This window comes from Typopeltis vanoorti, chromosome 20 (genome assembly GCF_054136105.1).
Source record: "Typopeltis vanoorti isolate ZY-2024b chromosome 20, IOZ_Tvanoo_1.0, whole genome shotgun sequence".
NCBI lineage: Eukaryota > Metazoa > Arthropoda > Arachnida > Uropygi > Thelyphonidae > Typopeltis > Typopeltis vanoorti.
In genome coordinates, this window is record NC_143568.1 from 69,715,328 (window position 1) to 70,643,831 (window position 928,504).

A 928,504-nucleotide genomic window follows, 5' to 3' on the forward strand; every position below is an offset into this window, starting at 1 on the left:
CTTTGGAAGAGCTGCAGATTGTAGTTTTTCGTGAATATTTAATGAAGAAGGGTGTTTCAGAGGACAGAGATGGACTGAATAAAAGAGGAAGAGAAGAAGTAGGTTCGGTGTACTTGTCGGCCTGGTTGGTCTAGTGGTTAGCGTACCCGCTCTCCAACCAATTGGTCGCAGGTTCGAATCCGCCGTAACCATGGATGTTTGTGATTGTCTTTAGGTGGAAGATGAATTTCATCGCTCGGTGTGAAACCACCTACCCGATTATTGGAGGCCTCAAGTGGCTGAAAAAGTTCCATGTTTGGTCGGGTTTCTGAACTATGCAAAAATAAATAAATAATTACAAAAATATACATAATAGATAAAAATGGGGAAAAATCCTTAGCCCACCAATGGTACAAATGTATTTTAGGTTTAGGTTAAATAATAGCTTTTCATGGGTGGCAACCACATGAAAGGCTTTACTTAATCTTCCCTATCCTGCACCAGACTCTCATAAATCCACCTAGTCTTCGCCTAAAATCTAGAAAGCCTTTCTAGTCCATGGACGAACTCTCTTCAGCTGCCCTGCCATCAACACCTGACTGGCAGAGGCATAGCTAGAGGAGGGTGGAGGGGACAGTCTGTCCCCAGCGGCACTTTGAACATTTTTGAACTTTTGCAGTTAATTCTAAAATACAGTCTCGAGAACTCAGCTCCAACTATTGTAATACTACGTCGAATTTTCCTCACAATTGTTGTAAGTGTTGCTAGTTGTGAGAGGAGTTTTTCTAAATCAAATTGATTAAGAATTACGTACATTACTATGAAATAGACTTCGACAATGTCATCGACGATTAAAGTTTTACTTCAAAAATAAACATAGTTTTTAATTTATTTCCCTATACGTCGTTTTGGCTTTCTGTAGTATTTTTGGTGTTTACTGAGAGGGGCTGCAGGAACCTCCCCCGGGGGAAAAAAAAGCTCTAGCTACACCACTGCTGACTGGTCCAACAATTTCCTAACAAACAGCTTCCTGGTAGAAGATCCATGTGCTCTGCAACCTGGTTTTGCTCTTCCTAGAAATATTTGGTCATCAATCAACAGGATCAGAACTAACCATGGCAGATGTTGCTACCCATGCAGTACAGCTGTTAGACCACCCTTATTGTGATGGTTCGCCCGTGGCTCAGACGATTACTAATATTATGAACAACTCCCCAAGGCGCCAATTTCATGGTAGTGGACTACAGGACATCCTCAAGGTGATGGATGAGGCCTTGGATTAGCTTTCCAGACTGGACATTGACCTGTAACTGTTCTGTATTCCTTTTGCCATAAGAATAAATATATAAATAAATGCCATGTGTAGGATGCAGTAGAGGACTGAAACAGAAGTTTATTGTTTTTTTTTTCCTTTTGAAGAGCTGCAGGTTGTAGTTGTCCAGAGGACAGAGATGGACCAAATAAAAGAGTAAGAGCAGAAGTAGATTCGGTGTATTTGCAGTTGAACAGTAAAGAGCTATTGGGAGGCTGCTGTTCTTGTATGTATGATGATTGCTAATTCACTGGATCAGTGATCATGGAAGTATTATAGAACAGACACTGTGCTGAAACACTGCATCTGTGAGATAGCGGTTGAAGTGAATCTGTAAGCGAGGGATCTTCTATGAGCTAATTTCTCATCTCTGTACACAGATGAGCTAATTTCTCATCTTTGTACAGCATCGAGGATTTTAAGGGAAGTTTTACGGACATCATCCGAAACATGGTAATGTTTTAAGCATGAGAGTATTGAGTTATCGAAGATTTTAATGGAATTATTATTATTATATTCAATTAACAAAGCTCAAAGTCAAAGAGCAACAAGAATCATGAAACGGAATGATGAAATCTGTCATTGACTGAGGACCAATTCTAGTCTTATCCAAAGGCCTAGGAATCGATAGATATCGTCGTAAAATGTGAATGTCCCCATCTTTTGAAGTTGAGATGGTGTTATATCTGGGAGGGACAATTTTCCAGATCTTTCATAAATGTTCTTAATATTACTCCTAGCCCTTCTACTAATTAGAAATTTGCTTTCTTGCTTCGAATCGTTATATTTCAATCTTCAGATCCCTATACTAACTGTAAATTGTGTGTGTTCTTTCAAGACTGATTTGTCTGTATGCAGAATGAATAACCAAGTTTCCGGGAGAAAAATAAAACCTGTTACATCAGTATGAGATCAGCTAACTCACCTTCAATTGAAAGAACAAAAAAAAGAAAAAAAAACATAAAGATTTCTCTCCTCAAGACGACAATCAAACTTACCCTTTTTTCAATCGAAGGGCGCAACGTACCGTTGTTCTTCCAATTGCGCTGCAGAGAAGCAAGATGGCTATCTGTCTGAATTTTAAAGTCCCAAAATATCTTGCATTATTTTCATTTTCAATAACTTTTTCAACTATATGTTCCAAGAGATTTTGAAAGTTGGGAAACCATATTTCCTTCAAAAGCTTCTGTGTCTTTTGCTACCCGATCATACCTTTGTAGTCTGCATGGACAATCTTGCTGCAAGAACTAATTAGATGGTCTGCTGTCTCTTCTTTATCTCTGGACAGTCGGCATTTGTTATTGATACAGATCTTTTCAATCTTTGCCTTTATTGCATTCATTTCTGATGCTTGTTCTTGAGCAGCAAGTATCAGCACTTCTGTCTCTTTTTTTTTTTGATGCTGCGATACTAAAGTTATTGCCATGTTAAGCGATTGCCAACGTGACCATATTTCATTATAAGTAAGATGAGAAGCCAAACGGCTATTTTTTCTGGCGAGGTTGATAAGTAAAGGGGATAACCGAAACTAAGATCGAAAACTACGATCTAAACGTTCAATGCCTACGAACTGTCGGCGGATCCAAGCGTAAGTGACCACTTGGTAGTGCCACACCAAGGCAACTCGATGCAAAGGTGGAGCAAGCTCCCTCACTATCCTTCATATTTTCTCATAATGTAAAAACACACAGCTCCTAGGAGTTGTAGAACTGCTTTACATTATGAGGAGAGGTCACTACCCAGACCGGTTTCAAACTTTTTTGAGGTTTCATCAGTGAGTAGCTAGACCTAGAATATCATGGTTTAAGTGAAAAGAACTTACATACCTTCGCTATACGAATGCCAGAAAGGTGTGCCATATTATATTATAACATATTATATTATAAGTAAGATGAAAAGCCAAACGGCTATTTTTTCTGGCGAGGTTGATAAGTAAAGGGGATAAAAATCTTATAAAAATCTGAAAGACCGAAAATTTCAAGTGAAACTCCGTGGGCTCAGATCCACTGCAAGAAGTATCACAGCAGGTGTCCCACAAGGCTCCCTATTATCGTTACTACTCTTCAACATTTTTATCTCAGACGTCCCAAGCACAGCATCAACCACCATGGCTTTCTATGCAGATGACATGGCGATACTGACCAGATCGCTCAGACCATACCTAGCCACACAACGACTACAAAACGCAGCAACGAATCTTGAAAAATTCTTTCGGAAATGGAGAATTGATGTCAATGCAGACAAAAGCACGGCCATACTATTTACAAGGAAGAAAGCAGACCATCATGGAGGAGTCATGATGTTCAATACTGATATCCCATGGCAAAAAGAAGTAAAATACCTGGGAATCAAACTAGATAACCATCTCAGCTTCAACTCCGACATCTCTCATGCCTGCAACAAAGCAAACTCAGCAATAGCTCAACTCTACCCTCTACTCAACTGTAGAAGCAAAGTCAGTCCAGAAAACAAATTAAGAATATACAAAGCTATCATCAGACCCATACTAACTTATGGTTCACCAGCGTGGAGCCACACCTCCCCTAGCAACATCAAAAGATTACAAATAATCCAAACCAAATGCCTCCGAATGATCTTCGATGCACCGTGGTTTGTAAGGAACACTATCCTTCACCAAGACGGAAACCTGCCTGAGATACCTACGTTTCTCCTCCAGATAGCAACCAAGTACTTTGCTCAGGCATCACTTCATCCCAACCTACTCATTCGTGAGTCATCAGATTATGATGAAAAAGATAGATGGAAACATAAACGCCCAAAGGCGGCCCTGATCACAGATTGAAATATTTCTACACAGCCCAAATTAGGGCAAGCCAAGTGCTCAAAACTTTCTTTCTTTAAACAATTAAAAAAACCGATTACAGGATAAAAATCCAAGTGGTTGATGTCCATCCAGCCATAGAAGTTAGAAGAAGTGATTCTCTGCAGTCAGGCAGAGAAGTTACATGCTCATACTTTTGTTGAGGTATGTTACATCGAAATATCAGTTATGTTACATCCTGAATGAAGAACTTTTAAAAGGAAAGAATTCATTCAGGATTTAACAAGTCAGAAAAATCAGCTGAGAGAAAAAACTTGTACTCTAGCAGAAGAAATAAAGTACTAACTGTAAATAGAAATAGATTTACCTCCTTTTAGTAGAATTGTAATACCATGTAAAGAACTTTGTGTATAAATTAGTATTATATAAATGCATCATGTATACAATGAATGGGTAAATTAGATGTAAACAATAGTCCAAAGGTCACGTGTGGACTTGAGGCATTGGCAATCTCGGAAAGCGACGCACATAATTCCCGGAAGACGCTGCTAGAGATCTCGCGATGTGCCGAAATCTCCGTGGACGAAGAAAGTAGCGGGCGGGAAAAGATTGCAGAAAGTAAGAGGCGCTATCGCAGCTAGTAACAGGGTGCTAAAAAGGGGAAAGTGAAGGGAGAATAAAAAGGGTTTGCACCCCTTTCTCAAGGCTTTTTTCGCCTATTTTGTTGGATGATGAGTCGACTTTTCTCGTGGACGAAGTTGTTCCTAATGGTGTTTCTTGGCGATAGTACGATATCGGACGGTGCGCCTTTCCCTTCGATGTCTGAATTTCTGCCGGTACTAAAGCGTGAGATGTCGGTATATGCTGTCTTCACTCCTTAGCTGAAAGTTCCGACGGAATAATATCGCGGACGTATCCTGTAGAAACCACATGGCCCGAAACAGATCGAGAACAGACGAGGAAAAAAAAACGCCAGGTGTAGAGCATAGCTTAATCTGATGACCATAGTGACCCACCACGTGGACGCAGGCTTATGGAAGTGTCGAGAGGTAATCCAAACAAAGAAGGAAAGTTCAGACGGACCTGGAGATCCTACCCCAAGAAATGGTAAAGTACAGATTTTGTTGTATAATTACCCAGTCGGTAAAAGGGAAAGATCATTGTAGTGTATTAATCGAGTATGGACAGTATTTAAGAACTTTAAGTGATTACTTAGCAGTGGCTAATGTCCATAAGACAACTTGTCTGGAATGATCATAGACGATTGTGACTAGCTTAATGTGCAAGTCTAACAAAGTAGGTAGAAAATTGATTAGAAGTGTATAATGTGTAAATTATGCGTGTTTAATCTCTAACTTAAAAGAACGATTTATTGTTCATGCATTAGAGTATTAATCAGTTTGATACAGTTTGATTTAGCATGTCATTGAACTAATTGAAAGTGAGATTGGTCTAAGTGTATGTCTTTAGATTCCAATAGATATGTTTTTTCTTCTATACCTGAGTTTTGCCTGTGATATGAATCAAAACTACCACTCATTAATCTGAACCATAGCGCGGGGGGGGGGAAATTGAAATAAAGGTATAACATGTTGTTATAGAGGTTACGACTGCAAAACAGAATTTACTTAGCCACAGAAAAGCGTTTAAATTATGAGTTTAAGCACTAAATTTATTCACCATATGTGCACCAAGAGTCTGGAAAAGTCTCCCTGAATAAGAGTCCCCTCTAGTCTAAGATATTGGCTAGGGCAGCTTTAAAAAAACAAATTTGTCAATATCTGAAGAGGAGACGACCCCAGAAAGAAATTAGAGGATTCGTTTCTTTTAGCAAGGAATAACCTTTAACAGTCAGGGTAAGCACGTGAGTAAAATTAGGAATCGGCCAGAGATATAGAATTTGCTTTTCTTATAGAATGAACACGTAAGAAGTGATACAGTCAGGGAAATTTTGTAAGTCTTGTAGTTATTGTAGAGAGGTAAATTCATAAAGGAAGTAAATTAATTTAGGAAAAGTAATAACTACATAACAGTGGTGCAAACGACAATATTTAACAGTTATAAGGTGTATTGCATTTTTTTTTTAATTACAGCCATTGACAGTTATTTTGACATGATACTGTATGAGAACATAAAATCTGACATGTATGTGTAAGAACACAGCAGTTACTATAGGACAATATCATCTATTTACATGAGGTTGACAGCTGATTAATATTCGCACTGTTAAGCACAAAAAAAGCTTTCTTCCCCCTTTCCTTGGGGGGGGGATGTCACTTCTATGCTGGAAAGTGGACTATACTATGATGCAGTCGCCCTGCTCAGCCAGGAGTTGATTCCGTGGATTCCAGTCTTGATTGAAAAGATCTAAGGTGTTGTTTTGCCTATGGTGGTGATGCTCGTGTAGGATCCGACTTCTCACCTTTTATTTGAAGGCTGCAAGTTGGTCAGCTGCCTCTCTCTCTCTGTGAAGTTGCTGTACTGTCTGGTCTTGTATGTCTGAGGTAGAAGCTGTATATTACTGCTTTCGCAGTGATGAAGGGGTAATTGCAGAATGAATGATTATTTGACTCTGCATAGAGAGAGAGAGAGAGAGAAATAGGCAATCTGATGGCTTGAGCTCACTGATAGTGAGCTCAAGCGATTGATGAACTAAGGCTTTCAGGAAAAATAGGGAGCGTAATGTGATGCCTACTGTCATTTCGAAGTCAAAAACTATTACAGTGTACGATCTTTTTTTTTTTTGTTATCTAAGGGATTATAAATCTTGGTTTTCTGGACAAAAATCCTTGATCCTTGCCAAAGATCGACTAGCTTGAGAACCCGCTGAAGAGAGAATTGGAAAAGTTTCCTCTAGTCCGCGACTCCAATCGATTCTAAAACTGCCCTTTTTCAGGAAGCCTAATGCTTTGGAAACACAGGCCATTTTGGCGGGGGAACATCGGTTAATTTATCCATTTAATTTTATATTTAAAACTGTTTTGAAAATTATAATAACGATGTATTGTAATCACAATAATAATGTATTGTGAAAATAAGCAATACATTATTATTGTGTATTTTCACGAATAAAAGTTGCAATTATAACAGGTTAGTATTATTCTATGTAATCTGCATAACTGGTTTATATTACAAGATTAATAGTCCAGTACAAATTGCTAATATATAAATTATACTTTTTAAACAAATTAAACTGAATGAAGTGACATAAAGAAGGTGGGAAACAACATAATTTTGTATGGCGAGTTATAACATTTCACCCTCATACCAAATATTCGGATGCCTGTTCATCAATTCTTTATTTATCTTTAAGTCGCGATTTCAGACGCTGCTCTCTCCTAAGTGAACCTTTCACTAAATATTAGTAAATGGACAAATGTATTTTGGTCTCTCCCACTACCCAGATTGTAGTTAATGATTGTAAAACTCGATTTTTTTTTGGTTACGCGAACAAGCCAAACTGATGTGCTGACTTATCTCCAAGATGCCGGAGAACTTTTATTTCTTCAAATCATATAACTCCAATATTTGCAACATGATATGATGCTTATGTTTCCTTAGAACTGCCACAGCATGTGTAGGAATTGTCCAGAGTATCAATATAACTGATATTCTAAACTTTTACAGACCTGATAAGTTATTGTTCTAACTGTTCAGTAATGTTAATTTTCGCAGTAAGATAGAAGTGTAGTTCAAAACCAAATTTCTATTTTAAGTAAAATGGATTAGAATATAGTTTTGTTTTTAACTACTTGTAAAGTAGTTAAAAACAAAGTAGTGGTAGAAAGATTAAGGGTAAAAAAAAATATAAGAGGATTATTTTGAAGAAATATAGACTAAGTGAGTGGGGTATATGCGATAATTGTAACATGAAGGTAGTATAGAATATATGAAGCAGAATTGAAAGTATGCTGAGGAGGTATGAATATTAAACACTTGCAAACGATACAGAGTAATCGAATAATTTAAAGCAACTGTAATGGGGAGAAGATAGGTAAGGCAAGTCGGGTGTAGGATTGGTGAACAACGATCCATTCAAATGTAACTGCTAATGTGAAGAAGGAAAAATTTTAGTTGGTGAACACCTGATAACCCTCCGTAGCTCAGTGACTATAGACGAAGTCCTTTGGTCGGAAAGACCTGGATTCGATTCCCGTCAGTGACGTGAAGAACCTTTATCTAGTCTCTTTCGACTAAAGGTGAGTTAGCCGGTCTCATAGGAGAACAGGCAAACTGGCCAATAGAACACACGCAATTTACAGACAATAATATTTGGTGGCGTAGGGATAACCTCCTTATCCTCGTATTACGGTTAGGAAATCCAAGGATACTTGGAAGGTTGTGGGCGCTTAAGTGCCTGTTAGAAGTCACAGATGACGTTGATGATGATGAAGCCCTGATATTGAAGAAGACAAGGGAGGGAAAAAGTCTGAGCCTGAAAGAAAAATTCTGCGAATATTTTCAACTTAATAAGTAGTTGAATTTTGAAGGACAAAACAGAAGTGAAACACGGCAGTTAAAAGCGATCGTCTTTGTAATAATGCGAATTTGAGCATTAGTAATAGCATATGACAGATATCAGTGCGGAGAACCATTACAATTTATGGAGAGTCCATGATACAAAGAATCGGAAATATATTGAGAAGAATCGATCATAAGAGAGTTACTCTAGAATCTTTGCTTGTTTGACGAATGTCATTAATAAAGAAAAATTAAAGAAATTGTGGCGTATTTGTATTAGTTGGAACAAATGGCTAAAATTAGCTGATTTATTGTTATTATTATTATTATTATTATTTATTTATTTATTTATTTATTTACAAATAATTTCAGATTATTTAAGAAATTGGAGGTAAAATTTTCCGGAACTCGTTTTGACTGCACAAGAAAGAGTTAATGACGCCCTTTTACCTAGATTCCACAATGAAGAATGTATGGTCAGTACAATGACATCAAATTGGTTATTAAGTGGATTGTGTATCAAACAGGATCCAATGTAAAGGATTGTTTTATTAGTTATATAAGTTTATTGTATAAAGAAGGCATACGACTGAAGGTTGATTCCACTAAGCTTGGTAATGTGTAACTACTGTGACGTACTTAAAAAACTGAAGGAGAAATTACAAAAGCTCTCTAAGATGTAATGAAGGAACAGCAAGAAAACTGTCACTAAAATATGATTTGAAGGATTTCGCATTTCTTTACACTAACGCACTGTCTTTTTTTTTTTTTTTTTTTAGTTGAATCCCACTCAGGAAAGTGTCAACGTACGGTATTTTATTTTATTTTTTATTTTTTTGTAATTTTTTTATATGTTTTTAGCTAGGCCGAAAACCCTGCTCTACAGAACATGGAACTATTCAATCCACTTGAGACCTCCAACAAGTGGAGCGGGTGTATCACACTGGGCAATAAAATTCATCTACCACCTAAAGACAATCACAATCACCATACTCACGCTTGATTCTAGCCCACAGCGTGTTGGTTGGAGAGCGGATACGATAACCACTCGTCCAACCAGTCTGGAAAATAAATTACTGTGGTTATTATTATTATTATTATTATTATTATTATTATTATTATTATTACGTGACATCTCCAAGGAATCCAAAAAGACTCACCGAAGGAGGGTACCTACTTTACAACTCTCCGTCTCCACCTAGAAACTAAGGATAACAAAAGTTGCTGAGAGAGAGAGAGAGAGATTATTTACCCATACCAAAGCTCACCAGCTGCGTACTATCCGATCACGACTAGATCTGTACCATACAGAATTCTGTAGGTAATATTCTGGCACAAATTTTTAAAGATTTGGCCATCTTCAACTTTGTGAGATTGTGAGAATCCATTGATGTACAACAGAAGCCACAACCACTTGATCTCTCTTTCTTTCTATCTGTCTCTATCCATCATACCTATTCGAGTGTTCTAAATTTATTTTCACTATCGTTTCATTCGTTGACGCTGCTTTAATTATACTACAGTAGCATGTATTAGGTGGCAACCAATACGGCCGGCCTAGAATTACGATTACAAAAAAAACCGCATTCTGGCTTTTATATTTTGCTACATATTCTGTCATATCTAGCAGCATAATAACATATTTTCAATTAAATATCTGCAACTGTTAATTAGCGGTTTTATTGAACATGCAGAAGCAGAAAATGGTGTCCTTAATGATTACACTGGCCAACAACAACAAAAAAATTTTCTGCTGATTATGATCTGACACTTGTTCTTTACTAATTTGGGTGCGCTGATTTCAAATATCAAACCAATTTTTCTCTATCACGTCAGGTTTTCCCTCTATGGCATTTTCTTCTTGCTAATTTGTAAGTTTTTGATAGTTTTAAGGAGGTAGTACTATTTAGAGGATCAAAAAAATCGACTTTTTAATATTATTTTCTGAAAGTATGTACTTTTAAAAATCTGTTCCTAACTTTTTATCAAGAAATTCGAAAAATTCCCGAAGATATAGCCTATTATTCAAAGCGGTGCGCAGATCAGAATCGGAGCGCTCACCGCTCTCGATAATAATATTAAAATATCGATTTTTTTATCCTCTAAATAGTATTTCCTCCTTAAAACTATCAAAAACTTACAAATTATCAAAAAGAAAATGCCATAGAGGAAAAACCTGACGTGATAGAGAAAAATGGGTTTGATATTTGAAATCAGCGCACCCAAATTAGTAAAAAAACAAGTGTCAGATCATAATCAGCAAAAATTGTGTTGGCCAGTGTTATTCATGATGGATTGATCACGGGAAGCATCAGTATTGGAATACTCATCGACACTCGAACAAAGAAATTAAAATTTCTGTTAGAATAACGCCGGTCTCGGCCGAGTGTTTAGCGTAGCCGCTCTCCAGCCAAGAAGTTGCGGTTCGAATCCCACCATTGGCATAGATGTTTGTGAGGGCAACTGCGACTCCAGCACTTTTTCTAGAGGAACACTTCACTCCCAAAACCTGATGAGTACGAGATTGACCATACGGCGTCACATGTGAATAACTAGCATTAGAATAACACTCAGTCATTTAACGTACTCTTCTGTTCCTATCTAACCCCTTGTTATGCATTTTCAGAATCTTAAGAAGAAAAGGCATTTTAGTACCGACTATGCATAATTTTTCTAGTCTGTTTTTTCCCAGCTAGTTGCGAAATTAGTAGATCTTTCACAAATACAAGTAGAGCAGAGTATCTCCCCTCTCCAGTGTTAAAAATACGAGTACATTGGACAGACAATTGCTATTCCCTCAGTGATAACGTTTTCTTAGTGATACATTTCACAGATCTTGGTAGCTAAAGTAAAAATTACATGAACGATGACGACTAAAGGCAGAGACCAACTGCTTGTTGAATTCCAAAAGTTATAACTAAGTCATTTGAAAATGCCTTAGCCGGTCTCATATGGATGTGAGAGATCTTTTGAGTCCGGAAAATTGGGTTTTCATCCTGCTAGAAGAGCAAACGCAATTAACACTCTGACCTCAGAGCCTTAGATACTTTGGCTGTAATTCCAAAACACAACTGTTCAAAGACTTCAGTTTAATTTCTTTGGATAATAAATGATGATGATGATAATTACAACTCACGGTGCTTAAAGGTCTTTAAGGCTCAATACCTGTCCTGCTGTAACCAGAGTAGTGCTAGTTTCATTCCTAAATATATAATTGTGTGTGTAAATTGCATGTATTCTCTTGGCTGTTTGGGGGGTTGAAAAACTCGAGTCTCGGGAAGGTAAAAACCTGACACATCCGTATGAGACTGGCTAACTCGTTGAAAAGTCCTAATAAAAGTTCTTCGCGACTTAGACGAGATTCGAACTCAGGTTCGAATCTCGTCTAAGTCGCGAACCAAAGGCTTTCGTTTCGTTGAAACTGACTGAGAATCTTAATAAATTATGTTAGAGTGTTTATTTATTTATATAGTTACAGCATTAAGACGCAAACTTGTTCTACATTTAAAGAAAACACTAGAATTTTGATTATTGCGTAACCATACTGAGCAAAACTTATCTCGAATATCAGAACTAGTTCTAGTTATTTTCGTCATTAAGGAAAAAAAAAAAAAATCTTTTGCGTATAAGTAGTTGAAAACCATGCTATGGGAATCACTTAACCATGCCCATAAAAGATCTGCCTCGGTTACTACTAATATATATAATATGTGAAAAAGAGTCTAGCGTTTAGAGTAATCTAAGCAAAACTGAAGCTTTTAAAGAGACATGTTCCATGCATGCTTGCATGCATTTATCGAAGATTAGTAAAAAATACATAACGTAATTCACTGAAATGCATTGCTTAGAATATAAAACTATATTTTACACTCTACTAAATACCTGCAAAATAATAGAAATATTAAGTTATAACTAAATTTAAGAACAAGAAATACGAATGAACAGCAATTATCCAGAGATTTCTCCTTCTACCTTCTTTGTTGTACCAGCTGATAGCTTTTGAAAACATCTGAGCACTGGACAGTTGAAAACCAGTGAATGGAAACTAGTTTCGCTGAAGGCCATTATGACAGTCGCAATTACGTCACTACTTAACAACAGACTAATAGCATAAATTTCCTTTATTGTAAATCATTTCTTTTCTTAGGTCAAAAATTGCAGAACACCTGGAATTCCAAGCGAAATGGTTCTTACTATAGTCAACTGTCAAAATTGTGTCCACTTAGCATTATTCAGAGTAGCATAATTGAAAGAATTTAAGGAAAGAGGGAAGCAAAATATAAACCGCAAGCATACAGTGCCGGCCCTAGGAATTTTGTCGCCCCATGCAATAGCATATTTTGTCTCTCCTTCCCCCTTAAAAAAACAAAAAAAAATGAAATATTAAAAGCAATGATGATAAGCTAGGCTTCAGCATGTCTGATCATAAATTCTAAATAGTAGCATTAGCTAATGAAAATTCATTAAGTTAATGTAAAATGATCATAAACTATATTTTATACAGAAAGAGAGACAATTAACATTTTAACTGTGGAATTTTGTTCTGAAAATGTGCATCTCCATGGGTAATCAAAATCAATCGAAGACGAGTATACTCGTCAAACGCAGAGTAAATGCACCTGCTGTAAATTTTAATTAAATTATACAAAGTACAGTATTATTAAAAGTTTTTATTAAAAGTTTGGAGCAATAAAATTAATAATTTTATTGCTCCAAAATTCATTAATATCACAAACACTATCAACACAACCTAAAAAATCTTGTTTTTATAATGTATTACTATTAACTTACATGTTAGCAGTGCTTTTTTTCTGGCTGCACTCAACGGTACGCAGTACCACCACCTTTTTTCTTTTATGGGCAAGTTTTTAAAAATTTGCGATTTATTGACAGCAAAATGTATTATAAATATTCCGGTAGATGGTACTGTGTTCGCGAATTGAATTTTCAGTTTTGATTACTCATAAGTTGGTAGTACCACCCGTGAAGTTTTAAGTAGGAATGTTGCCTATACAAAATAATTAAAAAAAAATATTTTTTTTTTTCTAATCAGTTACCAATTTATTGATAAATAAATCTACAGATTTATTTATTAATAAATTGGTTACTAATTAGGGAAAAAAATTCTTTTTTTTAAATTTTGTATAGGCAGCACCCCCACTTAAAACTTTACGGGCCGCCACTGGTTGGTACCCTGCTTTCCTGTTTCATAAGTTGGTACGCAACTGGAAACAGGAAGTTGTGTTCACTTCCGATTGCTTCCAATATCAGTTTATCAGTTATATATTCACTCTGCAACAGGCAGGTGTTCACGTGAGTTTGGAATTAATCTAAGTTAAATCAGTGCAATCATTGTTCAGAATGAGTAAAATAAGTAGTTACTTTATGCCAATGAGTAAAAAAATGAAGGCTGAAGAAGCAGAAATTGTTGAATCTACTTGTGATCCTGCAAAACAGAAAACTAGCACCGAAAATACACTTGGTGAAGAGGATCACGAAACCTAGACCGAAGACTCACGTGGTCAAAAGGATGCAAATTCTGATAATGATTGGCCCGAATGTTGGACACTTTTGCAGAAAAATGACTTCTGCGAGAGAAACGAGTGGCTGTATGTTAAGAATAAAATGTTGGGCTGTAAAGTGTGTCGTGATGTCGGAAGTCTTGCCGTTGATAAACACATGGGAACGAAAATTTCAGTGGAATGGGCAAATGGTAAAATCAGTCATTTTGGAGAATCTCGCAAACAACAGTTAATGTCATTAAGAAAAAAGATTTACGATCATAAGGAGAGTGCAGCGCACAAAGCGTGCCAAAAAATAAAATCTGAAGCAAAAAACGAAACATTAGAGAACGTTTTCTTAAATACTTTGTCTCATAATAAAGACGTAACAGGAAACGTGTTGTCCGCGCGGTTAGCCTAGTGGCTGTGCGCTTTGCAACCATTTGACTGGGGAAGGACTGTCCCAGGTTCGACTGCCGTCGACGACGTGAGGAATTCGAGGATCTTTCTCAGCCATAGCCAAGTCAGCCGGTCTTGGGCAAGGGTAGTAGTTTTTCCCGCCAGTTTATCTGGCGTTTTTCATCCCGCAAGCAGGCAAACCTGTCCCGTGAACACACACGGATCTACAGCCATAAATACCTAACCCCCCATGAGGGGTCTCAACTCACCCCAATAGGGACGCGGGAGAAAAAGGGAAGAAACTCCATACGAATAAATAAATAAAAGGAAAAGTGTTTCGAACCGCTTACACAGTTGCGAGGAGAAATCAATCATTTAACAACTTTGAAGACGAAATAAATTTACAGAAACTTAACGGTCTAGACATGGGATATATTCTTCATTCTGCAAATGCTTGCATTAACATTGTGAGCCACATCGCAAATGAAATGAGAAAACATTAATAGACAATATTGTGAACTCCAAGAACAAAATATCGTTACTTATTGATGAATCGACAACTGTGAGTAACACAATAACATTGATTGTTTTATTGTTGTTCGTGTAATTCTTCCTGAACTTTTGGCTCCTGTGAGTCGTTTCCTAGATTTAATCGAATTATCAGATGTAACTACTAGAGGAATTCTAAACTCTTTAATAAGTTATCTTGAGTGTTTAGGATTATCTGAAGATTACTTAAAGGAGTATTTATTGTTTGTAACCTGTGATGGTGCAGCCGTGTTGTTTTGTTTGCGTAACGGTGTAAGAAGGCTAATGCAAGAGAAGTTTCTCAGTGTTATTTTCTGGCTTTATGCTAGTCATTGCCTTGAATTGTCTGTTAGTGACACAGTGAATAATGTGACAGAAGTGAATCGCTTTAAGAGTTTCATGGACAAACTTTATGTGACTTATCATATCATGCTTCACCTAAGAATTCTAGGGAACTACAGGAATGTTCAGCGAGTCTAGAACTTCAACCTCTTAAAATTGGCAGAATTTTAAGCACTCGCTGGGTTGATCTAGCTTTCGCACTGTTTCTGCAGTGTGGCAAGACTTTGAAGCCCTCGTCCATCACTTTCTGGAGGCAAAAGAAGACAGCAAAAGAAGCAAACCAGATCGCTTTCTTTGTGATGTTTAAGAAAAATAACGTCATGCGAGTTTGTTCTTGATTTGGGCCTTGCTGACCATACGTACCGTTTTGAACGGGATAGTACCGTTTTTTCATATTTCCCGGCAGTCCCGTCGTTTTAATAAAAAATGTCAATTTTGTCCCATTTTTCATAAAACCTATAAATATACTTTAATATAGGTCGATCATAAATTATTATTCATAACCTATAATCGTATATCAATATCACAGATACCAGTAATTTGTATAACCATGGAGTCGCATTGTTCGATACTAAATATCAATATCTGCAGTGATTTATTCAGAGAAAATAATAAATACTTTTTGGCAACACTTGCTTCTCAGACTCGGCGTCTGTTCTGTTGTAGCGTTATTTTTGTTTTGCCTGTATGCTAACCGGTGGCTTTGTTATTCAATGCAGGTGGTTTAAATTTTATAATTTTTAAAGTTTTAAGTTTTATTTTTTAAAGCTTTAAGTCTATTCTTGCAATGTCAAAGAGGCGAAACTGTAGTTTTAAAGACGATCCCAAGAAAGAATTCAAATTTATTAAACTGGACAGCTGTGTAGTGATGGAACAAAAGTGGTATGCTAAGATTGTAATGTCCATTTTCCCGTTGCTCATGGAGGTAGAAGCGACATCTACATAGCCAGAAACATAAGGATGCTGAAAAGACTCTGGGTTTAGTTAATAACATTAGCTTGTTAATGCTGAGACGTCATGGTGATAGTGAAAGTGATAAAATTGCAGCAAGTGTAGCTCTTGTTGTTTATCATACAACGGGTCAGTTCAACCCTAGCATTTTTCATGAAAATGACTGCTTGTCGACATTGATCAATAAAAGTTATGAACCAAAATTTTCTTCACCACGTACCAAATCAGAAACAATAATTATCCAACGTTTTATCACCAGAATATTGCATAACCCCCGTCCCGTTTTTGCCATCCCAATGTCCCGTTTTTGTCTTTGTCTCAAGGAAATATGGTCAGCCCAGCCTTATGTATGATGTTCTCCAAGAATTTAGTTCACTGGAAGAAAAAATTGAAAATCCTGGAAAGTACTACAGTATTTCTCTTCAAAGTCAGAAGATTGTGAAGTTCAAAGGGACTGAGCTCCACAAAAATGAAAGACATAGTCCTGCAAAAAGTTCATCTGCTTTCTATAAAAGTCTGAAAGAAGCTGTTGGAAAGCGTCTGCTTGAAGGAGATGATGCTGATTTGCCTGAATGTGCTAAGATTTTAGATTCCGAGTATTGCTGACATTTGGTGAAGCTGAAATTAAAAGGTTAGAAACGCAAATTTCGCTTAAATGAAAGAGAAGCAATTCGTAGTTTCCGTGAATATCTTCAAGAAAATATAGTCCCGGATATACTACTTCCTCTAAAGCAAACTTTGGGCACAATTGCAATATCTTCAGTGAAAAGGGGTTTCTCTTAGATGAATGTTATAGTTACTTCATCTAAGTCATCTCTGCTTGTACAGACAACTTCTGCACTGATGTTCATCAGGATAGTAGAACCTCCTCTCACTCAGTTCAACCCTAGCAAATATATGGACTCATGGCTGCTCCGATGTCGACATTCTGCAGATGATACCAAAAGCAAGAAGCGATCTAGAGACGATGAGTGTGTATCGGAGGATATGTTAAAAGTGTGTAAGTTGCTGTAATAACATCTTCATGGTGAGTATCGGCACACATTTTTTTTCCAGAAAAGAAGCACTGCATGTAAGTAATGCTCATCAGGTCATGTAGAATGAAGAACTGGTAAATCACGAACACATAACTATGGTAAATATAATTTTTTTAGATTTTAGAAAACGTGTCATATATTAACATAAGTTCATTTATATTTTCACTGTTAAAATGTAAACCTACTCTTTAAAAAGAAACTTTTCTTGCTTTCATATTTGCAAAATCACAAATAAGGCCAATGTAATCTAATTTCTATAATCTAAGTGTAGACTAAGGAAATTCCTCATTGGTTAAATGAGATTACCCTCAGGTCAACTCACGGCCAACAACGGAATCTGAAATAAATGCAAGAAAGAAGGTGTCTGATATTAACACTTTATTTTTATTAGTGTGGAGTTCCCCTCGTTCCTCGACCCCCCCCCCCCCCTGGTTGAGACGGCTCAACCAGGACTGGTTGAGCCGTCCTAATGAGGAGATTAAGTACTATATCCTATGACTGTAGTGTGTTCACGGGGCCGATTTGCCTGCTTTTGGGATGAAAACTACCAGATAAACTGTGGGAAAAACCCTGCCGTCCACACCCAAGACCGGCTAACTTGGCTATGGCTGAGAAAGATCCTTAAGCTTCTCACGTCGTCGACGGGAATCGAACCGAGGACACTCCTTCCCCAGACATATGGCTGCGAAGCGCATAGCCACTAAGCTAACCATGCAGACAATATTAATACTGACAGTGCGGTACCACGCAACCAGCCAGGTCGTATATATACGTCCACATTACCATGGATGCGAAGTGCATATTAAAATTGTAATACCATTGATATTACATTGAAATTTATGATCGTTACGTAGCTTTTCATATTTTCATATTCGTAAAATCACAAATAAGATTTTTAAAAATATATATATATATATCACAATTATTATTATTATTATTTCGGGCAACTCCAGGAGTCCTTAGACTCATCGAGGGAGGCCCTAAACATCATGTCCACACAACTATGCGATTACATTCTCACAGTATCTATCATACCTTGTCTTTAACTCGTTCACCGTCATAGCACCCACAACAGACTCTGGCAGCTTATTCCACTCATTTACCACTCTAAAAGTAAAGAACCCAGCTCTAACACCCCTGCTAACCACACTCTTGCCCAGCTTCCATAGGTGGCCCCTAGTTCTCCCACCACCTGTCCTGATCTCAAAAATATCCTCTGAATTAATCCTATAGAATCCCTTTAGCAATTTGAATGTCTCAATCATATCTCCCCTCCTCCGCCTATCAACTAGTTTCTGCAACCCACAAATCTTCAACCTGTTCTCATATGGTTCATTCCATAGACCTGTTATCATCTTAGTCACTCGCCTCTGGATCCTCTCCACTTCCTCCCACCAAGAAGGAACCGAGGTGACCAAATCTGGGCACAGTAGTCAAGATGAGGTCTTATCAAGGCTCAGTACAGAGGTACAATAACTTGCTTGTCTCTGCTCGTCACGGTATTTTTCAACAACCAAGTGAGTTGATGAGCTGATTTAGCTACTTTTGCAGTGTGCCCCCTAAACTTCATCTCCCTATCCACCAACACTCCCAAGTCCCTGGCCTCATCAATCTCTTGGAGTACAGTTCCACCAATGTGGTATACTGCTGCTAATCTTTTCACCCCAAAATGCATAACCTTACATTTTGTCACATTAAATTGACATCCATTCTCCTTAGATAGACATCCAATCTATCTAAGTCATCCTGCAAGACTTTGACATCTTCTGCATTCACTATTGCCCTACCCAACTTTGCATCATCAGCGAACAAATGAATTGTTCCACTTAGATCCTTCCTTATATCGTTAATGAACAGATTAAACAGCAGTGGTCCAAGAACAGAACCCTGCGTTATTATATTATATTATATTAATATAATAAGGTGTGTTGGATTGCATCTTTGTCAACAACATACCATGCATTCCACCAGACAGTCATTTAACTGGCTCAGATTTCACAGAAGAGGACTATGCTCTGGGATCTGTTTTCTAACATGTTCTATACATTCTCGATGGGGATCAGATTCGGAGTTTGTGGTGGCCAGGAAAGATGGTGAAAGACGGGAAGTCGCTTTCATGCTCGCTGAACTACTGCTGAGTACAGAGTACAAACGCTTTGCATACAGTGAATTGTCAGACTACAGTGTCCAATTTCGGCATTCCTGACACCACTATAGATGAACTTTCCAGTCCATGCAACAACTTCCACCTACTGGATGAAGTGTTAACATTGCAGGACGGACTTGATCAGCAACAATGTTCACAAATTCCTTGAACAACACCTGACTTGCCAGCAATATCAGGAGACTCGTTCTGTACCAACAGAAAATTCCCCACACCATGACACCACCAGAACCTTGAGTTGTGTTTACAAGGCAAGCTGGGTTCATTGCCTCATGAGTTTCACAACAAACTCTCTGTGTATGTGAGTCTTCTGGCTACTAATTTTTTTTCCAGTGTCCAGTTTCGGTATTCCTGGCACCACTGTAGATGAACTTTCCACTTCACAGAAATCAGCAGTTTCCATAAAGGCATATGATATGCTTCAATTCCCCCCACATGGTTTGGTGAGATATGGGTCAGGAACTGACTTCATTAAATACTTTGTTCAATTGCTACACACAGGAAGTTCTGTTTATCCATACAAGCTTTCTCAAAAGATGGTGATCTTGTTCCTGACAGACTGTCTTAGGACCATAGTTCCACCTCTTAGACAAACAATGTGGATTATTTTTCCACTGATTAAACACCAGGATATCTCACCTTCTGAGAAACCAGTCAGCCCTGCTGTTTTCAAAATCCTGTCTCCAGTCAGATGACACCCACAATAAGCCCTTTATCGAATTCCGAAAGATACTTTCTTTTTCTCATTGTGTTCAACACTATTGATGATTACTAATCAGAAGCATTATTAAAGTTGCATAGAATGCACAGTGACACGCGACCAAGTATTTCCAATATATGCTGTAAGTGATGTTTACGTACATCTGCATAAAGGTTTCTAATTCAGGGTTGAGTATATATAGCACCAGCCAGAAATGAACATGTGTTAGCTAATTCCGAATATCTCTAGAGCTTTTAGTATCGAAAAGATTATTTGGCAAAATAATTAGACGAAATTGTGCAAATATAAATGATTAATTTTATGAAGGTGTGCACTGCCATAATGAGGGCATGGCGAAAAAGGTGCCTGCCATGAGTGTAACTAGGTTTGGAGCACGAAACATAAAAAATGTAAAAAATAAAAATAAATATAAAAGTCCACTATTTTATATTGTATTTTTAAATTTCAGCAATACACCGCTTTAGACACACAAATTCTGCAACACACTGCAACTGATTTTGATGGGGTTAATAGCAAGTATTTAACATATTGCATTTAGTAAAATTTAACTTGTAACATTTAAATTTTTCAAAATTTTTGTCATTTTTGGGTTGGGGAGTGCAAGTTAGACATTTGCATTGGGTTGGGGGAGGCGCAAGTTAGACACTTGCTACAGGTGCTTCGTACCCTTGTTACTGTACTGCAAATGTGTCAATGGAGCAGAGGCAATTCAGTAACTAATGTAAAGGGCCCGAGGTGGGAGTTAAGGTAGATTAACTATAATCTCTTAAAATATGAAAAAATCTCAATGAGAATACAACACCATTAGGATATTGTTGATATCCTAATGTTGATATCCCATTGATGATGTCAAACGTTTTTAAGCGTTTTACATCATCATTTTAAAAGTTTTTACATCATCAGTGTCCTCTCCAGAAAACTGAGGGAAAATCTGTTGGCGGTTTATTGTTCTGAAAAATTCTGCATCATTTAAGTCAGAACTTGATGGGAGAGATATACTTGCACTCTAGCTTACAACGAGATATAAAATTAATTTCTCAAATTTCTACTATCTTCAATAAATTCCTGATTGCCTGATACGAACCCAAGACCAACTTACTGTGATTGATCAATTAAACTTAATTTACTAGACGTAGTCACATCCTGTCGGCTGCGCCATTGTTATGTCATTGCTTTTTTCTATATACAGGTAACCCTCATATAATGCAGTACTTATACAATGTGCTTTTGCTATAATGTGGTCTACAAACTGTAGCAACCCTTGTTCAACACGGTATTTATACAACACAGTTTCGATATAACGCGGTCTACAAATTGCACTAATCCTTTATCTTTTCATATATTTTTCACCTCGTGACTTATTTTATCTTCATGAAATTTTTGTCTGCCCATATCGCGCATGTAGTTATAAGTAGCGAAGTTTAGGGGAAATACACTTTAGTACGCATGTACATCAATTGTTTACCATGTAAAGTGTTAAATTTTGTTGAAAGTTGTCTTCGTTTTCTGCCAGGAAATCGCATTAAAAATCATAAGTGTGTTCATCTCAAGCTGAGCACTTTATTTCCTGGTGAGAGTTACAATATGTAATGCTTTTTTTTATGTAAAAAAATTATTTCTATAGTAATGACCACTTAGAGAGCTTTTGCAATGTGGTGGAAAACGAAATTAGTGAATTAATTGATAAGGAAATTAATTTAAATTAGGAGGAACTCGTACAATTAATAGATGACATTGAACTAAATGGCAGGGAAAGTTCTGTCAAAGATTCTGATTGTGATGAATCTGTTAAAAAATTTAGTTTAAAGAAATTAGCAGAAGGATTGGACTTGGAAAAAAAGTTAGGAAGCTATTTCGCGGATAATGATCCCTCAACGAGGGCTCCGGAAAATTCACGAGACAATTGGATATTTGTTTAGCTCCATGTTGAAAACGCACCATGTTTCGTAAGAAACGTGCAACTCCATCAGGACATAGGTGTCCCCTATTTTTTTTTTGGGGGGGGGGAGAAAATTTGAGCTGAGCAGAAGAAAGCAATTTTTCATCGGTGAATAGTCTGTTTTTTCCCGATTTTCTACGTTTTTGACTGCTAAATTGTTTCTTTGAATACGAGTGTACTTCAGTGGTTGTTTTTTGGAAGTTAGTTGCTGTCGCAATATAATATATTTTGATTACTGTCAGAATCGAATGCATAACGGTGGAAGACAAAACGAAGCTAAGTTTTCATTCATTACTGTATTTAGTTATATTTCATTTTATTTAGTTTACTTAAAGGTTTTGTTTTGCTTGTAATTGTTTGTACTTTTTTTTTCTTATTTATTTAATGGAATTTATTAATTGAATAATTAACAATTGCGGCTACTCGGCAGCAAGAAATGATGTCGGATTCAGCAGCAGTCGCAAGTGACGTATATCGCCAAGTCCTCCGCCATTTAAGAACTCTATATTATAAGCAATATCATAAGGGACTTTGTGGCATGCAGTACTTGCATCATGTATGCATCTCGGGAATTCGATATGTGGCTTGTGAAAGAGAGCGGAGAGCATATGTGCGCAAAATGCAGGCAGTGGGAGGAAATAAGTGCATTTGAAATATCAGTATCCGACCTTGTTGCTCCAGGAACGGGGGAATGAATGTAGGAAGACAAGTAGTGTGATAGGAGAGAATGAAAAAATATATATATGAATGAGAAAATAATAGTTGATAGTGTGGAAGGCGTGAGTGACTGTGAAAGTTTAGGAGATGGTTTTGTTTGGAAGAGTGAATTTAGATTAAGAGTGACTGACCTGCAGAGGGACATAGATGAGTTGAAAGAGGAGGTGGAATGTCTTGTGAATGAGAGCAGAAGTATGAAAGATAAGATTAGGAGAATGGAAGAGATAAATGCAAGCCGAATCAGAGTAGGGAAGAGAGAGAATTTTGGGACCGTTAGAAGAGGAGAGAAAGGAAACAACAGAAGAGAGGGAATGAGTGAGAGGTATGGGGATGCCAGCAGATGAGACAATGGAAACAGTAGGAGAAATGGAATGAGAGAGAGATATGGAAGTGCTAGAAGAGGAGAGAATGGAAACAGTAGGAGAGATGGGATGAGAGAGAGGTATGGGAATACTAGAAGACGAGAGGATGGAAACAGTAGGAGAGACGGAATGAGAGAGGGATACAGAAGTGCTAGAAGCAGAGAAAATGGAAACAGTTGGAGAGAGGGAATGAGAGAGATGTATGGAAGTGCTAGAAGAGGAGAGAATGGAAACAGTAGGAGAGAGAGAGAGAGAGAGAGAGAAATATGGGAATGCTAGAAGAGAGAACAGCAGTAGAGGAGAGGGAATGAGAGAGAGACCTATGGGAATGAAAGAAGAGGAGAGAATGGAAACAGTAGGAGAGAGGGATTGGTAAGAGGTATAATGTATGGCGACTCAATGATTCGTGGTGTTCAAGATAGGATGCGTGAGGAGTGTTTGCCAGGAGGAACAATAAAAAGGGTGGCTATGGCAATTAAGAAAGGTGAAATGGTGGATGAGATGATTGTTTCTATACCCAGCATTATTCCTTCTAGACTCCATTGGAAGTGGAGTCTAGAAGGAATAATGCTGGGTATAGAAACAATGGCATTTATATGCTTTATACTAATGCCAGGAGTATCCAGAATAAGGGAGAGGAATTGGTGGCACAGATAGCATCAGCCTGGCCAAAAGTTATTGGAATCAACTGAGACGTGGTTGACAGAAGAGAATATAATAACAGAAATAGAAATCGCTGGGTACAGCATTTTTCGACAGGATAGGAGGGGAAAGCGTGGTGGCGGGGTACTGCTTATGATAAGTGATGACTGTCCTCTAAGAGTGGAGGCTTTCGAAGGCAGTGAGACAAATGATTTTGAGAGCATATGGTGTGAGGTAGAGGTAGGAAAGACAGGACATTTAGTGGGGTGTTGCTACAGACTCAGGAGCACGGAGGATGGTGACCAGGAGATGTTAAGACAACTAAGTTTGGCAAGTGCAAGAAGAATGATTGTTATGGGAGATTTTAACTACAGTAGCATAAATTGGAGAGAGGAAGATGCATATAGCAATAAGGGAATGGAATTTCTAGAATTCTTGAGGGACAAATGTCTTAGGCAACATGTAACAGAAAGAACAAGAGGTTCAAGAGTTTTGGATTTGGTTATAGCATTAGAAGAGTTGATAATAACTGAGATGACATCTCTCCCACCAGTTGGAGAGAGTGACCATATGGTTTTGACTTGGAAAATGAATAGACATGCAGACGGGAACTTATGTGGAATTATAAAGCAGGTGATTATAATAGTCTTAGATGTCAACTTCGGAAAGTTTCATGGAGGGAGGAATTTGAAGGCCAGGATATCATTAGTGCGTGGGAAATTGTGAAAGAATATTTGTTAGCAGCAATGGTAAGTTGTATACCACGAGTCAAGAAGAGAATACAATTTGGAGCAAAGTGGATGACAAACAATATTAAACAGGAATTCCATGCGAAAAAGAGGCTATGGAAGAGATATAAGGAGACAGGTGAAGAGAAGATGCATGAGGAATATAAGACACAGGCTAGGAGAGTGACTAGGCTGGTAAGGAAAGCGAAACTGGAATATGAAAGGAGATTGGCACTAAGAGCCAAAGAAAATCCTAGGGAATTTTTTAGCTATGTGGCCAGTAGGAGGAGAAATGACTGTGGAAGAATAATATTGTAGGATAAAAATGGGAATAGAGTGACCAATGCAGAGGACATAGTGGAATTGTTCAATGAACACTTTATTGGAGTATTTCATCCTAGAGGAGTCAGTTTTAATGCTAGAGGGATAGGGCTGGTTTGAGGTTTAGATGTACAGGAGGAGAGTGTGTTTCAGATACTGAGTACTCTGGATGTCAGTGAAGATGTGGGACTGGATGGTATTTCACCATGAGTTTTGAGAGAATGTGCTAGGGAACAGACATTGCCTTTAACTTGGCTTTTCAATGAAAGTCTGGCTTCAGGAAAGGTGCCCAGAATAGAAGGAAGGTAAGATAGTGCCATTGCATAAGGGTGGTAACAGACTGGAAGTGTCTAATTATAGGCCAGTCTGTGTGTCATCAGTAGTTGTTAAGATCTTGGAGAAAGTAGTCAGTGACCATATACAGCATTGGGCAGATGAGGGTAATCTTATCTGTGAGAGTCAACATGGATTTGTGAAAGGGTGCTCTTGTTTTAGCAATATGCTAGCCTTTTATGATAAAGTTACAAGAGCATTAGATGAGGGAAAGGCATATACTGCCATTTTCTTAGACTTAGCAAAGGCATTTGACAGGGTGCCACATGATAAGCTGATATTTAAGTTGCAGCACATGGGTCTGGATGGCAGAATTGGTTGACTGGATTCAGGATTTGCTGTCCAACAGGTATCAGAGAGTTGGGTATGGTAGAGCAGTTTCAAGGAAGCAGAGGGTTACATCAGTACTAGGACCTATATTGTTTAACCTTCATATCAATGACATTGCTAGTGGACTGCAAGGGGATATTCAGTTGATTGCGGATGATGCGAAGCTGGGAAGGATTATTAGTAATAGTGCAGATGTGGTAGCCCTGCAAGAGGATTTGAATAAGCTGGATAGATGGGGAAATGAATGGGGATGAGGTTTAATGCAGCAAAATGTAAGGTCTTGAGGTTTGGGAAACATCGATGGGATGCTACATTCTCTATGGGAAGAGTTATACTAGAGGAAGTAGGGGAGACAAGAGATCTGGGGTTGACGATTGATAGAAACTTGAAATTTAGGGGACATATTGCAAAGGCGGTGAAGGTAACACAGAGGATTGCTGCAATTATGAGAAGAACACTGACCTGTAGAGATAAAAGGGTTATCATTCCGTTGTATAAATCTCTGATCAGACCACACTTAGACTAGTGGTCTCAGATTTGGTCCCCAGGATTTGAAGGGGATAAATTAACTGCGGAAAGGATGCAAAGACGGATGACAAAGATGGTTTCAGGACTGTACAAGCATAGTTATGAGGATCGGCTGAGGGAATGCAGACTGCAGAGTTTGGTGGATAGAAGAAGGAGAGGTGATATGATTGAGACTTTTAAACTGTTGGGAGGTGGTTACAGGGTTGACACTGGGGAGTTGTTTCGCTTGGTTGAACAACGGGAAGGAGTGATTACAAGGGGCCATCCCTGGAAGTTACGAAAGGAAACTGTGAGCAAGAGGGTGAGGAGTGATTTCTTTGCGTGGAGGGTGGTTGAACCATGGAATGCATTGCCTGATGGAGTGGTGAGAGCGAGAACAGTCAATGAGTTTAAGGAGTGGTATGATAGACTTTGTGTTTCTTAAGGGGGACTTCCCCTCGATGAATCTTGACAGACTTTATGTTCTTAGGAAGGACCTCCCACGTAGAGTCTTTTGACTCCATGGAGGCCTGAATAATAATAATAATAATAATAATAATATTATGACCTTAATAAAAAATTGCAGCATAGTGGTAAACAAGGTCTTATTACTGACTTCTTGATAACTAAACCAGCCGAAGTATGCAATGAGAATTATACAAATGATGTCCCAGAGATTTCAAATGATGATGACTTCCGGCCACTCGTAAATAAAGAACATATACAAAATGTTCGTTTTGAAGACAGTGATGATGATTAAAATATGTGCAATGAAGTTTAAGTACAATTTGTAATTTTATAAGTTTATACTATATATTTGTTTCATAGTTTCTATGTTTTCTTAATTTACATGAATTACAAGAATTAAATAAAAATATATTTTTGTTGGGTATGTCATTGTTGTTTATATAATTAAAAAAAAAAACGATTTTGGAACCTAACCCTACTTTTCTATGTAATCTGAGTCTCGCATAATGAGATTTATATAACGCGGAATTTCTGTAGAACCTAACATCCGTGTTATACGAAGGTTACCTGTATTTTAGTTGTTACCCCTTTTATAAAATTTTCCTTCAATAAGACTTAGCCTCTCCAAATTTCAACAAACTTTTACTCTCAACTCACTCCTTGTGCACTCACTCTCATGGGGAAAGCTAATCTGTGTCACAGGTCGATTTCTAAAACTTTGTCACATTTTATTTTAAATACTAAAGGTTATTCCTTAATTAAGAAGGAATCCTTTGAAATTTCTATCTGGGGCAGTCTCCCTTTCAGATATTGACAAATCTATTTTTCAAAGCTGCGCCAGCCAGTAACCTAGGATAGAAGGGAACTCTTATTCAGAGAAACCTTCCCAGAACTTTATGCTCATACTCATTAAACAAACACTCAACTATGGCTATATAAAACTCACCTTGCAGTCGTGACCAATATTCTAACACGATATACTTTCTATTCCCTCACACTTAGGTTCGAGTTTATGAGTGGTAGTTTGATTTCATATTCAGGCAAAGCTCAGGTATAAGAAACAAAACATGTTTAATGGGACATTAAAACATTTAGAAATATAAATTATCACACACTCATTAACTCATTATCATACTAAATCAAACTAAGAGAAACAAGTAAACCCTAGGGCATATAAGTAATAACATTTTCCCTTAAGTTAAACAAAATTATACATAATATAAATACTATGAACTTCTAATCAATTCTGTCTACAATTTAGTCTCACACATTAAAATTTGTCACATTCATCTATAAATGATTCCAGACAAGTTGTCTAATGGAAACCTGCCAATATAAAATTAAAATGATCACTTAAAGCTCTCTATTAATCCGTCCACATTAGACCAATACATAACAATTTTCCTTCTTCGAACATAATTGGGAAGTAGATAACAAAGTTCTGTACTTTACCATTTCTTGGCCGGAATACCTGGTCCATTAGATCCGTTCATCTTTGTTAAACTTGGTTCGGTACTTCCATCAGATCATGTCCATGTGGAGGGTCACGGTAGTCATCTGATTAGACTTTACTCTGCACCCGACATCGTGTCTCCGTCTATCTGGATCTGTTGCCGATCATTCTCGTCTGTTCTGCTGGTTGCAAGGAAACGCTCCGCTGCTTCCTTCCGATGGGACACTTAGCGAAAGCTCGAAACTGTAGATGCCGACATCTCACATTTGGCACCGTTTGGAATCTATCAAGCATCCAAAAGAAAGGGCTCTCCGTCCAACATCATCGTACCACCTTGAATCGATCAGGAACAAGCAGGTTCAAAGGAGACAAGAGAAAAAAGCCCCGAGAAATGGCGCAAATCCCCTTTTATTCTCTCTTCCTTGAGCCCTCTTTTCTGCTGTCTTTTTTCCCACGGCACTTATCCTCAGTGCCCCTTGGCTGATCCGTTATGCTCCTTCGAGCGCTCTTTTCCAGGAAAACGAGCTAGTGTTGCCTTCTGCATAAGCCCTTGCTTCAAGCCTTACGCAGGACAGCTCTCATACGACCTTTAGACTATTGTTTAAACCTTACTTAGTCATTCACTGCATACAGAATGCTCTAATATAACTATATTTAACACACAATTCCTCTACATGAATTTTGGATAGACAACATTGAATCCTATAAATTTACATAAAGAGGTACATTTATTCTTACATACAGTAAATAATTTCCTTATCTTCTGCTGGAGTACAAGTTTCTCTTTCAGCTGTTATATTAAACTTGTTAAATCCTGAATGAATAGTTTCTTTATAAAAGTTCTTCATTCAGGATCTAACAATAGACAAAATACCACAGAATTTCCAATGGATGCTAAAAACTACATTAACTGGGAGCATGGAAGTTACAACGAGGCTCTCTTTAGGTGGCTTTGATACGTCCATATGTGAATTACAGTACTCAGATCTGGTTCTCTGTTTAATTCAGAGAGGAGTGACTAATAGTAGTTAAGGTTAAGGAATGTTTTGAACAGGGCAGGATGAAAGTTTGAGGGTCACAAAAACTTGTTGATAGGAAAAAAATGGGATACAATAGAAATGCATAAGTTGCTTAAATGGTTCTATTATAAAATAGACACAGGAAAAATATTTCGATACAGAACACGGAAAGAAAGAACAAATTACCCCATGGTGGTTGAGCAAAAGTGTAGTCAGTACGGATGCAAGGCGCATTTTATTTTGCGTGGAGAGTAACACGTGAATGGATTGCCATAGATGGTATAAGTGGAATGTGATTGAAAGAGAGCAATGTTTGGTTTGTTTTGAATTATGATCAAAGTAAATAAAACTTTGAGGCCAGTTTATTGTCTGTTGAACTGTGTGTGTTCCATCCAGTTTCCAAGAGAAAAACTGTACCATCTCAATATGAGATCAACTAATTTACTTTCAGTTGAAAAGTTCTTATTAAGGAGTTTCCATAGCTCAGTCGGTACTGATGATGCCCATTGAATGGAGAAATCTTGGTTTGATTCTCGTCAGGGTCGCAAACACCTTTGATACAGGTTTCTGCATGTTGTAAGTGAGTTAATTACTCATACAGATGTACAGGGTTTTCCTTCCCAGCAAGTTGTTTTTAAATCTAAAATAAATAAATAACAATAAATAAATAAAACAGCAAGTGGCCAGATGAACACACATACTTTACAAACTTAATGCTCTAGCTCAATAACTTTAGTTACTTATGCTGTAATTCCAAAACAAGTAAGCAGTCATTATAAAAATTCTTGCACACCTTTCCAACCAACCTTTCGAACTAAACAGTATAGAACCTAGAATGTTCCATAACTTCAAAAAAACACAGGTGTCCGGGCAATTATTGGTATAGTGTAGTTTTTAGTAGTTAAGTGGTCATTTTCATTGGTTTATCATTAGATATTTCATTGCATTACATCATCTATCATTCCCACGGGTTTCTGTATAATGTAATAGTTGCTGCTATCGTGTCAGAACTTTATATGCTATAAATAGACAGCAAGAACTAGTGTTCATATTTTCGTACTGAGATCACTATGGATAGTTATGAGTTAACACTTCACAGAAAAAGTGTGAGTCAACCTTTGAACAGAGAAAGCTATTCTTTCCTTGAACATCTAAAAGGATGTCCTGTAGTCAATTTTCCATGGTATGGCTACTGGCAAAAATGAAGGAAACTGGATCTGCTTAAAGGAAAAAAAGAGGGACAGGAAGAAAGATGCTACCTACGCTATGACCAGATCGAGATTTAAAACCCTCCTGCCTTAAAAATCGGCGTGCATCGTCCTGAGAACTAAAAAGGGAATGGAAAAGAGCGAGAGTTGTGGCAGCTCTGTAATAACTGTCAGAAGGTAGTCTCACTTGACAGGGATTGATAGCCAGGCACCCTAAAAATAAGTCCTTGTTAACCAAAAAAGAAAAAAAAAAGAACGGTTAAATGGAAGAGGATGACATCCTGACAGGAATAGAGATGGAAGGGTATGATGTGTTTCGTGAGGATAGAAGAGGTAAAAAGGGAGGGGGAGGGCTATTGATGATAGAGAAAGAGTTATGTCCATACAAAGTAGAGATGCAAGATGGAAATAGTGCCAGTGGCTTTGAGGCAGTTTGGTGTGAGATAGAGGTGAATGGAATCAAACACTTGGTGGGATGTTTTTATAGACCAGGTAATATGGATGGTGGTGATAGTGAAATGTTCAAATTAGCCAAGCAAATAAGAAAAGGGTGATCATTATGAGTGATTTTAAGTATGGCAATATAGGCTGGAATGATGAGATAGCAACTGGAAGTAAAGAAAATCAGTTTCTTGAGTTTTTGAAGGATAACTACCTCAGACAGTATGTAACAGAGGGCACACGAGGATTAAGGGTCTTGGATTTGGTCATCTCATCAGAGGATGTAATTATAAATGAGGTGCCAAATCATCCACCAATTGGTGAGAGTGACCATGAGGTGATTACCTGGGTGGTTGCCAGCAGTGTGAGGACTGCTGTGAGAAAAGGCTATATGTGGGACTACAAGGGGGGTGATTATGAGGAGCTCAGGAGACAGCTTGTGGGTGTAGTGTGGAATGAGGAGTTAGCTGGAAAACAGATCAATGCAGCTTGGGGGATTTTCAAAAACTATCTAGTAGATGTAATGTCTAAATGTATTCCAAGGATGAGAAGGTTAAATAAGGTAGGAGTGAGATGGATGAATAAAGAGATTAAGCATGCGATATAGAGAAAAAGGGCATTGTGGAGGCAGCATAAGAGAAGTGGAAATAACCAATTCCATGAGGTCTACAAAGACCAGGCAAGGAGATTGACTTGGTTGGTGAGAGTAGCTAAAGAGAGGTATGAACAGCAGTTAGCTAATGAAGCCAAAAAGAATCCTAGGGAGTTCTTTCGATATGTAGCCAGCAAAAGAAAGAATGATTATGGAAGGATGACATTGATTGGAGAAAATGGTATAAAGACAGCTGTTTCAGAATGTGTGGTGGAGATACTTAATGAGCAGTTCATAAAGATCTTTCAATCTTGTGAATGTGACTTCATGGAGAGATTGAGAGCAGTTGATGATGGGGAGGAGAGGCTGACTGTAAATGAGCAACAGGTGTTTGGGGAGTTGAGTAAACTAGATGTAAATAAGGCTGCAGGACCTGATAATATATCACTGCATATTCTGAAGGAATGTGCTAGGGAGTTGACACCTGCCTTGACATATTTTTTTAATACGAGTCTTGCACTTGGTCAAGTTCCTAAGGAGTGGAAGGAGGGCAAGATTGTGCCACTTCATAAAGGAGGTGATCGAACTCAAGCATCAAACTATAGGCCTAACTTGTTGGAGAAGCTTGTGAGAACTAGGATCCAGAGTTGGGTTGACAACAGTGGTATTATCTTTGATGGACAGCATGGATTTGCTAAAGGGAGGTCATGTTTTAGTAATCTACTTACTTATTACAATAAAGTGACTGCTTCCTTGGACAGAGGGGAAGGATACACAGTAATATACTTAGATTTCGCAAAGGCTTTTGATAGAGTATCTCATGATAAGTTGACAGTCAAACTAGAGCAGATGGGGTTGGATATTAGATTAGTGCATTGGATTGGAGACTGGCTATCTGATAAGTATCAGCAAGTTGTGTATGAGGAGTGCAATATCCAGGAAAAGAAAAGTCACTAGTGAAGTGCCTCAGGGGTCTGTTTTAGGGCCATTACTGTTTAACTTGTATATTAATGATATTGGCGAAGATTTGGATGAAGATATTCAGTTGTTTGCAGATGATGCAAAGTTGGGACAAACCATAAAGAGTAGTGAAGATGTTGTGGCCTTGCAAGAAGACTTGAATAAATTGAGTGATTGGGCAAGGAAATGGGGATGTGAGTTCAATGTTGCAAAATTTAAGGTTTTAAAATTTGGAAAACAAAGATGGGATGCAGAATTCATGCTTGGTGAGAATATATTGTTGGAGGTAGAGGAAATAAAAGTCTGGGGGTGTTAGTGGATAAGGATTTAAAATTTAGGGGACACATTGCCAAAATTGTGAAGACAACACAAAGGCTTCTGGAAATGATGCAGAGGACACTGACGTGTAGAAGTAGGGAGATTCTTGTTCCGTTGTACAAAGCTTTGATTAGGCTACACATGGACTATTATGCCCAGATTTGGTCACCCGGTTTTCAGAAGGATGAAGAGATGTTGGAAAGGGTCCAAAGGCGACTGACTAAGGTAGTTTCGGACCTCTGGAATGTCGAGTATGAGGAAAGATTGAGAAGATGTGATTTGCAGAGTCTGGTGGAAAGGAGGAAGAGGGGAGATATGATAGAGGCCTATAAGTTGGTAAGGGGTTGTTATAGGATCAATGTTGGAGAGGTTTTACAGAGAATAGTGGGAGATCAGGGGAGAACCAGAGGCCATCCCACTACTGACAGATATTTTCTCCCTCGATGAGTCTAAGGACTCCCCAGAGTTACCCATAATAATAGTAATAGTAATAATTTCTTGAAACTGTATAAAGAGGGTGTGAGTAGGGGAGTGAGAGGCAGGTTTTTTCATGCAGAGTTGTGAATGATTGGAATGCCTTGCCTGAGAGTGTGATGTCTGCAAGGAGTTTGAGTGTGTTTAAGACATGTTATGATGAGATGTGTCTGTGATAAAAGGACCTCCCAGATGAGTCTTTGACTCCATGAGGTCTTGGGGTAATAATAATAATAAGAAGAAGAAATTGGTGCAAAGAGATCATGCCAAATGGATCGCTGATTAGTGGAAAAGAGTTTTTTTTTTTTCCCTTCTTCTTCTTTTTCTTTTTCTGACAAGAAAAAAGTTAATCCTGTATGGCACAAACAGCAGACAGATACTTCAAAGATGATCAGGAGAAAAATTCAACTCTGGCTATATAGTATCACGTTCTTAGCCAGCCAGAAGTGATCTGGGGATGCATGTCATATCATGGTGTTGATCATTTGCATTTCACAAAAGGTTCAGTTAATACACAATGTACCGGAATTGCTGCCTACTATCAGAGACCACTTTACTGTAATGACGAACTGCATCTTTCAGGATGACTCTGCCTCTTGTCATAGGGGAAAAAAATAAATAAATAAAATAAAATTAAGTAATGCTATTGCAACTCTGAAATGTAGCATATGAATTGAGTTTAGTACTTTAAAAAAAGTTTTAATTTTTGTTGCAGGTTAATAAGTGGATCAATGAATGCTCAATTTAGTGATTACTTTGGCCAGGAAACAACCCAGGTTTGAACCCCATTGAGGATTTGTGGTACCAAATGTAGACTGAAATACTCAAGAAAAAGGCGAAAATACTTCGGGTGCTCTAAGAAGCTATTATAAGGATATAGAACCATGACTAGAGAGTTTCATCCATTAGGAAATTGATTTTGTCAAAATCCACCAACACCAAGCTGTAATAAAGGGAAGAGGAGGACCCAGGAAGTACTAAACAGCAAAAAGTGAATTTTTAGCTTTGAAAGTTAATGAAACTGTGTAGGTGAACTAAATTTTGACAGCATATTTGTTTTCCAGTGAAAATATTACTGTCCTCCATTTTTAAATATTTGCAAATTTGTCAAGTTTGTCGTCATTTTCTAATTATGTCACATATTGTACTAAAAAGAGCCGAATTTATTTTAAAAAAAGTTATATTACTTTCTGGTAACATTGATTGGAGGGACGAGAGGACACGTGATGAAGGAAATGGATTTTATTCAATTATTAAGGGATAACTATCTGAGACAGCATGTAATTGAAAATACCAGGGGTGTAAGAGTGCTTGAGCTGGTAATAGGATCTGAGAATTTGACTGTAATGAATATGATCATGTTGCCACCTATTGGTGAGAGTGATCATAAGGTCTTGACCTGGGAGGAGGCTAGAGGTGTGGAATTTTCGATTAAGACAGGCTATATGTGGAATTACCATGCAGGGAAGTATGACAAGCTTAGGAGATTGCTTGGTTCGGTGCCATGGCATGTACAACTGCAAGGGCTGGATGTCGATAGAGCATGGGAAGTGGTCAAGGAGCATTTACAGGAGGTTATGGCTGATTGTATACCTAGGGTCCAAATAGTAAAACAAGTAGGGGTTAAATGGATGAATAACACCATTAAGCTGAAGCTGCAAAAAAAGAAACTGTGGAGGGAATTTAAAGAAAGAGGTGACCTGCAGGCACACGAATGGTATAAAGTGTAGGCCAGAAGAGTAACGAGTGTGGTAAAAAAAAGCAAAAGCAGATTATGAAAGGAAACTAGCTATGCAAGCTAATGAGAATCCCAAACAGTTCTTTCAATATGCTGCAAGCAAGAAAAAACTGTACACGGCAAAATGATTTTAAGGAATGATGTTGGTAAGGAGGTCCTGAATCAGTCAATATAGTGGAGTTGCTGAGCGAGCACTTTGCAAAAGTATATCATCCAGGGGTGGTGACATTCAAAAAATGAAGGAACTATTAGTTTATATGGGAATTGTGATGAATGAAGTGGAGGTGAATGGTCTATTACAGAACCTTAATGTGAATACATCTGTGGGATTGGATGGTATACTGGCATGGGTCTTGCGTGAAACGGCTAAAGAATTATCAGTGCCCTTGACCATGTTGTTTAATCTGAGTCTCAGGTCAGGTTTAGTCCCGAAGGTTTGGAAAGAGGGGAAAATAGTTCCACTGCATAAAGGAGGTTCCAAGACTACTGTTGTAAATTACCGACCGATCAGCATATCAGGAGTCATCGTCAAGGTCTTGGAGAAAGTAGTCAAGGGAAAAATACAGGAATGGATTGATGAAAATGAGATACTGTATGTGGCACAGCATGGCTTTGTGAAGGGTAGATCATGCCTCAGTAACTTGCTCAAGTTTTATAACAAGGTGACAACTGAACTGGATAAGGGTAATGGTTTTACAGTGATACTGCTGGACCTGGCAAAGCCGTTTGACAGGATACCACATGGAATTCTAATCCATGAACTACAAATATGGGAATGAATATAGGGTTGGTGAGATAGATAGGTGGGTGGTTGATGGAGAGATATCAAAGAGTAGTTTATTCAGGAGTAGAGTCCAAAAGACGGCCTGTGACTAGTGGTGTGCCACAGGGTTCTGTTCTTGGACCACTGCTGTTTAATTTGTTCATTAACGATATAGGGAAGGATCTAAGAGGAACAGTTCATTTGTTCACTGATGATGCAAAGTTGGGTAGGGTGATAGTGAATGCAGAACACGTCAAAATCTTGCAGGACGACTTGGATAGATTAGAGTTCTGGGCTAAGGAGAATGGATGTCAATTTAATGTGACAAAATGTAAGGTTATGCATTATGGGGTGAAAAGATTAGCAGCAGTATACCACATTGGTGGAACTGTACTCCAGGAGATTGATGAGGCCAGGGACCTTGACGAGCAGAGAAAAGCAAGATATTGTACCTCTGTACCGAGCCTTGATGAGACCTCATCTCGACTACTGTGCCCAGATTTGGTCACCTAGGTTCCTTCTTGATGGGGAGGAGGTGGAGAGGATCCAGAGGCGAGTGACTAAGATGATAGCAGGTCTATGGAATGAACCATATGAGAACAGATTGAAGATTTGTGGGTTGCAGAAATTAGTGGATAGGCAGAAAAGGGGAGATATGATTGAGACATTCCAATTGCTAAAGGGTTTCCATAGGATTAATTCAGAGGATATTTTTGCGATCAGGACTGGTGGTGGGAGAACTAGGGGACACCTATGGAAGCTGGGCAAGAGGGTGGTTAGCAAGGGTGTTAGAGCTGGGTTCTTTACTTTTAGAGTGGCAAATGAGTAGAATAAGCTGCCGGAGTCTGTTGTGGGTGCTATGACGGTGAGTGAGTTCAAGGCAAGGTATGATAGATACTGTGAGAATGTCGTATAGTTATGTGGACATGATGTTTAGGACCTCCCTTGATGAGTCTAAGGACTCCCTGGAGTTACTCGTAATAATAATAATAATAATAATAATAATATATATATATATATATATATCTCCTTCTTCTTCTTCCTTTCCTTCTCTTTTACCTTGCAGTGTAGTGTCGAGGATTTTCTATTCATTTAACCGCATCCATATCATGCGGATAAGGTGGTTAGCTATATGCCTCCCAGTGTATCCTATGTCTGTAAATGCATGTGTTTACAGGCTAGTTTGTCCATTCTGAGGGACGAAAAACCTGAGTTTTCCAGGTGAAAAAATCCCCTACCTCCGCATGATACTGGTTAACTCACCTATATATATGTAAATGTATTATGTATGTACATAATAATAAATTTAGTTTAATCCTTTATCCAAGTGTGAGCAAACAAAGTTTGTGCCTGAAAGTATCTTCAGGACTGGGGTCAGGTAGTACAACACCGGGCAACTCGTAGCAAAGGTGGACTAAGCTAACATCACTCCTATCTCGGTATCTCCCATAATATCCCCCATAATGCAAAACACATCTCCTTGCAGATATGTATAATGTTATGCATTAAGGGAAGGGCCACTGCCCAGACTAGTTTCGACGTTTATTGAGGTCTCTTCAGTGGGAGCCAGGCCCAGACGTGGAGATACCAGGCAGAAGCAATAGCGAGGTCATCTTTACCTATTGGAGTTGGCAAAAGGTGTGCCACCTTTTTATTAAATTACTCTGGATTTAGAGAAAGATGTTGAAAGTTTATTTTTCACTTGGTTAGACTATAATAAATTTATTTTAATCCTTTATCCAAGTGTGAGCAAACAAAGTTTGCACCTGTAAGTATCTTCAGGACATGTATAATGCATTTTCTGATGTATGATGTATGTACATAATAATAAATTTAGTTTAATCCTTTATCCAAGTCGAAACTAGTCTGGGTAGTGGCCCTTCCCTTAATGCATAACATTATACATATCCGCAAGGAGATGTGTTTTGCATTATGGGAGATACTGAGATAGGAGTGATATTAGCTTGGTCCACCTTTGCTACGAGTTGCCCGATGTTGTACTACCTGACTCCAGTCCTGAAGATACTTTCAGGCACAAATTTTGTTTGCTCACACTTGGATAAAGGATTAAACTAAATTTATTATAGTCTAACCAAGTGAAAAATAAACTTTCAAGATGTATGTACAAGTAGCCTAATTGTGAAGATACTTCAACTACAAATCTTTCTTTGCTCATTCCTGTAAACAGATTAAAACAATATAATTTACAAAGTATGTTTAAAATTACAAGTGCCATGGAGATCAGTTATTAGAGACAGAGTATAGATCAGCTGTTTACCAAATTCAAAAAGTTAGCAATGGAAAAAGTTCCAGCAATTTACTCTGGGGAATAAAAGGTATTACATCATACAGGATTATTATGAAATGATATTATTTCATGTATTGCTTCTACTGCTTTTGTATTATATATAATGCATATTTATAAAAAAAAAAGTATTTTTTTTTTTTGGCTTAACATTTTTACTCTTGGGATCAAACAAATTTAGAAGATGGTAATCCTAGATCCAGCATGCTTTTTTTTTTTCATTTCTTAAAGAACTAACAATTCTCATTTTAATTCCGCGAAAAACGATTTTCCATGAACCTTCAATGAGTTGTTTTCCACTTGTTAATTCATATTCTCTTTTTATATATGTTTTTAATTTAACAGATATTTAGAGTTCATTTTACATTAAACTTTTCACCATATCACTAATATGACCTACGTAAAATATAATGGACATCTCTCATGTCTATTGTATTTTGAGCAAAATATAGTAGACATGAGTATCTGGAAACAAAAGTAATGTTTCGAGGAATTTTCTTCATCACCAACTTCGCAATTTCTAAACCTGTTCCAGATTCACTCTGTCTTCATTTTGGATTACTTATATTGTCTCTTCAACTAAAGGAACATACTTCACAAGAAGAAAAAAAAATAGCAATAAACTGCTCTGTATTTTTCTTCACTTTTTTTTTTTTGTAACTTTCTGCTATGTATTATTTTTCTAGCTCAGAGCAGCCTATGTATTAGCTCAATGGAAGTGGTGTTTCTACTCCTCAGCACTAAACTGCCTGAAGAAAGAGTGTCACCAATTCAATTCTAGTCACCAACTAGAGGTGACCAATTTGACCAGGAACTTTTCTAAGCCTATTTTTGACCAGTTCCCAAGTTAGTCAATGCCTGGCAGGATTTCATCCCGTAAACTCAAGAAAATCAACCATAGAACACAGACACTATTTCAGACATCAAAAATATTGTGTTAGGATAAGGGACCACAAGGTGGTCCTTTATGAAGTGGTACAATCTTGCCTTCCTTCCACTCCTTTGGAACTTGATCCAATATAAGACTCTCAAGGCAGATGTCAATCTCTGGCACATTCCTTCAAAATACATGGTGATATATATATCATGTCCCACTCAGTGGCGTATTTAGGAATTTCCTGTCCCTAGGGCCAGCAGAAAGTGCTTCCCCCCCCCATATTTAATGAACATGCTGATTTACATGCATAACCTGCCGGCAAAGGTTGGTCGATTGGTAGAGCCTCTGCTACTAATGGCTCAGTTAAGTAAGTTTGAGCGCGGTTAGTAGTTGGAAGGGGGCCAATCGTTCGATGCTGTCGGCACACTCTCCCTCGATGAGTCTTTGGACTCCCTGGAGGTGTCAAAATAATAATAATAATAATAATAATAATAATAATAACCTATTTATATTGTAAATATAAACATGACCTCTCCTGTTGCTTCTTCCTTGGTATCACCACTTCTGGGTCTGCCTCCCACTGACAAGATCTCAATAAAGGTCAAAACCAGTATGGGCAGTGGCCCTTACCTTAATGCATAGCATTATACATGTCTGCAAGGAGATGTGCTTTGCATTATGGGAGATACCAAGACAAGGAGTGATGAGAGCTTGGTCCACCTTTGCTCCGAGTTGCCTAAGTGTTATATCACCTTACCTCAGTCCTGAAGATATTTTCAGGTGCAAACTTTGTTTGCATATACACTTGGATAAGGGATTAAACTAAATTTCTTATAGTCTAACCAAGTGCAAAATAAACTTCCTCCATGATGTCACATTCATAAAGATGAACGACCTTTATGAACTGCTCTTAACTATCTGAACTATATCCTCTGCAGCAGTTGTCCTTATATTATTTTCTCCAATCAATGCCATCCTACCATAATCATTCTAATTTTTGCTAGCTACATATTGAAAGAACTTCCTAGTATTTTTTGGACTTCATTAGCTAGCTTCTGCTCATACTGAACTTTGGCTAGCCTTACCAACTAAGTCATCCTCCTTGCCTGTTCTTTATATTCTTCATGGAACTGATTACTTCCACTATTCTTATGTTGCCTCCATAATGCCTTTTCATATCTGTATTGCATGCTTAATCTCTTCATTCATCATTTCACACCTACCTTATTTAACCTTCTGACTTTTGGAATACATTTAGACATTGTTTCTACTAGGTAGTTCTTGATTATTACCCAAGCAGCATTTATCTTCTTTCCACCCGTCTCCTAATTCCATGATTCAGCTGCAAGTTGTCTCCTGGGTTTCTTATAATCACCAGCCTTGTAATTCCACATATATCCTTCGCTCACTTCCCTCACAGAAGTTTTCACATGGTTAGCAACCACCCAGATTATCACTTCATGGTCATTCTCTCCAACTGCATGGATTTTTGACACCTCATTTATAATAATAACTTCTGAAAAGATGATCAAATCCAAGACCCTCAATCCTTGTGTGCCCTCTGTTACATACTGCCTGAAGTAGTTGCTCCTCAAAAACTCAATAAACATTTTCTTTACCTCTAGATGCTATCTTGTCATCCCAATCTATATTGCGATAATTAGTCACCCCTAATGATCACCTTTTTCCCATTTGATTGGCTAATTTGCTTATACATTTTCTCCACATTACCAAGTCTACAGCAACATCTAACAAAATATTTCATTCTATTCGTCTCTGTCTCACTACTGCTTCAAAACGATTACCACTATTTTCCCCCATAACTCTTTTTCTATTATTCTCGTGGAAAGGCTTAGACGTTGGTTATATATTCTTACTAAATAACTTAAGGAAATTACAACGTACAATAGAATATACATTAAAATAAATTTTAATACACTTCCAATATTTCGGCAACATCACGTTGCCATTATCACAGGAACTTAAAAACAAGACACGTGCACTTGTGTGCACGTGTCTTGTTTTCACCAATACAGTCAATCTGGTCTTGCAGACCATGCTCTGGATACGCCATAGAATACGGTGGAAGAAAGCCTCAATAATACACATAATACACCGTAGGAAATTCAAATACAAAATGCTATTCATGGAATCATCCTCAGCCCTAAGAAACAATCCAAACCTCAACAAATTTGGTTGCATGAGACTGCCCCAAAATTGGGAAACCTACATCAGAAGACCTGCGGCCCAATCGGCCAAGAATACCAACATTGCCCACTAGGGGGGGGGGCATCAGGACTTTTTGGAGAAAGAATAGCTTCCTGCTTCCTTCCTCATTTACTGTTTGTTGTGCTTGCATGCACGTGTCTTGTTTTTTTTAAGTTCCTGTGATAATGGCAACGTGACGTTGCCGAAATATTGGAAGTGTATTAAAATTTATTTTAATGTATATTCTATTGTATGTTGTAATTTCCTTAAGCTATTTAGTAAGAATCTTTTTCTATAATCAAGCACTTACCTCCCTTTATACCCTTTATATCTTAATGAAATACATGATACCTCTCCTCTCTATTCCTGTCAATGTGTCATCCTCATCCAACTATCTCACTCATTCTAACAATTTTTGGGTGAGCAAACTCAATGAATGCAACCATTTCATTTCCCTTATTTCTGATACAAACATAATAGCTCATTACTGGATCTATAACAAGTTTCACTGATACCACTTATTAGATGTGACTTCTCTATAGTTTGCTCAAGTAATTTCTTTTTCTTCACCTGAAACTTCTTCAAATCCAACTGTTTTCCCTACATCCTAGGTCATCATTTTCCCCTTTTCGTCTACACGTGCATTCACACCCTCTTGGAGTATCAATGTTTCTCACACTGTTCCCCTGTCCACCCTGATTCTCTCCATTTCCTTGTTTGTCTTGCACACTTGTTCTCTCCTTCTCTACACTCATGCAAACTACTTCTTCATTCAAAAGCACTACTTCAATCTCTCCTTCCAAACTCTCCCACTCTTTCACACAACTTCTTACTTGCTAAGATTCATTCTCTGCACTCATTGCTCTCCCTTCCAGCAGTAATATCTCTAAATGACACATTAAAACCATTCAAATGCAGCCCATCACACTTATACAATTCAATTCCGGATGAGCCCAAGGCGTAATTTTTTGGGAGGAAATAAATGCAGCAGATATCTCAACAACTGACCTTGTTGCTCCAGGAACGGGAAATGAATACAGGAAGACAAGTAATGTGATATGAGAGAATGAAAAAAAAAAAGTGAATGAGAAAATAATAGTTGATAGTGTAGAAGGCGTGAGTGACTGTGAAAGTTTAGATGGTTTTTTTTGGAGAGTGAATTTCGATTTGCAGTGACTGACTGCAGAGGGAGATAGAGGAGCTGAAAGAGGAGGTGGGATGTCTTGAGAAAAGTATGATCTCATCTTTCATACTTATCATACTTCTCCCAAGACATCCCACCTCCTCTTTCAGCTCCTCTATCTCCCTCTGCAGGTCAGTCACTGCAAATCAAAATTCACTCTCCAAAAAAAAAACATCTAAACTTTCATAGTCATTCACGTCTTCTACACTATCAACTATTGAAGAATGGAAGAGATAAATGCAAGGCAAATCGGAGTAGGGGGGGAGAGAGAGAGAGAGAGAGAGAGTTTTGGGAATAATAGGAGAGGAGAGAAATTTGTGAATGATAAAAGAGGAGAGAATGGAATTGGATATGGAAATGGAAATGGAGAGAATGGAAACAGGAGAGAGAGGTATGGAAATGCTAGAAGAGGAGAGAATGGAAACAGTAGGAGAGACAGAAGGGGAGAGAGGTATGGGAATGCTAGAAGAGGAAAGAATAGAAACAGTAGGAGAGATGGAATGAGAGAGAGGCAGGGGAGTGCTAGAGGAGGAGAGAATGTAAGAATATGCAAGAGACCACTTACATTTGAATAAGGAAGGACGTAGGCATCTGGAGAGATTGCTGTTCTGAAAAAGTCAGTGTGTCCCAGGGAGGATGGTAGCAGGGGTGGCCTCTTGTGGTCTAGAGGGAATAATGCTAAGCATAGAAACAATGGCATTTACATGCTATATACTAATGCCAGGAGTATCCAGAATAAGGGAGAGGAATTGGTGGCACTGATAGCATCAGCCTGGCCAAAATTTATTGGGATCACTGAGACGTGGTTGACAGAAGAGGATATAATAACAGGAATAGAAGTCGCTGGGTACAGTATTTTTTGGCAGGATAGGAAGGGAAAGCGTGGTGGTGGAATACTGCTTATGATAAGTGACGACCTCTAAGAGTGGAGACTTTGGAAGGCAGTGACACTAATGATTTTGAAAGCATATGGTGTGAGGTAGAGGTGGGCAACACAGGATATTTAGTGGGGTGTTGCTACAGATCCACGAGTACAGAGGTTGGGGACCAGGAAATAGTTAGACAGTTGAGTTTGGCAAGTGCAAGAAGAATGATTGTTATGGGAGATTTTAACTACAGTAGTATAAACTGGGGAGAGGAAGATGCATGTAGCTATAAGGGAATGGAATTTCTAGAATTCTTGAGGGACAAATGTCTTAGGCAACATGTAATGGAGGGAACAAGAGGTTCAAGAATTTTGGATTTGGTTATAGCATCAGAAGAGTTGATAATAACTAAAATGACATCTCTCCCACGGGTTGGAGAGAGTGACCATATGGTTTTGACTTGGAAAATGAATAGACAGGCAGGAGTATCAAAGAGATGGGAACATATGTGGAATTATAATGTACGTGATTATAATAGTCTAAGAGGTCAACTTGGGGAAGTTTCATGGAGGGAGGAATTGGAAGGCCAGGATATCATTCGTGCGTGGGAAATTATGAAAGAATATTTGTTAGCAACAATGGTAAGTTGTATACCACGAGTGAACAAGAGGACACAATTTGGAGCAAAGTGGATGACAAACAATATTAAACAGGAATTGTATGCGAAAAAGAGGCTGTGGAAGAGATATAAGGAGACTGGTGAAGAGAAGATGCATGAAGAGTATAAGACACAGGCCAGAAGAGAGACTAGTATGGTGAGGAAGACGAAACTGGAATATGAGAGTAGATTAGCCCTAAGATCCAAAGAAAATCCTAGGGAATTTTTTAGATATGTCACCAGTAGCAGGAGAAATGACTGTGGAAGAATGATATTGTGGGATAAAAATGGGAATAGAGTGACTGATGCAGCAGACATAATAAAATTGTTCAATTGTACACTTTATTGGAGTATTTCATCCTGGAGGAGTCAGTTTTAATTCTGGAGGGATAGGCAGGTTCAAGGTTTAGAGGTACAGGAGGAGACTGTGTTTCAAATACTGAGTACTCTGGATGTCAGTAAAGCTGTGGGACTGGATGGTATTTCACAACGAGTTTTGAGAGAATGAGCTAGGGAACTGAGAGTGCCTTTGACCTGGCTTTTCAATGAAAGTCTGGCTGCAGGAAAGGCACCCATGGAATGGAAGGAAGGTAAGATAGTGCCATTGCATAAGGGCAGTAGCAGACTGGAAGTGTCTAATTATAGACCAGTTTGTGTGTCATCAGTAGTTAGTAAGATCTTTGAGAAAGTAGTGAAGGCCCATATTGAGCATTGGGCAGATGAGGGTAATGTTATCTGTGAGAGTCAACATGGATTTGTGAAGGGTCGCTCTTGTTTTAGCAATATGCTAGCCTTTTATGATAAAGTTACAAGAGCATTAGATGAGGGAAAGGCATATACTGCCATTTTCTTAGAGTTAGTGAAGGCATTTGACAGGGTGCCACATGATAAGCTGATATTTAAGTTGCAGCACATGGGTCTGGATGGCAGATTGGTCAACTGGATTCAGGATTGGCTGTCCAACAGGTATCAGAAAGTTGGATATGGTGGGGCAGTTTCAAGGAAGCAGAGGATTACAAGTGGGGTCCCACAGGGCTCAGTACTGGGACCTATATTGTTTAATCTTTATATCAATGACATTGTCAGTGGATTTCAAGGGGATATTCAGTTGTTTGCAGATGATGCGAAGCTGGGAAGGATTATTAGTAATAGTGCAGATGCAACAGCTCTGCAAGAGGATTTGAATAAGCTAGATAGATGGGGAAATGAATGGGGGGGGTGCAGTTTAATGCAGCAAAATGTAAGGTTTTGAGGTTTGGGAAACATCGATAGGACACTGCATAATCTATGGAGGAGTTATACTGGAGGAAGTAGGGGAGACAAGAGATCTGGGGTTGATGATTGATAGAAACCTGAAATTTAGGGGACATATTGCAAAGGTGGTGAAGGAAACACAGAGGATTGCTGCAATTATGAGAAGGACACTGACCTGTAGTGATAAAAGATTTATCATTCCGTTGTATAAATCTCTGATCAGACCACACTTAGACTATTGGTCTCAGATTTGGTCCCCAGGATTTGAAGGGGATAAATTAACTGCGGAAAGGATGCAAAGACGGATGACAAAGATGGTTTCAGGACTGTACAAGCATAGTTATGAGGATCAGCTGAGGGAATGCAGACTGCAGAGTTTGGTGGATAGAAGAAGGAGAGGTGATATGATTGAGACTTTTAAACTGTTGAGAGGTGGCTACAGGGTTGACACTTTGGAGTTCTTTCGCTTGGTTGAACAGCGGGAAGGAGTGATGACAAGAGGCTATCCCTGGAAGTTACGAAAGGAAACTGTGAGCAAGAGGGTGAGGAGTGATTTCTTTGCGTGGAGGGTGGTTGAACCATGGAATGCATTGCCTGATGGAGTGGTGAGAGCAAGAACGGTCAATGAGTTCAAAGAGTGGCATGATAGACTTTGTTTTTCTTCACATATTATCAAACTGCACTCCTTTCTCTTCACATATATCTGCTAACATATCTTTCATAATTCTTGATCTCTGCCTCATCTCATCACTGTCTACTTTTCTTATCACACTATTATCTTTGATCCTTCTCAACAACCTCCTGATATCCAATCTTAAATTCTTCTCATTCCCAGTCAAGTCATTTGTTCCTACTACCACTACCAACTCATTTGTCACTTACTCTTCATAACCAATCACTCTTCATTTTGTTTCTTCACTCTTCCATATATATCAACAGTTCTCTTCATTTAACTCTGCTTCTGCCTCATCTTGGCCAACTCAGCTTTTCAAATTTTTTTTATTGTTATCTAAGTGTTATTTATGCACTAAATGTTATTTACTGGTTTTGAGACAGTATGGTGCAATGTGCATAATGAGATATTTAGGTGGATGTTGCTATCGACTTTGAAATACTGAGAATAGTGACAAGGAAATGTACTGGAAAATTAGTGTAGCGAATAAGAAAAGAGTGTTTATTATGGGTAATTTTAATTATGGTATTATAGACTGGAATGAAGAGATCACATCTGGGAGCAAAGAAAATGAATATTCGAGATTTTGTGAGATATGTAATGGTGGGCAGTAGAGGACTGAGAGTCTTGGATTTCATGATCTCATCCAAGGATGTTATTATAAATGTAAAAAATAAGGTAAAAAATCATAAAAATTAAATACATTTATAATTATTTTTTTAAATGTAAAAAATAAGCAAAAAATCATAAAAATTAAATACATTTAAAAATGTAAAAAAAAAAAAATCTTAGTCTGCCCAAAGCACTCCTATCCTACACTCATTCATTTGGTGAAAGGACTATGAGATGATCATCTGGGTGGTGATCAGCCAAATCAGGACCTCTGTGAGTAAAACATGTGTTGAGCTACAAGGTCAATGATTATGAAGAGCTCAGGAAACAGCTTGGAAGTACAGCATGGGATGAGGTGGAATGGAGATTAATTCTGCTTGGGCACCAATCGAGAACTATTTAACAGCAACAACATCGGAATTTACTTCCAAATGTTAGGCGATTAAATAAGGTGTAAAATAGATGAATGAAGAGATTAAACATACAATCTGGAAGAAGAAAACATGATGGAGGTAGTGTGAGATGAGTTGTAATAATCAGTTGCATGAAGTTTACAAAGAGCAGACTAGGAAAGTGGCTCGCTCAAGAACAGCAGAAGTGCAGTATGAGTAGAAATTAATCCATCAGGCCAAGAAAAATTCCAGAAAGTTCTTTGATTAGTGTCTAGTAGAAAAAAAATTATTATGGGAGAATGATATTAGTTGGTGAAAGTGGTAGAATGGTTACTGTAGATGTAGTTGAAATACACTCATGAACTAAAACATTATGACTACCTACCTAGGTCTCCTCTGGCTGAGATAACTGCATGCACATTAGCATTGACTCCACTAGATGATGGAAGGGGTCCTGAGGTATATGGACTCTAGATAGAGAGAGAGAGAGAGAGAATAACATTCCACAGGTCAGTGCATAAGCAAGCAAGGAAAATGTAGACTGGCAGATGCTGCATTTCACATGATCCTACAAATGTTTGATGGACTTCAAATTTATGATAATATCACCTAAGAAATTTAGGTGTGAAGAAAAACGGGTGCAGTTTCTAAATGTATGGAGAATCAGGCATGCAGGGAACCACATAGCTAACTATGTAGTCTGGTTGGCCAGAAACAGGCTGGGTAGTCATAATATTTTGCTCATGAGTGTATTTAATGAGCAGTTTAACAAGATATTTGTTTCATCCTCCTAAGTATAGATATTAGAGGAGGAGAGAGAGAAAGGAACCTGATGATATGTTTCTTGAACAGCTTAAGGTTGTAGTCCTTAGGGAAAACTGTATGGGGAAGATGGTTTCAGAGCACAGAAGTAGACAGCATGGAAAAGGAAGACAAGAAGTTGGCTTAGTATGGACAATGAAGGAATGCTGATCTTAAATACATGAGCAACTGCTCATGTATTTAAGAGTTTAAGGGAAAATGAAGGAATGTTTTTTTTCAGCCAGCTCGGAAAAACAGTACCCATGAAAATACCTGTAGCAGAGGCACAGAGCAGAAACAGTATGGTTATGAAATAGTGGCTGAAGAAAAGGGTCACAATTTAACCAAATTGCCCTCTTCTCGATATCATCAAGCATTTCTGAGAAGCTATTAGTGCACCACTACATATGTGGGAACAAGAATATTCCAATTTACAGTATTAGTAGATGGACAGGTGAGACAACATTTTGAATGGAAAAGGACGCTTTTTTTTTTTTTTTTTGATGCAGAAGAGACCAATGCACTTATGCTAGGAGTTGCTGGAGGTATAAATTAATCCAAGAGGAGATATCTGATCGTTTGTATATCTAGGTATTATTAGAATTAAAGGGAAATTAAAAATGATCACTCTTGTGTGAAATAAGGAAAGATTTTTTTTAGTGGTATTGTTTTGTTGTCCCCACTGAAATATAGCAAAGCGATCAACTTTTAGGTCGCTGATTATAGATATAACAACTTGAGATATGTGGGCATTGCAAGGTTTTTATCAAGTGAAAAGGATGAATGGAGAATATTGTCATCTCATTAGCAACACTTTGGATAATATGTGATCATAGTGACAGAATTTCATAAGTGACATTCTATCACTAACCTCAAATCTTATCTCAGGGCTCTGTCCTTTAACCCAGAGGATAAAGCCCTCTGGGTATTACAGCAATGGTGAGAAATCTGAATATAGGAAGCCATCCACCATGGAATGAATATCAAGTAAATTTGAAGTTAAGAGGGTAGACTTAATGACATATCACTGAACATTCTAAGGGAATGTTCCAGAGCAAGCATGTCAAACTCAAAGGCTAACACAGGCCAAATAAACGAGGTTTAAGTTTATGTGGCTGCAAAAAACAAAAATTTCAATTTTCATAAAAATGCAGGTTTATTTTGAAAAGTACAGTATAAAAAAAGAACAAGAACAACGATAAAACTAATGTTTTCTCCCTGATACTTGGCATCTCTTCTCAGTTACTATCTTTCCTACTTCGGGGGAAATCTTGTTTGCAGTGATTACTTTCAAAACTGAAAAAGGAAATGCATGCAACACGGCTATATGTAGTAATCACTTTCATTGGCAAACATCTGGCTGGGCTGCAAAAATATTTGTCACGGGCCACATGCGGCCTGCGGGCCATGCGTTTGACACCCATGTTCTAGAGAGTTAACAGCAACAGCCTTGATGTACTTTTTTAACAGTCCCAGAGAAGTCGAGAGAGAGAGAGAGAGAAATTTTCCCACCCCACGAAATAGGCCAGCCCATGTTGTTTTGGAGTTGGTTAAGGTGTTTGAAAGGTAGGTAATAAGGGAGTAGGCTTCAGAATTGGATTGATAAGTGCATTATTCTTTGTAATGTCAGCATGGATTTATTAAAGGGAGACCATGTTTTAGCAATCTATTTATCTATTACAACAAAGTGACAGATAATTTGACAATGGAAATGCATATGTAGTGATATATTTAAAGTTTACAAAGGCCTTTGGGAGATTATCACATGACAAGCTGGTAATTAAATTGGAAGGGATGGGATTAGATGAATATATTAGAGCTAAATAGGAAACTGGCTATCTTAATACCCCCCCCCCATCCCACCCATGCATAATAGGTATCTACAAATTGTGTATAACAGAGCATGTCCTAGAAGAAGAAAGTCACTAGTGATGTGTCCCAGGGCACATCTGTTTGAGACAACTCTGTTAAACTTCGATGTTAATAACACTGGGAGAGAAGGCCCATATTGAGCATAGGGCAGATGAGGGTAATGTTATCTGTGACAGTCAACATGGATTTGAGAGGGGGCGCTCTTGTTTTAGCAAAATGCTAGTCTTTTATGATAAAGTTACAAAGCATTAGATAAGGGAAAGGCATATACTGCCGTTTTCTTAGACTTAGCGAAGGCATTTGACAGGTTGCTACATGATAAGCTGATATTTAAGTTGCAACACGTGGGCATGGATGTCAGATTTTTCAACTAGATTCAGGATTGGCTTTCTGATAGGTATCAGAGAGTTGTGTATGGTGGGGCAGTTCAAGGAAGCAGAGGATTACAAGTGGGGTCCCACAGGGCTCAGTACTGGGACCTATATTGTTTAACCTTTATATCAATGACATTGTCAGTGAATTGCAAGGGGATATTCAGTTGTTTGCAGATGATGTGAAGAAGGGAGGGATTATTAGTAATAATGCAGATGTGGCAGCCCTGCAAGAGGATTTGAATAAGCTAGATAGATGGGGAAATGAATGGGGGGGGGTGCAGTTTAATGCAGCAAAATGTAAGGTTTTGAGGTTTGGGAAACATCAATGGGAACACTGCATACTCTATGGGAGGAGTTATACTGGAGGAAGTAGGGGAGACAAGAGATCTGGGGTTGATGATTGATAGAAACCTGAAATTTAGGGGACATATTGCAAAGGTGGTGAAGGTAACACAGAGGATTATAGCAATAATGAGAAGGACGCTGACCTGCAGAGATAAAACAGTTATCGTTCCATTGTATAAGACCCTGATCAGACCATACTTGGACTGTTGTTCTCAGATTTGGTCCCCAGGATTTGAAGGGGATAAATTAACTGTGGAAAGGGTACAAAGGCGGATAACAGGTGGTTTCAGGACTGCACAATGATAGTTATGAGGATCAGCTGAGGGAATGTGGACTGCATATTTTCTTGGATAGAAGGACAGGTGATATGATTGAGACTTTTAAACTGTTGACAGGTGGTCACAAGGTTGACACTGGGGTGTTCTTTCGCTTGGTTGAACAGCAGGAATGAGTGATGACAAGAGGCCATCCCTGGAAGTTACAAAAGGAAACTTTTTGCAAGAAGGTGAGAAGTGGTTTCTTTGCATGGAGGGTGGTTGAACCATGGAATGCCTTGCCTGATGGAGTGGTGAGAACGAGAATGGTCAATGAGTTTAAGGAGGGGTATGATTGACTTTGTGTTCTTAGGGGAGACTTCCCCTTGATGAGTCTTGATAGACTTTGTGTGTCTTAGGAAGGACCTCCCACGATGAGTCTTTTGACTCCATGGTGGCCTGAATAATAATAATAATATTCTTTCCACATCAGCTTCTTCTTGTGGATCTCTTGCTTAATAAGGCTGCACATTCATTTCACTCCCAACCTATTTATTCTTTGAACACTAGGGATACATTCAGATACCGCCTCATTCAAGCACTTTTTCAAAGATTCCCATGCATTGCTGACATTTTTTCCATTCAGTAACTGATACCATGGGATCAAAGATAGTATTCTTCTAAGTTAATCATACTTTCCAGCTTTGTAATTCAGCATGTAGCCTGATTTAATTGTATTCTTCAATCTACTTCACAAAAAAGAACAGCATGATCAGTGTCACCAGGTGGTAAAATAGCTATACTGTTGACAGAGATCCCATCTGATGTTATGAGCAAATCTAACACTCTTTGACCTCGAGTTCCTTCTTTCCCATGCTGCTTGAGAAAGTTATCTCGCAACAATTCAATAAATTCCTGTTCTTTCTGATCATGAGATTTCTCTTCTACCCAATCAATGTTTGGAAAATTAATGATCATTCACTTGGTACCCCATAAGGCTAAAATGGCAATGCATTTCTTTATCTCCTATAACTGAGCTGCCAGGTCTGTAGCAACACCCCACCATATATTTCATTCTGTTAACCTCCACTTCACACCAAAAAGACTCAAACTCATTGCTACCTGGGACATTGTTACCATCATTGTTTTTTTGTATTTCTACTCTAACTGGACTTTAGTCATCTGATATCATCAGTAGCACTCCTCCTCCTCTCCTATCTCTTCTGTCATTCCTAAAAATAATATATCCATTACACTCGATCCCACTTACCATATCTGATTCTGATAGCCAGGTTTCACCAATGCCGACAATCTTAGGCTACATCGTATTTAATAAATTATTATTATTATTATTATTCAGGCCTCCATGGAGTCAAAAGACTCATCATGGGAGGTCCTTTCTAAGAAACACAAGTCTATCAAGACTCATCGAGGAAGGTCCCTCCTAGGAAACACAAAGTCTATCATACCACTCCTTAAATGCATTGACTGTTCTCGCTCTCACCACTCCATCACGGATTGCATTCCATGATTCAACCCCCTGCAACAAACTCAACTCCTTTGTCTCTAACGCTCCTGGCATTTGTGTATAGACATAACAAATTATGACCTAGCCTATTCTTATAATTAGATATGCAATGTATTTGGTCTTGTTCTAGAATTTTCTCTTTTCCCTCTCCAAACATACTTAAAAGGTCCGAACCCAAAGCATATTTTTCCACTCTTTTGCCACATACATAACCATGTTCAAAGGCATTTATATCTTTATCACATTTGTATACATATTTGTATTCATCATCATCATTACAAACTATGGGCTCACTGCCCGTTGGTGTTCGATGCCTCCTTCACTATTTTCTTCCACCTTTCTTTGTCCAGTGCACAGTGTTGCAGTTTCTGTACACCCATTTCACACCAGTCCTTTATGTCATCTATCTATTCTCTGTATGGTCTACTTCTTCTGTTTACACCATCCATAATACCAAATATAAATGTCTTTATCTATATTTAGTATAGACATAACAAATTATGACCTAGCCTATTCTTATAATTAGATATGCAATGTATTTGGTCTTGTTCTAGAATTTTCTCTTTTCCCTCTCCAAACATACTTAAAAGGTCCGAACCCAAAGCATATTTTTCCACTCCTTTGCCACATACATAACCATGTTCAAAGGCATTTATATCTTTATCACATTTGTATACATATTTGTATTCATCATCATCATTACAAACTATGGGCACACTGCCCGTTGGTGTTCGATGCCTCCTTCACTATTTTCTTCCACCTTTCTTTGTCCAGTGCACAGTGTTGCAGTTTCTGTACACCCATTTCACACCAGTCCTTTATGTCATCTATCTATTCTCTGTATGGTCTACTTCTTCTGTTTACACCATCCATAATACCAAATATAAATGTCTTTATCTATATTTGGTATTATGGATGGTGTAAACAGAAGAGGTAGACCATACAGAGAATAGATAGATGACATAAAGGACTGGTGCCAAATACTTGCAGCTTCCATTTTATAATCTTCTGCATTAGATTCTCTATTGGTTGTATCTTCCAATAGAGCTCTTCATTTGTGATTTTCTGTTCTTAGAATCTTCCTTTAACAAGTTCTTTTAAAATTCTTTTTCTTGATTCCTTATTTATTACTCATGTTTCAGATCCATACAGTACACCACTAAAGATACATGTTTCTAGCACTCTTAGTTCTGTTTGCAGGCTTATCACTTTACTTTTCAAGATGTTATCCATGGCCTTCAGATTTGTTCTTCCCTTTGCAATCCTGATCTTTATTTCTTTTTTACAGTCCAAATCATACGTCATTTTACCTCCCAAATATGTGAATTGTTCTACATTCTCTATATCAATTCCATCTACTTGTATCTTTTGTTTCATGTTCTTCTTACCGAATACCGTTGTCATCATTTTTTTTTCCAAGTTCATAAAAAGTCCAAATCTCTTCCCATCCTCATTTAACAGCTTCAGTGTTTTTTGTAGTTCTCCTTTGTCTTCTTCAATAATAACAATGTCATCTGTAAATCACAGATTGTTAATTCTCATTCTGTGTACAGATATTCTTTTGCACCTTCCTTCAGTTTGTCCATTGCTCTTTCTAAATGTGCGATGAAAATGCTTGGTGATATTGAGTCCCCCCTGTCTAGTGCCTCTGCTTGTTCTAGAATATTTCCCCAAATCATCACCTATTCTAACTGCTGCAACTGTTCCGATAAATATCTTTCAATATAGCTATTAGTTTTTTTTTTATCAATTCCATAGGATTCTAGAACTGCTAATATCACTTTCTGGTCAATACTGTCAAATGCTTTCTGAAAATCAACAAAGCAAGTATATATGTTTTTGTTTTTTTCTCCTAGCTTTCTCTGCTATTAACTGCATTGTCAAAATCTGTTGAATTGTAGTTCTATCCTTCCTAAATCCTGCTTGCTCGTCTGCAAGGTATGCTTCCAATTGTGTTCTCAGTCTTTCTGTCAAAATCATCATCATCATCACTTTACCAAGGTGACTTGTCAAGGCAATTGTTCTATATGTTCAGGCTTGGCATTCCATTTCTCCCACACTCATCACAACATTGAATGAGATAAGATCTCCATGCCATATTTTTATAAAATATATATAAAAGAAGACTACAAAAAAAAGTAATAATATATTAATGAAATAAAGAGCCAAAAGGCTTCAAGTAAGAATATATTCCTGTAACAAGATGCATTATTTCCGTCTTGAGGAATGTCATAACAAACATATTAACAAACATAGGAAATATGAGATCTGGGGGTGATAGTAGATAAGGATCTAAAATTTAGGGGACACATCGCCAAAATTGTGAAGACAACACAAAGACTCCTGGAAATGATGTGGAGGACACTGATGTGTAGAAGTAGGGAGATTCTTGTTCCATTCTATACGGCTTTGATTAGGCCACACATTGACTATTGTACCCAGATTTGGTCACCGGGTTTTCAGAAGGATGAAGAGATGTTGGAAAGGGACCAAAGGCAACTGACCTCTGGAATGTTGAGTATGAGGAAAGATTGAGAAGATGTAATTTGCAGAGTCTGGTGGAGAGAAGGAAGAGGGGAGATATGATAGAGACCTACAAGTTGGTAAGGGGTTGTTATAAGATCAATGGTGGAGAAGTTCTACAGAGAATAGCGGGAGATCAGGGGAGAACCAGAGGTCATCCCTGGAAACTGTATAAAGAGGGTGTGAGTAGGGGAGTGAGAGGCAGGTTTTTTTCATGCAGAGTTGAATGATTGGAATGCCTTGCCTGAGAGTGTGGTGTCTACAAGGAGTTTGAGTGTGTTTAAGACACGGTATGATGAGATGTGTGTGATAAAAGGACCTCCCAGATGAGACCTTGACTCCATGAGGTCTTGGGAAATAATAATATTAATAATAATACACATCACCCATCTCTGGAGACAAAAAAAAAGAAGAAAAGTTAGAAAAAAATTAGAAAAAGCCAAAAAAATTTAAAATACTAAACTTCTCTATGATGTGAATGTCATCCTCTCCCTTCGATGTGATGCCATTGGCCACGCACAATCTGAACACCTATATGTGAAGGCCCTGTTCAAAACACTCATTGAAGGATGCTATACATTTACACTATATTATTCACCTTATACAAAACATCACTGTAGATGTTGGAGATAAAAAAAAAGTTTTCTCTGCTAACTGTGTGTATTCTCTGTCTGTTCTGCTTGTTTTCTTGAATGAGAAAAACAGTTTCTGCATAGAAAATTCTACCATCTTATGAGACTGGCTAACTCACCTTCATATAAAATCAATATAAAGATTCCTTGTGTCATGATGAGAATTGAATATGTATTATATTTAATATAATTACATGTTTTATATTATTAAGAGAGACCTCCAGGGAGTCAGGAAATCATCAAGGGAAGCCATATAGTACACACACCATATGCCATACTTGAATTCTTTCACACTGCTTGTACACACAACATCTGTAATCCATTCCAATGATGCAAAATCTAGATCTCACAACCTTCTTGGTGGCATTCATTCTCAGCTTCCAAAGATGACCTCTCATCCTTTCCCCATCCTCCATAAAATGAAAAATTCCATCTACTGAAATCCTGCAATTGTGTTTCAATCATATCACACCTCTTTCTCTTGTTTATAGTGTCTACTGCCTACAAATTCTCAGTCCTCTTAATAATCTGTATTCTGCGATCCTGAGATCATTTTTAACACGCTCCTTTGCACTCTCCATTGTATGAGAATCACAATGGAAATCAGGAGACCAGACCTGCACACAATAATCCAAGTCAGGTCTTATCCAAGGCCTTGTAAAGAGGCAAAATGACATCCTTATCTTTACATGTCAAAGTTCGTTTCAGCATTCTAATTATCAAAGACTACAAACACTACTCTGAGTAGTGTTTGTAGTCTTTGCTATATTGCCCTAGAACTTCAACTTCATGTTTACTAAAACTCCACGATCTCTAGTTTGATCAGTGTCATCTAACATAATCCCACAAATATAATATAATATGACACTAAATATCTAATCTGACTGAAATGCATGACTTTATATTTACTAACATTGAACTGACAGCCATTTTCGAATACCCACAATTCTAACCTATTCAAATCATTCTGTGAGTACACTATATCAGCTGCATTCCTGAACACCATACCTATCTTTGTATCATCAGCAAATAGCAGTATTATTACTATTATTATTATTCAGGCCTCCATGGAGTCAAAAGACACATCGTGGGAGGTCTTTCCTAAGAAACACGAAGTCTATCAAGACTCATCGAGGGGAGGTCCCCCCCCCCCCGAGAAACACAAAGTCTATCATACCACTCCTTAAACTCATTGACTGTTCTCGCTCTCACCACTCCATCAGGCAATGCATTCCATGGTTCAACCACCCTCCATGCAAAGAAACCACTCTGCAACCCCTTGGTCACAGTTTCCTTTTGTAACTTCCAGGGATGGCCTCTTGTCATCACTCCTTCCCGCTGTTCCACCAAGCAAAAGAACTCCCCAGTGCAACCCTGTAACCACCTCTCAACAGTTTAAAAGCCTCAATCATATCACCTCTCCTTCTTCTATCCACCAAACTCTGCAGTCCACATTCCCTCAGCCGATCCTCATAACTATCATTGTACAGTCCTGAAACCATCTTTGTTATCCACCTTTGTACCCTTCCCACAGTTAATTTATCCCCTTCAAATCTTGGGGACCAAATCTGAGAACAACATTCCAAGTGTGGTCTGATCAGGGTCTTACACAACGGAATGATAACTGTTTTATCTCTGCAGATCAGCGATCTTCTCATTATTGCAGCAATCCTCTGTGTTACCTTCACCACCTATATGTTATCTTCACCACCTTCACCAGCTGTATGTTGAAATCCTTCCCGATGTCAATGTACAGATTGATATAGTGGCACACCCAGGGAGGAGCCCCCCCCCCCCCCAAAAAAAAAGGAAAAAAAAGAAAATGGAAAAAACACTAGAAAATTTTTCAAAACTCTTTTCCTAATAAAAATTCATTTTATTATTATTATTATTATTATTATTATTCCTGATACCTCCAAGGAGTCTGAAGACTCATCGTGGAAGGACACCTACAACTGTCTCAACCACTACACCGAGCCTCTACTACGAATCATCTCCATCAACGCCATCTACCGCCCACCTCCACCACAACTAGTATTTTTTGTATGTAAATTGCGTGTGTTCTTATGGGACGATTTGTCTGTATGCGGGATGAAAAACCCGAGTTTCCGGGAGAAAAAACTCTGCTACCTCCATATGAGATTGGCTAATTCACCTTCGATTGAAATCGTCCAGATAAAGATTCCTCCCATTGCGATGAGAATCAAACTTAGGCCTATTAAAATCGAAAGGCGCGATGTACTGTCATTCTTCCAATTGCGCTACGGAATTGTTTTTGGGAATCACGGCCACTGTGAACGCAAGGCAAATGAAGTAATGCTCAGTTGGACCGAGCGCTACTTCATTTGTCCGAGCTAGACCAGAGGAGATCATGGGTATCATGTATTGGCAATCATTGCAGATGCTCAGTCATAGGTCATATGCAATGCTTAGTGTGTATTTTCAAAGCATCTACTCAACTCCCCCCCCCCCCCCCCCCCCAAGATTAAATAATGAGTGCACCACTGGATTGATATACCTTGATGATGTTATTTAAAATGTTACTTTATTTTAAATGTCACCACTTAAATCTTGCAGACTCATATCCCCCATGTACCAGTTTTTGATATCTGTCAGTCAGCCATCCTCTTGTCCATGATAATATTTTATAATCCAATCCCTTAAGCTCTAATTTATACAACAGTCTTCCATGCTGTATTCTGTCAAAAGCCTGAGCAAAATCCAAAAGTATCATGGTGTGTCCATTCCTCTTGTCTACCTCAATAGTAACATTATACAATACAATGTGAGCAAGTTGCTAAAACATGACCTTCCCTTAGTAAACCCATGCTGTTCATTGCAAAGTAGCAATTCTCTGCCAACCCATTTCTGAATGTGAACCCTAACTAACATTTCCAATATTTTTCCCACCACCACTCCTAATATACTGGGTCGATAGTTGGATACATTCTTTCTAATTGTGTGGAATCTTCCTGTTTTGAGACTCAAATTATATTCACTGGGCAGGGGAATAGGCAGCTCAGCAGAGCACCCGTTTAGCATCTGTGCTGATATCCAATCAGTTCCTATTGCAGAATTCTTATTCAGTTTGTGCAACAGATCTAGTACTTGCTCCTCATCCACATAAGTTTCCTCCATACAATGAATAGATAGCGGTGAGTTCAATGTTGCAAATACCAGGTTGATAGCTTTTAGCAAAAATGGCTACTCGTTAGTTGAATAATAGCTTAAGTTACCTGCATATCATCTACATTGAGTAGAGTTATTCTTTCAAATTCATTCTTTATTTTACTTGCAGCATAACGATAGAATTCGAAATAAAGGTCAAAACTAGTCTGGGTAGTGGCCAATCCCTTAATGCATAAGTGTATACATATCCACAAGGAGATGTGTTTTGCATTATGGGAGATACTGGGATAGGAGTGTTGGTAGCTTGCTCCACCTTTGCTATGAGTTGCCTGGTGTTGTACTACTTACCCAGGTAAGATAGTACAACACTATATTCAGTCCTGAAGATATTTTCAGGCACAAACTTTGTTTGCTCTCACTGGGATAAAGGATTAAACTAAATTTATTATTAATGATAGAATTCGTTGGGATTTAGCTTGCAGAGCCAGTTCCTTTTCATATTCAGCTTAGCATACAACAGATGTGACTCTTTTAGCCTGCTGCTTATAATTTTCATAACAGACATCATCCTTTAGCTTGCTGTATTCCTTCAGCAACATCCTTTTCTCTTGCTTGATAAGATTACACATCCTTTTTTATTCTTTGAACTCTAGGACACCTTCTGATATTGCTTGTTTGTGTATATATACATATACACACACATATATATACATATATACACACGTGTGTAATCCTGAGCTTCTACTCGGTTGTTATGGTAGTTAAAAATAGATATTTAATGACTTTAAACTGAGATAAAATATTAAGTTTTAATGACAACAATACAACTAGTTTCAGCCCCTTTTACAGTCTTCATCAGGTATCCACTAAAGGTAGAACACAATAATAAACATTGAAGTTACAAAAAACTGAGAATTACAGGCAAAAATGCAATACATAATTCACATAAAAAACATTGTATTTTTCAAGTTGTTCTATCCAACGCGCCATTGTCTGTTGCGTGCGTCTTGTAAGTTCTCAAGAACGCCACTATTGAACAACTGCAGTATGGCTATTCAGGGATGTTGTAACTTAAATTGCTGTTCAAATTTTCAGGATTAAGGAGGATTTCCCTGGATTCCACAATTTTCCTTTCAAACTCATCACTACAGCGAAAAATGTTTTCGGATTTATCCCAGCAAACTGAGTGACTTTGTAGATCATCATGAGGATTGTTTGAGAAAAGAACATGACTGGATAGTGCCGATGCATGTGATCTTTTATAGGAAAGTTTCTCTTATGTTCTTCTATACGTAGGTCAACAGATTTGTTAGTCTGTCCAAAATAAGGAATATTACAATCGCACCATAATACGCCTGAATATTTTAGGTTGTGATGAATAGGCTTCGGATGGCTTATAAGACAACGGCTTTTAGATAGTGTGGTGAAAGACGTCCGGATGTATTTTTTAAGGACTTTAGCCAATTCATTGGAGACTGAACTAATGTATGGGATGGAGATGCCACTTTTAATTTTTTTTTTGTTTATTTATTTTTGGAGCTCATCTGGTTCATTTAAAAGAGAGTGTGATCTGTGTCCTAAGGTAGAGATAGTTCCCAGCTTTTGTGGTGGAAAGTGATGAGATTGACAGTGCAGATATCTATTAGCATGAGTGGGTTTTCTGTCTATAGAGATTTTAAATCTATCAGAGCATCGCGTAAGAATTACATCCAGGAATGGAAAGCAGTTATTTCGTTCTAGTTCGGCAGTGAATTTTATATTAGAATGCTGGTTGTTAAGATGATGAAGAAAATCCATGAGAGATGGGTGCCCATGACTCCATATAATGAAAATGTCATCAACATAACATCTCCAAAGTTTCGGCTTAAGTGAGAAGGACAATATGGCTTTCGTTTCAAAATTTTCAAGGAAAATGCCAGAAATGGGGATAAAGGGTTGCCCATTGCTAGGCCTCGGTTCTGTTTGTAAATGGATTCCCTATATCTGAAGTAGTCAGATTGAATACAATGCTTTAATAAAGCAGATTTTTTTTTTGACAATTTGTTCTTTAGTAATGTTAATACCTCCTCAGTAAATAATGAAATAATGTCGAAACTTGCTATGATATCATTTTCGCTAATGGAAATATTTTTGATAAGATAAACAAAATCTGTGGTGTTTTTGATGAAGATTTATTGGAGAAACACTTGAGGTATTCTGCAAGATGTTTAGAAAGCTTATAAGTAGGACCATCAATACCTTCCACAATTGGGCAAAGAGGGCTGTTTTCCCTGTGGATCTTCAGAACTCCGTAAATGAGTTGTATAAGATAGTGTAGAGAACGTAAAGAAAGGCGAATATTGTGAGGAAGTTCATAGTCTTTAAGAGATTGTTTGTGTGGTTTTGTAGTTCTCTTGTTGGATCATCCTGAAGAAGGATTTTATTGTGGTAATCTTCAGAGTTGAGGATGACTGTGGCATTGCCTTTATCTGCTGGTAAAATAATGATGTTTTTCTTCTTTTTTAAGATTCTTTAAATCTTTCTGCAAGTGAAAAATTATCTGTTGGAGGTTTTGCATTATTTATAATGAAGATGGATTCAATACGAAGAAGTTTTGCCAAATGATTAGGAATAAGTGAACTGGCTTTTTCTATTTTGGTAAATAGAGATTCTTTTGGAATAAACTTTGGTGAGGGAATGAAATCCAGACCTTTGCTTAGAATATCTTTTTCTGCAACTGTTAAAACATGTGATGAGTTGTTTAATACACCCTCTTATACCATGCATTTATGGAGTTCCGAAGATCCACAAGGAAAACACCCCTCTTCGCCCAATTGTGGAAGGTATTGATGGTCCTACTTATAAGCTTTCTAAACATCTTGCAGAATACCTCAAGTGTTTCTCCAATAAATCTTCATTGTTCATCAAAAACACCACAGATTTCGTTTCTCTTATCAAAAATATTTCCATCAGCGAAAATGATATCATAGCAAGTTTTGACATTATTTCATTATTTACTAACATCCCTACTGAGGAGGTATTAACATTACTAAAAAACAAATTGTTAAAAGAAATATCTGCTTTATTAAATTTATGCATTGTATTCAATCTGGCTACTTCAGATATAGGGAATCCATTTACAAACAGAACCAAGGCCTAGCAATGGGCAACCCTTTATCCCCGGTTCTAGCAAACATTTTCCTTGAAGATTTTGAAACGAAAGCCATATCGTCCTTCTCACTTAAGCCGAAACTTTGGAGACGTTATGTTGACGACATTTTCATTATATGGATTTCCTTCATCATCTTAACAACCAGCATTCTAATATAAAATTCACTGCCGAACTAGAACGAAATAACCGCCTTCCGTTCTTGGATGTAATTCTTACACAATGCTCTGATAGATTTAAAATCTCTATATACAGAAAACCCACTCATGCTAATAGATATCTGCACTGTCAATCTCATCACTTTCCACCACAAAAGCTGGGAACTATCTCTACCTTCGGACACAGATCATGCTCTCTTTTAAATGAACCAGATGAGCTCCAAAAAGAAATTAATCACCTTTCTCTGATCTTTAACCAAAATGGATATTCTGAAAAAACGATTAAGAAATTTCTTCTGGATCCTCCTAGGCAGTGTACTACGGAAACTACTAATTTTAAAGGTAGCATCTCCATTCCATACATTAGTACAGTCTCCAATGAATTGGCTAAAGTCCTTAAAAAATACACCATCAGGAGTTTTCACTACACAAACTAAAATCAGTTCTCTTATAAGCCTATTCATCACAACCTAAAATATCGAGGTGTATACAAATTATGGTGCGATTGTAATAGTCCTTTCTTTGGACAGACTAACAAATCTATTGAACTACGTATAGAAGAACACAACAGAAACATCTCCTATAAAAGATCACATGCATCGGCACTATCCAGTAATGTTATTTTCTCAACCAATCCTCATGATGATCTACAAAGTCACTCAGTTTGCTGAGATAAATCCGAAAACATTTTTCGCTGCAGTAATGAGTTTGATAGGAAAATCGTGGAATCCAGAGAAATCCTCCTTAATCCTGAACATTTGAACAGCAATTTGAGTTATAACATCCCTGATAGCCATACTGCAGTTGTTCAATAGTGGTGCTCACGAGAACCTGCAAGCACGCATACAACAAACAATAGCATGTTAAACAGAACGACTTGAAATATACAACGTTTTTGTGTCAATTATGTATTGCATATTTTGCCTGTAATTCTCAGTTTTTTGTAACTTCAATTTTTTATTACTGTGCTCTACCTTTAGTGGATATCCGAAGAAGGCTGTAAAAGGCTGAAACTAGTTGTATCATTCTCATTAAAACTTAATATTTTATCTCGGTTTAAAGTCATTAAATATCTATTTTTGAAAAAAAAAAAAAAAAAAAAAAAAATATATATATATATATTTTTATAACATATATATATATATATATATATATATATATATATATATATATATATATATATATATATGTATATATTATATATATATATATATATATATGTATATATATATATATATATGTATATATATATATATATATGTATATATATATATATGTATATATATATATATATATATATATATATTATGTGTGTGTGTGTGTGTGTGTGTGTGTGTGTGTGTGTGTGTGTGTGTTATTTTTATTTATTTTTTGAAAGATCAGATGGTAGATGTTTTTAGGAAATAATTATGCAGGTACTGAAGCAAGGCATATTCAGCAATATTTATGAGACATGGAAATCAACTCCACAGGTTCCTAAATGTTCCTAATTAGGTGTAATTCATAGTTTACTTGTAAAGGAAGATGTGCACACAAAATATTATTCAGGCCTTGAAAACAAATATCCAAAGGAAGAGAATTTGGGTTGGATTGTTTGGAATTAATATTTGAAACTTTTGTAATTTTATTTTTTCTCTGCCATTGAGCCTGTTTTTGTAAGGAAAATCCTTCCACATTTCTGTGTGGGACTAGCTACTTCACTTTCGGCTGAAAAGAACTTCGTCGTGTCCTAGATTAAATTTGAATCCGGGTTTCTAAATGAATTGCAAATTAATAAAAATAGACCAAAAAATATTTGGCTCACCTAAGGTACTAATTTACTATATATGTTTACGAATCTACTGTGGATAGAAGTTACAAAAAAATAAAAAATAATAAAAATAAAACATGATGCAAGAATCTAGCCAAGAAACAATGGCTAACCCCTGTTACTTGTCATATTCGTTGAGTCATCTGATAGGGCAGCCAACTCTTATTCTTATACTCTACCGTATGTATTATTTGCATCTTCTGAGGAAGAAGTAAATTTTTTCTTTGTCTGGAAGTCCTCATTTTCAATGCCGTCTAGGACGCAAATACCTATCAATTTCTCGAGTATAGGGGGTTAGTAAGTCTCCCACAAGAATAGCAGGATTTTTACTCCAGAAGATTTGTTTTTTTTAATCTGCAAACTCACAAGCCAGAAGAACAAGAAATTAACAAACGTAATAGGCTATTAATGGCTTGCAAAAACTTAAGCCAATGTGAGCGGGTTAGTAGTTGGAAGGGATTCAATCATTCGATGCTGTTGGCACACTCTTCCTCGATGAGTCTTTGGACTCCCTGGAGGTATCACATAATAATAATAATAATAATAATATATTGATTCCATGGCCTTACTTGCTTCTGCAAGCAGAGGCGTAGCCGGAGGGGGGAAGCACTTTGAACTTTTGCAGTTAATTCTAAAATTCAGTCTCAAGAACTCATTACCAAATATTGTAATACTACTACCAATTTTCCTCACAGTTGCTGTAAGTTTTGCTAGTTGTGAGAGGAGTTTTTCTAAATAAAACTGATTAAGGATTACCTATATTAATATGAAATAGAATTCGATAATGTCATCGACGATTTTCCTAACAGAAAAGCATGAAAAATTACATTTTAGAATGTTGAAATTAAAGTTTTACTTCAAAAATAAATATAGTGTTTTAAATTATTTCCATATACGTCGTTTTGACTTTTTTTAGTATTTTTGGTGTATATTGAGAGGAGCGGCAAACTCGGGGATCGCTCCTGGCGGCAAAAGTTCTAGCTACACCACTGTCTGCAAGAGATTTCAACTAAACTGAAAATCTGTAAAATGTGTATATTCTTTGGGTCAGTTTACATGTTATGCTAATTAAGAAGAAATTTTTTTGCTTCCGTCAAATCTGATAAGTTTTATAAATATCCCTTATAAATATCCTTTCCCTCACTGATGGATTCGAATCCGGTGCTTTCCATATAAAAGGCAATCGTTGCGAAGGTCCTTTAGACTGAGCTACAGAGGCTCACGATTTTTTTCGACTGTGTGAGACAACAATCCTGAGTACTGAAGGCCTGAAAATTGGCTTGCAAATTTTCGATGTTTGGTGTGTAGAGCAAGTTTTCAGATTATGTAATCTTTAGCGCACACAGATGCTACGGTGCTACAGATTAAGGGGTGTTATTATATCATGTAAAACTGCAAGGGCTGAATGTTGATAGGGCATGGGAAGTGGTCAAGGAGAATTTGCAGGAGGTTATGGCTGACTGTATACCTAGAGTCCGAATAGTAAATCAAGTAGGGGTCAAATGGATGAATAACACCATTAAACTTGAGTTGCAAAAAAAGAAACAAGTGTGGAAGGAATTTAAGGAGAAAGGTGACCTGCAGGCACATGAAGGGTGTTAAGCGCAGGCCAGAAGGGTAACGAGTGTGATAAGTAAAGCAAAAGCGGATTATGAAAGGAAAGGAGCTATGCAAGCTAAAGAGAATCCCAAACAGTTCTTTAAATATGCTGCAAGCAAAAAAAAAAAAAAAAACTGTACACGATGAATGATTTTAAGGAATGCCGATGGTAAGGAGGTCACTGAATCAATCGATATAGCGAATTACTGAGTGAGCACTTTGCAAGAGTATATCATCCAGATGGTGACATTGAAAGAATGAAGGAACCATTAGTTTATATGGGAATTGTGATAAATGCACTGGAGGGGAATAGTCTATTACAGAACCTTAATGTGAATACATCTGTGGTATTGGATGGTATACTGGCATGGGCCTTACTGAAGTGGCTAAAGAATTATTAGTGCACTTGACCATGTTGTTTAATCTGAATCTCGGGTCAGGTTTAGTCCCGAAGGTGTAGAAAGAGGAGAAAATAGTTCCACTGTATAAAGGAGGATCCAAGACTACTGTTGCAAATTACCGACCGATCAGCATATCAGGAGTCGTTGTCAAGGTCTTGGAGAAAGTAGTCAAGGGAAAAATACAGGAATGGATTGATGAAAATGAGATACTGTATGGGGTAACAGCATGGATTTGTGAAGGGAAGATCATGCCTCAGTAACTTGCTCAGGTTTTATAACACAGTGATGGCTGAACTGTATAAGGGTAATTGTTGACAGTGATACTGCTGGACCTGGCTAAGGCCCTTGACAGGATACCACATGGAAGTCTAATCCGTAAACTGCAATATATGGGAATGGATGTAGGGTTGGTGGGATGGATAGGAGAGTTGTTGATAGAGAGATACCAGAGAGTAGTTTACTCAGAAGTAGAGTCCAAAAGATGGCCTGCGACTAGTGGTGTGCCACAGAGTTCTGTTATTGGACCACTGCTGTTTAATTTGTTCATTAACGATATAAGGAAGGATCTGAGAGGAAGGGTTCCTTTGTTTGCAGATGATGCTAAGTTGGGTAGGGCAATAGTGAATGCCCATGATGTCAAAATTTTGCAGGATGATTTGGATAGATTGGAGTTCTGGGCTAAGGAGAATGGATGTCAATTTAATGTCGCAAAATGTAAGTTTATGCATTTTGGAGTGAAACGATTAGCAGCAGTATATCACATTGGTGGATCTGTACTCCAGGATATTGATGAGACCCGGGTCTTGGGAGTGTTAGTGGATAGGGAATTGAAGTTTAGGGGAACATTGCAAAAGTGGCTAAATCAGCTCATCAAATCACTTGGATGCTGAAGAATACTTTGACGAGCAGAGATAAGCAAGTTATTGTTCTTCTGTATCGAGCCTTGATAAGACCTCATCTTGATTACTGTGCCAAGATCTGGTCACCTAGTCTTCTTCTTGATGGGGAGGAGGTTGAGAGGATCCAGAGGCGAGTGACCAAGATGATAGCAGATCTATGGAATGAACCTTGTGAAAACAGGTTGAAGATTTGTTGGTCGCAGAAATTGGTTGATAGGCGAAAAAGGGAGATATGATTGAGACATTCAAATTGCTGAAGGGTTTCTATAGGATTAATTCAGAGGATATTTTTGAGAACAGAACTGGTTGTGGGAGGACTAGGGGACATCCATGGAAGCTGGGCAAGAGTGTGGTTAGTAAGGGTTTGAGCTGGGTTTTTTACTTTTAGAGTGGTGAATGAGTGGAGTGGAATAAGCTGCCTGAGTCTGATGTGGGTACTATGACAGTGAATGAGTTCAATGCGAAGTATGATAGATACTGTGTGAATGTCGAATACTTGTGATGGGCATGATGTTTAGGGCCTCCCTGGATGAGTCTAAGGACTCCTTGGAGTCGCTCGTAATAATAATAATAATAATAATAATAATAATAATAATAATATTTAATGCTTCTTATTCTGATAATTTTGAAATATAATAATTAATTGTAATTAAGAACTATACGAAAACAGCTCAGTCAAAAGAAAATAATATGATTACATAATATATGAAAACAGCTCAGTCAAAAGGAAATAATATGATTACATAATATACGAAAACAGCTCAGTCAAAAGGAAATAATATGATTACATAATATACGAAAACAGCTGAGTCAAAAAGGAAATAATGAAATAATATGCTTACATAATATTCTATTCTGCTAGCAATAACTGAGGCGGCTGTAATTCCAATTAAATGAAAAATCTGCGATTTGTTTGCTGTGGTTATTTTTGCGTGTTCTGAGGAATGAAAAGTCCAGTTTACAAAAAATACAATCTTCCATTCCAGTGTGAGACTTGATAAGTCATATTTAACTGAACAGTCCTTTTAAAATTCTCCCGTAAATGACGAATTCGAACCTAGCTCTTTCCAACTGAAGGTCAATGTCCGATCGTCATTTATTAGTGAGGTTCAGGATTTCGTCTCCTAATGTGCGAGAATATGATTCTCTTTATAGGAAGTCTGAAATAGCTTGAAAAATTTTCCTATTTGGTGCATAGAGTAGTATTTCGGATCATCTATCCTTCAGCCTTTCATGGGTGGGATTTATCCACAAAAAAGTTATGTTATTCATCGCATCTTAATTTTCATATTTTGCATTACTTCAGTATCATAATTAAGAACTGTACGAAAAGTACTGTCAATAACAAGAGGCGTTTTAATAAGCAAGAAGTAAGTTACTATCGTTTCCATATTCTTAGTAATTTTAACTGGAATAATTATTGCTTTTCCCTCCCTCCAGTATTACTTGTGGAGTTTTTCAAAATGTAAACATTGAAGAGAATGTTTCATTGAAGAGAATGTTTGTTAAAGAAAAACAGGAGAAAGAGGGGTGATATGATTGAGACTTATAAACTTCTGAAAGGGTCATACAGGATTTCAATTGATGGAATTTTTCAGTTTATGGAGGGTGGAGAAAGGACAAGAGGGCAGTATGTATGTGGCCTCCATCAATCAGTTCCTGACTCTGGAGGTCTCTTAATAATAATAATATAAAACAACTGAAATGTATTAATTAATGTTCACAAAAGTATTTGTGAAAATTAATAGTCCTAATTATTTTCCTTGTCAGACAAGATCTTCAGCTGAAGGTGAGTTAACTGATATCATGGGGGGGGGGGGGGAGGAACTAAGTTTTTTTTATCCCACTCGTGTTTTTCATTCTGCATATATGCAAATCAGTCATAGTACACGTGATTTACAGATAGAAAATGCTATCTGTAATTGTTGATGGATTGTGGCAGTGTGTACGAATTGACATTGTGTGTAGATGGAGGTTTGAGTGGAGTAGAGTTGACTGCTTTCCCATGATGAGTTTGATACTCGTTAGAGATATCACATAATAATAATAATAATAAATCCAGGTGATGCTTTTAAAATTTATGAACCTCCAAGCATGAGAAAAGGAAATTAGATTGAGAACTAGATTTTTTTCTGTAAGTCAGTATTAAAAGTACACTTCCATTTTTGTCTATTCATTTTAAAGCACTCTGTAATAATATGATGTATTAACTTATTAAAGTTTAAAAAGAGTATTCGAAGAAAAGAAAAAAAAAATCCAGAAAACTATCAGTGTTTGTCTGTCATCAATAATATATTGCCAGTGATAATATATAGTGATCTTGCATTCCAGGTTCCAGTTCTCAGTATTTCCTCTTAGTTTCACTGTCATTATTCCATTTCTGGTCAGTTCTGATACAGCCATCCAATCTTGAAAAATTGGATGGCTGTATTAGAAAACTTCTGTTTCTTTGAGCACTTGAGTTTAACATTCTTTAGCAAGCTGCCAACTTAACCAGACAACACCTCCTGTGTTGGCCGGGTACATTGATGTAGACTTGATACCTAGGGGGGCCATTCTGGAAATATGCATTTCCAGTATGCTTTGCCTACATCACCCGTTCACCTCCACACCACGATGAGGTACAGGTAGGATTAGTGGAGGACCCGCCCACTCCTGGGTTTAGTTCCTTCTCCCATGTACTACTCCTTGATCTCTCCGTCAGCTACCCTCTTATCCAAATCACCAGCATCATATCAGTCCCTTATTTGGTTTAATTTATAGTGGTACAAAGGATAATATGTGAAAGCTGTCATTCATCTGCTGTCACACCGAATGCAGAGTTTCAGGCTTCGACTGGAACACAAGTCTGCACAAAAACATTTAGAACCGAGGCTCACAACATCAGTTTCCATGATAGGACCACAACATGCAAGTCCTATGTTACTTGAAATAACATGCCGCATCATCTTTAGTGATGTAAAGAGCATGTACAGTGCGATGTGGAAGATGGGAAAGCTGTGTTATGGAGTTAAGAATCACACTACACCTCTTACCAAGCAGATGCTTGGTGAAAGTCTTACTAGAGTGCATAACCCTAAATATAAAATTCAAAGTAGCAGTGTGATGATATGATCCTGTTTTTCCTGGTTTGGCCTTTGGCCTCTTGTTTGTGGTGCCACAAACATTGAACCCCAAGAGGTGTCTGAACATTCTGAACAATGCAATGCTTTCTACTCTGTGGCATTGGATTTCTCCAGAACTGAAATTTTTCTTTCATTTCTTATGCACTCTGTCATAAGGCTGCTGCAACTGTGTGGTTTGTAGACATGAGCATCACTACAAAATAAGACATAATACAATTAAAATAACTTTTTATCTTTTATTAGATATGGCTCTGATCTCAACCCTATTGAACATCTGTGGAATGAACTGGAGCATCAGGTGAGGTCAAAGAACATCTGCTCTACAACAGTCCAGGACCTTATTACATGTCTACAGGAAGAATGGTCCAAAATTCCCATTGATCGCTATCGTACGCTTCTGAAAAGTATGCCTTGTAGGATTGCTGCAGTCATTATAGTGAAAGGAAGTCCTACATCTTATTAAGATGGACACGTGGCTGTTTGTTCCTCACACTATGGTGTCTGTTGACTTCTTTCCAAACAGTGTACTTACTTATTACTTGCCTTTGCATCATCAGCAAACAAATGAATATTTCCCTTCAAATCATTATCATTATTATTATGAGCTACTCCAAAGAGTCCTTGGACTCATTCAAGAGGCCGTAAACATCGTGGCAAGAACTGTCCAACATTTGTGCAGTATTTCTGCCGTGAGAATGGATGTTTGTGATTGTCTGTGAAAATACTAGTGGTGGTAACAGCCAGTAGATGTCATTGATGCAGATGATAGTTTAAGTTCGCTGTAGTTGGTGGATTGAGTTGTGGAGTGGGTGCCCTCCTTCGAGTCTTTGGAGGTGTCACGTAATAATAATAATCTATCACACTTTGCTTTGAACTCATTCACAGTCATGGCACCCACAAGAGACACTGGCAACCTATTCCACTCATTCACTACTCTCCAAACAAAAAACCTAGTTCTAACACCTTTGCTAACTACACTCTTACTCAGTTTCCATGGATGGGCCCTAGTTCTCCCATCTGTCCTGAAAAATTCCTCTGAATTAATCTTGTAAAAACCTCCTCAGTAATTTGTATGTCTCAATCATATCCCCCTTTTCTGCCTATCAATCAGTTTCTCTAACCCAAAATCTTCAACACCTGTTCTCGTAAGGTTCATTTCATAGACCTGTTACCATCTTGGTCACTCACCTCTGGATCCTTTCCACCTCATCGCCAGGAAACCCTGGCACCTACAACTGTGTGCAGTAGTCAAGGTGGGGTCTTATCAAGGCTCGATAAAAAGAAACAATAACCTGCTTGTCTCAGCTCGTCAAAGTATTCTTGTAGCCAAGTAATCTGATGAGCTGCTTTTGCTATGTTCCCCTAAACTTTAACTCCCTATCTACTAATACTCTCAAGTCTCAAGCTTCATCAATTTCCTGGAGTACGGTTCTCCCACCAAGTTCATTTCCTATATCATTAGTATGCCATTTAAATTTGCTAGTCTTGTTGGCTCAGAGAGTAGAATATTTGCTTGCTAGCCAACAGGTTAGCAAGCAAATATTCTACAGGTTCAAATCTCGCTGTAAGCATATATGGTTTATAAATATCTTTAAGTGTAAATTGAATTTCATCACTTTTAGACCAAGTCCTTGCGATTAGCCTAGTGGCTATGCGCTTTGCAACCATATGCTTGGGAAAGGACTGTCCTGGGTTCAATTCCCGTTGCTGACATGAAGAGCTTAAGGATCTTTCTCAGAAAGAGCCAAGTTAGCTGGTCTTAGGTGTGGACAACAGGGTTTTTCTCCCCAGTTTACCTGGGGTTTTTCCTCCAGCAAGCAGGCAAACCGGCCCCATGAACACACATGGATTACAATCATGAGTACTGCCCTTAGGGGATGCAGCAGAGGAGTGACGAACCAACTGCATTAATTCATTGTAAAGTCCCCTCATTACAGGGAGACTCAACTCATCCTAGGATGGATGAGAAGATAGGATAGTATGAGACCACTTACTGGAGAAATGAAGTAGTTTGCAAAAGTTTGGTCTCTAGAGCAGTGTTTTAGGATTATATGAAAAAATAAAAAATATTAAATTGAATAAAAAAACCCCTTTTAACTTACCAATGGTACTAATACACTATAGGTGCATTAGTACCATTAAAACCTTTTGTCAGTTGGAGTGACTCAAGTATACAGAATCCGAAGGCATGACCTTCTCTTAACAAGGCTATACGTCCCATAAATCATCATATTCTTATCTATCCATTCCTGAATTTTCCCTTTGACTATTTTTTCCAGTATCTCATCACTATAAAGATACTGATTTGTACCTCTAGAGCCTTCTTTAAGCACTAGACTATTTTTTTCCTCCATCCACTTCCTTCAGACTTTTCCAAAGCTGAGACATAAATTAAATAGCTTAATCACAGACACTGCCAGTTATTTTACACAGTCTTGTAATACACAGGTTGATATTCCATCTAACTTCATGGACGTGTTTGTATTAAAATTCTGTAGTATTCAAGTGCCTCCAATTAATCTACTTTTATCCTGTATCACTTCATGTCATATTTAGTACTGCAGTATCTATATCTAGAGGAAATACCTTTAAAAAGTGATTGCTAAGTAACTCTACAATTTTATCTGCTTCTGTCACTTTCTCTCATCAGCTTTCACGAAAGTTATCCCTATGTAATTATTCGTCTTTTTACTTGCTCCATAGCAAAAGACATCTCTGGAATTTCCTATGGCCTTGGTTATTTTCCTCTCAAAATCTGATTTTGTCTTCCTTAATGTATTGGTCACCTTTCTTGTCTTGAATTTGCACTGCTTGTTGATCATCTCTGAACCCTCTCCAACATCACATCATCCTTTTAAAATCCAGGTGACCAAATCTGTGAACAGTAATCGATATGCAACCTGATCAAAGCCTTGTACAGTGGAATCAAAACATCACTTCTACACATCAGTGTTCTCCGCATCATTCCCATAATCTGCTGTGTTGTCCTCACAATTTTAGCTAAATATCCATGAAAGTCTCCCCCAGATCTCTAAAACATCTGCACCAATCCTATACCCTGCATGCCATCTTTGCCTCCCAAATTTTAAAACCGTACACTTTGCTACATTAAACTGATATCTCCACAAACTCACCCATTCAGACAATCCATTTAGATCATCTTGAAAAGCTAACAACTGTATGACACCGCTTAAATCCTTTCCAGTGTCATTTACATGAAATTAAACAATGGTTCCAAAACAGACCTCTGTGGCATGTGATATCCCAGAAGAGGAAAGTCACTAGTGACTTTCCTCTTCTGGGATATCACATGCCATACACAACCTGCTGATAATATCTATCAGACAGCCAACCTCCAATTCAGTGCACTAATCTACTATTCCACCTCATCTGTTCCAGTTTAACTACTAGTTTGTCATGTGGCAATCTATCGAAAGCCTTTTCAAAATCTAAATATGCCACTGTATATGTATCCCCCCCTCCCTTGTCCAATGTATTCGTCATCTTGTTATAATAAGTAAGCAGATTGCTAAAACACAATCTTCCTTTAGGAAACCAATGCTGTCCATTAAAAAGAATTCTATTGCTATCCACCCAGTTCTGAATTCTTGTCCTCATTAGCTTCTCCACCTCCTTGACCACAATCACAGACAAGCAGATTGGCCTATAATTCGAAACCTTAGTCTTATCATCTCCTTTATGAAGTGGGACAATTTTGCCATCATTTCATTCCTTTGGGACCTGTGCTAATCTAGGCCTCGTGTTAAAAATGTACATTAAAGCTGTTGTTAACTCCCTTGAGCATTCTCTCAACACATGCATGGTGATATACCATGAAGTCCCATGGCCTTGACATCAAGTTGACTCAATTCCTCATATACCTTCTTCTCACTCACCATCAGTGGTTCCTCTCCCATTTCCACTGCTCTCAAGTTTTGCATTATGTTACAATCACAAGGATGGGATACTTTAATGAACTGCTCATTTAACACCTCTACTATATCCTCCTCTGTGTTTATCATTCTCCCATTATCACTAACCAACATCATTCTTCCTTCTAATGACCATATATCGAAAAATCTCCTTAGAATTTCTTTTAGTGTCATTTGCTAACTGCTGCTCATACTGCACTTTTGCTACCCTTGCTGAGTCACCTTCCTTGTCTGCTCTCTGTATTCCTCATGTAACTGATTATTTCCACTCAATCTTGCACCTCCTCCACAATGCCTTCTTCTTCCAGACTGCATGCTTCACATCTTCAGTCATTCATTTTACACTTACCTTATTTAATCTCCTGACCTTTGGAACACATTCAGTCATTGCCTCTGCCAGATACATCTTCTTGAATCGAAACCAAGCAGCACTGATTCCCTTCCCATCCAGTTTCTCATTTAACGATATTGTTGCAAGCTGCATCCCAAGTGTGTCGTAATCACTTGCCTTATAGTTCCATATATAACCCTTTCTCACAAAAGTCCCAATATGGCTAGCCACCACCCAAATGATCACTTCATACTAACTTTCACCAAATGGAAGAAAATATCACACTTTATTTACAACAATATCTTTGGATGAGATAATCAAATCCAAGACCCTCGATCCACATGTGGCCTCTGTTACATACTGCTTATGGTAGTTATCCCTTGAAAACTCAAGAAATTCATTCTCTTTAGTTTCTGACACTGTCTCTATATTACCTTAATTGAAACCACCCATAATGATCAACCCTTTCTTATTAGCCAGACCAATTTGTCTAAGCGCCTCCGTAGTGCAATTGGAAGAACGACAGTACATTGCGCCCTTCAATTGGACTAGGCCTTTGATTCTCGTCGCGATGAGAAGAATCTTTATGTGGGCTTTTTCATTCGAAGGTGAGTTAGCCGATCTCATATAGAGGCAGCAGGGTTTTTTCTCCTGGAAACTTGGGTTTTTCATCCCGCATACAGACAAATCGGCCCTTTAGAACACACGCAATTTACAGACAAAAAAATACTAGTTGTGGTGGAGATGGCGTTGATGGAGATGATTGGTAGTAGAGGTTCGGTGTAGTACTAGGTTGAGACAATTGTGTAATAGTAGGTGTCCTCCCACAATGAGTCTTCGGACTCCTTGGAGGTGTCACGTATAATAATAATAATAACATTTTCTTCTCACTGCTATCTACATTACCAAGTCTATAGCCACACACTACTAAACATTTTATCCTGTCCATCTCCACTTCATGCCATACTGCATCAAAAGTACTGTCAGTATTTGTTCTTGCATCTCCACCCTAGATGGGCACAATTCCTCTGCCATCATCAATAACACTCCTCCTCACTTTTTTTCTTGTCTCTTTACAAAAGACTGTACCCTCTACAACTTTTTTTTTTTTTGGCTCCTGGTTAATGATGCTAGTCCTCCATCTAACTACACTCTGATTGGTCTTGATCCTAAATATACATCCATCTTGATCCTGAATATATATCCATATATTCAGGATGAAGGTCGTGTGTGCGTGTGTGTGTGTGTGTTTGACACAGTTTGATATACAGTATGTACAGTTGGAGACTCTTTCTTTCAAATGCACTTTGACCGTTTCCCATGAACTGCTAGCACTGCAGATCTTTTGCTGTGGTACTACTTCAAGCTTGTCATAATCATCTACCCTGCAGTTCCAAATATATACCCCTTATTAAGTGAAATTTCCACAATTGATAGTCTCTAAGCCAAGATTACATGCTCATTCACATTGTGGCTATCTTGGTTATTGATAAATTCTCTGATTCTGTTGCCAACTCAAGTCCTTTCTGTCACATAATATAATAAATTTAGTTTAATCCTTTATCCAAGTGTAGGCAAACAAAGTTTGCACCTGAAAATATCTTCAGGACTGAATCAAGGTGGTACATTCGTTGGCAACTCATAGCAAAGGTAGACTAAGCTCTCATCACTCCTTGTCTTAGTATCTCCCATATGGGAGATACTGAGAGGTTGCTAAAGGGTGCATATCTCCCATAATGCAAAGCACATCTTCTTGTGGACATGTCTAATGCTATGCATTAAGGGAAGGGCCACTACCCAGATCGGTTTCAACCTTTATTAAGGTCTCGTCAGTGGGAGGCAGATCCAGAAGTGGTGATACTAAGGCAGAAGCAACGGAGAGGTCATATTTACCTATACGAGTTACCAAAGGGTGTACCACCTTATTATTAAATTACTTTGGATTTAGCAAAAGATGTTGGAAGTTTATTTTGCACTTGGTTAGACTATAATATAATAAATTTAGTTTAATCCTTTATCCAAGTGTAGGCAAACAAAGTTTGCACCTGAAAATATCTTCAGGACTGAGGCAAGGTGGTACATCCGTTGGCAACTCGTAGCAAAGGTGGACTAAGCTCTCATATGACCTCTCCATTGCTTCTTCTGCCTTAGTATCACCATTTCTGGGTCTGCCTCCCACTGACGAGACCTCAATAAAGGTCGAAACCAGTCTGGGTAGTGGCCCTTCCCTTAATGCATGGCGTTATACATGTCTGCAAAGAGATATGTGCTTTGCATTATGGGAGATATGGAAGATACTAAGACGAGGGGTGATGAGAGCTTAGTCCACCTTTACTACGAGTTGCCAACGGATGTACCACCTTGCCTCAGTCCTGAAGATATTTTCAAGCGCAAACTTTGTTTGTGCCTGAAAATATCTTCAGGACTGAGGCAAGGATTAAACACTTGGATAAAGGATTAAACTAAATTTATTATATTATAGTCTAACCAAGTGCAAAATAAACTTCCAACTCCTTTCTGTCACATTTTATCGTAGTAGGTGTATAAATTCCATATCCTTCTGACAATGTGATTTTTTCTCCTTGCAACCTTTGGTCATATCATATATTTAAGTCCCCTCATAATAATTACTTGGCTTGCACTCATTTGTGCTGATCTGTCAATATATGTTTTTCACAACTGGCAATATATATTTTGTTCTGTTGGCCTCTATCTCACACAAGATAGCCTCAAATGACTTGATAAGACTTGTATGTCTCTGCTTTTGACTACCTTCTATTCTTTTTCAGAATAGTAGGTAGCCTTCAATTCTTCAGATGCTATCATCAGCAGCATCTCTTCCTCCCATTCTGTTTTCTCTGTTCTCTCTGAAAATTCTATACTTTCACATTTTATCCCTATCACTACATTATTTTCTATTGCATTGGTTGGTAATGACCATCATCAGAAATAAAAACTCCTTTTTATTTCTGCTGCTTCTGGCATTGGTATAAGTAAAATGCAATATCTCTTATAACTGCAGTTGTGACTAGTATCTGTACAATATCAGAATTCTAATTTCATTATGCTCTTTCAGCAACTGACTGTTGTTGCTCTTAATTGTGTATAATTACACATCAGATATGTTTACGGTATTTTATACCCATGTCAGTTTTTTCTTTTCTTTTTTTTTTTTTTTTTAAATGGTTGTAATGCCCTCTAAACTTCAGTTCTCTATCCACAAGCATCCTCAAATCCCAGTCTCATTAATTTCCTGTAGTTTAGTTGCATCAGTATAGAACACAGCTTGTCATTTCTTCATTCCAAAGACCTTACTTGGCTAAGTTCTTCATTGACTCTTCAGCTTTGCATTATCAGCCAACATTGTTTGCTGATTGAGAAAAAGGCAAAGTACTGAGTTCTGCTGTGCACCACTAGTACAGCTTCATATCCATTTGCTCCAGTTTATGTAACAGAGTTTCATGTGGAATCCTGTCAAATCCTGTGCAAAGTTCAGCAGTATCACTGATTAGCATTTCCTTTATACAACTCATTTGTCACTTTATTATAAAAAAATAAGCAGATTACCCTCTTTCCACACCCTAGACACTTTCCCAATACTGAGGCTTAAATTAAATAGCTTGATCAGAGGAAATGTCAGTTTCTTTGCACGTTCTCTTAATAGAGGTTGATATATGTGTCAAGTAAGCCATTTTTTAATGTGACACCTACCTGCAAAAGGTTGTTAACCTATAGGACATCAGCACCATGGGTAGGATAAGGATTTTTTTTTCTATTTATATTAATTGTATACTTAATCTAGAACCTCTACTCTAGAGACCAAGCATGGAAGACCAAGCATTTATCAAGCCACTTGAGGCTTCCAGTATACAGGACAGTGGTCTCACCCTGAGCAATGAACTTCAATCTCTTTTTTTTTTTTTTTTTTTTATATCACTCCTACACGAGAGTCCACAAAGCCTATAGCACGTAAATGCCATTTGTGGGCTAAAGACGATCATAAACATATATGCTCACAGCAGAATTTAAACCATATCATTTGGTTGGAGGACAGATACACTAACCACTTTCCCAACTAGTCAACAACCAGGTATTTAATTAAGGTTTTGAATGCTGTAAACATCTCTAGTTGGTTCATCTACATCTATTCTCACATAAGTCGATTTCACATGGATGGTATACTCTAGCAAAATGATCACTCAGTAATCAATTATTTCATTTGCTTCTGTTATCTCCCTACCATCAGCACTTGTTAAATCAACTATCCATAGTCATTCTTCCTTTTACTGACCACTAGCAAAAGAACTCTTTTGAATTTTCTGTGATCTCATCAGGATCTTTCTCTCATAATTAGTTTTGGCCATAATTGCCATACAGGTCACCCTTCTTGCCTGTACCTTGTACTGCTTATGTGCTTGATGATCACCTTTTTCTTTATATTGTCTCTCCATCATTTTCTTTTTCTGCAACTCCTGCTTAATGATGCCACTCATCCATCTAACTCTTATCTTGACTTATCCTACTGACTCTTTGTATACAGTCTGATACTGCTCTCTTCAAATACCCCTTGACCATCTCCTGTGCACTACTAACATCTTTCCCCTACAAATTCATGGTACTGCTCTAGACTGACTCCACAATTTGGAGTCAATCTAGTCTGCACCTCTTCTTAACAGAAAATAATGCGTGTCTGGCAATCATCCAGTTCAAGATCATATGATTGCTTTCCCCAAATGCTGTCAATATGGCCAGATTAGTTGATGCCAAGTTCTATGAAACTTTACCAGATCCACACTCTCAAACCTCTTGTTTCCTCCATTACATTGTTTCAGGTAATTATATCCTACCAGCAGCTGTGTAAATTCCGCTTCCTTCCCTACCTGTGCCCATCCCTCCTTCCAATCTGTGTTCCCATAGTTGAAGTTCCTTATAATAATAATTATTTGTACTGCACTCATTGTGATAATTTGTCCATGCATGCCATCCACATCTTCCCTTGTATTCCCTGGTCCATAGCAGTAACCAGACTCAAATGAACTGCACTTTGCATCCATATTCTCTTGATCTAATCTCTTTTGGGCTTCAGTTCTTCTGCTGTGATTAACATAACTGTCCTCCTATTCTGTTCCCTCTGTCCTCTCTGAAAATACTATGCTGCTTGCATTCCATCCCATGACCATATCATCCTTTGTTAACCAGGTCTGACTAATGTCTGTAACCATCAGTAAAGTTGAACTAACCAATGCTAAAAACTCCTTTCCATTATTCTGAATACTTCTGGCATTAATATCCATAAACTGCAATAAGTTATTGCAGTTATCCCACTAAAGTTAAGAACCTGGTGAACTACATTCAGCAACATGTGATCACTCACCTCTAGGATGCCTCTATCTGCACTCACTTGTATCCCTCCCAAAATACCACTTTCCCTGACTCTGCACCTCTAAACTCTCACTGAACAATACTTTTTCAAGACACCAAACTCAAAATTCATTTAAACGCAAGTCATCCATCTTATATATGATGATGGCTTATCATACCATAGCAGTCAACTCAACTGTTTTTACTTTCTCACTCTTCTTATTTGCTTCTACAAGCAAGTCTTTCACATCTTCTTGCATACCATAGTTGTCACCTGCTAAATAATGGCCACCAGCCAAAGTAATCATCAGTTTCACTTTCTCTTTCCACACCCTTAATCTTGGCCCCAGAGAAAAATAATTTCATCATATTCTTCTAAAGTACTCTCTTATATTGGAATAACCATATAAAACTTGATCATTATCCATCCTCTTTTACTCTTTCATACTCTGCTTTCTCTTCCCTCACACCTTCCCTTTTTTCACTACTCTTCCATGCCACCTGTCAGGCATTTCTCCAACTGGTCCATCTCATGTTTTGTTCTCTGAAGGACTCCATGTGAGCTCACATTCTCTCTCTCTCTCTCTACCATCTGGTAATTCTTTTCATTTTCCACTTTTTCATTCTTGCTATCTCTAGTACCATGTGCTTTTGACGCTTTACTTGCAATAATAACAACTTTGTTGACATTTATATTTGCGTGTTCTCATCCTTCATCATTCAACTCTCTGCTCTCATTCTTCTTACTCTCTCACACTTTGGCTCCTGCTCTCAATCCACTTTTGACACATACAAGCATTCTAATTCAGGAAAGGAAAGGGCCAAATATCAGATCCTTTGATTCTGGCCGATCATCGAGAAGTACATAGAGCACAGACTTCCTTTGGCAATGTACTTCATATACTACTCGAAAGCTTTTGATTGTATTCATCATACAAAATTGTGGGAGTAATGAAAGAAATGTGCTTTTCGTCCGCACATTATCAAGTATCTTGCGGTATATCATAGATACTTACCCATACATGGTACTAATATACTATAAGCTAACTGACCTATCCTTGTGTATGGGCTCAACATAAAAAAAAATAATAATAGATAAAAAATGTCAGCAAAAAAAAAAAATACTACTTTCCTACTATACAGATCCCACATAGCATATATACTATGTCAGCAAAACATAAATAAATAAAATAAATCCTACTTCTTTGATTTATGGATCCCACATAGTATATATATATATATGCTATGTGGACTTCAGCAAAGAAAACAAAAAAACTACTCCTCTACTATATAGATCCCACATAGCATATATGCTATGTCAGCAAAAAAAAAAAAAAATACAATAAAAAATTTATTATTATTATTCAGGCCTCTATGGAGTCAAAAGACTCGTCGTGGGAAGTCCTTCCTAAGAAACATAAAGTCTATCAAGACTCATTGAGGGGAAGTCCCCGCCTAAGAAACACAAAATCTATCATACCACTCCTTAAACTCATTGACCATTCTCGCTCTCACCACTCCATCAGGCAATGCACTCCATGGTTCAACCACCCTCCATGCAAAGAAACCACTCCTCACCCTCTTGCAAAAAGTTTCCTTTTGTAACTTCCAGCAGGGATGGCCTCTTGTCATCACTCCTTCCCGCTGTTCAACCAAGCGAAAGAACTCCCCAGTGCAACCCTGTAACCACCTCTCAACAGTTTAAAAGTCTCAATCATATCACCTCTCCTTCTTCTATCCACCAAACTCTGCAGTCCACATTCCCTCAGCCGATCCTCATAACTATCATTGTACAGTCCTGAAACCATCTTTGTTATCCACCTTTGTACCCTTTCCACAGTTAATTTATCCCCTTCAAATCCTGGGGACCAAATCTGAGAACAATAGTGAAAGTGTGGTCTGATCAGGGTCTTATACAACGGAATGATAACTGTTTTATCTCTGCAGGTCAGCGTCCTTCTCATTATCTGCAATCCTCTGTATTACCTTCACCACCTTTGCAATATGTCACCTAAATTTCAGGTTTCTATAAATCATCAACCTCAGATCTCTTGTCTCCCCTACTTCCTCCAGTATAACTCCTCCCATAGAGTATGCAACATCCCATCGATGTTTCCCAAACCTCAAGACCTTACATTTTGCGGCATTAAACCACACCCCCATTCATTTCCCCATCTATCTAGCTTATTCAAATCCTCTTGCAGGGCTGCCGCATCTGCATTATTACTAATAATCCTTCCCAGCTTCGCATCATCCGCAAACAACTGAATATCCCCTTGCAATCCACTGACAATGTCATTGATATAAAGGTTAAACAATATAGGTCCGAGCACTGAGCCCTGTGGGACCCCACTTGTAACCCTCTGCTTCCTTGAAACTGCCCCACCATACACAGCTCTCTGATACCTATCGGACAGCCAATCCTCAATCCAGTTGACAAATCTGACATCCATGCCCATGTGCTGTAACTTAAATATCAGCTTATCATGTGGCAACCTGTCAAATGCCTTTGCTAAGTCTAAGAAAATGGTAGTATATGCCTTTCCATCATCTAATGCTCTTGTAACTTTATCATAAAATGCTAGCATATTGCTAAAACAAGAGTGCCCCCTTCACAAATCCATGTTGACTCTCACAGATAACATTACCCTCATCTGCCCAATGCTGTATATGGTCACTCACTACTTTCTCCAAGATCTTAACAACTACTGATGACACACAGACTGGCCTATAATTAGACACTTCCAGTCTGTTACCACCCTTATGCAATGGCACTATCTTACCTTCCTTCTATTCTGGGCCTTTCCTGCAGCCAGACTTTCATTGAAAATCCAGGTTAAAGGCACTGTCAGTTCCTAGCACATTCTCTCAAAACTCGTGGTGAAATACTATCCAGTCCCACAGCTTTACCGACATCCAGAGTACTCGGTATTTGAAACACACTCTCCTCCTGTACCTCTAAACCTCGAACTTGCCCAGTCCCCCTAGCATTAAAACTGACTCCTGCAGGATGAAATACTCCAATAAAGTGTACATTGAACAATTTTATTATGTCCGCTGCATCAGTCACTCTATTCCCATTTTTATCCCACAATATCATTCTTCCATAGTCATTTTTCCTCCTACTGGCCACATATTTAAAAAATTCCCTAGGATTTTCTTTGGATCTTAGGGCTAATCTCCTCTCATATTCCAGTGTCATCTTCCTTACCATACTAGTCACTCTTTTGGCCTTCGTCTTATACTCTTCACGCATCTTCTCTTCACCTGTCTCCTTATATCTCTTCCATAGCCTCTTTTTCACATGCAATTCATGTTTAATATTGTTTGTCATCCACTTTACTCTAAATTGTGTCCTCTTGTTCACTCGTGGTATACAACTTACCTTTGCTGCTAAGAAATATTCTTTCATAATTTCCCATGCACTAATGATATCCCGGCCTTCTAATTCCTCCCCCCATAAACCTTTCTGAAGTTGACGTCTTAGACTATTATAATTACCTGCCTTCCACATCTCTGCTTTATAGATCCCACACAGCATATGCCAGGGATGGCCAGAGTTTTTGCAGCAAGAGCCATAGTTACCTACCAGAAATTGTTAACAGCCACAAATTTACTTTTTGGAACATTTTTAAGGGCAACATCAAAAGCTTCCTTAATATCAACGCCACGAGTACTATCTTTTAATGCTGTTAAATCTAATAATTTTTCTCGTGTCACTCGATCCTCAAGAACGAAATGAATATAAATTGTTAATTGTGTGTTGATCTGTAATGTCAGTTGATTCTTTTGTATCTTTTAATGTATCTTTTTAAATTTTCTGACAAGGTAATATAAATATAACTACATTGCCGAACAGCAATGTAGTTAATTGAAAAATTAAATTAAAAACAATAGAAATTTAAGAAAAATGATAACTATTTTTTATTTGTTAGTTGAGCCACAATAAAACTTATGAAAAGCCACATGCATCTCACGAGCTGCAGTTTGTCCCCCGTGGGCATATGCTATGTCAGCAAAAAAAAAAAAAAAATCCTACTTCTGCACAGTCTGTAGCATATAGATCCCACATAGCATACCACTATGTCTGCAAATAATCATGCTATCTTCTATCTATGATAGAATTATCATAGATAGAAGATAGCATGTCAATCAATATACAGTCACCTTATTTTCTTTTTTTTTTTTTTTTTTTTTTCCATAGGTAGGTAGGAAATTCTTTTACACATTTGGAAAGATAAATCTCACTGGAGATATTACTCAGAAGTCATGTCATGATTTTAGTTTTTATGCAGAGAACTACTTTAAAACCATATTTTCACAATACTCTGGCAAATTTATTATTCTCTGAGTTGAGTAGAATATTATACTTGACAAGAAATTATATACCATAAAGTCTCAATGAGCTGATATCATTGGTAAATCAGCTAACTGGTCAGATAATTGAGTATACATTTAAATGAAGGTGTAGTCAAATAGTATTGTACTAAAAGTTAGATGAGAGGTTAAGCCATTCAAGAATTGGCTAACTAAGGATTTAATGAAGATTGAATAATTGAGAGATTGCTGTAATTCATTATAATCATAATTCAGCTTTGTAATATTGGATTCTGTTTTAACTATTATAGTTCTGCTATTTTGATATATATAGCTACTGTCTTATAGTTTGATTTTTATGATGTAGTATTTGTTTTCATTCTAAAAATATTTAATCTGTAAATGTTCATGTTTTATTCCATTCATTTTTAGTTTATGGTAGTCTATAATAAGAAGATTAAAAAAGCTTTAATTTAGCGCCATTATCCTCCTTTACTTATATATTCCTCATGCTTACTTGCTGGTGTGTTTCATGATAATAATATTATTATTATTATTACTCCAAGACCTCATTGAGTCAAAGACTCATCTGGGAGGTCCTTTTAACACACACACATCTCATCATACCATGTCTTAAACACACTCAAACACCTTGCAGACACCACACTCTAAGGCAAGGCATTCCAATCATTCACAACTTTGCACGAAAAAAAACTGCCTCTCACTCCCCTACTCACACCCTCTTTATACAGTTTCCAGGGATGACCTCTGGTTCTCCCCTGATCTCCCACTATTCTCTGTAGAACTTCTCCACCATTGATCTTATAACAACCCCTTACCAACTTGTAGGTCTCTTTCATATCTCCCGTCTTCCTCCTCTCCACCAGACTGTGCAAATTACATCTTCTCAATCTTTCCCATGCTCAACATTCCAGAGGTCAGAAACTACCTGAGTCAGTCACCTTTGGACCCTTTCCAACATCTCTTCATCCTTCTGAAAGCTCGGTGACCAAATCTGGGCACAATAGTCCATGTGTGGCCTAATCAAAGCCTTATACAACGGAACAAGAATCTCCCTACTTCTACACATCAGTGTCCTCCGCATCATTCCCAAAAGCCTTTATGTTGTCTTCACAATTTTGGCGATGTGTCCCCTAAATTTTAGATCCTTATCCACTATCACCCCCTGATCTCTTATTTCCTCTACCTCCAACAATATATTCTCACAAAGCATAAAATCTGCATCCCATTTTTGTTTTCCAAATTTTAAACCTTACATTTTGCAATTTCTGTGCCCAATCACTCAATTTATTCAAGTCTTCTTGCAAGGCCACAACATCTTCACTACTCTTTATGGTTTGTCCCAACTTTGCATCATCTGCAAACAACTGAATATCTCCATCCAAATCTTCGCCAATATCATTGATATACAAGTTAAACAGTAATGGCCCTAAAACAGACCCCTGAGGCACTTCACTAGTGACTTTTCTTTTCTTGGATATCGCACCCTCATACATAACTTGTTGATACCTATCAGATAGCCAGTCTCCAATCCAATGCACTAATCTAATATCCAACATGGGGTACTCTATCAAAAGCCTTTGCGAAATCCAAGTATATTACTGTATATCCTTCTCCTCTGTCCAAGGAAGCAGTCGCTTTATTGTAATAATTAAGTAGATTACTAAAACATGACCTCCCTTTAGCAAATCCATGCTGTCCATCAAAGATTATACCACTATTGTCAACCCAACTCTGGATCCTAGCTCTCTCAAGCTTCTCCAACAACTTAACCACAACACCTCACACACAGATAGGCGTATAGTTTGATGCTTGAGTTTGATCACCTCCTTTATGAAGTGTCACAATCTTATATGGATGAAAACAGAAATATAATTTTTTTTTGCCTATAATATATAATCCATAGAAAATCCTCAATCCATAGAAAACTTGCTACATCTATCCATTCATTTTTGTTGATGTTGTTCTTTTTTTGACCCAGCAAAATTTGGCCAGTTTGTTTTTGCTCAGGTGACTTAAAGCAACCACTAGGTCATTTGCTTTCTTTTGAGGCTGCATTTGATGCAGTGTAGTACATAATCAGATCCTTATTTCTATTAGGATGTTTCATGTGGTAAAATGTTGGCTGTTATAATTAATGATGCAAGATTGGCTCATTTTAAAATTAAATATTAAAACTAATAAAACAAATGCACCCACTGTAATGAATAAAAAACAGGGTTGTGTATTAGACAAATGATATTTTAGTTTTATATTATGTCTTAAGAATTATATCTTTAAACTTTATTAATAAATCTGACAAAAGATATTCTAAAGTGAAATGTAATTTTGTATAATTTAGAATTTCTCATGTATAGTAGAGCGTTTTTGACTGTTTCATTTGAACTGGTGTAAAATTAGGTTTTTCTTTGGTTTGCAAGGCAGTAAACAACTTTTTTAACTAAAGAAAGTTTAGTAATAAAATATGGGTTCTCGAAAGATCAGTTTCATAAAATGAAACAGATATGAAAGTCTCAGTTCTTTTATAAGCAGTATGATAGTATCTTTTAAAGAAAATTGAAAACTAAAATTATAGATATAGTCCTGTTGTGTCAGCAGGCAAAGCAGTAACTACTATACTGTAACTGTGTGGACAGGTGAAGTTATAAAGGTATAAATGATTCACATGTGATCTGAATGCAAATGAACAGTGCCTACATCTTTCCATATCTAGGATAGGTGATCATTGCCTTGTGAAACGCTACTAACCAGAACAAACTTCTTCAAGGATTACAATTTCAAATAAAGGGAGATAAAAGTGGACTGTAAAACTATCATCTCATTACCAAACTTAGTTCTCTCTAAAAATAATGGAGAAAATCATCAATAGTCAATTTTTCACAACCTGGAAGGCCAAAAAAAACCTTACCTTGTATCCAAATAGTGGTGTAATCTTCTGGTCCTTAGCTGAGGCTGCTGATTATAACTTTGGTTCTGTCATGTTTTGGCATCTCTCAAACATCCTAGTAATGCTGTTGCTATGATGTATAAGGTCAAAGCTGACCTCTTGATATCACACGTTTCTTCTAGTGCTTGTAATGTCAACAAAAATCCCATCTTAAGTCCAAAAACAATATACTCCATAATATCATTGATTTTTCTTCAGAGAGAGATCAGAAGAATCTTAATTCTATCTTGAACATATCATGTGCCTGTGTTGCATCTATATATTCTCTTCCATTTTGTATCTTCCTTCCATCTCAGGCCTAGTTGACTTAGTGGTTAGCATATATGCTCTCCAGCCAAAGGGCTGCAGGTTTAAATCCCGCCATGGGCACGAATGTTTGTGATTGTCTGTGGAAATACTAGAGGTGGTGGTGGGCTGTAGATGGCATTGGTGTGGTTGCAGTTAGTTATAGTTGGTGGAATGAGTGGTGGAGATGGAGAGTTGTAGAGTAGATATCTTCCCTCGATGAGTTTTTGGACTCCCTGGAGGTATCACGTAATAATAATAATAACAACAATAAAGTATAGTTGGCCAACTACAGTACAGTGGTTTAATGGTCATCCCTTAATTACATGGAAACCCACAAATTAATGAATAGCTATCAATATCAATTTCTACTACTCTTGGAAAGAACTTGAATACATGAACCACTTTTGGACATTTCAAGGAAAAGTTTGGAGAAACACTAGCAGTACCACTGTTTCCAAAACAGATCATCAAGATAGGCGTTTCAGCCAACTCCCGGTCTTTTTTTCTACTCCTTGGTAATTGGGAGGCTGTTTTCTTTTCTGACTGCTCACTACATGTCATAATGAAAGAATTCTTTTCTTCAGATTTCCCACATAAATTCATTTCCTAAATTACACAGAGCTCAAAAGATCAAAATTCAGAATCTTTTATCTTTTAACAGCAAGGAAATCTGCATTAAATGTAGATATAAGGAATTTAGTCTCTCAATCAAAAATATTGATTATGGTAGTCAATCCAGAAATATACTTATATTTCTATATACTAATGCCAGAAGTATCAGGAACAAGAGGGAGGAGTTTTTGCCATTGGTTACTGCACCCTTGCCAAAAGTTATAGGCATTAGTGAGACTTGGCTAACACAGATAATGATGTAGTTACAGGGATTGAATGTGAAGGGTATAGTATTTTCAGGGAAGATAGGATGGGGGAGGAGGAGTACTGCTGATGATCGTAGATAAATTGCAACCAAAAAGAATAGGAGCAGGAGGGTGGCTGTTCATTTGAAGCAATCTGGCGTGAGATTAAGACCAGTAAGACAAAATATACAGTTGGTTGTTGCTATAGGCCAGGGAGTTCCACAAATGATCTTGAAGATATGCATCGCCAAATTAGTACAATGAGTACAGGTCAAGTGATTATTATGGGGGACTTCAACTTTGGAGATATAGGCTGGAAGAGATCAATGCAGAAAGGAAATAGAATTTATACACCTGCTGAGAGATCAGTACTTAAGACAGCATGTGATGGAGGGGACTAGGGGTAGGAGAGTAAGTATTGGACCTGGTCATAGGATCAGAAGAGCTATCCATAACCAAGGTGACAACATCGTCTCCAGTTGGTGAAAGTGACCATGCGATTTGACTTGGGAAATTGTAAAACATTAGGAATGTTCTATCAAGAAGGGATATTTGGGGAACTACAAGGCAGTGATTATGCCATGCTTAGGAAGAAGCTTAAATCTGTACCATGGCATAAAACACTGCAGGATAAGGATGTTAGTAGTGCATGGGATATAGTTAAGGGTTATCTAGAGGAAGCAGCATTAAATTGAATACCTAGGGTAAGGAGAGTTAATCAGGTAGGAATTAGATCGATGAGTAATATCATTAAGCATGAGTTGCAGAAGAAAAAAATGCTGTGGAGGGTATATAAAGAGAAAGATGACCAGCAAACTCATGAACAGTACAAAGTTCATGTAGAAAGGTAATCATCATATCAAGGAAAGCAAAAGCAGATTATGAGAATAATTTAGCTGAGCAGACCAAAGGAAATCCCAAAAAGTTATTTCGTTTCATTATGCAGTGGCAGCTGGTGAAATTTTAAGTGGGGATGCTGCCTATACAAAATAAAAATTAATAAAAATATTTTTTTCCTAATCAGTAACCAATTTATTAATAAATAAATCTACAGATTTATTAATAAATTGGTTAGTAATTAGGAAAAAAAATTATTATTTTTTAAAATTTTTTATAGGCAGCACCCCCACTTAAAATTTCACTGGCTGCCACTGTCGTTATGTGATAAGTAAGAGGAAGTATGACTATGGAAGATTAATCTTAATGAGTGATCATGGTCACGAGGAGACAGAAGCAGATAAAATAGTTGAGTTACTGAGTTACCACTTTGCAAGCATATATCTTCCTAGTGAGGTTACTGCTTTAACCTATGTGACAGACACTAAATTGAGAACAGAGGTGGATGAATTGGAGGTTCTTAGGATATTGCAGAATCTCGAAGTAAATATAGCTGTGGGATTAGATGGGATATCAGCCAGGATTTTGTGAGAATATATAAGGGAACTGGCGATGCCTTTGACCAGGCTGTTTAATTTAAGTCTCAGCTCTGGTAGAGTTCCAGGGAAGTGGAAAGAGGGCAAAATAATTTCTTTGTATAAGGGAGGTTTTAAGACTACAGTAGCAAATTATAGACCAATCAGTATCTCAGGCATGGTGATAAAAGTACTAGAAAAATTGGTAAAAAATAGAATTCAAGCATGGGTGAATAAAAATATGATACTGTATAAAAATATGATACATGGCTTTGTGAAGGGTTGGTCATGCCCTATTAATTTACTAACTTTTTATAATAGAATAACAACTGAGTTGGATAAATGAAATGGCTACACGATGAATTTGCTGGATTTTGCAAAGGCATTTGACAGAATACCACATGGAACTCCGTTACACGAATTAGAACAAATGGGGATGGATATGACACTGGTTAAGTGGATAAGAGGGTGGCTGCTGAACAGATATCAATAAGTGGTGTATGGAAGAGTAGAATCAAGGCAAAAACAGGTGACTAGTTGTGTGCCACAAGGTTCATTGCTGGGACCTTTGCTGTTTAATTTGTACATGAATGACATAAGGAATAACTTGAAAGGAAATATTCAGTTGTTTGCTGATGATGCAAAATTAGGTAGAGTAATAGTTAATCAAGGTGATGTGAAGAGCTTGCAGGACAATTTAAATAGGTTGTCAGTTTAATGTCGAGAAATGTAAATTTATGCATCTTGGAATAAACAGATTACAAGCCATTCATCACATTCATGGCACTGTACTCCAAGAAATAGATGAAACTAGAGATTTATGGGTGATGGTAGACAGAGAGTTAGAGAACATATTGCTAAGGTAGCCCATAAGATTACTTGGCTAGTTAAGAACACATTATCAAGTAGAGATAAGCAAGTTGTAATTCTTCTTTATAAGGCTTTGATACACCCACATCTAGATTACTGTGCTCAAGTCTGGTCCCCCTGGGTTTCTTGGGGATGAAGAAGCAGTGGAGAATATTCAGAGGTGAGTGACCAAGATGGTGAGTGGCCTGTGGAAAGTTCTCTATGAGGATAGATGATTGAAGGTGTGTGGATTGAAGAAGTTAGTTGATAGGAGAAAAGAGGAGATATGATTGAAACATTTAAGTTGCTTAAAGGATTTTATAGGATAGATGCAAGGGAAATGTTTCAGTACTAGGCTAGAGGGACCAAAACAAGGGGTCATCCCTGGAAGTTGAATAAAGGTGTGGTCAATAGAGGTGTGAGGACTAGATTTTTTGTTTGGAGAGTGGTGAATGAGTGGAATGAGTTGCCACAGTCAGTTGTGAGTGCTTTGTCTGTTAATAGATTCAAGGAGAGGTGTGATAGATTGGGTCTCCCATGATGAGTCTTTGGACTCCATGGAGGTGCCCATATAATAATAATAACAATAATATCCCTGACATCTCCAGCTGGAAAAAGAAAGTTAACTTGTTTCATTACAAAAATCCCATCTTTATCTTTGGCGATATTAATATTTTCAGATGGGCTAACTTTTACATCTAGTCTTTCCTGACTACAGATATGTTATGTTTATAGTTTCCTTAGTCACCAAATCTTGTTATTGTTTCCATTCTTAAGTACTACCATATTTATTCCAAATAACTGTGCGTATTGTACAAATATTCCATCTCACTTATTTTAGAACAATGTTCTCATATTTTGGTAGGAGAACCATTTCTTCTTAAATATCCTTGATATAATCCAGAGTTGGGTATTTGGCTAATAAAGAGTCACATTTTACTCACACCAATTCACTCTGGTCATGCCTTGTCTGTTTCAGACTTATCACCGTTTGTAGATACACTTGTTTGTATCTGAATAGGCACTGTTCACTTAACTGGTATCCATAATCCCTATTCTTTATTCCAATTTTATGAAAATACAATAGGCTGCTGGCAATCATCATTATATAACTTTTGACTCTCCAGTTAAAAGACTCGAATCCCACCATGGGCATGGATGTTTGTGAAAGTACTAGTGGTGGTAGTCAGCGGTAGATGGCATTGGTGTTAGATGATGAAGCTTGGTGGAGTAGTGAGACGAAGAGTTGTAGATTAGATGCCCTCCCTCGATGAGTCTTTGGACTCCCTGGATGTGTGATGTAATAATAATGATAATAACTCAACTTCAAATCCACTTTTCGCTAATACCCCATATTGCAATGTTTTGCATTATGATGATCTGCTGGGATGATGCTTTTCAATTATGACCAAGCCCATTTATATGATGCTACATTCACTCATACAACACTTTTAGCAACATGACACTCCTGTGAATCAACCAATGTGCAGTTTCATGAACTATTTGTTTGCAATGTCATTGCTTGATACATCTCTTTGGTGTTTGCTGTTTTGTTGTGAATTATAAATGTTTATAATTATTCTTTTTATTTTATTGTTGTTAATAATGGCATATAAAATTCAAAGTAAGGGTGCTGTTGCTTCCAGTGAAAAGATGCATAAACCTGTTACTTCTTACTTTACATAGTAAGATTAAAATGATTAAGTTTAGTGACAATGGTGTATTGAACATTTAGATAGGTAGCAGGCTAAACTTACGTTGCGCTACTGTTGTTAGTTATTTAAAAAAAATATAAAGTTCTTATTATTACTAGTTAATACTATAGTTATCCATAAATATGACAATTTTAGTGATGAAATGGAAGAACTTTTAGTGGTGTAGATTGATGACCAAACTGGTTAGCATGTTCCCTCAATCTTGACTTGAGAGAACATGCTAACCAGTTTGTAATAACTTTTTTTTGTTTGCAAAAATTATTCTAATTATTTTGTTTACGTATCTGAAGTAAATGAATGTATCATTTTTATCATTTATGCATATATATATATATATATGACTACTTAAAATCTTTATTAAACCATTACATGCATCTAAAGTGGTAGTGGAGAGGTGGGCGGTCGAAGGCAGTGATTCACTATACAGTGAAATTCACTATATGACAGTGGTCTGGAACCTAACGTGTCTTATGACTGGGATGCACCTGGCACTAGCTTCTCATCATCATCATCCATCTACCTCCATTTTTTTGGAACAGATTCCTCTTACAGTTTTTTTTTTTTTTTTTTTTTTTTGTAAAGGGCTATAACTCCACAAATAACTTCCAAAAAAAAAAAAAGAAGAAGACCTATCTCGGACCAATATATCACACTGATTGCACTGTAGATTTTCTAACATCTAATGTAGGATCAGCGTAAAGAATTTCCTTCTGTATTCATTTCATTTTCATCCTGGCAGTTATCTTTATTAAATGTTATATCAAACTTGTTAATGGGTAATAATTTTTCTTACTGCTTTATTAACTTAATGGCCAGGCCATCAGTCACATTTTTATTTACTGTTGGAATTTCTTTTCTTCTCATATTACTGGTCTGAATGTTTTGAAGAAAGAATTAAGATACACTATCTATCAATAATTCTTTGGACATCCCTGTCATTTGAAGTTATGAAACATTTCAGGTTTGTTAATAACATAAAAACTGGTGTAAAGATAGTAGGAAGCAGTATTTCAATTAAATACAGGTGGTATGGCAACACAACGTGAACTCAGTGACTTTGAGAGAAGTGTCATCGTGGGCTGTTACATTGGTGCCATGTCGATATGTGCCATGGCTGCGGAACTGGAGCATCCAAAATCAACAGTTGGTGATGTGATCAACAAATGGAAATTTTCTGGCATCACTAGTACAAAACACCCAGGGCAGAAGCCAAAAATGACAGACAGTGACAGGAGGGTGTTAAAACAGTTGGCATGCAAAAACTGGCTACAATCAGTACAGACCATTCGCAGTGAATTCTACAGTGTAGTAACACCATGGTGAGCACTAATACTGTACAAAAAGAACTCCATTTATTGAGTTTCCATGGAAGAGCAGTGGCACACAAACTGTACATCACAATAACAGACAAGTTGACTCATCTGGCCTGGTGCAATGAACGTGGGAACTGGAAATTGACCAGTGGAAAACGGTGCTCTGGAATAATGAATCACAGTTCACCTGTTTCCAGTCTGATGGCATGGTGTGGAGGGAGCCTGGTGAACGCTTGTTACCACAGCGTGTTGTACCCACAATAAAATTTAGTGGTGGAGGAATGATGGTGTGGGATGCATTCAGCTGGTTTTGGACTGGGTCCATTGGTCATTGTCCATGGTTCCACGAATTCAGCTCAGTACCTTGATATTCTAGATAATCAGGTGCTGCCTACACTGTGGAGTTTTAATGAATGGACCTGTATTACTACCAAGATGACAGTGTCCAATGCCACAAAGCTGTAGCTGTTATGGAATGGTATGAAGAGATGGGTGTTAAATGACTGCCCTGGCCTATGCAAAATCCTGACCCGAACCCCATCAACCACCTGTGAGACAAATTGGAGCACTGATTGAAGTCCAGCACAGCACGTCCTCAATCTATCACCGAACTCAGTGTTTCATTGATGGAAGAATGGAGACAAATTCCACCTGATGTCTGCTGCACATTATTGGAAAGTTAATTATATAAATGAAGGAATATAAAGTCCAGATTTAAATCATCTGAAGTTCATAATGCAAACTCTATGCTGAACTGATTTATTCTGAAGAATGGATGTAATAATGACATCATTGACATGTCAAATTAGAAATAAGATATTAATCCAGCAGCTACATTAAAATCTAGTAGCAAGGCTTATACGTTGGCCATAAATAACTGGTAATTAGTTTATGGAATTAACAACGCATATAAAGTATATTAATTAAAGGTAACTTTAATGAATAACTTCTATATTTCGGCAACGTCACGTTGCCATCTTCAGGAATATAAAGATATGGCATGTGCACGCAGGCACAAACAAAAGCAAATGAGGAAGAAAGCAAGAAACTAATATTGTTCCTAAAGTCCTAATGGTGCCCTCTGGTGGGCTAATTTGGTTGTCTTGGCAGTTGGGCTGAAGTTCTCATAATGTAATTCTCCCAAATTTGGGATAGTTTCATACACCCAAATTTGTTGAGGTTAGGAACGTTTTTTAGAGCTGCTGATGATTCCTTGAATAATCTTTTGTATTTAAACTTGCTGCAGTGTATTATTTTTGTTTTCTTCCAACGAATTCTATGGTGGGTATCTAAGGCATGGTCTGCCAGCCCAGAGCGGCTGTACTGGTGAAACCGAATGTAGTCTTTGTGTTCTGAAATCCTGATATTTGTTGTTCTGCCTGTTTGGCCGAAGTAGGACAATTTGCAGCTGCAAGGGACCTGGTATACACCAGGTAGGTCTAGGGGAAGTGGTTGGTCTTTGGTAGAGCGGATAAGGGATGCCAACTTTTTATATGGTCTGTAACAAGAAGTAAGGTCATATTTTTTGAGGATATTGGTTATTTTCTCAGAGGTGCCCTGGATGTAGGGGATGGTGATAGATTTGGTGTAATCTTTATTGGTACACAATAAATAATGGAAAAAAACTAACGTAGAAAGATTATTTATTAGAATAATTTTCGCCTGTGTGTTACACGCGAAAATTATACTAATAAATAATCTTTTATTATTTATCATCCTCAACAATTTCTTAGCCAATGGCTATAACCTCAAAAAAATCCCAAAAATACTAAAACCAGTAAACCACAACCCCTCCACAATAAAGATTACGTCTTAAAAGAGGTAAACCGTGAGTAGACATATCGGTACACAATAAATAACAGAAAAAACTCACGTAGAAAGATTATTTATTAGTATAATTTTCGCCTTTTATTAGTTATATTTATTAGTATAATCTTCGGTACATTAAGCTCAAAATTAAACACTAACTGACAATTCCAAAAAGCGCCACCTAAGTAGCTGGTGTAAGATAACTAAAAAGGTCAATAACTTTCCTAAAAAAAAAAAAAATATTAATACAATAAAAAGTTAGGAAAGATTAGCTGATTTGTAAAGTACTATCTCCCAAAGGGGATAGACATAAGCCATCGGATCTGTTTAAGGTAGGAGAATGAAGTAGAGTTTCACGTTTCTTTATAAAGGCATTCCATGAGAAACTGACTTTTGTGAAGAACTCTAGTCTTTCTCCACTGAACTCTGTGTCTAGTGAAGATGGCATGTTCAGAAAGTTCAGACTTTTCAGATTTAAAGTATTCAGTATAAGATTGGTGTTCTTCTAGCCGAATAGAGGCAGATCTTCCCGTTTGTCCGAAATAAGATAATCCACAAGAGCACAGAATCTGGTAAACACCTGGATGATTAAGAAGTGGAAGCTTGTCCTTAGGAGAAGTGAGAAAGGTGGAGATTTTTCTAAACGGTCGAAAGGCAACAAAAATATTCAGTGGTTTTAAAACTTTTGCTATACGTTCACTGATGCCTTGTACATAAGGGATAGTAATGTGCGTTATTTCCTCTGTGTTTGAAGAGGAAGACATATTAAAACTACTCAAAGTTCTTTTAATGAAACAATTCTTATAACCATTAGAGAGAAAGGAAGAAGTTATGTATTGTAGTTCTTTCTGTAAAAGATCGTCCGTAGAACAAATGGAGTGGGCCCAAAGTGATTCAAGATAGGAAGGAATATGAGAGAAAAATGTCTCTTTTACTTCGCGACTATTCAACTTATAGGCCTCTTACATCGGATCCTACCCGGAGTCAATTGAAGAGACTTAATTCTCTTATAGATAATGTATCTACATGGAATGAAGATCAAAAGAAAAAACTTAAAACCTTCTTCGGTCGTCCACCTAGATTGTATGGTCTTCCGAAAGTTCATAAACCAGGCATTCCGTTGAGACCAGTCGTAGATTGTATAGGTTGCCCCACTTACAAAATCTCAAAATTTTTATCAAATTTACTCTCCTCTTCCACTAGAAGAACTGATACTTATATAAAAAATACTTTGGATTTCAAAAATAAAATTTCAGATCTTCATTTGGACATTTCTGATATCATGATCAGTTTAGATGTTGTTTCTTTATTTACAAATGTGCCTCTTTCAGAAAGTATTGAATTACTACAACAGGAATTTCCTTCGGACATTGTAAACGTATTTGATTTTGTAATAAATTCTGGTTATTTTTCCTTTAAAAATAAGTTGTATCAACAAATTGAAGGAACAGCAATGGGTAATCCTCTTTCTCCTGCTATCTCCAATTTCTTTATGGAACATTTTGAACAACGTATCTTTGACAATATTTCTCCCAGACCTATGCATTGGTTCAGATATGTCGATGACATTTTTGCTGTATGGAATGGCTCTTCTGATGAACTTCAACAATTTCTCACTAAGTTAAACGCATTTCATCCTAGGATCAAGTTTACCCTAGAAGTAGAATCAAATAAGCAGTTAGCCTTTTTAGATCTTCTAATTCTTCGCCAACCAGATGGTAACCTACATTTCTCAGTTTATAGAAAGAAGACTCATACAGGCCATTATATCCATGCGGAATCTCATCACCATCCCAGTCAAAACGCAGGAATTATTAAAACACTATTTCATTGGGCCCACTCTTTTTGTTCTACGGACGATCTTTTACAGAAAGAACTACAATACATAACTTCTTCCTTTCTATCTAATGATTATAAGAATTGCTTCATTAAAAGAACTTTGAGTAGTTTTAATATGTCTTCCTCTTCAAACACAGAGGAAATAACGTGCATTACTATCCCTTATGTACAAGGCATCAGCGAACATATAGCAAAAGTTTTAAAACCACTGAATATTTTTGTTGCCTTTCAACCGTTTAGAAAAATCCCCACCTTTCTCACTTCTCCTAAGGACAAGCTTCCACTTCTTAATCATCCAGGTGTCTACCAGATTCCGTGCTCTTGTGGATTATCTTATTTTAGACAAACGGGAAGATCTGCCTCTATTCGGCTAGAAGAACACGAATCTTATATTGAATACTTTAACCTGAAAAGTCTGGACTTTCTGAACATGCCATCTTCACTAGACACAGAGTTCATTGGAGAAAGACTAGAGTTCTTCACAAAAGTCAGTTTCTCATGGAACGCCTTTATAAAGAAACATGTGAAACTCTACTTCATTCTCCTACCTTAAACAGATCCGACGACTTACGTCTATTCCCTTTATGGGAGATAGTACTTTACAAATCAGCTAATCTTTCTTAACTTTTTATTGTATTAATTTTTTTTTTTTTTTTTTAGGAAAGTTATTGACCTTTTTAGTTATCGTACACCAGCTACTTAGGTGGCGCTTTTTGGAATTGTCAGTTAGTGTTTAATTTTAAGCTTAATGTACTGAAGATGCCTGTGACACACACACACGCGAAAATTATACTAATAAATAATCTTTCTACGTGAGTTTTTTCCGTTATTTATTGTGTACCGATATGTCTACTCACGGTTTACCTCTTTTAAAACGTAATCTTTATTGTGGAGGGTGGGGGGGGGTTGTGGTTTACTGGTTTTAGTATTTTTGGGATTTTTTGGGGGTTATAGCCATTGGCTAAGAAAGTGTTGAGGATGTGGTTTAGTTCAGTAGTTAGGGCCTTGTCATCCGAGCAGATTAATTTTGCCCTGAAATAGTGTTTTTATAACCCCATATTGTTGTGTGTGGGGGGGGGGAATTGCTGGTGAATGTATCTGCCAGTATGGGTGGGTTTTCTGTAAACAGAGAAAACCAAAGATCCATCAAGCTGGCAAGTGATTAAAGTGTCTAGGAAGGGGAGGGTGTTGTTTTCCTCTTTTTCTAAGGTGAACACTGGACTCTGGGGTGTTGGTTGTTTAAGTGTGTTAGGAAGGAGTGGAGGGTGTCTGAGCCATGTGGCCAAATAGCGAATACATCATCCACGTAATGAAGCCAAATAGTGGGTTTTTGTGGGGCGGAGTTTAAGGCTTTCTCTTCAAAGGTCTCCATAAAGAAATTGGCCAAGGGTGGGGAAAGTGGTGAACCCATGGCTGTCCCCTCTATCTGTTTGTAGAACTTTCCTTGCCAAACAAAATAGCCTGAGTTCATTGTGAACTGAAATAGGGCTGAGATATCGGGAAGAAAAAACTTGGCTTGGATGAGCTCTAGGGTTTCTTTGAGTGGGACATTAGTGAAGAGGGAGGAGACGTCAAAACTGACCATTATGTCGGTGTGTTGGAGCGAGAGGTTTTCTACACTGGCTTTAAAGTGGGCTGAGTTTTTTTATGTGTGATGGTGTGTTGCCAGTATAGTGTGTGAGCGTTTTGGCTAAATGTTTGGCTAATTTATATGCGGGAGAATCAATGCCATCCACTATAGGACGTAATGGCACATTTTGTTTATGTATTTTTGGGAGTCCATATAATCAGGGGGGGGGGTCTAGAGTTATAAGGTTTTAGTTTGTTAGTGACTTCCACAGGCCAAGAAGTGACTTTCTTAAGCAGTCTGTGGAGAGTTCTAATCTGAGAGCTGGTAGGATTATATTCAATAGGGAGGTAAGTAGTAAGGTCTAGTACTAAAGCATTAAGCTTACCTTTGTAGTCCTTTTGATTGAGCACCACAGTGGCATTTCCCTTATCCGCTTTGGTGATTACTATTTTTTTGTTATTCTTCATTTCTTGTAGGGCTACATATTTGTCTTTGGATAAGTTGGTTTTTGGAGGTTTGGCTTTAGTGAGAACACCGACTACATCCAGTCTGACGTTGTTGGCGATATGGTTAGGAAGGTTGCAAATTCCACGTTCTATTTGGATCATGATTTCCTCAGCAGGTATTCTTTTAGGAGCTAGGGTGAAATTGTGACCACGTGCAAGTGCGGTGAGTGCTTCAGGCTTTAAAACTACCTATGAGAGGTTGACTACAGTGTTGAGTGGTGGCTGTAGTAAGGAAGTAGAATTCTTTATAATGTTTTCGTATTTTTTCAGTTGCCGACTTCGTATTTTTTTTTTTCGAATTCTTTTCTTGCCGATGCACACGAGACGTCATAAAGTATCATCCAAAGATCATGGCTGAGTGTATTTGAAAGCTCTTCCTCTAGTGCCCGTAAGGTTTTGTTTTCGTCGGTAAGGAGAACACGCGTCGCGGTAATTTGCTCTCTTAACAGGGTGAAGCTAGTGCGATTATAAATGCGCAGAACTTTCTGTGAAGTAAAACGGTGCTTCAATTTAACAATTAGGGATTACCCTGTTATCCTGGCAGCATTTTAGGATGAAAGCGTGATTTAGCATGAAACTACCCCAAATTTGGGAGACTTACATTATGAGAACTTGAGGGGGGGGGGGTTGTGGTTTACTGGTTTTAGTATTTTTTGGATTTTTTTGGGGTTATGGCCATTGGCTAAGAAAGTGTTGAGGATGAGGTTTAGTTCAGTAGTTAGGGCCTTGTCACCTGAGCAGATTAATTTTGCCCTGTTATATAGTGTTTTTATAACCCCATATTGTTGTGGGGGGAAGTATTGCTGGTGAATGTATCTGCCAGTATGGGTGGGTTTTCTGTAAACAGAGAAAACCAAAGATCCATCAAGCTGGCGAGTGATTAAAGTGCCTAGGAAGGGGAGGGTGTTGTTTTCCTCTTTTTCTAAGGTGAACTGGACTCTGCCCAACTGCCAAGACAACCAAATTAGCCCACCAGAGGGCACCATTAGGACTTTAGGAACAATATTAGTTTCTTGCTTTCTTTCTTCCTCATTTGCTTTTGTTAGTGCCTACGTGCACATACCATATCTTTATGTTCCTGAAGATGGCAACGTGACGTTGCCGAAATATAGAAGTTATTAATTAAAGTTACCTTTAATTAATATACTTTATATGCGTTGTTAATTCCGTAAACTAATTACCAGTTACATTAAAATCTGTTGGGTTAATGTATCATGGTTCATAAATCTTAATAATTGGCCTTTGAAGCAGCATACTGTGGATTAATAAATTAGACTATGTGGTTTACTTTTACTTACTTCGACTATATGGAAAGGAAAGATCTTGAATGGAATGTTAGTAGAACTGCATTAAAAGAAAAGAGTGCAGATTGTGAACGTGTGGGATGATGTATAAGAGCAATGGACTCCATTTGAATGGTTTTGGAGAGTCATTTGGGAAGATTGATGCTGGAGGTAAATGTAATGAGTGATGCAAACAAGATATCAGTGGAAGTTAAAGATAATGTAAATGAGCAGGAGAATGGACTGGGTGAGACTGATGTGGTTGTGAATGAAGAAGAGAATGTTACAACAGGAAAGCAAGTTGGACAGGGAAACGGGATGGGACAGGGAGACACAGTGTAATGAGAGTGGATTCTGAAATTTATAATGAATGCACATATGAGGATGGTCAGTGTAGGAATGGAATGACTAGGAATACATGGGGGATTGATCTGGGAGGCTACGTAAGAGAAAAGATGAGCAGACAGGAGCAGGTAAGAAGATGTCACAGAGAGGGGATAGCATGAGTAGAACTGGCTATAAACCAAGAAATGAATTTTTATGTGTGTTCATGAATGTCAGAAATATGGGAGATGTTAAAGGGCTATGGGACGTGATAATATATCACCACATATTCTGAAGGAATGTGCCAGGGAGTTGACATCTGCCGTGACATATTTTTTTAATATGTCACGGCAGATGTCATATTAAAATTGACCCTCACTGGGTCAAATTCCTAAGGAGGGCAAGATTGTGTCACTTCGTGTGGCATGTGATAAAATTTAGGCATCAAATTATAGGCTTACTGTATGTCAGGTGTTGTGGTTAAGTAGTTGGTGAAGCTTGTGAGAACTATGATCCAGAATTGGGTTGACAACAATGGTATTATCTTTGATGAACAGCAGGAATTTGCTAAAGGCTAAAGGGAGGTCATGTTTTAGTAATCTACTTACTTATTACAATAAGGTGACGGCTTCCTTGGACAGAGGAGAGGGATACACAGTGATATCCTTAAGATTTCGCAAAGGATTTTGATAAATTACCACGTGATAAGTTGATAGTCAAACTAGAGCCGATGGGGTTGGATATTAGATTAGTGCATTGGATCAGAGACTAGCTCTCTGATAGGTATCAGCAAGTTTTGTATGGTGGAGCAGTATCCCAGAAAAGGAAAGTCACTAGTGGTACTCCTAAGGAGTCTCTTTTTGGCCATTACTGTTTAACTAGCAATATCCCAGGAAAAAAAAGTCACTAGTGGTGTACCTCAGGGGGGTCTGTTTTAGGGCCATTACTGTTTGACTTGTATGTTACTGATATTGGCAAAGATTTGGATAGAGATATTCAGTTGTTTGTAAATGATGCAAAGTTGTGATGAACTATGAAGTGTAGAGAAGATGTTGTGGCCTTACAAGAAGATTTGAATAAATTGAGTGATTGGGAATGCGACTTCAATGTTGCAAAATGTAAAGTTTTAAAATTTGGGAAACAAAGATGAGATATAAAATTTATGCTTGGTGGGGATATATTGTTGGAGTTAGAAGAAATAAGAGATCTTGGGGTGATAGTGGATAAGGATTTGAATTTAGGTGACACATTGGCAAAATTGTGAAGACAAACACAAAGATTTCTGGGAATGATGCAGAGGTCACTGACTTGTAGAAGTAGGGAGATTCTTGTTCCATTGTATAAGGCTTTGATTAGGACTTATATGGGTATGGTAGTCCACACATGTACTACTGTGCCCAGATTTGGTCACCTGGTTTTCAAAAGGACGAAGAGACATTGGAAAGGGTCCAGAGGTGACCGACTAAGGTAATTTCTGACCTCTCGAAGAATGTTGAATATCAGGAAAGATTGAGAACATCAATTTACAGAGTCTAGTGGATAGGAGGAAGAGGGGAGATATGATAGAGACCTACAATTTAGTAAGAGATTGTTACAGGATCAACAGTGGGAGATCAGCAGAGAACCAGAGGTTATCCCTGGAACCTGTATAAAGAGGGTGTGAGCTGGGAAGTGAGAAGCAGGTTTTTGCATGCAGAGTTGTGAATGATTGAAATGCCTTGCCTGAGAGTGTGTGGTGTCTTCAGAGAATTTGAGGGTGTTTAAGGTGCAGTACGATAAGCTGTGTGTATGATAAAAGGACCTCCTAGATGAGACTTTGACTCCATGGGGTCTTGGGGTAATAATAATAATTGAATGAGATGAATGGTGGGGTGTTGCTATAGGCCAGGGAATATAAAAGTTGGAGACAAAGAAATGTATAGAGAACTTAGCTTAGTGAGCAAGCAAAGGCTGATCATTATGGGTGATTTCAACTATGGAAATATTGATTGGAATGAAGAGATAGCATCAGGGAATAAGGAGAATGAATTTCTTGAGTTCTTAAGGGACAACAGTCTTAGGCAGTACGTAATGGAGGGTACACTAGGCATAAGAGTCTTACTGGTTATATCATCAGAGGATGTGATTGTGAATGGAGTGTCTAATCTTCCTCTGGTTGGAGAGAGTGACCATAAAGTGATCACATGGGTCAGACAGTCACATGAGAACCTTCTGTAAAGAAGCGATACGTGTGTGGAGCTGTAAGGCTTTTGATTATGGAAATCTTAGGAGACAACTGGGAGCTATAGCATCGAAAGAGGAGTTGTATGGGAAAGATATAGATGCTTGCTGCACATTGATCAAAAGCAATTTAACACCAGCAATGTCTGAGTGTATTCCATGGGTGAAAATCTAAACAAGGTAAAATGAATGAAGAGATGAAGCATGAAATATGGAAGAAGAATGAAAGCACTGTAGAGGCAACACAAGATTAATGTTGGTAATGGTCAGTTGCGTGAGGAGTATGAAGAGGCTATGAAGATAACTCATTTGGTAAGGTATGGGCATAAAAATGTAGTGTGAGAAGAAATTAGCTAATCAAGATAAGAAAAATCCTAGTGAGTTCTTTCAATATATGGCAAGTAGAAGGAAACGACTGTGAGATGATTATGCTAGTTGATGACACTGGCAGATTGGTAACCAGTATGGGGGATATAGTTTAATTATTCAATGATCAGTATCAGTGTATTTCATTCTCATGAAGGCAACATTGGGAGAAGCTGCAGTGTAGAATGTATGGCAGAGGGCTGGTAGTTATGAGCAGGAAGTATATGAGGAATTAAGTAAACTTGATGTTAATAAGGCAGTAGGATTTAACAGTATATTGTAATATATCTTTTTAACTGTTTAACATGAGTCTTGCAACAGGATCCTCACAGGGTGAGTCCTAGATGATTGGAAGGTGGGAGAAAATATTCCCCTTCATAAAAGTTGGGAGGTGGTTAAGACAAAGTCTACAGATTATAGACCGATATGTGTGTCTCAGGTTGTTGTTTTGTTAAGGTAATTTGAGAAGTTGGCGATGTCTAGGATCAGAAGTGGATTGATAATAACAGTATTCTTTATAATGGTCAGCATGGGTTTCTTAGGGGTAGGTCATATCAAAGGCTTTTGATAGACTGACACATGGCAAGCTGATAGCTAAATGAAACAGATGGGATTTGATAACTTATTGGTAAGTTGGATAGCTGATTGGCTGTCAGATAGGTATCAGCAGGTTGTATACGGAGAAGTGGTATCCCAAAAGAGGAAGGTTACTAGTGGAGTGCCACACAGATCAGTTTTGGGACTGTTATTTTTTAATTTGTACATTAATAACATTGGAATTAGCTTTTTTGGAGATGTGCAGCTGTTTGCCGATGATGCAAAGTAGCTAAGGGCTACTGAGAAGTAGAGCAGGCCTTGCAGAAGGATCTGAATAGACTGTGTGTGTGAGAGGACAAATGATTGGAGCTATCAGTTGCAAATGCTGCAAAGTGCAAAGTCTTGAAATTTGGTAGGCAAGGTTGGGATGCAGTTTATACAATTAATGGAGAAATTTTGAAGGAAGTGGAGATGTGGGAGTAATCATGGACAGAGACTGAAATTTAGGGGTCACGTTGCTAAAATTGTAAGAACATCCCAATGGATTATGGCAATAATGAGGAGGATATTGACATTAGAGGCAAAGAGGTTACAGTTCCCCTGTATAGTTTTGATCAGACTACATATGGACTTTATGCATAGATTTGGTCACCTGGTTTTTGGCAGGTGGATGATGAGATATTGTAGAGGATCCAGAGAAGGCTTACTTAGTATCAAGCTTATGGATGTCAGATACAAGGAGAGATTGAGGGAATGCAACTTACAGAGCCTTGTGAATAGAAGAAGAAGAAGAGGGGATGTGATTGAGACATATACGAGGGTGGTCTGAAACGTTCTCGGCCTCGACCATAGATGGCAACACTATTGGCAAGTTTTTTTTTTCTAAGTTGGTACATCTGTCATAAGCATCTATGTGAAATTGCAAGTCATTCCATCAAGTAGTTTTTTTATACAGCTGTCGGAAGCCAAAGTGTTGTCTGTATCCTTTGAAATGGATAAAATTGAGTATCATGCAGTTATAAAATTCTTTGTAAAAGAAACGTTAACACCAAAAGAAATTCATTCGAAGTTCACAAAAGTTTATGGGTACTCTTCTCCTTTATTTTCGACAATTAAGAAATGGGCTACCAAGTTTAAACCTGGGCATACCAGCCTTGAAGATGATCCATGTGAAGGACATCCAAAAAGTGTAACAACACCAGAAATCATTGATCAAGTGCACGATATGGTATTGGATGACTGGCAAGTCAAAGTGCATGAAATTGCTGAGACTGTAGGCATTTCAAAAGAACATGTAGTATATATTTTGCATGAAGAATTGCAAATGAAAAAGCTTTGTGCAAGCTGGTGCTGGGATTGCTCACTGCAGATCAAAAATACACTGCGTGAAAATCTCTGAACAGTGCTTGGAGCATTTTAACAAAAATAAAAACTTATTTTATGCATCGATTTATTATGGAAGAGACTTGGATTCACCATAACACACCAGAATCCAAACAGCAATCAAAACAGTGGACAGAATCCAGTTGTTCAGTGCCAAAGAAGAAAGAGTTGGTTCCATCAGCAGTAAAGGTCATGGCATCAATGTTTTGGGATGCTAAAGACATTTTGTTTATTAATTATCCTGAAAAGGGTAAAACAATAACTGGGGAATATTATTCTGATCTTTTATCCAGACTAGACAAAAAAATTTGTGAGAAAAGACCTGGTTTGCAGAAGAAAAAAAATCTTTCATCAGGACAATGCACCTGCCCACAAAATACTTTTTTTGGCAATGGTAAAAGTAAGGGATTTGCACTATGAATTGTTGGAACATCCACTCTATTCCTCAGATTTGGCTCCCTCTAACGTCCGTCTCTTCCCAAAATTAAAACTCTTCCTCGCTTTTTTTTTTTTTTTTTTTTTTTTAAATCAAGAGGTGATTGCAGCTGTAGAGGGTATTTTGCAGATCTTACTGAGAACCACTACATTGACAGGATAATGGCACTGGAGCATCGCTGGAATAAATGTATTAGTCTTAAGGGAGATTATGTTGAAAAATAAAAATAATTTTGAAATCATAAATTCGTTTTTTCATTGTTAGGCTGAGAACCTTTCAGACCATCCTCATAAGATGGTGAGAAGTTGTTACCAGATTAATATGGATAAGATATATCATAGAGTAGAGGGAGGGAAGATCAGAACTAGTGACCATCCATTTAAACTGCATAAAGAGGGTGTGAGAAGCAAGATCTTTTCACGTAGAGTGATTGGTGAATGAAATGCATTGTCTCACTCCAAGCGTGGAATGAGGAAACTGTGAATGGGTTCAAGACAGGGCTCGGAGTGGGACTTTCATTAAAAATAAATAAATCATGTCATGCCTTTTATTCCCAAAGGAATAGGTAGCACTCTTATCTCTAACAGAATATGGGAAGATTATTAGCCACTTAACTAACTTTTGGAAGGTTATTCTTGACCCCCAGGCATCACTGATAGCTGATCCCAAAATAGTTGGTGATTGTAAGGGACATAAAGAAGAGAGTAGGCAGACAGCTCTAAATCCTAACAGGTATATATTATTGTGTGACATGGTGTGAATGCTATGGGCCATTTCTGAGTTTATTATCATTATTATTGCATGACACTTCCAAGGAGTCCAGAGACTTATCACTGGAGGGTACTCTATTCTCCTCCCCTACACTCATCTCACTCTCTCCCTGTTACTTAATTCTCCAACCATAGTTGTACAACAACACTACCATCAACTTACAATGCCATCTGCTGCCCACTACCACCTACAATAGTATTTTTTTTTGTCTATAAATTGTATGTTCTCATGGCTGATTTGTCTGTATCTAGGAATGTCAGTTAAAAATCCTAGTTAATTAGAACTCTAGTTATAGGGTTAACAACCTGAGTTTCCAGAAGAAAACCTCTACTCGTTTGGCAAAGATTGACTAACTTGGGAAGATTTAAAAAAAGGGCTGAAAAAGTTCCTCTAGTTAACAACTAGAACTGAACCTTCAACAGTCTTTTTTTATTGTTTTTTGTGGTCTAATGCTGTTGCCATTTCTGCAAGGCTACTTAATTTATTTACATTTATGTAAATATAAATATCATGACATTACAATGGGCCATTTACTGTTCCATATAAGTATTAAAAAGTTTTGATTTTCCATGTACTTATATTAGTCAAAATTTTTCAGATGACACAATAGTAATTAGTCAAAATGTTTCCGATGACACAATAGTAATATTATCAAAATGATCACAAGATGATGATGAAGTGAGACCTAAAATGATTTTAAATAAATATTTTTATTAATAAATATTTAAACAAATATATGCATGCATACATACATCTTCAAGGCCCACCTTTCCTAATCGGGTTGTGGAGGCAACAGCTGCAAGAGGAACTTCCAATGGTCACGATCCTCTGCCACCAAGCTCAGGTGTTCTGGTGGGATTCCCAAACGTGTCCACCCAAGGTTTTAGATATAATCTATCCAGCGAGTCCTTGGCCTTTCACGTGGCCTCCCACCCTCTGGCTTGGCAAAGAGGGCCTGCTGGGGGAGCCTTTCTTGTGGCATTCTGACCAGGTGCCTGTACCAACGTAACTGTGATCTCTCAACATGGAGAAGCAATGGTTGAGTATTGAGGGTTTCCCGAATTGCAGAGCTTCTGACTCTGTCAAGTCTTGTCAGCTCCGCAACCCCTCGAAGGAACCTAAATTTCAGCCGCTTGGATTCGTGTCTGCATTCTTTCAGTCATTACCCAACTCTCATGACCATAGGTGAGGATGGGGACATAAACTTATTGAAGACAGCCAGCTTTGCCTTCTGGCTTAACTCCTGCTAAGCCAGAACTACCGAATACTACCGAACAGCCAAGCTCCCGCAATATTGAGCTTGCTAAGCCAATTCGAGTATCTAGCTCTACGTCCCATTTTCCATCATTCGTGAATATGGACCCAAGGTATTTAAACTTCTCCATCTGCCTCATTGGGACTCTACTTACATGTAGAGTGCACTGGGATGGTTGTCTTGAGACCACAAATGTTTCAGTTTTGGCCACACTGATCTTCATTCCGGCATCTGCACAAACAGCTACAAACCTATCCAGGGTCTGCTGGAGGTCATCTGTGGAAGAGCTAAGCAGAACTAGGTCATCTGCAAAAAGCAGACACCCAATGCTACATCTTCCAATTCTGACACACTCACTGCCTCGGCTGTGCCTATCAATCCAGTCCATAAATATTATGAAAAGAAGGGGTGACAGAACACACCTTTGGCGGAGGCCAGCGGAGACTGTGAAAGGTTCAGACTTTGTGCTGTTTACCCTGACATAAAACTCTGGGCATTCATACAGGAACTTGATGGCAGCTAATAATTGGCCATCCACTCCATACTCCTGTACTACTTGCCAAAGCTTATCCCGAGGAACCCGGTCATATGCCTTCTCCAAGTCCACAAAATGTGTAGACATTCTTGGCATATTCCCAAGATTTCTCAAAGAATTGCCTTAGAGTGAAGATTTGGTCAGTTGTGCTTCTACCAGGACAAAAGCCACATTGTTCCACATTTAAATAAATATAATTTAAATAATTTTTTTATAAATAAATAAGTAGAACTTTGAGTGTGACACAAAGTATACATGCATAAATTGATATACACAGTATTACCAGAATTGTAATGATTTTTTAAGAATTCTGTTAGTTACTTTTTAGAGTAAAAAAAAAAAAAAAAGACAACTTATGGCAATTTATTTGACATTTAAACAGTGTTTTGTCCTAATGCCTTTATTTTGCTAAGCGAAGTATCGTAGATATTAAGTTAAAAATATTCCATACATCATAATTAATAGAATTTATAATAATAATAATAATTATTATTATTATTCAGGACTCCATTGAGTTACAAGACTCATTGTGGAAGGCCCATCTTAGACAACACAGAGTCTATCATACCACTCCTTGAACACTCATTTAACCTTCATGCCATCACCACCCTATCAGGCAATGCATTCCATTGGGCAACCATGCAAAGAAACCTCACCCTCTTGCTCACAACTTCCTTTCACAACTTCTAGGAATGGCTCCATGTCCTTGTTAAATTTAGTTTCAATTTCATCAATTTTGGGTTTTGCTAAATACATAAATATTTCACCATATATTTTGTTTCTTACTTTCAATCATAATTTTTAATTCTTCTTTCTCATTAATTATAAAATTTATTTTTCTTTACTTTAATGTGCTGTTAGATGCCTTGAAAATTTTCTTTTTCCATACCCCAAAACTTCTCTGGATTTCTGCATCACATGAATTGATGAAACTAAAAACAATCTATAGGTTGGCATGGATGAAAAAAAGTTGTGATTCAATGTCTCATTATAGTATACAATGTGAAGATTTCAGAGAAACTGTAATTTCCTGTTTGTATGCATGTCATATATACCCACGGTGGTCTGAGGCTCGCGAGCCGCATGTGGCTCTTCTTAAGTTTTATTGCAGCTCAAATAACAAATAAAAAATATTTATAATTTTTCTTAATTTTCTATTGTTTTTAATTTAATTTTTCAATTAACTACATTGCTGTTCGGCAATGTAGTTATATTTATATTACCTTGTCAGAAAATTTAAAAAGATACGTTAAAAGATACAAACGAATCAACTACATTACAGACCAACCACAATTACCAATTTTTATTCATTTTGTTCTTGAGTGAAGTGAGAAGAATTATTAAATTTAACAGCATTAAAAGATAGTACTCGTGGCATTGATATTAAGGAAGCTTTTGATGTTGCCCTTAAAAATGTTCCAAAAAGTAAATTTGTGGCTGTTAACAATTTCTGGTAGGTAACTATGGCTCTTGCTGCAAAAACTCTGGCCATCCCTGGTATATACCACTGATCCAATCCAGGCCAATTACACTGCGGGTGTACTTCAACTCTTAAGTAAAGCAAAGAAAAGCCAGGCACTTGGCCAATTCTGCATCTAATATATAGCAAATGTACACATCTGTTACACATTTTTATAATACCACGTGTAAGAAGCAGAATACGACAATTGTTTGTATTTACACTGACATTTTCAGCATTGAACTTATTTCCTCTCTATGCTTATATAACATACAGAAAATTATACATCTATTCTTATATCTTAGACAGTGTTTGCAATAAGAATATTCTGTGTAATTTTATTTTATTTACTTCTGTACAGGTACATATCACAACAACAAGTATTACTGTACTCATGTGTGCAAACGTTAGATTGACTATGTATAAGTTTTAAGAAAATTAATGACAGTTCATTTTTTTTTTTTTTTCAGATATAAAGGTTGAAGATGTCAGAATAACACATTAGGCAAATGTTTTTACAAATAAAAACAGGAAATGAGTTCCAGACTTAGAGGTATGTTTTGGGGAAAATCTGGAGAGAAGGGCAGAACTAATAATAATAATGTCATACACCCTAAACATGGACTAGTTAAGAGGGGAAAAGCATGAGGGGAAAAAATGACAAATAAAAAGTCTTTTTGATTATATTATTGTTTTTACTATTTTTTAGCAGAATAAAAAGGAGTCAGTTTTAATGCTAGAGGGATTGGGCAAGTTCGAGATTTAGAGGTACAGGAGGAGAGTGTGTTTCAAATACTGAGTATTCTGAATGTCAGTAAAACAATGAAACTGGATGGTATTATTATTATTCAGGCCTCCATGGGGTCAAAAGACTCATCATGGGAGGTCCCTCCTAAGAAACACAAAGTCTATTATACCACTCCTTACACTCATTGACCGTTCTCACTCTCACCACTCCTGATGGAGTGGTGAGAGTGAGAACGGTCAATGAGTTTTTCATTTGCCCATCTATCTAGCTTATTCAAATCCTCTTGCAGGGCTACCACATCTGCACTATTACTAATAATCCTTCCCAGCTTCGCATCATCTGCAAACAACTGAATATCCCCTTGCAGTCCACTGGCAATGTCATTGATATAAAGGTTAAACAATATAGGTCCTAGTACTGAGCCCTGTGGGACCCCACGAAACTGCTACACCATACACCATGATTATTATTTCACCACGAGTTTTGAGAGAATGTGCTAGGGAACTGACAGTGCCTTTGACCTGGCTTTTCAATGAAAGTCTGGCTGCGGAAAAGGTGCCCATGGAATGGAAGGAAGGAAGGTAAGATAGTGCAATTGCATAAGGGCGGAAGCAGACTGGAAGTGTCTAATTATAGGCCAGTTTGTGTGTCATCAGTAGTTAGTAAGCTCTTGGAGAAAGTAATGAATGACCGTATACAGCATTGGGCAGAAGAGGGTAATGTTATCTGTGAGAGTCAACATGGATTTGTGAAGGGGCACTCTTGTTTTAGCAATATGCTAGTCTTTTATGATAAAGTTACAATAGCATTAGATGAGGGAAATGCATATACTGCCATTTTCTTAGACTTAGCGAAGACATTTGACAGAGTCCCACATGATAAGCTGATATTTAAGTTGCAGCACATGGGTCTAGATGTCAGATTGGCCAACTGGATTCAGGATTGGTTGTTTGACAGGTATCAAGGAGTTGTGTATGGTGGGGCAGTTTCAAGGAAGCAGAGGATTACAAGTGGGGTCTCACAGGGCTCAGTACTGGAACCTATATTGTTTAACCTTTATATCAATGATATTGTCAGTGGATTGCAAGAGGATATTCAGTTGTTTGCAGATGATGCGAAGCTGGGAAGGATTATTAGTAATAGTGCAGATGCGGCAGCCCTGCAAGAGGATTTGAATTAGCTAGATAGATGGGCAAATGAACGGGGATGCAGTTTAATGCAGCAAAATGTAAGGTCTTGAGGTTTGGAAAACATCGATGGGACACTGCATACTCTATGGGAGGAGTTATACTGGAGGAAGTAAGGGAGACAAGAGATCTGGGGTTGATGATTGATAGAAACCTGAAATTTAGGGGACATATTGCAAAGGTGGTGAAGGTAACACAGAGGATTGCTGCAATAATGAGAAGGATGCTGACCTGCAGAGATAAAACAGTTATCATTCCGTTGTATAAGACCCTGATCAGACCACACTTGGACTATTGTTCTCAGATTTGGTCCCCAAGATTTAAAGGGGATAAATTAACTGTGGAAAGGGTACAAAGGCAGATAACAAAGTTGGTTTCAAGACTGTACTATGATAGTTATGAGGATCAGCTGAGGGAATGTGGACTGCAGAGTTTGGCGGATAGAAGAAGGAGAGGTGATATGATTGAGACTTTCAAACTGTTGAGAGGTGGTTACAGGGTTGACACTTTGGAGTTCTTTCGCTTGGTTGAATGGAATGAATGATGACAAGAGGCTATCCCTGGAAGTTACGAAAGGAAACTGTGAGCAAGAGAAAGAGGAGTGGTTTCTTTGCATGGAGGGTGACTGAACCATGGAATGCATTGCCTGATGGAGTGGTGAGAGCAAGAACAGTCAATGAGTTTAAGGAGTGGTATGATAGACTTTGTGTTTCTTATGGGAGACCTCCCACAATGAGTCTTTTGACTCCATGGAGACCTGAATAATAATAATAATAATAATAAAAAGGTATATCTCACTGAAAAAAAAAATTTTTTTAAAATAATCAAACTGTCAGATGTCAATGTCAACTGAAGACTTTAATATATAAATATATTATTCAGAAAAATATGGAAGAATTTTTAAACAAGAACCATTCATTAGAGACAAAATAGTAAAAATTCAAGAAAACACCGAGAACCATAACCAGGAGGCATATAGTCATGAACAGAAAGTTCTTGGCAAGTAAATTAATATGTGACCTAAGAGAATATAGGAAAAAAAAAATCATCATCACTGGCCTTTTCTACTTTTTTAGAAAACTAAAAAGTAGAAAACGTTTTAGTTTTCTCTTTGGAAATCTGACCAGTATCTGTTTAGTACACTTAAATATAAAGAGCCAATAGGCTTCATTTCGGCAATATAAACATTATTTAAATTAAGGGGATATTAAATCCCATATTGTTTTAAAACCGAATAAGAAACTCAAAGATTGGAATCAGAGAGTTTCATGCCGAATATAGTAAACTATAAAAGTATCGGCGATTACTAGCGTGAGCTAATGCAAGTAGTCCTAGTACGTAGTACAATCTCGGGCAACTTGCAAGTTGCCCGAGATTGTACTGATCAAGGCCTCTTGTGTCATGCTATCATGACTACCATAATAATAATAATAATTATTATTATTATACAGGCATTTCCACGGAGTCTGAAGACTCCTTGTGGGAGACTCAATCTATCATAACTCTCCTTGAACCCATTAATAGACACACCTTTATTCAACTTCGAGGGATGACCCCTTGTTCTAGTCCCTCTAGCCAAGTGCTGAACATTCCCCTGCATCAATCCTATAAAAACCCTTTAAGCAACTTAAATGTTTCTATCATATCCCCTCTTTTTTTTTTCCTATCAACCAACTTCTTCAATCCACACATCCTCAATCTATCCTCATAGGAAACATTCCACAGGCCACTTATCATCTTGGTCACTCACCTCTTAATACTCTCCACTGCTTCCTCATTCTCATGAAACCGAGGACTTGAACACAGTAATCCAAATGTGGACATATCAAAACCATATAAAGAGGAATAACAACTTTCTTTTCTGTACACGTTAATGTGTTCTTCAATAGCCAAGCAATCTTATGGGCTATCTTAGCAATATGCCCTCACAACTTTAACTCTCTGTCTACCATCACACTTAAAAATCCAGCTTCATTTGTTTATTTTATTACAGTGCCATTAATGTGATACACAGCTGGTAATCTGTTTATCCCAAAATGCATAACTTTACATTTCTTCATTAAATTGATACTCATTATCTTTTGCCCATACTGGCAGCCTATTTATAACCTCCTGTAAGCTCTCTCCACATTCCTTTGATTAACTATTACTCTATCTAATTTCGCATCATCAGCAAACAACTGAATATTTCCTTTCAGGTTATTTCCTTTGCAAAATCATCATTTAGCCCAAAAGTTAGTAAATTACTAAGGCATGACCGACCCTTCACAAAGCCATGTTGACCCTCATACTCTATCATATTGTTATCTACCCATTCTTGAATTCTCTTTTTACCAATTTTTCTAGTACTTTTATCACCACATCTGAGATACTGATTGGTCTATAATTTGCTACTGCAGTCTTAGAACCTCACTTATGCAAGGGAATTATTTTGCCCTCTTTTCACTCCCCTGGAACTCTACCAGAGCTGAGACTTAAATTCAAGAACCTAGTCAGAGGCATTCTAAGTTCCCTTATACATTCCTGCAAAATCCCAGCTGATATTTCATCTAATCCACAGCTGTATTTACATTCAGATTCGTCAATATCCTAAGAACCTCTAATTCATCCACCTCTGTTGCCACATCAGTATCTGTCACATATATTAAAGCAGTGACCTCACTAGGATGATATACCCTTGCAAAGTGGTCACTCAGTAACTCAACTATTTTATCTGCTTCTGTTTCCACATGACCATCATAATCTGTCATGATAGCTTCACAATTTTAGCATGGTTCCTAAATTTCAGGTCCTTGTCCAGTATCACCCTCAGACCTTTCTAGGGATTTGGGGATGATAGTCTTCACTCCATCTCCTTGAAGATATCCCACCAATTACACATTGTGCATCTCATCCTTCCAATTTTTAAACTTTAAAACTTTGTAACACTGAACTGGCTGGTGCTTCATTCACTTGTTCATTCATGTCCTTCTGTATGACCACTGTTCTGCTTCTAGTTATCCCATAATTTTGTGTCATCAGCAGACGACAGTTGCATATCTCCATTTTAACCTCTTCCTAAATAGCAGTAGCTAATTACAGATGGATTAGTATCTCTGGAGCAGCAGTTAAAGTATTAGAAAATGTGGTTAAAGGCAGAATTCAGGAATGGGTAGAGAGGAATATCATATTCTATGGTGGGTAGCACAACAAAATAGGTTGTGCCTTTGTAACTTACTCACGTTTTATAATAGAGTGACAGTTGAGTTGATTACGTGAAATAACCACACAGTGATTCTGCTGGACACTGCAAAGGTATTTGACAGAATTCTGCATAAAATATTATTGCATAAGCCCAGAGCAAATGGGAATAGATATGTAGTTGGTAGCTGGCAGATATACACCAGACAGTAGGATATAGTGGAGTAGAATCTAGGAGAATGAGGCAGATCAGCAAAGTCTCCCAGAGCTCTGTGCTAGGGCTATTGCTGTTTATTTTGTATACTAATGCTATCAGGAATGAATTCAGAGTTTGCTGATGATGCAAAACTGAGGAGGATAACAGTTAAAAAAAGGTGATGTGGAGAACCTGCAAGATGATTTAAATAAATTGGTAGTTTGGGCAAAGGATATTGATTATCAGTTTCATTTTTGAAAGTGTCATTTTGGAATGAAAATTATGTATTTTGGGATGAAAATATTATATCTTGTGTATTACATTCATTCACAGTATAGGACTTCAGAAAATTGATGAGACTACGGATTTGGGTGATGATGGTGGACAGGGAATTAAATCTTAGAGGACGTATTTTAAACGTGGGCAAAATAACTCAAAGGATTACTTGGATTTTGAAGAAAACGTTGATAAATAGAGATAGTGAGATTAGTTATACCTCTTTATAAGGCTATGATATGGCAGCTCTTTGATTACTGTGCACAAATTTGGTCACCTTGGTTTCTTGAGCTGAAGAGATATCAGAGAGGATCCAGAGACAAGTGACCCATATGGTAACCAGTCTCTGGAGCTCTCCCTATGAGTTTGGATTGAATGTATACGAGTTGCAGGGTGGGTTAACAAACAGAAATTATAGGACATGACAGACTCTTATAAGATTAATATAAAAGAAATTTTTCAATACATCATGAGTGGAATCACTCCTAGAAATTTTCTAAGAGTGGTTCAGTATGTGTATGCAGATTAAATTTTTTTACTTGGAGAGTGATGAATGACTGAAATGGATTATCAGAGATAGTTATTTAAGAAGAGATATTGTAGATATTCTATGAATAACTGTCACTGTGGGTTTCCTGTGATGAGTCTTCTGACACCATGGAGGTGTCCATGTTATAATAATAGCAGTGATCCCCATCCCCTCAAAAAAATACTCCTGTGGCACACTACTAGTGACTTTCCTCTTATAGGATACTGCTCCACATGCAACCTGCTGATACTGACAGCAAATCTCTTATCCAACTTACTAATCTATTATTTAACATAATCTATTCAGTTTAATTACCAAGTTGTTATGTAGGAATCTATCAAGCATACTGTATATGCATTTGCTGCATATATATATATATCTACTATATTATGCATCTCCCTTGTTCAGCACATTTGTAACTTATTATGTAAGTAGATTATTAAAGTATGACATCCTTTAAACAAACCCATGCTAGCCATCATATAGAATGTATTAGCCCATTTCTGGCTCCCCACCATCATCTTATCCACAGCTCCAGACAGACAGACAGACAGACAGACACACACACACACACACACACACACACACACACACACACACACACACACACACACACACACACACACACACACACACACACACACACATACTGACCTATAATTTAAAGCCTCAGGCTAAATATCCTCTTTGTGATGTAGTACATCAAGTTTATTTAATTCTTCCCTCCTTCTTATACACTATCAGTCATTCTTCTGTCATTCCCTTCATACTCCAGCACTACGTGATGTCACATTTAAAGGATCGCATATTTTAATCACTTATTCATTAAATAATTCAACTGCATTCTCTGTAGCAGTTGGCATTCTATTGCTTTCATCATCTAATATCATCCTCCCATAATCATGCTTTATTATGTTGGTCATCTCTGGAATTTTAATGTTTCTTGGCATGATAGTCCAATTGCTGTTCAGACTGCATTTTGGCTATTCTGACCAACAAAATTAACTTTATAGCATGCTCTATAGTCTTGTATAGCTGATTATAATGCCTATTAAGGCATTATTGATGCCTTATAATACCTTGATTCTGGAAAATTCCAGAATGCATGAATCTCTCCATCATTTTATCTTATTTAACCTGGATAATCATAAACATCCATGCCCACAGCGGGATTCGAACACGCCGTGGGTATGGATGTTTGTGATTGTCTGTGAAAGTACTAGTGGTGGTAGTCGGCGGTAGATGGCATTGGTGTTAGATGATGAAGGTTGGTGGAGTAGTGAGACAAAGAGTTGTAGAGTAGATGCCTCCCTTGATGAGCCTTTGAACTCCCTGGAGGTGTGATATTATAATAATAATAATAACCTCCTGACATTTGAAATAATATATTCAGACATTGCTGCTGTTTAATTAGTTATTGACCAATATGACCATTGATCTGCTTTCCAGCAGTGTGCAGCATTTGATCTTCTTTCTGTCTCATGCCTCATTCCATGCTATTAACTTCAAACTCTCTCTCTTTTGAGATTTTCATTAGCACCAGCCTTATAATTCTATGCATAAATTTTTCACAGAAGTCCTCATATGACATCTACTTAGATGATCACCTCATGGCCATGCTTGCAAACTTGAGGAAGATTTGACACCCCATTGAAAATCACATCCTCTGATGATATCAACAGATCTAAGGCTCTCGATCTTGTATGCCCACTGTTATATACAGCCTAGTGTATTTGTCTTTCAGAAATATAAGAAATTGATTTTCCTTAAATATCTCATCCATGTTACCTACATCATACTGATTTGAAACCACTGTCACTATTTCCTCCATATGCATCTCCCATATTGTGAAGGAATAATTCCTCTGCTGTGATCAACAGCAGTGTCCTCCCCGTCTATGCTCATGAAAAACATCACACCTTTACATCTCTCTTCCTACAAGAATATCATCCTCATCCAAGCAATGTGACAGTTTCATCTGCCTTATTTGAATTAGGAATTCATTTCTGAATTTCTGGATTCAAACACAGTAATTCATTTCTGGACCCATCTCTCACTTATGATTTCTTCCCATCTTCCCTTGCTCTCTCTCTCTCTCCTCCCCCTTCTTTATCATCACCTATCGCAAGGGTTCCCAAACTTTCTTAGTGCATGGCACCCTTAGTATTCAGTAATTTTTAGCATGCTCTATAGTAAGTAGTTATAGTAAATTTTTAGCATGTAAAAAATTACTCAATAGTAATTTTTATAGTAATATAGTAATTTTTATAGTAATTATTTATAGTAATTTCTATAGTAATTTTTTAGCATGCTCTACATGTAAATAGACTATTAAAGTATGACGGTGCCACCAGACCAAATGAAAAAGTCCAAACCACTTAATAATTATTTGTGTTCAAAACACATATTAACCATTTTTAAAAATAATACACATAAATTTAGTTCACTGTGGCACCCTGGGGTGCTGCAACACACAGTTTGGAATCCACTAATCTATCCTCTATTTTCCACAAGCAAAACTCACATACTGACCACCCTCATACTCACATTCCTTACTGATTCTTGCATTCGCTCTCCTTGTGGCATGTTTTCCTGCACATCCTGAATCTCCTGGTTGGAAGAATGTTTTTCAGCTTTTAGTCTCTTCAATAGTTATTGATCTTTGCATTTCTTTCTCTCCAACCAAATCATTTGTTCCTACAATTATCACTGACTCTCTTACTCATTTACTCCTCATATCCATGTCAATCATATTTAATGACAGTCTCCATATACAGTGCTATTCTTCAGTCATTTTACCTTTCTTCTACTTGTCTTTCATTTGATTCTTTCAAAACATTCCATTCATATCTACCTATTTTCTAATTTCATTCTGCATATGCCATGTCATTTCTTATCTTTATCAACTGAATTTTCAAATCTTGTAGTCCTTTCACTTCACTCCGTACATACTTCTCTTGTTCACTCTTCTACCTGTTCTGTTCACATTCTTGTGCTCCTCACTGCCTTCTACTTTTCATCTACTATCATTCACTCTTTACCTGTTCTCCTTAAATGAATCATCACAGTCCACCAAAATATCACATTTCCTGCAAACCCACACCCTCTTAATTGATTGCTCATCCTCTTCACATGCACATTTCCCCAAACATACATATTGCACTCATAACAGTGTGCTGTATTTGAAAAATCTAAACTGTTCACAACATTTGATTTATGAGCCATCCCACACACATGTGACTTTGCTGTCATCTCCATTTTGTCTGTGATCACTGTAAAATACAAAAATTCACAGAACATGGCCAACAATTGATGAAGCTTAAGTGAACACTAAGCAGTGAATTATAACTATTACAAAAATTAAATTCCACTGAAGATTACCATCTCTGACAATTAGTCCACAGATGTCCAAATAAATACATAAATAAAAAGTCAATAGATTCCTCTTGTTCCCAATCTTCATTCAATTCAAAATGAAATAATAATGTGATGATAACCAATTTTTTAATTAAAATATTCTCCCTAAACATGATTTCTATTTTATGTTATTATAAGTGCTATATTCTGTGGTTTATCTTTGCTCCTCTCTCTCTTTCTCAATTTCATTAATCTCTCTTCCACAAATATAATAATAAATTTCATGATTATTTGACTATATATGTGTATATACCTTTGTCTTCCAAAATTTTAAGGTATACTATACTCAGAATAATATAGGTTAACAGAATAACACAAGTTCTTGCATGAAGACAGTTCTGGCAAGAACTGTTCCTGGTTATAACCCCATTAATGACAGGATACTTTGTATTAGACTTAAGGCTTTCCTGCCAATGTGTCAATCATGATAGTTTATGCACCCCCCCCCCCACATGGATAGGCCTGATGAAGAGAGTGAGGAATCTATGAAAACGTACAGACTGTTTTGAACTCTTTACCAAGGAGCAACGTACTTTACATCTTTAATTCAAAAGTGGGAAAGAGTATAAGAGTTAGGCCTGAGTGTGGTATGTTTGGGCTAGGTGAACATAACACCCATGATGAAAGACTGTTGAAATTTGCCCATGCTAATTTCATGGGCAAATGAAATGAGATTATATAGTTTCTGAATACTCCAGAAACACCCATGACTGATCTATACTTGAATATCAAATGTTGATAGGTCAAGGCACCAGATTGATTACATTCTGGCTCTCCAGTGGTGGAAGATAAGCATCTCTGATGTGTATACTCATCCTGGAGCAGCCTATGATACAGACCAGCTAGTAAAAGCCAAAGTGACTCCAGAAACTTCCCCAAGTCAGGCACATTCCACTAGACTAGGTGTTAGACTAATTCCTAGTGGATTCACAGAAGAAACATTAAATTTTTTGGATGATGTTTTGGAAAATAGTGAGGAGAACCCACCAGAAATGCTTTGGAAAGGAGTCAAGGTGACAACACACACCTCAATAATACAGGATACAGCCAAGAAGTATCTTGATCCAATAAGAAGACCAAGAGACCCATGGATATCAAATTCAACATGGAAACTAATCAAAAGAAGGCAGTTGGAAAAGTAAAGAAACACAGGGACTGAAGAATATAAGAGATTACATAGAGAAGTCAGAAGAGCCATCAAACAGAATAAGGAAAAGTTTTATATTAATAAATGTAAAGAGATAGATTCAGATGAGGAGGCACAATTATAAAAGGATGTTTCATTTAGTTTGTGACCAAAAGCACAAATTGATGTCATCAAAGACAGAAATGGAGCACTACTTACAGAAGAATTGGAAATCAAAAACAGATGGAAAGAATACTGTAAGGAACTATACAACAGAGTGGATAAAGAAAATTTGGAGGAGCCCTCTCATTAGGAAAATTTTGCTTTGGAACCTCCTCCACTTAGGCATGAAGTTGAAAGAGCAGTTAAGCAGCTTAACAGCAATAAGGCCTCAGGTCCTAGTAGAGTTAATTAAGGCCACAAAAGGGATGGAGGGATAAGAGTGTTTCATAAATTGATTACAAGGATATGTGAGACAGGATCATGGCCTAGAGACTGGAAGAAGTCAGTTTTCATGCCACTACATAAGTAGGAAGATATGAAGGATTGCAAGAACTATAGAACTATTAGTTTATTATCTCATGCAAGCAAGATTTTATTGAAGATCATTCTAAATAGGATTGAGGCCAAAGTTGAGGCAGAGATGCCCGAGGAATAAGCAGGTTTTAGGCAAGGTAAGGGTTCCAGAGATCAGATCCTTTGCCATAGACAGATCCTAGAAAAATATAAAGAGTTTAAACTCCCTATAGTAATGTGTTTCTTTGACTACTCTAAAGCTTTTGACTGTGTTCAGCACGTGAAACTGTGAGAAGTAATGAAAACACTGGGTTTTCCTCAACACACAATCAGGTTAATAGCCATGGTAAGCTTCTTGCTTCCTGCAAGAAGCCATGGTAAGAACAGGTGTTGGATTAGCTGATTAGCTTCATGGTGGAAAGGGAATTAGGCAAGGATGTTTACTTTCTCCTCACTTATTTAATATCTATGCTGAGGACATCATGCGTGAAGCATTGGATCAGCTCAAGACAGGAATTAGGATAGGTGGTGGATTCATCAATAATCTGAGGTATGCTGATGATACCATACTCCTATGTAATGACGAGGAAGAACTAGGACAAATTCTCGACAAAGTTAACAAAATCAGGAATGACAGAGGACTTCAGCTCAATCCTAGCAAGACAAGATTATGGTTCTCAAAACAAATACAGATAGGGAAGTTTCTGGGAAACAAGTGTACCTTAATGGAGAAAGAATTGAGAAAGTCAGTGAGTTCAAGTGTCTGGAATCCATTATTAATGTGAACGATTGATGTTCAGAAGACATCAGAAGAAGATTAGGAATGGCTAAAACAACAGTCAGAGACTTGTCTAAAATCTGGAAGGATGGATCTATCTCCACTGGAACAAAGTTGAGGATTTTGGATGTTGTTGTTGTTTTTCAAATGATATGGATGTGAGACTTTGAACCTAAAGTATTCAGATAAGAAAAGGATGGCTGTTGAGGATCATATACTGAATGGCATACAAATGAATGGGCATTAGAAAAGATCACTTGAACTTTAAGGCTCCTTAAGGATATTGATATAAGAAAGTTCAAATACTAAATTCTTTGGACACATTGAAAGGATAGAAGGAGGACTTCTCAGAACAGTAATAGAAGGTAAAGTTTCTGGAAAAAAGAGGAAGAGGTAGACCATCAATGAGATGGATAGATGGATGGGGTGTGTGTGTGTGTGGAGTGATTGATCTTCAGAGAATTGAAGCCTCCAGAATTGAGGACTGGTGCAGCACATCACTGAGCATTGGAGTGACCATACAGCACCTGTGAATGTCCAATGAACAGATGATGAATAACATAGCATGAGAGTATTTCATTATGCATATTACTAATCAGTTAGTATATACTGTAGAGCTAATACAGACAGCAAAGTTCTTGAATTAAACTTTACTGTCTGCATGCATATAGGAGGATAGAAGAAAAAAGTAGTCATAGCATTACATAAACCACCATTGCCAGAAATTTTAATCTGTGAATAGGATGGGGTAATAGCACTAATCTGACTTGCATCTGTCATATTCCTGAGTTAGTAGCATTGAACTGAAGGAACAGCTTGAATGACTATTTCAGTGGTCTTAAAAAAAGTGCACACAAACTATTAGAACTAAAGAATATGATGCTTTCTTAAACCAGAATGCGATTTTAAACTAACAAGAAGTTGCAGCACTAATGAGTATCCATCTCTGTGACTGAAAATTCTTTCACATGAACAAACAAAATAGCATACGAATGTGATGTTAGTCTTTCTTATGAATTTATTTTTAAACGTATTTTTTATATATTCGTTTGCATCTTCTGATGGATGCAAATGGCTGAGTTTAAATATGAACTTTACATTCTACATTTAACATCATGAAGTAGACCCTAGCACAAAACATTTCATTTTAGGCTTTCTAGAGGGAAGGTTATAGTCAGATGTGTTATGAGATAGCAGCAAAAAAAAAAAAAATTTTTTTTGAAGAAGAGGGGGAAGGAGTGGTTTCTTTGCATGGAGGGTGATTGAACCATGGAGTGCATTGCCTAATAAAGTGGTGAGAGAATGAATGGTGAATGAGTTCAAGGAATGGTAGTATAGACTTTTCATTTTCTAAGGTGGGCCTCCCACAATGAGTCTTGTGACTCCATGAAGATGGAGGACCTGAATAATAATAATATACTTTGAATATATATATATATGTATGTATATATGTATTCACAGTCAAAGTTTTATGTATTTTAATGCGTCTCACCATAAAATTTAAATCTCACGTTCATCATCATCATCTATGTATCATATATGTAAAGTCATAATTATAATGAAGAAAATTCCATATCTTTATATCATGCCTCTTTTCTCCATTTCATGAATTCTCCTCCAATGTATCAGCTTCTCCAATCTTTCTTGAGAGGAAAGGCTGTATAATAAAATAAGAATAATAAATATAAATAAAAATAATGAAGAACTGATATGACAACAAATGATAAACATCTAGCTAAATCTTAATGTCAATTAGGGCACAAATTCAAGAACAGAAAAGCATTTCAAAATAAGAAGTATATTTATAATAGTAATTCTTTATCTCCATTATCAGACTTTTTAGACTTCTTATTTTGCATTTCATACTCAAAGAGTAAACAAGAATTGTATGTTATTATGCATTCGCAAGTTAAGTCATTAGGTATAAATGCAAAACAAAAAAAAAGTTTATTATTATTATGTTATATTCATAAAGTTTACATTTCACTTTAGACGGACTTATGCTTATGGACAGGTTGATATATAGTACTCCCTGAGGGACCACAACTTTGTGAAATAATGAGTGGTCTTGTTTTATTTAGTACTGGACTTGCTTTCCATATGATGGGATATTTGAGTTGGATAAGAAAATAGCTACATTCTGGATTTTGCAGCATATAGTGCCCTCCTACAATGAGTCCACAATCAGTAGCCATTTAGGCTACAAGTTGGAGATATAATAATAATAATGAACTTTCCAAAGATATCTCATTCGATACCACATTGAAGTAAATGAGAATGAATATAAAGCTGGTTACATGGATAAGAGGATGGCAGATAAATAATCATTGTAGAACAGCAGGGTCTTGTACAATGAAGGTAACCACTTGCTACAGAACTCTCCCTGCTTGGACCACTACTGTGTAATTTGCATGTTAGTGATATAAGAATTTCACAGGGAATATTCATTGTGCTGATGAGTTAATGACACTAATGTAGAGATCCAGTGGGAGGGTTTGAATAGTCTGATATTGTGAGCAGAGATCATGCAAAAAAGATCATCGAACTGTGCCTTAAACCTGTTCACAGTTTCTTCACTCACCACACTTTCGGGCAATGCATTCCACTCACCAATCACTCTCCATGCAAAGAACCTTCTTCTCATTCCCCTGCTCACACCCTCCTTATACAGCTTATAGGGATAGCCTCTTGTTCTATACTTGTCTCCCTCAACTCTATTTAAAATCTCTTCAAAATTAATGTGGTAACAACTCCTCTCCTTCTATTTACAAGAGCTCTGCAACTTGCACTCCCTCAATCTCTCCATGTATCTGGCATTCTGTAGACCTGATACTGATCTTCTCTAGACTTCTAGATCTTCTCTGCAGTACACCCTCATCCCCTTGAAAAAAAACCAGCAACCAAATCTATGTTAATCCATATGTTGTGTGATCAAAGCATTATACAAAGGAACTATAACTTCTTTCTTTCTGCATGTCAATGTCCTCCTCATTATTGCTATGTTGTGATGTTCTTACAATTTTAGAAATCTGTTAACCATTACTTCCAGATCTCTCATCTGGTAGTAATGGTAGACACCTCCTTCAAATTTTCCCCATTAATTGTATACTCTGCATCAGTGGCGGCTCGTGAAGCTTTAAGTGAGTGTGCTGCCTATACAAAATAATTTAAAAAATTTCTTTTTTTCCTAATTAGTAACCAATTTATTAATAAATAAATCTGCAGATTCATTTATTAATAAATTGGTTCCTAACTAGGAAAAAAATAATTTTTTTTAATTATTTTGTATAGGCAGCACCCCCACTTAAAGCTTCATGGGCTGCCACTGCTCTGCATCCCAACTTTGTCTACAGAAATTTCAAGAACTTGTACTTTGCAATACTAAACTGCTAGCTCCACTCACTTGCCTACTCACATAGTCTATTGAGATCCTCCTACAAGGCTGCAACATCAGCTCTACTTGTCACAGTTCTTTCCAAAACTTTGCATCATCGGCAAACAGCTGCACATCTTCAGTTAAGCCAGTCGCTCATGTGTGTTCTTTTGTACAATAATGGATCCCTCTGGTATAAATGTAGCCTTAAGCATATCCCTTTAGCACTTCAATATTGACTTCACTCTTTTGGGATACCACTCCTCCATACACAACCTGCTAATACCTGTCTGACAGCCAATCAGCTATCTAACTCACTAGTCTGTTATCTAATCCGATCTATTTCAGTTTAGCTACCTGCTTGTCATGTGGCAGTCTATCAAAGGCCTTTGAAAAATTCAAGAGTACCACTACTTATGCAACTCCCTTATCCAGTGAATTTGTCATCTTGTTGTAATATGTAAGCAGATTGCTAAAGCATGATTTCCCCCTAACAAATCCATGATGACCATCATAAAGAATATTGCTGTTAGCATTCTATTTCTTAATCCTAGTCCTCACTAGGATTAAGAAATGGAATGCTAACACCTTAATAGCGATTCCAGACATACAAATTGACATATAATTTATAGCCTCAGTCTTATTTCCCCCCACATTTGGAAAGCGGTATTTTTTTAACAAATCTTAACAAGTCCTTGCTGACTAACATTAATATTTCCCTAATCTACCCAGTTTTTCCAAAATCTTACCAACCATAGAAGAAATACAAACTGGTCAGTTGATACCTCATTTTACCTATCACCTTATGCAATGGCACTTTCTTAACCGCCTTCTGCTCTTCAGGAACTCTCCCCATTAATAGAAAGACTTTCAATAATTTCATCTCTAGGATGTATTCCAAATGCTTATTATTTGGAACACATCTTCACTTTTGATCCTTCACTCCTCCTTATCCTTCTAGGAACAAAGAGCCTGCTTTACCAAGATGCAACACCCTAATACGATTAAGGTGTTGCATCCTGGTAATCTGGTCAGTAGTGATCTTCATCTTTTGGGATACCACTCCTCCATACACAACCTACTAATACCTATCTGACAGCCAATCACCTTAAACAGCTCGACTCTTTAAGGTGATCATTAAAGAGCTCAACTATGTCATCTGCTGTGGTTACCAACTGTGGTTACCAACATATAATTCCAACTACCATTTCCATCCAGCAAGTAATCAGTCCACAGTCATTTTTCCTACTAATGGCCAAATAGCAAAGAATTCACTCCTTGAGATTTTCTTCAGATTGCAATGCTAATCTCCGTTTGTATTCTAATTTTCCCCTCCTTACTATACCATCACCCTCCTAGCCAGAGACTCATATTCCATGTTCAACTGTTCACAACCTCTCTGTTTATGTGCCTTCCTCTTTTTCATCTGTAATTCCTATTTGATTTCCAAAGTCATCCGTTTTACTCCAATTTTTATCTTCTTCACTTGAGGTGTATATCTGCCATTGCTATTGTAATTTCCTGCCTCTATTGTAAGTCTATTGTAGCTTCCTGCCTTATAATTTCCTGTAAACTCCTTCTGCATGCTTGTTCATTCTGCAAATTAGGACTACATGGTCACTCTCCATCCAGGAAAAAGTATGGCAACTCAGTTACAATCAGATCCTCTAATGCAGTAACCAAATTCAGAACTCATGATCCTCACATTCCCTCCACTATGCTGCCTGAGACACTTGTACCTCAAGAAGTCCAAAATTTCATTTTCATTATTACTGTGTGCTGCCCAGTTTATATGACCATTATGGTAGGATAAGTCTCTCATATGTGTATGTGTAAAAAGAAAAAATGCTACTTATTTTAAACACACTAAGAAAAAGAGGATCAGAATAACAGATAGTATGTTTTGTCCTAAAAAATCAAGTTGGACATATCCCAAATTATGTTTTGTACAATGTATATATGTGACTGAGAATATCAAAACTTCTGTAATAATGAATTAGAAGATTGTGTTTGCATTATTTGTGACAATGCATCATATAATTCCTCTTTCTCTGATTCAAAAATAGAATAACAGACTGTATAATGAACCCTCCACAATATTTTTGAACATTCCAGCCATCCAGAAAATATGCTTCTTGTTCAAGATGCAATATTAGTGCAGAGAGCTTCCAAGGAAACTCATTGCATTGGCTATTGTCTGGAGATGAGAATATCATATATTGCAGAGGACTATTCTACAAACAAAAGTACCCAAAAAAGTCTGAAACATATATATTACAGCACTGTCTTATTGTCAGCAATACAAAAAACAAGATTATAGTAAAAGTGACATTTCATAAATCTGAGGATATACATGTTCCTGGCTCAGTTATAAAGTTTAGGCAAACTCGGCTCCCATTAAATGGTAAAAATCATCTAGCACCTGACACTTTTCAAAACTTTTGCAAATAATGAGATTTGAATTTGCTGTAGCATGTATCTGAAACCTGCATTTGATGGAGGGGAACTGGGATTTGCGAGTGCTGAATCTAGTATTGGGTGTGTGTGTGTTGCCTAGGTGTGATAATGTCGAGCTGAGCAGAAGAGTGGTGATATTGAATGGCATAATAGCGAGAATGTGTCAGAAGAGAGGATTCGAATATGTGGATGCTTCGAGTGCTTTTGAGAGCAAAGAGGAATTGTATGCGAGAGACTGCCTGCATTTGAATGAGGAAGGACGTATGCATCTGGAGAGATTGCTGTTCTGATTGAGTCACTGTGTCCCAGTGTGGATAGCAGGGGTGGCCTCTTGTGGAATATGAGAAAAGATTGGCCCTTAGATCCAAGAAAATCCTAGGGAATTTTTTAGCTATGTGGCCAGTAGTAGGAGAAATGACTGTGGAAGAATGACATTGTGAGATAAAAATGGGAATAGAGTGACTGATGCAGAGGACATAGTGGAATTGTTCAATGAACACTTTATTGGAGTATTTCATCCTGGAGGAGTAAATTTGAATACTAGAGGGATAGAGCAGGTTCGAGGTTTAGAGGTGCAGGAGGAGAGTGTGTTCCACACACTGAGTACTCTGGATGTTAGTAAATCTGTGGGACTGGATAGTATTTCACCACGAGTTTTGAGAGAATGTGCTAAGGAACTGACAGAGCCCATGACCTGGCTTTTCAATGAAAGTCCTAGACTTAGCAAAGGCATTTGACAGGGTGCCACATGATTAGCTGATATTCAAGTTGCAGCACATGGGTCTGGATGTCAGATTGGTCAACTGGATTCAGGATTGGCTGTCCGATAGGTATCAGAGAGTTGCGTATGGTGGAGCAATATCAAAGAGGCAGAAGGTTACAAGTGGGGTTCCACAGGGCTCAGTACTGGGACCTATATTGTTTAACCATTATATCAATGACATTGTCTGTGGATTGCAAGCGGATATTCGGTTGTTTGCAGATGATGCGAAGCTGGGAAGGATTATTAGTAATAGTGCAGATGCGGCAGCCCTGCAAGAGGATTTGAATTAGCTAGATAGATGGGCAAATGAACGGGGATGCAGTTTAATGCAGCAAAATGTAAGGTCTTGAGGTTTGGGAAATATCGATGGGACACTGCATACTCTATGGGAGGAGTTATATTGGAGGAAGTAAGGGAGACAAGAGATCTGGGGTTGATGATTGATAGAAACCTGAAATTTAGGGGACATATTGCAAAGGTGGTGAAGGTAACACAGAGGATTGCTGCAATAATTAGAAGGACATTGACCTGCAGAGATAAAATGGTTATCATTCCATTGTATAAGCCTCTGATCAGACCACACTTAGACTATTGTTCTCAGATCTGGTCCCCAGGATTTGAAGGGGATAAATTAACTGTGGAAAGGGTACAAAGGCAGATAACAAAGATGGTGTCAGGATTGTACGATGTTAGATATGAGGAATGGCTGAGGGAGTGTGGACTGCAGAGTTTGGTGGATGGAAGGAGGGGTGATATGATTGAGACTTTTAAACTGTTGAGAAGTGGTTACAGGGTTGACACTGGGGAGTTCTTTCGCTTGGTTGAACAGTGGGAAGGAGTCATGACAAGGGGCCATCCCTGGAAGTTACGAAAGGAAACTGTGAGAAAGAGGGTGAGGAATGGTTTCTTTGCATGGAGGGTGGTTGAACCACGGAATGCATTGCCTGATGGAGTGGTGAGAGCAAGAATGGTCAATGCATTTAAGGAGTGGTTATGATAGACTTTGTGTTTCTTAGAAAGGACCTCCCATGATGAGTCTTTTGACTCCATGGAGGCCTGAATAATAATAATAATATTATTATTATTATTAAACAAGACCTCATGGAGTCAAAGACTCATCTAGGAGGTCCTTTTATCTCACACACATCTCATCATACCGTGTCTGAAACACATTCAAACTCCTTGCAGACACCACACTCTCAGGCAAGGCATTCCAATCATTCAACTCTGCACGAAAAAAATCTGCCTCTCACTCCCCTACTCACATCCTCTTTATACAGTTTCCAGGGATGACCTCTGGTTCTCCCCTGATCTCCCACTATTCTCTGTAGAATTTCTCCACCATTGAGCCTATAACAACCCCTTACCAACTTGTAGGTCTCTATCGTATCTCCCCTCTTCCTTCTCTCCACTAGCCTCTGTAAATTACATCTTTTCAATCTTTCCTCATACTTGACATTACAGAGGTCAGAAACTACCTTAGTCAGTCGCCTTTGGACTCTTTCCAACATCTCTTCATCCTTCTGAAAACCAGGTGACCAAATCTGGGCACAATAGTCCATGTGTGGCCTAATCAAAGCCTTATACAATGGAACAAGAATCTCCCTACTTCTACACGTCAGTGTCCTCCGCATCATTCCCAGAAGTCTTTGTGTTGTCTTCACAATTTTGGCAATGTGTCCCCTAAATTTTAGATCCTTATCCACTATCACCCCCAGATCTCTTATTTCCTCTACTTCCAACAATATATTCTCACCAAGCATAAATTCTGCATCCCATCTTTGTTTTCCAAATTTTAAAACCTTACATTTTGCAACATTGAACTCACATCCCCATTTGCTTGCCCAATCACTCAATTTATTCAAGTCTTCTTGCAAGGCCACAACATCTTCACTACTCTTTATGGTTCGTCCCAACTTTGCGTCATCTGCAAACAACTTAATATCTCCATCCAAATCTTCGCCAATATCATTAATATACAAGTTAAATAGCAATGGCCCTAAAACAGACCCCTGAGGCACTCCACTAGTGACTTTCCTTTTCCTGGATATTGCACCCCCGAGATAGCCAGTCTCCAATCCAATGCACTAATCTAATATCCAACCCCATCTGCTCTAGTTTGACTGTCAACTTATCATGAGGTACTCTATCAAAAGCCTTTGCAAAATCCAAGTATATTACTGTGTATCCTTCTCCTCTGTCCAAGGAAGCAGTCACTTTATTGTAATAAGTAAGTAGATTACTAAAACATGACTTCCCTTTAGCAAATCCATGCTGTCCATCAAAGATTATACCATTGTTGTCAACCCAACTCTGGATCCTAGTTCTCACAAGCTTCTTCAACAACTTAACCACAATACCTGACACACAGATAGGTGTATAGTTTGATGCTTGAGTTCGATCACCTCCTTTATGAAGTGGCACAATCTTGCCCTCCTTCCACTCTTTAGGGACTTGACCAAGTGCAAGACTCGTATTAAAAAAATATGTCAAGGCAGGTGTCAACTCTCTGGCACATTCCTTCAGAATATGCGGTGATATATTATCAAGTCCCACAGCCTTATTTACATCTAGTTTACTCAACTCCCCAAACACCTCTTGCTCACTTACAGTCAGTCTCTCCTCCCCATCATCAACTGCCCTTAATCTCTCCATGAAGTCACATTCACAAGATTGAAAGATCTTTATGAACTGCTCATTAAGTATCTCCAGCACACATTCTGCAACAGCTGTCTTTATACCATTTTCTCCAATCAATGTCATCCTTCCATAATCATTCTTTCTTTTGCTGGCTACATATCGAAAGAACTTCCTAGGATTCTTTTTGGCTTCATTAGCTAACTGCTGTTCATACCTCTCTTTAGCTACTCTCACCAACCAAGTCACCCTCCTTGCCTGGTCTTTGTAGACCTCATGGAATTGGTTATTTCCACTTCTCTTATGATGTCTCCATAATACACTTTTTCTCTGTATCACATGCTTAATCTCTTTATTCACCCATTTCATACCTACCTTATTTAACCTTCTCACCCTTGGAATACATTTAGACATTACATCTACTAGATAGTTTTTGAAAATCCCCCAAGCTGCATTGATCTCTTTTCCAGCTAACTCCTCATTCCATGCTACACCTGCAAGCTGTCTCCTGAGCTCTTCATAATCACCCCCTTGTAGTTCCACGTATACCCTTTTTTCACAGGGGTCCTTGCACTGCTGGCAACCACCCAGGTAATCACCTCATGGTCACTTTCACCAACTGGTGGATGATTTGACACCTATCATCAGATGTATCATAACCATGTATATAGCAGAGTAGCTTTATGAGAATAATAGCTACTCTGCCTCCTATCGGGAAAAGTGACTGTGCAGTGTTCTGGGAGGTTGCTAAACATGCATGCAGAATTCTTATTAAAGAAAGGGTTTATGTGGAATTAGACAAAGCCAGCAATTATGAGAGGACAATCAGGAAATAGTGGAGAGGGTCTCTAGACACGTGCCCAAGCTGATAACAGGTATATGGAATGTTTCCTACGAGGAAAGATTGTAAGATCTGTGGATTGAAGTTTAGTTGATAAACCGAAAAGAGGGAAAATGACAAGTTATTAAGCAGAAGATTGTTCTACTCATGAAGAAATGATAATGTCCACAGAGAAGGAGTTGGCTTGCTAGTAAAAAATATCCTTATAAAATCCATCACAGCCATTGAGCCACATGGATCAAGAATGATCTCAATTAGAATGAAAGCTAAGGAAGAGGGGATATACATAAAAATAATCCAGATCTATGCACCAGACCATTCACATGATGATGAAGAAATAGATGTCTTCTATCACAAAATACAAGATCTCATAAATAAAACTAATAAAAAAGATATCTTAATAGTCATGGGAGATTTCAACTCCAAAATAGGGAAATACTGACCAAAATAGATGAAATAGATGAGAGAAATAAGAGAGGAGAAAAATTACTTGAATTCTATAAACAAAATAATCTATTTTTTTCCAACACCCAATTCTACCACAGGCCTTCCCATAAATATACTTGGACATCACCAGATGGAGTCACCAAAAATCGTATCGACTACATTTTAATAAGAAATAAATGGAAATCATTTATTTCTTATTAAATTCAGAATGTCAAGCCCTAAAAAAACCTGATTTTGAAAAAACTCTGACCATGATAACTTCTCATCAATGATTAAATTAAAATTCAAAAATAGCATTCCAAATAGCAACTCTAACCTAATAGACATATGCAAAATAAATGAAGAACATATAAATAAATTATATGAGAATACCACAAAGCAGAACTGCAAAACATACCCTTTGCTAACTTAGAAACTGCATAGAACCAAGGAAGAACAATAGTCAAAACATAGCTATCAAGATTCTAGGCATAGCCATCAAACTAAATAACAATTGGATCACCACTGAAATCTTAAAACTCCTAGAAGAAAAAAGAGAGTCTAAAAACACTTAAATCAGAATACTTTTGAAGAAAGCAGACAATACCATAAAAGGCTAAAAAAATAAAATTAATAGAATTTGCAAAGTGGCAAAGGAATCATGATTAGAAGAAAAAGTAAAACAATGTGAGGAAGCAAATAAAAAGCATGACACTAAAACTGTTTACAAAATAATAAAAGATCTGACCAAAGAATATAACATCACCTTAAAAATGAAAGATTCTAATAATATAGAAAACACCACAATTCAAGATATACAAAAAATATGGAAAGAATACTACGAAACACTACTCCAAAGAAACTAACCACGGGATTCATCAAAAAGCGAAGAAAAAGAAAGAGCACCTGCTATCCTAAAAGATGAGCTACTTAAAGCAATAAACAAAATGAAAACATCCAAAACTCCTGGAATTGACCAAATTCCTATTGAACTCTGGAAACACGAAATCCTGGGAACCACAAAATATTTATTGAAACTTTTTAACAAAATTTTATTCTCAGTAGAAATACCTAAGGATTGGAAAACTGGGATCATAATACCATCCATAAAAAAGGTGACAAACAAAAATGTGAAAACTATCTCCCTGTCACCCTTTTAAATCATAGCTACAAGTTATTCATTCAAATTATACAAAACCACATGCATAAATTAATGGAAGAAATTGTCAAGGAGGAAAAATCTGGTTTCAGACCCACAAGATCTACAGTTGATCAAATCTTCACACTTAATACCATAACAGAAATGTGCTGGGAACACAGTCTACCACTGTACTGCAGCTTCATTGACTTTAATGGTTCCATAGACAGAGACAAACTGATTAACATCCTAAACTCTAAATTGATAGACTTGAAATTGTTGACTTTCATTTCAAACTTTTAGAAAGACACAAAAGACTCGTCAAATTTAATAATATAAAAACAGAAGAATTTAAGATAAAAAAGGAGTCATGCAGGACTGCCCATACCGCACTTATTCAACATATACCTAGGAGAAATATGCAAAGAAATCTCCAATGAACCAGGGATAAATATAAATGGTAGAAACATCAACCACATCAAATACACAGAGGATATAGTAATCCTGGCAGTATCCAAGCTACGATTATTAAAAAACAGTCCATCTTTTAAATGAAGCATGTAAAAACTTTGGAATGAGGATCAACAGCAGTAAGACCAAAATAATGAAAATAGGAAGAGAAGCTGAAAACATCTCAATAACCCTGGAGAACCAAACAATAGAACAAGTGAAATCCTTTGTCTACTTAGGAAGCACCATTACACACAATTTAGATAGCACTGAAACAGTAAAACACAGAATTAACAATGGATGGTCGAACATGAATAAACTAAAAAATATGGAACAATAACAAACTCTTGAAACATCTTAAAATCAAGCCATTCAAAGCCATAATCATCCCTACAGCAACATATGGAAGTGAGTGAGTCATGGTGACTCACTAAGAAGGAACTACTCAAAATAAGTGCATTCAAAGGGAAGTGCCTAAGAAAAATAAACAAAACACACTGAACTGAACATAAAACCCCAGAACAAGTAAAGCAGGATCTCAACTACCAGGACAATCTCACAGACATTATTCTTCAGTAACCACTCCCTTGGTTTGGCCATGTCCAGAGAATGCCTCCTCACAGACTTCCAAACATCGTGATGATTTATCGTGGTAATAATAATAATATTATTATTATTATTATTATTATTATTACTGCTCTAGTTCATTGAGTGATTAGCCTACACTCTCCAAACAGGCCAGCAGTGGTACTTAAATTTTTGTATAAAACATCAAGACGGAAGATAGCACTTTCATCCTGATGTCTGTCCTTCATTCCTCTGTGTTTCCCCGCCTGTAAGATGAAATTATAAGCATTAACTATAATAAATAATTTTAATGTTCAGAATAAATCTAATTACAAGCCATTTCCCATAAATCAAATCCACATTTTTCATGAATACATGCAAATTATTAATATTTATTTCAAAATAATAAATTCTTCACTCAGCACAGTCTCTGATCAGATTGTCTGCCTTTCTATAAATATCTTTATTTCATAGGATAACCTCACTTACATAAAAGACTAATTACACATACCTGTATTCCCTTACAGTAACAGTATCACTAAATGTGACTCGTTTTGTGGTGAGGTAGTTGAAGACTTCCAGACATGACATCAATATCATGGTGGTGCCACCCATAATTTCATCCTGAAGAGTGAAGTGCGATGGTGTTGGGAATGCTGCTTCCACTGCACTACGGAGATAGCTCTTCCATCCTGATGTCTGTCCGTCACTCCTCTGTGCTTCCCTACCTATAAGATAAAATTATTCTTTAGAGCGCATTTTAATGAGTAACTTTACAGCTTCTATCAATATCTTAGTTTCGTTGACAGGAAGCAGTAGCGGATCAAATGAGCTGAGAAAAATTTTAAAGATGATTGACTACTGTATTCCCTTAATAACATAAAAGTAGTTTGAATCATTTTGGCCATTGTTTGAATATATTAGCAGCATAATTTAAAATGTAATAGGATGAGTCCCCTTTGGGATAAGACAGTGCCACTGTTTAAGAATGGTGGTGGTAGTAGAATGGAAGTATTTAATTATAGAGAAGTTTGTGTTTCATCTGTATTTGCTATAATGCACATATACAGAAATGGGTAGTGAGGGTAACATTATTTATGAAGTCAAATAATAACATAGCATGACTGACATGAGAGAAAGAAATATTTTGTAATTTTATATTATAGCATGAAGTCATAATAATAGCAAGACTGATTGATGAGAGAAAGAAATATGCTGTAATTTTTCTGGGTTTTTCAAACATTTTAAGGAGCACCACATGACAAGTTGATATTTAAGTAGAAACATATTGTTTGGTTTTAGATGTCAATGTAGTAGATTGGCTAGAAATTAGCTATATGATAGATATAAGAATATTGGAGGAGGTATGGGTGGCAGTTTCAGAGAAAGGTTACAGGTGGGATTAAGCAGGACTCTAGAATCATTACTATTCAATCTTTATATGCAGCCTCCTATCTGTAGATCTGAGGCTGCATGCTATGTGTATTGCAGGTAATGGAGGAGGCAAAAGAGCCTGGGGTTATGAATAGAAAAAAAATTGAAGTTCATGGGAAATATTGTGAAGGTGGTGAAGCTATCAGTATTGCAGCAATCCCTCAGGATTGCTGCAATACTAAAAAAGGATGTTAATGATCATAACCACAAAGAGGACATAGTTTTGGAGAAAGGAATAAGGAAGGTCATAGAAGGTGGAATTTGCAGAAAGTTCAGACTTTGCTGTGGTGAACATCCTATTTAAGAAGAAGGACCACCTGATAATGTATGAAAGTGGCAAAAATAAGACTCAGATAGACTGTATTCTCACAAAGGGAATAAAGAGAAATAGGTTAAAAAAATTGCAAAACAATCCCATATGAACACATAACAGCACAACATAAAGTTGTAGTATGCAATATAATAGTGCCGGTATTGAAAAAGCAAACAACAAACGAAACAGAAAACAGGCTGAAGTTCTGAAAGCTTATTTAAAAAAATAAGAGTGAATTCAAAGAAAGGGAAAAGAGAGAGTAGCATCTCAAGGAAATGACAATGTAGAAAACACTTGGAATCAAATGAAGAACATCTTGGGTAAAGCTGCGGAGGAAATGTGTGGAAGAATGAGAGGATTCAGACCTAAGAATGATTGAGAAACTTGGTGGTGGTGGTGGTGGAATGAAGAAGTCCAAGAAGCAATTAAAAAAAAAAAAAAAAGGAAGCATTCAGGACTTGGAGACAAATAAGAAACAACAAAACCTGGAAGAAATATAAAGCAGAGAGAAGGAAAGCAAAAGTAGAGGTGAGGATAGCAAAACAGAAAAAATGGTAGAAAATATATGCAGAGATAGAAAAGGAAAATGGAGAGAAAGCAATATATAGAATAGCAAAGCAGAAAAGAAATGTCACAAAGGATTTTGAAAAAAACACCATAATAAAAGATAGAAATGGAGTCATATTAGTAGATGAAAAGAAGGTGAAGGACAGATGGAAGGAATATTTTGCAGAGTTGTTAAACATAGTAAATGAGAGGAAGATGCTAGAAGAGCAGGAAAGCATACAGGGGTCAGAGATGCTAGTTACAAAAAAAGAGGTAATTGAAGCAATAAGAAAAATTAAAAACAACAACACACCAGGACCATCAGAAGTAGTAATAGAAATTATAAAAGCAGTAGGAAAAGAAGGAGTAGACTGGACCTAGGAACTATTCAATAAAGTGTGGAGAGAAGAAAAGATACCATAGGACTGGAAACGCAGCTTTGTAGTATCTATTTACAAACAAGAAGGGGACATACTAGAATGTGGAAACTACAGACGAATAAAGCTTACATAACACCTACTAAAGACTGAAATAATACTTTATAAGAGCTTGAGAAAAAATAGTGGATATTAACCAGATACAATGTGATTTCATGAAAGGAGTAGCAGATGCAATCTATATGATGAAACAACTACAAGAAAAGTATTGCAAGAAAAACAAAAGGTTTATCCATATATTTGTAGACCTAGAAAAGGCGTATGATAAAATACCAAGGGACCTAATCTACTGGACCATCAGAAGGAAGGGTGTAACAGAAAAATTAGTAAGGATTATAAAAGCAATATATGAAAAACCAAGACTTCATTTAAAAATGAGCATTGGAACAACAGAATTTTTCAGCATCAAAGTGGGCTTACATCAAGGGTCAGCACTGAGCCCATTTCTATTTGTGATTATTTTAAATGCATTCAGTGAAGGAGTAGCCAAAAATACACCATGGAATATATTATTTACAGATGACTTGGCTATCACAGGTGAAGCTGTCAAAGAAGTCCACAGGAGTTTTATAGAGTGGCAAAATACCTTGGAAGATGTGGGTCTAAAGATAAATACTAGGAAAACTGAAGTAATGGTTAGTGAGAGGGAAGGACACGAAGAAATTAGTATAGAGGATAGAGAGGTGAGTATCTTGAAAGAAGTTGACCATTTTAGGTACCTGGGATCTACCATATAGAGAGAAGGCATGTGTAACTTAGAGAAAGAATCAAGGCAGGTTAAATCAATTGGAAGGAGATGTCAGGAATAATATGTGACAAAAATGTACTGAAGAAAGTAAAAACAAATATATATAAATCAGCCATTAGACTGACCTTGTTGTGCAGAGCAGAAACATGAGCAACAAAGAGATTTCAGAAGGAACAATACCATCGACAGGGTGTAGCATAGCGGCAGCCTGCCTCACGGCGCCGCTTAATAAGGGCGCTCGTTCAGCCATATTGCAGTAGGCACCATATTACGGCAACAAGATATTTTACATCTGATATAGATGCAATAGATTTATTTGAAGAATTAAACATTCTCTCAAAAATAATACAAGGGAAAAGTGGTCCTCACCAAATTTTGTCATTCACACAAATGCACATATATATAATATTATATATATATATATATATATATAACCAAAATCTTGTAGAAATTTATCCCAATGTAACCACCACCTAACGATATTGTTAGCAATTCCTGTTAGCATAGCAAGTGCAGAAAGAAATTTTTCCAACCTGAAATTGATTAAAAATTATTTGCCAACAGCAATGACCCAAAAAAGATTGGTTGGTCTAGCAACTATATTGATAGAGGCAGTACATAGCTTATAATTTAAATTTAGAAGAGCTTAAAAATAGTTTTATTGTGCGATATCCCTTAGAGCAAACATTTAATTAATATTATTATATAATTCTTTTGCATTAATGTTTCTCTTGTAATAAAAACAAAATAGCAATTGGAGATTTTCTTATATTTTTGTCTTATAATCCATGAGGGGCAATATTTAATTGTTTGCATCAGGATGATCTAATCTGGCGACGGGCCTGGAGATGAGGATGCTAAGATAGATAAATGGAACATCGAGGAAGGAACACAGTAGGAATGAAGATATAAGGAGGGAGATGGGGGGAAGAAAAATTTATGACAAAGTGAGAGAAAGCAGATTGAGGTGGGCCAGCCATAGATGGAGAAGACTGGTAGACCACCCAGTACAAAGATTTATAATGATGAAATTGAAGGATAAGAGAAGAAAAGGAAGGCCAAGGAAAAGATGGTGGGAAAACATCAAAAGGGATATGGAAGAAGTTGGAGTGGAAAGGAGAGATGTCCAAGATAGAAATAAATGGAAGAAAATTGTCCAAGTGGCAGACCCCAGGATTGTCTGGAACTAAAATGCCAAAAAGAAGAAGAAAGGCACAAAGAGGATGATGGTCCCATTCTATAAGATCGTGATCAGATCTACTCACCAGAATGTGAAAAGAAGATGAAGAAATCTTAGAGAAGGTACCAAGGTGAATAAAAAATGATATCAAGAAAGACTGTGGAACTTGGGTAATAAGGACAGACTGCGAACATGTAATTTGCAGTTTGGTGAAAAGAAAAGATAGGATATGATTGAGATATTTAAACTGTTGTGAGGTATTTTTTGGACTCAGCAGGAAGATTTTTCATATGGTAAGTATAAGAGGCTATCTCTAGAAATTGCAAAAGAGAGACAGCAAGAAGCAGCATGGAATTCCTTTATCTGAGAGAGTGATTGAGAGTGCAGACAGTAAGTAAATGAGTTTAATGTAATGTGACAGACTGTGACTTTGTGACTGTCCAAGGCTAAGTCTAACTTCATGGAGGTCCTGAATAATAATAATATGCTATGACAAAAGAATTCCCATGGAAATATTTGCAATGTTACTGTTACCAAAAAAAAATTCTGATAATTTAACATGATTAGTTCACATAAGTATGTGAACTAATCATGTGAGCAGAGATCATATATATATAACATAATTATATATAACATAAGAGAAGTTAATAGATGTGGAAATTAATAGATGTGTTCAAATTAGCCTGATCTCATGTTCACATGTTATTCTTAAATTATTATCTTTTTAAATATATTACTCATTTAAGCTTAGAAATTTTTATTTCAAACTGAAATTTTATAATTATATTTAAAATTTGTAAATTAAATTTAAAAATTGTAAAAAATGAAATAGGTCCTACTTGAACTTTCTTTCAGTTATTGGTGGTCTCTTTTTAAGACCTTGAAACGTTGTTGAGCCATACCATAACTTCAGAGACCACATCCTCTTCTATGCACTGCGATTTATTTCAAAAAACAGTACATTGATGGCTGTCATTAGACTCTATCCAGAATCCTTATTTCAAATTATATATCTTACCAGCTCTTACTAAGGATGACAAAGAAAATCATGTTATCATACAGAAAAATCTTTTAATTAAATTACCCTAGGAATGTTTACATAATCCTATTGTGAAATACAGTATGCTGAACATGTACACAAAAGCACATACTCGTATCACATACTTGTAACTGTGTGTATGCATTAAATTATTATTACATGACAACTCCAAAGATTCATCACAGGACACTCCACCACATCTACACTACCTAAACTTCCATCCACAAACATTGCCATTAATTACATATAACCATCTACTGTCACTAATGATATTTTTTTGTCTGTAAGTTATCTAGAGCTAAATTTGCCTGTATGTGGGATAAAAAAAATGGCAGTTTTGAGGAGAAAAATGCCCTGCTACTTCCATGTGTGATCTGCTAACTCCACATCAATTGAAAAAGCCCTTAATTGATAAAGAATCAAACTTAAGTATTTTCCGTAATAAATTTAGTTTAATCCTTTATCCAATCCAAGTGTGAGCAAACAAAGTTTTTGCCTAAAAATATCTTCAGGACTGAGGAAAGGTAGTGCAACACCAGGCAACTTGGAGCAAAGCTATTATCACTCCTATCTCAGTATCTCCCATAATGCAAATAACGCAAAACACATCTCCTTGCAGATATGTATAATGTTATGCAGTAAGGGAAGGGCCACTACCCAGACCTGTTTCGACCTTTATTGAGGTCTTGTCTGTGGGAGCAAGACCCAGAGGTGGAGATACCAAGGCAGAAGCAATGGAGAAGTCATCTTTACCTATGGGAGTTGCCAAAAGGTGTGCCATCTTATTATTAAATTACTCAGGATTTAGGGAAAGATGTTGAAAGTTTATTTTGCACTTGGTTAGACTATAATAAATTTAGTTTAATCCTTTATCCAAGTGTGAGCAAACAAAGTTCCCACTGATGAGACCTCAATAAAAGTCAAAACCGGTCTGGGTAGTGGCCCTTCCCTTAATGCATAACATTATACATATCTGCAAGGAGATGTGTTTTGCATTATGGGAGATACTGAGATAGGAGTGATGATAGCTTGGTCCACCTTTGCTCCGAGTTGCCTGGTGTTGCACTACCTTTCCTCAGTCCTGAAGATATTTTCAGGCGCAAACTTTGTTTAAGTCTTTTCCAGTTAAAGGGTGCATTGTCTCACCATTGTTCCCGTTGTATTACCAGAAGCACATATGAGTTTATGGTATAATAAATAAATAAAGAAAAGAAGTGTATAATAAAGAGATGATCCATTGAATAATTCTATAGGAAAGTACTCTCAGATCAAAAATTGGTTACAAAGGAAGTACCGGGATGGCATCAACGGATTGTCAAGTATTTCAGGTCATTTGAATTGCGAGATTGAGAATATTGTAAATACGATGAAGAAATGAACCCAAAACTTCTCATATTTTGAAAAGAAACAGACTTATTTGTAAAATTAAAGGAAATATATATATATATATTTTTTTTTTTTTTTTTTTTTTTTTTTTCCTTTATGGCATTTGTATAGTCTATAATATATTTAACATTGATCCAAATTTGCTTGATGAAAAAAATAATAATAAATAAATAAATAATAACCTGCATTATCATCTATTGGTTACGTTTCAAACTATTGTAATTGACATAAATAACTTCATTTAAGGAGGCCTCTCTCCAACTAACACGCTGTCAAAACTACATATTCATTTTTGATATTTTTAAAATGATCCAAGTAGTATTTTATGTCAAAGAATTACTTAACTAGTTATGGCATTGCCTATTATTTTTGTGTGGAAGAATACTAAATATGCATCCCTGCAAGTGAGCAGTCAAAGAGAACAATCTAACATATGTACTTTGCCTTGGGAAGATCTTGGTTTGAATTCTGTCCTAAACAAGAGGCAATAGGATTTGCTACCCACAAAGTCAGTTTATTTTCTGCAAAATATTGGGTTAGATGGTTTTTCACCTGGAAACTCAAGTTAATCATCCCTTAGAACAGGCAAATCATCCCCATGAACACACACCGCTCTACAGTCATAACCAGTGGCGGCTCGTGTGTGCAACATTACACTGCAAGTACAGTGTATATGTGTTTGGATAAAATATCAAAATTATGGTAGAAATTAAACATGAAAAAATATTATTTATTATCGATAAAATTATACAGTTTGGTTTAATTCGGAATTATTTAAAAATAAAATCCATTCCTTTAATTGTAATTAAAGGAATGGATTTACAATTTTTGGACATTACAATTAAATCCTTTAATTGTAATGTCCAAATATTTAAAGAGACACAGTAAACATGATAAGAACACTCTACTACTGGTGCAAACTGCATATACTGTAAACAACAGTGGAACTGCTCGACGGACAGTGCCGCATTATGCTAATAGCTTGCATCTCACTACGACATGCATATGCTTGTGCACATAGCAATATGACACTGTGGTAGACACAGTGCTGCTAGCACCCGCCAATGGATTTTTATTATTTTTTATACAAAATGAGAGAATTGTATAGGATTGTTGATGAGAAAATTAAATATTACAAGCAAATATAAATAAATTAATAAATATATTTATATATCGAGAAAAATTTGGGGTGCGGCAGTTCCGCAGTGCCTATGCAAGAACCTCCCCTGGTCATAACTACTTAACCCCCCCCATGAGGGGACTCATCCCATCCTGAGGGACAGAGGAGAAAAGGGGAGCACTCCATATGAATATATATATATATATTATTTTTTTTCTTTTTCCAACAGTGAACTGGTTAGTTTTCTTAGTTTGGGAAACATCCCAAATTACAAGTGCCGTAGATTGTAATCGCCAATTATCTGCAGTCTTAGAAATTCACTGGTTGTGAATCACATCAGTTGTAGTTGGTGGTTATCTTTTTATTTATTTATTTATTTATTTTAATATTTTTTAATTGCTTGCGTTACTCGGTTTACTGCAGGTTGAAAAACCTGAGTTTCTGGAAGGAAAAATCCATCTCCTAATGAGTCCGGTCTCACCTTCATATGAAAGTAAAAGGAAAAGAAAAAATGACCTTATAATTACTGTTTACAGTTATTTAAACATCAGAGCAGTGGCGGCCGGTGAAAATTTTAAGTGTGGGTGCTGCATGTGCAAAAAAAAAAAAAAAAAAAAAAAAATGCTAATCAGTAACGAATTTGTTAATAAATAAATATACATATTAAAAATATTTTATCCTCACCATGAACAAACACCAATAATAAAAGTTTCGTATCAATAGCAATGACAAGCGCAAACGAATATCGGCGTTAGATCGCAGTGCATTTGTTTTGTGTAACGATAATTGAAAAAATATAATTCTTTTCATATTTTCAACAGTGACGCTCGTCATAATTCAGCCTTGTATCTATAATAAATAAATAATTATATGTTATTTTAACGAAATAAAATAAGATTTACAAAAAATAGTTCACCACGCACATGCACCAATAAACGTTTCATATCTCACAGAAAAAACGTGCGTAAGGATACTAAAAATACAATGCCGTTTGGACAGTGTCTGAATGATGTAACGTGCAATGACAAAATCAAACTAAGGCTCTTAGCGCAAACGAATATCGGCGTTAGATCGCAGCGCATCTGTTTCGTAATCTAAAGCGTTAATCGAACAATTTCAATTAACTATTCAATCAATGTCAAAACATAAGCTGTAACCTTTAACATGTTGTATTGCATTTATATAATGTTGTAAGCATTGTTATTATTTATTATTTATAAACACAAACAAAATTTACATTTTTCATTTTTTTCCTTGGGGGTGCTGCAGTGCTTGTGTACGGGCCGCCACTGCATCACCGTTTAAAAAGAAGTAAAGTAGAAAGATTTTGGGGTATGGAGTCGATCATGCCATCAAAATGTCATCATGCATGAATCCATGGAGGTACTGTACTATTATTAATAATAATCCCTTTAAGCAGAAAAACGTGTTTCATTTATAGATGAAGATTCTTCTTAAATAAAATTTAATTTTACTTATAGCATTCAACCATATACCTCATATTCAACCATAATTATCCTTACACAGGATAGGTATGAACTTTTAATCTGCATATGATAGCTTTAAATTATCTAAATATAAAATTTATAAATTAACTTACCATAACGTCCAGATTTTTGCAACATGATGAATCAGTCTTATAATTGGATCAGTCTAATATAAATAGGTTCAGTAAATAATAATAGCTTTTAAAATATCACTTTGCAGATTGCTTTATATAAACGCTTTTGTAGCACAATTAGAAAGTAAGTAAATATGAAATTGGAACATAACAGATATTTCAATATCATAAATGACGTAACAATGCCGATAATGGATTGTTAGTAAAACAGCAACGATTACTTTTTTTCTAGTAATGAACATCAAATTGTAATTTGGGGTTCATTATATGGTGCGTATTGTTATGAAAGGGCCCTATTTATCACACTGCCATCCTACAAGGCATTTGTGAAATGAGCGTTAAATTATCCTTTTCAATATAATGGATAAGTTATAATAAATAAATAAAATGAATAATCATGGCTTCTCAAACTCTTATTTGCATTCGCGCCCAATTTTGAAATTTTAGCTTCTCGTTCGAAATTGCTTTTTACTGACATATGAGAAACCGTTATTTGGCATTCTATACCTATTTAGCACTCTGTTAACGTTTTATTTTGAATTTTGTTCGGATATGGTTATCGTTAACCAGATGTACACGCAAAGATGATTTTGTTTAAATTTTGTCATGCATCATTACTTTATTCAGCAGGATAAAGTTGTAGCAGAGTGATAGGCAACCGATTTTTTAAGTGAAGAGCCATTTTTCATATAGTTAAAGAGAGAACAGGGAGGGAAAGATCCGGAGAGCCGCGCCTTAGCTCAAGCTAGGAGGAGGGGTGGATTTTTAAGAAATGGAATAAAGTGGGAAGGTGTTTTACATATAATCACATATACTTCACACACATAAGTAATAATGTATAAGGCAGAACACCGGAATAATAATTAAAAATTAACAATACGACGTTTCATCTTAATTACATAGGATTTTTTCAAGTCAAGTCTACTAGTCAAGTAAACATACACTTGACTAGTAGACAAACAGTAACAACTAAAATGAACAACCACTATGTAGCTATAGAAGAGACTGGTGTTTTTTTTAAATACCTCTAATTGTGCGTGTTTACGTATTTTCGTGCACGTGTTTGGCTAATCATGGCTATGATGTATTCAGACAAGTTGATACGTGGGTTTATATTTAGATGTTTAGGATCAAATGCCATTTCCAAGTATTCCCAAAATTTTCTCTCGGTTATGTCATAGCAACGGTGTAATAGTTCCAATTTATCCCATAACACTTGATGTCTCATTGTACGACAACTGATAGAGAACATGTGATGACAAAGAGGCTTCACTCATACAGTATTCAATACCGTGTCCATAATAAGATAAGCGGCAGTCACACAATAGCCTATAAACACCCAGATATTTAAGTAGGCTATGTCGAGGTTTTGTGGATCGAAGTAGTGATCTCATCTTGATGAAGGGAATAAATACTACTTTGATTTTATATTCTTTAAGTATTTTTGCTAGTTTTATAGAAATAAAGCTAAATATGGAAGCGTAATGAAACCTCTGTTTCCTCTTCATGAGAAACATATCTAATCTCGTGTCGGTTAAGTAGTCCGGAGAAAATGTGGTTATTATAACCGCTTTGAAGGAGTGTTTTTTAAACGTTGAAGTTTTTTAGCTAATTCATCCTTGTCAATAATGTTTCATAATACGATATTAACATCATTATAAACCTAAATACAATTTTTAGGTTTATAATGATGTTAAAGAGACATGTGTACACTTTCGAAATATGGAGAATTTTCCCGATTCCTTAGTAGAAGATCCAGAAATGGGAGTGAACCTTTAGATTTTAATTCATAGGTGAATTTTATGTTATGGTGTTGACGAAAATCAGAAGTGGATACAGTCCGTGGTTCCTTTTCAATGTTCCTTTTCCATAATTTTGATTTATGATGGTATTCTTCTAGGTTCTTTTTTTTTTTTTTTTTCAAATGTTTCCATATAAAAATTTGCTAAAACCAACGAAAGAGGACTGCTCGTGGCTAGACCAGAGTTCTGCTTGTATATTGTGTTTTTTATATTTGAAATGCAAGGGTGACAGATGCAGAAGAGGTTGTTTTCAATTAGTGTCTATTTTGCTAAAGGCTATCAACCTGGTGTGTGTAACATTGTGCTCATTGCTACCTCTTCACCGAATGAAGGAACTCAGGTGTATGGAGAGGAGGTATTAGAGCTCTTGCACAAGAACTCTAATATATAAGAACTCAGCAATAGGGACGAATGGGATGTTAAAAGAGGGTTCAGCTGAACTGCATATACACCGTGATACTTTTGGATTTTTCTTCTTACGTGATTGGAATGGATTGCCATTGGATGTTGTGTGTGCAAGCAGTGTGAATGAATTCAGGAACAAGTATAACGTCTACTGTGGGTGTGGAGTCTGTGGCCTCCTTCGATGAGTTCCTGACTCCCTGGAAGTCTCTCTTAATAATAATAATATCCAGATGAGATGCTATGTTTAAGGAGTGCCATAACTTTCTGTGAGAATTTATCTTGTTGCAGTACAAGTACGTGTGTTCTCTTCAGCTGTCCCACAGTACTTCGGCAATGAGACATCAAGTATTATGGGATATATCTGTATTATTACACCGTTGCGATTATATAAACGAGAGAAAAATATGGGAATCCTTGGAAATGGCATTAGATCCTAAACATAAACCCGAGTATCAACTTGTCTGAATATATCATAGCCATGATTAGCCAAACGCGTGCACACGAATGCGTAAAAAGCATGCACAATGTGCTGAACAGAGCAACGCACAGTTCGAAATATTTAAAAAAAATTCGATCTCTTCTATAGCTACATAGTGGTTGTCACTTTCCATTAGTCTTTACTGTTTGTCGACTAGTTGGCATGTTTACATCTGAGGAATTCTTGTAGATAAAACTTTTATAGGACTCTAGGACTGACTTCAGTTGTTGTCATCAGCCGTATTTATTTAGTGTTAGGGCCTGAGTGCACATATCATTATTTTTATCTTCCCTGAAGATGGTAATGTAACATTACCGAAATATAGGAAGTATTAATTAAAGTTTTTTAATTAATATAAGTTTTTTTAATTAATATTATAGTATATGTTGTCTTTCCCTAAAAATCTGACAGTTAAATCCTTTGTAATTATTAGGAAACGTGGTGTCGTTAATATATATGTTACGGTTAAAGTGATAAATCCTATAATTATTAATAATAATCGGTTATTATTAATAATTACCGGTTAAAGTGAATAATTAGAATTAATCACTTTAACCGGTTAAAGTGAATATTCCTAGAGGAGTCTGGTAAATGTAATAAAAATATGTTTATAGGTTTTGTATATAGGTTTTCATTCTCAATAGATATTATAACAGGTTAGGTTAGGTTAGTTTATAATGAAAAAAGTAAGGAAAGTACTTTTTTTGCATTCAATGAAATCAGAAATCATTATAAACTAATCTAACCTAACCTAACCTTTATTGGTTGGAAATAATTATAACCTAACCTTTATTGGTTAGATTAGTTTAGTTTATAATGAAAAAAGTAAGGAAAGCACTTCTTTTGCACTCAATGAAATCAGAAATCATTATAAACTAATCTGGATGTCGCATGTCGAACCAGAGTGTAGTCGTAGTTTGTCGTGGGCAGATTAATGGGGATGAAAGATAAACGTTGTGTCGACCGAGCTCAATGATTGCGGGCAGATAAATGGGGATAACAAATAACAGTTGTTGTGGGCAGATGAATGGGTATAATAGATAAATCAGAGAGGAACTGATCAGTGTTTTTCTCCATTGATGGGGAAAGAGGTACAACAACGACGTTTATCTATAATCCCCATTCATCTGCCCACAACAAATTTTATTTGTTATCTCCATTTATCTGCCAGCAATCATTAAGCTCGGCCCACAACAAACTACGACTACACTCTTGTTCGACATGCGACATCCAGGTTACGTTACGTTAGTTTATAATAATTTCTGATTTCATTGAGTGCAAAAGAAGTACTTTCCTTACTTTTTTTATTATAAACTAACCTAACCAGTAGATGTTAGGTTAGTTTATAATGATTTCCAACCGATAAAAGTTAGGTTAGTTTATCAGGATTTCTGATTTCGTTGAGTGCAAAAGAAGTACTTTCCCTACTTTTTTTCATTATAAACTAACCTAACCTAACCTAAGTTGATATAATTTCTATTGAGAATGAAAACCTATATATAAAACCTATAAACATGTTTTTATTACATTTACCAGACTCCTCAGGAATTATTCACTTTAACCAGTTAAAGTGATTATTTATCGTAAATTATTCACTTTAGCCGGTAATTATTAATAATTGGATTTATCACTTTAACCGTAACACACACACACACACGTGTGTGTGTGTTACGGTTAAAAGAGAGAAAATATTATTTATTAATATTTTATGTTACGGTTAAAAGAGAGAAAATATTATTTATTAATAATGCAAAAATGTAGCAAACATTGAATTAGGTACGAATTAATGTGACGTTTGCTGCTGGACTTTTTGAGAGAGTCTCTCAGCATTGTGAGTAAGTAGTACCGTCGACAGGATGTAGCATAGAGGGCAGCCTGCCTCACGGCTGCTTAATAAGGGCACTCGTTCAGCCATATTGTGGTACAAGCCGTCGCTAACAATTCCTGTTAGCGTAGCAAGTGCGGAAAGAAGTTTTTCCAGGCTTATATTGATTGAAAATTATTTACGAACAGCAATGATCCAAGAAAGATTGGTTGGTCTAGCAACTATATCGATAGAGGCGGACATAGCTTATAATTTAATTTAGAAGAGCTTATAAACAGTTTTAATGTGCGATATCCCCGTAGAGAAAATATTTAATTAATATTATTATGTAATCGTTTTGCATTAATGTTTCTTTTGTAATAAAAACAAAATAGCAATTGGAGATTTTCTTATATATTTGACTTATAATCCATCAGGGGCGATATTTAATTGTTTGCCTCAGGCCGCGATCTAATCTGGCGATGGCCTGTGAATAACCCATAATTTTCATCTTTAAACATGCTGAGAAACGTGCATTGTTCAGAGACGGTTTCTTAATTTATTTTTAATATAGTTAATTTTGAAAATGCTCGCAGAAATACGTCGAACCTCAAAAAACGCAACTATTTTCAAATTTATATACGTGTCCGGTAAGCTATTCCACGCATCGAACACAATTTGATCGCGCTGATACAATCCAAATGGATATTATTTTGTTCATGTTAATTGATTTATACTCGCTACCATCGCAACGATTAACCTTCGAGACCTTGCAGTGCTTGTGTCTGCTTGCGCTGCACGGGCAAACGATTTACACCTCAAATACACTTCGTATTTGAGGCATGTTCTTGTCGTATGAGAGCCGCATGCGGCTCTCGAACCACATGTTGCCAAACCCTGTTATAGCGTAAAGCAAACCATGAGGGGGGGGGGAACTAATTTTTCTTACAGATGCCAACTGAAACGGAACTCTCACATCAACATGAAAAACTGATATATGCATTATAAATAATTTTTTTATTATTATTTTATTTGCGTTTGGTATGTTCGCGACATATTGAGTATATTCATAACTCCACCCATGAAAGTTTGTAAATCCTATATTAGTGCTTTGGATGAGTGAGCGAGGAGTTTTCCCTGTTTTTATTAATTTTGTATATTTTTGTACTTTTTATTGATTTTTATATAATCCTGAAACCCTGCTCTACCAAACATTTTGCTATTTCAAACCACTTCGGACCTCCAATAAACTGAGGTGGACTCACCCTTCTCCCACCTAAAACAATCACAAGCATCCATGCCCAATGTGGAATTGGAATCCACAGGAAGCCAGTTGGAGTATCAGATCGCTAACCACTCATTACCAACCAGGCCCACCATTTAGATATATATTTGATTGTATATCGAAATCTGATACTGTTAAACAGTATATCTAATATATACTGATAAACAGTGTATTTAATACTGTTTACCCTAAGAAGCTATTAATAGAATGTTAAAGTGCCCAGCATGTGTTACAACACACTTATTTTTGTTGTTTCAGTAATTTATTTCACGATGTACACTGCCAAACTAGTCAAGCTAACTCAGAAAAACAGCTTAGTTATTTAATTATTATTTTCATCTTCCTAGAGTTCCATGACTCATTGAAGGCCACTCAACGTTGCTCCACACCAACCTTACTTGCAAATATATTTTTCTGTTAAATGTGTGCAGGGGCACGCCAAGGGTATTTGTCGCCTGGGTGCAAACTTTTATCGGTCTACCCTAATACTGCATTGTATAATCCAAATTAGATATTAGGTACATAAAATGCCACGTATCAATGTTGTCGCTCAGGTGCGTTGCACCCCTTGCACCCTCGGGTTGGCGCGGCTCTGAATGTGTGTTATTCGATCGGTTCGGTTTGCCTATTAAGAGACTCCTGTCAGTTTTAAAAACATCTGCCACTTATAAATAAAAGCTAACTCTGGTGGAAATGGAGCAGCTCCGGTATAACTAATTTCCCAAAAACTAAGAAGTTAATTATTGATCTACAAATTAACTTATTTAATCCATTAGTCTTTTGGGAGAGATACGAGGGGGGGGGGGGAAACTGAAAAGTTCTGATAAACACCTAGAACAAAAATTATATTCACAACTGATATAACCACAGGAAAGAACATACGAGGATATAAGAACATAAGTTACCTTCATAACTCTGCTACTAGTATGTTTTTTCTTGTGGTTATATCAGTTGCTGAATATAATTTTTGTTCTACGTGTATCAGAACTTTTCAGTTCCCCCCCCCCCCTCGTAGTTACACTGAGGTCCATTTTCACTAGACTTGGCTAGCTTTTGTTCTATAGATTAACATCAATTCTAGGAGCTTCATAACACTTAGTTTCCGAAATCCCAATGAACGTCTTATAATTTTTTAAAGTCATGTCCTGCATACAGAAAAAAAAAAAGCTTACATTTATTAAATGAATAAACCTCAATCAGTAAACACTTTATATTTGATAACATACTTAATTTTAAACTTCCATTTTGAAACAATTTTTAAAAATTAATAAAATCGCCAATTCAGTATTTTTGTTACACATTATATAAGAATAATAATATGAATTGCATGCATGGATTTAAAAGGTGCGTCCTAAGTAAAAGCCGATAACGAGGTTTATCTATCTCATTTCTAAACATGAGTTATATTTTAAAGTAGACGTTCCGATATTCTTAAGAGTTTAATGCTTATATACTTGCAAACGTTTCCACGCACAATTTGATTTTAATATTTTTGAATCTTGATGTTATAATAATACATTTAGTTTAATCCTTTATCCAAGTGTGAGCAAACAAAGTTTGCACCTGAAAATATCTTCAGGACTGAATATGGTGTTGTACTACCTTACTGGGGTAAGGTAGTACAACACCGGGAAACTCGTAGCAAATGTGGACCAAGCTAACTACACTCCTATCCCAGTATCTCCCATAATGCAAAACACATCTCCTTGCGGATATATAATGCTATGCATTAAGGGATTGGCCTCTACCCAAATTTGAAGTTATAATGTTTTCTCACAGCTGTTCATTTTTCAACTTATTAACTCGTGAAACCTTCGTTTATGATTCTCTCGAAAGTTATTTCTCATTTTCTTTAAAGTTTTTCATTCAGTTTTTATCTTTATCGTAATATGTGATTACTATTTTATACAGGATGCGATCTTCAACTGAAGGTGAGTTAGCCCATCTCATACGGTGGCAGCAAGAGTGTTTTTAGTCCGGAAACTCGGGTTTTTCATCCCGCATACAGACAAATCGCTCATTGGTCCTCCAGTTTGGGGATTTTGAGTAAGGCTGGTTACCTTACTAAGTAAAAAATTTCTACAGCTCAGATCCTTGAACTGGAAAATTCATCGGCCGAAACAACGGAAAACGACCAAGCAAGGATAAAGGTAACCGATTAGGAATCTCGAGCATTTTAAAAGTAGCCACGTGGAATGTATACGAAGCATAACCACAAAGGAATTAGTAAAAGAACTAAAAATATTAATATAGCCGTGATAACAGAAACAAAAAAAGAAATAAAAGCGAACAAAAGATATAGATGGTCTTACTATGCCTTACAGTGGAGTGGACCAACATATTAGAGCTTCTAGTGGTGTGTCCATTTTAATCGATAATAAATGGAAAAATATAATACGAAAGTGCAATTTTGTAAATGATCGAATTAAAACAGTTAAATTAGAAACAATAGAAGCTACTTAACTATCAGGAGTATATGCCCCTGAAGGAGGATTCTGAATAATTTTATGAATTTTAATAGTAGGAGATCTTAGTGCTAGAGTTGGAAATAATCCAATCCCAAATGTCTAAGGAAAATATGAAGAAATTTGCATGAATAACAATGGTCAAGAACTATTAGCTTCTGTACTTTCAATAATTTTAAAATGACCAATACTTTTTTTTTTCAAAAAAAGAATATAAATTGATATACTTGGAATGGCAGAGGAACAAGATCTATAATTGATTATATCATTACTAATCAGAAACTAGTTCCATGCATGAAAGATGTACATGTTTACAGAGGAAGTGAAATTTTTCACATCATTATTTAGTAGTCTCTAAAATAGGAATATTAGCAAAATAGAGAAAGGAAATAAATAAATAATAATAAAAAAGAAGTAGAACAAGTATGCAAAGCATATTTATTACAAGAAGAAAGCATTAGAATGTTATTTCAATCACGATTAAAAATTACCTAAAAGAAGCCCAAATCAGTGAAGATATAGAAGAAGAATGAAAAACTTTAATAAAGATAATCCATAAAGCAGCTTCTGAAGTACTTGGAAAGAAAAACTTTTTTTTTTCTTTTTAATAAAATATTAAAAAGAAAAACATTAAAAATCTGGAACACAGGTGTAAAAAATGCAATAAAAGAAAAAGAAATGACATACAAATCACTTCTTCAAAAACATACAAAGGAAACAAGAAATATGGCTAAAACATAGTACAGAAAGTTCACCAAGATTCTTGGGACAGGTTTATTAATAAAATAGAAGACATACATGGAATACAAGACAGAGCTAACAAAATATTAAGGAAATTAAACGAAGAAAAAGATACAGCACAAATCAACATAAAAGAGAAACAATGGATAGAACATTATAATACTTTATGGTATGACCCAGATTTAATAACAGAAAATAATAATGAAGAAATCAGTAATTGATATAGAACCAATCAAATTGGAAGAACTGAAAGAAACAATAAAGGTATCAAAAAATAGAAAACCAAACGGATTAAATACAAAGCTTTGGAAATATGGTGGGGAATATTTACATCACAGATTCTTAAAATTAATAAATAACTGTTGGAGGAAATGTGAGGTTCCATTAAACTGATTAAAATCTAAGGTTATATCTATATTTAAGAAAGGAGACAGAGCTTATTAAATACATGTTACCAAATTTATGGTAAAACCTTGAATAAAAGACTTGGAAATATTGCAAACAATCTACTCTCAGGAGAACGAAATGGTTTCAGACATGGAAGATCACGTATAGATAATATTTATCTGTTGAAACAAATTATTGAAAAAAGACGAGAATTTAATTTAGAGACTCATATGGCCTTTAGCTTTAACAGAGGAAAACTATGGAATATAATGAAAAACTAAGGATATCCGTTACAATTTGTACAACTATACAAAGTCTATATAAAGATGCAAAAATACAGTTACAGTTAGGTAATAAATTAACAGAAGAGATTGAAATTAATCACAGTGTCAGACAGGGATGTAGCTTATCTCCAACACTATTCAATATATATAGAGATATTGATCAGAATATTAAGATATAGAAAACAACAATAAAATAAGATATCCAGTTAACCAGAAGAACTGTTATCAATACTATGCTGTATGCAGATGATCAGATTATATTAAGAGACAATGAAAATGACCTTCAAAAATAATTTTATGAATTAAACAAGTAAACCAGTGATACAATTTAAAAATTTCACAAAAGAAAACAAAAGTCATGGCATTTAAAGGTCGAGATCATGTTAGATCAAAAATAGTTATAGAAAATAAAATCATAGAACAGATGACACAGTTTAACTATTTAGGTTGCATAAGAACATATCCAAAAGATAAAGATGTAGATGAAAAAGTAAAGAAATTTCAGAATATCTGAGGAACAATTAAAAGGATACTGAATAATAATAATAATATAAAAAAAAGACTAGAAACTCAACTAAAATTTTACAAAGTAATGGCCACTCCCACTCTATTATATGGTTCGGAAATATTATTATTATTATTATTATCATTATTATTATTATTATAAAAACCTCCATGGAGTCAAAGACTCATCGTGGGAGGTTATATGGGCTGTTAAAAAAAGATGAAAGCAAAATACAAGCTGCAGAGATGAGATTTTTTAAGAACAATTAAAAGATGCACAAAATTGGACCACATAAGAAATGAAGACCTCAGAAAACAACTAGATATTTATGGCGTAAATTAAAATATCGAGGAATATAGAGAGAAATGGAAAGAATATCTATTTACTGTAGGGAAAGATATCGGCTTCCAAAAGAGGTGGATAAATATCGACCAAAGGGAAAGAGAGGAAGGCCAGCGAAGCCGAAACAGACAAATGCCTAATTCTTGAAGAGAAGATTTTTTTTTCTTATATCTTGTTTTATTATATCATGTCTTGAACTGCTTTGTAGACTATCTCTAAATCCTTTTTTTACTAAAAAAAGGATTTGGAGTCTTAGTTTCGTCTAAAACGTCAAATAAAGCCTTATAACACCAGCATTGATACCATCACCGAAAACTAGGATTCTTAATGATCCTGAAGCCACACTTTTTTTTTTGGGGGGGGGGGTATTTTAACCTAATTGTGAGCTTGATCATGCAGTATTACCCCTTCTCACCATCAGGGAATAAGCTTTTTATCTCTTGCTATTGTTCTTCAGTAATAACCGTTGTCGGATTCTATTTACTGTCATTCACCGCTTTGCTAGGAAATCCCTTATTTTCTCGATTGTGTTTTTGTTCTATAGGATTTTTTCCCTCTTTCCATTTGAGTTAAATCGTAATAAATAATTTCCTGCTGCTGTTGAAATTTGCTATAAATATAAATTATTAGTGCCTCCATCGATGCTTTATGTATTCTGTTTAAATACATAAATTCTTCGAACTCTTTTTCCACTCACTAAACAGGTCATGCAGTTGAAGAAAAACACTCAATAATTCTCTGTTTACTGTACTCAGGTGACTGTTATAAATGATCTCTTAAAAGTTATTTCTCCTTGAGTGGCAGAGGCCAAAAGGAATGTGTAATTCGGGTTACAACCTCTTGAAAAGCTGTTGATGCATCTCCTCCCCCGCAACTGTGTCCAGCAATGCAAAATACTCCCTATAATATACTACCCACCCTTAGAACGGACCAGAATAGCAAAAGGAGAGCTTCGGAAGAAAACTGCTATCGGTTGACGACGGTGAATGGTGTAACGGCTGATGATAAAGTTGGCCATCTGCGTAAGAAACGACTGAAGAGTGCCTTTCATTGGTTTACTGCAAAAAGCAAGAGATAACATATCTTATAGAGAAAAGGATAGTTTCAGACTTAAAAAGCATCCTGATTATATGGGTAGATGAGTTCGAATTGTATTACGCACTGCGGCAGTATTTCCTGTTGGTCCATTTAGAATACTTTTTCTAGGAGGATATACAATAAACAAAAATGGTTGTAGACAAAGAATTTCAGAGTTTACTCATCAATTATTTTATTCTTATTGTACTTCTTGGAATTTTGTGGATATTATACGTTGGGGTAAGTTCTGTGCATTTTTAAAATAATTTTATATATGTCAAGTGGAATTAATTAATCGAATTATTATTTTTTTCATCAGCCCTTCTTTTCCAATTTAAACCACCTACATAAATCATTGTGCATTATTTTTTCATGTTTTTCGTATCGCTTTCCGTTTCATTATGAAAAATGCATTATTTTATTCCGATTAAATTACTTCAAGTTGACTTGGCAGCATACTTAGACGGACAAATGTACAGTAATTTCTTTCGAGATGCAAGAAATCACAAATTTATCTGTGCAGTATGAATGTAAAATGTTTCTCATGGGGATTGTTGGAATTATGCTGAAGCAATTAAGATTATGGGGAAAGTATGTTAATTGTGTACGCGGCCGATTTGTCGATTTTGCAGAATAAAATACACAACTTTCATGACCCCAATATGAAACCAGCTAACTCCACTTTAGTTGAAAAGTCCTCATAAATATTCTCAGCTTTCTATACACGATTCGAACTTCGAGTCCTCAAACCAAAGGGTACTACAATTCTCTCGACTGGGCCCATTTTTTCCCCTGTGGAAAAAAAAATTCTTTTCATTTCGTTGCGACTACTTTATTTACTTTAGTCATTTTGATTTTTAAGATATATTATTATGATTATGATGATGATGATAATGGTGATGTAGGCATCTCCAGGGAGTCAGGGCCGTATAAGGAGAGATATGATAGGTAACGAGATACCTATGATATCTCTCCTTAAAAGCATTTACCGACGACTCACTTCCAATGTCCGTTAGTAGCTTGTTCCATTGTGACCACACACCACATAAAGAACATGGACCTGACATTCTTCCTGACAAGATCCTTACCTTCCAGGAATAGCTCCGAGTTTTCCCCCCATCTGCCATGAGCTGAAAAAAAAGTTTCCATCTAACTTACTAGTATGTTTCTATCATATCTCCTCTTCCTCTTCTCCTTCTATCTCTCAAACCTTGGAGACAAAAACCCTCCAGTCTGTCTTCCTGCAAAGTCCAACAAGTCAAAGATAATTTTATGTCCTCGTTATTTTAATGACAGAAAGTCAAAGCCTCTTTTTTTTTTCTTGTGAGGAACTCGTCTCATAATTGAGTTGTAGTTCAATTTTCATGGCTGGAAGGAGAGATAAATAAAGTACAATTTCAAAATGAATTACAGTTTCACACATAAGTGAAATTAAAATAAATAAAAAAGCTAAAACTTAAAATTAAAAATCTAAAAGAAATAAAATCGACATTCTGAAATAAAAGTACTCCAGACATATTCATCGTTTTTATGAAGGTGCCACCACTTTATTGAATTCTTCGAATAACGTAAATTTGTTACAGACATCCATAATAGTTCTCTCTCCGCTCTCCAACCAACGGGATGTGGGTTGCAATCTCACCTTGGGCATGGATGTTTTTAAAAGCCTACTCTAGACGAGGAAAAAAAAAACGTGTCTGAAAACAGTGTTTTGTGAGCTCATTCTAATTTTAAATGCGATTCAGAATTCACACTTACTCAAAATGATGTTCTGCGATATATTTTCATATTTATTGCTTTTCATTTTATTTTTTATTATTGGTTTATAAAGAATTCTTCAGTGAACTTACTCTGTGTTCTCTTCCAGTTTTAAACAACTGAGAGTTCGATGTTTATCCTAGTAGATGAGTATTTTTCAACAACGTTTTGATGATCTTCAAAAGGTATGATTATCAAAATATGGTTAACAATTATTCAAACTGTTTGAAAATGTTACAAGTGTATTAATATCCTTTCTGCATCTGTATGTATATGCATTTTTCGCATCTATTTTAAGACAGTGTAAAAATTCTGAATTAAGAACTTGTTACAGAAAGGAAGTTAATTTGTTTCTTTACAGGTGGCTCTAAGAAAGTCAAGTAGTATTTGAGAGTAACAGCTATAGCATCCCAAAACTTGTAATTTGATATTTTATCAAAAAAAAAAAAGAAAAAAAAAACAGCTAACGCCTTTTATTCCCTTATAGGGAGTAAGCGAAGCTTTTAAACTCAGTCACCAAAAGCTAGATAGCTTTGGAGACTGAGTGGGCAGTTCAATTTCCACCAGTAGCCAATCAGAGATGTTTAGCCCATCACTATCACTAATTATAGGTGGCAACGGATGAAGAGACGGCCAAACAAGTGCGGCCATTTGGTATTTTAAAATATCTTTATTTTTATTTATTAAAGCATTTATTTTGTCGTTGCCACTATTCACTGAAATAAGGTATTTTCTTAGTACAAGTAAAAAATATTGCACCATGCGTTCAACTAAGAACATGATAAAGCAAACAGCCAGTTACAATAATATCAATTTACACTTGAGAACATCACAATAATTATAATAAAAAATGCTAAGATTTTACTAGGAATTTAAAATTTCAGTAGCATTTTACATAATTGACTTTTATCCAAGAAGGATAAAAAAAAAAAAAATCCGTATTTCTTAACAAAAGAAAGCATTTGCGTAATATATCGAAGATGAAACAGATGTTAGGTTACTGTTTCTGAAAATGACAGTTTTATTGATAGAATGCAAACTTCAGTAGCTGAACAGACTTTGTATTGCACTACTTAAAAGGTCCTTTTTCTTTCTTTCTTTCTTTTTTTTTTTTTTTTTTACAATGGAGGACCGCACGGTGTTCATCTTTCATTAGCATTTTTTCAAGCTTTAAAAAGGCTTATTCAGTTCCAATATATAACTTTGTCCGTTCAAATGCCAGCTACCTTTCTTTGTATTGCTCCCAATAGTTCTTGCTTCAACTGGCTTTTGAAGCGTTAACCGCCGGAACGTTTCAAGTCGACATTATTTGTTAAAATATTATATTTTTAAATTAAATTGTTTTTAAAGCATTTCCGAAGAATTTAACTTTGAAGTTTTTCTCAAAACAAAATTGCACTGATGATGTCTTTATTATTATTATTATTATGATTATATGAGATTTAAATTTTAAAAAAATTCCTGTGCGGACGGTTAGTTGACACCACTGTAGATGGTGCACAACGTTTCCTGCAGGGCTTAAGTAGAGTAGAATTGCTCAACTATCGGTTTATTTTTAAGTTGGGCATTGAGATACTGAGGTTGCAAAGAGGATCCTAGCTCAGTTGGTAACGATGATGCCCTTTGGTTGGCGAAGTCTGCTTAAAGATTATTGGTATCATTGAAATATGGTTGATAGAAGATGACATCCTGACAGGAAAAGAAGTGGAAGGATACTATACCACATTTAGAGAAGATATAAGAGCTTCTGCAGGTGAGGTGGCCGATCTCGTACCAATCAGCTGGTTTTTCATCCTGCAAGACCTAAACTGCTTAGATAACACACACATGTGGTAGAAATGATCGATTGGTTAAATTTTTATCACATATTTAATTACGTTTTTATGAAGTCAAGTTACGTGGTCGTAATACGCCATTAAGTTTGACACGTTAAGGGCAGAAAGATGAAGATAAAGTATGATTATGCCAAGTATAACAGTTTGCGAACTGCACACTGTTATGCTTGACAGTATGCGATATAACAGTGTGCAGTTCGCATACTTCTTAATACTTATTGCTCCTTCATACTTAAAACTTCTTAATACTTCATTAATCATTCTTTTTTGTCGTGTAGTAATACTGTAGTGCAATCGCTGCAGTTCAAAAGCTTCGGTCGTTTTCCACCAGCAATGATATAACAGCTTTCCTCTTGTGAGTGGATGTATTTTGATGAAATGTAGCAGTTGACTTTTTATTAAAATTTGGTTTCATTTTCGTATTAAAAGTTGTCAACGATGAAGCTTGACAACGTTTCAGAACTGAAATGACTTATACATGAATGAACTTTCCTGTCTTTTGGTTGGGCGAATAGTTATTGTACTATCTCCAACCACCTGGCAGTGGATTCGAATCTCACTGTGGGCTGCAGTGTTTTGTGAATGTCTTTAACCACTAGATAAATTTCATTGCTTGGTGTTAGACCCACGCTGCTTATTGGAGTTCTGAATATTTGCAATAAGCAATAAATAGGACGATTGAGGGTGATTGCGCTTTTAGGGCATGACATCCGTGAATTGTCTCTCAACTATATTTTTCTTCAAAGCTCGTCTTGCGGTTATAGTGGTAGCACGATATAAACGTGGGGGGTACCATGAGAGCAAGAGAAATTAGGAACAAGTTCTAGTATTGGTTAGATTTGTTGCAGCTGGAAGAATGAGAAGCCAGTATATTTTGTATGCTTCCTGGAGGGGAAACCTAACTTATTCTCAAATGAAAAGCACTCGTGCTGGCTTAATCTCGTTCGAATCCCGGCATGGACATTTGTAAAAGTCTTCCCCGGACGAGCTTGTGTGGTTCCTTAAATTTATAAGGCTTGTCTTAAAAAGAAATATAGGTATTATTTCTGGAAAAATTCCAATGTTACTCCTCTTAAAAAAACTATTATTTATACTTAAATAAAAGGGCCAATAGGCTTCACTTCGGCGATGTAACATTATTTAAATTAAGGGAATATTAAATCCCATATTATTTCAAAGCCGAATAAGAAACTGAAAGATCGGAATCAAAGAGTTTCATGTCGAATATAGTAAACTATAAAAGTTTCGGCGGATTGTAGCGTAAGCTAAAGCACGTAGTTCAACACTAGGGCAACTCGTTGCAAAGGTGGATAAAGTTCTGATCATTATTCTTAGTATTACCCATAATGTAAAATTGTGTATGATGTTATACATTATGGTATATTTTATACATTATAATGTTATACATTGCCCTAGTGTTGAACTACGTGCTTTAGCTTACGCTACAATCCGCCGAAACTTTATAGTTTACTATATTCGGCATGAAACTCTGATTCCGATCTTTGAGTTTCTTTTTCGGCTTTGAAACAATGTGGGATTTAATATTCCCTTAATTTAAAAAATATTATTTATAGGCTATTTTAGCCTGTTTCCGTTTAGGAGTGTCCCCTTATTTAAAATACATTGGCTTTTTACTCAAGAATTTTTTAGACCCTTATAAGTGTATTTTTGAAGTAAATATATGCAGACTAATAGAGGAACAAATTTTGCACATACCTTGTTTGGATGTCTTCGTTCTCCATACTTCTGCTGTTAGGCCGATAAAGGGTAGGAAACGTGGGGGGGTTGTTTGAGGCAAGGTGGGAAGATTAAATTAGAAACCTCGGGTTTTTTAAAAAATAATATATATATATATTATTATTATATTTAAGGGCTATTATTATTATTATATTTAAGGGCTATTATTATTATTATATTTAAGGGCTATTATTATTATTATATTTAAGGGCTATTATTATATTTAAGGAAGGAATTTCCCATAAATTCCTTCCTTTGGGAAAAGGAAGGAATTTATGGGAAACAGGCCGGGGGAGGAGCGTTAACGGGGTGCGAGCCGTTTCAATTGTGTATCGTCATCGGAACATTTCGGGAAAAGTCGTAACATAGAAAAAGAAAGATTTATAGGTCGTGGATATTATGGATATTTCACGAATAGCTTTAGGTGATCTATAATTTTCATTGTCCAGAGTATACCATCACCTTGTTTAGCAAAGGCTTCAGGTAGCATTCAGTAGTACCATTTTTGATTACTAGAGCAAAATTTTCTGATTTATCTGATATTTATTTACACCCCCCCCGTCCAAAAATATACATTTATATATTCGTAACTGAAAAATTATTGATTTTAGAAGCTAGAAGTGTTTTTAAAATTTTTTAAGAATATTATAATAATATTATCTGCGTGCGTGTGTGTGTGTGTGTGTGTGTTATTTATTTATGTATTTTCGTATCAAAGTGGCTAGTTTGCCATAAATTAGATCATTTCTAATACAAAATAGTTAATAATGACAATACATTTATGTATTCCTAAATAAACATTTTTGAATAAGAATGTCTTTTATTTTACAGTAATTAAAAGCAGAGCCATTGCAGCACGCCTTAACGCAGTTTTACCGTTTTCTCATCACCATTTGACGTTTATTACGTTATTCTAAGATTCTTTGTAAATTTCTGTCCAATTCAGGTCGGTGTACTATTTCTTTCTTTTCTCCCCCCCCCCCTTCTCTCTCTTTCTAAGTATTGTCTACGGTATTGGAATCGTTTGTTAGAAAACATTTTTAGAAAGGGACAGTATGGAGATTAAGAGGAGTCTGTGGGGGTGTTCCGAAAGGAATACACAAAATTGTTGCAACCGTTCCAAACACTTTTTTTTTTTTTTTTTTGCTTCCGACATCTGCTTTCAAGATGTTTTTTTTTTTCTTTTTTTCCCCTCCTTAAAGCGTACTTTTTAGAGCAGCAAAGCATCCAGTACAACATACTGTACATCACTGATATAAAACAAAATCATTATTATAAAACAATGATTTTGAAGCGTGTTAATTTATATTTAATTATTTATTTACGCATATCACTTAAAAATTTCTCGATACTTATAAATTAATACTATAAGAAAGTTATTTTTTATAAGAAAGTTTATTTATGAAGATGTTCTTATAAAGAATTTTTTTAATTGAATTTATGCCTATATTATGCCTATAAAGGAAAACATGCAAAACATTCTTGAACTTAAAAATCAATGTTTTTTAATTGATAAAGTACAAAATCTATAACTAAATATATAAGCATAAAAGTATAAAGTATAGAATTTGACATTTAGTATTGGGCTGAAATATCGTCTTCTTCACTCGATTTATTTCTTTCTCGATTTCAAGGGCGAATTCTCCATGCTTGCTACGCAAGCTCATTAATTGTGAAAGAAGTAATATTTATTTGTTAATAAATGCATGCATTTATAAGCATTCCATTTAGGCTTGAGCTTTGCGTTGTGTATCGAAAGCCGGTGCTTCCTCGTCTAGTCAAAGCTACTTTGGCTTGCTCGGTTGTTGGAGCTTCCAAGTTCTCGCTGCAGCACTGATTTCATGCGCGTGCATAGCTATTTCCGCTCCCTTCACGTCGTCTTAAACACAAGGCCATACGCTGTCAAAGTAGCTCTAGCCAGTGAGCTTCAGCCAGCCTTTACAAGTGTGCGTATTGCTTGGGAGAATTAAGTTACAACCAACTTTTTATGACGATGTTATTGACCAGTTCATAAAGAAGAACCGTAGGGTAGAATTTGTATTCAAGTAGCTAAATTGAAAAAGATAGATTATCATTTGTAACATAAATGTTGTATTTGTATGATTAAATGTACATAAATTTCTAAATATATAGTTTTAAATGGTCAGTAATTCATTATTCCGCTAAGCAGACTTCAGTCACACCTCTCACTCCCTGAATGATAACAAGAGCAAGCGTGAATTTCAAGCACAGCATTTGCCCCTGCTCGATTTATTTTTTCACTTCTAAAGAACATAATTTTATTATGAGCCCCGGTATGTTTTGTATATCTGTTTTTTCTGATCACACTTATAATGTCCCTTCCTCCCGATTAAAAGTGTGCCTACATATTTGTGGCATATAATGGATTTTAACGTAAAACGTTTGGAAGCGGCATACCACTCAATTGCAGTGGCTCGTTTATTACTTTCTTGAGACTCTTAGGCAGACTGAGAAACGTAGTATTATGCTCATCTGTCGTTGTCAAATAAACGAAAATCATCCAATGAAAATTTAGAAAGCATTGACACATTATTATGGAGGGCAAACAGTAAATTTCAAAACACAAGAATCCTGCACTGTATATTATTCTGATATGGTTTTTTTATACCTTCAAGTCTTTAGTCAGTAAGATTAAGGACTACTTTAGATATCGGAGACTTGAATCACGTGAGTACAATGGCTTTGTGTGATATTATGGCTAGCTACGGCCTACTGATGTGTCAGTCATTTTTCTTTCAATAAGAAAAACCTGTTTATTGCACCAAATGCTCAGGAGACATTCAGCTTTCAGTCAGATAGCCAAGAATCGGACACGGAATTACAATATTTCAAAATAGAAAAGCAAGATAGCAAAATTAGAGAGAACGAAGGAAGGAAATTCCAGTTTTAAAAATGTTTTTAATGGCGGGCAGTTTGTCCTCCAATAAGAAAAGCAGCGTATTGCACCAAACTATCTTTCATAATACAAATATAAATCCATTACCAGCAAATATTAAAATTTCAATAAGCCAAACAAATATAGTAAAACAGTATTTAAAATAAGTGTTTTAGAGTAAACATACTATGCATGTATCTGTATATATAAAACAAATGCAATTAAATACAAATATATTCACAGCATATAACTATGAATATGGAGAACTTAAGGCCGTTAATATGCCGTGTCAATGACCTCTTCATTCCTGACAGGAAGTGGCACCCTCGCATCCAAGAGAAACGCACAGAATACCCAGGAATCTGACACCCGCACCAAAGGTGTGCGGAGAATAGTAAAGACATCACGGCTGTCCGATGTGGGAATAGAAAGGAAGAATAGGAAATTCCGAGTCTAGGGCGTGTTAGTCGTGGGATACTCTGTCAAATAGATTGGTTTCTACTGAAGGGCAGTTACATCGAAGCCAAACAACTATGGCGATCAAATTACACGAGATATCGTGACTTGTCCTTAGAATATTGGAAGTCCGTGATATAGGGTGATGAGGCACGAATCTTTTCTGATCCATTTGGGCGAGCGATGTCCGAATGCATCGTCCCACCTGTTGTTCTCTTGTGGCAGAAGCGTAATAGTCTGTAGTTGTTTCTCCTGGTATGAACTCTGACCTTGGATTGTAGTGACCAGAATGATGAACACTGAAAAATGTGCAACGATTGATAATCAAATGCAACGCTTTCTGCCTTGTTATTTTACGTGCCAGACCCAACTATTTCAACTTCATTTTGTATCATTTCATACTATTTCGACATGGTTACAGGAAAATGATATCTAACAACTTGAATTGGCTGTCACGTACAGAGACACAAATTTTTCCACAGATATCGACCCAACAAAACAGCAACAAAGAATGTATGATAACTCATTGCATAAAAAATGTTGATGTATCTAATTATCGATCTATAGTATCTTCGGAGAGGTGATAAAATTATTGGAAAACTTGTTGAGAGCTCTCATACAGAAATGTATTGACAGAGAATCGATACTTTGCAATGAACACCACTATGGATGTACTCTGGGTGAGTCATGTTTGAGTAACTTGTTCACATTTTATAATGATGTTACGGTCGAGTTAGACGAGGGGAAAAGATATATACTGATGCTTTTTGGCCTTTGATAAGGCTTTTGATAGGAAAACTGTTGCATAAGTTGGAGGATGTGGATGATTACAAACCGTTAGCGTGGACAAGAGAATAGCTAACTGAATCGTAAAGCGGTGTATTGGGGACTAATATGAAGCTGCAAGATTCACGATCAGTCCTTGGTACATTGTTACCCTTTCTTTAGATTAATGCCAATGAAAAGGATTTGACAGAAGACATACAAATATTTGCTAAGATAGGCGACTGACATGCAGTACTTACAGAATGATTTGAACAAGGTAGAATTAAGGGTTTAAAAAATAGCCGTTAGTTCACTGTTAGTAAATGTAAAGTTATGCATTTTGGTATAACGAGATATTCATGGGATGTTATATTGGCGGATTATGCTAAAAGAAACTGATTGAGCTAGTGATATTGATGTTTTAGTAGATAGGAAATTGAAGTCCGAGAATCATATAACAGAAATTGCAAATACAACTGGGAAGATAATAGCAATGCCGAAACGAACTGATTTGTGAGGATAAGAAAGTCATTTTGCTTCTTCATAAAGCATTGGTACTACCTCACCTGGACTACTGTGCACAGATCTGGTTTACGGGAGAATTCAGTTACAGTGGTTAAGAGTGAAACGACTGTGTTAAAAATGATATCGCGATTGGAGATTATAGATTCTGCAATCACGATCGAAGCGTGACTGTTATGATTTACCTTTAAGGTGAGTACAAGTAATGTGGATCAAAAGGTACGACAACTAGTTCCCTTTAGGCTTCCTTTCACTTGATTCCCTTGATGTCTCTAATGAGAATAAAATAATAATAATATCAAATGCTGCTCCATCAGGTTATCGATTTTTTTTTAGGAGGCGCCTTCCCACGAGGAGAAGAAAATAAAAAGAAAAAAAAAACGAGAATTCGCAGTAAATCCCTGTCACCCACTTATGAGACTAAGCACTAACTTCTCTCTGAGAACTAAAGCTCCTTGATATCATTGCAGAACAAAAGTGACAAGCCCGCATTGAAAAGTACGCTGCAGCTACCATTGCTATCTCCTGGGTACCTCGATTGCCATGAGGACTTTTCTAGACCTGACCTGATAATCCAGACAAAAATTATTCAATGATTTCGGAATTACTTGGTGGGCGAGTGGCTAGCGTTTCTGTTTTGCAACTTGTTGTTATTATTGTTGGGAATTACTGCCGGTTTGCCTGTTTTGGGGGAAGAAAAACAATTCTGGGAAGAGAATTCTTCTATTTTCATATGAGACCATTAACTCACCTTCAGTTGAAAAGCTTTTATTTCTTCTCATTCCTGAGGGGATTGGAATCCAGGTCTTCCAAAGGTTAATGTCGATGTTGACTGAGCTAAAGTTCTGACGGCGGCATGGAATTTCATCTAGTACGAAACTATCCTTACTAATTTGATGCTCGAAGACGCTTGGAAAAGTATCATGTTTCTAATGCTGCGTTTGAATTAATCTAACGTTTGGCCTATCCTTTGCTATGTGCAATGAGCTTCCGGCCTTCCATGATTGGAATTACTATTAAGAAAAGAAGAAACTACGATGGATCTTATCTCTCTGTTAGGTTTATATTAGAGTTCATGTGAAATTTCATGAAAGTAAAATTCTCGAATAGCAATTAAAATAAAAAAAAGTAAAAGTAATGAAATAATAATAATAATACGAATACCGCGGTGACTCCCACATGTAATGTCTACGCGATTTCTGAAACACGGTGTTGAACTATCATGTGTTGGTGATAGTTCAACACCGTGCATAGATCTCGAAGGGGGAAATGTTCTAACTAAACGACCGAGGCAGTTAGCTAATTGTACGAGTATTTATCGACTAATGAATTATTGAGTATCCGTATCCTTCTACATAAGCCGTTATTACAGCCTATTGAATTTATTAACAGGCAGCAAACAGTAATATGGACTGGGATGAACGTACCGTGAAACTGAATCTACCTATAAGCTATTTATTTGTATAAAAAGACAAATCGAGCACATAAATATCGATCTGTTTCACAATATTTTAATATTACCTTTGAAAACACGACTGCATTTGGTGTATCAATCGATATTTATACAAATGTATGAAACGTAAGCTGTTACCTCGATATATACAAATTTGACGAAACGTGAACGAAATGAAATTTGCGCAGCTTATTCTTCATTAACCGTTTTTATCGTCTTTTTTGTTTAATTGAGATACTCGTATCTGGAAAATAGTGTGTGAAGGAAATATTCTCAACGCTGCGTAAACTTGATTAAGTATAATGAAACGCTAGTACAATAAAAATATATTAATACCCTTTTTACTAGGGTACTAGCTAAAGTCTCCAAGTTTGGTTTCGACAAAGCTTTTCAATTGAAGGTAAATTAACTGGCCTCACACAGAGATGGAGGAGTTTTTTGCTCTCAGACACTCGGGTTTTTTATCCCGCAAACTGGCCAGAAGAGTACACAAAAATATATATTTATGAATAAACTAACAACCTTACTCGAAATTATGGTTACTAAATATTATTAGATGTCATTAATATTTAATAATAGGTTTTTTTCAGGTTTTTCAAATAGGGAAAAAATTGCTTATCTAAATGAAAATAAAGCAATTCAATGGCGTTGGTATTAATTTTTTTACCCATGAAGGCAGAAACATAATCCGTTTCCTTTTAAAAATCATTTTTAATTAACTTGTTGCCTTCTTTAATTTGAATAATGCCTCTCTTGCCTAGACGTTGTGCTCGACAAGTGAGACATTTTTTTTAAAATCAAAAATCATTTAATTAAAAAAAAAGGTTCCAAGTCACTGTTTTATTTTTTAACTGTTTTCCAGCTGAAGTTGATGATGGCTTTGCATCATCATGAGTCCATTTAAAGAATTTCTATAAACAGCTGATTCTTAGAGCTCATCATGCTCTCTTTGTGTGACTTTTCATGCTCATTTAAATCTCTTTGACATTTTTCATTAATAATAAAGATGTTAATTAGCAAAATTTATTAAATTTTATGTGAAGGAACTTGGCCTCTGAAGAATAAGAGGCCAAAATTGCTACAATAAATGTTTATCATTATTATTTAATCTAAAAGGCCACTTCTGTTTATGGTTACTCTGCCACAAAAATCTCACCCACATCTTCGAATTTCCCTCTCCTGCACATCAACATTACAAAAATTAAATTCTCATCTGTTCGATGTTTAAAATTTGCTGATAATTTTACTTGCATTTTTGTCATTTTGATAATTGGGTATAATAATACTCACCCTGCCATATTTCGAAATTAAACTAAAGTCTTTTAATGATTTCTCGGGATATTTAAAAAAAAGCTGCTCTGTTTCTAACCTGAATTCCCAGTCAGTCACATTATCCTGAACTCCCTTCCCTTAAGAGTGTTACATCTTGATTTCTTACTGTGAAGAGGCAGGAAAATAATTTCATCTAAGAATTATCAGAATATCATTTGCCAACCTGTAAATTCGTTTTAAAATGTCTTTGCTAATTGAAACCATTTAGAATTTCTCGAGACCATTTCGTCCTTCAAGAATCTATTTCTACACCATCAGTTTCTCAGCTGGGCATATCTAAATAAAGAAACGATCAAAGCATAGCTAACATATGGCAAACTGAACTTGACTACTTTGCTAAATCCTTTCATTCATTTCAAGGAAGCTGTCTCCTTCGATTATTATTTGTTTCGGGCAGTAGGATGTCGTTAAAACTTTCGCGTATTCCTCTAGCCGATGTCAAAGTGCCAAGAAAACTACCACCCATGTGGTGCTTTTCTTGGCACGTTGCTATTGGATGGCACAAAGCAAGTAAGAGAGGGAAAAGGTGAAGTACACATCGTATGTACCTCACCTTTTTATCACATATAGTTTGTGAAAGGGGAAAGTTTATCCAGAAAAAAGCTTTCTCCTAGGATGGCAAATTGTTTCCTTGGTAATGAAATCTACTTCTTAAAAAAATACATAGAAATTAACAATTTGATCCTAGTTAGATCATCTTTGATTATTATAACTTGACTTTCCTTAAAATGGAAATAAGTTAATGTAAATGAGTATGCGTTTAATGCATTATTAAAAAAGTAGTACCTGTTACTTTTTTGTTTTCATTTTCTTTTTGCGATTTAAGTAAAGATTGACTATATATTAATAGCAGATATTAATTACATATTTTCTTTGAATATTTAAGATTATTTTCGCTGAACATTATGAAAGCTTCAGCAGAACGGTTATGATTTTTATTCAATCCAGTTGGCAGCCATATTATATTGATGTGATATAGTCTCAGCTGTCTTCGCAATATTCTGAACATTCGGAAATGTTGAAACAAAATTTGCTTTCTAATAATTATTTTGAACAACCCGTTTTTCCGTAGCAATTAAGAAAAGTGGTCAATAGTAGACCAGCCACCAGTGACCACATCAAGATCAAGATAAGATAATGAATCGTGACGTAATTGGTTGCTCATTTGATGACGTCATGAGTTTGTGATGTTTAGAGTTTCCCTGGGGGCATATGTGTCAGTGACGTCAGTTCTTGTGTTTTGGTTCGCGTATAGAATTATGGGTGAAGGTAGATATAAGGATTCGTGTTGTGATTGGTGGGACACTTCTGACCAGATCAAGATAAGATAAGGAATCGTGTCGTGGGTGTGTGTGTTGTTTTCAGGTGTAGATAAGTGATATTGTTGCCAGTAAGTGATGTAATTTGTTAGCTGTAAATAACTGACGTTATTGTTTTGAATGGAAAACGGATATATATTAGTGGATAAGCATTCGTGGCGTGATTGGTGAGACACTATGAACCATATAGGGGTAGGGTACAAGGGGAAGGAACATCAGTGTACTGGATGTGTGTTGTGATGAGTTGTAGATAAGTAAATGTTTGCATATGGCATTATGGGTGATGGATAGTGATAAGTTAAATTTTGGAATGTTTGGAATTTTGCTGGGGCGCCCCCTTCTGTCAGGGACATCACATGGTGTGTTGGGTTCGCATAATGAATTGTGGGTGATATTTACAGATAAGGAATCGTGGCGTTATGTGTTTGGAAATTTCTGGGGAACATATGTCTCTCTGTAATATCACATGGTGTTTTGGTTAGCCAGAACATTTATTTGTTTTGCCAGCACAACAAATAAATAGTTATATCTTATTATTTCAAATGAATATTAGCTCTGTAATATATACTTTGTTAATTTCTATGTTTCCTTTTCTTTGACTGTAATATTATTAACAAATTGTATTTACTGAATCTAACATACAGAAATTAAATAAAGTGAAAAAGACAGTATTTTTTACTCATTCTTCTGATTTAACATTTGCGCTGATGTTCATAGCGCATGATTTGCCACTGGTGCTTATGTGTAATTCATGTGTTTTTTCTACAAGGGACATTTAAAAACAGGTTGAACTATAGTTTATACATAGTTCAACTATGTAAACTCATTTCCATTTGTCCCAATTGACTGTTGTCCTCTCAGCCCGACATTTATTTCACAGTATGGATATTTATATATATTTTTTAACACAATTATTATATTAGATATTCTTTCCAATACAAATAAATAATTATTTATTCTTATTTCAAATGAAAATTAGCTCAGAAAGAAAGAAAGAAAGTAATAGAAAAAATTGTAAAGAAAAAAAAAGTTTACCCTCAAATAAATATTTATGATCACAGCAAAGAAGAAATTCATCAGCTTTTGCAAAGTTGAAATTCATGCACATATTGTTTTCATCATTTAGTATCATTGAAATGAAGAATGGGTCTGGCTATTAAGTACGTTAATGTTTTTTGATTTTTCTCTTCGAATGGCGAGTACAGGGTGTTCGGGATAAATTTGACAGTTTCGTAAGGAAAAAGAAAATCTTCTTTGTATCTATTAAATTTAATGAATTGACAAAAAAACATTACAGGCAGAGTTAATTACAATACTATCAACAAGATTTACTCAAAATAACCACCATTAGCATCGATCACAGCTTCAATTCTGCTTCGGAACCTCGAACAAGCTGATGCTACAGTCTCCCTGGGAAGGGCTGCAAAAACTGTTTTAATTTTATCCATTAACTGGGCTTTTGTATTACTGGAAGTGCGATTGGTGTCTTTTTCAACTGCGCCCCATACAAAATAATCCATGGGGTTAAGGTCTGGGGAGTTTGGAGGCCAAACATTTGGACTGGTGAAGTCGTAGAAATTTTCAGACAACCATTTTTGACTTTTCCCAGAGGTGTGGCAAGGGGCCGAATCCTGCTGCCATACATACGGCCTACCATTGGCTACCCTTGTTATCCAGGGCTTGACTACAGTTAGCAACTCCACGAACAAAGCCCGAATTCCAATGCCAGGGTTCTTCAACACCTGTTCCTGCAGATTTGCGAGGAATTCTGCTGTACGAACGCAATCAGATCGTCTGCTAGGGATCTTTCTTCTTGCTACATCCTCGTAGTCACCATTGCAAGTCTCTAGTTCATGCCTGATTGTTTTTACTGTATTCAGGGAGCATTGGGCAGCAGTCGTAATATCCTTATTTTGATGGCGGGCACGAATCATCATGATACAAGTTATTCTCTTCCATGATTCAGGTGGGTTCCAGCTATCCATCCTTTCTGACATCTTGTATATGAATGAAGAAGGGTCCAAACTTTTAAATGAAGAGAAGTGTGTGTTAATACATGTAACTTACGGAAAAATATAATTAATTATAAATATGTCAAATTTATCCCGAACACCCTGTATTTTTTGATATATGCATGTTGATTTACTTGTTATCTGCATGCTACAATACCATTTTATTTTATTTTATTTTATTTTTTGTCACTTTTCAGGTGAAATATTCTCCACTAAAATTCTGCCTAGTAATTTAATACCCATTTCCTTTTGCTTCCAAGAGTTGACACAGTTTCACTGAGTGGATTTTCAAAAAAAAAAAAAGTCTGGTTAGTTTGTGGCATGAAATTTCACAAGGGAAAAAATATTACGGTCTTACTTAAATTTGTAGAACACATCAACGACACCCAATTTGTTCATTTAAATTTACACATTTTATTTGAATGAAATATTATTTATAAATTGTATTTACTGAATCTAACATACAGAAAATAAATAAAGTGAAAAATACAATCTATTTTTTTGTTCCTTAATCTTTTTATTGTTAAATTTGCACTGTTGTTCAAAGGTTCTTCCCATGCTTTTGGAATTGCCACCATGTGGTTTTTGACAATGTGACTCTCATCTGAAAGTTAATTTTCATTTGGTGATCATTGGGTATTTATTACTGTAGTAAAATTAAGGAGTTAGTCGATCTCTGGCACGGGCTAGCAGGTTTTTTTTTCCGGGAAACTGGTTATTAGTCCTGTAAACTCAAGAAATTCGGTCATCGAACCCACACTATTTTCAGACATTAAAAATATTGTGTTAGGGTTAGGATTAGGCACCATGAGTCGGCGGCACTTGTTAGCCGCCTTCTTCACTGCATACCGATTAATTAGTGATAACCTTGAGCTAGCTATCTCTGATTCACTACCAGTGGAGATTGCACTGCCCACTCAGTCTCCAAAAGTTAGATAGGGCTAAACGGCCTCGCCTACTCCCTATATACGGAAACAAAAAGGTGTTAGCTGATTTTTTTATAGTAAAATTAAGGGTTGCATATTTATTTTTTTGAAACAAATGCATATATTTCTGAGCATTATTAAAATCACATAATCTTTCGTTATGTTTCCAAAAGCATTTAAAAGTACACGTTATGTTTTCATGTTTTGGGCATCCAATTTCATTTAAATCTAAGAACAAGCCTCCTATTAAACGCGTTAATGTTTTTGATTTTTCTCTTCCTTTGGCGAGTAATATTTGATATTTGCATGTTGATTCTATCGTCCAATTTCTTAGTTTGTCAGTGAACCAATTTCCCACTTCAGCTGATGGTTATATTTTATTGACCAAGAATTCTGTTTTTTAACTCTTTCAGGTAATTCTTTCCAACTACAAAGTGATTTTGTTAATGCATATCTTACAATAATTTCATCAGAAATACAAATTTCTTTAGGAAATAAATTTGAAGTCTTATCCAAAAGAAATTGACAAGCAATTATTCCAATGATAACTGAAAATTCGTATTTTTCACCCACCGTCGATTTTTCATATTCGTTTTCCTTCATTCTTCTTCTTCTTGGATTACTTCATATGGCACCACAAATAAATAGTTATTTATTATTATTATTATTATTTCACTGATTATTAGCTCTGATCTTATATTTTATTTTAACTTTCTGTTACAAATTCTAAACAATTAGAACTTTTCACAAAGAAACTTTCAAAGAATTTTATGGCTCACCTATTATTCTTACATTACCAAACACAAATCAGCAGCTGCAGTGGATGAACGATTACCTTAAGTCCAAAGCCACTCGACTCTATGGGTTTTTTATAGTACTGTTTACCCTTACTATGCCCTATCCTGACCGTTCCTTGAAAAATGAACATTTTGCACAGATGACTCGACAACATGCTTTCGCATGCTGGTGGATATACTGTTGGTTTGTTTTTGTTACTTTGTGTGGGGAAAGGTAAAATTTGTATATCTGCTATCTGGAGAGTACAAACATTTTTTCTATACCAAACTTTAAGAGTTTAAGTCACATTTTTGGGTTAATTATTGTTGAAAGGCTTATACACTGGTTAAACATGATAACTAATAATTAAGGAAACGACATTGTACACTAGAAATATAAATTAAAACAACATTAATAAATACTTTCCAATATTTTGGCAACGTCACGTTGCCATCTTCTTGGGAACTTAAAATAAAGAACAGGTGCACACAAATACTACATAACAGCAAATGAGAAATGAAGCGAGGAAGCTACCATTTTAGTAAAGTCCTGATGGTGCCCCCTGGTGGGCTATATTGGTAGTTATTGGCCTTTGGGCTGAAGTTCTTCTGATATATGTTTCCCAAATTTGGGGTAGGCTTATGCACCCAAATTTGTTGAGGTTTGGCATGTTATTAAGGGCTGAGACTGATTCCACGAATAGTCTTTCATACTGGAACTTGCTGCGGTGTATTACTGTGGCTTTCCTCCACCTTATTCTGTGGTGGGTATCCAGAGCATGGTCTGCAAACCCATAGTGGCTGTGCTGGTGAACTTGGATGTAGTTGTTGTGTTCTGATATTTGCTGTTTGGCCAAAGTAGGACAATTTACAGCTGCAAGGGACCTGGTATACACCAGGTAGGTCTAGGGGAAGTGGTTGGTCTTTAGTGGAGTGGATAAGGGATGCCAATTTTCTATATGGTCTGTAACAGGCGGTTAAATCATGTTTTTTTAGGATTTTGTTGATTTTTTTCGAGGTGCCTCGGATGTAGGGGATGCTGATGGATTTAGAGTAATATTTTTTGGGAAGGGGAGGAGGTGGGTTGTGGATAACTGGTTTAAGTATTTTTTGGGAGGTAGCCATTGGCTGAGAAAGTGTTAAGGATGTGATTTAGTTTAGTGGTTAGGGCTTGATCCTTTGAATAGAAAAGTTTTGCCCTGTTGTATAGTGTCTTAATAACTCCATATTGTTGAGAGGGGGGGGGTTGTTGGTGAATGTATCTGCCTGTATGGGTGGGTTTTCTATAAACTGAGAAAGCCAAGGTTCCATCAGGTTGGTGGGTGACTAGTGTGTCTAGGAAGGGGAGGCTATTGTTTTTCTCTTTTTCCAGGGTGAACTTGATTCTAGGGTGTTGGTTGTTTGATCCAGATTGAATGCAGGATTCGCCACCTTCCAAACCACATCGCCAACGATATTAGATTGGATGTAGCTTGTGTTCTCACAAAAGCAAAACCACCAAAAACCAACATATCCATTAGTGAATACAAGTCACTACAAGAATTGAAGAAAAACAAAGAAATAGTTATCACCAAAGCGGATGAGGGGAATGCCAGTGTGGTACTTAATCATAATGACTACACAGGTTAGCTTAAGGCTTTACTATTAGATCGAGCTACTTACCTCCCCATTGAATACAATCCCACCAACTCACAAATTAGAAAACTCCATAGGCTCCTTAAGAAGGTTACTTCTTGGCCTGTGGAGATTACTAACAGACTAAAACCATATAACTCTAGACCCCCCCGCATATATGGGCTCCCAAAAATACACAAAGAAAATGTGCCATTACATCCCATAGTGGATGGCATTGATTCCCCCACTTACAAACTAGCTAAGTATTTAGCCAAAGCACTCTCACACTATACTGGCAATACACCATCACACAAAAAACTCAGCCCACTTCAAAGCCAGTATAGAAAATCTTACACTCCAACATAATGACATAATGGTCAGTTTTGACATCTCCTCCTTATTCACAAATGTCCCCCCCAAAGAAACCTTAGAGCTAATCCAAGCTAAATTTCCTCCCGATATCTCAGCCCTATTTCAGTTCATAATGAACTCGGGCTATTTCGTTTGGCAGGAAAAATTCTACAAACAGATACAGGGGACAGCCATGAGTTCACCACTTTCCCCATCCTTGGCCAACTTCTTTATGGAGACTTTTGAAGAGAAAGCCTTAAACTCAGCCCCACAAAAATCTACCATATGGCTTCATTATGTTGATGATGTATTCGCTATTTGGCCACATGGCCTGGATACACTCCTCTCCTTAACACACTTAAACAACCAACACTCTAGAATCAAGTTCACCCTGGGAAAAGAGAAAAACAATAGCCTCCACTTCCTAGACACACTAGTCACCCACCAACCTGATGGAACCTTGGTTTTCTCAGTTTATAGAAAACCCACCCATACAGGCAGATACATTCACCAACAACCCCCCCCCCCAAAAAAAAAAAACAATATGGAGTTATTAAGACACTATACAACAGGGCAAACTTTATCTGTTCAAATGATCAAGCCCTAACCACTGAACTAAATCACATCCTTAACACTTTCTCAGCCAATGGCTACCCCCCCCCAAAAAAAATCCAAAAAATACTTAAACCAGTTATCCACAACCCAACTCCACAAAAAATATTACTCTAAATCCATCACCATCCCCTACATCCGAGGCACCTTGGAAAAAATCAATAAAATCCTAAAAAAAATGACTTAACCGCCTGTTACAGACCATATAGTAAATTGGCATCCCTTATCCGCTCCACTAAAGACCAACCACTTCCCCTAGACCTACCTGGTGTATACCAGGTCCATTGGAGTTGTAAATTGTTCTACTTTGGCCAAAAAGGCAGGAGAGCAAATATCAGAATCTCAGAACACAAGGACTACATCCTATTTCACCAGTACTGTCACTCTGGGCTTGCAGACCATGCTCTGGATACTCGCCACAGAATAAGGTGGAAGAAAGCCACAGTAATACACTGCAGCAAGTTCAAATATGAAAGACTATTCATGGAATCAGCCTCAGCCCTTAGGAACATGCCAAACCTCAACAAATTTGGGTGCATAAGACTATCCCAAATTTGGGAAACATATATCAGATGAACTACAGCCCAAAGTCCAATAACTACCAATATAGCCCACCAGGGGGAACCATTAGGACTTTAGGAAAATGGTAGCTTCCTCGCTTCGTTTCTCATTTGCTGTTATGTAGTACTTGCGTGCACCTATTCTTTATTTTAAGTTCCCAAGAAGATGGCAACATGAAGTTGCCGAAATATCGGAAAGCATTTATTAAAGTTTTAATTTATATTTCTAGTGTACGCTGTCAATTCCTTAATTATTAGTTATCATGGGTTAATTATCTGCTGTCTCTCTGTAAATGAACCAAATTCTAACATTTCGGATTTTCGATTATGTGAATGAATTGTTTTCAGATAACTCAAACAATGTCAATAGGTAGCATTAGATAATTTCTAAAATAATCAATTGCATGGATATCACTTTTCAACTTTTTTCTCGTTCCTGGCATTAATTTCACAGTAGTGATTTTTTTTAAATAATTAAACAGAATTGCATTAAGGTATAAAGTTGTGGATTTGAAATATCAATTTCTAATCAGAATAACTGAGTAAAAAGTTCACTGTGGAAAAACACAATGACAAAAGCACACATCTTTGTTCATTTAAGTTTACAAATGCATATTTTATTTTGCTGAAATTATTCACTGAAAAAAATTCGAAATGTAATTACCTAAAAATATTTCACAATATTTAGTTTACACTCTTAACATTTTCCAAAGATTTCAATGAATAAAATTTTTGTTACTCACTGTTTCTTGGTTACATTACATCAAAATAGCTGGTCATGCAAAAGAGTTTTTAAAATCAGATACCATGGCAAGCACAGCTCCATACATTTGATATTGTGTCAGTCTGGAAATGACACCATGCCTCCCTAAACATTCTGTGTATTCTTTTGTCACCAAATATGCACAAACAGCTTCCGTAAAATTTTCGTAAATATCCCAAAATAAAGAATCTTTATCAAATTGCATAAAATCTTGAAAGTCTAATTTTACCATTGATAAATTTAAATGATTAGCGATAATTTTCTCCATGATACGAATAGCTGGTAATTCAGTTTCCAAAAATAGTAAATGATTACCAATGTCATACATTTTTGGTGAAAATCTCACAGCTTCTTCACTTTACTTCCATCAGCTCCTGTATCATCAAGTATTAGTACCCCATCTTTGCATCTCAGAATATAACACTCACCTAGGTCCATTTCATAATCAACTCTTCTTTGCAAGTAGCCAAGGATATCAGACCACTTCCTGCTTAACTTTTTCCAAGTGGTCCTAGATAAATACATCCAGGAGGAAATACATTTCAAGACAAAAAAAGGCGTCTTTTTTTGACAATGTAAAATTTTTTGTTTGGTAATGTAAAAATAATAGGTGAGCCACAAAATTCTTTGAAAGTTTCTTTGTGAAAAGTTCTAATTGTTTAGAATTTGTAACAGAAAGTTAAAATAAAATATAAGATCAGAGCTAATAATCGGTGAAATAATAATAATAATATTTAACTATTTATTTGTGGTGCCATATGAAGTAATCTAAGAAGAAGAAGAAGAATGAAGGAAAACGAATATGAAAAATCGACGGTGGGTGAAAAATACGAATTTTCAGTTATCATTGGAATAATTGATTGTCAATTTCTTTTGAATGAGACTTCAAATTTATTTCCTAAAGAAATTTGTATTTCTGATGGAATTATTGTAAGATATGCATTGACCAAATCACCTTGTAGTTGGAAAGAATTACCTGAAAGAGTTAAAAATCAGAATTCTTGGTTAATAAAATATAACCATCAGCTGAAGTGCGAAATTGGTTCGCTATCTCTGGACAAACTAAAAAATTGGATGATAGAATCAACATGCAAATATCAAATATTACTCACCAAAGGAAGAGAAAAATCAAAAACATTAATGCGTTTAATAGGGAGGCCTGTTCTTGATTTAAATGAAATTGGATGCATAAAACGTGAAAACATAATGTGTACTTTTAAATGCTTTTGGAAACATAATGAAAGATTATGTGATTTTAATAATGCTCAGAAATATGTGTATTGGTTTCAAAAAAATAAATATGCATCCCTTAATTTTACTACAGTAATAAATACCCAATGATCACCAAATGAAAATTAACTTTCAGATGAGAGTCATATTGTCAAAAACCACATGATGGCATTTCCACAAGCATGGAAGAACCTTTGAACAACAGTGCAAATTTAACAATAAGAAGATTAAGGAACAAAAAAATAGATTGTAGTTTTCACTTTATTTATTTTCTGTATGTTAGATTCAGTAAATACAATTTGTAAATAATATTTCATTCAAATAAAATGTGTAAATTTAAATGAACAAATTGGGTGTCATTGGTGTGTTCTACAAATTTAAGTAAGACCATTAAATTCTTTTTTTCCCTTGTGAAATTTCATGCCACAAACTAACCAGAGACTTTTTTTTTTGAAAATCCACTCAGTGAAACTGTGTCAACTCTTGGAAGCAAAAGGAAATGGATATTAAATTACTAGGCAGAATTTTAGTGGAGAATATTTCACCTGAAAAGTGACAAAAAATAAAATAAAATAAAATAAAATGGTATTGTAGCATGCAGATAACAAGTGAATCAACATGCATATATCAAAAAATACTCGACATTCGAAGAGAAAAATCAAAAAACATTAACGTACTTAATAGCCAGACCCGTTCTTCATTTCAATGATACCAAATGATGAAAACAATATGCAAAAGCTGATGAATTTCTTCTTTGCCGTGATCATAAATATTTATTTGAGGGTAAACATTTTTTTTCTTTATTTCTTTCTGAGCTAATTTTCATTTGAAGTAAGAATAAATAATTATTTATTTGTATTGGAAAGAATATCTAATATATTAATTGTGTTAAAAAAAAAAATATATATATATAAATCCCTACTGTGCAATAAATGTCGGGCTGAGAGGACAACAGTCAATTGGGACTAACGGAAATGACTTTTACAGAGTTGAACTTTGTGAAAACCATAGTTCAACTTGTTTTGAAATGTCACATGGAGAAAAAACACATGAATTACACGTAAGCACCAGTGGCAAATCATACACTATGAGCATCAGCGCAAATGTTAAATCAGAAGAATGAAGAAAAAAATGTTGTCTTTTTCACTTTATTTAATTTCTGTAAGTTAGATTCAGTAAATTCAATTTGTTAATAATATTAGCCAAATAAAAGGTAACATAGAAATTAACAAAGTATATATTACAGAGCTAATATTCATTTGAAATAATAAGAAATAACTATTTATTTCTTTGTGCTGGCAAAAGAAGTTTCTAAACGAAAACGCTGAGGAGAGTTTAAAACCTTGTTTGTCTCATATCCGTTACTTAAAATTACTAATGCTAAAGAAAAAAATAAATTCCAGTTACAGAAAGAGGTTATGAGCACAAGGAGTCGAAGGTAAATTTCATAGTCATATTGGTTTAAAAAAATAAATGTAAGCATTAATTTACTACAGCAATAATTTCCCACGGGAACCAAGAGTTCCAACCTAAACACACGATTCTCACCTACGTACAACAATTTGGTGACCGGATAAGAGAGATATTTTTAAGATAAGACTTAATGAGAAATCTACAGTGTTGGAAAATAAATTCACATACATTTTCTTTATTTATTCATTTTGCTCAGTTATTCTGTTAGAATATGTAGTTAAACTGAATTTTAAAAGTAAAATAGAGAAAAAAAACAATCAATTAAAAAAAAAATCAATTCACTTGTCAGAATTCCATACGCTAACAGCATTTGGAATTCAAAACCGGAAATAACACCTACCCTAAACCAAACGGTACATAGGCTTTCCACCAAGCTTGGGAAAACATAGCATGAGCAACTGTGTGAAAGAATTAATACAGAGAACCAATCGGATAGTAATCTAAATTAAGTAGTCAACTAGCTTTTCTGGTTATTTACAGAAATATCTTTAAACTCCTATGTTTTGTGTGTTTTTGTGCTGTGAATATATGTTACCCCAGTAACCTATAATGAAAAAGTCAACTGCATTTTCAGACTTGTGTTTGTGTTCCGTGCTGTGAATATATGTTAAAAGTCAACAATTTGGAATATTCAGAAAACCTAGATATTACCAAGATGTTACCATTCTGGAAAGAAATGTAAGTTGTTTTTTAACTTAAACATAACCATTGATAATTGTAATTTCAATAATCACTGCTCGTATGTTTTGGTAAGTGTAATTCTAATACTCAATAGTTTTTTTCATAAGAATAATCATAGGGTACATGTTAGAGTATCAACATGGATACATTAGCGAATTTTCATGTCTAATGTGTGTGTGTGTGTGTGTGTGTGTGTGTGTGTGTGTGTGTGTGTGTGTGTGTGTGTGTGTGTGTGTGTGTGTGTGTGAGGGACACCAGCATATAATTAAATTATTCAGAAAAGCCTAATCACTGCCGTCATCATGACTCTACTCGAAGAATTCCCACCCTTTAATAGGAAAGCAATACCTCAAAATGTATTGGAAAATTAGTACAGCCATCTATAGACAATCCAAGACAAAACATGATGGATGTGTGTCACCCTGGGAAAATTCCGAGATATCTTATCTCAAAAACATCGCCCACAATTCCGTAGGCAAACCCAAACACCATGTGCTATCACAGAGAGACATACGTTCCCCAGAAATTTCCAAACACATAACGCCACGATTCCTTATCTGTAATCACCCATAATTCAATACGCAAACCCAACACACCACGTGATGTCCCTGACAGAAGGGGGGCCCCAGCGAAATTCCAAACATTACAAAATTTATCTTATCACTATCCATCACCCATAATGCCATACGCAAACCATTTACTTATCTACAACTCATCACAACACACATCCAGGACAATCACGTCGCTTCCTCTTTCACCCTACCCCTATTTGGTTCACCAATCACGACACAGATGCTTATCCACTAATATATATCCGTTTTCCATTCAAAACAACAAAGTCACTTATTTACAGCTAACAAGTTACGTCACTTACTTGCAACAACATCACTTATCTACATCTGAAAACAACACACACCCACGACACAATTCCTTATCTTATCTTGATCTTGATCTGGTCAGAAGTGTCCCACCAATCACAACACGAATCCTTATCTCTACCATCACCCATAATTCCATACACGAACCAAAACACAAAAACTGACGTCACTGACACATATGTCCCAGGGAAATTCCAAACATCACAAACTCATGACGTCACACACAAAGACGTAAGCAAATGAATAACCAATCACGTCACGATTCCTTATCTTATCTTGATCTGGTCACTAGTGGCTGGTCTACTACTCTGGTCAGTTGAAGGCTCCTCATCATGATTCTCATTTTGCATACAGAGGTTAGATTCAAGTCTGTTCACAGATTCAGAAATGCTAAATTATTTCACTGGCATTTCTCCAAAGGACGTTGATTTTCATTCTTTTGAATGGTTTCCACATCATCAACTAGCACTAAGTTATCATTAACTGCCAAATTAATCAATTGGTATTATCATTCTTGGGTACATTACTCACCTCCTGATATGTGCAATGGAATAGCTTGGAGAAACCTGTCCTGATGCATTCAACATTTCCAAGGCATTTCATAGGATTTGGCATTGAAGACTCCTTAGCAAATTGCCATTTTGTTATTTGCTTTCCTCCCTTCGTAATTGAATTGCCAGTTTTCTCTCGATCGCTCACTACATGGATTATTTTTAATGATGAAAATCCGCTATTTTTTAAAGGAGACAAGAACAGTCATGTTATTAGTTTCGTATATCATAAATTAAATTATTTTTGTTATAAACTTTATCCTTTTTCTTTTTCAACAATACCCGTCGGTTAGAAAAACTTAGGTTATTCCCGTCTAGTATGCGAAATATATAATGGACGGAGAGTGCTCTCCCTTCATATTTTTCGACTAATGTAGGTGTTCCTAAGGGCGCGGTTACCCACCCTCTTCTGTTTATACATAAACGACCTTCTCTCGCTGGCTTAAAACTTATCTAGTTTTGCTGATGATAACATTCCACTCATATTACTAATACGATAAACCATCAGTGCTCAAATGTAACAGCTCGGTGTTCAAGATCATCCATAATAAGCCCTAAACACTCATCTCCTTAATAATCCTTCACTGGATTGCTTTTTCACCTTCACTGCTTTCAGAACATGCTTTGCCTTTTACTCGCTAAAAAGACCTTTCTTTTTCTATTATCTTCGATGCTCTACTTAACAAATCAAGACTAATATCTCTTTTTCGGACTGACTAATTCGTAGTCTTTCCTGGCACAAACACGTCACTTCTATGGCATCACTGGCTTTCAAAAAGCTTGGCATCTTTTTTCGTTCGAGAAAAGGGTGCCAAGTTTTTCATCTCTCCCAGTATTTACTTTGTGCAAATCCCAAACTGCCCAAACTTGGAATAGGCTCTCACATGGAAAGTGCACTTGAAGTCTCTCTAAAAATTCTTGATATTATTCAGAAATAGGGCAGTTCGGCTGATTGACGAACCCTCTCTCTCTCACACACACCACTATATTCGCCTCTGTTCTGTGGAACAGCCTTCCCCTTGAAGTATCCCCAAAGAAATACAATTTCCCTCTCTAAAAATAATATCAACAGAACACTTTGCTGTTGACCCTGTCCACACATTGCATTTATTTGCTGTAGGTCTTGTGGAAATAATTAAAAAAACAAAAAAACGAGTGATTATATGTCGTATTGCGGTTGACGTAGAACTTAAAAATATAGAACAAACAAAAAAAATCCTATACCAGTGGTATCGTTAATAATTTGAACACGTTTATTTTTAATGATGAAAATCCGCTATTTTTTAAAGGAGACAAGAACAGTCATGTTATTAGTTTCGTATATCATAAATTAAATTATTTTTGTTATAAACTTTATCCTTTTTCTTGTTCAACAACACCCGCCGGTTAGAAAGACCTAGGTTCGATTACCGTCTAGTATGCGAAAACCTTCAAGGCCTTTCAAGTGAAAATAAGTTAGCCGGTCTCATACGGACGCAGGAAAAGTTTTCCTTCCCGGAATTGGGATTTTTCATCCTGCAGAACGGAAAAAACAGATAGCATTAACTTCCTTATCAGGGCATTAATTTGGCAAGTTACTCGACGGTGACAGGCCACTGATTCTAATACGCAAGAGAAATGAGGGTGGGGGTGGGGGGAGTATGTGAAGAAAGAGGCATAGCTATAAGGTAGCGAAAATTGTTCATTCTGTAATTAAAAGATTTTGTCAGAAATTTCTACCATATTCAACGAAGTAAAGTTTACCTGACGAAAAAAAAACAGATAACTCTGCATTGACACCAGCTGAGAGACTCGATTTAAAAGGCCTAAAAATGTTCGTTTGCTTCCTTGACAGGATTCGATTCCATAAATCTCTAACGTTTACATCTTTTACTGACGTTTCTCTCAGGTGAACTCGAAGATTTTGATGTCATTGTCGTTTACTACAAGGGGGGGGGGGGGAGTTGTCAGTCAGCCGAACTGCCCTATTTCTGAATAACATCAAGAATTTTTAGAAAGATTTCAAGTGCACTTTCCATGTGACAGCAAAAAAAAAAAAAAAAAAGACAGTGTATGAATCAACTGTCCTTGGGCAAAACTCCGTAAACGACAATGACATCAAAATGATGATTCAAAATCTTCAAGTTCACCTGAGGGAAACGTTAGTAAAGGGTGTTTTAATTTTCTTTTGGCGTAGTATACTTGTTTAAAAAAAATTAAAATCTTTCTACTATAAATAAAAAGGTACCAATTCATTATTTTTTATTTCCTAACAAATCAAAATTTCAAAAAAAATAAAAAATAAAAAGATAACTGTACACAAAAAAAAGTAATTTAGTTAAATGATTAGATAATTATCTGTTAATAGATATCACTTTCGTGAGAAAAATAATCGAATTGTGGGATCTTATAAACAACTGGTGAATATCTTTCATTGTTTAAAGCTTTACCTTATCTTATCTTAGGAAGATCGTCCATTTACTGACTTACTCTTTCTTCATGTGTTGATAGCCTCTTGTCACCTTCTTTAACAATAGAAGTCCCAAACATGCGGATACTTCAAAGAATGGAAACATCATTCACCTCGAAGATGTCTGCAAAGGATGACAGATGGCAAGTTCCCAACAAGAAAGACAAACCCTGGCGCCGAGTGGCAAAAAACAGAACAGTTGAAAAAAAAAAAATCAACGCTTTTTTAATTGGCTAGGAAACTGATATTTATACATTTCCATTAATAAGTGCAACACGTTCTACGAGTGGATATGCTAATTACACTCGTGCTTTGTGATAGAGGTTCTCATTGGCTGAGAATAAAAGCCGGTCGTATTCTGCGAAGAATATACAAAAGAAGTAAAAAGTGTTCTGTTGCATTATCGTTCATAAGTCACTGACGAGGTAAAGAGCGTTTTCTCGGAGCTATTAAAACATTTAAAAGTTGCAAAGATGGTTGTTGTTGATAGGGAAGCCCAGAGCTTAGTAATGAATTATGTTGTCCTCATCATCCTTCTCTTGATTCTCTGGATCTTATATTTAGGGGTAAGATATTGTTTTACGCTTAATAGTTGGTCAAAAATCGCTGTTTCGTGTCGTGGTTCTTGATTGATTAATTATAATAACTATGATATTTATTATAATTATTATATTATAATAATTATAATTGCTTTTTTGCTCGTGCTAAAATGTAAATCAAATGTTTTTGCATTATCTTTAGTATCTCATATTTTCAAACGGTATTGATTGTGTTACGATAATCCAACTACCTCCTCTTTTCGCAATAGGACTTTTCTCTTCTGTTCCCCATGAACTAAACCTTTCTTTGACAAGACGCACTTGGCGCGAAACAGCTGTGCTGTCTAGAAGTTGCTGAGTCCCTATTTCAGTCAATTTAATTTTGGAAACTGAAATTCGAATACTTTCAGAACATACCAACCAACTGCGATGATGGTGTGTCGTTGGAAAGTGTATAATCATTTGAAATTTTAAAATACTTCGGGAAACGTTTATTTCGTCGGTGTTTATAACCTCAAATTGCCGTTTCAGATGGTGGTGTTCTAGTTAAAAAAAAAAAAAAAACGTAAATTATGCCAACTGATTTTATATGCATATAGAAAACAGTAAAAGAATTTAAAGGATTCTGTCCAGTGTGTATGCTTAGATTACTGAGCAAGGATTTTCTTCTTTATATATATATATATTACATATAACTTGATTTTTCCGTCCAACACTAGAAAAAGATTTTTTATCCACTTATAAAAAATGTGACTATAATAATAATTGCTGTATACTACATTTGTTCTCTAAATGGAGAATGATGTGCTTTTGTCAGTCTGTTATCTCTTTAAATTTTTTGATACGTAATCCTTTGCCACTTTCCTCCCTTTTGGTTTGTTATATTTATTTAATTTTACAGATGACTAATACATAAAACAATAATCTGTAGTTTAATCTCCAAAATGTTATCTTCAAAATGGAAATCTACATTCTTTGTTGACTTACGCCGGAAGCCCAAGATATGCCGTAACTTCTGAATTAAAGAAGAGATGCTGTGTCCACATCAGCGCACACATTTTCAGAATATACGATTCACTGTTGCTGTACCTCCATGAAGTTCACGAATTGAGTACAGTAGATCTGAACTGATCTTGCTGAAGTTTTGAAATTCCATGGGTGAAAGCGCGAAGCATTTCAGACCAAACCCGGGATCGCTTCGAATAATACTTGGAGTTTTTATGTAATCGCAATTTATTGTCGACGCAACTGTAAAGTTTTTGTCAGCTAAGTACGTCGAACCAAAATGAAATAGCATCCACAGAATAAATTCACACAAATTAAGCCAATGAGCTAAGATAGAAGCAGGTACAACGATATCTGTGTTTCAACAACTTCACTTGAAGTTTGCAGAATCTTATAAGTTCATGGAGGCATATATTGCTCTTTCAACAAACTCCAGGATGTTTGTTGAAAGGATTGTGGTCCTTGGGCGAGTAACTGATTTCGTAACGTCATAATAGGTTTGTAGGCCACTCTAATGTCATGAGATTTTCAGAATAAAAGGGATGGAAACCGAGGCTCTGTAATGAATGTCATGGATCTGTTGTGGAGAGGGATTAGAGAATAGTATTCTTTGTGCCATTGCTGATTGTATACGCTGAAAAGAGATCGCCCTATTTTCAGCGTATGTACAATACCTAAAATAAATAATTTTTGTGAAATATGGTGCAACGAGGAGAAATAAGTAAATAAATAAAATAAAAATCAATATAATTCACATCATTTTCTCTTATTCTTCATAGGTAACCGGGATGGCTTTTTCTTATTATTATTCTTTTTTGTTTCTTCTTCGTGCATTTTTAAAAATCTCTCTCTCTCTCTCTTTTCTTTCGTATCTATAAGCTACTTTCAACAGCTTATATTTCTCTTATAGAGATATAGCTGAAAATTTGACTCAGCAGTGGATTGATTGACTTGCACGTGTAATATATAAAAATATTATTTTAAATAGTAATATAGGCTGAGTAACCGACCATAGAGTGGTAGTACATAATTAATGATGCAAAGCCCGACATTGTGACCATCATTAGGGATAGAGGAGGAAATTAACACTTACTGTCAATGCTATATACAAATAATATGAAGGGGGAAAAATGAAGAAACAAAAATTGCGTATACCACATTCGCAGTAAACTGTTACTGAGAATGTGGTATAAAAACGCAATATAAATGGGTTATTTGCGATTTATAACTGTGAAAAATTCAAAAGTAGAAACAAAAAAAATAATAATATTGAAATTGGGAACTGGAAGGGGAAGGATTTCTCCGAAGTTTTGAGATTTACTAAAATTTGATTATTCCGTATATATTTGTCACTAATTTTTATGATGAACGTCTCAAGCACTACCTCGATAAAAGTTGCACTGTTCTTAGTAACGATCTAGGCATCGTGTGTTCAGTAATAAGATCATATATTTTCAGTCATCCCCAGTCATGTTTCATGATTAGATTCCAGACCAGCGTCTTATAGCGAATCACTGCTTTTTTTTTATACCACTTGTAGATGTATGTAATGGTTTAATAATGTTTTTAAGCAGTCACACGTGTGCGTAAATGATGTAAAAAAGCATTTTACTCCAGAGTTACGCACAAGAAAATTTTAGACTAATTTTTGCAAAAAAAGTTATTCTGAATATCTTGGCTTAAGGGAACAGTCTACACCATTAAAAGTTTTTCCATTTCTGCAATAAGATTGCCACGTTTATGGGTAGATGTAGTATAACTAATTGTGGACTTTTCGCTTTATCTTTGTTTTTAATAACAATAATGCGAGGAAAGTTTGGCCAAAGGCGTATCTCAGTGTTCGATACACCATCGTCACTAAATTTAATTATTTTAAACCTTGGTATCTAATGTAATATGTTTATGCGTCTTTTTCTTTTCGGTGGAAGCAACAGAACCCTTACTCTGAATTTTATTTTCTTCAATTTTAATTTATAATTATAATTTACATGCAGAATAAATGGGCACATATATATATATATATATATATATTTTTTAATTTTTTTTTTTTCAGAATTCATTTTTACTTGGTTGGAATATTATGAAAAAGCTTTAATGACTGATACCGAGAGAAAAAAAGATACTACTAGTTTACATCTTCAGGTATCACAATCAAAGAAATATATAAAGAATTACAGAGACTTAAAATTGTAATAACAGAACAAGTACAAAAAAGACAGTAGCGAGCTTGAGATCCAAACAAACGTGTACTACGTACACCCGCTGTCGCGAGTGCGCCAATACTGAACAGAGGCAACGTGTGTGTCAGAGAGATTGAAACTTAGGCTGTTATTGATATGAGAAGAATCTAGAGAAATTTCTCTAGATTTGACAATCTTTCTCTCGAGTTCATCATAGCACACATGGATGCTAGAAGTTTGAGTCCAGTTCACAATGGGTTGGCGGCCTTCGTCTGAGTTAACTGAAAAGAGAATGTGGCTAGAGAGAGCGCTGGCTCTAGTCCTGTTATAGGAGATATCTCTACGGTGTTCTTCCAAACGTAGAAGGATGGATTTAGCAGTCTGGCCATAGTATGACTTTCCACAATCACATAAAATCTTGTACACTCCTGGAAACTGAGTTGGAAGATGTTTCTCTTTAGATTTACTAAGTATTGAACGAAGTTTTGGGAGTGTAGTGAAGCAAGTTCTGAAGTTAAACTTCTTGAGAATTTTTGCCAGTTTTGGTGAAAGAGAGCTGATGTAAGGCAAAGAGATGAAGGCTCTGGGGGAAGAGGGATCTTCAGAAGTAGTTGGGTGACTGGGGGAAAGAAATTTGTTAATTTTCTTAGGAGAGAAACCATTATTAATAGAAGTTTTTTTAAGAAAAAGGAGTTCATTTTCAATTTCTGTTTCTCTGTAAGTAATGATTTGGCTCGGTGAGCTAAGCTTGTGATGGAAGTGATGGGAGGAAGCATGAAGGTATCTATCAGTATGAGTAGACTTTCTAAAAATTGAGATTTTAATACTCTCACTACATCTGGTAAGTTTCAGGTCTGAAAAGAGTGTCAACAACCTCAATTTATTTTTAGACCACCTAAACAAATGTCATGAAAAAATCTCTTTTACCTTCGAACTGGAATCCGATGACTGCCTCCCCTTTTCAAATCTGAAACTTACCAGATGTGCTGAGAGTATTAAAATCTCAATTTTTAGAAAGCCTACTTATGTGATTGTGGAAAGCCATACTATGGCCAGACTGCTACATCCATCCTTCTACGTTTGGAAGAACACCGTAGAGATATCTCCTATAACAGGACTAGAGCCAGCGCTCTCTCTAGCCACATTCTCTTTTCAGTTAACTCAGACGAAGGCCGCCAACCCATTGTGAACTGGACTCAAACTTCTAACATCCATGTGTGCTATGATGAACTCGAGAGAAAGATTGTCGAATCTAGAGAAATTTCTCTAGATTCTTCTCATATCAACAGCCTAAGTTTCAATCTCTCTGACGCACACGTTGCCTCTGTTCAGTATTGGCGCACTCGCGACAGCGCGTAGTATATGTTTGTTTGGATCTCAAGCTCGCTTTTTGTTTTCAAACACGCTACTGTCTTTTTTGTACTTGTTCTGTTATTACAATTTTAAGTCTCTGTAATTCTTTATATATTTCTTTGATTGTGATACCTGAAGATGTTGATCTATTCAACGAAACTAGTAAACTAGTAGTATCTTTTCAAATATACCATGTCATCTTTTTTTCTCTCGGTATCAGTCATTAAAGCTTTTTCATATACTGTATATATATATATATTTTTTTTTTCAAAAATAGATTTAATGACTTAAAATCCGAGATTACTTATAAAGATTTAATAAGAATAATACAACTAGTTTCGGCTTATAATAGCCCTTCATCAGGTATTCTTAAAGGAAGAGAATAGTAATAAACATTGAAGTATCTAAAAACTTGAAAATACAGGTAAAAATCGCCACACATAATTGATACATAAAAACGTTGTATTTTTTCAAGTTGTTCTAACAGGCGTGCCATTGTTTATTGCAAGTGTGCGTGCTGACTCACGTGAACGCCAATATTGAATAACTTCAGCATGGCTATCTGGGATGTTATAACTCAAATTGTTGTTTAAGTGGACAGGATTCAGAAGGATTTCCCTTGATTCTATAATTTTTCTCTCAAACTCATCATCAGAGCGAAAAATATTTTCTGATCTATCCCAGCAAACGGAGTGGCTTTGTTGATCTTCATTAGGATTATTTGAAAAAAGAACATGACTGGATAACGCAGTTGCATGTGATCTTTTGTAAGAGATGTCTCTTTTATGCTCTTCTATATGTTGCTCAACAGATTTGTTAGTTTGTCCAAAATAAGGGATATTGCAATCGCACCATAATTTATATACACCTGGATATTTTAGGTTGTGATGAGGAGGCTTTGGATGGCTGATTAGAGAACGGATTTTAGGAAGGGTGGTGAAGAACGTCTTGATATTATATTTTTTAAGGACTTTTGCTAATTTGTTAGAGACTGTGCTAATGTATGGGATGGAGATGCTGCCTTTAAAATTAATAGTTTCTGTGGTGCACTGTCTAGGAGGATCCAGAAGAAATTTCTTAATCGTTTTTTCAGAGTAACCATTTTGTTTAAAGATAAGAGTGAGTTGATTTATTTCTTTTTGTAGTTCATCTTGTTCATTCAAGAGAGAGCGTGCGCTGTGTCCTAAGGTAGATATAGTTCCAAGTTTTTGTGGTGGAAAATGATGAGAAAGATTATGCAGATATCTATTGGTATGAGTAGGTTTTCTGTATATAGAGATTTTAAAAATAACTATTTTTGAAAATGTATCACAACAACCGAGTTGAAGTATATAATCACATATATATATGTGTGTGTGATCCGTAGCTCAGTCGTATAGACCCCTTTGGTCGGAAAGACCTCGATTTCATTCCTGTCAGTGACGCGAGGAACGTTTATCTGGTCTCTTTCGATGGAAGGTGAGTCAGCCGGTCTCATACGGTGGTAGGTTTTTTTTTTTTTTTTTTTTCAACCAGAAATAGGGGGTTTTCGTCTCCCAGAACAGGCAAACCGGCCCCGTGAACACATACACACACACACCGGTGCAGTCATAAATACTTATGGCAAGAAAGGCAACGGGAAACCACCTTGCGTCATATCTCCCTAGCAATTAGTTGCAACCATCTCAAAGAGAGAAAGCCACAGGATTAGGATATAATTACTTGGGGAAGCGGGGAAGAAAATTATAGCATTAGAATCTGAATTTTGCTTTCATTTAGCTGAATAAAACTTTTCATTACAGAGATTATGGGTACTAATATTTGATACTAGTTAAAACGTTTTGATAAACGTTTCCTTGTTTTTCATCCTACGAATATGGTTAATTCATCTAAAAGTCTTTTTTTTTTTTTTTTTTTTTTCAAAGTGAATTTTATCTATGAAACGTTGCACACCCACAGTACCATGGATGAGCCAAGGATTAGATAATCCTGAAATTCAGCTCTAGAGATTAAACAGTATGAGATATTTCAGGCCCTCCAGTAAGCATGGTGATGCTGTCATACTGGGCGATGAAATTCTTCTACCTGGCAAAGGCATTCACAAACATCCTTTCCCACAACGGAATTCTCACCAATTTGCACTTGGAATTATTAAATGACGTTATCGTTTCGCAAATATTAAATAATATTCTTAATAACTGAACTTTTGAGAGACCGTTTAATTGCCAGCCTGGTTGACCGAGTGAATAACCTCTCCGCTCTCCAACCAACGGGATGTGGGTTGGAATGCCACCTTGAGCATGGATGTTTGTAAAAGCCTGCTCTAAACGATCTCTTTCAGTTTATGGAAGAAAAAAAAAATAAACGTGTCTGAAAACAGTGTTTTGAGAGCTCATTCTAATTTTAAATGCGATTCAGAATTCACACTTACTCAAAATGATGTTCTGCAATATATTTTCATATTTATTGCTTTTCATTTTATTTTTTATTATTGGTTTATAAAGAATTCTTCAGTGAACTTACTTTGTGTTCTCTTCCAGTTTTAAAGAACTGAGAGTTCGATGTTTATCCTAGTAGATGAGTATTTTTCAACAACGTTTTGATGATCTTCAAAAGGTATGATTATCAAAATATGGTTAACAATTATTCAAACTGTTTGAAAATGTTACAAGTGTATTAATATCCTTTCTGCATCTGTATGTATATGCATTTTTCCCATCTATATTTAAGAACAGTGTAAAAATTCTGAATTAAGAACTTGTTACGGAAAGGAAGCTCATTTGTTTCTTTACAGGAGGCTCTACGAAAGTCAAGTAATATTCGAGAGTAAAAGCTATGGCATCCCAAAACTTGCAATTTAATATTTTATCAAAAAAAAAAAAAAACAGCTAACGCCTTTTATTTCCTTATAGGGAGTAGGCGAAGCTTTTTTTTTTAACCCTATCTAGCTTTTGGAGACTGAGTGGGCAGTTCAATTTCCACCAGTAGCCAATCAGAGATGTCTAGCCCATCACTATCACTAATTATAGGTGGCAACGGATGAAGAGACGGTCAAACAAGTGCGGCCATTTGGTATTTTAAAATATCTTTATTTTTATTTATTAAAGTATTTATTTTGTCGGTACCACTATTCACTGAAATAAGGTATTTTCCTAGTACAAGTAAAAAATATTGCACCATGCGTTCAACTAAGAACATGATAAAGCAAACAGCCAGTTACAATAATATCAATTTACACTTGAGAACATCACAGTAATTATAATAAAAAATGCTAAGATTTTACTAGGAATTTAAAATTTCAGTAGCATTTTACATAATTGACTTTTATCCAAGAAGGATAAAAAAAAAAAAAATCCGTATTTCTTAACAAAAGAAAGCATTTGGCGTAATATATCGAAGATGAAACAGATGTTAAGTTACTGTTTCTGAAAATGACAGTTTTATTGATAGAATGCAAACTTCAGTAGCTGAACAGACTTTGTATTGCACTACTTAAAAGGTCCTTTTTCTTTCTTTTTTTTTTTTTTTTACAATGGAGGACCGCACGGTGTTCATCTTTCATTAGCATATTTTCAAGCTTTAAAAAGGCATATTCAGTTCCAATATATAACTTTGTCCGTTCAAATGCCAGCTACGTTTCTTTGTATTGCTCTTAATAGTTCATGCTTCAACTGGCTTTTGAAGCGTTAACCGCCGGAACGTTTCGATTCGACATTATTTGTTAAAATATTATATTTTTAAATTAAATTGTTTTTAAAGCATTTCCGAAGAATTTAACTTTGAAGTTTTTCTCAAAACAAAATTGCACTGACGATGTCTTTATTATTATTATATGAGATTTAAATTTTTAAAAAATTCCTGTGCGGACGGTTAGTTGACACCACTGTAGATGGTGCACAACGTTTCCTGCAGGGCTTAAGTAGAGTAGAATTGCTCAACTATCGGTTTATTTTTAAGTTGGGCATTGAGATACTGAGGTTGCAAAGAGGATCCTAGCTCAGTTGGTAACGATGATGCCCTTTGGTTGGCGAAGTCTGCTTAAAGATTATTGGTATCATTGAAATATGGTTGATAGAAGATGACATCCTAACAGGAAAAGATAATATACCGCATTTAGAGAAGATATAAGAGCTTCTGCAGGTGAGGTGGCCGATCTCGTACCGATCAGCTGGTTTTTCATCCTGCAAACCCGATAACACACACATGTGGAAGAATATGCTGATCGATTGATTAAATTTTTATCACATATTTAATTACGTTTTTATGAAGTCAAGTTACGTGGTCGTAATACGCCATTACGTTTGACACGTTAAGGGCAGAAAGATGAAAATAAAGTATGATTATGCCAAGTATAACAGTGTGCGAACTGCACACTGTTATGCTTGACAGTGTGCGCAGTTCGCACACTTCTTAATACTTAAAATTTCTTAATATTTCATTAATCATTTTTTGTGTTGTTTAGTAGTGGTGCAATTGCTGCAGTTCAAAAGCTTCGGTCGTTTCATCCACCAGCAATGATATAACAGCTTTCCTCTTGTGAGTGGATACATTTTGATGAAATGTAGCATTTGACTTTTTATTAAAATTTGGTTTCATTTTAGTACTAAAAGTTGTCAACGATGAAGCTTGACAACTCCTGTCTTCCGGTTGGCCGAATAGTTATTGTACCATCTCCAACCACCTGGCAGTGGATTCGAATTTCACTGTGGGCTGTAGCGTTTTGTGAATGTCTTTAACCAGTAGATAAATTTCATTGCTTGGTGTTAGACCCACGCTGCTTATTGGAATTCTGAATATTTGCAATAAGCTATAAATAGGATGGTTGAGGGAGGTTGCGCTTGTAGGGCAGACATCCGTGAATTGTCTCTCAACTATATTTTCCTTCTAAGCTTGTTCTTGCGGTTATAGTGGTAGCACTAAAACCTTAATGATGCAGACATAAACGTACGCGTGTGTGTGTGTGTGTGTGGAGCAAGAGAAATTAGAAACAAGCGCTAGGCACTGTATTGGTTGGATTTGCAGCTGGAAGAATGTGAAATCAGTATATTTTGTATGCTTCCTGGAGGGGGGAACCTAACTTATTCTCAAATGAAAAGCACTCGTGCTGGCTTAATCTCTGTTCGAATCCCGGCATGGATATTTGTGAGTCTTCTCCGGACGAGCTCGTGTGGTTCCTTGAATTTATGAGGCTTGTCTTAAAAAAGAAAAAGAAAGATTTATAGGGCATGAATATTATGGATATTTCACGAATAGCTTTAGGTGATCTATAATTTTCATTGTCCACAGTACACCATCACCTTGTTTAGCAAAGGGCTTCAGATAGCATTCAGTAGTACCATTTTTGATTACTAGAGCAAAATTTTCTGATTTATCTGATATTTATTTACACCTCCCCGCCCAAAAATATATATTTATATATTCATAAACGAAAAATTATTGATTTTAAAAGCTAGAAGTGTTTTTAAAATTTTTTAAGAATATTATAATACTCTTAATAACTTTTTTAAGAATATTATAATAATATTATGTGAGTGTGTGTATACGTGTGTGTATTATTTATTTATTTATTTTCGTGTCAAAGTGGCTAGTTTGGCATAAATTAGATCATTTCTAATACAAAATAGTTAATGACAATACATTTATGTATTCCTAAATAAACATTTTTGAATAAGAATGTCAAATTACGTTCTTATTCAGGTAATTTCTAAATAAGAATGTCTTTTATTTTATAGTAATTAAAAACAGGGACATTACAGCACGCCTTAACGCAGTTTTACCGTTTTCTCATCACCATTTGACGTTTATTACGTCATTCTAAGATTCTTTGTAAATTTCTGTCCAATTCAGGTCAGTGTACTATTTCTTTCTTTTCTCCCCCCCCCCCCTCTCTCTCTCTAGGTATTGCCTATGGCAATGGAATCGTTTGCTAGAAAACATTTTTAGAAAGGGACAGTATGGAGATTAAAAGGAGTCTGTGGGGGTGTTCGAAAAGGAATACACAAAATAGTTGCAACCATTCCAAACACTATTTTTTGGCTGTCAACATCTACTTTCAAGATGTTTTTTCTTTTTTTTCCTCCTTAAAGCGTACTTTTTAGTGCAGCAAAGCATCCAGTACAACATGCTGTACATCACTTTATAAAACAAAATTACTATTATAAAACGATGATTTTGAAGCGCGTTAATTTATATTTAATTATTTATTTACGCATATCACTTGAAAAATTTCTCGGTACTTGTAAATTAATCCTATAAGAAAGTTTATTTATTTATTTATAAAAACAGATGTTCTTATAAAGAATTTTTTAATGAATTTATGCCTATAAAGGAAAACATGCAAAAAACTCTTGGACTTAAAAATTAATATTTTTAATTGATAAATTATAAAATATATAACTAAATGTATAAGCCTAAAACTAAAAAGTATTGAATTTGACATCCAGTATTGGGTTGAAATATCATCTTGTTCACTCGATTTATTAATTTTTTTTTTCACTTCTAAAGAACTTAATTTTATTAAGAGCCCCTGAATGTTTTGGATATCTGTTTTCCCTTGTCATACTTATAATGTCCCTTCCTCCCGGTTGAAAGTTAAATGTGTGTGTGCGTGCGTGTGCCTACATATTTGTGTCATAAATTGGATTTTAACGTAAAACGTTTGGATGCGGCATACCACTCAATTGCAGTGGCTCGCTTATTACTTTCTTGAGACTCTTAGGCAGACTGAGAAACGTAGCATTATGCCCACATCTGTCGTTGTCAAATAAACGAAAATCAGCCAATGAAAATTTAGAAAGCATTGACAAATTATTATGGAGGGCAAACAGTAAATTACAAAACACAAGAATCCTGCACTGTATTTTATTCTGATATGGTTTTTTTATACCTTCAAGTCTTTAGTCAGTAAGATTCAGGACTACTTTAGATATCGGAGACTTGAATCACGTGAGTACAATGGCTTTGTATGATATTATGGCTAGCTACGGCCTACTGATGTGTCAGTCATTTTTCTTTCAATAAGAAAAACCTGTTTATTGCACCAAATGCTCAGGAGACATTCAGATAGTCAAGAATCGGACACGGAATTACAGTATTTCGAAATAGAAAAGCAAGCCAGCAGAATTAGAGAGAACGAAGGAAGGAAATTCCAGTTTTAAAAATGTTTTTGAAGGCGGGCAGTTTTGTCCTCCAATAAGAAAGGCAGCGTATTGCACCAAACTATCTTTCATAATACAAATATAAATCCATTACCAGCAAATATTAAAATTTCAATAAGCCAAACAAATATAGTAAAACAGTATTTAAAATAAGTGCCGTTTTAGAGTAAACATACTTCTATGTATGTATCTGTATATATAAAACAAATACATTGGTTAAGTATGGTATATAACTATGAATATGACCATAGAGAACTTAAGTCAGTTAATATGCCGTGTCAATGACCTCTTCATTCCTGACATGTTAGCAAATGTGAGGGTGCCACTTCACCCAAGACAAACGCACAGAATAGCCAGGAATCTGACACCCCACCAAAGGTGATGGGGATAATAGTACAGACATCACGGCTGCCCAATGTGGGAATAGAAAGGAAGAACTGGAAGTTCCAAGTCTAGGGTGTATTAGTCGTGGGATACTATATCAAATAACTATACAATCTTGGTTTCTACTGAAGGGCAGTTACATAGAAGCCAAACAACTATGGCGATCGGATTACACGAGATATCGCGACTTGTCCGTAGAATATTGGAAGTCCGTGATATAGGGTGATGAGGCACGAATCTTTTCTGATCCATTTGGGCGAGCGATGTCCGAATGCATCTTCCCACCTGTTGTTCTCTTGTGGCAGAAGATTATTGTATCTATTATCAATCTATAATATCTTTAGAGTGGTAGTAAAGTTATTGGAAAAGTCATGAGAGCTCGGATACAGAAATGGGTTGACACAGAATCGATACTTTGCCTGTGTGAGTCATATTTGAGTAACTTGTTCGCATTTTATAATGATGTTACGATCGAGTTAGACGAGAGGAAAAGATATACAATGATGCTTTTTGGCCTTTGATAAGGCTTTTGATAGGAAAGCTGTTGCATAAGTTGGAGGATATGGATGATTACAAGCCTAGCTAACTGAAATGTATCGTAAAGCGGTGTATTGGGGAGGGATATGAGGCTGCAAGATTCATGATCAGTCCTTGGTGCCCTTTCTTTAGATTAATGCCAATGAAAAGGATTTAACAAAAGACATAAGGATATTTGATAAAATAGGCGACTGTCATGCCAAAATGATTTGAACAAGCTGGAATTAAGGGTTTCAAAAATGACCGTTAGTTCAATGTTAGTAAATGTAAAGTTATGCATTTTGGTATAACGAGATATTCATGGGAGGTTATAATCGCGGATTATGCTAAAAGAAACTGATTGAGCTAGGGATCTCGATGTTTTAGTAGATAGGAAATTGAAGTTCAAGGATCATATAATAGAAATTGCAAATACAACTGGGAAGATAATAGCAATGCCGAAACGAACTGATTTGTGAGGATAAGAAAGTCATTTTGCTTCTTCATAAAGCATTGGTACTACCTCACCTGAACTACTGTGCACAGATCTGGTCTCCTGGTTAACGGGAGAATTCAGATACAGTGGTAAGAGTGAAACGACTGTGTTAAAAATGATATCGCGATTGCAGATTATAGATTCTGCAATCACGATCGAAGCGTGACTGTTATGATTTACCTTTGAGGTGAATCATAACAGTTTGAGGTGAATTCACTTGATTCCCTTGAGGTCTCTAATAAGAATAAAATAATAATAATATCAAATGCTGCTCCATCAGATTATCGAATTATTTTTTTTAGAAGGCGCCTTCCCACGAGGAGAAGAAAATAAAAAGAAAAGAAAAAAAAACAAGAATTCGTAGTAAATCCCTGTCACCTGCTCATGAGACTAAGCGCTAACTTCTCTCTGAAAACTAAAGCTCCTTGATATCATTGCTCAGGATTAGTAACAAGCCCGCATTGAAAAGTACGCTGCATCTACCATTGCTATCTCCTGGGTACCTCGATTGCCAAGAGGACTTTTCTAGATCTGACCCGATAATCCAGACAAAAATTATTCAATGATTTCGGAATTACTTGGTGGCCGAGTGGCTAGCGTTTCCGTTTTGCGACTTAACAGGCCTGAGCTCTCTACGTTTGTTGTTATTATTGTTGGGAATTACTGCCGGTTTGCCTGTTTTGCGGAAGAAAAACAATTCTGGGAAGAGAACTCTTCGATTTTCATATGAGACCATTAACTCACCTTCAGTTGAAAAGCTCTTATTTCTTCTCATTCCTGAGGGGATTCGAATCCAGGTCTTCCAAACGTTAACGTCGATGTTGACTGAGCTAAAGTTCTGACGGCGTCATGGATTTCCATCTAGTACGAAACTATCTTTACTTATTTGATGCTCGAAGACGCTTGGAAAAGTATCATGTTTCTAATGCTGCGTTTGAATTAATCTAATGTTTGGCTTATCCATTGCGATGTGCAATGAGCTTCCAGCCTTCCATGATTGGAATTACTATTAAGAAAAGAAGAAGCTACGATGGATCTTATCTCTCTGTTAGGTTTATATTAGAGTTCATGTGAAATTTCATTAAAGTGAAATTCTCGAATTAAAATAAAAAAAACAAAAGTAATGAAATGATAATAATAATAATAATAATAATAATACGAACACGGCCGGAAACTCCCTCATGTAATGTCATCGCGATTTCTGAAACACGATGTTGAACTGTCATGTTGGGGATAGTTCAACACCGTGCATACATCTCGAAGGGGGAAATGTTCTAAACGACCGAGGCAGTTAGATAATTGTACTAGTATTTATCGACTAATGGATTATTGAGTATCCGTGTCCTTCTACATAAGTCGTTATTACAGCCCATTGAATATATTAACAGCAAACAGTAATATGGACTGGGATGAACGTACCGTGAAACTGAAGCTACCTATAAGCTGTTTATTTATATAAAAAGACAAATCGAGCACATAGATATCGATCTGTTTCATAATATTACTAATATTATGAAACATTTAATATTACCTTTGAAAACACGACTGCATTTGGTGTATCAATCGATATTTATACAAATGTATGAAACGTAAGCTGTTACCTCGATATATACAAATTGACGAAACGTGAACGAAATTAAATTTGCGCAGCTTATTCTTCATTAACCGTTTTTATAGTCTTTTTTGTTTAATTGAGATAGTCGTATCTGGAAAATAGTGTGGGAAGGAAATATTCTCCATGCTGCGTAAACTTGATTAAGTATAATGAAACGCTAGTACAATAAAAATATATTAATACACTATTTTCTAGGGAACTAGCTGAAGTCTCTAAGTTTGGTTTCGACAAAGCTTTTCAGTTGAAGGTAAATTAACTGGTCTCACACAGAGGTGGAGGGGTTTTTTATTCGGCAAAACTGGCCAGAAGAGTACACAGAAATATATATTTATGAATAAACTAACAACCTTACTCGAAATTATAGTTACTAAATATTATTAGATATTAATATTTAATAATAGTTTTTTTTTTCAGGTTTTTCAAATAGGAAAAAAATTGCTTATCTAAATGAAAATAAAGCAATTCAATGGCGTTAGTATTACGGCTTTTAGCCCATAAAGGCAGAAACATAATTCGTTGCCTTTTTAAAATCATTTTTAATTAACTTGTTGCCTTCTTTATTTGAATAATGTCTCGCTTTCCTAAACAGTGCTCGACAAGTGAGACTTTTTTTGCTTTAAATCAAAAATCATTTAAATAAAAAAGAGCCAAGTCACTGTATTATTTTTTAACTGTTTCCCAGCTGAAGCTTTGGCATTTTTCATTAATAATAAAGATGTTAATAACAAAAGTCATTAAATTTTATGTGAAGGAACTTGGTTATTAAGAATAAGAGTCAAAATTGCTAAAGTAAATATTTATTATTATTATTATTATTTAATCTGAAAGGCCACTTCTGTTTATTGTTACTCTGCCACAAAATCTCATCCACATCTTCGAATTTCCCTCTCCTCCACATCAACATTACAAAAGTTAAGTTCTCATCTGTTCGATGGTTGGGCCTTTAAAATTTGCTGATAATTTTACTTGTATTTTTGTCATTTTGATAATTGCGTATAATAATACTCACCCTGCCATATTTTGGAATTAAGGTAAACTAAATTCTTTTAATGATTTCTCGGGATATTTAAAAAGCTGCTCTGTTTCTAATCTGAATTCCCAGTCAGTCACATTATTCTGAACTCCCTTCCCTTAAGAGTGTTACATCTTGATTTCTTACTGTGAAGAGGCAGGAAAATAATTTCATCTAAGAATTATCAGAATATCATTTGCCAACCTGTAAATTCGTTTTAAAATGTCTTTGCTAATTGAAACCATTTAGAATTTCTCGAGACCATTTCGTCCTTCAAGAATCTATTTCTACACCATCAGTTTCTCAGCTAGGCATATCTAAATAAAGAAACGATCAAAGCATAGCTAACATATGGCAAACTGAACTTGACTACTTTGCTAAATCCTTTCATTCATTTCAAGGAAGTTGTCTCCTTCGATTATTATTTGTTTCGGGCAGTAGGATGTCGTTGTTAAAACTTTCGCGTATTCCTCTAGCCGATGTAAAAGTGCCAAGAAAACTACCACCCATGTGGTGCTTTTCTTGGCACGTTGCTATTGGATGGCACAAAGCAAGTAAGAGAGGGAAAAGGTGAAGCACACATCGTAATGTACCTCACCTTTTTATCACGTATAGTTTGTGGAAGGGGAAAGTTTATCTAGAAAAAAAAGCTTCTTCCTAGGATGGCAAATTGTTTCCTCGGTAATGAAATCTACTTCCTTAAAAAACATAAGAAATTAACAATTTGATCCGAGTTAGATCATCTTTAATTATTATAACTTGACTTTCCTTAAAATGAAAATAAGTTCATCTAAATTAGTACCCATGTGTTTTCAAAAAAAAAATTGTAGCTGTTACTTTTTTGTTTTCATTTTCTGTTTGCGATTTAAGTAAAGATTGACCATATAAAGATATTAATTACATATTTTCTTTGAAGATTTAAGATTATTTGATTATTTTCGCTGATCATTATAAAAGCTTCAGTAGAACAGTTATGATTTTTATCCAGAAAAACGAATAAAGTGGCCTGAAACTTTTAAGAATTACCGTAAGTGGTCAGCTGAAGGATCCTCGTCATGATTATTGCTCATTTTGTGTAAAAAGGGTGGATTCAAGTCTGTGTTCACAGATTCAGAAATGCCAAATTATTTAATTGGCATTTCTCCAAACGGACGTTGATTTCCATTCATTTTGAATGGTTCCAGATCATCAACTAGCACTAAGTTATCATTAACTGCTAAACTAATCAATTGGTATTATCATCCTCGCGTACATTACTCACCTCCTGATATGTGCAATGCAATAGCTTGGAGAAACCTGTCCTGATGCATTCAACATTTCCAAGGCATTTCATAGGATTTAGCATTGAAAACTTCTTAGCAAATTGCCATTTTATTATCTGCCTTCCTCCCTTTGTAATTGAATTGCCAGTTTTCTCTCGATCGCTCACTGTGTATAATGGATGGAGAGTGTTCTCGCTTCATATTTTTCGACTAATGTAGGTGTTCCTAAGGGCGCGGTTACCTACCCTCTTCTGTTTATACATAAACGACCTTCTCTCGCTGGCTTAAAACTTATCTAGTTTTGCTGATGATAACATCCCACTCATATTACTAATACGATAAACCATCAGTGCTCAAATGTAACAGCTCAGTGTCCAAGATCATCCATAATAAGCCCTAAACACTCATCTCCGTAATAATCCTTCACTGGATTGCTTTTTCACCTTCACTGCTTTCAAAACATACTTTGTCTTTTACTCGCTAAAAAGACCTTTCTTTTTCCATTATATAATGCTCTACTTAACAAATCAAGACTAATATCTCTTTTTCGGACTGACTAATTCGTAGTCTTTCCTGGCACAAACACGTCACTTCTATGGCATCACTGGCTTTCAAAACGCTTGGCATCTTTTTTCGTTCGAGAAAAGGGTGCCAAGTTTTTCATCTCTCCCAGTATTTACTTTGTGCAAATCACCAACTGCCCAAACTTGGAATATTGCACTCACATGGAAAGTGCACTTGAAGTCTCTCTAAAAATTCTCGATATTATTCAGAAATAGGGAAGTTCGGCTGATTGACGAACCCCCCCCCCCTCTCTCTCTCTCTAATTATCTTCGCCTCTGTTCTGTGGAACAGCCTTCCACTTGAATTATTCCCAAACAAATACAATTTCCCTCTCTAAAAGTAATATCAACAGAACACTTTGCTGTTGACACTTTGCTTGTGCCCTCTTATGTGTGGGAATGATTAAAAAAAACAAAAAAAAAAAACGAGTGATTATATGTCGTAGTGCGGTTGACATAGAACTTAAAAATACTAGAACAAACAAACAAAAAAAAATCCTATGCCAGTGGTATCATTAATAATTTGAACACGTTTATTTTTACTAATGAAAATCTGCTATTTTTTAAAGGAGACCAGAACTGTCATGTTATTAGTTTCGTATATCATAAATTAAATTATTTTTGTTGTAAACTTTATCCTTTTTCTTGTTCAACAACACCCGTCGGTTAGAAAGACCTAGGTTCGATTCCCGTCTAGTATGCGAAAACCTTCAAGGCCTTTCAAGTGAAAATAAGTTAGCCGGTCTCATACGGAGGCAGGAAAGGTTTTCCTTCCCGGAATTGGGATTTTTCATCCTGCAGAACAGACAAACAGATAGCATTAACTTCCTTTTATTAGGGCATTAATTAGGCAAGTTATTCGACCGTGACAGGCGCACTGAGTCTAATGCGCAAGAGAATGGGGGGGGGGGGGGAAAGAATAGCAGAACTATAAGGTAGCGAAATTGTTCATACTGTAATTAAAAGGATTTCCGCAGAAATTTCTATCATATTCAACGAAATAAAGTTTTCCTGACAACAAAAAAAAAAAAAAAAAGATAACTCTGCATTGACACCAGCTGAAAGACTCGATTTAAAAGGTCTAACAATGTTCGTTTGCTTCCTTGACAGAATTCGATTCCATCAATTACTAACGCTTACATCCTTTACTGACTTTTCTCTCAAGTGAACTTGAAGATTTCAGATAATCATTTTGATGTCATTGTCGAATACGGAGTTCAGCAAAAAAAAAAAAGAAGACAGTGTACGAATCAACTGTCCTTGGGCAAAACTCCATAAACGACAATGACATCAAAGTGATGATTCAAAATCTTCAAGTTCACCTGAGGGAAACGTCATTAAAGGATGATTTAATTTTCTTTTGGCGTAGTATACTTTTTTAAAAAAAATTAAAATCTTTCTACTGTAAATAAAAAAGGTACCAATTCATCATTTTTTATTTCCTAACAAATCAAAATTTCGAAAGAAAAAAAGATAACTGTACACAAAAAAGTAATTTAGTTAAATGATTAGATAATTATCTGTTAATCGATATCACTTTCATGAGAAAAATAATCGAATTGTGGGATCTTATAAACAACTGGTGAATATCTTTCATTGTTTAAGCTTTACCTTATCTTAGGAAGATCGTCAATTTACAATTTACTGACTTACTCTTTCTTCACGTGTTGATAGCCTCTTGTCACCTTCTTTAACAATAGAAGTCCCAAACATGCGGATACTTCAAAGAATGGAAACATCATTCACCTCGAAGATGTCTGCAAAGGATGACAGATGGCAAGTTCCCAACAAGAAAGACAAACCCGGGCGCCGAGTGGCAAAAAACAGAACAGTTGAAAAAAAAAAAATCAACGCTTTTTTAATTGGCTAGGAAACTGATATTTATACATTTCCATTAATAAGTGCAAGACGTTCTAAGAGTGGATATGCTAATTACACTCGTGCTTTGTGATGGAGGTTCTCATTGGCTGAGAATAAAAGCCTGTCGTATTCTGTGAAGAATATACAAAAGAAGTAGAAAGTGTTCTGTTGCATTATCGTTCATAAGTCACTGACGAGGTACAAAGCGTTTTCTCGGAGCTATTAAAACATTTAAAAGTTGCAAAGATGGTTGTTGTTGATAGGGAAGCCCAGAGCTTAGTAATGAATTATGTTGTCCTCATCATCCTTCTCTTGATTCTCTGGATCTTATATTTAGGGGTAAGATATTGTTTTACGCTTAATAGTTGGTCAAAAATCCCCGTTTCGTTTCGTGTTCTTGATTGATTAATTATAATAACTATGATATTTATTATAATTATTATATTATAATAATTATAATTGCTTGTTTGCTCGTGCTAAAATGTAAATCAAATGTTTTTGCATTATCCTTAGTAACTCATATTTTCAAACGGTATTGATTGTGTTACGATAATCCAACTACCTCCTCTTTTCGCAATAGGGCTTTTCTCTTCTGTTCCCCATGAACTAAACCTTTCTTTGACAAGACGCGCTTGCTACGAAACAGCTGTGCTGTCTAGAAGTTGCTGAGTCCCTATTTCGGTCAATTTAATTTTGGAAACTGAAATTCGAATACTTTCAGAACATACCAACCAACTGCGATGATGGTGTGTCGTTGGAAAATGTATACTAATTTGGAATTTCAAAAGACTTCGGGAAATGTTTATTTCGTCGGTGTTTATAACCTTAAATTACCATTTCAGATGGTGGTGATCTAGTTTACAAAAAAATAAAATAAATAAATAAATTATGCTAACTGGTTTTATATGCATATAGAAAACAATGAACGAATTTAAAGGATTCTGTCCAGTTTGTATGCTTAGATAACTGAGCAAGGATTTTCTTCTTTATATATATATATATATATATATATATATATATATTCATGCTGGATTTAAAACTGTCTGCTATAAAACCCAAATAGCATTATTTTAAATAAAATTAGATATAATAGCATTATATTATATATTCCTTTTAGAAAAGAATTTAGCATTAAATTCTTTTCTAAAAGGAATATATATATATATAACTTGATATTTTCCGTCTAACATTAGAAAAAGGTATTTTATCCACTTATAAAAAATTTGACTATAATAATAATAACTGCTGTATGCTACATTTATTCTCTAAATGGAGAATGATGTGCTTTTGTCAGTCTGTTATCTCTTTAAATTTTTCGATACGTAATCCTTTGCCACTTTCCTCCCTTTTGGTTTGTTATATTTATTTAATTTTATAGATGACTAATACATAAAACAATAATCGGTAGTTTAATCTCCGAAATGTTATCTTCAAAATGGAAATCCACATTCTTTGTTGACGTACTCCGGAAACCCAAGATATGCCGTAACTTCTGAATTAAAGAAGAGATGCTGTGTCCACTGTAAATTATTAGATCAGCGCACAAATTTCCAGAATATACTCTTCGCTGTTGCTGTACCTCCATGAAGTTCACGAATTGAGTACAGTAGATCTGAACTGATCTTGCTGAAGTTTTGAAATTCCATGGGTGAAAGCGCGAAGCATTTCAGACCAAACCCAGGATTGCTTCGAATAATACTTGGAGTTTTTATGTAATCGCAATTTATTGTCGACACAACTGTAAAGTTTTTGTCAGCTAAGTACGTCGAACCAAAATGAAATAGCATCCACAGAATAAATTCACACAAATTAAGCCAATGAGCTCAGATAGAAGTCTGATATCTGTGTTTCAACAACTTCACTTGAAGTTTTCAGAATCTTATACTTTCATGAAGGCATATATTGTTCTTTAAAATTATAACATTATTATCATTATTTTTAAACTTATGTTTGTTTATTGTTGTTGTTTTTTTTCGTATACTACACTTATTTATTTAATGCTGATATTTTTGATAATGCTGATATAATGATATAAATAAAATTTTATATTTTTATATATCATTTCTTCAAAATATTTTAAAATATCTAAAAGAGGGGTGTTATTTTAGAAAATCATAAGGAGAAATTGACGAAGGTAAGATCACTAGGCCAGATATTGATCATATTATCAAACGTATTTGAAAATAAGACAGATTCGTTGGTCTTGGTAACTGAGGTCACCACATTGCCATCGAATGGCTATAAGGTTAGAAACGCTCACTGTGAATGACTGTTAAAGTCACTTGAAGTTTTTTATAGTATACATTTTTTATCTTTAAATGTGAAATTACTGTCTTGTTTGTATACAATACGTAAAGTGGAGATATAAAAGAATCGCTTTAAGAAACATGTAAAATGTGTTTCCTAACACATTTTAAGAATTCATTTGGCTACCTCATGAAACATGTCTGATACGCACTGTCATAAATTTATGTGAATCCCAACCCTGAATGACTACAGACCTCTAGCACATAAGTAGTTGTGTAAGCTATGTAGTTATGGGTGGACAAGGGTTGACTAATCCCTTATTACAAGCTTGAAATAACCCAGACACAGAACTTTTTCATGCCTCTTTTCGCAAACATTCATGTCACAGTGAAATTCGTATCCACAGTTGAGTTGGATAGATTGACAGCCAACTAGGCTGGCAATCTGCAGTTGTGGTTAAGGTATTAAAGTGATTGGTTAGGACTAGAATATAGGATTAGATTAGTCACCGGAATCTGACAGTCTGCATGGGTTTGTAAAGGGATGGTCTTGCTTTAGCAATCTACTTGCATTTTAGGAAAAGTGATGAATATGCTGGTCGTATAACGTGATGTGTTTAGATTTTGAGAAGGCATTTGATAGAAATCATGGCAAGAATATACAGTTGGTGCAGATGGTTTACAGATTAGTGAAATGAATTGGAGATTGGTGGTCTGAATACCATCAAGTTGTGTATTGGGAGGGAGAAATCAAGCAACTACCCGGAGAAAGCACAAAATTAATGGCCTACCAGACGGCTCTTTTTTTTTTTTTTTTCACTACTGTTCAATTTATTTATTAATACAGTATTTCATATGGGCTGATATGGATAGTCACAAGTTGTTAAATAGCTTTTTAAACATTTAAATTTACTTTCAGTTTGGACAGATAAGTCGGGTTACTGATTTAATATTGATATTAAACTCGAGTTTAGCGCTCTGAAGGGAGAGAAATCAATGCTATGTACCAGTGACTCACATAATGAGTTACTGACCATTAATCAGACTATTGCAAACAAATTTGGTCGGCTGTTCGCAGTGGGATGAGGAAATCGAAGATGTCCAGAGAGTATTGTGCTTTTGTAAGTTACTGAAATTTAATAATTTCAATAATTAAATCTTAAAGTTGACAAAACTGGTGGCATGAAACGTTTGTTTGAGATTGACAGCAACTCCTTGAAACCTACTGTGGAGGTCATTATACAAAAGTCTTAAAAGAGAGAAATGGTGATTATCATTGTGTGCAGGAGAGAGGAGTTTGCAGATGCAAAATACAAAAGTTACACAGATAAGCGCTGCTAAAAACCTAACGCTTCCACTCATTAAGCCCACAAGAATTCTGATCATAAACTCACTCAGAGCTGATTCTTTAAGACTGTTATTTCCCAACTTTCTCTAAAATTTGAAAAGAAGAAAAGGAAACACATTCTCTTCAGAAAAACAAATTCTTCATTTCTAAAAATTGAATTTATAAAAAAAATATTATAAAACTAATTTCAACACAACGATTCAGAAAATATTCTTGGCTTTCTGTTATAAGTATGAATGAGCTAGAAATGCTGCTCGAGTCAAACAGAGTTATGTTACTTTATTATAATAATAAATGTAGTATATGTTTTCTTGATTAATATATTTTATAGTATCTGTTCATAGTCATAATGCCTTTTCGATAATTTTTTATGAATATTTTCATCGAGGTTCCACGAAAAAAAGGAATATTTTTATGTAGGGTTCCGTAGTTACAAAAATGTTTAACAAACACTGGCAGATATACGCAGTTTGGAAACTACCATTTTAGGAGAATGAAAGCATTCTATGTGAAGCCATACTATTCTCTTCTTCTTCTTCAGCTTGTCCCACTTAAGTAGGGTTGCTGTTTTTAGTGAGTCTCCTCCACATCCTCCTGTCTTGGGCTGTAACCACATCCAGGTTCTTCATCCTCAGGTCCTCCTCAACCAGCTCCCTCCATCCCTTCTTTGGCTGCCCGCGCTTCCTCCTCCCCTGCACATCCATCTGCATGACCTTTCTTCCCATATCTTCGTCCTCCCTCCTCATCACATGACCAAACCATCTCAACCTTGCCTCCTGTATCCTCGCTCCTAAGTTCGTAACTTTCACCATTCCCCTTGCATAGTCATTTCTCAGACGATCTTTTCTGGTCACACCACACATCCACCTAAAGCATTTTCATCTCCGCTACTTCCATCCTGCTGATGTTATTTTTCCTCAGGGCCACAGATTTCATAGCATATGTCATAGCTAGTCTCACTACTGCCCTGTAGATTTTACCTTTTAGATTGATCGGGCAGCCTCTTATCACATAGCACTCCATCCATCTCTCTCTCCAGTTCCTCCATCCAGCTTATATCCTGCATCCCACTTCCTTCTCAGCCTCTCCATCCTCTTTCACTGTTGAACGTAAGTATCTAAAGTCCCTAACCTTCCTGCTGGCATTTCCTTCCATCTCCAGATCTGTCTCCTGGCTGCCATCCACTTTGCAACACATGTACTCTGTCTTTCTTCTGCTCAGTCTCATACCCCTCTCTTTCAGTACTTTCCTCCATCTTTCCAGTTGAGCTGCACTTCTTCTCTTGATTCTGCACACAGCACGATGTCATCCTCATGCAACATTTGTCCAAGGCGCTCTCACCTCCTCCGTCACCATTTCCATCACAATATTAAACAGGAATGGACTTAATGCTGACCTTTGATGCAAACCAACTGTCACTTGAAAACTTTCTGTCTCTCCCAGACAGGTCCGAACTTTTGTCTTCACATTTCTCTACATCTCATGCACCAACCTGACATACAAGCATTTCTCCGGTACCTTCTTCTCTCTCAGACACCTCCAGACTTCTTACCATGGCACTCTATCGTCCGCTTTCTACAAATCAATAAACACCAGATGTAGCTCCCGTTGTTTCTCTCGAAACTTTTCCATCATCTGCCGTAACCCAAAGATAGCATCTGTCGTCGGTCGACCAAGCATGAAGTGAAACCATGCTATTGTTAATAGAAATTCACTATTATTAATCCTGCAATTAAATTACTAATTTGGTCCTTAACAATATAAGATTGCGCCACTGCACTAGAAACTTTTCAAACTACATCAAAAGGTCTGGTTAAAAGGTACTGTAATGAGACCAGATTAATGAATGTGATGTATTGTGTTTAATATTCTGCATGCAAGACATGTGCACAACTTTTCACTCAGAGATCAGTTTTTTTTCTTTTTTATGTGGCTCTCGCGAAAGGTTGCAAACCTATAGTAATTTAGTACCGTGGGTGGGATAAGGCTTTTTATTTTATTTCTTTTTTTAAATAATTCGGAAAATTCGACTCTAAAGACCAAAAGTGGAGGTTTTTTTTTTTTTTTTTTTTTCCAAGCCTACCATTAGAGTGGCGGTAGTCTAACACAGGGTGATGAAAATTCACCTCTCACTTAAAGATATTCCCAAATATCCATTTCTACAGGATTCGAACCGTCCGCCTTTTTTTTTTTGGGGGGGGGGGGGCAGGAACGCTAGCTAACCACTCTGCCAACCAGGCTTGTAAATCTGTCGGTTAATTGTCAATCATAAGTGATACGAATTCAAAGAATAATAAAAACAATTAATTATAAACAAATAACACTTTGTTCATCATATGATTAAAATTTTCTGAAATGCTTATTAATAATTAATAAAACGGACTTATTTCGTTTATCACAAATCGGTGATTTTTGGATTGGTTGGAAATTTCTCAACAAGTAACACAAATTTAATTACAAGTTATGCAAGGGACCTGTAGTTAGGAAAATTTCTTTAAAAAAATAATAAAAATTTTAAGAACTTTTATTTTTTTTTTTCACTTTATATCTCAGTTTTCGATAAAATGAAGTTAAAAGAATAAATTCAGACAATTAATGCCAGACAGACCATTTTTCTGTAATCAATTTCGAAAACTTGGATTTCTTAGCGCAAATGTTGACAACACTAGTTTTATCATCTTGATGAAATAAATGCATATTTTATATAATACAGTAATACAGTACGAGAGTTCGAAAAAAGTGGCGGTAACAAGGCTATTTTGTTTGTTTCATTTTCACCTTAAGGTCACATTTTTTCAAATGATTATTGTCAACTAGATGGATAACCTTACCACACAGGGAAAGCCAGCAAAATTATATTTCTTTCTGAAAAGCAATGTCTGCGGTGCTTAAGGTGCCTGTGTTTGCCAAAAGCACTTGCCGAGATCCTTTCATTTTTGTGAAAAGATCAAAATCACAAGGATTGATGGCGGAAATTGTAAAGAGAGAGAGAGAGAGAGGATTATTGCTTTCCTCTTCTCTTGGTTCAAAGTTCGGATTGTTTGGAATTATGATCGAAGCAACTAAGAATGAGATTAATGTATTATGTGTGCTAATTATTCAATGTTCTGCCGATTTACCTGTTCCATTATATTCCATGAATGAAAAACCAATTTCCGCAGCGAAAACCCTTTCCTCTATATGAGACCGGCTAACTCCCATTCTATTGAAAAACTTGTCAAGGTTCTTCGCATCTTAGATTGGATTCAAAGTTGATTCTCTGGTTCAGAAAGCCAAGACCACTCTGCTGCATAGTTTTGTGTAGTGTCATAAACATGTTGTTCACCAGGCTTCGCATGCGCATATTTAGTAAGCCTCCGTATCTCAGTTAGTCTTGATGATACCGTTGGTTAGAAAAAGCTGCGTTCGAGGGCTGTTCATCTAAAGGTGAGTTAGCCGGTCTCCTGGGGTGATGGTATGGTTTTTCTCCCGGAAACTAGGGGTTTTCGTTTTACAAAATAGGCAAACCAGCCAGAAGAGAACACTCAATATACAGACACGGGAATAAGAAAGGATTAATCATCTTATTCCATCGGATTTGGTTTCAAAAGCCTGCATGGTATATTGTGGGTCTAAGTATAAGGGTAAAACAGGAAAAGTAATCAGCACTATCTCCCCTCCCCCCAAAGAAGCGATGATCCAGTTTTATGATTGTTTCGAGAAAGAAGTACTTGCTAAACTGCTTAAAAATTAAATAGAAAATAATGAAAATTTAATATGCACAAAGCCATTAAGCATTGTCATCGCATTTCTTTCCAGATTTAATATTATAGCTTAGAGTCCATTTATTTGTGTATGGTCTGCTAGATAATGTGGAAACCCTGCTAGAGACCAAACATCCTTCCCGATTTACGCGTATACCTATACTTCACCGCGCAGATGTTCGAAACCATATTTTGAAGGAATAGATTGGTTCCTTAATCTTTATTTCCAAAGTGTCCTATGTCTGTATATATCGCGTGTGTTTTTCCGGCCCGTTTGCCTCTTTTGAGGGATGAAAAACCCGAGTTTTCGGGAGAGAAAAAAACCCTCCGCCTTCGTATGAGACCGACTAACTTATTTGATTGACAGCGCCTAATAAACGGGGAAAGCCAGTTCCTCTTGTCACAGACAGGATTCGAACCCGGGTCTTTCCAACCAAAGTGTTCATCTATACTAACTGAGCTATGGAGGCTCAGAGACAAACATGGTACTCTTTAATCCCCACTTTTACATCGTTTCAACAAACGGGATCTAAAAAACCAATTTATATTTTTAACAATCATATTCCTTAAAAACATATCTTCTATTGTTGGAGAACACAGTAACTAACCCCCCCCCCCAAGTGGTTTATTTATTTCGTATGATGATACAACTGCCATGAGCTCCTTTTACGGGAAGGTATGGCACCATCTCAATCTCCCCTTATTTATATTCGGACTCGGGACCTGCATAGCTGACGAATCAGACCTGTGGCTGGAGGGACCATCTTAAATTTCCTGACTGTAATCGTATGGGTCAGTTTGCCTGCTCTGGGGAAAAACCCGAGTTTCCGGGTGAAAAAAAAAACCATACCTCCGTATGAGACCGATTAACTCGCCTTTCGTCGAAAGACCAGACAAAGGTTCCTCTCATCACGGACTGGAATCGAACCCGGGTCTTTCCAACAAAAGGGCTTCGTATATATATATATATATATATATATATATCGACTGAGCTATGTAGGCTCTCCCCTTAGGGTAAATGACTATTATCGCCAAGTGAAGCATTACCGCCTTGCTTGTTGAAGATCTGAAAAGGCTGTGCGATGTTTGGTCTCTGATCTGAGCAGGATCTTTGGACGTTGTCTCCCCTTTCGTTTCACATACACATTTCAAGGCATCCAAATACACCTCTAGATATCCAGAAATTTCTATGTTTGAGGAAGTAGTTGAAAAACAATTCCAAAGGCTTCCGCTAAATAATACAATGGACAGAATATGATGGTAACATATTAGGAGACTTCCTTGACAGCTAGCGAATAATCCTGCTGCCACTTACTCTGTTTTCTGCAGATCAGGGAGAAAAAATCTGTCACTTAAAACAACAAAAACTCATTCAAAAAAAAAAGTACTTCGCCAATATAATGTAATACTTAAACAGAAAGAATGCGAACAGAAACTACATCTCTTATTTATCACAGAACCTGAAGATGCGTTCTTGCCCCGCAAAAATGTGTGTGTGTGTGTGTGTTTGTTTCAAAATACGACCCCAACATCAACTATCTGAACTACAGTTATGATGGAAGAACTGTCCAAACCCCTTATGACGGAAGAAATCGTCTATTTAGATGATTTTTTTTTCTATTACCAGGAGAAGATTGTGCATTCGTCTGATATGGCATCATATCCCAGAGAGTACCAAATCCTGAATCATCTGTTTCATTCATGTACTGTCTTTAGCATTATGCAAATTCTGATAGTCATTCCGACTTTCAATATTTATCTTTGAAGCTTGATTTTCTGCAGTCCGAATACCTAAAAATCACTTCCTACTACACTAAAAAAAATTCACTGCATGCTTAATGGCTTGCCATCAACCCATCTCAAAAAAAAAATGAAGAGAAAATTCGGTCATAGCCATCCAAGTATCGTTCCACTATATTTCTTTCGTGTGCAGTGATAGTCATCAACAAACAACTTCATTTCTGTCCGATGGGCCACGAATAAAATAGTGACTGCTGCTATGGATGTCGCCAGTCTCGCGCTCCACGGTCGATCTACTAGCCACATTAACCATCTTTGGACACTAGTTATGGAAAAGTTTGGAGAAAGTGGGATGCGCACTATCTCTCTCTCTCTTTCTCTCGACATTTCTAGGTCATTTGATTGGTTCACGCATAGAATGCTTCTCGTAATACAGGAAAACCTCGCTTAACGCGAATTCGATATGAGCGATAATCAGTTAACGCGATTAAATGAAATGATACTATTTCCCTTTAAGCGAATGATTAATCAGCTAACGCGATTTTTTTACATTACGCGAAATTTTTTGCGTAATGTAAAAAATTTCGCCAATCTGCAGCGAGCGGAAAAGCTGTAAGTCATTTAGAGACATGAAAGTGGCGCTAGTAATACAATGATTATGCGAGACCTGGGATACAGCGAGTTTGGACTATATTAAATAAGAGCAAAGAATACAAAGAACAAGGAAAAGTTGCTACTGCTTCTATAAGCATGCAGATAACTCAAAATAGAAGCCATTTAATGATCGAAATGAAGCTTCTTCTATCACTCTGAATTGAGGATTATAACCAAAAAAGAATACTTCTTAATACAGGGAATATTCAGGCAAAAGCTTTCAATACTTTTACATCATTGAAAGAAACCAAATTTCAAGAGGTATGTGAAAGCTTTACTGCGAGTTTAGGATGGTTTGACCGTTTTAAAAATCGAACTGGACTGCATAACGTAAGAATAACTGGGAAATCTGCTAGTGCTGATAAAGATTCTACGGCCAAGTTTCCTGAAGAATTGCAAAGAATAATTCAGGAGGGTGATTATGATGATCGTCAAATATTCAGCGTAGACGAAATTGGTCTTTTGGAAGCGTATGCCAACAAAAACTTTCCTAGCTAAAAATGAAGCATCTCAAGCAGGATACAAAACATCTAAAGATCATCTTACGCTTTTATTAGAAGGCAATGCAGAAGGCGATTTTAAACTCAAACCAAGAACTTGGATTTAATGAACAGGATAATGAAGATGTGAGAAACTTACTCGATTCCCATTCAGAACAGTTAAGCGAGAATGATCTCCTTCATCTAGATTCTAGAAGAATACCTTGCATATGAAGAAGGAAAAAAAATACTTGAGCTGAGGGGAGGCTCGTGCATAGGCACTGCGGAACTGCAGCATCCCCAATTTTTCTCTATGCATAAATATATTTATTAATTTATTTATATTTGCTTGTAATGTTTAATTTTATCATCAACAATCCTATGCAATCCTCTTATTTTGTATAAAAAATAATAATAATCCATCTTGTAGCACTCAGGTGGGCGAAGGACGCTAGCAGCACTGTGTTTACCAGGGTGTCATATTGCTACGCGCGCAAGCATATGCACGTCATAGTGAGATGCCAGCTATTAGCGTAATGCGGTACTGTTCGTCGCGCAGTTCCACTGTTGTTTATAAGCAGTTTGCGCCAGTAGTAGAGTGTTCGTAGTGATTATCGCGTTTACTCCGTCTCTTTAAATATTTAGACATTACAGTTAGTTATAGTTTTTATTTTAGAACGTTATTGGGGTTATGATAATGGATTTTATTTTTAAGCAATTTTGAATTATACCAAACTGTATAATTTTATTGATAATAAACAATATTTATTCATTACAAAGATAATAAGCCGAAAGGATTATTATCCAAGTGATCATTTACACTTGGTTCCGCCGATAGTTTTTTCGGCATTGAAACTCTATGGATGTCGATGGATTTCGACCCGAGTTTCGTACCCGGCTATAAAATAAAACGGGATTTACCATCTCCCGCTCAATCAATATTTATTCATGTTTAATTTTTACCATAATTTTGATATTTTATCCAAACACGTATACACTGTACTTACAGTGTGTATGTATATTTCGAAAGTTGCAGCACTCCCACGATTTCAAGCCACGAGCCGCCACTGCTTGAGCTAGTTTTCAATTACATTGAGTATACTAAGGAAATATGATGACCCTGATATGGCACGAAACTTAGAAGTCCGCCGAAATGTTGATAAAGCGATCGCCAGCTATCGCCAATTGCATGACAAGATGAAAAAGTCGAGCCCGATTCAAACATCTTTACTTAATTTTTTTTGTAAAAAAGTAGTTCAATCAAATGTTTAGGCATTAAATAAAATTGTAAGCAATTGATTTTTATTAACTTTGATGTTATCCTCTAATATAGCTTATACTGCAAGTTTTTTTCCAAATTTACACTAACTGATGGATGAATTATAATTATTCCTATTGTTTATTTTATTTGCTTAGCACGCATTAATTGGATTAATTAATCGCGTTAAGCGAGGTCTTCCTGTACCATCGTATGATCTGCCTTTTTCCTCTTTGAAAATTTCTCAATTTTCTCACTATGTATGCTGATTAGCAGACCTTCTTTCGCCAGCTTTCTCTACTAACGGCAGAGTATCCTACAGCTCCGTTGTCACCTACACTCTTCCTCCTGTACATAAATTAGCTCCTAAAGCATATCCATAATTATAGTGATGATAACAGTCCGACGAATTATGCAAAATCCTACTCGTCATGCTAAAAAAAAAAAAAAAAAAAAAAAAAAAAAAAAAAAAAAAAAATTGCTCAAGATACTCACCCTTTATTTTATGAATGGTATGTCCCAATAAGTCAATAAGAGTTCCCCAAAAATTATCAATATTACTATATCCTGGTTGGAGAAGTTAATTTTTTTATTAATATATGAATTATCGCAATATGGGATTTCTAGAATTATTTTTAAAGTAATACAATTCAACTTACCTTAAACATTTTATTTATAAACCTCTTTTAAAAGTAACACTTCCTGAACTCACTGTTTTATTCTAACGGTAGATGTATAGTACAGCAGCTCGTTGATCAAATTTCTACCACAGGTAATTGATGGAAGTCCGTCAGTCTGGCCAGTACTTGGACAATCCGTAGTGTAAATACTTTTTGCTTAAAAATATGTCTTTATTTGTACAAGTATCCTCCATATGTATGCTGTGAGCGTGTGACGGGTGGGAGATAGGTGGAGCCCTCGCTTCTTGTGAACAGATAACTTGCAGCGCATCAGAACAAAGAACAGTGTGGATGCTTAACAATAAACACGTTTATATTTGTCATAATGAAATAGTAGCTTAACATTCACAGAATAGTAAGGAAAATTCCTAAAAACGTGGCTCTAATGCCAAAATTTCAGTTTCTGTACTAAACTGAGCCGGCTCAGTTTAGTATAGTATTTTTGCCACCACGTGCAAAATTTTATCCCCCCCCCCTTGTTGACTTTTGTATTTTTTACTTAAAAATTAAAAAAAAATAATTTTAATAAAATAACTTTCCTACTAATGCAATAATTTTTATTGTAATATAATCACACAAAATTACAATATTGAAGATTTCATTTTTGTTCGTGTGTGTGTCAATGGAATGCCGCTCTTGTAAAAGTATCGTCCTGAGCAGTGGCGGCTCGTGGCTTGAAATCGTGGGGGTGCTGCAACTTTCGAAATATACATACACACTAAGTACAGTGTATACGTGTTTGGATAAAATATCAAAATAATGGTAAAAATTTAAAAAAAAATTAAACATGAAAAATATTGTTTATTATTGATAAAATTATACAGTTTGGTATAATTCAAAATTACTTAAAAATAAAATCCATTCCTTTAATTGTAACTAAAAGAATGGATTTATAATTTTTGGACATTATAATTAAATCCTTTAATTGTAATGTGAGAGAGAGTTCCTTGGAGAATGCAGGCTATAACACCACCACCAATATTAATAATAATAATTATTATTATATATCTGTAGTTCTCTCTCTCTCTCTTGATGTTTTCTTTGACCCAATTTCCACTTTTCCTCAACTCCAAAGAAATTCTGCTGACACATGGCAAAAATCCTAATTTATCTGATATTATTTCTGGCACTCGTCGATGACAGATAACCTCCCCCATAACACACGGTTTAAACTTGACAGCCCTTCTGGTCATGTCTTGAAGGAAAAAGTTTGCTTCTATTTTTACAGACCGAGATCGACATTTTGCAACGTTTCTTGCTAATCGCAGATACCGACGACCGGATATTATGTTTACGGCCACATTTTGTAAACCCCATTCTGATTGGCTGATATGTAAAAGACTTTTTTTTTTTCTGAGGTGTTGGGTGTGAAGTACAGTGAATAGAAGTTATTGAGATTTCTGTCTGTGAGAAGTTTGGGAAAGTGTCTTGTACGGAAATACTAGAAATTAAGAGATTTCGGCTCATTGTTCAGGATGTTTGGAGATAGAGAAACTCAAAGCCTAATAATGAACTACTTCGTCCTAATCATCTTGTTATTAATTCTCTGGATCATGTATTTAGGGGTAAGGTATTTTCTTCAATCTCATTTATTCCCACCTTTGATTATGGATACAGTTTTCGTATATAATGAAAACCGAAAGTTTTTTTTTTTGTCGATTTTTTTTAAAATTTACTATGTGACTACTGTTCAGCATGACAGACAGCTGTCACTTACTTCATGTAAATCCGATACTTTTTTCTTTTTGTAATTTTCTTCCCATCTCAGAAGATAGATGCGTATCTTGAACGTGATGCTTCTTGGCTCGAGAAGTGAAGAAAGTAATAGAATAAAAACAGCTATTTCTAGTATCTAAATGACTCACACCTAACAACATGACATTGAGGAGTAGCACTTGAGTTCTTCTATTTTCTCCATTCCAAGTATTCGAGATGATTATGTTTGAATTATGTTAATTTCTTTCAGAATGTGTATGCATGCGACTTGGACATTTTAAAGTAATCCGGGATACGAAAACTAGTACAACCTATCATATATATCCATAATGCCATAGTATACAGGGATGGAAGGCTATGAGAAATGCGACAGGAGGATTTTCAGAGAAAGGAAATTCGTAACATTGGTTTATGCAAGATTCAAAAAACGGGGGAGGATGTACTCACAACGTTGCTTTGTATATAAAACCATTTTCATTAGCGAAATAATGCTTAAATTTTTTGATAACTCGTCTTTTGAGCTTATACATGGACACGTATGATTTGAGTCAAGAACCACGAGATAATTGCAAGAACACTTCATCTCGCTGATAAAGTTGTAGCTTATCACTCATTTGTAATAAACAACTGTTTATGATCAAAATACTTTTATAGAAATCCCCTTCTGCATTAGATATGCTTATGATTATTGCATTATTGAGATCTATTAAATGAATTGGTAAACTAATAAATTGTTTACAGCAAGCTCATTGAACGAGAACTACTTTATTGCTCTCTCAATGAATAATATCTATGTGCTCCCCCCTCCCCCCTTAGGTGTTAGTAAAGCTTTCGTTCGGTGTGAATATTTTCGTAATTCGGCATTTCTAGGGTACCTATGCAGCTTCTTGATAACGTCCATGACAATAAGCAGAAGAAAGATCTTTTTAGATTTGATTGCAGTCGCTAATTAGACGAACCATTTCTCTGCCTTGTTTCAGCCGATTTTCGAGTAAGTTGATATTTGACACATTTAAACAGGCTTTTTTTTTTTTTTTACTTTGAAATTTGGGTTGTCGACCCAACATCTCAAAAATGTCCACCACATAACACGTTATTTCTACCAGGTGATGATACTGCTTAAAGTTAAGAACACGAGATGAGTGCTGAAGTTGTCTGCCGTCAATAATAACACTTTGGTGACTTCAGTCTTTCGATCATACGAAGGGTGGAGCCCAGCTATTCCATCCTCTTTTCTGTACCGTAGGTGGTAAATTTTTTTCTATTATATATATATATATATATATATATATATATATATATATATTTTTTTTTTTTTAATTTTTTTTTTAATTTCACACAGTCCTGAAGCCCTGCTGTAGAGACCAAACGTGGAACTTTTTCAAGCCACTAATAAGCCTGACGGTGATCTCACACTAGGCAATGAGATCCATCTCCCACCTGAAGACAATCTCAAACATCCATGCCTATGGTGAGATTAGAATCTGTCGCCTGGTTGAAAGCAGGTACATTAACTACTCGGCCGACCATGTCGGCAATATAAGAACGCCACTCTGACTAGGTGGATTGATATGCAATTTGGTATTTGAGATCTTTACTAAAATTTTTCGAGTCATCTCATTCCACTAAGAATGGTACGATTTTAGTTTAAATTGTACCATTCGTATTAGAAAAATTAGGCAATGTTTTTACATGGTTACAAATACGATAAAATTTGGTTATTGTTATGTATTCTGTCTAACTAAGTGTTCTCTGACCAGTTTGGAGTTGAAAACCCCAAGATGTAAACCCTTTCCTCTCGTGGAGACTGAATAACCATATTTGAGTTGATTTTAAATGTTAGTCTCGTACTGCGATGGCAGTCGACCTCTGATCTTTCCAATTATAAAAGGCATCATCGCTACCAACTGCGCCAACGCGACGCAGTAAAAATTGGTATATTAACATCTGCCATATTTGGTCTTCATAACCATTTTGAATGGCAAAGCTACTCGAAATGATGCAAATCCAATAATGAATTACGTTGCCGCACAAGAATGCAGCAATTTCTGTGCTAGTTTATTTAATAATTATTATTATTTGCATATTAAATATGCATATTCAACATGTAAATAGCAAGTTTTGAAGACTATTTCTCGCTTATTACACCTTGTTTACTAACGAATTAATGGAAAACACTGCCTGCCTTGCATAATGCCAGTATTTGATAAACTATTCTAACAACTTAAATTTAAAAAGTCATTATATTTACTTCCATATGGCGTAAATAATAAAATGCTGTATTTTTTCGCCTTGTCTACTCTAACTCTTCCACACTTTAATCCCTTCACTGTGTTCCCGACCCCCCCCCCCCTTCTGATGTGCCTAATGAGCGCAATGTCGAACGTACCAATATTTAGCAGAAATTGTCAATATTGTAACCGTTCGTTATGCTCTAGTATGGTATCATAGCGATTGAATACTGTAGCTATGCGCTGTGGTTGTAGTTGGTATTATCGTGACACACTTCTAATCCGCATGGTGATTAGTAATATTTGCTTTAACTTGTGTAACACGTGAAGCTTGCCATTCATTCAATTCTCGCCCATCCTAGACGGATTAAGTCCCTTGATTAGCGGTTTTAGGCAGTTTAATGCAGCCGAGTTACCATTCCTTTAAGATATGTGTGTGTGTGTTCGTTCAAGGGGTAGATTGCGGGATGAAAAACCCGAGTTTCCTGTTGCTTCCGTATGAGGCTGGCTAACTCATTTTTTTTTTTTTTAAATAAGATGATCATATAAGTCCAAGACTGTAAGTCGTCGCTTTAGTACGTGAACGATATATTCAAGAAAGTGTCAATGAGAATCGTTAAAATTGGAGTTTCGATTTATACATGCATTTAATAATGGCAAGACTGTAGCAATATAATGTACCGTGTGTATTTAACTTCAATATCAGTGGTGGAAGAACTTTAATATTACATCACTTTCTGGTACAGAATCATAAGAATGCATTGGTTGCTAAATTTCAGATAGAAGGTATTGCGAACTGTTAGAAACTTGAGCATTCAAAAGCAGAACATGATTTCAGCCCTTTGTGAAGGTACTTACGCCTGCCCATACCATTCCGGTATGGATTGATATGGGCAGGCATTTTTTTCCAGTATGGATTGGATGGATTACGACAGGTGCAGAAGAAATTTGCGTTTAAAATATTCCAGTGCAAGAAATGTGATAATTTACCATTACTTTTTTTTTTTCTTAATCCTTGGTCCATTGAAGAACTGAAAAATTATCTCAAATCTGTTGACTTCGTTATTTCGGTGTCTTGCAATGGTTGTAATAATAAATATGAACATGCAAAGCGATTACCTGTTGTTGTATGCTATTTTCGGAGATACAACTTGGAAACTCCAATAAATAACAAGCTCCTTACTTTTGTTGAAATGCAGGAGAGACGGTCCAAATACCATCTGCTTTAATAATATCTGCACAAATCACGAAATCAATTGCTAGTTATGAGTTACATACAAAGGTAGCCGGACTTTCGAAAGATAACACCAGTGCAAACTTTGGAGGTTTGCATCGAAGAGAGTAGAGAAATTATGATTACCACAATAACGTCTCAAATAAATAGAAACCTAATTGGTCTTGGTTGCAAGGTACACATTTTGCATAACTGTGCTGAGGAGACTTTTGATTTCACGCTTACAGATATCGAAGTAATTATTACAAAAATATTGGAATATTATATACAGACGGTTTCGTGTGAAATGCTTTAAAGATTTTTATGATTTCATTAGAAAAGAGTATAAAGAGCTAATGTAAGTTGTCATTGCTATCGATTCCATTTGAAAGGATACCTAGAGTTTATTCGCGCAAAAGCTTTGCTTTTCCACGAAAACATTAAGAAGCTTAATGGGGTTGATACACCATCTGATCAAAAATATCCCGACACCCCTTCGTAGTAGTAGTGGATATGGTTATATATCCACTACTACTACTAATTACAAGCATGGTTCATACAAGTATAACAGAAAACACACAGTCTTTCAGTCTTCACAGACAAACATCAGCAGTAAAATATCCCTTACTGAAGAGTTCAGTAATTTTCGATGTGGTACTATTATATGACGCCTTTGTAACAACTCGGTTCAGGAATTTCTGCCCTGTTGCAGCTGACATGATAAAATATAATTGATGTTATTGTGTGTATGGTTATGGATATGGTTATATATCCACTACTACTACTAATTACAAGCATGGTTCATACAAGTATAACAGAAAACACACAGTCTTTCAGTCTTCACAGACAAACATCAGCAGTAAAATATCCCTTACTGAAGAGTTCAGTAATTTTCGATGTGGTACTATTATATGACGCCTTTGTAACAACTCGGTTCAGGAATTTCTGCCCTGTTGCAGCTGACATGATAAAATATAATTGATGTTATTGTGAAGTGGAGACACCTAGGAGCAACAACAGCACAATTATGACCTGGTAGGCCACATAAAATCACAGGATGCCAAAGAGCATATGTGATTCGGCCATTCGAATGAATGACACGAAACACATTGATTATTCTAAGTTAAAACACTAGTTACCGAGTTCCAAAATGCCTCTGCAAGCAAAGATAGCCCCACAACTGTTCGTCGATCTGAAGAATAGCCGCGCGCCAAACACAATCCTAATATAAGTGAGAGCAACGCCAAGCGTCAGATGCGGTGTAAAACTCGCCGCCATTGAACTCTGGAGGAATGGAAATACATTCTCGGGAGTGATCAATCATGCTTCATCTAGTAGTTCGACGAACGAGTCCGAGTTTGGCAGATGCCAAAAGTACGTTACCAGTCTGAATATGCTGTGCCTAACTGTGAAGGTGAAGCATCATAGTCTGGGGCTGTTTTTTATGGTTCGGGCTGAACCTCTTCTCCCTATTTCCAGTGACGAAGAATCTGAACGCCATTCTAGAGGATTCTGTGCCTACAATTTTATGGCAACAGTTCAGTGAAGTCCTTTCCACCGTAGCAATATACCAAACTCTAGTGAAAAGCCTTCCGAGAAAACCGAAGGCTGTTAGAGCAGCAAAGAGTGGACCAACTCCATATTAATGCCTTTCATGTTAGAATGAGGATGAGCAGTCGCCCGGATATTTATGATCAGATAGTGTAAGTGCTCAACAGAATCTGCATTAGTCGTATAAGTTCTGTCATATCTAGAAACACGACGCGATGAAAATTTTATCCTACATATAGTGAAGAAACTCTTAACAGGTTCAGTGAATGATGTCGAAATGACCATGAAATCTTATTTAAAAACATCAAGAGAATTTTATATGATACAGCCTTATCTATTTGAAGGCTTGGGATTAAAACAATTAACACCAATCCGATTTCTCCTGCTTCCTTCTTAAATCGGAGGAGAGAAAAAATTTGATAAAGTGATTTGTGATCACGGGTGTCAAGTTCTAAATATCAGTTTCAATGAGTTTTTGATGAGTTTTACTTATTTAATTATATATCTCTCGCTCAGTTAAAATGGTGTGAAATGTTCTTCATTTGAGAAAAAAAAAAAGTGTTGCATGCTAACATGAAGAAGGTCTTATAATGCACTGATTTGGTAATAATGTATTTGTTGAAAGAATATTCTCTCATCCTTTCTTTTATGCTTATTCGGTGATCGGAATACATTTTGGAAAATTATGGAGACAACTACCGTGTTTGAGTAAAACTTTAGTTTTAATATAAACCAAAATATTCTCTCATATCAATCATATTTGGGCCAAAGAGAAATTTCACCTAAAGGTGGAAGCATAACGAGCCAGTATAGAAGTTAAAACAAAAATATTTGCTTATCATTTGAAGCATTCAGTGAGAAAATAGCCTCACATCCTGGTATATTGAACAATTACATTCTTCAGGAAAACATTCCTCTTCCTGTTAATTAACGCACCTAGTTTATATGCATACAAATCCGTCTAATGTATATGTATACATAAAATGTTTGTTTAAAAAAAAATCATTTAAAAATGATATCCCCCATCTAAATCGCCAAGAAAAATTGGTCACTTTAGTAAAGGATGACAAAACACTCAAATATGTGCATATATATTTCAAGGTCGTAAGTAAAATTGGCGTATTCTCTTGTCTTTTACCCTTCGCACTTTAACATTCAGAATGCGTAAAAATAGGAATGATCACCATGAAAGGAGACTTCTCAATACTAGTGTCACCTTTCAGGATTATAAAAAATCAAGAGCGCGACTCGTGCCAATTTTTGTTTCTGACTTTTGCTGCAATTTCGCAATTAGTAAATTCCTACAATCCTTTAACAAGAGTTGGTAATACCAGCATGAAATAAAAATAAGAAAGGTGCTTCAAGTGCATTAATTTGGAGACAATTATTAAATACCATTCGACCACATAAGGACTGAAAAATGTTTATGAAGCATTCATACATTTTAGAATCATATTATGTTCATTAACTGAATAACTCTTTCTTCATTCCTGCCTTGGAAATTTTGTATTTTCCCCTCTTTCTAAACTAAACTAAATCTGGCCTCAAAGGACTGGTGCTGCCACATGTACTGAGAGCAAGGTCATGTTTATCCTTCAAGTCAACAATTTGACTGGTCTACACAAACAGCCTATTTTAGTCCTATCCTGCATTCCGAAACAGATTTAATGAATGAAGTGTCGCATTTAAAACAAGTTGGTCTATTATTACACAGTACACATGTAGTTTGTTGTGTTTGGGTTTATTTATGTGGAAGGTTTTTTTTTTTCCTCCACTTGGCTTTGTCTTCGCAACTACCTAAGAACAAAGCGGAACGTGTTCTTCATTAGGTGTGTCTTAATAACAGTGGCAACTACTTGGCAAAGACTATGTACTACATTTGAAATAATCTTGCCATTGATATTAAGAAGTGCTGTAATCAGAGCCTTTCAGTTGAAGGTGAGTTGGCCGGTCTAGGCGGAATGTTTTTTTTTTTTTCCCTCCTGGAAACTCGTATTTTTATCCTGCAAACCGGTCAGTAAAACACACATCCTCATTTACACACAAAAATATGTATTTAAATATAACACTAACGACCACCTTTTCCAATGATTTTAACATATGTATTGTGAAAAGGCGCTTTATTTATTTTTATTCGGGAGCCAAAGAAAGAAATGTTTAACTTTGTGATAGTTTCACTATATTGATGTTCGCTAAATGACTCAAAATTTATCGAATAACTAGCTGTTTGATACATGCTAAAGCAATGCAAGATTCTAGCTCACAAGTTATAAAAGTAGAGGTTAAAAATATTATACGAGTATTCTACTTTAATAACTTGACAATGCCGAACCTGAAGTTTTTACTCGTCTTTTGTCAACTATCCCTCTGATAAGTTTTGTTGCACAGCGAAAACAAATTAAAAAGTAATTTCAATGAGGAAATGAACGGGTCAACTGTTTTTTCCCCCACAAAAGGATCTGTTCACCTTACCTGTATTGAATTATGTTTTGAAGTTTCCAGTGACGAAAACCATCTTCAGTATAAGATCATTTTCAGAGCAGAATATATTTGATCGATGAGCTAGAAACACAAGATCCTATTACCTAATAACTGGTTTCAATTTTGCAGCTGTTTAAAGAATCTTGGGAGGTTTTCCTACATTATCCAAACGTAAACAAAAGTTATTCGGAGTCCATCTCAATGCTATTAACGTATAAGTACTATGGGTGAACTAATGGTTAGATAATCAGAAATACTGCTCTACAGATCAAATATGAAACTTCTTCAGGCTACTTCACGCCGACATATAAGGCAGAGTGATGGTCCCACATCGGGAGATGAAATGCGTCTTCCACCTAAAGACATTTACAGCGTTGTCTGTGTCCGTAGTGAGTACTCTATCTACTCAGCCAACGAGAGTGGCATGTCTTTGCGTACATAACTTGTATAGGGAGAGGTAGGTATCTCTTTGTAACGCATTTTCTGCTGTGCTGAACTAAAATAATGAAAATGGCAGGAAATTTCGCTTACTATTCATGCATCCAAAAGTATATTAAGGTAATTACAACAAAAAAGATTCTACTAAGAAAAATATCTTGCCGATTACATGATATTAAGACGTAATATGCAAAAAAAAAAAAAAAAAAAAAAAAAAGCTAAATAAACAAGTTACGTTACCAAATGTAAAAAAAAAAAAAATAGTTTTTATTTATTTATTATTTAACGACGGGGTTCTATAAGAACTACAAGTTAGGTTTCCAGTGTTATTCCAATATTTCAGTGTTATTATTTCTTTAACGGAATGTACTAATCAACTTATTTTAGAGTACCTTATTAATCTGGCTTCTACTCTCGTACTTTAGTAGGCACATGAAATAAATAAACGAACTCTTGAATTTAATTGTTGCTTTAGTCCTTTGCAATCAGCAGCAACAGAAGCTCTTTTTCTAAATTTAATTCTAAGAGTAAAACTCCCGTCCTTCCTATGCTTCCAATATGCCAGCAACTATACGAGCGGAAAAACCAACTTAAGGCTAACCGGCCAGTAACTGAAAGTATAGTGTTAGTGTATTATCTAATGCTAAATACACACGCTGCATGTATTAACCAATACTGTCCCAGCATTGAGCTAATACTGCAGCATGGTATTTTATTTATTTATTTTTATCTTTTCGTTTAATTTTAATACTAAAATGATTCGATTTTAAACCAAAATTGAGATGGCGTGACAGATTTCTTTTTTATCCTAATTACCAAATTTCATTAAAATCCAGTATGAAAACTGTGATTTTCATGAAGGATAGATAAATGACTAATCCTGCTTGAAATTCTCATGGCGATATACCAGTGTTCTCATCGTCTACGCGAAGCGTATGTAAGCGATGAGAACACTGATATTCTCCAAGGCCACAACCATCAGATCGTGCAAAACTTTGGGGTGATAAGAATAAGTTATAACTTCAAGGGAAAGAAGAGACATAATCTATTTTTGCACTCCTCTAGCGTTTTCTATGTATAACAAACAAAGCAATATTTTCACAACAGATCGGGTTGTCGGCCTAGGAGTCCTCCAGCTAACCTTGCTGGCACGATTTCACTTGGCAGGTGATTCTTTACCAACCCACAAAATCTTCTTTGCGTTAACTTGCGCAGACGTCTCAAACCACGCTCTCTAACTTCTTTTTTTTTTTTTTTTTTTCTATACAGCCGCCAAAAGATCCTAAGATAAAGACTTGCTACCTTATTACTAAGAATTAACATCTGGTTTCAAATGATGATTATAAATCACAGTCCCAAACTACACCGAAATGTATCTGCATGGTTTGGGACTGCAACATTTTTGACCAGATAAGTCCTTTAGTTAATAAGCAAAAGAAAAGAAGTTTGGTTTAAGAAGATAAACGCAAGATTTTGTAAATCACTGGGTTCTACTATTATCTCAAGAGAATCAGTTGGATCACTAGCACCCAAAGGCACCATGTACCACTCATATAGTGAATATACTATCTCCACGAAAATGTATTTTGAATCATTTCAACGAAATCAGTTCATCCATTTTCGAGTTACTTCACACGAACGGACGGCTAGAAAGACAGGTATGGGATGCTAATACTGTAGATGTTGTCTACAATACTGCAGACAGTATTGTAGGAATCCATCTACAATACTATAGATGTTGTAGTTAGATTCCTATAGCGATGCCTTCAGTAGTCTATCTGCTTTGTTAATGCTTGCCGATCCCAGGTTATTATTTATACATTCACGGGAGACACTGTGCTATATGTTCATAGGTGAATCTGCTACATTTAAAAAAAAAAAATGTTTTTATTTCTTCCCTTTCTTCTTACTTGGGTGCGGGTAGTGGTCTTGCCAACATACTCTGCACACTGTAATTATTCAGTGAACCAACGCCTCCTCCATTCATAACAGTATAGGAGTTAAGCGGTTTCCACAGGCAGGTCGCCAGACAGTATAGTACAGTTTGGAATTCTCCAGAAGCGTTAACATCAGGTTCGGTTCGGTTGGTAACGCTTCGGGAGACTTCGCAATCAGCTGACGAATTATCCTACTGTTTAGTCTGTCAGGTTGTGCAGGAGGGAGTCGGAATGTAGCAGTTGACATGGGTACTGTCGAAGCTGTGTTTGCAATGGAGTCAGAGCATTGCCTGTGTGAGAATCACGTTCACATTTCTGCTCTTACAGCATGTCCTTACTATTTTCCAAATATTCCATCACCATGAAAGACAGCATAAAAAGTTATAGTATCGCTGCGGTTATAAAATTCTCCCACAAAAACCAAAAAAAAAAAAAATCAAAAATCAAAAAATCTCAAAAATTTCAAAAAAAAAAGTAAAAATATAAAACGTATAAAACGAGACATGCACCATCTACCGACGTCCAAATCCGATCTGTTATTTTACTGAACCTCAATTGGCATCCTTGACGCTACACGTCACCTAAACTTTCCACGTGATAGATGTCTTCCGTAAGAGCGGAATGTGCGCTTTTGTGAGGTTTGATACCCCATGCCAAAGGTTATGAGATCCTGGAATCTCCTTTTATGGCGCAAGATTTCCTTTCCTTATTTTGTTGCCTCCATTTGTGGCCTATTCCATTCTCTTAATTTGATAAGTGACTATTTTGATTATTTTTTTAAGTTGATCACATACAGTCTAATCACTCAAACAGTGAGATAATCTTCCCGCGAGATTCAACATCCATAATTCAAACTAGCTTCCCTTCTCTAATTTTACCGACTAACTGGAAGAGAAGTGGAATTGTTAACCGTCAGTAATGACCTAATACAGTGCTGTTCAACATAGGAACTGGGTAAATAAATAATTTACTGATTAAATTAATTATTTACAAACCGACGTTTCGCTAGCTCAAGTTAGCATTATCAGAGGCACTTGAACTATACACATTCATTGAAGACACGAAACAAATGACCTGGATAACAAGGACAGTCACGTGCATGAAGGCCGACAGTACTGCTCTTTGCGGTGATTCCTGTTATTAATGCCGAGATAGGGCCGAGTGCAAGAATCTATGCAAGATCGTACTATCAGTTCTGTTACAGTTACTCGGGTTCTGTAGAACTTGTGCTACTTCCAGGTACAGTCTCTCCAATTTAAACTAGCATTTGTGAAGTATCCTGCCTTTCTTCCATCTAATGAAGTAGTCTTTCTCGAAGGCATTGTTGTGATAGTCCAATTTTTGGTCCTTTCCGGATGTAATCTGTTCTTTTTTTTTTTTCCTGGCCAACGTAGTTCTTCCTATTTATCCGAAATACTGAGTTCCACACTGGCAAGGAATGCTGTAGACACCTGGAAAGAAGAGAGGGGTCCTGGCGATCCATGATTTACCTCAGGAAGGTAGATACTTTGTTTAGAAATTTGTACACTTCTGATTCTATATTGTTTCAGGAAGGAGTCCATTTTTATTTGGGGGGGGGGACTTTGTTGTTAAGGGATTTGGCGAATTTTTTATTATTATTGTTGTTGCTATGATGTGATGTGAGTAGAGGCTGTTGTTCCAGGTGCAGTGCTGGTTCTGAGGACTATGCCCTGGAGGTTAAAGTTTTGAAAATTCGTTGTTCCTGGGCTGGATGGTGATATGAAGTAGTATGTGTGTGTGGGGGGGGGGGGGGGCGTATGGTAAACTGAACTTGCTTCTGTGTGTGTGCGTGCGGTAAATTGAACACATGAGGGAACCATCTGCTTACCTTGCTAAAGTATCCAAGAGATAGCAACGGCCCACGGCCGGCTGAAGGTTTTGCGGAGCCTCGGGAAAAATTTATTAGTGGAGTCCCAAAATATTTGTAAAAAACAATTTTTTTTTATGGAAAAATCATATAATTTTATGGAATGGAATGGCTTGCCAGAGTCTGTTGTGGGTGCCATGACTGTGAATGAGTTAAAAGCAAAGTATGATAGATGCTATTATAAAATTTTCTTAGAAATTTGATAGTGCGGGGCCTCGGTATGAGGCCCGAAAACGACGTCTGAGTCGGCCGTGCTAAAGCCTCTTCTTTTCTTTTTTTCCCTTCCATAGTGAAACTAATTCGAGAAAGATATTGTTGAGGAAATATAACAAAGTTAGAGAGAGCCTGTGGAACCTACGGCCAAATAGCAAATACATCGCGTGTATACCTCACCCATACTTTGGGCTTGATGAGGAGGGAGAGAATTAAATGCCAAAGATTGAAATAATGCTATGTATAAGTTAGCGATGGGGGAGGGGTGAAACTCTGCGCAGAAAAACAAAAGCAAATACATTTATCACACTAAATATTTGAAATTATATAAATTACAAGCATGCGTTGTCTCATTCCGGAGATACATCAAACTAATAATTTTCCAGCAGATCTTACTTCGAAACGTGATAGAACAATTGATGATTCATCATTAATACTTTTATTTACGTTGTAAATTACTCGTTGATTAAGAAATAAGATCATACGAAATGGCTTATATTTTTATCTCTCAATTTTATTTATATTTATATACCCGATCAACTTAACTGCTAAAAGGCATTCATTTATTAACTTAGATAAACTATCTTTTATGGTATAACTGGAAAGGTGATCCACGATCATCAGTACGGCGCATCCCATACGATTCTGCTCGCGAGCCCACTTGTGTTTTCATTATTATTACTGTATTATTATTACGGGCTACTCCATGGAGTCCTTAGACTTATCCAGGGAGGCCCTAAATATGGCAAGCACTGGCCAACATTTGCACAGTATCTATCATACTTTGATTTTAACTCCTTCACAGTCATGGCACCCACAACAGACTTTGGCAAGCCATTCCACTGATTTATCACTCTCCGAGCAAAAAATCTAGCTCAAACACTCTTGCTAAACTACAGTCTGTTGCTAGTTCCACGATGGCCCTAGTTCTCCCACCACTAGACCTGTTCTGAAAAATTTTCTTTGTATTAATCTTGTAAAAACTCTTCAGTAATTTGTATGTCTTATTCATATCCCTTTTCCGCCTGGCAACCAGTTTCTATAATCCACAAATCTTCAACCTGTTCTCGTAATGTTCATTCCATAGACTGCTACCTCTTGGTCACTCGTGTCTGGTTCTTCTCAATCTCTTCCTCATCACTAAGAAACCCAGGTGGCCAGATTTGCGCGCATTAGTCAAGATGCGGTAAAGAAGGATCGATATAGAAGAAGAATAACCTGCTCGTCAAAATATTCTTCAGTAACCAAGTAATCCGATGAGCTGCTTTAGCCACTTTTGCTATGTGCCCTATATAAGTCCCTGTCCACCAACACTTCCATATCCCTGGTTTCATCAATTTCCTGGAGTACAGTTCCATCCGCGTGGTATACCGCTAGTAATCTTTTCACCCCAAAATGCATAACCTTACACTTTGCCACATTAAACTGACATCCATTCTCCTTTGCCTAGACCAGTGATGGCGAACCTATGACACGCGTATCAGCACTGACACACTTGAGGGTTTCAGGTGACACACCTTGGACGTTGAAAGATGTTAGTATTCTGATGAAAAAATGCAATAATCGTGTAAGATCGCTCTCAGTTAAGGCGAAGGTAGGTTTCGGTTCATTGAAAGAATTATATTTTATAGTTAGCCTATTTCTATTTTATTTTGTAGTTAGCCTATTTCTATTTTATTTTGTTGTTAGCCTATTTCTATTTTATTTTGTTGTTAGCCTATTTCTATTTTATTTTGTAGTTAACTTATTTCTATTTTATTTTGTAGTTAACTTATTTCTATTTTATTTTGTAACTAGCCTATAAACAACGAGCGTTGTAAGTTTATGTTTTCTTTCTTATTCATTATAATTTCTGCATAGTCATATGATATTATAAAAACTTATAGAAATTATTATCAATATTATACGATACAAACTTATAAATACGTGCTTTATATATTATAAACTTAAATTAATTTTTCATTTTACTTCTGTGTGAAATTCGTTCATGCATCATTCCAAGTCCTCGACTGCGTAATACAAGTTCTAAACATATTTAAAACCACTTTAACAGGAAATATAATTCGCAGCATTAAATACTGAATTTATCTGAGTAAATAATGAAAACATTTTTATAGTTACAATAAATTCAGTAAATTTTGTTAAATAATGCAAATAGTAACAACTTACGATGACGTCGCAACAAAACCTACTAAATAGCTGCTATTTAGAAGCATGACAGAGAGTAAAACATAACAAGGTTGTTATGAACGTACCGGTAATAAATCTGGCAACCCTGCTGAAAGAAGTAGTGGTAGTCTTGCTTGATATGCCACTTAATTAATTTGAGTTGCTGGTGTATAATTCATTTGTAATTGTTAGTTCTTATTAATTATTACTTCTATATATATAATTGTGCTCTTTTTTAATTTGTGAACCCTTTTACAAATGCAGCTAGCACTAATAAAACCTAAAATTATCACAGAAAGGAAGTGCAAGAAATTTCCAAGATGCCTGGACTGAGCAATATGGTGTTATTGATAGAGGCGATAAAGTTCTCTGTAAATTGTGTGGTGAGCTATCTGTGAGTAGAACTTGGAATGTAAGAAGACATTTTGAAACTAAGCACAAATGGCTCCTAGAAAAAACTTTTGAAGAACGCAAAGAAGACATATCGCAACATCTAAAACTGGCAGAATCACAAAATCAGGGACTTTAATTAAATTTGTTTCAGAACCTTCAAATTTAGTAGCCACAAGTTACAGTATTTCACATACTATTGTTGAACATGGGAAACCACTTAGTGATGGTGATTATATTGAAGAAGCTTTGGTAAAGTATGCACCATTTTTATTTGAGGACTTTCATAATAAGGAAGCTATTGTAAAGCGCATGAAAGCGTTACCATTAAGTAGGAATACTATTAAAGACAGAGTTATATCAATGAATGCTAGTATAGAAAATCAAATACAACAAGACTTGAACTCATGCCATTGTTTTTCCATTTGTCTCGACGAAACTACAGATATTACGTCATCAGCTCGATTGGCTATTATTGCAAGGTATAGGAGAGAAAGACTACTATTTGGGTTTTTTTTTTTGGTCAAATATATTTATTTTAAACTAAGTTATACCAACTAGTTTCGCCAACTGTGGCTGTTGGCTTCATCAGGGTTAGAATTATATAAATCCACAGTTGGCTAAACTAGTTTTTAAAATAAATATATTTAATCAAAAAAAAAACCCAAATAGTAGTCATTGTCTCCTATAGTTCTCGTGGTCAAAAATAACCATTTTATTATTGCAAGGTATGCTCACGGTGATTCTATGCACGAGGTATTGATAAAGTACCTCAAAACGCGACAGGTAAAGACATATGCGACTGTGTTGTTAAAGTGTTCCTTGAGAAACAGATAGATTTATCGAAAATATTTTCGATTACAACTGATGGCGTGCCTAATATGGTTGGCCTAATGTCGGTTTTATCAAACAATTTACAGAATATGTTGGTCATCCCCTGATGTATAATACAATGTTTCCATTGTATTATACATCAGGAGACACTGTGTGCGAAATCAGGCTTAAAGGATTTGGATGATGTGATGAGAATTGTGTTGCTGCCAGGGCTTTAAACAAACGAGAATTTAATTCACTTTTAAGCAAAGTTGAATCAGTGTACAATGGTATATTAATGTACAATAATATTCGATGGTTGAGTCGTGGCCAAGTACTTAAAAGGTTTGTTGAATGTTTAAATGAAATTAAATTATATTTAAATGCGAAGGGCATGGAGCACGATTCTGCTTGACTCAGTAAGCTGATGTTTTTCACAGATTTTTCATTGCACCTGAATGAACTTAATATACAATTGCAAGGTTTCGGAAAATCTGTCGATGTTATGTTTGGCACACGATCAAGAATGCTGTATTACTTTGTGTTGTGGCACAATCTGCCTGCTTGGATTTGCATTTTTGTCTACGAAATCGCTATTCACGTCTTCGCATTTCAGAGCCTACATTTCCTCGGAAACGCAGTGCACGAAATAATCACCACTCGAGTCGCATGTTCTCAAAATATTTCAACGTGATTTAGAAAGTAACAATTTTAAGTATTTCCCAAGAGTGAAAATTTGTTTGAACGAAACCAGCCCCAATAATCGTGAACAACATATCAACCAATCTATCGCAGTTCTAAAGTCAGTAACTGAGCAGTTTTCTTCTAGATACGAGCAATTTGGAATGTTGGAACAAACAATCCAATTCATAAAGCATCCTGATGAAACAGAATTCATGGATCTTAAATTAGATGGCTTTGAGTGGTTGGATTTAAAAGATCTAGAAATGCAACTAGCCGACTTCCAGTGTAATCTTATATGGAAAAGAAAGTTTATTGCTCTTAGAAATGAATTAGAAGAACTTGAGTGGGAACGTCTGCATGATACCGCGTGTAAAAATTCAGACTGTGAAATTCTAAGCGTGTGGAATAGCCTTCCCGAAAACTTTCATTCTCTTAAAATCTTTGCTAAAGCTCTTTTAACAATTTTCTCTTCTGCATACTCTTGTGAAACTCTATTTTCTGCCTTAAATAATATCAAATCGAAAGGGAGAAATAGGTTGAGCAATGATTTGAGCGCTGCCTGTGTAGCATTAAAATGTACACACTATAGCCCTTCTATAAAGCAACTTTCTACCAGTGCTCAGCAACAGAAATGTCATTAAATGTAATGTAAGTTTGTAATTTCACTTTATTAAATTAATTGTATAATATGAATTCATAGATTTTATATCAATGTCCTATTAAATAAATAGCCTAATATGATATGTATAAGTCACCATCTATGTAGTTAAATTTATAATGCAAGTGGCACATCAACAACGTCAATATTAAAAAAAAAAAAATGTTTGACACACCTGGGTAAAAAGGTTCGCCATCACTGGCCTAGACTATCTAGATCATCCTGCAAAATTTTATCATCTGTATTAACTATTGCTTTACCCAATTTTGCATCGGCCAACAACTGAACAATTTCCTCTCAGATTCTTTCCCATATCAGTAATGTAAAAATTAAACAATAGTGGTCCAAGAACAAAACCCTGTGGCACGCCACTAGTCACAGGCCTTCTTTGGGTCTCTACTCCCGAGTAAACTACTCTCTGATATCTCTCTCAACCAACCCTATATCCATTCCCATGTGCTGCAGTTAATTTTGATAGGATACCGCATTGATTAAATTCAATGCGGTATCCTATCAAAGGTTTTTCAAAGTCCGGAAGTATCACTGTAAACATTTTTTCATTACCTGTATCCAACTAAGCTGTCACTGTATTACAGAACGTGAGCAAGTTACTGAAGCACACGACCTACATTTCACAAAACCGTATACCCCCTCCTCCTCTCCCTCAATACGGTATCCCATTTCCGTCTATCGATTCCTTTATTTTGTTCTTGACCAACTTCTCCCAGTAATTTGATAACAACTCATATATGCTGATCGGTCGGTAATTTGCTACCTCAGTCTTGGAGCCTCCTTTATGCAATGGAACTATTGTATTGTGTGTGTTACGTACACATATTTACCTGTATTTTTAAAATATTGTTATATCCAGTAGTATGCTGAAACCGACCCGCATAAGCCGATTGTTAATTTTTTGCGAGCCAGTTATTAAACCGACAGTGGCATTTGGTTGATACGCTTGCATAGGGTGACACGGAAAATCCAGCCGGGGAGTGCGCTTCTTTCGGCAACCTTTGTGCTTCCCTTCCCTACGAAGCAGCCCATATAGAGATTATCTCCGCTAGCAGTTTTAAAGGAATATTATTTTTCAATAAACATCTCTTTAATTTTGCATGGGTCGCTTCTTCTTAAGGTAATAACATTCCCATGCTCGACGTCTGTCAAAAGATTTCGCGTTTTGAGAATTGTCGTGGAGGAGCATTCAAAATGCTTCAACGATATTAGTTAAGGGGTTTGTTGGAAGCAAAATAAACAAAAAAAACCTTTTAACCCTGATCGCAATGTCTGGCAGTCCTTTGTTTATTATATGTTATTATTTACTATTTCCGATTGTGATGAACCATTTTTATAATAAAAATTATTTTTATTAAATTTATATTAATTAGTGTGGCGAAGTGTATTTCTAAATAATCCGGTTGGTAATACTCCTTAGTCCAGAGACCGTTTAAATTTTCCACGTCAGGTGATTCGAACCTACATAGAAAACTAGACTAATCGTAAAACATTCAATATTTAATCGATCTGTTATACCGAGGCTTCGGCCTTTTCTCACACGGAAGACTTCGATGCCTTCTCTACCCTTTTTTGAACCACATTCCCGTACTCAAAACACAAGTGCAATGCTAAATAACTTTTATCACGCGGTGTGACACCGCCACCTTGCAGATCGAGGGCCTGAAGTAGGCTTACTCTGATTCTCAGACTAATTTGACTTTTCACTCATCCACGGTAATGTGTCGTGGGTTCCCAACCTTTATGGGCCGTTAAAAAAAGCGAGAAAGAGAGCACAAACTCCTCCCCGCCTTAGAAAGGCATAGCAAGCAATCCTGGCACCCAGCGCGAACTCGAAAAATAGTTTCCCCCGGGCTGTTATGCCAAAATTATCACACTGATAATATGAAGATGCCTGCTTGTCTTTAACATGTTCTTTATTCGGCGTGCAGGGAGTTTCCATCCCCTGGTTTTTTTTTTTTTTTTTTTTTTCTCCTCTCGCTACAGCATCACTTAGTTTCCTGAGGAAATCAAGAATACAGTGCAAATTCCTCGATTAAAAATTAAATCAGCAATATTGTGATTGCAGCGTAAATGCTACCCTCCTTCATTCTCGTTCAGTATAAATGGCATAAAATAATGCACCTTACTTTTGTGCGAAACAAAGATAAAATTATTTGTTTCAGGAAGAAACTTCTGCTCGGTACATTTTCTTTTACAGCATTGAAGCAAACGTAAAGAAATATAAGAAATATAAATTACCCGAAACATCAGGTTTCAAAGTTAAATTAAGAAACGAGAAAACGAATGTGTGTCAGCATGTCCCTGTTTTTTGAAATGTGATCACTTCTAGATTTAACATCGTATTTCAGGAGGGAAAGATTTAAACTAAAAATAAAAAAAAAATAAGCATCTATATATATCAAGTTAAGCTTTATGCTATAATAATCAACATGGGGGGGGGGGGAGAGAGAACGAAAATGGCTTAAACTTTAAAACATTAAGAAATATCGATTGGCTTGGATGCATTCGCTGTTGTGAACATACATTACTGCAGAAGTGCTGAAATTATCCTGGAAACACTCAGCAACAACTCTCGTAAATGATGTCATACTTCCACTACTTTCTCTAGTGGAGGTCTGACGTTTGCTTAACGGGACGCGAAGGACATTTTAGCTAAGCGTGAAAGTAGGATCAAATAACGTAAGTTCAAAATTCCAGTTCCCCAAACAGGGAATTTAAAAACTAGTCTTTCGTTTTCATTTCACTACTATACCCAGAAAATTACATAAAAAAATAAGCAAATCAAATAAACAGAATAATATAGGTAAAACAAAAATCAGTAAATTGGGGTTTCCCCTTTTTTTTAACCACATTTCTTAGGGAAGTTTGGACGAAACTTAAATATTGAATCCAGAGAGGACTGGACAAAAACAATATCAGCCGATTATCTGCTAAGTTGGTAGACCAACGAAAAATTTCCATTTGGCAAATACAGTGTAAAATGCGGTGATAGCTAAATACTGGACTACTAGAAATATTTCTGATGCATTGTTTGTGTGTGTGCGCGCGCTCCTCCGAATGAGGCATTATCCATGTCCACCATATTTTATAATAGTAGAAACTATGCACGTTTTATAAGTGTCACTACTGTCACAATAGCGGTAAAAAGTACCCCATAGATACACGTTTTTTTTTTATATTTATATATAGAATACAGTATGAAATGTAGCATATACCTAATGAAATCTTACAAATCTCATGATCAATGAAGTGTGCATCAGAGATATAGCGCAGATGGTTTGTGCAGAACATGCAATGATTACTAGTTATTTATTATTTTTATTTAAATCCTTTAAAAAATCTGAGTTCTGGGTGTTAAAAAAACTCGTACCTTTTAACCAGTAGGGTTTAAAAATCCGTATCCTGCAATTCAGAAATATTGATCTTAAAACCTATTCGATTTTAAAATAAACTAGTTAGGCACGAGATGGCGGCACTTCGTCCAAGTGCGTCAGCAAGAATTTGCAGTAATTTTCCGGCAATGACAAAAATTGCTGATGCTAGCAGTTTCATGAATATTGCGCTGCACTGGAAATTAGTGTGTGACGCAGGACTATCGTAATCCACTAACCAGCCAAGGCAATGCCTAGGAGCGGCAAAAAAAACCGCATAATTGTATGTCCACGATAAAAATTTTTTGTTTTAAATTTTACTTTTTTGAATTTAGGGACTGCAAAATAGTGTTTACTTAGGGTATATGCTGCCCCTAGGGGAAGCATATACCTTAACAACATAACTGTTAATTTTAAGGAAAGAGCAACGTATATTATTATATTAACTAAATAACTTTAATTAATACTTCCAATATTTCGGTAATGTTACATCACCATCGTCAGGGAACATAAAAATTAATGAAATGTGCACGCAGGCACTAACACTGAGCAGAAATGGCTGAAGAAAACAACTGAAGTCAGTCCTAGAGTCCTAAAGGGTGCCACCTAGTGGGCCAGATTGGGTATTAATCTTGGCTGTTTGGGCTGATGTTCTAAGAATGCAAGCCTCCCATATTTGGAGTAGTCTCATGCATCCAAATTTATTGAGGTTTGGGAAGATTTTTAAGGCTGAGACTGATTCTAAGAATAATCTCTCATATTTAAACTTGCTGCGGTGTAGTAAGGAAGCTTTCTTCCAATGTATTTTATGGCTGGTGTCCAAGGCATGGTCAGCAAATCCTGAGTGGCTATAACGGTGGAAACGGATATAATTCTTATGTTCAGGTATCCTGATATTAGCAGTCCTGCCTGTTTGGCCATAGTAAGACAGTTTACAACTACAAGGGACCTGGTAAACTCCAGGTAGGTCTAGAGCAGTGATGGCGAACCTATGACACGCGTGTCAGCACGGACGCACTTGAGGGTTTCAGGTGACACGCCTTGGATGTTGAAAAATATTGGTATTCTGATGAAAAAAACTGCGATGAATCGTGTAAGATCGCTCTCAGTTAAGGCGAAGGTAGGTTTGTTCGTTGAAAGAACTTTCTACCAGTAGTCAGCACTAGAAAAGTTATTAAATGTAATGTAAGTTTGTAATTTCAGTTTATTAAATTAATTGTAATAATATGAATTCATAAATTTTATATCAGTGTCCTATTAAATAAATAGCCTAATATGATATGTATAAGTCACCATCTATGATTATGTAGTTACATTATAATGCATGTATGCAAGTGGCACATCAACAACGTCAATATTAAAAAAAAAAAGAAAAAAAGTTTGACACACTTGGGTAAAAAGGTTCGCCATCACTGGTCTAGAGGAAGTGGCTGGCTCTTGGGAGAGCGGATAAGAGATGCCAATTTTTGATACGGTTTGTAACAAGTTGTCAAGTTATATATATTTTTTGAGATTTTTGTTAACTTTTCAGAAGTACCACGAATATAAGGAATAGTGACAGATTTAGACTAGTTCCTTGTTGTGGAGGGGGGGGGGTTAACTGGTTTTAATATTTTTTTGGATTTTATGGGGTTGTATCCATTGGCTACAAATGTGTTAAGAATATGAATAAGTTCAGTAGTAAGGGCAGTTATCTGTTATTTGAACTGATTGATTTTGCCGTGTTATATAGGGTTTTTATAATCCCATATTGTTGGGATGGGGGATGGTGTGAACGCTGGTGAATGTATCTACCTGTATGTGTAGGTTTTCTGTTAACTGAGAAAGCCAGGGATCCATTAGGCTGGTGTGTAATCAGAGTATCTAGGAAAGGGAGATTTTTATTGTTTTCTTTTTCTAAGGTAAATTGGATCCTGTGGTGTTGGTTGTTTAGGTGTGAAAGGAAGTTTTCGAGTGTGTCTAGGCCATGCGGCCAAATAGCGAACACATCATCTACATAGCGTAGCCAAGCAGCAGGTTTAAGTGGGGCCGAGTTTAAGGCTTTTTCTTCGAAGGTCTCCATAAAGAAGTTGGCCAGAGGTGGGGAGAGTGGAAAACCCATGGCAGTCCCCTCTATTTGTTTGTAGAATTTTCCTTCCCAAACGAAATAGCCTGAGTTCATGGTGAACTGAAATTGGGCTGAGATATCGGGAGGAAATTTGCCTTGGATGAGGTCCAAAGTATCTTTCAGTGGAACGTTGGTGAATAAGGAGAAGACATCGAAATTGACCATTATGTCAGTGTGTTGGAGTGAGAGGTTTTCTATACTGGCTTTAAAGTGGGCTGAATTTTTAATGTGTGAAGGTGTGTTGACAATATATTGTGTGAGCACTTTGGCTAAATGTTTGGCTAGTTTGTATGTGGGCTACCCTAACAACAGTTTTGGTGTGGTGGTTGTAGTACTTTTAGGAAGGATAGTCAGAATTAAAGGAATGATGCTCACTGACGGATTTAGGAGCCATCAACTAAGATGGTCGCCTGAGTCGTCGAATCCTAACTTTGCAAACCTGGCAGCTTTTGGACTGAGGTTGGAACATTTTAATTTTAAATCGATAACATTGTACTGACAACGGCGGGCATAAGAGAAACTACACTGGCGTGAAGCAATGATGGTGTGTGTGTGTGTGGGGGGGGGGGGGTCAGTAGTTTTAACACTTTCATTGCCAAGCTGAAAATTGGAATTTCGTGTGGTGGCCAAATCTTTATTTTTTTATTTAGTTAGCGACGTCAACGCGATAACGCGTGATTGGCAATGAACGTGTTAAAGAAGCCCGAAATGGCCTAAATTAGTAAAAAGTGTTCCGAGTCTGAGCATAGTTCTGAGTACTTGTGACTGAGAGAGAATAATGCACGACCAGAAGTCGTGCATTATTCTCTCTTCCCTCCCCTCCCCAACCTAAAGGCTAATTGTATATTTTTCCAAAATCCAAATACCAAACCGAGATGCAGCTGGAGGATCAGATTCGGTCCATGCAGATCTCTATCGTGTCACGCATATAATACTTTCACTTTGGCAGTACGGAAGTAAATTAAATTTGGTATTTAAAATCTCTCTTAAAATTTGTCGCGTTGTCTTAGTTTTGATTTAAATCAAAACTAAGACAACGTAAGACAACTTTTACCAGTAACTAAGATGTTAGTGGTAAAATAGTAGCAACACGAACAACTGAAAAATTAACATATCAAATGCCCACAGTGCATATGCTATAAATGGTTCGGGTTCATTTGGTGTGTATGAGCGACATTATCACACCAACATTATTTAAATTGGGAAACAAACTATGCTTTTATATTTTGTTTCCCAATTTATATTCCCATGTTATCTTTTATATTTGAAACTTTTATATTCCCATGTTATCTTGGTTTAGAATTCACGAAGCCAGTGAATTTTGTATGTAAAATTATTAACATTAATATTTAACGAAATGAATACTGAAAGTTGCCATATTTGGTGGTGGTCAAGTTCTGGAACATGTTCAGCCTATTATCGGGTAAACAATTCTGGTTATCGATGCTTGGCAACGTCCAAGTTGCTATAATTTGTCAGCAACAGGATTCGTTTTCTGCTTCATGTAAACTATCAGAGAATTCCATTCGGTTTATCCCCTCCGTCTGTTAAAAGCTAGCGTTACGTTTGGGCCGCCTGCTTCTTTAGATATTTCTCTGTCCTTTCTTTGTTATGTGTTCTGCTGACGAAAGCGGTTAAAGTAGATTTACAGGCATGTACATTAAGACCTTGAATTTCTAGGATTATCTCATTATGTACATACGGCGCACTGTATCACACTTGTGTTACATTTCCTTTTTTCGCGAGTTTTGGAGCAATGCCAAAACCTAATGCCTATCATGCAGTTTTCGTCTGCTTTCTCTTTCCAAATACTAAGTCATCTGTCATCACAGCGTATGGAAAATTTGTAGTAAAAAAAATCTGTTACGGATCGTGGTGATACGTAACGTCCTTCCTTAAAAAGACTTGCCTGGGTCATGTAACTTTAAATAGGAAATTTTTGTACTCATTTGTTCTAAGGAATAGGTTCTATCAATATTTGTTTTGTTTGTCTTTAAGTGTCGTGTTTGCATTAATCAGCATTCATAAAATATAGTTCATAGACCGATCCAGCGTTCATGTTTAGCGAGGGAGAACAATCAGTTTTTATACTTGGGAAAAGGAAGAATATCTGTTTCAAAAAAAAAAAAAAAACACGAAGAGTTACAAATAATATTATTTCAATGAACTTACTGTTTCTGGGCCTGTCAAAATTTAAAACATTACGGACACTTAATAATATTAATATTTCATTCAGGTCGTATTAAATCGCCGCAGAATTAAAATTAGGCACAAATTGTAGTCACCTTGTAGCCAGTTGTCAATCATATATATATATATATATATATATATACAGGGGTTCCCACTCACAAGAAAAACGCTGAAAGTATTTATTATTCATTGTTTTCAGCAGATTTTGCTAAATTAGTTAACTCTTCAGAAATAGTAAAATCTGTAGATGATGAATGTTTTTTTTTTTTTTTTTGTCAAAAGGAGTATACTCATCAAGGGAGTTTGTAGTTGATTTCTCATTTTATTCTTATTTATTTTCACTGCTGAAAATATTCTTTCAGTTGCTGGTCATGAATGAGGGAGGCACAGTACAGCTTTAACTAATGTTGTTAAATTAGGAAATATTTGTTCTCCTACAGCATTTTTCATTTTAAAAACTTTATTCCAAAAAACCATGAATTCTTGACTTTCAATGATTTTTGGAAGGATGTATTGAACTTGAATTTCAATGCTTTACAGTCTTCAATACTTGCCATTCTCTATCAAGCCCTTCATAATGCCCCTAGATATACATTTTCTACGAGTAAAAAATGACCATTGTCGGCTGTATTTATCTTTTCAATGGGGTCCAAATTACGCTGTGCATCAATAAAAGGTGGTTACTCATTTTCAAATATTTAATTCCACTTGTTTTCATTGTTGTAATAATCATATAACGCGCGAGAAGGCGAAGAATATATTTTCATTGGCTAATGCCAGTCGGATTGCGTGAGTATGGGATAGGGGAGGGGAAGCTTAGTGAACAGTTAGGGGGGGGGGGAAGAGAAATCTCGTCTTTTGTCACTGAATATGACATATGGGGAGGTGGAAGAAGAGAAAAATATTAAACTCATATGTCTAACTCTCATGTTGTTATTTTAATTATTATTATTATTCGGAAGGAAGAAAGTACTAGATCTGTTGGTGAAAGTAAACACTTAAAATTTATAAAAAAAAAAAAAGTACAAGATCTAGTACGAAAGTACTAGTGGTCAACTACTCGTATATTATTATTCACCGTCTACAAAGCACGCCGTCTATCGTCCGCTAATAGTATTATATAGCATTTAGTTATTTATTTGTTTGTAATAATGGTTAGAAGATAGGGAATACTAATTATCCCTTTCTGGTCAGCCTTTGGAAATGTTTCTGCTCATAACAATCTAAGGAAGTAAGGGTGCGATACATTGTGTGTTCACTGGCAAGTGTGCAAGTTTTTTTGCAAGACTAAATTCCGGAAATCTTCTGGAGGAAAACCAGAAGATTTCCATCTTCTGGTTTTCCATCACCGTATGAAACACGCCAGGTCCAGTGGATTGACACTGAACTTTCGGTAGTTGTTCACGGCGGCCTTCATGGCAATTAAGGTGATCATTTATTGTAATTCCTTACAAATCGTGTCCTACACGGAATGCGAACCCAGATTTTTCCAAGTGCCGTGTTGCTTGCTCTCGCGACTGCACGCTTTAAAATTCGTAACACGTTGTTTATCAAGTGTTTCTTTTTTATTAATTTTATTATAAAAAACGTCACTCTCATAACTTTTTCGGTGTTAGAAACATACGCAAGATTTTTATTTTCTAATTAGCACGATGTAATTATATGCCAGATCACTGTTATTAGTATTTTAATTCTCCATTTACATGCTAACGCATGTAAAATGCCATGTCCACAAGGATTTTGTCTTGTTTTTCATGTTTTTCTCGCATTTGCATAATTTCGTCACCATAGCTGTCCACTATTTTTAATAACTTTTACTCACACATATAGTGAGAAAAACTGACACAATTGTAGTAGGAGTTACGAATATCCGAAGGACCAGTTTTAGATGCATGTTCTACTGGTACTAAAAATTCCAATCCCAAAGACGTTGATGCTCCACTATACATTAGGATTTTGTGCTTTGCCTTCTAACACAGTGGGTGAGGTGTCCGATAAAATGCCCCCATCCGCTATAGTTTGGGGCATGGTTGGTAAAGGAAATGGCAATAGTCCTGCACACCGATCCGTTAAGATATCTTGCAATTTCAGAGACATCTATCGGCATCACTTTGAATCTGTTTAGTTTTTGCAGAGCTTGAGGTCACTATCTGCTGCCTTCATTTTTAGTTTCTGTTAGTCTATCTCATGCAGTTTGGAATAATGGAAGGAAGAATATATTATGTTGTTTAGCAGGTTTGTTTTGCAGAGATAAAATCGGGAATTTCCGAGGGGGGGGGGGTTAGTGAGGAAACCTCGTTCTGCGCATAGCAAAACTCACTTCAGTTGAAAAGCACTTATCAAGTTACGTCCTTTACTCATCTTTCCAGGCAAAGAAGCAAATGTGTCATCGTTTACGTGACTGCAATATGGAGACACCAAGTGATGAGGAATAGTATTATTTTCCTCCAGAAAACTCCGCGAAGCAGTCAAACCAATTTGAGAATGACGCATTTTACAGACAACAAATACAATCGCTTTATAAGGCCATGACTACTTAGGCATGATCTAAACCTTTGGTGGTTGTTTAGATTAATATTATAAAAATTATATTTTCATAATCTGATGCATTAGACAAATTTTTATAGTCCACTATGCATAAATATAACTGCATGCAAACAATAAGGGATACAGGGTATTTGCCTACTTACGTCCACATCGCATTCTTGGAAAGAAGTCAAAAGCTGAAATGTGTATTAAGTGAAATGTTCACAGGCGCGATGTTTTCAATTATGGTTGTGTTATTAACTAAGGCAAGAAAATATATGATAAGTATTACATTTTACTGAATATTATGCTTAAATAACATATAGTTATTGCATCTGAAAAAAATGCCACCGAAAAATATCATCTCAAGTACCAAAACTTAAATCGATTTATTTGCTTTAGAAGTGCATATTATTCGCAGGAGAACGAACTTAAATCTTCAAAAATTTAAGCAGTTATTTATCACCGTTTGGATGGTAAAAAATACATCTTGTTTACTAGAAAGGCCGTGGGTTCGAGGCCCACATGAGGCGTAGAAAAAAAAAAAAAAAACTTTCTGAATAAGCTCGTACAGCTTCTTTAGTTTGCAAAGAAATCACGTATATATAAATGTCGTTGCGATGACGTGTTTTTTTTTCTGTTTTTTTTTTTTTTTAAATTCTCACTAACATGATTTTTTTTTTTTTTTAAGCTAGCCGTAAATCTTCTGTAGGGTGCTAATACTTGTAAAGGAGGTTATAACTCTTTCCCCAGGAAATGCTTTGCTAGAAGTAGTAGGCGGTACACGAGGGGCATAGTGCTTCAAAACTTTCTAAATTTGTAGCACCAGAAGGCGCCAGGAATGCATCAGAAAATGAGGTGACTTGACACACGTGGAGTACACACATCAGCTCCATTTTCTCTGATAAACAGGCCGCAGATGCCATAGCAGTTATTTTTAGGAGTTCCTCGGACTTGCGTAATATTATCATGATTATTCGGCTAGTAACATGAAAACTAAACTAAAATAAATAATAAAAATAATACACAGACGAAGCGATATGAATAAAATAAAATCTTCTGTTATTGGGATTTTTACATATTGGTCATACGCTTTGTGTACAAGATTATTTGTTACAATAATTGTAACCAAATGCTTTAATTATTAAAGTATGCTGAAAATGAATCAAATTAATTACGTCAGCTGTTGCTGCTTCTTCCAATAACACAAGCAGGGCCGACCTTCTCTATAAAGGGCCCTAAAATATTTTTCAAAGATAAAAATTAAAGGATTCGAAATAAACGTACTGTAAAACCTCTTACCTGCAAATGATTTTAGCACAGGAAAACAAAAAAAACACATTCAAAATATAACAGGTTAGCATAACGTTTACTGAACACAAAAAAGTATTAAATAATTAAAATAAATAAATATTTAACACAAACAAATAACTTGGCTCACCAACTAGCGCACAAAAACTATTTGCAATTACTTTATTGTTTAAAGTAATAAAAAAAATGAATTTAAGCACATAAAAAAATAAATAGGTTTACTATTTTACCTAGTTTTACTAACACGTATATTGCTTAGTATGTATTTATTTAAATATGCGATTTTTTTTTTTTTTTTTTTTTTTTTTTTTTTTTTTTTTTTTTTTTTGCTATGTCATTAATCATTTCCGAAAAATTACAATTTTTGGCAATTTCCTTTTCGATGCTTAATATAGCAAGTGCATTTAAGCGTTCTTCGCACATGCTTGACCGAAGATAATTCTTTATCAATTTTAATTTGCTAAAAGAACGCTCTGCACTTGCTATAGTAACTGGTAACGTAAAGAAAATTTTCTATACAGTTAGCACATTTGGAAATAGTTCATTATAACTATTATTTAATATATATTACAATATGTCTTGCGCGTTATTTACATATTTTTGGTCCAAGATCAATTCTCGTAACAAATCAATTTCCTGGATTAAGTCTCATTTACATCTTTACTATAATATTTTACAAAATCCCTTGAGCGGTTTTCTAGTTCATTTTTTTCTAATGTTTTTATATCAGTGATTAATTTAAAATAAGAAATAACATTGGGTATATTTTTAAATCTCTCATCTATTTGTACAATAACAGTATCAATCACAACGTTGAGTGACATCTAAATTCCTCTACCAGGTTTAGTAAAACTTCATCTTCTGCTAGTTCGGAAAATAATCTTTTTCTTTTTCGAATTCTTTTTTCAGGGAAGTCTTCGGAAATATTCAAGTTTCGTGCTATCATTTTTGCGTCGTCTAAAAATGTGTTAAATTTTAATCTTAAATTTTGAATTTCATTTTGAATTTTTTTTTTTTTTTGACAATATTGTAAACCACACCGATAAGCTTAAAATAAATGGCATTTCTTGTAATGAATCTAGTAGACTTTTAGCTTCGGATACTGCTGTGTTATCGTTAACTGCACCAATAAATTCTAAGGCATTATAAGTTTGTTCAAACTGTGTATACACTGTTTTGACTGCGTCTATTTTGGCTTCCCATCGAGTATCACATAATGGTAATATTTAATATTTAAATGCTTTTGTATAATTTTCCACCTTTTTGTACATGTAGAAAATACGCAGTATAAACGTTGCAATATTCCGAAAATTTTTTTACAATATATACTACTGGAAGCAGCATCACAAATTATCAAATTAAATGAATGTGATAAGCAAGGTACATAAATTGCATGAGGGTTTAAACTAATTATTCTAGATTGTACGTCTTTATATGTTCCTTCATATTGCTACCGTTATCGTATGCTTGCCCTCTACAATTCATAATATCTAAATCAAGCTCATCTGTTCTTTTTAAAAGCGAATTCGCTAGTCCTTCACCAGTCACATCAGTTACTTCAATAAATCCTATAAATGGCTCATTTGTAATTAATTTTTTGTCTACGAAATTTACATATCTAATAATTATTGAAATTTGTTCCTTGTGAGGAATATCATGAGTACAATCCATTTGGATACTGTAATATATGGCTGCTTTTATATCGTCTTTAATTTTATTAAGGACTTCATTACCTAATGCAGCAATAATTTCCTCTTGAAATCTATGCGCCAAATGATGCACAATTCTTTTTTTCGTATTTTTAATTCTGTTTACACGATCCATTAGCACAGGATCATATTTACTTAATAATTCTATTAAACTTAAAAAAATTCCATTATTCGGCGTTCCTATTGTTTCATGGGATCCTCGAAATGACAGATTATTACTTGCTAAAAATAGAATTACATCTACAATTCTTTGGAATAGTAATTTTAGACGTTCTGTTTCTTTATTTATATTAATTTGATTTGTTCTGTCAACAGTCGAACATAAATTAAGTCTTTTTAATAATTCTTGCCAAGCAATAAAAGAATTAAAGTGACCAACAGAAAGCTCATGATCTTGAATTACAGATGACAGTTTTCTCCATTTATTAAAACCATATACTGGGTGATTCAGAACTCTTGGGCCAAACTTTAAGTGGTGATAGAACACACCTAAGCAATTCGCCTTGATGATGATGTTGTTTAGGTCCGGTTTTAACACAAAATAATCTAAATTTATTAGTTATAATATTTGGCAACAAACCTGGATCATTTATATTCACTTGATCACCATCGTTATTATTGTTTTCATCGTTATTTGCTGTATCCAAAACGTATGTATAATCAGACACGTCTTTTTCGACGAATCCCACAGTTTCTACATTTTCGTTGAAAACTCGTGTAGCTTGTTTGGAGTTTTCTTCTTCAGTTGAAGTTTGAATCGAAACTGCTGAAGGCGTAGCAATTTCGTTGTCCGATTTATTTTGTAGCCATGAAAACAAATCTACTTGTGACTTTTTGTTTTTCTTCTTTTTTCTTTTCTGCTGATTTCCTTTTTTGACACCCAGAGGGATACTTCCTTGGCATGGACATTATGGGGTAGGCTTTGCCTGTCGAATAAGTAAATAATATTAAATATTTTTATCCCATGAATTAACAAAAAGTTAAATATGTACATACTTTTTACAATATTACAAAATTTTAGAAACACTCAAGGAATGTGTTTATTTTTTTCGTTTGTTTACTTCAGTACATCAGTTTCACCCTTATCTATCACTATTAACTAAGTTGAAATTAACGTAGTTGAGATCTAATCACGTGCAGACAACACTTCATAATCCTGAATATTGATAATACATTTCACATAGCTTTAAAAATAACTTGCTGTATTTATGGAATATAACTGGTCCTCGCGTATAACTCGCACCCCTGATTTTACTCTGCGAAAAAAAAAAGAAATTGAAAAGTTTCTATTATACAGAGCAACAATAAAAATCAACAGAAAGTGTTAAAATTCGTAAACGTGTTAAAGCTAGGAAATATATAGTGAATATTGTTATGGCACTTTAAGATATTGAATTTGGTTGAAGAGAATTAGCATTTCAATTCAAAAATTGTCTGCTGACTTTTATCTTTGACTCGCGCGATCTTTTGTTAATACCGCACTAATCATATGCACATATCTTTACTGGCCTAGTACCATGGCTGTCTGTTCATTAGTCATTCGTGAAGGATTGTTCATTAAGTATCTCAAGTCTTGTAAATTACTACTCATTTTTGCTTGAAATAATGGGAAAGCAGATGGTGCTAATAATAATCGTATGATGATACACGGCATGAGTCCCCTTTACGGGGAGGTACGGCACCATCTCAGTCCCCCCAAATTTTATCCGGGCTCCGGAACCGGCATAGCTGACGAATCAGACCTGTGGCTGGGCCAGTATTCCTGACTGTAATCCGTGTGTGTTCACTGGACCGGTTTGCCCCTGCTTGCGGGATGAAAAACACCAGATAAACTGGTGGAAAAAACTCTGCCGTCCACGCCCAAGACTGGCTAACTTGGCTATGGCTGAGGAATATCCTTACGCTCCTCGCGTCGTCGACGGGAATCGAACCTAGGACACTCCTTCCCCAGGCATATGGTTGCGAAGCGCACAGCTACTAGGCTAACCGCGCGGACAGCAGATTTTTTGGGTAGGATGCACACAAGGAAACTGCTCTCTAGGCAGGAAATAGCAATTGCAATATTTGCGGGGATTTTACGAAAAAAATTGAAAACTTTAGTTTCCGAAAATCAATGTAAAGGAAATTTGCTTTTATATCTAATAAGTTAAACATATTAATTGACAATAAATACTTCCAATCCATATTTTAATGACTTACGATTTAATAAATTCCAAATACAAATACACTTTAGAAAACGGATACGTTCTTTACAAAACATGAAAAGATATATAATCAAAGGCATCCAAATGATGGTAAAGGAGTCACGCCACGGCGTGACTTTACCATCATTTGGATGCCTGGCGAATAATGCAACAACTGAACTGGACAAAACTTGTACATCAGCATATCGCGGAGATATATCGATGGCTTGGAAATAGGATGTTTGTTTCTAATTTTCTTATTACTTATTATTATGAAACAGTTGGTAGAGTTTAATTAATTATTGCATTTTTATTTGGTATAGCTGTACTTAATAAAATTGTATTATATTAAGTTAAAATATGTGTCAGTGAAGATGTTTGAAATGTATTTTTTTATTTAATTATTTTTTAAGATGAGCCCTGGATCACGTGCCGGAAAAATGTCATTGGCGTGCCACGTTTGGCAGGCATGTTAAGGGTTGTCCACCCCTGCTCTAGACTAACCATATACAGTGCCGGATTTACGTATAAGCTAAAAAAGCTACAGCTTAGAGCCTCAAATAAAAAAAAAACAAAAACACCAGCTGATGTAATTTAAAACAGTAGGGGACCATATATAAAGAATATAATAAATATTTTTTCAACGGTTTCGATAACGAGCCAAATGATATAAATGTGTAACAGATTAGAAAAAAAAAATAATGATGAATCAGGCATTTTAGGGTAAAAACGAAATCATGTTTGTTAATTTTTATACACTGCATAAACGCATCAAAAGGGTTAAGCAAAAATCCTAATATAATAGAGAAGCACAGAGATAAGCAAAATTAGAAGAAAAAAAAAATTAAAAAAAAAAAAATACGTTTCCGCAAATGTATACTGACTATGCCCACTCGGTCCGGGTGCATTGCACCCACTGCACCTCCGAGATGGCTGGCCCTGAACACAAGCCTATCGTAGAATTCTTATACGGCAGCTTTTTTATTAGTTTCGCATGTTAATCAACTGCCAAAGATTTTTTTTTCCTAGCTCACCAAGTTACAAGAACCACGTGACCTCACTGGTAGTACTATCATGAAAATTTTATTCTTCGTGATGACTGAGATCAAAATTTTAGCTTGTATTACTCCGTCCATGTTTCTGCACCTGGGAAAATAGGAGTAGACTAAGTTCGGACAACGTACGAAGTGAACTGAAGGCGGTTTATATACGTATAGATACAAAACAAAGCTCTTTTCAAAGTTTGCATACCTGCAATTTAACTTCATTCAATTTCCAATGAATTTAACTTCATTCGTATTTCGTGTTGGTCAATTGTTTTCTTTTAAAAATGTCCACAAGACTAAAAAATTAATACTAGTAGCGCTTTTACATTGGGATCGCTTATATTAAAAAAAACTTCATTTTTGGATTCGACTCTATCAGTAATGGCCCGCAGGGAATCGACAAAGTTTGCAGTTCCACAAAATGATTAATAGTAATGTGGTTTTTATTATTATTTTTTTAAATAAAAATATTCTTTGTCCAGTCTATAACTACTCGACACGGCCGAGTGGATTTGTCGAACCTTACTAGTAACGCACCCAGGGGCCTGGACCCCCCCCCCCCAAAAAAAAAAAAAAAATTAAAAAAAACACTAAAAAAGTTTAAAAAATCTTTTCCTAATTAATCCCGGAGCTGTGAACACAAGGCGAACATAGTAGTGCTCGGGCTGACCGAGCGCTACTTCGTTTGCCCGCGCTGGCCAGAGGTGTCATGTATTAGCGATCGCTGCAGATGCTTAGTCATAGGTCATATGCAATAGGTAGTGTGTATTCTCAAATCGTCTACTCAACTCGCCCCCCCCCTCCGAAGATTAAATCCTGTGTGCGCCACTGAACCTTACTAATGGGCAATATATTCTTCATGTAGACCACTCGTAAAAATAAGTTAGCCAACAGAACTGTACTGCCATACGAAAATGACTACACCTCATTTTTTAATTTATTTTTTAACTAGGAATCTATATAAAATCTTTAGGAATAGTGAGGAACTTAAATTTTTAATATAAGTTTAATTTTTTTTTAAATTTTTTATTTTATAGATGTAAAAAACAAACAAAAAAAACGAAGAGATACAAATGGTATGTATGAGCTTTTGCATTTCATTTTAATCAGAGTATTATTTAAAAAAAATATTGCAAATCAGTTTTGTATTTTGTATTTATATTACTATGAATTAATTCAGAGTTGGGCAGAGTGAAGGAATTAATAATCGTATGATGAAATTACAATGAAAATAGGCAGAAACATTTTCATTGTTTCTGCCTATTTTCATTGTCTTTTTAATGTTGACCTTCATACCATATCTATTACAACAGTTATTCAATTTAGTCAAGGAATCTTGCAGCAGATTTATTTAGAAGTATAACATTGTCCACATAAAGCAAAGAGCAGACATTAACATCTCCAATTCTGATATTATGTTTAATACCACTTTCCTTCATAATGTGATCCATATAGATAATGAATAACAGAGGGGATAATGTACATCCTTGTCTCATACCAGATTTAACATTAAACCATCTTCCTGTACTTCCTTCAATTCTAACTGCTGACTTACAACTCAAATAAAGACTAAGTATTGCTTGATATAATGCCCCATTGACACCATATAACTGTAGCATATTGAATAGCTTCTCTCTTGGCACCTTATCATATGCCTTTTCCAAATCGACAAACCTTAAATACAGATCTTTGTTATATTCCATTGCTTTCTCAACTATTTGTCGTAAAGTGAAGATATGATCCTGACAGCCTCTATTTGGCCTGAATCCAGCTTGTTCTTCACCAAGCTTTTCTTCCACAATTCTTCTCAACCGTTTCTCAAGTATACTTGCATAGATCTTGCCAGGAACACTCAGTAGGGAAATACCTCTGTAATTCTCACATTCAGTTTTATTTCCCTTTTTATATATGGGTACTATGAGAGCTCTAGTCCAATAATCTGGAATTCGTCCCTCTGTCCAGGCTTTCTGAACTATGCAGTGCAGCCACTGTAAGACTTTTATACCACCATACTTCAGCATTTCTGGTCGAATATCATCTACTCCTGCTGCCTTTCCACATTTCAAGCCTTTGATGGCTTTTTCTACTTCAAGTATGGATATGTATTCCTGACTGCATGCCTGGTCAGTGTTTTTTACCACTGTGCTGTCATCACTGCTTGTTTCATTTAGCAGTTTTTCAAAGTAATTACTCCATACCTCAAGGATGTCTTTTTCTCCCGTTTTCATGTCACCTTTATCATCTCTAACTCCTTTTACAGCACTCTTTCCTCCATTGCTAAGCTTCTTCAACAACCTCCAGAATATTTTGCCACCTTCTTGATATTTATTTTCTATATTCTTGCCAAAGTCCTCCCATGACTTTTGTTTAGCCAGTTTTACACACTGTTTAGCTTTCTTACATTTGTCTCTGTATTCTCTGAGCACAAGCTGACTTATTGCCAGTAACTTTTTAGTCTTCAGTTTACATCTGAGAGCTGCTCAACTTTTATTCGCTTTAAAACTTTCTTACATGTTATTCTTTTCAATATGAAATTCAATTTTATCCTGCTCAAGACTAAATAGTGATCACTTCCAATTTCAAATCCTCTGTACACTCTGGTATCCTGCACCAGGGAGAAAACATCACTATCAACAATAACATAGTCAATGAGACTTTTCTTATTCCTAGCCTCTTCTCTCCATGTGAATTTGTGCACATTTTTATGTTGGAACATGGTGTTAGTAATAACCAGCCCATGTTCTGAGCAGAAATCCAACAGATATTTGCCATTATTATTAGCTTTGCTCTTTTCTCCAAATTTTCCCAAAATATTTTTGTATGTCTCACAATCATTTCCTACTCTACTATTTAGATCCCCAACAAGGACCAACTTTTCCTTTTTCATTGTGTCAGTTGCTTTTTCTAAAGCGTCAAAAAATTCCTCCACTTCTACCTTAGTAGAACCTTCTGTGGGACCATAGGCACAAATAAGTCTCATTGTCCAGTTCCCCATTCTCATATTTGCCCACATTACTCTACTTGAGACTGACTGCCATTCAAGAAGATTAGCCTCGTATTTTGTGTTGAACACTATGGCTACTCCTTCTTTTCCTTGTCTGAATATAACATTTTGTATTTATTGCTCAGAAAGATCTCACCAGTTTTTGTCTTTTTTTGTTTCAGTCACCCCTATTATGTTGATGTGGTACTTATCCAATTCCTCAGCTAGCTCCATTTCCTTGCCATTCAGGCTTGTTATGTTGATAGTACCGATCTTTAACTCTGGTGATGTTGAGTTGGGGTGTGCTTTCAGGTTTGTTCCAGTAGCTGACTTTTCGCTGTTCACCCTGGTTCCCTGGCGAAAACAACGGGGGCCTTGTTTAACCGGGCGACGCCCCAGCCAGCATGAAATTTTGTCATGTTGTACCATCATTTTGTATATTGGTTCAAGCCAATAAGAATACAATTTGGTCGGCTAAATCCCAAATTTGTTCAGTATCCAGGTAGATACCCAACAGGGTCCATAACGAGAAGGTGAGGATTGGACATTATTTCAGAAGCACTGGTTGGTTCTCTGCATTCCTTTAAAGGCTATGTGGAGGTCTCCTCTCAGTTATACAGCTTTGACCTTTAAGCCACTTTAGGTCCCCACTGGACATATCCAACTCAAATTCATCTCTAACCTAAAGACAATCACAAACATCCATGCCAATGGGGGAATGCGTCATGTCCATCGATGGAGATGAAGTGAATTTTTCCAAGAGTTTTTTGTTTGATTTTTGTGGACTACACGAAGAATATTTCTCCTGATTGCACTGCAATTTTTTTTTTACAAATCTCATTTTTCTGGTTGTATAATTTTCTTAACACCAAATGTTCTCATTAAGTTCTGGTGACTGCATTTATGTACCAAATCTTGCCTACTTTCTTTAGTGATGCACCAACTTTCTAAACAATGACCTGATATGGGTTTCTAGTGGTATGCTAATTTATATTGGTGAAAGAGTGATATTAGCAGTGGCTATAATTAGTATTTCTGGCTTTTGTATTTTATCCTATATTTTTAACCTTCTTCTACGCATTATTCCCGCTTCCTATGCAGGGTCCGCGTGTTACATAGATGCGACTTCTTGTTAGTACTACTCCCAACCGACCCGTCACCTGGTCTGCCGCTGGGATATATATTTTTTTGACTGTAGAGGTGTATGTTCACGGGGCCGGTTTGCCTGCTTGCGGGATGAAAAACGCCAGATAAACTGGCAGAAAAAACCCTACTGACCGCGCCCAAGACCGGCTAACTTGGCTATGCCTGAAGAAGATCCTCAAATTCCTCACGTCTACAACGGGAATCGAACCTGGGACACTCCTTCCCCAGGCATATGGTTGCGATTTTCCTATATATTTAATTATATATAAGTTTTGAAGCAATAACCTCACTGTTTCATGGTAAATAGAAATGCCATTGAAGTGCTGCTTGTTTGGATATTCTAATTAACATATTAAAAGTCCTAAAGAATTTGAGTTGAGCTCCTGCTTGAAAAATTAAAAACAATTTTCATAAATAACTCACATGCAAGTTCTCTTACAGTAAAAAAAAAAAAATCATTACTAAATGGAAAGCACTCAGAATTCTGTAAGCTATAACCTTCCCTATAGGAGTGATGACTTCAGAGATTTTCTCTGAAGATTTCTCTACATTATAGTTTTACAGCTATTTTCTGAGTTAGTCAATCTTTGATGCATGGATGGAGGTTTTTCTCCTCTCAGAAATTTGGATTTTTAACAATGCATCTCCAAAAAATCAGCCACAGAACTCATTCATACAGAAATGTATGAGTGTTAGGATTTAGAATCATGAGATGGCAATTTTCTGCTGCAACCTTTCTTCTAAAATTATCTATAGCCACAGGCTCAGCTTTCAGTGATGGCTAATGGAGACTGCTCCATTAGCCATCACTGAACCATTAGAAGACAAATGCGAGTACACAAATGCTAATTAAGAGTTCCGAACATTGACTTTCATATAATGCACTGCAGAAATTCACTTTATCTTGGTGTTTGAGAGGTAAGGACTGATTGCCTGTTGATTTCCAAAGACTACTGCCAACTCCCTTTGGGGAGTAAAATGCTGTTACAGGATTTATTATCATGAAGATACTACACTAATATTGAAACATAACTTATAGAAGTATTGTGATTCACTGTCAAATTTAAAGATTTAAAACATATAACTGGCTTTTTATTAAACTACACAATACTTTATTAGCTAGGCTTTAGAAATTGTTTTCTGCTGTATTCACATTCAAGATCTTTTGTTGGATTTGGAACTCAATCACCATTGCCAGGTGAAGATAGCTGTCAACCAACTCTGGAAAGTTAGGACTAAAGTGTTCCATCTAATTGCTCTGGAGAATAAAAGGTGTTTGGGAACGTATTTGCTTATATAAATCATGTTTCAGTGTTAGTTTTCATAGTTGGAAATATTAAATAACCTTCTAATTAATGAAAAGCACTCATACACTGCTACAACAGCCTTCAGTCTTCTAAGAAAATTTTCCACTAGATTTTGGTATGTTGCTGTGGTAATTTTCTTTGAGGAGAGCATTAGCGAGGTCAGGCAATTCAGCTTGGCTTGCAGTCAGCATTTCATTTCATCCTACAGGTGTTTGATGGAGGAAGGGGAGGGGTAGATTAGGGTTTCTTCTGTGTAGGCCAGTCAAGTTCTTCAATACCCATCTCATCGAACCATTCCTGCACAGATCTTACTTTGTGAATGGGGCATTGTTGTGTTGATACAGGACCGAATTGCTGCCATACAAGCACAGAATACAATTCCCCATCACTAGAATTGGGGGGCAGGAGCAGTCTGAACTATAAAAAACATCTCCAGGTCATGATGCCTCCTCCACCAAACTTTACAATAAGAATAACACATTTGGACAGGTAGTTTTCTCCTGATCTGCCAAACTCACTCAACTGTCAGACTGTGAGGCATAATTCATCAGTCCAGAGAACATGTTGCTACTTCTCCAGAGCCCAAGGGCAGGAGCTTTACAATACTCCACCCAATACAGAAGCATTTCAGAATTAATTAGCAAACATTTAGGCATTTCCACCTCACAATAACATCACTTAGTTGATCATCATCATCATGCATATCAAGGATTTAGGCCTAGCATGGCCTGTTCCACCTTATAAGTCATCATTTAAGAGGACGTCCTGGTTTTTTTATGTTTATATTTTTTAATTTTTTCTATTACTGGTTCTTGGTTTAATTCTTTCATAATTTCTTCGTTTCTTTTGTGATCAAATAGGGTATACTTGCAGTTTTTCTCATAAACTTCATTTCTGCTGTTATTAATCTTTGTTTGTCTTTTTGTTTTATTGTCCAGATTTCGCTTCCATACATTAAGACTGGTAGGGCTAATGTATTGTATACTTTTAGTCTGGTTACTTACAGTTGATCAAGGCAGAAATTTCCCAAACTTGGTTCTTGCCGAAGTGGCATCTTTTAGTAGTGCTACGTTGAGTCGCTGAGCTATTTAGTATGGTCCATTTCACTGTTAATATTTGTCTATGAAGATTGCAAGACGATGTTTTCTTTTATACCTATATGAGCATAATTGTGATGGCTTCTATGAAAGTGTCCAGATATTTTTGATTAGACAGCAGTCTATGAGGCTAATATTAGATTAGTTAAATGCATGTTCTTTACCTAGTTTGTCTGTTTTGCAGGATAAAAAACTGTTTCCAGGACTATATGAGAGACAACATTCTTAACCCTGATTAGTATTTATTTGTATATACCTATGTGTTAGGGTCAATTTCACAAGTTGTGGGATTAATAAACTCAGTTTCATCTGGTTGGGGGGAGAAGAGTTATCTATTTGGTGACAAACATGGTATGGGGGGGGGTATACCAAATACTGTTCTTGTAGAGCAATAAGTCTGCAAAATGTTTTTATGAAATACTGCTTCGTTTAATCATTATACTCCAATGCACTTAAAAACACCTAATAATGATTGATGTAATGTGTACTTAAGTAACATTTGAATTTTTGTTCTATATATTTCTCACATGAACTTTAAAAAAAAAAAATGCAGTGTACAAATCTTCCATACACCCTAAGTATAGCCGATTTGCATTTGTATGTGAATTTACAAATGCTGTAGTTTTAAATTTATATATTCAATTGCATTTTTTAACATTACTATTTACATTAGGAAATGGATGATCTTGGGGGGTGGGTCTTGACAGCTACTGCATATTCTAAAGCCAGTTTTCAGGATGAAAAATCTTGCTATCTTTAACTCATTTTAGTTAAAAAGTTATAAAAGTTCTTTATAACCTAGTTGACAATGAAATCCACATCTTTCCCATCAAATGGCAAATGTGGTGTCCTTTCAATTACCAGGCTTGGTTGGCAGAGGAGATGGCATACACACTACAACACAGTTTGTGAGTTCAAACCATTGTGGGGGAGAAAGCCTCATATTTTATTTTTATTTAAAGTAGCTTGTACTTCTTCACTTTTATCATTGGCAACAAAAATTTCATTATTCTGCTATAGTGATTAGTTGCCCTTCTGGCATTGTCAATGCTACAGCATCAACTTATAACAAACTCCTCAACTTCTCCAAGACCACTTGTTTCTTCAAATTCTCAGGCTCTCAAATGCAGTTGAAAAATAGATGACACGGAGAACTTCAAATGCATTTAACAACCCATATTACAATTCAAGTAAATTCAATGTTTAGTGAAGATGGCAAATGAAATATTGAAATGAATAACAGAATATGCAATGCTGATGTGGTGAGGAACCAGTTGAATAAATTTATACAGAATAAGAGAAATTAGCCAAAACACTAAACCCATACACAGGATGGTGTTCAAACCAGTTTTAACTTCTTATTAAAAATGAAAATATTAGGAAGGAACTTGACATTGTTATCATTCAAGAATGCGTGAGTAGCATTAATCTCAGGTAGTGTGGTCACTTAAACAGAATGGGAGAGGAAAGGTTAGCAAAAGAAGTGTTTTTTGTTAGGATGGCAAGAAAAAGACCAGCAGAAGACCAAGATCTATATAGATTGATGCAGCAAGAAGTGCAGAAGCCAGAAATATAAGATCTGATAATACTGGAGTGGTGATAATTAATATACTAATTCAGAGAAATATTCTTGATGAGAGATTAATAATAATGTACACTAATCTTGCAGATGACAAACCACATGAATAATTACAAAATACCAATTAAAAAACAGCTAAATCTCTTTTTACATGGCTTTTTTAACACTGTATATTTTGATTTAACACAGTTCAAATGCTGTTTATTTTTAAAATTTCTATTTGAATTCAGTTCTGTTAAAAAGGTTATTTCCGTTATAATTATCATTTCCTAGGGGACCGCCCAAAATTCAAAATTTGAATTTTGGGGACCCCCCCACCTTCAATGTTTTAAATATCAGAAATTACTCTATGCTACAGAATGTAGACAATTGTGGCTACAACAAAAAAATCAATTTTTGTAATTAAGATTCTCTGAAGTTGGTTCCTGGAAGCAGAAGGGTGCTATGCTGATTCCTCAAAGTTAAGTTGGTTTTGTTATGGGAGGTCGCCTATATAAAGCTGCTTGGAAGGAGTTAAGCCTGTTTGCTAAACAATCATTTCTTGTTTAGAATTCGAAACACGTCTTATGTACTATTCATGAAAGTTTTGTATGCATAATATCAAATTAGTAAAATTAATTATTCTCTGATATTTTTGTTACATTCCCCATTAATCATGATGTCAAATAATTCAATTAGACAGAAGAAAAGAAAAGCTATTTCTTTAGAAACTAAGATCCAAATTTTAGATCGTTTAGCAGCTGGAGAAGGTTCATTATCCTCAGGGAAATATTTTGGATTGAACAAAGCTACTGTGAGAATGATTAAGAAAAATGAAGAGGCCATTAGAAAATCTGTTCTTTATGGAACAAATTTAGGTGCCAACTTGTTATCGTAAACGAAAGACATTATAAAAGTGAAGATGGAAAAGGCCCTAGTAATGTGGATAGAAGATTGCTCACAAATATACCTTCAGCCGGAAAAGTCATCATCAAGCAGAAAGCATTACGGTTGTACAGATTCAGAAAAAGGAGCTGACAACATCAAAACAATTGTGATTTTTCTGCAAGCATAGGTTGGCTTACAAAATTTCTCAAAAGATATGTGCTTCATAATGTAAAAATAAAAGGAGAAGCTGCACCTGAAGATGAGCCGGCAGTGAATTTCTTTCAAAACTGTCCAAAATTATTGAAAATGGTGGCTACACATTCCTCATCAAGTTTGGAATGTAGATGAGACCACCCTTTTTTGGGAAAAAATGCCAAGTAGAACTTATCTAGCAAAATTACAAAAAAGTGTTGGTGGCTTTAAAGCAGCTACAGATCATGTGACTATTATTTTGCAGCAGTGCTTCAGGAGATTGTATGTTAATAACATACATTGTATGTATGTTATTAATTGATCCCTAAGATTGCGGGCAATGAAAGGTGTGGATTTTAACACATTACCAGTGTCCTGGAAGACAAACGAAAAAGGTTGGGTTACAAAAGAAATTTTTAATTAATGGTTCCATCAATGTTTTGTTGTAGAAATTAAATAGCATTTGTTGGAAAAAATCTGGACTTTATAGAGTTGTATCGATTATAGACAATGCACCTGACCATCCTGTTTTAGAACACCCAAATGTGGAATTTTGTTTTCTTCCACCTAATAACAACATCCTTAATACAACCACTAGACCAGGGTGTGATCGCAACCTTCAAAACTTACTACATAAGAAGAACATTCTAATACATTTTGGATAAACTAGATAAGGATAATTTACTGACAGTTATTAATGCGTGGAAGAAATTTTCTATTTTGGATTGCATCAAACTTGCTAAGTTGGGTTATCAGAATTGAAACTATCAACTTTAAATGCATGCTGGAAAGTTACTTGACCAGAATGTGTGAAAAAAAAAAGAAAAGAAAAATCCTGTACCTTTTGCATACAATTGAATATCCCAATATCATCAGATTAGCACATGCAGTTGGCGGAGAAAGATTTGATGATTTTTCGTCTTCAAATATTGAAGACTTGATGGTTGACAAGATTGTTAGTGATGACGAAATAATAGAAGCTGTCCTTGAGAATCTCGATGAAAAAGAAAATGCAGGATTAATTAAAGGGCTTCAAATGGCTAGTAAATTGCAAAGTAATTTTCTTCATGATCCAAATACGAACAGTTTAAACGTGAACTGAAGTCATGTATGGTGCAATATAAAGAATTATACAAAGATCTAGTCAAAACTGGATCTCAACAATTAATTACAGAGTTCATGGTAAAAAAAATCAACCTTCAGAATTATTGAAAATTACGTTTCGCCGTTGCAGTATAAACAAGATGGCCAAAGTGTTTCAAGTGATGGAAGTAATTTAATTCCAGTCTCACACAAAATAATGTGGCTACTGTCAGAAAGTGACAGCAAATAAAATTTAACTAATAACATATGTATTTGGTATGTTATTAGTTAAACATACCAAATGTGTGCAGGTGTATTTGGACCTTTTCAAATTTATTTTTATTAGCGACACACTATTTTCTTTAAGAAAGATACATATGTATATACTTTAAATAAGTATTTAAAATAAAAAATATTCCATTAAAATTAAATAGTTTTATTCAATGATTTTCATGTTTTGTTTGAAAATAACTTATTGTTCGTATCAGGTTTTCACATCTGGAACCATTCTTCTATTTTTTCATATGCACTGTAGTCTTTTCTACACAGTTTTCATTTACACGTTTTTTTTTTTCTGGAACCAATCTACCATGTAAATGGAGAATTGGGTGTATACTGAACAGTTACAACAGCTGAAACTAATAAAAAATAAAAAAATAATAAAAAAAAAAAATCAGCTAACGCATTTTATTCCCTCATAGGGAGTAGGCGAGGCCTTTATACCCTACCTAGCTTTTGGAGACTGAGTGGGCAGTTCAATCTCCATCGGTAGCCAATCAGAGATAGCTGGCCCATGTCTATCACTAATTAAAGCAGCCACCGATGAAGAGGCTGGTAAACAAGTGCTGCCATCTCTTGGTACCTAACCCTAACAAGATATCTTACTGTCTAAAATAATGTGGGTACTATGGTCGATTATCTTGAGTTTCCGGAAGGAAAAACCCGCTTGCCCGTTCCAGAGATCGATTAATTCGGGAACCAGTCAAAGAAAGGCTTAGAAAAGGTTCCTCCAGTTGGCGACTAGACTTGAACTTAAGTCTAACTTTGAGCGACCAAGTGCCACTTCCACTGAGCTACACCCTCCGCTGAAACTAATAATGTCATTAGCTATCTACAGACAGTATTGTAGTTTCAACCATTGCTGTGCTTGCATACATGTATTAAACAATGATTGTCTCTACAGGCATATGAAAAGGCTTGCAGCAAATATCTAATCAAGCAATACGAAAAATAACTCTTTTGGTGTTATTTATTTTAGTTGTTTAAAAGATTAACTTCTATTACAGAACCATTAATGTAAGTTTTTTTTTAATTATATGTTTCAATGGGTTTTTTTCCCTCTTTTTACAGCACCACTTTTAGGAGGACATCATGGTCAAGAGCATGTATACAGTGGGCTCTGTACATGAATACCAATACTCATGTACATGAGTGTTTGAACATCATGTACACAAAATACAACCAATATTATCCTTAAATGTTGAAAAAAAAAGTTGTTTCCCATTATGTTACCTGCAATTCTCCTGTAGAATGTATATATAGATTATAAACTGTATATATATGGATTTTCAGTAATTATTCAGATTTTAAGATGAATCTTCAACTCAGAATGTCCATAACCTAAACTCTTACACCCTTTATTTTCTTTTCAGATTAATTTCTGTGTAGTCATTTTGAGATTCTGTATCTGTAAAGATACTTTTAATTTTATATATTTATATTTAGTTTTTAAAGAATTCATAAGGCATTTTTAAAATATAGAGATTCAAATGATTTTACTTATTTTTTTTAAACACCAAGACTAAATTTTTATAAGATGTTACAGCCAGAATTCTCAAATCTGTATGCAAAAAATGTTGCCTATTTGGCAAAATTTGCGCATGTCATGATCCCATATTACATAATATAATTAAAAAAATCTGCAAGCATGTTAATTTTTTTAAATTTAAATGTATAACTTGATTTTTGTTTTGATTTAAATGTACATCATCATGTAGTCTACATTGATTAATATTGTATATGTATTTAGGAGTTGTATTAATACAAATTACAACTAATGACTATCAAAATACTTGAAATTCTGAACTCAACATGTGTATATTGTAATTAGAATCATCACTTCACTTTCACTTTTGTATTTCAAATCAAAAAATAATTTTGAATTTTTGGCAGTAATTAATAAAAATATTACTTTTAATGTTGTTGAAATTATTAAAGTATACATCACTCTACACAATCCTATTCACTGTTTAGAAAAATTTTATATGATATTTTTTTACTGTGCGCATAATAAAGTTCATATAATACTTTGTGGGAAGGTCACTGAAAGTTATCTGGGTGCAACAGTTATCTGGAAATTAACTGAGAATTGCTATGGGAATGAAGATAGCGACTCAGTAGGCTAACAAACTTCTACTTTAGGAAGATAAGTATTACAGAATTGAAAGTGACAAATTGGGAGTAGATAATTCTAGTGATAAAAAACAGCTGCCTTTTGATGAATGAATCAGATGAAGAGTATTCTAACAAGTAGGATTCCTACTTGTTTGAATCCTCTTCCTCTGATCCTCCTTGCTATTTGATTGTATATTAGATCAGTGTTTCTCAACCACCAGGCCACGAGAAAGTCTCCTGGAATTTATCATTTTAGTTTTCTAAGCATTTTTCATGAATAAATATTATTCTCCTCAGAATAAATATTCTGAGGAGAATAATATTCATGAATGTGTTGAAAAGCTCAAACCCAGAACACCAGTAACCTAAATAACATTTGTGTAACAAATGTTAGTGACCAAGTCACGTATTTTTAAACATGGAAGTATTCATGAATTATCAACAATTTTTACACATCTAAATCTCTCAACATTTGGGAAAGGGAATGCCGCTGTTTATGACCGGTCATAAAAATTGCCTGCAAGCCGATCTGTTCTCAAAATTGAATGAAATAACATTTGTGTTATGTCAGTGACCAATCAGCAAGGAAGTATAAAGACAATTTTTCCACTGAAATTGAAGATCAAGGTAGTTTGTATTTGGTTCTCAAATCTAGTAATACTGAACACTGTTTCTTCACAAGTTCATATTACAGTGTGTAAGTGCTTGTTTCGAAACCAGAGTGCTGTGATTTTTTAAAAGTAATAAGCCTACAGATTTAAATTTTAATATGAATAAGAGATAAAGGACTTTGTTTAATTTTGGTCTTAAGAAACCTTGTATTGAAGGTGTTTGTGATGCAACAAATAGTGATTCATCCACCTCAAGCCTACAGGGGTGATCTCCAGGATGTACAAGAGGGGGAAACTACCAGCACACAGGAGAAAAAAAGTCTGCATTCACATGTAAGTACTTATAATAATATCATAAATTTTTGATGATCAGAATGGGATATGTCAGTGAAAATTGACATTAGCACAAATTAATTTAATGATGTTGGCCTGAGGAAACTACAATGTGCTACACGATGTCATTAGTCCAGTAATTGATAATTAATTTAAATGTAATTTATATTTGTCAACATGCTACACCATATACATAAGTATACTAATACTCTTTATGATTATGGCATAATTAATTATTAATACTTATGTTAGTTTAATGTATGAACTTTAAAAAAAATTGGAAAGGTTTTTACGAGTAAATTTGTTGGGACCAGGCCCTCGGTCTTATAAAAAAAAAAGAATTTACTGGGTCATGGTCTCACAAAAGCTGAGAATCACTGCATTAGATGGTTTCTGTATTATAATCATCATCATCACGAACCATGGGCTCACTGCCCGTTGATGTCCGATGCCTGCTTCACTATCTTCTTCCACCTTTCTTTGTCCAGTCCACAGTGTCGCAGTTTTTGTACACCCATTCCACACCAGTCTTTTATATCGTGTATCCATTCTCTGTATAGTCTACTTCTGTTTAAACCATCCAAAATACCAAACATAAATGTCTTTATCTTCTGGTCCTCACTCATTCTACAGATGTGCCCAAATAATTGCAGCTTCCGTTTTATAAGCTAATGTCACTTTCTGGTCAATACTGTCAAATGTTTTCTGAAAATCAACAAAGCAAGTATATATGTTTTTGTTTTTTCTCCTAGCTTTCTCTGCTATTAACCTCATTGTCAAAATCTGTTGAATTGTAGTCCTATCCTTTCTAAATCCTGCTTGCTCATCTGCAAGGTATGCTTCCAATTGTGTTCTCAATATGATCATCACCACTTTACCAAGGTGACTTATCAAGGCAATTGTTCTATAATTTTTACATTCTAGCTTATTTCCTTTCTTGTATAATGTTACTAATATTGATTTCACCCACTCCTCTGGTATTTTCCCTTCTTTCCATACTATATTACATAGTTGGTGCATTTCTGTAACCATACTTTCACCACCATATTTAATCATTTCTCCAGTAATGTTATCGTTACCAAGAATCGTGTTTTAGCCGTCCTATTGCTTTTTCTACCTCTCCTCTTAAAATGTCCATATCATGCTCATTACCTGGTGGTGATATCTGCTTCAATTCTTCAGTCAGTTTCCCAACGCTATCTGAATCTAGTTTTTCTTCATATAATTCACTGCAGTATCTTGTCCACTGCTGTACAATTTTTTCTTTATTCATCAATACTTTGCCTTTTTCATCTTTAATTGTGGTCTGTTTTGGTTGCCACTTTCTATTAATGGTTCTGATCATTTTGTATACCTCCCTTGTTTTATGCTCTCCATAGTACTGTTCTATATTGTTGCACTGGGCTTCTAACCATTTCATCTTATCCATTATGACTGCTTTTTTCATCTCATTATACTTTCTTCTATATTGCTCTTCTATTTGTTCTGATGTATCCCTTCTTATCTTCAGCATTCTTTTCTCCTGTACTAACTTCAGTGTTTCTTGTGTAATTCATTTCTTCTTGATCTTCTCTTCTGCTGGTACTGTTTCTTCAACTGCATCTTCTATCACCTTCATTACTCTTTTCACTCTTTAAATTCGAGTTTTTTTCTTTCTCCACAAGTTTCTCTTCTAACAGTGTTCTGTACCTTCTTCCTATTTCTGCTTCACTTATTCATGCTGTATCTCTTCTATCCTGATGTTGGGGTTTATATTTCTTTTTTAATTTCAACTTGATGTTTGCAATCACTAAACTATGGTACGAGTCTGTATTATAATGCTGACATTTAAAGCTATAGCAATTCTGTGTTAAGACTGATCAAGAATGTTATGTACGAAGGCTGTCCAATAAGTTATAAGACTATATTTATACAGAAAACAGATTACCTTTAATCGTCATCATTTACATGGTCTTTTTCGAAGTAACTACCATGAGACGCGATGCATTTGTCCCAACGTTGCGTCCACTTCTTAAACACATGTGAAAGTCCACTTTTTGAGAGTTCTTTCAAAACCGCCTCCGCAGCTTTTACACGTGCTTTGCTGCTTTCGAAATAGCGGCCTCTTAGTGGTTTCTTAAGCTGAGGAAACAGCCAGAAATCGCACGGTGCAAGATCAGGACTGTATGGAGGGTGTGGTAGGATATCTATGTTGTTCTTCTGCAAAACGTCCACTACACAACCAGCAATATGTGGCCTTGCATTTTCGTGGTGCAATAAGAAGCCATTCTTCAGCAATGGATGCTTCCTTTTGACATGCTGTACCATTGTCCGTAAAACATCCGCATAGTATGAGCCGTTTACGGTATTCCCAGGATCTACAGCATGTTGGTAGACAATGACTTCATAGTCAAAAAACATTATGGTCATAACTTTAACAGCCGATTTTACAGTTTTTGCTTTCTTGGTGGTAGGCAAAGATGGATGCTTCCATTCACTGCTTTGTTGTTTCATTGTAGGGTCATAGTGATACAACCAAGCTTCATCTGCTGTAATGATGCGTTTTAAGAAGTTGTCGCCTTCTTGTTCCAGTCTTTCTTTTCATTCTGTGCACACATCCACTCGATGCTGCCTTTTCCCCGGTGTCAAGAGTTTGGGAATCCATCGGGCGCAAACACGTTTCAGTCCCAAATGTTCAGCCATGATTGAGTGAACACTTCCCACAGAAATATTCAGAACAACATGCAGCTGGCGTCTGCGATCCTCCTTGATGATAATCGCTGCTGTGTTGATCACTGTCTCTGTGATGGACGTTGAAGGTCTTCCCTCACGTTCAAGATCTTCCACATTTTGCCTTCCTTCCTTAAAAGTTTTATGCCAGCGAAAAACACTTGCCCTCGACATTGCTTCATCATGGAAAGCTTCGCATATTATGTTAAAAGTGTCCGATGCCGATTTTTGCAAACGCGCACAAAATTTAATCGCATAACACTGTTCCAAGGACGCTTCCATTTCAACAATTGGTCGTGGCTCATAGGCGCGCTGAAACAAGCTTGCGTTTAGTCACGTGACACTGGCACATCAGCGCGTATATGCCATCTATCAACCTCTTTTGTTAATACAGACAGCGACATTTCTTTATTCCACAGAAATTAATATTGTGATGAGTGGTTTCGCGACAGTAAAATTAGTCTTATTACTTATTGAACAGCCCTCGTATATTAGATTGTGGGAATGTAACTATGTTACTTGGGGCTGTGATCTAAATAATTGTTTAATGGAAGCAATTCTAAATTAGCAAAGTTGATAGATTTAGTGGAGATAGATGATTTAAAACTAAGATTATTTTAAAGAACTAAAGTAGAATTTTTAGTATAGTGCTTCAGTTTAACATTAAATAATCCACAGTAAGATGGCAGCTCTTAGTGGATTCTCAGTGGACTATGTGCATGACTATTGGCTTTGACAACTAATGGAATCAGTTTCTCAGTATTCAGAAATGGCCTGGCAGCAAAGATATCATAAATATTGGCAGATCCATTGAGTTCAAGTAAAGTCATAAAATCCATAACATTTTAAAAATAAAATTAAGGAAAATTTAATGACAAATATGACAGTGCAGAGTTCAGATAAACCAAGAGCTATTATGTTCTCACTTGCTAATGAATGAAGCTTGAAAAATGAATATTTATGGTGTAACATGGATGTTCCTCTACTGAAGTGCATAATGGTAATTACACGCTTTGGTAGAACATCCATGACAGGGCACAGAGAAAGGAGAGATATTGCTTATTAGGTATGATTAAGACCACAAGATTATTCAAGACAGTCTGGTACAGCTCATAACAGTTGCAAAAAATCATTCAAGCCAGTCCAAATATGATTTAAAAGGATAAAATTTCAACAACTTGAAGAATTTTTTGTTATAGCTGGAGGATAGTTAATTAAAATGTTATGTTATTTTGATAATCTATAACACTGTTGAATGTGCTGATATTTTTTTGTGTTTGCAATATAAATATATGTTTAACAGCTATAATTAGCCCAGTAGGGTTATTAACGGGAAAGACATATGGATAACTGGACAACAAAATGCAGTTCAGAACAGAACACAGATTTGTGATTTTCATCTTTCTTTTTCTTCATTTGTAATCTTCTACCCACATAGATGGCAGACCTCTTGTATACATTAATATTGTGGGGAAGGCTAAGATAAAATAATCTCTAATGCAACCAATTGCTTCTCTCAACCAAGCCCATCCCACTTTCCCAACAAAGTGATCTATTTCTACAAACAGAACTGTGGCACATCGAGTAAGTACTGCCAGCTAATAAGCATATCTTTCATAGGTGGAAGAAATGGTAAATGACTTTCATCATGCAGTGAAACAGCACCACCTTATTTTTGAAAACCTGAAGTGGCCGGGCGTGCTGGTTTAGAATAATAGATCATTCCCTTGGAATTTTTTGAAATTTTTATGAGAAGCAATTCCTTATCTTGGCAATACTGCAAAACCCAAAAGACTTGGCATTCTTCAGTACTTTTTTTGAAATAATGGACTTTGAAACTACTCTTTAGGTGTTGACTGGCTGTAGAATCCAATGGCTTCCCCCTCCTTCCACTTATGCAATGTAGGTCACTCTTCACAAGCATAATGAACCACTAACTAGCTAAGGAGCTAGTAAGTCATCCATTTGATGATACAGCAACAAAGCAGTAGCCATACACAAACAAGATACTGGATATTCTCCTTGAATGGAAACAAATTCATTAGTCTTGCACTTCTGCAATCCATTCCTCTGCTATTTATGTAAGTTTCTGACACCACCAACCAGGAGAGACGGTATTAAAACTTAAGTGTTTTTCTGATCTGCAGTGACACTGCAGATCAGAAAAACAACTCCAACAAAAAATCATAAACACCAAAAGTACAATTAAAATCACACACACACACAAAGGGCTTTTTGTGTGTTGATTTAGTCTTGTGACCTTTTGCAATAAATATAATGGTTCCAAATGAGACATCTCTACTTCTTCTTCTTATAAAGCTCACTGGAGTAAGGACTATCATCATCCTACTCCACTCAAAACGCAAACCATTCCTCAAGCCTTTGTTCAACTTTTTTTCAGATGAAAGTTGTTTGTGGACTCAAGCATTTCTTTTCAAGTTTGGAGAAACAGTGCACTGTATCTAACAAAAATCAAAACATAATTCACAAATTACTAGACACCGACTGCAATCCTAGCTTTCCTGGTAAGCTAAGCTAAATAGATAGTCTCTCTGTTCTACTATAGGTAGGTTTAAATTCCACTGCAACATGGACACTTGCACTTCAGCTAACAGATGATTTTCATATCCTGATGTGGAACTATCACCTTTAGGTGGCTTTAAACATGATTTTTAAGAACAGTCTCTAAGGAGTTCCCAGATTACCTGATCCCTAAGGTATTCACACATACTATAGTTAATTTTTTTTTTTTTTTTTTTTTGTCCTTTCTTGCTTTTTGACTGTACATATAAAAACCACATAGCAAAAATCAGAAATGACAAAAAATAAAGAATTTTGGGATAGAAAATAATCAGTAAAGATTAAAAAAATACACAAAATTTCAAAATTTCAAAAAACTGCTAAATGAAACAAGCAGTGATGACAGCACAGTGATAAAAAACACTGACCAGGTATGCAGTCAGGAATACATATCCATACTTGAAGTAGAAAAAGCCATCAAAGGCTTGAAATGTGGAAAGGCAGCAGGAGTAGATGATATTCGACCAGAAATGTTGAAGTATGGTGGTATAAGAGTCTTACAGTGGCTGCACTGCATAGTTCAGAAAGCCTGGACAGAGGGACGAATTCCCGATGATTGGAGTAGAGCTCTCATAGTACCCATATATAAAAAGGGAAATAAAACTGAATGTGAGAATTACAGAGGTATTTCCCTACTGAGTGTTCCTGGCAAGATCTATGCAAGTATACTTGAGAAACGGTTGAGAAGAATTGTGGAAGAAAAGCTTGGTGAAGAACAAGCTGGATTCAGGCCAAATAGAGGCTGTCAGGATCAGATCTTCACTTTACGACAAATAGTCGAGAAAGCATGGGAATATAACAAAGATCTGTATTTAAGTTTTGTCGATTTGGAAAAGGCATATGACAAGGTGCCAAGAGAGAAGCTATTCAATACACTGCAGTTATATGGTGTCAATGGGGCATTATATCAAGCAATACTTAGTCTTTATTTGAGTTGCGAGTCAGCAGTTAGAATTGAAGGAAGTACAGGAAGATGGTTTAATGTTAAATCTGGTGTGAGACAAGGATGTACATTATCCCCTCTGTTATTCATTATCTATATGGATCACATTATGAAGGAATGTGGTATTAAACCTGATATCAAAATTGGAGATGTTAATGTCAGCTCTTTGCTTTATGCGGATGATGTTATACTTCTAAATAAATCCGCTACAAGTCTGCAAGATTCTCTGACTAAATTGAATAGCTGTTGTAATAGATATGGTATGAAGGTCAGCAATAAAAAGACAAAGACAATGAAAATAGGCAGAATCATTGAAAATGTCAACTGTGTTGTGAATGGAGAACTTGTGGAACAAGTAAAACATTTCAGCTACTTAGGCACAATTTTTACTGAAGATGGTAAACTAAATATAGAAATAGACAACAGAATCAGCAAAGCTGGTATGGTGGGAAGTCAATTGAATAAATTCATATGGAATAAGAAAGAAATTAGTCGGAACACTAAATTAGCTGTATACAAGACTGTATTCAAACCAATTTTAACTTATGGATCTGAGAGCTGGGTCAGAAGTAAAACACTTGACCAAAGACTAGAGACCGCAGATATGAGAGTCCTGAGAAAGATTAGAGGCGTGAACAGATGGCATCAATGGCAATATCATATTAAAAATGAGGATATTAGGAAAGAACTTGACATTGTCAGCATCCAGGAATGCGTTAGCAGAGCTAATCTCAGATGGTATGGTCACTTAAATAGAATGTGAGAGGAAAGATTAGCAAAACAAGTGTTCTCTGCCAGGTTGGCAGGAAAACGACCCAGAGGAAGACCAAGATATAGGTGGATTGATACGGTACAAAGTGCCTTAGACGATAGAAATATAAGATCTGATAATGTTGGAGTCTTGACAAGTAACAGACTGATTTGGAGGAAAATTGTAGATAGGAAGTTAGTAATGATGTAATTTTTTCATGTAGTACTGTCATATCCTGTACACCCCTTGAGGGTACATGGCAGGAATTTGATGATGATGATGATGATGACAAAATTTCAATTACATAAATATGATTTCCCTATGTAATGTTAATTCTAAGAATTCACACAATGAAATGCTTACAAAATTCATTATGTTTTTGAGATAAATATTTTATTTTACAACAGAACTATATAAAATATTTACAAAAATAAAAAATCATAAGAAGAAACGGCGCCGGCTAGTTTCCATTTCATGACGCTGTAAAAAAAAAAAAAAAGGAATAAAAATAATAATTTCACTAAATGTAATTTTAATGCTTCATTTGCTCACCACAAGCAGTAATACCACATATACTCTAAATATTAAGAGGCAAAGCATGAATTTCACAAAAAATTTTACCTAAATTATTTTACAATGGATAAATACCTGATAATTATTTATTTATTTGATATCATTCTAGGAAAATTCCAAATAACTTTCATGTCCACTGCAGTTTTATCTGGATAATCAATACTGATTCACCAATTATCCATGATTATTGTTGATGCAGCATTTCATGCACCATTCAACTATCCAAGTGGAATGATGAATGGAAAATGAAACAATCTCAAAATGAAAAGTGAGCACCTATTAACACATAAAGTAGCAATGGAAAGAAGTGGCATTAGCATAGGATCTTCAAATTCACATAAATGGTATTACAGAGACAAAGAAAACTAAAGCATCTGATATCCTTTTAAATGATAAGACAATTTATTCAGGCAAACCAATATCTAAGAAAAGAAAGAACAGCTAGAGCCATAAATTTCTTTATATGAGACAGTTTTGAAGAGTGATGTAGCAAATCTACATATCCATGAAAAATTAGACAAGTGACACTTGTGCATGTAGCAATTCAAAAATTATATTATCAGATTTCTTTTCTCTTAACTCCTGCCCACATACAACTTACCAGTGAGACAACCTCTTGTGTATTGGGGTGATATATTAAAAAAATTGACAGTACCAGAAATATAGAAAGAGTAATTACCTGAGTTATTAAATAGGATATATATATATATATATAATAAAGAGAAATGTGAATTACTAGTTTTTGTAATTCTTATGAACACATTTTAAAAAAAAAACAAATGAGGAAAAGAACACAGTTACTAATAACAGTAGGTCTGCAGTGCAGTTTATACAGTAATTATACAGAATATTATTTATATTATACAGAATAGTAATTATAAATTAATCAGAATATACAGTAATTATTATTATTATTAATACTGCATTTCAATATACTCTATCTACCAATAATTGTCTGGACAATTTAGCAATTCACAATTGAAAACAGCAGGTGAATTGTAATATTTAGTATGTCCACCTTTGGTTTTGATCACCTCCTGCACCCTTTGAGGGAGGCTTTCCACCATCTGCAGCACACATCAGGTGGAATTTGTCTCCATTCACCCATCAAAGAAGCGCTGAGTTCATTGACAAATCAAGAAAGTGCTGCTCTGGACCTCAATCACCGCTCCAATTCGTCCCACAGGTGTTCGGTGCAATTGTGGTCAGGACTATGCACAGGCCAGGGCAGTCGCTTAACACTCATCTCTTCATACCATTCCATAACAGCTACAGCTTTGTGACATGGGGCATTGTCATCTTGATAGTAATATGGGTCTGTTCCATAAAAACTCCACAGTGTAGGCAGCACCTGATTATCCAGAATATCAAGGTACTGAGCTGCCTTCATGGAACCACAGACGACGACTAGTGGTCCCACTCCAAAGCAGCTGAATGCACCCCACACCATTACTCCTCCACCACCAAACTGTACTGTGGGTACAACACACTGTGGTAACAAGCATTCACCAGGCTGCCTCTACATGTACGCCCTGCCATCGGACTGGAAACAGGTGAACTTTGATTCATTGCTCCAGAGCACCGTTTTCTACTGTCAACTGTCCAGTTCACATGCTCTTTGCATCAGGCCAGATGAGCTGCCTTGTTCGTTGTTGCAATGTTCAGCTTGTGTGCCACTGCTCTTCCATGAAACCCAGTACATGGAGTTCTTTTTGTACAGTATTAGTGCTTACCATGGTGTTACTGGCATTCTGGAATTCACCACGGATGGTCTGTGCCAATTGTAACTGGGTTTTATGTGCCATTCGTTTTAACACCTCCTGCCCCTGTCAGTCATTTTTGGCAGCTGCCCTGGGTGTTTTCCTGAACTAGTGATGCCAGAACATCTCCATTTGTTGATCACATCACCAACTGTTGATTTTGAATGTTTCAGTTGAGCGGCCATGGCACATATGGACATGCCACCACTCTCAAAGCCATGGAGTTCACGTCATGTTGCCATACACTGCTATGATGAAATACTGCTTCCTACTATCTGTATACACTGGTTTTCATGTTATTAACAAACCTGGAACATTCCATAACTTCAAATAACAGGGGTGTCTGGAGATTTATTGGTAGATAGTATGTACAAATTCGTGTGAAAAATGAGAGAGAGAAAACAAGAAATAAGCAATGATTATACTTAATGTTATTGACTGCCCTATTGGCAATATTGATATTTTCAAAGTGTTGCTGTTTTGGAATTACAGACAAAGCAACTAAGGCTGTGAGACTAGTGTATTATGTTTGTCAATTGTATGTCTTCAGTTAGCTTGTTTTGCAGGATAAAAAACTCCAGTTTCCAAGAGGAAAACTCTGCTATCTCTGAATGAAACGAGCTAAATCACTTTCAGTTGAAACACCCTCCTTTAAAGAAGCTCTTTCTATTCCAGACAGGATTAAAACCCAGGTCTTTTCAACCAAAGGACATCATCAATTCTGAATGATCTATGGCTCAGACAAGGAATCACACAATATAAAAAGTGACAGATTCAGGCAAGAAATTATGGTCAAGATTTTACTAAAATAAAGAGCCAATATTTTTACATTTTTTAAAATTTTAAATTTCTACATTCAGCTTTGAAATAATGCTGGATTTAATATCCACTTGATTTATATAATTATGTATCGCCAAACGGAAGCCTTTTGGCTCTTTATTTTAGTAAATACTTAACACATTGACCAATAGTTCACTTACAAAAAAATAAACCTCTCCGACACTTAAAGTTCCTTAGTACCGAACGAGAGTTTTTGCTCTCTTAAGGTTTCTGCCTGGTCTCTGAGGAGACTCAACCAGTTCGAAACAGCTGTCAGGCCAGTGAAACCTTATCAAAAGGAACCAATAAAAGGCGAATATATGGACACTTGGGCAAGCACTCATGTCTTCTATATGGTCCGCACTAGTGCAACTTGTGAATGCCAGCAAGTGTATTCCCGCAAGCTCTCTGGTCAACTTTTTTTTTTTTTTTTTTTTTTTTTTTTACGAAACTTTCATAGTTTCTACATTCGACTTTGAAATAATGTTGGATTTAACATCCACTTCATTTATATAATTATGGTCGAGTTATCAGCAAAAAAAGGAAGAACTCCCTGGTAGAGACAAAAGTAGTTACAGAAACATCCACACAAAAATTCCTCAACATCATCAATTTCCTGATATGCAACCTCAACAAATGTTCGGGCTACTATGACAGCACTACATGGTTAATCACATTTACGTTATTACTAATCTTCTAGCGACCATTTTCCTCTAAATTATTTTATTATTTGTCAGTACTCCAATACCATTGTATCTTCTTTTAAGGTACTTTTGACAGAATCAATCCACCTAGACCCCAGTCTTCCTCTGGATGTTTTTCCTGTCATCAAACATCTGTTTTGCTAATGTGACCATAGCACCTTAAGAATGTGTGAGCAGAGCTCACGCATTCTTAAATGCAAACCATGTCAAATTCCTTTCTAATATTGTCATTTTTAATATGATTCTGCCACTGATGTCATTTGTTCACTCCTCTAATTTTTCTCAGAACCTTCATATCTGTGGTATCTAGCCTTTGATCAAATGCTTTATGTCAAACCCCAACTCTCAGATCCCTAAAAACTAGTTTGGACACTGTCTTGTACACTGCAGTTTGGTGTTTTGGCTAATTTCTCTCTTATTACATATAAATTTATTCAGCTGGCTACCCACCATACCAGCATTGCTTATTCTGTTGTCCAGATTTACCCTGCCATTGTCACTAAAAACTGCCTAAATAGCCAAAACATTTTATTTGTTCTATAGGATATCCATTCTGAATGCAGTTGAAGTTTTCTATGCTCATGCCTATTTTCATAGTTTTGGTCTTTTTATTGTCAATTTTCATGCCAAATTTGTTACAGCTATTATTCAAATTTAGTTAGAGAATCCTACAGACCTGTGCCAGATGCATTAAAAGTACATCATGTACATAAAGCAAAGAGCTAAGTTTGATATCTCCAATTCTAATATCAGGTCTAATGTCACTTTCTTTCATAATGTGATCCATATAGATGATGAACAAGAGTGGAGAAAATATGCATCTTTGTCTTACACCTGATTTTACATCAAACCATCCTTCCTGTATTTCCTTCAATTCTAACTGTGACTTCAACTTAAATATAGACTATGTGTTGCTCTGTATAATTGCTCTGTTACATTTACCCTATATGACTGTAGTGTTTCGAAAATCTTTTCTCTGGGAATCTTGTCATATGCCTTTTCCAGATCTACAAAACTTATATGCAGATCCTTGTCATATTCTCATGATTTTCAACTATTTGTTGTAAAATGAAAATCTGATCTTGACAACCTCTATTTGTCCTAAACCCAGCTTGTTCTACAAGTTTCTCTTTCACAAGTTTTCCCAGTCTCCTTTTCAAATATGCTTGAATCAATTTTACATGTTCTCTGTAAATTACACGTTCAATGTAAATTACAGAGAAATCTGTAAATCTCACATTCAGCTTTATTCCCTTTTCTTATAGATGGGAACTATGAGCTCTACTCCAATCTTCTGGAATAATAAATAAAGAAAAAGAAACAGGAAACTATTTTTTGCAATTAGAAATTTATATTCCCACATTTTTGGAATATACATGCACACAGGTACTAATAAGTAAAGAAAGTAAGCAAGTGCTGAAGTCCTAAAATGAACTTAACTAGTGGGCTTGATTAGACACTCTTGGTCATTGGACTATGGTCCAAGGATGAGCATTTTCCAGATGTGAGGTAGCCTCATGCATCCAAATTACAGAGGTTACGATAGCTTTTCAAGGAAGAGTTGTTCATACTTGTATTTGCTTCTGCAAAGTAAGTTGATCATTTTCTAACAAATTTTGTGACAGGTATCAACAAGTATGGTCTACAAATTTCAAGTAGCCATAACAAGAGCACTGAAAGTAATTTGTGCTCAGAGATTCTGATATGGACTGCCCTACTTGTCTGGACATATGACAGATTAGAGTTGCAGAGTACATGGTAAACACCATGCAAATCTATGGATTGTAGCTGTTCTTTATGAAAGCAGATAAGGAATGGCAATTTTTTTGTGTGGTCTGAAGGTAATCACAAGACTATTTTGACAGGATTTTTTCCAACTCTGCTGAACTATTATGGATTGTGGGATAGCGATGAATTTAGTGTAATAAACATATGGGAAGTAGATGATACCAGTACTTTTTGATCCAGTCTGGGGTTGAAGCCATGCCATTCTCTAAGAAGGTACAGTCTAAGTTCAATAGAGAAGGCATTATCATCAAAGCAAATTAACCAGTTTTTATAATGCTGCACTGTTGGGAGATGTGATGTAAACTGTGGATGTATCTACGAATGGGTGAGTCAAGGATCAATCAAGTGATCTAAGGATGGACAGATGCTCCCTTCCACTGAGGTGAGCCAGATCCTTGGGTGCTGGTTTTTGAAGTGGTCAAATGGAGAAACATACTGTCCATCTAGCCAAATAACAGGTTTACATGTGGGCAGAAGTTTAGAGCTTTCTCCATAAAAAGAGTCAGCTTGGGGAACCAATGGCTGTATCCTCTATTTATAGTAAAAAACAAAACAGCCCAAGATTATGGTTAACTGAAATAGTAGGATGAAGTTCAGCTTGTAGATTAAGTCAAAGGTATTTTAAAGTGGAAAATGAAATGTTGGTGAACAAAGAATTTCAATATGAAATATCAAAATTGACCATTACATCAGTACTGAGGAGGGTGAGGTTTTCTATGCTAGATTTAATGCAATGCAGACAGAGTACTTTATGTGTGAAGGAGAGTTGCTAGTATTCTATCACTTTAGCTATGTTTTTAATAATTTGTAGATAAGTAATTAAGTCCATCCACAACTACGTGCAAATGATGTGTGGGTTTTGGGTAACCCAAATGTGATGGGGGGGGGGGACCTCTATAGCTCAGCACTTTCCAACCAAAGGATTGGAAAGCTGTGGGAAGCATTTGGAAAGACCCGGGTTTGAATCTCATCTAGGATGCAATGAACAATCATCAGGGCTTTTCAACAGGGCTAACTACCTTTCCCAGAATTATGGTTACAAATCTAGTGATACTTGGAAGGTCATGGGTGCCTGTTAGAACCACTGATGGTGATATGGGGTGGGGGGGGCTGTAATTATATAGTTTTAATTTACATATGACTTCTACAAGCAGGAGTGAGATTTTTTAGACTTTTTTCCCCTTTTAATCTGAAATTCACCCATAAAAGGTTATAAACTTTTCGTATGTCAGTCCACAGGCATACTAAATGCTAGATAATCTAGGAGCTTTGTTCTAGAAACTAGACATTGGTTAGTCTCAACACCAGGCAAATTATATATCGTCTACCACTTAAAGACTTTCAGAAAAATTTATACTACCATGAGATTTAAACCCAGAATTTACTCATTGGAGAACAGGCACACTATCCACTTAGTTTTAGAAGACTGAAATGTAAGATCTGACAATATTGGGGTGCTGAGAGATAATAGATTAATTTGGAGGAAAATTGTCAATAAAAACTTAGTAATGATGAAATTTTCAACAGTAATACTGAAAACTGTTTTTGAAAGGCACTTCTAGGTATGTGGTTTTATGCTGGTTTCATTCCATGTGCTTGTTTCAAGCACATGGAATGAAAAAGATTTAATCCTCAGATTCTCTAAGTACAAAATTGTGGTTTTCATAGATTCAGTCTGAATATTCTTTGATCAGATAAGACTGGTATAATAAAACATTTTAAATAAAAAAAAGAAAAAAAAGTTTCTTCTTACCTTAATTACCCATTCATATTCTCCATATTTTGAATCAAATGTGCCTTTTTGTAGTGATCTCAGTTTCAAAGTAAACCTTGGTCCAATCTCTTGCAAAGCAACTTTTTTCTCATCTTTAAATTCATACCTAGAGAGAAAGTTTTAAATATTCAATCCTTTTCCCTTATTAACTATTATAGATGAACCTTCATCTTTGATCAAACAGATATATAATTATTTTAGTGAAACCTACTGTTCAATCACAGGAGTTATTCTTCTATAGAGATACTTTTAAAAGCATTGGGGGGGTTAGAGGGGGGCAAGTTACAATAATGCTGACATTATGGCACTTGACACTCCAAATCAGCTTTTTAATTAATAGCATCACTTAATTTCTATAACATTAACTATAAAAAATGACAAAATTAACAAAGTTAAAAAAAAATTAACACAAGAGTATAAAATTAAAATCCTTGAAGTTTTTCTTTTAAGAAAACTACATATCTTATTCAGAATTCTACAGAAACCTTTAAATGTAAAATTATGAAACAAATAAAAGGATCAACAGATATTTCATTTTAAGTTACTTATGTGTAACAATATTTTTTCAAACTATGGTCAATTGTTACTATAACAAAATGGTAGGGAACAAAGGTATAGTTTGCAATATTGGAAGGGTTTACTAGACAATATCCTTTAGGCCAGCTCTGATATTAGACACCATTATCAAGAATTTCTTGTCCCTTGTTATGGTGAGTCAAGCGACTATAGTGTGTTTGCTATAGTAAGAGATGATACCATAATGGAAATTAGAAGAGGTATTCAATTTACAAATTACAACCCACCTGTGATGACGAAAAAATATGTAGTCACGTTGATTATGAAGGGTAACTACTCGGCGACCATGAAACTGAGGATCATAATGGAAAAGTGAAGCTACCATACGAGCTACTGAATGACCCAGACGGGTGTTGAAATTATTTAAGATTACTTCTGGTCGATGTCCACTCCATGATGCATGATGCTATGTACATAAAAAAGAAAAGAAAATAGTTTTAGTAAGGTATCATGAGTTCTTAAATAAAAATTTGTTTTTGGAATAAAGTAAAGAGTAATGCCTTACATAGAAAGTACACAGGTTTTTTTATGTGGATGCAGAAGCTATGGTGTTGAGATGTGTTTGTGTCAGAAAGGTTGGAAGTGCAGGTCAGTCCAAGAAGAGAAATCTGATTATGTTTTGATATCTGAGTTTTATTAAATATTTTTCAATACCAAGTTAAAGCTATTTGGTTTTTTTCTCCCTCCAATAACTATAATTCACATACCAATTAAGAGTTCAGTCATGAAAAATATACAACTTTCAAACAAGAGATACACTTTTATAGAGTTTTGTCTGATATCTAATGAAAACTAAAATTAAAAACTGATGCCAGGCAAGTGATATTTTAATTAAAAGCATTAATGAAATGAGAATATATGATCTCCTAGGCAGACTCTGAGTCTTAAATAATGTAATATCACAGCAGCTCATGCTGAAGGTTGCAAGCTCTAGAGCACTTTCAAAATTTTAAACTTTCAAATGTAACTGGATGGCTATTTTGCATTAAAAAATAATGGAATTTAATTATCCTTTCTTGTAATCATCATCAATGCCAGTTGAAGTATTTTAGGCTTTTTTCATTAATAATTAGAGTGAGAAGATATATCTTTCATTGTCAATAACAGCCATTTATACAACTCGAATAATATTAATCTTGCATTTCTGATTAACAGTTTCAATACACACTCAAATGCAATAACAGCCCTCATCTATAAACAATTGTTTCTTGATTATATTCTAGTCAATGGGCCTGTACAAACTTCTTGCTTAGAACTTTTTTTTTTATAAAACTCTCATGTGCAAAGGACTGAGAAACTCAATTTTTTTTTATTAAAAACAGTAATAACTGAACAAATGTATTTCAAACTGTGATACATATATATCACACAATATAAATACATTCATTTAATTTTCTACCTCTTCACTGCCACTAAATACTCAGCAAGAACATTTTCTGTTGCAGAGAATCTTCACCATTTAAACTTTCTTCTGCAGCATGTACTGTAGATTTTATGTATGATCTTTAAAAATTCAGTAATATGCATTTGTTTGCTTTTGCATGATAGATATTTCTTAACCATTTTAAGTGATTATAAATTTTTAGTGCCTTTTGTTTAATTACACTGCATTCTAATAGGATCCATTTTTTTTTTTTTTTACTGTTATTGTCAATAAAAATACTGAGTGTTTTTTCCATTTTCTCAATTATTGGCATTCTGATGAGCAGCCATGCTTATGAAAATGAAGGTCATGCAGCAACAGCAGTTATAATTTCTGTTCAATTGCTTTATGGTCCAGATTGTTGCTTCATTTAAATTTAAACTTTTTAGTTCTTAAGAAGAGAGTTAGTAATAAATACAAGTAATACATACAATTATAAATGACCAAATAAAAATAACCTTATAAAAACCTTAAAAGTCACAAACTGCATACTTTGAAGTCATAATTTTAATGGTCTCAAACAGGGCTGTCGCCAGATTAGATCGTGCCCTGAGGCAAACAATTAAAATCTCCCCTGATGGATTATAAGACAAAAACATAAGATTTCCAATTGCTATTTTGTTTTTATTCCAAGAGAAACATTAATGCAAAAAGATTACATAATAATATTAATTAAATGTTTGCTCTATGGGGATATTGCACAATAAAACTGTTTATAAGCTCTTCTAAATTTAAATTATAAGCTATGTCCACCTCTATCGATATAGTTGCTAGACCAACCAATCTTTCTTGGGTCATTGCTGTTTGCAAATAATTTTTAATCAGTTTAAGCTGGAAAAACTTCTTTCCGCACTTGCTAAACTAATAGGAATTGTTAACAATATCCTTAGGGCGGTAGTTACGTTCGGATAAATTTCTACAAGATTTCCAATTGCTATTTTGTTTTTATTCCAAGAGAAACATTAATGCAAAAAGATTACATAATAATATTAATTAAATGTTTTGGTTATATATATATTTATGGTAAAATTTGGTGAGGACGACTTTTCTCTTGTATTATTTTTGAGTGAATTTTTAATTCTTCCAATAAATCTATTGCATCTACATCAGATTTTGTAAAATACTTTGTTGCCCTAATACGGCACCTACCACAATATGGCTGAACGAGTGCCCTTATTAAGCCACGAGGCAGGCTGCCTCTATGCTACATCCTGTTGACAGTACTGGTCTCAAATAAGCACAAATTCAGCAGCACAGAACCTAACACAGGGATTACCCTTTTTATCTTTTTGGCATAATAGCAGGATTTTCCTTGCACAAAATCTAATTTGTGCCATACAAAATATGTCATTCAACTAACATCTTCATTCTATACCTGGATATCTCTCCTCTATAATTCTGAGTTCTCTCAGTGAGTTGAGCTGCAGAATCAAATACATACAAATACTATTGAAAATATAAAAAAAGTGAGAGTATGAATACAAGAACATCAAACCTTGCAGACAGAATGAAAAATGCTGAAGAAAACAATTGACTAATTCCGTCAGAAAATCACGCAGCAAAGTTCTTGGCAAGTGTATAAAAATATGAACCTCAAGGTGGACTCAAAAAACTTAATAGGCAGTCCTGGAAAAGAAGTAGAAAAAAGCATATTGAAAATTTCTAGAAAGTCAATACCAGATGCTATGAAAGAATATATCAAAAAAGAAGTTAGACTATAAGCAAAAGTAACCAAACAAAAGCCATGAGCAGATTTGAGTAAGAACACAGAAGATAAATATCAATAAAGTGGCAAAACGTTCTGGAGGCTGTTAAAAAAATCTTAGAAATAGAGGAAAGAGTATGATGAAAGGAATTAGATATGAAAAAAGGCAACAAAAACAGAGGATAAAAACAATCTGGATATCCAGAAAAATTGTGAGAGAGACTATTAACTGAAAAAGTGACAGAATAGTGGCAGAAAATATTCATGAGGAACAGAGTTGGGAGTACTTAATACCTGAGATAGAGAAAATCATCAAAAACCTAAAATGTGGAAAGGCAAACTGGAGCAGATGATGATGCTAAATCAGAAATGCTCAAGTACAAAGAAAGAAGTTTTTAAAGTGACTACACTGCATAATTCAGAAGGTCTAGTCAGAAGTTGAATCCAGATGATTGGAATACAGCTCTTGTAGTACCCATAAATAAAAAGAGAATGTGCAACTTAAAAAGTTATTCAAACCCTACACATGTATATGGTGTTAATGGAACAACATACACAGCAATATACAGTCTATACCTAAGTTATCATTTGGCAGTTAGAACAGAAGGAGGTATAGGAAGATCTCTTGGTGTAAAATAAAATTTAAAAGACAAGGGTACATATTATAACCACTGTTGCTTGTCACTTACAGAGATCACATTATTAAGGAAAATGCCAATAATGATATCAAAATGGGATATGTTAAATCTCATATCTATGCAGATGTTATACTCCTAAATAAATTCAGTAGAAGTCTTCAGGATTCCTTTACTAAAGTGAATCATTGACAAATTTGACATGAAAATCTGCAGTGAAGAGACAAAAGTTATGAAAATAGGCAGAGACGTGGAAAATAATAACTGCATCCTGAATGGAGAACCAACAGAACAAGTAAAATATTTCAGCTATTTAGGGACATTTCATTTTCAGCTATTTAGGCACAATTCTTTGTGAAGATGGAAAATTAAATATGAAAACAGAGAACAGAATAAGCAAAGTTGATATACTTGGAAGTCAAATGAATAAATTTGTATGGAAAAAAATCAGTCAAAAACACTAACTGTGTGTGTACAAGACTGTTCAAACCAATTTTAAGTTATGAATTTGAGAGCTAGGTCAGTTGATCAGAGGATAAAGACCACAGATGTGACATCAAACTCTATTCAGTTTTGGCAGATAATAGTACTCTCCACTCATACAACAAACCTTGATGTTTGAGCGCACTACATCACTGTCTCCAGTAAGTATTCTATACATTGATCACCACACCATCCTGCAATAGGGCAATAACAATCAAGTCACCTTCAATGCTTCCAAAACACGGTTTTGTCTTTTTTCTTGCAACAGAAGACCTTAGTTCCTCTCCTACAAGGATGCTCAACTTAATAGTCAAGATCAGATCTCTCTTTTTGGACCAACTATTACTCCCAAGCCTTTCCTGGAATAATCATATCACTTCTATAGCATAATCAGCTTCCAGACAACTTGGTCATCTTTCACTTAAGACATTACTTGTTATCTATTGGTTACTTGCTCTGTATGGATCCCAAATACACTTAACCTTGAAATAATGCTCTCAAATTTGGGATGTGTGTACCTAAAACTCCCTAAACATTCTTGACTTCTTTCTCTCTTAGAGACTCTTCAGCTAGTGTCTCACAGATGTCTCTTCTACAGATATGTCTATGGGTGTTGTTCAACAGAACTAACTCCTCATTCCTGTTAAATCTATAGCAAAAGTTGTCCAGGATCTTTTAATAGTTGAACTACTGACTCATTGAACCAGGTACTCCCAGTTTATCCTAGTTCTGTGGAACAGCTTCTCCATGAAGTACTCCCCCCCCCCCCCCAAGACTACCAGCTCTGGCTCTTTAAGAATATTATCTAATTACTTTTCTCCTGACCCCATCTCACACATAGCATTTATTTGCTATGGGCCTTACAGTCTCTGTGTGGGGAGTGATATTTAGGAAAAAAAGAGAGCGAGAGCTGAGAAAAATTAACAGTTGTTAACAGACAGCATCAACAATCGAATTAAAATGAAGCTATTAGGAAGGAACCTGACACTTAGCATTCAGGAATGCATGGGCAGAGCTAATGTATGGCTTAGACTGGAAGAAAAGATCAACAAAACAGGTATTAGATCAAAATGTAAGATCTGAAAATACCAATCCTGACAAATAAGAGACTAATTTGTGGGTAAGCCATCAAAAAGAAATTAGAAATGTAAAATCACTTAGTACTATTGTAGTATCTGAACATACCTTGAGAGTAAATATATATAAAATGTTTTGCAGCAAGCATATTCCATGTTCATCTGCAATATATACTTCATATTTGTCAAAATAGAACAAAGAATAAAAGTGGAAGATTTTACAAATTTCTTGCAGATGAACAAGCAATAATGATTAAGATAAAAATAAAATAAAAATACAGGAAATTATTACTTTTATATCTTTGCAGAACTTTACATTGCTCAGCCTAAAGTATGCTGTTGGACCATCAGGTAAGTGTATTAATAATAGTGCATGTATCTGCATTAAGGAAATTAGTAACTTTAATTTCTTGTAAAAAAATATATTACATAAAATCTTATAATAGTGATTTATATATTTACACTGATATACTCTCACACATTTTTTATGCAAATCTCACCTATAAAAGGTTATAAAAGGAGTATACAAGGGTGGTCTAAAGGTTTAATCCAGTTTCTCTATATTCTAGAGGCTAAGTATACTTTTTTTTTCAAGTCACTTAAGGCATGAAATGGTAGTATTTTTTGTATGCCAGTCTGATTGACATCTCTGATTTCCAACCAACAGGCTGGGTTTACCACTTTAGAATGGCTGTTTGTGAAAATCATTTGTATATCTAAAGATTTTCACAACCATTAATTCCAAAGTAGTATTCAAACCCAAACCATGTTGATTGGAAGGTAGAGATACTACTCATCCCACAGGGATGGTATATAATAATTGATCTATATTTCAGTCACCGCTATAGCACTTAAATTCTTCACACTGAAATAAATATTAACAAAGTTAATATTTATTTCAGTGTGAGGAAGCAAAGGTATATAACATTAACATGAATACAAACAGAATCATCAAGAGCAAGATGCCCTCATTCTTGTACATTGAACCATTCTTAACAAAGTAACTAACCATATGGTATATGGATCGTAATATATTATTGGCTTCCAAAATGGCTTTTAGCTTTATGTCCAATCTTACAATAATTTCCAGTACCTATTCTTTTATTCTTCTAGTAAAGAATATTAACCCTAACCTGTCACAATCATTCATTAATCATCTAATGAAGAAACAACCGAGTTCAATTATTTTGGTATTTTTGTCATTATGCCTTCTTCAAGGAACAAGTTGTAGGCTGGTATAATACTTCAAAGCCTATTAAAAAACTGCTAGCAAATCTATACCCCCCCCCCCAGAATCTCATTATCAATCCACTCCCTGCAAAATGTGAACTGTTTTGTCAAATACTTGATGGTAAACAAAATACATTCAACTCACTACAGCAAATTTACTCACTATAACAAACTATTGAAAAGTCCTGACTGCAGCAACAGACAATATTCTAAAGGCACTTCACCATAGCAAACTACCCATTATAATAAACACTTGTGGTCCCTCCAAGTCTGCCATAGTAAGAGTTAACCGTTTTCCAACTCATGGGATGCTTTAAATATGAGCAAGTTGCTAAAACATGACCTTCCCTTAGTAAATCCATGCTGCTCATTGCAAAGTAGAGATTCTCTGTCAACCCATTTCTGAATGCAAGTACTAACCAAACAGGAAAAGAGGGGTGATATCTAGATTTATCTCAGAAAGTGGTGCATGATCAGAATGGATTGCCATTGGATGTTGCGTGTGCAAATAGTGTGAACGAATTCAAGAACATGTATGATAGCTGGTGCATGTAGTATGTGACCTCCCTCAATGAGTCCCCGACTCCCTGGAGGTCTCTCTCAATAACAATAATTCTAAGTCAACCTCCTCTTAGTGGAGAAAGATAAATTTGAAGTCATAAGACCTATAGCACATCAGTGCTGTGTGTGTGTGTGTGTGTGTGTAGGTATGGTTATTTAACTCTGAGTTAAACATCCATACCAACACACAGCACTAATTATATTTAAGCAGTAAGTTAAACCTGGTTTGAACACTGTCATGCATGCTGCAAGCTTGTGGTTTTGGCTAATTCTATCATACCACATATAATTCATTTGTTTGGCTCCACACTGCACCACACTCCTTATCCCATTATTGATTTCCATACTTAATTTACTATCTAAAAATGGTACCTAAACAGTCAAAATTCAATACTTATTTAACAGAGAACCAATGGCTGCAGTTAATGTTTTCCATCCCTGCCTAGTTTCATAATTTTCATAAAAATGTTATAACAGTTATTCAATTTAGTTAAAAGATCCAAGACTTATAGCAAATTATTTACAAGTATATCATCATATGTATAAAGAACTAAATTCAGTATCTTCAATTTTGAGATTTCTGCTTTCTTCAAAACGTAATCCATATAACTAACAATGGTGATGATGTGCAAACCCTGGTTTAAACCCAATTTTATATCAAAATGTACATTCTTTCTATGCAGTCTTCAGTTCTAACTTTGAATTATTCTGTACAATGTACATTTATACTGCAAACACAGTAACATTTCGAACAGCTTTTTTCTTGGCACTTTAAATACAGATCCTTGTTATACACCCTCTGTCCAAAAAGAAACCGAACTTTTCGAAAATAGAAACTAGTGGTGCCACCTGTCGTATCATTTTGTTGTCGAAAGTGGCAACCTTCATTAGTGTTGTGTCAACTGTTTATGACATTTGTTTCATTAGAAGCTGAGTTATAGTGCCAAGAGTGACAGTGTGTTTTGACAAATGTCAGAAAATGAGTCAAACAGAGAGCTGCGATTGACTTTTGTGTTAAACTTGGTAAAAGTTTTACCAAAACGCATCAAATGTTTCAAAAAGCATACGGTGATGAATGCTTATCCCGTACTCAAGTTTACGAGTGGTTTAAGCGATTTCAAAGTGGTCGTGAGATGCTTGAGGACAACTAAAAGCCGGGGCATCCAAAAACTGGTATGAGCGAAGCTAACATCCAAAAAGTGCGTGATTTCATCAAAGAAAACCCGAAATCATCCATGAGATTGATTGAAGATGAATTGGGGATTCCAAAATCAACTGTGCACAACATTTTGACCGAGAGTTTGGGTCCTCATAAACTGAATCCACGATTTGTTCCTCACAAGTTGATCAACGACCAAAAATGTACCGAATTGAACACTGCAAGGACTCATTAAAACTGCTTGTAAGGACTCAAACTTCCTTGAAACGATTGTTATTGGTGATGAAACTGTATGAGTACAAGCCCAAAACAAAGCACCAGAGTGCTGAGTGGAGACCACCAGAAGAGGGGCATCCGAAAAAAGTCACTTGGGGAAGTCAAAAGTAAAGATAATGCTGATTTGTTTCTACGATTCCAAGGGCATTATCCACAAAGAATTTGTTCTGCCTGGCCAAACAGTCAATGGTGAGTTTTATCTCGAAGTTTTGAAGCAATTGATAGCGAGAATTCATCATGTATGACATGAATATCGTGATGCAGGCAGCTGGTCACTTTTGCATGATAATGCACCATCTCATTGTTCGAACATTGTGAGACAGTTTTTGAGCAAAAACCAAGTTTGCATGTTGGATCACTCACCGTATTCACCTGATTTAGCACCTTGTGACTTCTTTCTCTTTCCCAGACTTCATTTGCAGATGAAAGGAAAGCGATATGACACCACTGAAAACGTTCAAGTGGCAGTAACCACAATCCTCAACAGTATCCCAAAAACCGATATAAAAAACTCATTTAACGAATTAATTGACCGTGCCAAACGCTGTATTGAAGCTGAGGGAGAGTATATTGATTTAAATAAATGATTTCAATAATTATAATTGGCCTGTGTTTTATTTTCTATCAAAATTTCGGTTTCTTTTTGGACAGAGGGTGTGTTCCCATAATTTTTCAACTATTTGTTTTAAAGCAAAAATGTAACACCTTCTATTTGGTATGAACCATTTTCTTCCCTGAGTTTCTTTTAACAATATTTCATAGCTTCTTTCCAGGTATGCTTAGATAATATTTACTGGGACTTGAGGAAATTGCTTTAGAATTCTCATGTTCACTCTCATGTTTCTTTTATATAGATGTGTACAAGGAGAGCTCTACTCCATAATTTGGAATCAAAAGGTCTTTCTTCCAAATTATGCAGTGTAATTACTGTAAGATTTTTACACCACATATAATTCATTTCGAGTCAAATAGTTTCCACTTCAGCTGCATTTTCACACATAAAATTTCTATAGCTTTTATTCTACTTCTTCTGCAGCTTCTCCCACTTAAGTGGGGTCGCTATTGATAATGAGTCTCCTCCACACCTTCCTGTCTTGTGCTGTCACCACATCCAAGTTCTTCATCCTCAAGTCCTCTTCTACCAGCTCCCTCCATCTCTTCTTTGGTCGCCCACGCTTCTGCCTTCCTTGCAGATCCATCTGCATGACCCTTCTTCCCACATATTCGTCCTCCTCCTCATCACATGACCAAACCATCTCAACCTTGCCTCCTGTATTTTCGCTCCTAAGTTCGTAACTTTCACTGTTCCCCTGACATAATCATTTCTCAGACGATCCTTTCTGGTCACACCGCACATCCACCTAAGCATTCTCATCTCTGCTAATTCCATCCGGCTGATGTTATTTTTCCTCAGGGCCACAGTTTCTATAGCATATGTCATAGCTGGCCTCACCACTGTCCTATAGATTTTGCCTTTCAGATTGCTCGGCACCCTCTTATCGCATAACACTCCAGCCATCTCCCTCCAGTTCCTCCAACCCGCTTGTATCCCGCATCCCACTTCCTTCTCAGCTCCTCCATCTTCTTCCACTGTTGAACTTAAGTATCTAAAGTCTCTCACCTTGATGATGACATTTCCTTCCAGCTCCAGATCTGTCTCCTGTCTACCGCCCGCTGTGCAATACATATACTCTGTCTTACTTCTGCTCAGTCTCATACCTCTCTCTTCTAGTACTTTTCTCCATCTTTCCAGTTTAGTTCCCGCTTCTTCTTTTGAATCTGCACACAGCAAGATGTCATCCGCATACAACATTGTCCAAGGCGCATCTTCTCTCACCTCCTCTGTTACCACCTCCATCACAATATTAAACAGAAATGGACTTAATGCTGACCCTTGATACAAGCCAACTGTTACTTGAAAACTTTCTGTCTGTCTCAGACTGGTCCGAACACTTGTCTTCACATTTCTGTACATCTCCCGCACCAACCTGACATATTTCTCCGGAACCTTCTTCTCCCTCAGACACCTCCAGTCTTCTTGCCTTGGCACTCTATCGTATGCTTTCTCCAGATCAATATATGCCAGATGTAGCTCCCTTTGTTTCTCTCGATACTTTTCCATCATCTGCCATAACCCAAAGATAGCATCTGTTGTTGATCTACCAGGCATGAAGCCAAATTGTTCCTTTGCAATCTCCACCTCCTTCCTCAATCTACCATCAAGTACCCTTTCTAGGATTTTCATTGTGTGGGACATCAACTTTATTCCTCTGTAATTTTTACAGTCTTGTGCATCCCCTTTACCCTTGTAGATGGGGACAAGAGTACTCTCCCTCCATTCCTCGGGTATATTTTCCTGTTGGCAAACTTTCACGAACAGGTCCCACTGCAGGTCAATTCCCTCTTTCCCCAGTGCCTCCACTGGAATTCTGTCAGGGCCCACTGATTTTCCATTCCTCATCCTCTTCATGGCCTCCGTCACCTCCACTCTACTGATGTTCTGCACCATCCCCTCAGAAGGCTGCCCATCTTCTCTGTGAGTCCTTGCATTTTCCTCATTCAAAAGTCCCTCAAAGTATATTTTCCATCTGTTTCTTATGCCCACATCCCTCCATAATACTCTTCCTTCAGCGTCTTTGATCTGCCTCACATATAAGATGTCCTTTGCTACTTTATTTCTACATTTTGCTAGTTGATAAATTTTTCTCTGTCCTTCCTTCATTTCTAATTGATCATACAGATCTTGATATGCCATGGCCTTCGCCTGTGCCACAAATCTCTTGGCTTCTTGCTTTCTCTCTCTGTCCTCTTCCACTCTTGACTCATCCCACTTCTGCTTTGCCTTCCTCTTAGCTGTCACTGCCACTTGTGCATTATTATTCCACCACCAACCCTCCCTCTGCTCTCTAATCTTTCCAGATGTCTCACCAAGCACTTCGATTGCAGAGCTCAGGATTACTTTTGAATTATGTTTCCACCAATCTTGTACACTTTCCAGTCCATCCGAAATCCTCTCTCCCTCTCCCTAAAACGATTCCTCGCACTCCTCTTTTAAGCAAAACCACTTAATTTTCTTCATCCCATGGCATCCAGAGGTTCTTATCTTCAATCTTATTTTAAAGTCTGCACACAGCAGTCGGTGTTGCTGTGCTACTTAATCTGTTGGAATTACTTTACAATTTGCCACAACCTTAAGATGTTTTCTTCTGGTCAAAATGTAGTCAATTTGTGAACTGTTGTTACCACTCCTAAATGTTATCAAATGTTCTTGCCTCTTGTAGAAAAATGAGTTCACAATTGCCAGATCAAACACTACTGCAAAGTCCACAACCCTCTCTCCTTCCTGGTTCATCATTCCCACTCTGTAGCCACCATGCACCCTTTCACAGTCTCTATTGTCTCCCTATGTGTCTGTTCAAGTCTCCTCCGATAATCACCATCTCATTTTCTTCCAGTTCCCTCATTTCTTCATCTAACACATTCCAGAACTCATCTTTCTCTTCTGCTGTACAACCAACTTGTGGGGCATATACACATAATATGACCACCCGCTCTTCTCCAAGACCCAATTTCATTCACATGATCCTGTCGTTCCTTCTACCCACTTCCAGTACTTCGCCCTTCATTCTACCACACACCACAATTCCTACACCATTTCTTCCCTCGTTATTCGCTCCACAGTAGAACAATTTATATCTATCTCCCAGTTCCTTTGCCTTTCCCCGCTTCCACCTTGTCTCCTGCACACATAAAATGTCCAACTTCCTCTTCCTCATCATGTCTGCCACCTCTCTTCCCCTTCCAGTCATGCCTCCAACATTCAGTGTTCCCACTCGCAACATCCTCTCTACCTGCTGGGCTCACATCTTTAACCGAACCCGCCCTTGATGCGGTAGCCCTCGTCCACTTCTTGCAGCTGTAGGGTGATGTGGCTGCGTGTCGCTTAAGGGGTACGCCCTAGCCCTTATATCATTTTCTCTTTGATTCATATCACAGTTTGAGCTGGCATTGAAGTTTTATGACCGGATGCCCTTCCTGACATCAACCCTCGCCATTTATCCGGGCTTGGGACCGGCACCTATTGAGGCTAGCTTGCCTCCTTCGGTGGCTGCATAAGACGAAATGACTTAGCAAGATAGGTAAGACTCACCCCTAGCCCTCAAATATTCTAATAGCATCAGGGAGAAGGAGCAAGGAGAGAAGAAAGAAGCAAAGAAAGAAGAGGAGGGACCAGTCTACAGAATAATATAACAGATGTATATTACATGAAGTAAGGCATGGTCCAGCATCTGGTACCTCAGGTTTGCATGCCCGCACTCACTAAAGTGAGCCCTTGAGGCAATATAGCTTTTATTCTACTCCAATACAGAAATGCACTTATGACTGAATCCCTCCCAAATAATTTCTGCCACTGTTCTGTTCCTCCAACTAACTACTTCACATTTGAATCCCACTGTGAATATGGATATCAGTGAATGACTTTAGGTAACAGATGGATTTCAATGCCCAGTGTGGGAGCAACCACATCCTGCTAATTGGAAGGCTGAAGAAGTTCCATGTTTAGTTTCTGGATTGTCTAGCAGTTAACCCACCCACCACAATAGTAATATAAATGTGCTATAGGTTTAAACTATTCAAGGAGGTATTCACATAAAAAACGGTCACTTAATAAACATCTATGGAATAAAAGTTAAATTAACTACCAAACTAGAAGTATACAAGAATTCAAACTACTTTTAATATCTATACCTGAGAGTTTAATTAAAAACAGAAAACAGAACAAAGAATGAAAATGACAACTATATCAACAATTTTCATTCTAATTGCATGATTTTTTTTTTAATTATAATTCCACAATATATTAGCATGTTATAATGGGTTGGGCTAAGGATTACACAATTCAAAAACTCAACTCTAGATGCCAAACATGCACTTTTCAAGCCACTTCATCTTTTTAAAGTAAGTCAAGTATAGTCTACTATATAAAGACTCAAAATATCCATGCAATATAAAGTGAAATTGCCATTCAGTTTGCTACAGAGAAAGATAAGATATAAATAGACTGTACAGATTTAGGCATCTAGAAGAAAACTAGTAATAAATACTAAACTGTATTGAATTATCACAACATTCATACATCCCTGAAAAAAACATAATACAATAAGCAGAAAATGAATAATGAAAATCCCCAAAATCAGATTAAAAAAATTAACCAAAAAAGCAAGGGAAAAAAAAAAAGGATATTTGGATGTCGCCTATTTTCATTTATGATAATGGTATCTGTAAAATTTCTAGCAGCAGCTTGTTTCACCATTTTTTTGATGCTTGACCTGTGCCTAAAAAAAAATTCTGCATTTGGAATTGTTTGCTTCAGTTCTCGGCAAAATTTAATTGTTCTCTGGAAGAAAAAAATAAGGAAAGAAAAGCAAATTAATAACCTTTTTAATAAAAACTAAAAAAATTAAAACAAACTACAAAAAAGATACATCATAAACTCAAAAGTATTTTTTTGACGCAATAGGACAAAAAAAGTTCATTCAAAATATCAATAACAGTAAGATTATCTTTTATTAATGACTGATATCCATTCCCATGTTTTACCACAAACAAGATGGGGATAGCACAACAGAATATCTGACTATCCAACTCTCAGTTACTCAGCATTCCAGCTTATGTGATATGTCTCCACAATGCAGCCTATTATAAGCAATTCTTGTCTTAACTATTTACAGTGTTGAGATATGTGCACATTTGAGCTCCTGCCACTGTTTCTTTCTGTCTCAGTCCATCATTGCCACAGATGAAATCTGTTCATCTGTCTGTGCTAGTAAATCACACAAACTGTGATTGTGATTTTTTTCAATTTAAAAAAAAAAAAAAAAAAAAAAACTAAGTAAAAAGAGAAACAAAAAAAAAAGGAAGCCCATGCAAAGGAATGGCATCTGAATTTGTCATAGAGTTACAGTGATGAATGGAAGGGAAAAAGAAATGAGTTAGAAGCAAGTTTTTAATAAACACTAGAAAAAACTATAAAGAAATGTGAATACAAAAAGAAGTTTTGTTCCTAGGGTTCATACACAAAGAGATGAAGGCATGCTAAATCAGCAAGAGTAAGCTTTCATTTTTCAATGAACAAAGGGTAGATTGCTTGAATGCTGAAAAAAGTTTCATTTTTTTGGGGGTGGGGGGAATTACTGGAAAGTTCTAAGGAATTTCTTGAATTTGAAACAAAATAAATTTGATCACCATCTTGAAAATGAATGTGTATGAGCGGAGCAAATATGTACCTGAACTGGATTAAACTACAAGATGCTGCCTACAAAAAAAACTCTAGCTCTTCCCATGCTGAAACTTCAGCCCCTGGGTATAAATAAAGTAAAGAAAGAGTAATTATTCTCACTTATAGTAATGCTACTGGTAACCACAAACTACAGATCATATTTACCAGAAAGTTGAAAAATTAAGGGATTTTAAAAACCTAGTTCCTACTGCACTTCTGATCTCTTATAAGAACCAGAAGAATGCATACATGAATTCATCTAGATTTGTTCCTAAGATGGTTTTTCAATGAATTTGTTCCTTCAGTAAAAAAGCTTTTGAAATTGCTAGTCTACCAGGGAAAACAATCATTCTCATTGATAATGAGCCATCTCATCCTGATCAGGAAAAACTGAAAAGTGATGACATTAGGGCAATTTTTCCTCCTGATGTCACCTCAAATATTTGGTTAGCCAATGGAGCAATGTGTGCATGAAGCATTAAAGAAAAATATAAGTTATTAACTATGCTTATTATTGTGATGGACAATGCACTGAATATGCTAAAGAAAGTGAAACAAAGATGCTTACCAGATCACACAAATCATGGAATGAGACTAAACCCCAAACCTTGACAGATCATTAAGAGTTACTTTCTGAAGATGAAAATAAACAAGAACGGACTTAGAAATATGATGATAGTCTTCTAGTTTTGTTACAAGAAATTCCAGACTATGAGAGAGCAAATGATGACATACAGAAATGGAGGGATGGAAAGCGACAAGCAACAAGAACTGACTGACAATGACATAACTGCTATAGTGCATGGGATCAGAATGAAAATGACAATATAACTGCAATGGGACTACAAAAAAAAAACAGAGAAAATTAGTCAGAGTGAAATGGTCAAGGTAGCACTGCCTGATATAGAACAATAAGAGGAAACAACTGCTGTGGGCATAATGTTATTGAGATGCTAACATGACCCCTGCAAAAAAAGAAAGAAAACATAACTGTTTTCTTTCTTTAAATAATGCTATTATAACCCTAAAATGTACCATACAAATTGAGTTTAGTACTTAAAAAAGCTTTAATTTTTGTTGCAGATTAATAAGTGGCTCAATGAAACAGCCCAAATCTCAACTCCACTGAGAATTTGTGGTACAAATGAAGACTGAAATTCAATAAGTAGAAAACACTTTGGGAGCTTCAAGAAGCCATTATAAGGGTATGAAATCATGAATTGACAGTTGCATCCATCAGAAATTGATTTTATAAGACTATTACACTTTTTTTTATCTAATCTTTGTCAAGTAGCTTTATTTTATCCTCCTACATGTTTCGCCAATCTTTTTCTATTGGCATCCTCAGGGAATACAAACTAGTAAGCTAAAATGAAGGTTACAGACTAGGTTATAACTGATGGTTCTAATTCATACAAAAAATTGGTATTGTGCGTGACAATGTGCTTGTCTCGTTAACGTGATTTATTCTTTATGGCTCATGATGTAATTGTTATGAAAGTTCATTTCTTTGATGTTTAATGATCTGATAAAAGTTTTCCAAATTTCTGGTAAAATTAGACCTTGATTCTTGTTTAGGTTTTCAGTTTTCAGTTCGGAAATTTTTAAGATCACCGAAAGATCCTCACCCATTCTACAAGTACTCTGGAGTATATAATATACCTTGCTCATGTGGTATTAGTTACGTAGGTCAGACCTCTAGAAGCTTTGAAACGAGAAAGAAAGAACACATAGGATATGTCAGAAATAACAGACAAGACATTTCAGGCCTTTCAGGCCACTTTGCCTCTACTAACCATCACATTGGGTGGGATAAGAGCCTTATGCCATACATAGAAGATAACTACCATTCAAGAACCTTTAAAGAAGCAGCTACAGTCGCCCGTAAAACTGAAAACCTAAACAAGAATCAAGGTCTAATTTTACCAGAAATTTGGAAAACTTTTATCAGATCATTAAACATCAAAGAAATGAACTTTCATAACAATTATGTCATGAGCCATAACGAATAAATCACGTTAACGAGACACGCACATTGTGACGCACAATACCAATTTTTTGTATGAATTAGAACCATCAGTTATAACCTGGTCTGTAACCTTCATTTTAGCTTACTAGTTTGTATTCCCTGAGGATGCCAATAGAAAAAGATTGGCGAAACATGTAGGAGGATAAAATAAAGCTACTTGACAAAGATTAGATAAAAGAAGTGTAATAGTCTTATGAATAATTGTCAAGAAAAAATTCAACAGAAATTGATTTTGTCAATGCCCCACAAATGTCAAGCTGTAATAAAGGCAAGAGGAAGACCCATGAAGTACTAAACAGCAAAAATGAATTTTTGGTTTTCCATGTTAGTAAAACTGTGTAGTCGAACTAAATATTGATATTGGTATTTGTTTTTCCAGTGAAAATATTACTGTCCATTCGATTTTGAAATATTTGCCAATTTGTCAAGTAGTTTGTTGTCATTTCCTAATTATGTCATATCTTGTACCAAAAAGGCCCAAATATTAATCAAAAATAAAAATGTTATATTACCTTCATTATTTGTGACAATTATTATGTTATTGTCCCTTTTCAAATAGGCATTCAAATTAAATTACGAAAAAAAAAAAAAACATGGTTACAATAGGTGATGCAGTTTCTATGAACATGAGTGTATTATTCAATTTTTTCAAAGCATTTGCATCTATCAACCTTTGTGTTACAAAAATTGACAGACAAAAGTTCTGTTGATGAAAGATCCACATTCTGTATCAACATTGAACTTCCAAGTATGTAAAATTCTTAACTTCAACTGCATGTTGGTCAATTTTAATTTTTTTTCCCCTCGTCATTTGTTGTTCAATTTAAGAACGTTTGTTTTATTCAAGCTTATCTTAAGCTCAACTTTTTCCACTGTTTTATACAATGCTTCAGATTTAGTTTCCATAGCAGTGTGTTTCAATATCAAAACCATGTCATCTTCTGCAAACCTAAAACTATATGAACAGTGAGAGGAGGTGCTTAAGGGTCAAAGCTGTATAACTGAGAGGAGACCTCCACATAGCCTTTAAAGGAATGCGGAGAACCGACCAGGGCTTCTGACCTAATGTCCAATCCTCACCTTCTCGTGGTGCACCCTGTTGGGTATCTACTTTGTTACTGAACGAACGAGGATGGGCTGGCAATTTGGGATTTAGCCGACCAAATTGTATTCTTATTGGTTAAACCAAAATAAAAAATGATGGTACAACATGACAAAATTTCATGCAGGCTGGGGCGTCGCCCGGTTAAACAAGGCCCCCGTTGTTTTTGCCAGGGAACCAGGGCGAACAGCGAAAAGTCAGCTACTGGAACAAATCTGAAAACAAACCCCAACTCAACATCACCAGAGTTAAAGATCGGTACTATCAACGTAAGAAGCCTGAATGGCAAAGAAATGGAGCTAGCTGAGGAATTAGATAAGTACCAGATCGACATAATAGGGGTGACTGAAACAAAAAAGACCAAAACTGGTGAGATCTTTCTGAGCAATAAATACAAAATGTTATATTCAGGCAATGACAATCAAGGAAAAGAAGGAGTAGCCATAGTATTCAACACAAAATACGAGGCTAATCTTCTTGAATGGCAGTCAGTCTCAAGTAGAGTAATGTGGGCAAATATGAGAATGGGGAACTGGACAATGACACTTATTTGTGCCTATGGTCCCACAGAAGGTTCTACTAAGGTAGAAGTGGAGGAATTTTTTGAGGCTTTAGAAAAAGCAACTGACACAATGAAAAAGGAAAAGTTGGTCCTTGTTGGGGATCTAAATAGCAGAGTAGGAAATGATTGTGAGACATACAAAAATATTTTGGGAAAATTTGGAGAAAAGAGCAAAGCTAATAATAATGGCAAATATCTGTTGGATTTCTGCTCAGGACATGGACTGGTTATTACTAACACCATGTTCCAACATAAAAATGTGCACAAATTCACATGGAGGGAAGAGGCTAGGAATAAGAAAAGTCTCATTGACTATGTTATTGTTGATAGTGATGTTTTCTCCCTGGTGCAGGACACCAGAGTGTACAGAGGATTTGACATTGGAAGTGATCACTATTTAGTCTTGAGCAGGATAAAATTGAATTTCATACTGAAAAGAATAACATGTAAGAAAGTTTTAAAGTGAATAAAAGTTGAGCAGCTCTCAGATGTGAACTGTAGACTAAAATACAGAAATATTATTGAAAAGAAAATGAAAGAGTTTGAGAACAGGAATCAAACCTTGGAGATTCAGTGGCAAACTCTGAAGGAAACATTGATTGATTCTTCCAGAGAGGCATGTGGTGAGGTTGTGTGCAAGGATAAAAAAATCAGAACTCCCTGGTGGACACAGGAAGTTAAAGAGGCAGTGAAGGAAAAGAAGAAAGCATATCAAAAGTTCCTGGCAAATAAGTCAGCTTTTACTCTTACAAATACAGAGACAAATGTAAGAAAGCTAAACAGTGTGTAAAACTAGCTAAACAAAAGTCATGGGAGGACTTTGGCAAGAATATAGAAAATAAATATCAAGAAGGTGGCAAAATATTCTGGAGGTTGTTGAAGAAGCTTAGGAATGGAGGAAAGAGTGCTGTAAAAGGAACTAGAGATGATAAAGGTGAAATGAAAACAGGAGAAAAAGATATCCTTGAAGTATGGAGTAATTACTTTGAAAAACTGCTAAATGAAACAAGCAGTGATGACAGCACAGTGATAAAAAACACTGACCAGGCATGCAGTCAGGAATACATATCCATACTTGAAGTAGAAAAAGCCATCAAAGGCTTGAAATGTGGAAAGGCAGCAGGAGTAGATGATATTCGACCAGAAATGCTGAAGTATGGTGGTATAAGAGTCTTACAGTGGCTGCACTGCATAGTTCAGAAAGCCTGGACAGAGGGACGAATTCCCGATGATTGGAGTAGAGCTCTCATAGTACCCATATATAAAAAGGGAAATAAAACTGAATGTGAGAATTACAGAGGTATTTCCCTACTGAGTGTTCCTGGCAAGATCTATGCAAGTATACTTGAGAAACGGTTGAGAAGAATTGTGCAAGAAAAGCTTGGTGAAGAACAAGCTGGATTCAGGCCAAATAGAGGCTGTCAGGATCAGATCTTCACTTTACGGCAAATAGTCGAGAAAGCATGGGAATATAACAAAGATCTGTATTTAAGTTTTGTCGATTTGGAAAAGGCATATGACAAGGTGCCAAGAGAGAAGCTTTTCAATACACTGCAGTTATATGGTGTCAATGGGGCATTATATCAAGCAATACTTAGTCTTTATTTGAGTTGTGAGTCAGCAGTTAGAATTGAAGGAAGTACAGGCAGATGGTTTAATGTTAAATCTGGTGTGAGACAAGGATGTACATTATCCCCTCTGTTATTCATTATCTATATGGATCACATTATGAAGGAATGTGGTATCCTGATATCAAAATTGGAGATGTTAATGTCAGCTCTTTGCTTTATGCAGATGATGTTATACTTCTAAATAAATCCGCTACAAGTCTGCAAGATTCTCTGACTAAATTGAATAGCTGTTGTAATAGATATGGTATGAAGGTCAGCAATAAAAAGACAAAGACAATGAAAATAGGCAGAATCATTGAAAATGTCAACTGTGTTGTGAATGGAGAACCTGTGGAACGAGTAAAACATTTCAGCTACTTAGGCACAATTTTTACTGAAGATGGTAAACTAAATATAGAAATAGACAACAGAATCAGCAAAGCTGGTATGGCGGGAAGTCAATTGAATAAATTCATATGGAATAAGAAAGAAATCAGTCGGAACACTAAATTAGCTGTATACAAGACAGTGTTCAAACCAATTTTAACTTATGGATCTGAGAGCTGGGTCAGAAGTAAAACACTTGACCAAAGACTAGAGACCGCAGATATGAGAGTCCTCAGAAAGATTAGAGGCGTGAACAGATGGCATCAATGGCAATATCATATTAAAAATGAGGATATTAGGAAAGAACTTGACATTGTCAGCATCCAGGAATGCGTTAGCAGAGCTAATCTCAGATGGTATGGTCACTTAAATAGAATGGGAGAGGAAAGGTTAGCAAAACAAGTGTTCTCTGCCAGGTTGGCAGGAAAACGACCCAGAGGAAGACCAAGATATAGGTGGATTGATACGGTACAAAGTGCCTTAGACGATAGAAATATAAGATCTGATAATGTTGGAGTTTTGACAAGTAACAGACTGACTTGGAGGAAAATTGTAGATAGGAAGTTAGTAATGATGTAATTTTTCATGTAGTACTGTCATATCCTGTACACCCCTTGAGGGTACATGGCAGGAATTTGATGATGATGATGATGATGACTATTCATATCAAAAGAAATAAAGCTAGAGCTGTTTTTGGCATATGTTTAAAAACACAATTTTGTTTGCCTAATTTTCTCATTAAAAAAGATCAATTATAGCAAAAGAAAGAGAAATAAAATTATTATAATTTAAAATATTTTTTGCAGTAAACTGAACTATTAACAGGAATGAAAACAATCTTGTGTACTGACATCAGTAAACTTGTATGGTTGTTAACAATTACTGTTAAATAACCAGTATACTAAAAAAAAGTTTGTTCAACTAGTTTCTCACGTACTTTGAGTATGCGAGAAATTAAAAGGTGTTGATACAAGAACTATTAAACATAACAGCAGGCTTAAAACTTCCATCTAAAAATATATAATAAAATGCAATGTTAAAAAGCAATAATAAACATATCATCTATATCATGTGCATACTTTGCTGTTAATTTGGAATGTGCATCATAACCTCACTATGTAATTAACACTCACACTGGGCTATGTCTTGTGTCAAGTTAGCAAGACACGTCATGGCACGAGCAAGTTAAAATGTTTTATGAAGGAGGGACATAACAAGTTGAGGAAGAGAGCTCTACTTTTGTAGCAGCAAGCTAGACACCAAATCATTCCAGCAGGTTTATCCCTGCTGAATAAACCTGCTGCGGATGTAGGGCTATTAATGGGCTGATGATGTACAATACATAACCTCCCAATCGAGTCGACCTAACATTCCCATGGTATGGTCTGTTTCCATAAATATAAGTCTGGCAAGGCAAGTATATATATGCCTGCTTTATAAATATATCTTAAATATTTGGAGGAAATGCTAACTAGATCTCCGGATAACAGACTTTCATCACCTGGTGAAACACTGCCCTGCTTATTTGAAGCATGAAATCACTACTATCATGCTTCATCTCCAGTTTCTACCCTTGATGGACATGTCTAACACACTGTTATTAATAAATTAGGGAGCCAGTACCGCCTTCATTTGAGGGAACAGCAGTATAGTGATTTTATCAGGCTGAATCTGATGGTAATGCATAATAAGGCTTTCTGATTAGCTGCTAATAATCTGTGCTGTTTACCCTTCCATGTTATGTCTGAAAGGACTCCAAATATAACAATGTGCAAGGGACACTGCTACACTTGAACTGGAGTCACTGTGAGAGTGATATGCACAAGTACCTCATCTCTGCTGCATGGCCCTATTCTGAAATTCTACACTACCTCAACCATAAAATATAACCAAACAAATACTTGTGTTACTGAGGATAGATATGTGCCTTCCATAAAAAAAATGAGAAAAATGTGCTTTTGTCAAATCAGGAATTCTTTACAAAAAGTTATCAAACCTTGAATCCCTACTTCATGATCTGCTCTGAATCAAGATCTCACTTCATAGCTTTCATCTGCAGCATTTGCTATTCTAATTCAGACAACCATGCTACCTTCTTTAACTAGCTTTCTCTAAATTTTAAGCCTAATTACACAAATAGTGAGATTAGCTAACTAGGAGAATTTAACATTCCTAACAGAAACTGGCCCCCCTTTCCTAACTTCACAGATCAAGCTGGAAAGGAAGCTGAATAGAACTTCTGTCCTTCCTTCCTTGCTATCAGGCATGATCAAATATAATTGTTAATCTACCAACCTGCATATTAGATAATCTTCATCATTCTTCAAACACTCTGGACCTTTTCTTAACTTGCTCTCCCTCCAAATACACTATAAATGTTTTTGCTCTTTTTGGCAACTCCAACCTTATCCGTATCTCAATTTCAACAGATTGTTCTCCTCCCAGCTAGTCTCATATCCCATGGCACTACAACTGTGCCAAGTGGGATGACTTTGGGATTTTTATGCCTCTTTTTTATGGATAAATTACTGTTTCTGCTCTTCTGATCCAAATATATAAAATAATCTTGACTGGAATGAGGGACTTTATTTCCCCATCCCAGTGCAAACCCTCAAACCTGTATCCAAGCCCTGGTTCTTTAAGAAACAGTGCCATTACAGTCCAAGATAAAAATACAGCATATATTTAGGTAGTGATAAATATTTAAGCACATGCTGTCATATCTCAATAATATATTAGTTAACAATTTTCACTCTCTCTTGCTTCTTCCAACAATCCTCTCTCTTACTACATTTGTCACTACTTAAGAAGCAAGAGAGGGTGAAAATTGTTAACTAATATATTACTCAGATATGACAGCACTAAGTTAAGAAGGAGGGGTATGACAGCAAATGATTCAATGTAGAAGAAATGGAGGAGAGTTTTTGGATGTGTGGAGTGAGTTTGATGGTAGAAAAGATTAAATGGACTGAGACCTAATTCAGTCAGGGAAATTAGATCATCATCATGGGAGGAATGATAAGAGAGAGAGAGAGAGAAAAATGTACACTTTGTATTTAGACTATTTGAGTGTGTCTGTAGATGAAAAAGAGAAAACTGCTCAACCAGAGTGTAGATATAAGTATATTAAAAAAGCCAGGAAGTAACTTATTATTGCTATTAATGAAACCTGGCTCTCAGACTTAGACATTTTATCTGAAATTGAAAAAGGATACAGTATTTTTAGGAAGAAGAGAAGAGATAGAAGGGGAGGAGTGGGAGAGGTTACTACTAATGATATCAGATCAGATAATTGGTGTCCAGTTAGGGATGAAATGCATGAAAGAAATAATAATAATAACGTCACATGTAGCAGTGAGTTTGAGGACATCTGGTGTGTTGAGGCTAACAGGATGAAATATACGATTGGGTAGAAGAGAGATCGTATGATAAGAATGAAGGAGAATTTATCGAGCTGTTGAGAGACAGCTTTTTCAAGCAGCATGTGAAAGATAAAATTCGAGATCAAAGAGCATGAGGTCTGATCATAGTGCCAAAAGGGGTCTTAATTAAGAATGCGACTGTTTTGCCACCAGTTAATGACAGTAATCATGCCATACTGACCTGGAAGTAGCTAAGTATATGGATGTCTCACTTAGAACAGGCAATGGAAAGATCTTCGGTTCAAATCCAACCCAAAGTAGTCATGTTGAGCTCTCTGGATGGTAAGATCTTCGGTTCAAATCCGACCCAGGACATGAAGAAGTTTTATGATATTTTCGGACAGTTAGCCAGTCTTATATGGTGGTAGAAAGGGGTTCCTTTCCTTTGGTCCTAGAAAATTTGATTTTTTTTTTACCAGACAGGCACAGCAGAACATGCAGTTAGAATTAACTATGCTATACATTAATGAGGTTCACATAAATCCAAATTTCTTGGCAACAGGTCAATGAGCCAAAGACATCAAGGAGAAGATGAAGGTTATATTTTTGACCATCAGAAAAAAACTGTCCTGAAAAACATTAACCAAAGTACAGTGCACATACTCTCTTTTAAATAAGTTCATTTCATGGATGCAATTTTAGGCTCTTTATATATTTTTCAGTGGTGTGCCAATATCATATCATATGCCGCTTTTTAGGTATAAGTACAAAATTTACCATTACTGCCCTATGGCAGCAGCTATTCTAATTTGTGCATTGTCTTAAATTATGAGGATTTCCCAGACCAGCTGCAATCTCATTACATACTCTGAGTTATCTGGATAGCAGAAGTCATTTTTATATATTAAAAAAAAATAATCTATAGCACAGTGAAAATTATATCTGTTAATGGATTAGCTCAGTATATCCTCAGGGCTTGAACTTCCTGCTAATGAAACCTCGATATACGAGGTGCTACCCAAATGTTTGGATAGTTTGGCTATAAAAAAAATTACTTAGCCTAACTTCTAGTTTCCTTCAAAGTAGTCATGTTGAGCACATATTCAAAATCCCAACAGTTTTTCCATGATTCCATGCATTTCTGGAAGTCCTCAAGTGTAACTATGTTGGCATGCCTTGTGATTCAGACTGGATCTCCTCAATTGTGTCAAAATAACCCTTTCATCTTCAGGAACAAAAAAGTCATAGGGAGCAAGGTCAGGTGAATATGTCAGATGGGAAATGTTGAACAATGAGTAATGTGCGGACAGGTGCATTGTCATGGGGGAGAACCCAGTCGTTGTTCTGCTTGTCTGGACATTTGAATTGAATGCTCTTCATTAGCCACTTCAAAACTTCACACTAAAACTTGTCAATGACAGTTAAATTGGAGAGAGAGGGAGGGATTCATAATGAACAATGACTTAGATGTAAAAAAAAAAAAAAAAAAAAAAAAAATCGAAGCACACAACAATGCACTGAACAGTCCTGTATGACAGTCGTACAATCTGCAAGGAGAGCCTTGTAAAATTCTAAGATTTTTTTGGTGTTATGTTTGTCAATGGTCATTCAGAATGCAGCAGATGTTCATTCATCCTTGATGCATTTGCATCTCAGTTTTGTTTGCCTCAGCATTATTACCAAATGCTTCCTTAAGCATTCAGGGAAGGGGGGGGGGATTCAATAGCAGTTTTTTTTTTTTAAGTTGAAGCAAACACTGATGCAGATTCTTTGCTCCTTAAATTCTGCCATTTCAGTTGGAGAAGAAAATCATCAAACCACTAAAAACATGACGTTACAGAAATGCACGTAACCCAAGAACGCAGCCTCTCAGTTTGCCAGCTGTTGGCATACTGATTCATAAATGGTACTGTTCATGCCTTAGAGCAGCAGAAGGCTGTACCACAACCAGTTCATTCACACTAATCCAATTCCTAGAACTTTTGGATAGCACCTCATAAAGGCTAAAACTCATTCAAAAATGACTCTTACTATAATATCAAACAGAAACTTCTCAAGAAGCATATTTTTATGAAGCAAATTGTGGCAAGGTCACTGTCTCCTATGTCCTGAAGATATCACATTCATGAATGTTTGTTAGCTTACACAGATGAAATATGGATGTAAACACAAATATATCTTCCTTCTGAGTAAAATACACTATTTAACACAGTGAAAAAACTAGCTACATCTTTTATTTTAGTAGTTCTTAAGTGTGCAAAACGATGCTTTAATACTATTTTGCTAGTATGCTTGAAAATAATTATCTTCATCTAGTATCAATGTATTTACTTGCTGTAATACTATCAGACCAAAAAAAAATAAATAAATAAAAATCAAGAAATAAATACAGAATGAGCATTCAGATAAATAAACCATAGCTTTCCAACATTCCAGAAACTTAACAGGAAATTTTACTATCGTATAGAACATACTTACCGAATGTGGATTGTCACTAGTGGTAATCAATATTTTAGGAACAGTTTCCCTGTTGAAATATGATGCCATCTCATCTGTCAATTCATCAAACTGAACCTAAAGTTTATATATATATATAAATTAGGTGACTATTTTACATGTACTCCACAAGAGAAATTATATGTACATACTCTTGTAAACTTTCCTGGCTAAATATCTCAGAAACAGAGACTACATGATATCTTACCATGTATAATATGATGTTCATTACCACAGTTAGGTTATATAATATTCTATTATAATTTAATTTTTATTTGACGTCGACTGTGCCATTTTCCATTCTACGTCTATCACGCCTTTGTTATTCTTTACATGTGCACCTTAGGCCTAACTTACATCTTCTACTTTACTCATTCATAACGATAATCTGCTACAGACCTCTTTATTAATCACTAATAATCGTTTTATGTTCCCACTGCTAGTGAATAACCTTTGTTATAAGTTTATCCACGATAAACAGGTTACCAAACTCACGCTATGAAATTAGAAAAATTTATTTGTTTATCGACTGTGCCACTCTAATTTGTAAATATAGCTTGAGAAATAAAGTATGGAACACAGGCAAGATCTAATTTAACTTACACAATCTTTTATAGCTAGTCGTGGCGATTTTTAATCAAAAAAGCTCGCAGGTTCGCTAATTTTTTTGAGACAGTGCATTGGCAATAGATCAGTCAAGATAGTTACACAAGCAAAACATTTTATTTTGATCCTAGTATGAAACTACAAATCACAATGTAAGAAAGAGAAAATCCCCTTCTCAATATTGTTAACTCATCTAAATTTAACATACAGTTATTCCTTATGTTCTAACTTAGCTAATCATCATTCATTCTCTATACAAAACTCAGATTCATTTCCCTTCATTTACATAACTGGTTACTTAATTATTGTACGCCCACACTTTGTAGAGCCGACCTTGGCAATGTGCCAAGAATAGTCAATTCATGCTGAAGGAGGGAAAGAAATAAAGGATGTAAGAATTGGTCACCAACACACAAAATCACGTGCTTTATACATACATTTTCCAACTGTCGGACAAGCAAAATAGTTACCACTTTAAGAACAAGAATTTTCATAAAAGAAAAGCTAATTTTTCAACATAATAATAAACAATCATCCCACGAAACACATTGATTACCCTATTATCGGAATGGATTCTCCTTCTTTTGACATGCACAAAAGTATCGAAGGGTCTTGCATCTGTGGGAAAAATACTTGTTTATTATTATTATTTGACACCTTCAGGGAGTCCAAGGACTCATCAAGAGAGGGTACTTGCTCTACAACTCTGTCTCCACCAACTCAATCCACCAACTGACCGCAACTACACCAATGCCATCTACCACCACCACCACCACTGGTATTTCTACAATCACAAACATCCATGCCCACGGCGAGATTCGAACCCACTATTTTGCTTGTATATCCTTGGAGAGCGGATAAGCTAACCACTCGGCGAGCCAGGCTAGCAACTCTGTACACTAGAGTGTACAGAGGATTTGAAATTGGAAGTGATCACCATTTAGTCTTGAGCAGAATATATTGAATTTGATATTGAAAAGAAGAGCATGTAAGAAAGTTTTAAAGTGAATAAAAGTTGTAGAGCAGCTCTCAGATGTGAACTGCAGACTTAAATTCACAAACATTATTCAAGGAAAAGATAAAAGCATATTGAAAGTTCCTGGTGAATAAGTCAGCTTGTGCTCTTAGAGAATACAGAGACAAATGTAAGAAAACTAAACAAATGTCACAGAAAGATGTTGGTAAGAACATAGAAAATAACAAGAAGGCGGCAAGATATTCAGGAGGTTGTTGAAAAAGCTCAGAAATGGAGAAAAGAGTGCTGTAAAAAGAATTAGAGATGATAAAGGTGACATGAAAACTGGAGAAAAAGATATCCTTGATGTATGAAGTAATCATTTTGAAAAATTGCTAAACAAAACAATCAGTGACAGCACAGTGGTAAAAAACACTAACTAGGCATGCAATCAGGAATACATATCCATACTTGAAGCAGAAAAAGCCATCGAAAGACTGAAATGTGGAAAGGCAGCAGGAGTAGATGATATTTAACCAGAAATGCTAAGTGGCTGCACTGTATAGTTCAGAAGTCTCGAACTATACAGTGCAGTATAGTACAGTACAGAGGGACAAATTCCAGATGATTGGAGTAGAGCTCTCATAGTACCCATAAACAAAAGGGAAATAAAAGTGACTGTGAGAATTACAGAGGTACAGAAGTGCTTATGCCAACAGATGCAAGACCCTTTGACACTTCGGTGCATGTAAGAAGAAGGAGAATCCATTCCGATAATAGGGTAATCAATCCATCTTGTGGGATGAGTTTGTTTATTATTACATGTCAGAAAATTAACTTTTCTTTTATGAACATTGTAGTTTTTAAAGTGGTAGCTTTTTTGCCTGTATAACAGTTGGAAAAGTTAACATATAAAGCATGTGATTTTGTGTGATCCAGTTCTATGAACTGTGGGCGTACAATATTTCCCTGCCGAGTGTTCCTGGTAAGATTTATGCAAGCATACTTCAGAAATGGTTGTGAAGGATTATGGAAGGCAAGCTGGATTCAGGCCAAATACAGGCTGTCAGGATCAGATTTTCACTTTATGACAAAGAGTTGAGAAATCATGGGAATATAAATCTGTATTTAAGTTTTGTAGATCTGGAAAATGCATATGACAAGGTGCTAAAAGAAAAGCTATTAAAAACACTACTATAGTTGTATGATGTAAAAGGGGGCATTATATCAAGCAATACTTAGTCTTTATTTGAGTTGTAAGTCAGCAGTTAGAATTGAAGGAAGTGCAGGAAAATCTGGTGTAAGACAAGGATGTATATTATCCCCTCTGTTATTCATTATCTATATGGATCACATTATGAAGGAAAGTAGTATTAAATCTAATATTAAAATGGAAGAGCTGAGATTAACATTAGAAACATTAATCTCAGCTCTTTACTTTATGCAGATGATGTTATACTTCTAAATAAATCCAGTACAAGTCAGCAAGATTCTCTGACTAAATTGATTAACTGTTGTAATAGATATGGTATGAAGGTCAGCAATAACAAGACATAGACAATGAAAATAGACAGAAGCATTGAAAATATCAACTGCATTGTCAATGGAGAACCTACAGAACAAGTAAAACATTTCAGCTACTTAGGCACGATTTTTAGTGTGAAGATGATAAAATGCCCGTGTGTGAGGATGATAAAAGGGGCATTATATCATTGCTTGATATAATGCCCCTTTTACACCATACAGATTATTCAGTGCCTTAAAGTGGCTTACATTCATCCATCATCATCATCATCAAATTCCTGCCATGTACCCTCAAGGGGTGTACAGGATATGACAGTACTACATGAAAAATTACATCATTACTAACTTCCTATCTACAATTTTCCTCCAAATCAGTCTGTTACTTGTCAAAACTCCAACATTATCAGATCTTATATTTCTATCGTCTAAGGCACTTTGTACCGTATCAATCCACCTATATCTTGGTCTTCCTCTGGGTCGTTTTCCTGCCAACCTGGCAGAGAACACTTGTTTTGCTAATCTTTCCTCTCCCATTCTATTTAAGTGACCATACCATCTGAGATTAGCTCTGCTAACGCATTCCTGGATGCTGACAATGTCAAGTTCTTTCCTAATATCCTCATTTTTAATATGATATTGCCATTGATGCCATCTGTTCACGCCTCTAATCTTTCTCAGGACTCTCATATCTGCGGTCTCTAGTCTTTGGTCAAGTGTTTTACTTCTGACCCAGCTCTCAGATCCATAAGTTAAAATTGGTTTGAACACTGTCTTGTATACAGCTAATTTAGTGTTCCGACTAATTTCTTTCTTATTCCATATGAATTTATTCAATTGACTTCCCACCATACCAGCTTTGCTGATTCTGTTGTCTATTTCTATATTTAGTTTACCATCTTCAGTAAAAATTGTGCCTAAGTAGCTGAAATGTTTTACTTGTTCCATAGGTTCTCCATTCACAACAACAGTTGACATTTTCAATGATTCTGCCTATTTTCATTGTCTTTGTCTTTTTATTGCTGACCTTCATACCATATCTATTACAACAGCTATTCAATTTAGTCAGAGAATCTTGCAGACTTGTAGCGGATTTATTTAGAAGTATAACATCATCTGCATAAAGCAAAGAGCTGACATTAACATCTCCAATTTTGATATCAGGTTTAATACCACATTCCTTCATAATGTGATCCATATAGATAATGAATAACAGAGGGGATAATGTACATCCTTGTCTCACACCAGATTTAACATTAAACCATCTTCCTGTACTTCCTTCAATTCTAACTGCTGACTCACAACTCAAATAAAGACTAAGTATTGTTTGATATAATGCCCCATTGACACCATATAACTGCAGCGTATTGAATAGCTTCTCTCTTGGCACCTTGTCATATGCCTTTTCCAAATCGACAAAACTTAAATACAGATCTTTGTTATATTCCCATGCTTTCTCGACTATTTGCCGTAAAGTGAAGATCTGATCCTGACAGCCTCTATTTGGCCTGAATCCAGCTTGTTCTTCACCAAGCTTTTCTTGCACAATTCTTCTCAACCGTTTCTCAAGTATTCTTGCATAGATCTTGCCAGGAACACTCAGTAGGGAAATACCTCTGTAATTCTCACATGCAGTTTTATTTCCCTTTTTATATATGGGTACTATGAGAGCTCTACTCCAATCATCGGGAATTCGTCCCTCTGTCCCGGCTTTCTGAACTATGCAGTGCAGCCACTGTAAGACTCTTATACCACCATACTTCAGCATTTCTGGTCGAATATCATCTACTCCTGCTGCCTTTCCACATTTCAAGCCTCTGATGGCTTTTTCTACTTCAAGTATGGATATGTATTCCTGACTGCATGCCTGGTCAGTGTTTTTTATCACTGTGCTGTCATCACTGCTTGTTTCATTTAGCAGTTTTTCAAAGTAATTACTCCATACTTCAAGGATATCTTTTTCTCCTGTTTTCATTTCACCTTTATCATCTCTAATTCCTTTTACAGCACTCTTTCCTCCATTCCTAAGCTTCTTCAACAACCTCCAGAATATTTTGCCACCTTCTTGATATTTATTTTCTATATTCTTGCCAAAGTCCTCCCATGACTTTTGTTTAGCTAGTTTTACACACTGTTTAGCTTTCTTATATTTGTCTCTGTATTCTGTAAGAGTAAAAGCTGACTTATTTGCCAGGAACTTTTGATATGCTTTCTTCTTTTCCTTCACTGCCTCTTTAACTTCCTGTGTCCACCAGGGAGTTCTGATTTTTTTATCCTTGCACACAACCTCACCACATGCCTCTCTGGCAGAATCAATCAATGTTTCCTTCAGAGTTTGCCACTGAATCTCCAAGGTTTGATTCCTGTTCTCAAACTCTTTCATTTTCTTTTCAATAATATTTCTGTATTTTAGTCTACAGTTCACATCTGAGAGCTGCTCAACTTTTATTCGCTTTAAAACTTTCTTACATGTTATTCTTTTCAATATGAAATTCAATTTTATCCTGCTCAAGACTAAATAGTGATCACTTCCAATTTCAAATCCTCTGTACACTCTGGTGTCCTGCACCAGGGAGAAAACATCACTATCAACAATAACATAGTCAATGAGACTTTTCTTATTCCTAGCCTCCTCTCTCCATGTGAATTTGTGCACATTTTTATGTTGGAACATGGTGTTAGTAATAACCAGTCCATGTCCTGAGCAGAAATCCAACAGATATTTGCCATTATTATTAGCTTTGCTCTTTTCTCCAAATTTTCCCAAAATATTTTTGTATGTCTCACAATTATTTCCTACTCTGCTATTTAGATCCCCAACAAGGACCAACTTTTCCTTTTTCATTGTGTCAGTTGCTTTTTCTAAAGCCTCAAAAAATTCCTCCACTTCTACCTTAGTAGAACCTTCTGTGGGACCATAGGCACAAATAAGTGTCATTGTCCAGTTCCCCATTCTCATATTTGCCCACATTACTCTACTTGAGACTGACTGCCATTCAAGAAGATTAGCCTCGTATTTTGTGTTGAATACTATGGCTACTCCTTCTTTTCCTTGATTGTCATTGCCTGAATATAACATTTTGTATTTATTGCTCAGAAAGATCTCACCAGTTTTGGTCTTTTTTGTTTCAGTCACCCCTATTATGTCGATCTGGTACTTATCTAATTCCTCAGCTAGCTCCATTTCTTTGCCATTCAGGCTTCTTACATTGATAGTACTGATCTTTAACTCTGGTGATGTTGAGTTGGGGTTTGTTTTCAGATTTGTTCCAGTAGCTGACTTTTCGCTGTTCGCCCTGGTTCCCTGGCGAAAACAACGGGGGCCTTGTTTAACCGGGCGACGCCCCAGCCGGCATGAAATTTTGTCACGTTGTACCATCATTTTTTATTTTGGTTTAACCAATAAGAATACAATTTGGTCGGCTAAATCCCAAATTGCCAGCCCATCCTCGTTCGTTCAGTATCAAAGTAGATACCCAACAGGGTGCACCACGAGAAGGTGAGGATTGGACATTAGGTCAGAAGCCCTGGTCGGTTCTCCGCATTCCTTTAAAGGCTATGTGGAGGTCTCCTCTCAGTTATACAGCTTTGACCCTTATTAGATCCTGAAACGTTAATGGCTGACTTCGAGAAAGCAACTATCAATGCTTTTTCTAACATATTTACATCAACAACTATAACAGGTTGTTTATGTCATATGGCACAAAATTTTTATCGCAAAATTGTTGCCGTTGGTTTGAAGTTATGATATCAAACATGCTGAATTCAACCCGAATATTAAATGCTTCACAGCATTAGCATTTCTTCCAATTAGTGATGTTACTAATGGATTTGTTTAATTGACAATCCACAGCAAAAAGTTAATTATTTATGCAGCATCTCTTTTAATTTGCACAATTTTTAAATGATTTCATTATGTTATGTATCACTGACATTCACCTTAATAAAGATTTGCCTTTTTAATGATTTTATAATACCCTTTATCATCCATTGTTATTTACAAAAATTAATGCAAAATGTCTTACGGTGTAAATGTTTATGGCGAATTTTCCTAGAACTGTTCAAATATGGAAGCATAAAAATTTTATAGTGGATACACAGCTTGATTCAGAATGATTTAATGCAAGCATACCAGAAAAGAGACTAAGAAAAACTGCCAAAGAGAAACTTAAGGATGAACAAGCTGGGTTCAGGTTAAATAAGAGTTGGTAAGATCAAATTTTTACTTTAAGACAAATAGTAAGAAACCATGGGAATATAACACAGTTCAGTGTTAAGTTTATTTCTGTTTTTTTTTTTTTTTGGGGGGGGGGAGGGGGTAGAAAAAATGTTCAAACACTGCAATTATATAGTGGACATTATACAAAACTATACCTACACTTCAGTTGTAACTCAGCAATCAGAATAGTCAGATGGTTTGATCTAAAATCAGATGTATGTGAAGGGCAGTTATTAACTGTACTATTATCATCCAATAGAAGTCCATGACTTATGGTAAGGAGCCAGTCAAATTAATATGGAATAAGAGAAAACTTAGTGAAAACTCAGTATACAAGATGGTATTCAAAGCTATTCTTTGATGTATTTGAGAATTGGGGTTAGAAATCAAATAGTTATTCAAGACCAGAGCCCATAGAACATGCAAAGAGAGTTAATCTACAGTATGACCACTAACCAGAAATATAGATGGAAGGCAAGTTAGCAAACTAAGTTTGATGATAGGAAAGAGATCGGAGGAAGACTAACATTTAGGTCAACTGGCACATTAGTAGTGCCCTAAAGGAATGAAATATAAGATCTGACAATCTTGGAGACCTTACAAATAACAGATTAATTTTGAAAGAAAGTGATTTTTAGTGGAACCTGTGGCATTTTAAATTAAATAATAAAGAAATACATAAAAACCACAGTGATATCTTTAATTAGTAAAAGGACAGGTATTTCGTACTAAAATTAATAATACATCTTCAGTGTCTGTTACAGTAATAGGAATGGAATACAAGCAAAACGTTCGGTGGATCACCTATTAAAATACAATTGTTGCCGTGTGCTAGGAAATAATAGAAAATTATAAATTAATCTATTAAGATAAATGGTATTTTACATAAGATAAAAGTCTCCCAGATCTTTGAGAGGTGGTTTGATGGTCATTCCAGGAATCTCAGAACCTATAGATAGAATTCTGAAAAAGTATCATTTGATTCCAACATATATTCCTATCAGCAAAATTTCTTCTTTATTACTTTCTACAAAGGATAAACTGTCTTCTCTATCTTTGGCTGGCGTTTACCAAATACCTTGCGAATGCGATGTCTCTTATTTTGGACAAACTGGCCGTTCTTTGAAAAAAAGAATAAAAGAACATCAATATTATATTGAATATAACAAACCTCTGAAGTCTGGTCTGGCGCAGCACAGTATTGACTCTGTTCTCCTCCGTAGATGCAGATTCAAATATGAATGCTTAATTAAAGAAAGTTGTGAAACTATCTTACACCGACTGAATTTAAATAGAAATGACTGCCTTTCTCTCTCAAAGATCTGGGAGACTTTTATCTTATGTAAAAAATCATTTACATTAATAGATTAATTTGTTATTTTCTATTATTTCTTAGCACGCGTCAACAATTGTATTTTAATAGGTGATCCACTGAGCGTTTTGCTTGTATTCCATTCCTATTACTGTGACAGACACTGAAGATGTACTATTAATTTTAGTATGAAATATCTGTCCTTTTTACTAATTAAAGATATCACTGCGGTTTTTACGTGTTTCTTTATTATTTAATTTGAAACTGTTAATAAGAAGCCAACACAACTTTAAATTAACTATGTAGTGGAATCATAGTGTCCTGTACATTCCTAGATGATAATTATACATCAGGATATTGAATACATGTATATCATATCAATTATTGTGTGTGTGCATCCACATGCATGCACACATTTTAAATTAATAATTCTTTGCTTTTGGAATTTTACATTTGCACTTCAGGTAGTGCAGTGTAGTATAAGTAATATTTTTAAAGAATCTTCCTCTCACTATAATGAATAGGGGAAAAAGTGAGAAAAGAAGTCAGGTCTCTCATCTACTTGCTGCAAAAGCACCAGTGCCCTAATGACATCACTAAAAATGCAAGATAGTAAACAGATGGGGACCATATATTGCATTTCAATAGTGACTGTACATATTTTTAGTAATATAAATATGAAAATCAACTTCTTGAAAGGAAGAAAGGGTCAAGAACAAAGTAAAGAAATTGTGCAAATCATTAGAAAGGTTACAGAAAATAAACTCATTCTTGCTGGAGATCTGAACTGCAGAGTAAGAAATACATCTTATACTTACAGAAATAATTTAAAAAAACTTACACAGTGATTTAACAGCAAAGATAGAAGTCAGTGAGTTAGATTTCTTCCCTAGATAGAATTCAGAATAAAGATAGGAATAAATTCCACATGGAGAAAACATAAATATCATCATCTTCCTTATACCCTCTTTTACCTTGCGGTGTCGAGGGTCCATTGATCATTGGACCTTACTCTGTTTACAGGATAAGGTGGTCAGCCTTATGCCCCGGTGTATCCTATGGCCTGTAGTGTTGAGTTCTCAAGGCCAGTTTGCCTGCTTTGTGGGATGAAAAACCCCAGAATAAACTGGGGAAAAAACCCTGCTGTCCATGCCCAAGACTGGCTAACTTGGTTATGGCTGAGGAAGATCCTTCAGCTCCTCACGTCACCGACGGGAATCGAACCTAGGACACTCCTTCCCCAGGCATATGGTTGCGAAGCGCATAGCCACTAGGCTAACCGTGCGGACCACGAAAACATAAATAACAAGAGAAAAATCTTATTGATTACAAATATCTGCAAAATAATTTGAAAAAGACATTAATTCTACTTCAGCATTTAAAACACATAAGTGATTCTTACATATTTTAAATGCTGAATTCAGAATGCAAGAATCATATCTCAGATATTAAACAATTCATGCTGGAACCACATATTGTACATGTTAAACACCAGTGCTATCAACATCTATGCAACTGCTGACATGTCTAAATGAATCATGTCATTAAATACAATGACCAGATAAATATGTTCCATTCCATTGCTATTTATTAAGCCACATACACATATATAGACAATGTTTATTTTTGGTTATTTATTTTTTTGCAATCCCAGATGATTTGTGGTTACAGATTAAAGGCTCATATGTAATTCACTCCATCCTATAGTAATTTATTATACCATGTACATCCAAAAATACTCTCAATTACTGGGTATTATTTTTCTATATTATTATTACTGACACCTCCGTAATAGTCCAAGGACTCATCGAGGGAGGGCACCTATACTCTAAAACTCTGTCGATATTGAATCTCTATTTTTATAAAAAAATCATTAATGTGCAAATGCTCATCTCTAAATAAGAATCATGTCGAAAGTGAAATATCTTTATATGCAAACTTTTGTTTACTTATGCTTAGAAGGATGAAAACAAAAGTAATTTCTTTTCAAGTATAGCTTACTTCCCAGGGGAGGGGGGGGGGAGGTTAACATTACTTATTCTCATCAATTCCTCATAGGGCCTTGATCATTGTTCTCCACTGAACTCTGTTCATTGTTTCTTTCTTGATCTAATTCCAAGACTTTCCCAGCTGTATCATCTCTGCTTCAATTTCTCTCCTCCAGGGGAACATTACAGTTATCTCTTATTCAGCATATTGTAAAACACTGGTGACAGACCATTTTGCTAAAACTTATATTTAAAAAAAAAAAAAAAAAAAAACTTCTCCCATGAAGATTACTCTCAATATTTTTAAGAGCCTAGTTCTCACTTGATGAGACTTCACCACAATACATGACAATTATATGCCTGAGAAAGAGTATGCTGTGCGCATTATGGTAGAATACCCACCTGCTACACAGGCAGTCCAGGTTCAATTCCAAGCCAATGCAATTTTTAATAAGCTCCTTGGTAGCATAATCAGAAGAAATAGTAGATTGTGTCCTTTGACTGCAACAAGCCTAGGTTCAATTTTTGTTGCGATGACAGTAATCTTTAAATGGGATATTTTTCAACTGTAGGTGAATTAACAATCTCAGAGAGGTAGCAAGATTATTTCTTCTGGAAACTTGGGTTTTTCATCCCGAATACAAACAAATTAGTCACGAGAACACACAATTTAAAAAAAAAAAAAAAAAAAAAACCTAATGGTGTTCTGTGTAGCTGATGGATTAAGTGATGGAGACAGTTGTAGAGTAGAGTTCCTTCCCTTGATGAGTCTTTGGACTCCTTGAAAGTGTCACATAATAATCTACTGCATTTATTTCCTTACTCAACAGAATGAAGCAAAATAACATTTCACAAAAATTAGCAAAATTTTTATTAGGTAGAAAATGAAAATTCATATCACTCAAATTAAATATCATTATAAAATATCTGACTACATACCTCTTCATCTTCTGGATCTACCATAGTTTCATCTGGTTCTCTTGTATTTTCCAATGTTTTAGGAACTGGTTTTGGTGGAGCCTAAGGAAAGTTAAAATAAGTTTCTATTATTGTAATTTCCTCTTTCCACCAACAGATATTAATCCATGTATGGGGGGGGGAGACATGGGTATGAACCTACAAATTAGCTGATTTCCACCACATAGAAACAGACATATAAAAATATTTTGGGAAAATTTGGAGAAAAGAGCAAAGCTAATAATAATGGCAAATATCTGTTGGATTTCTGCTCAGGACATGGACTTGTTATTACTAACACCATGTTGCAACATAAAAATGTGCACAAATTCACATGGAGAGAAGAGGCTAGGAATAAGAAAAGTCTCATTGACTATGTTATTGTTGATAGTGATGTTTTCTCCCTGGTGCAGGACACCAGAGTGTACAGAGAATTGGAAATTGGAAGCGATCACTATTTAGTCTTGAGCAGGATAAAATTGAATTTCATATTGAAAAGAATAACATGTAAGAAAGTTTTAAAGCGAATAAAAGTTGAGCAGCTCTCAGATGTGAACTGTAGACTAAAATACAGAAAGATTATTGAAAAGAAAATGAAAGAGTTTGAGAACAGGAATCAAACCTTGGAGATTCAGTGGCAAACTCTGAAGAAAACATTGATTGATTCTGCCAGAGAGGCATGTGGTGAGGTTGTGTGCAAGGATAAAAAAAATCAGAACTCCCTGGTGGACACAGGAAGTTAAAGAGGCAGTGAAGGAAAAGAAGAAAGCATATCAAAAGTTCCTGGCAAATAAGTCAGCTTTTACTCTTACAGAATACAGACAAATGTAAGAAAGCTAAGCAGTGTGTAAAACTAGCTAAACAAAAGTCGTGGGAGGACTTTGGCAAGAACATAGAAAATAAATATCAAGAAGGTGGCAAAATATTCTGGAGGTTGTTGAAGAAGCTTAGGAATGGAGGAAAGAGTGCTGTAAAAGGAGTTAGAGATGATAAAGGTGACATGAAAACAGGAGAAAAAGATATCCTTGAAGTATGGAGTAATTACTTTGAAAAACTGCTAAATGAAACAAGCAGTGATGACAGCACAGTGATAAAAAACACTGACCAGGCATGCAGTCAGGAATACATATCCATACTTGAAGTAGAAAAAGCCATCAAAGGCTTGAAATGTGGAAAGGCAGCAGGAGTAGATGATATTCAACCAGAAATGCTGAAGTATGGTGGTATAAAAGTCTTACAGTGGCTGCACTGCATAGTTCAGAAAACCTGGACTGAGGGACAAATTCCCGATGATTGGGGTAGAGCTCTCATAGTACCCATATATAAAAAGGGAAATAAAACTGAATGTGAGAATTACAGAGGTATTTCCCTACTGAGTGTTCCTAGCAAGATCTATGCAAGTATACTTGAGAAACAGTTGAGAAGAATTGTGGAAGAAAAGCTTGGTGAAGAACAAGCTGGATTCAGGCCAAATAGCGGCTGTCAGGATCAGATCTTCACTTTACGACAAATAGTTGAGAAAGCATGGGAATATAACAAAGATCTGTATTTAAGTTTTGTCGATTTGGAAAAGGCATATGACAAGGTGCCAAGAGAGAAGCTATTCAATACGCTGCAGTTATATGGTGTCAATGGGGCATTATATCAAGCAATACTTAGTCTTTATTTGAGTTGTAAGTCAGCAGTTAGAATTGAAGGAAGTACAGGAAGATGGTTTAATGTTAAATCTGGTGTGAGACAAGGATGTACATTATCCCCTCTGTTATTCATTATCTATATGATCACATTATGAAGGAAAGTGGTATTAAACCTGATATCAAAATTGGAGATGTTAATGTCAGCTCTTTGCTTTATGCGGATGATGTTATACTTCTAAATAAATCTGCTACAAGTCTGCAAGATTCTCTGACTAAATTGAATAGCTGTTGTAATAGATATGGTATGAAGGTCAGCAATAAAAAGACAAAGACAATGAAAATAGGCAGAATCATTGAAAATGTCAACTGTGTTGTGAATGGAGAACCTATGGAACAAGTAAAACATTTCAGTTACTTAGGCACGCTTTTTATTGAAGATGGTAAATTAAATATAGAAATAGACAACAGAATCAACAAAGCTGGTATGGTGGGAAGTCAATTAAATAAATTCATATGGAATAAGAGAGAAATTAGTTGGAACACTAAATTAGCTGTATACAAGACAGTGTTCAAACCAGTTTTAACTTATGGATCTGAGAGCTGGGTCAGAAGTAAAACACTTGACCAAAGACTAGAGACCGCAGATATGAGAGTCCTGAGAAAGATTAGAGGCGTGAACAGATGGCATCAATGGCAATATCATATTAAAAATGAGGATATTAGGAAAGAACTTGACATTGTCAGCATCCAGGAATGCGTTAGCAGAGCTAATCTGAGGTGGTATGGTCACTTAAATAGAATGGGAGAGGAAAGATTAGCAAAACAAGTGTTCTCTGCCAGGTTGGCAGGAAAACGACCCAGAGGAAGACCAAGATATAGGTGGATTGATACGGTACAAAGTGCCTTAGGCGATAGAAATATAAAATCTGATAATGTCGGAGTCTTGACAAGTAACAGACTGATTTGGAGGAAAATTGTAGATAGGAAGTTAATAATGATGTAAATTTTTCATGTAGTACTGTCATATCCTGTACACCCCTTGAGGGTACATGGCAGGAATTTGATGATGATGATGAGAAACAGAATTAACTATAAAAAGTTTTCGAAGCTGGTCTGGGTAGTGGCCCTTCTCATAATGCTTAGCATTATACACATTCAAAAGTGGAGAGTGCTTTGCATTATGGGATACTAAGGCAATTGACGTGAAGTCATTAGCCTCTATATATACGAGTAGCCCAGCTGTGAAGGCACACACACACACACGCAAACTTTGTTTGCTTACACTTGGGATAAAGGATTAAATCAAGAATATTCTTGGCATCTATAATTTATTGCATAATCATTCTTGCCTCATAGTCCATATGACATAATCAAGAAAACTGGTTCTGGAAATTCACTAGTCCTGATGTATTATTATAGAATTTATTATTTAATTCTTACCAACCTCATTTTCATCACATTATAATGAAATCTGATTCCAATTAAACATTCAACTGTTGCTCCTGCTTATGCAGTGAGTAAATAAAAGTTCATGTGAAACTTAATAAAACAATCAACTAAAATTTCGATAAATATTTCCAAAATGCATTCTTAAATCTTGAAAATAAATAAATAATCTAATCTAAGCTGAGGAGAGGATGACGTGAATAGCAAGTTACATTAAAATTCCACATATAGAGCCTGACAACTGCCATGTGGAGAAAATAAATCTGGCTTATCTAACAGAAGAGTGATGAGCTATCCACAAGTTTATTTCTACTGATGGAAATTCTTAATAGTATTTAAAATTAGGAAATATATTATGCACCTTTTGAAAAAAATTCTGCATCAAATTAACTGCAACTAATGACTATTTAGATTATACATATGCAACATTAATATAAAGTGAAATTCCAAACCAAAATATGGGATAAGATAATTTCTTCAGATTACGTAATCAACCCACCACTTATCAGAATTCGATTTTATTTAATAATGAAAAACTAGGATGGTCAGAAACCAAAAACTGCAAAGAACTGCCTTAAGTTGTAATGCTCACAAGATTTTGCAAACACACATTCTGTTTATTCTATTAGAAATATAATACGATACCTATGACTAGTAACTGTTTCTGTAGTTGCTATAGGGCCTGATTAATAGCATTATATAGTGATGGCAATAAATTTTAGTTTAAAGCAAACATACAGAAAATATATTTATAAAATATATCATGCAACAAAAACTGAACACTTATTTTAAATTTTTTATCATGCATTATTTTTTTAATTTTTCCACATAAATATACAGTAAAACCCTGTTTTTACATTCCTGCAATTTGTTTTCCTGCCATTTACATCATTTTCCGTTAGTCCCGTCTTAAGGCCTATTCTTAAGATATATTGTTTTCCCGCCATTAACAACTTGATGTGAATGTTATTTCCCGTGATTTGCGTTTTTTTCTCGGGTGGCGATACTAATTTTCGAATCGATTTCTGCGGAAATCTGTGCATTTCTGCTCCCAGATGGCGTTGCTTTCGGCTGTAGTTTCGTTTCCGCCATCACGGTGACTTGCACGCTTGCAACAGTAATGTAGTGATACGATAGCGATACCGTGATTTTTCAATCACAGTACGAATTGATATTGCAGAATTTCTGCTACATAATTTAGCGTGTGAAAGTTGCTTTCAAGTTGCTGTGGTGGATTGTCCATGTTACATGGAGAAAAAAAGGGAGAAAAGGTATTTCAGTAGAAGAAAAGATGACAATTCTGCGACGTGTAGATTGGCATGCCAGAACATGTGTGCATTTAGCAAAAGATCTTGGACTCTCGGTGTCCACTTTGAACACGATAGTAAAAAAACAGGTCAAGCATTGAACTCGATGCAAAGCAATGTGGCGTCAAAAAAAAAAAAAAAGCAAAAACAATCACCAATTAAAGATTTTTTTAAATAGATAAATGTAAGTAATTGTAAATTCATTTATTTTCAGTTATTAAATTTTGCAATCAAGTATGTAGATTCACATACCAGCAGTAAGTCATCCTTTAGCCTTTTTTTTAATGTTTTTTTAACATTTCCTGCTATTTACACTTTTTTCCATCAGTCCCCTGAAAAGTGTAAAAAAGGGGTTTTACTGTATTTGTAATTTCAGATAATATTTCAAAGGAATATATTTAGAGAACATTAATTAGAAATATCATAAGACTTTATATTAATCTTTTACTGAAGCATGAATAAAGAAAGTCTCTGTGTGACATTTTTACAACTGATAAGCTACTTGTAGTGAGCAGATTAATTTCAGATCCAACTGTTCTAGTAACCTGTAATATAACACAGTTCCTTTTGGATGCATATATTGCTATTCAGGGTCACTACCCAGAACCTTTATTGAAGCATTACTTGCCTAGTATGATTTACTTTGTAGCCAACCAAAAAAAAATTTTCACAACTATATCTAATTCAGAGTAATAATTAATAGTGATACAGAATTTTCTGTACTGTATTCAAAAATTCTTCGTGGGGGAGGGGGGGGGGGGTACAGGATAATTATGATAGTACTGCATGAAAATGTACCATTACTAACTCCTGATCAGCAATTTCCCTACAAATGAATCGATTTATTTATTTATTCATATGGGGATTCTCCAACATCCCTTTGAGTGAGTGGGAGGGGGAGGGTTGAGCCACATAATGAGGGGTTAGATATATATTTTTGACTCTAAATCCATGTGTGTCCACAGAGCTGGTTTGCCTGTTCTGAGGGATGAGTTTCTGGGTGAAAAAACCCTCTGCCTCCATATGAGATCGGCTAACTCACCTTTAGTCAAAAAAGATCGGATAAAGGTTCCACGTCATTGATGGGAATTGAGCCCAAATCCTTCTGACCAAAGGGCTTCATCTATACTGACTGAGCTACAGAGGATTAAATTAATCTATTATCTGTCAAGACACGAATATCATTAGATCTTAAATGTACGTCTTTTAACTGGATTTATTCAGAACATCATCTACATAAAGCAAAGATTAACAGTGTCAATTTTGATATCAGATTTAATACCACTTTCCGTCATATGATCCATATATATATAATGAATAACAGTGGAGATAACATGCACCCTTGTTACACACCTGATTTAACATCAAACTATCTTCTCTGACTAAACTTAATCACATAGTGCTGTCATAGCAATCTGAACGCCCCATGGGGGATACATATCAGGAAATTGATGATGATGAACATCTTCCTGCACCTCCTTCGATTCTAACTGCTGACATACAGTTTAAATAGAGACAATGTAATGCTCAATATAATGTAGCATTTTGAAGACTTTTCCTCTTTGCACTTTGCGATATGCCTTTTTCAGATCAACAAATCTTATATACAAATTATTATTATTACGGGCAACTCCAAGGAGTCGACAGACTCATCGAGGGAGGCCCTAACATCATGCCAAGAACAACTATTTGACATTCACACAGTATCTATCATACCTCACCTTGAACTCATTCACAGTCATGGCATCCACAACAGACTCGGGCAACTTATTCCACTCATTCACCACTCTCCAAGTAAAAAACATAGCTCTAACACCCTTGCCCAGCTTCCATGTATGGCCTCTAGTCTTCCCACCACCAGTCCTATTCTAAAAGTATCTTCTGAATTAATTTTATAGAAACCTTTCAGTAATTTGTATGTCTCAATCATATCACCCCTTTTCTGCCTATCAACCAATTTCTGCAACCCACAAATCTTCAACCTGTTCTCATAAGGTTCATTCCATAGACCTGCTATCATCTTGGTCACTTGTCTCTGGATCCTCTCCACCTCCTCCCCTGGCACCCATATCTGGGCACAGTAGTCTAGATGGGGTCTTATCAAGGCTCAATACAGAGGAACAATAACCTGTTTGTCTCTGCTTGTTCAGCAACCAAGTGATTTGATGAGCTGATTTAGCCACTTTTGCGATGAGCCCCCTAAACTTCAACTCCCTATCCACCAACATTTCCAAATCCCTGGCTTTGTTAATCTCCTGGAGTACGGTTTCACCAATGTGATATACTGCTGCTAATCTTTTCACCCCAAAATGCATAACCTTACACTTTGCCACGTGAAATTGACATCCATTCTCCTTAGCCCAGCCCTCCAAACTATCCAAATCATCCTGCAAAATTTTGACATCCTGTGCACTCACTATTGCTTTACTCAACTTTGCATCATCAGCAAAAAAAAAAAATCCTTGTTATATTCCCACGATTTCTCAACTATTTGTATTAAAGTGGAAATCTGATACTGACAACCTCCATTTGTCCTGAATCCAGCTTTTTCTTCACGAAGCTTCCTGTACACTTGAACATTTCTTGTATACTTACTTGCATAAATCTCACCAAATCACAACCTAACCTAACCATTGTAAAACTCTAAATTTGACCAGAAATGCTCAAATATAAATCTACTACAGCTACCTTTCCACATTTCAGGTTTTTGATGACTTTTTCTACTTCAAATAGGAATATGTATCATTTACTGCATTCATGTTGGGTTTCTACCACTGTGCTGACACTGCTTGTTTCATTATTTAGCAGTCTTTCTAAGTACAGTAAAACCCCGTTTTTACGTTCCCGCTATTTACGTTTTCCTGCCATTTACGTCATTTTCTGTTGGTCCCTTCTTAAGGCCTATTCTCACGATGTATTGTTTTCCTGCCATTAACAACTTGACGTGGATGTTATTTCTCGGTGGCAATACCGATTTTCGAAATCGATTTCAGCGGAAATCTGCGCATTTCTGTTCTCAGGTGGCGTTGCTTTCGGCTGTAGTTTCATTTCTGCCATCACGGTGACTTGCGCGCCTGCAGCAGTAACGTAGTGATGAGCGATACCATGATTTTTCAATCACAGTACAAATTGATATTGCAGATTTTCTGCAACGTAATTTAGCATGTGATAGTTGCTTTGCGGTGGTGGATTATCCATGTTGGTAACAAAAAGAAAAAAGACAGAAAATGTATTTCAGTAGAAGAAATGATGACAATTCTGCGACGTGTAAATTGGCATGCCAGAACACGTGTGCATTTAGCATAAGATTTTGGACTCTCCATGTCCACTTTGAACACGATAGTAAAAAAACAGGTCAAGCATTGAACTCAATGCAAAGCAATCTGGCACTAAATCAAAAAAAAAAAAAAAAAAAAAACCGAAAAGCAAAAACAATAAAAGATTTTTTTAAATAGATAAATGTAAGTACATTGTAAATTCATTTATTTTCAGTTATTAAATTTTGTAATCTAGTATGTAGACTCACATACCAGCAGTAAGTCATCTTTTAGCCTTTTTTTAATGTTTTTTTTAAATTTCCTGCTATTTACACTTTTTTCCATCAGTCTCCTGAAAAGTGTAAAAAAGGGGTTTTACTGTAATTACTCCAGACATCTAATATTTTTTATCATCAGTGTTCATGTCACCTTTTTCATCTCTGATTTCATTTACAATACTTTTTTAATAATGTCCAGAATATTTTGCTGATATTTATTTCCTATGTTCTTATCAAAGTCTACCCACAACTTTTGTTTAGCTAGTTCTTCAAAGTACTTTTGTTTCTTACATTTCTATCTGTATTCTCTAAGAGTACAAACTTATTTACTTGCCAGGTTTAATATGCTTTCTTCTTTTCCTTGAATGCCTCTTTAAATTCCTGATTTCACCATGGAGCTCTGATTTTTCTATCCATACAGACAACCTCACCATATGCCTCTCTGGCATCAATCAATGTTTTCTTCAGGGTTTGCCATTGAATCTTCAAGGTTCAGTTCTTGTTTTCAAACTCTTTCCATTTTTGATATCAGATATCTTTATTTTTAATTGATGTTTGTGTATCTACAGTTCACTTCTGAAAGCTGCTTAACTTTGATTTGTTTAAAACTTTCTTAAACACTCTTCTTTTCAATATGAAATTCAATTTTATCCTGCTCAACAATAAATAGTGATTATTTCTTATTTCAAATTCGCTGTACACTCTTGTGTCCTGAAGCAGAAGAAAACATCATCATCAATGATATTTTTCTTATTTTTTGCATCTTCTCTCCATGGGAATTTGTGCACATTTTTATGCTAGAACATGGTATTAATAATAACTAGCCCATGTCCAGAACAGAAATCCAGAAGGTATTTACTATTAGCTTTGTTCTTTTCTCAAAATCTTCCCAAAACATTTCTATATGTCTGGTCATCATTTCCTACTCTGCTATTTAGATCTCCAAGGACCAGCTTTTCTGTTTTCATTGCATCCACTGCCTTCTCCAATGCCTCAAAAAATTCTTCCACTTCTCTCTTGGTAGAACTTTCTGTGGGACCATAAGACTGTCTGGTTCCCCCATTCAGATATTTGCCCACATCACTCTACTTAATGTTGCCCGCCATTCAAGATTATCCTCATTAGTGTTGAATACTATACCTACTCCCTCTTTTCCCTAATTGTTATTGCCTGAATGTAACATTTTGTATTTGTTGCTTACAAAGATCTCACCTGTTTTTGTCTTCTTTGTTTCAGTCATGCCTATAATGTTAACCTGGTACTTATCCAATTCTTCTGCTAGTTCCATCTCTTTTCCACTGATGCTTCTTTCGTTGATAGTATCAATCTTGAACTCTGCTGATGTTGAGTTGGGATGTGTTACAGGATTTGTTCCTGTAGCTGACTTTGTGCTGTCTGCTCTGGTTCTCTGACAAAAATAATGGGTCCTTGTTTAAGTGTGCAATGCCCTTGTGGGAATGAAATTCTGTCATATAAGCTAATAAGAATACAGTTTGGTCGGCTAAATCCCAAATTGCCAGCCCATCCTCATCCATTCAGTATTTGGGTGGATACCTAACAGGATGAACCATGAAAAAGATGAGGATTGGGCATTAGGTTAGAAATCCCAGTAGGTTCTCCACATTCCTTAAAAGGTTATGTCGAGGAGGAGACCTCCACATAACCTTTGAAGGAATGCTTTTAATGGGATGCTTAAGGGTCAAAGCTGTATAGCTTTGACCCTTAAGCATCCTATTAAGAAACAATGAAGTTGAAAGTTGAAATAATAAAGAATAACATGAAAAGAAATCATTGAGAAACATGACTACTTCATTGATTTAACATATCTTCACAGGTCTAGTTCTCATTGATGAGACCCTAATAAAGGTGGAAACCAGTTATTATTAGGACAATTTATTGTTAAATTATCTGCATCCATATATTATTATTACGGGCGACTCCAGGGAGTCCTTAGATTCATCGAGGGAGGCCCTAAACATCATGTCCACTATATGACATTCTCACAGCATCTAACATACCTTGCCTTGAACTCACTCACCATCATTGCACCCACAACAGACTCAGGCAGCTTATTCCACTCATTTACCACTCTAAAAGTAAAGAACCCAGCTCTAACACTCCTGCTAACCACACTTTTGCCCAGCTTCCATAGGTGTCCCCTAGTTCTCCAAACACCAGTCCTGATCTCAAAAATATCCTCAGAATTAATCCTATAGAAACCCTTTAGCAATTTGAATGTCTCAATTATATCTCCCCTTTTCCACCTATCAACTAATTTCTGCAACCCACAAATCTTCAACCTGTTCTCATATGGGTCATTCCATAGACCTGCTATCATCTTAGTCACTCGGCTCTGGATCCTCTCCACCTCCTCCCCATCAAGAAGGAACTAGGTGACCAAATCTGGGCACAGTAGTCGAGATGAGGTCTTATTAAGGCTCGGTACAGAGGTACAATAACTTGCTTGTCTCTGCTCGTCAAGGTATTTTTCAACAACCAAGTGAGTTGATGAGCTGATTTAGCTACTTTTGCAATGTGCCCCCTAAACTTCATCTCCCTATCCACCAACACTCCCAAGTCCCTGGCCTCATCAATCTCCTGAAGTACAGTTCCACCAATGTGGTATACTGCTGCTAATCTTTTCACCCCAAAATGCATAACCTTACATTTTGTCACATTAAGCTGACATCCATTCTCCTAAGCCCAGAACTCCAATCGATCCAAGTCGTCCTTCAAGATTTTGACATCTTCTGCATTCACTATTGCCCTACCCAACTTTGCATCATCAGTGAACAAATGAATTGTTCCTCTTAGATCCTTCCCTATATCATTAATGAACAAATTAAACAGCAGTGGTCCAAGAACAGAACCATGCAACACACCACTAGTCACAGGCTGTCTTTTGGACTCTACTCCAGAATAAACTACTCTTTGATATCTCTCCATGAACCACCCACCTATCCATCTCACCAACCCTATATCCATTCCCATATGTTGTAATTTACGGATTAGAATTCCAAGTGGTATCCTGTCAAATACCTTTGCCAGGTCCAACAGTATCACTGTAAACCCATTTCCCTTATCCAGTTCAGCTCACTGTGTTATAAAACTTGAGCAAGTTACTGAGGCATGATCTACCCTTCACAAAGCCATGCTGTCCCCCATACAGTATCTCATTTTCTTCAATCCATTCCTGTATTTTTCCCTTGGCTACTTTCTCCAAGACTTTGACGACTCCTGATATGCTGATCGATCGGTAATTTGCAACCGTAGTCTTGGATCCTCCTTTATGCAGTGGAACTATTTTCCCCTCTTTCCGCACCTTCGGGACTAAACCAGACCCGAGACTCAGATTAAACAACATGGTCAAGGGCACTGATAATTCTTTAGCCACTTCACGCAAGACCTGTGCCAGTATACCATCCAATCCCACAGATGTATTCACATTAAGTTTCTGTAATACAGTGTTTCCCAAACTTATGAATGTAAAGGCTCCCTTTGCAAAAATTAAAATATTTTACGGCCCCTATCAAACAAAAATCGTAACACAGACATATATTATTATAATATTTATTGTATTTATATTCAATTCAATTTATATTCAAGATTTTGCATTTGTAAGCTTTTTTGTGATTCTTATCAATATCATTGAAATGAAACTCTTATATGAATATGCATATATTTACTAATATTCATTAAGCGGCGAAATACGCAGGAAGAAAAATTTGTGAACCAACACCAATGTGTGACTTTTTCCATTAAAATATAAAAAAATAACAAAACATAAATAACAAATAATACAAATTAAATACGCTACTTTTAAGATAAAAAAAACTACTTAGTCTTAAAACATTTTAAATTTGTTTTCATTATTTCACGGCCCCCTAGACAAAACTTATGGCCCACAGTTTGGGAAGCGCCGCTGTAATAGACTATTCACCTCCACTTCATTCATCACAATTCCAGCATAAACTAATGGTTCCTTCATTTTTTCAATGTCACCACCTGTTTTACTTGTTTTACTTTCGGACCTAGGGTCCGAAAGTAAAACAAGTAGGGGTTAAATGGATGAATAACACCATTATGCTTGAGCTGCAAAAAAAGAAACAACTGTGGAGGGAATTTAAAGAAAGAGGTGACCTGCAGGCACACAAACAGTATAAAGTGCAGGCCAGAAGGGTAACGAGTGTGGTAAAAAAAGCAAAAGCAGATTATGAAAGGAAACTAGCTATACAAGCTAAAGAGAATCCCAAACAGTTCTTTCAATATGCTGCAAGCAAGAAAAAAACTATACACAGCAAAATGATTTTAAGGAATGACAATGGTAAGGAGGTCACTGAATCAGTCGATATAGTGGAATTATTGAGCGAGCACTTTGCAAAAGTATATCATCCAGGTGGTGACATTGAAAAAATGAAGGAACCATTAGTTTATGCTGGAATTGTGATGAATGAAGTGGAGGTGAATAGTCTATTACAGCGGCTAAATCAGCCATAACCTCTTGTAAATGCTCCTTGACCACTTCCCATGCTCTATCGACATCCAGCCCTTGCAGTTGTACATGCCATGGCATTGATCCAAGCACTCTCCTAAGCTTGTCATACTTGCCAGCATGGTAATTCCACATATACCCTGTCTTAATTGAAAATTCCACACATTTAGCCACCTCCCAGGTCAAGACCTTATGATCACTCTCACCAATAGGTGGCAACATATACAAGTTATATGTTGCAATATATACAAGTAGCCTAGTCATGAAGATATTACAGTGCAAACTTTGTTTGCCTACACTTAAAGAATTAAAACAAGAATTTCTTGGCTAATATAATTTACTGTAATAAAATGTTGGAAGTTTTTTTTTTTTTTTTTGCACTTGGTTAGACTATAATAAATTTAGTTTAATCCTTTATCCAAGCGTAAGCAAACAAAATTTGCACCTGAAGTATCTTCAGGACTGAGGCAACTCATGGTAAAGGTGGACCAAGCTCTCATCATTACTTGTCTTAGTATCTCCCACAATGCAAAGCACATCTCATTGCAGACATGTATAATGCTATGCATTAAGAGAAGGGCCACTACCCAGACCGGTTTCAACCTTTATTGAGGTCTCGTCAGTGGGAGTCAGATCCAGAGGTAGTGATACTAAGGTGGAAGCAATGGAGAGGTCATATTTACCTATACAAGTTGCCAAAAGGTGTCTCACCTTATTATTAAATTACTCTGGATTTAGAGAAAGATGTTGGAAGTTTTTTTTTTTTTTTTTTTTTTTTTTTTTGCACTTGGTTAGACTATAATAAAGACAAGTGGTGATGAGAACTTGGTCCACCTTTACCACGAGTTGCCTCAGTCCTGAAGATACTTCAGGTGCAAATTTTGTTTGCTTACACTTGGATAAAGGATTAAACTAAATTTATTACTGTAATAAAATATTCCTGTGGCCCTTACAAGTTTGCAATAGTCAGTCAACTCTATTAGTTTCGACTGTCCAGTTGACAATTTCAATTTTTACATGGTCTGAAATGAGATAATCACAGAAATCCAGTTGGTAAAATTCGGATAAATGACATCAAGTAATTATGAACAATGCTGAATATAAAAAATCAAAATGACACTGATTTATGTTCTGTTGATAAACAGTGCATGAGGTAAGAAGTCACATTTATGCAGTAATCACTACTTATACAAAACAAGACTAACATTCTTGACAGAAGATAAATGAATGGAAATATTTGACAATATAAAAACTAATATGTACAAAAACTCAACTGGGGCATAAATAAGATTAAGATTTAAAAAAAAAATAAAAAATAAAAAACTGCATAGAGTAATACAAAGTTATTAGAAAAGCAAAGAAATATGATTCTTAGCACTCACAATATTTCTTCATAGTATAAAAAAAACAGAAAAATTAAATAAATGTATTAAGTTAATGGATACCTACCTTTACTAATAATGAAATCAATATTAACCTTGATAGAAACTAATCAAAGTGTAAGAGAATGATGCAGTCTGTCTTCAAATTATAAAAATAAAACAATGTCTCCCTCTCCATTAACCAGAAGAAATATTATCAATAATATGACAAGATTATATTACAAGATAATGAAGATGACCTATAAAAATCAGTTTATGAATTAAATAAGCCAACATTACAATGTAAAAATTTCATGAAAACAAAAATCTTGGCTTTCAAGGCAGAGATCATAAATATAGACCAAAAGAGGGAAGGAGAGAGAGACCACTTACAAGATGGAAAGCCCAGTAAAGATGGTACAACCAATAGATCAAAAAATTGTCACAGAAGATAAAATAACAGAATAGATGACACAGTCTAATTACACTGAATGAGGAAAAAAAAAAAAAAAAGACGAGAAACCCTACTTAAATTTTATAAACTAGTAGCCACTACCCTTACTTTATTATATGGTAGAGAAATATGGACCGTTAAAAAGAAAGTCAAAGTAGAATACAAGCAGCAGAAATGAGATTATTTTTAGAACAAAGACTGCACAAAATCAGACAGTTTTTCATTTAAAGTATAAATAGTTTAAATGAAAAGATCAAGGAACATAAAGGATAGAAAAATATCAGCTACCAAAAGAAGTAAATATAGACCAAAAGAGGGGAGGGAGAGACTACTTACAAGATGGTACAACCAAATGCCTAATTCTTGATAAGAAGTTGCTAATGTTTGAACAGTTTTAAATCCAGTGAAATATCAGCAACTTCATAAATAATATACACCCAATTCTCCAATTACACAGTAGATTGGTTACAGAAAAAACTGTGTAAAAAAAGAATACAGTGCATAGGAAAAAATAGAATGGTTTCAGATGTGAAAACCCGATATTAACAATAAGTTATTTTCAAACAAAATATATGAAATATAATAAATTTAGTTTAATTCTTTATCCCAGTGAGAGCAAACAAAGTTTGCACCTTTGTTTGCTCTCACTGGGATAAAGGATTAAACTAAATTTATTATAGTCTAACCTAGTGAAAAATAAACTTTCAAAATATATGAAAATCATTGAATAAAGCTCTATTTAATATTAATGGAATATTTTTTATTTTAAATACTTATTTAAATATATAGATATGTATCTTTCTTAAAGAAAATAGTGTGTCACTAATAAAACAGAAATTTGAAAAGGCCCAAATACACCCGTGCATATGGTTATTAGTTAAATTTTATTTGCCGTCACTTTCTGACAATAGCCACATTCTTTTCTGTGAGACTAGAATTAAATCACTTCCATCATTTGAAACACACATTGGCCGTCCTGTTCATATTACAATGGCAAAACGTTTTCTTTAGTAAAAGAAACTAAATTAGCACTAATTTCCAATAATTCTGAAGGTTGTTTTTTTTTTTACCACGAACTCTGTAATTAATCATTGAGAAAGTTTTGACTAGATCTTTGTATAACTCTATTGCACGAACAAAACACAAGACATGTAAACGTTTTGAATTGTAAACAAGAAATGATTGTTTAGCAAACAGCTTGATATAGGCTTGCCTCCCATAACGGTCCAACTTAACTTCAAGGAATCAGCATAGCACCCTTCTGCTTCTAGGAACCAACAGTAAGTGAATATAACAGATCATCTGTCGGCTTAACTTTGGGGAATCGTAATTACAAAAGTTGATTTTTTTGTTGTCACCACAATTGTCTAGATTCTGTAGCATAGAGTAATCCCTAATATTTAAAAGACTGATCGAGGGGGGGGTCTCAAAATTCAAGTTTAAGTACATACGCACCCTTCTAGGAATTGATAATTATAATGGAAATATCCTTTTTAACAGAGCTGAATTCAAACAGAAATTTTAAAAATAAACTGTGTAAAAATAGAATTGCTTTAGTTTTCTAAACTGTGTTATTTCAAAATCATGTAAAAAGAGAATTAACCGTATTTTGTTTCCCCTGGTGTTTTATACCACGAAGCATAGTATTCTATAAATAATCTTCGAAATCAAGCCTTCTGTTACATCTGCTACTTCCTATCCTCGATAACAATGTTTTCAGATTAATCTGAACAATGTAATTTCTAATACTGATTCTGAATCATTTCTCATAAATAAATGCAGCTGGTATGATCTTCAGTATAAAAAACGTGTAATCTGATTTCAAAATACAGAAAATTTTTCGTTAAATATTTTATTATGAAAATTAAAATTTTATGCATTATTTAAAATAATTAAAACATTAAAGGAAAAAATTCTATTATAGACATATACTTACTGCATCTCCTAGAGCTTTGGCTTCTCTTTGCCTTTTCTTTCGAGCTAACAACTTTGCCTATAATTAAATATTTTAGTCAAATGTATTATTTGTTCAAATTACATTAAAATAAGGAGACAAAAGCAAGTGTGAATGTATTAATGTTTAATTAAGTTTAATTATTTGTTATAATTTTTATAAAGATCAAAAAAAAAAGTGCAAAATGGAAAAAAAAAAATCAAGAATAAAATGCACTCCCTTATTTTAAACCTTACAAAAGCAGGACTTAATCCAATGGAAAACAAAGAGAAACTGTGGAATGGTCTTTACTGTTTTTTTTTCCTTTAGAAATCACTTTTTTTGTGACAAATATGTCATGTAAAAAGGATAAAAGTTACACTGAGTCTGGTGAAGAGTAATGATCTAAAAGTCTACTTTTTCAGATTTTTACAAACAAGTTTATAGGTGGTCAACATAGCCTCAAGACCTTGTCTCAAAATGAAGACAAACTTTTGAACATTCGTTTTTACTAATGTTATTAACTCACAAACCCATTTCCTGAAAAAATGCGAATAACTTATGAGAAGAAAAATTTTACTTAATCATTATCTAAATGTGGTACCAATTTGATATATATTAACATAATAAATCCAGCTTGAGGAAATATTCATGTTTGTCAACACACAATGCTGTTGTGTGTATGTGTGTGTATTTCAGTGCAAAAAGAGATGATCAATTAACACATACTAAGGATACTGTGGGCAGTGAAGAGTTATGATCCAAAGCTGTACTCTTTTTCAAACTGTTTATAGGGACTCGAGCACAAAGACCAATGTGCTCTTCTGAATATGAATTTTTTACACCCACTGAATGTCATTACTGTTATTGTTCTACAAGCCCATCTCTTGAAAAAAAATATTGAACTGGGAAGGTAAATTAGTTCTTATTTGAGCGTTGATTTCCCATGTTTGGTCTTTAGATTTATGTTAGTAGATTATCAAAATTTTAGCCTCATGCTATATGTTTTAAAAGGAAGGGGGAAACATATGTAGGTAGGCAGGTGTGAGTGTGTGCGCACGCACGTGTGTGAGAGTAAAAACCACAAATGAGATGGAAAATTATAACATTAAATGTTTTAAACACAATCCATCATTTTGCCAGTTGATGACAATTTCACAAAATTACTTTAATTCCATCATCTGCAGATTTATATACTGAAAAGCCTATACAGACTGGATGGAATATTTCTCTTTTATTATGATAAAAATAAACCTTTAGCACTTTGTTAGGATTCCTGGTCAGATAATCCAGAAACCCTATGCTAGCAACCAAACATAGCACTTTCTCAAGCCCCTTCAGGTTTCCAATAAGAAGGGCAATGATCACGCACTGAGTAATGAAAATTACCTACTTCTTGATGTGTGACAATACATAGCTTTTCTACTCAGAGTGAGATGACTACTTGGGGATAATTCTCTGAGACTGGTAGTTTATCAGAACTTACTGGCACATTGGTTAAAAATATAAAATAAGTAAAAATAGGTGCTTACAGATATCTCCTAATTTCACAGCCAAATAACTGAATTTAAACTTAAGTTCCAAATTTTACTAGAGACCTGATGAGAATACAGTCTATTGGCAGTAGAACTGCTTTTGTATTGCACTATTTAGGACATGAACTCAACCTGGAGTTCATATGCCTGCATTTTATTAGCACTTTAAGGTTTGGGATGCTCATAAATAAAATAAGTGTGCTTGCTTGTTCTCAGAGACCATTTCACTGGTTTCTGATAAAAACCAACAGTATGAAATGAGAATGTATTCATAATATCCCTTATTTCAATACAGTGACTTTTGGAACACCCTGTATGAAACAGTCTTTGATAACATAAGATGTACTATTATATGTATAGTAAGCATAATGTATACATAGCTTTTACATCTCAATTACATGTCTGAAGTCTTGCACCCCCCCACACACACACACACATCTATTGCAGCTCTATGAACATTTAATAATAAACAATATTTCACACAATTACTATTATGTGGTTATGTGAACTAAGTGTTTTCTTTAATTTCATAAACAAAAACTTTGCACCACTCTCCTGAAAAACATTAAATTGGAATCTGACTTGCATTAAAATTAAAGTTATGTTTAGGTATATATAACATCCAAACTGGATGCCTAAAAATTCAGATAAGTCAAATATGAAGTAAAAGGCTAATTAAAACTTCTTGATTTTCCAATGCTAATATTTCACATAGTAGGCATTACAAGATGCCAGTCAGAGTATGTGATTTGTACCTCTTCAGGAGATTGAATGTGACTTCCTAGAACTCTTCTTAAAATTGTCAAAAGGAAGGTATATACAAAATACTTTTAAGTAAACATCTTCTCACATGTATTCAAATGACTTACCACTCCAGTTTCTTATCATATCCAGATTTTAAATAAATTCAGCCTAAGATCATCATTTTTTAAAACTACATGAGTAATGCCAAATTCCAAACACTTCTATGGTAATCTTGATCAAGTTGCTTCAATAACATCTAAACAGTCTAGAGATGATGCTAAATAAACAAGACTTTAACCACTAACATTCCTCATTGGGGACATTTTTTTTCATACAGGAATTTTTGCATCAATTCCTGATAGGTATTTTGGGTGTATTATGGGCACTATTGGTGTCAATGGGTGTATAGGATACTATGACAATACCACAATTAAATTTAGATTATGGCTAGCTAACAGATCAACTGTCTTTAAATAATCTGTTATTTGTCAGGTCTTACAACACAAATCTAACATTTTGGTGTCTTCTAAGGTACTTTAAACTGCAACAAATCCAAAATCAGCTATCAGCTTAAATCTTGATCTTCCCCTGTGGCTTTTTCTGTCATCCTAGAGCTGTTTTACTAATCTTTCCTCTTGCAAACCCTTTTAAGTGACCTTTAACTAGTTCTCCTGTGACATTCTTGCATTCAAATGATACCAAGTTGCTTCTCTAATATTCATTTTAATATGATTTTATCAATGCCATCTCATCTTCTTTAGAGCTTTCATATCCATGGACTTTGATTAACTATTTCATTTCTAACCCAGCTTTCAGATTGACAGTTTAAAATTGGTTTGAACACTATACGGATACAGTTTAATGTGACTAATTACTCTCTTATTCCATGTAAATTTATTCAGTTGACACCCTTTCATACAAGCTTTGTGTATTCTCTCTACATCTATATTTAATTTGCCATCTTCACTAAAAATTGTGCTTAAATAGCTGAATTGTGCCTAAATATTTGCTTGGTCTATAGTTTCTCCATTTCTTGTCAATTAAAATTTATTATTATTATTACTTAATTCACCGTGGAAGGGCATGCCATACAACAATCTCCATTACTTAATCCTCCATCCATCTATGCACATCATCTACTGCCTGACAGCTAACTCATCTTCAACTGAAAAAACTCCAAGATTTCTCTCATCACAGCAAGAATCGAATTCAGGCTTTTCCAATCAATGGGTGTAATGTCCCATTATCATCCTTCAACTGCACTATGAAGGTGTATTTTCACAGTTTGTCTTTTTATTGCGATTTTCACAGCAAATCTGTTACAGCAGTTGTTCAGTTTAGTTAACACATTCGCATCGGAATGATCATAGCTCTTTCACTATGAACCTAACCATCTGGTGAAGCGAGCAAATTGACACCAGAAATTTCATTCCTGTGTATCATCAGATGCACCATTTTTTGTGACGGTTTTTCGGTATCTTCAATTGTAACTAATCCCACATATTGGGGGGGGGGGTTGAAAAGGAATGTTCTTTTCAAGAACATTCCTTTTCAGGATAAATTAAAAACAATTAAAGAGAATGATATATTTGATTATTAGTTATTATACTTGATTTACTAAAAGATGTAAAGAATAGCAAATATAAGGAAGAGAAAGAATAGGCACGAATAAAAATACTTTCAGTACTGTAAAATGGATTATGAATAATTTGCATTTGTGATATATGTGTGTGCTTGTGTTATAAGTATCTGGGAATGGAGTGATCCTATATATTCTAAACTTTCATATTTGCATTTATGATGGACATAATTTAAAAAAAAAAAAAAAATTAACAGATGAAAGGGATTTGTCTGAGAAATATAAATTACTAATCATTAAACAGTAACTGTATGCATTGCTAGCTCAGTAAATAATATAGGGAGGAGCTTATCCTATGATCTAATAATGCTAATATTCACTAATGATCAGCAGTTTTTTTTTTTTTACATAGTAGTATAATATAAATAAATTAAATAAATGAACAGCCTATATTTCTACCCACTGCAGGGTGAAGGCCTCTCCCATTGCAGGAGGTTTTGGCTCTACTACTCCCATGGTGACCCAGTCCATATTGGGAGAGTGTCACAAACATCCATGCCTACGCAGGATTTGAACCTACAGCCTCTTGGCTGGAGAGCGGATATGCTAACCACTTGGCCAATCAGTAGCATAATATATACATAAATAATTTTGTTCTTAAGTTTAATTCTTGGAATTCACTTTTCTACCTGGAGTTTCACAATCCTGAGTTGTAGATAAACATTCATTTGCATATCTGTTAGCTTCTTACCATAAATTCTATTAGGTCATCAGTTAAAAATGCAGAGTACACTGCAGATGGATTTTCCACATCAAGTGGTAAAAGTAGCTCATCTTCTCTACGGTACTCCTGAAGCAGTACAGTACTGTCGAGTTACTTACCGGAGTCCATTTGTTTGAAACTGAAAATTCAGAAGCTTTACTTTGTGAAATATCTTCCTTCTCAGATGAGGAACTGTCTGTAAATACAATATCTGAATGAAATCGTCATCTGAATTATTCACTACATCTTTGAAAATTCAAACTTCATCAGATGTGTGTGTTTTTTTTCCCTTTTTGACAGTGGCTCAGGAAACTCATCACTAGAAGAAGATGTGGATTTCCCACATGTTTTTAGTGTGCTGGCTTTCATCAGATGCATTCTTTCTTCTTATAGAATTTAGGAGGATTCGTTTTCAGTTAGAAACAGATCAATGTTTACTCCCTATGTGTGTACTGTCTGAAAACTGGAAGCAGATGTCCTTACATAGTGAACAGCAAGGCATCCCCAACAACCACTATACTGTGACACAAGAAAAATAAGCAGTTTTATTGTATCACTGAATAAGGTACAGAAACATCTGCAGTCTGTGTAATATATTTGTCAACAAATAGTGCAATAGACAAATGGGATAAAACTGGCACTACCCCTAATGAAACATGTCCCCCTCCAACAGAAACTATGCTGCATAGACTCGAGCAAAATCGTTTGTACTGCCAAGCAAAAGCATCTAACTAAAAACAATTATCCTAACATTTGTCCAAATTTTCGATTACATGAAATAAGTGTTTGTTCGATTGCATTTGAAATTTTCGATGCCATTGTGATTAAGACAGATCACAAATGCTAACTTCAAATAAAATTCTACTGAAAGAGTTGTAACTAAAACGCCGTATAAACTGTGTGTCAGTAAACCTGCCTGACACAGAAGCAGCATATAAAGAGTAATGAGAGGTCTCATGGGTACAATAAACATGTGAAACACTTCCCGATATGAACGTGTTAAAGAATCCTAAATCCCTGCACACTGATACCATCTACATAAAGCAAAGAGCTGAGTGTAGTCAATCCAGTTTAATAGTACTGTTTTTTCTTAATGTCATTCTTATAGATGAATAATGCACATTAGGAACATGAGGATTGGATAGTGGGTCAGGAGTTCAGTGGGTTCTCTGTAATTCCTTAGTGATTATGTGGAGGTGTTCTCCCAGTTAGCTAGCTTTGATGCTTCAGTAAATGAACATAAGTTCGACATCAAAATCTTCCTAGCCCCAATCATGAATCCTCTTCCTCCTCAAAATAAAACAAACGTTATAGATCATGAAATTTCACTGTAAAGGAACTTTGTGCCTACTCCACCTTTGAATTGAATTAGAAAAGATAGGAGTGAGGGTAAGCACAAAATCCAGCAGCAGTCTACAAAGAATTTTAAGCAAATCAGTACAGTCTGCCAAAATAATGTTTATCACATCTTAACTACCATTCTTCCTTTTCTTGATCATTTACAGTATAGTATGCCATCAGTCCAGTGGTTTCTACATACTGATACATGATAATAATGCTAGCACTAGCCAATGCAGAAATTAAGCAAAATACAGTGGAACCCAGTTGTCGAACATAATTCGTTTCTAGAGGCTTGGAAATTGATTTGTTTGAAAACTGAAACCATTTTCCCACAAGAAGTAATGTAAAATGGATTAATCCATTCCCAAATCCCAGATGATTGCTTATTTAAACCTTTATAACAGTACTTCATGCATAAAATTGTATACAAAAAAGAATAAACATAATAAATAGATAAAATATAGATGAAAATTTAACTTCACTTTACCTGTATGGAGGAGAGTTGATGGCATAAGTGGAAGGAAGTGAGGAAGGGAAGTCCCCTTCCATAAAAACATCAGGTAACTGTCGTGGGGTTTTTCTCTTTCTCTTTTCTGTTTCTTGGCACCACTCTCAAGCAGAGTGGTGCCAAGAGACAGAAAAGAGATGGACTCTGCTTGAGACACACTGGGCCTCTGTCTCACTAAAAACCTGTACAATGAGATTTGTTTTTGCCTACGTTTAAAAATGTTTCTGAAGTGAAACATGGCATTGTCATTGAAAAGGTTTATGATGGGGTTTGCTACAGCTTTGTCAAGGTGATATCTTTCCACAAAACTTTGCACCTCACCCCATTTCACACACATTTTGTTGATCAAAGAACTAGGAACATCCTTCCTTCCTCTGTCTCTGAAGACATTTCCTCCATCAGTCTTGATGGAGGAAATGTCTTCAGAGCTCATTCCTATGGTCCTCCACATCAGCATTGTCAACTTCCAAGCCCATGCTTTTGCCCATAGACACAATATCATAGACAACAGCAACATACTCAGCCTCAAAGACCTCAATGTCTCTGTCTGCTACATAGTCTGACCACAATTTCCTCCAGGCTGAGTTCATGGTCCTATAAATCACTTTCACCCAGGCTTTATCAAGGATATAGTTCGCCCACCGTTTGTAGGTCTCTGCTTGGCGTTTCGCCAAGAATAGTCGATTCATGCTGAAGAGGAGAACGAAATGAAGGATGTACGAATTGGTCGCTAACATGTGAAATCACGTGCTTTCTTGTCTGTCGCTGTACTAGTTTTTGTTGTCGCTTTTTTGCATTTTTATTTTATTATTAATTTGTATGATGAATCCAGTACAGTCAACAAGTTCTGTTGTTAAACATTTCAGTAGTTCTTGCAAAAGAATATTAAATAATGTGCTGACATTCTGCGAAAAAGAATCGTTAAAAGGCAGTCTCCTTGTTCCCCTTTCTGAAGTCATAAAACGTGCAAGTGCAATTGTGGGTGTATCGAGATTGACTGTTAAAAGAATTCGTAGGAAATCAAAAGATGAAGGTAAGCCAAAATTTTAATCTCCTAAAAAAAAAGTGCCAGAGAAAGAAAACCATCAAAACCGTAGCTTTGAATGATTTTGATGTAGATGTTATAAGAAGAACTATCCATGAATTTTACGTGGTCGAGAAAAGAGTGCCAACTGTTCCGAAATTGATTCCTGTGCTTAAAGAAAAAAATTAATTTTCCTTGGAAAAGAGAAACTTTAAGGAAAATACTTCATGAAATCGGATTTTGTTTTAATGCTATTGCTATATTAATGCTATTGAGTATGTTTGGGCAGAAGTGAAAAGTTTCATTCGCCATTGCAACGTCACTGGGGATATTGACATGTCGAAACTTTTCAAGCTTTCAGAACAGGTGATTGAAAGTATTACAGTTCAAAACTGGGGAAAATATTGCTCTCGTGTCACCTCATTGGAAAATATGTATTGGGACAGAGACAGAATTATCGAGGAATTATGCGAACCTTTGGTGATCAGTTTAAGTGATGGCGATTCTGACACCGATTCAGACTATGAAGATTAAAAGGATTTGATAATGGTATTTTTTTTCCAACCTTTTTTTTGCATGGGTTTGTTAAAAGAGTCACAACAAGTCATAAATAATTAATCAGTTTAGAACATTAAAGTGTCTCAGTTCTCTCAACTGTAAGTTTAGAATACCTAAGTTCATTTGAAAAAAAATTCTGTTTTTCTGTATAATTATTTTTATATTATAGAAAACTTTCTTAAAAATAAATTTCGTTAAATTTTTGTTTTATGCTATATTTTTTTAATTTTGTTAATACTCTACGTACATTTTTCCAACTGTTATACAAGCAAAATAGTTACACTTTAAAAACTACAATGTTCGTAAAAGAAAAGCTAAATTTTCCGACCTGTAATAATAAACAAACTCATCCCAGAAGACAGACTGATTACCCTATTATCGGAATGGATTCTCCTTTTTGGGACATGCGCAGAAGTGTATAAGAGTCTCTAATCAGTGGGCGAACTATACTTAAGCAATGGAGGATGTTGAAGTGATTTTTCCAGAATTCTCTGAGCGTTAATTCTGTGTCAGAGGTCACTTCAAAACACCTTCGAAACAGTGCTTTGGTGTAGAGTTTCTTAAAGTTCGAAATGCCCTGCTGGTCCATGGGCTGAATTAAAGGAGTCATTGGGGGGGGGGGGACTTCACTGTGATAAAATCAAACTCCACCAACTTGTCCTCCAAGCCTGGAGGGCGAGCAGTAACTGATGATCTCCCACCATACATGGAGCACATACAGTTGCTGGTTTGACTGTTCGGAAACCGGTGCATTTTTTGTTTGGAAAATATGTTCAGGAACCGATTTCTTCAAGATGAGAGTCATTCGACAACTGAGGTTCAACTATAATCACATTCCACCAATGGCCAGCATCCATATACAGTTCAGCTCCAAGGTTATCAAATTAACTTTTCATCCTTTTTCTCTGTTCTACTGGAAGAGCTATCCCATACTGGTTTCCCCAAAAAATCAAAGCACTGGTAGGAAGAAATGCATTAACATGTTTCTTCCTTCCCTCTGGGTACTTTTGCACAAATGGTATAGGTCCTGCCCTCTGATGTATGGGAGCAATATACAAAACATGGAGATGTTTTATATACAAAATATGAAGATGTAGCTAAGCATGGCATTATATGGAGGGAAGAAAAAACTGTGTTCTGTTTAATATATATTTTCATTCCCTGAAGACTTCTACTTGGTTTGAGCAGCATATTTAATGAAACATAAAACACATGAAGAAAAATTCATCCTCATCCCTCCAATGACTGTACGGACAGGGTGGCAAAGCAGTAGTCACAAATATACAACAGGTATCCAAGAAACTGCATTCTTCATCTAAAGTAGCTTCTCTAATTTAAAAGTAAGCAATAATGCAGTGGCGTAGCTAGGGGGTGCAGAGGGGGCAGCACTTTGAACCTTTTTGAACTTTTGCAGTTAATTCTAAAATACAGTCTCGAGAACTCATTTCTAAACGTAATACTACTGCGAATTTTCCTCGCAATTGCTGTAAGTGTTCCTAGTTGTGAGAGAAGTTTTTCTAAATAAAATTTGATTAAGAATTACCTACATTACTATGAAATAGACTTCGCCAATGTCATCGACGATTTTGCTAACAGAAAAGCAAGAAAAATAACATTTTAGAATGTTGAAATTAAAAGTTTTTTACTTCAAAAATAAGCATAGTGTTTTAATTTATTTCCCTATACGTCGTTTTGGCTTTTTGTAATATTTTTGGTGTGTATTGAGAGGGGCAGCAACAGCTCTAGCTACGCCACTGCAGAGCATCCGTTCTTCAATACCTCTTCGTTAGTTTTTTTTTTCTCTTTCCAAGAAATCTTTAGTGCTCTCCAATAGCACCACATCTCAAAGGCCTGCAATTTCCTGATTATGGATTTTGTATATGTCCACATCTCACATCCATAATTTAATGTGGACCATATATATAGAATTTTACAATTCTTATTTTAGTCTATTTATTCCAGAGGTCATTAATAATTTATTACTCCAGATTGTTTCTTTTGCCTTATTCTTGATTTTATTTCCATAACTGTTGTTACATCTTCTGTAATCATTATTCTTAAATAATTATAACCTTTATATTTTGAATGAATCCAGTTGATACTCTTAAATTTGTGTTTTATTGCTGTTTTTTTTTTGCTTATTACCATATACTTAGTTTTAGTTGTATTTAATACTAAGCCATAATTCTGACTTTTTTTTTAGTAGTATTTGGTTAGTTGGGGGGGGGGGGCAGTTAAAACTAATTTTAAAGTTGGGAAAGGATTAAAACTAATTTTAATGTTTCCAATATTTAGTTTCAGGCAAAGGAGTGTCCTGGGTTCGATTCCCATCACCAACGTGAGGAGCTTAAGGATCTTTATCAGGTTGCCATAGAAGACATCCCTGGAAATCATCCATGAAGGCTAATCCCTGGAAACTGCATAAGGAAGATGTGAGCAGAGGAGTGAAGAGCAGGTTCTTTATATGGAGAATGGTTGGCAAGTGGATGCATTACCTGAGTGTGTTGTGAATATAGATAAATTGAATTAGTAGTTTAAGGCAAGGTTGAATGAGCTTCATGTGTGAAAGTGTGTACCTCCCACAATAAGTCTAACTCCATGGAGGTCAGATATTAATAATAATATTTTGTAATTGTTTTTGATTTTGTTATGAATACCAAATCATCAGCAACGCTAATATTGTTAATTCTGTTGCCATTTATTTTTATTCCCATTTTGGTTACTTTATATTCTTCCATTATCATTTCACTGAATATATTAAAAAGTATAGGGGATATTACACTGTTGTCTCACCCCTCTTTTGACATCTATTGTTTCATTATAATTTATAATATTTATAATTTGTCTTCTGATTCCAGTGTAATTCTATTATTATTCTAAGGTCTTATGTATCAATTTGATTAACTGTATCAAATGCCTTTTTAAAGTCTATAAAGCATATACATATATATGTGTGTGTGTAGAAAGTATTTTACCTTATATAAAGCATATATAAACTTATCTTCGATAAGTTTTTTAATTCATAAATTGCATTAATTGTACTTTTTTCCTGTTCACTTATATTATTATTACCATCACTAAGGGCTGCTACTCCAAGGAGTCCTTAGACTCATCGAGGGAGGCTCTAAACATCCTGTCAAAAACTATCCAACATTTGCATAGTATCAATCATACTTTGATTTGAACTCATTCACAGTCATGGCACCTACAACAGACTCTGGCAACCTATTCTACTCATTCTTCAAGCTGGAGGTTTAGTAGAATATTTTCAGCACTGGGAAAGGATTAAAACTAATTTTAATGTCTCCAATATTTAGTTTCAGGCAGAGGAGTGTCCTGGGTTCGATTCTCATCGCCGACGTGAGGAGCTTAAGGATCTTCAGCCAAGTTAGTTTGTCTTGGGCATGGACAGCAGGATTTTTCTCCCCAGTTTATCTGAGGTTTTTCCTCCTGCAAGCAGGCAAACCAGTCCATGAACACACGCATCTACAAACATAGGACACACAAGGAAGCATTTGGCTAGCCACCTTATCTTCGGGACGGGTACAGCTTAGAAGGGCTAAGGATAGACCTGTAATAATAGGCCTAATATGTGAAGGGAAGAAGATATTTCATTTCAGTCACTAAGACATCTTTAAGGATTACAAATAACTTTTGTAACAACACACTCAAATACAATACAATACAATACAATACAATACTAAGTGAAACGTGTGGGTGATTCTAAAGTCCTATTTAGGTGGTGTGCCCTCTATGGGCATTTGTAAGTGGCCTAGGATGTAACATGGGATCTCTGATAATTAAAGTTTCCCAAATTTTGGGAGGTTTTATGCAACTGTATTTATTTAAATTTGGTTGATTTCTGAATGCCGCTGCAGATTCTAAAAACAGTCTTTCTTTTCTGAATTTACTATGGTAGAGCTTGGTGGATTTTTTCCAGGAAATCCTGTGGGTTGTATCCAAAACATGGTTAATCTGGCCTTGGACTCCAAGGCCAGATTGACCACAGTCATGATTGCAGATGTGCGATTTGTGTTCTTCTAAATGGATGGTTGATGATCAGCTGTCTGTCCGAAGTAAGCCAGCTTGCTGGAACAGGGTACTCTGTATACTCCAGGCACTGAGACAGGAGGGAGCTTATCTTTGATGGAATGGATAAGGATAATGAAGCTTAAACACTGTGTGGAGGGTGTACTTTTTTAAGTCCTTCTGAAGAGATGGCTGCGGAATGGGGAAGGAACACTCTTAAAAAAATATTTCCCTTCTGATATCTTAGAGCTCTTTTCCTTTGGCATCAATTCTGATTACTGTATATGTTGGCATATAAGATGACTCTCACAAATCAGATTAATTTTTTGTTACATAAATTTATTTAAAATATTACAAGAGATGTAAGTCTTAAAACAAATAATAATTATTAACTTCATAATAAGTTTAGTTTAATCCTTTATCCAAGTGTGAGCAAACAAAGTTTGCGCCTGAAAGTATCTTCAGGACTGGGATAAGGTAGTGCAACACCAGGCAACTCGTTGCAAAGGTGGAGAAAGATCTCATCACTCTTATCTCAATATCTCCCATAATGCAAAGCACATCTCCTTGCAGATATGTGTAATGCTATGCATTAAGGCAAGGGCCACTACCCATATCGGTTTTGACCTTTATTGAGGTCTCGTCAGTGGGAGCCAGGCCCAGTAGTGGAGATACCAAGGAAGAAGCAATGAGAGGTCATCCTAACCTATAGAAGTTGCCAAAGGGTGTGCAACCTTATTATTAAATTACTCTGGATTCAGAGAAAGATGTTGAGAGTTTATTTTTCACTTGGTTAGACTATAATAAATTTAGTTTAATCCTTTATCAAAGTGTGAGCAAACAAAGTTTGTGCCTGAAAGTATCTTCAGGACTGGGGTAAGGTAGCGCAACAAGAATCCCCCCCCCCCATAATAATTACCTGTCCTCCACTCATTGAGTCTATTTGCCGATGCATACTATCTCCATCTTTTCCATCCCCTGGTCTATAGCAGCATCAACTGTATATTTTGTTCTGTTGACTTCTATCTCACACCAGATAACCTCAAATGTGCTATTTTCACTGTCCTGCAGTTGAACTTGCTACTCTCTTTGGTTGCAGTTCATCAGCTATCATCAATAACACTCTTCCCCCCCATTCTTTTCTCTCTATCCTCCCTGAACACACTATACTCTTCACATTCTATCCAACTAACTATACCATCTTCTGTTAGCCATGCCTCACTACTGCCAATATCTTTTAGCCAGGATGAACTAACCAATGCCAAAAATTCCTCCTGCTTCTTCTGAATGCTCCTGGCATTAGCATACATGAAGTGTGAAAGCCCCTTAGGCCCAATGCTATCCTGATGCTTTATACTAACTATGCCATTCTGATTTATTGCCAGTGGTACTGACTTAAGCATATTATACACATTCTTACACTCAACTTCCCCACTTATGTCTGCATATCTACTGAACAGCCTCCCCTACCCAAAAAAAAGCTCTAGTTTCTCTGATTCTGCACATCCACTTTTAATTCATTCAACAACACTTTTTCCAGTCTGCAAACACCAAATCCATTCAGATGCAAACCATCCTTCTTGTATAAGTCCTTTTTCCCATCAAACTCACTCCACACAAGTCCTGCATAACCTATGCATTGAGTTATTCACTATTATGGCCCTCTTTCTCAGCTCTACTCTGTCATATCGCAGCAACAGACTCACTATCTTAACTCTCTCACTCTTCTGGTAATTATTTCATGTCCTCTCTCAAGCCATACTTTTCTCCTTTCAAATCATTCGTTCTGTCCAATAAAATCATCTCTTTCACCCTACCCTTTTGTGCTCTAATAGCCTCACTAACATCATTAATTTTCGCACCTGGAAAGCATGATTTTGTTAATCTCTTGTCGATCACACTTTTTATGATTGAATTACAATATAAGACTTGCTCCTTAATTTTTCTTCCTCTCTTGGTCAAGATCTCATTTCTCTTATCTCACACTTCTTTCTTTCTGTTATCAGCTGATATGACATACAGCAGTTAATTCTAGAAAACATTCTATTTGTTATTATTTTCAACAGTATTTTTAAAGCATGGAATATGATGATACTAATTGTTTTAAAATTACATTCGACTGCAGTTTTCTTTTTTGGTATCAGAATGCAAATAGATTTTATAAAGTCTTCTAGTAGATGCCTGTATCATATATATTCTGTATTCTTTCTATTAAAAAATTTGTTATCTTTTCCCTTATCTCTTTTATTAAGCACTTACTTTTCCTTCTTTAAGCACACCTGGATTATTTGAGTTAACACTGATCATAGGTTTGCCAGGCCTGTGGTCATTATACAGTTTTGATAGGTATTCCTTCCATCTTTGTATATTGTCTTCTGGATTTATAATAACATTCTTACTCTTATCTTTTAAGTATTGGCCGGTTATTTTCTTTTGGTTATTAAGGAAGAAATTTTATTTTTTGAATATAACTCTACAATTTTACTTTCTTTATGTAATTTCTCTACTTCTAAGTAATTATTATTAATCCATCTATATTTTCCTTCTCTACATTTATTTTTTTATTTGTCTATTTAATCTTTTATATTCTTCATTTCCATTAAGGTTATTTTTCCAGGTACTTCTTTTATCGATTTACTTCTAATATCTCTTCTTTTAATAATATTCTTTCTTTTCAATATACTGTACTATATTATTATGAAATAATCTTAGTGTTAGGTATTTAGTTTAGCTGTATCCCACTTGAATGTTCTAAAACTTAGTTATTTTTTTAACTTTATATTTATTGTAATTCTCACGTCTGTGGTCTCATCCACAGTCAGCACTTGGCATAAATTTTGTATTTGTTATTCCGTTTCTATATGTCCGACTGATCATAATAAAATCTATTTGATCAGTATATGTACCAATAGGAGATCACACATACCTTGCGTTTTCTTTTTGTTCATAAAAAGTGTTTACAATTATCAGTGTATGTTTTAAACAAAATTCATTCGAAAAAGCAACAAATTAAAAAAAAAAAATACATCTATGACTTCTTAGGCCATATGGGCTTACAACAGAATTTATTCTCTCTGTCCCTATTTTGGCATTCAAGTCACCCATAATGATTAACAGTCTTTCACTTCTCCAATATCTTGAATAGCTTCTTCCATTTTCGCATAAAATTGCGTATAAAATAATTATTTTTTTAACTTTATATTTATTGTAATTCTCACGTCTGTGGTCTCATCCACAGTCAGCACTTGGCATAAAGGGGTAGTATTGAAACTGGGTCCCAAGAACCACTCACAGTATCAACAATTACGGTGTGACAAGCACCCTGGAAGAGACTGCAGACCCCACTGCTTAGTATAATAAATTCAGCAGTATAGGAAAGATTCACTCCTAGCTCCCAATTACTCGAATAGCTTCGGAGGGAAAAAAGAAGAGGGAAGAGAAAAAAAAGTCAGAAGAGTAAGGACCAACCTATAGATAAGAATGTTGTTTCTTTTAGTTTAAATATGGTATGATCCAGGATTCACTGGGCTTGCCATTCCTATACTTAGTAGGTATAAGTCTTAAGTAACTGCATTAACAATGCGCAAAATGCCAACCCATATATCGACAACATACTTATCTTCGAATTTCATTGGAGTGGAAACAATTTACAGACAACCGGATAGTATAGTACTAACACGGTGCAAAAGGACAGGTACCTATCTTAATTAACATCATCTGATTCATATAAGAAGTGCATTAGTACAGTAGTAACTAACTAGAGAGGAAAATATGCTAACAACCAAACATGTTAGTGACTCACAAAAGCTTCCAGAAATTTATATTTTTACCTTTTGCTTTTCCTTCTTTAATTTGTGATACTCCTCTTGCCTCCGTAGTTTATTTTTAATTTGCGAAATGTTTCGCACTGGAATCGGTGGTTCTGTTTCATCTTTATTAGCCATTTTTAAATAGTTATTAAAATCAAACGACAAACGTAACCACGTTGTCTGAAAATTAATCAACTGATTAATCTTAGAGGGCGCAACGAACATCGGTATTCCCGAGCTGGATTTCCAAGCTCCATAATGTTTGATTTATAATTCTACAAGAAATGTATGATTTCGTTTAAATTCAAAACACTTTCGCAGATGATTCATTTTCAAAAATTTGGGTGCTGATTTATATATATATATATAAATCAGCACCCAAATCGCCTTTATCGCCTGATGAAGTCATTCTTGACGAAACATGTTGCGTTTTTACAAATAAATGTCATTGTGTTATAATTCTCGGGTTTTAAGTCAGTTAATTTAGAAAAATGAATAAATGAATATATATATATATTCATGTGGTGATCAGCTTTTACTCGGTTGTTGTACATTTGAAAAAAATATAGATTTAATGACTATATTCATATATATTCATATTTATATATACTGACTATAACCGAGACTAGAATATTAGTATTATTATTATAAAAACCTCCATGGAGTCAAAGACTCATTCGTTCACCGATACTGTCTAAGAATCTAATGAGATTCTAATTAATAATAATACTAAAATTGGGAACCAGACATTACGAATTACAGAATATGACATAATTTTTTTCATCCTTGAAAACTATTTCCTGGGCTTCATTGGCTGGAGATAATGCAAATAATTGGTAGAATGTTCCATGGGTCTTCCACTATTATTTGCATAATAAGTTTAGTTTAATACTTTATCCAGGTGTGAGCAAACAAAGTTTGCGCCTGAAAGTATCTTCAGAACTGACCTAAGGTGGTGCAACACAAAGGCAACTCGTTGCTTTCAGGATCAAACTTTGTTTGCTCACACTTGGATAAAGGAATAAACTAAACTTATTATAGTCTAACCAAGTGAAAAATAAACTATCAGTATTATTTGCATATATCCACTCTATAAAGTGTCGCTTAAACAACATCTGAAAGACCGAGAAATCTCGACCTCCTGGATTTCTGAAGGACGGCGGCACACATTCATTTCAAGTAATATTACGAAGCATAATGAAACCACACAATGGTTTACCACAATTAGAGAAGAAAGTTGACAACTTTAAAAATGGCGCCAAAAACCAGGAAGAACAATGGAGGTGGTGAGAAAAGCAAAGGATAAAGTAGACAGATGCCAAAGACAAGAACCTTTGGCAGACCGAGTGACACAAATGAGGAAAATCTAACATACACTCGAAATTTCGAGATTAAAACAAATTATTGGACAATCGACCAGGGAGATTCCTCCGTCGACAATCGTCGAGGGAAAAATTCAAGAAATATTTACCAAACTCAAACTATAAGAAGTAGTAAAGCGCAGTAATTCGTAAGTTATCACTGGATAATAATAGATTGAATGATTGAGCTACCCACTCAGTCTCCAAAAATTAGATAGGATTAAAATGGCCTTGGTCACTACCTATAAGGGAAGATAACAGGCGTTAGCCGCTATTTTTAATGATATTTAATAATAATAATAATAATAATAATAATAATAATAATAATAATAATAATAATAATAATAATAATAAGTTAAGTCAAATAGAATTAAGAAGGAATAAGTAATATGGTACAATGATTCGCAAATCAAACCGCTCTAGACAACAGAATCACTATTTCGAGCTTTCCGAGACAAAAAAGAAAAGTAAAAGAGATGGTATTTAATAATGCTTGTAGGCACAAATGATTTAACTTGTGCTAGATATAGTATGAGATAGGATGTGACAGGATGCCTAGAACTTCAAAAGATAAGTGAATGAATTTTTTTTTAATTTATTACCAAGATAGGATTAAAAAAAACAGCTAACGCCTTTTTGTTTCGTATAGGCAGTAGGCGAGGCCTTTTTTTTAGCCCTATCTAACTTTTGGAAACTGAGTGGGCAGTTCAATCCCCACTGGTAGCCAATCAGAGATAGCTGGTCCAAGGCTATCACTAATTAATCGGCACGCAGTGAAGAAGGCGCCATCTGGTGGTCCCTAATCCTAACACAATATATTTAATGTTTGAAAATAGTGTGGGTTCGACGGCCGATTTTCTTGAGTTTACGGAACGACAAACCCGAGTTTCCAGGAGGAAAAACCCGCTAGCTCGTGCCATTGATCGACTCACTCTGGAACCGGTCGAGAAAAGGCTTAAAAAAGTTCCTCTAGTCGGCGACTAGATTCGAACGCCTTTCTCGTGCGGTCAAGCGCTGTAGAGTGCAAACGCCACTTCTACTGAGCTACACAGGCTCCCAGAAGGCAAATGATCCAATCATAGTAATGAGTTAAAGTCATTTGATGGTAGCAAACAGTTATATAAATTCCAATGGCCTACATCTGAATGGATGGGACTTATCTGCCTCTCTTCACAGGATGCTGTTTAAAGTTAGTGACTGTCTTAGCCAAGGTGTCGCTGATTGGCAACCAGTTGAGATTGAACTCCTCACTCTAAGAAAAGAAGAAAGTTTTATGACTGCTTGTATTCCAGAAGGGTATATAAAAAGGTGAAAATAAGTGAGCTAAGGCATTTGGCAAAAATTATATTCTAAAATCACTCTGTCATCCAGTGTGCACAAATTTTTCTACTCAAGATGATCAGGTCAAGCAATGAATACTGAATATGAAAAGGCATGCATTCAGAAGTTTTACTAACATTAGATTCATCACGAATTATTATTATTATTCCCGTGCAGTCCTATTGAATTGCATTTTACTGCATAGCGCTAGACTACTGAAAGATAAACCACTATAAGTTCGATTCATCGCCAACCAAAAGCTCTTTTTCTAAACGATTTTTCGATTCGCTCCAGAGTAGTTAAATCTCTAGCATGGACAAGTGGGTTTTTCCTCTGGGAGACTTCGTTTATTAATGATGTTTGAAAATCACCCATAGAACACACCATATTGAGACAATAATATATAGTGATTTGGTTTAATCCTTTATCCAAGCGTAAGCAAACAACGTTTGCTCTGAAATATTTTCAGGAGTGGGGCAACTCGTGGAAAAGGTGGTATAACTTCTCATCACTTGCCTTATTATCCAATAATACAAAGCACATCTCCTTGCAGACATGTATAATGTTATGCATTAAGGGAAGGGTCACTACCCAGACCGGTTTCGACCTTTATCGAGGTCTCATTAGTGGGAGCCAGACCCAGTGGTGGTGATACTAAGGTGGAAGTAATGGCGAAGTCATATTTCCATATACGAGTACAAAAGGTGTCACATCTTATTATAAAAATTATCTCGATTAGAGATAGCTGAAGGATGTTTTTTCACTTGGCTTAGCCAACTGAAAAAAAACTTCCAACAATAATATATAATATTTGGGTAAGTTACCCCAAGATAATGGCAGTTCTCTTTTGCTGCTGATTAAAAGTCATTGATAGCCTTCGACTAGCTATCTGCGATCTTCAAAGTTAGTTGTTAAATGGCTCTGCTTAATTCCTTTGGGGAGTAAAAGGCATTATGAGATTTATAATAATAATAAATAAATAAAATCAGCTAATGCCTTTTATTCCTGTATAGGGAGTAGGCGAGGCCGTTTTAGTCCTATCTAAATCCTAAATCCTTCCAAAATCCTATGTGGTTTTGACCATATGGCATCATCCAATAACGTCAATTATGAAAAAAATGACTACTGCGTGATTTTTTTTCAATAAGGTTTATGGCCTGCATTGCTAAGAAATTTCTGTTCTCCACATAATTCTAATAATAGTCATGAGTTGAAACTCTGATTGCATGGCCAGATTATAAAGGATAGGATACTCCAAGATCAAAAGATCTTGTTTATTATTAGCAGTACACAGTCGAACTTTGGCCGATTGATCCATTTCTTGAGTGAACGAAAGCGCTTGACTACAAATACTGGCAATGATCACTTCATGTGACATATTTTGGTATATGCAACAATTACTGCATATTTGAGTAAATAAGCTTCTCGGTTTTGTTGATGTTCATGAGATCGATATGTTATGTAATTCCCACTTAGGAGGGGTTGTAAGCCTGTAGTATGTTAGTACTGTACGAAGGCTATAAATTTGTCTATTTTTATAAACGGACATTTTTATGAAATTACATGTTCTTTAAGATGTACATGATGAAGCAGCACAATGTTTGGCCAAAATTGGATGTATGATGCAACTTGTATCAGTGTGTGTGTGTGGGGGGGGAAACATTTTTCTTTCTTTGTCCTCTTTTACAATCTTGCACTCTATTTTATTCTAATCGTGCAGACTTTTTATCACATCATAAAATAACAATAACAGCAAGAAACGGCTAATTCCAAATTTAGTCGGAAACGGTTGAACGATGTGACCTATAAAATTATCAGAGGACAATGATCGCCTTCCCCCAAACTGTTATATATTTTAATCGGATTGAGTTGGATTTTCTATAACACTTTAAGCAACACAGAAAACAACTTGATTCAATGTTTCATCAAAATCAGTTAACTAAGTGTAAAGATGTTTGCAATGGAAAAATACCCAGAAACACATGTCCTTAATTTTAGTCCCACTTGAAGTTTTGGGGTCCTTCAGTAAAGCAAGAAACAACTATATTCAGTTTTGGTTAAATCGGCTGAATAATAAGACCTGTAGTTTTAAAAAAAAAAACAGAATAAAAAGGAGGTAAATGACGGATGATTTTAGGATTTTTTTTTTTCGCTATTTCCTAAGCAAATTCTTTCACTAATTAAACTTAATGCTTCAATCTCTGCCAAATGTTGAATATCCTATCGAATAGAAGTGAAGTATCAATAATGTCTGTGATAGTTAATGACTTTTGATTTTTAATTTTAATATTGATAATTTAATATTAATTAATAATCATTTATTAATTATTAATATTTATTGATAATTTTCACATTATGTGGAAATTTCTTTATGAAACGACATTACAAATATAGCACTTCATGAAAGCCTCTGCGACATACACCTTGTAGAGCTACAACATTTGAACCCAATTTTTACTCGTTATCCACATTAATAACATAATTGTATTAATGTTATACACTATTCGTTATACATAGCGTGTTTTTGGCTGAGACTGATGATAAATCTTTATTCAAAGTAAGCAGCGAATTGAGCGCCAAAAAACTTCAGCTTTTGAAGATTTTAGCGAATTGAAATGATTGAAAGCAAGTTTGCGAACAGGAAGACATTCAAAATTTGTTCATAAAAAACGCAATGTAAGAACTGAACAAATTAAATAATGAAAGTTCTAAAGGTGTACAATATTTATTTTTGGAATTGTGTAATTGTGCTGTTGGAATATCTTAGATTGTCGGAAGAATCTTTTGATGGAGCTTCTAATTTTAATTGGATAAATTTATATTTTGTACCAGAATGAAATTGAAGGCCTATGATTTTGAAGGATCTAAATTTGATAAAACATTCAAAAGAATCATAAACAAAGACAACTTATTTGACGTATTTTGTCATATAAAAATTTATTGAAGAAAAATACTTTGAATGCTTTCCAGGTGCTCAGCACCTGTAGAAGGAGGGTATTTTCTCAATTAAAAATATTATGGTCTACAAATAAGAATAAATTAAAAATGTCTACAACTTCAAATTTATTAACCATAAAATCATATATGAAGAGATAAAAAGGAGGTCACAAGACAGGATGTTATGATGTGCTGCTATAATTACCAATCTTCGGATTGATGCACCAAAGAAGAGAAGAGAAGAGAAGAGAAGAGAAGAACTATAAAACGCAACTTTGAAGAAGACTGCAGGGAATTTAATGAAAAAATTAAAAATAATAAGATCATGTTGAAAAAAAAACAACATTTCATTGAAAATTGCTAGCAACACGGTTTCAGAGAATTACGTAAGTGAATATTAATTGAGACAATTATTTTTCTTATGATGTTATTTTTAATATTTAGATAATCAGTATAATGAAGTTTGTTTTTTATTTTGCTTTAATAGACAGACATACGTTATTCTTTCAGAAAGGAACATATTTTTGACAATAGTTTTAAATAGAACCGTGTCATTAATCTACTAATATAATAAAACCGAAGTGAATGGAAATAAATAAATATTTCAAAATGTTACATGATTTGGATTATTTCCTCCCCCCTTCACTCCCAAAAATATCTGGGTATGGATGATAAATTATATGGTCGCCCTAGTTATACGTAATGCATACAGAGATACACCAGCTATGGATTATGTTTAATTGTTTTGCTAATCCACCAACGATAACTTGACACTCTGGTGTAGATTCCTGGTTGTAAAGCTGCAGCACAGTTTCCTCCAGCAGCAACAATTCCTATCAGATACCATTTTCTTCCTTTCTTCACAACAAGAGGTCCGCCGCTATCTCCCTAAAGAAAATAGTAATAAACTGATATAATATAACATTTAATCTGATCACTAAATGCATGCACATACTTTTTTCTTTCTGGTTTTTTTTTTTTCCAGACTACAAGACTGGATTAATTTGTTAACATTCCAGCACAGGCAATAATTGTAAAATGTCAATATATTATGTTCGTTAAATGATCATGCCATCCAGCCTGATTGTTCTGCATCAAGAAAAAAATTTAGGGAAGAAATATCACCTTTCCAAATCTGTCAGTTTTTACTTATTTATTAATTATGATTAGGATAATTCCAAAAGAAAAGTTGTAAACCTGTAACGTATTACCGTATTTGCCAGAGTATAAGACTCACTTTTTTTCCTTTGAAAATAGGTCTGAAAAACAGGGTTCGTCTTATACGCCGGACTCAGTTTTTTATTATTTTCATTTCTGGAAATTTTGTGTGTTCCGAGTTACGCGATTTCTTTATTGCTTCCTTGCGATGTGTGTGAGAGCATTCCAGTTACGTAGAGCAGTGTTTCTAAAACTTCAGACATCTATGTTCATATGATTGGTATTTCAGATATTATAAAAGATCGTACTACTAAATGACAAAGACAAGCCGACAGTTGAATTGAAATGAAACAAAACCATATGTTGCACCGGAAACATATGGTTTTGCTTGAGTCATACAGCATTTTATGTGGGAGGGGACATGCGATTCATTAGTTAGTGCCGTTTTTATCCCAGTTGTCTCTAATTGCACTGTTTGTTGAGAAACATATTACAAAACAGATGTATCTGTACCTTATTCAGTGATACAATAGGAACGTTTTACGATCTCGAATTTTACTGCTACATTGAATTTTATTCTATGCGTTAATGATGCATAGCCGAAAATTGTCACGGACCCCCTGAAGACCTTTCACGTACCCCCGGGGGTACGCGTACCACATTCTGAGAAACACTGACGTAGAGTTCAGTGGATGCGGATGCACTGTCATCGAAGATCACAGCTGTGTCCTATTCGTTTAAACTTTCCAACTGTTGTCGCAGTTGTGAACGGTGATAAATTTCTGCCGTTAAATTTTCTCTAAATTTCTTGACAAATTACGGCTGAAAAACGTCAGCATTGTTACAATATTGCATACGAGCTATGTGTGATTGCGTATGCTAAAGAACATGGAAACAGGGCGGCAGAGAGGCATTTCGGAACACCCCCAACTAAGAATATGATAAGACCTTGGCGGAATCAGGAAGAGGATTAAAAAAAAGCAACTCACAGTAAACATAACATGCGAAGTGGAACTGCAAAATGGCCAGAACTTGAGGCAGAAGTGAATACTTGGATTTTAGACCACAGAAAAGCGGGACCTTCAGTGTCTACAAAAATTATTATTCATCAAGCGAAAGCGATAGCCACTAACAGAGGTATCGCCAACTTTACTGGATCAATCATGTTGTTCAAGATTCATGAAGAGAAACCAGCTTTGTATGCGGAATACAACAAAAATATCACAAAAGATGCCAGATGAATATGAAGAAAAAATGATTGAATTTCATCGATTCGTCATTAACATTCAGAAAATTTTGAACTTGTGCAAATAGAAAACATGGACGAGGTTCCGCTGACTTTTGATGTGCCCTCAAACAAAACTGTAGATTCCAAGGGCACTAAAAGTGGTACTATTAAAACTTCGGGGCACGAAAAAAACTCACTACGCAGTTGTTTTATCCTGCTGTGCTGATGAGACAAAATTGCCGCCACTATTGATTTTTAAAAGGAAGACGCTACCCAAAGAAAAACTGCTTAAAAGAGTGTTTGTACATGTTCACGCAAAAGGTTGGATGGATGGATGGAGGCGGAATGAAGTTATGGATAGATAAAATTTGGTGTAGGCGCCCTGGGGAACTGTTGAAGAAGCCTGCCATGCTAGTATGGGATCACTTTCGTTCTCACAGAACAGATGATGTTACAAATAAACTCAAGGAATTGAAAACTCAGTTAGCTGTAATTCCAGGAGATCTAACTAGTTAACTTCAACCCTTAGATGTCTGTATTAATAAACCATTTAATGGATTTATGAAGGAGAAGGGGAACAGCTGGATGCAGTCTTCAGATTTTGAGGTTACGCCATCAGGAAGAAGGAAGAGGCCAAGTATTTCGCAAGTTTGTGAGTGGATCAAAGCTTCATGGGATGCTGTGAAAATTGAGACAGTGGTTAAATCATTTAAGAAGTGTGGAATTAGTAATGCACTGGATGGTACAGAGGACAATTTGTTGTATGAGGACTCAAATTCTGATTTAGAAGAGGTTTCAAGTGTCTCTTCATTTAGCTCTGGAGATGAATTTCTTGGTTTTGACGATTAAAAGGTGAATACTCTTTTCTAGTTAGATTAGGTATTTTAAAGTAGACCTACTTATTACTTTATATTTTAAATACTGTAAATTCATTATAATATTCAGTGATAAAGTTTTTTTCCTAAAAAATGTGTACAAATACGGTAGTTCTGTGAGTAGGTTGAATATCAGATCATTCCTCTAAGTAAAACAAAATAATACTCGTAATATCACAGCAAGGGGAAAAGAACGAAAGATGTGATGAAAAGAGCAAATGTATTAATAAAATGGAAGAATAGTGACCCAAAGCAATAATTTCAGCTAAATCATTCTTCTGTGTAGTAAGAGTCCCAGTTTGAATATTACTACTCTTCTGATCTCCATGTTATTGTTTTTGTTTGGAATAACGGCCGAAGAAACAAAGGCTAAATGTCAGTATATTAATTATGCCTGTAAATTTCGTATGTTCTGGTTGGTTTGCCAGTTTCTTTGGCAATCTTCCTTCCAGTTTCAAAAAAGGAAAATCCTTCCATCCTCGTAAGAGACCCGCTACCGTAACTTCCGTCAGAAAAAAAAACCAAAACTTTATCAAGGTTCGCCGCATCGTAGAAGGTATTCGAAAGGCACGCAAAGGCTTCATCGATATTGACTAATGTACGAAAGCTCTCTGATTCTTACAGCGTTTATCTTCTTTCCCCTCCCCCACCAAAAAAAAAAAAAAAAAATTACAAACTAAACGCTGTTATCTCAATTTCCAATCGCTGCAAAACAACCCCACCCCCAGTTCCATACAAATACTCGTGCTATATTTACGTGATATAGAACTCGCTGAGGTCGGTAGTTTAGAGTTGACGATATATATACCCGATATATAATCACGATATATATAGTCTTCAAATCATTTTTAAAGTGCAATTTTTATATGATGTGGTATTTTATTTATTATTATTATTATTATTATTATTATTATTATTATTATTATTATTATTATTATTATTATTATTGAAATTACGATTACCAGGGGGCGCACGTTCGTTATCAGATTACCTCATCCCTACTGTTCATTGTGTATGTGTGTGTGTCGGGGAGGGGAGGGGGGTTCTTCTAGTCTGGGCGAGTTCTCCGTGTTGTAATAACCGTAAGAATTAGCATGAACATTTTTTCTTTTAAGTTTTACATTATCAAGGATCGTGAGGCAACTTCATGGAAGTAAACCATAAATTTCAATATGATAATGAGCTGTGCTATACTGCAACTATGTCAATAGCTGCACTATGCGGCGACATAATTTTTGCGACTTTACAAATTAGACTAGTTATGATTGTGGATTATATATCTCGATCTCGAAATAATCTGACTTATAAATTGATTCATTTAAAATTACAGTCAAACTGAAAACTTACTTGACAGGAATCATGTCCACCTGCTCTGAATCCAGCGCAAATCATATTATCATTGATCACAAATTGATCTCTGTATAGTTTCTGACATTCTTTTATATCAACAATAGGTACTTCAGCTTGCTTAAGAACGTTATGGTTTCCTGTTCCTGAAAAGCATCGATATATGTTAATAAATATCAACACACACTTATCACACGGCCATATTTTATATAAACATTATGTAAACTACATAGAATTGTCTATTCTATATTTGGAAAATATAAATTGTAATTTGTGAAGCATTTGCCATTAAATATTTAAAGCAAATTCCTCGAAATTATGAAATCTTCCTTTTTAATATTATTTTCATAGTACCTTAACTACAGTTTCAAAAATGTCGCTTATAATCAAATTTAGAATACAAGAAATTTTATAAGAACCTTCCGAGTGAAGGTGACTTATCTAGCCTCATAAGTGGTAGCGAGGTCTTTACTATCGGACAAACTTAAAAAAAAAAAAATAATAATAATAATCCAGATAACACATGAAGCTAATAGGAATAGCAAGTGACGCGAATCGGATATTAACCATCATGTTCATAGCATTGGTTTGTGCTATTGCTACTTCACCTATAGCGAATAAGTATCATAAAAAAAAATAATAAATAATAATAATAATAATAAAAAAAAATAATAAATAAAATATATATATATATAATATCTTTCCCCCTGGCGTCTACGGCGACAACCCCCCCCCCCGAGTTCCGGGCTGGTAAGCCGGAGACAAAAAACGTGACAGGAAAACATGACATAGAAACGTTTCAAATTTCGGCTTATCTTTATATATATATATATATATATATATATATATATATATATATATATATATATATATATATATATATATATATATATATATATATATATATACAGGGGCGACTCGTGCATAAGCACTGAGGAACTGCAGCACCCCCAAATTTTCTCGATTTATTAATTTATTTATATTTCCTTGTAATATTTAATTTTATCATCAACAATCCTATATAATTCTCTTATTTTTTAGAAAAAATAATAAAAATCCATCTTGTAGCACTTAGGAGGGCAAAGGTCGCTAGCAGCACTGTGCTTACCACAGTGTCATATTGCTAGTACAGTATTTGCTACACGTGCAAGCATATGCACGTCACAGTAAGATGCGAGCTATTAGCATAATGCTGCACTGTCTGTCGCGCAGTTCCACTGTTGTTTATATGCAGTCTGCACCAGTAGTAGAGTGTTCATAGTGCTTATCGTGTCCGTCTCTTTAAATATTTGGAATATTTTCATGAAACAAAATAAGAAGACTATATTTTATTTTTAAGTAATTTTGAATTATATCAAACTGTATAATTTCATCGATAATAAAAAATATTTTTTCATGTTTAATTTTTTTTTAATTTTTACCATAATTTTGATATTTTATCCAAACACGTATACACTGTACTTAGAGTGTGTATGTATATTTCGAAAGTTGCAGCACCCCACGATTTCAAGCTACGAGCCACCAATGTGTGTGTGTGTGTGTGTGTGTGTGTACACACACACACACACACTTATTTCTTCAAATCTTATTGACTTCAATAAGTTTTGAAAAACCTAAAAGCTTTGCTTCAGCAAAGTATCGGGGACCAATTATTGCTACTAAGTCTTAGAATTCGTAAGTTATTTGTTATTGTTTCTTTCCTTCCCTTCCCACTCCTTGCCATGTTTTTCGGAATGCTATGTACTGCCAAATGAGTAATCCTGAAGTAATATTTGTCTGTAGTATTTCTCTCTGCGTCCAGTGAAACGTTTTACTATTTCTGAGACTTCTTCAATACTCGAAATTAGAAGACAAACAATCTTCAAGGAAAAGATTGCTCCCTTCTTTCAACTCGGTTCAATATTTTTAGAAAGAAGTTCTTTAAAAGGAACGTCATGTATGGATGGAAGTTCAAATGCTATTCATTTTTCAAGTTTCTGAAATTATAAGATATCCATTCGGACTGGTTGGCAGAATGAATAGCTTTTCCACTTTACAACCAATTGGGTGTGATTTCAAATCTCAGTGTAATATGGATATTTGTGAAAGTCTTATTGATATCCTCTAGGTCAGGGGTTCTCAACCTTTTCCAGTGGCGTACCACTATATTTAATTCAAGATGTTAGATGTACCAGTAAGGCAGTGGCTCACGTACCATAGGTTAAGAATCCCTGCTCTAGGTGATATGCAATTTTTTTTTTTTTTTTTTTGCAAAATATGAGAAGACCATCCTCTTCACTGGAAGACTAAAATAGATTGAGAAAGTACCATGCTTGATTTCTAGAGCAGTAGAACTGGGTTGTCCCTCAGTTCTACCACTGTACTAAATGTATGATAGATTTAGAATCTTTTGGCAATGGGATTGAAACTATAATTAATAAACGAATAAACAAATAAACTGAAACATATCAAACATCTATGTCAAAGTGAGATTGACACTCTTTCAGTGACGAATTCTCTATGTTTGCTGCGCAAGCTCATTAATTGAGAAAGAAGTAATATTTATTTGTTAATAAATGCATTCATTTATAAGCATTCCATTTAGACTTTTATTTTTGTAGACAGAAGACGTTTTAAGCTTGCGCGGCAATAATTGAGCTTTGTGTTGTGTATCGAAGGCCGATACACAACACAAAGCTCAATTTCTGGAGCATCCAGGTCCTCGCTTCAGCATTGTAATTTCATGCGCGCGCATAGCCATTTCCGCTCCCTCCACGTCACCTCACCTTGTTGCTTAAACACGGGCCATACGCAGTCAAAGTAGCTCTAGCCAGTGAGCTTCAGCCAGTCTTTACAAGTGTGCGTGTTGCTTGGGAAAATTAAGTTACAACCAACTTTTTATGGTGATGTTATTGACCAGTTCGTAAAGAACTGTAGGGTAGAAGTTTATTCAAGTAGCTAAATTGAAAAAAGATAGAATATCATTTGTAAAATAAATGTTGTATTTGTATGATTAAATGTACATAAATTTCTAAATATATAGTTTTAAATGGTCAGTAATTCATTATTCCGCTAATCAGACTTCAATCACACCTCTCACTGTCTGAATGATAACAAGAGCAAGCGTGAATTTCAAGACCAGCATTCTCCCCTGAACTCTTTTATGAATATGGAAGACTACTGACTTTGGATGAAAAAGATTTTTAACTACAATCATAGAAGAATGAAATAAGTGCATCGCTTTTCTGTTGGAAATGGGTACAGTATGTCCGTAAACTTAAAGAAACGTTTGCTGGAATATCTGTTTCCGTGTTCTGGTTGAATACAGGAAGGATCAAATTAACGATTATGAAAGTAATTTACCGTGCGTTGCACCCCATCCAGTAACGTGGCACATAGTGTCAGTCTTCATTTTAGACTTCCAAGGAGATATGCATACTGGTTGGATGGTATCACTGAATGTAACGGGGGCATTCAAACGGACCAAGGCTATGTCGTTATCCTTTCTGTTCACCAGAGCCTAGCGGAAATAACATTCGATTAAGCTGGCATTTCTATTCTAAAACAATGATACAATTTAACGTAAAGAAATAAAAAAATATTACTTAATCTAAGACAGATTAAAATATATGTGCGGCATTAGCATCACTGCATACATGATAAAATTTATTATCACAACAATTGAACTTAGAGCGTTTTTAGCTTATTTATTGTAGAGACAGTGCATTTGTTTTTCTTTGTAACACATAATGCTGTATCGTACTGAAACAATTTTTCCTTGGTTGTGCACACTCAGAACGGCCCGATGAAAGCGAAAATTGAAATAACGCGACAATTTTTAGTAGAGATCGTAAGTATCTATTTCATTAAAGTACGGTATTTCATTAAAAATCCACGATGCGCCTATGTCGCTTTTCAGAAATGATCTTTGCTACCATTGTGCTTAGCAACCCAAAATAAAAAGAAAACCATTATATACACTCTGTCCAATGAATTCGAAACTTTTATGCAGATATACATAAACGTCACTTACGTAGCGTGTATTCAAAATATTTGGTCACGTGCGCCTCCATGTGTTCTAGACAAGTATTTTGCTAATGATAGTAACAGTCAACACTGTTCATCACAGTGGGAAAACGAAGGATCTTTCAGAGTTCTATAAAAAAGATTTTATTGTGGATTCTCGTCTGGCTAGAGCCACGATTTCGAAAACAGCAGAGCAGACTGGTTTCTCAAAAGGCAAGATATTTCGGGTGTTTAATCAGTGAAAAAATAATCCTCATTTCTTGTCTAAGAGGCGCAACTGTGGTCCTAAGAAAGTCGGTCAGGAATAAGATCGCCGTCGACTGAGAAGGTTTGTACGAACAAACAGAACTTCATATGTGTAACCAAAGCAATCAATGAAGGCTGTTCCTGACCCATGTCTCACCCACCTATGCGTACAGAATTAAAGAGGATTCGTATTTGTAGTCGCATGCCGAACGAAAACCACTAATTTCTGCAAAGAACCGGAAAGTTCGTCTACAGTGGTGTCAGGAACACCGTCACTGAACACTGAAGAGAGAAGAAGTCATGTGGTCCGATTAGTCACGGTACACTTTTTTCTGTACTGACGGTAGGAAGAGAGTTTGGAGGGAGCTCCATGAAGCAATGAACCCAGCTTGCCTTGTAAACACAACTCAAGGTTCTGGAAGTGGTGACATGTTGTGGGGGAATGTTCTGTTGGTACGGAACGGGACCCCTGATATCGCTGAAAGGTCAGTGTCCTCCAAGGAATATCTGAACATCGTTTCCAATCAAGTGCATCCTGCAATATCGAGATTTTATCCAGCAAGTTGTATATGAAATGATTCCCGATGTACTTTTTTTGTAGTGATCCCAAATACCAAATTTTTATTAGATTAAATTAAATTATCCCTTAGTACAGGAAGGAAAAAATATAGAACTAAAACTGATCGATAACTAAATTTTATGAGAGATAATAGAATAGAATTTCGAAAGCACAGACTATATAATTTTCACTAAAGAACTGAACATAAACTGAGTTGAGACGCTAAGGTTGGAGCATTTAAATTCATCCAGCAGTTTCATGCCAAAAACAGAACATCACAAATACAGCAGCTTCATATAATAATATTAAAAAAATCAGCTAACGCCTTTTATTCTCGTATAGGGAGTCGACGAGGCCGTTTTATCCCTATCTAACTTTTGGAGACTGAGTGGGACGTTCAATCTCCTCTTGAAGCCAATCACAGATAGCTGGTTATCACCCAAGGCTATCACTAATTCAGCAGCACACAGTAAAGAGACGGCTCAACAAGTACAACCATTTCGTGGTTCCTAACCCTAACACAATATATTTTTAATGTCTGAAATAGTGAAAAATTTTCTCTAGTTGCCGACTAGATTTGAAACCAAGTCTTGGTGTGAAACCGCCACATCCACTGAGCTACACATGTACTACTACTATTACTAATAATAATAATAATAACTCGTTTAAATCAGGAGACTGGAGAAATAATTTATTGCAACGAGATCTAAAACGATGAGCCAGAGAAACTAGATCATGATTGGGAGCACCTCACCATACCTCATCACCATTCTCACCATGATGAAGTTTGACGAAAATCTATGCGTAAGAGCGGCAAAGTTGTGTAACTGTGTTAATGATACGATAGTGTTCATGATTGTGGAGATGATTATGAAAAAAGCAAGACCATCAGTTCTTCCGGTTCAGACCTATTAAGTATGTGGAAGGAAGGTCGCATAAGGGCATTAGACACAAATATAGATCTACAAGTTGTACAGTTCAATCATGCAGACTACAGAGGAAAGGACACAAAATGCCTGGGGTTATTTATTATGACTATACAAGATTGGCATAATTATCAGGAATAAAGGAATAGAGTTGGTTGCTTTTGATGAATATGCTGTTATCCCAGATTGTATGCATTAGTAAGAGGCAGAAATAATACCTGGAGATGAGAGTAAAGGGTACAATAATTAAAAGGGCATACAAAATGGAAAGATGTAATACTAATGATAATGGATGAGTCCAGTTAGGGTAGAAAGCTACGATTCCAATATTAGTAACAATTTTAGTAACAGCAATGAGTTTGAAGCTAATATGTGTGAGGTGGAGTCTAAGAAGATCAAATGCATAGTAGGACGTAGTTACCTTATTATAACATCACCAGTAACTCATCCACTAGGCGGGTGAGTTTAACATTGATGATGTTAAACATCATTTAACATCATCAATGTTAAATGATGTTTACTCATTTAACATTGATGAATGTTAAATGAGTAAACATAATTGGCAAATTTAATTATCTTAACATTGATTTGGTAACAGTGAGATCGCACGAAAGTTATAAACCGACTTTATTGAGCTGTTGCGTGACGACCTCTTCAAGCAGCATGTGACAGAAGGAATCAAGAGAGTGTTAGAACTGATTATAGTGACAGATGGGGTTTCAGTTATAGACATGATTCTTTTGCCTCCAGTTAGTGAGAGTGATCATACTATACTGGCATGGAAAATGGATAAGTATATCGATGATCTATTCAAAAAAGATTATGTGCTGAACTATAAAGAAGGAAATTATGATCAGGTGAAGAAAATATTAGGTCCAGGCCAATGGTATCGTTTGCTAGATGGGAGAGATATCGGCAATGCATGAAAAGCAATACAAATACTTAAAGGATGCAATGTCGGAATGTGTTCCTAGAGTTCGAAGAATAAATAAGATAGGAGAGAAATGGATGTACAAGCTTATTAAGCAAAAGATTCTCAAGAAAAAAATTTGCATGCACTCAGTTTGATAACAGCTATGAACTTGGTGTACGTAACACGATTTCCATGCTTCTTCAACTGGATGAAGAAGCATGAAAGTGTATGAAGAGGAAGTAGCAGAGCCATTGCATAAACTGAATCAGAATTCGGCAACTGGGGTTAGTGGGATATCAGTAGGGATGCTAAAAGAGTTGTGTCTGGCGGCTGAATTGGCTGTGCCTTTTGACCTGGATGCAAAGTGTTGGCACAGGGAAGATTTCCACGATTTCACTCGATCTATCACTATGTCTGCAGTGGTGAGGAAGATTTTGTGAAGTAGACATGTTGGTAAGAGCCCGCATACAGAAATAGGTTGACAGAGAATCTGTACTTTGCAATGAACAGCATGGTTTTATTATGGGAAAGTCATGTTTGAGTATCTTGTTTCCATTTTATAATTATGTTATGGCTGCAAGACAGGGAAAATGGATACACCATGACACATTTGAACTTTATTATGGCTTTTCATGGGATAAGTTGCAGAATATAGAATTGTATAGGTTGGAAGATAGACTGGGTTATAAGCTATTAGCTTGAATAAGAGGATGACTGCCTGATAGATATAAAACACTGGTGTGTGGAGTAAATCTACAAGATTTAAAATGATCCTTAGAGTAACCCAGAAATAATTTCTTAGTTTATATTGGAAATAATCTAGATATGACATAATGATACACAGATAGGTAGAATAATAAGGAATGCGAAAGGTATGCAGCACTCGCAGCATGATCTGATTTAAAAAAAAAAAAAATTATCCCCACACACGTGAAGTCTCAATCACTATAACGAAGTTTCAAGACATATAACAACAGTTTTGTGTGTGGGCAAATGATCAGAGAGAAGAAATAAATTTGTTAATGCGTTTCTTGAAGAACTGGATGCGTTCGGGAAAATACTGTTGGAGAGGACTTCCAAAGAGGAGAGGGATATGAAATGAAGGAAAGAGATGAAAAGTTGGTTCAATGAGTCTAAATCTGACGGTATATACGAAGCTTCTGGGTATTCACCAGAAGAGAATATTCATATTATAATATGCTGGAATTGTGGGCATGTGAAAGTGGCAGTCAGTTCAATGTTGGTAAATGTAAAGCTAAGCACTATGGTGTGATATCCAGTGCTGTATTATATTAGTAGGATTATGCTAAGAAGAAACTGAGTAGTTTTAATAGACAGTAAGTTGAAATTAAGGGAAAATATTGCAAAGATTCCAAATACAACTCGGAGGAAACTTGCAATGTTGAAACCAACATCAAAATGCTGGAATAAGGAATCAGACCTAGAAACTTCTGAAAACGTCATCATGCAGGATACCAGAAGATGTTTATTTTATTTTATTTTATGGAGGGTCATATAGGGAGGGCCATGTAGTGCATCCATGGAAGTTGCGAATGAATACATTCAAGATAGGGACGAGAGCTAGGTTTAGCTCTTAGACCGTTCCGATTAGAATGACTTGATAGTTGGTGTGGGGATGTATTGTCTCCATCAATGAGTCCCTGGCTCTCTGAAAGTTTCTAATAATAATAATAAAGCGTTATACACTTGATGACGCCGAGGTCCTTAAACACAATTCGACATGATTTGTGTTTTAAACCTTCGATGATTTATTCAGTGATTTTCAATGTTTATGACTTTTGAAATTTTTTATCATTTTTCATCCAAATTTTCACCAAAACTAATTACATAAGTTACTTAAAGAAAATATGTATACACAATATTAATAATTTATTAATGTTTTGTATTAAAATACAAGATGTTTTCTTACAGGATTGTCGGAAAAACCAAGATATTCAGAATGGATGATAATTTGCTTGATGTATCGAATTTGTTCTGTTTCGTCTATTGTGTTTTTGTTGAATTTTCCTACGTGCACAGTCCAAGCACTGGATTCTCGTACACTGTAAGAAAAGGAAATAAAATCATTCTTTAAAAATATTTTATCTTAAATAAGACTAGCGCTTCATACAAAATAAAATTTTATTTATTTTAAATACAAATACGAAGCTGAGAAGAAAAGATCATGTTAATCAGCGATTTTTTCTTCTTCTTTGAAATGGAAACCAACTATCAAATAACATAATCTCGTTTAAAACTATTATAATTTATAAAAATACGTAGCACGTAAAGCTATCCAGAACTTAAACTCTTCATATAAACAGTGAGAATATAAATCAAATTAATACTTTTTAACACAATTTAAAATATTAGCGTTGTACCATAGCGAAATAGGCAATAAAGATAACTTGAATGCAGCGCGAATTATGAAGGGTGCCAAATATTTGTTTTCTCTTAAACAGTTTATAATTAAAATCTAATAATAAAATAATTTTAATTTAAGTTAAGAATTTTAACTTTAAGTTCTAATTAATTAATAAATTTAACTTCTAATTTTAATTTTAAGCAAATTAAAAACTATAATAAATCTAAATTATTATAAATATTGGGAGGTGGCGCATGTGGTTAATATCGGTTTTACAGATGGCATTTTTGGTGTTTCATTTTAGTAGTTTTCAATGTAGTCTGCGTCATATGTTTGTTTATGACTGATCGTAAAAGTTGTAGGATTTCTAGTAAGTAAGTTCTTTAATTTGATGTCATTCTTTTCTAAGATTTCAGAGTTTGGAACTTGTTGCTTTTCTAAGCCTAATCAAGCATAACGATAGTGAAACTGATTGCCAACAAAATGTATGTTTGATAAGCTGTCTGTTCTTAAAATATTATTTCCAAAGCTGATCGTAATAACAAGAAGAGCAAGCAGCTGAAGTAGAAACAAAAAAGTACTGAATCGGGTATGATTTCACGCAACAATAATCAAGTAGATAAAATCGATTGTAAAAAGAAGGATATTATATATGGAGATTCAATTATAAAACATGACTGAATCTCCGTATTTTAAATTTTTGCATCCGGAAAACTTAAAACATTTAAGGTGCGTAATTGAAATGCAGAAAGGAAAGTAAAGGTGATGGCATTTCTGGTAGGAATAACCGATTTGTCTAGCAATGATAAAACGAATATAATAACGGAAATAAGAAGAATGGCAGTGATAGCAAACGAGTGGATGCATAAGCTGTGTAGAATGATTGGTTTCTTGAGTGAGTTTCAATTATAAAAGGAGATTCAATTTCAATTATAAAAGTTTTTTTATAACCACAATTTCAATTATGGTTTTTTGAGTGAGTTTCAATTATAAAAGGAGATTCAATTTCAATTATAAAAGGAGATTCAATTATAAAACATGACTGAATCTCCATATTTTAAATTTTTGCATCCGAAAAACTTAAAACATTTAAGGTGCGTAATTGAAATGCAGAAAGGAAAGTAAAGGTGATGGCATTTCTGGTAGGAATAACCGATTTGTCTAGCAATGATAACACGAATATAATAACGGAAATAAGAAGAATGGCTGTGATAGCAAACGAGTGGATGCATAAGCTGTGTAGAATGATTAGTTTCTTGAGTGAGTTTGAAGGAAGACTGGATTTGTATAACAGGAACGGCCTACACTTTACTATACTAAACAGTTTTTGGTATCGAGTGTCTGGAGCAGTTATTAATTGCCGACTAGCTAAAGTTAAATATTCCATTTTAAAAAGTTACATGCTGAGCTATAAAGCAGGAAATTACGACCAATTTAGTAATATGCTAGATTCTCCCATGGTATCGTTTGCTAGAATGGGAAGGATATCGGTAATGCGTGGCAAGCACTTAAAAATATTGAAAAGAATGATGCAATACCGTAATGTGTCCCTAGATTTCGAAGATAATAAGCCGAGTAATGAATAGGGTAGGAGCAAAGTGGATGCACAATCTTATTAAGCAAGAGATTCTTAAGAAAAAGATGTGAACGGAATAACATTCATAAGGATGACGTCAGTTATGAAAATGATCAGTAGCAGGCTAGAAGAGTTACACCTGTTCCTCAGAAAGCTGAGTAGAAAAACAAACTGACTCTGCAAGCTAAATACCACCCAAAAGAATTCTACAAGTAAAAGAAAGAATGGGTCTGTAAGAATAAATCTACTGAACGAGATAGTATGCGTGTGAGGATAGATGCAGAAGAGATTGTTTTCAACTAATGAGTACACATTTTGCTAACAGCTACCAACCTAATGTATGAACATTGAGCGCACTGTTACCTCTCCACTGGATGTCAAGTGAAGTGGAAAGTCAAGTATATCAAGAGGAGGTACGATAGCTGTTGCACAAACTGAATAACAATTCGACAATAGGAGATTATGCGATATCAGTACGGTTGCTAAGGCAAAAAAAAAAAAAAAAAAAACCTGAGCTGGCTGTTCCTTTGACAAGGCTATATAATTTGAGCCTCACAAAGCGCAGATTACACAGAGATGAAAAACATTATGACAATCCTATTGTACAAGGATGGTTAAAAGATTGATGTGTTTAACTGTCTACTTCTCAGTAATGGTAAAGATTTTGGTAATGTTAGTAAGAGCTCGCATACAGAAACGGCTTTAACGAATCTATAATATGTAATGAACAACATAGGTTTATTCAGAGAAGGTCATGTTTAAGTAACTAGCCTTCATTTTATAATAATGTTAACATTGAGTTAGAGAAGTAGAATGGATCCACTATCTACTGTGATGCTTTTGGACTTTGCTAAAGCATATGACAGGATGCAGTATCCTGTCATATGCCTTAGAAGACTGTTGCATACATTGGAGAATACTGGATTGGATTATAAAATATTAACGTGGGTATGAGTTTATTAATAGATATCAAAAACTGGTATACGGAGATTGTGAGTCTGCAAGATTTAAGGTGATCAGTGGAATACCACAGGGATCAGTCCTTGGTCCACTGTTAATGACATTGGGGAGGATTTAACAGTGACATGCATTTGCTTGTTAATGATGCAAAGATTAGCAGGATAACCAGGAATTCAATTTTATGCCGTACTTGCAGAATGATTTGCATAGGCTGGAATTGTGGGTATGTGAAAATGGCTCTCAGTTCAATGTTAGTAAATATAAAGTCATGAGCTTTGGTGTAATTAGACATCCAGTGTCATATTATATTAGTGGGATTATGCTAGAAGAAACTGATCTGGCTAGGAATCTTGAAGTTTTAGTACATAGGAAGTTGAAGTTCAAGGGCCATATATTGCATCAAAGATTGCAAATAGGAGTAAATTTGCTATGTAAATATAAAGAAGTCATTTTCCTCTTTTCATTTACCTCTTGATAATACCTCACTTGGACTATTGTGGACAGGCGTAATCTGCTGGTTTCCGTCGTAATTATACAGTGGAGAGAGTGCAAAGAGTGCTTTTCTTTTTTCTTTGTTGTTGTTGTTGTTTGCTTTTAGTCAGAATAGGCCTGTGTAGTCCCATGGAAGTGATGTTTACACTCATAACGCTGCCTGCTCGAAGAAAGCCGTTCTTAGCTCGAATCTAGTCGCCAAACTATAAGAACCTTTCCTGACCCTTTCTTTGAAACTCGACTAAAAATCCACTTACTTGCCCGAGATCGATTTTTCCCTCTCCTGGAAAATGGGTTTATAGTCTCGTAAATCTAGTTTCCTGGAATAAAAACTCTGACACCTCGTATGAGACTAACTCGCTGAAAAGTTCAATGCCTGAGAGAGAGAGAGAGAGAGAGAGAGAGAGAGAGAGTTATTTTTTATAATAAATATTCCAATCATTTTTAGGATGATAATCGCATATATACTAATCATGAATTCAACCGGGATAAATTTGATGTCAAAAAAGAAAATATGAATTGCATTTTTTCATTCAATCTAAAACGGAAAAAAATAGTAATTAAGTCCTTAAAACACCTTTCTAAATTTATTTCGTAGATGACTCACCTGCGAAAGCAGTGGGCAGCGGTGAGCACCCACTGATCATTTATGATGACTGCCCCACACATATGTCCGCCAGGTTCCTCAGAGCGAAGTCGTAATGCTCCTTGCCATGGCCAGCTACCAGGAACTGCTTCTGTGCCACCAACAATTCTATCATTACCTAATTCAGGAGGAACAGGAGTCCTGCCACATTTCACATTTTTGCGGACGCGATATTCTAGAAAGAAAAAAAAACGCTCCGTCACATGAAATGAAAACAAAATATAATACGAAAATGCGATATATACCTCCTTCTCCCCTTCTTGTTGTTAACACACTTCCTTCGTAATGTTTTATAAACTACTCCTTCCATTTCTAATTCAGTTGGAATGCAATTTCATTAAAATAATGTCTTCATCCACTTCGATTATATAAAGTCTCAGGAAATAGTTCAGCTTCTTTATCCATGCTGAATTTTTCATTCCGAAAGCCATTCGTCGATTAAATAAATGTTCTAATATCTTCTGCAATTTTCAAAAGCCTGAGTTTTGCAGATTTTGCAAATCCTTATGAAATATATCCTTTGATATACTGTAGTTATTGTGGTTATTTGGAATACTTTGCTTGCAATGCTGGTATTAATGAAGAATCCTCACAACTATAATTGTGAGGTCAATGTATTAGGTTTATTCATTGCATGTGTTCTTCTGGCCTATTTGCATATTTTGATGGTTGCAAAACCCGAGTTTCCGAGAGGGAAAACACTGTCTTAGGTTCCTTGCCTGCTAAATACGAATCGAATACAGGTCTTTCCAGCCAAAGGGCATCATTGATGCCTACTGAGCTTTGGCAGAAGAAAAACTTGATTACAGACGAAAGAAATAGGTGGTAACAAGGTGCTTGCTTGTAGGACTATGTGGGAAAGGTTAGAGGATTAATTTGCATTCTGCTTTCTATTTCAATTATCAGGAGAAATCCATAAACCATTTGACATTTTTCTATCAAGCTAAAGCTTTGTTTTTTTGTTTTTTTTTTTGAAAGTATAGACGAAGCAACTGAGGCTGTGTATATTATGCCTGTCTATAAAATTGTTGTGTTGTACGGACAATTTGCCTGTTTTACGGGGGGGGGGGGGGGATCCAGTTTCCGGTAATAAAAACTCTGACACCTCGTATGAGACTAACTCGCTGAAAAGTTCAATATTTGTAGCATCCTAGAAGATGGAATCTCATTCGGTTTTTCCTAACCGAAGAACAAATGTTCAAATGTTGCGTCGTTTTCGTGTGTTAAGGAGGTGCCCGAGCGAAAGTAATTTATTTGCATAATATGAGAGGACATTGTATGAACAGATTACTCCGAGGAAATTATAAAGCTAAGTTATGATTTTTTCGGAGTATGCTAGAAACGGATCATGTTTTCTGATTTTCTTTCGGGACATGCCATGTGTCCGTAGAGTCGAATTGTAACGATAGTTGCCCGTGAGTGAATACTGTATTCATGACAGCATGTATGGCTTGGAAGCGAGTAATGTTTCTGTATCGACCTACTACAATTAAAACACGCTAGTGTAAACATTCAGTAAAACAATATGTCAGATCTCTATTCGTTAAAATGTTCATTTCGATCTAAACTCAATATTTTAGTTAATTTAGCGTGGTAGAAAATTTTCTGATGAATGATTTATTTTGCGATAATAACTGAAACCGTACACTAGGCAGCAAGAAGCCTCAATTAGTTAAAATTCTAACTACATTCTGTAGGATATCTATGATAAATGACTTTCTTTTCTGGTGAGATGCAATAAGTTTTGGTCAGTATTTTTGGACCTAATTTGTACAATAGAACATAATGTAAATAAATCTTCTAACACATTTTCATTCCCCAGAGAGAGAGAGAGAGAGAGAGAGTAAGAATTTCCAGAAAAGTCCGTACTTTTCTGGAAATTGCTAGTCAACTGAACCCCCAGCTTTCACCATCTCCGCATTTGGATGCACTTCTGAACGGAAGCGGAGAACAGAAAATTGTTGCAGTCCGTATCCTAGCGCTATCCTAATCAGTATTATTTTGTGATAGTAAGTTCTACTCTCCACTTAAAACCTGAGTTTTAAGTTTTAAACCGGAGGGGCAAAAATACTTGACAAAGGATGACGAACTGAGAATGTGCTGGAAAAAAGACTGGAAAAACTGGCATCGAACCTGGAAGTAGTCTCTTCTGAAGATCTAACATCATGGAAGTTACGAGGTACACGCCTTCGCTAAATGAAGACAGCATCGTAATTTTACCAACACATTCTTCTCATTTTATATGCGAGCTTTCAAATCTGCAAATTTCAGAGAACATTTTATTGATATTGCATTTTATCATTTAAAAAAAAGTACCTTAACACAATGATCCTTCATTTAGCATTACAAAGCGAGCGAGTGCTCTACGGATGTGACTAATAAAAATGTTTTTATGTGAAGGCTGTATTCAAATTAATATATCAAATAAAATTTACATGCTACATATTATCTCCATAGTGCAGTTGGAAGACAGTGCGTTTTCCGACCTTGAAGACGTTCAAAACGTTGGAAGAGAGGCATACGTAGAACTTCCAACTGTCTGGAATATTTGTATAATGTACCGAAGAGCACGTTGTTCTTCCTGCATACTCTTTAAGCATGCTGGAAGAACTATGTAATAATAATAATAATAATAATAATAATAATAAATTACGATTATTCTTCATATGGGAGTAACGATAGTACATTGCCCTTGCAAAACTAAATAAAACCAAAAATAAAAATATAAATATTTGAAAAATACAATAATTATCAAAATATTCTTCACTCTTCAAAGCAGTGTGCAAAATCAGAGACAACAACAGAAGAGATAAAATTCGCGAGAGCATGACGTTTTATAGGCTTTCATTATCATATCAGTAACCAGCTGTGCAACGATAACAAACTGTTTGAACTTTCCAAAGCCAGCAGTAATGATTACAATGAAAAGACTGATAGCGATAGAACAGATAAAAATTATCGCTGTCAAATCTGGATCAATGAACCAGTAGCGTAACTAGGTTTTTGGTGACCTTGAAAAATTCGTTGCTACTTGCCGTTCTTTTAAGCGTGACAGTTTCGATAATCGGTAAAATATCCTGTCACTGGTCCCCTTCTAACATATGCCCTTGGCAACTGCCATAATGCCATAGCGTTCATACGCCTCTGCATTGAATTCTGATGAATTAATTTTTTTTTTGGGGGGGGGGGATTATGACCGCTCAATTCATTTATAAAGCCATTAGTGCGAAGTTTCAGATGGCAAAAGGAAGCGATTGCGAGTCAGCTCGATTTAAAGGCTCGCATTTCCTTGGTTTTAGTTATAGAATTGCGTCTCATAACGCTAAAAATTGTCAAACATCAATTGAATTGGTACCTTTTTCAAGTTTCCTGTAAGAACTTGTCTCTGGAAGTAGAAATGTGACAAGTCCGGTGACGAATCGTGCTACCCAGTATTAAGTAGTTCGGGGGCGCTACCTATTACAGTGCCTCATCAATGAAATTTAGTGCTGGGTTACGTAATAGTGTGGAGTTGCTATCCATATTTCATGTTTTGGAGGACGATTAGCCTAGTACCGAAAATACCATCGTTTTTGTGTTTATATTGATAACATAGCGCCGATAGGATGAAGCCGATGTCCTCATATTAATCTCGTACCATTCTACAAAGCCAAGCTATGGGTGCAACAATATTCCATAGATATTCCACGATATTCAATGCATCTAGCTTCGATTTTGAGATGACAACTGAACTAAAAGAGGAATTCTGCCAGATTTCATAAGTCCACTGTTCTGAACTGGTCGAAATGTTACCTGAAGAATGGTTGTTATTGAGGCCAAGAGCCTGAATAAAATTAGCGATATTACAAGCGTTGTTTCTCTATTAGATGTCAGGTTTTGGATTTTGAAAAAAAAAAAAAAAAAAAAGAAGCATTCTAGCATCATATCCCAAAATACTTTTGAGAACATAGTGCTTTTTCACATCTCACTCTAATCTTTCAATATTAATTGGCATTTCCTGAATGAATGCATATTCTTTACGCTCTTAGTAAGTGTGTGCTGTACATCTCAGTTTTTGATGGAAGATTCGTTTTTTTTAGAGAAAGAAACCTCCAATATACGTAAATGTCACTATCTTTGTCAGCAATTTGTCACCAATCAACGTACAAAGTTCGCTTTCCCAAAAGTCAAGTTCCCCCCCCCCCCCCCTCAACCAGAGATGCACAGTCTAACTTAATGTAATTCAAACGTTACTTACCACATGTTTCTTCATCGGTACCATCACCACACTCGTCTCTGCCATTACAGATGCTGCTTAGTTCGACACAGCGACCGTTGTGACAAGTGAGTTCCTGAGGACTACAAGTAGCTAAAGAAAGAAAGAAAGAACATTTAATTGGAGGGGGATAGGGAGAAGAATGTCATATCTTCAAAGAATTCATCAATAATTCAAATTTAAAATGATAAAATATGTTTTAGAAGTTAACCTCGTTATGAACAATAATCTCTATTGGGAGATTAGGTCTCTTTGGAAAGACAAGATACAGTATAGATTTTTAGCAGCTAATTACAGTATGGCCTCATAAATATGAGGAAGCTGTATTAAACAGATCTTTAGTAAGCTATTAATACAGCAACCGCAGGCGTTGCGACCAGAAAAGAAACTTTTATCCTCTCTCTCTCTCTCTCTCTCTCTGCTATTTTTGGACTCGGATATATTCACCGAAAACAATATATTAATAATCGCTTGACGCTTATATGTAATCTTAAGCCTCATCGCCGTATGCTACTCTATTCCACCAATTAAATGCATTTTCTTTTGCTTTTAAAGTCCATGTTTTCAAACTTTGCTTTTCGTGGAAAACAAAAATCAATTTCTACTATGTCTGCATAGGAATGACAGACGTTCTGTATGGAACCATTGCGCATTATTGTTTAGTGTTCTGTAAAAGTTCTGTCAAAACACATGATTATACGTTATTTGAAAGACTCATTTGCCAGCAAAAAATAAAAAAAAAACCTAGTGTAAGAAATGAACAATGTAAAATTTGTTTATCAAAGCTTCAAGTGGTAGACTTTTTTAAAAATAAATGGGCTCAGTTTTTAAATGAGATATTTAAGTTTATTATTACTTAAAATAAAATACACTACAACTAAGCAAATATAGATATAGTTTTTTTAAAGATGTACTGTATCTTAGTGAACAAATGTGTGCTTTTCAGTTGCAAAATAACTCAAAAATCTTCTCATCATAACGAGTTAAAGCGTATGTCTGTGCCAACTAGCATGTTTATAAGGTGAAAAATTTCTAATTTTGGATAATAATTTTCCTGACTATACTATCCAAAGCAAACATGCAGGATATGTCATTGTCACTCGTGATGGTTTATGAGGGGAAAAATCAATTTCTACCATGTCTGCATACAGGGCGCGCTACCATTTAGGCAAACTAGGCAACCGCCTAGAGTGCAAGCCATGAAGGGGCGCAAAACTTCAAGCTATGCTTTATTCATACTTTACTAAAATATCAAAATTAAATAGTGATATATGATTTAGGTATCGATATGATTTAAAATTCAGTTAAGATAAATATTTTAAAATATTAAATTTCGGTATTTTATAACTTTTTTTTTGTAAATGAATTATAACAGAGCATTTTGAAATTAATTAAAAAAGAAAATAAAAAAGCCCTATTAATTTACTTGTTAATTTAACCTGAAAGACGATTTTATTTTGTTTAATGTCAATTAGAAACATTTTAGTTTATGAAATAAGGGGGAAAAATAACCTAGCACCGACAGTGCCTGCATAGGAATGCCAGATTACACTAAGTGCATTAGTACACTAAGCAACAAAATGTAATTGATAACAAAATTACTCACTGGGTGGATCTGCAGCAGTTAACTGCACAAAAAATCCTCGATATCGAAGTTTATTGATTTCGCTGCTATAAAAGAGGATGTGAAGTACTGGACCAGTAGACTGGATATCTGTAGGTAACCAGTTACCACAGTACAAGCCTAAAAGGGGTGCAGATGTTGTGTTCCCATCAAAAATTGCAACACCATCAAACGCACATTTATATGATGGAAAAAGTGAAACGTCCAAGAACGACAGTCGAACAAACTGAAAATAGATAAATAAATAAATAGCATGTATCATTATGTAAACGCTGATTATATAAACACCATGTCGAAATGATTATTGGTACAACACTGTATTTTAAAGAAACCTATATTGCACATACCTCAATATCATTAGCAGATGTAACCTCATAATGCGTCACCGGAAGAAAGACTGCTCTTAATTCGACTCTAATCAGAGGCAAGAGGTACTTCTTCTAAGATAATTTTTTCTTTTCTTTTTCAGTGCAGGCAAATAGGAATTTTTCTCTGAAAACTCGGGGTTTCAATTCTGCATTCAGAAAAATCTACCTTGGTTAGAACGAACACTATTTCTGAAAACAGTATGCGTTAGGATTCAGGATCAAGAAACGAGGGAAACTGTCTTCATATAGTCTTGCCTAAAGTTTCCCTCAAAATCATCGGCAGCCATCGGTTAGCTATTGACAGGTAAAAGTAAAAACTGGCTACCCACTTATATCAAGAATTAGCTAGGGCTAAAGAGGCGCAATTCACTCCTTTGGAATAATAAAAAAAAGCATTGCGAATTATAACAAAAAATCATCTTCACCGGAACCAAGATTGTAAGCACCCAATAGCTTTTTTTAGTTTTTTTTGAAAAATAATAATATGAGTGAGGTATTTTAAATCACTCTTTCTTCAGCATGATATCTAGTACATCTAACACTGATGGATAATAGACGTGCTCGTACCAAAATTCCATTCCCCTTATGTCGAACATGTTCAAACACAATGGCACTTGCAGCATAACATGATGTTAAAACGGATTTGAGTTTTTTTTTTTTTTTTTTTTTTCATTCTTGAAAATGCTACTACGCGGAAGCATAGTATTATACTGAAATGTTACATATTCACCCTTCACGTGATCCAATTGAATACCAGAAATAGCCCCAAACTATTACATCTTTTCCACCAAACTTTGCAGGTTTGATGATGTACTCGGGCAAAAGTTGATCTCAAGAATGCGCCGTACCCACATGCCTATTCGAATGGAAAAAGGGGGAATCATCAATCTAAACTTCATATCAAGAACTTTCAGTGTCCTTCGGACGAGTCGCGATGTTCTTTGCACCAGTATAGTCTATATTATTGATTGCTATGATTCATGTTTGATTTGTGAGCAGTGTTCCTTAGTTTCCAGCATGAAAACTAAGACAGTGCAGCTATTTACATACAGTAATATCGTATAATTAATTGAAACTTCTGTAGACTCTTTGAATTCCTTTCTTTTCGCTGGATTTTCCGAAATTTCCTTACCACCCTTCTTATCATCCTTTGGTCCATCGGTGTTAGCCTCTTGAGTCTCCCTGTGTATTTCTCGGTTGATGTAGTACCTCACATTAGCTAAATATTACCTACCTATGATGATGACAGATGAGTTGCCTGAAAGCAGCTCAATGCCATCCCGATAGCACTACTTTCCAAGTCTGTCTAAGTTTTTCTCCACTAACCGTATGCAGATAAACTTCTAGAAATCAACATAGGCTTTGTGACTACAACAATATACATACCAGTATGTTTCATTCCAAAACAGCGAGTGTCCCAGTTTTTATTTCAATACAGTGTGTGTCCATTGACATTTAGATTAGACTGTTTTATTACATGCAAATACATAAATTTATAACGATGCGACTACAAGCTTTTTTGTTACTAATTTATTTATTTTGACAGGATTTTCAAGAATTGGAGACACGCTAATTAAGAAATGTGTGTGGATATATGACTTACTTTTTCTCTGTGACCAAAAACAGTCCACGAGTATGTTATATCCCTTGGGTACGGACTCTTCCCATTATAATCAGGACTGCTAATGTTGACTTCGAGAGAAGCGGTAAGATTCAATAGATGGGTTTCAACGAGGCTGGTCTCTATTATGGGATTTGTAGCCCGGAGAACTATAAAAGAATGGAAGTAGGAAGCATTCAGTTGCTGAATAAGGTATTTTCTTTTATCAGAAATATTCGTGAAAATTAAAAACATCAGTGCAAAATATGCTCCAGAGATTCGTTACTATTGTTTCTGGTATTACGCCTTTAAATGGTTTCTCTAGAAACCATTTAAAGAGGTAGATTTTAAACCTTACTAAGTTTATATTAAGCCTGAAGTAATTCCTTTTTTAAACTTTAGGATTAAAAAAAAAGTTATTTTTTTTAACCCTAATTAATTAACATACAAGAAGAGAGCATGTCTTCTTTCTGCATGAGCAATCAAAACATATGAGAGTATATTGCTGGTATATTACTGAATGTAAAATATAATTAAATTTAATCTATTATATTATAATAAAACGAAAAATTTACATTCACTGCCCTAAACGTGTTTGATTCGATGGCATGTCACAGCCAATTTGGCTTTATGTAAACGTAATTAATGTTATGACAGGACGGTTAATTCCATGTACACAGTCTGCTACTGTCAAGGCGTATATTCTTTGGCCCGGTTTTTCTGTTGTGTGTGGGGGGGGGGGGAGAGCGAAAAATTTTACAATTATGTATGAGATCGGCTAACTCGCCTTCAGCTGAAATTATCCTATAAAAATTCCTATAGTCCTACACAGGATTATTAAGGATAAGGATTTTTTTTCTATTTTTACTGATTATATATACATATATTTGTATTTTGATTTATTTTTTACATAAATCTGAGATCCTGCTCTAGAGAGCAAACATGGAACTTTTTCAAGCACTTCAGGCTTCCAATAAGCTGGACAGTAGTCTCACACTGGCAACCTGCTGGATCGAGAACAGCTACTCTTATCACTAGGGTAAGCAGACTGCCAATGCTGGAACTCTTCTAACAAAACCAGAAGTGTCCGGATCCTGCATTGAAACCACATAGGGCAATGCTTGATCCAAAACAATCTAAAGAATAAGCTGTTAGATTTTGTTCTAAGAGGATGAGAGGACCCTTGATGTCCATGAAAACAATCCCCTCCTGTACAGTAGGGGATTATTTTCATGACCAGACTGTATAGTTATATTCATCAATTTTACGTCCGTTTGAGCTCCCCAATTAAAGATTTTAAACAATTAATGCAGCCGGCTTGTCAGTTCTTTGCTACATTTAGATCTCAGTGTTCATGTGACAGGTTTGCCTGTTTCAAAGTTCGGAAAACACGCATTTGCAGGAGAAAAAGCCCTAAATTTCCTACGGGACCGGCTAACTCACTATTTGGTTAAAAAGACCAGATAAAGTGTCCTCGCGTCATAGTCCGGATTCGAATCTGGTCTTTCGAATCAAAGGATTCGTCTATATCAAATGAGCTCCGGAGGCTCCGCATGGTTATATATATATATATATATATATATAATTAGGAATTATTTTTAATCAATTTTAATAAATGATTATAAATCAGCTAAGCTAATGCCTTTTTTTTTTGTTCCCGTATAGGGATTAGGCGAAGACTTAGCCCTATCTAACTTTTAGAGACTGAGTGGGCAGTTCAGTCTCCACTGGTAGCCAATCAGAGATAGCGGGCCCAAGGCCCGCTATCTCTGATTAATCGGTACTCAGTGAAGAAGACGGCTAACAAGTGCCGCCATCTTGTGGTCCCTAACACAATATTTTTAATGTCTGAAAATAGTGTGGGTTCGACGGCAGATTTCCTTGTGTTTACGGGACGAAAAACCCACTTACCTTGCCGGAGATCGACTAACTCGGGAACCGGTCGAAAAAAAGGTCGAAAGAACTTGGAAAATGTTCTTCTAGTCGGCGACTAGATTTGAACCCAAGTCTTTATTCGCTGGACCAGGCGCCGTAGAGTGCAAACGCCATTCTACACAAGCTTAAACCAAGTAAAATAAATTATGTTTTAATTTAAATTTTCAGTATGATTATGCATTACTTGTATTTTGCGCACATATAGAAAAACTCTTGAAAGATCTTTGAGAAGTATCCAGACCAGGAAGCATACCGTTGTCTAGAGGAAACATTCTACTGAAATGTGTTAAATGTGGTCTTCTTACCATATGCTCTACAAATACATTCGCCCACTCTCCTGCGGCTAGATTTGGCCAACTAGCGAATAGCTGCAGACTAGACAAAATGGAATATTTTTTATTTAATAAATAAAAACTTTCTAATTTTTTTTACTTTAAAAAGTAGATGTAACATCACGCATCAGTTCATGGAACTTCTATTGACTTATTGAGACATATAATTTAAAAAAATGTGGGCCTGAGACAGAATATATAGATATATATTATATATATGTATATATACTAGGGGGGATACTCCCCCCCCCCTTGCGCCTACGGCGCCTAACCCCCGTGTTCCGGACTGGTAGGCTGGTTCTCCTTGAATTCTGATGACTCGAATTTTGAAGACTCGACTCAGGGTAGCCCCTGAGTTTCAAAACGTTTTAATAAACGTGACATAAAAAGGCTTATCATTATATATACATATATATATATATATATATATATATATATATATATATATATGTTACTGGTTATTACCTGAAATAGAACAGAACATAGCTAAAATCACAAAACTTTCGGTTGTTCTTGCCATTTTCCTGTTATGCTGTCTTCCCACGAGCAATTCAGACATTTCAGAAGAAATGATTAATCTTATAAAAGAGTCAGTAGATATACCTGTGATGATGATGATATTTATCTTTCATAATCCTTTCAAATGTTTTTTTTTAACCTAGATTGACATAGATAGCAATCTACGTCAATAGAGAATTTTGGGGGATTTATGTTATCATTCTAGGACAAATTTCGAAAGGCCTGAAACTGAATGAATTTGAACCCACCTGAATTCCAGTTCTACTACGCAATGTGTCCGTGTTTTTTAATGCTATGCATATTAATAACAAATCCCGTAAGTGTAAAAAGCATCATAATCTCTTGAACAATGTAAAACTTTGTTAAGGGATTTATCATTGATCCAATTGGATATTACTAACGGCCATTCCTTGGTTGTCTACTAAAAGTAGACCAAAACGCAGCGCAGTGCTTAAGATCAGAGTTTTGAGTGAAACATTAAGTAAATTTTGTACTGAAAGCAGCGATTAAAATATTTGCGTTTCATTAAAAAATGGACCAGCATGTATTAGTATACAAGTGAATAACAACTTAGTCAATAATAATCGCATTTCAAATATTCACTATTCAGAATTTTTCGAAGATAGATAGATACCCCTAAAAATAATGAATCTAAGAATTTTTTTTTTTATAAGGATGTTTCATGTTTTGAAATATCTGCAATTAGAGTAACGTAAAATATCAACTTTCAGTGTTTCATATAGTGCTCTATTTTTTTCCCTCCCCATCACAAGATCAAAGCTTAAGAATGGCAAATAAGCATTTGGCAAAACTTTGTGACTAGTTTTGCCAAATGAAAATTACTAAAAACAGCTAAATCTTAAAAGAAAAAAGAGCTAAAAAGGAGTTAAAAATAAAAATTTGAAGCTAAAATTTTAAAAGTAGTAACTGATACTTTTATGTTACTTACTTTATTCAACTTGAAGTAATACTTGCATAGAAGTGGCTAAATGCATCTTCCATGTCGTCGTCTGCGCTTAATTCACCCACGTTTTCACTTAGATTTTCAGCTTTATTATATGTGGCCATCGTTCCAATATTACTTAGTGTAGATGCTGATAAATGATAGTCTGTACAGCACTTTTTGTTACGCCTGAGGACATACTTGACTGACAAAATAGTTGTCAGCATTGGCAATTCCATTTTGTTTCTTAATTTAGTTTTAACTACATTCATGGAACTAAAAATTGCTTCAATTTCCGCATTAGAATTTGGCAGTATTAATAAATTTATTGCACACTGAGCAATGTCTTTAATTGGATTCATTACAGATGCATCTTTATATTCTCGTACTTCAGTCCAGAATAGCTCAGTGTTTTCTATATGTGTCCATTTATTTAAGTGGATAGTATTGCACCGGTATTCAGCAGCAGCAACATCTTTTTCTGTTTTCAGCATTATTTCTAAAATGGGAGTAATAGATTCTCTTATATGTTTTAGGTATTGTCAACAGAAAAAGAAGACATCATTCTTAAAATATTCAAGTTTTCAGGCAACTTTTGCTTAAGCTGTTTGAAGAGACCAAGAAGAAACTGTCTTGCTCTACTTCAAAGATTTCGCTCATCATTTTGAAGTTAGTTTCTTTTGTATCATCTATTCTGATACAAAATTTTTCTTTCAAAAATCTGTAACCAAGATTTGGATTGGGATCCAAATAGTCATCAATCTCTGACTCTAGAGGTCGACTGTGGATGATGGTAGCACTAACATATTAGCAATAGAGCAAATCAAACGAGAAAGGTCTTCAAATAATCTCATCTTATCCACACTGTTAGATTCGAAAATTTTGTTAACTAGCTGAACTTGAACTAGAACAGGATGCAAAAATAAAAAGGTATAACAGATTCCTTTCATCTTTGTACATCCCCACAAAATTTGAGCTTTGTAACATTTCTCAGTCACACTCACGACTTCGAAGTGAGTTTTTAATTCCAACCACTGGCTGAGAATTCTGTCTACTGCAGGTTCAATGGAAAGCCACCTTGTTGCACAATTGCGTACAGTTTTCAGAGGTGCATCATTTTCGTTGATAGTTTGATACAGCTCTTTGTATGCTGCTTGTCTTGAAGAAGAATGTGAAAACCACTTATACGTTTAGGTAACTAAAAATTCTAATTTTCTTGGGAGAGATTCTGCACAAGTGAGTGTGAGGCATTGCCAGTTGTAATGAATGGCACACACATCTAATTAAAATTAAGGAGGGAATATATGCCTTCAGTTGTTCATAAACGCCATTATTGACACCAACCATAACACTGGCGTTGACTGTACCAATTGCAATGAGATTTTTAATGTCCAGTTTCTTGGTCAGGAGCTCTTTTTTCAGTGCAGCCACAATACCATTAGCATCACACTTTTCTAGAACCACCATGCTCAGAAATGTATGCATAATTTTGATGCATTTCTTGTTATAATAAATGATGGCCATTCCTAAAATCTTATTCACGATATCATTCGATTCGTCTATTAGCAAGATGAAATTTTTATCTCCAATGTCTGCAATTAGATCTTCAAAATGCTCACTGAATATTCTTTACAACTGCAGAGCACTTAGTTCGGTGCATTTTTACCTTTGGCATAATTTGACTGCATGGGATGATATTTTTGCAAAGATCTACTAGATGATCGCAACTGTTGAATGATGAGTGACAACAAAGAAATAATGCTAACCTCCCTTCAAAGTTCGCGGTCTCAGACTTTTTCTCAAGCATATTTGTAATAGGAACAGCCTTATATGGAACTGCAGCAAGATGTTTCTTAGTTTCGCTATGCTTTACAAGCTGACAATATTTAGCAGCTATATCACATCTGCAAAACTTACAGTGGCCTTTTGTAGCGTCACCAGGAACTTCACTCAACCATTTACTAAACATTCCCATTTGCAACGACTCTCTCCCCTAAATTTTTGCTTGTAAGCTTTATTTTTCTATTTGCTCATTTATGAAGAAAGGCATACAACTCTTTATTGCATCCAATTACGATCAGTCTTTGATCGTAATTGAATGCAGTAAAGCTCCGTGTACGATGCTCGCACCAAACGTACAATACAACTCCTTATCAAACGCGAATATCTGGAAAAACTTTCAAAACAATTTCTATAACAGTAAGTTATAAAAACAACTAAAAACAGCTGAAACTAGTTCTGAATGGCCTAGATTTGGAGCTAGGTGTTAGATTAAAATTTTTGGAGCTAGGGAAGAAAAAAAAGAACTAGATCTAGCTCCAAAAGAGCTAAATTGGCAACACTGTTTGTGCCATAAGCCTTATAAAAGTGTACATATTTTTTATACAGAAAAAAAAATAGTTGGTCCTTACCCCATCCTCCTCTTCTGAATGTGTTCGTCTTAATAGTAGATTTTCCTTATTTAATTAGCGTTTATCTACAATGCTTCGCCTACTCTCTATAAGGGAATAAAATGTGTTAACTGATTCCCCCCCCCACACACACACATACAATTCGAACACAGTGTATGCAGGAATTGACTACATAAGATAAAAAGGAGGCTTAGCTTAGTAAATAAAAGGGGGGGAAATGTCATCCTGGAAACATCGTCTAGCCATAAATAACCGTCACTAATGCTTAGTTATCAAATTAAGTGGAAATGATTGAAAAGAAGAATATATGCGCTGGTAGCGTTTTGTTTAGTGCTGAATTAGTCAGTAAACTAGTCATGCAATATTAAAAATTATGAGTGGAAAACCAATGAGTGCTATCAAGTACAAAAAAAAAAAAAAAAAAAAAGCTGCAGCTCACTCATAATGCTAACTAGCTTAAAAATATGAACTCCTCATGAGGAACTATAGAGGATGTTTTATTATCATTATTATTATTTGATTCTAGTCGCTGGAGAATTTTTTCTAAGCTTTTTTTTTTTTTCGACTGGTTCCGAATTAGTCGATCTCTGTTACTGACAAGCATTTCCCCACACCCATACGCACACTCGGTTTTCTTCCTCCCATATGTATATATATATTATTAGTATTTTATATATATATAATATATATATATATTATATACACATATTAGATATATACTAGGGCCCCCCCCCTGGCGCCTACGGCGCCCAACCCCGCGAGTTCTGGGCTGGTAAGCCGGTAAGATGGTAAGACAAAAAACGTGGCATAAAAACGTCTCCAATTTCGGCTTATTTTATATATAGAATATATATATATATATATATTAGTATTTTATAGATATATATTTTATATATATTTTATATAATAATAATAATAATATATAATATATAATAATAATTTTTTTTAATTGAATAACTGAGTAATTTATTTATCTCTCAAATATTTACATATAAACAATGATAATCTTGAGTAACATACAGTATATTATTTTACAAGGTTCAGCACTAAGTGCGACATATAATGAGATTTCAATAATTATCATAACATAGTTTTTTTGCTATTTTTTAAAATAAAAATCACAGTAATAATTTACAGTTATATATTTCAGGGTTACACAAGTTATATAATATTACATGTAGTTTGCTATTTTTTTTTTTTTTCAAAGTTTGAGAAAGAGTGATTATACAACAGTATTTATTGTATTGTATTTCCTATTTCTCACAAACACACAATGTAAACTCATTATTTACATAATTTTTTAATAAGAAGAATAATTTATTACATTATTTTTTCATGTTATATAGTAATATTATATTAATGATATTATCATTAATATAATATTATGATAATAATAATCAGTATTATAATAATCAGTATCTTCAGTACCTTCTTTATTGTTATTCACTTTACTGACTGTTTTTGTTACATTTCTGCATTTGATTATAAGGTTACGTGTAGATAAGTGAGGCAGGTTAATCCCATCTACTTCTAAACTTGGGTTCTTCTTCTTCATGTAGCTTCCTCAGTGAGAGGGTGCATCACCATGTCCTTCCACTTCTCTCAGTTGGTGGCTTTCCTTTTTGTTTCTGCATAGCCATGTGATCCTGTCCATGATCTTATATCTTCAAGCCATGTCCTTCGTTTTTTGCTCTTGATCCTTTTCCCATAATTTTTCCTTCTAAAATTGTTAGTATCCTCTGTCCTGCTGAACTTCTCAGTACATGTCCTGCCAATCTCATCTTTCTCTGGATCATTTACTGTTGCCTTACTCTCTTCTTGAATATTCAGGTCTCACTTCCATATGTGAAAATTGGCCACACTAATGTTCCTTATCATTCTTTTCTTTGTCTCGATACTCACAGAACTTCTGAGCAGATCTCTATTTTTCCAGAATGCATTTTTAGCTATAGCTGTTCTTATTTTTATTTCTCTATCTTGCTTTCCATCTGCAGGAAAGTAGGTGCCTAAATATTTGTATTCTGTTATATGTTCAATTTTCATATTGTTTATGAATATTTCTGGCTCGGATCTTCTTTCTTTTGAGATTTTCATAAATTTGGTCTTTTTTGCATTTATATCTAATCCAAATTCTTTACCTTCTTCAATTAGTAGCTGCAATAATTTGATTAATTTGTTTCTGTTTTCTGCTATTAGAATGTATCATCAGCATATCTAAGATTATTGTATTTTATACCATTGATACTAATTCCTATTTTTTTGTTTTTCAATCTTTTTCATCACTGTCTCACTATATATATTAAACAGATTTGGTGAAAGGATACAACCTTGTCTAACTCCTCTTTTTATTTTCACTACAGAAGTCTCATTGTTAAACAGCTGCATTTTCTGTTTGGTGTAAATCATTTTTATAATCTTAAGTACATGATCTTCTATGTCTAATTTATCTAATATATTGAACATTTTATTATGTTTTACCAGGTCAAAAACCTTCTGAAAGTCTATGAAGCCTATGTAAATATTCCTATTTCTTTCAAGCGATCTTTCTATTAGTCTTTTTAGTTCCAGGATAGCATTAATGGTCTCCATTCCTTTTCTGAAGCCTTTCTGTTGCTCACTCAATTCACCGCTTATGGCTCTTTCAATTTGTTTGTTAACAATAGTTAGCTTTTATGAAGAGAATGGGATTTAACCTTCACTATTTATGTTGTTTTTACTGTTTATTGCATGGAATGTAGGCATTGGATGCTGGTGATTTGTGATGTGTATATTAGTGTTAATGGTATATTAACTTTGTTGATATATTTTCCAGAGTTCGTTTTTTAATGTTCTGTAGTTATCTGTGTGTTTTAAATTTCTTTATAGGTTGTTGAGTTGCGTTGGTATCTGATGTGATCTCACAAAAGAACCGTATGAGTTGTTGAAGGGTGTAGGGATGTAGAGAGTTGGTGTAGGGCGTGTTATACGGTATGTGTCTCTGTTGTTTCGATAGGTGATGTTGAAGTAATTCATTGTTAATGTCATGTAGTGTTTCAGGATTTTAATGCTCAGGATTTTGTGTGTCGCCATGTGCTGGTCGGATATTGGTTGTTGCGTGTAAAGGTGTCCAAATCACTGTTGACACAATTATCCTGTGTATGTTTTAATAATAATAATATATAATTATTTTTATTTTTTATTATTATTATTTTATTTTTATTATTTTTTTTTGACAAGAAACTCCCAACACCAATCTATATAACGGAACACTTGACTCCATACTTCAAAAATCTTTTATACCAAGCAAGGAAGACAAAAACAGAGAAAAACTACAAGTTCCTGTGGACTAAGGATTCACAGATATTTATGAGAAAGAATGAAAACACTCTAGTTTCTATAATTACAAGTTAACCCGACTTACACAGCCTACCAATATAATACACCAACTCTTCATATCCTTAAGAACAAGATTAGAAATAGCTTAAAAACTTTATAATAGAGATCTCAAAAACACAGGCGAACATATCCAGTCAGACAATATAAACTTCAAGGTCTTTGAAGAAATGGTCAGACAACATTTCCACCAATACCAACTTCACTATCGTACACACAAACTTAAGAGGTATAAAAAACACTGGCTTACATTGATAACGCAGCTCAACTACACCATGATAAACATAGATGCGCTAATACTGACCGAAGTTGCAATAAAAGACACAGAAATTTAAGCATACAACATAAATAATTACCAAACCTACAACATATGTAGACCAAACAAAAGAGGAGGTGGCATCATGGCATTTATCAAAGAAAAATACAATGTGAGTGAAAAACAAACTCATTTCGAACATGCGGAAACACTAATTTTGGAAATCACAAATAGCCACAACATTATCAAATGCACAATAAACACAATATACAGACCCCCAGATAATAATCCACTCAGCTTTCTTCATGAGTTAGAAGCGTGGCTAAGCGGCATCGAACCCCGTACAACACACACAGGCTCATTCTAATAGGAGACATTAACATAAATACTCTTGACCACGCTTCTTCAATCACTAACACGTATCTTGATATACTAAGTCAGTACAAAATAAACTCTACCATTAACTCCCGAACAAGAGAAGAAATACTCAATAAGTCACTTACACAACCATGCATTGATCATATCAACATACGGGCTCCCATCCATACATATACATCATCAGTAATTAACGTCAAAATTGCCGATCACTACTTTGTCTCAACTTCATTTTATTACGTTACCTACCTACTCCCACCACCACAAAAGTCGACAAAACTTGATCATACTAAAGAGATCATACATTGTCGATAACCAAGTAAAAATTACAGACTGGAATTGCCTACTTAAAATAAACGATCCTGTAACATTATACGAGAAATTTCAACTAAAGTTCACAGAAATATACAAAAAAGCAACAAAGCCTACACAAATGAGGCGACAAACAGACAACAATCCATGTTGTCTGTTCGTCACCCAGTAACACACATTTACAAACCTTCTACAAAAACACAAGAAATCAACTAACAAAAAAAATTCGTAGGACAAAAAGACACTACTACTTCCAAAAATTCATGAAATACAAGGACAACATGAAGCAAACATGGGCTACACACAACGAATTAGTAACTCGAAAAAAGAAAACTTCAGCACAAGATTTTATTGCAAAAAGCTTCGTCAGGACACAAACCAAGAGGAACTAGCAAGCTCATTCAACCATGCCTTCACAAACAATATCACACAACTCAAAAAAGACAAACTACTAACGATCAACAAAAAACTACTGACAGTCAACAACAAACTATGTATTTTCTACCCATAACAAACCAGGAACTGAAAGAAGCACTCCTACAACTAAAACCAAAGACCATTCCAGGAATAGACAAAATAAGACTCACAGACCTATTAACACGCTTTGAACAAATACATCCAATACTTTTGAGACTTGTGAACATAATATTCGATACAGGCATTATTCCAGAACTAAAAACTGCAATAATTACGCCAATATACAAACACGGTAAAAGAAACGGTACTCAGAATTACAGACCAATAGCTACCCTACCAGTCATCTCAAAAATTCTGGAAAAAATAACGCACACCAGACTACAAAACTATTTACAGAAGCACAACATCATCTCACAAAACCAATACGGCTTTCAGAAAACAAAAAGCACCATCGCTTTATTAGAAGACATCTCCAACACAATAAACAAAGCTCTCGACAAAAACAAGTACGCCGTCCTTATACTGCTTGACTTAACCAAAGCATTTGATACACTAGAACATGACATACTACTCACGAAACTATACTCAATAGGTATAAGAGGAACACTGCATACATGGTTCAGGAACTACCTCTCAAACAGAACACAGTAATAAAAATAGGCACACGTCACAGCCGGGGTATGCAAATAAAACACGGTGTTCCTCAAGGCGCCATATTATCACCCAAGAAGTCAAATATTTCAGTACACAGATGACACCGCACTACTAGCAATCCATACAGACATCAACACGGTTCTCTGCAAAGCACAACAAGACCTAAACGAAATCACAACACACTTCAACCAAAACGCAATTCTAATCAACGGCACCAAAACACAGATGTTGATAATACAGAACCCAAGAATCATGCGCCCGCACCACTATCGATACACTGTCACACATACCGCTGCATTAACAACAAAAATACCTGCAAATGTCCTGAAATCAAACCTGTAACACATGCAAAATACCTTGGTCTCTATATAGATTGCCACCTTAAATGGACAAAACATATAGAATACCTACATACCAAACTCCGGATCATCGCAGCAAAACTCTTCCAAGTAAAAGACATTATTCCATCCAACATAAAAAAACTCCTATATCACGGTATCTGCGAATCATCCCTACTCAGATACGGTATAACAGTCTATGCAAACACATCAAACAGCGACCTAACAAAATTAGAAACATTACACGGGAAAATTGTGTCAACAGTGATTTGGACACCTTACACGCAACAACCAATATTTGACCAGCACATGGCGACACATAGAATCCTAAGCATTAAAAACCTTAACATTAACAAGAAATTACTTCAACATCACCTATCGAAACAACAGAGACACATATCCTATAACACGACCTACAACAACAACCCTCTACATTCCAACACCCTTCAACAACTCATACGGTTCTTCTGTGAGATCACACCAGATACCAACGCAACTCAACAACCTACCAAGAAATTTGAAACAGATAGATAACTACAGAACATTAAAAAACGAACTCTGGAACATATAACAACAAAGTTAATACACCATTAGCACTAATATACATATTACAAATCACCAGCATCCAATGCCTACAGCCCATGCATAAACAGTAACAACAACATAAATAGTGAAGGCTAAATCCCACTCTCTTCATAAAAGCTAATCCAAGCTTCGAAGTTGGTGGGATTAACTTGCCTCACCCATCTGCACGTAATCCTTATAATCAAATGCAGAAATGTTACAAAACAGTCAGTAAATTACATAACAATAAAGAAGATACTGAAGATACTGATTATTATTTGATAACATCATTAATATAATATTACTAAGTAACATGAAAAAGATAAGGTAATAAATTATTCTTCTTATTAAAAAATATGTAAATAATGAATTTACATTGTACATTTGTGAGAAATAGGAAATATAATATTTTAATTGCACATGTGTAAATAATATTGTATAATCACTCTTTCACAAACTTAAAAAAAAAAAAGAAGTAAACTACATGTAATATTATATAAGTTGTGTAACTCTGAACCATATAATTGTAAATTATTACTGTGATTGTTATTTTAAAAGATAGCAAAAAAAAATGTTATCATCATTATTATTGAAATTTCATTATATGTAGCCTTAATGCTGAACCTTGTAAAATAATATACTGAATGTTACTCAAGATGATAATTGTATATATGTAAATTTTTGAGATCAATAAAAATAAAAAGTAAAATAAAATAATATAATAATAATAATATATATATTTTTTATTGATCTCTCAAATATTTACATATAATTCTATTCCTGGAGTGGTCTTTGGTTTTAGTTGTAGGAGTGCTTCTTTCAGTTCTTGTTTTGTTAAGGGTGGAAAATACATAGTTTGTTGTTGACTTTGTGTCGGTAGTTTTTTGTTGATCGTTGGTAGTTTGTCTTTTTTGAGTTGTGTGATATTGTTTGTGAAGGCATGGTTGAATTATCTTGATAGTTCCTCTTGGTTTGTGTCCTGACGAAGCTTTTTGCAATAAAATCTTGTGCTGAAGTTTTCTTTTTTCGAGTTACTAATTCGTTGAGTGTAGCCCATGTTTGCTTCATGTTGTCCTTGTATTTCATGAATTTTTGGAAGTAGTAGTGTCTTTTTGCCCTACGAAGTTTTGTTGTTAGTTGATTTCTTGTGTTTTTGTAGAAGGTTTGTAAATGTGTGTTACTGGATGACTTTTTGAGTTTTTTCCATAGATTTTCTTTTACAGTAATACTATTTAGTATGTCGTCATTTATCCATGGATTGTTTTCTGTTTGTCGCCTCGTTTGTGTAGGATTTGTTGCTTTTTTGTATATTTCTGTGAACTTTAGTTGAAAATTCTCGTATAATATTACAAGATCATTTATTTTAAGTAGGCAATTCCAGTTTGTATTTTTTACTTGGTTTTCGACAATGCTCTTTAGTATGAACGTTATATATAACGATTCATATATAAAAATATATAATATTATATATATATAATAATATATATTATTATTATTATATATTTTACAATCACTCCCAGATCTCTCATCTCCTCTACCACTTCCAAGATATTTCCATCGATTGTGTACTCTACATCCCATCTCTGGTTCCCAAGTTTCAAAACCTTTCACTTTGCAACACTGAATTAACATCCCCACTCATTCACCTATTCAGCCAGTGTATTCAAGTCCTCCTTCAAAGCTACAGCATCTGCTCTACTCCTGATAGCTCTCCCCAACTTTGCATCATCTGCAAACAACTGCATATTACCATTCAGACCTCTCTAAATATCATTTATATACAAATTAAACATCACTGGACCAAAAACAGACACTCGGGGTACACCACTAGTCTATGGAGGAGTGATATCCTCTTCTGCGATATCACTCCTCCATAGACAATTCGCTAATACCTATCAAACGGCCAATCTCCAATCCAGCGAACGAAACTACTGTTCAGCGTCATCCCTTCCAGTTTAATTACCATCTTGTCATGTAGCAATTTATCAAATGTCTGCAAAATCTAAATATACCACTGAATATGTAACACCCTTATTCAACGCATTTGTCACTTTATTATAAAAAGTAAGCAGATTGCTAAAGCACGATCTTCCTTTAGTAAATCCATGCTGGCCGCCAAAGAATATTTTTCTGTTGTCAACCCAATTCTGAATCTTGGTCCTAACTAACTTCTTTAAGTTAGTTAGGACTTTAACCACAACTCCAGATTTCCACTCCTTTGGAACTTGACCCACTAACACTCGCGTTGAAAAGATGTGTAAAAGCTTTTGTTAACTCTGGAACATTCCCTCAAAACACGTGGTGAACCAGCATCAAGTCCCACAGCCTTATTCACATCAAGTCTATTCAATTCCAAATATACTCCCTGTTCACTTACTAACAGTTGCTCCTCCTCCTTCTTTCCCACTGCTTTCAAGTTCTACATGATGTCATATTCATAAGAATGAAATATCTTTATAAATTGCTCATTAAATATCTCAATTATATCCTCCACAGCGATTATCATTCCTCCGTTTTCAACAGTCAGTCCCATCCTACCATAATCAGTCTTTCTTCTACTGCCACATATGGAAAAAACTCCTTAGTATTTTTTTTAATCATCTGCTTCCCCACACTAAAGTGTCTGTATGTTTTCCAAAATTCTGGTATTCGTTCTATTTATTCTCACCGTACACATTTCGCACACACTTAACACACCTGCTAAAATTTCGGGGATATGTTACTAAAATTATGAGGCCAACACAGCGGATAATGGGAATGATGCGGAGGGCACTGACTTGTAGAAGTAAGGATGTTATGGTCCCTTGTATAAGGCTTTGATCAGACCACATATGCATTATTGTGCACAGATTTGGTCACCTGGTTTTCAAAAAGATTAAGACATATTGGAAAAGGTTCAGAGACGATTGCCTAATGTGGTTTCTGGTCTCTGGAATGTTGAGTGTGAAGACGGATTAAGAAAATTTAATTTGCAGAAATCGGTGGATAAGGAGGAGATGGGATATGATCGAAACATATAAGCTGTTAAAATGTTATTACAAGATTAATGTCGGGGAGGTTTTGCATAGAATGGGTGAAGATAGGAAGAGAACAAGAGGTCATCCCTGGAAGTTGTATAAGGAGAGTGTGAGCAAAGGCGTGAGGAGCAAGTTTTTTGGCATGGAGAGTGGTAAGTGATTGGAATGCATTGCCCGAGAGGGCAGAGACAGTGAATATATTTAAGGCACGGTATGATAAACTGTGTGTATAACAGTGGACCTCCCAATATGAGTCTTTGACTCTATGAAGGTTTTTTATAATAATAATAATATACTGGTGTCCACAGTAGGATTTCAGGTTTCTTTTTCCCCACTCTCCTCGCATATGACGTACTGGTGGATAAGTTTAACACACCATAATTAAGACGGGCACAGCATCATCTGCACATTCTTCAAAATGTTTACAGCAGAAAAGTGGTTCTGCAGGCAGTGGTTACTGGATAAAACATGGAACTTAACATGATGTCGAAGCGTAATGAGGCTTTCCATCAGCTATGTACAATGCTACTGCAACCTATTCTGGAAGATTGTGCCTGAAAGGAGTCCGTAATATAGCAGTATGAAATATTCACTGCCGAGGCCACACGTGCTTAGGAGAGTGAGAACTGTGTAAGGGCAACATTCAAAATATTCAAGATCCCACTTCTCTTATTTCACTGATTTGCATTTCTAGCTTTTCAGTTATTTCTATCGTTATTCGGATTATTCGACACAAACTGAATGTACCAAAAAGTTAAAAAATAGCAAATAAGGTGGAAACGTTAAAATCATTCATTTTTCGCCCTGTCCCAACACTTGATTCTTGTGCAGTACTATTTTAGGATATAGCTGTGCATTTACTGGTCACTGTTTCTGAGCGCATTATGTTTAACTTTTCACGTGCTACAGCTCTAATCAAGTATTTCTTTGTACTTTCATGCTGCCATTCCTGCCTGAAGATATCGTGGATTATAAAAGGGTTTCATCAAAGATACGTATTTCGTAGTTTATTTCTAAATAATGCGTGATGGCTGCTGTCCATACTATATAGCACATCTCGAAAACATGCATAACCAGAGTAGGCTTTTCTTGTCTTTATATTCCACTTCACTTTAAATTTCTCGCCACGAGTTCAGCTTTGACTGTTTTCACAAGCCGTATCGACTAAAATTGTTAGAGTCAATGTTCCTGAAGAAGCATCTTATAAAAGTCGCGAAAAATACTAGATACGATAATAAAACCTACTAATCACTGTAAATGAGGGAAAATTTATGCCTCTATCGGTGGAAATGGTCATGCAGTTATACTTTGGGTAAAGAAGGTGGGTATTTAGTTTAAAAGAGGGGAATATAGGTAGAAATATAAAATGGGTGATTATAAACTGCTCGACCAAATTATCAAAAAGAAAATATGATGTAATGCATGTTTATGAAGAAGCAGATCAAATATTTGATATAGTCGTATACCATAACAATGAAATGAGGAGACGCTGAGAAACGTCGGACAGGTATAAAGGGCATCATTTATATTTAAATGACAAGTATTTAAATAATACTTAAATGATGCAATATCACAATGTTTCCCGAGAGTTCGAAGAATAAATAGGATAGGAGTCAAATAGATATGTAATCTTATTAAGCAAGAGATTCGTAAGAAAAGGATAATGTGGAAGGAATACCTTGTTCATAAGGATGATGTCCGTTATGTAAATTATAAGCAGCAGGCTAGAAGAATCACAACTGCTGTAGGAAAAGCTGTCTGAGTATGAAAAGAAACTGGCTCTCCAAGCTAAAGACAACACACCAGAATTCTATTGATATGCTGCAAGTAAAAGAAAGAATGAATATGAAAGAATAACTTTCTGAATGCAGATGGTGTGAGGTTGACATATGCAGAAGAGGTTGTTCAACTAATGAGCGCCCGTTTTCCTAAAAGCTATCATCGGCATACATCAGGTTTGATGTATATTACGTTGATTTCACTGCTAACTGTTCACTGGATGAAGAAACTCAGGTGTATGAGGACGAGATATTAGAGCTGTTGCGTAAGCAGAATTAGAATGCAGCAATAGGGACTGTGGGATATCAGCACGTGTGCTAAAAGAGTATTCAGCTGAACTGGCCATTCCTTTGACCAGACTATATAATTTGAGTCGCAGAACAGGGAATATTCCAGAGGAATGGACAGGATGTATGGTAATCCCATTGCACAAGGGTGGTGCAAAGACCGATGTATCCAACTATCGACCAATCAGTATCTCAGCAGTGGTGGTGATTTTGGAAAAATTGGTTAAGGATCGCAATAAGAAATGGGCTGAAGGGAATCTGTATCTTGCAATGAACAGCATGGGTTTACTAAGGGAAAGATCATGTTTTAGCAACTTGCTAACATTCTATAATATAATGTTACCATTGAACTAGACAAGGGGAAGGGTTTACACCATGATACTTTTGGATTTTACTAAGGCTTTTGGCAGAATGCACAACATGGAAGACTGTTGAATAAATCGGAAAGTATGGATTTGGACTATAAAACATTAGCGTGAATAAGAGAATGGCTGACTGATGGATATCAAAAAGTGGTATATGGGGGATGTGAGTCTGCAAGATTTAAGGTAACCAGTGGTGTATCACAAGAATCAGTCCTTGGTCCACTGTTATCCAGTCTGTACATTAATGGTATTGGGAAGGATTTAAAAAGCAACATGCATCATTTTTCTGATGATGCAAAAAATATATAGGGTAATCAAGTATGCTACTGATATGCAGTAATTGCAAAATGATTTGAATAGACTAAAATTGTGGGCATGGGGAAAATGGTTGTCAGTTCAATGTCAGTAAATGTAGTCATGCATTTTTGGGGTGATTAGATATCCAACGTCGTATTATATTGGTGAGATTATGCTAGAAGAAACTCATCAGGCTAGGAATCTTGGAGTGTTAATAGATAGGAAGTTGAAGTTCACTGGCCATGTCGCAAAGATAAACTCAAAAGATAATTTCAATACTGAAACGAACTTTCATATGTAAAGATAAGAATGTCATTTTGCCTCTTTACAAAGCCTTGATAAGACCTCACTTGAACTATTGTGCGCAGGTCTGGTATCTTGGTTTTCGTTGTGATTGATACAGTGGAAAGTGCAAAGGAGAGTGTAAAAATGATATCAGGATTGTGGAATACTGATTATGAAGACAGATTGTGAATTTGTAGACTGCAGACACTAGCAAACAGGAGAAAGAGGAATGATATGATTGAGACTTACAGATTTCTGAAGGGGTCATTCAGGATTTCAGTAATGGAATTTTTAAATTTTTAGACGATGAGGAGAAGGAGAGGAGGACATCTTTGGAAGCTGTAAATGCATGCCGCTAAGAAGGGAGTGAGGGCTAAATTTTTCTCTCAGAAGGTGGTGTGTGATTGGAATGGATTGCCCTTGGATATTGTGAGTGCAAGCAGTGTGAATGAATTCAAGAATAAGTATGATAGCTGGTGCATGTAGTATGTGGCCTCACTCACTCCCTGGAGGTCTTTCTTAATTCTTAATAATAATGTGCGAAACGTTTCCCCAAATCAGTCGAGTTTCACTGGATGGTATCAGCTATAGTCCCGCAGAAAGTCAGACACATGAAACGTCGGTTCCATTGAACATCTGGATCTCCTTGGCGCATGTCGACTTTATGTATGTAATATCTTTTTGTATCACATTATTTTTATAAAATGAGCAAAATAAATATCGAATAATTTCGTTTGTCATTGACTATGAATCATTCCACAATCACATACCGTTCGGTTGATGTTAATATAATTTTCTCTCACTCACAGAGCCAAATTTCCGTTACCGGTCATTTTTTGTACTAATTTTTTTTGTCAAAATCTTCTTCAAACTTAGTGGGTTAGGGTACCCTCCAAATTTGAGGGTATGTCATCTACTGGTTCTCTATACAGATTCTCTGAAGAGAAGTACTTCTGCTTGAATCACCCTGTATAACGATTTTGGTTTAGATGATATAAATTAAATTCAGAGATCTTATATGGGCTTTTATTAAAAGAAGCTTCGTTTGTGAAAAAAACAAAAACAATTGAGATACCTTGTGATGTCATTTTGAAGTCAATACTAGATCATAGGTTTCCACTATGGTCACGTATATTTTTAATAGAGGCCTAAGAAAATAGAAGATAAGAGATTTCTTAAATGAACGAAGGGATTGTCGTTATCCACTAAGCAACTAAGACAATGCCTAGGAGTGGCAAAATTTGTATATCTCAAATATAAAAACAGTGTTTTTATATTTGAGAAATATAAAAAAGGTGGTCTTAAGATAAGACCATCTTTCGCTACGATCACTGCAGCAATCCTACGTGTCACTTTCCACAAGTGTACGATAGACATTAGTGGAAATTTTGGATCATTCTAACTGTAGGCATGCAATGATGTCCTGATCTGTGGTCTTAACAGTTACAGCAGCTTTATCACCACTGTGCATTATCTTCCTGAAAGAGACAATGTTCTATAGAAATGCCACAAAGTAAGACGTATTGTTTTGTCCAGATAGTGGTCCGAGGCTAAACCAGGATCATACCATCATATTTCCACCTCCGAATTTCATAGTTAGGGTTAACGTCCTCTGCTAAGAGACGTTCACCAGTTATCCACCACACCCTACAACTGTCCATCTATAGGGCGTAATTCATTAGAATTACACCCTATACAGAGTAGATGGATAGAGCGTGATTCATCGCTCCATAACACAGCTTTCCAAGCTTCCGCATCCCCACCAAGTACATGTTCTTTGCACCACTGAAGACGACGCTGCATGTTGCTTCGGATAATGTGAGGGTTTGCATATTTAGGTCCTACCACGGAAACGCATGTTGTGAGCCTGGGTTCTGAAAGATTTTATGCCGAATTCGTGTTCCAGTCGATGCTCAGAACGGCATTCAACGTTTCGGCCGACGAATAGCGGATTTTACGTATTATCTTTCATAGCATCCTATGTCACATTCGGTGAGTGTGTTGGGTCATCCGCTTCAGGTAACACTTGCAGTTGACTCCCTGCACTTCCATCTCAAAATGGTATCACTGATTCTTGACCTGGTTTGTCAACAATTTGACGAACTGATAGGCATTTCACATTGCATCCTATCACAATGCTTTTTCGAACTCCATCAATTCCCTTCCTGCAGCCATTTCACCTAGACATAGTTGCACTGACTTGGGAGCATCACATTCCTCTAATTTATACCTGCTACAAACACGTGCCTCGTTACTTAGCACGATGCACCCTACCCATCGGGATGTTCGGTGACTTATTTCCAAGCAGTGTATGTGCGTGTGTATTTACAGGGTGTTTCACACGTAGGAGACCCCGAATTATCTTTTACTACAGACATAATATACAAGATAGCGAAACGTAATTGTGGTGTCCAACGTATCGCATCACAACAAATGCTGGAAGTGGCCGCCTCCTTTCTGCAAGCACCTGGCAACCCTGCCCTCCATGTTTGCGAATGTTTCAATTAGCTGAGCGTGGTTGATGTCAACTGCACAAGTGATGCAGTTGACATCTGCATCGCTTTCAATTGCTGGCGTGCACGTGGTCTGTTGGCAGACTTTTTCTTTCAACATGCCCCACAAGATGAAGTTTGGGGGACTAAAAGACTGATTTCGGGAGTACTGTCCGCACTCCCGTAGTAGCTACTGTCTTGTTTGTATATTATGTCTGTAACAAACGATAACTCGGAGCCTCTGGTCTTGAATTTAGGGGTGGCAAATACCCTAACGATGATATCATAACATTTGAGATTTTGCTGTAATTTAATGAGCTACCAGGAGGAGAGAACACTAATTTAAGTTTTGTTGGATTTGACTGCGCTTGATCCTACTAAACGTAAAGTTGGTGAAGAACGTCGAAACAAACACAAGCTTTTTTCTTTTTTTTACAGATATTGATGTAGGATATATGAAATGGATTTCAGCAGATATTAATACAGAAAATTTCCATAGTTTAAAACCACCCGGGTGACCACGTTGGATAAAATATGTATCAACCAGCTTACACAGCTTCAGGTTATGAAGTAACATAACCTGAAGCATTAAACTGAAATAACCAGGTTATTCCAATTCAGTGGCGGCCCGTACATAAGCACTGCAGTACCCCTAAGGAACAAGTGAAAAAGTTAAATTTTCTTTGTGTTTATAAATAACAACAATGCTTACAGCATTATATAAATGCAGTACAACCTGTTAAAGGTTACAGCTTATGTTTTGACATTGATTGAATAGTTAATAATTGGAATTGTTCGATTAACGCTTTAGATTATGAAACAAATACACTGCGATCTAACGCAGTGTCGATATTATCACGTTCGACTAATCGCAGTCAGACTCGCCGATATTCGTTTGCGCTTGTGATTGAACCTTACAAGTCATTCCGACACTGCTCGTTTGAGCAGTGTATCGTATGCTTGTGCGCATTATTTCTGTGATATGAAACTTTTATAATTGGAGTGTGTTCGTGGTGAGGGTGAACTATTTTTTGCAAATCTTATTTTATTTTGTTAAAATAACATATAATTATTTATTAAAGATACAAGGCTGAATTATGACGAGCGTCACTGTTGAAAATAATTATATTTTTCAATTATCGTTACACGAAACAAATACACTCTGCGATCTAACGCAGTGTCAGATTTATCGTGTTTGGCCAAATGCAGCCATCTCTCCGATATACGTTTGCGTTCCGACACTGCTCGTTTGGGTAGTGTATCGTTATGCTTGCGCGTTATTTTTGTGAGATACGAAACTTTTATTATTGCTGTTTGTTCGTGGTAAGGGTGAACTATTTTTAATAAAACAATTTTTTAATATGTAAAGTTCTTTATTAATAAATTGGTTACTGATTAGGAAAAAAAGAATTTTTTTATTTTGTATATGCAGCACCCCCCACTTAAAATTTTCACTGGCTGCCACTGTTCCAATTTCAATGGTATATTTCTGATTAGTATATTTCATATTTATGAATAGTATATTTCTGACAAGTTCTGGTTACTGTAATCATTGTAGAGGTTAGAAAAACGTTATGGGTGAAGAATAGTTCAAATAACATCAATGAAGTATGGATTTTAGCATTGCTAGTAATATCGTCGATATTATTAATTTCTATTAGGTCCACACCCGGATTATTGTGCTCAGGTCTTATCGCCAGGATTCCTTGGAGATAAGTGGTAGAAAAGATTCAGACCCGAGTGACCAAGTTGGTGAGTGGTGTAAGGAATGTTCCCTAAATAGACAGATTGAAAGTTTGTCGATTACAGAAGTGGGCTGATAGAAGGAGAAGAGGGGATGTGTTAGAAACATTTAAGTTATTGAAAGGTTTTTATAAGAGTGATGCAAGGGAAATATTTCAATAGTGAGATAATGGTGGATGAACAAGAGGTCATCGCTGGAAATTAAGTGTCGTTAACAAGGGTGTCAGGACTAGATTTTACGCTTGGAGAGTGGTGAATGAATGGAATGCATTGCGTGAGTCAGTCGTGATGCTTACTCTGTAAATGATTTGAAGAGGTATGGTAGATATCGAGTCTTCTGACCCCATGGAGATACCCGTATAATAATATCAGATTTCACATTATTATAATCGATTTTTACTCTATCCACAAAAAGCTGTACATCGATAGTCATTATATTAGCACAGTAGGTCAGATGGGCTTGTCATTTTACAAAATCCAGAAATTCTAGGAAGGAACAATGGGATACTGCGCCCTTTAACTGGAAAATACTCGAGAGTTTGATTCTCGTCATGATGAGAACCGTCATATGGACTTTGGAAGTGAGTTAGCTGATGTCATAAAGGAGGTAGTAAGGTCATTTCTCCTGCAAACTCTGGTTTTTCATCCTGCACAGCAAATACAATTAACACACTATTAGTGGTCGGTAGATGATGTAGCGTGTAAAGGTGGATTAAATAGTATATATAATTTTTTCAAACCACTCCAGGTGTCCATGCTTATGCAAATAGATGGTCTCAGATCAGGTGATGAAATTCATCTCTTACCTAAAAAGACGTCATAAATATTACGTGTACTGAATTCGAATCATGCCCATTGGCGAGAGAGCAAGTACACTAACACTGGGTCAACTAGGTTGGTATTGCTCAGCAACATAAAGTTATTTATTTTGTGTGGTGTTCCCCCTTCCCTTACAACGGGTTGAACCCTCCTAATGAGTGATCAAGTATGTATTTATGACTGTAGATCCGTGTGTTTACGTGGCCGATTTGCCTGTTCTAGGGGCGAAAGACCCGAGATTCCGGGTGGGGGGAAAACCCTCTACCCAGTATGAGACCGGCTACCTCATCTTTAGTCAAAAGAAGCCAGATAAAGGTTCCTCACGACATGAACGGGAATCGAACCCAGATCTTTCGACCAAAGAGCTTTGTCTATACCGACTGAGCTACGGAGGTTCTAATAAAAATAGGATGAGCATAAAAAGTACTTGAACGTCAATAACTTATACAAAGGGGAACGGGAAAAAGAACTTATTCCATATTATTTCCTTAAAAGACAGTAATTACAGTCCCTACACGGCTGCAGCAGTTGATTCTCAAGCAGTGAGTTATTTTTTTTTAACTGGTGATAGATTAAAAAATAATACTTTCAATCTTGCATTTCAGAAAATGATCTGATGACTTGTCTTTTGAAACATTTCTAAACTGACTGAGAGCTTAGGCAAATATATGGGTGAGGAGTAGATTTTTTGCATGGAGAGTAGTGGGGTGGGGGGTTGGAATGAATTCTCTGGAAGTGTGGAGAGAGCAAATGCATTCAAGTCACAGATCCAATAAGTTAACGATTGCCTCTTCAGTGCCGTGACTTGCATGGAAGACTGATAATATTCTGTACTCTTAGTAGTATATGACTTAAATTTGAGACACATTATCTCTCTCTCTGTATATCCCAGGAGCACCACATATACAGGGTGTTCGGGATAAATTTGACAGTTTCGTAAGGAAAAAGAAAATCTTCTTTGTATCTATTAAATTTAATGAATTGACAAAAAAACATTACAGGCAGAGTTAATTACAATACTATCAACAAGATTTACTCAAAATAACCACCATTAGCATCGATCACAGCTTCAATTCTGCTTCGGAACCTCGAACAAGCTGATGCTACAGTCTCCCTGGGAAGGGCCGCAAAAACTGTTTTAATTTTATCCATTAACTGGGCTTTTGTATTACTGGAAGTGCGATTGGTGTCTTTTTCAACTGCGCCCCATACAAAATAATCCATGGGGTTAAGGTCTGGGGAGTTTGGAGGCCAAACATTTGGACTGGTGAAGTCGTAGAAATTTTCAGACAACCATTTTTGACTTTTCCCAGAGGTGTGGCAAGGGGCCGAATCCTGCTGCCATACATACGGCCTACCATTGGCTACCCTTGTTATCCAGGGCTTGACTACAGTTAGCAACTCCACGAACAAAGCCCGAATTCCAATGCCAGGGTTCTTCAACACCTGTTCCTGCAGATTTGCGAGGAATTCTGCTGTACGAACGCAATCAGATCGTCTGCTAGGGATCTTTCTTCTTGCAACATCCTCGTAGTCACCATTGCAAGTCTCTAGTTCATGCCTGATTGTTTTTACTGTATTCAGGGAGCATTGGGCAGCACTCGTAATATCCTTATTTTGATGGCGGGCACGAATCATCATGATACAAGTTATTCTCTTCCATGATTCAGGTGGGTTCCAGCTATCCATCCTTTCTGACATCTTGTATATGAATGAAGAAGGGTCCAAACTTTTAAATGAAGAGAAGTGTGTGTTAATACATGTAACTTACGGAAAAATATAATTAATTATAAATATGTCAAATTTATCCCGAACACCCTGTATATACATTCACTAGCGCTTTTGGTTATTGTAACGCGCGTTGGACAGATGTTTCTAAATGCTGAATCTCACTATGAACGAGTGGTGTCTGGTTCTGCTCGGGGGGGGGGTAGGATTGAATACACAATGAAAATAAACTGAAAAATTATCATTTATTATATTATAGTCATAGCTGCCATAGCCCAGTCGGTATAGATGAAGTCTTTTGATCAGAAAGACCTGGGTTCGATTCCCGTCCATGATGTGAGGAACCTTTATCTGGTCTAATTATATATTGGGTTTTATCCTTTATCCAAGTGTTAGCAAACAAAGTTTGGGCCTGAAGTACTTTCAGGACGGGCAACTCGTGGTAAAGGTGGTATATAAGTTCTCATCACTTGCCTTAAGTGGCCCTTCCCTTAATGCATAGCATTATACATGTCCGCAAGGAGATGGGCTTTACATTATGGGAGATACTAAGGCAAGTGATGAGAACTTATATAGTTCGCCCACCGTTTGTAGATCTCTCCTTCGCATTTTGCCAAGAATAGTCGAATCATGCTGAAGGGGAGAAAGAAATGAAGGATGTACGAATTGGTCGCCAACATGCGAAATCACGTGTTTTCTTGTCTGTCGCTGTACTAGTACTAGCTTGATTTTTGTTGTCGCTTTTTTGCATTATTTTTTTATTATTAATTTGTATGATGGATCCAGTCCAGTCAACTAATTCTGTTGTTAAACGTTTCAGTAGCTCTTGCAAAAGAATATTGAATAACGTGTTGACATTCTGCGAAAAAGAATCGTCTCCTTGTTCCCCTTTCTCAAGTCATAAAATGTGCAAGTGAATTGCGGGCGTATCGGGGTCGACTGTTAAAAGAATTCGTAGGGAATCAAAAGGTGATGGTAAGCCAAAATTTAAATCTCTTAAAAATAGCGCCAGAGTAAAGAAAACCATCGAAACCGTAGCTTTGAATGATTTTGATGTAGACGTTATAAGAACTATTCACGAATTTTACCTGGTCGAGAAAAGAGTGCCAACTGTTCCGAAATTGATTCCTGTGCTTAAAGAAAAAATTTAATTTTCCATGGAAAAGAGAAACTTTAAGGAAAATACTTCATGAAATCGGATTTTGGTTTAAAGAGTCCCAGAATAAAAGGAAACTTATCATGGAGCGAAGTGACATTGTTTTATCTAGAACGCAGTATTTGAGAGCAATAAGACGTTTCAGGGAGGAGAAAAAACCGATTGTGTATCTAGATGAAACTTGGATTGATAGTAATTTAACTTATGGAAAATGTTGGCAGTCTAAAGAATAATGTGGAGTGCTACAAACCGGAAATGCCTCGCAGCGCATAATAATTTTGTGTGCGGGTGGAGAAATGTTTTTTTTTTACCGAATTCAAACTTACTATACAAAGTCAATTACCATAGGCAAATGAATTCTACGATCTTCGAAAAGTGGGCAGAAGAAAAACTGATTCCAAACCTTCCTAAAAATGTTGTTATAATTGATAACGCTTCATATCACTCTATTCGATCAAACAAAGTTCCAAATTGGTCTAATAAGAAGCAAGTTCTTATGGATTGGCTCTCTGCAAATAACATTTCTCATTCCCCAGATATGCGAAAAATTGAATTGCTTAATTTGGTCAAAAGAAACTAGCCCACAACTATTTTATTTAAATTCGACACGATGCTCAAAGAGCATGGATTTCTAGCTTTGAGGCTACCACCATAATACTATTGAGTATGTTTGGGCAGAAGTGAAAAGTTTCATTCGCCATCGCAACGTAACTGGAGATATTGACATGTTGAAACTTTTTAAGCTTTCAGAACAGGCGATTGAAAGTATTACAGTTCAAAACTAGGATAAATATTGCTTTCATGTCACCTCATTGGAAAATATGTATTGGGACAGAGACGGAATTATCAAAGAATTATGCGAACCTTTGGTGATCAGTTTAAGTGAAAGTGATGGCGATTCGGACACCGATTCAGATGACTATGAAGATTAAAAGGATTTGATAATGTTATTTTTTTTCCAACCTTTTTTTTTTGCATGGGTTTGTTAAAAGAGTCGCAACAAGTCATAAATAATTAATCGGTTTAGGACGTTAAAGTGTCTCAGTTCTCTCAACTGTAAGTTTAGAATATCTAAGTTCATTTGAAAAAATTTCTGTTTTTCTGTATAATTATTTTTATTTTATACAAAACTTTCTTAAAAATAAACTTAGTTAAATTTTTGTTTTATGCTATATCTTTTTTAATTTTGATAATACTCTACGTACATTTTTCCAATTGTTATACAAGCAAAATAGTTACACTTTAAAAACTACAATGTTCGTAAAAGAAAAGCTAAATTTTCCGACCTGTAATAATAAACAAACACATCCCAGAAGACAGATTGATTACCCTATTATCGGAATGGATTCTCCGTTTTCTGACATGCGCAGAAGTGTCGAGGGACCTCTAATCGGTGGGCGAACTATACCACCTTTAGCACGAGTTGCTCCAGTCCTGAAAGTATTTCAGGCGCAAACCTTGCTAACACTTGGATAAAGGATAAAACCCAATATATAATTAGTAGCATAGCCAAGTGAAAAAACTTCCATCAACTTATCTCTAATCCAGAGAATTTTAATAATAGGGTGTGACGCCCATTGGCAACTCATATAGGTAAATATGACTACTCCATTACTTCCACCAACTCTGGGTCTGGCTCCCACTGATGTGCTTTTGTGCAGAATTGGATGCTTTCCCAGAAATGTGAGAGGCTCTGCTTGGGGGTAGGTTTTTGCTTGTCTCTGAGTGGGACGACCGCTGAGAGTATGGCTCTGCTTGGTGGTGGGGTGAGCCCGTCACTGAGTCAAGCCACCGCTGAGTTGGGTGGTCCTTCAGTCCCTCATAGGGAGTTGTCTGAAGGACCGCCTAATTTTTAGAGAGGTTTTTACTTAAACAGCACTTCGATAAAGGTCAAAACCGGTCTGGGTAGTGGCCCTTCCCTTAATGCATAGTATTATACATGTCTGCAAGGGGATGTGCTTTGCATTATGGGAGATACAAAGGCAAGTGATGAGATCCATCTTTACCACGAGTTGCCTCAGTCCTGAAAGTACTTCAGGTGCGCACTTTGTTTGCTAACACTTGGATAAAGAATAAAATCCGATATATAATTAGTAGCATAGCCAAGTGAAAAAACTTCCATAAACTTTATCTGGTTTCTTTCGACTAAAAGGTGAGTTAGCCAGTCTCATACAGAGGTAGAGGTTTTTTCCCCCCTCAGAACAGGCAAACTGGCACCCTGAACACACACACACACACAGATTGCAGTCATAAATACTTGCCATTGGGGGATGCAGCAGAGGAGTGACGAGCCGTCTGCATTAATTCGTTGTAAAATCCCTCATTACGGGACTTGTCCTAAGGGACCGATGAGAAGGGAATAAAGGATATTATAGAAGTGAGCAAGCAAGGTTTGTTTCTAAAACAGATTCTTTCTTGGATGTTCCTAAAGAGATTGAGTGTTGACAAGGGTATAGTCTTTGCCATGAGTTTCTTGGTACTGTACAACTTAAAAGACTCTACCTGGGAGACCGATTGTTTATTTTTTTATTAGGCAAATCTTATTTGCCTAATAAAAATTTTATAAAAAATCTCATTTGCTATAAAATAACAGATATCATGTTTTCATAAGCATGTTAAGGCCAGTTCAGTGGTTAATCACATAAAACATGAATTATAATATGGCAGGTTGGGAGAAAAACCTCCCAATGATTAATTAAGACTTGATATATTTTATTCCAATATTCTTTTCTCATCATCAAACTTCTGTCATGTTAACAATTTTCCTTCAAATTAATCCATTACCTGTCAGGATTCCAATATTACCACACTTTATAATTTGGTTTTCTAAGGCTCTTCTTACTGTATCAATCCACCTGGATCTTGGTTTTCCTCTGAGTCTTTTTCCTGCCATCCTTGTAAAAAAAAAAAACACTTGTTTATTATTATTATTATTTGACACCTTCAGGGAGTCCAAGGACTCATCAAGAGAGGGTACTTGCTCTATAACTCCGTCTCCACCATTCGATCACCAGCTGACCGCAACTACACCAACGCCATCTACCGCCGACCACCACTGGTATTTCCACAGACAATCACAAACATCCATGCCCATAGTAGGATTCGAACCAACAGCCTTTTGGCTGGAGAGCAGATACGCTACCCACTCGGCCAACCTTTTCTCTCCCGTTCGATTTAAGTGACCATGCCACCTAAGATTAGCTCTGCTCACACATTGCTGAATGTTAACAATATCTGATTCCTTCCTGAGATCTTCATTTTTAATGATTTTGCCACTGATGCCATCTATTCACTCCCTAATCTTTCTCACAGCTTTAATATCTGTGATCTCCAGTCTTTGATCAAGTGTTTTATTTCTAAACCAGTTTTGCAATCCACAAGTTAAACCTGTGTTGACTTTTCTGTTATTTTCATTTAAATTTATTCAGTTGCCTTCCATGCAAATTTCGCTGATTCTGTTGTCTATTTCCATATTTAATTTGCCATTTTCAATAAAAAAAAATTGGGCCTAAATGCATGTTACTTGTTCTACAAGTGCGCCATTGAAGATGCAGTTCATGTTTTCAGCATTCCAGCCTATTTTCAGTCTTTGTCTTTTTTTATTACTGATTTTCATACCAAATTTATTACAGCAGCTATTTAATTTAGGTAGTATAAAGTAAAGAGCTAAGATTAACATTTCCAATTTTGATATCAGTTTAATACCACTTTGTCACCTTCATAATGTGATCCATATAGATTGATGAATAACAATGGAGAAAATGTACACTTTTGTCTCACACCTGATTTAGCATGCAGCCATCTTCCTGTATCTCTCAATTTTAGCTGCTGACAATTCAAATACAGACTATGTATTACTCAATATAATATGCCTTTTTCAGATCTACAAAACTTAGACACAAATCCTTGTTATATTCCTATGATTTCGTAACTGTTTGTATTAAAGTGAAAATCTGATCCTGACAACCTCTATTTAGCCTGAACCCAGCTTGTAATTTCTCCAAGATTCCCTTCCACAATTTTCTGTAGTCTTTTCTCGAGTATGCTTACATAAATCTTACGAGGAACACTCACAGTAGGGAAATTCTTCTGCAAATCTCATATTCGGTTTTATTTTCCTTTTTTACAAATGTGTAACTATGAGAGCTCTACTCCAATCATCTGAAATTTGACCATCTGAATTATACATTAGTCACTAAACACTTTTTTTTTATACTTCCACACTTGAATATTTCTGGTTGAATATCATCTACTCCAGATTTTTTCCATGTGTCAGGTTTGCTGACTTTTTCTACTTCAAGTGCTGATATGTACTCCTGACTTCATTACTCTTAAAAGATTTCTACCACTATGCTCACTGCTTATTTCATTTAACAATCTTTCAAAGTAATTACTCCAGACATTTAGAATATGTTTATCTTCAGTTTGCAAATGAACTGTCACCTTTATCATTTCCAATTCCTTTCCTCCTAAGCTTTTTCAATGATACTCCAAAATATTTTGCCACCTCCCTGATATTTATTTTCAATGTTCTCATCAAAGTCTTCCAATGACTTTTATCTAGTTTTACAGTGATTTGCTTCCTTATATTTTTCTTTATATTCTCTCAGCACACCTGTTAATTTGTCAGGAAATTTCAATATCCTTCTTCTTTTCTTCAATGCTACTTTAACTTTCTGAGTCCACCATGGAGTTCTTATTTTTTCTATCCTTGCAGACAGCCTCACTATATGCTTTTGTGCTGAATCAATTCAGCCTGAGAGGTAATGTGATATTATCAATAATGTTTTCTTCAGGGTGTACCAGTGAATCTCCAAGGTTTTTTGTATGATGAGCAAAGTTTGACAGCCCTCAATATTTGCATCAAGTCCACTCAGCTTTTTCACTACTCTTCACATGTTCTAATCACAAAATATAAGGATTGATTAAATCCCAATTACTTTTGTAGCAATTTTTTAATTGATTAGAAAGCAAATTATACAAGGTAGCCTGTAAGTCACAAAGGGATTTAAACATTTAATAACCTTTTTATTTATTAATCATTTTATTTTTTTAGTTATGAAAAATCACATCATGTAAAATACCTTGCATTTTTGGCTTCACAAAGACAGGCACTTTCTACAGCCAGGGCCGTATCTGCACAGGTACCTGAGGCTCTAGCTAGGAGTCCAAAAAATTAGGGCAAATTTAAGTGCCCCAAACAATGAAGGAGGGGACCCCAGAGCACCCTATTCCTCAGACTCTGCCCACCTCGGGAAAGTTTAAGTACGGCCCTGTCTACAGCATGTTCCAAGACAGCCGTTAATGTTTCTGGCAGCAGCACCCTAATTTCTGCACGAATGTTCTCCTTCAGCTGATGGATTGTCCGGGGCTTGTTCATATGCACCTTTTCCTTAAGGTAGCACCATAGTCAGGAGAGTCAGCTGTCCGATGTGGAGAACATGATGGCCAATTAATTTCAGAGCTTCGTGAAATTGTTCGCTTGCCAAAAATGTGCTTAGTGGATTTTGGTTTGTTGTTATTTTGTAAACTTTTCTATGATTAATTTCCCAAATGTTACTTAGAATACTTGAAAAAAATAAAATGAAAAATTATGCGCATTTTAAATCCCTTTGTGACTCTGACTCATATAGCCTAGTTATAGTTACTTTACTTACAAACTTTAGTTTGTTCACACTTAGGTTAAGAATAACACAAGAATAATTTATTGTTAAGTATAACTTACCCAATTACTTTTAACATTTCATATTTTAATAATGATATTTTAAGCTGCTAACACACATTTATATATTGTTGGATCGTCCTTCCTGGTTTTTTGATCTGCCATCTTGCTTTAACGTTGTTCTTATTAAGGTTAATTAATTGTGTTGATCACTAATCCAAATATAGGGAAATTTCTATTATACTGCACCACCCTATATTCAGAGTAGTCTATGCAAAATAGTGTAATCAAATATTAATATAACTTTAGCAGTCTAATTTTATATATAGGCCGAATTTTACATTAACATTTTAGGTTCCCGCTAGGTCCGATAATTTTATGAACGGTGCAGTGGAAAACAATCAGGTTAACAACAAATTGAAATCAATAAAACAAAACATTTAATGCAAGGTTATATAATATATACATAAGCATACTTTGGATACAAGATAATGGAAAATTAACTCAGTTCAACTACACATAACATTCGCTTAACTTTTGGTATTAAACACTGAGCTTCAAAATCTAATTTCTCCCTAATAGGCAAAGATATTTCTAAAGTTCTTTACCACCGAAATTCACAGCAAATATTTTTACAATAGTATTCTTTATCTATCCCTTAGTCAGAAATCACATAGCTCAGTCAAGAGATAGCTATCACTTTAAGGGAAGAGGGGGCAGCGAAGACTATTAATCTTCTAGCTTTGGCAAATTTCAGCATAAACACCACAGTTAATGTTAGGATTTAACAGAAGGAGGTAACTCTTATAACTTCACTCTAAAATGCAACTGTTCTTACCGGAATAAATATTTGCACATATTATTCACTGAGGCACACTTAAAACTTTAGTTAATTATCACACTGGAGCTCCACATTTCAAAAGTAATCTTCTTTAAATTAACTTAATCTTTATCATTTCAGCACATCACATAGGCAGATACACTTGCACTAGAAAATCTACTTATTCCCCATATACTACTTTACAATAGAATCAGCTTTCTACTAATCTTCCTTGAAAGCGCTGGAATACATTAACTTCAGGATTCCATATCAATATTCTGAGATGCCAATTTACATCTTGATCCTTCATAATCTGATCACAGCACTTAATTCTTTGTACTACAGCCTCTTATTTAACTTCGTGCTGCCAATAAATTATTTCCTCATCTCTATTGTACTGTTCTCAGTGCCATTACTGTGCTGAGTGCTCCAATTGTACTCAGTCGCTAGTTCTAGTGCTAACTCTGCCGACCAACTCCTACTCACTGCTGTTGTTTGAGCTGATAACTGATAACTGATGTGGCATGATGGATATCAGTCCCAAGGACTCCAATCCCTTTGTCTCTATGAAATAGTCTTGCATTAAAGATTAACGAGCACTTGGCTCACCCTATTTAGGGCTGTATGGAGGCACTTGAACCGATAAGCAGAGCTGTTTTCGGGCGCTTATGTTTCCACCTGTCGTGTTCGTCATAGTTAGAAGACTCTCGAATGAGTTGATTTGGATGAACAGCTGCTTTGGCAAAATAAGCAGCAGCACTGTTATGGAGGAACGTGGGAATATCTGGAATATCGGCATCACGGTGTAAGAGAGCATTTCTGACAAACCACGGAGCGTTAAAAATCATACGGAGGCACTTGTTTTGAATAACTTGTAGCTTGTTGATGTTGGTGGGGGAAGTGTGACCCCAGGCTGGAGATCCGTAAGTTAGCGATGGTCTGATAATTGTTTTATAGATCCGTAGTTTGTTTTCAGTGCTAAATTGACTTCTTCTATTGAGGAGAGAATAGAGTTGTACAATTGCAGAGTTTGCTTTTTTGCATGCATAAACTATGTGGGAGTTAAAGTTTAAATGGTTTTCAAGTTGAATGCCTAGATATTTGGTGCTAGTTCTCCATGGGATGGCTGTGTTAAAAAGTTTAACTTCACCAGAGTGAGATGCTTGTCTTCGTGTGAATAGAATGGCAGTGCTTTTATCGGCATTTACAGATATTCTCCATTTTCTGAACCAGTCCTCCAATTTTCTTGCTGCAGTTTGTAATCGCTGAGTAGCTATATTAGGCCAGAGAGATCTGCTAAGAATTGCCATACAGATCATCCGCATAACTAGCTATAGTGGTTAGTGATGTGCTAGGAACATCAGAAACAAAGATGTTAAAAAGCAGCGGTGAGAGCAGCGAGCCTTGAGGGACACCAGCAGTGATTTTTTTCAGTGAGGATCGAATTCCGCGCAACTTGACCTGGATTTTACGGTCCTGTAGAAAGGAGTTAATAATTTTAGTAAGGTAAAGAGGGATGTTGGCTGTAATTAATTTATATATGAGACCTTTGTGCCACACCTTATCAAATTCTTTTGCAACATCTAAAAAGATAGCTCCTGTGTGCTGTTTCCAGTTAAAGCCTGTAGTGATGAATTCAGTCAGTCTGTGAATTTGCTGTGTAGTGCTATGTCCGGTACGGAAACCGAATTGTTCTTTCGGAATTATGTTATTTTTATTCACCTCCTCATTAAGTCGGTTGAGAATGACTCTTTCTGCGATTTTTCCTAAGCATGATAAAAGACTGATAGGTCTATAGCTCTGTGGCATTTGTGGTGCCTTACCAGGTTTAAGGATAAGGAATATATCAGCTTGTTTCCATCTTGAGGGGAAATAATTTAATCTCAGAATTGCATTAATAATGGCTACTAAATGCATGACAGCTTTGTGTGGGAGGGCTTTAATTGTTTTGTTGGTAATTTCATCTGGACCAGGTGCTTTTTTGTTTTTAAGCTTCCTAATGATTGAATAGACCTCTTTAGGTGAGGTGGGACAGATATTTTCACAGCTACAAGGTTTCCGAAGCGCAGAGCGTACACGACGGTGTATCCTCTCTATGAAGGTCAGATCAGCATGCGTATAATTTGGACGGCACTGAAGTTGGAGGGCATCAACGAAAGCTTCCGCTTTTTCATTATCTCTGTAAACAAGACCTCTTTCTCCGTGAATGGGCTGGATGTTAGAGCGATCTGTACGGAGAGCTTTAGTTAACTTCCACAGAGAATTATCTTCAGCTTTGAGAGAACAGAGTTTTCTTTCCCATTGCTGGTTTTTGTGATCTTTTAATGCGTAACGAACTTGGTTGGATGCTCTATTTAGTTCTCGACGGTCTTGCGGAGATAGTGTGTTGTGATAGCGGCGTCTGAGTCTATTTTTGTTCCTGATCAGAACAAGGATTTCTTCAGGAAGTGAGTTGACTTGAGCTGGGGTGGAAATAGAACAAGCTGCGGATAAGCCAGCGTGTATTTTACATTCAAGATTGCTGACTGCCACGTCAATTTCTTCACAGGTGGAGATAGTAGGTACTGAGTCTATGATAGAGTTCATTTTGGCCTTGAATTTTGCAAAATTAGTGTGGGATTGGTTGGGAATGAGCTCAGGCTCCCCCCCTAAACTTAAGAGTACTGGATTGTGATCTGAGCTGAGCTCGTCAACCACTTGAAGTTGAAATTGATGACAAATATTGTTAAAAATAGCAATATCCAAAACATCAGGTCTGCCGATCGCTCCATAATGTGTTGGCTCGATTGGGCCTGCAATAACAATATTTCTCTTTAAGGCAAAATTGTAGAGGATCATTCCGTTGTTGTTAAAATTCTTGCTGTTCCATAAAGGATGCTTAGAATTGAGATCTCCTGCTACAATTATTGCTTCATTTGTATCTAGTAGCTGAGAGAGATCAGAGGGGAGTAAAGGTTTGCCAGGGGGGTTGTATACAGAATAAATCTTTAAGCTGCCTGCATTGTTGGTATGAATTTCTATGCCTGTCTCCTCGAGGTTAGATGTATTAGTCTTCTTAATCTCATTATAGCGGATGTTTCTTCTGACAAAGATGGCAGTGCCTCCACCTCTGGCATTGAGTCTGTCATTTCTAAGTAATGAGTAGTTTCTGAGTTTGGGATTATCGCAGGGACGTAGGTGAGTCTCATTAATGAGGAGAATATCAATTTGTAAGTGATCTATAAGTTCCTGTAATTCCAAAATTTTGTTGTTGAGACCGTTTGCATTCCAGAATATTATCTGTATAGAATTTGATGTTGAATCTGGATTAGTCATTAATCATGGAGAAGATGACTTGAGTATTCCTAAGGAATTTGTTGGTGTCGGCCTGGCTTGGATTTGTTTTGCTGAAGGCCATTAGCATCTCCCCTAGTGAGGCAGCGAGAATTGCTGAGGAATTTTGACTGCTAGCTGCAGGGAGTACCTCGGTGTTACATGAGGAAACCACAGAAGCATAAGATTTATCTGGTGTAACTTTTCGTGCTTTGATTTCAGGCACAGATCTCACATTATTTTTCTGCGTGGGCTGAATTAACTCCTGTCTAGGTTTTTGAAGGTTGGATGGGTGGAGAGAACAGCCCTTGTAATTAGCAGGATGTGGGCCACTGCAGTTCGCACATTTAGCAGGTGTGGACTTTGGCTTGACGCAAGTGTGCGAGGGATGGTTGCCACCGCATTTCACACACTTGTAGTCTGCTTTGCATAACATTTGCGCATGCCCAAATTTTTGGCAGCGATGGCATTGACCAGCCGATGCCTTTCTTCTTAGTGGCTCAGTCTTGATGACCAAGTTGCAGACTATTTTAAGATCATAAATTTCTCTCTAATCTTTACTGATCTCTACTAAGACCAGAGGCATGGGACGCTTGTCTGCTCGATACATTCGAGAAATCTTGATCGGCTCCAAGCCTTGTAATCTAAGGTCAGTAGCTATTTCTTCTGATGTTATGTTTTCTACCAATCCTCTGATCACTACCTTGAGGTTCTTTTCACTTTTGAGTTGGTAAGTATGGTATGGAAATTTATGATCGTCCATAAGTCTGGTTAGCTGGCGGTAGTCCGTTGTTCCTTCAGGCTGTATGCGGACTCCGTCATCTGTGTTTTTGGCTGATGAGAACTTGATGTTATTTTTCTTCATCGTCTCTGCAAGCAACGACCATTTTTCCTTAGATCGCAAGACTACTGGTGGGATCCTCTCTTTTGGCTGTATCGGTATATTTGTCTCTGTTCTTGCACTAGATTGTGCTGATGTGTCCATTTGAGGTGCAAATTCAGGTTCTGCAGCAAGAGACTCTTTCTTTCTCTTCTTTCTGCTGACTTCCTGATAATCATTGGAATCTATGTCAGTTGTTGTGACATTGTCATGTGTACTGTGAGGAGAAATTTCGGAGGTTTGAGGGTCTTCTGTCTCGACCTCCATAATCTGATGAACTTCAACTCTTCCTGGCCATTTCGTGTGCAAAATGTTACCAATTTGCCGAAAAATAGCTAGAAGTTCTTTGAAAGAGAGATCCTCATATGGTGAATCCATAATTAAATCTAGACTTGAAGTGGGGGAAGGATCTGCCTTGTCCCTTCAACCACCAAGTGCTGCACAGGGCAGGGAACAGGAGAGGGCCTGAAAAATGTTTTTGAAGATGAAATAAAAGTCTTACCTGCTCTGATGATCGAGCACTCTGTTGACGCTGGATAATGCACTGACGAAAATTAAGCGACTGTTTGTAACAGCAAGCTATTAACTACTGTTACAATGAATAAACATAAAAAATCGCTAAAACATATCAATTAAATTCACAATTCATCATCAATAATACCCGATACGAAACACTAACACACTCGACTACTAATCTCAATGTAAAATGGCCACTGAGATCTCCGCCATCTTTTTTTCATCAACAAAGAATGCTACTACCTGCTGTTGTTTACTCTCGCTTTCCGTTTATATATTTTCACTCCGTTTTCCCGCCAAAACTTGTTCTCACCGTCTAGCTCATATCAATTCCATCTCACATTCCATAACTCACGCGCTACTACGCTCGCACTTTCTACTTTTAACTCCGTCTCCATGACAATTACAGCAGTACATAAGCATAAGCATTACATGACATTATACCTTTACATACAGAAATAAAATAAAAGGATATTTTTCAATTCAAATACTATATAAATAAATAAGATGAACACAAATTCTTCTACTATTAATATAGGAATAATTAAAATAATTTGAACGTCATTTTTATACAGAGTCCTTTCCATTATTAATATATATCCCAGATTAATTAATTAATTTAAAAAACTCAAAGGTAATTATATGAATAATAGTTTATAACAAGAGATTTACATTAAATATTATCTACAAATGTAGCCTTTGATATGGTGGATTATGTTGGATTCTGAGGGGAGTATTAATTTTAATTTCTCTTCATTCATAATCCAACAATATATATATATATATAATACAGCAATACCTCAGTTAATGCGCCTAATTGAATATAATAACCTATGAGGAAAAGTATAATTCGTTCCTCAACTTTCTTTTATGACCCTTAATTTTTTTTTATTTTTTATAAAAGAATTAGGGTATATCTCAGGGTCCAGTTAAAGGTTTTCCTTTGAAATCATGAAGCTGAAAGACAATAAAACATATTCAGAATATAAATTCATTATTCCATTTCTTAACAAAGAACTGAGTTAACGTAGTTTGGCAGGCATTGTTTCTTTTTTTCATACAACTGACGGTATGGCCCTATTGCCTCTTCTATAACTTCTGCAAATTTTACTGCTTCTCTCTTTGTCAAGGTCGGCCTCTAAGCATTGCTGCTTAAAAACTTAGATTGTACGAAAAATATTTTGCAATTTTTCTGTGAAATCTCTTTGGGCTTGTCAGTGATTAAATTTTTTTCATAATCTTCGGATCTTTCCGCTGTGCATCTAAATTTAACAGGCTGGAATCACTAAATTTCTCAGAATGAGATTTAATTAACTTAGATTCATTTGAAAAGCCTCTAAAATCATTTGCACAATCCGGAAGAACATGCTTCCAAATGGTTCGCATATTGCTAGCAGTAATTTCATTCGACTTTATAACCAGGCTGAGATTTCTCTGATTTTTTGGCCAGACAAGTCTTGGAAGGCATTCGCTTCAAAAAAAAAAAAAAAAGGCCAGTTTCATCTACATTAAATATTTGTTGGTCACAACAGCCCCCTTCTTTCACAATTTTCTTCAAAATCTCGGGATTATTTGCAGCAACCTCCTTATCTGCACTTGTAGCTTCACCAGTAATTAGAACATTATGTAGGCTATTTCTCTTTTTGAAACGCTCAAACCACCCAGCGCTAGCATGGAATTTTTTTTCTTCTTTTTCATCATAGATAGCCCTTTCTTTCAAGGTTGCAAAGAGGCTTAATGCTTTTGATTTAATAAGGTCAGTACTCAGAGCGATTCATTTTTGGTTACAATTCAATCCATGCAGAAAGAAGTCTCTCTCATTCAATCATTATAATACTTTGATTTCAAGTGCATGCATGATGAACTTGAAGCAACCTTACCTTTCTCATTGTTGCTTAAAATGGCTTGCAAAGTTGATTCACCCATTTTTGTGTTCTTGTCCTATCTTTGCTCTGGATTCACCTTGTTCATTTTTCTTTATTATTTCAAATTTTTCTTCCAATGAGATTACTTTTCGAATGTTTTTCACACTTCCACATTTTTGCTCACTAATTCTTTTACTGATGATTAAAGGTTGGGAAAATACTTTAAACTAAAAAATTAAAGGAAACAATTGCAAAGGAGGCATGAGATATGATCAGCAAAATGCTATCCAATTAGCAGGCAACATAAATTTTGACGGTAAATTTGGAACACAGTGTACATGGAAATAGTGTAGTACTGTATGCCATTAAAAAATAACTTGGTAAAATGTTTTAAATCAGTAACTAAATTATTTCATCCTGGTGAGTGATTTTTTAAAATAGTTAGCCATAAAAATGTATAGATAGAAAATTTTTAAAATCTGTAACATTTATTTTTAAGATGTATATAGACGCACTAATCGAATTTGGGAATAGAAAAAAAATGACATAGTAATCAAAAATGCACTAATCGGAGGAGCATTAATCGAGGGTTGCTGTATATACACACGGATTTCCATAAATTAAAGAACAAAGAGAAAATTCACAATATCTCAAAAATTGTATAACATGAGATGTTATACAATTTATACAAAAGAAACATCTACAATAATTGTAAATAAATAGTTTAATTTAGTAACAAATGGGTACATGAGGACAAATGGTTAAAAAAAAAAAAGAGGCAAAATAAGATTGTCAAAGTAAGGATTGTAGTCACCTCTCACACCAATACAGCCCTCTCAATGTATCATGTTTATTAATGGTGTACAGGAGTTTAGTTGGCAATAACAATCATTGCTGCTGCAAAGCTTTCCTAAGTCCGTCAAGGTTTTGGGAAGGGAGTTTGAGAGCAGCAACATGTCTACCTAGAGTGCATCTTAGACATACTTTACAGGATTAAGGTCAGGAGACCTAACTGGCCAGTCCAAGAGGATAGTCTCGTCTTGAAGATATTGGCCCACGAGCTTTGGTTGGTAAGGATGAGCATTAATATATTGTAGGATAAATGTCTCCCCTATCACATCTGCATATGCATATTAGGGATCCAGGAGCTTATTTCTATAAGTTAAGGCATTCATGGTTGCACTAGGAAGCATATACATGCAACACAGAAAGAGGTCAATGGACCCCCCTCCCCCACGGGCAAGGTGCATCGTGCCATGTAAAGTCACATGTTTATAGCCAGTATAAATTGGAGGAATATGATGCTCCCAGGACAGTGCAGCTGTGTATTGATTAAACGGCTACAAGAAGGGAACCAACAGAGTTTGAAAGAGGTGCTGTAATAGAATGCCACGTTGCATGCCTATCTGTTTGACAAATTGTCAAATTCAGCCATCCCAGGTAAACAATCAGTGATATAGTTCGCCCACCGATTTGAAGTCCCTCGATACTTCTGCGCATGTCAGAAAAAGGAGAATCCATTCCGATAATAGGGTAATCAGTCTGTCTTCTAGGATGTAATAATAAACAAACTGAGTTTGTTTATTATTACAGGTCGGAAAATTTAGCTTTTCTTTTACGAACATTGCTGTTTTTAAAGTGTAACTATTTTGCTTGTATAACAGTTGGAAAAATGTACGTAGAGTGTTAATGCGTGCAAATACTGCGTTCTACATAAAACAATGTCACTTCGCTCCATGATAAGTTTCCTTTTAGTCTGGGACTTTTTAAAACAAAATCCGATTTCATGAAGTATTTTCCTTAAAGTTTCTCTTTTCCAAGGAAAATTAATTTTTTCTTTAAGCACAGGAATCAATTTCAGAACAGTTGGCACTCTTTTCTCGACCACGTAAAATTCGTGAATAGTTCTTCTTATAACGTCTACATTAAAATCATTCAAAGCTACGGTTTCGATGGTTTTCTTTCTCTGGCGCTTTTTTTTTTTAGGAGATTTAAATTTTGGCTTACCTTCACCTTTTGATTCCCTACGAATTCTTTTAACAGTCGACCCCGATACGCCCGCACTTGCACGTTTTATGACTTGAGAAAGGGGAGCAAGGAGACGGCCTTCTGACGATTCTTTTTCGCAGAATGTCAGCACATTATTCAATATTCTTTTGCACGAGCTACTGAAACGTGTAACAATAGAACTTGTTGACTGTACTGGATCCATCATACAAATTAATAATAAAAAAATAATGCAAAAAGAGAACAACAAAAATCAAGCTAGTACTAGTACAGCGACAGACAAGAAAGCACGTGATTTCGCATGTTGGCGACCAATTCGTACATCCTTCATTTCTTTCTCCCCTTCAGCATGAATCGACCATTCTTGGCACCAAGCCAAGAAGGGATCTAGAAATGGTGGGCGAACTATACCACACTGAGATGGTAGCACAGGAAGTCAACTATAAGTGCTACCCGCAATGGACAACCCACCACACTCACAGAATGTGATTGTAGGGTGCTATGAAGGATAACATGTGTAAAAACCACCATTCGTCGGCTTACACGTTGAATTTGGAATTCTGGGTATCAACTAGAACATGAATCAGCATAAAAATATTCAGAACCAAGCTTCATGATATGAGTTTTCATAGTAGGACTGCAATATGCAACCCCCACATTACATGCAGCTTCATCTTCAGTGGTACATAGAAGCTTGAAAAGCTATGTTATGGAGCAATGAATCATGCTACACCCTATACTGAGCAGATGGATAGGTGTGAATGTGGCTTATATCTGGTGAACTTCTCTTACCAGTGTGTGTAACCCTAACTATGAAATCAAGAAAAGGCAGTGTGATGGTTAGGTCCTGATTTTGCTGGTTTGGCCTGAACCTCTGTGATGCATTGAACTACAAGAGCATTCTGGATAGTAGAATGCTTCCTACTTTGTGGCATTTCTGTGAAACTGACCATTGGTGACCATTATGACATGTTGCATTGTCTTGCTGAATCTCATTCAGCAAGACAATGCACCATGTCATAAGGATACTGCTGTAACTGCATGGTTTGTGGATATGAACATCATCACACTTGACTGGCCCCCAAAGAGCTCTGATCTCAATCCTAATGAACATCTGTGGGATGAACTGGAGTCAGGTGAGGTCAAGGGACATCCACCCTACAACAGTCCAGAACCTCATTACATGCCTGCAGTTAGAATGGTCCAAAAATTCCAATTGCAATCATACAATATGGAAAGTATGCCTGTATATATATATATATGTACCTTTTTCCTACAGTTATCACAGCAAAAGGAGGTCTACATCTTATTAAGATGTGTACCATGGCTGTTTGTTACTCACACTATGGTGTCCACTGACTTCTTTCCAAGCAGAGTGGGTTGGTGCATCCATCTAACGAGAAGCCTTCCCTAAACCATAATACTACTTAAGTGTCTCTTTCGAAGATATTGGAGGGATGAATGAGCACGAGGATGGCTTGCACCCCAGTGAGTGAGTGAGTGATGATATGCCCCTCATTCTGTCCAAATCAGAGCATGGCATGCCTGGTATTCTTTTATAGAGTAAATCAGGACCAATCTATAAACAATACTGATCCCCATTAGTCTGGGGTCCAGTTGACAAGCCTTACCCATTTCAAACCTGGTCTTTTTGTCTTGTAGCATGGAGATAGGGGTATAAAGATTATCTGTTGCTTAGCATATGGACTACCTTCCTAAAGCATTTTGCATACAGTGGAAGCAGATCTCAATGTCCAGTAAGCAACCAATATCAGAGATATCGGTCACTCACTGCATTTGTAGCTTGTGTCCTTCCTTCACTGTATCTCTGGTATACTGTTTTATCTGTTGATATTGGTTTTACAGGCTGTAAACTATGGAATGACTCACATACAACTATTTGGCTATCTCTGCTTGACCACGATGGCTTGCCACCTAATTTCACCAGTTAAATGATGTCCAGAAGCTATATCCAAAAATTTTGTTATCTTGGAACGTCTTGTTTTCACTCGACACGAAATGGAAAACCACTCCAAAATGCCTGCTTTTATGCCACAGCTCATTTGCATATACCTCTGACAGCACCACTCAGTTGTATATGATAACTAGACTTAGCATCACTTTTTTCATAATGTACCTGACTTTCATGCCCCCCCCCCGTCCCAGTTACAGTGATTTTTCTCTTTGTTAATTTATAGAAACCAGTATACAAAGAATCAACATCTTATGCATTTAAAATACTGAATTTAAATGTAGAATACCAGTACTGAATACAAAATTACTACAGAAAAGTTACAATAAAAAAAATACGTTCAATTCTTCAGAAATTATTATTTTTCATTTGGGATCAATTAGAAAGCATAGTGTTGTTAATTTTTTTTTTTTATCACATTCCGCAACATATTTCTGATGTATATATTTGGCACACTATAAGGGATAGCACAACTGTAATTGATAAATAAGTGGTTGTAATTTATCTTTTTTTTTTTTTTTTTTTTTTTTTTTGTAAGGAACATATTTGTAAGCTATATCCATCTAAGCTATTCCTTAACATCTAAAAATACTGTACTTAGGTTTCCAGGTGGAGTTTTAAAATTTCTCCAATTATAGATCACATACTGGAATAGCAATGTACAATACTTTAATATTATTTGATACATCATTCGTGGAATATACTCATGAAAATTATCAGATCTTATATTTCTGTCTTCTAAGGCACTTTTTATTGTATCAATCCACCGACATCTTGCACTTCCTCTTGGTCTTTTTCTTGCAAACCTGCCAAAGAACACTTGTTTTGCTAATCTTTCCCCTTCCATTCTGTTTAGGTGACCATACTACCTGAGATTATCTCTGCTAACACATTCCTGAATACTAATAATAGCATGTTCTTTCCTAATGTCCTCATTTTTAATATGTACTGCCATCAGTTGGATTGATTAACACAATAACCAACCACAGCCACTGATTTCTGGGTGCTATGGTAAATTAAATATGGACATAGACAGCAGAATCAGCAAAGCTGGTATGATAAGAAGTCAACTGAATAAATTTTTATGGAATAAGAGAGAAATTAGTCAAAACATTAATCAGCTGTGTGTTTAAACCAATTTTATCTTATGGATCTGAGAGCTGGGTTAGAAGTAAAACACTCGACCAAAGACTAGAGACCGCAGATACGAGAGTCCTGAGAAAGATTAGGGGCATGAAATGTCATCAATGGCATTATCATATTAAAAATGAGGATATTAGGAAAGAACTCGATATTGTCAGCATCCAGGAATGCATTAGCAGAGTTAATCTAAGGTGGTATGGTCATTTAAGCAGAACGGGAGAGGAAAGATTAGCAAAACAAGTGTTTCTGCCAGGTTGGCAGGAAAAAGACCCAGCGGAAGACCAAGATATAGGTGGATTGATACAGTAAAAAGTGCCTTAGAAGACAGAAATTTAAGACCTGATAATACTGGAGTCTTGACATTTAACAGACTGATTTGGAGGAAAATTGTAGATAGGAAGTTTGTAATGATGTAAATTTTTCATGTAGTACTATCATATCCTTACACCCTTTGAGGGTATATATCAGGAATTTGATGATGATGTAATCCATATAGATAATGTGTACCCTTGTCACACACACCTGATTTAACACTAAACTATCTAATTGTACCTCCTTCAATTCGAACTGATGACTGCTCATATAGAGACTATGTATTGCTTGATATAATGTCCAATTCACACTTATAACAGCTGCATTTTAAAAAGCTTTCCTCTTGGACCTTTTCATATGCCTTTTCCAGATCTACAAAATGTGAATACAGATCTTTGTTATATTCCCAATATTTGCATTTTTATTTTTATTTATTTTATTTTATTGTTTTCTTTTTCTAGATGGTACTAGGAAAGGTCTTTGCCAATCATCTGGAATTCGACCCTGTAACCAGGCCTCCTGACTTATGCAGTGCAGCCACTGCAAAACTTTTATACCTCCATATTTCAACATTTCTGGTTGAATTTCATCTACTCCAGCTGCCTTTTCACACCTAAAGTATGGATATGTATTCCTGACTGCACTGCTGTTGGAAGTTTCTACCACCATGCTGACACTGCTTGTTTCATTTAGCAGTCTTTCAAAGTAATTACTCCAGGCATATAGAATATTGTTATCTTCACTTTTTATGTCAACTTTATCATCTCCAATCCTTCAGTACTCTTTACTCTGTTTCTAAACTTTTTTTCAATAGCTTCCAGAATATTTTACCACTTTCTTGATATTTATTTTCTATGTTCTTGCCAAAGTCTTTCCATGAGTTTCATTTAGCTAGTTTTACACAGTACTTGGCTTTCTTCTGTTTTCTCTAAGAGCACAAGCTGACTTACCCGCCACCAACTTTTGATGTGCTTTCTTCTTTTTCTTGACTGTTTCTTTAACTTCCCGAGTCCACCACAGAGTTCTGATTTTTCTATCCTTACAGACAGCCTCACCATATACTTGTCTGGCTAAATCAATGTTTTCTTCAATGTTGGGCTTGCCGTGGAAGCTTCAAGGTTTGATTCTTGTTTTCAAACTTTTTCATTTTCTCTTGAATGATATTTGTGTATTTTAGTCTATGGTTTATCCCACAAACTACTCAACTTTGATTCATTTTAAAACTTTCTTAGCACTCTTCTTTTCAATTTTGTGCTGAAAATTTAATTTTATCCTGCTCAAGACTAAATAGTGATCACTTCTTATTTCAAATCCTCTGTATACTCTTGTGTCCTGAAGCAGAGGGAAGACATCACTATGAACTAGAACATAGTCAATGGTATTTTTCTTATTTCTTGCATCATCTCTCCATGTGAATTTATGCACATTTTTATTCTGGAACATGGTATTAATAATAACTAGTCTATATATTCTGAACAGAAATCCAGCAGGTACTTACCATTACTATTAGCTTTGTTCTTTTCTCCAAATATTTCTATTCCTATTCTACTGTTCAAGTCTCCAACAAGGACCAATTTTTCCTTTTTCATTATGTCAGTTGCCTTCTTTAATGCACTGAAAAATTTCCTTTTCTTCTTTAGTAAAACCTTGTGGTGGACCATATGCACAAAGATAAGTCTCATTGTCCGATTCCCCATTGCTGCAGTAACTGCAGCAAAAGGAGGTCCTACACCGTCTTAAGGTGGGCACTGCTGGCCTGGTTGGCTGAGTAGTTAGAGTATCTGATCTCCAGCCAAGAGGCCATGGGTTCAAATCCTGCCAAGAACATGGAAGCTTGTATTGTACTTCCAACTCACTGTAGAAAAGGGCATCTGCGACCCTACCACATCTACTATCAAATTACAGTTGGCCCACTGCCAAGAGGCCATAAAACCAATGCAGTGCACTGGTCAAGGGGAGGTTGGGGCAGCCCCATCCAGGCACCAACTAAAAAAAAAAAAGTGGGTGCCATTGCTGTTTGTTTCTCACACTATGGTGTCCCACGTGCCAGCCAGATTTTCAGATTTACTGCTGCTAATTTTTTCGACTTTTTTATGCACTCTGGATAGTTTGTTTGTCAAATTAACCCTCTCATGCATAAGGGCCTCATATGAGAACATCATTTTTAACATATACAGCGCACAAATTTAACAAAATTAATGAATTCATGGTAATACTGTGAGATTAAATGATACTGTATCATCATTATAATTTTTTATAAATGAATAGAAAAGTTCATGCATGAGAGAGTTAACTTCTACAGTCAAGTTGAAGGAACCGCAATGGGAAGTCCACTCTCTCACACTTAATAACTTTTATTTATAATAAATTTAGTTTAATCCTTTATCCAAGTGTGAGCAAACACAAAGTTTGCACCTGAAAGTATCTTCAGGACTGGGGTAAGGTAGCACAACACCAGGCAACTCGTTGCAAAGGTGGAGCAAGCCAGCATCACTCCTATCTTAGTATCTCCCATAATGCAAAACACATCTCCTTGCAGATATGTATAATGTTATGCATTAAGGGAAGGGCCACTACTCGGACTAGTTTCGACGTTTACTGAGGTCTCTTCAGTGAGAGCCAGGCAGAAGCATTAGCAAGGTCATCTCTATCTATAGGAGTTGCCAAAGGGTGTGCCACCTTTTTATTAAATTACTCTGGATTTAGAGAAAGATGAAAGTTTATTTTTCAGTTGGTTAGACTATAATAAATTTAGTTTAATCCTTTATCCAAGTGTGAGCAAACACAAAGTTTGTGCCTGAAAGTATCTTCAGTAGTCTTGAAGATACTTTCAGGTGCAAACTTTGTGTTTGCTCACATTTGGATAAAGGATTAAACTAAATTTATTATAGTCTAACCAAGTGAAGAATAAACTTTCAACAACTTTTATTTAGAACATTTAGAAGACATCCTTTTCTCGTCCATACACCCTCAGCCTTCATTTTAGATTTGTTATATAGATGTTTTTGCTATCTGGCCCTATAATGAAGACACATTACGTGCTTTTTTTTTTTTTTTAAATCTAATATAAACAATCTACATCCACAAATTAAATTTACTATCAAAATGGAAAAAGACAACAAATTGTCCTTTTTAGATATTCTACTCCTTCGCTCACCATCAGGTGAATTAATTACTTCCGTTTATCAAGTCTTCTTACACTGGATGCTACATTCAACAGCAATCAGCTTACCATCCACAACAGAAGACTGGAATTATAAAAACTTTGTCATCATCATCATGCGCGTATCAAGGATTTAGGCCTAGCATGGCCTGTTCCGGCCTTAGAAGTCATCGTTGAATCGTTTAAGAGGACGTCCTGGTTTTCTTTTTCCTAATGGCTTGTACTTTAAGGCTTGTTTTGGTAATCTTTCTGTTTTCATTCTTTGAATGTGTTCCATCCATTTATGTTTATATTTTTTAATTTTTTCTATTAATGGTTCTTGGTTTAATTCTTTCATAATATCTTCATTTCGTTTGTGATCAAATAGGGTATATTTTGCAGTTTTTCTCATAAACTTCATTTCTGCTGCTGTTAATCTTTGTTCATCTTTTTGTTTTATTGTCCAGATTTCGCTTCCATACATTAAGACTGGTAGGGCTAATGTATTGTATACTTTTAGCCTGGTTTGTTTTTGAACTAGGTTTGGTTTAAATATAGAGTTAATTACACCTGTTATTTTTAAATATTTTGCAATTTTTACGTTTATATCTTTTTCATTTTCATATGTGATCATACATCCTAGTTAGTTAAATGAATTCACCTGTTCTAAGATCTTATCTATTACTATTTTAGTTCTTGCTGGATCTTGTCCTTTAAAGGCCATAGTTTTTGATTTTTCTATTGATATTATCATACCATAATCTTTGGATATCTCATTTAGATCTAAAAGAGCTTTCAATAAGTTATCTTCAGAATTTGTAATTATTATTTGGTTGTCGGCAAAGAGGAGAGTGTTTAAGTTAACTGTAGGAGAAAGTTTAATTCCTTGATGTAAATTTTTATTCCATTTTATTATTATTTCATTTAAGTAGATATTAAAAAGAGTTGCCGAGAGGGGACATCCCTGTCGGACCCCTTGGTTTATCTCCCTCGTATATAATAGCTTGTGATTTAATCTTATTTGTATTTGATTATTTTCATATATACTTGTGATAGCTTTTAGGATATTATTTGGTATTTGTTTTTCTTTTAATATGTTAAATAATGTTTCTTTTAACTTTGTCAAATGCTTTTTCAAAGTCAATAAACGCAATATGTGTTTTTAAATTGGTTCTAAAATTCTAAATGTGTTTCTAAAAACTTTATTGTGACATGCTCATACTATTTGTTCCACACCTCAACTATTACAGCAGGAACTCTTAAAATCAAATATGAAAGTCAACGGCTTTTCAGAAAGGACCTTTTTAATTCCTATAATTCTAGCTCAAATAAAAAGGAAACAGTACATCGAGTTCCAATCCCATACATTTTTGGCATCTTGGAGCAAACTGCCAGAATTCTTAAAAAATACAATTTAGTGGCTACTTTTCTTTCTATCAACAAATTATCATCACGGTTTTCATCTTCCAAAGATAAATGCTCTCCTCTAGCTCCTCCTGGTGTCTACCAAGTTCATTGTGCCTGTCGCTGTTCTTACTTTGAACAAATTGGACGTTCTGTAGAAAAGAGAATACAAGGACACCAATCTTATATTAGCAATAGCAAATCTGAAAAATCATGCTGGCACAAAATGGAATAGATACAGATCACAACATCCTATGATCTGAAACATGCTTACTTTATTGATGTCAGTATAAATTTAAACACTTGTTTAAAGAGAGCACTGAGGCCTTATTTCACTGTCTGAACTTAAAATGGAATGATTGCCTCTCTCTATTTAAGATATGCGAAAGTCTTACACAATTTTTTTTAAATAGCTAATAAATAATTAATGTCAATATTTCCTCAGTAATATTGTTGATGTTGTTTTACGTATAACATCAATCATCTCTTACTTTTTCAAATTAATCCATTGTTTACGCTCTGGCCTGTAATATCCAGGCTGAAATATATGGACCTTAAATAAATAGTATTACATATTCCTTTTTTTTTGTGTGTGTGTTAATTCAAAGAAGCCTCTCATGAAGAGGTTTCTTTAAATATGTTCAGAAGATGACTCTTTAACAATAATGAAAAGTAATACGCTCATACTCTCATTATGTATAGCATTTTATGTATACTGTCCTTAGTGAGATCCTACTTACTAAAGACCTAAAGTGCTTAAAGTTTCATGCTTGCCTCTAGAATGCAGTTTATTTATTCTTATAAAAATCATAATCTCACCCATGAAAGATTGTAACCTATATCACATTTAGTACTGTGAGCAATTTTTACTTACAGTGCTAAAAGTATCAAACATGTAACTTTTTTTTTTCAAGCTACAGCAGGCATCTAGAAGCCTAGAAATTCTCATGTTAAGCAGTGAGATTCACTTGGCCAACCAAGTGCTATAGGCTAACAACCACATTACCCATAAGACTGAAACTGAGTTTTTCAAAAGAGTTCACTGAAAATATGGAATTAGTTTATCTCTGCTTATTTTGCATTTCATAAATAAATACAATGAAATGAGGAAAATCACACACACAAAACCTCCAGCCTCAGCTGCAAGTCTGCTGTATCATAGTTGCTGATTTCTAAATGTCATGGTTTTGTTTCATGCAATTTTTACAACAATGGCCATGATCTATAACAATCTTAGATATTTATTATGTCATGGACATGTTCTCATATAAATTTACCAACAATATTAGATTATGAAGAAATACTAAACAAAAATAATTAAAAATTTAACAAGACTGTATATTGTGCTGTAGCATAATCCCTTTCATGTTTTCTGTTAGTGATTTATAAAATGACAAGGTAGCTTCAGAATTCTCCAAGTTTTTTATTCTGTAGCAATTACCTAAAAAAATAGTAAAATAAAATTAATAATAATGTATACTACATTAAATACTTCCATACTACAGTAAGATTATTCATGGTAATCATGTGACACTAGAGCCAGGGTTATTGAAAAATATGGTTAATCCAAATTATGTTTTATTGGATTAAATACATAAAAAAAACCTATGAAAACATAAGATAAATATTCTTGTAGTATGTAAATACAAAACTTAACATTTTTAAACTTATTTAGACAGAAAGTGTTCGATTTTTGTTTGTTTTCTTTATAGCATTATTTTTCTTATATGTCCATGAATGATGCAATGTTACTTAAAATATGCACTAATGATTTCTGTTATATTACGAATCCATTTGAATAGAGTATTTAATAAAACGAAATTTGCATGTACTACAGAGAACCAGGGTAAATCTGACCCCACTGATAATTCTAATCTGATCCTGTGGCTTCCTTTCTTTGAGAGGGTTGCAGCTAATTACTAGGGAGATAGTGATGCAAGGTGGTTTCCCGTTGCCTTCCTTGCCATATTTTTATGACTGTAGCCTGTGTGTTCACAGGTCCGGTTTGCCTGCTTGCGGGATGAAAAACCCCAGATAAACTGGCAGAAAAAACCCTGTGGCCATGCCCAAGACCGGCTAACTTGGCTATGGCAGATCCTTAAGCCCCTCATGTCGTCAATGGGAATCGAACCTAGGACACTCCTTCCCCAGGCATATGGTTGCGAAGCGCAAAGCCACTTGGTTAACAGCACCGACCACTGATAATTAAGACCTTGATAATTGGTGTTTTACTCTATTTATAATAATTATAGCAAACATTTAGAGATAAAAAGCATTTATTCAAGAAATAAATACAAAACTTGGTTACTAAATATTATCATTATTTTCTCGTTTAACCCTGAAACTAGGCTACTTGTATAATGCTAGGTATTATGGGAAGGGGCACTACACAGAACAGTTTTTACCTTAATAAAGGTTGAAAATTTACACGCACTGTTTAGTGGCTAACATACAGAACTGTTTACTGTGGAATCCTCACATGGGGAAGAGGATCTGGGTTCCTACAGTGAAGTGAATTTCACTTGCAATGAATGTGAAAAAGGAGAGGGTGAGGAAGGATGAAAATTAGAGCCTTTTCTTCAAAAGACCAAAAATTGTAGTAACCACTTTAGTCCCTCCAATAAGCAAGATAGTGGTGTTTCTCCAAGGTGATGAAAGTCAACTACCATCTAGAGTTGTAGATGGCAGCTGATATTTCCTCCAACTAAGGATGATATGTCTTTGCAGTGGCAATACTTGATATGCCACAGCTCCATTTGTGGAAATATATTGCATTGCAAGAAGATGAGGTGATTGGCTAGTAGAGCCCATAATACATTGCTTGGAAAGAAGTTAATGGGCACTCCATGGCAAGGTGCGTGCCATGTAATGAATCATGTGTTTGTAGCCAGTATAAATTGTAGGAAGATGATGCTCCCAAGTCAGTGCAATTGTGTCTAGGTGAAATTGCTGTGAGAAGGGAACTGATAAGAGTTTGAAAGAGGTATTGTGACATGATGCCATGTTGCAGGCCTACCTGTTCATCAAATTGTTGACATTCAATCTAGATGAACAATCAGTGATACCATACTGAGAAAGAAGTGCAGGGAGTCAACTATAAGTGCTACCTGCAGTGGATGACCCACCACACTCGCCAAATGTGATACAGGATGCTATGAAGGATAATATGTAAAAACTACCATTTGTTGGTTGATATGCTGAATGCAGAGTTCCAAGCATCAACTGGAACATGAATTGGTATAAAAACATATAGAACTCAGACTCACAACATAGGTTTCCATGGTAGGACCACAATATGCAAACCCCCCACATTACCTGAAACAACGTACAGCATTGTCTTCAATGGTGCAAAGAGCGTGTACAGTGGGACATGGAAACTTTGTTATAGAGAGGAAGCATGCTACATCCTCTACCAAGCTGATTGACCAGTGTGGGTGTGACAGATACCTGGTAAACATTTCTTACCATTGTATAACCAAACTATGAAATTTGGAAATTGTGGAAACCCCATAGGATTGCTGTAGCCATTGCAGTGAAAGGAGGTCCTACATCTTATTAAGGTGGGTGCCATGGCTGTTTGTTCCTTACACTGTGGTGTCCATTGAGCTCTTTAGTAGTCTGTATAAGTGACTATTTTAAGGTATGACTTGTATTCAGTGTCACTGACAGAAATTTATACTTTGGAATTTTTTTTTTTTTTCTGGATAGCTAAATGTTCTGGAAGATAAAATTAAACTGTTCTTTGACCACTTTTGGGCATTCGTTTCTAATGGCACTTTTCTCTTTTTGTCTATCAGTTATAAAGAGTTGAAAAGATTTCTCCATGTAATTTGGAAATGTGGTAATAGTGATGAGCTCCATTCTGCACTGACTTACTGTTAGGCTACACTATGTAGATATGTTTTCCCCATTTGGTCACACAGCTGAGATGCTCTTAACACCTTTCTAATGCATCTAAGCAATCCCAGGATTAAATTCATTTTAGAAAAAGAAAACAACAGCAGTCTCTCCCTCCTAAATACCTTGATTACAAGCCAACCTGATGGATGCCTTGGCATTCTCGGTTTACAGAAAACCCACCCACCCACACACACAGTTCATATGGGTACATACATTAACCAACAGTCAGACCATTGAATTTGATCACAATTAAATCTTTTTAGGCATTGGCTATAATACACTCCCAACCAAATGAAAAATCTTCTCCCTTTCCAAAACACAGACTACACCATCCCCCCATATATCTTGGGCATGTATGAAAAACTAGCAAAAATCCTAAAAAAAAAAAAAAAAAAAATACATCCTTACAGCTACTTATAGACCACATAAAATGGCATTCCGTATCCGTTCTCCTGCCCCCCCCCCCAAATGCCAACCTCAGTTCCCAGACCTATCTGGAGTTTATCAGCTACCTAGCTGTTGTAAGCTGTACTATGGCCAAAAAAGGGCAAGGCAGCCAACATTACTCACCAAGCACAAGGATACACTGGAAAAAAGCTACCTTACTCCACTGTAGCAAATACAAACACATGAGAGACTACTCCAGAAATCTACCTTAGCTTCAAAAACTATCCAAACCTCAACAAGTTTGGGTGCATGAAACAGCCTCAAATTTGGGAAACACCAATCATCAGAACCTTCAGCCAAGAACATCCATCTAGCCTTTCTCGGAGGCATCATTTAGGACTTTGGACCTTTGGTTCATCAGTTTCCCTTATTCAATGTAGCATCTGCATGCACATATCAGTCTGCATATTTTTCACTGATGATAATTTAACTCTCTCAAAATATCAGAAATATTAATTAAATTATTCAAAGTAATATCCTTAATTAGTAACACACACTGCTTGGAAAGAAGTCAATGGATACCATAGCGTAAGGAACAAATGGCCATGGTGCCCATCTTAATAAGATGTAGGACCTCCTTTTGTGATAACTGCAGTAATCGTATGGGGCATACTTTCTAAAACTGTACAATAGCAATCAATGGGAATTTTGGACTATTCTAACTGTAGGCATGTAATGAGGACTGCTGTGGGATGGATATCACTTGACCTCAGTGCTAAAGATTCATCCCATAGATGTTCAATAGGGTTGAGATCAGGGCTCTGTGGAGGTCAGGCAAGTGTGGTGATGTTCATATCCACAAACCATGCTGTTATAGTAGCAGCCTTATATCACGGTGCATTGAGGCTATCACCAAATCCAAAACTGATAAACCTCATGTTACTTCCATCACATGCTGCTTTAGATAGCTAGCAATCAGTACTCTCCATGTTCCCTGGCCTATAATAGTATCCTATTAGATATACTATTCTATTGATCTCAACTTCACACCTACTATTTTCCACTTCCACTCCTGAAGGACACAATTCCTCTGCTATCATTAAAGTAATACCCCCCCCCCCCCTTTCATCGTCCAATCTTTTTGGAATATTCTATATTCTATCATTTCTAGTCCTGACAGTATGTCATACTCAGTCAACCAAGTTTTACTTATACTAATTATCTTTGTATATACTGATTCAAATGCTACCAACTCAGCCCTCCCCCTTTTTTTTGTGATACTCTGTACATTAATATACAAGCACAATTCTCCAATCTTTAAGGCCATCTCACCTTCACCAGCCTTCACCCACACATTCAATTTACCATGGAAAAAGAAAATATTGGTAGTTTACCATAGTTGGACATCCTTCTTACTCACACAGCTCCCATTATTTTGTCAGCCAGTGTTTATCGAAAATCCACCTTTACTGGCAGACACACTCATTAAAAGTATGCTCATCACGAGTCTCAAAAAATTGGTGTTACCAAGTCTTTAATTAATAGAGCATATAATGTATGTTCCTCTCCTTCAAGCTTAAAAGAACTTCGCACTATCAAAACTTTAATGGAATCATCAAATCCAGCAGATAACTGACTCCTATGTTTCAACATTTAAGGATTCTTCAACAGAGCACAGGGTTCCAATCCCTTATATTTCTTGTATCTCTCAACCTATTGGTAGAATTTTGAAGAAGTATCACCTAATTACACATATTTTTCTATCAACATAATTTCTCATCTATTACCATCTACAAAAGACAAAACTGTTACCTCTATCTTTAGCTGTTGTTTACCAGATTCTTTGTGAATGTAATTTGGCATACTTTGGACAGAGGCTATTTTGTGGAAAAAAGAGTCAGTGAACAATGAACATGAGTATTACACTGAATATCTAAACCTTCAATGTTTGGTCTCACACAGCATAGTATTGATACTAAACACAGTATCCAGTGAGATGAAGCTCAACTTCTCCATTGAAGCAATTTTAAATATGAATGCCTTTTCAAAGAAAGTTGTGAAGCCTTTTTACATCAGCCTAACCTAAAACAGAATGATTGTCTTTCTCTCCCAAAAGTTTGGGAGATTCTCATTTTAAGTAAACATCAAAAATAGTTTTAATATTATTTATTAATATTAATTTCTAGCTTGCAGCAACTGTTTTAATTTGTAAACCAATTGCTCTATGTACCTTGTATTCCCATTCTTGGATTTGCTTGTTTCTACACACTTATGATGTAATGTTATTTTCAGTATGAAATATCTGTACTTTCATCAAAGTTAATTACTGTGGTTATCGTGTAATTTGTTTATACTTATACCACAGGTTTGCTTGCTTGGCTAATTTCTTCTCATAATCTGATTTTGCTTTCTTTACTATGCTGGTCATCTTTCTTATCTGACCTTGTACTGTTCATGAGCTAGCTCATGAACAGTATAGTACCTATTTCTTTATGTATACTCTACACAATATTTTCTTTTTTTGCAGCCCATGCTTAATGATACTACTTACCTATTTAACTCCTACTCGATTTACCCTCCTGACCTTTGGTATACAGTGTGATATTTCTTCCTCCAGATATCCCTTGACTATTCCCCCCATGCATGGTGAACATCATTCTCTTGCTATTCTTTATGCCATGGTACTGCCTCCTTTTTTTTTTTTTTTTATGCTGGGTCCATATACAGGAGGTTGGCTGGTCAACCTATAGTACGTTAGTATACTGCATATGGGTGATGGGTTATGAAAGGAGAAACTTGTTTACATTTGATTTGAACGCCTGTATATTGTATTCCTTGGGAAATACGTCAGGGGAAAGACTGTTCCACAGTACTGCAGTAGCAAGGATGAATGAGGAGGAGAAGAAACTTGTTCTGTGGGTTTCGAGGTGTACTGTAAAAGTATGTTGGGCAGCAGCTGTATGTGTTCCAATGGGCTTGGTACAGGGTGGGGGAATTATTGATGCTGTTTCAGATGAACCTTTCCCATAAAAGTATTTATAGAATAGTGCATCATAATCACCTGCCTATGGTCTCACATATACCCTTTCTTAACTGGAATTTCCATGTTTTTCTACCTCTCAGGTCAAGACCACATGATCACTTTCTCCAGCTGGAAGCAATGTAGGTACCTTACTTATGGATAGGTCTTCTGACCCTATAACAAGATCCAACATTCTCATACCCTGAATCCTCTCCGTTTCTGCTTCAAGTAATTATCTCTTAGTAAATGCATAAATTCTATTTCCTTCTACCATGTGATCTTTCCTCCTTCCAATCCATGTGTGTGAAGTTAAAATTCCCCATAATAATTACTCAGCTCATACTAATCTGCTGATACATGTCTTCTATATCATCCCTGGCATCCACTAGCCTATAGCAGCAACCAATTTTATATTCTGTCCTATTGGCCTCGTTCTCACACCAGACTGACTCAAAAAGAACTGCCCTCTGCCCAACTGACTACTACTATTGTTGGCTGCAATCATCGGCACCCCCCCCCCTATCCTCTCTACTCTATCCTCCATGAAAATACTAAATCCATCACATTCCATCCATGTAAATAAGCCATCTGCTGTTAGTCAAGTCTCACTTATGCCTATAACTTTTCCCTATTATTCCTGATGCTTCTAGCATTAGTATATGGAAACTGTGCATCCCTTTAGGCAACAACACCTTTACATTCTGAATTGACTGTCTTATTCAATATTGTTGCCTAAGAGACTAGATTCTGCATTTTTTGTTCATTCACACACTCACTCACTTCATGGGTGCTTTCGCACACTCATTTGCACTGGTCCTAATTGCTTTAGTTTACCTGACTTTGCACTTTCACACTCTCAGTGAATAAATCTCTCTCCTGACATTTAAATCTGAATCCATTAAGTACAGTCCACAGCATTGAACAAATCTTTATGTCCATCAAACTCAGGCCATATGTCTACAAACTCTACATCATTCCTTCTGCACAACCTGATTCCTCAGCTATCATCACTCTCCTTCTCCTTTCACCTCCATTGGAGAATGTCAGCAGACTCACAAACTTCATCCTATTATAGTCAGGTGTTAATTATACAGTATTGAAGCAAATGTGTTAACTGCTTATATATTAGTGTTTTTATCTGTCTGTGAAGAAAAATTTCATTCATTTTATAAATGATACAAGACTATTTATTATTATTACTACTATTATTAATACCATTTTTTGCTACATTTTTGCTTCCAGACACTTATAATATATCTTAAATCACTTTCATGGAAAAATGCAATAATTTCTTCTCTGTCAATTTGTAAACAAATGATGAAAACGTCATAAAAGTATCATAAAAACCTGAATAAAATAAAAACTTCTACACGTATAAATTCATTACTATGGTTTGAAATTCTGATGCTCTGAAACATTGTTGGATGGAATTGATAGGGCAAGAATTGATATAAAGAAATATTCTGGTAACATGAATACTTTTTTTTTTTTCAAGTTTCTGAGCTTTACTATCCACTGTTACCTGTTAAATTCTGCATATTCCATCAGTGGATAAGAGGTAAGCTAATTACAGCAATATTCTGCATATTATCTATTTTAGGTTACCATGTTGCAATTAACTGGTTACTTTACAGTATGAGCGAGTGCTCTTCAAAGATAAAATGATGTGTGCATATTCTATACTCTCAATGGCTGTATTCCATTATGACAAAAAAAATCAGTGATAATCAACAAAACAGGTATTTGTAATGATCAGTATTCCATAATAGATGTGATAAGTAAGGTAAACACACATATGTATATAAAATATATAAAACTATTCATGGCATAAAACAGAATTGGCATTACATAAATAAAACTGACAATTACATCAATATGCTTCTTCTGATTTTTACTCATCATGTAGAAATTCTCAATCATAATCAGATGAGTGCTTTTTCAATTCCTGTATATAAATGCATAACAAATGCATCTAACCCTGCATACAAGAACTTATCCAGCCCATATCTCAGCATTACTGTGTATTGGCTGGGGTTAGAAGACAAAGAACCTATTATATATTTATAACAGCTGACATGCATACATAAAAATAGCATTAATTTAATTCCAACATATTTCATCCTATGTTACAAGGACATCAGGAGAGAAGATCAGTTAACATGCAAAACATGAATCACAAGGCACAAATCACATAGCATGTACTTATTTGCTCATGTCTCGTCATGCCTAAGTTCAGGAAAATGCACTATTAGAGTTCAAATGGAAACAAAGGGTAGTTTATGTAATTCAAATACAAGCTTATATAGCCTATTCATAATTTAAAAAAAATAAACAAACATAAAAATTATGAACAGTTAATCTTGATTACTTCTCAAAACAAAAAAAACTTTTGAAAAATGAACACTAGAGAAAAGAGTTCATTTGATGAAAAGGATGAATGGAGATGTATAAAAGAGATAAGGTACATTTAAATGGATTTGGAAATTCCAAGTAAACATTTTGGTTGTTCTCAAGATATATATTCACTTTGGAAGATGTGTTACTGAAAATATTGTAGAAATTATTTTGTGCTAATTTCCAAAGCTTGTGTTAAATAATTATTTAAAAAAAAATGCTATCAAGCAACATTTATTGAAATAAATATGGTTCAAACTTTTTTCCCCTTGCACTATTCCAATTTATGGAAATATATCATTATTTTTATAGATTTAGATACATTATTGTTGTAAACTAAGATTTCTGCTTTTGTGAACATAAATTATGTTAAATTGCATTACATTCTTATTTTTAGGCTAATTTTTAAAATATCACAAATTTATATTCACTAGTATTTCAAATGAACTCACAGTTGAAAACTGAAACAGATTATTGTTATTTGTAGAGTGCTCATTTCACTAATAGTAATTCTGTTTCTTAACCATTGCAAAATATACAGTGAAATTATCAAAGACATTAATTTAAATTTTATGTTCATTTAGAAATATTCCAATCACAATGCCCCCCCCCATTGTTCACAGTAACTGAATTATTATTATTATATTATAAAACCTCCATGGAGACAAAAGACTCATCATGGGAGGTCTCACTGTTACACACAGTTTATCATACAGCACCTTAAATATATTCACTGTCTCTGCACTCACCACATTCTCAAACAATGCATTCTGATCACTCACCACTCTTCATGCCCTTGCTCACACTTTCTTTATACAGCTTCCAGGAATGACCTCTTATTCTCTCCCTATTTTCACCCATTCTATGCAAAACTTTCCCAATATTAATCTGCTAATAACCTCTTAACAGTTTATGTCTTGATCATATCCCCTCTTTTATCCACCAATTTCTGCAAATTGCACTTTCTCAATCTGTCTTCATACTCAACATTCCATAAACCACCTTAGTAAATCATCTCTTGAGCTTTTCATACATTTTCATCTTTGTAAAAATCAGGTGACCAAATCTGTGTACAGTAATCGATATGTGGCCTAATCAAAGCCATATACAGGGGAACTATAACATCCTTACTTCTTTTACAATTTCGGCAACATGTCCCAGAAATTTTAGGTACTTGTCCACAATCACTCCAAGATCTCTCATCTCATCTACCTCTTCCAAGATATTTCCACCAATTACGTACTCTACATCCCATCTCTGCTTCCCAAATTTCAAAACCTTACACTTCGCAACATTGAATTGATACACCTACTCATTTACCCATTCAGACAGTGTATTCAAGTCCTTTTGCAAAGCCACAGCATCTACTCTACTTCTGATAGCTCTAGCCAACTTTGTATCATCTGCAAACAACTGCACATTATCATTCAGACCTCTCCCAATATCATTTACATACAAATTAAACAGCAACAGACCCTTAGGATAGACCACAAGCAACCATCCTCTTCTGGACTATTGCTCCTTCATAGACAACTCACTGATACCTATCAGACAGCCAATCTCCAATCCAATGAACTGATCTACTGTTCAGCGCCATCTGTTCCATTTAAATTACCAGCTTGTCATGTGGCAATTTATCAAAAGCCTTTGCAAAATCTAAATATACCACTGTGTATGCAACACCCTTATCCAATGCATTTGTCACTTTATTATAAAAAAACAAGCAGATTGCTAAAACACGATCTTCCTTTAACAAATCAATGCTGTCCACCAAACAGTATTTTTCTGTTGTCAACCAAATTCTGAATCTTGCTCCTAACCAACCTTTCTAACACTTTAACCAAAACTCCAGACACACCACCTAGCTTATAATTCAAAGCTCTAGTCTTATCACCTCTCTTATGAATTAGGACAATTTTACCCTCTTTCCACTCTGTTGGAACTTGGGCCAGTGCAAGACTAATGCTAAAAAGATATGTAAATGCTGTTTGCTAACTCTCCGAAACATTCCCTCAAAATGTGGTGAAATAGCACCAAGTCCTACAGCCTTATTAACATCAAGTTTATTCAATTCCTCATATGCCTCCAGCTCATTTATAATTCCTCCTCCTTGCCCAGTGCATTAAGTTCTGCATGATGTCACATTCACAAGAATAAATTGCTCATTAAATACTCAACTATATCCTCCACAGCAGTTATCATTCTTCTATTTTCATCAATCAATGCTATCCTTCCATAATCATTTCTATGTTCTACTGGCCACATATTGAAAAAATTCTCTAGGATATTTTTTGCCACATTAGCTAACTGCAGCTCATACTGCACTTTTGCTACCCTTATCAAGCAAGTCACCTTTCTCGCCTACTCTTTGTACTTCTCATGCAACTGGTTGTTATAACCACTCATTTTGTTCTTCTTCCAATAATACCTTCTTCAAGATTACATACCTTATCCTTTCTATTTTCTTCTAATTTCGTATTTCTTACTTTTTTGCAGTATATATTTCATACTCGAGTATCTGAAATTTATAACTTCATTTTACCCATCAAGAAATGAAATGAAATAATTATTTTCTCATCTATATTCATACTATTTCTTTGCAATTTTATTATGACAACAATTACCTTGTTTTCTTTCTGGGTTCCCAGTATTCAGTTCTTTAAGAAATAGCGATCAGCTCAATTTTTACAAATAGATTACCTGTTATTGTCTGGACTTAAAAGTCATTTTTATGTCATGAAAGTTAGAGATGAAGGTTAATGTTATTTTCTGTTCTTAAAGTAGGAAGAAAGCTGAAGACATTAAATAATTTTTGTCCACTTCTGTTTAAGCAGAATCTTAATTTTTTTTCTTTGCATATGCCATAACAACATTATTTTTTACTTTGTATTTTATAGTAAAAAATATTATTATTGCTACTTTGAAAATTTTTCATCTGTGGCTATGAAATAAAAGACCAAGTTTTTGCTATCAACAGACTGCATTCTTATTTAGAATGCAGTCTGTTGATAGCAATAATTGAAAGTTGAGTCAATTATAATAAAAATGATATAATAATAGGCACATTTCAAAAATGTTTGTGATGGTGTTGGGGGGGGGTAAGAGTTTAGCTATCAAAGGATAAATACAATTTTAATTCTATTACAAAAATTTTAAAATTGCAATTTCATTTTTGACATATTTTGAATAGATATTTCATACATATCCTATACATATTTTGAATGATTAACTATAGTGAAAGTATCTCTTCAAAACGTCTGCATAATATCTAAACTAGCAGCAATATGTTTATTTATTTATTATTATTATTTTTTTTATGTTGAGCCCATACACGAGAGGTTGGATGATCAACTTATAGTACATTAGTACTGTGTACGGGTAGTGGGTTGGATAAGGAGATATTTGTTTGCATTTGATTTAAAAGACCGTATATTGTATTCCTTGGGAAATATGACAGGAGGGAAGACTATTCCACAATATAACAGTTGCAGGAATGAAGGATGAGGAAAAGAAACCTGTTCTTTGCCTGCATTGTGAAAGGATGTTGAGCAGCACTAGCATATGTTCCAACGAGTTTAGTATTAAGTGGGGGAATTATTGATGCTATTTCAGATGAACATTTTCCATGGAAATATTTGTAGAATACACATATTGCAGAGACTAATCATCTGCACAAAAGTGGAAGGGAGTGAGTTGGTAAGAGATGGGTCATTAATAAGTCTAATTGCTCTCCTCTGTATTGTGTCAAGAGTTTTGAGGAAGCTTTTTGGGACCCCATCCCATATGTGAGAGCAGTATTCAATAGCTGGGTGGATTTATGATTTGTATAAGGTTAACAGCTGTTCAGCGGTGAAGTAATGTCTTGAGCAAAAGAGAAATCCTAGTTTTTTAGAAGCTGAGGATGCAATAGTTGTGAATGTGTTTATGCTAGAAAAGGCTTGATGTCAGGGTAATTCCAAGAAGAGAAATCTCAAATTGTCTGGAAATTTGGGAGTTGTTAAAAATAACACTGGAAGAAAATGGTTCTTTTTTTTATGAGAAATATGATAATACTGGGTTTTATTAGCATTGAAATTGACTAGGTTATCTGAACCCTACTGGAGGATGGCTTGGAGATTAGAATTAAGGGCAGTGGTGGTTGATATTCTGTAGGTTGAGGTAAGTTGTGTAGAGTAAGGTTTATCAAATGAAAGAGAGGAGTTCAATGTGCTGTCATCTGCAAAACTACGTATTGGTTTGGAGGTCAGCTGAAGTAGGTCACTGATATATAGCAGGAAGAGGGTTGGCAAGGATAAGGAACCATCCACCACCACACACAGTGTGCATCCAGACAGAAAGCTGGCAATCCAACTACAGAAGTTTTGAGACAGACCAAACAATGGCAGCTTGCTTAGTAAGCTCTTGTGCCAGACCCGATCAAATGCCTTGGAGATATCAAGTGCAACCACTTGAGAATTGCCAAACTTCTCTATGGCATTTGTCCAGGGATGGGTAACATATGTGAGAAGATCCCCTGTTGATCAGCAGCAACGGAATCCATACTGGCAGTCATTTATTAGGGGGTTACCTAATATTGATGATCCTTTCCATTACCTTAAACAGGACTGAGGTGAGCAAGATAGGGCAGTAGTTGGATGGCAGTGACTTGTCGCCCTTCTTGGGAATGGGTTGAATATAGGCTAATTTCCAGGCTGTGGGATAGATACCAGTGGAGCAAGACAGTATATACAAGCAACAAAGGATAGGAGTCAGTTCTGGTGCACAAACTTTCAGGACAATTGGAGAAATGCCATCAGGGCAAGAAGACTTTTTTTTTTTTGTCTAATTTGAACAGTATTTTTCTGATCTCTTTCTGGCAAAAGGATATAGTGGGCATTGTATGTTGGGCTTATGGAATGGTTGGGGTACATTTACTATTGTCAATTATGCATACATTGGAAGCAAAGTGTGAGGCCAGAAGATTGACTTTTTCTGTAGGTGATGATGCCATCTGACAGAGCCATCTGGGTATGATAGGGTGGGAACAGTGTTGGGCAGAAGTTATGACCAATTGCTTTTGGCGATTGGAGTGCCATCATGAAGTGTGCATGCTCGTCGAGGAGTTTGATGGGCGATTGACAACTGACAGAGAGCACTCAGTATCAAAGTAACGGAAACAACAAGAGCGTTTGGTATCAGAGAATGGAGGATAAACGAGAGAGCTAATGGAAGTTTAAGAATGCAGGCCGGCAAAAAATTCTGTTCTTAGGAAATTCATTTTTTTATGTGACAGTCGGGGGCATATTAATAAAAGATTCCAAAAAAGGAATCGCAGAATTGTGAGCCTTTAAAGTGGAGGACTTAAGGCTGTCAATAAGTATTTGTAAATAAAAGAAAAGATTGCAATTAAGTTCTATAGGAATGTTCGAGGAAACGCTGATTGAAAATTTCATCTGTTTTAAGAAGGCCGGATCTATCTCTTATTTCTACTGGAATAGGAGACGGAATTTAGCAATTTAGATAAAGCAGTAGAAGAAACTTTTTTGCTGGTACAAAAATTGAACTACATGAGGTAAGAGTACCTATACTTCAGTAAATTCAGAATATCTTACTTCAGAGTTAGGAGGAATAATGTGTACTACATGAGGGTGATGAGAAATGATCCTATGAAAAATAAGAGAATCTTATATCTTCGGAAAAAGGGCCTAAACAAAAAAATTATGAACATTTTGTTATTGTGTAAACAAGGTTAAGTTTAGTTAGACGTGATTAAGTATATGTTGAACAAACCAGTAATAGAATTAGTCAGAGAATGGGTGATTTCTAAAGTGTAAGTTTATCTTAAAAGGCGTTGGATACAGTTAATTTTGTAGTTAGTTGTGTAATTTTTATTTGAAGTGTATATATTGTTTTTGTTTTATTAAATGTGTATATTTTGTGTTTGGTCTTGAGTCAATGATTTTTCGGATTCTGAAAGAAATAGTAAAAAGTAATTGCAACAATCAGAATTGAATCCTTGTGCATATAAATAAAAACACTTGGAAATAGAAATAATCGTTATAGAGAAAATCTCATAAATAAATGAGGATAGATAATAAATAAAATAACTAAAAAATCTCATTATAACAATGTCTTCTTTTAGTGTTTTTACATTTTTTCCTTTGGAAAGTTCAAAATAACAGCACTGATTTTTTTTTTTTTTTTTTTTGGCCTCCTCCATTGAGTCATGTACCATTGATGCAATTAGGTGGCAGAGTTCATTCGTGGGCAAGGGTGAACTAGCGTTGCGACACTAATCATCAGTTAGTTTGTGCTTGGCTCCAGTGCTCGTATTTTGGAGGAAAAGGTTTCATTCATAGCAATGATTGCTTTTTGAGGTTTTCAATTCATTTGCATAAATTCAGGAGCTGTTTAACAGAAGGGAGGCACAGCAAACAGAAAAAGGGCTGGTTGAGGTTGATAAATATCTTGTGTGCTGATTCATCTATTTTTGCAAAGGAAGCATGTAGCCAGTGGCAACAGAACTTGCACATTATATAATTTTTTTTTTTTTAATCGCTGATATCAATTTTACGGCTGCAGCACTTTGTGGGTTTGTCATCAATTTACAGTGCTGCGCTGGTGTGAGACATCAGGTGCTTGTTCATCATTGGCTTTTGTTGCTGCCATCTTAGCTTCATATGGTAGGCATAGCGGGCATTTATATGTGGCTGATTTTTAAATCAAAAGATAACTGATTTAATGCACTATAAGTACTTACAGGTTGTGCAGAAGTAATCGGCTCTGTAGTACCTGCTCTAAAGCTTTTATTGTTATTATTATTGTTCCGGGCAACTCCAAGGAGTCGACAGACTCATCGAGGCAGGCACTAACATCATGTCAAGAACAACTATTCAACATTCACACAGTATCTATCATACCTTGCCTTGAACTCATTCACAGTCGTAGCACCCACAGCAGACTCTGGAAGCTTATTCCACTCATTCACTACTCTCCAAGTAAAAAACCTAGCTCTAACACCCTTGTCAACCACGCTCTTGCCCAGCTTCCATTCATGGCCCCTAGTCCTCCCACCACCAGTCATATTTTCAAAAATATTTTCTGGATCAATCCCATAGAAACCCTTCAGCAATTTGAATGCCTCAATCATATCACCCCTCCTTCGCCTATCGACCAATTTCTGCAACCCACAAATCTTCAACCTATTCTCACAAGGTTCACCCCACAGACCTGCCATCATCTTGGTCACTCGTCTCTGGATCCTCTCCACTTCCTCCCCATCACGAAGAAACCCTGGCGCCCATAACTGGGCACAGCAGTCCAGATGGTGTCCTATCAAGGCTCGATACAGAGGAACAACAACTTGTTTGTCTCTGCATGTTAAAGTATTTTTCAGAAGCCAAGTGATTTGGTGAGCTGTTTTAGTCACTTTTGCAATGTGCCCTCCAAACTTCAATTCCCTATCCACTAACACTCCCAAATCCCTGGCCTCATCAATCTCCTGGCATACAGTTCCACCAATGCGATATACTGCTGCTATTCTTTTCACCCCAAAGTGCATAACCTTACACTTTGGCACATTAAATTGACATCCATTTTTCCTAGCCCAGTCCTCCAAACTATCCAAATCATCCTGTAAAATTTTGACATCATGTGCACTCATAATTGCTCTACCCAACTTTGTATCATCAGCAAACAAATGAACAGTTCCTCTCAGATCCTTTCCTATATTTAATGTTTAAATTTATGTTAAATTAATGTTTAATTTGAATGAAATATACTTGCAGAAACGATAAAATGGGGAGCAAAAGTTTGGAGTAGCTTATTAACAGAAGCTTCCTGGTGGAACTGTGAATGTACATAACAATTTACTTCATAATCATTAATTTCGATTGTAATGAGTAATTCTGGGAAACCAAGAAAGTTGAAGCACAGAGAACTGTACATTACATTACAAAAATTATAAATTACTTGATATGATTCAAGATTTTTATATATAGTTCTCTATAAAGCAAAATCATAAAAGTGCGAACCTTCATGCAATCTGTCAAGTATTCTTCAAACAGATTATGAATAAAAAATAAAGAAAACTTAATTTGGAACATATGGGGCTGCATTTTTTAAAAAACTTTGGGTTTTCATTGATTTATAAAATAATTGTTTCACAAAAGTAATTATCTTGAATCAAGTTCTTGGAGAATAAAATGTATTGTCGACTAAGCTATTAAAAATGCAATTAGCACAAAAAATTGATAATGACACTGGTTTTCTACGGTGATACAATATTTAAGTGAAGAAAGTATGAAAGAATCTCTTATTTTGCACTGGCATTAAATACATAATTATACAATGAAAGAGGTAGAAAAAAATAAAAAGTAAGTATTTAGTCTAATATAACTAAGATTCCAGTTACTGCTGAGCATATGAAAGGAACTGCATTTCATGCTATAGGTAACTGAATGTGAGGTAATCTGATTAAGTGTTCCCCTCAGTGTGAAGGATTATCGCACCTTGTGATAGAGATGACAGTGGGCTTGCACTTCTTATACAGGTTTTGCATATATATACATCTTGGCTGGTAGGGAGGTTAAGGTATTCTATCCTTGTGTACGTAACATAATGCAGAACTTGACAGCATTGGGAAGGAGAGAAAGAGCCACTGATGGTGAGTGAGCAGGAGATATATGAGGAATTAAGTAAATAAACATAATGTCAATAAAGCCATGGGACTTGATGGTATATCACCATGTCTTGAAGGAATGTTTCACAGAGTTAACAACAGCTTTAACTTACCCATTTAAAACAAATGTTAAACTGGCCCAGGTTCCAAAGGAGTGGAAAGAGGCAAAATTGTTCTGCTTCATAAAGTGAGTGATAAGATGTTTATCTAATATGCTTATCTGGAGTTCTGATTGAGGTGTAAGGATTGAGAGCAGCAGAATTCTCTTTGATGAACAGCATGCATTTGCTAAAGGATGTGTGTTATAATTAGTAGCAATCTGCTTACTAATTATAACAAGATGACAAATGCATTGGACAGGGGGGGATGCATACATACTGATATATTTAGATTTTGCAAAAGTCTTCGATAAACTTCTACATGACAAGCTGGTAATTAAATTGGAACAGATGAAGTTGGATGTTAGGTTAGTACATTGTGTTAGATATTGGCTGCCTGATAAGTAACAGGAATATGGGGGGAGCAATATTCCAGCATATAGAAGAAAGTCACCAGTGGTGTATCCAGGGGTCAGTTGTTTAATTGCATGTAAATGGTGAAGGCTTGAATGGTGATATACAATTGTTTACAGATGATGCAAAGTTGGGGAGCTAAGAGGAGTAGAACAGATATTGAAGCCTTGCAAGAGTACTTGAATAGACTAGTTGAGTATGGGGGAATACCAGTTCATTTTAACAAAGTGTGAGGTTTTAAAATTTGGTAAGCAAAGATGGGATGCAGAGTATAAGATTGGTTGAAATATCTTAGAGGAGATGAAAGATGTAGGAGTGATTGTGGATTTGGATCTGGAACATTTTGCTAAAATTGTGAAGACAGCACAGTGAATTATGGCAATTATGCAGAGAACACCGACATGTAGAAGTAATGGATGTTATAATTCTATTGTACAAGGCTTTGATCAGACTGCATATAGATTACTGTGCACAGATTTGGTTGCTGGAGAGGGTTCGGCATTGATTGACCAAGTCAGTTATGGTTTCTGGAATGTAGAGTATGAAGACAGATTGAGAAAATCCACATTGCAGAGTTTAGTGGATAGAAGGGGGGGGGGGGAAGAAATGATCAAGCCTTATAAGTTGGTAAGGGGCAATTACGAGATTCATGTGAATGAGAATTTTTGTAGAATGGCAGGGGACATGGTGAGAACAAGAGGCCATCCCTGGATGATGTATAAGGAGGTTGTGATTAAGGGAATGAGGAGTAGCTTTTTTTCATGGAGAGTGGTGGATTATTGGAATACCCTGCCAGAAAGTGTGGTGAGTACAGAGACAGCGAATGCATTTACATCAAGGTACGACAAGATAAGAGAGAGAAAGTGGAACCTCTGTGATGAGTCTCTGACTCTACAGAGGTCTGACAATAATAATAATTCTATCCCAAAACTTTAAGACTGGCATGATCATACAAGTTAAGATTTAGTTGTTGTCGTGAAGTTTCACAGTTTTAAGAAAAAATTTAAATCTACTTTAGTAAAGAATTTTGGTTTGATTCCAAATAACTGTGGCTAGTGTCAATGGCATGGTAATAAGGCTAGGTTTTTCAGATTCTAAGAATTTTAATTAGTCCATGATGTTCTTGGATTTTTATCTTAGCAGAACAGCCCATCTATCCAAAATAGAAAAGTTGACATGAGCAGGTCAACTGATAGACACCTGACAAGGGAAGAGAGGTGATAATTTATCTTCAAACTAATTTGGAAGTTGTCTTCCAAATTAGTTTGAAGGTAGTGTATAGATTATACTTGTGAAAAAACCAGTGCTATTTATGTCAGACTGTAGTCTGGTTATGGAATGATGTCTATGATAATTTACTAAATGGTGGTTTCATTATATCCATTAGAAGTCAAAAGTTTTGACTACACCTGTCTTATTTGAGATGTATTAAATTAACCATAATACAAGTTTATGCGCCAAGAAATGAGAAGAATCTTGAAGAGAAGAAGAATTTTTATGATAAGTTACAAAAATGTATAGAACAAGTATCGAAAGATGACGTGATTATTCTTGTGGGTGACATTAATGGTAAAGTTGGCAAAAGAAATAATGAAGATGGGAGAGAGAGAAAGTAGTAGGTAATGAAGCATGTTCTAGAAATGAGAATGGTGACCTATTGGTGGCATTTTGTGAAATGAATAATTTTTGATAGGAGGAAGCTTATTTAAACATAAAGATATATATAAAATGACCTGGATATCACCAGATGGTAAACCAAAATCCAAATTGATCATATTTCAGTCAAGAGTAAATTTAGTAATTTACTCTTAGATGTTATAAAGTAAGGCAAGGAGCTGATGTACGATCTAATCATTACTTGGTAACAGCCAAAATTAAATTAAAACTGCACGGGAGATTTAAAAAATCAGAATGGAAGGTTAAAATATGATATGTCTAAATTACAAATGAATGAAACTAAGAAAAAAATTTTATATTATGATAAAAAATTGATTTCATATTTTGGAACATGAAAAGCTAGAAGGTGAGAAAGCCCAGAAGACATGATTGAAAAGCAATGGAAAAAATTTTAACTGGTATATAATGAGATAATAAGAGACTGGATGCTAAGAAGGAGAAAAAGAACAAGGATTCGTTATCAGACAAGACCTGGAAACTCACAGAAGAAAGGCATAAAGTTAAAATGTTAAATCCCAGATAGCTAAAGAAATTCATTTCACCAATTATAGAGAGAAAGACAAGTTATTTAAAAGAGAGAATAAAAGAAGTTATGTGGAGAGTTTGGCGGAAGAAACACAAAAGGCTGCAACATTGGAAGGCTGTATGAGATGACAAGGAAAATATGCTTTGAAGAAAAGAAGCAAGCAAATGCTATAAGAGATAAAGATGGTTTGCTGCTAACTGAAGAGGATAAGACTATTAGAAGATGGAAGGAATACTCTGATAAGATATTAAATCTAGAAAAAAATATAACTGACAAAATTAAAACTTCAATAATGGAAGAACCACCTGTAAGCATAAATTTAAATATTACATCAGAATCTATATCTAAAAATGAAATAACATAATAGAGAGAGAAAATGAAAAGTGGAAAGGCTTCAGGTAATGATAATATAGCAATAGAAGTGCTTAAGGACTGAAAAGATACTTAAATAGTGGAAAGAAGTAATGATAATTATAATCCCTAAGAAAAGGAAATCTCACTAGATGTGAGAAATGGAGGGGAATTAGTTTACTGTCAGTATATTGATATCTTACAGGAAATTTGAAAAAATTTCCTGTAAGATATCAATAAATAGGATTAAAAATGAAGTAGAGAAGATATTAAGGCATGAACAAGCTGGTTTTAGAGCAGGTGGGAGTACTGTGCATCACATTTTTTACTTTAAGGAACATCACTGAACAAAGCATAGAATTTAGAAGCCCATTATATCTAAATTTTACAGATATTGCTAAAGCATTTGACAGTATCAACAGAGAAACATCATGGCTAATTATTGAAAGTTATAGAATTCCTGACAAACATGTAAAATCAAAGAATTATATAATGGAAGTAAAAGTTGTATTATTGCACAGCAAACAACATCTGAATTTTACATACTTGGGAGCAAATGTAGATACTGAAAGTGGAACTGACAAAAGTCAAAACTGCTTTCAGAAAATCAAATAATATATGGAAATCTTCAAAACAGCAATGTTAAGGACACAGTATTATATGCATCAGAAACACAGAAGCTGACCAAAAACAGGAAGCTAAATTTTGGATAGATTTCAAACAAAATGTCTGTGTAAAATATTAAGTCTTACTACAAACTGTTTCTTCAAACTCTAATAGTGTAATATCACACGCTTCAGCTGCAACTGAGACACAAGCTAACATATGCATGATTTCTAACTCATCATTCATTGTGATTTGCTTTTTTGAATGTAGTTAACGGTTTATCTCCCTGATGATGTCCACGTAATGTGGAAATATTGGAGTTTTATATTATTACTATTATTTGACACCTCCAGGGAGTTCAAAGACTCATCGAGGGAGGGCACCTGCTCTACAACTCTGTCTTCACCATCTGACCACAGCAACTACACCAATGCCATCTACTGCCCACCACCACCAGTATTTCCACAGACAATCATATATATAGGAATTTTTAAATAAAATTATATATATATAAATATATATTTTATATGCATAAGCCATGGAAGTTATTTTAATGTCTAGTGCACATGATCCATTAAAGTTATTATTTATGATTATATATTTTGTAATATCCATCAGAAAAGTGATATGACCTTTATCGGTTGCAGTGATGACAAAATTAGTGTTGCAACATAAAGAACAAACTTGCAATTCTGAGAAAAGTATATTCAAAGAGGTTTTGCTTTGTATCGAATCTGGGCAAATTCAAACCTTAATTTGTTTGCTTCATCTGTGTGTAATTCTCTGTTGACTTTTTCTGTCTTCTTCTTCTTCTGCAGCTTTTCCCACTTAAGTAGGGTTGCTGATTGTGGCGAGTCTCCTCCACAACCTCCTGTCTTGGGCTGTAGCCACATCCAAGTTCTTGATCCTCAAGTCCTCCTCCACCATCTCCCTCCATCTCTTCTTTGGTCGTCTGCATTTCCTCCTCACCTGCACATCCATCTGCACGACCTTTCTTCCCACATACTCTTCCTCCCTCCTCATCACATGACCCAACCATCTCAATCTCGCCTCCTGTATCTTTGCTCCTAAGTTCGTAACTTTCACCATTCTCCTTACATAGTCATTTCTCAGGCGATCCTTTCTGGTCACACCGCACATCCACCTAAGCATTCTCATCTCTGCTACATCCATCCTGCTGATGTTATTTTTCCTCAGGGCCACAGTATCCATAGCATACGTCATAGCTGGTCTCACTACTGTCCTGTAGATTTTGCCTTTTAGATTGATCGGCATCCTCTTATCGCATAGCACTCCAGCCATCTCTCTCTCTCTCTCTCTCTCTCTCTCTCTCCAGTTCTTCCATCCTGCTTGTATCCTGCATCCCATTTCCTTCTTTGACAAATAACCTTATAGAAAAGCGCTACTCCAGCAAAGTTTAACATATTGCCAAAGCAGTTCTACAGGCTCAATGTCATATCTAGAAGCTCTTTAACGGACTCGACAACAACAACAACATTTAACAATATGCCATACTCTTTTACACACGTTGTGACGAAGCTTTGCGCTCCATTGCCCTTTATGTTGAAAGATATGACATTGAGCCAGTTCTACAGGCTCAATGTCATATCTAGAAGCTCTTCAACGGACTCGACAACAACAACAACATTTAACAATATGCCATACTCTTTTATACATGTTGTGACGAAGCTTTGCGCTCCATTGCCCTTTATGTTGAACCTAAGTATCTAAAGTCACTGACCTTTCTGGTGACATCTCCTTCCAGCTCTAGATCTGTCTCCTGGTTGCCATCCACATTGCAACACATATACTCTGTCTTACTTCTGCTCAGTCTCATACCTTTCTCTTCCAGTACTTTCCTCCAACTTTCCAGTTTAGCTGCCACTTCTTCTCTTGATTATGCACACAGCACGATGTCATCTGCATACAACATAGTCCAAGGTGCATCTTCTCTCACCTCCTCCATCACAATATTAAACAGGAACAGACTTAATGCAAGCCAACTATCACTGGAAAACTTTCTGTCTCTGCCAGCAGGTTCGAACTCTTGTCTTCACATTTCTGTACACCTCCTGCACCAACCTGACATATTTCTCCAGTACCTTCTTTTCCCTCAAACACCCCCAGACTTCTTGCCTTGGCACTCTATCATACGCTTTCTCCAGATCAATAAAAACCAGGTGTAGCTCCCGTTGCTTCTCTCGAAACTTTTCCATCCTCTGTTGTAACCCAAAGATAGCATCTGTCGTCGATCAACCAGGCATGAAGCCAAATTGCTCCTTTGCAATCTCCACCTCCTTCCTTAGTCTTCCATCAAGAACCCTCTCTAGGATCTTCATTGTGTGGGACATCAACTTTATTCTTCTGTAATTCTTACAGTCTTGGGCATCTCCTTTACTCTTGTAGATGGGGACAAGAGTACTTTCCCTCCATTTCTCAGGTATATTTTCCTGTTGACAAACTTTTATGAACAGGTCCCACAGCAGGTCAATTCTCACTTCCCCTGGTGCCTTCCATGCCTCCACTGGGATCCTGCCAGGGCCTACTGATTTTCCATTCTTCATCCTCTATGGCTTCCTTCACTTCCACTCAACTCATGTTCTGCACCATCCTCTGATTAGGCTCCCCATCTTCTTTGTGAGTCCTTGCATTTTCTTCATTCAAAAGCTATGCAAAGTATATTCTCCATCTGTTTCTTATATCTGCATCCCTCCTTAATACCCTTCCTCCAGAGTCTTTTATCTGCCTCACATGTATGATGTCCTTTGATGCTTTATTTCTACATTTTGCCAATCGATAAAGCTTTCTCTCTCCTTCCTTTGTTCCTAATTGATCATAAAGGTCTTGATACGCCATGGCCTTCGCCTGTGTAACAACTCTTTTGGCTTCTCGCTTTTTCTCTCTGTCCTCTACCACTCTGGGCTTGTCCCACTTCTGCATTGCCTTCCTCTTAGCCGTCACTGCATCTTGTACATTATTATTCCACCACCAACCCTCCTTCTGCTCTGTAATCTTTCCGGATGTTTCACCAAGCACCTCAATTGCACAGCTTAGAACTACATTTGAATTATGTCTCTGCCAGTCTTGTACACTTTCTAGTCCATCCAAAATCCTCTCTAATACCTTCTCCCTAAAACGGTTCCTCACACTCTCTTCTTTTAAGCAAAACCACTTAATTTTCTTCCTCCCATGGCTTCCAAAGGTTCTTATCTTTGATTTTATTTTAAAGTCTGTGCACAGCAGCCAATGTTGCTGCGCCACCTGTTGGGATCCTTACAATTTGTTACTGCCTTAAGATGTTTTCTTTTAGTCAAAATGTAGTCAATCTGTGAAATACTGTTGCCACTTCTGAGTGTTATCAAATGCTCTTCCCTCTTACAGAGAAAGGAGTTCACAATTGCCAGATCAAATGCTACTGCAAAGTGCAAAATGCTTCTTGGTTCATCATTTCCACTCCATGGTTCATGGAGTGGAAATGAAGTTCATGGACCACTCTACTCCATGGTTCATGGAGTGGAGTGGTCCACATCCTGGTTCATCATTTCCACTCCATGGCCACCATGCACCTTTTCACAGTCCCTATTCTGCCTCCTTATGTGTCCGTTCAAATCTCCTCCGACAATCACCAATCTTGTTTTCTTCCAGTTCCCTCATTTCTTCATCTAGCACGTTCCAGAATTCATCTTTCTCTTCTGCTATACAGCCAACTTGTGGGACATATACACGTAAGATGATCAGTTGTTCTTCTCCAAGACCCAGTTTCATTTGCATGATCCTGTCGTTCCTCCTACCCACTTCTGATGACTTTTTCTGTACCTACCATAATTCCTTAGTAAGGTATCTGTCAAAGAGATAAAGCAAAATCTGGGCCATTAATAAGACATTCAACCCATCATGTGTAAATGGTCTGTTAAATTTATAACCCACTTGTTATGAACAGAGGTGGGTAATGGCTGAATGATAACTTCTTTGTTCTAATAATTCAAACTTCTGAATTAATTTACATTTGCATTTTAAATGAGCCCATCTGGCTGAGGATAACAAAATTCTGGAGATTAAATTAGAGTGCTCCTAGCTATGACTATTTTTTTAAGAAGTTTTTGCACTGTAAAAAAGAGTGGGGATATGAATAAGACATCTAAGTGATTGAGAAGTATTTACCAGATAGACAATAGTGGATGGAACAAGGACATGGGGCATCTCAGAAAGTTGTGAAAGGAAATGACAAGAACAAGAAGTAACTTGCATCGAGGATTGCCTGAGAGAGTGGTGAGAGAACAGATTGTAAATGAAGTTAAGGAGTGGTATGATATGATCAGTTTAGTGTTGTCTAAAACAAACCTCCCATGATAAGTTTCATGATTTCATGGAGGCCTTAAATAATAATAATAATAATAATTATTTGTCACCTCCAAGGAGTCCAAAGACTCATCAAGGGAGGGCATCCATTCTACAGCTCTGCTTCCACCACTCATAATCCACCAAATGACTGCAACTACACCAACGCCATCTACCACCGACCACCACCGTTCCACAGACAATCACAAACATCCATGCCTACGGCAGGATTCAAACCCGCAGCCTCTTGACTGGAGAGCGGCCATGCTAACCACTTGGCCAGCCAGCTGGCATAATGATAAATATAAAAAAGAAAAAATCATAGAGTACCAGAACAGCACAGTTAAAACTGTATTCTGAGATGTTGGTTTTCCATGTCTACCAACTGCAAAAGTTGGTATATCAATCCTTTCATATCTCATATAAAACATAGTAACCTCCTTTCACATCTGATGCCATGGAATCATAGATGTTTGATACTGCTGTTATGCTGAGTAGATTGTTAAAAATATATATGATGTTTTCAGCAAATCAGCAATTTTGAAGCATAAATTATGATCCCATCTAGCAGCAAATTCACTTTGTAACAGTAAACATAAATGAGTCCAATTGTTAGGCTATTCAGGTTAGGACTTCTCAGTAGTTCATTATAATGGTGCTGACTATAGCAAGTATCTAATGTGTTTTTTTTTTTTTGTTTGCCTCCAACATCGAATCGCTACAACATTACTGCCATCTTTTCACTTCTACTTTAGTTGAATTCAGTTCCTTTTGTATACTCACTTTCATGCACCCCCAACAGTTCCTATTGTACTAGCATTCTTTCTTTCTTTCACAAGTTATTTATATGCTATGACCATCCTCATTTAAACTATCACTAACATTCAACATCTTATATTTCTCTATTTGTTTGCACAAAACCACTTATGAACATATTCTCTTATTATTCTCTCCTTTCTCAATCACTAATGAATATACAGTGATCTCAATTTATTCACCTCTCTAAAAATCAAACCTCAAGTTAACCATTTCCTAAATGAGTTAGGATGACCCCCTAGAATGGTACTGTGTAATCATACATTCAGTTAACCATATCTTCAATTAAGTGAGAAGCAAAGTGATTTCCCAGTGAGACTGGATAAACAAAAACAGTAGTATTTTCAATCAAACATTACCTTGCTTGCTATACCACAATGCACACAGTGGAAAACAATGAGATGGTAAAAGATCATGTTAATCTAAAATTTGCTCATTTTGGAGAAGTCAGTGCCTTCCTACTCTCACATATGCATGTTAAACTGTTGTCCTAATTGCATACATTTTTAATGTTATGAAAATTTGCAGTACTATTTATTAATAATGAGTGATAAAAACACTTCATACTAAGAAATACAAGTCCACTTGTATTTCTTAGTATGAAGAAATACAAGTGGACGTCATACAATTATGACGAAGAAATACTAATAACTGGTCTTGGATAGCCATATTATGATTCAAATCGACAATTATCTAACTTTTGGCCAACCTACAGTACTAAATGTACAATAAGTTTATAACTTTTCATAGATGGGATTCACATTAAAAAATCTCTACAGAATCATTAACAAATGATAACGTTAATGCTAAAAATATAGTTAAGATCATTTAGGAAAACAATATTAAACATAATAGCTAAACATAGAAAAAATTTTACATAGAATTCAAAGAGATGCTGCAGACATCATTTGTATAAGAACAGTAGTATTTTGATCCATTCAAATCTCCTGCTAAAATATTTCTAGAGCTGATTAAGTACTGAAAGACCTCCATAAAAGTGACAGCATTTCAGTAATAAAAATTGATGAAGGAAATGCAAAAGTCATTCTTGATTTGAACGTATACAAGAACAAGATGAGAAGCTCCTTAACATCAGTGATGTTAATACTTAGAAACGACTGGAGAATGACCCCAACTTGGGTATTCATAATAAAACAAATTATTTAACAAAGGATCTTTGTAAATAGTCTAAGGAAATAAAAGAACAAATTATTACAAAACATCCAGTCATTCCATGTATGTATGGGGTGTTCTAAAAATCTATAAAGATGCTAGGTATTTCTGACCTATGCAAATAGCTAGCCACTCTACTCTCTCCACAAGTAGGAAAAACAACTTACATAAATTTATTAATGATAGCTGATGAACTACAGCCAAGGAGAATTGAAGTTGTATTGCAGGATAGTGGAAAGAGCTCATTTGAGGCTATATGGTATGAGATTGAGACTGGCAGAATAAAATATACAGTTGGGTGCTGCTATAGACCAGGTGATGGAATAGATGGTGGAGATAGTATGCATAAACAAATTGATAAAATGAGGAAGGAGGATAATTAATATGGGGATTTCAACTATGGTAACATTGATTGGAAGGCAGAGAGAACACGTGAGGAAGGAACTGGATTTCATTCAATTATTAAGGGATAACTATCTGAGACAGCATGTAACTGAAAATACTAGGGGTGTGAGAGTGCTTGACCTGGAAATAGCATCTCAGAATTTGATAATGAATATGACCATGTTGCCACCTATCGGTGAGAGTGATCATAAGGTCTTGACCTGGGAGGTGGCTAAAGGTGTGGAATTTTTGATTAAGACAGGGTATATGTGGAATTATCATGCTGGCAAGTATGACAAGCTTAGGAGATTGCTTGGATCAGTGCCATGGCATGTACAACTGCAAGGGCTGGATGTTGATAGAGCATGGGAAGTGGTCAAGGAGCATATACAGGAGGTTATGGCTGATTGTATACCTAGGGTTTGAATAGTAAAACAAGTAGGGGTTAAATGGATGAATAACACCATTAAGCTTGAGCTGCAAAAAAAGAAACAACTGTGGAGAGAATTTAAAGAAAGGGGTGACCTGCAGGCACACGAACGGTATAAAGTGCAGGCTAGAAGGGTAACGAGTGTGGTAAAAAAAAGCAATAGTGGATTATGAAAGGAAACTAGCTATGCAAGTTAAAGAGAATCCCAAACAGTTCTTTCAATATGCTGCAAGCAAGAAAAAAACTGTACGCAGCAAAATGATTTTAAGGAATGACGATGTTAAGGAGGTCACTGAATCACTATTGATATAGTGGAGTTACTGAGCGAGCACTTTGCAAAAGTATATCATCCAGGTGGTGACATTGAAAAAATGAAGGAACCATTAGTTTATACGGGAATTGTGATGAATGAAGTGGAGGTGAATAGTCTATTACAGAACCTTAATGTGAATACATCTGTGGGATTGGATGGTATACCAGCACAGGTCTTGAGTGAAGCAGCTAAGGAATTATCAGTGCCCTTGACCATGTTGTTTAATCTGAGTCTCGGGTCTGGTTTAGTCCCAAAGGTGTGGAAAGAGGGGGAAAATACGTCCACTGCATAAAGGAGGATCCAAGACTACGGTTGCAAATTACTGACCGATCAGCATATCAGGAGTCGTTGTCAAGGTCTTGGAGAAAGTAGTCAAGGGAAAAAATACAGGAATGGATTGACGAAAATGAGATACTGTACGGGGGGACAGCATGGCTTTGTGAAGGGTAGATCATGCCTCAGTAACTTGCTCAAGTTTTATAACAAGGTGACGGCTGAACTGGATAAGGGTAATTGGTTTACAGTGATACTGGTCGACCTGGCAAAGGCACTTGACAGGATACCACATGGAATTCTAATCTGTAAACTACAACATATGGGAATAGATATAGGGTTGGTGAGATGGATAGGTGGGTGGTTGATGGAGAAATATCAAAGGGTAGTGAGTAGTTTATTCATCCAAAAGATGGCCTGTGACTAGTGGTGTGCCACAGGGTTCTGTTCTTGGACCACTGCTGTTTAATTTGTTCATTAATGATATAGGGAAGGATCTAAGAGGAACAGTTCATTTGTTCGCTGATTATGCAAAGTTGGATAGGACGATAGCGAATGCAGAAGATGTCAAAATCTTGCAGGATAGATTAGCAGCAGTATACCACATTGATGAACTGTACTCCAGGAGATTGATGAGGCCAGGGACCTTGACGAGCAGAGACAAGCAAGTTATTGTACCTCTGTACCGAGCCTTGATAAGACCTCATCTCGACTACTGTGCCCAGATTTGGTCACCTAGGCTCCTTCTTGATGGGGAGGAGATGGAGAGGATCCAGAGGTGAGTGACTAAGATGATAGCGGGTCTATGGAATGAACCATATATGAAGCGGTTGAAGATTATTTGTGGGTTGCAGAAATTAGTTGATAGGTGGAAAAGGGGAGATATGATTCAGACATTCCAATTGCTAAAGGGTTTCTATAGGATTAATTCAGAGGATATTTTTGAGATCAGGACTGGTGGTGGGAGAACTAGGGGACACCTATGGAAGCTGGGCAAGAGTGTGGTTAGCAGGGGTGTTAGAGCTGGGTTCTTTACTTTTAGAGTGGTAAATGAGTGGAATAAGCTGCCAGAGTCTGTTGTGGGTGCTATGACGGTGAGTGAGTTCAAGGCAAGGTATGATAGATACTGTGAGAATGTCGTATAGTTGTGTGGACATGATGTTTAGGGCCTCCCTTGATGAGTCTAAGGAAATTCGAAGGACTTCATCAGCAAGCCCAATGATATTAATTTGGATCTTACAGGCCTTGGCAAGCTTAGATGTCATTAATCTTCTTATGAATTCCAAGAGAAGACATATTATTATAGGATATTTTCCCGCTGGACACCATTAAGTTGTTTAAAGCATTGTCTGGCCAGCACATTCTTTAAGTTTGAAGAAATTTCCTGTGAACAGACAGAAGGCCTAGCCACAGGAGCATCGATTCCCTGCATTTAGCAACTAAGTTTATAGAATAATCTGAAAAGACAGCACTGTAGATACCATACAAAACTCACAATTTGGCTTATGTATGAAAACCACGTACCAAATCTGGACCAACAATAGACTTTTTTGAAGTATACAGGAAAAAAAAAAAAAGTTCAACACTCAAAGATAATTGCATGCCATGTCATCCCATCATCTGGCCAAGAAGTGAGGTATCATTAAAATGCTCAAAAAAAGGAACATGTACAATATCTAGTGACAACAACCACCACAACAACAAAAAGAACCAGGAAATTATATATCTCAGGGAAGTATGCAATAACATCTTACAAAGGTCATTTTATATAATTCAATGAATATACACGTGAAAGATAACTACAAACGTGCAGTTTCCTTGCCTTACATAAAAAATGTCACAGATAAGATAATGGAAATTTATATTGTTTAAACAGTATAAATTAAATGTTTGTTTGCCTTCTCACCTATACAAAAAGTCTACTGCATTCACCAAATCAACCTTATTCTCTTATCAAGAGATCGTGAGTATACAAATTTTTTTGTGCATGTACTATTGGGCAGAGTGGATGATCTGGATTGACCCACACGAAAGAACATGCCAAAGTCATGGAAAAACAGTGAACACAAGTTAGGATTGGCATTTTATATAACCAGAAAAAAAAAAAAAAAAAAATTCAAGTTGGCAATTTGCAGGAATGCCATATTTTGAATTCAACAACTGTGTATATAGGTTTAAAGAAGCCAACGAAATGCTATGTTGTCTAACCCACTATAACAAAAACTAAGGTATTATTTTCATATATGAACTTTGGTCATTGTAAATAAAAAAATTGAAGAGTTGTGAATTAGATAATACTATAGTTGTTATAGAATACAACACAATGATGAGCCACGTATCTGACATCTCAGTGCTCTATTCACCCTCTAGTTTAAGTTTATTCTATGTATGACAATTGTCACTTTACAAATTACTCTGTTACAAACTTTTTTAAAAAATTCAGAATTTATCCTAAAGATGTACACAAAAAGTTGTAGGAAACTGGTTGATTACACAATTTTCTTGATGTTGTTTCTTATTTGTGGTTGCTACCAGATAAACCATAAACAAATTAGTTATTGAAATCATCAAGTATAAAATAACAAGTTCCTTACCTGCAGGTATCAAAAAGGTATCATGTTTCTCTAGAGTCCATGTTGTGTTATGTATCTGAACCTCTATATGGCCCTCAAGAACAATAAATATCTTCAAAAAAGGGGAAAAAAAATTAATACTTACTTCACAATTACATCCCCATTTCTAATAATTTTTATATTTAAATGTGTTTCCCATTTCATGATTTATTTGTATGTTTATACACCTTTTTAGTACAAATTTTCAAATAATTTTAGATTATTTACAAGAAAATAAATTAAAGATGCCAAGAAATTATATTCTTGGTTTCATCCTTTATCCAAGTGTAAGCAAACAAAGTTTGTGTATGAAGTAACTTCACAACTGGGCTACTTGTATGTAGAGGCTAATGACTTCACATCAATTACCTTAGTATTCCATGATGCAACGCACATATCCTTACGGACATGTATAATGTTATGCATTATGGGAAGGGCCACTACCCAGACTGGTTTCGACCATTACTGAGGTCTCATCAGTGCAAGCCAGACCTATAAGTGATACCAAGGTTGAAGTAATGCAGAAGTCATATTTCCATATACAAGTAGTCAAAAGGTGTCGCACCTTATTACTAAAATACTCTGGATTAGAGGTAGATGTTGAATAGCATTATGGGATGCTAAGGCAATTGATGTGAAGTCATTAGCCTTTATATATAAGTAGCCCAGTCATGAAGTGACTTCATGTGCAAACTTTGTTTGCTTACATTTGGATAAAGGATGAAACCAAGAATATAATTTCTTGGCATCTTTAATTTATAGCATAACCAAGTGAAAAAACTTTCAACATCTTTTACAAGAATTACATTATCTTTTATCTTAGTATACCTCATTAATTTATACTGAGGATGCATGACTTATGCATGCAGGTAATCAGAGCCAAGTATCCTTAATATCTGAAAGTTTTTATATTACAGTTAACTCTTAGCAAGCAAACTCATAAGGATGCAAGGAATAGTCTGTTATAGCAGACAGGTTGCTGCAGTGCATTTATTTTAGCATAGTAGGGCTTATAGGGATTTGGTCAGAAATTCTCAACAGTAACATACATTTTTTGATTTGTGTGATTTGTTCAGACAAGGTTTTTAAAATCATTTTATTTCAAACTTTATAATGATTTTAAATTGCTTTACAGAATTGTAGGTTTTATTATTATTATCATTTTTTTATTATATCAGCAGAAAGTTAATGTAAAAAGCGAAGGAAAATACACTTTCATAGGAGTCCTGTTCAATTAATGGTAAAGGATGAATTTCTAATAGGCATTCAAATGATATGATTTGAAGTTTTTATTCGTTTTTTTATAATTAAGTAAAAGAGAAGTTAACTACTTCTCTATTATATGTTACTGCTACATGCAGCATTAAATTATATATATTTAAAAATAAAAAATAAAATTAAAAGAGTATAACTTTAGAATTATCACTAGGGTATAAATATACAAATATGGTTTAAATAAGTTGAAAATGTAAAACATTTTTACATTGGCAGAAATACAGTGAAGAGAATTTTTTTATAACTTAAAAAAAAATGAAATAACTGTTATTGATTATGTTAACATAATTATTATATCCAGCCTTCCATCATCTTAGCGTAATTTTTATTTCCAACCATCCATTAGAAGAATTTAGGTAAGTCACAGAAGCAGGAACTCCACAAATTAATCCAGTTCCTATTCTCTACAAAGATAATTTACGTAATACCAATATTAAAATGCATTCTTGAGATCAATTTTATGTTTTTGAATCATAAACTAGACCAGTGTTCAAAAAACTACCAGATGCACTACATACATTAAGCTGACATTACTGTGGCTTGACAACTCCAATACATAATAATACAGTACTCCTTCTTTTCACATACTATGTGTACTCAAGTGGTTAAGGAGAAAGATGTTATGTATTTCTTGAGCAGCTGGAGGTTATAGTATATAGTAGAAAATAGGACGTCTACTGCAGACAATAGAGGTGGACAGGATGAAAAATTGGTTTGGTAAGTATGAAGCTAAATTCTGTACTGATGTTGGCTCATAGCGTGTATTTTGAATGGTTCAAGGAATGTAAAGGATGATGGCCAGTTCAGTGGACCAGCAAACGTGAAAATATCTATAAAAATGAATGTTTATAAGAAAGTGACTGAAATGAATATGAGAAAGAAAGGTTGGCTGTTAATCAGATTGCCATCTTTTGGGCAGCAGAAACATTTTTAGGCATGCCATTATCCAGAAGATGTATTTTGTTATATTACTATTAGAAAAGTATTCCAAGGTTGAGATGATTTGGGATTAAGAAGTGATGTTTTGCATGTAAAAGGACATCAAGTTTTATGGAGGCTGAGAAGGGTATGAATATGATGCATTTGTGCCAGAAATGAAAGTCAGTACAAGAACAGAAATATAACCATGTCTTCAGATTATTATTATTATTATTATTATTATTCAGGCCTCCAAGGAGTCAAAAGACTCATCGAGGGAGGTCCTTCCTAAGACATAAAGTCTGTCAAGACTCATCGAGGGGAGGTCCCCCCCTGAGAAACACAAAGTTTATCATACCACTCTTTAAAGTCACTGACCGTTCTCGCTCCCACCACTCCATCAGGCAATGCATTCCACGGCTCAACCACCCTCCACACAAAGAAACCACTCCTTACCCTCTTGCTCACAGTTTCCTTTCGTAACTTCCAGGGATGGCCTCTTGTCATCACTCCTTCCCGCTGATCAACCAAGCGAAAGAACTCCCCAGTGTCAACCCTGTAACCACCTCTCAACAGTTTAAAAGTCTCAATCATATCACCTCTCCTTCTTCTATCCGCCAAACTCTGCAGTCCACATTCTCTCAGCCGATCCTCATAACTATCCTGGTACAGTCCTGAAACCATCTTTGTCATCCGTCTTTGTATCCTTTCCACAGTTAATTTATCCCCTTCAAATCCTGGGGACCAAATCTGAGAACAATAGTCCAAGTGTGGTCTGATCAGAGACTTATACAACGGAATGATAACCCTCTTATCTCTGCAGGTCAGTGTCCTTCTCATAATAGCAGCAATCCTCTGTGTTACCTTCACCACCTTTGCAATATGTCCCCTAAACTTCAGGTTTCTATCAATCATCAACCCCAGATCTCTTGTCTCCCCTACTTCCTCCAGTATAACTCCTCCCATAGAGTATGCAGCATCCCATCGATGTTTCCCAAACCTCAAGACCTTACATTTTGCTGCATTAAACTGACACCCCCATTCATTTGCCCATCTATCTAGCTTATTTAAATCCTCTTGCAGGGCTACCACATCTGCGCTATTACTAATAATCCTTCCCAGCTTCGCATCATCCGCAAACAACTGAATATCCCCCTGCAATCCACTGGCTATGTCATTGATATAAAGGTTAAACAATATAGGTCCTAGTACTGAGCCCTGTGGGACCCCACTTGTAACCCTCTGCCTCCTGGAAATTGCTCCACCATACACAACTCTCTGATACCTATCAGACAGCCAATCCTGAATCCAGTTGACCAATCTGACATCCAGACCCATGTGCTGCAACTTAAATATCAGCTTATCATGTGGCACCCTGTCAAATGCCTTCGCCAAGTCTAAGAAAATTGCAGTATATGCCTTTCCCTCATCTAATGCTCTTGTAACTTTATTATAAAAGGCTAGCATATTGCTAAAACAAGAGCGTCCTTTCACAAATCCATGTTGATTCTCACAGATAACATTACCCTCATCTGCCCAATGCTGTACACGGTCCCTCACTACTTTCTCCAAGATCTTAACAACTACTGATGACACACAGACTGGCCTATAATTAGACACTTCCAGTCTGTTACCACCCTTATGCAATGGCACTATCTTACCTTCCTTCCATTCCCTGGGCACCTTTGCCAAAGCCAGACTTTCATTGTAAAGCCAGGTTAAAGGTATTGTCAATTCGCTAGCACATTCTCTCAAAACTCGTGGCGAAATACCATCCAGTCCCACAGCTTTACTGACATCCAGAGTACTCAGTATCTGAAACACACTCTCCTCCTGTACCTCCAGACCTCGTACCAGTCCTATCCCTCTAGCATTAAAACTGACTCCTCTAGGATGAAATACTCCAATAAAGTGTTCATTGAACAATTCCACTATGTCCTCTGCATCAGTCACGCTATTCCCATTTTTATCCCACAATATCATTCTTCCACAGTCATTTCTCCTCCTACTGGCCACATAGCTAAAAAATTCCCTAGGATTTTCTTTGGATCTTAGGGCCAATCTCCTCTCATATTCCAGTTTCGCTTTCCTTACCACACGAGTCACTCTTCTGGCCTGTGTCTTATATTCTTCACCCATCCTCTCTTCACCTGTCTCCTTATATCTCTTCCATAGCCTCTTTTTCGCATGCAGTTCCTGTTTAATGTTGTTTGTCATCCACTTTACTCCAAATTGCGCCCTCTTCTTCACTCGTGGTATACAGCTTACCATTGCTGATAACAAATATTCTTTCACAATTTCCCATGCACTGGTGATATCCCGGCCGTCCAATTCCTCCCTCCATGAAACTTCCCGAAGTTGACGTCTAAGACTATTATAATCACCTGCCTTATAATTCCACATAAGTTCCCGTCTCTTTGATACTCCTGCATGTCTATTCATTTTCCATGTCAACACCATATGGTCACTCTCTCCAACTGGTGGGAGAGACGTCAACTCAGTTATTATCAACTCTTCTGATGCTATAACCAAATCCAAAATTTTTGAACCTCTTGTTCCCTCTGTTACATGTTGCCTAAGACATTTGTCCCTCAAGAATTCTAGAAATTCCATTCCCCTATTGTTACATGCATCTTCCTCTCTCCAATTTATACTACTGAAGTTAAAATCTCCCATAACAATCATTCTTCTTGCACTTGCCAAACTTAGCTGTCTAAACATCTCCTGGTTCCCATCCTCTGTGCTCCTGGGTCTGTAGCAACACCCCACTAAATATCCTGTCTTGCCTACCTCTACCTCACACCATACGCTCTCAAAATCATTTGTCTCACTTCCTTCCAAATTCTCCACTCTTAGAGGACATAGGTCATCACTTATCATAAGCAGCACCCCACCACCACGCTTTCCCCTCCTATCCTGACGAAAAATGCTATACCCAGCGACTTCTATTCCTGTTTTTATATTCCCTTCTGTCAACCACGTCTCAGTGATCGCAATAATTTTTGGCCAGGCTGATGCTATCTGCGCCACCAATTCCTCTCCCTTATTCCGGATACTCCTGGCATTAGTATACAGCATACAAATGCCATTGTTTCTATACCCAGACAAAGTTCTGGGTTTTGGTAGCACTGAAGTTATTAAGCTTCACACTACTGAAGATCAAAGAAAGGGATGTGAACTGAAGCTGTTTTTGATTAGAAATAAGACAAAGTTCTGGGTTTTGGTAGCACTGAAGTTATTAAGCTTCACACTACTGAAGAACGTTTAAAACAATCAGCATAATGCGAGATAATGAAGCTTACCTTTCTCATGGAAAGGCTTACACACTGGTTATGTATTTTTACTAAATAGCTTAAGGAAATTACAATGTATACTAGGATATACATTAAAATAAATTTTAACACACTTATAATATTTCAACAACGTCACGTTGCCATTTTCACAGGAACTTAAAAACAAGACACGTGCACGCAAGCACAACAAACAGTAAATGAGGACAAAGCAGGAAGCTATTCTATCTCCTAAAAGTCCTGATGGTACCCCCCAGCAGGTAATGTTGGTATTCTTGGGCGACTGGGCTGAAGGTCTTCTGATGTAGGTTTCCCAAATTTGGGGTAGTCTCATGCACCCAAATTTGTTAGGGTTTGGATTGTTTCTTAGGGCTGAGGCTGATTCCATAAAAAGCCTTTCGTATTTGAATTTACTACGGTGTATTATCGTGGCTTTCTTCCACCATATTCTATGCAGGGTATCCAGCGCATGGGCTGCAAGACCAGAGTGGCTGTATTGGTGAAATCAGATGTAGTCCTTGTGGTCTGAAATTCTGATATTAGCTGTCCTGCCTGTTTGGCCAAAGTAGGACAGCTTACAACTGCAAGGGACTTGGTATACCAGGTAGGTCTAGGGGAGGGGGGGGGGGAGGTTGGTTTTTAGTGGAGCGGATAAGGGATGCCTCGGATATAGGGAATGGTGATGGATTTAAAGTAATCCTTGTTGTGAAGGGAGGGAGGGGAGTTGTGGTTTATTTTTTTTCAATATTTTTTTGGGGGGTAGCCATTGGCTGAGAAAGTTTTGAGAATGTGGTTTAGTTCTGTGGTTAGGGTACTGTCATTTGAACAGATAAGTTTAGCCCTGTTGTGTAGTGTCTTAATGACTCCATATTGTTGTGAGGGGGGGGGGGGATTCTTGGTGAATGTATCTGCCTGTATGGGTGGGTTTTCTATAGACTGAGAAAACCAAGGTTCCATCAGGCTGGCGAGTGACTAGTGTGTCTAAGAAAGGAAGGCAGTTGTTTTTTTCTTCTTCCAGAGTGAATTTGATTCTGGGGTGTTGGTTGTTTAAGTGTATTAGGAAGGAGAGGAGTGCATCGGAGCCATGTGGCCAAATAGCGAACACATCACCAACATAGCGAAGCCATATGATTGGTCTTTGTGGGGAAGAGTTTAAGGCTTTCTCTTCAAAAGTCTCCATATAAAAGTTGGCCAAGGGTGGGGAGAGTGGAGAACCCTGGCTGTCCCCTCTATTTGTTTGTAGAATTTTCCTTGCCAAACAAAATAGCCTGAGTTCATTGTGAACTGAAATAGGGCTGTGATATCAGGAGGAAATTTAGCTTGGATTAGCTCTAAGGATTCTTTGAGTGGGACATTTGTGAATAAGGAGACATTAAAACTGACCCATTACGTCAGTGTGTTTGAGTGTAAGGTTTTCTATGCTGCCTTTGAAGTGGGCTGAGTTTTTTTATGTGTGAAGGTCTGTTGCCAGTATATTGTGTGAGAGCTTTGGCCAAATGTTTAGCTAGTTTGTGGGAGAATTGATGCCATTCTCTATGGGATGTAATGGCACTTTTTCCTTATGTATTTTTGGGAGTCCATAAATACGGGGGGAAGGGGTATGGAGTTAAATGGTTTTAATTTGTTAGTGACTTCTACAGGCGAAGAAGTGACCTTCTTAAGGAGCCTGTGGAGTTTTCTAATTTGTGAGTTGGTGGGATTGTACTCGATAGGGAGGTAAGTAGCCTGATCTAACAATAGAGCATTCAGCTTACCTGTGTAATCCTTTTGGTTAAGCAATACTGTAGCATTCCCTTTATCTGCTTTGGTGATTATTATTTTCTTGTTTTTCTTTAATTCTAGTAGAGATTTAATTTCCTTACTGGGCATGTTAGTTTTTGGTGGTTTTGCTTTGGTCAAAACACAAGCCACATCCAGTCTAATATTGTTGGTGATGTGGTTTGGAAGGTGTTCGTATCCTGCGTTCAATTCGTATCATAATATCTTCAGCAGGTATTCTTCTGGACGCAATGTGCGAAGTTGTGGCCACGTGAGAGAGCGTCGAGTGCTTTAGGTTTCACACTAACTGATGAAAGGTTGACTACCGTTTCGGTAGGAAGTTGTGGTTTCGAGTTTGAGTTCTTTTTTTTTTTGGGGGGGGGGGGGGGGAATCTGGGAAACCTACATCAAAAGACCTTCAGCCCAGTCATCCAAGAATGCCAACATTGCCCGCTAGTGGGCACCATCAGGACTTTTAGGAGATAGAATAGCTCCTGCTTCGTCCTCATTTACTGTTTGTTGTGCTTGCTTGCACGTGTCTTGTTTTTAAGTTCCTATGAAAATGGCAACGTGGCGTTGCTGAAATAATGGAAGTGTATTAAAATTTATTTTAATGTATATCCTAGTATACGTTGTCATTTCCTATTTAGTAAAAATGAAGCTAACCATATAATAATTATGCATTAACTAACATTACTAAACATGCTCACACTGGGCAGGGGCAAATTATTTCATGCTGCACTTGACCATGAAGCAGGGATTTATTGAAGAATTTATTATTTATTGAATGGAAGACTGTTGTTGTTTTCCTTTTCTAAGGTGTACTGGATCCTGGAATCTTGATTGTTTAGATGTGTTAAGAAATTGTGGAACATATTCTAGCAATGTGGCCAAGTGAACACATCATCTACGTAATGTAGCCAGACAGTGGGTTTTTGTGGGGCAGAGTTCAAGGTTTTTCTTCAAAGGTTTCCAAGAAGATGTTGGGTGGGGGGGGGGGAAGAGAAAGTGGAGAATCTAGAGTTATCTAGACCCCCCCCAGATATATGGATTACAAAAAATCCATAAACAAAATGTGTCATTACCTCTCATTGTGGATCATATATTAATTCACCCACATACAAATTACCCAAACATTTAGGCAAAGTGTTCACACATAAAAAATTCCGACCACTTTAAAGCAAGTATGGAAAACCTCACACTCCAACAGACCGATATAATGGTCAGCTTTGATGTCTCCACTTTATTCACTAATGTCCCACTCAAAGATATCGTAGATCTATTCAAGCCATATTTTCTCATGATATCTCAACCCTGTTTCAGTTCACCATGAATTCAGGCTATTTCGTTGGGCAAGGAAAATTCTACAAACAGACAGAGGAAACAGATATGGATTCTCCACTTTCTTCCCCTTTCCCTGGCCAACTTTCATGGAGACCTTTGAAGAAAATGCCTTAAACTCTGCCTCACATAAACCCACTGTCTGGCTATGATACATAAATGATGATCTGTTCTCCATTTGGCCACATGACTTGGATACACTCCACAATTTCTTAACACACATCTAAACAATCAACATACCTTAGAAAAGGAAAACAACAACAATCTCCCATTCCTAGACACTGATTACATGCCAGCTTGGTGAAGATACATTTACCAGCAGTCACCCCCCCCCCCCCATAACATATATGGGATTATAACAACTCTATTATAATAAGGCAAAATTAATTAGTTCTGATAACAGTGCCTTAACTACTAAACTTGACCACATCCTCACCATTTTCTTAGTCCAATGGTTACAACCCACAAAAATCCAAAAACTATTAAAATTCTGTTAACCACAACTTCCCCTTCCCCCCCTTTCAGAAGCAGAGATTACTCAAGACTTATCACCATCCCATATGTTGGTTGTTTGGTAGAGCCTCTGCTACTAATGGCTCAGTTAAGTAAGTTTGAGCACGATTAGTAGTTGGAAGGGGACCAATCGTTCGATGCTGTTGGCACACTCTCCCTCGATGAGTCTTTGGACTCCCTGGAGGTGTCAAATAATAATAATATATATGGGACACATCCGAAAAATTGACAAATATCCTAAAAAAATACAACCTTACAACCACTTACAGACCACAAAAGAAATTGGCATCTCTTATTCACTCCACCAAAAACCAGCCACAATCACTAGACCTACCAAGTCTACAGGGCCCTTGAAGTTGCAACCTGTCCTACTATGGCCAAACAGGCAGGACAGCCAATATCACAATTTCTGAATGCAAGGACTACACCGGTTCCATCAATACAGCAACTCAGAACTTGCTGACCATGCTTTAGACACCCACCACAGGATAAGCTGGAAGAAGGACACTCTATTACACTGCAGCAAATATAGGTACAAAAGGCTATTCCTCAAATCTGCCTCAGAACTGAACAACTTTCCAAACCTCAACAAATTTGGGTGTATGAGGCTGCCCCAAATTTGGGAAGCATGTCCTAAGATCTTTATCCCAGTGGCTAAGCCTACCCAATTCAGCCCACTGGGGGGGGGGGGGAAAGCATTTAGGACTCTAGGCACTTTCCTTTCTTCAGCCTCATTTGCCTAGTGTTAGTGCCTGCATGCACATTTCCTGATGATGGCAATGTAACAGTGCCAAAATATAGGAAAATATTAATTAAAGTTTTTATAATTAATATTTCAGTATATTTCATAGCTATATTCATATCAAGATTCTGTAATATCCTATGTTATCTCCACTTTATCTAACTCTATTTTCACATTGGCCAGGATTCTCTTGTTACTGCAATATTACTTACCTGGATGATATACCCATGCAAAGTGATCATTAGTAATTTATAATTTATTTTTATTATTTATAAAATTTTTATAATTAATATTTTAGTATATGTTGTTATTTCTGGAAAAACAATAGTTATGAGTAATTAATGTATAAGCCTATCTACCAGATTACAGTTATTGGATTGAATGTCATATCAGCTTGTATATTATAACAATGTGCTAGGAAATTGGCAGTGCTTTTGCCTAGACTGTTTAATCTAAGTCACAGCTCTAGGTGGGTCCCAAGGGAGTGAAAAGAGGGGAAAATATAATCACTGCATAAAGGAGGCTCCAAAACTGTGGGAACAAATTATCAACCAATTAGCATCTCAAGAGTGGTGGTTAAGGTATTAGAGAAGTAGGTTAATGGAAAAATCCAGGAAGGGGATACTATACAGGTAGCATCACGGTTTTGTGAAGGGCAGGTCATGCCTCAGTAACCCTCACTTTTTTATATAATAAAGTGACTGTTTAATTGGATAAAGGTAATGACTACACAATGATACTGGTGGACTTTACAAAGGCATTTGACAGGATATCACATGGGATACTGTTATATAAACTGAAGCAAATGAAGATGGATATGAAATTAGTGTGTGGATAAGAGTGTGACTGATGGATGGACATCAAACAGTAGGTTATTGAGGAGCAGAATCCAGGCAAAGGGGTGTGGCTTGCAGTGTGCTCAGGGTTCTTTATTTGGGGCACTGCTATTTAATATGTATTAATAATAAAGGAGAGGATCTGAGGGGAAATATTTTGTCGTTTGCTGAAGATGCAAAATTGAGTGGAGCAGCAGTTATCAAAGATGATCTAGAAATCATGCAAATAATTTAAACAGACTGGCAATGTGGACAAAGGAGAATGGCTATCAGTTAAATGTGGCAAAATGTAATGCAACTAGAGCTATTTTGGGGAGAGCATGCAAGTTAGTGAGTGTAGACATTAATGATCGTACCTAATGTATAGTTAATGCGCGCGCACGTGTGTGTGTGTGTGTGTGTCAGAAGTACTTATTCAAAAATTGCAATCCATTTCACAGATAGAAGGAAATGACAATAGAGTGAACCAAAATGTTTTTATTTATTTTTTTTTATAATCATGCTTTTATCTGATGGAAGGAAAACAAATACATAATAAAGTTAATAAAATTATTAACTAAATTTTATGTAATTTCACCTTAGTGAGGCATCTTCACAGGCCTAAAAGTAAGAATATGGATGTGCACATTCAAGAAAGACAACCATATTGAATGCTGGACTATATTAGCATATTGAAATGGGTAGAAAGGCTTATGTGTTGGCAGTTCATGTTCATTTATTTGACAGTTTTTATTCGCAACACAAGAATAACAAGAAAATTATTAATATTTATTTAACTTATTTACTGATATTTCACTGGTATTATATCCATCATCCTCAGAGCACAAAAACCAGTTTATCACAGTATGTGAACAGCAGCAATTTAGTTAACAATGGGACCATTTTAAATGGACAACACAAGAAACCATGTAGACCTATGGTCTGAGTTTTCTGGACCTACGGTCTGAGTGTGATGGAAATAAGGATTGGTAATGCTGATGGACTGCACCTTACTTGCTTTGGTGTCAGAAAGAGCTTTGTTCACCAAGCATGCTAAAGCGCAAAGTTTGGCAAACTTAAGTAATTCAGGTGGATGCAGATGAAGGCTCCAATGAGGCAAGTGAGTGTGAGAATAACCAACAAATGTAGAATCTAGTCTCTCAAACAAAAATATTGAACAGGACAGTCAATTCAGAAATTAAAGGAAGTTGGGGGCCCACAGGAATGCTACAGTTCCTATTTACTAATGCCAGAAGTATCAGGAACAAGAGGAAGGAGTTTTTGGAATTGGTTAGTGCAACTTGGTCAAAAGTTATAGGCATCAGTGAAATGTCACTAACAGCAGATGCTGTAGTTGCAGGGATAGAATGTTTAGGTTTTAGTATTTTCAGGGAAGATACTATTTTATTCTTTTTTGGCTGCAATCGAATTGCAGCCAAAAAATAATAAGCAATAGGCAGGAAGGTGGCAGTTCATTTAAAGCAGTCTGGTGTGAGATCAAGGCCAATAAGACAAAATATACGGTTGGTTGCTGCTATAGGCCAGGTGGTTCCAGGGATGACTTGGAAGACATGCATTAGCAAATTAGTACATTGAGTGCAGGTTGAGCGATTATTATCGGGGACTCTAACTAATGGATATATACGTTGGAAGAAAGAGAGATTACATGGCAGGAAGGAAATGGAATTTATACACCTACTGAGATATTACTTGAGGCAGTATGCGATGAAAGTAACTTGGGTGCAATAGTATGAACCTGGTCACAAGATCAAGCTATAACTAAGGTGGCCACATTGCCTCTGATTGAGTAACCATGAGGTCTTGATTTGGAAGATTGTAAAAAATAAGTAATATTCTATCAGGAAGTGATATGTGTAAAACTGAAAGTCAGGTGATTATGACAAGCTTAGGAGGAAACCTGAAGCCAAGCAATGATGTAAAAATCTTTAAGGAAAGGATGTTAGTAGTGAATGGGAGATGGTTAAGGGGTCATCTAGAGAAAGCAATATAAAATTGTATACCTTAGTTCAAGAGGGTTATTGTCAGATGAATGAGTAACATCATTAAGCTTGGCTGCAGAAAAGAAAAATGTTGTGGAGGGTATAAAAAGGTGACTAGCCTAGGTAAGGAAGGCAAAATCAGATTATGAGAGGAAAATAGCAAGAAGGCTGAGGGAAATCCCAGAGAGTTCTTCCATTACAAAGCAAGTAAGAGAAACAATGACCATGAAAGAATAACCTTAATGAGTGCTGATGGTCACAAGGTTACAGAAGATAAAATAGTTGAGTTACTGACTGACCACTTTGCAAGGGTATATCAACCAACTGAATAATACTGTGACATATGTGACAGAGGCTGATGTGGGAACAGAAGTGGATGAATTGGAAGTTCTTAAGATAATGCAGAATCTCAATAACTATGGCCATATCATGTCGGTTAGGTGTTTCTGTCTTTGGTGTACTTGTGTTGTCTGCTATTGGTCAGAGTCATGACCTAATTTTTATGTTATGGAGCTTCCAACTCTTGGAGATTATGTAGAGTAGGTAGACAGCTTTAATTTAAGTCTCAGCTCTGGGAGTTCCAGGGAAGAAGAAAGAGGACAAAAACAAAGGTTTTAAGACTGCAATAGTATATTATAAACCAATCAGTATTTCAGAAGTTTTGGTAAAAGTACTGGAAAAATTGGTCAAAAAGACAATTGAAAATGAATGGATAAGAATATATTCTATGACAAGTACATGGCTTTGTGAAGGGTCATTCATGCTTTAGTAATTTACTAACTTTTTATAACAGAGTGACAATTGAGTTGGATAAAGTAAATGATTTCACAATGATTCTGCTAGATTTTGCAAATCCACTTGACAGAATACTGAGTAGTCTGTGGAATGCACCTTATGAAAGTGCTTTTATAGAGTTTTATAGAATTGATGTATGGGAAATATTTCAGCACTTGGGTAGAGGACAGAACAAGAGGTCATTCCTGGAAGTTGAGTAAAAGCATGTTTAGTGTGGTGTGAGGGCTAAATTTTTCACTTAGAGAGTTATGAATTAATGGAATGGGCTGTCAGAGTGAGTTGTGAGCACTTTGTCTGTTAATGGGTTCGAGTAGTGTGGACAGTTTGAAACGTTGCGACGTGTCTTTGGACTCAATGGAGCTGCCCATATAATAATAACCAAGGGAAACCCACCTCTCATTATACCAAGAACAGCTCATTGCATCTTCATCTGATTTTTTTTTTGCAAGAAAGAAGCCAGAAAAACCTTTACATAAAATAGAAAGTAATAAGTATCCTATTCGAGATGATATTACTCCACTCATGAGGGAAAAAAAAAAAAAATCAGAATTAGCACTCATCTTGTATCTACCAAACTGCATGGAATCAAGCCTTTATCCAGCCTTCCTGTTTTCATATCCTATTTGCATTGCCTTTGTCTACTATGGTTATTGGTTATTACAATATTTTTATTACTGCATAGCTTTTTTTAAGGCATTGATTTCTTTCTTTTCTTTTCTTTTTTTTTTTTTTGGCATATTGCTTTTGAGAGGTTTGGACTGGATTAAGATGTTAGCTACATCCACAGGAATGTTATTAGCTGGAGGCAGGTCATATTTCGACATTCAATGGATGCCACTGTTTTCACTTTTGGAGCTAGCTTTAATGGAAAAGTTATGGCCACGACTTAACATGCTGACGGCTTCCTCCATTAGGGGCTGCTGATTTTAAATTTACAACAGCACAATCTTGTTGTAATTGCAGGCTTCCCATAGCACTAAAATGTTGGAGGATTTCAAATTTTTCTGGTGCCAGCTTTTGACTTTTTTGAATTCCTTATTAGCTGTTGTTTTAAAGATATTGACAAGGAATGCCCACAATTAAGGTTTTAAAAAATCACACAATTTGTCACGTAAGCACTGATCTGTCAGCGGCAAGATCGGTTCGAAGGCACCAGTTCTCGCCTGATCACTGAAGTTAAGAAAAACCTGTGCCCAGTTGGTATTTGAAAGGGTGACCAAATGGGAACTCTGGGTGCTGCTGGCATTAAATTTTTATGAGAAGAATCTAGCCAAGCAGGCCAAAGGAAATCCCAAAAAGTTCTTTCATTATGTAGCAAGTAAGAGGAAGAATGACTATGGAAGATTAACGTTAATAAGTGATGATGGTCATGAGGAGACAGAAGCAAATAAAATAGTTGAATTACTGAGTGATCACTTTGTAAGGATATATCATCCTAGTGAGGTTACTGCTTTAGCCTATGTGACAGACAATAATGTGGGAAAACAGAGGTGGATGAATTGGAGGTTCTTAGAATATTGCAGAATCTCAATGTAAGTACAGCTGTGGGATTAGATGAGATATCAACTAAGGTTTTGCAAAAATGTGCAAGGGAACTGGCAATGCCTTTGACTAAGCTCTTAAATTTAAGTCTCAGCTCTGGCAGAGTTTGAAGAGAGTGGAATGAAGGTAAAATAATTCTTTTGCATAAGGGAAGTTCTAAGACTGTAGTAGCAAATTATAGACCAATCAGAATCTCGGAAGTGGTAGTAAAAGTACTAGAAAAATTGGTCAAAAAGAGAATTCAAGAATGGTGTGCTAGATATATATGCCTTGTCTTGCAAAGTTTTAATTATGCCTACTTTGTGCAATGGATTATGGTGGGTTTAGTGTATATGGAGAAGGATAACCTTTTTTCCTCTTCGTTTACTTCAACAAGGATATTATGGAAAGGTAATTTTTTGTGCTGTTCTAGTTCCATAGTGAATTTTATATTGGGATGCAAGTTGTTTAGATAATCTTTAAAAGCAATCAGTCCATCTACCGTTCCTGGTCAAATGACGAAAATATCATCGACATAACATAACCAAACTTTTGGTCTTTTATGATAAGTTTATAATGCGTTTGTTTCGAAATTTTCCATAAATAGATTGGCTAGAGCTGGAGAAAGGGAGAAGGGGATCCATGGTAAGTCCTTTTTGTTTTCCCAATATTTGTCTTGAAAAATGAAAAAAGTCTTTTTCATGCAGTATTTTGAAAAGTCCTACAGCATCTGGTGGGAAAAGGTTTCCAAGTAGATCCACTGCCCTCCAAGATGATCAAAAAAAAAATTTTTAATACAGCTCCTACAACTCCCTTAATTAAACAAGATTTCGAGAATGTAATCATGCTACCGTAAGTCAAAAATGTCATGGACAAAGTGGCTATGATGCTCTGCGCGTACAATATAAAAGTGGCTTTTCTACCTTGACAAAAAATATCAAGATTCCTACATCCACCAAATCAACTACATCACCCCATGAAAAAACCAGGCATCTATGAGATTCACTGCTCTTGTGGCATTTGTTATTTAAGCCAGATGGGAAGGTTGGGAGAGATCCACATGTCTGAGCATGTAAAAGACGTGTGAATCAGGTTTAGCATTCCACACAGCCACTACTGGCCATCAAGTACTCTGGCAACAGCTATGACAAGAAATCTGAGCATCACTGTATTCATGGTATTAAAATATTTCAAAACATGTCATATATTGATAATAATTGTTTCACAAGAAAATTTAAGGAAGCCACATAAATGCTAGGATCCCTACACAGGGCAATAAAAATCAAGGCTTGATTTTACATCAACTGTGGTCTGCCTTCATCAAAAATTTAACTGCCATGGACCTAGGATACAGTAATATTGCTAAGATATAGCACACGTGAACCGCAGAACATGACAACAACTAGCAATGTTCCAACACGCATACTGTAATGAATATATCATTTGTATTCGGGTTTCTCAATTATATAACAGTTGTGAAGTTATTAAAAACATCTAATATGTGTAATTAATTGTCAATAAGCTTTTCTTGTGTAAAACTTTTACATGTACTATTACCCCTGATGATGTAAGTCTTACGATGCATGAAACTTGTTCAGGTTTTTTAATTGTTTATTTTTAATAAACTCTTTATATTAATATGTGGTCTCAATACCGAAAACTACCTACAGAAATATTCAGTTGTTTGCTGATGATGTGAAATTAGGTAGAGTAATAGTTAATCAAGGCCATGTGGATTTAAATGCAAGATGATTTAAATAGGCTGTCAGTATGGGCAAAAGTTAATGGGTGTCAGTTTAATGTCGAGAAATGTAAAGTTATGAATTTTGGGATAAATAGATTACAAGCAGCATATCACATTGATGGCACTGTACTCCAGGAAATAGATGAAGCTAGAGATTTAGAGGTTGTGGTAGATAGAGAGTTAATGTTTAGAGGACATATTGCTGAGGTTGCTAAGGTAGCCCAGCTCATAAGATTACTTGGCTATTGAAGAACACATTAACAAGTAGAGATAAGGAAGTTGTCATTCCTCTTTATAAGGCCTTGATACACCCACATCTTGATTGCTGTGCTCAAGTCTGATCACCTGGGTTTCTTCAGGATGAAGAAGCAGTGGAGAGGATACAGAGGCAAGTGACCAAGATGGTGAGTGGCCTGTGGAATGTTCCCTATGAGGATAGATTGAAGGTGTCTAGATTGCAGAAGTTGTTAGATAGGAAAAAAAAGAGTGGATATGATAGAAACATTTAAGTTGCTTAAAAGGTTTTAGAGGACAGATGCAGGAGAAATGTTTCGGCATTTGGCTAGAGGGACCAAAACAAGGGTGTCATCCCTGGAAGTTGAAGAAAGGTGTGGTTAGTAGGATGTGAGGACTAGATTTCTTGCTTGGAGAGTGGTAAATGAGTGGAATGGGTTGTCAGAATCAGTTGTGAGTGTTTTGTCTGTTAATGGATTCAAGGAGAGGTATGATAGTTGGTGTGAATAGATTGGGTCTCCCAACATGAGTCCTCGGACTCCATGGAGGTGCCCGTATAATAATAATAATAATAATAATTATTATTATTACCCAAGATCCCATGGAGTCAAAGACTCATCTAGGAGGTCCTTTTATCACACACACATCTCATCATACCATGTCTTAAACACACTCAAACTCCTTGCAGACACCACACTCTCAGGCAAGGCATTCCAATCATTCACAACTCTGCATGAAAAAAACCTGCTTCTCACTCCTACTCACACCCTCTTTATACAATTCCCAGGGATGACGTCTGGTTCTCCCCTGATCTCCCACTATTTTTTGTAGAACCTCTCCAGCACTGATCCTATAACAACCCCTTAATAACTTGTAGGTCTCTATCATATCTCCCTCTTCCTCCTCTCCACCAGACTCTGCAAGTTGCATCTTCTCGATCTTATCTCACATTCAACATTCCAGAGGTTAGAAACTACCTTAGTCAGTTGCCTCTGGACTGTTTCCAACATCTCTTCACCCTTCTGAAAACCAGGTGACCAAATCTGGGCACAATAGTCCGTGTGTGTGGCCTAATCAAAGCCTTATACAATGGAACAAGAATCTCCTTACTTCTACAAGTCAGTGTTCTCCGCATCATTCCCAGAAGCTTTTGTGTTGTCTTCACAATTTTGGCTATGTGTGTCCCCTAAATTTCAGATCCTTACCCACTATCACCCCTAGATCTCTTATTTCCTCCACCTCCGACAATATATCCTCGCCAAGCATAAATTCTGCATCCCATTTTTGTTTTCCAGATTTTAAAACCTTGCATTTTGCAACACTGAACTCGCATCCCCATTCCCGTGCCCAATCATTCAATTTATTCAAGTCTTCTTGAAAAGCCACAACATCTCTACACTTAATGGTTCGTCCCAACTTTGCATCATCTGCAAACAACTGAATATCTCCATCCAAATCTTCACCAATATCATTAATATACAAGCAATGGCCCTAAAACCCCTGAGCCACATCACTAGTGACTTTCCTTTTCCTGGATATCGCTCTTCCATACACAACTTGTTGATACCTATCAGATAGCCAGTCTCCAATCCAATGCACCAATCTAATATCCAACCCTATCCACTCTAGTTTGACCAAATTATCATGTGGTAATCTATTAAAAGCCTTTGCGAAATCTAAGTATATTACTGTGTATTCATCTCCTCTGCCCATGGGAGCAGTCACCTTATTGTAATAAGTAAGTAGATTACTAAAACATGACCTCCCTTTAGTAAATCCATGCTGTCCATGAAAGATAATACCATTGTTGTCGACCCAATTCTGGATCCTAGTTCTCACAAGCTTCTCCAACAACTTAACTACAACACCTGACATACTATAGGCCTATAATTTGATGCTTGAGGTCTATCACCTTCTATATGAAGTGGCACAATCTTGCCCTCCTCCTTCCGCTCCTTAGGAACTTGACCCAGTGCAAGACTCGTATTAAAAAAAATATACCCTGGCACATTCCTTCAGAATATGTGGTGATGTATTATCAAGTACAGCCTTATTTACATCTAGTTTGCTCAACTCCCATACACCTCTTGCTCACTTACAATCAGTCTCTCTTCCTCATCATCATCAACTGCTCTCAATCTCTCCATGAAGTCACATTCACAAGACTGAATGACCTTTATGAACTGCTCATTAAGTATTTCCACTACACCTTCTGCAACAGCTGTCTTTATACCATTTTCTCCAATCAATGTCATCCTTCCATAATCATTCTTTCTTTTGCTAGCTACATATCAAAAGAACCCCTTAGGATTCTTTTTGGCTTCGTTAGCTAACTGCTATTCATACCTCTCTTTAGCTATCCTCACCAACCAAGTCATTCCTTGCCTGGTCTTTGCAGACCTCATGGAATTGGTTATTTTCCATTTCTCTTATGCTGCCTCTATAATGTCCTTTTTCTCTGTATCGCATGCTTGATTTCTTTATTCATCCATTTCACACCTACCTTATTTAAACTTCTCACCCTTGGAATACATTTAGACATTGCATCTACTAGATAGTTTTTGAAAATCCTCCAAGCTGCATTTATCTCTTTTCCAGCTAACTCATCATTCCATGCTACACCTGCAATCTGTCTCCTGAGCTCTTCATAATCACCCCCCTTGTAGTTCCACATATACCCTTTTCTTACAGAGGTCCTCACACTACTAGCAACCACCCAAGTAATCACCTTATGATCACTCTCACCAATTGGTGGGTGATTTGACCATTTATAATTACATCCTCTGATGAGATGACCAAATCCAAGACCCTCAATCCTCGTGTGCCCTCTGTTACATACTGTCTGAGGTAGTTATCCCTCAAAAACTCAAGAAACTCATTTTCTTTACTTCTAGTTGCTATCTCATCATTCCAATCTATATTGCCATAATTAAATTAACCAATATTGATCACTCGTTTCTTATTTGCTTGGCTAATTTGATTATACATTTCATAGTCACTACCATCCACATTTCCTGGTCTATAACAACATCCAACCAAGTATTTCATTCCATTCACCTCTATCTCACACCATACTGCCTCAAAACCAATGGCACTATTTCCCTCTTGCACCTCTACTTTTTATGGACATAACTCTTTCTCTATCATCAATAGCAATAGCTCTCTGTCCTTTTACCCCTTCTATCCGCATGAAACACATCATACCCTTCCATCTATTCCTGTCAGGATGTCATCCTCATCTAACCCTGTCTCACTTATTCCAACAATTTTTAGGTGAACAGACTCAATTAGTGCAACCATTTCATCTGCATTGTTTCTTACACTTCTAACATTTGTATATAAACACAACAGCTCATTCCTGGATCTACAGCTAGTTCCACTGATACTACTCATTCAATGTGATCTCTCCATGCTCGACTGGGGCCATTTCCCTTTCTGCTTATTCATTTTAGAATCCTCTTCAATTCCAACTGTTTCCCTCTTGATCCCAGGTCATCCCATTCCTTTCCTGTCTACACACGCTCTCACATCCTCTTGGAGCATCCACCTTTCTCATGCTGTGTACCCCTGTCCACTCTGAGCCTCCCCGTTTCCCTGTTCATCTTGCACACACATTCTCTCATTTTCCATATTCATGCCACTTACTTCCTCATTCATAACCACATCTTCAACCTCTCCTGTTGTACTCTTCTGCTCTTCCACATCACTTCCCACTTGATCTGATTCATTCTCTGTACTCACTTCTCTACCTTCCAGCAACAGTCTTTCTAAACGACTCACACCATAACCACTCAAATGCAGTCCATTGTTCCTATACAGTTTGCTTCGTCCTTCAAACTCATTCCACATATTAACAAATTGTACTCCCCTCTCCTCACACATTTCAGCCAACATATCATTCATAATCCCTGCTCTCTGCCTCATCTCACCACAGTCATATCTAAGCAACATGCTTACTACCCTTCCTGTCACACTATTCTCTTTTATCCATCTAAGCAGCCTCCTGATATCCATTCTGACGGCTTTTTGTCTTCTGTCAAGTCATTTGTACCTATTAAAACCATCAACTCCTTTGCTCGCTCTCTCCTCATATCCAATGCCTCAATCACTGTACTCATTTTACCGCCATGTGCATCCTCTCATCCAACACACTTTTAATAATGGAGTCGCCATACAATGCCACTCGCTTGTCTTTCGTACCTATTTGATTTGTTTTAATCGTTTTCACACAAATTTTCTTAATTTCACTCCGCATCCTTTTCATCTCTTGCCTCATCCAACCCAATTCAACTTTCGAATCTCATGTCACATTTTCTCTATCATTCAATCTTTCTCATTTTTGAACTCTCGATTCCCGCTTCACACTTTGACTCTCATTCATCCTTTTGAGTTTCTGTACTTTCAGTCCATGCATCCAACTTTAGCTTTCATTCATTCTTTCCATTTTTCCCACTTTCGAACCTTGTGTCACACTATTTCTGGATTCATTCATTCTAGAATGAATTTCTAGAATGAATGAATTCGTTTCTACCACATTCGCCTCACTTTTGTTCTTTTTACCATCCATTACAGTTTTCAAATCACTTGTTTTCTTTTTCACCACATTCGCCTCACTTTTGTTCTTTTTACCATCCATTACAGTTTTCAAATCACTTGTTTTCTTTTTCAATGATTTTTTAACAATTTTTGCCTTTCTTTCAGACCATGCTTCTCTTTCGAACGAGCACTCATTCTTCCTGCAAACACTTTCTGTCATCAAATTCATATTAGCACTCATCAAATCCTCGTTTAGCTTACACTTCGCACATACCCTCCTTTCATCAGCCCCTAAATGTCCACAAACCATCTATTGTAATCAAAAGAATACATGTAGCACACCTTGCACTTCATGAAACGATTGAAGTCTAAGTTAAAGTCATGCACTGACAAAGTCGCGCCATCTTTCCTCTGCCGATTACTACTCTAAGGGCCAAAAACTATGAATTTGTAATTAAGTTTAAGCAAAATATCCCACACACTAATAATACTAGTAGCACACAACTTTTGTAGCAGCTCTTATTCAAACAATCACTCATATACAATTAATTATTTCAAGAATAATTTATCTGAATCTGGAGCTATTCTTATACTTCCCTGTTGCCTCACAAGCGCCCTCTCCAATATTATTAATAATAATAATTTATTTTTGACAGCTCCACATGAGTAGCACTAATTTGTTCACACAGTAGTAGGATGTTCACATCTTTTCATTCTTATCATCCTTCCACAACTGACATGTTCATGAGAGTAATCTGAATGTATTAACTGTGAGATGCTTTCACAGTTGATACATATGAGATTTTTGCTAGTGCAGTCATTGGTTTCATGTAATTAACTGACATACTATGTAGAAATGGCAAAGCTATGACAAGAAATCTGAGTATCACTGTATTCATGGTATTAAAACATTTCAAAAGATTTGAGATATAGGACCTTATAAAGAAGTTTGCCTAGCTTATTTTTACAAGTGTTTGGTGTGTGACACATAAGTAGGATATTTATGGTATCATCCCTATTTATCAGGGTTTATTTCATAAATGTCAATTCAGAGCAAATATCCAATGTCTGGTACATGGAAGAGATCCCATTCTGAATCACATCTTGAAAATAGTGTTTTACGGAGCCACAGTAAATGGTAGTCAGTTTTATGGAGCCACAGTAAGGAGTAGCCATCCTTGTGGACAATCATATCTCCTTACAGCAAATCCCAGTTAACCACAGTGTAAAATCAGTTGCTATCCAACTCTCAACTAGAACTCTAATAACATTATGAGACATCTATCTCTCTTCTGCTGCAGATAGTTTCATGATGACCTTGAAGACATCACATTGCAGTTACCATCCCTGTTACTTTTAATGGGGAATTTAAACAGAAAATACTCTACAGGATAGTGCTCAAACAAACATCAGAAGAAGGGTTGTTGAACTGCTGAATATGCTTGAAAGAAATAATCTTTCAGCAATACCTTCTTCCATATTCCTACCAAACATTCACTGCCATTGACTTAACTGTCTGCTCACCCACCCTCTTCCTTTATGAATGCATCTGCTCATGTGAGCTCATACTGTGAAAGAGTGGTTATCATTAGGAGTGCACGTAATTAAGGTGTTTAGGAAGGACAGACTATTGTTTGTCTCTTTTTTCATCATAAATTGGATTCTTGGATGTTGACTATGAGATAATGGAAAAAAGAGTCTGTGTCTGGGCCCATCAGACTAAATACCGAGCACATCATTTACTTATCTTAACTGGATAGGAAGAGACCCCCCCCCCTAGCTCAGTCAATATAGACAAAGCCTTTTGGTTGGAAAGATCTGGGTTCAATTCCCATCTGTGACATGAGGAACCTTTATCTGGTCTCTTTTGACGAAAGGTAGTTAGCTGGTCTCATATCCCCCAGGACAGGCAAACCAGCCCAGTGAACACACATGGATTACAGTCAGGAATACTTAAGATGGACCCTCCAGCCATAGGTTTGATTCATCTACTATGCCAGTCCTGAGCCGAGATAAAAATAGGGGAGATTGAGATGGTGCCATACCTCCCCGTAAAAAGGGACTCATGGCTGTTGTATCATTATACGAATTAAATAAAAAAAAAACTAATAGAAGGACTGAGTTAAGAGTGTGTTTTTCAACATTTTCAATGAAAAAGTTGCAAAGCAAATGAGAGGGGGAAAGGGTATAGCAGTACCCTCTATCTGTTTGTAATTTTCCTTTAGTTATTTATGGTTATTTTTCTAAGAAAAATAACCATAATGAATGGCAAAAGAAATGAGGTCTATGATATCAAGAGGGCAATTAATTTTTTTTTTTCAGTGAATTTTATTTCATAAACAGAAGTATGTCAAAGTTGACCAACACCTGTATTATTTACAATTAAATTTTCAATAAAAATTTTAAAATGGGTATTTTTTTATATGTAAGATATGGCCATTGGGGAGATATAAGGTTTCCTTATGTCAGAAGCACATCTGAAAAACAGAATTTTAAAAGAATACAACCTCTGCATAGCCATCAGGCCTCACTTGGAACTGGATACTTTTATCTATTCTCCTAAGGACCAATTCCTTCCTCTTTTGGTTCCTGGTGTGTTCCCTGTTCCTCAAGTTAGTCTGCTATGGACAGATAGGAAAATCAATCACCATCCACACAGAATAATACAAAAAAAATTTGCAATTATGACTATGATCAATCAGGTCTTGCATCCCATGCTTCATAGCAGTAAATTTAGATGGGAAAGACTTTAGAATCTGCAGCTTCCCTAAAAAATGAACTTAATTTGAATAACTATGGATATATAACTTCTCAAAATATGGAAAACACTGTTCATCTGTGATCCCAGATTACAACCAAGGCCTTCAAGCAGACACCCTACCTAGTTAGGACTTGTCTTTTTCCCAGACATTTCAAGTTTTGTGTTACCTTTGTGTGTGCTCAAATTTATACTGTATTCCCTGACAATGTCTTTATGGCTGAAGTCAAACACTGGAAGAACTTAATAGTGTTCTTAATAATTTCCCAGTTCTGTTTTACTCCATTAAGTATCTAACATGAGTGATTTCATTCTGAAGAGGCACATGATATACAAGACATCTTGAACTATCTAAAATTTTCAAAGCTTCTTAGTCACTCTCATCACAAACAAATGATGTGTGTGCCAATCCCATGAATGAAGCTAAGATGCCAACTTTATATTTAACTTCAAATTTTTTCACTTTTACAGGATTAAAATTTTGATTTCAGATTTTGTTGTTTTTACATGTGTGTGTGTGTATTATATATATATTTATTTATTAAACTGCTCAAGATATTTCATTTCTTAAATAATCAAAGATCCCCCTTGAGCAGGTGCAAACAAACCTCATCCCACACATTTACTGACAATAGGTTAAGAATGTTGGATGAATGGAGAGGACTCTGTTGGCTGATGCACTTTAAGTTGCTCCTTGCAGCAAAAAAGTCAGCTTCTCTCCAATTTACTCAGTAGATTTAAAAAAAGAAGCCTTGTCTGGTTTAAGGTTCCTTGGCCCATTATGTATTATTCATCAGCTTTCTCTGCCTCCACTTCCCTAATTTTGAATGGACCAACTTCTAGCTAGACTGTATGCAACCAATCTCCAAGGATAAGTCAGAGGTCAGCATGATTTTCAGAATTAAAGAAGCAACAGAGAAAGCTGAACAACTTCACTTTATTGAATGGTGATTTACCCACAGTATTAGGATGTAAATAAAGTAATTCATGTCTTATGTCAATTTTATATAATTTTCCAATTGCCATACTCAAACCAAGTTGTGTAGTATCTAACAAGATATACTTTTACCAAAATGCAGGAATCAATAAGAAGGTGGTTCTTCCATTTTGTTCAGTTGGTAGAAAAAGTATATCTTTAGCTACTAATAAGAATCACTTTTGATTCTAACTGATCTTTCATTCTTCAGTTCATAACATCACAGTAGACTTATTTCAAATGAATAATCTGGCAGCTAGTATTTCTCATTTTTAGCTTCTCTACTGGGCATGATGTATGAAGACACCGACCAAGACATGAAGTGAAGAAGAATGTTTTAAGTAGAAGGAATAAATACAAAGTGTAAGGTGGTTGATATAGTTCTGCTATCATGGCATGTTAGGAGGGGAAGGGGGATTAATGCCCTTTTTGCAATCACAGTAAACACCCTCCACTGTAACATATGCTTCAGTTTCCCTTCTTCTCATAACAGAATCAAAAACTTATCCTCTATACAAATCAAGATTAAGTTAAGGCTCTTTTGTTTTAAAAAATATAAAACAAATGAAATAATACTTTATATAATAATATGCAGTGATCTCTCAATTATCTAACCAGCAAACTGCTCTCCTGCTTAGCTGAATAACTGAAGGACTACCATACTCCAGTGCTATTTGCAACTAGAAAGTCAGATCTAAGACATACTTTTTTGTCTCATTTGTTTCTCACCATAGCATTGTGTGTGAATTCAGAAAGTAACTTAAATTTATTTCAAAATATTTTTTGAGTACTTTGAATATATCAAGTAAACATTCCAAATTAAAAATATCTTGCCACATCTAAGACAGTGCAACATATATACCATGTCAAAATATTCACTGACACTATGAACTGAATTTTTATTCAGTTCAAAGTGTTAGTGAATTATTCAATGTATAAAATGATACAGAGTGTGTAGTATATCAATAACTATATAAATTTCTCCAGCAGTGAGGTATATATACAGGACCGGTGCATAGTATTTTTCTTGTGTGTGCGATTAATGTTCGGTGCCTTTCCAAAAAAGTTTTTTTTGAATAAAGTGTGAATAAAACGAACAGGAAATGAAAAACAAATGAAAACCGCTTTACAGTATAATGTTACCTACAGATTAGTCCTGCTTATACAAATTTTTTCAAGTTATATACATTTTCAAAATAATATAAAATAGTAATATAAAGTTAAGAGATTTATTCAAATATTCTTTACATTAATTTTGCTAAAAGGGACTCGCCTGGCTTTCATTTTAGCAAAATCCTCGCAGTACATCAATGTTGATAGACTGAGCAATATTATTTTCTATTGAAATTAGTGCCAAACCATTTAGTTTTTCTTGACTCATGCTTGATCGCAGGTAGTTCTTTATTAATTGTAATTTAGAAAATGTTCTCTCCCCCTTAGCAACTGAAATGGGCAAAGTCAATAGTATTCTCAATGCAATCAGTGAATTTGCAAAGTATTCTTCAAGGTTGCCGATTATTTTATGTCGCTGATGCCGCCTTAACAGCCCACTAATATAACAGACTCGAATGTCGAGAAGAATGAGTTATCAGTAGTAAGCAGACTTTTAGGGCCTCACCACATGCATCCCATCTGATTAAAATTAGGATAAGGCCCTTACACGGAACTTATCAATTAATCATAAGTTGATTTATGATACATCAAAAAATAAAGAAGAACTATTTTAGGTATATTTTCGTAAATTTTAATCAAAAATTACAGTGATATAATCAATCAGGTCCAAGATACAATTTCAGAATTTATTTGTTTGTTTCTGGGAAGATTTGAAGGGGCCCAAACAGAAGACAACATACATTCATAATTATATGTACCATTCGTTGTTCGTTTAAACTCTTATCTCATATTTTTTGACATCTTTTAGTCGCCTTTTCTTCTGCAGAGCCTATGTATATTGCACACGCCACCAACCGGGCCTATATATATATGGGATGGAAGTTTTGCATGTCAGGCTAGCATGAGCTTACAGTCTTTTGAATGTAAAGAATTACAGCACAATGAGTAGGAGTATAATCAAATGATACTGAATGCAACTCTCGGGGTCTTAAATTGAGTTGGATGGTAAACACAAGTTGTGAGGGAATTGTGTACCGATGTGCACACGTTAATGATTATTAGATATATATTCAAAAGAATAAAGAATAATAATTTTATGAGTACAAAGATTTCAGACAGAAACTAACAGACTATCATCAGTGCATTAGCATAATCACAAAATAAAGCTACAAAGAATGTTAATCCCATTTACAGAACTGAGCCACATGCCAGAGTGCCACCATACAGGTGGTTATGAAATAAAATGAAATTGCAATTTTCCTCCAAATCAGTCTGTTAAATGTCAAGACTCCAATATTATCAGGTCTTATATTTCTGTCTTCTAAGGCACTTTTTACTTATCAATTCACCTATATCTTGGTCTTCCTCTGGGTCATTTTCCTGCCAACCTGGAAGAGAATACTTGTTTTGCTAATGTTTCCTCACCCATTCTGTTTAAGTGAGAATACCACCTGAGATTAGCTCTACTTACGCATTCCTGGATGCCGAAAATGTCAAGTTCTTTCCTAATATCACCGTTTTTAATATGATATTGCCATTGATGCCATCTGTTCACGCCTCTAATCTTTCTCAGGACTCTCATATCTGTGGTCTCTAGTCTTTGGTCAAGTGTTTTACTTCTGACCCAGCTCTCAGATCCATAACTGTCTTGCATACAGCTAATTTAGTGTTCCGACTAATTTCTCTCTTATTCCATATGAATTTATTCAATTGACTTCCTAAAATACCAGCTTTGTTGATTCTGTTGTCTATTTCCATATTTAATTTACCATCTTCAGTAAAAATCGTGCCTAAGTAGCTGAAATGTTTTACTTGTTCCACAGGTTCCCCGTTCAAAACGCAGCTGACATTTTCAACAATTCTACCTATTTTCATTGTCTTTGTCTTTTTAATGCTGACCTTCATACCATATCTATTACAACAGTTACTCAATTCAGTCAGGGAATCTTGCAAACTTGTAGCGGATTTATTCAGAAGTATAACATTGTCTGCATAAAGCAAAGAGCCGACATTAACATCTCCAATCCTGATATCATGTTTAATACCACTTTCCTTCATAACGAGATACATATAGATAATGAATAAGAGAGGGGATAATGTGCATCCTTGTCTGACACCAGATTTAACATTAAACCACCATCTTCCTGTACTTTCTTCAATTCTAACTGCTGACTTACAATCAAATAGAGACTAAGTATTACTTGAAATAATGCCCCATTAACACCATATAGCGTTTGGAATAGCTTCTTTCTTGGCACCTTGTCATATGCCTTTTCCAGATCTACAAAACTTAAATACAGATCTTTGTTATATTCCCATGATTTCTCAACTATCTGTTGTAAAGTGAAAATCTGATCATGACAGCCTCTATTTGGCCTGAATCCAGCTTGTTCTTCACCAAGCTTCTCTTCCACAATCCTTCTCAACTGTTTCTCAAGTATACCTCACACATATATCTTACCAGGAACTCTCAGTAATTCTCGCATTCAGTTTTAGTTCTCTTTTTATATATGGGTACTTGATAGCTCTACTCCAATCATCTGGAATTCTTCCCTCTGTCCAGGCCTTCTGAACTATGCAGTGCAGACACTGTATGACTTTTATACCTTCATATTTGAGCATTTCTGGTCGAATATCATCTACTCCTGCTGCCTTTCCACATTTCAAGCTTTTGATGGCTTTTCCTACTTCAAGTATGAATATGTATTTCAACTGCATGCCTGGTGTTTTTTACCACTGTGCTGTCATCACTGCTTGTTTAATTTAGCAGTTTTACGAAGTAATTACTCCATATTCTAGGATATCTTTTTCTCCTTTTTTTTCATGTCACCATTATCATTTCTAATTCCTTTTACAGCACCTTTTCCTACATTTCTGAGCTTCTTCAACAACCTTCAGAATATCTTGCCACCTTCTTGATATTTATTTTCTATGTTCTCAAGGTTGTTGAAGGAAGCTGACTTATTCCAGGAACCTTTGATATACTTTCTTCTTTTCCTTCACTGCCTCTTTAACTTCCTGTGTCCACCATGGCGTTCTGATTTTTCTATCCTTGCAGACAACCTCACCACATGCCTCTCTGGCTGAATCAATCAGGGCTTTCTTCACGGCTTGCCATTGAATCTCCAAGGTTTGATTCCTGCTCTCAAACGCTCATTTTTTCTTGAATAATATTTGTGTATTTCAGTCTATACTTCACATCTGAGAGCTGCTCAACTTTTATTCTCTTTAAAACTTTCTTACACGTTCTTCTTTTCAATATGACATTCAATTTTATCTTGCTCAAGACTAAATGGTGATCACTTCCAATTTCAAATTCTCTGTACACTCTGTGTCCTGCACTAGTAGGAAAACATAGTCAACGAGACTTTTATTCCTTGCCTCTTTTCTCCATGTGAATTTGTGCACATTTTTGTGTTGGAACATTGTTAGTAATAACCAGTCCATGTCTTGAGCAGAAATCTAATAGGTATTTGCCATTATTATTAGCTTTGTTTTTTTCTCCGAATTTGCCCAAAATTGTGTATGTGTGACAATCATTTCCTACTCTGCTATTTAGATCCCCAACAGGACCAACTTTTCCTTTTTCATTGTGTCAGTTGCTTTCTCTAAAGCCTCAAAAAATTCCTCCTTAGTAGAACCTTCTGTGGGACCACAGGCACAAATAAGTTTCATTGTCCAGTTCCCCATTCACATATTTGCCCACATCACTCTACTTGAGACTGCTTGCCATTCAAGAAGATTTGCCTCATATTAAGTGTTGAATACTATGGCTTTTCAATAATAAATTTAATTTACTCCTTTATCCAAGTGTGAACAAACAAAGTTTCAACTCCTTCTTTTCCTTGATTGTCATTGCCTGAATATAACATTGTGTATTTATTGCTCAGAAAGATCTCACCAGTTTTTGTCTTTTTTGTTTCAGTCACCCCTATTATGTCGATCTGGTACTTATCCAATTCCTCAGCTAGCTCCATTTCTTTGCCATTCAGGCTTCTTATGTTGATAGTACCGATCTTGAACTTTGGTGATGTTGAGTTGGGGTAAGTTTTAGGATTTGTTCCAGTAGCTGAGTTTTTGCTGTTTGCCCTGGTTCCCTGGCGAAAACAACCAGGCCTTGTTTAACCGGGCGCCACCCCAACTGGCATGAAATTTTGTCATGTCGTACCATCATTTTGTATTTTGGTTTAAGCCAATAAAAATACAATTTGGTCAGCTAAATTCCAAATTGCTAGCCCATCCTCGTTCATTCAGTATCTAGGTAGATACCCAACAGGGTGCAACACGAGAAGGTGAGGATTGGACATTAGGTCAGAAGCCCTAGTCGGTTTTCCGCATTCCTTTGAAGGCTATGTTGAGGTTACATAGCTTTGACCCTTAAGCACCCCTACAATAAAATAACATCATTAAATAAATAAAATGATTGAATAGTGTAGTAATTATGGACACTACTGAGTACAACAGAAAAATTTCTCTTCTATTATGAGATCAAACCACTTACCAGGAGATTACTCTATGAATAGCTGAATCAGCAAACTGATTTCTCTACTCTAAAAAAAGTGATCTGCTGGTATGAAGAACCGTTTTGGAAGAACCCCCACATTGCTATAGCCTACCAAAAATCTACAAAGGAGTCCAACTTAGACCACAGTTGACTTCATAGAGGATCCCACCTATTGCCTAGAAAAATTTTTAGATTGTCATTTAAGCCTATGGACAAGCCTCTTAACCATCATTTTTTACATAATGTATGCCCCCCAACTTTCTCACAAATAACATCCAGTCCTCATTTACCAGTGTACCTCTGACCAACACTCTCCAAATGTTATCAGAGGAGTTCCCTCCAGACATAGTCGAACTGTTTGATTTTGTCATGCACTCAGGCTACTTCAACTGCAAAAACCAACTCTACAAAAAGACTGAAGGAACCACAAGAGGAAGCTGTTTGTCATCTGAAAGTGCTAATTTCTACTTAAACATCATCTTGATGACTCCCTTATTCTCTTCAATACAACTTCAACCTTCCTTTGGATACACTATATGGATGATGTGTTTGCCATCTGGTTAGACTCAGAAGCATTTCCACTGACTTTCTTAACCAAAATCAATAGCCTACACCCACATATCAATTTCACCATGGAAAAAGAAAAGGACAGAAAATTAGCCTTCCTGGACGTACTCCTTTCCTATACCACATCTGGAACACTTTAAGTAAATCTGTAAATCTACTCTGAAAGGTAGAGTTACAGTGAATAGATGTTGCAAAATGCAACAAGATTCAGCTCATCATCCATGTCATAATACAAGCATCTTCAAATCTTTGCTCAACTGAGCACATGTTATTTGCTCTGATTCCCAATTTCTCCAACAAGAACTTAGCACTATACAATGCATTATACTCCCATATTTCAGAATGGCTAAACCTCATTCCATGAGGTTTAGCCATTCTGAAATATTCTTGTATGTGTCTAGGAAGTTTAAACACATCCTGGACACATACAAGCCTAACCCCAAGAACCGTGAACCTGTAAGGTGTCCCTATCCCATACATTGTAGGCATTTCAGAGGCAATCGCAAAGATCCTGAAAGATACAGTTTAGTCCCTAAATTTTTCTCTATCTTTTCCTGGTTACCATCCATGAAAAATAAACATCCTAGTCTCTCTCTCCCTCCCTCCTAAGTGTTTACTACGTTAAGTGTGAGTGTCTCTACTCATACTATGGACCAACAGAATGTTTAGGTGAAAAGTGACTACAAAAACACGTACCTTATATAAACAACAACAATAAACCTGAAAAATCTGGCCTTGCTCAGCATGGAGTGGACATTGGTAACAATATCTTCTGGTCCAATACTCACCTTTTACATTGGTGCCAGTTTACGTTTGAGCAGTTATTTAAAGAGAGTTTTGAAGCACTTCTATGATGCACAAACTTAAAGTGGAATGACTCTATATTCATCAATAAGATTTGGGAGTGTCTTATCCTCATAAATGGCAAGCAATAGTGTGCTTTCCTTCTCCCCCCCCCTAAATATATACTGATATCTTATTCAATCATTTTGTTTATCTTTTGTTTGTTTGTTTTTTTATTGTATTTCAAAATTAATAATTTTACTTTTAGAATTAATTGCAATCTCACTTTATTTTGTAGCCATTGGTATGGTGGTACTCTGGCATGTGACTCGGTTCTGTAAATAGAATTAACATTCTTTGTTCTAGCTTCATCTTGTGATTATGCTGATGCATTGACAATGGCCTGTTAATTTTTGGCCAAAATATTTGTAATAAGAAAATTTATTATTCTTTATCCTTGTGAATATGTGTGTGTAATAATCGTTACTATGTCACAAGTGCTAATAAAAAAGGGAATACCATAGTTTATGTATACTAACAAGGAAAGCATAAAGAATAAGAAGAGAAGGTTTTTCACATTGGTTAATTCAAATTTGGCCAAAAGTTATAGGTATTAGTGAAACTTGGCTAATGGAGGAGCAGAGTGAAGAAGACTGAATGAAATGAATGATGTCCAAATGAAAGGGATAACAAAAGACTTGCTAGTGGAGTTGTATGGGTATTCGATTATTAAAGATGTGATAAATGAGAAGATTCACAAGGTTTATTTTCTGGGAGGTATGAATAGATTGAATAGAGTGATTGAGGTGTTGGATTACGAAGAGCAAGCAAGCAAAAGAGTTGGTTAGTTTTTTTTAGTAAGAATGAATGAAATCAAGGAAGTTGTTAAGAACGTTTGAGGCCCAAAGAGGAAGTGAATATGTAGTAATGGAATGGTTTAAGATGTAGGTGGAATAGATGAGTTTGAAGAAGGTTTTGAGATGAGAGAGAGTTCAAGGAAGGCATAGAGAAGTCACATCTAATAAGTGATATCAGTGAACCTTATTTTAGATACGGGTGTGTGTGGGGGGGGGGATATAGTTGCATTAATTGATTTTGTTTATCCAAAAAATTTTGGAATAAGTGAGACATGGTTGGATGAGGATGACATCCTGACAAGAATAAGATATAAAACAGTTATATTTTTCATGAAGATGGAAAAGGTAAAAATGGAAGTGGAGTGCTGTTGATGATAGAAAGGAGTTATTCTCGTGCAATGGGACAACATTGGCAGTGATATTTAGGCAGTATGGTGTGAGATAGAGGTAAATAGAATGAAATGCTTAGACCTGGTAATATGGATGGTAGAGACCATGGAATGCATAACCAAAGTAGCAAAGCGAATGGGAAAAGGGTGATCATTGTGGGTGATTTTAATTATGGCAATATGGACTGGGATGACAAGATAGCACATAGAAGTAAAGAAAATAAAAATTTCTTGAGTTTTTTTTTTTAAAGGACAAATACCTCAGGCAGTATGCAACAGAAGGCACATGAAAGTCAAGGGTCATGGATTTGATCATTCTTATCAGAGTGTCATTATAAATGAAGTGGCAAATCTATATCTGACTGGTGAGAGTGACCATGAAGTGATTACTTGGGTGGTTGCCAGTCATGTAACAGCTTGTGTGAGGAAAGGATATATGTGGAACTATAAAACTGGTGGATAATAAAAGCTCAGGAGAAACTCGCAACTGTAGCATGGAATGATGAGTTGGGTGGAAAGGAAATCAGTGCTGCTTGTGTGCCATTCAAGATCTATCTAATAGAAGCAATGTCTAAATGTATTCCAATGGTTAGAAGATTAAATAAGGTAGTGTGAAATAGATGAATACAGAGATAAAGCATGTCATACAGAGGAAGAAAGCATTATGGAGGCAACATAAGATGAATGGTGATAATTAATTCAATGAGAAATACAAAGAAGTGAATTCTTAACCAGCAGAAAATTATTTATAGAAGGATAACAATGATTGATGAAAATGGTAAAATAATAAAACAACAAAACTACACATAACCACAGTAATAAACTTTAATGAACGGATAACTGGTGCAGAGGATACAGCTGAGATATTTAATGAGCAGTTCATAAAGATATTTCATCCTTGTGAATGTGACATGATGAACAGTTTGAGAGCAGTAGAAGGGGAAGGAGAGAAGAGACTGACTGTGAATGAACAATATATACATATAGGGAACTGAGTGAACTTGATTTTAATAAGGCTGTGGGACTTAATGATATATCACCACATGTTTTGAGAGAATGTGCAAGGGCTGACATCTGCCTTGGCATACTTGTTTGTTATTATTATGCTAACTCACAGTATTCCAATACTGAAATGAGGGAGAATGAATGCTATGTATCAGCATCAGCAAATTAGCACACATGCAGGGAGAGTAATTATTATGGAAGGTTTCAAAAGTATGGGGAACAGACTGAAAGGAGAATAGCCAGAGGAGGAAAGGAAATAGAATTTATACAGCACTAAGAGTTAGTTACCTAAATCAGCATGCAATGGAGAGGACTAAGTGTTTGAGAACATCAGATCTGGTAAGAGCATCAGAGAATTTGTTAATAATCTAAGTAGATACATTGCCTTTGAATAGGAAAGTGGTCATGTAGTCTTCACTTGAGAGATTTTTTTTATGTGACTCCCACTCACAAAAGGTTGTAAACATTAGTACAAATGAACTAAGGAATTTTTTAGCTATTTTTAATAAGTACATATTTTATTTTTTTATATAATCTGAAAACTCTGCTCCAGAGATTGAACATGGAATTTTTTTTCAAGTCACTTCTGGCTTCTAATAAGTGGGGTGGTGTCACACTGGCAAAGAAATTCACCTCCCACCCCTAAAGATAATACAAACATCACTGTCCACAGCACAATTCAAACATGAAGCTTGCTAGTTGGAGACAGGATACACTAACTTAGTGGCCAACCAGACTAGCAACTGCCAGATATGCAAAATGTTTGGTTAAAAACAGAGATATAAATGGAATTGCAAAGTAGGTGATTATGACAAACTGTGGAGGCAGATTGGAGCAGTGACAGGGTGAAAGAATCTGGAGTGGAGACAAGATGTCAGCAGTGCATGGGAAATGGTTGAGGGAGTGCTTGAAACTGCACATCAGACTGTATACCTAGAGTAAGGAGGTTAAATCAGGTAGGAGTTAGGTGGATAAGTAGCATTATTAAGTGAGAGTTTATATAGGCGTACAGAGAATTTATATAAGTAAAGGATAATGACTGCCAGTTTAATGTAAGGCCACACACTTTGGGAAGAAGAGATCATAAGCTATGTGCTAGAAAGAAAAATGCTGTGGAGGGTATATTAAGCAAATGCAGATTATGAGAGGAAAGCTGGGCAAGAGGGCCAAACAAAATCTCAGTTTTTTTCATTAGTGGTGAGTAAAAGAAAGAATGATTATGGAAAAATAACTTTAACAAGTGTCAATGGCAAAGAGATAACAGAAGCAAATGAGGCAGTTGAGTGATCATTTTGCAAGGGTGTACCATCCATGTAGAGATACAGCAGTGCCAGATGAGACATTGACTGATGGGAGAATAGAGGTAGTGAACTGAATGTGCTTACTATATTGCAGAACCTTAATGATAACATGCCCATTAGATACCATTTCAGCCTGTATATTATGAGAACGTGCAAGAGAATTGGAAGATCCTATGTCAAACTTGTCTAAGTCTCAGCTCTAGCTAGGTGCCAAGGTAAAGAAAGTGGAATACGGGCAAAACACTCCAATTAAAAGAGCATAAAGGAGGCTTCAAGAAGAAGTAAATTAGACCAATCAATATCTCAGGAGTGGTAGAGTACTGAAGTTAGTAAACGGCAGAATTCAGGAATGGGTGGACAGGAATATAATACCTTATTGAGGGAGATGGATGGTTTTATGAAGTGATAGATCTTGTCATAGTAATCTGCTAACTTTTTATAACAAAGTGACAACTGAGTAAGATAAATAAAATGGCTACACAGTGATATTGCAGGACTTTTGAATGGCATTCAACAGAATACCATATGAAACTCTGTAAACATAAACTCGAGCATATAGAACTGCACATGAAGCTGGTGATATGGATAAGAGAGTGGCTGACAGACATCAAAGAGGAACTGAATCTAGGAGAAGGCAAATGACTAGTGGTCTATATCTGAGCAGCTGCTATTTAATTTGTACAATCAATCATATAGGATATGATTTAAGTGGTTTGAATGTGGACATGGAGTTGAAGTTTAGAGGGTGCATTACCAAAGTGACCAAAAGAGCTCATCACATTACTTAGATGTTGACAAACACATTTACATGCAGGGATAGGAAGTAGGTCGTTCCTTTTATAAGGCCATATATGAATTACTGGGCAAAGATCTGGTCACCTTGATTCCTTGGTAAGGAAGAGGTGGTGGAGAGGATCAGAGGTGCATAACCAAGATTGTAATAGATCTAAGGAATGCTCTTTATAAGGACAATTTGAAAGCCTATGGGTTACAAAGCCTAGTTGATAGGTGAAAAAGAGAAGATATGACAGAAATATGTATAGGTTGTTAAGGGGATTTTATTATATTGACACAGTTTTTTAAATAAATGGCAAAAAGTGAGATATAAAGGGATCACCTCTGGAAACTGTGTAAGAGTTGGTTAGTAGAGCTAGGTCTAGATGCTTTGCTCAGAGTGGTGAATGCATGGAAAAGACTGATAGGGATAGTTGTGAATGCTTCATTGGTGAATGACTTCAAGGAAAGTTATGATAGTTATTGTGTAAATAGTAGTGAGTACAGGACTCTAACACTCATTGGAGATGCTGAGGAAATAATAATAATTTCACTTCTGTTAAATGCCATTTTGTCTTCTTCACAGAGCCAACCAGTAAGCACAGTAAAAATATTATTTATTAATCACTTAAACACCTTTAATTGTGTGTATGTGTCCATAATATGTCTGATAACACAAAAGATTGTCAAAGATTAGATTCTTTCTATGTCTGGGATAACATTTCCTTCTAGCCATCTCTTTTTGTCTGTTCTACTGGAGTTTGAACCAAGTCTTTCGTAAAAACGAATGTAACAATGTTTAAGTGAATGTTTTCGGAAAGCAGCAATATTTTCAAGAAGCTTATACTGCTATGTTCTATCTGTTTATTTGTCAGAAATCTATGTAGACATATTGCACTTAAGATGTCATATAATTTTGTTCATGATTTTGAACTGAAGATATTCGAAGGTCTAAGAGATTATTTTTAAATAATGTAGCAGTCCTCAAGGAGGGAGGGAGAAGTGTCACACTGTTATAAATGTTTAGGATGACACTGCACTGTAAAATGAAGCCATTTTATTGGAAAAATTAAAATTTTTCAGATCAACAACACCTTTAATTTATTAATTATGTGAAGATAAAATTCGAAGTGAATTTTATCTTCACGCCAAAGTGAAGATAAAATTCAACAGGAAAAACAATATCAAAAAAGAAAACATCAACCTATCAAAACCAAATGATAGCTCAAGCAGAAGTCGATTTTTAGAACAGATGTGCTTGAAATTAAAACCCTGCATCTCCCAGAAAAGCAGAAAATACTGGGAAGAAGGAAAAGAAACAGTGTTATAAATAGCAAAAGACACTCTAGGTATCAAATCAAAAATAAACAAACAGTGGATAACTCAAGAAATCGTAGCTACAATAGAAGAGAAAAGAGAGGCCAAAATACTTGTAAACCAACAAAACAATGAAGAGAATAGAGAAAAATACAGAGCACTAAAAAATAAAGTTAACCTATGCAAAAAAGCCAAAAAAAATAGAAGAAAAAGCTAAGAAATGCCAAGAAGCATACCAACAAAACAACCTAAAAGTCTTCCATGACACTATAAGAGAAATTACAAAGGAATTCGCAGCAAAAGCAGTAACAATGATAAACAGCAAGATGACTGAAACCGAGAATATCGAAGATATAAGTAAAATCTGGTCCAACCATTTTAAGACCATCTTTCACCAAGGAAACAAAACTACAATGTCAACAATAGAAGAAAATAATGACCACCCAAAAATTTTACAAGTTAAATATGCAATAAATCAGATGAAAAACAATAAAGTACCAGGCATTGATACTATTCCTACTGAATTGTGGTCATATGGAGGCAGCACATCAATAGAATATTTAACAACCCTATTCAGTAAAATACAATCAGGAGAGATCCCAGATGACTGGAGAACTGGAAAGATCATCCCAATATACAAGAAAGGAGACAAAAGAGACTGCAGAAATTACAGACCAATCAATTTACTCTCCCACACCTATAAAATATTCCTAAGAATTATACAAAATAGATTAAAAGACACCTATGAAGAACTGATAGGCATACAACAAGCTGGTTTTCTGAAGAAACTATTCAACAATAGACCAGATTTTCACATTGCACCAACTAGCAGAGTTCAGCTATGAAGACCATAAAGAACTATATTGTTGTTTTGTGAACTTTAAGCAAGCTTTCAATAGCATCAACAGAGAAATCCTTCTTAAAGTTTTACTAGAAAAAGCAATAGACAAATATATAATGCAGTTTCTGAAAAAAAATATTACTCTAAGACAAATGCAATAATTAAAAAGGACACACTCATAACAAAACCCATAGAGATCCAAAAAGGAGTAATGCAAGAATGCCCATTATCCCCATGCCTATTCAACATATATCTAGACGAAGTTGTAAAGAAGGCAATAGACAATGAGCGTGGAATCAATGTCAATGGTTTAAACATAAATAATATCAAATATGCGGATGATATCGTCCTTATTGCAAAAACCCCACATGAACTACAAAAGTTGATAAACAAGCTAAAAAAACCCTTAAAACATATGACATGACAATAAATATACAAAAGACAAAAGTGATGAAAATAGGGAGGAACAGAACTACCATCTCGGCCACCCTAAATGGAGAACAAAAAGAACAAGTAGACAACTTCATATATCTTGGATCAACACTAACAGAAACAACAGATGAACTCAAAACAATCAAACACAGAATAGCGATAGGATGGACCACCATGGAAAAATTACAGAAAATCTGGAAAACAAACAAGATATCTAAGCAAGCCAAAATCAAATTATATGAATCAATTATTATACCAACAGTCATCTATGGAGCAGAAGCGCGGACATGTAAGAAAAGAGAGGAGAAAAAACTGCTGGCATTTGAAATGAAATGCTTAAGAAAAATAAATAGAACAAGTTGGATAGAAAAGAAAACAAACAGCACAGTCAGACAAGAATTATTGTATAAAAAAGACAATAAAAAAAAAAATTAGAAAACAACAACTGAGATGTTTTGGCCACACTGTATGCATGGATGCAGACGGACTTCCTAATGTCCTAATCGGTACTTTTCCAACTGAAAAAAGAAGACCGGAAGACCAAGAATTACCTGGTTGAAATCAATAATCTCGGGATGCAGAACATATAAGGAACTTTTTTCGAACAGCAAGGAATAGAGAAGACTGGAAGATCCTGCTCAAGAGAAGACTCAACCTGTCTTAGACGGAAGAGAAGAAGAAGAAACTTATGAAGGATAAACTGTTTGAAGAAAAAATGGCAACTGTTGAAAAAGAAGCATGGAAAGCTTTGAAAGAGGTGGCGACCAAATTTTTAGGAAATCACAAGGACCCCCAACTATAAAATGATTGTAGAAGACATGCTACAGAAATTCAAGGATTTGGATGCTCCATGAGCTTAAAAGTGCACTTTCTCAATTCTCATTTAGACTACTTTCCTGAGATTCTGGGAACTGTCAGTGAAAAGCAAGGAGAGTGATTCCAACAAGACATCAAGGAGATCGAAAGAAGGCATCAGGGTAGGTGGAATGTCGACATGATGGTGGACTATTGGATGTTGTACAGAGACAACCTGGAAAAGAATTTCACAGAAAAAGTTCAAAAAGAAGCTTTGAAGGAAAAAAGAAAAAGACACCACAACGAAATATAAAGTATGTACTAAAGATTAATCTTTAATTACTTTAATTAAAAATTTTTTTTCCAATACTTTAATTCCAAAAATGTTTATGGAAAATTTTAAATACTGTTATTTTACTTAATATAATGCGTTTTAAAGCTATTTTATTGTAATCTTGAGATCCATTTTGTGAAAAATTCTTATGTGATAGAGAAAAATGGAAGAGATATTTGAAATCAGCAGTCAAGAATAAATCAGAAACAGTTAATAGTTTCCAGACAACTTTTCATGACTCAAATTTTGCAGGCCTGTGTAATTAAGCAGATCTAATGCATACAAAATAATAAGGCAGGATATTATGACAATCTTAGAAGTAACTTTCAGAAATACTTTGTTTACAATTTTGCATGGTTGTCACTATCGGAAAAATGACCACATTTCAAGTATTGTGAAAATTGGTTTGAATGATGTGAGCTGAAGAGGTATCTGAGGTGGAATCATTATAATCAGCTAAATCAGAATGCAACTTTACAATCTCCTTTTATTCTAATCCAACTAAGTTCAATTTTTCAGAGAACCATAAGCAATGTCAGAAATGACTATATTCAAATCATGTATTTAGGATTACATGCTGGCTGAAGCTCATGTTTAGCTTAATAGAATGAAAACAGCACAATGAAAGAATGAAAAACAGTTTTAATGGTTCTGATATTTTGTTTCTATTGCAGAAATATCGTATCAGCTATGATACAATATAAAATAAATCTACTAACACCTCTTATTTCTCGAATGGGAGAAGGTAACGCTTCACTCACCCTAATTAGCTTTTGAAGACAGGTAGATGACCAGTCTCCATCCTTCAGTCCCCATGGACAGTGAGGTCAAACTATCAGAATAAGAATTATAAGAATAATAATTCTTATAATTATAATAATATAAGAATTGTAATAATGCACAGAAGCCACATAAACAACAAGTGGTAGAACAGACTAAGCCTGAAGTTCTAAAAGAGGTGCTCTGTGGGTAGAGGTAGGCTGTCTTTGTTTCCCAAATGTTGAGAAGTTTCACACAAACGTATTTATTAATATTTAGTTGTTGTTGTTTTTAAATCTGCTGCTGATTCCAAAAAAAGTCTTTCATCATCTGCTGTAGTGAATCATAACAGTTTCTTTCCATTTGATTCAGTGTAAGGTGCCCAAGGCATGATGAGCTAGATCTGACTGATCAGCAGCAGATATATTTATGTTTTTAACACTGATATATAATTACTAGGTAAATTCTGAAGGAGGTAGATGAGATCAGAGATTTGAGAGTGGTGGTGGACAGGGATCTGAAGTTCGCTGATCATAGTTTTGAAATTGTGAGAGCAACACAATGAATTATGTCATAATGAAGAGGAACCTGACATTTAGAAGCAAAGAGATTATGGTCCATTAAGGTCTTGGTCACCACATATGGAATAATGTGCACAGATCTAGTTACCCAGTTTTCAAGAGGATGAAGATATAATGCAGAGGAGTCCAAGAAAACTGACTAAGGTGATGTCAGGTCTCTAGCATGAGCTATGAAAACAGATTGAGGGCATGCGATATAAGTTGGTGAAGGTTTGTTACCAGATCAATGAAGATTTTTTGTAGAATGGAGAAAGAGGGAGGACAGAACAAGAAGCCATACCTGGAAGCCGCATGGAAAATGTGAACAAGGAATGAGATGCAGGTTCTTTATACTTTGCAACTCATCCTTGCCTACTAGCTTTTAAAACCTTACACTTCTCAACACAGAACTGATAGCTACACTCACAGTGTATTTAGAATCTTCCTGTAAAGTTATAACATCTTCCCTACTCTACCTAGTTTTTGCTCCAACTTTGCCCTGTTCGAAAACAGATGCATATCCTAGATAAGTCTTTCCAATATCATTAAAACACAAGCTAAACAATAACAGTTCCAAAGCATTCCCCACCAATTGACCACCAGGCAGCGTCAATAAATAAGCTACTCTAAACTTGTGCTCACCATTTTATCATTATTGTGAGTGTTTTCCATCAAAATTAATCACCAAACGGAAACCTTGACAGGGGGTCCCAAGGAGAGGAATACTTCTGCACAACCTGTAAGTACTTAAAGTGCATTAAATCGGCTATCTTTCCAATTCTAAATCAGCCACATGTAAGCACTCATTATGCCTACCATATGCAGTAAAGATGGCGGCAACAAAAGTCAACAGCGAACGAGCACCCCATGCCTTGCCAGCACAATGCCATTGATCGCCGCCGACAAACCTGTTACGTGCAGCAACTGCAAAACTGGTGTCACAGATAGAAAAAATGGTATATTCTGCGAGTTCCATTGCCAATGGCTGCACACATCCTGCACCAAAACAGACGAATCTGAGCAAAATCTATTTATCGAACTTAACCGTTTTTTTGTTCACTGTGCCTCACTTTGGTAAAACAATTTTGGAACATAGTTTGTGTTGAAAACCTCAAACAGAGCATCCAATGCTTTGAACAAAACTTTTACCTTCAAAATATGTGCAGTGGAAGCTAAGCTTGAACAAATTGACAACCAGCACAACACAAGCTCACCTTTGCCTGTGAATAAACACCATGATCTAATCGCATCAATGGTAAATGATTTGATGGAAGCCAAAAACAAAAATTTCAACGGCATTATTTTGAACTTTCCGACGGGAAATGGAAAATCATTAAAAGAGGACATTAACAAATTGGCTGAAGAATGCAACATCGATTCTAAGAATGTCATCAGGTGCCATCGTTTCGGGCCTATAAATAAAAGAAAGTACGGAACGAACTTTCCACGTCTAGTAAAAGTGACTTGCAGCATGTCGACAAGCACATCAAAACTAATAACAACAATCAACAACAAGTTCAAAGACACTTGACCCCAATTGCGCATACGTGCTTGACCATATTTAACATTTGCACAAAGGGAACAAGGATGCCAGCTTGTCAGCAAAGAAGACAACTCGAAGAAAAATGTCAAAATGGTGACAACAGTTGGATCATTGACTACAGACAAGTTGAACTGGTACAAAAACCAAGTGATGTCACTAGCAGCCACCATGCAGGCACTGCATAGGAAATGTGCAAGATCCTTGCAGTCAAACATATGACTTACAAAACCCTACATATCCACTTCACCAGCATCTGTGGCCTAAACTACAACCTTAATAGTGTCCACTACCTCCTTCAGTCTATTAATCCCACCTACTTTTTCTGGCAGAAACTCAAATCTCACCTCCTCCTTCCCCAGAACTATTTATCTCAACCTTCCAAACTAAACACTCTTTAAGAACTTTCGTCCCAAGGGTGGTGTCTGCACATACGTCTGCGCTGACATACCTTGAGAGAGAGAGAGCACCCAACCTAGACCTTTGGTTGAAAATATCCCTTCACTACTCAGTCAAATTCATACACTGTCTCTATCGCTCCCTCAACCACTCTGAGCTCTTTAATTTCCTCTCCATGAATATTAATTTTCTCCAATCCCACTTTCCCAACAGCAAAATTACCTCCTAGGAGATTTTAATGTCCATAACACCAGCTGGCTTTCCTCCTCCAATTGTACAGATCTTGCAGGCAGTGGTGCTGAAACATTTACCATTACTAACAACCCCACACAACTTGTTCATATGCCAACCAGAATAGCCTCCACAACTTCTATGCCACATTTCCATGGTTGGACTGTTGCTTCCGGCCTTCCAACCAAAACATATGCACCGAACTTATTACAAAAGTAATCCTCACTGGCATGGAAACATACATTCCACACACTACTCTGAACTGCCATTCCCTAATTAAACCCTGGTTTTCCAGGGTTTAGTTAGGGAATGGCAGTTTCCTAACTAAACCCTGACATACCATAACTGGCTGAAATCAAGAACCTCATCCTCCTTTAGAGCTTATACCGAAGCCCGAAGTAAATGCAAAAAAAAGCAATCAATAGTTTCAAAACGGAGTTCGAAAGAGAAAAAAGCAGCCTGTCCAAATGACAACCAAGCCTTTTGGCCTCTCACCAAAGCAATTGGCCATAACTTCTGCCAAACACTATTCCCACCCTTATCATATCCCAGATGGCTCTATTGTATCATCACCCACAGAAAAAGTCAATCTTCTGGCTTCACACTTTGCTTCCAATGCATGCATAACTGATGATGGTAAATGTTTCCCAACCATTCCAGACACCCAACATACAATGCCCCCTATAGCCTTTTGCCAGGATGAGATCAGAAAAATACTGTCCAAATTAGACACAAAGAAGTCTCCTGGCCCTGATGGCATTCCCCAATTGTCCTGAAAGTTTGCACACCAGAACTGACTCCGATCCTATGTCACCTATATATTGGGTTGTTGCAAATGAAATGGCCATTGAATGACTGTCAGGTTTCTACTGGTTGCTGAAGAAAGCAAGCGCTGAGGTATATGCAAATTTTTTATGTCATGTGACAGCATCACACATGGGTGATGCAACTGTAGTATTTGTTTCATTCAACGAGCATTAAACATTGAATACTACCGACATCAAGTCAATCATGGAATCCAGTCAATTAAGGTTGCTATACCTTTACGAGTTCAAATTGGGAAATTCTGCAGTGAAAACATCAATAAAGCATTCGGTGGAGGAACAACTAACGAGAGATCCACTTGGTGTTGGTTTGCAAAATTTCACTCAGGAGATTTGAGGCTACAAACTGAACCCTGCGGCCATCATCCTTCCTCCATTGATTCGAATGAATTAAAATATTTAATCGAATCAGATCCACGACAAACTGTACGAGAGAGATCACCCAGACACTAAATGTACACTTCTCAACTGTTTCACAGCACTTGGCAATAATAGGAAAAGTAAGAAAGCTCGACAAGTGGGTGCCTCACAAACTCACTGATGAAAACAAGGCATGGCCTTTGGAAGTGTGCTCTTCTCTCTTGAGAAGTAAAGAAGAAAGGTTCCTGCAACGAATTGTGACTGTGGATGAGAAGTGGATATTCTACTACAATCATACACGTTTGATGCAGTGGTTGGGAGTGAAAGACACTCCAGGAAGGACTCCAAATGCACCTCTGAATCCAGTGAAGATGTTTACTGTATGGTGGTCTTCTGCTGGTGTTATTCCTTCCACGAGATGAAACGATAAATGCAGCTCGATATTGTACAGATGTGCAGCAAATGCATGACAAATTGTGCCTTAAGCAACCAGCACTTAGCACTTGTGAATAGACATGGAGTTCTATTGCTTCAGGATAACGCCCAACCACATACAGCAGTGTCAACCATACAGCAAATCAACAATTTGGGATATATACGAAATTGTGCCTCATCCTCCATACTCTCCTGACATTTCCCCAACAGATTACCATGTCTTCCAGCACTTGAGCCATTTTTTGTCCAAGAAATGCTTTGCCAATGACGCATCAATTTATCGGGCAGTGGAGGACTTCATCACTTCCAGAGACACTGATTTTTACAAATGTGGTATAAATGACCTTGCCACATGTTGGCAACAATGCATTGATTACTTTGATTAAACAGGTATTCTTCTTTTTATTCTCTTCTTTTTCAATCGTCCTTAAAATTGGCCATTTCATTTGAAACAACCCAATATACTCTCTTACTCCACTGGAATCTATCCCATACACTGGGCCTTTATTCAACCCATTCCCAAGAAGGGTGACAAGTCACTGCCGTCCATCGCCCTATCTCACTTACCTCAGTCCTGTCTAAAGTAATGGAAAAAATCATCAATTCCCAACTCTTACACTACCTTGAAGACACCCATCTAATAAACAACTGCAGTATGGATCCATCACTGCCGATCAACAGGGGATCTGCTCACATATGTCACCCATCTCTGGTCAAATGCCATGGAGAAGTTTTACGAATCTCAAGTGGTTGCACTTGATATTTCCAAAGCCTTTGACCGGGTCACAAAGGCTTAAGCGAACTACCATCATTTGGTCTGATCCAGGACTTCTGTAGTTGGATTACCAGCTTTCTTTCTGGATGCACACTGTGTGTGATGATGGATGGCTCGCTATCCTCTCACCATTCAATTAATGCTGGGGTTCCACAAGGTTCTGTCCTCTCACCAACCCTCTTCCTGCTATATATCAACGACCTACTTTAGTTGACGTCCACCCAATACACAGTTTTGCAGATGACATTACACTCCTTGTTTTCATTTGATAAACCTTACCCTACACAACTCACCTCAACCTACAGAACATCAACCACCCCCACCTTCAATTCTGATCTCCAAGCCATCCTTACAATGGGGTCCAGATAACCTCATAAATTTCGCTAATAAAACCCAGTTCTGTCCTATTTCCCATTAAAAAGAACCATTTTTTCCCAGTATTCTTTTTGACGATACCCAAATTCCCAGGCAGTTTGAGATCTCTTCTTGGAGTTACCCTCACATCGAACCTCTCTGGCATAAACACATCACAACTATTGCATTCTCAGCTTCAAAAAACTAGGATTTCTCTTTTACTCAAGATGTTACTTCACCCCTGAACAGCTGTTAACATTATATAAATCACAAATCCACCCAGTTATTGAATACTGTTCCTACATATGGGGTGGGGCATCTAAAAGCTCCCTCAAAATGCTTGCCTCAATACAGAGGAGAGCAATTAGTGACTTATTAATGACACATCTATTAACAACTCTCTCCTCCCACTTTTGCACAGACGTTTGGTTTCTGCAATATGCATATTTTACAAATATTTCCATGGGAAATGCTCATCTGAAATAACATCAATAATTCCTCCACTCAATACTAAGCTCGCTGGAACACATACACTGCTGCTCAACATCCCTTCACAGTACACCTAGAAACAAACAGAAAAAGTTTCTTATCCTCCTCCTTCATCCCTGCAACTGCTGCAGTGTGGAAAACTCTCCCCCATTCTGGGTTTCCCAAGGAATACAATTTATAGTCATTTAAATCAAATGTAAACAAGTTCCTCCTCTCCCAATCTCTTGTGTATGGGCACAACATAAAAAACAAAAAAAATACACATGCAGCAAATGACTTTCTTCTTTCAAGATATCAATCTGACAACCAATCTACTCTGTCATGTGGCAATCTATCAAAGGTGTTTGAAAAATCTAAATAAATATAATAAATTTACTTTAATCCTTTATCCAAGTGTCAGCAAACAAAGTTTGCGCCTGAAAGTATTTTCAGGACTGGGGTAAGGTGGTATGACACCGGCCAACTTGTTGCAAAGGTGGAGCTAGCTTGCTCCACCTTTGCAATGAGATGCCCAGTGTTGTGCCACCTTACCCCAGTCCTGAAGATACTTTCAGGCGCAAACTTTATTTGCTCACACTTGGATAAAGGATTAAACTAAATTTATTATAGTCTAACCAAGCGAAAAATAAACTTTCAAAATCTAAATAAACTATTATTTGAACATGACTCTCCTTTCTTCAATGCATTCATGACATTGTTATAGTATATGAGCTGGTAAAACAAGACATTCATTTAACAAAGGTATACTGACCATCACATAGAATATTGCTGTTATTAACCCAATTCTGTATTCATGTGCTTGCCAGCTTCTCAAATGCCTTAAGTTACCCCAACTCGACACACACACAGACAGATTTGTAATTTGTAGCCTCAATCTCATAATCATCTTTGTGAAGCAGAACAACCTACTTTGCACTCTCCTCCGGAATTCAACTGCAAGACTTGTTAAACAAGTGTGCCAAGGCTGATACACACCCTAGAATATTCATTTCAGACATGCAGTGATATGTCGTCAAGTCCTACTGCCTTATTAACATAAAGTATACTTAACCTGATGTTACTAAATGAGTTTTTAATGACACTTGTGACAAAGTAAAGATTCTAGGACTGTCCTTCCCTATGTAAGGAACAGTCCTAGCTCTGTGTTTAAGTGTTTTGAGAATGCTGCACTGTTATGATGAACGGCAGTGCAATTGCTTACATAACCAGTCATACTACCATCCATCCCAATGGCTATAAACAAACAATATACTACATGTCCCTCCCCCCTCTCCAATACACACACACACACACACACACACACACACACACACGCACACACACGCACACAAAGATCAAATAAAACTATTTCCATCCCCTATATCTGGGTATATATTTGAAGCTTTTCATATTACTTTGAAACCACATATCCAGCTACCAACCTTCACCTGTTTCTGAAGGATCAGATTTATCCTCTTAATACATAAGGATACATCCAGGAGTGAGTGCATAAGGTTCTTTGTACCTACAACTTGGCCTACTCAGAACATACCTCGGACAACATAAAAACTACATTGATGATTATCTGTATGGCAATACATCTTCAAGCAAGATTACATGGAAGATTATTAAACACTCCCCTAATCTCAGTAAATAAAGCCGCATTCATTTGTCAAATATATGGGAGACTCATCATTCTAAGACCACATTTGATACAACTTCTCTCAATTAACTTCATTTTTATCCAGGCTCTAGAGGTAGGGATCCCAGACGTCCCGTAAAATATGGGATCGTCCCGTTGTCCCGAGAAAACTCTTCGGGACAGCTTTTTGTCCTGTATTTTAGAGTTCAAGACTGAATAACAAAATCGATGAGTTACAATTTCTATTCTATTAAAAACATCGCTCTCTGTCATTACAGGGAACTGTAGATGTGTTGTTATTTTTCAAAGCGAGTGATGGCAACACTCATCACTCGCCTTGAGACACTCAACACTCATTTTGTATCTATAATAGTAAGAAAAACCATTTGAATGCAACTTAAAGTGGCTTAATGAAAATATGCAGCCTAACAATTGGATTTACTATTTGTTTACTTATACTTAGTAAAATGTGTGCATAGTAAACCTTACCACGCACACACTTGAAAGTTAGAATCATTTTGTAAGACTGGCTGCGCATACTAAACTTTCACCCTCAGTCATGTGTCCCATATTTTTTCCCAATGTATCTGAGATCCCTATCTAGAGGGCACCTTTATAGGATATTTATACAGGTTACAATCTGAATTATTTTTGGAACAGTCTAATTGCGACAATCACAATATAGCCAAGTGCTACGTGTTTTATCACAGATGTAATTGTGCTCTGAAGATGAGATGCTGGTTTGAATTCGAAATCCAGCAAAATATTAGTAACTCAATAAATTATTTATTTTGTTTCTCTAGTGGTGTTTATACTGTGAAGCATTGTTATGGATAATTACTAACACCTAAGCCCATCATTATGTTTACAAATAATATTACTGTCATAAAATTTGTGATTTCAGGATATATTTATATTATTATTTCTATATTAGGAATAAAAACGTCATACCAAACTGCCAGAACACTTTCTCAATGGCTTTTCATGTAAGGCTTGAACTTTTAAGAAGCCTATATGGACTTCAGGTAGTATATAAGACTTGGTAATCCAAAAAGCATCATCTGGGGCGTGAGAATTTCCTGAAGATGCACACCATGTCAGTGATCTGAACTTCTTGAGTATATCTGTATGTCAAAAACATTACATGAAAAAAAAAAAGTGTTCAGCAACTAAAGATTTTTAATTTAAACTTCATTTATAATTTAAAATATTTTGGGAAAATTTGAAAAAAATTGCTAATAATAATGGAAAATACCTGTTGGATTTCTGCTCAGACCATGGACTGGTTATGTTCCAGCATAAAAATGTGCACAAATTCACATGGAGAGAAGAGGGTAACAATAAGAAAAGTCTCATTGAATATGTTATAGTGACGTTTTCTCCCTGGTTGCAGGACGCTAGAGTGTTCAGAGGATTTGAAATTGGAAGTATTCACCATTTAGTCTTGAGCAGGATAAAATTGAATTTCATATTGAAAAGAACATGTAAGAAAGTTTTAAAGCAAATAAAAGTTGAGCAGCTCTCAGATGTGAACTGTAAAATAAAATAGACAAACATTATTCAAGAAAAAATTAAAGAGTTTGAGAACAGGAACCAAACCTTGCAGATTCAGCGGCAAGCCTTGAAGAAAATATTGATTGATTCACCCAGAGAGGCATGTGGTGAGGTTATCTGCAAGGATAAAAAAATCAAAACTCCATAGTGGACACAGGAAGTTAAAGAGACAGTGAAGGAAAAAAAGAAAGCATATCAAAAGTTCCTGGTTAATAAGTCAGCTTGTGCTCTTAGAGAATACAGAGACAACTGTAAGAAAGCTAAATACTGTGTAAAACTGCCTAAACAAAAGTCATGGGATGACTTTGGCAAGAACATAGAAAATAAATATCAAGAAGGTGGCAAGATATTATGGAGGAAAGAGTTCTGTAAAAGGAATCAGGGATGATAACAGTGATATGAAAACTACAAAAAATGATATCCTTGAGGTATGGAGTAATTACTTTGAAAAACTGCTAAATGAAACAATCACTGATGACAGCACAGTGGTAAAACACAACAAACAGACATGAAATCAAAAAACAAGATGTGGTTATGAGACCATAGGTTCTTTAATTAATACATATATTAGTATAATCCTGACTACTAGTTTCGCTAGTGACCGTCTAGCTTTGTCAAGGCTCGAACGGTACATACAAAAAAAATGAGAGAATACAGAAACATTGCTAACTGTTAGGCAGTTAAGTTTGAACATATGCATGACAATGCGTGCATGTGTTGAAAAGCTTCAGTCAGTATCATGGATACGTGTTGTATGCACACGCGTTACATGATTTTTCGCATATTGTAGTTCCATTAAACTGAGTGAGTTGATTAAGTTTTCCATATATCTTTCAGTATTGGCACCCTGATTTCTGTTGAGGTTGTTACCCGTTCTTAATACCACTGACGCTTCCTTGAAAATTCTGTAACCGTAAGCATCATCTAAATAAGGCATACAGCTATTTTCCCAGTCAATTGCATATTTGGAAGTAGAAAAGTGATGTGCTAAGCCTGAGGATTGACATCCCCAACATGCTCCTTCTGTCTGATTTCCAGGCTTCTTGAAGTTTGCCCAATATATGAAAGATTGCACGTACATGGAATTCTATAAACATCTAGATATTTGAAAAATGGTACACTGTCTTTAGGAGATCTTAATACTTGTCTGATGGTAGTAGTTGGCTTAAATACCACTCTGATGTTGCGAGATTTTAACATTCTCGCTAATCTTGAAGAGACTGAATCAACATAAGGGATGACTACTGTTGAAGCGTACTGGGCGACTGTTCCTTGTTGCTGGAGGTTGTCTTTATAAAGGAATTTGTTGATGATGTTTGCAGGAAAACCATTCTGCAATAGTGTTATAGCAATTTGAGAAAGTTCTGTCTGTACCTCTTCTTCGTCTGAAATAAACGTTTTGGCTCTGTTCCATAACATGTGAATGATGCTATGTTTTTGTGATCTATGATGGTTAGAAGAATAATGTAAATAACGTCCAGTATCTGTAGGTTTTCTGTATATGGAAAGTTTAAAATTATTCTCCTGCCTTTTCACCAGCGTGTCTAGAAAGGGGGAGTTGTCTGTTTTTTTTTCAACTTCTAGAGTAAATTTAATTTTGTTTTGCAGTGAGTTTATTCTCTCTAAAAACATCTTTAGGTTTTCCATGTTTTCATTCCAAATGATGAACATATCATCAACGTATCTCCACCATATCGATTTTTTTTTCACTTTGTTAGACTATAATAAGTTTAGTTTTATCCTTTATCCAAGTGTGAACAAACAAAGTTTACGCCTGAAAGTATCTTCAGGACTGGGGTAAGGTAGTGCAACACCAGGAAACTCATTGCAAAGGTGGAGAAAGCTCTCATCACTCCTATCTCAGTATCTCCCATAATGCAAAGCACATCTCCTTATGGATATGTGTAATGCTATGCATTAAGGCAAGGGCCACTACCCATACCGGTTTCGACCTTTATTGAGGTCTCGTCAGTGTGTTTACTCACACTTGGACAAAGGATAAAACTAAACTTATTATAGTCTAACGAAGTGAAAAATAAACTCTCAACATCTTTCTCTGAATCTGGAGTAATTTAATAATAGGGTTGCACACCCTTTGGCAACTCCTATAGGTTAGGATGACCTCTCATTGCTTCTACCTTTGTATCTTCACTACTGGGCCTGGCTCCCACTGACGAGACCTCAATAAAGGTCGAAACCAGTATGGGTAGTGGCCCTTGCCTTAATGCATAGCATTACACATATCCGCAAGGAGATGTGCTTTGCATTATGGGAGATACTGAGATAGGAGTGATGAGAGCTTTCTCCACCTTTGCAACGAGTTGCCTGGTGTTGCACTACCTTACCCCAGTCCTGAAGATATTTTCAGGTGCAAACTTTGTTTGCTCACACTTGGATAAAGGATAAAACTAAACTTATTATAAGATCTGATAATGTTGGAGTCTTGAAAGGATTTGGAGAAAAACTGTAGACAGGAAGTTAGTAATGATGCAAGTTTTTCACATAGTACTATCGTGTCCTGTACACCCCTTGAGGGTACATGTCAGGAATTTGATGGTGATGATGAGGGGTGTCCAAAACATTGTTTGCCAGTCCTGACTTACCATGATGACAGTAGTGCATATATTGCTTAGTCTTTCATGGTAGAAGTTAAGAGATCTTCCTGTCTGTCCTTTTGGCTAAGTGCATAAAGTATTTCATGCCTAAACTTAGCCTACTACAGAGAGAGAGAGAGAGAGAGAGAGAGATATAAAAGGATTAAAACACTCACCTTCAAAGTGTTTATAATTAGAACTGAGGTTATAAGGCAAGCATATGTGTTCTCTGGCTAGTCTGTCCATTTTGACGGATGAAAAACCCTGTCACATTTACAGTCTGGCTGATTTATTTTCAGCTGAAGAGTCCATACAAAGGTTCCTTGCATCCTAGATGGTATTTAAGCTCAAATGAAAGGCAAAAGTAACAGTGTCTTCATGACTAGAATATATGTATTATTATTCAGGACCTCTATGGAGTCACAAGACTTATCATGGGAAGTCCATTCTAAACAACACAAAGTCTATCATGCTACTCCTTAAACTCGTTCACTGTTTATGCTTGCTCGCTCTCTCTCTCTCTCTCACTCTCTCTACCCTATCAGACAATGCAATCCATGATCCAACCACCTTAGGGAATTCTTCTTGAAGAAGAAGAATTCCCTAATGTCAACCCTGCGACTCTCTCTCTTCTATATATTCTCTTTCCTTCTATCTCCCAAACTATGCGGTCCACATTCCCCCAGTCTATCCTCATAACTAACACTGTACAGTCCTGATATCATTTTTATTATCACCTCTATACTCTTTCCAAGGTTAATTTACCCCCCTTCAAATCCTGAGGACCAAATCTGAGTAGAATAAGTCCAGGTGTGGTCATCAGGGCTTTATAAAGCCCTGATGACCACACCTGGACTCATTATCATTCTTTTATTGCTACCAATCATCATCCGTATTGCAGCAATCCTTCACGACTTTTGCAGTGGTGAAGGTAACCCTTTTGCAATGTGTCCCCCTAAACTTCAAGTTTCTATCAATTATTATCACAAGGTCTCTAGCCTCCTCCACTTCTTCTTCTAGTACATTTCCCCCAGCAGAGCATGCAGCCTACCATTAATGGTTACCAAACTTTAAGACTTTACATTTAGTTGAAACCAACCTTGTTCATTTGCCCGTGCGGCCAGCTTACTGAAATCCTTATGAAAAGCTACTACATCTGCACTATTACTAATAATCCTTCCCAACTTTACATCATCTGCAAACAAATGAATACCCCCCCCCCCACACACACACAATGTTCTGGAAATTTAGGAGTGATTATCATCAAAGAATAAATATCATCCTTGACATCACAATATCAGCATTTTGCAATTTACAGTGTAAATACATTAATAATAATCAATCGAGATGGTTCACCAGCAACAGTATATTAGCCTATATGAATTATCATATGGAATCTTTAAGTTCTTAATTAAAGACACATAATTAAATAATAATTATAAATATTATTTAATAATAATATTAGAGATTATTATTAATCTCTAATATTATGCCAATATACCACACTTATTATTGGATGAATTTTATTCAGATTTCGTATCTCAAACTCTTACAAAAAAAAGTTTTTCAGTTCGACTATATTCAGTGCCACAATGGGACAACATGTCGAAATTACATATCGCAATAACCCTTTGACTTAAAAGAATTTAATCAACTTTGTGATTTAGGAAATATACTTGAAGTTGTATGCACAAATCAGTTTTAGTTACAACTGGTTCGCTTTTATTGGAAGATTTTGGGAAAGAAGTTTCAAAATCATATTTATGTTAATAATTCTGGTTTGGCTGGATGAAACTTAAAGAAATTTTGCAGTTAAGATCTATATTAAAATTATGTTTTGAGTTTGATCTGACAATTATTGTTGTGAAAAAATTAGGTAGGATGAAATTTTTTGTCTATAGGCAAATTACCATTTACATACTGAAATAACAGGAATGCTTACAAAATAATGTAGTAAAATACTAAAAAAAAAATTATTGTGAGTGTCAGTGACCACCTGATTAGGCTGTCCGCATCATGGGTAGTGGTTATGTATTGTTATCAAACACTTTTAAGCAATATTTCACAAGGAAATTATCTTTTCAATGAATTATGAAAGGAATTCATAGAAAAATTATTGGCAAATTGTTTTTTGATTTATTGCTTTTGTGACAAATTATTTTTTTATGTTGTTTGAACGCTTATTTGACGCAGTATTTCCCAACGTTTTTTTGGATCATGCCCCACCTCAACGTCTCAAAGATTTTGATGTCCTCCCCCCCTCAGTGACAATGGTGAATGTTTTGGGTATATCAGTAATGAGGTGACGAATGCAACATCATTTTCTAATTGCCTCCCAAAATATTCAAATTGCCCCACATTAAGAAACACTGATTTGATGAAATGTCTTTTCAATGAATTGCATTTGTTAAATAATGGTTCGATGAATTGTCTTTCAAAGAATTGTCACTTTTGGTAAACTGCATTCGTTTAACTGTTTTTGATGAATTTTCATAGAACTAACACATACACGCACATGCTAAAGGTTAAAAAAATCTACCACAGATTTTTTTACTTTAAAGTGCATGTGTAGGAGTATCATCATATTTATTATTATTATTTTTGATTCTCTCTCTCACACACACATGGTTATAACATCTATCGCATGTAAGGCTGCGAGGAGAAGTAATAACCTGTTGATGTGTTTCTTGAACAGCAGGAGAGAGAGGGTAGGTATTCCAAAAAAAAAAAAAAAAAAACAGAGGCAGATAGAATAAAAGAGTTAGGTTTGGTAGGTTTCAATATGACAGTAAACAGATCTTGGCTAGTAATTGCATAGGTTCATAGTCATAGAGGAAGTGTCAGAATAATGGAGGCCAGTTCATCAGAATAAAGCCAATGAAGATTAGTTGAGTTCAATAGCATGCTTAACTGTATATAAGAGCACCATAATTCTCGTAGACAGGCTTATACGTTGGTTATGCATTATTAATTCACTTAAGGAAGAAAGATTTTTAAAGATTACAGATTAAAGCCATTTAACTCTTTACCCCCCCCCCCCGTATTTATGGACTCCCAAAAACACATAAAGAAAATGTGCCATTATGCCTCATAGTGGATGGCATTGATTCCACCACATACAAATTAGCTAAGCATTTGGCCAAAGCACTCACACACTATACTGGCAACACACCATCACACATAAAAAAACTCAGCCCACTTCAAAACGAGCATAGAAAATCTTACACTCCAACATACTGACATAATGGTCAGCTTTGACGTCTCCTCCTTATTCACAAATGTCCCACTCAAGGAAACTTTAGAGTTAATCCAAGCTAAATTTTCTCCCGATATCTCAGCCCTATTTCAGTTCACAATGAACTCAGGCTATTTCGTTAGGCAGAGAAAATTCTATAAACAAATAGAGGGGACAGCCATGGGTTCACCACTCTCCCCACCCTTGGCCAATTTCTTTATGGAGACCTGTGAAGAAAAATCCTTAGCCTCTGCCCCACAAAAACCAACCATGGCTTTGCTACGTTGATGATGTGTTCGCTATTTGGCCACATGGCTCTGATACACTCCTCTCCTTCTTAACACAGTTAAACAACCAACAGAAGTTCACCCTGGAAAAAGAGGAAAACAACGGCCTCCCTTTCCTAGACACACTAGTCACCCATCAGCCTGATGGAACCTTGGTTTTCTCAGTTTATAAAAAACCCACCCATACAGGCAGGTGCATTCACCAACAATCCCACTGCCCCTCCCCTCACAACAATACGGAGTGGTGAAAACACTATACAACAGGGCTAAACTAAGCCTTGTAACAAGGCCCTAAACACTGAACTAAATCACATCCTCAACACTTTCTCAGCCAATGGCTTCCCCCCCCCCCCAAAAAAAAAATCCAAAAAATATTGAAACCAACAAACCACAACCCTTCACAACAAGGATTACTCTAAATCCATCGCCATTCCCTACATCTGAGGCACCTCGGAAAAAATTACCAAAATCTTAAAAAAAAAAACATGACTTGACCTCCTGTTACAGACCATACAGAAAATTGGCATCCCTTATCCACTCCACTAAAGACCAACCACTTCCCCTAGACCTACCTGTAAACTGTCTTATTTTGGCCAAACAGGCAGGACAGCGAATATCAGAATTTTGGAACACAAGGACTACATTCGTTTTCACTAGTACAGCCACTCTGGTCTTGCAGACCATGCTCTGGATACATGCCACAGAATACGGTGGAAGAAAGCTACAGTAATACACTGTAGCAAATACAAATTTGAAAGACTATTCATGGAATCAGCCTCAGCCCTAAGAAACTCTCCAAACTTCAACAAATTTGGTTGTATGAGACTGCCCCAAATTTGGGAGGCTTACATCAGCAGACCTTCAGACCAACGGTGAAGAACACCTACTTAGCTCACTAGGGGGCACCATCAGGACTTTTAGGAGAACAATAACTTCATCACTTCATTCTCAGTTAATGTGTTGTAGTGCCTACATGCACGTGCCTTTTTTGCAAGTTCCTTTTGAAGATGGCAGCGTGACGTTGCCAAAATATCAAAAATATTTATTAAAGTGTAATTTAATTTATATTCTTATCTACGTTGTCAATTCCTTAAGTAAGAGCACCCTACTTATACAACCTTGTTGGCTATAATTAATCCTGCAGTTGTCTGAATTAAGCCATACTATGGAATATTTGTGCTAATACGAATCAATGGAGATAAAGTAAAAAATGACCTACATTTTAGATTTTTAATTACCAGTGAAAGCTTATTTTGGACCCTATATTGAAGTTAAAAAGGTGTGGTCTATTCTTCACTCTTCTACTATCATTAGTTATTAATAGCACAGACTGTGGACTGAAAAAAAAAAGAGGAACATCAGGTAATATAGAATGCCATTTTGTGCATTCTGTATTACCGCATTACCTAAGTTCCTCTATAATGTAAACAGCTAAAAAACATGAAAAATTAAAATGAATGGAAAACTTACTTGGAATAAGTAAATAAATAGATGATACAAATTTCAGAATTATCACAGAGCCAATGAAAATACCCAGATGAGAAGAAGAATGACAGAACATCTATGACTGGAGTGACTCTGTGAGTTCAGAAAGGTAATCAATTAACCATATTGCCCCTTCTGGATAACAGCAAGCATTTCAACACTGAGTACATGTGACATAATATTCACAGTTGTACAGGTAAGAAATACTGTTTCAAGCAGACAAAAACATCGCATCCATAGTTTGGTCAAGGAAAGACAAGGTATAAGGCAGTTCAAGAGAAGAAATTGATTTTGTTTGAAGATCTTGGTATTATCACAAGTGCAAGTGAAATGCAATTATTTTTCCAAGAAATAAGACAAGGTCATATTTTGGTAGCAATGAAGCTATAAATGTTAATCTTCTTCATAATTTGAAAGAAATGAAGTGAGAGCAATGGTTTGATAACAAATGCTGACTTTTATCATCCTTCAAAAGAAAGATTCCGGTATTGTGACCCCATGTTTATTAAGATAAATAAAAATAAACAAACCCAACAAGTTTCGTATGTAGTTTGACTTACATCTTCAGGGGTTAAAGGTAACTAAAAGTTTAAACATAAGAAATAAGAAATTACTCAAAATAGTCCATTCTATGATGTTATGGTCATCTCACTGTTCATTAAATTAAAAAAATCCCCTTACATCTTCAGGGGTTAAAGGTAACTAAAAGTTTAAACACAAGAAATAAGAAATTACTCAAAATAGTCCATTCTATGATGTTATGGCCATCTAACCGTTCATTAAATTAAAAAATCCTATAAAAAATATATATTCAAAAGAAAGATTCCGGTATTGCAACCACATGTTTATTAAGATAAATAAAAATAAACAAACCCAACAAGTGCTAAACCACAGAAACCTACGCCTACAATTTTATCATCCTTTTATTATTTCAGAATGGACTAAACGTAGGCTTGCTTACATCCGTGGATGCTAGCCAAGTAAGGGAGACTGAAAACATAATTGTAGGATGAGTGCTAATCTTGGATACAAGTTGTGAACACTTATGGTGGGAAGGGGGGGGGGAGGCTGAGAAAACTTGTTGAAAGCTATTAAAGACTCTTCTGATTTCTTTCTAAAAAAGACCAGTGGAGGCATGGAGATAGATGTTGTTCTTTATATTGTGGGAGATAGTTTGCCATTGTCATTCATGAAGGAGAAAAATTAAGCATGAAGGATAGCTTTATTTTTGGATGATGTGGATGTGATATTGGATGCAGATGTTTTTCCAAAAGCAACTTATGAATGTGAGACTTGGATCCTAAAGAAGTCAGATAAGAAACAGATATCTGTTTTTAAGATGTGGTGTTACAAAAGGCTGTTGAGGATATCATATACTGAAAGGTGTACAAATGAATTGGTGTTAGAAAAGATCAGTAGAACTTTAAGGCTCCTTAAGGATACGGAGAGAAGAAAGTTAAAATATTTTTTGGACACATAGAAAGGATGGAAGGGGGACTTCTCAGAACAGTAATAGAAGATAAAGTTCCTGGAAAAAGAGGCAGGGGTAAACCATCAATGATGGTTTACCCCTGCCTCTGATGGATGGTGTGTGTGTGTGGAGTGACTGATCTTCAGAGAGTTGAGGTCGCCAGAAAAGCAAACAAGAGGACTACATGGAGAGGCCTGGTGTGGCACATCACCGAGCATCGTAGACCATACGGCATCTGTAGATGCCCAGTCTGAACATAGAGAGAAAATATGATAGTAGGAGGATGGAAGCATGGAAGGACACACACATTGTGCTGAATGGGAAAAGAACCAGAAGAGGTATCACTGATGTTTCATTATTAAGCAAGTTTTCAGCATTTTGCATCTTCAAAATTGAATTTATAAATTAAAGATGCCAAGAAATTATATTCTTCATTTCATTCTTCATCCAAGTGAAAGCAAACAAAGTTTGCACGTGAAATCACCTCACGACTGGGCTACTTGTATATAGAGGCTGATGACTTCACATTAATTGCCTTAGTATCCCATATTTCAATGCACATATCTTTGTGACATGCATAATGATATGCATTATGGGAGGGCCACTACCCAGACCAGTTTTGATCTTTATTGAGGTCTCATCAGTGGGAGCCAGACCAAGAAGTGATACCAAAGTTGAGGTAATGCAGAAGTCATATTTCCATATACAAGTAGGCAAAAGGTGTCACACACCTTATTACTAAAATACTCTGGATTAGAGATAAAGGCCAAAAGTTTTTTCACTTGGTTATACTATAAATTAAAGATGTCAAGAATATAATTTCTTGACATCTGTAATTTATAGTATAACCAAGTGAAAAAACTTTCAACAAAATTGGATTTATTTTAATTTTTATTATTTTAATTTAATTTAATTTTTTGTGCAGATGTTGAGTTGTGGTGTTGGATGAATGAGATCCTGAGTCACCTGTAATATAGTGAATTTTTTCTTAGACTGCCTTTGCAGACTTGCTGAAGAACCAGGGCTTGGATGCTGACTGAACTTGGAGAAGAAGACCACTGTTCTAGCAAGAAGAGTAATCAGGATATTATTATTTGACACCTCCAGGGAGTCCAAGGACTCATCGAGGGAGGACACATGCTCTACAACTCCATCTCCATCTCCACCATTCAATCTCTGTCTACACCAACCACCAATGGTATTTCCACAGACAATCACAAATATCCATGCCCACGTGGGATTTGAACTCATAGCCTTTTGGCTGGAGAGATACGCTATCCACTCGGCCAACTATGCCGGCAAAAGCTGGCCTGGTTGGCCAAGTGGATAGCGACATGGAAAGGAGAAGTAGAAGAGTCTTGAAGATCCAAGACTGAATGACTAAGTGGTAGAAGTTTCATAGCAAGGAACCTTAGGATAAGTTATGGTCTGAGTAACCAAGAAGAGAATTGACATCTACAGCACATCTAGAAGGAGAACTAGCTAAGAAAAATTAAGGATCCTGGTGGGATTGAGGATTATCTGGTATTCTATTAATTACCACCTGCAAATACTTTTAACACTGCACTTCTTTCTCCTTTGAGCTTGATTAGAATTGGAGAAGGAATATCAGTTTGCTATGGGCACTGAAGTCTTCAAGGATGACTCAGGTTTTTGACGTCAGAAAGCTGAGCTTCAGAGATGATTATCAGAAGTTGAGATGTTATGAGAATCTGAGTGCAATAAAAAGAGTAGAATCTAACAACAGAATCTAAATACCACAAAATGCAGCAGGTATCCAAAATGGGTGGTGAATAACAGGATGACAATTTTGGACCTAACCTAACACACTACATTCTATACCAACTGAAACCACGTGCATTGTGATTTAAAAGTGGAATCATAAGAAGAATCACAGAAATACTACATCAATATAAGTGGTGTAACAGAGACTAAGAAAATGAATATAGGTGAAAATTTTCTAAATAAATAAGTATAAGATGATTTATTCAGGCAAAAGCAATGATTTGGAAAAGGCAGGGGTAGCTATAGTATTCAATGCTAAACACAAACATCTCAAGTGACACATAATTTCAAGTAGAGTGATGCAGTCATTGTTCAGTTTCTCAAAATATACAAAATATTACTGCAGAGAAAAACAAAGTTTAAGAAGCAGAGAGAAACAAAATCTGAAGAAAGCAATGAATGACTAACCCAGAAGCTTGCTGTGAAGTTGTGTGCAAATAAAGAAGAAGAACTTGATGGTGGACACAAGAAATTAATCTAACCTAAGTAATTTGTGAAAAGAAGAAGCCAGGAAAAAGTTCCTAGCCAGTATATCAGCATGCACTCACAGAAAATATACAGAAAAATGTAGGAAAGATAAGTGTAAAAGTAGCAAAATAAAAAAATCATGGGAAGACTTTTGGAGAGAATATATGAAACATAAATCAGAAAGAAAGGAAATTGGTTTGGTGACTACAAACAATGAATAGAAATGGAAAGAAAAGGAATAATAATAATTAAAAAAAAAAGGAATCAAAGATCATAAAAGTGATTTTCATGATCTCTGAAGATAAGGGTATTCTGGATGGATGAAGTTATTACTTGGGCAAAATATCAAATGAGGTAGCAAATGATACAATGATAGGAAAGTGGTAAAAGACATTGCAAACCAAATGAAGAAATGCAGCTTTAAACTTGAAATATGATTATATATAAAAGTTTTTCAGTGGCTGCATATAATCCAGAAAGTTTGCTTATAAGGTTGAATCTCAGATGACTGGAATAGAACTTTCCTCATACCAATTTAGAAAAGGGACGTAAAACTAAATAGAAAAAATTATTATTATTACTACATGGTATCTCCATGAAGTCCCAAGACTCACCGTCAGAGACCCAAACTAACTATTATACACACAAAACCTATCATACCTCTCCTTAAACTGAGTCACTCTCAGGGAACTCATAACTAATTCTGGCAATCCATTCCACTCATTTGTAACTTAACATGTATAAAATGTGGTCTGCACACCATACTCTAACACAATTTCCATGGATGGCTCCTAGTTCTCCAAATATTTATCATATATTGAAAAATTTCCTTTGCATCAATTTTATAAATCTCCTTTAATATCTTAAAAGTTTCTATCAGTCTCCTCTTTTTCTGACTATCAACTTTGTAACCCACATACCTTCAACCTATCCTCATAGGAAGCATTCCACAGACATGTCAACAGCTTAGTCACTCACTTTTGAATCTTCTCTACTACCTCTTGATCCCCAAGAAATCCAAGTGACCAAATTTGTGCATAATCACGATGCAGCCAAATCATAATAGCCTTATAAAGAGGAATAATAACTTCCCTATCTTCACTTGTTAATATGTGTTTCAACATCCAAATAATTCTTTCAGCTATTTTAGCTCAAAGGATTACTTGGATGTTGAAATATTTCTGCAATATGCTCTCTGAACTTCAACTCTGTCCACCCAAGTCCCTAGCCAAATCAATTTCTGCAATCCACTATTCTCAATATGATACATTGTATGCAATCATTTCAACCCGAAGTGTATATAACCTTACATTTTGTAACATTAAATTGACGATCATTATCTTTTGTCCACAATGCTAATTTATTTAAATCATTCTGCAGGATATCTAAATCACCTTTATCAACTACTGCTCTTCCCAGTTTTGCATCATCAGCAAACAACTGAATATTTGCTCTTAACTCTTTCCCTATATCACTGATATACAAATAAAAGAGTACTGAATCCTGGGTTACTCCACTAATCCATCCTCATTCTTCTAGATTCCATTCCACCATATACCGCTCTCTGGTATCTATCTGTTTGCCAACCCCATATCCATGTCACTAGCTTCATATCCATTCCCATATGTTCCAACTTGTAGCAGTTTTCCATGTAATATTCTGCTACAAGTTGGAACATAGCTGCTTGTTCAGCTATGTTCCAACTTGTAGTTTTTGAAAATATTTGAAAAGTCCAGCAGCACCATGATGCTGCTGGACTTTTCAAATGCATTTACAAAGTCCAGCAGCATCATGGTGTAGCCATTTCCTTGATCTAATTCTGCTGTCACTTTATTATAAGAAGTGAATAAATTACTAAGACAGGACCTATCTTCTACAAAGCTGTGCTACCCACTATACAGTATCAATTTCCTATCCACCCATTGTTGGATTGTACTTTAACCAACTTTTCTAACAACCACTCCTGGTATATTAATTGGTCTGCAGTTTGCTACCTCTGTCTTGGAGCTAACTTTATGCAATGGAACTGTCTTACCCTCTTTACACTCCTCTGGAACATTACCAGGTTTGAGACTTAGCTTGAACAACTTCATCAGAGGCAATGCCAATTCTCTTGCAGATTCATGCAGTACAAGGGCTGACGTCATCCAGTCCCACTGCTATATTCACATTCATATTTTTCGATATGCAGAACACTTCCTGTTTCATCTACCTGAATTTTGGTAAGCATCACTGCCACATCAGCAACTGTGAAATCTCTGCCTGGATGATACACCTTTGTAAATTAATCATCGTGCAAATAAACTTTTTTTTTGCCTCTGTAGCCTTTTTACCATGAACATTGTCTAAAGTCATCCTACCATAGCCACTTTCCCTCTTACTTGCTACAAAACAAACAAACAAAAAAAAAAAACTCTTTTGGGTTTATATTATGACCTTTTTCTTGACCACTAGTATTAATAAATGAAAGACTTAATTCTGTATGTTAGTCAAGTAGATAATAGTTTAATATCCGACGTTTCACTGACTGATATCTGTCAGCATTTTCAAAGGATACACCGGTAAGCAATAGAAAGTAACAAAAACTAGGAAACTAACTGACAATTCTAAAAATTATATAAAGTTATCACTGTGCATGATATAATGATATAATATGCGTGTCGCAAGTACAACGTTTTATTTGTTGAGAAATTTATTGTAATTTTCATGAAAGTTCATTTCTTTTTGGTTAAATGATCTGATTAGAGTTTTCCATATATCTGGTAAGATTAGGCCTTGATTCTTATTTAAGTTACCTGTTGAACGGGCAACTGTAGCAGCTTCTTTAAATGTTCTGGAATGGTAGTTCTCTTCTATGTAGGGCATATGGCTCATATCCCATTCAATATTATGGTTGGTAGAGGCAAAGTGGGAAGAAAGGCCTGATATATACTGTCTGTTGTCCCTTACATAGCCTATGTGTTCCTTCTTTCTTGTTTCAAAACTTCTAGATGTCTGTCCGATGTAATTAATACCGCATGAACAGGGTATGCTATAAACTCCAGAGTATTTGTAGAAAGGATGGCTTTCTTTCAGTGATCTTATAAACTTTTGAATGGTCTCAACAGGTTTGAAGGTTACTCTGATATTATATGGTTTTAGAAGAAGAGCTAATTTTTTTGGATATGGTACTAACAAATGGAATGGTTATAGAGTTGATGTATTGGGTTTCATCTTGTTGTCTTTGCTGTATGTCACTGAAGAGAATCTTGTTGATGATTCTTGTAGGGCAGCCATTTAGGGATAGATCTCTGGATATTTTCATTAATTGTTCTTGTAAGTTGGCAGGGTGTGTGGTACACTGTATAGATCTTTTTTGAGCATATGGATAATGCTGAGTTTCTGGGATATGTGGTGAGACGAGTCGAAATGGAGGTAGTGTCCAGTGTTGGTAGGTTTTCTACATACCGACAGGTTGATGCTATTGTCGGTTTATTTCTTAATAAGGATGTCTAGGAATGGAAGTTTATTATCTTTTTCTAGTTCCAAAGTGAACTTGATAGTGTTGTGGAAGCAATTAATTTTATTTAGATAATCTATTAGTTCCTCTTTTCTGTGATTCCAAATGATGAAGATGTCGTCAACATACCGAAACCGTGTGGTTCGTTTAGGGGTAATTTGGGATAAATAATAATAAAATTTGGGATAAAATTTGAGTTTCCAGATTTTCTAAGAATAGGTCGGCACAAGAAGGAGAGAGAGAGGGCTTTGGTTTGCTTAGCTAATTTTTCTCATAATCAGATTTGTCCTTTTTTTACCAAACTAGTCACCCTTCCTGCTTGTACTGGTCATGAGTATGATGATCACCTTTTCTTTATATTTCCCCTATACAGTTTTCTTTTCTTTTTTTTTTTAAATCATCCATTTTTTTTTGGCAGCTGTTGCTTCATATCTCCACTGATTCACTTAATTCCACTTGGTTTATCCTCCAAACCTTGAGTATACAGTCTGATACTGCTTTTCTCAAACCATGACACCGTCCCAAGATGACTCCTAAATATGATATAATTATCAGCTTTATTGTGCAATGTAAACCCTTTCTTGATAGAGAATGCCACATGTTTGGCAACTTCCCAGCACAAGAATGCACGGTTACTCTCCCCAATTGGAGGGAGGGTGGGCGTCTATCCTCGGTTATGGATATATCTTCTGATGATATTATCAGATCCAACATTCCTTCCCTTGTCCCCCTGTATAACATATTGTTTCATGTAATTATCCCTTAGTAATTGTATAAAAGGATGCTAAGCGTTCCATACCATATGGAAGTTTACCAGGTTTTGGACATAAAATTGTCTTACAATATGAATTAATACAGTTGATTGCTGTGTATGCTTACTAATTATCATCAGACTGCTGTGAACTCTGATGTCGGCCTGGTTGGCCAAGTGGTTAGCGTATCCACTCTCCAGCCAAAAGGTAGTGGGTTCAAACCTGTTGTGGGCATGCATGTTTGTGATTATCTGTGAAAATACTAGGGGTGGTAGTGGGCAGTAGATGGTGCGGTTCACTGTAGTTGTTGAATTGAGTAGTAAAGACGGAGAGTTGTAGAGCAGGTGCCCTCCCTCAACGAGTCTTTGGACTCCTTGCAGGTGTCATGTAATAATAATAATGATAATAATAAGTCAAAATGCTCATTGCACAAGGTCCCAATTGTGACCTTGACAATGACACATGCTTTCACAATTACCACACTCTTATGCAATGCATGTAACTGATTTTATAGTTTTTTGTTGTTGTTGTTACCATTAAATTTGAAATATTCTATTCTACTTTGCCTGTTACATCTGTATAACCAAACCAACAATACCACAAATAATGTTTAAAAACTATAGCTGTTTCTTAACTGTAGCCTATCTCCTACTTTCTCAAGTACTCAGATTATTTTTTTTAAGACATCAAATTACAATTTTTGTCTAATATACTCTGAAAGAGGTTCACGTTGAAGAAATTATCATTCCCCCAGCCCCACAAAAATTACCAACAACTTCAAGTGAGAACCTTGAGGACCGAGGTGGAGAAGGATTCCATGTGAAAACCAGCTGAACATGGGTCAGTTGGTCCTAAGGGATAGAAGAAATCCATTTCGAAGCGGGCCATTGCGAGAAAAGCCTGGTCTTGCCTGTAGACCGAAAGTGTGTTAATATTACCGAACTTGGACAGTGAGATCGGCCCCCTCAGGTGCCAAGTGCGGTAATGCAACCGAACTCAGAGAAGTCGACGAGAGTCCCGGGGAGAGTTGTCTTTTCTTCGTAAGGGTTTGACTCCCTGGAATCGGTTCGTCTGAAGATAGGGATGCTATCCCCGTAAAGCACCATGCCTCCTGCAGTGTCTGGAGTGCTCCTGTCGGCCCTTAAAAATCTGAGGGAGAGAGAGAAAGTGTGTGATTTTCGTGCCGGACCGTACCCATATCCGCAGCAGGTCTCCAAGGAGAAACAGCCTCTAGTCAATAGAATAATGTAGGTAAAAGAAGTTGGCAAGACAGATCGTTAACCTTGGGAAAAGGATTGGCTCTGAGGACTGGGTCGGAAACAGGTATAGCACTGCACCAGGACTAAACAAAACCATCCAGTGATGGAACGGGTGAGCCCAAACCAGCATCGGGACCTTCTCATTAAATGCCTCGACTGTGCGGCATGCCAGATTGCCTTTCTGGTGCCACCGTTTCGGCCAGCAACTAACAGCCAACTCAGAACTGTCATAGACCAGGAGAATCCAACTGTCTAATTAAAACAAAGCATACTGTGAAATGGATGTTGAGAGCTGTTGCCGCCAATATGATTTTTGCCCACTGGTCTAAATGTTTAATCCAATTAGCCGCAATCAAAATAACAGGTAATTAACGTGGAAAGGCTTAGACGTTGGTTATGCATTTTTTACTAAGTAATTTAAGGAAATTACGTCACTAGGATATACATTAAAATAAATTTTAATATACTTCAGTATTTCGGCAACGTCACATTGCCATTTTCAAGAAACTTAAGAACAAGAGACGTGCACGCAGGCACAACAAACAGTAAATGAGGAAGAAGCAGGAAGCTATTATTTCTCCTAAAGTCCTGATGGTGCCCCCTAGCGGTCAATGTTCGTATTCTTGGGCGATTGGGCTGAAGGTCGTCTGATGTAGGTTTCCCAAATTTGAGGCAGTCTCATGCAGCCAAATTTGTTGAGGTTCGGATTGTTTCTTAGGGCTGAAGCTGATTCCATGAAAAGCCTTTCATACTTGTATTTACTACAGTGTACTATCGTGTCTTTATTCCACCGTATTCTATGGCAGCTATCCAGCGTATGGTCAGCAAGACCAGAGGGGCTGTATTGGTGAAACTGGATGTAGTCCTTGTGTTCTGAAATTCTGATATTGGCTGTACTGACTGTTTGGCCAAAGTAGGAATCCCAATATCACAGCCCTTTTCATTCACAATGAACTCAGGCTATTTTGTTTGGCAAGGAAAATTTTACAAACAAATAGAGGGGACAGCCATGGGTTCTCCACTCTCCCCACTCTTGGGCAACTTTTATATGGAGACTTTTGAAGAGAAAGCCTTAAACTCTGACCCACAAAAACCAACCATTTGGCTTCACTATGTTGATGATGTGTTCGCTATTTGGCCACATCGCTCCGATGCACTCCTCTCCTTCCTAACACATATAAACAACCAACACCCCAGAATCAAATTCACCCTGGAAGAAGAAAAAAACAACTGCCTTCCTTTCTTAGACACGCTAGTCACCTGCCAGCCTGATGGAACCTTGGTTTTCTCAGTCTATAGAAAACCCACCCATACAGGCAGATACATTCACCAACAATCCCACTACCCCTCCTCGCAATAATATGGAGTCATTAAGACACTACACAACAGGGCTAAACTTATCTGTTCAAATGACAATGCCCTAATCACATTCTCAACACTTTCTCAGCCAATGGCTACCCCCCCCACCAAAAAAAATCCCCAAAAAGTATTGAAACCAGTAAACCACAACCCCCCCCCCCACACACACACACAACAACAATGATTACTCTAAATCCGCCAAGGCAGCTCGGAAAAAATTACATAAATCCTAAAAAAACATGACTTAACTTCTTGTTACAGACCATATAAAAAATTGGCATCCCTTATCCGCTCCACTAAAGACCAACCTCTCCCCACCCCGAAGACCTACCTGGTGTATACCAGGTCCCTTGCAGCTGTAAGCTGTCCTACTTTGGCGAAACAGGCAGGACAGCTAATATCAGAATTTCAGAACACAAGGACTACATCCGGTTTCACCAATACAGCCACTCTGGTCTTGCTGACCATGCGCTGGATACCTGCCATAGAATACGGTGGAAGAAAGACACGATAGTACACTGTAGTAAATATAAGTATGATAGGCTTTTCATGGAATCAGCTTCAGCCCTAAGAAACACTCCGAACCTCAACAAATTTGGCTGCATGAGACTGCCTCAAATTTGGGAAACCTACATTAGACGACCTTCAGCCCAATCGCCCAAGAATACCAACATTACCTGCTAGGGGGCACCATCAGGACTTTTAGAAGATAGAATAGCTTCCTGCTTTGTCCTCATTTACTGTTTGTTGTGCCTGCATGCATGTATCTTGTTCTTAAGTTTCTTGAAAATGGCAACGTGACGTTGCTGAAATATTGAAGTATATTAAAATTTATTTTAATGTATATCCTAGTGACATTGTAATTTCCTTACATTACTTAGTAAAAAAATAAATAAAAAAAAACAGATAATTAGCGGGAGTAAACATGACTCATCTCGGGTGGACATGTTGGATGGAGTTCTGGTCTATCTGGTGAAATTACGTATTATTTCTATTGAAAATAATCATAAGGGGAAGCCTGAAGATTGCAAGATTGCACAATCTGTTTTTGGTGAGCAATTTATAAAGATATATCAGGATATATAATAAATATAAGTTAATTCCCGGGGACTACTTTTGTTATACCGGGTCAGGGTGACCATCACAGATCCAGAAGAGATATGCCTGGCCCAGTTGCGGATCCGAGATGGATCGGACCTTCGTGCTCTCTTTAACGTGGGGAATGGCCATCCTACCCCATGTACCTACGCACATGAGCTTATCGTAGGGAATTGGCTAATGACTGACCTTTGCTAAATTTGGGAAGAGGTGAGACTGCCCTGAAAGACTCCCATTGTGCCCCTTATGCACATACACTGTAGGGAGGTTTATTTCTAACTCACAGGTACAGGTTGGCTCAGTGGATTGCAGATTGTGGACTCGAAGAGTCGACACATAATAAGCTACTTTGTAAAATGAATGTATTAATATAAGAAGTTCCCTGATAGGAGTAGGTGGGAACGTAGTTCCTAGATGTAAGCTAGTTCATAAGTTGGGAACAAGAAATCATGTGCTTGGTCATGATTGAAATTTTAAAATTGAATAATGCCACACCCAGGTGTGACGTGCGGGCACCAAATTGTCCGCAGCCGACCTAGGTACTGGTCTGGGTATTGTGCTTAGAAGAGCAGCCACCATACTCTCATCTGTTGAGACTCATTTCACTTAAACATTCAGACCACTGGGCAAAAATCACATTGGCAGCAACACCTCTCAACATTCATTTTGCAATATGCTTTGCTTTAATTAGACAGTCGAATTCCCCTGGTCCGTGCCAGTTCTGAGTCGGCTGTCAGTTGCTGGCCGAAACAGACGTGCCAGACAGGCCATCCGGCATGGCACACAGCTAACACATTCCACGAGAAGGCCCCTGACGCCTGGTCCGGGCTCAATTGTTCCATCACTGGAAAGTTTTGCCCACTTCTGGTGCAGTGCCAAACCGGCTTTGGACCACAGCCCAACTGGCTCAGTCCTCAGAGCCAATCCTTGTCCTGAGCTTACAGATCTGTCTTGCCGACTTCCCTTAACTACATTATTCTATCGACTAGAGGCTGTTCACCTTGGAGACCTGCTTGATATGGGTACGGTCCAGCATGAAAAGTACACTCTCTCCCTCGGATTTTCAAGGGGCGACAGAATTGCTCCAGACACTGCAGGAGGAGCGGTGTTTTATGTGCGTTGAAGGCTCCTACGGTGGCTCCTGCACCTATGGTGCAGGAGCCACCATAGGTGCAGATCTTGGTGGTGGTAGTAGCAAATACTCAAGTGAGAACCTTGAGGACTGAGGTGGAGAAGGGTTCCATGTGAACAACAGTCGGTCCAAATGTTCCATGTGAACATTTGGACCGACTGAACATGGGTCAGTCGGTCCAAAGAGATAGGAGAAATCCATTCCAAAAGGGGTCGTTGTGAGATAAAGCTGGTCCCGCCGGTAGACTGAAAGGGAATCGTGTTAATGTTCCCGAACCCGGAGATCGGCCCCTCTGGGGCCAAGTGCAGTAATGCAACCAAACTCGGAGAAGTCGATGGGAGTCGCTGGGAGAGGAGTTGTCTTTTCTTTGTAAGAGTTTGGCTCCCTGGAATCGGTTCGTCCGAAGATAGGGATGCTATCCCCATAAAGCACCGTGCCTCTTGCGATGTCTGGAGCGCTCCTGTCGGCCCTTGAAAATCCAAGAGAGAGAGAGAGAGAGAGTGTACATGCCGAACCTTACCCATATCCGCAGCAGGTCTCCAAGGTGAACAGCCTCTAGTTGATAGAATAATGTAGGTAAGGGAAGTCAGCAAGACGGATCCGTAACCTCGGGACAAGGATTGGCTCTGAGGACTGGGCCAGTCGGGCTGGGGTCCGAAGCGGGTATGGCACTGCACTAGAACTGGGTGAAACTGTTCAGTGATGGAACGGTTGAGCCCGGACCAGCATCGGGGCCTTCTCATGGAATTTCAGCTGCGTGGCATGCCGGATGGCCTGTTCGGTGCGACTGTTTCGGCCGTCAACTAACAGCCGACTCAGAACTGGTACAGACCAGGGGAATCCAACAGTCTAATTAAAGCAAAGCATATTGCAAAATGGATGTTGAGAGGTGTTGCTGCATGTGATATTTGATGCCAATGAATGTTTAAGTGAAAGAATATCAATCAAGATCGCGGGTAATTGGCAGGAGTAAACATTACTCTCATCTCAGGTAGACGTGTTGGATGGAGCTCTTGTCTAGCTGACGAGATTACTTACTGTTTCTATGGAAATTAATCATCAGGGGAAGCCTGATGAGTACAAGATTGCACAATTTCTTTCATTGGCGAGCAATTTATAAAGACATATCAGGATAACAATAAATATAAGTAATTCCCAGTGACTACTTTCATTATACTGGATCCGGGTGACCATTGTGGATCCCGAAGAGATATGCCTGGTCCTGTTGAGGATCTGAGAAGGATAGGGCCTTTGTGCTGTCTTTAACGTGGGGAATGGCTATCCCACCTGTGCACCTAACATGCATGTAGGTAATTTGCTAATGGCTGGCCTTTGCAAGAGTTGGGAAGAGTGAGCATGCCCTTAAAGACTCTCTCTGTGCCCTTATATGCACATACACCATAGGGAGATTTATTTCTAATCCACATTAGAAATAAATCCGGGATCTGCAACCCACTGAGCCCACTGGTTGGCTCAGTGGGTTGCAGATCCCGGACTCAAAGAGTCGATACATAATGAGTTACTCTGTAAAATAAATGTATTATATATGAAGTTCCCTGATAGGAGTAGGTGGGAATATAGTTCCTAGATGTAAGCTAGTTTAAGTTAGAATTAAGCCAATGTGTAAGTTAGTCTATAAGCTAGTTTGTAAGTTGGGAATAAGAAATCATGTGCTTGGTCATGATTGAAATAATGAAATTGAATAACGCACACCATTCAGGTGTGACGTGAGGGCACCAAATCGTTCACAGACAATCTAGGTACTGGCCTGGGTATCGTGCTCAGAAGAGCGTCCATATGCTCTTCTAAGCACAGCAGCCACCATACTGCAATCTACTGTGACTCAAAAGAAATTTTTTTTCCTTATAACTGAATTATTCAATTGAGAAATTATTTATTATTAATTTTCCTGACCTCCATGAAGTCACCACCCATCATGGGAGGTCAACACAAAGTCTATCATATCACTCCTTAAACTCATTCACAGTCTGCCCGTTCACCACCCTCTCAGGTAATGCATTCCATGTCAAAAACTTACTTCTTACCTTATTTAAATTAAAGAGATATCAAATCCCACATTGTTTCAAAACCCAATAAGAAACTCAAAGATTGAAATCAAAAGTTTCTTGCCGAATATAGTAAACCATAAAAGTATCGGCGACTACTAGCGTAAGCTAAAGTATGTAGTACAAACTAGAGCAACTCGTTGCAAAAGTGCTGATCGCTATTCTTAGTATTTCCCATAATGTAAAACCCATCTCCTAGGAGATGGGTGATGTTATACGTTATGGTGGGAGGTCAGTACCCAGACCGGTTTCGACCTTTATTATTCGACCTCAGGGTTTTACATTATGGGAAATACTACTGTGGTAGTCATGCAATAGGATTTGAATAAGTTAGACAGATGGGCAAATGAATGGAGATATCGGTTTAACGCAGCAAAATGTAAGGACTTGAGGTTTGGGACATATACTTTATTGGAGGAGATATACTGGAGGAAGTGAGGGAGACAAGAGATCTGGGGTTGATGATTGATAGAGACCTTAAATTCAAGGGACATATTGCAAAGGTGGTGAAGGTAACACAAAGGATTGCTGCAATAATGAGGACGCTGACTTGCAGAGATAAAAGAGTTATCATTCCGTTGTATAAGACCCTGATCAGACCACACTTAGACTACTGTTCTCAGATTTGGTCCCCAGGATTTGAAGGGGGATAAATTAACTGTAGAAAGGGTACAGAGGCAGATAACAAGGACAGTTTCAGGACTGTACAATGTTAGTTATGAGGATCGGCTGAGGGAATGTGGACTGCAGAGTTTGGTGGATAGAAGAAGGAGAGGTGATATGATTGTGACTTTTAAACTGTTGAGAGGTGGTTACAGGGTGGACACTGGGGAGTTCTTTCATTTGATTGAACAGCGGGAAAGAGTCATGACAAGGGACCATCCCTGGAAGTTACGAAAAGAAACTGTGAGCAAGAGAGTAAGGAGTGGTTTCTTTGCATGGAGGGTGGTTGAACCATGGAATGAGTTGCCTGAGAGAGTGGTGAGAGCAAGAACAGTCAATGAGATTAAGGAGTGGTATGATAGACTTTGTGTTTCCTGGAGGGACTTCCCACGTTGAGTCTAGATAGACTTGTATTTCCTAGGAAGGACCTCCCGCGATGAATCTTTTGACTCCTTGCAGGCCTAAATAATAATAATAATAGTTTTCTTACAGTAACAATGATGTCCTAATTTAACATGACATTTGTTATATTAGATTTAAGATTCTGAATTATCTGCAGTTCTGTTTATAGTTAACTTTCAGGGAGAAAGGTTCCGTGGGTAGAATATGTACCTTCCATATGCTTGGGATTTTTAGACCATCATTGTTCAGATTAGGGTGGTTGATAAGAATCTCACAGGCTTCATTAAATTTACATTCATACCATATTTTGGTGTGATGTAAACAACTGGTGCTTTTCCAGTCAATTCTATGTAAAGTGTTCAGGGCATGATCAGAAAGGCCAGCTTCACCATAGTTATTATATTTAATGTGTCATTTAGGTTTCTTTTGTCTCATAGGAAATGTGCGTCCTGTTTTCCCCTACATATGGCAGACACCAGGTGCAATAAATACAGTATATTGGATTTTATTTATAATATTAAAAGGTGCTTAAGATTCATCCCAACTACCATAGCAGATAAAATACATTTAGAAACTTCCAACATTTTAAATTATAAGTAAACAATAACAAGCAACTTAACAAAGCACGAATCGACAATGGTGAAATCACTAAAATCAAATCCGGACATCATAATAACTAGAGCCGATAAAGGCAATGCCACCTCTTATTCTAAACCGAACCACATATTTAGAAAAAATGAATCTGCTAGTCTCAGACAACAATACATATCAACTTGTTAACTACAACCCAACCAATAGAATAAAAAAGAAAACAGAGAAGCTACTTAAATCAGTTATTACAAGGCCTGAAGATACAGTAAAAAAATTACTTCCACACTACACTCGTTCCCCGAGAATTTATGGTCTACCAAAAATACACAAACAAAACACACCACTCTGGTCAATAGTCGAAGGTATAGACAGCCTGAATTATCACCTAGCCAAAAAATTAGCGTCAACACTCAAGGAGTTGGTAGGTCATTCCCCCCCCTCCTATATCAGAAACACACAACACTTTATAAACACAATCAAAGACATTACTTTAGAAAAAGATGATTTATTAGTCAGTTTTGACATCTCTGCCCTCTTTACGAATGCCCCAATCAATGACACAATCTTTCTTTTACAGGACAAATTCCCTCTAGATATCACGCCGCTCTTTGCTCATGTATTACATTCTGGTTATTTTGTATGGCAAAACGCTTTCTACTGGGGTGGAGAGGATGGCCTCCTTGATGATTCCCTGAAAATCTCTTAATGATAATAATACCTGAAAAGCACCTATAAAAGTTCTTCATATCCCAGATAAGATATGAATTCTATGAACTCAGGCCTTTACAATCAAAGGGCATTGTATGTTCAACTGAATTAAGGAGTTATCTTCCAATTTCATTCTTCCTAGAATTACTCACAGTGGTTAAATTCAGCCAGGGCTCTCTGGAGCCTGGCCCCGAACATTTTTCTGTTTTGTGAGTTTTCTCCCTTTACAATAATTAAGCCTAATGCAAAACAGACAGCAATGGCAGGTTATTAAGACGTGCATATGATTGGTGCGGTATGAATAAAAGATCACACGACCGAAAGATAAAAGCATGGCCGACAACTGAGTTGAAATGCTAACTCTCTTCAACCGAATTCCACATATGAAACTGCCATAACAACATTCATTATATATATATATTTCTTAGTTTTAACACGTTCAGTTGAATTTTATTGATGCTTTGGGGCAGGCAAACTCACATCTAATTAATAACAATAGTTTTTAGTTACATACTGTGTTGGCAAGTGCAACATTCACTATATATATATTTCTTAGTTTTAACACGTTCATTTGAATTTTATTGATGCTTTGGGAGAGGCGAACTCACACACATCTAATTAATAACATAGTGTTTAGTGAGAAACTGTGTTTGCAGGTGAAACATATGGTTTTGCTTGAGTCTATACAGCATACTTTCTGTATGAGGGGACATGTGATTCATTCATTAGTTTCCTTTTTATCCCAGTTGTCTCTAAATGCACTATTTGTTGAGAAATATATTACACAGACTGCTCATACCGTATTCACTAACATAATAAAGTAAAATCAGGGGTGCGAGTTATATGCGAGGGCCAGTTACATTGAGTAAGTATGGTTCAACTATGGATAAGTACATTGTATCTTCTTTAAACGGAAAAATAGCTTGAATGACAGTGATAATACAAAACGAGTCTGTAATGACAGTTTGTAATGTGTAGTTTCTGAAGAGAAAGAGGTCTGTAAAGAATCCCCAAAACACAGAATTCCCATCAGTTGCAATGCGATAATATTAATATGCTGAACGAAAGGAAAGATTTGCTGACTTGCTGAACACTCAACCAGTGGATTGCATTCAAAAGTAAATACAATTGGTAATTTTGTAGGAACATTTTTCGGTTTTGTGACTTTTCTTCCTTTACGGTAATTATGTCTACATTATTGTGTTATTATTCAACAACAGTTTCAGTTTTGAATATGTATATAAAGTCAATATCAACAGTCGCCGATTATGAACGCATGATGAAAGGGATGGGTAGGTTTGGAGCTTCTCAGGATAGCATTCAAAGGTAAATACAATTGCTTATTTTGTATAGGTCCCCCACAACTTATTCGTTTACAATTTAACACTGATTTTTACTCTTATGGTTTAGGTTAGGCTTTTGGAGAAGAAAAAGGTAGTTATATAAGCATCTATAAAATTAGAATTTCCTTTATCCAAAGAATTTCTGCTCTATATAATTCCCAGGAGAGAATCAAAAAACAAATAGATCGCTAGTATTCAGAAATCTAGTTCCACATGAAATTAATAAAGTTTGAACACATAACAGTGGATGCTTATGAACAATGATTTACTTACGCTCACTATATTCTGTTTTTTTATCATCTGATAAAACAAGTCCCACAGGATTATCACAGTTGGCACATTTTTCAAAGATGTTTTCAATATCATTTTCATCATTGAGGTCATTTTCTTCAGGATTGTTCACATATTGTTGAGTATGGTCTGGAAAAGTTACATGAAAAAAATTAAATGAGAGATTTTTAAGACTAATGCAAAATTTTCAAAACATCAAACCTATTGTTATTGATTTATATCCATCACATTATGCACATCTTCACATCATCAAATTCCTGACACATACCCTCAAGGGGGTGTACAGGATATGATAGTACTACATGAAAATTTTTTATTATTATTATTCCGGGCAACTCCAAGGAGTCGAAAGACTCATCGAGGGAGGCCCTAACATCATGTCACAAACAACTATTCGACATTCACACAGTATCTATCATACCTTGCCTTGAACTCATTCACAGTCGTAGCACCCACAACAGACTCTGGCAGCTTATTCCACTCATTCACCACTCTCCCAAGTAAAAAACCTAGCTCTTACACCCTTGTCAACCACGCTCTTGCCCAGCTTCCATTCATGGTCCCTAGTCCTCCCACCACCAGTCCTATTTTCAAAAATATCTTCTGGATTAATCTTAAAGAAATCCTTCAGTAATTTGAATGTCTCAATCATATCACCCCTCGTCCGCCTATCGACCAATTTCTGTAACCCACAAATCTTCAACCTATTCTCATAAGGTTCATTCCACAGACCTGCTATCATCTTGGTCACTCGTCTCTGGATCCTCTCCACTTCCTCCTCATCATGAAGAAACCCTGGTGCCAATAACTGGGCACAGTAGTCCAGATGTGATAGTATCAAGGATCGATAGCGGAACAACAACTTGTTTGTCTCTGCATGTTAAAGTATTTTTCAGAAGCCAAGTGATTTGATGTGCTGATTTAGCCACTTTTGCAATGTGCCCCCCTAAACTTCAATTCCCTATCCACCAACACTCCCAAATCCCTGGCCTCATCAATCTCCTGGAGTATGGTTCCACCAATGTGATATACTGCTGCTATTCTTTTCACCCCAAAGTGCATAACCTTACACTTTTCCACATTAAATTGACATCCATTTTTCATAGCCCAGTCTTACAAACTATCCAAATCATCCTGTAAAATTTTGACATCTCGTGCACTCACAATTGCTCTACCCAACTTTGCATCATCAGCAAACAAGTGAACACTTCCTTTCAGATCCTTACCTATATCATTGATGAACAAATTGAAAAGCAGTGGTTCAAGAACAGAGCCCTGCGGCACACCACTAGTCACAAGCCGTCTTTTAGACTCCACTCCTGAATAAACCACTCTCTGGTATCTCTCCATCAACCACCCTCCTATCCATCTCACCAACTCTATATCCATCCCCATCTGCTCCAGTTTAATGATTAGGGTTCCATGTGGTATCCTGTCAAAGGCCTTGGCAAGGTTCAGTAGAATCACTATAAACCCATTACCTTTATCCAGTTCAGCCGTCACTGTGTTAAAAAATGTGAGCAAGTTACTGAGGCCTGATCTACCCTTCACAAAACCATGTTGTCCCCCATACAGTATCCCATTTTTATCTATCCAATCCTGTATTCTTTTCTTGACTAATTTCTCCCAGACCTTGACAACGATTCCTGATATGCTAATCGGTTGGTAATTTACAACAGCAGTCTTGGAACCTCCTTTATGCACCCCACTCGGGACTAACTCAGACCCGAGACTCAAATTAAACAAAATGGTCAAGTGCACTGACAATTCTTTAGCTGCTTCACGTACGACATGAGCTGGTATACCATCCGATCCCACAGATGTATTGACATTAAGGTTTTGCAATAGATTACTCACCTCCACTTCATTCACCATAATTCCCGTATAATCTATTGGTTCATTCATTTCTGCAATGTCACCACCTGGAAGATATATTCTTGCAAAGTGCTCACTCAGTAATTCAACTATATCAACTGATTCAGTTACCTCCCTACCATCAGCATTCTTTAAAATCATTCTGCCATATACATTTTTCCTTTTATTTGCAACATATATAAAAAACTGTTTAGGATTCTCTTTAGCCTGCATGGCCAATGTTCTTTCGTAATCCTTTTTTGCTTTTCTTACCACACTCATTACCCTTCTCGCCTGCGCTTTATACCGTTCATGTGCCTGCCGGTCACCTTTCTCCTTAAATTCCCTCCATAGTTGTTTCTTTTTTTGCAGCTCAAGCTTAATGGTGTTATTCATCCATTTAACCCCTACTTGATTTATTATTCAGACTTTAGGTATACAGTCAACCATTGCTTCATGAACACTTCTTAACTGCCTCCAATGCACTATCAACTTCTGGTCCTTGCAGTTGTACATGCCATGGCACTGAACCAATCAAACTCCTAAGCTTATCATACTTTCCAGCCCGATAATTCCACATGTACCCTGTCTTAATTGTAAATTCCACGCCTTTAGCAACCTCCCAAGTCAAGACCCTATGATCACTCTCACCAATTGGTGACAATGTGGTCATATTTGTTACAGCCAAATCCTCAGATGTAATTACTAGGTCAAGCACTCTCTGACACTCTAGTATTTTCCATTACATGCTGTCACAGATGGTTATCCCTTAATAACCGCATAAAATCCAATTCCTTCCTCACTCTAATCAATGCGACCACAGTTGAAATCTCCCATAATAATTACCTTCCTTCCACTCATTTCTTCTATTTGCTTGTGCATACTGTCACCACCATCTTTTACATCACCTGGTCTATAGCAGCACCCAATTGTATATTTTGTTCTGCTAGCCACAATCTCACACCAAATGGCTTCAAATGTGCTCTTTTCTCTATCCTGCAATTCAACTTCTATTCTCCTTGGCTGCAGCTCATCAGCTATCATCAACAATACTCCTCCCCCTATTTTATTCTCCCTGTCATTCCTGAATACACTATACACATCACATTCAATCCCACTAGCTATATCATCTACAGTCAGCCATGATTCACTAATACCAATAACCTGTGGTCTGGAAGTGCCAACCATGGCCAAAAACTCTTCCTTCTTGTTCCTAATATTCCTAGCATTAGTGTACATGAATTTAAGAATCCCATTAGTCACAACCCTATCTGATTAACTATCCCATTCTGATTTGTTGTCCTTATTTGCTCGGGCATATTATACTCATTCATACATTCAACTGTCTCCCTAAGGACTGTATATCTACTCCTCCCTCCCCATTAAGAAATCTAGTTTCCCTGATTTTGCACATCCACTACATTCAGCAACACTTTTTCAAGTCTCCTTACACCGTATCCATTCAAATGCAAGCCATCCATCTTATATAGCTCCTTTCGCCCATCGAACTCACTCCACAAATTCCAAACCACTCGTCATACATAACCCACGTATAAAGTCATTCGCAATTATGGCCCTCCTTTTAAACATTTCACTGTCATACCATGGCAAAAGACTAATCATTCTAACTCTCTCACTCTTTTCTTTTGCTACCTCAAACAATTCATTCAAGTCCTCTATCATTTCCATTTTATCTCCTTTCAAATCATTCGTACCTACCACAATAATCATTTCTTTCACCCTTTCCTTTTGCTCTCTAATAGACTCAGTTACATCCTTTATGGTCACACCAGGTTGGTACGATTTTGTCAAATCCTCTACTAACACACTTCATACTAACGAGTCTCCATACAGCACTCTATCCTTCATTTTGTTCATGTTCACACTCATACGCTTATTTTTCCTATCATACTTTTTATTATTGGCTGGTTCATTCAGTTGACTTTTGCTCATACACTCTAGCTGCTGTTTTGCCCTTTGTATCGCACCACTCAACAACACGATCTCACTCATAGCATCTATCTCATCTTTTTTATTCTCTGTAAAACCATTAATATGCTCTGAACTAATACTATCATTCACACCCTCACAGTTCTCTGGTACAAACTCGCCATTTCTTGTCATATCACTATTTTCTTCATTCTGAAGTTTGACAAAAATATCACACTCAAGACCCGAAATACACTTTAATTCCTCATTCTCCTTACATTTTCTACACACAATCACTCCTTTATTATCATCTAACCACACTCCGCAAAGCGTACATCTTGCAGATAGTACACTGAATCATCTCTTTTATATTACTGTTCTTGAATAACGATGCCGAACCATCATTACTGGCCGCCATTTTCCTTCATACAGGAGCCATACTTACTTCTAACGTATTTTATCAAATTATAAAATGAAACACCAAAAACACACAAACAGATGCACAAAGATACGCAAGGCAAACAAAACTATGTAATATTCAAGTAATTTTATCAACGAGAACTTAAAATAACACTCATTTTATCAGGAGCTTTCGACACACACACACATACGACTACGAATCTCTCTAGCAGCCTGGATCAAATTACATCATTACTAACTTCGTATCTAAAATTTTCTCCAAATCAATCTGTTACCTGTCAAGCTGTGGCGGCCCGTACATAAGCACTGCAACAATGCAGCACCCCCAAGGAAAAAATGAAAAATTTAAATTTTGTTTGTGTTTATAAATAATAACAATGCTTACAACATGTTAAAGGTTACAGCTTATGTTTTGACATTGATTGAATAGTTAATAATCGGAATTGTTCGATTAACGCTTTAGATTATAAAACAGATACATTGCAATCTAACGCCAATATTCGCTTGCCCTTGCCATTGCACGTTACGTCATTCCCACACTGCCCAAACAGCAGCATATTTTTTGTATCCATACGCACATTATTTCTGTGAGATATGAAACGTTTATTATTGGTGCTTGTGTGTGGTGAACTATTTTTTGTCAATGTTATTTTATTATGTTAAAATAACATATACAGTAGACTCTCGACTATCCAGCCTAATGTGGCGGAAGGGCAGGCCAGATAACACAAAAGCCAGATAGGCCGGAGTTCTAGGCCTACCTTTTCACACAAATGTGAAAAGGTAAGCCTAAGATGAAACAGTCAAAACTTATAGTTTTTGAAAATGTCCTTGAAAGATGACTGCTTCACCCTTTTAGCCCTCTTCCACAACGCAATGTCCCTCCACTTACGCAAGCAGATGATATCAGCTGGCGTCGCTTCCTCCTGCTCACTAATGTACTGCAGCGCTGCCTCGATCGTCTCGAACCCTTCCAAATGTGGGATGAGATTTTTTCTGTCATCTAAGGATGCCTCCTCCTCCTCCTCTTCTTCCCCCTGTTGTCAGTTATTTCATCAACTTCGTCATTTGACATCCATTCTGTAATGTCCTCTGCATTGACATCGTCAAGCTCGGTACATTTTTGAGCAAGCTTATTGTTTTCATCTTCCACTTCGGTTTCACACATGGGTTCAAGGTTGAAATGTCCACCTTCGTGGTTCAAAAGAATTTTCCAAGACTTTACAAGTGATATGTTTCGAATCTCTTTACTAACAATTTACTAACGTAACCAGGAACAGTGGCAAATGTATTCCGCACTTGTGGATATCCGATACACAACTGACGAAGAGGGGAAATCCGCACTTTGCATGTCTCAACTTGTGTTATGCACACGGCACATAGGAGGATTGTAGCAGACGTCCACTTGCAATGCCTTGGCAAAGTAAATTACAGTACGTATTCCTCATTTTATCACGGAGAATTACTGTATCATTATAATTCTCCGTGATAAAATCCGGGATCTGGATAGTACGGAGGCCGGATAGTCGAGAGTCTACTGTAATTATTTATTACAGATACAAGGCTGAATTATGACGAGTATGACTATTGAAAATAAAAAAATAATAATTTTTTTCAATTATCGTTACACGAAATAAATGCACAGCGATCTAACGGCAATATTCGTTGACACTTGTCATTGCACGTTACGTCATTCCGACACTGCCCAAACAGCAGTGTATTTTTAGTGTCCAAAGCGCATGTTATTTCTGTGAGATATGAAATGTTTATTATTGGTGCGTGTGCATGGTGAACTATTTTTTGTCAATCTTATTTTATTTTGTTAAAATAACATATAATCATTCATTTATTATAGATACAAGGCTGAATTATGAGTGTCACTGTTGAAAATATGAAAAGAATTATATTTTTTCAATTATTGTTACACGAAACAAATGCACTGCGATCTAACGCCAATATTCATTTGTGCTTGTCATTGCTATTGATACGAAATTTTTATTATTGGTGTTTGTTCGTGGTGAGGATGAATATCTTTAATAAAGCAATTTTTAATATGTAAATTTATTTATTGATAAATTCGTTACTGATTAGGAAAACAGATTTTTTTTTTTTTGTATATGCAGCACCCCCAACTTAAAATTTTCACTGGCTGCCTCTGCTGTCAAGACTCCAACATTATACAACATTATCAGATCTTATATTTCTATCTTCTAAGGCACTGTTTACTGTATCAGTCCACCTATATCTTGGTCTGCCTCTGGGTCTTTTTTCCTGCCAACCTGGCAGACAACACTTGTTTTGCTAATCTTTCCTCTCTCATTCTCTTTAAGTGACCATACCACTTGAGATTAGCTCTGCTAACATGTAACTGGATGCTAACAGTGTCAAGTTCTTTCCTAATATCCTATATTAATTTCAGTTCTAAATCAGACTGATATACTTCAGTTTATTCCTTTAGGGCAGTTAATTAATTGGTATATGGTTAAAGAATCTCAAATGATATGATCCCAATATGATTTTTCTTAACAACCAAGGTAAAACAAAGGATAATCGTTGATTAAATGACTAAATGCAAAAGCAGTTGATAATCTATACTTATTGACTTTGCTAATGCCATAAGTAATATAAAATCACATCACTAATTTAGTGATAATATATTGATTGGAGTGGCTAGTGAAATAACATTATTTTTACTATAGGTAAACATTCTATGGTAAAATCCTATCCTAAGTCTTAGAAAAGAAATAATCGTGCATGCATGCTATACAGAATAAATAAATAAAACACAGTCCATGTGTTTTAACTGAAATATTATATATTGGTATAATAAAAACAAATAACAAACAAGGGGGAATTTTTTTTTTTATTTTGAGAATTTCTGCCCAGCATATTATGCAAATATTACATAAAAGATGAAAAACAACAGTACAAGCATAAATGACAAAAGGATTAACAATGAAGCTATAAAATCACAAGAGCACCAGTGCAAGTGAGGTTTAGTTAAAGTATGCAATTAAAATAAATGAACTTCAGTGAGTACTGTTAATCAACACCACTTCTCACAACAGGGATAAACACAGTCCATAAGCTCCATTCAGACTGGAACAAATGCTTCACAACTCTCCTTAAACTGTCTTAACATAAAAAATTGCTATTGCATAATATTTTTGTCTTCTTTCAGTGAAACTTATGTGCCAAGTCCAGAGTGATTAAGTTTGTAGTACTTCATGTAATGCTGAAGTTCTTTTGCAATGTACAGCTAAAGTATAAATACAAATGCAAGAGACTGATGAATATCAGATAATTATAAGAAGACAAAAAATGTGTTTCACACATTTTTGTCTTCTTTCAGTGAAACTTATGTGCCAAGTCCAGAGTGATTAAGTTCGTAGTACTTCATGTAATGCTGAAGTTCTTTTGCAATGTACAGCTAAAGTATAAATACAAATGCAAGAGACTGATGAATATCAGATAATTACAATAAACCTAAAAATTAAGGAAGCTTTTAAGGAAGGACGGGAAATAAAATTGAACCTCAAGTTTTTTATATATATATATATCATAGTGGTGTGTGCTTGGGAAAATCTCTCAAATACAAAGGAAATCACATTCTTCTTGAGTGGTTAATAATGGAGAAATCATATTTGTTTCACACACTAGAGGCTGCAAAACCTATAACACAATAGTGTCATGTGAAGGCAAGTGACTGAAGAAAGAGAAGGAATCAGTGAAAAGGTTTCTTGAAGAATTGGCAACTGTATTCATTAGGAAGGTATGGGGAGGGCTGGCCCAGAAAATGAGAAGTTGGCGAAAGAGCTGAACAGTCTATAGTTTTTGACTTGCAGCTTCTTGTATTATTATATGATTAGAGGAAAGTGGAGGAATGGTGGTGACTAGTTCAGTTCCCATGAATGTAGTTATTAAATAGGTCATAATGCAGAAATAGAGAAACTTTGTGAAAATGGCTGTAGGGAGTGGGCCATATATTAAATGGATTGTCCTCTTCCAAATGGAATCAAGCATTTTAGAGAGCATTCTGGTTTTAGGAGTTTTGCAGGTGTGAAGTAGTGTTTTCAATGAAAGTGATTACCAATTTTTTTGGAAGTTGAGGAGGCTAGTGGTACATCTCTGCCAAGATAGGCTATGTCAAAGTCAATGAAGGAAAAGAAAATTAATGTATTTTTGTCTTTTGTTGGATTAATGGATTGGCTTCAGGTTAGCAAGGATGCCTACTATTTCCTCACTTGTTTAGTATCTATACTGAGGACATCATGTGTGAAGTATTGGATGAGCTTAACAGAGGAATTAGAATAGGTGGCAGATCGATCAGTAATTTGAGGAATGCTGATGATACAGTACTCTTTTGTAATGACAAGGTGGAACTAGGACGAATCCTTAACAAAGTTAATAAGATCAGTAAGAACAGAGGACTTCAACTCAATCCTGCCAAGACAAAGATCATGGCTCTCAATAGAAATATAGACAGAGAACTTCCGAGAAATGTGTACAGGAAAACATCGCTTAACACGATTAATTAATCTCTCAATTAATGCGCGAAATCGCATTAAGCAAATAAAATAAATAATAGGAATGATTATAATTCATCCATTAGCTAGCATAAATTTGAAAAAAAAAAAATTACAGTACAAACTATATTAGAGGATATCAATTGCTTAAATTTTTATTTAATGTCTAAACATTTGATTGAGCTACTTTTTAACAACAACAACAAAAAAAAAAAAAAAAAAAAAATTAACAAAGATGTTTGAATAGTGCTCGACTTTTTCATCTTGTCATGCAATTTGAGATAGCTGGCGACCGCGACCACTTTATCAAGATTTCGGTGGACTCAGAAGCTTCGTTCCATATCAGGATCAACATCAAACAAAATTTCCTTAACATGCTTAATGTGATTGAAAACTAGCTCAAGTTCCATTGCAGTTAGCTTCTTCGTCCTAACATTCTCTTCATGTTCGCACTCCTTATCTTCTTCACATGCACACTGTTCTTATAGTAAGATCATTCTCATTTAACTATTCTGAATGGATATAAAGCAAGTTTCTCACATCTTCATTATCCAGTTCATTAAATCCAAATTCTTTTCCAATTGTGCTGATTTCTTCAATAATGTTAGATCTTGGATTTGCGCACAATAAACAAACATAGGGTTGAGTTTAAAGTTGCTTTCTGCATTGCCTCCTAATAAGACAATCTTTAGATACTTTGTATCCTAGTTGAGATGCTTCAGTTTTAGCTAAGAAAGTTTTTGTCAGCATACACTTCCAAAAGAGACCAGTTTCGTCGACATTGAATATTTGACGATTGTCATAATCACCCTTCTGAATCATTCTTTGCAATTCTTCAGGAAACTTGACCACAGAATCTTTATCAGCACTATCAGATTCCCCAGTTATTCTTATGTTATGCAGCTCAGCTCGATTTTAAAACGGTCAGACCATCTTAAACTCACAGTAAAGCTTTTACATTTCTCTTGAAATTTGGCCTCTTTCAATGAGCTAAAAATATTGAGAGCTTTAGCCTGAATATTCCTGGTAAAGAAGTATTATAGAAGTGCACACCAAAAATGCAGGAAGTCTGAAGATATACGCAGCATACGACTCACCCAGCAAACCCCGATTAATATCAGATCTGGACTCCATCATCGGCTCTACAGCCCCCATAGTTATAGCAGGGGACCTAAATGCTAAACATACTGCCTGGTACAACACCACAGTGAATCCAAGTGGCCACATTCTACACAACTATGAAGCATCCAATACAGCTATAGTTGCTGGACTTGCCAAGCCTACCCATTACAGCCCTATTGGCAGATCAGATGTAGTGGACATCGTCATATTAAAAAACATCAAATACCAGCACCAACTGGAAACAGTTAACAAATTATCTTCAGACCACAATCCTATAGTGCTCAAACTAGGCACAACAGATCAATCCTCGCCCATGCACTCATTCATAGCATGGGACAAATTAGCCAAAGTCCTCCCGGAGCACATTGGCCCAGTGCTTATCATCCACAAAAAGGAGGAGTTAGACATTGCAGTAAATAGCTTAACCGACCAAATCAAGAAACAATTGCATCGATCACCAGAACTACACACATCCATTCAACCAGCCAAATCCCAAAGGAGATTATGAACTTAATCAGGGCAAAAAATAAAGCCAGGAAGAGGTATCATGATGCTAGGGCCCCCCGCAAGACAAAACGATCCTAAGCAACTTAAACAGAAAAGTAAGAGACGCACTACAAAAACATAGAAACCAGGAGTGGGAAAAGAAGCAAACATCCCTAAACCCAGCTGATCATACTATATGGAAATTCTTGAAGATCCTCCTTAGAAAAAATCAGCCCTTACCCCCATGCAGACCAAGCATGGAATACTGATAGAGACAAAGCTGAGGCCCTGGCTGACAGTGTGGAGGAGCAGTGCAGACCTTCATATGTAAACCTGAATATTATTCACATACAATGTTCATAGGCAAGTCAGGCATACTTTAAGGAAAACAGAAAACTGCTCAGACCACATCACCCCTACCACCCCAACAGAAATATATAACATCATCAAGTACTTAAATTCAAAAAAAGCTCCAAGACCAGACGGAATCACCAATAAAATCATAAAGATTCTCCCCAGAAAGGACATAGCTCATATAGTTAACATAACAAATGCAATAATTAGACTACAATATTTTCCCATAGCTTGGAAAACTGCTTATATAACACCTGTAAAAAAGCCCGGAAATAATCTGCAACTTCCCCAAAGTTACAGGCCCATCAGTCTACTATCCATCCTCGGTAAAGTTGCAGAGAAAGTAATCCTCTCTGGACTACAAGATGCAACAGAGAAGCTTAGAATCATCCCTAATGAACAATTTGGTTTCTGAAAGGAACACAGTACCACACCATAAATACACCGCCTGGTAGAACACATCACACTCGGTTTTAATTGGAACCAGCACACTGCAGTCGCAATTTTAGATCTAGCAAAGGCATTCGACAAAGTCTGGCACCAGGGCCTACTCTACAAGCTTAGAAAAGCTAACATACCCAAAAACATCGTAAGGCTGATCAAATCTTATCTCTCAGACAGATACATGCAGATGAAAATGAATGGAACTGTATCATCCAGGAGAAAAATTCTGGCAGGTGTACCCCAGGGCTCTCTTTTGGGCCCTCCCCCTACTCTTCTCAATCTATGTAGCTATTATCCCGCAAAACCCAAGAACAACTATCACTGCCCTATATGCGGATGATATGGCAATATTGACCAGATCTCGCAGCCCCAAGCTGGCAGTCAGTAGACTCCAGGATAGCACGTCTTCTCTTGAAAAGTGGTTCTTGGATTGGAGGATTCAGGTCAATTCACGGAAAAGCTCAGCTATGCTTTTTTACCAGAAGAAAAGTGCTCATTAATGAAGACATCCACTCTAAGGAAAAAAGATTCCATGGCAAACAGAAAACAAAGTATCTAGGAGTTCAACTGGACAGAAAAATTAGATTCAACAGTCACATTAAACTCATCTGCTGCAAGACATTCAGAGCCATAGCACAGCTTTACCCCATGATCAACTGCAGAAGTAAACTTCATGTACAAAATAAACTGCTAATATACAAGATGGTGATATGTCCTGTAATCACTTATGCCTCCCCAGCGTTGAGCCACACCTCACAGTCTAATATCCTAAAACTCCAGAGGATTCAAAATAAGTGCCTATGGATGATTTGGGACGCACCTTGGTATGTCAGAAGCACCCAGATCCATCCGGAGACCAAAACCCCATACATCGCCCCCCCCCCCCCCCACTACATGATCTAGCAGAAAAGTTTTTCACCAGAGCAATCACTCATCCTAATTTACTGATCAAACAAGCCTCAGAATACGATGAGACAGTCTACAGCAAGCACAAAAGACAAAGGCAATCCTGATCCCAACTGAAATCAACTAACCACATTGCACACAAAGGGAGAGCATAAAGCTTAAAACTATCCCACTCTAGACAGTAATGTTGTTTCTTTGGTATCACCACCTCTGGGTCTGGCTCCCACTGACAAGACCTCCATAAAGGTTGAAACCGGTCTTGGTAGTGACCCTTCCCATAATACATAGCATTATACATGTCCATAAGGATATGTTCTTTATATTATAGGATACGCACGCAAGTGATTAGAGCTTACGCCACCTTTACCATGAGTTGCCTAAGACCTGAAAATACTTCAGGCACAAACTTGGCTTGTTTGCTTACTTGGGAAAAAAAAAGGATTAAAGTCAAGTATATAAAATTTCTTGGTATCTTTAACGTATAGTACACTCAAAGTAAAAAACTTTCTACATCTTTCTCTCATCCTGAGATTTTTATTTAATAAGGTCAAAGCACCTTGTAGCAACTCGTATAGATAAATATAAGTTCTGCATTACTTCAACCTTGGTATCACCATCTCTGGGTCTGGCTCCCACCGACGAGACCTCACTAAAGGTCGAAACCGGTCTAGGTAGTGCCATTCCCATAACACATGGCATTATACATGTCCGTAAGGATATGTGTGCTTTGTGGGATACTCAGGCAAGTGATCAGAGCTTATGCCACCGTTACCACGAGTTGCCTCAGACCTGAAAATACTTCAAGCAAACTTGGCTTGTTTGCCGGTTTGCTTTACTTGGAAAAAAAAGGTTTAAAAAAGTACAAGTAGTCCTCGACTTATGAGAGGGTTATGTTCCAACCTCTCCGTCATAAGTCGATTCTGACATAAGTCGAGGACTTTTGTTATTCTTGATTTGTTTGATTTCTGTTATAATATTTTCATAAATTAGGTTTCTATATAACTTAAAATGGTGAAAAATGTATCAACTTACATAAACATTTATAAATTATTTATTAGCACATACAAATACATACATACAAAATTAAGAAAGAAAAATTTAAGAAAAAAATACATAAACACATCAAAAATTGCGCACTTACTTTAATTGGAAATTCCTTTAAATATTAGTTAACATAAATAAAAAACTTATTAACAGTGTCTTTAATTAAACAGGTGAATAACTGTCACTCATTTGGATGATATGGTTATTTCTCGCGATCGGGAGTATCTTTTTTAATCAGAAAATTGGTTAATGTTGTCTGTTGGGTTTTTCTTTTTTTTATTCATATATTTCGCGATAACATCTAACTGCTTCTCGAATTTGGCGAAGCGATCAGTGTCTTGATCCATATTTTCGAGCAGCTAAAGTCCTTGATTTAGTTCAGAAAATACTTCAGCTAATCCTCTTACAGTAAATTTTTTTAATGATTTCTCTTCTTGATCTTCCTCGTTATTCCTTTCTTCTTCTACAACTCTTTCATTTTGGAAAATCAAGTCTTGATCAGTCAGTTCACTTTCTTCGTGATCAGCTTATTCTTCTATATCGATAATATTGATTTCTAAATCCAGTTTTCTTGCAATTTCAACGATTTCTTTGCCAATTTGTTCTATAGTTCGCCCACCGATTTGAGGTCCTTCGACACTTCTGCGCATGTCAGAAAAAGGAGAATCCATTCCGATAATAGGGTAAACAGTCTGTCCTCTGGTATGTAATAATAAACAAACTGAGTTTTTTATTATTACAGGTCGGAAAATTTAGCTTTTCTTTTACGAACATTGCTGTTTTTAAAGTGTAACTATTTTGCTTGTATAACAGTTGGAAAAATGTACGTAGAGTGTTAATAAAATTAAAAAAGCTATAGCATAAAACAAAAATGTAACTAAGTTTATTTTTAAGAAAGTTTTCTATAAAATAAAAAGAATTATACAGAAAAACAGAAATTATTTCAAATAAACTTAGATATTCCAAACTTACAGTTGAGAGAACTGAGGCACTTTAATGTCCTAAACTGATTAATTATTTATGAGTTGTTGTGACTCTCAATAGCATGCAAAAAAATGTTGGAAAAAATACCATTGTCAAATTCTTTTACTCTTCAGAGTCATCTGAATCGGTGTCCGAATCGCCATCACTTTCACTTAAACTGATCACCAAAGGTTCGCACAATTCTTCGATAATTCCGTCTCTATCATAATATATTTTCCAATGAGGTGACATGAGAGCAATATTTTCCCCACTTTTAAACTGTAATACTTTCAATCGCCTGTTCTGAAAGCTTAAAAAGTTTCGACATGTCAATATCCCCAGTTACGTTGCGATGGCGAATGAAACTTTTCACTTCTGCCCAAACATACTCAATAGCATTAATATCGCAATGATATGGTGGTAGCCTCAAAGCTAGAAATCCATGCTCTTTGAGCATCGTGTCGAATTTAAATAGTTTAGTTGTGGGCGAGTTTCTTTTGACCAAATTAAGCAATTCAATTTTTCGCATATCTGGGGAATGAGAAATGTTATTTGCAGAGAGCCAATCCATAAGAAGTTGCTTCTTATTAGACCAATTTGGAACTTTGTTTAATCGAATAGAGTGATATGAAGCGTTATCAATTATAACAACAGCATTTTTAGGAAGGTTTGGAATCAGTTTTTCTTCTGCCCACTTTTCGAAAATCGTAGAATTCATTTGCCCATGGTAATCTCCAATAGTTGAATTGGCTTTGTATAGTAAGTTTGAATTCGCTAAAAAACCCATTTCTCCACCCGCACACAAAATTATTATGAGCCGCGAGGCATTTCCGGATTGTAGCACTCCACATTCTTCTTTAGACTGCCAACATTTTCCATAAGTTAAATTACTATCAATCCAAGTTTCATCTAGATATACAATCGGTCTTTTCTCCTCCCTGAAACGTCTTATTGCTCTCAAATACTGCGTTCTAGATAAAACAATGTCACTTCGCTCCATGATAAGTTTCCTTTTATTCTGGGACTTTTTAAAACAAAATCCGATTTCATGAAGTATTTTCCTTAAAGTTTCTCTTTTCCAAGAAAAATTAATTTTTTCTTTAAGCACAGGAATCAATTTCGGAACAGTTGGCACTCTTTTCTCGACCACGTAAAATTCGTGAATAGTTCTTCTTATAATGTCTACATCAAAATCATTCAAAGCTATGGTTTTGATGGTTTTCTTTCTCTGGCGCTTTTTTTTTTTAGGAGATTTAAATTTTGGCTTACCTTCACCTTTTGATTCCCTACGAATTCTTTTAACAGTCGACCCCGATACGCCCGCAATTGCACTTGCACGTTTTATGACTTGAGAAAGGGGAACAAGAAGACGGCCTTCTGACGATTCTTTTTCGCAGAATGTCAGCACATTATTCAATATTCTTTTGCAAGAGCTACTGAAACGTGTAACAATAGAACTTGTTGACTGTACTGGATCCATCATATACAAATTAATAATAAAAAAATAATGCAAAAAGAGAACAACAAAAATCAAGCTAGTACTAGTACAGCGACAGCCAAGAAAGCACGTGATTTCGCATGTTGGCGACCAATTCGTACATCCTTCATTTCTTTCTCCCCTTCAGCATGAATCGACTATTCTTGGCACAAAGCCAAGAAGGGACCTAGAAGTGGTGGGCGAACTATAACATACTATGCTCATTGTACTTTTCGAGTGTCTCCTGCGGTAGTAACTTCTTCCAAATTCCTCGCATACATTGTTTCGATATTTCTTTCCATGAAGTTCCAATGTTTTGGATACACAGGTTAATATCGTAATTTTATAGCATCGTTGTCCATTGCTGTTATTGTGTGAGAAAATATAGTTTCAGGTAATATGTCTTGAATGTAGCAATTGAACCTTGATCCATAGGTTGAATCACAGCTGTTGTATTGGGCGGTAGATACATCAGATTTATATTTTCATTCAAATTGGCGATGTGAAGAAGATGTCCTGGAGCATTGTCAAGCAGCAATAGAATTTTAAAAGGAATGTTTTTTTTTTCAAGACGGTAGGCACGTTCTTCTGGAATAAAATAATTTAAAAACCAGTCTTCGATTAAAACAATTGTCATCAAAGCCTTAGGATTACTCCTATAGTAAACCGGCAATATATTCTTGTCAATGTTTTTCAAAGCTCTGGGGTGAACGGTAAACAAGAAATGGTTTTAATTTAAAACCAGCAGCATTTCCTTCAAGAAGAAACGCAATCCTATCTTTAAATGCCTTAAAACCAGGCGACGACGTAGCTTCTCTGCGAATGTAAGTTCGTTCTGGCATTCTTTTCCAGAACAGTCCGGTTTCATCTACGTTAAAAATCTGCTCTAGCAAATAGCCATCATCTTTTATCATCTCTTTCAGATTTTTCTTGAAAATTTCAGCACTTTCAAAATCGGAACTAGCAGCTTCTCCCGTTATTCGTATGCAGTGTTTCCAAATTCCCGACATTTTAGAACCTTCGGGAATCAAGAACGGGAAATCGTTAGTAATATTGTAATTTTTTCATGTAGTACTGTCATATCCTGTACACCCCTTGAGGGTACATGGCAGGAATTTGATGATGATGATGATGATGAACATTAATAGAAAACAAATTCAAATATTATTCGTTTGAAAATTAAAAAATACTTCAAATAGTTTTTATTTGTCATTTTTAAAATGAAACTTTAAGAAACATAGAGCATTAATTGTCGATCAGACAATCGTGATCTTCGCTTTGTAACAAATATACTTGATGTGGAAAAATTTCTTTCATTTTCTGTAGATGTTGATCAAATTGTTAAGAGTGCGTCTAAAAGCATCTTCAAGTTGGAAGAGAAAGAATGTATTGCTTCATATAAGCTCATTTCCTTCCTTAGAGAAGCAAATATTTTGTATGCATGCATAGGACTAGGCTTTGATGTCGAAATTGATATTGCTTTAGTCAATTCACTCTTCAGATCAGATTCTGATTTAATGTCTGTAAGGACATCCTTTATTTCTTTTATTGGAACTTCTTCTGCTGCAAATATTCCTTTAAAAAGCCGTTCCATTAATAACTTCGGCAATCATGCAATTTCATTCTTATTTGACAAGGCAAAAAATTCATCCTCTTCCATCTCATATAAACAACTAACGTTGCTCAAGTACTTTATGAGAAGCACAAGATCTCTATTTCTACGTTTAACCAATTCAACTTTATTTCCTTTAAAAGCATTTGGCTCATTGAAGAATTCTGTTTTTCTAAATTACTGAACAGGAACTTAAAAATTCCTTCACTTATGAGAATATTAGCTTCTCTACTGATTAAGGCTTCAACTGCTAATCTTACAGGTTGTAAGCAATTCAACATATAGTTCGCCCACCGATTAGAGATCCTTCGACACTTCGGCGCATGTCAGAAAAAGGAGAATCCATTCCGATGATAGGGTAATCAGTCCCTGGATGAGTTGTTTATTATTACAGGTCAGAAAATTAACTTCTCTTTTATGATTATTGTAGTTAACTATGTTGCTTGTATAACAGTTGGAAAATTTTACCTATAAAGCACGTGATTTTGCATGTTGGCGACCAATTCATCTGTCCTTCATTTCTTTCTCCCCTTCAGCATGAATAGACTATTCTTGGCAAGACGCCAAGCAGAGACCTACAAACGGTGGGCGAACTATACCTCTCAATATTTCATAATACTCTTCTTCTTTCCATAAGTGATCGAGTTTCAGCTCTCGTAAAACAGTCTTAATCGTATTTACGATCTTTAAAAATCTCTCTATCATTCTCTTCAGTGTGTTCCAGCGTGTTTTACAGTCCAAAATGACTTCTAGTCCCCTTGTTTCACTCTTGGTTATTTCTTGTTGCAAAAGAGAACTTTTTACTGGAGAATATTTAAATATTTTCATAATTCTTCGTATGCTAATTGTGAAGATAGATCATCTCGCAAATCATACTGATCAGCTTGGGCTACACCATCTAACTAAGAATCACTGTTATCATCTTTATCGTATTCAGAATCTGTATTGAATTCACTATCACTGCTACAAGTCACTGATGCTTCACCTTTCAACTTTTTAACATAAAATACTTTTGTTACAGCTAGATGTAGCGCATGGTTGTAGCAGTACTGTTGAATAGTGGGTGATAATTTTCCGAATTTTTTCATAACAGCTGCACCGTCACTTGTATTTGCAACTGTATCACTTTCAAGTTTTAAAAAGTTTTCTAATTTTTCCTGCAGCAAAGATAATATTTTGAATACTTCCAATTTCAGGATGTATTATTGTTTTACTTTACTATAACAATTATGTATTAGTGTCATAACTGAAGATAGACATCTTGGCAACTGCATTCCTTTGCTTGTGAAACTTTCCATAATAAACTCACTTTTTGTGATGGTGTTGACTTATATCCCATCCAAGGCTGCTAATTTGCTTACGGTTTCTTCTAAATCCAGTCCCTTGACATAATGTAAAAAATTGTCGTTTGTCTCTTAGAAGATGAAGGCAATGGCTCATCATTATTCAATTCAGACTGTTTTTTCCTTTTCATTCCATGAATGTATACTAGGTGCCTATGTAGACCGCTGGTTGATGATGCTTTGCATTGCAAAGTTATGGGGCATATCTAGCAACGAGCTGGTTTGTTATCTTCTTCTTTTCTAAAATATTCCCAACATTCTTTATACTCTTTACTCATTGTGATGGCAATCAATAAAAAAATATTAAAATAGGAACGTGAACATGCTAACATGTTAGAAATGCTCTCTCTCTCTCTTATATTCTCCACAGGAGTAAGAAATAACAAAAGGTTACCTGTATCCAGTGTTCTAGCTTAAGAAAGTCTCGCATTTGAAGAGAACAGTGGTGATTTTTTGCTAACCAGAATGAATTGATAAGCAAAACAACAGCCCGCCATACAACGCAAACTTGCAAGAATGATGAAAAAAAAAAAGAAAAAAAAAAAAAACACTTCGACAGTATAATCAGGCAGAATTTAAAAACAAGCCTATATCCCGTAACAATAATAAAAAACATAATTAAACTTGATTGATTTATCGAAGTGTATTGTCAATGTGTTCCTTTTTTGAATGTTTGTTTGTTATATTACTTTAAATTCATTAGCCAAGTAGATATCATTCCATCATCTTTGCGATGTACATACTCGTTTTTGCCCTTTTTCAGAAAAAAAAAAAAAAACTCGGCCATTACATCATCCCCTAAATCCACTTGAAAGTTTGAGAAGGCTGAATTCTACAAAGGAGGAAATTCAAAGCAGTAAGATGTTAAAAGTAATTTTCTAATACATGATTTCACAAATACTGAAGTCTGAGACTGAAGGAATATACTGTGCTATAATGTTTGTGCAAACGTTTTCCAACTCTAGTATTAATATATATATATATATATCATCAGTTGCATCAGTCTTGGGACTGGTAGCTCAGCAGCAATTTCCTCCATTCCGCTCTGTCATTGGCATTCTTCTTAACCTCCTGGTAACCCCTCAAACCCGTGCTGTCTTTGACTTGGTCAAGAAAGCTTTTCCTTGGTCTGGCTCTGCTTCTTTTCTCCTCCATTTTGCCTTCAGTTATTCTTTTCGCAAGTCCATCATGTCGAAGTATATGTCTAAACCACCTATCCCTTCTAGTTTTGATCGATTTAATTAGAGTTCTTGTTTCGTTTATCTCTCTCAGGACTTGTTGGTTTGATTCCTGTCCATTTTATTTTGTTCATGCAGCACCAGCACCACATTTCAAAAGCCTCCAATCTTCTTACATCTTCTCTGCCTAGAATTCAGGTTTCACATCCATACAGTGCAATGCTCGATATCAATGATAAGGAGATTCAATGTCTTTACTAATTTTTTTTCAATTGTAGGTTGAGGTTTCCTGTTAAAATGCTTTTCACCTTAGAGAATTGGGATTTTGCATTGTTTATTCTTGATCTTACGTCTTCTCTTGTTCTGCCATCTTCTGATATTAGGCTTCCTAAATATTTAAAGCTTTTCACTTGTATTATTTGTTTCCTGCTGATGTTTATATGCTCAATATTGATAGGGATTTTGTCTGTAACAATGATTTTAGTCTTATCTGTGTTGATTTTCATTTTATATTTTTCAAGGTTATTATTTAGTAATTCTAGCATTGTTTTTAACGTTCTTCTGTTTTCTGCTACAAGGGCTATGTCATCAGCAAATCTCATAAACATGACTTGCTCACCTTTTATCTTTATGCCACTATTTATTTTATCTTTAGTTTCCTGAATGGAATTTTCAATATATAAATTAAATAAAAGTGGTGAAAGTATACATCCTTGTCTTACTCCACTCCTTATATTTATTATTTTCTCCTTACCATCGATTTTAATCCGTCCATTTTGATTTTTGTAAATTTGATAAATTAAATTCCTATCCCTCAAATCTATGCCAATATTAGTTAGACAATTTAGGAGTATTTGCTGGTTTACTTTATCAAACACTTTCTCTAAATCAAGGAAGCAAATGTAAGTATTTTGATTAAGGTCTAATCTTCTCTCTCTCTATTATTGTTCTTAAACAGAGTATTGCCTCTCTTGTTCCTTTATTCTTTCTGAATTCAAATTGGTCTTCATCCAATAGACAATCTATTTTTGAATAAATTATATTTTGAATAATTTTTAGCAGAATTTTGCTAACATGTTGGATTAATGTGGGATAATTGAAATCAAATCAGATTCTGAAATTATAAACATGACGCTATAGAATGAATTAGAAGATGATTATGACGATAAAGAACTCGAAGGGAAAAAAAAGGTAAAACATCAAGCAGTAGTTGACAATTTTAATATGCATATAGAATGGGCTAAGCAGAATGATACGCATTCCACAAAATTTTATTGCTGATGCAGCTCGAGAAGACATTTAAAAAGTTTAGCTTCCAAGAGGCAAAAGAAATCCAGTGACTTTTTTACAAAGAAATAAAAAAAAAATTTGTGTGTTATTTTGTGAAACTTTTTTGTGTTGTGTACAAGGAAGTGATATTTTTTACACCAATTAAGTTATGTACTGAACTATGCAATTTTATTAAATCAGAATCCTCAACAATGCAGGTACATACAAACTAAATTTTTTATTAAAATAAACTTGTGTACTGAATTATTTTTTAAGTTTTACATTACAGTATAACTTTTTTTTTTCTATCAGATACTTCATTTATTTACAGAATTAAATTGATGTACCGTTAAAACTCATTATTTTGGTCATAAACGCTAGTTATTGTTGTCTCTTTGGGGGAAAATTCGCTAATCCGAACGAGCACGGTTTTTATTAGTTCGGATTAGCAAGATACCATTGTATTTATTAAAAATTTTTCCCGATTTCCCGACCAAATTTCCTCGTAATTTGGGAATGGGAAAACGGAAAAATTCCCGAGAATGGGCAGGAGGGAATTCCCGCCAGAAAACCCTATTCGTATGTTATGTAAGTTAAATCGGCTTTTGAATCGATAAAACCAACCTTAAAATAAAACCAACTAGCGTTAAATGTATGCTCGCCATATTTATCTTCTTGTTGTTTCCTTAAATTGTCAAATAGGCTGTGTGCTTTTGTTTGAATTGTAAACAAACTGAGATGAATATTCTTGTTGATTTGATCATCTATCCATATCATTAAAAGTTTCTCCATTTCATGAATTAGCCCTTCTCTTTTTTTCATTAAAATTGTATATTTCATATTAACTGCCCCTTTAGCTGCCTCGATTATTCTTGATTTATCTTTTATGATTGAAACAGTTGAATGCGATAGTTTTTCTTCTCGTGCTATTTCACCTACTTTCTTTCCTTATTAATATGCTTTAATGACCTTCATTTTAACATCTAAACTTAAAGCTTTCTTCGCCTTCCTTTTTATGTTGGAATTTTCATCAGTAGTTTTACTTCTCTTACTGGACATGATAGGGTTACGACGAGATACAAAAACTGCAACAAGAGAAAAACGAACACTTCGACTGCTGATTAGCAACTAATGTGCCAAAGGCTGTGTGCGATAACAGTTGAATGCGATAGTTTTTCTTCTCGTACTATTTCACCTACTTTCTTTCCTTATTAATATGCTTTAATGACCTTCATTTTAACATCTAAACTTAAAGCTTTCTTCGCCTTCTTTTTTATGTTGGAATTTTCATCAGTAGTTTTACTTCTCTTACTGGACATGACAGGGTTACGACGAGATACAAAAACTGCAACAAGAGAAAAACGAACACTTCGACTGCTGATTAGCAACTAATGTGCCAAAGCTATGATAAGTTAGAAGTGGATGAATCATAGCAGTGGCTATTGCGTATTGGTGACAGGCTTTGCTTGTCGACTAATGGCGACGCTGCAATGCATATACAAAAGCAATGTGATATATGTATGTATATGCTGGCAGCAAAATTTAAATTAGAGAATTTTTAATAAAAATGATTGCTGGCAGCAAAGTTAAATTAGAGAATTTTTAATAAATAATTTTGTCCGTCGTAAGTTGAGGACTACCTGTATATAAAATTTCTTGGTATCTTTAACATAAGGATATACATTATCCCCTCTGTTATTCATTATCTCTATGGATCACATTATGAAGGAAAGTGTATTAAACCTGATATCAAAATTGGAGATGGAGATATAATCTCAGCTCTTTACTTTGTGCAGATGATGTTATACTTTTAAATAAATCAAGTACAAGTCTACAAGATTCCCTGACTAAATTGAATAATTGCTGTAATACATTTGGTATGAAAATCTGTGATAACAAAGACAATGAAAAGACGCAGAAACAGTGAAAATATCAACTGCATCGTGATGAAGAACCTACAGAACAAGTAAAACATTTCGGCTACTAAGGCACAATTTTTAGTGAAGACAGTAAATTAAATATGAAAATAGATAACAGAATCAACAAAGCTAGTATGCTAGAAGTCAACTTAATAAATTTATATGGAATAAGAGAAATTAGTCAAAACACTAAATTAGCTCTATACAAGACAGTGTTCAAACCAATTTTAACTTATGGATCTGAGATCTTGGTTAGAAATAAAACACTTGACCAGAGACTAAATACCACAGATATGAGAGTCATGAGAAAAATTATGGGCGTGAACAGATGACATCAATGGCAATATCACATTAAAAATGATAAAATTAAAAAAGAACTTGCCATTGTTAGCATTCAGGAATATGTTAGTAGAGCAAATCTCAGATGATATGGTCACTTAAATAGAATAAGAGAGGAAAGATTAAAAAAAGAAGTGTTCTTTCCAGGTTGGAAGGGAAAAGATCAAAAGGAAAACCAAGATGTTGGTGGATTGATACAGTAAAAAAATGCCTTAAAAGACAAAAATATAAGATCTGATAATTTTGGAGTCTTCGCAGATAACAGATTAATTTGGTGATCGGAATCGTAAATTTGTGGATTGGAAGTTAGTAACAGTGTAAAGTTTCCATGTAGTACTATCATCAATCTATATAGATCAAGTCCTTTGGTAGGAAAGACCTGTGTTCGATTCTGGAACATGATGTGAGGAAACTTTATCTGGTCTGTTTCGAGTTAGCCGGTCTCATATGGAGTTGGGGGGGGGCTCTGCAATTTGGGTTTTTCGCCCCACCAGAACAGGCAAACCGGCTTCGTGATATCAAACCATGAACCGTGAACACACATGGATTTACAGCCACATGACAATATGTGGGAGAGCTAGGGTCCTCACCACATGTCATTATGCCCCATAATAAACCATGAGTCACATCATGGCAATTAATCTTCTAGATAGGAGACAGCACTTGAATGGGATGAAATGAGTACTATCATAATATCCTGTACACCCCTTGAGGGTACATGTAAGGAATCTGATGATGATGAGGTGTCATTCAAAGGAATATTGGTAAGGGTTAAGTGGGTTATTGATTAATTTTGGTAGCTGTTTTGATAATTTGTAGCATGGGAAATCATTTGACATCTATATATACCGTCCACCGAATTAGAAATTTTTAAAAATCAGTGGTTTCCATATAGTCATGCAACTGTCAATACTGATCCTCTTCAATTCCTTGCACATAGTTCAGTGAGATATGAGAAGTTCTTTGTCTGTTTCTCATTACAGATTGTCTTAAGACGTTATGCTTCTTAGACAAGCAATACAGGTTATTTTATCAATGATGAAACATCCAATATATATATATATATATCTTGCTTTTTGAAAAAACATTCAGTTGAGCTGTTTTCAAAAATTGTGGTTCCAGCGAGACAGACATCCACAATAAGTCCTTTATCAAACTGAAAAAGATTCTTTGTTTTTCCCATTGTGATCAACACTACTGATGATTACTGACTAGCAACATTCTTAAATAGTTGCCTAGAACACTTTATAACACACGTTACAAAGTGTTTGGCATATACCGTATTTTCTGTGTATAAGACGATACTTTTTTCTAAAATTTTTAGACCAAAAATTGGAGGTTGTTTTATACACGGGAGATAACCAGTTGAGAGACCCACAGTTGCCATGGCGAAACTGTCAGTACCTTGTCTCCACGAACAAGCTTCTGCCAATCACTAGCCTTTGTTAGCTCTGTCAAATGACGTCATTAATGGCTGATTCTGAATAAACCAATCAGAATTCTGAAAGCATTCGTATGTCTGAAACTTGTTGGCAGGGTAAGTTAATGCATTAACAATATTTTGAGCACTAGCCCATAAAAATGTCTGAAAATAAAAAACGATTGTCATATTTTCAAAATTCAAGTTAAAAGTCATCAATTAAACAAAAGAACATAGAAATAAAGCTTCAGAGAGAGACAGTTTGGACCTCCTCCCATTGAGTGTATGATTAGACAGTGGAGAAAACAGGAAGAACAACTACTCAAGATGCCAAAAAAGAAGAGGGACATAACAGGAAAACCAGCAAAATGGCCAAACTTGGAGCAGAGGCTTAAGATGTGGATTATGGACCAGCACCAGAGTGGGATATGTGTGTCAACCAAGCTTATTCAATATGAGGCAAAAAAGTTTGCAAGAGAAATGAACATTGTTGATTTCACAGGAAAAGCAAAATGATGCTTCAATTTCATAAGGAGAGAAGGGTTGGGCCATGAAAACATGAACCAAGTTAACCAAGAAAATGCCACCAGCTTATGAGGATAAAATCCACAGTTTTACTCCTCTGTCATAAAACTTCAGAAAAAATATGCTTTTGAACCAAGTCAGATTGCAAACTTGATGAGGTGCCTCTCAATTTTGATGTGCCTTCCAACAGAACTGTTAATATGAAAGTGGGCAAAACAATGGCAATCAAAACAACAAGTGGTCATGAAAAGACAAATTATACTGCTGTCCTTTCATGCTATGCAGATGGTACCAAACTTCTTCCTATGCTTATTTTTAAGAGGAAAATGTATCCTAAAGAGAGCATACCACCTGGTGTTCTTGTTCAAGTTCATGAGAATGGCTCGATGAATGAAGAGATCATGGCTAATTGGTTTGCAAAGATTTGGTCCAGAACACCTGAAGGGCTCTCAAAGAGGCCAGCTCTGCTCGCGTTTGATCAGCTCAGAGCACATTTAACAGAAAAGACAAAAAGGGTTGCAGCGGATTTGAGAACATAGCTAGCAGTTATTCCTGGGGGACTTACCGGGCAGTTACAGCCACTACATATTTCTATCAACAAGCCCTTCAAAGCTCTGATGAAAGAAGAATGGAATAAATGAATGCAAAAAGCAGGTAATAACTTGACACCGATAGGAAGAGTGAAAAAACCAACCATTACTAAGATTATGCAAATGGGTCCTAAACTCATGGAATGGAGTCAAGCAAGAGGTGGTTGTGAGGTCCTTCAAGAAAAATGGAATCAGCAATGCCATGGATGGAACTGAGAATGATCTCATTTCATCAGTGACTCAGAAGAAGAGTGTTGCAGCAGAGGTTGAAGAAAGTGATGTCTGAAACTAATAGTGATGAAGAAAATGATGTTTGGAACTGAGAGTGATGCATAATTTCTTAGTATGTATCTTAAAATATTACCTAATTACTAAATATACTTTGAATATTTAAAAAAATATCAAATGTGGTCTGTTTTATGTTTAAAATGTTGATTTCTTAATTTTAGGTTCGAAAAAGTAGGATTCGTCTTATACATGGAAAAATACGGTATATACTGTGTAAGAGATGTTTACATATATCTCCATATTGGTCTAAGAAGAGAATTGGGTTTATAGATTTTTGGGAAACCATATATCTGTGTGTTTGGGGGGGAGGGCAAGAACTGAAGAGTTTGAGTTATTTTGTGATGTCAGGAGGCCAGGAAGATACATTTTTAAGTCATCATCATCATCAAATTCCTGCCATGTACCGTCAAGGATATGATAGTCCAACATGAAATAATTACATCATTACTAACTTCCTATCTACAATTTTCCTCCAAATCAGTCTGTTACTTGTCAAGACTCCAACATTATCTAATCTTATATTTCTATCGTCTAAGGTACTTTGTACAGTATCAATCCACCTATATCTTGGTATTTCTCTGGGTCTTCTTCCTGCCAACCTGGCAGAAAACACTTCTTTTGATAATCTTTTCTCTACCATTCTATTAAAGTGACAATACCACCTCAGATTAGCTCTGCTAACGCATTCCTGGATGCTGACAATGTCAAATTCTTTCCTAATATCCTCGTTTTTAATATGATATTGCCATTGATGCCATCTGTTCATGCCTCTAATCTTTCTCAGGACTCTCATATCTGCGGTCTCTAGTCTTTGGTCAAGTGTTTTACTTCTGACCCAGCTCTCAGATCCATAAGTTAAAACTGGTTTGAACACTGCCTTGTATACAGCTAATTTAGTGTTCCGAATAATTTCTCTCTTATTCCATATGAATTTATTCAATTGACTTCCCACCATACCAGCTTTGCTGGTTCTGTTGTCTATTTCTATATTCAATTTACCATCTTCACTAAAAATCGTGCCTAAGTAGCTGAAATGTTTTACTTGTTCCACAGGTTCTCCATTCACAACACAGTTGACATTTTCAATGATTCTGCCTATTTTCATTGTCTTTGTATTTTTATTGCTGACCTTCATACCATATCTATTACAACAGTTATTCAATTTAGTCAGAGAATCTTGCAGACTTGTAGCGGATTTATTTAGAAGTATAATATCATCCACATAAAGCAAAGAGCTGACATTAACATCTCCAATTTTGATATCATGTTTAATACCACTTTCCTTCATAATGTGATCCATATAGATAATGAATAACAGAGGGGATAATGAACATCCGTGTCTGACACCAGATTTAAAATTAAACTATCTTCCTGTACTTCCTTCAATTCTAACTGCTGACTCACAACTCAAATAAAGACTAAGTATTGCTTGATATAATGCCCCATTGACACCATATAACTGCAGCGTATTGAATAGCTTCTCTCTTGAAACCTTGTCATATGCCTTTTCCAAATCGACAAAACTTAAATACAGATCTTTGTTATATTCCCATGCTTTCTCGACTATTTGTCGTAAAGTGAAGATCTGATCCTGACAGCCTCTATTTGGCCTGAATTCAGCTTGTTCTTCACCAAGCTTTTCTTCCACAATTCTTCTCAACCGTTTCTCAAGTATACTGGCATAGAATTTGCAAGGAACACTCAGTAGGGAAATATATCTGTAATTCTCACATTCAGTTTTATTTCCCTTTTTATATATTGGTACTATGAGAGCTCTACTCCAATCATCGGGAATTCGTCCCTCTGTCCAGGCTTTCTGAACTATTCAGTGCAGCCACTGTAAGACTTTCATACCACCATACTTCAGCATTTCTGGTCAAATATCATCCACTCCTGCTGCCTTTCCACATTTTAAGCCTTTGATGGCTTTTTCTATTTCAAGTATGGATATGTATTCCTGACTGCATGCCTGTTCAGTATTTTTTACCACTGAGCTTTCTTTCATTTAGCAGTTTTTCAAAGTAATTACCCTATACTTCAAGGATATCTTTTTCTTCCATTTTCATGTCACCTTTATCATCTCTAACTCCTTTTACAGCACTCTTTCCTCCATTCCTAAGCTTCTTCAACAATCTCCAGAATATTTTGCCACCTTCTTGATATTTATTTTCTATATTCTTGCCAAAGCCCTCCCGTGACTTTTGTTTAGCTAGTTTTACATAGTGTTTAGCATTCTTGCATTTGTCTCTGTATTCTCTAAGAGCACAAGCTGACTTATTTGCCAAGAACTTTTGATATGCTTCCTTCTTTTGCTTCACTGTATCTTTAACTTATGGTGTCCACCATGGAGTTCTGATTTTCCTATCCTTGCAGGCAACCTCACCACATGCCTCTATGGCTGAATCAATCAGGGTTTTCTTCAGAGTTTGCCACTGAATCTCCAAGGTTTGATTCCTGTTCTCAAACTCTTTCATTTTTTCTTCAATAATCTTTGTGTATTTTAGTCTACAGTTCACATCTGAGAGCTGCTCAACTTTTATTCGCTTTAAAACTTTCTTACATGTTATTCTTTTCAATATGAAATTCAATTTTATCCTGCTCAAGACTATATAGTGATCACTTCCAATTTCAAATCCTCTGTACACTCTGGTGTCCTACACCAGGGTGAAAACATCACTATCAACAATAACATAGTCAATGAGACTTTTTTTATTCCTTGCCTCTTCTCTCCATGTGAATTTGTGCACATTTTTATGTTGGAACATGGTGTTAGTAATAACCAGTCCATGTCCTGAGCAGAAATCCAACAAGTATTTGCCATTATTATTAGCTTTGCTCTTTTCTCCAAATTTTCCCAAAATATTTTTGTATGTCTGACATAAAAAATCATTTCCTACTCTACTATTTAGATCCCCAACAAGGACCAACTTTTCTTTTTCATTGTGTCAATTGCTTTTTCTAAAGCCTCAAAAAATTCCTCCACTTCTACCTTAGTAGAACCTTCTGTGGGACCATAGGCACAAATAAGTCTCATTGTCCAGTTCCCCATTCTCATATTTGCCCACATTACTCTACTTGAGACTGCCTGCCATTCAAGAAGATTAGCCTCGTATTTTGTGTTGAATACTATGGCTACTCCTTCTTTTCCTTGATTGTCATTGCCTGAATATAACATTTTGTATTTATTGCTCAGAAAGATCTCACCAGTTTTTGTCTTTTTTGTTTCAGTCACCCCTATTATGTCGATCTGGTACTTATCTAATTCCTCAGCTAGCTCCATTTCTTTGCCATTCAGGCTTCTTATAGTGATAGTACCGATCTTTAACTCTGGTGATGTTGAGTAGGAGTGTGTTTTCAGATTTGTTCCAGTAGCTGACTTTTTGCTGTTCGCCCTGGTCCCTGGCGAAAACAACGGGGGGCCTTGTTTAACCAGGCAACTCCCCAGCCAGCATGAAATTTTGTCATGTTGTACCATCATTTTGTATTTTGATTTAACCAATAGGAATACAATTTGGTCGGCTAAATCCCAAATTGCCAACCCATCCTCATTTGTTCAGTATCCAGGTAGATGCCCAACAGGGTGCACCACAAGAAGGTGAGGATTGGACATTAGGTCAGAAGTCCTGGTCGGTTCTCCGCATTCCTTTAAAGGCTATGTGGAGGTCTCCTCTCAGTTATACAGCTTTGACCCTTAAGCACCCCACATTTTTAAGTAGGCTTTTTAATTTTTTTTTAACCTGTGTTTTGATGGGATCATAATCTAGTGGGGCACTGCGACTGCAGTCTTGGAGAATAATATTCATTTTATGAGGGTATTTAGTGACATTAAGGACATCTGTAGTTACCCTTATTTGCTCTGGTGATAGCAATACTTTAATCTTTTTGTAGGTTCCTGAGAGCAGCAAGTTAGTACTGCATAGTACACCACCAAACTACAGATTACTTTTCAGATGTGTACACTGAGAAAGAATATTGGTGAGTTCAATTCCAATGTTGTTGGTTCTTTTGGGAACTAAGTTACAGATTCTACATTCTATGTTGTATATTGTCTAGCACCTTACCCTGCTATGGCAAAATTGAAGCTTAAGGTTCTAACAGCAATATCATTCTGCCTTTTTGAAGACTGACTCACTATACGGTATGAAGAGGTTGAATTTGCAGCTGATATACAGAATGGCACAAACTGTTATACTTTTTGATATGTTTATTTCTTATTTTTAAGAATTCTTTTAGGACATGTTTCTGAAATGTCTGAGAGAATAGATCAAAGCTCAGGGTTGAGAATCGCTGAGAGGCCTGATTGTAACAAACTGATAGTGGAATTGAAAGTTCGAGACTGGTGGATGTCACAGTTATCTGTTCTCGAAGTAGTGCAAGATGGGCAATCTAAGTCATAAAGTCAATGTCTCCATACTCTAGTGAATCAGTCTTCAAAGAGGCTCTGTGAAGATGCTATCAGTACCCTAAGCCTCAGCCTTTCCATAGCATGGAAATTATTACTGGTACTAGACTTAACGTACAATGCAGAATGTGGAATCTGTAACTTAGCTCTTGAAATAACCAACATCAGACTTGACGTTGCAAATCTTCTTTCCCAGTCTTCATCACCAAAAAGTAATCTATCTTCTTACTGCTCAGAAAGCTAGATTAATACCATTAATAACAAAGGTTATTAATGGTGTCCACAGGTGTCCTTAACACCAGTGAATACAACTGTGAAATGTATGTTATTCTCCCAGACTGCTCTACCTACATCCCACTAAAACAGAAAAAAAATTAAAAAGTATCTTCCTGGCTTCCTGAGATAACAAGAAAACCAAACCCTTTGGTTCTTGTCCTACCTCTGGATATACAGTTTACCAAAATTCCATAAACCCAAACCTCCCATTCCACTTGCCAATTTTTACATGGGATATTTTGGAAAACGAACCACAGACTCAGCTCCCTTCCCCATCCCTCTATTTTGCATCATGCTGCAGACACATCAGACTCCTTCCTCTGTCACCTCACTAGTCTAAATCATACAATCTAGTTTATGATGAAAAAGGAAATTAACAATGGTTTACCCTTCCTAGAAACCATAGTGATATGCTTTCCTAATGGTAATAACCTCTCCTTCACTGTATACAGAAAACCCACTTGCACAAGTAGATACATTCACAAACTTTCCTATCCAACCCTCTTCACAATATGACATCATTAAAACTCAAACAAATAAACAAAGAAAGCCTACAATCTTTGTTCAAGTGGAACATCTCTTTCAACAGTGGCTTCTAATGGCTACAGTTCTCATAAAATTAAAACAAACAATCAAATCTTTTCTTAATCCTCAGCTTTCTCTACAGAATGATTTCAGGAATGCCATCACCATATCATTTGAAAAAAATAGGCAAGTCCTTAAAGAAATACAACTTATACACAGCTTTTAAGTCCCACCTGAAACTTGCTACCCTTATCTGTTCCACTAAAGATAAGTTCCTCATCTCTCAGTCCATGAAGTATATAAAGCATCTTGTTCCTGCAAGTTGGTATGCTTTAAATAGACAGCCACCATCTCCATAGATGAACACAAAACAAGATGAGAAAAGTGCACATTATCTCCATTCTTATTCTTTATACATCTGCAATCATGAAAATGGTCAATCTCGACTTGTGGATCATGTAGTGGACACCACTCACACAACCTGGAAAAAACCACCATGCTCCATCACAGTAAATTTAAAATGCAAAGACTGTGTTTGAAATCTGCAGCAGCATTCAGAAATAAACCACATTTGAAAGAATATGGATGCAGGACACTTCCTAAAATTTTGGAAACTTTAATTGTCAGTGATCCAAATTTTAAATCTAAGCATCCTACAAATACCCACAGAGGGGTGCCTCCCTCAGGTAAGGACTGCAAGGTCAGATCAATGTTTCATTTATTACTGTGTGTGTGTGTGTGTGAGAGAGAGAGAGAGAGAGAGAAGTGCTCGTTTGTACTGCATGATTATGTCTCAGTGAGAGAGAAATAAAATACTGGAAGAATTAAAAGTTTTAATCCTTCTCAGTGCAGTTAATACTCCATTAAACCTCTATCATGGTGTTTATCCAGCATTTAAGCCTAAACACACACATCATCAATTGTCAGAGCAAATAGTTGTGCCATTCTGTGTCAATTACTCAGAGCATGAAATAGTTTTTGTGTTTACATCTTAACATTTTAGAAGAGTTAAATAGAAATACAGATGAAGCATCTGTCGCAATGTTTCTACATAACAACGAAATATACTTACGTGTCTCAACTTCATCTAGCGTGAGCTGCACCAAATTATTTCCATTACATTTACTATTTAGTTTTTTCAGTGCAATGTTTCCTTTCACAGTTTTCTCTTTTGTATGTTTTTTTACAGATGATGCTGGAAAAAAATAGTTATCAACTTGAATTTTTGTTCTTACACATTTGACTTTTTCAAGAAATAGAAATATACTGATTATTATTATTATACAGGAAGAGAAATGAGATTATATTATTATATGAGAGAGAAAAAAAATACTGGAAGAATTAAAAGTTTTAATCCTTCTCAGTGCAGTTAATACTCCATTAAACCTCTATCATGATGTTTATCCAGCATTTAAGCCTAAAGACACATATTCTCAATTGTCAGAGCAAACAGTTTTGCCATTCTGTGTCAATTACTCAGAGCATGAAATAGTTTTTGTGTTTGCATCTTAACATTTAAAAGAGTTAAAATAGAAATACAGATACAGATGAAGCATCTGTCGCAATGTTTCTACATAACAACGAAATATACTTACTTGTCTCAACTTCCACTGTTCTATCTAGCGTGAGCTGCTCCAAATTATTTCCATTACATATACTATTTAGCTTCTTCAGTGCAATGTTTCCTTTCACAGTTTTTTCTTTTGTATGTTTTTTTACAGATGATGCTGGAAAAAAATAGTTATCAACTTGAATTTTTGTTCTTACACATTTGACTTTTTCAAGAAATAGAAATATACTGATTATTATTATTATACAGGCACCTCTATGGGGTCTGAATACTCATCGTGGGAGACCCGATCTATCCACACCATCTATCATACTTCTCCTTAAACCCATTAACAGACAAAGCACTCACAACTGGCAACCCATTCCACTCATTCAGAACTCTCCAAGCAAGAAATCTAGTCCTCACACCCCTACTAACTACACCTTTATCTAACTTTCAGGAATGACCCCTTGTTCTGGTCCCCTGTAGCCAAATGCTGCAACATTCCTTGGATTAATCCTACAAAACCCTTTACACAACTTAAATATTTTTAACATATCCCTTGTTTTTCTCCTATCAACCAATTTCTGCAATCCACAATCTATCCTCATATTGAACATTCCACAAGCCACTTACCATCTTGGTCACCTGCCTCTGAATCCTCTCCACTGTCTCCTCCTCATCCTGAAGAAACCCAGGTGACCAACCAGACTTGAGCACAGTAATCCAGATGTGGGAGTATCAAGGCCTTATAAAGGGGAATAACACCTTCCTTATCTCTACTTGTTAATGTATTTTTCAAAAGCCAAGTAATCTTATGGGCTACCTTAAAAAACTTAAAATCCTCTAAACTTTAACTCTCTGTCTACCCCCCCCTCCCTCCCCCAAATCTCTAGCTTCATCTATTTCCTGGAGTACAGTGCCATCAATGTGATACACGGCTTGTAATCTATTTATCCTAAAATTCATAACTTGACATTTCTCGACATTAAACTGACACCCATTAACTTTGCCCATACTGACAGCCTATTTAAATCGTCTTGCAAGCTCTCCACATGGCCTTGATTAACTATTACTCTACCTAATTTCACATCATCAGCAAACCACTGAATATTTCCTTTCAGGTTATTTCCTAAATCGTTTATGTACAAATTAATCAGCAACGGTCCCAGCACTGAACCTTGCAGCATACCACTAGTTATTTGTTTTTGCCTTGATTCTGCACCTCCATAAAACCACTTTTTGATATGTCAGCAGCCACCCTCTTTATTATGATAAATAAATTAATTAAATTATTATGAAAGTGAATATCCTAGAAGGACTGATAAATAAACAAACAGTGTCAGAAGAGTAGAAGAAAATTTTCAAGAGGAATGCAAATAGGAGTACATATAAATACTTGAGGTAGAAAAAACCATCAAAAACTTGAAATGTGGAAAGGCAGACAGAGTAGATTATCAATCAAATTATTTCGGTTTTGTGACCACATTTTTATTAAAAAAGACTGGTTTTTAAAACTAAACAAGTACTAAAAAACAAACCCGGCAAGTTTCGTTAGTCATCAGACTAACATCTTCAGGGGTAAAGATAAGTAACAGTTTAAAGCACAAACTATAAGAAATTACGAAAAAAACAAGTTCAATTGTTGGTATTATGAACATCAAAAAAGTTCGTTAAAAAACCGAATAACAGATCTATACAACCGTTAATATGTGTTAGCTGGAAACAATGCTATTTGATGTTGCGTTCTGTGGTTCACTTTCACTCTGTCCGAGGTCTGGACTGGGTAAATTTTTGATAAACGCTGACCAAACTTGATTTAAAATCAAACCATGATTTTTGTTGCATTGCATAGGAATTTTGATCATACTTGCTGCCTCTTTGAATTTTCTTGTGAAACAGTTTTTATCAATGTAGGACACGTTTGTTCTGTCCCAGAGTACATCATGACCAGTAGAAGTTGTGTGAAATACCAAGCCAGACTTATGTTCTCTCTTTTTTTGTACGTCCTTTTGATGTTCGCTCATGCAGATTTCTCCCGATCTCCCCGTCTGGCCTACGTAGCAGACGCCACAGAAACAGTGAATATTGTAAACTCCTGGTTTTTTCATTGTGTGATGTGGAGGTTTCGGAGGATGAAGAGATTTTGTTATCTTTTCAAGTGGTAGGAAAGTCACTTTTATGGAAGGGTGACTACATTCTTGAAGTCTTGTTTATTTAAGTTTCTTGTAGGTACTGTATTGAGAATTTTATTAATTAATTTAGTTTTGAAACAATTCAGTTGTAGGATCTGTGTTAAGTATTGTATTTCTTCTTTCCGCTTTTTTCTGTACTGGGGATGCTGTATGCTTTATCCCTTATGGTTTTTATGAGGCCTATTTTTTGCTCGGGGTGGTGTGAAGTAGCATGAAGGAATCTTACCGTGTTTGTCGACTTTCTATAAATGGAAAACGATAATCTGTTCTTTATTTCATTTATTTCTATAAGGATGTCTAGGAAAAGAAGTTTTTTTATTTTCTTCTAGTTTCAGAGTAAATTTTATGTTAGGTTAGGATGTAAGTTATTAAGATAGCTTGTGCTGTTCCTGGCCAAATGATGAAGATGTCGTCCACATAGCAGAGCCAAATTTTTGGTTTGATGTGCCAGTTTGTTCAATGTAGGACACGTTTGTTCTGTCCCAGAGTACATCATGACCAGTAGAAGTTGTGTGAAATGCCAAACCAGAATTTGTGTTATTCAAGCACAGATACTGAGATATCTGTGCTTGAATGGAGTCAACTTGAAAGCAGACCCACCGTGGTGTGTCAATTACATTTTGCTGTTATAATCAAAATTCTGTCTTTATACTCTGTGACAAAGTGAGGATGATCTCTTAGCAAACTTCTGGAACACATTCCATTCATTTGAAATGGTTCCCAGAGCCTGAATACAATGCCATGTGAGATTCCAAACTGTCTGGCAATATTAATAATTCTGAAGCCTTCTTCAAGCTTTTCAATAATTCTTCTCTGTGTGAAATAACCTAGCGATGTCTTTGAGACATTACATGACATTAAAGTTTGCAACTTTATTCCTTCACAAAAAGAGCTTCCTTCAAACACAATTCTCTTAGCATAATCTTTTAGATTTTATCCTGGTCAGTGCTATCATGTGATCCCTTTGCATGTAGTTCAAAAATTAGAACGTGTACTTGAATGTTGCTTTCTACTTGAAATCATCAGTTATTCATCTGAACTAGTCTCACTGGATACTAGTGTATATCCAGTGAGACTCTAGGATTCTCTAACTAAACTGCATAATACTAACAAATTTGGCATGGAAATCAGCAATACTAAGCTACGAAAATAAGCAAGAATACAGAAAACTTCTGGTGCACTCTTAATGGGCAACCTATAGAACAAATAAAATATTTCAGCTATTTAGGCACACTTTTCTGTGAAGATTATTATTATTATTATTATTCCAAGACCACATGGAGTCACAGATTTATCCAGGAGATCCCTTTTGTCATACACCCCAGCTCATCATACTGCACCTTAATCATATTCAAATTCTCTGCAAACACCATGCTCTCAGCCAATGCATTCCAATCAATCACAACTCTCCATGATGAAAACCTGCTTCTCACTCCGCTATTCACACCCTCTTTATATAACTTCTGGGGGATAACCTCTTTTCTCCCCCAGTCTCCAACCATTTTATGAAAAATCTCTCTGGCATTAATCCTGTAACACCTCCTTACTATTGTGTATGTCTCTATCATATCACCCTCTTCTTCCTATTCACTAGACTCTGCAAACTGCATTGTCTCAACCTTTCTTCATATTCAACATTCCAGATATCAAAAACCACTTTGGTTAATTGCCTCTGGAACCTCTCCAGCATCTCTTCATCCTTATGAAAACAAGGTGCCCAATTCTGTGCACATCAGTCCATATGTGGCCAAATCGGAGCCTTATACAATGGAACCAGAATCTCCTTATTCCTACAAGTCAGTGTCTTCTGCATAATTCCCAGAATTTGTTGTATTTTCCTCACAATTTTGGCAACATGTCCTCTAAGTTTCAGATTCTTATTCACCACCACCCCAAGATCTCCAATTTCCTCCACCTCCAACAATATATCCCCACTAAGCAGAAATGACATGGGTGTAGTTGCGGGTTCAGTGTAGTTGGCGGATTGAGTGGTGGAGACAGAGTTATAGAGTAGGTGCACCCCCCCCTCCCCCGCAGGATGAGTCTTTGGACTCCCTAGAGGTGTCATGTAATAATAATAATAAATTCTTCATCCCATCTTTGTTTCCCAAATTTTAAAACATTACATTTCGCAACATTGAACTGGCATCCACAATCCCGTGCCCATTCAATCAGTCTATTCAAATCCTCTTGTAAGGCCACAACATCTGCTCTACTTCTCATAGTTCATTCCAACTGCATCATCTGCAAACAACTGAATATCCTCATTCAAATTTTCCCCAATATCATTAACATACAGGTTAAACAGCAATGGCTCTAAAACAGACCCCTGAGGCATGCCACTAGTGACTTTCCACTTCCAGAATATTGCTCCCCCATACACAACTTACTGATACCTATCAGATCAGTAAGTTGTGTATGGGGGAGCAATATCCTGGAAGAAAGTCAATCTCCAATCAAATGTACTAGTCTAATATATCTAACCCCATCCGCTCTAGTTTGACTATGAACTTGTCACGTGGTAATCTATCAAAAACCTTTGCAGTATACTACTGTGTATCCATCTCCTGCACCCAATGCTGCTGTCACCTTACTGTAATAAGTAGATTATTAAAACATGACCTCCCTTTTAATTATTATCATTATACTGATCTTATCTTCTTCAGATAAACTCAGCATAGGAAAACAGCAGAAATGCCATCTGAACAAACAAACAAAAAAATTTAATGCCACAGTAATAAAAACAATCATGGATAATTATCAAAAAGAATGTTCTCAGTATTATGTATTAACGTAAATGTAATAATAAAGTTAAAGTTATAACTGTATATATATTCAGGGTGCGCTATACCTAGCACACCCTGAATATAGTGGGGGCAATGTGTACATGGCACACCCACAGAATAGCCATATCATTGATATTATATATTTTTGCATTTATTCCTATTAACGACTCCCCTAATTGTTTCCTAGCTTCGCATGATTCCTAAAATTAAACAATATACTAATACTTCATGAAGAGGACACTTTTTGATGTGTAAACATTGCATCTCATTCACGTTAATAGCCCAGGTATGCAGTCACAAATATGGACACCTTTGAGCCCTTTGAACAGATGGCGCAGCTGGTCAAATTCTTAGCGTTCTAGGGGTTTTAAACCCAGAACACGAGGCAGGGTGTGTGTGTGTGTGTGTGTGTTGAGATAAAATCGCCCAGAAATCAGTGGTTGTGATTGGTTATTGTGTCAACCAATCCAATTGAATGTTGTCATTTGTTATGAGTTGCTGTTTTTGTTTTCTGAGTTTCATCTTTATGCATGCAAAACAGTTTAATGTTTTGCATGCATAAAGTGTGAACTGACATGTTTAGGACACCGATATAGCCAAATTTTTAACATAATTTTCTGCAAATAATTTATAACTTTTTTGCCCATATTTACAATGGGAAACAGTGTCGACGATCTATTCAATGCCCCATTTTATGCCAGAGCTTTTACAGATTGTATGATTGTAGTCAAAAGAGATGAGCCCCGTCCTCCTCCTCTTCCAAATTTATTATTATATTTACACCTTTGAGTAATTCAAATATACCAACCAAATACAGCATTCTCGTTCATTACTACTTTCTAATATATCTTATAACAAACACATTGTCCCCCACTCTATGCAGATTTGGTTACAATTAATTGATAAATTAAAAGTATTCAAAGTTACCCTACAATTAATTGCACTGCACCAATTAAGATGAGCACTGATGCACTATACACTCTTAAAACTTTCATACATTCAAATTGTTTGACTTCTAGCATATATTCTGCAAACAACTGAATATCCTCATTCAAATCTTCCCCAATATCATTAACATATAGGTTAAACAGCAATGGCTCTAAAACAGATCCCTGAGGCATGTTGACTGGTTCCCCTTGGGGAACCAGTCAACAAACCCAAAGATTACTCCACTTTCATACATTAATAACAATTCAATCATACAGCCAAATTGATGAGAATTTTGTAGCATGTGTTGCATAAGCCACATGACAACACACCCAACTGAAATGGGCATGCGATGCCACTAATAATATATATATTATTTATCAAAAATTAATATACTCAGCAAGTTGTGTACGGAATTTTGTAGCAATAAAAATGTAATAATAATAATGTCTTTAATTGCATATATATCTTATATGCAGTAAATATCATGCATAATAATATTATGTATTATGTATATATATTTATTTATTTTTAAAAAATTAATAAATTTGTACTAAATATTTGTATTGAACAGAAATATCTCCAATATATGATTTTCCAACCTGTCCGTCAGCCACCCACTTATCTAAACTAATAGTTTATATTCCAGTCCTGTATTATTCCCAAATTTATACAATAGCCTTTCATGTGGTATACAATCAAATGCTTTAGCAAAGTCCAATAGTATCATAGTGTATTCATTCCCTTTATCCAAATGAGCTGTAACATAAAATTGTCATAAAATATGAGCAAGTTGCTGAGACAACACAAACAAATGCTGCCAGAAATACCTCAGCTCAGATTCAAGACTATTGTATTGTAATTCTTTATGTAAAAATAAACAAGCACATCCATCTCATTAGTATGCAAATTTGCTTTCGTCTTTAATAATGGTAAAATTATATGTATACCAAAGAATTGTTTTAAAATAAATTTCTTTATGATTTATTATCAGTAAATGTTTGATTTGTATACCTATTTTATATACCTATACACCCAGGGCCGTGCAAAAATTTCTCAGGAAAAGGGGTCGCAAGTGGAAAAAGTTTAAGAAGTCCTGCTTTAGTACACATACTGATATCCCATCTGCCAAATTTTTATCCAGATGATACAACAGCTCTAGAACCTCCTTCTCATGCACCTCTATCTCTTCTTCCATGTAGTGGCAGCACTCTACCCTGTATTACATACACAGGGTTGATAGATCTTGGTGAAGTGAGCACTCATTATTTGAACAACCTCATCTGCTTCTGATAGCAGGGTACCATCTGCATTCAATAAGGTTATTCTTCTGCACTCTTCGTTTCTTTTATGTGCTCAGATAACATAACAATAAAATTCTTTTGGGGGACCTTTAGACTGTGAATTGAATTTCTTTTCATATTCCAACTTGGACTTGGCTTTTTGTAAAATAGTGGGAACTTTCAGGCCTAAGCTTTATATATTTCATAACTCCTATCACTCTTATTCCCATTCTCATGTTTAATGAGATTGCAAATCCATTTCACTTCTATTCTATTTGTTCTTCAAACTCTAGGGACACATTCAGATACCATATCATTTAAGAATCTTTTCAATGCACTGCTGCTATCTTTCCCATTCAAAACTGATACCATGAAGCCAAAGATAGTATTCTCCTGAGTTTGTAATAATTTCCAGATTTGAAGTTCAGCATATAACCTGTATTGATTGGACATCCATATAGTTGGTTACACCCCAAGTCAGTACATCGTGATCACTGTTGGCAAAACAGTCCCAACCTTAACTAAGACACCTCTTGATGTTATGATCACATCTAACTCTCTCTGGTTTTGAATTGCTTCTATCACATGCTGCTCAAAAAGTTGTCACGTTTCTCATGTACCTCTATCTCTTCTTCCATGTAGTGGCAGCACTGTACCGTGTGTTACATACACAAAGTACAGTGCTGTGTGAAGTGAGTTTTCTCAGCTACCCAATCATATTCAGATAATTTAAGTCACCCACAATAATTGCCTCTTTAGTGCTCATCAGGGTTATTTGGCAGTGCATTTCTCCCATCCCCCCATCAACTGAACCTCTCAGTCTATAGCAACATCCCACCATGCATTTCATTGTGTTAGCCTCCACTTCATATCATACAGTCTCAAACTCAATGCTACAGAGGACATTATTACCATTATTGCTTTTGTGTGTTTCTATCCTAACTGGACTCATGTCATCTGATATCATTAGTAGTACTCACCCTCTCTTCCTGTCATTCCTAAAAATACTATATCTTTTGCATTCATTCCAGTTACAACATCTGACTAGGAAAGCCATGTTTCACTAATGCCAACAATTTTAGGACGCAGTACAATCATCAGCAAAGCAACAAACTCAACCACTTTGTTTTTAATGCTCCTGGCATTTGTGTATAGAGATAAGTTACCACTTTGCTTTTTTTTTTTTTCTCAGACTTAAATCTACAACCTGCTTGGCAGAGTTGGTCAACTTTCTCTTTTTCCTCTCCACGCACACTCAAAATGCCTGACCCCAAAGTGCAGTCCACCCATTCAGCACATTCATAACTGTGCACATTGACTTTTGTATCAATATTACATCTACAAATCCTAGCTGCACTTTAATATATATATATATATCCTCAGTGTTCCTCCCAACATTATCTAGTCTTCCTGACTATCTGCATTAGATTTCATTGAAATAAATAATTTCTCTAGGCATCTGATGTCAAATTCATTCCAGTGCAGGCAGTCCCTCTCATACGTCTTTTCTGCCAGCAAACTCACTCCACATGTCTAAAAACCTGCACCCATTTTTCTACATAGCCTGCAAATTGAATCATTACCATTTTTACTTTCTTACCTTTCTTTCTTGCTTCTTCTATCAAGCCCTTTCGTATCCTCACTCATACTATACTTATCAATACTTAAATTGCGAGTCCCAAAAAACACTAACATCACATTTACTTTTCTTTTATGTTTTGTCCTTGCCATTGTTACATCTTTTATTTTAGCTCCCAGGAAGATCAATGTAGTGACTCCTTCGTCAAGTTAAAATTTAATTATTGAATCACCCATATGACTTCTTTTTTCTAAGATCTTAAATGACTTACCTTAGTATTATTATCAACATCATTATTATCATTATTCATTTAATTATGAATTACCATACTTTCTTTCCTGTTGTTTTCCTCCTCTGTTCTTTTTTCCTGGATTAGTCTGCTTTCTCCTACTCCATGGTTGATTATGATATTATTTCTTTTAATCTTGAAATTTCATACAAAAATGTTTCTTTCATCTAACAGAAATGTTAGGTGTTGAAAGTTATTACAACATCAAATGAACTAAATTATAAAAATTGTTTATTGTAAAATATTGCTTATAAAAGGTGTTTATTATGAGTATATATTTCTTTTTTTTTTTTTTTGGCCCACTAACTTAATTTTAGAATAATTTCTAAATTTCTAATTTCTTTTTTTTTTTATGGACCAATGAATTTAATGATAAATTATGCCGATAAGTTTCACCAACTGGGCTGTTTGGCTTCTTCAAGGCATACAAAACAGTAAAGACAACTCAAAGCCACAGTGGTTCTTCGTTCTGAAAGCAGCCTAAACAAAAATCAAGGAATGATCCTGCCTGACATACGAAAAAACCCTAATAAGATCGCTAAGCTTTCCAGAATTTAATTTTGCTGCAAACTACAGAGCATGCACATACACAACAATAACTAATGAAACACATGCTCCATGCATATGATGTTAAGCATCTTTTTAATTTATGTTATATTTTATACATGCGTTCTATGTACTAGCGACTTTGAGTTGTCTTTACCGTTTTGTATGCCCTGAAGAAGCCAAACAGCCCAGTTGATGAAACTTGTTGGCATAATTTATCATTAAATTTATTCGTCCATAAAAAGATATATAAAAATTAAAAAAAAAAACCAGTGTAATATTATTCTAAAAAAAAAGATTTATTAGCTGGCTTATATTTTGCTGAATTTCAAACCATCACCTTCAGAGCACACTACATGTTACAGTTAACATGCGACAATGAGTAAGAGAAACAATTCAAATTGTAATGGGCAAAAGATCCAAATTCCTAATTTGACATCCTCTAATGTTGTAAAAAAAAAGTATTACAGCTATGTAGGAGTCGATCTTAAAATAACAGTCTCTGAAATTTTTGGCAAGTTAATACAACCATTCTTGTTCAGGTTAGAAGAATGCTTCATAGCCATGGCTGACTCTAAAAATAATCTTTCCTGACCGATTTCTAAATAGCACATTGGTTTTTCTTCCATCTAATGCTGTGTGAAAGGGGTGTCCAAAATGTGGTCTGCCAGTCCAGACTCACCATAATAATGGTTGCGACTGTATTTTTTATGTTCTGCATGGCAGGTGCTAACAGATCTTTCTGTCTGTCCATAGTAGGCCAAGTCATAGTCATATGACTTGGCCTACTATGGACAATATGAAAGATCTGTTAGTGTATGAAGTCATATGGAACTTCATACACTCCAAGATATCTTAGGGAATGGAGTATATCCTTAGATAAGCGAACTTAACATATGGTTTGAATGTGGTACGAAGGTTATATTTTATTAGTACTTTGGCTAAGTTTTCAGATGTATCTCAGACATATGGAATAGGAATAGTGGGGGTTTGTTCTTGTGTATTTGAGGAGGGGAAGTAGGAAGGCCATATAGCATTTTATCTATTTTGTAGGAGCTGTAGCCATTGGCCAGGAAAGTAATGCAAAGATATTTACCATATAAAATTTAAATTAAAAATTTTAAATATAAGATTTAAATTGGATATAAAATTTACTTTAGAACAAGAACAACTTAGAAAACTTCCTTTTCTTGACATCCTATTAGAAGTCAATGAAAAAGATAATAAACTTTCTTTCTCAATATATAGAAAACCCACCAACACAGGAAGATTTCTTAATGCGGCCTCACACCACCACCCTTTGCAAAAAATAGGTGTAATAAAAACCCTGGGGGGACAGAGCTTATAATATTTCCAGCACATAAAAATAGAGAAATGAAGAATTGGAATATTTAACACAGATCCTCAAAAAAAAAAAATGGTTATGAACCCAAGACTATCAAAAAAATCCTCCATACCCCCTACAAGCATCCCACAGAAACAAGATTTCAAAAATGCCATCATGCTTCCACATATCAAGAATGTTACAGACAAGATGGCTAAATTACTAAACAAACATAACATCAAAGTAGCCTTTCTGCCGCTGGAAAAAAAAAAATTTCAAGATTTCTATATCCCTCGAAATTCCACATCATCCTATAAAAAAACCAGGTGTTTATAAAATTTATGGTTCTTGCAGCATCTGCTACGTAGTACAGACAGGAAGATCTGGGAAATACGCACGAACAAACACCAAAAGGATGTACAAAACAGAAGAGAACACAAATCAGGTCTAGCTTTCCATACCACTTCCAACGGCCACAATGTACTCTGGCAGAAAACAAACATGTCTTATATAGAAAAAAACTGTTACATATGGAAATTTAAAGAAGCTGCAGACATACTTAGAATTCCAACACACAATGCAATAAAAACCAAGGCTTAATTCTACACCAAGTTTGGTCAGTTTTGATAAAAAATATACCTCAGTCAGATCTCGGACATTATGATCGTGAACAACAGAATGTGGCATCATCAAGCATTGTTTAAACTTAGCACTGCTTTGAATCTGCATTCTGATTTTTTAATTTTATAAACAGTCAGATGGCTACAACTGTATAGTATGAACTATTAATTTCTCTTTTTTGTCGTTTTAATTTTCAGTTACCTTTTAACCCTGAAGATGTAAGTCAAACGACTTACGAAACTTGTTGGGTTTTATCTCTTTATTGTGCTTTTAGCTTAATTATAAAAAAAAAAAAAAAATGTGGTCCAATTACCAGAATATGCCTTACGAACTTCTAAACGACAGAAACCTCCACTTACAAAAAGATATTTACATTCACTGGAACTGAAATATAATTAGAACAGTGCATCATTAGAACAAACAGCCCTAGCTCTGCATGTGTAAGTGCTTTTAGAATACCATACTGCTGTGGTGGATAATGATGTGACTGTTTATGTAGAATATCTTCCCATGTGTGTTGACTTTCTATAAAAGGAAAAAGATAGTGAACCACCTGAAAGCCAGGTGACTAATGAAAAGACAAAAAAATCCAAAGTGTCTTGTCAATGGGGTGATAAATGGCAAACACATCATCAATAAAGTGTAATCACACTAAAGGCTTGTATGTATTGTGGTAAGTACTGTCATGTGTTCCATGTAAAAGCCAGCTAGTGGGGTGGGGAAGAACCCATAACAGTACCATTAGTCTGTTTATAGATTTTTCCTTGCCATAGAAACTAACCTGCATGCATAGTAAATTTCAATAATTCGAAGACATGGGGGGGGTTGACTTTATTAAATCAAGAGTGTCTATTAGTGGTTCATTAGTAAATAAAGACATCAAAACTAATCATTATGCCTGAATTTTTAAGGATGCGGTTTTTAACTAGTGATATGTAATGAATAGAATATTTTTTATAAAAGTAGAGGAGTTACCAGTGGGGGGGGGGGGGGGACATGCAACTTAGCTAACTGTTGAGCAAGTTTATAAGTACTGTCTATGCTATCAACTATAGGGTACAGATAGATTTGTGGAGTTTAGGTACCCCATAAATATAAGGTGGCTTAACATGAATTGGCTTTATTTTGTTGATGATTTCTTTGAACCAAGAATAATTTATAGATTTTTTTTCTTTTGAGACATAGTGGAGTCTTGATCAATAACTCAGTGAGTAGTAATAATTCTGTTTAGTAATCACAATTTTTTTTTTATTCTTATATAGCTTTTTAAAGTAGTTATTTCATTCTGTGGTATATTAATTTTTTTTTTTTTTTTGAAAGCAGGCACTTGAAGAAATTTGAAATCTTGCAAACAGTGCCAATGACCTTTTCTTAGTAATATTATTTATTTCAGAATATTCCCAGATAAAGAGTTACCTCTGAACCTATAGTGCATTATTGCTGCATGCAAGCAGGAGGAGAGTAGGAAGATATTGCTACACTTTGAATGCATGGACATTTTAGTTGCTGGGGAAATACTTTTCTATGGAAGACTATTCAAGAGAATAGAGATATGTACAAGGAAGTTCAGTAGCTGCTGCATGATTTAGCAGACTCCATAGAAAGCAGAGGAAAGATGGAGCATAGTTTGTTGTCACTGGAAAATGATGTCTCATAAGGAAGAAACAGTCTGTCTGTGAGAAATTTTTTAAGTGAGTTGCTGAGAAGATCACTAACCAATTAGCTGAACTGTCATTTCTTCTGATCATCAAGAATTTTTAAGGAGTTTTTTGGTGCATCATCTCAAACACATGAGAACACTATTCCAAAACTGGGACAGATATGGATTATGTAGTTAGGAGATGAACAAGGTGAAAATTAACACAGATGAAAAAATTCAGAAACTGAATGTTTGTATGAAAGCAACTGGAGTGAATGAGAGAGAGAGAGAGAGATGGTCACTACAAAACCTAATTGCTCTCTTCTGTACTGAGTCAAGTATTTTTAGGAAACTTCTTAGAGATACCAAACCAGATGTGAGAAAGTATTTGATGGGTGGAGAGGTCTGTGATTTATATAGAGTTAACATTTGTGCAGAGGTAACTCCTTGAATGAAAGAGAAAACCTAACTTTTTAGATGCTGAGGGAACAATATTTGTAATACGTTGATTTCAAGAGATTTTTGAGGAAAAAGTAATCCCAAAAAGAGAAATCTCATCTTGCCTCACATTTTGTCAAAAGTAAAACCAGAAGAAAAGTGTTCATTTCTGGATAATATAACACGATAGAAGTTTACTAGCACTGGAATTAACAAAGTTATCAGAATACCATTGAAGAATGGTTTGGAGATTAGAATTTAGGTTTGCAGAAGTTATATTCTGGAAGTTTTGGTTATTTGGTTCTGGAAGTGATTAGTATAATGCAAGGCTTATTAAAAGAGAAAGTGGAATGTACTGTAATGTCATCAGCAAAACTGTGTATTAGTCAATTGGAAAATATCTTTGATATATATATATAGAATATATAGAATAAAGTAGGTGAAAGAACAAAGTCTTGTGAACACCAGCATTAGTTGCAACATTTGATGATAAAGATCTATCTATCTTAACACGTAATGTGAATCCAGACAACACAACATGAAGGCACCCCAATTGCTGATGGCAGAATAGAGACCGTATTTAGGAGCTCTGATGCCTTAGAAATATCAAAAGAAACCATTTGAGATTCCACAAACTTGTCCAAAGATGGATAACAAAAATACAAAGCTCCTCTGTTGATCAAACAGTGCAGAATCCATAGTGGCAATTGTTTATTAGATGAGAAGCTCAAAGGTAGAATAGAAGTTGAGCATTAAGAAGTTGAGTATTCTTTCCAAAATAATGAAGAAAACTTCATTATTTTGGAAAGAACACTGAAGTAAGCAAAAGTGGATGGTAATCAGATCTCAAAGAATTGTTGCCCTTTGTAGGAAAGGTTTGAATATGGGCTAATTTGCAGGTTGCAGGATAGATACCAGTGAAATGGAGAAAATAAAAGAACACAAACATTCAGAGCAATGAGAGATGCCAACAGGACCTTAGCATCTCTTTTTGGAGAAAAATCAAAAGGGGGATAATGGCACTAAATGTTGTATGTCGGAAATAGTAGGAGGACATTTACCATTCATGGTAAATGTCCTACTATCTCCTGCTCTGAATTTAGAGAAAAAGTGAGAAGCAAGGAAACTGGCTTTTTACCTGTAATTAATGATGCAACAGAATCAAATAATTTTCATACCAAATTTCTCACAAATGCTTAAAGTTTGCAAATTAACTAACAAACTGTTTTTCTACAGCATTTATAAGAGCATTAATTTGAAAATGGCAAAGTTAGTAAGTGTGAAATACCTACCTTTTATCTTGTCTAATGACTGTTTCTTTTCTTCAAATCCTTGAAGAATTCCAGCAAATTCATATAATGCTAAGTAAAATGAAAAAGGAATAACTAAAATTTGGATAATAAATCATAATAAATAATTATAATTATGTGCATTCAGAGATTTAAGAGATATTTTCCACGAAAAACTGGAAGTGACAGAGCAACAGTGAATTTCATATGCTGAAATTTCATCATGTACAAGCATTCTGAAATGAAATGTGTCTGAATACTCACTGCAGGACAAGGACATTACCATTATTCATATAATACCTATCATACCTCTTCTAAAATCATTCCCTAACAAAGGTAGTGAATGCTTAAGAATGAGTCTACCTCCAGAAACTCCACTGAACTCATCCAAAACTCTCTAAGAAAATAAAGAAAATACAAGGGTGGTCTGAAAAGTTTTTATATGGCAATAATTTTTTTTTCCAGGTTGGTACATCTGTAATAAGCATCCATCCATGTGAAATTGCAAGTCATTCTATCAAGTAGTTGTTTTATACAGCTGTCTGAAGCAAAAGTGTTGTCTGTATCCCTTGAAATGGATAAAATTGAGTATTGTGGGGTTATAAAATTCTTTATAAAAGAAGGTTTAACAGCAAAAGAAATTCATTCAAAGTTCATAAAAGTCTATGGGCACTCTTCTCCTTCATTTTCGATAATTAACAAATGGGCTGCTGAGTTTAAATGTGGCTGTACCAGCCTTGAAGACGACCCACATGAGGGATGTCCAAAAAGTATAAATAACAACACCAGAAATCATTGATCAAGTGCACGATATGGTATTGGATGACTGGCGAGTCAAAGTGCATGAAATTGCGGAGACTATAGACATTTCAAAAGAATATGTAGGATATATCTTGCATAAAGAATTGCATATGAAAAAGCTTTGCGCAAGATGGGTGCTGCACTTGCTCACAGCAGATCAAAAATGTACTCACTTGAAAATCTCTGAACAGTGATTGCAGCATTTTAACAAGAATAAAACTGGTTTTGTGCATTGATTTATTACCATGGATGAGACTTGGATTCACTATTCCCCACCAGAATCCAAACAGCACTCAAAACAGTGGACAGAAGCTGGTTTTTCAGCGCTAAAGAAGACAAAGTCGGTTCCATTAGCAGGAAAGGTCATGGCATTGGTATTTTGGGATGCTAAAGGCATTTTGTTTATTAATTATCTTGAAAAGGGTAAAACAATAACCGGGGAATATTATTCCAATCTTTTAACCAGATTAGACAAAAACATTCATCAGAAAAGACCAGTTTGCAGAAGAAAAAATCATCTTTCATCAGGACAATGCACCTGCCTAAAAAAGTGTTTTGGCAATGGGAAAATTAAGGGATCTATACTATGAATTGTTGGAACATCCACCATATTCCCAAGATTTGGCTCCCCTCTGACTTCTATCTCTTCCCAAAACAAAAATTCTTCCTCGCTGGTCAGCATTTTTCTTCGAATCAAGAGGTGATTGAGCTGCAGAGGGATATTTTGCAGATCTTACTGACAACCACTACAGGGATGGGATAATGGTGCTGGAGCATCACTAGAATAAATGTATTAGTCTTAAGGGAGATTATGTTGAAAAATAAAAATAATTATGTAATTATAAATTCATTTTTTCATTGTTAGGCCGAGAACTTTTCAGACACCCTTGTATAGTGTCCATACACTTAATAAGCACACTCATCATTCATAACTTCCAGGAAGAACCCTCCTGTTCTTCTCCTCTTTTTATGTATTGAAACTTCCCTCTGAATTAATCTTACAAAACCCTTTTAGTAATATATGTTTCTATAAGATCTCTCTCTTTTTTTTTGGACGCCTATTAACTAAAATTGGTATCCCACAAACATTCACTCTATCGTCAATGGAGAAATTCATCAGGTTTGTTATCATTTTGGTGAATGGTGCATGGATCCTCTCCACACTTCCATATTCCAATAAACCCAGAAAATCAAATCTATTCAAAGTAGTTGTATTAGTATGTGATTATATCAGACTCTTATAAAGAGAAAAAAAACCTTCTTATCTCTACTTGTCAGTATGTTCTTTAACAACCGATGATCCAGCGGGCTATTCTGTCTTCTTCTGCATTATGTCCTCTAAAATTCCACCTCCTCACATTCTTGTCAATTTCTCATACAATGTAATACACAGTTTGTATCTTTTTTTCCCCAAAGTGAATAATGTTACATTTTGCTACATAGAATTAGCAACTATTACCCTCTGTTCATTCTGTCAATCTATTTATGATCTCTATTATCACCTTTATCAATTACTGCTCTCTGCAGTTTTGCATTAGCAGCAGACAACTGATTGCATCCTCAAATCATCCTCTATATCAGGCGTTTCCAACCCTATGCCTGCAGGCACCACGGCACCCGTCGACCAATTTGTGTGTGCCCGCCGCTGTTAAACTGTGTGCTGTATAGTTTGAAATAATCACGTGCACATCACGTAACAATTCATGGCAAGTTTTATGATGCATGCGTTAATGACACATGATGAGTATTAAACACATACAATGCAAAGTAGACGTGCATTCATTATCTGTTGTTAGTTAATATGTGCATAATTTTAACAGTGTCTTGTACTTAAATTTTTGAAATATTTTGATTTTTAATCCTAAAATGAGTGAATCCAGTAAAAGACAACGAACCTATAATTTTAACACTGACTGGGAGGAAACATATTGTTTCGTTAATTTAGAGATAATTGTGTTTGTTTGTTGTGCAACAGTAGCATTGCAATTCCGAAAAAACATAATGTTGAACGTCACTTCCAGACAATGCATACCACTGTTAATATGAATTATCCACTTAAATCTGAAATAAGAACGAAAAAAAAAATCAACTAAAATCGAACCTGTCTGCCCAACAGTCGGTTTTCACTAGACATGTGGTAACATCTAAAAATGCCACCATTGCTTCTTTAAAAATTTCTCACATGTGCTCGCAAAGAAGAAAAAAACCGTTCCAAGATGGCGAGTTGTTAAAAGAAGCATTTTTGACTGGTGGCGATTGTTTATTTGAGGGATTTTCTAACAAACGTGAGATTATGTCAGCAATACAAGATTTACAATTGTCAAATAACACCATCACAAGAAGAATACATGTAATTTCAATGAACATACAAACTCACTTAAAAAGTGACTTGGAAATATGCAACTGGTTCTCTTTACAATTTGAGTCAACAGATGTATCAGACACAGCACAGTTAGCAGTTATGGTGAGAAAGGTATTTAGTAACTTCACTGTAAAAGAAGAGCTACTGAAAATATTACCCATGAAAGGACGAACAATGGGTGAATATATTTATAATACATTCAGACTATACACCAAGTCGACAAATATGCCTTTGCACAAGCTGTCTGTGATAACTACTGATGGGGCACCAGCAATATCAATGGATTTATTGATATTGCCAACAATTAAGAAAGATCATTCATTTCCAAACTTTATGTCCTACCACTGCATTATCCCAGGAAGCTTAGTGCAGTAAAATACTGCCCTCTGGATATGTTATGAAAGTTGTTACAAAAATAATCAACTCCATTCGAGCAGTCCTTTTGCAGCACAGACTTTTCAAGGCTCTATTGTAAGACATTGAAGATAAAGTACCTGATCTCATCCTGCATAGTGAAGTATGTTGGCTCAGTAAAAGTAAAGTCCTTACAAGATTTTTAAGCTTAATTGAAGAAATAAAAAAAATATCTTCATGTCAAAAATGAAAATTTTGATGAACTAAATGACTTTTGCTGGCTGTTGGATTTATGTTTTCTCACAGACATCATGGAAAAATTTAATTCTTTAAATTTGGAGTTGCAAGGAAAAGATAGACATGTCGCTAAAATGATAGGCTCTGTAAACTCATTTAAAGCAAAACTAGATTTGTGGATATCACATCTGCAGATGGGATCTCCTGTTCATTTCCCAAATATGAAAAAAATGGTAGGCAATAGTGAATTTAACTTGTCACCATTTGTTAAACATCTTCAAGCGCTTAAAGAACAGTTTGAAAAGAGATTTCAGGAATTTACTATCATCGAGCCAATGATCTCCTTTTATCTCAATCCTTTTACTTGCCAAGTATATAAAATGGAAATAGCTGCATGCATTGCAATGCTTGTTCAAGTAAATGCTGAAGAACTGGAGCTAGAAATTTTGGATCTTCAGAATATTACGCTAATATCCCATATAACAGATGAAAACTTCTGGAATCCAGTGGATAGAAAAAAGTTTCCATTCTTAAAACGAGCAGAGTACAAGATAAAATCATTTTTCAGTTCCACTACCTTTGCGAATCATTGTTTTCAACCATGAATATCATAAAATCAAAATATACATCACGACTCACTGATGAGCATCTTGATGATTGTTTAAGAACTAGTATATCATCATATTCTCCTAATTATGAAGCACAGGCCAATGAAATGCAATGCCAAAGATCACACTAACTTACATATATATATTTAAATTTTTATATAATGTAAACTTTTAAGTAATAAAACATTTGATTATAATGTAAACTCTGTATGTATTCATTTAACAAAAGAATTCAAAAAAATTTGCTTGAAAAAAATAGATGGTGCCGTCGCCCTACCCAGTATTTTAGAATGTGCTCTAGGAAACAAGAAGGTTGAGAACCCCTGCTCTATATCATTAATGAACATATGAAGTAGCAGCAGTCCCACTACACAACCCTGTGGAATACCACTAATGATCTACTTTCTCCTGGATTCTACACTGCCATATGCTATTCCCCATTTATCCAAGTGATATGATAGATTTGCATGCAGCATTTGACATGCTGCATGCAAAGTTCATTCATATCATTGTGCAGTATTCTTTAGGTTCTCAATTGCCACTTTACTATAGAAAATGAGTGAAATATTAAGAGACAAGACTCAGTCTTCATAAAGCATTGCAATCCCCAACCAGTTCGCAGCCCTAATGACCATTTTAAGTATAAAAAAACGATATACCGAAAGGTAGGTTATTATTTCATACAGTTAATACTTAAATAAGAACAATAAAAGAGGTACACAAAATTAGATTATAAGAAAGAGTTTTAAAATATTAATGAAAAAATATTAAATAACACCTGACAATAAACAAAAGTGTTATTTAAGATATTTCCATATTGCTTCTTGATAGGCATCCTCACTGCATTTTTCTTCGCTTTTATCCGAGCATCATTGGCTGTGTGATTTATCCTTAACCACCTTTTCACTGTAGGAATAGGATCCCATTCTGATTAGACTAATAGTCACTGATATATTAGAAACAGTTAGGTGACTTCTCTTCTCTGAACATATTATGTTCATCTTTGAAAAACCCCTTTCCACTTCTGCTGAACTTACAGCTATCTTTGAACACTTTCAGGAATTGCATAATTCTGGGAATTTTTTAAAACATTTTCCACGAATTCTCGATAATCATTAATATCAATTTGGTAATTAAAAATGTCATTAAATACGAAGTATCAAACGCGAGGAAATAAAAATGTAGTATTTCATCTAACCCGGGGCAGAGCTGACTACTACCGGGTGCGTCCCCAGGTGGCGGATCGGGGAACAGCCTTCAGATATGGAGGCTAGCTGCGACATAAGCAGAGCAACCTGGCGAATAAGCAGCCGTGGACCAATAGCGACTGAGCTATCAGGGCGTGGGGGAGCAGAAGTGGCAACTCTGTTTCACTTAAAACCTCACAAAGCCCAATGACAACTCAGTGACATGGCGAGTAGTGCCGCCATTAAATAAGCACCTGCTGGGGTCACTGCCCCTGACATTGGGAAGCAGCATTGTCAGTACTGACACAAGGTTGAAGCCAAATGATGACGGAAAAGCTTGTGATCAGAGATTTGCAGATGGCAATATGATTATATTGTATACGTCTGTAATACTGCAGAGCAGAAAGCAAACGGAGAAACTACTGCTCTACCTTATCTCCAGAACAACCACCATGGCGAGCAAACCCTTACAATTGGCCCCAAGTTCCCGGCGTCCCTTAAATGGGACAGGGGTGCAAAGAATCTCCGGGCTCAAAATGGTGTCCACTTTTAAAAAAAATACGAGTTCTTTATGTTATATGTTTGTTTACTGAAGTATCAAACGCAAGGAAATAAAAATGTAGTATTTCATGTAAAGTATAACGAGTTTTATGAAATGAATAAATAAATATAACAAGCACAGTTCTGTCTAATTTTTTTCATCTATGGATGGAATGAACATTACCACAGGCGCTTAGAATACGCTGTTGCACAGATGAACGTTAAAAAAGAGTAAGGAATGTAAATTTGTGATTTCCACATTGGGTGGCTGCCAAGGCACCCACCTTAAAGAGAGCCCTGATTACAAGTGCCATTTTAACAACCAGTTCGCCGAACTCAACAAAAATTTAGGTATTGGTTCTGCCGAACCGGCTGAATTCCCCCACTGCATATAACTCCTACCTAATTTAACCCACTGCTGGGTATGCAGTGTGATAATGCAGCCCACAGACATCTGCTGACTGTTTCCAAGTGTTGCTAACACCCTTCTCTTGAAGTCTCTATGTTATGGCACTGTCATAATCACTGATTCTGCATTTTCACATATACCCTTTTTAAACAAAAAATTCTCATGCTTAATCACCTCCTGCATCAAGATAATATGATCACTCTCCCCAAATGGAAGCAAAGTAGCCTTGTTAGTTATGGATAAATTGTTTCATGATCTCATCAGCTCTAATACTCTAAAACTCCAGATCATTTCCTTCACATGCTGTTTCAGATAACTGTCTCTTAGTTGCTGCATAAATTTAATATCCTTTCCTCTTTCCAATCTGTTTAATTTTACATTAGACAGCCCAAGCTCATCACCCTTATTTCTGATGCCCCTGGTATTTAGTATATATGAATTGCAATATCTTCTTGGTTTCAGGACTACACTTGGATCTTTTAAAGACTATTCCAATCAGATCTGAAACCTATTAAGCTACAACGAGCAATTTTTTTGATCATTTCCCCCTTCTCACACTCACTAGTCTCAATGGAGCATGCACACCTGCTACTCTCCCTCTAATTATAGCTATAGTTTCTCTTATTTTGCCACTTTCATTCTTTCACCATTCAATACTTTCTCCAGATATCTACCTCCAAATTCAATGAAGTGAATTCATTAGTTAGTGATATATAAGTCCTTTCCTCCATCATATTAACTCCATAAATCTACAAGCTGCACAATATTTCCCATAACCTATGCACTGACTCATTTGCAATCATGCTCTTCTCTCTCACTTCACTTCTGTCATGTCATGGCAGCAAACTTATTCACTTCTCCCAGAAACTCTTTCACATCCTCTCTCATTTCATACCTGTCAAAATTATCAATTGTTTCACTCTCTTTCTTTGCATTCCAACACCACTGACATTTGTAATTGTCACACCAGGAAAACAACATTTTCACATCTCTTTCATGGGATCACCATACAATATCATCTCCTTACTCTCCTTTCCCTTCATCCTCAGTTCTCTTTTCTTTCTCTTCTTTGCTATTCTACTATTATTTGCAAAACACTTTTCCAATGCTGAAACTCACGCTTTGTGCTTTTAAAGGAATCTGCATAAGCACACTATTCTTCTAATTATAGCCTGTCTTTCTCCTTATCTTCCACCATTCATTTCACATTATTATTTGTAATTCATACCTTAGATCAGCGATGTTTTCCACTCTTAAATATGATCCACACAGGCACACAGAGAAATTAAAAAAACACTCTCTCTCTCTCTCACCATATTCATCTTCCATCCAGAGTAATGTTTAATTCTCATGAATACATTGCACCTTACAAACTTTCTCGTTGATTTCTCTAACAACTGAAACAAATATGGCACACTTGGTTACAACTATTTTAATAAACCAAACCTAATATAAATTTCACAATATTACTAATTTATAAATAAAATACTTTTCTGCAGATGTGCTTCCATAACCTTCTTCTGAATGTCTCATTAAAACTATCCTAATATAACTGTTATAATTACATAATTAATAACACAAAACAATCAAGTAGTCAAAACAAGGAACATAAATATATATTTAGATATCAAACAGGCAGGCAATTAGCACCATAAAACTATAAAAGTTTTCAAAAGTAATTGGTAGCTTAAGAAGTTATGTAATCCTCAAGACAGACTTCTCTAGGTATTGCATTACTTAAAGGAAAAATTGGTGAACAGCCTTCAAATTTGTCATTTACTAAAAATAAGTTTGAAAATATAAAGACATCAATTAAACAATTTTGTTTCTGTATTTCTTGATCAAACGTGCTAAGCAAAGGCAAACATATAGACTCTTTGGTGATAATGATTTATAAAATTTCTAAAGAAGCTTCTTAGTACAATCATCACATCCATTTTTCTACTTTGTAAATAAAAGTATGGATATTTACTACCTTCCCTTAAAATAAGGTTTGCTGACAAGATGAAAAGTTTTTCTAGTGCTCTTGGTTCACTAACCTTGAGTAGAATTTGGAAGTTTATTTTGCACTTGGTTAGACTATAATAAATTTGGTTTAATCCGTTATCCAAGTGTAAGCAAACAAAGTTTGTGCCTGAAAATATCTTCAGGACTGAAGCAAGGTGGTACATCCGTTGGCAACTTGTAGCAAAGGTGGACCAAGCTCTCATCACTCCTTGTCTCAGTATCTCCCATAATGCAAAGCACATCTCCTTGCAGACATTTATACTGCTATGCATTAAGGGAAGGGCCACTACCCAGACCAGTTTCGACCTTTATTCAAGTCTCGTCAGTGGGAGGCAGTGACCTCTCCATTGCTTCTGCTTTAGTATCACTACTCTGGGTCTGCTTCCCACTGATGAGACCTCAATTAAAGTCGAAACCGTTCTGGGTAGTGGCCCTTCCCTTAATGCATAGCAGTATACATGTCTGCAAGGAGATGTGCTTTGCATTATGGGAGATACTGAGACAAGGAGTGATGAGAGCTTGGTCCACCTTTGCTACAAGTTGCAAACGGATGTACCACCTTGCCTCGGTCCTGAAGATATTTTCAAGCGCAAACTTTGTTTGCTTACACTTGGATAAAGTATTAAACTAAATTTATTATAGTCTAACCAAGTGCAAAATAAACTTCCAACATCATTCCCTGAATAGAGTAATTTAAATAATAAGGTGGTACACTGGTTGGCAACTCGTATAGGTAAATATGACCTCTCCATTGCTTCTGCCTTATTATCACCACTCTGGGTCTGCCTCCAACTGACAAGACCTCAATAAAGGTCAAAAAGCAGCAGACAACTGATTTCACATCAAATCATCCTCTATATCATTAATGAACATATGAAGTAGCAGCCCCATTACACAACCCTGTGGAATACCACTAGTGATCTACTTTCTCCTGGATTCTACTCTGTTAAATGCTATTCCCCATTTATCCAAGTGACATGATAGATGGAAACTCAGGTGCAAACTTTGTTTGCTTACAGCAGATTCTGACTGTTGATAATAGAGAAGATTTACACTTCATAAAAACAACCATTCAATCAGCAATATAACCTTGCTGCTTAGGCAGACAAAGATCCAGCTGGAATTAAGATTAATGGCAGAAAAACAATAATTTACGATATGCAGACGATACAACCCACATAGCAGAAACTAAGGAAGATCTGAGAAAAGAAACTGAGGAGAGACATAATATCAAAAATACAACATCTCTAAAAGCAATTTAATTAAGAAAAATCATTATCAAATTCCTGCCATGTACCCTCAAGGGGTGTACAGGATATGATAGTACTACATGAAAAATTTACATCATTACTAACTTCCTATCTACAATTTTCTTCCAAATCAGTCTACTACTTGTCAAAACTCCAACATTATCATCATCATCAGTTGCATCAGTCTTGGGACTGGTAGCTCAGCAGCAATTTCCTCCGTTCCGCTCTGCCATTGGCTTTCTTCTTAACCTCCTGGTAACTCCTCAAACCCGTGCTGTCTTTGACTTGGTCAAGAAAGCTTTTCCTTGGTCTGGCTCTGCTTCTTTTCTCCTCCATTTTGCCTTCAGTTATTCTTTTCGCAAGTCCATCATGTCGAAGTATATGTCTAAACCACCTATCCCTTCTAGTTTTGATCGATTTAATTAGAGTTCTTGTTTCGTTTATCTCTCTCAGGACTTGTTGGTTTGATTCCTGTCCATTTTATTTTGTTCATGCGGCACCAGCACCACATTTCAAAAGCCTCCAATCTTCTTACATCTTCTCTGCCTAGAATTCAGGTTTCACATCCATACAGTGCAATGCTCGATATCAATGATAAGGAGATTCAATGTCTTTACTAATTTTTTTTCAATTGTAGGTTGAGGTTTCCTGTTAAAATGCTTTTCACCTTAGAGAATTGGGATTTTGCATTGTTTATTATTGATCTTATGTCTTCTCTTGTTCTACCATCTTCTGTTATTAGGCTTCCTAAATATTTAAAGCTTTTCACTTGTTTTATTTGTTTCCTGCTGATGTCTATATGCTCTATATTGATAGGGATTTTGCCTGTAACAATGATTTTAGTCTTATCTGTGTTGATTTTCATTTTATATTTTTCAAGGTTATTATTTAGTAATTCTAGCATTGTTTTTAACGTTCTTCTGTTTTCTGCTACAAGGGCTATGTCATCGGCAAATCTTATACACATGACTTGCTCACCATTTATCTTTATGCCACTATTTATTTTATCTTTAGTTTCCTGAATGGCCTTTTCAATATATAAATTAAATAAAAGTGGTGAAAATATACATCCTTGTCCTACTCCACTCCTTATATTAATTATTTTCTCCTTATCATTGATTTTAATCTGTCCATTTTGAATCTTTGCAAATTTGATAAATTATTTTCCTATCCCTCAAATCTATGCCGATATTAGTTAGACAATTTAGGAGTATTTGCTGGTTTACTTTATCAAATGCTTTCTCTAAATCAAGGAAGCAAATGTAAGTATTTTGACTAAGGTCTAATCTTCTCTCTATTATTGTTCTTAAACATGCATTGCCTCTCTTGTTCTTTTATTCTTTCTGAATCCAAATTGGTCTTCATCCAATAGACAATCTATTTTTGAATAAATTCTATTTTGAATAATTTTTAGCAAAATTTTGCTAACGTGTGGTATTAAAGCTATTGTTATAAATTGGCCGCATTTTTTCGCATTATTCTTTTTTGGTATTGGTATTATGGTTGATTTTATAAACACCTTTGGTATTTCTCCTCTATCATAGCTCTATCATAGATTTGGGCTATTAATTGATAGAGTAAGTTTTTGTCTCATCACCTAGATTTTGTAGCAGTTGTACAGAAATATTGTCTGCACCTGGACTTTTTCCGTTACTCATTTCGGACAGTGCTTTATCAAATTCTGCTCGCATTATTGGGGGGGTCCTAAATCATCTTCATTTTGATTTTCTATTCTGATATCAACATCAAGTTCGTCGCCATTATAGAGATTTTCAAGATAATTCTTTCATTCCATTAATATATCCTCAGATTCTATTAGTAATTTTCCATTTTTATCTTTGATGGCATTGTTTTTGGTGTTCTTATTAAATTTGAAAGTCAGTTTGTTAATTTCTTTATAGGCTTTCTCTATGTTTTCTTTTTTTTAAATTCATCGATGTTATTACACTGTTCTTCTAGGTATTCTTTTTTGGCTTGTGTACATTTTCTTGTAATTTGATTTTTAAGATATTTGTATTTGGCCACATCTTCTTTAACAGCATTTTTATTTTTTCTTCTTTCATCCATAAGGCCAACTATTTCATCTGTTATCCAATGATTTCTTTTTTCTGCATTTTTCAATAATTGATTTGATGAATTTGTAATTAACTCTTTAATCATATTCTATTGGTTTTCAATATTATTCTGACTATTTATGTTTTCTGGAATGTTATGATCAGTTGCCTCTTCGTATCCACTCTTTAGTCTTTAATTTTTCAAGGTTCCATCTTATTGGTTTATATCTTTGGATTTGTTTCCTATGTTTCAGTTCTGTTTTCATTAAGACAAGGTTATGGTCACTACTAATGTCAGCGCCTGGATAGCTTCCACAATTTTTTATTTGGTTTCTGTATCTTTTCTTGACCAATATATAATCTATTTCATATCTATTTGAATCCTAAGGCACATCTTCTTCTTTTTGGAACTTGAAATAGTGCATTTGCTATAACTAACTGTTTTTGTGTACAAAATCTATCAACTGCTTTCCTCTTTCATTCCTACATCCAAGACCAAATCTTCCTGAAACATTATCATTGCTCTCTAATAAAATATAAGATGTGATAATGCCAACATTATCACATCTTATATTTCTGTCTTCTAAGGCACTTTTTAATGTATCAATCCACCTATATCTTGGTTATTACTCTGGGTCGTTTTCCTGCCAACCTGGCAGAGAACACTTGTTTTACTAATCTTTCCTTGCCCACCTGAGATTAGCAATGTTAACGCATTCCTGGATACTGACAATGTCAAGTTCTTTCCTAATATCCTCGTTTTAATGTGATATTGCCATTGATACCATCTGTTCATGCCTCCAATCTTTCTCAGGACTCTCATATATGTGGTCGCTAGTCTTTGGTCAAGTGTTTTACTTCTCACCCAGCTCTCAAATCCATAAGTTAAAACTGGTTTGAACACTGTCTTGTATACAGCTAATTTAGTGTTCCAACTAATGTCTCTATTATTCCATATGAATTTATTCAATTGACTTCCCACCATACCAGCTTTGTTGATTCTGTTGTATATTTCCATATTTAATTCACCATCTTCACTAAAAACATGCCTAAGTAGCTAAAATGTTTTACTTTTCCACAGGTTCTCCGTTAACAAAGCAGCTGACATTTTCAACGATTCTGCCTATTTTCATTGTTTTTGTCTTTTAATTGCTGACCTTCATACCATATCTATTACAACAATTATTCAATTTAGTCAGGGACTATTGCAGACTTGTAGCAGATTTATTTAGAAGTATAACATCGTACACATAAAGCAAAGAATTGACATTACATCTCCCATTTTAATATCATGTTTAATACCACTTTCCTTCATAATGTAATCCATATAGATAATGAATAACAGAGGGGATAATGTACACCCTTGTTTCACACCAGATTTAACATTAAACCATCTTCCCGTAATTCCTTCAATTCTAACTGCTGACTTAAACTCAAATAAGACTAAGTATAGCTTGATATAATGCCCCATTGACACCATATAACTGTAGTGTATTGAACAGCTTCTCTCTTGACACCTTATATGCCTTTTCCAGATCGACAAAACTTAAATACAGTTCTTTGTTATATTCCCATGATTTCTCAACTATTTGTTGTAAAGTGAAGATCTGATCCCCACAGCCTCTATTTGGCTTGAATCCAGGTTGTTCTTCACCAAGCTTTTCTTCCACAATTCTTCTCAACTGTTTCTCACGTACACTTGCATAAATCTTACCAGGAACACTCAGTAAGGAAATACCTCTGTAATTCTCACATTCAGTTTTATTTCCCTTTTTATATATGGGTAGTAAGAGAGACCTACTCCAATCATTGGGAATTCGTCCCTCTGTCCAAGCCTCCTGAACTATGCAGTGCAGCCACTGTAAGACTTTTATACCACCATACTTCAGCATTTCTGATCGAATATCATCTACTCCTGCTGCCTTTCCACATTTCAAGACTTTACTGGCTTTTTCCACTTCAAGTATGGATATGTATTTTTGACGGTATGCCTGTTGAGTGTTTTTTACCACTGTGCTGTCATCACTGGTTGTTTCATTTAGCAATTTTTCAAAGTAATTACTCCATATCCATAAACAGGAGAAAAGGATATCAAGGATATCCTTTTCTCCTGTTTTTCATGTCACCTTTATCATCTTTAATTCCTCCATTTCTGAGCTTCTTCAACAACCTCCAGAATATCTTACCACCTTCTTGATTTTTATTTTCTATATTCTTGCCAAAGTCCTCCCATAACTTTTGTTTAGCTAGTTTTACACAGTATTTAGCTTTTGTACATTTGTCTCTGTATTCTCTAAGAGCTGACTTATTTGTCAGGAACTTTTGATATGCTTCGTTCTTTTCCTTCACTGTATCTTTTACTTATGGTGTCCACCGTAGAGTTCTGATTTTTCTATCCTTGCAGACAACCACAGCACATGCCTCTCTGGCTGATTCAATCAAGATTTTCTTCAAGGTTTTCTTCAAGTTGCCACTGAATCCAAGGTTTGGTTCCTGCTCTCAAACTCTTTCATTTTTTCTTCAATAATCTTTGTGCATTTTACCTGAGAGCTGCTCAACTTTTATTCGCTTTAAAACTTTCTCACATGTTATTCTTTTCAATATGAAATTCAATTTTATCCTGCTCAAGACTGAATGGTGATCACTTCCAATTTGAAATCCTCTGTACACGCTGGTGTCCTGCAGCAGGGAGAAAACATCACTATCAACATTGACTAAGTTAATGTAGACTTTTCTTATTCCTTGCCTCTTCTCTCCATGTGAATTTGTGCACATTTTTATTATTATTATTATTATTATCCCTCCAAGGAGTCTGAAGACACATCGCAGGAGGATACCTACTATACAACTGTCTCCACCACTATACCGAACCTCCACTACCAATCAGCTTCATCAACGCCATCTACCGCCCACCATCACAACTAGTATTTTATGTCTGTAAATTGCATGTGTTCTAAAGGGCTGATTTATCTGTATGCAGGATGAAAAACCCGAATTTCCGGTTGAAAATCCCTGCTACCTCCGTATGAGATTGGCTAACTCTATGTTGGAACATTCTGTTAGTAATAACCAGTCCATATCCTGAGCAGAAATCCAACAGGTATTCGCCATTATTATTAGCTTTGCTCTTTTCTCCAAATTTTCCCAAAATATTTTTGTATGTCTGACAATCATTTCGTACTCTGCTATTTAGATCCAAAACAAGGACCAACTTTTCCTTTTTCATTGTCAGTTGCTTTCTCTAAAGCTTCAAAAAATCCCTCCACTTGCACCTTAGTAGAACCTTCTGTAGGACCATAGGCACAAATAAGTCTCATTGTCCAGTTCCCCATTTTCATATTTGCCCACATTAGTCTCAAGTAGAGTGACTGCCATTTAAGAAGATTAGCCTCGTATTTTGTGTTGAATACTATGGCTACAACTTTTTTTCATTGAATGTCATTGCCTGAACAAAACATTTTGTATTTATTGCTCAGAAAGATCTCACCAGTTTTTGTCTTTTCTGTTTCAGTCATCCCTATTATGTCGATCTAGTACGCATCTAATTCCTCAGCTAGCTCCATTTCTTTGCCATTCAGGCTTCTTATGGTGACAGTACCGATCTAACTCTGGTGATGTTGAGTTGGGGTGTGTTTTCAGATTTGTTCCAGTAGCTGACTTTTCGCTGTTCGCCCCGGTTCCCTGGCGAAAACAACGGGGGACTTGTTTAACCAGGCGACATCCCAGCTGGCATAAAATTTTGTCATGATATATCATCATTTTATATTTTGGTTTAAGCCAATAAGAATACAATTTGGTCGGCTAAATCCCAAATTGTCAGCCCATCCTCGTTCGTTCAGTATCCAGGTAGATACCCAACAGGGTGCACCACGAGAAGGTGAGGACTGGACATTAGGTCAGAAGCACTGGTCAGTTCTCAACATTCCTTTAAAGGCTATGTGGAGGTCTCCTCTCAGTTAAATACAGCTTTGACCCTTAATCTTCCATCACCAAGAGAAATCATACCACTCATAATTACATGCATATCTATGAAGTGATAAAATCTCTTCCCCCAAGATCACTTGGAAAGATAAACTATTAATTTCCTGCGAGAACAACAGTTCATGAGAAACTGAAAGATTGAAATCTGGAAGATAAATTGTAGGAAATATGGCTTTCATTACTAATGTCTCCTGTTGAAAATCCCTCTTAATTTTAAATTTTGGTCTAAATCTCTTATATTATACTGTAAACTGGTCATTTACACTTTGAAAGTGGAGGTGAATAGTCTATTACACACCCTCAATGTCAATACATATGTGGGAGTGGATGGTATACCAGCACGGGTCTTATGTGAAGACACTAAAGAATTGTCAGTGCCTATGACCATTTTGTTTAATTTGAGCCTCATGTCTGGGTTATTCTCAAGGGGGGGGGGGGGGGATACCAGCTCGTGTCGTACGTGAGGCGGCTAAAGAATTGTCAGTGCCCTTGGCCATTTTGTTTAATTTCAGTTTCAGGTCTGGGTTAGTCCAAAGTGGGTGGAAAGAAGGTAAAATAGTTCCACTGCCTAAAGGAGGTTCCAAGATTGTTGTTGTGAATTACTGTCCAATCAGCATATATCAGGAATCATGTGACGGTCTTGGAGAAAATAATCAAGAGAAAAATACAGTATTGGATAGATGAAAATGGGATACTGTATGGGGGACAACATGGTTTTGTGAAGGGTAGAGCATGCCTTAGTAACTTGCTCACGTTTTATAACACAGTGATGCTGAACTGGATAAGGGTAATGGGTTTACAGTGATTCTACTGGACCTTGCTAAGCCCTTTGACAGGATACCACATGGAATTCTAATCAGTAAACTGCAGCATATGGGGATGGATATAGGATTGGCGAGATGGATAGGAGGGTGGTTGATGGAGAGATATCAGAGAGTGGTTTATTAAGGAGTAGAGTCCAAAAGACGGCCTGTACTAGTGGTGTGCCGCAGGGTTCTGTTCTTGGACCACTACTGTTCAATTTGTTCATTAACAATATAGGAAAGGATCTGAGAGGAACTGTTCATTTGTTTGCTAATGATGCAAAGTTGGGTAGAGCAATAGTGAGTGCACAGGATGTTAAAATTTTGCAAGGATGATTTGGATAGATTGGAGGTCTGGGCTATGGAGAATGGATGTCAATTTAATGTGGCAAAATGTAGGGTTATGCATTTTCAGGTGAAAAGATTAGCAGCAGTATATCACATTGGTGGAACTATACTCCAGGAGATTGATGAGACCAGGGACTTGGGAGTGTTGGTGGATAGGGAGTTGAAGTTTAGGGGGCACATTGCAAAAGTGGCTGAATCAGCTCATTAAATCACTTGGTTGCTGAAAAATACTTTAACGAGCAGAGACAAACAGGTTATTGTTCCTCTGTATCGAGCCTTGATAAGACCTCATCTAGACTATTATGCCATGATATGGGCACCAGAGTTTCTTCTGGATGGGGAGGACGTGGAGAGGATCCAGAGATGAGTGACCGCATGATAGCAGGTCTATGGAATGAACCTTATGAGAACAGGTTGAAGATTTGTGGTTGCAGAAATTGGTTGATAGGTGGAAAAGGGGTGATATGATTGAGACATTCAAATTAGTGAAGGGTTTCTATAAGATTAATTCAGAAGATATTTTTGAGAATAGGACTGGTGATGGGAGGACTAAGAGCCATACATGGAAGCTAGGCAAGTGTGGTTAGCAAAGGTGTTAGAGCTAGGTTTTTTACTTGGAGAGTGGTTTATGAGTGGAATAAGCTGCCAGAGTCTGTTGTGGGTGCCATGACTGTAAATGAGTTCAAGGCAAAGCATGATAGATACTGTGTGAATGTCGAATGACATGATGTTAGGGCCTCCCTCGATGAGTCTATGGACTCCTTCGAGTTGCCCGTAATAATAATAATAATAATAATAATACTATTAATTCTTTCTTTTATTTGCAGCATATCGATAGAATTCTTGTGGGTTGTCAACGGACGTCATCCTTATGCAAACGGTATTCCTTCCACATCATCCTTTTCTTAAGAATCTCTTGCTTAATAAGATTACACATCCATTTGACTCCTACTCTTCTATTCTTTGAACTCTCAGAACACATTCTGATATCGCATCATTTAAGTATTGTTTAAACGCTTCCCATGAACTGTCGATATTCTTTCCATCCAGCAACTGATCCCATTCCACTGAACTCGGTATACTCCTTACTTGGTCATAATTTCCTGTTTTGTAGTTCAGCATGCAACCTTTTCTGAATGGAACATTCATAAACTTAGTCACTTCCCAAGTGAGTACTGCATGATCACTGTTACCATGTGGAGGCAGAATAGTTACGTTCAAAATATAATTAAGTTACATTCAATGTTCGAAATGTCTCCCTTTTGCCTTATGCATGCCCAAAGACTATGAGGCCACATATCGATGGCAGAATGCACAACATCCAACAAAAATGCTGCCACTTATAGTCAAAATTCCTCTTCAAGCTGTTGATGCTGAGGTGTTACTTCATGCAAGCTACTCTCTCAAGCCCTGACCACAGATTCAGATTGGCTACTGTTGTGTGGTCCTTGCCTTGTGTATTCAGGGGCTGACTCCTGTTGGAGGTCCACTGCCTACCATAAACAAGGTGTTGTTCAGGAGCCGTACTACAGAAATGCAACTTGGATACACCCCCCCCCCCCAACACACACACCAAACTATCACTGGTGCAGGATCATGACTTGTGAGTCAGCAAATCTTTCCTTTCATTAAGCATATTAATATTATCATATTGCAACTAATGGGAATTCTGTGTTTCTGTGGATTCGTTACAGACCTCTTTCTCTTCAGAAACTACACACAAACTGTCATTACAAACTCGTTTTGTATTATCACTATCACCCGAGCTATTTTTTCGTTTAAAGAAGGTACCAATGTACTTATCCATAGCTGAAATACCATGCTTACTCGAATATAACTCACCACCCTCGCATATAACTCGCACCCGATTTTACTTTTCGAAAAAAGAAATTAAAAATTTTTGCATATACCTCGCACATGAAAAAAAAGCTTAAATATGTTCACGTTGGGCGATAGTAACTCGCTTACAGAGGTAAACAACGTGCCCTACCCAACAGTCACTATACTGCAGAGGCAAGAAAAACAAGTACTTTTATTATGTCAGTGAATAAGGTTTGAGCAGTCTGTGTAATATATTTCTCAACAAATAGTGGAATTAGAGACAACTGGGATAAAAACAACACTAATTAATGAATCACATGTTTCCTCATATAGAAACTATGCTGTACGGACTCAAGCAAAATCATATGTTGCACCGGCAAACACAGTATAAAAACTATTGTTATTAATTAGATGTGTGTGAGTTTGCCTGCCACAAAGGTAGCAATAAAATTCAACCGAACATGTTAAAATTTGTAAACATGTTAAAACTAAGAAATATATATATAGTGAATGTTGTTATGGCAGTTTCACATATGGAATTCAGCGCTATGCTTTTATCTTTTGGTCGTGTGATCTTTTGTTAATACTGCACCGATCATATGCACGTCTTAATAACTGCAAATTGCTGTCTGTTTCGCATCATTACCATAGGCTTAATTACCATAAAGGGAGAAAATTCACAAAACAGAAAAATGTTCCGAGTCTGGTGCATAAAAAAGTTCCAGGCCCCGGCTGTATTTAACCACTGGTTAAAAGTGTGGAAGTTGCTGTAATAACATCTTCATGGTGAGTACCAACATCTTTTTTTTTTTTCCAGAAAAAAAGCACTGATTATACCTCAAACACTTTATCAACACATAAATAACTATATAATATACAATCAACTATGTGCACAATTAAAACACACTTATATTAATTAGTAATTAATAAATCATTTATACAATGCTAAATTATTATTATTATTACACCCTCCATAGAGTTGGCAGACTCATTGTGGAAGGTTCGTTCAATTGACAACAAATCTATCATAAGTAATCTTAAAATCCTTAAACACTCCCTGCATTAAGAATTTATTCTAGTAATGCATTTCATTTACTAACAATTCTCCATGTAAATTAAAAAAAAAAAAAAAAAACTACTCCTCACACTCTCTTCACTACCTCTTACATAACTTCCAGGGATGGCTTCTGGTTATTCCCTTCCTGCCTTCCAATCTTCTTTTTATAATCTCCCTTGATTAATCTGATAAAATCCCCTCCCTAACTTAAACATATCTATCATATTACCCCTTTTCCTCCTATCCACCAAACTCTGCAATCCACATTTCTTCAACTTCTCTCCATAGCCAGCATTCCAGAGTCCTCTTAGTCATTCTTCTCTGGACCCTCTCCAATAGTTCTACATCACATTGATCACAATATGCTCTCTAAACTTCAGTGTGATGTCAATCTTCGCTCTCAAATCTCGAATCTCATCCACTTCCTGCAGTACAGCCCCATCAATATAGTAACAAGTCTTACATTTCTGCACTCCAAAATGCAACACCTTGTACTTATTAATATTAAAACTACAACCCCACTCCTTTGTCCAAGTCAAATGTCTATACAAATCTTTCTGAATGTAATTAATATCAGTGGTACTATTTATAATTCTCCCCAACTTTGTATCATCAGCAAACAATTGTTATATCTAATCCCCAAGAATTGAAACCAAACCATGCTACTGGTTACCATTCTTTTTTGAGACACTGCTCCATCATACACAACTTGCTGGTATCATTCAGAAAGCCAATCTCAAATCAATCTTACCAATATATTATCCATTCCCATTCTCTGCAGCTTGTACATAAACTTATCATGTGCTAATCTATAAAACGCTTTTGCAAAGTCCAAGAATATCACTGTATATGATTCTTCCTTATCCAACACATTCACATTACCTTATCATAAAATGCAAGTAAATGGCTAAAACAAAATCTAACTATTACAAATCCATGCTGGCCATCTTAAAGAATCCCATATCATCAACCCCAATCTTGTATTCTATTCCTAACCAATTTCTCCAACACCTTGACTACAACTGCAGTTATACAGACTGGTCTATAATTAAAAGCTTCTGTCCTAGAATCATGCTTGTGGAGTGATACTATTTGGCCTTCTTTCCACTCCTTAGGAACCTTACCTACTGCAAGACTTTCATTAAATAACCAGGTCAAGAGCATAGCTAATTATTATGGCCATTCCTTAAGAATATGGCAATATGCCATCCATTCCCACAGCCTTATTAATATCTAATCCAATCAATACCTGATACCCTTCTGTCTTTTCACTTCCAATTCTCCTAATACTTGCCTCCTTTCGATATATTGCTCAAGCATCATTTACATGATGCTTGAGCAATAAAATGTTCATTCAATAATTCCACTATATCCTTCGTAACAATCACTCTGCTGCCATGACTATCCACCAGTGTCAACCTGCCATATTTATTCTTTCTCTGGCTTGCTATTGGAAGAATTCCTGGAATTAACCTTGGCCTGACCAGCCAATCTTCTCTCATAACGCATGTTTTTTTTTTCTTCTTTACCATGCTAGCCTGCATTTCATACTCTTCATGGATCTGATCACCACCAACAATCTTGTACCTCCTCTAAAGCATTTTCTTTTCCAGCACAGCTTGCTTGATTTCACTTCATTTTATTCCTACTTTATTTATTCGCTTAACCCTTGGTATGCAGTTATACACTGCTTGTGCCAGATACTACCTTATGAATTTCCATGCACTGTCTACATCTTTTTTGCACAGCTCATCTACTCAACATATTGATGCTAGTTGACTGCGGAGTTTCCCATAAGCACACACCGTATACTTCCATATATTCCGTTCATGGCAGTAACCTTTTCTTGTGTCATCATTTCTCAAACAAGTACCTCATGATCACTCTCACAAACTGGTGATAGTGTCAGTAGCTCATTAGCAACTACATCTTGTGAAGTTATCACCAAATCCAAAACACTAATGCCTGTAGTTATTTCAGCAACATGCTGCTTAAGATATTTATCCCACAGAAATTCAACAAACTCACTCTCCTTGTTCCCATATGCTATATCCTCCTTCCATTCTATATTCCTGTAATTAAAGTCTCCCATCAGATCACCTTCTTTTTACATGGCATGTAAAAAGAGTATTCAATTCACTTAAACACTTCATAGTCAGTATTCTTTACATTCCCTGGCCTATAACAGCATCCTATCAGATATAATAGTCTATTAATTTTAACTTCACGCCACATAAAATAAAAATCTGTGCATGTAATATCAACTTCCACACTTTGTGGACACAATTCCTCTGCAAATCATTAACAGTACTCTCCATCTCCATGGTCTTTTCACTTTTCTATCCTTCCAGAAAATTTTGTATCATTCCATTTCTATTCGAAACAGCACATTATCCTCAGACAACCAAGTTTCACTGACCAATTTTCTTCAGGCATGCTGCCTCAATCAATGCTACAAACTTCACTCTCTTATTTCAAATACTCCTTACATTTGTATATAAACATAAAAATCCCTATGTCTTTGAGGCCATTCTACTAGCATTCTCTACTCTAGCCATTCTCCCACACCTCTCTCTCTCTCCAGTCTGATCACTCCTGTTTAAGAGTTCCTGACCCTGACTGCCATTCACACCTGTCTCATCCTCATCTTTAAGTATTCTGTCACCTTGTCCTGTCACAATCACATCCCCTACCTCTTATCCATATTTCTCCTGTTGTACAACCGGTTTAGCTGTGCTATCCTGCTTTAATAGTATTCTTAAATCATTTAAAGCCTCTTGATTCTGTGCCTTCACAGCAAATAATAGCCTTTTTAAATGCATAACACCAAACCCATTCAAATGCAATACAAAAATATTAAACAATTCTAACTTTCCATCAAATTCACTCCGCAGATTCACAAACTGAACCCCCTTTGCGTCACACATCTCAGCCATCTTCCTATTCATTATCTCTGCTCTCTTCTCAATTCACTAATGTCATATCTGGGTAACATGCTAACGACTTTTCCGACAACACTATTATCCTTTGTCTGCTACAACAACTTCCCTAAGTCTCTATCAACATTCTTTTTTCACCAACTAAGTAATTTGTGCCCACAACTACCACGACATCAGTTATTTGTTTCACTGTTCCACCAAGAAAGCAGATTTTGTGTACGTTATGATTATCCAGAGATTAAAAAAGAAAATAACTTCATCATCATCATCAAATTCCTGCCATGTATCCTCAAGGGGTGTACAGGATATGACAGTACTACATGAAAAAATTACAATATTACTAACTTCCTATCTACAATTTTCCTCCAAATCAGTCTGTTACTTGTCAAGACTCCAACATTATCAGATCTTATATTTCTATCGTGTAAGGCACTTTGTACCGTATCAATCCACCTATATCTTGGTCTTCCTCTGGGTCGTTTTCCTGCCAACCTGGCAGAGAACACTTGTTTTGCTAATCTTTCCTCTCCCATTCTATTTAAGTGACCATACCATCTGAGATTAGCTCTGCTAACGCATTCCTGGATGCTGACAATGTCAAGTTCTTTCCTAATATCCTCATTTTTAATATGATATTGCCATTGATGCCATCTGTTCACGCCTCTAATCTTTCTTAGGACTCTCATATCTGCGGTCTCTAGTCTTTGGTCAAGTGTTTTACTTCGGACCCAGCTCTCAGATCCATAAGTTAAAACTGATTTGAACACTGTGTTGTATACAGCTAATTTAGTGTTCCGACTAATTTCTTTCTTATTCCATATGAATTTATTCAATTGACTTCCCATCATACCAGCTTTGCTGATTCTGTTGTCTATTTCTATATTTAATTTACCATCTTCAGTAAAAATCGTGCCTAAGTAGCTGAAATGTTTTACTTGTTCCACAGGTTCTCCATTCACAACACAGTTGACATTTTCAATGATTCTGCCTATTTTCATTGTCTTTGTCTTTTTACTACTGACCTTCATACCATATCTATTACAACAACTATTCAATTTAGTCAGAGAATCTTGCAGACTTGTAGCGGATTTATTTAGAAGTATAACATCATCCGCATAAAGCAAAGAGCTGACATTAACATCTCCAATTTTGATATCAGGTTTAATACCACATTCCTTCATAATGTGATCCATATAGATAATGAATAACAGAGGGGATAATGAACATCCTTGTCTGACACCAGATTTAAAATTAAACCATCTTCCTGTACTTCCTTCAATTCTAACTGCAGACTTACAACTCAAATAAAGACTAAGTATTGCTTGATATAATGCCCCATTGACAAAATATAACTGCAGCATATTGAATAGCTTCTCTCTTGGCACCTTGTCATATGCCTTTTCCAAATCGACAAAACTTAAATACAGATCTTTGTTATATTCCCATGCTCTCGCGACTATTTGTCGTAAAGTGAAGATCTGATCCTGACAGCCTCTATTTGGCATGAATCCAGCTTGTTCTTCAAGCTTTTCTTCCACAATTCTTCTCAACCGTTTCTCAAGTATACTTGCATAGATCTTGCCAGGAACACTGAGTAGGGAAATACCTCTGTAATTTTCACAGTCAGTTTTATTTCTCTTTTTATATATGGGTACTATGAGAGCTCTACTCCAATCATCAGGAATTCGTCCCTCTGTCCAGGCTTTCTGAACTATGCAGTGCAGCCACTGTAAGACTTTTATACCACCATACTTCAGCATTTCTGGTCGAATATCATCTACTCCTGCTGCCTTTCCACATTTCAAGCCTTTGATGGCTTTTTCTACTTCAAGTATGGATATGTATTCCTGACTGCATGCCTGGTCAGTGTTTTTTATCACTGCGCTGTCATCACTGCTTATTTCATTTAGCAGTTTTTCAAAGTAATTACTCCATACTTCAAGGATATCTTTTTCTCCTGCTTTCATGTCACCTTTATCATCTCTAACTCCTTTTACAGCACTCTTTCCTCCATTCCTAAGCTTCTTCAACAACCTCCAGAACATTTTGCCACCTTCTTGATATTTATTTTCTATATTCTTGCCAAAGTCCTCCAATGACTTTTGTTTAACTAGTTTTACACACTGTTTAGCTTTCTTACATTTGACTCTGTATTCTGTAAGAGTAAAAGCTGACTTATTTGCCAGGAACTTTTGATATGCTTTCTTCTTTTCCTTCACTGCTCTTTAACTTCCTGTGTCCACCAGGGAGTTCTGATTTTATTATCCTTGCACACAACCTCACCACATGCCTCTCTGGCAGATTCAATCAATGTTTTCTTTAGAGTTTGCCACTGAATCTCCAAGATTTGATTCCTGTTCTCAAACTCTTTCATTTTCTTTTCAGTAATCTTTCTGTATTTTAGTCTACAGTTCACATCTGAGAGCTGCTCAACTTTTATTTTAATTTTATATTGCTTTAAAACTTTCTTACATGTTATTCTTTTCAATATGAAATTCAATTTTATCCTGCTCAAGACTAAATAGTGATCACTTCCAATTTCAAATCCTCTGTACACTCTGGTGTCCTGCACCAGGGAGAAAACATCACTATCAACAATAACATGGTCAATGAGACTTTTCTTATTCCTAGCCTCTTCTCTCCATGGGAATTTGTGCACATTTTTATGTTGGAACATGGTGTTAGTAATAACCAGTCCATGTCCTGAGCAGAAATCCAACAGATATTTGCCATTATTATTAGCTTTGCTCTTTTCTCCAAATTTTCCCAAAATATTTTTGTATGTCTCACAATCATTTCCTACTCTGCTATTTAGATCCCCAACAAGGACCAACTTTTCCTTTTTCATTGTGTCAGTTGCTTTTTCTAAAGCCTCAAAAAATTCCTCCACTTCTACCTTAGTAGAATCAGCTACTGGAACAAATCTTCTGTGGGACCATAGGCACAAATAAGTCTCATTGTCCAGTTCCCCATTCTCATATTTGCCCACATTAGTCTCAAGTAGAGTGACTGCCATTCAAGAAGATTAGCCTCGTATTTTGTGTTGAATACTATGGCTACTTCTTCTTTTCCTTGACTGTCATTGCCTGAATATAACATTTTGTATTTATTGCTCAGAAAGATCTCACCAGTTTTGGTCTTTTTTGTTTCAGTCACCCCTATTATGTCGATCTGGTACTTATCTAATTCCTCAGCTAGCTCCATTTCTTTGCCATTCAGGCTTCTTATGTTGATAGTACCGATCTTTAACTCTGGTGAAGTTGAGTTGGGGTTTGTTTTCAGATTTGTTCCAGTAGCTGACTTTTCGCTGTTCGCCCTGGTTCCCTGGCCCTGGCGAAAACAATGGGGGCCTTGTTTAACCAGGCGATGCCCCAGCCGGCATGAAATTTTGTCATGATATATCATCATTTTATATTTTGGTTTAAGCCAATAAGAATACAATTTGGTCGGCTAAATCCCAAATTGCCAGCCCATCCTCGTTCGTTCAGTATCAAAGTAGATACCCAACAAGGTGCACCACGAGAAGGTGAGGATTGGACATTAGGTCAGAAGCCCTGGTCGGTTCTCCACATTCCTTTAAAGGCTATGTGGAGGAAAATAACTTAGAGTATTCAAAATGAACAACTTTTTGCAAAAAAAAAAAAAGGTAAATACTCTCTTTATAAGCCATTAATAATATAAATATTAATAATCCTGAAAAAATACTGACATTTTGTGAATAGAGTAAATCATAACAGAAAAATAAGTCTCCACAAAACATGAAAAATCCACCTCTCAAGCCTCATAATCCCGCTAAAAGTCACAATTGACCTGATGTAAAGTAGGATAGTATTATTATAAATAAACTATGTACAGGTAACCCTCGTATAATGCGAATGTTAGGTTCCACAGAAATGCCGCGTTATATAAATCGCATTATGCGAGTCAGTCTCAGATCACATAGAAAAAGTACGGTTATGTTCCGAAATCGTTTTTTTTTTTTTTTTAATTATATAAACAACAATGACATATCCAACAAATAATATATTTTATTTAATCCAGGTAATTCATGTAAGTTAAGAAAACATATAAACTATGAAACAAATACATAGTATAAAAATTACAAATTGTAATTAAACTTCATTGCACATAATGCATAAATGTTTTAGGCAAAATTAAATAGTGCATATTTTAATCTTTCATAGCACGAGGATTTGAGATTTGGTTAATAAACACTGGTTTGGTCATGTAATCACCTGGTGCATTACTACAAAACAGTAGAGTAAATCTATCTTTGGAAACTTTGAATCCAGGAGCTGATCTTTCATTTTTCAAAATATAGGTGCATTTTTGCACTTTTTTCCAATATAACCCAGATTCATCTGCATTGAACACCTGGTCTGCACTATAAATGTTTATAAACTTTGAGAATTTTTTGTTTAATAAGATTTCCATCAATAGGAATTTTCTTTTGAGGTGCAATCTTCCATCAAAATCATTAGAAATTTCTCCATTTTTCCATTAGAATATCGCATACACCAGCAACGCGCTTTGCACTTATCGTTGACCCAGCAATAAACACTTTCACGGATTTTATGTTCATTTTGTTTGATTGTTTGAATTGTTGATTCATTTAAATTCAAAGTCCCTGCAAAAACTCCTGGTTTTTAGAAATATAATTTTATTAATACAGACCAGTTTACAATAAAACATTTATTAAAACCTACCAGTTTCGCCAGCAAACTGTCTGGCTTTTTCAAGGCGTTACGGAGATATGAAAGTTAGTAAATGCAAATTAAAAGGAACATAAAAAACGTTGTAAACCAAACTAGTAGCTATGGTTACACGTTTCGCGTGACAGAGATGACTTATTGTTCTTATTCATTATCATGCATGCGTGTTTGTTGTAGACTTGTAATGTGATTACTGGCTAGCTGTAGTTCAGATTGATTGAGAGAGAGGATCAAGTTTTTCAACGAACTGTTTAGAATTACACCCTGATTTCTGTTGAGGTTTCCACCGGTTATTAATACTATTGTGGCTTCCTTAAAGTCATCGAGATACCATATCTCGATGATGACTACAGGCATCGTGTATTTAAGGAAGCCACAATAGTATTAATAACCAGTGGAAACCTCAACAGACATCAGGGTGTAATTCTAAACAGTTCGTGGAAAAACTTGATCCTCTCTCTCAATCAAGCTGAACTACAGCTAGCCAGTAATCACATTACAAGTCTACAACAAACACGCATGCGTGATAATGAATAAGAACAATAAGTCATCTCTGTCACGCGAAATGTGTAACCATAGCTACTGGTTTGGTTTACAACGTTTTTTATGTTCCTTTTAACTTGCATTTACTAACTTTCATATCTCTGTAACGTCTTGAAAAAGCCAGACAGTTTGCTGGTGAAACTGGTAGGTTTTAATAAATGTTTTATTGTAAAATGGTCTGTATTAATAAAATTGTATTTCTATTATAAAACGACCAAAAATGTATAATTTAAATACTCCTGGTTTTTCTCCATTTTTCAACCGATCCAAGATTTGGAATATTTTTCTTCGAGAGAAATTAATTTTGTTTTCAATGTTGGTTTTTCCCTATCGTTGCAGTTTGTGGCCATTAACTATAAAATAATTTTTTACACAAAAAAAGCAAGCATTACATATTGTATGTAACTCACCAGAAAATAAAGAGCTTAGCTTGAGATGAACACACTTATGATTTTTATTGCACTTTCCTGTCAGAAACGAGGACAATTTTCAACAATAAACGTTTTATACGGTAAACAATTGAGGTACATGCATGCTGAAGGGTATTTCCCCTAATATAAATTCGCTACTTATAATTACATGCAGGATACAGGCAGACACAAACTTAATGAAGATAAAATTTGATTTTTAAGTCGCGCGATGAAAACATATGAAAAGATAAAGGGTTACTACAATTTGTAGACCTTGTTTTTATTGGAACCCCGTGTTGTATAAGTACCGCGTTCAATAAGGATTACTACAATTTTAGACAGTGTTATATCGAAACCGCATTGTATAAGTACTGCGTTATACAAGGGTTACCTGTACTTATCTGGTGAGGATTACTTAAAGATCCACAAGGAGGACTGCACTTTGAGACCTATGGTGAACTACACTGATGCTAGTAAATATAGAATGTCAAAATTTATGTATTTAAGTATGTACATTAAGTTAATATACATTAAGTCGCATGTTCGACAAGTGACAACAGGACTTCATTTTGAGAACTATCAACATCATCATCAAATTCCTGACATGTACCCTCAAGGGTGTACAGGATATGATAGTACTACATGAAAATATAGTTTTGACAACTATAGTGAACTATATTGATGTTGGTGCTAAAGAATATGAAATTTAAGTTCACATGTTTGATGGGCAACATCATTTTTTAAAAATTCTGTATGCTTCCTCATAGAGATCAAGAATATTGCTCTACAGTCTACTGTTCTGCTGATCGTTTTGGCATCATCATCTCTTTATTTACAAGCAGATCTTCCACTAGAAAGTAGATATATGCAGAATTACAAGGTCGGTGATTATGAAAAACTTAGCAGACAACTGGGAGCTATAGCATGGAAAGAGGAGTTGAGTGGGGAGAAAACAGATGCTGCATGGGCACTGATGAAGATCTATTTAATAGCAATAAGTTTTAAAAGAGGTAAACCGTGAGTAGACATAACTATACATAATAAATAACGGAAAAACTCACGTAGAAATATTATTTAATAGTATAATTTTCGCCTGTGTGTTACAGGCATCTTCAGTACAATTGAGCACAAAATTAAACACTAACTGACAATTCCAAAAAGCGCCACCTAAGTAGCTGGTGTAAGATAACTAAAAAGGTCAATAACTTTCCTAAAAAAAAAAAAAAAAAAAAAAAAAAAAATTGAATACAATAAAAAGTTAGGAAAGATTAGCTGATTTGTAAAGTACTATCTCCCATAAAGGGGATAGATGTAAGCCGTCGGATCTGTTTAAGTTAGGAGAATGAAGTAGAGTTTCACATGCTTCTTTATAAAGGCGTTCCATGAGAAACTGACTTTTGTGAAGAACTCTTGTCTTTCTCCAATGGACTCTGTGTCTAGGGAAGATGGCATGTTCTGCAAGTCCAGACATTTCAGGTTTAAAGTATTCAATATAAGATTGGTGTTCTTCTAGCCGAATGGAGGCAAATCTTTCCGTTTGTCCGAAATAACATAATCCACAAGAGCACGGAATCTGGTAGACACCTGGATGATTAAGATGTGGAAGCTTGTCCTTTGGAGAAGCGAGAAAGGTGGAGATTTTTCTAAATGGTCGAAAGGCAACAAAAATTCTAATTCTTCGCCAACCAGATGGTAACCTACATTTCTCAGTTTATAGAAAGAAGACTCATACAGGCCATTATATCCATGCGGAATCTCATCACCATCCCAGTCAAAAGGAAGGCAGGAACTATTAAAACACTGGTTCATCGGGCCCACTCCTTTTGTTCTACAGACGATCTTTTACAGAAAGAAATACGATATATAACTTCTTCCTTTCTATCTAATGGCTATAAGAATTGCTTCATTAAAAGAACTTTGAGTAGATTTAATATGTCTCCCTCTTCAAACACAGAGGAAATAACGCGCATTACCATCCCTTATATACAAGGCATCAGTGAACGTATAGCAAAAATTTTAAAACCACTGAATATTTTTGTTGCCTTTCGACCGTTTAGAAAAATCTCCACCTTTCTCGCTTCTCCAAAGGACAAGCTTCCACATCTTAATCGTCCAGGTGTCTACCAGATTCCGTGCTCTTGTGGATTATGTTATTTCGGACAAACGGGAAGATCTGCCTCCATTCGGCTAGAAGAACACCAATCTTATATTGAATACTTTAAACCTAAAAAGTCTGGACTTGCAGAACATGCCATCTTCACTAGACACAGAGTTCATTAGAGAAAGACAAGAGTTCTTCACAAAAGTCAGTTTCTCATGGAACGCCTTTATAAAGAAGCATGTGAAACTCTACTTCATTCTCCTAACTTAAACAGATCCGACGGCTTACGTCTATCCCCTTTATGGGAGATAGTACTTTACAAATCAGCTAATCTTTCCTAACTTTTTATTGTATTAATTTTTTTTTTTTTTTTTTTTTTTTTTTTTTTTTTTTTTTTTAAAGGAAAGTTATTGACCTTTTTAGTTATCTTACACCAGCTACTTAGGTGGCGCTTTTTGGAATTGTCAGTTAGTGTTTAATTTTGTGCTCAATTGTACTGAAGATGCCTGTGACACACAGGCGAAAATTATACTATTAAATAATATTTCTACGTGAGTTTTTCCGTTATTTATTATGTATAGTTATTTAATAGCAGCAATGTCTGGATGTATTCTAAAGATGAAAATGATACACAGGGTAGCAGTAAAACAGATGAAGGGTGAGATTACGTGTGAAATCTGGAAGAAGAACACCCTGAGGAGGCAACAGAATATAAATGTTGGTAATAATCACTTGCATGAAGAGTATAAAGAACGGGTCAGGAAGATGACTTGGTTGTTAAAGAAAGCAAAAGTGCAGTATGAGAAAAAATTAGTCAATCAAGCTAAGAAAAATCTGAGTGAGTTCTTTCAATAAGTGGCAAGTAGAAAGAAAAATGACTATGGGAGGATGTTGCTAGCCGATGACACTGGAAGACTGGTAACCAACGAGGAAGATGTGATCAGTGTATCATTGTATTTCATCCTCGTGAAGTTGATATCATGAGAAAATGGAGTGTAGAAGATATAGTGGAGAAGGACCCGATGATGAATAAGCAAGAAGTATATGAGAAATTAAGTAAACTTGATGTTAATAAGGCAATAAGACCTGACAATATATTGTCGCATGTCTTGAGAGAATTAATGGTACCTTTAGCATGTTTAACACAAGTCATGCAAAATGCGAATCCCAAAGGAACAGAAAGTGGGAAAACTGTTTCACTTCACAAAAGAAGAGGGAATAAGACTGAGACTACAAATTATAGGACAATTTGTGAGTGTCTATGGTTGTTAAGGTGTTAGAGAAGTGATAATATTCTTTATGATAATCAGCATGGATCTGTTAGGGGGTGGTCATGTTTTTGTGATCTGCTTGCATATTACAAGGTAATAAATTTACTCGATAAAGGAGATGCATATAAGCAGTTGTGTACTTGGATTTTTCAAAGGTCTTGGATAGACTGCTACATGACAAGGTGGAAGATGAATTGAAACAGATGGTATTACATAACTGACAAGTGAGTTAGATAGCTGATTGGCTATCAGATAGGTATCAGCAGGTTGTGTGTGGAGAAGCAATATCCCAAAAGAGGGAGGTTACTATTGGAGTGCCACAGGGATCTGCTTTGGGACCATTATTGTTTATCTTATATGCTAATAACAATGGGATTGGGCTTAGTTGGAGATGTGTAGCTGTTTGCTGATGATGCAAAGTTGAGAAGAACTACGATAAGGAGAGTAGATGTTGTGGCCTTACACAAGGATCTGAATAAACTATGCTAGTGCACAAATGAGTGGAGTTATTAGTTTAATACTGCAGCGTGCAAGGTCTTGAAATCTGGTAGGATGCCGAGTATACAATTAATAGAGAAATTTTGAAGGAGGTGAAGATGAGAGATCTGAGAATGATTGTAGACAGAGACTTGAAGTAAGAGTCACACTGTTAAAACTGTACAAGCATCACAATAGATTATGGCAATAATGAGGAAGACATGCAGAAGCAAAGAGGTTATGGTTCCCTTATATAAGGTTATGAACTACTGTGTGCGGATTTGGTTGCCTGTTTTCAGGGGGGGGGGGTTGAGAATGTATTGAAGGGTCCAAAGCATGTTTATTAAGTCAGTGTCTATGGAATGTCAGACACAAGGAGGAAGAGAGGATATGATTGGAACATATAAGTTGGTGTGTGTGTGGGGGGGGGGGGGGGGGTTAGCAGGTTAATCTGGAGAAGAACTTTCATAGAGTAGAGGGAGGAAAGGGTAGAACAAGAGGCCATTGATGGAAAATGTATAAGAAGGATACAAGAAGCAGGTTCTTTGCATAGAGTGTGTGAAACTTCTGAATGGGTCTGAGGCATGATTCTATAATTTTTTGTTTGAGAGAGTATAGTGCAATGAGTTCTTTGACTCCATGGAGATCAGATGTTAATAATAATAACTGAAAGTGTTTATTCCAGGAATATGTTTTCCAGTATTTTTCCACAAAAAATATCAAATAGAATTTTTTTTTCTTGACTAGTTTCATGAAAATTCTTTTGTCTCACTTCAGGATAATTATATAAATAAACTAAAAAAACGAATAATAACAGTTAACAACTTTAATGAAAATATTTGAACATGATTAAGACCAACAACTTAATAAAAAAAAAAAACATGCTGAACTAGTCTGAGGAAACCAAAAAAAAAAAAAAAAAAGTCTTGACTCTAGATACCCTCTGGTTCCAAGAATATAAGGAGTCCCTAAGCTCTGCACAAACAAGGCTTGCCATTGAGACCTATTGTTGATGCAAGATTCCAACTTCTTTGCTATTGAAATATCTTGGAAAGCTACTAAGCCCTAACACCAGGCAAATGCTCTCTTTTGTAAAGAACACCATACACTTTATAACAAACATCAAGTCTTCGCAATGGTTCTACTGATACATTTGTCAGCCTAGACATAGTAAATTTTTTTACCAATGTTCCAAGAACAGAAACCATGCAAATACTATAAGACATCTTCCCACCAGACACAGGATTTCTTTAAGCACTGAATCAATAGTACATTTTTCAAATTTCAAGATTTTGAACAGAAAGAAGGACAAGCAATGGGCTAGCCCTTCTTTCTCTCCATTGTTAGCGAACTTATTCATGGAGTGGTTTGAAAATATAGCCCTCCAGTATCAAGAAACACAACCTAAAATTTGGCTAAGATATGTTGACAATATTTTTATTATTTGGCCAGGTACTATTACCCAATTAGAAGATTTCATCACCTACCTCAACAACCTTCATCTTCAAATCACATTTGCTGTTGATTTAGAAACAAACAGGTCTTTACCATTTTTGGATACACTAATTGAGGTATCTGAACAAAGATCAGTCAACTATTAAGTCTATAGGAAGCCAACAAATATAGGACATTATCTACATGCCACATCTCATCACCACCCAATACAAAAATTATATTAATCTATTCCTTACGCAATAGGGCATACAGAATTTCCACCAACATAAATAAAAGAAACCAACAGCTATAATACTTCAAGTCAGTCCTACCAAAAATTGACTACAACAGAACATTAATCAAAAAAATTCTACTTCAATCTCCAAAAACAATTAGATGAATAACAAAACCAAGACTAGAGGAGCCGTCAATTTCCCATATATACAATCAGTCACAGATAAAATAGCAAGTTAACTAATATTTAAGGAATTGACAGTGTATACTAGAAATTTGTTGAGGTTTGGCATGAACATGCCAAACCTCAACAAATTTGGATGCATGAGACTGCCCCAAATTTGGGAAACTTTTATCAGAAGAACTTCAGCCCAAAGGCCAAGAACTACGAATATAGCCCGCCAGGGGGCACCATCAGGACTTTAGGAAAACGCTAGCTTCCTAGCTTCAGTCTCATTTGCTGTTATTAGTACTTGTGTGCACGTGTCTTTGTAGTAAGTTCCCAAGAAGATGGCAACGTGACGTTCGCCGAAATATCGGAAAGTATATATTAAAGTATTTTTAATCTATATTTCTAGTATACGCTGTCAATTCCTTAAATATTAGTTATCATGTTTAACCAGCGTATAAGCCTCTCAACAAGATAAATAGCAAGTTGCTTCACGAACAAAACTTAAAAGTTGCCTTCTACCCAATAAACAAGATCTCTAATCACATCTGAAACCTCCTAAACCACTACATGTGCTACTTAAAAAATCAGGTGTCTACAAGATAGGTTGTAGTTTACCTTACACAGGACAGACAGGCAGATCTAGAGAGGAATGCTAATCAGAACATTTCAGACACTGAGAATAAAAAAAAAGACACAAATTAGGACTGATAGCACATACAACAGAAACAACACGTAACATCAAGTAGCATAGAAAAAAAAACAAAAGTTCTCCACATACATTATTATTGTTTTTTTTTCTCAAGGGCATTCAAAGAATCAGCTGAAATGATGAAGTATCCACTACAGTTCAAAAAAAAAAAAAAAAGGATGATTTTTACATCAAATATAATCTTCATTAATTCATCATGACACTCATTTCTGCCAGTAGTATACAGCATGAGCAACTAATGAGACAGCAGTCGGCATAGTGGTGAATACACACTTTCCAGTTTGAATCACATTAAAATATTTTTTGCTAGAGTTGTTAACTGTAATTACTTGTTTTCTATTTTTTTTTGTTTAATCATGTAATTATCCTGATGAAATGAAAAAGAATTTTCACGAAACTAGCCAAGAAAATAAAAAATGTTTCTGTGCGACTTTTTGTGTAGAAAATACCAGAAAACATATTCATAGCATGTCCTATTTCCATAGAAGCCTATGCAACGATATGAAAGTGTTCATCTTTTAATCTTGGGACTTTCCTCTCAATTTGTCATTCATTCAGGTTATTTTCTGAAAGAGCAAGATCTGCAAACAAACTGAAAGTACAGCTATGAGGAATTCAATATTCATCCCCCCCCCCCCCAAAAAAAAAAAAAATTCAGCCACCTACTATTTATAGAGCATACATTGTTTTCAGCCATTCAACCTGAACCTTCCATCTGGCTCTATTAGATGAATATTTCTTAGCTATATAGACACATCCTAAGAATGAACTAATCACCTTCTTAGAATAAATAAATAATCTTCAGCCATGCATCAAATTTGATATGGAAAAAGAGAGTGGCAGAAGGTGGTTCCGTATCTTGCTTACCTATACCATTTAGAGGATTTTGTCCAGCAGTGTTTATTGTAAGCTCATCTTCATATGTGGATAGACACAGCAAATGAACAGCACTGCGCCTAGAACAACAAACTTGGCATACATCATTCGAACAAAATGAACAGAACAGAAATGCTCACCACAAACAAACTATACATGAAACATATCTTTAAAAGTACAACAGATAAACTAGGTTCCCTCCTAAAATAACACAGAATTATGACAGTATGATAGGGGCTGGAAAGTTCTGATAAACACCTATAACAAAAATATTAAAATAACTGATATAACCATAAGAAAGAAAATAATAGTAGCAGAGTTATGAAGGTAACTTATGTTCTTATATTCATATGATCTTTCTTGTGGTTATATCAGTTGCTTTAATATAATTTTTGTTCTAGTAGTTTATCAGAACTTTCCAACGCCCCCCCCCCCAAGTATATAAACTTCTGAACAAAGTTTAGACCTTCCTATGACAAATCAAGGACTGCCTCTCTCCTTGCCAGGTGTCCATGGCATTCCCTGTCAAAGTGGGACATCTGATATGGGCAATCATAAAGCTAGCACAACATGCTTTATATGAAGATCATTTCATCTGATAAAAGAAACCAGGCTTCTTCAGACATTCCAGTTTAAATCACTGACTGTATCTAGAAGTGGCACATGTTCTAAAAAATCTGGTTAACTGCAACAGAACTGATGATCTTGCGTAGATTTTGGCACACTACCCAATCTTCCCCATCAGCATTAATAACAGAAGATTACCACCAAGAGCTGTTTTCACTAACTGTGAATTGTTAATTGTTTCTGCTAATGGTAGCTTGCACTGGCAAAATGTTGGATTGTAAATAATAAATTTCTGTCAGTAACTAATTTATTTACATTCCAGTCTTACCCAGTTTTTGTTCCAGAAACTTCAACATGAATCACAAGTAAACCAAAGTTTGTGAGATGAATTAACTTCATGACTACCTCAGTCAAATTTGTAATGCAATTAAATAGTTGGAGCCTATGTGAAATTCAGTATATTTTTAGAGTCCTGCATCCCAGGTTACCATGAGAGAGCACAGAGTTCTTATCTCTTATATTTCAGATTTCTTACCAACCACTAAGAATAAACTCTCCTCTGTCTTTATCAGGTTCAGTATGAATGCTCTTATATTCATTTATTCATACATTGGACAAACTGGTTTCTCAGTGGAGAAAAGAATTAGTGTTTACCAATACTATATCCATTACTGTAAATCTCGACAAGCCTAAGCTCACAAAACAGCTGACAGTGAATTCAGAATCCTTTGGAATTATAAATCCTGGACTAGGAAACTAGTTTTGAACATGAAAATGTTTGTTCAAAGAGAGCTTGGAAGACCTCTTACATTAGTGTAATTTAAATCAGAATGTTGCATCTCTATTACTAAAATCTGGAAGATTTGCATCCTTCATAAAAGTATAAGGTATCTTGAAGATTAAAATCATACATGTTAAAAAGTTCCAGAGAAATATGCCTTGTGACAACATGGCTTTGGCTTTACAATAAAATGGGTGCAATATGTTGAGTGTAAATTGTAAACAACTTTTATAAAGAACTCATAAAGATATCAGGTATTGTTGCTGAATTTAAACATATATGGTCAACTAAACACTAAATCTTAATTAATCAAGATGTCAAATATTATAATATGAAAATAATAATAAAGGACAGAATTATTCTTACATCCTGATATGGGTCTATACTTAATTCTTTCATTTCTCCAGTACTCCACAGGACGCACACGAACTCGTGAAGAACGGCGTAAACCACAAACAGGTTCTGTCTTCTTCAATTGATGATGACTTGCATTAACTTCTTCTTCAAAAATCAAAGAGATGTTTTAGTTGGGAGCAAGTTAATGTGTGCTATAAATGTGTATATGCCCTTTTTTCTGTAATAAGATCTGAATGCACTAATATAATACGATAAATAAACATAAGTATAAATTTTAGTATAATAAATAGATAAGTAATGAAATGATAAGAGACTTACAACAATGACAGTACTAGTATACATCATTACATTACAGTTGTGATTACTAAAGTATAAAGCCAGGAGGCTTCATCTGGCATTAATAAGATATTAAAATGAAAAATATTATGGACCCCATTTTATCCAAATATAATAAGAAACATAAACGTTTCAAAATTATTTAGAGAGCTTCTGAGTATATAATCTATGGTGGAGATGCCTTGGTTTGCACTAGTTAAAAGACGGGGCTTTGCCGAGAAGCCTGTATGTTAGCATTTTATTAGTGCTTAAATAACATACTGTGCTGGATACTAACATCATTATTTCTACAGTGAGCATGAATTGCAGAGTGAAAGTCATTCAAGACATAAGAGCAAAGTTTGTGGAGATGAAGCAAGAGATAAAGTGTATGTAGAGAGAAATAAGAACTGTAGGTATGCATGGAAGAGTGAGAAAGAATGAAATGAAAGATGGCTGTGTAGTGAGAAAAAGGTAACAAATGATTCAAGGTTGTGTATGGAGATTCAACGATTATAGGTGTGGAAACCTCATGACCAGAGTAACTGAAGCATTGGAGGTGAATAATAAGCAAGCAAAAGGATGAGCAGCGAGAGGTATGGAGAGTCATATCTAAGGAGCAGTGTCAATGGAACTTGTGCACAAACATAATAGTTTATTTCTGGTTAAAAAAAAAGCAAAAATTAGCTTTACTGTTTGTTTGTTAATGCCAGAAGTATCCAAAATAAAATGGAAGCAAAATCGCTGCACTGGCAGTACTCATTTTCCCCCAAAATTGGAATAAATGAGACATGGTTGGTTGAGAACAATCTGATAGGAACAGAGTAGAGGGATATAATGATTTTTATGAAGGCAGAAACAGAAAGGGAGTGTTGCTGATGATAGCAGTGTTCCCTTTCATCTTCACCATTAAGGGTGGAGAGATGATAGCAGTGTTTCCCTTTCATCTTCACCATCAAAGGTGAAGATAAAAGGGAAATAGTAGCAGTCATTTTGAAGCAACATGGCATTAGGTGAACAGGATCAAATATTTAGTTGATTGTTGCTGAAGACCTGGTAAAGTGAAGGGCAGTGAGAAGGTGAAAAATAGGCAAACTGGTCTAGCAAATAACAAAAGTCATCATTATGGGTAATTTTAATTATGGTAATATAGACAAGAACGAAGAGATGTCATCTGGAGACAAAGCAAATTAAGCCATATGGCTCTTTCTTTAGTAATTACAAAGCAAATGAATTTGTTTTGGAGAGACAACTACCTTGGGCAAAAGTGCATAACAGAATGCAAACAGGGATTAAGGGTGTTATTATAAATGAGGTGTCAAATGTTCCTCCAGCTGGGGATAGTAACTATAAACTGATCACCTGGGAATGTGCCATCTGAAGAATTATAAGGCTGGTGATTATGAAAAGTTAAACAGTTTGAATCTGTATCATGGAACGAGGATTGGACAGAAAGGAGATAAGTGGTGCTTGGATCCTATTCAAGAACTATCTGGCAGAGGCAATGTCTGAATATATTCAGGCATTGCCAAGGGTCAGGAGGTTAAAGAAGGTAGGTGTGCAACGGATGAAAGAAAAAGTCAGACAGTTCTGTTTCCCATAAAAAGGAACCATTTTTTCTCAGTATCCTTTTTGACGATACTCAAATTTCCAGACACTTCGAGATCTCTCTCTCTCTCTTCTTGGAATTACCCTCACATCAAACCTCTCCTGGCATAAACACATCACAACCACTGCATCCTCAGCTTCAAAAAAAAACTATGATTTCTCTTTCGCTCAAGATGTTACTTCACCCCTGAACAGCTGCTAACATTACACAAATCACAAATCCAACCAGCTATTGAATACTGCTCCCACATATGGGGTGGGGCACCCTAAAAGCTCCCTCAAAATGCTTGACTCAATACAGAGAAGAGCAATTAGACTTATTAATGACCCATCTCTTACCAACTCTTTTCCCTCACTTTTGCACAGACTTTTGGTTTCTGCAATATGTATATTCTATAAATATTTCCATGGGAAATGCTCATCTAAAATTACATCAATAATTCCTCCACTCAGTACCAAGCTGGTTGGAACGTGTGCAGCTGTTGCTCAACATCCCTTCACAGTACACCTAGAAACAAACAGAACAAGTTTCTTTTCCTCCTCCTTCATCCCTGCAACTGCTGCACTGTGGAAAAGTCTCCCCCGTTCTGGGTTTGACAAGGAATACAATTCACAATCATTAAGACTAATTAACAAAAATCCTAAGGAAATGTGAATTTACAACCAGTTACAAACCACATAAGAAATCGGCATTTTCTGTCCACTCCACCAAAGACCAGCCACATATCCTAGCCCTACCAGCAGTACAAGGGTGGTCTGAAAAGTTCTCGGCTAAACAATGAAAAAAACGAATTTATAATTTCAAAATTATTTTTCAACATAATCTCCCTTAATACATTTATTCCAGCGATGCTCAAGCGCCAATATCCCGTCCCTGTAGTGGTTCTCAGTAAGATCTACAAAATATCTCTCTACACTATAATCACCTCTTGATTTGAAGAAAAAGGCTGACCAGTGAGGAAGAGTTTTAGTTTTGAGAAAAGATAGAAGTCAGAGGGAGCCAAATCTGGGGAATAGGGTGGATGTTCCAACAATTCATAGTGCAGATCCCTTAATTTTCGCATTGCTAAAACACTTTTGTGGGCAGATACATTGTCCTGATGAAAGATGATTTTTCTCTTCTGCAAACCAGGTCTTTTCTTGCGAATTTTTTCATCCGGTCTGTTAAAAATCGGAATAATATTCCCTGGTTATTGTTTTACCCTTTTCAAGATAAATAAAATTAATAAAAGCCTTTAGCATTCCAAAACGCCGATGCCATGACCTTTCCTGCTGATGGAACTGACTTTGTCTTCTTTAGCGCTGAACAATTGGCTTCTGTCCACTGTTTTGACTGCTGTTTGGATTCTGGTGTGTAATGATGAATCCAAGTCTCATCCATAGTAATAAATCAATGCAGAAAATCAGTTTTATTCTTGTTAAAATGCTCCAAGCACTGTTCAGAGATTTTCGTACGAGTATGTATTGATCTGCTGTGAGCAAGCACAGCACTCATTTTGTGCAAAGCTTTTTCATATGCAATTCTTCATGCAAAATATATCCTGTATGTTCTTTTGAAATGCCCAAAGTCTCAGCAATTTCATGCACTTTGACTCGCTGGTCATCCAATACTATAACATGCACTTGATCGATGATTTCTGATGTTGTTACACTTTTTGGACATCCTTCATGTGGATCATCTTCAAGGCTGGTATGGCCACATTTAAACTCAGCAGCCCATAAACTTTTATGAACTTTGAATTACTTTCTTTTGCCGTTAAACCTTCTTTTATAAATCATTTTATAACCGCATTATACTCAATTTCAGTGATTCTTAACCCGGGGTGTGTGTACCCCTGGGGGTGTGAGAGAGCATTTCCAGGGGTGCGAGAGAAGTTTCTAAATTTTGACCCAGATTCGATGGACGACAGCTATTTAATAAAAGACGATCTTATTGAAATACGAGCCAATGCACGTATTCAAATCGAATTTGAAAAACTGGACTTAGAACAATTCTGGTGTACACAGTTAGAACCTTATCCACAGCTGGCAAAAGCAGCTTTGCAGACACTTTTACCATTTGCCGCCACCAACCTGTGTGAAATGGGATTTTCATCACTTTTGCACATAAAAACAAAAGCCGGAAATCGCTTAATTGCAAGTGATGACTTACGCATGGCTCTTTCAAAAAAGGAGCCTCGCTTCAAAAGTATTATTATGAATAAACAACAACAATACAGCCATTAAAAATTGAGATATTGTTTTGTATGTATATGTAAATGTACATGTTTATTTTTCAATAAATAAATTATCTTGCAATAGATGTAATTTCCTAAATAAAGAAATAGAAACACATTTTTCAAGGGGGGTGTGGAACTTATTTTTAGATTCAAGGGAGTGCCGATCACTAAAAAAGGTTAAGACCCAGAGCTCAATTTAATCCATTTCAAGGAATACAGGCAACACTTTTGCTTCAGACAGCTGTATAAAACAAACTACTTGATAGAATAACTTGCAATTTCACATGGATGCTTATGACAGATGTACCAACTGAGAAAAAAAAAAAAAAAAAAACACTCTTGCCGATAGTGTTGCCATCTATGGTCGAGGCCAAGAACTCAGACCACCTTCGTAAATCAAACGTAAACAAGTTCCTCCTCTCCCAACCCACTACCCATACGTGGTACTAATGTACTACAGGTTGATCAACCAACCTCTTGTGTATGGGCACAACATTAAAAAAAAATAATAATAAAATAAAATAAAAGGAGGACAAGAAAGCTGACTTACTTGGCGAGGACAGCAAAAAAAGTGCATTATCATCATCATCATACTTTTCAAGGATTTAGGCCTAGAGTGGCCTGTTCCAGGCCTTAGAAATCATCGTTGAATCTCTTTAGAGGACATCCTTGATTTCTTTTTCCTAATGGTTTGTAATTTAAGGCTTGTTTTGGTAATCTTTCTATTTTCATTCTTTCAACATGTTCCATCCATTTATGTTTATATTTTTTAATTTTTTCTGTTACTGATTCTTTGTTCAATTCTTTCATAATTTCTTCATTATTTTTTTATTATCAAATACAGTATATTTTGCAGTTTTTCTCATAAGCTTTATTTCAGCTGTTATTAATCTTCATTTGTCTTTTTGCTTTACTGTCCAGATTTCACTTCCATACAATAGGCCTGGTAGGACTAATGTACTATATACTGTTAGTGTGGTTTGTTTATGAAATAGGTTAGGTTTAAATATAGAGTTAATTAAACCTGTTATTTTTAATAAATATTTTGCAATTTTTAGGTTTATATCTTTTTCATTTTCATATGTAATCATACATCCTAGGTAGTTAAATGAATTCACCTGTTCTAAAATTTTGTTATTATTATTATTATTACGTGACACCTCCAGAGAGTCCAAAGACTCATCGAGAGAATGCACCTACACTACAACTCTGTTTCCATCAATGACAGCAAATTGCAACTACACAAATGCTATCTACCACTAGAATTTTCACAGACAATCACTAGCAATAATAAATTTAGTTCAATCCTTTATCCAAGTATAAGCAAACAAAGTTTGTGCCTGAAAATATCTTCAGGACTGGGGTAAGGTAGTACAACACCAGGAAACTCGGAACAAAGGTGGTCCAAGCTAACATCACCCCTATCTCAGTATCTCCCATAATGCAACACACATCTCCTTGCGGATATGTATAATGTTATGCATTTTAAGGGAAGGGCCATTACCCAGACCAATTTCGACCTTTATTGAGGTCTCTTCAGTGGGAGCCAGGCCAGAGGTGGAGATACCAGGCAGAAGCAATGCCAGGTCATCTTTACCTATAGGAGTTGACAAACAGTGTGCCACCTTTTTATTAAATTACTCTCGATTTAGAGAAAGATGTGGAAAGTTTATTTTTCACTTGGTTAGACTATAATAAATTTAGTTTAATCCTTTATCCAAGTGTGAGCACACAAAGTTTGCGCCTGAAAATATCTTCAGGACTGGGGTACGGTAGGACAACACTGGGCAACTTGTAGCAAAGGTGGACCAAGCTAACATCACTCCTATCTCAGTATCTTCCATAATGCAACACACACATCTCCTTGCGGATATGTATAATGTTATGCATTAAGGGAAGAGTCACTACCCAGGCTAGTTTTGACCTTTATTGAGGTCTCTTCAGTGGGGGCCAGGCCCAGAGGTGGAGATACCAGGCAGAAGCAATGGCAGGTCATCTTCACCTATAGTAGTTGCCAGAAAAATAAACTTTCCATAATCACTAACATCCATGCCCACAGTAGGATTCGAACCCGAAGCCCTGGCTGGAGAGCAGATGTACTAACCACAAGCTGGCTGGTTGGCAGAGTTATCTATTACTATTTTAGTTCTCATTGGAACTTGTCCTCTGAAGGACATCATTTTTTATTTTTCTGTTGAGATTATCAAAAAAAAAAAAGTTCACAAAATCAATAGTATAATAGCAAATATAATATACATGGGGAAAGCTATTCCAAACAGAGGTAGGTGAGAGATGATGAAACTGGTTCAATATGCTAGAAGTTGAACTGTGTAAAGATTATAGGAAAATGGAGGATTAGTAGTGGCCAGTTCAGTGGGGCAACACCTGTGAAGTACCTATATAAAAGACAATGCAGAAACAGCGCACCTATAGTAAAGTGACTGGAGGGGTCTGTAATAGAGGGGGAGGGTCATCTAGTAAGTGGTTTCCTTCTTCTGTATGCAATCAAAAACTTTTAGGGAAGTTTTGGGTGCACCAACCCATCCCAAATGTGAGAACAATATTCTAAGGTTAGTTGGGTTTGGGATTTATAAAATGTCAGAAGTTCAGAAGTAGTGTTTAGCAAAAAAAAAAAAAAAGAAAAAAAAAAAGAATACCAAGTTTTTTGGAAACTAATGAAATTATGGATGGAATATGTTTATGTCAGAATAAGCTAGATGTGAAAGCTGACTCAAAAAAGAGAGAAAACTGATTTTGACTGGAAATTAGAACATTACCAAAAGTACGAGTGAGTAAAATGAAATCTTTCTTCCAGGTAATAAGAAAGACTATGTTTTGATGCAAAGAAACTTCATAAGATTATCTTCACCTCAAGGTGAGAAGATTAGTATCTCTACTTTCCCAACCTATACTTAATGTGCTATATATAGTTGTTTATGGATAGGATACTGATATACTGTTGTTTCGTGGACTTCCAAAAAGCATTTGATAATATTGACCAAAATATAACATGGGCTATCTTGGAATCCTATGATGTGGACAATAAATTAATCTGCCTGTTGAAAGATATAAACAGCCAAGCACAAGCAACAGGATAACAGGTGTGACTGGAGATTGGTTTGCTATTAGTCAAGGCACAAGACAAGGGGACCCAATATCACCAACCATCTTCATCACACGTCTGGGAAGGACACTAGATAAGATCAAAGAAGAAGGTGGAGGCATTTCAATAAATGGAATGAGAATAAACTACCTCTGCTTTGCAGATGACAATGTCCTGATTGAAGAAGATGCAGCAAGGCTGGAAAAGACACTGCAAACACTATACACAGAAGGAAAAAGATATGGACTAAATGTCAATTTTGAAGAAACTAAAACAATGGTATTTGGACAGCAGGAGGTACTGAAAAGTTACTGTTGAAGTATTTCAACTAGAAAATGTGGAACACTTCACATATCTTGGATGCCACATGATGCATGACTTGGACCCAAAAAAAGAGGTAAAAATTAGAATAGCCAGAGCAACATCTATCTTAAAAGAGTCAAGCTATAAAGCACACTAAACTGGGCATTGTGGAAACCTCTATCTTCAGCAGCATGCTCCATGGATGTGAGGCCTGGTACTCCTGAGAGAATCTGAAAGGGGGATATTGGCATTCAAGAGGAAGTGCTATAGAAAGATATTGAGGATAAGTTGGATCCAGGAATTGAACAATGAGGAAATCTATAGACGAATACAACCAAAAGAAAACCTGATACAGAAAATAATCAAAAGGAAAATATGTCTATTTGGCCATGTGTGTAGAATGAACGATGAGAGAAAATTAAAAATGTTGCTGTTTGGAATGATTGAAGGAAAGAACAAAAGAGGAAGACCAAACAGAGAATGGGGAGGTGACATCATCAAATGGTGTGGAAACACTATACATAAACTGAGTCATCTTGCACAAAATAGAATGCAGTGGAAGAATCTTATCAAGATGGCATCAGACACCTACGGGCATTGAACCCATGGTTGTTGTTGTTGTTGTTGATTTCTTGATGGATAGGATTCTCAGAAAGATAACTACAAAATCATAAGTACTTTGAGCACATTATCTCCTTTCATTCTCCTGAAATAAATAGGCTCATTACTTAGATATCCTTTTGGTAAACTTGAGAAAAACAGAATTAACATAGAAGTTTCATAGGACAGCCCTTTTTGATAAGGACTGGTAATGGTAACCAAAAACAGATAAATGAAAAAATCAGAATTACCACCTGGGTAAACTTGAGAAAAACAGAATTAACACAGAAGTTTCATAGGACAGCCCTTTTTGATAAGGACTGGTAATGGTAACCAAAAACAGATAAATGAAAAAATCAGAATTACCACCTGGAATGTTCCAAGTACAACACATAAAGAAGAAATAGATGCAGAACTAAAGAAGGCAAAAGTTGATTTGGCAATACACACTGAAACAAAAAAGAAATTAAGAGAACAAAAGAATCAGAACATATACAGATAAATTGTGGGGTTTGATTTGTGGTTTTATAGTGCAAGGATAGTGAAAGTCACACTGTGCCAAGACACAAGTTACAGCAGTACATAAGGGTATTGATAGATAAATAATATATAAATAGTTACAAGAAGATAGATTAGTGAATAATATAAAATATATGTACAAAGTTATAAGATAAATGAGTAAATAAAATGTATGTATAAAGTTTAGTATCTACAGTGCAGTATCTACATATAAACAAATTCATAATCAAATGTCTTTGAATAAATTAATATTTGTAAAAATCTAAAAACATCATGCAATCTGTCCAAGTCTGATAACATCTGGCTGTGTATAGGGTTTGGCCAGATAGTAAAAATGTCATTTCTCTCTCGTGTCAAGTGATCACACTCCACCAGAATATGACTAATGGTAGGATGGGTATTGCATTCCCACACATAGGTGGGTCATCAGCCCTCAGTAAATAAGAATGTGTGAGATGACTATGACCTATGCAGAGCCTAGCAAGAACAATCTCCTCTCTTGTTTCTATGGCCGAAATGACATGCTTCCCACTCAGACATGGAACACATGGCTGGATAGAAAGTTCTTAATAAAAACAGGAAGATATCCCCTCAGACTAAGATTAAACAGGTCTTTTAACATGCTAATATCTCCAGGCTGTGTCATAGGCTTTTTTTCATGTTGAAGAACGCGGAAACCATATGTTCTCATTTCAGGAAAGCATCTTTTATACATGTTTCTAAATAGGCCAAATGGTCCAAGGTTGAGTGGTGTCTATGAAACCACATTGTGTGTGTTGAAAAAAAAGTTTGTTGCTTTCTAAGTACCAGAGAAGCAAGCCTTGTGTTTACCACTTTTTCCAAGACATTACAAAGGCAGCAAGTTAGAGCAATGTGACGATAATTGTTGGCCTGGGATGGATCCTTGCCTAGCTTAGGATAGCAAAGACAATCAATTTATAGCAAGATTAATAACATAGATAAAGAAAGACTGAAAAAAATATATACAGAGTTATAACTATCGGAGTCAAAGATTATCACAAACAAGATTAAAAACAAAAAGCAGTTACCTAACAATTATAGGAACATATGTCCTAGTAAAAGGCAAAGATGAAGAAAGTGAACAATTTAAGTATTACAAGAGATAATTATACTCAAATGATTTTATATTAGCAGCAGGTGCCGAAAATTCAAGAAGAATAGGTAATGAATTAATACCATCTGTGATGAAAAGTTGCAGAGAAAATTATCTTAATGAATATGGTAAAAAAAAAAAAAAAAAAAAAAAAAAAAAAAATTGCATTTTACAGTGCCTTAATAAATAACTTTCTGACATAAAGATGCTCATATACTTACCTGGACACCTGGCAATCAAAAATCAATAACTAACCATTTGACAGATTTGACGGCCAATAATAAACTAGCAGAAATAATAAATGATGTAAGAGTTTACAGAGGTTGCAATATTGATTGAGATAATTTAATAATCTGCATTAATTTTACATAAAGCAGCAGAAAAAGTCTAGGAAAAAAGAAAAAATGGTAAAGAAAACAGGGACTTCAAATATAGAATGATGAAATCAAAATATAATTCAAGGAAAAAAAACTGGATATTTAAAAAAAATAAAATAAAATAAAGGAACCTCCAGAAAACTGGAAGAAAGAATACAAGAGGAAAATAAAAATAGCAAAAAAGGAGACAAGAAAACCATAACTCAAAATCTATAAAGCAATATAGTTCCTACAGAAAGAAACAACAGATACTGGAGAGGTAGATGACCAACAAGAGATAAATTTTTATTATAAACTTTGGCAAGGTAATTAAAACACTCAGAATTATTTAAAAGAATTCTGGAAAAAGAAAGTAATACTATACTCTTCCAAATAACATTTCAGGGGAAGATTTAAATAAAGCATTAAAAGAAATGAAGAAAGAAAAATCACCAGGAGAAGATGCACCAAGTAGAACTTATAAAATATGCAGGAAAAAAATGTAACCAATGTTCTCTTACATTAAAAAGAGAATATATAACAATGAAAAATATACAATGACTGAAACCTTGAAACTGTGACTGATCATTCAAAATTTTTAAAAACAGGTAGCAAGAATTACTGTGACAATTACAGAGAAATAAATTTACTAAACAAAGTTAATAAGTAATCATCATCACCACCATCAAATTCCTGACAAATACTAAGACAAACACTCTCGATGGGTGTACAGGATACGATAGTACTACACGAAAAACTTACATCATTACTAACTTCCTATTTACAATTTTCCTCCAAATCAATCTATTAGCTGACAAGATTCCAACATTATCAGATCTTATAATTTCTGTCTTCTAAGGAACTTTTTACTGTATCAGGCCATCTACGTCTTGGTCTTCCTCTGGGTCTTTTTCCTGACAACCTGGCAGAGAACACTTGTTTTGCTAATCATTCCTCTCCCATTCAGAGAACACTTGTTTTGCTAATCATTCCTCTCCCATTCTGTTTACGTGACCACACCACCTGAGATTAGCGCTGCTAATGAATTCCTGAATGCTGACAATGTCAAGTGCTTTTTTAATATCCTTGTTTTTAATATGATATTGTCACTGATAACGTCAGCTCATGCCACTAATCTTTCTCAGGATTCTCATATCTGTGAACTCTAGTCATTGTCAAGTGTTTTATTTCTATCACAGCTCTCAGATCCATTGAGATAAAATTGGTTTGAACACTGTCATGTAAACAGCTAATATAGTGTTTTGACTAATTTCTCTCTTAATCCATATAAGTTTATTCAGTGTTGACTAACTGCCATACCAGCATTGTTGATTCTGATGTCTATTTCCATATTTAATTTACCAACTTCACTAAAAATCAGGCCAAGTAGCTGAAATGTTTTACTTGTTCTATAGGTTCTCCATTCACAATGCAGTTGATATTTTCAATGCTTCTACCTATTTTCTTGTCTTTTCTTGTTATTGATGACATTCATACCATATCTATTACAACAGTTATTCAATTTAGTCAGGGAATTGGAGATTTGTACTGGATTTATTTAGAAGTATAAAATTATCTGCATAAAGTAAAGAGCTGAAAGCAATTTTGATATCAGGTTTAATACCAATTTCCTTCATAATGTGATCCATATAGATCATGGGTGTCCAACCTTTTGGCTTGCCTGTGCCACATTGAGTAAAGAGGAATTGTCTTGGGCATATAAAATGTATAATATAGTGAATGTATATAACAAACAAAACTAACTTTATTTTGTTAAATTTTTCATTATAATATTAAATGCATCAACATGCCCCAGCCGGACCTTATAAGTGACACAAATCCCTATCAAGCGTCTGTATATTTGCCACCTATTGGTTCATTCTGATAACATTTCACTGGCTTGACAGCTGTTTCATAGTGGTTGGTTAAGGTCTGGCTGGGGTAACTCATAAATATTGGCGAGTGTATTCCTGTAAAATCTCTGGTCAAATTTCATATGAAACTTTTATAGTTTCTGTATTCAGCTTTGAAATAATGCTGGATTTAATATCCATTTGATTTTTATAAATTTTTGCATCACCAAACTGAAGCCGTTTGGCTCTTTATTTTAGTAAATACTTTTACACACCGAGAGTTCGCTTATGAAAAATACATCTCTCCAACATTTTGGGTTGCTTAGAAAGAGAGTTTTTGCTCTCTTAAGGGTTCTGTCTGGTGTTTGATGAAAACCAACGAGTTTGAAACAGCTATCAGGCCAGTGAAACCTTATCAAAATGGACCAATAGGTGCCAAACATACGAATACTTGATAGGGATCATGTCACCTATAAGGACCGGCTGGGACAACCCGTAAAGGTCGGCAAGTGTATTCCTGGAAGCTCTTTGGTCAAATTTCATACAAAACTTTTATAGTTTCTCTATTCAGCTTCGAAATAATGCTGGATTTAATATCCACTTGATTTTTATAAATTTTGCATCACCGAACTGAAGCCTTTTGGCTCTTTATTTTAGTAAATGACATTTTATATTTATTGCTCAGAAAGATCTCATCAGTTTTTGTCTTTTTTTGTTTCAGTTACTCCTATTATGTCTATCCAATTCCTCAGCTAGCTCCATTTCTTTGCCTGTCAGGTTTCTTATGTTGATAGTGTTTATTATGTTGGAGGTTTAATGGATTTTTTACAACACTCAAAAAGAATTAAAATAGAATTTAATACTGTCTATATTTCGTCCTAGTTACTAGGACATCTACGGGGATTACAAAGACAATTAATGTAACATGCACACAAAAACTTACAATACTAAGCCCAACCACGTGGGTGACAATAAAGTCCTATCTAGGTGGAGCGCCCTCTAAGGGCAGTTGTAGGTGGCCTGGAATGTAAGGTGGGACCTCTGGTGATGACTGTTTCCCAAATCTTCGGAAGCTTAATGCAACCGTATTTGTTAAGATTTGGTTGGTTTTTGAGAGCTGCTGCTGCTGCTTCTAAGAAAAGTCTCTCTTTCTTGAATTTGCTGTGGTGGAGCATGGTGGTTTTCTTCCATGATACTCTGTGGGTGGTGTCCAAAACATGGTCAGCCAAGCCTGAATGGCCATAGTTGTGTTTAACGATGTACAACTTGTGTTCCTCTAGGCGGATGGATGCTGATCTGCCTGTCTGTCCAAAGTACGCAAGCTTACAGGAACAGGGTACTTTGTAAACTCCAGGCAGAGAGAGAGGAGGGAGCTGATCTTTCGTAGAACGGATAAGGGTAGCCAGTTTGCGGTAGGGCTTATATGCTGTGTGTAGGTTATACTTTTTTAGTATCTTGGCTATTTTTTCCGAAGTGCCATGGATGTAGGGTATGGTGATGGCATTTTTAAATTCTTGTTGACGAGAGGGACGGGGAATGGGGGAGGAATTGATTATTTTTTTGATGCTGTGTTCGCTGTAGCCATTGGAGAGGAAAGTTCTGTGTATGTGGTTAAGCTCAGTAGTGAGGGCGGTTCCACTGGAACAAAGATTGTGGGCTCTCTTGGTAAGGGTTTTAATGATGCCATATTGTTGTGAGGGGTGGTGGTGGGAGAGTTTGTGAATGTATCTGCCTGTGTGTGGGTTTTCTGTATACAGTGAAGGCAAGTGTATCATTAGGCAGGCACGTGACTAAGGTGTCTAGGAAGGGTAAACAATTGTTCTTTTCCTTTTCCATAGTAAACTGGATTCTTGGATGTAGGCTATTGAGATGACCAATCATATACTTATCCTGTTTCAGAAAAGTAAACAAGGAAAGATATCAGTGCCTTATTGATGTGTTTTTGTTTAGAGTAGTGAAGCGCAATTAACAGTAGTTGTGCTTCCTGTGAATTTAAACATTAAGTACAGCTGATAGATATTTGGAGACTGTTTAAATAAGAAGTTTCGTTTTACTAACTTGAGTTAAGAAAGTTTGTAATTTTGAAGCTGTGAATTGTATGTTAAAGTTTAGAACATTGAATTGGAATGAGTGACTTAGCAAGATGTATTAAGTTATTTGTATTGTTTCATTTAAAAGTAGAATTCTTGTATTTGTTATATATCATATATTAAATGTTTTATTTTGTTAATCTAAATATTGTGTTTGCCTGAATTCCTTTTTATTGCACCGTTCATAAATATCCGAATCTTGCGGGAACCCCAAGTGGAATAGTAAATAATTCGGCCTAAACTAATGAGAAGACTGCTAACTTAATTAAGAATTGATCCTACTATATTATATAGACTAATCTAAAAATAGGGTGGCGCAGTATAATTATAAATTTCTCTATTTTTTGGATCGGTGATCAATTTGCGATTAAGTGTTATATTGATAAGAGTGACTTGAACCAAGATGGCGGAATTAGAACATAAAATGAAAATAGAACGTCACGACACTACATCCCGCTAGAACACGACCCCACAAAAACGCAAGTTAAGAAATTAAAAATTTTACTTAAAAAAGTAACCTCCTGGCCCCCCGACGTCACGAAAAAACTTAAACCTTTCCGCTCCCATCCCCCCCCCCCCACCCGAATATACGGTTTACCAAAAATCCACAAACCTAATTCCCCACTCAGGCCTATAGTAGATGCCACCAATGCACCTTGTTACAGACTGCCTAAACAGCTGGCCAACTCTCTGTCCCCCCTCACCGGAAATTCAGCTTCCTATATAAAAAACTCGACCCACTTTAAAGCCCTCACAGAAAATTTAACCTTGAATAATACAGACATATTAGTAAGCTTTGATATCTCCTCCTTGTTTACCAATATTCCCTTAACTGACACTTTATCTCTCTTAGAAAACGTATTTCCCTCTGACATCTTAGATCTCTTTTCCTTTGCCATCAACTCTGGGTATTTCGCTTGGAATAACAAAATCTACAAGCAGATAGAGGGAACCGCCATGGGCTCCCCCCTCTCACCCACCCCCCCTTGCCAATTTCTATATGGAAGATTTCGAAAAACGAGCCATAGACTCAGCCCCACTCAAACCTTCTATCTGGCTAAGATATGTAGATGATGTGTTCTCTATTTGGCCTCATGGCCCAGACACGTTAGATTCCTTCCTTGGTCATCTCAATAGCCTACATCCAAGAATCCAGTTTACTATGGAAAAGGAAAAGAACAATTGTTTACCCTTCCTAGACACCTTAGTCACGTGCCTGCCTAATGATACACTTGCCTTCACTGTATACAGAAAACCCACACACAGGCAGATACATTCACAAACTCTCCCACCACCACCCCTCACAACAATATGGCATCATTAAAACCCTTACCAAGAGAGCCCACAATCTTTGTTCCAGTGGAACCGCCCTCACTACTGAGCTTAACCACATACACAGAACTTTCCTCTCCAATGGCTACAGCGAACACAGCATCAAAAAAATAATCAATTCCTCCCCCATTCCCCGTCCCTCTCGTCAACAAGAATTTAAAAATGCCATCACCATACCCTACATCTGTGGCACTTCGGAAAAAATAGCCAAGATACTAAAAAAGTATAACCTACACACAGCATATAAGCCCTACCGCAAACTGGCTACCCTTATCCGTTCTACGAAAGATCAGCTCCCTCCTCTCTCTCTGCCTGGAGTTTACAAAGTACCCTGTTCCTGTAAGCTTGCGTACTTTGGACAGACAGGCAGATCAGCATCCATCCGCCTAGAGGAACACAAGTTGTACATCGTTAAACACAACTATGGCCATTCAGGCTTTGCTGACCATGTTTTGGACACCACCCACAGAGTATCATGGAAGAAAATCACCATGCTCCACCACAGCAAATTCAAGAAAGAGAGACTTTTCTTAGAAGCAGCAGCAGCTCTCAAAATCCAACCAAATCTTAACAAATACGGTTGCATTAAGCTTCCGAAGATTTGGGAAACAGTCATCACCAGAGGTCCCACCTTACATTCCAGGCCACCTACAACTGCCCTTAGAGGGCGCTCCACCTAGATAGGACTTTATTGTCACCCACGTGGTTGGGCTTAGAATTGTAAGTTTTTGTGTGCATGTTACATTAATTGTCTTTGTAATCCCCGTAGATGTCCTAGTGACTAGGACAAAATATAGGAAGTATTAAATTCTATTTAATTCTTTTTGAGTGTTGTAAAAAATCCATTAAACCTCTAACATAATGTCCTCACAGCACTTAAGCCTCTACACAAGAAGAAGTATGTTGATAGTGCTGATCTTGAACTCTGGTGATGTTGAGTCTGGTGATTTTTTCCAGTTGCTGAGACTTTTCACTGTTCACCCTGGTTCCCTGGTGAAAACAACAGGGACCTTGTTTAACTGAGTGATGACCCAGCTGGCATGAAATCCTGTCATGTTGTATTATCATTATTTTATATTGTTGTTTAAGCCAATAAGAATACAGTTTGGTTGGCTAAATCCCAAACAGCCAGCCCATCCTAATTCATTCAATATCCAGGTAGATACCTAACAGGATGCACCAAGAAAAGGTGAGGATTGACATCAGGTCAGAAGACCTGATCAGTTCTCTGCATTCCTTTATAGGCTATGTGTGTGTGTGTGGGGGGGGGGGGTCTCCTCTCAATTATACAGCTTTGATCCTTATGCACCCTTTACGGTCATAGATCTATTATTATTATCATCATCAGATCTTCATGGAGTTAAGAGACTCATCACGAGAGGTCCCATTATCACACATACACCTAATCATACCTTGACTTAAATACATTCACTGTCTCTGCATTCACCACACTTTCAGGGCAATGCATTCCATTCCAACTAACTACCACGCACCACGAAAAAAAAAAAAAAACTACAGACACGAACTCTACTGCACGAACAAAACTTTCATGAACAAAACACAAGACGTGTAATCATTTCGAATTGTAAACAAGAAATGATTATTTAGCAAACAGCTTAACTCCTTCCCAGCAGCTTTATTTAGGCGGGCCTCCCATAATGGGCCAACTTAACTTCGAGGAATCAGCATAGTATGCTTCTGCTTACAGGAACCAATGGCAAGTGAATATAAAGGATCATCTGTCGGCTTAACTTCAGGGAATCGTAACTACAAAAGTTGTTTTTTTTGTTTTCACCACAACCATTTACATTCTGCAGCTTTGAGTAATCCCTGATATTTAAAACATCAAGGGAGTTCCCTAAAATTCAAGCTTAATTACTTATGTAGCGTTCTAGGAAATGATAATTATATTGGAAATACCCTATTTAACAGAACTGAATCCAAACAGAAATTTTAAAAATAAGCGCCCTTTGAACCGTATAAAAATAGAATTGCTTTTCTTTTCTATATTATGTTATTTAGAAATTATGTAAAAAAAAAAGTCATCAAAAGAGAATTAGTTGTGTGTATGTATGTATGTATGTGTATATATATATATATATATATATATCAATTTTATCTAGACCACAACTCACATTCCTTTGAAAGAAATTCACCTGTTAATTTTGAGGTAACTGTTTGTTTTCTTCATAATGCTCTTTTCCACCTTCCTGTATTAAGAATTCCTTTAAACTCTATTTCTCCCCTAAATTTCCAAAATGTCTCCTCTGTTCTAATCAATGCAACAGCTGTTCTATTATTCTTTCTCACACATTCAACTTCCTCTTTGGAAGTACAAACTTTGCACAGGCACACTAAGCAACATGGAAGTGAGACGAAAGTTGCTTGTTGTAAACAAGACTATAGTTCTTCAATACAGTGAAAACACTGACTGAAAGTTCAATACTTTCTTCTCTCAAGTTTAAGTTACAGAAATAAAATCACTAACTTAGAAGTGAGTCCTTTTTACAAAAAATATCGCAATTAAACAGTTTGTGACAGGCCATAACTATACAAAGATTTCTCTTATATGCAACATTAGAAAGAAATTTGTTTACAAGAAATAATGCATTTTCATTACACATTTAGGAAATGTTTACATATAAAATGAAACTATAAATTATCCTTTCCTTTTTATTTATTTATTTTTTATTATTATTACGTGACATCTCCAAGGAGCCCAAAGACTCATCGAGGGAGGACATCCACTCTACAAGTGTCCATCTCCACCTCAATCCACCAGCTACTGCAACTACGATCATCATCTACACCAACGCCATCTACTGCCCACCACTGCCACTAGTATTTTCACACACAAACATCCATGCCCATGGTGGGATTCGAACCCACAGCCTTTTGGCCGGAGAGCAGATATTTAATGATGTAAGATAATCTGATATTTCTTAATAACAGATATCCTACATTTTCCTGTTTGTCTTAGTTTCGTTCTCTTCCATTCTCTTCACTCATGCCACTTACCTCTTCATCCACAAGTTCTCCTACCCTACTATCCTGCTATTCCACATCACCTCTACAACTTGCCTCTTGCTTCCTCAGAACTTCAGTCATTACTCTCTCTCACTTGCAGGAACAGTTTTTCTAGCTGAGTCACACTAAATCCATTTAAATGTAGCCCATCTCTTTTATACAACTCTGTCTGTCCCTCAAATTCATCTCACATATTCACAAAATGAATTTTTTCTCCTCCCACAATACCTGAGCAATACAATGAATACCTTCCACACTGTTATCTTTTAAACTCCTTAGCAACTTCCTGATATCCAACCAGAACATTCGTGCCTACTACCAACTCTTTTGCTCACTTACTCCTCATATTCAGTGCTTCAATTGCTCAATCTACATCAAGAAAGACATGGCCACTCTTTAATCTTTTCACACCTCTTTCATATTGTCATCTTTGATTTCAAGCCTACCTTTCTCTTCCATACATATCTATTATTCTCCTTATTTCATTCTACAATCGCTTCATCTCTTGCCTCATCTTCACCAAATCATCTTTCATATCCTGAAGTACTTTCTTACTACACTTTTCTCTCTCCAGCTGGTCAGTTCCACTTTCTTCTTCACACCCTATCATGCTTGCTATCTTACAATATGTTGGCCTAAGCATCTACAACGCTCTCAATTTCACAGCTTTCAGCATTAACTTCCATTAATTCATTCTCCCACCTGGCTCGTGAAATACCTATGACACACTCTTTCTTCACTCCCATACCACAATCCATTTTCTCTCAGCAACAAATACATAACCCACACATTACAACTTACAAAATCTCCCATGGAGATTTTGTTCCCCATTCCTTATATCCGGAATTCCTTATTTCTGCCTAATATATCTTAACCCTAGCTGTGGCCTTTAACTATAAATAGTCAAAAGAATGAAGCACTAAAGTGTTTCCCCCTTGAATTGATAACTGCCTTGTGATTCAATTAAGTGTTTATAGACTAGAAGTGAGTTAGAGAACTGCAACTAGAAAAATATTTATTGTGAATTCTAGAACTTTGAATTGATTTTTCTATTAATTGGCAGAATATAGAGAACCGAGAGCTGAATGTTTGATACCTAATGCATTGTATCTATTCTAAGCACTAGAACTAAATTGATGTGTAGATGATATGATATGTCTCATAGAATAGAGACAGGTTGTGATAGAAATACTTATGTCATGAAGAATAAGATCTAAAATTTTTGGCTTTAATCTTTAAACCTAACTGAATAGCTACCTGTATCTCAGAGATATTTTAGATTTGATCAATTGCATTATCTTGTTTAGAAAATTATACTTAGATGTACATGTTCTTTAACCCTGCATTAAATGTTTTGTTTTATTGAATTCAATTTGATGTTTGCCTAATTTCCTTTCATTGCACCGCTCATAAAAATTTATCGGACCTTGCGGAAGCCTTAAATGATAATATTAACCTCGGCCTGTAGAAAAGCGAGATGATTGATTCCTCTATATTATATAGACTAATCTGAATATAAGGTGGTGCAGGATAATATAAATTTCTTTATATTTGGATCAGTATCAATCAACATCTGACAAATAAAAAACAGAATTTAAAGAAGTAAGGATAAGTTCAATTAACCATCATAATTAGATCAGTAAGCAAGATAAGACGACACAACACTTGCCTCCAGTTAGAGTTAGTAAAATCCCTGCCTCCTCCTTGGTTGAGTGCTTCATCAGTGTAGGCAATGACATGGTTTAGATTATTTAAGTGATGTATAATGTCAAATCCTTTTCTTTTATTTTCATGCTGTGAATCCTGGCTCTTTGCTTATTTCAACAGAGAGGTGCTCTAAGTCCATCTGTTTTCTGATTTCATCATCATATTGTAAGGTAGATAATCTTTTCAGGCTAGATTTTCCTGTCCTGGCATTGAAAAGTCCTGAGTGAGATGTTATTCTGTTGTTGGTTCCTGATTCTGTTAGTGAATTTAACTGTGAAGAGTTTTCTTCTTTCTTCTAGTATGTGAAGTCCACACTCTTGTTGAGCTTTTAAATTATTTGTAGATGAGACTGCACCTATAATAACTTTTGCTGCTCTTGATTGTATTCTGTCAAGTTTTTCTTTTGAGCTAGTAGAAGCTGGAGCCCAGACTGATGAGGCATATTCCATAGTGGGTCGTATGAGTGCTGTATATGTAGTGTTGAGTGTCTTTGGTTTTGCATTCGATTTTGTTCTACAAAGCTTTTCGATGATATTAAGCTTTTTAAGGGTTTTATAAGATATACGAGGGTGGTCTGAAAAGTTCTTGGCATCGAGTATAGATGGCAACACTATCAGCAAGAGATTTCTTTTCCTAAGTTGGCACATCTGTCATAAGCATCAATGTGAAATTGCAAGTCATTCTATCAAGTACAGGTATACCTCGATTAACGTGGTTAATTAACCCTCAATGTTACCACGCATATCAAAATCGTGTTAATCAAATCTAATAATCAATGGTAAAAATTACATTTGTCCATGATCGATTACTGTATTAATAATTAGTTTTATATGGTACTCTTTTAGGAAAGATAAAAAATGAATGCAAAATGTTTAATAAATGCTTGTACCTACATTATTTACTGCAATTTTTTTTATCAAAAGAAGTTATCAAAAGTTGTTTGAACAGTTTTAGTTTTTTCTTATCGGCATAAATTCTACAATAATAAGCAAAATGACTCTCCAGACATTTTGCTTGTTTTTGTGAACAAGCAATAAAATATAAAGAAAAAACACTGCAAATATAATACATGACGGTACAAATTAAGTGGATATTGAATCCAACATTATTTCATAGCTGAATATAGAAACTACAAGAGTTTCGTGCCAAATATGTAGAAACATTTCGGCGTATGCAAGCATAAGCAACTTTATGGGTAACTCGTAGTGTAAAGGTGGAGTAAGGTCCAAATCACTTTCCTTAGTATTTTCCATAATGTAAAGCACATCTCCTAGAGGAGATGTATGATAAATAAGCCTTTGGCTCTCTATTTCAGTAATATATGATGGTTTATTTATTTTCAGTTACAATCTAGAAATTATTGAACAAACAAAAAAAAAAAAAAAAAACCATACTATACTGACATCGGATGTCGCAGTATCTCTCAGATACGATTTACTGTCAAATATCACAAACCTTTACATAACATGTGTTAAACCAAACTGACAGTAAAAACAGTGCAGAATATCACTCATAACATATGAATGCACAGCTACTCATGACCTCCAAGCTATACACTGAATTGTGTAAGAATATTTATATTAAACATTTTGCATGTATCTGTCAGATCAGCTGCGAGCTCCGCAGGATTAAAGGTTCGTTAATCAAAACTCTTGCCATGTATATCAAGGGATTGCTGCAATTATTTTCGCTGCATTAATCAAATCCCGTGGTAAGCAAAAATGCTTTAAGCAAGGGATACCTGTAGTTTGTTTTATACAGCTGTCTGAAGCAAAAGTGTTGTATGTATCCCTTAAAATGATAAAATTGAGTATCGTGAGGTTATAAAATTCTTTGTAAAAGAAGGTTTAATGAAAAAAAGGAAATTCTTTCGAAGTTCATAAAAGTTTATGGGCACTCTTCTCCTGTGTTTTCGACAATTAACAAATGGGCTACCAAGTTTAAAAGTGGCTGTATCAGCCTTGAAGATGATCAACGTGAAGGACATCCAAAAAGTGTAATAAAACCACAGATCATTGTTCAAGTGCACGATATGGTATGACCGGCGAGTCAAAGTGCGTGAAATTGCTGAGACTACAGATATTTCAAAAAAACGTGTAGGATATATTTTGCATGAAGAATTGCATATGGAAAAGCTTTGTGCAAGATGGATGCTGCGTTTGCTCACAGCAGATCAAAAACACACTTGCATGAAAATCTCTGAATGGTGCTTGGAGTGTTTTAACAAGAACTTTTTTGAGTAGATTTGTTACTACAGATGAAACTTGGATTCGCCATTACACACCAGAATCCAAACAGCAGTCAAAACAGTGGACAGAAGCCAGTTGTTCAGCACCAAAGAAGACAAAGTCAGTTCCATCAGCAGGAAAGGTCATGACATTGGTGTTTTGTGATGCTAAAGGCATTTTATTTATTAATTATCTTGAAAAGGGCAAAACAATAACTGGGAAATATTATTCTGATCTTGTAACCAGAGTAGATGAAAAAATGTTTGAGAAAAGACCCGGTTCGCAGAAGAAAAAATCATCTTTCATCAGGACAATGCACCTGCCCACAAAATGTTTTGGCAATGGAAAAATTAAGAGATCTGCACTATGAATTGTTGGAACATCCACTCTATTCCCTAGATTTGGCTTCCTCTGATTTCTATCTCTTCCCTAGACTAAAACTCCTCCTTGCTGGTCAGCATTTTTCTTCGAATCAAGAGGTGATTGCAGTTGTAGAGGGGTATTTTGCAAATCTGACTGAGAACTACTACAGGGACAGGATAATGGCACTGGAGTTGCTGGAATAAATGTATTAGTCTTAAGTGAAATTATGTTGAAAAATAAAAATAATTTTGAAATTATAAATTCGTTTTTTATTGTTAGGCCAAGAAGTTTTCAGACCACCATCGTATAATGCAATATGAGATATAAATCTCAGTTCAGTATCTGGGGTTATACCTAAGTATTTTGGAGACTGTTTTGGTATTTTCCTATTTTGGTATTATATATTTTGATTTGGGGGTTATAATTATATCTATTTTTTCTATCAACGGAAAAGATACTCAGTTTTGCTTTTTCTGGATTTATCTGTAATTAAAGTTTCTTTGCCCATCTTTCTAAGCCTTGTATTGATTTATTTAGAACTTTTTCAGATTGTTGAGGAATACTGCTTATGTGCCAGATTGCTATATCATTCGCATAGCATGCTATTTTTGTGTCATTTATTATGTGAGTGAATATTGTTCATACAAATGAAAAATAGGAGTGGGCTTAAAACAGAACTTTGTGGGACTCCAGCCCAAGTTTGATGCCTGTCAGAATAAATTCCATTAACTTTTACTTTTCCTCCTTTCATGAAGTCTGAAATCCAAATTAATGCGTTCCCCCTTATTTCAGTGTCGTATGCAATTTTTATTAATTTTGTCTCCACATGATTAAAGGCAGCTGTAAGATTCATGAAGATTCCTGTTGTCATCTTTATTGGTTTTTCTTGAAAGCCATCTATGATTGATTGGCAGAGATAAAATAATTGATCTTCTGTACTGTGTTGAGACCTGTATACAGTTTGATAAAAGTTGATCTTGTTATTTTCTAATAGCCAATTCATAAGCCCAGTATTATTCTTTCGTTTAGTTTACAGAAAGTACTAATCAAACAAGACTAGATAAAAAGAAAACTTGAAAGAACTATTGAAATATATTAAAGAAAAATTTACAAAAACTGGGTTTTATATTGGCCGAAAGATTTTAATCGATACTAAGTAAGAAATACCAACATGTTTCGCCAATTTAGCTGTTTGGCTTCTTCAGGGTGAATAAAAGAGATACAAAACAACTTAAATACTTAAACTGTACATGAAAGAATGAACCGAATACAACTGCATTTCTTTACAAATCAGAAGAACACATACATCAAACATTTGGAGCATGTATGATGTCAACTGTTGTTATGCAGGAATGTTCTGTAATTGGCAGCAAAATTTAACTCTGGCATGCTTAATGATCTTATGAGGATCTTCCAAATATCAGCTAAAATTAATCCTAGAATTAACGCTAACGCTGCGACTATATAGCTCTCCCAAAGTGCATAAAAATGGAATACCCTGCGCCCTATAGTGGATGGAATTAATTCTCCTACATACTTATTATCAAAACATCTCGCAAGTCTCCTTAAGGCGCACATCCATAATTCGGATACCTATATAAAAACTTCAAAACATTTCATTGATAAATTGAAGAACATCTCAATCTCCAAAACAGACATTCTTGCAAGCCTTGATGTAATATCCTTATTGACCAATGTTCCAGTAGTAGAAGTAATCAGCATTTTGAGAAACCTCTTCCCTCAAGATGTTACTTCTCTTTTCCATCATGCCTAAAATCTAATATTTTCTTATGGAATGGAATGATTTACGAACAATTAACAGGCCTCGCAATGGGCAGCCCCCCCCCCCCCCCCCCCCGCCCCTTGTGCAGATCTTTTTATGGAGAAACTGGAAAATTACATTTTGCCTCAATTAGACCCTAAACCCACAGCATGGATGACATTTTTATTGTATGGAAAAACACAGAAAAAGATCTTTTTGATTTTCTTAGCAAGATCAACTCCTTCCATCACAAAATAAAGTTTGCCTTAGAACTTGAGAAGGACAAGGACAAACAATTACCATTCCTGGATACTTTAAGTAAGAAACAAATGGATGAATATATCAGCCTTGCAGTCTATTGCAAGCCAACCAACACAGGTCGATACTTGTACTTTACATCTTCGCACCACATTTCTCAAAAACTAAGCATCGTACATGCTAAAAAATAGGGCCTCTCGCATCACTACAGAAGATAAAGATCTCAAAGATGAACTATCCCACATATCAAAAACCCTGATAGACAATGATTACCCCAAAAAATTGATCCATAAGATATTTTTCCGTGACCCCCCCCCCCAAACACACACAATAACAATCTGAGGAAATACGTTATAAATCAACCATCACCATTCCTTATGCTGGGACAGTTTCTAAAATGATTGCTACACTCCTCAAGCCACAGGAAATATGAATGACTTTTAAACCTTTAAAGACTATCCGCCATTTTTTAAGATCTTCGAAAGATAGTCATGCCTTCTTCAAATATGCCGGTGTCTATAACATCACCTGTTCAATTGAGGTCTGACCAATTAAATTACATTGGTCAGACATCGAGAAGTTTGGAAATTAGAAAAAAAAGAACACGTGGGAGATGTAAACAATAACAGAGAAGACAATTCTGGGTTAGCACTTCATTTCTAGAGGACAAACCATACCATCGAATGGGACAAAAGCACCATGCCCTATTTAGAGGAAGATTTCCGTTCCCAATACATAAAAGAAGCCATAACAGTCATCCATTCTAAACACAACCTCAACAGAAACCAAGGATTAATTCTAGCTGATATTTGGAAGACTCTCATAAGATCATTAAACAAGCCAGAGTTAAATTTTGCTGCTAATTACAGAACGTTCCAGCATAACAACAGTTGACATCATACATGTTCCATGCGTTTGATGTACGCGTTCTTCTGTAATTCAGTTCTGGCGAGTTGAGAGATCTAATAAGGGTCTTCCAAATCATGGGTAAGATTAGTCCTTGGTTCCTGTTAAGGGCTTGTATGTAGCAGGCAACTGTTGTGGCCTCTTTAAAAATTCGGGAGCGGAAGTCCTCCTCTATGTAAGGAATTGTGCTTCTATCCCACTCTATGGTATGGTTCGTTCTTGAGAAATGAAAAGCTAACCCCGATTTTTCTTCTCTATTATTATTGACGTCACCTATGTGTTATTTTTGCCTAATTTCAAGGCTCCTTGAAGTTTGGCCAATGTAATTCAAGTCGCACAAGCAGGATATGTTATAAACTCCAGCATATTTGGAGAAAAGATGGCTATCTTTTGGAGATCTTAAGAATTGTCTAATCGTCTCTGTAGGTTTAAAGGCTACTCTTATTTTATGTGGTCTAAGGAGTCTTGCAATTTTATTGGAAACTGTCCCTAAGTAAAGAATGACGATGGTAGAAATATAACGTATATCATCTCGTTGTCTTTGTCGGGGTTCAGAGAAAAGTATCTTGTGGATGAGTCTTCGAGGAAATCCATTCATGGTAAGGTTGGTAGAGATCAGGGATAGTTCTTCCTGGAGGTCTTGTTGATCTGTTGTAAGAAGAGAGGCATGGTTCTTCAGCATGTGCACAATACTAAGTTTCTGAGAAATGTGGCGGCAGGAAGTGAAATGTAAATAACATCCTGTATTGGTAGGTTTGTGGTAAACTGAGAGGTTGATACCACCATTCGAGAGCTTCTTAATTAAAATGGCTTTAATTAAGAAATGAAATAAAAATAAATTTAATAAAAATAATAAAAATAAAAATAAGCAGGGTGCTTAAAGGTCAAAGCTGTATAACTGAGAGGAGACCTCCACATAGCCTTTAAAGGAATGCAGAGAACCGACCAGGGCTTCTGACCTAATGTCCAATCCTCACCTCATGGTGCACCCTGTTGGGTATCTACCTGGATACTGAACAAACGAGGATGGGGTGGCAATTTGGGATTTAGTCGACCAAATTGTTGGTTAAATCAAAATACAAAATGATGGTACAACATGACAAATTTTCATTCTGGCTGGGGCGTCGCCTGGTTAAACAAGGCCCCCGTTGTTTTCACCAGGGAACCAGGGCGAACAGCAAAAAGTTAGCTACTGAAACAAATCTGAAAACACACCCAAACTCAACATCACCAGAGTTAAAGATTAGTACTATCAACATAAGATGCCTGAATAGCATCTTATGTTGCCATGGTATGGAATAGGCATAGAATTCCCTAGAATCATGTGCAAAATTCCTTCCTAGATTCTCAAAAAGATAAATATCTCCTCTTTCTCTTTCATATATCATTCAGCTCATATTCACATAGAAGAAAAATCTTCTACTTCATGAGTCAGATAGGTCTGGTTTAGCAAGCAATGCCTTATCCACTAGGCATAGAATTCCCTGGAATAAGTTATATTTTACTTAAAAGTTTATACAAAGAAAGTTGCAAAGTTCACATCCATAGACTGAACACAACAAGAATGATTGTCTTAAACTTTCACAATTTTGAGAAGCCATCCTGAATAACACATCATTCTTGTGTTTCATAATTAATAATTTTTTTTATTCTTTGGATTATAATAGTTATAGATGGAGCTATCCTCCTGCAAATGGCAGCATATATTATAGTGTTTACATATTAAGTGTGCTATTTTGCTTGTCTCTTGTCATCTGTATGACATGACATTGACTAGAAAACCTAGCCAAATAATTCTGCAAGTAATAAACATTATTTTTCTTTAAGTAAGCATCATTCCATTGCTGATTTTTATTATTATGTCATCTGCTTATTTCTCCACATTTAGTTCATGAGTGCAAAAAAAACATGACCAAACTAAAGACATATTCAGCAACATAGTAACTAAAAGAATAAAAATTAAAGAAATTACAATTATTAAACTTCAAGAGGTTTTCTCTCTTCAACTCAAGTTTTTCCTCCTAGAGAGGAAATATATTGAAACTGATATTGAAGATGAGTATTGTGACTCCATGGAGGTCCTGAATAATAATAATAATAATAAAGGCAACAGTAGAATAGTATACTACTGTATGCTCATTCTATTGTTGCTTTTATTTTATTTTTTTTTTTTAATGATATTATTTGTGATGTTCCCACCCAGGAAAGATTGCAAACCTTGAATGTTGGTACAATGTGAGTTTAGATTAAATAATGTAGAAACTCAGCTTTATGGGCAAAAATTGTATTTTTTCAAGGTATTTTATGCCTCTGTTAAGAATGATGATATATACATATCCACAAAAACATTCATCTATCATCTCAACACATTGCAAACATCCCTGCATGCTGGTATTCAAACTCAGTGCCTTTTGGTTGGACAGCCAAGAAACTATTCACTGAGCCAGGTAGATAAGCTAGTTAAACTAATTGTTCTGATAGTGAGCCTAGAATCCCATAAATATAGGTAATCAAAGAAAGCACTTACAGATTGATAATCTTTGGGGCTTATACATAATCATACAGAGTCAAACATATATGGAACATTCGTGTAATGGCAATTCTGCAGTCATGAACTTTATATAAAGTAGGAGAGTGACTCTATAGACCTGCAGATTATAAAAGATAGCAATAGAGAGGTCCTGTATGTAGATCCTTAAAACAGTGTAAGACAAAGTTGTCAAATGTATTGTGTAAAGAATGAGAAATGATGGAATTTAAATTTGAAGACTTCTTAAATTTTGAACTGTTCCACCAGTATTTAATAAGTCAACAGTTTAGAGTGTCAATAAGAACAATACTTTAACAAGAAGAAAACATCTGAGAAAAATGAGTATGCTTTATGCTTACCATTCTCAACTGTAAGTTCATGTGAATCACTTTGCATGGGAAATGATTTCTTGACACTCACAGAACACACTGTCGCTTTAGATTTTTTCACTTTTCTTGACTTTGATATTACTTGCCTAGTAGATCTGCTTGAAGTCTGAACATCTTTGAAAATGTTTTCATGAGTAACAAGGCTTTTTACTGTATACTGCTTCTGAGAAAGACTTGTCTTCATTTGATTTTCATTCACTTCAGAAGTAATTGATATTGGTTGAGTGTCATGCAAATTAGGTTTTGGCAGTGAGATTTTAATTTCTTTCGAGAGTAATCTCACTCCATCTGAATTTTTCCCTTCATTGCTATAAAAAAAAATTATAACAACTATATTTACATTTTAAAAAAAACATCAGAAGAATGTGATATTAACAGATAGTATGTACACTCTAAAATAGTACAGTACTCTGCCATTTATATTACCTGATAATTGAAGTACAATTACATGGTGCTGTACCAGAAGTCAGCTGACATACAAGGATCAGGTAATTGAAGGGTGTTTTGTTTTGAAAGTTGGATAACCGGTAGATTACTATACCTGTGTGATATTTTTCATGACAAAACATGCAGTTTTTAATTACACTAACTGAAAAAAATCACCAGAAGCATGTAAAAATTATTAGATAATTTTTTATATTTGAATATGAAGGTTTCTGTGGTTTAGCAGTTTGTCGGTTAATTTTTGATACTGAGACTACATGTTTCTAAACATATAACAGGCTTAATAAAATAAACAATATAATCCAACAAGTTTCTTAAGTCTTTGATCATACATCATCAGGGACCAAAACTCATAAAAAAAAAAATAGAAATTAATTACACATAGCAGATATTATCAGAACTCCACAATTAGTATATACAAACAAGTGACAAAAAAAAAAAAAACCCATTATATTAAGTATTCTATATGAATTGGAACAACGCAAGTTGTAGCTGTTACATCTGTTGCATGATGTGTGTCATATCCCAGGTACACAGTTAGATTTTTGATGAAAGCAGACCAAACTTAGTGTAGGATTAAGCCTTAGATTTTATTATAACGTGTGGGAATCCTGATAATTTCAGTGGCTTCTTTCTTATACACCAATTATGATCAACATATAGCATTTCTGTTTCTTGCCAAATTACTTGGTGGCCCTGTGTTTGTTATATGGTTAATCTTGATTTATGTTGTCTTCTTTTTTCGACATCTTTTGTTCAGATATGCAAATCTAACTTGCCCTTAATGTCTAGCCTGCATAATTTTTCATGGGATGATTTTTCCAAAATGATGTGGATATTTTGGTGGAGATAAGAACCTGGAGATTTCATACAATGGCAAAAAAAGTCATTTTAATGTTGTAATCACAAAGCACCGTTGTCTGTAACATTCTTGAAATCTTGTTTATGCAAAAACTGTCAGAAGGAAGCATATTAAGAATTTTGATGATAGGTTCGGTAACCATTATAATATAAGTCTGACGACTTGTTGTTTATATTGTTTTATTTTATTAAACCTGTTATAATTTTAGAAATGTGGTCTAAATACCAAAAATTAACTGAATTATGAGGTAGAAACAAAATACATAATATTTTGCTTGCCAACACAAAAAAGTACATATTACATTCTAGCATGCTGATTTTGTGTTGGCAAGCAAAATATTAGGTATTTTGTTTCTACCTCATAATTCAGCATGCAAGACCACATTTCTAAAATTATAACAGAGTCCACATAGGAAATTTTATGCACGATAACATGGTAGATTAGGTAATGCTGTGGAAATTATATCGATCAATATACCATTAAAATAGTTTATCAAGCACACTAGTCTGTAAATAAACAATCTCTTCAAACATATAAAAACAACAATTTGAGGATACTACTTTTTTAAATATAATTTAGAGAATGATAACTGACTTCTACTTATATTATTTAAGAGGCTGAAACATGAAAATAAGTAATTAAAATCGAATAAGAGATAAGCGCTGTTGTATCAGCAAAACAAGAATTCTCTTGAATTATGTTATTTAAAAATTTGGCAAAGAGAAAAGGAAAATGTTACAATTCATCAAAAAAAACATGACCAGATGACTGCAATTTCAGTCCTAGAATACGCCTCCAAAATTTATGAATACTAGCAAGAACTTTAAAAAGACACAATACTTAATTAATATACAGGGTGATTATTGTTTTAAATGCATTTTAAAGTTCGCATTTCGAAAGGCTATAACTGGGTAACTACTCAGTGGAACTATTTAATATTTCACATGATAATGTGTGCAACAATGGAATTTTATTCTGTGCAAAAACCAACCTTATTTCTAAATGTTGTCACTAGGGTGATATAATATATGCTGCAATATATGTATATTACATATGAAACCCCTGGTATGCAGTGTAACACTGCAACCATACCATTTATGCAAAGGACAAATATCTTCAATGACATTGCTTCAAAAGAAGCTTCTATAAAAGCAGGTAGCTGTGAAATGCATCAGTTCATTGCCTGTGAGCAGACAACATGTTAAAGCATAATGTCATCATTACCAAAGGATTGCACACTTCTCATGAAGTTGTTTTATCAAAATAACAGCTGTGCCTTGACACCATTGTGAAAGTTCAGAACATTAAAAGGGATTAAATACAGGTCCTATGATTGGAAATGGTTTTTATGCAAAATGATCCAGAAATTTGAAAAGACAGGTTCCTTAGACGTCAAACTTGGCTGAGGACAGAAGCCCATCGAATGGCAGACAGTGGAAAAAATAACCACAGAATTAGAGGAAGAAATGATGGGAAATGTCATAAGAAGTAGCAGCGAAAGCAAATTCAAAGCAGTTATCCTTACAAGATTTTCCATGTTCAGCAAATGCTTAATCCTTGACTGGGGTGCACAAGAATCATTTGTCCTGAAGTTTCTGGCTCAGACTGAACTGGACAATGACTGTCCATGGAACATTTTCTGGACTGAAGAAGTTCACTTCCATCTGGATGGTGATATGAATATGCACAAGTGCAGAATTTGGGCAACCACAAACCAACACGTCATGCGACAGATTCTGCTTCATTCCCCAAAGGTCACTTGGTGTGGTTTTAGAGCAGAATTCATTATTGAACCTTTCTTTTTCAAAGAGCTCGGTCCTGCTGGTCTCATTACCTGCATCTCTCTTAGCCAATCAGGTGATTCCAACACTTCAACGTCATTACCTGAATTCAATAGTTTTTATGCAGGATGGTGTTGCTCCACACATCATCACCCCTGTCAAGTGGTTGCTTTAGACGCATTTTACCGAAGACAGAATCAGCAGTCCATTTTTGTACAACGTGGCCAGTGTGCTTGCTGGAACTGAGCCCCTGCAACTTTTGGATGTAGGGACATCTCAAAGACGTTGTCTATCGTGAACACATAGCCAACTTAGTGGACCTCAAGAACAGCATTATATGTCATGTCACAACTTTGAGTGAAACTATGTTCTGTGGTTGAGTATGCAATTTTGCGATTTCAGCACACTGACGACAACACACTGAACATGTTGTTGTGTAACCCCACAATGCACCCTACATTTTGAATTAACCACTGCAGTAACTGCAGCCCCATGTATTACCCTAGTGGAAACTTTTAGAACTAATATTGGTTTTTGCGTGAAATAAAATTCCATCGCTGCACACATTATCATGTTAAATATTATATTGTTCCGCTGAGTAGTTGCCCAGTTACAGACTTTCAAAATGTGAACTTTAATTATAATCATGCATTTTCATAGAAAACTGTCCCAAAATTAATGTTATAATACAATATATATATATATATATATATATATATATATATATAGGGTGTCCCAAAATTCACGCAAGATTTAAATTTAGTGCCATTTGTGCGGTAAAGTGTTGCCAACGAGAAAAAAAAAGACAGCATGACAGCTGACAGTTCAGGGTTATTAAAATTGGAGCGCTACACGAAAGAAGAACACATTTTCATTGTAGAGCAATATTTTAAAAATAATGAAGGTTTGGCAGCTACAGTTCGCAATTTTCGTACAAAATATGGTCGGAATAGTGATTTAACTTCATCAACTGTGAAAAGATTAATTAAAAAATTCAAGGAAACTGGATCAATTAGTGATCTTATACACTCTGGCCGTCCTTCAACAAGTCGTTCAACAGAAAACATCGAAGCAGTTCATGAGAGTGTTGCTGAGAGTCCAGGAACATCAATTCGGCACTGTGGTCTTGAATTGGGCATTTCGAGAAGCTCTCTACAGTATATTCTCACGAAAGATTTGCATCTTTATGCTTACAAAGTTCAACTGACTCAAGAACTGAAGCCTACTGACCACACACAGCGAGTTCGTTGAATGGATTATGGAACAACAACAAGTGGATGCTATTTTTCGAACAAAATCATCTTCAGCGATGAGGCTCATTTTCATCTTGATAGCTTCGTTAAATCGACAAAATTGTCGCATTTGGGGTTCAGAAAATCCACAAGTGATTGTTGAGAAACAAATGCATCCACAACGTGTCACTATTTGGTGTGGATTTTGGGCTGGAGGCATCATCGGTCCATTCTTCTTCGAAAATGCAGCTGGTAAGGCAATAACAGTTAATGGTGCTCGCTATCGCGACATGATAATCCAGTTTTTTGTGCCTAAATTGCAAGATATGGATGTAGACGACATGTGGTTTCAACAAGATGGTGCCACATGCCATACAGCCCGAGAAACAATTCAATTACTGCATGAGTCATTTCCTGGTCGTGTAATTTCCCGTTTTGGTGATCAGAATTGGCCGCCCAGATAACGTGACTTAATGCCATTGGACTTTTTTCTTTGGGTTTGAAGTCTATGGTTTATGCTAACAAGCCCACGACCACCCACACCTTGAAGGAGGAAATTGAGCACTGTATCAACGAAATTCAGCCACATTAATGCAAAACGGTCATGGAAAATTTCGAAAGAGTGCGGATGTGCCAGCAAAACCGTGGAGGTCATTTACCCGATATGCTATTCCATGCATAACCCTATACTGTATACTTTATGAATCAATAAGAAAATACAATTTTTAATTAAAAACCTATGTTTTCTATCAAAATTACTTCTTGCATGAATTTTGGGACACCCTGTATATATCAAGTAATTAAAAAAATCATGTAAATGTCACTTGCATGAATTTTAAAACCAGAATCATGTTAAAGATATTCATAATATGCATGGCAAAACTATGACTTTGTATATATATATATATACATATTTTTATCTATAGATAAACTAACTAATACGAAAATTAATCACATATTTAAAAAATGGAACAGAATAAACATACAAACATCATCATCATTATCATCAATTTCCTGATATGTACCCTCAAGGGATGTTCCAGTAACTATAACAGCACTATGTGATTAAGATTACATTACTATGAATATCCTATCAATACTTTTCCTCCAAAGTAGTTTATTACTTGTCAGCACCACAATATTGTACCTAATATTTCATTTTTCTAAGGAACTTCTGACCGAATCAATCCACCTAGACCTTGGTCTTCCTTTGGGTCTTTTCCTGTCATCTTGGCATCAAACACCTGTTTTGCTAACCTTTCTTCATCCATTCTATTTAAGTGGCCATACTACCTTAGATTAACTTTGCAAACACAATTTTGAATGCTAACAATGCCAAGTTCCTTTCTAATGTCTTCATTTTTAATATAATTCTACAATTAATGTCATCTTTTCAGGGCCCTTAATTTATCTAAGAATTCTTATATCTGTGGTCTCTAATCTTTGATCAAGTGCTTTATTTTTAACCCAACTCTCAGATCCATAATTAAAACTGGTTTGAACACTATCATGTATGCTGCTAGTTTAGTGTTATGGCTAATTTCTCTCTTATTCCATATAAATTTATTCAACTGGCTCCTCACCATACCAGCTTTGCTTACTTTGTTACCTATTTCTAGATTTAACTTGTCATCATCATCATCACTAAAAACTGTGCCTAAATAGCTGATATATTTTACTTGTTCTATAGGCTCTCCATTCAGAATGCAGCTGAAGTTTTCTATGTTTGTGCCTATTTTCATAGTTTTGGTCTTTTTATTGCTGATTTTCATGCAAAATTTGTTTTACCTGTTCAATTTAGTTTGAGAATACTGGACACTTGCATGGGATGTGTTAAAGAGTACATTATCTGTATAAAGCAAACAGCTAAGTTTTATATCTCCAATTCTAATATCAGGTTTAATGCCACTTTCTTTCATAATTTGATCCATACAGATGATGAATAAGAATGAAGATAATGTGCATCCATGTTGTACACCTGATTTTACATCAAACCATCTTCTTGTATTCCCTTCAATTCTAACAGCTGAATAACAACTTAAATATAGACTATATATTGCTGTGTATAATGTTACATTTACCCTATATAACCATGGTGTTTTGAAAAACTTTTTTCTGGGCATCTTGTCATATGCCTTTTCCAGGAACAATCTGGAATTTGGTCTTCTGACCAGGCCCTCTGAATTATGCAATATAGCCAGCATAACATATAAACATAACAGAACAAATTTAGCAATATACTACTAAAACTTGTAAAAACTAGAACAGATTAAGAGATTAGAGAAATATTTCTCTTATAAGAGAAAGATGTAGGATTTCTGAAACTTTTCAGATTAAGGCAATTTAATGCGTCATGGATTTCTTTATAAAGATGTTTCATAAGAAATTCACTCTTGTGTAAAATTTTGGTTTTTTTTTCAAAGGAGTCTGTGTTTAGAGGAGATGGCATGTTTTGCCAGACTGTTCAGGTTCCTGAAACCTAATGTTTATTTTATGTTCCTTTGGATAAACAGAGGCAGATTTTCTGGATTGTGAAAATATGATAAGCCATAAGAGCAAAAAATCTGGTAAATCCTGGAAAGTGTAATGGAGGAAATCTGTCTCTGAGTGAAAAAAGAAATGCAGAAATTTTAACAGACAGGCAAAATGTTCTGATACTCCCTTGATATATGGAAATAAAATGTGATTAATATACAGGGTGGCCATAAAATAACTTTCCCTCTTTGAGGCATCTGTAGCTAAAACCAATAAACGGAATGAGACCAAATTTTATACTGAGACTTTTGAAGGCATGGGGAGATGATTTCTGCGAAAAAATGATTTAGCACCAAAAGTCGCCGATAGGGAAAATTTTGGCACCAGCAGAGCCAAAAAGTGGATAATTACATTAAAGGCAGATAAAATGGAATAATAACATTTCGACGGTGTAAGCAACATCCGTGTCACTCATTCCAGCTGGATATGTGGCACGTTACAATGATAATAAGAATAATAATAATAAAACTAAAACAACTTGCAAGAGACACAGAAATTAATGTAGTGATTGAACTCACAGGAAATAATGTTTTATTCATCAGAATCAGGGTCCCCTGGACCACCTACATGATTTTCAATGTGATGACCTTTCTTGTACACAACAAATTGCATCCGGTGTGCAACACGCTCTACAGCTGAGTGTAAGGAGTTGGATTGGATGTTCGTAACAGCCCGTTTTATGTTCGCTTTCAAGACATGCAAGTTGGGAACCAGCTGGAATGAGTGACGGAGCTGTTGCTTACACCATCGAAATGCTATTATTCCATTTTATCTGCCTTTAATGTAATTATCCGATTGTTCTTTGCTACGCCAGTGCAAAAATTTCCCCTATTGGCGATTTTGGTACTAAATTATTTTTTCGCAGAAATCATCTCCCCATGCCTTCAAAAGTCTCAATATAAAATTTGGTCTCATTCCGTTTATTGGTTTTAGCTACAGGTGCCTCCAAAGAGGGAAAGTTATTTTATGGCCACCCTGTATTTTCTGAGCAGAAGAAGTTTAGCAGTTTAACATCTTTTATATATCTTTAGTTAATTATTCATGTTTAATCATGGTGAGTTTCTGAATGCTGCTTCAGCATTCAGAGACATCTTTTCTTTTCTTTTTGAAGCATCTTTTATGTCAGTATTTGAATTTTTGTACATTTTAATGCTCTTTCAATGTATATTGGGACAGGGATCAAAATATAATCTGAAACAAAAATGTAATTTTTGCACTTATGAAATCTTATATTAGCTGTGTATCCAGTATGTCCAAAGAACAGAAGCAGTATGCAACAGATGCTGTATAACACATGGGATAGGATCTTCACAGTACCACATAAAATGGCTAATTTTTAAAGCATCTATAGAATGTTTTTATATTGTTTAGTAAAAGTTAATTATATGATAACATCTGTGATGAAAGTCAGGATATAGAACTATTAGTTCTCCTCATAACATATGGATAATTTTTTCAGGACTAAATTTAGGAATTCACGTGTCTCTCTTTTTCTCTTGCCAGTTTCTTAGGCAAATGCAGGGGCAATTTATTATGAAAATATGTTATTTGCTGCAGTATATATAACCCAGATGATAATGCAATAAGCATTATATGTGCATGTATCAGACCATTCCAAAAGTAATGTTGTTTTTTATACTGTACTTGTCCAAACGTGTCTCAGCTTGTCTAAACATGAATTTTTAAAGCTTTATAAGTACTGCTAAGCTGAGGCGGTCTCATTCTAAGGAATTCCACCTTGCAAGAACATCATACATAGTTATTGTTTAAATAATTCTTTATTACTATGGAGGTCAATGAAGAGCACATTAGGCACATCATGCTTTATGAGTTCAAAAAAGGCAACAATGCTGTGATACCATAAAAAATGTGCAAGAAGTGTATGGCGATAATGTTTTGAATGTGCGAAAGTAGCAGTGATGGCTCCAAAAATTTCGACAAGGGAACTTTAGATTGAAAGACTCTCCTTGTTCTGGTTCCCCTGCCTCTCTCGATAATGATATGCTGGAAGCTGCTATTGCAAGAAATGCCAATAAAACTGTTGAAGATTTAGCAAAAGATCTTAATTCATTGTCCATCCATCACCATTTGCAAGAACTTGGAATAGTGGGAATGGTGTCTAAACTTGGCAAGTCAGTTCGTTGTTCGTCCTCACAAACTGACGAACAACGATTGAAGACAGCTCATCAACGTCTGCACTGCTCTTCATTCTTGAGAGGTTCAATCTCCATTTTTGATTCATGTAGTCACCAGTAATGAAAAGTGGATACTTTACAAGAATGTTAATTGCTGAAGACAGTGGGTTCATTCTGGGGAAAAGGCTAAACCTCAGGCAAAAACAAGACCACCCTCAGAAAGTTTTGTTAAGCACTTGGTGCTTAACAAAATGAAAAATGAAAAACTGAACGAAAAGAGGTGTTCACTGGTCAATCGAAAGGGTGCTGTTTTTCATCATGATAACGCACGCTCCTCGTAGTGCAAGAATCACCTGTACCAAGATTAAGGAACTCAGCAGGGAAAAGTTTCCACATCTGCTATATTCGCCTGATCTTTCACCTTCGGATTACCACTTATTTCAAAATTAGTAACATTCCATTAATAAAAACAATACATTAGAGGTGATGAAATTGAGCCTGTGCAACTTCTTTGCCTCCAAATCTACTGAATTCTATCGAAATGTCATTATGAAGCTTTCACAACACTGGAAGAGCATTATGGATTCAAATGGATGTTAAAAGTTTTTCCACTTGGTTATGGTATAAATTAAGTATGCCAAGAAATATTCTTGGTCTAATCCTTTACCCAAGTATAAGGAAACAAAGTTCATGCATGAAGTAACTTCATGACTGGGCAACTCATATATAGAAGCTAAAGACTTTGCATCACTTGCCTTAGTATCCCATAATGCACAGCGGGTCATTACCCAGACTGTTTTTTTTTTTTTTACTTTTATTGAGGTATGTTAAAGTGCAGGGATACCTCTCCAAAATCTCTGAGTGATCCTAAAGGATCACTATTAAACTCAGCATGCCTGACATGAATCACTCCAGGACAAGAAACTCCGTGGTGGTTCCACTCAGTGACATGCAAAAACCAGCAACCAAGCAGAACCTCTCTACCAGGAGGTAAGCTACCATCAGTAGCATCAGTTGAAAGTTTTTCAACTTGGTCATACTATAAATTAAAGATGTCAAGAAATTATATTCTTGGTTTAATCCTTTATCCACGCGTAACCTTCAACCCTTATATTGATTCAAATGGAGAATATATATTTGATTAAATTACCAAGTGATTTATCTTTTACATCCTTTCAAAACTTAATGCTAAAAATGACATTACTATTGCATTATGCAAATTATGGAAACAACTACTGAGTTGGAGTAAAACTTTGGTTTAATATAAACCAAAATAAACACTCAACGTTTCGACCTTCACATTAAGGTCATCATCTGGAGTATACATGTATATACAAAGAAACAAGCTGCACTACAATCTACATGGCATGCTAAAGTTACTGACCAACCATTACAACTATTGGCCTGATTTCTGGTGGAAAAAAAAAAAAAAATTACTACATCAAAGCTAGAGTCTTATTATTATTAATAATAATAATAGGACTTTACAAACAACATGAGTGCATACAATTTACTATTGAAATTGAAAATCAGAACTCGCTTCCTCTCCTGGATACACCAGTTTATCCAGGAAAGGAAGCTAGTTTTCACATGTCTTCCCTCAGACTGTCTATCCTTCACTGTTTACTGCAAGCCATCACATACTGGCCAATATATACATGCTAATTCATATCATCACCCTTCGCAAAAATTTGGAGTCATTAACACCCTCAAAAACAGAGTTATAACAATTTGCTCTAATGAGGAAGCTCTTAAACAAGAATTAAAAATGATTAGCAATATATTTATAAATAATGGCTATAGCAAAAATGCTATTAATAAAATTCTTTATAAAACTTAAAAATATACATTACAGTAAAACCATTGCTATCCCATACATTAAAGGGTTATCAGAGAAAATTAATAGAATCCTACACCATTACAATCTTAAATTGTAATGGTGTAGGATTCTTTTAAGCCACCTTTAAAATTAAGAAACATATTCAACTCCTCTAAGGATCCTCTCCCCCATTAGCACATCCTAGAGTTTATTGCATCTATTGCACCCGTAACTTACCTTATTATTATTATGTGACACCTCCAGGGAGTTCAAAGACTCATCGAGGAAGAGTGTGCCAACAGCATTGACCGATTGATCCCCCAAAACAAAGATTGGTTGATTGGTAGCAGAGACTCTACCAATCGACCAATCTTTGCTTGGGGAAACTAGATGTACAATCCCCATCCGTAAAAAAGAGCATAAACGACATATTAAATTTAACAATTTCGGTGAAGCAGGCCTCTCAGATCATGCTCCTAACACCCTACACGAAACTGATTGGAAAAGTATCTACTCATTACATTATACAAAAACCTAGTATGAACGAAAATTTAAATAAGCTTGTGAAATTTTGATTAACCACCCCAATCTTAACAATAATGGTGGCAAAAAAATCCCAAGAATTTGGATGGCACACATTCAGCCCACTGAGTTTCCAGCATACCCTGACTTCAGGATTTTAATGGCCACTATTCATACCAGTTGGCTGTTATTTATTTATTTATTCGTATGGCATGAATATCAAAACATGCAGTACAATACACTTTAATAACATATAAAATTAAAAGTCAAAAGTCATTTTAAAAACCAATAAAATTAAAAGGTTACATCCATATTGGTCAGATAGTTCATAGCTTCGGGTGTAGCACTTAAAAAGTCCAATTTGTCTCCTGAATGCTCTGAGATAACACTGAAACACAATATGGTTCACAGTTTGTCTCTGAGCTCCACAATCACAATGCGGGGATGGTCGTTTACCCCATTTAAAAAGCATGTCCGCACATACACCATGACCAGTTCGTATTCTATTAAGCTGAGTCCAGGATTTTCGTGGGAGGTGTGAGCAAGCATCAAAACTTTCTTGTAATCTGTATGGCTGTATGTCATCTATATGGCTCTCCCACTGTTCTTGCCACTTTTGCTTCAAGTCAAAGTTAGAATGTAGTAGTAGTTGGGCTAATTGTAATGGTGGATGTCTTGATCTCAATCGTCGTACACTTAAGTCTGGGAGATCTAAATGTATTGGTAGGGCTGTGTTCTCCAAGATTTTCTTATACTCATGTAAGAGAGCCTTAGTCCTGCGCAGATTGGAACAATGTTACTAAGAGCTGGAAGCCAGTGTGTGGGCGTTGATTTAATTGTGGCAGAAATCAGTCTCATTGTATTATTTAGTTGGCTATCAACAAGTTTAACATGCGTGTTATTTAGCCACACTGGTGAGCAATATTCGACAACAGAGAAAACTAGACCAAGAGCAGTAATCCGCAGATTATCGGCTGTTGCTCCCCATGTCGTGCCTATTAGTTTTTGTATTATGTTGTTACGGGTTCTTAACTTAGCAGAAATGTTTGTTAGGTGTTGCTTGTAAGAGAGCGTGCAGTCCAGGGTAATGCCCAAGTACTTTGGAAACTTATTGCGTCATAGTAAACATCTTTCAAAGAAGATATGTAAAGTGACATCTGCCATGTGATTATTAAGGTGGCTGTAATGTATATGCATACTTAGATAAGTAATATTTTTTTATTTACTATTTATTAATTTTTTTCCTTTTAGTAAACATCTCCAGCTTAATTTAATTTTGTAACTTAATGGATAATAATAATAATAATAATAATAGTAGGATTCTAGCTTTGATGTTGTAAAGTTTTTTTTTTTTTACGAGCGGTCAGGCCAATAGTTGCAATGGTTGGTCAGTAACTTTAGCATGCCATGTAGATTGTAGTGCAGCTTGTTTCTTTGTATATATAAGTATATACTCCAGATGAACTTAATGTGAAGATCAAAACGTCGTGTCTGTTTTGGTTTATATTAAATTAAAATTTTACTCTAATATGATAGTTGTGTTATGTCCCAATCTATCTTGCGATTTTGTTTGACTTACAAATTGCCTTCGTCTATATTCTTCTAACTTCTACTTTCAAGACATCACCAAAATTTCTACTAATATCTGAGTTATTGTTCCCCGTGGTATCCCTAGTATTTGTATTTTAACTGCGCCCTTTGGGATATTTAGTTTAAGATAATTTATACATAAACAGAGAAAAGGAACTCAAATATCTGAAAGTGTAACTATTGCAGTCGTGACACTATTTCTTGTTTCTCAACATTAATTCCTTAAACTTCCCGTTTCTTAACATTAATTCCCCGCGTGATTAGGCTCGAATGTTTCTAAGCGGTACATTGGATTAGCAATATCAGACAACTTTTTTTTTTTTTATCATTTAAACAAAAGGTTTATTATTTCTCTAAACATGGTACATATCAAAATACTCAACTAAATTACTTACACTCTAAAATTAGCTTAATACAAGTAGTTAGGCTATGATTCCACAAAAGTTACTACGATCATGCCGCCACAAAATTTCATACAAAACATGAATTCACTTAACATGGACAAATTAGATCACCACACATTATTAGATTATTCAACCTCAAGTACACTAACAAAATCATTAACTACTCTAGCACATACTTATGACAATTCCGATTCTCTACACATCACACTAGGCATTCAAATTCCTCAGGCTACTTTATTACTCAATTCACACTAATCAAACTCAATATTAACAAAACCATTTACTTTATTAACACACAATTATGTCATTAACTTTCCTTTTACAATATAGTAGGCACTCAAGATTCTTAGGATAATTAATTATTCACAAATTATCAACACTAGCTAGCTTACTTTTAACACTCTCTATCAAATTCTAAAGTCCTATTATAATTTCTCCCTAATCACTTTAACAGTTCCGTATTATGACAATGGTACCTATCACAAACAACTTCTAGTTAACATAAGACAAAATTCACAATACCTTTCTTTAGCTTCACTTATGGGCCTTTACCTTCTACTGAACGAACTTGCTTGCATAACTTCTTGCAATTCAGGGCTATATAAACATCTGCGCCGTCGGCTGTACTATCCGAAACGAGGGCATCGATATTTTCACAGCTTCCTATGACTCTATGGTATATTTCGCTTTCTACATAGGAATACGGGAATAGTTTTCCCGCTCACCTTCGATTCCTTGTTGTGGCATGAGGACATAAGCCATCTCTCTCCACTCAGGAACACTGTGAAATCCACTAGAAAACCAAACTAAAACCACCGCGACTATCCAAACGTTTCTTCTCCTCTGGCAAAAGGCAAAAAGGCTTCAAGCCTCCTTGACTATCTAAACGTCTTCTCCAAAAACCAAAAGAGCCTACTCTTCGAAAAAAAAGCCACTGGGGGGGGGGGGGGGGGGGGGTACCAACCCTTTTATAGCTGCTCTCCTAACGGTGCCCTTTCTTACTTCTTTTTCCTGCCTCCTACTTGTTTTCCGTCTGTCTACCAATTGGGTAGCATTTTGCCGCCATACGTCATTTTGATCAGCAACTCGTAACGAAGTTTCTATCCGGGTATAGGCCCTAAGCGATATTCCGTTATTTCTCTTGTTAGCCTCTATCTTAACCCCCTTTTTAAACCTTTTCTCAGAATTCTACTTAATGCTTAATCTGTAGCCTCTTACATAGCGTATTTCATGACTCATTTTTTTATACTTATGCACTTAACTCTTTCATTCTTAATCGCATTTCAACATTAATACAAATTCCTTGCTTAGTCATAATACATCTTAATACATTCTTTTCTTTTGTTATCTTAACTAAACAATAGACCTTTACATTTTACTCAATTTATACTGGATGCAAGAATATTTTATTAATTAAATTATTCCTTTTATGCAGGGGTTTTTATTTATGTTATTTATTTTTCATGTTACACCATGATAACTGAGGATATTATATTCTCAAGATATCAGGTGTAACAGTTGTTTCCATAATTTGCATAATGTATTCTGGTCAGCATGTAAGCATGAAGGAAAGGACATTAACATTACTTTTGGGATGACCTGATGTGATTTATGAGAGAGTGCTTTATTTATTTTTCAAATACTAATAGAGAAATTATCCATGCTGAATAAAGGTATTCATTCTCTATCCAAGCCATGGTTTTCCAAACAGAGTGCCAGCAGTAGCTTAAAGAAATAAATAAATAAACTAAAAAGCTTATCATAAGTGGCTTGAGATAAAAACTCCAGCTTCATTTACAACATACAATAAATCCCATAATGCTTGCAAAACCATCAATCAACAAGGCTAAGTCTGATAAAGGACTAAAATCACAAAAGCAGCTGAGTGCAACTTTTGTCCATCTGTGCTTCTACCTCTTATCACCAAACTGATAGCATTGCAAGATAACCTGAAGATAAAGCTGACCTCCTGGAATCATTCTTCTCATACAACCTCTGCATAAAAAAAATGTGATAAGTGGATACCATCAAACTATCGACCTATTGTTCTACCACAGTACTGGAGTAATGGAGAGGATCATCGACAACAACTTCTTAAACACCTGAAGAACTTTCAGTAGTGACCAAAACGATTCCACCAATCAAAATCCACAGCAGATCTCACCTACATCACCCTGGAGACCTGTGCCATGGAAAGGTTTGAGAGAATCTATGCTGTTGCATCTGAAATTTCAAAGGCATTTGACAGGGTTTGGCATCAAGGACTGCTCAGCAAATCTGCATTTTATGGCTTACCAAATCAAATACACGAGTTTCTTCTGTTTCTGTGCATGTGATGAGTTCCTTATTTCAGGTTGTCCTGTATTTCTTTCTATTCAGGGGTCTTCCTTAGTAGCATCCACTTGAATTTCTCAGTTTTTCCTAAACTGTACTACTTCTACTTGTTGAATTCTAAGTTGGTTTCATATAAATTCTCAACTACCTCAAAAACCTTAGCCTCGTTAATTTCTCCTGAATCTACTAACATTTTCCGTTGTTTTTTTTGACATCAGTAGTTACAAACACCTCACTTTTTCTGGACTCAAAATTGTTTACAAGATTTTCAATGTTCATGGCTATTTCTCTAGCTGAAATGTTATCTTTTTTCAATTAAGCTAATGTATGTTTTGAACGAAGACACTTGATCTCTTGCAAATGACAACCACAATTTCAAAACCGGTATCTTCAAACAATTTTCACAACATAACAGGGCATTTTTCTTGAGAAAGAAAATAAGAATGAAGCCCATCAAACATGATTAAAATGCTGCATACAAAGCAACAATTCTGTTTTGTAAGGCAAATTTGTCACTTACTTCCTTCAATACAGCACACTGTAGTCTTCACCAGGTAAGGAAATGAAGTCTATAATTTTTTCTTGAACACCACAATTTGGCAAAAGGTACTGCACAACGATTGGAAAAAGTATGATGTCTTTTTTGTTTGATTCATCTAAACTGACTGTAATGCATTTTTTTTTTTGTTTTATTCAAATCCTCTATTACTTCGCCCAATATGTTTAATTGATAATTTTTGCTTCTGATTTGGTATGTGCTAAAGAAAATTTTGATTCATAAATTTTATTTATCAATGTCAACAAGCAGTCATTGGTCATGATGCACATTATGATAAGCAACAAGAATCTCACTTGCTGCAATTTTATCGCTTTCACAATTACGTCTCACCATAAATTAGCTGATGTTTTTAACTGAAGCTAGAGTCTTTTCAGCATCCTTAGGTTTCTGGCTATGTAGATGTTGGTGTCACTTCTGCCTCCATGAGCAACAGAAAAATGGACATCACAATGTTGGCATACAACTTTTGTTCATCACTACACAGCTTGTCCAGTTTAATAAATTTGAATTCTATCTAAAGATCGTCATTAAAACTGAAGTTTTGCCTCTTTGATGTTGCAAGGATAGACTTAAAGCTTTAAAAAATAAGACTTAAAATTTAACTTTAAAAAATAATTTTAACAACATTTAAACCACTTGCATTGAATAACAAAGCCACTGGTTAGCATATAGGCAAAACAAAAACTAATGCTACAGCATAACAGATGCGCATCTGAGATGCACAAGTATTGCCAACATGTATTTTTTATTTTCTCTGAATAAATCACTGCAGATATCAATATTTAGTATCAAACAATGCATCAAACAATGCAACTCCATGGTTATAAAAATTACTGGTATCCGTGATATTGATATACGATTATAGGTTATGAATAATAATTTATGATTGACCGATATTCAAGTATCTTTATAGTTCTTATTAAAAATGGGACAAAATTTACATTTTTATTAAAACAACGGGACAGCTGGGAAATATGAAAACAAAAACGGTACTGTCCCATTCAAAATGGTACATATGGTCAGCCTACTTAAAACTGATCTCTTCGCTATCCTTCAATAAGGTGATAGCAACCTAATCACTGCTTGTGCCTCCAAAAATTTAATTTTTTTTCTCACCTTAGTTGTGATAATGCTCAACTTCACAGACAAAACCATAAATCTTTTCTTGGACTAACTCTTATTCCTAGCCTTTCCTGTCATAATCACATCATTTCTACAGCATCCTGAGCTTCCTAAAAACTTGGCATCTTTTTGTGCTGAAAAAGTTACTTTTGAACTGATGACTCCCCTCTCTCAAAAACTCTCTCCGGCTGCTAATTCATAGATGATCAGTTTCCATACCCAATATGGAAACTGACCATTCAATGAGATAGTGGCTTCTCTTATCTCTTCTACAGATATTTCCACCACACCATTCAGTATAACTATGTCTTTCACTTCTGCTAAGTCTACAGCAACATGGACAACAGCTGTCCAGCATCCTTTTATAGTGTAGAGTTGGAATTTTACATTCTTAACGGCTGGAATGCTGAACTTGCAACTTCCAACTGTCTTTCATTCCATCTTCTGTGGCACAGCCATCACCATGAAGTATTTCTTACAGATTACAACCTCCTGCAATTTGAGAAGAAAATCAACAGATTTTGCTCCTGACCATAGCCCACACACACGTGCATTTATTTGATATAGGACTTAAGGCCTCTTGTGTGTGGAAGTGATATAAAAAATAAATTAAAATAGATCCTTTTGGGCTAATTATTCTTCTCTGCCAATTTCAATTTTGAAGTTTCTTTATATTTTAAACAGACTGGGTGAGATTGATTGGCATGCTTGCATAATAACTCTGAAAACCAGTACAGAGAAACTGCTTTCATTACACTCTTGCTGTGCCATTTATAGAGCAACAGCATTATGCAAATTCCAGAGTTGCAGAGAATGTTTTAAGTACAAATGACTTTTTTGACAAAGTAGTATACTGAAAGATTTGCATTTCATGCCAACAGTGTGACCAGCAACAAAAAGTATTCAGTACATTAAATAACCACTGCCAAAATCTGATATGAAAATTTTAGGCTACAACAAAGAGATAGGTCCAATAAAATATCAATGCCTGCCTCAGTATAGTTCAATGGGTAAAAAATCATTTCTCATATGTGTAGGGAAAACAAAAAGTTTAAATCATATTTAATACATGGTTATGAATAGAAGATTGCTATGAACAAGCTAAACAGCTTTTTAAGTGATAGGACTTGCCTTTTTCTAGAGAAAGCCAAGGCGGAGTATTCTGAAGTGAAAATCGTTCTCTAGAGGGTTTGAATAGAAAGGCACTTGAGACAGATTGGTAAAAGAGAATTTTGCAAGTGTGAATTCAAATAACTGACTTAAATCTCATGATATCAAGCTTTCACGACTGTCTCAACTGACTTGTTTTCTATTAAATTTAGGTATGGTGAATTAGCAAGCCATCACTATAAGATGTAGAATAGTAATGCATAACTCAAAATATCAACTTTGTGTTATAATTCCTTTCATCTTTTCCTTAACCTTATTTTGTGTTAAGCTTTATGGCCCATCACAGCCAAGTAACTTAGCTTCACAGAAACTTAATTACTGTAATGACAGCGTAAATAATCTTAACTACACAGCCTGCTATGCTGTCAGTAGTATTCTCAGGCTAGTTTGTCTATCTTGCAGAATGAAAAACCAAAATTTCTGCGTGGGTGGTGGAACTCCATCTATATGAGACTGCCAAATGAACTTCAGTTAAAAAGCTTTCTATAAAGATTTGCACATATCCTAGACAGGATCTGAACCCAGGTCTTTGCAACAAAGGGCCATCGCTGTCACTGAATGAGCAAAGGAGGCTTCTGCTTTAAATTTATCATTTATGCTGAACAACTACATTTACAGTTAAAACTAACAGTAGAAACATAAAACTAAGAGAAAAAAAATTGTTTAATAATTTTTTAATAATTATTTAATAATCAGTGAGTTGTACATATCTTTTATAACTGGCATTTAATTTAAACATAAAATTTAACCAGCAAAGATTGGTCAATTGGAAGAGCCTCTGCTATTAATGGCTCGCAAAAAGTTAAGCAAGTTTGAGTGCAGTCAGTAGTTGGAAGTGGCTCAATCGTTCGATGCTGTGAGCACACTTTCCCTCGATGAATCTTTGGACTCCCTGGAAGTGTCACATAATAATAATAAAGTTAAATTGTGTAGATATTGTTTTCAGTGCATTGCATTTCTCAAAAACATTGTCAATAAAGAAAGGTTCTTTTCAATTAATCTAATTTTATTATGTTCATTTCATATGGAGTCAAATAATAAATATTTCAAGTGCTCTGTATCAAAATGTATTTTATATTAGATTTTTTATACACAGTGACCAAACCACAGTAGACTAACATGAAAATTTAGCAATGAATTCAACAAAACCATGTCTGTTCTTTCTTTTCTTCCATCTATCCATTTATAACACAGTAATAAAAACAGCTATTGGAGAAACTACAGAGGCAGAGAAAAAAAAATATTAAGATAACATGCAACAACAGCTCAGTCATGTATCATGAGAAAATTACAGTAATCCCTCAATTAATGAGAGTTCAATTAGTGTGCCTCTGGAATTAATGTGGATAAATTGATACCACCAGATTTTCATAAACTAGGACTAAAATTCAGTTAACACAGTCTGGCATAGTTTATTCATTTATTTATCCCCCCCCCCCAATGACATGCATGAAATTAGCTAACATACTATTTTTGTCCACAGTTGAAAATTATTGCAAGAATAATAATTTTAATTTTAAATTTTTACTGATTTTCAATAATGTTTCTGGTCATCTTGGAATGATCCACAAATATTTTTAAGAACATCGCTTATATAGTTCGCCCACCGATTAGAGATCCTTCGATACTTCTGCGCATCTCAGAAAAAGGAGAATCTATTCCAATAATAGGGTAATCAGTCAGTATTGTGGGATGAGTTGTTTATTATTACCGGTCGGAAAATTAACTTCTCTTTTATGATTATTGTAGTTAGCTATGTTGCTTGTATAACAGTTAGAAAATTTTACCTATAAAGCACGTGATTTCGCGTGTTGGCGACCAATTCGGACATCCTTCATTTCTTTCTCCCCTTCAGCATGAATCGACTATTCTTGGATAGACGCGAAGCAGAGACCTACAAACGGTGGGCGAACTATAGTATAATTTTTCAGCAGTTCAGGCAATGATACTGAACTGTCTCCTTGGTGTTTAACCTTATACATTGATTCCCACGTATCACGTTGTTTCAGAAAATGGACAACATAGACTTGATAATAAATTAAAAAATTTTAATTATTACTTCCTATATTTGCCAAAGTTAAATTTTCATCTTCAGGGATTAATACACTGGTATCAAACATATGCCAGGACATTCTCTTTAACGATTCAACGATGACTTCTAAGAACAGAACAAGCCATGCTAGGCCTAAATCCTTGATATGCATAATGATGATCAAACATATGCACAGACATACTGTGTGCATATGTTTCATAAATTGGCTTTCTTGAGTGTATTTGGTCATTGGGCTGAATGTCTGCAGATGAGGATTTCTCCTTTCTTAACATGTTCATTGCCAATCACGCGATATCGCACAATGCGAGTTCTCACCAAACAGCCAATCACGCGTTATCGCGTGGACGTCGCTAACTAAATACAAAAAAATAAAAAATTTTGCCACCACACGAAATTCCAATTTTCAGCTTGGCAATGAAAGTGTTAAAGACCAGTCCACATATTGCAAACTAAATTATGACCCAAACTGCACACAGATCATAACCATCCAAAGACTGTTGAAAAATGTCTCTTCCTGGCTAGCAGATATAACCAAAAAACTAAAATCTTGCAATTACAGATATCCCCCCCCACACCATATTTATGGACTTCCAAAAATCAACAAAGAGGATGTACCCAATTGTAGATGGTATAGACTCATCGACCTAAAAACTAGCCAAACCTTTAGCCAAAGTGCTTTCTCATCCTACTGGCAATACCTCATTGAATAAAATCTCAGCCTATTTTAAGTCCAGTATAAAAGACCTCGGGCTCCTCAACACTGACCTGATGATCAGTTTCAACGTCTCTCCTCCTTATTTACAAATGTCCCACTTAAAACACTTCGGCTCTTATCCAAGCAAACTTTCCTCCCAATATCTCAGCCCTGTTCTAGTTCACTATGAACTAGGACTATATTGTTTGGCAAGGAAAATTCTACAAATAAATAGAGGGAATGGCTATGGGTTCCCCCCCCCCCCAGCTAACTATTTTATGGAGACATTTGAAAAGAATGTCCTAAATTCTTACCCAATCCCTTAACCCCACTATTTGGCTGTGCTATGTAAACAATATGTTTGCAATTTGGTCACATGACCTAGACACCTTACACACTTTCCTATCCTATTTGAACAGCCAACATCCAAGGATGCTATTCACAACAAAAACAGAAAGTAACAACAGTCTGTCCTTCTTTAAAAAGTACAATTTTGTGACAGGCATAAACTGCACAGAAAGCTAGCAACCCTTATCCACACCCCCAAAGACTAACTACAACCACTGGATTTACCTGGAGTGTACCAGGTATCCTGCAGCTGCAACCATTCATACTATGGCTGAACAGGAAGGATAGCCAACATCCATATATCAGAGCACCATGAGTATATCTGTTTCCACCACTATGGCTGCTCAGGATAAGTAGGTCATGCCCAGGATACCTGGAACAGGATCCGTTGGAAAAAAAAGCTTTTCCTCGAATCTGCTGCAGCTCTTACTAGCTATCCCAACCTAAGTAAATACAGTTGTAGCAAACTCCCTCTCATGGAAAACCCTCATTTGCAAACATTCAGCACAACAGCCAAGAACACCCAACCAAAGCCAATAGCTGGCATGATTATAGGACTCTAGGTCAGCTTGTATCTTCTCTCCTGTTCCATCTTTGTTACTGAAGTATGTGCATGCACATGTTCAATACCAGTGTATTAATCCCTAAAGATGCAAATTTAACTTTGTGAAATATCAGAAGTAATCATTTGAAAATTTTAGTTATTATCTAGTCTATGTTGTCAATTTCCTGAAACAGCACAATGAATGGGAATCAACTTATAAGCCTAAACACCGGGTAGAGATTCAATTTCATTGCCAGAACTGCTGAAAAATTATACTATAAGAGATGTCCTTGAAAATATTCATGGATCATGGCAAAAAAGCGACATCAAACAATATACAATATGACAGCAGCTTGAAAACATCTTTTGCTACATTATGCATATAATTTTGTTGGCTTCCTCAAGCAAATGGATAATGTCACTGAAAAAATAACTAATACTGAAAGACAGGTTATTTTAAATGAAATGGACACTAGCAAGTAATTTATGAATTTCATAAATTACTTGAATCATTTAGAAGAACTTAATAATGTTGACCTCCTTCACTTATATGAACAGTTTTGTATACAAACATGCAGATGCTGGAGATTGTTAAAACAAAAAAGCATGAGAGTGAAGCAGATAACACTTAAGAAGTGCTCAAACGACAACTTCTGGATGTCAGTTCTAATATCAAGTGAAGTATGTAAATCTGCCAAAATTTGGAGAAAGCTTTCACTTGCTATTGTCAAATGCATACACAGAGAAAGAAAAGAAATTTCCAACTACCCTGTAGAAAATTTCTCAAACAAATGCATGAATTTTTCTATTGTAAGCAATACACTTTTATGACAAAAGATAATTGATACTGGGTTTAATAGGCTGTGATAACATATAGTTAAACCGACTAGTTTCGCTGCATACGATAGTGGCTTCTTCTGGATTGGAAAGTACAAAAATTACAATAAGGAGGAAACATGAACCATTATATAACTAAAACTGAACCTGCAGGAACTGTTATACAAAAGTGAAAAACAGAAACATGTGGAGCGTGAAAGCTGGCACAGGTCAGTCATTGTTCAGTAGGTATGCATGATAGTTGGCAGAAAAGTTCAAGTCTGATGTGTGGAAAGATCTAATAAGTGACTTCCAAATAGCATATAAAATAATTCCCTGGATTCTGCTGAATATGCCTTCTGAATGAATAACTATCATAGACTATGATGTTTGGGCACTGAAATTGCTTTCTACATAAGGCATGGAGCTCTGATCCAATTAAATATTGTGATGAATGTGGGAGAAGTGGAAAGCTTGGCCTGAGCTGTTCTATGTTATTATTAACATCTCTAATGTGTTCTTTTTTGTCTAATTTCCAAACTTCTAGATGTTTGCCCTATGTAAGCAAGGCCACAAGAACACAGAATATGTGTTGAAAGGGTTATGGTCCTTAGTGAACATAATAGAGCTTGCAATCACAAGGGGGCTTGCCACTCTTATGTCATGTGATTTCAGGAAATTGGTGATTTTGAGAGAAATAAGGGATGGAAACCGAGGCACTGTAGCAAATTTTAGGAATTTGTTGTGGAGCAGAAGTAGAGAATTAATAGTATTCTTTCTCCCATTTTCTTAGAATATCCATTGCTCACCAGTTGTTGGAGAAGAGTATAATTAAAAAATGAAAATTACATTCTCTTCTCCAACTACTACAATCAAGGAGCGGATATTGCACATTCTTATAATACTTGGGCCAATATGCCATCTAATCAGATGGCTACATTCCCACTGAGGTGATGCCATATTCTTAGCACCTCCATTTCATCAACCTCTATTCTCCATCAGTCACTGTCACATCTGGCATTGAAACATCACAAAACTGATTGTACATCCTTACAAAATGCTCACTCAGCAATTCAACTATTTGGTTTGCTTCTGTTACCTCCCTACCATCAACACTTTTTAAACTCATCCTTACATAGTCATTCCTCCTTTTACTTAGCACATAGGGAAAGAACTCTTTAGGATTTCTTTTGGCCTCATCACCCAGCTTTCTCTCATAATTAGTTTTGGGCTTCCTGACCACATATGGTACCCTTCTTACCTGTGCCTTGTACTGCCAATTGGTATGCTAATCACCTTTTTCTTTATATTCCCTCCACAACTCTTTCTTTTTATGCAGCTTTTACTTAACGATGTTATTCATCTATCTAATTTCTACCTGATTTACCCTTCTGACTCTGGATATACATAATGTTACTGCTTTATTGAAACACCCTTTGACCACCCATGCACTATCAACATCTATCCTCTTCAAATTCTTATGCATGACACTGCTGAAAGCTGATTCCTCAGCATGTCATAATCACTTGCTTTGTAATTCCACATATTCACTTCTTAACAGAAAATTCTGCATGTTTGGCAATTTCCCAGATCAAGACTACATTATTATTATTATTATTATTATTATTATTATTCACCTCCAGGGAATCCAAGGACTCATCGAGAGAGGGCACCTGCTCTACAACTCCATCTCCACCATTCAATCACCAACTGACTGCAACTACACTAATAGCATCTATCGTCGAAAACATCCATGCCCACAGTGGGATTCGAAACCACAACCTTTTGGCTGGAGAGCGGATGCATTATCCACTTGACCAACCAGGCTGGCTCATGATCAAATTCTTTAAAAGGAGGCAATGTAATTTCGTGTCTTCTCCATTACATGATGTCTCAGGTAATTCTAACCGTCTGTCAGCAGCTGTATAAATTCCATTTCCTTCTCTGCCTGTGACCATTCCCTCCCACAATCTATACACCCATAGTTGAAATCCCCCACAATAATTACTCAACTTATACTTATCATGCAAATTTGCCAATGCATGTCATCTACATCTTCCTTATATCCCTTGGATTATAGAAGCAACCAATTACATATTTCGTACTGTTAGCCTCTATCTCCCGCCAGATAGCATCAAATAGCAGCCCTCTGAATTCCTGTCCCACTTATGTACTTCTACTCATTTTTGCTTCAATTCTTCTGCTATGATAAGCGCCCCCTTCCCAAATCCTGTTCCTTCTGTCCTTTCTGAAGAAGAGAGAAGAAACTTGCATTCTATTCCTATGACCATATCAACTTCAGTCAACCAAGTCTCACTAAATGCCTATAACTTTTGGCCAAGTTGATATAAATTGCAATACTGAGTAAATATAAATAGTAATATTATAGATACCTAAATGAGGTAGAGTATTTAAATTTAAAAAAAAAATATATTAAAAAAATGACACAGCTGCAAGAAATTTTTGTGGCATAGTATTCACAAACACATAAAAACTCCAACAGTAGATCCCAGTTAATTTCCATAATGTTTGATGGTGCCTGCTTATTTCTCTTTCCCTGGAAAGAGAATCAGGCACAAGGGCAGACTGAACCCCCCCTCCCCAAAGTAATATGTAAAGTAAAGTAAAGAATACGTGGTGATGTGTCATCCATTCCCACAGACTTATTAACACCTAACATAATCAACATCTGATACCCTTCTGAGGTTTCATTTCCAGTTATCCTCATACTTGCCTCTCTTCTATATATATTGCATGGCATCATGTATGATATACACTGATAAAGTGCTCATTCAGTAATTCCACTATATCCTTTGCAGCTGTTAGTCTGCTGCCATGACAATCTGCCGATGTTAATCTGCTATAATTATTCTATCTCTTGCTTGCCACGTAGCAGAAAAAATTCCCTTGAGTTAACCTTGGCCTGACCAGCCGATCTCCTCTCATAGTGCACTTTTTCATTCTTTACCATGCTTGTCACCTTTATACTCTTCATGGATCCAATCACTGCCAACTGTCTTGTATCTCCTCCATAACAATTTCTTTTCCAGCACAGCTTGCTTGATTTCACTGTTCAACCATTTTACTCTTACTCTATTTACTTGCTTAACCACTGGCATGCAGTCATGCACTGCTTTTGTCAGATAGTGCCTTGTAAGTTTCCATGCTTTATCAACAACTTTTCTGCTCAGCAATTTCCTAGAATGTTGAAAAAGCTTAGAGATGGAGGAAAGATTACTGTAATAGGAACTTGAGAAGATAAAGGTGATATTTTGAAAGACATGACAGAACTGTTAGAAAATATTTAAAAAGAATGCAATTGAAATTACACATTAACACTTGAGTTAGAAAAATAAATAAGATATATGAATCTGGAAAAGTTGCAGGCTGGAAAAAAAGCATCACATTCGACAAGAGATTTTGAAATATGGAGGGTATATGTCATTTAAAACACATAGCTTGACATACAAGGGTGGTGTGAAAAGTTCTTGGCCTCGACCATAGATGGCAACATTATTGGCAAGATTTTTTTTCCTAAGTTGGTACATCTGTCATAAGCATCCATGTGAAATTGCAAGTGTTTCTATCAAGTAGTTTGTTTTATACAGCTGTCTAAAGCAAAAGTGTTGTATGTATCCCCTGAAATGGATAAAATTGAGTATTGTGCAGTTTTATAAAATTCTTTGTAATAAAAGGTTTAACACCAAAAGAAATTCATTCGAAGTTCATAAAAATTTATGGGCACTCTTCTCCTTCATTTTCGACAATTAAGAAATGGATTACCGAGTTTAAACATGGTCGTACTAGCCTTGAAGATTATTCACGTGAAGGACATTAAAAAAGTGTAACAATACCTGAAATCATTGATCAAGTGCATGATATGGTACTGGATGCCCAGCGAGTCAAAGAACGAGAAATTGCTGAGACTATAGGCATTTCAAAAGAACGAGGGATATATTTTGCATGAAGAATTGCAAATGAAAAAGCTTTGTGAAAGATGGGTGCTGCTGTGCTTACTCATAGCAGATCAAAAATGCACTTGCATGAAAATCTCTAAACAGTGATTTTCAGAAATTTGGAGCGTTTTTACAAGAATAAAACTGGTTTCGTGCATCGATTTATTACCATGGATGAGACTTGGATTCACTATTCCCCACCAGAATCCAAACAGCACTCAAAACAGTGGACAGAAGCCGGTTTTTCATCGCCAAAGAAGACAAAGTCGGTTCCATCAGCAGGAAAGGTCATGGCATTGGTGTTTTGGGATACTAAAGGCATTTTGTTTATTAATTATCTTGAAAAGGGTAAAACAATAACTGGGGAATATTATTCTGATCTTTTAACCATACTAGATGAAAAAAATTCGTAAGAAAAGACCCGGTTTGCAGAAGAAAAAAATCATCTTTCAATAGGACAATGCACCTGCACACAAAGGTATTTTGGCAATGGGAAATTTAAAGGATCTGTGCTATGAATTGTTGGAACATTAACCCTATTCCCCAGATTTGGCTCTTTGTGACTTCTATTCCTTCCCAAAGCTAAAACTCTTCCTCCCTAGTCAGCATTTTTCTTCAAATCAAGAGGTGATTGCAGCTGTAGAGGGGTATTTTGCAGATCTTACTGAGAACCACTACAGGGACGGGATAATGGCATTGGAGCATTGCTGGAATAAATGTATTAGTCTTAAGGGAGATTATGCTGAAAAATAAACATAATTTTGAAATTATAAATTCGTTTTACATTGTTAGGCCAAGAACTTTTCAGACCACCCACGTATATATGTCTATGTTATATGTTTATAGTTTGACATGTATATGTCAAACTATAGACATATAACTATATATATAATTAATATATATATAAATGTCAAAAATATAGCTTGACATATATATATGTATGAGTTTGTATTTCATCCGTAATTGCTAAACTCTTGGAGAAATTAGTCAGCGATCAATTACAGCGTTGGGTAGATGATGGTAATGCTATCTGTGAGAGTGAGCATGGATTTGTTAAGGGGCACTCTTGTTTTAGTAATGTGATTGCCTTTCATAATAAAGTGGCAAGAGCAGTTGATGAGGGAAAGGAATATTCTGCTATTTTTTTGGATTTTACAAAGGCATTTGACAGAATACCACATGATAAGTTGATATTTAAGTTGCAGCAGCACATGGATTTAGATTAGTGAACTGGATTCAGGATTGGTTATCTGATAGTTATCAGAGAGTTGTGTATCAGTACTGGGACCTGCATTGTTTAACCTTTCTATCAATGACATTGTCAACGGATTGCTGGGCGATATTCAGTTGTTTGCAGATGATGTGAAGCTGGGAAGGGTTATTATTAATAGTTCAGATGTGGAAGCCCTGCAGTATGATTTAAATAAACTGGACAGATGGGCTAATGAATGGGGGGGGGGGGGTCAATTTAATGCAGCAAAATGTAAAATAAATCTTGAAGTTTGGGATACATTGATGGGCGGTTGCATACTCTGCTGGAGGAAGTGGCGAATGCAAGGAATCTAGTATTGATGACTGATAGAAACCTGGAACTCAGAGAACATATTGCAAAGGTGGTGAAGGTATCCCAGAGGACTGCTGCAATACTGAGAAGGACATTGACCTGCAGAGTTCTCATTCCATTGCACAAAGCCCTGATCAGACCACATGTGGACTGTGCTCAAATTTGGTCCCTATGATTTGAAGGGGATATATTAACCATGGAAAGAGTGCAGAGGCAAATAACAAAGATGGTATCAGGACTATACAATGTTAGTTATGAAGATGGAGTAAGGAAATGCAGACTGCAGAGTTTGGTAGATAGAAGGAGAGATGATATGATTGAGACTTTTAAACTGTTGAGAGGTAGTTACATGGCTGACATTCAGGAGTGCTTTTGTTTGGTGGAACAGGGAGAGGGAGCAAGGACAAGGGACCATCCCTGAAAGTTAGGAAAGGAAGTTGTGAACAAGAGAGTGAAGGGTAGTTTCTTTGAATGGAGTTGAACCGTGGAATGCATTGTCTGATAGTGGTGAGAGCATGAACGGTCGATGAGTTCTAGGAGTGGTATGCTAGACTGTATTTTTTAGAATGGACCTCCCACCAAGAGTATTCTGACTCCATGGAGGCCTCAATCATAATAATAAAATGTATAAAAGTTTTAAAGTGGCTGCACTGCAAGAATCAAAAGTCATAGTCTGAAGATGAAATTTCAGATAATTGGAGTAGAGCTCTCATTTTACCCATCTATACAATGTGAGATAAAGCTGACTGTGAGACTTCTAGAGGATTTATCTACTGAGTGTTCTGGTTAAGTCTCACAGTTAAGATTTATGTAAGCATACCTGAGAAGAGGCTAAGAAAAATTGTAAAACAGAAGCAAGAGGAAGTGTAAACTGAATTCAGGACAAAGTAGGATTTTGGATCAGATTTTCATTTTCAAACAGATAGTTTAGAAATGATGGGAAAATAACAAGAATCTGTATTTATGTTTTGTGGAAAGGTCATGTAGCAAAAGGAAAGCTGTTGCTGTTTGTTCAAAATGCTACCATTATAAATGGGACATCATACAGAGCAATATATAGTATATTTAAGTTGTAGGACACCAGTTAGACTTCAGTTAAGGAAATTTATATACAGTGAGACATAAATTACTCAAAACACTGTACTAGCAGAATAAAACACAGTATTGGAACCAATTTTAACTTACAGTTCTCAGTTAGGTTAGATATAAATCAAATTATCAAACCAGAGACAACAGACATAGGAGTTTTGAGAAAAATAACGTGCATGACCAGATGACATCTATAGCAACACCAAATGAATTAAAAATGAAGATATTAGGAAGGATCTTGTCAATGCTAACATCCAAGAATTAATGAGCAGCCAGCTTAAGGTGGTATAGTTATCTGAACAGTTTGAGAAAGGAAAGGTTAGCCAAATAGTTGTTTTACGCAAAGATGGCAAGAAAACAACATAAAGGAAGATCGAAGTGAATTAATACAGTTAGAATATAGAGACTACTGTAGCTCCCCCCATCTACGCATTAATTTAACACAGGTGACTGTGCTAAATCATCCATTCCTTTAAACACATACTTTCATATCTTTTTCAGAGACAACTTCAATCTAATCAGGTTACAGCAATGGTTTCTGTTTCATTAATTTTGAATAAAATTGTGCACAGGTTAATAGCTAGATATTTCAAAGGAGCATCCATGCGTAGTAGACACATTATGCACTTAATTACACATGCAAATAGTTAACATATGCAAAGAATAACAGAATTTATTAGCTCCTATATATATATATACACACACAGTAAAACCCCTTTTTTACACTTTTCAGGGGACTGATGGAAAAAAGTGTAAATAGCAGGAAATGTAAAAAAACATTAAAAAAAAGGCTGAAAGATGACTTACTGCTAGTATGTGAGTCTACATACTAGATTACAAAATTTAATAACTGAAAATAAATGAATTTACAATTACTTACATTTATCTATTTAAAAAATCTTTAATTGTCGATTGTTTTTGCTTTGCGTTTTTTTTTTTTTTTTTTTATTTTGACATAGCACCATACTGCTTTGCATTGAGTTCAATGCTTGACCTGTTTTTTACTATCGTGTTCAAAGTGGACAAAGAGAGTCCAAGATCATTTGCTAAATGTACGTGTTCTGGCATGTCAATCTACACTTCACAGAACTGCCATCTTTTCTTCTACCAAAATACATTATCTGTCTTTTTTCTCCATGTTACTAACATGGATAATCCATGAAGAATTTGGCTTAGATATGTGGACGATATATTCCTCATATGGGAGCATGGTATTGAGAATCTTCACAGGTTTCTCAACCATTTAAACAACCTCCATTAGGATATAAAATTGACCATGGAGATTGAAGAAAATAGCTCCCTCTGTTTCCTTGATGTTAAACTCACCAAGATGCCTGAATCAATAAAAGTCTCTATATTCAGAAAGCCAACACACACGGACAGATATTTGCATGCGTCCTCACATCACCATCCAGCGCAAAAGTTGGGTATTATATCAATTTTGCGAATCGTGCAAGATCTGTACTATCAGATGAAGATAAAAAAAGAACTACAATGTCTTAAATGGACCTTTAAAAGCAATGGCTACTCTTTAAAAAGTATCAACAAACAATTATCCCACCGTCAACGTAGCGACACAGAACAACTCCAAAGGTTATATCTCCTTGCCATATACCAGCACACCATCCAAAAAACTGAGTAGAATCTTAAAGAAATTCAACATACAAACGTGCTTCTCGACTCTTCCAAAAATAAGATCAAGTTTCAGCAACTATAAACAATCTCACAACCTTCTACAATTTCCAGGTGTACACAAAGTCACATGTGAGTGCAGAAAACCTTACTATGACCAAACGGAGAAATCTATTCTCCTACGTCTCGAGAAGCACCAGAAAGACATTGCTTATAAGAGAACCAGAGCAACTGCCCTGTCGGCCATGTCCTGTTTTCAATAAACATGAACAACGAAAGCCGCCAACATGAAGTAAATTGGACAACAATTTCAAACCTACATATTTGCCATGATGAGGTAGAACGCCACATTGTAGAGTCAAAAGAAATCACCTTGGACCCTCTTGATATGAACAATAATCTCAGCTATAATTTGCCTGACTCTTTCAGCTCTACTATCAGATACTGGACATCGCGTGGTTCCACACACGCACAAGTGTACAACAATAGAACTTTAACACGGACTATAGCACAAGTTCATAATAACTGTAATTTACAGTCGAATATCATAACTTTATAATTGTATAGCTTTAGAGTGTCTCAATGTTTATTTCAGTGTCTTTTAATATCTTTCTATGTTCTTAACACCTGATGAAGTCAATCTCGACAAAACATGTTGCGTTTTCAAATAAATCTCAATTTGTTATAATTCTCGGGTTTTTAGTCAGTTTATATTAAAAATGAACATATCCCAACCCCGAGTTAATAGTAGAAGTCATATATATATATATATATATATATATATATATATATATATATATATATATATATATATATATATTCCCCCCCCCCCCGTTAAAAGGACATCATCAGGAAGAGCAGAGAAACTTTGACAACATTCACAAATCACACAAATATCCGTTTACTCACTTGTCTTAGTCACAGCAGGATAAAGCTAAACATCAGAACACACCAATAGAGTTCTAAGGAAATAATGGCTAGTTTTTGATTCAAAATATAAATCTACATACTGTTTCCTTTCAAATCTAATATTGGGTTCCTTACACATAAAGGCAAATTTTGAGGGAAACTGTCAATAAGAAAGTAATAATTATGTAAACTATTATGTAACACTACAATAGCATCTTGTATGATATAATAAATTTAGTGTAATCCTTTATCCAAGTGTAAGCAAACAAAGTTTGCACCTGAAAATATCGTCAGGACTGAGTCAAGGTGGTACATCTCTTGGCAACTCATGGCAAAGGTGGATCAAGCTCTCATCACTCTAAGTATCTCCCATAGTGCAAAGCACATCTCCTTGCAGACATGTATACTGCTATACATTAAGGGAAGAGCCACTACACAGACCGTTTTCGACCTTTATTGAGGTCTCATCATTGGGAGGCAGACCCAGAGTGGAGATACTAAGCCAGAAGCAATGAAGAGGTCATATTTACCTAGACGAGTTAACAACCGGTGTACCACCTTATTATTAAATTACTCTGGATTTAGAGAAAGATGTTGGAAGTTTATTTTGCACCTGAAAATATCTTCAGGACTGAGTAAAGTGGTACATCCCTTGGCAGCTCGTAGCAAAGGCGGATCAAGAGCTCTCGTCACTCCTTGTCTCAGTAATTCCCATAATGAAAAGCACATATCTTTGCGGACATGTATACTGCTTTGTATTAAGAGAAGGGCCACTACCCTGACCGGTTTCGACCAGGGTAGTGGCCCACTGATGAGACATCAATAAAGGAGGCAGACCCAGAGTGGTGATACTAGGCCAAAAGCAATGGAGAGGTCATATTTACCTATACGAGTTAACAACTGGTGTACCACCTTATTATTAAATTACTCTGGATTTAGAGAAAGATGTTGAAAGTTTATTTTGCACTTCGTTAGACAATAATAAATTTAGTTTAATCCTTTATCCAAGTGTAAGCACACAAAGTTTGCACCTGAAAATAACTTCAGGACTGAGTAACATGGTACTTCCCTTGGCAACTCGTAGCAAAGGTGGATCAAGTTCTCATCAATCCTTGTCTTAGTATCTCCCATAAAAGTAAATCCCTTAATGCATAGCAGTATACATGTCCACAAGGAGATGTGCTTTGCATTATGGGAGATACTTAGACAAGGAATGATGAGTTTGATCTATCTTTGCTACGAGTTGCCAAGGGATGTACTACCTTACTCAGTCCTGAAGATATTTTCAGGTGCAAACTTTGTTTGCTTACACCTGGATAAAGGATTAAACTAAATTTTTTATAGTCTAACCAAATGTACAAAATAAACTTCCAACATCTTTCTCTAAATCCAGAGTAATTTAATAATAAGGTAGTACATCGGTTGTTAATTCATATAGGTAAATATGACCTCTCCATTGCTTCTGGCTTAGTATCACCACTCTGGGTCTGCCTCCCACTGATGAGACCTCAATAAAGGTCGAAACCGGTCTGGGTAGTGGGCCTTCCTTTATGCATAGTGGTAAACATGTCCGCAAGGATATGTGCTTTGCATTATGGGAGATACCAAGACAAGGAGTAATTAGTTCTTGATCCACCTTTGTTACGAGTTGCCAAGGGATGTACCACCTTACTCAGTCCTGAGGATATTTTCAGGTGCAAACTTTGTTTGCTTACACTTGGATAAGGATAAAACTAAATTTATTATAGTCTAACCAAGTGCAAAATAGACTTCCAGCATCCTGCATGTTTCTTGAGGGTACATATCAGAAATTTGACAATGATGAAAGTCACTCATGCCACCAGATGTAACATTATTAAAATATATATTTATAAATATCAGTAAATTATAAACAAAAAAATATGCTCAAATGAATAACTTGAGTGATTACAACACAATGCACAAACCTTTCTTCAACCAAGGAAGGGATTTCGGCAGACACTGTCTTACTTTTATTTTCAAGTACCCTTACTTTAGAACCTAGAATAATTATACCCGTAAAGGTGATTATTTCAATTAAAAGATACCTTTCTGTTATAAAGTACATCAACATAAAATGAATGATATGAAATGTTAAAAGTGTGAAAATTTCTACTTTAAGACATTAAACACATTTTGTCAGAAAAGGTAATATTTTTGATTTCATATCTGAGAATGAAATACACCCTCTGATTAGATATTTCATTAAAGGATTCATTCAGTAGTAAACCCATTGCAATAACCCTAATTTTAATATATGTGAACATGTGTCTCTATTTCTGAAAACAAATCTGAAAATACACCCCAACTCAACATCACCAGAGTTAAAGATCGGTACTATGAACATAAGAAGTCTGAATGGCAAAGAAATGGAGCTAGCTGAGGAATTAGATAAGTACCACATCGACATAATAGGGGTGACTGAAACAAAACAGACAAAACACTGGTGAGATCTTTCTGAGCAATAAATACAAAATGTTATATTCAGGCAATGACAATCAAGGAAAAGAAGGAGTAGCCATAGTATTCAACACAAAATACGAGGCTAATCTTCTTGAATGGCAGGCAGTCTCAAGTAGAATAATGTGGACAAATACGAGAATGGGAAACTGGACAATGAGACTGATTTGTGCCTGTGGTCCCACAGAAGGTTCTACTAAGGTAGAAGTGGAGGAATTTTTTGAGGCTTTAGAAAATGCAACTGACACAATGAAAAATGAAAAGCTGGTCCTTGTTGGGGATCTAAATAGAAGAGTAGGAAATGATTTTTTATGTCAGACATATAAAAATGTTTTGGGAAAATTTGGAGAAAAGAGCAAAGCTAATAATAATGGCAAATACTTGTTGGATTTCTGCTCAGGACATGGACTGGTTATTATTAACACCATGTTCCAATATAAAAATGTGCACAAATTCACATTGAGAAAAAAGGCAAGGAATAAGAAAAGTCTCACTAACTATGTTATTGTTGATAGTGATGTTTTCTCTCTGGTGCAGGACACTAGAGTGTAGAGAGGATTTGAAATTGGAAGTGATCACTATTTAGTCTTGAGCAGGATAAAATTGAATTTCATATTGAAAAGAAGAATATGCAAGAAAGTTTTAAAATGAATAAAAGTTGAGCAGCTCTCAGATGTGAACTGTAGACTAAAATATACAAACATTATTCAAAAATTAATGAAAGAGTTTGAGAACAGAACCAAACCTTCGAGATTCAGTGGCAAGCCCTGAAGAAAACACTGATTAATTCAGCCAGAAAGGCATGTTGTCTGAAAGGATAGAAAAATCAGAACTCCATGGTGGACACAGGAATTTAAAAGGCAGTGAAATAAAAAAGAAGAAAGAATATCAAAAGTTGCTGGCAAATAAATCAGCTTGTGTTCCTAGAGAATACAGAGACAAATGTAAGAAAGCTAAACACTGTGTAAAACTAGCTAGACAAAAATCATGGGAGGACTTTGGCAAGAACATAGAAAATAAATATCAAGGAAGTGGTGGCAAAATATTCTGGAGGTTGTTGAAGAAGCTTGTTGAAGTTGCTGAAGAAGTTCTGTAAAAGGAGTTACAGATGATAAAGGTGACATGAAAACGGGAGAAAAAGATATCCTTGAAGTACGGAGTAATTACTTTGAAAACTGCTAAATGAAACAAGCAGTGATGACAGCACACTGGTAAAAAACACTGACAAGGCATGCAGTCAGGAATACATATCCATACTTGAAGTAGAAAAAGCAATCAAAGGCTTGAAATGTGGAAAAGCAGCAGAAGTAGATGATATTCGACCAGAAAAGCTGCAGTATGGTGGTATAGGTCTTACAGTGGCTGCACTGCATAGTTCAGAATGTCTGGACAGAGGGACGAATTCCTGATGATTGGAGTAGAGCTCTAATAGTACCCATATATAAAAAGCGAAATTAAACTGAATGTGAGAATTACAGAGGAATTTCCCTACTGAGTGTTCCTATTAAGATATATGCAAGTATACTTGAGAAATGGTTGAGAATTGTGAAAGAAAAGCTTGGTGAAGAACAAGCTGGATTCAGGTTAAATAGAGGCTGTCATGATCAGATCTTCACTTTATGACAAATAGTGGAGAAATCATGGGAATATAACAAAGATCTGTATTTAAGTTTCGTCGATTTGGAAAAGGCATATGACAAGGTGCCAAGAGAGAAGCTATTCAATATGCTACAGTTATATGGTGTGAATGGGGCATTATATCAAGAAATACTTGGTCTTTATTTGAGTTGTAAGTCAGAAGTGAGAATTGAAGGAAGTACAGGAAGATGGTTTAATGTTAAATCTGGTGTGTACATTATTCCCTCTGTTATTCATTATTTATATGGATCACATTATGAAGAGGTATTAAACCTGATATCAAAATTGGAGATGTTAATCTCAACTCTTTACTTTATGCAGATGATGTTATACTTCTAAATCAATCTAGTAAAATTCTGCAAGATTCCCTGACTAAATTGAATAACTGTTGTAATAGATATGGTATGAAGGTCAGCAATAAAAAGACAAAGACAACGACAATGAAAATAGGCAGAATCGTTGAAAATGTCAACTGTGTTGTGAATGGAGAACCCGTGGAACAAGTAAAACATTTCAGCTAATTAGACACGATTTTCAGTGAAGATGGTGAATTAAATATAGAAATAGACAACAGAATCAACAATGCTGGTATGGTAGGAAGTCAATTGAATAAATTCATATTGCTGGGTCAGAAGTAAAACACTTGACCAAAGACTAGAGACCGCTGATGTGAGAGTCCTGAGAAAGATTAGAGGCATGAAGAGATGGCATCAATGGCAATATCATATTAACAACAAGGATATTAGGAAAGAACTTGACATTGTCAACATCCAGGAATGCGTTAGCGGAGCTAATCTCAGGTGGTATGGTCACTTAAATAGAATGGGAGAGGAAAGATTATCAAAACAAGTGTTCTCTGCTAGGTTGGCAGGAAAACAACCCAGAGGAAGACCAAGATATAGGTGGATTGATACGATACAAAGTGCCTTAGAGATAGAAATATAAGATCTGATAATGTTGGAGTCTTGACAAGTAACAGACTGATTTAGAGGACAATTGTAGATAAGAAGTTAGTAGTGATGTAAATTTTTCATGTAGTACTATCATATCGTTTACACCCCTTGAGGGTACATGGCAGGAATTTGATGATGATGATGTCTCTATTTCATATACAGGAATACCTCGATTATCGCGATTCTCGATTTATCGCGGTTTATAATTGGATACCAAAATTCCAATTATCGCGGCCACGAGATGTAGCCCACTACATATGCAACCAGTTCGAGTCGCCACTCTCCAGGTATCGCTTCGTTTTTATCCGACGGTGCCTTCTCACCACTTACTAGTAACTATCCGCCTTTGCCTGAAGTACATGTGGATATTTATTTCTCTTGTTATTTACCCCTACAATGAATGCTAAAAGAAACAAGGACGATTTCAAGTCTACAGCTATCAAGAAGAAACGTAGAGTGATCAGCTTAGTTGCATATGATAAATAATTATGAAGCAGGCATAACCAAAGCTAAAATTGCAAGAGAGTACGGTCTAAATGAATCAACTGTTCGCCATATTTTAGACCATGCTGCAAACTCTAGGGCTTCGATCTAGGACTAAAAGAAATTGAAAAGGGTGATGTTCAGGCCCTGCTTCAGTGACATAATAAGAAGCTGGATGATAAAGACCCAATTAATCTCAAAAGAGAACGTGCTTACGATGCTCAAATCGATGATAATAACGAACAAATTGACTTGGCCCCGAAGGAATTTATCCTCAAAGAAATGAACAAAATGTTTAGAATTGCTGAAAATTTTAAACAATAAATCTTGAACAGTGATCCTAATCTCGAGTGATCACTGAAAGTTCATCAGGAAATTGAAAATTCTATCTGTTATTACCAAGTTTTATATGAAGAAAAAAGAAAGAAAAATTTCCAGACAACTCTACACCAATTTTTATCCAATAAAGAATAATTGTATGTACTTCTTATATATAAATAAAGATTAAAGAATAATTTTTTTTTCATAATGAACCTTAATTTTTTTACTTAGCACATTTAACACATTTCTTTTTTACTTGATAAATAAAATTTAATGAATAGATTTGAAAAATCCTTGGCATTGATCACCCATTTTACAAGCATTATTTATCCCAATTATCGTGGATTCGATTATTGCGGTATTTTTCGTGGCAAAAATAACCGCGATAATCACGGTATTCTTGTATATACAGTTTTTGTGGTAACTCAAATATGTATTGGGTTGTTGCAAATGAAATAGCTGATTTTAAGGACGACTGAAAAAGAAGAGAATAAAAAGAAGATGAATACCTGTTTAATCAAAGTAATCTCCAGTAGCATCAATGCATTGTTGCCAACATGTGGCAAGGTCATTTATACCACATTTGTAAAAATCAGTGTTTCTGGAAGTGATGAAGTCCTCCATTGCCCAATAAACTGAAGTGTCGTTGGCAAAGCATTTCTTGGACAAAAAATGGCTCAAGTGGCGGAAAAAAATGGTAATCTGTTGAGGAAATTTCAGGAGAGTATGGAGGATGAGGCTCAATTTTGTATCCCAAATTGTTGATTTGCTGTATGGTTGACACTGCCATATGTGGTCGGGCGTTATCCTGAAGCAATAGAACTCGTCTATTCACAAGTGCTGTTCCCTTAAAGCACAATTTGTCATGCATTTGCCGCATATCTGTACATTATCGCACTGCATTTATCGTTTCGCCTCGTGGAAAAAATGAGTAGTGAATAACACCAGCAGAAGACCACCATACAGTAAACAACATCTTCATTGGATGCAGAGGTGCCTTTGGAGTCCTTCCTGGAGCATCTTTCACTCCCAACCACTGCAACGAATGTGTACAATTGTCGCAGAATATCCACTTCTCATCCACAGTCACAAATCATTGCAGGAACCTTTCTTCTTTACTTCTTAAAAGAGAAGAGCACACTTTCAAACGCTGTGCTTTGTTTTCATCAGTGAGTTCGTGAGGTACCCACTTGTCGAGCTTCCTTACTTTTCCTATTATTGCAAAGTGCTGTGAAACAGTTGAGAAGTGTACATTTAGTGTCTGGGCGATCTCTCATACAGATTGTCGTGGATCTGATTCAACTAAATCGTTTAATTCATACGAATCAATGGAGGAAGGACGATGGCCACGGGGTTCGTTTTGTAGCCTCAAATCTCCTGAGCGAAATTTTGCAAACCAATGGCGAGTGGATCTCTCTCATTAGTTGTTCCTCCACCGAATGCTTCATTGAGTTTTTTACTGCAGCCACTGCAGAATTTCCCAATTTGAACTTTTAAAGGTATAGCAACCTTAATTGACTGGGTTCCATGATTGACTTGATGTTGGTAGTATTCAATGTTTAATGCTCGTTGAACAAAACAAATACTACAATTGGATCACCCATGTGTGACGCTGTCACGACATAAAAAATTTGCATATACCTCAGCGCTTGCTTTCTTCAGCAACCCGTAGAAACCTGACAGTCATTCAACGCCCATTTCGTTTGCAACAACCCAATATATATTTCAATTACCCCAGTTTTCAAGGTCAAACTTGGAAAATTCAATATTCTCTTTGAAAAAATAAAACCAAATCGCTGAGCAATTTAAATGGTAAATACATACAGTTTCAAATCCCATCCATTAAAAGAAAAACTTATTGGGCCTTCTACATGTAGATGAATAAGTTAATATAAGTTAATTTTAAAGAGTAGCTTTTCTTTTGGTTTTTAGCATTTTACCTCTCCCCACCTTCCTTTCTGCAAATAGACAGTGAATATAAGCAACTGAGACATAATATACATTACCTAATGAAACTGTACAACAGACAAATGAATGCTAGTGGCATAAGTGCCTACCGCAGCACCCCCCCCCCCAAGAAACATTTTCCAAGGGGTATTGCAGAGAAAAGTGAAAGAGAAAAAAAGAGAGAGGAAAAGGAAGAAAGGAGCACATTGTATGGTAATTCCGAAGATGTAATTGTGCTTTCCAGGTGTGAAAATGAAAATGTCTGGGATGGTGTTAGAATGCAAAAGGAAAGTGCAAGAGCTGATTGTTCTGGTGTGTGTATATGGTTTCAGGGTGCAACAAGTAGGAAATGAGAGAGGATATGAAAGAAAACAAGAATCAAAGAGTGATTGTGTTAATGCAAGCCTGTTAAAGAATATAAAGGAAAGAATTTAGGTCAATTATTGGAAATGAGTCAACAAATAGATTATGCAGGAGGATCGATGTAAAGTTTGCAGACGTATGGAAAAATTAATGAATTTGGAGTTAGGTGTCCAGCGAAAGTGGTTTTCAGTGAAAATTTAAAGCACAGCAATCCCTCGATGAATGTGTCTCTGATTAGTGCATTCATTTTCAATTAGGGATTCACTTTTTTTTTCCCTATACCCAAATGCAATTAATGCTCCTCTACAATTTGATTACAATGCCTATTTGATTACAATAACTTAAAAATAAAAATAATTAAAAAATTAAAAATAAATGTTGTAGATTTTTAAAAAATTTCTCATCATCAACTTCCTGACATTTACCTTCAAGGGGTTTACAGGATATGATAGTACTAGATGAAAAATTTACACCATTACCAACTTCCTATCTACAATTTCCCTCCATATCAATCTGTTAACCGTCAAGGCTCCAAAATTGTCAGATCTTATATTTCTATCTTCTAAGGCACTTTTTACTGTATCAATCCACCTATATCTTGGTCTTCCTCAGGGTCATTATTCCTGCAAAGAACACTTGTTTTGCTAATCTTTCCTCTTGCATTCTGTTTATGTGGCCATACCACCTGAGATTAGCTCTGCTAACACATTACTGAATGCTAACAATGTCAAGCTCTTTCCTAATATCCTCGTTTTTAATATGATATTGCCACTGATGCCATCTGTTCACTCCTCTAATCTTTCTCAGGACTCTCATATCTATGGTCTCTAGTAAAACACTTGGTTCAAGTGTTTTACTTCTAACCCAGCTCTCAGATCCATAAGTTACAATTGGTTTGAACACTGTCTTATACACAGCTAATTTGGTTTTGACTAATTTCGCTCTTATTCCATAAAAATTCATTCATTTGACTTCCTAACATACCAGCTTTGTTGATTCTGTTGTCTATTTCCATATTTAATCTACCTTCTCCACTAAAAATCATGACTAAGTAGCCGAAATGTTTTACTTATTCTATAGGTTCTCCATTCCAATGCAGTTAATATTTTCAATGTTTCTGCCTATTGTCATTATCTTTGTCTTGTTACTGCTGACCTTCATACCATCTATTACAAAGTTATTCAATTTAATCAGGGAATCCTGAAGACTTGTAGTGGATTTATTCAGAAGTATAACATCGTCAGTATAAAGGTGAGAGCTGAGATTAACATCTCCAATTTTAATATCAGGTTTAATACCACTTTCCTTCATAATATTCATTATCTATATGGATAACAGAAGGGATAATGTACATCTTTGTGTGACACCACATTTAACATTAAACCATCTTCCTGTACTTCCTTCAGTTCTAACTGCTGAATTTGCTTGATATAATGCCCTACTGACATCATACAACTGTAACATTTTGAAGAGTTTTTGGCACCTTCTCATATGCCTTTTTCAGATCTACAAACTTAAATACAGATCTTTGTTATATTAGCATGACTACTCAATTATTTGTCATAAAATGAAAATCAGATCCTGACAGCCTCTATTTGGCTGGAATCCAGCTTGTTCTTCCCCCAGCTTTTCTTCCACAATCGTTCTCTCAAGTATACTGGCATAAATCTTATCAGGAACACTGAGTTCTCACTGAGAACACTATAATTCTCACATTCAGTTTTATTTCCCTTTTTAAATATGGGTACTATGAGAGCTCTACTCCAATCAACTGGAATTCGTTCCTCTGTCAAGGCCCTCTGAACTATGCAGTGCAGCCACTGTAAGACTTTTATACCTCCATACTTCAGCATTTCTAGTCAAATATTACTATTATTACGGGCAACTCCAGGGAGTCATTAGACTCATCGAGGGAGGCCCCAAATCATATTCATCACAACTATTTGACATTCATACAGTATCTATCATACCTCGCCTTAAACTCATTCACTGTCACAGCATCCACCACAGACTCAGGGAGCGCATTCCACTCATTCACTACTCTAAAAGTAAAGAACCCAGCTCTAACACCTTTACTAACCACACTTTTGCCCAGTTTCCATGGATGTCCCCTAGTCCTCCCACAACCAGCCCTGTTCTCAAAAATATCTTCTGAATTAATTTTATAGAAACCCTTCAGTAATTTGAATGTCTCAATCATGTATCCCCTCCTCTGCCTATCAACCAATTTTTGCAACCCACAAATCCTCAACCTGTTCTCATACGGTTCATTCCACAGACCTGCTATCATCTTGGTCACTCGCCTCTGGATCCTCTCCACCTCCTCCCCATCAAGAAGAAACCTAGGTGACCAAATCAGAGCACAGTAGTCTAGATGGGGTCTTATCAAGGCTCGATACAGAGGAACAATAACCTGCTTGTCAACGTATTCTTCAGCAACCAAGTGATTTGATGAGCTGATTTGGCCACTTTTGCAATGTGTCCCCTAAATTTCAATTCCTTATCTACCAACACTCCTAAATCTCGTGCCTCATCAATTTCCTGGAGCACGGTTCCACCAATACAGTAAACTGCCGCCAATCTTTTCACCCCAAAATGCATAACCTTACATTTTGCCACATTAAACTGACATCCATTCTCCTTAGCCCAGACCTCCAATCTATCCAAATCATCCTGCAAAATTTTGACGTCATCTGCATTCACTATTGCCCTACCCAACTTCGCATCATCCGCAAACAAATGAACTGTTCCTCTCAGATCCTTTCCTATATCATTTATGAACAAATTAAACAGCAGTGGTCCAAGAACAGATCCTTGTGGCACACCACTAGTCACAGGCCGTCTTGTGGACTCTACTCCTGAGTAAACCACTCTCTGATATCTCTCCGTCAACCACCCTCCTATCCATCTCACCAACCCTATGTCCATCCCCATATGCCCCAATTTACTGATTAGAATTCCATGTGGTATCCTGCCAAAGGCCTTGGCAAGGTCCAGTAGAATCACCGTAAACCCATTACCCTTATCCAGTTCAGCCGTCACTGTGTTATAATACGTGAGCAAGTTACTGAGGCATGACCTACCCTTCACAAAACCATGCTGTCCCCGATACAGTATCCCATTTTCTTCTATCCAATCTTGTATTTTCCTCTTGACTATTTTCTCTAAGACCTTGACAATGATTCCTGTTATGCTGATTGGCCGGTAATTTTCAACAGCAGTCTTGGAACCACCTTTGTGCAGTGGAACTATTTTCCCCTCTTTCCACCCCCTTGGGACTGACCCAGTCCTGAGGCTCAAATTAAACAAAATGGTCAAGGGCACTGACAATTCTTTGGCCGCTTCACGTACGACACGAGCTGGTATACCATCCAATCCCACAGATGTATTGACATTGAGGTTCTGTAATAGACTAGTTACCTCTAAATATCATCTACTCCAGCTGCCTTTCCACATTTCAGACTTTTGATGACTTTTTCTACTTCAAGTATGGATCTGTATTCCTAATTGCATGCCAGATCAGTGTTTTTTTTTTTTTTTTTTTTTTTTTTTTTTTATCACTGTGCTGTCATCACTGCTAGTTTCATTTAGCAATTTTTCAAAATAATTACCACACACTTTTACTTTATCACCTTTATCATCTCTAATTCCTTTTACAGCACTCTTTCCTACATTTCTGAGCTTCTTCAACAATCTCCAGAATATCTTGCCACCTTCTTGATATTTATTTTCTATGTTCTTACCAAAGTCTTCCCATGACTTTTGTTTAGCTAGTTTTACACAGTGTTTAGCTTTCTTACATTTGTCTCTGTATTCTCTAGGAACACAAGCTGATTTATTTGCCAGCAACTTTTGATATTCTTTCACTGCCTCTTTAACTTCCTGTGTCCACCACGGAGTTCTGATTTTTCTATCCTTTCAGACAACCTCACAACATGCCTTTCTGGCTGAATTAATCAGTGTTTTCTTCTTCACTTGCTACTGATTCTCCAAGGTTTGGTTCTGTTCTCAAACTCTTTCATTTTTTCTTGAATAATGTTTGTATATTTTAGTCTATAGTTCACATCTGAGAGCTGCTCAACTTTTACTCATTTTAAAACTTTCTTACATGTTCTTCTTTTCAATATGAATTTCAATTTTATCCTGCTCAAGACTAAATAGTGATCACTTCCAATTTCAAATCCTCTGTACTCTAGCGTCCTGCACCAGAGAGAAAACATTACTATTAACAATAATATAGTCAATGAGAGTTTTCTTATTCCTTGCCTCTTCTCTCAATGTGAATTTGTGCACATTTTTATGTTGGAACATGGTGTTAATAATAACCAGTCCATGTCCTGAGCAGAAATCCAACAAGTATTTGCCATTATTATTAGCTTTGCTCTTTTCTCCAAATTTTCCCAAAATATTTTTGTATGTCTGACATACAAAATCATTTCCTACTCTGCTATTTAGATCCCCAACATGGACCAGCTTTTCATTTTTCATTGTGTCAGTTGCTTTCTCCAAAGCCTTAAAAAAATTCCTCCACTTCTACCTTAGCAGAACCTTCGAGAAATCAGTCTCATTGTTCAGTTCTTCATTCTCATTCTGATGATTCACAATACTAGTGCCATTTGTTTGTAATGAACTGGCCTCTCCCTTTCCACCTAACTAGAAACTTTAAATCAGTAATAAATGAAATGAATTCCTTTTTGGGTTGTTAAAACATTGTGATTGGTTGGTGAATTTAATGCTTTGTAAAAGTGGTGATTTTATTGTGCGTTTTTATTTCCTTAAGAAAATTAGTGTTTTATGGTTATACTAGTGTATATTTTCATGTTTTTAGAGTATTTAGTGTTTTATAATATATTTTTATTAAGATATTTCAATATTAAATATAATTTAAAATAGTGCAAAAACTAACATTATCATAACAAATAGATAATGTTAATAAGAGCAGTGATGAACAAAATTTGAGAACAAACAGGCTTGTGCTGCTAAGGAGGATATTGAAAATGAGTCAACCTCCAAAATCACAAAGTTAAATTAGAGTATTGGAAAGATGACATATTATCACAGTGAGTGGCATTTAAATGAACATAGGGAGGATAAGAAAATTAAGCAGTAAAAAAAAGAAACAACAAAGCATGGAATCAGTTAAGTTAGGAAATAACAAAAATCAGGTAAGTAACACTGATTGTAAAAAGAAGGATATTATTTGGTAAGGTGACTCCTCATAAAACATGCTGTTGATGAGTGGGTTATAACTTCAAGTTTTTCCCAGAGCAAAAATTAAAAATATAGCACATGCAATTAAAAAACAGGAAAATAAAAGAGATCATAATTATTAAACAGCTATAAGTTTGGTATGAGAGAGGATATGAAAGGGTTACTGGAAAGAGTGAGTGAAGAGAGAGAGAGAGAGAAAGTGAAAATTGTAAATATTTTACCTGAATACAATAAAAATAAATTAAGAAGGGCTACGATAGCAAACGATTCAATGAGAATGCTGTATAGAAGGAATAGATGAGAGTTTTTGGATGTGTGGAGTAAGTCTGAAGGAAGATTAGATTTGTATAAGAGGGATGGCCTACACTTGAATGCATTTGGTGTCAGGAGTATTGAAAAACTAATAAATGGTATGAGACCTAACACAAAGTGTCGAGGAAACTAAATTATGATGGGAGGAATGGTGAGAATCTGTGTGTAAGAGGGACAATCTTATACAACTGTGTTAATAATGAACATTATCAGGAAAATTATTATGAGAAGAGAACAATTTAAATGTTGTGTTTGTCGGATTCGGATCCATTAACTATGTGCAAAGATGTCTGCATAAATAAGACAATAGATAGGACCAGAGATCTGCAAGTTGTCCAACTGTTTCATGCAGACTATAGACAAGAGAATACAAAAAAACATGCAAGTAGCTAATTGTGTAGGTACACGAATGCTGCTATTAGTATCAGAAACAAAGGGATAGAGTTCATTATATTATATGCGTCGTTCATGTTCCTCTTTTTTCTGATAAGATTTGTGCGTCCTGTTTTCCCTATATAGCACAAATTACAGGTACAATGAATATGGTATACCCCCGGGTGGGCCAGTGGAAGGAGTGGATCCATGGATGTGTTGAGTAGGTTCTTTAATTTTGCAGGAGGTTTAAAGGTGGCTTTAAGGTTGTATTTTTGTAGTATTCTGTTAATTTTGTCTGATATCCCTTTAATGTATGGAATGGTTACAGTTTTATTATAGTCTTGTTTATTTTTGTTTTCAAGTGAGGTCTTGTACAGAATTTTGTCAATAGTATTTTGGCAGTAACCATTTTTTAGCAAGGTATTGCTAACTTTTATGATTATTTACATTCATGGACTGAATGTAAATTTAAGGAGGTCTGTGAGATTCTTATCAATCACCCTAATCTTAACAATAATGATAGTCATCATCATCAAATTCCTGCCATGTACCCTCAAGGGGCGTACAGGATACGATAGTACTACATGAAAAAAATTACATCATTATTAATTTCCTATCTACAATTTTCCTCCAAATCAGTCTGTTACTTGTCAAGACTCCAACATTATCAGATCTTATATTTCTATCGTCTAAGGCACTTTGTACCGTATCAATCCACCTATATCTTGGTCTTCCTCTGGGTCGTTTTCCTGCCAACCTGGCAGAGAACACTTGTTTTGCTAATCTTTCCTCGCCCATTCTGTTTAAGTGACCATACCACCTGAGATTAGCTCTGCTAACACATTCCTGCATGCTGACAATATCAAATTCTATCCTAATATCCTCGTTTTTAATATGATATTGCCATTGATGCCATCTGTTTACGCCTATATTCTTTCTCAGGACTCTCATATCTGTGGTCTCTAGTCTTTGGTCAAGTGGTTTACTTCTGACCCAGCTCTCAGATCAATAAGTTAAAACTGGTTTGAACACTGTCTTGTATACAGCTAATTTAGTGTTCCAACTAATTTCTCTCTTATTCCATATGAATTTATTAAATTGGCTTCCCGCCATACCAACTTTGTTGATTCTGTTGTCTATTTCTATATTTAATTTACCATCTTCAGTAAAAATCGTGCCTAAATAGCTGAAATGTTTTACTTGTTCCACAGGTTCTCCATTCACAACATATTGACTTTAATGATTCTGCCTATTTTCATTGTCTTTGTCTTTTTATTGCTGACCTTCATACCATATTTATTACAACAGCTATTCAATTTAGTCAGAGAATCTTGCAGACTTGTAGCGGATTTATTGAGAAGTATAACATCATCCGCATGAAGCAAAGAGCTCACATTAACATCTCCAATTTTAATATCATGTTTAATACCACTTTCCTTCATAATGTGATCCATATAGATAATGAATAATAGAGGGGATAATCCTTGTCTCACACCAGATTTAACATTAAACCATCTTCCTGTACTTCCTTCAATTCTAACTGCTGACTTACAACTCAAATAAAGACTAAGTATTGCTTTGTTAAATTGTGAATGAAACTATGTTGTGTAATTTATTTTTTTTTTATTCACATTTAACATTGCATATTATGTATTAATCATAATTTGTATAAAGATTATTTATTGTTCCTTAATTAAGAATTACTATTTAAATATTTATTCTAAACTTAACCTACTATTAATTTATTAAATAATAATATGTGTAGAAATTTATGATAACTAAATATATATGTAAAGTAACGAAAAGTGTATTATAAATAATTGTATACGTAATGAAAGAGTTGATTAAGTAGCTCAAATATTCTGTTTATTCTTATTTGTGAAAATTTAACGTTATGTAATCACTTATGTAAGAGTAGAGCGTTGTGTTACATTAGCGAAATGTTTACGTTCATGCGTTGTCATGGAGACGCATGAAATAAACAAGCACGAGAGGAATACAGCGTGACCTTCGGACTGAAAGGGTTGGAAAAGAAATAAGAGAAGATTATTAATTAGAGAGAAGAGAAGATTATTAATTAGAGAGAAGAGAGGAAGTTTTTGCGGAGCGGGAAGGAAGGTAGGATACAAGCAAAAGAAGTGTAAGAAAATTATAAGTTCTCTAGGGCAGAAATTCATGAGAATAGTGTTTAGAAGTGAGCCAAAACATAGTGAATCATATACTTAGCTGCAAGTGAAGTCAGCTGTGTTGTAAAGGAAAATTAATGCCGTATCTGGATAAATAAAGAACTGGACATTCAATGAAAAATTCTGATTAGTTCCAGTTAGTCTAGGATTACGTCTTAATTCTATGTTGCCCTGAGAAGAATTATATTGAATTAACTGGTTTGAGAAAAGTAAACAAGGAAAGATATCAGTGCCTTATTGATGTGTTTTTTTTTTTGAGTAGTGAAGCGTGATTAACAGTAGTTCAGTTAAATCGTTGGAGAATCTTTATTAATGTGTTCCGCTAACGTAAATAAGTTAATTCATAAGTGTGCTCACAATTAATTGATGTATTGAAGATTGTATCTGGTAAGAGTAGTCATACTTGTTTGTTTATTCTAACATTAACATATCTTCGAAGTTTAAAGTCCGAAATAAGATTGCTTGGAATATTGTCTACCTTGGAATATTAGTGCTTCCTGTGAATTTTAAACATTAAATTCAGCTGACAGATATTTGGAGACTGTTTAAATAAGAAGTTTCGTTTTACTAACTTGAGTTAAGAAAGCTTGTAATTTTGAAGCTGTGAATTGTATGTCAAAGTTTAGAACATTGAACTAGAATGAGTGACTTAGCAAGATGTATTAAGTTATTTGTATTGTTTCATTTAAAAGTAGAATTCATGTATTTGTTATACATATCATATATTAAATGTTTTATTTTGTTAATCTAAATATTGTGTTTGCCTGAACTCCCTTTTATTGCACCGTTCATAAAAAATTCGAATCTTGCGGGTGCCCCAAGTAGAATAGTAAATAATTCGGCCTAATGAGAAGACTGCTAACTTAATTAAGAATTGATCGTACTATTTTATATAGACTAATCTAAAAATAGGGTGGCGCAGTATAATTATAAATTTCTCTATTTTTGGATCGGTGATCAATTTGCGATTAAGTGTTATATTGATAACAGTGACTTGAACCAAGATGGCGGATTTAGAACATTACATGAAAATAGAACGTCACGACAGCTTGATATAATGCCTCATTGACACCATATAACTGCAGCGTATTGAATAACTTCTCTCTTGGCACCTTGTCATATGCCTTTTCCAAATCGACAAAACTTAAATACAGATCTTTGTTATATTCTCAAGCTTTCTTGACTATTTGTCGTAAAGTGAAGATCTGATCCTGACAGCCTCTATTTGGCCTGAATCCAACTGTTTCTCAAGTATACTTGCATAGATCTTGCCAGGAACACTCAGTAGGGAAATACCTCTGTAATTCTCACATTCAGTTTTATTTCCCTTTTTATATATGGGTACTATGAGAGCCCTACTCCAATCATCGGGAATTCGTCCCTCTGTCCAGGCTTTCTGAACTATACAGTGCAGCCACTGTAAGACTCTTATACCACCATACTTCAGCATTACTGATCGAATATCATCTACTCCTGCTGCCTTTCCACATTTCAAGCCTTTGATGGCTTTTTCTATGTTTTTTACCACTGTACTGTCATCACTGCTTGTTTCATTTAGCAGTTTTTCAAAGTAATTACTCCATACTTCAAGGATATCTTTTTCTTTTTTCTCCCATTTTCATGTCACCTTTATCATCTCTAATTCCTTTTACAGCACTCTTTCCTCCATTCCTAAGCTTCTTCAACAACCCCCAGAATATTTTGCCACCTTCTTGATATTTATTTTCTATATTCTTGCCAAAGTCCTCCCATGACTTTTGTTTAGCTAGTTTTACACAGTGTTTAGCATTCTTGTATTTGTCTCTATATTCTCTAAGAGCACTAGCTGACTTATTTGACAGGAACTTTTGATATGCTTTCTTCTTTTCCTTCACTGCCTCTTTAACTTCCTGTGTCCACCAGGGAGTTCTGATTATTTTATCCTTACAGACAACCTCACCACATGCCTCTCTGGCAGAATCAATCAATGTTTTCTTCAGAGTTTGCCACTGAATCTCCAAGGTTTGATTCCTGTTCCCAAACATATGGAAGGCACATATTTTACCCACTTAACCTTTCTCCCTAAGAGTTAATTGTAAATAGAATAAATAGAACAATAGGTAATCAGGGATCCTAAATCTAATATAGCAATTGTCATCTTAAATTAGGACATTATTTTCATGTAACAAAACTATCTATACGAAAGAATGTTTCTCTGATGTTGTCTTAAATAGAATATAGCTTTGATGTAGTTAATTTATTTCATTTATTTATTGTAATTTTATTTTAATTTCACTAGAGTTCAGGCCAGTAGAATAACCATTAATCAAATCGTTGTCTCTTCAGTATATTATGTGAAATGTAATTTAGCTTATCTCTGTATATATTGTATACTCCAGATGATGACTTTGATATGAAGGTTGAAACATCGGGAAATTAAAATAACTATTTATAACACAGTTTTAGAGTCCATAATTTGAGAAAAATTGAGTAAAACTGTAGTTAGTAGGGGATGTGAGGTCTAGATTCTTCGCTTAGAGAGTTGTGAATTGATGGAATTCACAACTCCAGATTGCCAGAGTCAGTTGTTAGTGCTTTGTCTGTTAATGGGTTCAAGGAGAGGTGTAATTAATTGTGTGGATAGTTTGGGTCTCTGCAATGAGTCTTCGGACTCCACAGAGGTGTCTGTACAATAATAATAATTGTGAAAGCACACACAATGTCTACAAACTTATTACCTTCTCACGTCATTTAATAATTTCTACTTTCAATCCATAGTTATAATGCACCTCTTTTTATCATTGCAAATACACATATTCTGAATACAACATTTTTACATTTCATAGTCACGTTTTAAGATTTTTATTTTGTTTACTATGGGTTCCGGTAACGACAAGATTGCCTTTTCCCTAAAGTGGATATCATTTGTAATATAGAAAAGGCAATTTCGTCGTTACCAGAACCCATAGCTAATAATATTAGATTAAAAAGTAGTATCATCCTCTCATCTTCCAGAACTCCTAACAAAAACATCACTACTCTGGAAAAAAGAACACTGTATAGTTTGAAGAAAAAGAAAGACATTATCATATTGAAGGCAGATAAGAAAAATTCAATAGTGATTTTAATGTCAATAGTGACAATAACCTGTTAATCTTATCTTCGTAATCACACCAGTGATTACGAAGATAAGATTAACAGGTTATTGTCAGATACATCAACCTACCGTGTCCTAGTCACAGACCCAACACTAAAGAACCACAATGATACCAACGATTTAATACATCACATGGTGAACTGGTCTATAGACTTAAAACAAAGATTGAAATCCATGCATCCACTAACACCAAGACTATATTGCGCTCCTAAGGTACATAAAAATGGAATACCACTATGCCCAATTGTGGATGGAATCAATTCGCCAACTTATCTGTTATCTAAACACCTGGCAAGCCTCCTCAAACCACACATCCATAATTCGGACACTTATATACGAAATTTGCAACATTTCGTCGAGAAACTGAACAACATCTCTATCTCCAATACGGATTTACTCGCCAGCCTGGATGTTACATCTCTATTCACTAACATCCCTGTGGAAGAAGTCATCAACATTTTAAGAAGTTTGCTCCATCAAAACATTACTTCTCTGTTCCGTCATTGCTTAACATCAAACTTTTTCATATGGAATAAAACCATATAGCAGCAATTGATTGGCCTTGCAATGGGTAGCCCCCCCCCCCCGCTCTCCATCTTGTGCTGGTCTCTTTATGGAGGATTTTTAAAGTAAAATCTTAACTCAAACAGACCCTAAACCCACAGTATGGTGGAGATACGTGGACAATATTGTTGGATCCTACTTCTTAATCTACACCTTGGATCTGACATGTTAGTCACTATGATATTCTTAAACAAAATTATAAGTTGCTAGTTGATTTCTAATTCAATATAGAGAAAATTTATATTTATAGACTGCACCACTCTATATCTGAATTAGTTCAAGAATTGAAGAAAAACCAACTCACAACTATCCTCTTTTATATGTTATTATATATACTGGCCGAGTATATTTAACTTACTTAATTTTCCCGCTTTGGTTCGAATATTTTATGAATGGTGCAGTAAAAGAGATTCAGGCAAAATACAACTTTTCATTAACAAAAACAAACGTTTAATTTTAAAATCATAAATATTACACTTAACTTCAAATCAGTAATTAAGATATCACAATCACTTCAGCTTCTCCGATAAGTACAATCAAACTCTGACAAGATAAATCTGTTATCTCTATATCACAGTCTTTTCATAGTTCCTTAAATTCCAAATACAATAAAAATTGCTGTAATACCTCTTCATAAACAGACACTTTTGATTTTACGCTTCTTTTAATTCTCCGCGATAGTTACTGTTAACATCAGGGAATTCTAAGATGAAACTCACACCCTTCTCTGAACAGAAATATTAAAGTTGGAATAATCTTACTGTTAATCTTCTTCCTTCATCAACATACACACAAACACTTTTTATAACTGTAATCACTTTTAACAATAAACAGCACTCATTAAAATAAATCTTCTAGCATTAACTGAATTAATTTATGGGCACAATACATATAATCAGATGTTCTTGTATGAAGCACTACTGATTACTCTTGAATTAGGGCAATACACAATAATTTTTTAACTTGGGGTTTTATATGTACAGATGTTCATTCCTCCGGCATTCAAATAATTCTTTAGGCACTATAATTCTAAACACCGCTATCATTAAACACAACCCTGTTGCCTCTATTTATTCTCTAGTTGCTTCTTACTATGCTTCACGTTTCAGTGTGTCCTTGAAAGGTCGGCCCTGAAAATAAATCTCAACTAAAATATCGCTAGTCATTCAGTAGTCACTCAGCTATCTTCCGTTGCTTTATTTGTTATTCAGAAACTTATTAGCTAACTGCTTCTCAACTTGTAGACTTTATTTAGTTGCTTGAGTGACTTTCCGACTCGCTATTATCGCACTGTGATTGCCGAATGCCCGATTCCAACCTAATGCCAATCCTTCTCTCTCTAATAAATCTCTAATGCTCTAATCTCCTAATTAATCAATTATTCCAGCGTTCATCGCTTATATATCTCTTTTTCCCCCTAAATTGCTCACGTGATTTCTTTCTAAACTCTTTTCAATAAACTTCACGTGGTGTTCCAAAACGTGCTCGTTCACTTACATACGTTTCCATGACAACAAAACAAAATATAATAAAATTGAGCTATTGCATAACGTTAAACTTTCACAAACTGGTATAAATAGACAATATTTACTCAATAAATGTGCAGTTAAAATATTGAATATAAATTCTTATAATATTAACATAGTAATAAATAAAATAGCTTAATAATATTGTATCACAGTTTTTCTACTATTAATACATACGTTCTTGATTAAATAATTAAATATTAGATAAAATTAAAGGTAGTTATATGAATATTAAATTATAAACAAGTGATTTACATTAAATAATATTTACAAATGTAGCCTTTGCCATGGTGGATTATGTTGGATTCTGAGGAGAGTGTTAATAATTTAAATTTCTCTTCATTCAGAATCCAACAATATCTTTATCGTTTGGAACCACACAAAAAAGATCTCTACACCACACAATCAAATTCACTCTAGAACTTGAAAAAGATAACCAATTATCATTTCTGGACACTTTAATTAAGAAGCTTCCAAATGGTGGTATCAACCTCTCAGTTTACCACAAACCTACCAATACAGGACGTTATTTACATTTCACTTCCTCACACCACATTTCTCAGAAACTCAGTATTGTACACATGTTGAAGAACCGTGCCTCTCTCCTTACAACAGATCAACAAGACCTCCAGGAAGAACTATCCCTGATATCCACCAACCTTACCATGAATGGATTTCCTCGAAGACTCGTCCACAAGATACTTTTCTCTGAACCCCGACAAAGACAACAAGATGATATACATTATATTCCTACCATCGTCATTCCATACTTAGAGACAGTTTCTAATAAGATTGTTAGACTCCTTAGACCACATAAAATAAGAGTGGCCTTTAAACCCACAGAAACGATGAGACAATTCTTAAGATCTCCAAAAGATAGCCATCCTTTCTCCACGTATACTGGAGTTTATAACATACCCTGCTCGTGGCTTGAATTACATCGGCCAAACTTCAAGGAGCCTTGAAATTAGGCAAAAAGAACACATAGGTGACGTCAATAATAACAGAGAAGAAAAATCGGGGTTAGCTTTTCATTTCTTAAGAATGAACCATACCATAGAGTGGAATAGAAGCACAATTCCTTACATGAAGGAGGACTTCTGCTCCCGAATTTTTAAGCAGGCCACAACAGTTGCCTGCTGTACACAAAACCTTAACAGGAACCAAGGACAAATCTTGTCCGTGATCTGGAAGACCCTTATCAGATCAATCAACTCGCCAGAACTGAATTATAGTGCCAACTATAGAACGTTCCTAAATAACAACAAGTGATATCATCCGCGCTCTATGCATGTTTTGTACACGCTCTGTTCTTTGTTTAATATAATTGGAATCAGTTGATTATAGTTTGTAACAGTTTTTTACTTTTTAGTGCCTTACATCAGTTACGTACCCTGAAGATGCCAACAGCCTTAGTTGGTGAAACTAGTTACTATAACTTAGTTGTTTATTATATGCACTTGATCAATATAATCCCATTAAAAGTCTTTCAAAATACTAAGGATTTGCAATAGGAAGTGATCATCATTTTGTTTTGAATAGGATAAAAATGAATATCATATTGAAAACAAATATGTAAGTGCATGGGAAGTTTCAAAAAAGAAACAAAGTCAAGCAGCTCTATCTATAGTTCACCTAAAAGGTGAACTATAGATAGACTCAAATTTACAAATATTACTACAGAAAAAAGCATCACGGTGGCAAAAGGAGTCACAATGGCAAACACTGAAGAAATTGCTGAATAATTCAGCCAAATAGGCATATGGTAAGGTTGTTCACACACACACACACACACAAAAAAAAAAACTGAATTGCTGGATTTCAGAGAGAGAGAGAGAGCAAAGGAGAAAAGTTTTAAAAGATTATAGCAGAATAGTAGAATACAGATTATGAAAACCAACTGAGAATTTGTGGGCTACACACACTAGTAAACAGAAGACAGATTGGGTGATATGATTGAGACTCACAAACTTCTGAAAGGGTCATACAGAATACCAGCAGATGAAATTTTTCATTTTATGGAGGATGGGGAGAAGACAAGAAATCATTCGTGAAAATTGAAAATGAATGCAGTGAAGAAGGAGTGAGAGCTAGATTTTTCTCTCATAGAGTGGGGGGGGGGGGTGAGAGAGAGAGAGAGAGAGAGAGAGAGAGAGAGAGAGAGACTGAAATGGGCTGACTTTGGAGGTTATGAGTGCAGGTAGTGTGAACGAATTCAAAAAAAGGAATGACAGTTGGTGCTGGTGATATATGGCCTTCGTCAACGAGTCCCTGACTTGCTGGAGGTTTCTCTTAATAATAATAACACAGAAACTTCCTAGCAAGCAAATCAGCAAATGCCTTGAGAGAATACAAAGAAAAACATAAGAAAGCTAAGCTGTGGTTAAAAGTAGCTAAACAAAAAGCCATGGGAAGGCTATAGTAAGAATACAGAAGATAAATATCAGGAAAGTGGCAAAAATGTTCTGCAGGCTGTTGAAAAGGCCCAGAAATGAAAGGAGTACTTAATAGGAATCAGATGATAAAGGTGGATATAAAAACTGAAGATATTCTGGTTGTCTAGAGTAATTTCATTTAACTACCTTGAAAGATTGTTAAATGAAACAAGCAGTGACAGAAAAGTGCTACAAAATATTTGAGAGGAATTCAATCAGGAGAACACATCTATACTTGCTGTAGAAAAACCCATTAGATGTCTGTATTGTGAGAAAGTAGAGGTGAAAAATTTTATAGTGGTAGCACTGAATATCCTATCCTGTTTACTTTCTCCTCACTTGTTTAGCATATATGAGGAGGACATCATGCGTGAAGCATTGGATGAGCTCAGGATAGGAATTAGGATAGGAGGTAGATTGATCAGTAATCTGAGGTATGCTGATGATACAGTACTCCTTTGTAATGACATGGAAGAACTAGGACTAATTCTTGACAAAGTTAACAAGATCAGTAATAACAGAGGACTTCAACTCAATCCCAGCAAGACAAAGATTACGGTTCTCAAAGGAAATACAAACAGAGAAGCTCTTGAGAAACAAGTGTAAATTAATGGAGAAAGAATTGAGTACCTGGGATCCATTATTAATGTGAAGAACTGCTGTTCAGAAGACGTCAGAAAAAGGTTAGGAATGGCTAAAACAACAGTCAGAGACCTGTCTGAAATCTGGAAGGATGGATCCATCTCCATGGGAACAAAGTTGAGGATTTTGGATGCAGTTGTTTTTTCCAACAGTGACTTATGGATGTGAGACTTGGAACCTAAAGAAACGGATATCTGCTTTTGAGATGTGGTGTTACAGAAGACTGTTGAGGATATCATATACTGAAAGGCATACAAATGAATGGGTGTTAGAAAAGATCAGTAGAACTTTAAGGCTCCTTAAGGATATTTACAGAAGAAAGTTAAAATATTTTGGACACATAGAAAGGATGGAAGGGGGACTTCTCAGAACAGTAATGGAAGGTAAAGTTCCTGGAAAAAAAGGCAGGGGTAGACCATCAATGAGATGGATGGATGGCGTGTGTGGAGTGACTGATCTTCAGAGAGAGTTGAGGCCGCCAGAAAAGCAAACAACAGGACTACATGGCGAGGCCTGGTGTGGCACACCACTGAGCATCGGAGTAACCATATGGCATCTGTAGATGCCCAGCGAACATAGTAGTAGTACTGAATAGGGAAGCATGGTATGAAGGTTGAATTCTGAATGATTGGAGAAGCACTTTGACAGTAGCCATCTACATAAAAGGGAAATAAAAGTAATTGGAATTTCCAGTGGAAATGAAACAGTGAAATTTCCCTATCAAGTCTTCCATATTAGCAAGCTTACTTGAAAACAAGCTAATAAAAAATGTAAAACATAAATAAGCAAGCAGTATTCACACCAAATAGGGATTGTCGGGATCAGATTTTCATTTTAAAACAAGGTGTTGTGAGATCATGGAAATATAACAAGGATCTATATTGAGTTTTGTAAATATGAAAAATACATATGAAAAGGTTCCCCAATAGGATAAGTTTTTAATAAATGCTATAATTATGTGGGATAAATAGAACATAGAGTGATACATAGTCTATATTTAAGTTGTAAGTCAGCAGTTAGAAATGAGGGAAGTATAGGAAGAAGCTTTGATGTAAAATCAGGTGTAAGACAAGAAGGTATATTATTCATCCTTGTTGATTGCATTATGAAGGAAAGGAACATTAAGCATCAAACCTGACATAAATTGAATATTCAACTGAGATCTATATTTCATGCAGATGTTATACTCTTAAATAAATCCAATGCAAATCTGGAGGATTCTTTGACTAGCCTGAATAACCCGATGTAAGAAATTTGGTATGAAAATCAGCAATAAAACAAAAGATAAAACCATGAAAATAAACAGAAAAATGGAAAACATCACCTGCATTCTCAATGGAGAGAATCTATAAAATGAGCTGAGTATTTCAGCTATTTAAGCACAATGTTTTAGTAAATATGACAAATTAAATATGGAAAGCAGACAACAGAGTAAGCACTGCTGGCATGGTGGGGAGGCAGTTGAAACAATTTATATAGAATATGAGAGAAATCAGTGAAATCACTAAACTAGCTATACACAAGACAGCATTTTGAGACAAATTAGGGGAGTGAGCAGATGGCATCACATTAAAAATGAAATTAAGGAGCTTAACACTGGCATTTAAGAACATGTGAGTAAAGCTGAACTGATATGATCACTTAAATGGAATGAGAGAGAAGAAATCACTGGTGGACTGATTAGAAATGTCTTAGAAGAACAGAATATAAGATCTGACAATATTGCAATCCTGACAGATGACAGACTAATTTAAAGGAACATTTTTGATAAAAAGTTAATAATTATGTAAACTCAGCATGTAGTACTATCATAGTATACTGTATACTTCTTGAGGGTAAATGAGGAATTTGACAGTGATGTTGATAGGTATTTCTGTCAATGCCATTTGCTATCTCAAAGGTAAGGAGAAAACCTACAGACTATACAAATAATGAGTACTTTTGTTTAATAAACATCTCCAGATTTTTCGCAATGCTGAAATGCAATAAAATACTCTAACTTCTTAAGAGATATGAGACAGTACTTCATGATAGCATGCCAGTTTCTAATCCATTTGAAATGTTCTGAAATGTGGATGGATGACAGTAACTCTACCAGTGGACCTGATAATACAGCACAGTATTTTCATGAACAAAATCAAACTTTTTTGCTCACTAGTTATGAAAGTAAGGAGTACATTTGATAATCCAATGAGAGAGGAATAATCTTATGAGAAAAATGAATCTTAAGTTACAAATTGCAAGATTGAATTACTTCAAAAAGGACAACAAAATTTATATGCATTCTTTTCAAGAGGTAGTGGCTTTGTATTTTGCAACAATTGTAATCAATTATTAGAAACACTAAGAGAAAAAGCATGATATTATGAATGGTGTTTATTTATAGATGCACCAAAGCTTAATTTGAATAATGTTCAATACATTGAAAATAAATATCTGTTTATTCCAATAATAGATGCAGTCCATATGACAGAACCCTATAAGAATATGGATTTGTTTCATTAACAGATTAACTATAATGAATATAGGCAAAACATTTGCAATGATCTCAAAGCAACAATGGTACTTTTAATGGACCTACAGCTAGGCATCACAAATTGCTTTTCATGCAGGTGGGATAGTTGAGCTGAAACCACTATATGTTTAAAAAAGGCCAGTTGGAGAGAGTTCAGTGCCAGTGGATAAAGTGCTGAGTTTTACAAGCTGTGCTTTTGAAATATGAAAACTTTCAATTGCTACTACTCCAAATTAAACTTGGTTTGATGAAAAAATTTTAAAAGAATAAATAAACACGACGATGACTTCCAGAATTTAAGGGTCAAGTACCTGAGAAAACTGATACCAAAAAAACATTTTTATTGGCCATTTATTATTATACTTTTACATTTATTAAAAATGCTTTTTCAATATTATTATGTTCAATGATACTGAAAAAAAAAAACAGCAAGGATGGCTGCTGCTGATCGAATATTCTTAGAAAATTTTTAATTCACACACAAGTTCACAAGTGAGCAGCATCTGTTAGATCTGTCATGTAAGTTTCTCCAATAATAGATTAAGTGGTTGGATTAGGAGTTTATTGGTGCAAAGACAGCAAAGGTCATAATATGCCATGCCAAAGGTTACAGGAGTACTCATAATAGTAAACAGTAATTAAGAAATAAATGAGTAATTATCATGTTATGTTTGCTTTTTTTAATATTAGTAAATAACAAAAAAAAGCAAATTATAAAAATTAATTAAGCAAATTAGTATCTACATATAATAGAATATATAATCAAATGTGATTAATTAATTATTTTTAAAAAGTTAAAAACTATATGCAATTTATCTGAGTCGGATAAGATCTGTCTGAGTGTAGATAGCTAAGCTTGCTTCATTCCTTCCCAAGCAAATGCAAGCACTGCACAAGAACATGAAAATGGCAAGATGTGTGTTGCAGGGGTGCTTAAGGGTCAAAGCTGTATAACTGAGAGGAGACCTCCACATAGCCTTTAAAGGAATGCGGAGAACCGACCAGGGCTTCTGACCTAATGTCCAATCCTCACCTTCTCGTGGTGCACCCTGTTGGGTATCTACTTTGATACTGAACGAACGAGGATGGGCTGGCAATTTGGGATTTAGCCGACCAAATTGTATTCTTATTGGTTAAACCAAAATAAAAAATGATGGTACAACATGACAAAATTTCATGCCGGCTGGGAGCGTCGCCCGGTTAAACAAGGCCCCCGTTGTTTTCGCCAGGGAACCAGGGCGAACAGCGAAAAGTCAGCTACTGGAACAAATCTGAAAACAAACCCCAACTCAACATCACCAGAGTTAAAGATCGGTACTATCAACGTAAGAAGCCTGAATGGCAAAGAAATGGAGCTAGCTGAGGAATTAGATAAGTACCAGATCGACATAATAGGGGTGACTGAAACAAAAAAGACCAAAACTGGTGAGATCTTTCTGAGCAATAAATACAAAATGTTATATTCAGGCAATGACAATCAAGGAAAAGAAGGAGTAGCCATAGTATTCAACACAAAATACGAGGCTAATCTTCTTGAATGGCAGTCAGTCTCAAGTAGAGTAATGTGGGGAACTGGACAATGAGACTTATTTGTGCCTATGGTCCCACAGAAGGTTCTACTAAGGTAGAAGTGGAGGAATTTTTTGAGGCTTTAGAAAAAGCAACTGACACAATGAAAAACGAAAAGTTGGTCCTTGTTGGGGATCTAAATAGTAGAGTAGGAAATGATTGTGAGACATACAAAAATATTTTGGGAAAATTTGGAGAAAAGAGCAAAGCTAATAATAATGGCAAATATCTGTTGGATTTCTGCTCAGGACATGGACTGGTTATTACTAACACCATGTTCAACATAAAAATGTGCACAAATTCACATGGAGAGAAGAGGCTAGGAATAAGAAAAGTCTCATTGACTATGTTATTGTTGATAGTGATGTTTTCTCCCTGGTGCAGGACACCAGAGTGTACAGAGGATTTGAAATTGGAAGTGATCACTATTTAGTCTTGAGCAGGATAAAATTGAATTTCATATTGAAAAGAATAACATGTAAGAAAGTTTTAAAGCGAATAAAAGTTGAGCAGCTCTCAGATGTGAACTGTAGACTAAAATACAGAAATATTATTGAAAAGAAAATGAAAGAGTTTGAGAACAGGAATCAAACCTTGGAGATTCAGTGGCAAACTCTGAAGGAAACATTGATTGATTCTGCCAGAGAGGCATGTGGTGAGGTTGTGTGCAAGGATAAAAAAATCAGAACTCCCTGGTGGACACAGGAAGTTAAAGAGGCAGTGAAGAAAAAGAAGAAAGCAAATCAAAAGTTCCTGGCAAATAAGTCAGCTTTTACTCTTACAGAATACAGAGACAAATGTAAGAAAGCTAAATAGTGTGTAAAACTAGCTAAACAAAAGTCATGGGAGGACTTTGGCAAGAATATAGAAAATAAATATCAAGAAGGTGGCAAAATATTCTGGAGGTTGTTGAAGAAGCTTAGGAATGGAGGAAAGAGTGCTGTAAAAGGAATTAGAGATGATAAGGGTGAAATGAAAACAGGAGAAAAAGATATCCTTGAAGTATGGAGTAATTACTTTGAAAAACTGATAAATGAAACAAGCAGTGATGACAGCACAATGGTAAAAAACACTCAACAGGCATGCAGTCAGGAATATATATCCATACTTGAAGTAGAAAAAGCCATCAAAGGCTTGAAATGTGGAAAGGCAGAAGGAGTAGATGATATTCGACCAGAAATGCTGAAGTATGGTGGTATAAGAGTCTTACAGTGGCTGCACTGCATAGTTCAGAAAGCCTGGACAGAGGGATGAATTCCCGATGATTGGAGTAGAGCTCTCATAGTACCCATATATAAGAAGGGAAATAAAACTGAATGTGAGAATTACAGAGGTATTTCCCTACTGAGTGTTCCTGGTAAGATCTATGCAAGTATACTTGAGAAACGGTTGAGAAGAATTGTGGAAGAAAAGCTTGGTGAAGAACAAGCTGGATTCAAGCCAAATAGAGGCTGTGGGGATCAGATCTTCACTTTACGACAAATAGTCGAGAAAGCATGGGAATATAACAAAGATCTGTATTTAAGTTTTGTCGATTTGGAAAAGGCATATGACAAGGTGCCAAGAGAGAAACTATTCAATAAGCTGCAGTTATATGGTGTCAATGGGGCATTATATCAAGCAATACTTAGTCTTTATTTGAGTTGTGAGTCAGCAGTTAGAATTGAAGGAAGTACAGGAAGATGGTTTAATGTTAAATCTGGTGTGAGACAAGGATGTACATTATCCCCTCTGTTATTCATTATCTATATGGATCACATTATGAAGGAATGTGGTATTAAACCTGATATCAAAATTGGAGATGTTAATGTCAGCTCTTTGCTTTATGCGGATGATGTTATACTTCTAAATAAATCCGCTACAAGTCTGCAAGATTCCTTGACTAAATTGAATAGCTGTTGTAATAGATATGGTATGAAGGTCAGCAATAAAAAGACAAAGACAATGAAAATAGGCAGAATCATTGAAAATGTCAACTGTGTTGTGAATGGAGAACCTGTGGAACAAGTAAAACATTTCAGCTACTTAGGCACGATTTTTACTGAAGATGGTAAACTAAATATAGAAATAGACAACAGAATCAGCAAAGCTGGTATCGTGGGAAGTCAATTGAATAAATTCATATGGAATAAGAAAGAAATTAGTCGGAACACTAAATTAGCTGTATACAAGACTGTGTTCAAACCAATTTTAACTTATGGATCTGAGAGCTGGGTCAGAAGTAAAACACTTGACCAAAGACTAGAGACTACAGATATAAGAGTCCTGAGAAAGATTAGAGGCGTGAACAGATGGCATCAATGGCAATATCATATCAAAAATGAGGATATTAGGAAAGAACTTGACATTGTCAGCATCCAGGAATGCGTTAGCAGAGCTAATCTCAGATGGTATGGTCACTTAAATAGAATGGGAGAGGAAAGATTAGCAAAACAAGTGTTCTCTGCCAGGTTGGCAGGAAAACGACCCAGAGGAAGACCAAGATATAGGTGGATTGATACGGTACAAAGTGCCTTAGACGATAGAAATATAAGATCTGATAATGTTGGAGTCTTGACAAGTAACAGACTGATTTGGAAGAAAATTGTAGATAAGAAGTTAGTAATGATGTAATTTTTTCATGTAGTACTGTCATATCCTGTACACCCCTTGAGGGTACATGGCAGGAATTTGATGATGATGATGATGATGTGTGTTGCATTGTTCACATGTAGGTGGTTTATCAGCCCTCAATAAATATTATGAGGGTGTGTGTGTGTGTGTGTGTGTGTGTGTAAGTAAGATCACTGTAACCTTCCTCTCTTCTGTTTCTCTTTGACTTGACTGCTGCTAAATTTCAGGCTTGATCTTGAGCGAATTTTTGTCAGTGTTTTATGTCATGATGACTGCCATTTAGTCATATTTGATCTTATAGACTGTCTGTAGTCTTTATATGCGACTGATAAACAGTATGTACAAAAATTATTAGCTAATCTAGCAGCTGCAGTCTCATTTTCTTCAATTCCAATGTAGCTGGAATCCAGATCAGCTGAATATCAAAATTAAGAACCTTCAATTTGTAGAACAGTTGTAGAACCTTATAAAGCACTGGATGTGGACTGGAAAAAAGATGGCCTAGATAGAACTTAATGAGTCTGTATAAATTGCATGCTTTTGGTAGTAGTTTTCTTTTGTATGCACAAGCCAAGATGAATTGCATGCAACTCTGCTGCTATATAATAATGACTGAAATGAATTGGGATCTGATTGAATACAATAAAGTCAGAAAAATACAACAGTGCAACCAACTGAGGTCTCAGGTTTGGAACCATCAGTATACACTTGAAGATAATCAGAGTGCTCTGCTCTGTGCATATTAAATAATGCTTATAGAGAGATGATGGGCTTCATTACTTGGCACGGTGAGAGGTCAAAGAACGAATGTAAATATGCCATGAAGGAATGCTGTTATGTTTGGTGTAGGTAATGTTGTCAACATTAATTCCAATAGCTTGCATAATCTCTTCAACATGCATACTGAAGGGAAGTATGCCAGTCTGACATTTGATGCTGAGCCTCTCAATGCACAGAAAGGTTACTAGTCCAAGCAGGATGCTCTGGAAGAGACTATTTTTAGGGTATAGTTAAGATACAACTGATTTAAGAGACAAGTAACAGAACTGGTTCATTTGCTTCAACATAAATGCTTTGAGTAGCGATGTCTGAAAGGCACCAGTAGCTATACTGGTGATGGGTGGGATCCAACCATCGCAGGCTACTCTGCCTTGAAGAACCACAGACTTGAGATCCATAATACAGCTTTGAATTTATAATCATATAATAAAGGTGAAGTAATGAAGATCAATCCAAATCCCATTCAGTAAAGGACAGAGTGCAATGGAGATTCAATGCTCTCTTGCACTTTTCTTAGTTGACAAATATGTGCAAGGCATGTAAGCTGCATGTCAGAGATAAGTACCAAACAATTGGCTTCTATTTCTATTGGAATAACATTTGTCCCATTCTTAACTCAGGATCTGGGTAAAAAGTGCATTTTCGACTGAAGTGTACAGAAACACTTTTAACAGACCTAAACTTCATGAACAGACATGATCGATTGCTGTTGAAGATGTGTTTATATTACCCTCATATTGCAAGTGTGAAGTCATCAGTAATTGAATTAACTTTGACAGCAACCCATTTCCCCTCTCCAAGCAAAAACTTTAGTCCTCATGCCCTTTTACTACCATCTAATACAACATCAAGGGATGACCCATTATTCCCTCTCTGTCTCCTATCCTGTCACATATTGGAAAATTTCTGCAGCATCTACTCTATAAAATACCTTTCTGATATACAAAAACAAAAGGATATGATAGTAACTTATAAAAGGTATTTTATAGAAGGTTTGTGAATTACATAACCTTCAGGTTATCCTCATAGGGAGAACTATGCAGAGTTCACATTTTGGTCACTTGTATCTGAATCCTCTCCAACACTCTACATCCCAAAGAAATTCAGATGACAAAATCTGTGCATAGTAGTCCAAATGCAGTTGTATCTCTGCTTGAGAGTGTATTCCTCAATAATCATTGAAGTGATTCTTGAGTTATTCTGCCTACTTTTGAAGCATGGCTTCTAAACTTTAATTCTCTTTCCACCATTACAACCAAATCCCTAGCAATTTCTTGTAATACATTTCCATCAATGTAACAGATAGCTTGTAAGTTTTTCATTCCAAAGGTGCCATGCTAAACTGACAACCATTATCCTTTGTCCATGCTGTCAGTCTATTTACATCAAACGGTGAATTTTAACACCATTCTTTTTAACTACAGTACCCCAGATTTGCAACATCAGTAAACCAAGTTTTTCATTATTATCAAACAACTGGATATTTCTTTTGAAATGATTTACTGCATCATTAATGTATAAATTAAATAACAGTCCAAGAACAAAGTCTTGTGGTTCCACTGATCATCTATCTTTCCTGGATTCTACTCCACTGTTGTGTCCTGAATAAGCATTAAAAAGGTTTATATTAAAATATTCAGGTCACAACATTAATTCTACTCAGGCAGAGAACATGGAACGTTGGCAATAGAAAAAATAAATTGTTTGTGAACACAAGTCAAGATAAAGTTTAAGGAATTGTATAAAATAGTATAAAGTGTTTAAATATAATCTGTATTAAGTGTGGGCCTGATAATAGAAATCCATGTAAGCTGGCAAAATCCGTTTGGAAAACCAGCCTCTTGCACTGAAATAGTAAAGCCTGTGAGTCAGAGTTCAAAGGTCATTTTTACCGTCCTGCATTATGAAAGTATTGGAAAGGGAAACCTAAGCATCTTCCAGAAATAAGAGGCAGACACACGTGCGAAAAATTAATAGAGGGAACTAATGAGATTGACGTGGACACACGTGACCAAGTTGGCACGTGTCGCAAATATCGAGATTTTCTGAGAGGAGAAAATTGAACAAAAAGGCCTTACATGAAGATTCGGATCTCTTATCTTTTTTTTTCCTGGATTCCTGATCTCTCGGAGTGGTCCTGCTCGTCGTAGGAGGGGAAGTCCCTGGCCAGTCGTGGAAGGCACTTAGTTCGTCCGTCGTAGCGTTCGTATTGGGCCAAGTTATGTCCGTGTTCTAGGATAGCTGTGATGTTGTCGTACGACGGAGGGATTAAATTGAGCCGTCCATTCAAGGCGACATTACTGTGCCACCTCCCATGTTTCCCTCGGAGATTCTACTCGCGCAGATCTACGGAAGATGTTCAAGGACAGAAATGGCAATGTAGATTTTTGAAATACTAATTCCAATTGTAAGAAGAGAGTGAATTTCCTGTTTGAACGTTTAAATTGGACTGAACTTAAAGAACTGTAAGAGTAACCTACAACTAGATACGTGTCCAAGACAGTGTTAAGAATTGTTTGCCCAAGAGGCCGAATAGATACAAGATCATGTTAAACTAAAAGTGTAATTGTGCTGATGTGTTCACTGATAGCCACGTGTATCCGAATGGCTTAATGATAATCTATGAATTGTATTTTATGATTGTATTTAAGGTTATTAAGATTTAGTATGTGTGATAAGTACAGGTTAATTAGAGCTTTTGATCTGAGTTAAGTGCAACCATATTATCCTGTTTTGAAATGTATTATAGTGTATCACCTTAAAGCTAATTAAATTGTTTCATTCATGTACTTGCCTGATCTGCCTATATTATATGAATTCAAAACTATCGCTCATAAAAATAACAAAGAACCAAGCGGGATAAACCCATGAATACTAATGCAATAAGTAAGCTGCGAACTGTAAGAAAGAAAAGGACAAGCGAGGGGGAGATAAATTTATGCTTGATCAAATAATCATTAAATCTCTAAAGGAGTCACCCTGAACAAGAATCCTTTCTACCTAGGTATTAGCTGCCGCAGCATAAATATAAACGTGTTAATACTTATAGGGTGAACTTCTTCAGATTGTTTGTTTAGGACATAGAGAGGCCAATAGGACTGCAAATCACTGAAGGAGAGAATATTTGATTGTAGAGTTTAAATTATAAGGGATAAATGTGTATAAGTAAGGTACAGTGTTAGACGAGTTTTGAATTTAAGAAAGATAGGATGTTGGATTAGTTAAGAAAGGGTAGATAAAGGGTAAATAACTAACTAAGTAAAGAAAAAGCAAACAAGATAAGAAAAAGTCTCAACATAAATGGCGTAGCTGGTAGGATGAAGGAAAGATATAAAACAATAGAAGTTAATCTAAACGATTAGAGTACAAACGTATTATAACAAATAAGTAGAGAGATAAATATTATAAGAAACATCACAACACCACTATATATACTAGTCTGTGGCATTTGTCCACTAGTTATCCTTTAATACACGTCAGAAGCTTTATATCCATCTTCACTGGTTCTAATTTAAGTAACAGTTCCATGTAGTATTATCCTGTCAAATGCCTTTGCAAAATAGAGCAGTACTATAGTGTAACCCAAATCAACTGCAACTACTCTACTGTAAAAGTGAGAAGATTACTAAGGCAAGAACTATTCACAAAGCTTTGCTGTCTCACATAAAGTATCACAACTATCTGCCATTCCTGAATTTTGACTAACCAACATTTCCAATACCCTTAACTCCACTTCTGATTGGGCTATAAAATGCTACCACTGCATTGGACCCTTCTTTATGCAATGGAATTATTTTGTCCTCTTTCTACTTCCTTGGAACTATGTAAGGACTGGGACTTGTGCTGTTCAGATGCACTGCCAATTCTCTTGCATATTTTCATAATTCATGAGCCAACATCCCGTCCAAACCCATGGCAGCATTCATAGAGATCTTGTAGTAACTGGAACACCGCCAGCTCATCTACCTCTATTCTTACATCAGTCTCTGTCATGCCTGCCACTGCAATACTTCCATTCGGATGATACATCCTCACAAAGGGATCACTCAAGAATTTAACTATTCTTTCTACTTACCATCTACCATCAGCATCAATAATATTCTTCTTCTTTTGTACTTGCCATATAGAAAAGGAATTCCCTGGAGTCATTTGACCTGCTATGGTAGTTTCCTCTCATAATCCAATTTTGCCTTCGCTACCATATTAGTTATCCTTCTTGCCTGTGCATTGTACTGGTAATGTGTTTTCTGTCATCGTTCTCTTTATATTCCAGCATTTTTGTGCAGCTCCCACTTAATGATGCTACTCATCCATTTAACTCCTATCGATTTATCTTAATGATCTATGTAGTCTGATATTATCCTCATGAAACATCTCTCGACTATTTCCTGTTTATGGCCAACATCCTTTCCTTGAAACTTCTTATGGCACAACACTACTATGCTTGCAGTCACTTTAGTTTGTCATAATCACACCTCTAAGTTAGAAATGTACAATAACTCTTACCAATCAGAGGCAATGCAGCTATCCCTTGGTTAATGGACAAATCCTATGATGCCATCGCCAGATCTAGTGCTTTCAAAATTTTATAGTCACCTTCATCACATTTTAGGTAATTATCTCTTAGTAGCTACATAAATCCCATGTGACATTGTTGGATATTTTTGCAAAAGCACTGACAAAAAGTTCAAATGATGATTAGTGAAGTGGATTGGTCAATTGTTTAAGTACCACCGGCCACTGCTGTCTTTATATAACATCTTTATATAACAATCTTTATAAATATCTTTATATAACATAAAGATAATGTGTATAGATTTCAAAGGATATGTAGATGATGCAAAGATGGACTCAGGTATTATAAATGGTTGTTTAGGGGATAGGAATAGGCTAGAAAAGAGTGTGAATAAGTGGGAATGTCACTATTATGTGAAGTATAAAACTTTTACATCCAAAAGACTGTGTACTCTATGGAAATATACCATACTAGATGAGATAGGACTGTGCTGAGAATAGCTGTAATGATCAGAAAGACACTAACCACCAGAGATAGGGATGTGTTAATTCCACTATACAGAACACATTGAGTGATCAGACCACAAGTGGACTGATCTAAACACTTGAAATTACAAAGGGAAGAGGAAACTTTAGAAAGGATAAAAAGGATACAGTCAGGAAATTTATTTACAGTGTTTGACAAATGAAGGATGAATGAAGGCTGATATGACTGAGACAAATTGTTGCAAAGTGCTTACCACAGACACTATGGAGATTACCTAAAGCAGGCCTGCACAACATACGGCCTGCAATGGTATTTATTTTAGCCCGTCTGCCTGATTGAATTATTTAATCATAAGGGGAAATATGAAATTAGACGATTTTTTCCTAGCGTTGAATTAAGTTTTTACTAAGACTCTGCGTGTCTTTTACGTTCATGCGATTAATGTCACAAATCATGTTTCTTTCAACTCGACAATAAATTGCATTTGGAGATATTCCCACTGTCGTTTAATAACAAATTATTACAATCGCTTCAAGGTTTTGTTAGCGCTAGTGTCGCAGCAGGGGAATTCTAAGTTCTCTGTGATAACGACTTGATGTCTACGAATGAGAACGAATCGTACACAAAGTTGGCCGTGCCTTGACTGGCTTTGGCAGTGTAGTGGTTGGCTGTAGCTAGAGCAACACATTACATAACTGTTATCATAATCTTCATTATTGTGAGTTTTTCATCATTAGTTTTTTGTAATTAATATTGTCAATCTCGACACAATGAGCTTAAGTAAAATGCGTAAAATAGATTCGGAATGAGCATTTAACCCTGAGTGGACAAACAAATATTTTTTTACATTGTTTAAGGACAAAATAGTGTGCATTGTTTGCCGAGAATCTATCGTTGTGGCAAAAGAGTACAATCTGAGACGTCATTTTGAATTGAAAGATCCTAACTTGGCAAGTTGGATGCAAGTGAAAAGCAAATAAAAGCAGCAAAGTTATTGAAAGTCCTTAGCGGTGAGTAACAAGCCTTTAAAAAAGTGACATCTGCAAATGAAGTTGCCACAAAGGTAAGTTTACAAATATCAAAGAAATAGTTTGTGCTGGCAAATCATTTACTTATGGAGAGTTGTTTTTTATTATATTTTTATATTTTTCTTATCAGGACCGAATTGTGTCCTGATAAGAAAAATAATTTTGAAAATATCAGTTTGTCCAGTATGACTGTTCAGCACAGGGTGACTGATATTGCTGAGGATCTTAAAGATAACCTGCAAAAATCGGCTAGTGAATTTATCTATTATTCGCTTGCTATGGATGAAAGTTCTGACGTGAAAGATACTGCACAGCTTTTAATATATGTACGAGGAGTTAATAAGAATTTTAAGGTGACAGAGGAGCTTGCTGATTTATGTTCAATGAAAGGAAGAACAACAGGAAAGGAGATTGCAGAAAATGTAAAGATGTGTGTAACCAAAAAAACTATCCTTAAATTTCAAGAATTTACTAGCAGTTTGCACTGATGGCGCCCCATCTATGTGTGAAAAAAATGTTGGTGCTGTAACATTTATTGAACAGTATTTAAAACATTGACAAAATTTCCTGCCTAATTCATCAGCAGGTGTTAAAACATTTTCGGTCATAAACTTGTTCAAAGGTTTTGCAGCTTGATCATGTGATTAAAGTAGTATTTGCTCTGGTCAACTATATTCAAGCTCGGGGTTTCAAACACAGAACGTTTCAGGCGTTTCTAGAAGAAAATGATGCTGAGTACAGGGATCTACCATACCATACTGATGTATGTTGGTTGAGCCACGGTAAAGTTTTGTCACGCTTTGTTGCTCTAAAAATGAACTAGTTGAGTTTCTGGAATCTCAAGAAGATATGGAAAAATTCCCAGAAATAATAGATGAAGAATGGAATCAAGATTTATTTTTCTTGTGTGACATTTTGGGTCACTTGAATGACCTTAACTTACATCTTCAAGGAAAAAATGTTTGTTTTCCAGTTAATGTCTCTTATAAAGGCATTCAAAATTAAATTAAGTTTGTTTGAAAATCAACTTGCTAAGGGGATATGTCACATTTCTTAACTTGTCGACAGAATATTCCATCAGAATATCATTCAATGGTGGGTGGAAGAGATAAGAAGCACATATCACTTCTAAGTGAGAAGTTTCAGAAAAGAATGCCATTGAGTAATGAAGACGAAGTCCGCATAAAAGTGACTGAGGATCCATTTTCTGTTGAAGCAGGAAGTCTACCTGTTGAACTCCAGATGGAAGTTATTGATCTCCAGTATCCTGAAAACTATCGGGTCAAGCATAGGGAAAGTACTTTACAAGAGTTTTATTCTATTCTGGATCAGAATAAATTTAAAAGTTTGTTGAATACTGCCTACCAGGTATTTTGTATGTTTGGGAGCACATATACTTGTGAACAAACATTTTCTGTCATGAACTTGAACAAAACCAAACAGTGTTCGTCTTTAAGTGATATCAATTTAGATGCCATATTAAGAACGGCCACTTCAAACATGACGCCAAACTTTGATAAAATAGTGGCAACAAAGAAATGCAATGTATCACATTGTGACATTCAGTCACTGATATTTCACTGAGAATAAGTGTGATATTCTCAGTGAAATTATTAATAAATTTTGTGTTTATGTTTAAGTGATTTTATTGAAAAATTTTGCAGCTATATCTGTTTGTAAATAATTTTGATTATAGTTTTAATTGTAACTCTCTAAAAAATTTAAATATGCATATTAATTAGCATATGCATATTAGAATATGCATATTCCTTCCATGCAATCATTTAGATCAGGACTGCGCAACTGATTGTCTTTGAGACAATCAGTTGCGCAGGCCTGATCTAAAGGATTGCATGGAAGGAAGAGGTTAAGGACTCATGGGAAGAAGTTTCACAAGGGAGAAATAGGCAAGACAATGAGTAGAATTTTTTTTTCATGGGGTACATGGAATGCATTGTCTAAGAGGGCTGTGAGATTTTAAGATAAATTAGAGAGAGGGCAATATATAGTAGAGTGCTTCTTAAAAATATCAAATTTTAAATGTTTTGAATTTCATATGAGGTACCTGTTCATTCAATGAATGAAGAGATCACCAAAGAATTAAAGCTGCTTTTATTAATTTTTCAGAAGAATGATTATCGTAAACAGTCGATTTCTAAACACTTGTTTAATCTTCCTAGATACCATGCTGAAGAGAGTAATGATGAAGGGTATATCCGTTATATCAACTCTCTTTCTAAAAAATTGACAAAAAATCCTAGAGAAATATAAGATTCATTGTTTTCATCCCTTAAGAAAGCTTCAATCCTGGCTTTCTTTTTTTTTTTTTTACCTGTTCAACCAGTAAAACCTAAACATAACAATTTGAAATATCCAGGTGTCCATCTTTGATATGGCTGTAATCCCCGTATTATGGACAAACAGAGATATCAATTGAGTTTTGAATCGAAGAAAATCTCAGAGATATCCCTGTAGTAGAACCAAGGCCTTATCCAGTCATGTGCTTAATTCTTCTGATCCCAATGACCATCAATCCATCTGAAATTATTTATAAAAGCTATGATGAACTTGAAAGAAAAATCTTAGAATCAACAGAAATTGCATTAAATCCTGTTCACCTTAATGTCAACCTCAAGCCACAAACTCCGATTGTTACTCCTGTGCTATCCAGCTATAGCGGTCACAAGACAACGTCCTTGTCCAAGAGAACAACATAGCTAATCCAAAAATTCATTCTAATGTGAGCAATTTGTTAATAATTTAGAATTTTGGTGATGTACCCAAGTAAGAGCAAATCAATAAAAGAAGCTTTTTTCTTCTTTTTTTTCTATGCATTATGCACCTGATGAAATCTAGAAAGACAAAAGTAGTAGTGCCTTGGGAAAGAAATCAGTTATTTCCTATTTTAACATTTGGCTATAACAGCCATGAAAACATATTCTCTCTACAGCATTCCAAACGTGTTGTATGGGATTGAGATCTGGGGAATGTGCTGGCCACTTGATTCGATTAATATCCTTGGTCTCCAGAAGTATCTCCACTGCTCATGTATGATGTGGTGTGGCATTATTATCCATAAAAATGAATTCTTTGCCTATAGCACCATGGAACAATCGAACATGACATTGAAGAATTTCATTGCAATATCATTCACCAGTCATAGTCCCTTTTTCCAGCACTTGTAGCTTGTTGCACCCATTAAGCATAATGCCTCCCCACACCATGATCCCAGCACTGCCGTATCTATCCATTTCAAGAACATTCTAGTGATGGCAAGCAGTACTACTTTCATGCCAGATCGAGTGTCATCTAGAATCAGAGGAAAGACTAAAACGACTCTCATCTGTAAAGAAAACATTAGCCCATTTGTGTCCTATACAATTTTTATGGAATACAGTGCTCTACGATGAGCTGTGGATGAAGGGATGCAGACAACAGACCTTCGCATGTATAGGCCTACTTCTCACAGATGTCTTGTGTTTGAAGGAAGCTCTTTTCATGAAGGAATAAAGTTGCAAACTTGAATGTCTTATAATGTCTAAAAGACATCATCTAGAAGATTTCATGTGTGGAAGAATTATTAGAGAGCTTAAAGAAGGCCACGTACCTGTGCTTGAATGGAGCCAACTTGCAAGATGACCTGCTGTGGAGTGTCAATTACATTATTATTATTATTATTATTTGTCACCTCCAGGGAGTTCAAAGACTCATCGAGGGAGGGCATCTGCTCTACAACTCTGTCTCCACCACTCACAATCCACCAACTGACTGCAACTCCACCAACGCCATCTATCAACGACCATCACCATTACCAGAATTTCCACAGAGAATCACAAACATCCATGCCCATGGTGGGATTCAAACCTGCAGCCTTTTGGCTGGGGAGCAGATATGCTAACTACTCGGCCAGTCAGGCTGGCCGAGCAGTTAGCGTATTTTGTTATTACCAAAAGTCTGGTCTTCTGCTCTGTGATGAGCAAGGGCAGCCTCTTAGTAAACTTTCAGAACACATTCCATTGGGTTGAAATGATGTCCAGAGCCTGTTTACAATGCTATTTGAGATTCCACACTCCCTAGAAATATCAGTAATTCAGCAGCCTTCTTCAAGCATGTCAAATAATTTTTCCTTGCTTGAAATCATCTAGATGATGTTGTTGAGACATTACAAGACACACAAGTTTGCTACTTTATTCCTTCACAAAAAAAACTTCAATCAGACACAATTTGCTTAGTGCAGTCTTTTGTCCTGTTGAGTGCTATCACGTGACCCATTTGCGCACAATTCAAAAATTTGAATGTGTACCTACTTTCTACTCAAAACTGCCAGTTATACAAATTGTCACAAGCTGATTTGTCTGAATTTGCAGTTGCAACCTTCTGTCTATCCTTCAGTTTTGGACACTAGCGTATATACTTTATGTTATATGCTTAAATAAATACATAAATATCTGTTATATTCTTAAATAAATCTTTAAATATATATTATTCTTAAATAAATCGCTAAATAACTGCTATCCTCTAAATGAAATCTCATCAATATCTTTATATGCCTAAATTTGGTATGCAAATCAAGAATAAAAAGATAAAAATTCTGAAAATAGGCAGGAACGTGGGAAAACATCAACTGCATTATCAATGGAGAAATATATAACAATAAACCATTTTGTCTATTTGAGCATAATTTTCAGTGCCATACAAATTAAATAATAAATAGATAACAGAATAAGCAAAGAGAGAATGACAGTGGAATAAGAGAGAAATTAGCCATGACACTAGCAGTGTAGAAAATGGTGTGGTTTCTGATCATTGATTAACTTCTAGTTAATCAGTGATCAGAAACCCAGAAATATGATAGCTCTCAAAAAAAAAAAAAAAAAAAAAAAAAAAAAAAAAAAAAAAAACTGGCAAAATGAATGAGTGACATCAATGACAGAATCATAATCCTTTTCACTAAAATTGATACATAATATTGGATTTATTGACCATGGTTTTGATAAACATTTATACATAATCGTCAACTAGTTTCGCCACCTGTGTCTCGTCTTGACAAGACACAGGTGGTGAAATTGTTCTCGTCTCTGGCTTTGTCAAGACGAGTAAGGTTATACAAATATTAAATGCAAAAACAAAAGAATGCAGTAATGACTTAAAAAACAGTTAAACAAATTGGAGAGCAAGTGTGACATCAAGCAGATAAAGCATGAAAACTTAGTCATTGTTATTAAGTCGCGTTTTATAATTTTTTGCATAATTTAGTTCTGTTAAACTTAATGAATTTAATTGGTTTTTCCAAATGTCTTTTGATATTATTCCCTGGTTTCTATTGTGATTATTTCCTGTCTGTAGAACTACTGCAGCTTCTTTGAAGGTTCTATATTTAAAATCCTCTTTGATATATGGCATGGAACTGTTATCCCAATCTATTGCATGGTTTGAAGTTGACAAATGATGTGCCAATCCTGAGGTGTCTGTTCTATTATTATTGACATCTCCGACATGTTTCTTCTTTCGGATTTCTAGGCTTCGTGAAGTTTGGCCTATGTAAATCAGTCCACACGTACATGGTATGCTGTAGACACCTGCATATGTGTAGAAAGCGACACTATACTTAGGGGATCTTAATAACTGCCATGTAGTTATGGTAGGTTTTAAAACAACTCTGATGTTAAAAGGCTTCATAATTTTTGCTATTTTGGTGGAGACTGAGCCTGCATAGGGTATGACGATGGATGATACGTACTGTGTCACCAGAGGTTGTTTCTATAGAGAATTTTATTGATTATGTTTTGAGGATAACCATTTTGTGATAGAGTTTTTGATATAAGGGAAAGCTCAAAGGAAAGGGAAAGTACGTCTTTTTCTTCTGTGATAATATTTTTAACTCTGTTTTTTAGCATATGTATAATGCTAAGTTTCTGTGCATAGTGATAATTAGATGTAAAATGGAGATAACGTCCAATATCTGTAGGTTTACGATAGACTGGAAGTTTGATTTGTCCATTATCTTGTTTTTTAACTAGTACATCCAAAAAGGGCAATTGATGGTTGTTTTCCAATTCTAATGTGAATTTAATTTTATGAATGGAAAGAGTTTATTTTTTGGAGGAACTCATGTAAGGTGTTTTCCTTGTCTTTCCAGATAATGAACACATCATCAACATATCTTCACCAGACTGATGGTTTTGGATTTATTTTTGCTAGGATGTCATTTTCTAATTTTTCCATGAACACAGTGGTGACATTTTAGTGAAAAGCACCAAATAATAACTATCATCATGAACAGTCTAGATGGATATACAAAACACAAGGTACTTTGTTTAGAAAAAGATAAATGCAAAAAAGGCGAAATTACTTAACCATCTCACTTTCCTTAAAAGATGTAGACAGTATTCTATCATCCCCAAGTTCCTAATTGTCAAATGACATATAAAATCAAAAAAAGTAAAACGCATTTATTACAAAACTTCTTTAGCCTTACTCAGAGAGAGGATCCAATATGTCAGATACGGATTAAACAGAATTGACCTTAAATGCCGGAACATTTTTGATGATATTTCCAATAGCATAGACAACTCAACTTGGAATATAATTGACCACGTGATACACAATAGCTACAACAAAGCCTTTCAAGTCTAGTAAAGTATCTCAAATTAAAAAATTTGATGAACTCTATAGAAAAAAATACAACTCTAGACCAAGTCTCCTGGATGACCAAGTTATTTTTAACCTGTCGAACTACAGCCTTTCAAAGCAAGAATCAGAAATTTAAAAATTTAAACTTTTCTATTGCTCCTAACTATATCCCAAAAATAGACTTCATATGTAATATTGAGAAAGGTCTTTCTCTACTCTCAGAGACAATAGCAAATGAAATAAGATTCAAAAGTACAATCATCCTCTCTACAGCAAAACCACCAAAACAGAACATTACACCCTCAGAAAAGAAGGCAATATTGAAATTAAATTTTGGACATCATTGCAATTAAGGTAGGCAAACGTAACTCCCCAGTCATTATGAATACCAAAGATTATATTATGAAGATCGGTACTTTACTATCTGATCAGTCTACACATCAAATATTAGAGAAAGATCCAACCATGAAAAACCACAACGAGACCAATCTTCTGATTCACAATATGAATAGATGGCCTCAAGATTTATAAAGAAAATTAAAATCTTTACATCTATTAACACCACGCCTATATGGTGTTCCTAAAGTACATAAAGATTAGGTTCCGCTCCGCCCGATCATGGATGGCAGATACTCTCCTACATACCTACTAGCCAAACACCTCACTAGCCTATTAAAAAAGAAGATAAGGAAATCAGCATCAAAATAAAGAATTCTCAACATTTCGTTGAAAAACATTAATATATCCAACACAGACAGATATACTGGCAAGTCACAGACATATTGTGGTCTCTTTGTTCACAAACATACCAGTTGAAGAAGTCATCGAGATTATAAAAAATCTCTTTCCAAATGATATTACGCAGTTCTTCCACCACTGCCTCAAGTCCAACTACTTTAAAGTAAACAACATAGTGTATCAACAACTAGAAGGCTTAGCCATGGGCAGTCCCTTGTCACCACCATGTGCAGATCTGTTCGTGGAAAAATGAGAAAATGACATCCTAGCAAAAATAAATCCAAAACCATCAGTCTGGTGGAGATATGTTGACAATTTATTCATTATTATTATTATTATTAAGAGAGATATCCAGGGAGTCAGACTCATCGAGGGAGGCCAAATAGAATAAGTATGATAGCTGGTGTGTACCAGCTATCATACTTATTCTTGAATTCATTCACACTGCTTGCACTCACAACATCCAATGGCAATCCATTCCAATCACGCACCACCCTATGAGAGAAAAATTTAGCCCTTGCTCCCTTCTTAGCGGCATTCATTCTCAGCTTCCAAGGATACCCTCTCGTTCTTTCCCCACCCTCCATAAATTGAAAAATTCCATCACTTGAAATCCTGTATGACCCTTGCAGAAGTTTGTAAGTCTCAATCATATCACCCCTCTTTCTCCTGTTTGCTAGTGTCTGCAGTCTACAAATTCTCAATCTGTCTTCATAATCAGTATTCCACAATCCTGATATCATTTTTAACACTCTCACCAATATATCAGAATCACAATGGAAACCAGGAAACCAGACCTGTGCACAATAGTCCAAGTGAGGTCTTATCAAAGGCTTGTAAAGAGGCAAAATAACATCCTTATCTTTGCATGTGAACATCCATTTCAGCATTGCAATTATCTTTTGAGTTGTATTTGCAATCTTTGCTACATGACCCATGAACTTCAACTTCCTATCTATTAACACCCCAAGATAGCCTCATCAGTTTCTTCTAGCCTAATCCCACCAATATAATATGACACTGAATATCTAATCATGCCGAAGTGAATGACTACATTTACTGACATTGAACTGACACCCATTTTCCCATGCCCACAATTCCAGCCTATTCAAATCATTCTGCAAAGACTGCATATTAGCAGCATTCCTGATTACCCTACCTATCTTTGCATCATCAGCAAATAACTGTATGTCATTTGTCAAATCTTTCCCAATATCATTAATGTACAGATTGAATAACAGTGGACCAAGCAGTGATCCTTGTGGTGCACCACTTGTTACCTTAAACCTTGCAGACTCAGATCTCCCGTATACCACTTTTTGATATCTGTCAGTCAGCCATACTCTTATCCATGCTAATATTGTATAACCCAAACCCATTTTCTCCAATTTATTCAGCAGTCTGCCATGCTGCATTCTGTCAAAAGCCTTAGCAAAATCAAAAAGTATCATGGTGTATCCATTCGCCTTGTCTAGTTCAATGGTAACATTGTTATATAATGTGAGCAAGTTGCTAAAACATGACCTTCCCTTAGTAAACTCACGTTGTTCATTGCAAAGTAGATATTCACTGTCAACCCATTTCTGAATGCAGGCCCTAACCAATTTTTCCAAAATCTTCACCACCACTCGTGAGACACTAATTAGTCGATAGTTGGATACATCGGTTTTTGCACCACCCTTGTTCAATGGAATTACCATACATTCCTTCCATTCCTGCGGAATCTTCCCTGTTCTGAGACTCATTAAATATCCTAGTCAAAGGAATGGCCAGTTCAGATGAACATTCTTCTAGCACACATGCTGATATCCCATCAGTCCCTATTACTGAATTCTTATTCAGTTTGTGCAACAGTTCTAATACCTTGGCCTCACACACCTGCGTTTCTTCATCTAGCGAAGAGGTAACAGTGAGCTCAATGTTGCGTTTACCTGGTTAATAGCTTTTAACAAAATGAGCACTCATTAACTGAACAACCTCTTCTGCATCTGTAACCCTCATGTCATCTGGATTTAGAAGAGTTATTCTTTCATATTCATTCTTTCTTTTACTTGCAGCATATCGATAGAATTCTTCTGGGTTGTCTTTAGCACACAGAGCCAGTTTCTTTTCATAATCAGACTTTGCTTTTCGTACAACAGTTGTGACTATTCTAGCCTGCTGCTTATAACATTCGTAACAGACCACCATCCTTATGCAAACGGTATTCCTTCCACAACGTCCTTTTCTTACGAATCTCTTGCTTAATAAGATTACACATCCATTTGACTCCTACTCTATTTATTCTTTGAACTCTCGGTACACATTCTGATATTGCATCATTTAAGTATTGTTTAAATGCTTCCCATGCACTGTCAATATTCTTTCCATCCAGCACCCGATCCCGTTCCATTGAACTAAGTATACTCCTCAGTTGGTCATAATTTCCTGCTTTGTAGTTAAGCATGTAACCTTTTCTGAATGGAACATTCATAAACGTAGTCACTTCCCAAGTGAGTACCGCATGGTCACTGTCGCCAACTGGAGGCAGAATAGTTATGTCTTTAACTGAATAAATGATCTGACACTATAATCAAATCTAACACTCTTTGACCTCGAGTTCCTTCTGTCACATGCTGCTTGAGAAAGTTGTCCCACAACAGCTCAATAAATGCATTTTTATTCTTCTCATGAGATTCTACTGCTACCCAATCTATATTTGGATAATTAAAGTCTCCCATTATGATTACTCTTTTCGCACTCACCTTTTCTATTTGGTGATGCATTTCTTCATCACCAGCAACCGAACCACCATGTCAGTAACAACACCCCACTATGTAATTTGTCTTGTTAGATTCCACCTCACACCACATGGCTTCAAACTCATTGCGACATGAAATATTGTTAGTAGTATTACTACATTCATAGCTCTCAACTCTAACTGGATTTAAGTCATCCAATATCATTAGCAAACCCCCCCCCCCCCCCTCCTCTCTTATCCACTCTATCTTTCCTAAAAATACTGTACCCATGACACTTGATACCAATTAGTAGGTCTGATTCTGATAGCCAGGTCTCACTAATTCCTACAATCTGAGGTCGCAACATATTGACTAAGGCAACAAACTCTACCCCTTTGTTTCTGATACTTCTAGCATTTGTGTACAGACATAATAATCCACCTGCATGTTATTTTGTATACTCTTGTTTGCAGTCTGCCTGACACAGCTGGACATCTTGCAGATCTCTATTCTTCTCTAACGCCTTACACATGTAGTCATCTTTGCACACATGATGGGTCGGAACCGGACGAACACAAATCCAAAATCATTTTCGCCTCGTCAACATTTCCACGATAAAGTCCATTCCCATTATTAACACAGTTATATGCCGTTGTCACTCTTACACTCACATTCACAGCATTCCTCCCTTTATAATTTAGTTTCGCTGACTCTCTGTGTTAGGTCTCATACCAGTTATTAGTTTTTCCAGACTCCTGATACCAAACGCATGCAGGTATAGGCCATCTCTCTTATACAAATCTAATCTTCCCTCAAACTCACTCCACTCATCCAAAAACTCACATCCATTCCTTCTACACAGCCTACGCATCGAGTCATTTGCCATCATAACCCTTCTTTTTAATTCATTTTTATCATAGCGAGGTAAAATACTAACGATTTTCACTTTCTCATTCTTCATTCTTGCCTCCTTGCCTCTTCCAGCAACCCTTTCATGTCCTCTCTCATACTGAATTATCACCACTTAAATCATTCGTACGTACTACAACTACGTTTTCATTTACTTGTCTTTTCTGTTTTTGAATTACTCGAGTTATATTTTTAATTTTTGCTCCAGGAAAACTCGATGTTATAACTCTCTCATCAATAGCATGTTTTATTATAGAGTCACCACACCAAATAACTTCTTTCTTTTTTACTAACAACGTCACTTACCTGATTTTCATTATTTTCTGAATTACCTGTTTCGTTGCTTTCTTGTTTCTTATTTTCCTGTTCATTTTTCTTTTTCTCCCTATACTCATTTAAACGTCTCTCAACTTTTTGCAATTCTCGCGTTGTCTCTCTGATGATCTGCTTCAACTTCGCAATTTTGGCAGTTAATTCATTTTCATTAACCTCCTCCATTTGCACAATAACCTCGTTGGCAGGGATAATCTCCTTGTTATTGCCTGTGGTGGTTTTTTTAGAATTACCTTTCTTGCCCTTTTTTGGAGCCATTTCAAATGTACACCAAAGATCAAAATATCTTAATAAAAATATATGATAAAATACTAAATACACTATAAAACATTAAAATCTACACTAGTATACTACAAAACACTAATTTTCTAAGGGAAAACACAATAAAAAATTATCTGGAAAGACAAGGAAGATACCTTACACAAGTTCCTCCAAAAAATAAACTCTTTCCATCATAAAATTAAATTCACATTAGAACTGGAAAACAACCATTATTTTTTAACTAGTACATCCACCTTTTTGGATGTACTAGTTAAAAAATATGAATGGACAAATCAAACTTAGAATCTATCGTAAACCTATAGATACTGGACGTTATATCCATTTTAGATCTAACCATCGCTATGAACAGAGACTTAGCATTATACATACTATAAAACAGAGTTAAAAATATCATCACAGAAGAAAAAGACGTACTTGCTGAGCTTTTCCTTATATCAAAAACTCTATCACAAAATGTGTGGACAGACTTATGTTCGTCAAACATGTTGTTTATTATTTTAACAGTATAATAGAACACAGAAACTAAGTAAATAATTAATTTATTAATTATTTACTCTTCTTAGAGGCGACAGAAGCCCTAAAACACACTCCAAATCTCAACAAATATGGCTGTATTAACTTGCCGAAGATCTGGGAGACAGTCATATTAAGAAAAAACTAGCACTTTTCTAGGACTCTAGTAATATATGATAGCATTTTTTTTTTTTTTTCAGATAGAGGGCGCCAAAATCAGGACTCTAGTCTTTGTGTTGTTGCTACAATTTTGTTTAAGTACACTATGTTGTTTTAGTCTCACGTATTGCGACAAACAGTGTTTTTGTGCTCTGAAGACGCTGGTTATAATACCAGCGAAATATCAGCATCAAGTTAATAAATTAATTATTTACTTAGTTTCTGTGTTCTATTATACCGTTAAAATATAAACAATATCTATCACAAAATGGTTATCCTCAAAACATAATCAATAAAATTCTCTATAGAAACAACCTCTGGTGACACAGTACGTATCATCCATCATCATACCCTATGCAGGCTCAGTCTCCACCAAAATAGCAAGAATTATGAAGCCTTTTAGCATCAGAGTTGTTTTAAAACCTACCATAACTACACGACAGTTATTAAGATCCCCTAAGGATAGCGTCGCTTTCTACAAATATGCAGGTGTCTACAGCATACCATGTACGTGTGGACTGATTTACATAGGCCAAACTTCACGAAGCCTAGAAATCCGAAAGAAGAAACATGTCAGAGATGTCAATAATAATAGAACAGACACCTCAGGGTTAGTACATTGTGATTATTTCCTGTCTGTAGGACTACTGCAGCTTCTTTGAAGGTTCTATATTTAAAATCCTCTTCGATATATGGCATGGAGCTGTTGTCCCAATCTATTGAATGGTTTGAAGTTGAGAAATGATGTACAATAGAAACCAGGGAATAATATCAAAAGACATTTGGAAAAACCAATTAAATTCATTAAGTTTAACAGAACTAAATTATGCAAAAAATGATAAAACATGACTTAATACCAATGACTAATTCTTCAAGCTTAATGCGTTTGATGTCACATGTGCTCTCCAATTTGTTTAACTGTTTTTTAAGTCGTTACTGCATTCTTTTGTTTTTGCATTTAATATTAGTATAACCTTTCCTTTCTCATCTTGACAAAGCCAGACAGACACAGGGGGCAAAACTATTTATCAAAACCATGGTCCAATAAATCCAATTTTATGTATCAATTTTAGAATCATATTAAATAAAAATATTAGAATGAAAGAATGAGTACACAGCATCATGACCAGTGCCGGATTTACGTATAAGCTAAAAAGCAACAGCTTAGGGCCATGCTATCTGCTGGGGCCTTAAATCAAAAAACAAAAAAATATAAAAATTGATAAAAAAATATTCGTAGAAAAATCACTCAAATGAAGTCAGACATATCACAATAATAATTTCTAAATAATTTTAAATATACAAAATATAACATTAAAATAATTTTGGTGCATTGTAAAAGTGATTGAGATATTTTGTCTTCTTTTTTTTTTTTTTTTGAGGATTATTCGTCGTTTTTGAAACACTTTAATTATATAATTATTTCTGTGATTTTGTAAATGCATACTTTACTGTTTTTTTAATAAAAATTAAAAGACAATATATTTTCATATATTAAAAAGGCATATATATTTTAAATTTTTCTGAGACCAGCTGATGTAATTTAAAACAGTAGGGGGCCTCTGGGTTTTGTATAGCTTAGGGCCTCAGCAAGTCTAAATCCGGCCCTGATCTTGTTCTTCGAATTCTGAGATGAGACCTATTTGTCGCCATTGGTGTTTTGTTATTTTGTTTCTGTTTATGGTATCTGTGATTGTTTCTTTTAATATGTTGTTTATTTTCTTCAGTATGTCTGGTCCTGTTTCCCTTCCGTAAATTTTGTCCGTATGTCCAATTCTATCTACTCATTATCATATTAATTTTTAATTAATGATATGATAATAAAATAAGAGAATTACATTAAATAAAAACAAAAATATTAGAAAGCAATTTCACAGCATTAGCATTCAGATTGTCCAGACAGAAGTAATCTATGATAAGATCTCTTAAATAGAATGAAAGAGGAAACATAAAAAAAAAAAATGTCTGATGCAGTTACCAGTGCCTAAGAAGACTGAAATGCAAGATTTTCCAATACTAGAGAAACTTGCAAATAATACAAAAATATGGAAGAAAATTGTTGATATAAGATAGTAATAATGTAAACTGAATATACATTAGAAAACAATGATCACGATTATTATTTAAAAAAAAAAAAAGAAAGAAAGAAAGAAAACAGCATTATCACCTTGAATACGCTGTAACTGATAATGTGTCTGCTGCTTCTCTTCATCGAATTCATGCTGACATGGATATTTATTTCTTTCATTTGGAATATGATTTGAATGATTGTTCATATCAGAGGTTATATCCACCAATCTCTGTTTTCTTTTATTTATTTTTACTTGCCTGCTCTTTGCATCTTCTGGAAAATGTATAGGGGAAATGTCATACAAGTCATTACTTTGCTTAATGTTATGCAATTTTTTATGTCCTTTTCTGGCAGGCAACTTACTTATTTTATTCATATTCTTGTGTCCTATGTCAATACTCTTCCTGCTGCAACTGTAAATAAAGAAAAAAAATTTAGGAGACAAATAATAACTGATTCACATTTAAACATTTTTTCTCTGTATATTAAAAGTGATCCAACAAAGTTTTTGGACATCAATTATTACCAAAAATTTCTTTTCTGAATATAAATTTTAATGCACATGGTGTCCATAAATTACAGGAAAACTTTGCTTAACGCAATTAATTAATCCCCCAATTAATTTATGCTAAGCAAAATAAATTAAGTGAATACGATAAATAATAGGAATAATTATAATTCATCCATCAGTTAATGTAAATTTGAAAGAAAAAAAAAATTTATAAGCTATGTTCGAGGATAAAATCATCAAAGTTAATAAAAATCAATTGCTTAAATTTTTATTTAATGTCTAAACATTTGATTGAGCTACTTTTTTTTTTACAAAAAAAAATAAGTAAAGATGTTTGACTAGTGCTCGACTTTTAATCTTGTCGTGCAATTTGCAATAGCTGGCAATTGCTTTATCAAGATTTGGGGGGATTTCGAAGCTTCCTTCCATATCAGGATCAGCATCAAACAAAATTTCTTAGCATGCTCAATGTGATTGAAAACTAGCTCAAGTTCCTGTGCAGTTAGCTTCTTTGTAATATTCTATTCTTGTTTGCACTCATTATCTTATTCTTCTTAATGTGCAAACTGTTCTTCTAGTTGAAGATCATTCTCGCTGAATGGAAATCGAGCAAGTTTCTCACATCTTCATTATCCATTTATTAAATTCAAGTCCTTTTCGAATTGTGCTGATTTCTTCAATACTGTTAGATCTTGGATTTTGCACATGATAAACTAACGTAGGCTCGAATATAAAGTCGCCTTCTGCATTGCCTCCTAATAAAAGCATAGGATGATCTTTAGATACTTTGTATCCTGGTTGAGATGCTTCAGTTTTAGCTAGGAAAGTTTTTGTTGGCATATGCTTCCAAAAGAGACCAGTTTCGTCGATGTTGAATATTTGACGAGCATCAGAATCATCATCATGAATTATCCTTTCCAATTCTTCAGGAAACCTGGCCGCAGAATCTTTATCACACTAGCAGATTACCCAGTTATTCTTTCGTTATGCAGTCCAGCTAGATTTTTAAAATGGTCCTGAACTCACAGTAAAGCTTTCACATTCCTCTTTAAATTTGGTCTCTTTCATGATGTAAAATTATTAAGAACTTTTGCCTGAATATTCGTTGTACTAAGTGGTATTCTTTTTTTGGTTACGATCCTCAATCCAGAGTGATAGAAGACATTCCATCTTGATCATTAAATGGCTTCTATTTCGGGTGATCTGCATGCTTAAAGAAGTGGTAGCAAGTTTCCCTTATCCTTTGTATTATTATTATCATTATTAGAAACCTCCTGAGAGTCAGGGACTCATCAAGGGAGGCCACATACTACATGCACCAGCTATCATACTTATTCTTGAATTCATTCACACTGCTTGCACTCACAACATCGAATGGCAATCCATTCCAATCACACACCACCCTATGAGAGAAAAATCTAGCTCTTATCCCCTTCTTAGCGGTATTCATTCTCAGCTTCCAAGGATGTGCTCGTCCTTTCCCGACCCTCCATAAATTCCATCAACTGAAATCCTGTATGATCCTTTCAGAAGTTTGTAAGAAGTTTCAATCATGTCACCCCTCCTGTTTGCTAGTGTCTGCAGTATACAAATTCTCAATCTGTCTTCATAATCAGTATTCTGCAATCCTGATGTCATTTTTAACACTTCCCTTTGCACTCTCTCCAATATATCAGAATCACAAAGGAAACTCCTGAAACCAGGAGACCAGACATGAGCACAATAGTCCAAGTGAGGTCTTATCAAGGCCTTGTAAAGAGGCAAAATGACATCCTTATCTTTACAATTATTCTTTGCTCTTATTTAATATAGTCCAAACTGTAGACTCACTGTATCCGAGGTCTTGCACAATCATTGTATTACTAGCACCACTTTCATGTCTCTTAATGGCTTCCAGCTTTTCCTTTAATGCAATTACTTTTCTTCTCTTTTTATTATTGTCACTTTTTTTTATCAGTCTTTCTCTTTTCCATATCAGGGGTTAAATATAATAATGCCTTGGAGGTATCTAAATTAAAGCAAAATGAAGGAAAAGTGATTGAGTAAGAGAACAGAGTTTGCATGTGCACTTGCGATGATAGCTTTGAGTCAACTCTCACTGGCAACCACCCACAGCACTGCCTAACCACTGGCTGCTACATTGACAAGTACCACCACTCACTGCAGTTTGGTAACAAAAAATTTCACATACCTGATTGATCACTCACATAAATGCCGGAAATAATATCATTTCACTCGATTGTGCTAACTAATCATGCATATCGAATTCGCGTTAACAAGGCTTTCCTGTATTCACCCCATTATATGCATTAATAAAATCATTATTATAGGATTTCATCATTAAAACAGCTTGCAGTAATTAATAACACAACAAATCAAGAATTTTTTTTCCTTTTTTTTTTTTTCACAGAGCATCCACTAAGGGCACAGTGACAACACTGAAGGAGAAAGCAATGTGTGTTGTGCTGTGGGGAACCAAATCTCCAATTACTGTATAGAGACATTTTCAGGAAAAATATAAGAAAGCTCCACCAACAACGGGCAAAAAGCAGAAAGCTTGCAGCGTGTCCTAGTGGCAGCCAAGTCTTTTGGTCTCTTGCCAAAGTAATTGGTCGCAACTTTTGTCCTACACTACTCCCCCTGTTATCATATCCAAATGGCTCAATTGCAACATCACCCACAGAAAAAGCTAATCTCCTGGCTTCACACTTCACCTCCATTGCACACATAACCGACAATGGCAAATGTCCCCAGTCATTCCAACTGCCCAACACACACAATGCCTCCCTGTATCCTTTTGCCAGAAAGAGATCATAAACCTATTGTCAAAATTAGACACAAAAAATGTTCCTGGCCCTGCTGATGGCATTCCTCCAATTGTCCTGAAAGTCTGTTGAAAGTTTATTTTTTACTTGGTTAGAGTATAATAAATTTAGTTTAATCCTTTATCCAAGTGTGAGCAAACAAAGTTTGCACCTGAAAGTATCTTCAGGACTGGGTTAAGGTGGTACAACACCAGGGCAACTCGTTGCAAAGGTGGAGCAGGATACCAACACTCCTATCTCAGTATCTCCTATAATGCAAAACACATCTCCTTGCGGATATGTCTAATATCATGCATTAAGGGAAGGGCCACTACCCAGACTAGTTTCGACCTTTATTGAGGTCTCTTCAGTGGGAGCCAGGCCCAAGTGGAGATATCAGGCAGAAGCATTAGCAGGTCATCTCTACCTATAGGAATTGCCAATTGGTGTGCCACCCAGTCCTGAAGATACTTTCAGGTGCAAACTTTGTTTGCTCACGATTGGATAAAGGATTAAACTAAATTTATTATACTCTAACCAAGTGAAAAATAAACTTTCAACATCTTTCTCTAAATCCAGAGTAAATTATTAAAAAAGGGTGGCACACCAATTGGCAATTCCTATAGGTAGAGATGACCTGCTAATGCTTATGACTGATATCTCCACTTGGGCCTGGCTCCCACTGAAGAGACCTCAATAAAGGTCGAAACTAGTCTGGGTAGTGGCCCTTCCCTTAATGCATAACATTAGACATATCTGCAAGGAAATGTGTTTTGCATTATAGGAGATACTGAGATAGGAGTGTTGGTATCTTGCTCCACCTTTGCAACGAGTTGCCTTGGTGTTGTACCACCTTAACCCAGTCCTGAAGATACTTTCAGGCGCAAACTTTGTTTGCTCACACTTGGATAAAGGATTAAACTAAATTTATTATGTCCTGAAAGTCTGTGCAGCAGAACTGACTCCTATCCTATGCCGTCTATACACACTCTCCTACTCCACCGGTATATCCCAAAGCCTGGAAATTGGCCTATATTCAACATTCCCAAAACGGGTGACAAATCGCTGCCATCTAACTACCGCCCTATCTCACTCACCTCAATCCTATCTAAAGTGATGGAGAAAACCATTAACTCTCAACTCCTACTCTACCTTGAAGGCACCCAGCTATTAAACAACCACCAGTATGGATTCCGTCGATGCTGATCAACAGGTGACCTGCTGCCATATATCACCCATCTGTGGACATATGCCATGGAAAAATTTGGTGAAATCCCAAGTAGTCGCATTTGATATCTCTAAAGCCTTTGACCAGGTCTGGCACAAAGGCTTATTAAGCAAACTCCCATCATTTGGACTGTCTCAGGACTTCTGCAGATGGATTGCCAACTTCCTGTCTGGACGCACACTATGTGTGATGGTAGATGGCTCCCTATCCTCCCACTATCCAACAAATGTCAGAATCCCACAAGGTTCAGTTCTCTCACTGCTCCTCTTCCTTCTATACATCAATGACCTACTTCAGTTGACCTCCAACCCAATACACAGTTTTGCAGATGACAGCACATTGTACTCCTCCCTTTCATTTGATAAACATCAAATGAAATTTGAACATCAACCACAATTTCCCTTAACGCAGACCTCAAAATATCCTCCGACGGGGCTCAGATAAACTCGTCAACTTCAACGCTCGTAAAACCCAGTTCTGTCTTATTTCACACAAAAAAGAACCTTTTTCCCCCAGTATTATTTTCGATAACACTCAAATTCCCAGACAAGATGAAATCTCTCTTCTCAGAATTACCATGACATCAGGCCTCTCCTGGCATAAACACATCAACAACCATTGCATCGTCAGCTTCCAAAAAACTAGGCTTTCTATTCCACTCAAGAAGCTACTTCACTTCAAAACAACTATTAACCCTATACAAATCGCAAATCTGCCCAGCTATCGAATACGGTTCTCACATTGGAGTGGGGCTCCTAAAAGCTCCCTCAAAATGCTTGACTCAATACAGAGGAGAGCAATTAAACTGATAAATGATCCATCTCTTACTGACTCACGCCCCCCACTCTCACATAGATGCTTAGTCTCTGCAATTTGTATATTCTGCAAATATTTTCATGGAAAATATTCATCTGAAACAACATCAATAATTCCCCCACTCTCTACTAAACCCATTGGAACACGTACAGCCACCTCCCCTTCACAGTACACCTCGAAACCCACAGAACAAGTTTCTTTTCCTCCTCATTCATCCCTGCTACTGCTGTACTGTGGAACACCCCCCCCCCCCCCCCGATGTATTTCCCAAGGAATACAATATAGGCTTTTAAATCGAATGTTAATAAGTTCCTCCTCTCCCATCCCGCTACCCATATATGGTACTCAAGTACTATAAGTTGATCAGCCAACCTCTCGTATATGGGCCCAACATAAAAAAAAAGGAAAAAAAAAAAAACAATCACTCAAGAAATAACTTAATTAAAATAAAAATATCTTCAGTAGTGATATTAATTCTGAAACCATTCTAAGACACTTCCTAAAATAATGCATTTATTTAATGAATTTATTAATAAATTTATTTATTTATTAATGAGGTGAATAACTGGTGGACACCCTAGATAACTAGAAATCAAATTACTAGGTTTTATATATCCAACAAATGTTCACTTTTCCTGTACTAAAATGTGCACAATTATTGCATAAAATGAAGAACATTATGAATTGATTAGTTTCATATTACTGTTAAACAGAATATAATTATTTAGTCATTTTAATAATCACTAAAACTTTCAGTTACAGCTACATTAAAAAAAAAAAAAATATATATATATATATATATATAAAGTAATTCTAGAACAAATGATACAGCAGTTGTATTCAGCTATATGAAGGCTCTGTAATTTAGTGATAAGAACCTGCTCTAAACACATAAATATGTTTTTTTTTCCAGCTGTCTGCTGCTCCAAAGTCTCAGAAACTTGCAATCTTAATGATATTACTAATGTTGTTAAGATTACAAGAAAGTCATATACCCAGATTTAAGTGTTTTTCATAGTTCAAAGCACAAACATAAATTTTTCATTAAATTGCCAGTCTACTGCTACAGAAAAGTAAAAAGAAATAGGAACAGCCTTAATAAGAGAGGAGTAAAAGATGCAGAGGTGAAAGAACTTTTTCTCACAGAAACTCGAGTTGTTCATTCTGCAAAACAGGCAAGCTGGTCAGAAGAGCACATACACAATACTCTAGGCTTACAGTCTCTTAGCTGCTCTCAGCATAATTCCAAATAACAATAACAGAGAAATAAAAAAGTAGAAAGTAAAAATTTAACATTATAATTGCCCTCCAATTCTAAGAATACAATTCTCAGCATTGGATTTGCTTTGGCTTTTTCTACTTAAAAGATACAAGCTGTGTCCAGGAGTCCATATATTCACTTTTAATTAGTCTTTTCGGTTTCACTGGCTTGACAGTCTTACTAATGTCAGTAATTTTTCATAATAGTTAGCTGAATATAGTTTCTTCAACTGAACAAAACTTCCTCTAAAAAATTCACTCCAAATCCATTCATTATTGATCCATTAGGCACATACCAGTCTTTCATCCATGAAATTCACTCCAAACATTTAAAACTTTTACACCATTCCTCCAACACAACTCACACAGACTCAATTTTAATCATGGCTTTCTTCTCAAATTCATTCCTATTATACCTTGGTTTGCAACTTTACTCTCACTCTTCTTTTCCAATTTTTCCAGTAACTCTTTTGTGTCTTCTTATATCTCATACTATCACCTTTTAAATCATAACTGCCACATTTTAGGGAAAGACAACATATATTAGAATATTAATTAAAAACATTCATTAATACTTCCTTTATTTTCCTACATTACCATCTTCAGGGATCACAAAATAATGATATGTGCATGCAGGCACCAACACTAAGCAAATATGGCTGAAGAAAGCAACTGAAGTCGGTCCTAGAGTCCCAAAGGTGCCCCCTAGTGGGCTAAATTGGGTTGTCTTGGCTGTTGGGCTGATGTTCTTAGAATGCAAGCTTCCAATATTTGGAGCAGTCTCATGCATCCAAATTTGATGATGTTTGGGGAGTTTTTTTAGAGCTGAGGCTGATTCCAGGAATAATCTTTCATATTTATACTTGCTGCAGTGTAGTAAAGTGGCTTTCTTCCAGCGTATTTTGTGGTGGGTATCCAAAGCATGGTCAGCAAGTGATGAGTGGCTGTATTGGTCGAACTGGATATAGTCTTATATTCAGATATCCTGATATTAGATGTCCTGCCTGTCTGGCCGTAGTAGGACAGTTTGCAACTACAAGAGACTTGGTATGCTCCAGGCAGGTCTAGGGTAAGTGACTGGTCTTTGTTGGAGAAGATAAGAGATGCCAATTTTTATATGGTTTGTGACAAGTTGTCAGGTCATATTTAGGATTTTTGTTAGCTTTTCAGAAGTACTCCAAATATAAAGAATGATGATAGATTTAGAGTAATCTCTGTTATGGAGGAGGTTGTGGTTAATTGGTTTTAATATTTTTTTTATTTTTGGGGGGTTGTATGCATTGGCTATGAAGGTGTTAAGAATATGGTTAAGTTCAGTAATTAGGGCATTGTTATCTGAACAGGGGGTGCTTAAGGGTCAAAGCTCTATAACTGAGAGGAGACCTCCACATAACCTTTAAAGTAATGCGGAGAACCGACCAGGACTTCTGACCTAATGTCCAATCCTCACCTTCTCGTGGTGCACCCTGTTGGGTATCTACTTTGATACTGAACGAACGAGGATGGGCTGGCAATTTGGGATTTAGCCAACCAAATTGTATTCTTATTGGTTAAACCAAAATAAAAAATGATGGTACAACATGACAAATTTCATGCCGGCTGGGGCATCGCCCGGTTAAACAAGGCCCCCGTTGTTTTCGCCAGGGAACCAGGGCGAACAGCGAAAAGTCAGCTACTGGAACAAATCTGAAAACAAACCCCAACTCAACATCACCAGAGTTAAAGATCAGTACTATCAACGTAAGAAGCCTGAATGGCAAAGAAATGGAGCTAGCTGAGGAATTAGATAAGTACCAGATCGACATAATAGGGGTGACTGAAACAAAAAAGACCAAAACTGGTGAGATCTTTCTAAGTAATAAATACAAAATGTTATATTCAGGCAATGACAACCAAGGAAAAGACGGAGTAGCCATAGTATTCAACACAAAATACGAGGCTAATCTTCTTGAATGGCAGTCAGTCTCAAGTAGAGTAATGTGGGAAATATGAGAATGGGGAACTGGACAATGAGACTTATTTGTGCCTATGGTCCCACAGAAGGTTCTACTAAGGTAGAAGTGGAGGAATTTTTTGAGGCTTTAGAAAAAGCAACTGACACAATGAAAAAGGAAAAGTTGGTCCTTGTTGTGGATCTAAATAGAGTAGGAAATGATTGTGAGACATACAAAAATATTTTGGGAAAATTTGGAGAAAAGAGCAAAGCTAATAATAATGGCAAATATCTGTTGGATTTCTGCTCAGGACATGGACTGGTTATTACTAACACCATGTTCCAACATAAAAATGTGCACAAATTCACATGGAGAGAAGAGGCTAGGAATAAGAAAAGTCTCATTGACTATGTTATTGTTGATAGTGATGTTTTCTCCCTGGTGCAGGACACCAGAGTGTATAGAGGATTTGAAATTGGAAGTGATCACTATTTAGTCTTGAGCAGGATAAAATTGAATTTCATATTGAAAAGAATAACATGTAAGAAAGTTTTAAAGTGAATAAAAGTTGAGCAGCTCTCAGATGTGAACTGTAGACTAAAATACAGAAAGATTATTGAAAAGAAAATGAAAGAGTTTGAGAACAGGAATCAAACCTTTGAGATTCAGTGGCAAACTCTGAAGAAAACATTGACTGATTCTGCCAGAGAGGCATGTGGTGAGGTTGTGTGCAAGGATAAAAAAAATCAGAACTCCCTGGTGGACACAGGAAGTTAAAGAGACAGTGAAGGAAAAGAAGAAAGCATATCAAAAGTTCCTGGCAAATAAGTCAGCTTTTACTCTTACAGAATACGGAGACAAATGTAAGAAAGCTAAACAGTGTGTAAAACTAGCTAAACAAAAGTCATGGGAGGACTTTGGCAAGAATATAGAAAATAAATATCAAGAAGGTGGCAAAATATTCTGGAGGTTGTTGAAGAAGCTTAGGAATGGAGGAAAGAGTGCTGTAAAAGGAATTAGAGATGATAAAGGTAATATGAAAACAGGAAAAAAAGATATCCTTGAAGTATGGAGTAATTACTTTGAAAAACTGCTAAATGAAACAAGCAGTGATGACAGCACAGTGGTAAAAAAACACTGACCAGGCATGCAGTCAGGAATACATATCCATATTTGAAGTAGAAAAAGCCATCAAAGTCTTGAAATATGGAAAGGCAGCAGGAGCAGATGATATTCGACCAGAAATGCTGCAGTATAGTGGCATTAAAGTCTTACAGTGGCTGCACTGCATAGTTCAGAAAGCCTGGACAGAGGGACGAATTCCCGATGATTGGAGTAGAGCTCTCATAGTACCCATATATAAAAAGGGAAATAAAACTGAATGTGAGAATTAGAGAGGTATTTCCCTACTGAGTGTTCCTGGCAAGATCTATGCAAGTATACTTGAGAAACGGTTGAGAAGAATTGTGGAAGAAAAGCTTGGTGAAGAACAAGCTGGATTCAGGCCAAATAGGGGCTGTCAGGATCAGATCTTCACTTTACGACGAATAGTCGAGAAAGCATGGGAATATAACAAAGATCTGTATTTAAGTTTTGTCGATTTGGAAAAGGCATATGACAAAGTGCCAAGAGAGAAGCTATTCAATACGCTGCAGTTATATGGTGTCAATGGGGCATTATCAAGCAATACTTAGTCTTTATTTGAGTTGTAAGTCAGCAGTTAGAATTGAAAGAAGTACAGGAAGATGGTTTAATGTTAAATCTGGTGTGAGACAAGGATGTACATTATCCCCTCTGTTATTCATTATCTATATGGATCACATTATGAAGGAATGTGGTATTAAACCTGATATCAAAATTGGAGATGTTAATGTCAGCTCTGTGCTTTATGCGGATGATGTTATACTTCTAAATAAATCCACTACAAGTCTGCAAGATTCTCTGACTAAATTGAATAGCTGTTGTAATAGATATGGTATGAAGGTCAGCAATAAAAAGACAAAGACAATGAAAATAGGCAGAATCATTGAAAATGTCAACTGTGTTGTGAATGGAGAACCTGTGGAACAAGTAAAACATTTCAGCTACTTAGGCACGATTTTTACTGAAGATGGTAAATTAAATATAGAAATAGACAACAGAATCAGCAAAGCTGGTATGGGGGGAAGTCAATTGAATAAATTCATATGGAATAAGAAAGAAATTAGTCGGAACACTAAATTAGCTGTATACAAGACAGTGTTCAAACCAGTTTTAACTTATGGATCTGAGAGCTGGGTCAGAAGTAAAACACTTGACCAAAGACTAGAGACCGCAGATATGAGAGTCCTGAGAAAGATTAGAGGCGTGAACAGATGGCATCAATGGCAATATCATATTAAAAATGAGGATATTAGGAAAGAACTTGACATTGGCAGCATCCAGGAATGCGTTAGCAGAGCTAATCTCAGGTGGTAGGGTCACTTAAATAGAATGGGAGAGGAAAGATTAGCAAAACAAGTGTTCTCTGCCAGGTTGGCAGGAAAACGACCCAGAGGAAGACCAAGATATAGTTGGATTGATAAGGTACAAAGTGCCTTAGACGATAGAAATATAAGATCTGATAATGTTGGAGTCTTGACAAGTAACAGACTGATTTGGAGGAAAATTGTAGATAGGAAGTTAGTAATGATGTAATTTTTTCATGTAGTACTGTCATATCCTGTACACCCCTTGAGGGTACATGGCAGGAATTTGATGATGATGATGATTATCTGAACAGATTAATTTTGCCCTGTTATATAGGGTTTTTATAATCCCATATTGTTGGGAGTGGGAGGGTGATTGCTGGTAAATGTATCTACCTGTACGTGCAGGTTTACTGTAAACAGAGAAAGCCAGGAATCCATCAGGCTGGCGTGTAATCAGAGTGTCTAGGAAACAGAAATTGTTATTGTTTTTCTTTTTTCAAGGTAAACTGAATCCTGGGATGTTGATTGTGTAAGTTGCAGAGTGTATCCAAGCCATGCGGCCAAAACACATCATCTATGTAGCGTAGCCAAACAGCAGGTTTACATGGATTTAGTTTAAGGCTTTTTCTTTAAAGGTCTACATAAAGAAGTTGGCCAGGTTCTTAAACTGTTGAAGATTACAATCCATTGGAAATGCTTCATGAGAGAGACTGTTCAACAGAATTGAGGTGGAAGGAAAAAGATGACTGGGAGTACCATGATCAGTGAGTAGGCAGTTCGACTGTAAAAGGATGTTAAGTAGTTGTAGCACGAATCTGAACAGCATCAAAAATTTATAGGGAGGTTTTACGTGCAACTCTTTGGAGTAAGAATCAATCCAAGAAGAGAGAGAGATTTGGTCTTGACTGCTGAACTGAGCATTATCAAAAGTAATCAAAGTCTCAAGTCTTTTTTACAAGAAAACAAACAAAATTGAATTTTGGAAGAATTGAAGTTAACTAGGTTGTTTTCAGGCCAATCAAGAATACACTGTGGAGATCAGTGTTCAGGGTAATGGTTGTAGATGATCTTGAAGCTTTAAATGATTAAGCACTGCAAGGCTTGTCAAATTAATAGGACAAGTGAAATGTGTTATCATCAGAAAAACTATGAATAGAATTTGTAGTCAGTGAGAGCAGGTCATCCATATAAATCAGAAAAAGGGTGGATGAAATGACCGAGCCCTGAGGGATATCAGCATTGACAGAAGAGTCTGAGGAGAGAACACCATCCACCACTACATGCAGGAATTGATCTAGAGAAAATTGGGAAGCCCTTGATACCAAATGCTATCAAAAGCCTTGGAGATGTCAAGGGCAACGGCACAGATTTCTTCAAACCTTCCAATGGAAGGTGTCCAAATGTGAGTGCCATAGGCCAGGAGATCTCCTGTGGATCTAGAGTGGCAAAATTCATAAGACTGAGAATTAGTGGTGGTCACTAATTAAATAGCAGTTCTCGAGGTGTTGAAGAAGTTGACTGTTCGTAACCTTCTCCATTACTTTAGACTGATGGGAGTACAACAGGTTGATAGCTTGATGGTAAACATCACCTTTTTGGGAACTGGTTCCATATGAGCTTTCTTTCATGCTGAAGGGTGAATGCCAGCTGAGTAGTTTATGAATAGATAACTCTTGATAGATAGATAAGCTCTTGAGCACAATGGGTGGAATTCCATTGAGACTGCATGTCTTTGTAGTATCGAAGTTGTTCAAGATTTTCTAATATCTTTCTGGCAAAAGGTCTCTGTGATCTTCTGTCAGAGGTGCAATGTTCTAAGCAAGGAAGGAGGTGATTTCCCATGGTCATCTGAGCAAGAATTGGAAGAGAAGAAAGAAGCCAAAACATCAGTTTTGGCTTCTTTCCATTTTATTTTAGCAAGAACAACTTCCTCTCTTCTCTTTCTACGTGACTAGAAAGAGACTAGAATGCCAATGCTTAATATCATATAATTTGTTTGTCAATGCTCCCTGCCATGATGATTGCCACTGAGCAATTAGCTTTGATCTTATAAACTGTCTGTCAGTCTGTATATGGTACTGTCAAACAGTGCATGGAGAAAGCATGAGCTGATCTAGCAGCTGCAGTGTCATCTCTCTCTCTCTTAATTCCAATGTGGCTAGGAATCCAGCATAACTGAACATCAAAATTAAGGATTTTCATTTTGTACAACAGATATAACACCTCATACAGGCACTGGATGTGGATTATACATAGGAGACGCTGTGTAATATAAATTTGTGTAATATAAATTACACAACTTTGGTAGCAGTTTTCTTTTATATGCACAAGTGCAAGCTGAATAGCATGCAACTCTGCTATATAATTACTGCAATCAGGTGGGATCTGGTTGGAGATAGTAATATCAGGAAACACAGCAGTACAAGTATCAGTTCTTAAGCCATTAGTATAGATGGGCAAGAAATCAGAGTGAGCTAATTTGTGTGCATTAAACGATTGCAGGTACACAGATGATGGAGTATGACACTTCTGTAGCTGACAAAGTGAAAGGGTGCAGTATTGAGTGCAAACCTGCCATGGAGGGATGCTGTTATGTTTGATGTAGGCAATGTTGTCAACATTCATGACAACAGTTTGCAGAGTCACTTTAACATGCATACCAAAAAGACATATGGCAGTCTGACGTTTGATATTGAGCTTCCCAACACAGAGAAAAGAGACTAGTCTCCATGTAGGATGATCCAGGAGAGATTTTATTTTTAGGGCATAATTAAGAGATAACTGTTTCCATCTCTAAGTAATAGAGCCAATTCATTTGCTTCAACATAAAGACTTTGAGTGGGTGATGTACGAAAGGCACCAGTAGCTATCCGTATACCCTGATATGTTGTCAACATTCATGCCAACAGCTTGCATAGTCTCTTTAACATGCATACCAAAAAGACATATGGCAGTCTGACGTGTGTGATATTGAGCTTCCCAACACAAAGAAAAGAGACTAGTCCATGTAGGATGATCTGGAAGAGATTTTATTTTGAGGGCATAATTAAGAGAAATTGTTTCTGTCTAAGTGATAGAAACAGTTCATTTGTTTCAATATAAAGACTTTGGGTGGGTGATGTGAGAAAGGCACCAGTAGCTATCCGTATATCCTGATGACAGATAGAACCCAACAATCACAAGTTATTCTGCCTTGCAGAACCAAAGACTTGAAACCCATAATCCAGCTTTGAAAGTATAAGTTCATGATAAGAGAATTCATTTGTAATATATGTGATATATATATAGTCAATGTCATTATCGCAAACATCATTACTTTGAATTCGCTCATCATAAAAACCACTGACAGAGTCCCAGTCGATGCATCATAACGGCAATGCTATTTCATAGAATAATCACTACCTCAAATGTTCTAAGGTGTTTTAAACAATAGCCACTAGCAAGATTGCAACAAGCACATGGTCTTTACAAGTTCACTGAGAGAGTTGCTTATATATAGTGATTTTATTTGCAGTGAACAGGCAAATGTTGCTTTAGGTATTTAGTTAATTATTCTGAGTCTAAGATAATAATCTTAATTAGGATCAGTATGGAGATGTGCCTAGTGTTTTCACTCCTTAGGGCTCCGACACTGACAATACCTTGTTCAGAAATTAAGCCAGGATAGTAAAGTGTTATATTATGAAATAGAGATACGAGAAAAGGAGTTAACATTATATGCAAGTTTCACAAAAAAAAATAAATAATACATAATGAAAAAATAAACATAATATGGAGACTTTTGAAGAGAAAGCCTTAAACTCTGCCCCACAAAAACCAACCATATGGCTTCGCTATGTACGTTGATGATGTGTTCGCTATTTGGCCACATGGCTCTGACACACTCCTCTCCTTCTTAATACACTTAAACAACCAACACCCCAGAATCAAGTTCACCCTGGAAAAAGAGGAAAACAACAGCCTCCCTTTCCTAGACACACTAGTCACCCGCCAGTCTGATGGAACCTTGCTTTTCTCTGTTTATAGAAAACCCACCCATACAGGCAGATACATTCACCAACAATCCCCCACACACACACAACAATATGGAGTTATTAAGACACTATACAACAGGGCTAAACTAATCTGTTCAAATGACAATGCCCTAACTACTGAACTAAATCACATCCTCAACACTTTCTCAGCCAATGGTTACCCCTCCCCCCCCCAAAAAAAAAATCCAAAAAATATTGAAACCAGTAAACCACAACCCTCCCCCTTCACAACAAGGATTACTCTAAATCCATTCCCTACATCTCAGGCACCTCGGAAAAAATTACCAAAATCTTAAAAAAACATGACTTGAGTTCTTGTTACAGACCATATAGAAAATTGGCATCCCTTATCTGCTCCACTAAAGACCAACCACTCCCCCTAGACCTACCTGGTGTATACCAAGTCCCTTGCATCTGTAAGCTGTCCTACTTTGGCCAAACATGCTGGGCAGCAAATATCAGAACACATAAAGACTACATCTGTTTTCACCAATATAGCCACTCTAGTCTTGCAGACCATGCTCTGGATACACGTCACAGAATATGGTCGAAGAAAGCCACAATAATATACCATAGCAAGTTCAAATTTGAAAGACTTTTCATGGAATCAGCCTCAGCCCTAAGAAACATGCCAAACCTCAACAAATCTGGGTGCATGAGACTGCCCTAAATTTAGGAGACATACATCAGGAAACCTTCAGCCCAACGGCCAAGAATACCTACATAGCCCGATAGGGGGAACCATCAGGACTTTTTTTTTTAGGAGAAACAATGGCTTCCTGCTTCGTCCTCATTTACTGTATGTAGTGCCTACATGCAGGTGTCTTTATTGTAAGTTCCTTTGAAAATGGCAACGTGACGTTGCTGAAATATTGGAAATATATATTAAAGTTTAATTTCATTTATATTCTATTGTACGTTGTGAATTCCTTAAGTCAATTAATAATTAAATATAATAGGGTGTGGATAATCATAAATTTCTAATGTTTCTCATCAAGGATTAGGCATTTGCCTAATCACTCTCACTTACTTTTCTCTCACTCACATTTGCTCTCACTTTCTTTTCTTTCACATTTGCCTTTCACTCTTTTTTTTTTCCTTAGGGAAAAAAAAAATTTCCTCATGAATTTCATGAAGAAATTCATGTTGAATAAGAGGAAGACCAGCTTTCCTCTTGGTGTATATTTATAAATTTTTTTTTGGTAGCTGACATCCTTCCATCTTACATAAATGTTTTTTCCATTACTCTCTATATTCCTTTATCTTTTCGTTTAAATTGTAAATACTTTTCTCTTGTCTTCCTAATTTTACATGAGGTAGTTTTGTGCATCCTTAGATATCTCGTTTCTGCTGCCTGTATTTTACTTTGATCTTTCCATTTACCAGTCTATATTTCTCAGTAGAGTGGGAGTGGCAATTACTTTATAAACTTTCAGTTGGGTTTCTGTTTTTTTTATTGAGTATCCTTTTAATTGTTCCACATATTTTCTGAAATTTATTTACTTATTTTTCACATATATTGTTGTCTTGTAGATATTATCATAAAACCTAAATAATTAAAGTGTCACCTGTTCTATTATTTTATCTTCTATGACTATTTATGATTGAACATAATTTTGACCTTTAAATACCATGATTTTTGTTTTCTTTTGCAAAATCATCTGAAGTTCTATTGTTGGCTTATTTTATTTAATTCATAAACTGATTTTTAAAGGTCACCTTCACTGTCTATATAATCTAATCGTCAGCATACAACATTGTATTGATAAGAGTTCTTCTGGTTAACTGGATACCTTGTTTTATTGTTGTTTTTGAAAGTTTCTTATTTTGATCAATATATATAAAAAGATAAGCCAAAATTTGAAACATTTTTATGTCATGTTTTTTGTCTTACCAGCTTACTGACCCGAAACTCAGGGGATTGGGCACCAGGGGGAGTGGAGCCCCCAGAGAATACATATGTTTTTTAAAAATTAAATGACTGGATACCAAAGGATAAAAGTAAAATATAATTTATTAGCACAAATAGTTTTGTCTTTTAACATACTCCTTTAGGTCCATAAAAAAAGAGAAAACCAAGCAAAAAAACTTTTAGGAATAAACACTAAACAAAACTTTAGCATAACAGTTCAGTATTAAAGCGTTGGTGTTTAGATACTTAAAGCTGTTCTTTGGATAACCTCATTGTTGGGCATGCTCATGCATTCAGAATCTCCTGAATGCCAAAGTTGGATAGCAGCACAATGACAGTCTGATAGGTTATAACTAAGATTGTTATTAAGATGTATAAGATTAAGGATGATTTCTTTAGATTCCATTATCCTTCTTTCTAGTTCGTCGTAGCAACAAAAGATATTATTTGAACTGTCCCACAGAACTTAATGAATTAGCTTAGGTCCCTAATCCATAAAACTGAATGGATTAGGTTTTCTTCATTCAACACTCTCTAGACAATGAAACTTGGATAATTATTAAAGAGACAAGCAAATCTCAAGCTTCAAGAATTCAAAATAACAACAAATTAAACTAATTAGGAAATTCAAAGCTTTTAAACAACAACAAGAAAAATTACTTACGTCAAAATCGCAATGTCTAGAGAGTGTTGAATGAAGAAAACCTAATCCATTCAGTTCTATGTGACAGATCAAATAATATCTTTCATTGCTATGACAAACTAGAAAGGAATCAATCTAAAGAAATCATCCTTAATCCTATACATCTTAATAACAACCTTAGTTATAACCTATCAGACTGTCATTGTGCTGACTATCCAACTTTAGCGTTCATGAGATTCTGAACACATCCGCGCGCCAAAAAATGAGGTTATCCAGAGAACAGTTTTAAATATTCAAATGCCAATGCTTTTAATACTGAGCTGTGTATGCTAACGTTTCTTTTACGTCTGTTAAAAGAAGAAACTAGTTGTGCTAATGAACTATATTTTACTTTTATCCCTCAGTATCCAGTCACATAATTTTTAAAAAACATGTCTCTCCCCCAAGTAAACCAGTCATGCCACATGTCTAGTCCTTATGACGAGGCAACTTATAGAAACATCAGAGATCTCCAAAAAATTTTATAGAGGATTGGCCTGAACATCAACAGGTTAGTGTTTCTAAAGCATTGCAAATTCCATGATATCTTTGCTAGCTTTATGTGTTTCAAAGAGAATATAAAAATGGAACGTGCTAAAAGAATATACCACAGAACAAAGTTGGAGCTTCTCATTGAAAGAATCTATGATACTAAACAGACTTTGGCCTTTCTGTTTACAAAAAAAAGCTTCTTTATCTGATAGCATTCAACACTCTCTATACAATGAAACTTGGATAATTATTAAACAGACAAGTGAATATCAAGCTTCAAGAATTCAAAATAACAAATTAAAACTAATCAGGAAATTAGAAGCTCTTAAACAACAACAAAACTTACATCAAAATCGCAGCTCTGTCAGGAAAATATTGTTATTAACAGATCAATTTCTTTTAGTGTTGCACAGTGATCAGCATTCGTTTTAGAAATTATGGACTTTACAACTGTTATAAATAACTCTTTTAATTTCTCGACGTTTCGATCTTCATATTAAGATCATCATCTGGAGCATATACAAATATACAGGACAAGCTGAGTTACATTACACACAGTAAGCTAGAGAAACATGATTTGATCACAGGTTATTCTACTGGCATGACCTCTAGTAAAAAAATAAAAACATAAAAATAAAAAAATAATTATTTAGAAACTATCGGGTTGTTGCAAATGAAATGGCCGATTTTAAGGACGATTGAAAAAGAAGAGAATAAAAAGAAGAAGAATACCTGTTTAATCAAAGTAATCTCCAGCAGCATTAATGCATTGTTGCAACGTGTGGCAAGGTCATTTATACCACATTTGTAAAAATCAGTGTCTCTGGAAGTGATGAAGTCCTCCACTGCCCGATAAATTGATACGTCGTTGGCAAAACATTTCTTGGGCAAAAAATGGTAATCTGTTGGGGAAATGTCAGGAGAGTATGGAGGATGAGGCACAATTTTGTATCCCAAATTGTTGATTTGCTATGGTAGACACTGCCGTATGTGGTCGGGCGTTATCCTGAAGCAATAAGATATGTCTATTCACAAGTGCTGGTTGCTTAAGGCACAACTTGTCATGCATTTGCCACATATCTGTACAATATCAAGCTGCGTTAACGTTTCACCTCGTGGAAGAAATGAATAGTGAATAACACTAGCAGAAGACCACCATATAGTAAACATCTTCATTGGATGCAGAGGTGCCTTTGGAGTCCTTCCTGGAGTGTCTTTCACTCCCAACCACTGCGATGAACATATACGATTGTCATAGAATATCCACTTCTCATCCATAATCACAATTCGTTGCAGGAAGGATAACTATATACTATTATTGCCAAGTGCTGTGAAACAGTTGAGAAGTGTACATTTAGTGTCTGGGTGATCTCTCGTACAGTTTGTCGTGGATCTGATTCCATTAAATCCTTTAATTCATTCAAATCAATGGAGGAAGGACGATGACCATGGGGTTCGTTTTGTAGCCTCAAATCTCCTGAGTGAAATTTGGCAAACCAATGGCGAGTGGATCTCCCATTAGTTGTTCCTCCACCGAATGCTTTATTGATGTTTTTTACTGCAGCCACTGCAGAATTTCCCAATTTGAACTTGTAAAGGTATAGCAACCTTAATTGACTGGGTTCTATGATTGACTTGATGTCAGTAGTATTCAATGTTTAATGTTCGTTGAACAAAACAAATACTACAATTGCATCACCCACGTGTGACGCTGTCCATGACATAAAAAATCTGCATATACTTCAGCACTTGCTTTCTTCAGCAACCCGTAGAAACCTGACAGTCATTCAATGGCCATTTCATTTGCAACAACGCAATACATCAAGCTAAATTCTATTTATGATAACATGAATAAACATTCTTTCTTACAGATAGTTTTATTTCAGCATTACAATTCTTATTTTTGATTTAGGATCCTGGATTATCTACAGTCCTGTTCATAGCTATTCTTAGAGAGGAAGGTTTCGTGGGCCGAATATGTGCCTTCCAAATGTTTGGGATTTTTAGACCATCATTATTGTTCAGATTGGGGTTGATAATAATCTCACAGGCTTCCTTAGATTTGCATTCATACCATGTTTTGGTGTGATGTAGACAACTAGTGCTTTTTCAGTCAATTCGATGTAAGGTGTTCAGTTCAGGGCATGATCAGAAAGGGCAGCTTCATAATTATTATATTTAATGTCTCGTTTATGTTCATTTTGTCTGATAGGAATTGTGCGTTCTGTTTCCCCTATATATGGTATGTTACAGGTGCAATAAATATGGTATACTCCAGGCTGAGCCAGCAGAGGGAGTGGGTGTTTGGATGAGTTGAGTAAGCTTTAAAATGGTTACAGTCAAAACACTATTAACAAAATCTTCTACAAGACCTCAATAAGAAACAAAGACAAACCAGACTACAATAAAACTATAACCATGCCTTACATTAAAGGGACATCAGATAAAATAAACAGAATACTACAAAAATACAACCTCAAAGCAACCTTTAAACCTCTGCAAAATTAAAAAGCTGACTCATCTCATCCAAAGACCCACTTCCTCCACTGGCCCATATTATATATATATATAGAGAGAGAGAGAGAGAGAGAAAACAGGACGCACAATTCTTATCAGACAAAAAGAACATAAACGACACATTAAATATAATAATTATGGTGAAGCTGGCCTTTCTGATCATGCCCTGAACATTATTAACAAAATTCTCTACAAGACCTCAATAAAAAACAAAGACAAACCAGACTACAATAAAACTATATCCATTCCTTACATTAAAAGGACATCAGATAAAATAAACAGCATACTACAAAAATACAACCTCAAAGCCACCTTTAAACCTCCTGTAAAATCAAAAAGCTTACTCAACTCATCCAAAGACCCACTCCCTCTGCTGGCCCACCCTGGAGTATACCGTATTTATTGTACCTGTAACATACCATATATAGGGGAAACAGGACACACAATTCCTATCAGACAAAAAGAACATAAATGACACATTAAATATAATAATTATGGTGAAGCTGGTCTTTCTGATCCTGCCCTGAACACCTTACATAGAATTGACTTGAAAAGCACTAGTTGCCTACATCACACCAAAACATGGTATGAATACAAATTTAAGGAAGCCTGTGAGATTATTATCAACCACCCCAATCTGAACAATAATGATGGTCTAAAAATCCCAAACATATGGAAGGCACATATTCGGCCCACAAAACCTTCCTCTCTAAGAATAACTATAAACAGGACTGTAGATAATCCAGGATCCTAAATCAAAAATAAGAATTGTAATGCTAAAAATAGGAAATCATTGTTACTGAAATAAAACTATCCGTAAGAAAGAATGTTTATTCATGTTATCATAAATAGAATTTAGCTTGATGTAGTTTCTAAATAATTTATTATTTTTTTTTTTTCACTAGGTCATGCCAGTAGAATAACCTGTGATCAAATCATTGTTTCTCTAGCTTACTGTATGTAATGTAACTCAGCTTGTCCTGTATATTTGTATATGCTCCAGATGATGATCGTAATATGAAGATCGAAACGTCGGGAAATTAAGAGTTATTTATAACACGGTTGTAAAGTCCATAATTTTTCAAATGAATTAACAAATCAAGTTATAACCTTTCTAATGCTGAGATGAATATCCTCACTAAGGGATTTAATTTCATGTTATCTCCGAAAGCCATCCCTAAGGAAAGTATTACTTACTAAAATTGAAACCCACCCCCCCACTTCCTTCGTACACAAGAAGCAAACCTACTCCATCTATTAACTAGAATCTATTTTCATTATCAACAACGCCAAACCCCCTGCTGACAACATCTCTCCATCAGAACGTCTAGCTATTAAAAACCTACAAAAGAACAAAGATATAATAATCCTTCCAGCTGATAAAGGTAATGCTACAGTGGTGCTAAATATTGAAGATTATGACAACAAAATGTTGGACTTACTATGACCAGACACTTCTCAGTCCTTGAAAGGGAAGATACCCGTGAACTCCATAATCGTACTAACAACCTTCTAAGAACAACGACAGAATTTCCATGGAACATTTGTCTATCTCTTCGATCCCTTCATCCGTAGAGACAGACAAATGTTCCTTGGAAATTCTGTCATTGATTACCTAAAATACATAAAGAGAACACTCCACTACGACCAATTGTAGAAGGAATCGACTCACCCACTTATAACCGTTCAAAATACTTAGCAAAATTACTTAAATGTTTTTCCGGCATGTCCTCATCGTTTATTAAAAATTCGGTAGATTTGTCTCAAGTATAAAAGATATTCCATTAAAGAAGAAATCATGGCCAGCTTTGATATAGTATCCTTCTTTACTAATGTACCCACAGAAGAAGTAGTTCTCTTACTACTAAAAGAAAAATTATCAAAAAAAGGTCATGTCCTTATTAATCACTATATTCATTCTGGCAATATCAAGTTTAAAGATACTATCTGCAAACAAAATTCTGGTCTAACCATGGGTAACCCATTATCGCCTATTCTAGCAAACATTTATCTAGAATATTTTGAAGAAAAGACTATCTCCTCTTTTCCTTTAAAACCAAGAATATGGAAAAGATATACTGATGACATTTTTTTTAATTTGGAGCCACGGCCATGAATCTCTTCAGAACTTCCTTGATCACCTGAAGCTTTGACAACCATTAACTTCTAATTCAACACCCAAACATAAAGTTCACTGCTGAATTAGAAGTTAATGGTTCTCTTCCTTTTTTAAACTCACTCACATCTCTGAAAAATTAAAAATCTCAATTTACAGGAAACCGACTCATACAAACAGATATCTCCACACTCAGTCCCACCATTATCCACCTCAAAAACTTGGAATCATCTCGACGCTAGGAAATCGTGCTCGTTCCCTTCTTTGTGAAGAGGAGGAGATTAATAAGGAGCGTAAATTTCTTCGTACTACCTTCCAAAAGAATGGTTATTTCAAGAAAACAATTAATAAATTACTTTTAAATCTTCTCCCACGCCATAGTGAACACCAATAGTATAAACGGTCATATTTCTCTACCATATATCAGCTCTGTTTCACCCAAATTGGCCAAAGTTCTTAAGAAATACAACATCAAGATGTTAGTCACTCCCCTTCCTAAACTCCATTCCTTACTGAGCCGATCTAAGCCAAGGCATGACAACTTGAATATCCCAGCATCTACCAGATCTGGTGTAACTATGAAAAACAATATTTTGGCCAGACTGAGAAGTCCATTGAGCTACGTATTGAAGAACACAAAAGGGACATTACATATGACAGAACATGGGCTGGTGCTCTGGCAAAACCACATTCTGTTTTCTGCTAATATTAATGAAGAAAACCTAATCCATTCAGTTCTATGGGATAGATCAAATAATATCTTTCTTTGCTACGACAAATTAGAAAGAAGGATGATGGAATCTAAAGAAATCATCCTTAATCTTATACATCTTAATAACAACCATAGTTATAACCTATCAGACTGTCATTGTGCTACCTATTCAACTTTGGCGTTCACGAGATTCTGAATGCATGCCCACGCCCAACAATGAGGTTATCCAGAGAACAGTTTTAAATATCCAAATGCCAACGTTTTTAATAATGAAATGTGTATGCTAACGTCTTGTTTGGTGTTTATTCCTTCAAGTTTTTTGCTTGGTTTTCTCTTTTTTTATGCACCTGAAGAAGTCTGTTAAAAGACGAAACTAGTTGGGCTAATAAACTATATTTTACTTTTATCCCTCGGTATCCAGTCATTTAATTTTTAAAAAACATGTCTAGCCACCGATTAAAGCAGTCATGCCACACACGGGCATATACAGGAATACCTCGATTATCGCGGCTTCGATCATCGCGATTCTCGATTTATCGCGGTTTATAATTTGATGTCAAAATTCCAATTAGTGCACACCAAATTCGAATTATCGCGCTCGCGAGATGTAGCCCACTACATATACAACCAGTTCGAGTCACCACTCTCCAGGTAACGCTCTCTTGTAGTGCTTCATTTTTATCTGACGGTGCCTTCTCACCACTTACCAGTAACTATCTGCCCTTGCCTGAAGTACATGTGGATATTTATTTATCTTGTTATTTACACCTACAATGAATGCTAAAAGAAACAAGGATGATTTCATGTCTACAGCTATCAAGAAGAAACGTAGAGTGATCAGCTTAGAAGATAAGTTGCATATGATAAATAATTATGAAGCAGGCATAACCAAAGCCAAAATTGCAAGAGAGTACGGTCTAAATGAATCAACTGTTCACCATATTTTAGACCACACTGCAAACTCTAGGGCTTCGATTTAGGGCTAAAAGAAATTGAAAAGGGTGATGTTCAGGACCTGCTTCAATCACATGATAAGGAGCTGGATGATGAAAACCTAATTAACCTCGAGAGAGAACATGCTTACGATGCTCAAATCGATGATGACGAACAAATTGACTTGGCACCGAAGGAATTTACTCTCAAAGAAATGGACAAAATGTTTAGAATTGCTGAGAATTTTAAACAAAAAATCTTGAACGGCGATCCTAATCTCGAGCGATCACTGAAACTTCGTCAGGAAATTGAAAAATTCATCTGTTGCTACCGAGTTTTATACGAAGAAAAAAGAAAGAAAAAAATTCCACCAGACAACTCTACACCAATTTTTATCCAAGAAAGAATAATTCTATGTACTCCTTATATATAAATAAAGATTAAAGAATAATCTTGTTTTTCTTAACATGTTTAACACATTTCTTTTTTACTTGATATATAAAATTTAATTAATAGATTTGAAAAATACTTGGCATTGATCACCCATTTTACACGCATTATTTATCCCGATTATTGCGGATTCAATTACTGTGGTATTTTTCGTGGCAACAATAACCGCGATAATCGAGGTATTCCTGTATATAATGAATACAGTTAAAGACAAACTATATCCCTGTTTTACAACTTGATTAATTTCAATTTCTTCTGTAAATTTATTACCAATTGTAACTTTATTTTTGGGTCTTTATGCAAACTCTGTATGGCTTATACTAAATATAATGGATATCCTTGTTTTTTCATTATATTCCATAATTTTCCTTTATCAACAAATTAAATTATCCTCTTTTTTTCAATTTTTTTAAAAACAGATATAATGATGTTTCATCATATCTATATATGATGTTCCAATCTGAAACCATTTTGTTCTTCTATGAGTAGGCTGTTTGCATTATTTTATCATTATCATCAATTTCCTGAAATGTACCCTCAAGGTATGTACAGGATATGATAGTACCACATGAAAATTTTACACCATTACTAACTTCCTATCTACAATTTTCTTCCAAATCAGTCTGTTACTTGTCAAGACTTCAACATTATCAAATCTTATATTTCTATCGTCTAAGGCACTTTGTACCATATCAATCCACATATATCTTGGTCTTCCTCTGGTTGTTTTCCTGCAAACCTGGCAGAGAACACTTGTTTTACTAATCTTCCCTCGCTCATTCTGTTTAAGTGACCATACTACCTGAGATTAGCTCTGCTAACGCATTCCTGGATGCTGACGATGTCAAGTTCTTCCCTAATATCCTGGTTTTTAATACGATATTGCCATCGATGCCATCTGTTCACACCTCTACTCTTTCTCAGGACCATCATATCTGCGGTCTCTAGTCTTTGGTCAAGTGTTTTACTTCTGACGCAGCTCTCAGATCCATAAGTTAAAACTGGTTTGAACACCATCTTGTATACAGCTAATTTAGTGTTCTGACTAATTTCTCTCTTATTCCATATGAATTTATTCAATTGACTTCCTGCCATACCAGCTTTGTTGATTCGATTGTCTATTTCAATATTTAATTTATCATCTTCACTAAAAATCGTGCCTAAGTAGCTGAAATGTTTACTTGTTCCACAGGTTCTTCGTTCACAACGCAGTTGACATTTTCAACGATTCTACCTATTTTCATTGTCTTTGTCTTTTTATTGCTGACCTACACACCATATCTATTACAATAATTATTCAATTTAGTCAGGGAATCTTGCAAACTTGTAGCGGATTTATTTAGAAGTATAACATCGTCCGCATAAAGCAAAGAGCTGACATTAACATCTCCAATTCTGATATCATGTTTAATACAACTTTCCTTCATAATGTGATCCATATAGATAATGAATAACAGAGGGGATAATGTACATCCTTGTCTCACACCAGATTTAACATTAAACCATCTTCCTGTACTTCCTTCAATTCTAACTGCTGACTTACAACTCAAATAAAGACTAAGTATTGCTTGATATAATGCCCCATTGACACCATATAACTGTAGCATATTGAATAGCTTCTCTCTTGGCACCCTGTCATATGCGTTTTCCAGATCGACAAAACTTGCAGATCTTTGTTAAATTCCCATGCTTTCTCAACTATTTGTCGTAAAGTGAAGATCTGATCCTAACAGCCTCTATTTGGCCTGAATCCAACTTGTTCTTCACCAAGCTTTTCTTCCACAATTCTTCTCAACCGTTTCTCAAGTATACTAGCATAAATTTTACCAGGAACACTCAGTAGGGAAATACCTCTGTAATTCTCACATTCAGTTTTATTTCCCTTTTTATATATGGGTACTATGAGAGCTCTACTCCAATCATCGGGAATTCGTTCCTCTGTCAAGGCCTTTTGAACTATGCAGTGCAGCCACCACTAAAAGACTTTTAAACCACGATACTTCAGCATTTCCAGTCGAATATCATCGCAGCCTTTCCACATTTCAAGCATTTGATGGCTTTTTCTACTTCTTCAAGTATGGATATGTATTCATGACTGTATGCCTGTTGAGTGTTTTTTACCACTGTTCTATCACTGCTTGTTTCATTTAGCAATTTTTTGAAGTAATAATTACTCCATACTTCAAGGATATCTTTTTCTCCTGTTTTCATGTCACCTTTATCATCTCTAACTCCTTTTACAGCACTCTTTCCTCCATTCCTAAGCTTCTTCAACAACCTCCAGAATATTTTGCCACCTTCTTGATATTTATTTTCTATATTCTTGCCAAAGTCCTCCCATGACTTTTGTTTAGCTAGTTTTACACACTGTTTAGCTTTCTTACATTTGTCTCTGTATTCTGTAAGAGTAAAAGCTGACTTATTTGCCAGGAACTTTTGATATGCTTTCTTCTTTTCCTTCACTGTCTCTTTAACTTCCTGTGTCCACCAGGGAGTTCTGATTTTTTTATCCTTGCAAACAACCTCAACACATGCCTCTCTGGCTGAATTCAATCAGGGTTTTCTTCAATTTCTTCAGTATTTTATTCAAAATTTTATTGCATATATTCTGTATTTAACAGGTTTATTCCTATACAATTTCCACATCATCCCTATCTTTTCTTAATTTAAATGTAACCTTACTTTTGATCAATCTGATGAAACTTTGCATTTCCTGCAACAGTTAACATATCCATAACTATAGAATAACAGGTATACCACAGTAAATAACTTTTCAATCACTAATATCCCTCACAAAGAGACAGAATTTTTAAACCAAAAATTTCCATCAGACATAGCGAAATTATTCAAATTTGCAATTACAAGAGGTTACTTCACATGGAAAGATAAAATATATAAACAACAGGAAGGAATAGCAATGATCTCACCCTTATCACCTAACTTAGCCAACTTTTTTCATCAACACATAGAAGAAATAATTTTCGCTCGACCTAAAACCAACAATTTGGCTACATTATGTTGATGATGTCTTTTCAGTTTTGAGTCATATAGAACCAGAACTCTACTTATTTCTACAAAAAATCAACACCCTTCATCCTCATACTAAGTTCACACTAGAAAAAGAATCATCAAAAGGTATTTCATTTCTTGATGTACACATACAGCATAAACAAGATGGATCCATTTCCACTTCTGTTTACGAAAATCAACTTTTTCAGATCGTTATATCTGCAATATGTCAGCTCACAATCCATCTCAAAAATATAGCGCCATAAAATCTTTAGTATCCAGAACACACAAGATTTGTTCTGAAGAATCTCTAAAACAAGAATTGGAAATTATCAAAAAAACAGCCTTACTAAATGGATATAATCCAATAATAACCCAACAAATAATTAACCACTCTCCTACAAATCAACCCAGACAAGAAAAAGCTCACCGGACTCCTATACCATATATTAACAGCATCTCTGAATGTGTGGCAAAAATTATGAAAAAATATCAACTCATTGCTACCTATAAACCCATCAACTAAATTCATAACTTGCTACCCTCTCCAAAAGACAAACTCTCACCAATGATGCTACCTGGGGTATACGAAGTACTATGTTCGTGTAATTTGTCTTACTATGGGCAAACAGGAAGCTCTATAATAACGTTATCTCTGAACATCAAGACTATATCTGTCTTATTGAACCTCACAAATCTGGCCTTGCACAACATGGAATTGAAAACGCTAACAACAGGATCCAATGGCAAAATGCTAAACAGCTACATAAATCCACATATAAACATAAACATTTATATAAAGAAAGTGCTGAAGCCTAATCTTAATCGGAATGACTGTATCCTATTCCAAAAGTTTGGGAAATTGTTATCCTCAATTGTATTAAATAAATTTATCTGTTATATTTTAATTTATTTAATTAGTTTTAATTTCAGTCCTTTAGATTTAATACATGAGAATGAGCCTGCATACGAGTCAGGCGACTCGTTGGGAGTCCCACATTAACCAGTATTCAAAAAAATAGCTGACATACCTCTCCTCAAACTATTCACCATTGAGATATCACAACTACCTCTGGCAATCCATTCCAATCATTCACCACTCTCCAAGCAAAAAATCTAGTCTGCACACCCTTACTAACTGTATTCTACATAACTGCCACAGATGACCACCTTGTTCTCTCTCTTTCTTTGTCATATATCGAAAAATCTCTTTTATGTCCATCTTATAGAACTCCTTTAATAACTTGCAGTTTCTATCATGTCCCACTCTTTTCCACCTATCGACTAAACTTTTCAACCCATATACCTTCAATCTATCCTTACAGGGAGCATTCCACAGACCAGTCACCAGCTTGGTTACTTGTCTCTGAACCCTGCCCAACTATCCTGATCTCCAATAGACACAAGTGATCATATACTGTATTATGCACAGTAGTCAATATGCAGACAAATCATAGCCTTATAAAGAAAAACAATAACCTCCCTATCTTTACTTGTTAGTGTGTTTTTCAACATCCAAGAAATCATTTGTACTATTTTGTAAATTTTTGCAATATGCTTTCTGAACTTCAATTCTATGTCCAACCTACCCTCAAATCGCTATCCTCATCAATTTCCTGCAATCCAGTATAATCAATATGATATAGAATATGTAATCTTTTCATTCCAAAGTACACAACCTTATGTTTTGCAACATCAAATTGACAACTACTATCATTGCCCACAATGGCAATTTATTTAAATCATCCTGCAGGTTATCTTCATCATCTTTATCAACTACTGCCCTTCCCAGTTTTACATCATCACCAAACAAATGAATATTCCTCGCCCCTTAAATTCCTCTCTCCCTCTAAGTCATTAATAAACAAATTAAAGGGTAGTGGCCTAGTACAGAACCTAGAGTCACTCCACCAGTCACTCTCATTTTTCTAGATTCCACTCCACCATTTATTACTCTTGCTCTCGGCCCTCCAATGGTACTAATACTGATCACAACCTCTAAGTGAAATTCACAAAAAAAATAAAATAAAATAAAACTTTGTAACTATGTAACCATAACAATTAACCATGTCTGCCATTTGTCTCACATCATGGCATCTGATTATTCTCACTTGATATCTGCAAGCTCTGGTCACAATGTTTGAAATTATGAAACTTGCTGTATTTATCTCCCCCCCCTCCATATTTAGTAGATTACTTACATATGATTATTATTATTATGATTTTATTGACATTTTCTTGTCTAAATTAACATCCTAGTAAACATCAACCATCTTTAAGGTTTTACTGAATGAAATAAAATAAAAAATAATTCTTTTTAAAAAAAGCTTTGCTTCACTGCCTCTTCCAAAATCTCATCATAATCATTGCACTATTTATTAGGTCCAAAGACATGCATTATGGCCAAGCACTTGCTTTTTTTTTTTTTATATAAAACCTAATTTGTTGACAACAGAACAGTTAAGTCTATCTTCAGAGTCAGCTATGTCTGTGCATATATCTCCATGTGATTTGTCTGTTTTGTATGAAAACACTTGTGTATGTATGAGATTTGAATGCAGTTTTTTCCAACTAAACAGTGTTGTCACTAGAAAATGTCTACAGAAGCTGTGTATTTGTTAAAACTAGAATACAATTTTTATTACAAAACTCAATATTAAGTTCAGTCAGAATATTTTCACTTATAAAACTGATATTTTTTAGAATTAGACCATCATAGTAGTAAAAAGATCAAGACAGAATCATAAATGATAATACATTTACAATTGATTCCACACAATACTAAAGTGCACAATACTTGAATAAATTTGAAAAAAAAAATAATACCTGTCATGTGAAAGTCTTGAAGAAAATTTAGAGCGATCAAGAATATCTGTTTTATGTGGGGGAAAAAAAGTTAAAATACATATTCAAGAAAAATTATAAGATTAATTTATATTAATCTTATAATTTTTAAGATTAATAAATAATTAATCTTAATTATTTATTAAGATTAATATCTTAATAAATAATTAAGATATTAATTATTTATTAAGATAAATAATTAATATTTATCTTAATAAATAATTAAGATAATACTACAGTTAAAACAAAAAAATAATTAAATACCACAAAAAATTTCATTAAACATACTACTATAATAATTTGATTTTGTAAGCTAGTGGCACTCATGATTATTATTATATATGAGCATCTCCATCTAGGTTTTATCTCTCTCTCTCTCCCTTTTACTCTGTCTCATTATAGTGTTGGATTCTAAATGAAGAGAAATGAAAATTGTTAATACTTCTTTCAGAATCCAACATAATCCTCCATGTCAAAGGCAAGACTTGTAAATATTGTTTATTGTTTGTCTCTTGCTTATAGTGTGTTATTCATATAATTGCCTTGAATTTTGTTTATTATTATTTAATAATATAATCTTAAGTAATGTAATAGTAATAAAAAGGCTCTGTATAAAAATATTCTTTTAATTTACTTTATTATATAATAATATTATAAGCTGTGCATGTATGTTATAGAATTTGTGTTTATTATGATTGAATGTGATTTATGTGAACTATGGATTATTTCATTATTTGTATTTCTGAAAGAGAATGTATATATGTAAGTTTAATGTACCCTATGTGAACTATGATATTTTTTTTTATTTATCATTACTGAAAGAGAAGGTAATTTTATGCAATTCTTCTGATTGGATTTGATTGGCTGTTGTCAAGGAAACAGAGTTAATTTTAGATAGCGCATGCGTGGAGCGTGAGCTACGGTATTCAAAGGGAGATGAAGTTGATATAAGCTGAACTAGCTAGAACCAGATTTTGGCAGGAATAATGAGCTTATTTAATTGGAGAATGAAGGTAAACAGGGGAGAAAGCTTAAGGACAGCAAGGAGTGAAGTAAGGAGTGGCAGTAATGGGGATTTGGAAATGCCGTAAATAGATTATGAAAGGACCGGGAAATTAATAGGCAATTCGGAATATTTCTACGGAATTCTAAAATTATGACGAATTTCAGTTGTTTTGAAGAAGAACAGTGCAAGGCTGAATTTAATGCATAGTAATAAATACGAGTGTGTCATGACTTATGAAGCTCTATGTTTAGCATTTCAGTTATTATAGTGAAGATTTCTTTTGAATAGTGTTGCTTCAGAGTGATAGTTAACTAAAGTTTTAAGTGTGCCCATAGTGAATCCAATATGTAAAAGATGTAACCCAGTAAGAGCAGTCCGTTTTTCTTATATTTCAGCATGAAGATATAAGAGTTAGCTCCGCCTAATATATCTTAACATTAACTGTGGCGTTCTACTAAAAATAGCCGAAGTATGGAGCTATATAGTGTTCCCCCCCTTGAAGTGATAACTGCCTCATAATTAAATTAAGTGTTAGTTGACTAAGAGAGAATTAGAGAATTCTACTTTAAGAATAATTTCTGTGAGATTCTGTAACATTGAACTGTGTGGACCATCTTCAATTATTCGGATGAATATAGTATTGACAGCTGAATGTGCATGTCTAATGTTTTATGTTTGTTATGAGTATTTGGACTAAGCTGATTTGCATTATCTTGTTTTTAAAGTTTTACTTAAATGTACATATTCTATAACCCTGTATTAAATGTTTATTTTATTGGATTCAATTTGTTGTTTGCCTAATTTTTCTTCATTGCACCGCTCATAAAGTTTATTGGACCTTGTGGAAGCCTTAAATATTAATTTTAAACTCAGCCTGTAGAAAAGTGAGATTGCTAAAGTTAGTTGATGATTGATTCCACCATATTATATAGACTAATCTGAATATAGGGTGGCACAGGATAAATAAATTTCTCTATATTTGGATTAGTAATCAACCAACAATTAATTAAGATAATAAAAAACAGATAATTTAAATAAGAACTACGTTCTAACAAGATGGCGGATTCAGAGCCAGGATGTATGACACAACAATAGCATATACAGTGGTATCTCGCTAGTCCGAACCTCTTTAGTCTGAACCTTCCAGTAATCCGAACTGCGGTTGGAAAGAAAAAAGTTTTATTTATTACGTATTATTATTTTGTGTATTATTATTTTTTTTTAATAATTATTATTTTAACTATTATTATTACAGTACAGTAGAACGATGGTGATACACAAAAAGAGGAAATTCAAAACGTGCATAATTTGGTTAAAAATATAAATCCAGATATTAAAATTTCACAAACAGATGTTACGGAATGTATTACAGGTAGAACAAAAGTGAATTCAAAATCAAATCAGATGCCGAAATTATAAATATGATGCTACAGAATGAATTAGAAGACGATGATGACAATAAAGAGCTCGAAGAAAAAAAAAAAGTAAAACATGAAGACGCAGTTGGCAGTTTTAATATGTGTATAGAATGGGCTAAGTGGAATGGTACGCCATTCAACGAAATTTTATTGCTAATGCAGTTCCGAGAAGAAGCGTTCGAAAAAAGTTTAGCTTCCAAGAAGCAAAAGAATATCAGTGACTTTTTTTACAATGAAATAATAATAATAAAAAACCTTTTTTCGTGTGTTATTTTATGAAACTTTTTTTTGTGTTGTGTACAAGAAAGTGATATTTTTTACCCAAATTAAGTTATGTACTGAACTATGCAATTTTATTAAATCAGAATCCTCAACAATACATACAAATTAAATTTTTTACTAAAATAAACTTGTGTACTGTATTATTTTTAAGTTTTACATTACAGTCTCTCTTCTTCTACGCATTATTCCTGCTTCCTATGCAGGGTCCGCGTGTTACTTTTAGATGCAACTTCTTGTTAGTACTACTCCCAGCCGACCCGTCGCCTGGTCTGCCGCTGGGGGGGGATATATTTTTGACTGTAGAGGCGTATGTTCATGGGGCCGGTTTGCCTGTTTGCGGGATGAAAAACGCCAGATAAACTGGCGGAAAAAACCCTACTGACCATGCCCAAGACCGGCTAACTTGGCTATGCCGGAGGAAGATCCTCAAATTCCTCACGTCTACAACGGGAATCGAACCTGGGACACTCCTTCCCCAGGCATATGGTTGCGAAGCGCAAAGCCACTAGGCTAACTGCAGTCAAGTTTTACATTACAGTACAGTAGCTTTTTTCTATCAATTACTTCATTTATTTACAGAATTAAATTGATGTACCATGAGAATCTGATTATTTTTGTCTTAAATGCTAGTTATTGTTGTCTCTTGGGGGAAAATTCTCTAATACGAACTTTTTGCTAATCCAAACGAGCACGGTTTTTATTAGTTCGGATTAGCGAGATATCACTGTACTGAAAAATGTTTTCCACATCATCCCTATATAAACAAAGCCTCTTTAGTAACTTGTATGTTTTAATCATATCCCTCTTTTCACTATCAGCCAAACTTTGCAACCTACAGACCTTCAGTCTATCTCCAAAGGGAGTACTCCACAGAAATGTCAACAACATTTTGGTTACTCACTTCTGGATCCACTTTAGTATTAATAGTAGAAAAACTCTGTGTTAAAATATTATCAAGCTATTTAGCTTATTTCTATGTTAATATAGAATTTATATTTGATAATTTAACTGCTCATTAACTGAAATGTAAATATTCTTTATTTATTCCTATTTGTAGAAGTTTAGTGTTATGCAATACCTCAATTTTATTATATTTTGTTTGGTTGTCATGGAGATATATGTAAGTGAGCACGTTTTGGAACACCATGTGAGGAGAAGGTTTATTGAAAAGAGTTTTAGAAAGAAATCACCAGAATAATTTAGGTGCGAAGAACGGATATATAAGCGATGAACGCTGAAATTATTGAGGAATTAAGTTACATAAGAGAGATTAGATAGATTAAGAGAGAGAGAGAAAGGAGAGGATTGGCATTAGGTTGGAATCGGAGCATTCGGGAATCACAGTGCGATAATAGCGAGTCGGCAAGTCACTCAAGCAGCTAAATAAAGTCTACTAGTCGAGAGGCGGTTAGCTAATAAGTTGTAAAATAACAATTGTAGCTACGGAAGACAGCTGAGTGACTACTAAATAGACTAGCGATATTTGAGTTGAGATTCAATTTCAGAGCCAACCTTTCAAGGACATACAGAACCTTGAAGCAAAGCACAGAGTTATTAGGGAATAGTAGAGGCTGTAAAGTTGAAGTTACCATTAGCTGTGCTTAGAAATATATTGCCTAAAGAATTAAATGAATGCAGGAAGAATGAACAGCTGTGCATATAAAACCTCAAGTTAAGGAAGTATTGTGTATTGCCTTAATTCATAAGAGATCAGTAGTATTTCATGCAAGAACGTTTGTTTATGTATATAGTGACCAACGATTAATTCAGTTATTGCTTAGAAGAATTATTTTAATGAGTGCTGTATACTGTTTAAGTGTTTACAGTTATAAAAAGTGTTTACGTATAAGTAGGTGAAGAAAAAAGATTATCGGTAAGATTATTCCAACCATTAATATTCCTATACAGAGAAGTGTGAGAGTTTCATCCTAGAATTTCCTTATACTAACAGTAACTATTGCAGAAATTAGCTAAAGTGTAAATTTATAAGTGTTTGCTTATGAAGAGGTATTACTGTAATTTTTATTGTATTTAAAACTTAAAGAACTATGAGATATCGATGTGAATGATCATTAAGGAACTTTATTAAATAGCTAAAAGGAACTGTGAGAAGACTGTATTACAGATAACAGAATTACCATTGTCTGAGTTTGCATGACTTTAATATCAGAAAGGCTGAAGTGTTTATAATAACTTGTTTAGTATTTTGATCTTGAGTGTATAATTTGTGATTATAAAATTAAATGTTTGTTTTGTTTGTCTAAAGTTGTGTTTTGCCTGAATCTCTTTTACTGCACCATTCATAAAATATTCGAACCAAGGCGGGTGAATTAAGTAAGTTAAATATACTCAGCCAGTATATATATTAATAACATATTAAGGAGAAATATGTTGCGGGTTGATTTTTCTTCAATTCTTGAACTAATTCAGATATAAAGTGGCGCAGTCTTTAAATATAAATTTTCTTTATATTTGAATTAGAAATCAACTTACAACTTCTCAATTAGTTAAGAACATCGTAATAGTATTCATGTCGGATCCAAAGTATAGATTGAGAAGAATTAGGATCCAACAACAGCACACGGTTCTGAATTTTGTTGTAAAGGAATTTATGTGATAACATGTAAAACGCACTAGAAAAATCTTGTAGTTGAAAGTTAAACTGAAGGATTATAGGATTAATGAAATTATTAATGGGACAAGTATAATCTTGTCCCATTAAGCTGTCTCGAACTTAATAAGTTGCCAAAGAAGTTAAGAGTAGAGTGCAAAGGTCGAGTTACATACGCACGTATCGGCTGTAATGCTGCCAGCTACAATGTACGAGGAATATGACGCAAGCGGGATTCCTGGAATACAGCACCTAACGGCAGCTAGGACTTGGAGGATCACCTTAGGGGCATGAAGACGAAGGGTTGTATGGAAAAGAAGGGACGAAATATAAGCAAATGCACGCGGTAATGCGAGGCTTTTTTCTGGTTCTGGATTTCACTTCGAGGATTCCTGACTAGCGGACAGAGTAGGGACGAGCAAGAGAGATGTCCCACTCAAGTAGGAGCAGAGAATGCGCTGTATCAAGGCAGTGAGAAGTTCGAGTCCGGGAAGAATGTAAAACGGACGGCGTAGTCGTAAGCCCATTGCGGAAGCAACCGATCAAAGGGGGACCCGAACAACACGCGGCCGTTAACAGAATTTCGGAAGAAAAAGATTGGCTAACGTAAAGACCTTTATTGTATGTTTGAATGAGACAGAATTTAGTGTTAGATCATATTAAGTGGACAATTCATAGTGGACTATAATAAGGATTTGTAATTTGAGATAGTGTAATTCTGATAAACAAAGGAATGTCAAGAGTGAAACTTTAACTGCATGTGAATGAAATTATATGTGAATTAATATAGCATGAAATAAGATTTTGGTTTTTGAGTAATATAATTAGCTAGATTTAATGTTTATAGTTTGTGTAAGATTACCAAGTTAATCTATGAGTGTTCTGTTAAATTAGTATTGAGTAACTAACTTAGCAAGAGATTTTGAAAAGCTTAGTATCATATTCCAATTCTAGCTGTAAAATGTAATTTGTTCCAATAAACATGTTTTGTTGTATATGCCTCATTCATGCTTGATTCGAGAATTCAAATTACCACTTGCAAAAATTTAGAACCATAGCGGGAGGGAATTTAATGAGAGTGTTAGAGTAAAATAGATTATTGACTACGACTGAAATTAGAACCAGTATCTATTTAGTGTATATTAGAATGAATGCAAATTAACCTAGGAATATTCCCTGAATTGTGAATAAGCTCATATTATAGGACTCTGGCTGGCGCAGCAATAAAAAATAAATTTACCAGTGTCCGAAAAGGAAGCATTCTTACGTGAAGTTCAGTAAGGTATTCTTAGGGGAGCATATTAGTATATAATGAAAGTATAAAGACAGTAAAAGAAGATATAACAATAGCGCAGCGAGTAGGATTTTAGATGAGTAAGATTTGAGTAAGTAAGAAGATAAATAAGTACAAGTGAATAAGTTAATAAATAAAACGAATAAATATATAAAGATATAAAAATATAAATAAAGAGAAAACACCTTTTAACATAGTACAACACCAGGCAACTCGTAGCAAAGGTGGAGCAAGCTACCAACACTCCTATCCCAGTATCTCCCATAATGCAAAACATATATCCTTGTGGATATGTATACTGTTATGCATTAAGGGATTGGCCACTACCCAGACTAGTTTCGACCTTTATTGAGGTCACTTCAGTGGGATCCAGGTGTCCAGAGTTGGAGATACCAGGCAGAAGCAGTAGCAAGGTCATCTTTACCTATAGGAGTTACGAAAAGGTTTGCCATCTTTTTTTAAATTACTCTGGATTTAGAGAAAGATGTTGAAAGTTTATTTTTTCACTAGGTTAGACTATAATAAATTTATAATATGCTACTGCTTCTGCCTGGTATCTCCAACTCTGGGTAGTGGCCAATCCCTTAATGCATAACAGTATACATATCCACAAGGAGGTGTGTTTTGCATTATGGGAGATACTGGGATAGAAGTGTTGGTTGCTTGCTCCACCTTTGCTACGAGTTGCACTACTTACCCAGGTAAGATAGTACAACACTATATTCAGTCCTGAAGATATTTTCAGGTGCAAACTTTGTTTGCTCTCACTGGGATAGAGGATTAAACTAAATTTATTACAGTCTAACCTAGTGAAAAAATAAACTTTGAAAATATTCACTTATTTCTTCAAATAACAAAATAAAAATATTAACTAACTTTTATTTTAAATTGTGAAATATAGAGAATAATTATGGATTTAATAATCAAAAGAGTTTTTTTTCAGAAGCCAAACATATTTATGAAGAAACCTCTTCCCACATCATAATTTATCAGAGAAAATTTCTTTCAGCACCAACTAATAGTGTATTCATCAAAAGAGTTTTTTTCAGAAGCCAAACATATTTATGAAGAAACCTCTTCCCACATCATAATTTATCATTAATTCATTTTGATGAATACACTATTAGCTGGTGCTGAAAGAAATTTTCTCTGAGAAATTGTAATATGTAATAGGTTTACTCATCAGCCTTCGATTTTTTCTTCTTCTTCTTTTTTTTTTTTTTTTTTTTTTTTTTTTTAACAATTGAGATTGCCCTGTTATCCAATATGACCATTTCAGTCATAGCATAATACAAAAATTTTTCTGTTTGTCATCCATATCTTATGTTTGTTTTTTTAGATTATTTTTTAATGTTAAATAAGGTTTGTTGTTTTGGTGGTGGAGATTGTGACTTGAGATTCTGACTGATAACTTGGGCTTGCATTGTGGTTTGATTTTTCAGTTTCATTGTTTTGTTTTGCTTTATAAATTCATTAATCCTGTAAAATCTTGCAATTTTACAGGATTAATCATAGATGTGTACCTCTCTTTTTTCTGAAAAACAACCAAATATTTTACAACTTGCAAATTTTGAATATTCACATAAGTCATAAAACTCCCAATACTGTTTTTTTTTATAATTCATAGCCAAACCTCTTGTATTTTTCAATATTTTAGGACAAAATTTAATATTTCATAATATAAACAACTTTTAAGACTCATAATATAATCTAAAATCCAATTCCTTGCATCTATGATGCAGGTAACAGAAATTTTTCTGCTTTTGCCAGCCAAATATTGAATCTTTCTCCAGATTTCGTCAAAGCTAAATCTGCAGAAAAACATGTTTAATCAACTGAATATCAAAGTAAAACTGAATACTTGGCATATCCCAAATTACTTATAGAGCTAATTAGAAAGCCTTCTGATGCATTTCTATCAGGTTTATCTCTGTGTATTATCTTGCATATACAGCCTAAAAGTACACCTAAACCTCGTTTTATGCAAATTGTTTTTACGCGAATTGGGATATCAAAAATAATTTTTTATGCGATTTTTATTCACTTTTACACGACCAACCTAAAGTCTAAGTTAGGAAAAAATCTGTAATTCAAGAAAATTCTAAAAATTTTGTAGAATTGCATTCTCGTTTATTAAGAAAATTCTAAAGTCTAGAAAATTCTGAGAATTTTGTAGAATTGCATTCTAGTTTCAATTAAGAAAATTCTAAATTCTTACGAATTTATTGGGAATTCCCTGAATTACGTAACTGACTGCGCATAAAAAAGCAGTTCTTAGCAGTTTGAATTTGGTGTTTGAGTAGACAACACAGTTACCGCATTTTCTGCATTTGCATTTTTTAAGTGAAATCAAAATAAAAATCGCGTTATAAAATTAATAATTTTGCCAAGAAATAATAAATGGTAAGCTAAATGTAATTTTCAAACTTTCATTTCATTAACCGAAGATTTTAATCCAGCCCTCACATGATGTTGCTGATAACCAAAAAAAAAAAGGAAAGCCGTTTCCTTGGATTTTGAAGACGATATAAAAAATTGACATTTTAGATCGTCTTCAAACTGGGGAATGTGCGACGGCTGTGGGTAAGCATTTTGGAGTCCGTGAAACAACTATCAGATCTATAAAGAAAAATGAAGAGGCTATTAGAAAAGCAGTTTGTTCTGGTACAAAATCGAGTGCGAAATTATCATCATATGCAAGAGATATTGTTCTAGAAAAGGCCGAAAAAGCTTTAGTGATGTGGATAAAAGATAATGTACAAAAAAGAATACCAGTTGATGGAAATTCCATCAAGCAATCAGCATTGATATTTTATGAACAGATTAAAAAACTGCAGTCAGATGCTTCATCTCAATCGAGGAAAGAACATGAATTTCATGCAAGCAGTGGTTGGCTGGCTAAGTTTATTAAAAGACATGCTCTTCATAAGATAAAAATTAAATATTAATAAAAATATTATTAATAATAATAATAATAATAATATAAAAATTAAAGGTGAAACGGCTTCTGCTGATGCAACAGCTGCTAAAGCATTTCCACAAAAACTTGCTAAAATAATTGAAGATGGAGGTTACACTCGTGAACAAGTTTGGAATATGGATGAAACTGGCCTTTTCTGAAAAACAAAAAATGCCAAACAGAACTTACATAACAAAAATGCAAAAAACTGTTGGTAGGTTCAAAGCAGCAAAGGATCGCATAACACTCCTATTTTGTTTGAACGCTTTAGGAGATCGGATGTTAAAACCACTGCTCATAAATCGATCATTAAGACCACGGCCAATGAAAGGTGTAGATTTTCAAAAATTGCCAGGTCATTGGATGGCCAACAAAAAAGCTTGGGTGACCATTGATACTTTCACTGAGTGGTTCCACAAACATTTTGTGCCAGAAGTTAGACACTATTTGAATGACAAGGGTCTCGAATTTAAAGTGATTTTGATTTTTGATAATGCACCCGTTCATCCTGCCATTCTGCCGCCCAATAACACATCATTGCTACAACCTCTAGATTAGGGTATAATTGCGACTTTTAAAACATATTATGTCAGACGAGCATTTCAGTACGTTTTGAATAAGCTAAATGATGATGAAACGCTGTCAGCTATGGATGTGTGAAAAAATTTTCAATTATGATTGTATTGATCAGGTTCGATTATCGTTATCTGAATTGAGACCCAGAAACTATGAATGCATGTTGGAAAGCTATTTGGCATGCATGTGTTAAAGAGAATGCTCTTGTTCCTTTCAATCATACTGCAGAATTCCCCACTATAATAAGTTTGGCATGTGAAATTGGCAGAGAAGGATTCGATGATCTTAAGTTGGCAGATATTGAAGAATTGTTAATTGATAAACCTCTTAGCGAAGATGAAATGGTGGAGATTGTTTCTGAGACTCCCGAAAGCGAAGAAGTTAATGATAATGATCAAGATAATCCCTTTTACTGCTGATATAATTAAAGAAGGTTTTAAACAGGCCAGTAATTTAGGCAATCATTTTTCCCGACATGATCCAAATGAAGAACGTGCTGAGAAGTTTTCACGTGAGCTTAAGTTGTTAATGTCTTCATATAGAAAATTATATCGCGACTTATCTAAAGCATCAAAAGAGCGATTAATAACTGAGTTCATGCCTAAAACTACTGAAACAACTAGTGGTACTTTTGTTCAAGACATGACAAGAAAAATTCCACAAGCTGAGGCAGAAGTCGATGACGATAATACTATATCTAGTAGTTCTAGTGATATTACAGTCTCACGAAAACAAAAGCTTTCGCATTTATTGTCAGAAACTGATAGCGAATAACATAATTTTTTTATAGAATCCTTAGCAAACAACGGAAATGAATATGTTTCTTTTTAAAGTTATTAAAATTTCATTATATGTATGTGTGTTCTCCATGAAATGTAAATAAAAATCTTATAATCCTAATGAATTTAATGTTTGTTTTTTTCATTATTTTGCTTATATTTCAGGTTTGGAACCAATCTTCACTTTCTCTATGGAGTCAGTAGTTCTTTTTACGCGAATTCTATTTACGCGTAATTTTTAGGAACTTATCTATCGCGTAAAAAGAAGATTAGGTGTACTTTACAAATATACCCCCTGAAGGCAAGGAGTACCAACACGTTGTATGAACTTAGAAACCCTCTAGTTTTCTGAGTTTATGCATATGTTGGTATGCCTATCAAGGGTGCATCTATACACAAAAAGAGGTGGTGGTGGTAGAGGCCAAACATGGAAAAATCCACTTCAGATCTCCATTATGAGTGATGGTGTTTTCTTCAGTCTTTGGAGAACTGTGCTTTTTCTAACTAGATCCATAAATTACAACTTGTTTGAACATTTTCTGTTGTATATCCCCATGTGGTGTAGCCAGTGTTCCCTCTAATATTTGCCAGCCCATTATCTATTTATATGTTCAATGGATATCCACAGATGCCATATAGTCACTACGAAGCTCAGTGATGAGCCACACCAGGCCTCACCATGTAGTTCTGTTGTTTGCTTTTCTAGAGATTTCAACTCTATGAAGATTAGTTGCTCAACACACACACCATCTGTCCATCTCCTTGGTGGTCTACCCCTGCCTCTTTTTCCAGGAACTTTACCTTCTATTACTGTTCTGAGGTCTTCCTTCCATCCTTTCAATGTGTCCAAAATATTTTAACTTTCTTTTGTCAACATCCTTAAGGAGCCTTAAAGTTCTACTGATCTATTCTAACACCCATTCATTTGTACGCCTTTCAGTATATGATATCCTCAACAGCCTTCTGTTTCTTATCTGACTTCTTTAGGTTCCAAGTCTCACATCCATAAGTCGCTGTTGGAAAAACAACTGCATCCAAAATCCTCAACTTTGTCCCCATGGAGATGGATCCATCCTTCCAGATTTTAAACAAGTCATGACTGTTCTTTTAGCCATTCCTAACCTTCTTCTGATGTCTTCTGAACAGCAATTCTTCACATTAATAATGGATCCCAGATACTCAAACTTGAGACTTCCTCAATTCTTTTTCCATTAAGATAAACTTGTTTCTCAAATGCTTCCATTTTTGTATTTCCTTTGATAACCATAATCTTTGTTTTGCTAGGATTTAGATGAAGTCCTCAGTTATTACAGATCTTGTTAAATATGTCAAGAATTTGTCCTAGTTCTTCCAAGTCGTTACAAAGGAGTACTGTATCATGTAGTACTTATAGTTGGAAAAGGAGTTACTTCTCTTCCAACCTGAAGCCAATCAGTCAATCCAACACCTGTTCTTACCGTGGTCAGCCCATTTGCACATGAAAAACATTTCATGCACAAATTTTGAGTATTACGTTCAATGTACGTGGAACCCTGTGCTCTCATTAATAGCAAAAGTCACGAGCCACAAACTGTTAATTTGATACACTTAAAACTGGTGACAATAACTTTGTTAAAAGATCGTGTATGGCGCATGCTAAATACTGCATCCTGACATCTTTTCTACTTCTGTTACAAATCTGCGTTTTCTTTTTTACAATATGTTTATATCACCACCATCATCATCAAATTAATGGCACATACCCTCAAGGGGTGTACAGGATATGACAGTACTACACAAAAAACTTACATCACCACTAACTTCTTATCTACAAATTTCCTCCAAATCAATCCGTTACTTGTTAAGACGCCAACATTATCAGATCTTATATTTCTGTCTTCTAAAGTACTTTTTACTGTATCAATCCACCTATATTTTGTTCTTCCTATGAGTCTTTTCCCTGAAAACCTGGCAGAGAACAATGGTTTTGCCAATCATTCTTCTACCATTCTGTTTAAGTGACCATACCACCGGAGATTAGCTCTGATGACCTAGATTCCTGGATGCTAACGATGTCAAGTTGTTCCTAATATCCTCATTTTTAATATGATATTGCCATTGATGCCATCAGTTCACCCCCTAAACTTTCTCAGGATCCTCATATTAGTGATCTCCAGTCTTTGGTCAAGTGTTTTATTTCGAACCCTGCTCACAGATCCATAAGTTAAAATTAGTATGAACACTGTCTTGTATACAGCTAATTTAACCGACTTGAATGGCAGTCAGTCTCAAGTAAAGTAATGTAGGCAAATATGACAATGAGAAACTGGACAATGAAACTTATTTGTGCTTATGGTCCCACAGAATGTTCTTAAGGTAGAAGCGGAAGAATTTTTTAAGGCTTTAGAGAAAGTAACTGACACAATGAAAAAGGAAAAGTTGGTCCTTGTTGGGGATCTAAATAGCAGAGTAGGAAATCATTGTGAGACATACAAAACTATTGTGGGAAAATTTGGAGAAAAGAACAAAGCTAATAATAATGGCAAATATCTGTGGGATTTCTGCTCAGGACATGGACTGATTATAACTAACACCATGTTCCAACATAAAAATGTGCACAAATTCACATGGAGAGAAGAGGCAAGGAATAAGAAAAGTCTCATTGACTACGTTATTGTTGATAGTGATGTTTTCTCCCTGGTGCAGTACAGAGGATTTGAAATTGGAAGTGATCACTATTTAGTCTTGAGCAGGATAAAATTGAATTTCATATTGAAAAGAAGGACATGTAAGAAAATTTTAAAGCGAATAAAAGTTGAGCAGCTCTCTGATGTGAACTGTAGACTAAAATACACGAAGATTATTGAAGAAAAAATGAAAGATTTTGAGAATAGGAATCAAACCTTGAAGATTCAGTAGCAAGCCTTGAAGAAAGCCCTGATTGATTCAGCTAGAGAGGCATGTGGTGAAATTGTCTGCAAGAAAAGAAAAATTAGAACTCCATGGTGGACACAGGAAGTTAAAGAGGCAGTTAAAGAAAAGAAGAAAGCATATCAAAAGCTCCTGGCAAATAAGTCAGCTTGTGCTCTTAGAGAATACAGAGACAAATGCAAGAATGCTAAACACTGTGTAAAACTAGCTAAACAAAAGTTATTGGAGGACTTTAGCAAGAATATAGAAAATAAATATCAAGAAGGTGGCAAAATATTCTGGAGGTTGTTGAAGTAGCTTAGGAATGAAGGAAAGAGTGCTGTAAAAGGAGTTAGAGATGATAAAGGTGACATGAAAATGGGAGAAAAAGATATCCTTGAAGTATGGAGTAATTACTTTGAAAAACTGCTAAATGAAACAAGCAGTGATGACAGCACACTGGTAAAAAACACTGACCAGGCATGCAGTCAGGTATACATATCCATACTTGCAGTAGAAAAAGCCATCAAAAGCTTGAAATGTGGAAAGGCAGCAGGAGTAGATGATATTCAACCAGAAATGAAGTATGGTGGTATAAAAGTCTTACAGTGGCTGCACTGCATACTTCAGAAAGCCTGGACAGAGGGACGAATTTCCGATGATTGGAGTAGAGCTCTCATAGAACCCATATATAAAAAGGGAAATAAAACTAAATGTGAGAATTACAGAGGTATTTCCCTACTGAGTGTTCCTGGCAAGATCTATGCAAGTATACTTGAGAAACAGTTGAGAAGAATTGTGGAAGAAAAGCTGGGTGAAGAACAAGCTGGATTCAGGCCAAAGAGAGGCTGTCAGGATCAGATCTTCACTTTACGAAAAATAGTCGAGAAAGCATGGAAATATAACAAAGATCTGTATTTAAGTTTTGTCAATTTGGAAAAGGCATATGACAAGGTACCAAGAGAGAAGCTATTCAATACGCTACAGTTATATGGTGTCAATGGGGTATTATATCAAGCAATACTTAGTCTTTATTTGAGTTGTAAGTCAGCAGTTAGAATTGAAGGAAGTACTGGAAGATGGTTTAATGTTAAATCTGGTGTGAGACGAGGATGTACATTATCCCCTCTGTTATTCATTATCTATATAGATCACATTATGAAGGAAAGTGGTATTAAACATGATATCAAAATTGGAGATGTTAATGTCTGCTCTTTGCTTTATGCAGATGAAATCCGCTACAAGTCTGCAAGATTCTCTGACTAAATTGATTAACTGTTGTAATAGATATGGTATGAAGGTCAGCAATAAAAAGACAAAGACAATGAAAATAGGCAGAATCATTGAAAATGTCAACTGTGTTGTGAATGGAGAACCTGTGGAACAAGTAAAACATTTCAGCTACTTAGGCACGATTTTTAGTGAAGATGGTATATTAAATATAGAAATAGACAACAAAATCAGCAAAGCTGGTATGGTGGAAAGTCAATTGAATAAATTCATATGGAATAAGAGAGAAATTAGTCGGAACACCAAATTAGCTGTATACAAGACAATGTTCAAATCAATGTTAAAGATACCAAGTTATTTTAAACCTGGTTTTACTCCATTTCCCACGTAAGCAAACACACAAATATAAGTCAAGTTTGCGCCTGCATGTAATGCAAGTCTAGCTGACCCTGCAGGTAGTGCAAGACCAAGGTAACTCATGGTAAAAGTAGAATAAGCTCTGATCACTAATCTTAATATTTACCCATAATACAAAGCAGATCTCCTGGAGATGTATGATGCTTTGTATTAAAGGCAAGGGGCCACTACCCAGACCGGTTTCGACCTTTATTGAGGTCTCATCAGCGGGAGCCAGGCTAGATATATCCAGATTTTAGTAATACAGAGCTTATAAGTATTTTACCAGAACAAGTTACCATAGGGTGTTTTAACCTTATTAAATAAAAATCTCAGGAGGTGATATAAATGTGTAAAATATTTTACCTTGTGTAAAATACTTTCTACATTTATATTATAGCATATATATTATATTATGTTATATTATAGAACAAGTTACCATAAGGTTAAAACACCTTATGGTAACTTGTTCTGGTAAAATACTTATAAGCTCTGTATTACTAAAATCTGGATATTTCTAGCCTGGCTCCCACTGATGAGACCACAATAAAGGTCGAAACCTATCTTGGTAGTGGCCCCTTGCCTTTAATACAAAGTATCATACATCTCCTCCAATAGATGTGCTTTGCATTATCGGTAAATATTAAGATTAGTGATCAGAGCTCATTCTACTTTTACCATGAGTTACCTTGGTCTTGCACTACCTGCAGGGTCAGCTGGACTTGCATTACATGCAGGTGCAAACTTGACTTATATTTGTCTGTTTGCTTACTTGGGAAATGGAGTAAAACCAGGTTTAAAATAACTTGGTATCTTTAACATTTATTATACCCAAGGTAAAATACTTTCTAATGTTCAAATCAGTTTTAACTTATAGATCTGAGAGCTGGGTCAGAAGTAAAACACTTGACCAAAGACAAGATACCGCAGATATGAGAGTCCTGAGAAAGATTATAGGCATGAACAGATGGCATCAATGGCAATATCATATTAAAAACGAGGATATCAGGAAAGAACTTGACATTGTCAGCATCCAGAATGCACTAGCAGTGCTAATCTCAGGTGGTATGGTCACTTAAACAGAATGGGCAAAGAAAGATTATCAAAACAAGTGTTCTCTTGGGGTGCTTAAGGGTCAAAGCTGTATAACTGAGAGGAGACCTTCACATAGCCTTTAAAGGAATGCGGAGAACCGACCAGGGCTTCTGACCTAATGTCCAATCCTCACCTTCTCGTGGTGCACCCTGTTGGGTATCTACTTTGATACTGAACGAACGAGGATGGGCTGGCAATTTGGGATTTAGCCGACCAAATTGTATTCTTATTGGTTAAACCAAAATAAAAAATGATGGTACAACATGACGAAATTTCATGCCGGCTGGGGCGTCGCCAGGTTAAACAAGGCCCCCGTTGTTTCCGCCAGGGAACCAGGGTGAACAGCGAAAAGTCAGCTACTGGAACAAATCTGAAAACAAACCCCAACTCAACATCACCAGAGTTAAAGATCGGTACTATCAACGTAAGAAGCCTGAATGGCAAAGAAATGGAGCTAGCTGAGGAATTAGATAAGTACCAGATCGACATAATAGGGGTGACTGAAACAAAAAAGACCAAAACTGGTGAGATCTTTCTGAGCAATAAATACAAAATGTTATATTCAGGCAATAACAATCAAGGAAAAGAAGGAGTAGCCATAGTATTCAACACAAAATACGAGGCTAATCTTCTTGAATGGCAGTCAGTCTCAAGTAGAGTAATGTGGGCAAATATGAGAATGGGGAACTGGACAATGAGACTTATTTGTGCCTATGGTCCCACAGAAGGTTCTACTAAGGTAGAAGTGGGGGAATTTTTTGAGGCTTTAGAAAAAGCAACTGACACAATGAAAAAGGAAAAGTTGGTCCTTGTTGGGGATCTAAATAGTAGAGTAGGAAATGATTGTGAGACATACAAAAATATTTTGGGAAAATTTGGAGAAAAGAGCAAAGCTAATAATAATGGCAAATATCTGTTGGATTTCTGCTCAGGACATGGACTGGTTATTACTAACACCATGTTTCAACATAAAAATGTGCACAAATTCACATGGAGAGAAGAGGCTAGGAATAAGAAAAGTCTCATTGACTATGTTATTGTTGATAGTGATGTTTTCTCCCTGGTGCAGGACACCAGAGTGTACAGAGGATTTGAAATTGGAAGTGATCACTATTTAGTCTTGAGCAGGATAAAATTGAATTTCATATTGAAAAGAATAACATGTAAGAAAGTTTTAAAGAGAATAAAAGTTGAGCAGCTCTCAGATGTAAACTGTAGACTAAAATACAGAAATATTATTGAAAAGAAAATGAAAGAGTTTGAGAACAGGAATCAAACCTTGGAGATTCAGTGGCAAACTCTGAAGGAAACATTGATTGATTCTGCCAGAGAGGCATGTGGTGAGGTTGTGTGCAAAGATAAAAAAATCAGAACTCCCTGGTGGACACAGGAAGTTAAAGAGGCAGTGAAGGAAAAGAAGAAAGCATATCAAAAGTTCCTGGCAAATAAGTCAGCTTTTACTCTTACAGAATACAGAGACAAATGTAAGAAAGCTAAACAGTGTGTAAAACTAGCTAAACAAAAGTCATGGGAGGACTTTGGCAAGAATATAGAAAATAAATATCAAGAAGGTGGCAATATATTCTGGAGGTTGTTGAAGAAGCTTAGGAATGGAGGAAAGAGTGCTGTAAAAGGAATTAGAGATGATAAAGGTGAAATGAAAACAGGAGAAAAAGATATCCTTGAAGTATGGAGTAATTACTTTGAAAAACTGCTAAATGAAGCAAGCAGTGATGACAGCACAGTGATAAAAAACACTGACCAGGCATGCAGTCAGGAATACATATCCATACTTGAAGTAGAAAAAGCCATCAAAGGCTTGAAATGTGGAAAGGCAGCAGGAGTAGATGATATTCGACCAGAAATGCTGAAGTATGGTGGTATAAGAGTCTTACAGTGGCTGCACTGCATAGTTCAGAAAGCCTGGACAGAGAGACGAATTCCCAATGATTGGAGTAGAGCTCTCATAGTACCCATATATAAGAAGGGAAATAAAACTGAATGTGAGAATTACAGAGGTATTTCCCTACTGAGTGTTCCTGGCAAGATCTATGCAAGTATACTTGAGAAACGGTTGAGAAGAATTGTGGAAGAAAAGCTTGGTGAAGAACAAGCTGGATTCAGGCCAAATAGAGGCTGTCAGGATCAGATCTTCACTTTACGACAAATAGTCGAGAAAGAATGGGAATATAACAAAGATCTGTATTTAAGTTTTGTCGATTTGGAAAAGGCATATGACAAGGTGCCAAGAGAGAAGCTATTCAATACGCTGCAGTTATATGGTGTCAATGGGGCATTATATCAAGCAATACTTAGTCTTTATTTGAGTTGTGAGTCAGCAGTTAGAATTGAAGGAAGTACAGGAAGATGGTTTAATGTTAAATCTGGTGTGAGACAAGGATGTACATTATCCCCTCTGTTATTCATTATCTATATGGATCACATTATGAAGGAATGTGGTATTAAACCTGATATCAAAATTGGAGATGTTAATGTCAGCTCTTTGCTTTATGCGGATGATGTTATACTTCTAAATAAATCCGCTACAAGTCTGCAAGATTCTCTGACTAAATTGAATAGCTGTTGTAATAGATATGGTATGAAGGTCAGCAATAAAAAGACAAAGACAATGAAAATAGGCAGAATCATTGAAAATGTCAACTGTGTTGTGAATGGAGAACCTGTGGAACAAGTAAAACATTTCAGCTACTTAGGCACAATTTTTACTGAAGATGGTAAACTAAATATAGAAATAGACAACAGAATCAGCAAAGCTGGTATGGTGGGAAGTCAATTGAATAAATTCATATGGAATAAGAAAGAAATTAGTCGGAACACTAAATTAGCTGTATACAAGACTGTGTTCAAACCAATTTTAACTTATGGATCTGAGAGCTGGGTCAGAAGTAAAACACTTGACCAAAGACTAGAGACCGCAGATATGAGAGTCCTGAGAAAGATTAGAGGCATGAACAGATGGCATCAATGGCAATATCATATTAAAAATGAGGATATTAGGAAAGAACTTGACATTGTCAGCATCCAGGAATGCGTTAGCAGAGCTAATCTCAGATGGTATGGTCACTTAAATAGAATTGGAGAGGAAAGATTAGCAAAACAAGTGTTCTCTGCCAGGTTGGCAGGAAAACGACCCAGAGGAAGACCAAGATATAGGTGGATTGATACGGTACAAAGTGCCTTAGACGATAGAAATATAAGATCTGATAATGTTGGAGTCTTGACAAGTAACAGACTGATTTGGAGGAAAATTGTAGATAGGAAGTTAGTAATGATGTAATTTTTTCATGTAGTACTGTCATATCCTGTACACCCCTTGAGGGTACATGGCAGGAATTTGATGATGATGATGATGTGTTCTCTCCCAGGTTGGCAGCAAAACGACCCAGAGGATGACCAAGATATATGTGGATTGATATGGTACAAAGTGCCTTAGACGATAGAAATATAAGATCTGATAATGTTGGAGTCTTGACAAGTAACAGACTGATTTGGAGGAAAATTGTAAATAGGAAGTTAGTAATGATGTAATTTTTTTCATATAGTACTATCATATCCTGTACACCCCTTGAGGGTACATGGCAGGAATTTGATGATGATGATGACTAATTTTTCTCTTATTTCATATAAAGTTGTTCAGTTGACTTCATACCATGCTAGCTTTGTTGATTCTGCTGTCTATTTCCATATTTAATTTACCATCTTCACTAAAAATTGTGCCTAAGTATGTGAAATGTTTTACTACTTGTTCTATAGATTCTCCATTCACATTGCAGTTGATATTTTAATGCTTCTGCCTATTTTCATTGTCTTTGCCTTGTTATTGCTGACCTTCAGACATTGGAAGAATACACTTGTATTCTTCCGATGATGACCACGATACAGGGGTCGAAACGTCAAGTTTTATTTTATTAGTAATTAATAAAATAATCTGTTCAACATGAGTGTTTTTGTGTCCCTAAATTTACAAATATGACTTCATACCATATCTATTACAAAAGTTATTCAATTTAGTCAAGGAATCTTGCAGACTTGCACCGGATTTATTTAAAAGTATAACATCATCCGCATAAAGTAAAGAGCTGAGATCAACATCTCCAATTTTGATATCAAGTTTAATATTACTTTCCTTCATGATGTGATCCATATAAATAATGAATAACAGAGGGGACAATGTACATCCTTCTCTGACACCAGATTTAACATTAAACCACTTTTCTGTACTTCCTTCAATTCTAACAGCTGGCTTACAACTCAAATAAAGACTGAGTATTGCTTGATATAATGCCTCATTAACACCACCTAACTGTAGCATTTTGAATAGCTTTTCTCTTGGCACCTTGTCATATGCCTTTTCCAGATCTACAAAACTTAAACAGATCTTTGTTATATTCCCCGTGGTTTCTCAACTATCTGTCATAAAGTGAAAATCTGATCCTAACAGTCTCTATTTGGTCTGAATCTAGCTTGTTCTTCACCAAACTTCCCTTCCACAATCCTTCTCACCCATTTTTGAAGTATACTTGCATATATCTTACAAGAAACACTAAGTAGGGAAATACCTCTGTAATTCTCACATTCAGTTTTATTTCCTTTTTTATACATGGTAGCTGTATGAAAGCTCTAGTGCAATTATCTGGAAATCGCAATCTGTCCCAGCCCTTCTGAACAATGCAGTACAGTCACTGTAAGACTTTTATACCTCCATACTTCAGAATTTCTGGTTGAATATCATTTACTCCAGCTGCTTTTCCCCATTTCAGGCTTTTGATGGCTTTTTCTAGTTCATCTCCAACTATGGATATGTATTCCTGACTGTAAGCCTGGTCAGTGTTTTTTACCAATGTGCTATCATCAGTGCTTGTTTCATTTAGCAATTTTTTGAAGTAATTACTCCATACATCAACAATATCTTTTCTCCAGGTTTCATGTCACCTTTTTTCATCTCTAATTCCTTTTACAGCACTCTTTCCTCCATTTCTGAGATTTTTCAACAACCTCTGAAATATCTTGTCACTTATTTTCCATGTTCTTCCCTAAGTTTTTCCCATGACTTTTGTTTAGCTAATTTTACAGAGTGTTTAGCTTTCTTACATTTCTCTCCATATTCTCTAAGAGCACAAGCTGACTTATTCACCAGGAACTTTTGATATGCTTTCTTCTTTTCTTTCAATGCCTCTTCAACTTCCTGTGTCCACCATGGAGTTCTGATTTTTCTATCCTTGCAGACAACTTCTCCAAATACCTCTCTGGCTGAATCAATCAGTGTTTTCTTCAGGGCTTGTCAATGAATCTCCAAGCTTCGGTTCATGTTCTCAAACTCTTTCATTTTTTTCTTTTTCATTTTTTAATATTTGTTTCTTTAAGTCTACAGTTCACATCAGAGAGCTGCTCAACTTTTATTCGCTTTAAAACTTTCTTACATGTTATTCATTTCAATATGAAATTCAATTTTATCCTTCTCAAGACTAAATAGTGTTCACTTCCAATTTCAAATCCTCTGTACACTCCAGTTCTGCACCAGAGAGAAAAAATCACTATCACGAATAACATAGTCAATGAAACTTTTCTTATTCCTTGCCTCTTCTCTCCATGTGAATTTGTGCACATTTTTATGTTGAAACATTCTGTTAGTAATAACCAGTCCATGTCTTAAGCAGAAATACAACAGGTATTTACCATTATTATTAGCTTTGCTCTTTTCCCCATATTTTCCTAGAAGTATGTCTGACTCATTTCCTACTCTGCTATTTAGATCCCCAACAAGGACCAACTTTTCCTTTTACATTGTGTCAGTTGCTTTCTCTAAAGCCTCAAAAAATTTCTCCACTTCTACCTTAGTAGAACCTTCTGTGAGAAATAAGTCTCATTGTCCAGTTCCTCATTCTGATTTTTGCCCACATCACTCTACTTGATATTGCTTGCTATTTAAGAAGATTAGCCTCGTATTTTGTGTTGAATACTATGGCTACTCCTTTTCCTTGATTGTCATTTCCTGAATATAACATTTTGTATTTATTGCTTAGAAAGATCTCACCAGTTTTTGTCTTTTTTGTTTCAGTCACCCCTATTATGTCGGTCTGGTACTTATCCAATTCCTCAGCTAGCTCCATTTCTTTGCCATTCAGGATTCTTCTTTGATAGTACTGTTCTTTAACTCTGGTGGTGTTGACTTGGAGTGTTTTTTTCAGATTTGTTCCAGTAGCTAAATTTTGTAACATTTAGACTTTTTTTAGACTTTATGCTGTTTGCCCTGGTTCCTTGCAAAAAAACAATGGAGATACTGTTCAACCAGGCAATGCCCCAGCCAGCATGAAATTTTGCCATGTTGCTCTATTATATTATATTGTGGTTAAGGCCAATGAGAATACAATTTGGTCAGCTAAATCTTAAATTATTAGCCCATCCTCATTCATTCAGTATTTAGGTAGATACCTAACAGGGTGCACCACAAGAAGGTGAGGATTGGACATTAGATCAGCAGTCCTGGTTGGTTCTCTGTATTCCTGTAAAGGCTATGTGGAGGTCTTCTCTTAGTTATACAGCTTTGACCCTTAAACACCCTAATCTGTTTCTACTGTTGTGGAATTTAATTATTTCCGGTAAAATTGCAGGATAGTATTTCTCTATTTTTATTTCATATTTTTTGCAATCCTGTTCTGTGTCACTTGATTCTGCTGCAGTTTCTGTTTTTTCATCAAAGCATTTTTTGATATAGCTGCTTAATACCAGAATATTGCAGCAACAATTTTGTAACATTTAGACTTTTTTTAGATATTTAAATTTAAACTAGATTTTTGTTATCATATAACAATCAGAATTTAATTAGTAAGCTTGAATGTGCTATTACATCTAGGATTAAGTCAGCTAATTTAAGTTTGCAATTAAATAATCAATAACTGATTTATATATCCTCAATGAGAATATATCTAGTCTAACCATAAATACTGTTATTACAACTTGAACAGTGCCTGAAACCTTTAATCTTTCAGTAAATGATTTACAACTTTCGCAAATAAACCATGAATAACGTGCATATATCAGCAATCAATGTTCAAAATGTCCCTCTTTTGCCTTCACATATGCATGATGTCTGTGAGGCCACATATCGATGGTAACACACAAACACAACATCCGATGGAAATGCTACCACTGCTCATTCCAAATCCACCTCCAGGCTAGCGATGCTGGGGGGGGGGTTATTTCTTGCAGTCTACTCTGACCACAATATGAAGTTCAACAGATTGAAATTGGGACTTCCAGATGACTAATCACATGATGATATGTGGTTGGGCACATTTACTTCCAACCACTGTTCTGTGCAGGAGCCGAGTCCTGTTGGAATGTCGACTGCCTACCATGAAGCTAGGGGTTATTATTCAGGGGTCCATACCCCAGGTTCTAGCACAGTGTTTTGATAAATTTTGGCAAAGATTTTTATCCCTTTCTTGCAGAAAGGGGAGGTCACAAACTTGGTATATCCTCCCCCCAATACATCATCATCCACCAAACCATCACTAACACAGGGTGATGACCCCTCTGAATCCTGGGTGCTATGGCACATGCTTTATGACCATCTGGGGCATATATCCAATTGTTTTAGCAATTAAATGACTCTTCAAGTGAAAATCTTCTGTGAAGAAGAAATCTGTCTGTCTTTTTTTTTTTTTTATGTTGATACCATACACAGGAGGTTGGTTGGCCAACCTATAGTACATTAGTACCGTTTATGGGTAGTGCGTTGGGAAAGGAGGAATTTGTTTACATTTGATTTGAATGACTTTAAATTGTATTCCTTGGGAAACACAGCAGGTGGGAGACTGTTCTACAGTGCAGCAGTTGCAGCGATGAAGTAAGAGGAAAAGAAACTTGTTCTGTTTGTTTCTAAGTGTACTGTGAAGGGATGTTGTGCAGCAGCTGCACATGTTCCAATGAGCTTTGTACTGAGCAGAGTATTGATGTTATTTCGGATGAGCATTACCCATGGAAATATTTGTAGAATATACATACTGCAGTGACCATCGTCTGTGTGAAAGTGGGGGGGGGGGGGGGGGGTTGGTAAGGGATGGATCATTGATAAGTCTAATTGCTCTCCTCTGTATTCAGTCAAGCATTTTGAGAGAGCTTTTAGGGGCCCCACCCCATATGTGGGAGCAGTATTCAATAGCTGGGCGATTTGTGATTTGTATAATGTTAGTAGCTGTTCCAGGGTGAAGTAACGTCTTGAACGAAAAAGAAATCCTAATTTTTTTTTGAGGCTGAGGATGCAATGGTTGTGATATTATGCCAGGAGAGGTTTGATGTGAGGGTGATTCCAAGAATCAAGATCTCAAACTGTCTGGAAATTTGGGTATCGTCAAAAAGGATACTGAGGAAAAAATGTTTTTTTTTTTTTTTTTTTTTTTTTTTTTTTTTTTTTTTTTTTATGGGAAATAGTACAGAACTGGGTTTTATTGGCGTTGAAATTTATGAGGTTATCCGAACCCCATTGGAGGATGGCTTGGAGATCAGTGAGGGTGATGGTTGATGTTCTGTAGGTTGAGGTGAGTTGTGAAGGAAAATTTGAAGTTCAATAGATTGAAATTGGGACTTCAGACAAGTGTCTATTGTTTGTGTGCTGCCAGAGAAGTGCCTTTGATTTTAGCAGATTCTGCTGCACAAGTTGTGGTATTAGGAAGTGTCCAGTAGAATGACGATAGACTCTCACCAACAAGTCATCAATTAGTACATGTGACATTGTTCTCTGCAAAACATTCATCTCACAGCATCATTTTTCTGCTTTCTCACAGGATAATGATGGAGGCTTGACTTCACAGTCCTGATAAACTGTTGCATCCTAAACACACTGTAGCCAACCTGCTTTCTATTAGTCAGGTATTGTTACAATGGTTAAAAGTCCAATACACAAATATCCTACTGATCCTGAGTGATTTTAGTGTGCTAAAAATAACAGGTGGCTGCATTCCAACCTTATGAAGTGCTATTACAGCTACATGGTTCTCATAATCATAATCTTCCCTACTGCATATTAACCCATACAGATAGATAATTCTCTCTCTACTAATAAACATGTAAATGCTGACTGTGCACGGTGCCACTAACGGAACTGTGTTTCCGCAATTCTGTGGGTAGTGTGGGGTGTGCAGAAGTTCTAACAGTATTTATGGAATTGTGTATATATATTCTTTTTCAATGGTACTAATTCATATCCCACTCAATAATATGAAATGCTTGCCTTCTATTTAAGACCTACTGTATACTCTTGTATCATGGAACAATCTGAAAACATCACATCAATGCATTATGAAATCAAAGAACCTATTTTGTGTGCATGTTTTCTCACCATGTGAATTCATGCAGATTTTTATGATGGAGGTGTTATCAATGTTCTGGGCAGAAATCCAGCAGATACTTAGTACTACTACTACCTACTATTATTATCATTAGCCTTAATCATTTCTTCAAATTTTATAAAACATTTATGGGTGGTTGATATCGGGTTTTCCTGCTTTCCTTCTGATTAGATCTCTTAAATCGAACTGCTATTTATGTCAGCTGTACATTCTAAAGACTAGAAAAATTCCTTTACTTCTTTCATATTAGAACTTCCCATGGCGTAATAGTCACAAACAACTCTCACTGTTCAATTTTCCATTTTTTAACTGAAAACTAAAACCTATTCAAGCAGTTTATCTCCATATTTTGCAATGAATATAACAGTTACTCCCTCCTTTCACAGATCCTTAATGGCTGAAAAGATTATATTGTGCTTCTTATTTAGTATGATCTAATTTGTTTGTTTTCATTCTAATTTCAGTAATAGCAATTCTTTTAAAAAGGAGAGGGTGTTGCTGTAGTAATCTCTTCACTGTTCACCTTCACCCTGTTTTCCTGATAAAAGTAGCAGGAACTTGGATGTCATTCATAACTAAGCAATGCACCAGTTGACATGTCTGAATAAGTTGTACCATTTTAATATATTTCAGACAAAGTAAATTATAAAAGACAAAAAAAAATGTATATTCTAAATTTAATTCTTCAATAAAGTGCTTCACATAAAAAACATGAAAATATTTCACACACAAACTTTGTTGCTTTAAAAGATCAAAGAAAGAACACAATTTCTCATTTATAATAAATTTAGTTTAATCCTTTATTCAAGTGTAAGCAAACAAAGTTTGTGCCTGAAGTATCTTCAGGACTGAGGCAACTCATGGTAAAGGTGGATCAAGCTCTCATCACTCCTTGTCTCAGTATCTCCCATAATGCAAAGCATATCTCCTTGCAGACATGTATAATGCTATGCATTAAGGGAAGGGCCACTATCCAGACCAGTTTCGACCTTTATTGAGGGCTTGTCGGTGGGAGCCAGACCCAGAAGTGGTGATACTAAGGCAGAAGCAATGGAGAAGGCATATTTATCTATACGGGTTGCCAAAAGGTGTACCACTTTATTATTAAATTACTCTGGATTTGGAGAAAGATGTTGGAAGTTTTTTTCCACTTGGTTAGACTATAATAAATTTAGTTTAATCCTTTATCCAAGTGTAAGCAAACAAAGTTTGCGCCTGAAGTATCTTCAGGACTGAGGCAACTCGTAAAGGTGGACCAAGCTCTCATCACTCCTTCTCGCATCTCCCATAATGCAAAGCACATCTCCTTGCAGATATGTATAATGCTATGCATTAAGGGATTACACAAGAAACACTGAAGTTAGTACAGGATAAAAGAATGTTGAAGATAAGAAGGAATACAGCAGAACAAATAGAAGAGCAACATAGAAGAAAGTGTAATGAGGTGAAAAAAGCAGTCAGAATGGATAAGATGAAATGGTTAGAAGCCCAATGCAACAATATAGAACAGTACTATGGAGAGCATAAAACAAGGGAGGTATACAAAATGATCAGAACCATTAATAGAAAGTGGCAACCAAAACAGACCACAATTAAAGATGAAAAAGGCAAAGTATTGATGAATAAAGAAAAAATTGTACAGCGGTGGACAAGATATTGTAGTGAGTTATATGAAGAAAAACTAGATTCAGATAGCATTGGGAAACTGGCTGAAGAATTGAAGCAGATATCACCACCAGGTAATGAGCATGGTATGGACATTTTAAGAGGAGAGGTATAAAAAGCAATAGGATGGCTAAAACACAACAAGAGTCCTGGTAACAATAACATTACTGGAGAAATGATTAAATATGGTGGTGAAAGTATGGTTACAGAAATGCACCGACTATGTAATATGGTATGGAAAAAAGGGAAAATGCCAGAGGAGTGGGTGAAATCAATATTAGTAACATTATACAAGAAAGGAAATAAGCTAGAATGTAAAAATTATAGAACAATTGCCTTGATAAGTCACCTTGGTAAAGTGATGATGATCATATTGACAGAAAGATTGAGAACACAATTGGAAGCATACCTTGCAGACGAGCAAGCAGAATTTAGGAAGGATAGAACTACGATTCAAGAGATTTTGACAATGAGGTTAATAGCAGAGAAAGCTAGGAAAAAAAACAAAAAACATGTATACTTGCTTTGTTGATTTTCAGAAAGCATTTGACAGTATTGACCAGAGTGACATTAGCAGTTCTGGAATCCCATGGAATTGATAAAAAAACTAATAGCTATATTAAAAGATGTTTATCAGAATGCAGTTGCAGCAGTTAGAATAGGTGATGATTTGGGGAAATGGTTTAAAACAAGCAGGGGTACTAGACAGGGAGACCCAATATCACCAAGCATTTTCATTGCACATTTAGAAAGAGCAATGGACAAATTGAAGGAAGATGCTAGAGGAATATCTGTACACGGAATGAGAATTAACAATCTGAGATTTGCAGATGACATTGTTATTATTGAAGAAGACGAAAGAAAACTACAAAAAACACAAACTGTTAAATGAGGAAGGGAAGAGATTTGGACTTGTTATGAACTTAGAAAAATCAAAGACAATGGTATTTGGTGAGAAGAACATGAACAAAAGATACAAGCGGATGGAACTGATATAGAAAATGTAGAACAATTCACATATTTGGGAAGTAAACTGACATATGACTTGGACTGTAAAAAAGAAATAAAGATCAGGATTGCAAAGGGAAATCTGAAGGCCATGGATAACATCTGGAAAAGTAAAATGATCAGTCTGCAAACAAAACTAAGAGTACTGGAAACATGCATCTTCAGCGGTGTACTGTACGGATCTGAAACGTGGGTAATAAATAAAGAATCAAGAAAAAGAATTTTGGCATTTGAAAGAACTTGTTACAGAAAGATTCTAAGAATAGGATGGGTACAGAAAATCACAAATGAAGAGCTCTATCAGAAGATACAACCAAAATAGAATCTAATGCATAAGATTATAAAATGGAAGCGGCAATTATTTGGACAGATCTGTAGAATGAATGAGGACCAGAAGATAAAGACATTTATGTTTAGTATTTTGGATGGTTTAAACAGAAGAGGTAGACCATACAGAGAATGGATAGACGATATAAAAGACTGGTGTGGAATGGGTGTACAAAAACTGTGACACTGTGCACTGGAAAAAGAAAAGTGGAAGAAGATAGTGAAACAGGCATCAGACATCAACAGGCAGTGAGCCCGTGGTTTGTGATGATGATTAAGGGAAAGGGCCACTACCCAGACCGGTTTCGCCCTTTATTGAGGTCTCATCAGTGGGAGCCAGACCCAGAAGTGGTGATACTAAGGCAGAAGTAATGGAGAAGTCATATTTACCTATACAAGTTGCCAAAAGGTGAACTGCCTTATTATTAAATTACTCTGGAATTAGTATCACCACTTTTGGGTGTGGCTCCCACTGACAAGACCTCAATAAAGGTCGAAACCAGTCTGAGTAGTGGCCCTTCCCTTAATGCATAGCATTATGCATGTCCGTAAGAAGATGTGCTTTGCATTATGGGAGATACTGAGACAAGGAATGATGAGAGCTTGGTCCACCTTTACCACGAGTTGCTTCAGTCCTGAAGATGCTTCAGGCGCAAACTTTGTTTGCTTACACTTGGATAAAGGATTAAACTAAATTTATTATAGTCTAACTAAGTGGGGAAAAACTTCCAATTTCTCATTTAGTATAATTTACTTTGTAACCAGGTAGTAAAACTTTCTATAACTATCATATACAAACAATATTACTAGTTATTACATAAAACAACACGTGTCTTTTCCTGAGATGTTTCCCAAAGTTTGGTGCTTTGCAACCGTCAGGTGGATTATTTAATAAAATAAAATAATCAATTTTGTACAATTAATTATTAATTAAAAACATTCATGTGATGCTAAATATTAAAAAACTCATCATCATAGCAGCAAGCACATATCTATAATTAGATTTATCTATAAAAAGAGTTAATAGATCAACTAAATATTGTGTGACCAAATGTAATCTGTAACACAAGTGTGTTCATATATGTAAACATAATCTCTAGATAATTCAAAATCAAAAATCAGACTCACCTTTACTGGGTGACTCATCACTATGGCTTTCACAAAGATGATCTGAAATGATGTGATTAATGGTTTCCTCCAGAGACATTCTGTGATGCTTAAAAACTTTATGTTTTCTTCTGGGGGAATATTTATCACTATGTTTTGACTTTGCTTCTAAATGCCTGTCCTTTTTCTGTAAATTCATAATTCTTTCTCTTTCTTTCGTTTTTTTAGTTAAACATATAGGTAAAGTATCATCATCGTCAGAATCAAAATTATCATCGGAGTCTTCTTCATTCTGTCCATCAGGATATTTTTTCTTCTCACTCTGATATTTACTTCTTGTTTCTTCACAGTCTCTATTACAAAACAAAACAAAATCATGCATTAACATTTAACATGTACTTTTTCTTCCTCTTTCTCTCTATAACATACACACACAAATGTATGTGTTACCTATTGCCAGCAAAGGTTGGTCGATTGGTAGAGCCTCTGCTACTAATGGCTCACACAAAAAGTTAAACAAGTTTGAGCACGGCTAGTAGTTGGAAGGTGATCAATCATTCGATACTGTTGGCGCACTCTCCCTCGATGAGTCTTTGGACTCCCTGGAGGTGTCACATAATAATCTAGTTCTCAACATGCTTCCATGCCCAGATGAAACAGCTTGTTATAATAGCATATTTGCTATAAAAAGAACTTCCTTTAATACAGCACTGAGGATATGGGATTCAGGCAGAACTTTTCTGGTGGTTCGTCGCAGTTAATGAGTTCACTACAGAAAAGTTTGTTGCAGTGACAGTTGACTATATCATGTATTTGTAGCCAGATAATAGAATCTTGTAGATAATAATAAATAAAAGCTAAGCTTTATAGTTAATTGAGCTACCCCCCCCCCTATTGTGTATGTACCCATACACAATAGCTCAATACCCATACTCTTAATAAAGGATTGAATGCAATTATATAATTGTGTGTGTGTGTATATATATATATATATATATATATATATATATATATATATATATATATATATATATATGTGTGTGTGTGTGTGTGTGTGTGTGTGTGTGTGTGTGTGTGTGTGTGTGCGTGCGCGCGCGCGCACATGTGTGTGTGTGCAGAAAGTATTTTACCTTGGGTATAATAAATATTAAAAATACCAAGCTATTTTAAACATGGTTTTACTCCATTTCCCAAGTAAGCAAACAGACAAACAAGTCAAGTTTGTGCCTGCAAGTGTTGCAAGTCTAGCTGATCCTGCACTTAGTGCAAGACCAAGGCAACTCATGGTAAAAGTAGAAATAAGCTCTGATCACTAATCTTAATATTTACCCTTATATATATACATATATATATATACATACATACAAAAGTATAAAATCCCTGCCTCCTAACACTACTTCCAAAAAATTAACTTATCGTTGTAAGAAGATACAATACTCGCAAAAAGAATTCGAAACAAAATCAAAAATTTACTGAAAGCAGTTACTTCTTGGCCTTCTGAAGTTGTGAAAAACTAAGTGCTGCACCATTCAAGACTAATGAGAATATACGGATCCCTAAAATCCACAAAATAGCATGCCACTGAGACCAGTATTGGAAAAAATTGACAGTCCTTATTACCTAACCAAGAAATCAACAGCAACACTAAGGAAGTTGAGAGGTATTTCCTCCCAACTTCCTAATCAACACTTCATTACACAAATGAAGGACTTCATTTTATATGATCTATTAGCCAGCTTTGACATCTTTCTTTAATGCTAGTAAGTGACACAATTTTTCTTTTACACAACAAATTTATGCCCAATATTACAGCCCATATGCTATGCTCTGGTAGCTTCATTTGATAAAACTTCCATCCTCAAAAAAAAGGATGACAATGAGGTCACTACTGTCTTCGAACCCCATCCCAAAATTTTTTTTTTAGGGAAACATCTGAGAAGAAAGCTCTTGAAACTGCAAATTTAAAACTTAAAATGTTTGGTTAGATATGGCAATAATTCTTGATTATTGCACACGGCTAGCAAACATTGACTGGTTTCCTCAGCCCTTTAAAAAAATAACATAGGTGCATACGAGTCATGATTGAAACAGCAAAATAAAATTTCACACCGTCCTTGTACACCTCATAAGTTGCCTTCTGTCTTCCATTTAGTGTATATCCCAAACCAATGTATACTGATCAATTTCTACATACAGACTCTTATCACCACCATACACAATAAATATCCTCAAAAAAAGTGATAACAATCTGTCCCAATGAAATGAAACCAATTACAGAGAATTATATCCACCTTCTTAAGGAATTAATATAATGAAAAGAAAATTAGTAATATACAGAACAAAAAAGACAACACCAAAACAACAACAAAAACAATGAATTCAGCAAAGCTATATCTATTTCTTATATTAAAGATCTGTTCAATAAAATATTATTATTTAGGCCTCCAAGGAGTCAAAAGACTCATCACGAAAGGTCTTTCCTAGGAAACACAAGTCTATCAAGACTCAACGTGGTAGGTTCTACCTAGGAAACACAAAAGTTCATCATACCACTCCTTAAACTCATTGACCGATCTTGCTCTCACCATTCTATCAGGCAATGCATTCCACGGTTCAACCATCCTCCATGCCAAGAAACCACTCCTCATCCTCTTGCTCATAGTTTCCTTTCGTAACTTCCAGGGATGGCCCCTTGTCATCACTCCTTCCTGCTGTTCAACCAAGCGAAAGAACTCCACAGTGTCAACCCTGTAACCACCTCTCAACAGTTTAAAAGTCTCAATCATATCACCTCTCTTTCTTCTATCCACCAAAATCTGCAGTCCACATTCCCTCATAACTATCATTGTACAGTCCTGAAACCATCTTTGTTATCTGCCTTTGTACCCTTTCCACAGTTAATTTATCCCCTTCAAATCCTGGGGACCAAATCTGAGACAACAGTGTAAGTGTGGTCTGATCATGGTCTCATACAACGGAATGATAACTCTTATCTCTGCAGGTGAGCATCCTTCTCATTATTGCAGCAATCCTTTGTGTTACCTTTACCACCTTTGCAATATGGCATTTGAATTTCAAGTTTCTATCAATCATTACTCCAGATCTCATGTCTCCCCTACTTCCTCCAGTATATCTCCTCCAATAGAGTATGCAGCATCCCACTGATGTGTACCAAACCTCAAGACCTTACATTATGCTGCATTAAACCAACAGTCTCCATTCATTTGTCCATCTGTCTAACTTATTCAAATCCTCTTGCATGACTACCACATCTGCACTATTACTAATAACCCTTCCCAGCTTCACATCATGTGCAAACAACTGAACATTCCCTTGCAATCCACTGACAATGTCATTAATATAAAGGTTAACCAATATAGGTCCCAGTACTCAGCTGTGTGGAACCCCACTTGTAACTGCCTCCTTGAAACTGCCCCACCACCCATATCTAGAAATTTAAAATACTACATTACAACTACCTTTAAATCTCCTATCAAATTAAAGCATTTATACAGTATGTCCAAGGGTCTAGGAGAATAACAATTAAATGTATCTGTTAACTTTCTGTATGCAAATGACACTGGATGCAAAGAACTAATCTTTAAAGGTACCAGTGGCATGACTATACACAATAAATGACATGATAATTGTAATTAACTTTAATGAAATGAAACCACGGTAATTAATTTTAATGAAATGAAAGTAGAAGGTTCCAATCCCTTATATTTCTGGCATCTCTGAACCGATTGGTAGAATTTTGAAGAAGTATCAACTCATCCACACATATTTTCTTATCAACAAAATTTCTCATCTGTTGCCACCTACAAAAGACAAACTGTCACCTCTATCATTAGCTGGCATTTACTAGATTACATTTACTATTAATATAACATACTTTGTGCAGACAGGCCTTTCTGTGGAAAAAAAAGAATTAATGAACATCAATATTACATTGAATACATGAAACCTCAAAAGTCTGGTCTGGCACAACATAGTATTGACACTAAACACAGTATCCATTGGGATGATGCGCGTCTTCTCCATAGAAGCAGGTTTAAATATGAACACCTTTCAAAGAAAGTTGCAAACCCTTTTATGTCAACCAAATCTGAATCGGAACGATTGTCTCTCCCCCCTCCCGCCAAAAAAAAAAGTTTGAGAGATTCTTATCTTAGGTCATCATCATCAAATTCCTACCATGTACCCTCAAGGGATGTATAGGATATGATAGCACTACATGAAAAAAATTACATCATTACTAACTTCCTATCTACAATTTTCCTCCAAATCAGTCTGTTACTTATCAAGACTCCAACATTATCAGATCTTCTATTTCTATCATCTAAGGCACTTTGTACCATATCAGTCCACCTATATCTTGGTCTTCTTCTGAGTCGTTTTCCTGCCAACCTGGCAGGAAAACGACTTCTTCACCCATTCTGTTTAAGTGACCATACCACCTGAGATTAGCTCTGCTAACACATTCCTGCATGCTGACAATGTCAAGTTCTTTCCTAATATCCTCGTTTTTAATATGATATTGCCATTGATGCCATCTGTTCACGCCTCTAATCTTTCTCAGGACTCTCATATCTGCGGTCTCTAGTCTTTGGTCAAGTGTTTTACTTCTGAAACAGCTCTAAGATCCATAAGTTAAAACTGGTTTGAACACTGTCTTGTATACAGCTAATTTAGTGTTCCGAGTAATTTCTCTCTTATTCCATATGAATTTATTCAATTGACTTCCCACCATACCAGCTTTGCTGATTTTGTTGTCTATTTCTATATTTAATTTACCATCTTCACCAAAAATCGTGCCTAAGTAGCTGAAATGTTTTACTTGTTCCACAGGTTCTCCATTCACAACACAGTTGACATTTTCAATGATTCTGCCTATTTTCATTGTCTTTGTCTTGCTGACCTTCATACCATATCAATTACAACAGTTATTCAATTTAGTAAGAGAATCTTGCAGACTTGTAGCGGATTTATTTAGAAGTATAACATCATCCACATTAAGCAAAGAGCTGACATTAACATCTCCAATTTTGATATCATGTTTAATTCCACTTTCCTTCATAATGTGATCCATATAGATAATGAATAACAGAGGGGGTAATGTACATCCTTGTCTCACTCCAGATTTAACATTAAACCATCTTCCTGTACTTCCTTCAATTCTAACTGTTGACTTACAACTCAAATAAAGACTAAGTATTGCTTGATATAATACCCTATTGACACCATATAACTGTAGCGTATTGAATAGCTTCTCTCTTGGCACCTTGTCACATGCCTTTTCCAAATCAACAAAACTTAAATACAGATCTTTGTTATATTCCCATGCTTTCTCGACTATTTGTCGTAAAGTGAAGATCTGATCCTGACAGCCACTATTTGGCCTGAATCCAGCTTGTTCTTCACCCAGCATTTCTTCCACAATTCTTCTCAATCGTTTCTCAAGTATACTTGCATAGATCTTGCCAGGAACACTTAGTAGGGAAATACCTCTGTAATTCTCACATTCAGTTTTATTTCCCTTTTTATATATGGGTAATATGAGAGCTCTACTCCAATCATCAGGAATTCGTCCCTCTGTCCAGGCTTTCTCAACTATGCAGTGCAGCCACTGTAAGACTTTTATACCACTGTACTTCAGCATTTCTGGTCGAATATCATCTACTCCTGCTGCCATTCCACATTTCAAGCCTTTGATGGCTTTTTCTACTTTAAGTATGGATATGTATTTCTGACTGCATGCCTGGTCAGTGTTTTTTTACCACTGTGATGTCATCACTTCTTGTTTCATTTAGCAGTTTTTAAAAGTAATTACTCAATACTTCAAGGATATCTTTTTCTTCCATTTTCATGTCACCTTTATCATCTCTAACTCCTTTTACAACACTCTTTCCTCTATTCCTAAGCTGCTTCAACAACATCCAGAATATTTTGCCACCTTCTTGATATTATTATTATTATAATTACGGCTATTTTGCCTGCTTTAGTTTAGGAGTGCCGCTGTGCAAAACAGCCGTAATTATAATAGTTTATTAAGAGGAGTAACATGGGAGTTTTCCCAGAAATAATATACATTCTTGATATTTATTTTCTATATTCTTGTCAAAGTCCTCCCATAACTTTTGTTTAGCTAGTTTTACACAGTGTTTAGCATTCTTGCATTTGTCTCTGTATTCTCTAAGAGCAAAAGCTGATTTATTTGCCAGGAACTTTTGATATGCTTTCTTCTTTTCCTTCACTGGCTCTTTAACTTCCTGTGTCCACCATGGATTTCTAATTTTTCTACCCTTGCAGACAACTTCACCAGATGCCTCTCTAGCTGAATCAATCAGGGGTTTCTTCTGCCAATGAATCTCCAAGGTTTGATTCCTGTGATCAAACTCTTTCATTTTTTCTTTAATAATCTTCATGTATTTTAGTCTACAGTTCACATCAGAGAGCTGCTCAACTTTTATTCGCTTTAAAATTTTCTTACATGTTATTCTTTTCAATATGAAATTCAATTTTATCCTGCTCAAGACTAAATAGTGATCACTTCCAATTTCAAATCCTCTGTACACTCTGGTGTCCTGCACCAGGGAGAAAACATCACTATCAACAATAACATAGTCAATGAGACTTTTCTTATTCCTTACCTCTTCTCTCCATGTGAATTTGTGCACATTTTTATGTTGGAACAAGGTTTTAGTAATAACCAGTCCATGTCCTGAGCAGAAATTCAACAGATATTTGCCATTATTATTAGCTTTGCTCTTTTCTCCAAATTTTCCCAAAATATTTTTGTATGTCTCACAATCATTTCCTACTCTGCTATTTAGATCCCCAACAAGGACCAACTTTTCCTTTTTCATTGTGTCAGTTGCTTTTTCTAAAGCATCAAAAAATTCCTCCACTTCTACCTTAGTAGAACCTTCTGTGGGACCATAGACACAAATAAGTCTCAATGTCCAGTTCCCCTTTCTGATATTTGCACAAATCACTCTACTTGACACTGCCTGCCATTCAAGAAGATGAGCCTCATATTTTGTGTTGAATACTATGGCTACTCCTTCTTTTCTTTGATTGTCATTGCTTGAATATAACATTTTGTATTTATTGCTCAGAAAGATCTCACCAGTTTTTGTTTTTTTTTTTGTTTCAGTCACCCCTATTATGTCGATCTGGTACTTATCTAATTCCTCAGCTAGCTCCATTTCTTTGCCATTCAGGCTTCTTATGTTGATAGTACCGATCTTTAACTCTGGTGATGTGGAGTTGGGGTGTGTTTTCAGATTTGTTCTAGTAGCTGACTTTTCGCTGTTCACCCTGGTTCCCTGGAGAAAACAACGGGGGGGCCTTGTTTAACCAGGCAACGCCCCAGCCGGCATGAAATTTTGTCATGTTGTATCATCATTTTTTATTTTGGTTTAACCAATAAGAATACAATTTGGTCGGCTAAATCCCAAATTGCCAGCCCATCCTCGTTCATTCAGTATCCAAGTAGATACCCAACAGGGTGCACCACGAGAAGGTGAGGATTGGACATTAGGTCAGAAGCCCTGGTTGGTTCTCGGCATTCCTTTAAAGGCTATGTGGAGGTCTCCTCTCAGTTATACAGCTTTGACCCTTTTGCTTAAGGGTCAAAGCTGTATAACTGAGATTTATTAATATTAATTTCTAGCATGTGGCAACAGTTTTTAATTGGTAAACCACTGACTGCTGTATGTACCTTGTATTCTTGTTTCTTTGATTTGCTTGTTTCTATGCACTGATGATGTATTGTTATTTTCAGTACAAAATATTTGTATTTTCATTTCATTCAATTTAATTACTGTGGTTATTGTGTAATTTATTGTTTATGGATGCAAAGAGAATATAAAAAAAAAAGGATATCTACTTTATCCAACATTGGAAAATGGGCCCTTTCCAATTATGCTCTGGGATATACCACAGGAATAATTGGAAAGGCACACCACTCTTAACGAACTTGGCAGGGAAAAAAAAAAAAAAAAAAAAAAAAAATCAATGAAGACATGAGAGACCGTGATAAACAAGCAAATGTAAACCTGAAGAATGGTCTCAAAATTTATTGTTTTGGTGAGCACATATACAATCCCGACAACAATGCTCATCATTAGATTGTCTAGTGTACCAAACTACAGTAACACTAATCTCTAGAAATAAAAATAATGGAAATCATCTTTGCTATTGGTGACTTTAAAGTAAAAATAAAGTAACTTCGATAAAGAATGGTAAACAGGAGAGCAAAGTTTTTTCAAAGGACCCTAAGCAAGAATACTTACTAGTATATATGTTAACATTAGATAACATACTTGTTATCTTATTTTAATGTAATCTGTTTTTTTCCCCCCTCCGGATATATTTTAATTTAATTCTATAACACGATACTGCACGCATATTGAGATTCCATTGTAATCATGCACCCTAACTGTATGTTATTCCTAGTATTGTTTGGATTAACTTTACTGATGATGTCCTATGATACTTAGGATGAAATATTTACTTATTACAACTTATTACTGTGGTTATTACGTGTGTTTGTTTAATCATTAACCTGGTAATCACTCTAACATGAAAAGGAAGATGGGATCTGACAGGATTCTAAACTGGAGGTTGTTTTGCAAATTCAAAGGGATGGGTTAACAAAAGAAACCACACTCTAAAGACTTGTCATATCAAATGGAGAATGGCTCACCATCATATATCAGAATCTGACATTTGACATGGTGGTACTGCTGAGTCTAAGAGGACAAGGGTGACCCATGGTATACTGCAGAGCTCTTTACTTTTGGCAGTTAATTATTATTTGTTATAATTATTATTAGTTGTTTAGCATGTACACATGTATTAATAATACTGGAGAGGACTTCAGTATGATACAGTTATTTGCTGATGATGGGCTTTTTCCACAATGAGTCCTCGGAGGAGAATTCATAATAATAATAAAATTATATAGGCTAAATGTAACGTGGAATCATTTTTTACATTTATGATGATTTATGTGTGGGAATTTATATGGAAATTAGAGCAACTTATTCCTGTTGCTCTAATTTCTTTGAGATTAGAGCAACTTTGAAAATGAGAGTCATTTTCAAAGCCCATCTGAATTAAATCTGCTAATTTTTTTCTATAACTCAATCCATAAAATTTTCAAAAAATCTAAAGATGAATCTCTTCATACACTTTTTCATAAAACAGCAAATTCAGAATCTGTTCTCTAATGAGAAAATATATCAATATTCCAAGGACTAGAGCCTAAGAGGCTTCAATTTGGCAAGATTAGTAAAATATAATGAGAATAATAAAGATCCATTATCATTTTATAAATAAAAAAATGTATCATAAAAGTTTCAAATTTTACCAGAGAGTTTGAGAATTTATGGTTGAACAAGAGGTTAGCATAATCTGCTATCCAGCCAAAAGACTGTGGGTTCAAATTCAAGCGTGGGCATGGATATTTGTTTTGATTGTCAGTGGAAATACTAGTGGTGGAGGTGGTGGGAAGTAGATGGCATTGGTGTAGTTGCAGTTAGTTGTAGTTGGTGGATCAAGTGGTGGAGACGGAGAGCTGTGGAGTAGGTGTCCTCCCTCGATGAGTCTTTGGACTCCCTGGAAGTGTCACATAATAATGATAATAATAATATATTTATTAATCTTGCCAAATTGAAGCCTTTTAGGCTCTAAGGTATTAATATTTATATACCTACTGAGAGTTTATTTATTATAATTATTGTTATCAGAGACCTCCAGGAAATCAAGGATGAAGAATATAAACTCCCTGACATGGGACTGCTATAGTATTCTTCAAACAGAGTTTTTGCCATTTTAGGTTTCTGTTCTAAGCTCTAATGAGAACCAAGAGTTCAGAACTGTCAGGCCAGTAAAACCTAATCAATGTACTAATAAAAAAGCTCATAAAAATATATGGGCTCCAAAGTAGAGAGACTCAAAGTAGTGCAAGGCAAAGTAGTAATAACTCCTATACAGAAGGTTTATTCTCATAAACCTTCTGTATAGGAGTAAAATTTAAAAAATTTATGTTTCATTTATTTGGTTTTAAAATGATGACAGCTATTTAATATTCTCCCTAACTTTATCAATATCATTTGAACAATTTCATGGCTTGTTCATATTGATTTTTATGTTATAGGTTCATAATGTATAACACAAGCTTTTTAGAAGGAAAGAAAATCTATGTTTAAATAATATCTTTATACAACAAATGGACTACTGTGTATTTTGATATATTATAATGATGACTCTCATTCTTACAATCTTAACATTTTGAAGCAATGATTATACTTCCTAAATCACCACATTTGTTGAATAATTCATATAAATTGAATGAGCAATCTCTATGCTAAAACATGTTAAAATCAAATAAATTATGCATATTTTAGAAAAATTAAAAGGTGTGGTTTATACTTGTCGTGTAGATGCAAGGTCACAGAAGTTTCAGCTTGAAAAGGAATATCTGAAAGAAAAAAAAAAGTTAGATCAACATACAAAAATCTTTCAAAGTATAATTGTATTTGCTATTAAACTGTAAACAAATCTTATAACAGTACAGTGGTATCTCGCTAATCCGAACTAATAAAAACCGTGCTCGTTCAGATTAACAAAAAGTTCGGATTAGCGAATTTTCGCCCAACAGACAACAATAACTAGCATTTAACCAAAAATAATCAAATTCTAATGGTACATCAATTTAATTCTGTAAATAAATGTAGTATCTGATAGAAAAAAAGCTACTATACTGTAATGTAAAACTTAAAAAATAATACCATACACAAGTTTATTTTAGTAAAAAATTTAGTTTGTATGTACCTGTATTGTTGAGGATTCTGATTTAATAAAACTGCAATAAAAAAACTATCACTACATAACTTAATTTGTGTAAAAAATATTACTTTCTTGTACACAACCTACAAAAAAATTTCACAAAATAACACAAAAAAGTTTTTTTTTATTTCTTTGTAAAAAAAGTCACTGATTTTCTTTTGCTTCTTGAAAGCTAAACTTTTTTCGAATGCTTCTTCTCGTATCATTGAATGGCGTATCATTCTGCTTAGCCCATTCTATGCACACATTAAAACTGTCAACTGCCTCTTTGTGTTACTCTTTTTCCATTCCCTAACATCTATTTGTGAAATTTCAACATCTGGATTTATATTTTTAACCAAATTATGCACGTTTTGAATTTCCTCTTTTTTGTGTATCACCATATCTTGGTGATACACAATCTTGGTAAATTCAAGAAGGCTGCAGTTTTTTCCATGACGCTCGAATTGCTTCAGGTTCAATGGCTTCCCAGTAAACGTGAACACACAATAAATCATATAATCGAAAACATGAAAAAATACTCTACTATAATAATAATATAATAAATAATAATAGTTAAAATAATAATTATTAAATAAAAATAATAGTACACAATATAATAATACGTAATAAATAAAACTTTTTTTCTTTCAAACCCCAGTTCGGATTACTGGAGGGTTCGGACTAGAGGTTCGGATTAGCGAGATACCACTGTATGTTAATAATTTAGTATACAGTGCTGAATTCAATAATAGCATAGAAAACGTTCAAAAACAATTATCATAAAGAACGGTCAAAAAATGCCTACATGACACAGTTGAAAGAATGATAGGATATTTCACTTTGCAACTAGAAAAGACCCGAGTTTGATCATCATAATGAGAGGAATATTTAAATGGGCTTCCTCAACTTAAGGCAAGGTGGCAGAAGCACTTTTCTCCCAAAAACTTGGGTTTTTCAACCTGAATACATGTAAACCAATCAGAGAACACACACAATTAACAAAAAAAAAAACTATTAGAAGATGGAGATGGTAGAGGACAAGATGCATGTGCGCGCGTGTGAGAGAGAGAGAGAGAGAGAGAGAGAGAGTGAGTGATAGTGTTTATTACAATATAATAATAAAAGAGATATTTTATCATCAGCTCCTGAAATATATCTGCAAGTTCAACACAGAACAAGGGATGCTACAATTCATATTTTAGTTTAATAGAAGAAACCAAAGTCTAGGAATAATAATTAACTTTTTTTAATTATTAAGTCAATATTTAGAAAGAGTAGTTGGTGTGTTGTCTAGGTATGGTGATGAGTCGAGACAGTGAGCAAAAATCATGAATGATATGGTAAGAGAGAGGGAAGTATAGGGAGAAAGAAGTGTAGTTTGATAAGGTGTGGAATGCATTTGAGGAGTACATGGAATTGTATAAAAGAGATGAGTAGCATTGAAATGGATCTGGTGTGAATCAACTGAAGAGTCTGTTCTTAGGATAAGAATGATATCCTGAAGTGAATAAAGATAGAAGGATATCATTATTCTTTTTTGTGTGATAGAAAACTGGGGAAGTGATGCTGATGTTAGCAGGGAAATTATGTCTGCACAACGGTTGAGACACAAGGGGAAAATAGTGATAGTGATTTTGAAGAAGTATGGTGTGAAGTGAAAGTTAACATTCGATGCTGCTATAGGCCAGGGAATGTGAAGAGTGGAGACAAAAATATTTACACACAAACTGACTAGTAAAAAAAGAAAAGAGTGATCATTACTGATGATTTTAATCAATTCCTTGAGTTCTTGAACAATTATCAGAAGCAATATGTAAGAACAATAAAAGGTTGAGTCTCAAATCTCATCACATCAAAGGATGTGAATGGGATGTCTAATCACACTCTAATTGTTAAAGTGATGATGAAACAATGACCTAGGTTGTAGTCAGTCATAGAGTTTCTGGTAGAAAATGACATCTAGAACTACAGAGAGAAAGAGAGATTATGAAAATGCTGAAGTATGGTGGTATAAAAGTCTTACAGTGGCTGCACTGCAGAATTCAGAAGGCCTGGACAGAGGAACGAATTCCCAGTGATTGGAGTAGAGCTTTCATAGTACCCATATATAAAAAGGGAAAGAAAACTGAATGTGAGAATTACAGAGATATTTCCCTAATGAGTATTTCTGGTAAGATTTATGCAAGTATACTTGAGAAACGGTTGAGAAGAATTGTGGAAGAAAAGCTTGGTGAAAAACAAGCAGGATTCAGGCCAAATAGAGGCTGTCAGGAACAGATCTTCAATTTACGACAAATAGTTGAGAAATCATGCGAATATAACAAAGCTGTGTATTTAACTTTTGTATATCAGGAAAAGGCATATGACAAGGTGCCAAGAGAAAAGCTATTCAAAACACTACAGTTGTATCAAACAATACTCAGTCTTTATTTCAGTTGGAAGTCAGCAGTTAGAATTGAAGGAAGTACAGAAAGATGGTTTAATGTTAAATCTGGTGTCAGACAAGGATGTACATTGTCCCCTCTGTTATTCATTATTTATATGGATCACATTATGAAGTGGTATTAAACCTGATATCAAAATTGGAGATGTTAATCTCAACTCTTTACTTTATGCAGATGATGTTACTTCTAAATCAATCTAATAAAAGTCTGCAAGATTCCCTGACTAAAGTGAATAACTGTTGTAATAGATATGGCATGAAGGTCAGCAATAACAAGACAGAGACAATGAAAATAGGCAGAAGTATTGAAAATATCAACTGCATTGTGAATGGAGAACCTTTAGAACAAGTAAAACATTTCACCTACTTAGGCAAAATTTTTTGTGAAGATGGTAAATTAAATATGGAAATAAATAACAGAATCAACAAAGCTGGTATGGTAGGAAGTCAAATGAATAAATTTATATGGAATAAGAGGAAATTATTCAAACACTAAATTAGCTGTATACAAGATAGTGCTGAAGCCAATTTTAGCTTATGGATCTGAAAACTGGGTTAGAAATAAAACATTTGACCAAAGATTGATGCCATCTATGGATCAAGAAATCCATAGAAGGCACCAATGGCAATATCATATTAAAAACGAGGATATTAGGAAAGAACTTGACATTGTCAGCATCCAGGAATGTGTTAGCAGAGCTAATCTCAGGTGGTATGGTCACTTAAACAGAACAGGAGAGGAAAGAATAGCAAAACCAGCTGCCAGGGTGGCAGGAAAAAGACCCAGAGGAAGCTCAAGATATTATTATTATTATTATGTAACACCTCCAGGAAGTCCAAAGACTCATCGAGGGAGGGAACCTACTCTACAACTTTCTGTCTCCAACCGCAACTATCTTCATCATTTACCGCCGACCACCACCACCATAGTATTTTCACAGACAAACATCGATGGCCATGGTGGGATTCGAACCCACAGCCCTTCGGCTGGAGAATGAATATGCTAACCACTCAGCCAATCAGGCCGGCATTGTTGGCCAAGTGGTTAATGTGGATATAGGTGAATTGATACAGTAAAAAGTGCCTTAGAAGACAGAAATATAAGATCTAATAATGTTGGAGTCTTTACAGGTAACAGATTGATTTGGGAGAAAATTTTAGATAGGAAGTTAGTGGTGATGTAAATTTTTCATGTGTACTATCATAATATTCTGTACAAACCTTGAAGATACTCATGAATTTGATGATGATGAAGTTTTATCGAGTCAGAAGATCACAGAAATCCTCAATTTACCCAGATCAACATTAACAATCCCTGTGTAGAAATCCAAAGTTGATAAATTCATTTTAATAATTCTTAAGAATTAGCAGTCCAATCACTTTTATGAAGACAACTTACTTGGAGGACACAAAAACATTACAGTTCTGAAATTATATTGTTTTTAAAAAAAAGGCAAAAAAGTAAAACAATAAACTACCTAATTAAAAGTAAACACAGTGAAAATTATTTAATTGTAAATATTTCATCCTAAGTATCTCAGGACATCAACAGTACAGTAGTTTAAAACAATAATAGGAATAACATACAGTTAGAGCACATGATTACAATAGAATCTCATTAAGCGTGCATAACATGTTACAGAAGTAAAAAATAAAAATAAATAAATAAAAAATTATTTAGCACAATTTAGTATGACAATTTCCCACACTTTAGGAATAGTAAGAACGTCGTTGCGTCGAACTCTTTTTACAACGTTCTTACTATTCTTAAAGTATGGGAAATTGTCATACAAAATTGTGTTAAATAATTTTTTTTTTTTTTTTTTTTTTTTTTTTTTTTTTACTTCTGTAACACGTTACGCACGTTTAATGAGATTCTATTGTAATCATGCACCCTAAGTGTATGTTATTCCTATTATTGTTTTAAACTACTGTACTGATGATGTCCTAAGATACTTAGGATGATATATTTACAATTAAATAATTTTCACTGTGGTGAATGTGCGTTTCTTTTAATTATGATCGCACTACAGGTTTCACTATTTAAAAAAAAATAAAATAAAATAAAAAATAAACTACCTGTTTGATATTCTGATGGTTTAGCAGATTTAGATGTGTCATCAACAATTTTCTGCATGGAAATGATATTTTGTTCTGTAATATCATAAGAAAGGGAAACCTGATAGAAAAGAGTAAGATATTATTGGCCTTTACAATAAGAAAATTTTATTCTAAGTAATAAAATTAACAAATCATAAAAGACAGAATGTGCCTGATACAATATGGTAAAACTAACAGAGAATTTGAAATTCCATTACTAATCAAATTGTATAAATTAAATATTGATTCAATTATTTAATTGTTTATTTATTTATTTATTTTTGTTGTTGTTATAATCTTCCATATAGTTGAGATAATATCTTAAGATGCATTTAGAAAAGATAAGGTGAGAATCTGGCTTTTCATCCTCCTGGTCACAAGATGAAAAGTGATACCAATAGCAGTATAATTTTATCCTAGGTGATAAATGAAAATTCAAATTATTTCATATCAAGAGTGGTCGATAACTAAAGTAAGGGTAGGTGCATGCGTGCATGCATGAGAAGATAACTAAATGATAACTTTCAAGTCTTAATATTTAATAGCATTTAATTGATAAAAGCACTACCTACTCTTATTGGGGAATAAAAGGTATTAGCAGATTTATTTATTTTTACTTTTATTATAATTAAGGATTATAGAAAACTAGACCTTCATCCTACTTTGATTTAAAAATTTATTACTATCACTAACATATCTAACAGATGGATCTTTATTTACAATCCTAGCATGTGTAATACACTTGACTCTTCAATCACTCTCTGTGTAAAAAAAATCTCCCCTCTTTACTAAACCTTTATAAAACTTCAAGGGTTGGTCTCATGTGTTCTCTTTCCCTCCACATTGTTCTTATTCTCCATTTCCTTCTGTATGAATGCTATGAAACTTGAACACTAACTTATACATATCACCTCTTTCCTTCCTATCCACTAAATGCAATTTACATTTCCTCAGGCCTCTCCAACACTCCTGACTTGATAAAGACACTCACCTCTGGAGTTTGCAAATCACAGGTGAAAATACATTCCCATTTTCCCTACATACTAGAACTCAACAACATGTCATGGACAAGTAATTTGGCTTCTTGAAATGCTAATTAATGTTCAGATAAGGCAGTTAATCCTACCTGTATGATGTATTATGGCTGTCAGTTGCACGTATTCTATTCAGTTTAATTCTTGTGTTGAAAGAAAAACCTGATTTTTCAGGAGTAAATACTCATCAACCTTCAAACAAAAAAAAAAGACCAGGTCTTTCCAACCAAAGAGCATCACAGAAACTGACTGGGCTATGGACAACAGAATGCAGAAAATAAAATTTGTGCTGGGCAGTTCATGTGTAGTATGACCAATGACCACCTCCTTATCACTACTTGTCAGTATACTCCTTATCACTGTAAGAATTGGTTGTAGCTTTCCTTCATAACACTGGCAATGTGCTTTTTCATCATATGCTGTTATCCCAAATCTAATCCTCCTCATGTAGCACAGTTTCACCAACAGTACACATCTCTGATTCTCTGTACTCCAAAATGTAACATCTTGAACTAACTAAAACTGCAACTCCACTCATTCATCCAAGCAAAAGATCTATTTAAATCTTCATGAACCTGACATCAGCATCAAGTCTTATAAATTCTCCCCCATCACTCAACTTTGCATTATCAGCAAACTGAATATCCTGTAAATCCACATATATCATCATAAACAAATAAGTTGAATATTGGAGCCCATGGTTATCTTCCTTTACTAGGTTATCTCTCACCCCAAAACACACACACACATACAAGTTCAAAATATCATTCAACCAACCAATCTCTTATTTACCATGGTAATCTATCAAAAGCTTCTGGAAAAGTTCAAGAATATCAAACATGAGTCTGCCTTACCCAATACATTTACACACTTTAATAAAATGTAAGCAGATTGTTAAAGTGTCTTACTTTTCATGAATCTATACTGATCATCATAGAGAACACTATAACCATCAATTAATCCTATATTCCATTTCAAAACAATCTCTTCAATACTTTAACCACAACTGCTGTTATACAGATATCATCATCAAATTCCTGGTATATACCCTCAAGGGGGTGTACAGGATATGATGGTACTACATGAAAAATTTACATCATTACTCCTTCCTATCTACATTTTCTACCGTCATGTTTAGCAGTTAATTATAATTAACTCTTATTACATATTCTACCCACTTAACCTTTTGGCCTAAGAGTTAATTATAATAAGGACCTGTAGTAATCTATGATCTTAAATTTAATATAATAAGGACTTATGTTAAGTTATGTTATTGATTAGTGGCCTAATCAATAACTTAACATAAGTTAAATTATATTAAATTTAAGATCATAGATTACTACAGTCCTAATTATAATTAACTCTTAGACCAAAAGGTTATGTGGGTAGAATATGTAATAAGAGTTAATTATAACTAACTGCTAAACATGAAGGTAGAAAATGGCACCACATGTGATAGCTTTTGGTTGTTTGGTGCAAGGCTGAAATTAATAGAGTAATATGTCTAGCAAAATATTAAGCAAATTTATTGCTCAAGTAAAAGGAGGGTGATTTTTTTGGACAGAGGGATTTTAATTATAGGAATTTGGATTGGTAGGATGAATAATATATGGTAACAGAAAATGAATTTTTAGGTTATATCAGCTGCTGCTGATATAACCTAAAAATCTGGTATCAGCTGCTGCTGGTTAGTGAGTGTTATATGAGGCACCAACTTGGAGGTGGTCAAGCACCTGGACTACCAAATGGAAATCAGCCCACATTCAGAGTCCACAATCAACCAATTCAATGCTCCAGATTAGGGGCAGCTGTAGTAATTTTATTATTATCTGACACTCCCAAGGAATCCAAAAGCTCATCCCAGGAAGGAACTCCATAATCACATAATCCGTGAAACTGTGTAGTTTTTTTTTTTTTTTTTTTTTAAAGGAAGGAAAGTATAAAAGCTTGATAAGCAACTATATTTTTGTTTTCATCCTTATTTTAAAGGTATGAGCAAACAAAAAGTTTGTGTCAAAAATTTTCACAACTAGCTACTTGTATATAAACAGAAAACACTAGTCAGACTAGTTCTGACTACAGTTTCTGTCCTTGGACAAAATTTTCTAATCTTATCTTTCTTGTCTTGAGTCCTAGGAAAAACAATCTGAGACCTTTCACAAATTTTCTGAAACAGAAAAGTGTCTAAATTGTTATAATTTTTTATTTTATCAAAATGAGTATCGTATCATTGTATAGATTATAGAATAAAATTTTACGACAAATCAATGAAACTATTCAATGAATGCGTAAATATAAAGTTATCCATTATTTTCTATATCTATTTGTGTTTCCTTTAAATATAATATAATACTGTCATTATATGTTTAATTCATCATATGCTGTTATCCCAGCATATGATGAATGTGCTGTTATCCAGCATAGGATGAAAGCAACCACACACAGTATTTTTGTTACACTAGTTGCTCCAAGTTCTTTCACAACTCTATTGCTCTTATCGGATGGTTTGTTGGTGAAACAGGGGGGAAAAGAAATCACTACCACTATTCAACTGGCTTTTATGCTGTAATGTATGGTGAAGTCGTTATTTTTCATTTTTATTTTTCAATTTGAATCACATTTGATAATTTGTGATTAATGTAAAAGTAACTATTTTAATTTTTCTTAATATCATAATTTTATTGTGTACAAATGGAGGATATTATGGATCCATTCATATTTTATAGGCGAATACAGAAAGAAACTTTTTAAAGTTTTGAATTTACCAGAGAGCTTATGTGAATATAACCTATAGCATCAAAGTTGCTTTGTTTTGCACTACTCAAAACATAAGCTCTACCCAGGTGCCGTATGTTTGCCTTTTATTAATTCAGTTAGGTTTCCCATCAGCTGTTTCAAACTCGTGGATCTCATCATTTGTTTACCAGTTTTCTATCACTCTGATGAAGCTACCACATATTTAGGTAGTGAAATTTTTGACAATATTTTGCTTACAAAGGAATAAATGTACAATGAACTGTGCAATGTGACACAGTTTTACCTTTAAGTTATCGAGGCAGATTCCTTTACTTGGACTAAGAAATGTAGCTATATTGTTAAATGTTGTATGAGCTATAAAGATAAGATGATCCACTACAATTTTTCCTCTCCTTGAAATCTTTGTAACCTCTATTATTCTCATCATCATCATTATCAAATTCCTGCCATGTACCCTCAAGGGGTGTACAGGATATGACAGTACTACATGAAAAAATTACATCATTACTAACTTCCTATCTACAATTTTCTTCCAAATCAGTCTGTTACTTGTCAAGACTCCAACATTATCAGATCTTATATTTCTATCGTCTAAGGCACTTTGTACCGTATCAATCCACATATATCTTGGTCTTCCTCTGGTTCTTTTTCCTGCCAACCTGGCAGAGAACACTTGTTTTGCTAATATTTCCTCGCCCATTCTGTTTAAGTGACCATACCACCTGAGATTAGCTCTGCTAACAGATTCCTGGATGCTGACAATGTCAAGTTCTTTCCTAATATCCTCATTTTTAATATGATATTGCCATTGATGCCATCTTTTCATGCCTATAATCTTTCTCAGGACTCTCATATCTGCGGTCTCTAGTCTTTGGTCAAGTGTTTTACTTCTGACCCAGCTCTCAGATCCATAAGTTAAAACTGGTTTGAACACTGTCTTGTATACAGCTAATTTAGTGTTCCAACTAATTTCTCTCTTATTCCATATGAATTTATTCAATTGACTTCCCACCATACCAGCTTTGCTTATTCTGTTGTCTATTTCTATATTTAATTTACCATCTTCAGTAAAAATAGTGCCTAAGTAGCTGAAATGTTTTACTTGTTCCATAGGTTCTCAATTCACAACACAGTTGACATTTTCAATGATTCTGCCTATTTTCATTGTCTTTGTCTTTTTATTGCTGACCTTCATACCATATCTATTACAACAGCTATTCAATTTAGTCAGAGAATCTTGCAGACTTGTAGCAGATTTATTTGGAAGTATAACATCATCCGCATAAAGCACAGAGCTGACATTAACATCTCCAATTTTGATATCAGGTTTAATACCACTTTCCTTCGTAATGTGATTCATATAGATAATGAATAACAGAGGGGATAATGAACATCCTTGTCTCACACCAGATTTAACATTAAACCATCTTCCTGTACTTCCTTCAATTCTAACTGCTGACTTACAACTCAAATAAAGACTAAGTATTGCTTGATATAATGCCCCATTGACACCATATAACTGCAGCGTATTGAATAGCTTCTCTCTTGTCATATGCCTTTTCCAAATCGACAAAACTTAAATACAGATCTTTGTTATATTCCCATACTTTCTCGACTATTTGTCGTAAAGTGAAGATCTGATCCTGACAGCCTCTATTTCGCCTGAATCCAGCTTGTTCTTCACCAAGGTATTTCCCTACTGAGAACACTCAGTAGGGAAATACCTCTGTCATTCTCACATTCAGTTTTATTTCCCTTTTAATATATGGGTACTATGAGAGCTATACTCCAATCATCGGCTTTCTGAACTATGCAGTGCAGCCACTGTAAGACTTTTATACCTCCATACTTCAGCATTTCTGGTTGAATATCATCTACTCCTGCTGCCTTTCCACATTTCAAGCCTTTGATGGCTTTTTCTACTTCAAGTATGGGTATGTATTCCTGACTGCATGCCTGGTCAGTGTTTTTTTATCACTGTGCAATCATCGCTGCTTGTTTCATTTAGCAGTTTTTCAAAGTAATTACTCTATACTTCAAGGATATCTTTTTCTCCTGTTTTCATGTCACCTTTATCATCTCTAACTCCTTTTACAGCACTCTTTCCTCCATTCCTAAGCTTCTTCAATAACCTCCAGAATATTTTGCCACCTTCTTGATATTTATTTTCTATATTCTTGCCAAAGTCCTCCCATGACTTTTGTTTAGCTAGTTTTACACACTGTTTAGCTTTCTTACATTTGTCTCTGCATTTGTAAGAGTAAAAGCTGACTTATTTGCCAGGAACTTTTGATATGCTTTCTTCTTTTCCTTCACTGCCTCTTTAACTTCCTGTGTCCACCAGGGAGTTCTGATTTTTTTATCCTTGCACACAACCTCACCACATGCCTCTCTGGCAGAATCGATCAATGTTTTCTTCAGAGTTTGCCACTGAATCTCCAGGATTTGATTCCTGTTCTCAAACTCTTTCATTTTTTCTTCAATAATCTTTGTGTACTTTAGTCTACAGTTCACATCTGAGAGCTGCTCAACTTTTATTCGCTTTAAAACTTTCTTACATGTTATTCTTTTCAATATGAAATTCAATTTTATCCTGCTCAAGACTAAATAGTGATCACTTCCAATTTCAAATCCTCTGTACACTCTGGTGTCCTGCACCAGGGAGAAAACATCACTATCAACAATAACATAGTCAATGAGACTTTTCTTATTCCTAGCCTCTTCTCTCCATGTGAATTTGTGCACATTTTTATGTTGGAACATGGTGTTAGTAATAACCAGTCCATGTCCTGAGCAGAAATCCAACAGATATTTGCCATTATTATTAGCTTTGCTCTTTTCTCCAAATTTTCCCAAAATATTTTTGTATGTCTCACAATCATTTCCTACTCTACTATTTAGATCCCCAACAAGGACCAACTTTTCCTTTTTCATTGTGTCAGTTGCTTTTTCTAAAGCCTCAAAAAATTCCTCCACTTCTACCTTAGTAGAACCTTCTGTGGGACCATAGGCACAAATAAGTCTCATTGTCCAGTTCCCCATTCTCATATTTGCCCACATTACTCTACTTGAGACTGACTGCCATTCAAGAAGATTAGCCTCGTATTTTGTGTTGAATACTATGGCTACTCCTTCTTTTCCTTGATTGTCATTGCTTGAATATAACATCATCATCATCATCATCATCATCATCATCAGATTCCTGCCATGTACCCTCAAGGGGTGTACAGGATATGACAGTACTACATGAAAAAATTACATCATTACTAACTTCCTATCTACAATTTTCCTCCAAATCAGTCTGTTACTTGTCAAGACTCCAACATTATCAGATCTTATATTTCTATCGTCTAAGGCACTTTGTACCGTATCAATCCACCTATATCTTGGTCTTCCTCTGGGTCGTTTTCCTGCCAACCTGGCAGAGAACACTTGTTTTGCTAATCTTTCCTCTCCCATTCTATTTAAGTGACCATACCATCTGAGATTAGCTCTGCTAACGCATTCCTGGATGCTGACAATGTCAAGTTCTTTCCTAATATCCTCATTTTTAATATGATATTGCCATTGATGCCATCTGTTCACGCCTCTAATCTTTCTCAGGACTCTCATATCTGCGGTCTCTAGTCTTTGGTCAAGTGTTTTACTTCTGACCCAGCTCTCAGATCCATAAGTTAAAATTGGTTTGAACACAGTCTTGTATACAGCTAATTTAGTGTTCCGACTAATTTCTTTCTTATTCCATATGAATTTATTCAATTGACTTCCCACGATACCAGCTTTGCTGATTCTGTTGTCTATTTCTATATTTAGTTTACCATCTTCAGTAAAAATTGTGCCTAAGTAGCTGAAATGTTTTACTTGTTCCACAGGTTTTCCATTCACAACACAGTTGACATTTTCAATGATTCTGCCTATTTTCATTGTCTTTGTCTTTTTATTGCTGACCTTCATACCATATCTATTACAACAGCTATTCAATTTAGTCAGAGAATCTTGCAGACTTGTAGCGGATTTATTTAGAAGTATAACATCATCCGCATAAAGCAAAGAGCTGACATTAACATCTCCAATTTTGATATCAGGTTTAATACCACATTCCTTCATAATGTGATCCATATAGATAATGAATAACAGAGGGGATAACGTACATCCTTGTCTCACACCAGATTTAACATTAAACCATCTTCCTGTACTTCCTTCAATTCTAACTGCAGACTCACAACTCAAATAAAGACTAAGTATTGCTTGATATAATGCCCCATTGACACCATATAACTGCAGCGTATTGAATAGCTTCTCTCTTGACACCTTGTCATATGCCTTTTCCAAATCGACAAAACTTAAATACAGATCTTTGTTATATTCCCATGCTTTCTCGACTATTTGTCGTAAAGTGAAGATCTGATCCTGACAGCCTCTATTTGGCCTGAATCCAGCTTGTTCTTCACCAAGCTTTTCTTCCACAATTCTTCTCAACCGCTTCTCAAGTATACTTGCATAGATCTTGCCAGGAACACTCAGTAGGGAAATACCTCTGTAATTCTCACATTCAGTTTTATTTCCCTTTTTATATATGGGTACTATGAGAGCTCTACTCCAATCATCGGGAATTCGTCCCTCTGTCCAGGCTTTCTGAACTATGCAGTGCAGCCACTGTAAGACTCTTATACCACCATACTTCAGCATTTCTGGTCGAATATCATCTACTCCTGCTGCCTTTCCACATTTCAAGCCTTTGATGGCTTTTTCTACTTCAAGTATGGATATGTATTCCTGACTGCATGCCTGGTCAGTGTTTTTTATCACTGTGCTGTCATCACTGCTTGTTTCATTTAGCAGTTTTTCAAAGTAATTACTCCATACTTCAAGGATATCTTTTTCTCCTGTTTTCATTTCACCTTTATCATCTCTAATTCCTTTTACAGCACTCTTTCCTCCATTCCTAAGCTTCTTCAACAACCTCCAGAATATTTTGCCACCTTCTTGATATTTATTTTCTATATTCTTGCCAAAGTCCTCCCATGACTTTTGTTTAGCTAGTTTTACACACTGTTTAGCTTTCTTACATTTGTCTCTGTATTCTGTAAGAGTAAAAGCTGACTTATTTGCCAGGAACTTTTGATATGCTTTCTTCTTTTCCTTCACTGCCTCTTTAACTTCCTGTGTCCACCAGGGAGTTCTGATTTTTTTATCTTTGCACACAACCTCACCACATGCCTCTCTGGCAGAATCAATCAATGTTTCCTTTAGAGTTTGCCACTGAATCTCCAAGGTTTGATTCCTGTTCTCAAACTCTTTCATTTTCTTTTCAATAATATTTCTGTATTTTAGTCTACAGTTTACATCTGAGAGCTGCTCAACTTTTATTCGCTTTAAAACTTTCTTACATGTTATTCTTTTCAATATGAAATTCAATTTTATCCTGCTCAAGACTAAATAGTGATCACTTCCAATTTCAAATCCTCTGTACACTCTGGTGTCCTGCACCAGGGAGAAAACATCACTATCAACAATAACATAGTCAATGAGACTTTTCTTATTCCTAGCCTCTTCTCTCCATGTGAATTTGTGCACATTTTTATGTTGGAACATGGTGTTAGTAATAACCAGTCCATGTCCTGAGCAGAAATCCAACAGATATTTGCCATTATTATTAGCTTTGCTCTTTTCTCCAAATTTTCCCAAAATATTTTTGTATGTCTCACAATCATTTCCTACTCTACTATTTAGATCCCCAACAAGGACCAACTTTTCCTTTTTCATTGTGTCAGTTGCTTTTTCTAAAGCCTCAAAAAATTCCTCCACTTCTACCTTAGTAGAACCTTCTGTGGGACCATAGGCACAAATAAGTCTCATTGTCCAGTTCCCCATTCTCATATTTGCCCACATTACTCTACTTGAGACTGACTGCCATTCAAGAAGATTAGCCTCGTATTTTGTGTTGAATATTATGGCTACTCCTTCTTTTCCTTGATTGTTATTGCCTGAATATAACATTTTGTATTTATTGCTCAGAAAGATCTCACCAGTTTTGGTCTTTTTTGTTTCAGTCACCCCTATTATGTCGATCTGGTACTTATCTATTTCCTCAGCTAGCTCCATTTCTTTGCCATTCAGGCTTCTTACGTTGATAGTACCGATCTTTAACTCTGGTGATGTTGAGTTGGGGTTTGTTTTCAGATTTGAATATAACATTTTGTATTTATTACGCAGAAAGATCTCACCAGTTTTGGTCTTTTTTGTTTCATTCACTCCTATTATGTCGATCTGGTACTTATCTAATTCCTCAGCTAGCTCCATTTCTTTGCCATTCAGGCTTCTTACATTGATAGTACCGATCTTTAACTCTGGTGATGTTGAGTTGGGGTTTGGTTTCAGATTTGTTCCAGTAGCTGACTTTTCGCTGTTCGCCCTGGTTCCCTGGCGAAAACAACGGGGGCCTCGTTTAACCGGGCGACGCCCCAGCCAGCATTAAATTTTGTCATGTTGTACCATCATTTTTTATTTTGGTTTAACCAATAAGAATACAATTTGGTCGGCTAAATCCCAAATTGCCAGCCCATCCTCGTTTGTTCAGTATCCAAGTAGATACCCAACAGGGTGCACCACGAGAAGGTGAGGATTGGACATTAATTCAGAAGCCCTGGTCGGTTCTCCGCATTCCTTTAAAGGCTATGTGGAGGTCTCCTCTCAGTTATACAGATTTGACCATTAAGCACCCCTAATAATAATAATGCTTAACAAAGGTTGAAATATTATGCACAGTATTCTGCACATCTGAAAGGAAGCAAGCTTTGTATTACGAGATCTCTATATATAAATAGCCTAGTCATAAAGATATGTCACATGCAAACTTGGTTTGCTTCTACTTGGATAGAGGATTAAACAGGATCATAATTTCTTGGCAAATTTAATTTACTAAGATATTTATAAGTCAAAATTTGGTAATCAAATGATGATCCTTTCATTAATCATTAATTTATTTCTGTTTCACCTCTTTATCCAAGAAATGTTTTAAATAGTAACAAAAAAGACCTTTACAATTTATACAACTTTTCTCTCTCTTTTATGTGTAAAATATGTGTAATGTGGTGAAATTGGATATTATTATCCTCCTCTCAAAATCATAGGGTAAATATTGGTTATTTTTTCTCAGCACAGCTATTTTTTATATTTTATTATATTCTCTTTTTATTATAAATATTTATTAATATAATAAAAATTATTATATTAATTTTTTATTATATTCTCCAATGATTTTGAAAGTAGTATCATTTGTATAGAAATTAAAATTACTCTCTGATATAAATAATAGTTCCATCCCATATTAATTCCTACACTCCTCTTTTGGTAATTATGGTAAGACATTTTAAAAATCCTAAGTACATTTTATAGAAAGTGTTGTACACTTTCTAAAAATCAAAATAAATCAATTTTCATCAGAGGATGTTAAAAATGTTAACAACAGGAATATTTTCTTCATTTTTGAACTACCAGACCTAGTCCACTGAATAGTAATCAACTTTACTACACTACGTATTGGAGAGGTCTTAAGTGGTAAAACTTGGTACCTTTTCTAAAAATCAAAATAAACTGATTTTCATATTAAAATGTTCATCACAAGAACTATTTAGGAAAGCAGTGTAGTTGTCATCTTTCCAGTGACAATAAATTTAGTTTAATCCTTTATCCAAGTGTAAGCAAACAAAGTTTGTGCCTGAAAATATCTTCAGGACTGAGGTAAGGTAATGCTGACAAGACCTCAATAAAGGTTGAAACCAGTCTGGGTAGTGGCCTTTCCCTTAATGCATAGCAGTATACAGGTCTGCGAGGAGATGTGCTTTGCATTATGAGAGATACCTGAAACAAGGAGTGATGCGAGTTCGGTCCACCTTTGCTCGGAGCTGCCTGGTGTTGCACTACCTTACCTCAGTCCTGAAGATATCTGCAGGTGCAAACTATGTTTGCTTACACTTGGATAAAGGATTAAACTAAATTTATTATAGTCTAACACTTGGTTAGACTATAACTTTCCAGTGACATGCTCAACGTCAAGCATTTAAGTAGGGAATTGTACAGCCCTTATTTGATGGGTAAGAGCAGTAAAACAGGTCCATAGGCCAGTCACTAGATGGTACACAAGGCCAAACTTGATGGTAGCATGTCAGGAGGCTAACCAACCAGCTAGTAAATAAAGGTTGAAATCGGTCTGGGTAGTGGCCCTTCCCTTAATGCATAGCAGTATACAGGTCTGCAAGGAGATGTGCTTTGCATTATGGGAGATACCTGAGAAAATTTGGATGGCTTGTTCATATCAGAAAAAAAAAAAAAAAATTAATGTAATATTTCATCTCATAGTAACTTGAGGAATTTTCATGGATAAAGATAATATGGTAAAAAGTATTTTGAATAAGAACACAGAACATCAAGCAAGAATCCAAATATTTCGATTGCACCCCAGCATAGTCATCAGTGACTGGCTTTTTTTGTTACTTAAATGCAGAATTATAGCCTCCCAGATGTTTGAAAGTTTTTTTACTCCATACTTGTTTAGGTTAAGATCAGAAAACACAGGCAGAGATAATCGTCTCTTTTGAATCAATCTTCCCTTCAGTAATTCTTCTCAATCTAACTGCATGTAGGCATGTATATATATTTTGTCTATTTTATAGGGATTGTAGTCAGTGGCTAAAAAAAGTGTTACAGATGTACCAGAATTCAGTGGCATGAACTGTGTCATTTGATCACATAGTCCTGGCTTTGTACATAAATGTTTTGAAGATGGCATACTACTGGGATGGGTGATGGTGTGATTACTTACAAAAGTAATTTACTGTGCATGTGGGTTTAGTATAAAAGAAAATGCTAATAACCCATTTGGTAGTCATGTAACTACAATATCTAGAAAGGGAATAAAGTTGTTTAAAGGTGCACTGGTAAATTTTTAACGACTGGCTTCCTTAAAAAAAAAAAAAAAAAAAAAAAAAAAACTCCCTTTGTAAGAATTACAACCCCTCGGAAGTATTATCAGCACTTTTGCTTAATTTTGTCTGGATTGCTTCATAGGATAGTGATATTATTATTAGGTTCATGCCAATTCTAGGAACGCAAAATCTCTGACAGATGTCGAGCATGAGAATGTTATCATCTTAAGAAGCAGCAGCCCAGGCAATGTTTGTTGAAAGATGGCAGATGCTTGTTGAAAAATAATATTCCTGCAAAATTGCTAGCAGAGATAATGCCTACGCAGGCCACCAGGTAGAGAAGAGGGCAGAGGAAAGGAAGCACAAAAAAGTGCACTCCATCTGAATTTTCTATGTGACTATATATAAGCTTATTGCCCACATGCTGGGAGGAACTCGTTGGAGGTTTAATAGAGTGAAACAGCACAGAGAAAGGATATTAAAAATGCTAATTCTTCCAATATTTCATCTCGGTCAGAGAGACATCTTCAGAGAGCACAATATGTGACTTATAACACACCTAGGATGTAAACTGAGATCTTGAAGTTTATGCAACCATATTTATTCAAATTAAGCTGACTTTTTGAAAGCAGATGCAGATCTGAAAAACAGTCTTTCTCTTCTAAATGCTAGATGGGACTGCATTAGAAGGAACAATGCAGTCCCATCTAGCTCTGTATATTTTTCCTTTCCATAAATAATAACCTGAATATATACAGCAAATTTGAATAATTCAAATATGTCAAAGGGAAATGTGGCTTGCTGGCTGAACAGTTATAGCATATCTACTCTTCAGCCAAAAAACTGCACTGAGTCCTGCCATGGGTATGGATATTTGTTATTGTCCTACTAACTGTGTGGAAAGGGCATCTGCAATCCTACCATGTCTTCTATGTGTTTTATCAAAGTTGTAATTTGTGCTCTAAAGATACTGGTCAAAAAAATGAAATATATCCAGTGAAATATCAGCAAATATATTAAATTAATTATTTTCTCTAGGTGTGTCATTAATAGCATGAAGTTCTAGCATGGTATATCCAATTCCCTTCTCTCATCTCGCTCTGCTGTCACTCTATTACAGAGCATGAGCAGATTGCAAAAGCAAGATCTACCTTTCACAAAACCATGCTGCCCTCTATAAAGTATCATAATGCTATATGTCCATCTCTGAATGCAATTCCTAACTAGTTTTTTTCAAACACTTGGATGACTATACCAGAGATACTAATTGGTCTATCATTTGCTGCATCAGTCCTGGCTGCACCCCTGTATAATGATATCATCTTGCTCCGTCCACTTATTAGATATCATGCATGTGTTCAGAATCTAAACAAACAGATCAGAGACACTACCAAATCTCTTGTAGAGTCCTTCAGCACCTATGCTGATATCCCATTCATTCTTGCATTGTTCAAATCAAGCTCTTGCAACACTTAATACCTACAACACCTGTAGTTTTTCATCAAAGAATAAAGGTTGATATGTGGGAATACAGAATACCCTCAGCATCCAAACAGCTAATATATCTTTCTGGAAAGCATACCTTATTAAACTGCACCCTTTACAACTAGGCTGTTATTAGTGCCCTGACACAACCAAATTCATTAAGGTTATTCTTACGTGGTTATTCATTCTTTTGCTCATTACATACCGTAACATCCGCTTGGATTTCTCTTGACTTATTCAGCTAATTTCTTTTCTTAAATCTGATTTCCCTTTCTTGGGTATCACTCTCCTGTTCTGCTCTTTACACTACTCCTGCCTAATTATTATACTCCTCATGATATCAGATCTAAATTCTCTTTTTATCCAGCTCTTCCTTTAAGTGTTATTCATCCTTCAACTTCCATGTAATTTATTTTCTTCAATCCGAAGACAAAGTCAAAAGCAGCTTCCTTCAAAATTCCTTTGGGAACTTCCCATGCACTGCTGATTCCTTTACCATGCAGTTTCTCATTCCAAAGGAACTTCAAGCTACCTTCTCAATATATCATAACCACTTAATATGCAAGCAGATGGAACTGCCTTGTAGTTCCACATGTCCCTTCTTGCAAATACTGTCATCTCCCATGTACCATGTGTCCCTTCCATCACATGTGCTTAAGGTAGTAAATTTTATAAATTCTCTTGCCCTTATTTTGTATGCATTTTCTTACCTCCAATCTATATCCTCACAGTTGAGATCAGACATAAGGCTAATCCTCCTTACATCCATAAGATTTTGTCTGTCTGTGTTTCATGGTCCTCTTCAGACAATCCTGATCTGCAGCAGCACCCAATTGTGTATTTTGTCCTGTTAACATCTATCTCACACCAACCATCTCAAACCCATTGCCTGTATTATGCATCCTACCACCACCATCTAATATTTCTATTCTGGTTGGATTTAACTTCTCTGCAGTCATCAACAATAATATTTCCCCCACACTCCTCCTATTTTGTCCTCTCTGAAGTAACTTAGCCCATCACATTTATTCCTGTAACAATATCCTGCTCTGTCAGCCAGCTAATAGCAACAATTTTACATCTTTGAGAAAGCCTTGCCATTATTCCCAATGCTTATGACATTAATGTATTCACGTGATGGTAAACCAGCAGGATAACAAGGATTCTGGTAATTCTTAAAACATGGCCAGTTCAAACAGAGAGCTGGGGGTTGATTCCTCAACCATCTTCCACTGTATTTCTACAGTTTTCACTTTTCTTTCTTGACAAAGCAGTTTTCTCTTTCATTCTGTATGTTATTATCTCATAATGATGCTTAATTTAATGCATGTGTCTACACTTTCATCCACGCATCCTGACACACATCTCATTTCCCTGACTATTCGCATTCACACTTTCCCCAAAGAACAAAACCATTCAAGTGTAATCAAATCTGCAAGTATAAATCCTTTTGACCATCAGAATTACCCCATACATCAACACAGTTCTACTCAATTAACTGCATCATGAATACTGGGTATAAATTATGGACCATCAATACCAGCACCAAATATCATTGTTTGAGACCAACGGATATATCAAAGAAGTATTTTTTATTAAATAAGTTATGCAAATAAAACCACTGTTTTCTTTCTAGTAACGTATGCTTTGTAATTTATGATGAAAAATAATACAGCTTAGCAATACTAATCACTCAAGCACAGAAAACTATAATTTTCAGAATAAATTCAGAAATTTATAAACAAGTCACTTTTCAATCAAAATACCACATGTAGAAGGATGCTGTCTGCAAGTCTGTCTAATAAAGTATAATAACTATGGTTATATATTTTAAAAACATACCTAGAATAATTTGAATTTCTACAGATTTGTGTGATCAATGAATTATATTTTTTTCATAATGCATCAGCTACATCTGATATGTTTATTTTAATACTAAATATTTAAAAATTATTAAATTTTAATTTAATAATTTTTAAATATTTAGTAATAAAATAAATTTAGTATTAAAAATTAATTCTTAATTAAATAACAAAACAGCAATTATATTGATGATTAATATTAATTATTACTACTTGCATGAGTCTTGAGACTTCCCACTCTGGATGGTGGCATTTCTCTCTCATATGCTGAATCTTCTGTAAAAAAGATAAAATACTATACTATATTTTACACAGATACAGAAGTCTGCTTTTCATACAATATCCAGTGATAAAAAATACAAATTGTTTTAACCTCAATATAATCAGATTACATTAATTCAATGCTTGTAATTTACTAAAATGAATTTTAAAAAATATATGAAACAATCAATTAAGTATGCATTAGAAAGTATATTAATTCTTGTGTTTGCTTGGCAAGTCTCAGAGAACAATATCCATAATATGATCAGCATTTTTCTTCTTATAGATCAATGTTTATAATGCAATTGAATTAGTAAGACATGTGGGAGGTTGTTTTTTTTATTATTTTTTATTTTTATTTATTTATTTTTTTAAATCTAAGAGAGTGTGTCTTCTTTGAGCCTAAACTGGACCTTTCAGGTAACACATTTCAAACAACTTTTTTGGGGGATTAGCTTAAAAAATTCAATAAACCCAACAAAGGATTTGAGCTATATTATAACTAGGTAATTTATATTTTACTGATTATGTTTTTGTTTTAAAGTGACAAAAAAATTTGCATATTATATATAATTAGAACAAAAATTATTCATAAGCATCTTCTTATAGCATTTTAAATCTAGTTGGCAGTATATATGAGAAGTTTAGCCTTTTTTGTTGTTTGTTTCTTTCTTTCCATGTTTGCAAGATTAGTGGCATTTGAAAGTAATAATAATAATAATAACAGCAACTCTAAAGTAACATACATTGTACTGCCAAATTCCCAGTGCAGTGTTGACCACATTTTTGGAATTTATACATCTAAATATCATAAATGCAATTAATTTTTATTTCAAAATAAAAATACAAAGGCAAACATTTTTTCATACATTACAAACATTTGTTTTCAAACATTTCAAAATGCTTTTATTTGAAAATGTTTCAAAAATACCAATTTTGAAAGAAAAAAAAAAAAAATTGGTAATTTTCCTTTTAATGAACCAGAATTTCACAGTAATTTCCACATAAGAGTTAATCAGTAAAATGACCAAATAGTATCTCCAACTAAGGATAGCTTTGTCAGCATCACAAAATTAAGATAGCCAAAAAAAAATACTTTAACTACACATAAATGAGTGATTAAACAATGAAACTGTAATAGTAGCTTGTGAAATATAGATAGTAACCAGGACAGTCTGCAAAAGTTATTTTTAACCTCAATATACTTTTTTATTCATTTCTATTAAGAGGGCATACAGTTCAGTCAGGGCTGTCGCCAGATTAGATCGCACCCTGAGGCAGTCAATTAAATATTGCCCCTGATGGATTATAAAACAAAAATAAAAGAAATTCTCCAATTCCTACTTTGTTTTTATTACAAGAGAAACATTAATGCAAAATAATTACATAATAATATTAATTAAATATTTGCTTTACTGGGATATTGCACAATAAAGCTATTTATAAGCTCTTCTAAACATTAATGAAAATAATTAAAGAGCGAAAACTTAAATATTTTCGACATCTAACCAGACAAGAAGGCATTCAGAAATTAATATTAGAAGGGAAATTGGATGGAAAAAGAGGGAGAGGTAGATCCAGGAGAATGTGGTTAAAAGACATTAAAGGGTGGACTGGCTTCAATTACCAAAAATGTTCCAGAGCAGCAAAAGAAAGAAAAAGGTTCCGTGACATGGTTGCCAACCTCCTTCTAGGAGATGACACTTGAAGAAGCTCTTCTAAATTTAAATTATAAGCTATGTTGATATAGTTGCTAGACCAACCAATCTTTCTTGGGTCATTCCTGTTCACAAATAATTTTTAATCAGTTTAAGCTTGGAAAAACTTCTTTCCGCACTTGCTACGCTGACAGGAATTGTTAGCATAGAGGCAGCACCTACTGCAATATGGCTGAACGAGTGCCCTTATTAAGCCGCATCGTGAGGCAGGCTGCCTCTATGTTACACCCTGTCGACAGAACTGAGTTCAGTCTCCTGCAATGTACAGTCTGAAAAAAAAAAAACGATAAGTTAGAGTGTTAATTAGCAATATATTATAACTTTAGTGTAATTTTAGTCTGATTTGGTTGCGACTGAGTGTGGCATGCTTACGTTTTGTAGTTAATCAATTTGAAACACTTTTTTCAGAATAACAGTTAACGTCAGCAAAAATGATGGTAAGAACAAGGCCATCCAGATTCATGGTGCGAAAATCAAGCATGCTGAGTGGAGTAGATTTTAACAAGATGGTTCATTGCTAGGAATGTAATATGTACGCATGGACCAATGTGGCAGATATGTTTGTTGAGAGATTAAACAAGAGAATTGAAGATCTGCAGAAAGTGCGATATGTTAATGAATTGTGGTGAATTTGAATGAAAGTTGGGAACTGGGAGTGAAGAATACCAGAAGAAAGGCAGTGATGGATGTAAGACTAAGAATGATAGCCAGAAGAGTGAGCGTGAGAATATGAATGTGAGGAATGCAATTGTAAATATGGAAATGATTAAAAATGACAAACCAGGCATAATTACAAAAGCAGAAGTGTGCCCAACTGATGATATAAAAGCTGGCAGACTGTGGAAACGAAAGAAATTCTGATAGATGGAGCAATAGCAAGAGCTGACGAATGAAATGATTAAGATGAGAAATGAAATGAGGCATGTTCAGAATGAGAAACATTAGTGCAATATGGTGGTTGTGAATAGAAGAGTGCAAAAATAATAAAATGAAAGATAGATAGTGGAGAGAAAAAAAGTAGCAAATGACTTGAGAATAGCACTATCTGGGGATTCTATCATAAAAGTTGTGGCAGATGAAAGGATGCACAAGGTATGTTTTCCAAGAGGGAGAATGAACAGGTTGACAGGAGAATGAACATGAGAAACAAGCATGCAAAGTAGTTAGTTGAAAGTTTATTTTTCACTTGGTTAGAGTATAATAAAATTAGTTTAATCCTTTATCCAAGTGTGAGCAAACAAAGTTTGCGCCTGAAGTATCTTCAGGACTAGGGTAAGGTGATACAACACCAGGGCAACTCGTTGCATAGGTGGAGAAAGCTACCAACACTCCTATCTCAGTATCTCCTATAATGCAAAACACATCTCCATGCGGATATGAAGAGGCTCCCACTGAAGAGACCTCAATAAAGGTCGAAACTAGTCTGGGTAGTGGCCCTTCCCTTAATGCATAACATTAGACATATCCGTATGGAGATGTGTTTTGCATTATAGGAGATACTGAGATAGGAGTGTTGGTAGCTTTCTCCACCTATGCAACGAGTTGCCCTGGTGTTGTATCACCTTACCCTAGTCCTGAAGATACTTCAGGCGCAAACTTTGTTTGCTCACACTTGGACAAAGGATTAAACTAATTTTATTATAAAGTAGTTAGTTGTTGTTGTTGTTGGGATGAATGATTTGGTTAGGTATAGGGAGAATGTGAGATTGGATATCAGATGATTACTGAGGAAAGTGAAAGACAACAGTGTGGTAGGAAGGGTAGTTTGTGCGTTGCCAAGGTATGACAATGACCACAGAGCAAAGATTTTTAATGGAATGTTAACAGAAACGTGTAAAGAGAGAAAAGAGTGCAGTTTATAACGTGTGGGATGAGTTTGAGAGATGAATGAACTGTATGAGAGTGACGGACTACATTTGAATGGTTTTGGAGTGTTGTCATTTAGGAAGGTTGCTGCTGGAAGGATGTGTAATGAATGATGCAAACAAGGTCAAAGAAGTCCAAGATGATATGAATGATTAGGAGAGTGAACTAGGTGAGATTGTTGCTGTTGTGAATGGAGAAGAAAATATAAGATCAGGAATGCAAGTTGGACAAGGAAATGGGAGTGGGCCAGGGAGGTCAGAGAGAGAGAGAGAGAGTGCAACAAAAGTGGATTCTAAAAGTGGTAATGAATGTACATACCTTGATGATCAGCACAGGAATGAAATGGTCAGGAATACATGGGGGGATCAAGTTTTGGGGGGTCTACGTAGGACAGAAGATGAGCAGACAGGAGCAGGTGAGGAGAAGGAACACATGGGGGATAGCATGAGTAGAACTGGTCATAGACCAAGAAATGAATTCTAAAGTTTATTTATGAATGCCAGGCGTATCAGAAATAAGGGAGATAAAAAATTATTGCATTGATTGAGTTCATGTGCTTGAAAATAGTTGGAATAAGGAAACATAGCTGGATGAGAATGATACCTTGACAATAGAAATGGAAGGATATGATGTTTTTCGTGAAGATGGGAAAGACGGGGGGGGGGGGGGGGTGCTGATGGCAGCAGGGGGAATTATGTCCACGCAAGGCTGAGATACAAGGAGAAAAAAATTGGCAGTAGTTAATAAAATGAGATATTTGGTTGGGTGTTGCTACAGGCCAGGGAATGTGAAAGGTGGACACAAAGAAATGTATAGGCAACTTGGCTTAGTGAGCAAGCAAAGAGTGATCATTATGGATGATTTCAACTATGGCAATATTGATTGAATAGAGAGATAGCATCAAGAAATAAGGAGAATGTTGTCCTTTAAGAACTTGAGAAATTCAATCTCAGGCAGTACATAATGGAGGGAACACAAGGGTTAAGAGTCTTAGATCTAGTTATATCATCAGAGGATGTGATTGTGAATGGCCTGCCTAATCTTCCAAGCAAGAATAACAATGAAGTGATCACCTGGATTGCAGCCAATCATATGAGAACATCTATAAAAAAGGAATACATGTGAAACTACAACACACTGGTGATTAAGGAAAGCTTAGGAGACAACTGGGAGCCTTTAACAGACTGCTACATGATAAGTTAGCAGCTAAACTGAAACAGATAGGATTAGATAACAGACCAGGAAGTTCGACAGCTGATTAGCTGTTAGACAGGTATCAGCAGGTTGTATATGGAGGAGTGGTATTCCAAAAGAGGAAGATAACTAGTGGAGTGCCACAGGGATCTGTTTTGGTACCATTATGTTTAACTTGTACGTTAATGACATTGGCTTAACTGGTGATGTACAGTGGTTTGCTGATGATACAAAATTTGGAAGGGCTATGAGAAGCAGAGCAGACAAAGCCTTGCAGGAGGATATTTATAGACTATTTGAGTGGACAAATGTATGGAACTATCAGTTCAATGTTGCAAAGTGCAAGGCCTTGAAATTTGGTTCGCAACATTAGCATGCAGAGTATACAATTAATGGAGAAATTCTGAAGGAGGTGGAGGAGATGACAGATCTGGGAATGATTGTGGACAGAGACTTGAAGTTGAGAAGTCACATTGCTAATATTATAAGAACATCCGAATGGATTATGACAATAATGAGGAGGACATAGACATGCAGAAGCAAACAGGTCATGGTTCCCTTGTATAAGACTTTGATGAGAGCACATATGGAGTGCTGTGCACAGATTTGGTTCAAAGTCAGTGTTGGGTTTTTGAAATGTCAGATATGAGGAGAGATTGAGGAAAATTAGATTTAGAGACTTGTGAATAGAAGAAAAAGAGGAAGATATGATTGAGACTAGTGATATCACATGCCCATTTGCTGTTGTGGCTTATGCAACCCAGGCTACAAATTCATGTTAATTTGACCGTATGACTGCATTTTTCAAAACAACTTAAAACAAACACAATGTGTTTGTTTTAAGATATGTTAGAAAACAATACTGAATGCTATATTTGGTTGGTATATTTGAATTACTCAAAGATGTAAAATTTGGAAGATCAAGACAAGGCTAAACTCCTTCAACTACAATCATACAATCCGCAAAAGCTCTGGCCAGAAAACGGACATTCAGTAGATCAACAACACTGTTTCTTATTGTAAATATGAGCAAAAAAAGTTCATCATCATCAAATTCCTGCCATGTACCCTCAAGGGGTGTACAGGATATGACAGTACTACATGAAAAAATTACATCATTACTAACTTCCTATCTACAATTTTCCTCCAAATCAGTCTGTTACTTGTCAAGATTCCAACATTATCAGATCTTATATTTCTATCATCTAAGGCACTTTGTACCGTATCAATCCACCTATATCTTGGTCTTCCTCTGGGTCGTTTTCCTGCCAACCTGGCAGAGAACACTTGTTTTGCTAATCTTTCCTCTCCCATTCTATTTAAGTGACCATACCATCTGAGATTAGCTCTGCTAATGCATTCCTGGATGCTGACAATGTCAAGTTCTTTCCTAATATCCTCATTTTTAATATGATATTGCCATTGATGCCATCTGTTCACGCCTCTAATCTTTCTCAGGACTCTCATATCTGCGGTCTCTAGTCTTTTGTCAAGTGTTTTACTTCTGACCCAGCTCTCAGATCCATAAGTTAAAATTGGTTTGAACACAGTCTTGTATACAGCTAATTTAGTGTTCCGACTAATTTCTCTCTTATTCCATATGAATTTATTCAATTGACTTCCCACGATACCAGCTTTGCTGATTCTGTTGTCTATTTCTATATTTAGTTTACCATCTTCAGTAAAAATCGTGCCTAAGTAGCTGAAATGTTTTACTTGTTCCACAGGTTCTCCATTCACAACACAGTTGACATTTTCAATGATTCTGCCTATTTTCATTGTCTTTGTCTTTTTATTGCTGACCTTCATACCATATCTATTACAACAGCTATTCAATTTAGTCAGAGAATCTTGCAGACTTGTAGCGGATTTATTTAGAAGTATAACATCATCCGCATAAAGCAAAGAGCTGACATTAACATCTCCAATTTTGATATCAGGTTTAATACCACATTCCTTCATAATGTGATCCATATAGATAATGAATAACAGAGGGGATAATGTACATCCTTGTCTCACACCAGATTTAACATTAAACCATCTTCCTGAACTTCCTTCAATTCTAACTGCTGACTCACAACTCAAATAAAGACTAAGTATTGCTTGATATAATGCCCCATTGACACCATATAACTGCAGCGTATTGAATAGCTTCTCTCTTGGCACCTTGTCATATGCCTTTTCCAAATCGACAAAACTTAAATACAGATCTTTGTTATATTCCCATGCTTTCTCGACTATTTGTCGTAAAGTGAAGATCTGATCCTGACAGCCTCTATTTGGCCTGAATCCAGCTTGTTCTTCACCAAGCTTTTCTTCCACAATTCTTCTCAACCGTTTCTCAAGTATACTTGCATAGATCTTGCCGGGAACACTCAGTAGGGAAATACCTCTGTAATTCTCACATTCAGTCTTATTTCCCTTTTTATATATGGGTACTATGAGAGCTTTACTCCAATCATCGGGAATTCGTCCCTCTGTCCAGGCTTTCTGAACTATGCAGTGCAGCCACTGTAAGACTCTTATACCACCATACTTCAGCATTTCTGGTCGAATATCATCTACTCCTGCTGCCTTTCCACATTTCAAGCCTTTGATGGCTTTTTCTACTTCAAGTATGGATATGTATTCCTGACTGCATGCCTGGTCAGTGTTTTTTACCACTGTGCTGTCATCACTGCTTGTTTCATTTAGCAGTTTTTTCATTTAGCAAAGTAATTACTCCATACTTCAAGGATATCTTTTTCTCCTGTTTTCATTTCACCTTTATCATCTCTAATTCCTTTTACAGCACACTTTCCTCCATTCCTAAGCTTCTTCAACAACCTCCAGAATATTTTGCCACCTTCTTGATATTTATTTTCTATATTCTTGCCAAAGTCCTCCCATGACTTTTGTTTAGCCAGTTTTACACACTGTTTAGCTTTCTTACATTTGTCTCTGTATTCTGTAAGAGTAAAAGCTGACTTATTTGCCAGGAACTTTTGATATGCTTTCTTCTTTTCCTTCACTGCCTCTTTAACTTCCTGTGTCCACCAGGGAGTTCTGATTTTTTTATCCTTGCACACAACCTCACCACATGCCTCTCTGGCAGAATCAATCAATGTTTCCTTCAGAGTTTGCCACTGAATCTCCAAGGTTTGATTCCTGTTCTCAAACTCTTTCATTTTCTTTTCAATAATATTTCTGTATTTTAGTCTACAGTTCACATCTGAGAGCTGCTCAACTTTTATTCGCTTTAAAACTTTCTTACATGTTATTCTTTTCAATATGAAATTCAATTTTATCCTGCTCAAGACTAAATAGTGATCACTTCCAATTTCAAATCCTCTGTACACTCTGGTGTTCTGCACCAGGGAGAAAACATCACTATCAACAATAACATAGTCAATGAGACTTTTCTTATTCCTAGCCTCTTCTCTCCATGTGAATTTGTGCACATTTTTATGTTGGAACATGGTGTTAGTAATAACCAGTCCATGTCCTGAGCAGAAATCCAACAGATATTTGCCATTATTATTAGCTTTGCTCTTTTCTCCAAATTTTCCCAAAATATTTTTGTATGTCTCACAATCATTTCCTACTCTACTATTTAGATCCCCAACAAGGACCAACTTTTCCTTTTTCATTGTGTCAGTTGCTTTTTCTAAAGCCTCAAAAAATTCCTCTACTTCTACCTTAGTAGAACCTTCTGTGGGACCATAGGCACAAATAAGTCTCATTGTACAGAAAAGCTTGTCTATATCATTGTCCTAAATACAGCAGTTCACACTTCACACATGCAAAACAGATGAAACTCAGAAAACAAAAACAGCAACTCGTGACAAATGACAATGCTCAAGCGGATTGTTGACACAATAACAAATAACAGCCAGTGATTTCTAGGTGCTACTGTCTCAGCAAACACCTTGCCTTGCCTTCTGGGTAGTTTAAACCACTGGAATCATAAGAATTTGACCTGCTGTGCCATCTGTATGTCTGTTCAAAGGGCTTAAAGGTCCATATTTGTGACCGCATGCACACTTGGGCAGTTAATGTGAATGTGATGCAATGTTTATGCATCAAAAAAGTGTCCTCTTCATGAAACATTAGTATGTTGTATTAGTATGTTTTAGGAATCATGCGAAGCCAGGAAACAATTAGGCGAGTCTTAACAGGAATAAATGCATAAATATAATATTAGTGATATTGCTATTTTGTGGGTGTGCACTGCACACCTAGCACACATGGAATACACACCCCTGATTGAGACATATAAGTTAGTGTGGGGATGTTACCAGATTAATGTGGAGAAGATATTTCATTGAGTAGAGGGATACAAGGTTAGAACCAGATGCCATCCATTGCCTGAAAGTGTGTGAGTGAGGAAGGTGTGAATGAGTTCAAAGCATGGTTCAATGGTCTTTTGGCATGAGAGAGAAAGTACAGACCTCTTGCAATGAGTCCTTTGACTCCATGGAGGTCAAATGTTAATAATAAGAAGAATTCATGAAATTAGCTTGTGAAACATACCAGGAGATCCTAACAATGCACGTCTTATGAATTGCATGACAATAAGTCAAACCCATACATAATTTTAATAAGAATAAGCAACAGCAATGTACAAAACAACATATAGTAATAAGTGAACAGAATTACTGTAATTTTTCACAAAATGTCTTATGCAGCATGTGGTGGGAGAAACATGAAAATCAAGTATTTTTTGGATGTAGCAATATCCAAGGGTCTGTCAGTCACCATTGCTTGAATATCGTAGTCCCCCCCCCCCCCTGCTTATCCACTGGTTCGGTATCCATAATTTCAGTTATCCACAGTCAATCCTGGTCTGAAAATATTAAAGGAAAATTCCAGAAATAAACAATTTATAATAACATAGGCAAATTGAATATTAGATCCAACATTATTTCAAAACTGAATGTTTGTAGAAATTATGAAAGTTCTGTAAGTTGACCTGAGAGCTTACAAGAATACAATCCTCGGCATCCCCAAGTTGCCTTAGCTATTTAAGTCAAATAGTGCAAGCTAAGGCAACTCAGAGACACCTAGGATTGTATTCTATTAAGTATTCTCAGGTTAACTTATGGAACTTTCACATTTTCTATTTCAGCTTTGAAATAATGTTGGCTAATATCCACTTTCACTAGGTAATTTTACATCGCCGAAATGAAGTTGTACGGCTCTTTCTTTTAGCAATGTACAATTCATAAGTTTTAAATTGCATGCCATTCTTAGTAGCTCTCGGTTATAAGATCGACTGTTGCGGTATCACAGTGCTTGTGTTCAAGTAATCCTTATTTTACTTAATAATGGCTGCAAAGCACAAGAGTAGTGATGCTAGCAATTCAGATATGCCAAACAGAAATCATAAAGTGCTTCCTTTTAAGTGAAAAACGTGAAAGTTCTCAACTTCATAAAATAATAAATAAATAAAGAAAGAATAATAATAACAATAATAATGTATCACATTCAGATAACTTTTATTGCAGTATACTGTTATAATTGTTCTATTTTATTATTATTATTATTATTATTAAGAGAGACCTACAGTGAGTCAGTGACTCATCAAGGGAGGTTGCATACTACACGCAAGCGCTATCGTACTTATTCTTGAATTCATTCACACTGCTTGCGCTCGCAACATCCAATGGCAATCCATTCCAATCACGCACCACCCTATGAGAGAAAAATTTAGCCCTCGCTCCCTTCTTAGCAGCATTCATTCTCAGCTTCCAAGGATGCCCTCGTTCTTTCCCCACCCTCCATAAATTGAAAAATTCCATCAATTAAAATCCTGTATGACCCTTTCAGAAGTTTGTAAGTCTCAATCATATCACCCCTCTTTCTCCTGTTTGCTAGTGTCTGCAGTCTACAAATTCTCAATCTTTCTTCATAATTAGTATTCCACAATCCTGATATCATTTTTAACACTCTCTCCAATATATCACAATCACAACAGAAACCAGGAGACCAGACCTGCACACAATAGTCCAAGTGAGGTCTTATCAAGACCTTGTAAAGAGGCAAAATGACATCCTTATCTTTACATCTGAATATTCGTTTCAGCATTGCAATTATCTTTTTGAGTTATATTTACATCTTTGCTACATGGCCCCCTTAACTTCAACTTCCTATCTACCAACACTCCAAGATCCCTAGCCTCATCAGTTTCTTCTAGCATAATCCCACCAATATAATACGACACTGGATATCTAATCATGCCAAAGTGAATGACTTTACATTTACTGACATTGAACTGAACTGACACCCATTTTCCCATGCCCACAATTACATCTGAATATTCATTTCAGCATTGCAATTATCTTTTTGAGTTGTATTTACAATCTTTGCTACATGGCCCCCTTAACTTCAACTTCCTATCTACCAACACTCCAAGATCCCTAGCCTCATCAGTTTCTTCTAGCATAATACGACACTGGATATCTAATCATGCCAAAGTGAATGACTTTACATTTACTGACATTGAACTGACACCCATTTTCCCATGCCCACAATTCCAGCCTATTCAGTCCTATGTCAGTAGACATATGACTGATCAGTCCTATGTCTACTGTGGACAAAGGACTGATCTTTGTGGTACACCATTGTTTACCTTAAATCTTGCAGACTCACATCCCCGATAGACCACTTTTTGATATCTGTCAGTCGGCCATCCTCTTATCCATGCTAATATTCTACAACCCAAACCCACATTCTCTGATTTATGCAACAGTCTACCATGCTATATTCTGTCAAAAGCCTTAGCAAAATCCAAAACTATCATTTTGTATCCATTCTCCTTGTCTAGTTCAATTGATAACACTTATAGAATGTCAGCAAGTTGCTAAAACAATACCTTCCCTTAGTGAATCCATGTTGCTCATTGCAACAACCAATTTTTCCAAAATCTTCACCACCACTCCTGAGATACTAGTTGGTCAATAGTTGGATACATCGGTCTTTGCATCACCTTTGTGCAATGGAATTACCATACATTCTTTCCATTCCTGCAGAATCTTTCCTGTTCTGAGACTCATTAAACAACCTGGTTCAAAGGAATAGCCAGTTCAGCTGAACACTCTTTTAGCACACGTGCTGATATTCCGTCAGTCCCTATTGCTGTATTTTGGTAATACTAATTATATCAATGTGGTACTGCTAATGGTGCCTATCTTGAATTCTGTTGATGAGGTTTGAGTTTGTTTTCCAGTAGCTTACTTTTCACATTTACCCTGATTTCCTGATGAAAACAAGCGAGCCTTGTTTAACTGGGTAATGCTCCAGCCAACATGGGATTTAATCATGTTGTACCATCATACTGCTTTTGGTTTAACCCAATACAGAATACAATTTGATCATCTAAATTCCAAACTGTCAGCCCATCCTTGTTTGTTCAGGTATTCAGGTGGATACTTACTAATGGAATGCACCGCAAGAAGATGAAGGACTGAACATTAGATTAGAAACTCTGGTCAGTTCTCCCCATTCCTACCCTATTATCTAGCTTTTATCCTTGAGAGAATGCAAAATTCTCATTTACTGAATTATTTACTCTATCCTGATACTTTATTTTTCTTAAAACAGCATTATTTGTACCTATTCTACTAAAAGTTCAAAGACGTAGAGAAATTGTTTTAAGCATTAGAAAAGGTAGCTGATAAAGAAAAGGGCTGAATGGGTTCATATTGTAAAACACAGCAGAGTAGCAAATGAATCCCAGATACAGAAGCGTTCAAGGAAAATTTGTGTGCAAAATGCTAAAAAGCAACAAGGTAGTTTTCTTATAAAGGAAACTAGCCAGTATTTACCATTTTGTCAAAACAAGAAAGTCAACCACTGAAGATTGCAATACCTTCAGATTGGTCCTGGATATCCACTGCACCTCCACAAATATCACATTTGGAAGAGTGACAGGACATGCACTCTTCTACTGGAAAAAAGACCGGAGTTCAATTCTTCTAGTGACAAGAAAAATCTTTATACCGACTTTTTTCAAATGAAGGCAAGTTATCCAATCTCATACTGAGCTAATAAGATCTTATTCCTCCTATATAGTTGTTCATTCCTGCAAATAGGCAAATTATCCAGATAACACATGCAATTAACAAACAAAAATACTATGCAGTGGGTGATAGATGATGTAGTGAAAACAGTGGGAATGCATTGTTATGAAAGATTGTGTAGTGTGGGCAGTAGCTGGTATAGTACTAAGCAGTGCAGAGTAGCCTCCTGTAATGGGTCTACAGCAGGGATGCACAAACTTGTTAAGGCCGAGGGCCACATAGTTCTGCTGTTACTTATGGGAGGGCTGCCAAAAAAAAATTTTAAGTTATCTACCATATATTGTTTATTTTATTTATACCTATCATAATTGTTACAAAAAAAGTAATAAAAAGTAAGTGAATTTAATTTTATGCGTGACATTGCATTGATTTGACAATTCTTTTGATATTTGGTTCAAGTTTTGTAGTAGCCAACCACAAAATTGATTCTAAATTTTCATCAGTCAAGCGGTTCCTATTTTTCGATTTGTTAATATTCATGACTGAAAAAGTTTGTTCACAAATATATGTTGAGCCAAAGAGGCTTGCACGTTTTAATGCATTAATTATCTAGCAACCATTTATAATTGTTTTTATCGACACAACGATAGAAGTTTAATAAATTGCCTTCATTAAATTTATTTCGCAGGCTCTCATCATTTTGAAAGTCGATGAGTTCAAGCTGTGCTGATTCGGGTGCATTTTCGGGAAAAAAAGGGAAAAGGATTGCTAAATAAATCTGGCAAAGATTTCACTTTTTTAAAATCAGAAAACCGATCCTTGAAGGCTGATATCAAGTTATCAATCTTTTCAACATACACAGTTTTGAAGTTGACATTGAAATTTTCAGAAACTTTCTTATAATTAGGAAAATGGATGTAATTCCCTGACTTCAGTTGGATTTGAAATAAATTTAACTTGCACTGAAAAGACAAAACGTGGCTGTAAAGATCAATTGCCCTGAAGTCGCGTTAAATACGCAACTTCAGGGCAATTGATCTTTGCCCTGAAGTCACGTATTTAACATATTTAAATGATTAGCAATGTCAACCAGAAAGGCTAAGTCACATAACCAATCCGGATTTTTTTGTCAGGGACGTTTTTGTTTTTTCAGTCATGAAGATTTCAATTTCATCAATTAAATTTAGGAACAGCTCCGATGTTTGTCCACGACTTAGCCACCTCACTTCTGTAAAAAATTAAGTCACCATATTCACTTTCAATGTCTTCAAGAAACTTTTTAAATTGTCGGTGATTAAGGCCACAGGATTTTATAAAATTAATCATTGAAACCACAACTTTCATGACATGTTCAAATCCAAGTTTCTTAGGGCACAAGCTCTCCTGGTGGATTATACAGTGGAATTGCATCAACTCATCGTCGTGCCGTCCCAAATGCTGTTTCAATAATGTTACCAATCCAGAATTAGCTCCTATCATGGAAGGAGCTCCATTAGTCGTGATACCTGATAATTTTGTCAGATCTAAATCAATTTTGGAACACTGTTCCAAAAGCCCAATGAACATGTCATTACCTTTCGTTTGATCTGACAATGAACTCATTCCAATCAGCTCCTCACTTACCTCAAACTCTTGCGTTATTCCACGTGCAAATATTAACAACTGGACTGTGGAAGTAATGTCAGTTGATTCATCAATAGCTAATGAAAAATAGGCAAATTTATTTGAATAAGATGTTAATTGGTCCTTTACATTTTCTGACATTACAGTAATTCTTTGCACAGTCATCCTGTTTAACTGAATTTTCTCAACATTTTTGGCTGATTCAAGACAATTTTTTTAGCACCTATCTCAAGGCAATCTTTAACGAAATCTCCGTCTGTAAATGGTCGGCACTTTTTTGCTATAAGGCAAGATATTTCAAAACTTATTTCTGTTGCGATTTCCGAATCTTGAATAGGTTTTGTAAACATCACTTGCTGACCTGTCAATTTCTGTTTCAAAAATGAAATCTTTTGTTTACATAGTTCTTCGGGTAGATGTGAAAATGTAGAATGCAGACTTTCATAGTGTCTCCTTATATTGTATTCTTTTGGTATGGCTACAGCACTTTTGCAAATCAAGCACACAATATTATTAAACGATTGCACAAAACCATATTTTTCGGTCCAGCTATCCTGAAACTGCCGTTTTTCATCCTGTAGTTTGTGTTTCCTAGTTGGCCCTGCTTTATCCAGTGTAGAATTTATTTTTTACCATTTCCTAGGGGTGATAATTAATTGTAGTACCCGCACCTACGAAAACAAAATACTCATATGACAAATAGACGAATTATAAAATTTGTTAACATTATTACTAACTGATTATCGTAAGTAGACAGGCAATCGTGACGTCACAGCTACTTTGCTTTGCGCATGTACCATTTTTAAAAATTACCTATCATGTAACTTGTTAAAGTTAAAATAATACACGCCGAGGTGGGCCGCCAGCAAATCAACACAGGGCCACATGCAGTCTACAGTCTATGCATCCCTAGTTTACAGGCTCCATAGAGGAGTCATGTAATACTAATAATACAAGTGTTTAGAAAATTTCAATTGATATCTGGTGTATATTATGATAAAGATCAATATTGCATTAAAAAAAAAAATAATGAATGCCTTTTATTCCTTAGAGGGAGTAGGCAGAATTTTTTTTTTTTAACCTTAACTTTTGGAAGTCGGCAGACAAGTGATTTCCATCCTTAATCATTACTTACAGTTCACTTCTCTCCCAATGATTTGTACACTTATTGAGTGATAAAAGAACAGCAGCCAAATGCCATCATCTACTATTCTAACCCTAACAGGTATTAGTGTTGATTGACTCTATACCAGCTGAAAAACAGCCTAGAAAACTTCCTTTAGGTGTCAGTAACTGGAATCAGACTGATAATAGTTTTTTTCTTCTGCTGATTTAGTGTTACAGAAGGTTCGAGACTAACTGAAAAGAAAAATATGTAAAAAAAGTGCAAAAAAAGAATCAAAGTTACAAAATTGTTTGATATGCAGTGCAGGCTGAAATATATATATATGAATATTGTTGAAGGAAAAGTGAGAGTTTACAAACAAGAAGCAGATCTCAGAGAAAGCAATGACTGATTCACCCATGGTAGCATGTGGTAAAGTTGCCTACAAGTACAAAAGTTAAACATGTTCACACTGGGCTATGTTTCACACGTGTTGCATATCTGGCAGTTGCTCATTTGGCTTTGGAAAATGACCCTTTTGCTTTGGGAAGGGGCACATGTTTACACATTTGCAACTTGTATGTCAAAATTCTACAATTATAGAATTTCTCTTATCAGTTAATAAGTTAAGGAAGCAAATAGTCTCTTCTCTTCTAATATCACTTTGGTTTCTCTAAAAGTACACATAAATGATTTATAGTGTACCCAAAAAATGGCAAACCAGAAGTACAAGGTGATTTGTAGCATCCTGCCCCATGAACAAGTAATGAATGACACAACATGTGTGTACCTGTCATGAACACATTAAAGAAATAGTCCTGAAAAAAAAAGAAATCATAATGAAAGTTCCCAGCAATTAGGTTAGCATGTTTCCTTAAGAGAATATAGAAAAATATAAGAAAGTCTGTGTAACTCTGCTAACTTTGCAAGCCTGGTCAACCAAGTGGTTAGCATGTCTGCTTTCTAACCAACAGGCTGCAGGTTTAAATCCTCCATGAGCATGGATGTTAGTGATCATGAGATGAATTTCTCTGTACAGTGTGAAACCACCACCCAGCTTACTGAGCTGAAGTGCCTTAAATAAATTTCACATGTGGTCTCCAGAGCTGGATTTCCAGATTATGTAAAAAATGTAAATTTAAAACATACTAAAAATATAAAAAACACATTACTTAAATTAAGGGGATATTAAATCCCGCATAGTTCTAAAACCGAATAAGAAACTCAAAGATCGGAATCAGAGAGTTTCTTGCCGAATATAGTAAACTATAAAGTATCGGCGACACTAGCGTTAGCCAATGCAAGTGATCCTAGTACATAGTACAATACCGGGCAACTCGTTGCAAAGGTGGAGGAAGTTCAGATCGCTATTCTTAGGTATTTTCCATAACGTAAAAACACATTTCCTAGGAAATGTATGCTGTTATTACATTATGGAGGGAGGTCACTACCCAGACCGGTTTCAGCCTTTTTTGAGGCTTCATCAGTGAGTAGCTAGACCTAATACCAAAGTGTATAGCGAAAAGAACTTATGTACTCTGCGAACGAGTTTTCCAAACAGGTGCAACCATTAAGTTACTTAAGTATAAAGAGCTAATAAGCTTCATTTCGGCAATGAAAACATTACTTAAATTAAGGGGATATTAAATCCCGCATAGTTTTAAAACCGAATAAGAAACTCAAAGATCGGAATCAGAGAGTTTCTTGCCGAATATAGTAAACTATAAAGTATCGGCGACACTAGCGTTAGCCAATGCAAGTGATCCTAGTACGTAGTACAATACCGGGCAACTCGTTGCAAAGGTGGAGGAAGTTCAGATCGCTATTCTTAGGTATTTTCCATAACGTAAAAACACATTTCCTAGGAAATGTATGCTGTTATTACATTATGGAGGGAGGTCACTACCCAGACCGGTTTCAGCCTTTTTTGAGGCTTCATCAGTGAGTAGCTGAATCGGAATCAGAGAGTTACTCTGATTCCGATCTTTGAGTTTCTTATTCGGTTTTAAAACTATGCGGGATTTAATATCCCCTTAATTTAAGTAATGTTTTCATTGCCGAAATGAAGCTTATTAGCTCTTTATACTTAAATAAAAAACACATTTACTATACTATAGGTTTACAACCTTTCATGGGTGTGAGACACTTAAAAAAAAATAATAAAAACTTAAAGTCAGGGAACATTTTGAGAAGAATATAAAATATAAATATCAAGAAAATGATAAAATGTTCTAAAGGCTAATGAAAAAAGTTAGAAACAGTGGAAAGAATAAAAATCCAAGAGGAATGCAGTCAAAGGATATTTCAGTACTAGCAGTACTGAAATATCCTTGCGGAAAAAAAAAAGTCAGAGAACAAAGTAAACATTATTCACCTTAAAATGCATAAATTTTGATGTATAAAAGGTTCACAATAGAAGGTGTTAGGAAGTCAAATCCAGATAATTGTAGTAGAACTCTCTCATTGTACCAATTCATAAAATGAGAAGTACTGTATGATCAAATGCAATATTTGATTATAGGTTTTCATGTAAAGAATTACAAAGGAATTTCCATAGTCAGTGTTTTCCAGAAAAGATTTATGCAAGCATAAGTTGAGAAATCATCATCTTTCTTGGAGATGCCCTCAAGAAAATGTACCAGTATTATGACAATCCAACACAATATTTCATAACTAGTTTCCATTAAAATTTCAAAGTGAACTATTACTTGTCATGTCTCTGACCTGATCAACTCTTATGTCAATCTTATTTCAAACACTCCTAATTACATCAATAACCTACTTTTTGGTCCTCCCTTATTCCTTTTAAGAGATCATATCATCTTAGATAAGTGGAGCTTACACTTCTTGAATCTTACGAATATTTAAATTAGTTTGATATCTTCATTTTTAACATAACAGCATCACATACAGCATATGTGTGTGTGTGATGCACTCTCCTAATTTTCTCAGAATTCTAATAAATCTATGGTCATAAGTTTTGATAAACTGTTTTCTAACCTATTTCTCCAATCCATATAAAATTGATTTGGACATTCTTGGTCTTCTGACTGATTTCTCTCTTGCTCCACATACATTTATTCAATTGGCTTTTCATCCCACAGTGTTATTAATCCTGTCATTTATTTCTATATTTATTTTGCCATCTTCACTAAAAATATCACCAATTTAATTTGCCCATCTTCACTAAAAATTGTAAATGCATAGCAGAAATGTGAAACTTGTTTCACGGGTACAATATCAAGAAGGCAGTTGATGTTTTCTCTTTTTATGTTCATACCAAATTTGTAGCAACACTCATCTAATTTCGCTAAAGATTCTTGAAGACTTGCAGATTTTATTAGATTAATCCCACCCACAAAAGGTTGGAAATCTATTATACATATAAGCAGGACTCAAGAACTGCAACTTAAATCTAATAGCCACAAAAAAAAATTTACTCGCCCAAGGTAATTGGTCTTCTTCTCCCATAGTCCTAAATGAACCGTTGGGTCATTCATGGCTGGTAGGTGATACTCTTTGCTAGCCTCCTCCAGTCGTCTCGGTCTCTTGTTCTTGATGTCAGGTGAGAAAGGGAGGAATTTGTCCATTTTTTGATTTTATCAGTCCATTTTAATCGAGGTCAGCCCCTAACCCTTGATCCCAGAACGATTCCTTCTAGGGTTTGCTTTGGAATGCCATTAGCCCTCTCCACATGTCTGAACCATTTCATCTGTCTTCTTCTGATGACTGTCAGAATATTTTCCCTTTTTCTCCCATCTATTGAGTCAATCAGTTTTCGGATATTTTCATTGGTTTCGTGAGTAGGTAATTGGTCAGTTTTATATAAATATTGTCATAGGTAATATTTTTTAAAAAACTAAATGTTATGATTGATGACAAAACAAAGTAATACATTGTTACTTTGTATAAAATAAAAAATTCAAAATTTTCTTGGAAAAAAAAAAAAATCAAGGATATAAAAATCAAAGAGCCTGAGTTGTTAGTCGGTTTCGACATTGTTTCTCTGTTTACCAATATTCGATTAGCCGACACTGTCAAATTATTATATGAAGATTACCCTCCAGATATCGTAAAGATTTTCGAATTTGTTATCCATTCAGGTTATTTCAGCTGGAAAAACAAAATCTACAAACAAGTTGAAGGTACTGCCATGGGTAGCTCTCTGTCTCCACCTTTGGCAAACTATTTTTTGAAACAATTCGAAGACACTATGTTTTCATCCATTCATCCTCAACCATCTCTTTGGTATCATTATGTCGATGATGTTTTTGCCATTTGGTCACATACTGAAGATGAGCCTTTCCACATTTCTACAACAGATAAATAGCCTTCACCCACGTATTCAATTCACCATGGAAAAAGAAAATTCTGGTACTTTACCATTCTTGGGCATCCTCCTTACTCGAACTTCTTCTGGTACCTTATCTACAAGCATCTTTCGCAAGCCCACATTTACTGGCAGATACATTCATAAAAAGTCTGCTCACCACACATCTCAAAAATTTGGCATTCTTAAATCTCTAATTAATAGAACACATAAAGTTTGCTCTTCTCCAGTAATCTTATAACAAGAACTTTAATTCATTAAAAAGTTAATGGAATCGAATAATTACAACCCCAATCAAATCCAACAGATAATTGAATCTGATGTTCCAATACCTAAGGTTTCTTGAACAATCCGCAGAGTTCCAATCCCTTACATTCCAGGAATCTCAGTACCTATGGGTAGAATTTTGAAAAAGTACCAGCTAATTCCCACGTATGTTCCTATCAACAAAATTTCCTCTTTATTGCCTTCTACAAAAGATAAACTGTCATCTCTATCTTTGGCTGACGTTTACCAAATACCATGTGAATGCGATTTTTCTTATATTTTTATTTCTTATTAAGGAACATCAATATTATATTGAATACAACAAACCTCAGAAGTCTGGTCTAGCACAACACAGTATTAACAATACTCATAATATCCAGTGGGATAAAACTATTCTCCTCCATAGATGCAGGTTAAAATATGAACGTCTTTTTAAAGAAAGTTGTGAAGCTATTTTACACTGACCGAATTTAAATCGAAATGATTGTCTCTCTCTCTCTCTCAAAGATCTGGGATACTTTTATTTTATGTAAATAAAAAACCAATTATCTTAAAGATTAATTATTATTTTTTATCATTTCCTAGCACGCAGCAACAATTGTATTTAATAGGTGATCCACCGAATGTTCGTTACTTGTATTCCATTCCTATAACTGTTGGTGTGACACTGATGATAAAACTAATAGTACATACTGAAGATGTACTATTAGTTTTAGTAGTATGAAATATCTGTACCTTTATTAATTAAAAGTTATTACTGTGGTCTTACGTGTTCCTTTGATAAAGTAATACATTCTTTATTTCTTACTACACGTTACAAGTAATTACACAGAAATAGTCTTTCCTTGAACGTAGGTTTAAAATGTATGCCACAGCACGGCTCATTTACAAAATGACTTCGGATGACTTCTAATGAGACTTTTCTTGGTTGCAAAATACCACTTAACAACCAACCAACTTATCTGGAACAAAATCTTGCAGAGAAGGGTAATTCATATGTATTACCAATAAGTCATGCATTCATAACCTCAACTTCCCTTTTATTCGATTCATTTGATTAAAGCCTTGTTCACACAATGATACTTGCTGGTATAATGGCTACAATTTCAAGCAGGTTTGAAAAAATAGAACCTGAACTTATTATTAATTGTTTTTTCAAAAAGGTCTCCTATATTTAAATTATTCCCCAAATCTTTGAATTCATATCACTCTTTCACTAAATTTGTTGAAAATTTCTTCATTATCATCAAAATATTTCTTGAAATGTTTACCCAAAATCTTCGTTTCTTCTTTCCCAAAATCTTCCAGATCTTCAGTACAGGTAAATGCATCAAATACTGCGATATCTTTGGCAATTTCTGATTCATTTTCCACTAAATCTTATCAAATGCATTTATTCCTTCATCTATTTGTATTTTTCCTTCAACATTCAAATAACTGTCTGCACACATTATCTCAATACCATTATACACACCTATACTATTTATGTAATCTAAAAATTTCCTCTGAAAAGATTATAGAGCTTCTCTCATTTCTTTCAGTACCTTGAATGAAAATTCAAGGTACTGTCCACATGGTGCTGTGTGTCTTATTAGTAAGTTTACCTTTGAAAAATCAGTAACAGTAGTTTGAATCAAGTTTAAAAATCTGAGAGAAATGGATTCTTCTTGAAAAAGCAATATATCTTAATTTTCTTTAACAGGTTTTTTGATTGCAGCATCATCCCCTTTTCTTATTCTCTCCAAATGAATTAGCATTCTAGAATAGTTGTTAACAAATGCAGTCAGTGCACCTACTCTGTTCAAGTATCTGAATGCAAATACTTGAAATTCAGGATTTTTGTTTGTAACATGGCTGCTACTTTTCCCAATTATTTCAGTGTTTTAGGTGAATTCTGGTAAAAGGTATAGAATTTTTCAATTGCGGTTTCATTGTCAGAAACTAAGGGAACATATCCTTAGTTTCTGACAATGTTCACTTAGTTTAAAAGAAGTTAAAACAGCTAGATTCAAATTATATGCAGTACAATGTGTTGATATAAGATCTGGCACGTCTCTCTTTAATTTTGCCACTAGCTCATTGTTTTTTTTCTAGCATGTTTCCTGCTTCATCTGTTCCAATACCTACTAATCGATTACCAGCCTTCCATGGCAAGAATAACTTACTCATTTCATATTGTACATCCAGAAGCTGTTGAGTTTTGAAAAGAAATTATGGAAACAAATGCCTCTTGCAGTTTCTGATTTTTATCTATGTATCTCATATAAAAAACAAGTTCCTTCTGATTTGAAATATCTGTAGAATTATCTACAAGAAGACTCACTTTAATGGAATCTTTGATTTCCTTAACTAATTCTTGTTTAATGACATCAGCAATAACTGACACAAATTCTGACAAAACTAACACATGAGCTGTGTTAGGAGAAGGAAGTGCAGTTTGTAGATGTATGTCATGTATTTGAGGGAAGAATGGAATTATACAGACATGGCAGATTGCATTTAAATGACTTTGGAGTGCGCGAACTGGAAAAACTGTTGCTAGATAAAAGTGCATGTGTGATGCAAGAAAGAGATCTGAAGTAAGAGGTCAAGTGAAGGATCAGGAGAGTGGTACTGAAGAGCTTGACAATAGAAACAGTAGTAGTAGTAGTTGAGAGATGAAGAGAGAAAACAGGAAGAGTGTAGGTGGACAGGGAGACATAGCATAGGGAGAGTGGATGATGGAAGTAGCAGTGGGAGGGGGATTAATGGGGATGATCAGCATAGACTCAACAGATATATTATTATTACAGGCAGCTCCAAGGAGTCCTTAGACTCATCGAGGGAGGCCCAACATCATGTCAAGAACAACTATTCAACATTCACACAGTATCTATCATACTTCACCTTGAACTCATTTACAGTCATGGCACCCACAACAGACTCTGGCAACTTATTCCACTCATTTACCACTCTCCAAGTAAAAAAACCTAGCTCTAACACCCTTGCTAACCACACTCTTACCAAGCTTCCATGGATGGCCCCTAGTCCTCCCACTACCAGTCCTATTCTCAAAAAGATCTTCTGAAATAATCTTATAGAAACCCTTCAGTAATTTGAATGTCTCAATCATATCACCCCTTTTTCACCTAACAACCAATTTCTGCAGCCCACAAATCTTCAACCTGTTCTTATAAGGTTCATTCATAGTCCTGCTATTATCTTGGTCACTCGTCTCTGGATCTCTCCACCTCCTCCCCATTGAGAAGAAACCCTGCCGCCCATATCTGGGCACAGTAGTCTAGATGACAACTAGACAACTGTGCCCAGTAGTGTCTAGTTGAAATGACAACATATACTAGAATATTAATTAAAAACTTTAATCAGTACCTTCCTATATTTCGGCAATGTTACATTGCCATCTTCAGGGCACAAAACAATGATATGTACACGCAGACACTAACACTAAGTAAATGAGGCTGAAGAAAGGCAATTAAAGTCGGTCCTAGAGTGTTAAAGGTGCCCCTTAAACAGGCTAAAATGAATGCAAGCTTCCCAAATTTGGAGCAATCTCATTCATCCAAATTTGGAGCAGTCTCATTCACCAAAATTTGTTGAGGTTTGGGAAGTTTTTCAGAGCTGAGGCTGATTCAAAGAAAAATCTTTCATGTTTGCACTTGCTGCAGTATAATAAAGTGGCCTTCTTCCAGCATAATCTGTGGTGGGTGTCCAATGCATGGTCAGCAAGTCCTGAGAAGCTGTATTGGTGAAAACAGATGTGATACTTAAGTTTGGATATCATGATATTTGGCTGTCTGCCTGTTTGGCCATAGGAGATCAGTTTGCAACTGCAATGGACCTGGTATACTCCAGGTAGGTCTGGGAAAAGTAGCCGGTCTTTGGTGGAGCAGATAAGAGATGCCAATTTCTTATGCCAACACATCCACAGCAGCAGCACAAGGAGTTGGTAGGTCATTCCCTCTCCTACATAAAGAACACACAATGCTTCATAAACAAAATTAAACACATTACAGTCAATTACAAAGATTTATTAGCCAGTTTTGAAATTACTGCCCTTTTTACGAATGTCCCAATCACCGACACATTTGTTCTCTTACAAAATAAATTTCCTTCTAACATAAGACCCCTTCCTCTTTACCCATGTCCTTCAGTTAAGTTATCCATGTGCTGAAACTGTTTCTACTTACAAAAAACAGGTACAGCATTGGGCTCCCTACTTTTCTGTCCATAGCTAACTTTTATATGGAACATTTTAAGCAACAAGCTCTAGATTCAATGACCTTGAACTCCAAAGTTTGGCTAAAATATGTCGATGATGTATTTGATGCTTGGCACCATGGCCACCTAACTTTAAAGTTTCTTCACCTAAATAAACAAACAAAATAAAAAGTACAATTATCAAACAAAACTTCAATTCACCAGTGAAATCGAAAACAATAACACACTTCCTTTTCTGGATAAACTTGTGATATGTCTTCCTATGGGCTGTCTATAACTCAATGTCTCCCGTAAACCTACATGGAAACTAGGTGTTATTAGCATCCTAAAAAAACAGAGCCTTAACAATATGCTCTGATGAGCAGGCTCTGAAAAATTAACTTGAAATAAAAAAAAAATTCATAAAAAAATGGCTACAACAAGAAAACCATCCTTAGTATCCTTCACAAAAATACAACCAAAAATAAAAGATTGCAATAAGGCCATAACCATTCCCTATATATCAGGATAATCTGAGAAAATAAATAATGCACTACAAAAAAAAATAACAGCATTAAGTCCACATTTAAATCACCAATGAAAATAAAAAGTATACTAAGCTCTTCTAAAGATTCTCTTCTCTCTCCCTTGCCCAGCCAGGTGTATATCAGATCTGCTGTACCTGTACCCTATCATACATAGGGAGAACCAGCAATACAATCCCAAAATAGTAAGAACATCAACGACATATCAAGTACCTTCAGCATGTCAGAAGGAAATTTCCACTGGATTAAGTGGAAATAAAACATGGTACAAACGTAAATTGAAGGAAGCCTGTGAAATGCTTATCAACAACCAAATCTCAACAAAAATGATGCTAGAAAAAGAAGGATACCCACACAGTGAATACCAAAAAAATTAAATTTATTGAATAAAGGACATAGAAATTTAAAGTAGCAAGACTATAAGAAACAAATACTGCAGATGTACTTTTACTAAGATAATTATGTTTTATTTTATTTTATTTTTTTCCCAGTCAGATCAGGCTATGGTCAAAAGTTGACCAAGCAGTTATTCTCAGCCCACTATAGTATGTATCAACGTAGCTTGTGATCTAGTGCATATTTATGTATTCCCGAAAATGACTTTGATATATGGGGGGGGGGGGTGAAAAGTTCTGGTAAACACCTAGAACAAAAATGATATTAAAGTAACTGATATAAGCACAAGAAAGAACATATCTGAAAACCCTTTAACCCCCCCATGTTTCATCAAATTGTAATAAGTTGTTCTTTTTCTTTTAGGATATATAAGAAGACATGTCATAGGTTTAGAAGAAATTCAGACACAGAGGCATGGACAATTATCAATTTTTTCATGCTGCAAGAAAAATCCACAACCAAGATTTACCAAATTTTGTGTGAGTTTAGGGGACTGTGCCCCAGAATACCCAACAGTTGCCAAATGGATGGCAAGTTTAAAACTGGACATACGAGACAACAGATGACCCTAGGTCAGGAAGACCTTCCACAGCGATCACACCTTAAAACATAGATGCAGTGCATGCCATGATCCTTGATAACAGAAAAATACCAGTCAAAAACATTGCAAAGAATAGGGATATCCAAGTAATGAGTTCAGGTCATTATACACCTACATCTGGACATGCAGAAGCTCTCAGTGAAGTGGGCCCCCCAAATGTTTGAATGCCAACCAAAAGAGCAAATGTGCTGTCATCTCAAGGGATTTGGGGTCATTTTGAGAAATCAGGTGTAAATTTTTGGCTTGTATTGTGACTGTTGATGAAACATGGCTTCATCACTATGACCCGAGAGAAACAACAGTCAATGGAGTGGAGACACAAAGATTCTCCATGGACAAAGAAGTTATGAACTCGAAAGTCAGCAGGGAAGGTTCTTGCCATTGTCTTTTGGGATATGGATGGTGTAATCCTTCTTACCAAGTACCTCAAAAAAGGTGAAACTGTTACAGCAGGAGTTTATTCAACAGCTCTAAAAGAACTGAAAGAGGTACTGAAGAAAAACGCAACAGGAAACTGAGCAGAGGTGTGCTGCTTTTGCAGAACAATGCATCTGCCCACACTGCTCATGAAGCCCAACAGGCAATACACAATTTGGGCTTTTAATGTCTGCCTCAACTACTCTATTTGCCAGACCTGGCCATATCTGACCATTTCCTATTCCCAAATTTAAAGAAACATTTGAAAGAAACAAAATTTACCACAGATTAAGTCATATTTGCAACCAAGGACTGGTTCGTGTAACAAGGGAAAGACTTTTTTTCTCAGAAGATTGCAAATGATGCAGCAGCGTTGCAATAAGTGTACAACACTTTGTGGGGTTCGTGGGGGATGTGAAGAATAATGTGTAAGTTACATGGTTCTACTTCAATTACTTCATGGTGATTAACACAACTGTACGGCACACTCTTGTAAAGGTTGAAACGTCAAATTGTACTTTAATTTTATTTAAAATAAGTTCTTAAACATGTCCCTATAATTATTCATAATGATTCTCCACTTTCGGTTTCATTCCATCTCAGTTATCTGGAAAAACTTTTTAAAAAAAGAGGTAATCCTCACGAACACAGTACCTGCTCTAGGGAGGAGAGAAAAAATAGGTTCCATATCTCTTTTTAACCTCTTATCTATACATGTCACTAATGTACTATACATCTATGACTTCTTATGTTTGAGATTAATAAAAAAAAATAATAATTGTACATATCTATTTTCCCTGATATGTACAATTATTATTATTTTTTTTTTTTTTTTTTATAAAAGATGGCATCTACTACAGAACCAATGTGAATATTAGAGAACTTGATATTATTAATATCCAAAAATGGTTCAATTGTAGCTCTGCTTACAAAAATGTAAACAGAGCTAATCTAATTCTGGTAGATAGGCTTATACATTGGTTACTCATAACTATACTTTTTCTGGAAATAACAACATATATTAAATATTAATTACTACTTTCCTATATTTTGAGAATGCTACACTGCCATCATCAGGGAGAGTGTTGGACAGTGACTTGTTATTAAGAGGTGTGAGAGATGGGAGTATGAGAATTTGACTAAATTGTACTTACCAGATGTGAAATTTAAGGATGCAAGTGAGAGTATTAGAGCGCAAAAACAGAGGGTGAAAGAATTGATAGTTGTGGTGGGTACGAATGAATTGAAAGGAGATAAATTGTTTATGAGAGAGGACTTGAAAGTATTGCTAAAGGTAGCGAAAGAAAAGAGTGACAGAGTTAGGATAGTGAGGCTGTTGCAGCAGTACGACAGAGAGGAGTTTAGGAGGGCCATAATCGCAAATGACTTTATGCGCAGGTTATGCAGACGGTGTGGTGTGGAATTCGTGGACATGTGAAATGAGTTTGATGGGCGAAAAGATTTATACACGATGGATGGCCTGTATTTGAATGGATTTGGTGTGCGGAGACTGTAAAACATGTTGCTGAATGAAGTGAAAATGGATGTGCAAAAACAGGGAAACTGGAACTACCAAGGAGGGGTGGAAGTGGATATGCAGACATCAGTGAGACAGTTGAGTGTAAGAATGTATATAATGTACCCGAGCCAGTACTAAGGACAAGTAATCGGAATGGGATAGTTAGAATAACGCATCAAGATAGGGGTGGGACAAAGGGACCTCTGCATTTCATGTATACTAATGCCAGGAGTATTAGGAACAAGAAGGAAGAATTTTTGGCCTTGGTTGACTCTTCCTGGCCACAGGTTATTGGCATTAGTGAAACATGGCTGATGGAAGATGATATAGTTAGTGGGATAGAATGTGTAGGTTATAGTGTACTAAGGAGGGGCAGAGAGAATAAAATGGGGGGAGGAGTGTTATTGATGATAGCTGATGAATTGCAGCCAAGGAGAATTGAAGTTGTATTGCAGGATAGTGAAAATAGCTCGTTTGAGGCTATTTGGTGTGAGATTGAGAGTGGCAGAACAAAATATACAGTTGGGTGCTGCTATAGACCAGATGATGGAATAGATGGTGGAGATGGTATGCATAAACAAATTGATGAAATGAGTGGAAGGAGGGTAATTATTATGGCAGATTTCATGGAAGGAGGAGAGGACACATGGGAGGAAGGAACTGGATTTTATTCAATAATTAAGGGTTAACTATCTGAGACAGCATGCAATTGAAAATACTAGGGGTATGAGAGTGCTTGACCTGGTAATAGCATCTGAGAATTTGACTATAATGAATATGACCATGTTGCCACCTATTGGTGAGAGTGATCATAAGGCCTAGAGGTGGCTAAAGGTTTGGAATTTTCGATTAAGACAGGGCATATGTGGAATTACCGTGCTGGCAAGTATGACAATCTTAGGAGACTGCTTTGGGAAGGAGTCAAGATGATAATACAGGATACAGCGAAGACGTATCTCGGCCCAATAAGAAAACCAAGCGACCCATGGACATCAGATTCAACATGGGAACTAATCAAAAGAAGGCAGTTGGAAAAAAAAAGAGACACAGGGACCGAAGAATACAAGAGATTACATAGAGAAATCAGAAGAGCCATCAAGCAGGACAAGGAAAAGTTTTATACTAATGAATGTGAAGAAATAGAGTTCCAGATGAGAAGGCATAATTATAAAAAGATGTTTTATTTAGTTCGTGACTTAAAGCACAAGTTTAAGCCTAAATTGAATGTCATCAAAGACAAGAATGGAGGAAATCAAAAACAGATGGAAAGAATACTGTGAGGAACTGTACAGCAGAGTGGATAAAGAAAATGTGGAGTCCTACCACCAAGAAAATTTTGATTTGGAACCTTCTCCACTTAGGCATGAAGTTGAAAGAGTTAATAAGATCAGTAATAATGGAGGACTTCAACTCAATTCTAGCAAGACAAAGATCATGGTTCTCAAAGGAAAAACAAAGCAGCTCAACAGCAAAAGGCCCCAGGTGCAGGTGAAATCCCAGCAGAGTTAATTAAGGCCACAGGGGATGGAGGGATAAGAGTGTTTCATAGATTGATTACAAGGATATGGGAGACAGGATCATGGCCTAGAGACTGGAAGAAGTCAGTTTTCATACCACTACACAAGAAAGGTGATATGAAGGCATGCAAGAATTATAGAAGTAATAGTTTGATTTTGCTTGCATGGGATTATTAAAGATCATGCTAAATAGGATTGAGGCCAAAGTTGAGGCAGAGATGCCGAGGAACAAGCAGGTTTTAGGAAAGGTAGGGGCACCAGAGATCAGATCCTTTGCCTTAGACAGATCATAGAAAAATATAAAGAATTCAGACTCCCTCTGGTAATGTGTTTCTTAGACTACTCTAAAGCTTTTGACTGTATTGAGCATGTGAAACTGTGGGAAGTAATGAAAAGAATGGGTTTTCCTCAACACACTATCGGGTTGATAGCCAACTTGTATAAGGAGCAAGAAGCCACAGTAAGAACAGGTGTTGTATTGACTGACTGGCTTCAAGATGGAAAAGGAGTTAGACAAGGATGTTTACTTTCTCCTCACTTGTTTAGTATATATGCAGAGGACATCATGCGTGAAGCACTGGATGAGCTCAGGACAGGAATTATGATAGGAGGTAGATTGATCAGTAATCTGAGGTACGCTGATGATACAGTACTCCTTTGTAATGGCATGGAAGAACTAGGACTAATTCTTGACAAAGTTAACAAGATCAGTAATAACGGAGGACTTCAACTCAATTCTAGCAAGACAAAGATCATGGTTCTCAAAGGAAAAACAAACAGAGAAGCTCTTGAGAAACAAGTGTATCTTAATGGAGAAAGAATTGAGGAAGTCAGCAAGTTTGAGTACCTGGGATCCATTATTAATGTGAAGAATTGCTGTTCAGAAGATATCAGAAAAAGGTTACGAATGGCTAAAACAACAGTCAGAGACCTGCTAAAATCTGGAAGGATGGATCTAGCTCCATGGGAACAAAGTTCAGGATTTTAGATGCAGTTGTTTTTCCAACAGCGATTTATGGATGCGAGACTTGGAACCTAAAGAAGTCAGATAAGAAACAGATATCTGCTTTTGAGATGTGGTGTTACAGAAGGCTGTTGAGAATATCATATACTGAAAGGCATACAAATGAATGGGTGTAAGAAAAGATTAGTAGAACTTTAAGGCTCCTTAAGGATATCGACAGAAGAAAGTTAAAATATTTTGCACACATAGAAAGGATGGAAGGAGGACTTCTCAGAACAGTAATAGAAGGTAAAGTTCCTGGAAAAAGAGGCAGGGGTAGACCATCAATGAGATGGATGGATGGTGTGTGTGGAGTGACTAATCTTCAGAGAGTTGAGGCTGCCAGAAAACCAAACAACAGGACTACATGGCGAGACCTGGTGTGCAACATCACCGAGCATCGGGGTGATCATATGGCATCTGTAGATGCCCAATGAACATAGAGAGAGATGGCTGATTGTATACCTAGGGTCCGAATAGTAAAACAAGTAGGGGTTAATTGGATGAATAACACCATTAAGCTTCAGCTGCAGAAAAAGAAACAACTGTGGAGGGAATTTAAAGAGAAAGGTGACCTGCAGGAACACGAATGGTATAAAGCGCAGGCCAGAAGGGTAACGAGTGTGGTAAAAAAAGCAAAGACGGATTATGAAAGGAAACTAGCTATGCAAGCTAAAGAGAATCCTAAACAGTTCTCTCAATATGCTGCAAGCAAAAAAAAAAAAAAAAAACTGTACACGGCAGAATGATTTTAAGGAATGCCGATGGTAAGGAGGTCACTGAATTAGTCGATATAGTGGAATTACTGAGTGAGCACTTTGCAAGAGGATATCATCCAGGTGGTGACATTGAAAAAATGAAGGAACCATTAGTTTATAAGGGAACTGTGATGCATAAAATGGAGGTGAATAATCTATTACAGAACCTTAATGTGAATACATCTGTTGGATTGGATGGTATACCAGTATGGGTTTTACGTGAAGCGGCTAAAGAATTATCAGTGCCCTTCACTATGTTGTTTAATCTGAGTCTCGGGTCTGGTTTAGTCCGGAAGGTGTGGAAAGAGGGGAAAATAGTTCCACTGCATAAAGGTGGATCCAAGACTACTGTTGCAAATTACCGACCGATCAGCATATCAGGAGTCGTTGTCAAGGTCTTGGAGAAAGTAGTCAAGGGAAAAATACAGGAATGGATTGATGAAAATGAGATACTGTATGGGGGACAGCATGGCTTTGTAAAGGGTAGATCATGCCTCAGTAACTTTCTCAAGTTTTATAACACAGTGATGGCTGAACTGGATAAGGGATGGGTTTATAGTGATACTGCTGGACCTGGCTAAGGCCTTTGACAGGATACCACATGGAATTCTAATGGATACCACATGGGAAGGATCTAAGAGGAACAGTTCACTTGTTCGCTGATGATGCAAAGTTGGGTAGGGCAATAGTGAATGCAGAAGATATCAAAATCTTGCAGGATGATTCGGATAGATTGGAGTTCTGGGATAAGGAGAATGAATGTCAATTTAATGTGACAAAATGTAAGGTTATGCATGTTGGGGTGAAGATTAGTAGCAGTATACCACATTGGTGGAACTGTACTCCAGGTGATTGATGAGGCCAGGGACTTGGGAGTGTTGGTGGATAGGGAGATGAAGTTTAGGGGACACATTGAAAAATTGGCTAAATCAGCTCATCAACTCACTTGGTTGTTGAAAAATACTTTGATGAGGAGAGACAAGCAAGTTATTGTTCCTCTGTACCGAGCCTTGATAAGACCTCATCTAGACTATTTTGCCTAGATTTGGTCACCTAGGTTTCTTCTTGATGGGGAAGGAGGTGGAGAGGATCCAGAGGCAAGTGACCAAGATGATAGCAGGTCTATGGAATGAACCTTATGAGAACAGGTTGAAGATTTGTGGGTTGCAGAAATTAGTTGATAGGCAGAATAGGGGAGATATGATTGAGACATACAAATTGCTAAAGGGTTTCTATAGGATTAATTCAGAGATATTTTTGAGATCAGGACTGGTGGTGGGAGAACTAGGGGACACCTATGGAAGCTGGGCAAGAGTGTGGTTAGCAAGGGTGTTAGAGCTGGGTTCTTTACTTTTAGAGTGGAATAAGCTGCCAGAGTCTGTTGTTGGTGCTATGACAGCGAGTGAGTTCAAGGCAAGGTATGATAGATACTGTGAGAATGTCGAATAGTTGTGCGGACATAATGTTTAGGGCCACCCTCGATGAGTCTAAGGATTCCCTGGAGTGGCCCGTAATAATAATAATAAATTTAAAAAAAATAATATGTGTACAAATGCACTAACACTGGGCAAATAAGGATGAAGAAAGGCTATGGAATTTGGGCCTAGAGTTCTCCTAATGGGTTAAATTGGGTAGTCTTAGCAAATGGGCTGAAGATCTTAGGATGAATGCTTCTCAAATTTGGGGCAAACTCATGCATCCAAATTTGTCGAGGTTTGGAAAGTTTTTCATAGATGATGCAGATTTGAGGAATAGCCTTTCATATTTGCATTTGCTGTGGTGTAATGGAATGATTGTCTTCCAAAATATCCTGTGGGTGCCCAAAGCATGGTCAGCAAGTCCTGAGTTGCTGTAATGGTGGAACCAGATGTAGTGTTACGTAATTATCTATATATGTCGCGTCCTTTTTATCCTTTACTTATTTCTTATTGTATCTATTTAGACTTATATCTCACTTCCGTTAGTTAACTCTTTAATTCTTTATATATATGTACCTTGTACTACTTTTCCCTTTATAATTCCTTCTTATCCTTTCCTTATTACTATCTAATATCTTCTGGCTTAAAACTTTATCTATTTCACTTAACTCAAACTTAATTCAGGCCGAATTACTGACAAGTGTGAAGCTGTTGGTTTGTGAGAAAAAGGAAATGCTAATGGCAGATGCCTATTCCTCTGTCTCAGCAGTGGTTCTAATTCCTTATTCAGACTCAGAGAAATTTATTCTTTTCTGCTGCGCCACCCTGAATCCTAGATTTGACAAAGCTTGTATCACCAAGGAATTAGAACACAGTCAGCATTCATTCTTATCAACTATAATTCTCATATCTGCAGTCATGGCCTATTACTATCTATCCTCCCGCTAAGGCTCGCAAATTTTATGAGCAAGTGCAGTAGGTACAAATCTCAGGCAAGACAGCATTTAGACTTTAAACAAAACATTTAATTCAAGTAAAGACATGTAGTACACCTTATAACACTAAATTAAAGAAGCAATTAAAAAGTAGGTAGAGAATTAGCATTTTAGCTCACAATTACTCAATCTCTCCTATGGATTGCAATCTGAGAATCTTATTCATGATATCTAAACATTTACACTTGTTATGTTACTCTAATCCATTAATTCCATTCATATTATATCCAATAATTCTATTCACATTATATAGCAGACATAATTAATTCTCCTTACAATCTCTCACAAAAATATTTCATACAATAACTTTCTCTATCTCTTTCATTTAGGAACTACTTTCCAGATACTGGCCGTTGCATTATCTTACATACATTATTCTCTTCGTTTCACAATTAATCAATGAAACAGTCTCTAGAGTCTCTCCTAGCATTTACAATTAATCTTCCTACACATTTCCACTTGTAAATAAAAAAAATACAAATAATTTAAAAAAAAGAAAATAAAAAAATGTACTTTACTAATTGCTGGCATGTTACTCTGGCCTCATCACTAATCTTGTTTACATATTCACCTTCGACGCCTATTTCACTTCCCACATTTTCAGGATATTCTTTACGGATTCCTTCTGCACCTTACATCGGAAAATCTCTGCAATTCTTGTCTGCTGGACTGGTAGGCTTCCGAATCATTCTTTCGGAACCTCATCGAACAAAAGGAACACCACATGAAGGCTCCACACCAGCCGGACCTACGAGGGCACAGGAACACTCGAACAGCAGCAAAAAAAAAAAGAGCCCTTCCTTCGGCATTACATTCTCTTTTAAACTCTGCACCACTCCTTTCTGCTATGCCATCGACTTCTACGTCAAGCTTCCTTAGCATCACTCAGCACTCATCACCGCACGCGGAATCCTCGTGCAACCTATGGAGTGTAGTAGTTGAAGGGGGGGAGGCACCATGCTTACTAAAGGATATACCAGTGCACTGTAGTACGTGTTACAGAAGTCAGCCATTTCGCATTATGGAATAATGCAAAATGGCCCACTTTTTCTTTCCCAGCAATTGTTAGGTACTTACAGAGCAGTAACGATTAAACAGCTTAGTATATTATAAAACTTTACAATACAATACAAGACAACATAAAACTAAATAATTCTCTGTTTAGTAAATTTTTGATTACTATACAAGTGCCTATTTAGTCTGATAAATCATTATTTATTCCTAAAGCATAAGAATCATGTTACGTCCATACGAAACTTAATTTTCTGTAATTTAAACCTCACTCCGACTTAACAGTAGTCCTTGTGTTCAGAAATTCTGAAATTGGTTGTCCTGCCTGTTTGGTTACAGTAGGATAGTTTACAACTGCAAGAAACCTGTTAAACACCTGGTAGGTCTAAGGCAGTGTTTCTCAAACTTCAGATATCTGCATACCCCTTCTTAAATTTTCATTATTACCAAGTACCCCCTAATTAATTAATTAAAAAATAAATTCATTAATTTAAAAAAATAATTAATTAATTTAAAAAACTGATTAAAATTAATAAATTAATTTAAAATATTAATTAAAATTAAATATCTATTTTATTTGAATTCATATATTCATGTAAACAAAAAATATGATTTATTTTTAAATTCTGGTTCTCTAGATATGTCAGACGACACACTCATCAATTTCATTTGATTTAGATGCAATATCAATGTTTTCTTGTTGCTTACAGCTACTTGTATTTGCTATATTGCTCTCTTTTGGGGGTTTCATAAATCCAATCTTTAACCAATGATCCATTTGTAAGAATTTGAAAGCAAAAAAAAAAAAATACTGTATTTACTCGAATATAACTCGAACTTTTTTCCCAAAATTAAAGCTAAAAAATCATGTTGCGAGATACGTGTGGGAATTTTTGGAAACTAAAGTTTTCGAAAAAAAAAACTGAAAATGGTGCGACTTACCAATTAGCTCCTACTCGCTATCACTACTTTTGGCATCAAGAACAGTTTCTTTGTGTGCATTGTCAAAGTCATCTACCCAAATAGCATCATCTTCTTTCCCATTATTTCAAGCAAAAATTACTAGTAATTTACAAGACTTGAGAAACGTAGAGCAGCGAAGAACTGCATATGATTGGTGCGGTATTAACAAAAGATTGCGCGAACCAAAGACCAATTAGCATTTCAACTCAACTGTTGAAATGCTAATTCCCTTCAACCGAATTCATAATATCTGAAACACATTCACTATATATTTCTTAGTTTTAACACGTTAACGAAGGGGGTAGTATCAAGCAAAACCATATGTTCCACTGGAAACATATGGTTTTGCTTTGTCTATATAGCAGTTTCTGTTGGAGAGGAGATGTGATTCATTAGTTAGTGCCGTTTTATTCCGGTTGTCTCTAATTGCACTGTTTGTTGAAAAATATGACTCCTTTAATTATGCATAGCTGAAAATTGCCACGTACCCCCTAACGACCTTTCGTGTACCCCCGGGGGTACGCATACCATACTTTGAGAAACACTGGTCTAAGGGATGTGGTTGGTCTTTGGTGGAACAGACAAGAGATGCCAATTTCTTATGTGATCTGTAAGTGGTTGTAAGGTTGTATTTTCTTAAGAATTCTGTCAATTTTTCGGATGCACCCCAGATATATGGAATCGTGGTAGATCTTGAGTAATCTCTGCTCTGAGGAGCGGGTTGTAGTAACACGGTTATAATATTTTTTGGATTTTTGGGGGGTCGTAGCCATTGGGTAAGAAAGTGTTAAGAATATGGTCAAGTTAGTAGTTAGGACACTTATCAGAACTGATTAATTTTGCCCTGTTATATAGGGTTTTTATAATTCCATATTGTTGTAAGGAGGGGGGGTGACTGCTGGTGTATATATCTAGTGCATAAAACTCCCCAAATCTGAGAAGTACTTATCCTAAGATCTTCAGCCCAACAGCCAAGACTACCCAATTTAGCCCGCTAGGGGGTGACATTTAGGACTCTAGGCCCAAATTCAGTTGTTGTCTTTCTTCAGCCTCATTTGCACATATCATTATTTTTTTGTGATCCCTGATGATGGCAATGTAACATTGTCGAAAAACAGGAAAGTATTAATTAAAGTTTTTATAATAAACATTTTAGTATGCATTGCTATTTCCAGAAAAAATTATAGTTAAGACCTAATCTAAGATGGTATAAACACTTAATCAGAAATTGTGATAAAAGACTGGCAAAATGTTATTATCAGGCTCCAGAAATCCAATCACTCAACTTGCCACAACTGTGTTAACTTGCCACAGGCAAATTAACAGAGAACTGGCTAGTGAATTTTCTGCCTCGTTCTAAATGCATTTGAAATATTATTTTATTTATTTAATTTTTTTTTATTTGGAATATTTTTACATATGATTTTGCATTTAAAAGAATTTGAACACTGCACTGTTCTCTTTAAATGGTAGACTTCTACTGTCCTTTGGAATAGGATGGATATGAGATTACTTTCATGCACTAAGCACTAGATATGTATAATAAACTGTAGAGACAATGTAGAATGGGTGTCAACTCTGGAACACAATGTTTGAGAACAAATAGAGCAATGCCATCAAGACCAGAAACCTTTTTTAGTATCCAAATTATTTAGTAATTTTCTGATGACTTTTTTGTCAAAAAATTACATACGATGCCTGGAATCCATTATGGTAGGAGGTGATTTCCCTTGGTTATCTATATAGGACTTCAAGGAAAAGTGATACCAGGAAGTCAGCTTTCTCTCTTGATAAAGTAACAGTGGTGCCATCAGGATGAGGGGGGGGAGTGCAAGAGAAGCAGAAGTTGTGTAAGAAATGGGAACAGAAGACACGTCTTCTATTTGATCAATAGCCAAGTTTTTAGCTGTTGGTCTTTATTAAATCAGATTTGGATCTGCTAATGACTGATGTGCATATGTTGCATGCTTTAGTATAGGCAGAGTATGAAGCTGGAGTTCTTGATGCAATCTACATGCAATAAGCATGAATTTTTTCTTCGACTGCTTTCATACATTTTCAGTTGAACCAGGGCTTCGAAAGTGGATGAGGATTATGGGTGTATGGGGATGAAGGTCTTCATGTAGTGAGAATAATTTCTATGACTCACATGCAACAGGTGATATGGTCAGATGAGTGGAAGCAATATTCAAACCAAGGAAAGGAGTAGAATTCCAGAGGTCATCTCAATTGACTCCTTTGTAATGCCCGAGTATGCAAAGTCAAGAGTGGTTGAAGGGGACATCCTGTGAGAGAGAAGACTTGTACAAGACTGTCGTCTCAGTTACTGAGAGGAGAGGTGTCTTCTACGGTGTATCTGGAAGGAGAACTGGTCAAAAAGAGATCCAGAGTACTTGGAGGATTCATCAGGCATTCAATTGAGTAGATGCGTTAGGTCATTACTCATAGCAAAGACTTCTGCTTCTCATTTAGCTTGACCAGTGTTGGAATAGGGGGGCCAGTTGGAACTGGCTCCCCTATTCCAACATTTAGATAGCTGGATTGCAGGTGGTCGAGTTTCATGGAAAGGAATGTGAAGAGATCTGGGTGGTTATTACTGTTTGGAGACCAGTAAATGTGACAAATGAACGTTACTAAATGGGATAAGAAACCTTGACCTAGAGCAGATCATAAGCAGTAGATTCTAAATTATCCATTCTCTGGCAGGGTATGTCAGATTTCACAAAGGCACAGGTACTACCACTATGATAGAAAGAATCATGAAGTATGTGTCTTGTGCCTCGGAGGTGAACAGTAGTAGATGTAGTTGCAATCTGGATTTCTGTCAGCAATAAGATGTCTGGAAGACTCCAAGTGATGATGAATGTGTCATTTATGTTTGTGTTAATGCCACGGATGTTAGTTAAAGTGGATGTCAAAGCGAGTTTTTAGTGAAGAGATTCTGGCTTGGTTTGTATGTTGTGATGCGACTTTTTTGATGGGATGTTTACGAGGGAGGTTTACGTTTGTCACAGTGTCACTGTCATTGTTTGTAAGTCTTCATAAGTTTAATTATGAACAGGAAGGATATAGTGGGAAAATGAAGTGAGAAAGGATAGACTCTTGGACATGACATCCATACAGAGAGAAACCAGTTTCTGTGTCATCACATGGCCTCAACAGTGACCTCCACATACCAGTACTTAGACTCCCTCTCCAGACATGGCCTGGCAGAGTACATTAGTAGGAGGATTGATAGAGAAGCCTTCCACCTTATTACTGACAGATACAGGCAGAGCACTAACTGGTAGCCAACCTGCAGCACCACTGCTTTAACTGATGCCTTGGAATGGCATCCCTGGAATCACTGCTCTGGAGACCAAACACGGCATTAGCCACTTCAGACCTCCAATAAGCGATGGTGGTCATTCACTGGGCGATGAAGAACATCTATCACCTTCCAAAATATGAAATACCCTTCTATTTCTATTCCTGTCAGGATATCATTTGCCAACTGTTTAATACTGATTCTAATAATCTTGATAGCCGAGGCTATCCATTCCACCAATTCACCTCCTTTATTTGTATACAGAAATGTCAATTCATTATCAGTATTTCTATAGTTATTATTATTCCCTCCAGACTCCATTTTACTGTGCAATATACTATACATTCTCCTGTCCCACAAGTAACTATTCCCAGAAGAGGCTAACCATACTACCATTCACCGTGGCAACTACAGTTTCCCTGCTCTAACACTTTCACTTGTCCGGGTAATATTTCTAGATGCCTAAATCCTCCCATGTTCCAAATGTTTGAAACAAAATCAGCAGGAAAAATTGTGGAGAACAGCAAAATATAGGTGAGGTTGATGCATTTAGGAATGCTTTAGAAAATAGAAAAATGTCTGCATGGATACTATTAATGAAATATTGTATTGCACTTTAATAGTATATGTACCACTCCCACACTCTAGAGACATGTACCAGAAAATGATGATGAGAAATCTGTATAATTGTATTTATCTGATATCATTAAAGGTATATTGTAAACATTCCATTCCCAGTTATACCTGAGTCTGTCCAGTAATCGTGAAAGTTTTCTGTCCCATCTTCAAGGAGACGAATATTTTTTCCAGCTTTCACATCACATCCAGTCCTCCTATTAAAAATATATTTATAGATAACATTAATCATAAACAGAAATATGAACTATGTTAACCACCCTAACATCTCTTTAAGTCATGATCAATAATATTAAATTTCAATTTCACTTCATGAAATAAACAAAAATTGTTTACATATGAAAATAATTTTCATCTAGTTTTTGCTAGGATATCTGGTACATCACTTATTCTAAGAATAGCTGGCTAATTCATATCACTCCTTTGTATTAGGTAAAAACCATTAGGTAAAAAAAATGTTAACTAAATAAATTAATATAAATCAATAAATAAACAGTGAAGTATAATTAAAATAATATTAATCCTACTTTATCTAACAGTTACGTTATATATAATCTAAACATTTAATGGTCTAGTACAGTGGTTCTCAAAGGGTGCACCAGGGCGCACTGGGTGCACCCTAGAAGTTTTCCGGGTGTGCCCTGTGGTATTCCAGAAAAATGTGTGTCCAGATATAAAAATAAATATAGTTACTCTATTATACCTTTTCATTACGGATATACCGCTCTTTTTGTCAACACATCATTATTATGTTAATTAACAGCGGTTTTTCTTGCAAAGAGAACAAGAATATGGTTTATTCTTGTTGTGTATATTACTTATTTTAAAAGTGTTGGAAGTGGATGTTATGTGCATATTACTTATTTTCAGATAAATACACCCAAATAAAACGGATAGATTTCTCAAAAAGAAGCGTGATATTGAAGAATCAGATTCTGGAAGTGAGCAAAAGTTAAGTGCAAGTAAGAAAGCAAAATCGCAGCCTACTCGCAAATATAATGAAAGTTATTAAGCTTTGATTTCACTTGGACCGGAAGTGAAGATCATCCTTTGCCGCTATGTTTAGTATGTGGATGTAAAATGGCAAATGAATCATTGCTTCATAGTAAATTGAGTAAACATTTTAAAACTATACACTCCAATTTACAAGATCTGTAAGTTTTTTCAAGAGATTGTCTGAACAGCAAACAAAAGCGGCAAATTCTTTTAAAAGTATAATGACTGTTTCTGATAAAGCTCAAATCGCTTCTAATCAAGTCAAAGAACTGATAGCAAAAAATATGAAAGATCAGACTTTAGGTGAGTCACTTATTTTGCCAGCATGCAAAAAAATGGTCATGACAATGCTAGGAAATGAAGCAGCAATGAAAATAAGCAAGATTCCTCTGTCCAACGGTACAGTTCACAGGCGTATTATAGAAATGTCTTCTGATATCAGGAAAAATGTATGCTGTAATAAACTTCAGTATTCAAATTTTGCATTGCAAGTTGATGAGTCAACAGACATTACCAAAAAGCGCAACTCTTAGCATTCGTCCATTTTATTAATGAAGATCAAATAGTAAATCAGTTTCTTTTTTGCAAAGAATTAAGTGTGTCTACAAAAGGTGAGGACGTTTTTAACATTTTGAATAGCTATCTTGATAAATGGCAGTTAACATGGAAGTCGTGTGTAGGCATTTGTACAGATGGAGCCCCTTCCATGGTAGGCTGTGTTAAGGGTCTTTACATCTTTTGTAAAAAAACAAAATGAGAATGTTATCGTAACTCACTGCTTTCTTCATAGGGAGGCCTTGATGGCAAAAACATTGGGAGAAAAATTAAGAAGTTTTAGATCAACTTGTTCAGATGGTAAACTTTATTAAAACATCGCGTTTATTCGAAAAGCTTTGTATCGATATGGATTCACAACACAGATGGCTGCTTTTACACACTGAGGTCAGGAAGCTGTCAAGGGGGAAAGTACTTACCCATGTACACGAGCTATGACAAGAACTTCTTGCATTTTTTGAAGAGATGAAACAATTACATTTTTGTAACCTCCTTCGGTGCAAATTTTGGATTGCCAGGTTACAGTATTTGGCCAATATATTTCAGCAGCTCAATATTTTGAATACTAGCATGCAAGGGAAAGAAGAAAATATTCTCACATCCACTGACAAAATGAAAGTGTTTCAGAGAAAACTACAGATTTGGAAAAGAAAAGCTGTTGAAGGTAATTTGGAAATGTTTCCATTGGTAAGTAACCCTTGCATAAATGAAACACTTCCAATAATAGTTGAACATTTAACAAGTTTAGAAGAAAAATTGAGTTCTTATTTTCCATCACTTAACACTAAACAATACGATTGGATTAGAAACCCATTTATGGAAACTTCAAGTGATTTTGGTTTAACATTAACAGAAGAAGAAGAACTGGCAACTATATCCACTGATCGTGGATTGATGATTAAACATAAGGAATTGTCTCTTGAAGCCTTTTGGATTTCTATAAAATAAGAATATGTGTCAATATCTAAAAAAGCTTTGAACATTTTACTACAATTTTCAACATCATCTTTATGTGAATTAGGATTTTCTATCCTCACCACAATTAAGTGTAAAAAGAGAGGAACTCTTCGATGTATTGATGAGGAAATGAGTTTGCCTTTCAAATATATGCCCAAACATTGAAGCAATCGCTAGGACACATCAGGCTCATGTTTCTCATAAACACAAGAATGAATAAACTTAAGGTATGTTTCGTTTTATTTTTTTTTTATCGCATTATTTTTTTCTGTAATATTTGACTTAATTATTATAACATATTTCTCAGAAATTTGTATATAGTGTGCCTACAATTATTTGTAGGATTTTAAATGCGCCCCGACTTCAAACAGTTTGAGAACCACTGGTCTAGTATAAAGATGAATTTTCCAACTTTATACCGTAGAAAAAAATTAGCCTTTACTTCTGTAAAAGTACAAAATCACTAACTGGCAGAGTTCTGTAAAGGATGATCTGTGAAACTATGTTTTCTTTTAAAACAGAAGCAAGTGCAGTGGAGAAACTTAGTACCCCTCCACCTTTTTTTTTTTTTTTTTATTTATTTCCATGAACCATAAGCTAGAGCATAATTTACCAGATCTATCTTGCCTTTTGGGAGGACTTATGGATCAAAGCTGGATAACTGGGAAGAGACCTCGATGTAGCATTTTACGAAATATGGAGAATTGACCAGGATTTCTGACCAATCCTCACCTTCTCGTGGTGTACCCTGTTAGCAATCTACCTGGATACTGAACAAATGAGGATGGGCTGGCCATTTGGAATTTAGCTGACAAAATTATTTTTCTTATAGCTTAAACCCTAGATGGCAAACCTATGGCACGCGTGCCAGAGGTGGCATTTCCGAGAATTTTGCTGGCAAGTCAACGATTTACAGGTGATATCATTTTAGTTTGTTGAAAAACAACAAACTAAAACCCTTCGTTTTAGGTGTACGAACAAGGTCCAGCACCTAAAACGAACCTCTAGCCGATCGCTAAGGTGGGAATAATGACATGACTCAGATGAGAGAAAACAACTGTGTTTAGTCGCCAAAACTTTTATTTCAAAACTTATTAATTAACTTAAGTTTATTATCTTGAATAGTTTTAGCATATGAAAAGTCACTTAAACAGAATGGGTGAAGAAATATTAGCAAAACAAGTGTTCTCTGCCAAGTTGGCAGCAAAACGACCCAGAGGAAGACCAAGATATAGGTGGATTGATAAAGTACAAAGTGCCTTAGACGATAGAAATATCAGATGTGATAATGTTGGAGTCTTGACAAGTAACAGACTGATTTGGAGGAAAATTGTAGATAGGAAGTTAGTAATGATGTAATTTTTTTCATGTAGTACTATCATATCCTGTACACCCCTTGAGGGTACATGGCAGGAATTTGATGATAATGAGGATGAAAAGTCACCAGCTGCAACTTTGTCAAAACACATGGATTCTAAACATATGATATTAAGAGTAACATGGCGGCCATATCTGTCATATCTTCCAGGCCTTCTTCCTACAGTGGGCTGTGAACAAATACAATTTTTCTTTGCATCAGTCGACTCATTGTAGATCAGGGTTTCTCAACCGCCAGACCCTGCCATCAATTATACCGGGCCACAAGAGGTTCTCCTGAAATTTGTCATTTCAGTTTCCTAATCATTTTTCATGAATAAATATTTTATAGTGGAAATATTCTGAGGAGAATAACATTCATGAATGTATCAAAAAGCTAAGACCCAGAAAGACTATATAACATCTATGTAAGAAATGTCAGTTTAAAAAACGTATTTTTAAACATGGAAGTATTCATGTGTGCTCGGAAATTTTCATCATCATCATCATGCGTATCAAGGATTTAGGCCTAGCATGGCCTGTTCCAGCCTTAGAAGTCATCGTCGAATCGTTTAAGAGGACGTCCTGGTTTTCTTTTTCCTAATGGCTTGTACTTTAAGGCTTGCTTTGGTAATCTTTGTATTTTCATTCTTTGAACATGTTCCATCCATTTATGTTTATATTTTTTAATTTTTTCAATTACTGGTTCTTGGTTTAAGTCTTTCATAATATCTTCGTTTCTTTTGTGATCAAATAGGGTATACTTTGCAGTTTTTCTCATAAACTTCATTACTGCTGTTGTTAATCTTTGTTCATCTTTTTGTTTTATTGTCCGGATTTCGCTTCCATACATTAAGACCGGTAGGGCTAATGTATTGTATACTTTTAGCCTGCTTTGTTTTTGAACTAGGTTTGGTTTAAATATAGAGTTAATTACACCTGTTATTTTTAAATATTTTGCAATTTTTACATTTATATCTTTTTCATTTTCATATGTGATCATACATCCTAGGTAGTTAAATGAATTCACCTGTTCTAAGAACTTGTTATCTATTACTATTTTAGTTCTTGCTGGATCTTGTCCTTTAAAGGCCATAGTTTGATTTTTCCGTTGATATTATCATACCATAATCTTTGGATATCTCATTTAGATTTGAAATAGCTTTCTGTAAGTTATCTTCAGAATTTGTAATTATTATTTGGTCGTAGGCAAAGAGGAGAGTGTTTAAGTTAACTGTAGGAGAAAGTTTAATTCCTTGATGTAAATTTTTACTCCATTTTATTATTATTTCATTTAAGTAGATATTAAAAAGAGTTGCTGAGAGGGGACATCCCTGTCAGACCCCTTGGTTTTATCTCTCTTGTATATGATAGCTCATGATTTAATTTTATTTGTATTTGATTATTTTCATATATACTTGTGATAGCTATTAGGATATTATTTGGTATTTGTCTTTCTTTTAATATGTTAAATAATATGTTTCTTGTCTCGGGAATTTTCAGACATCAAAATCTTTCACCATTCGCAAGTTCGTTGGTGAAGTTCTCGAGAAATTATATGAACTACGAAAGGAAGATGAGTTGTTGGCGTTTGAAAAGTATTATCCCGAACATGAGGAAATCCGGAGGAAAAATATGTGAACCCTTTTGTTGAACACAAAGAGACAACCCTTCCCCATGAAGAAACCCTTCAACTTAATGAATTATCATCGGACAAAGGACTTGAAAGTACTTTTAATTCTAGGAGTAATTCAAAATTCTGGATAAGAATGAAAAATGAATATCCAAATTTACATGAAATATCAATGATATTTCTTCTTTGTTTTTCTACCACATATCTTTGTGAAACTGCATTTCGCGTCATGACTGTGCTTATAACGAAACAGAGGAACCCCTGCAACTTTCTGACTGTCCAAGATTTGGCTATCGCTTCAATTCATCCCAGAATTAATAAGCTAATGGACAGAAAACAGCAACAGAAGTCTCACTAGCCTAACTAAAACTTTAAAAAACTCAGTTGTAATGAAAGAAATTAAGTTAAACTTTTTCAATAACTTATAATTGGTGAGTTAAAGTGCTGTATTTTAAAATTCAAAATATTAATTAGTGTTGGAACTAGTGTTTAGAATTGAGAGATTCATACATTTTTATTTATTAACTTACATACTTTGAATATATAAATATTTGGCATGTATGTGTGAAAATACCGTATTATTCGAATATAATTCTCACTTTTTTCCCCCCATAACTAAACCTAAAAATGTGTTGCGAAATATATGAGGGAATTTTTGAAATCCCAAACAGCATCATCTTCTTCCCCATTATTTCAAGCAAAAATTACAATCCTTCATGAATGATTAATGAGAAGTGAAATCATAGTGCAAAACAGACAGCAATGGTAGGCCAGTAGAGCTAGAGCAGCTATGAAGATGTGCATATGATCGGTGCGGTATTAACAAAAGATCGTGCAACCCAAAGACAAAGGCAACCGACAATTGTTGAGTTGATATGCTAATTCTCTTTAACCGAATTCCATAACATCTGAAACTGTCATAACAACATTCACTATATATTTCTTAGTTTAAACGACAGGGTGTCGTTTATTGTTCTGACGGAATTTTTCATTACCAGCAGGCTCAACTCACACAAAGATTCAACCCTTGGTTGAATTGCTGCTTGTTTGCATTTGAGCTGGCAGATGAACTCACACAGGCATTATATGGCATGTTTAAATTCGTGGTAGCATTTTAATAAATTTAGTTTAATCCTTCATCCAAGTGTAAGCAAACAAAATTTGCACCTGAAATATCTTCAGGACTGAGGCAACTCATGGTAAAGGTGGACCAAGATATCTTGTTTCAGTATCTCCCATAATGCAAAGCACATCTCCTTGCGGACATGTATAATGCTATGCATTAAGGGAAGGGCCACTACCCAAACCGGTTTCAATCTTTATTGACGTCTTGTCGGTGGGAGCCAGGCCCAGAAGTGGTGCACATCCATCTGCATGACTTTTCTTTCCATCTCCTTCACTTCTTGGCCTGTGGAGATTACCAACAGACTGAAACCCTATAACTCTAGACCCCCCCCCGCATATATGGGCTCCCAAAAATACATAAAGAAAATGTGTGCCATTACGTCCCATAGTGGATGGCATTGATTCCCCCACTTACAAACTAGCCAAGCATTTAGCCAAAGTGCTCTCACACTATATTAGCAACACACCATCACACATAAAAAACTCAGCCCACTTCAAAGCCAGTATAGAAACCTTACACTCCAACATAATGATATAATGGTCAGTTTTAACGTCTCCTCCTTATTCACGAATGTCCCCCTCAAAGAAACCTTAGAGCTAATCCAAGCTAAATTTCCTCCCGATATCTCAGCCCTATTTCAGTTTACAATGAACTCAGGCTATTTCGTTTGGCAGGAAAAATTCTACAAACAGATAGAGGGGACAGCCATGGGTTCACCACTTTCCCCACCCTTGGCTAACTTCTTTATGGAGACTTTTGAAGAGAAAGACTTAAACTCAGCCCCACAAAAACCTACCATATGGCTTCGCCATTGATGATGTGCTCGCTATTTGGCCACATGGCCCGGATTCACTCCTCTCCTTCCTAACACACTTAAACAACCAACACCCTAGAATCAAGTTCACCCTGGAAAAAGAGGAAAACAATAACCTCCCCTTCCTAGACACACTAGTCACCCACCAACCTGATGGAACCTTGGTTTTCTCAGTTTATAGAAAACCCACCCATACAGGCAGATACATTCACCAACAATCCCATCGCCACCCCCCCTCACAACAATATGGAGTTATTAAGACACTATTCAACAGGGCAAAAATAATCTGTTCAAATGATCAAGCCCTAACCACTGAACTAAATCACATCCGTGACACTTTCTCAGCCAACGGCTACACCCCCTCCCAAAAGAATCCAAAAAATACTTAACCCAGTTATCCACAACCCACCACCCCTCCACTTCACAAAAAAGATTACTCGAAATCCATCACCATTCCCTACATCCGAGGCAGCTCGGAAAAAATCAACAAAATTTAAAAAAAAACATGACTTGACCACCTGTTACAGACCACATAGAAAATTGGCATCCCTTATCTGCTCCACTAAAGACCAACCACTTCCCCTAGACCTACCTGGTGTATACCAGGTCTCTTGCAGCTGTAAACTGTCCTACTTTGGCCAAACAGGCAGGACAGCAAATATCAGACTCTCAGAACACAAGGATTACATCCGATTTTACAAGTAGAACCACTCTGACCACGGCTTGCAGACCACGCTCTGGATACTCCCACAGAATAAGATGGAAGAAAGCCACAATAATACACCGCAGCAAGTTCAAATATGAAAGACTATTCATGGAATCAGCCCTTAGGAACATGCCAAACCTCAACAAATTTGGATGCATGAGACTGCCCCAAATTTGGGAAACATTTATCAGAAGAACTTCAGCCCAAAGGCCATGAACAATATAGCCCGCTAGGGGACACCATCAGGACTTTAGGAAAACGTTAGCTTCCTAGCTTCAGTTCTCATTTACCTGTGTGCACTTGTCTTTGTAATAAGTTCCCAAGAAGATGGCAACGTGACGTTTACCGAAATATCGGAAAGTATATATTAAAGTTTATTTAATTTATATTTCTAGTTTACGCTGTCAATTCCTTAATTATTAGTTATCATAGTCATTCAATTCTTTTTAAAAAAAAAAAAAAATATATGACAAAAATATAATTATATTTTATAATACAACTAGAGAGTTGTATTATAAAATTTAATGTATTATAAAATTTTATAAAAGTTGTATTATAAGATTTAATGATGTTTAATGACATCGTGGAATGGACTGGTTTAAGAATGATGGAAGCGACAGACAGAAAGAAATGCTGCTCATCTGCTGCAACCTTTTTGCTAGAGGATGCTGCCGGACAACGACGATATATATACAAGTTATATATATATATATTATATTATATTATATGCTTTTTATGTGAATCCCATGCTTCCAGTAAGTAAGGTGGTCTCGCATGAAGCGACACAATTTATCTTTCACCTAAAGTTGTGTGGTTGGAAATCAGATACATTAACCATTCTGTCAACCAGAGAGGCATACTATGCATGTTACTGCAAACTGAAATGTTTTATATTTATATTTAGATCTATGTTGTAATTCCATAAATATAATGATTTTTGCTACAATTTTTATTACCGCAAATTCAAAATTTTTATTTTTAGTGAGAATATCTGAACTTTAGAGTAGATGTAGTTCGTTCCTATTTTTACCTTGATTAGCAAGCTTAATTGGATTGCATTTAAATTCTTTTCTTTTTTTTAAAAAAAACTTTTGTCGTACTAAATTATTACCATACCTTTTAATATCTTTTTGGTATTCAGAATTTTTGTAGCAACTATGATGCTTGTCAAACAAAATCAACAATCAACACTACAATTGAAATCTTTCGCAGAAAGATTTTGGATATAAATGTAGATATAAAGAAATTAAAGATGCATTATTTGTACTATCCATTTCTCCTCAAGAAAAACCGATTTCTAAATTAGAGAGCTCATCATTGGCTGAACATTTTGAGAAACCAGAAATGGCAATTTTAACAGTTGTGTGGGACAAAAGTTTACAACAAACAGATGCTACGAGTAAATCTCTACAGGATCCCGATATGGATTTCTTTTTAGCTAATAATTTGTTACAGTCTTTAGTTGGTTTTATTTTAGATATAAGAAATAGTTTTGCTGCTGTAAATGAAGAAGCAAATTTATTATCAGATGAGACAAATTTTAAAGATGAAAAGATGAGAAAGCGAAAAAAAAAAAAAAAAATGAGTGACGAAGTTTCACAAATTAACAATGAGATTATGTTACATGGGAAAGAAAATTTTGCTGTGAACACTTTTAATGTCATTTGCAATAAGCTAATTTTGGAAATTAATGAAAGAACAAAACGCTATTTCAGCAGATTAGATATGTTTGGTTTTTTTTTTTTTTTTGAAGAAAGATATAGATCAAGACAAATACAAGACTATTATTAATAAAATTTCACAAACTTATGGGACTGATGTTCATCCAGAAAAATTTACTGATGAAGTTAAGCAATTTTTAATAATGATGAAGGAAAAAAATTCTTCAATTAAAAATATGTACAAATTTATAAACGATGGGTTAAGGTCTACTTTTCCAAACGTAGAAACAATTTTAAAAATATTTTTGAAGATGCCTATTTCAAATGCAAGTGCTGAATGCTCACTTTCAGCATTGAAACGAATAAAAAATTATTTAAGCAACTTGCACCAAAATAAAACAAGTGACCTGTCGTTATTATGCAATGATTCAGATGTAATAGACTCGATTAATTATGATATCATTTTAGATATATTTGCTAAAACCAAAGCCAGAAAAAAAAAATTTTAGTTATTGATTTTTTTTAATTTAAATTTGAACTGATTTATTTTTATACATTTTTAAAATGTAAATATATGTATACCAATGTTGTATTGTGTTATTAAAATTAGTTATTATGGAAATCTTGACTTTTATTTTCAATAAACTAAAAAAAAAAAGTGCTTATTTTTGAGGACTCATAATGAGTTCCGCCTCGAGCCTCCAAAAGTATAAATGCAGCCCTGGACACTGCCTGTTTGTAATGCTAGCAGTAAACGCTCATTTTCTGTACTGCGTTAAAAATATTTGCACAATTTGTTAAGTCAGATGCATTTGAGAAATTTGTCAATTATGTTCATAGAAGACGATATTGCTGAATTATTAGATTATAAATGTATGATAGATAAGTTATATAGTTATAAGGTATATATAATTGATAAATACTTCATTAAGTAAATGTATAAAAATTTATTTGTGAATTACTGAATAGTTTAAAGTCCATGTTTTTTATAATTAAGTTTATTTTTATTTATAAATATTTCAGTTACTGGATTTTGAAAAGGGATAAAAAGAAATCGGGTTTTCAATATCGTAAAGCGGAAAAGGAAGAAAGATTGAAAAAACAAGAAGGTGGATTTTTAAAATATCTTTGCTGAGAAGATCGTAATCATATACAAGAAGAAAATCTTCAAGATTATTCATTGGATAATTCGTCTATAGTTACAATTAATGAATTGGAGAATTCTACAGATACCAAAAATTGGATTAAAACATCGAACTGCAGATCATATGAGTATTGTTGATTCTGAAGCTAGGTGTTCTACAGATCCAATCATAAAAGGATTTGATTTTGCAGTAGCATTTGATCTGGCAATTGTGAGCTCGTTTTTCTTCAAGAGGGAAGAACATTTGATAACATTTAGGAGTGGTAACAACAGCTCACAAATTGACTACATTTTGACTAGAAGAAAACATCTTAAGGTTTTGACAAATTGTAAAGTAATTCCAACAGATCAAGTAGCACAACAACACCGACTGCTGTGCGCAGACTTTAAAATAAGATCGAAGATAAGAACTTCTGGTTGCCATGGGATGAAGACAATTAAGTGGTTTCGTTTAAAAGAGGAGAGTGTGAGGAATCGTTTTAGGAAGAGAGTGTTAGAGAGGATTTCGGATGGACTGGAAAGTGTACAAGATTGGTGGAAACATAATTCAAAAGGAATCCTGAGCTGTGCAATAGAGGTGCTTGGTGAGACATCTGGAAAGATTAGAGAGCAGAAGGAGGGTTGGTGGTGGAATAATGATGTACAAGTGGCAGTGACAGCTAAGAGGAAGGCAAAGCAGAAGTGGGATGAGTCAAGAGTGGAAGATGACAGAGAGGTGTACAAAGAGAGAAAGCAAGAAGCCAAGAGAGTTGTGGCACAGGCGAAGGCCATGGCATATCAAGATCTGTATGATCAATTAGAAACAAAGGAAGGACAGAGAAAAATTTACCAACTAGCGAAATGTAGAAATAAAGCAGCAAAGGACATCTTACATGTGAGGCAGATCAAAGATGCTGAAGGAAGAGTATTATGAAGGGATGTAGACATAAGAAACAGATGGAAAATATACTTTGAGGGACTTTTGAATGAGGAAAATGCAAGGACTCACAGAGGAGATGGGCAGCCTTCTGAGGGGATGGTGCAGAACATCAGTAGAATGGAAGTGACGGAGGCCATGAAGAGGATGAGGAATGGAAAAGAGGTGGGTCCCGACAGAATTCCAGTGGAAGCATGGAAGGCACTGGGGGAAGAGGGAATTGACCTGCTGTGGGACCTGTTCATGAAAGTTTGCCAACAGGAAAATATACCCGAGGAATGGAGGGAGCTTGTTCCCATCTACAAGGGTAAAGGGGATGCACAAGACTGTAAAAATTACAGAGGAATAAAGTTGATGTCCCACACAATGAAGATCCTAGAAAGGGTTCTTGATGGTAGATTGAGGGAGGAGGTGGAGATTGCAAAGGAACAATTTGGCTTCATGCCTGGTAGATCAACAACAGATGATATCTTTGGGTTACGACAGATGATGAAAAAATATCGAGGGAAACAAAGGGAGCCACATCTGGTATTTATGGATCTGGAGAAAGTATACAATAGAGTGCCAAGGCAAGAAGTCTGAGGGAGAAGAAGGTGCTGGAGAAATATGTCAGGTTGGTGCAGGAAATGTACAGAAATGTGAAAACAAGTGTTCGGACTCGTTTGGGACAGACAGAAAGTTTTCAAGTAACAGTTGGCTTGCATCAAGGGTCAGCATTAAGTCCATCTCTGTTTAATATTGTGATGGAGGTGGTAACAGAGGAGGTGAGAGAAGATGTGCCTTGGAAAATGTTGTATGCAGATGACATCTTGTTGTGTGTAGATTCAAGAGAAGAAGCGGGAACTAAACTGGAAAGATGGAGAAAAGTACTGGAAGAGGGAGGTATGAGACTGAGCAGAAGTAAGACAGAGTATATGTGTTACGCAGTGGGCGGCGGCAGCCAGGAGACAGATCTGGAGCTGGAAGGAAATGTCATCAGGAAGGTGAGAGACTTTAGATACTTAAGTTCAACAGTGGAAGAAGATGGAGGAGCTGAGAAGGAAGTGGGATGCAGGATACAAGCGGGTTGGAGGAACTGGAGGGAGATGGCTGGAGTGTTATGCAATAAGATGGTGCCGATCAATCTGAAAGGCAAAATTTATAGGACAGTAGTGAGGCCAGCTATGACATATGCTACAGAAACTGTGGCCCTGAGGAAAAATAACATCAGCAGGATGGAAGCAGCAGAGATGAGAATGCTTAGGTGGATGTGCGGTGTGACCAGAAAGGATCGTCTGAGAAATGACTATGTCAGGGGAACAGTGAAAGTTACGAACTTAGGAGCGAAAATACAGGAGGGAAGGTTGAGATGGTTTGGTCATGTGATGAGGAGGGAGGACGAATATGTGGGAAGAAGGGTCATGCAGATGGATGTGCAAGGAAGGCGGAAGCGTGGGCAGCCAAAGAAGAGATGGAGGGAGCTGGTAGAAGAGGACTTGAAGATGAAGAACTTGGATGTGGTGACAGCCCAAGACAGGAAGGTGTGGAGGAGACCCATTACAAACAGTGACCCCACTTAAGTGGGAGAAGCTGCAGAAGAAGAAGATTAGTTGAACATGGACCCCCGAACAGATTCATAATTTTGATTTTCCGAAAGATAACAATAATAGAAGATTTTCAATGACTCATTATACTCGAAGACTATTTAACGGCGAGACAATGCGTCTATGGTTATTGTACTCAAAATCCACGGATTCTGTATTTTGCTTCTGCTGTTTATTATTTGATTAATGGCGGATTAACCTTGCTGATTCTGGATTGAAGGACTGGAAAAATGCTTCTTCTATTTTAGTTGTGCATGAAAAAAGTCAAAGATACATTGAAAATTACCATAAGTGGTAATTTTCAACTACCAGTTGAAAATTAAAATAAAAGAAAACCATTGATGAAGAGAACTTCCTAGTTATTAGAAATGAGGAGAAACATTGGGTGCAAGTATTAGAACGACTCTTGGCTTTAGTTAAGACGTTAGCTATTCAAAATTTATCATTTTGAGGAACAAATGAGACATTTTTTTCGCATGGAAACGGAAATTTTTTGAAATTTGCCGAATTTCTAGCCAAGTTTGATCCAATAATGAATGAACATCTTCGAAGAATAAAAGATAAAGATACATATGTGCATTATCTTGGAAAAGATATTCAAAATGAAATAATATACATATTCGCCAATGCAATAAAAAAGAAAATTTTGAATCTGATATTGCCGCAAAATATTATTCCATAATCATTGACAGTATGTCCGACATTGGTCACACGGAACAAATCAGCATAGTACTTCGATTCATATACACTAGAAATAGCATGGTTTCTTTTAAAGAACACTTTTTAAGATTTATAGAAATAAAAAATAGCACTGGAGAATTTTTATCAAATGAAATACTAGGAACTCTAGACAAATTTTCATTACCAATACAAGATTTACAAGGTCAAGGATATGATAAGGCCAGTAATATGAAAGGTGAAGTAAAAGGTGTGCAGCGACGAATTTCAAATATTAACACGAGAGCAATGTACGTATCCTGTAGTTCACGTTCGTTAAATTTAGTAGTGAATTGTACTGCTAATACTTTAGATGCCACAGCATTTTCTGATGCGGCACATCGTCTATATGTATTTTTTTCCAGTTCGACTCGTCGATGGGAATACCTCAAAAGACAGATAAATAATTTTACACTCAAACCAGTCTGTGATATATACGATGGGAGAATCGAATTGACTCATTAAAGCCCCTATATAATTTGTCCGAAGTTTGCAAAGCACTGCAAGAAATATCTCAAGATGATAGTTTATGTGGTTTAAGTGGAAATACCATGAAATTAGATGCAAGTAAAAATTTTCTTCTTAAACTTTAAGGAAGTTCAAATTTATCGCATCCTTAGTAATGTGGTATAATATACTTTTTGACATAAACTTTACAAGTAAACAACTTTAGAATACAAGCCTTGATATAAATGGTGTCGTAAATTGTATTAATGATACAAAGAATTTCTTAATGAAAATCCGAAATGAGGATGAATTTGTAAAGATGTTACCAGATGTGGAAAAAATCGTTGAGGTCTTAGGTGTAATGCCTAATTTTGAACAGAAAGTTAGACTTAGAAAAAAAAGAAACAATTTGTGTATGAAGCAGAGGATGAATTCATAACAGATTTTAAACAAAAATTTAAGGTAGATTTTTATTTTTCAATTATTGAAACCGCAATTGCATATGTTGATGAAAAATTCAAGCACATGTCTGCAATTAACGAAAAGTTTGGTTTTCTTTTAAATATGAATTTAAAAAAATTACTTCAGCAGAACTGCTTAAAAAATGTTTGATATTAGGAAATTATTTAACATATGATAATTCTAGAGATATTGACGGAACAGATTTATGTAGTGAATTACAAATAATAGCAAGGTGAATTCCAGAAAATACTTCCTCATTAGATGTCCTGTCATACATATGCAAAAATAATTTAGAAAATAGTGTTCCAAATGTGTTTATTGCTCTGAGAATTTTTTCGACATTGCCAGTATCGGCAGCAAGTTCAGAAAGGAGTTTCTCGAAATTAAAACTTACACTCGCTCTACGATGGCTCAGGAATGACTCACTGGTCTAGCATTAATATCTATAGAGCATGAAATTGCATCTGCAATCAATATAGATGAATTTATTCAAAACCAAAGCAAAAGCCCGAAAGATTAATTTTTCATAATTTTTGTATTCAAGATTAATTTTCTTGCTATACAGATATTAGAAGTAATGATATATGTATACAAATGTATTGGTTTTGATTAATAAATTTTATATATAAACTTTTATATATAAATGTTCTTAATGATATCATTTTTATAAATATCCACATGTGTAGGAGTACATGTGCTTGTGCGAGTATGACAAAATATATATACAACAATTCCTCGATTAGTGCGCCTAATGCCTTCTTTAAAACAGGCGCATTATTCGAAAATGCACTAATCGAATATAATAACCTATAGGAAAAAGTATAATTCGTTTCTCAAATTTCTTTTTTGAACCTTCATTTTTTTTATTAAAGAATGAAGGTATGTCTCAGGGTCTAGTAAAAGGAAAATCATGAAGCTGGAAGACAATAAAACATCTTCAGAATATACATTTTATTATTTTACTTCTTAACAAAGAATTTGTAATTTAGTAATGATGAAGAATTTAGTAATGATGTAATTTTTTCATGTAGTACTGTCATATCCTGTACACCCCTTGAGGGTAAATGGCAGGAATTTGATGATGATGATGATGATGATGAACAAAGAATTTAGCTAAATTTTGTACGAAAAATATTATACGCCACCATTTGTTGTAATCGGCTTGCAGGCAATTTTTATGATCGGCCATAAACAGCGGTATTCTCTTTTCCGATTGTTGAAAGATTTCGATGTGTGAAAATTAACGATAATTCATGAATATTTCCATGTTTAAAAATATGCCACTTGGTCACTGACATTTGCTACACAGATGTCATTTCCTACAGTTTTGAGAACATAGGACGCCATCGATTGTTATAATCCGCTTGCAGGCAATTTTTATGACCGATCATAAACAGCGGTATTCCCTTTCCCAAATGTTGACAGGTTTTGATGTGTAAAAATTAACGATACACAAATATTAGGTGTTCTGGGTCTGAGCTTTTTGACATATTCTTGAATATTATTCTCCTCAGAACATTTCCACTATAAAATATTTATTCATAAAAAATGCTTAAAAAAATAAAATGACAAATTCCAGGAACTTCTCGCAGAACACAGTTTGGGAAACCCTGGTATACATAGTGTACATGAAGTAGGGTAGTATGCCATTAAAAATAACTTTGTAAAATGTTTTAAATCGGTAACTAAATTATTTGATTCTGGTGAGTGATGTTTTAAAATAATTAGCCATAAAAATGTATAGATAGAAAATTTTCAAAATCTGTAACATTTATTTTTAAGATGTATATGGGCGCACTAATCGAATTTGGGTATCGAAAAAATGACGCACTAATTACTGCATAGAGACTATGTATAAGAGGTGCCTAAATTTTCTTTGCCTAGGAGCGCCAGATACTCTTGCACTGCCCTGGATATGTGCACAGTATTCTAAATGTGGCCTTATCAATGCTTTATAAATGGGGAACAATAACTTCCCTATCCTTGCTTGTCAGTGTGTTCTGTATCAACCATATGCTGTTTTGGCCACATTAGCAACATTAACTGCCACATTAAATGGCAGCCATTTACCTTTACCCATGCTTATGACTCTTCTTATTGACTATGGCTCTTCCCAGTCTTGCATCATTGGCAAACAACTCGAAATCGTGCAAGTGTTGTTAGATGGGGTAGAAGATGGGATTTTTTGCAGTGAGGGAAAACTTCATTTGCTTACACTTGGATAAAGGATCAAACAAAAATATAATTTCTTGGCAAGTTTAATTTAATTTGTAACCAAACCAAACTATGAGCAAGAAGAAATGTAACTACAACTTATTTTCATTCATAGTAATGTATGAAACTTATTTTCATTCATAGTAATGTCAAATATTATTACTTGGGCACCTCCATGCAGTCCAAAGCCTCATAATAGATAGTGTGGGCTTTATACACTTACATTAATCGTTATCCCAAAAAAGCATTGATGGTAGCTATTGTGAATAACGATTAATGTAAGTGTATAAAGCCCATAAGTGTATGGAGCAACCAACCTATTCTGCAGGATTATTGGTTACGGAAGCTTATGCGGTAAAATGTGTAGGCCTGCGTGAAAGTGTAACATACATACGATGACCATACTAGCACCTTTGTTAACAGTAGCATTTGACATAATGGGTATGGTCATCGTATGTATGTTACACTTTCACGCAGGCCTACACATTTTACCGCATAAGCTTCCGTAACCAATAATCCTGCAGAATAGGTTGGTTGCTCCATATTCCAGGTGGTATCCCATGTCTGTTGAAGCTTGTGTTCATGGAGCCGGTTTGTCTGCTTTGCGAGAGGAAAAATCCAGGATAAACTGGGGGAAAAAACCTGTTGTCCACATCCAAGACCAGCTAACTTGGCTATGGCCGAGGAAGATCCTTGAGCCCCTCACGTCTCTGACGGGAATCAAACCTAGGAAACTCCTTCCCCAGGTATATGGTTGTGAAGCGCAAAGCCACTAGGCTAACCACATGAACAATGGGCATGGTACATTTATAAATATATAATATTCAATATATTTACATGTTTTAGATAGTATGTAAATAAGTTTTGTTATTAATGAACTTTACATTTTTTATTAAATTGCATTATGTCGTTAAGATATTTGTGACATAACATTTTTATTAAAATTATTGTATACATTTTACTTATTTTTGATATACTTAACCAATATATTTATGCTTAATATATATAAATATATAACACTGATAAATATATAACACATAAATATATGTGTTATATATTTATCAGTGCTTTTTTTCTAGAAAAATAGGTGACGGAACTCACATCTTGTGAAGCTTTTTATTAAAGAAAATGATATTCAAATCTTAATTTAAATGAAATATAAAGCAGCTGTTGCTGTCACGGAGTTGCATAAATGAATTAAATATAATTTATCTTCAGCATTTTTTATTTTAGACATGATCAAATGTAAAATTAAACAAACAAATTAAAATATACAACCAAAGACCAAATATATATAAAAGTAAATTTGTAAAAACATTATACAATTTAAGAGAAGTTCATAGTGTTTTCCAAAGTTTTGTCCAATTCTCAACGAACAAATTGTCTTGACTCCTTTCTTTGCGCTTAATATTTAAGGCCAAATGTCATCCTGTAAGTAACCACAGATCAACATACTTTGAAGGATTGAAAAGACTTAAAGGTGGCCCAACGAGTTTGATGAATAAAAGTGCCAAAACTGTTTTAGTCTTCAACGAAGCTCTTGTTGGGGTGATAATTAAATTCATCTGCGAAAATCTGCGTTCACATTCACTTGATGAAATGGGAATATATTCAGAGCATGTACCAAAACTAACAGTTTTTCTGGGTATATATCTTATCGAGAATGTATTCACGGAATCCACAAATCATTTCTCTTTCATTTAGTTGCAGTCTGATTGACAAATTTCTAATTTCCACCTCTCCAAATGTTAGCTGAGCATCAATATCTTCAGGCCAATATTTCTGGTCAAGCACGCAAGCCCAAAGTGGTAGCTCAACATCTTCGCTATCAAGCAACCTTTTTTCAATTGACAATTTGGTATAAAATATTTTCGTGTCAATATGAGGGTTATTTTTTGGAGCTTTTTTGTGAAGTAAAACTCCACGAAAGTGCAGATCGCGTACAGCAGCTGCAGCACATCTATAATAGGGTCCAAAATTGTCTTCTTTCTTCAAAAACTTGTACAAGTGCATTTATTTTTTGATTTGCCTTGTAAAGATTCATGTTCACTGCAGTCCAAACTTAATTCAGACAATTCTTGGAGAGTGTCACACATCAATCCTAGATCCAATAAAAAATCTGTAGATGTTATTTTTCTTCTTAAGCCATCATAAGTACATTTATCATTTTTATCTCTCCTAGGATCATGCATCAGATCTTCAAAATGATGCACCAGATATTCAAAATTATTCCACACAGCCAAAACTGAACAGAAACTAAATGACACCCAGTGGTGAATTCTCCATGCTTGCTGCGCAAGCTCATTAATTGAGAAAGAAGTAATATTTATTTTTTAATGGATGCATTTATAAGCATTCCATTTAGGCTTTTATTTTTGTAGACAGAAAACGTCTACTGCTTGCGCGGCAATAATTGAGCTTTGCATTGTGTATTGAAGGCCAATGCTTGCTCGTCTAGTCAAAGCTACCTTGGCTTGCTCGGTTGTAGGAGCTTACAGGTCCTCGCAGCAGCACTGTGATTTCATGCATGTGCATAGCCATTTCACATCGTCTCACTCTGTTGCTTAAACCGCAGACCATACACAGTCAACAAAGCTCTAGCCAGTGAGCTTCATCGGCCTTTACAAGTGTGCTTGTTGCTTGGGAAAATTAAGTTACAATCAACTTTTTATGACGATGTTATTGACCAGTTCATAAAGAAGAACCATAGGGTAGAATTTGTATTCAAGTAGCTAAATTGAAAAATATAGAATATCATTTGTAAAATAAATGTTGTATTTGTATGATTAAATGTACATAAATTTCTAAATATATAGTTTTAAATGGTCAGTACAGGTAACTCTCGCATAACGCAGTACTTATACAATGCGGTTTATACAAAAACGCACTCTAGAAATTGTATTAACCCTTTATCTTTTCATATATTTTTCACCACGCGACTTAAAAATCAAATTTTATCTTCATTAAATTTGTGTCTGCTCATATTACACAGGTAGTTATAAGTAGCGAATTTATATTAGGGGAAACACCAGTTAGCATTCATGTACGTCAATTGTATACTGTATAAAGTGTTTATTGTTGAAAATTGTCTTCGTTTTCTGCCAGGAAAGCGCATTAAAAATCATAAGTGTGTTATCTCAAGCTGAGCACTTTATTTTCTGGTGAGTTACATACATAATTAATATTATTATTATTATTATTATTACGGGCAACTCCAGGGAGTCATTAGACTCATCGAGGGAGGCCCCAAATCATTTTCATCACAACTATTCGACATTCATACAGTATCTATCATACCTCGCCTTAAACTCATTGTCTTCGTAATATGTAATATGTAATGCTTTTTTATGTAAAAAAATTATTTTTATAGTAATGGCCACAAATTGCATTGAAAGGGAAAAAATGAATATTGAAAAGAAAATTCTTCTCGAAGAAAAATCTCTCGAACAAAAAAAATTAAAATCATGGAACAGTTGAAAAATTAAGAAAACCAGTTGTTGTAAGGGCTTTGAATTTAAATGAATCAACAATTCAAACAATCAAACACAACGAACATAAAATCCAAAAAAGTGTTTATTGATGGGTCAACAGTAAGTGCAAAGCTCGTTGCTAGTGTATGCAATATTCTAAGAGAAAAATGAAATCTCTAATGATTTGGAAAGAAGATGCACTCAAAAGAAAATTCCTTTGGATGGAAATTATAAACATTTATAATACAGACCAGGTGTTCAGTGCTGATGAATGCAGGTTATATTGGAAAAAAATGCCAAAAATGCACCTATATTTCGAAAAATGAAAGATAAGCTCCTGGATTCAAAGTTTCCAAAGATAGACTTACTCTATGTTTTGTAGTAATGCATCAGGTGATTACATGACAAACTAATGTTTATTAACTGATCTTCAAATCGTCGTGCTATGAAAGATTAAAATATGCACTTATTTTTATTTTGCCTAAAACATTTATGCATTATGTGCAATGAAGCTAAATTACAATTTGTAATTTTTATAATTTTATACTATGTATTTGTGTCATAGTTTATATGTTTTATTAACTTACGTGAATTACCTGAATTAAATAAAAAAATATTTTTGTTGGATATGTCATTGTTTATATAATTTTTTTAAAAAAAAAAACTGATTTCGAAACATAATCCTACTTTTTATATGTGATCTGAGTCTGGCATAACGCGATTTATATAACGCGGCATTTCTATGGAACCTAACATCCGCGTTATATGAGGGTTACCTGTAATTCATTATTCCGATAATCAGATTTCAATCACACCTCTCACTCCCTGAATGATAACAAGAGCAAGTGTGAATTTCAAGACAGCATTCGCCCCTAATGACATCCATCGAGTACTTAAAATTCTTACGATTTTCAGAAGCTCAACCTGTAGTGATTCTGCACATAAATGCAACTCTCTATTGTTTTTTGGCGAAGCATGGTATAGAACATAAAGTTTATCAATAAATGATTTGAATCTACTGATTCCTGAAATTTCCTTTACAGCATCACTTACTGATGATTTTAGTCTGTGATTAGCACAATGCCAAACTATAATAGAAGGAAAACTTTTCTGATAGCAATTTTTTCACTCCACTTTTGCACCCTAACATTACAGCAGTGCCATCGCATGCTAGAGAAACTAAATATTTATTTAAAATAATCTTCTGCCATCCCATAATAGTTAAGACATTGGAGGAAGGAATCAAATACACTTTTTGCCGTTAAGTTTTCAAGTTCGATCAAGTCCAAAAATAAATTTATCGATGAATTAATTCCAACACCTTCGATACAGCATCGAATATACACTATGAGAATGGTTTTATTGCTTATTGTTGTTGATTCATCAATTATCAATGAAATTATATTTTTGGATTAAACGATTTCTTTAAACACGTTTTTTCTCATTTCTTCACTTACATGATTCACAATATTAATACATGCATTTATTGAATGAAGAATAAGACCCGTTTCAATTCCGTTCAGTTCTTGCAGATCAATTTCACTTTCAAAATTATGGAGTGACTGGTTTTCCTTTGCTACTTTATATGCAGTTCGAAAAATTTTTTGCGGTTATTTCTTTTTCATAAGATAATGATTTTAAAAAAACCTTTTCAAGGGTCTTTTTTTTTTTTTTGGCTTGTGAAATAATTTTTAATGCTGCTTTGTGTGCAGCAGATTCTCTGTGATCAAACATTGTTTTTCGAAGTGAGCTCATCTGTGGCTTCCTATCTTTGCCAGAATATGTAATCTCATTGTTGGCCCATTCTTTGGAAATTTTCATTCCCATCTTTGTTTCAATTCCAAGAGTTCTAACTTTTCTGCAAGGCATACAGCCAAGTTTCTTTTTGCAAATATACATCCATTCATTTTTTGAGCAAAAATCATTTTTTTGATCTAATGTCCAGCAATTCAGCCAGTCATTTTCAGTTTGGCCTTGCTCCTCAAGACTAGCTTGAGATGATTCGAAAACATCAACTGGCACCATTATTTCCATATTTTTTGACGTCGCGTCTGTTATTATTCTGGGCTTTTTTTTTTTATTAATGCGACCGGTGGTTGAGAAGTAATTGGAAATTTTTTCATTTTCAAACTTGGGGTCAGACTTTTACACTAAAAACTAAAAAAAATGCTAAAAGAATATGAAAATAATGATGTTAAATTTACGTCAATTCAATAAAGACATTTTTTAGATAAATAAGTGTTTTACCAAAAATATTTCACATGTTGTCAATCACACGTCCATACAGCCACAAACGTAGATGCTAATGGCATGCGCATGTGTTACCAGGCAACACCTGGTAACACGCATGCGCACATGTTATGTACACGCGAACATTATTTCAAAAATTACTTTTGAAAAATTGAAAAAACTGTAAAAAAATAGGTGCCAGAATGGCGTTCCGGTGCGTTACGCCAGAAAAAAAGCACTGCATTTAATCTTATTCCAAAAACATTATCACTGTGAAATAAAAATACCAGCAAATAATTTGTTTTTGCTTTTGTTTTCATATCCTTTAATATTTTCAATTATTTTTTTCATGCTAGCAAAGAATAAATACTGGCACTTATTGTTTTCCAAAAAAAAAAAAAAAAAGTACTGCCTATTACACTTCTCCTTGAACTCACTCACCAGCAAAGCACTCATGATTAACTTTAGTAAAAAAAAAAAAAAAAAACTAGTCTTCATATCTCTTACATGATTTCCAGTGCAAGTTGCTATGATAATTTATTTGACATCTAACTGAAGACAACATATCCCATTACTTAATTAAGCCATAAAATTAATTATATTCTTGCTTAATCTGTTATCTAAGTATAAGAAAACTAAGTTTGTTTGTGATGTATCTCCCTGACTAGGCTACTTGTATATAGAGGTTGATGACTTCACATCAACTGCATTATGGGATAGACACTACACAGACTGATCTCAAACTTCATTCAGGTCTCATCAGTAGCGCTCCCATAATGCATGTCTGAAAGGAGGTGTGCTTTGCATTATGAGACACTAAGGCAATTAATGCGAAGTCATCAACCTATATATACAGGGTGTTCGGGATAAATTTGACATATTTATAATTAATTATATTTTTCCGTAAGTTACATGTATTAACACACACTTCTCTTCATTTAAAAGTTTGGACCCTTCTTCATTCATATACAAGATGTCAGAAAGGATGGATAGCTGGAACCCACCTGAATCATGGAAGAGAATAACTTGTATCATGATGATTCGTGCCCGCCATCAAAATAAGGATATTACGACTGCTGCCCAATGCTCCCTGAATACAGTAAAAACAATCAGGCATGAACTAGAGACTTGCAATGGTGACTACGAGGATGTAGCAAGAAGAAAGATCCCTAGCAGACGATCTGATTGCGTTCGTACAGCAGAATTCCTCGCAAATCTGCAGGAACAGGTGTTGAAGAACCCTGGCATTGGAATTCGGGCTTTGTTCGTGGAGTTGCTAACTGTAGTCAAGCCCTGGATAACAAGGGTAGCCAATGGTAGGCCGTATGTATGGCAGCAGGATTCGGCCCCTTGCCACACCTCTGGGAAAAGTCAAAAATGGTTGTCTGAAAATTTCTACGACTTCACCAGTCCAAATGTTTGGCCTCCAAACTCCCCAGACCTTAACCCCATGGATTATTTTGTATGGGGCGCAGTTGAAAAAGACACCAATCGCACTTCCAGTAATACAAAAGCCCAGTTAATGGATAAAATTAAAACAGTTTTTGCGGCCCTTCCCAGGGAGACTGTAGCATCAGCTTGTTCGAGGTTCCGAAGCAGAATTGAAGCTGTGATCGATGCTAATGGTGGTTATTTTGAGTAAATCTTGTTGATAGTATTGTAATTAACTCTGCCTGTAATGTTTTTTTGTCAATTCATTAAATTTAATAGATACAAAGAAGATTTTCTTTTTCCTTACAAAACTGTCAAATTTATCCCGAACACCCTGTACATGTGGGCTAGTCGTGAAGATGCCTCATGCAAACTTTGTTTACACTTGGATAAAGGATTGAACAAAAATATACTTTCTTGGTAAGTTTAATTTAATGAAGAATCAAGTGGAAATACACCCATTACTCTGTTGTTTTTGAATCTCCACTTAGAGAAATGCCATGAAGGAAAACTGTATGACCAAGCTATCTTACATGTAGAAAGACGTAAGAAAAGAAAATTATTAACACTAGATTTCTACAGAGTCAAAGGAATGACTGCCCTGCTGTCACACACAAAGCTTGCTGAACTCAATCAATGTTTCCAAACTCACTATACTGTAAGGCAATGCATTCCACTCTTTATGCATAGAACCTGCTCCATAGTCTCCTACTCACATCTTCCTTGGACAACTTCCAGGGATGTTCTCTTGTTCTATTCCCATCTCCCTCAAATCCAAATATCTTTATCAGTAACTATTTGTACAACCTGTAGCTGGTTGATTTTCAAGTTGTCTCCAAATTATTCTATAACAATGAACAGAAGACTTCTTAGGAAATGTATATTTTTCTTACATGAGAGTAGTCACTTAACAGACTAGTTCTGATCATTATGCAAATCTCATCAGTGGGAGGGAAGCTAGATCCGAAGAGATACTATAAACTAACTTGATTGCAGAAGTCATTATTTTCATATACCTAAACATGGATCATAGAACTTGGAGATCTGTTTGATACTGAAGCTCAATCCAAAGCAGCCTGAAATTCTGAAGAGAGAGACTAAGATGTATATTTGCTTCATACTGAAAGTGAATAAACATCTGTAGAATAACTGTCACGTTCACTAAGTTTCATGCAAATTTAAATTTTATGAAAATATTTGGCTTGAAATTATTTTTAAAAATTTTAATTAATATATGTAAAGTATTAATTCATTAACAATAAATTTCACAATCATGATGTCAATCATCATCTGGCTGATTTGCATACCGTGCATGATGAAACACCAAATATTCTAGGAGAGCAACTCTCCTATCTCCAAAGAAGACCAGCTTCATCTTTAGTTGAAAATCCTGATTTCCTTGATATTGTTACTAACAATCCTATTAGCCGGAAATTTCTACATGCATAAAAAGCACACAAGATGGCAATACAGAGTTTCAAGGCATACAATTTTTTTTTACAGGAATGCATCTCCCATATAAATGAAAAGAATACCTAAGAACTTTCAAATTTCTGTTAATTTAAAGAGAAAAAATGTTGCTCAGTATTGAGCTATATATATTATGGAATTAATTTTTAAAAAAGAAAACGAACACAAATCACCTACGATATGCTTAAATATTAGTCAACTTACGTTCCATATCCAGGATTCTTCCACAAATCCTTTCTACTGGTTCTATGCATACTTTCAATACCACTCCTGCAATGAAAATAGAATTACTGTGTTTTTGAATTTCAAAAATAGCACAAAAGTATTTGTTTTAACAGCTTTCTACAAATTCAATTTTCAGGTCAAGTCACATCACATCACATATCATAATCATATTATATATCATAGCAGCTATGACTATCAATATCATGCCAGAAAATCAAGAGAGTTCTCCAGGGATCTACATATAACACCAAATGAAAAACCGAAGGATCAAAGATAAATCCTCCCACTGATCGGTAAACTCACGTATATCATGAAAGCATGTGAAGGCATAAATACCTCATTGCCTTTGCAAGAATAAATTACAAAACAGAAGTGGATACTAGAAATAAGAAAATATTCACATTAGACTAATAAGATAATATAACACATCAAAGAATGTTGAAAAAGAATCAGTAAAGAACATTACAATGCAACAATGAATATAGGACTGGTGATATGGATGGGAAGACTGACGGACAGATGCTGAGAGAAGGAGAGGGGATTCTGAAGCCATGTTGGGATGAGAAGATCATAAGCTGTATGCTATACTCATGGAAATGGACTGTGGGAGATTGATGGATCTGAAGATTTGAAAGTGATTATGAAGAGGGATGGATTTAAGAAGAATATTGCAATCACTGCCAGGATAGGTCAGTGGATTACCTGCATGTTGAGGGATATCACCAATGAAACAACAATTTATATCCCAAAGTACTCAATCTTGCTTTGCCACACCAAATCAGCAACTGTCATCCTTTGTTCATGCTGCCATTCCATTTAAATTATTATTATTAACATTTGACCTCCATGGAATCAGAAACTCATCGTGGGAGGTACACATTACTGCACACAATACTTATCCAACTGTGCTTTAAACTGATTCAATGTATCTACACCCACAACATGCTCAGGCAATGCATTCCACTCACCAACCACTCTCCATGCATAGAACCTACTCCTCACTCCTCTGTTCACATCCTCCTTATACAGCTTCCAGCAATGGCCTCTTGTTCTACTCCCCTCTCCCATTCTATGAAAAATCTCTTCCATGTCGACCCAATAACAGCCCCTGACTAGCTTATATGTCTCGATCATATCCCCCCCCCTTTCTCCTATACACGAGGCTCTGCAACTTACATTCTCTCAATCTATCCTTGTACTCCACATTCCAAAGACCACTGACTATCTTTGTGACCTAATCACCATGAAAACACGGTGACCAAATCTGTGCACAATAATCCACGAGGCTTTATACAATGGAATCATAACGCTCTATTTCTGCATGTCAGGGTCCTCTGCATCATTGCCAATATCCAATGTGATGTTTTCACAACTTGTACAATGTGGCTCCTGAATTTCAGGTCCTTGTCCACCATCACTCCTAGATCTCTCATCTCCTGTACTTCTATTAAAGTTTCCCCCACCAAGTGTATAATTTGCATCCCATCGTTGCTTACCAAATCTCAAAACCTTACACTTTGTAACATCGAACTGACAGTTCCACTTACCTGCCCATTCATTCAATCTATTCAAGTCCTCTTGTTAGGCAAAAACATCCGCTTGACTCAGGATTGCTTTCCCCAGTTTTGCATCATCTGCAAACAGCTAGATGTTTCTGTTAAACCCAACCCAATATCATTAACATACAAACTGAACAACAATGGCCCCAAAACTGACTCCTGTGGAACACTGCTAGTGACCTTTCTCTTTCAGGATACCATATACAACTTTCTGATACCTATCCGACAGCCAGTCACTGATCCAACTCCGAAGTCTGTTATCCAATCCCATCTGTTTCAATTTATTAAGAGCTTGCCGTGTGGCAGTCTATCAAAGCCTTTGCAAAATCTAAGTACACCACTGTATATGCATCTCCCCTGTCCAAGGTATTTGTCGCCATGTTATAGTACATAAGTTAGTGAAACATGATCTCCTCTTAACAAATCTAAGCTGATAACCACAAAGGATACTGCTGTTATCAACCTATTTCTGTATCCTACTTCTCACCAATCTCTCCAAGACCTTTGGCACAGATATACAGACTGGCCTATAATTTGAAGCTACAGCCTTATCACCACCTTTATGCAGTGGAACAATTTTACCCTCCTTTACAGGTTCCACTCCCTTGGAATCTGTGCTGTTGTAAGACTCTCATTAAACAGTCATGCTAATGCTATTGCCAATTTCGTGGAACAAAATTGGCAACAGCATTAGCATAACTTAAGATGAGTGGTGATATTATATCATCAAATCCTATTGTCTTATTGACATCAAGGTTATTTATTTCCTCAAACACCTCCTGCTCACTCACAATTTACAGGGATCTACATCTAGAAATTGATGAGGTGCCGAAGCAGGATATCATTGGAGGAGACTGGAATGCAAAGATTGGCAAAAATAACACAGGATGGGAAAAGGTTATTGGAAAATTTGGATATGGAGAAAGAAATGAACGTGAAGAGATGGTTCTGGAATTTGCCATAGATAACAACCTGATGATTTGCAATACCAAATTCCAACAAAAAGATTGCCGTAAATGGCGCTCCTTCGATGGCAAACACAGGAATATGATATATGATAGACCTGATATTAATAGACCAGAAATGGAGAACCTCAGTTCAACAGTGCAGATCATTCCAAGGAGCTGATATTGATTCGGACTATAGTTTAGTGATTGCAAATATAAGACTAAAGCTGAAACAGAAGTACAAAGGAAAGTTCTAAAAAGCTAGAGACATCTCAAAACTAAATGAAGACAGGCTAAGAACAGCATATCAGAACATATTGGAAACTAAGCTTAAGACCCCAAGTGAAAAACAAAATATAAATACAAGAGCAGAACGACTGACTACAGTGCTAAAAAAAGCAGTAGAGGAAGTAATTCCTGAAAGAGAAAAGATCAACAAGAAATGGATAACTCAGGAAACCCTAAAATTGGTACAAGAGAAAAGAGAACTGAAACTTAAAAGAGATAATTCAGAGGCAGCAGATGAATTATACCGTCAAAAATGCAATGAGGTATGGAAAGCAGCAAGATCTGATAAAGCCAAATGGTTGGAGGATCAGTGCAAAGACATTGAATAGTACTATGGAGAACACAAAACTAGAGAGGTCTACAAACTTATAAGAAATGTCAATAGGAAGTGGCAAACAAGATCAGTAGCAGTCAAAGATGAAAATGGTAAAGTATTGATGGACAAGATATGCGGATGATGCAAAGCTGAGAAGGGTTATTAGTAATAGTGCAGATGTGGTAGCCCTGCAAGAGGATTTGAATAAGCTAGATAGATGGGCAAATGAATGGGGGTATCGGTTTAATGCAGCAAAATGTAAGGTTCTGAGGTTTGGGACACATTGATGGGATGCTGCATACTCTATGGGAGGAGTTAAACTGGAGGAAGTATTAGAGACAAGAGATCTGGGTTTGATGATTGATAGAAACCTTAACTTTAGGGGGGCATGTTGCAAAGGTAGTGAAGATAACGCAGAGGATTTCTGCAATAATGAGGACTCTGACCTGCAGAGATAAAATGGTTATCATTCCATTGTATAAAACTCTGAACAAACCACACTTAGACTATTGTTCTCAGATCTGGTTTCCAGGATTTGATGGGGATAAATTAACTGTAGAAAGGGTACAAAGGCAGATAACAAAGATGGTTTCAGGACTGTACAATGTTAGTTATGAGGATCGGCTGAGGGAGTGTGGACTGCAGAGTTTGGTGGATAGAAGAAGGAGGGGTGATATGATTGAGACTTTTAAACTGTTGAGAGGTGGTTACAGGGTTGACACTGGGAAGTTCTTTCGCTTAGTTGAACAGCGGGAAGGAGTCGTGACAAGAGTGCAATCCCTGGAAGTTACGAAAGGAAACTATGAGAAAGAGGGTGAGGAGTGGCTTCTTTGCATGGAGGGTGGTTGAACCATGGAATGCATTGCCTGATGGAGTGGTGAGAGTGAGAACGGTCAATGAGTTCAAGGAGTGGTATGATAGACTTTGTGTTTCTTAGGGGGGGGGAACCTCCCCTCGATGAGTCTTGATAGACTTGTGTTTCTTAGAAAGGACCTCCCACGATGAGTCTTTTGACTCCATGGAGGCCTGAATAATAATAATAATATTGCAGTGAACTATATAAAAATCAACTAAATGATACTGCAACAGAAGTAATCAAAGAACTAAAAGAAATCTCTCCACCAGCAGAGATCTTTGAAAATGACATCTTGGAAGAGGAGGCAAATAAGGCTATAAAACATCTCAAGAACAACAAGAGTCCTGGAAATGACAACATAATAGGTGAGATGAAATATGGGAGAGAATCAGTTGTAAAAGAAATACACAAGCTATGTAATGAAATATGGAGATCAGGGTATGACCACGAAGAGTGGAAAAAATCGGTCTTGGTTGTTCTTCATACGAAAGACAGTGCTTTAGAATACACCAATTACAGAACTATTGCATTAATGAGTCATCTTGGCAAAGTGCTGATGAAAATACTAACAGAACGCCAGAAGGGTCATATGGAGGCACATCTTCCTGATGAGCAAGCCGGATTTCGACAAGATCGAAGTACAGTGCAACAAATACTCGCACTAAGACTAATAGCAGAGAAAGCTTGAAGAAAGAACAAAAAGATATACTGCTGTTTCGTGGACTTCCAAAAAGCATTTGATAATACTGACCAAAATATAACATGGGCTGTCTTGGAATCCAATCGTGTGGACAATAAACTGATCCACCTGCTGAAAGATATAAACAGCCAATCACAAGCAAAAATCAGAAAAGCAGGTCAGACTGGTTTGCCATTAGTCAAGGCACAAGACAAGGGGACCCAATATCACCAATCATCTCCATCACACATCTGAGAAGAACACTAGATAAGATTAAAGAAGGTGGAGGCATTTCAATAAATTGCATGAGACTAAACTACCTCTGCTTTGCAGATGACATCGTCCTGATTGAAGAAGACGCAGCAAGGCTGGAACAGACATTGCAAACACTATACACAGAAGGAAAACGATATGGACTAAATGTCAACTTTGAAAAAACTAAAACAATGATATTCAGACAACAGGAGTTACTGAACAGAGTTACGATAGGCAGATTTCAACTGGATAATGTGAAACACTTCACATATCTTGGATGCCACATGATGCATGACTTGAACCCCAAAAAAGAGATAAAAATTAGAATAGCCAGAGCAACAACTATTTTAAAAGCGATGGACAAAATATGGAAGAGCCGAGCTATAAAGATGCAAACTAAACTGCGCATTGTAGAAACTGTATCTTCAACAGCATGCTCTATGGATGCAAGGCCTGGGTACTCCTGAGAGAATCTGAAAGGAGGATATCATTTGAGAGGAAGTGCTATAGAAAGATCTTGAGAATAAGCTGGATACAGAAAGTGAACAATGAAGAAATCTACAGACGAATACAACAACCAAAAGAAAACCTGATTCCGAAAATAATCAAAACGAAATTACGTCTATTTGGCCATATATGTAGAATGAATGATGAGAGAAAATTAAAAACGTTGCTGTTTGGAATGATTGAAGGAAAAAACAAAAGAATGGGGCAATGACATTGTCAAATGGTGCAGAAACTCTATACACAAACTGAGTCATCTTGCACAAAATAGAATGCAATGGAAGAATCATATCAAGATGGCATCAGACACCTTCGGGCACTGGACCCATGATTGTTGATGATGATAAATAGATAAAAAGAAAGATATGATAAAGACATACAGGATGTGTCAAATTAAAGTACCCTATTCAGAGCAACTTGTAGAAAGAACCAGTACACAAAATACCCTCAAACTTGCTGGATACTACCCTAACCAGATCATGGGGAAGAAAATTTGACAATAAAAAAAATTTGCTCAAAAAATGATCGATAAGGGAAATAGCAATCAGGTATATGACTAAACAAACTGTATTCTTATTGGCTTAAACCATAATGCAAGATACAACATACAGAATTTCATGCTGACTGGGTGTCATGTGGATAAACAAGGTCCCCAGGGTTTTCGACTGGGAACCAGGGTGAACAACGAAAAGTCAGCTACTGGAACAAATCCCAAATCACCATAAGTAGAGTTCAAGATTCTGCATTATCAACATAAGCAGCATCAATGGAAATATGTTGAAAGTTTATTTTTCACTTGGTTAGAGTATAATAAATTTAGTTTAATCCTTTATCCAAGTGTGAGCAAACAAAGTTTGCGCCTGAAAGTATCTTCAGGACTGGGGTAAGGTGGTACAACACCAGAGCACTCCTTGCAAAGGTGGAGCAAGATACCAACACTCCTATCTCAGTATCTCCCATAATGCAAAATACATCTCCTTGCGGATATGTCTAATGTATGCATTAAGGGAAGGGCCATAACCCAGACTAGTTTCGACCTTTATTGAGGTCTCTTCAGTGGGAGCCAGGCCCAAGGTAGAGATGACCTGGTAATGCTTCTGCCTGGTATCTCCACTTGGGCCTGGCTCCCACTGAAGAGACCTCAATAAAGGTAAAAACTAGTCTGGGTTGTGGCCCTTCCCTTAATGCATAACATTAGACATATCCGCAAGGAGATGTGTTTTGCATTATGGAAGATACTGAGATAGGAGTGTTGGTAGCTTGCTCCACCTTTGCAAGGTGCCCTGGTGTTGTACCACCTTACTCCAGTCCTGAAGATACTTTCAGGCGCAAACTTTGTTTGCTCACACTTGGATAAAGGATTAAACTAAATTTATCAATGAAAATAAAATGGGCCAACAGAAGAATTAGTCAGGTGAGATCTTTCTAAGCAACAAATATAAGATGTTATATTTGGGCAATACAATCAGGCAAAATACGCCATAGCTATAATATTCAACATTAAATATGAAGATAATCTTCTTGAATGACAGGCAATATCAAGCAAAGTGATGTGGAACAATATTGGAGTGGGGGGGACTGGACAATGACATTTATAGGCCCTATAGTCCCAGAGAAGGTTCTACTAAAGAAGAAATGGATAAATTTTTTGAGGCATTAGAGAAAGCAGCTGACATGACAAAAAAAAGGAAAAGTTGGTCCTTGTTGAAAAATCTAAACAGCCAAGTAGGAAATGATTACCAGAGGTATAAAGATATTTTGTGCAAATTTGAGCAAAAGAACAAAGCTTAATAATTATGGTCTAATAATAATTATTATTACAGATATCTCCATGGAGTCAGTAGACTCATTGTGGAAGACAGTCTAATAAATGCTAATAATTAAGTACCTGATGGATTTCTGTTCAGGACATGGAGTAGTTATACTAATATACATACATACATACATACATATATATATATATATATATATATATATATATATATACACACCTAAACCTCTTTTTATGCGAATTTTTTTTACACAAATTAGGATATCAAAAATATTTTTTTACACGATTTTTATTCACTTTTGCATGGCCACCTAAAGTCTAAGTTAGGAGAAAATCCATAATTCAAGAAAATTCTAAGAATTTTTTAGAACTGCATTCTTGTTTCAATTAAGAAAATTCTAAATTCTTACAAATTTCATTTAGTGGGAATTCCTCGAATTACATAACTGACTGCGCATAAAAAAGCAGTTCTTAGCAGTTTGAAAGTTTGAATTTGGTGTTTGAGTAGAAACACAGCGCATTTTTTGTATTTGCATTTTTTAAGTGAAATCAAAATAAAAATCGCGTTATAACATTAATAATTTTGCCAAGAAATAATAAATAGTAAGCTATATGTAATTTTCAAACTTTCATTTCATTAACCGAAGATTTTAATCCAGCCCTCACATGATGTTGCCGATAACCAAAAAAAAAAAAAAAGGAAAGCCGTTTCCTTGGATATAAAAATTCAAATTTTAGATCGTCTTCAAACTGGGGAAGGTACGATGGCTATGGGTAAGCATTTTGGAGTCCGTGAATCAACTGTCAGATCTATAAAGAAAAATGAAGAAGCTTTTAGAAAAAAAGCGGTATATTCTGGTACAAAATTATCATTATACACAGGAGATGTTGTTCTATAAAAGGCCGAAAAACTTTACTGATGTGGATAGAAGATAATGTACAAAAAAGAATGCCAGTTGATGGAAATTCCATCAAGCAATCAGTTGAGATTTTATAAACAGATTAAAAATCTCAATCTACGAAAAAATATGAATTTCATGCAAGCAATGGTTGGCTGGCTAAGTTTATTAAAAGACATGCTCTTCATAATATAAAAATTAAAGGTGAAATAGCTTCTAAAATATTTCTAAAATTGAACTGCTGTGTTTATTTTAAAATGACAGAAGTATCAGAAATAAGGAAGATGAAATGGTTTTGTTGATTCAGTTTATTCATTCCAAAATCATTGCAATAAGTGAAAGATGATTGAATGAAGATGATATCCTAACAGGAATAGAAATGGTACAGTGTTTTTCATGAAAGGACAAGAAGGGAGGAGGGAGTGATGATAGCATTGTCCACATAAGATAGACATGAAAGAGGGAAATAGGCAGTGGTTATGAGGCAGTGTGGTGTAAAGTGGAGGTTGACAGGAAGACATATTTAGGTGGATGTTCCTAAAGGCCAGGAAATGTGAAGAGTGGTGATGAAGAAAAGTATAAACAACTTGGGTTTTAATGAATAAAGGAAGGTTGATTATTGTGGGCAATTTTAATTATGGCAGTACAGATTGGAATGAAGAGATAGCATTTGGGAATAAGGAAAATGAATTTGAGTTCTTTGAGACAACTATCTCAGGCAGCATGTAAAGGAGGAGGACATGCAAGGATCAAGAGTTTTAGATCTGATCATTTCATCAAAGGATGTAATTATTAGCGGTGTTTCACACTTTGTCCAGTGTAAACACTGGAAATTTACAGTGTTTTGAGCTTAGGAGACAGCTTGGAGTATAGCATGAAATGAGGAGTTTGAATGGTAAGGAAATAAATGCTCCTTGGGAACTGACAAAGAAATACATAACAGCATCAATGTGTGAATGTATTCTGAATGTCAAAAAGCTAAATAAGGCATGTAAAAATGGATCAGTGATTAATGGGATGCAAAGCATACACTTGATGGAGAAACTTTAAAGGAGGTAGAGGAGGAGATCTGGGAGTGGTGGCAGACAAGGACCTGAAATTCAGGGGCCACAATGCGTAAGTTGTGAAGACGTCACATTGGATAATAGCAATGTTGCAGAGCATCCTCATGTGCAGAAATAAAGAGGTTATGATGCCAATGATCAGTCCTCACATGGATAATTGTGCACTGATTTGGTCACCTGGTTTTCATGGTGATGAGGATATGTTAGAAAGGGTCCAGAAAAGATTCACAAAAGTGGTCAGTTGTCTTTGGAATGAGGAGTATGAGGGCAGATTGAAAGAAAATTGCAAAGCCACATGAAAAGGAGGAGGAGGATATGATTGAGACATATAAGTTCGTCAGGGGTTGTTATCAGGCTGACATGGAAGAGAATTTCATAGAATGGAAAGGGGGGATAGAATAAGAGACTATTCCTGGAAAGGTGAGTACCATTTCCTGGAAAGAGTAAGCATGCTGTCTTTACATGGAGAATGGTTTGTGGGTGGAATGCATTGCTAAGTGTATTATGAATGTAGACACACATTGAATCAGTTTAAGGTATGGTTTGATGAAAATGTGTGTGATGGTGTGTACCTCCCACAATGAGTCTCTGACTCCATGGAGGTCAGATGTTACTAATAATAATAAAGATTTTATAGTTTATAATGGTCAGGGATTACGTGTCCCTAACTAATAATATATGGCTCTTCCCTTTTTGGGAATAAATACAGTGTAGCTTTCTATGAACTTCTCAGGGATGTATTCATGTGTTAAAATGTTACACAGGACTGTGACTAGAACTCAGTAGAAATTTCTGATAATTTCTCATCAAATCCTGGAACCTCCCCTTTTTTTTTTTTTTTTTTGAAGCTTTTAAAAGCATTTTTCTTCTGGTGTTTTATAAATCTATCCATCAGAGTAGAATGATGTTTTGCAAGAGTTTGAGTAGGCCAAAGGAAACTGATGTTTTAGAAAAGAGCCCAAGTAGTACAAATGAAAAGCCTCTAAGATGTCTTCATTGTTTGTGAGGTCCGGATTATTAAAGATAAATTTCCTTATTACTTTTTTTTCCTTGAGTTTTTGTCATCTGCCTGCTGTATAAAGCAGCAGCAGATGTGTCTACAGCTCTCAGATGTAGTCTGATTTTTAAGCAGTTTTCTTTGACTTTCCATTTTCTTTCTAGTTCTATTTCTGTGGCAATCTGTCTTATGAAGCCCCATCAGTTGCTCCCATACCTTTTACCTTTGACAAACTAGCATAGTTCCCAGTATATTCTGCACAGGTGCTGCCTTTATCTCTGCATCCTTTCTTTTCCTCAATGAATGTGCTTTTTTTTTGTGAATTGTGGTCTTAAAAGACCACTTTTCAGAAGTCCAGGTAATGAAATTCCACTTGGGGAATCACTTGGCATTCTCCAGGAACATGAGGCAATTGCCACCTCATCTTTAACATTCTGATTTATTGCTATGTGAGAACTTTATCTGATCTTGTCACATTCTGACTAGAATACAGCTCCAGTCTACTGACATAATATTAGATGTACCATGCAGATATTCTATAGCTGAGAGGATGGTTACTCACACATTTGGATTATTGCATGAGTAAACTCCGATGAAAGCTTTTTCCGTTTAATCTCCCATTAATGCTGATGACACATCACGTTGCATATTGTAGAACATACCCAGAATTGGGGGGAAGAATTGGTATGACAACACCACTAGCACTATTCTGTCCGAACAACCAAAAGGAGGTTAGCGAACAATCTTACTGACATCTTAATAGCAGGATAAATAAGTCTCTTGAATGAATAAGTTAATATTGTGCAGCAGTAAGTACTTTAAAATAGTACTTCAAAATGCAGTACTATTTTAAACTAGATTCAAGTCCTCTGAATCTATGGCACCAAAATGAGTGGCAATAATAACCACGTACATCTGTGAGTTTTACTACCAATTCCTTGTATGGTTTTACATAGAACATTACCGTTGATTTTAAAAGCAATCTGAATATCTTGTACTGTAGTGTTGTGGTCTATAATCTACACTGCTTGGGAAGTCAATGGACACCATAGTGCGAGTAAAAAAAGCAGCCATGGTGCCCACCTTAATAAGATATTAGGCATCCTTTTGCTGAGATGACTGCAGTAATCCTATAGGGCATACTTTTCACAAGTGTACTGTTGTACACTTGTGAAAGTTTTGAATTACATAGTTGGAATTATGCACTCCGGTAAGAGACATTTACTGGGCATCTGTCACACCGATCCTTCTGCTCAGTAGTGGGTGCAGCATGATTCATTGCTCCATAACACAGCCTTCCAAGCTTCCATGTCTCACTGTACATGCTGTTTACACTGCTGAAGATGACGCTACATGTTGGTTCTTGTGTGGGGCTTGCGTATGCAGTCCTACCATGGAAACTCATATTGTGAGCCTCGGTTCTGAATGTTTTTGTGAAGATTTGTGTTCCAGTTGATGCCCAGACATCTGCATCAATATGTTGGTTGATGAATTCATGTACGAGAGATTTCCAAAAAGTAAGGTAACAGGTTTTTTTCAATGATGTTTAATAATAGGAAGTTGAAATTATACACCAAGGAATAAATGAACATGCACCACCTCTTCAAAAAGTCTTCAAATTTATTGATGCACTTGTTCAAATTATATAGATTAGTTTATAAATACCAGTAATGAAGAAGTCTGCCCACGCCCTGTAACCAACAAAGCACCATATGATGAACTTCCTCATCCTTAGTGAAATGCTCTCCAATTAGGTGTTTCTTGAGTAGGAAGAACAAATGGAAGTCTGAAGCACTGAGTCTGGGCTGCAGAGAAGATGTGGCAGTTTACCAAGAATTACTGCACAACCACTCATGAGTGGTGTACACAGTGCATGAAGTAGTGCTGTTGTGCACCAAAATCACACCACCTTGTCAGGAGTCCTGGTCATTTGCATTGAATGTTGGCTTTCAGTTGGTCCAACATTGCACAGTGAAGCTCTGCATTGATTGTACCTCCCTTTGGCAAGAAGTCAAGCAGTGGAACACCTTGGCAATCCCAGAACATTGTGGCTTTGACTTTTAAGACAGTGGGAACAGTTTTGAATTTTTTGTGCACAGGAGATGATGGATAGTTCCAGGCCATGAAGTCTTGTTTGCTTTCTGGGATAAAGTGATGGATCCTCATTTTGCTCCTGTGACTAGGTGAGAAAAGAAAATCCTCACTTTTGTTGCTGTATTACAACAGATTCTTCAAACACATCCCCAAGTATGTTTGTTGCCTTGTGCTCCTCTGCTAATTGTTGGGGCACCCAGCAGTAGCACAACTTTAGAAAGCCCAGGACATCATGGTAAACATTTGGTAAACAGTGGACTTGCTCAAGTTCACCACTTGTGAAATTTGACAGTTTCACTCGCTGGTTTCAAAAATTATGCACTTAATGCATGAAATGTCATGTCCTGCTCCATGAAGGCCTGTCCACCTGATGTTGCTTCTTTCGATGTCACTTCTTTGACATCACCTATTCGTCATAAACAGAATAACGATGAAAGTCACTTGGTGAAGTCAATTTGGTTGCAAAAAATAAATAACTTCACAGACACCTGTTTTGGACCACACTCGCCTGGTAACTGTAATCTTGCAACTGGAATTAGCTATGAGATGGCAGTAGCACCACCACCACCACACTGCAGTGGCAGTCTTTTTGAACATTATTAACAGACCTATCTGTCCACTGTGTTTTATCTCATTCCCTTTCACCATTATTAAGAAAAATGTCTTGCCTTACTTTTCAGAAATCCCTTGTATCATCCTTTGTAGCACCCTATAGTCACATTTGGTGAGTGTGTGTGTGTGTGTATGGTGGGTCATCTACTGAATGTAGCACTTGCAGTTGACTCCCTGCTCCATCTCAGTATGGTACCAGTAAATGTTGACTGGGATGACTCAATTTGTCAATAATGTGCAGAACATATAGGCCTGCAATGTGGGATCCTATCACAATGCCTCTTTCAAACTGTTAGTTCCCTTCTCGCATGAATTTCACCTGGACATGCTGACTTGGGAGCATCATATTCCTTCAACTTATACTGGCTACAAACATGTGAATCACTAAATGGCACAATGCATCTTGCCCATTGGGTTGTCTGTTGACTTCTTTTGAAGTAGTGTATAATGCTATGCATTTTAAGAGAGGGTTGCTACAATTTCTTGGCAAGTATTATTTACTTTAGAACCAAGTGAAAAAACTTTCTACAACTACATTATGTTGCCAAAAGTGTCTGAACACTCACATAGCTTGTCCATAAAATGCAGATTCATGTCCACAACACGATATAAGCATAGGCACAGTACCATCGACAGGATGTAGCACAGAGGCAGCCTGCCTCACGGCGGCGCTTAATTAAGGGCACTCGTTCAACCATATTGCAGTAGGCGCTGTATTAGGATAACAAGATATTTTACATCTGATGTAGATGAAATAGATTTATTTGAAGAATTAAAAATTCTCTCAAAAATAATACAAGAGAAAAGTGGTCCTCACCAAATTTTATCATATATATTTATATATATATGATAAAATTTGGTGAGGACCACCAAAATCTTGTAGAAATTTATCCCAAAGTGACCACCATCCTAAGGATATTGTTAACAAATCCTCTTAGCATAGCAAGTGCAGAAAGAAGTTTTCCAAGCTTAAACATTAAAAATTATTCATGAACAGCAATGACCCAAGAAAGATTGGTTGGTCTAGCAACTATATCGATAGAGGTGGACATAGCTTATAATTTAGAAGAGCTTATAAACAGTTTTATTGTGTGATATCCCTGTAGAGCAAACATTTAATTAATATCATTATGTAATCGTTTTGCATTAATGTTTCTCTTGTAATAAAAACAAAATAGCAATTGGAGATTTTCTTATATTTTTGTCTTATAATCCATCAGGGGCGATATTTGTTTGCCTCAGGGCACGATCTAATCTGGCAATGGCCCTGCATAGGCATTAGCAGTGTAGACAGAGTGTATTGTCAGCAACGTTATCATGAAGTGGAAATGTGATGGAAACATCAAACCCCCTCCCCCAAACTAGTAGGCCCAAGAAATTGACAAATTGAGACCAGCAAGCTCTCATGCTTGTTGTCACAATAAATCGTCAGCATTAGCAACCATTGCAAATGACTTCTGCATGAGCTCTGGAATAGATGCCAGTGACAGAACTATTTGCTAGAAGGTGTTTGCACTTGGTTTCATGGTTGTGCTGCAGATCACAAGTCTTTGATTACACCAGCTAATGCCCACCATCATCTGGAATGGTGCAAACAACATCATCATTGAAATGTTGATCAATGGAGGAGAGTCTTGTGGAGAGATCAATCACAGTATAGTCTGCCCACAGTTCAGAAAACCATAGCTGGCACATGTGCCAGCTATAGTTCTCTCAACAGTGCCACAGAGTGCCATGAACAGTCAATTCACGTTGAAGGGGAGAAAGGAATAAGACAATGTATGTATTTGTCACCAAAATGCAAAATCACGTGCTTTATACATAAAATTTTCCAACTGTTATACAAGCAAAATAGTTACCACTTTAAAAACTAGAATGTTCATAAAAGAAAAGCTAATTTTCCTACATGTAATAATAAACAAACTCATCCCACAAGACGGATTGCTAACCCTATTATTGGAATGGATTCTCCTTATTCTGCCATGTGCAGGTGTTAAGGGATCTCGCATCTATGGTCAAATTACACATGATCTGGAAATTTCAAGGATGTTTCTGGACCTGGCATATGAACAATACTGGACTTGGCCAGTGAACAATACTCACAGAAATGTTGTGAGTCGAATGTCAAATTTGGAGGTGGTAGCATAATGATCTGAGGCTGTTTTTCCTGGTTTGGACCGGGCCCATTGGTTTCTGTGTTGGGACCTTTAAATGCTGATGCCTACCATGACATGTTGGACAAGTCCATTCTCCCAACACTGTGGCAAGTTTGGAATAGGCCCTTTCCTGTATCAGCACAATAAAGCACCTATTCACAAAACAAGTGCCCTAGCTCTGTTGTTTGAAGACACGGAGGTGGACCTTGCCCCTACAGAATGTTTTTGGGATATGTTGGAGGAAAGGTTGCATGCCAGACCTCTACCAACAAACATTTGTCGGCTGGCCATAGTACATTAGGAATGGAAATGAATTCCAGCAGCAGCTTACCAGAACTCAGTGGAGTGCCTACCCTGAAGAGTAATGGCCGTACTAGCAGCAAAGGAGGCCTATCCTCGCATTGACAGCAATGCTGTAGCGATGGGAAATACAAAAAGTTGCTGTTGGGAAACTTTTGGCAATAATCTGATCCAGAGTATGTTAATAAAGCACCTTTGCAGCGCAATTGAAAGAATGCCAGCACATTGCATCCTTCGATTGGAAAAGGCCTAAGTTTGATTCTTATCATGACGGGAGGAATCTTTATATGGACTTTTTCAATTGAAGGTGAGTTGGCCAATCTCATATAGAGGTAGCAGGGTTTTTTCTCATGGAAACATGGGTTTTTCATCCCACATTCAGACAAATCGGCCTTTCAGAACACACACAATTTACAGACAAAATATATTAGTTGTGGTTGTGGTAGTGGTGGTGGTTGTGGGCAGTAGATGGCATTGATGTAGATGATTGGTTGTAGAGGTTCAGTATAGTAGTGGAGATGGAGAGTTGTACTCGATGAGTCTTCGGACTCCTTGGAGGTGTTACGAATAATAATAATAAGATGAGACACCTTTTCTGCTACCTGTATATGAGAAATATATAACATCATCAAATTCCTGCCATGTACCCTCACAATGGATGTACAGGATATGATAGCACTAAATGAAAAATTTATATCATTACTAACTTCCTATCTACAATTTTCCTTCAAATCAGTCTGTTACCTGTCATGACTCCAACATTATCACATTTTATATTTCTATCGTCTAAGGCACTTTGTACTGTATCAATCCACCTATATCTTGGTCTTCCTCTGGGTCATTTTCCTGCCAACCTGGCAGAGAACACTTGTTTTGCTAATCTTTCCTCGCACATTCTGTTTAAGTAACAATACCACCTGAGATTAGCTCTGCTAACGCATTCCTCGATGCTGACAATGTCAAGTTCTTTCCTAATATCCTCGTTTTTAATATGATATTGCCATTGATGCCATCTGTTCATGCCTATAATCTTTCTCAGGACTCTCATATCTGCGGTCTCTAGTCTTTGGTCAAATGTTTTAATTCTGACCCAGCTCTGAGATCCATGAGTTAAAGCTGGTTTGAACACTGTCATGTATACAGCTACTTTACTGTTTTGACTAATTTCTCTCTTATTTCATATAAATTTATTCAGTTGACTTCCTACCATACCAGCATTGTTGATTCTGTTGTCTATTTCCATATTTAATTTACCATCTTCACTAAAAATCGTGCCTAAGTAGCTGAAACGTTTTACTCGTTCTACAGGTTCTCTTTCACAATCCAGTTGATATTTTCAATGTTTCTGCCTATTTTCATTGTCTTTGCCTTTTTAATGCTGACCTTCATACCATATCTATTACAACAGTTATTCAATTTAGTCAGGGAATCTTGCAGACGTGTAGCGGATTTATTTAGAAGTATAACATCGTCTGCATAAAGCAAAGAGCTGATATTAACATCTCCAATTTTGATATCAGATTTAATACCACTTTCCTTCATAATGTCATCCATATAGATAATGAATAACAGAGGGGATAATGTACATCCTTGTCTCACACCAGATTTAACATTAAACCATTTTCCTGTACTTCCTTCAATTCTAACTGCTGACTTACAATACAAATAGAGACTGTTATGGTTGAAATAATGCCTCACTGACACCATATAACTGAAGGGTTTGGAACAGCTTCTCTTGGCACCTTGTCATATGCCTTTTCCAGATCTATAAAATTTAAATACAGATCTTTGTTATATTCCCATGATTTCTCAACTATCTGTCATAAAGTGAAAATCTGATCCTGACAACCTCTATTTGGCTTGAATCCAGCTTTTTCTTCACCAAGCTTCTCTTTCACACGCCTTCAAAACGGTTTCTTAAGTATACTTGCATAAATCTTACCAGGAACACTCAGTAAAGAAATACCTCTGTTATTTTCACATTCATTTTATTTCCTTTTTTATATATGGGTACTATGAGAGCTCTACTCCAATCATCTGGAATTCATCCCTGTGTCCAGGCCCTCTGAACTATGCAGTGCAACCACTGTAAAACTTTTATACCTGCATACTTGAGCATTTCTGGTCAAATATCATCTACTCCTGCTGCCTTCCCACATTTCACGCTTTTGATGGCTTTTTCTACTTCAAATATGGGTATGTATTCCTGACTGCATCCCTGTTGAGTGTTTTTTTAACAGTGTGCTATCACTGACCTTTCATTTAGCAATTTTTCAAAGTAATTACTCCGTACTTAAAGCATATCTTTTTCTCCAGTTTTCATGTCACCTTTATCATCTCTAATTTCTTTTACAGTACTCTTTCCTCCATTTCTAAGCTTCTTCAACAACTTCCAGAATATATTGCCCCCCTTATTAATATTTATTTTCAATATTCTTACCAAAGTCCTCCAATGACTTTTGTTTAGCTAATTTTACACAGTGTTTAGCTTTCTTTGATTGGTCTCTGTATTGTCTAAGAACATAGGCTGATTTATTTGCCAGGAACATTTGATATGCTTTCTTCTTTTCTTTCACTTCTGGTGTCCACCATGGAGTTTTGATTTTTCTATCCTTGTATACAACCTCGCCACATACCTCTCTGGCTGAATCAATCAGTATTTTCTTCAGTGCCTGCCAATGAATTTCCAAGGTTTAGTTCCTGTACTCAAACTCTTTCATTTTTACTTGAATAATTTTTGTTTAGTCTACACTTCACATTCTGAGAGCTGCTCAACTTTTATTCGTTTTAAAACTTTCTTACATGTTATTCTTTTCAATATGAAATCAATTTTATCCTGCTCAAAACTAAATAGTGATCGCTTCCAATTTCAAATCTTCTGTACACTCTGGTGTCCTGCACCAGGGAGAAAACATCACTATCACCAATAACATAGTCAATGAGACTTTTCTTATTCCTTGCCTCTTCTCTCCATGCGAATTTGTGCACATTTTTGTGTTGGAACATGGTGTTAGTAATAACCAGTCCATGTTCTGAGCAGAAATCCAACAGATATTTGCCATTATTATTAAATTTGCTCTTTTCTCCAAATTTTCCCAAAATATTTTTGTATGTCTGACAATCATTTCCTACTCTGCTATTTAGATCTCCCAACAAGGACCAACTTTTCCTTTTTCTTTGTGTCAGTTTTTTTTTCTAAAGCCTCAAAAAATTCCTCAACTTCTACCTTTGTAGAATCTTCTGTGGGACCATAGGCACAAATAAGTCTCATTGTCCAATTCCCCATTCTGATATTTGCCCACATCACTACTTGAGACTGCCTGCCATTCAAGAAGATTAGCCTCATATTTTGTGTTGAATACTATGGCTACTCCTTTTCCTTGATTTTCATTTCCTGAATATAATATTTTGTATTTATTGTTCAGAATGATCTCACCAGTTTTTGTCTTAGTCACCCCTATTATGTCAATATGGTACTTATCTAATTCCTCAGCTAGCTCCATTTCTTTGCCGTTTAGGCTTCTTATGTTAATAGTACCAATCTTGAACTCTGGTGATGTTGAGTTGGAGTATATTTTAGGATTTGTTCCAGTAGCTGACTTTTCGCTGTTCACCCTGGTTCCGTGGCAAAAACAACGGGGGCCTTGTTTAACCGGGCAATAACCCAGCCAGAATGAAATTCTGTCATGTTGTACCATCATTCTATATTTTGGTTTTAAGCCAATAAGAACACAATTTGGTGGGCTAAATCCCAAATTGCCAGCCCATCCTCGTTCATTCAATATCCAGGTAGATACCTAATAGGGTGCACCACGAGAAGGTGAGGATCGGACATTAGATCAGAAGCCCTGGTCAGTTCTCTGCATTCCTTGAAAGGCTATGTGGTGGTCTCCTCTCAGTTATATAGCTTTGACCCTTATGCACCCAAGAAATACATAACTCCTGCAATAATTCAAGCTTGGTCTCATCCTAGGTCTGATGGTAGCTTTCTTCCCTGGGAGTAGAGAGGCTCTGCTTGTTGGCTGGTTTTTGCCTGTTATTGGGTGAAACCACCACTGAGTTCCTCTCCTGGAGTGACGAGTTTAGTAGTAATCAATTAGGGTCACTCAATGAGATTTGGAGAGGTATCCCTGCACTTATACACACTCTTACCTGAATAAAGATTAAAATTGGTTTGAGTAGTGACTCTTCCTTAATGCATAGCATTATGCAAGTCTGTATGCAAGTGTGCTTTGCATTATGGGCTATGGAAACTGATGTGAAGTCATCGGCCTCTACATGGTGGCCCATAAGCCACGAAGGGATTTAAAATGTGAATAACTTTTTTGATTATTAATTTTTTTCAGGTATTCTAAGGAATATTTGAGAAACTAATGATGGAAAAGTTCACAACCAACAATGAACCAAAATCAGCTAATTTTATTTTATTTTATTTGCAAAGATCTGCAATTAATTGGCAATCACATTCTTCAGATCTAACAGCTGATCTGGTAGGGTTATCTGAAGGAAAAAGGTGTATGTGAAAAAACACAGACAATCCAACAGCTGAAGAATATTCGTGCAGAAATTAGGGCATTTCAGTCAGAAGAAACATCAAGAGATGTTAATGAACATGCCAAAGAAAGCGTCTGTCATTGTTAAGCCAAAAAGGAAGGCATTTACATGTGGGTTTTCATAACTAATAAAAATCTCCAAGTTCTGTATTTCATTATAAAAATAAAATAATAAAAATAATAAATAAAAAGTTTATTAAGTGTTTAACCTCTTTGTAACTTATGAGCCACCATGTATATGCAGTAATCTAATCATAAAGTACTTGTGCAAACTTTGCTCACACTTGGATAAAGCAATAAACAAGAATATAATTTCTTGGCAAGTATGTTATTTAATCTGTCATCTGTAGTTGGTGGATGAAGTGGTGGAGATAGAAAGTTGTCGAGTAGGTGCCTCTCCCTTGGACTCCTTGGAGGTGTCGTAATAATACAAATAATTTCTGTTGAGACAGCTACAGTCATTTTTAGTAAACTGTTAGTGTGAAGGCATATGAAAAAGGAAAATAGTTCAAAATGAAAACTGAAATTAAAGGAAAACAAGACTGCATCTTTTTACCTCACATGATAACAATACAAAAAGAGGACTAATGTATTATTATTTGCTTTACCTCCAAGAAGTAGACTCATCATGAGAGGTCAACACTAGTCAATAAAGTCTATCATACCATTCCTTAAACTAATCTACTGTCTGCACTTTATTCATCCTCTCAGGCAATGCATTCCATGATCCTTTGTGGGTTAACAAACTAGAGTGGTCCTCCCTCATCCAAGTATTAACTTCTTACCCATTTACTCATTACTTCCAGGATGGGCAAGGGGCCCTTCCCCCTCATTCTAGTACATGAAAAATCTTACCGAAGTTAATCTGATAACCCTTCAAGAGCTTCAATGTCTCAATCATATCTCTTCCTCTGTCTTCTATCCACTAAACTCTGCAGTCTGCATGCACTCAGTCTATCCCTCATAAAAATTAATAAAACAAAACTTTAGCAATTTTTTAAAACTACTATTTTCCAAGCAGTCAAAAAATGAAAAATGGCATTCCCAAGATGCAAGAGAACATGAATTCTATGCACCCAAAACTTTGGTCTACAAAAAAAAAAAAATTTTCTTATCAAATTCTAGTACATATGGCTCAACACGTTTGATATCATACTGAGAGATTTTCTCAGGTTGGCTATAAAAAAAAAAGAAAAAAAAGTAATAATTTTTGTTTTTATACTATGCCATTGTTAGTGACAGAAATGACTAAGCTTACAAAAAAGGGAGTGCAATTTGAGGTATCTCTTCTTGAGTATTTTGCAACTGAGCAGGTTCTTCTCTTAGTAGCAAAAACTTTCCTTCCACTCTCTTCTGTTCTGAGCCTTCTCTTTCAAGGTTGTGTACCTATCTCCATTCAGCATGTCATCTAGCATTGTTTTCTTTACTCTTCCTCTGGGTCTTTTTGACGTATAGCTTGTTTTAAAATGCATGTCTTGTAAAGCAGGACACCTGCCTGTGCAGTTTATGCATATTTTCATGAAGGTCTGATAACGTCAGTATAAATGTAACTCAACTTGTGGAAGTGGGGTTAATCGTGCTAATTACTATTTTAAAAATAAGATATCATTAGTTTATTTGTATTATCTGTTACTGTGATCAACTTTTTTTTTTTTTTTACTTTGAGGCCGACATTGTACCATAATTAGCTTCTGGATAGATAAAATTAATTAAATTTTTATGAAACAATATTTATTAATAAAATACAAAATGCAATAAAATGTAGTCAGAGAAGAAAACACATTAACAGTAATCATGAACTGATGTCCAATACACTTTGCTTTTCTTCCTGCTTTAAACTTTTGAATTCTTCAACAGCTGGCACATCCAAAAAATTATTCACATATCCATGTTTTACATGTGCTCCTAAACAAATGGAGACACTGCAGACATAATTATTTCGATATCACCAAGGCAAGGTTTGGGTATTATCAAGAATAAATTAGTAATTTTATAAACAATATATTTTACATGAGCATATATCTTAATATGCATTTATTTTTATATATTTTTAACATAAATTACAATAAACTGCATTCTTGGTTAACATTAATTTCAATAACATGTTAAAGAAAAATTGCTGGCTGAAAAAGTTCTGTACCTCTACTGACAGAGGTACTAAGACCAGATTTAGGCATAAGCCAGATAAGCTACAGCTTGGTGCCTCACATTACAAGGGGCCTCTGCCTCAGCATAACCTAAAATTTACTCCATAGAGGGGACGCCTCTTAAAACTTAAAAGCAGGACACAATAACAACCTTAAACTAGACTGGTTTTGGTTTACCCTCAATAAGATGTGCCCATTCCAATGCCTACAATTGAGTCGATCATTGCTGGTTACCTGGAAGTCTCTTAATAATAATAACGCAGTAAATGACGCACGGTGAGCGATTTACAGAAACAATTTCGTCATAGTAATAGGCATTTCATAGTAGCTTATTGCTATATAAATATAAATACAGAAAAAGAGGATTTGACACGTGTGAAATTTCAGCATATCACTGATATCGCATAAGTTAACATAAACGCACGTTACACATCCTGGCACGAAAGATAAACATATCTTTACAAGAAACGCTTTTCACGTATAACAAAAACTAAACACAGGATTGTTCAATTTAGCAAAGTTACGTTAAATGCATATAATAACAAAATTGTGGTCGTTGCAAACTCATTTCTCATCAAAAGAAGGCATCTTAACTTACTTCATAAGGAAACTGAAAACAATCTCTAAATTCTGCCACAAATTCCTACATCACAAAGTTCAGAAGTACTGTGATTTCCTTTATAATATTAATCAAATTAAGTCATTGAATTCCTACCTCGAACATCAAATTCTTAATTTCCCGCCTTATATCGTAACACAGTAAATAAACACTTTGAATGGCGCACGTAACCGATGATGTCGTTGTGTGGAATGACGAAAATTATCGAAGTTACGTATTCTAATTTAAAATTTAAAAAACAAAAAAATGTGAGCAGTGTCATTTCGAATAAGATTATGTATATAAAGATGTTCTCTGAATTAAATCTGATCTACAAATCTTCGCACGTGCACCTAAAGTTGAGTATACGAATACCTATCGACCAAATATACCGAACATGCGCTGAGCGTTTCACTCAGAGAATATGCTGCAGGTTGCATCTTATAGCTCTGTTGACTTTCGAAATTACTGATAACTGATGTGGCTTGATGAATATCAATCCCATGGATTCTGATCCCTTCATCGCTATGAAATAGACTTATATTAAAGGTTAGCGAGCACCTGGCTCACCCTATTTAGGGCTTTACGGAGGCGCCTGAACCGATGAGCAGAGCTACTTTCGGGCGTCATAGTTAGATGACTCTTGAATGAGTTGATTGGGATGAACAGCTGCTTTGGCAAAATAAGCAGTGGCAATATTATAGAGAAACGTAGGAATATCTGTAATATCGGCATCGCGATGTAAGAGAGCATTTCTGACAAACCACTGAGCGTTTAAAATCATACGGAGGCACTTGTTTTGAATAACTTGTAGCTTTTTGATGTTCGTGGGGGAAGTGTGACCCCAGGCCGGCGATCTGTAAGTTAAAGAGGGTCTGATAATTGTTTTGTAGATCCGTAGTTTGTTTTCAGTGCTGACTTGACTTCTTCGATTGAGGAGAGAATAGAGTTGCACAATTGCAGAGTTTGCTTTTTTGCATGCATAAACTATGTGGAAGTTAAAGTTTAAATGGTTATTAAGTTGAATGCCTAGATATTTGGTGCTAGATCTCCATAGGATGGCTGTGTTAAAAAGTTAAACTTCTCCGAAATGAGATGCTTGTCTTCTTGTGAAGAGAATGGCAGTGCTTTTATCGGCATTTACAGATATTCTCCATTTCCTGAACCAGTTTTCTACATTTGTTGCTGCAGTTTGTAAGCGCTGCGTAGCTATATTCGGCCTGAGAGATCTGCTAAGAATTGCCATATCATCCGCATAACTAGCTATAGTGGTTAGTGATGTGCTAGGAACATCAGAAACAAAGATGTTAAAAAGCAACGGTAAGAGCAGCGAGCCTTGAGGAACACCAGCAGTGATTTTTTTCAGTGAGGATCGAATTCCGCGCAACTTGACCTGGATTTTACTGTCCTTTAGAAAGGAGTCAATAATTTTAGTAAGGTAAAGAGGGATGTTGGCTGAAATTAATTTATAGATGAGACCTTTGCGCCACACCTTATTGAAAGCTTTTGCAACATCTAAAAGCGCCTGTGTGTTATTTCCAGTTAAAGCCTGTAGTGATGAATTCTGTCAGTCTGTGAATTTGCTGTGTAGCTATGTCCGGTACGAAAACCAAATTGTTCTTTCGGAATTATGTTGTTTTTATTCACCTCCTCATTAAGTCGGTTGAGAATGACTCTTTCTGTGATTTTTCCCAGGCATGATAAAAAGACTGATAGGTCTATAGCTCTGTGGCATTTGAGGTGCCTTATCAGGCTTGAGAATAGGAATATATCAGCTTGTTTCCATCGTGAGGGGAAATAATTTAATCTCAGCATTGCATTAATAATGGCTACCAAATGCATGACTGCTTTGATGGGAGGGCCTTAATTGTTTTGTTGGTAATTTCATCTGAACCAGGGACTTTTTTGTTGTTAAGCTTCCTAATGATTGAATAGACCACTTTAGGCGAGGTGGGAGCCTACAAGGCTGCCGAAGCGCGGTATGGACTCGACGGTGTATTTTCTCTATGAAGACCAAATCCGCATGTACATAATTAGGACGGTACTAAAGTTGAAGAGCGTCAGCGAGAGCTTCGGCCTTTTCATCGTCTCTGTAAACAAGGCCTCTTTCTTCGTGAATGGGCTGGATGTTAGAGCGATCCGTACGAAGAGCTTTAGTCAATTTCCACAGAGAATTATCTTCATTTTTGAGAGAACAGAGTCTTCTTTCCCAATGCTGGTTCCTGTGATCTTTTAATGCATAACAGACTAGGTTGGACTCTCTATTTAGTTCTCGATGGTCTTGCGAAGATAGCGTGTTGTGATAGCGGCGTCTGAGTCTATTTTTGTTTCTGATTAGAGCAAGGATTTCTTCAGAAAATAAGTTTACTTGAGCTGGGGTGGAAATAAAACAAGCTGCAGATAAGCCAGAATGGATTTTACACTCATTGCTGACTGCCACGTCAATTTCTTCACGGGAGGAGATAGCAGGTACTGAGTCTATGATAGTGTTCATTTTAGCGTTGAATTTTGCAAAGTTAGTGTGTGATTGGCAGGGAATGAGCTCAGGATCCCCCTACTAAGCTTAAAAGTACTGGATTGTGATCTGAGCTGAGCTCGTCAACCACTTGACGAGTGTCTTGTAATCTGCTTTACATAACATTAGCGCATGCCCATATTTTAGGCAGCGATGGCATTGACCAGCCAATGCCTTTCTTCTGAGTGGTTTGGTCTTGATGACCAAGTTGCAGACTATTCTAAGATCATAAATTTCTCTCTGATCTTTACTAATCTCCACTAAGACCAGAGGCATGGGGCGCTTGTCTCCTCGATCCATGAGAGAAATCTTGATCGGCTCTTAGCCTTATGATCTGAGGTCAGTAGCTATCTCTTCAGATGTTGTGTTTTCTATCAAACCTCTGATGACTACCTTAAGATTTTTTTTCACTTTTCAGTTGGTGTGTGATATGGGACTTTCTGTTCATCCATAAGTCTGGTGAGCTGGAGGTAGTCCGTTGCTCCTTCGGGCTGTATGAGGACTCCATCGTCAGTGTTTTTAGCTGATGAGGACTTGATGTTATTGTTCTTCATCGTCTCTGCAAGTTACGACCATTTTTCTTTAGATCTCAAGATTACTGGTGGAATCCTCTCTTTGGGCTGTGTCAATATATATCTCTCTGTTCTTGCACCAGATAGTGCTGATGTGTCCATTTGAGGTTCTAATTCAGGTTATGCAGCAAGAGACTCTTTCTTTCTCTTCTTTCTGCTGACCTCCTGGTAATCATTAGAATCTACGTCGGTTGTTGTTGCTGTCATGTGTAAAGTTGGGAGAAAGTTCGGAAGTTTGAGGGTTTTCTGAAAAATAGCTACAAGTTCCTTGAAAAGGAGATCCTCATATGGTGAATCCATAATTAAATCTAGACTTGAAGTGGGGGCAGGACCTGACTTGTCCCTTCCAACCACCAAGTGCTGCACAGGGCAGGGAACAGGAGAGTGCCTGAAAAAATTTTTGGAGATGAAAATAAAAGTCTTACCTGCTCTGCTGATCGAGCACACTGTTGACGCTACGGGAGGAACATCAAACAATCACTATTTTAATGTAGAAAGAAACTATAAACTAATCATCGGTATTATATCTCAAAAACGTTTATCAGTGCTGCATTAACTATGAAGAGCGCTGAGGAACACGTCTGTACTGATCGAAACCAAAACTCCTTTCGAAATTAAATTTCTAACCTTCTATATATATATATACAGTATATATATATATATATATATAGTGAAGTATTCCCGATAGGTAGAGTCAGACCTAGAATTGCTAATACACGTTAAGTTATAGGTTACATAATTGTGATCCTGTGAATTGATTAAGACTGTGATTGACAAGAGTGGTTTTTTTTTTTTTTTTGGTAAGTATTGAATGCCAAAGGTGGTTGTGAGTGCTTCGTTAATGAATGAGTTTAAGGAAAGTTATGATGGATATTCTGTAAGATAGGTAGTGTATGAATAAAGGGTCTCCAGAGATGAGTCTTCTAACTTAATACAGATATCAGTACAATAATAATATCGCAGGCTTTTATAGAAATGTATAGAATAAATTATATAAATGCATTCCACTATGAGACACTACATTCGTTTATAAATGATATACAAGCATGTATAAGAAGAATTAAACTCTACTCGCTGCAGAATGTGTAAAGTAATTTAAGAAATTTTCGAGATCAACTACTTGAGGTATTTTGCAATGAGTAATGATTAGACTATAATAAAGAAATAATTAATGAAAACCTAAAAATTGACGAACATCTGATTCAGCGGTGGAATTCACAAATAAGACTAGATCACGTATAGAGGTCTTTACGATGTCACTATTTTGTGTTATTTCTTTATTGTGTGATTTCGTTTCACGGATTCATCTGAATCCGGAGTGTTATTTCCCTACTAATTACAGGTGTTACACATACACAGAGAGATCTTGCGTTCCCCTTTTGATTAAACAACTCATGTTTGTAAACCATCTTCTAAATATTCTAAGATGAAAAGCCAAACGGCTATTTTTTTTTTCTGGCGAGGTTAATTAAATTAAGGGGATAAAAATCCCTTATTATTTTACAGCCAGTATGCGAAACTCTAAGATCGAAAACTACGATCTAAGAGTTTAATGCCGAAGAACTTTTTTTCATCTTCTAAATATATTCTTCTTCAGCAGATGATTGCATCCTTTGGATGCAATCATCCAAAGGATGATTGCATTTTTAATGCAATGAATTTGCATTAAAAATATTTTTATCCGTACAACTAAAATTCGTTAAATTTCATTCATTAAATAAAATTCATTAGGTGATTATAAAAATTTATTTAAAGAATAAAATCCAGTTTTCTTTTATTTTTACAAAGCTCTTGAATTATTTCAGTCGTGGTTACATTAATCTCTCTCTGCGTGTATATATATAGCAAAGCCAGTCCGTTCAATCGTGATTGTGACATGATAGATCTTAAATAGGTTAAAACTAAAACGCGTAAGTTAGAAAATGACCATTCACTGACGCATGTTGTTACTGGAAGCGTTGCAAATATTTTTAATAAGTTATAGATGTTAGGAAATATTATTTTGTCACACTTTGAAATCTTGGACTGCATTTTTGCATGGAGCTGTTGCAAACGGTTTTTCAAATTTCTTATACCACAACTTGAATTCGGCGTTCAAAATTGCTGGATTTGTATAAGGCAAATCACCGGCATAAAATTCACACAATTGACAAAAATCTTCCATTGCACTTGCTGTTGGAGCATCTTTTCCATATGGTAGAAGAGAAAATTTTTTTTTCAAAATGTTGCGGTGCCGAGTGAAACGATCCTGAAGTTGAGTCAATATTTGATCAATAAATGGAATGAAAATAGTTCTCCTGAAATTCTCTTCTACAGAATCGGCTCGAACATTGGACCTTAATGTTTGTTTTGATGTAGTCCTTGGTTTTTTAATGTCAATATTAAAATTATTGGCTTTTATACATGCTTCATCGTAAATATCTTTAAATGAAGACTGGTGTTTCACGAATAGTATTTAATTGAGCCACAACATCATCAACAAAATTTAGGGCAATTAAGAGGTCACTGTCAGATTTTGCCATTATTTTAGACAATGGTAAGGTGTACGCAAATATTTTTTACAAGTTAAATAAAGATATTATAAATCCAAATTCACACAATGAATTATTCAAAAGTTTTGCGTTAGAGGACGAGTCTCTGTCTTCCCAAGAAATGATTGTTTCAAGACTATGAATCACTGCATCATATAATTCCACCATGGTCATGATAGTTTTGGCGTTCCACCCACCTAGTAGGGCAAACTTGGCATACTTTGTGTCTCTTAGTATCCGGTGTATATTTATCAATGTTGTCAGTCTCTCAGGGATATTGAAGAAATTGTGCACCTTTTCAATTATGCCAGTGCAATTTCTTATTTCAGTCACAGATACAGCATTTCCAATTGCCAAATTCAAACTATGTGATGCATAATGAACATATAAAGCTTGTGGATATATAACTGGCAATTGAGATTGGACACCATTATTAAACTTTCCGCTCATTGATGCGGCACCGTCTAACCTTGCCCACGTAAATATGAAAAATCGATGCCATAATTATTTAAGCTTTCTAACATTTTGTCAGATAAGTTTTTTTCTGTAGCGCTTGTTACAGGAACAAATTGTAAAAATTGTTCACAAACTTTGTTGTCATTTTCTTCGTCTAAATACCTGGCACACAAGGAAAAATGTTCAGTGGTAGAAATGTCACAAGTTTCATCGCAAGAATTCAAAAACATTTCGCCGAACTAATTGTTTCGACCAAACGGTTCAAAATCATTTCATTACATGCATTTATAATTTGATTTTGTATGTTCCAACTAATGTAGGTGGCGTTTTTGACAGAATGTTTAAAATGTTCAGCCAAGTTTTTGTCGACTGCACCGATTCTCGTTCTTAACAAAGCTCAAAAATTGCCTTCACTGGCAATTGGCTCCTGTTCAAATGAAAATTCTCCATAATCACGATGTCCTCTCAAGGGTTGATTTTGTCGACCACATAAAATTACTGTTTTCATAATCGGCTCTAATCGTTTCCGATTAACTGCAGCTTGTGATGCACTATCTACATCATTTTGTCGATTGATTGGAATACATTTTCCATCTCAAATATTGTTTAGCCTTTCGTAAGTCATAACAGCCGTTATATGATATTTTATTTTTTGATGATTATTAAATTTTTCAATGGCTTTCTTCCAATTATTATAACCTTGTGTAACTAATTGCCCAGGCACTTCGGATTTAGATTTTTCAACATTAGCAGGTGCAAAAAACATGCAATATTTACAGTACGCACTATTTTCAACTTCAGAGTAAACTAGCCATGTAAAATTTTCAAGCTATGTGTATTGAAAATTTCGGTTGTGAATTGCAGCACAGGTTGCAGGAAAATTAAAATTTGGTTCTGGTTTCCACAACTTTTTGACAATATCTAAATTATCGTCAGAATTAAACGTTTGTTCTTTCAAAAATGCGATGTCGTGAGAATTATTAAAAGTAGATAGTAAATAATTATATCATATTATTTATCAGAAAAAAATCAGTTAACGCCTATGTTGTTCCCGTATAGGGAGTTGGGGGGGGACGTTTACCATATCTAACTTTTGGAGACTGAATGGGAAGTTCAATCTCCACTGGTAGCCAATCAGAGAGATAGCTGGCTCAGGGCTATCACTGATTCATCGGTACGCAGTGAAGGAGGCAAGCTAGTGCCGCCATCTCGTGGTCTCTAACGCTAACACAATATTTTTAATGTCTGAAAATAGTGTGGGTTCGACGGCCGATTTTCTTGAGTTTACGGGACGAAAAAACCCGCTAGCCCCTGCCCGCGATCGACTAACTAGGGAACCGGACGAAAAAAGGCTTAGAAAAATTTCATCTAGTCGGCGACTAGATTTGAACCACCAAAATCCTTTCTTCGTGCAGTCAAGCGCCGTATAATGCAAACGCCATTTCTACTGAGCTATATAGGCTCTCATATTATTTATTTGTTTAATAAAAATTAAAACTTTGTTCGATGATGATACACTTTTACTCGTTTTGTTCCAAGATAATTATTATTATTATTATTATATCACACCTCCAGGGAGTCCAAAGACTCATCGAGGGAGGACATCTACTCTACAACTCTTTGTCTCACTACTCCACTAACACCAACGCCATCTACCTCCAACTACCACCACTAGTACTTTCACAGACAATCACACACATATATATTCAAAACATGCTTTTAGATTTATTATGTTATAAATGGCACAGTTTTTCCCAAATGTTGGTAATCCCCACATGCGTTTTTAAAAAAATTACATTACTTAGTGGTTCATAGAATTGTTTTAGGCATTTTACTTGTCCTTGGGCTTAGAAAGTGTGAGAAACGCTGTCCAATCCGGGCCAGAGAGGATCACGGGTATCATGTATTGGCGAATCATTGCAGATGCTCAGTCATAGGTCATGTGCAATACGTTCGTATTCTGTGCTATTTTGCATTGAGTTTGTTCAAAAGCATGTCTTGAACTTGAAACTTCTTTCCATCTCTGAAGAGTAACCTTACCATATGTAAATTCTTCAATAACATTGAAATTAAGTTAGAGTTAAATTTGTAAAAGATTTTATTTTGGTTTTTTTTTTCGATTTTGTGCTTCAAATTATGACTGAAAAATGTACGCAGAGTATTTTATTGAACTATTTCAAAAAAACCAAAAAAGATGATTCAGATGTTAGTAGCAATGTTCGCGCTATTAATATTGTCAATACCGATTTCGATTCGGTTTCTCCAGTCGTAGGTCTGACAAAACCATTGAGTTATCCAGAAGAAAGTACTTCCTTAGTTATTATTGACATGGATGAGCTTCTCTGCACTGCATAGTTGCTGGATATCCGGCTCAATATTGGTCAACTTCAGTCGAAGATCGGCACACACACTAAGACGAATTCTGTATTTTGTTTCTATTTGAAGGAGCGAATGAAAATCCTTTCTTGCAAAGAGAGGTTGCAGAAAACTGCATGACGATTTTCGGTGCTTCTTCAGATAATTCGGGAAATTCACTTCTTAGTGAAGGCGAGATCTAGAATCGAGCCAAATCATGATCATGGAATTGCATTTTCAATGTCAAAACTTGCTAGAATGTCATTTATATGCGAAACAAAATCTGTGGTGTTTTTGATGAAAGATGAAGATTTATTGGAGAAACACTTGAGGTACTTTGCTAGATATTTTGAAAGTTTATACGTAGGTGAGTCGATTCCTTCTACAATTGGGCGAAGAGGGATGTTTTCTTTCTGTAATTTGGGAACTCCGTAGATGCGTGGGATAAGAGGATGTAGAGAGCGTAAAGAGAGGCGAACATTATGAGGAAGTTCACTCGCAGTCTTTAACAAGTTGTTTGTACAGTTTTGTAATTCTCTTGTAGGATCTTCCTGAAGAATTGAATATGTCGAACTATCTCCAAGCAATTGAAGCATTTTGTTTTGGAACTATATCTACCTTAGGACACGGGGCACGCTCTCTCTTGAATGAACCAGATGAACTACAAAAAAGAAATAAATCACCTCACTCTTATCTTTAAACAAAATGGATACTCTGAAAAAACGATTCAGAAATTTCATCTGGACCCTCCCAGGCGGTGCACAACAGAAAGTATTAATTTTAAAGGTAGCATCTCCATTCCATACATTAGCACAGTCTCTAAACAATTAGCTAAAGTCCTTAAAAAATATAATATCAAGACGTTCTTCACCACACGTCCTAAAATCCGTTCTCTAATCAGCCATCCAAAACCTACTCATCACAACCTAAAATATCCAGGTGTATATAAATTATGGTGCGGATGCAATATCCCTTATTTTGGACAAACTAACAAATCTATTGAACAACGTATAGAAGAGCATAAGAGAGACATCTCTTACAAAAGATCTCATGCAACTGCGTTATTTATCCAGTCATGTTCTTTTTTCAAATAATCCTATTGTTGATCAACAAAGCCACTCCATTTGCTGGAATAGATCAGAAAATATCTTTCGCTGTGATGATGAGTTTGAGAGGAAAATTGTAGAATCAAGGGAAATCCTACTGAACCCTGTCCACTTAAACAACAATTTGAGCTATAACATCCCAGATAACCATGCTGCAGTTATTCAATATTGGCGTTCACGTGAGCCTGCACGCACACTTGCAATAAACAATGGCACGCCTGTTAGAACAACTTGAAAAAATACAACGTTTTTCATGTATCAATTATGTGTGGCAATTTTTTTTACCTGTAATTTTCAGTTTGTTTTGATACTTCAATGTTTATTACTATTCTTGTCCTTTAAGAATACCCGAGGAAGGCTGTTATAAGCCGAAACTAGTCGTATTATTCTTATTAAATCTTTATAAGTTATCTCGGTTTTTTAGTCATTAAATCTATTTTTTAAAATGTATCACAACAACCGAGTAAAAGCCGATTATCACATATATATTATATATATATATATAAAGTTTTTTACCTTGGGTATATACTATGTTAAAGATACCAAGCAATTTTATAAGCTAGGTTTTTAATCCTTTTTCCCAAATAAGCAAACAGACAAGTAAGTGAAGTTTGCGCCTTCATGTAGTGCAAGTCTGAGGCAATTCGTTGCAAGGGTGGGATCAGCTCCGATCACTTTTCTTTGTATTTTTCCCTAATGCAAAGCACTTTCCCATTCCGTTGCAGAGATGTATGGTGCTATGCATTATAGGTAATGGTCACTACCCAGACCGGTTTCGACATTTATTGAGGTCTCATCAGTGGGAGCCAAACCTAAAAAATGCCAAGGTTAAAGTAATACAGAGCTTATAAATTTGTGCTTTCACCTCGCATCTCAGGATGTGAATAAGATGCAGAAAGTTTTTTACCTTTAGTATATACTATGTTAAAGATACCAAGCTTTGCAACGAGTTGCCTCAGACTTGCACTATGTGCAGGCTCAAACTTGACTTACTTCTCTGTTTGTTTACTTGGGAAAAATGATTAAAAACCTAGCTTATGAAATTCTTTGGTATCTTTAACATAGTATACACCCAAGTAAAAAACTTTCTACATCTTACTCTCATCCTGAGATTTATATTTAATGAGGTTAAAGCACCTTGTGGCAACTTGTTTAGGCCAAATTTATAAGCTCTGAATTACTTTAACCTTGGCATTTTTAGGTCTGGCTCCCACTGACGAGACCTCAATAAAGGTCGAAACATATGCTGGGTGGATCTGGCTCTGAGAAGCTCCGCTTGGAAGTAGGTTTTTGCCTGTCTCTGAATGGGGCCACCACTGAGATTATGGCTCTGCTTGGTGGTGGGGGTGAGCTTGCCACTGGGTAGAGCCGATGCTGAGAAGTTCTTCTCGGTGATGGGGTGAGTCTGTCACTGAGTTGAACAACGCTGAGTTGGGAGATCTTTCGGGATCGTCTTATTTTTAGAGCCCGCTTCACCTATACATAGATCGAAAACCTCTGAGTAGTGACCATTACCTTTAATGCATAGCATCATACATCTCCGCAAGGGAATGTGCTTTGTATCAGGGGAAAATACCAAGAAAAGTGATCGGATCTTACTTCACTTTTGCAAAGAGTTGCCTCAGACTTGCACTACATGCAGGCGCAAACTTCACTTACTTGTCTGTTTGGTTACTTGGGAAAAAAGGGATAAAAACCTAAGTTAAGGGGATAATAAATCCCTCATTATTTTAAAGCCAGATACGAAACTCGGAGATCGAAATCTAAGAGTTTCATGCCAAAGAACTATCTGCGAGGCCACACGTAAGTCAACACCTGGGTAGTTCAACACTAGGGCAACTCGCAGCACAGGTGGCGCAAGCTCCATCAGTAGCCTGAATATTTT

At 35.9% G+C, this 928,504-nt stretch overlaps 3 protein-coding genes and 1 long non-coding RNA gene across 10 annotated transcripts; 1 reads left to right on the plus strand and 3 right to left on the minus strand.

Moving 5' to 3' along the window:
• The first annotated feature begins 154,654 nt into the window (after positions 1-154,654).
• LOC150095549 (uncharacterized) lies at positions 154,655-263,065 on the plus strand. 2 transcript variants are annotated; one of them, XR_016550088.1, is made up of 5 exons: positions 154,655-154,996; positions 156,624-156,699; positions 191,302-191,377; positions 251,652-251,690; positions 262,219-263,065. It is a non-coding gene; the product is annotated as an uncharacterized LOC150095549 (long non-coding RNA). The 2 variants fall into 2 exon arrangements; XR_016550087.1 differs by lacking the exons at positions 154,655-154,996; positions 156,624-156,699 and adding an exon at positions 184,103-184,271.
• Positions 263,066-271,560: 8,495 nt separating this feature from the next.
• On the minus strand, positions 271,561-349,349 carry LOC150095550 (ribosome production factor 1). The gene is made up of 9 exons (XM_090410164.1): positions 349,194-349,349; positions 333,286-333,342; positions 317,100-317,180; positions 305,542-305,637; positions 292,974-293,129; positions 284,798-284,878; positions 279,411-279,589; positions 278,587-278,713; positions 271,561-271,669 (listed from the first exon to the last, which is right to left on the minus strand). Exons 1-9 carry the CDS (start codon positions 349,305-349,307, stop codon positions 271,628-271,630), a joined length of 933 nt encoding a protein of 310 aa, XP_090266290.1. The 5' UTR covers positions 349,308-349,349; the 3' UTR covers positions 271,561-271,627.
• A 5,898-nt stretch (positions 349,350-355,247) lies between these two features.
• On the minus strand, positions 355,248-382,764 carry LOC150095551 (chymotrypsin A-like). Its single transcript, XM_090410169.1, has 9 exons — positions 382,666-382,764; positions 379,937-380,103; positions 377,948-378,191; positions 376,324-376,434; positions 372,048-372,261; positions 367,978-368,110; positions 362,741-362,897; positions 359,399-359,544; positions 355,248-355,678 (listed from the first exon to the last, which is right to left on the minus strand). Exons 1-9 carry the CDS (start codon positions 382,757-382,759, stop codon positions 355,514-355,516), a joined length of 1,431 nt encoding a protein of 476 aa, XP_090266295.1. The 5' UTR covers positions 382,760-382,764; the 3' UTR covers positions 355,248-355,513.
• Positions 382,765-430,582: 47,818 nt separating this feature from the next.
• Positions 430,583-917,269, minus strand: LOC150095552 (uncharacterized). Of its 6 annotated transcripts, XM_090410227.1 has the most exons (20): positions 917,085-917,205; positions 894,469-894,534; positions 868,486-868,574; positions 828,948-829,006; positions 812,645-812,744; positions 807,724-807,772; positions 797,302-797,633; positions 767,250-767,295; positions 736,927-736,976; positions 736,660-736,836; positions 686,075-686,147; positions 651,985-652,322; positions 623,442-623,576; positions 586,034-586,102; positions 571,161-571,292; positions 570,638-570,760; positions 538,337-538,483; positions 511,264-511,436; positions 461,720-461,810; positions 430,583-430,805 (listed from the first exon to the last, which is right to left on the minus strand). In XM_090410227.1, exons 1-20 carry the CDS (start codon positions 917,087-917,089, stop codon positions 430,690-430,692), a joined length of 2,370 nt encoding a protein of 789 aa, XP_090266353.1. In that variant the 5' UTR covers positions 917,090-917,205; the 3' UTR covers positions 430,583-430,689. The 6 variants fall into 6 exon arrangements, with proteins under 6 accessions (XP_090266353.1, XP_090266352.1, XP_090266355.1 ...); XM_090410226.1 differs by having other exon boundaries at positions 736,660-736,976; positions 917,202-917,269; XM_090410229.1 differs by having other exon boundaries at positions 736,660-736,976; positions 828,944-829,006; positions 917,202-917,269.
• Between the last annotated feature and the right edge of the window lie 11,235 nt (positions 917,270-928,504).

What these genes read in the sequence shown, in the direction of transcription:
- LOC150095552 (XM_090410224.1), bottom strand. An exon ending in TCAAGACTTTCACATGACAG is followed by an intron (nt 736,977 to 767,249) that starts GTATTATTTTTT and finishes CTTTATTTACAG; the next exon opens with TTGCAGCAGGAAGAGTATTG. An exon ending in AAAAACAGAATATAGTGAGC is followed by an intron (nt 511,437 to 538,336) that starts GTAAGTAAATCA and finishes TTTGACATACAG; the next exon opens with ATATACTCAAGAAGTTCAGA.
- LOC150095550 (XM_090410164.1), bottom strand. Translation starts at nt 349,307, where the DNA reads ATGGCTAATAAAGATGAAACAGAACCACCGATTCCAGTGCGAAACATT. An exon ending in TAAAGAAGGAAAAGCAAAAG is followed by an intron (nt 333,343 to 349,193) that starts GTAAAAATATAA and finishes ATTTAATTATAG; the next exon opens with GCAAAGTTGTTAGCTCGAAA. An exon ending in AGTTCTGCAAAGATATAAAA is followed by an intron (nt 279,590 to 284,797) that starts GTAATAATTTCC and finishes TTATGTACATAG; the next exon opens with CATCATGCATCATGGAGTGG.
- LOC150095551 (XM_090410169.1), bottom strand. Translation starts at nt 382,759, where the DNA reads ATGTCTGAATTGCTCGTGGGAAGACAGCATAACAGGAAAATGGCAAGA. An exon ending in TTTTTGGTCACAGAGAAAAA is followed by an intron (nt 378,192 to 379,936) that starts GTAAGTCATATA and finishes ATCTATTTTCAG; the next exon opens with TTTGTTCGACTGTCGTTCTT. An exon ending in GCTGCCCACTGCTTTCGCAG is followed by an intron (nt 368,111 to 372,047) that starts GTGAGTCATCTA and finishes CTTTTCTTACAG; the next exon opens with TGTACGAGAATCCAGTGCTT.